This window comes from Triturus cristatus, chromosome 11 (genome assembly GCF_964204655.1).
Source record: "Triturus cristatus chromosome 11, aTriCri1.1, whole genome shotgun sequence".
Taxonomy (NCBI): domain Eukaryota; kingdom Metazoa; phylum Chordata; class Amphibia; order Caudata; family Salamandridae; genus Triturus; species Triturus cristatus.
The window spans coordinates 761,589,167-762,742,599 of NC_140594.1; the positions used below are offsets into that span (position 1 = coordinate 761,589,167).

Genomic DNA, 1,153,433 nt, shown 5'->3' on the forward strand with positions numbered 1-1,153,433 from the left:
CTCCTACCTAAGATTGCAGATCTGATCGAGCCGGTCCACCGACACCATTGCCTTTGCTTCGTGGAACTGCTGCAGATTGCCACGGACGCAGCTCCTCGCGCCTGGCTCCTCGGCCCGCTCTCTCACAGCTAAAGATGGCTATAGGATTTCACTTCTTTAAGCAGTGGAGGTTGCAATCCTTTTTTGAAGGCTGCACTACTCTTCCTTTGAAGGAATGCCTTCAGTGCTAGACGCCCAGAGCTCTAGAAGGCTGATGTGGAGTCCGGACCCCAGCCGGTGATCAGAGGCCTCTGATCTCTGCCTCTCCCATGTGGCCGCCCCATCCCAAGAGTGACACACCTGTCACCACTGCGAACTCTGGTTGGGGAACGGTAAGGGATCTGCCGCTGACCCAATGCTGGTTTGTGAGCCACCACTGCAACAGACATGCAGTCCTCTCCGAGATCTGGACAACATCGGAAAGATTGCCCTGATGTTGCGCACACTGGAACTTCAGGTCCCACTGCAGAGCCCGCATATGCCACCTGGCATGATCCACCAGCAGGATGCAGGAGGCCCAGCAGCCTCAGGGTGATTCTCACCGAAATGCGAGATAGAGGCTGAAACATCGCTATCATAGGCCGAATATCCCAGACTCGCTGCTCGGGAGGATAAGCCCGAAACTTCGCTGAATCCAGAACTGCTCCAATGAAAAGGAGCTTCTGAGAGGGAATCAGGTGTGACATCGGCACATTGATAGTGAACCCCAGTGAGTGCAAGAGGTCTGCCGAAGTCTGGAGGTGGGAGACGACAGACTGGGGCGAGCTCACCTTTAACAGCCAGTCGTCGAGATAGGGAAAGGCTGGAACCCCTGACCTGCGCAGATGAGCTCTGACCACCGGCATCACTTTCGTAAACACCTGAGGGGTGCTGGTAAGGCCAAAGGAAGCATGGTAAACTGAAAATGCTCGTGCCCTACCGTGAACCGTAGGCAACACCTGTGGGCCAGCAGGATGGGGATGTGGAAATAAGAATCCTGCAAGTCCAACGCTACCATCCAATCTCCAGGGTTGAGGGCAGACAAGACCTGAGCTAATGTCAACATTTTGAACCTTGACGTACCTGAGATCCAAGATAGGACGCAGGCCTTTGTCCTTCTTGGGTACCAGGAAGTAGTGAGAATAACAACCATGACCTACTTCTGGCACAGCGACTCGCTCAATAGCTCCCTTGGCCAAGGGAGCCGTAACTTCCTGACGGAGAAGGGCCAAGTGATCCTCCTACATGTGATGGAGTGTTGGTGGCATGGAGGGAGGGGTAGTCTCGAAGGAGTAGCCCCTTCGGACTATCTGCAAAACCCACCTGTCCGACGTGATGTTGTCCCAGTGGGGGAGGTGATGGCAGATCCTGTAGTCCACAGGCAACTGGTGGCCCTGAAAAGTCAGCCTAGGAAGGTTTGAAGGCTGCTTCAGAGGGGGCACTGGTGGACTGGCCCGCCCGCTGGCCCCCAGACCTACGGCGCTGGGTCGCACGTCCCCAGCCGCGCAGAGGCTGAGTAGCTGCGCCGTCCTGTGGCCCTGGGTGGAACGTGGTGGGGCACCCCTTCCGTAAAAGGGGTGAAAGGCAGACTGCACAGGGCGAAAGGTGGCAGCGAGGCCCAAGGATCTGGCCGAAGCTCTCGAGTCCTTGAAGCGCTGGAGAGCGCTGTCCGCCTTGTCGCCAAAAAGGCGACGGCCATCAAAGGGCATGTCCAAAAGGGTCAATTGGACATCCCCAGAGAAGCCAGTTGACCTCAGCCAGGCTTAGCGCCTCAAGGCTACTGACGGAGAAAACATTCTACCCAGCGAGTCGGCGGTATCCAACCCGCTTCGGAAGACAAACCTTTCTGCGTCTCTACCGTCTGCAACTGCACTGGAGTACACGGTCCGGGCCTCATCCGGGCACTGTGGCAGCACTTGCGCAGCTGTGTCCCACACAGAGTGGGGGTACTGGTCCAAAAAACATTTGGTGTTCACCGACAGCAGTCCTAAACAGGCGGAAGAAAACATCTGCTTCCAAAGATGGTCCAGCTTCTTCCCTATCTGGGGGAGCAATAGGGAATGCGCAATTCGAGGTTGAGGCTTGGACCACCAAGCTCTCGGGAGTAGGGTGTTAGGAGAGGAAGAGTGGGTCACTCGGAGCCAGGCAGTGGCGTCGGGCAATCATCCTATCTACAGGAGCATCTGTGATGGGTTTGGACCAAGTGCCCAGATGGATGTCTGTGAGGGCCTCATTCAACGGCAGCATGGCTCCTAAGAAGCTGCCGCCGGTTGAAACACCTCAGTCAGTAGATTAGTCCTGACTGCCACCGTAGGAAGCTCAAGGCCTCAGGCCTCCGCTGCCCTACGCAACACCACAGCATAGGAAGCTCCCTCCTCCATGGCCACGGTAGGGGGATAAAGCATACCAGGGTCTGGGAAAGTATCAAGACCACTGGCCTCACCCAACTCCTCTCTCGAGTCCGACTCTTCTAGCTAGTCTGCCAGAGGGTCAACAGACCCCTCCCAGTCCTCTTCAACCTCCCCTGGCTACCACTCAGGACGAAAAGGAATGCCAGGGTAGATCAGTGGTACACAACTGGCGTCGGAGGTGGCGGAGGCGTCGTCAGAGGAATCGGTGCCGGGGGAGGCGTCGGGAGGTCGGCCGGTGCCAATCAGGATACAGGCCTGGATCCCTGGGGGCCCTGCGGAGCTGAGGTCGGAACCGCCGGCATCGAAGGCCAAGAGCCCCCAGCCGAGTCCGCAGAGCTCCAAGGCGTGTCGGCAGAGTCGGGCTGCCCAAAGATGGAGTGGAGGACTTCGTAAAATGCACGAAGCTGGGAAGGGGACGCTTTGGCTGCCAGGAAGGGAGGGAAGGGAGGAGTCGTCCTAGCAGGTTCCGCGGGCAGAGCTGAAATAAAACTACCTTCCACGTCCCGCGTCGGGTGACCTGCGGGCTGAAGACTTTGAGCGATGGTGCTTCTTCGCCGCCTTCTTGCGCTACGACTTACCTGATGAGGAAGAATTCGAGGAGGAATGATGGTGATGACTGTGACCGGTCCCACGACCTCCCCCTCGACTGGGACCTTGAGCGGCGCGGAGCTGACTTCCAGGCCTCCAGAAGCTTTCGGGACTGCTCCACAAAGACTTTGGGTTCATGGCCTACAGTCGGAGCATGACCTCGGGTCATGGTCACGCTCCAGGCACCAGAGGTACACGAGGTGTGGGTCTGTGACCGACATCAACTTTTGACAGGAGTCACAAGGCTTGAAGCCAGTTTGAGGTAGGGATATCCCTACGTGCCCCAGAAATCAAACAAACAAACAAACAACTAGAAAAAAGAAGTTGACAAAAGTCGAAAAAGAGCTAGTCAAAAATTGACTAAGGGTACCACTCTCTCCGGACCTGCGCTGGCTGGTGCGGAAAAAGAACTGACGTCAGCGTGCAGGGTCAGCGTCTAAGTAGATAATGCGATGTCACCACGGCAATCACGACGCGGACGATGAACGCAGAGTCGACCGACACCACCTCTCGACGCGCAGGGGTACTGCTGAGAAAAAATCCAAGATCCAGTCTGATGCCTGGGGTAATTCTAAGTTAAGGAATATATAACCAATAGTCTCTTTCTGATATATAGATTTTAAACATCTTAATTGGGTATACCATACCCCTGCTGTTTCTGTATGGCTTGTATGAGGATTCTAAATGCTTGCGCTGTGGATTAGACAATGCTTGCTTTGCGCATTTAACATTGATTTGCCCTGGAGTACACAAAATTGTGCTCGAGATATTTAAGACTCTGGAGGGGATTACTGGGGAGTCCTTGATGTTCACTCCATTACTGACCGAACTGGGCTATGATAAAGATGTCCCAAAAACATATAGGCACCTGGTGGCCTTGGGTTTACTCCTGGCATGTTGCTGAGTGGCAATGCCCTGGATGAAGGGTCCAATTCCCACAGTTAATGAGTGCCACACTGATATGGTAAACTGCAATACTCAATCAGACTCGTATCATGACCTTATGCCTCCCTGTAGTCGCCTGAAAGACATATGGGGCCCATACCAAAAGTATTTGGCATTCGGGAGGAGTGATGTGGGTAGGGAAGAAGAGCCAAGTGCTGTTGATTAATATGTTCTATATATGCCATGAATGATTGGAGAATACTGACCTTTATAATGTGCATACAGATCAATGCAATTGCGGTTGTAGTCACTTTTAACAGTAATTTAACTACTACCTGAGGAACCTCGATGATGTGCTTGTTTTTCATGTCATAATACCATCTATGACTGCTAACATATGCTTTCCCCCCTCTATAATGTTTTACCTGTCCTTTAAACTGTACTTACTATGTACCTGAGTTACAACAGTATATGTGTATTGTTTGTTGGAGCCAGCAATGCTATACCTTGTTGTCTTGCCGTTCATGATCAAATGAAAATAAAGTTTAAAAAAAAGAATAAATATCTGGGGGTCTTCATAATTTCATTAAGAACTCGAGTGTATGAATCCAACTTGCAGACTCAGCTGGAAGGACTTGCACGAGTACTGAAATTCTGGTCTGCTTTACCACTGTCCCTGTTGGGCTGCTCGGCCATTTTCAAGATGGTCTCCCTATCGAGAATGCTTTACCAACTCCAGATTACCTGTTCCCAGTGCATTGCACTTTCTTCAGTAGGGTCAATGCCCTAATTCGTACTCTGTTATGGGGTGGGGGACTGACACGTATTTCCCTCTGGAAGTGCTGCTGTCTTCGAAGGCCGGTTCGCTACCCCAGATATGCCCCTTTATTACCAGGCAACACACCTCCTCATCTTAAATGGCTGGTGGTTTGAGGGGTTCAACGATATGGCATATGATTTCGAGGGATTGGTCATGGGCTGCAACATTCTTCCACACCTACTCTATGGAGGCACCAGCCCAGACCCCCTGCCACAAGAGTTGTGCTGTTGACGTGGTCGAATACACTCCCGCAGGTCATGACACTTTGCGGTTTTGCCAGTTGGAACACCATTTGTTTCTCTGCTGGGAGACGTGTAGCACTGTGATTCGTTGAAGTCCTTCCATGATATGCAGTAGGACTTTTGACTTGCACTGTACCCAGTTCTTCTGGTACCTCAAACTCAGTCCTCCCCTACATTTAGTCTACAGTGGAAATTTGTGAATACTCCTCCTTGGAGGCTAAAATCCTACTTACCAACATTCCATGTCACAAACTCTCAGAAATGTATTGCATGCTACTCCTCAACATACCGGACCTGATGGAGGTAGTGAGGGGGGACTTGAGACTGCTGGAAGACTAGGACTGGATCGAGGCGGTAGCTGACTCTAGGGTGCCGGTGATCGCATCCCAGTTTTGATTGATCCAACTTAAACTCTTGCACCACACTTACCTTACAAGAGATCGGTTGTTCAAAATGGACCTCATTCCCATGAGCACACGCCTACATGATGCCCCTACTGGAGGCCTTCTACACCCTTTTCTGACACTGCCCTGTCCCCTTTCGCTTCTGGAGTCGGGTGTTGAGTACATTACAAGGGATTCTGGGATGGAAGATACTTAGGGACCTCAGGCTAATCCTACTACACGTTACAGAGACCACAAAAGGGAACAGGTACCAGACAGCATTGCTTTGTTTGGACTTGCTAAAAGTGAAGTAGCACAGGCCCAGAAGGCTATGGAGTCTTAATATGTTAATAAATGGGCTGCGGATATGGATCACTACATAGGCCTGGAATGCTGCTCAACTTCTTACAGATACCTCTAAATATCAGTCAGTTACTAAGGCCCTCGGGGATCTCCACTGACTCCTGGTGGAGCGTCGGATTCAGTTTCAATCTCTCTCCATCATGCATAGGGCGATTAATAGTAGAGGGCCCCTTTGCTACGATCACTTGCCTCCATGTACGTGCCCAGATACCTCTCAGATCGGCCTCTGCCCATTTACTTAAGGTCCCCAGGATTTGGAGATCACATTGGGTTGACGCTCCACATCCTTTTTGGCGTCCAAACTCTGCAATTCCCTGCCTCTTTAACTACACTTTTTGGAGCAAAAACTCCCCTGCTGCAAAGCCTTGAAGACCTGGCTGTCCAGGGAATAACTGTTGAGTCCCCGGACATTCTATGGTATCTGTAGTAACGCTGGGAGGCCTTCTGGTAGCCATGCACTATATTAAACCTGCAGAATAGAATAGAAAGGCCGGGCTGATCTTAGGGGTATTACATAGGAACCATGTCCACCCATGCCCTGGTCCGGTACAAGGTGATTGCTCCCCCACAGTGTTGCCAAAGACTGCTCATGATGGGGCCGAGTCACCTGGGGATTACATTACTGTGTCCGACTCCAGTGGCACCTTTGCATTTGCTGTCATGACAGCTTATTGCCCATTTTATGATGTCTTTCTGTGATTTTATATGACATATTTGCTATTTACCAATTTAGGGTGTTGTATGGTTCAAAACAGAGCCACCCCCCAAAAAAACAGGCCTGCTTGCTTTGACTAGATCCAAAAATTCACCTTGTGGTATTTGTTTGAAGGAATGCAGAGGCTGGGTTAGCCTACTCTTGGAGAGGAGTTTTGGAAATGGGCTGGTGCTTGTTGTTTTCCTTTGTTTTAAATAGTAGTCCAACGTGTCTGCTTTGGTTGTGTAATGATTTGCCAGTTTATCCATGAATTCTTTGGTAATGGGATGAGTTCTTTCTGTGCATTTAGGTTTACGAAATTCGGAGAGAGTTCCATATAATTCTTTATTTGCATATTTAGCATTTTAAATTCTGTTTGAATAGTACTTTAAAAAAAAAAAAATGTTTTTGATTGTTGATTTGTATATTCTGTAAAGTTTGCCTAGGTGAAGTTTGTCTTGATTGCGGTTTGTTTTGAGCCAGGTTTGTTGCAGCCTTCTAATATGTTGTTTTATCTTTTTTTTTTTGTGTTGAAATTTTTTATTGAATTTTATAGAACAAATACATCAAAGCATAAACAACAGAAAATGAAGAGAAAATAATCTTTTTTTGTTCCGTGATTCTCCAAGGTGCTGGCTTTGTATTTTGTCCTGTTTTGTTGTACTTCGTGGTATTAGGATATCAAAAGCTTCCTGTAGCCACTCAAAGTTTTTTTACATAATTTATTGTGTCTAGATCTCTGTTGGATGTTAGTTGTGTTAGTTGCATTTCTAAGTAATCAAAATTGAGTTTGTTCCATGGTTGATAGGTGCAGTACTGTTGTGGGAAGGTTGGCGTGGTCTATAAGCTAGCCCCTGAATGTTCAGCAATGGTGGGGAAATCGCTTAGAGGTCATAAACAGCCCAGAGGATAATGCTGTGGCGGGACCGGGTGGAGTCCCGCTTGGAATTTTGTGCTTCTATCTAGACATCGTTTTGGACTTACTGGAAGTGGGTCTCTCACGAGTGGCATGGACGCCAGGACTCTGAAGCTCATGCGCAAGACCTATCATTCAACTGCAGCCTCTTCTTGTCCTTGTTGATGTACAGTTTCACCTCTCGTCCCAAATCACCTTGGCTTGGGGTGCACAAGGCACACTTGTAGACTTACTGGAAGACTTCGCACAGGACTTTGTGCACGACAGACTTCTTGAACGGGATCATGAACGGACATGTGACTTAGAGTGGGAGCAAGAGTAGTGTTTTGGCCATAACCTCATCTTATGTTTTGCGATGTAGAGTTAGGTCTCTGCTCTCAGATCACCTGCAGGTGCATGAGGGCACTTATCACAAACTGAGTTGTGCCTAGAACCCAAGCACCAGACTTCCCATGCTGGTCTGTGACGGACATCTGCTTCCCTGCAGTCTTGGCATGGCTTCAATCCTGCAATTTCAGTAGGGACATAATTCTTTAACATGCTGCTAAACGTTTTGGAGTCATTAGAAAAACTGACAAAGTTGGGAGTGAAGTTTCAGATCAGCATTGAAGTGTGAAGAAAGGAACTGATGTCATGAACAGGGGTGGTGCTTATTTGCAGTTCTGCTCTGTCACCTCCGGGGCAGGACAGAGTCACCGCAGAGCCACCAACTGGCATTGCTGAACTATTACCTGAAACCAGTCTGGCACCTAGGGATAATCTAAAGGGGAGGAATATGCAGTTATACATATCCATCACTAAATTGACAGCTGGTCTAATGTCTCCAGGCTTCTTGGGGACACTAGAACTAAATGCCAGGCCCTTTCCACTTTCTAGAGCAAGCCATATTGACATTTGAAAGAGGAGTTTCGGAAAATCTTCCAGAAGCCCAGGAGATCATTTCTGCAAACTTAGAAGACATGGAGGAGGGGATGGAAACAAAATTAGCGCATACCCTTACTAGATATCAAGTTCTCACTGATCCGGTTTAGTTCTTGTCCACTGATTGTAAATGACCAGTCTTCTTCCACCCAGTGAAGGACTCTCAAATAATTTTATTGCCACCCTATGTACAACCCCAAAGATGTAATTCTTCCTTTATGGAGGAAAGTAGGAGCAGACACAGAGATGACACTGTTTTAAAATATTCTTTTTTTAATAAACATACACTCTCCTCACCTCCCTAAATTCAGGTTTATCTTTCTAGCAGTGTTCTGACTTATAAAGACAGGGTTTGAGTTCAGAAGAAACTTGCCTTTTGAGAGCAGAAGATCTAGCCGATCAGTATTTCTAAATTTCAGTATGTCGTATTTTTTTATGTGTGTTTTCACCAGCTCCAGAGCAGGTCAGTGTTTTTCAGATAATCGATTCTGAAGCACTGGTCCCAGGGACTCTTACTGGGGAGAAGAGTTAAAGCGGGACTGTAAAGTAACGCTGGCAGAACAATGACAATCTCGGCGATGAGGGATTTAGATTTGGTCAGGAACCTCACTACCTCTTTCTGAGTTTGGATTCCAGCATGTGATCATTTGCAGGAGTGTAGTGGGGTTGGCCTAGGTCAGGTGTATTAAACTGCTTGGTACTGTAGGTCCACAAGCCTTGTAGCTTGGTGCTTTCTCTCAGAGAGATACTCATAAGTGAGTGCACCATTTGGGAAGACAATCTTTTTACTGATATGAAAGCAATGCCGACTCAGATTTCCTGCCCCGTATGTTATTCAAGACCGCAATATCCATCCGGAAACTTTGTAAGTCCACTTAGTACCCACTGACAAGAGGTGGCTTCTCAGCGACTCTGGATGATTCCAGCACCGAAAGTAAAACAACTAATCAATCTCCCATTCTCCAAATGACAGATACAGAAATTGTGTTTTAATATTTAATGGAACTCAAAAAAATATTAATAAACAACTCGCCCCTTCTAAGAAGTAGGTTATGAAGAAAATCTGTACCATTTAAAAGTGAAAGCACTGGAGGAGCCAATCTCTCACCAGAATGAGCAGGGTGTGGTGATTGACGACTCGTCTGTACGCGGGTGGCCTGGAGGGCTCCAACATTCATTATAGTGTCAACTTTCATTTTTGAGAATCTTTTTCTCTCTTGGCGGCCAGTGCAGCCATTTCACAAGAAGTAAGTGTGAGAAGGTGGCCTGATATATGCTGTCCACTAGTTCTAGTGGGCACCTTGTATCAGTCCAAACAACCCCTTATGGTGAATAGGTAAAAGACAACCTTTATTGAAAGCTATCCCAGTGGTAGCTATGGAGAGCAGCCTTCAGGCTAAGTCTTGAAGGAATGTAAAGCAGCTTGTTTTACCAGTCTATAATCTCTTGAATGATCAAATGAAAGAACAACCACACCAGGTATATATTTAAAATATATAAATTTAAGATAAAACACACCCCTCTAGTCTCTTTATGAGACTGGAGTTCGAAGTACTTAATTTACAAGTTAGTAATCAACAGTAATAGCACAAATACAGGTTTGGGCCCTAGGGGCGTACCAAACCATATACCAAAAAAGTGGTATAAGAACCACGACTGAATTAGACACAAGGTCTAGAGCCGGCAGAATCGCTGGGACCCAAAGGAACCACCCAAGATAGTGACACAGGGGACCAACGGGGACTGTGTGCAGTGTGTAATCACAACCGCGGGTTCCCGTTAGCTTCTATGGACAATGTCGCAGTTGGGAATTTAAAGATTAGGGACACTTAAAATCGAGTTAGGACCAAACTCTTTTGGACTTAAGAAGTTCTAGGGCTAGCACCCACGGGAGCACCGGAGTACTCATGTTACCTCACCCAGGGAAGCCAGGTGTCTTTTGGTGTCGGGTCGCGTCGTCGATTACAATGGAAGCTGGCGAAGAACTGCTGCTGCCGTGAAGAGGAGAAGTGTCCGAAGGGATCCAAGCCTGGATCTAGGATTGAAGGAACCTGAAAGCAGAGGGGACAGAGTCTGGGTCACTTGCCCGTGACCGAGGGCAGGATGGACCAATGCCCACAGATGTCGGGTGCTTCAGGTGAGTTGACGGGTGTCTGGACTCTTCAGCCACGAGGTCCACGAGGCGTCGACGAAGTCCACGAGCCGGATTCGAGCTGTCGCAGGAAGTCTGTCGAGTGCTGCGGTGTCGGCGACCAGAATGGACCCAACAAGCCTTGGCAACGGCAAGTCTCGTGGAAAGAGAAGCAGGACGTCGGTGCAGACCAGCAAGGTCTGAGGGACTCACCCAGCGAGGGTAAGTCAGAGTACGTCTGGAGCAACCAGGGAAGCCCAAGCAGAAGAGGAGTTGCCTTCGTGGGGACCCTCTAGCCAACGGGCTAGCGATCGCGGAGGAGCCTCGAGCAATCGCACTGGAATCCGGCCCACAGGTCACTCGTGGAGTGGAGGCCAGAGATCTTCGGTGTAGTCAATGCTCAAGGCTGGGGCTACTCTGAGCCCAAAGCAGAACTTCAAGGATAAACAGGAAGTCAAGTACCAGCAATAGTACACGGTGCCCTGGGGTCAAGGTTCCTCGTCACCCACGGGCCTCAGCTTTGCTGTGGACTCAGGGTAGCCTCGGGGAAGTCAGGAAATCCACCTCTGGTGATGCAGAGACTTCGGCGTCCAGCGGGAGCTTCGGAATTGCAGACCGGACAGTTGCTTCTTTGGTGCCTGCCAAGCAGGGGAGTCACTCCTTAACTCCAAGGGAGATTTCTTCAGTCTTCTAGTCAGGATAGAATGTCGAAGGTCCAGGATATATATTGCAGAGTTTCGTCCAGGGTAATCTAAAGTCTCAAGGACTGGGTTCCCATACTTATACTAAGTTTGGGGGTTGGACATACTCTAGGGACCCACCCTGGGAGGGTTTGGAAAGAGGTGTGGTTACACCCATTTCCTTTGTCCAGTTTCACGCCAGAGCAGGGGCAGGTAGCCCCTGCAACCGGTTTGAACTGGACTATGCACAGGGACACCAAGTGTGCCCCCAGTGCAGGACTTCAAAGCACCAGAGAGTGCTCCCGCCCAGCCCCAATACACATCTGCCTGTCTAGGGAGGTGGTTACACCTCCCTGGGACAAGAAACCTATTGTCCAGGCCCCCCCTGCCGGAGTTTCGGTCAGCAGCAGGAGGCCAGACCCGTGTCTGTGGCAGAGGCATCCATTTTGTGATGCCAGGGCTCTAGAAAGTCCTACCGGGTTAGACCAGTGTGAACATGTCTCTCCCTCTAGAATGGTGGAATGCTACCCCCGCCACCAGAACTGGCAGGGGGGTAATATTTCAAAGCGTTTGACACCAAACACGACATGTTCCGTGCAGCCATCACAAAGTTAGCATTTACCGCGAGGTTATAATGCACTTAAGAGTATATGGTCAGGCTGCACCACAAAAAGCATCAGAGGAGGTACTCTGAACGCTGCAGAGGGACCCTGCTCATGCAGGGGCACCCTCTCACATAAAAACCAAGCACTCTGCCTTCAGGATTGTTAAGGCCTGCCATAGGAGTGACTTATAGGATTTGTGTGTGTGCGCAATGGTAGTGATATAGGTAGCCTACACCACTGCAAGCACACCCTTACCCAGGCTGCAGTAGCAGACCTGTGGTGCCATTTTGGAGTGCTTTCCAGGGGTGGCATAATACATGCTTCGGCCCCTGGTAGGCCTCTGAGGTACCTATGCCCTAGGTACATAGTATACCATATGCTAGGGGCTTATAAGGCACTCCAGAATCCAATTAGATATGTACCTAATGTACATGCAAACCATTTTAGAGAGAAAGCAGCTAGGCTATGGTCCTGATTAGCAGGGCCACAGCCAGACTAAAAGTGGGGGTACCCATGTGAAGCAGATCCTACTCTCCTACAGTAAGGAATAAGGGGAAAGCATAATCACAGAGCTGTTAGTCAATGGGGGTTGGTTGGGGGTGGGGGGAGTGATGATGGAGGTCTGGTTCGAAAAATATTCAGTTTGTAGTAAAGATATTCATAATACAATGAATGCTATTTAGATTTGTTTCAATGGAATGTATTTGATGGGAAATATCGGGCAAACCGAGTATGACTTTGGTAGACACCTCTGTTTTCCCTCTACTTGTTGGGAGCATGATTCCCAGGCAACAGCAATAACTACTGGCATCTCCATAGATTCACTATGTTACCTGGAGTTCACTTCTACTGGCATTCTTGCCTGCTTCATCCAACCGATATTCACTTTCTCTATCAAATACAGAGCCTCGTTCATCTGAATTTCAGTAACAACAATATTCAGTCTTAGTATCAAACACAGTGCTTAGAGGCACCTTTTAAAGCTCTCATTCATCAGGTCAAGAAAGCAGGTAAAGCAAGACCCATCTTCAGAACTTGTAATAAACTAGGTGTTTTAACAATATGAAATAGCACAAAGGTGTGAGCAGTACAAAACACTCTTCCCTTGGGAATACTTTATTCGTGGTTTCAAATGAGTGACAACAGTATGTGTATTGGAATAGCACACTGCAGTAGGACAAAAACAAAAAACATTAACACTTTCCAGGAAATCACAGACAAATGTATATGGAGTTAAAAATAACTCATTACAAATGGTATATACAGTCTACACTGCTGGTCAGTCTGTGATGAACTCTTAAGCATGTAGAGCTTGGACAATACATGAAACAATTCGTTTCAGAGTCAATGGAACACAGGAACCATCTGAAGTGACCTGGTACACACAAAGCCCAGAAAGAATTTTATGTGCCACAGAGATGCATCAATTTCGAAGTACAGATGTCGTCCCAAAACCTGCTCCAGCGAGGCACTCTCATCTGAGTATTCTAATGTGGCAGCTGAAAAGTCCACTGATTAACAAAAAAATCCTCAACCAGAACTATCTAAATCTGGCAAGGCAGGCTACCATATAGAGTTCTTGCTCAAAGGCTCAGCAGTTGTGATTTAGATGCCAGCAACTTAATACTATGAAAGATGTTCAATGGAAGGTCACAAGCCATTCACATATTTACTTTAAGTGTCTTCTGTACCCACCTCAATCCTGATTTTCTAATCTTTCTCTCACCTTTCCGGATATTGTTTCATTTAGATGATCTACTGGAAAACAACCTTCCATAAAAGGGGTTGATCAATATTCAGTATTCTTGAGCAGAACAAAGCAGACCCTATCCTGTTTTAGTCACTGATGTCCTTTGTAGATGCTCATGCTCTCTCCTTGCGCTTTAGTTTGGACACTTTCTTGGAACTGCTGTTCTTGTTCAGGAGTTTCATGACCCGGTCCTTATGGTCCAGAACTTTCAGCATGGACTCACGGGCTTCACTGATCTGATCCTTCACAAGTTTACAACGCTGAATGTTACCCTAAGGAAAATAAAGTTTCAATGAGCAATATGGTCAGACTATGGAAATGCAGTTTATTGCCCTTCAATGTAACAATAAATGTAACCAATCTTAACAGATTAAAAGATCAGGGAGTGAGAGAGGTCCTGATCAATACTGACACTGTGGGTGGCAGGGGTATTAATGCTGAAGATTCAGGGCGTGGAAGAAATAGTACAGGTTTCCCATTATAGTGACTCTTAAAATGCCACTTTTCTGTCCCCGTTCTTTGAAACTAATGGGATGTTTCATATCACTAAGTATCCTGAGCACCTCTAAACAACAGTCTATTTCATTAAGATAAGAAAGATCCGGAGCAGAATGATCTGTTCGTACCATGGCTTGGGGGAATGCTTACTGAACGCTAGCTCTGATCTCTAGCCACCTCACACATCCGCAGCATAGGCTAAAGGAATAGACACATTTACAACACAGTGGGTAGGTTGTATGAAGACATGAAAATCATGAGCTACTAGCTTAAAAGTCTCTCTTGTGATAACAAAATTTTACATTACTTTAGCTCTCCATAAAGACTAGGTTTTATAGATTCAGGTTTTTATAGTATTTCCTACAACGCTTGGAATCCACAAGAAAGAAAAATGACTTATAATCCTAGCTCTCTGTCATGATATGGTCTCATTTCTTTAATGGGAGTACGTCATTGAATTTATTTACTTACCTGCTATTTTTATGGACACCATGTAGCATGGATGGCGTCAGCTCGCTGTACAATAAAACAAAAACCATTTCCATAGAACTGAATTAACTATTTGTCCAACGCTTGTTAGAACAAGGGCAGACATTTTTCAAAGAATTAAAGTCAAGAGCTGTGCAAAGTGAGAGGAATTGTGTAGATAAGTTTACGGTGTTGAGGTTGCCCCAGTATGATTAGAAAGGCTGATAAATTTTGAGGTTCTAATAAAAATACATGGACAAGAAAGGATACAGATTTCAAAGGAATGATAGGTAATAAAATCGAGGCGGACTAAAATACAATGCAATTGGAAAGGAGGTTCTAAAAGGTTTCAGATTCCAGATAGAATGGACTACTATGGCGAAGAATTGTTTTGCAACTTTCCATGTTCTGTTTTTTTCCCCCCGTTTCCAGTCTTAGTGTGTCAATACTTCTGAAGTTCTTATCACGACCCAATATTTTTAAAGAAGAACATGGGTGTTGATTGTATGTATATGGCCTTGAAAGTAATGCATGCTAGCTTGAATTTGATCCTGGCCGCTAGTGTAACCTTTTTTGGTAAAGGAGATAAAGAGCTGCAATTTCTAGTTCCAGGTAGCACCCTGGCTGCAAAGTGAAAGATGACTTTCATAGGTGGTAAGGAGGACCATGGACACCTGACAGAATGGAGTTACTACAATCTTCCTTAGCAAGTACAATGGCCTTTACTATTGATCGGAAGTAACAAATGTGCAGGATGACTAAATAAATTTCTTTAATATACAATTCTTCCAATGTGAAAATAACTAAAACAAAAACATGTATATAGAAGTATAATTTTTTAATACTATTACAGTAAGACAAATCAGAGATGATAAAGGACATTTGACTGAAACACCTACTTGGCTCAATTTTGAAAAAGAAAGAATGGAAGAGGAGTGCTCCTCAACTTAGATAGGAGTGAGAAAAATATTATGCAGTTTTGAGAAATTTCTATGCTGACCTAATCCTAAACTACGGTGGCATGGTGAGCAAAAGAATGATGGATTTAGCCCAGATCTCTTGACTGGGGGTGAATGTTTTGATTTGTTCTGCATTCCATCCATCAATTGTCTGTCTTTTGCTTTCTCGCCCTAAGTGCGCCAGGTATGCCCAGACGGTTAGTCCTGGGCTCACTGTGCCACTGGAATCAAGCTATCCTGGCTGAAGAGGGGTGAAACCTCGAAAACGGTCCTAGGATGCTTGATTCCGGTCCAGGGAGGACCTGGCTTGGCAGTTCGGGCTGGACTGTTCCCATGAGGGACAGTGTCAAGACTGATTTGCATATGGCCAGGTCTAAACTGGGGTGGCATGGTGAGCAAAAGAATGATGGATTTAACCCAGATCTCTTGACTGGGGGTGAATGTTTTGATTTGTTCTGCATTCCGTCCATCAATTGTGTGTCTTTTGCTTTCTCGACCTAATCCTGTCAGGCACATCGAAGAGTTAAGTAAGTTAGTTGCTTTTGAAGATCAAATTCAGTTAGTATCTCATCTAACAGAACAGTGGTGCAAAAGTATAATCCTGGTCCACAAGATCCGCGAGTCATTTGCAAATTTAGAAAAATACCCTTACTGGAGAACTAGGACTTAAGAGTGCATAAACTGTCCGTCTCAATCACGGGACTGTCTCAATAAAAAAAGTAAAGACTAGAATAGCAAGAGGATCAGGGAATAGAACGGACATGAAGCCTGACCAACTGCAGAATATGTTATTTGCGCACACCTATGCAGAAATGCTTGGCAAATGTATGAAATGACCTCCAGGTGGTGATCCTACAGGTGTCCCGAATATGTACAATCATCAAAGTACTTGCAGTTTCCCAACTGCCATTTAGATAGTATGGTCAGATGCATGACACAATCCACCTACCCATCGATCATACACGCATCCGATCGGAGAAATCTAGATCCGTGTCAGTAGTTCCCTTATTTACAAAGAATAGATACATCTTTGGTTCTGTCCTAATTGTATCACGGATCCCGGTTCACATGTAAGTTGTTTGTTGTGAGAAGGCGGTTCTGACCAACTAATCAGCCTGAAACTTTTGCTTTTTGATCACTTGGTTTTTGACCTTTTACTGTGGGAGAGCCTCATGACCTGTGACTCCCCCATGGTAAACTCATGGTCAAATGAACTGCGCCTGCTTACCACCAGTGTTCGCCTTAAGATAAGGCAGCTGTAACTCAGCCAGGGTAAAGTAAACACAAGGAGATGTTGGACGGAGCGCTGAAACTTTTCAGAAACTCACCCCGTCACAGATCTGGGTTGAATCCATCATCACTCTTTAGCTCACTTTGCCACCTCAGTTCAGACAAATCAGTCTTGACCCTGTGCCTTATGGGAACAGTCCAGCCCGAACTGCCAAGCCAGGTCTTCCCTGAACCGGAAAAAAGCATCCTAGGACCGGTTTCAGGGTGACACCCTCATCAGCCAGGCTAGCTTGATTTCAGTGGCAAAGTGAGCAAAGGACCCACATCTGGGCATACCCTGCCAACTTAGTGCAAACAAAGCAAACACACGGCGATGATGGACAGAGCGCTGAAACTTTTCAGAAACTCACCCCCCAGTCACAGATCTGGGTTGAATCCATCATCGTTTCTTAGCTCACTTTGACACTCCAGTTCAGACCACAGATATATGCCAATCAGTCTAGACCCTGTTTCTCGCAGGAACAGTCCAGCCCGAACTGCCAAGCTAGGTCTTCCCTTGTATCGGAAAGAAGCAGCCATGGTAGCTGGTTACACGTGAACACAAGCATGTGTACACGTGTTAGGGATGCGCATGAGAGACTCCTGTTGTGCGCAACCCAGGAACTGTGCACAGGCAGCCTGGTGCAGAAGGGAATATGCAGGGTTGGGTAGTGGCCTGAAATAGGCCTTATGATGTGGGTGAACCCATGTAGGGAAAGTCAGAGAGCTTTACTGTCTTGACTCTAGTGACACTCAATTATACTCCTATGGGAAAGGCTGCTTTAGGGCACAGCTCCAATTCCCTTTGGTCTACAGACTCCAGAGTCACACCAATGTACAATGTAACCTGGGTGAAAAGAACAATTCTGTAAAGTCCAAAAGCATATCTGTACAGCTTATGGGTCATCCAGGAATGTCATATTTCTCTGACTCAACTCAAGATTAGAGCCCAGGCCTTTTGTCACCCTCCTGGGCTGGGTAATTACTTTTCTTACAAGTGGAAGGAACAAAGGCCTCCATCACAAAGGGTTTAATTACGCTTGATTACGTAAGCTCCTCACAAGGAAGGGGAGGGGTGGGCTGCTCTGCATTAATCAACCAGCTGTCATCCTGTGCTAGGAAAAGGGCCAGCTCAAGCCCACTAAACAAAGGGAGTGGACCCAGACCCTGGAGCCAAACCAGGAGTGAGGGGGGGCTCTGTTGAAGTTTTGCTGGGAGGCCCTGGCATTGATGTCAGCGAGGGGTGGAGCGGAGACTCCCAGGTCACATGTGGCAAGTGACTCCTGGGAGACACCATCTTGAAGCATCCCAGAAGGCTGTGCAGGAAGGTTGAAACAGGTGATGTGGCAGTTCAGGATAAGCCAGATGGGCCTCCATGCTTGCACCTTCTGCCCCCAATTAAAAGGTCTTGCACAAAAAGAGAGCTCTTCGTGGGTGTGCTTTTCTGCTGAACTCTGCGACTGAAGGCTGGCTGACACCATGGACAATTGGAAGAAGGAACACCTTGACTTTTCCCTGGACTAATGACCCCCTGGACTGGGGACGCTAGTCCCATTACGCCCCCTGAGGACTAGTTGAGGTGGGGGGGAGGGGGATGGGAGACTAGGGGCTTCTGTGCAAGGAAGAGAGAGGCCCAGAAGAACAGCAATGTGAAAGGCTGGCGCAGAGAACTAGTAAAACCAGCTGCCTGTAAGTTCCTCCCACCTTGAGGCCAGGAGGTACTCCAAGTGGCTAAGGCTCACCACCAGGAGCAAAAAGAGACCATTATAGTCTAAAACAGGGCCTGAGTTATGGCTGTTTAAAGTTTTGGGCGACCTTTGACTTACTGCACATTTGATTGCTGGGAGGGGGAGGCCTGGGACCCCACCCACCATTCCCCAACATCTAAAGTGGCCTGGGCACCTCATCCCTGGACAACTGATAAAGGAGGTAGGGGAAGCACTGTTGCGCTTCCCCAAAAGATTTGCATGGCGACACGGGCCCAAGACCCCATCGCTGGGCCCAGAGAAGAAGCTGCAGTGGAGCGCTGTTGCCCTGCTCCTGCCAATGTGGGGAAGAGGCCAGGACCCCATCCTTGGGCCCTGGAGATCCAGCAGGACGGAGGAGTTCTGCTGCCCCCCCTACAGCGCGCCCAAAGAGGCAAGAGAGAGCGCTAGCTCCCACGGCAGCACAGAGGAGTCACAGCTGTGTGGAACTCGGCGGGGAGCAGCTGGGGCTTGGCTCCCAGAGTTGCTCTATTTACCGTTGGCCCAAGCACGCTGGGTGCCCGGTGGGAGGGATCCTGACAAAAAGACAAGCGCGGTGCGATGACGCATGATAACAGAAAGGAAAACAAAGAAAGCATTGTGGCTCTCTTTAATGCAGCGGTAGACCCGCTGCTCAGCTATTCGCAAAGCAGGAGTGAGGAGCGCCCCATAATGCCCTGTGGGGCTTGTCAGTTTTGCCTGCATTAGAAAAAAAAATCACTTCTTTTTAGCCTGTTGTGACTGCAGGAGGTGATGGGGTCACCACCCCATTGATGCAGAAGTGCAGGGGAGATGCAGGAGAAGTGCAGGGGAGATGCAGGAGCAGCGCAGCCTCCCCCCAAAAAGAATGCAAAAGGTACTCACCCTAAGATGGCTGAGACTCTGTGCAGATAACCCCTCATGGGTTCCAAGGGTTTTTCAGGCCTTTCCTAGGCTGGATCTTTCGCTCTACAGCTGGGAAGACTGCAACCTCTAAGGGCAAAGACTATGGCTGTAGTTGTTGTGGCCTAAAGTGGTGCAATATGAGTTTTTATGTTGGCAGATAGGTGGTAACTGCATATTGGCACAATTTTAAATGTGATGTCCTTTATGGACTGTGTTTAAAGTGCAGTATGTTACTCAAAGTGCATATTGGTAACATCCTCTAGGGGTAAAAGTATAATTGCAGAGCGATGTAATTATAAATGGGATGCCCTTAGGGGCTGTGGATGAATTGAATTATTCATGTCAATTATGATGAGTACAATGCTCTCCCAGTTATGTTTAGAAATGTACTCTTCAATGCTTCATATCAATAATGAGACGCACAGTCACTTGTGATTAAAGTTTGCATGATTTATTGGCAGTATTAAGTGCCCTCAGTCATGGTCATATTAAAACAGTGGGAAAAGGATACAAAACAAGAAAAGGGGGCAGGGTAGAAACACCCTGACCCCCCTAGGCCTGCTCAGGGGGTCCCACAGGGGACCGCCACCTCCCCGGGGCTTGTTTAATAAGATGCGGGAGAGCCTCCCAGGCCCCCCCCCCCCCCAAGCCCCTGGGACCGCCACCCCCCCAGGGCTTTATTTAAATATGCGTGGGGGCATGCAGCCTCCCTGATGCCCCGGGGACCGCCACCTCCCCAGGGCTTACATTTTTTTTGTGTGTGTGTGTGGGGGCGCCTCACGCCCCCCCCCCCCCCCAAGCCCCGGGGACCGCCACCTCCACTGGGCTTTCTTAATTTATTTGCGGGGGGCCTTACGCCCCCCAAGCCCCGGGGACCACCACCTCCCCGGGGCTATGTTAAATAATAGGAGGGGGGCCGTGCGGCCTCCCTCCTGGACCCCTTGATGGCCCTGGGGACCGCCACCCTCCAGGGCCGGCTGCTGCAATGTCCCAGGGTGCCCACCCCCGGGACAGTGCCGTTTGCAATGACAGGACGGGAGCACGGCTCCCGCCCTGTCATAGCAAACTCCTGCTTTGCTTCGTTGAAGCAAAAGCAGGAAACCTGCTCTCGCTCAACAAAGCAAAGCAGGATTCTGGCTCCCGCAGGAGGTGGGGAGCCGGCAGGGACCGTGGGGGCATTGGGGCTCCCCCCACGGGGCCAGAAGTGGCCCAGGAGGAGGGCCACTTAATTACAAAATAACATTTAAAAAATGGCAGGCCGGCCCGGGGGATGGGGTCCCCGAAGCCAATAGTGGCCTGGGGGAAGGGGGGCCACGCCCCCCTTCCCAATAAATGAATTCAAAATAGGAAGCCATGCCCTGGTGGATGGGGTCCCTGGGCCGAAATTGGCCTCAGGAGGGGGGCTGCGCGGCTCCTTGTTAAAAAATAAAAAAAAAAATAGGGGGGTCAGGGATCCCCAGGGCCCCAAAAATAGTAAAAGGAGGGGCACACAGCCCCACTTTAAAAAAAAAAAAAACAATAATAAAAAAAAGCTGGCATCTCGCTGGAGGCCCCGCCCCCTCTCTGCACCACTGTGCAAACGCGCCCCCCTGGCGCGCTCTAAGTTGGGAAATTAAGTCTACGTAAATACTGAGGGTCCCTGGGGGCCAACTAGCCCACCAGGTACCTCCAGTAAGTGCCACATAGCTAGTTTGCAGAGAGGTGGTCCGAGGCCACGCCCCTTTTTTACACCACTCTGCAAACGCGCCTCTTGGCGCACTGCTGGTGGGGCGATGAGGTCCTCTTGTGTCCTTTTGCGTCCTGAGGACCTCAGGACACAAGTGGGCTTCATCCCCCCAGCTCGCTCACTGGGACGGCCTCAGGCAGAGTTGAAACAGCCACACCAGTTGCTCCACATCCCCCGTTCCCAAACAGCCTCTTCACTCACCAAGTGCAGTTTTGGGCCGCGTGCCGCCTTCAAAGGGGGACCGAAGCAGCAGGCAGGCCTCAGTGCCAAGACCAACCCCCCAACACGGCCTCCACATTGGCTGCAGGGCTCCGCTGTATTTTCTGCCGCAGTCTGCCCACTGGCCACGGAATCACCATAGCTCACCAGCACGAGTCACAGGCAGGGAGTATTGACCACCTTAGTTGGGTGCAAATATGGTAGGATATTCAAGGACTACGCTGGGGAGACGCATCAATCAATCAATCAAAGGCATTTATAACGCGCACTACTCACCCGGAGGGTCTCAAGGCGCTTGGGGGGGGTCCGCTACTGCTCGAACAGCCAGGTCTTGAGCTTCTTCCTGAAGGAGAGGTGGTCTTGGGTCAGGCGTAGGTCGGGAGGGAGGGAGTTCCAGGTCTTGGCGGCCAGGTGGGAGAAGGACCTTCCTCCTGTTGTCGCTCTTCGGATGCGGGGGACGGCGGCGAGGGCGAGACTGGTCGATCGGAGATGGCGTTTGGGAGCGTAGAAGTTGAGGCGGCTGTTGAGGTAACTCGGGCCTTGGTTGTGTAGGGCTTTGTGTGCGTGGGTGAGGAGCCGGAAGGTAATTCTCTTGTTGACCGGGAGCCAGTGCAGGTCTCTCAGGTGTCTGGAGAAGTGGCTGTGTCTGGGGATGTCGAGGATGAGTCTCGCTGAGGCGTTCTGGATCCGCTGGAGTCTCTTCTGGAGCTTGGCGGTGGTTCCGGCATAGAGGGCGTTGCCGTAGTCCAGACGGCTGGTGACGAGGGCCTGGGTGACAGTCTTCCTAGTCTCGGTGGGGATCCATCGGAAGATCTTACGTAGCATGCGCAGGATGTTGAAACAAGACGAGGAGACGGCGTTGACTTGTCTGGTCATGGAGAGGGAGGAGTCCAGGATGAAGGCCAGGTGGCGTGCGTGGTCTGTCGGTTTGGGTGCGGTGCCCAGGGCGGGGGGCCACCAGGAGTCGTCCCAGGCGGAGGGCGAGGAGCCCAGGATGAGGACTTCCGTCTTGTCTGAGTTCAGTTTCAAGCGGCTGGTCGTCATCCATTCGGCTATGTCTTTCATCCCTTGGTGTAGGTTGGCTCTGGCGGTGGCGGGGTCGTTGGTGAGGGAGAGGATCAGCTGTGTGTCGTCGGCGTAGGAGATGATGTTGAGGTTGTGTTGGCGTGCGATGGCCGCAAGGGGGCTCATGTAGACATTGAAGAGGGTGGGGCTGAGCGAGGAGCCTTGGGGAACGCCGCAGATGACTTCTGTTGCTGCAGATCTGAACGGGGGTAGGCGAACTCTCTGTGTCCTTCCAACGAGGAAGGAGATGATCCAATCCAGTGCCTTCTCCTGGATTCCGACGTTGTTGAGGCGCTGCACTAGGGTGCGGTGGCAGACAGTGTCGAATGCCGCGGAGAGGTCTAGGAGGATGAGGGCCGCTGTTTCTCCGTTGTCCAGCAGGGCTCGGATGTCATCGGTGGCAGCGATGAGGGCGGTTTCGGTGCTGTGGTTGGCCCGGAAGCCAGACTGTGAGGGGTTGAGGGATCCGTTCGTCTCGAGGAAGGCGGCCAGCTGCTTGTTGACTGTCTTCTTGATGACTTTGGCTGGAAACGGGAGGAGCGAGATGGGGCGGTAGTTCTTGAGTTCGGTGGGGTCCGCTGTTGGTTTCTTTAGTAGAGCGCTGAGATCGGCGTGCTTCCAGCTCTCCGGGAAGGTGGCGGTGTCGAAGGAGGTGTTGATTATGTCCCGCAGGTGGGGTGCGATGACAGCGTCGGCCTTGTTGAAGACGTGGTGAGGGCAGGGATCGGTTGGGGATCCGGAGTGGATGGAGTTCATCGTGCGGATGGTGTCTTCGGTGTTGATCGGTGTCCAGGCGCTGAGGGTGGTGGTGGGGGGCGTTGGTGCGGTCGTGGGGGGCGTTGTTTGTGTGCTGAAGCTGTTGTGTATGTCAGCGATCTTGTTGTGGAAGTACGAGGCGAGGGAGTTGCAGAGGTCTTGCGATGGGGTGATGTCGTTGTTTCCGGCGTTGGGGTTGGAGAGCTCTTTCACGATGTTGAAGAGTTCCTTGCTGTTGTGTGCGTTGTTGTCCAGGCGGTCCTTGAATGCTGTTTTCTTGGTGGCGTGGATCAGTTGATGGTGCTTTCGGGTGGCGAGCTTGAGGGTAGTCATGTTGTCCGGTGTTGGGTCTCTTCTCCAGGCTTTCTCGAGGGCTCGGCAGTTCTTCTTGGAGCATTTGAGTTCGTCGGTGAACCAAGGGGCCTTCTTGCTGCCGGGTCTGCTGGGCGGGGTCCTCAGAGGGGCGAGTTCGTCCGCGCAGTTGCTGATCCACTTCGTGAGGTTGTCGGCGGCCTGGCTGGGGTTCGCTGAGCTGGCGGGAGGGTGCTGGCTCAGGGATGCGGCGAGTTGGTCGGCTGTGATCTTGTTCCAGCTTCTTCGTGCAACCTGTGGCTGGTGGTGGTGGATCGTGGTCCTTCTGAAGCTGAAGTGGATGCAGCTGTGGTCCGTCCAGTGGAGTCCGGTGGCGTGGCTGAAGACGATGTCCTTGCTGGAAGAGAAGACGGCGTCGAGTGTGTGTCCGGCGAGGTGGGTGGGGGTGGTCACCAGCTGCTTGAGTCCGTGGTTGGCGAGGTTGTCAAGCAGGGTGGTGGTGTTGCGGTCGTTGTCGTTCTCCAGGTGGAAGTTGAGGTCCCCGAGGAGGATGTAGTCAGCGGAGGGGAGGGCGTGCGGGCTGATGAAGTCGGCGATGTCTTCGCTGAATGGTGTGCGGGGTCCCGGGGGTCGGTAGATCAGGGTGCCTCTGAGGGTGGTCTTGGGGTCGGTGTGGATCTGGAAGTGCAGGTGTTCGGCGGTTGTCAGGGTGTCGTCGGTGTTGGTCGTGATGCGGATGGTGTTCCTGTGGATGATGGCGATGCCTCCTCCGGTCTGGTTGCCGCGGTCCCTCCGGGTGATCTTGTAGCCCTCTGGGATGGCGATGGCGGGCGCTGAGGAGGCGTTCATCCATGTTTCCGTGAGGAAGGCGACGTCAGGAGCTGTGGTGTCGAGGAGGTTCCAGAGTTGGACGGCGTGTCTGTGGACGGAGCGGGTGTTGAGCAGGATGCACTTCAGGTGGTTGCTGCTGGTGTTCGGCTTGGTGAGTGTTGGTGCAGTGCAGGTCCGGATGCTGGTGAACTTGCAGGAGTGGCAGCTGAAGGGTCCGTGGGTGCGTCTCGGGGTGGCTCGGTAGCATCCTGGGATTCGGCCGGTGTTGAGTGCGTTGAGGGTGGCGGCGTCGTAAGTCCGGCGGGTGGGCTGGGGTCTGCGGGGGCCAGGGGTCCTGGCGCGGGGCGCGGTCCAGGCGCAGACGGGCTTACCTCTGGCACACCTTCGGTGCTCAATCGGTGCTCCCGCTGCGCGCGTCCGCTGCGCGGTCGCTTAGGGGGCGTCATAAGAAGGGAGCCGGGAGGGAGGGTCCGCTGGGAGGCGGGGGGCCAATCGGCAGGCGGGGGGGCGGGGTCGCGGCAGGGAACGGCGGGAAAACCTATGCGGGCTAGGTGGGCGGCCCTGCGGCGGCTGGGGTGCCGGGGATCCGAGGTCGGGCAGGCAGCAGGTAGGGAGGCAGGCAGAGCAGGCGGGTAGCGTGGGGGCGACCAGGCCGTGGAGGGCGCAGTGGTCGCTGCCAGCCATCCAGCTTTTGCCTTGAGTTTACCTTTAAGTGTCTCAGTATGCTTTTCTTTATGGATTGTGTCCTGAACTGCTGCATCACCCTCAATATTGGAGATTCAGCATATTTTTTTCATATCTAGTCTGTCTTTTATATTTTATAATTTCCAGCTGGTTGGTGAGTGAATTGATTTCTGTATCTATAGTGGCAAGACTTTCCTTCAATTCCAGCAGGATCTGCCTGGCATTTGGGAGATAGTCCGCATCCTGGTTTGCCCCCTCGCTGGTGATAAGTGCAAAATCATTTTCTTTCTCCATCATTTCTTTTAGCCTTTACGACCCTTGAATATGGTGCGATTTCCTACTGTCCACCTTCCCCATGTTGGGGCCTCATGTGGCAGGTGTGCTAGTTATCTTACGCCGGAGACTGTCAGCACCACCCTCATCAGGTCTCCAAGGCGAGAGAGCCAGTCTGCAGGTGTCCAGTATTTCCCTATCAGGCCACACTATAAAGCCCTGGAAGCAGAAATGTATATCCAATGCAGATATTCTGTGGTGCCTCCTTAAAGTTCCATGCTCACTGACCTCGTTGGCTGAGCACTTCAATGCCTCTAGTCACCTGGGGCAAGCTCCCCAACTGCATGACCAACCGGCCGAGAGACCCACCCCCTCCAGAAAAAGCCAACACTAGAGTAGCGCTTTGCGTGTGAAGGTATGTCCTACAGTACACTTCTTGCACATTTGATGCAGCAACCACAGTGCCAGAACACTCTCTCTTTGGGATATTGCAGTCTGTTGCTCTACGAAACCATCAGAGCTGCCAGCCAGTCAGTTAGTCACCTGTCCCACAGTAAGGAAATTCCTCTTTTTGTATGGTCACCCCCAGGTTTTTTTAACAGTTGCTGCTGGATTTTCAACTCCGAGTCCACTGAGACCTGCTAACCAGACTTCAGTGCCAGTGCCCTGAGACCTAAAAGTGCATGCCAAATAGGATGTGCCTAACTGGAAATGGCTAACTTACCTGTAAATCCCTAGTACATGGTACCCATGGCTTGTAATACGGAGGGGTACCCTGGAGGTTCCCCAAGTAAAACAAGTCCCCACCCACAGTCAGCCACTGCAGACTAGCAGAGCAGTCCTGTACTGTTAGCCTTACTTTGCCATTAAAACCAATGGCAAAGTCACTACTTCCTCTGTACATCTGTGTAAGTCACCCCTCTGGCAGGCCTACCGAGTCCTAAGGCAGGATGTAACCTATGACACTTGCAGGACATGTAGTTTACATTCCTGACAGTAAACGCGCAAAAATACAGTTTTTACAGTGGAAACACTTAATTGCACATTTGACGAGTACAGGATTACACACTAAATCCTGAACAATGCGACCAAATTGGGCCTTCCAAGGTATCAAACAACTTGCTACATTAAACCAGACTTGCATCACAAGTGCAATGAATGTAAATTGTTGCAGTGTGCAGATTTTACAAAGCTGCCGCTTTGTTGCCTTTAAGACGCCTGTGCCTTTCCGGGCACACATGGAGCCTGTTCCACGAGACAGTTTTCTGCCCTTCTGAAGCGAAGTGCCAATGACTCAGGATGGAGCAAAATGAGGGATTGCTGCCCATGGAGGTGTAACCTCCCTCCTGCAGGAAGCCACTTAGGTGTTAGTCCCAAAAGGCAGGCTTCAAAGGAGAAGCCGCCACTGAATGGCAGATGTGTCACACTAGGGAGGAGGGCTGCCCTATTGTTTAGGCAGACAGACAGGTACAGGGAGCAGAGAGAGGAAACCAGTTGCCAAACCGGTTTCCAAAGGGCTGTGAAACCCAGAGGTAGCCACACCCCAGGGGTAAGCTAGAGAGATCTGAACACCGAGAGAGGGGCCTCACCACCTCTGAAGTGGTCAGAATGGTGCACCCTGGGATAGCCAGAAGCCACACTACACAGGAAGTGTTTACTGGGTGGGAGGGACCCTGGTAGCTCTATGGCTACCAATTGCATCCTGTCCTGGGGTATTTTCTCAGCATAAAAAGCGCACTCAGATCTCGACCGACTTGGACGAAGGACTGTCCTACTGCGCCGAGGGACCAGCAAAGAGGTTGCACCGAAGAAGAATGCACCTGCTGGCTAGCAAAGAGAGGGAATATGCATGCTGTGCCCTGCTCAAGAAGAATCTGTCTTCATAACCCAGTCAAGCCAAGAGACTAAAAGAGCCAGCTAACTGGCCTCCTGTTCGAAACACAGGGACACAACAGCTGAAGAAGCCTGTTTGGGCAAGCTGGTTGTCCCAAAGTCTTCTAGCTGCTACCATCTCTGCCCTGCAGCATCAAGGACCAAGACCAAATGCAGACAGTTGCACCCGGAGAATTGCCTGGCCCTCAGAAGGTGAGCTATTGACCCAGGAAGAATTTGGTCTTTGACTGGGAAAACACGAGGGTGGACTTCGGCCAGACCGGAGAGGAAAACGTGGGACATTGACCCTGCAACCAGGAGCCCCTCACCATCTTAATGGTCTGAGGAACCCCAGCAGGAAGACCTCTTCTTCAGCATCCTTTATCCCTTGTATCAGGACCACACCATAGGAATCCATTACAACGTGGATAAATTGCCTGGAACTGTTGGAGGACTGCTCCTTCTGAGATGGTAACTGTTCTTGAAGACCTTGGAGTTAATCGTCCTAAGTACTTCTAATGAGATCTGATCAGGGTCGAGTGAAATTGCTTTATTATTGCTTGTAAAATTGATATCTCCGGAACCCTCCAGAGGATCCTTTTTCATTCTAGTATCTACATTCTTATCAAAATACAGTCTATTTTAAAAAATTGGTGTGGGATTTCATCTTTTTGTTTTTAACTTCTTTTTACGGATCATACAACACATCATATAGCAGCAAACACACCACAGTAGCCGTGTGCACAAATAGTTTAGGTTTACATTTTTCACTGTTACTCCAGGCTCTTCGGTCTGGCCCTATAGCTGTGTACATTAAAAACATCGAATCCTGAGGCAGAGGCATCAACAGAGCGCATGGAGGGGGCTTTCCACGGACTTCCCCTATAGACATTCCATTTACCCAAAACCTGCTCCCACTTTCTGGGGGCAATCCCTGCTTTCGTAGAAAACCTTCTCAGCCACCATGCACCAGTCCATGTCCTTTTACCAGTCTCAGAGTTGGTGCAGATGGTGCTCCCCACACGCAGGCTATGTTATGTTTGGCAATAGTCATCCCCAAGGTCACCCAGATCTGTTCCTTGCGAATCAATTTATTACAGACTCTCAAAAAACCTGCACAGCAGGACATTCCCAAATTATATGGTAAAAGGTACCCTCTTGACCACACAGCCTGTGACAGGTGGAATCCGAGCTGCTGCCCATCCTAACTAAGGTATTGCAGCAGAGAGGATATGTGGAGTATCTTGAGTTGTACTAATCTAAGTTTGTGACGAAATGGCCACTTCCTCAGCAGAGGACCCGGCTTCCGGCCAATCCTCATCCGCTAGGTCAACCAGATCTACATTCCATTGGTCTCGGAGACGCTGGAGGGGGTTCGGGAGTTAATAATACATTTCTTGTAGGTTAGGGAGATTGCCCTGCGACTCATATGGTCTTTTAATAGCACATCTTCTAGGGGGTAGATGGGGGGGGGGGGGGGGGGGGGGGGGGAGTGCCATCTCCCCACGGGATCTCCGCTAAAAGGGCGTGTCTTATTTGTAGGTACCGAAATATCTTTGCAGTCGCTAGCTCATATTCACTCTGTAGGTCAGTGAATGGGACCACCTCCCCCTTGGACCAAAGGTCTCCTACTTTAGAGATACCTATAAGATACCATTTATCAAAGCCAGGACAACTTCTCAACTTGCCTAATCTTTTGGCGTCCCTTAGCGGTGTGGCTTGGGTCAAAGTGTTATGCAGGCCTAGTGTTTTGTGTGCCATGTGCCAAAGTCAGACTGTGACCTCTAATTGTCCCGTGAGGTGGAGACACTTGGGATTGGTGTACAGTGCTCGCAAATACCCTCCTGAAAGCAGAACATATCTCTCCGTCCGATATGCAGGCGGGTGTACCCACTGACTAATGATCGCAAGTTGTGCAACCCAATAATATTGCTATCCCTCCGTCACACCACCCTCACGTCACTTTCAGTGAGGCTATTAGTGGGGGCTTTCCATCCCATAGCAGGGCCCCCGACTTCGCTTTTTATAGTTTTAAAGTATGCCTCCAGGAACGGTGAATTTTGTAGGGCGTAGAAAAAACGCAGGAGCGCCATCTTTTTAAACAAAGCTTCCCTTCCAAACAAGGAGTGTGGCAGTGACCTCCAATGGTGGATGTCTCCCTGTAGTCACGTCAGTGGGGTCTGGAGGTTTTTGGCATGAAAAAAGTCTGGGCTGTTGTTTTAACATATACCAAGATACCGAAAACCATTGGTCACCACCCCCGCTGCACACTTCGGCTGCAGGTCTGGTGGCGGGACACACGTAGAACGTATATCATTGATTTGGACCAGTTAATAGTGTAGCCAGAGTATTTTCTAAAATTGACAAATATCTGCAGCATTCTTTCAATAGAGTATTGTGGTGTTGCGAGAGCAGCACGTCATCGTTGTATAAGGATATTCTATCTTCCCAGTCTCCTCCAACGTAATCCCTGAATTAATGGGTCTCCCCGAACCCAGGTTGCTCAAGGTTCCAGGATTAAAGCAAAAATTTGTGGCGAGTGGGGGCGGCCCGGTCTGTTTCTGCACTGGAGGGGTAATATTCAGGAAGTCTGCTCATTCACCACCACTTGAGCCAGGGGCTCTGAGTAAGAAGTTGGAGCCAAGCAGGAAACTATAGGCCAAAGCCCATGTGTTCTAGTACTGCAAAGAGGTAAGGCCACTCAACTGTGTCGAAGGCCAGGCGATTGCCAGAGATAGGACTACTGCATCTTCGCGTATGCTATCCACCCTACTGAGCACTCCCTGGAGTTGGTGTAGATTGAGAGTCATGTTTTGTCCCGGCATAAAGCCAGATTGATCAGGACGTACCAGTTTAAAGAGGAGTGGGCAGCTAGACGTTTGGCCAGGATCTTTGCCTCTGCATTTAGAAGCAAAATGGGGTGATGGGAGGTACAAACCTCCTCCGGCCTACCCTCCTTATGTACAACCACAATGGAGGCCAAACGTTGGCCTTCATGGAGTATACCCTTCTACTACCTTTCAATGTACATTTTTTGTGAAAAGGGTGCTAGGTTGGAAGCTGAGAGTTTGTAAAACTATTGGCAGACTGTTCGGTTCTGTTGCCTTGCTTGATTGAATGCTTCGGATTACTTGGTTATCTTCAGAAGGATCACTCTCTAATACTGTCAGGTCCTCAATTCAGAGGGTTTGGAGGGGCAAGTCAGTCAATAAGTCTCGAGAGTCTCGAGCGGCGGCAGTAGTTGTGGGGGAATAGAGTTTAGATAGTGGGTTGCGAAGGCCTCAGCGATGTTTCGCTGGTCTCTCAAATGTGTTTCATGGTCAGAGTTTATAGTAGAAACCCATCGGTCTGCGCTGGCCGAGCAATGCAAGTAATTTCCCTGCTTTGTCCCCTATTTTGTACACCTTATGTCGCACCGCTAGAAGTCTAACTTTCGCAGCCTCCGTCACTAGGTCTTGGTATTCCAGCGTCTTAAGGTCTAGAGTGTGTCTAGTGACTTCGGTAGCATCTCTCGCTAGATCAGCCTCTAGGTCTAATATACTGCGTTCTAGTGCCTCTATTACGGCCCTCTTGTCCCCAACTGTGAGGGGGAGTGCCTGTCCCTTGATCATGGTCTTAAAGGCTTCCCAGAGAATTGGGGGAGGGGGGAGGGGGGGGGGGGGAACTTGATTGAGGACTTGTTCTCCCTAAAATAGTGTTATGTGGCATGTATCAATCCGTTTCTTATGCTCGTGATTTTAAGATACCAGGGATTTAGTGTAATGGTCCTCAGATTGTGTGGTTTGTCTAAGCTGCATCTCGCCCATATTGGGAAATGATCGGCGATTCTCCTCAAGTGACGCACCTCTCCGAAATTAGGGACTCGGTCGGCCAGTGTCAGACTGACAGTGTTCTGGTGTCCAGCAACTTTTCAACTTCATCCTCCGGTCGTTAGTTCCCTTCTTCCAGCACAAGCCTGCAGTCTTTTTCTTCAACCAACATCCTCCATAGGGAAGCATTGGGCTCCTGACACCTCCTAAGCACACTGCGCCGCTGGTGGTGTGGACTTGGTGCTGATCTGGGACCCCCTTTGCTATTACCTTAACCCCGGGAGCTTGCCTCCTAAGACAGTGGCCTGCCCATGAGCAGCCCCGAAGCGAGGTGCCCCCCTAGCCCCATTGGCACTCTGCGCCCGGCCGCCCTAGTGCCGCTGGTGGTGCAACTTGAGTGCCAACCTGAACCTTGATTCTAGCCCCCTCCCCCAAAACTCAGTTAGCAAAACTGTTTACTTACCTGCAAATCTAACACTTCGTTTTTCACCATTGGATTGTATGGTGGGTTTTCTCTGAAACATATTTTAAGTGTGGAATCTATTTTGTACTGCAACAAAGTAACTTAGTGACTTCAAAAGAGTTAACCTGCTTTCTAATGTCATAAGATGCTTGGATTGTATAGTTAGTTTCACTCCAAACTAGAAAAGTAACTACAAAATAACTACAAGGTAATCTAAAGTAATAACAAGAATTCTAAAGTGTCTAAAACAACCAATTTATTCTACTGCAAAGTAACTTGTATGCTTCTATAAAACCAGTACATACTATATCTTGCAAAATATAAATGTATTGAAAGTATTACTTTTTCTTTTGTTTATTGAAAGTTCTGCAATAGTACACATTCAGCATCATATTATACAGACTGTATAATTAAAGAGTATCTTTATCTCAAGTGTGTGAACAAGGCAAACAAAATTGAAACAGGAAAGAAAAACCATAACAAAACAGACAGGGGGCATCATATATATATCTTACCGTACCTAAATAAAAACATAAGGCATTTGGCTAGTCCACAAGTAGAGAACAGCACAGCAATACCACCGGCAGGCTATTTACAGTGAACGAGCCGTGGGAGGCAAGCCGGTGTCTGATCTCATCAACCACCCGAGAAAGCCATGCTAAGGTGGGAGTGCAACTATGTTCAGATGACTGAATTGAGAGAGTCTGCCCGATTAGGGGAGTCGGAATTATCATCCTGAAGTGTTTTTAACCAGTCTAAAAAGGGGCCCCAAATATCTTTTGGTCTTGAGGCTATAGGCATCAGTTCCCAGTAGGTCGATAATTGTGTGTGACTAAAAGTGATGTCCTGGATCCAAGCCTTGGTTGTGAGTACTCTCCCATCACCCCAATGAATGGACACTCTTCGTTTAGCCAACAAGAGTAACAATGCGTGTAGTTTGCGGTTCTCGGCCTTAGTGTCCTTCACATATCCCAGTAACCCCATGAGTGGCTGAGGTTCGTTAGGTACTCCTTGTATGTCATGGATTTTACTAAAGATCTCAGTCCAAAAGGCAGCAATGGGGGGACAGAACCAGGACATGTGCAAGAAGGTGGCAGGGGCCAGCCCGCACCTCTAGCATTTCTTGTCAGGCCTTACCCCCATGCGGTGTAGCCTTACCCCCTCCAAGATGGGGTTCTGTAAAACCTTTGCAAGTATTTAAAGTGAATTAGTCTTAGTCTATAATTAGGTGAGAGCAATTGGAGTTGGCCACAACAGAAGGCCCATTTTTCATCAGTCACCTGCCCGTTGAGGCCTGCATTCCAACTGTGCTGGGCTTTGGGTGTAGTCAGTGGTGCTGCGTTTTGCATAGAACAGTATAATAATGTTATTAGTCTACGGGAGGCAGCAGTAGCTATCATCTGCTCGAGTGCTGCCAATTGAGAAGGGGGGTTTGGAAAGGTAGAATGCAGTTGTAAGCATGTGGCTCGAATCTGAAAATAGAGATATAACTCGGAGAAATACCTCAAGCCCTTGGCCATAGGTGCCGGTGGGGCAAAGAAGGTGTCCTCCGGATAGAGATCTGCGAAGGTTTCCAGTCCCACTGATTTCACCAGATTACATTCCCACCATCAGCCATAGCCGGGATCTGTGGGTTTCGTGGTAATGGGGCATATAATATTTCCAGGTGGGCTCTGGTGCGCACGCTGTCCCAAGCCCATCTGAGCGTCTTGATTGTATCTATCCCATCCCTTGGCTTTCGATATTTTTGATATATGGCCACTTGGAGATGAACTGGTGTGGCTATATCCTTCTCAACAGCTATGTGGGTTTGGAACGGGGTGGGATCTAACCAATAATGCAAAAATTGAGCTTGTGTGCAACACGCATATAATGACATGTCCGGGGCCCCCAGCACTCCCTGAGCGAGAGGAAGTGTGAGCAGTTTCCAGGTTACACATGCTTGCTTCTCCGCCCAGGACAGGGAGATCATAAGCGATCTGAGAGTTTTGAAGAAGGCTTAGGTAAGAGGAATCGGAATGTTAATGAATAAGTATAAGAATTTGGGCAGCACAACCATTTTAGCAATGGCAATTCTGGCAGCGAGAGAGATCAGCAGCTTGGCCCAGATCTTGATCTTCCCTTCTAGCCAAGAAATAGCACGACCATAGTTTAGATTCCATATCACTTGTTCACCCCAGCTTAACAAGATGCCCAAATATTTTACCGGGCCTTCTGCCCACTTCAGCGGGTGATCTAGGTCGAAAGGTTTAGTAGCCTCAGTAAGTGGGAATAAGGTAGATTTGGACCAGTTTATAAACATTCCCGAAAGCCCTCCGAACTTTGTGGGCTCCCTAAGTAGTGGACCTAAGTTGACCTCTGGGTCAGTGATGTACAACGTCATATCCTCTGCATACAATGAAATTAGGAGCCCTCTGGTGCTGAAGCCCAACCCTCTTGCCGCGTGATGTTGACGAATCCTATCTGCTATTGGTTCCATCGATATCGCAAACAAGTGAGGGGAAAGGGGGCAGCCTTGTCTGGTTCCATGAGATATAAAGAATGGCTCCAAGATCATGCCATTCAGGTGCAGTCTCGCTGAGGGTGCTGTGTACAACAGTTTGATTTGTGCAATAAACATCGGGCTAAAGCCGAGCGTCCCTAGTACGGCAAACAAATATGGCCATTCCAGGGCGTCGAACGCTTTGGTAGCATCTAGAAATGCCACGAGTGCCTTCGCATTAGGATTCAGATAGTGTAACACTCTAAAGAAGATGCGAAGATTATGAGTTGTGGATAAACCGGGGATAAACCCAGACTAATCGGGTCTCATTATCAAAGGGAGTAGAGGCTGCAGTCTATTGGCTAGCAGTTTGGTAAAAATGTTGGCATCTATAAAGAGAGTGGTCTATATGAATCCATTATTGAAAGTATTACTTACCTGCTACTACGTAAATCTTAGCTCTAGAAATAAACTTAACAAAGTAACAAATCCATGTACAAACAATTGGTCTGGATTCAGTCCTTGAGGGTGTGACATCATTTCTTGCCCGAGTGTGTACAACGAATGCTTAACACTACCTTCTGATAAGCCTGACTGCTCAACCACACTACCAAATAAGAGAGTAAGGTATTATATACTTCAGCCTCTGCAATACCTCTGGGGATCCACTGGACTCTGTGCACACTATACCTCACTTCGGCATAGTATATACAGAGCCAGCTTCCTACTGCTGTGATCTCCTATTTGTATGTATGTGGGTGCATCCGGCTGACCAGGAGCTCAAAATAATTTTCCATTTCCAGCAGATGCCCTGCCAGAAAAAGGACTTGATGCTGAATGGTCCAGTGCTTTATCTCCTGTGCTAAGGTTAACAGCTGGGAGGAGTGTGTGCCCACCGCGTTTTGTGATGTCGCACAAAGTTATGTTATCTATGCAGTTGAGCACTGTTTTGTTGAGAATAATTGTGCAGAATGTGCGTAGTGCAATCTGTACTGTCATTAACTCGAACAGATGTGCATAGTCTTTTGCTGTAAAGACCAGTTATGGATCAGATGTGAGCCCCACTCTCTTAACAAGCCGTTTGTCATAATGGTTGCACTTGCAGATATGGATTGAAAAATGACCTGCCCTATAACAAATTGTAGTATTTGCAGAAATCTGGGCTCTACCGACAACAAATCATCCTACTGACCAGTAGCTTGAGACCATTGCCTGGCTAAACACTCTGTAGCAGGTACATATTTAAGCAAATGTGTGGCACTAGTGAAATGCAGAAGGTCATCCTTGCAAGCAGTTACATATCATTCTAACTAACTGAATGTTGCAATGTCTGGTAAATGGGACGCTACTTTTGAAATGCCATAACTCTCTCGGTACTGGGGTAGGCTTTGCCTGGCACTGTGTTAAATATCAGTCTCAAGAAGAGCTTTATTTGCCGGGGAGAAAGGAGTGCTTTTTTTACATTTACTGTGAAATATTATTTGTGGAGGCATGACACTGTTTGCTGAGTATAGGCATCATTGAATTAGCGGGTCGCCGTGTAATCTCCAAAGCAAAGCAGTAGAATGATGTCCGTGGTAATGATCTCTTGCTGCCCCTGTAACAGGTTGTTTACATTCCACCACTGTAGAGAGAGATGTGTGCAGCCCCAAACCAACACTAGATCTTCTAGATGACCCTCCACTTGGGACCATTGTACCTTGAGGTATTCTTGCAACGGGCACATGTGAAGTCTGACGTGAGGAACTATGGCTATGCAAGATTCCATCATCCCAAGCAAGCGCAGTTGTGACTGTAACTTGGCGATCTGGCTGAAAAAAAGGTAGCAGGTTTTGAAATGCTTAAACTCTTGCAGGACTGGGGTAAGGTTTCCCCACCTGTGAGTCTAGGATGGCCCAGAGAAAGGACTGTAATTTAAGGAGCTGGGATTTACTTAGATTGATCATACAGCCTAGACTGTGCAACGTCCGAATGACCGTCTGGGTGTGCGCTAGGCATATTTGCTGCGTAGCGCTCTTGATGAGCCAGTTGACCAGATAAGGAAACACATGGATGCGGCTCCTTCTCAGGCGAGACGCCATCATGGCCAGGCATCTGGTAAAGACCCTTGGGTCTGTGGTAACCCTGAACAGAAGTACTTTGAAATGGTAATGTCCACTCACCACAAACCGCAGTTATCTTTCATGAGCTGGGTAGATGGATATGTGAAATTAGGCGTCCTTCAAATCGAGGGCATTCATGAAGTTGCCTTGCTGCAGTACTGGTATGACATCTTAAAGAGTCATCATATGAAAGTGCTCGGAGAGTATTTATTTGTTAAGAAGTTAGAGATTGAGGATGGGCCTGAGGGAGCCATTCTTTTTAGAGACAAGAAAGCAAAAAGGGGACACCCCCCTTTCCTCAGTGTTGTAGCGGATTCGGTTCTATGCCCCCCACACATGGCAAGGAGGGCCTTTTATCTCCTCCTGAAGGAGTCGCAAATGTACTGGGGACAGTTTGTGCTGGGGGAGGGAGATGTTTGGTGTTGTATGATATCCTTGACCGACCCCTCTTTTATGCGGTCTAGGATCCATCAGTCGGAGGCGATCTCTGTTCAAGGGGGCAGAAATCCCCAAAGCCTTCCCCCAACAGGTGTTGTGTGGTTGGGGAGGACGGAGAAGAGAGTCCATGTTTTCGAGGGGTAGCCCCTTTGTGGGCTGCGCCTTCTCCTCAGCCATTGCCATTATTACTCCTGTATCCACCCCTATAGTAGCCTTCTGAAGGTGACAGCTGTACAGGCCTTGAAAAGGTGAAAAAGGGTTTTGAGGTGGAGGTTTTGGCTACACCACTGTATTGGGAACACCGAAATGAGCCACAAGGAACAGTTGTTTGTAGGGCGCCCATAGTTTTGGCGGTGCTAGTATCTTTTTTTAAATAGTTTCTAGCATCTCGTAGACCTGAGGGCCGAAGACGTTCTGGCCATCAAATTGTATATTTAGAAGGTGTTGCCGGGCCTTTGGCTAAAAAGCCAGAGACACGCTGCCACGCGTTGCAACACAAAAGGCTTTAATGCGTTATTATGCCATGAGCAGCTGGATCTACAGCATCCAGTGTGCAGAAGATCTTGGTGGAGATGATCTTGCACTCCACCAACAACTGTTGCCCCTTTTTGTGATCCTGTTCTGGCAGATGCTGGACATGGTCCACCATCTGATCCCAGTGGGTGCCGTCATACCAGGAGTTTAGGCCAATAGAGTTAGCGATGCGCCAATGAGTAGCAGACTACACAACTACCCTTTTGCCCCCCCCCCCCCCCCCCCCGGGCATAGATTTTCTAACTCTCCTGGTCTGAAGGAGACGTGTGCCCTGTGTGTTAGCTCGCTTTCGGTGTCAGGAGATAAGTGACACCAAATGTATGGTGGGTCAGTGGGAGAGGCCTTGAACTCCTTGTAAACCCTCAGTCTAACAACCCTCACGTTTATCTGACTCTAAATATTTCAGTGACTGGTCAAAGGACTCCCAAGAGCATAGGGAGGCACAGTAGGGAGCGTTGGATGGAGGAGGGTCTTGTTGCATGCGCATCTCTACCTAGTGAAAAGTGGCTACCCTATGCAGAACCTCATGGTACGAAGTCATGTTGTCGAAGGGAAGCACTATGCGAGAAACAGGTCTGGGTCTGTGTCCGCTGGAGGCTCTGTGGCATAATGGTCCCAAGGGTCATGACCCTGTAGGCCCTATGTATGGTCATAAGGGTGGCCGTGGACTGTCTGAAACACCCCCCTTGCACCCCCAGTGTGTGAAGAACACTGTGGTGAGTGTTGAGGGGAATCCATAGGCGAGGAGGAAGTGGAGGAGAAGGATGGAGGAGAGGCAGCCCAGTCATGTTTCTTACACTTTTTGGGAGTGGGTGTTACAGGAGGACTGAGGGCTTCCTCCAAAGTCTACTTCCTCTTGTGAGAAATAACAAATGTTACTTACCTGTAAATAGTGGTTCTCCAGTATTGGTGTCTTTCATAGATTCACATGCTTGAATATTCCCCGTCGTCGAAGTGGGAGTCCCACGGTACATAAAAAGCAATAAGCCTCATGTATATAGATACATACATAAATATACAAGAAAAAAATACATATATAAATAAACATCATATAGTTTAAAATAACATACCAAGTCAAAAGTACTATAGGATAACATTGACACATAGGAAGGCATTGAAAAAAAGGAATCACTTTACTGACATATCCATGTCGATTTTGTAGTCCAAACTCCAGCCATTCAGGCGCAAGCACCCTCTAGAACCTTCTCCTCAGAGGCTCAGGCCCTCAGATTTTCGTAGCACAAGAGTGACAAAAGAGTCTAATGAGGAGAAGAGAGCCTCTGAGGGGAGGAGGGTGGGTCGCATGTGAATCTATGAAAAGCCACCAATACTGGAGAACCACAGTTTACAGGTAAGTAACATTTGTTCTTCTCCAGTATTGGGGTGTCTTTCATAGATTCACATGCTTGAATAGAATAGTGTGCAGTACTCTGCAGCCTGAAGAGGCCGTATCAACGTTTGCATGAAATACAATGACATTGCATGAAGCATCACAAAACTGATAACAACCCAAGGAGGAGGGAAGTAACAGAGGCTCACCTTATTTGAAGAGATTGCGAAGAACTGCTTGGCCCACTGATGTATCGGCTTCATTGATAGCCTCCAGGCAGTAGTGCTTCGTGAAAGTGTGCCTGCTGGACCACGTAGCTGTCCGGCAGATCTGATGAATGGGCACACCAGCGAATAAGGCAGTGGAGGAGGACTTCACTGTGTTAGGCGCCCGCGCCCTGGCAAGAACCTCCCTGCAGGCAGGCAAAATATTCAAGTGAGCAAATTCAAGGTGCTCAGGTTCCAGGCGGACTATTTGAGCGAACTGGGATTCGGATGGCAGATCCAACCGCTGTTCATTGTCAGAAGATCCGGCCGGGGGTGAAGAAGGATGGGCTCGCATGGAGAGAGGAGCAGCAACTCCGAGAACCATGCCTGTCGAGGCCACCGGGGAGCAATCAGGAGAATGTGGTATGGTTGTCTCCGCATTTTCCACAGCACCCGAGGTATCAGCAGGATTGGCGGAAAAGCGTAGGCAAATATCTTGCACCAGTCCATCGAAAGGGCATTCCCGCACCACCCTCTGTGGGGAAGCCAACTTGCGTAAGACTGGCATTTGCTGTTCAGTGGAGTTGCAAAGAGATCCAGGCTTGGGTGACCCCAAAGGCTGAAGACAAAGTCTAGAGTCGGCTGATGCAACTCCCACTCGTGGGTCGATGACGCTGACCGACAAAGAATCTGCCAGAATGTTGGAAATGCCTGGAAGGTGGACTGCTGTGAGCGTGATCTGATGGAGTATGGCCCAATCCCAGATCTTCAGAGCCAGCTGGGAAAGCAGTGGAGATTTGGAACCACCCTGCTTGTTTAGGTAGTGCATGCTGGTGGTGTTGTCCATTTGAATGAGCACTGATTCCCCTTGAAGCTGGAGTCGGAAAGATTTGAGTGCAAGGAAGATCGCCATCAATTCTAGCCTGTTGACGTGCCAAGAACGTTGGGACAGGGTCCATTTGCCCTTGATGGACAGATCTTGAAGGTGTCCGCCCCACCCTACCAGGGAGGCGTCCCTGGTAAGGACGAGTTCTGGGGCTTTTGCCAAGAATGAAGTGCCGGCTGCGATGTTGCGAGGTTGCGTCCACCAGTGCAGAGCTTGTGCCATGCGAGCGGTTATGAAGATCCGGTCGCTGAAAGAACCAGAGACCTGACGCCACTGTTTGTCCAGTTCTTCTTGAATTGGACGAATCTTCAGTCTGCAATGTGGGATCAAAGAAATGCAGGAGGACGCCATCCCCAGAAAAGACTTCTAGATGGGGACTGAAACGGACCGCTTTGATCTGATGTGAGCTGCGAGCTCTAGGATCCGTTTCTGCCGGTCGCCGGAAACAAAAGCCATGGCCATGGAGGTATTGAGAATAGCGCCTAGGAACGTTCTGTGAAGAGCTGGCGTGAACTGAGATTTTTGCATGTTGACTGACAGTCCTAGAGAATTGAACAGAGTCTGACAAAACTGGGTATCTAAGGATGCTTGGTGGTAGGACTGTGACTTGATGAGACATTCGTCCAAATATGGGAATATTTGAATGCCTCGCAACCGTAAATAGGCCACCACCGGGGCAAGGACCTTTGTGAAGACCCGGGGAGTGGAGCGGAGTCCAAAGGGCAGGACTCTGAATTGAAAGTCCCTCTGGCCTATACGGAAGCGTAGATATTTCCTGTGGCGTGGTAGAATCGGCACGTGGAAATAGGCATCCTGAAGATCGATTGTCGACATGAAGTCGTCTCAAGAAAGGAACTGAAGAATGTCCCTCAGTGTGAGCATGCGGAATGACTGGTCTTTTAGAAACTTGTTGAGAGACCTCAGGTCGAGGATAGGGCGCCACTCCCCAGACTTCTTTAATACGAGGAAAACACGGGAATAGAAGCCCAGCCCCTTCTGAGATTTTGGAACCACTTCGATGGCCCCTTTCTTGAACATAATTTTGACCTGATGGAAAAGCTCTTTGAGATGAGCAGGAGGAGGACCGGTTGGGGGCGTGTTCCGAGGGAATTTGATGAATTCTAGAGCATGGCCTTTGGACACAATGTCCAACACCCAACGGTCTGAAGTTATCAATGACCAATTTGAAAAGAATTTTGAGATTCGTCCTCCAACTCGGAAAGGGGGGACCTTGAGGGGAGGGGGGTGTAAACAAATAGAGTCATTGTTTTTTGGAAGAGTTCCCCCTATAGTTGGACTTTCCTCTGTAGGATTTGCTAGTCTGTTGTCTGTAATACTGTGGGTTCTGGGAGGAAAAACGTTGATGTCCTTGGCTGCATGAGCGGTATTGTGTTGATCCGCCACGAAAGGAAGAGGTGGTGCTGCGTCCGCGAGCACCCCGAAAAGGCTGTCACTTAAACTGCAGCGTGTCAAGGGAACGAGCCGTCTCTGTGTCCTCCTTTATTGTTTGAATCGCTTCATCCACGTGCTGTCCAAACAATGACTTCCCATCAAAGGGCATATCAAGGGGTCTTCGCCTGGACTTCCTGACGAAAAGAAGTAGAACGAAGCCAGCCTTGCCTCCTCAAATCAGCTGCACCAGCTAGCTGGCGAAAACCAGTTGAGGCGATATCTACAGAGCAATCAATCTCTGAAGATGCTCTTTCTCCCTCCTGTAGAATTTTGAGAGCGTCCGCTCTAGAGGATCCTGGGATGAGGTTAATGAAAGCCGCCATGTCCGACCACATTTGGCGATCGTAACGGCCCAAGATGGCCAGAGAATTCGCTGCCCTGACCGGTGTGGAGGCCATGGTTGAAAATTTCTTCCCAATGGCATCCAGGCGAGGTGGAGAGGAAAGTGGAGACGAGGGATTCTTCGAGCGACGCTGTGCCGCCTGGGTGATGACGGAATCCGGCTTAGGCTGGGATACCACGCAAGCAGGAGAAGAGTCCGGAGCTTTATACTTTTTCTCCAACCGCGGGAGAACCGCCGGGATTGAATTTGGTGTTTTCATCAGTTTAATACCCTCAATTCCCAATGAAGTCAATTATGGGCACAGCCCGAATCTGTTTCTGTGGCTGCGATTTAAAATCAAATAGGAAACCATCCTCCTCTCACGACCATGCCGCCCTCTCTATCAACTGATGGAAACCTGTAATGTCAACAGGTGGAGAGTTTACTGGCGCCCTCGGAGGCGAAGAAGGCGAATTAATCTGATAATCGTCCCAGTCGGCCATAGTGTCATCGTCATCACCCTGGATTTCTCCGTCTTCAGTATCTGGAAGAACATCAGCGTCACCCTCTGCAGGGGGTACTAGTAAAGGGGCGGATGGCGTTGGCTCCGCCGGCGCTTGAGAAGGAATTGGAATGTTCGGTGGTGCGTCACGCGGAGAGCCGTGAGAAGAAGGTGGAAAACGGCTATTGTAATCCTCTAGCATAAATTGGAGATTAGAGATGAGGGATAAAGGCAGCTGTGCCATTGGAATCTGCGCAGGAGGGTCCTGCTCTTCCTCCTGATAAAAATTATCCTCCTGGTCCTCATCATCGAAATCTTTACATTTTATGAGAAGTTCTGATGGACTGCGAGCAGCCCGGAATGTGGAATGAAAGTCATCATCAGAAGCAGAGTCATCCTCATTGCCAGAGGGAAACAGTTGTTGCGGTGGTTGAATGGCCGGTGGCATTGCAATGGATTCCAAAACGGCGTGACGACGCTGAAGTAGGGAATCAGGAGCAGGCGTTGGCGTAGAAATCGGCACCAGTGGAAGAGATGCAAAATTTGTTGAGGATGAAAGACTTGCCATCACCGTCGACTAAGCCACCGTCGACTAAGCCGCGCTCGACGAAGCCACCGCCGACGAAGCCACCGCCGACGAAGCCACCGTCGACGAAGCTTTAGTCATCGACGAGGATTTCTTTTTCTTGATCGTCGATGAAGATTTGGACGTCGACGGGATAGCCAGCTTCTTTGTCGTCGACGAGGAGGATATTGGAATCGTCGACGAGACAGCTTTTAAGGAGTGTAACGCCCTGAATGTCTCAGGATCGTTTAACAGACACGACAATGAGGACGCAACCACTTGTGAAGGGTTAGTTCTTTTAATGAAGGCAAATAAAATACAAAGAACAAACAAAAGTTATAGTCACTGGAATCCTCCAGGCTAAGTACGTTACCAGCCCACAGCACGGATGGTCCTAACCGTCCTCTGCATATACGCCGATCCCGGCGTATGCCAACAGAGGGCAGAAATGAAATGGCCGACAATGCCAATCGGTAGGCTGTGAGGGGCACAAAGAGTGTTGGGGAGAATCGAGGAGTCAGGGAAACACCCAGCCGGGGTCTCTACCTGAAGGGAGCAGCCGCTCAACCTCTTCCTCAGACTGCACCGGGACGCGGAGTCACCTCCTGGTGATGCGTCACCGATACCCCAATCACAAGCAAGAAGACTGAACCGAGAGCAGCCGCTCGATCGATCCTGTGGACTTCCGAGTCTGTAACGCGGCAAACACCTCCTGGTGTGCGTTACAGCTGGCAGTCCCTGTGTCTCTGGTCGGGCTGGGAGTTACGACTCCAACCAGCAAAAGCGCCACTGCGCTTGGACTCAGCCGAGTCAAAAAGCGAAGCTCAATGGTTGACCGGTAGAGCTTCCGGGTCCTTCACAGGTGACGATGGGGCAAGACACGGCCCAGGGAGTAACGACTCGACCTACCTCCGTTCTTGCCTTACTGGAGCACCACTCCGGAACACTGCTCTTCACGAAGCAGGTACGTCGGTGTAAACACAATATCCGACAGCCTTGTACCTCCCGGTTCCTCCCTTTATAGGGCGTGTTTTCCTTGAGTTATGTAACAGCTCTCCTGTTTACATAAGGGCGTGTTTCCCTTGAGTTATGTAACAGCGCTCCTGTTTACATAAGGGCGTGTTTCCCTTGAGTTATGTAACAGCTCTCCTGTTTACATAAGGGCGTGTTTCCCTTGAGTTATGTAACAGCTCTCCTGTTTACATAAGGGCGTGTTTCCCTTGTATGACAGGAATTCTTGACAGTACATCCTCCCTCTCAGCGGCTCCCCACGGGTCCAGCGCTGGCAGGAAAACGCCGATGGAACAAGGAGACCAAGCGCGGAGCATGAACCCCTTCAGCCGGTTCCCATGAATGCTCCTCCGGGCCATAGCCTTTCCACGCAACCAGGTACCACAGCTTCCCCCTGCGCCATTTGGACGTCCGTATGCCCGACACTTCATACTCCACCTCCGACTCCACGCATACCGGCCTAGGTGTCCCAGACGGCTTGGAGGGTGCTGGTTTGAGCAATGATACATGAAAGACAGAGTGTATCCGCAATGACTGGGGCAAGCACACCTTCACGTTCACGGAACCCATACACTTGGTAATTCGATAGGGGCCCATGTACTTGGGATGGAACACACTGTTCTTTCGAAACCTCATGTTTCTTGTGGATATCCAGACGTAGTCTCCAGTGCGGTACAGTGGCCCGGGCCTTCTCTTCCTATCTGCCGCAGCCTTGTATCTTCTCTTGGCCTCTATTAGGACAGCCCTTGAGCGCATCAACGTGTCTTTTATGTGTGCCACCCTGTCCGCTGTGGCGGGAATCCTGTCCTCTCTGAACGGATGTAGAAATGGCAAGAACCTGGGATGTTGGCCATAGTTGCTATAGAACGGAGATGACTGTGTGGAGCTGTGAGTGGCGTTGTTATAGGCTATCTCTGCAACCCATAGCAAGTCGACCCATTCTTCCCTGCCCTGGTCCACAAAACATCGCAGATACTGTTTGAGCGTTTGGTTCAGGCGCTCGGTTTGGCCGTCCGTTTGAGGGTGGTAGCTGGTGGACAGGGCGGTCTTAACATGCAGCGCAGTGCACCAAGTCTTCCAGAATTGCGCAGTAAACTGCGACCCCCGGTCCGACACGATCACCCCAGGTAATCCATGCAGTCGTACCACATTCTTTAGGAGTAGTGACGCCAATTCCCCGGCCGTAGGGACTCTCTTGCAGGGGATGAAGTGCCCCATTTTCGTCAAGTAATCCACCACCACCAGTTTTGCCGTCATCCCCTGGTCTGCCGGTAGGCCCACCACGAAGTCCAGTGATATGCTATCCCATGGTCTATCCGGGGTCGGAAGTGGATGTAAGAGCCCTTGGGTTCGGCCATGGTCGGCCTTCATGGTAGCACACGTAGGACACTCCTGTCCCCACCTCCTGACATCCACTCTCATGGTTGGCCACCAGAAATGCCGTCCCATGCTAGCCACCGTTTTTTCAAAGCCCAAATGACCTGCGCATGGAGAGTCATGGCACCAGATGAATGCTTGTTTCCTTAGCCTAGGCGTGGGTATCAATAGGCACCTGCCCTTCAGGGGTATCCCGTCCTTCAGCTGCCATTCTCTGTGACTGAGGAGCCACCTCCGCCATGCGAATGACCTGATCCCTCTCTTTATTCCCCTCAGGAAAGTATCCGGTTGGATAACCCCCAATACCATCCTCGGGGAAATGATGGAACGCTCGGTTGCAGGCAATGGTTCCTTAACTGCAGATTGACGGGACAGGGCGTCCGCCTTCCGGTTTTCAGTCCCCGGCCGATATGTGATGCGGAAGTTGAACCCCGCAAAGAAGATCATCCACCGCAGCTGCCTGGGAGAAAGGTGTCTAGTGGCCGTCATGAACTGTAGGTTCCGATGGTCCGTGTACACCGATACCACATGTCTTGCCCCCATCAACCAATGCCTCCATTCGGTGAAGGCGTCCTTGATTGCGAGAAGCTCCTTCTCCGCAATATGGTAGTTGCGTTCGGCGTCGTTGAGTTTGCGGGACATGTACGCAACGGGATGAAGCACCCCTGTGTCGTGGTTGCGTTGGGACAAGATAGCCCCCAGCGCCACATCCGACGCGTCCGCTTCCACCACGTAGGGGAGATCCGGATCGGGGTGAGCCAACATCGGCGCCTTACCAAAGGCGCTTTTCAGGGCCTCAAAGGCTTTGTTCGCTTCAGGGGACCAGACAAACTCCTTGGACTTCCTCAGTAGCTGTGTGATTGGGGCCACCACTCCTGAAAATCCATCTATAAACCGCCTGTAAAAGTTGGCGAAGCCAATGAAACTTTGGACGTCCTTCACGCTTTGGGGCACCGGCCATTCTTTCACCGCCTTGATCTTTCGTTCTGCCATCTCCTGTCCCTCTGGACTCAGCATCACTCCGAGGAATTCCACGGATGTGACGTGGAAGTCACACTTGCTGAGTTTACAAAACAGCATGTTTTCCCTCAGCTTTTGGAGCACAGCTTTGACGTGGTGTACGTGCTCCTCCACACTGGACGAATAGATGAGGATGTCGTCGATATATACGACCACGTAGATATCCAACTCCTCTCTGAATACCTCATTCAAAAAGTACTGAAAGGCTGCCGGGGCGTTGCACAGACCGAACGGCATGACGAGGTACTCAAAAAGGCCGAACCTGGTCTTAAAGGCGGTCTTCCACTCGTCTCCGTCCCTCATGCGCACCAGATGGTATGCCCCTTTCAAATCCAACTTGGTGTAGATACGAGCTTTCTTGACCTGTTCCAGAAGTACACTGATGAGAGGCAAGGGGTACCGATTTTTTATGGTTATCGCATTCAATGCCCTAAAGTCCACACAGGCTCTCAGCTCCCCATTAGCCTTCGGGATGAAGAAGAGTGGCGAGGCGGCCGGAGACTTGGACGGGCGGATGAATCCTAGCCTGAGGAGTTTATCCAGGTACCCCCGGAGATGCACGTTTTCAGGCTCCGTCAGGGCATACAGCCTGCCGCTGGGAACGCTGGCCCCTGGCACCAGGTCGATCTGGCAGTCAAACTGTCTATGTGGTGGTAGCACTTCCGCCTTCACCTCATCAAATACATCCTCAAAACTGTGATAAGCCTGGGGGAGAGCCACATCTTTTTCTGCCGCTGTAGCCACCGTCTGACTCCCGCTCTCATCTGCGTCAAGGGATTCCGTTCTTATTCCACAATGCAGGATGCAATACGGTGACGTCATTTCGATGCGATGTGTTGGCCAATCCACAAAGGGGTTGTGTTTCTGTAGCCACGGCAATCCCAATATGACGCCATATTGGGGCGCTCGGATGATGTTAAAATCGATTTGTTCCAAATGGTTCCTCCCATATCTCATCGGAAGGACCCCCGTGTGCTGTCCGATGGGCCCCGTCACCAATCGCCTTCCGTCTACCGCATAGACGTCTTCGGGTACTGCTTTGGGAAGAAGCACTAGCCCTAGCCTGCATGCCTCGTTGTGGTCCATAAACATGCCAGTGGCCCCTGAATCCACCATGGCCACAACGGGTATCCACTGGTCATGCACTCCCACGTGCACCGTGATAAACAGGTGTCGTTGTCCCTTAGTGACCGAGTTGGAAAGTGAAGGGATGGATGAGTGACTCTGAGATGCCCCTTCTCTGGTCTTTGAGTCCTCTAGTTTTCCGCCGGTATGTCCACCACGGCTGTTACCGACCGGTTGGCCCGATAACGTGACGTCTTCGGTTTGGCAGGGCATTCACGTACGTAGTGGCCTTTTTTGCCACAATATAGGCACAATCCTTGTTTACGGCGTGACTCTTTCTCCGTGGCTGTGAGGCTCGCTCGTATTGCGCTGATGTCCATGGGTTCTCCCTTGGATGCGGTGGAAGTTTCAGGACTTCCCACCGTCACATAGGATGGAAGGGATTTTCCTTTTCTCCCATGATCCCCCTTTCTTTCACTTAGCCTATGTTCCAGCCGTAATACCAGGTTGATAAGGCCCTCACATGTCTTGGGTTGAGGGTCAATATGAGCCACGGCGTCCTTGAGCTCATCGCACAGCCCTTGATGGAAGAGCGCCGTCTGTTTAGCAACAGGCCACTTGGTTTCCGCAACCAGCCTTCGGAACGCGTTGAGATACTGCACCAGGTCGTTGGATCCCTGTCTCAACTCAAGCATTTCACGGTCCGCCGTGTACGAGTCAGCCCTTCTGTCGAATACCTTCAGGAATTCCTCGCGAAAAGCACCCCAATCACATAAGAGGGGGTCGTCCCTGCTCACCAGAGGTACGGCCCATTGTGCCGCGTTTCCAGCCAAATAGGATATAAGGAAAGCCACACGAGCCTGACTCGTGGGGAACGCCTTTGGTTTGCACGATAAATGTAGCGCCACTTGTGTGAGGAATACCTGCACTGTGTTAGGATCCCCACTGTACCTCTCTGGTGTTGCCAAGGGGATGGCTACCGGCATTTCCACTACTACCGCAGGGGTCTGGTTCGTGAGGGAGGTGCTGGGCGTGAGCGGGTCCAATTGGATAGCATCCAGTCTGGCTTTTACATCGGCTGTTTCTTGCCTAGAGGCAGCCACTTCAACTTGCATGGCCGCTAAAGCAGCCAGCACATCATCAAGTGTTGCCATGTCTGTTATCGACCGGGAGACAGTTAGTGTTATTAAGGTCGGATATTTTGTAACGCCCTGAATGTCTCAGGATCGTTTAACAGACACGACAATGAGGACGCAACCACTTGTGAAGGGTTAGTTCTTTTAATGAAGGCAAATAAAATACAAAGAACAAACAAAAGTTATAGTCACTGGAATCCTCCAGGCTAAGTACGTTACCAGCCCACAGCACGGATGGTCCTAACCGTCCTCTGCATATACGCCGATCCCGGCGTATGCCAACAGAGGGCAGAAATGAAATGGCCGACAATGCCAATCGGTAGGCTGTGAGGGGCACAAAGAGTGTTGGGGAGAATCGAGGAGTCAGGGAAACACCCAGCCGGGGTCTCTACCTGAAGGGAGCAGCCGCTCAACCTCTTCCTCAGACTGCACCGGGACGCGGAGTCACCTCCTGGTGATGCGTCACCGATACCCCAATCACAAGCAAGAAGACTGAACCGAGAGCAGCCGCTCGATCGATCCTGTGGACTTCCGAGTCTGTAACGCGGCAAACACCTCCTGGTGTGCGTTACAGCTGGCAGTCCCTGTGTCTCTGGTCGGGCTGGGAGTTACGACTCCAACCAGCAAAAGCGCCACTGCGCTTGGACTCAGCCGAGTCAAAAAGCGAAGCTCAATGGTTGACCGGTAGAGCTTCCGGGTCCTTCACAGGTGACGATGGGGCAAGACACGGCCCAGGGAGTAACGACTCGACCTACCTCCGTTCTTGCCTTACTGGAGCACCACTCCGGAACACTGCTCTTCACGAAGCAGGTACGTCGGTGTAAACACAATATCCGACAGCCTTGTACCTCCCGGTTCCTCCCTTTATAGGGCGTGTTTTCCTTGAGTTATGTAACAGCTCTCCTGTTTACATAAGGGCGTGTTTCCCTTGAGTTATGTAACAGCTCTCCTGTTTACATAAGGGCGTGTTTCCCTTGAGTTATGTAACAGCTCTCCTGTTTACATAAGGGCGTGTTTCCCTTGAGTTATGTAACAGCTCTCCTGTTTACATAAGGGCGTGTTTCCCTTGTATGACAGGAATTCTTGACAAGGAGACACAAACCATTGTCGACGGAGAGAACGTCGACGAAGCTGTCGTCGACGACATAGGGAACCTGCTGGAAACCGTTGTCACCGTCGTCAACGAGGTTGCAGAAGCAGCAGATTTCGTCGACGGACTGACCGTCGACGAGCCCGTCGACGGTCTGGCACGTTTTTGAGTGGAAACATGCGCTGAAAGAGCCACAGACGCCCGAGAGTGAGATCTCGGGGGCGTTGGCGTAGTAGCAGAGTGTACTGTCACCTTAGAAACTCCCAAAAGGTGAAGCTTGCTCTTTTTAAGAAAGGGAGAGGGAAAATCCTGTACACTACTACGCTTGGAAGAGGCTCCAGTGCGAGCAGAAGCCACACTTTCGACGTCAGAGAGGATTATCGGCATCCTTCAACTTCTGGAGCCACAGAAGGAGTCGACCCTCTCTATCCTTTAGAGTCTTCTGTGAAAAAGTCCTGCAGATTTTACAGTTACTCACCTTATGGTCAGGGTAAAGGCAATATATACATTTTTCGTGAGGGTCCTCAGAAGCACAAGGACGGAAAAGAGACTTCTTACTGGAAGACATGAGGAAAAGTTGAATAAATCCAAACCAAAGAACTGAGCAGAGCTCAGGGAGACTCCCTTCACACGACATGCGGTAGAAAATCTGTGGGCCTGAGCCTCTGAGGAGAAGGTTCTAGAGGGTGCTTGCGCCTGATTGGCTGGAGTTTGAACTATAAAAACGACATGGATATGTCAGTAAAGTGATTCCTTTTTTTCAATGCCTTCCTATGTGTCAATGTTATCCTATGGTACTTTTGACTTGGTATGTTATTTTAAACTATATGATGTTTATTCATATATGTATTTTATTCTTATATATTTATGTATGTATCTATATACATGAGGCTTATTGCTTTTTATGTACCGTGGGACTCCCACTTCGACGACGGGGAATATTCAAGCATGTGAATCTATTAAAGACACCCCAATACTGGAGAACTGAGTCTTTCGGCACCTGCAGAGGTTTTGCCAGGATCCGACCAGAGCCCAGCAGGATATGGATCTGTTGATGTATTCTTGCAGCTGCTGAAGGACTGGTTATTCAAAATCCTCAGAAGCTGTGGATGATGCAGGTGCAGATGGCAGTCTGGATGGAGGTGAAGAGGCATGACGCCAAGAGGGCGCCGTGGTAGTTCTCGCTCCGAATGCTTCGGGTCTGAATGTCTCGAGTCCAAAGGCTTCAGGGAGGGATGTATTGGCTCTGAATGCTTTGGGTCACCCATTTCAATTCCGATGGTTGCCAAGCTGGCATCTCAGGATTCCGCACCGAAGTGACAGTCAATACCCAAGGCTTTAAGGAGGACTTCACACAGAGTCTGGTACGGTAAAAGCAGTGTTGACCATGGCAGGAAGACAGTGGTGCACCAGAGGCCCTAGAGGTAGCCTGGGAGGTCAAGGAGGGTGCCTCTCTTTGATTAGTAGGGGAGGCAATGGTCCTCACAGTGGTCTTTGGCAGATGCTGGGCCGGCGGAGGCTCTCCTGCTTCGACATCTTACTCAGAATTTATGCTTTCTGTTAAGAAAGCAGCATCAGTTTTGATGCTGGAGAGTCAAATTGTTTGATATCCAACACCACTCTCTCTCCAAAGAGGTCAAGGCATCTTCTTCCTTCCTCTGTGCAGCATGGAAGTCGAAGCAATGTGGTGAGCTCTTCGGTTCCAAAGAATCTTTTTATTCCTGAAAGTGAGATGTGCCAAACAGAAGTCTTCATGGTGTTCGGGGGGATGAACACAGATTGCAGACTTCGTGGAGGTCTTTCCTTGGATCCTTGGAATGGCAAGTAGGGCAGAACCGAAATAGAGTCCTTTTCAACATGTGGGCATCCTTGACAGCAGTGGTGGTATTCAAAGAGGTTGTCTACCAGAATGGAATAGAAGATTAGACGATGGTGGAGACAGACGAGAAAGCGTGATTGTTTTCACAACTGACTAGTGTAGGATGCTGTCTCTCTACATAGTGCACTAAAAAGAAGTACACTGTGCAGAGAGTACAGTGAGTCCCAGACTGGTTAACAGATTCAAAAGTAGATCATATTAACCCTCTATTTGTGGTAGTGTGGGCGAGCAGTTGCGCTTATCAGAGGGTAGTGCTAAGCATTCGTTGTACTCACAGAGACAATAAATAAGACACACACTCAAAGAATAAATCTGAGACCAGAATTAGAAAAAGAACACTTCTTTAATTTTGTAAAACCAAGAAGTTCGTTCAAAGGTAACTACTGTTTAAAATAGCAGGTTTGAAGTAAATAGCTGATTGATACTTTCAATCGTGATTAAAGCACTTTGCAGCGATGTTAAACTATGGAGAAAATATACGCGGCATATGGTCACTTAACAACTTACGGGGCCCACTCCCAGGACTTAAGGTGAGTATGGGGCAAGGTCCAAGGCAGCACTAACAGTTCATCTCGGGAGGCACTGGGGCGTCTGGGTACAGAGGTTGTTTTTCAGCGTCAGGAGATTTTTAGTGGTTTTTGATACTTTAAATCAGAATTAAAAGTCTTCTGCGTAATGTTAAGCTATAGAGCAAAAACACACGCAGCATACAGGTAATTAGCAGCGACTTATGGGACCAATCTTCTGGGATTAAGGTAAGGGAAAGGTCCAAGGCAGCACCAACAGTTCAATTCAGGAGCTCTTCAGCTCCTCTCTGCCGCTGCAGGCAGGCACAGGCTCCCAGCCTCCCTTGCGGCCAATCCTGAATCTGCTCTCATGCATGAGAGCAGCTTCAGAATTGGCATGAGCGCCGACGATGTGCGTTAAAGGACAGTCTGTGCCTGCTCTCTCCAACCCCAGCAATGCAGCTTGGGATGGAGAGAGCTTCACCACGCATGTGGTTTTTGGCCGGCCTGAGATGGCTGGCTAAAAAACACATGTGCAGTGTAGGTAGTGTCAAGGTGTCATCACCCTGGACACGCCTCAAGCCTGGGCACAAGCTAAATAAAACAAGCATTTGCAATGCAATCAGTCTTGCCTTCAGGACCTTATATGTATTTAGGTACGCAGCACATTAGCCTGGCTGCTGAAACATCTACTGTTCTTTAACATGGAGGGAAAGTAAGCACCAAACTGCGTGACACACCAGGTATGGGAACAAATGGAGAGAAATATTGCCTTTCAGCGGGGAAATGGTATAGTCCAAAGCTCTGTTTTTAATATAAAAGCAGGGCCTTCGTGGTCATATCACTGAAAATACAAGATTTGAAAAAATATTGTCTACAGGTGCTTGTGGAAGACAATTTCTATGGACTGGAATCTAGAGAATGCTAAAGTGATTTTAATATTTTACTGACCTCTGCTGGTCGTTTTCTATCAATAAAGTTAAATAGAGGCAGTTGCAAGAAAAAGAAAAAAAAGAATCGGCAGAAAGCAATTCTGGTATTTTACTGACCTCTGCTGGTCGTTTTCTATAAAGCCAGTTAAATAGAGGCAGTTGAACAGAAAAAAAGTCCCTAAGTGGAAGCAGACAAGTCCTAGGGCTGATCGCCAGAACCCACAAAGACATATAAGTATATACTAACCTGAACCTGTGACTTTGATCGCCGGGAGTAGCTCCGTGGCTCCTGTTCTTCCTTCACCCCTCGTGGTAGGGCTTTGCTCCGCTTCCCTGTGCTGCCCACGTGACCCTACCTGAACTGCGACCCGCCGGGCTTGGCTCCGCCGGTCGCCTGCTGCAGACTACAAGCCCCAGGAATCCATTGGGCAGGTCGCATCATCACAGCGCGCCAGGGGGCGCATAAAGCTCCGCCTGGTCCCTCGTCCCGCGAGGACGCGCGCGGGACGCGCCGGGAGAAACCCGGGACAAGGGCGGGACCGTCTGTGGCCGTCGGGGGCCGGAAGTGGCTGGGCTGGGCCACCCCTTGAAATCTTGTTTATTCTGTCTTGTGGAACTGCCTTACCCGCAAAGGTACTTCCAATTCCAATTCTCTATACCCAGGACACAATGATATAACAATCAAAATTGCCGTAGCTGGTCCGAGAACCTCTAATGACTGTTCTTTGTCTTCAGGTTTTGCTTTGTTTATTGGGGCGGAAGCATCAAGCTTGGTGTATGTGGGTCTTGTTAACTTAATTGCAGCATTGAGTAATAAGGGCATAATGTCAAAGCCTGCCTCTTCTTGTCGTATTACCAGGCTCCAGGCTGCTACAGCACAACCTCTCCCAAGCCCTACTGTCATTGATAAGATGCTACAGAAGACAATTGGGGTTGTAGCATCTGCAATAGAGAATACGGAAAGGCGATTGTCTATTACACCGGCTGACCCTCCCCTTCAGTCGATTGGGGATTTTTCTGCTGGCACTGTTAACCTCCCTGATTTTAGCTCTTCTCTCATGTGCTCCTTTGCAGAGTTGTCCTGCGCACAAATTGCACAAGATGTTACTGACCTCCCTGAGGTCTCTAATTTACTCTCACTTCCCGTAGTTGGAAACATTTCTAAACCATGCTCGAGAAGAAAGAAAGTTAAAAATAAAAATAAAAAGCTGGTTAAAGTTCCTTCATCACCAGCGGATGTTGTGCAGGTTGCCGCTAGTCCCTGTTCGAACAATTTGGGAACTCCTGTCTGGGTCACACACCTTCTATCCGATTTTGAAGCACATATTGAAAAGATCATTGGCTCATATCTCAAGCCATTAACATCTAGGCTTGACAGATTGATCTCCACGATTAACAACCCAGGCCCAGGGAAATCCCAATTGTCCGGTCTTCCAGGAATCTCTGGCATTGATAAATCTATTCTTATCCCCGATCCCATAATTCCATTAGCCGGCAAAAATACAACAGCCGTACCGGCTCTGGTACCCGCAAATCCTTCACCTGATCCCGCCTTACTTCCGACTAGGGCAGGCATAGTAGATGTGGGAAAATCCTCAGCTCTGAGGGGATCTATTGAAAATAGACCAGACCCATTGCACCACCAACCTCGATCTAGTGGAAGAAGTGGAAATAGCTTGGAGGTGGGGACCTTACCAGCTTTGCCCACTCTTGACCTGCCGGCGGAATCTTTACCATATGTTGTGGTCCTTGTGGGGGTTCCCTCTTTAAGTCAGGGGAAGAGTGAGGATCACTTCGAATTAAAAAACAAATGTGTTCAATGGCTTAATAAGAATAGGCCTCATCCTCCCAACATTCCTGGTGAAATATTGGGTGTAAAAAGGGTAGATTGGATTGGGATTGGGCTTAAAACCATAATGGGAAACTGTGTAGTAATCAACTTTAGGAATACCAGGGCGGTAGAATACATTTGTAGTAGGTCGCTACCTTGGTCAAACACCCAAATCTTCCCCTTGCACCTATCATATTTCTATCCTACTCCCCACCGGAGTTCTGGGCAGGATTTAGCTAGCCGACAGGAGGGGAGCCAGAATATTTTGCCATTCAAAACACATCAGGGTACCACACACCGGGAGATTTACCATCCATATTTGCCTTTACTCTCTTACTTTCCACTAAGAAACAGGTATAGCGGGTTGGAGCAGATCGAATGACGCCCGGTGTGGCAGAGCACTTTACCCCAAATAGGTAGTGCACGGAGTATGTTAACAGGGCAATCGGCGGGTATTGGAGGCAGTAACACCCTTCAGAAGCAAACAAGGAATAGCTTAGAAAGTATAGAGCTAAACCCTTGCAGGAGGGATGGGATTATGGGAGTTACAACAGTTGTTCCGGTATTGACCCAGAAGGTGGTACAACTGCTCTCTTGGAACATTGCTGGGTTACAAAAAAAGGTGATCTTACCAGATTGGACATCTTCATTGAGAAATTTGACATCTGTATGTTCCAAGAGACATGGAGTTTGCTTCCTGTATATAAATCAGGGTATTCAACCTTTTTCACCCCCGCAATAAGTTCAGGGAAGGGTAGACCAGCAGGGGGACTCCAGGTCTGGATCAAGATCGAACTAAATTGGGATATCACTGTCCATAAATCAGGGACCGAGGATATTTTACATCTTTCAATCCAAGGGCAAGATATGAATTGTAAGATAGACCTATATAATGTTTATGCAAGAGGGTCTCCAGGGTATCAAATGTCAAGTACAATAGCAGCCTTAGAGCTAGAAATAGCTGGCAGCTCCCCGTTTTCTAAAACTATCGTAGGAGGTGACTTTAATTGCACCTTCGAACCTTTAACCAGAGATGACTCCCTGGGAATAGAGGAGGAAGATTCTAGATGGTCTATTCCGGCCTTGACAATAGCACCAATCAGAAAATGGTCTCCGAGGGCAATCCAGATCAATGCCCTGACCCTGCAACATAACCTGAGAGCGTTAAATGGTAGAACAAGCTCAGATCCAGACGGGGCAATTACCTTTAATAGGCTTAACGGCCCGTCAAGAGTAGATTATATTTTACTTGACGTCAACCTCTGGAGAGAACTAATCGATATGGAGGTAATACCATGCCAGGACAGTGGTCAATCCCACAGCAGGACTATCAAGGAGTCACATATAGCCAAGCACGAAATCAAATTGGTAGAACATTCATCAAGGACATAGAAGCATTGGGATTGCGAGTCCTTAATGGCCGATTTAAAGAGGATACACCCCCCCGCCCATACATATATCGCACACAATGCAAGTACTAGGATTGATTATACAATGGTTTCACTCAATTTATTTCAAAACATAAATTCGTATAGATTAGTTAAAGTTGGAGATAGTGATCATTGTCAGCAGATAATAAATACTAACATTAGGCACAATATTAACCAACCGTACCATACTGTGCCGGGGTATATTGGAACAATAAATTATAAAAAACTAATTTGGACTAAACTGAATAAGGATACTATGAATGAAAAAGTTAAGAATATTATTAAGAGCTGTTTTACTGGAAATACCACAGAAACAACAATTGAACAGTGGGTGGAATTCACTAAGAAAATAGTGAAACCCCAAACCCAGGTTAACTTCAATAAAAGGAATGTAAAATGGAAAGAAGAAGGAAAGGACTCATATATGAATCTTCCGTATACAATAGCAAAGTTAAAACGAGATCGAAATAAGATACGAAGACAAATAAAAACCACAGTAACAAATGATGAAACTTTGAACAATCTTAAAGCTTTAAATCAATCCTTGAAGAAGCTAATATGGAATGAGAAATACCAAGCAAAACAAGAAATGTGGTCTAAATTAATTCATGCAAGTAAACAAGCAAACGTAAGAGAATTTTGGAATATTATAAACAAATTAGTACGGCCGAGCAAATTGGTAGTCTCATCAACCTTAACAAGAATGGGTTACTTTTCTTGAAAAACATCTAAACAACAAGGGAGCTACTAAAATGAGTGAGAACGTAATAGAGAGCTTTACAGCATGGGATGAGATGCAAGAACAATTTACAATTTCGAAAGAACAACTAGTAAAACTAATAAAGAAGCAGAAAGATGGGGCACCAGGCCCCAATGGGATACCATTTGCCCTTTTTAAAGAAAACCCAGTCTTTTGGTCGAGCTATTTGGAAAAGGTATTCAACAAAATTATAGAAACAGGTAACATCCCTGAGTCTTGGCGAGGATCTCTAATTTCCCCAATATTTAAGAAGGGCAATTGGGCGCTTGCGGAGAATTATAGACTCATCACTCTACAAGATACAGACGCCAAGCTTTTTGCAGGAATATTATTAATTAGACTAAATGAATGGGTAGCAGAAAACAAGATTTTGCCATTGAATCAAACTGGTTTTATTAAGGGGCTTGGAACAATGACAAATATTATGGCGTTAGCACTATTAACTGAAAAATCTTTGAGAGAAAAAATGCCCCTCTATCTGTGCTTTGTAGATTTTAAATCTGCTTTCGACTGTGTGCAAAGGAATTTATTGTGGAAAAAACTTATTGAAAAAAACATTCCATTTGATCTATTAAGACTGATACGACTGTTACACAATAAAACCTGGGTAAAAGTAAGGATGGGGGACGGCCGATCACTAACTAAGGAGATCCATACAACAAACGGGTTAAAGCAGGGATGTGTGTTGGCTCCCCTACTTTTTAATCTATTTTTAGGAGATTTATCAGGATACCTCGATGAACTCAATGCACATCCTCCGAAGCTAGGGGACAAGCTGATAACTAACCTAATGTATGCAGATGACGCCATTCTTCTAAGCCATACTAAAATAGGTCTTCGGCGCTTAATTGACAGAACAGTTTTGTATGCACAGGAAAATGGAATGGTAATAAATGAATCCAAAACAAAAATCATGGTGGTCACTAGGAATATAAAATTGAGACAAAAAAATAAATGGTATATGGAAAATACCCAACTGGAACAAATAGAAGTGTACAAGTATCTGGGTGTACTATTTGACCAGAATGGAAACTATCAATTACAAAAACTAGACATACAAAGGAAAGCTAACTCGTTAACTGCAGCATTCAAGATAGCACAGAAATCGCTCAGAACTCTGACGTATCGGCCACTTATGAAAATTATAGGGGCTAAATTGCTCCCAACAATAACATATGGTAGTGAGGCATTAATGGGGACGGATGCAGAACTATTAAATAAGGTTCTTTCAAAAACATATAAATCTCTCTTCTATCTCCCAAATAATGCTTCCCCAGCACAAATTAAACTGGAGTTCGGGATAAATAATCAAATTATTGCAAGAAAAGGCCAATTCATTAAAACGTGGTATAGGATCAAAAATGACCATGATAATCATATATCTCAGTTACTGTGGCAAGAAATAAATAAGAATACCAAATCAGTTGTAAGAAAATATCTCGACGATGCATTAGAAGAGTTTGCATTAATGCCAATCTGGAATAATATGATAAACAATGGATCCTTTAAAAAATTAGTAAATCGAACAACAAACCACCTTTCACTTGTACACGACAAAGATACACTAGCAAAAAGAAAACACTCGTGGGCAGTAATAAATGGATACGAAAAGAAGAAAGTACAAGAATATTTGGAGACACCTTGGACTGAGAAAAGTAAACAATGTCTTATGAGAGCAAGATTTGGAACTCTACCAGGCCTTAGTCATGTCCCTCCGTGGAAAAAAACTAGTAGCAGCACACTGTGCAGACTTTGTAAAAGTGGAGAAGAGAATATTGTCCACCTTCTATGTATTTGTCCAGGACTCCGAAATGAAAGATGCACGTTATTGAAACCTCATTTTAACATGCGTGGAACAAGGACATGTAGACAGGCAGTCAAAGTCTGTCTTCATTTGAACGATATAGTCATGAATGTTGCCTTTGTAAAGTTCCTAAAGATTGCATCTATAAAACTGGGAGTATAAAATATAAAAAATGTTTTTATGAACAAGTTTTAAAGTAATTCCTTAGGTTATAATTGTTCTTTTTAAATGTATTATATTTATTACATATGTCTTTGTATTGGAAACATTGTAAGATTTTAATTAATCAAACAATAAAGAATTACTTACTTACTCATGCCAGGACAGTGATCATAATCCCCTCTGCACAAAGTTAAGGTGGGGATTAAAAAAGGAAAATAGAAATAAAGCCCCACTAATGCAAAACTAAGGAGGTTGTCCCGTACAATTCTAATCGCCGGTTGAAATGGGAGAGGGTCTCATCCCAGGAAGGGATCCTAGATAAGATTAGTGAGCACTTAGTAGAGATGACTGCAGACTTAGAGCAACTTGCAGCTGTAAAAAAAAATGTACAGGGCCTTTCATTCCCCCTGGTTTATAAAAACGTGATAGAGAAAGTGGGCCAATATTTTATTATACAGGGAGGTAGTGGTAGACAGAACCATACTCGGGTAAAAACAAGTAATCCCTGGTATACGGCTCAATGTAGGGGCAAAAGGAAGGCGTTAACCGCAGCCCTGCTCAAAAAGTATCCTTCACTAGTTAGAGCGGCTAGGAGGGATTATGCGAGGTCACTAGTGATAGCAAAACGGGATTGGGAAGAACAACACTGGCAGAACCTTAAAATCGCTTCCCTGAGTAAGAACTCCTGCACATTCTGGGACTTAATTAACAAAGCTAGGAGAGGGAGATCGGAACCCATCGCTAACCATATAACAGAACAACAATGGTTCACACAGAATCCTGCGCCTCCGAGCCCTACGCTTACCTGCGCCACGTCCCTGACCACGATACTTTGACTCCGGTCGAAAACGGAGCTGCCCCGGCGGAGTTGGGCCCCGGTTTCCATTCCGGCCTTCCAAGCGGTCGCAGCCGGGCCATTGTTTAGTGGGGACGGCCGGCGGCGACAACGATAGCAGCGGCCGCGGTGGAGAGGGAGGAGCCGGTACACCGGACCTGGAGCGCGGCGCAGGGATTCTCACAGCAGCCTTTTTCATGCTCGGCCGCCCAGCGCGCCCCGCTCGCAACATTGTATCCAGCTCCCGTATACTGTATCCCGGCCCAGCTGGGAGAGGGCCGGGATCGCTTCTTTGTTGCAGCCTACAGCAGCGGACGCCATTTTCAGCATCGGAAGCCCTGGTCTCGCCGGTGGGTTTCCCTGCACCACAGATTCCCCTGTCCTTGAAGCCTTTCCACGACCGGCTGCCTCCACGTTTCCTGCACCACCGGGGCCCCGCAGAGAGCTTATCACCTTCCAGATACCGATGGTTGGTGAAGGGGGCTTGCTTCCCGGGGCGCTCGATGGTTGCTTGCCTAAGATGGCGGACGCAACAGCACCCTCCATCCTTGATCCACCGCTGGGGCTTCGCGACATCCTGGCAGCACTGGAGGACCTGTGGTTGGCCTTCCGCGACTCTGCCACTGGTTTGGAGGACCGGTTTGATCGGACTTTTTCAGCTGGCCATGATGATTCTCTAGTGCGGCATGTTAAGCCACATCTTCTGTCGACTGTCGGTGGATCACCCGAGTTGAGGTATGTGGCGGTGACGGGGGGACGTGTCCCAGTGCCCGCCGCGGTACTCCTCGGCTCTGCCCTGGAGGAGTCTGACAATCCTGCTCCCCTGGTATGGCCGGAGCTTGTGCCTCAGCCGCCGTTTTGCCCATCTCCTTTGTCCTTTGGTGCCACGTCTCTGAGCGTCCTCCTGGACTTGCTTCCTGTACATCGGCCGGCCGCTACTCTGGGATTTATGCATCGTCCTGCTCCCTGTTGTGCTAGCCACCGCATAGCAGTGGCGCATTCTGTGGTTCTTTACTATCGAGCTTCGCTCCAGTTTGACTTGTCTCTTACCCCTCGATTGCTGCAACGGACTCCATGGTGGCCCATCCCGTCCAGGTTGGCTGTACTGCAATTGGACTCTGTTGGACTGCAGATTCGAAGGGGCCAAGGCTGAGGAAGGGGGTTTCTCTTGTCGCACATTGATACGTATATGGCTGGGACTGGGACTTGTGACTGTTGGAGGTACATGTAGCAGGGTGTTAGGTCGGGGCCTGGGGTTGGGTGTCCGCGGGTAACGATTTTGCTTGTATTGAATAGATCCTTGGCCCTCCTCCGATCAACCGTGACATTCTTCTTCTTTTTCTTCTCTTTCTCTTCTCCTACATTTCGGGTACTCTTTTGGGGCGACAGACACACTGCTAGGGGGGGTAGGCCGTAGCCTCTGCATGCGTGTAGGGTGGGGGGTATATTTTCTTGTTGGTTTTTTTTTTTTTTTTTTCTATGGGCCTCCTTTTTCTTTCTTTCTTTTCTCTCTTTCTCTTCTCCCTTTCTACTCTTTACCTTTCTCGTTTGTTCTTTCCTTTCTTATTTTTTGGGTCGAGGGGAGGATTGGGAACTTGTGGGTAGTGCTTGGGGATCGTCATGTGATATGCTTCTTTTCTATCCTGATTTTATTGAGTGCGATTGATTACCTTACGGATAATGCTTGCTGACTCTTCTGTTGATCGTTGCCCACTATAGTCCTAACTGCATTGCTCTGATTCGGATCCTTCCAGACCTGTCGCTATGGACTTATTTCAAAACTTTATAAAACTTAAACCTCATCATCCTGGCGCTCGGCGGCACAATTGTGTATAACATAATCTGGTCTATTCGTGCTTGTACTGATATGCTGCTGAATCGTATAATTGCTTGCTGATGTGCCCTTTTTGTCGAGGCCGGCCTGAGGGTTGTAGGCCCGTATTTGTCTGCACATACTGTTAAATAAAGGTTTTCCAAAAAAAAAAAAAAAAAAAAAAAAAACAATGGTTCACACATTTCTATGGCCTGTACTGTGGCGTTGATGAGCCAAGTTCTCCATCTCTGATAATGGATAGTGATGATAGAGTTTTTATGGTTCCCGAGGACCCCTTCTCCATTAACGAGGTTAAAACTGCTATTAAACATCTGATCCCGGGAAAAGCAGCAGGTCCTGATGGGATACCTGGGGATCTCCTTCTAAATGACCCAGTAACCTGGGCTAAATTGATCTCCCTAATAATGAACCTGATTTTAAGAGGCCACCCAGTCCCGGACTCATGGAAGGGAGCTGAGGTGGTAACAGTGTTCAAAAAGGGGGCGAGGGACGACCCTGCCAACTACAGACCGATCAGCCTGATAGACGTGGTCAAGAAGGTGGTTGGCAGGGTCATCATATCCAGGGTAGGGTCGTGGATAGAAGGAAAAAACATCCTCTCCCACTTTCAAGCGGGCTTTAGGCAGAAGGTGGGAACGGTGGATCAGATCTTCCGATTTTTTGCTATTTACTGGAAGGTTGTGACCATTGGGAAGGGTAGCTTGTACTTGGCGTTTATAGATCTCAAAACAGCTTTCGATCTGGTCCCACGTTATAGATTATGGGATGTTCTACAAAAGATGGGCTTTCCTATTACCCTCCTTGAATTAATTAAGAAATTGCACGAGGGGAATTTTGCAAGGATTAGATGGGGTACTCAGGGCCAGTTGACAGAGAGAGTGGCCGTGGGGAGAGGAGTCCGCCAGGGATGTGTAATGGCGCCGACTCTTTTCTCCCTTTTTGTGAACGGAGTGGTGCACCATTTGAGGGAGGACCCAGCCGACACCCCGTCCCTGGCGGGGGAAAAAACACCCACCCTGCTCTTTGCGGATGACACCCTCCTGATCTCCAAAACCCCGACTAGCCTCCAAAAACTGCAGGATCGCTTTAGCTCGTTCTGTGAGGATAGAGGTCTTACTATCAACACTTCCAAAACAAAGCTTATGGCCTTCTCGCCAGCAAAGAGATTTAAGAATAATGTCTCCCTTAATGGTACCCTACTGGAGTTGGTAGATTCATTTGACTATTTGGGTGTAAGGGTCAATAGTCGGATGAATTGGAAGGATCATTTGGCCAAAATGCTTTAAAATCATTAACGATTATCTGGAGCAATTCTGCAGGAACAGCGAGAGTCCACGAGCAAACCCATAGCCCTGGCTCTTTCTATGTATGAAGGACAAGTATTGCCCTCAGCACTTTATGGATCTGAGCGGTGGGGCTTTGAGGACATAACCAACCTGGTGAGCTCAGAAAACAAATTTTTGAGAGAATTGGTGTCACTCCCCATCTCCACCCCGGTAAAACCACTATGTCAAGATATGGGTAGGCGTCTATTAAAAGATATAGTCTGCCTGCGCCCGTTACTCTTCTGGGTTCGTCTTAAGAGGTCGCCAGAACTCTCAAACTACGCGGCTGTCTTGGGTGAACTAATTTTACTCAACTCGGGCAATAAGATTAAGTGGCTAAGTAAACTTAGACAGCTGGTTTTGAAATTAGGGTTGAATGAAATATGGGTTAGCCAATCACCACCCTCCAAGCAAGTCATGAAGAAACTATATTGGGACTGGGTACAGGAGTAGGCTATATGTAGAGGTAAAGGGGGCACCCTTACAGAGCGGCTCTTAGAGTTTAAACCCGAAGGGAAACTCAAACCATTCCTTGACTTCATACAAAAACCCCTGGATAGATCCCTCTATCTAAAACTAAGGTTCGGGACCCTCCCGGTGAATGAATTTACTGCTGGGTGGAATAATTCAAGCTCTATAGCTAAATCTTGCCCTGGGTGTGTAGCCCCTAAGGAGTCTGTGGCTCACTTCCTCTTTGCTTGTCCAGGTTACAGGGGTGCAAGAATGTTATGGCTTAAACCAATATGTAGGGAGTGGGGTCTAAGGTGTCACAAGATGGCTTTGCGGGCTTTTATTACTGATACGTCTTCCCTAGTCATGGTTTGTGGGGTAGCTAAATTTTTGGGCAGTGCCTGGCAGACCCGCATGCGTAGGATAAAACCAACTCCTCAATGATGTTTATATGAATTATGACATGCTGCTTTTACGAGGTTATGCACCCTGTTTTTAATGCATATCTTATTTTAATGAATTTCGTAAATTTAATGCACTTTTTTTACGTACGACTGGATTGGTGTTTCGTTTTTAGTTGTATAGGATGTGTATAATTTTAGGTTAAAAAAAAAAAAATTCGAATAAAGTACTACTACTACTATATGAGCGATATCTGGACGTATGGAGCACCATGTATGGAATTTAATAAGTTTGTCCTTTTTTGCTGCTATTTTTCTCAGTCCTATTTTGCACTTTGAACATTGGCACTTTCTCAGTCGATGCTGCTATTTGCAATACTGGTAATAATCTTGTGATGATTATTAAATTGTTTTATGTGGTTTGCTTCTAATAGAACCTGAGGGCCTTTTAATGTGATTTAATAATTTGTCCATCTTTGCAGCTATCTTCTGAAATATTTGCATTTTGCACTTTGGCACTTTAGCATATGTTGCTGCTATCGAACATGCGTGATAATTCTGCACTGTTTCACTGAATTGTTTTATAGTCGAGCTCTGTTCTTAAAACTTAAAGACGATGGTTCAATGTAAATGTTTTTAGGATTAATTATGTGAGAAATGTTTGTTCTTTTATGGATAGTGCATATCCGAATAAAGATCAATGATTGATATACTAAAGTATATACAAGAGGTCTCGAATGCTCGACCTAACAAAAATGGAACAGGTTTTAAATTTGTTTTATTTTTACATTTTTTAAAGCGCTGGGCGTGCAGGTGCAGAGGTGCATTATAGCGTCAGGTGCCCCCTTCACTTCAATGGAGGATCGGTCCAGACTCCAAGAGGCTGCAGGCTTGGACTGGGGGATAAGTTGAGCTGAACCAGCAAGGTGGCTCAACTCTAGCGATGCCCAAGGACGTGTGGGCACCTTCGGTTCTCTTCTCCAGGACCGAAGGGTGTAGAGGTGTCCTTAGGCGTTGGGTATGTCAGTGGGAGCGGTTGAGGGGGGACGCCACAAAGAGGCTTCAGGTGGTGTCAGGAAGTCTACAGTGGGCAAGTCCAAGGTGGGCTTTGTCTCTGCTGGGCTAACACGCTGGCACCGCTCGCTGGCCAACTATAACGTGGCCTTGGAGCAGCGGGTGCAGTGGTGCTTTCCGGTGTCAGGTTTTTGGCAGTCCAGAGGCCTCAAGCAGTTCTTGGGGGCCTGCAGGATACAGAGGAGCAGCTCTGCTACTCCACAGGAGACTCTTGGTTCTTTTTCGAAGGCAGGCAGTCCTCCCAGGCTTTTGGAGTCACAGCTGCAGGACGAGTCGACTTTGGTACAGTTCTGGATGAGGGAAGCAAGACAGGCTAGCAAAGCTGAGGGCAAGTCAACTGCTTTTTCTCCTCTTCTCTGCTTTCACGGCTCTTCGTCCTTCCGGTAGGCAGAAATCTGACGTTCTGGGTCGAGGGGTGCCACCTAAATACTTAATTTAGGGGTGCTAGAGGGAGTGATAGGTAGTAGTCAATGGGCTACCTACCTTTAGGGTGTCTACACCCTCTATATGCCCACTTCCTGTGGGAAGGGGGCATGCCCCTGGCCCTGATAGGCTAATTCTCTCCAACACAAGAGGGAGGAATCTGAAATTTGGGGTCCAGATCTCCTGCTCCACCTTAGGGGTGGTGTTGGCTGAATGTGGGCACACCTCCTAATCTTACAATTTTCCCACCTATCCTCCACTATCTAGAACTGCCTGGGTCGCATTTCAAAGGCGGCATCCCATTTGAAACTTCTCACCTTGGAATGCCACTTACTGCCTGGAGGAGATGTGAAGCACCCTCGCCCAGAGCAGGCATTGATCCTGGCCTTGGACAACAAAGCAAAAAATGAGGACTTTGAGCCCAGAAACACATTTGGTGGTGGCAGGCTGGCTAAGGCTAGTCAGAGACCACACTTGTGTTTGGAAGGTTTTCAGAGGACCCTCTAAGGTGTCCCCTGTGTGCATTTATTAATACATCCAACACTGGCATCAGTGAGGATTTATTAAGACAAGATGTTTGGTACCAAACATCCTAGGGTACAGTAAAGCCATCATGGAGCTGGGGAACTCATAATGCCGAGTGTTCAGCCCATGACCTCTCTATGGCTACCCTGTGCACTTAAATATCCAAGGAAAGGCTTAGATATTGCAGGGTCATATCTGCTCAGGCAGATATGTCCACACATGGGATATAATGAACCCTGCCTTAGGGCGATAAGGCCTGCAGGAGGGGTGGCTCACCTATGTCTCATGCAGTGTCTGTGATCATGGTGCACAGGGATTTGTGCCATGTCGACTCTTCAGTTTTCTCTGCACTAAGACAAACAGGCTGCAATGGCAGTTTGCATGATCTTGGCAAGAGGTCCCTAGGGTGGCACAATTTCTGCTGTAGCCCTGGAAGACCCTATTCAGTTCCAATACCCTAGGTACCAGGGGTACCATTTACTAGGGACTTATATGGGGGCTGAATTTGTGCCAATTGTGGTACAGTTGTAGGAAAAGAACACTGGTACTGGGAACCTGGTTAGCAGGGACCCAGTACACCTCAGTCAAAGTTGTGGTGCTGCAAAAAGTACCCTGTTTCCCACAATGAGCAACCGATCCAAAGGCTGGGCGCTAACACAAGGCATTACCACTAATAGGTGAAGTCACTCGGGCCCAAGATTCGAAAAAACAGAAGCAAATTAAGTTGTACACATTCAAGCCCAAGATTAGATGGCAGAAGTTAGCACGTCCCCTTACAAATGACTTCCATAGTGTTTGACTGCTTTTGAAAGATCAATTCAAGTCGTTATCTCGTCACTGGATCAAATTATGTTCACCCTTAAGAATTTTGCTTGAGAAAAAGACAACATGCTGTCCATTATTGAAGGGATAGAGAACATATTTGCTATTACCTGTATTAATTCATTGATCCTGTGCAAGTCATCATCGCTGGCAGCCTTTTTCTTTGGGATCATTCCCTCTTGCAGTGAAGTCAGTCGATCAAACACGTCTTGTTCCAGGTCAGTCTGGAAATATTCAGTTGAGAAAAACATTAGTAAATCACCTATCACCCAGGTCAAATCAGTGGCAGAATATTCTTTTAAAATAGTAAAATATCTCAAGATTAGCTATATGGACTAGTTTAGAAATCTAGTGCAGACTTTTTTGTAAAAGGCCTGCGGAAATGGGAGACAGATCAATTTATCAGAGGCTCTTACCCGTATGATATAAAGTGGTCTGGTCTATCTCACAATCTTTATTTGGTTTCATAAAAATCCAAAGACTATATGTTTTGCAAAACAATCCAAAGTAGGGGCACATAAGTGCACAACTTGCATGGGTATGGCAGTGGGCTGAGCCAAGAGCACAACACTGTGCTAGATAGTATAGGGGCTGCCTCAGAGCATGACCACATCCTTAGCCCTGGGCTCAGAGGTCACTGTGTTTGACTCAAGGCCATATGCATAAGGGTTGGAGTTCACATTTCTTTATATTCCAGGGGAGCTTCTGCACTTTCACCTAAACTTATGTCTTATATACATCATGCATACTTACTGCCTTGTTGATATATTTTCTAATACTTTCTTGCATTATGTGAGTACACTAGGATTTGATATGCTATATGAATTGTTTATCTAAAGGGTCTTGTATGAGTCAAATGCTCTTCTTTTACTAAAGACCTAATGTACATTAGGAATACAGGCCTAAAGACTGAGTTATATATGGATAATGCCAATGATTATTTCTCACGTGTGCCCTGCCACAATGTGTTCTTTCCATTCTATTCCACTTTATACCACTAGCTAATCTCCCTTTTTACATGTTTCTTTGTGAGACTAGTATGAAAACTGTGTCTTTGCTAGTGTGCATTGAAGGAAACAATTGAGGTTGCTCCTAAGAACAGTTATGTGGACAAGCAGCCAGCCCATGGAATGATTCAAGCTAGAAGGCTGTAACTAACAAAGTATATGGGAAACTTTCTATAATTCTCTAGTTCGAAATAGAGACAGCTATTCAAGTTAGGCAAATACATTAAGTTTGCGGTTCCTGTATTTTTCACAAAGTTAGCATTCTCTAATGTTAATAATTTCCATAGTTACTGTGTCTCCTGGGTGGTGGTGAAGGAGCGACATCTCCTGCAGAGAGCCGACTCCCTCTCCTGGGGTTACCTTGCCTACGACTACTACTGCTCTTGCCACCCTGGTAGACATCTTGCTGTGGCGTCCCCTGCGCACTGATTGCCTTCGGGGCCACACCTGCTGGTGCACGACACATTTAGATTGCACCTTATTTGCTTCATGTGGCCTACCGGTCTGCGGGTGACACCACTGGTAGTTCCATCTTCCTATAGACACCTCACGACTCCCCTGTTTCAATATGGGGAAGACATAGAAGCAGCAGGCCCGACTCACATTTGAGGCGCAGAAATCAAGCAGGCCGCAGCAACATGCACACTATGATTCGGAGCAGGACCTACCCCCATTGAAACCCCTCCCCCCCCCCCCCAATGTTGGAGACCACACTGCTGGCCATGCAGCAAAGTCTGCTGTTGATCGATGGAAATATGGACTGTTTGAATATTAGAATAGACAATATGGCAGCGAAACTAGATAAGCATGCAATGGAACCAACGACAGCAAAACAGCGCATTTCTACTGCCAAAAACGACATTCAGAATCGAACCACTAAGCAACTGAATATGGATAAGGTACTGGCGGTAATCTTTGCAAACAATGAAGACCTTGAGGCTAGGTCGCGCAGCAGTAATCTCCGCATCATGGGCATGCCGGAATCGACCAAACACTGGTCAGCTAGTAGACTGCATAGAGAACATGCTGCATGAGATGTATTGTTGGTCGAAAGGGTGCATCGATCATTGCTGGCGCAACTCCCTCCTGGTTCCTCACCAAGATCAATCATCCCTAAACTCGTGAATAATCGACAGCAATGCAGTGCTGCGCCTCTCTCGGGACAAGGGAACAATACACTTCCAGGGCAATGAGGTTTCTTTCTACCCGGACATCACTATTGGGTACAAACTTCCCATCAAGAAATTTCCCAGGTCAAGAAAAAATTGCAAGCGGCAGAGATCCCATATGCTATGTTAAATCCTGCTAGGCTTTGCATGGACTTCGCAGGGACCAGAGAATTTTCACCACGCCAAATGCAGCCATGGACTTTGTCAGAGCTCTACCTCGCTCGAAACATGGAGCAATGAGAATGACCCGAGAGGTTGAAGACACCTGATAATGGCGGTAACGTGGAGTCCTGTGACTACTCTATGTGCTCTATGAGGTTTCTATATTTAAATTGCATTGTTGTTGCTATTAGACTCCTGGGTGTGTTGTATATGGTATATACTGGTATCCCATGATGACCCATCATCACGTAGGCACATCAAGCTAGATCTCACGATCACTGTATGTGCTAATACATTGGCACTGGGCACTCATTCTCAAGTGTGGCCTGGTATACATGGCTGAATTTAGGCAGATTCCAGGCCACCGCTGTCCACCCGGAGGATACTCAGCCTCTAGCTGCCCCACGAGGGTGTGACCCACACATTTATATATTTTGATATGACTATATCAGACCACGTCACAGTTTGGTTAGATGATATGTCAAATGAGGTTCTTGTTTGCTTCTACTGGATGGCTTTTGCACATTTTGGTGCTGTTGTGGGAAGGCGCTGGGCTTTTTATTTAATGTTTGGACTTTTTTCAGCCTCCAATGTCGCAACATCACTGACCTAGATCCCCCACACTCCTCTGGCAGCATACATGGCACAAATACACATACAGCATAGGGCAAGAGAGAGGTACCACCCTTCCATTTGTCCTCCCTACTGTGAGACACAAATTCACACCAAAGATAAGGAAGGGGTATTCAAATACAATCTATTGTCTAATTGTGAGCTGCTCGATATTTTACAAGGGAAATCCTTTCATGTTTAAATACTGCCCTCAAACACTAGTGTCATGCTTCAACTTAGAGCGCACATCAACATCCTGACTCAGGCCCAGTTACAGAATGGAACAAGTAAGGCGATAGAGTGATTACAATTCCCCACACATACCTGTGGATCCAAGGTATTGAATGTAGAGATGTGTAGAATATGTCCATTTAAGAGATATCTGAATCCTGAGGAAGGCCTGTTGACCACACAAGGCATGCAGAAAGCCAAAACAAATATTAGGGGGCACGGATACTAATGATCCAGGAATACCCCGCCCATACTATTTATAACCATACCAGGAGAAGCTCAAAATAAAATTCAGAAGACTATCCCTTAGGTAGTGTTAGATTTTTTTCTGCATAGAGAGGATCTTTATCCAGATGGGACAGAGGGATTTACTCTAGTTCCTCAACTTTTGACTATAATATAAACCAAACTTTTATTTTCTCCATTCTGTACATTGGTTTGCGTCAAGATGTTGATGCATGCCCTATGGTGAAGCATGACAGTACCTAGTGTGTGAGGGTAGTATTAAAACACAAAAGGATTTCCCAGTGTAGAATATTTAGCAGCTCCCAATTAGACAATAGATCATATTAGAATATCCCTTCCTTTCTTTGGTGTGAATCAGCATACATGGCACCCATGCATAGTCCAGCCCCGAATGAATACCAGCGCAGGGAAAATTAATCTAACTTAGGATGTATGCGGTCTTAGTAACCCCAAGAAAGCTAGACAAATATTTTTCTATCTGACCACCACCATATACATGTGTCACTCCTCCAGGAAACACATCTTACACCACAGGTGGCACGCACTTTTGGAACAAGGTGAGCAAAGGTCTGATTAGACTCCTCATATTCCTGGTACTCTAGGGATGATATGATCCTTGTTAAATAAGATACACCATTCCAGACTATACATTCTGAAACAGATGACCAGGGGAAGTACGCCCTACAATGGGGCTGCCTAGGGGGCAAGATTGTAAAATGTATAAATTCCTATGGGCCCAACAATGATGATCCGGACCACTTTTACAAAATATGGACATGCTCACATGCCCTACAGCCCTTAGCAGTCCTATGGGGAGGGGACTTTCATGTATATTTGGACTCAGACCTAGATAGTTATCCTACAGTAGATTGGCAAGATAAACGCTACGCTAAGTCGCTCCAAATGGGCATGGAGGACTGTGGGTGGGTGGACATATGGAGGGCATGACACATGGTGAAAAGAGAGGGGCACCTTTATCTCATATATACACAATATGTGGTCTCGCCCAGATTATTGGCTGATATCGCAGTAACTTAGTACTTGGAAAACTGATACATGTCATATCAAAAATACACACTGATCACTCCCGATTAAAATATTTCCGATGCTCCCTGAACACACACACACACACACACACACACACACACACACACACACACACACACACAGCAAGACAGTTTCAATGGCAGCTTCAAGCCTCCTCTCTGTTAGATACAGTGTCCGAGATGGTATATGTACGGCAATTATACAATATTTCATAGAAAATAAGGGCTCAGTGGCAACAGTGGGTTCACTTAAGGAGTTATGAGGGGCTAGTATTGGACTCCAAGTGAGTGTTCTAAGGTCCATCCGATCTAGCCTCCAGACACCAGAAACTGAATTATCGGGGAAAAAGCGAGACTGAGAGTATGACTTGGCTAAGGAAATACGACATGTCCAGACAGTGGGTGGAAAGGGCCCATGGTGAGGGCAGACGACCGGGGCGCGGCTTAGATGCTAAAATAAGAGCATCCCAGGACTGCACATGTGATGAGTATAGTATCACAAGATGGGGATACTGTAGGAAGCTGGCTCTGTATTTACTATACCAAAGTAAGGTATAGCGTGCACAGAGTCCAGGGGTTGCTCAGCGCTATAGCAGAGGCTAAATTAGGCAAGTATTAACAGCTCTTTTTTTTGTTAGTGTGGGCAAGCAGTTAGGCTTATCCAGAGGGTGTGTTAAGCATTTATTGTATTAACTCAATCAAGGACTGATTACACACACACTCGGAGACAGAATCCAGACCAATTGGATAAGTATTAAACAATATATACTTGGGTTCTATTTCAAGAAATAAGCAGGACTTGGTACATGTAGGCAAAATATACTTTCCATTGTAAACATTTACACAGGAATGCAATTGGGAATGGATTTGCAATTGTTGCATGTTTGTATGGTTTCAAAAACCAGTTTAAATTACACAGTAATTACTTTTGGCTTGCGTTTAGATTACTTTTGGATTCTACTACTCAGGCTGGTATGCCTATATACCACACCGGGGACCTCACAATACAAGGTAAATAAGATTTTTTAGGATTTGCAGTGTAGTTACTTTTTCTCCATACAAAATATCAGCTCAACACAAAACATTGTAGGAACAAAAACACAACATTGGTTCCTATGGGAGAAAAATGGTTATCGGTTTCACAGCTTACGAGTGGGAGCTTTGGGGGATAGGGACAAGGTTTCATAAGGTCTAAATGGGCACTCAATCAGGTTGAGGGTGCAGGCGCCGTCTCGGAGCTTTTGGGAGGTCGGGGCTCACCAGATCCCAGGTCAGGATCACTGAGAAGAGCTCCTTGTTATGTTGTGCCATTTTGGCCGTGGCAGCTGGGTACAGAACCGCGGTCCGCCTGAATTCAGGTTCTGTTCTTGGAGTCTTTGGTTTGAGCAAATCCGGTGCTCACAGGAGACACAGTTTGTAAGGCGAGTGCAGGGCAGGTCCTCCGGGCTCTGGGGGGCTGCTGAACACGCCGGTTTCTTTGCTGTAGGCAAGTCGAAGCCTGGCAGGACGGTAAGGATGGGGCCAAAGCAGTAGGTGTTATTTTCTTCCTGGGTCAGCACGGCTCTTCGGTCCTTCTTTCTTCCTCAAATCTAAGGAGGCAAGGTTCAGGGTCGCCCCTAAATACTAAATTTAGGAGCATTAAAAGAGGTGTGCAGGTCGGGACCAAAGGGTCGCTTCCTGGGGGTGGGTACACCCCCTAGTATGCCACCCGCCAGTGGGAGGCATGAACCTCTTACTGATTGGTTGGGTCTTATCATCTTCAAGATGGAGGGGACTGAGATGTGTGCTTCCCTCGCCACCCCCACCTGAGGGGAGGGGTTGGCAAAGGTGGGTACACCTCTCCTCCTAGCTTGGTTTTCCCATCAATTCTCCCACCCAAGTGGGGGGCAAAGCCGGTGGAAGCCAGTTGCTGGGAGCAGCAAAAGGCAGGGACTGCTTACAAAGGCGGCAGGCCTTTGAAGGTTTCCCTTTGTGGATCCAGCCCATCCTGAGGGAGGAGGCCTGACACCTCTACCCAGGATGGGCTTTGTTTCTGAACTTAGAGAGCGGAGGCTCTCTAGCCAGGGGTCCAGAAACCTGTCTGGTGGTGGCAAATGACAGGCAACCATTCAAGAACCACACCAGGGCTAGTCGTTTTTCAGAGGGCATCTTTAAGATGCCCTCCGAGTGTATTTTACATTAAATCCCACACTGGCCTCAGTGTGGGTTTAATGTGCTGAGAAGTTTGCTATCAAACTGCCCAGATTTTAGTAAAACCATTATGGAGCGGTGGAGTTCATATTGACCAACTCCCAGACCATACACTCTTTATGGCTTTACTACACTTACAATGTCTTAAGAATGGACTTAAACACTGTAGGGGTAAGGGGCTCATGCCACAGTACCCTCACCTGAGTGCTAGTGCACACTGCTAGAGGGGTGGCTTACCTAGGCCTCCGGCAGTGGGTTGTAGGCATGGCAAACAGGAATGAGTGCCACTTCAACTCTTCACTTTTCTCTGCACAAAAAACACGCAGCCTGTAATGGCAGTGTGTGGGTGTTAACGTATAGGGCCAATTGTGGGTACAGCTTTGGGAACGAACACAGGCCCTGGGAACCTGATTGACAGGGACCAAGGGCACACCAAGTCAAAAGTGCATCATGTGTCAGGCAAAAAGTGGGGGGTAACCATGCAAAAAGGGGGCACTTTCCTACAGACAATTATTTTGATACCCATTCTATAGTCACTAGATTGGTGGATTTCTACGCTGGACTGTATGGCGCTCAGGAAACGGCCACGAACAGGAGACTACATTATACCTAGATGATATTGCGCTAGCTTGGTTGTCTTCAGGGCAGAGGGAATTTCTAGTACAGCCCATAAGTGAGGACGAGATTAGGGATGCCATCCAAACACTCACAAATGGGAAAGCATCTGGGAGCGATGGACTCCCCAGTAAATTTTTTAAAGTGTTTGTAGATCTACTAGTACCCTACCTTCAGAATTATACCAAGACACCTATGATACACAGACTTTACGACACCCACATTGCGAGGCATCAATATTGACATTTGAAACCGGACAAACCACCCGAGTGGTGCGATTCTTACCACCCATTATCGCTCATCAATACAGATGTCAAAATCCTAGCGAAGATAATAGCCATTATTACCCTCTTTGGCGTTACCAGATCAGTGGGCTTTGTCCCTACAAGATCCGCCACACAAAACCTGCGTATAATGTTTGCGGTTCTCCACCAGCTGAATCCATCACTACAGGCAGCAGAGGTGTTACTGAGTTCTGCCAAAGCAGTTGATTTTATACAAATGGCCATATATGTTCACTGAGTTACCTCGCATGGGGCTAAGTATCAATTGGTCTAAAAAGACTCATTTGCCCTTAACCCTAGACACACAACCCCTTACTTTGGAATATCCCTTGGAATGGTGTGTAGACCCGGTTTAATACCTGGGTATCTAGGTGCATCAGGTCCTGGAAATAGTTATCCGGCATAACTATGGTACTGCTGTCTCAAAATTGCAAGATCAGGTGGCTATGACTAGCTCTTATGAAAATAATCTATAACCAATGACAGTGAAGGGTTTCTGTAGTGCGCACTAAGTCGTGAATTCCCCCCAAAAAATTCTTAGGCGCTCGACTTCCAATGGTTCACTGTTATACAACCATGAAGTCCATAAACATCAAATATTGTGAGGAAGGAACACCATAAAAAAGTCCATGAACTCTTCTGTCTTCTAAATTTCTTTATTTATCACAAACGTGGTATCTTCAATTGATGACGATTCAATAATTCACAAAATATTGGTCTTCCAAATACATTTCACAAAGCTTTATCAACCTCTTAGCCCTTGTTAAGCCAACGCGTTTCGTCCTACCCTTAGGACTTCATCAGCGCAAAAACTATCATGGATATCGATACGATATGTGAAAAACAGTCCTTATCTCAGAAATTATAACCAATCTTTCTCAACGCAAGTTAAATGCCTCTAATAAAAGGCAAAATTCATCCAAAATGCCAACAACTTCCGAATATCCCGACGGGATTTATTGAGCCCCAGGCAGAAGAGAAGGTCTTTGAGATACAACGCTCTTGCTACGATTATATTCAGAAGTTGTTGGCATTTTGGATGAATTTTGCCTTTTATTAGAGGCATGTAACTTAAGTTGAGAAAAATTGGTTATAATTTCTGAGACAAGGACTGTTTTTCACATATCGTATCGATATCCATGATAGTTTTTGCCCTGAGGAAGTACTAAGGGTAGGACGAAACGCGTTGGCTTAACAAGGGCTAAGTGGTTGATAAAGCTTTGTGAAATGTATTTGGAAGACCAATATTTTGTGAATTATTGAATCATCATCAATTGAAGATACCACGTTTGTGATAAAGAAATTTAGAAGACAGAAGACTCGAGTTCATGGACTTTTTTATGGTGTTCCTTCCTCACAATATTTGACTCTTATGAAAATAGTCATACTCCCTAAATTTCCTTATCGGTTTATTAATATCCCACTGACCCAGGCGTTCTTTAAAACACTAAAATTCTGCACGATAGTGCCTGCATGAGCTGGGGAGGCAACCTCGGACGAGTTGGCAAATGCTTACTAGACCATATGTGCCCCAGATCTATATCTACATTATTTATGTGAGTAACCGCATTTTGCGCATTATTAGTACCACACTCAAAGATATCTCCTGCACATAGCGATTGAAAGTGATGATGCCCACCCTACCCTTCTGCGAGCTATTCTGACACATGTGAGCTATAACTGCACAGTCACAGAAATAAACACTGTTCATAGCACCACACAAGCCTGGCGGATGCTCAGTAGAAGAGCATGCAAGACTCCACTATACGCCCCAGCACTACCACTCTTGCATCATCCAGACATATTGGTCACCCAAGAACCCAAGGCACTTTCTCTATTGCGTGAGGAGGGTTTGCAGACAATGAGTGATGTACCCTGGTGGGACCTTGATAGATAACTTAATGGGCACCCAGGACCATACTTTGCTCCTCATGTTCATTGCAGGAAGGTGGAATCTGACTATATGGTTGCCCCCACTTTTTTCCTGGTGTTTGAATGGTTTTTGACTAGTCTGGCTGGGATCCTGCTATTCAGGACCCCAGCCTATCTGCTTACTCCCTTAAATGATTGGTGTGCATATTAGATGCACTAGTGATTGGATACTGTGGTGCCTTGTGAGCCCCTAGTATATGGTACCTTAGGTACCTAGGGCATTGGTACTTCACAGGCTCCCAGGGGCTGCAGCATGTATTATGCCACCCCTGGGAAGCACTCACAATCTGACACCACAGGCCTGCTACTGCAGCCTGTGTGAGGTAGTGTTAGCACTCCTCACTGAGGTATAGGTCACTACATCTCACCAGGCACACACATATAAACCTATCAGTCACCCCTATGGTAGGCCCTATCAATCCCAAGGGCAGGGTGCTTGGTTTACTATGTGAGGGGGTGCTCCTGCCTGAGCAGGGCCCATCTGCAGCTGTCAGAGTCTATTCTCTGCTGCTGTTTGTGGATGCGGTTAAACCATATACTCTTAAGTGCATTATAACCTCGCGGTAAATGCTAACTTTGGAATGACTGCATCAAAACATGTCGTGTTTGGTGTCAAACAACTTGGAATCCTACCCCCACACCAGTAACTGGTGTGTGAGTAGGATCCCACCCTTCTAGAGGGGACGACATGTACACCCTGTACTAAACGACAGAAATCTTCTAAGGCCCTGGCATCACAAAATGGATGCCAACAGCACAGACACCGGGCTGCCCTCCTTCTGCTGACCGAAACTCGCAGTGGAGGGAGCTCAACAAAGGGTTTCCTGTCACAGGGAGGTGTCACCACCTCCCAGACAGGATTTAGTGGATTGGAGCTGGGTGGGTGCACTCTTAGAGTGCTTTGAAGTCCTGCACTGGGGGAGCAGTAGGCTCCTCTGTGCATATGCCAGCTCAAACCAGTTCAGGGGCTGCCTGCCCCTGTCCTGGCGCGAAACTGGACAAAGGGAAGTGGGTGTAACCACCCACTACCCTGGCCCTCCTAGAGGAGTGACCATAGAGCTAGTCCCTCCCATCTTATCAGTATAAGTTACCACACATTGCCAATGCAATTCAGATTACACCTGGACGACGCTCAAGAAGAAGAATCCTGGCCCTTCAACTTTCTACTACCTTTAGAAGACCGAAGGATCTCCCTTGGAGTCAAGGAGTGACTCCCCTGCTTGGCAGGCACCACAAGGACTGAACAACGGTTGCAAACTTTACCGCTCCCGCCGGAGCCCGAAGTCCCTGCGTCCCCTGAAGCTGATTTCCTGACCTCTCGTCGGCCATTTTGAGTCCCCAGCGAAGCTGTGGCGTCTGGACCCCACGAGTGACGAGGAACAGCAATACCAGGGAACCGTGCACTGATTTCGAGTGCAAGCCCTGAACGACGAACTACAAACTTGTGCTTTGGACCACTTACTGTCCAAGTCCCTAGCAGGTCTGAAACCAAAGAACAGCGGCCTACTTCGTCCCGAGTGACCGTGGGCTGTTGCTGAAGTTTTCCTGCAAAGGCGTCTTCGCGGTTGCTTGCCCGTTGGTTGCTTGCCCGTTGGCTAGCTGCCCTCCAGAAGACTTTCACATCGACTTCAAGGGCTCGCCTGGTTGCTCTGGGCCTGCCCTCACTTACCCTCGCTGGGTAAGTCCCTCGGACCTTCCTGGTCTGACCCATCGACATTCTTCCATCCACACGAGACTTGCAGTTGCCAAGGTTTGTTGACTCCGATTCGAGTGCCGACACCGCCAACGGCTGCAGACGTCGTGGGACCTCCGGAATCCAGCTGCTGGTCTTCATCGACCCTTCCTGGACCTCGGGAGCGAAGAGACAAAACGACATCAGCGACGTGAAGAGACGCGACAGCACTGGTCATCTATCCTGAAGGCCACCGGTCACTGGCAAGTGACTCTGAACTCTGTCCCCTCAATTTCTAGGTCGCCTACAACTTCAATCCATCGTTGGATTTCCACGGACACTTCACCCGACGACACAAGCAGCAAGAACACCTCGATTCCCATTGAAAGCAGAATCGCGACCCGACACCAAAGGACACCTCTGCACCCGGCTTCCCTGGGTGAGGTAACTCTGGCATTACGGTGCCCAAGTGCGCATTGGCTATCGAAGTACTTACCCTGTAAGTTGTTTGCTTGTTGTCCATTCCGAAGTGCCCTAGAACTGTAAAATACAAACCGAGACATTTGCCATTGAAACGCATTGAAACCCGCGTGTGTGTTTAGACACTGCACGCGTCCTCTGTGGGATGATTACTTACCTGTAAATACTGCAGCAGTGAAGCCCCAGCGATTCCCAAGGCCCTAGGCCTCTTACTTTTGCAAGTCGAGTTTGTTATACCACTATTTTTGTATATGGTCTGGTACGCCCCTAGGGCTTCAGCCATATTCGTGCTTAATTTATTGAGAACTGTTGATCTTTTTAACCCCTTCAGTGCCCGCCCCTTTCCCCGCCCAGTGCCGGCCGTTGCATTAGCGGGCGGGGTCTATGACGAGCTGGACTCGTCATGGGCACAGCGCCACCGCGGCCCATGACGAGTCCAGCTCGTCATGGGCACTGAAGGGGTTAATGTTTACCTGGCTCTAATCTCATAAAGAGATTAGTAGAGTATATTTAGAAATAAATACATATATATTTGATATATATACCTGTGTGGTGTCTTTTCATTTGGTAATTCAAGAGATTATAAGGTAAAACAAGCTGCTTTACATTCCTCAGAGACTTAGCCTGAAGGCTGCTCTCCACAGCTACCACTAGGATAGCTTTCTTTAAAAGGTTGTCTTAAACCTATCTACCAAGAGTCGAATTGGACTGGTGCAAGGTGGCCACTATAACTAGTGACCAGCATATGCCAGGCCAACTTCTCACATTCATATACTATTGATTGCGAGCAACTAGGAGAGCTAGTATTCCTCCTTTCCGCATGAGCCACAGACGCTGCAATCGCTACAGGCACTACTCACTAATACAGGACAGAGGAAACTGGTTACTCAGCTATATAATGCCTCCCAGCATGAAACACAGGAAATTGCACACACTGCACTGAATAGATGGAACTCTGTTTTGGTACAACCTCTACCCCCGGTTGAATGGGAATTTTGCTAGATGTTGCAAGATTAACTTACATAAAATTGCAATCTGAGGGAAATTCATTTTAAGTACAAACAACAGTTGCATTATTCTCCAGCTCGGTTAAAACAATATGGATTGCGAGTAGATACAAACTGTGACAGATGCCAAGACCCTAACGCAGATTTTCTGCACTTGGCCTGGATATGCGAACCAGTTCTATGTTACTGAACACAGTTTACACATGCCCTATTTGAAATGGTTATTGTGAGAAGTTGGCCTGGCATATGCTGTTCCTAGTTATAGGGACACCTTGCACCAGTCCAATTCGACTCCTATTGATGATAGGTTTAAGACAACCTTTAAAGAAAGCTATCCTAGTGGTAGCTGTGGAGAGAAGCCTTCAGGCTAAGTCTTGAAGGAGTGTTAAGCTTATTGTTTTATCATAATAACCTCTTGAATAACCAAATGAAAGAGTAGCCCACACAGGTATATATATAAAATATATGTATTTATTCTAGACAGAATCCCACAGTCACTTTATGTGGCTAGTGGCAAAGTTACAATTCAAACAAGCATTTATAAACACAATAAATAGCACAGAAATCAATGGGCCCCAGGGGGGGACCAAACCTCATACTAAAATAGTGGTATAAGAACCACGACAATTCTACGGGCACTCAGGATCGCTTGCCCCTTCAGAATCCACCCACAGTTAAGAGGAAGGGGACCCACGGGAGACGCGTGCAGTGCAAAGAGCTGCTATCGGGATCGCAATGTTAGCCTATGGAGAATGTCGCGGTTGAATATTTAAAGTTTAAGGACACGTCATCAATTTACCTTCAGTGGCGTGCTTATCTATCGTCCACCTGGGAACGACACTGCTTTCAAGGCCGCCCTTGCGGATGTGGTTGGCTCGCTGGCTCCTAGGTGTGCTAACTTTAGCATAGTAGGTGACTTAAATATACATCTTGATCAGACGTCATCTCTTTCCATCAGCTCCTTGTTAGCGGACCTGGAAGCGATGCAACTTAACCAACTAGTCACCTCCCCCACCCATATAGGAGGACATATACTTGACCCCTTTTTTACCACCTTAGTTCGGGCTAGATCATCTGACCCGATGGTGGTGGGCTGGACTGACCATCTGCTGGTTAAGGTGTCATGTCCCCTAGAACTTAAACCTGTGGATAAACAGATCCTAAAGCGCAATTGGCGTAAACTCAAGTTGGAGGAGTTTGTCAGGATATTGGAGGCACAACCCCTAGGCAAACTGCAGAATGTGGAACAGGGATATGAACAGTTTTGCAACTGGGTCCTTACTGCCCTCGATTCTCTTATACCTCTGCGCTGGGCTAAATGTCACGCTAAAAATCGTAGCCCTTGGTATAATGAGACTCTTGCCGAGCTCAAGAGAACCTGCCGGCAAGCTGAGAGGGCCTGGCGAAAATCCTTTGATCCCACGTTAAAATCGCTGTACTTTGCCCAGCTTAAGACCTATCACAGAGCTATCTGTCAAACCCGGGCCCATTATTATGCAGCTGAGTTTTCCAACAGCCCTACCCCTTCTAAGTTATTCTTCAAGGTACTCAAAGACCTGATGGGGAAACGGGCCACCTCGCAAGAAATCTGCACGGACTCTCACTGTGAAAGTTTGGCATCCTTTTTCGCGGAGAAGGTGCAGACAATCTACCGAGGATTTATACCATCTGTTCCCGGGGATGCTCCTAGTGATGCGAAGGTCTCGGTGTCCGAAACTCTGTCCATCCTGCCGGCCATGTCTAACGAGGTATTTGACACTCTGAGCCTCAAAATTAAATCTGGCTCCCCCTTAGACCCACTGAAGCCGGAGTTCCTTACCCGTCTCCCGCCTCTCTGTCGTGAGCCCATTTTGGACATGATTAATCTCTCCCTCAGTGAGGGCGTGGTCCCGCCATCCTGGAAGCAAGCTGTGGTCAGCCCTATTCTGAAGAAACCCAACTCTGACCCCTTGCTCCCGGAGAATTACCGGCCCATCTCCCTCCTGCCTTGGACCGCCAAGGTCACTGAGGCACACGTGAATTCTATCCTCTCTGCCCACCTCTCTCGTAATAACATTCTTGACGAGAGTCAAAATGGATTCCGCGCTCAACACAGCACTGAAACTGCCTTGCTCTTTATGACCGAGCATCTGCGGTCAGTGCTGGATGCGGGGCAGACTGCGGCGCTCCTACTGTTAGACCTGAGTGCCGCGTTTGACACGGTGTCTCATGACATTTTGATGCGGCGCTTGGAGGAAGTGGGTATTGGGGGGAAGGCTCTTCAGTGGTTCCGCTCCTTCCTCTCGGACCGGTTTTTCAAAGTAGCCATTCCACCTGGCCAGTCCTCTTTCCATTCTTTGGAACTGGGAGTCCCTCAGGGCTCTGCTTTAAGCCCCACATTGTTCAACTTGTATGTGAAACCGCTGGCTGCTGTCGTCAGGCAATGTGGCCTTACCATGACATCGTATGCCGACGACACGCAGCTGGCGGTGACACTCAGTGGGGACCCTGAGGTGACTGCGCCCGGGTTCCGTGCAGGACTTATAGCTGTGGCTAGCTGGATGCGTAGCAACTGCCTACAGCTCAATGCTATGAAAACCGAGGTCCTGGCCGAAGTTAAAAATCTGGGGGTTTGGCTGGATTCTAACCTTTCTTATACCAGCCATACAAAGAAGACAGCAGCTACTGAGGCCAGTCCTCAAATTCTTTGACCCTCCCACTCGGCAACTGGTGGTTCAGGCCTCTATCCTTTCCCAGCTGGACTACGGGAGTGCCTTGCTACTTGGAGTCAACCAGGCTGAGGCTACTAGGCTTCAGAGGGTGCAGAACGCTGCTGCACGGGCCATTGTTGGCCTTCCGAGACGATGTTCTGTCTCTGCTGTTCTGACCTCCCTTCACTGGCTTCCGGTCAGACAGAGAATCAAATTTAAGGCTCTCTGTCTGACATTTAAGATTCTGAAGCTTTCCTCTCCCCCTGCTTTGGCGGGCCTTATTTCTTCATACGTCCCCACGCGGTCCCTCAGGTCTGAATCTTACCATCTGGCGATTAAGCCTAGGTTCAGGCTGAGTAGGATGGGAGGACGCTCCTTCCGTGTTCTGGCGGCTGATCTATGGAATTCCCTTCCTTTACATATTCGTGCCCTAAATAGTCTGACTCTTTTTAGACGTGCCATTAAAACCCACCTGTTTGCCTCTGCTAATTGATTTCTCTTCTCCTCAGCTTTGACCTGTTGTGTTGTGTACCTGATCAGGCGCCAGGACGCCCCTTCGCTGGGGCAGCTGTGCGCCTAATAAAAGTTATTAACATAACATAACATAACTTCTAGCAACAGTACAAAGTTAAGGCTTGAGACTTAAGGCTTTGGAGAGCCCACCACCACTGGAGTACCGAAGTACCACTGTTACCTGCCCCAGGGAAGCCGGGTGCATAGGTCGATTCTGGTGTCGGGTCGCGGGCTGATTTTCTATGGAAAAGTAGTCCAAACTGCTGCTAGCTGAAAGCGTCGTTGAAGTCGTGAAGATTAAAGTTGAAGAGAAGATAAAGATGAACCTGAAAGCAGAGGGGACAGAGTCTGGGTCACAGCAAGGTGACCAGGGAGCTCACAGCAAGGAGCTCGTGGAAGTCTGGTGCTTCAGGTGTAGAAGGTACAGCTGGGCTCTGCAGTCACGGGCTCCGGGAGGCTTCAAGGAAGGCCAGCTTCTGGAGGGCGACTGTCCCACGTCGGCTGAGGGTCGCTGCGGTGTTAGTGTCCCGATTGGATCCACTAAGCATTGGCAACCGCAACCCACGCAAGATGAACAAAGCAGCTGCTGGTGCAGACCCACGAGGTCTGAGGGTGCTCTCTATTGCAGGGAGCGTAGAGCAGGCCTGGAGCAACCAGGGGAACTCTTGGAAAGATAGGTTTTCCTCCGTCAGGGCCCACGAGTCGAGAGACAAGGGACCGCGGACGGCAGCAAAATGGAGTGCGTAAAAGGGCTCCCATGGGCCACCGGAGCGGGCTAGGGAGCTGAGCTTTGGCACGGATGCTGCTGGAAGGTTGGCTCAGAAATGGGCCAAAGCACCACTTCCCCACTGGTCGGGGTCGGGTGCTATGCAAGAGGTGGCCGGGGTCTCGGGGTATGCAGGGATCTCGGCACCCACGTGGTCCACGGTGCTCAGGCTTGCTGGGCACGCTCACAGGACTCTGGGATGCACTGGAGTCCCACCTCAAGGTTGATGGAAGGCGTCGAAGTTCGTGAGAGCAGCGAAGTTCCAACCGGGTATCTTGCAGTCTTTTAGGTGCCTGCCAAGCAGGGGGATAACTCCTTTATCCCAAGGGAGATTTCTTCAGTCAGCTGGGCAGCAGCTCGTCGAAGGTCAGTTCTGTGAAGTTCTGGACGAATCTAAGGCTCTAGGGCAAAGTTATTCCCATATATCCCCAAGATTAGGGGATGGTCCAAAATAGAGCCTACCAATCAGAGTAGAGGCGGGAAAGGGTGGCTACACCCACTCCCCTTTGTGTGTTTCCCGCCTGGGCGAGGGGCAGGATGCCCCTGAACCGGTTCCAGGCGGTGTATGCAGAATTGGGGCTCTGCAGCTGTCTACGTGCAACTCTGAAAGGACATTTGGTGCACCCACCCTGTTCCAATCCACATTATCCTGTCTGGGGAGGTGCTGGCACCTCCCTAACACAGGAGCCCTATTGTCCAGCTGGCGAGGCTGGGGTTTTCCCCAGCAACAGCCAGCCAGAGTCGTGTAGGTGGCGGACAGTAGCCATTTTGTGGTACATGTGCACTTTTAAATTGGTGTCTAAATTCTACCGCTTTTCCCATATCACCCTCCTAGCAAGGGGGAATCGTGCCCCCATGCCCATGGCTGGACTGGGGGAATGATTCCTTCATGTTTGACACCAAACACGATATGGTTCTGTGTAGCCATTCTCAAGTTATCGCGATGACGCGATTCACTTATAATGCGGTTTAGAGTATATGGTATGGCTACACTACAAACAACCCAGTAACGGTTTTACGAAGGTTGCAGAGAGGTCCTACTCACGTAGTGGTCCCCCCTCACACATACCTCAGCACCCAGCCCTGTAGGATTACCAGGGCCTGCCATAGGGGTGACCTATGAGAGTATATGTGTTGTAATGGTATGGGACATAGGGTACCTACATCCCTGTAAGGGGTGCTAGCACCACCTTACCCAGACTACAGTAGTGGCCTGGTGGTGTCAGTTTGGGTGGCTGTCCCAGGGTGGCACAATAAGTGCTGCAGCCCTGGTAGGCCTACTGGGGGACCCATGCCCTGGGTACCTAGGGTACCATCTACAAGGGACTGGTAGGGCATGCCCAGCATCCAATTATGTTTGTACCTAGAGTACTTTACATCAGTTTTAGGGAGAAAGCAGATAGGCTGGGGTCCTGGATAGCAGGATCCCAGCCACACTAGTCAAAAACCACTTAAATACCAGGCAAAAAGTTGGGGGCAACCATTAGTCAGATTCCACTCTCCTACATAACCAACCCCCCCCCCCCCCCCCCCCCCAAACGAAAGGAGATAAGGCTAACCTTGTCCAGATAAGCCTTTATTTCCTGAGTGGCCATATAAGGAAAAACCTGTATTAACATGGTTGCTCCCTGTGTCATGGTCCACTTGGGAAATCCTACCCCAAGGGGTTCTAGAGTTTCTCCAAAGTCTAGGGAAATTACCTGTATTGGTTTTTGGGTCAGAGGTGGGCTGGTGGGGTGTCTGAGTCTGGAAGTGAGACCCTACTTGGGTTGGTCTCAACCTCCTCAGATCACTGGCCACTATGGAAGCCTTTCTGCCCATGACTGTGTCATATCTGGCCCTAAGGGTCAACCTCTGGCTGCCTACAGCTGGGGGTTGGATCCCTTTGGCTGGAATAGTGGAGGGCACTGGAAGGTTTGGGGCAGCTAGGCCCCAGGTTTCCCTGTGCTCAACAACATCCATTTGAGGGGTGCCTATACCTAGGGGTAAGGGGGATCCCTCAGTTTGTAGAGGAATATTCACCTGGCTGAAACTACTCTGCTGGGTGTCCCTAATCTGTTGATGAGGGGGTTCCTCTGGGCAGGGGCCCAATAAGGGTCCACTGACCTCCCTGACCTCTGCAGCCCTGGGCTGACGGAGGCAGGGTAGAGAGGGGCAGGATACCTGCTCCAGACTGGGTACCACCTTGGAAGGGTCCCCTGCCATCAGAGAGGTGGGCAGGCCAGGCCTGTCCACTTCTGGGGCAGTTACTTCACAAGGGGCAGGATCAGTTCCCTGAGAAACTGGACCTTTACCTGTAGTCTGGTGGGGGGAAGGCTGCTCCTCCTCCCCTATGCTCTCTGTTTGGGTAGAGTGATCCATAGTTTCAGGCTTCACCCTTTCTATTTTCTCCTGGGGTGGAGGTGAGGCCCTCAGGGTCTCATCCACTCTCTCAGGGATTCCTACCATTTTCAAATGGGCCTTGTGGTCAACCTCAGCCCAGGCTGAGATTTCTAGATCATTCCCCAGTAGACAATCTACAGGCAAGTTTGGGGACACTGCCACTCTCTTGGGGCCAGTGACCCCTCCCCAGCTGAGATTTATCACTGCCATGGGATGATCTGTCCTGATTCCATCTATATTGGTCACCTGGTAGCTAAACCCAGGTAAAAGCTGATCTAGGGGCACTAGCCTCTTGGTCACCATGGTGACACTGGCCCCTGTGTCCTTATAGGCCACAGCCTTCTGACCATTGATTATTGGTTCTGGTCTGTACCTGCCCAGAATACTGGGGCTCATGGTAAAGTTGGCAAACCCCATGCCACCATCACAGACCATAGTTGCTTGAGTAGGGGACCTGGAGAGGCCAGAGTCCCCCTGAGTTCCCCAAGAAATCCCAACTAAATTTTTGGGTGCACTCCCACTGCCTGGGGGATTACTACTAGTAGTAACAGGAGGTGTTGGAGCTGGTTTTGGAGGAACATTTTCTTTATTGCCATTCTTAGGTCAGCTGGAGTCAGTTTTCCAGCGGCCAGGTTGCTTACACACATGGCAATATGGTTTCTTGTTATTAGAGGAAGTATTTTGGGACCCACCCCCAGCACTGGGTTTTTGGGGCCCTTCAGAGGACTTTTCTTGTTTATCATCCCCACCTTTCTCTTTGGGCTTAGTGGAATCCTTCTTCTGGTCACCAACTTGGTTCTTAGGCCTAATCCTGGTTATGACCCATTTGTCTGCCTTCTTTCCCAATTCTTGGGGAGAGGTCAGATCAGAGTCCACCAGGTGCTGGTGTAAAAGTTGGTTTTGACAATTATTAAGAATCTGCTCCCTCATAATGAGATTATACAATCCTTGATAATCATTAACTTTACTGCCATTTAACCAACCTTCCAGTGCCTTGGTTGCACAATCCACAAAGTCTACCCAATCTTGATTCTGTGCTTTCTGGGTGTCTCTGAACTTAAGTCTGTATTGATCAGTGGTTAAGCCAAACCCATCTATTAAAGCAGCTTTCAAGATATAATAATCATCAGCATCCTCTTCTCTTACAGAGAGGAGCTTGTCTCTACCTTTATCTGAAAAGGAGAGCCACAGGATTGCTGCCCACTGCTCTACTGGGACCCTCTGTACTCTACAGGCCCTTTCAAGAGCAGATATCCATTTGTGGATATCATCCCCATTCTGATAGGGGGGCACAATCTTGTGGAGGTTCCTATTGTCAGGGACTTTCTCTCTAACTCTAGGGGTTTCATCACTGCCACCAGGGGTCTCTAGACCCCACTTCTTTGAAGCTTTCTGAAGCTCCAGGGCTTCCCTGTCCAATGCTAACTGTTCTCTTTTAAGCTGAAGCTTAGCCTGCTCAAATTTGATCAGTCTGCATTTCCTCTCATGGGAGGATTCTCTTCTCTGAGAAGAGGCAGAGGACCCTTTGGATCTCTGAGAAGGGTTGGATCCCACTGAGGGGGATCTGTGCCTCCTTGGACCCACCACTCTCCCACTAGGGATGGAGGGAGTGCCTCTTGGGCCATCACCTCCATGTTGTGAGTGGTTTGTTTCTTCCAGGTCAGGACTTTCATCCTCTTCCTGGTCCTCATCAGAGTCCACTCTGGGAGCGTCCTCTTCTGATGGATGCCCACCCACTCTGTCTGTTCCTCTGGACCCTATGGACTCCATAAAGTCTGCTATGAGCAGGATTTCCCTGAGACGTTGGGTGTTGGCACCTTTGTTTGTCTTCAGTTTTCTAAGGGTGCACATCTCCCTGAGCTCTGCAAAGGAGAAATGATCATACTTATCTACTGGGACCCTTTGGGGTCCTTCCACAGCCTTAGTGGCACCTGCTCCTGAAGACATGTTTAGTGTAGTGATAGTGGTGTATCTACCTACACTAAGTGTGGCCTACTGAACCCTCTCTTGAGTTGTAGTCAAGGTGTGCTAAACCCTCTACACACAACTCTAAGTTCAGTAGAACTTATTGTATTCTAGCTTGAATTTTATATGTACCTTTGGTACCTTGTGGCTTTCACTTTAGAACTTCAATTTGTTATCTGGTAAAACAATGGCAAGCTTGAATCCAACCGCTGCACACCAATGTGTGAAGTTGGCCTGGCATATGCTGTTCCTAGTTATAGGGACACCTTGCACCAGTCCAATTCGACTCCTATTGATGATAGGTTTAAGACAACCTTTAAAGAAAGCTATCCTAGAGGCAGCTGTGGAGAGCAGCCTTCAGGCTAAGTCTTGAAGGAGTGTTAAGCTTATTGTTTTATCATAATAACCTCTTGAATAACCAAATGAAAGAGTAGCCCACACAGGTATATATATAAAATATATGTATTTATTCTAGACAGAATTCCACAGTCACTTTATGTGGCTAGTGGCAAAGTTACAATTCAAACAAGCATTTATAAACACAATAAATAGCACAGAAATCAATGGGCCCCAGGGGGGGACCAAACCATATACTAAAATAATGGTATAAGAACCACGACAATTCTACAGGCAATGCCTAGGGCATTCAGGATCGCTTGCCCCTTCAGAATCCACCCACAGTTAAGAGGAAGGGGACCCACGGGAGACGCGTGCAGTGCAAAGAGCTGCTTTCGGGATCGCAATGTTAGCCTATGGAGAATGTCGCGGTTGAATATTTAAAGTTTAAGGACACTTCTAGCAACAGTACAAAGTTAAGGCTTGAGACTTAAGGCTTTGGAGAGCCCACCACCTCTGGAGTACCGAAGTACCACTGTTACCTGCCCCAGGGAAGCCGGGCGCATAGGTCGATTCTGGTGTCGGGTCGCGGGCTGATTTTCTATGGAAAAGTAGTCCAAACTGCTGCTAGCTGAAAGCGTCGTTGAAGTCGTGAAGATTAAAGTTGAAGAGAAGACAAAGATGAACGTGAAAGCAGAGGGGACAGAGTCTGGGTCACAGCAAGGTGACCAGGGAGCTCACAGCAAGGAGCTCGTGGAAGTCGGGTGCTTCAGGTGTAGAAGGTACAGCTGGGCTCTGCAGTCACGGGCTCCGGGAGGCTTCAAGGAAGGCCAGCTTCTGGAGGGCGACTGTCCCACGTCGGCTGAGGGTCGCTGCGGTGTTAGTGTCCCGATTGGATCCACTAAGCATTGGCAACCGCAACCCACGCAAGATGAACAAAGCAGCTGCTGGTGCAGACCCACGAGGTCTGAGGGTGCTCTCTTTTGCAGGGAGCGTAGAGCAGGCCTGGAGCAACCAGGGGAACTCTTGGAAAGATAGGTTTTCCTCCGTCAGGGCCCACGAGTCGAGAGACAAGGGACCGCGGAGGGCAGCAAAATGGAGTGCGTAAAAGGGCTCCCACGGGCCACCGGAGCGGGCTAGGGAGCTGAGCTTTGGCACGGATGCTGCTGGAAGGTTGGCTCAGAAATGGGCCAAAGCACCACTTCCCCACTGGTCGGGGTCGGGTGCTATGCAAGAGGTGGCCGGGGTCTCGGGGTATGCAGGGATCTCGGCACCCACGTGGTCCACGGTGCTCAGGCTTGCTGGGCACGCTCACAGGACTCTGGGATGCACTGGAGTCCCACCTCAAGGTTGATGGAAGGCGTCGAAGTTCGTGAGAGCAGCGAAGTTCCAACCGGGTATCTTGCAGTCTTTTAGGTGCCTGCCAAGCAGGGGGAGAACTCCTTTATCCCAAGGGAGATTTCAGTCAGCTGGGCAGCAGCTCGTCGAAGGTCAGTTCTGTGAAGTTCTGGACGAATCTAAGGCTCTAGGGCAAAGTTATTCCCATATATCCCCAAGATTAGGGGATGGTCCAAAATAGAGCCTACCAATCAGAGTAGAGGCGGGAAAGGGTGGCTACACCCACTCCCCTTTGTGTGTTTCCCGCCTGGGCGAGGGGCAGGATGCCCCTGAACCGGTTCCAGGCGGTGTATGCAGAATTGGGGCTCTGCAGCTGCCTACGTGCAACTCTGAAAGGACATTTGGTGCACCCACCCTGTTCCAATCCACATTATCCTGTCTGGGGAGGTGCTGGCACCTCCCTGCCACAGGAGCCCTATTGTCCAGCTGGCGAGGCTGGGGTTTTCCCCAGCAACAGCCAGCCAGAGTCGTGTAGGTGGCGGACAGTAGCCATTTTGTGGTACATGTGCACTTTTAAATTGGTGTCTAAATTCTACCGCTTTTCCCATATCACCCTCCTAGCAAGGGGGAATCGTGCCCCCATGCCCATGGCTGGACTGGGGGTATGATTCCTTCATGTTTGACACCAAACACGATATGGTTCTGTGTAGCCATTCTCAAGTTATCGCGATGACGCGATTCACTTATAAAGCGGTTTAGAGTATATGGTATGGCTACACGACAAACAACCCAGTAACGGTTTTACGAAGGTTGCAGAGAGGTCCTACTCACGTAGGGGTCCCCCCTCACACATACCGCAGCACCCAGCCCTGTAGGATTACCAGGGCCTGCCATAGGGGTGACCTATGAGAGTATATGTGTTGTAATGGTATGGGACGTAGGGTACCTACATCCCTGTAAGGGGTGCTAGCACCACCTTACCCAGACTACAGTAGTGGCCTGGTGGTGTCAGTTTGGGTGGCTGTCCCAGGGTGGCACAATAAGTGCTGCAGCCCTGGTAGGCCTACTGGGGGACCCATGCCCTGGGTACCTAGGGTACCATCTACAAGGGACTGGTAGGGCATGCCCAGCATCCAATTATGTTTGTACCTAGAGTACTTTACATCAGTTTTAGGGAGAAAGCAGATAGGCTGGGGTCCTGGATAGCAGGATCCCAGCCAGACTAGTCAAAAACCACTTAAATACCAGGCAAAAAGTTGGGGGCAACCATTAGTCAGATTCCACTCTCCTACAGTTATGAAACGAGTGGACTGCACCCCACAGATGTTCTGGCTGAGGCTGGTTAAAAACAGGCGTCCCACCAATCGCAGGCTTGTGGCGATTGCATTGCTTCTGGAAAAGATGCAGGTGTGTACTCATTGGGGTGGGAGATGCCCCCCTGGTTTTGAAATGAGGAAGAAAGGCATGGTATATTGTAAAGAACAGCAGGCGAGTTATGCAGAGGAATTGCCACAAACATCTGGACCTAGAGATATATGGGGCCCTTTTACCTCATATCGGTTATGTCCACCTATAGATACCAATTGACTCGTATATGTTCTGTAAAAACGTGTTGAGCTGTCTGAGATTCTTGTGGGGGGGGTGAGATACCATTTCTCAGTGACTTGGAGGCAGAATGGTCTTCATATTGTATGTGTTTAATGCAATTTTGCAATGCCAATACATTAATTCTCCCCCCCCAACAAAAATCCATGGTTCTACCTGCACATGCTAGAATAGTGTATAATAAACGAATATAACTACTAGGAGTCCTTAATGGGTGCGCACTGATCTTGGGGAGGGGGAGGGAGAGGGGAAAAGAGAAAATGGGTCCATAGCTAATTTCTTGTAAATCTACTAGTAGCGGGTCCAATACTTCTCTTCACTGAATCACAGTATACCCACAAATCTTGGGGCTATGGGAAATCTACCTTGTGCACTTCCACATATATTGGAGTATGTGATAGATTGGGGTTGAGGGCTATAACAAGGCCTGTCTGTATGCAGGTGGCTCAGTAGGATGGATGGAGGCTGGGAAAAGATTATTTGTCTCGATGCCATGGTCAAAGTCAACACACTGAAGGGATGGGAACTGGAACAGGATATAATCGCAGGCTGGATGAGATTTTGGTCAAAAATGGCTGTGCTCAAGTTCTTTGTGGAAGGATTAAGCAGGGCCCGTCAAGAACCTACTGCAAAGCTGGTAGAGGGAGGAAGGGAATGAGGCAGGGTATGACTACAAGACCATGCATCTAGAGTCTGCTGTGCCATGTCGAAGGCTGAGTGCAGCTGGCCTGGGTGAGACCAGGACTGGTTGCAGTATATTAAAAAAAAAACACTGAAAACCCTTTGATAACTTTGAATTATGGATATCTGTTATTTTAATTGTTTGTTTATAAAAACCTCAGAAAATCCATTAAAAAGTACGGCAAACGTAATGGTACAGTCACAATACAAAACCTAAATAACAAAGAAATTCCACAGTTTGTGGGAAGATGTATTAACTAAAGCCACTCGCATGAGCAGATATTGACCACAGGCAAGGATTCACTGACAATACCTCAAATGACATCAAGGATAACGTGTGATGCAGTGTGTGTACACAAGAAAGCGCACAATAAATGTTTAAATACCACCCTTTTTACATCCAAAGAACTAAGCTCCATGTGCAGATTATGTTTTTCCTGATTTGAGTCCATGGATGCAAACAGGAAAAAAAAGTTGGAAAGGCCTGCACTAAATAGGGGTAGCATTCTGGGACCAAGACGCTGCAATTACTTTCGTAGAAGGGTTGGTGGTGGCTGCCTGGTAGGATTATGCAACAACAGAAATTACCTGAGACTCTGCCATTGGAAACTACCAGGTTGCTCCAACTCTAAAGGAGAAGGGGAGAACTGTGAGCATGCAGGGCTGTGAGTATGGGGGACTCGGCTGTTTGACAGAATATCAAAGCTAAAACTATCATGTGTACAGAATATTGTGTCAAAAATAAAAGACCAAAACACTGAGAAGAAGTGCAAATAGTTAAGTGTAGATTTACTATTTATACCTCCACATCTGCATATTATATATGGCGAAAGAGAACTCTGACTGTGAAATATCTGACACTGATTCTGAGTGTCTTGAAGGAATCAATACGGGAATGGCGGCTGCCAGTCCATTTTGATCTCCTTCTTTATTTTATCCAGTTATGCCAAAAGACTATGTGGATGTTTTTAGTGAGATGGTCAACGAGGACTTAAAAAAATTGAATATTTCTGTCAATTCCCAAAGCCGTAAACAGAATTACAGATTGAGAAGTTATTGGCCATTGATTAAAAAACTGCGTGACAAAAATGAAATTGTGGTCATGGGTGCTGATAAGGGTGGCAACATAGTCTTATGGCCAAAATGTGAGTTTCTTTAAGAGGCTCAACGTCATCTTTCGGATTCCAATTGTTACTGTACAGTTGTCTGTGACTATTTGAGCCAGGTGAAAACCTCTGTGACTAGTCATTTGCTACAATGGAAAAGAATGGGTCTTTCATCAAAAAATGAATTTCTTTTTTTTTTTAAATGACTTCCCTACCACTGTTACCTTGTATTTTATATTCCTAAAATTCACAAGGGGCACCTCCCCTATACCTGGTAGACCCATTATTTCAGCCAGGAACAATTTATTGGAGGCAATGTCTAAATATGTCGACTATTTTCTTCAGCCCCACATGACCACCCTGACATCTTTTATAAAGGATACAGGTGATTTTTTGAACAAAATACAAGCAGTGGAGTGGAAGTCTGGGTTTGTACTAGTCACGCTTGACATAGCCTCCTTGTATACAAGCATTGTACACACACAAGGTTTGGTAGCTGTCAAACACTTCCTCAATTCTCGTGCCATCAATTTACATGACCAAAACTCCATGCTGCTTCAAATGATTGATCTTTGTCTAAACAATAATGTATTTCTATTTAACAAAACTCTGTACCGACAACTAAGAAGGGTGGCCATGGGTGCGTGCTTTTCTCCAACATATGCCTGCCTTCTGGTTGGTTGGTGGGAGGAGCACGTCCTCATGGTCACCCACGAGGAGGTTTGGGACACGCATATCAAATACTATGGCAGATACATAGATGATATTTTCATCGTTTGGGAAGGCACTGAACAGGAGGCGGCTTCATTTGTAACATCTATCAATGACAATGCTATGAACTTACAATTTACTGCCACCCTTAGTACTCAGAGGGTAGAATTTTTGGATGTGGAGGTTTATATCTTGCAGAATAGAATAGAAACCAAACTCCACAGAAAGTCCACTGCTGGCAATTCTATATTACATGCCAGCAGTGCCCATCCTCCTCATCTTATTCGTAGCATACCCTACGGTGAATTTCTCAGTTTACGGCGCATATGTAGCTGTGAATCTGATCTGGAACAATGTCAAAAAGAAGCATTAAATCGCTTCATAGCCCGGGGTTACAAATTGTCCAATCTAGAAAAAGCCTTGAACAAAGCTAATGCCCGTCCCCGTAGGACATGCCTTGTGACCAAACAACAACAAAATGCATTAAACATGAGTGATATAACAACAGAAGACATGCAACCTATTAGACTCATTACTACATATTGCAGGCAGGACAAAATCATTCGTAAGATAATGTACAAACATTGGCCTATTATCTTAACTGACATCACTTTAAAATTTCTGTTGCCTGCTCTTCCCACCATTACTTTCAGGAGGGCACCCTCAATAAGGGATGCCTTAGTTAAATCCAGCCCTGAACTTACGTTAAAAACTACTTGGTTATCCCGATCTGGCGTTTTTAAATGCTCGTCTTGTTGAGCCTGCAAATTTGGGATTAATGTATCTGATTATTGCACAGCATTTTGTGATATTCCAGTCCCTATTAAAAACCATTTTACATGCCAGACGGAGTTTGCAGTTTACGTGCATGAGTGCACTTGCCATCTCAAGTACGTTGGCAGTACAAAGTTGCAAGTCTTCAATCGCATACTGCAACATCTACGTGCGATTGTGAACTCAGATTCGAATTACCCAGTTGCTCGACATTTCAAAGCCATCCACTCAAACAAAATCTGCGATTTGAAGTATTTTGTAATTGGGACAGTTCCCCCATCAATTCGAGGGGGAACAGGGAAAGACAGCTACATCAGTTGGAGTCTTCCTTCATTCTTTTACTCGACACTAGAATGCCCAATGGACTTAACACCAGTGAAGACTGCCACAATTTTTTATAAAATTGCATCATAAACATATCTGTTAGGCCTCCCTGATGTGTGATTTTTCTGTAATATGTAAAACTCTGGTAACCACAAATTAATTACCACTACTTGGGTTTTTCAAAGAAATAACAATGTGACAACATTGGATTTGATCTTGCTAGTTTACTTTTTGCCGGCTGTTATACTTTTTATGATAATTTATATTATTGCACATTTTTGCACTTTTCATTGGCAGCTACAACAGATGCATTAGCACTTTACTGAGTGTTGTTTACATTGTTCAGCTACCTCTTGCACCAGCCCCACCATTTGTACGTATTTTTTATCTATATTTATTGTAGTTTTTTTTAATATATATCACTACTTGCACTTAGTTCGGCATATGTTATTAAGGAGCATTGTCGTATTCATTTATTTATTTATAAGCAGCCATTTTATAACCAACTGTTCATATCTATTCTCAAATGTCTTTTAAGTAGGTCTTGAATGTTACTAGTTTTTATCATTTTGCAATTTTTCTTATATAGATCTATATTGTTAGCTGTGAACCGACATTGGCATTATTGGGCACTTGCCATTATTTTAGCTATGGTTGGTACACACAAAATCATTTTGATAACAATTTTAGTGACATAATCTGCTATATGAGAATTTTGAAGGCATTTTGTGGTGATCTCTTCAGCCATGAGATTAATTACTTGTTTATTAATATTTGAACACCATGGTCTGCTTTGAAACAATGTTTGGGATTGAATGTTTAAATCAGTCTTTCCTTTTTTTGACTACATGCTTCCTCACTAATGTATGTTTTCTATGTATTTCCACACCATTACCAACTTGTCTTTTTGATTGGATGCACATAATTTAAAAATGGTGGTCCGGCATCAGCGCGTCATGTGAACAAGATCGCGGAGGCGATCGAAACGCGTCTGAGGCGGACACTTGTCTGGACCATTATGGTGAATTAAAAAAAGTAATAAGGCGTTTTGAACCCATCTTTTTGCAGTTCCTGGTAAACAACTTTGTTGTGGTATGTACCTGCTCTGGATGTAGTAGTAGTAGTAGTAGTAGTGGTGGTAGTAGTAGTGGTAGTAGTAGTAGGAGGAGGAGGAGGAGGTGGTGGTGGGTGTGTTTTTTTTTAAGGCACATATATTTGTAGTTAAGTATAGTGAAGCCTTGCTTACCCATAGGAACTTAACTTCACAATATTTTTGCCCTCTAGATTCTTGACACAATATTTTCTCCAAATGATATACTGACTTGATCTAACTCGATATATTGTCCAAACACCCGAGGACTGTGAGAATGGGGGACTGTGTTATCCTCAATGTCTTGTAAAAGGAACAGACTCCCAGATTGACACCTTGCATAAGGCAGGAATCCGAATACTTGCCTGAAAAGCTGCTTCTTGCAGAATGCAGCTTCTTGCTGAAGGTCCAGGAGCAGAGTCTGCTTGTAGTACCAGAGGGATACAGGAGGCCAGAAGAACCATCTGTCTCAGAGTCAGTCTTACTAAAATCCAGGATAGAGGCTAAAACATAGGAATCATAGCCTGTAATATCCTGGACTTGCTGCTTCAGAGGATAGGCGTGGAATTGCACTGTGTCCAGCATGGCTGATAAAAAGGGGCATCTGAGAGAGGGTCAGGTATGACTTTGGCACATTGATAGTGAACCCAAGCAAATGTAGAAGGTCAGTCGTAGTAATGAGGTGGGTAACAGCAGCCTGCCTTCAACAGCCAGCAGTCGAGGAAGACTGAAATGCCTCACCACTGCACATGGGCTGCAACCACTGTCTTCACCCTTGTGAACACCCGATGGGGGAATTGGTAAGACAAAAGGGGAAAACAGCAAACAAAGTGCTTGTGGCCCACCATTAACCTCAGATGGCATCTCTGGGCTGGCAGGACTAGTATATGGAAATATGCCTCCTGCAAGTGCAGCGCTACCATGCAGTCTCCAGGGTTCCATGCAGAAAGGGTTCCAGTCCAGTATATGGCGGAGGCTTGTGTTCTGCTTCAACACCAGAAGGAAGCCCGAATAGTAACCACAACCTTCTTCTGATGTCGGCACCCTCTTGATGACTCCTTTGGCAAAAGGGCCTGCACTTCCTGACACAGTAGGGAGAAGTGGTCCTCTGTTAGCAGATTAAAGTTTGGTGGATGGGCAGTAGGGTTTCCATGAATGGAAGGGCGGAAAGCCACTGAATGATTTTGAGCACCCATTGGTCTGAAGTTATGGATTGCCATTGGGACAGGTGGTTCCTGATCCTGCTGCAAAACTGGTTGCTTGTGATGGCATCTGAAAAGAGTTTGGAGGCTGCGACTGCTTGAGGGGGTGGAAGACTGGGCATATCTTTGGCTTTGGGTCGCACAAGTCTTGTGGGAGCCACAGTCACTAAAGGACTGGGGACCCTGCTGGCTGTGGTGGCTGGGTGCAATTGGACACAGCTGGTAGCCCCTACTGTAGCAATGGAAGGAGTGGAAGGCAGATTGGAGCTGGTGTGGGACATGGAGAGTCCCAACGACCAGAAGTGGGCCCTACTGTCCTTGAAGCTTTCTAGTCCTGAATCTGCCTTGTCCCCAAATATGCTTGTGCCATCGAAGGACATGACTGGACATGCCCCAAGAAACCAGTAAACCTAAGCCAGGCATGGTGGCGGAGCGTCACTGACGAAGCAATCGCTTTACCCAGCGAGTTGATCCTTTCCAGTCTGCAGCCTATTGTGAACTTTGATGCATGCCTGCCATCAGCAATAGCCAGGGTCCAGATGGCTCGGGCCTCCTTTGAGACAATGGACATGAATTTCACAACTCTGTACTCAATAGATGGGGGATCGTTCAAACCATTGCCGGATAACTACTGCCACTGCCACTGCGGGGGAATTGACTCACCTGCCTCTAGCCCTGCTTTCAGTCCACCGAAGCTCTGCTGCCTGCCCTTTGCGCCGCAGAGTGAAGGCTGTCCTGGGGTTGCTGCCGGGCCACAGGGGACTCCAACTCCCGGCACCCTCGAGTGGCGCTCACCGCCCGCGTCACCTCATAGCGTCCGGAGGCACTTAAATCATCTGTGCGCCTCCCGCAGCGCGGGACGCGCGCTGGCGTGCCCGGGCCAAGCGCGGGCCCGTCAGAGGCCAGAGGAGGCCGGGCTGGGCCACGATATCAACATTTGTGTGCCGAATTGTAGCATCATATTCCCTTTTTCAAGGGTTTACTTTCTTTGTAAGCTTGACTGGCTGTAGTTAATTGTTTGGCACTGAGGTCCCTTGAAACATGAGTAAAAGAAAGGCTGAGGACAGGGTGTTGGGCACTTTAGATGCTTTTTTAAATCAAGCAGAAACGGTTCTATTGCATGAGATTCAGGCTACTGAGCGAAGGCTCTCATTGGAACCTCTACTTCCCTGGGGAAGCTCTCTGCCCTGTGCCCAGTTACCACAAGATCTGATCAGTAATGACGCAGAACCAGCCTGTGACACAACTCCTCCTAGTCTGTCATGCGAAGCGTCTTTGTCCTCTACTACGGGCAATCCGCAAGCCCAGGTTGGCATACAGAGCCCTGTTATGGTAACAACTAGGGGGAAAAAAGCCAAGGGGGGTCAAACGGCTGAACCACCAACTAAAAAAAGGAAAGGCCGAACATTACCCAAACCCAACTCACTAGCGACCACAAAAGGACTTAATAGGGTACATGTCTTTGGGAAGCCGGGTGCTATTACCTCGGTTGTTAATCCTGTCACTAATCTAGTATCAACTTCACTAACTTCTCAACCTAAGCAGGTAACTTGTTCCAATATTCAGCCTAATGTAGAGGAACTTTGTTCATTAATAAGTGAACAAATAGCAGCTCTTATCGACCCAATATCTAAGAGATTAGATTTAGTGGTTGAAAGGCTAGCTAGGATTGAACAAAGTCTATTCCTTACCAACCCAAGGAATACCGCCCAACCCTCTACCCATGCTAATGGGAACGTCCGAGGTTATACCACAGGGAATGTATCAAGTATGCAGCCGGGAAGCTTAGTAAATGTACAACCAAGCCCTGGTATGGTACAACCTGTGACATTTCCAGCCTGCCTCCTCACTCTTAGTTCAAATAACGGTACCCATGCATCGGTGTCACTGCAAAGTGGGGATGAAGGTAATAGAAGGAGACAGGCTGCTCAGGGAACAGAGGGGGATACTAATATGCTGCCCAGTCTCCATCTACCCCCCGAAGCCACCCCCTATACGGTTGTTTTAGTCAATGTGCCCCCTCTTCCCACAGGTACCCAAGAGCATTGGTCGACACTTAAAAATAATGCTCTCCACTTGGTGAGTAAAAAGACAGGAATCAGACACCAACCGTTCAACTAATTTAAAATGGTGCGTCGAATCCACTGGGTAGGTTACTCACATAAATCTATGGATGGTGACTGTGTGGTTTTGAGTTTCAGGTCACCCTCCTTGGTCCAATATATTCTTGAGATGTCTGGACACTACTCTCCAGTAGCCGAGAATATTAGAATACTTCCCCTAGGGTACTTTTATAATCCTCGGAACATGCCTAGACACAAAGAACTGAGGGCTTACAATGGTGGCTTCAACCCGGTTAACAATCCGGTACTAACTAACAACCGGTTTGAGCCATTACCATCCCTAGAAGCTAACGACTGACTGAGAGGGAGGAATAATATACCACGGGGTAGAGGCAGAAGGGCTAAAAAAGTGGGAGATGGGAACCAGGCTAAAAACCGTGGTAATTTGCTGGGAAGTGAGTGTACTCCCATGCGTTATGCCGTTAGCTGGCAGAAGGAGCATCCGCATGGGTAATGTTCTGCGGGACACTCTCACCAATTCTAAGGCCCAGCCCTCTGTAGGTACACCCAGTTTAGGCCTGCTCCCACCAGCTAATGGGAACACCGAGGAGGGTCAGATAAACTATAGGATTAATGGTCCCAGCCTCCTGAAGCCATGCCTGACCCTATCCTCCTGGAACGTAGCAGGTTTAGGAACAAAAACAATGTCTACAAATTGGTCACTATATATTGAGTCTACAGATGTTTGGGCTTTTCAGGAGACTTGGTCAGTGGAGGGAGTTTATCATCCAGGCTATTTAAATTTTTTTAAAGCAGCGACCAGGGGTTTGAGGGGTCGGCCGGTTGGGGGGTTGACCTGTTGGGTGAGACAAATTGAGGGGGTAAGGGTCGAGGAGCTAACTATCGATTGCCCGGACATTATGGCTATCCGGGTTAGTTCATCAAAAGGGCTAGACCTCATACTAGATAACGTTTATTTGCGGGGCCAACCGGGTGGCAGGAGCTCGAATGTAATTACAACTCTTGAAAGGTATCTTATTCCTGATGCAAATGCTAGTAGTTTGATTATAGCCGGGGATTTTAACACATGCTTCGAACCCTTAGATCGCAAAGAGGTGGATGCAATATGGGGCATCCCACAGCTGGACCTTGAACCAATTAGGAAATGGTCTGAGACCGCCCTCCAGCTGAAGGGGCTTTGTCTGGTAAGGGGCCTGAGGGTGGTTAACGGGAGGACACAGTCTGATAGGCAGGGAGTAAAGACATTTGACAATGGAAGAACGGGTAGTCGTATAGACTACATTCTTGTCAATGTGGAATTATGGCCATCAGTTTTAGATATGGAGGTTCAGGTGAGGCCTGAGAGCGATCACAACCCCCTGATTAAAAAAATTAATGATAGAAGTTTTTGTAGTTTTTTACAGAGGGAAGGTGATACAATCCAAGAAACTGCATTTATTGCAACGATCAAAGAAGGGTTCGGTGGGCTAGGGTATTTAATAATGATAGTAATGTTAAGCAGATTAGGGTCTTGGTTTCGGGTTCCTTGACATTACTCTCTGGCTGCAAGTCTCAGGAGGAGTTAAACTCAACTTTATTGGGTGTTTATAATGAACTCTTTACAGGTCTGAAAAAGTTCTTTATTAAGAATAGCCCTTGTAATAAGAGTCGTCCCCTCAAGCTAAGTTCATGGTACAATAATACCTATAGGTTGGCGTACAAAGCCCTTGTGGTAGCTATTAGGTCGAGGTCACAGGGTGATATCAGACAGTGTAGAGCCAACTATCAAGCCTCGCAGAGACAAGCCAAGAGAGAGTGGAACACTGGAACACCCATCCCCTCTACCTGCGACAGACCAAAGACCTGCTGACCTTCAGGAGACAATTCAAGACCTGGCTCTTCGACCAATAGCAGCAGCTACCCCCACCCCCAGCGCCTTGAAACCTTACGGGTATGTATCGCGCTTTACAAATTATGTGATTGATTGAGTGGGACGAAGATAGATGGAAGGACCTGCTGCAGGCATGTAATGGGAGAAACATGACCCAGTTTTGGCACCTACTTAAATGGGGGAACAATCAACAGCAACAGATCCCATGCAATCATGTCGAACCTGAACAATGGGTGTCATTTTTTGAAGCTCAGTTTAGGGCATCTAATAGTAGAGATGTGATTGTTCCACTCAGCTTATCTGTAGAACCACTGAACTTCACCTGCAGAGAGGTGGAGTCTGTGTTGAAAATAGTCCCAAGTGGAAGGGCCCCAGGGCCAGACTGCATTCCTGCAGATCTGTTCAAAGAAAATCAAGACTTATGGCTTCCCTATATACATATACTAGCAAATGCCATAGCTAGTGGTGCCCCGCTCCCAGCATCCTGGTCAGGTGCAGAGATTATACCAATTTATAAGAAGGGGGATCGCTCTGCACCTATAAATTATAGACCCATTAGTCTAATTGACGCTGTCCAAAAGATAGTGGCGAGATTAGTTCTGGGGAGGATCCAGGGATGGATAACTGAAGGGGATATTTTAACATCGTTACAGGCAGGGTTTCGGTCTCATATAGGGACTCTTGACCAGGCCTTCAGATTTGTGTTAATCTACTGGAAGGAGGTGGTTTTAGGGGGGGGGGGGGGCTTGCTTTTTGAGGCGTTTGTGGATCTAAAATCCGCATTTGATCTCGTTCCAAGGGAGAAACTGTGGAGGGCATTATTGAAAATGGGGATGCCTCACTGTCTGGTTGCTATTTTGGTCAAACTACATGAACGTACATACGCGCAGGTTCGATGGGGCAAACCAGGTGAAACCACCGAAAGGTTTAAGGTCAGTAAAGGGGTTCGTCAGGGGTGCGTGCTGGCTCCCACCCTGTTTTCCTTATTTATAAACGGGGTGGTTCAGTACTTTGAAAATCACCCAACTGATGCCCCAACATTAGCTGGTATGAAAGTACCACTGCTCATGTTCGCGGACGACACCTTGCTTATTTCTAAAACGTGACAGGGCCTACAGCTGGCACTTTCCCGCTTCGAGGTGTTCTGCCACATACATGAGCTGGTGGTCAACGTAGGGAAGACAAAGTGTATGGTGCTCCATAGGTCCAAGCCAGTCAAGGCGAGTGTTTATATGGACGGCGCCTTACTGGAGCAGACAGATGTCTTTACCTACCTGGGCTTTACATTTAATGATAAACTAAGTTGGAAGCCCCAAGTGGAAATGCTAGCACTAAAGCATGCCCAACTGGCCGGTGCCCTGGTAAAGGAGCATAGGCTGTCTTTAACTAAACCTATAGCCCCTATTGTTAAGATATATACAACCAAAATTAGTCCAGCCATATTATATGGTGCTGATATTTGGGGTTTTAGTAATTTATCTTCACTTTCTACAGCCCAAAATAAGTTTATGAGATTGTTAATAGGATTGCCACAATCGTCCCCCCATTTACCACTGTTTCTTGACCTTGGCTGTCACACATTCGCAGATGTAGCACGATACAGGCCACTCGCTTTCTGGAGGTGTCTCTGGACCACCCAGGAACTTTCTTTGTATGCTAAGGCTTTATTGGAAGTGAGGGGGATGAGTCGATCACATAAGATCCCATGGTTGTCAGCAATAAGGTCCTTGCTGGTTGATATGGGGATGAAGAATCTATGGGAGAACCCAGATGCTGCAGAATTTCCCCCGAAAAGGTCCTATAGAGCAGCTGGGATCTTATAACGAAGCCCCATGATCGCAAATTGTACCACCAGTTTAGGATAGGTACTCTACCCCACCGCAGGTTTACAAGTAAATGGAATTCTACAAGTAGCGATAAGTGCGCATTCTGTCATGATCTTAGCGAAAGTATTGATCATTTTTTATTTGTTTGCCCTGTTTATCACCAGCCGAGGAGCATCTGGTTGAAACAAGTAAGCGTGGCTTTGAATACAAGATCGGCAATGGTTGCTATGGTTGCTAAGAGAATACTGAAAATCAGATACTACAAACCTTGTCTTAATTGGTGTAACAAAGTTTTTGAGCTGGGCGTGGGCTTTACGTAATAAAAAGGGGGGGCAAAGTAGCTGGTCAATGATGAAACTCGGTACCTCTTAGCAGCGTGTAAAGTTTGAACATTAACTTCTGTGTGGTTTACAAGTTGATTAACCCCTGTAAATTAATCGATGAAGATTAAGCTTTTTTGCTGAGTTATATATTTAATCTTTTTTAAAATACTGTTTTAACATGTATTTTTATATATTAACCTATTAATTATGGTTGTTGTGATATAGTTTAAGTCTTAGATTTAGCTTATGATGGTGTATTTTAAAAACGATGAAATCTGTTTTATCCTTGGAAACTCTCGTCTTTTATGATGAAAAATCGCAATAAAGACTTAATGAATTGAATAACAGCCTAAGAGGCACAAGCCGTTCACTAACCGCAGTACAAGGCTGGTAGAAGAGTAAGGATTATGTTACTTACCCGGTAAGGATTTGTTCATGGCATGTAGTGCTGTAGATTCACATGCTTTGCATACTCCTGCCATCTAGTATTGGGTCCAGATGTATGCAAGTTGTTTTCCTTCGAAGAAGTCTTTTCGAGTAGCAAAGTAAAAGTGACTCCTCTTCTTGGTGTTAATGTGCATGGGCATCAACTCCAGTGTTGGATTGTTTTTACGCAGGCAGGTGAGAACGGAGTGTAAGTGTCAGTAAAGAGATGTCCATGCACATACAAAGATTAAGGAACTATAAAGGCCATAGGTGTCCGGGAAGGAGGAACTATAAAGGCCATAGGTGTCCGGGAAGGAGGGTGGGCGCATGTGAATCTACAACACTAGATGCCAAGAACAGACACCTAAAGGGTAAGTAACATAATACGTTAATTTTGTGGCATGTGTGGCTGTTGATACACATGCTTTACATGGACTATAAAGCGGTGCCCTTCAAAAGCATTGGCTAAATTGTGGGTGTTGCAGTTGTTCGTAAAAGTGTACGTAACACTGCCTGACCTACATAAGCTAGCTGGCGTTCTAGAACCTCCACACAACAATGCTTAGTGAAAGTGTATGGTGTAAACCATGCAGCTACTTTACATTTATCAGCTAGTGGGATACTCACCAGGAAAGCCATGGAAGCCCCTATTTTGCAAGTAGAGAGTGCTGTAGTGGGCGCTGGTAAAGTCCTTTTGGCTTTGGCATTAACTGTTTGAATGCATTAAATTATACACCTGGCAATGCCTAACTTGGATATGGGCTTTCCTTTGTGAGGGGGTGAAAAAACAACAAAGAGTTGTTTAGTTTGACGAAAGTCTTAGTTCTATCGATGTTATACATCAGAGCTCTTTTAACATCTAATGTACGAAGAGCCCTTTCCGTAACCGAGTCAGGTTGAGGAAAGAATACAGGTAACTCAATTGATTGGTTAAAGAGGAAAGGCGAGACCACCTTTGGAAGAAATTTTTGGTTGGTGTGAAGAACCATTCTATCCTTGTGTAACTGGAAGAAAGGTTCCTCTAGGGGTAGTGATTGGAGCTCACTGAAACGTTTAAGTGAAGTGATGGCTATCAAAAAGGGACCTTCCAAGATAGAAATTGTAGGGAACAATTATGTGGTGGTTCAAATGGTGGACCCATGAGTCTTGGGAACAATATTGAGATTCCATGTAGGTGCAGGTAACTCGGGGTGGAATCACTGTTAAGGCCTTCCATAAAAGCTTTGATGACTGGTACTTTAACCAAAGATAAGTTTTGCCTATTTTTGAGATAGGTAGCCACTGAAGTCAGATTTTATTGTATAGAAATGAACGCAAGGCTAGAAAGCTGGAAATGGAGAAGGTGGCAAACAATGTTTTGTACGGTAGCATTAAATAGATCAATAGTCTGCATAAGGCCGTAAAAGACAAATCTTTTCCATGTAGCTGCATAGCATGTTCCAGTTGTAGGCCTGCAAGGCTTCCTACATTCATACATTCAGGTGGGAGAGTGAATTAAACAAACTAGGACTTCAGAAGCCAAATCTCCAGGTTGAGTTCCTTGGGATTTGGGTGCCTGATTTCTCCATGGTTCTGTGAGAGAAGGTAAGGCTGGAGTGGAAGCTTCTCATTGGGTACTACAGCCAGTTCGAGTAGTGTTGTGAACCAGAGCTGTCAGGCTCTTGTGGGAGCTACTAGTATTAATGTGAGGGATGTTTGCCTGAGCTGAACCAGAAATGGAAGAGGAGGAAGAGGCGGAAAAGCGTAGGCAAATAAATTCATCCACGGAGCATTGCCCTTAGTTAGTGGTTGTGGGAACCCGGAGACAAAGTCTGGGCATTTTTTTAGTTGTCTGCGGTTGCAAACAGTTCTATTAGTAGAAACGCCCACTTGTGGAAGTAAGGGAGGAGGACTTTGGAGTAGAGTTCCAACTCGTGGACTTGTTGGCGCACCCTGCCGAGGAAGTTGGCAAAATCGTTGTCTGTTCCCAGAAGGTGTTACGCTAATAGATGAATGTTGTGATGTAGAGCCCAACGCCAAATGGTCTGAGATAGGCGTGATAACAGTAAAGAATGTGTCCCTGGGGGAGGAGCCTAGCGCGCAACCAAGATGGCCACGTAGGTGCGAGGCTCCCGAGGACCTCCGTGACCTCCTACATACATCCTGAAAATATCCTGTCCTAGATGAGGGGACTGTGTTGGTGAGCCCGAGCTGAGGTGTCACCCGTTTTCCGCTTCCAAATTGGACCTCGGACACCGGCGGGAGCACCGATTGAGGTTTGCGGCCTTCTCCACGCCGGCCCCCCGGATTGGAGTTACGGGGCGATCCGGAGACAAAGTGATCAACAGCGGCGGGCAGGGCTGGGCGACTCGCGTACCCCGCACTTTCACTTTCGCTTTTGCACCCTCCTTGCTGTGTAGGCGAGGTTGGGTTGCGGGGCGGTGTGTGGTGGTGTGGCCTCGTTGGGTTGCCCTGCTGGCCCGCCGGCTGTGACCCGTCCTGCGGACCTGTGGCTGCCCCCCCCCCCCGAGCCCGTGAACTGGTTTGTCGGCCCTTTCCGAGGTGATCGGCACGATTTGGGGACTGAAACCATGTCCTCAAAACAAGATGGCGACCGGGCAAAGGTGAAATCGACCCGCCGTGGCGCAGCCCATCAGTCCAACAGCATGGACCGCTACACCCTCCAGAAGGGATCTCCCGAGGTGCCGCGTAGGTCTCCTGAGGACCCGACTGATGCTCCTGCGCTGCCCGTGGATCTGACCCTGCGAGATGTCATGGGCGCTATCGCCGAGATGAAGGCCTCGGTGGACCAGCGCTTTGACACACTGGCGCAAAAGATTGACTCGGTCCACGTGGATGTTGGCCTGGTGAGGGCCGATTTATCCAAGACCAATGACCGGGTCGATTCTTTGGCCCACACCACCTCGGGCCTTACAGCGGACGTGGCGGCCCTCCAAAAGGAGGTGCGCCGGCTTGGCCAGGCGAGCGCCATGATGGATCGTCGACTGGAGGATTCCGAGGGTCGGGCCCGGAGGAATAATGTCCGCATTGTCGGGGTGCCGGAGGGACGTGAGGAGGCGGCGGCGGACCTGTTTGTGGAGGACCTGATTCTCACCCATCTCCAGCCCCGGGGGCTGAGTAAATTCTTTGCGGTGGAACGTGCCCACAGGGTTCCCGGAGGAAGACCTAAGGCCGGAGCCCCTCCGAGGCCTATCATTGCCCGGATTTTCAACTTTCGGGACAGAGACGCTATCCTTCAGACTTCTAGGCAACAAGGACCGATCAGACTTGACAATATGGACATAAACTTCTATCCTGATTTCACCCCAGCGGTCCAGAAGCAGAGACTGAGCTTTCTCTGAGTCAAACGTCGTCTACGGGACTTGAACCTCAAGTATGCGATGCTTTTTCCAGCTAAGTTGCGGGTGGAGGTGGATGGCCGCACGCACTTTTTTGATCGTCCCGAGGCGGCCGGGGACTGGTTGGATTCCTTGCCCGGGGATCGGGGCCGGAGGGGTGGGGGGGGCGCGGTTGGAGGGGAGGGATCGCCGGATCAGGACTGAGGGATTAATAGTAGGCCTCGCTCTGGACAACATTGTCGTCATTTTTGACTGTTCGTTAAGTCTCCCTCCTGTGGAGGTGGTACGGGGTCTCTTGGGGGTTCTCCCTCCTCCTCTGGGGGACTAGTTAGTTTAATCATTCATGGGGCGACAGGCACACTGCACTTTGGGGGGCTGTTTGGGCTCATGCAGGGGTGCAGGGAGGGGGGAGTTCTGTTGGGATGGGTGGGTTGGGGTGGGGTGTTGTTCGTTTTTACCGCAAGGCAAACCCTTTATTGTATTGGTGTTTTTAAGGTGCTCTCCGGGGGACGAATGATGGCTTCTGTATGTGATGGGGGGTAGGGACCTGACTTTATTGTCCTGGAACGTTAACGGACTGGGGGATAGGATTAAGCGAGGTGTGGTCCTGCAGTATTTGAAACGACTTTCACCAGATGTGGTCTTTCTGCAGGAGACACACCTTATTGGTAATTCCTTTTGTGCCATGAATCGACGTGGCTATCGCTTGGTGGCCCACTCGGGCTTCACGTCGGGCTCACGGGGGGTGGGCATCATGGTGAAGAACTCGCTCCCGTTGGAAATAGACTAGGTGCGCCATGATGAGCGGGGACGCTACACTGTCTTAGTGGGGAGAATGGAGGGTAAAGTAGTTGTCTTTGTATCAGTGTATGTCCCACCGGGGTTACAGTCTACGACTTTTGCAGACTTAGGGCGCCTCCTCCTTGACCTTCCGGGGGGGCTTCTGGTGGTTGGGGGGGACTTCAATGCGGTGGTTTCTGGGACCGTGGATCGTCACCCCCCTAGGGACCTCCCCCGGGCGCAGGCGTGGCTGTCCGGCTTCTTAGATACACTGGGATTGGTGGACTGCTGGCGCTTAAAACATCCCACGCAGCTGCAGTACACTTTCCACTCGGGTGCCCATGGTAGCCTCTCACGGCTTGATTATGTCCTTGTCCCTGCGGCCTATGTTGGGAGGGTAGGAGAGGTGCGCCATTTGGCGCGGGGTATTTCAGATCACTCCCCGCTCCTGTTGCACGTTGATGTCTTCCCGAGGGGGGAGGGCAGGGTAGCTCCAATCAATGCCTGGTATCTGCGCGACCCCACTATTCGCGCTGATTTGATTAAATCCTTGCAGCGGTATTTCGATGAGAATGTGGGGTCTGTCCCTTCGGCTATCTCCCTGTGGGAAGCCTTCAAAACAGTTCTTAAGAGGGGAGGCCCTCTCCTTTATTTCCCATGCCCGGAGGCGCGAGCAGGAGGAGGTGACCCGGGTGGAGGCCGAAATTGCTGAATTGGAGGGTGGTCTAGAGGGTGGGGTGACGGACGCTGCACTACATGTCCTACAGCTTAAGCAGGCGGCCTACAGGGCCCTCGTCACGGAGGCGGCCAGGGGCCTCTATAGAGAGCAACAGGGGCGACTGTATGATGTGGGTGATAAGGCTGGTAAACTGCTTGCATGGTTGGATAAAAAGGAGAGAGCGAGTCGTGTGGTCCCGCTGATTGAGAGGATGGATGGTGTGCGTGTCACCGAGCCAGAAGACATTGTCTCTTGTTTCGCGGATTATTTCCGCGAGGTGTATTCCCCGGTTTCCCCCTGCTCGGAGGAGGACTCCCATGCCCTGCTTAGGGATATCGCGCTGCCTTCCCTTTCGGTGGAGGACAGGGTGTCGTTAGATGCCGCTCCTACCTCCGACGAAATTGCCCTCGCCATACGCTCGGTCGCCTCCGGCAAGGCCATGGGCCCGAACGGCATCCCTATTGAGTTGTATAAGCTGCGACCAGATGTACTGGCACCCCACCTCCGTGCGATGTTCCTGGCGGCCCACTCGCTGGGCTCCCTCCCGCCGGACCAACGTCTGGCTACAATCGTGGTGATCCATAAGGAAGGGAGACCTCGAGACCGGGTTACATCCTACCGGCCTATCTCGCTCTTGAATGCGGAGCCCAAAATCCTCGCCAAGGTGCTAGCCAACCGGCTGGTCGGCGTGGTGGGCGATTTGGTCCACCAAGACCAGTCCGGCTTTATTCCCCATCGCAACACGGCCCTTAATCTGCGGCGCTTGCACGGGGTGCTCGCGCGTGTCCCGTTTGTGCGGGAGCCGGCCATATTGGCGTCCTTAGACGCCACCATGGCGTTTGACACGCTCGAGTGGCCGTACATCTGGGCTATGCTGGCGAAGTTTGGATTTGGCCCGGGGTTCATCAGCTGGATCAAATTGTTGTATTCGGGCCCATTGGCACAGGTGGTGGTGAATGGAAGAGTATCGGTCCCATTCGAGCTGGGACGGGGCACGCGACAGGGCTGTCCCTTGTCGCCGCTCCTGTTCGCGCTGGCCTTGGAACCCCTGGCGGAGTGGCTGCGGTGGCACCCTTCCATCCGTGGTCTCCGTTGGACCCCCGAGTATGAGGACCGCGTGTCCCTATACGCTGACGATATCCTATTGTACCTAGCCTCCCCGCGTAAATCACTGATTGTCCTGGTTGATGTTTTGCGCTCATTCGGCCGCAACTCAGGCCTTGTCATCAACTGGGCTAAATCATGTGTGTATGTGCTTTCCGGGGAGGCTCCCGTCCTCCCGCGGGGCTGTCCGATCCAGATTGCCTCGCGGGGGTTTCGGTACCTGAGGGTTTACATTACTCTGGACCCGGAGGCCCGCTACGAGCGGAATTTGCTTCCCCCCCTCCAGCGCTTGAAGGAGGACGTTGCGCGCTGGCGGCGCCTGCCGCTTTCGCCGCTCGGCCGGGCGGCATTGTTTAAGATGATGTCGTTGCCACGCTTCCTGTACGCTCTCCAGAATACTATGGATTTAGTCCCGGCGCGCTACTTCCGTAAGGTTGAGAGTCTACAGCGCCGCCTGTTCTGGGACGGGAGGTCGCGTATTGCCCTGGCGAAGTTGACGCTCCCATGGTACGACGGGGGGATTGCCCTCCCGGATATTAAACGGTATTACTGGGCCTCCCAGCTAGCTGCAATTAATCATGGCCTTTACGGGCCCGCCTTAAACCCGGCATTTGAAATGGACAAGATGCTCCTGCCTGGTGGCAACTATAATCGAGCGCTCTACTCTGGCGCGCCCGGACCCCGCCTGACGGGACCTACGCGTGTCATGGTACGAGTATGGCACGCGGCTAACGCAGCTATGGGGTGGAAGGACCGTTTGACCCGGGCATCACCGTTGTACGCGTCTGAGAGATTGGGCTCCCTGTGGACCTCGAAGGGCTTCGAGAAGTGGGACACGATCGGCATCAGTAAAGTGGGGGACCTCTGGACGAGGGGGGGATTTAAAACATTCGAGACGCTGCAGACGGAGTTTCAGCTGCAGGGCAGTGAATACTTTCGGTACTTGCAGGTCCGTCACGCGCTGGGCTCAGTCTTCCCAGACGTCGCCTCCATCCCGGAGTCTTCCCCCCTGGAGGATAGAGTGCTGGATGGCCATGTTCCGGACAGCACGATCTCCCTCATTTACAAAAAATTGATTAATGATCGCTCGGGCTTGCTGACTGGCCTCCGCGAGGCTTGGGTTGCCGACGGGCTGGAGTTGGACGACGAAGACTGGATTTCCGCGGTGGCCTCTCCGAAGGAGGTGGCCATACCGGCTCGCCTTCGCTTTGTCCAGCTTAAGATACTCCATCGGGTTTACATGACGGGGCCAAGGCTTCTGCGTATGGGCTATGCTGTGGATGGATTGTGTAAGCGTGGGTGTGGTGCTTTGGCGACTTTTTTGCATATTTTGTGGGAATGCCCGAAGGTGGAGCGATTCTGGCGTGGTGTGCATGAGGTCCTGCGAGTGGTTACGCATGTCGCGCTGCTGCCTGAAGCAAGGAGATGCCTACTGAATGTGTGGGAACCAACTGACTACTCGGTTCCGCAGACGCGATGGGTGACTCTGGGATATATGATAGCTAAGCGTGACATTGCTCAACTGTGGGGATCCCAGAGGCCCCCGGCGGTGTCGGCCTGGAAAGAACACATGGATTGGTGCATGTTCCGAGAAAAGGTGGTGTATGTGGCGAGGGGTAAGCCTGGGGCATGGGTGAAAGTATGGGGCCCCTGGAACGCCTACCGCGGGGGTATCTGCGCGCCACCACTGCTGCCTGCGGCCTCACCAGCCCCGTCCCCTTAGTTGACTCCTTTCCACAGCCCCGAGCACGGAGTTCCCCCAGTCCTCGATCTGTTCCCTTCCCCCTCTTTAGACTCCTGCTGATGGCTGGGGTCCCCCATTCGGGGAGCACGTGCTGTTACTTTCGATTGCGGGTTGCCTTGCGGGTGTGGTTTTTGTGTTGTGTGTATAAAATGAAACCGTATTGTGGGGTCAGAGTGATGTGGCCCACGACGCCGATACCTCCTGATTTTGCTTCTCTGCACCGCCCAGTGTTCTTATATGAATGTCATATGCTCCTGTCATTCTAGCGGCCGGCAGGTTGTAGGCCCATACTTGTATATTTTTGAGATTGCAATAAACGGTTTCACAAAAAAAAAAAAAAAAAAAAAGAATGTGTCCCTACCCCCTGTTTTTGTACATAGCACATGGTTGTCATATTGTCCGTCTGGACTAAGGCAACCTTGCCAATCAGGTGAGGTAGGAACGCTTTCAAAAATAGGTGAACAGCTTGAAGCTCTAAGTAGTTGAAGAGACCCTGGTGTTTGGTTTACCAGAGACCCTGGACTGCAAGATTGTGTAAGTGAGCACTCCAGCTTGTCAGTGAGGAGTCTTGTCAGGATGATGTGGGGAACAGGGTTGAGGAGAGGCCACCTATTAACAGACTGTTTGTTTTCTACCACTGGAGAGAGCGATGAGTGTGGATGTCTATCAACACTAGATCCTCCAAATGACCCTCTGACTGAGACCACTGTTGTGCTAGACATTTCTGAAGCGGATGCATGTATAGCCGTGCAAGTGGTACTATGGCAATGCATGATACCATCATACCCAGTAGGCACATGATGGTTCTGACTGTGAACTGTTGACTGGGTTGGAAACGTGACAGCAGTGTTTGGAAATTTTGAATCCTTGCTGCATTGGGATAGGCTAATCCTAGTTTTGTGTTTAGGATAGCCCCTAGACACGGTGGAACTTGTAAAGGCTGAAGATGATAGTTTTGGAAATTGATGGTGAAGCCTAGCTGATGGACCAGGTTTATTTTATTCTGAGTGTGTTGTTGAGAGAGAGGACGAGTGCTGGCTTTAATAAGCCAGTTGCTAAGATATGGGAAGATATGGATGATATTTCTGCGTAAATGTGCTGTTACCACTGTTAAGTACTGGGTGAACACTGGATCGACAGAGTCTGAATTAGAAGGGGGTGCCAACCGATTATCCAGTGAACAATCAGAGGAACAAGGTGAAGACTTCCGAACATTATTGTTGGAAATGAGGTCAAGCCTGAAGACACTACGCCCGATGTACTCACCACTCAACTAGATCAAGTTAAAAAAACGGTCAATACGCACGAGACACAGCTTGATCAGTTGGAAAATCCCAACACTGACAATCACAAGTTCCAGGTCAAAACTAAAGAGCAGTTGTTGCATATGGACAAGGTACTCAGTCTGATCAGGGATAAGAATGAAGACTTAGAGGCTAGATCTTGTCAAAATAAACTCCAGATAACTGGTATTCCTGAGACAACCACCATCTTCAAAATGGAGTCCTATGTAGACGAGCTGCTGCGTGAACTGTTCTGCCCTGATCTCTCCATGGTATTTGCGGTCGAAAGAGCACACCGCACGCTGGGCCCCAAGCCACCGATAGGAGTTACACCGAGGCCAATACTAGCTCGGATATTAAACTATCGGGACTGAGACGTCATACTGCGACTTGCAAAAGAACAGGGAACCATCAATCACAAAGGGAACACAGTATCGTTCTATCCCGATTTCACTCTAGCCGTGCAAGTGGCCCAAACAGAGTTCATACCCGCGAAACGCATCCTGCTGCAGGCCAAGATCCCATACGCTTCATTATACCCTGCTAAGTTGAAAGTTACCCACGATGGCTCAGTTCACCATTTTACAGATGCTAAGTACGCAATGAAGTTTGCCAAACATGTGGTGGGGGGGGGGAGAAGAATGCCTGTAGGTCCGCTAATGTGCATAACTCTGAGGCTGGACTGAGTGACAATGAATGACTCTCCAATCGGCAAGAAAATGTTGGAGGATTGGTTTGTTATTTACAGTGACACATTTGGGCTATGCAATGGTATGTTATGGTGGCTCTTGGAGAACAGCACTGCACTCATTATAAGTCAGCGATGCAACAGCAGCTTCTAGCCCACGACCACTAGTTACTGGCTCTCCTTCACTCTCTCGTCCACCATGCCCCAAGGCAGGGCAGTATGCCAGCAACCCCACGCCCCCAGGGAGAGCTCCCAGTTTCAGCTTCTGATTCACATCGAGAGCACAATGTTGAGTTTGTTTTCAAGGGGGGGGGAGGGGTTGTAGTACACAACCTGATTGGGGGGTTGGTGTGGGAGGGGGGAGGGATGGAAAGGGTAATGTAGTTTTAATCAGAGTAACATCACATTGCTACAAACTCATGAGTCAACGTTACGGAACACACACAGTTTTCATACGGGTTCTGTTGGGAGCTGGCAACACTAATATTAATACCACAAAGCGAGCTGCCACTGAGGGAGGAGGGGCAAGGCATTACACATTCCCCAAATGGTATCCCATCGGACAAAACCAGCCACATCCTGACACCCCTGACTCTACTAACCTGGAACATCTGCGGTCTAAATGACAATTGGAAGAACAGACTGGTCCACTCCTATCTGCTTAGACACCACATAGATATTTGCTTTTTACAAGAGACCCACTTGAACAGCACTTCCCCATCTAAGCTACAACACAAAAGGTGGGAACACGTCTATTCCTCCATAGACTCAAATTATGCACGGGGCGTTGCTGTACTTTTGCGACAGGGACTAGATTGGGAACACGATCGAGTCTCATGTTGACCTTGAGGGGAGATATGTTATATTGCTTGGGGGATTGGAAGGGTGAAGATCATTAGCAGCAATATACGGGCCCAATACAGATAACCCAGATTTCTCCCAGACCACATGGGCCAAAATCAAATCCACTGGTTGAAACACTATAATATGGGGTGTGCTTAACGATGCTGTCGACAGAAAAGGGCAGTCTCGAACACTTCACCCCAATTCCAGCAATACTCTAAATGTTATACTCTCGGATAGCAATCTAACCGTTATCTGGAGACAACGTAACCAAAACACGGCGGAAGGTACATGTATATCAGTACTTCATAATGCCTGGTCCAGGTTAGATTATTGGTTAGTATCATGCGACGTGGAGACGTGGGCACTAGAAGTCGCTCACCTCCCCAGAACACTATCAGCTCATGCCCCCTGCCTCTTAAGACTAACCATGCCCAATATGCCCAACAGAATGTTCAGCTGGAGACTTCCCCCAAATGCCCTGCTTGATGAGGCTTTCAAGGAAGAAATACGGGGGGACATTGAGAAATACTTTACTCTAAACGCTGGCTCATGGGAGGCTTTCAAAGTGGTTATCAGGGGAAAATGCATAGCATGCCAAGCTGGGGTACTGAAGGCAATTAGGAGTACACTGGCCTCCCTTCAGGCATGCATTAGGGCGATTGAGTCGCAATATTATAGCACTGATGATCCTGTTCCCCTAGCCTCACTAAAAGAGAAGCTTATAGAATCTGAGGTCTAGGTTTCAGCACTAGAGGACTTCTGATCTTGTTATATGCGGATGATATTACACTTTACATTAACGATCCCGCTGTGAATACTGCCCCTATCCTTCGTGAACGAATAACATTTGGTGGCTTATCCGGTATATCCATAAACTGAGCTAAGTCCACCATCTTTCTACTTACTGACACCACTATTCCATTCCCTCCCCTCCAATGGGTAGATGGCCCGGTGAAATATCTGGGTATCTGGCTCAGTCGTGACCATCAAGAGATCTAGATAATGAATTTTGGGCGCGTCATCACATGGCTGGAGGAAAAAGTGAACGCATGTGCGAAGCTGCCTCTCTACCTGGCTGGGAGCATTGCAATTGCTAAGATGGTGGTCTTGTCCAAATTCTTATATTTATTTGCAAACATCCCGATCCCCCTCACCCAAGCATTCTTCAAAACAATGGGCACTCTATTTATATACATGGTGTGGGCGGGACGCCAGACGCGGGCAGGTCTTGTGGGAACTTCTGACGATGCCATTGACTCAGGGTGGGCTGGGGGTCCTGGATATCCAGTTGTACGCCTATTGTGCACAGGTTCAATTCCTGCAACATTGGTTACATCCTACCCAGTTTCAGCCACACACGGCCGTCGAGGTGGATGCGGCGGCGGTCCCTCTCCAGGTGGCGATCTACCAGCCCTATAGGCGGTCGAGGGATGGAGTTGACACGGTCAAGACTTTGCGGTGGGCGTGGGACAGACTCCGTTATAGAGCCCATCCAAAAATATTATATGCCCCATCCGTCCCTCTTGCACACAATACCATGATCTCCACATTGGCAGAGGGAGCAAGCAGGTCTATAGCAAGGACTCTAGGACTACACACATTTGCGGATTTATATCCTGAGGACAAGTTCAGACCTCCGCCAGAAACAGATGGGGAGGCAAGGACCTTCTCAGAACTCTTTCTATATTATAAACTCCGGGCAACATGTAGGCAAATACACACAACCTTCGCCACCCCTCCGCCCACACTGATGGCACACGCAAATATTATTCAGACAGACTCGCCCTTCAAGCTCATAACAAGCCTATACAGCAACATTCAGAATACCGCTCCCCTAATTAAGCCAAAAGCCCTACAGGGATGGAACTCGGAGCTGCATTATCAGATAACGGAGAACAAATGGGTTTTCTGCTGCAGCCATTTCACGGTATTATCCCCCCAACTATAAATTGAGATGGATTCATTTTAAGTACATTCATCACTTTTAGAGAACCCCTGCTCAGCTACACCGCATGGGGATTAGAGCAGACAACTGTTGCTGGAGATGTGGCTATGCTCCTGCCAACTTCCTGCACATGGCGTGGAGTTGTCCCCCTCTGGCTACTAACTGGACTGCCATCTTTAGCACAATTCATGACATAATAGGCACACCAAATGACCCTGAGCCGCTTATCGGCTTGTTGGGGTACATAAGAGACATGCCTGCTGAGACTCAGAAATTACACGCCATGTTGTTGTAAGTCTCTAAGCGCAGGGTAGCTATGCACTGGGGTAAGAAGAGGGTGCCCACAGTGGTTGCTTGGATACGGGATGTCACTTTTAGCCATACACAATTAACAACATTCTGGGAACTAATGCCAGCCACATCCAGCCCAAAAGACATATGAAGCCAGTTTCTCGACTGGACACGCTCGCTACGGGCTGAGAGGGAGGGGTCATCGGAACAGGCCAGCCCCTTGGGAGAATAGTCACGGGCTCAGTAGACAATGGTCGCCCAAAGTGGGAACCCGGTAAGGGATATATAAGCAATTTGGATATCATATTCCCATTATATAACAAATTGACAGCTGCCCCCCCCATACAGAAGATGCCCCAGCCCCTTAATCAGGCTTGTGAACCATTCTTGATTAATATCCTGTATCGCCTTAAATAGCATGATGCACTCTGACTACTCTGCTTGTTTAGTAGTACTGTATATTATCTGTGTATCACATGTGATGTTGATTTTCATTACTAAGTCGTTGCATTTTATTGGTTGTATTGGTTGTATTGAAATGGCAATAAGCAAATCATTATATAGACGCCACCCCAGCATGCGGACGTCAGTTTTTCTTGCGGCTTTCCACACCAGAAGCGTCACAAGCAGCATTGATCACTGGTGTGTAAATCTAGAGCCTTTGTATGTATTAATCCTTAACTCTATAATCCGGTCACAGAGCAGGGAGGAAGGCTGTGTCAGTAAGGAATCAGAGGCTAGATAAAAGTCTCTACCAGGTAGGCATTTCCAAAGGTTGGCAGGGCTGCCCGATCTACCCGATCTTATTAGCCTTGGCGCTGGAGCCCCTTGCATGCATTATTAGACCGAAACACTCCTTGGTGGCCTTGATCTTCCGTTAGCATCCCCTGCCCATATCACTTTACGCGACGATATGGTGGTACATGTGAGAGAACCTAAACAAAACGTAGACTCAACAGTGAGGGACTAAGTCATATATGATTGGTACTTAGGCTTAACCATCAATTGGGGTAAACCGATTGTCTTCCCACTGACGCCCGTCACGGACCCACGTGCTAGAATACCCAATTCAATCCAATTCAGCTTTATTCGGTGCATGCAAAAGTTACGATAAAAGCACAAGGTTCATACAGTATCGACTATTAAAAATAACAGTTCATACAATATAAAAATAATAAAACAATATTTCATTGGTAGTTTTCTATCATAAAATACAAATATTTATAAGATGAGATAGATATAACAATTAGGGACTTAAAATACTCCCTATGCAAGTAGATCTTTCAGGTATAAAAATTTATATTTTCACAGCTAAATCATATCGCCCACATTCTCATATAGTAGGGCTTCCAGGTAAGTATAGTCTTTTCTTTTCCTAATTGCACATTGTACATATCTGATAATGGAATTAATGATTTTCGCATTTACCAGATTACAAACGTGACCGAAAGCATGTTTGTAATTAAAAAGTCTATTAGATAAGAATGGAGGCTTTAAAAACAATTTCCGTATATCAATATAAAAATTACAAAATAGGATAAAGTGCATAGTAGTTTGTGCAGATCTTCCATCACATGGGCAGTTAGGTAATTTGTTTCCATTTTTCCATTTTTGGGAAGGCTACTAAAAGATGTAATGTATTCAACCTCAGCCTTGTTAGGTAAAATTTATGCTGGATGTTTCTCAACAGTACAAGGTATAAGGGTAAGCCAACCATAGTCACCCGTTCATGATAGGAGACAACACTTTCTTTTAGGCTATCGACTATCTCTATTGTTAACCACAAATCTGGAAAATCTAGCCCTCAGGTCCTTTTTGCTAATCTCTTGAATGGTTGAAGGGTTCTTTTTATCAAAGTCCATTTTGCAATAAGTTCGTAAATTAAAGATATGTTCCAACCATGGGATTTTCCTGTTAAAATCAAGTGTCAGACAGTCCATTATTTCTTCTTTCGTAAATGTAGTTTCATCCTTGGACCATATCCCTTGCCATAGGAGCAAGCTGGCTAAATTGATAGTGTTGGTTGGGTATGGGGCCATTAATTCCTTGTGTGCTATACAATTTGCTGTAGCACGAGGGACCGCTAGTAATCTTTTAAAGAATTTGTTTTCTTGTGTTTGTAAAATAGCAACGTGGGCTCTCCCCCAAATCGCAGCCCCATAGCAAACCCCAGTAATACACTTGCTCCGATACAGGGCTAAAATCTCTCGTATAGGCTTATTTCCTAATTTAGTGGCAAATCTAAATATACTTTCCGTCACTCTTAAAAATGTCATGCTGTTCAGATCAATGTGCATATTCCATTGGCCAGTTTTGCTAAAAGCATCCCCAAGTATGAGAAGGTGGAGACTATTTATAACAACCCCACCAGCATGATGTTGTCTGATCTTAGGTCTATATTTCCCACGTCATCACAAATGTTTTTTTTAAATGTAACTAAACTTTTATCGGTCATAAAAGACACAAAGTTTTCGATTAGGTGTTGCAGCCCATTTGCTGTCCTAGAAATTAGGACAGCGTCGTCCGCATACAAGAGGACTGGCGTAGGGCGCGTACCAACTTGTGGGGCATCTGCTGGTAGTGATTGTAGGAAAGAATCTACACAATTAATGTAAAGAGAATAAAAAGGGTGCTAAAACGCAACCCTGTCTTATGCCACGTGTAACTCTAAAGGCTGATGTGCATTCTCCTCTTTTTCCATAACGTACCCTAGAAGTTAAAAAAATTATAAATCTGGGACAGGTAGTTAATAATTTCTAAGGGGGCGCCTTGCCCTTTTAATGTTTGTCATAGTGTTTGATGATTAACTAGGTCAAAGGCACTAGTTAAGTCTACAAAACATAAATGTAACTCCCCTTCTTATACTAGGGTATATTTCCCTATCAGTAAATCTAAATTGAGGCATTGTTCCACAGTTCCATTGCCTCTTCTGAATCCGTACTGGGCATCCAATAAGATGTTACCCTCCGTTGCCCAGTTTTCAAGCCTTTATAGCAAAATACAGCCCATCACTTTAAAGGAGGAAATCAAGAAGAGATATTGGACGGTAGCAATTAGCCAAACCCCTGTCCCCTTTTTTAGGTCTCGCCTTCCTATCGCGTAAGCGATCGCAAAGCAAGACTATTGAAAGCGGGTTTGAAAAGTGCTTCCAAAAAGCGGATTGCATGGCTAGCACGCGCACAATCACGCGCATCGTGCCGCCATGCAATCCACTTTTTGGGAGCACTTCAAAGGGTCCGCTCCCCCGCCTGGAATACGCTCCCCCGGCCCCAAGCGCGCGCGCGCCATGCTCCGCCGGCTTGTCTTTTTTTCGTTTTTTTTTTTAAAACTTTAAGCGCGAGTCGCGCGTGCGGCCAATGCTGGTTATGAGCTTCTACTTGTTATTGCTCCATTTACTTATTTTACAGCTTGTTTCAATTTGACACATTTTATTTTTCAAGTGTTCGTTTCTATCTTTTACTGTTTTTCATTCTGCAGCTTGTTTTCTCTTGGTTCTCACAGTTTGTTTGCCCCAGCTTTTCTTTCCATTTTTCTCCCCTTTTCAGGCATCTGATATTCTTTAGCAGTTTTGTATTTTCATAGGGCGTCTCTAGTTTGCCTTTTTCTCACTCAATAATTTTCCCTGATATTTCTCCAATTCTTCGAGTAATCACATTTCCAATATCCATGTTTCTCCCCTAATTTTGACAAGATTGGCATTTGTTCAACTACCTCCTTCTATTACACACCTCTACACACACGTTCCGCCAGATATCCGCATCCACGGTTTCCTTCTCTCGCTCTCTTTCATTCCTCCGTTCTCTTCGTCTCCTCACATTTCTCTTCCAGCTGTGCTAGTTCTCTCTCTTTGCGTTTGAAAAGAAAGGTTCCTCGAAATCGCCATCGCCACCCCTTATCTAACACATTTCACTCAGATCATCTCAAGTAGAATCTGCGGCTTTGCTCTTTTTCACACTGAGACAGCCGCCATTGTTCAGCATGACTGAATTCTAACAAAGGAACAAAGCGTAGGATAACAGCGCAGTCTTGTTGTAGTTTAGCCTGTGTAAAAAACTTACATAGACATTTTTTACCCCACACTTGATATTTATAAAACTATAATATTAAACAACGCTATTTACTTTGCTTAAAAAAAGCAATTTTACTGGGACAATAGTCGAAAAGTATCATTAAAAGAGTTGCCGGGCTCTTATAAGGCGGCAACTTTACACAGCGTGTGTTCTGTTTAATCTGCTTAATCCAAAAATCACGAACGTTAATACAAATGGGGAGGGGATAGTGTTTAAAGGCCAAACATGTGTTTCGGATTATGCAGCATCTTTATACAGTACATTATTTTTTATTTAGTGAAACTCCCAGCAAACCGTGTTTTTCTCCTAACTTTACTGGTGCCCTTTGTTGCTTCAACAACCTCAGGGGCCTGCTGTCATTGATTTGCATCCCACAGATGCTGCCGACGAATAGATTCCTATCTTTCTCGGTTGGCTTGTTTACGACTAATTAGCCTGCCTGGTTTCCTTTTTCAAGTGTCAGGAATTTTACAGCCGTTTGCTCAGACTCCTGCTGTCCCCTGTGTTCGTGGGACTTAAGATGTTGCACGAATATTTATATATTGTTTTCACTGTAAGTTTAGTCACTTCTCTGCGCTCCTTTTTTTAGTCCATGTGAACGGTTTATTTATAGCACTTGAAGGTGATATTAACTGTCTATGCCGCGGAGTCCCCGTACTGCCTGTCTTTGTGCCACAGGTCCTGAACCTGTTTACGTTTTAACAGTCAAGTGTCTTTTATTTTATTTATTTTAAAAGTTTTATATAGCGCTAGCTTGACCCGTAGGTATCAGAGCGCTTTACATACATACTGTAAAGAAGAACGGACGGAAATTGCATTCATAGTAGGCAGGCGGTAAGGAAGCAAAACCAGGGGTAAAAAAAATCCAGCAGGGAAGTTAAGGTGGTTAACACAGTCCGGTCACCAACTATCCTTGAATGTCAAGAGAGAGGAGTAAAAAAAAATTCTATAAGTGGGTCACGTTCTTCACCCGGTGTATATGCTTAGAACTCCTCACCCTTCTGTAAACATGCCTCATGCTCGCTTCTCTTTTTCAGTATACCTGAGGCGCCTCACCCTACCTGTCTGTGCCTCAAGCGCCTCACCCTTTCTGTACACACCTCAAGCTTCTAACCCACCGGTCTATATGCCTCAGGCTTCTCACCCTGTGTATATATTCTGAATCCCTCCTCATCCTCTCTTTGTATAACATGGCTGTGCTCGAGCGCCTCACCTCTCTGCATATACCTCAAGCGCTTCCTCACCCTGTGTACATGCCTCGAGTTCCAGCTCACCCTGTGTATATATTCCTCAAACTGATCCTTATAGTATAAACCAGATGCAGCTGCCTGAAGCTCCTCACCCTGTATATATGTCTCTAGCCCCTACTTTGTACCACCACCACCAGTACCACCACCACCAGTACCACCACCACCACCACCACCAGTACCACCACCAGTACCACCAGTACCACCAGTACCACCACCACCAGTACCACTACCACTACCACCACCACCACCACCACCACCACCACCAGTACCACCACCACCACCACCAGTACCACCACCAGTACCACCACCAGTACCACAACCACCACCAGTACCACAACCACCACCAGTACCACCACCACCACCAGTACCACCACCACTACCACCACCACCACCAGTACCACCACCACCAGTACCACAACCACCACCACCAGTACCACCACCACCAGTACCACCACCACCAGTACCACCACCAGTACCACCACCAGTACCACCAGTACCACCAGTACCACCACAAGTACCACCACCTCCAGATCATATGTAACTCTCACTTCACACTTTATGTCTGTGTAATTTACAACACTTACACATCTTATTCACTGCACTATTTATCATTACTTTGAAAATGTCGCAGGCCTGTCTCTTCCTCTGATATTTACAATCTAACAAGTGGTCAAGAAGGCCCTTTATTGCAATGCAATAAGTCTTGCATTTGCAAAAGTTTAGGTATTAGTATTTTAAATAACAATGCCCTTTGTTTGTTTTAGAACACAAAACATAAATAAAAGGCATTGTCATTTACAATGGCAATGGCTCAAACTTGCGTAAATGCGAGACCTATTGCATTGCAAATGCTTGTAAAAAATGGGTACGATAATGCTCTCTACCCAAGTTGCAGGTAAAACGCCTTTCAATAAAATGGGGATCCAGAGAGCCATATTAAACTTAAATACGTCGATTGGCACACCATCTGCACCGGACGCTTTCCCATTTGCACTTTTTTCCAGTGCAGTTTTAATCTCATCTGGAGTTATTGGAGCCATTCCAAACGGTTCTATGGTAATAAATGTATCTACAATGGTATTAAAGCTTTTTATAGCGCCTGGGTTAAAGATATGCTCAAAGTGGGATACCCAAGCTTCCGGAGCAATAACAGTATCAATTTTTGCTACACTATTCTCATTAAAAAAAGGATGATTTACAATTTTCCAGAATAGCACTTGATCGTTCATTGCTGCTGTCTGGGTTAATTTTTCCGACGCCCCCTCACGTATCTCTGTTTTCCTTTCTTTTAGGGCAAGCTGATAATCTTTCCTCACCGTACGAATCCTAATATTATCTCTTGGTTTTTGTTTTAGCGCCAGTTTCAGGTCTCTATTTAATTTTGAGCATAGGTGGTTAAACCATCTAGGGGTTATATTGCACATTTGCTTATTCCTTTTAGTTGTTAAGATCCCTGGCAATAGAGGTAGTGATGTTACAAAAAGCCCTTACAATTGCCGGGACAGTGGAAAAAGCTTCAAGACAAATATCAATATCACCTTGCGATTTCCGTATAAACTGTTCGATAAAAGTTACTGGATTCACTCCTGACCATTTGATAGAGACTCCATTATTGCCATAAGTAGTAATTTCTTTGTCCAATTGTTTGCCTCTTGTTCTAGAGGGAAAATCTAGCCTGATTGTCACAGTTAATGGATCATGGTCACTAAAAAGGCTGTTTTCAATATAAGAAGAATTCACCTGATTACAGCAATTTAAAGATACAATAAAATGATCTATATTAGAGGATGACCTACTTCCTACAAACGAGGGTACCGAATATTATCCATCAGGGCCTGTTGGTTCTATGACAGATAGATCATACTTATGAATCATATAAATAATTGTCTCGCCATACCCATCGTGTACCAAGTGTGGAATCCTATCCCCTAGAGCAGGGTTACTCATAGTACGGCCCGCGGGCCGCCAGCGGCCCGGCAAGCCTTCCTTGGCGGCCCGCGGACCTTGCAGACATTCTACCTGTGTTTAAAAAAAAAAATAGCAAACACTGCCGGGTGCAGCAGCCCAGACTCTGCTCTGTGGGGGCCGGGGGATTCCAGTGATTGTCAAAGTGGAGATGCAGGGGCCTAAGAGGTGAAATACAACAAAGCTTTATTAACATGTAAATGGTCTTTTAAAGACCTGTGAAGTACTCGGGTGCGGCTGTGTGTGCGCGCTGGGAAGCTGTCTCAGTGCAGCTGTGTGTGCGCGATGGGAAGCTGTCTGAGCCCGGGCTGACACACAAAGGGGGTGAGATGACAGAGGATAATGGAGGGAGGGGGAGGGAGACAGAGGTTGACAGAGAGGCGCAGTCTGGGGGAGACAGAGGGAGGGAGAGAGAGGAAGGGAGACCGAGATAGACAGAGAGGGAGGCGAGAGGGAGGGAGGGAGGCGAGAGGGAGGGAGGGAGACGGAGGGAGGGAGAGAGACAGGGAGAGATAGAGGGAGGGAGGGAGACAGAGGGCGGGAGGGAGACAGAGGGCGGGAGGGAGACAGAGGGAGACGGAGGGAGAGAGACGGAGGGAGAGAGACGGAGGGAGAGAGACGGAGGGAGAGAGACGGAGGGAGACAGAGAGAGACGGAGGGAAAGAGACGGAGGAAAAGAGACGGAGGGAGAGAGACGGAGGGAGAGAGACGGAGGGAGAGAGACGGAGGGAGAGAGACGGAGGGAGAGAGACGGAGGGAGAGAGACGGAGGGAGAGGAGGAAGAGGGAGGAGAGAGACGGAGGGAGAGAGAGGGAGATGGAGAGAGAGGGAGATGGAGAGAGAGGGAGATGGAGAGAGACAGAGGGAGGAGAGAGACAGAGGGAGGGAGAGAGACAGAGGGAGATGGAGAGAGAGGGAGATGGAGAGAGACAGAGGGAGGGAGAGAGACAGAGGGAGGGAGAGAGACAGAGGGAGGGAGAGAGACAGAGGGAGGGAGAGAGACAGAGGGAGGGAGAGAGACAGAGGGAGGGAGAGAGACAGAGGGAGGGAGGGAGGGATGGAGACGGAGGGAGGGAGGGATGGAGACGGGAGGGAGGGAGGGATGGAGACGGAGGGAGGGAGGGATGGAGACGGAGGGAGGGAGGGATGGAGACGGAGGGAGGGAGGGATGGAGACGGAGGGAGGAAGGGATGGAGACGGAGGGAGGGAGGGATGGAGACGGAGGGAGGGAGGGAGGGAGACGGAGGGAGGGAGGGAGGGAGGGAGACGGAGGGAGGGAGGGAGGGAGGGAGACGGAGGGAGGGAGGGAGGGATGGAGACGGAGGGAGGGAGGGAGGGAGACGGAGGGAGGGAGGGAGGGAGGGAGGGAGGGAGGGAGACGGAGGGAGAGAGACGGAGGGAGACGGAGGGAAAGAGACGGAGGGAAAGAGACGGAGGGAGAGGGAGGGAGAGGGAGGGAGAGGAGGGAGAGGGAGGGAGAGGGAGGGAGAGGGAGGGAGAGGGAGGGAGAGGGAGGGAGAGGGAGGGAGAGGGAGGGAGAGGGAGGGAGAGGGAGGGAGAGGGAGGAGGGAGGGAGAGGGAGAGAGAGAGGGAGATGGAGAGAGACAGAGGGAGATGGAGAGAGACAGAGGGAGATGGAGAGAGACAGAGGGAGATGGAGAGAGACAGAGGGAGGGAGAGAGACAGAGGGAGATGGAGAGAGACAGAGGGAGATGGAGAGAGACAGAGGGAGATGGAGAGAGACAGAGGGAGGGAGAGAGACAGAGGGAGGGAGAGAGACAGAGGGAGGGAGAGAGACAGAGGGAGGGAGAGAGACAGAGGGAGGGAGAGAGACAGAGGGAGGGAGAGAGACAGAGGGAGGGAGAGAGACAGAGGGAGGGAGAGAGACAGAGGGAGGGAGAGAGACAGAGGGAGGGAGAGAGACAGAGGGAGGGAGAGAGACAGAGGGAGGGAGAGAGACAGAGGGAGGGAGACAGACAGAGGGAGGAAGACAGACAGAGGGAGGAAGACAGACAGAGGGAGGAAGACAGACAGAGGGAGGAAGACAGACAGAGGGAGGAAGACAGACAGAGGGAGGAAGACAGACAGAGGGAGGAAGACAGACAGAGGGAGGAAGACAGACAGAGGGAGGAAGACAGACAGAGGGAGGAAGACAGACAGAGGGAGGAAGACAGACAGAGGGAGGAAGACAGACAGAGGGAGGAAGACAGACAGAGGGAGGAAGACAGACAGAGGGAGGAAGACAGACAGAGGGAGGAAGACAGACAGAGGGAGGAAGACAGACAGAGGGAGGGCGCGACAGAGGGAGGGCGCGACAGAGGGAGGGCGCGACAGAGGGAGGGCGCGACAGAGGGAGGGCGCGACAGAGGGAGGGCGCGACAGAGGGAGGGCGCGACAGAGGGAGGGCGCGACAGAGGGAGGGCGCGACAGAGGGAGGGCGCGACAGAGGGAGGGCGCGACAGAGGGAGGGCGCGACAGAGGGAGGGCGCGACAGAGGGAGGGCGCGACAGAGGGAGGGCGCGACAGAGGGAGGGCGCGACAGAGGGAGGGCGCGACAGAGGGAGGGCGCGACAGAGGGAGGGCGCGACAGAGGGAGGGCGCGACAGAGGGAGGGCGCGACAGAGGGAGGGCGCGACAGAGGGAGGGCGCGACAGAGGGAGGGCGCGACAGAGGGAGGGCGCGACAGAGGGAGGGCGCGACAGAGGGAGGGCGCGACAGAGGGAGGGCGCGACAGAGGGAGGGCGCGACAGAGGGAGGGCGCGACAGAGGGAGGGCGCGACAGAGGGAGGGCGCGACAGAGGGAGGGCGCGACAGAGGGAGGGCGCGACAGAGGGAGGGCGCGACAGAGGGAGGGCGCGACAGAGGGAGGGCGCGACAGAGGGAGGGCGCGACAGAGGGAGGGCGCGACAGAGGGAGGGCGCGACAGAGGGAGGGCGCGACAGAGGGAGGGCGCGACAGAGGGAGGGCGCGACAGAGGGAGGGCGCGACAGAGGGAGGGCGCGACAGAGGGAGGGCGCGACAGAGGGAGGGCGCGACAGAGGGAGGGCGCGACAGAGGGAGGGCGCGACAGAGGGAGGGCGCGACAGAGGGAGGGCGCGACAGAGGGAGGGCGCGACAGAGGGAGGGCGCGACAGAGGGAGGGCGCGACAGAGGGAGGGCGCGACAGAGGGAGGGCGCGACAGAGGGAGGGCGCGACAGAGGGAGGGCGCGACAGAGGGAGGGCGCGACAGAGGGAGGGCGCGACAGAGGGAGGGCGCGACAGAGGGAGGGCGCGACAGAGGGAGGGCGCGACAGAGGGAGGGCGCGACAGAGGGAGGGCGCGACAGAGGGAGGGCGCGACAGAGGGAGGGCGCGACAGAGGGAGGGCGCGACAGAGGGAGGGCGCGACAGAGGGAGGGCGCGACAGAGGGAGGGCGCGACAGAGGGAGGGCGCGACAGAGGGAGGGCGCGACAGAGGGAGGGCGCGACAGAGGGAGGGCGCGACAGAGGGAGGGCGCGACAGAGGGAGGGCGCGACAGAGGGAGGGCGCGACAGAGGGAGGGCGCGACAGAGGGAGGGCGCGACAGAGGGAGGGCGCGACAGAGGGAGGGCGCGACAGAGGAGGGCGCGACAGAGGGAGGGCGCGACAGAGGGAGGGCGCGACAGAGGGAGGGCGCGACAGAGGGAGGGCGCGACAGAGGGAGGGCGCGACAGAGGGAGGGCGCGACAGAGGGAGGGCGCGACAGAGGGAGGGCGCGACAGAGGGAGGGCGCGACAGAGGGAGGGCGCGACAGAGGGAGGGCGCGACAGAGGGAGGGCGCGACAGAGGGAGGGCGCGACAGAGGGAGGGCGCGACAGAGGGAGGGCGCGACAGAGGGAGGGCGCGACAGAGGGAGGGCGCGACAGAGGGAGGGCGCGACAGAGGGAGGGCGCGACAGAGGGAGGGCGCGACAGAGGGAGGGCGCGACAGAGGGAGGGCGCGACAGAGGGAGGGCGCGACAGAGGGAGGGCGCGACAGAGGGAGGGCGCGACAGAGGGGAGGGCGCGACAGAGGGAGGGCGCGACAGAGGGAGGGCGCGACAGAGGGAGGGCGCGACAGAGGGAGGGCGCGACAGAGGGAGGGCGCGACAGAGGGAGGGCGCGACAGAGGGAGGGCGCGACAGAGGGAGGGCGCGACAGAGGGAGGGCGCGACAGAGGGAGGGCGCGACAGAGGGAGGGCGCGACAGAGGGAGGGCGCGACAGAGGGAGGGCGCGACAGAGGGAGGGCGCGACAGAGGGAGGGCGCGACAGAGGGAGGGCGCGACAGAGGGAGGGCGCGACAGAGGGAGGGCGCGACAGAGGGAGGGCGCGACAGAGGGAGGGCGCGACAGAGGGAGGGCGCGACAGAGGGAGGGCGCGACAGAGGGAGGGGGCGACAGAGGGAGGGGGCGACAGAGGGAGGGGGCGACAGAGGGAGGGGGCGACAGAGGGAGGGGGCGACAGAGGGAGGGGGCGACAGAGGGAGGGGGCGACAGAGGGAGGGGGCGACAGAGGGAGGGGGCGACAGAGGGAGGGGGCGACAGAGGGAGGGGGCGACAGAGGGAGGGGGCGACAGAGGGAGGGGGCGACAGAGGGAGGGGGCGACAGAGGGAGGGGGCGACAGAGGGAGGGGGCGACAGAGGGAGGGGGCGACAGAGGAGGGGGCGACAGAGGGAGGGGGCGACAGAGGGAGGGGGCGACAGAGGGAGGGGGCGACAGAGGGAGGGGGCGACAGAGGGAGGGGGCGACAGAGGGAGGGGGCGACAGAGGGAGGGGGCGACAGAGGGAGGGGGCGACAGAGGGAGGGGGCGACAGAGGGAGGGGGCGACAGAGGGAGGGGGCGACAGAGGGAGGGGGCGACAGAGGGAGGGGGCGACAGAGGGAGGGGGCGACAGAGGGAGGGGGCGACAGAGGGAGGGGGCGACAGAGGGAGGGGGCGACAGAGGGAGGGGGCGACAGAGGGAGGGGGCGACAGAGGGAGGGGGCGACAGAGGGAGGGGGCGACAGAGGGAGGGGGCGACAGAGGGAGGGGGCGACAGAGGGAGGGGGCGACAGAGGGAGGGGGCGACAGAGGGAGGGGGCGACAGAGGGAGGGGGCGACAGAGGGAGGGGGCGACAGAGGGAGGGGGCGACAGAGGGAGGGGGCGACAGAGGGAGGGGGCGACAGAGGGAGGGGGCGACAGAGGGAGGGGGCGACAGAGGGAGGGGGCGACAGAGGGAGGGGGCGACAGAGGGAGGGGGCGACAGAGGGAGGGGGCGACAGAGGGAGGGGGCGACAGAGGGAGGGGGCGACAGAGGGAGGGGGCGACAGAGGGAGGGGGCGACAGAGGGAGGGGGCGACAGAGGGAGGGGGCGACAGAGGGAGGGGGCGACAGAGGGAGGGGGCGACAGAGGGAGGGGGCGACAGAGGGAGGGGGCGACAGAGGGAGGGGGCGACAGAGGGAGGGGGCGACAGAGGGAGGGGGCGACAGAGGGAGGGGGCGACAGAGGGAGGGGGCGACAGAGGGAGGGGGCGACAGAGGGAGGGGGCGACAGAGGGAGGGGGCGACAGAGGGAGGGGGCGACAGAGGGAGGGGGCGACAGAGGGAGGGGGCGACAGAGGGAGGGGGCGACAGAGGGAGGGGGCGACAGAGGGAGGGGGCGACAGAGGGAGGGGGCGACAGAGGGAGGGGGCGACAGAGGGAGGGGGCGACAGAGGGAGGGGGCGACAGAGGGAGGGGGCGACAGAGGGAGGGGGCGACAGAGGGAGGGGGCGACAGAGGGAGGGGGCGACAGAGGGAGGGGGCGACAGAGGGAGGGGGCGACAGAGGGAGGGGCGACAGAGGGAGGGGGCGACAGAGGGAGGGGGCGACAGAGGGAGGGGGCGACAGAGGGAGGGGGCGACAGAGGGAGGGGGCGACAGAGGGAGGGGGCGACAGAGGGAGGGGGCGACAGAGGGAGGGGGCGACAGAGGGAGGGGGCGACAGAGGGAGGGGGCGACAGAGGGAGGGGGCGACAGAGGGAGGGGGCGACAGAGGGAGGGGGCGACAGAGGGAGGGGGCGACAGAGGGAGGGGGCGACAGAGGGAGGGGGCGACAGAGGGAGGGGGCGACAGAGGGAGGGGGCGACAGAGGGAGGGGGCGACAGAGGGAGGGGGCGACAGAGGGAGGGGGCGACAGAGGGAGGGGGCGACAGAGGGAGGGGGCGACAGAGGGAGGGGGCGACAGAGGGAGGGGGCGACAGAGGGAGGGGGGACGCAGGAGAGGAGGGGCGACAGAGGGAGGGGGCGACAGAGGGAGGGGGCGACAGAGGGAGGGGGCGACAGAGGGAGGGGGCGACAGAGGGAGGGGGCGACAGAGGGAGGGGGCGACAGAGGGAGGGGGCGACAGAGGGAGGGGGCGACAGAGGGAGGGGGCGACAGAGGGAGGGGCGACAGAGGGAGGGCGACAGAGGGAGGGCGACAGAGGGAGGGCGACAGAGGGAGGGCGACAGAGGGAGGGCGACAGAGGGAGGGCGACAGAGGGAGGGCGACAGAGGGAGGGCGACAGAGGGAGGGCGACAGAGGGAGGGCGACAGAGGGAGGGCGACAGAGGGAGGGCGACAGAGGGAGGGCGACAGAGGGAGGGCGACAGAGGGAGGGCGACAGAGGGAGGGCGACAGAGGGAGGGCGACAGAGGGAGGGCGACAGAGAGGGAGGAGGGAGACAGAGAGGGAGGAGGGAGACAGAGAGGGAGGAGGGAGACAGAGAGGGAGGAGGGAGACAGAGAGGGAGGAGGGAGACAGAGAGGGAGGAGGGAGACAGAGAGGGAGGAGGGAGACAGAGAGGGAGGAGGGAGACAGAGGGAGGAGGGCGACAGAGGGAGGAGGGTGACAGAAGGAGGAGGGCGACAGAGGGAGGAGGGCGACGGAGGGAGGAGGGCGACGGAGGGAGGAGGGCGACGGAGGGGGGAGGGAGACAGGGAGAGAGACAGGGAGAGAGACAGGGAGAGAGACAGGGGGAGAGAGAGAGGGGGAGGGGGAAGGGGAGGTGGAAGGGGAGAGAGGGAGAGGAAGGGAGAGGGAGGTGGAGAGAGGGAGGGAGAGGGGGAGGGAGGGAGGGAGAGGGGGAGGGAGGGGAAGGGAGAGGGGAAGGGAGAGGGAGAGCGAGAGAGATGTGTGTATGCCGGGTCTGGTGGTTCAGTGGACGGAGGCGTCTGCTGCAGGGACATGTGTTCAACCTCATGGTCACAATTGTTTTTTGCTTTAGCCGCGCCCCTCCCCCTCTGACCCCGCCCCCACCGGCGCGGCCCTCAGCCACAAACCACACTGTAAATTTGGCCCCCGAGAGAAAGTTTGTGAGTACCCCTGCCCTAGAGCATCATAATACCCATAGGGTTCACCCGCCTCATGAGCACACTTTACACAGTTAAAATCACCTGCCCAAATGAGATAATAATCCCCTTTGACACCCTTCAAAATGTTGTCCAGATCATTTTCCAACTAAGTCATTACTTTACACTTTGTTTTGTTAAAAATATTATTATAAAAATTGATTATAACAAATGAGCCCTGCCTGGGATTTAAAGCTCCTACGGCGCTAGTGATGACAAGCCGGTGACGCGCCTCCTCGAGTTGCAGCTTGGGGGTTGTGGTCTCGCTCCCCCAGGCTGATCCTTCGGCAGTAGTGGCTACTCTGGCACGGGTACAGGGAAAACGGCAAAATTACAAAATAATACTGGGCTCCCGCGCTGCGAGATCCTGCCCGGGATTTAAAGCTCCTCTGGCGCTGGTGATGACAAGCCGGTGACGCGCCTTCTCGCGTTGCAGCTTGGGGGTTGTCGTCTCGCTCTCCCAGGCTGATCCTTTGGCAGTAGTGGCTACTCGGGCACAGGTACAGGGAAAATGGCAAAATTACAAAACAAGGAATACTGGGCTCCCACTTGAATGGTGAACGGAACTCCTAAAATACCTGGGGGCCTGGGTGCATCGTGACCCAGCAGTGGTAGTAAGCAAAAATTGCAGTACAGTCATAACAAAACTGCGAGAACAAACAGATCGGTGGATCTGCCGGCCCTTATCACTAGTCGATAGGCTGGTTGTCATAAAGATGGTTGTGTTCCCAATCCCAATCACACTGACACAGGCCTTATTTAAAATACTACAATCCTGCTTAACAACACTTGCGTGGGCTGGTAAACAGCATAGGATCCTATGTGCTCAGGCCCATTTCGCTCACTACTGGTCTCACACCCAACGATACATGGCACACACTGCTGTAGAATATGAAGAGGCATACCCAATCCCCCTTAACGCGTTGATACCCCATGTGCGGACGTCCAACAATATTAGGTCCCTCTGCCCTGTACACAGCACAACTAGAGCGTGGCATGCACTTGCACCGCAAGCTAAAAAAGACTCCATTGTATGCACCATTACTAACACACCACCCGTCCTTATCAGTTACGAAGGAGACAGGGGCGCTGACTGTGTTACAGGAGGCTGGGGTTAAAACCATGGGCGACGCAGGTTCTTTTCTTACATTCACGGAGTTCAGGGGTGGACTGCACTGCATTACAGTGTTTAGTATACTACAGACTGAGGGCAGCAAAGGAGGCGCTATATCTATGCTTTCCCCAAGAACCACCTACACTGACCTCACTGCTTACATGTGCTGATCATAAAAAAATGATTACTAAGCTCTACAGCTCCTCCCAGAGCGAGAGGGTTGGGTCCATAGACAATGCTAAGGAGAGATGGGACGCAGTTCTGGATGCACCGTTAACGCAGACAGATGGGGAATTCTGCTGTGTTCAATTGGACAGGTTTATCCCAAACTGCAACCTCAGATAATACTCTTCAAGTAATTGCAGCAAGCCTACTACTCCCCCTTACAGCTTCACAAACTTGGGTTACACACCGAGGCCTCATGCGTGAGGTGCAGGGCAGCCGAAGCGGAGTTCCTGCATCTGGCATGGGCATGTGGTCCGGTGTGTCGTTACTGGGGATGTGTAACACAGACCCACTCCGGAATGGTAGGGATGCACATCAGTTAGTTTACTAGGCCTTATTAACAGGCTCCTGCCAGCGTCCCGCAAGTTAACTGCAGTAGCATTGCTAAACGCAGAGTGTCACTGTGCTGGGGAGGGAAGAGAGCACCACGTCACTCAGATTGGTTGCATGATTTAGCATATTATAAAGCTCAATTGGAAACATACGCTGAAGAATTAAATCAGGCTTCCAGATTAAGAGACTTTTGGGCCCCATATATAGCCTACATAATGTCTAGAGGCACAGGTGCATAGATTAAGTCATAATGTTGGAATAAACCTGCAATGTGTTGGGAGGTGGGATCGGGTGGCTAAGAGAAACAATGATATAGTGTATAATCTATTCATGTGGCTAGGCTGGGATGTTATGCCGGAGATTTATTTTTTGTTCTGTTTCTATTTCTCCTTTTGCTTTGTTTCTTTGTACAGGTTACACCTGTGATATGTACAAAAGCATGATGAAAAAAATACAATAAAAAAGGCATTTCTGAAGGTAAGTAACTTGCTCATCTGAATTCTAGCCACAGATTCCTTACCTTGGATTAGATACCCAAGATGTATCTCCTCAGAGGTGGGCTGCTATACAGAATATATTAAGACATCCTGTAGGACAGAACGGGCAAAGTGACCTTCACGCTGGAGTCTGCGGCCTAGGCAGTAGTGCTTCATAAACTTGCCTATGATGCTGCATGACAAACAGGACAGGAACTCCGTGAGCTAACGCAATGGTTGCAGCTTTGACTCTGGAGGAGTGATCGCGCAAACCCTCACAGGGTTGCTTTTTAGCCAATGAGTTCCAGATTTTGATGCAGAGAACTATCCATCACGAGTTGGTTCCCTACTGCACCACCTTCCCTTTCTTGAGTTGATTGTCCACCCTACTGCACCGCCTTCCCTTTCTTGAGTGGATTGTCCACCCAGAACTCACAAGTGCGATCAAAGTATGTCCAGTCAGTGGAGCCCCCCCCCCTTCTTTAGAGAGAGGGATTAGGTGGAGTGTAAAAGGTAGTCAGAGTGATGGACTGACCTAAATAAAAAGAAAAAAACACCTTCAGTGATAATGATGCTCTAGTTTAAAGAACTAGTTTGTCAGGGTAGAAGTTAAGGTATGGAGGATGTGCAATGAGCGCATGTAGGTCACCGACCCTCCGGGTAGTTGATATTGCCACTAAGAAGGCAGTTTGATGATCAGAAGCCTGAGTGGACAGTTGTGAAGTGACTCAAAGGGAATCGAGCACCAGGGTGAGGTCCAATTGGTGCATAATAAAAGGCGCTGGTGGGAACGTGTTGGAGACCGTTCAGGAACCTATGTACAGTTGGGGAGTTGAAAAGGAATGGCTGATCTGGCAACCACAGAAATGCTGGAATCAGAGTCCTGCTGGGCTATGGTAAGAATATACAAGAGAACTTGGGAAAGGGGTGTGGATAGAGGGTAAACATTGTTATCAGCACACCATGCTACAAACTTGCTCTTGCACCAGGCGCATACTGCCTTGGTGGGGAGATGCCTGGCTGCCAAGATAACATGGCAGACTTCAGGCGGATGGTTGAAAGCGGTCATCTGTTGACGCTAAATCTCCATGCATGAAGGTGAAGCGTTTTCAGGTTCAGGTGCATAACTCTGCCCTGCTGCTGCGACAGAAGATATTTGAAAAGGCAGCCTGATCGGGGAGACCAATGCTCATGCTCCACAGCTTGGGATACCAGACTCTCCATCCCCAACCTAGAGCCACAAAAATGACTTGGACCCAGTCATTCTTTATCTTTTTGAGAACTCTGGGCAGAAGTGTTTTTGGCGTAAAGGCATACAGGAGGCCGGAGCTCCACTCGAGACGAAAAGATTCTCAGAGTGAGAGCTGCCTTGGAAACTCCAGTGTGTAAAACTGCTGACACTGAATGTTCTCGGCGGAGGCAATCAGATTTAACCAAGGATCATCCCACTCTTGGAAGAGACCTTGCACCACCTCCAGATCGAGACGACATTCATGATCTTCTAGGCATTGACAGCTGAGTTTGTCTCCTCTGGCGTTCAGAGAACCTTCCAGGTGTTGAACCACTAGGGATGTGCCCTGTGGTTCCATCAATGTTCAGAGACGCAAAGCCTCTTGACAGAGGGTTCATGACTCCACCCCGCTCTATTTGCTGCAAAGCCACATGGCTGTGGTGTTGTCTGTGAACACCTGAACCAGCCTTTCCCTGATTGAAGTAAGAAAGGCTTTCAATGCCAACCAGATCGCCTGAAGCACCACCAGATTGATGTGGAGCCTGGAATTTGCTGGAGACCAGCGTCATCTGATCTCCACCTCCCCCAGATATCTGCTCCAGCCCAGGAGTGATGCATCTGTCACTATAGTCAGCTCTGGTTGGGGAAGGGAGAGGAGTCTGCTTCTGATCCAACTGTGCTTGGTCAGACACTACTGCAGGTCTTTTGCAGTTCCCTCCGAGATCTGGATCATGACAGAGGGATACCCCTGATGCTGCACCCACTGGGACTTCAGGTCCCACTGAAAAGCCTGCACAGGCCAGCGGGTATTTGTCACAAGCAGGATGCGTAAGGTGATGAGGTCCACATGCCTCAGGGTTAATCTCATCAAACTCTAGGATAGGGTAGAGTGAAACACTGGAATCACAGCCCGAATATCCTGGGCTCACCGCTCGAGATAATAGGCCCCTAAACTGCACTGTGTCTAGAACAGCCCCGATGAAAGGGAGTGTCTGAGAGGGAGTCAGGTGTAACTTTGGGATGTTGAAAGTGAACCCCAGCGTGTGCAGAAGGTTCGTTGTAGTCTGGAGGTGGGAGGCGAGTGTCGTGGGCCTGCCTTCAACAGCGAATCATTGAGACAAGACAAGACTGGAACTCCTGATGTTCAGAAGTGTGCTGCAGCTAGTGACATTACCTTGGTGAATGCCCGAGGGATGCTGGTAAGACCAAATGGGAGTACAGCAAACTGAAAATGCTCTTGGCCCATCATGAATGTCAAATAATGCCTGTATGAAGGCAGAAAAGGGAGGCGGAACTAGACGTCCTGCAAGTCCAACGCTACTATTCAGTCTCCCAGGTCCCAGGTGTGAGAAGGTGGCCTGATATATGCTGTCCACTAGTTCTAGTGGGCACCTTGTATCAGTCCAAACAACCCCTTATGGTGAATGGTTAAAGACAACCTTATTTGAAAGCTATCCTAGTGGTAGCTATGGAGAGCAGCCTTCAGGCTAAGTCTTGAAGGAATGTAAAGCAGCTTGTTTTACCAGTCTATAATCTCTCGAATGATCAAATGAAAAGACAACCACACCAGGTATATATTCAAAATATATGTATTTAAGGTTAAACACACCCCTCTAGTCTCTTTATGACACTGGAGTTCGACGTACTAAAGTTACAAGTGATTAAGCATCAGTAAAAGCATAAATACAAGTTTGAGCCCTAGGGGCGTACCAAACAATATACTAAAAAAGTGTTATAAGAACCACGACTGTAAAAGGGACTAGGCCCATTGCCTCTAGAATCGCTGGGACCCCCAAGGAACCACCCAAGGTAGGAACACAGGGGACCCACGGGAGCTGTATGCAGTGTGGAAACACAACCGCGGGTTCCTATTACTTTCTATGGGGAATGTCGCGGTTGGAATTTTAAAGATTAGGGACACTTCTAATCGAGTCAGGACCAAACCCTCTTGGACTTAGGAAGTTCTAGGGCTAGCACCCAAGAGAGTACTGGAGTACTCGAATTACCTCACCCAGGGAAGCCAGGTGCATAGGTGTCTTTTGGTGTCGGGTCGCGTCGTCGATTTCAATGGAAGCCTGCAGAGAACTGCTGCTGCCGTGAAGAGGAGAAGTGTCCGGAGAGATCCAAGCCTGGATCTAGGACGTAAGGAACCTGAAAGCAGAGGGGACAGAGTCTGGGTCACTTGCCAGTGACCTAGAGCAGGATGGACCAATGCCCACAGATGTTGGGGGCTTCAGGTGAGTTGACGGGTGCCTTGACTCTTCAGCCACGAAGTCCAGGAGGCGTCGATGAAGTCCACGAGCCAGATTCAAGTTGTCCCACGAAGTCTGTCGAGTGCTGCGGTATCCGCGACCAGAAAGGACCCAACAAGCCTTGGCAATGGCAAGTCACAGGAAATCAGAGAAAGGACTGCGGTGCAGACCAGCAAGGTCTGATGGACTCACCCAGTGAGGGTAAGTAAGAGCAAGTCTGGAGCAACCAGAAAAGCCCTAACAGAAGTGGAGTTGCCTTCGTAGGGACCTGCTAGCCAACGGGCTAGTGATCGCAAAGGAGCCTCGAGCGGTCGCACTGGAAGCTGGCCCACGGGTCACTCGTGGAGTGGAGGCCAACAATCTTCGGGGCAGGAGGTGCTCAAGGCTGGGGCTACTCGGGGCCCAAAGCACAACTTCGAGGATGAGCAGGAAGGTGTTGTTGCTGCAAAAGTTCACGGTGTCCAGGTGTCACGGTTCCACGTTACCCACGATAGCCACGGGCCTCAGCTTTGCTGTGGACTCAGGGTAGCCTCGGGAAGTCTGGAAATCCACCTCTGGGGATGCAGAGACTTCGGCGTCCAGCGGGAGCTTCAGTAATGCAGACCGGTCAGTTGCTTCTTAGGTGCCTGCCAAGCAAGGGAGTCACTCCTTGACCCCAAGGGAGATTTCTTCTGTCTTCTAGTCGTGATAGAAAGTCGAAGGTCCAGGATATAGGTTTCAGAGGTTCGTCCAGGGTAATCTAAAGTCCTAGGGACTGGATTCCTATACTTATACTAAGTTTAGGGGATGAACTAACTCTAAGGCTCCACCTATGGGTGTGCCTGGGGTGGGGGGGTTACACCCCTTCCCCTTTGTCCAGTTTTGTGCCAGAGCAGGGTCTGAGTGCCCCTGCAACCAGTTTGAAGTGGGCTATGCACAGGGACACCTTGTGTGCCCCAGGCAGTGTCTCAAAAGCATTCTCTGAATTCACCCACCCTGCCCCAATACACATCTGCCTGTCTGGGGAGGTGGTTACACCTCCCTGTGACAGGAAACATATTGTCCAGGCCTCCCCTGCCGGAGTTTCCCTCAGCAGCAGGAGGCCAGACCTGTGTCTGTGGCATCCATTTTGTGATGCCCGGGCTTTGAAAGGATTTAACCGGGTTAAGTCAGTGTGAACAGGTCTCTCCCTCTAGAAGGGTGGAATGCTACCCCTGCCACCAGGACTGGGGGGGGGGGGGGTAGTGTTCCAAAGCGTTTGACACCAAACACGACATGTTTTGATGCAGCCATCCCTAAGTTAGCATTTACCGCGAGGTTATAATGCACTTAAGAGTATATGGTATGGCTGTATCATGAGAATGAGTCTGTTTCCAGTGGGTCAAGTGGGGATAGTTTTAAATCTAAACAACGGGGTAGAGGTAGGAATAGATCTCACCAATATCAACAAAACTGGCAACCTTACCCTAATCAGGGAGCCCCGGGCTATCATAATCAGTTCCAACAACATCAGTTCCCCATGATGGGATGGAATCCTGGGTTTATGCCATTACCACCTTTTCCACAAAATTCATTTCGCCCTCCTTTTTTAGACAGAGGTCGGAGAGGTCGTGGGAGGAGAAGAGGAAACAATCAGGTTCATTGGGAACAGCAGGAAGAAACAGTAGGGAGCAATACACGCAGCAAAGCCGGAACAAGCAATCAGAGAGTTTAGTTACCAATCTCTCCACTGTAGTATTAACACAGACAGAAAGTCAGGTCCTCGAAAAGGGGTTAGGCTTTGTTCCTACTGCTCGCCTTGACCGTTTTTCGGTTACATTGTGAATTGTCAGAATTCTTCAGAAAACTGAAGTTAAAATTCTTTTTCGAAAAACAAAAGACGGTTGATCACATTGATTGCTCAAGTGATACAGGCCTACGTCTAAAATCTACCTTCACACCCCCTCCACATTTGATTCCAGCCTAAGGAATATGCTACTTACCAGTATGCATCTGTTCTTGGCATGTAGAGCTGCAGATCTACACACTTGTGCATAGATCGTCATCTGGTGTTGGGCCCGGATGTTTGCAGTTTGTTTTTCCTCTTGGAAAGTCTTTGGAAGTCACGAGTTCGGTGACTCCTCCCTTGGATCGTATTGCGCATGGGCTTCGGCTCCATCCTCAGATTGTTTTTCGCCAGCAGGGAAAGATGGAGCGTAGTAATAACAGTGTAGATGCCCATGTGTGTGTTATCTAAATAAGATAAGCTGGAGGCGGGTGTAGATCTGCAGCTCTACATGCCAAGAACAGATGCATACTGGTAAGTAGCATATTCCGTTCGAGGCATATGAGGTGCAGATTCCACACTTGTGCATAGATTACATAGCAGTGCCCACCGTTAGCGGCGACCACCCGTATCTGTTGCAGTGGTTTGAAATAATGTTTTGAGTACAGCCTGGCCCACACTAGCTTGTTGCTTAGTTTGCACATCTACACAATAGTGTTTGGTGAAAGTGTGCGGTGTTGACCATGTAGCCGCTTTGCAGATATCATCTAATGGGATGTTCCCTAGAAAAGCCATTGAAGCCCCTATTTTACGTGTAGAATGGGCTTTAGGGGGAACGGATAGCGTTCGTTTTGCTTTATTGTAGCAAATTTGAATACACTTGACAATCCACCTAGCTATCCTCGACTTGGAGATGGGGTTGCCCTTGTGTGGTGGAGAGAAAGAGACAAACAGTTGTTTGGTCTTACGGAAAGGTTGTGTTCTCTCGATGTAGTAGAGTAAGGCTCGTTTGACATCTAGTGTGGGTAGAGCTCTTTCTGCAACAGTTTGTGGTTGCGAGAAGAATACTGGTAGTTCTACCGATTGGTTTAGGTGGAAAGAAGAAACGACTTTGGGAAGGAATTTTGGGTTGGTACAGAGAACCACCTTATTATGGTGCATTTGTAGAAAAGGTTCTTGAATAGTAAATGCTTGTATCTCACTGACCCTTCTGAGGGAAGTGATGGCTACAAGAAAAGCGGTTTCCATGTTAAGAATTGAAGTTCACATTTGTGTAGGGGTTCAAAAGGAGGTCCCATTAGTCTGGTGAGAACGATATTTAGGTTCCACACAGGTGAGGGTGGCACTCTGGGGGGAATTATTCTTTTAAGGCCTTCCATGAAGGCTTTAATGGCAGGTACTCTAAAGAGTGAGAGATGTTGCCTGTTTTGTAGGTAAGCTGCTATGGCTGCTAGGTGTAGTCGAATGGACGTATAGGCTAGATTGCACCTTTGTAGGTGGAGTAAGTAGCCTATGATGTGTTGAATGGACACATCTAGTGGATTGATGGTGTTATGACAATAGATAACAAAACGTTTCCACTTGGCGGCATAGCACGCTATAGTGGTAGGGCGCCTAGCTTCTTTGATGACGTTCATACAGTCAGGGGGAAGATTTAGGTACCCGAATTCTAGGATTTCAGGAGCCAGATCGCAAGGTTGAGCTGAGCTGGGTCCGGGTGTCTGATCTCTCCATGGTTCTGGGTTAAGAGGTGTGGAGAGAGGCGTAATTTTTGATGCGGTACTACCGATAGTTCCAGCAGTGTTGTGGAAATTTAGCTTGCAAACTGAACATTATCTGCGCCATCTTGCCTCTCCCCAGCGCCACGCACAGCGAATGCACGGCCGCCATTTTAGGCACCCCACTCTCTCCCCGCTCACTCTCGATCGCCAGCGCTTTCCACTGGCGCTGCGAGCATCCTCCGCGCGCCGGCCACCCCCGCTCTCTCATACAGGCCATAAACCCTCTCCTTCTGCGCGACCCTGCTACGGAACCACATCCGACCGACATCCCATACATGGTCATGCCTCTCCTTTGATAACCCCTTCCTCTGCGCCCCATTGTCCGAACTGGTCCCAGGCCATCACCTAGCCCTGCGGATGCAGTTTATTGCCCCTACTGTAAGGGAAACACCCCACATCAAAGGGATTACAGTAGATCAAAGCCCCTACCCCCTGAGAACCGGCAGGTTGCACACACCCCCCGGGAATTGGCGGAATACCCTGCTGCGTGATAGCCATCTCCTACTGTAGATGGGGTGGGGACTTCTACTGTAGATATGTGTGGGAACGAGCTTGAAGTGGGGGTTCAAAGAAATGTCTTTCCGTACATCAAAGCCTCAATAAGAATGTACCATATGTAATAAAGCAATAAACTGGTGTATAAGAGACCAGGTCTCAGAGATGCAGTTAGAGCACCTCGTGACAATACCTTGCTGTCTGATCTGATGTGTTCTGCTCCGACGGAATAAAGCTTTGTTTCCTGCCTTCCAGTCTCCGGCGCCTGCCTCTTTCATTGGTAAATTATCGAGTGGTATGAGAGGCGATTACCGCCGGGCAAATACTTGAAAGGTTATCGACTGAAACTGCCGCTACCATTTAACAGTGTGGTGTACCACGGTTGTCTGGCCCAAGTTGGCGCTACTAATATTAGTGTGAGGGAGTGCTGTTGTAGTTTGCGCACTACTAGTGGAATGAGTGGGAGAGGCGGAAAAGCGTACACAAATCTGCCTGACCAGTTCATCCATATCGCATTGCCTTTGGACAATGGGTGTGGGTATCTGGCGGCGAAGCTTGGGCATTTTTTGTTTTTGTGGATGGCGAAGAGGTCTATCTGTGGATGCCCCCACATTTGAAAGTATGGGTGAAGAACTTGCGGGTGAAGTTCCCACTCGTGTAGTTGTTGTGTTTGTCTGCTGAGTAGATCTGCCATAGTGTTTTGTACTCCTGGGACATGTTGGGCTAGGAGAAAGATTTTCCGGGGTATGGCCCATCTCCATATGCTCTGTGCTAATTGAGAGAGCTGTGGAGAGTGTGTGCCGCCTTGTTTTTGAATATAATACATGGCTGTCATGTTGTCTCTGCGGATTAGGACTGCTATGCCCAAAATTTGTGTCTGAAAGGATTTTAGGGCTAGGAAGATTGCTAGTAACTCCAGATGGTTGATATGGAGTAGCTTCTGTTGAGGTGACCATTTGCCTTGCATGGTGAGATGTAATAGATGAGGTCCCCAGCCGGAGAGCGATGCGTCTGTTGTTAGTACTATCTGTGGAACCAGGTCCAGGAACGGTCGACCTTTGGAAAGGTTTGTGGTAGCCCACCACTGCAGAGAGCGATGGGTATGACCGTCTACCAACACCAGATCTGTTAATTGACCCTGGGCCTGGTTCCATTGGTGCGCTAAGCACTCTTGGAGAGGACGCATCTGGAGTCTTGCGTGAGGTACTATGAAGATGCAAGAGGCCATCATCCCGATTAGTTGCATGAACACCCGAGCTGGAAGGGAGTGTTGTGCTATGAATTTTGCGCGTAGAGCCTGGATGCTTGCAATCCTGGCAGGATTGGGGTAGGCGAGCACTTTTGAGGTGTCTATAGTGGCACCAAGATATTGTTTTATGAGGGATGGTTGGAGATGGGACTTTTCGTGGTTTACCGTGAAGCCCAGCTGATGAAGTAGCTGGATGGTGGTGTGTGTGTGTGTGTGTTGTACACACTGATTGTATGAACTGGCTTTTATCAACCAGTCGTCTAGGTAAGGGAAGACATGAATGTGTTGTCTTCGCAGATGTGCTGCCACCACTGCTAGGCACTTGGTGAATACTCGTGGTGCGGTTGTGACTCCGAACGGGAGCACTTTGAATTGGTAGTGTTGGCCGTCCACTACAAATCTGAGGTACTTCCTGTGGGCCTTGTGCACTGGAATGTGGAAGTAAGCTTCTTTTAGGTCCAAAGTGGTGAGGAATTCGTTTTGGGAAAGTAGTGGAAGTACCTACTGAAGCGTCACCATATGAAAGTGGTCTGAGTGTATGTATGTGTTTAGGGGCCGAAGGTCTAGGATGGGCCGTAGAGTCTCGTCCCTTTTTGGTATGAGAAAATACAGGGAGTAGACCCCCATATTTTGTTGGTTGATTGGAACGTGTTCTATTGCCTCCTTGTCTAGGAGGGAGATTACCTCCTGCTTGAGTAGCCGCAGATGTTCTGGCGACATCGGGCGTTGTCTGGGTGGAATGTTTGGGGGGGTAGATGTTAGTTCTAGGCAGTAGCCTGACCAAATTATTTGTGTTACCCATTTGTCTGAGGTGATGGTAGTCTAGACCGGAAGGAAATGTTGGAGTCTGCCCCCGACCGGAGTGTGATGGTCTGGGGGAAGTGGTGTGAAGTCATTGGGGAGGCGCGGTGGCAGCGCGGGCGGTATTTGTTTTGCCTATGCCTTTGTTATTGTTGCCCCTGTAGCCGCCTCTTTGGTAACCCCTTGTAAAGGTGGACTGAGTAGGGGATTTGTATGCAGTGGAAGCGGAGTCTGAGGAGTAGCCTCTGGATGTGCTCCGAAAGGAAGAGCGGCGAAAGGAGCGTCTGGGAGGGTGAGATTGTAAGGCTCCCATGGATTTTGCCGTGTCCGTGTCCTTTTTTATTTTCTCTAGGGCGTCATCCACTTTGGGGCCAAACAGATGTTCCTGGTCAAAGGGATGGTTGAGGATGGAGGCTTGTACCGGATATCCGTAGCCAGGCATGGCGACGGAGGAGGACACTAGTATTGATAGCCCTAGAGGCTGTGTCTGCTGCGTCTAAGGCACAACGTATGGAGGTATTAGTAATTGTTTTGCCCTCCTGAATTAGCTCATTGGCCCTAGCTTTGTAGTTATCAGGGAGATGGTGCATTATGGCTTCTAGCTCGTCATAATGGGCCCTGTCATACCTCGCTAGTAGGGCTTGTGTATTGGCGATACGCCATATATTGGCCGCTTGAGATGCAGTATGTTTGCCTGATGCGTTCAAGAGTTTAGACTCTTTGTCAGGTGGTGGTGCATCACCTGACGCCTGAGAGTTGGCCCTTTTCCGTGCTGTGGATACCACCAAGGAATCTAGTGGAGCTGGCCCTCTGATGTAGGAGGGGTCTGTTGGGGCGGCTTTATATTTTTAATCAATGCGTGGGTTAATGACCCTGGCCCTGACTGGGTCCTTAAAGACCTCCGGCGCATGTTTTATAACACCTTTTAGCATATGCAATATGGAGGTGGTCCTATGTGTGGTGTCAAATGTGTCTAGGAGGAAATCCTCCTCTACTGGGTCGGTATGTAAATCTACCCCGTGGTAGTGTGCCGCCCTTTGCAATAAATGATTGAACCCCAAGGAGTCTTCTGGTGGAGAAGGTCTGGAAGGGTAAAGATCGTCTTGTGGGACCTTAGGGACATCAGGGATATTATAATCGTCCCATGGGTCTGGGGATCCTGTGGGAGTGGGGTCCCCTGTAGGTATATCTTGGGGTACATCCCCTATATCGTCATATGGATCCCCTTGATCATCATCATCATCCGGGAATGAAGTAGGGGAATGATGAGGTGGGGGTGGTGAAGGTGGAGGAGGGGAAGGTGGAGGAGGTGGTGGAGGTAGGGAAGGTAGTCTGAAAGGGGAGGTAGCAGAGTCCTTCCTTTTTGGAGGTGGAGGCGGAGCAGGTTTGTCTAACTGTCTCTTTTTGATAGAGAGCATTAAATGTCCAGTTTTGGGAACCTTAGTTAATGTTTTTTGTAAGGGATCCGGTGTAAATAGTTCTGGAGAGGTTGGTTGGTCTGTCGGCGCCGAAGGCGTCGGGCCGTTGATTTTTTAGGCTTGTCGGTGCTGGTCCGTTGTTTGGCACCATGCTTGGGAAGCTCCGGTTGTTTAGTAGGCGCCAAGATGGATTTCGGCTTCAAAATGTCAGTGGTCTTGTGGGTTTTTGTCGGTCCCGAGGATGGGGTCGGTGCCGAAGAGCTGGGTCTCGACCCCGAGTGTTTCGGTGTGGGGCTCGGTGTCTAGATGGAGGCCGGTTTCTTTTTCGGTGCCGAAGAGTGTTTATAGGCTCCGAAGGTGGGCTGGCTCGAGCCCGAGCCGCCTGAAGGCTTAACTGGCTTCTTTACCAGCCCCGAAGGAGTGGTGTGGGAAGCAGTGTCTTTGGTCTTGCTTAGGCCCGAAGGCAAAGGCGTGATCGAAGCCTTTTTCGGTGCCGGCGAGGGAGTGGGGGGGGGGGCTAGAGTAGTACTCACGACCCTCTGTGCCGGAGTGATGTCCTCCACATCTGAATCGTCGGCTTCGGAGGCGCTTACGAGTCCTCGTCGGGTTGGTGTTCTTCTGGAGCATCGACGCCTTCCCCGAAGATGTCCTCCGGGATCGCCGTCGAAGAGTGTGCCATGGTTCTTCTGGCTCTTCGGTCCCGAATCGTTTTCTTGGACCGGAAGGATTTACAAAACGGACAGTCTCGAGCCTCGTGTTCAGGGGAGAGGCAGAGGTTGCATACCTCGTGGAGATCGGTGGGGGAATTTTGACCCACATCGAGGACACTTTTTAAATGGAGTCCTTTCCATTAGCCAGGACCGGAGCTTGGGTAGGCCCGAAGGCCGCCGTCGACGAGTGGAACTGAAGGTCTTGCCGATGAGAGGCGTGTCGAGTGGGGAGATCGCGATCGAAAACAATACCGCTTATTGGGGTGAGGATTGCGCGTCGATCGTCGAACTGGAAGCTGTTCGGAACCGGAGCGCGAAGATTATATCCAAGCCCGATGGCGGGAAAAAACAATCTGAGGATGGAGCCGAAGCTCATGCGCAATACGATCCAAGGGAGGAGTCACCGAACTCGTGACTTCCAAAGACTTTCCAAGAGGAAAAACAAACTGCAAACATCCGGGCCCAACACTAGATGGCGATCTATGCACAAGTGTGTAATCTGCAGCTCATATGCCTCGAACATAAGTGCCTTTGAACAGGCAGTTTTTAATGATGTTGAGTCCTTCCGGGAAGAAGGGATTTATAAGAACATGAGTGCCGCTGAGTTTCAGGCTCTCCAATCCCTCCAATCAAACCCTGCAATTGTCATAAAACCAGCAGATAAGGGGGGAGGGATTGTTATTCAGAATACTATTGATTACGATCAGGAATGTAGACGTCTGCTAAGTGATCCAAAGAGTTATACCCCCCTATCTGCAGATCCATCTCTACAACTCAAGGCCACTATTCACAATTTAGTTGAACATGCTGAATCGAGTGGGTATGTACCCAAACAAGAGGCAGATTTTTTGACTAAAGGAGAAGGGATTATTCCTTATTTTTATGCTTTACCAAAGATTCATAAAAATAGGTTACCTCCTCCAGGACGCCCGATAGTTTCGGGAATAGGGTTTCTTTTAGAACCCCTATCTAAATATTGTGATTTATTTCTGAAACCGCTAATACAGAAGACTTCCACCTATTTGAAAGATACCAAAAGTTTTTTGGCTCTGTTAACAGATCTCAGGGTGGATAATGATTCAACCATCCTAGTGTCATTAGATATTGAGAGTCTGTATACCAGTATTCCCCAGGACGATACGATCAAGGTCCTGGGGAGGCTTTAGGTGGTGCTGATTGGGATTTTCAGACACCAAAGCAATTTGTGATTGAATGTGCGACCCTAGCTTTGAAAAGGAACTTTTTTGAATATCAGGGTACCTTGTATCTTCAATCCACAGGTACTTCGATGGGCAATACCTTTGCCCCTAGTGTGGCGGGTCTATATGTCTATGACTTTGAATGAAAAAATATACTTGTTCCGTCTAATCCTTATTGCCAAAATTTATTGTTTTGGAAGAGGTATGTAGACGACGTTTATATCATTTGGCAAGGTCCTGAGAGCACTCTGCTGAATTTTTTTACCTGGATTAACACCTGTGATCCTAATTTGACTTTCACTTATTCCTTTAATAAGGATGAGATGGTATTTCTCGACGTGCTGGTAACAAAGGAGGAAGGTTTATTATTGACTAAAACCTACTATAAACCTACATCAAAAAACAACTTACTAACCTTTTTTAGTTTTCATCCAAGGCCATTGCGGGAAAATCTGCCTTACGGACAATTTTTGCGTATACGACGCAATTTTAGTAGGGTAGAAGATTTTCGCAAACAGTCTAATGATTTGAAGAGTAAATTGAGAGACAGAGGTTATCCGGAAAGGATACTGAAGAGTAGTCGTAAGAGAGCAAGAAATCAACCAAGGGAGGCACTTTTAGAAGATGTGTGTAAGCAAGATACTGAGATTCCGCTTACTTGCGTTACTACGTATAATATAGCATCTAATGCTGTTTCTAATTCTATTAAGAAACATTGGCGGATACTCGAAAGCAATAACATCAGATGGGAGAAACCGCTTTTTTCTTCTAGAAAGGCAAGAAGTCTAAAAGATTCCTTGGTACATACCAGACCAAAGTGCGCAAAAAGCAATGAGGATGTATCTATATTGAATGCTTGGGGTTTACCACCTGTTGTTGGACACTTTCCGTGTGGCGTGTGCAGTGTATGCCATCTCACTTCTGCCACCAAGACATTACATCTAGAGGAAGGCAAGGTATGGACCCAACGAGCCCATACCAAATGTAACACGATGAATGTAGTATACTTGATTACGTGTCCTTGCTCATTAAAGTATGTGGGTGTGACTACCCGCAAGGTGAAACAACGTATTTGTGAACATCGGAGTAATGTCCGCTGCAAGAGAAACACAACCTAGCTGATCGACCATTTCCTGCGGTGTGATCATACTCCTGATGATATACGGTGGACCATCCTTGGGCACATAAAATTTGGGTCAAAATCGCAGAATTTACTGTTCGAAAAAGAACACCGATGGATTTACGTCTATCCTCTCATCTAACGGGATTGAACGACAATATTCCTTGGGGAACAGTAATGAGGCGGAGTACCTAAAAACAATATTGATAGGTACAACTCAGACCTAATTTGGTTTGGTCTTTTCGGTTCGTTGATCATGGTATGAATCTATGCATCGGTTGCCTGAATTATGGGGTGCTTTAATCCCAGCCCTATTGGTCCTGATTACGAATTTAGAGGATGGGTTGGATTTCTATGTCCCTAATAGAATTTAGCCATGAATAGCTTTCTCCCTTTCTAAATGAAACACTAGTATGATTCGCTATTTTTGAGAACAACTATTGTCTAATCTGACTTGATAGACATAAGGCGGTGTATACTCTTCAAACTTTTTGTTTCCTCGAAACTATGCCTGATCTTATTTTCGTGGCCTTATTTGCGTGGTTAAATTGTTATTTCAATTTGAAACCCTTTGTTGTTGCTGACATTGGGTCTGCATTAACTATTGATTTTGATTAATGTTTGCGCTATGGTAATGGTCGATGTATTAAAGTTTTGTTACAAACAATCAAGGTGATAAGGTTAGCAGTCTAGCTTTTTTGACTGCGTGGACCCGTTCCGCATACTACGTATCTCACGTGACCAAGAAGGGTCACATGATATGGGAACTCTCTCCCGCCATGCGTATTGTTTTTCACTATATATACGCCGGCGGGAGTTGTACCTTGATCTCCGGGACTGCTGCGATGCTGCAGGTATTCGTCCGGCGGTAAAATCATGCTGAGTAAGTGTTGACAGAAACCTTTCTTGATAGTCAACATTAATGGATTAGACTTCTGAATTCTTTTGACCTATTCTATTCTGATTGCCTGTCATTACAGATTTTGCTTCTTTGATTCCCGCCACCCAGTAGTACCCAAGGAGCCGTATGATTACTTTTTACATGTAAGCCTTTTGTATTTCTCCATTTATCTGTAATGCGTTTTGCGCATTGTGTTTTGCCACTTTAGCCGACAGCTGTTTTCTGGCGTTTGTAGTCATGCTCAAAGAATCGCTTTTTCCTTTTAACTATTTTTTGTAGTCTTGAGTTTAAAGACTCGTTTATCAAGGGCAACAAAGAGCCGATTGGAAAATAATCAAGTTGAAGGCTCTGGGTTTGCCACTTAATAATTAGTAGCTAACAAGCTGACTAAAAATTTATTTTAGCCACATCGCCTGTGGAAGTATAAATACTACCCACTGATAGATTACTGCGAACTATTGTATTTGGTTCAATGAAAAAGTTTTATGCAAGAAAAGAGTAAGTGATCAAATTCTGTTTTTCTCAATCTTTTCGCAGACATTCTGGGCAATATACAGAAGTCTACTACAAAACCGTGAGTTCTTTCGGTTTATTGCACCACAGGTTAGGGTAGGCCTTAGCATGCCTATACCGCCGTGGTGCTTTTTTCTGAGTCCTGAAGAAACCTTTGTGTAATACGGATAGAAGCTGAAACACATTGACCAATTTGTATTAAGTTGGATGTATCTGGCCAATTTAAACCAGGAGAAAACATCCATGACACCTGTTTTTACTAGTGCTGGGTTTTTCCTGCCATTAAAGTTTTTTGGTTAAAACCGTCGCACTTTTTAATTTCACACACTTTTTCACTTATCACATTAAGACTTATTTTTTTGATAAGTATATAATCAGCATAAAAGCTCCGCTCTAATTTAGCGTTGAAGTACACCAGGGTGGCAGTAGGCACCCCTGGTGGAACCCTATGATGAAGCATGTCACTAACCAGGTTTGTAGTGAGGGTTCTTTTATCAAAATAGAGTGATTTGTCATGTGCATACACACTTACACACGCTAGATTAGTTCTTCTGTACTACACACTCTTTTGTTGTTTAACGATGTATCACAGAACAGCCATAAGGAAGTATTTCGGAATGCTGCAGAGGGGATCAGCTCATGCTTGGGCACCCTCTCACATAAAACCAAGCACTCTGCCTTCAGGATTGTCAAGGCCTGCCATAGGAGTGGCTTATAGGTTTATATGTGTCTGTATAAGGTAGTGATATAGGTAGCCTATACCACAGTAAGGGGTGCAAGCACACCCTTACCCAGGTTGCAGTAGCAGACCTGTGATGTCATTTTGGAGTGCTTCCCAGGGGTGGCATAATACATGCTGCAGCCCCTGGTAGGCCTCTGAGGTACCTATGCCCTAGGTACATAGTATACCATATACTAGGGGCTTATAAGGCACTCCAGAATCCAATTAGATATGTACTTGGAATCCATTTTAGAGAGGAAGCAGCTAGGCTGTGGTCCTGATTAGCAGGGCCACAGCCAGACTAAGGTCGAAAAACAGTGAAACACGAGCAAAAAGTGGGGGTACCCATGTGAAGCAGATCCTACTCTCCTACACCAGGCACACAGGACTTGTGCAAGCATCAGCATCTTGAATTTTTCCTTCCTCAAGAAGATGCTGAGAAGGAGTATATCTAGGATAGGACGAAGGCCTCCATCTTCCTTGGGCATCAGAAAGTAGCAGGAATAGCAACCTTTTTTAAAAAAACTTATTTATTGAGATTTACTTGGTATACTAAGGTACAATTATATCATCTAGCAGGAGATCACGTCTCTAACATCTCAGAATGTGTTTAGCACAAAGCAAAGTAGATTAAACAAACTTGATACAGAACTCTTCAGTATAAGAAATAGACATTGCAACTATTCGCAGTGTTAAACATCTTGTCTATAGCTATCAATATTGAGTAATCATATATCCTGTGTATAGTCTCCTAGTGCATTCATAGCTCATGTAGAAAAGCAATACAGGATGTGCACTGTTCTATAACCGTGTGTTTCTAATCAAATAAGGCCCTGGAGGGGGGTCAACCTCTGACCATAAAAACCTGTTTGTAGTGCAATGAGGATGGGTGGATCAGTAAGACATCTGCAGCTACATCATGTCTTTGCCAGAGAAAGGACTGCCGACAAGTTAGGACCAGGAAGTACTGCACGACAAAGAAGCCAAAAAGTCTGTCTCTTTGGACTAGACTATCCAGGCAGTAGTGTTTAGTAAACGTGAGAATGTATGCCCATGCTGCTGCCTGACAAATGTTGAGGACTGGAACACCATGTTGAAACACTGTTGTAGCAGCCTTCGCTTTGGTGGAATGAGCCCTTAAGCCTTCAGGAGGCTGCTTTTTGGCTACAGCGTAGTAAAGTTTGATGCAGAGGACGACTCATTGTGAGATAGTCCTTTTGCTGCACCACACAATCTTTCGTTGATCCAACATAGCCTACGAAGAGTTGGTCGTCCACCCGGAACTCTTTAGTGTGGTCAAGGTAGAATGACAAATGCAAAAAGAACAATTGATGGACAGAATGCAGAACAATGTCATACATTCACCCCAGTACAGAGATCTGGGCCTAAATCCATCGTTTTTTTGCTCACCATGCCATTCCAGTTTGGACCCAGCCATACGCAAATCAGTCTTGACCCTGAGCCCAATGGGAACAGTCCAGCCCGAACTGCCAGGCCAGGTCCATCATTTGTTTGCGTAGCACTTTTCAACCTAAGTGGGATGGGTATGCCCAGACGTGGGTCCCTTGCTCACTGTGCCACTGGATTAAAGTTAGCCTGGCTGATTAAGGGTAATACCCAGAAACCGGTCCCAGGATGCTTGTTTCCGGGCCAGGGAGGACCTGGCTTTGCAGTTTGGTCTGGACTGTTCCTATGAGGCACTGGGTCAAGACTGATTTACATATGGCTGGGTCTAAACTAGGGTGGCATGGTGAGAAAAAGAATGATTGATTTAACCCAGATCTCTTGACTGGGGGTGGATGTATGATTTATTCAGCATTCCATCCATCATTTGTTTGCGTAGCACAAGGTAGAATGACAACGCTCTTTTTAGGTCCAGATGGTGTTGTCACTCCTCTTCTTTAGAAGGGTGCGAAGGAGCATAGAATGTGGGCAAGGTGACAGATTGCCCCACGTGGAATGATGTTACAACTTTCGGTAAGGGAGAGGCCCTAGTGTGAAGCACCAACTTATCAGGGAAGATGGTCAAGTAAGGAGGCTTGGATGACAGAGCCTGCAATGCACACTCCCTCCTGGTAGAATTAATTGTACTAAAAAGGCTGTTTTGATGGTAAGCAGCCGAAGGGGGTTAGTTGTGCAGAGGTTCTAAAAGAGCACATGAAGGTGAGAACATTGAGATCTCACCGAGGCATGATGAAAGGTGCAGGAGGGAACATATGTACACGCCCCTTAAGAAATCTATTTACAATAGGGGATTTAAATAAAGAGGGTTGGTCTGGCAGCCTCAAGAAGGCAGACAGTGCTGAACAGTATCCTTTGAGAGTGTCCAGAGGAAAGCCCTGCTGGCAGGGTCAAAATAAAGAGAAGGACTTGAGAGAGGGAAGCAGAAAGACGATCAATAGATTTTTCTGTACAAATTTTACAAATTAGTGCCACCGGCAAGCATACACTGTCTTGGTAGAGGGACACCTGGCTGCCAAAATAATATTACAGACTTCGGGATGAAGTTCGAATGCTATCAACTGCCTCGGCTCAATCTCCCCAGAAGGCGGCGTAGAATTGACAGGTTCGGGTGGAGGACCCTCACCTGCAACACAAGATCCTCCTTGAGGGGCAGTCTGATTGGAGGATTGATGCGGAGTTGGAGAAGCTTGGGGTATTGGACTCTCTGTGCCAAGTCCTGAGCTACAAGAATGACTTGGGCCCTGTCGCTACTGATCTTAATGAGCGCTCTGGACAGGAGTGGCACTGACGGAAAGTCATACAGGAGGCCTGAGCACCACTGGAGATGAAAAACATCGGTAAGTGACTGCCTCTTTGGAAACTCCAGCACACAAAACCGCTGACATGGCATGTTCTCTGTAGAGGCAAATAGATCCAACCCAGGCTCTCCCCAGATCTTGCAGCACCTCCGGATGGAGACTCCTTCCGTGATCTGCTAGTCATCGACGGCTGAGTTTGTCCACCCTGGCGTTAAGTGAACCTGCCAAGTGTTGAACCACCAGGAAAATGCCATGCTGTTCCAGCTACGTCCAGAGATGCAGGGCCTCTTGACATAGGGTCCACGACCCCAAACCACCCTGTTTCTTGCAGTACCACATGGCGGTGGTGTTGTCCTTGAACACTTGAACCAGCTTTACCTTAATTGAAGGAAGAAAGACTTTCAATGCCAAGAGAATTGCTCGGAGCTCCAGGAAGTTGATGTGGAGTTTGAATCCCAGCGGTGACCAGAGTCCTCTGATTTCCACCTCTCAAAGATGGCTGCTGTTGGACCCGGCCTCGTAGAATGGCCCTCCGTGCCCCCGCACCACCGAAACCTGGTGCCTGCAGCCCAAGCACGCGGCCCAGCCGACCTTTCCCACCAGGACACCTGCACCAACCCCGGACATCCCCGTCCATGGCCTCTCTCCTTCCGGCCACCCCGGACCCGCGTGCCCACTCCATGCAACAAGATGGCCGCCCGGCTCCAGCGCGACCCGGGCCTCAAGGCGCCACTCCGGCTGGAGGACATCACGCTTCCAGGGGATGAGAGAGGGAGGAGCAGTTTCTATCGCACCTCTGAACTCCCCTGGGACGATGGGTTTCGATCGGCCCTCTGGCCTCCCTGCGGGCTGGCTCCGTGCCTGCTGGGTGTCTGGGACTCCTCCCGACCCGGCCCTGAAAGGATCAAAAGACAATAGCAGGAAACCCCGACAAGCGGCCCCCAGGTGACAAGACCCCTGCCTGCGCAGACTCAGGACATCAAAGCGGGGTCGACCTATAACAAGGGGTGCTCTGAGACTGTCCGGCAGATTCGACGCTGGAACAACGAGAGCCTGCTGACGTGGTCGCGGCTCCTGGAACTTGAACCCACCTGAGCCCTGCTGAGTGACTCGCGGCTCCCTGAAGATCGTAAGACCTCCGAACTCGTACCTGAGCCCTGCTGAGTGACTCGCGGCTCCCTGAAGATCGTAAGACCTCCGAACTTGTACCTGAGCCCTGCTGAGTGACTCGCGGCTCCCTGAAGATCGTAAGACCTCCGAACTTGTACCTGAGCCCTGCTGAGTGACTCGCGGCTCCCTGAAGATCGTAAGACCTCCGAACCTGTACCTGAGCCCGCTGAGTGACTCGCGGCTCCCCCAGACTCTCACGGTCCTGCCGGACCCCGACTCCGACCACGTATCCCCCAGCTCGAGGATTGTGAGCTGTGCGCCGGATACGTCCCTGCTTTGAACCGTTACCAGAGACAGTCCCGCTACCCCCTACCTTTCCGAGACTCTTGAGCCCGTGCTCACCGTGTACATATTTGCAGTGATACCTATTTGATAAAGCTTGTTTTCTGAGAATACCCGGTGTGGTCTCTCTGTGTCGTGTGGTGCCAGAAGTACGATCCTAGTTGCGAGATTCCTCCCCCTGGGGAATCTCTCGCCAGTGCCCGGCTACAATACTACACGGGTGGGACTCAGGGAAGTCAGGACCCCCTTCCGGGCTCCTCTGAGGTCGCCGTCTAACATTGGTGGCAAGCGACGGGATTCGGGCCCATCACCTAGAGATCGTACAGTGAACAACGGACGCACGACCAACAAAGATGGCAGAAGGAAGCGCCATGAGCTCCGCAGAAACCAACGCCAACAGAGTGTTCCAGGTGGAGCATCTAGAAGAATACACACACAAAGAGCTAAAGCAATTTTGCAAAGAACTTAAAATCGCTACCACTGGCCTCAACACTAAGGAAGACTTGCAGAAAGCACTGAAAACTTGGGTGGAGACCGGGGCCTCCCGCCCGGAAGGCACGGGGGAGCGCCCCGACGAAGCCGAACCCCCTCCAAGTGAAAGCAGCGACAATCAGGTGCGAGGCATTGTACCAGACGGGGGCCTATCCCCGGAAGAACTCGCGGACAGAGAGAGAAGCCGCAGTCATGAACTCGAGTTAGCCAAACTCAAAATCGAGGGCCAATTGAAGTTAGCGGAGAAAAAGCTAGCGGTAGAGCAAATGCGCGTACAAGGCGAACTGGAAGAAAAGAAGCTCCAACGGGAGCACGAAGGAAGGAAGCTCCAACTAGAGCACGAACGCAGCTTAAAAGAACTCGAGCTCAAGGCCCGAAATGAGGACGGGAGGCCCTCGGGGAACCGAGAAACGGCCCCCCCAGCGGAACAGAAGGTCCACATCCCCAAGGATGTGGTCAAAGAATATTATAAAAACGATGACATTCAGCAATGGTTTCGGGCCTACGAGGTCGCCATGACCTCCCATCGGATTCCACAGAAGGACTGGGGGGCGGGGTTGTGGGGGCGGTTTCTGAGCGAAGGAAGGGACACCCTGCTCGACCTACCCCTCTCCCTGCAGACCTCCAACAGCCACATGAAAGAGGCTCTCCTCACAAGATACGGCCTCACCCCAGAAATGTACCGCCAACGGTTCCGGGACTGCAGGAAGATCCCGGGCACCACCTGGGTGGAGTATGTAAACTTTTTTAGTCGGGCCTTCGATGGGTGGGTCAAGGGCAGCAAGGTCACCACCCTTGCCGAACTCACTGATCTCATGTTATGGGAACATCTGGCTGCGAACTGCTTCATAGAGCTACGTCAACATCTGCTGGATAGCAAGCTCACAGATCCCCGGAAGCTGGCTGTGGAGGCCGACCGCTGGACCAACACCCGGGTCTCCCGGGGCATGGTAGGAGAGTACCCCCGAACCAGTCAGGGACCACCCCGCCAGAGAGGGGGAGGGAACCAGGGAGGGCCGAGAGAGTCCCAGCCTAGCCCCCCGAAGACACCACCTCCACCTTTCCCGGCGCCCCCCCCTCCAGTAACAGGGCCCCCTGGGAGACGAGGACACCGGGTGACCGTCACATGTTTTCGTTGCCAGAAACCCGGGCACTATGCCAATGACCCAGAGTGCCCCATGGCCACCCAAGTCACCCCTGCGAGACAGATAGCCAACGTAGCCCTGGGGGAGGAGGTTGAGGAAACCGAGGAGTGGGAACCCGCCGCTATGGCCCTAGTATCCCTGGGAGATAGGGAAATGATCCCTGGTAGCCTCCTACCGTCCAACACACAGAAATATGGGCAGCTCGTCAAGATCAATGGCCACCAGGTAGAGGCCCTGCGGGACACCGGGGCCAGTATCACCGGTGTCCTCAGGCACCTAGTTCCCGAGGAGCAGATCCTCCCCAATGTCTTTTGCCCCGTAATATCCGCAGACAATAGGGAAAGTATGTGTCAGGTAGCCCTGGTGCCATTTGAGTGGGGAGGGGTGATAGGTAAACTCAAGGTGGCCGTAAGAACCTCCCAGCCGGTCGACTGCCTCTTAGGGAACGACCTGGAGAGTTCTCCCTGGAAGCACGTAGAGCGCAAAGCCCACCTAGGAATGATGGGACTCCCCGAGTGGGTGTGTGCCACCACCCGATCTATGACAGCCCGACTCACTCCCCGGAGAGAAGTCGAGGGCACCCCGGTCGAAGAAGCCCGTACCGTCCCCGCCGAGGGTCCTCCCGTTCCCCCATCGGAAGGGTCCGTCGCCAGCGACGAACCCGCACCATACGACCCCGCCCCGGTCCCCGAGTTGGGGGATCTACCCGAGTTGGCCCATTGGCGCCACGAGGGCGGGCCCACCCGGGAAGAATTTTGCCGGGAGCAAGCCACCTGTCCTTCCCTGGTCGGGCTGCGGCGCCAGGCCGAGGGCCAAGCCGCAGGTGACCAGACCGGAACGCACCGAATCTATTGGGAGAATAGCATCCTGTATAGTGAGCAGAAATCAGTGGAGCTGGGATCCGGACGGGTACTGGTGGTACCCCTCCGCTTCCGGGATTTCCTCCTGGGCTTAGCCCACGATGTCCCCCTCGCCGGTCACCTGGGTCAGGACAAGACCTACAGCCGTCTCGTGACCCATTTTTATTGGCCTAAGATGAAAGCAGCGGTAGAGGCACACTGCAAGTCCTGCCCCACGTGCCAAGCCAGTGGGAAGAGTGGGGGGAAGCGCAAGGCTCCCCTCCAACCCTTCCCGGTCGTCAGTACCCCCTTCGAACGAGTCGGAATCGACATCGTGGGGCCACTGGACCCCCCCACCTCCCAAGGTCACCGTTTCATCTTGGTCCTAGTAGACCACGCCACCCGCTATCCAGAGGCTATTCCCCTGCGCACCATTACGGCCCCCGTGGTGGGCCGGGCCCTGATGGGGATCTTTTCCAGGGTGGGTTTCCCCCGCGAGGTCGTGAGCGATCGCGGAACTAATTTTATATCAAGGTATATGACGTCCCTGTGGCAACAATGTGGGGTGTCCTATAAGTTCACCACCCCGTACCATCCCCAAGGGAACGGCCTAGTAGAGAGGTTTAATAGGACTTTGAAAGGGATGATCGTTGGCCTAGAAGAGCCCCTCCGGCGTAAGTGGGACGTCCTGCTCCCCTGCCTCTTGTTCGCTTACCGGGAGGTCCCCCAGAAGTCCTTAGGGTTCAGCCCGTTTGAATTACTCTATGGGCACCCCGTCCGAGGTCCCCTCAGTTTGGTTAAGGAAGGGTGGGAGGCAGCACCCCAGACCACCCCCCGAGATGTGTTCCAATATGTCCTGGCCCTCCGGAACCAGACCAGGAGGTTCCGAGAACTGGCCGAGGCCAACCTGGAGGCGAGTCAAGAAGAAATGAAGCGCTGGTACGACCAGAATGCTACTCTGGTCGAGTTCCAGCCGGGCCAGCAGGTGTGGGTCATGGCCCCCGTGAAGCCTGGCGCTCTCCAGGACCGATGGACTGGGCCCTACAAAGTGGTTGAGAGGAAGAGTCAAGTCACCTACTTGGTGGACGTCCAGTCGCCTCGGGATCCCCTCCGGGTCCTGCACGTGAACCGCCTCAAGCCTCACTTCGTGCGGACAGAACTGAGCCTCCTGCTGGCCACCGATGACGGGGCCGAAGATGAGTCGGATCCCCTCCCGGACCTCCTGTGTGTCAAGGAGCAGGATGGCTCCGTGGAGGGAGTGAACCTCTCCCCAGCCCTCACTGCCCAGCAACAAGCGGACTGCCGCCAGCTCCTCAGACAATTTTCCGACCTCTTCTCCCTGACCCCCCGGGTCACCAACTGGTGTGTTCACGATGTGGACACCGGGGACAGCCCGCCGGTGAGACACCGAGCCTACCGGGTTCCTGACCGGGTCCGGTCCTGCATTCAAGCTGAAGTCTCGAAGATGTTGACCCTGGGGGTGATCGAGCCCTCTGACAGTCCCTGGGCCAGCCCCGTGGTCCTGGTTCCGAAGGCAGCAGCCCCTGGTGTCGCCCCCGAGCTCCGGTTCTGCGTGGATTACCGGGGGCTCAATGACGTTACCCGAGCTGATGCCCACCCCATTCCACGAGCCGACGAGCTCATTGACCGACTAGGGGCCGCCCGGTTCCTCAGCACTTTCGACCTCACCTGCGGCTACTGGCAGATTGCGCTCACCGAAGGGGCCAAGGAGCGGTCTGCTTTCTCCACCCCCGATGGGCACTACCGCTTCCGCGTGATGCCCTTCGGGATGAAAAATGCCCCGGCCACTTTCCAGAGACTGGTAAATAGGGTCCTGGCCGGGCTAGAACAGTTCAGCGCGGCCTATCTGGACGACATCGCTGTCTTCAGTTCAGAGCGGAGTGAGCACCTCCAGCACCTCCGGAGAGTGCTAACCGCCCTGCGCCAGGCAGGCCTCACCGTAAAAGCCAGCAAGTGCCAGATCGGGCAAGGATCCGTAGTCTACCTGGGGCACCAAGTCGGGAGTGGCCAGGTCGCCCCTCTACAGCCAAAGATCGACGCCATCCTGGCCTGGGACCCACCCATCACCCAAACGGAAGTCCGAGCCTTTCTGGGACTCACGGGCTACTACCGCCGATTCATTCGGGGGTATGGCAGCCTGGTCGGCCCTCTCACTGAACTCACGTCTAAAAAACAGCCAAAGAAGGTGCAATGGACGGCTGCCTGCCAGGAAGCTTTCGATGCTCTAAAAAAGGCCATGTGCACTGCCCCCGTCCTCCAGGCTCCCGACTACACCAAGGAGTTCATAGTCCAGACCGATGCCTCCGAGCATGGCATTGGGGCCGTCCTGTCCCAAGTGAATGATCAAGGCCTAGACCAGCCCGTCGCCTTCCTCAGTCGGCGGCTGCTACCCCGAGAACAGAAGTGGAGCACCATAGAGCGCGAAGCCTTTGCCGTGGTCTGGGCACTCAAAAAACTACGACCCTACCTGTTCGGCACTCATTTCAGGGTCCAAACTGACCATCGGCCCTTGCGATGGCTCATGCAGATGCGAGGAGAAAACCCCAAGCTACTGCGGTGGTCAATCTCCCTCCAGGGAATGGACTTCACCGTAGAACACCGCCCTGGTACGGACCACGCCAACGCTGACGGCCTCTCCCGGTTCTTCCGCCTCAGCGAAGAGAACCCCCCAAGGTGATGGGCAGTTCTCTCCGGCTTTCAGCTGGGGGGGGGGGACGCGTGTTGGACCCGGCCTCGTAGAATGGCCCTCCGTGCCCCCGCACCACCGAAACCTGGTGCCTGCAGCCCAAGCACGCGGCCCAGCCGACCTTTCCCACCAGGACACCTGCACCAACCCCGGACATCCCCGTCCATGGCCTCTCTTCTTCCGGCCACCCCGGGCCCGCGTGCCCACTCCATGCAACAAGATGGCCGCCCGGCTCCAGCGCGACCCGGGCCTCGAGGCGCCACTCCGGCTGGAGGACATCACGCTTCCAGGGGATGAGAGAGGGAGGAGCAGTTTCTATCGCACCTCTGAACTCCCCTGGGACGATGGGTTTCGATCGGCCCTCCGGCCTCCCTGCGGGCTGGCTCCGTGCCTGCTGGGTGTCTGGGACTCCTCCCGACCCGGCCCTGAAAGGATCAAAAGACAATAGCAGGAAACCCCGACAAGCGGCCCCCAGGTGACAAGACTCCTGCCTGCGCAGACTCCGGACATCAAAGCGGGGTCGACCTATAACAAGGGGTGCTCTGAGACTGTCCGGCAGATTCGACGCTGGAACAACGAGAGCCTGCTGACGTGGTCGCGGCTCCTGGAACTTGAACCCACCTGAGCCCTGCTGAGTGACTCGCGGCTCCCTGAAGATCGTAAGACCTCCGAACTCGTACCTGAGCCCTGCTGAGTGACTCGCGGCTCCCTGAAGATCGTAAGACCTCCGAACTTGTACCTGAGCCCTGCTGAGTGACTCGCGGCTCCCTGAAGATCGTAAGACCTCCGAACTTGTACCTGAGCCCTGCTGAGTGACTCGCGGCTCCCTGAAGATCGTAAGACCTCCGAACTTGTACCTGAGCCCTGCTGAGTGACTCGCGGCTCCCTGAAGATCGTAAGACCTCCGAACCTGTACCTGAGCCTGCTGAGTGACTCGCGGCTCCCCCAGACTCTCACGGTCCCGCCGGACCCCGACTCCGACCACGTATCCCCCAGCTCGAGGATTGTGAGCTGTGCGCCGGATACGTCCCTGCTTTGAACCGTTACCAGAGACAGTCCCGCTACCCCCTACCTTTCCGAGACTCTTGAGCCCGTGCTCGCCGTGTACATATTTGCAGTGATACTTATTTGATAAAGCTTGTTTTCTGAGAATACCCGGTGTGGTCTCTCTGTGTCGTGTGGTGCCAGAAGTACGATCCTAGTTGCGAGATTCCTCCCCCTGGGGAATCTCTCGCCAGTGCCCGGCTACAATACTACACGGGTGGGACTCAGGGAAGTCAGGACCCCCTTCCGGGCTCCTCTGAGGTCGCCGTCTAACAGCTGCCCCATCCCAGGAGTGACGCATCTGTCACTACTGCGTGGTCTGGTTGGGGAAAGAACAGGGGTCTGCCTCTGAGCCAATTGCAGTCTGTTAGCCACCACTGCAGGTCCTGTGCAGTTCTCTCAGAGATCTGGACCGTGTCTGAGAGATTCCCCCGATGCTGCGCCCACTGCAACTTCAGGTTCCACTGCAAAATCCGTATATGCCATCTGGCATGCATCACTAGCAGGATTCAGGAGGCCATGAGGACCAGCAGCCTCATTCATTCTCAAAGAAATCCAGAATAGCGGTTGAAACTTCAGTATCATGGCCTGAATGTCCTGGACTCGCAGTTCGGGAGAATGGGCCCGAAACTGCTCTGTGTCCAGAACAGGCCTGATGAAAAGGAGCATCTGAGAAGGAGTTAGGTGTGACTATGTTGTACACTGAGTCCTCTCCTAGTATGTGGGTACTAAGGTTTCTCATACTACATAGATTTGTTGCCAAGGGAATTATCTTGAACAACTGTATTTGCCCTGTCCTGGGAACTGATATTAGTAGCAGGAGTCCTTATATTTACACTTTTTTTGAATGGCGTGACTTCGGCAAGTTAATATAGTACCCCAGCAAATGCAGAAGGTTTGCTGTAGTCTGGAGGTGAGAGAGAACAGCATGGGGCAAACTTGCCTTCAACAGCCATTCGTCGAGATAAGGAAAGCCTGGCACCCCTGATCTGCACAGATTAGCTGTGACCACCGCCATCACCTTGGTGAACACCCGAGGGGTGTTGGTAGGGCCAAAGGGGAGCATGGTGAACTGAAAGAGCTTGTGGCCTACTGTAAACCACAGGTAGCGCCAATGGGCAGACAGAACGGGAATGTGAAAATTGGTGGCAAGTTCAAAGCTACTATCCAGTCTCCCTGGCCCGGGCAGATAAGGTCTGAGCTAGAATGAACACCCTGAACCTTTCCATTTTGAGGAAGTAGTTGAGGGCTTGCAGATCTAGCATAGGGCGCAGGCCGTTTTCTTTCTTCGGGACCAGAAAGTAGCAGGTATAGCAACCACATGTAGGAAGCTGGCTCTGTATATACTATACCAAAGTGAGGTATAGTGTGCCCAGATTTCAGTGGATCCCCAAAGGTAGGCAGAGGTAAAGTTAGATAGCACCTCACTCTCTATTTGTAGTAGTGTGGTCGAGCAGTAAGGCAGTATCAGAGGACAGTGTTAAGCATGTGTTGTACACACTCAGCAAATTAATTCACACACTCAAAGACTGAACTTCAGACCAATTGTTTTTGTATTAAAATATTCTTTTAGTTATTTTATTTTCTAGAACCAAGCAAGCCTGGCACAGGTAAGCAATATATACTTTACAGTAGTAATGCAGTTTGTGTTGAAATTGCTTTATTAGCATTTTATTAATAAACAGTTTGAATTGAAAATGTATATGCACTTTGTTTTGACTTACAGTATGGTTTCAGAGAAATGCAATACTTTGTAAATACAGTGCATAGACTTTTTAGTAAAATTACAGGTAAGTTACTTTTGAGATTACTTTTCTTACTCAGAGTAATATACCTGGATACTACTCTGGGACATTTCCTGAAAACAGGTAAGTAAAATCACTTATCGGGTTTAATGAAATTATTTGGTAGTGGGAGTTGGGTTACTGGGGGTAGACTCAGGGGCCCTCCAGGGTCAAGGATGCATTCTAGTTACACCCTCAGCGGCACCAGGGCGGCCGGGTCCAGAGTACTGAGCCCAATGCTATCCAATAGGGGATAGGGGGCCTCCGGTTGATGTTTGCTGACAAGTAAGCCACTTGGTTGTGGGAGCAACGCTCCTGGACTTTAGCTCAGGGCAATTGGGGAAACAAAGTAGCACCAAAGGTGCACCTTCAGCAGCACTAGGGCGGCGGGTGCAGGGTGCTGTTTCGACGTCAGGCGCCCTGTTTTCAATGGGGAACCTCTGGTTTGCAAAGGCACTGCAGGCTTCAGGACGAAGGTCTTCTGGGTACGACCACCACTTCGAGAGGTAAGTTCGGAAGTTAGGGGTTGGTTAGGCACCCTCGGTTTGGGCACCTACGGCCGTGGTGTGTCGGGTGCAGGGGTGCCTTTTGGAGTCGGATCTTCTTACCGGTTTCTGGTCGTGGTTGGGGGAATTTTCCGGATTTAAGCTGCAGGTGTCGGCTGGAGGCAGGTCAGGGGTCGCTGGATCTCGAATCAGGATCACCGGGGTGAGCTCCTCGTGGTGTTTGCCCACTCGAGCGGGGGGGATTCGCGGTGTCCGGCTGGAGCCAGAGGTTGCAGATGAACAATTCCAGTGTTCACAGAAGACACAGTCTTTGGGGTTGAAAGCAGGCAGGCCCACCGGGGTTTTCAAGGTTGCTGGCTGCATGACAGGATGGAGACAGGCCGGTAGGGCTGGGGCCAAGTCAGTGGGCGTCTTCCTCTTGTTAGGTGCTGCACAGCTGTTTGGTCCTTCTTCTCTTCTTCTTGTTTCGTGTCTGGATCTGAGGAAGCAAGGTTCAGGGGACCCCTAAGAACTAGATTTAGGGGCATTACAGGTTGGTTAAAGGCAGGGACCAATGTGTCCCTTCCCTGGGGTGGGTGCACCCCCAATTATGCCACCCTCCACTGGGAGGGGGGCATGAGCCTGTACATGGTTGGCTGAGTACCCCCCATCTGCAAGATGGCGGGGACTGAGACTTGTGCTTCACCTCGCCTCCTCCACCTGAGGGGTAGAGTTGGCAGAGGTGGGCACACCTCTCTTCCTCACTTGTTTTTCTCGCCGGTTCTCCCACCCAAAGTGGGGGTCAGAAATAGTGGGGACCAGTTGTTGAAAGCAGCAAGGGGCCTGGGGAAGCTCACAAAGCTGGCAAACCTTTGAAGCTTCCCTTTCGTGAACCCTGCCGATCCTGGGGGAGGAGGTTTGACACCTCGTCCCAGGATGTGCATTGTTTCAGGCCCCAGTGAGCATCAGGCTCTCGACCCAGGGGTCCAGAAACATGTCTGGTGGTGGCAGCTGAAAGCAGCCACTCAGCCTGGATACTAGTGGTTGGTTAGTTTTCAGGGGGCATCTCTAAGATACCCTCTGTGTGCATTTTTCATTAAATGCTACACTGGCATCAGTGTGGATTTAATGTGCTGAGAAGTTTGACACCAAACTTCTCAGTTTTCAGTGTAGCCATATTGGTGCTGTGGAGTTCGTAATGACTAACTCCCAGCACCATATACTCTTAATGGCAGCACTGCACTTACAATGTCTAAGAATGGCCTTAGACATTGTAGGGGTACATGGCTCATGCACCTGTACCCTCACCACTGGTATATTGCACCCAGCTAGAGGGTTGATTGATGCATGCTACGGCAGTGGGTTGTAGGCATGGCACACAGAGATGTATGCCATGTCGACTCTTCACCTTTTTCTGCACCAAAACTCGCAGCCTGCAAAGGCAGTGTGTGAGTGTAAGGGTACAGGACCTTAAAGGGTGGCACAATAAGTGCTGCAGCCCTTAGAGGTCTTCTCTGGTCACAGTGCCCTGGGTACCTGTGGTACCATTTACCAGGGGCTGACCTGTGGCCAGAGATGCCAATTGGGTTTAGGATTCAATTCAGTTTTAGGGAAAGAACATAGGCCCTGGGTACCTGATTAGCAGGAGCACAGGGCACACTCAGTCAAAGCACATCAGCAATACAACAAAAAGTGGGAGCAACCATGCAGAAAGAGGGCACTTTCTCACACCACAGCCTACTTCAGAGCCATGGCCTGGAAGTCGGAGCATGACTTCGAGTCGTGGTCGAGCTCCAGGCACCAAAGACAAACCTAGTGTGGATCAGTCACAGACATTGTGCAGTGGCAGGCGCCACACAGCTTGAACCCAGATGTCTTCTTGGACTTGCTGAAAATCACTACACCAAAAAACAGTCAACAAAATGCCAAAAAAGGCCTGCCCCACTCAGAGTGGGAACCTACAGGTATTCCCACCAGAAAGATTGTTATCGAAGACAATGGAGCCTCTCTTCCTCTCTGGAAGGGTGGGGAGGCGGAAAGAAAGGGAGCAAGGTGATAGTTTGCCCTATGTGGAAGGCAGTGACAACCTTTGGCAAGAAGGAAGGACGAGTGCGAAGCATAACCTTTTCCGGATGAACCGTCCGAAAGGAAGGCTTACAGGAAAGCCTGGAGCTCACTCACGCACCTAGTGGAGGTGATGGCAACCAGGAAAGCAGTCATCAAAGTCAAAAAACGACAAGGACAGTTGTGAAGTGGCTCAAAGGAGCGCACATCAAATAAGTAAGAACCAGATTCAAGTCCCACTGCGGCATTACAAACTGAATAGGAGGGAAAAGGTGTGTAATGCCTTTGAGAAATCTATTTACAACAGTGGACGTGAAAAGAGAGAGCTGATCAGGGAGCCTGAGAAAGGCCGAAATTGCAGAAAGGTAGCCCTTAATAGCGCCCAGAGCAGAGCCCTGGTGGGTCAGAGAAAGAAGGAACAAAAGGACTTCTGAAAGAGGGGCAGAAAGGGGATCCACAGCCATGGCTATGCACCATGCCACAAATGTGTTCACCTGCAGTTCTATACCGATTTATTGGAGGGACGCCTTGCTGCCAGAATTATATCACAGACTTCAGGAGGCAAGTCAAATGGAATCAACTGTCGCCGCTCAATCTCCACACATGTAGGTGGAGGCTGGACAGGTTCGGGTGGAGGACCGTCACCTGCTGCTGCGACAGAATATCCTCCCGAAGAGGCAGTCGGATCTGGGAATCCATGCTCATACTGAGTAGCTCGGGATACCAAACTCTTCGAGCCCAGTCCGGGGCCACAATAATGACTTGGGTGCAGTCGCTCCTGATCTTCTTCAGCACTCTGGGTATAAGTGGTATAGGCGGAAAAGCGTACAATAGACCGCAGCTCCACTCGCGACGAAAAGCTGCGCTGAGCAAGTGCCGCCTGGGAAATTCCAACATGCAGAAGAGATGACATTGCGCGTTCTCTTCTGTGGCGAATAGATCTAACCAAGGATCTCCCCACTGTTGAAAGAGACCTTGCGCCACCTCCAAGTGAAGACGCCATTCGTGATCCATCATGCACCTGTGGCTGAGTTTGTCCGCCCTGCCATTCAAAGACCCTGCCAAGTGTTGAACCGTCAATGAAATGCCTTGATGTTCCAGCCATGTCCAGAAACGCAGAGCCTCCCGACATAGGGTCCACGACCCCACCCCGCCTTGCTTGTTGCAATACCACATGGCGGTGGTGTTGTCTGTAAACACCTGCACTACTCTGCCCTTGACAGAGGGAAGGAATGCCTACAGTGCAAGTAGGATCGCCCGGAGCTCCAGAAAGCGGATATGGAGCCTTGACTCCGCCGGGGACCAGAGGCCTCTGATCTCCGCCTCTCCCATATGGCCACCCCATCCCAGGAGGGACGCATCCGTCACCATGTGCTCCGATTGGGGAAGGGAGAGGGATCTGCTACTGTCCCAATGTTGGTTTGTGGGCCACCACTGCAATTGTCGTGCAGTGCCCTCCGAGATCTGGACGTACTCGGACAGGTCCCCTTGATGCTGCGACCATTGGAACTTCAGGTCCCACTGCAGAGAACGCATTTGCCATCTGGCATTATTGGTCAGCAGGAATCAGGTAGCCATGAGGCCCAGCAGCCTCAAGGTCATCCTGACCGAAACCCAGGACAAGGGGTGAAAGATCAGAATCATAGCCCGAATGTACCGGACTTGCTGATCGGGAGGATAAACCCGAAACTGCGCCATGTCCAGAACCGCTCGGATAAAGAGGAGCGTCTGAGAGGAAATCAGGTGCGACTTCGGCACGTTGATAGAGAACCCCAGCAAATGTAGGAGGTCGGCCATAGTCTGGAGGTGGGAGACGACTGCCTGGGGCGAGCCCGCCTTCAACAACCAGTCGTCGAGATAGGGAAAGACTGAAACCCCTGATCTGCGCAGATTAGCTGCGAACACCACCATCACTTTCGTGAACACCCGAGGGGCGCTGGTAAAGCCAAAGAGGAGAACGGTGAAATGAAAGTGCTCTTGGCCTACCGTGAACCGTAGGTAACGCCAGTGGGCCGGGCAAGTCCAACGCCACCATCCAGTCTTACGGGTCTAGGGCAGACCAGACCTGAGCAAGTGTGAGCATCTTGAACTTCTCCTTCCGGAGGAAGCGATTGACGTTCCGAAGGTCCAAGATAGGAAGCAGGCCCTTGTCCTTCTTTTGAACCAGAAAGTAGTGGGAGTATCAACCACGACCTACTTCTGGCATCGGAACGCGCTTGATGGCCCCCTTGGCCAAGAGGGCCGCAACTTCCTGCTGGAGAAGTGCCAAATAATCCCCCGACATGCGGTGGTACTGAGGTGGCATGGCTGGAGGGGTAGTCTCGAAGGGGAGGGAGTAGTCCCTTAGGACTATCTGTAAAACCCACCTGTCCGAAGTGATGGTGCGCCAGTGGGGGAGGTGATGGCAAATCCTGCCACACACTGGCGTTTGGTGGGCTTGAAACACCAGACTGAGAAGGTTTGGAGGAAGTGGCAGCAGGGGAGGTGGTGGATTGACCCGCCCGCTGGCCTCGTGACCCACCACGGTGGGTCCCACATCCGCAGCTGCGCTGACACTGTTGCTGCGCAGGCTTGTGGCTCTGAAACAAACGTGTTTGGGCGCCCCTTCCTTGGCCATGAAAGGAGCGAAAAGCAGAAGTGGAAGGAGTGCGCGTGGCTGAAAGGCTTAAGGATTTGGCAATAGCCTGCGAGTCCTTAAAACGCTCCAACGCAGTATCTGCCTTGTCGCCAAAAAGGTGAGTGCCATTAGAGTTTTCTGGACATCCCCGGAAATGCCAGTTATCCTCAGCCAGGCGTGGCGGCGTAGCGCCACTGTCGTGGAAATCGCTCTGCCCAGCGAGTCGGTGGTATCAAGGCCACAACAAATTGTGAACTTGGCTGCGTCTCTCCCCTCAGCAATAGCTTGGGAGAGCACCGTCCGGGCCTCCTCCGGACATTGGGGCAGCACCTGCGCAACCGTATCCTACACAGAGTGGGAATAACGACCCAAGAGGCATGCGGTGTTCACAGTCAGAAGCCCTGAACTGGCAGAAGTGAATATTTTCTTCCCAAACTGCTCCAGTTTCTTGGATTCCCTGTCTGCTGGTGCTGAAGGGAATGCGCTTGGAAAAGTAGAAGCTTGGACAACCAAGCTCTCAGGAGTAGGGTGTTGGGAGAGGAAAATGGGGTCGCCTGGGGCCGGGCAATGGCGTTGGGCCACGTTCATATCCACAGGAGCCCCTGTGTTGGGCCTGGACCAGGTGCCAAAAAGGACATCTGAAAGTGCATCGTTGAACGATAGTAGAGGCTCCGTAGAGGAAGATGCCGGACGAAGCACTTCTGTCAGGAGGTTAGTCCTGACGGCCACCGTAGGTAGCTCGAGGTGGAGAGCCTCGGCTGCCTTACACAACACCACAGAATATGTACCACCCTCCTCCGTAGCCACGGTAGAAGGAGCTAGTGCACCAGGTTCTGGAGTAAAGTCCAGCTCACCTGCATCTCCCAAATCCTCTTCCCAGTCCGGGTCTAACTCACATTGGGCTGCGAGATGGTCTTCAGACCCCTCCCAGTCCTCCCCGTCCTCCCCAACCTGCTGGACCTCATCCTCCTGGACCTCTTGGCCGGCTTCGACACTGTCACCACACCCTACGCACACGCCTCCACGACGCAGGGATCCGCGACAAAGCCCTTGACTGGATCACCTCCTTCCTCACCGGCGGAACCCAGAGAGTCCGCCTCCCTCCATTTCTATCAGCAGCCACCAAGATCACCTGCGGCGTACCCCAAGGATCATCCCACAGCCCGACCCTTTTTAACGTCTACATGGCACCGCTCGCCAACATCGTCCGATCGCAATACCTCAACATTGTCTCATACGCCAACGAGACCCATCTGATCAGCTCCCTCATCAAGGACCCCGCCACCACCAAAAACCAACCTCCATGAAGGAATGAAGGCCGTCGCCGAATGGATGAAGAACAGTCGCCTAAAACTGAACTCGGACAAGACTGAAGTCCTCATCCTCGGCTCCAACCCCTCCGCTTGGGACGACTACTGGTGGCCGACCACGCTGGGAGCTGCATCGACACCCACAGACCACGCGGGCAACTTGGGGTTCATCCTGGACTCATCACTATCAATGACCCAGCACCCTCCCCATCCCCATCCACCTGCGACAGACGCAGGACCTGCTGACCTTCAGGAGACTTCAAGACCTGGCTGTTCGAGCAGTAGCAGCACCCTGCCCCCCACACCCCTTAGCGCCTTGAGACGCTCACGGGTGAGTAGTGCACTCTACAAATGCTCTGACTGATTGATTGTAAGGAGGGAGGCGGCTGGAGAAAGGGATAGAAATTCCCCGTCGGAATCGGCGTCGATCAACACCAGTCCGGCACCATCTCCACATCGGGGTGGAAGCTGTGGACGGCGTCGGCCAGGGGGGCGGCCGACGCCGGTGGCTGTGCCGTATACGACGATGTCGGTGAAGGGTGAATGAGGCCACCCGTCATCGGCTGGGATCCAGGCATGGATCCATGGGGGTCTCGCAGCATCGAGACTGGAGTGGTAGACGACATTGGGCCGGAGCCGGCGACGAAGAGGAGCAAGGACCCCCAGTAGGACCCACGGGGCCCGTAGGTGTGCCCCGACTGGCCAAAAAGGCAGGCCATGGCTGACAGAAAATCCTGCAGCTGGGCCGGAGTCGCCGACGGACCCGGGAAGAGCAGGTAGGCAGTCGGCAACTGCGCAGGCTCCGCCGGAGCCACGGGGGTGGCACCACCCGCACCCTCAGCCATGTCCGCGACAGGCTAAGCGAAGAGCGACGACTCTGCTTCACCTTACCTGACTCAGAGTGTGAAGACTTTGTCGAACAATGGTGGTGGTAGCTCCGCGACCGGTCCCTCGACGGGACCGGGACCTTGAATGGCTCAAAGCCGACTCCCGGGCCTCTAGCAACTTTCGGGACCACTCCCGCAGTTTTCGGAGCAATGGCCCGGCATTCGGGGCATGACTCGGAGTCGTGGTCATGCCCCAGGCAGAAGAGACACTCACTGTGCAGGTCCGTCACCGACATCGTGCAGGGACAAGCAGCGCAAGACTTAAAACCGGGCATCCCTATACACCAGGAGTCAAAGACTAAAAAAACAGACAAAAAGTCCCAAAAATAACTCAGTCAAAAATTGACTGGGGGTACCGCTCTCTCCGGATCTGTGCTTGCTGGCGCGGAAAAAGTAAGAACTGACGTCAGCGCGCTTGGGCGCGTCTAAGTAGCTCCAGCGACGTCATCTCTGTGACTACGACGCCAGTAACGTAGGCGGAGCCGCACGACAACGCCTACCGACGCGCAGGGGTACTGCTGACGAAAACTTTCCGGATCCAGTCTGACGCCTAGGTAACTTCTTATTGGAATGCACGAGTGCGAAGACTTAGATCAAGAAGAATGATGGTGACGGCTCCGCGACCAATCCCTCGACCTCCCACGGGACCGGGACCTGGAGCCAACTGCCGGACTTCTATCAACTTTCGGGACCGCTCCTGCAAAGTCTTCGGCGCCATGGCCCAGCAGTCGGGGCACGACTTGGAGTCATGGTGCGCCCCAGGCAGTAGTTGATTGACTTGAGAAAAAAAAAAAGAGACAAGAGGCCTCAATTAACTCAGTCAAAAAATGACTGGGTGTACTAACTCTTCCCAGTCTGCGCTTACTGGCGCAGAAAAAGAAATAACTAACGTCAGCGCACATGTACGCGTCTAAGTAGCTCCAGCGACGTCATCCCGGTGCCAACGGCGCACACGGCGCCGCACGACGATGCCTACCGGCGTGCAGACGTACTGTTGACTAAAACTTTCCAGATCCAGTCTGACGCCTGGGGGTAATTCTAAGGTAAGGAATCTATCACTACGTGTATCTTTCAGACTAAACTCTTTCTTGCTGCAAGGTTAAGAAGATTTGGAAAACTGATATTCGTATTATTCTATTGTCTGCCACTTCCACGGTCTCTCAATACCATGTCTCGAGAGCCCATTGTGAAGCTATTAGAATCCACGGTCATGTATGTATGCTTGCATTTGCAGATTGTGAACGGCATTAGTAGTAACCGTGGAAAGGCAAAGGGAAATGTTTCTGAGCAGTATTTCAATATTTGGTGTTGCAAATGTTGCAAATAGATCTAGTTGCAGTGCTCTACATTGTGAGAGATTTCTTGTCTGCTTAACTTTACTGCTTATATTTTGCTGGCCTGGAAGATGTACTTGTATAATGAGCATTTAATTTTGAATTGCCATCTCCAAATGTCCTATGCTAGCTTGTAAAAGGCATATACTCTGGTGTCTCCTCCTTGTTCAGATAAACCATGATGATGGTGTTGTCTCTTTGAATCTGCATTACCCTTCCTGTAACTTGCGTGTGGAATTTCTCCAGCAATAGGAATATGGTCTTCAGTTCAGTTTGCTTCCTGTGATGTTCATCTTCTCTAGATTTCGAGGGCCACGATATGTGTACACCACTCTGTATAGGGTGCATCCAGGGTGATGTTCACAGTGGAGATTGGCTACTTCAAATGTCTGCTTTTTATTATATTTTCTAATATACGTACACCACTGTACCTTTTTGGGCATTTTCCTTGCGACAACCACTATACTGTTTCAATTCCCTGTTGTCTGCCGCCATAGGCTCACAAACCACTCTTTTAAGGGCCACATATATAAACAGGTAAATTGCTGAGTTTATTGCCACCATACCCACGATCTTCATCACATTTCTCACGATCAGATTGGGACATTACCTAAAGGTGAACTTGTTAAATCAGTGCCACAAATATTGTACATTGGAAAAACTTTGGCTTGTAGAAGTCCAGCTGTGCCTCAGAGATGATCTTTGTCTTTATAGGTTCAGACGAAGATTTCTTCACACTCACTGAAAACCTCGACATCTCCATTACAGTCATCATCTAAACTATTACTGCCCTGGCATTTTATGACCAAGCTGACTTTACCAGTCAACCGTCTAGAAAGGAGGTATACATTTATCCCCTTCTGTCTTAAATGTGCTGCCATCAGTTAAGACATTTGATGAACACTCCTGGTGCTGACTTTATCCCAAGGGGAAGCCCCCTGAACTGTTGTAGTTTCTTACAAAAATCCTGGGTTTTCCTATAGTTCAAAGAAAATAAAATGCCAATAGTTTATTCATTGCTTTTGAAGGTATTCTTCATGATTTTAAAGGCCCATAGCCTTAGACTCTTCTCTTGCAACCCCAGAGTCAAAGAAGGAGCAACAGGAGAATTTCTATCAGGAATACGAACAACCCTTTTTAGACAACCACTTACAGGGGAAGGAAGACACAGCAGGTGCTAGAGCAAGAAGAGTTGCTATACTTATAGGTGATTTTATATACCAATTTATAGTACCAATTTTGGCAAAATCTAAGAGGACTATTTTCCTACAGACCGAGGTACAATCAACAATCCCTCCTATGCCTTCTCAGTCCCCCACCGCCAGCCGTGGCTGAAGCCTAACAAGAAAACCGGTCTCTTTTTTTGTTTTCAGCAGAGCCTTCATTTGTCGTCTATGTTCTTTGCCCATCATTTATGTCAGAATCTCATCACCAATTCACTTGCTGCTTGCTATAAACATTGACTCACAGCTCTTAACAGTGCTTCTGGAAGGCTGAAAAAAACGAATCTAAAAGTGACCATCACATACTGGGGCATTGTGGGCTTACATTTGATAGCGTTATGGGTCGGCATAACTTCTCCAGTGGTTGACAATCAAAATTAAAAGGATACACATGGACAAGTTTCCAGACACAATAAGTAATAATGAAGAACATATGAATGCAGAAGAGAATTACACAGAAAATATAAGGCTAGGGGAGAGTTGACTATCAAGGGCATTGACAGACAACTACACACACACCGAAAGTAGAACACAAGTGCTTCTGAACTAGCACAACAAAGTGCTCAAACAACCAAACGTAGCATGGCCACAATACCTGACCCAGCACAAACGGCTACCACCAACAGATAAGGTAGCATGGGAGCCCCTTCAATATTAGCAGAAACAGAACAGGAACAGAAGTAAGTGTGAAGGCCCTCCACACCATCCCTCCACAAGGTGAGACAGATGTCGCATAGGGGAGCAAACCCAAATGATGTCACCCACTGCCAGGCCAGAAGAATCAACCAAATATGAGGGCAGTGGGCCCATAAAAGGCTGCATTAGTAGCACCCACAGGTCCCGGAGCAATACTCCATACTGTCCTGCCCAAACATCACTGCAATAGACTGCAGCAGCCTTCAACTACAAGTAGGCAAGGGGGAGGGATCTAAGAACATGCAAACAGCATGCCACTGGCGTGGTGAACCCTCAAAACATAGTCAAACACAGGATAACCTATAAGCAAATAAACACCATCAGAAAAGCTATCACAGAACAGCACCAAAGGCATAACAGCAATCGACCAAATTCACAGGCCTTAAAAAAAATAACATTCCAAGGCAGTAGAGCAAAAGTCAACTAACCTTGAAACGGATTACTAAGGAGACCATCTCTTGGGATCATCTGGATATCTACAACAATAATACGATCAAGAGGGTGACAGCCTGAAAGTGGAACAAGCAAAAACAAACAAGCCAAACCATGGCACCATGCGCCATTCCAGGCAGAAGACCGTGACCACGAATTCCCACAGAAGCAGAAGCACAACATCAGTAAGAACACTGTTGTGAACACTAGAAGGAATATCTTTCCTATAAGGAACATTCAATCAATCACATTTTTTATTCGGCCTGAATAGGCAATAAAAGCACATATAAAAAAAAACATCCACAATTCATTTTGTATCAAAATTACACTCTCAGACATATCTAAATTAAGATACAACAAATTCTTACAGTGCAACCTTTGAACAGAAAATTACAATACTAAAAATACATAAATACAACAAAAAAATCTACAAAATACTGTATAAATGATAGTCTGTGTTCATCCTAAAAAAACCTAATAAACAAAAAACCTCCATATAAGGATCCACTATTTAAGTAGGGAATAATAGGGGCCACCTGAAACCAGTGATCTAATCAAATTTTAACCAATTTACATGAACAGTACATTTATCAAATAGCTCACTGTCACATTTAATTTTGCAAGTTAGCAAAGTACACCCCTGCCAAAAACCGAGATAAAAAGCAGAACGTTTTTGGCGAATTCAGAAGTTGCAGGTAAATGAAGGCCGGTCTTACTTGATAAAAATCCAAAGGAGCAAAAAGGGGGCAGATATACTTCCGTCCTAAGGCGGACTAGTTAGGGCAAATAAAAACAATATGCAAAGTGTCTAGTGCAGAAATCACGTCACTTCTGCAAAACGGACAGTCTAATGGCTTATGCCACCCCATCAGCAGCTGTGGAAACAGATTTAAACAAAGTAAGTTAGCGTCTTCTAGGATGAGCAATCATGTCCAAGGTTAAGTACATTTCTATTTTATTCATGGATTTCACCATCATTAAGAGCTTATAATGATCTTTGGACTGAGCTACTTGTAGCCTAGCTTCGCGAGTAGTTAATCTAAAAGCCTCTTTCGCCCAATTTATGTCAGATAGACTAATCAGCTCTGGGCTACTGAACAACTGAGGTTTACCGAACACCCCCAGGGTTGTTTTAATGTAACTTAACCATGGTATGCGATGACTTCATTCCAAATTCATGCAATCAATCACAATCCTTCTGTTAAATTCCAAACCACTCAAGCCATATAGAGAGCCAAGGAAGTATTGGGTGGAGCCGCTGCTGGAGTCTCTGGGAACCTTGCTGCTGCTAGACAGGGTATGGGATGCCTGTCTACCACTAAAGACTGAGTGGAGATGCTTGTCAGCCATAACCATGTGCGGAAAGCAGCTGCGGGAGAAACCACCGCCGCTGGGGACTCAAAGTCCCATAATCCCTGCTGAGCTGCACAGGTGGTGTGGTCTAACAACGCCTCTTAAGGCGCCTCGTAGTCACGCAGCGCGGGTCGTACCTGGGCAAAGCCTGGTCCAAGGGCAGGCCTATCCCACGCCCGTCAGCGACAGGAAGAGGCAGGGCAGGGCCATACCCCTTAGCTCTGATTCTGCAGACCTATTTGCTGTAAAGATCTTCCTGCTAATCCTTTGTTCCCCACCTTCTGCTGTTTGGGCTGGAATTGGACACTCAAAGTATTTTGCTTAAAAACAAGTGGTCACCCGTTAATCTCCCGGTAAAACTCTTGACGTGAAACTAAACTGCGATAGGTGGGAGATCCTCTTTTGGAAACAGTTGGGCTTCACCTCAAATACTACCTATTGTGTGAGACAGCTCTGTAATTTTTATTCTACTCAACATTTGCAGGAAGGGGAGTGCTAACTTTAAAATCTCAGGTTGCTACAGGGGTTGATTCAAAGGGACCTGACAGTTAGCTTTAAAAGCATTTATACCTACTGTCTCTGGAACCTTACTACATTTTATACCCCTATGTCATCTTTTGAAAAGGAAATAACAAAATTGTAAGCTACTAAACAAGGGGGAGGTTTGCAGGAGAAGGATTCCTTTACACGATTCCCACCTATAATTGTACTAATATAGGTAAGCAGAAAGCTTCGGAGGGATTAGATAAGGGGAAAACCTCTAAAATAAGGAAAAGTGCAGCAGAGAATTTTCAGTTGTCTCGGAGCCGTGGATCAGTGGATGACTTGGAGCCATCTCTAATTGAATGCTTCAAAAACGGAAATACTTACGTGTGGCGATTGGAAACATTATGACCCGCTTGCCGCCTGGCCTGATGAACTGGGATCACAGCTTAAAGTATCGAAGGAAGTAAGAAGCCTCGGAATGACCATGGACTCCAAGCTGTCGATAAATGCCCATGTGGACAAACCAGCAAGATCAAGCTTCGTCACTATAAAAACGCTGCGACAAATTTTCCCTCATTTGGGATTTCAACACAAGGTCCAAGCTACCATCTCCCTTGTTCTGTCCAAACTCGATTACGCCAATAGCCTGTACCACGGATCACATTTAACGACCATGAAAAGACTAAACCTGATTCAGAACTCGGCTGCCAGACTACCCTTGCATATCAAACCGCGAGACCACATCTCACCTGCCTTGAAAGCCCTGCATTGGTTACCGGTTGCCAGAAGATCCACGTTCAAGCTACTGTGTATCCCCCAAAAAGCAATACATGGAATGAGACCGCTCTTCATCAGGAATAAAATCACCAAACACATTCAACAAAGGAACCTACGCTCTAAAGGGGCATCCCCCCTCAAAATCCCAATATACAAGAAAAAAAAACATGGGTGGTACATCTTTCTCAGTTCAAGCAGCCAAACTATGGAACTCTTTACCCCCCAACATAAGATCCACCGACAACCACCTTATCTTCAGAACACCACTCAAGAATTGGCTCTTCCCCACATAAGCACCATACACACACAGAAATTTACAGCATATCCCTCTGTATATAAGCATTTATTTTCACTATAGATATGTACCTATCTTTGTGTATTGCTTTGTATAAATATGTAGAATAATTATTTCTTTCTTTATTTATTTTCAATAACATAAACATCTTTGGTCTACATGCACTTACTTCCATTGTGCATCTATGTACCTTCCATGTACTTGGATCTGTGTGTCTGTTACTTTTCTCCCGAAACAAGCATATCCAATGCACTATCCTATTTCTCATCCTGTACCTCTATCAATATCTTTAATGTACATATACTTACCTCCTTTATACATCTATATACTTTCAATGTACTTATAGATCTATATATTTATCACTTTCTTCTAATTTAGCATTTCAAATGCACTACCCTAGTTCTCAGCCTATACTTCTCTCAATATATCTTCTAACCCAACCTTCTGACTCATCTCAAACTTCTTTCTACTACTCTTTCCAATGCACTACCCTATCTCTCACCCTATACATCTAGCAATATATCCTCTACATCCACTCTCTCATTTATCCCAAACCCAATACCACTACTATGATCCCAAAAATAACCCTTTCTAGACTCTCTCCTACTCTACCCCTCCTTGCATCATCTGACACCTCTTTTACTATACCGATCCCCCAAAACAAACCTTTCTAAACTCTTGCCTCTGAACCTCCTCCCTCAAATACCCCTTTTTACTCATCCAAAAGCCTCCTCCTATGATCTAAAAAAGAAGAAAAAAATAAATAAAAACAATCCTTCACTCTTCTATCCCCCCACTATCCTTTTCAATCAAAATAACGGACTAACATGTTCACTTCTCAAATGCCATATTGCACTATACCAATTCACCACAAATCCTTTATGGGTTCCAGAGTAGCGTGCTACTCACCAATAAAGCGTTTCAACACCCCATCGCTATATAAATGCAAACCTTTTTCCCTTTTCTACCCCTCCCCAACCCTTCTCAATGCAAATAACTGACTAACATATCCACCACTCAAATTACTTTCATGTTTCACCATACTAATTCAACACTAATCCTTATGGGCTCCAGAGTAACGTGCTACTCGCCAATACAGCGCTTCAAAACCCCATCAAGGGGTAGAAAGCGCTATATAAATACAAACCTCTTTCCCTCTTTTATCCCGCAACCTACCCTTCTCTATCCAAATAACTAAATAACATATCCACCACTCAAAGTACTTCATATTTCACTATACTAATTTTCAACACTAATCCTTTATGGGTTCCGGAGTAGCGTCCTACTCACCAGGAAATCGCTTCAACACCCATCAGGGGTAACAGGTGCTACATGAATGCGAACCTTTCTTCCCCTTTTATCCCTCCGCTATCCTTCTCACTCCAAATAACTGATTAATATCCCCCACTCAAATTACTTTCATATTTCACCATACTAATTCAACACTAATCCTCTATGGGTCCCGGAGTGGCGTGCTACTTGCCAAAAAAGCGCTTTGACGCCTTGTCAGGGGTAGTAAGCGCTATATAAATGCAATTACAATACAATACCCTAGATGAGATTGACGACCTGCTAGAAGACGTAGAGTCGCTACTAAGTAACAAACGCAAGACAGTCAGCAAGCATAAATCCAAGATTACTGCATTTTATAGGAAATGGGAGGGAAGTCCCCTGAATAACAGTAACCTAGGACCAGGTGAAACATGTGTAACTATCGAGATCCCACTCCCGAAACACTTATTTCCCAGCTAGTAACAATGTTCCCGCCTGAAACGGAAACAGATATAGAAAGTTTACAGATGGTTAATTTCCCAACCTCAGAAGATCCAAACTGCATCAATAGGGGTAAGGAGGCTACACCAACAATCGCATATACAAATAGATGTTCATTATTAGCCTCCGTATCAACACCAGATGGTGGGATTGTTCATTCGCTAACTCAAAATCTGATACTAATCACATCCCTAAACTGTAATAACCAGCAGGTCCCAAAGTTATCAACTCCTAGTTCCATGAACGAGCCCGTAACATCGGCCCAAAGGGTTCAAACCAACGCCCAGCTGGTAACTGAGCTAGTGCAGAGGCTAGATGCCCTAACTGAGGAAGTTGTAAACCTAAAAATACTAATTGGGAATCTCACATCAGAGGCAAGATAGACAGCAAGGCTGCCTTAGAGGAGGTGCAAGGCCACAACAGGAAACTGCAGGATGACTCAAAAATAGCTAAAACTACCAAGCATAAGACGCAACCTTATAGTCACACAATTAAATCAGTAAGGAGTCCTAACACTGACACACAAGATCTTGTTCATGCAGATGGAAAAGGCTTTGAGGGGAGGAATCCTGGCATTATGGGAGCAAAGCTGGAGAGAGGGGATGTGCTAAAGAGTAGGCGGGACGCTGGGGAACACTACATCTATAACATACCACAACACAACTATGATCAGGGGGGACATTTAGCAGGACTCGCAAATCGAGCAGCTGAAACAATACCCATATAACAGACACATAGACTCTAGGCAGAATCCAAATAGCAATGTAGACAATGACAGAGATAGACGGGCGGAACTCTCCCGTCTTACAGGGAAGATGAAGAGTCAATAAAAAATAAGGCAAACCACTGGATAAGAACTTAATGTGAGTGCTTATCAGTAATACGTTCCGTTATTATGAAAATGGAACGTTTAACGAGTAAACATGAACCCTTCCATACTATATTTCTTGTCCTTAAACCTAAAAGACTAGTTGATGGCTTGATAGCACTGGACCTAAGAGCATCCTCAACCTTCAACTCCTTGGTGAGGTTTAAGTTAACTAGACTGAGAACTGAGGTAAGAGTGAACCAAAAAACGCCTGCAAACCTTGGAAAATCATCTAATTCTAACTGTACCCAAAACAATCTAGAGGCAGTTAATTGACTAGCATAGCAGGAAACTATGCCTATGCATTATGCCAGGCCTTCGTGTGTCATTATCCAACTCAAGGGAAAAGCCTAAGGAAAGCCATTATTAGACATTTCCTATCAATCACACCAGGGAATTTCTAAAGAGAGGGGCGAGACCGTGGAAGTAGATGCAGAACAACTCAGTTCTTTAAACGGTAGTAAGGCATCACCACAAACCTTGGAATATTTAGTATCATGGAATATAGCGGGGTTGAAGCAAAAACTACTAGCACCGGAATAGCAAAAGAATACATGAATCAATATGACATCTGTCTTTTACAAGAAACATGGGCTATGGATTCACATCACAAGTTGGGCTATAGGACATTTAGTACTAATGCTGTTCCCTAAATATGAGGCAGACCATCACGAGGCCTAGTTATATGGGCCAAAATCTCACTAAAAATAGAAATTAGCCAACTTGAACTACCTTTCCAGACATCCTAAGGGTAAAAATAAAAACACAAAATAAAGGAGATATCTTTGTGCTAAATGTTTATAGCAGACCATGAGCAGCGAGTGTGGAATCACCAGTACTAAAGATATTGGATAATTTTCCAGGCACTATAGACCCCAGGGTATCAGTAATTATAGGCATGGACTTCAACTGCAAGCTCGAGTCTGTTGTGAGATTAGAAACTCTCTTAGAGAACACGGCAAGAGGTATTCCATCTGTGGAAGCCAGAACTTCTGTCCCTTGCACAACTGCTTTATGGCTGGCTCCGGGGTGGGGGGCCGACCCTCATGCCCCAGGTGCTTCCTGGCCGCCTAGACCACATGCGGGGGACCGTAGAGAAACAACAGGCCTGCCCACTCTATTTTCGCATGGAATTGGTTGTGCAATTCCATGATACTCTGGAGGAGCAGTGAACCCCTTTGGGCTGGGGTGCAGAGGACGGGAGAAGTGCTGCGGTTTGCTCTGCAGGCCGTCTGGGTAAAAACTTACTTGTCCGTCACAGAGTGGTGTGCTGCCAGACGCTGGTGAACCGGCAGGGCCCAGGAAATGAGAAAAACAGAGGGCAGGCAATCCAAACTGCCCTTTAAAGAACGGAAATCTACACGCTTGCAGAGCAGTAATCTCAATCCCACTATATCTGATGTCCCACCAGTGGATTAGGATGTAGGAGAATTCGAATTGAAATCTCTCCTGCTCACGATGAAGACCAGTCTTGCATCCATTGAAGTCAAAATGGACTATGTGTACCCACATGGATTACATCTTTCAAAAGCTGGAGATGCAGGACAGAAGCATGGGGGAGGCAGGACAAAGAATCTGATTTAGAGGACACCTCCTCACAAAGCAGCGAACTCCTCAATATGGAGTGCATCCTGGAGGTAATATCTGCCAAAAATGAGCATTTGGAAGTGCGATCATGCAGATATACAGGATTAGGGAGTACCGGAATTGGTAAATACAGGGAGAATGGAGGAATAGGTGGAACGCATGATAACTACGCTATTTGACGCCACTGCCCTTTCCAAACCACTGGTGATTGAAAAAGCCCACCTATCCCTGGCGGCCCGGCCCCCTTCGGGCACCATGCTGAGACCCATCATAGCTCACTTCTTAAACTAACAAGATCACAACACTACCCAACGGCTAGCTAGATAACAATGCTATTTAAGTTTTGAAGGAAACACAATAGCCATCTATCCGGACTTTACAATGGAGGTCCAAGAAGCCAGGAAAAACTTTTGCCGGTAAAGAAGAAGCTCCAGCAAGCTGATTTAGCTTATGCTATGCTGTACCCAGCCCGGCTCCCCCTCAACCATCAAGGGAAACAACATATCTTCATGAACCCGCAACAAATACAGGATTTTCTAAAACATGCCATTCAGAAATACCCTCAGGGGGCAGGAGGTACACCACAAAGCAGATCAATTTGGCCCACGTCAGAGCCGGGATAAGACGCGGATAGTCTTCACTGCATACGCAACTAGGTATCCTAGGTATGACTCTGCCGGGAAGGCGGTCAAGGTCACGCTCCAAGACGATCTCCCCTGTTATTGTTCGATATACTATTGTGTTCATTTCAGGCCACAGGAACATTTGGACACTGTACTACCGATATAGCTGTAACACCTCAGCAGTGAGTGACCCCCAGAGACTGCCTGCCCCCAATGACATACCCTGGACACCCTCGTTAACTTGAGGGGGGACTGCTGAGTTTGTGGCAATACCCCGGAAGGATACCCCTGTTGTGGTTAACTGTATCTTGTCTTTCCTTCTTCATTCACTGTTACCCTCTTTACTCTTTCTGCTTTATCTTGAAATCTACTCTCCCCAGGGCTCTTTCTCTATCTACTTTCATCCTTTTGCCATCTGTCTATATCGTAACTTCTCTGTTGATCACTTCTTTAACAGTATCATTGTAACTATGCACACACTTTCAGATATAAGCTATAGTAGATTTAAGGTTCTTGTCTTGTGTTTTCCAAGGGGAGGGAATTTTGATCCCAGTACAATTTGGATGCCGGAGGGGGGTGGGGGGTGTGGGGTGGGTGTTGGGGGTCAAGGGTTTTGATTTGGTCATTTTACTTGTGCTCTTATCAGGTTGGTACATTTATTATGTCACGTCCTGTATATGTGACAGAGGGAGGTGTGCCGCCAGTGTAATGCTGACGAGAGTCATTAAAATAACTGATCTGCCCAAATACACAAGGACGACTCACCTACATGATGCAGCTATAATCTCTTGACATGGAACGTGAGGGGGCTGGGGGACCACCGAAAACGCAGGAATATACTGGCCTATCTCCGTAAGCATCACAATCAAATAGCAATGTTGCAGGAAACCCACATGGGCCGCGGCTTGCATGCCACCTTCGCCTCCAGATGGGCGGCGCACAGTTTGCTAGCTGCTGGAATGCCTAACTGGAAAGATTTCTGCAAGGCATAGGAGTGCCCTATGCTTGTGAGCCTTTGGAAGAAATCCAGGAACAGGATTTTAAATGAGTGGTCAGGAAACACTGATGGCTGGGAGGATGGCCTACTTTATAGTGAGCCGCTAAATCCTGAGCCAGGAACTAGCAAGAGGCTGGTGGTTCCAATAGTGCACAGGAAGTTCCTGTTGTCACCGGCCCAGGATAGGTTGGACTCTCAGTTCTATTGGCCATGGATGCACAGAGGTTCCGCAGAACCTGTCCGACTTGCCAGATGAATGTTAAGACAGGAGGAGGGGGACTAAGGTACCTTTAAAGCATCTACCAGTTGTAGGTGTTCCATTAGCAGGTGGGAATAGACATAATTAGTCCACTTGACCCCTCCTCACAGTCAGGCAACTATAATATCTTGGCTGTGGTGGATCATGCCACCAGGTGCCAGGAAGTTGTACTTCTGAGGAGCATGACTGCACAAGTGGTATCAGGAGCTCTTATTGGAATCTTTTCCAGGGTCAGATTTCCAAAGGATGGTCATTTCTTACTGGGGAACCAGCTTCATCTCCACTTCCATGAGACGGATGAGAGAGTAAGTTGGTGTGACATACGACTTCTTCACAGCATACCAACTCACACACCAATGGTTTGGTGGAGCGGTTTAACAAGATACTGAAGAGCATAATGGAAACTGACAGGGAAGTTGGATCTTCTCCTGCCATGTCTCCTGTTTGCCTACCAAGATATTCCGCAGATGGGGGCAGGGGCCAGTCCCTTTTTATGGACACCCAGTGAGGGCGTCCATTAACCTGTTAACCGCGGCGGAAAATCTGCCGCGGTGCAGGCGTTTCCGTGCGGGGGGGAGGCAGCGTCAGCCAACGGACGTGCGCAGCACTACGGAGGTAGTGCTCGCGACGGCCGTTGGCCGCAGCAAAAGGGTTAACCTTAGTCAAAGACAAGTGGAAAGTAACCGCAGAGTCTCCATAGAAGGATGGGGTGGACTATGCGACTGGCCTTGGGAGGTTGATGGTGCAATACATGAATCAGGCAAAGGAAAACCTTTAGGACAACCAAGCGCTGATGAAGTAATGGTACGACCATAAAGTGACACTGACTGGGTATCAGGCAGGTCAGGAGGTGTTGGTGCTAAAGCCTATTTGTCCCAGGGCATTAGAGGACACATGCTGTGGCCATTCAAGAAGTTCAAAGGTTTCTGGTTTGTCGTGTAGTTTCCATCCAACGATAGGAACTGCACATTTGTAGACAGTATAAATGTTGGGATGGTGCCGGACTGATTAGTGCGCTCCCTCAGGATATGTCTATAGACTAGCTAACTCACAGTGCCACCATAAGCCCCCCTAAACCTAGTCTATTTTCCTTTTTATCACATGAAAGTATGACTATCTTTTATGGATGCATTTGCATCTGAATAAAGAAAAAAACTATATGTATGTATATATATATATATATATATATATATATATACACACACATACACACACATACACACACACACACACACACAGTTAGTCGGGGGCAGCAAATGATTCTAGCACCCACTGAACATGACAACCCGCAGGAAGCAGGGTAACAGATCTAGAACCTTTTTGCTCAGCCACTTGTGCTCTAGTACTCTCAGAGAAATGAATACATAGTGGGACGGTTTCAATATTTATCAAAACAGTGTAATTCATGTATAAAAATATATGTGCTGCAATGATCAATATACAGAAGTAGATGAAAATTATCAGAAGCACCAGAACGGTAAACAGAATAAAAAGCTCCACCACAGTGGGAAAACAATGTGAATATGCAGGCATATAAAACAATATAGAAAATTGGTCATACTCCTACAATGCAATGCACTCCCTAACCTAAATGTCTAGGGCATGTGTGTATGTTCTGCCAAGAATCCCCGTACTGGATGATCCAACCCCAGTTACCTAAAGGGGAAGAACGCAAGTCCCTGTCTTGGTCACAAGTTGGACCCCCTTGCAGAGAGATCAGCAAGCTGCTGGGCCGAAGCTTCAGCTTGTAGAGACCTCACCAATGTCAGCAAAGCGCTCCTCTAACTAAAACCTCAAAATGCTTCTTTATTTATAATGAAAAGCATCTTTGTGAGTCCTGTGCAAGCCAGCATTATTATGGTCTATAGATAACCATGTCGCCCCGTGGATGAATAATAGAATGACATTTGCACAATGTGTGGTGAGACCATGTAAATGGTGTTTTGAGGAATCGTGATAATGTTGGATGAAGCGGAATCTGTACACAAAGCAGCTTCGGAGAACCTTTTCCAATATTGTCACACATGTGTGTAAAAGGTTATTGTGTGAAAGGTAAGGCAACTTAAATGTGTTCACAGTGAAAGCTGGCATTGTTTCTATGTGGGCCTAACTAAGACACACAACAGGTTAACTACTCGGACAAAGGTGCCACAAGAGGGTGTTCCATGCGAACAGGCTGAAGCTCATTTCTGGAAAGTTTACACCGTGAATTCCATGGCTAGGGCAAGAAAGAAAAATAGTGAGCCTCTTCCTGAGTTGCTGCACAGTGACGTGAAGGATGGCACAGCGGAAGTGGTTCAGTTAGCCCCCCGAGTTAACACCTGAGCAGCAGGGGAAATGTAGAGAGGTATTAGGCCGGCTTTCCAGCCTCTTCTTGCGGACTCTATGGTTGACACTGGTCTGTGTACATGAAAGACACAGGTAAAAGTCTGCCAGGACAGGATCTACATGATGGCTGACCGGGCTCAGGGATGCATTAAGACAGAGGTTGCTAAAATGTTGGAACTAGGGGTAATTGAGAGATCTCTTAGTCCTTAGTCTAGTGCATGGTTCTATAACAAATCAAGGATCTACTGACTGGTGGTTCTGTATGGACTACCAATCCCTCAATGAGACCATCAAAAAAGATGCCAATCCAGTTTCCAGAGCACATGAGCTTGCAGATTAGTTAGATGCTGCAAAGTACTTGAGCACCTTGAATCTGACCAGTGGACATGAGCAGACTGCTTTGGCAACAAATGCCAAGGAGACTACATTTTCTATGCCAGAGGGGCTGTATCCGATTAAAGTGATGTCATTTGGAATGAGGAATGCTCCTGCCACTTTTCAGCACCTGGTGAACCTTGTTCTAGCACGGCTGGAAGAATTATGTGTGGTATACATGGATGACATTTTGGTGTTCAGCAATACATGGCCGGTCCAACTGAGACTTCTAGGACAGGTGTTGGCTAAGATATTGGAGGCGAAACTGACCATCAAGGCAACCAAGAGTCTAGTGGGGCAATCCTCTGTAGCCTAACTCCTAATTAGGGCATGAGCTGGGGAATAGAAAGATTTGCTGGTTGGATGCCAAGATTCAGTCGGTGATGGAGTGGAAAGTGACTACTACCCAGACTGAAGTAAGAGCCTTTTGCAGACACACCAGTAATTACAATAACTTTGTAGGAAACTACTAAAGTATAGTCTAGCACTCGATCCCCTCAAGGTCTTGATCTTCTCCTAAGGCCTCCTCCATCCCCAAGATGCCCTCCTTGCCGTTAGACAGCCCCAGGTCTTTTAATGACTCCTGCAGTCTCTGAGGTGATCCATTTGGTATTTGTCCACCTCTGCGTCTGTCTTGCCCTGATGGTCTTGGCAAGAACTCTGTACACACAGCGCAATACTCTACTCTGTGGTCCTTAGGGAGTCAGAGGTTACAGACCTTGTGCGTGTCCTTCTGGGCAATCCTGTGGGGACAATTAGTGCAGAAGTTAAAGGGGGTATATGCTCCATGCCCCCTTCATACTCTCAGACCTCGTGGTCTAATTGCATGGGTCTCCTCACCTCTGTGCTACTCAGTAGTTTGGGCGTTTTCTATGTGTTTTTGGTGTGCTCTACTTCCCTTTTATTTGTCGCCAATCCTCTTCCCTAGACGCCAAGTTTCTGTGAAAACACTGTTCTTAACGCAATTTATTCTTCAACAAATCTGGAGCTCTCCCTTAGGCTTCCATACTCAACCGTGAAAAAACTGAATCTAAAGATGGCGACTGCACTGAGACACTTCCAGGGCATATATCTGACATCACACAAGACGGGGTTTAAACCCAAATGGTTGACGACACCCACCAGACACGAGAAAAAGAAAAAAGAAGAAAAAAAAGGAGAAAACAGAAGAGAGACTTCAAGGAGACTATTCTGGAATCCAATAATGCACAGAATGTAAATCCAGAAAAGATTTGCGCTGCAAAATTGTAGGTTTTAGTGGTTGCTGTGATAGCAGTCCTCGGAACTCTACAAATAAAAGGAACCAGAAGCTTAGTTACGTCCAGCACACTAGCTCCCTGTCTGAATAGTCTATTAATAAACAAAGGTGTGCAGTTCCTCAAGGTATAAGAAAAAGGGAGTATTAGTGTTCCAGATTAAGGGAGTAGGCTCCAATAGGACCAGGTGTCCTCACACACCCTGGAGGGTGTCATGCTTCATCACTGTCGGGCTAGCGTTGCAATGTGAGACAGGCACCCACTAAGGTTACTGCCATATTCTTCCTGTTTTGACTAAAATTTTGGAAAGCAGAGATGTAGTCATGTTAATGGAGTAAAAATGGTTCTGCGAACACTTAAGTTGTCGTTGGATTCGCTGTAAATAGTATTATCAAGGGTGTTGACGTCAACTATATTGACAGACTATGTCACAGCTAGAGTAGCTGACGATGCCGATAGATTAGATGTTGAAGCCAGGAGAATGGATGACAGTATTAAGAGAGACGTGTGGTACTGTTGACTGCATCGTCATCATGATTTTTTATGGTCGTGGACAGCCACCTTCTGAAGAGGTCTTCCTTTTTGTAGATGGTTGGTGTTGGAAATGGCACTTTCTGCAAGGTAACCCCCAAACCCTTTGCCTTCCTCCCCTACTTTTTGCTGAATTTGTTTTTGCCGGCCTTAGGACTCTGAGCACTTACCACTGCTGACCAGAGCTAAAGTGCATGTATCTATCTTCTAAACAAGGTAATATTGTCTCATACCCAATTGGCATATTTAATTTAGTTAGTCCCTAGTAAAGCTGAACTCCCTGTGCACAGGGCCTGTACATTAAATGCTACTACTAGGCCTACAGCACTGATTGTGCCACCCGCTTAAGTAGCCCTTTAAATGTCTCAGGCCTGCCAGTGCAGAGCTTGTGTGTGCAGTTCATACTGCCATGTCGACCTGGCAAAATAAATTTTTGCCAAGCCCAAACCTTCCCTTTTTATACAAATAAGCCACCACTAGGGTAGGCCCTGGACAATCCAGGGGGCAGGGTGCAATGTATTTAAAAACCAGGACATGTACTTTCACGTTTTACATGTCCTAGTAGTCAAAAACTCTCAAATATGGATTTCACAACTGCAAGGCCTATATCTCCTATAGGATAACATTGTAATTACCTTATGACATTTTATAAGGGTAATTTCCAAAGTCGGATTTTAAATTGCAGTTCTGAGAATGTCACTTTTAGAAAGTACAAAAACAACAGTTGATGGACAGAATGCAGAACATACATTCACCCCAGTACAGTACAGTACAAATCCATTGTTTTTTTGCTCACCATGCCATTCCAGTTTGAACCCAGCTATATGCAAATCTGTCTTGACCCTGTGCCTCATGGGAACAGTCCAGCCCTAACTGCCAAGCCAGGTCCTCCCTGGACTGGAAACAAGCATCCTAGGACGGGTTTCGGGGTTTCACCCCTCTTCAGCCAGGATAGCTTGATTCCAATTGGCATGGAGAGCATGGGACCCATGTCTGGGCATACCCGTCCCACTCGGGGTGACAAATGCAACAACAACAGTTGATGGACAGAATGCAGAACAATGTCATACATTCACCCCAGTACAGAGATCTATCCCTAAATCCATTGTTTTTTTGCTCACCATGCTATTCCAGTTTGAACCCAGCCATATGCAAATCAGTCTTGACCATACGGCCATGTCTGAACTGGGGTGGCGGAGTCAGCTAAAGAATGATGATGGATTAAACCCAGATCAGTTGACTGGGGGTGAGTGCTTGCAATGTTCAACACTCCGTCCATCATCCCCTTTGGTTTTGCTTTGTTCGCCCTAAGTTGGCAGGGTATGCCCAGACGTGGGTCCCTTGCTCACTTTGCCACAGGATTCAAGCTAGCCTGGCTGATGACGGCTGATTACCCAGTCCCAGGAATCTTGTTTCCGGTCCAGGGAAGACATGGCTTGGCAGTTCGGGCTGGACTGTTCCCATGAGGCACAGGGTCAGACTGATTTGCATATGGTGATGTCTGAACTGGTGTGGCGGAGTGAGCTAAAGAATGATGATGGATTAAACCCAGATCAGTTGACTGGTGGTGAGTGCTTGCAATGTTCAACACTCCGTCCATCATCCCCTTTGGTTTTACTATTAGAAAGTGGGCATTTTCTTGCTTTAGCCACTTGGTGCCCGCTACCTGTTTCTGATCACATGTCTGGGCAATGTGACAGCTGAGATCTGTGTATTCCGCCTAGACAGCCACACACAATGGGACCATAGGACTGACTTGAAGGGCCATCCTGACCGCATGGGAGTAAGAAGCTGGACCCAGCCTCACTTACACCTGAATGGGCTGTGTCCTGTACCCACACAAAGGGCTGCATACCTCCTGTGTTTTGAGTCAGGAGCCAGGGCGGGAGCTCTGTGCACTACAAAAGCCTGTCTTTGAAGTCTCCCCCACTTCAAAGGCCCAACTGGGTATAAGTACTGAACCTCTGACACCATCACTTCAGTACACTTCTGAACCTATGGATAATCTGCCAGGAAGGAGGACTGCTGTGCAGTTAAAGGACTGCCACTCTGCTGGGTTCCTGCTGTACTGACCTATCTGCTGCCCTCTACCTGGGTGAGAAGTACTAAACTTGCATCACTTGACCTCATAGTGACCACAAGGGATAGTTGGCTGGCCTAACTGATCTGAAGTCTCAGGGACATAAAAGTCTTCTAACCACCCTGCTTCTGCACCTGTACCTGTACTCTGCCAGCTGTGAGTCCACTCTGTCAAGTGGTACCACGACAGTCTTAGACCCTTGGAAGTGGGCATAAGGTGCTTGCCAGCAGAACCAATGCAACCTCTTTGCTGAGCCACACATACCCCGAGCAGAACAGATGCATCGCTGCTGCTGCATGGATAGGACCCATTGCAAAAGACTCACATAGCCTCCCACATCTTGGGACCAACGCATTGCTCAACGCTATACAGTCCGCAAGTTCCTTGCATCCCTTGTCAATAGCAGCCTCGACGAAAAAACTCTGCATTGCAGCTTCACCTCTCATCGAAACCGAGCATCATCTCAGCAGCACCTCGTATTCTCTACACCGGACTTCGCATCGCAAGCCCTGTCAACAGGATCCTCGACACATCGGGACCTTGCACCGCAGCCTCATCTCAAGCCCTTCGAATTGACTGTGCTGCAAGACGCATCTTAGACGTAGATCCACGCAAAGATACACAACCCGGATTTAAGGTATTTTGTTCAGCAGGCTTAACTTGGCCCCTGGAGCCGGTCGGCATGAACTTGTGACTTTGTCCCGGTCTGGAGCAACCATATATTCCCAATAGCGCTATTTGCTTCTAGGCACTATTTCACTTAAAAGCTCTTAAAATCAATTTCTCCGGTCTTAAAAACTGGATTTTTGTTGTTTTGGTCTGGTTTCATTAATTCAATTTTGCTCCATGTTTTTAACCTTGTGCGGAATCTTTTTGTGTGGTGTTTTCCATGATTTACTTTTTGAAGTGCTGCACAAATACTTTACACATTGCCTTCAAGTTAATCCGGACAGATCTGTGCCAAGCTACCAGGACACATGATAATGTAGGGTTTTTGATTTTGCCTTACCCCGATAGGATTGTGGTTATTGCTTGACCAGGGATTATACCACTGTCAATCAGTAATAGAATTTCTAACAGTTGATCATTATGATAGCTGCATTTTTGTGCAGGCTTTTGCACTGAAAATCTTTTTTAGGGTATTTTTCAGTCCCAGTTTTAGTATGTGAGGAGGTAGCTACTTGTACTGTACCAAACAACTGCAATTCAAGAACCTGTCTGGTTTCCTGCGCTGCCTTTGGGGGAAGTGCTTGGCGGGGCAATTTTCACCAAATCTTGACCCTAAGGTGAGTGGAGGCATCCCCCTCTGCAAGGGGTGGGGGAGGGGAGGTCTCTTTATAAAGTAAATATAGTGCCAACCTCCTTGTCTTTTAGAGTCTTAGAACTAAAGGTTTAAACTTATGTTGCAGTGTGAAGCCTTATGAGCAGGATAAAGGCAACAAATATCATCAGTGTAAGGATTATGTCACTTACCCTGTAAGCATCTGTTCTTGGAATGCAGAGCTGTAGATTCAAATCCTTTGCATAATCCTGTCATCTAGCCTTGGGTCCGGATGTTTGCAAGTTATTTTCCTTCGAAGAAGTCTTTTCCAGTCACAAGGTAAGGTGACGTCTCCTTTCAGTGATAGTGTGCATGAGCATCGACTCCATTGTTAAGATTGTTTTCCAGCAAGAGGGTGAGACTGGATTAAGTGTAGTGTAGAGCTGTCCATGAGTATATAATGTAAGTGTAAAGAACAGCAACAACCACAGGTGTCTGGGGAGGGTGCATGTGAAACAGATGCTTACAGGGTAAGTAACATAATCCGTTTGAGGTATGAGTGCTGTAGATACACATGCTTTGCTTAGGCTGTATAGCAGTAGTCTACCAAAGCGGGGGCTAACCAGTGGGTGTTGCAGTTGTCTGAAAGAGTCTTAAATTAGCTTGTTGACGTAGTGCTAATACATCCACACAATAGTGTTTGGTAAATGTGTGTGGTGTGGACCATGTAGCTAACTTGCATATTAAACACAAGGAAATGATGGACGGAGCGCTGAAACCTTTCAGTCACTCCTCCCCAATCACTATTTGATCTGGGTTCATTCCATCGTTCTTTAGCTCATTTCGCCACCCCAGTTCATACCCAGCCATATGCAAATCAGTCTGGACCCAGTTCCTCGTGGGAACAGTCTGGCCCGAACTGTCAAGCCAGGTCTTCCCTGGAACCAACGTAACAATAACTTCCTAGGCAATTGTTTTATCTAGCAAAATAGTGTCCTAAAAGTGTCCAATTAACGTAGCCACAACAAGACTTAAAAATTCCACAGATTTATTTGTTGTTGGTATACATATCAAAAAATCATCGGACCGAGAACATTGCTTGTGAAAACATACAAGTAGGTATTTGCAAAATAATATACGATATTTGTTAATACTAGCATTATTAGGCGTTCACCAAACATAGATATAGATATTCTGCTGTTCTTTTATTTTAGAATCACCCTTATGACGGTGAATGTCCTCATACTACTAAATCTTTATGAATCTACACGATACGAAAAATCGGCCTTTATACCCTAAGTCTGCTGATCTTATCGAACAGGTACTAATATGCTCATTATACAATGAAAGCTAACGCTCTTTTTTTCTTTCGTAATCCTACTAAGACTTATATCAGAATTATTGACTATCATTTTAGGTTCCATTGAACTTTTCGGTAACACAATTGAACCTTGACCTGAGCATCATGATATCAAATATCAAGTAGAACTACACTTTATAACAGGTACCTTGCTATAACATCATACATAGTTGTCCATTTTCTCTTTCTCTCTGAATACTTAACCCTCTTATGTATCACCTATTATCATTACAGGTTTTCTTTATTTATTATTGAAAACCACCATACCTCCCATTTGGTCGTGCGGTCACGATCCCAAGTAAGCACCATCTATCTTTGCAATACCATTGTTCCATAGATGAGGCCTTCAGTTTCTTTGCCCTCTCCACATAATCCCCACACTGACTCTTTTGTTTTTCAATTTTTTCCTTACCTTTTTCTTCACCTAGCCATCTTGGAATTCAGGCTACATCCTTTTCTGCTTTGTTACCTACCGAATCTATTCTTACTTTCCTCCCCTTGCTAGACATTTCAGTTTGTATGCTTTAACCTCCAATGCATAAGACCAATGTTATAGTAGATATGCACAACTTTATTAGTAATGTGTCCATTAGCTCTGTAGCCACTATACATTGAAACAGACACAAAAAAAGAAAACCATATATGAAATATTATTTCGAGTCTGTTTTTTTTATTACAGGAGTTGTGGCCTTTCCTGACGAAGGCGTACTTTTCGCCGAAACGCGTGTAGAAGATTATTACATGGCCACTGAAGTGTTTTTATTATGTTTAACTATTGTAATTTTAATGGAATTATTACACTGAAGGATTATACTATATATGAATGTATTCTTTAACTGTGAATTATTTTTTTATATGTATACCAACAACAAATAAATCTGTGGAATTTTTAAGTCTTGTTGTGGCTACGCTAATTGGACACTTTTAGGACACTATTATGCTAGATAAAACAATTGCCTAGGAAGTTATTGTTACATTGTGTTTTACCCTGTCCTAGGAATTCTATTTTCTCGAACTCAGGAGGTCCTAGTTATTTGCGCATTACTTCCCTGGAACCAAAACAAGCATCCTGGGGCCGGTTTTGGAGTAACATCCCTCATCACCCAGGCTAGCTTGAATCCAGTGGCAAAGTAAGCAAGGGACCCAGATCTGGGCATACCCTGCCAACGTAGGCCGAACAGAAGGAGATGACAGAGCGCGGATACATTTCAGACACTCACCCCAATCACTATTAGATCTGGGTTGAATCCATCATCATTCTTTAGCTCACTCTAGCCACTCAAGTTCAGCCCGAGCCATATGCAAATCAGCCTTGACCCTGTTCCTCATGGGAACAGTCCAGCCCGAACTGTCAAGCCAGGTCTTGCCTGGACCGGGAACAAGTATCCCGAGACTGGTTTTGGGTTAACACCCCTAATCAGCCAGGCAAAGTGAGCAATACTCCTGCCATCTAGTGTTGGGTCTGGATGTTTGCAAGTTGTTTTTCTTCGAAGAAGCCTTTTCCAGTCACGAGGTAAGGGGACTCTTCCTTTCAATGAAAGTGTGCATGGGCAACAACTCCATTGTTAGATTGTTTTCCCGCAAGAGGGTGAGAACGGAGCAACTGTAGTATAGAGACATCCATACGTACATAATGTAAGTAACAATTTCTGCCAGAACCACAGGTGTCCAGGGATTAGGGAATCTACAGCTCCACATGCCAAGAACAGATGCTTACAGGGTAAGTAACAATCTATTTGAGGCATGTGTGTAGATACACATGGTTTACATAGACTGTATAGCACTATTCTCCCAAAGCAGTGGCAAACCAGTGGGTGTTGCAGCTGTCTGAAAGAGTATTTTTAGCACTGCCTGTCTTACATTAGCTTGTTGAAATGCCTGGGTGGCCTTAAGATGCCTTATAGTGGCCTATATGGACTTCATGAAAACCTTAGACTTGAGGGTGAACGAATCCAAATCTTTTGTATTAGTAACCGGGGCACAACCCTCCAAAAGAATGTCATCCTTTTATATAGGGGCCCAAGGACTGGATGTGGTGGACACCTTTCCCTATCTAGGGGTATTGTTCGATAAAAAAACAGTCCTGGTTAAATATGGTGTCACACAGGGCCCTAGTAATGGAGAGAAGTATGGCAGCCATTTTCAGCTTTATAAAAAAACTGGGATCAAAACCAGGTGCGCCCACAAAAAAGGTATAAACTGCCAAGACCATTTCCGCCGCCACATACGGGCAGGGATATGGAATAAGGTGCCTATAGACTCTCTTCAAAAGTTAGAGGATGGATTCTACAAGAGGGTCGTGTCCCTCCCTGGTATTTGTACTAATTACATCTGCCATTTAGAACTTGGTTTACCCTATGTGACTGATACTATTAGGCTTGCACCTGTTCTGCGATGGCATTCAATTAGGAGAAGGGACACTGTTAACGTAACTCAAACTATAATACAAAAAACTGTTTGTCATTGGATAACACACTTAAAATAATATGGTTGCAGTATGTAAAGACCACATTGACATCATTAGGACTAGCCAAGGTATTAATTAACCCTAGTACCTGCCTGAAATTTTCTAAATTGAGAGTAAAGGCTGGAGCCCTTTGTGGCTTCTATTACAGCTGTTCTGGACCTTAAACTAGACCCTATTGGCAAACGCCTATCAGCACTAGAAAGTCACTTCTCCACCTTGAACTTGCCTCCTCAAGTAGACACTGGGATAGACACAAGGGCAGCAGGTGCAAGGTGCCTGGTACCAACTGCTTCAAAAGTCCCAGTGAGCTGTAGTGCACAGGTGCACGACACCAGAAGTCAACCGGCTCAGCGCCAACCCTCCCTAGGGTTAGTACCAGATGGCACATTGATCTGTCTTTGTCTGTCCATATCCCGTACTGACTTGACACCACTGCCCATAACAACAAAAGAGGTGGTCTCTTCCTACCATAAGCGTAATCCTGGAGACGCAGGGAGCATCTCAGTTGCGACACCGGGAGGATAGGCTAATTGCAATTGTGTTCAGGGGGCACACATTAACTGCTCTCAATGCTTGGGTAACTTACACCTGCAATCAGAATTCACCCCCTTCGTAGTAGTCCTTGCAAACGTCCCCAGTTCTCCCAGCTGGAGCAAAGGAGGATTTTGGCTAACTTAAGAACAAGGTACTGCACTGGCAGAACTCCAACACCGCCCAAGGACCGAGTGTGGATAGTCAAATCATTATGCTGAGGAGAATAAGCTGTGTGGGAAGGGTTAAGAAGGTGTGGATTGGGGACTGTGTTATTAACTTTAAGAATTGCCACATCGCGGACAGAATTCTTGCATCGACTTCGCAGCTTACCAGTACTGGACCTACTTTGGCAATCGAGGCTCTCCCTTTGGGTTACTTTTACAGGCCCTCGATTCACATACCCTTTCCGGAGCCAGGACCATGTGTGGAACCAACATTACGCTTAGGAGGACGCGGCAAGTAGCACTCCCTGTCCTTAATACATACAACAGGTTTGCACCCTTGGAATTGTTCGACTGTGGTGATTGACTGCCCGCTAGAACCCCACCTGAACCTAAGCTTCTTTCAACTTTGCAGACAACTGGGCCTCTGAGGCGGGCAATATTTGCTCCTTCTGAATGTAAATTTTTCTCCTGGAAAATCACATGGTTAGCGCGCAAGTTTTGCTATCCAAGTTGGATACTTTTCATAAAATAGCACAACGTAATATGCCTCAGGAAACGTGCGCTACTGCTATCAATTTTTTCTTGGAAAGTTTTAAAAAGTTTTTTGTTCCAGCTATATATTCCCTCACGTGCGGGTAGAACAAAGGGGGGCTTGATCAGTTTTGTCTCCTTGGCCGTTTGTAGCAGTACCCATGGATGTTTCCACCCTACAGACTTTGATGTTTTCTAAAGGGCCCAACAAATTGCTGGTTTTGAACATCTATAACGCTGTACCTTTGCACGCTGAAGACTAACATCTCTTGGATGGGATCCTTTTTGAGAAACCAGCGGTTGCTTACTGACTCACAATAACCTTGTGATTGCAGGAGATTTTAACATTCACTTGTGTGGGGACTTGAGACGAGAAGGGATAGAACAGATGGGCTGTGCACGGTTGTCCAGTTTACAGATGTCGCATACGCCACAGGGTGACTTACTTAATGCTATCGTACATGGGTATGATTAAACGCTATCCATGAATAAGCTGCTCCGGAGAGCAATGACATCAATCCTTCCTTTACCGGTAAAGGGTGTGAATCAATTATTGAGTTTACTTTGGTCTCTACTCCCTTTTTTGTACACATCTTGGACTTTTACATTCAGGAGAGTAAGCATAGTGATCATAACCCTGTGAGTATGTCTAGTCATTGGCCTTGGGCCGCTCCAACCAAGAGGGGGGAATCAAGGGGGTTGTTGTCAATGACGGACGACGGGAGGAGAGTCTGCAACCTGTATAGATAGTATTGTGATCCCATCAGATATTTTGTGGGCTTTCAATGCCATTTCAGACGTAATCGCTAGTTTACTAAAGGCCCCGGGGGAGGGGGGGGGGGGGGGGGGGGGAGCAGCAAGCTTTTGTAGTACCAAGCAAGATGTTTCGACTCCGAATGTTCAAGAACCTCAAGGAACTTGAGTAGCCCTTCGCACGAAACCAGGAGATCCCTCCACTGTTAAGGCTTGTCGTAAACTCTATAAATTCGCCCTGACTACCCATAAATCTGTATTGAAGGACAAATCTGGGCAGCTCTTATAGAAGCCAGTACCCTGACAAACAGCTCTAAGTTTTGGAGTATTGTAAACAATCTGTTCTTGGCAGGAGACGAGACCAATCTTTTGGACTCGCATACTAAAGGAGACTAATGGGTTCGGCATTTTGAGGATATGTTTTTATCCCACTCTGCCTTGAAGGTAGACCTGTACCTAGCCGAGGAGACTCCCTACGTGGTTTTTACTCGAGAGGAAGTTAGAAAAGGTCTAGCAGGGTTGACAAAGAAGAAGGCCCTGGGCCCGGATAGGATCCCACCTGAACTTTATATCTCAGATATGGACATCTCGGGACCAACTCTTACCGCAGTTATTAATGGCGCAGCTGTGTCTGGTTTCTTGGGCTCCGTCTACAATTGTCCCAGTCTTCAAAAGGGATCCCGGGACAGTAGCCAAGGTTATAGACCTATCTCTTTACTGGACTCAGTGGTAAGGGTGGTAGATCACACAGTTCTTAACATGAGTTCTACTTGGGCAGAGGACACCAACAGTCTGTCTGACACCCAATATGGTTTTCGCTCTGGTTGATCGACAGTGGACCAAAGCCTAAACTTGTACTTGGTACTTAACAAGTACACTGTCTCACGCCACGGCACTGTTTATTTAGCCTTCATGGATCTGTCCCCAGCCTTCGATCTAGTTAATAGATCGAAGCTCTGACAGACCATGGTGTTGTTAGGAGTTAGCTCAGGTATTGTAGGCTTTTTGAGAGATTTACATAGTGACACCAATGCGGTGGTTCGATTTACTAAGGATCTAGGAATTATTGGCCTGCTAACAACTGAGAGGGGTCCAACAGAGGTGTATTTTGGCCCCCTTTCTTTTGAATCTGTATATCAATAACTAGGAACAGAGCCTTGTGAAGATGAAAACTGACTGTCCACAAGTGGGTCGGCGGAGCCTTCCAGTACTATTGTACACGGACTACACTGTCCTCATGGCTAGAGAGCCAGGGGTTTGCAAACTTTATTGACCTCATTTGTCCACTTTATTTAAGATTTGGACCGGCTAGTGAACAATAACAAATCCTTTGTAATGCAAGTAGGTTTATGCCCCGCAAACCCTACACATCTGTGGTGGGATCGACGCCGGTCCCCATGATCGTTGTCTTCTCATATCTGGGTGTAGTTTGACGCTGCCATGACCTGGTGTCCCCTCATCGATAGGAAAAAACAGGACTTTGTCCGGGCCAATACTGCGATCTTTAATTTTGCATCTAGGTTGGGCACCAGACCTATTGGGGCCCTCTTGAAGATCTACAAGGCCAAGTGCATTACTAAGGTGGCTTATGGTAGCAAGATATGGGGCTACAAGGAGCACGAGGAACTCAGTCATTGAAAATACTTTTTTAAACGTCTTTCATGTCTACCGCAGTGTATCCCCTCTATTATAGTCCATGAAGAATTGGGTTCGGCTTTTCTTTCTGATCTGTTATCTTACCGTCCACTATCATTGTGGATGAATTTATGGCTTAGGGAGGGAATCGCACTAAGTAAGGAAATTTTAACTGATTGCTTTTCCCTGGATCACTTTTTTCGTATGCCCTGACTTAAGTATGTAAGGGATTGCCTTACAGACTTGGGAAGGGCTGATTTCTTCACCAACCCAGAGAATATGTGCAGAGGAGACCTGTATTGGGTGAAAGAGAACTTCTTTAAAAAACAGCAGATGGACAGGGAAGCAGAGGAATTGAAGAAGCCCAGCGTGCGCGGGTATTTCCCTTTGAAAACCGAGCCATCAATTGAGCCCTATCATTTATGGCTCAAAAGTTCCAGCGATCGATTCTTACTGACCAGGTTCCTTCTGGACCTTTCTCAGGACCTCCTGGCCCACCCGGGTGGATACATAGGGGCCAGATCTCCCTCCTTGTGGTTGCGATGGGAAGTCTCCACAGGACACGATGCTTTTTTTTTTATGTTCTGCAGTTTTTACGAGGTTCCCAGAAAATCCTCTCATATTCCCATTTTAAAGAAGTGCAATTTTAGACAGGTTAGACCAGCATTTATTTTTTTACAAATGCTCACTAGCAATTCTGTGTTATATGTTCTTAGTTTCTTGAGGACCACTGTCAGGCTCAGATCTAGCTGTGACTAATCTACGTGCTAGCATCCTTAAAAGAAAAACAAAATATATATATTGCCTTGGTCCATGCTATAGCCTGCTTTTTTAGTCCAATAACTTAGTGGGCTGGTGTCTAGGAACTGAATTGTTCAAAGTATATTGTGTGGTTTTTAACTAATCTTATCTTTATCCATTTATTGCTGTACATAATGAACTTAGTTTTAAATGAGGACTGGCGATTCACAGGGAAATTCAGGTAGACTGAAATGTACAGCAGGCTGCTATCTGATGGTGTCATCTCGGCTCAAGCCCAAACCTGAAGGCTTGACTTGCTGTTTCGGTGATGAGCCGGAGGGAGGGGTGTTGGAATCAGAGTCTCGGTGCCTAGCATGGCCTGACAGAAGTGGTGGCCCAGAAGCCTTTTGTTTGCTGGAAGCAGATTTTTGGGGCAAAGGGGCTTTGGCACTAACACCAGATCCATCTGGACGTCATTTGAAACTAATTTAGGAGGGTATTTGGCATTGGTCCTGAGAACCACCTTATCATGATGGACTTAGAATAAAGGCTCTCCCAAGGTAAGAGCGTGTATCTCACCGACCTGCCAGAGGGAAGTGATGGCTAAAAGGAAGGCCACCTTCCAACAAAGGAATTGCTATGAGCAAGAGGAACAAGTTACTTACCTTCGGTAACAATATATCTATAAGAAACATAGGTTAGGTATAGATTCCTTACCTTCGAATTACCCCCAGGTGTCAGACTGGATCCATAAAGTGTTTCCGTCAGCAGTGCCTCTACGCGTCGGAAGGTGGCGTTGGTTGGTTCCGCGTCCGCCACTGGCATCGTGGTCACCGGGATGACGTCACGTTAGCTACTTAGACACCACCCTCGCGCACTGACATCAGTTCTGTACACGACTTTCCGCACCAGAAACGCAGAGCCATGCAAGACACTGACCACTGGTGCACAAAACTAGGGCCCTGAAAGGATGAACGGGGAGGATGGGTGGGGCGGTAAGGAATCTATAACTAACCTATGTTTCTAACAGATAGATAAGTAACTTGTTCATCTGAAAGAAGCAGTTAGTTATAGATTCCTTACCTTAGAACAGATATCCCAGCAATACCAAACCCTGGAGGTGGGTCTGCGAACTAAGTTCACACCAGAAAGTCCTGGAGAACAGAGCGGCCAAAGAAGCCGTCCCTCCGGACTAGGCTGTCCAGGCAATAATGTTTAGTGAACGTGTGCAATGAAGCCCACATGGCTGCCTGGCAGATGTCATGAAGGGGGGACTACATGTCCCAAAACAGTAGTGGCTGCCATCGCCCTGGTGGAATGGGCTCGCAACCCTACTGGAGGTTCCTTTTTCGCTAAGGAATAAATACATTTGATGCAAAGAAAGACCTATCGAGAGATGGTACGCTTCTGCACGGCCCGACCTTTCTTAGCGCACATATAGACAACAAAGAGCTGATCATCCACCAGGAATGTTTTTGTGCGATCCAGATAGAAAGCACACGTTTTGGATCCAGACGGTGGAGCCTCTCCTCTCTTTAGAAGGATACGGGGGTGGGAAGAAGGTGGGCAAAGTGATAGTCTGTCCTATGTGGAAAAGAGGTAACCACTTTGGGAACAAAAGAAGGCCGAGTTCGAAGGACAACCTTGTCCGGATGAACAGCAAGGAAAGGAGGCTTAGAAGAAAGAACCTGAAGCTCCCTCACCCTGCGAGCAGAGCTGGTGGCAACCAGAAAAGAAGTTTTGAGTCAAGAGTTCGAGAGGACAATTATGTAATGGCTCGAAAGGAGCACACATAAGGTACGTTAGAACCATATTCAAGTCCCACTGGGGCATTACAAAATGAATAGGAGGAAAGAGATGAGTAATGCCCTTCAGAAATCTATTTACAATAGGGGACTTGAAAAGAGAAGGCTAATCAGGAAGCCTAAGAAAAGCCGAAATGGCCAAAAGATAGCCCCTGAGAGTGCCCAGAGCAGAGCCCTGCTGGGCTAAGGAAAGAATTAAGTGGAGAACCTCTGAAAGAGGGGCAGAAAGGGGATCCCCAGCCTTTGCTGTGCACCATGCCACAAATTTGTTCCATCTACAAGCATATACTGTTTTTGTGGAGGGACGCCAGGCTGGCAAGATAACATTACAGACTTCGGGAGGAAGGTCAAAAGCTATCAACTCTTGCCGCTCAATCTCCACGCAAGGAGGTGGAGGCTGGACAGGTTCGGGTGGAGGACCGTCCCCGGCTGCTGCGACAGCAGATCCTCCCAAAGAGGCAGTCTGATCAGAGGATTGATGGCCATGTGTAAGAGCTTGGGATACCAGACTATTTGTGCCCAATCCAGAGCAACAAGGATGACTTGGGCCTGGTTGCGCTTGATCTTCTTCAGCACTTTGGGCAGAAGGGGTATAGGCAGAAAGGTGTATAGAAGACCGCGAGTGCCACCTTAGAAATTCCAATGCGCAGAACTGCTGGCATTGAGCGTTCTCTTCAGAGGTGAATAGATCTAACTAAGGCTCTCCCCACTGCTGAAAGAGATCTTGCACCACCTCAGAGTGAAGACACCGTTGGTGATCCATCAAGCACCTGCGGCTGAGTTCGTCCGCTCTGGCGTACAGGGAACCTGCCAGGTGTTGAACCACTAGAGATTTTCCCTGATGTTCCAGCCATGTCCAAAGGCGGAGAGCCTCATGACATAGGGTCCATGACCCCACCCCGGCCTGTTTGTTGCAGTACCACATGGCGGTGGTGGTGTCCGTGAACACTTGCACCACTCTTCCCCGGACATAGGTAAGGAATGCCTTCAGTGCAAGACGAATCGCCCGGAGCTTCAGAAGGTTGATGTGGAGCCCAGACTCCGCCGGAGACCAAAGGCCTCTGATCTCCGCCTCTCCCATGTGGCTGCCCCACCCCAGAAGTGATGTATTTGTCACCACTGTGAACTCTGGGTGGGGAAGGGAGAGGGATCTGCTGGTGACCCAATCCTGATTTGTTAGCCGCCACTGCATCTGGTACGCAGTGCCCTCCGAGAACTGAACGCAATCGGAAAGATTGCCCTGATGCTGTGTCCACTGGAATTTCAGGTCCCACTGCAGAGTCTGCATGTGCCACCTGGCATGATCCACCAGCAGGATGCAGGAGGCCATGTGGCCCAGCAGCCTCAGGGTCATTCTGACCGAAACCCAGGATTGAGGCTGAAACATCGGTATCATACCCCAAATATCCCAGACTCGCTGCTCGGGAGGATAGGCTCGAAACTGCGCTGTGTATAGAACCGCTCCGATGAAAAGGAGCTTCTGAGAAGGGTTCAGGTGCGACTTCCGCACGTTGACTGTGAACCCCAGCGAATGCAGGAGGTCCGCTATAGTCTGGAGGTGTGCAACAACAGCCTGGGGCGAGCTTACATTACACAACCAGTCATCAAGATAGGGGAAGACTGGAAGCCCTGATCTGCGCAGATGAGCTGCGACCATTGCCATCACTTTCGTGAACACCCGAGGGGCGATGGTAGGGCCAAAGGGGAGCACGGTAAACTGAAAATGCTCGTGGCCTACCGTGAACCGTAGGTAACGCCTGTGGGACGGCAGGACGGGGATGTAAAAATAGGCGTCCTGCAAGTCTAACACCACCATCCAGTCTCCAGGGTCGAGGGCAGACAGTACCTGAGCCAATGTCAACATTTTTAACTTCACCCTCCAGAGGAAGCGGTTGTCGTATCTGAGGTCCAAGATAAGACGCAGGCCTTTGTCATTCTTGGGTACTAGAAAGTGGTGGGAATAACAGCCACAACCTACTTCTGGGGCAGGAACTCACTCGATAGCCCCCTTGGACAAGAGATCTGTAACTTCCTGATGGAGAAGGGCCAAGTGATCCTCAGACATGCGATGCAATTGTGGAGGCATAGATGTAGGTGTAGTCTCCAAGGGGAGGGAGTAGCCCCTCCGGACTATCTGCAAAACCCACCTGTCCAATGTGATGGTTTGCCAGTGGGGGAAGTGATGGTGGCTCCTGCCGCCCACTGGCAACTAATGGCCCTGAAATGACAGACTAGGAGGGTTTGGAGGCAGCTGTAGAGGGGACGCTGGTGGACTGGCCTACCCATTGGCCCCCTGACCCACGACACTGGGTCCGACGTCCCTGGCCATGCATAGGCTGAACATTTTGAGCAGGCCTGTGGCTCTGGGTGGAACGTGGTGGGGCGCCACGAAAGGGGTGAAAAGGACTGCGCGGGCGAGAAGTGGTAGCGAGGCCCAAGGATCTGGCCGTAGCCTTAGATTCCTTAATGCGAATGAGCGCGTTGTCTGCTTTGTCGCCAAACACGCGACGGCCATCAAAGGGCATGTCCAAAAGAGTCGATTGAACATCACCTGAAAAGCCAGTGGACCTCAGCCAAGCGTAGCGTCACAGGGTCACAGATGTTGAAATTGTTCTGCCTAGCAAGTTGGCGGTGTCCAGCCCACACCTAATGGGAAACTTCGCTGCATCTCTGCCCTCAGCAACTGCACGGGAGAGTATTCCACACAGAGTGGGAATAACGGCCAAAAGGCATGTGGTGTTCACCGAACGCAGTCCCAAGCTGCCGGAAGAAAACAGTCTTCCCAAGATGATCCAGCTTCTTGGATTCCCTATCTGGGGAGCAGTAGGGAATGTGTCCTTAGAAGTAGAGGCTTGGACCACCAAGCTCTCAGGGGTAGTGTATTAGGAGAGGAAAAGTGGGTCGCCCGGGGCCATGCGTGGCGTTGGGCCATCCCTATCCACAGGAGCCCCTTGTAGGAAAGTGGCTCTGTATGACCAGAAATCATATATTTCCTCTAACTGAATTCTCCCATTATGTAAGCTTCCGGAACTTCTATTCAGCAGGTAAATTAATACATGTTCCTCGCAGGGCCGGACTGGGACCGCAAACCAGCCGTGGCCATTATATAGGACCGGCCCCTGCGTTGGGGGGAGGAGAGAAATCAGTGGAGAGCTACACTGCTGCTGTGCTTTTGTTACAGGAGGCAGATTTTGCAGCACTGCTGCAAAACAGGACTCCAGTAACAAAAACGCCCCCCACCAGTCCAAAACCAGTCCCCACCCTTCCGGCCCACCGGGAATACGCCCGGGGAATGCTATGGCAACTCCAGCCCTGGCTCCTCGTATTTATTCAAACATAACACCGCCTTCTGCCATTAGCTTATGTTTTTCATGGATGACCCACTTGCCAACATGTATCTAGTGTTTTCATTCGGGTACCCCTACAAATGAAAGTAATTCCAGTAGTGCCAAGTAGCAATATTTATTCAGGTTTTCCCATTCTGCGTAACAGCAACCAAATACCATCCACGTTATAAACACTTCAACACAGTTGTTATTTAAAATCTAAGCTAGGGCACAAGTCCTAAACAAGAAGGGGCAGGTCTGAGCAATCAATGGAGGCGTACAAGGCATAATTTAGAGAAAGGCGAGGGGGTGAGTTAAGAAGGGGCCGGTCAGAGCCTTAAGTGGTTTAAAAGAGCCAATCAGTTGTGCCCTGTGCATAATGTCGTCCTCACACTTGTGTAAACTTTTTAGGGCATGCCATGGAAATACTGGGGGTCCCCTATACACATTTCCTCAAAGGAATTGATGTCGGGAAAAATAGGATACATTATATCCAAACACGCAGAACTGAGGCCTAGAACTTTCATGCAAAGATTCGAAGTTTAAAGCAGCTTTAGGTCCCAGTAAAGAACACAGGCCTTCGCTTGAAATAGTTCCAAATACTATGCCATAAAAGACAATGTGTTTTAGCTGAATTGGTCAGTTCACACAGTTCATTGAAATGCCAGGAAATAGCTTGCGGTCAGCAAGTTGAGCTTATGCATGAAGCATAGATCATATCTCCCTTCAGACTCAGGACACCAGAAGTGTTTAGACGTAAAGACTATGAAAATAGACTACCACAAGCTCCACCTGTAAGAAAGTGGCTCTGTATATACTGTTCCCAAATAGGTACAGTGTGCACAGAGTCCACAGCCCCCAGAGGTTTGGCAGAGGCTAAAGTTAGATATAACCTTACTCTCTAAAGTGGTAGCTTGGTCGAGCAGTAAGGCAGTATCAGAGGACAGTGTAAAGCATTTGTTGTACACGCTCAGTCAGCAAATGGTCTCACACACTCAAGAACTGAACTCTAGGCCATTGGTTTGTATATAAAAATATATGATTGTTTTATTTTAGAACCAACAATAGGTATTAAAATATACTTTCTCAGAATGAGATGCTTAAGTTAAATACTTTGCAATAGGCAATTGACTTTTGAATGCAATAGTTACAGTTTGCTGCAATAGGCAACACAATTTCAAACACAACAACACATTGAGCTCAATGGGAATTTTAAGTTATATGCAATTGATTACTTTCAGGATTACTTTTCTAACTCCAGGACTGGATCCTAGATTCAGTACTGGGACAGTTCTTGGAAACAAATGAGTAAATTCGTTTTAGTTACTGTTGTGATTTTTAAGCAATATTTTAAAAGTTGACACTTAGAAACTTTTTCTAATCAAATTACCAATGTTATCCTATGGGAGGAAATTCACTTGGCAGGTAAGCGGGGTTATGGATACTTTTTCTAGGTCAGTGTTGGATCCTGGATCCAGCACGAGTGTACCACCTGTAAGCAGTTGAGAACCGGCGTTCAAGTTATACAGGCAATTTTTTAACGAATATTTATAAGTTTGCAAAATCGACACTTAGAAGAAATTTTACAGAAAAACAGTCAATGGTTTCCTATGGAAGAAAATTCAAGTTACTGGTAAAGTATGTTTTCGTTACTTTTGTAATCCAGTGCTGGGCTCCTAGGTTCAGTACTGGGACATCTTTCTAAAACAGGTAAATAATTAAGTTTTCACAGTTGGTACGATTTTTAAAGAGTTTGCAAAAATCGACACGGAAGAAATTTCACAGAAAGACAGTCAATTGTTTTCTATGGAAGAAAATTGAGTTAGCGGTAAGTACAGTTGTAAGTACTTTTCAGGGTCAGTGCTGGGCACCAAGATCCAGCACTGGGATCTCTCATAATAGCAGGGGAGTATTTCCGTTTTTGTTACTCCGTTGATTTTAGATGAATATTTTAAAGTTTAGAAACTCCTCACTTAGAAGAAATTTCAAGAGAAACCAGTCAATGTTACCCTATGGAAGAAAAGTGAGTTATTGGCTTTTGGGTAAGTACTCGACTGGCAGAGTTAAGGTTCTGGGCATAGACTCAGGGGTCTCACAGGGTAAGGTAAGCACAGTTGTTACACCCTCAGCGGTACAGGGGCAGCCGGGTGCAGAGTGAGTTAGGCTCAATGTTATCCTATGGGAGGCAGGGGGCCTTGGTTGGTGGCTGCTGACTAGCAGCCACGCGGCTGTGGGAGCTGGGCTCCTGGTCACTTGCTCAGGGCAAATGGGGAAGTAGGTAGGAGTAGAAGTTGCACTGCCAGGGCCACTCGGGCAGCTGGGTGCAGGGTGCTTTTGAGCCTTCGGGCGCTCAATGGATTGCAATGGAAAAGCTCAAGGACGAACAAAGGCTGCAAGCTCGGGGACGAAGATTCTTCAGGTGTGACCACCACTTCGAGAGGTAAGTTGGGTAGTTGGAGGATAGGTAGGTACCCAGGACTTGGGCACAGGGGGACGCAGGGCGCCGGGGTACCTTTTGGTGACGGGAAATCTTACCCTCTGTTGATCGTGGTTGGGGGGGGGGGGGGTCCCTGGTTCTGAGGCTACAGGCATTGTCAGGAGCGTCTAGGTGGGTCCTTGGGTGCCGGTTTCGGGGTCACAGTCGCCGGGGGAACGTCCTTGGGGTCTTTGTCCACTCCATCACAGGCCAGGCTTGGTGGGTGCAGAGTGTGCAGGGTTCGCGGTTCTGGCTGATGCCAGGGGTTAGTTACTTGCTTTGAGCAGTGCCACTGCTCGTGGGAGTCCCAGATGCTCAGAGTCACAAGGTAGCCAGGTCCTCCAGAGTTTGTGAGGTTGCTGGCCACAGGAGGTGCTGGGATTTAGCAGGAGCAGGTTCGAGGGTCGACAGGCCGTTAGGGCTGGGGCCAAAGCAGTTGGTGTCTTCCTCTTGTTAGCAGCTGCACGGCAGGTCTTCTTTCTTCTTGATCTTCTTTGCTGTTTCTGGAATCTAAGGAAGGAAGGTTCAGGGTGCCCCTAAATACTAAATTTATGGGTGTTACAGGTAGGTAAAGGGCAGGGACCCAGTGGGGTGGGTACATCCCCTATCTTGCCACTCTCCTGTGGGAGGGGGGCAGTGGCCTAGTCCTGATTGGGTAAGGCTCCCCATCTTCAAGATGGCGAGAGCCCGGGGATGTGCTTCACCTCGCCTCCCCCACCTGAGGGGTGGGGTTGGCAGAGGCTGGCAAACCCCCTGTCCTTCCTTGGGGTTTCCGGCCAGTCTTCCCGCCAGAGAGGGGGTTTAGAACCGGTAGGGGCCAGTTGCTGGGTACAGCAAGTGGCCTGGAGAAGCTCACAAAGGCGGCATGCCTTTGAAGCTTCCCCTGCCCATCCTGGGGGAGGAGACCTAGCACCTCGCCCAGGATGTGCATTGTTGCAGGCCTAGGAGAGCGGATGACTCTCTACCCAGGGGTCCAGCAACATTTCTGCTGTGTGGCCCCTCAGACCAGACATGGATTGTAGGTTAGGTTCAGGGGGCATCTCTAAGATGCCCTCTGTCGTGCATTGTACATTAAATCTTGCACTGGCATCAGTGCTGGTTTAATGTGCTGAGAAGTTTGATACCAAACTTCTCAGTCTTCAGTGGAGCCATCATGGTGCTGTGGCGTTCGCGTTGACTATCTCCCAGCAACATATACTCTTAAATGGCAGCACTGCACTGACAGTACCCAGGAATGGACCTGGGTACTGTAGGGGCACAGGGCTCATGCTCCTGTACCCACACCACTGGCATAGGGCACTCAGCTAGAGGGGTGGCTGAGGTATGCCAGGGCAGTGTATGTTGTGGGCATGGCACACAGGAATGTGTGCCATGTCGACTCTCTGTTTTGTTCTATACCCAGACACTCAACCTGCAAGGGCAGTGTGTGTGTGTGTGTAAGGGTACAGGGCCTCTAAGGGTGGCACAATAAGTGCTGCAGCCCTTAGGGGCCTTCCCTGGTCACAAGGCCCAGGGTACCATTTACCAGGGGCTGACATGTGGCCAGGGTTTGCTAAATTGGGTTTTAGGTTTCCGCATAGTTTTTAGGGAAGGAACATAGGCCCTCTGCGCCTGATTGGCAGGAGCCCAGGGCACACTCAGGCAAAGTACATTCAATCAATCAATCATACCACTTTTATAGCGCGCTACTCACCCGGAAGGGTCTCAAGGCGCTTGGGGGAAGGGGTCCGCTACTGCTCGAACAGCCAGGTCTTGAGTTGTCTCCTGAAGGCGAGATGGTCCTGGGTCAGCCGAAGGTGGATGTGGAGGGAGTTCCATGTCTTGGCCGCCAGGTAGGAGAAGGATCTGCCTCCGGCGGTGGCTTTTCGGACGCGTGGTACGGCGGCGAGGGCGAGGCTAGTAGACCGTAGCTGGCGGGTGGGCGTGTAGAAGGTCAGGCGGTCGTTGAGGTACTTGGGGCCCAGGTCGTGGAGAGACTTGTGTGCGTGGGTGAGGAGCCTGAACGTGATCCTCTTGTTGACGGGGAGCCAGTGCAGGTCCCTCAGGTGGCCGGAGATGTGGCTGCGTCGGGGGATGTCCAGGATGAGTCGGGCGGAGGCGTTCTGGATGCGTTGGAGTCTTTTCTGTAGCTTGGCTGTGGTTCCGGCGTAGAGGGTGTTTCCGTAGTCCAGTCGGCTGGTGACGAGGGCCTGGGTGACCGTCTTCCTGGTTTCGGTCTTTGTCGCTTCCCTTTGTCCAGTTTCGCGCCAGGACTGGGGCTGGAGTGCCCCAGCACCGGTTTGAACTGGACTATGCATGGGACACATTGTGTGCCCCAGGCATGTCTCATTCCTTTCAGCCCTCCCTGCCCCAATACACTAAAGTCTGTCTGGGGAGGTGCTAGCACCTCCCCAAGCAGGACACCTATTGTCCAAGCCTCCCTTGCCGGGATCACTCCCAGCAGCAGGAGGTCAGACTCGTGTCTGTGGCAGCAGCATCCATTTTGTGATGCTGAGGCTTTGGTTAGAGTTAAACAGCAAAGTAGGATTTTAACATGTCTCTCCCTCTAGAAGGGGGGAATAATATCCTCATCACCAGAAATGGTATGGGGGTATTATTCCAAAGTGTTAGACACCTTACACGACATGTTTTGATAAAGCCATACCATAGTTACCATAACCGCGAGGATTATAAGGCACTTTAAGAGTATATGGTAGGCTATATCATAGAACAGCTATAAGGACATGGTTCCGAAAGCTGCAGACAGGCTCAGCTCATGCTAGAGCACCATCTCAAATGTTACCAAGCACTCTGCCTCCAGGATTGTTAAGGCCTGCCATAGGAGTGGCTGATAGGTACACATGTGTCTATTTTAAGGGTAGATATAGGTATACTACATCTAAGCAAGGGGTGATTACACGACCTTGCCCCAGCTGAGTGATCAGCCAGTTGTGTCTGATTGGAAGGCCAGACCAGGGGTGGCATAATACATGCTGCAGCCCCTGGGAGGCCTAGGGTACACCTATGCCCTGGGTACCTAGGGTACACTGTGCAGGGTCCAATAAGGTGATCCTTACCAATTGGGAATGTACCTAGGGTACATGTAGTCCATTTTAAAGAGAGAGCAGACAGCCTGAGACCCCGAATGGCAGGATCTCAGGCCAACTAAGTCGAGAAACCAGCTAGACACTAGGCAAAAAGTTGGGGGTAACCATAGTCCGATATCCACCTTCCATCACCCTCCTGTTGGGCTGAGAGCCCATTCCACCCGGGCCACAGCGGCGACAACTGCCCTGGGACGGGGAGTCCCCTTGCAGGACATCTGTCAGGCGGCGACGTGGGCTTCACTGCACACGTTCGCCAAGCACTATTGCCTGGACAGCCAAGTCCGGAGAGATGGCCACTTTGGCCGTTCTGTTCTCCAGGACTTTCTGGTGTGATCTTGGTTCGCAGGCCCACCTCCGGGGTTGGTATTGCTGGGGTATCTATTCTAAGGTGAGGAATCTAACTAACGTGTTTCTTTCAGATGAACAAGTTACTTACCTTCCGTAACGATGTATCTGTAAGAAACATTAGTTAGTTGGATTCCTCACCGACCCACCCAGCCTCCCCGTTCTGCGAACCGACATCTAGGGTTAAGGTTCTCCCTTTCAGGGCCCTAGATTTTTTTGGCACCAGTGTCGGTCTCTTGCATGGCTCAGCGTCCCTGGCGCGGAAGGCTATGTATAAGAACTGACGTCAGCGCGCGAGGGCGGCGTCTAAGGACTCCGACGTCAATCCGGCGCACGATGCCGACGACGGACGCGGAGCCGCAGACGACGCCTACCGACGCGCAAGGGGAATTGCTACAAAAATCTTTCCGGATCCAGCCTGACGCCTGGGGATATTCTAAGGTGAGGAATCTAACTAACTAATGTTTCTTACAGGTACATCGTTACCAAAGGTAAGTAACTTGTTCTACAGAATTATTTATTATTGTATTCTTATATTCAGGTAAACATGCAAAATGTACCTCCTCCTCCCTTTTTTAGGTCGCGCCTGACCCAGCGCTTGCACTGGTCTGGCGAGACTTTAAGTAAGGGCTTAAAAAAATGCTACTGCCGGCTACAGCTTGCAGTGCATGTGCGCGGGCGCGCGCTTGAGCAGAGGCGCCATATGGCATTCCTCTTGCTCATTAAGCGCATCGCTCGCCGCGCGCTTGATCGCGATCACTTTCACGTCTTGCGACGGCCGCACGCGCGCCACTCCCTTTATACTCTCTCTTGTTCTCTTTTTCAGAGAATTCTCTTTTTATTTAAATGGTTTTTCTTCCTGCTCCCACTCTGTGGCAGTATCCGATATTATTACTCCTTCCTGGATCGTTCAGGTATACCTGTAGAAGTGCAGTTAAGTGCTTGAAAAGCAGGGAGGATGTTTGTGAATAGCCACAAAAGGGGCTTCCTCACTCTGTTTCGACTGCATTGCCTTGACCTTGGTGTTGACATTAGCAGGAGAAGCCTCGTCTACTCATCTTAGTGTGACTTACAAATGTATAGGTTGCACATACATTGTGTGACTTCTTTTTGCCTCAGTCATCTGATCATGACTTAGAGTTTTTTACATGTAGAAATTACACAAGAGCATCAACAATCTTTGTAAATTATCCCCCAAAAGTGCATGCTGCTTGGAAATTAAATGGTGATAAGCACATCTCTTGCCAGGCGAATTGGATACATTTTCAAAGTACTGCGCATTGGCACCTGTGTGAAGGACGCAACATGCCTATGCCCTCGGCTAAGAAACTCCTTTGTCACTAAATGGGCCAGGTTTTTGTGGTCCTGGTGTTAGCTGATCTGAAAGCTCCATAGATCCAGAGGAGGATGCAAATGCCCATCTCAATGCATCCATTCATGCTGCCAGTTGGACAGAAGAGGGGCATTTTAAAACAGGATTTAGGCTAGAAAATTGGCTGAAAATTTTCTGTGGAATGAAGTGGAAAAAACGTTAGATCTGCAAGATGCATGACTAACCCATATGTCTCCTTAAATCAAGCACGCCTCTCTGAGGCCCTTTTCTACAGGCAAATTGCCGCGGCATAACATGTTAAAAGAACGCATTTACCCATCATCACACTGAAAGGCAAGTAGAGATCCTCAGTGCCTGCTTTTGCTCGTACTTCTGTGATTAAAAATATTTATATATAATAATCACTGGAAGTCGTTGGGTCTTCCCTATGTTTTGGTGGGGATGTCATGCTGAAAATACATGTGACCGAGGCTACGTTTCAGTAATGTGCGATAATGTGCTGCATCACTAAATACTTATAAAGTCCCAAAGGCGAGACTGATTGCATTGCAAATGCTTGTCTTCCCCTGGTGAGCCACCCATCCCATGGAAAAAATGGAAAATTGTGTTTTCACATTATTCAAGAGTATGTGGTGTCTCCCTCAGTGCAGAAAGAAAAAATTATCTTCTCTTGCACTGCCTGGGTTCAGAAGGACAAGAAATATTTCAACATCCTACTGATCTAACCTCTCAAGATACTGACAATCTCAATGATTATGAGATCTGTCTTAAAAAAATTAGATCTTCATTTTTTGCCAAAAGTTTCAACTGTATTAGAAAGACCTCATTTTTTCAGGCACATGTAAAGATCAGGTGAGAATGCAGAAGATGATATCACTGAGTTGAGAAAACTAGCCTCTACATGTAATTTTGGGAGTAATTACGAAGAGAGGTTAAGGGATCAATTTATGTTAGGTTGTTCTTTGGACAAAGTAAAAGAGCAATATTGAGCCAAAGAAAATCCTTCTATTAATCTCAATAGACAAAAGGAAGCGGCTGAGGGAGAGGCTGCGGAGCTCCATCACTCCTTGCAGGAGAACCCGGACCAGCACTGTCCGGACTCTCGTCCCCCCTTCTCTTCTTGGCGGGCCTGTCCCGTGCTGAAGTGAACGAGGGGGAGTGCCTTCTTCTCCTAGATCCATGACTGGAGATTGTAATCACCGAAGATGTGTTACCAGATGTCCTCGACGTCGAACTGAGCGTCGACCTCGTACGGCGTCTCCTCGCCGTTCGGCATCCCCCCCGACGTCGAATGGTGGCCCCTCGACGTCGAACGGCGGGTCGACGGAGAGCCTTTCGACGTCGGCGGTGAGCGATGCCTCCTCAACGTCGATCCCCTGCGCCTCGACGGCGATCTGTGCCTCAACGTCGATCTCCTTCGCCTCGACGGCGATCCGTGCCTCGACGGCGATCTGTGCCTCGACGGCGATCTGTGCCTCGACGGCGATCTCCTTCGCCTCGACGGCAGTCGCCAGTGTCTCGGCGTCGATGTCGCCGGCGTCGATCCATGAGTCGATGGCGAAGGAGACGAGCGGGGTCGCCTCGACGGCGAGCTGCGCTGTCCGTGAGGCTTGGTACGACGTCGATGGTGTGTCGACGTCGACTGTGGAATCCTCGACGGCGACCTAGTCCTAGGTCTCGCCGGCCCCTCTCTCGACGTCAAACGTCGAGAACGCCGAGATCCAGAGCCCTGGATCGACGGCGAACACACCGGTGCTTTACCTCTCGCCGTCGTCGCCTTCGACGTCGAACGCGACCTACCAGACGGTAGGTGTCGTTTCTGCTCCTTTTTCTGCCCAGAGGTCCCTCCAGTGGCTGAAGCATGGGCAGAGGAAGGGGAATGAGATCCTCCATGCCCCGAAGTCCCACCTGTCCTCTGCTTCTCCTGTCCCTGGAGGCGAATCTTCTCCCTGTCCCTCAGGGTCCTCTTGGAGAAGGTCTTGCAGATGGCACATGTAGCAGGGAAATGTGAAGATGATAAGCAGAGGATACAGACATCATGTGGGTCCGTCTTGGCCTTTTTCCTCCCACACTCAGGGCATTTATCAAATAAAGCCCTGCTAAGAGTGGGTCAAACTGCACCAAATTGCAGGATGCAGTAGAGAAAGGCTCTAGACGTCGAATGAACAAACTATTTTATCCAAAAAACCAAAATGTAATTCAAATATCCACCCAAAAGGGTAGAGCTCAAGCTCCAGGGTCCTGCTAGCAGGAGCCGGAAAAAAGAACTGAAAGTAACTTGCTTTTGCCGTGCATCCTGGGATACCGGGGGTCTCTGGAGAGTTCCTTAAAGGCACGGTATCCCTTTAGCAGACACATAATGACAGCCTATAGGGCTTGTCTGTCCACCCCTTCCTCTCTATTGTTTAAAGGAATTTTGGTGAAGGGAGTGTGATACACTAAAGGAACATGTCAGATGTGATTAAAAATGACATTTAAACTTTATTTTGGCTTTTGTGTTCACTTCAGATGAAGTGCTGGCCAGTGCAGCCATGTTGTATTAGGCTGTATTATTTTGTCTGTCTCTTAAGTGCCTTTGCAGGTTTGCAAATGCAGGACACCCTAAGAGATATTTTGATTGCTCCGGGGTCCCCGCACATGGGCGGGACTATGCATAGATTATGACTATACACAGAGATCCCCTACTACAGAAGTGAGAAATATTAACATGAAATTCAAGCCCAATTGCGGCATGATGAACGGCTACAAGGTAAAGAGGCAAGTGCGACCTTTGATCGAACACATCACAATAGGTGATTTAAGTAGAGATGATAGAGACACGTAAATAAGCAGATAAAAACCCTACAGATAACCCTAAGCCCAATACAATGCCTTGCCTAGCCAATCATAAAACAATAATACATCCGAATGTTTAGCCTGCAGAGGGTCAGTATGATTAGCACTACACCAGGCAACAAATTTCTCAGCACCTAAGATACATGGACTTTATTAAAGGGTGGCAGTCTGCAAGGATATCATCAATTGCTGCTGTTAGCAGAGCAAAAGAAGTCACATCAGCGCTCAAATTCCATGCATGGAGGTGTAAGATGTGGAGACTTTAGTGTAGGACCCTCCTGCGTTGTGGAGACTGGAGGTTCTCCAAAGTGATATACAGCTGGGATGGTAAGTTCTCAAGCACCGATGCTTCGGGTACCATATTTTCCTGGGCCGGTCTGGGGCTATTAAGATGATTTGGGCCCGATCTGCTCCGACATTCCCCAGAACTCGAGGGAGAAGAGGCAGTAGTACAAATGCACACAAGGGACCAAATCCCACAATAGCCAAAATGGGTCTCCCCAAGTGGAAACTTCAGCACACCGTTGTTCTGACAATGCACGTTCTTGTCAGTGGTGAACAGATAACCAGGGTATGCCCCCCCGAAAGAAGATGCACCTTGCCACCTTGGAGTGGAGCGGCTGCACATGATTAGCCAGCAGATGTCTGCTCAGCTCGTCTGCTCTGGCATTTAGATACCCTGCTAAAGTGTATGCTACTAAAAAGAGGTTCTGCTGGTCAAGCCTCCTACAGCAATGTATGTATTGCAATGTATGGTCTCCTGGTACAGGGTCTAGGATGCCACTCAGCACTGCCCATTGCAGTACCACATGGCAGATGTGTTGTCAACGAGGACCTGAACCAATCACCCCATGATAGATGGCAGCAAGGCTTTCAGGGCCAGACCCATCGCATGGAGCTCTAAAAGGTTCACGTGGACCTGACTCCACTACTGGGTGGAGGTGTCTGCCTTGCCGAGGTGTCTGCCTTGCCCAAGTGCCCCCCCCCCCCTCCACCAACCCAGTTTTGGAGCACCTGTCACAACGTGAAATGCACAATCGGATTAGGGAAGGGAGACTGGCTTGGTGCAGGTCATGTTGGTGCTCGTCAGCCTCCACAGAAGATCCTGAACCATTTTCTAGGATATCTGGATGGAGTCAGAGGCAACCCTGAAGAAGAGCCCACTGAAACCTGAGGTTTTACAGCTGGGTCCACATATGCCATCAGGCTTTTGAGAAAAAAGGTTCCATGAGGATAGGAGTCCAAGAAACGTGAGCGCCATCCTCCGAGAGAGCCAGTATTCAGACCAATAAATTGGGATCCTACTCTAAACGTTAGACTTGCTGCAGCAGTGGAAAGACCTCCAACTCCACCATGTCCAGAACAGTCCCAATGAAGGGACTACTCTAAGTGGGGGACACATGAAATTTCTGCTCACTGATGGAGAATCCTAAAGATGTAATGAGTTCTTCCATTATCCAGAGGTGGACTATGACAGACTGTGGTGAGCTTGCTTTGAGTAGCCAGTAATCAAGCTACATGAACACAAGAAACGTATCCCTGAAATTATATGGTATGCAACGACCACTGCCATTACTTTTATGAACACTCAAGGGAAAGTTAAGGCAGAAGGGGAGCAAAGCAAACTATAAATGTTCTGACCCCCGCTGTGAACCACATAACCGATGTAGGACAGCAATACTGGTATAAGAAAATACACATCCCACAAGTCCAGGAACACCATCCTGTTTCTTGGTCCACAGCGCAGGAATTAGACAGGGTGAGCATCTTCAATTTGTCTTTCCGCAGAAAGGCATTTAGAGGGACGAAGTCCAGTCTAGGCCTGAGGTTTCCATCCTTCAGGATGAGGAAGCAGCATGAATAGCACCCCCCTCCTCTCTCTGACGCCAGCACCCACTCGATGGCACCCTTGGCCAACAGAAAGTCGGAAAATGCATTTGAACTGACTGTCTATGCCACCTGGGAACTGGATGACTAACCGGAGGCGTTAAACACAGTTTGAACCAAGTGACCATAAGAATGTATAAGAACCTCGAACGTCAAAAGAGGTTTAGAGGAAGCTGGACCTGGCTGAAAGACCTCAGTTAACAAGTTTGCCTTGGTTTCAACAGTAATTAACTGTAAACTAAGTACTTCTACAGCACTTCGCACAAATCCTCAAAAGCGGCACTTTCTTCAATTGATGACCCAGGAGGAGAGTGAGTCTCTCTAGGGATGCATACAGCCCACTGCCATTTTATACATCAAGGTATAGTCCATCATCTGTATTGTGAGGGGGAGGCAGGTTGTCAGCTTCATCATCGACAGTATAATGTGGAACATTCTGTATATCCTACATAGAATCGGAGCCGGGGCTAAATTGGGTGTCTGGCATCTAACAAAACTAGCGTTGAGGCTGCGGATTAAAGTCTGGTTGCAAATTGATTCGTTGAACTATTATGATTTCATAGCATGATAAGTGACCTGCTTAAAAGTCACAGTCAGAGACCTGCATCAGAGCTGGCTCCTGGCCCAGCACCAGTGCAGTTGGTGAAGAAGGGACTGGAATGAACACAGACTGGAGCAGAACTATGAGCTAGCATCAGAAAAGGCCTGGAAACTTCCCACAAAGTCAGTAAGGTGCTGAAGGAAGGCCCATTGCCTGAAGTCCAACTGGAGCCTCTAGCTCTAGCTGTTCTGTAGGGCCAGAAGGTGCGCCAGAGAGAGCTGGAATCCTCTGAAAGAGCTGCAACATTACCTCCTGAAGGGCTGCAATCTGCAGAGGTTCAACAGCAGCCTGGGTAATTGGGAGCATGCTGAGACCAACTGTGGGTTAAGTTCGGCGTTAGAAGTTGTAGGAAGCTGGATCTCCATTTAGGTACACTGTGTAGAGAGTCCAGGCATCCCTTATTGGTTACAGAGGCACAAGCAACAATCTCAAATGCTCTCTTTTGTGGTAGTGTGGGCAAGCAGTTTTAGACTTAATCGAGGATAAAGTTAAGCACTTTTTGCACACAGAGTCAGTAAGTGAGACACACACTCAAAGAAATCTGACAACAATTTGTAACACAGATTTTTATATGAATTTAGAAACACAGAGCCTCATAATCGGGCAAATACTTTGAGTTATCATTTTTTAAGTATAAAGAAATACACTTGTATTTGTATTTTTGAAGCTTTAATGTTATCCCATGGGAAAGAAACATATACTGCATACAGTCACTAGTCAATAACTTATAAGACTGTTCTTTTGGACCCAAGGTGAGTATGGGGCAAGGTCCAAGGCAGCATCTACAGGTCACCTTGGTCAGCTTTGGGGCCTCCATGTGCAGAGGTGCTTTTTGGCATTGGGTGACCCCGTCAATGGGGAACAGTTCTGTTTAAAAGAAGCTGCAAGCAGGGACTGGAGGTCTAGCATGGCTAAACGCAAAGGGAGGCTCAGGTCTTGACAGTCCTGGGCACGCAGGGACACCGTTGGTCCCCTCGAACTTGGGTCAAGGGGGCTTGTGAGCCTGGGGGACCAGTCTCCAAGGTGGGCTTAGCTTTTGAGTGTGTCAGGACCCTGTTGGCACTGTCGCCTCTCTCTGACTCAGACTGTGGGACTTGGGTGCAGGGATACTTTGTGGTGTTGGGTTTCAAATGTCAGAGACTCACTCTGTATCTTGATGACCAGATTAGGAGGGGTAACAGGGCAGCAGAGCCACTCTCGGTGCTGGCCTAGACATCCTTCAAGTACCTTTTTTGCTGCTGGAGTCCGGATTTGACCACCAAGCCTTGCTTGCAACAACTGCTCTGGGACCCAGGGTATTGGTGCTGACCGGGGCCTGGCATCTCTAAACTTGGAAAGGAGACGGATCTGACATCCTAGAGCACGAACACCTTCTCCTGTCACCCTGCTCCTTCAGTGGGACCGATGGCCGGCAACACAGTAGACCGGGCAGATGCTTTTCGGTGCCTGTGGGTGCAGGAAAGCAGCTTCTCTGCTCCAAGGGAGATCTTTTCTAGTTGTTGAAGTGCTGGGCAGTCCTCCAAGGGTTTTGGTGAGGATGTCCAGCTCTTTGCGAAGTCTATCCCAGCGATGGCTAAATGCAAGCAGCCTGGCAGTGTTTTGTGCCAATCTTTGGTGCAGTTCTTTCCTCTCGGATCCTACACCTACCACCTGCGGAGTCCCCCAGGGGTCCTCCCTCAGCCCTTCGCTCTTCAACGTCTACATGGCTCTGCTCGCCCCCATCGTCAGAACTTACGGACTCAACATTGTGTCATACGAGAGGCCTGATCACCAAGAATGAGGCTAAATTACTGATTACTACACCAGGAACAATACCTCATTTCTACATTGTTCCAAAAACCCACAAATAGAAAATACCACCACCTGGACGCCGATTTTCTCGGGATTTGCATCACTACTAGAACCCTTGTCTCGCTACTGCGACCATTTCCTACAACCCCTGGTACAATCAACCAGCACCTATCTAAAAGACACCAAAGACCTCCTAGGCCATATAACGGCCCTACCATATGACCAATACCTCACTGCTGGTGTGCCTCGATGTGGAGAGCCTATACACCAGCCTCCCACAAGAAGACACTCTCAAAGTATTGGCGAGCGCCCTGAACAACTCCAATTGGCAACACCGAACCTCGATACCCTTTGTTCTAGAGTGTGCAACCCTTGCACTCAAAGAAAACTTATTTGAATATGAAGGCAAAATCTACCTCCATGGGGAGTGTCTTCGCCACAGTGTAGCAGGCCTGTACGTATACGACTTTGAGACTCAACACCTACTACACAACAATCCACCCCGAATTCCTCAAATCAAATTCTACAAGCGCTACATCGACGACATTCTACTGATCTGGGAAGGCACAAGTAATTCACTCACCAGATTCTGTGAGTGGCTCAACACATGCGATCTCAACCTCCGCTTCACACAAAACTTCCACAATCAATAGGCCACAATCCTGGACTTGGACATTGAAGCAGCCTTAAGAGCAAAACACATTTCAAACCAACTGCTCGCAACTCGTTACTTCATTTCACCAGCTTCCATCCTAGACCACTTCTTGAAAAACCTCCCATATGGCCAGTTCCTTCGACTATGCAGAAACTGTAGCGAAACCAAGGATTACAAAACTCAGGCCCTGGATCTGAGCAAGAAACTACATCAACGAGGATATCCCAAACACATCACAAATAAAGCAACCAAGAGGGCCAGAAACCAAAACCGCCAAGCTCTCATCGAAACCCAGACAGGAGACCCCACCCTGATACCACTAACATGCGTGATGACGTATAACACCGTTTCCAACAAAGTCTCCCAGATCATCCGGAGAAATTGGCACATACTGAAGACAGACAACCTCGACTGGGAACCACCACTCCTCTCAAACAAGAGGGCAAAATCCATAAAAGTGTCTACCAGACCTAAACATTCTCCAAAACCAACAAGCACAGTTCTCAATACTTGGGGGCTCCCAAGCATCACGGGCCATTACCCATGCGGGAATTGCAGCGTGTGTCACTTCACCGAAACTGCCAAAAACCTTATCCTGGAACCTGGCAAGACATTGGAGCTAAGAAAACACACCAATTGCAATACTGAACATGTTATATACCGGATTACCTGCCTCTGTAACCTCACGTATATAGGCATGACCAATCGCAAAATCAAAACCAGAATTTGCGAACATCGCAGCACCATACGGTGCAAGAAAAACACTACCAGAATGACAAATCACTTCCTAGAGACTGGACACATGACCAATGACATGAAATGGGTAGTCATAGAAGCACTAGACTCCAACTTAACCAATATCCAAAGCCACACCTACTTGAGAAAGAACTGAGATGGATATACCGTCTGTCAAGCCATATTACTGGTTTGAACGACAACATTCCATGGAACAGTCTGAGAAGATCATAAATTCCGCATTTCCACCAGGGGCAAAAAAACATCCCCAATGCCACCCACATCATAAGCAAAACATTTCTGTGCCCACCGATACCGGCGCCCAGTCTGAGCCTCTGAGCCCACTGCCGCCCTGTGCCCCACCCACCCTACCACCCACAAGACCCTTGCAATTGCCAAGTTCATTTCTCTACTTGTCATTGCCCCCATGCTTGTTACTGTGCCTAGAACCTCCGCGGGCGCAGTCTTTATCACCAAGCCAACCACTGCCAGTTGACTTGCCCGCAGCACCCACTATCTGCCGTCTAGCAGCAGACATGCTAGAGAACATTCCATTCCGCTTACATACAGCGCCCCCTACCTATGCTGCAACAACACCTTTTCCTACTTACGCCACTCAAGCACCTTTCCAAAATAGCTCACACGCCAGCTACAGGTGCTTCCCCGAGCTCAGCACCCTATTTACAAAGATACCAGAACTTCCCACTAGGCTGATACATGGCGCCCCCTTATCGTGCTGCAATAGCACCTTCCCCCTACTAGCGCTGCACAAGTCTTCCCCATTCAACCTCGCCATATGTGTTTCTGAAGAGCTTCCAACTTGCACCAAATCCGCATCATTTCCACTTGTGCGACACTGGCACCTATTTGGGAAAGCTAGAACGCCATCTCCAAAATACAATACATCACAGTCCACGTATGCGCGGCGTCAGACCACCGCGCATGCTCACGGAGAAGTGAGCACATGCGCAGATACCTATCCCGCACCCAGCCATGCAGAGCACGGCCATCCCGGCACGTACTCCATGGCCCTTACTACTACTTTAACCTGAGACCACCCCGGCCCCCAGTACCATCCGGGATGACGGGAGACAACACCAGGTTCCAATCGGGTCCGCTTTGAGACAAAGTATGCTTGCGCTGCTGGCCACACGTTTCCAGGCATTTCGTGAGCATTTTTCTAACCCTGTAGCTCACTTGCCGTTTTTCTCTTCTCAGAGGTTTTTCAGAGGAGCGAACTCCTCCCGAGCCCTGAATCGGCCACCCACACTCAATCATAGTGTAATTATATCTCCTACATAAGCGCCGCTTTATGTATTCCGTGCTTTGTTTTCAATTGTGTTTTAAATTAATACAGCGCGCCACGCCGGACGGCTCAGTGTCCGCTCTCTCACTTGTGCGCTCACCTACCTTAATACATAATTTTCACTCACACCATGGCCAAACTTGCACCTAATTACGTTGCTACACTCTAAGTTAACGGTGATCACGGCCAGCATCGTGACAACCCTATGTTGCCACTAGACCTTTGCACAGAAGCCTGACCGCTTCATAACATCGCTAAGCCTTTCAAGCAATAAAGCTGCTGCACCATTTCTGCATGCAGCATGCGCACTATAGATATATCTATGTTTACATTGCAGGTACCATCACCAGGCAGGTCAATTGGGATGACCATAGCACCTAAAGATTGCATTTTATGTTGCTTAACAGCATCTGTTTGTCATTACCATGTATGTATATATGTCCTGTGATGTTCTTTCTCTCCCCACAGGTAACTTTTTCATACGTGCCCATAAATACGGCAACACGCAGTCCACACACCTTTGTGCGTGTGTAGGTACTAGTTTTTTTTGTCTTTCACTTATCACGTGGCACCACATCTTTTGCCACTCACTTATTTTCACGGTCCTGAAGAAAGCCCCTCCTACATACCCCTGCGGGCTGAAACATGTAGACCCAACACATAGCCAACTACAAGATAATAATTTCTTCTCTAGTTGCATTTCACATACTTTTTAATCATATCCTGAGCCGCCAACAATAAATACCAAAAGGCAAGGATTCTCAGAGATATTTTTATTCACACCACTTCACATTTCTGCACCACACCAGCTCCGCTGTAATCAGGTGTCGTAGCACAACCAGGGGGCATTCGGCCACCCGGTTGGGACCCCAATGATGAAGCATGACAGCAACCAGGTTGGTGTGTGAGGGGTCTTTAAACAAACCCAGTGGGTCCCAAACACTGCCTATCAGTGAGAGTTCCACACAAAGATTGGGTTCGTCCATCATTGTTTAAACATATATTATACAGGGGATCCGGATGCACCCCTTTCCTTCTCTCGCTCTCCCTTTGTTTTCTACAAACGCAGAAGACATCCAACTCATCCTCAGCCTATACAACGAACCCAACACCGCCAGACACAACTTTCAAGAAGGCATGGAAGCAGTCGCCAAATGGATGAAACACAGCTGCCTACAACTAAACACCAACAAAACAGAAGTACTCATCATGGGCCCAGACGCCTGGAACGACACCTGGTGGCCCCCGCCCTCGGAAGCTCGCCCACCCCCACGGACCACGCACGCAACCTGGGAATCATCCTGGACTCTGAGCTCAAAATGGACCGCCAGATCAACTTCGTCTCGTCCTCCTGCTTCCACACCCTCCGCCTCCTACGTAAGACCTTCAAATGGATCCCCCTCGCACACAGAAAGACCGTCACTCACGCCCTGGTCACCAGCAGGCTCGACTACAGCAACACACTATTCCGGAATAAACAAAAACCTCACCCGCAAGCTACAGAACATCCAAAACGCCGCCGCAAGACTGGTCCTCAACCTGCCAAGACACTGCCACATCTCCCAGCACCTGCGCACACTCCACTGGTTCCCCATTGAAGCTAGAGTCCCCTTGAAGATGCTAACCCATGCTCACAAGGCCCTCCACGACACCGAACCAGCATACCTGAAAAGCCGACTCAAATTCCACGCACCCCAAAGGACCCTACGATCAGCTCAGCTCTCCTACGCCGTGGTCCCCTGCACCAGAAAGACCAGATCGGGAGGCCGCTCCTTCTTCCGCGCGGCCACAGCCTGGAACGACCTTCCACTCCACCTCAGACAAATAACATCGCTCCCCATCTTCACAAAAAACCTCAAAACCTGGCTCTTCGACAGAGCCCCCCGCCCTCCATGATCGACTGGAACCTGCGAACCCCCCACCCCCCCCCCAGCGCCTTGAGACCCTTACGGGTGAGTAGTCCCGCTTAACAAACACCTGATTTGATTTGATTTCTTCAGTTACCAGACTCATCGGTCCTTTTTTCTTCCTGGGTTTCCAGTAGTCGAATCTCATTTCCTGGTGTCAGGGGGGGCACCTAAATACTAGCTTTAGGAGCGCTAAGGGGAATGAAGGGTAGTAGTCAGCTGGCTACTTACCCCTGGTGTCACTACACACCTTAGAAGACCACTTCCTGTGGGGAGTGGGCATCACCCTGTCCAAGAGTTCCTAATTGCACTACCGACAAGATGGTGGAATTCTTTCTTTCGTGTTCCATTCAGGTGGCCCACCCTAAAGGTGTGTCCAGCCTGCCAGTGCAACACGCCTCCTGACTATCTAATTTTCCTGCCTATGCTGGTGCCAAATGGGCCTCAGGGAGAGGCATCTCTCAGGTCTGGGGTGAGCCAGGCTTATGTATCAAAGGCTGTCTCCACGGAGGACGTGCCATTGAAATAGTGCGCCTTTGAAACAATGAAAGAAAGGGATAATTGAGTTCCCAGTCTTCTTATCAAAAATCACATAAGGATTATCCTGGTCCCTGATTCATATCAGATACTATTCAGACGCAAGAAGAAGAGTTCATCTGAGAAAGTTAGACCTCAGATTCTGGCTGTCCAAACCCATTCCATATCCTTGAGGAAGACTCGCCATGACACCTATGAAATAAGCTGTCGTCAGGGTCGAAACGTCGGCGTAACTTGCTGGCTCAGTAATATCGAGTCTCCTGGTTTTGAACATAGGTTTTGAACATAGTGTATTCTTGCCCGCTACCGAAGACATTGATTAGACTTGTACTGACCCCTTCTGTGATTAAATTGTAATATCTATTGTGAATATCTGTACATATTTTACTTGCACTTGTATATATTGCATTCACTTTACCACAGTCACTGAGCACTTATTTCACATGTCACTGTTTTATTGTTGACAGCCTGAAAAATCTAGTTAAATAAATAGTCTGATTGAATTCAGTATACATGAAGTGGTTTTTCCATGTGTTCCTGTTGGGTACTATTATATGGTACTACTGAAAAATTACATAATGCTGTGAAGAAATCAGTCTCACACCTGACAGAACCATTGTAGCTTTGTTGTTTGATACCCAGGTTCTGAGGGACACAGGGTTTCCCCATTGTTTTTGTGAAATATGTATCAAAGGCGGCAGTGTCTTTGAAGCCTCTGACCTTGATTTGCTGATTTACTAGCCTTCCTGCTGGAGGAGCTGTAAACCCATCCTGCCAAAGCAGACATTGTTTCTGACCTCTGAGAGCGGGCCAGAGGTAGGGGTTCAGGCACTAGTCTGTGGAGGCAGCCTGGACCGGACCTGTCAGCTAGCTAGCACACTAGAGGGCTAGTAGGGTTCAGGGGGTACCCTCTAAGGTACCTCTGGGTGCCGGTATTAATACATCCATCACTGGAGGGAGGAGCCTAGCGCTTGACCAAGATGGCCGCGTGAGCTCAGAGCTCCCGAGACCCTCGCGCCCTCCGTCGACTATCCTGTCTCTAATCCTGTCGGTATGCATGGCATCGTGTGGATGACTTGTCAGGGAGGCGATTGATGCTACCCGCGGTCGGATCGCCCACCGGGAACCGGACTTATGCCTGGCGGAAGATTGTGGCCTATCTCCGAGGGATGCCAGGGGCTAGACTTGGCAGGATGCCCGACTCCTAGTTGAACAACAACGGCCAGGCGAGGTGTGAACTGTCGGACGGAGGTCCCCGTCCTTTCACTTTCTCTCCCTTTGTCAGCCCTGCCCCTGGAGAGCTCTTGGTGGCTTTATTACCCTATGGACGCTCTGCAGGCTACTCTGGCGGCCTACTGCAGAACTGATCACTCCTGATGCCTTTCGTTGAGAGGGACCCGTCTTATCTGAACCGACCTGCTTGGTGTCAACCATGTCGGGCAAAGCAGAGGTGGATCGGCTGAAGGCTAAGTCTACCAGGCGGGGAGCCTATACCCAAGTCAATAGCATGGACCGTTATGCTCTGCAGAAGGGATCACCGAGTGGGTCGAGCCAGTCGCCGGATACCCAGAAGGCGGCCTCGCCTTTGGCCCCGGAGCTCTCACTACAGGATGTCATGGGCGCGCTCGAAGGGATGCAGACTTCGATTGGGAGACAGTTTGATGCCCTGGCGCATAAGGTGGATGCCATCTTGGTGGATGTCAACCTGATCCGTGCGGACTTGGGCAAAACGAATGAACGGGTTAAGAACCCGGACCTCAAGACCACGGGCCTCACCGATGATGTCACGGAACTGCAGACCGAGGTTCGTAAGCTGAGGACCGAGAGTGATCTCGCCGCCCGCCGGCTGGAGGACTTTGAGAGCCGGGCCAGGCGCAACAACGTGCGCGTCATCGGGGTCCCGGAGTCCTCGGATGAGGCTTCGGTTGACCTGCTTGTCGAGGACTTGGTGCTTAATCATCTGCAGCCTAAGGGTCTTGGAAAGTTCTTTGCGGTTGAAAGGGCCCATAGAGTGCCGGGTGGGAGGCCCAAGGCGGGTGCCCCGCCGAGGCCGATCGTCGCCCGGCTCTTTCATTTTCGAGATCGGGACGCTATCCTGCAAGCATCGAGGGTGACGGGCCTGGTCCCCTTCCAGAACGCGTCGGTGAATTTCTATCCGGACTTCACCCAGCAGGTGCAGAGGCAGAGACAGGGCTTCCTGGGGGTGAAGAGGCGGCTCCGGGAGAGGGATCTGAAGTATGCCATGCTCTTCCCTGCCAGATTACGTGTGGTGCACGAAGATCGGACATTCTTCTTTGACTCTCCTGTTATGGCCGATGAATGGCTGGACGCTTTGCCCCGGCGACGGACGGGGGACGACACTGCCGAGGATGGGGACAGTGGCCGGGATGGGCAGGGCTGATATTTCGGAGCCGGTCTGACCCGATTTGGCTATATTTGAAGACTTGAATAGAGTGCAGTAAATGCGGAGGGTTGCGGGAGGACGAGGGGTGCTCTTTTCCTCCCTTAGGGTACTTTTTGTAGATTTTGGGTTTTATAGGGCGACAGGCACACTGCAAGTTGGGGGGGCTTTGTAAGCTGCAGCAGGGGTGCAGGGTGGGGGGAGTTTCTGGGATTTTGGGTTTGTTGTTGGGGGGTTTATTTCTGCAAGGCATGGTGATTATTTCCAGGACTGTTCCATGGTGGCTCTTCGGGTGTGGGGTGGGCCTCTTTACGTTTGAGGATGGGGGGTAGGGGCTTAAGTGTTATAAGCTGGAATGTTAATGGTTTGGGGGATCGCATTAAGCGTGGGATTGTTTTGCAATTCTTGAAACGGTCAATGCCGGATGTTGCCCTGCTGCAGGAGACGCATCTTATAGGTAATACGTGCTATGCTCTGAATAGGAAGGGTTATAAATTCATAGCACATTCGGGATTCTCTTCTGGGTCCAGGGGTGTGGGCATCCTAGTCAGAGCTTCGCTACCATTTGAGGTGGACTCCACCATCGTTGATGATAGGGGGAGGTTTGTGGCGGTGGCGGTGGGAAGGAAGAACTTTGGTTTTAGTTTCGGTTTATGTCCCGCCGGCCCTGCAGGCCTCCACGTTCACAGATCTGGGTAGGGCCCTGCTGGATCTCCCGGGGGGTATGCTTGTGGTGGGAGGTGATTTCAACGCTGTTGGCTCCGGCCTGTTGGATAGATACCCGCCCAGCGACACAGGGGGGGCTCAGAAGTGGCTTTCAGACTTCCTAGACACGCTTGGCCTGGAAGACTGCTGGAGGCTCCGGCACCCCACACAGAGCCAATACACGTTCCACTCCGGGGCACATGGTAGTCTTTCCAGGATTGATTACCTACTCACTCTGGCCGCGCATGCCTCGCTGGTCTCCGAGGCGAGGCACATGGCGCGTGGTATATCTGACCATTCGCCAGTGTGGATCCGGCTGGATCTGGGTCGGGAGGGAGGAGGAAGGGTGGCCCCTATCGACCCGTGGTATTTCCGAGACCCCAAGATGCGCAGCGCGCTGGTAAAGAAAGTAGATCATTTTTTCAAGGACAATCAGGGATCCGTGGACTCGGCAGTGTCGCTGTGGGAAGCTTTTAAGACCGTGCTTCAAGGGGAAGCCCTCTCCCTAGTAGTAGCTGCCAAGCGGCGGAGAGATGGCGAGGTTCTGCAGGTGGAGGAGGAGATCGCGGCTCTGGAGGGAGCGCTGGAGGAGGAGGTTACAGAGTCCTCGCTGCATGAGCTTTGCTTGAAGCAAACTGAGTATAAGGACCTGGTGACGAACGCCGCTAAGACCCTCAGTAGGGAACAGCAGGGCCGTCTGTATGATGTTGGTGACAAGGCAGGGAAACTCCTGGCTTGGCTGGACAAAAAAGAACGGGTCAATAGAGTTGTGCCAGAGTTGACGGGAGAGAGGGGAGAGGCGATTGTGGAACCTGAGAGGATTGTAAAGTGTTTCTCGGACTATTTCTGTAGGGTTTATGCCTCAGTGTCGGATAGGCCGCCCGAAGACTCGTGTGACCTCCTCCGTGATATCGAGTTGCCCTGTCTCTCCGATATAGATAGGGACGATCTAGATGGTGACATAACGGTTGACGAGGTGGCGGGGGCTATCCGCGCGTTAAACTCGGGCAAGGCCTCGGGACCGAACGGCTTGCCGGTCGACCTGTACAAGCTGTTTCCGGATGGGGTCGCCCCTCACCTGCGCGCCATGTTTCTGGAGGCGCGGGGGAGTGGGACCCTCCCGTTGGATCAGCGACTGGCGACGATTGTGGTTATACACAAAGAGGGCAAACCCCGAGATAAGTGCGCCTCATATAGGCCTATCTCACTTCTTAACGCGGAGCCGAAAATTCTGGCTAAAATCCTGGCGACCCGATTGATTAGGGTACTCGGTGACTTGGTCCACCCGGATCAATCCGGCTTCATCCCGCACCGAAACACAGCGTTAAATCTTCGGCGCCTTCATGGTGTAATCGCCAGGGCGGGCACGCTGCGTGAACCAGCTATTGTGGCGTCTCTTGATGCCACGATGGCCTTTGACACGGTGGAATGGGCATACTTGTGGGCCGTGCTGACCAAGTTCGGCTTTGGCCACGGTTTTGTGAGCTGGGTGAGGTTGCTGTATGAGGGGCCTCTTGCGAGTGTGGTGGTGAATGGTCGGGAGTCGACTCCGTTTCAGCTTGGGAGGGGTACTCGGCAGGGTTGTCCCCTGTCGCCTTTGTTGTTTGCCCTCGCCCTTGAGCCGCTGGCTGCGTGGATACGTTGGCACCCGGATATACGGGGCCTTAGATGGTCGCCTGAACACGAGGACCGTATTTCGCTCTATGCTGATGATATCCTGCTGTATCTTGCCTCACCCAAGAAATCACTTATAGTGGTCTGTGAAGTACTCACATCTTTTGGTAGGAACTCGGGTCTCGTTATCAACTGGAGTAAATCGTATTTGTATGTTCTTAGTGGCGAGGTTCCACCGATCCCTAGAACATGTTCGATACAGGTCGCTCAGCAGGGCTTCGTGTATTTGGGGATTTTTATCTCCATGGACTCTGCTGTGCGATATGAGAAGAACCTGCTCCCCCCCCTGGCACGCCTGAGGCGAGATGTTGAAGGCTGGCGGAGGTTGCCGCTCTCCCTTGTTGGGCGTGCGGCCCTGTTCAAAATGATGTCTCTTCCCCGCTTCCTCTACGCACTGCAGAATACTTTGGACTGGGTTCCGGCCAAATACTTTCGGGAGGTCGAAGGCCTCCAACGAAGGTTGCTTTGGGATGGGCGGCCGCGTATAGCTATCGCAAAGTTGACGCTTCCATGGTACGACGGGGGCATTGTGCTCCCAGACATCCGACGGTACTATTGGGCCACCCAGCTGAGCGCGATTAATCATGGGTTTTATGGCCCTGCCCTCAGCCCTGGGTATGCCATGGACAGGTGGTTGCTGCGTGGTGCTAACTACTACAGGGCGTTGTACTCGCGGTCCCTAGACTCGTCCCTCACGGGGCCGACTGGTGTGGCAGTGCGTGTGTGGAAGATGGCAACTGACTCGCTGGGCTGGAAGGATAGGCTCACCCTCGCTACCCCGCTGTTTGAATCGGAGAGACTGGGAAGGCTTTGGCATACAAAAGGGTTTGATAAATGGGACCTGATCGGCATCTCCAGGGTGGGAGATGTGCTGGATAAGGGGAAGGTGAAGTCCTTTGAAGAGTTGCAGACGGAGTATGGGCTGGGGCCCTCCGAGTATTTCCGATATATTCAGTTGCGTCACGCCCTCCGATCAGTCCTCGTAGAGGGTGAGAAGGTGCCTGAGTCCTCTCCATTGGAGGACCGGGTCCTTGATGGCCATATGCCCGAGAGCACGATCTCGCTCATCTATAAGAAACTGATCAACGTCCGGGCAGACATGCTTCTGGGGCTGAGGGACCAGTGGACTAGGGATGGCCTCGAGTTGGATGATGAGGACTGGCAGTCGGCTGTTTCCTCTCCTAAGGAGGTCGCGATCCCGTCGCGTCTGAGGCTGGTGCAGCTTAAAATACTGCATCGAGTGTATGTGACGGGGCCACGGCTGGTTCACATGGGATTCTCGGAGGACGGCCTATGCAGGAGGGGATGTGGTATGGTGGGTACTTTCCTGCATATCATTTGGGAATGTGGTGTCATTACGGAATTCTGGAGGAGAGTCCATGCAGTGATGGGGGAGGTGACTGGCATTGCTATGCAGCCGGAGGCGCGGTGTTGCCTCCTGAATGTCTGGGGGGCCACTGACCACGATGAGGCACAGACCCAATGGGTGACTCTGGGTAACATGGTTGCTAAGAGAGATATCGCGCGATTGTGGGGCTCTTCGGGGCCCCCCACATTGACCGCGTGGAAAGAAAATATGGACTGGAGTATGTTCAGGGAGAAGACGGTCTATTGCGCTAGAGGCCGCCCCCGGAAGTGGCATGCCATCTGGGGGTGGTGGAATCAATACAGGGGGGGGAATATGTCTTGCCCCGGATCTGGATCCTCCCGAGGAACAGCTTTCCTCCTAACCTTCTTTCCAGCTCAGTATGGTTTATGAACTTTTTTGGCCTCTGCTGTCCCCCTTCTTCCTCTTTACACTGTATTGTAACTGGTAGATGAGTGGGGTCCGGCCTCCCCTGGGGGGCTTTCACCATGGGCATTCAGTGTTCTTGCCTTGCTGGGGTTTGTTGTGTGTTTTTGTGTTTATTTAAAAATTGAACCTTTGCACTTCTCCTTTCACGGTACTGGGGACGCATCTCTGTTTCTATATATCGATGCTGCCGAACTTCCGGGTTGTCGGCTGAATAGCTGTGTCCTGACTTTTGAAAATAAAGGTTTAAAAAAAAAAAAAAAAATACATCCATCACTAGAATTAGTGTGGGTTTATTAATATGAGGTGTTTGATACAAAACACCATAGGTTTCAGTGAAGCCATTATGTAGCTGGGTAACTCATTCTGACCAGTGCCTAGTACATACCTTAAAATGTCGTCCCCGTTCACTCGCAATATCCATTAACATAACTAGACATCACAGGGGCATATCTGCTCGTGCAGATATGGTCTCAATTAAGATATACTGCACTCTGCCTTAGAGCTCAAAGGTCTGTTGTAGGGGTGACTTACATATATTAAATGCAGTGACTTTGGCAGGGCACACAGCAGTGTGCCATGTCATGTTTTCACTCATGGTTTGCACCATGTCACGCAGCCTGCAAGGGCAGTCAGAGTGCAATTTGGGTGTGGGTCCCTTAGGGTGATACAGGATATGCTGCAGCCCTTAGGGACCCTCTTTAGTACCCAGGCCCTAGATACCAGGTTACCATTTACTAGGGACTTACAGGGGTGCTTAAGTCCTTGGCAATTGTAAAACATTCAGACATCACTTTTTTTTGTTTTTTTTTAAAGAAAGAGCACTGGGACGAAGGTCTGGTTAGCAGGTCTTGGTGCACTGTCAGTGTCTAAAACCAGCATCTAGCAGCTAAAGGGGGCAAAAAGTGGTGGTACTGCAACTCAAACCCAGTTTCCTACAGAAGTCATTTATGGAGTACAATCTTTTGATTTGATAGCCTTGTGCATTATCGCCTTCTTTTGAGTGGCATTATTGGATAGAGTCTTGCATAGTCTTTCTTGTGCTTATGACCCGTCTTTGACTTACCGGGAGACTACGAATGGAAAAGGGACTTTACGCATGACCAACTCTTTGAATACGATCGTGAATGGCCCCGCAACTGGAGTGGGAGAAAGATTGCTTGGGCAGCAACCTCTTCTCATGTTTTGGGATACAGAGTTTCCTCTCTGCTACCGGATCGCCTTCAGGGTGGGTGATATCATATTTCTTCAGAGCTCGGATGAGATGTTTTGCAGTATGTAGGATGCCCCTAAGGTCATGAGTGAAGGAGACAGCCCCTTTCTGGTTAATTCTCAAAACATTTTTAAGTTTGCGGTCTCAAAACAGAGAAGTGAGAATAGCTCAGTTGAGAGTAACTGCACACATGAAGTGTGGTAGAAATTCGAGGTACGATGGCCTTAAAGGAAAAATAGTTTAGAGTACTTCCACCTTCTTGGTTGAATTTTCATTCACTTTCATTAAGGTGGATGGCCTAATTAACAAAGGACTGCTAATTGATGTTTTGTACTGCTGTTGCATATGACCGGAGACTCCCACCTCAATGCCAGGGAATGATTCAAGCATGTGAATCCATGGAAAATCCATAGCTAGATAAGAGGATGTCTATATTGCTCTGATAGTTTTGTAGTCTGTTGACAACATCCACACAAAGCTACTCCCAAGTCAGTACACCTACACTCCTAAATCATTCAACTGATAGGCTGCAGCCAAAAACGTTCTTTGCATGCTCTACCTATTTCAGAATCAAGACCTTATTCAGGGAAGAATTTGAACCCTTTAAAACAGACTTCATGTTTAAGGGAGCAATATAAATCAGTCAAGAAGCAATCCCTGTAGAACAGCCAAATATACAATCAACACACTCACCCTTTCCCATATTGGCAGTTTGGGCCATTGAAAGCTTCCTTCCAGAAAGACTTTACATTAGCCAGTCAAGCACTACACAGGATTATCTCTTGAAAAATGCACTAAGACTCCAGGGCCCGCCTATCCACCTCTTCCAGCAGAACTTTGATGGGCCACAAAATACACCCAGACAGGCTAGCCAAACATTTTATGGGGCTTAGTGTGAAAAATGGGGGTCCCAAGCTTTCATGATGGTCTGTTCTTGATGGCTCACAGTAGCACAGCAGGATTACCATCTTTTGCATAATAACTCTGTACAAGGGTCACCGCTATCGTCATCCTTGGCCGACATGCCCACAGTATTATGACACATCAAGGTAGAACGCCTGAGGGTACCTTTTGGGTATATAAATACCACATCTTTGCTGGGCAAACCAGAGGAGAAATAGCTTCCATGCTGACACGAGACGCTAAAGTCCCTGCACGCAGACACTGAAGCACGCAGTGGTCTGACATCCCTTGCGGGGTGTCCAACTAGAGACTAAGACAGGGTTCTTCGTTCTCTCACATCAGGTAATGGGGTTGGCTATTTCCTAGGGGGATTCTTGGCTTTACACCTACATACATGCTAGGAACGTAGATACATCTAGTTAGGATCTTGCTTTTTAGGCGTACGCATGATTATTGCTAGGTATCTATATGCCTGCATATATAAACTGTTTTAGCACCATGGTAGAATTCTACTTTTTATTTACTCTGTTGGTGCTTGTAATCGTATATATCTGTTTCTGTCTAATGGTTGTTGTAGAACACATTTTTTACTAGGATGACGCTTGTTCAATAAATGCTTATTGAAAACATCTCCACCGTTAATTCTGTGCATCTCTCTGAGACAAAGTGAGCACAAGTGACTCCGCGAAAAGTACTGTACTGTTTCCCCGATCCCCGAGGGGTCAGGGTTGTCATGTTCAATAGTTGCCTGAAACTATTCACTTCTTGGTAAGGTTGGAAGGCTAATAGTGGCACTGTGAGCTAGCTGGTCTACAGGTTAACATATCAATTGGGGGTGTATGGAATCAGTCTGGACACTAATCCCGTAGTTTATGTTGTCTAAACGCGCAGATCCTATATAGATTTGTAGGAACTACACAACAGTGGTCTTAAAAAATCTTATCTTGATACCCTAGGCAGGATCTAGCAGTCAGGCGCTCAGGCAGATTCCACCAAGGAAAAGTGACAAAGTAAGGAGAATAAAGAAGCAAAAGGCTCCGCGTACTTAGTACACCAGTCTGAGCTCAGCCCTCCACAGGGCTTGGTCGCCCCACTCACTGCTGCCGCTCCTGCCTGCCTCTGCCGCCTCCTGCCTGCAGATTCCTTCGCTCGCTGCCCGCTGCTCCTGGGAATTTCCCGCTGCTCCTGGGAATTTCCCGCTGCCCGCTGCTTCTTGGAATTTCCCGCCGCTTCCTCCCTGCGGCCCCGCCCCCCTGTGATTCCATTCGCCGCCCCGCTCCCGCCACCCAGCTGCTCCTCCCTCCCGGCTCCTTACTTATGACGCCCCCAGAGCGACCGCGCAGCGGACGCGTGCAGCGGGAGCGCCGAAGGTGCGCCCGTCCGCGCCTGGACCGCGCCCAGCGCCAGACCCCCTGGTCCTCGCCCTCGCCAGCACAGCCTGCACATCTACGACGCCAAAACCCTCCACGCACTCAATGCCGGCCGAAACACCGCCTGCTACCGAGCCACCCCGAGACGCACCCATGGACCCTTCACCTGCCTGACCTGCCGCTTCACCAGCCTCCGACCCAACACCGCACCTGCTAAACCGAGCCCCAGCAACAAACACCTGATATGCATCCTGCTCAACACCCGCTCCGTTCACAGGCATGCCGTCGAACTCTGGAACCTCCTCGACTCGACAGCACCAGACATCGCCTTCCTGACGGAAACCTGGATGAACGCCTCCTCAGCGCCCGACGTTGCCATCGCTGTCCCGGAAGGCTACAAAATCACCAGGAAGGACCGCGTCAACCAGACAGGAGGAGGCATCGCCATCATCCACAAGAACACCATCCGCATCACGACCAACTCCGATGACACCTTCACCTCCGCCGAACACCTCCACTTCCAGATACACACCGACCCCAAGACCACGCTCAGAGGCACCCTCGTCTACAGACCACCGGGACCACGCACACAGTTCAGCGAAGACATCACAGTCTTCATCAGCCCGCACGCCATCAATTCCACCGACTACATCCTCCTGGGGGACCTCAACTTCCACCTGGAGGACAACAAGGACCGCAACACCACTGCTCTGCTGGACAACCTGGCCAACCTCGGACTCAAGCAACTGGTAACCACCCCCACCCACTACGCCGGCCACACGCTTGACCCAGTCTTCTCAGCCAGCAAATACGTCACCTTCAGCCACTCCACCAATCTCCAGTGGACTGACCACAGCTGCGTCCACTTCAGCTTCAGTAAAACGACGACCCACCACCACCCTCAACAAGCCCCCCGCAGGAGCTGGAACAAGATCACCGGCGACCAGCTCACCACCTTCCTCAGCCAGAACCCCCCCACCAGCTCAACGGACCCCAACGAAGCCGCCAACAACCTCACACAATGGATCACCAACTGCGCAGACGCCCTCGCACCACTGAAGAAGAACCCCCCCCAGCAGACGCGGCAGCAAGAAAGCCTCCTGGTTCACCGACGAGCTCATCACCTCCAAGAAGAACTGCCGCTCCCTGGAGAACACCTGGCGCACCAACCAGACCACAGACAACATGACGGCACTCAAACACGCCACCCGCAAACACCACCAACTGATCCGCGCCACAAAGAAGACAGCCTTCAAGGAACGACTGGACAACAACACCCACAACAGCAAGAAACTCTTCAGCAAAGAGCTCTCCAACCCCGACGCCGGAAACAATGACATCACTCCCTCGCAAGACCTCTGCGACTCCCTCGCAGCCTTCTTCCACAACAAGATCGTCAACATTCACAACAGCTTCGGCCCACCAACCACGAACCCCACCACCGAACCGATGCCCCCCCACCGCCACCCTCTGCACCTGGACCCCAGTCAGCACCGAAGACACAACACGCACAATGAACACCATCCACTCCGGATCCCCTACGGACCCCTGCCCACACCACATCTTCAACACGGCCGACCACATCATCGCACCCCACCTCCACGACATCATCAACGCCTCCTTCAACACCGCCACCTTCCCGGAGTGCTGGAAACACGCCGAGATCAGTGCCCTGCTGAAGAAACCAACTGCAGACCCCTCCGACCTCAAGAACTACCGCCCCATCTCGCTCCTCCCGTTTCCTGCCAAAGTCATCGAGAAGACCGTCAACAGACAGCTAGCTGCCTTCCTCGAGACCAACGGATCCCTCGACCACTCGCAATCCGGCTTCCGAGCCAACCACAGCACGGAGACCGCCCTCATCGCAGCCACAGACGACATCAGATCCCTAATGGACAACGGGGAAACTGCGGCCCTCATCCTCCTGGACCTCTCCGCAGCGTTCGACACTGTCTGCCACCGCACCCTGGTACAGCGCCTGAACAACACCGGCATCCAGGAGAAGGCCCTGGAGTGGATCACCTCATTCCTCACCGGAAGAACCCAGAGAGTCCGCCTCCCCCCGTTCCGGTCAGCGGCCACCGAAGTCATCTGCGGCGTTCCACAAGGGTCATCGCTCAGCCCCACCCTCTTCAACGTCTACATGAGCCCCCTCGCAACCATCGCACGTCAACACAACCTCAAGATCATCACCTACGCCGACGACACCCAGCTGATCCTCTCCCTCACCAGCGACCCAGACGCCGCCAGAGCCAGCCTACATGAAGGGATGAAAGACGTCGCCGAATGGATGAAGAACAGCCGCCTGAAACTGAACTCAGACAAGACAGAGGTCCTCATCCTGGGATCATCACCCTCCGCCTGGGACGACTCCTGGTGGCCCCCCCGCCCTGGGAGCCACCCCCAAGCCAACGGACCACGCACGCGCCCTAGGCTTCATCCTGGACTCCTCCCTCTCGATGACCAGACAAGTCAACGCCGTCTCGTCTTCATGCTTCAACACCCTGCGCATGCTTCGAAAGATCTTCCGGTGGATCCCCATCGAGACCAGGAAGACGGTCACCCAGGCCCTCGTCACCAGTCGGCTGGACTACGGGAACGCCCTCTACGCCGGCACCGCCGCCAAACTCCAGAAGAAACTCCAACGGATCCAGAACGCCTCAGCACGACTCATCCTGGACATCCCCCGACACAGCCACATCTCCGGACACCTGAGAGACCTGCACTGGCTCCCCGTCAACAAAAGAATCACGTTCCGACTCCTCGCCCACGCACACAAGGCCCTCCACGACCTGGGCCCCAAGTTCCTCAACAGCCGCCTGACCTTCCACAAGCCCACCCGCCAGCTCCGCTCCGCCAGCCTCGCTCTTGCCACCGTCCCTCGCATCCGCAGAGCCACCGCCGGAGGAAGATCCTTCTCCTACCTGGCAGCCAAGACATGGAACTCCCTCCCCATCCACCTCCGGACAACGCAAGACCATCTCGCCTTCAGGAAGCAACTCAAGACCTGGCTGTTCGAGCAGTAGCGTTCCCCCCCCCCCAGCGCCTTGAGACCCTCCGGGTGAGCAGTGCGCTATACAAATGCCTATGATTGATTGATTGATTGATTGATTGATTGAGCTAACGACGGTGCTGCGATAAGGCTTGATGACCTTCCACTACCTGCTATTACGTTAGTAAAGAAAACCAGTGGCTATGGGACACCAAAGGAGACTTAAGGGGGGCAATTCATGCATGGCAGGAGGGATACATATGGATTAGGTGGTTGGAACACTGTCTAAGGCTGCTTCTAATAGCTTGTGTTTCTCTTCAGGTCAGATGATTTTCACCAAAGTGGTTATTACCTCCATAGCCACATTGGCATTGGCAAAGAAAGTTACAGAGTGGTCAGCATTTTACAGGAAAATGAAAAACAAATGTACTCAATAACTTGGGAGTGTTCTCACAGCATGTGAGGAAAGACTGTAGCTTCGTTGTGGTGCATAATGGCTGGGGACAGCTAAAAAACAACAGGTGACCATGTTATAGGAAAACAGAGTAAAAATAGAATGCTCTTTCTGATACCATTTCTAATGGTGCAGAGGCCCCCACAGGTGTTTTCCAAAACAAGGAGCAGGGTAGAGACTCTACGTTTAGAGGAATAATTCTTAACTCTACCCTATCCATTACCTTGGAAGCATTACATGTGGACAAAAAGTGTTTACTTTATATAATCCAGTTCAGGCATAGCTGAATGCTGTGCATCATCAATAAGAGCACAGTCCTTTTGACCCTCACTCCACTTACTAGCTGCAGTAACTGAGCTGCACACAGGTGAGTCTTCCAGCCCTGGGCTCGGCAAGAAATCCCCTTCTGACTGGCCATCTCCTGCAGTGTTGCTTTCTTCTCTTCTGCAGAAAGACAAGTCAAAACATTGTTTTTATTATAAACACTGACACCCGGAACCCACCAGCAATGTTGGGTGGAGTATGCATCTTAAGACAAACTGACAGTAGTGATCAATCACAAATAAAATGGTTTCTATTTCTGAGGTTGGCACCTTTAACAGGCCTGATATGTTCTCAATAGCTCTTCAGGTGACTTAAGAGAAGCATGAATAAAATATACTTTCAGTCCGATACACTTGGAAGTTAGATAACCATATTAACTGAATGGAAATAATAAATGGCAACACAGATAACTCTCGTTAACCAAATGAGCAACAGATTCATGTTGTAATACACGATGGACTCAGCTATTCAGCAGGGGATTACAGAGCCTTTATTTAGTTTTATAGTGTTCTGCATGTAACCTTAAGGATCAGCAAGCAGAACACTTCGGTTGGAGAGAAAACGCTTAGTGAGGTAGGGTGTACAGGGAGTATTTTTTTTAAACAAGGAGAGCTGGAATTTGATCTTATTGACGTTAGGAACGAACAATCGTTTGTAGTTCAACAGTAGCCCCAGGTACTTGTCTTTTGGGATGGTTGAAAGAAGGGTTGCAAGACCTGTGTGCCAGTCAAACTGTAATCACGTTTTCCAACGACTATGATTTCAGTCTTGGTTCCATTCAGGCAGATGAAGGTCTCCATCATTCAGTGAAGGGTGTGGTCCAAGCACAAGGTGATATTAATGGTGTTGTCTGGGTCATTCTCTGGTTGGAAACGTACGAGTCATCGGTATTTAACATTGTTGAATTGTTTGTACTAACCATCTTGAAATGGTGTCCTTGGGTACGGCTGTGCCCCATGGATGTGTTGTGTGCTCCAAAAAGTTTGCTGATATTTTGTATTTCTTGCATACAGTACATCATTGTTCTACTTGTATTTAATGTATTCACTGCCCTTTCTGCTTAAGCATTTTGTTATGAAGGCTGTTAGTTTTATGGTTTGATTGATGTGAAAAGGTGACACTACCTCAGGGTAAAAAAAAGCTTGGGTTTGTCACCACGGTGATCTGAACTTTGTAAATAATTATGTATGGTTGTGGTACAGCGAGTGACTACCTTTATTACTCTCTTAGAAGACGTGATCTCTACAAGGAAAGCTCTTCTTAAAAGGTAAGAACATTAAGTGAAACTCCAGGCTCAAAGAGTGCTTTCATTAGCTCTACTAGTACTAAATTAAGACACCACTGTGGGGGGGCGTGGCCTGAGGTGTCAAGATGGCAGACGCACTCTAAGAGTGCTCCGGACCCCTCCGTCATCCGCCCGTTACCAGCTGCTGCTCACCTCCTATGTCTACCCGCTGAGCTTCCCATCACTGCCGGCTCTCTTTTGATCCCTCTTAGGTGGGCTGGCATCCCCGCAGTTGAGAGCCGCCAACTTCTCCCGCCAGCCCTGAGTCCTTAAAATGGCGGCCCCGGCAGACCTTCCTCTCTAGGCTCGGCGCCTTCTTGGGGGTCTGGCTCCCCTGGCTGCGCCGGTGGTTGTGCCTGTCTGCTCTCATTGCAAGTCCGTGCTGTGGACATTTCTGGTGTGAGGGCCCCCCGGTGCTGGGGGTGGTGTGCTGGGGGTGCGGCGGCCGTCAGGAGCGGCCCGGCTTCCAGGAGATCCAGGCCTGGCCTGCTGCTCCGGGGGGCCCATATCCGAACCTCACCAGGCGGGCCTGTAGCCACGCGCAGACTATCGAACCTCGACTGCCAGTGTCGGGCAGTGGTGTGGGGAGCGGTGCTCTTCCTCGACTACTTCTGGTACTCTCCCCTGGCCCGGCGCTGATTGCACGGTCTGGCGGGCCTTTGGGGGGCGAGGCCTTCCCTGGCGGACGTCTGAGGCCCTGACACCATCCATCGCTGCATCCCGCAGGGGTAAGCAGCCCTGAGCCCCCCAGAGGCAATCCGGGGCTGTGGACATCCATCCTTCAGCCTGATCTGTTCTCAGTCTGCCGCACCGGATCTGTGGAGGCGCCCGAGCCTCGTGGTACCTGCAGGCCTTGGACGGCCGGTAAATGGGGCCGGTGTTTCGGCCACTGTGTTGGGGGGACGTTGGCGATTCCCACCCCGCGCCGCATTTCTTCTCTGGGGGCGCCCCTGTACTAGATGACCAGTAGGAGACTGATTCCGCCTGGCTCTTCTACCCCGGTTACCTCGCTCTATCTCCCCTGCTGATTTGGACCGGAGTTGGGGCGGTGACCTCCTCTTTGCTGCGGGGCCTCTGGGGGTGCCGGTTCCTTGTGGTGGCCTTGAGCCCTGGACTATGTGGGGCCGGTGATCGGGCACTGTGTTGGGTGGCGGGCGGAGTGCTGGCATCGCTGCTCCAGGCCCCCCCTCCCGTACCACACTTCACGTCGGGGGTTGTCTCCTGTGCCTGCTGGCCCGTGGGGAGCCCTGGACCTGCCTGGCCTCTCCCTCATCAGGATCAAATCACCCACCGCTCTGGACTGACCGGGGCGGGCGGCCGGCCTTCGGGGGCGTCTGGACTCCCTAGTGGCCTTGGGGGCTCGCCTGCCGGTGCGTGGGGCTGGGTTCAGCCATCATATCGGGTGGCAGGCGGTGTGGTGGTGGCACCACCCCACCCCCCCTCCTCCTTGCTGTCTCCCTCGCTTTCCGGCACCACGGTTTCCTTAGAGGTGCCGCTCCGTGTTTGCTGGCTGTGGGGTGTGTTGGCCCTCTTGGCCTCCTCGGCCCCGGCGGCCTCTGTCCTCGGTCGGAACCCTTCCTGCCCTTTGGCGTCTCCCGGCTGTCTCGGGCTGCGGCCCGGGGCGAGGGGTCGGTTCGAACCTTACCCGGGGGAGCCTGGACCAGAGTATCGACGGTCTGGGTGCCTGTCTCCTCCTGCTGCTGGACTCCCGGCCGTACCTCATCTCCTGGCCTGCACCGACGACTTGCTCCACCGGTGAAGATGGGTAGAGTCCGTAACACGCAGGCGGCCACCCCGCAAACCCAAACCACGGTGGACCGCTATACTACTAGCAAACGGGACTCTGGAGGGGGGCAGCTGCGTCCCCCACTCCCGCCTGAGGTGACCTGGACACCATTCTGCAGACCATTGGAACCTCCAAGGCCTCAGTCGAAAGCAAGATTGGTGAGGTACGGGTTGACGTGGCCCTCATTCGTCAGGATCTCCGCAACGCCACAGCCCGGATTACGGAGGCTGAGTCGCGTATTTCCACAGCGGAGGACGACATAGCCCAACTCAAGACCCAGGTGGCTCAGCTCCAGAACCGGACATCCCAACTCCATGGCCGGGCTGAGGATGCCGAAAATAGATCACGGAGGAACAACCTGCGCCTGGTCGGATTTCCTGAAGGGGCCGAACAGGGCCGAGCAGACATTCACGGAAACCTGGATGCGATCCTGGATGCCCAAGGAGCTCCTCTCCCCTTGGTTTGCGGTTGAACGCGCCCACCGCTCCCTGGCTCCCCGACCTCCGCCGCGGCCCATCATCATAAGGATCTTCAATTTTCGAGACCGTGACGCTATCCTCAAGGTGGCGAGGTTGCAGGGGCCACTGATTTTTCAAAATAACAAAATGTTGGTGTTCCCAGACTATACCAGGGAGGTGCAGGCCCAACGGCGCACCTATGATGATGTTAAACAGAAACGTCATGGCCTGGGTCTCCGGTATGGTCTCCTCTTCCCGGCCCGCCTCCGGGTCGTCTTCCAGGACAAGACTTTTTTTCTTCGATACCCCCTCAAGAGGCCTGGACCTGGCTCACGGAGAAGCGCCCTCTTCATGTGCGTCCTGCCTCCCCTCCCGGCCGCAGCGGCCCATGGCACTCCCAACCAACCCCTCCTAAACCTCAGAGATGCCGTACCCGCTCCCACAAGAAGAACAACCGGCAAGGAGGGGCCTCGCTATCCCCGGTGGCGAAGTCTCAGATGCCCCCTCCTCCTACACCTCCTCGGAGCCTGGATCCTCTTAGCCTGCCTGGCTCCTTGGGGGGCTAGGGCCCAATTCCGGTCCCATCCGCAACGCTGCGGCCCTCCCTGACCGACTCAAACCTATCCCGTAGCCCTGTGCTTCATGGATCTGCCGAATAAGATGCTGACTGACTCCTGCGGCCCAGCTGAGTGGGGTCCACGTCTGTTCCTTATTGTTCCTTGCAGCTGTTAACCTTGATGTATCCGTATGTTTAGGGGGTCCATCTTCGCCAAGACTCCGCTTGACTTGCTGGTTTGTTGAGTACCCTGAGTAATTGGTGCTCGCTTCTTGTTTTCCTTGGTAGCTTACAATGCACACATGCCACCGACATTGACACGAGCCTTGGCAGCCCACGTGGACTTCACTCTCAGGCCCCATCTACAATGGTGGGTGGGGGGGGAGGGGGAGGGAATGTGGGAGGAGGGACACCATGTTATTTCTTGCATGTTTATTGTTTTCGGCTGCCTACGGGCCGCCATCCCTGGTTCTTCATAGCGCCTCCCCGAGCACCCGGGAGTCCGGTGGGAACATGGGCCTTGACCTGCCGTATGGTTCTCCTCCCCACGCTCCGACCTGGGATTGCTCTCTCCCTTGGAGCCCGGAAACCCCCCGCGCGGTCCCCCTACTCACACTGTCCATCCTAATGTTGTCCACCATGGGTAGACCCCTCCACATCCTGTCCTGGAATGTCAATGGCCTCCTAGACTGCATTAAGTGCACTGCTGTCCTCCGTAGCGCCCACCGTCAGGCCCCTGATATCCTCTTCCCTGCAAGAGACGCACCTGATGGGCACCCACTGTACCTTCCTCGCCCGCTATGGGTTCGACAGGGTTTGGCATTCTGGCTTCTCACGGGGCTCCAGGGGGGTGGCCATACTGATTCGTAAAGGCCTTCCTTTTTCCTTGACATGGGCCGAGACGGACACACAAGGCCGCTACGTGGCCCTGTCCGGCAAGATCAAGGGGCACCTTATTAATCTCCTGAGTGTATATGTTCCTCCCGCTACGCTGCCATCTACCCTCCGTCACCTCACGAGTGTTTTTTCCTCTTTCCAGCCTGGGCTGGGGGTTGTCGGGGGCAAATTTAACGTTGTTATGCATCCACCACGCGACACATCCGGAGCTCCCTCTGCGTCCCGTCTATCCTCCGCTAAGCGACTCTCTGATTGGTCCTCTGCCCTAGGTCTCTGCGACGCTTGGAGGATGTGGAATCCTCACCGGGACCAATATACCCACTCCGCGGCAGCCCATCACACCCACTCTCGTATTGACTGTTCTTGGTGCTGGCCACCGACTGCCAATTGGTGACGGGGGCGGATAATCTACCACAGGGCATCTCGGATCATTCCCCGGTCTCCCTTCGACTCGGGACTCAGCCTGGGGGCGTCCATACGACCTGGCGTATGAATGCTTGGTTCTTGCAGGACGAGGGCTTAGTCGACTCCCTCGAGTAGGAGCTGCGGCAATACTTCCTGATCAACACGGGATCGGTCGCCTCGCCGGCCACATTGTGGGAGGCTGGCAAGGCGACTATGCGGAGAGTGGCTAGAGGCCTGGTTCATGCACGATGCGTGGCTCGGGCCGCCCGCCTTGCATAGCAGGAGGCCCGTGCTGCAGTGTTGGAGTCGGCCCAGGCCACTGCTGATACTCCGGACTCCTCCCGGCAACTTGCTTTACTACGCGAGGAAATTTGTCATGTATCCTTGGACTCTGCCAAAATGCTTTGGCATTGCTTGGTTGCACACGTGTATGGCTGGGGTGATAAAAATGGCAAACTGCTTCATAACTTAATCTCGTACCCCAGGGCGAACCGCGTCATCCTGGAGGTCTGCGATGCAGCCGGCCATCACCATTCCACCGCGAGGGCCATTGCTCAGGCCTTTGCAGGGTACTATGCCAAGCTGTATGCTGCCGGGCCTCCCGCGGATTCTCTGGCTGCAGTGCTGTTGGGAGACCGGGACCCAGCTGCCCCGCCTCCCCCAGGACGTTTGAGACCCTGGATCTCCCCCTTTCCCCGGAGGAGATCCACGGGGCCATTTCACTCCTACACTCGGGCAGGATGGATAGCCGCAAGAATAATACGCAACCTACTGAGACCTACTGGTCCCACACCTGATGGCGCTGTTCCAGCACGTGGTGGACACGGGGTCTTTTCCTTCTGAAACGGATGTGGCCACCATAGTGGTTCTCCCGAAGACACGACCGCCCTCCCTTGCCTCTGCGGATTACCGCCCCATTTCCCTCATCAACACCTCGGTGAAACTCTTTGCTACTGTACTGGCCCAGCGGATCTGCCCCCACTTACACATCCTGGTCCAACCAGACCAGAGTGGTTTTATGCCTGCCCAAGGCACTCGGCACTGCATACGTCGCCTCCACCTCGCCCTTGCGCACCGTCACCGCCTCCCCTCATACCTGGCCTTGCTCCTCATCGATTTTGATAAACTGTTTGACACGGTTGCTTGGGGTTATTTGGAGGACGTGCTGGAATTGATTCGTTACGGCGCCTCGTCCGCGTCCTTTACTCCTGTCCCTCGGCGAGGGTCCTAATCAATGGGGTGCTCTTAGAGAAATTTCCCATCCCCCTCTTGCCGCTCTTGTTCGCGCTGGCGATGGAGCCCTTGGCCTCTCTTGTACGCCAAGACTCCGGCATCCGTGGGTGGGCTTGGGACCCTTATTGGGTCGACAAGATAGCCCTCTACAGCGACGATGTTCTCCTTTTTCTGGCGGATCCGGAGAGCTCTGGGCCGCGTTGTCTGGCGGTCCTCTCCGCATTTGAGCGGGTCTCAGGCCTGCAGCTCAAACCAGCGAAGTCCACTCTGGTACCTCTCCACCCATCGCGGGACTGCTTTGACTGGCAGACGAATATTCCTCTGCGCAGGCTGTCCTTCAAATATTTAGGTGTGTGGATCGCCCTACTCCTGGAACTCGAATGGGCTTTAAACCTTACGCCCCTGGTCAACAAGACAAAAGCCGACCTTCGGAAGTGGCAGTCCCTCCCACTCAACCCCATGGGCAGAAGTGCCCTCTTTAAAATGATGGTTCTCCCCCGGATCTTGTATATTTTACAAAACGTCTCCCTTCATCTTCCGGGGAGCTGGTCCCGTGAAGTTGATGGTATCCTCACTCGGTTTCTCTGGGGGGCTGGGAGACCGCAAATGTCCCTGGCGCATTGCCGTATACCTCCCTAGGACGGGGGCATGGGAGTTACCAATCTTCACCTTTACAATCTAGCCACGAGACTCATCGTGATCCATGACTGGTTCGCGGGCGGCTGGTCCGACCCGGCGTACCAGGTGGAACTTCGCTTGTTGGATTTCCCTCAACTGCAGGCTTACTTATATGGAGCCCCCCATACCCCAAGATCTCCCCCCAGTCACCAGGACAGTTTTCTTGGCTTGGCGCACGGCGTTGCGCCAAACGAAGTGGGACCGGAAACTCACTAGACAGACGCCTCTGTGGTGTGGTACGTGGCTGCGGGAGGCCTCGTCTCTTTCGGACTTTAACCGATGGGACAGCATCGGGATCTCGCTTCTCAGCGATCTCTGGGTGGGGGACCACATCAGATCCTTTGCGGACTTGCAGCAGCGCTTCTCCCTCCACCCCTCTCAATTCTACAAATACTTGCAACTTAGAAATGCGCTCTGCGTACACATTCCGTCTCCCATCTCCCTCCCGGAATTCAGTCCTCTAGAAGCCCAGGTGATGATGGGGAATTTGGGTAGGGGGGGGGGGGGGGGGTGTCTCGGATCTACCGCTCCTTGGAGAACAATGGTGCCGCATCTTTAGACTTGCTGCGGGCCCGCTGTGAGGGGTGGCTGGGCCCCTTGGAGGATGCAGACTGGAGGGACGCCCTTATGGCCCCTAAAACGCTGACGACCTCCTCCAAGCTGAGGTTAGTCCAACTCTATTACTTGCACGTGGCATACCTCACCCCTGCGCGTCTTTACAGCGCCCGACTGCGATCCTCCCCCAATTGCGCGCGATGCGACCACTCTCTTGTAGACTTTTACCACAGGGCCTGGCTCTGTCCGGTCCTGGCGGCATTTTGGGCAGGGGTGGAGCTGGAACTTACACTCACCCTGGGGTGGGCGGTCCCACACGACCCGGTGCGCTTACTTCTGGGGGTGTTTGACAGCCTAGATGGTTCCAGAGAAGATAAGCGCTTCCTCGGAACAGCGGTGGTGGTGGCAAAGCGAGACATTACGGCACTCTGGTCCCAGGCCAAGCCCCCTAGCGTCAGGAAATGGAAATGGGGGGTTGACTGGTGTAGGACCCCAGAGGAATCCCTCTTTGAAGCCCGTGGTTGTCCTGAACTTTTTAAGAAGGTGTGGGACAAATAGTTCAACCTAATCCCCTAAAGGGGTTGCGGATGTGTAGGCTCAATGTCACTTACGGGCATTATTTTACCCTGCAGTATGCCTTATGCTGCTCTGTCTCCAGTTGTGTGGCTGTAAACAATCGTCATAATGTCTTTGATTTTGCTACCAATGTATTGTTTTGGTGTGATTTAAACTCAATAAAATTTATTATCCAAAAAAAAAAGAACATTGATGCTGAAAGTGTATGTGAAGGGAAGAGTTGTTGAGCTTCTTCCATTAATCTTTTAAAAAGTGGAATGGCAAAAATCTGTTTGTGTTATTACCTCTAGTGTATGCTGCGATTACGGACAGATGAACAATTTGCTATCCAGAAAGTGCGTGAGGTATCTTACTATTACCAAAAACATAATAGCTATCTCCTGCCCTCGTACTACTACAACTTCAGGCCTCACCTTGATATCCTTTGTATCCATCTTAACTAATCACATTCATGATTTTTAAGGTTTACTGTGTTAATTTCTTAGTGCGTGTTTTTGGAGTGTGTGGGTGGTGAATTGTAAAGCCAGGGCAGGGAAGATTTACCCAGATGCAGCAGTTGGAACATCTATAGTCGGAATTACACTAGAATCCTTCATTGTTTTCTTCGCCTTTGTTTTGTGGCATCTTCACTCATTGCGGACGGTACTCAAAGCCTACGATTCACCATGCCCACCCCTAGCTCTCCCAAAAAACAACACAAAAAAAAAAAGCACACCGAGATCGCCAGGTACCTCTAAGTGAAACTGAACCATTAACCATGGCCAGCCGCTTCATGACACATTCAGGCATTACAGCATTGCAGTATCCTGTAACAAGGCTCACCATTCCCTCGTCCTGAAGAGACCAAAGTGCCAGGGGTCTAAACGTGTCTGCACCTTTAAACAAGAGTATTAGACAGCAAGGAGTTTCATGGAAGCCAACCCACAGAATTGACAAGGTGCAATTTGGCTTCCTAAAAAACTGTGCCACCCCGCTTACCTTTTCCAAAACCAGAGTACCAATAAACTAATCATTGGGCACGGACTATACTTAAATGTTTCAGATCTTAGGTACTGGAAGTGTACATCATAAGTAGCCTAAAACATTTTTGGGTCAAGCCTAGCGCAGCACGCATGCGCTGCAATAGGAGAAGGCCTCTTGGAATCACTTCAGACTTTCGGCAAACTATTGCGTGTAGTGTTCCATTTTCGAAACATGCTTTTGGCCTTTGTGTGTGGCTATCAAAAATGAAAGTACGCAATTGGCCAAAGGTGGGTGCATGTCCCACATTTTCTGAAAATGTTTACTCCCACAGCGTTTAGCTGACAGGAGCAAGCAGTGGAGCGTAGCGTGCCATCTGTTGTAGATCATATTTCATTTCAAGACCTTGCAGCTTACCTTACAAGGCGCGTCCCCTCCACCCCGGCCAAGGGACAGACCCCACCGCCACAAGAGTGCGCGCTTCTTTTCCAGCACTCGCATTCATGACATTAAGATACTAACAAAGCGTTTACCCTCCACCCCGGCCCAGGGACAGACCCCACTGCCACAAGAGTGCGCGCTTCTTTTTCCAGCACTCGCATTTCATCAATGTCAGCACTCTCTTCCTGCACCGTTATCTTTGTGTTAGTATGTTATTGTCAAGACATTTGCTGTACTCTGTAGTTGGCCTCTATAGTCGCCTCTTTCGGTACCATCTTAAAAATTGGCCGCATCTTTCAACATTAGCGTTTTTTCATCACCGTGGTGCGTGTTTCCTTTTATACCTCTGCGCAGCTGTGGTGCGTGCTACCTTTGACATCGCTGCATAGTGCACAGCTGTGGTGCGTATTTCCTTTCCCCACATTGCTTTTTATGCTCGCTCGATCCAGGGGCGTAACGCAGGCCCCTGCTGGGAGCTTAATTTGAGCTAGTGTCTCCTGGTGCGCACATGGGCACTTAATTATCAGCACTTGCTTTTTGTGCGTGCTTGCTGGCACCGGCTGCTAAATATTGCCTCTGCACAGCTGTGGTGCATGTTTCCTTTCCCACATTGCACAGTACGCAGCTTAAAAATTGACCGCACCTTTTAACATTCGCGTTTTTTCAGCACTGTGGTGCGCGCTTCCTTTCACACCTCTGCGCAGCTGTGGTGCGTGCTACCGTTGACATCTCTGCACAATGCACAGCTGTGGTGCGAGCTTCCTTTCATCTCACTGCACAGTACACAGCTTCAAAATAGACCACACCTTTTACCATTCGCGTTTTTTCATCACTGTGGTGCGCGCTTCCTTTCACATCTCTGTGCAGCTGTGGTGCGCGATACCTTTGACATCTCTGCACAGTGCACAGCTGTGGTGCGTGCTTCCTTTCCCCCATTGCACAGTACACAGCTGTGGTGAGTGCTTCCTTTCACCCCACTGCACAGTCGTGGCGCATGCTACCTTTCACCCCACTGCACATTCCCCCTCCAACACAACCACGTAGTTCTCTCTTTTTCTGTTTAATAAACAAATTTCACACACAGATGCCCAGGTTTCCGATGTTTGCCTTTGTGAACTCACTGGACCTCGCAGCTTTTTTTACAAGGCGCGTCCCCTCCACCCCGGCCGAGGGACAGACCCCACCGCCATAAGCTGGATTATAAAGCACCCTGACAGAAGCACCAAGGCGCTGGTCCTTGCAGCTTTTCTTACAAGGCGGGTCCTCTTCACCCCGGCCGAGGGACAAATTCCTCCGCCACAAGCTGCTGTGATAGTATAATATTATTAATTATTATTCATACCAACTTCGGCATTGACATTATTGCCCTTTATTATACTATTTGTTAGTTTTTAAATCATCAGCAACAACATTTGAGCCCCTTTTCTGCCCAGACAGGAAGCACACCAGTGCTGCCACTGTAACAGGAGGAAGACCCACCACCCCGTCCACACTTCCAACAGACGGCTCTACAGTAAACAGTCTGTGTATTGTTCCTTATCGCTGCAATTTATCTCCCTTCATTGGCTCATCACCCGCCCCTTCACTCTTCCCCTATCTCCCTCACACTGACAGAAATAGTTATAACACTTTGTTTATTATAACACATAAATTTAAAAAATGCTCAACAACACATATTAAAAACGTTAACGAAGCCAATAGCTGTCTAAACACTTACAACGCCCCTATTGTATTACTCTCAGATTGGTGACGGTACAAAACAACAAGTTACTTACCTTCGGTAACGCTCTTTCTGGTAGAGACAATCTAGCTGCAGAGTCCTTTTAAATATTCCCTGGGTGTCAGACTAGATCCAGAAACTTATTCATCAATAGTTCTGCGTGTTGGTAGGCGGCATTCTGTGGCTCCACACTGGTGCATTTCCACTCTGGAAATGACACGCGGAGCCTATATAGGCGTCACTCCAGCACACCAACGTCAGTTGCTTTCAGGGCTGTCAGAGCAGCAAAGCGCAGAGCCCTAAAAGCAAATTGGTGTAACAAGTGTGCATATTACTAGAATTGGGATCTTATTAGTGGATAGGATCAAACCACAGAACGGGGTGGATGGTAGGGTCGGGGAGGAATCCGCGACTAGATAGTTTACCAGAACTAGCATTACCACAGTTAGGTATCTGATAGAGACTTCTAGCAGCAGATTCCTCATCTTTTGAATATATACAAAAGCAGTGCCGATTTGGAGGCGAGTCTGTGAATGGACTCAAGACAGAAACTCCTGCAGGCTCAAGCGAGTAAAATGCCCTTCTCAGCGAACCCGACTATCCAGACAACAGGGTTTAGTGAACGTGTGGTGGGGCGCCCACATAGCCGCTTGGCAAATGTCCCAAACATGGAGTCCACGTGCCAATAAAGTGGGCGGAGATTTAGCCCTGGTAGAATGAGCATGCAGTCCTTCTTGAGTCTGGTTTTTAGACAATGCACAGCAGATGTGAAAGCAAAGCATGAGCCTTCAGGAAATTATCTCTTTTGCACAACCGTGCCTTTTTGTTGCCCCACAGAACCACACAAAGAGCCGATCATCCATCAAGTGTTCTTTGGTACAAGCTAGGTAAAATCTTAGCAAGCAATGGAGTCTCTCCTCCCCTGAGAGGTGAGTTGGAGCATAAACATGATCAAGATAATATTCTGACACGGACAAGCGTCATAACTCTAGGCAAAAAATATGCTGGTCCGGAAAGAAGGTGGTGTGCAGCAGGAGGACAGAGCTTAAAGCTCACTTGACAAAAAAATGTATACGTCGAGACCAGGGACAGTTGAGCATTTGGAATTTTTCCTTCTGGAGGTAGGAGTTGAGAGGGGACAAGTCCAAATGGGATGAAGGCTTCTGTACTTCATGGGCACCATGAAGTAGTGAGAATAACAACCACTTCCCACTTCTAGCGCAGGTACACTCTCGATAGCCCCTGAGGCCAAAAGGGCGAGCATGTCCTGCAGCAAAATGGATAAATGGCCCTCCGTCCGTCGCTGGGCTTATGGTGGAAGGTGCGGTGGAGAGAGAGAGAGTGAAAGGCAGGATACAGCTGTCTGATGTTATCACCTACCAACCTGGCAATAGTCGTCAGATCCTGCCTCCCACTGGGTAGCTTCCACTAAGAGCACACTAAAGGGGTTTGGCAGGTGGAGCTGCAGGTGGGTAGTGGTCAGGGCAGCCTGTTAAACTTGAAAGCAGGGGTGGTGGGCACCAAGGCCTCGAAACCTCTGGGTAACTTGTGGAGGTTGGACAGGCTGAATGCTAGGAAGACCTAGGGACGTTCTCTTGCTCCTGAGGCGGAAGCCGGGAGCTAGTCAGCTATTGTAACACATTTTAAATTGTTTTGCCTGTACTTTAAAAAAATATATATATTTTACCTGCTTATTTGCACCTGACGTTTGTATGAGTGACTGAATACACTCACCTAGCGCCGCACCCTTCGGGGACCTCTTGTTCCTCGAGCCGAGTTGGGCACTCTGTTTACCGGGACCTAGAGGGACCGATCCACTACAGCGGCCATCTTGGGGAGGACGAGGTTGCCGCGCTAGTTGCTGGGAGGTAGGGCTGGACACGACGCGAGAAAGCGCATAAATTGATACGGTCCATCTACGTGCTAGCGTACGCGTTTGCGGACGCGCCTTAGAGCGCCGAAGGAGCGCCTAAGGAAAGCCAGTCTGTGCCCGTCCGTGCCAGGCCGGACTAGGACGGGGCTCAGGGCCAAATTAATGGAATCCCCACCTCCCAATACCCTCAGTTACAGTGGGGATCTGCTAAGGGCTCTTAGAGGTGATGTGAGGTCCATTTGTCCGATAGAGACCTTACCAGAGGACGTAATATTCTTCTGTCCCCATTGCAAGCCTTTAAAGCTAGTGAGAGCTAACATTACCCGTTTTACATTCGCCCTGTTAAACTGCAGATCTCTCCCGAGGCACGCCATGGAGATCCATTTGATCCTAGAGGAACGAGGCCTAGACGTACTCTTTTTAACTGAGACTTGGCTGACCGAGTCATCCGACCCGGATATAGTCCAGGCGCTCCCGTCCAATTATTCGATCATCAGACAGGATCGTCTAATAGGGCGGGGAGGAGGTGTGGCAATTATCTATAAGAACATCTTTAGATGTAGAACCTCTGAGAGTCCACTTACAGAATGTGAGAGTCTTGGCTTCTCCATATCCTTTTCGCCCATGTGTACTTTTTCAGGGATTTGGGTGTATAGACCCCCGGGTGATTACCGTGACTTCTGTAATAACCTTCTAGATAAGATTTCTCTCTCCATTAGCAGTGCCCCCAATTTCTCCATCTTGGGCGACCTCAACATTCACCTTGATGAAGTCGATGCAGCTGCATTGCAATGTCTGCTCAATACCTTGGGAGTAGTACACTTGGAACAAATTGTGACAAGCTCTACTCATGTAGCCGGGCATCTACTAGATCATTGTTTTACTAACCTTGCGAACATTGTGTGTGATCAGCCCTACTTTGTTCCCTGGTCAGACCACGCCCTACTCTCCTTTGTGTGGTCTCCAGAATTACAGAATCATAGGTTTACTCTTTCAAAGAAAGTTGGCCGAGTTTGGTCTAGATTACCGGTCAGGGACTGGGAGGCAGCCCTGAAGAGGTGTCCGCCTATTCTCCATGAGGATCCAGTGGTTGCTAATGAAGCCTTTGACAACTGGCTTAATCACACCTTAGATGCCACCCTCCCAAAAAAAGAGATGCGGCATCGGGAGGGTCATAATAAACAACCGTGGTACTCTGGAAAACTTAAGGAACATAAACAACTGTGCAAACGAGCAGAAAGGAAGTGGAGAAAGGACTTTGCACCTGTTGCAAAAACTGAATATAAAGCATCCCTTAGATCATACAAAAAATTATTGAAATCCACGCAAGCAGCATATTACCAGGGTAAAATCTCGGAAGCAGCCAATGCCCCCAGAGAGATTTTTAAAATCTTTCAATCTCTGGTTGCTACTCCTAGGGCTACCAATCCTGCTCCAGACCCTCAGAAACATTGCGAGGACCTAGCCGTTTTCTTCGCGTCCAAAGTGTCCAACATCTACTCTAGCTTTGTGACAACTCCATATACTCCAGACGAAATGGAGAGTGGTAATGAAAGGTCGAAGGGGGGAGCCCCTAACTTATTTGGAGATCTCAAAGCCTTTCCGCCGTTAGATCTTGCTATTGCTGAAAGGCTCCTTAACAACTTAAAATCGGGCTCTCCTCAGGATCTTGCTCCTCCGACGGTTCTTAAGCAGGTTTCGGAAACAGTATGCCCGGTGATAACGCAGGTCATCAACGCGTCTCTGGCCTCAGGAGTAGTACCCCCCAACTGGAAGAAGGCTAAGGTCCGGGCCCTGTTAAAAAAACCTAATCTGGACCCGGAAGATCTGGCTAATTACAGACCTATTTCGCTGCTTCCGAGTCTTAGCAAAATAGCTGAAAAACACGTTAATCAGGCCCTCTCTTCATTTGTTGAGTCTACGGGCTCATTACATTCAACCCAGACTGGATTCAGAGCCAAGCAAGGAACAGAAACAGCTCTGGTGGCGGTGGTGGAGGCGACTAGGGGTATTGTGGATTCGGGAGGCTGCGCTGCGGTGGTCCTATTGGACCTCAGCGCAGCCTTCGACACTGTAAACCACTCTCTCCTGCTTCATCGGCTACGTCTTGCAGGGGTCTCTGGATTGGCCCTTAAATGGCTCCATTCCTTTCTATCGGACAGATGCTTCTCCGTTTTTGAGGATGAGGTGTCATCGAGCCAGCTGCAACTGAGTCACGGCGTTCCCCAGGGATCATCACTCAGCCCCACGTTGTTTAACATTTACATGAGACCTTTGGCTGAGGTGGTGCTTCCCTGGGGAATCCAGCTTATCACCTACGCCGATGACACGCAGCTGGTTGTTTCTTTAGTGAGGGACGATGCCTTACATCAGGGGATCAACAATCTGACTCCGTGTCTCACCAAAGTCCTTGAATGGATGACCTCGTCTTTCTTAAAGTTAAATGGGGCCAAAACGGACATTATGCTGCTGGGCTACAAAGCCCCAATTAACCTGGACCCCTGGTGGCCGCATTGTCTGGGACCTCCTCCGGTGCCCAAGACCAAAATAAAAAGCTTGGGGGTCTGGCTGGACTCCGCCCTGAATTTCCAACATCAGGCTAAGAAGGTGGCCGCGACCTGCTATGGATTGATGCGAGTTCTAAAATAAAGTCCTAGATCTTCTTCCATTTGAAGCCAGACGCGTTTTGGTCCAGTCGTTGATTCTTTCGCGACTTGACTATGCAAATGCTATTTATATGGGGGCACTAGCAGCTACCATAAAAACTCTGCAATCTGTGCAGAATTGTGCAGCCCGCTTGCTTATGAAAATCCTCAAACGATGTTCAGCGAAGGCCTCAATTAGGTTGCTTCATTGGCTACCAATTCAGGAAAGGATTGTGTTCAGTGCTCAGTGATAACTTTATTTCGGCCGTGAGACCATAAAAGTGCACATAGGTACATCAACAAACACAATAAGACAATAAATAAGCATAAAAAATTGTGTTCAAGACTATGTGTTTGGCACATAAATCCATCCACAATGTTGGCCCGTCCATTCTGGACTCCCTGTTTCGTCGCCATCAATCGGTTAGATCTCTTAGATCCAACCAACGAAATCTGCTTGTAGTTCCCAGGGCGAAGTTGGCCCGGATAGGCGGCCGCCTGCTTTCTTTCCAAGCGGCCAAAGGATGGAATAAACTCCCTGACAACATCAGGCATGAATCTAATCATCTGGCTTTCAGGAAGCGACTAAAGACATTTTTGTTTCAATAATGTCTTTTAACGTTCTCTGGTCTTACAGCGCTGGGATGCTCTAGGGTAGCCATGCGCTATACAAGAAAGTACTCACTCACTCACTGCTTAGGGTAGCTCTGCCGAAGCCATGAAAGGAAAAACAGGGGTGATGCGGCTGGTGAGGTGGGGTAGATAAAGCCCAAGGAGGGTGAATGGCTCTGTTCTCCTTGAACCACTCAAGAGCTGACTTTACCCTCTCTCCAAACATGCGAGTCTTGTTGAACCATATGCCAATGAGGGATGACTGGACATTGCCTGAAAAACAGATGGACTACAGCCAAGGGTGGCCAGCCGACAAAGAATTGTAAACTTGGCGGTGTCATGACCATCATATATAGCTCGGGTGAGGACAGGTTATCTAGTGGCGCTGAAAGAAAGGAACCGATGTCAGCGTGCGGAAGGGGCGCTATACAGGTTCTGCACATAATTTCTGGAGAGAGTCGGCATCTGTGCGTCAGTTGGTGGCGCTGTGCAGCTCTGCACTGTGGTATTGCTGAAAAGTTTCTGGATACAGTCAGAAACCTGGGGAATATTCAAAACATGAGGCATCTGTGGCTAGATGTCTCTGTCAGAAGCACTATGTTATTTTTTAAGACATTATAGCTGTAATTTGCCAAACCTGTCGACATGTTGAAATAATATAAAAATAAACTATATGATCAACTGATTAACTTTCTTATTCATTTTAATTTTTGAGTAACAAGGTAACTGAATCACGCAAGGTAGATTTCACAGTTTTCACCCAACACAGATTTAGGGCTGGAATTAGCAATGTTCTTTCCCTCTTCAATGACTGCCTTTGCTTTTTCTCAGCAGTCCTCTGGCAAATGTGACATACAGCCTTCCATATCTTCCCAAGCTTGGTGTCCGTTCCTGTTGAAGAGGGCATTATAAATTGCTATCCTCCACTGTGTGGCAGCTACTCTCTCCCTACTGCTTTCAGCCTTTTGCTGTCCTTGTCTGGAGTGAGTCGCATGGAAGACAGTGACATGGCTCTTGGTAGGTCAAGCCTGAGCCAGCGAGACTTGTGTAGCGAATAGAAGCTTCGACCAATCGCCACCCATATTTGTCATTGGCTTGGGTCATTGTCTGTCCTAAATGCTGGCTTCTGATTCGAAAATAGGCTTGTTAGTCCCTCCTAAGTACTGCCTCCTCTACATTCAATAAACATCTGTTATTCAGTGCAAAGATACCTATGGGTGAACGTGCACTTTACAAATACATGTAATGTTATTTGTCACCTCCTATGAGGACTGGCCCCTTTACTTCAGTTATTACACGGAATGTGTTATTTAGACTGTGAGCATGATTTTCTTTATTCAGTTTCTCTTACTGCAGGCATGACATGCTTTATAGTGCCTTCTTTACCCCCCTCCCGTTGTCGTGTCTGGTTTACCACCCTCCCTCCCGCTGTCCCAGCCTTCTCAATCCCCACCTGCCTGCTGTCCGTGCCTTCTCCCTCCCTGTGCGCCCCGCCCGTCCTACCGTTGTCCGTGATGCCTTGCATTTGCAATGCAATAGGTCTCGCATTTATGCGAGTTTGAGCTAATTGCATTGTAAATGACAATGCCATTTATGTTTTGTTTTTTAAAACATAAATAAAACGCATTGGAATTTACAATGCCAATAGGTTAAACTTGCGTAAATGCAAGACCTATTGCATTGCAAATGGTTGTGTTAATCATGGTGGTGTAAATACAATTGACAGACAGCTGAAAATGCTCCTAGAGCTTGTGCCTCAATAGCGGTGCCAGCTTTACCCAAAGAAATGATAAAAATAAGGTTCTGAACAACAAATAGTTTCCCAATATGAATGGGGACCTTTGCGTGCCTGCAACATCCGGACCCAACACTAGGCGGCGATCTATGCACAGATATGAATTCAGCAGCTCACATGCCTCGAACACACAGCTACAGGAAAGATCACCTGTTGGCAAAATGTCCTCTGTGGCCTGGATTAAGATGGGGTTCTGTGGTTTCACTGAAGCGAGTCATGTTTTTACATTGTGATTGGACGAGCTAAATGATCGCTACACATGGTGCTTGCATGCTCTCAGTTTAAGGTGGCATGCATCATCAGCAGCTTCCTGTTCTGTCAGCGTCTTGTGGTCTAGCGAGATTGCAAGTGGGACAGCCAGTATCATACCGTAAAACTCTATCATTCTGGGCTGCAGCCACCCGAGGGATGACTTAGACCCGCAGCGCCCTTTTTCCATCTCTATGACTTCCTTGCAGGGTCGGATTGGGATCATATTTTTGCCCGGGCACTGCCAAAAAAATATGGCCTACTTGCGCGGGGTGTGCACTTTCATGAAACTCCATTTGGTTACTTTCATTTGTAGAGAAATGTTTGGTAAATTAAGCATTTTAAAGCTTATAGAGCCAGTAACATTGGTAAAGACTACAAGCACTGCAGCTCTGAGTACTTACTTGCAGTCTTAACAATGTAGTTAGATGCTCTTTCCCAGCCAGCTATGCCATTGACTCTGATCATCAAATGAATCAGAAATCTAATGCAAAGTCAAGGGGACAGGGTAAGACTGGAATCTCTGGATAGAACAGTAAAAGGAAGAGCAGCTCTGAACCTCTGCGTAGGAGAACAGAACCTCTAATGACAAACAGTAAAGCAATAGATTTTGCATATCAGCCATAAAAACATTTTTCAAAACACTAAAGAGAAATTAAATCTAACTCCCTCACAAATTTTGCACTTTTCCCTGAACGTAAGTACCTTTTGCTGCCTTGTCTCCCCCCCCCCCCCCCCCCCCCTTTCTGTCTTTGTGCACTACTCTGCTGGGCAGTACCAACTGGGGGCTGGGGGGAAGAGGTGGTGAACAGGGCGGTAAAGAGGCAGTGTAATGAGAGAGGTGAAGTAGAACCAGAAATCAGGTAGTGATAGGTGTGATGAAGAGAGACATAAGGTAAAGATGGAAAGATCGGGTAGCCAGAAGAAAAGGTACATAGCTAAAGAATGAGGAAGAGGTAAGTAGATAATGAGCGTAAGAGATATAGGTTATACTTTATAGTCATAGACAAACACATGTAAACCTGCAAAGGGAACCTTCTTCACTTTTCCAAAGAGAATATGTATCAAATGCCACCAGAATTTAAAAGAAGCAATAAACACCCTCTGTTCTCAGAATCATGGTTCAAGTGACCCGCAGACAACTAGTGATTTTGGTTTAAATATTCCATCTGAGTAACAATCCCTCACAATTCTTCATGTGCCCTCCATGTGTAAGACACATGCTGTAGCACCAAATCTGAAGCACGATCTGTGGGCCACAATTGTCAACAGCTGCTCAACCTAATAAAAAGTGCTTTGCACTACATGGAATTTTATTTCTTTTTATTTACAGATTTATTTACTTTTTTATTGCGCCCGTTCACCTCTTCCGCCTTCTCACTTCGGACGATTGCTCAGTGGGCTAAACACACTTTGTGGAGGTTGAAACATGGAGTCAGCTAAAATTTTCATCCTTCCCATGTGGATGAAATGGCACCGGTATAATAAAACACTACTGCTTTCCTAGTACATATCCCTTCATGGTTTCCGTACAGACGGCACTGCAGCAAAGATTAGTGCTCTCATTGGGTGCACCTGGATGGCGTCTCTGCACCCCGCAATAATTTGAGTGTATTGTAGCTCCCAGAAGCCCCCTTTGCAGATGCAGATTTTGCAGGACAGTACAGCAATGCCTCCGGTCATGATGTGCACATCTTTGATGTCACTGGTATAGGTCCAGACGAGAAGACATCAGCGCTGTACAGTAAAACTGCAAAGATGTGCAACTAATGTACAAAAGAAAAAAAAAGATTACTAGTCTACTATTAACCTCTAATCTTGGGTTCCAGAGTAGCTTGCTACTCATAATAAAGCTTGTCAACTCATCGTCGGGATAGCAAGCGCAATATAAATACAATTTACAATATGTTATTAAGCATGCGTTTCTGTGGGATGAAAGGCCGCCCTCAGTCTTTCTATGTTTTCGCATTTTTACAACTGCTTTGCTGGTATCAGAAAGGCATTGTGGCTTTTAAGTTCATTTGATGCCACATAGCAGCAATACACAAATTCACTCCACATCATACCACATAATTCTAATCAGCATAATCTCACTCAATGCCACACAGTTCCACGCAACACAATTCCACTCCACACATTATCATTCCACACAATTCAGCAACACACCACATAATTCAACTCAACAACAAATTTACACAACACACCACATACATCCAATCCACCCGACAATACCACATCATGCTACAAAATTCAACACCACCACACAATTAAATGGCGCAACATATCACTACACAACACAAAATATCATTCCACATAATTACACTCTATGACACACAATCCCACTCAGATGCAGGGACCCGAACAATATCCCCCATCTCTGCAACTCTGACTTTCAGGCCACATATGCCTATGCACACACAAGGCATGAAAGTGTGAAGATATTGTTCTTGGGAAGGGCTCTGGTGCCAAGGTGACAATGGCTTACACCATGAGCAGTCGAACAGTGAGGCCCCTAGTTTACTTATTACTCAACCCCTCCCCAGATCTCCATTAGCTGAGCAACAGAACAAGTGCCAGGCCCCCTTGAATTACATTATTTATCAAACCCTCCTCCAGCCCTCCACTGCCTCGGGACAATGGCCTGGCAGGGGAGGGATAAAGCATAAAACACAGCTGCTTGGCCGTCAAAAGGGGAGGGGGCGGAGGTGAAGATGGCCCATGTCACGACATCACCTTGCCCCCAAATCTAGGCCACATCCTAAACCCACCATCCTCCGCCCACCGTGCCCTGAAAAAAGAAGTACTGTGGACGAGGTGTCAAACACAAACAGGCTGAGTGGGCCCCAGGGGGGCCGAAAAGAGAATGGCTCCAGGGCCTGAGCAACACCTAGCCCCCAATCAATCAATCAATCATGGCATTTGTATAGCGCACTACTCACCCGGAGGGTCTCAAGGCGCTTGGGGGAAGGGGGGTCTGCTATTGCTCGAACAGCCAGGTCTTGAGTTGTCTCCTGAAGGCGAGATGGTCCTGGGTCTGCCGGAGGTGGGTGGAGAGGGAGTTCCATGTCTTGGCCGCCAGGTAGGAGAAGGATCTTCCTCCGGCGGTGGCTCTTCGGATGCGTGGTACGGCGGCGAGGCTTGTCGAACGTAGCTGGCGGGTGGGCGTGTAGAAGGTCAAGCGGTCGTTGAGGTACTTGGGGCCCAGGTCGTGGAGGGACTTGTGGGCGTGGGTGAGGAGTCTGAACGTGATTCTCTTGCTGACGGGGAGCCAGTGCAGGTCCCTCAGGTATCCGGAGATGTGGCTGCGTCGGGGGATGTCCAGGATGAGTCGGGCGGAGGCATTCTGGATGCTTTGGAGTCTTTTCTGTAGCTTGGCTGTGGTTCCGGCGTAGAGGGTGTTTCCGTAGTCCAGTCGGCTTGTGACGAGTGCCTGGGTGACCGTCTTCCTGGTTTCGGTCGGGATCCATCGGAAGATCTTACGGAGCGTGCGTAGGTTGTTGAAGCATGATGAGGAGACGGCGTTGACTTGTCTGGTCATCGAGAGGGAGGAGTCCAGGATGAAGCCCAGGTTGCGTGCGTGGTCTGTTGGCTTGGGTGCGTTGCCTAGGGCCGGGGGCCACCAGGAGTCGTCCCAGGCGGAGGGTGATGGTCCCAGGATGAGGACTTCCGTCTTGTCTGAGTTCAGTTTCAGGCGGCTGTTCTTCATCCACTCGGCGACGTCTTTCATCCCTTCGTGTAGGCTGGTTCTGGCGGTGTCGGGGTCACTGGTGAGGGAGAGGATCAGCTGGGTGTCGTCGGCTTAGGAGATGATGTTGAGGTTGTGTTGGCGTGCGATGGCTGCAAGGGGTCTCATGTAGACATTGAAGAGGGTGGGGCTGAGTGATGATCCTTGCGGTACTTCGGTGGCCTCGGATCGAAACGGGGGGAGGCGGACTCTCTGTGTTCTTCCGGCGAGGAACGAGATGATCCATTCCAGTGCCTTCTCTTGGACACCTGTGTTGCTGAGGCGTTGGACTAGGGTGCGGTGGCAGACAGTGTCGAACGCTGCGGAGAGGTCCAGGAGGATGAGGGCCGCTGTTTCCCCGTTGTCGAGCAGGGTTCTGATGTCATCGGTGGCTGCGATGAGGGCGGTCTCGGTGCTGTGGTTGGCTCGGAAACCGGACTGCGAGGGGTCAAGGGATCCGTTCGTCTCGAGGAAGGTGGCAAGCTGTCTGTTGACGGTCTTCTCTATGACTTTGGCAGGAAAAGGGAGGAGCGAGATGGGGCGAAAGTTCTTGAGGTCGATGGGGTCCGCTGTTGGTTTCTTCAGTAGGGCGCTGAGCTCGGCGTGCTTCCAGCTCTCTGGGAAGGTGGCGGTGTTGAAGGAGATGTTGATGATGTCCCGCAGTTGGGGTGCGATGATGGAGTCGGCCTTGTTGAAGACGTGGTGGGGGCAGGGGTCGGTTGGAGATCCGGAGTGGATGGTGTTCATCGTGCGGGCTGTGTCTTCGGTGGTCACCTTGGTCCAGATGCGGAGGGTGGCGGTGGGGGGCGTTGGTTCGACGGTAGGGTGCATGGATGGTGCGCCGAAGCTGTTGTGGATGTCGGCGATCTTGCGGTGGAAGAACGAGGCGAGAGAGTCGCAGAGGTCTTGAGAGGGAGTGATGTCGTTGTTGCCGGTGCTGGGGTTGGAGAACTCCTTGACGATGCTGAAGAGTTCCTTGCTGTCGTGGGCGTTGTTGTCCAGTCGTTCCTTCAGTGTTTTCTTCTTGGTAGTGCGGATGAGCTGGTGGTGCTTGCGGGTGGCTTGTTTGAGGGTGGTCATGTTGTCTGTGGTCTGGTCGAGGAGCCAGGATTTCTCGAGGGTGCGGCAGTTCTTCTTGGAGTCCTTGAGTTCGTCGGTGAACCAGGTGGCTTTCTTGCTTCTGGGTCTGCTGGGAGGGTTCCTCAGTGGCGCGAGGTCATCAGCGCAGGCGGTCAGCCACTGTGTGAAGTTGCGGGCTGCTTCGTTGGGGTCCGTTGTGCTGGCGGGCGGGTTCTGGCTGAGGGAGGTGGTGAGCTGCTCGGCGGTGATCTTGCTCCAGCTCCTGTGAGGAACCTGTTGCGGGTGGTGGTGGGTCGTTGTTCTTTTGAAGCTGAAGTGGACGCAGCTGTGGTCGGTCCAGTGAAGTCCGGTAGAATGGCTGAAGGTGATGTGCTTGCTGGATGAGAAGACGGGATCAAGCGTGTGGCCTGCGTAGTGAGTGGCGGGGTTGACCAGTTGCTTGAGTCCGAGGTTTGCGAGGTTGTCCAGCAGGGCGGTGGTGTTTCGGTCCTTGTTGTTCTCCAGGTGGAAGTTGAGGTCCCCTAGGAGGATGTAGTCCGCGGAGGGGAGGGCGTGCGGGCTGATGAAGTCCGTGATGTCTTCGCTGAATTGTGCGCGTGGTCCCGGGTGTCTGTAGACGAGGGTGCCTCTGAGGGTAGTCTTTGGGTCGGTGTGTATCTGGAAGTGGAGGTGCTCGGCGGCGGGGAAGGTGTCGTCGGAGTTGGTCGTGATGCGGATGGTGTTCTTGTGGACGATGGCGACGCAGTCCCTCCGGGTGAACTTGTATCCGACCGGGATGACGATGGCGAGGTCGGGCGCTGAGGAGGCGTTCATCCAGGTTTCCGTGAGGAAGGCGACGTCTGGTGATGTGGTGTCGAGCAGGTTCCAGAGTTCGACGGCGTGTCTGTGGACGGAGCGGGTGTTGAGCAGGATGCACTTTAGGTGGTTGCCACGGGTGCTCGGCTTGGCGGGTGCGGTGCAGGTCCGGAGGCAGGTGAATTTGCAGGCTTGGCAGGTGAAGGGTCTGTGGGTGCGTTTCGGGGTGGCTCGGTAGCAGGCGGGGGTTCGGCCGGTGTTGAGTGCATTGAGGGTGGCGGCGTCGTAGGTCCGTCGTGTGGGCAGGCGTCTACGGGGACCAGGGGTTCTGGCACTGGGCGCGGTCCAGGCGTGGACGGGCGCAGACGGGCTTGCCTTTGGCGCGCCTTCGGCGCACAATCGGCGCGTCCGCTGCGCGTGACCGCTGCACGTCTGCGCGGTCGCCATTTAAGGACAAGTGGGAGGGAGGAGCAGCTGGGAGGCGGGAGCGGGGAGGACACGGAAAAAGGGGGCGTGGCCGCGAGAACGGCGGCGGGAAGCGGGGAGCGGGGCTAGGCGGGCAGAAAGGTAAATGCACAATATTACAACAGAATTAAAACAAAAAATACAACAATAACCACGAAACAGCAGGGGTACATTACAGTGAGGAAGTGGCAACAGTACCAGCTAGGGTGGCAGGCGGAACGGCAGATCGAGACTGCGAGCAGCAGTGAGGGGCACACGAGGGGCACACACACAGCTGGGGGCCGTGCGGCGCGGGGGTGTCCTGAGAACAGGTCACACTCACCTGCGCCGCGCGGTCGCCATTTAAGGACAAGTGGGAGGGAGGAGCAGCTGGGAGGCGGGAGCGGGGAGGACACAGAAAAAGGGGGCGTGGCAGCAAAAACGGCAGCGGGGAGCGGGGCTAGGCGGGCAGAAAGGTAAATGCACAATATTACAACAGAATTAAAACAAAAAATACAACAATAACCACGAAACAGCAGGGGTACAATACAGTGAGGCAGTGGCAACAGTACCAGCTAGGGAGGCAGGCGGAACGGCAGATCGAGACTGCGAGCAGCAGCGAGGGGCACACACACAGCTGGGGGGCCGTGCGGCGCAGGGGTGTCCTGAGAACAGGTCACACCCAGGAAGGCCGATTCTCCCATCACCTGCTCCCCAGCACACCATCAGGGCTATAGTTTGACAAGGCAGGGGGTCAGGGAGAGGCTACAGATGATCGTCGCTCAAGGGGGATTATATCGCTCGGCCCCCCAGCGAAGCTGCTTTACTCTCCCTGTCCAGTGCCTTCTGTGGGCTGGGAAAGAAAAAAAAACATTCTACAAAGGGTACTGACACACCGGCCCTTCGGGCGATGCCGGACTGCCCGCAGTGCCAATCCGTCCCTGCTTCCTTGGCATGGAGTACACATCTGGTGAGCATCTTAGCGTTTTCAGCTCATAAAGCATACGGCTGGTGCACTATTTTCTAGATAGTGCTATTGTCTAGATAGGGCCACGTAAAAGTTACTTTGATACGCTGATAGAGTTGATTGGAAGCGCGATGCATTCAAATAAAAAAAACTCTGACCAGTGTCCAAGGTCACACAGAGTGTAGATGTACAATTCAATGTCACTTTTATGCATCAATTACAAACAGTAAGTGATTTGTGTTGTACCTTACATTACTTGTCAGTAAGTGTGGGTCCTTAACTTAAGAGTTAGCTAGGGCGATCGTGGCGATTGTCTGGAGCTCGCAGCTCATCACAGGCATTAAGATTTAGATGCAGCTGGTCACCAAGTTTCTGTTTTATGCTGAGGACCGACTGAAGGCTCTTCTTTCTTTTTTTTTAAGATCTGTTTTTATTTTCTACGAACAAAGTAGAACAGAGGTCCAAATTTACACAGCGTTAAGCCTACAACCCATTTAGGGCCGGCCGCGTTTCACCCAAAGCTCTCCAAGAATATATAAAGGCATTAAGAGACAATTGAAAACACAGCTTGTCGCCTACAACCCTTAGTGAGCTGGCCGCGTGACATTGTATGTATAGCAATATCAGAGTAGTGTGCGAAATCGCAGGACCTTTTTGGTGCAACAACAAGAATAGTAAGAACACGGGTATGAGGCCCATCAAAAGTAGATAATAGTGAAGGAGCAGAAAAGAGTCGGAAAAAGAGGGGAGAAAAGAGGAAGTACGCAGCAATAAAAGTGGCTAGGTAGGCGGACGGGTATATGCGCGCAGGAGTGCATGGTATTGAAAGCGCATATCTTGAGGCTTGCCGTGGGAAGCGTCGCCCAGGGCTGGTATGGTTACGCAAGGAGCCTATTGGGGTCCGACGGGAGTATGGCATCTTCAAAAAGTCATAACGCTCTAAGCTTGGAGGGTAGATAACGCGCATGTTCTATTTCACAGAGATAGTGGACCCAGGGTCGCCAAACAGCAGTAAAGCGGGTGTTGCATGACTGCAATCGCGCTGTAAACAGTTCCATGGTTATTACAGGCCATAAGTGCGTGAACCAAGCAGTTATTGGGGGAGGTTCCGGTTTTTTCCAGGACAGCGCTATAAGTTGTTTAGCCGCCCCAAGCGGATATCCGAAGTGGGGGACACAGGAGCGCAAAAACAGGAGTGGCCCCACCTTCCACACCCTCTCTCACGCCGCGGGGTCGAATTGCCAATGGCTAGCATCAGTTCATTCAGGAAGGATGCCTCTTCTGCACCAGTCCACCTCCAGCGTGATCTCAGGTCTTCCCCCTCCACCCCATGTCGGTTCCAGTGGGGCAGGGGAGGTTCAAGGCGATGGGCCCGGTCTCACAAAGGGCGGAGGCTCTGCACAGGGCAATGTAAATACTCTCCCCCAGGGTCCCCTACAAGGCTCGCAGCGCTGTCCCAAGGCCGCACGCCCCACTGGCCACCAGGTACTCACAGTCTCCTCACGGTCGGCGCAGACAAATGGCGGCCGCCACCCCAGCAGGATCCCGTAGGCCCAGGACTCACTTGAATTGCTGAGGTTGCCTCTGACTTCCCCCGGCCAGGACCAAGCGTCGTCGTTGCCTATCTCGTTGGCCGGAGGCCCCGCCGCGCCTGGCAGAACATCCAGCCGGGATCCCAGCCTGAAGATTCCTCTCCGATCCAGCAGGTAAAATGGCGGCCAGGGGTCATCCACCGAGCCGCCTACCGCTCGTCTGCCCTGGGCCGGCTATGCCCATCTTCCCCTCTGGAATAGGCATCCCCGCCGCTCCGTAATTGCCACTGGGACTGCAGAGCATCAGGAGGAACCCCCGGTCCGGGCGCCGTAAAATAGCGGGCGCTTCGATCGCAGGCCAAGGCGTTGCAGCTTCGTCACCGCTGCCGCCACTCCCGCACGGCTCTCCGCTCAGCAAAGGGTGCCCCTCGTCATCCGCTACCAAGACACCCCTAGGGCCGGTGTCAGTCAGATAGCGCTATTCAGCAGCAGCTCACCGGAGCACTCCGAGCGCACGTTTTACTGCATTGCCAGCAAGATCACGCCCCCGAAGGCTCATTTTTAAACTAATACATTAAAGAAAGAAATAATGATTGCTGCCTCTACTGGGTCTGGTTCACAAAGAAATTAAAACAAGCATTTGCAATGCAATAAGTCTCGCATTTACATCAGTTTGAGATATTGGAATTGTAAATGACAATGCCTTTTATTTGTGTTTTGGTTTTTAAAACCTAAATAAAAGGCCTTGTCATTTACAATGCCAATAGCTCAAACGTGTGTAAATGTGAGACCTATTGCATTGCAATTGCTTGTTTTTACCTGCTGTTGAGACAATCAGGGAATCTGGTTAGACAATGGAATGTGTATTTCAGATCCTTTGTGGAAGCCCTCTATTTTCCCTCTATTCAAGGGTAACTGTTAAGTGGATGCCGACTTGTTAAATACTTCTCTCCACTGTTGTAATGTACCTGGGAGCATAGATGGGTATTATTTCTTCCTATAGACAGGGCTTAACAGTTTCTAAAGGGAAATCAGAGTCTACATTTTCCACCTCCATTTCGGTCTCAAAAATGTAATCTGGAGATGAGGTTCTTGATGGGTAAATGTCTACGTCCTCATGATGTGATTCTAATTGCAACTCATCTGCCTTAATGTGTGTGTATGTGAACACTTATTCCCCCATCCATGGACCTTCTCCTACCCTACCTCTTGGGATGTTTCTATTAACTGGAGTGGTCTCTTAATTCTGAATACTTTAGGGGCCTTATGATGTTCTATTGCATCATTGAGAGATCTCTTTTTTTGAGTTAGTAATTATATTCCTGCCTACAGTGCCCTCCTCTTCTTTCTGTAGGAGGACTTGTCCTTCGAGGATGCCTGTACATGCACTCCTCCTTCAAGCTTGGTTGTCTTCTTAAGTCTAGTCCACACCTGTCGCAACTCCTAACATATGTCTTTTTCTTTCGGCCCTGGATGATGGGAAAATCGTTCAACCGCATATTTTTCAGTGTCAAGGGCTTATGTCTATGTAGATATTTTTTTTTGCTCGAAGACTTACTTTGAGACAGTTTTACAAGCAGTTTGGATGACTTGCCTTTGAAAGCCTCGCTAAATATTTTAGCGTGGAGCACTTTAGGCTTAGGATCTTTTCTACGATGGGAATTTCTTACCGCTAGAAAAGTTTCCTTGAGGTCCAAGTCCTCTTGGTATTTGCCCTGAGAATCTTCAGCCTCAACCTCTTTGGCAAAACCAATCTCTTCCTTCGATGGGGTATGTTTCCTTTGCCTCGTTAACTCATATAGTCCTTGTAGGAAAGTGCTCCTTTTTGCATTGTTACACCCCAATGTTTTGCCAGATAACTGATGCCAACTTGACTTAGTGTGTGCTGGGACCCTACTAATCAGGCCCCAGCACCTGTGTTCTTTCCCCAAACTGTACCTTTGTTGCCACAATAGGCCACATGTCAGTCCCTTGTAAAAGGTACCCCTGGTATCAAGGCTCTTGCTACCAGAGATGGCCTCTGAGGGCTGCAACACTTATTATTCCACCCTTAGAGTCCCCTCGCCTTAAGACCGACACACTGTCATTGCAGACAGTGCTTTGGTACAGACCAAACTGAAGAGACAACATAAGTGGCGGCTGGGATTTACAGGCAGTGAGGGGTGGTTTGAGAAAGTGCCCTCTTTCTGCAATTGTTGCCCCCACTTTTTGAAGAATTGCTGATGTGCTTTGACTGAGTATGCCCTGGGCTCCTGCTAATCAGGTACCCAGGGCCTATGTTGTTTCCCTAAAACTGCATTGAAGCCTAAACCAAATTGGCATCTTTGGCCACAGGTCAGCCCCTGGTAAATGGTACCACATGTACCCAGGGCACTGTGACCAGAGAAGCCCTCTAAGGGCTGCAACACTTATTGTGCCACCCTTAGAGGTCCTGTACCCTTACACACACACACATACACACACTGCCTTTGCAGGCTGTGTGTTTTGGTGCAGAAGTGAAGAGTCGACATGGCATACATCTCTGTATGCCATGCCTACAACCCACTGCCCTAGCATAGATCAGTCTCCCCTCTAGCTTGGGAGCACAATACCAGTGGTGAGGGTACAGGTGCATGAGCCCTGCACCCCTACAGTGTCTAAGTCCATTCTTAGACATTGTAAGTGCAGTGCTGCCATTAAACGTAAATGGTGCTGGGAGTTTGTCATTACAAATTCCACAGCACCATAATGCCTACATTGAAAACTGAGATTAGTAGTGGGGCGACTTACCTATGCCACAGGCAGTGTTGGTGGGCATGGCACAAAGGGATCTGTGCCATGTTGAATCTTCAGTTTGGTCTGCACCAAAATACACAGCCTGCCATGAAAGGGTGAGGGTGTTTTGGTGAGGGGTCTCTGAGGGTGGCACAAAACATGCTGAAGCACTCAGAGGCCTTCTCTGGTCACAAGACCCTTGGTACCAGTGGTACCTTTTACAAGAGACTTACATGTGGCCCAGAGTTGTGCCAATTGTAGGTACATGGTAGAGTTTTAGGAAAGAAACTGGTGCTGGGCCCTGGTTAGCAGGATCTCAGCGCGCGCACACACACAGTCAAGTTGGAATCAGGAATCTGGCAAAAAGTTAGGGGATAACAATGCAAAAAATGGGCACTTTCCTACATACGATCACAAAAACAAGTAGGTTTCCAAACTTGAAATAGATTATCAACTTTATAAATTGATAAAGAAGATTGTCCTCATTTCAGGATTACTAATCTGGAAACCAGTTTACGGTGTAACTAAATTACTGCAACACAAAGCTTCTCTTTTGATCCTAGCAGAGAAGACTCCACTGGACGACCAAATAAATGTCTGAGGGAAACAACAATTCATACATTGCGTTGCTGAAACAATTTCACATTCCAATTACTGTTGCGCTCAACAAGTCAGCGTGCTGAAAGATTCATTAGTTTCATTAGGAAAACAATTTTCTATTATTTACGCTTTCATGTAGCGTGCACCAGACCCAAAAGGGCTTCAAAGCACTGAAAGGAAACAAACACATATGCGATACATACGATATAAAGAATGCTGTAATTAGGAAAATATTGACAAATTAAATTTAGATGAACACAGGAAATTGTATAAATAAACTACCGATGCCGTGGTTGGCGCTGATCATAGAGCATGCAGGGAACAATGAAGCCGTTAAGCTATTAGAATAAGAAGGAAGGGTGCTGCAGTAAGATACAAGGATGAGTTGGGGTGGACGGAACTCTACCTTGAAATCTCTCATTTGAATAGCTTCTTTTAAAAGCTTTAAAAGAAAAAAAAAAAAACAGTTTCTTTCTACGTGTTATGGAAGAGCCAAAATTATGAAGCTAGGCTGACAGGCTAGAGCTTGGATTGGCCATTATGGGTGTTTACGTTCTGTTATAGAGAAGTTGTAAATGACACTCATCTCAGTTCCCACGTTAATCACAGCACTTTACATGACTGTCAGGTAGGTATATAAATACCAGAAATCATATATTTCCTCTAACTGAATTCTCCCATTATGTAAGCTTCCGGAACTTCTATTCAGCAGGTAAATTAATACATGCTCCTCGCAGGGCCGGACTGGGACCGCAAACCAGCCGTGGCCATTATATAGGACCGGCCCCTGCGTTGGGGGGAGGAGAGAAATCAGTGGAGAGCTACACTGCTGCTGTGCTTTTGTTACAGGAGGCAGATTTTGCAGCACTGCTGCAAAACAGGACTCCAGTAACAAAAACGCCCCCCACCAGTCCAAAACCAGTCCCCACCCTTCCGGCCCACCGGGAATACGCCCGGGGAATGCTATGGCAACTCCAGCCCTGGCTCCTCGTATTTATTCAAACATAACACCGCCTTCTGCCATTAGCTTATGTTTTTCATGGATGACCCACTTGCCAACATGTATCTAGTGTTTTCATTCGGGTACCCCTACAAATGAAAGTAATTCCAGTAGTGCCAAGTAGCAATATTTATTCAGGTTTTCCCATTCTGCGTAACAGCAACCAAATACCATCCACGTTATAAACACTTCAACACAGTTGTTATTTAAAATCTAAGCTAGGGCACAAGTCCTAAACAAGAAGGGGCAGGTCTGAGCAATCAATGGAGGCGTACAAGGCATAATTTAGAGAAAGGCGAGGGGGTGAGTTAAGAAGGGGCCGGTCAGAGCCTTAAGTGGTTTAAAAGAGCCAATCAGTTGTGCCCTGTGCATAATGTCGTCCTCACACTTGTGTAAACTTTTTAGGGCATGCCATGGAAATACTGGGGGTCCCCTATACACATTTCCTCAAAGGAATTGATGTCGGGAAAAATAGGATACATTATATCCAAACACGCAGAACTGAGGCCTAGAACTTTCATGCAAAGATTCGAAGTTTAAAGCAGCTTTAGGTCCCAGTAAAGAACACAGGCCTTCGCTTGAAATAGTTCCAAATACTATGCCATAAAAGACAATGTGTTTTAGCTGAATTGGTCAGTTCACACAGTTCATTGAAATGCCAGGAAATAGCTTGCGGTCAGCAAGTTGAGCTTCTGCATGAAGCATAGATCATATCTCCCTTCAGACTCAGGACACCAGAAGTGTTTAGACGTAAAGACTATGAAAATAGACTACCACAAGCTCCACCTGTAAGAAAGTGGCTCTGTATATACTGTTCCCAAATAGGTACAGTGTGCACAGAGTCCACAGTCCCCAGAGGTTTGGCAGAGGCTAAAGTTAGATATAACCTTACTTTCTGAAGTGGTAGCTTGGTCGAGCAGTAAGGCAGTATCAGAGGACAGTGTAAAGCATTTGTTGTACACACTCAGTCAGCAAATGGTCTCACACACTCAAGAACTGAACTCTAGCCCAACGGTTTTGTATAAAAATATATAATTGTTTTATTTTAGAACCAACAATAGGTATCAAAATATACTTTCTCGGAATGAGATGCTTTAGATAAATACTTTCAATAGGCAATAGACATTTGAATGCAATAGATACAGTTGTTGCAATGGGCAACACAATTTCAAACAATTATACATTGAGCTCAATGGGAATTTCTAGTTAAATGCAATTGATTACTTTTTGGATTACTTTTCTTACCACAGGACTGGATCCTAGATTCAGTCCTGGGACATCTCCTGTAAACAGTTGAGTAAAAACGTTTTGGTTACAGTTGTGATTTTTAAGGAATATCATTGTATTTTAAAAGTTGACACTTAGAAACTTTTTCACATAGAATCACCAATGTTATCCTATAGGAGGAAATTCACATAGCAGGTAAGTAGGGTTATCGTTACTTTTTCTAACTCAGTGTTGGATCCTGGATCCAGCACTGGTGCATCTCCTGTAAACAGTTGAAAGAATATGTTTTTGTTATACAGGCGATTTTTAGCAAATATTTGTAAGTTTCAAAAATTGACACTTAGAAGAATTTCTGGCAAAAACCAGGCAATGTTATCCTATGGAGGAAAATTAAGTTAGCGGTAAGTACGGTTGTAATTACTTTGCAGGGTCAGTGCCGGGCACCAAGATCCAGCACTGGGATCTCTCCTGATAGCAGGTGAGTAAATTCGTTTTCGTTATTTGGCTGATTTTAGATGAATATTTTAAAGTTTCAAAACTCGACACTTAAAAGAATTTCCAAGTGAAACCAGTCAATGTTACCCTAAGGAAGAAAAGTGAGTTATCGGCTTTTGGGTAAGTACTCGACTGGCAGAGTTAAGGTTTCGGGCATAGACTCAGGGATCTCCCAGGGTCAGGTAGGTACAGTTGTTACACCCACAGCGGCACAGGGGCAGCCGGGTGCAGAGCGAGTTAGGCCCAATGTTATCCTATGGGAGGCAGGGGGGCTTTGGTTGGTGGCTGCTGGCTAGCAGGCCACGCGGCTGTGGGAGCTGGGCTCCTGGTCACTTACTCAGGGCAAGTGGGGAAGTAGATTAGAGTAGAGGTTGCACTGCCAGGGGCACTCGGGCGGCTGGGTGCAGGGCGCTTTTGAGCCGTCGGGCGCTCAATGGATTTCAATGGAGAAGCTCAGTGACGAACAAAGGCTGCAATCTCGGGGACGAAGATTCTTCAGGTGCGACCACCACTTCGAGAGGTAAGCTGGGAAGCTGTAGGTTAGGTAGGCACCCAGGAGTTGGGCACAGGGGTGTCTTTTGGCGTTGGGTAATCTTACCCTCTGCTGGTCGTGGTTGGAGGGGTCCCTGGTTCTGAGGCTGCGGGCGTCATCAGGAGCGTCGAGGTGGGTCCTTGGGTGCTGGATTTGGGGTCACAGTCGCCAGGGGGACGTCCTCGTGGTCTTTGTTTACTCCGGCACAGGTCAGGCCTAGCGGGTGCAGAGTGTGCAGGAGTGTGCAGGAGTCGCGGTTCCTGGCTGATGCCAGGGGTTTGTTACTTGCTTTGAGCAGTACCACTGCTCGTGGGAGTCCCAGTTAGTTAGAGTCACAAGGCAGTCAGGTCCTCCAGGGTTTTTGAGGTTGCTGACCACTGGAGACGCCGGTGTTTAGCAGGAGCAGGTTCGAGGGTCGACAGGCCTGTAGGGCTGGGGCCAAATCAGTTGGTGTCTGCCTCTTGTTAGCAGCTGCACGGCAGGTCTTCTTGGTTCTTGATCTTTCTCTTTTTGGAATCTGGATCTGAGAAAGGAATGTTCAGGGTGCCCCTAAATACTAAATTTAGGGGTGTTACAGGTAGGTAAAGGGCAGGGACCAATGGGTCCCCTCCCTGGGGTGGGTACACCCCCTATCCTGCCACTCTTCTGTGGGAGGGGGGCAGTAGCCTGATTGGGCAGGGCTTCCCATCTTCAAAATGGCGAGAGCCAGGAGATGTGCTTCACCTCGCCTCCCCCACCTGAGGGGTGGAGTTGGCAGAGGCTGGCACACCCCCTTTTCTTCCTTGGGGTTTCCGGCCAGTCTTCCCCCCAAAGTGGGGGTCAGAACCGGTAGGGGCATGTTGCTAAGTACAGCAAGTGGCCTGGAGAAGCTCACAAAGGTGGCATGCCTTTGAAGCTTCCCATGCCCATCCTGGGGGAGGAGACCTAGCACCTCGCCCAGGATGTGCATTGTTGCAGGCCCAGGAGAGCAGATGAATCTCTACCCAGGGGACCAGCAACATGTCTGCTGTGTGGCAGCCTAGGCAGCCCCTCAGACAAGACGTGGATTGTAGGTTAGGTTCAGGGGGCATCTCTAAGATGCCCTCTATCGTGAGGAGGAAGAAGAAGAGTGAGAGTGAGAGTGAGAGTGAGAGTGAGAGTGAGAGTGTGAGTGTGAGTGTGAGTGTGAGTGTGAGTGTGAGTGTGAGTGTGAGTGTGAGTGTGAGTGTGAGTGTGAGTGTGAGAGAGAGAGAGAGAGAGAGAGAGAGAGAGAGAGAGAGAGAGAGAGAGAGAGAGAGAGAGAGAGAGAGAACAGGGCCTCTAAGGGTGGCATAATAAGTGCTGCAGCCCTTAGGGGCCTTCTCTGGTCACAAGGCCCTGGGTACCTAGTGTACCATTTACCAGGGGCTGATATGTGGCCAGAGATGCCAATTGGGTTTAGGCTTCAACACAGTTTTAGGGAAGGAACATAGGCCCTGGGTACCTGATTGGCACACTCAGTCAAAGTACATCAGCAATTCAGCAAAAAGTGGTGGCATACCATGCAAGAAAGATGGCACTTTCTCACACCATCTGCTAGAGAGATGGGCCAAAATGCACCAGTCACATAAGAGCCTGCTTCCTCAGAAGCGCTGCAGTTTCTTACACCTTAAACTAACAGTACATAGGAAGAAATACCAGGTGCACATCCTGCCTTAGTACATACTGACGCACAGGTGTATGTTTCTGTGATCACACCTACAGGTCAGATAGCTGGTAACTCGCTTCTTTTAAAAACCACAGGGTACACTTACATGACGTTCTTTGCTTCTGCAGAAACAACTGCTTCACACCTAACCAACAAGATAGCTTAATGGAAGAAACCATACGTAAAAGGTCAGATGATCTAAGCTGATAAGTGTTAAGAGAAGATTTAACCATGCATTGTGCAGTTAGATAAAGATATCTTTGCTCCGCTTAGGTTCCGAGAACCCAAACCCACTTGGAGGTATCCACACTCATCATGTGAGGCTAGGCCTACCTACATGCGCTTCTGTTTGAGAAATTGCTACATCTACTGATGCTATCTTGTATGTCCTGTGTGAACATTGCTTACGTCAATGGTCAACTTGTGACTAACTCCTTTGTGGTTTAGAGGAATAAATACAGCTTATTCTAAGCTAAAGGGAGAGACATCAAGTTGTATCTCCTTTGAGGTGAAGTGATCTCTCCTTTAGTGACTGATCCTCACTACAGTATTGTAATAAACCCATATTGTATCGTTAACTTGTTATTCTTGGTGTTTGTTTCATAGATTTTTCCCTCTAACATTTTGGCAGGGTTTCCAGCCAGGAGTTCCACTTCTTATCAGCTGCTGCCATATACTGAAATTACTCCTGTCCTTTTGAAATGATTTGCGCCACTTTAAGAAGGTAAGAAGATGCCTGTTACAAGGTCTTCACATTTCACTGGGATGGTAGGACTCGGAAGTTGGCATTTTTAAAAGGTGAGGACAGTGCGAATCTCATTCCTTTTACTTTACAAGTGAAATGTTGACAGTAGAATATGTTATATGTTATTTTCCTATTATTTGTATGTTGAGAGATGCATGCATGCTTTAAAAAGGACTAGAGTTCCGTTGGGCAGTCTGGAAGATACTAGGGGACCTGACTAAAAGTAGTCAGAAGTAGTCAGGGTAGAGGACTTGAGGCTGGCTAACCAGTATATGTTCTAAAAGACAGAACAGTCAAGTCGTCCCAGGTCTTAAACCTGGAAGTCAGTTTGTAATTACAGGTAGTGAAAGTCCTCCTTGTGAGTCCGGCAGAGGTGACCAGCAGTAGTGGCTTTTGCCCTAGCACATGGCTTTTGGAATAGTAATTAGTTTTAGAATAGTAAGTAATTTTAGAATAGATGAATAGTTTTACAATATATTAGCATGCAAATATGAATTGAAGTGTGGCCACAAATTAATGTCATGTTGTAGTTTTATGCTGTTGATGTTATGTAGTTAGGATTTCATATTTTGTGAGAAATATTGTAGAATTCTAGAAAAGGATTTTATTTAGACAAATGTCTCAAGGGGACTCGGGTAGTCAATTGCAACAGGTCCCTGAAATAAATGTCCATCTTGATGACAGCAAGGTTGTAGGTTTTTCTAACGGCACTGACCCCAGTAGACTACCAATACCAGTGCCACCTAATAATCCTTTAATGGGAGAAATCCTTGAGCACCTAGGAATTGACACCACATTACATTTAGGTCTAAGGACAACATACATTGATGTAATAACATTAGATAATTTAGAAGAGTAGATAGTTGTTCCAAAGAATTAGAAATGTTTTATAATATTCTACAGGGACAGAGATGAATATCTTGAGGGTATATAGACAGTTATTTGAGAATATTCTCTTAACGCAGAACTCAGTACATTAAAACTGCAGTAGAAAAGTATGTCATTTTTTAAAAATAAAATATTTTATCTAAATGTGTAGAGTCTAAGATCTTAGACTACTCTCCGCTTATAGTTTCACCAGCCAAAAGTAACTAGATTATTTGGAAGAATGTATGAGAATAAGTGAGCTGAAAGGTAAGACTAGTTTGTGTTAATGAAAAGTATGCAAGGAGTAGAAGAATGGTGGATATCCAGGGTAATAAGAAGTAAGTAGAAGGATATGATCATATGAAAGAATTCAGGAATTTTAAAAGTTTAAATAAATACAGGTATTAACCCAACAGGCCTACCTATCTGTCAGAGGCAGGGTGGTTTTGGAGGTTAGGGAAAGAGAGGTGAGCGATTTATTAACAAAATAGATATTGATTCATTGTCCAGTGTACCCTCTATATTAAAAAAAAAAAGACAAGGTCCTTCAAAGTGCCATGGGGTCCCCCTGTAGAACACCTGGTTGAGGTATACTCTGAAAATAAAGCCCAAATAGGAAACAATTGTACAGAATGGCACACGGCTACTAAATACCACACATACCCATGGCCTCAAGAGCCTGACAGTCCTCCCACCCAAAAGAGACCAGGCGCAGATCAAAGGGAAGTCAGGAGCCTGCCAGTTCTCCCATTCAGAAGAGACTCAGAGGCAGACCCAAGGGCAGTATAACGAAAAGCCATTCACAGAAGCAAGTAGTAGATGCACAAGCCCAGAAGAGGCCAAGATGGAGACCACGAAAATGGCCAAAGCCAGAGGGTCCTAATGATAAAGCAGAAGAAGGGACATTGAGAGAAAACAGAGGCATGGGACAAACTAAAGAAATCCTCTTTCCCCCGAGATAGCACAACCTTTTGTAAAGTTATCAATACTCCCTTCCTGAATGTTAATAATGGTCCATCTTTAGATACCCAAATTGAAGATTCTTGGGTAAAACACTTTAAGGATATTTTACGTGGGGTAGAGGAATCTACAGGCATAAATGTTAGTCCTAAAATTGATTTTGATTCCCCCATGTGCCTCTCATTTGACCTTGATGAAATCAAACTCGCCCTGAATCAATCTTCTGGCAAAGCACCATGGCCCGATAGGGTACCTATGGATGTCTTTCTAGCAAATAACACTTTTTGGTCTCCTCTATTAACCATGGCATTTAACGCCACAGCCGAGACTGGTCCTTCACCCCCCTGGAAACAATCTGTAATCATACAGATACACAAGAAAGGGAAGCCTGGCCCCTGTTGAACACCCCTGAAATAACTGAACTTCCCAACTCCCATTCCCCTGGACAGGTAGAAGTAACCCCCCGCCCATCCAAACACTAACTACAACTGTTCTGGTTGTGTGTTTGTGGTGGCTGTCGCCTTGCCCCGATAGCCCCTCCACTCCAAACCCCCCTCCCCATTTTGCCACTGGAGGTCACCCCCGCAGACCACCCTCCACAGGATTCACATCAATTCCTCCTACAGTTTCCTTACTCTGCCCCATCCTGTGACAATTATTAACGGCTATAGTTCGCCAGTGACTGGAGTTCGGTTATTTTGCCAGGTCTCTGTCAACCCAGTTCAACCACGGACTGGGCCATTACCCTCGGCAGCTCCGAGTCCTCCGCTCATAAATGGGGAACTCTCCGACCGTCCATCTTCTCTGTCATTTGCAATGAGCTAGGGCTGGTTCCTGCTTGGCTGAGCTCTGCCACTGCTTTAAGGGCCTTGCACCTTTCTTCCTGAGCTTCTGTTGTAGTCGGTCCTCGTCCTGGGCCAGAGTCCTGCCATTCCCAAGCTTCCTGCGGCATCCAGTAGAATTGCACTCCCTTCTGACCGACCACTCGGAGCCTAGCGGGGAAAAGCACTGCATATGCTGCAGCTGCCTCAACTTCCTTTTCACCGCCGCAAACGTGGTCTCTGGACGTCCCTAGTGATATCCGGGAACACCATCACTTTACTATTCCCGTTTCTGAAAATCAGTCTTCTGTCGGGCCTGCTTGAGAATATGTTCCCTATTTCTGAAATGAAGCAGGCGGTCTATTATTGGCAGTTGGGGAGCTCCCAGCCAAGGCGCTCTTGACAGCACTCTATGCGCCCTCTCCAGCGCATAAAACGGTGAAAGTCCCTCCGGAGCCACTTCTCATTTGCTTCACTCTTCTAGAAGGTGCACCACATCTTCTCCTTCCTCCTTCTCGGGTACACCAATGATGCGCAAATTATTTCTGCACGATCTACCTTCGCTGTCTTCTGCCCGTGCCTCCAGGATCTTTATTTTCTCCTCTACAACCCTGAGAGATTTCTTCAGGTCTGTTATCCCCTCTGGGACGCCTGCAAGCGTTTTTTCAGCACCAGTTACTCTCTCTGCTAGTTTGCGGTGGTCATCTTTTAAGAGGCCGAGGTCAGTACCATTGGCATCAATTTTCCTTTCAAGAGCTACGCGAGATGCAGTGATGGCCTCCATAATGTTCGTCAGAGTTGGCCTCGCAAGTGCTGCATCCCTCCCGGTCTCTAGAGTGTCGTCCTCTTCATCCGTACAAGTACTCCCGCCTCCTGCGGCCATGGCGCCATGTCCCTTCTTCGGTATTTTTCTCATGTTGATTGTCTGTGAGAAAGTGCCCTCTTTCGGCATGGTTGCCCCCACTTTTTGCTGAATTGCTGATGTGCTTTGAGTGAGTGTGCCCTGGGGTCATGCTAATCCGGTAACCAGGACCTATGTTCTTTCAGTTAAACTGCATTGAAGAACAAGTTACTTACCTTCGGTAAGTATGTATCTGTAAGAAACATTAGTTAGTTAGATTCCTCACCTTAGAATATCCCCAGGCGTCAGACTGGATCCGGAAGATTTTTCGTCAGCAATACCCCTTGCGCGTCGCTAGGCGTCGTCTGCGGCTCCGCGTCAGTCGTCGGCGTCGTGCGCCGGGATGACGTCGTCGGAGTACTTAGACGCCGCCCTCGCGCGCTGACGTCAGTTCTTGTACATAGCCTTCCGCGCCAGGAACGCAGAGCCATGCAAAGACCGACACTGGTGCCAAAAATAAAATCTAGGGGCCTGAAAGGACAACCTTAACCCTAGATGTCAGTTCGCAGAACGGGGAGGATGGGTGGCTCGGTGAGGAATCTAACTAACTAATGTTTCTTACAGATACATCGTTACCGAAGGTAAGTAACTTGTTCATCTGAAAGAAACACGTTAGTTAGATTCCTCACCTTAGAATAGATACCCAAGCAATACCATCCCCGGTGGTGGGTCTGCGAACCAAGATCACACCAGAAAGTCCTGGAGGACAGAACGGCCAAAGAAGCCATCCCTCCGGACTTGGCTGTCAAGGCAATAATGCCTGGCAAACGTGTGTAGCGAAGCCCACGTCGCCGCCTGACAGATGTCCTGCAAAGGGACTCCCCGTCCCAAGGCAGTAGTAGCCGCTGTGGCCCGAGTAGAATGGGCGCGCAGCCCAACAGGAGGGTCCTTTTTTGCCAAAGAGTAACAAATTTTGATGCACAGAACGACCCACCGAGAGATGGTCCGTTTGTGCACAGCTTTCCCCTTCTTAGCACCCACGTATCAAACGAAAAGTTGGTCGTCCACCCGGAACTGCTTTGTGCGGTCCAAATAAAAGGAGAGCGCACGTTTTGGGTCCAGACGGTGGAGCCTCTCTTCCTCTTTGGAAGGATGCGGAGGCGGAAAGAAGGTGGGCAAGGTGACAGACTGCCCAAGATGAAATGGAGTCACCACTTTCGGAAGAAAGGAGGGACGAGGCCGAAGGACAACCTTGTCCGGATGAACAGACAGAAAAGGAGGCTTTGAAGATAAAGCCTGGAGCTCACTCACCCGTCTAGCCGAGGTGATGGCTACCAGAAAAGCAGTCTTAAGAGTCAGAAGACGAAGAGGACAATTGTGAAGAGGCTCGAAGGGAGCGCACATCAGGAATGTCAAGACCAGATTCAAGTCCCACTGAGGCATTACAAAAGGGACAGGAGGGAACGTGTGAGTAATGCCTTTTAGAAAGCGTGTAACCACAGGGGACTTGAAGAGAGAAGGCTGATCAGGAAGCCGCAAGAAGGCGGAGATGGCAGCAAGATAACCTTTCAGGGTGCCCAGGGCAGAGCCCTGCCGGGCCAGAGAAAGAAGAAAGAGGAGAACCTCAGAAAGAGGGGCGGAAAGGGGATCCACAGCCTTTGCTGTGCACCATGCCACAAATTTGTTCCACCGGCAGGCGTATACCGTCTTTGTGGAGGGACGCCTGGCTGCCAGAATGATATCACAGACTTCAGGAGGCAAGTCAAATGGCATCAACTGCCGCCGCTCAATCTCCACGCATGGAGGTGGAGGCTGGACAGGTTCGGGTGGAGGACCGTCCCCTGCTGCTGCGACAGAAGATCCTCCCGAAGGGGCAGACGTATCGGGGGATCGGTCAACATACTGAGTAGCTCGGGATACCAGTATCTTCGTGCTCAATCCGGAGCCACCAAGATGACTTGGGCCCGGTCGTGCCTGATCTTCTTCAGCACTCTGGGCAGAAGTGGTATAGGCGGAAAGGCGTACAACAGACCGCAACTCCGCTCGTGACGAAAAGCGTCGCCGAGCGAGTGCCGCCTTGGAAATTCCAACGCGCAGAACTGCTGACATTGCGCGTTCTCTTCGGTGGCGAATATATCTAACCAAGGCTCTCCCCACTGCTGAAAGAGACCTTGCGCCACTTCGGAGTTCAGACGCCATTCGTGATCCATCATGCACCGGCGGCTGAGTTCGTCCGCTCTGGCGTTCAGAGAGCCCGCCAGATGTTGAACCACTAGGGTGACGCCCTGGTGTTCCAGCCACGTCCAGAGGCGCAGGGCCTCCTGACAAAGGGTCCACGACCCCACCCCGCCCTGTTTGTTGCAATACCACATGGCGGTGGTGTTGTCCGTGAACACCTGCACGACACTGCCCCTGACAGAGGGAAGGAAGGCTTTCAGTGCAAGTCGGATCTCTCTCAACTCCAACAGGTTGATGTGGAGACGAGACTACGCCGGAGACCAGAGGCCTCTGATCTCCGCCTCTCCCATATGGCCACCCCATCCCAGGAGGGACGCATCCGTCACTACGACATGCTCCGGTTGGGGAAGGGAGAGGCTCCTGCCCATGACCCAATCGTGGTCCGTGAGCCACCACTGCAACTGCTGTGCAGTGCCCTCCGAGATCAAGACATGGTCGGACAGGTTGCTGTGATGCTGGGCCCACTGAAACTTCAGGTCCCACTGCAGAGCCCGCATGCGCCGCCTGGCGTGATGCACTAGTAGGATGCAGGAGGCCATCAGCCCCAGCAGCCGCAACACTAGCCTGACCGAAACCCAGGATAGAGGCCGAAAGATGGGAATCAGGGCCTGTATATCCCGGACCCGCTGTTCCGGTGGATAGACCCGGAACTGCGCCGAATCGAGAACCGCTCCGATGAAAAGGAGCTTCTGAGAGGGACTCAGGTGTGACTTCGGCACGTTGATGGAAAACCCCAGCAAATGCAGGAGATCCGCCGTAGTCTGGAGGTGGGAGACGACTGCCTGGGGCGAGCCTGCCTTCAACAACCAGTCGTCGAGATAGGGGAAGACTGGAACCCCTGATCTGCGCAGATGAGCTGCGACCACCGCCATCACTTTCGTGAACACCCGAGGGGCACTGGTGAGGCCGAAGGGGAGCACGGTAAACTGAAAGTGCTCTTGGCCCACCGTGAACCGCAGGTAACGCCGGTGGGCCGGCAGGACGGGGATGTGGAAATAGGCGTCCTGCAAGTCCAACGCTACCATCCAGTCTCCGGGGTCTAGGGCAGCTAGAACCTGAGCCAAAGTCAACATCTTGAACCGTTCCTTCCGGAGGAAGGCATTGACGTTCCGAAGGTCCAAGATAGGGCGTAGGCCCCCCTTGCCCTTCTTGGGAACCAGAAAGTAGTGGGAATAACAACCACGACCTACTGCTGGGCTCGGAACGCGCTCGACGGCCCCCTTGGCCAAGAGGGCGGAAACCTCCTCGTGGAGAAGATGCAAATGATCCCCCGAGATACGGTGGTGCTGCGGTGGCATGGCTGGAGGGGTCGTCTCGAAGGGGAGGGAGTAGCCCCTTCGGACGATTTGCAGCACCCACCTGTCCGATGTGATGGACCGCCAGTGGAGCAGGTGATGGCGAACTCTGCCGCCCACTGGCGTGGAATGGGCCTGAAAGCTCGGACTAGGAAGGCTTTGAGGCGGATGCTGCTGGGGTGGATGTAGGCTGACCTCGTCGTCCTCCAGATCCGCCTCGGCGGAAACCACGTCCGCGACCGCGCGCAGGTTGGTTCTGCGGCTGGTGGCTAGGCGCACGTGAGGAAGCACCCCTTCCTTGGCCACGAAAGGGGCAAAAAGCGGAAGATTGCGACCGCGGGGCCGGGAGGCCCAAGGACTTGGCCGTAGCCCGGGAGTCCTTAAAGCGGTTCAGCGCACTGTCCGCCTTCTCGCCAAACAGGCGAGTGCCATCAAACGGCATGTCCATGACAGTGCTCTGGACATCGCCGGAAAACGACGTGGACCGCAGCCAGGCGTGACGTCGAAGCGCCACAGTGGTAGAAATGGCCCTACCCAGCGAGTCCGTGGTGTCAAGCCCACAACGTATAGCATGTCGCGCTGCATCCCTCCCATCGGCCAGAGCCTGGGTAAGACGTGTCTGGACCTCCTCCGGACACAGGGGCAGCGCGTCCTCCACCGCATCCCACAGAGAGTGGGAATAACGGTCCAAGAGACAAGCGGTGTTCAAAGACCGCAGGCCCAAACTAAGGGAAGAGAACAGTTTCTTGCCAAACTGCTCCAGTCTCTTGGAATCCCGGTCCGGTGGGGCGGTCGGGAAAGAGGATTGGGAGGTGGAGGCCTGGATAACCAGGCTCTCAGGGGTAGGGTGTTGGGACAGAAAACTGGGGTCGCCCGGAGCAGGGCGGTGGCGCCTGGCAACGTTCCTGTCCACAGGAGGAACTGTGGAGGGCTTGGACCAGGTGCCCTGTAGAACGTCAGTGAGGGCCTCATTGAATGGCAGCAGAGGCTCAGTGGAGCTTGCTGCAGACTGAAGCACCTCAGTGAGGACGTTCGTCCTCACAGCCACGGCAGGTAGCTCGAGCCCAAGGGCTGCGGCCGCCTTGCGCAGCACCACGGAGAAAGCAGCACCCTCCTCAGAAGCCACAGTCGGAGGAGAGATGAATCCAGTGTCTGGCGAGGTATCCAGACCACTGGCCTCCCCCAGTTCATCTGCCCAGTCCTGGGACAGTTGGGCCTGATGGGCCATAGGATCCTCGGATCCCTCCCAGTAGTCCCCATCATCCGACTCCTGGTGTAGAGGAGAAAGTAACGGAGCCGGGCGGTAGACAAAATGTGTCTCTAGCGGCGCCGATCTCGGCGTCCATCGACGCCGAACCGGCGCCGGGCCCGGAGCGGGACTGAACTGGGGCACGACGTCGATCGGGGTCGGCGTCGGGGGTGGAACCGGAGTCGACGCCGGTGGAGGAGGCGTGACGAGGTCGACCGGCGTCGACGGGGACTCGAGAACGGGTCCCTCGGGCGCTTGCGGCGTCGAGGCCGGAGCCGTCAACGGCGCCGGAGCCGCCGGCTGGCAAGGCAGCCCAGTCGGGTCCGCGGGGCCCGAAGGCGCACCAGCGGGCGCCGACGGCGGAGCCAGGTTCCTCATGGCCGAGAGGTAGGCACTGATCTCCGCCGACGTCGCGTGAGTCCCAGGGACCGGAGGGTATGGGGACGGACGCGGCGCCTGCGGCTCCGACGGAACCGCGGGGGTGGAACCACCCTGACCCTCAACCGAGTCGCGCGACCGGCGAGGGGAGTCCGAAGAGCGATGTCGCCTCTTGGACTTCTTGGAATGCTTCGACTTACCCGAAGACTTTGATCCCGACGACCGATGGTGACGTCGGCCGAGTGGCGAATCTCGAGGAGCTTACGGGACCGCTCCCGTCTAGCCTTCGAGGTCAGGGCCTTACAGTCCGAGCACGACTCCGCGTCGTGGTCGAGGCCCAAACAGTACAGGCACCGGCGGTGATGGTCCGTAACCGACATCAATCGGTTACAGTCCGTACAGGCTTTAAACCCAGGCATCCTACCGGCACCGGTGTCGATATGACAGGATCAAAAAGGATCAAAAAGTTAGTCAAAAATTGACTTAAAGGGGTAGCTCTCCCGGATCTGCGCTTACTGGCGCGGAAAAAAGAAGAACTGACGTCAGCGCGCGAGGGCGGCGTCTAAGTACTCCGACGACGTCATCCCGGCGCACGACGCCGACGACGGACGCGGAGCCGCAGACGACGCCTAGCGACGCGCAAGGGGCATTGCTGACGAAAAATCTTCCGGATCCAGTCTGACGCCTGGGGATATTCTAAGGTGAGGAATCTAACTAACGTGTTTCTTTCAGATGCCTAAACCCAATTGGTATCTCTGGCCACAGGTCCGCTTCTGGTAAATGGTACCACAGGTACCCAGGGCACTGTGACCAGAGAAGGCCTCCAAGGACTGCAGCTTCATGGGTGTGGCCCTCTTTACCTGCAGAGGCGTGTTTCCTTCTATGTTCCTGCACGCTCTTTTTTTTTTGGGAAATATTTTTATTAAAGTTTTTCAAACAACGCAAGGAAGCCAGCTACAAAGAAAAACAAAAGGATCCAATCCTCAGTGTACACATCAGGAGAAATCCGTTCTTCCCTCGCTTCCCCGTGGTCCGGGAAGTCCGAGCCCAAGGTAACCCCGAGGGCATGGCCACTATTCTGAAGATACTGGAAACACCCCCCCTCCCCGCCACCCATCCAGACCCCATCCATCCACCACGACTATTCAACAGTTGCCCATACAGTGTGCAAACGCTGAGACCTCCCCAAGCGTACCTAAGTGGCTCCATTCAGTGCGGGCTCCCCAGTCGTCCCAGAGGGCCCCACCCCGGGCCCCACATGCCTGTCCCCGTCCCCAGGATCCCTATCCTCAACACGTGACTCCTCCGAGGCCTTAAGCCCTTCCACCAGAGCCCCCCAAGCTCGTGCCGCCTCCAGCGCTTTGTCATTAGACGCGCATCTGGCCATCTGCAAGCGCAGCGTCCCCTCGCTCCCCGCCCAGGACAGGAAGCTCGCCCTCCATCTCCTAAAACTCGGCCCAGATCTAGCTTTCCAATGCATAGTGAGCTCCCTCTTCGCTTGTAATCTTGGTTTTGGATGTGTGCGGAAACCACAACAATAGGCAAGTCCCCATCTCCACCTCTAGCTCTCGCTCCGTCACTTGGTTCAGGCACTCCACCACATCCGCCCAATAAGAGCTCAGTCCCACACAAGACCAAAACATATGGCCAAAATCAGCCCCCTCCACTCCACACCGACGGCACGGTGACTGGGAGCCTCCAAAGTACTGAAGGAGTTTGACCGGGGTTAGGTAAGCCCTGTGTAAGGTGTAGAATTGGACCAGTTGGAATCTGGCATTGCGCGTGCCCTTCCATGCCCGCCACACTATCTGCGCCCACGTCGTCTCCGGAATGGGCCTGCCCAGATCCCCTTCCCATTTGCCCCTCAGGGCATCCATAGGTGGCATCGTCTCCGTGGATAGCCGCCTGTACAGACAGGTGATAGCCTTGAACGTACCCGCCGCCATGGTAATATACTGACACCCCAAAGAAATCGGGGGCTCCGAAAGCCCCTTCTTCCACTGTTTCTGTATCACCGCTACCAATGCGGTGTGCAGAAGATAATCCCCCCTCGGTAAGTCATACGCCTCTTGCAATTCCTGGAACGGCAACAATACGCCATCCCTATATAAATCACCTATCATGTGGACCCCCCGCTCTTCCCAGCCAGCCAACGCCGACCAATCCCCACCATGAGGGAGGGCCGTGCACATGCCCAACGGAATCTCCGGGGCATACGGGGCTGCGAAGCCTGCTCGCTTCTGACTCCGATTCCAGCACAAGCGGAGCGTACGCTTCTCGAGGGTAAGCTGATCCAGCCGGAGGCTCTGTCACAGCACAATAAAGGACAGCACGTGCGTGGAATGACCCTACCCCGCGGGCCCTCTGGAACCCGAAACTCGCGCGCCACGGCCTGTGTCAGCCACTGTAGCTGCGCCGCCAGATAGTACCATTCAAAGTCCGGGGTGTTCCTGCACGCTCTTTGCGCTCTTCGTCCCTATGCTTTGCCCAGGTCCCACGTTTCAAGCGTCAGAGGATAGGGGGCAGTTCTTTTTCAGTTAAAGCAGCAGTTGCATGGAATGCTCTTCCTCTGGTCCTGCGTACCATCCAGGATACAGTTGTATTTAAGAAAAAACTGAAAACAAATTTATCTGAAGCCCACTGCCGCACCCTGCTTGTCTCGCGCCAGGACACTCACGAGTAGCTGTGTGCGTAATAAATTCATATACCATAACATTTATTGTGCCACCCTTCGAGGTCTCGGTCTCTCTCTCTCTTGGTGCAGAACAAAGTGAAGAGTCCACATGGCACACATCCCTGTGTGCCATGCCTACAACCCACTGCCCTGGCATAGATCAGTCACCCCTCTAGCTGGGTGCAGTATACCAGTGGTGAGGGTACAGGTGCATGATTCCTGTACCCCTACAGTGTCTAAGTCTATTCTTAGACATTGTAAGTGCAGGGCTGCCATTAAGAGTATATGGTGCTGGGAGTTTGTCATTATGAACTCCACAGCACCATAATGGCTACACTGAAAACTGAGAAGTTTGGTATCAAACCTCTCACCACATTAAACCCACACTTTTGCCAGTGTGGGATTTAATGAAAAATGCACACAGAGGGCATCTTAGAGATGCCCCTTGAAAACTAACCTACCACTAGTGTCCAGGCTAAGTGTCTGCTTTTAGCTGCCACGACTAGAAATTTGTCTGGACCCCTTGGTTGAGAGCCTGCTGCTCTCTGGGGCCTGAAACAATGGACATTCTGGGACGAGGTGCCAAGCCTCCTCCCCCAGGATGTGCAGGGTTCACGAAGGGGAAGCTTCAAACGCTTGCCGCCTTTGTGAGCTTCCCCAGGCCACTTGCTGCTCTCAGCAACTGGTCCCCACTGGTTCTGATCCCCACTCTGGGCGGGAGATCCGGCGGGAAAAATAAGGGAGTAAGAGAGGTGTGTCCACCTCTACCAACTACACCCCTCAGGTGGGGGAGGCGAGGTGAAGCACAACTCTCAGTACCCGCCATCTTGCAGATGGCGGAACTCAGCCAACCAGGGACAGGCTCATGCCACCCTCCCACTGGAGGGTGGCATAATAGGGGGTGTACCCACCCCAGGGAAGGGACACATTGGTCCCTGCCTTTTATCTACCTGTAACGCCCCTAAATCTAGTATTTAGGGGCACCCCTGAACTGACTTGGCCCCTGCCCAACCAGCCTGTCTACCCCTCGAACCTGCTCTTGCGAAATCCTGGTGTGTTCTGCAGCCAGCAACCTTGAAAACCCTGGAGGACCTGCCTGCCTTCAAGCACAAAGACTGTCTCCCACGAACACCGGATGTGTTCATCTGCAACCACTGGCTCCAGCCGGACACCGCTAATCCGCCTCTCTGCACCCGCACTCCACAGCCTGAGCTCGAGTCGGCAAACACCACGAGGAGGTCCCTCTGGCAAGCCTGACCTGAGATCTGGCGACTCCTGACCTGCCTCAAGCTTCCAGCCGACGCCTGCAGCCTAAATCCAGAAGATCCCCCCAACCGCAACCAGGTGCTGGTAAGAAGATTCGACCTCAAAAGGCACCCCTGCACCCAACGCCCCATGGCCGTGGGTGGCCAAACCGCCGGTGCCTAACTAACCCCTAACTTACCTCTCGTAGTGGTGGTCGCACCCAGAAGACCTTCGTCCCCAAGCCTGTAGTGCCTTTGCAAACCGAAGGTTCCACACTGAAAACAGGGCGCCCGGCATCGAAACAGTACCCTGCACCCGGCCCGCCCAAGTGCCGCTGAGGGTGCACCTGTGGTGCTACTTTGTTTCTCCATTTGCCTTGAGTTAAAGTCCAGGAGCTTTGCTCCCACAACCAAGTGTCCTGCTCGTCAGCAGCCACCAACCGGAGGCCACCTATCCCCCATTGGATAACATTGGGCGTCAGCACTCTGCACCCAGCCGCCCTAGTGCGTTGAGGGTCTGGGCAGACCACCCAGACAGGTTATATACAGCCCGGGCTGCTTTCCTAGTCGAGCTCCGATTGGATATATGCTATCTTCGTCAGTGAGCTCTCTCAGTTACAAGCAGCCAAATTCAGACCTCTCTGCTGGGCAGACCACCCAGACAGGTTATATACAGCCCGGGCTGCTTTCCTAGTCGAGCTCCGATTGGATATATGCTATCTTCGTCAGTGAGCTCTCTCAGTTACAAGCAGCCAAATTCAGACCTCTCTGCTGGGCAGACCACCCAGACAGGTTATATACAGCCCGGGCTGCTTTCCTAGTCGAGCTCCGATTGGATATATGCTATCTTCGTCAGTGAGCTCTCTCAGTCAAAGCAGCCAAATTCAGACCTCTCCGCTGGTCGCACCCGGTTGCAAGCCCTCGTCTCCTACCACCCGCTGCCTCTGCCTTGTCTCCTTCTGCCGTTTCTCCCCTGCGATGCGGTTGCCTCCACGCCTCCGTAGGAACACTCACCTCTCCGAGATCGGCTCTCAATCCCCAGTCCAGCTGGTGCTTCTTATTAGGCGCCCGTACCTCCGCCGCTCACTCAACTCTGCTTTCAGCGCCCGACTCGAGCGTCACAGGGTCTTTATGCGGTTCTTCGGTTCCCCTGTCAGATGTCCCTCAGACCCACGTGTTCTGATCCAGGGTGCTTCAATTACCGATTTCTCTACTTTGTAAAGGGGCTGGGGATCAGGATATTGCTGAATGGGGGATTCCAAGACCGGAGCCTGCTCCAGTCTACATCAGCATCAAGCCACGCTCCCATGCTCTCTCATCCCCCATGTTGCTGCAGTAGTTAAATTGCATCACCCTATAGAGGTATTCCCAAGCTTTTACTCACTGTTGTTTGCACCTTTTTTATGTAGAAAAAAAGCACAGCTGCAACCAACACATCTTAGCACCATTACGGCGCAAGTTAAAACAACTAGATTTGATACCATCTCTGAAGTACTGTTGACCTTGACAGATACATTAGAGAAAATAGATCAGATATCAACAATGAAGGAAAGCGGTCATAAGTGAGATTGGCCAAAGTGAAAAAAAGGGATATTAGACCAGGGTATTTTAGGGGTAACTCAACCATCATCCTGAATGTAGTACAAGATCAGTATTTGCCAATGATAAATGTCATACCGGTGTCACACTCATATGTAGAGCTATATCATTGTAGAATGTCAGGGACAAGTAGCCCTTTAAGATTTGGTAATTTAAAAGGACAATTTCAGCAAATACGAGATGCAAACAAACATATATATATATATATATATTTATATATATACATACACACAGGAAGTAAAACACACACTCTAGAATAGCAATGAAATAATGAAATTAACTCAGTTTTCTCTTTGTTTCAGAGGAAATAGGACAGTAAAGGTTATGTTATGTTATTAAGATTTCTAGAGCGCTCTACTACCCTGAGGTGTCCTGGCGCTATACGCTACCTGCCTAAGTGAAAGCTGAGAGACTTGAGGCTGGAAAAAGTCTATGCAAATAGCCATGATATTAGTCCCTTCCTAAAGGGGAGAAGTTCAGAGGAATTCCGGAGATAAAAAGGAAGATTGTTCCAGGCCTTAATGGCACAGTGAAGAAAACTTCCCCCACCCCAGCTAACTTTCTTAAAGCGGGGGAGGAGAGCAAGTCTGGAATGCATAGACTGCAACGCCCTCCCCGGCACATACCACTGAATGGAGTGTCTCAGGAAATCTGGTCCCATGCCATTGAGGGCTTTAAAGACAATACACATGACTTTAAACTGAATGCGAGATGTCACAGGTAGCCAATGAAGCGATCTGAGGCCTGCCCTTACTGAGGAGAACCTAGGAGTCCCGGTCAGCATTCTGGCTGCCGCATTCTGCACAATCTGGAGTCTGGACAAATGTTTTTTTATGAATACTGATATAAAGACTATTACAATAGTCCAGCCTCGATAGAATAAGTGCAGTAACGGCTGTTTTCAGGCAGTCTACTGGGAGGAGAAACTTGACTTTACGAAGTGTTTAAAGCATAAAAAAACAGGATGAAACAACCCTGCTGACCTGAGCGTTAAAAGACTATCTTGAGTCTATAATCACTCCAAGATTTTTTGCATTTGCCACTGGCGCAGGAAGCTCTCCCATTGTGGTCGGCCACCAATCAGGTGTCCAAAGACTGGTGGTGTTCCCAAAGAGAATAACCTCAGTTTTGTCTGCGTTGAGCTTAAGACAATTTGAGGCCATCCAGGCAGCAATTGCTTGCATGCAGTTGTGACACATCGAGGCAGTTCCAGCTTCGGACCCCTTTTTAACTGACTACACAATTTGCGTGTCGTCAGCATAAGAAGACAAATCAAATCCGAAGGATTTGATCAAAGTAGACAACGGGGTGACATATATGTTAAACAGTGTCGGGCTAAGCGAGGACCCCTGGGGAACTCCACACGGAAGAGAGAAGGGTTTAGAACTCTCTCTACCGAGAGCCGCTGTTTGTGTTCTGTTGGCTAAGAACGATTTCAGGAGAGCCCAAGCCTTGTCTCTGACCCCGACCGCTGATAAACGGTCCATCAATACTTTGTGATGAACCGTATCAAATGCGGCCGAGAGATCCAACATAATCAATATGGCAGAGCCACCTTGATCTAAGGCCTCCCTGATCTCGTCTGTAGATTTTATTAGTGCCAATTCGGTGCTGTGTTCAGCAATCCAAACTGCGTGGTATCTAAGGAGGAGTTAGACTGCAGAAAAATACAAAGTTGACCATTCATGGCTCTTTCCAGCATCTTACCCGGAAAAGTGAGACGAGAGATGGGCCTGTAATTGCTCGGAAGTTTAGGGTCTAAATTGGGTTTTTTGAGCAATGGAAGAATGGAAGCAGTTTTCCAAGGAGCTGGAAAATGTCCAGACTTAAAAATAATGTGGAACAGTGGAGTGAGGGCTTCCCCAATGATGTCTGAAACCGATTTTAATACTGAAGCTGGACATGGGTCTAACGGGGAGCCTGAGCGAATCTCAGAAAGAAGCTTGATGACACTAGGCTGATCTAAAGGTGTAAAATGATCCAGTACAGAGGAGGGGCCAGTGGACTCTAGGCCCTCTATTAACACTACCTCATTAGTTGCCATAGGCGTAAAGGTAAAAGAAGAGAAAATATTTTCGACCTTTCGCAGGTAGAAAGCAGCCAATGATTCGCAAAGTTCTATGTTACTTTCTGTCTGAGGCTTAGTGGCAGAGGTTAGCAAATTAATGGTTTTAAATAGCTCTTTGGAGGAAGAGCCAGCTTTTCTGATCTGTTCCCCGAAGAAGGTCTTTTTTGTTTCAGTGAGCAATTTTTTATAGGTAGCCAGGCCTATCTTATAGGCCTCCCTATCGGTACGACTATATTTACTCCTCCATAGTCTTTCCAATTTTTTGCACGCTAGTTTTTGATTTTTTAAGATCTCAGAATACCAAGGGGCAGTAGGCAATGTCCGCTTAGTGATGGACCGTTTACCCGGCACTAGTTTTTACGCCTGGTCTACCCAGTCAGTGTATTTATCCGTGGCTTCATTTACCTCAGTCACCATAGCTGGCATTGAGCTTTGTAGAAGATTGCGAAGTGCAGCGCTGTCTATTTTTTTCCAGCACCTAGTGATTATGGTTTCTCTTGCCGGAGGTTTGGGAAAATTACGCGGGAATAGTTTAAGTTCGAATAAAACTGCATTATGATCGGTCCAGGTAAGGGGGACCTTTGGAGTGTAAACCAGATTAGGATTGTTAGAAAATATTCCGTCCAGTGTATGACCTGCGGAATGGGTTGAGTCTAATACTAACTGCTTCATGTCACCCCCTTCAAACAGTTCCTGTAATTTTATATTGTCTGCGTCACTAACATCTTCGAGATGAAAGTTAAAATCACCCATAACTGTAAAATACTTATTGCACATTTCATCCTCTATTATTTTTTTTTTGTTTAAATAGTTTTTATTCACATTTGACATTTTAATACAAACCATTACATACCCCCCCCCCCTCCCCCCTAGGAGACCAAGGTCAAGAAGCACCTTCGGTTGAACCACCTTTAGTATATACGTTGAAGAAGTAGACTCTCGCAGCGTGCAGATTTGATAGCCCAGAAAAACAAAAAGGAAAAGAAAATAAGGAACAAAGAGAAAGAGATTCACACATCCACTTTCTCCTTAGGGTTATTCCCTTAAATATATTACCCTTAACTGTGATCTTCTATCCAGAGTAAAAATGGTTCCCAAATCATCATTCCTCTTTGTTTTTTCTTAGATCCCTTGTTCTTATATATGGCCATCTCCACGCTACATATGGCAAGTAATCTAGCCCTCCATTGTGTGGAAGATGGTGGTTGAGGATCAAGCCATGCGGTGGCTATACACAATCAAAGAGCCGCCATTGCTACAAAAATCAGCCCCTGTTGGTATATTGGGCGCTCAATTGCAGCCACTCCTAAGATCATTTCTTCACTGGAGATAGTAATTTCTACCTGAAATAAATCCGAAATGAATTTAGATACTTCTATCCTAAGGTTAGTAAGTGATGGGCACGTGGCGAACATGTGAATATCATTAGCTGCCGCCAATGAACAGCGTGGACAAGCAGTTCCCGAGCCGCTGGCCCATTTGCCCATTTTATACGGTGTGTAGTAAAGGGCAAAAAATGTTTTGTAGAATTGTGCTTGCAATTTTATTGACATTAGCATCCGGGAGAGTACTAATAAGGTCCTTATATATTTCCCCGATTCTAGGGGTAGTTTCCGAACATAATTTATCTATTGCTACGATATTTGGGAAATTACAGCGCCCCCCCCATTTTCTTTGACAAGAAATCCCTAACCTGTAAGTACTTAAAAAGTACTTACAAAGTAAGTACTTAAAAAAATCCCTATTGCTAACATTATAGTCATTACGAAGCTCTGAGAAACTTTTCAATCGGTTTTCGATATAGAAGCAACCTAGTTGGGTAATCCCTGCCCTGACCCACCTAGACATATAACCATCATGAAATATCTCAGAGAGATCAGAGTTGCCACTAATTGGAGTATAGCATGAGAAGCGTCCCAACCCTAGGAGTTTACGGATATTGCTCCAAACTTTCCAAATTCCCAAAATAGTCTTGAGTTTAGTTTTCTTAAAAAAGTTGTCATTAATATGTCGCCATAAACACCCTTTACTTCTATCTCCTAAAACCATTTCCTGTGGGGTCGGGATCACACTATTACTCGGCTCGATTTCTATCAGGTTTGTACAGTATTTGGCCACTGTTGCCCAATAATAGATCCTGAAGTTGGGCAACGCTAACCCTCCTCTTTCTTTTGGTAGCATAATCCATTTTAGTGCCCTTCGTGGTTTCTTAAATCCCCAAATAAATCTAGAGAACAGAGATTCGATGTTTTTAAAGTAATACGGGGAAAACTCAAGACAAATTGTTCTGAAGAAGTATAAAAATTTAGGTCGGATCAGCATTTTAATCAGATTGCACCTGCCACCAATAGTTAAGTGTAGATTATCCAATCTAATTAAGTCTTTTCTGGTGCGCCCTATTAGTGGGTCAAGGTTTATCTGTACAATTTTGTCTACCTTGGCGCTTATATTGACACCTAGATAAGTAGCGTGTTCCACAACTCTATCGTCTTCCATCTCCACTTTGTCATTTATAACTATTTGAGATTTCCCCGTATTCAGTTTATAACCGGAAGTTTTGCTGAATCGTGTTGCTTCCTCCTAAACCATCTTGATTGCCTCCTTGGGGTTGGTGGTAACTAAAGCTATATCGTCTGCGTAAGCTAGGACTTTGGTTTCATAATTGTTGATCATAATAGATGGCACGTAAGGATGGCTATCAAGTTTGCGTATAAATTGATCGATGTATATCGCGAATAAGAGAGGCGAGCAGGGACACCCCTGTCTAGTTCCCCTCGTGATCATGAAGTTCTCGGACATACTCCCGTTTATCACGACGTTAGCCATTGGATTGACAAATAGTCCTTGAATAGCTTTGATAAATCCCTTCGTTAATCCCCGATCTGACATTGCTGCCCATAAAAACTTCCAGGAGACCCTATCGAACGCCTTTTCTGCATCCAGAAGAATAAGGGCCATAGGGTCTCCTGTAGTTTCTGCATAGTCAAATAAAGAGATAGCTCTCTGTATATGATCACTTGTTGATCTGCCGGGGATAAATCCGTGTTGTCGGACTGATACAATTTTATGAATTATAGGTGCTAATCGCCCTGCAAGGAGTTTGGAGTAAATTTTTGAGTCTCCATTAATCAGGGTTGTTGGGCGATACAAGCCCATTTCCAACAGATTTTTCTTTTTCTTCAGGAAGATCATCATTTTTGCTAGTGACCAAGACGGTGGTGGGTTTCCTACCTGAAGTATGGACTTAAAAAGTTGTAACATAATAGTTTTCATTTGTTCTGCAAACTCTAGAAAAAACTCTGTAGGGATTCCATCTACACCTGCTGCTTTACCAGCGGTCAGGGATTTCATGGATAATAGAATTTCCTCCCATCTAATGGGAGAGTCCAGTAAATCCTTATCTTCTTGTCAGAGGGGCTCGACCAGCTCTTTATCCAGATAGTCTCTAGCATCCTCTTGCCCTCCTAGCGGTTCCTCATACAATTCTTGAAAAAACATTTGAAAAGCAGTTCTAATATCGAGTTCTTCTAGTCTCAATTCACCATTCCCATCATTTATAGCTTTTATCATATTTCCCGTCATCTCCTCCCTTGTACGAATGGCCAGCTGGTGCCCTACTTTCTCGCTGAGTTCATAAGTTTTTTCTTTGTATGTCATAGCTTTAGTGATCGCTTTTTCCATAAATATCTCAGATATCTTATTTCTCGCGATTGCAACTTGTGCTAGTCCTTCGGAACCCTGACCTGTTTGCAGAGCTATAATCAAATCTGCTTCAGCTTTATTCAGATTCTGATATAAAAAGGCTAGTTGTTCTTTACCTTTCCTGTTAGTGCGTACTGAGAATTGCAATGTCTCCCCTCTGATGCCAGCTTTCATTGCATCCCAAACTACCTCAACAGGAGCACTGCCCATATTTATTTCTAAGAAAGATGGTAGCCACTCTCTCATAAGAATACGGTGGTACTCATTTCTTAAGAAGGCTCTTTCAAATGTCCAAAGGTTTCTAGTACGGATAGTACTACTACATGCAATATTCAGTTCTAGAGGGTTGTGGTCGGATAATTCCCTTGGAAGCTTCCTCATAGTGCAGCCATCCCTGATGGAATTCGATAGAAGAATATAGTCTAGACGGGCATGACGAGAATGGGGATGGGAAATGAAAGTATATCCTTGGTCCCCGGGATGACCCAATTGCCATCCATCCAGCAGGCCATGTCGTTCGCACAAGTCTTTAAGCGTTCTAAAGACTTAAGGTTTTCTCCCTTGATAGTTAAATACAGGGCCAGCGGTCCAATCTCCGGGTAGGTGAAGGTTTAGGTCACCACACACAATAAGAGGCAAGGGCCAATGTACTAATTCATTAGAAATGCTTAGAAGGGTATCAGGGTCATCCCCCAGATTCCCATAAGCTGTACATAGGGTCACCGTATTCTGACCACTATTGTATCGGCACTCAGTAATGGCCCATCTCCCAAGCTTGTCTGCAAGTGATCGACTAAATTGTAATCCCCCTCCTTTAGCAAGAAGGGCCACTCCCTTCGTACGAGTTCCCTGAGTGGATGCAGCTATAAGTTGAAACCCCAGGGATTTCAGCAGATGTTGTTGGCCTCTCTCTATATGGGTCTCTTGTAAGCAAACTATATTGGCCTCCATGGCATGGAGACCTTCTGTTACGGTTTGTCTCTTTTTTAGGTCGTTGAGTCCGCAAATATTTAAGGATACAATTCGTAGTCTAGCCATCTATGTTATAAATCTTACGTCGTGTAAAAGCGATAATTTTTATTTTTAACCGCCATACTCTTCCTCCCTGACCTTTGATCAGTTCTTTAAATCCTACTAACAAATTAACTTCTTTTGACATACCAAAGGTACTCTCTTCAATGATTGTCTTCCCTTGGTCTTCCCCCCCATCCCAACCCTTCCCTCCCTTCCACCTGCTTGCTCACCACCCCACCCCCCTTACCACCCTATGAGGCATCCTGGGTCCTGGAGTACCCAGGTGTGGGTGTCGGTATAATCAGTGCGCCTACGCTTGCCCCGTTGCCTGATTATATATACCCTAGACATATCGACTGGAAAGCGGTATATGGTTATTAATCCGTTCAGCCATTTCATTACATATTAAAGAACAATCCCAAAAATACCAAATATTAATATCATATTTGATTCCCAAGTTGTTAGTTTCCCATCCTCAACCCCTTTCCAGGGTGTGGCCCCAAGCATTAACAAGATCTGCGTGCTAAACCCTTTACATTTTCCTTTTTTTTTGGGTACCGCCATGTTAGAGTCTTTAGAGTTCTTTTTTTTTCTTGCCATTAGGTCCCCCTTATTTGTCATTATTTTGTTTCAGTCTCTCCGATATTTCCCTCAGGTACGCCTCCGTCTGGATTTCACTTGAAAAACTTCGCGTTGTTCCCCTGAAGTTAATTTTTAAACGTGCAGGATTTTGCAAATAGACTGAAGCTCCGATTTGTTCAAAGGGGGTAAAAAGTTGTCTCATTCGCCATCTGCGTTCGACAGTTGCATGTGCAAAATCTGGTCTAACAAAAAACATAAAACCCTTGTGTTCTCTTTTACTAGTAGGCCTAGCCAGATCATATATAGCTTCACGCAATGTAAAATTCCCAAAATTAACTAGCATAGCCCTCGGATATTGAGGCGGTTTGTCAGAGCGTTTTGGTAAAGTAAGAGGAAATCTATGGGCCCGGTGAATTTCTCTGTCCATATCCCATGAGCTGAGTTCCGGAAATACAGACTTAAGAAGGTTGACCACGAAGCCCCTTGAATCACTTCCTTCTGCGCCCTCAGGAATCCCTAAAAAACGTAAATTATTTCTCCTTGCTCGGTTTTCTTAGTCTTCAACCTTGGCCATTAAGTCTTTTAATACGTCATCTTGTTCCTTTGCCTGGGATTTAAGCTTGCTCACATCAAATTCTAAATTATCTGTACGTGCTTCAGCACAGCTCATTCAGAATCTCCAAACAGGTATTCCCCACTTTATTGATAGCCCCCTCAAGTTTTTGAATAGCCACATGATTCCGATGGCTATCTTTTTTAGCATCTTTGTGAAAGATCTTGATTGAGTTGAGGACTTCCCTCAGCGAGGGCTCTGTAGGTGGTCCCGATCCACTGCCATATTTCTTTCGCATTTGCCCCCCTTCTTCTTAAGGTTCGTTCATGATGTTCTGCCTCCATTCAGGTTCAGCTTTTGATGTTGGGTGGGGGCTCTTGCGAGTCGATTTAGCTCTGCTTGAGGTTTGCTCCGTATTACTTCCCGGATCTGTTGTTTCCTCGTAAATTAGTTTAGACTGCCTCTTGTTTCTAGTTCTTTTCTTTTCAATCTTTTTTCTGGGCGTTATGTCTTGTCCTGATTCATTCATATTTTTTAGATCCATAAAGTCCGATGCCTCCGGAATTGGTCCTTCAAATTTAGGGTCTTCGCTAGCTTCACTCTCCTCGCTTGGCTCGCTGGAAATGGAAACACCTGTTTCGTACAAATCCGAGTCTGATTCTTTGGAGCTTACATCGTTAGCTGGTTGGGGATTTCCCCCCCGAGGGGTGTATTTGCATCTCTGAAGGAGCATGGGCGTGGTTCTCCATACCTGCCTTGCGTTTAAGGCGACTCTCGTTTTGATCCAATTTACTTGTGACAGCTCCATATCCTTCAGCATCAGGGCATGTGTCCATATTTGAATTTTGACTGGGACCCATAGTGAATTTGTTCCCTGCAGCTCCCTGTTCCAGGCACGCTGCCAAGTCTGCACCGCCATAAGCACCCTCTTGCTTGTCTTGATGAGGCTTTGATTTCTGTGATTTCTCATTTTTAGAACCAGTACATTGCCCATCCTTAGTGAGAGGGCTAAATAAATTGTCTTTCCTAGGCTGTGAGTCTATTGATTGATTGACCAGATGATTTGGCCGCAGCCTTCAAGTTTTTGATAGTTTGCATCCTTTTTGCCTTTTTCTCTAGTAACGCATCTTCTGTTTCCTTTCCCAGCTCTTGCTCCTTCCCTTTTCTTTTCCCCTGATCATTATCTTTATTTGCATTCTTGTCTGCATCACTGTTTTTAATTTTTATGTCTTGCTTTTTAGCTATTACGTTGCCATCATGTTTCCCCTCGTTGTTTTCCTTTGCCCTGGACCCCCTAGTTTCTGGTCGTCTTTGCGAGTCTCTTGCCATCTGCGGGCATTGTTGGTTTCTCGCACCTTTGATAACTCCCTGGCTCTCTGTCCTCTCTAGTTTCTCCGACTTCTTCTCCAGGCTTTCTTGCATCTCCGTGTCCTCAGACTGAGTCAGTTGTAAAGTATAAATGGCTTGTGACGCGTGACTTGTGCCTTGGGGGGGTTGTAGATTCAAGGGGACCTGTGTGTCTATTGCAGCTTTTTCTTGGGTAGATTCCTGGGCCAATAAGTCGTTTGCCAGGTCCTCTTTTCCTTTCCCTGAACTCATGATATCGGCCATACCCAGTGCCAGTACTAATCTGAGGGTCTGTGGGAGTGGCACTGGTATTGTCCGTGAAATTAGCTGGCTTGGCTTCGATGATGGTTGTCTTAATATCTTTTGTCAACCCTTATTGGGTTTGTCCCCTATAATTATACTCACAGAGCTATATGCTCTTTCTCGAGCTGCCCCAATTTTAATTTCAATTCCTGATTTCGTTTCAATAACTAATTTTATAACAATTTGTGCCACACTTTCAGCAGCTTCTGATGTGTTGGCACGGGCTCCTTTGGCTCCCCTGACTCTCTTGACTGTCAATCCTTTTTTAGTCACGAAGGGACCCGTCTTTTTGAGACGTTTCAGGTATGCAGGGTGAAAGTCTGGTTGGACTAGTATTGGGTCGGTCATGCGCGTTACCTGAAAGTAGCCCCCAGCGTCCCCAAGCGTCTCTTGTGAAGTTTGTTTAAGTACTTGCTTGTATTCTTATATTCTTATGTTCTTGCGCTTATTCTACCCTTTTTTTCCCCCCCTGACTCAGACTCTAGCTCAGATTCGAGATCAGGTCAGGTTCAGGTCCAGGTATATATTATTCAGTTTCAGTTCAGCTCGATTCGGTTTCACTTATAAACTTCCTGTTCCAGACTTCCAGCTCAGTTCTCTCCCAGCTCTGTTTGTTTTGTCTTTTTTTTTCCCTCCCCTTTTTATCTTCTTTTATCTTCTTTCCTTTGTTTTTTTTGGCCTTTTTGAAGGCCTTATGATGTTGTTACTTTATCTTTCTTAGCAAGCGGCCGCAATTTGTCAACACCCCACGGTCCAATAGTTCTGTCAGTTTTTGCTAAGTCTTGACTGACAAGCCAGCCAGCCAATGACAGTGGCCTTCCTTCAGGCAGCGTATGGCGAGTAGCGTGCAATGTGCGTCTCCTTAAGCACGTCCTGCAGTGTCCGCCGATGAGATGTCAGTCATTCAAGCGGCAGGCAGGCAGGCAGACAGGCGGCAAACAGGTCAGCAGAGCCAGCCGGAGAAAGCCTTCTGCGCTAGGGTTTCACTGTGGTAAGCTGAGGTTTGAGGCTATGAGCGTGATGCAGGTAATTGTAGATAATTGTATGTGCGAGATTATCTCCACCTTGTGCTCCGTTCCACTCCGCTCTTAACAACTTCACCAGATCTCAGCTCATTAAAGGGGTCTTGTCCCAGGTTAAGGTTAAGATTTAAGTTTTAAGGCTCTCTCCGAGACTCTTAGTTTACTCTCTCCCAGCGCTGATTTGTGCTCTGTGTGCTCTCTTCGAGTCTCCAGGGCCTATAACGTTTTTCTGGGGCTCGAGGGTGACAAATTCTTTCAATCACACAGCACACCTCGAATGCACAGCCTGCATCGTTATGTCGCCAATCGCCAGTCACAAGTCACGGTTGTATCATTTATCACGCACAGCTGATAGCGCTACAGCAGTACTCACAGTATTCATAGTTCACAGTTGCTCCATGTCAGCCCTAATTAGTTGCTGCTGCTGCCGCTTTCTTTCCCCGGGTCAAAACATGTAAGACCTAGGCGCCCTGGGTGACCCCAAGTCTCTCCTTCTCCTTTTCCACTCGTCGAGCCGCATCTCTCAGCTCTTTTCTACGGCTCCTGTCTTCTCTCGCCTCACCTCACCTCGGCTTGGCATTGGCATTGGATTCCTTATTTCGCCAGCTTAGCTTCACAAAGCTCAGCTTTTCTGCTCGGTGCTCAGGCTCAAACGGTGTTTTGGGAATTCTGCCTCCCCCGATGCAAGTTGGCGCAAATTGGCTGGTGCTACAGAGACCACACACTGCTGCCTCCGCGGATCATTCTTTCTTGTCTATTTCTGATTAATGTCTCAGAATTAGCACGACCATCTAGCTGACACGGACATAGCATAGCTCAGCTCAGTCCTGATCATGTATGCTGCAGGCTCACGGAGCAAGCTTCTCAGCGACCTCTCACACTGACGCCATCTTGCCTTCTTGATGGAACCAAAATAAAAAACTGAAAGCACATTCCATCCTCTAAAAGTGATCCCGGCGCATCTAGGAATGCACCCCTAGGACCAGGTGGACGGTACAAAAGAACATTGTTGAAAGTGTCATAGTTTGATATTTGAATACTAGTTAACAGAGCTTCACAGGTTAAATTGGACGCTTTAGTAAAGGAGGGCTTAAGGGAGTCATGATAAATGACTGCCAGCCCACCGCCTCTCTTCAATGGTCTATCTTGGGTATAGCAGAGGAAGCCATGGGGGGGGGGGACGCCTTCAACAGGTCAGGCACAGAGGCTTCATCTGACCAGGATTCCGTTATAAAACCAAGTTTAATGTTGTAGTCTTTCATAAACAAAGGCATATTCTACGCTATGTTTAATGAGTGATCTGGCGTGAGGCGTAAAGGTGAAGTAACCTCACTTGAAACACCTCTGTGGATGACGACAACAGGCAGGGGGACACCGCAAGCATGATGGACCACTTTTGTCAGTACGGGACCCAGCTCCACATGCACCTGACCCCGAATTGGAATGGCCTCTGTGACTGTACACACAACCTCCCTCATGATACCAGCAGTGGACTTCTCCGATTTGTATGACCATCCCATGCACTGTCTAAGAGACTTTGTTTCACCATCAGCGGAAGAAAAAAGCTGTAGAATACTATGGCACTGTGGTTTGGGAAAATTAGGATACATTATATCCAAACACACGCAGAACTGAGGCCTATAACTTCCATGCAAGGGTTCGAAGTTAAAAGCAGCCTTAGGCCCCAGTAAACAACACAGGCCTTCGCGAGAAATAGTTCAAAATATCATGCCACAAAAGACAATGTGTTTTAGCTGAATTAATCAAGTCACACAGTTCATTGAAATGTCAGGAAATAACGTGCCAGGTCAGGAAAAAGCAAGTTGAGCTTCTGCATGAAGCATAGGACATATCTTCCTTCAGACTCAGGACACCAGTAGCGTTTAGGCATAGATACTATGAAAATAGTTTACCACAAGCTCTATCTGCTAGAGAGAGGGTCCAAAATGCACCAATCACATAAGAGCCTGCTTCCTCAGAAGCGCTGCAGTTTCTCACACCTTTAAACTTGAACAGTACATAGGAAGAAATACCAGGTGCACATCCTGCCTTAGTACATACTGACGCACATGTGTATGTTTCTGCGATCACACCTACAGGTCAGATAGCTGGTAACTCGCTTCTGTTGAAAACCACATGTCACACTTACACGACGTTCCTCGCTTCTAATGAAAACTACAGCTTCACACCTAACTGGCAAGATGGCTTAATGGAAGAAACCACACGTAAAAGGTCAGATGGTCTAAGCTGATAAGTGTTAAGAGAAGATTTAACCATGCTCTGTGCAGTTAGATAAAGTTTCTTGGCTTCGCTTAGGTTCTGATAACAGAAACCCACATGGGGGTTTCCACGCTCATCATGAAAGGCTAGGCCCACCTACATGCTCTTCTGTTTGAGAAATTGCTTGAGACATCAAGTTGTATCTCCTTTGAAATGAACTGATCAATCCTGTAGAGACTGATCTTAACTAGGGTATTGTAATGAACCCATATTGTATTTTTACCTTGTTATTCTTGGTGTTTGTTTAATAGATTTTTCCCTCCAACAGAATGCAACACCGCCCAAAGGAAACATCACACCCCCACTTCTGTGCAGTTTCGAGGGACCCATTAAAGAGACATGGCTGGTTTTTTGTAATCCTGCTTTGCAAATAAACGATAAAAGCAGTGTGCGGGTTTTTGAAACAGCAGATATAGACTTTATTGAAACAGCTGCTATCACAAGCGAGAGATGCTGAGAGCGGCAAGAACAGTGGCTAAGAATGGTGGAGGGGACATGAGAGGCTGAAGCAACAGTGAACAGCAGGAGGAGGGTGATTGGGGGACGGGATTTTCTACTCTATGTCCTCCCATCTGTACTCCAAGAAGTCCATGGTGATGGCATATTACATTTTTCCAAGCCTCTACTCACTTGATACTTTGCGATACCCAGAGGCGTTATTCTACAACTTTCAATGCGCCATCTCATGGGACGCATGCCTCTACACTCCACCCACTTGCTACTGGCAAGACACTATACTGTGGTAATTTGTAGTCACATCACTAGACAATTTTCCAACTCCCCACCTTTCGTAATGCCCCGCATCCTTTTCTTAGTGCCTAAATCGATTTCAGTGATAAGGAAATGTGTTTATATAGTAATCTAGGACCCATTGTAATATGTGTGGCCTGCTAGTCATGTTTTAACCTAGCTTCCTAGTTCTCACAATTGTTTTCATGTTCTTACTTTTCCACTGAACTAAAAGATTAACCAGTCAGCACCAAGCAGACACATTTGTCTGATGATGTATCTGCAAAATATTAGGTTACTTACCCTGTAGGCATCTGTTCTTGGCATGTAGTGCTGTAGATTCACATGTTCTGCATAAGTCAGTCATCTAATGTTGGGCACAGATGATTGCAAGTTGATTTTGTTCCTTTTTTTTTTAAATATTTTTATTGATACATTTTTTCCCCACATTTTATTTCCCCCCCCCCCCTCCCCCATTACATGGACAAGGCACAATAAGTTTCATAAGGCAGCCACATACTCAACTACATATTCAAAAGAAAAATGGAAAGTGAAATATTACAATATACATACTACATACAGATCCTATCATAATATATACGGATACAAATAATATATGTTAACATTCCATAATACATACATTCCTCAAAATACCTTATTCAGTTCCAGCCTTCCATTGAATCAAAGGACCCCAGATTTGTATACCCAGCTTTTTACCCTTTCTCCCTTTCCTAGAGTAAATAGCTGTTTCCAATTTTTGTATTGACAAAGTTTTTCCTAGCCATTGATGATACGTAGGAGGATTTGGATCTAACCAAGTTGAGGCCACAAGCAGTCTAAAAATCGACATTGCTACAAACAGAAAATATTTACAATTAATTTGTCCGTTGGGGGATATTCCCAACAAAATAGTTGCTGAGTCCAACTCTATTGTTGTGTCTAAGGCATTCCGGAAAAAATTCCCGATATCTTGTTTTATCTTATCTAAGTGTGGACAAGTAGAGAAAATATGTAACAAATTGGCCTCCATACTGCCACATCTAAAACACGAGATGCCCGACACAGCCCCCCATTGAGCAATTTTCCATGGCGTATAATACAGGTGATACAGGCTCTTGTAGTGCTGGGCCTGAAGAGACGCTGAGCATAGTAATTTACATCCCATCTCAAGTGATTCAGAGAAAGTATCTCTTTCTCTAGCTATATCTAAATCTGAGGACCATTTAATTATCCATTTGTCAAGATCATCCTTTTTTAACTTTGTCATTTCTAAATAAAATCTTTTTATAGTACAGTCATTACCTTTTTGTATGAGATCCATCATTATACTCCTCCCAAAGCCTAGAGCTCCCCCTTTTTTATTTAATATACAACTCCTTATTTGAAGGTATTTAAAGAAATGATTTGTGTTTAACATATACTTGTTTTTCAAATCTATAAATTGTAAGATGCCATTATCATCCCACATATCACCAATCATTCTTATACCTTGACTCTCCCATTCCTCATATACCATTCCTGAGAACACAGCCCTAGGTAATGAGGGATTATTTTTGAGTCTAGTATATACACTATATTTCCCTATTCCAACTTTTTTGGAAAATCCTTTCCATATGCTGTAGGCCGCCATAATTATCTTGAAACGTGTTCTTTTAAAGTAACTTCCATCAGTAAATCTTAAAAAAATATTTTCAGCATTTGTACCCAGAGCTAAACCATATATAGCCAGCGAGCCTGTCTTATCCCATCCATCCATCTCAGCCCCCCCAATTAATCCAACCATTCCTTGTAATGCTGCAGCCCAATAATATACCTTTAGATCCGGCAGTGACCACCCCCCTCTCTCCCTGGGAAGGGACATATACCTCAATGCCCTCCGGGTTTTACCTCTAGCCCAAATAAAACGATTTACCATACTTTCGCAAATTTTAAACCACTTATTTTCAATTAGAAGAGGGATTGCCCTAAAAAGATACAACAGTTTGGGTAAGATCAGCATTTTAATAATATTAACTCGCCCAACTAATGATAAATGTAAGTTCTCATAACGATCCAAATCTTTTCTTGCCTTTTCGATTACTGGGGCAATATTATTATCCACCAAACTATCTAAATTAGACATAATATTAATTCTGAGGTATTTCCCTGCCGGCACTACTCTTCTATCTTCACAAGGTGTAAAAGAGTTTTTAATAATCTGGGTTTTAGACGCGTTCAATGAGTACCCTGAGACTTGTCCAAATCTTAAGGCCTCGGCCTCTACAAATGTAGTTGCTTCCGTTGGGCAAGGTGTTATCACCGCAACGTCGTCAGCATAGGCTAATATCTTGCATGGCCCAAGAACTGTATTGACTGGGGTGATCTCTGGTGCTAATTCTATCTTCCGTATTAAGGGATCCATATAGATGGCAAATAGCAAGGGAGAGAAAGGACATCCCTGGCGAGTTCCTCTCTTGATTTTAAATTGACCAGTTATACCCCCGTTTATCCTTAATGCTGCACCTGGATCCATATATAGAGTCTGAATTGCTTTCAAATAGCCTCCTCTAATCCCAACTCTAGCTAGGGTCTGCCACAAATACTGCCAGGAGACCCGATCAAATGCTTTTTCCGCATCCAAACGCATAACTGCCATCGGGTCTCCTGCTACTTCCGCCACATCAAATAAAGTTATAACTTTTCTAATATGGTGAGTTGTCCCTCTACCAGGAATAAACCCATGTTGGTTATCACTAACCAGGTTACTTATAATTCTTGCAAATCTTGCAGCCAGTGCCTTTGAATAAATTTTGGTGTCATTATTCATCAATGTTATTGGGCGGTACGACCCTGGTTCATTCGGGGGCTTTTCTTTTTTTAAAATTAATACTATATCTGCCCCGCTCCAGGATTTGGGAATGGATACCCCACTTTGTGCAGCTTGAAACATTTGAGTTAAATTATTACCTAAACATCCCCAGAAAGTTTTATAAAACTCGATCGGTAGCTGATCAGGTCCAGCAGCCTTCCCCGAGGGTAGAGCAGTCATTGCTTCTTTAATCTCAGTTTCGTCCAATACGGTCTCTAATTCCTCTGCATCTTCAGGGGATATAGTTTTTACCTCAATGTTCTGGAGATATTCATTTATTCTATCGATACTACTGGGATCTTTCTCATCATATAAAGATTGGTGAAACTTCCTAAAGACCTCCCGAATTTCTTCTGGATCTGAATGTAGTTGTCCCTTTTCATCCTTTATTTCCTTAATCGTCCCTGCCGCCGCTATCTGTCTGGTTCGTATAGCAAGGACTCGCCCTATTTTCTCACTGAACTCGTAACATCTCTCCCTTCTGATTGTATATTGCTTTGCGGCTCTATTAGCAAGTTCTTCCTCTGCCTCACTTTTCACCTTCAGTAATTCTATTACGAATTGTTCAGTCGGCTCTCCCCTTATTACACAGTTATTAAGTTGTTCTTCTGCCTCCAGTACTTTTCCCTCTTTCTCCTTATATCGCAGTCTTTCTGTTTTCCTCTTGAAGGCGCTATAACTGCACGTTTCACCGCGTGCTCCTGCCTTAAAGGCATCCCATACTATGCCAACTGCAGCAGTTCCTCTATTATATTCAAAGAATTCAGTTGATTGTGTTCCAAGAATTTCTTGAGTCATGAGGCTGTGCGGTGACTCTTCTTGATAATACTGCGCATGGTCACTGACGCCATGTTCAGATTGTTTTGCTGTGGATAGGTGAGAATGTAAGTATGCTATCTATATGAGCAATGAGATTACCATGCAGTTGAATGATAAAAGTATATAAAGTGTATGAACTGCAACCTACAGAGGGTTTTTGGGGAGGAGAGTTGGCTCATGTGTATCTACAGCACCACATGCCAAGAACAGATGCTTACAGGGTAAGTAACATAATACGTTCAAAACATGTGGGCTGTAGATACACATGCTTTGCATAGACTGTAAAACAGTCACTCTTTCCAGGCAGTGGTTAACCTGTAGGGGTTGCAGTTGTTTGAAAAAGAGTTCTTAGTACTGCTTGACCAACAATTAATTGTTGTTGTGTAAAGACTTCTACACAATACTGTTTTGTGAAGTGTGTGGCGTAGACCAGGTCCCTAAAAAGGCCATGGAAACTCCTATTTTCCTAGTGAAGTGAGCTTTAGGAGAACAGGTAAAAGCATATTAGCTTTTGCATAACACGTTTGAATACATTCAATTATCCATCTTGAAATGCCTGATTTAGAAATTGCCTTTTCCATACGAGGAGGTGTGTAGGCAATAAAAAATTGCATTATTTTTTTGAATGAGTTAGTTCTGTCTATATAATACATTAGGGCCCTATTGATATCTAAAGTATGTAATGCCCTCTCTGCCACAGAGTCTGGTTGCGAGAAAAAAAAACAGGTAAGACAATGGATGGATTAATATTAAATTGGAAACTTCCTTTGGCAGGAACTTAGGCTTTGTTCTAGGAACTACTCTATGTAGTTGGAAGAAGGGTTCCTGAACGGTTAGTGCCCGAATTTCACTGACTCTTAAGTGAAGTAATATTGATTAAATAGGCAAGTTTCCATGATAAGTAATGCAACTGACAAGAGTGACAAGAGTGAAGTGAAGTCTTGTTAATACAATGTTCAAGTTCCATGCTGGTGTAGGTGGAAGTCTAGGATGAATGACTCTGAAGTCCCTCCATAAAGGATTCCTCTTCTTTTTTAAAGGTTGAAAAGGAACGTCCGAAACTTCTTCAAAAGACTACTGTTTTTTTTTTTTTTTTTTAGATTGTGGTTTTGCCGGTTGAAGTACTACTCTTTTAGTTCCAGGTGAAATCTAGAGTCTTTTTTGTTACAGGTTGAGCCATTCTAGTAATTGCTTGCGGATTGGAGCCGGTGGAGTTATTGGTCTGAAAAAAACTTTCGGTGGCAGAAGCTTCGGTTTAGTTGGAGCTGTGTTCAGATCCGAAATTGACTGTTATGGTTTTGGTGCCGAGACCGAAGATCGAGGGGTTGTAGGCCCAAGTGTGGGGAAGGTGGAGGCCCCTGCTGCAGACTGAACTTTTAGTGCCGAGCTGGAGGGCAGGGCTTCCAAATCAGTTTATCGGTGGCTTTTTGCAGTGGTGGACCGAGAGCAGTCCTTTTGGTCAAGGGCGACGCTTTGGGCTTACATCAGGGGTATAGGTCCTCACTGTCCGATGCTTCTGTACCGGCTGAAGAGTGGTTGATTTGTCATCGGATTGGGACTCTGATTCGGAATCCTGGATTGATAGTGATTCCTCCTGTGCCGCTGAAGCTTCTTCATCCTCCTCCTGTTGACCGAAGATGACCGGTACACTGTCCGCTTGCTTGCGCTGCATTTCTTGGCATCGAGCATGTTGGTCTCAAAGAGTCTTTTTAGATCTAGAAGACTTGCATGTCTCACAGTTCTCCTCTCGATGATTGGGTGAGAGGCATATATTACAAACTGAGTGTTGTCGGTATGAGGATACTTGGGAGTGACAATGCAGAAACAGAACGGAACGCATTCCATTAGCAGGTCATTCTCCGATCGATTTTGGAGTAAAAAAAACACCAGGCCAGGCGTGCCTCGTAGGCAGAGGGACAAGCCGAAGACCTGCTACGCAGAAGGTGATTGCTCAGAGGCAATAAACTAACTGATCTAGACAATACCGTAGAGTGGTTGACACTAAAGAACTGAATGGAGCCCAAAAAAGTCTAGAACCAGAACACGAGATATTACATCTGAACTTGTCGGAGGAAAAAAACAACCTGAAGATGTTCGATGACCATGCACAGTATTGCCAAGAGGAGGAGTCACACAGCCTCATAACTTGAAGAAAACGTGTGGGTTACTGCAAGCCACTGCTGCACTTGGTGCAATCTCACTGTCATCAGCCAAGTTCCTGTGATATTCTGTATGCTTGATATAAACCTGTTTAAAAGCAAAATAAAGAAATGTTTAAAAAGAAAAAAAAAGCAGATGGTGATCGCAATTTGTGGAAAGGGCCGGCAGAAGAGGCATTCCACTGAAAGGCTGGGAGTATGGGTCGATCCTTCCAGGGTCAGAATCAGGGAAGGACTTTGGTCGCCCACAAGTTAGTTTCAGTGTTCCATCAAATAGACTAGCAAAGACCACATAAAGTACTTAGCATGGGGTACCAACCACATTTGGGACCCAACGGTCCCAAAAGTATCTGGAACAACAAAACTGCCATGTTCTTGTTGGTCATGCAGTGACCTGCTGCCAAGGTGATGGCAGGAGGAATAAAATCCTTTGTCAGACTGGAGAGAAAGGAGAAGGATTCAACTAATCTGATTGCTGTCAAAGAGATCAGTTTCTATGTGAAATCCTAACAGGAGGCAAGGAGACAGAACAGTAGGGTCCTGTACAGGAAGTTTTCTTTGTTCTTCCTTGTCATTAACCTTGAACGACTAGAAGCCCTTGTTGAATGGAAGAGACATCAGAGTTATTGGCTGTACTACTTAAATGACATCTGGCAGTTCGGCCACAACATGTCCCTTTTTGAACTACTGGTAATTTAATTTTAAACTAATGTATTTTAGTGCTGAGCTTTACAAACAGCACAATCCAAAACAATTCCTAGTAAGGAGGGATAGTGAAGATTCAGATTTCTTTACTTGGTTTAGTCTCCTTGAATTTGTCTGTAAGCAAGCTAGGCAATTGGGTACCTGGAGATATCAGGGAGTCCTAGTACATATCACCTCTTGAAACCTTTACGCAAAGCTTGTCAGAACCTTAAGCTTAAGTGGCAGTTACTGAACAGATGTGAATAGAAAGAAGAGCTATAGAAACTATAGAAACAATGAAAAATAAATGCCCCTTCGCACCCCTCCTCCTCAAAGCAGATGTACTATTGTGTTCAGCTACTGCAACATCCACAGTTCGTCTCGGTTTGATGGAGAGGACACTGCTAGTCTAGTCAGATTAAAACAAACACAATCACTTTCCAAGCTATTTTGTGTTCATTCCCAAGAGTGCAGTAAAGTATTAGCAATCTAAGACCTAGTATTAACCCATACAAACAAGCAGAGGTAGTAGGTCTCACCTTTCAATGGTGTTATCTGACCTTTAGGCTCTGCCAATTCTTTTTTGCCAATGCATCTTCAAGCATGACACTGTGGCGGCCCCAGTCAGATGACCTAATCTGGTTAATTAAAAAATATACAGTGTGCAAAGACTGGAATCTCTCTTTGGCTGTGATTTTTTTATCCAGTGTATTCTTTTAAGAATGGGCCCATCTCTTCCTTGCCCTTAAACCGCAGTCACAACAAAACCCTAGGCCCAGTGACTTAACAGAACCACCCCGATCTCACTTTTGTGAGTGCACCAGTTGCTTTCCCATCTTGATTTTACACCACTAGTTCAGGAAGCACGGGGGTTCTTTTGGCAGTCAAGAGAATCTTTTGCAAAAAAAGCTGTGAAAGACACTATGCTTTTACCAGCATGGACCATAACCAAAATACTCACTTCTTCACACTGCCATCAAGTTTATTAACCTCCATCTACGACATAGTATTAACTCTGGGTATTCAGCTGGGAGCCCAGCTTCATCTAAAGGAGGCCATGCACATGGCGACTCCAATGTGAGTGACAATGATTAACTCAGTCTCAAAATTGTCTATATGATAATATCCTACTGCTGGGATGGTCAATGGGCGGGAAGTATTTGTCGGTCTTCTGCATCTGAAACATGGCGGGGAGCAGTTGTGCATCCATATTTATGGCTCTGTCTATAGCCCTCACAGATTTCTGTTTTTTTAGCACTGGCTTGAACTGTCGCACTTTTGTTGCATGAATTCTCTTTTATTGTATGCATACACAGTTCCAACAAGTGCTGCACCAATTACTTTAGTTTCAGGTGTGGTCTCCTAGTACGTTTGTAAGTTATTGTCTCTCCCTTCTGTTTCCCCACTGCTGCTTGGGTTACTCTTTGGCCCATATGGGATGTATCAGCAGTGGCAATAGATTGGGATACTGTCCCAGGGCTGGCATGTTCTCCAGGCCCTAAACTCCTCTGACTCCCCTGCCCTCCCCCCACCCCAAACAAAACCAGAGCACTAACAGCAAATTTCAGCAGCCTAGCCTAAAAACCCCCAAAAGAAACGGGGTGGGAAGCAACAGTGGAGTAAGCGGTGGGTGGGGGAGGAATGTAAACAACTGAGGCTTGAAGGGCGGGTGTGTAAAAAAATAGATCTACACTGGGGTACCAAAAAAAACAACCACTCCCATTGACCGCTGGAAGCAAAAGAAACAAGCAAAACCAATAAGTCTTGGTTTAATGCACTAAAACACCAGCAAAAACATGCAGCGTTAGCACATTAGAGTGAGAATCTTGAAGGAGCAAGCAGGAATGTACAGAAATGGCACTTGCTTTAAAAGTAGACCCTCATGGCTTTCAAGGAAAGAACTGGAGAAGAGGTGGAGAATACAGCCAAACAACATTAGGTGAGAGATAAATGCCCCACTAGGCTGAGCCTTGACAGTATCTAGCCAATGACTGAAAAAGGCTAGTCAAAGAAAACCAATAGTTGAAAAGAGGGATAGTGGGTTCCCTTATGTATATTGTTAGCAATAGGTTATTTGATAGCATTGCTCTCAAAGCAAACCCAGAACAATGCAGTTTCTTGATGTGGAGCTGTTGAAGGACGCAAGTCATCCAATCAAAAGGATGTTAAAGAAGCTATGCTCCAAAGGTAGTATGAAACAATTCAAGATAAGAAAGTCATTGAATATGATTAAGTAAATGAGACTGAGAAAACAAACAAACGAAAGCAATGGGCTGAACCAAAGCACATTAAATATTGATATTGTCCACAAATTGTGTTCTCCAACAAAAAGATAAATGCTCTAGCAGGAGAGTTCTAAAACGTTTTCCAGGAACCAGGTTCATTCACAAATACATGGTGTTCCATCTGACCAATTTTTGCACCACTTGCCCTCTTGAATGTTTCCATAAGGCCACAGAGCACGCAGAAATGGTTAATCAGAGCGGAGGATCTTGGCATGTTAAATTTGATTTCCTCTGATCAGCAGTGCTATAAAACATTCAAGAGAGATGCTCACCTTTAACTCGCACGTCACTGTATCGCTGGAAGTGATGGTAGGCAGCCTTCCATGGATTGCGGTATTGACGCAGAAGTGTAACAGGGGGCCGAGAGCGCATCGGAACATATCGCACCCCTTCCTCATCTGTAAGACAGACAAGCAAATAATTACGGTCCATTACAAAGGTAACAGAGGTATGGAAAGGAATTACCAAAAAAGAAAATGAGCAGTTGTCTGACTCATGGGAACAGGAAGAGGGTTCTGCTGCATCTTTTATTTATCAAGAGCAAAAAAGCAATATCAGCTAAAAAAATGTAGTTAAAATAAAGTGTTCTGCCTAAGTTGTAAATTAATGGACAACTACACTAATATGTATTCTCTCATTCGTCAGATTTGCTGGCTTAAAAGAACAAGTTACTAACCTTCGGTAACACATTATCTGGTAGAGACTATCTAGCTGCAGAATACTTACCTTTGAATTTCCCAGGCGTCAGGCTAGATCCAGAAATTTTTGCTGAGCAATACCCCTTTCACGTGACGTTGTGTGGCTTCATTCGGCTCCGTGTGACGTTGGTGTAGTCAGCGTCGGTTAGGACATCGCGGTGTCTATATAGGCACCATCCAGGCACGCGGACGTCAGTACAAAACTAGGGCCCAGGGTGGGGGGGGGGGGGAGTCTGACACAACCCTAGTCTACAAGATTAGTCCGCAAACATGGAGGAATGGGTGTGGCTGTAAGGAATCTGCAGCTAGATAGAATCTTTACCAGATAATGCGTTACCGGAGGGTATCAGTGACGCCGCAGGCACAGACTTTGGATCCGATGCTGGGCAAAGTCACGATGGCATGACCGGCGTCGAACCGGATCCGGGATCGTATCCCTGAGGTCTCCACAGAGCCAACGGCGTCAAACCCAATGGGGCCCCTTCCGACCCCGCGGACCCAAAGGCTCACCAGCAGGGTCATTCAGCTCAAATCCGCTGAAAATGGCCTCGTAAAACTCTACTGAGCAGGAGTCGCTCAGGTACCCGGAAAGGTCGACTCTGGCTCAGGGGAACAGTGCCTAGAGCATTGGTGCGCCTTACCTCTCGCGACAGTGGAAGATGAAGTCCGCTTGGACTTCTCCTCCTTATGCCTCTTCCCCGAGTGTCCCGAGGACCACGAATGGAAGGAAGAGGACTTAGGGCTCTGGGAGCGGTCCTGCAAACTCTTCTTCGATCAGGACCGTGGACCTCCTTGTGTAGTGTAGTTCCTATATCCCGGATAGGCTCTGCACATTAGAATAACATACACTATAGATTTGACATAGGACTAAGGTCAGTATGTCTCTATCGAGTATATTAAACTTAATTACTTGTGTGTGCCAGCTAACTCAGAGGTCACTAGAAACTTCTCGAATATACAAGAAGGGATTAGTCTCTGACAACCGCATAAACATGACAACTTTGTTTCCTTTTAGAATTGGAACAGTCTCAGAATCGTGGAAACAATAGATAACAGTTGCACTCAGTCAATCGTGCATGCTTCGTTTCTACAGAGTTGCACAGAAATTGAGAGATGGGCGTTTCAACAAAAGGGTTTATTGAACAGTCCTATTTCTCATACAAGAGATATGAATTGCTACAATCGTAAGACAGACTGCGAAGTACAATATGTACGAGGTTAGCAGTAAGATAAAATAATACTGCAATAGCATGATTTGTAGCTATGCCATACATTAATCAAAATACATACATAAATAACATAAGCTAAAATGTGATACTCATCTGATGCTTTTAAATTGTTCTACCCCAGTGTACCTAACCTAAGTGCAGTACGAGGTTTGAAGTAGGTGCCATTTCTAAAGTATAGCTAGCTATATTTCAGTTTGGCCGATACTGAACAGTAGGCCAAGTGGACTCCGCCAATGTAGCAGATGCACTCCTCTAGCTCCAATTTGCCAGGGCAAGTGCTGGTATATTTATACCTTGTAGGTGTCTAGGAATGCCAGTATTGACGTAAAAGTAGGGCAGAGGAACGTCATGAATGAGCCCCTAAGGAATAGATGTTCATGCACACTTAATGAGTTCTTGGAGAAATCAATATTCAAGCTGGGGGAAATTCCTAAAGGCTTCGTTGTGATGTGGATGGACGGATGTAGGTGTCCATGCCTGTATTTGGTTTGTCCAGACAACGTCTAAATAAGGGCCGGAATTCTATATCCAAATAAGGGCAATGTGAATTGTACCTATATAAGGGCATAAATCGGGAAACCTATATACGGCATCTAAATCTGCACACAACACTTGGAGTCTCGCTGAATGGTGTTGACTGCTCGGCTCTGAGTAACTTTATCGCCTGCTCCCTCAAGGTCTTCGGGCCATTGCCCGACAGTTTGAACACAACTTGGTATCGTGGTCACGCTCAAGACACCAAAGACATATGCAAAGGAGATCGGTAACAGACATCATGCGGGAACAAGTCCCGCACAGCTTGAAACCGGTCTTCCTTGAAGACATCCCTCACCCACAAAGTCAGAAAAAATCCAAAATGTCTACAAAAGTCGAGACAAAAGTTGAGAAAAATTTTGCCAAAAAGCGGCAGAGGGGCATTTCTTCCCAGATTAGCGTTTAACTGGCACGGTAAGAAAATAACTGAAGTACCCTTTTTGCTTTTTGATAACATGATTGATTGCATCCAACTATCCATTAAGCAATACTCTGCTTTGGATATAGGAGCCCCCTGGTACAGTTTGTGAAAAGCAATAAAATAGCTGTTGTGATTTTCGAAAATGTTTTGTTTCATCAGTGTAGAATGTGATAGCCCTTTTAACATCTTATGTATGTAGAGCTCTCTCTGCTACTGTGTCTGAATTACAGCAAAACAATGATAGCTCTATGGTCTGACTTCCATGAAAGGCTGAGACCACTTTAGGTAAAACCTTTAGTTTAGTATGTGGAACTAATTTGTTTGGGGAAATTTTAAAGAAAGGTTCTTGCAGAGTAAGAGCCTGTAATTCACTTATCCCTCTGAGAGTAGTGATTGCCTCTAGAAAGTCAACTTTCCATGCTAGAAATTGAAATTGTTAAACCAAAGAGGGGGTCACTGTTCCGTTCGGTGGAGGTGCCAAAAAGTCACCCACTCACCAATGAGAGAGGAAGGAAAGAGGAATGGGCAAGAGGGTAAGCCTAGGTCTAGAACCCACTTTGCAGAGGGAAGAACAAGTCTTGGCTCATGTTGCCCTCACACACCCCGAAGGATGTAATGCTTCATCATCGGCGTTTGCTCCTAGTCGGGCCGGCGCTGGTTTAACAACTTTATATTGGAGCACAGGCACTGGACCACAATTAGCTCCTGGTCCCCCCTTCTTCCTTTTTTTGACATAGAAATTGAAATCGACCTGAATGAAGTGGTTCGAATGGTGGCCCCATAAGCCAGGTAAGGACAATGTTTAGGTTCCAGGCTGGAGCAGAAGGCGTGATAACTCTTTGGGTCCTTCCATGAATGCTTAAATTACTAGCATTTTGAACAGTGGCATATATTGCCTGTTTTGCATGTAGACAGCTAGTGCTGCTATTCTAATCTGATTGATGTGCATGCACGCCCTGCTTGCTGCAGACTGAAGAGAGCCCATAATATATCTTGTACTGTAGGTGCTAAAAGCTGAATCTACTCACTTGTACAGTAATGTACAAACCGTTTCCATTTTGCAGACTAACATGCTCTAGTTGTAGACCTCAGACTTTAAGGATGTTCATACATTCTTGTGGTAGTTTAAGATGCCCAAAACTCTAGGATTTCAGAAGCCAAATGGCTTTGATTTAGCTGCTTGGGATTTGGATGCATTACTCTTCTTTGATCCTGAGTTAGTATATGTGGCCAAAGAGGTAGTTGCTCGAGTGGCACCAAAGATAGTTGTAGTAGGGTTGAGAACCATGCCTGCCGTGCCCATGTTGGGGCTATTCGAATTAGTGCTAGAGATTTTTGTGGTAACTCCTGAACCATATATGGAATCACTAGGGGAGGAGAAAAAGCTGAGGGTGGGGGAACCTGGAGGCGAAGCTTTGGCATATGCAGTTGAGGTGAGTGGCAAACAAGTCTGGGTCCGGTGTTCCCCATCCAAGAGTGGTAAGTTGTGGCAATTCAGTTTGAACGCTTGAAAAAAGCTCAGGGCAGATGAGTACCAAGACTATATGGACCTCAAGTGATATTGCAAAGAGACTCCATACTGGAGTTATAAATATTTATTATGTGATGGTGCTCCGCAAGAAACTGCTGCTCTGCATATTAGAACCCACTTTTTATAGCTTATATTCAATTGCATTTTATATTATACTGCTAGAACGGTTTACATTTGATTGCACTTTATTATAATATGCGGCTATTCGTTGAACATTTGACTGCACTTTATAATACTTTGCTACTACCTGTTAAGGGCTATATACTCTCCGTGTTCCAATGTTATCCATGACGCTGCTGTTTTGAATATCAAGCCCCCTTTTTAACATATGTATTTTATTCTTTGATACAAACTACAAGCCCCCACCTGCCTACTGCTTTTACACTGTGCATTGCTTATAATTGTTTGTACTTTTGCTGGTATTTTAATCTGTGCTTTTATGGATATTCATATCCGAATAAAGATTTATTGAATTGAATTAAAGAGACTCCTTACAGAAGGGTATACCTTTGTTAGGTGGGGAATAAAGATCACGTCATGAGACAGGATACCTTCAACGTTTTACGAACTTCTCTTCCCCAGTTGTGAAACGGGAGAAATAGTCACCTCTTTGGTGATCTACACCTCAATAGCAAGCACTGCTTCTGCAACGGTACTGAACGTCAACATTTCCGATATGAGTGCAACAAAAAGCACTATACCAATCAATAATACAGCAGTCAAGGTAGTCTTTATCAATTCCTACGTCTCCACCAAAAGTACGCAGAATTATTTATATGGTGTGAGCCATCGAACTCACAGTGTTAACAGAATCCATATAAAGGACAACACTCTCAATTAAACTTTTTCTATGATCCACAATCAAAAAGCAAGTTTGGCAACTTCCTTTTTAAAATCAGCACATGGCGGTGGATAACTTAGAGACGGAGGCTGTAATTGACTTACCTCATATAACAGACATCCAACAAACAAAACACCAGATCACATTGGTTGAATTAGAGGAACTTGTACATGAAGCCCTGAAGAAGTCTCCATGACAAAATGAGTTCCCTACATTTGAATTGCATTAAAGAAGAAAAAATTATTTTATTCGAACTAGGAAAATGAGCAAGTACAAATAAAGAAATTTCTATGAAATAAATGTATGGAGTCTGTGCAACGTGTCAAATAACAGAACTATATGTGGGGAATTGTATAATTTGGTTCATCAAAATGTTGTGCTGGACAAAAGAAGTTTTAGAATGCGTACAAGGAAAGTGCTAGCTTTTCTTAAAGGTGGGCGAAAGGGGCTGGCTCTCCCGGTCCGTTCACCGTTGTTGTTAACTGTAACTTGTTACGCACAGAGTGATAGGAGCAATAGCAAATTGCCTCTCTTTATGTATATTGTCTACCATTATATATTTTTTTCACTGATTTCAAAGCAACCTTTGATAAGGTTGACTGGGAAAGGTTGCGGCATAAGTTAGCAAGCTGAAAAATACCTCAAGGCCAGCTGAACATGCTAATCATGCTTCATGTGGACACATGGGTGCAGGCCAGGTTAGGTGCTGGAATGCACCTCTACATGGAAATTCTAACTACCCATGCTCTAAAGCAAGGCGAGTTCTGGCACAACGCTTTTCAATCTTTTTCTAGCGGATCTAACTGAGCAGCTGCAATCGTGCAACTCCCATGCCACAAAATTAGAGGGAATAGCAATATCCAGCTTTCTCTACACCGATCACCTGGTCTGGTCATCCACACAACAAAGGCCTATTCCCTGGCCAACTGTCTGACCATAAACCTTGGAAAAACCAAGAACATGGTGTACAACAACAAGAAAACACAACACAGTCATAGTCCTGAGGAGACACCAGTGAGAAAAAGCCCCCTTTCTGCATGGTTGCCCCCACTTTTTGCTGATGTGTTTTTACTGGGTGTGCCCTGGGCTCCTGCCAATCAGGTGCCCAGGGCCTATGTTTTTTCTCTAAACCTGCATTAAAAAACAAAACCCAATTGGCATCTCTGGCCACAGGCCAGCCGCTGGTAAATGGCACCCAGGGCACTCTGACCAGGGAAGGCCTCTAAGGGCTGCAGCACTTATTGTGCCCCCCCCCCTTTTTGCATGCTGCATGTCTTGGTGCAGAACGAAGTGGAGAGTCGACATGGCACACATCCCTGTGTGCCATGCCTACAACCCACTGCCCTGGCATAGATCAGTCACCCCTCTAGCTGGGTGCACTATACCAGTGGGCAGGGTACAGGTGCATGAGCACTATACCCCTACAGTGTCTAAGTCCATTCTTAGACACTGTAAGTGCAGTGCTGCCATTAAGAGTTGTGGTGCTGGGAGTTTGTCATTATGAACTCCACAGCACCATAATGGCTACACTAAAAACAGACGTTTGGTATCAAACTTCTCAGCACATTAAATCCACACTGCCAGTGTGGGATTTAATGGAAAATGCACACAGATGGGCATCTTAGAGATGCCCCCTGAAAAACGACCTACCAGTAGTGTCCAGGCTGAGTAACTGCTTTCAGCTGCCACCACCAGATATGTTTCTGGACCCCTGGGTCGAGAGCCTGCTGCTCTCGGGGGCTTGAAACAATGCACATCCTGGAACGAGGTGCCAAGCCTCCTCCCCTAGGATCGGCAGGGTCCACGAAGGGGAAGCTTCAAAGGCTGCTTTCTTTGTGAGCTTCCCCAGGCCACTTGCTGCTTTCAGCAACTGGTCTCTACTGGCTCTGACCCCCACTTTGGGCAGGAGAACAGGCTGGAAAAACAAGTGAATCTGGAAAAACAAGTGAGGCAGTGAAGTGTGCCCACCTCTGCCAACTCCACCCTTCAGGTGGGGGAGACTAGGTGAAGCACAACTCTCAGTCCCCGCCATCTTGCAGATGGGGGGGACCCAGCCAACCAGGGAAAGGCTCATGCCCCCGTCCCGCTGAAGGGTGGCATAATAGGGGGTGTGCCCACCCCAGGAAAGGGACCCATTGGTCCCAACCATTTTACCTACCTGTAACGCCCCTAAATCTAGTATTTAAGGGCACCCCTGAACCTTGCTTCCTCAGACAAGAAACTACAAGAAGAAAAGAATAAGGACCAAACAGCTGTGCCAAAGCTAACAAGAGGAGGATGCCCACTGACTAAGCCGCAGCCCTACTGGCTTGTCCCCACCTCGAACCTGCTCCAGCGAAATCCCGGTGTGTCCTGCCGCCAGCAACCTCGAGAAACCCGGCGGACCTGCCTGCCTTCAATCCAAAAGACTCTGTCTCATGTGAACAACGGATTTGTTCAAACAACAGACTCCAGCTCAGCAAGGATCAGAGAGTTTGCACCACTCTGGACCCGAAGCCCACGGCCCAAGTTCGAGTGCCCCAACACCAAGAGGAGGTCTCGCCGGCGATCCTGACGAGAGATCCGGCGACCCTCGACTAGCTTCAAGCCTCCAGCCAACATCTGCAGCCTAAAACTGGAAGGTCCCCCCCCAACCGCGACCAGGAGGCGGTAAGAAGATCCGACCTTAAAAGGCACCCCTGCACTCGATGCACCACGGCCTTGGGAGGCCCAACCAACCCCCAAGATCCCAAATTACCTCTCCAAGTGGTGGTCGCACCCAGAAGACCTTCATCCCCGAGCCTACAAATCTTTTGCAAACCGGAGACTCCCCACTGAAAGCTACTGGGCTTCCAAAGGAAAAACGGCACTCTGCACCCGGCTGCCCCAGTGTCGCTGAGGGTGCATCTTTTGTGCTGGCCTAAACCCCCATTTGCCCTGAGCTTTGCTCCCACAACCCAGTGGCCTGCTCGTCAATAGCCACCAACTGGAGTCCCCCTAATCTCTCATTGGATAACGTTGGGCCTGCATTGGGCCTGAGTACTCTGCACCCAGCCGCCCTAGTGCCAATGAGGGTGTGACAAGAGTGCATCCTTGACCCTGGGGGACCCCTGAGTCTAGCCCCAGAATACCAACTCCCACAACAAAGTACTTACCTTTGAACCAATAACACTATTTTCCTCCATAGGATAATATTGACTTTTTCTATGAAAGGTTTCAAAGTGTGGAGTTGGAAAATGTATGAAACCCTTTTACAACTGTACTAAATAACAAAAACGCTTTTACCTACCTGTTTACAGGAGATGTCCCAGTGTAGTATCCAGGTAAACTACACTGTGTAAGAAAAGTAATCTGAAAGTAATGTACTGGTTATTTTACTAAAAAGCCCATTCAAAGTATATGTACTGTATTTCCAAAGCATTGCATTTCTCAGTAACACTACTGTAAATCAAAACAAAGTGCATATACAATTACAATCCAAACTGTGTTACAACTGTATATTTACTGCAAAGTATTTTTCACTTACCTGTGCCAGGCTTGCTTGGTTCTAGGAAATAAAATAACAAAGAATATTTTTATACAAAAACAATTGGTCTGAAGTTCAGTCTTTGAGTGTGTGAATTCATTTGCTGACTGAGCGCATACAGCAAATGCTTAACACTGTCCTCTGATAAAGCCTTACTGCTCGACCACACTACCACAAATAGAGAGTGAGGTGCTATCTACTTTACCCCTGCCTACCTTTTGGGTTCCATTGAACTCTGTGCACACTATACCTCACGTTGGTATAGTATATACAGAGCCAGCTTCCTACAACACCCGGATAGAAAGTACGGATTTGTTTAAATACCTAGGGGTCATCATTGATAAGAAAGGCCCCTATACAGACCAGTAGGAGGTGATACAAAGGAAAGGGTTGGCGCTGGCTGTAACCCTTACAAACCTAAAGAAAAAAACTGACCGGGCCCTCTCTTATGCCCCTTCTCGAAGTAGCTCAAGAAAAACTCATACCGATGATTTCATACAGGAGTGAATTGCTGAGAGGCCAGGATGCCGGAGTTTTGGACAATATAATGGTACAAGTCTATTGAATCATCCTCTCACTCCCGCATCTCACCTCACCGGCGCAGATTCAGCAGGAATTTGGGTTGCCAAAACAGTCATTAGCCAGTCGGGGGACATACTCAATATGCTGGAAGAAGATCAAGAAAGCAGAGCCAAATAAATACACTGAACCACTTGATATGGAAAGAGCTGAAGGCTCATGATCTGTTGCCGGTGAGGGCCTATCTTTAGGAATCCCGAACTCACAGGGCTAACACAACTTTGAGAGACCCCACTAGTCATCAGGTATTCAAGCAGATGGTCTGGGAGGCCTTAAAAATCCACTCCGTCATTGAGGATAAGACCTCGTTATCAAACAGAGCATGGATGGATGACATCAAATAACTATAAAAACCTTGCAACACAAAAATACTTTACCACCGGATACCCAGCCACTGTCAAGTTGCAGTTTTTAAGATACCGGTTTGGCCTACTATTCGCAAAAGTCCATCTTCCACCTGGGCTATGAGAATGCCTCCCGACACTGGTTGCCTGTGTGGTGCCAGGAAGGAAAACATCTTCCATGTACTCTGCGCCTGTAAAGCGGTACAGGGTGAAAGGAGATAGGCAAGTGGTGCTGGCCTCCTTTGAACCGGGAGCCCCTCAGCAAAACTGTCGTTTAGTCAGATTCCTGCTGAACATGGAGAAAAGGTTCCTCTACAGCATAGCCCCCAGGCTTACTGAGGCAAATGCACCCCATCCTGATGGAATCACCCTTCCTCAATCCTGACCATATGAAGATAACATTGGCCGCACTCTCCACACCTGAACTTTAATACATAAATATCACCTTTCATAATCAGGATTAAGGGATGACTACCACCAAACACTTCAGAGGACACAGCCAGACTGATGGAAAGTATTGATCTCAAAGAGTTTTAAATTTGTAATGTGGCGTTTTAAATAAGAGATATAATACTTAGTTTTAATTGGTTTTAAAGGAACAAAATGTAGCATGTATTTTAAAATTGTGATTTTATTGCAATGTTTTTAAGTAACTATGAAATTAACTAATAAACATACCATCCAAGAGTGGAGTAGGGTAAGTTGATCTCCCACTCGTGTACCTGCAGATGTATCCTGCTGAGCAGATCTTCCGAGTAGTTAGCCACCCCAGGTAGGAATTCTGCTGGGAGGTGGATTTTGTGATAAATTGCCCAGAGCCAAATGCACTCTGATAGGAGCGATAGCTGTGAGGGGTTTGCCCCCACCTGTTTTTGAATATAATGCATTGTAGTCAGTGTCTGTGCGTAGTAGTACTACTATCTGGTGTAGATTGCAAAAAGTTTTGAGGGCTATGTGATTTGCTAAAGCTCAAGCTGATTTATATTTAGATGCGTTGAACTATTGTCCATAGACCGTGAACTGTGACGTATTGCATATGTGTTCCCCATCCTTGAAGGGGTAAATCTGTGGTAATGGTGACTTGTGTGATTGGGGCTTGGAAGGGACGGCCTTGAAACAAGTGGCTACTGCTTCACACTGCTGAGAGTGATGAGTTGCTGGCCCTACCAACACTAGATCTTTTAGATGCCCGTCCGCTTGAAACCATTGAGTTTGCAGAGTGCGCTGAAGGGGATACATATGTAAACGAGCATGTGGTACTATAGCTATGCAGGAAGAAATCATGACTAAAAACCCCATCACTACCTTTACAGTGAATTGAGCTTGTGGTTGAAAAAGAGGCAACATTTCTGTGAACTTTTGCACTCTTTCTGGACTGGGATATACTTTGCTGTAACTGAATTGAGAGTTTCACCTAGGAAAGGCTGAATTTGCAATGGTTGCAGATGAGACTCTTGTATGTTGAGGGTAAACCCACCTTGTGGAGAAGATTGATAACCTGTAGAGTGTCTTGAATACACTGTTGGTAGCTTGGGCAATCATCTAGATAGGGGAAAATATGTATTCCTGCCCTTCTGAGATGAGCCGCCACTACTGCAAGACATTTATTTGGTGAAAACTCTTGGAGCTGCAGTGAACATGAATGGTAGCACCTTGAACTGATAGTGTTGGCCATTGAGTTGAAAAAGTAGATAACAGAGGTGTGTTGGGTGAATGGGAATATGAAAGTATGCATCCTTGAGGTCTCATGCGGTTGGGGGAGGTGTAGGTGGTCACTGTTTTAGAGGGGTGAGAGTTTTGGTAGTGGTTGCACGGCCTCTATCTTTATTTCTATAATTTGTTTTATAGACAGATCCCTGGTAAATTGACTTGGATAGGAGCCCTGTTTATGGCCAGTACCGGAGTCAGTGGAGGAACCCTCTCTGGCGACACCCCTGTATTGACCCCTACAAAAGGAACCACGGTGTAGATATGTTTGTAGGGCCTCCATTGCTCAAGCTGTTTGTGTCCTTTACATTTTCTAGCATTTCATCCACCTATTACCCAAATAGATTTCCTTCAAATGGTAAATTGAGCAGGTGTTGTACATCCGGTTTGAAGTCAGAGACCATGTGCAGGGTCTCATAAGGACAAAGGCGTTAACCTCGCGGGCACTTGTGTCTGCGGAATCTAGGGCACATTGTCTAGTGACATTAGATATAGCCCTGCCTTCTTCCACCAATTGTGCCACAAGTTATTCATATTGATCATGGGGGTGTTGCAGTAGTGCCTGCATTTCATCCCACAAGGTACAATTAAATCTGGAAATTAGTCCCATAGAATTTGCAATACGCATGTGGTTGGTGGCTTGTGCTGAAACGCCTTTACCTGTGGAATCATATTTCCTACACTCTATCTGTGGGAGGCACATCCCCTGTGAATATGCTCTTTTCCTGGATGTGTCTACCACTCATGAATCTGGAGTGATTTGACCCTTGATATAGTCAGCGTCCAATGAGTAGGTTTTATATATTTTTTTAAATTAGAGGGGTGACTACCCTAGATTTAACTGGCTGTTTAAATATGTTGTGTGTGGAAGAAAAAAATACCTTTAAGCATAGGAAGCGATGATATTTTTTTTGTGAGCTATTAAGCATTTCAACCAGGAAATCATCCGCTTGTGGGCTAGCCTGGAGAATTACTTTGTGGTATGCAGCAGTCCTACTGATAAGATCATGGTAAGTTGTTGTTGTATCATCTGGTAGTGAGGGTTTGGATTGGTAGATGTTAGTGTCTGTATCATCTAGTGGATCGGTATCATAAATATCCCAAAAGTCAGGCACAGTATTGGGATCTCCCTGTGGATGTGTGAAATAAGGAATATTTTATTCCTCCGGTTGATCATCACCAGTTGGCGACATAGCTGGTGGAAAAATGGCTACCATGAAGTCAAGTAGTCCTGAGAGGGTGTCTTCACTGGCCTTGGTGGACGTGAAGGTAGAGTAGGTGAAGCTAGAAGCAGAGGGGAATAATTAGAAGGAGGGAAATAAATAGGGCTTGTGCATCTGTCCTTCCTTGGTTGATCAGGCCCAGAAATGTCCTCCTCAAACTTATTCTTCCTTTTGGGAAGTGCAAGGGAAACAGGTGGTGGTGTGGTGCCTAGTTTCCCAGTGTCTGGGTGTACAAAGAATCTTTTATCCCCCGTCTAACTTGTCTTGCAAGCACTCAAGAATAAGCTGCAATTGTTTTTGCCATGACTCTGTGCTACTTTTGGTGTTTTCCAGTGCCAAAGATGTAGAAGACGTTGAAGAACCTTTTGTGCCAGTAGTTTTGGAAGGCCATGTCTGAGCTCGAGCCCAAGCCCAAGAGGGCGCTGTGAAATGACCAATAACACCAGCTGATTATGTTCAAATGGGAAATCTGTTGAATTCAAGAGCAAAAAAACGATCTCTGCAAAGGCCTCATGAGGAATTAAGCTTCAATCCTGGAGCTGCGGTGTCAACGTCTGAACCCGCTTGAGGAAAAAAACAATAAAAAATAGGAGCCAAACAACATGTGCAATGCACACCGGAGGAGGAGTCTCTTTACCTCATGACTTCAAGACGTCTTCGAAGAAAACCAACTTGTAATCATCCGAACCCAACACTAGATAGCAAGATAACCCTAACCATATGTATCGATGTTGAAAACCTGCTACTAATACCCTTTTCCCTCAGCACTAGCTTTCCAGCATTGCCAGGAGGTATCACAAATCTCAAGTTGTGACCTCATATGCCAGGATGTGACAAAATTGGAACAGACAAGACTTGCACAGTTGTGCAGACGTCAATTGTTTGTACTTTTTACACACCTTATTAAGGCAGGCAGATACGAACCACAAGAGTTAATAGGACAAACATGGTACACAATAGGTTTGAATATTTTGGAATCTTCATCATAGGGAAACCAGCAAGTTTTTCAAGTTTGACCGTATTTTTCCAATAAGGACCTAAAGGTGTTGAGGAAGGTCCTATGCACTGCACACAATAAGGGCTGAAACTTTCTGACCATCACTTTCTCTTCTTACCCAACAAGAACATTGCACACAAATGTAGGTTTTTCCAAAATGTTTACATTTGTTTTCAAATAATTATGTTGAAAATCAACAGGACAGATTAGATTTTAGTTTTGGCAATAAAGCAAGGATAAACAAAATACACCTATGGAATAAGTAAGACAGAAAACATTCAGCAGGGCCGATAGTAATTTCTTACGTAGGAAGTGGGTATAAGTTTAAGTGTTGTTCGAGGTATATTTATGTAGGTAGACATCTGACAAGGAGTGTGATTATATGGGTTCTTCCTTTAGAAGTTCAATATTCCTAGAGACTTGATCCTCTGTCCTGAGCATTTAATTAAATACTTCGTCTAGTGAAGCCAGTGACTTCCTTTATTAGACTGAGCTTGTGAATCCAGTAGGTTGCATTCGAGTCTATATGAGGAGCATGTTGCAGTCCATCAGATTCAGGGGTTGAGGTGCTTGCCAAATTGCTGTAATTCCCTGAAGTGCCATAACCAGCTTGTTTAAGGACATGTTTTGTTAAGAGACTAGTGAAACAACTTTTGCCTGTGTCACGTCCTATTTGGAAGGATAATGCTTGTAATCATTTTCTCAACTTCAGACCAATATTTCTGGATCTTGGGACACTGCAGAAACAGATGATGTATGGTTGCATTTCCGCTGTGGTGCCACTTGCAGCAGCTGTTTCGCTATCCTGTTTTGTGCAAATTGTCAAGCACCCATAAGGATTTATGAATGATGAAGAAAGTGGATTACGTGATAGATGAGGAAGGTCAGCATTTCATGGTGCTTTACCACACCACCCCTTGGACTCGTTAAGATAAGGAAAGAGCCAGGTTTTCAGACCAGGTCCCAGTAGAGTTTTTGGTAAGGCTTTCGGGTATTATGCACTTAACTTTTAATAAAGTCATTAATAATTGTAGTGAGCAAATAACAATAAGAGGGAGCATGCTGCCTGGCATACTAACACAATTAGCTCAGATGCATTGTGGTACATGCAGTGCATGGTAACACTCACTTCAGTTGAAAGTCTTTAGTATTCACCATTGTTGGTGCAGCCAGTGCTGAGCATCTATAAACACGTGCTTTAAGATTGTTGTCCTTCTGTAGAGACCCCCCACCACCACTACCGACGCCAACTCCGCAGCCAAAGAACTCCATCAATGGATCTCCAGATGCGCCGACAAGATCGACCCCTCTGCCACCCTGCCAAACAACGCCCCCTGAAGGCCACCTGGTTCACCACCGAACTCCAAGTCACCAGGCGCACCCACAGAGGCCTCGAGAAAAAATGGCAAAGCCGGAAAACCCCAGAAGACCTAAACAACGATAGAAGAGCACTGAAGGAGTACCACCAGCTCATAAGGGACACCAAACGGACCTTCATCAAGAACAAAATGGACACCAATGCAACAAATGCCAAAGAACTCAACGTCATACAGCAATTCACCAAACTCCCAGCGAGGCCACGGACGTCACCCCATCCAAGGAACTCTGCAACAAGCTCAGCGCCTACTTCCATCAGAAGATCAAGACCCTCTACGACCACTTCAGCGACCAGATGCCGTTCACTACCCCTTCTCCCTACACTGACGACCAGCAGACCATCACCACCTGGACTCCCGCCACGGTGAAACTCATCACCACGACCATGATGAAATCCCGGTCTGCAGCCCCCCACGGACCCCTGCCCACTACACATCTACCAGAGGGCCACCACCTCCATCGCCCCCGAACTAGGACGGACCATCAAAGCCTCCCTCCAATCCAGCATCTTCCCTGACTGGTAGAGGGCAGAAGCCAACCCCTCCTTAAGAAGCCCACGGCCGACCCTACGGACCTGAAGAACTACCAGCCCATCTATCTGCTCCCGTCTCACACCACACCCTCGCAGCCAGACTGCACGACGCCGGGATACAAGGAACCGCCCTCAACTGGATCCAATCCTTTCTCTTCGGCAGAACCCAGAGGATCAGACTCCCCCCTTTCATCTCCGAACCCACAGAGATCAACTGCGGAGTACCACAGGGATTATCGCTCAGCCCCACGCTCTTCAACATCTACATGGCCCCTTCACCGCCATCGTCAGACAGCATGGGATCAACATAATATCTTACGCCAATAACACCCAGCTCATCCTCTCCCTCACAAAGGATCGAGAAAGACACCAGGCTCAGCTTCCAGGAAGGAATGAGGGACGTCGCGGTCTGGATGAAAGACAGCTGCCTGAAGCTCAACACAAAAAAAAAAAGGAGGTCCTCACCCTCGGACCCTCGACCTCCGCCTGGGACGCCACATCTTGGCCCTCTGCCCTCAGGAGTCCTCCCATCCCGACAGAACACGCTCGGAACCTCTGCATCATCCTAGACTCCTCCCTCACCATGACCCGCCAGATCAACGCCGTCGCCTCCACCAGCTTCAACCGCTTCCGCATCCTCCGAATGACCTTCAAATGGATCCACCCCGAACACAGAAAAAGTCACCCACGCACTCATAACCAGCAGACTGGACTACGGAAACGCCCTCTTCCCCGGCATCAACAGGACCCTTCTACACAAGCTCCAAACCATACAGAACGTCGCGGCCAGACTAGTCCTCGGGACGCCACAGCACGAACGCATGACTCAACACCTTCGATACCTACACTGGCTCCATGTCGAGAGGAGAAATACCTTCAAGCTTCTCACCTACGCCTACAAATCCCTCCACAACATCGGACCCAAATACCTCAACGATAGAGTCTGTTTACACGCACCCAACAGAAATCTCAGATCCGCTGACCTCGCCCTAGCAGAGACCCCCTGCATCCGCAGAAGCCGAGCAGAAGGAAGGGCCTTCTCCTACATCACAGCCAAGACCCGGAACGAGCTCCCAGTCAGCATCAGACGCTCCCCAAACCTGCACATTTTCAGGAAGGACCTGGTCCCGCCCCGACCCGACCCCCCCCCCCCCCCTCCACCTTCCCCCCCCACCCATGGGTGAGTAGCGCGCTCTATAAACCCCTGATTGACAACATGTGAAATTTGGGGGTGCTGACAATGCTGATAAGTCTTCTCAGGTTTAGTAGCATTCCTAGAGCCCATGTGCATTCCAGAGCTGGTCTGCCCCACAAATCAGCAAGGAGCCAATCACAAAAGGAGGAGGGAGCACACTGCATGGCAAACCAGCACACACTTAGGCTAGATGCATTACGGTAAATGCAGTGCATAACACTCACTTCAGTTGAAAGTCTTTATATTCATCGTTGTTGGTGTAGTCAGTGCTATCACTGAAGTAAGTGTTATAATGCACTGCATTTACCATGATGCATTGGGGCGAACTGAGTGCTGGGACTTTAGCAGTGTGCTCCCACCCTCTGTTTGAAAAGGCTCCCTTGAGCGAATGAGCCGACTACCTCTGGCTGATTCACCTGCGTCCAGTGAGTAGTACAGAGACCTGAGAAGACATTGGGCAGCATTTCCAGAACCCCCACAAGAATATGTTGCTCTCTACTGAAGGACAACTATCCTGAAACACGTATCAAGAGATACACAGTACTGGTGGCACCAACAAGAGTGAAAAACTAAAGACTGTCACTGAAATGTTAAAATGCACTGCATTTACCATGATGTATTGGGGCAAGCGGAGTGCTGAGGTGAAATGAAGTTTGCTCCCACCCTCTCATTTTTTAAAATAATTGCTGTGGTAGACAACTATTGATCCATATGTTTTTCAGTGTCTCTCCAGGTCTGGCATATTTGTAAATTCTCTTTTGGTAGCAATGGTTGCAGACATGGCATTAGGTTGTTTACGGTCAGTTTTGGAGACGAGGCAGCTTGTGGGAGCACTGTGGCGAGTTTCAAGTGTTTGGACGATATGGGCCAATTTAGCAGTGGATCAACGGAGTCCAATCGCACTAGGCTGGGATTTTCCATTCAGCTCTCGAAAGAGTGCGAGTGAGCCGAAGCAGTGAAATTGGGTAAAGGATGGTGGATGAGAGTATCATTTTAATTATTTTCTAATCTATTCTACCATGAAAAAGTTCAAGGAGGACCAAAGCCTGCTCTATTACATTGTCTAGTACCTTAGATTTTAGCTAGTTCTTTATGTTGAATGTCTTGTTAACAAACAGGACTTCTAAGTATGCAACATGTTCGAGATTTCACTTACATTTATGGTCAGCTATGGGGGGGTTTGACGTAGTTTTTTATTTTATTATCATTTTCCATCATGTTTACAAACCTTGCATAGTAATTCACTGCAATTACACATCAAAAAGAAAAAGGAAATTATATCAGTAAAATCGTGTACAGTCATATATGGCACATTGAAAAAGGGTAGTATCTATAGTGTACATTGTAATATGTCCTCTGATCAAATCCTGGCCACAAGGCCATCTCCTATGGTCAAATTCTCCACCCTCTATGGCTCGATGAATACCTTTAGTGCAGCAGGCTAAGTGGACCAAATCAACCCACCCGGTCGGGACTATGCCTGCGGGGTGCTGAGGAGAGGGGGGGAGGGGAGAAAACATGCCAATCAGATACTCTTTGAACGGCCCCCAAATATCTTTTGGCTGGGAAGTCGGGGTTGCGTTGTGGCATAGAGTTCACTATTTATGTTGCAAAGAGTGAGACTAGTCAGCCAAGCGTTCACAGTGGAGTGGGGTGGGGGATGGGGAGGGGGAGGCGGAGGACTCTACTGCCCCATTTGAGTGCTATTTCCCGCTTTGCTAACAGGAGGGCAATAGCGATGAACTTACGCAGCTCCTTTGGCATGTTATAATAAACGTTCCCCAACAAGGCAACCTTGGGCGTGGGATCAATTTCCAGTTGTGTCATCTCGGAAACTAGTCTAAAAATAGCTCTCCAAAAATCCCCAATCTTAGCACAATTCCAAGTCAGGTGGGCAAAATCTGCCTGTGGGTTCCTGCATTTCAGGCAGTTGTGTGAGAGGTTGGGCTAAATGGAATGGAGTTTCACGGGGACATATAAACCCTCCATGAATATTTGAAGTGTATTAATTTGTGCCTGCTGTTCAGGGAGACCTCTCTAATCTGAGTGCAGCAAACGACCAATGTGAGTCCTGGAAAGGGTGCCCTAAATCTCGCTCCCATGTGTGAGAAGTTGGCCTGGCATATGCTGGTCACTAGTTATAGTGGCCACCTTGCACCAGTCCAATTCGACTCTTAAGGTGATAGGTTTAAAAGACAACCTTTAAAGAAAGCTATCCTAATGGTAGCTGTGGAGAGCAGCCTTCAGGCTAAGTCTTGAAGGAGGGTTAAGCTTATTGTTTTACCATAGATAACCTCTTGAATGACCAAATGAAAGAGTAGTCCACACAGGTATATATATAAAATATATGTATTTATTCTAAACAGAATCCCACAAGTCTCTTTATGAGGCTAGAGGTAAAGTTACAATTCAAACAAGCATTTATAGATACAATAAATAGCACTGGAATCACAGGGCCCCAGGGGGGGACAAAACCATATATTAAAAAAGTGGTATAAGAACCACGACAATTCTACAGACAATGCCTAGGGCATTTAGGATCTCTTGCCCCTTGAGAATCCCCCCCCAGGTGATGAGGGAGGGGACCCACGGGAGGCGCGTGCAGTGGTAATAGCTGCTATCGGGCTCTCTATTAAAGCCTATGGAGAATGTCGCGGTTTGAGTTAAACAGATTAAAGACACTTCTAGCAGGAGTTCAAAGTTAAAAACTTAGAGTTAAGCTTTTGAGGAGCCCACTACCACGGGAGTACCGAGGTACCACTGTTACCTGCCCCAGGGAAGCCAGGTGCATAGGTCGTTTTCGATGTCGGGTCGCGGGTTGATTTTCAATGGGAAAATTTACAAATCTGCTGCTAGCCAAAAGCGTAGATGATGCCGTGAAGAATGAAATTGTAGATCTTGTAGAGGAGAACCTGAAAGCAGAGGGGACAGAGTCTGGGTCACGGCACAGTGACCAGGGAGCTCAAGGAAAAGAGCTCTTCAATGTTGGGTGCTTCAAGTGGAAAAGGTGTAACTTGGATCTACAGCCACGGGCTCCGGGAGGCTTCAAGGAAGGCCAGCTTCTGGAGGGCAACTGTCCCACGAAGGATGAGGGTCGCTGCGGTGTTAGTGTCCAGATTGGATCCACTAAGCCTTGGCAACCGCAACCCATGCAAAATTAACAAATCAGCTACTGGTGCAGACCCACGAGGCCTCAGCGAGGTCTCCTTCGAGGAGACTGTAGAGCAGGCCTGGAGCAACCAGGGGAACTCTTAAAAGTAAAGATTGACCTCCGCTAGGGCCCACAAGTCGAGAGACAAGGGACCGCGGGAGGCAGCAATTTGGAGTGCGTAAAATTTGGAGTGCGTAAAAGGGTGCCCACCGGCCACCGGAGTGAGCTAGGGCGCTGATCTTTGGCACAGTTGCTGCTGAGAGGTTGGCTCAATATTGGGCCAAAGCACAACTTCCCCGCTGGTCAGGGTCGTGTGCTAAGCAAGAGGTGGTCGGTGTCCTGGGGTATTGGGGCTCTCGGCACCCACGTAGTCCACGGTGCTCAGACTTGCTGGGCACGCTCACTGGCCTCTGGGATGCTAGGAAACCCACCTCAAGGTTGAGAGGAGTCGTTGCTGTCCGAAGGAGCAGCGAAGTTCCAACCGGGTCACTTACAGTGTTTCAGGTGCCTGCCAAGCAGGGGGGTAACTTCTTTACCCCAAGGGAGATTTCTTCTGTCAGCTGGGCAGCAGCTCCTCGAAGGTCAGGTCTGTGAGGTCCAAGATTAATCTGAGGTTTTGGGGACACAGTATTCACCTTTATCCAAGAGATTAGGGGAGGGTCCAGATCAGAGCCCACCAATGAGAGTTGAGGCGGGAAAGGGTGGCTACACCCTCTCCCCTTTGTGTGTTTCCCGCCGGTGCGAGGGGCGGGATGCCCCTGAACCGGTTCCAGGCGGTGTATGCAGAATGTAGGCGCTGTAGCAGCCTACATGCAACTCTGAAACGCATCCTATGGTGCACCCACCCAGTTCCAATCCACATAGCCTGTCTGGGAAGGTGCTGGCACCTCCCTGCAACAGGATCCCCATTTTCCAGCTGCCGAGGCTGGGGTTTTGCCCAGCAACAGGCAGCCAGAGTCGTGTGGGTGGCGAGTAGCATCCATTTTGTGATACGTGTGCACTTTTAAATTGGTGTCTAAATTCTGCCGCTTTTCCCATATCGCCCCTCTAGCAGGGGGGAATCATGCCCTCATGCCCATGGCTGGACTGGGAGTATGATTCCTTCATGTTTGACACAAAACACGATATGGTTCTGTGTAGTCATTCTCAAGTTATCACGCTATCGCGATATACTTATAATGCGGTTAAGAGTATATGGTATGGCTACACTACAAACAACCCAGCAATGATTTTTACGAGGGTTGCAGAGGGGCCCTACTCAGGTAGGGGTCCCCCCTCACACATCTCAGCACCCTGCCTTGTAGGATTAGCAAGGCCTGCTTGAGGGGTGACCAATGAGAATACATGTGTTGTACATAGGTGGGAGACAGGGTACCTGTATCCCTGTAAGGGGGTGCAAGCACCACCTTACCCAGACTACAGTAGTGGTCTGGTGGTGTCATTTGGTATGGCTGTCCCAGGGGTGGCACAATAAGTGCTGCAGCCCCTGGTAGGACTCTGAGGGACCCGTACCTAGGGTACCATCTACAAGGGTCTGGTAGGGTGTACTCAGTATCCAATTGGAATGTACCTAGGGTACTCACATCAGTTTTAGGGAGGAAGCAGATAGGCTGGGGTCCTGGATAGCAGGATCCCAGCCAGACTAGTCAAAAACCATCCAAATACCAGGCAAAAAGTTGGGGGCAACCATATAGTCAGATTCCACCTTCCTACACCATGCCTCCCGAATCTTGGTGTCGCAGCTGGGGACCAAAGCCATGCAGGCCTTGTATAGTTTTAAAATCAGATGATCCCCCCTTGCACTAGTAATTAAGAGAGTCAGCGGAGAAAAAGAACCTGGCTCCAGTGGATATTCCGTGATTCTAGCTTGGAGCCCTCTGCGAACTCTGCTGAAAACAAATTGGTCCATAAATGTTGCTTCACTAAACTTCTCCCTCTTCTGTGCTGGTGAAAACATGACCCTCAGGAAACGGGTCCCCAAACTTCACTATGGAATAAGAAGCTAGTGTGCGCTGGACCAGCTTCTCTTCCCGAATAGGAAGCCATGGGTTATTAATGATGGGGATTTCAGAAGAGTAAAGGGCATGGCCACCAACCATCTGTGCCAGCTTATGCCAGGCCCAGCTTGTTATTGACACTGTTTGAATGTCACCAGGGTCTCGGGGAAACCCCTGTGGCAGCACCGTATTCAGGAGGGCCAGGTCGGCCTCCGGCCTCCTGTAGGGAATTCGTGCCACAAGATTATAAGGTTGAGAGTCTGGAGCCGCAAACCCACCCATCTCGTATGGCAAGGTCATTGTACCCCAACTAACTCTGGGTCTCCCGCCCCCCCACGCCAGTCTGATAAGATGTGTTCTGAGAGTGCCAAAGAACCTATTAGGGAGTGGGATGGGGATGTTATGAAATAGGTACAGGAACCTAAGGAGCACAATCATTTTCATTAGCGCAACTCTGCCAGCCAATGAGAGGAAGCTTCAGCCAACGTTCAACCTGCAGCTCCATATTATGCAATGCTGGACCGTAATTTCACTGAATGATCTGTTCCGTGTATCTGTGGATCTGGATCCCTAAATAGATAGACTCCTCGCACCACGTCAGCGGGAACTCACAATCCCACAGAGCCATGACAGTAGTCAGAGGGAAAATCTCCGACTTGCTCTAATTTATGCCCAATCCAGAGAACCCTCTGAACCGTATTATCTCTCTGAGTGGATCGAGGTTACCCGGGGGTTGCGGACATACAGTATAATATCGTCCACGTAAAGCAAAATTAGAAGCGGGCCTGTTTTGAACTGGAGCCCACTGTGCAGGGGACTCTCTTGGAAATGTCTAACCAGGGGGTCAAGAACCAATATTAAAAGCAGCGGGGACAGAGGGCACCCCTGTCTGGTACCACTTGTGAGAGCAAACAAGGGGAACAATGTACCATTCAAGCGAAGCCTAGTGGAGGGAGCAGTGTAAAGTAAAGCAGTGAGGTCGATAAAGCCCTTAGGGATACCCAGCTTTCTCATCACCGCCTTTTCAGTGTCAAGTAGGACAGCAGCGGCAGGCACGTCCGTCGATATTCTGTTAAGAACTGCGAATAGGGTATGGAAATTCAAAGCCGTCGATCTGTGTGGGATGAATCCCAACTGGGCCGCGAATATAATGCGGTCGAGTAGTAGTGCAAGTCTCAATGCAATCATTTTAGCAAGGATTTTATAGTCCGATAGCGGCCGATAACATACGCATAACGGATCTGTCCTGGGTTTCGGAAGACTAATAATTACCGCTTTGCGCAATGGGGGGGGGGCAACTCCTTGCTCTCGAGTGCTTCTTTATAAACCTCGAGGAGACATGGAGCTAGTAAGTCCTTGTATGTTTTATAAAAGATGCCAGTGAATCCGTCCAGACCAGGGGCAGTTGAGCCATTTATGGCATCTATAACGCTAATTAATGCCTCCTTGGAAAATTGTTCTGCCAGAAACCGTGCATAAAGTGTTCGAGCCACACCATAGCAATCTCATCGAGATATACTCTACGGTCCTCCTCACTATGAGTCACACGTGCGGAATATAACTGAGTAATATTTTAAAAACTCGTCACGCATATCAGGAGTATTAGTGAAGGTCCGACCAGTAGCGGAGCGGATGCATGTGATGTAAGATCTCGCGGCCTGAGGTCTCAAAAGACGCCCCAGCATGCGGCCAGGTCTGTCGCCCTCACCATGTCGCCTTACAGTAGCTTACTTGCCAAGAAAGTGAGTCTCACGCTCCGCTGCCTCCCTGAACTCAGTCAATAGCTTCAGTTTGCGACCAAGCCTAGACAGATCAGGTCTCTCAATCTGTTCCCTGTCCAGAACACTCAATTGTTGCTCAATTCGAGATATCGTGGCTCTCAAGGCCTTCAACACCCCAGCATGTTTGGATATACAAACTCCTCGCATAGAGGCCCTAAAGGCCTCCTACAGAGTAGCCCATGAGCTGACCAAGCTTTTATTGAGTTCTAAGTACACCCCATTGCCTCTCACATTTCCGTATCGAACACTGCATTATTCAGTGCCTGTCCGGGAAATCTCCATTGCCTCTCCCAACCCTCCGGCCTAGGAATACGTATTTGCAACACAACTGGGTAATGGTCAGAGTATGTCCTAGGGAGATGGAGGGACGATCTAAACGAAGTTGCTAGGTTGGGGGAAACAAGCCAATAGTCCAGGTGTCATACTTGGCTGCGTAATGTGTATGTGAGGTCTCCCGGACTATGCTGGCGCCATACGTCTACCAGACCCATCGAGTCACAGAGATCCTGCAGGGGCTTTGGTCTCGGACAATTCGACTGTACTGTCACACTTAGGGTCGAGGAGGAGATTAAAATCTCTACTCATGCAGATGTAGTCTGCGCCTAATTGAAGGAGCTGTACATGCAAGTTATGGAATAATTCAGGATTGTCAACATTTGGTGCATACACGCAAACCAGTGCCATGCAATACCCCATTAATTTCCCAACTACCAACGTGCATCGTCCCTCTCAATCGTTTTGAATTTTGGAGAGTTGGAAGGGCAGACATTTATGTATCAGTATGACTGTCCCCCTCGCATATGTGCTATAGTTCGCAAAATAGCGATGCAAGCCCCAATTCGAAGCAAACGTGGCAGAAGCCTGGGATAAATGCGTTCTTGCAGAAACGCGATGTCAACCTTGTGGCACTGCAGGTAATGTAATACATGTTTCCGCTTTCTGGCGTTGTTTAGGCCGCTAACGTTCCAGGTGTTCAGATTCACATCAGAAATAGTAGATAGCCTAAACACGCATTGACATTCAAATCATAGTACACTGTCTGTAAGGGCGCAATAAGTTTAGTACACGATATGCAGCTGTAAATTAACTGTGACAGAGATAATTGTAATCAATCCTCATGGATGTTCCACACCCATCCCTGCGCATCCCTTCGCAGGGAATATCCCCTTTAACAGCTCTATAGTATGCATCATGTAAACACCCCAATAGCAAACAAAAAGGCAAGGTAAGATACATTACAGCTTTTGAAACAAACAGTATGTGATATACACAAGGGGAGTGGCAACGCCACGCCAGAAACCCAAATTTGCAATAATCAACAAGACAACTCTTACCCCTCGATATAAAGATGCTTGTACACCTCAACCAAAGTATTTCAACATATGCACCACAATATCATTCAGTGGAGAAAAGCTCCACACTGGCTACGGAGCCGCGGTGAGGCGGAAAAACTCTAAACTTATCGTTATTCCTGTGTCCGTAGCTCATCTTGCAGTCTCTGCAGAATTCTTGCACAGCCAATGGGGTATCGAAAATGCGAGACCATCCTTCGACATCAACTGGGAGCCGGGTCGGGTATATCATGCAATATCTGAGTCCCAGATTGCGAAGAGTGGCCTTGACACCAGTATATTTACGCCTCGCATCTTGTACCATAGCGGTGAAGTCTGGAAAGAGTGACAGTGTTGAGCCCTGCCAAGTTATGGAACCCTGCTCTCTAGCCAATCTCAATGCAGTGTCTCAGTCACGGACATTTAGGAGGCGGGCTATGATGGGCCTAGGTGGGCAAACCGGGTTGGGCCGTGGAAGCGGTGTGAGCGCGCTCTACTAGAAAATTAGAGGTGTAGGTCCTCCCTACCAAAAATATCCGTGAGCAGAGTTTCTACAAATAAATCCATGCGTCCTGTATTGGTTGACTCTGGAACCCCTAGAATGCGTACATTGTTGTGTCTACTGCACGCCTCCACATCTTCATTGTTTATGGCCATGTCTTAAAGGATCTTCTCCATACAATCTAGGCGCTTAGTAGAATGGGCCGCCCCATCCTCCAGATCTGAAATCTTGCCCTCCGTGTTATCCAGGCGCTTGTCCTGGACATCAAGTTTGACTCGCATAGTGTCTAATTGCTTTTCCAGGGAATCGAAACAGCCGTCCAGTGCCTTGAAACCGACCCTCACCTCTTGCAAGATCCAGCTGGAGCGTCGCTGGTGGTGGCAGCCTCTTCCACGCTTCCCTCAGCCATGTTGTTTTCAGAACTTGCTGGCCTCTGACAGTTTACCGAACTGCAGCAATCTTTGTTTTGGGTCTTTGCGTCCCATCACTTATCTTGCCGGGCTGGTTGGGGGCCAGTTCATCTCCGGGCTGAGGGCCAACCCGGGGTAGCCAGCCACAGCAGATGCCACATGTCCATGGAATATCAATGGCTGCTCCGTCTCCCAGAATCAGAAGTGCGTGGCTCAAAATAGCGGCAGTTGGGGCACCCACCTATATTTCGTAGCTTCTCCCAAGCCTGCTCAGAGTCTACGAGGCACAACACAGCGGCAATCTCTTCACTTTCCCCCTAGCAACAATGGAACTTACAGGAGGATGCGGGTAAAAGGCGCCCAGTACCGGCCTCTATTTAGATGCATGGCTGCCCCATTACAATATATAGTGCCGCTGCAGCAACGACGGCGCTGGTATTTTCCCTGGCCAGGCAGGCGCAAGTCACTGACGGCCCCACCCAATCCGGCCCGTCCAGCCGGGTGGCTGGTCCCCAGGCTCACCTGCGGCCCCTGTCGCCGCGGGGCCTTTGGAGGCTACGCGGACCGGTACTGTGTGAATCGACAATCGGAAGTGAAAACCACCAGGAGGGGCCTAGATCCAGGAATTCACTCATCTCCGCACCACCAGGGCATGCTGGATGCCTTTTAGCAGTTATTGTGGAGATGGGACTCCATGGCAGGAGGCTTCAGTCTGTGCAGCCCAGCTTCAGGCCGTAGCTCGCGTAAATCTTCACTGGGCGTCTCCAGCACTCAACACCCGCCCCGAGTCATGTACTTTGTTACTCATGAAGGCGTCATATTAAAAGGGGCAAGAATAATTATCCCTGAAAGCCTGAGGCAACAAGACATTGAACTGGCACACAAAGGACATTGTGGCATTGCTGCAACTAAAAGAGCCCTCCAGAATCGAGTGTGGTTCCCGGACCTATATGAACGAGTAGAAAGGAAGCTTAAAGTTTGTCATCTTTGCAACTGTCTGTCCGTCAAAACAACTTTGCACCCGCTGAGCAAGTCTGATCTTAAGCTAGCATGGGAGAAGATTACGGTGCACTTCTTTGGACTCCTCAGTAATGGACATCATCTCATGGTAGTTCCTTTTTTTAAAATTTTTTTATTTTATTAAATATTACTGCAACAAGAATACACACAGTACAGAGACAAATCCTCAGATACAGGGTGTGCAATCAATGGAAACATAAGCACATAAGCAGGAGGGCAACATAGCTAGCCCGAATTTATTGCTGAGGTTTCTACAAACAGTTCAATTGCATGGACGGAGGCCCTTCATGGTATACAGTCTACAGCATATCAAGTCCTCTGACAGATACAATACATATCGCTGCATAGTTGCTGGTGCCACTATTTCTCCAGGTTGATCAATGCAGTGGCCCTAGATATACAGTATCTGGCCTAACCCTGGGGACAGGGCACTCCACAGCCCATCCCTGCCCGCCATTGTCCCTCAAGGAGGTACCATCAAGTTACCCAGATTCCACAGCAGCACTGGGCTACAGGGGAGCGGATCTCTCAACGCTGCTATCAGGCCAGTCAGGGGGGGGGGATTCGCTAGCTCGGGTCTGCAGGTATTGTGTGAGGGGGGCCCATATATCTCTAGGTTTTGAGATGGCGGGTAGTGTTTCCGCATATATGGTAAGGTACTCCTGACAATGCACCAGGTCAGCCAGCCATTCCTTAAATTTGGGGGCTCGCCCTCTACCCCATCTACAGGCCACTCTACGTTTCGCCAACAGCAACGAAATCGAGACATAGCAGCGGTGCACCCTTGAAATCTGTAGAGTATAGCCCAATAGCGCAACTAAAGGGTCACATTCCAGCAGGAGGCCCGTCATTTCAGCAAGCGCTTCAAAAACCTGTCCCCAGTATTCCCGCACCCCCGTACACTCCCAGGCAAGATGCATGAACCCTGCCCCCATTCCACCGCATCTACACAGCTGTCTGTGTCCTGCAGCCCAAAACGGCACATCTCGGCCGGGGTGCAGTACATACGCTGCAGAAATTTATAATGAATGATACGCAACCTGGCGCTCGCCGAGACCTCCGCTGTCTGCAAGCAGCAGTATCGCCATTGGTCATCCGTAATGTCCTTTTTCAAATCCGTCGTCCAGCGCATCCGCGCTCTGTCAGTAGGGGTCTCACTGTCTGCTCTGATCATGCGGTATATACTGGACACCAAATGCCCGGGATTGTCACTCTGTAACATCTGATGTAATGGCTTCAGCGTCTCCGGCTCCCGCGGAAAACTCAGGAGTATGGCCCGCATGCCCTGCTGCAGTCTCACATGCAGAAACATTTCCAAGGGAGTATGCTGCACGTCACCAAAGAACTGAGCAGACGTGCAGAACACTCCACCCCGAAACAGGTCTCCCCAGGTTCGCCTTCCCACCCGAGTGCAGAGCTTTCTGAAGCCTGTCTCCTGCAGCAATGTCAGCTTAGGATGATATGTCAGAGGCAGGGCTGGGGAGTAAAGAGTTGAGGCCCCCAGAGCTCTCATAATGTTGTGCCACGCGTCGACAGTGCCCGTTATTGTGGTCGACTCATCACTGCGACAGCGGGGGTCCCATGCATCATTCCATCCAGGGGGATCGGGTCCGCCAACCAGTGTTCCGCCGCCACCTGCGGCAAACATGCCGGTGGATGCACCCAATAATAGGCGTAGTGGGCCTGGGCACATGCGTGGTATAGCTCGAGATCCGGGACGTCAACTCTTAGTCTTAATTTTATTTATGATTTTGGAACTCAAATGAGATCCACATAAAAGGATAACACATGGAAAATACATTTTCATGCATTTAAAATCAAAATAAAAACAGAAAAAGAACATTTTGAAAACCTCTAGTATATATCTAGAAAGCTTTTAAAAAAGTTGAAGATTTCATTTGGGGGATTATAAATGGCGTCTAAGAATGTGGTGGCAGACACAATATTTAATTTTAAACAAATTGGTCTCAACCACTTACGCCGATGTAGAAGCAGAGCTGGGCAGACAAAGAGTACATGAGTGATATCCTGAGAAGCATTATTACAAAGATTACACATTGCTGAAGAACCATACCATCTAGACAATAAATTATTCAAAGGAAGACGATCATGCCTCAATAGAAACAAAAAGCGGCGTACACCATGAGGAAGGTTCCAGGTAACATAGGGTTGTATTTTCCTTATTAGGCAGGAATCAATGGCCGGGGAAACACCTTTCTTTAAGATCAGGGCTTCCCTATCCATCCCAAAACTTAATTTCCATGTAGCTAGTTTCAAGGTGGACTTCAGCTGATATGCAGATAGTGTAAAAAGTGCTGATTCATCCAATTGTAAAAGATCAACTGCAATTCTGAAATTCTTTACAATAAGGGAGTGCTCTTTTAGGGATCCCAGTAGTTCTTTTTGAATAAGATATCTTAGAGTACCGGGTTCTCCCTTTACAATATTAAAGACCCATCGCACTAGCCCAGCGAGGCCCTGGACCCAACTGCTACGCAGGCCAAATTCCAACCTAAGAGCGGCCACGGTACAAGCGGAATTAACCGTAGTTAAATACCGCAAGATCTTGCCCTCCATAACGTTCAAAAAACCCCATTTGCCCTATTCAAGTAATTCAATGCCATACAGTAGGGAAGCTGGGATTTTGGCACGGAAGACCTCTAGCAGAAGGGCAAAATGTCTTCTGCCAGTAGATCTATAAAGAGAACTTAAACTTTTACATTGTGCCAATGCCTTCCGGGTATTATTTGCTATATGGGCCTTATCACTTAAATTACCAGATATTGTTTTTCCTAAGAAGACATAAGATTTTACAACTTCCAACTTCTGTCCACCTACAGACCAACAAGTAAAGCTCCCATATTTCAGCTTTTTCATTCCCATCATACACATTACTTTACTTTTAGACACATTTATCCTCAGATGTGTCTCTGCGTAATCATGTAGTGCCTGTAGACGATTGTTTAATCCTCTTGGAGTTAGGTCCAATATTAATATATCGTCTGCGTATAACAGACAGACAATCGGCTTGTCCCCTAATACAGGGGCAATACCGTCGCTTAAGGACAGGGCATGGGGGAGGTCAGATATATATATAGGGAAAATAATAAAGGGGGCCAATAAACAACCTTGTTTTAGTCCATTAACTGAAGAAATAACTTGAGAGAGACCTCTTTCCCCTCCCAATAAAACTCTACACCAGGTATCAGAGTGAAGAGCCCGAACCAGCTCCAGGATCGTGGTTGGCATGCCCAGGTCCGATAATTTCCTCCACAGCAAAGGAAATCTACTTTGTCAAATGCTGTGGAGAAGTCTATGAAGGCTGCATAGACTTTCCCTCCTCGGACTTTGATGTATTTTTCTGATATAACTTGTAATGCCGTTAAGTTATCTAGGGTACCATGCCTTTGCCTGAACCCAGTCTGCTCGAGGGGTAATAATTCGCCCTTGACCACCCAATCATTAATTAACTTCAAAAGGCATTTTGCGAAGACCTTACCTATAGCGTCCAAGAGGGCAATTTGTCGATAATTTTGTGGAGCATCCCGGTCACCCTTCTTAAACAGGGGTACTAATATACTCCCCTTCCAAGAAGGGAGAACGGTTTTACTTGAAAAACAAAAGTTCAACACCGGAAAAAGAATTTTGCTCCACCGTTCACTATCCTGTTTTAGTACCGAAATGGGAAGCTCATCCGGACCCATAGCCCCAGAGTAACGCAAGCCCTTAATAGCAATTTCAATGTCCTTTTCAGAATGGGGGCTATTTAAAGAACTGTCCTCAATTGTTCTACCAGCCCCAACCACTGTTCCATTACTTGAATATAGGTTCACAATATAGTTAACCCAAATTTGCTCTTCGATGGGAACTGGAAGTGGTCTAGATCTTACTCCACATCCCTCCCAGATGAGCGACCAGAATAATCTTACTCGACCTTTGGATGCAGCCTCCCGCAATTTAATCCATAAGTTGTCTTCCCTCTCTTTTTTCAATTTGACCTTCACCCTGGACCTCCTTCTCCTTAGTAAAACTATTCTATGATATCTTTCGGGAGAATAACTCAAATACTGTTCCCTTACTAATTTGTTTATTTCAGTATTAAGTAAATGAACAGAACTAGGGACTACTTTGGTTTTTCCTTTTAGATTCGATTTTTTTGCAATGGAGATCACCGCCTTCATGAAATCAGCGAAACATATTGTTTCAGGTCCTTTCCAGTTCACCAAGTTTTTTACTGCAACCTCTAGAATGCTTTCCAAGCCCCTAATTGCCCTAATATTCCAATAGCATCTCCCTGATTTATCTCCAAAACTGACAAGTTCGCTGTTTAAAGACCAACGATCCGTCAAGGGCGGATTTGAATTTACAGTAACAGTTATTACTTTATGATCACTATATAATGTATAGGAGGCCGTAAGATCCTTCAGAAGGGAAAAAGAGGTGCTTTCCACCATCACGTAATCTAAAATGGATTCACTATGATTTGATTTGTGGGTGAAATTCGCCGGAGTATCTGAAGGAAGCCTACCATTTACTATGATTCCATCAACTACTGTCAGCTCCTCTCGCCAGTGCAGGCCTGGTAAGTACCCTCCACTGGACCCGCGGCCTTCTGCCACCCCAGAATAGTCTTATAAGCTCAGATCGCAGAGCTTTGAAGAAAAAACGCCCCGGATGATAGGGGATATTAAGAAATAGGTATAAAAATTGCGGCAGCACCACCATCTTAATCAGTGAGGCCCGACCTGCCACAGACAGGGGTAGTGCAATCCATCGGGTGACATTGTCAGTGAGCCGAGTCATGGCAGTGCAGTAGTTGAGTCGGATCATCTCCTCCCTATCTCCCGAAATTTGAATCCCCAGGTATCTCAGGTCTGCGTCACACCACTCCAGCGGATAGTCCAATGGGAATTGGACCGCTGCAGGCGTAAGGGGGAAAACATGCGACTTCCCCCAGTTAATATGAATACCAGATAGTTTCCCAAAGACTATGAATTCCCGTAGCAGAGGGTTGAGGTTAACCTGGGGGTCACGGACATAGAGGGTCAGGTCACCTGCGTACACTGATATCAATATTTGCGCAGGGGGCAACGGAGCGCTCTATCGTTATGGTGCTGCCTCAGTCTGCACGCCAAGGGTTCGATCGCAAGAGCAAATAGGAGGGGGGGACAGCGGGCACCCTTGTCTAGTCCCTTTTGTAACAGGAAAGGCAGGCGAAACGCAGCCATTAATGAGCACTCTGGCAGTGGGTTGTCTGTATAGCAGCTGGATCCATGACACAAATCCCAGTGGAAACCTCATGCTAAGCAGAATGCCATATAAATAATCCCATTCAACAGAGTCGAACGCTTTGGTAGCGTCCAGGAATACCGCAGCCAGCGGGAGCTCCGGCGATACATTTTGGAGAATCGAGCACAGCGTCCGCAGATTATACAAGGTTGCCCTCCCAGGGATAAAGCCCGCCTGGTCCGACAGGACCAGTTTGCCTTTGAGGAGGAGAACCCGATTCGCTATAAGTTTGCCCAATATTTTGGTATCGCAATTGAGGAGCGACAGCGGTCTATAGGAGGCGCACAGCTGTGGCTCCTTGCCAGGTTTTAAAATGGACGTGATCAGGGCTTCCCGCATAGAGGGGGGAAGCGTGCCACCCTCAAGGGCTACCTCAAAGTTCTTTCAGTATGGGGGCCATAGTATCCACATATGTTTTATAAAATTCGGCAGGGATGCCATCGAGGCCCGGCGCTCTGCCGGATCTCTGCTGCATGATTGCCTCTCGAATCTCGTCTATTTCAAATGGGGTGCAAAGGAACTCTCTGTGGTGGTCTTCCAGCCATCCAAGCGCTACATCTCCCAGGAACGTCTCGAATTCAAGGGGGTCCCTGCGTTGTGTCGTATATAGTTCGGCATAATGGGCCACAAATATATCTTGTGCCGCCCTTGAGTCCCTACACATCCCCCCATCCGTGTCCACAATTTCTAGGATATAATTGGAAAACCTAGCCGCCCGTATAGCGTCAGCTAGCGATTTACCCGGGCGCTCCCCCTCCCCATATCGCCGAGCTCTCCAATATTTCCCCAAGAACTTGGACTCCCTATCAGCCGTATCTACATATTCCGATAGCTTGTCCCTGAACTCTGCATGCGCCGCTCCCTCGGTTTCCTGAGTCATCCGCAGCTCCAGTGCCTTCAGCTCTGCTTCTAATCGCTGGAGCCTTCTACGCATATCTCGAAGCACTCCGAAGCTTTTCGACATGCATACACCTCTAATCGTAACTTTGAATGCTTCCCACAGAATCTCCACCGAGTCCACTGAGCCCCTATTTCTCTGAAAGAAAAGCCCAATCTCCTCCTCCAATTCGGCATGAAACACCGCATCCAGCAGCGCCGTAGGCTGCAGTCTCCACGACCTCTGCCGTCCACCTCCTCCCACCAAGTCAAGCTCAAGATGCACTGGCGAGTGATCCGAATATGTGCGCGGCAGATGGCTAATTCTGCAAATGCATGGTCCTAACCCTCTAGATGTTAGACAGTAATCTATCCGAGCCCAGGATGCCACACTTGATACAAAATGCGTGCCCTCCATGGACCGTGGATGCATGTGTCGCCAGGTGTCCAGCAGTCTACCCTCATCCATGATCTCACTCATCGTGGCCTGTGTGCGTTTGTAGTGGTGTGGCAGCGCTGTCGATCTATCCATGGTAGAGACAAAGGCAACATTAAAATCCCCTCCCCAAATGATATGTGTGGTGCCCAATGCCATTATTTTGCCCCAAAGGACAGTGAAGAAGTCTGGTGTATCGGTATTCGGACCATAGCAGCTCACCAACGTGAAGGTATCCGATCCCAGTCTCCCCCATACTATCGCATATCTGCCCTGCGGGTCTACCAACTCCCCCTGCGGCGCGAAGGGCGTATGGCGTTTAACTAGGATGGCAACCCCTCTAGCATAGGACGAGTAAGAAGAAAAAAGCCTGTAAGTCGCCCATTTCCCAGCAAATGTATTACCATTTTGTGGAGCACAATGTGTTTCCTGCAACAGTGCGATACTGATCTTGTGTCGACCCAGATATGAGAGTATCTGCCTCTTATTTCTATGGTCTCCCATCCCCCTCACATTCCAGGAGAGAATCCCTATGCAATTATCGGGCGTCCTACCTTTCATTCTCTATATTATCAGTTGCCAATGCCCTCCACAGTTCCCTGAGTGCGTCCCTGTCTATGGTTGTATCAGTGCGCATTCGTCTATCTAGTAGCATCTGAATGAGTGCTAGAACATTCCCACTACCCCCCTCCCACTGAAGCATCCCAACTAATGCCAGTACCTCCGTTCCCACCCCCCCTCCCTTTCCCAAACTGAGACACTCTACAGCCCCCAAGATACGGTAACTAAGTGTCAAACAAATTCTACAGAACCAAAAGTAGCCCTGAGGGGGATCTCCCAACTGGGGTGCGACATTAGGTGGCCCACAAGTTCCCTCTACTTCCCGAGGGACACGCAAAGGCACGCAAAGACGTGCCATATCCCCCCAGAAAGGCAAGGGTTTCCGGGATGTTCGTGGAAGTTTCTCCAGAGTCAGGTCCGCTGCTCTGCGTGGTGTAGGAAAGCGGTTCAACATATAGTACAAGGCTGCCACTAGGGTGGGGTATGACACGCATATCGACTTTGATTGTTAACCTCCTATGAATACATCGTCAGTCACTCAATCAATGTCCGAAGTGGTGGGCGACCGGGACTCTGTAGTAGTTCGTTCCCCTGCATTGCGGCGCCTCAATTGTTTTAAAAAGTCCTCAGCTTGCTGTGGCTTAGTGAAGAAGGATTGCTTGCCCTGGTGAGTAATACGGAGCCGAGCCGGGTACAGCAAAGCATAGACAATTTGTGCCTGTCGGAGCTTTTGTTTCACTGGGAGAAATTTTCTTCTATCTTCCTGCACCGACGCAGTGAAGTCCGGATATATACTGAAGGTTACACCTTCATACTGAAGATGCTTCTTCTCTCGTGCCATCCTGAGAGCTATGTCCCGATCTCTGTAATTGAGAAGCCGTGCGATGACAGATCGCGGCGGGCCGCCCACCGGTGGTCTGGGGCCCAATGAACGGTGCGCTCGCTCCACTACAAACTGGGATGAAAAGGAGTCCGCCCCGATTGTCGCCAGCAGCAGCCGCTCCACATGGAGTTCCACCCTTCCTGTAGTTTCAGGAATACCCAGGAGGCGGAGGTTATTGCGGCGACTTCTCGCTTCCATGTCTTCGCTCTTAGCGGCAATAACTTTCAGGAGTTTGTCCATTTGTGTCATCGTGTGCTGCATGCGCGTCGCTGCGTCCTCTGAGTCCGAGATGCGCGTCTCCGCCTCCTTGAGTCTATCTTCAGGTCCATCTAGCTTGCGCACAATATTGTCCATGTGTGTGTTCATGTCGTCCATTTTCCCGGCAATTGAGGCTATTCCCTGTCGCACCTCCATGAGAATAGATTTCATGTCCATGTCCGGTTCCCGCGAGGAGTCGCGGAGCCTGCTGTCACAGGCTCGGCCCCACCCTCCGGACTCAGCTTGGCATTTTTTTTCGACTCAAATTGGAGCCGAGGTTGGCGGGGATCTGTCTTCCCCATCGCGTCGGGCCGCGGAGCAAGCCCCACCAGACTGCAGGAGAATACCAGCAGCTCCCCCACTCAGCAATCAGACGTCCACAGCGGCAGCTGCACTGATCCCCACCGCAAGCAGTGCGTCCTGGGTGCTCTCTCTGCGGCGGACACCCCCCGCAGTCGTCAGGTTCAGTCTCGACCACGCGGCGCGGCGATCTCCACGCCGCTAGCGCGGTTTAGATACCCTAAGCCATGTTCCAGCAGCGTTCCACCGTCGCGTAAGGCCCCCCAGCCAGGGATATATCTTGCCAGTCAGTATTTGATTGCCCCTCGCAGCAAGGTGCCGCGCAGGCCGCTCCCACTGTCCACTCCAAGGTCTCCGCGGGGCAGTTCGCGCCTTATAGGTCTCGGGGCTATGTCACAAAGCCCCCGCCAGCAGCCGCTCCGCAGCCCTCTCGCAACCACCGTATCCACACAAGCAATGTCGCGCAACCAGTTCCCAGGCTCAGCGCAGTCCCGTCCCACCAGGCGTTACTGTCCTTGCATGCGACAGCATCCGATGTCGTGTGGCGCCTCCAGGATAGTAGGCAGATAGTACGCAAAGCACTTATGGCGATTGATTCAGCGCCTGTACTCACACAGCGGGAGGTAGTGCTCTCAGTTGCCTCTCGTCTTGGCACCCGCGGCGTCACAGGATCTCTGTTACCCCAGCTTCCAGGCACCACCACAGGGGTCACATGCACCTCAGCGTCCCATGGCGTATAGCGCTCCACCACCTTGCCCCTATGCAGAGTCAGGAGCCTACCGTGTTCCGGGCAGCTCCGCTCCGCAACGCCAGTGCCAGCGATCCGCCGCCGCCCCCGCTCAGGCAACGCCGCTCCCAGCGGTCGCACACTCCTCTGCATCTCGCAGCTCCACCTCCGGACAACTTCAGGGGCCCATCGAGTCCCAGGCAGCCTCGCGATGTCGGGGCAGTAGAGCGACCGCCGCCGATCTTCCGGCGTCCCCGCTTGCAGCTCTGAGCAGCTCCGGTGATCACATCACCCGGCCTATCCAGGCTCTAGCTGCGCTGAAAGCTGTCCGCTCAGGCTCCGCTCAAAGCCCCCAGCCGTATCTCTCTACCTTCCGCTGTTGGAGCCGTCGCTCAGGCTCAGTGCCGGCCAGTCCACTGTGCTTCGGCGCGTCCGTGCCGACTCAGCTGCAGTACTACGCCCTCAGTAGCCTGCACGCCTCGTGGGCGCATCGGCCTGTAGTGATTGTGACGTGCCCGGCACAGACCTCCACCAGTCAGGCACCCAGCTCCGGTCGGGGAGGTTTCCTCCACCTGTAGCCGCCACGTTGCTCCGTCACCCGCAAGACTCACCAGTATTAGATAGCGGGCAGTTCTTCACCGATGCCAGACGTTTGCAGAGCATACCCGCCCGTGAAGAAGGATTATTAGGCGGATTGTGTTGCCGGACTGCGGGAGCTTCACCCGAAGGCAGCCATTCCGCAAGTGTGCCACCTAGCGCCCCCTCATCTCATGGTAGTTGTTGATGAGCACTCACGTTTTCCTCTACTGGAAGACTTATCAACCACACATGACAGAGTCATCAAGAGGCTAACATTTTCACAACATGGGGTGTTCCCTCCAATCTCAAATCGGACAACGGCCCCCATTCAATGGCACAGAATTTAAAGTCTTTTGTAATCGCTTGAACACCAAACAGAAAAATACACCTCCCTGGCCTCAAGCAAAACGGTTTATGAGTACTTTGAAAAGGGTAGTTCAGTGTGCTGAGCTAGAAGGCCTCGACCTCAAGTCAACTTTACGCCTAGCCCTCCGTGCCTACAGTTCGACACCTCAATCCACAACATGAGAATGACCTGCCACCTTCTCGTTCGGGAGAGCTTTTGGAACGAAGATACCACAATGGACCACCAGTCTGTCAATAGACCCTGACGAGGTTTGTGACACTGACACCTCTCCCAAGTTCTTGTCAAGCAAATGCGGACATGCAAGACTAATGCTCCATTTGATCCTGAACCGCTAAGAGTTGTGGCACGCAGAGGACATATGGTAACTGCCCAACAAACTGGAAAATCCATAACCAGAGGCTTGTCACACTTTGAACCTTTACCTTGATATTCATCAGCTCCAGATCTCATGAGTGGGGCCAGTCCACCTGAGTGCCCAAGTCAAGCGTCCGACTCTGCTTCGGAGATGCCAGATGAAGGCACCCCTCCTTTATCTTGTATAACTTGATCTGGAAGACCGGTGCAAGCACCTTGACGACTCATTGAGGAGTTATAATGTTTGTGTATATATTTTGTCCGTACTTTTTATTGAAGTATGAGGGAGATGAGTCCCGTTTTTGTAAGTTTGAGGCCTTTATCGGTCCTCAGCATACTACTTACAAGTATTACATAATCTGTAAGGTGTGACTGGGTGTGGTAAATAAAATTTGTGAGGCAGTTCGTTCAGCTAAGGGTTGCACACTGAAGAATAAAGACGTGCAAACCAGAGCTCCATGTGTGGCATGGTCTGTTACATGCTCCCAGGCTGGGACATAGCATATGCGCACATTAAGCGACACCTGCCTGACATAGGCAACAACCCTGCTCCATTGCAGAGCTGATAATTCTTTGCTGAGGTCAGTTTCCCATTTCCCTTTTTTGCTAGGAGTCGGTTTGTGCGATTGTGTTAACAATAAGCCATACAGTGTTGTTCCCGCTCGTCTACCCATGCCATAAGTCATAAGCCTCACTAGAAGCAAAAAGGGGGATGATTCCGCCATCCCAGCACCCCATCAATTATGAATAACATGCTTAAGTATATTGCAGTTGAGAAACTGGCCGTGCGGAAGCCCATATAAGTCGCCATATCTTGGAATGCCCTGAATTAACTGTCCACAAACTGATCCCCCACCTGCATCACACATGCCTCCCACTCCACATCTGGATACCGACCCGAGTCGCCAATTCCTGGACCTCAGGCAATACCCACAGGTCTAGATGAGGGGCTGAACAGGATCCCCAACCGACATGTAGGTAACTATGCCAACATGACCGTGCTGTTCCCGTCAGTGCAGTGTCTTCTTACCTATGGGGTGTAGAAGCCAGGTTGTAGTGAATGAGCCACTTTTGTGGTCTGACACCCTATGATGACCCTCAACCACCACCATTTTGTACTGACTTAAGTGTGTTATGTTACCTTAGCCTTAATGTAGGATGGGTTTGCATATGCCTGCTTCTCTTCTGTCCTGTAATCTTGCTGTCTTTTAGTAGAATAGTCTTGCCAAGAATAGAAGGTATGGGATGTTGAGGTGCAGTGTTGTGGTTGGTGGTGCACACATGTGCTCAATGTTGTATACTGAGGGATAACGTCTATAGTGTTATTTGGGTTATGTGAATTATGTGTTGAATTACTGCCTTTGACATGGCTTCATGTCATTCTGATTTCTGACTTTACCTTGCTTTATGGCAGTGCTGACTATTGCCTTTGACATGGTTTCATGTCATCCTTGCTTTTCTGATTCCATCTTGCTATGGGCCTTTGTGTGCATGGCTTAACTAACTCCATTTTCATGACTGAAGCTATTTTCTGTGCCTGCACGAAGCTACAGAGGTGGGGAGGGCATGTTTTGCTCTTCTCCTGTTTTTCGCACTTTACTGACTAGAGAGAACTGGTTCTTATCAGTGGAACGTACATGGTCTGTCTCGGAGCCATAGCAAAGGCCTGATCAACCGATGCAGTGGCCTTGGAGCAGGCTGGTACGGGCTCTCATGAGAACGAGGGGGCGAGGCTTGCTAGAAGCTTCGTTGTGTTAGAATTTGTATTAAAAAGGGGAGCCTACACTGGCCTGGTGGAAGTTCATGCCGTGGAGAAGACGTGTTGTCACGGAAGAGTGGAGGCTGGTGTCACCTCTGAGCTTTCACCCGGTTCAAGCAATTTACTCCCCCTGAGCAAAGTGGGGTGAAATGATGGAGCAGTAGGTGAGGTGTCTCTGCTACTGTCTCTTGATTCTTTACTGATTCTTTCCTTTCCTTCTTATTTTCTGATTCTTATATCCATACATATATATTTCTACATATATGTTTCCCTTGATTGTGTTTCAATCATACTATTGAGATGTCTGCTATGATAGGTTCATTTGGCTTACCGTGTGGTGCTATTTACTAATAAATACATCCCAGATATACCAATTAGTCTTTGCCTTGTAGCAGGAGGTGTGGTCTCTTCTTGGCCAAGTATTCTGTTGTAGAAGGATGGGTGAACTCCCTTCTAGCAGGTAATTGTGTTATAGGAAGTTGTTCTACTCCTGGCAAGTAATGTGCAAAGTATATTTCACTCTAGAGAAGTGCTGTGTATATATTGTTTTCTTGCCTTGCCTTTGGGGGAGTGTTGAACGTTTGCCCACCTTTGGAAGTGCTGTGTATGTGTTATATTCCATAAGTTTGGAACTGATATTCTCTCCCTGGGAAAGTGACGGTACATACCTTGGTCCAGGGGAGATCTGAGACCTTTCATTACACAGGTCAAAAGAGGTGCCACCCAGTATTTCCTTACCTCTTATTGTTCAGCATTAGGGCCTATCCCCAACCATTTCATCAGCCACTGCAGCTGTGCTGCCACTTAGAACAACTCATAATTGGGACTCCTAGACCACCCACTGACATTGGGCATTGTACCTCATGCAACAGCACCTTTTTCCAGACATCAACTATAGAAGGTCAGACAGGAGGCTGTGCAGTGTCCAAAAAAAGATGGCAGGAGAACCACTGGTAATGCAGCAAAAAACTATAAAAGTCTAGGTAATATTAACATTTCAAGGATCGCCACCCGCCCTACCAGTCAAAGAGGAAAGGAGATCCAAGAAGCATTGGAGCCAAAGATGGGATTCAAAGCTTTGCCCAAGTTGCCTTTAAGGAGGTCGGGCTCTGTATAGTATATCTGTACGTGTAGGAACTAAGGTGTCAAACTAACAGATAAGCCTAGCTGGGGGCCTCTGGTCGCCGGGTGGGTGGTGTCAATCGGAAGGGGAAAAGACAATACTTGGACCAGTTAACATTAAGGCCTGAGAACTTCCTGAAAATATCCAACATTTCCACAAGCAAGGGCAGCGTCATCTGCAGAGAGTGAGACAAGCCACCGGAATCCCTCATTCAACGTCCTTTGTGCTGAGTAAGCACACCAGTTGTTCCATGGCTAATGTAAAAAGCAATGGGAACAGCAGGCAACCCGGACCGGTGTCCATGCTGATTAGGGAGCAACCTGATATATATATATTACCTACTGGCGGTCGCCAGTAGGTAGTTATAGTTAGGACCCTGTTTCCATAGGAAAACCGCAACATTCTATTTCGAATAACTTTGGCGCCGGTCGACGAATCCTCGCCAAATTTTCAAAATAGGTGGGGCGCTGCGCTCCGCTCCTACCCTGAAAGTCTCGGGGGGATTCGTCAAGCGGGGGCTGAGATAAAAGGGGGGTCCCAAAACGCGTTTTTCCCATGCATTTTTCCATAGGACCTTTAGACACAGCCACAGCCCGAACGGCTGAACAGAGTTCCTTGAAATTTGGCAGAGAGGTAGTCTACAGGTCAAGGAAGTGCCTTTTGTAGGTTTGGTGTAAATCTGTTCAGTAGATTCTGCGAAAATAGCCTTTAAATCAATATATATATCTGAGCCAGCTTACGGTGCGCTTACCGTACGCGCACGGCGACGTGCGCGAGCCTGATTGGCTGTTCGATCTAAGTAAACATTCGAATCGGTCGAAACCAGGAAGCGGCGGCCGCCATTTTCTCTCTCGCACTCTGAGGGGGGCTGCAAAAACCAAGACAAAAAACATCTACAGGGGGAGTATATTCAGTTCTTAAACACCCAGCATCCTTATACGTGGCCCCAAACAACCCCCAAGGCCAAAAAAACAAATTTATTTTTTTTAGAAAAATCGCCGATTACGCTTACCGTACGCGTACGGTAAAAAATTTATTAAAAAAAAAAATTATCCACACTTTCCCCACCCTGTGTCCAAATGGTGCCCGTAGTGCACCATTTGTGCATGGCCTATTTAAATAAATGGAAAGTACAAATGAATAACGTTCACAACGAAGCGCATAATATGTCCCCCATGTGCGCACGGTGCGCGAAGCGCATCGTGCGTACATGGCCCATCCCGCGTAACGTGGGCACGGCACTAACTGCGTAAAGTGGGTGCGCGAAGCGCACCGCGTGCTCACTGTGCGCGCACGGAACGAACTGCGTTAACTGGGCGCGCACGCCACGAATGGCGTAAAGTAACTTAGCATTTAAAAAACCGTACAAATTAACTGAAAAAACCATAGGTTTCACACACGTTATAGTTAGGAATTAGCATTTAAAAAACCTTGCAAATTCACTGAAAAAACCATAGGTTTCACACAAGTTATAGTTAGCTGTACATTTCACTCGTAAAAAACCAATGAAATTCCCCCGTTATAGTTAGTGCAGGCAACTATAACTCAAGCGACCGCAATCCTCTGCTGATGACATATGTGTCTTTATGAAAAAAAAATATTTGTAATATATGTATAGCTAAAATTTATTGGAAGAAGACATGGGCAAATACGTGTCTAAATACAGTATTAGCATCAGCAGAGGATTGCGGTCGCGTGAGTTATAGTTGCCTGCACTAACTATAACGGGGGAATTTCATTGGTTTTTTACGAGTGAAATGTACAGCTAACTATAACTTGTGTGAAACCTATGGTTTTTTCAGTGAATTTGCAAGGTTTTTTAAATGCTAATTCCTAACTATAACGTGTGTGAAACCTATGGTTTTTTCAGTGAATATATATATATATATATATATATATATATATATATATATACCTGCCAATCTGAACCGTAGCTGACGGCCGATTGTAAAGGTTCTGGATCCATTCCAGGAACTTGGGACCCACGTCCATTGTCTCAAGTAGTGTTAGGGGGAAGGCCACCCCAACGTATGTGGAAGCCAGAGAAAATTTGACACATAGATTTGAACTGTTGTACAAACATTAGCAATAGATTCTCAATTTTGAATTGTGCCTTAAGACTGATTCTCAGTAGACATGCTCATGTTTCTGTGAAAATGGCCACATAAAAATAGATTTGAAGTTCTTGTCTTGCTGAATTAATGATCTAACATAGGTGCAGCCGCACACAAGTCTTATCTAAACTATGTATGGTTGACCATAAACCTTAATGGAACTGAAAAATAATTAGTTATTTTGCAATTAACATCCTGCCCAAACACTAGTTTATGAGAATAGTGTTTTCTAAGGATAGATAAAAGTGTCATGCTTGAAATTATGGCTTCTGCATTATGCCATTTATAAACGTTATTTCGGCCGCAAAGGCCATAAAAGTACACATAAAATGTTGCAACATACAATTCATCATTGCATATACTTCCAAAACAATAAAAATACAGAGCTCATTTATAGCAACACTCAGTTACAGTAATTGCTACGTCTGATCCACATAGCATTTAAAAAACGAGAAACTGCAAAAACAATCGGTGGGTGTGTGTCATATTTCAAGACTCTTAAAGCATTTCCACACTCTCTAAATCCCATATTCCTACAAATAGGTTTTACCCATCTATTTCGAAGCTGATAATATACTGGGCAAAAAAAGAAAACATGTTTATCATCTTCCATTTGGAAACCACAGGCAGGGCAATCTGTGTTTTTGTTTGTTTCCCACTTAGAAGTGAAGGACCTAAGCGGTAAGGTTCCTATCCTCAACTGAAAATACAACTTTCTGGCACAACAGGAAAAATCAAATCTAAAAATTCCTCTCTCTTATAATCAACTTTAATTTCAAGGAACTGTGCAGTCAACCTGCTGACACCAGGATTCATATGGAGGTTCATAAGATAATAATGCCTAAACTGATCTACCAGATTTATTCTTGAGATGGTCACACATGAGACCTCTGGAGAATCCCATAATTCTGGGAGGCCAATCTTATTGCAAATATCCTTAATGTGGATTAACCAAGGGATTTTCTTGTTGTTAATTTGAGGCCAAACCCCCTTGAGTTCTTCACGAAAGGAACCCAACTCCGGGGAAGACCAAAGTCTCTTCCAATATATCACAGGTCGCATCGCCACCTCCTCCTCCACGGGAATCAACCCCAAGTCAAGCCTGATTGGGACCAACGGAGCGCTTGGGGGCAATCCCAACAAGTTTCTCATAAAAGAATGTTCAATCCTCGTTAGGCTAGCAGACTTACTATGTCCCCAAAGTCCTGCTCCATAAATAGATCCCGCTCTAGCTTGTGTTTTATAGATTTCTACCGGTGGCGCCACAGGCTTGAAAGCTGAACCTTTAAAAAGTTTTGATATTCCTCCTGCAGTTTGTGTCAGCTTTAATGCTGAATTTGCAACTTGCGCCCACCATTTTAGATGTTCTTGAAGGGTAATCCCAAGATATACAAACGTCTTTACTCGCTCAAGCGATATACCATTCATAACTGAGTTTGGGCGTGTATGGTTTGGGGGATTGAGGATCATAAACTTTGTCTTTGCTATGTTAATCTCTAGACCCCTCTCCCCACAGAAATCCACAAAAACATCCAGAATACGCAGAATACCTGTTGATGTTCGTGAGAGCAACAAAGTGTCGTCAGCGAACATCAAAGCAGGTACTCTGCCCGTAGCAAGTCTTGGTGCATCAGTATCCTTGATAGCTTCAAGATGGTTGATGAGCCCATTAATATACAAACAAAAAAGGGTAGGTGCCAGCACGCATCCTTGGCGAACTCCTCTGTTCACTGGGAAACGTCCAGACAACTCTCCATATTTCCCGCATCTGACCTGTGCGAAATTTTCAAAGTGGAGTCTTCTCAAGACATCCAGAAGATATGGAGGGACGTCGAGTTCCTGGAGAACCTTCCACAACTTTCGTCGTGGCACCAGGTCAAAAGCAGACCTCAGATCAACAAAAATGAGGTAAAGGCTACCACCTCCTTCACTCACAGTTTTCCAGTAGAGGACCTGGAGTCGAAATAGCTGATCAATTGTAGAGATACCCTTTCTAAAACCCGCCTGCCAAATGCTCAGTATATTATTATCTTTTTCCCATAACTGGATTCTATCCAGGACTATATGTCCAAACAGTTTTTAGGTAATATCAATTAAGCTTATAGGCCTGTAGTTTGAGGGTTGTAAAGGGCATCCCTTTTTATGAATTGGCACAATCTCTGCACCACGCCAGGACTCTGGTAAATCTGCACCTGTTAGTATAGAATTAAACAAGACGCAGAAATAGGGAGCCCAAACTTTTGGGTTCGGTCCAAAAGAGGTCACCTGGGACCTTATCCAATCCTGGGGCTTTGTTCGGTAAAAGTTTATGAATTGCAGTCCCCACCTCCAAAATCGAAATCATCGAAGCAGCCTCTACTCGACATTCAATAGAGGAATATGAAGGAGTCAAAGCTAATTCATTGGGGTCTGTACATAAGTATAGACTCCCAAAGTGGTCTTCCCATGCTGCTGGGGCTATGTTGGAAAATATTGTGATGTCAGTTTCTTTTCTTCCATTACTAACAATAGCCCAAAAAGATTTAAAATCCTTTTGCTGCAGGGATAGTCTTAATTCCTCCCACAATATACAATTAAGGCGCATCCTTCAAGGGAGGATGAGCTATGTGTATTTAGAGTGCTGTTTGCTTTAAACAATACACCACGAGATTGAGGTAAAGAGGCTAGCATGGTTTCTCAAGTGTCATTGTATATATGCTTTGCTAATAGATTTATATTTTTCGTTTGAATTGTAAGGAGTAGTTTCTTACCTGTAACTCCAGTTCTGTTATAGTCATAATCTATGAATAGTCCCGCCCATGTGCGGGGACCCCGGAGCAATCAAAATATCTCTTAAGGTGTCCTGCATTTGCAAACCTGCAAAGACACTTAAGAGACAGACAAAATAATACAGCCTAATACAACATGGCTGCACTGGCCAGCACTTCATCTGAAGTGAACACAAAAGCCAAAATAAAGTTTAAATGTCATTTTTATTCACATCTGACATGTTCCTTTAGTGTATCACACTCCCTTCACCAAAATCCCTTTAAACAATAGAGAGGAAGGGGTGGACAGACAAGCCCTATAGGCTGTCATTATGTGTCTGCTAAAGGGATACCGTGCCTTTAAGGAACTCTCCAGAGACCCCCGGTATCCCAGGATGCACAGCCAAAGCAAGTTACTTTCAGTTCTTTTTGAAGGTGTATAACAACAGGCCTGATACTGTCAGGTTACTCCACCGGGGAGGAGGGAGGGTCGCTTATGACTATAACAGAGATACCCCTACTACAGAACTGGAGTTACAGGTAAGAAACTACTCCTTCTGTAGTGGGGATCTCAGTGTATAGTCATTATCTATGAATAGAATGGCAATCCCATCCCAACCAACAAACAGCGGTGGAGTAAAACCAAACACCAACAAATCACTGTGCAAACAAATTCCTCAGCGAAGCCTGTCCAACCTGCGCATCTGCCCTAGCATCAGAGTCCAGGCAGTAATGCTTTGTAAACGTATGGACCGACTTCCAGGTGGCAGCCTTACAAATGTCAGCAATTGGAACATTCCTAAGCAAAGCTGTAGTCGCTGCTTTGCCCCTAGTCGAATGCGCTGTAGGCTTACCCACTAACGTCTTATTAGCTTTCTGATAACAGAGCTGAATACAGGACACAATCCATCTGGAGATGGACTGTTTCGAGGTAGCTAGACCAGTTCTTACGGAACCGTAATTTACAAACAGTTGATCCGACCTGCGGATGTCTTTTGTCTTATCTAGATAGAATTTCAACACCCTACGCAGATCTAGTGAATGCAGAGACCTCTCCGCCGGAGAGGAGGGATGCTGAAAAAATTTAGGCAAAGTTATCATTTGATTTACATGGAAATCAGATATCACTTTAGGTAAAAACTTAGGATGAGTACGCATTACCACTTTAGAAGCATGGAATACAGTATACGGCTCTTGACAACACAGAGCCTGAATCTCACTTACTCTCCTGGCCGATGTAATAGCCACAAGGAAGGCGGCCTTCCAGGACAAATGCTGCAGAGAAGCCTTATGAATAGGCTCAAAAGGCTCCCTCATTAATCTGGACAACACCACGTTCAATTCCCATGGCGGAGAAGGTCGTCTAACAGGGGGAAACACCTTACGCAAACCCTCCAAAAAATCTTTAATCACAGGGATTTGAAAAAATGAGGTTTGGGAAGGGCCCTTTCTATACGCAGTCAAAGCTGCGAGATGAACTTTAATAGACTGAAAATTAAGCCCAGATTGAGCTAACTGCAGCAGATAAGGCAAAATAACATCTTCTTTACAGGATGTAGGGTCAATGTCCTTTGCCGTGCACCATAAGCAGAATCTCTTCCACTTATAGGCGTAAGAAGTCCTCGTAGACGGTCTCTTCGCCTCTTTCAAGATCTCCATACAGTACTGAGGTAGGTTCAAGTGTCCATACTGTACTAGCTCAGGAGCCATGATGCCAAACTCAAGGACGAGAGATTGGGGTGAACCATCTGTCCTCCGAACTTCGTGAGAAGGTCCGGCCGACACGGCAGGCGCCGGTGTGGCAGAACAGACCGGTGAAGAAGGTCGGTGAACCACCATTGCCTCGGCCACTCCGGAGCAATCAGGATCATCCTGGCTCTGGATTGCGACAGCTTGATCAGCACCGCCGGAATCAGGGGAATGGGTGGAAAGGCGTAGAGAAAGCTGTTCGACCAGCTGATCCATAGGGCATTCCCCAGTGTTCCTGGTTGGTAGTACCTGGACGCGAAGTCGCGGCATTTGCTGTTTTCTGCCGTAGCGAACAGATCGATATCCGGAGTGCCCCACTCTGCGAAGATGCCTCTTAGCACGTCGTCGTTTAGCACCCACTCGTGATTTTCTTGAACGAGCCTGCTGAGCGCATCGGCTTGGGCATTCTGCACTCCCGGCAGATGGGTCGCCGTGATAGTTAGGTTCCTGGCCACCAGCCAATTCCAGATCGTCTGTGCCTCCCGAGACAGCGTGCGTGAATGGGAGCCCCCCTGCTTGTTGAGGTAATACATGGTAGTAGTATTGTCCGTCTGAACTAGCAGGGAGTTTGTCTTGAAGGAGGGATGGAACGCCTTCAGGGCCAAGTGTACTGCTCTGAGTTCCAAAAAGTTGATGTGGTAAGTCATCTCCGTCTGTGACCATACCCCCTGAATCTGAAGAGGGCCCGAATGCGCTCCCCAGCCCTGGAGAGACGCATCGGTCACTATGGTCTGGACCGGAATATCCTTGTGAAAGGGAGTCCCCTTGCAAACATTCTCTGAGGAGCACCACCATTTCAGACATTGGAGAGCGTGTTGGGACAGATGAATCGTGTCCTCCCAGCGCCCCCGCCTCTGGTCCCATTGATCCTCCAGACATTCCTGCAGGGGCCTCATATGCAGACGTGCATTGGGGGCGAGAAAGATGCAGGAAGCCATCGACCCCAGTAAAGAGGACACCGTCCTCACTGTAGGAGAGTGGGCTGAGAGGAGGTGCAGGGCCTTCCCACGGATCGATAAGCGTCTCTCCTCCGAAGGACACACGCTTGCGTTCAAGGTATTGACTGAGGCCCCCAAGTACTGGAGACACTGCACAGGGATCGGCACTGACTTCGACATGTTGATGTGCAGTCCCAGGCGATGAAGCAAGGCAGCTGTCCTATTGAAGTGACACTGGGCTTCCCGGTACGTGGAAGCTTTGATCAGCCAATCGTCCAGGTATGGGTACACAAACACTTTGTTCTTCCGCAAGTGTGCTGCCACCACTGCCATGCACTTGGAGAACGTCCGTGGTGCAGACTTCAGACCAAACGGGAGTACTGTATACTGGTAATGGTTGTTGCCTACCAGAAACCTCAGGAACTTGCGATGCTTTGGTGCGATCGGCACATGAAAGTAAGCGTCCTGCAGATCTATGGCGCACAGCCAGTCTCCTCGATGCAACTGAGGGTAAACCTGATGCAGGGACAACATACAGAACTTTTCTCTGCGGATCCACTTGTTTGCTTGACGCAGATCTAGAATAGGCCTGAACTCGTTCTTGTCCTTTTTTCTGACGAGAAAGAACCTGGAGTAAAGACCTTTTCCTTTTTGCCTCAAAGGAACAGTTTCTATCGCCTTCTTCTTTAACAGAACGTCCGCCTCCCACTGGAGCTCCCGCACCATGTAGGGAGAGAGCACTTGTGGAATCTGTGGAGGCGGGCTGGTGAAACGAAGACTGTATCCATTGCAAACAATATTCAGCACCCACTTGTCCTGAGTTATTGTCCTCCACTCTTCCAGGTAGTATTGAATACTTCCCCCCCACCGGAGCGGGTAACGGATGAGGGGGAAGTGACCTTTCAGGGCTTCGACCTGGCCGGGCCTTTGTTCCCCGACGAGGATTGATGCTGGCCTCTGCCCCTCTGGCGCTTTTGAAAGGACTGCCTCGGGAACTGTTGTTGTTGCTGGTGCTGTTGTTGGTGACCAGACTGACGCCCTTGACTGCGTTGCTTAGAAGAACGCCTGCCATAGGACCGGAATGACCTCTTCTGCTCCTTGGGTTTTTCCAATCCCACGGCCTTCAGGGTTTCCGCTTCGGCCTTCATGTGGGCCATCTCGTCATCCGCATGAGACCCGAACAACGTCGTGCCAGAGAAAGGCAAGTTAGCAATCTTTTGCTGCGCTTCAGGTTTCAGAGAGGTAAGCCTCAGCCAGGAATGTCTCCTCATGTGTACTCCATGACAGTACCCATGGGCCGCCAGCAACGATACATCCCCCGCCGCACTGATGATCTGGTTGGAGACCATCATGCCCTCGTTCAGCACCTCCTGGAAGTCCTCCCTTTTATCCCTAGGCAGGGAGGCAGCAAACTGTTGCAGAGAGTCCCAAAGCAATCGGTCATAGCGACCCAGCAGAGCGGAGGCGCTAGCGGCCTTCATAGTCGTGGCCGACGTAGAGCACATTCGCCTCCCCAAGGAGTCCATCTTGCGACTCTCCTTATCCGGAGGAGCCGTGGAAGAGGGCGTCGTGGAGTGTTGTTTACGAGCCGCAACCACAATGACAGAGTCGGGGGAGGGTCCACCCTGAGGAACGCCAGGTCCGAATCAGGGGCCCTGTACTTTTTCTGCAACCGTGAGGGAGCAGACTTCACCACGGCTGGTGTCAAGAAGACCTCCATGGGTGGTTCCTCCAAACCCGGAACCAAAGGAAGGAGGAGGCGTGACAGGTGAGTCTTGTGCAATGTCTCAAATATCACAGAGGTAGTGGGAACCCGGACTGCTACTGAGATTCCCAATTTCGCCGCCCCCCTCATCAGCACATCCTGGAAAGTGGCAATATCATCCACCGGCGAGATTCGAGTAGGCGGTGTTTCCGACAGCGAGGGAGAGAGCCGTCCATTGCCAGAAGAGTCTGTATACCTCGTGCCTCTGGAACGAGATCTATATCTCCGTCGTCCTTGCCTTGTGTGAGTGGACGATCTGTGTCTACTCCGTGACCTCCTGCGAGATCGAGAGCGTGACCTCGGTCTGCGTGGAGCCTTAGGAATCGCCGGTAGCCGAGGAGACGGCGGGAGCTGTGGCACCGGCGGTGGCGGAGGTGGCGTAGGTCGCTGAGGAGGAGGAGGAGGAGGAGGAGGAGGCGGAGGAGGCGTAGGAGGCCTCTGAGGCAGCGGCTGAGGAAGAGGCTGCGGAGCTCCATCACTCCTTGCAGGAGAACCCGGACCAGCACTGTCCGGACTCTCATCCACCCTTCTCTTCTTGGCGGGCCTGTCCCGTGCTGACGTGAACGAGGGGCAGCGCCTTCTCCTCCTAGATCCACAACTGGAGATCGTAATCACGGAAGACGTGTTACCAGATGTCGACGTCGAACTGAGCGTCGACCTCGTACGGCGTCTCTTCGCCGATCGGCGGCCCCCCGACGTCGAACGGCGGGTCGACGGAGAGCCTCTCGACGTCGACGGTGAGCGATGCCTCCTCGACGTCGATCTCCTTCGCCTCGACGGCGATCTGTGCCTCGACGTCGATCTCCTTCGCCTCAACGGCGATCTGTGCCTCGACGGCGATCTCCTTCGCCTCGACGGCGATCTGTGCCTCGACGGCGATCTCCTTCGCCTCGACGGCGATCTTCTTCGTCTCGACGGCAGTCGCCGGTTTCTCGGCGTCGATGTAGTCGGCGTCGATCCATGAGTCGACGGCGAAGGAGACGAGCGGGGTCGCCTCGACGGCGAGCTGCGCTGTCCGTGGGGCTCGGTACGACGTCGATGGTGTGTCGACATCGACTGTGGAATCCTCGACGGCGACCTAGTCCTAGGTCTCGCCGGCCCCTTTCTCGACGTCGAACGTCGAGAACGCCGAGATCCAGAGCCCTGGATCGACGGCGAACACACCGGTGCTTTACCTCTCGCCGTCGACGTCGTCGCCTTCGACGTCGAACGCGACCTACCAGCCGGTAGGTGTCGTTTCTGCTCCTTTTTCTGCCCGGAGGTCCCTCCAGTGGCTGAAGCATGGGCAGAGGAGGGGGAATGAGATCCCCCATGCCCCGAAGTCCCACCTGTCCTCTGCTTCTCCTGTCCCTGGAGGCGAATCTTCTCTCTGTCCCTCAGGGTCCTCTTGGAGAAGGTCTTGTAGATGGCACATGTAGCAGGGACATGTGAGAATGACAAGCAGAGGATACAGACATCATGTGGGTCCGTCTTGGCCTTTTTCCTCCCACACTCCGGGCATTTATCAAATAAAGCCATGCTAAGAGTGGATCAAACTGCACTAAATTGCAGGATGCAGTAGAGAAAGGCTCTAGATGTCGAATGAACAAACTATTTTATCCAAAAAACCAAAATGTAATCCAAATATCCACACAAAAGGGTAGAGCTCAAGCTCCAGGGTCCTGCTAGCAGAAGCCGGAAAAAAGAACTGAAAGTAACTTGCTTTGGCTGTGCATCCTGGGATACCGGGGGTCTCTGGAGAGTTCCTTAAAGGCACGGTATCCCTTTAGCAGACACATAATGACAGCCTATAGGGCTTGTCTGTCCACCCCTTCCTCTCTATTGTTTAAAGGGATTGTGGTGAAGGGAGTGTGATACACTAAAGGAACATGTCAGATGTGAATAAAAATGACATTTAAACTTTATTTTGGCTTTTGTGTTCACTTCAGATGAAGTGCTGGCCAGTGCAGCCATGTTGTATTAGGCTGTATTATTTTGTCTGTCTCTTAAGTGTCTTTGCAGGTTTGCAAATGCAGGACACCTTAAGAGATATTTTGATTGCTCCGGGGTCCCCGCACATGGGCGGGACTATTCATAGATTATGACTATACACAGAGATCCCCTACTACAGAATTACTTCTCTTTGTGTATTGCATTCCACAGCTGCATGTCAATTACATGTTAGCCAATATAATAGAAGGCAATGTATTTTTCAAACATATATATAGGGCATCACAACTTGGACAAGACGAAATGCTTGACAGATGGAGTCTGTACGTTTCAGCCCAGTGATGAAAACAAATAAAGCTTTGCTTATTTTATATCCATGACTGCGTTTTGACTTATTTTTTTCCTCAGATATTTGTGCTTTAACAAATGGTGTATGTGGACTAGACTGATTGAGCTTCTAACGGATAAAGATGCTGTGGTTAAGGGCTAGAGAGCTCCTGCTGTCTTGGATGCGCACTACCAGATTGGACCTTAGTTCCAGTAGACTCAGACGAAGGAAATCCTTGGATAACCCGTAATACAGGCACTCATCAGCTCTATTCAGACACATTGAGGTGAATTGCCTTAATAGTCAATCGCAGTCATCATAAAACCAGGTAAGGAGGGGGACTGGGTCCTCGCAGTGTAGGAGGGAAACCGGGTTTTCAAGCTCCAAATGAGAAACAAACATAAAACTGGGATTCTGTGTGTGGTCTAAGGTAGGACCGTTAGACAAAACAAAAAGGACTTAATATTGCTTAGTAGAGAAGGGGTCTCTGTGACGGATTGACATTGTTTTTGCAAAAAACAGGTTCTATAAAAATGTGGAGTAAATTGTTTTGTTGTGGATCCAAATGAAGAAAATGTAGGAGTCTAGATGAGACTCATCCCACACCTGAGCCTGGGACTCTGGCTTGGTTTCTATTAAAGAAAAATGGTTACCACATGGCCATGTTTCTAGACAAATGGCATAATTTAACGTGTGATGATACTTTCAGTCAGTGACCTAAAGGAGATTCATTTGAAAAGGGAAGATTAGATTATTTGGATAAGTGTCTCAGAACAAGGGAAAAGAAAAGCAAGAAGGAGAGGTTGTAAGAATGGGATACCCATGATGCATGGAGAAGCTATGCACAAGGTAGATAATGGATGGACCCGAAAGGTTGTCATGGAAAGGTAATGAAATATGAGAGAGAGAGAAAAAACATAATTAGAAATACAATGAGGCATGTAGAGAGAATGAAATTGTAAGTGGAAAATGTTTTGTTCAAAAGGAAAAACAAGTGAAACAAATATATCCATCTGCACCACCTCCTACTCAGCAGGAGGAGGGTCGGTTTTTGGAACAGATGCTATTATACTATCCAAAACCCCCACCATTCATGGAGTTTAGGACACTATATAGCTCTCAAACATCGGCCACACAGAGACCGACAAAAGTTCACATGTAAGTAAACAAGAGGAACGGGACCGGATTGAATTACAGGATGTAATAGAGAATACAAAGACAGCAACTAGACAATGAATGCAGCTAAACTACAGTGAACAAAAGGTGGTAGATGACTGGGTTGATCGGTTTTCTGAGCGAGGAGTGTCCATATTGGATGGTGAGCCAAATTTCCTGTACTATTTCACAAAAAAGATTAAATATAATGTGCTAAAATGAATACAGAAAAAGGCAGTCCAGTTTAAGAAGTGGTATTGGGAAAATTACCCCCAGAAAGAACAATATGTTCCGATACTACCAATACAAGGGGGTGCTGAAATAACTAATCAAATGGATAATGTGCATTTGGATGATCAGGATAGATTGAGCATTCTCATCGCGTACGCAGAAGGGTTCAGTGAAGCTAACCACACTACCCAAAAGAGTAGAGACATTATAGAAGATACAGAACAGTCTAACAGTGAAAACATCAGACAATAACATGGTGAACAAGGTACGGCCCTTGAGGGAGGCACCCAGTTATGACGACCAATCAGCTATAACAAGGGTTCATGTTCCCTGGACACATGCAAAATTGCATAAGTTTGCTGTTCAGTAGCCTGACATTAAACAGGAAAGGGAAGAATGGTGCAGATAGGCTAATATAATGCTGTAGATCGGGCACTCAACATTAGAAGATATAGATCAAATGTTTTCCAACATTCTGCCAGATCACATTTGGAAGATAGTAAGGGGGAGAATGATGTGGATCTAAGCAAAAGATTGGGCACAGACAGAAACTGAAAATAAAAAAACGGCCTAAGAAGGCGTAACGGATGAAATACATCAATTGCTAGAGAAACTACCCAAGAAAATAGATAGAATAATACCACGCAGACATATATAATTTATAAAAAATAAATAAGAGCAAGCAAGAGCAGGGAGAAAAAGTTACTGCTTTCTTCACCAGGATACAAAAGGAGTTTTTTTGCATTCAGCGGCTTAGACCCTTCCAATGATAACACCCAACACGCATTAGGGTTCTATTAAAGTATTAAGGATGCAATTCATCAGTACAATCCTACATGGTCCCATAAACAGATACCTGATTAATTATAGTTGGCCCAATATTATAAACACCTACAGTTAAGGGAGCATATTAAGGATAAAAAACACAGACTTAAAAACAATTGTGCTCATGCAGCAAGCACAGGCGTTTAGCGGCCCTAGAGGAGAGTGAGGCAGGGAGAGAGGTAGAGGACCACCCCCTAGGCCTTCCCCTTCGCAATCTTATTCGGCACCAGGCACATTTATTACCACATATACTTAGCAGCAGCAGACTTGTTACAATTGTGGTGGCCAGGGTCATTGGGCATGGGACTGCCATCACCCACCCCAACAAAGAGGTAGAGGGAGAGGTTCAATGAACAGGGTAGACCAGCAGCATGAGAACGAAATGGTTACTTACCAATAGGAGTAGTTTTGCAGCTTGAAGAATTTTCTGGATTCACATGCTGTGCATTATTCCGCCATCTAGTGCTTCGGTCCAGAATGGTCTTTGGTTTTATTTTTCATCTTGTTTTGGTCGCTGTCGACCACCATTTGGTACCAGGTACATCCCCTGTATGACATCAGGCGGTATCCTGGAGGTCGACGTGCGTGGTGGCCATATTTGGATTATTTTTTCCTGTTCCTATTCTTTTGTGTAATCCTTGAGATGGTTATTGAATAACTGATGTAGTCCTTTGCTTTCCCACCTGTTTGCTTTCCTTATAGGGGAGGCCGGGTGGGCGCATGTGAATCCAGAAAATTCTTCAAGCTGCAAAACTACTCCTATTGGTAAGTAACCATTTCGTTTTGCAGTGGGATTTCTTTTCTGGATTCACATGCTGTGCATTAGATGATGTAGCGGTTTCTCCTGTGTCTGGGAGGCTGTGGTGAAAGGTGAAAGGAAGACCTTGCAAACAGGTGTTAAAGCACCCTTTGTCTAATTTGAGCTTCCTTATTCATTTGTATATCCACACAATAATGTCTTGTAAGAGTGTGTGGTGATACCCATGTTGCTGCTGCGCAAATGGAGTCAATGGGTACATTGGCCATAAAGGCTAATGTTGCACCTTTCTTTCTAGTGGAGTGAGCTGTTGGTTGAATTGTTAGTTCTTTTTTGGCAGTGGTATAACAAAATTGGATGGCTTGTACTATCCATCTTGCAATAGTTGCCTTTGTGACAGGTGAACCTGTGTTGGTATGTGCGTAGGCGACAAACAATTGTTTTGTTTTCCTGATCTGTTCTGTTTTTTGCAAATAATACAATAAAGCCCTCCTTACATCCAGGGTATGGAGGCTTCTCTCTCCTTTAGTCTTTGGGTTTTTAAAGAAAACCAGCAGGAGAATGTTTTGATTTAAGTGATGCTTAGATACCACTTTTGGTAAGAACTATGGGTTAGTTTTTAAGATTACTTTATCCTTGTGGATTTGTATGTAGGGTTCTTGTATTGTTAATGCTTACAGCTCACCTACTCTTCGTAGGGCTATCATCACAATGAGAAAGGCTTTCTTTAGAGAAATGTGTTTGAGGTCCGCTGTATGCATGGGCTCGAAGGGCTTTGTCATTAGTTGAGAATGCACTGTATATAAGCTCCATGTGGGTATTGGAGCTGCTCTTAGTGGTGCAATTCTTTTTGCTACTTCTAAAAACCTTTTGATTACTGGTCTATTAAAAAAGCTTTTGCTTGATTTTCCTTTTGTGTATGCTACTATGGCAGCAGGGGGCACCTTTATGCTCGAGTAGTTGATGTTGCGGTCTATGAGGTAATTAAGGTATGTAATAATTGTTTCTTGCGTGTTGATTGAACTGTTTTTCTTGTTAGCGGGGCGCCATGTGGTATATCGTTTCCATTGAGCTGTATAGCATTTTCTTGTTGATTGTTTCCTGTCCTCTTTTACAATTTCCATGGTTCGCAGAGGCAGATTGAGGTGCCCAAATTCTATGTATTCAGGCGCCAAGCTGCTAGATGGAGCATTGCTTGCTCTGGGTGAAAGATCTGACCCTGTTGCATTGTTAACAGGTCCTTTACTTCCTTGATCCTGATCCTCGCCCCTCTGCATAGTTCTAGGTGGGTTGAGTACCATGTTTGTCTTGGCCTTTTTGGGGCAATGAGAATCATATTTATTCCTGGATTTTTTGCAACACTCTTTGCATCAGTGGTATTGGTGGAAAGGCTTTGTGAGAAGGTGGCCTGGTATATGCTGTCCACTAATTAAAGTGGGCACCCTGTACCAGTCTACACAACCCTTATGATGTATGAGGTCAAAGATAACCTTTAGAAAGCTATCCTAGTGGTAGCTGTGGAAAGTAGCCTTCAGGCTTAATCTTGAAGGAATGTAAAGCAGCTTGTTTTACCAGAATATCACCTCCTAAATAAAAGGAGAATCACACAGTAGTTTTATAAAAATATGTATTTATTAATATAACACTCTCTACTAGTCTCTATATGAGACAAGGGCACAAATCACACAATACTGAATCAATAGAACATTCATAAGTAGCAAATTACACAGCGGGCTCCAGGGGGAGACCGAACCACATACTAAAAAACATGGTATAACAATAATGACTTGACTAGACACAGTGCCTAGAGCATGTAGAATCGCTGGGACCCCAAGGAATCACCCAGAGGAGTGATACAGGGAGCCCACGGAGTACGGGTGCAGTGAGTTAACACGACTGCGTGCTCCGTACCACTCTATGGGAAAGTCGCATTTGCAAAGTTACAGTTTAAGGACACTTCTACAAGGACTTCGAGCAAACCCTTTGGAACATAGGAGGTTCTAAGGCCAACCCACCAGTGAGTACCGAGGTACCTATGTTACCTATCTCAGAGGAGATGGGTGCATAGGGGTCAATTGGTGTCGGAAACCTCTGTCGTTTTTAATGGAGAGTTGCAAAGAAGTACTGCTGCCAGGAGGGCGAAGAGTGTCCGGTGGAATCCAAGCCTGGCTTCTAGGTGAGAGGAACCTGAAGGCAGAGGGGACAGACTCTGTATCACTTCAGGGGACCAGGGGCCCAGTAGTCGAGTGCCCGCCGATGTTGAGCGCTTCAGGTGCGAAAAAGGGTTGCTTGACTCTACAGTCACGGGGACCAGGAGACGTCGAGGATGACCAGTATCCGGAGGTGAGCTGTCCCACGGAGGATGTCGAGTGCTGAGGGGGCGATGTCCGACTGGAGCACCAACAAGCCTTGGCAAAAGCAAACTATGCAGTAAATAGGTTATGGTGTGGACCAGCAAGGTCCAGGGGACTCTCCAAGCATTGGAGAGTCAGGGCAAGTCTGAAGCAACCAGGTAAGCCCAAGAACAAACAAGGTGACCCTTGCCAGGACCCACAGGCCAATGGACCAGGGATCGTGAGAAGACCTCAAGCTAGTTTGCAAAGTACCAGCCCACAGGACACTCAGTGAGTGGGGGCCAGAAATCTTCAATGTAAATACTGCTCTGGGTCAGTATTACACGGAGTCCAATGTACAAGCTCATGCAATTGCAAATGTATGCGGTGAACAAGGGTTCGAGTTGCATGGTCCCCACAAGGGATACTGGTCTCAGAATCGCTGAGAGGACAGATCTACCTCAGGGACCTTCGGGGACCCACCACCTGTGTGGCTGAAATCTTCTGAGTCCTCAGGAGCTCGGGTGAAGCAAACCAGTCAGATACGTTTAGGTGCCTGCTTTTGCAGGGGAGTAAATCTTTTACTCCAAGGGAGATTCTTCAGTCGTCCAGCGTCGTGCAGGCAGTCGAAGTACTTGGTTTCTTCTTAGCAGAATCTTGTCCAGGAAAAATCTATAGTCCAGTAGCCAGGTAACCCACTTTATACGAATGGGAAAGGGTTGGAAAGATTCTAGGGACCCTCCTAGGGGAGGGGCAGGACAGAGGGGTGGCTACACCCATGTCCTTTGTCCAGTTTCACGCCAAATCAGGAGCCAATGGCTCCCAGAAATGGTTTGAGCTGGACTATGCACAGGGACACCAAATGCACCCCCAGTGTAGACTTTCTGGCACTCTAAGAGTGCACCCACCCAGCCCCGATACAATAAAACCTGTCTGGGAGGTGGTCACACCTCCCTGTGACAGGATGCCGATTGTCATGACTTCTTCTGCTCGAGCTTGGCTCAGCAGCAGGAGAGCAGAATCGTGTCTGTGGCTGGCAGCGTCCAATTTGTGCTGCCCATGTTGAGAAAGCTGGCACCGGGTAGACCAGTGACCCACAGATGTCCCTTTGGAAGGGTGGAATCATACCTCCCACACCAGTTACTGGTGTGGAGGTATGATTCCAAGGTGTTTGACACCAAACACAACATGTTTCTAAGGAGCAGTTTTAAAGTTAGCATTTACCGCGAGGTTATGATGCACTTCAACATATATATCTGGCTGCATCACAGACTACCCCGGCGAATGGTCTCCGAAGGCTGCAGAAGGGCTCTGCTCATTCAGGGGCACCCTCTCACGTAAAGCCCAGCACCCTGCCTTCAGGATTGATAGGGTCTGCCATAGAGGTGACTGATAGGTTTTTAAGTGTATTGATTTAGATAGATATAGTGAACCTATATCTTAAGTAAGTGGTGCAAGCACCAGCTTACACAGTCTGCTGTAGCCGGCTTGTCGTGTCAATTTGAATGGCCTCTCATGGGTGGCATAATACATGTTTTGGCCCATAGGAGGCCTCTGGGGTACCTATGCCCTGGGTACATGGTGTACCATATACTAGGGACTGATAAGGATATCCCAGTATCCAATCTGGAGTGTACCTAAAGTACATACACAGCAATTTAAGGAAGAAAGCAAATAGACCGGGGTCCTGGATAGCAGGATCCCAGTCAGAATAGTCAAAAAACAGCAAAACACCAGAAACAAAGTGGGGGTAACCATGCAGTCAGATCCTACCTTCCACAGTTGAGTGAAAGTGCAATTCCCCTTGATAGGAAGTGTGGAAACCTCGAGGCAAAGGACTGGCATTTTTTGTTCTGCACTGTTGCAAACAGGCCTATCACTGGTGTTCACCAGATGTTGAACAGATAATGCACTGTCTCACAAGTTACTTACCTTCGGTAACTATATATCTGTAAGAAACAGTTAGTTTTAGATTACTTACCTAAGAATTACCACCAGGCGTCAGACTGGATCCAGAAAGTTTTTTCGTCAGCAGTACCTCTGCGCGCGGTCAGCTCCGCGTCCATCGTCCACGTCGCCGGGGTGACATTGCGGCACCTGCTTACACGCAGCCCTCGAGCACCGACGTCAATTCTGTACACGACTTTCCGTGCCAGAAACTCAGAGCCATGCAAGACACTGACCACTGGTGCACAAAACTAGGGCCCTAAAAGGATGTCAACCCTAGAAATCATTTCACAGAACGGGGAGGATGGGTGGGGCAGTAAGGAATCTATAACTAACTAATGTTTCCTACAGATATATAGTTACCCAATGTAAGTTGTGCATCTGAAAGAAACACGTTAGCTATAGATTCTTTACCTTAGAATAGATACCCCAGCAATAACAACCCCGGTGGTGGGTCTGCGAACCAAGATCACACCAGAAAATCCTGGAGAACAGAACGGTCAAATAAGCAGTCTCTCCGGACTTAGCTGTCCAGGCAGTAGTGGTTGGTAGAAGTGTGCAGCGATGCCCACGTGGCCGCCTGACAGATGTCTTTCAGAGGGACTCCTCTTCCCACGGCAGTAGTGCTGTTGTCACCCTGGTGGAGTGAGCGCGTAGCCCGACTGGAGGCTCCTTTTTAGCCAGAGAGTAACAAGCCTTAATACACAAAACGACCCATCGAGAAATGGTGCGTTTGTGTTCGGCCCGAACCTTCTTTGCGCCCATGTAGCCAACAAAAAGTTGATCATCCACCCGGAATGGTTTTGTGCGATCCAGATAGAAGGAAAGCACACGTTTTGGGTCCAGACGGTGGAGCCTCTCTTCCTCCTTCGAAGGATGCGGAAAGAAGTTGGGCAAAGTAATGGTCTGCCCAATGTGGAAGGAAGTGACCACCTTAAGAAGGAAGGATGGACTGGTCCGGAGAACCACCGTGTCCGGAGGAACAGACAGGAAAGGAGGTTTTGAAAAAAGAGCCTGGGGCTCACTCACCCTTCTAGCAGAAATGATGGCTACCAGAAAAGCAGTCTTAAGAGTCAGGAGACATAAGGACAGTTATGAAGCTGCTCAAAGGGAGCGCACATTAAATAAGTTAGCACAAGATTCAAGTCCCACTGAGGCATAACGAAGGGTATTGGGAGAAAAAGATGTGTGGCGTCTTTTAAGAAACGGGGACTTGAAAAGAGAAGGCTGATCTGGCAGTCGAAGAAAGGCAGAGATGGCTGAAAGATAGCCCTTGATAGTGCTCAGAGCAGAGCCCTGCTCGGCTAAAGGGAGAAGGGACAAAAGTACTTGAGAAAGAGGGGCAGAAAGGGGATCCACAGCCTTTGCTGTGCACCATGCCACAAATTTGTTCCACCAGCAGGCATATACCGTCTTAGTGGAGGGACGCCTGGCTGCCAAGATTACGTCACGGACTTCGGGAGGCAGGTCAAAAGACGTCAACTGCCACCGCTCAATCTCCATGCAAGGAGGTTGAGACTGGACAGGTTAGGTTGGAGGACCGTCCCCTGCTGCTGCGATAGAAGATCCTCCCGAAGAGGCAGTTCTGATCGGAGGATCGATGGCCATGTTGAGCAGCTCGGTATAACAGACTCTTTGTGCCCAATCCGGAGCCACAAGAATGACTTGGGCCCGGTCACGCCTGATGATCTTCAGCACTCTGGGCAGAAGTGGTACAGGTGGAAAGGCGTACAACAGACCGCAACTCCACTCGTGACAAAGGGCATCGCCGAGCGAGTGCCACCTTGGAAATTCCAACGTGCAGAATTGCTGACATAGCGCATTCTCTTCGGTGGCAAATAGATATAACCAAGGCTCTCCCCACTGTCGAAAGAGACCTTGCACCACCTCCGAGTGAAGACGCAATTTGTGATCCATCATGCACCTGCGGCTGAGTTTGTCCGCCCTGGCGTTCAAAGAACCGGCCAGGTGTTGAACCACCAGGGATATGCCCTAATGTTTCAGCCATGTCCAGAGGCCGAAGGCCTCCTGACATAGGGACCACGACCACGACCCCACCCTGTTTGTTGCAGTACCACATGGCGGTGGTGTTATACGTGAACACCTGCACCACTCTTCCCCGGACAGAGGGGAGGAATGCTTTCAGTGCAAGACGAATCGCCCGGAGCTCCAGAACGTTGATGTGAAGCCCGGACTCCACCGGAGACCAGAGGCCTCTGACCTCCGCCTCTCCCATGTGGCCGCTCCATCACAGACAGGATGCATCAATCACCAGTGTGGTCTGGTTGGAGAAGGGAGAGGGATCTGCTATTGACCCAATCCTGGTTTGTGAGCCACCACTGCAGTTGTTGTGCAGTGCCCTCCGAGATCTGGACGCAATCGGACAGATTCCCGGGATGCTGCCCCCACTGGAACTTCAGCTCCTACTACAGAGCCCACATATGCCACCTGGTATGATCGACCAGCAGGATGCAGGAGGCCATGTGGACCAGCAGCCTCAGGGACATTCTGACCGATACCCGCGATAGAGGCTGAAAGATCTGAATCATACCCCGAATATCCTGGACACGCTGTTTGGGAGGATAGACCTGAAACTGCGTCGTGTCCAGAACCGCTCCGATGAAGTGGAGCTTCTGAGAGGGAATCAGGTTTGACTTTGGCACATTGATGGAGAACCCCAGCGAATGCAGGAGGTTGGCCGTAGTCTGGAGGTGGGAGACGACTGCCTAGGAGGAGCCCCCCTTCAACAACCAGTCGTCGAAATAGGGGAAGACTGGAACCCCTGATCTGCAAAGATGAGCTGCGACCACCGCCATCACTGTTGTGAACACCTGAGGGGCACTGGTAAGGCCAAAGGGGAGCACGGTAAACTGAAAGTGCTCGTGGCCTACCCTGAACCATAAGTAACGTCAGTGGGCCGGCAGGACGGGAATGTGAAAACAAGACCGGAGCAAGAGTCAACATCTTGAACTTCTCCTTCCGGAGGAAGCGATTTACGTCCCTGAGGTCCAAGATGGGACGCAGGCCCATGTCCTTCTTGGGGACCAGAAAGTAGTGGGAGCAACAACCACGACCTACTTCTAGGACAGGAACGCGCTCAATGGCTCCCTTGGTCAAGAGAGCCGTAAGTTCCTGCTGGAGAAGAGCCAGATGATCCTCCGACATGCTGTGGTTTTGCGGTGGCACGGCTGGAGGGGTAGTCTTGAAGGGGAGGGAGTAGCCCCTTCGGACTATTTGCAAAACCCACCTGTCCGACGTGATGGTGCGCCAGTGGGGGAGGTGATGGCAAATCCTGCCGCCCACTGGCGTTTGATGGGCCTGAAAGGTCGGACTAGGATGGTTTGGAGGCATCTGCAGAGGGGGGGGGTTGGTGGACCGGCCCGCCCACTGGCCCCCTGAACCACAGCGTTGGTTCCCACCTCCCAGGTCGTGCGAAGGTTGGGTATCTTGCTGCGGCCTGTGGCTCTGGGTGGGACGTAGTGGGACACCCCTTCCGTAGCCACGTAAGGGGTGAAAAGCAGACTGCGCTGGATGGGTGGCGAGGCCCATGGACTTGGCCGTAGCTCGTGAATCCTTGAAGCGCTCTAGTGTTGTCTGCTTTGTCGCCAAAAAGGCGACGGCCATCAAAGGGCATGTCCATCAAGTTGTTCTAAACATCCCCTGAAAAGCCAGTAGACCTCATTCAGGTGTAGCGACGAAGCGCTACAGATGTTGAAATGGTCCTGCCCAGAGAGTCAGCGGTGTCCAGCCCACAATGTATCGTACACTTTGCTGCATCCCTTCTGGCGGCTACAGCCTGGGAGAGCACTGCCCGGGCCTCCTCCGGACACTGAGGCAGCACTTGCACCACCGTATCCCACACTGAGTGGGAATAACGGCCCAAGAGACACTCAGTGTTTACGGACCGCAGTCCTAAGCTGGCAGAAGAGAACATTTTCTTGCCAAGGTGGTCCAGCTTCTTGGATTCTCTTTCCGGTGGAGCGGTAGGGAAGGCGCTCTTGAAGTAGAAGCTTGGACTACCAAGCTCTCCGGGGTGGGATGTTGGGAGAGGAAAGTGGGGTCGCCCGGGGCCGGGCGGTGGCGTCGGGCAATCATCCTGTCCACGGGAGCCCCCGTGCTGGGCCTGGACCACGTGCCCAAAAGGACGTCTGTGAGGGCCTCATTAAACGGCAGCAGGGGATCCAAAGAGCTCGCAGCCGATTGAAGCACCTCAGTCAGGAGGATAGTCCTGCCTGCTACCGTAGGAAGCTCGAGGTTGAGAGCCTAGGCCGCCTTACGCAACACCACTGCATATGACGCTCCCTCCTCCGTAGCCACGGTAGGAGGAAACATGCCAAGGTCAGGGGAGGTGTCCAAACCACTGGCATCCCCCAGTTCCTCTCTCCAGTCCTGGTCACTGTCCAACTGGTCAGCTAAAGTGTTGAAGATTGCATTAATCTCTTAGCATGAGCTGAAAGCCATTTTGTACTTGGCAGCCATTTTAGTTAGCCCTGTGCTGGCCATTTGCTGTTTCCCTCTCCCCGAGTCTTGCACATGCTCAGATGGGCCTAGCTAGTAGAGTGCACCTGTTCCTAGTATAGAACTGTCAGGCTGTTCTAACTGATGTCAGCAACTTATTACTCCTCCTACTTGTTGACTGTGCAGTTTCTGTATGACCATCTATGTGCATAACTCTTCTCATGTGTACTTGTACCGCCTTTTTTCAGCCCCTGTGTGGGTATATAATGCCCCTGTTCTCTGTACTCCTTAGAAATGTCTCCTACAGTGATTTGAGAATTCTGTATGACGCATTTTTCCCTCTTTAGAGGTTAAATAAAAAGATGTCTTTTATATTACAGCTTCTGTGCCAATCTCTTCTTTGCTGGTTTAAAAGGACCAGGTGTATCAGTGAAGCCCCAGAGAAGGTTTTGATTTCTACAATTGGTGCCCTCTATGAGGCTCATCAGAGAAGTGGCTATCCAAGGGAGTGATCCTGATGGGAGACAGGAATCTACTGAGGAGGACAGAACAGGACTCTAGTAAAAAGGTACCCTAAAACTGAGATTCTGTCTCTGCAGCCCAGTATATTTCTGGTCTTCCTGATTGGACTCCTCCAACTGCTTACCACTCCTGACTGAGAACATTTTTGGCGTGAGTATTCTAAAATGACCGTTTGGTCACTCAGAACTTGGCAGTTTGTTACGACGCTTCTTGGATTTGTATGGAAATTGGCCAATATTTGGAATTTGGAAATATGTAAACTGCAGTTTATGTAGGCAGGTAATGAGAAACTTTTGTAAACTTGAACGGCACACGTTGAGTTAAGTGCTACTTTGAGTATAATATTGTATATGCTGCAATATTTTTGGCATGCCTGTTTTTAGCACACATATGCATTTGTGTAGGTACCCTTGGAACTTGCATTGAATTAGCCGGCTCCCCTAGAGGGGATACTTAACTAGGTTTAGGTTTAGAAACGTATTTCTTCCTTGGTGACTAGTACCCCAAGGAACTAAATATGTACATAGAAAGGATCCTGGTCTGTGCACTTAGTAACATTAATAAGTGGTGATATGCAGAGCAATTTTTCCTGGTGTTCTGCCAGCCAAATCTAGTGAATATGACTTGCAACTAGTATTTACAAATAGTTTGGTTTAAGTACAGTCTGTGGGCTGTCTTTTGTTTCTGTCCTAAGTGTTGATCTGTGGGTTAAATGTGTGTTTAAATGTCTGTGGTTTGTCATTAGTGGTACTTGTAAGTAGCGATTGCGCTCTTGGTGCAAGAATGGCTAGCCTTAAGTGCCCTGTATTATGTGTGTGACACCGTTTTAAAAATGTCTGGAATGAGCTCAATGTTTTTTTTTTGTCATCATTCTGTTATGCAAAACATCATTAAAATAAAATATATTTTAAAAGAATCCAGCAATGAATTATATAATATATGCTAAATAGCTGCACGCTATCATTAAATTGACAGAGTAAGACACTATACATGTGTGCAAATTGCCACAATGTTAAAGATAAAATTAGAATCCACATTAAATAGGAATAAAAAAGCTTAAAAAAACGAAATTGTGCATTTTGCAATAGATAAAATTAAGATACCAAATGTCACAGCATTTATCCTTCTGTATTAGGTATTAAAAGGCATCCACATTATCTGAGTGAATTGGGTGTTGCTGAACCAAAATACACATTACAGAACGACAGATTTGTGCTGGCTGGAAAGGCTGACTTGAAAGGCATGTGAATTCGACGCCTTTACGTGTCAAGCAGCTGTGTCAGCATGTGGGTATTTCTGACTCCGGCCACAGAAAACAGCTAAAGTCACTACCCCTTAAGTCAGTGCAAGCACGGTGTAAAATCCTGCATTTCAGACTGCTGTTTTAAAAGTTAGAAATATAGTTTCATTATTTTTGATAAACAGAGGACAGATTGACAGTAGGGATTTCTTTTCTTAATGCCTTTTTAAATAAGGATAAGAGTGGTTTTTGATGTTAAATAATAATGACTGTCCTTTTATTTAAAAGTGGCGCAGACTTTCAAGTTCGGTTTCTGTTCTTAGGGCTGTGAATGAATGCGTTTAAATATGATAGGCAAAGGGATGCAGCTTGCTTTTCATATGTGGACTCATCAAAATGATTAGATGTATTAAAAAATATATATATATTTTGATTATATAAAAAATGTTATTTAAAATAGGTGCATTAAATTCGTTTTTTAATATTTATAATGCCTAATAATGATGCTGTGACCTCCTAGCATCCGAATTGAATTTAAGCCGTGCTATACAGGAATAGGGGGTCACTTACATGTGAAATGTCACTTAACCCAGGCGTACAAAACTCATTTGTATAAGGGTATACATTATACATTTCTGATGCCACATCTCTGGGATATGTAGAGGACATTCTGGGGGTGACTATTATGCAAAAACATTGTAGGATATTCATCTTTAAGTGCCCCAAACATCAAAGTCGAAATTGAGTAAAATTCGCTATTTAAATGAGGTTATTCCAATCAGAGCAGCTTTTAAACTGCCTTAGGCTCCAGTAAATGCACATATGTAAGTTTAGAATGAATAGCTGACATCTATACTGCTAGACAAGCACTCAGTACACTGCTTACAAATATTAATATGTACAAAAAACTGGCAGAAATTATTAAGCTTACCTCTGAATTGCTGGTAGACAGGAATGGAGTGGGTTGTTGAGCTCTCAGTCTCCAGGGTCACTTTGAATTTGTAAAACTGCATGAAAACCTTGCACACGAGATGGAACAGCTGAATAGGTTAAAGGTCGAAGTTCTACATTTAGAAGCCTAGCAGGGCTCAGCGCAACATTTGCTTTGACATTTCGACATTTGAAAGACGAAATGGCAGGGACAGAAAGAGGTTTTGCTTACTTTATTTTGGCAAAAGCAAGTTTTTGTTCACTCAATTGAACAGATTGAATAATAATGGTATATGTGAGCTCTTATTAAGACAATGGCTCTGCCATATGTATAGCACTAATGCTTTTAGGGCTGAATTCAGGAAGCAATGGGATTTAGTTTGACTTCATGTGCCCTCGTGTTACATTTGTACATTTGCTAAAGGAATATGTTCTTTAGCTAGCTCAATGTGCTATTTAGCTCCTCAGAGTTTGTTTATGCCCAGTTGCTACAAATTGGGGTTGATAGTGTTGATAGAATGAAACCTGTTACAGGTTTCCTACTGTCAAAAATGGGGGAAGGAGGCTAGCTCCTCTACAAATTAAGGGTAGGCAAATTTATGTTTTGTCTCTCTTTTTCTCAAATTTCTTTTGAGCCTGTCTAAACTGTCTGTGAAATAGCCATGAGACATTTTATTGGCTATTCAGTAATACTGGTTTTAAACATTATTGGCACTAATAAAATGAATACATAAATTTGCTAGGTTACTGCCCATCCTGTCTGATGAAATTATGAAAGGATGAGTAGTCTAGATTGCTGTTTCCTTATTTGATCTTTAAGGGGAACTAGCTGTGGGTAGTTTTTGTTCTAAAATTCTCAGGTGATAACACCACTATTGTTTGTTATTCTCATGCTACATACAGTTTTGCAAGGGCATTGCTAGTTTGTATTAGCTAGTCTGTGTAAATAAACTGACAGTCCTTACTAGAGCTGATGTTGCATAGTTTGGATTGTGAAAAAATAGAATGCAGGGAAGATGCCCATGTGATCCTTAGCAAACATTTTTGAGGAAAATATTGTTTTATAGGAGTCTGTTTGTCACAAGATGCTCTGCTGGAGAAAATGTACCCATTATGTTGAAGTTTTTAGTTCTTTATGTAATAGGAATCCTTGTTAAATTAGCAGTTTTAGATTTTCCTGTTGCTCCTATAACATGAGAGCATGGTCCTAAGCATACAATGTAGGTGCTTTTATCAATAGAAATCATTTTAGAAGTGTCTGCAGTCCTGTACAAGTAATGCAAAGTCTATGAGTAAAAGTGTAGAACATTTCCTTTTTTCTTGAGGGTCTTTAGATGATTAAGATAGGAATATACAGATGTAAGGATTTGGAGTATGTCTGTATTGTTTTTTCTCTTTTCCTCAGAATTTAGTAAATGAACACAGACTTCCTTGGCTGCTTGGGATTGGGTGACGTATTACTCTTGTCAGTTCACCAAAGAGATCCTTTTCTACTTGCCAATAGGTCGAGGCTGTTGTTTTTTTTACTCTCACACAGATGAAAGTGGTTCTTGGGTGCCTTGCGAATATATGGGGCGTCCCTACACTAGGAAGTATTCTGAGACTAACCTCTCTGTTGATAGATTATTTCTGTGCCTTGTCTAAAGACCTTTTGTTCTGTCCGCCAATAGATATTTGCTGCCTTACAACCATTGCCAGAGGGGCGCGGACATCAGATCTAGCTTGAGGAGTCAGCACCAGTCCAGCTTGAAGTCAAAGTGAAGGTAACCAGCACAGGCATTGCTGGCAACCAGGACCTCAGTGAAGGTAGAAGGCCGGAAGCACTGGGATGTGAAGTGTGTACCCCTGCCACTGTCTTGGGCGAAAGACGGGGTCACAAATCAGAAAGGAGAAATTGTGGATCAAGTTTTTGATGCTCAGCCGAGAGTCACAGACCGACCAGGAAGGCGAGAAAGTTTTTGCTTGAGGTAACCCCCTTTGAAACAAGGGTTGCTTCAGAGATCCTAGCATCAGGCTTCTGAATCCTGGTCCCAAAGTGGCTGTAAAGTCTTCACCTTTGTTGGTCAAGAGATACCTGGGCACACTGAATGCAATCTATGGCCCCAACGAAAGAGCAGTGTGCCAGCAGAGCAATACAGGAGTTAGGGAAGGACTTGTAATTGTAATTGTAAAATCACTTATATAGCGCATGGCTACCCGTAGGCATCCCAGCGCTCTTAGCAACGGTGACCCTGGGCTAGTCCGATCTACATTCCTACTGCAAGCTAATTTCTGGGGAATAGGAAGGTTTTGAGTTTCTTCCCAAACTGAAGGAAGGTCTGTTCCTGCCTCAAGTTACATGGAAGGGCATTCCATTCTCTTGCTGCTTGCAGAGAAAAGAGCCGGCCGCCCGAGCGGGCTCACTTTATCCTGGGAATGATTGCCAGGTTGTGGTCACTCGAGCGGAGATTAAGTTGGGGCTTATAGGGACTTATCATATTTTCCAAAATGGAAGGGCCTTCTCCATGCATGATCTTGTATGCGAAGCATAGGGATTTAAATCGCACCCGTTCCTTCACAGGGAGCCAATGGAGTGATCTTAGAGCTGGCTTCGCCGACATATATCGACTAGTTCCAGTCAAAATCCTGGCGGCATAGTTCTGAGCCACTTGTAAGGTTTTAAACGTGGATGCCGGTGCCCCAAGGTATACAGCATTCCCGTAGTCAATTCGTGATAAAACCAAGGATTGAACTACGGTCTTCTTTGCTTTTTCAGGGATTTGGGGCAGGATTTTGCGCAGGGATTTGAGTATCCCATGACAAACTGCAGATGTCTTTCTGGCTTGTGTTTCGAAGGACAAAGCGTTGTCGAGCCAGAAGCCAAAACTTTTTATTTCTGGTTTGGGTGGTGGTATGGCACCCATACAAGTGGGCCAAGCTAGACAGTCGGGGATATCCTGCTTTCCTAAGAGCATCAGCTCGGTTTTTCCTCCGTTAAGTCTGAGCTGAGACAAATTCATCCAGTTTACTACCACCTCCAAACAATTAGCCAGATTGTTCGGGGGAGCATCTGTTTGTTGCAAGGAAAACACCAGCTGGGTGTCATCCGCGTAGCTTATTAACTGGATGCCAAACGGAGCAACTAGTTCCGCCAACGGGGCCATGTAGACATTAAACAGTGTGGGGCTAAGGGACGACCCTTGTGGTACCCCACACTGTAACGCTAACAGGCAAGAGCAGTTGTTACCCTCAAACACCTGAAAATATCTTTCCTCGAGAAAAGATCTCAACCACTCCATGGCTTTCCCGGTTACCCCGATGTTCCGGAGTCGAGACAGCAGCAGATGATGACTTACCGTGTCGAAGGCGGCGCTGAGGTCCAGAAGGGTAATGGCCGCGCTGCCACCTGCATCCAAAATCCTTCTGGCCTCTTCTACCACCCTCAACAGTGCTGTCTCGGTGCCTTGTCCCTTCCTGAAACCCGTCTGGGATGGATGGAGAAGATTGTACTTCTCCAGGAATGCAATCAATTGGATGTTTACCAATTTTTCGGTCAATTTCCTCATCCCAGGTAACAAGGATACCGGTCGATAGTTAGCCGGGTCTCCTGGGTCGAGGTTCGGCTTTTTAATCAGGGATCTGACCATGGTCACTTTCCATGCCTTTGGGACCGTAGCCGATTCCAGGGAGGTGTTAACCATCTTAATTACGGGTTCGCTGATGGTTGGAAGTGCCTGGTTAAGTATTTTCATAGGGACTGGGTCTCGTGGTGATCCACTTTTTATACTCCTCAAAAGAGAGGGGAGAAGCTCTTCCGTGAGGGGGGCAAACTCGGAGAGTGTTGGACATTCACTTCTTTCCTCCGGGGGAGGTACACTATGATGTGAGGCCGGGTCCGATACCGGGATCGTCTCAAGAATTTTATGTATTTTGGTCTGGAAGTAGTTCGCCATGTCATCACATCTTGTGTCCTGCTCGTCTGCTTTTACGGGGGGATCTGGGATTTTTGTCAAGAGCTTTACAATCTTGAACATTTCCCTGGGGGCATTGGCGGCGGATTCGATTTTGTTCGCAAAGAATGCAGTTTTAGTGGTAATAAGAGTGGTTTTGTATTTCTTCAGTGTGGCTTTGTAACTGGTCTTCCTTTCCACGCTAAAATCCTTCCGCCAGTGTCGTTCTGCCCTTTTACATTCTTGTTTTAGTAACCTTAAGTCTGAGGTAAACCATGGATGTTTCAGCTCTCCCTTCCTAATTGTTGAGGGTTTTTTCGGTATAAGCGTATCTAGGGATTGGGTGATCCACTGATTAAAATTATTGATAGCCCCTTCCACATTAGGATTATCCGGTGGCTTACTGCTTTCTAACAGTCCCTTCCATTCGTCCACGTCAAGTTTTGTCCAAGGTCTTATTAGTCCTCTGTCTGAGGAAGTAGTAGTACTCATCCTGGAAATTCTCCAGTGAAAAGGAATCACCGAGTGATCCGACCAGGGGACAGGGTAAGGCTCCAGGACTGTTATAGTCGCAATGTTAGTAAAAATGGGGTCAAGAGTATTTCCTGACTTGTGCGTGCGACTTGAGTTCAGGGTACAGGTGCCGTGTCTCTGGTGCCTTTTAGATTGAAATGAAGAAAACTGGTGCACTGCCTGAGACACTGGACAGGATCGCTGAGAGCATTTGCCCTGGTGGGTGATTGCCCTATCCTGAAAGAAGAAACTTTTCCCTTGAAACTAGGCCGTGATTCCTGAGTTGCGAGTTGTGCAGCTCCACCGTGGGAACAACATGAGCCTGCCTGTGAGGCTCAAACGGACACAGGGAGAAGACTCCCCTCTGGTTGGTTGTACAGCGGCTTTAATTTCCCAAGGACTTCTTTTTCTTTTTTGTTGAAAATGTACCCCATTGGTCGTCCCATTTTTGAGGAGGAGCAGCCCTTTGCAGCTCTTCGTCCTAATTCTCATGGTCCTGTGTGGTCCTCCTGGTCTTCTGGATCCAGGATCATTTTTGTAATAATATGTCTGACTGCTTTCATAATTGTATTAGGAATAATGTTTATTCTACGAGAGAAAAGTTCATCTGAGCAGTTGACAAATGTTACTTTACCCTTTCCTTGATTGATACTCTAGCCCTCATAAAGTAAACACTGGAAAAGTCTAGCGAAAATGTTTTTATTAGATATGTGCTGTTGGCTATTTTGAAGTTGAAATGGATGGTCACTGAAATGCATAGGAGCCTTGAAAATGCTTTTACTGGATGGTTCTAGGATTTGCTTAGGACTAGAAAGCTAATAGTTCTGTTTCTGATAATAGTAATTACTCTCTCCTGCTATCTGTATGACCCAATGCTCTGTTCCCTTTGTACTCCTGCTTATACCTTATACATACCCGCTTAACAATATTTAGAATGAGAAATGCCCGCCTAGCAATGAATTAGGATATTGATAAATTGATGAAAAATAATTAATGTGCATATTTTCTGTTTTCCTACTGGATTATGGGAAATGTCTTTAGCTCATGGTAAAAGGACCATCTGTTGAAGATTGCATTAATCTCTTAGCATGAGCTGAAAGCCATTTTGTACTTGGCAGCCATTTTAGTTAGCTATGTGCTGGCCATTTGCTGTTTCCCTCTCCCAGAGTCTTGCACATGCTCAGATGGGCCTAGCTAGTAGAGTGCACCTGTTCCTAGTATAGAACTGTCAGGCTGTTCTAACTGATGTCAGCAACTTATTACTCCTCCTACTTGTTGACTGTGCAGTTTCTGTATGACCATCTATGTGCATAACTCTTCTCATGTGTACTTGTACCGCCTTTTTTCAGCCCCTGTGTGGGTATATAATGCCCCTGTTCTCTGTACTCCTTAGAAACGTCTCCTACAGTGATTTGAGAATTCTGTACGACGCATTTTTCCCTCTTTAGAGGTTAAATAAGAAGATGTCTTTTATATTACAGCTTCGGTGCCAATCTCTTCTTTGTTGGTTTAAAAGGACCAGGTGTATCAGTGAAGCCCCAGAGAAGGTTTTGATTTCTACAAAAGAGTCACCTGACCCCTCCCAGTCCTCATCATCCTCTGGGTGCCATTGTGGTTGAAAACGGGCCCCAGGAGTGAACAGGGGCACAAAAACCCCACCCTGCGTTGGATGGAGGTCGGAGTCGAACGCGGTAGTGGTGCCATCGGAAGTAGAGCTGGCGGAGGCGTAACAAAGTGAACCTGCGCAGATCCAGATCCATGCCTGGATCCAATGAGGGGTCACTACAGGTCCGGGAATAGGAGGGAAAATCAAAGTCAACTCTCCGAGCCGAGGGGGGGGGGTGGGGTGGGTGGGGGATCCACGTCGTTGGATCGGCCGGCCAATGAGAAGTCGAAGAGCAACAATGCTTCTTGGACTTCTTCTTGTGCTTCGACTTACCCGACCCCGACCCAGAGTGCGAAGTCTTCGATGATTTCGAAGCAGAATGGTGGTGGCTCCACAACCGTTCCCTTGACATCCCTCTCAACCGGGACCTCGAACGGCGCCGAGCCGATTGCCAGTGTTCAAGCAGGTTTCGGGACAGCTCCCGCAAAGTCTTCGGCGCCATCGACCAGCAGTCGGAGCACGACTTGTGGTCACGCTCCAGGCAAAAAAAGACACAAGCGGTGCGGATCAGTCACTGAAAGGATGCGATGACAGGAACCGTAGGCCTTGAAACCGGGCATCCCTCATGCACCTTTACGGAGTCCCTCCCTCCCTCCCTCTCGACCGGGACCTCGAACGGCGCCGAGCCGACTGCCAGTGTTCAAGCAGGTTTCGGGACAGCTCCCGCAAAGTCTTCGGCGCCATCGACCAGCAGTCGGAGCACGACTTGTGGTCACGCTCCAGGCAAAAAAAGACACAAGCGGTGCGGATCCGTCACTGAAATGATGCGATGACAGGAACCGTAGGCCTTGTAACCGGGCATCCCTCATGCACCTTTACGGAGTCAAAAACTCAAAAGAAGAAGTCGACAAAAGTCGAGAAAAGGTTAGTCAAAAAATAACTGAGGTACCGCTCTTCCCGGATCTGCGCTGGCTGGCGCGGAAAAAGAACTGACATCAGCGCGCGAGAGGGCGGCGTCAAAGTAGCTGCCGCGACGTCATCCCGGCGACCACGACGGACGTGGAGCCAACCGAAGTCACCTTCCGATGCACAGAGGTACTGCTGACAAAAAACTTTCCAGATCCAGTCGGACGCCTGGGGGTAATTATAAGGTAAGGAATCTACAACTAGTGTGTTTCTTTCAGATTTCTGCTTCAACTCCCATTCGTGGGAGCATTTGTTCTGTCTGCTCAGCTGGTCCGCTGTAACGTTGTCTACTCCTGGTAGATGATTTTGTGATTGCCAGATCTCCTGTGCAAGTTTGTTCAGGGGAAAGGACCTTGTCCCTCCCTGTTTGTTTTGATAGAACATTGTTGTTGTATTGTCTGTTTGGATTAAAATGGTTTTCCCCTGAATGTGTTTCTGGAATGCTTTTAGTGCCAGAAAAACAGTTTTTATTTCCAAAAAGTTGATGTGCTTTGTAGAATCCTGTACTTTCGTCTCCCCTGTGCTATGTTGTTGGATGCCCACCATTGTGTAACAACCACTGGATCCTCCCAACTTACTGTGGCTTGAGACCAGCTGCTGGTAAGCCATTCTTGGAATGGGCACATGTGCAGGCGTGCATGAAGGATAAGTGAGATGCATGATGCCATCATGCCCATTAGTTTCATGACCTTCCTCAATGTCAGAGACTGACCTCTCTCGTAGAGGGTTGTTTCTTGAAGGATCGCTTGTATCCTGATCTGAGTGTGGTATGCCCTTGCTTTTGTTGTATTTAACCTTGCTCCCATGAAGGTTTTTTCTGGTGTTGAAGATTTTGTGTGGTTTATCGAGAAACCCAGTGTTTGTAGGGTTTGGATCACTTTTTGAACGTGATTGTGACATGTTAGTTTTGTATGTCCCCTTATGAGCCAGTCGTCTAGATAGAGATAGATGTGGATTTCTTCTCTTCTCAGGTGTGCCGCCACTGCGGCTAGCCAATTTGTGAACACATGTGGAGCTGATTTTATACCGAAAGGAAGTACCTTGAACTGGTAGAGTGTCCCGTTGTGCAGGAATCTTAGGTAATTTGTGTCTTTTGTTAATGGGGATATGCAAGTAGGCGTCTTTGAGGTCTATTGTTGCCATGTAATCCCCTTTTTGAATTTGTGGGACTATCTCTAGGAGGGTACACATTTTGAAACATTGTGTTAGTATGAACTTGTTTATGAACCTTGAGTCCATGATTGCTCTTAGAGTTTGATCCTGTTTGGGTATTAGGAAAGATGGTGAGTAGTTTCCTGTGAACCATTCTTGTCTTGGTACATTTTCTATAGCCTGTTTTAGGCTTAGTTCCTTGATCTCTGCGTTTAGAAGTGTTTGTTCCGATTTCATGAATTTTCGTGTTTTTGGTGGGTTTGCAGGTGGTATGTTTGTTAGCTCTATGCAATACCCGTACTTTACCAAATTTAATATACGATTAGGTTCCATTTTTCACTTTGGGACACAGTGCACAAATAACTGTTCAATTGTAAATTTAAACAATGTATATAATAAGTCTGTTGTGTTTATAAAACAAGTCATAATTGTACAAATGTGTTGGTGGTTCCTTGCCCTCTGACATTATTCTACCCTCATTTTATTGTGATTGTGCAAATTATATTGCTTGAATCATTTTTTGCGAGTCCACAGGAACTGTTGTTTCCCCTTATATAACCATTACCCTGGTTCCGTTAGTGAGTAGGGTTCCCCTGTCCTTTCTCTTTTGGTCCGGTGTTGTGGAGCGCCTTGTGTGCGTGGGTGAGGACCCTGAAGGTGATCCTCTTGTTGACAGGAAGCCAGTGCAGGTCTCTCAGGTGTGGTGTGCTGTGGCGAGTGATGTCGAGGATCAGGTGCGCAGAGGCGTTCTGTATGCGTTGTAGTCGTTTCAGGAGTTTGGCAGAGGCTTCTGAGTAGAGGGCATTTCCGTAGTCCAGCCTGCTGCTGACGAGGGCCTGGGTGACTGTTCTTCCTGCTTCGGCAGGGATCCACCTGTAGATCTTGGGGAGCATGCGGAGGGTGCTGAAGCAGGAGGACGAGACGGCGTTGACTTGCGTGGTCATGGAGTGTTGAGGCGAGGATAAACCCCAGGTTGCGTGCGTGGTCGGTGGGTGTCGGTGCTGCTCCCAGTGCAGAAGGCCACCAGGAGTCGTCCCAGGCTGAGGGGGTGGAGCCGAGGATGAGGACCTCTGTCTTGTCCGAGTTCAGCTTCAGACGGCTGTTTTTCATCCACTCGGCGACGGCTTTCATTCCTTCGTGGAGGTTGGTTTTGGCGGTGAGGGGTCCTTGGTGAGGGAGAGGATCAGCTGGGTGTCGTCGGCGTAGGATATGATGTTGAGGTCGTGCAATCGGGCGACGTGGGCCAGTGGTGCCATGTAGACGTTGAACAATGTCGTGCTGAGGGATGATCCTTGGGGTACGCCTCAGATGATCTTGGAGGCTTCGGAACGGAAAGGGGGGGAGGCGGACGCTCTGGGTTCTGCCGGAGAGAAAGGAGGTGGTTTACTCCAGAGCCTTGTCTCTGATCCCTGCATTGTGGAGGTGTGTGCGTAGGGTGCGGTGGCAGACAGTGTCGAAGGCGGCTGATAGGTCCAGGATGAGGGCCGCGGTTTCGCATCATATTGATGATTTGCTATTCTCCAGCACTAGTGAACAACAGTGCACAACTGATACGGTGAACTTCCTGGCAGCAAGGGGACATAAGGGGTCTTCTGAAAAATATAATTTGCTCAACAAGAGGTTTCTTCCTTAGGGCACCTCTTGTCGAAAGGGTGGAGAAGGAGTAGTTTCTTACCTGTAACTCCAGTTCTGTAGTAGGGGTATCTCTGTTATAGTCATAATCTATGAATAATCCCCGCCCATGTGCGGGGACCCCGGAGCAATCAAAAATATCTCTTAAGCTGTCCCGCATTTGCAAACCTGCAAAGACACTTAAGAGACAGACAAAATAATACAGCCTAATCACCACAAGGCTGCACTGGCCAGCACTTCCTCTGAAGTGAACACAAAAGCCAAAATAAAGTTGAAATGTCATTTTTATTCACATTTGACATGTTCCTTTATTATCACACACTCCCTTCACCAAAATCCCTTTAAACAATAGAGAGGAAGGGGTGGACAGACAAGCCCTATAGGCTGACATTATGTGTCTGCTAAAGGGATACCGTGCCTTTAAGAAACTCTCCAGAGACCCCCGGTATCCCAGGATGCACAGCCAACACAAGTTACTTTCAGTTCTTTTTGAAGGTGTATAACAACAGGCCAGATACCGTCAGGTTACTCCACCGGGGAGGAGGGAGGGTCGCTTATGACTATAACAGAGATACCCCTACTACAGAACTGGAGTTACAGGTAAGAAACTACTCCTTCTGTAGCAGGGGATCTCTGTGTATAGTCATAATCTATGAATAGAATGGCAAGCCCATCCCAACCAACAAGAAGCGGTGGAGTAAGACCAACCATCAACAAATCACTGTGCAAACAAATTCCTTAGCGAAGCCTGTCCAACCTGCGCATCTGCCCTAGCATCAGAGTCCAGGCAGTAATGCTTTGTAAACGTATGGACTGACTTCCAGGTGGCAGCCTTACAAATGTCAGCAATGGGAACATTCCTAAGCAAAGCGGTGGTAGCCGCCTTTCCTCTAGTCGAATGTGCTGTCGGCTTACCCCCTAATGTTTTATTAGCTTTTTGGTAACAAAGCTGAATACAGGAAACAATCCATCTGGAAATGGACTGCTTTGAGGTAGCTAAACCAGTTCTTACCGAACCATAATTAACAAACAGTTGATCCGACCAGCGGATATTTTTTGTCTTATCCAGGTAGAATTTCAACACCCTACGCACATCAAGTGAATGCAGAGACCTCTCCGCCGGAGAGGAAGGATGCTGAAAAAACGTAGGCAAAGTTATCATCTGATTCACATGGAAATCTGATATCACCTTAGGCAAAAATTTAGGATGGGTACGCATCACTACTTTAGAAGGATGGAAAACAGTATACGGCTCTTGGCAACACAGAGCCTGAATCTCACTCACCCTCCTGGCCGATGTAATGGCTACAAGGAAGGCCGCCTTCCAAGACAAATGCTGCAGCGAAGCCTTATGGATAGGTTCAAAAGGCTCCCTCCGGTGTGGCAGAACAGACCGGTGAAGAAGGTCGGTGAACCACCATTGTCTCGGCCACTCCGGAGCAATCAGGATCATTCTGGCTCTGGATTGCGACAGCTTGATCAGCACCGCCGGAATCAGGGGAATGGGTGGAAAGGCGTAGAGAAAGCTGTTGGACCAGCTGATCCATAGTGCATTCCCCAGCGTCCCTGGCTGGTAGTACCTGGACGCGAAGTCGCGGCATTTGCTGTTTTCTGCCGTAGCGAACAGATCTATATCCGGAGTGCCCCATTCTGCGAAGACGTCTCTTAGCACGTCGTCGTTTAGCACCCACTCGTGGTTCTCTTGAACGAGTCTGCTGAGCGCGTCTGCTTGGGCATTCTGCACTCCCGGCAGGTGGGTCGCCGTGATCGTCAGATTCCTGGCCACCAGCCAGTTCCAGATCGCCTGTGCCTCCCGAGACAGGGTGCGTGACCGGGAGCCCCCCTGCTTGTTGAGGTAATACATGGTCGTAGTATTGTCCGTCTGAACCAGCAGGGAGGACGTCCTGAAGGAGGGATGGAACGCCTTCAAGGCCAAGTGTACTGCTCGGAGTTCCAAAAAGTTGATATGGTAGGTCGTCTCCATCTGCAACCATATCCCCTGAATCTGAAGAGGGCCCGAATGCGCTCCCCAGCCCTGGAGAGACGCATCGGTCACTATGGTCTGGGCCGGAATGTCCTTGTGAAAAGGAGTCCCCTTGCAGACATTCTCTGGGGAACACCACCATTTCAGAGACTGCCGAGCGTGCTGAGACAACTGGATCTTGTCCTCCCAACGCCCCCTCCTCTGGTCCCATTGATCCTCCAGACATTCCTGCAGGGGCCTCATATGCAGACGTGCATTGGGGGTGAGGAAGATGCAAGAAGCCATCGACCCCAGTAATGAAGACACCGTCCTCACCGTAGGAGAGCGGGCTGAGATGAGATGCAGAGCCTTCCCACGGATCGATAAGCGTCTCTCCTCCGAAGGACACACGCTTGCGGTCAAGGTATTGACTGAAGCCCCCAAGTACTGGAGACACTGCACAGGGATCGGCACTGACTTCGTCATGTTGATGTGCAGCCCCAGACGGTGAAGCAAAGCCGCCGTCCTGTTGAAATGGCACTGGGCTTCCTGATAAGTGGACGCTTTGATCAACCAGTCGTCCAGGTAAGGGTACACAAACACCTTGGTCTTCCGCAGGTGCGCCGCGACCACTGCCATGCACTTGGAGAACGTCCGTGGCGCAGACTTCAGGCCAAACGGGAGTACGGAATACTGGTAATGGTTGTTGCCTACCAGAAACCTCAGGAACTTGCGATGCTTCGGTGCGATCGGCACATGAAAGTAAGCGTCCTGCAGATCTATGGCGCACAGCCAGTCTCCTCGATGCAACTGAGGGTAAATCTGATGCAGGGACAACATACGGAACTTTTCTCGGCGGATCCACCTGTTTGCTTGACGCAGATCCAGAATAGGCCTGAACTCGTTCTTGTCTTTTTTTTTTCTTACGAGAAAGAACCGTGAGTAGAGACCTTTTCCTTTTTGCCTCAAAGGAACAGCTTCTATCGCCTTCTTTTTTTTTAATAGAACGTCCGCCTCCCGCTGGAGCTCCCGCACCATGTAAAGGGAGCGCACTGGTGGAATCTGTGGAGGCGAACTGGTGAAACGAAGACAGTAGCCATTGCAAACAATATTCAGCACCCACTTGTCCTGTGTTATTGTCCTCCACTCTGCCAGGTAGTGTTGAATACTTCCCCCCACCGGAGCGGGTAACGGATGAGGGGGAAGTAACTTTTCAGGGCTTCGACCCGGACGGGCCTTTGTTCCCCGCCGAGGACTGATGCTGGCCTCTGCCCCTCTGGCGCTTCTGAAAGGGCTGCCTCTGGTACTGCTGCTGTTGCTGGGGCTGTTGCTGGGGGCCCGACTGACGCCCTTGGCCCCTCTGCTTGGTGTAGCGCCTGCCCGAGGAACGGAAGGACCTCCTCTGCTCCTTAGGCCGCTCCAGCCCCACCGCCTTCAGAGTCTCCGCCTCAGCCTTCATGCGGGCCATCTCGTCATCCGCATGCGACCCGAATAGCGTCGTGCCAGAGAATGGTAGATTGGCGATCTTCTGCTGCGCTTCCGGCTTGAGCGGAGTCAGCCGCAGCCAGGAATGCCTCCTCATATGTATGCCGTGGCAGTACCCATGGGCTGCCAGCAACGACACGTCCCCCGCCGCACTGATGATCTGATTGGAGACCATCATGCCCTCGTTTAGCACCTCTTGAAAATCCTCCCTCTTGTCTCTGGGCAGGGAGGCCGCGAACTGTTGCAGGGAGTCCCAAAGAGACCTGTCATAGCGCCCCAACAGAGCGGAGGCGCTAGCGGCCTTCATTGTAGTAGCCGACGTGGAGCACATCCTCCTCCCCAAGGAGTCCATTTTGCGACTCTCCTTATCCGGGGGAGCCGTGGAGGAAGGCGTCGTAGAGTGTTGCTTACGAGCCGCCGCCACGATAACAGAATCCGGCGGGGGGTCCACTCTGAGGAACGCCGGATCCGAGTCAGGAGCCCTGTACTTCTTTGACAGTCTCGAGGGCGCCGGCTTCACCACGGCCGGCGTTAAGAACACCTCCATCGCAGGTTCCTCCAGTCCTGGGACCAGCGGGAGGAGGGGGCGCGACAGATGTACTTTATGCAATGTCTCAAAAATCACAGAAGTAGTGGGAATAGGGGTAGTCACTGATATCCCCAACTTCGCAGCCCCTCTCAGCAACACCTCCTGGAACGTGGCAATGTCATCCACTGGAGAGACGCGGGTAGGAGGCGTCTCTGACAGCGAGGGCGAATACTTGCCAGCCCCCGAAGAGTACGTGCCCCTCGACCCTCTGGAACGGGACCGATACCTCCGTCGACCATGTCCAGAGCGAGTGGAGGATCTGCGCCTACTCCGTGATTGCCTGCGAGGGCGAGAGCGAGATCTCTGCCGGTGAGGGACCCTCGGGGGAGGAGGCGGTGGCTGCGGTGGTGAGGCAGGCCGCTGAGGCACAGGCAGAGGCAGCGGAGGAGGTGGAGGAGGAGGAGGAGGAGGAGGAGGAGGAGGAGGCAGTGCAGGCACTGGTGGAGGCGCCGGTGGAAGGTCGGGCACCGGAGGCAAAGGCGGCCGCTGGGTACGCAGCGGGGTCAGATGGTCTGAAGCCCCATCACTTCTAGCCGGAGAGCCCCCATCATCATTGTCCGGGCTCGCGGCCACTCTCCTCTTCTTGGCGGGCCTGTCCCGCGGGGAAGCCACCGAAGGCGAACGTCCGCGCCTCCCCAATCCCCGACTGGAGATCATAATCACCGAGGACGTATTCCCCGATGTCTGGGACGTCGAACTGTACGTCGACCTCGAACGGCGTCTCTTCGCCCTCGACGACGAGTGCCGCCCCGCCGTCGATCGTCCTCTCAACGTCGAACCAAGTCTCCTCGGCGTCGAGCCCCGCCTTGATCGCCGTCGCCGGGGTGTCTGCCTCGACGTCGACTGTCTCCTCGACGTCGACCTCTGGCGTCTCGACGTCGACCGCCGGTGCCTCGGCGTCGACCGCTGCGATCTTGACGTCGATCGTTGATGTCTCGACGTCGATCGTTGATGTCTCGACGTCGATCGTTGATGTCTCGACGTCGATCGTTGATGTCTCGACGTCGATCGTTGGTGTCTCGACGTCGATCGTTGGTGTCTCGACGTCGACCTGCGTCTCGGCGTCGACCGCCTCCGCCTCGACGGCGGGCGCTGGGATCTCGGCGTCGACTCCGTCAGCGTCGAGCCGTGGGTAGACGGCGGCGAGTGCAGTCAATGGGGCTCGGTACGACGTCGATGTAATGTCGACGTCGACCGTGACAACTGCGACGGCGACCCGGTCCCGGGTCTCGCCGGACCCTCCCTCGACGTCGAACGCCGAGGCTGCCGCGACCCAGAGCCCTGGATCGACGGCGAACATACCGGTGCCTTCTCTCTCGCCGTCGACGTCGTCGCCTTCGACGTCGAACGCGACCTACCAGCCGGTAGGTGCCGTTTCTGCTCCTTTTTCTGCCCGGAGGTCCCTCCAGGGGCTGAAGCATGGGCGGAGGAGGGGGAATGGGACCCTCCATGCCCTGAAGTCTCACCGGTCCTCTGTTTCTCCTGTCCCTGAAGGCGAGTCTTCTCCCTGTCCCTCAGGGTCCTTTTCGAAAAGGTGCTGCAGATGTCACATGCAGCTGGGACATGTGAGGGCGACAAGCAGAGGATACACACCTCATGTGGGTCCGTCTTAGCCTTCTTCCTCCCACACTCAGGGCATTTATCGAATAAAGCCATGCTGAGAGTGGGCCAAAACTGCTCCAGATTGCAGGCAGTAGTAGACAAAGGCTTTAGACGTCGAATGAAACCACTTTTAATCCAAAAAATCCGATTTTAATCAATTAAACCACCCAAAAGGGTAGAGCTCAAGCTCCAGGGTCCTGCTAGCAGGAGCCGGAAAAAAGAACTGAAAGTAACTTGTGTTGGCTGTGCATCCTGGGATACCGGGGGTCTCTGGAGAGTTTCTTAAAGGCACGGTATCCCTTTAGCAGACACATAATGACAGCCTATAGGGCTTGTCTGTCCACCCCTTCCTCTCTATTGTTTAAAGGGATTTTGGTGAAGGGAGTGTGTGATAATAAAGGAACATGTCAAATGTGAATAAAAATGACATTTCAACTTTATTTTGGCTTTTGTGTTCACTTCAGAGGAAGTGCTGGCCAGTGCAGCCTTGTGGTGATTAGGCTGTATTATTTTGTCTGTCTCTTAAGTGTCTTTGCAGGTTTGCAAATGCGGGACAGCTTAAGAGATATTTTTGATTGCTCCGGGGTCCCCGCACATGGGCGGGGATTATTCATAGATTATGACTATACACAGAGATCCCCTACTACAGAAAAATGGATACAGAGCGTATAAAATAAATTTTTGGCAGGTGCGTGGCTAAGCCGGTCAAGATGGCGGACATGCTCGAGTAGAGATCCGGCCATCTGCCGCCAACATCGATAGCCATACTGATCGGCAGGCCTGGTAGCGTCTTTTGCACTCCAGGGCCGAGCAGCTGGAGCACTCGCCTGCAAAGATGGCGGCACTCGAGACTGCCAGAGAGCCTGCCTATACCGGCCTTTATTTGCCCCTCCCTCCAACACATCAAATTCAAGTGCAATTAATAAACCAGCAGCTTCAGAGTGAAACAGTTGACACACAGTAAAAACAATTAAAAAGATAGCGTGCTTCCAATTTTTGCAGTGAGACGGAGGAGACAGCTTGACAAGACGACACGGGCTCCAGGAGGAGGGGGCTCTCCGGTTGCCCGGAGTTAGGAACTGCAACAGAGACGTGCTCTGGGCAGCGGGAGGGAAGAGGTGAAACCTCAGAGACATCCTCCCTCCCGTTATTCCCCCCAGAGTAGATCAGAGAAACCACGGCAGCCCGAGCTCGACACTACTGAGGCCAGCAAAGTAGAGCCGCAACCTCTTGACCAGGAAGACCCAACAAGAACTGCTTGGAGAGCTCACATCCCAAAGAGGATTCTGCCACTACCCCAGAGGGCGGATGGAACAGCAACAAGCACGGTGCTGAGCGTTGGGGGTGTAAACTTAAAGCATACCCCCCCACCCCCAAATTCCCCCATGGAGCCGGCCGGACACGTTGCGGCGACCACAAGCCCAGCATTGATTGGGGCCAGAGACATGCAGGTGCAACCTTTCAATTGGAAGGGCCAACCAGGTACCACTGCACCCCCAATCCGGGTGCCAACAAGGAGCAAGGAACACAGGCGAAGACATTGCAGGTGCGGAACGTGTGTGGGAACTGCCCCTATGGGTGCCCAGGTCGCCTTAAGCGCGGACTAGCCCTGCAGAGGCAAAAGCGAGGGCTCGGCTGCAGTTCCTGCCATGTCTGAGATCCGCATTAGAGACACTCCTTGGTAGGAGCAAACAAACAGGCTCCAACAGGCAGATAGAACACAGCTTGGGAAGGGACGTCAACCAGACGCGGGGACAGAAGTCACTGCCTGCAACCGCCACGGAGGGGAAGGAGTAAGAAGACCCTCCCATTCTGCAAACGAGGGCCCAACAGTATCAGAAACTGCTTAAAAGAAGGCGCCCCCGGTGGCGGACCCTGAAGAATCCGAGACACCAGGAGAACCTAAACAGGGCAAAAGGCCTCGCCTCACTGACGAGCTCCAACCCCCGGCCTAACGCCCCTACCTGACGATTGAATGCTCGACCAGGGAAGGATTTGGCTTCCTTGAGAAGGAGGCAACAAGTTTAAAACCGCAAAAGACTACAGGCACAAAGACATCCCTAGACAGACGTGGGAAGGCAGTCCCGACACACAGGCAGACACAAACACAACCATGGGACGCCAACGTCAGACCAATGGATCACAGATCACGGCTCTGGAGTGCAAACCGCTGGACCCAGCCCAACTCCAAGTGGCCGACAAAGCCACGCCACAATCAATGTCTGACAAATTAGATAAGGTGTTGGCTGCAATCAAACACTCTCGCATTACAATAGAGGACAGATTTGGGACCCTGTCCTCGGATCTAGGCCTGTTACGCGACGATCATCGGAAGCTGTCTGACAGTGACAGATGGGGGAAAAAACCTTGGCCACCCTTCAGCCACTGGCTAAATCGCAGCAAGGCAGCATCCGGAACCTCCAAACCAGCCTAGCCAAACTGGAGGAGAGAGCGGATGATCTTGAAGGATGATTCCGCTGCAGCAATATCCGGGAGAACAATCTGCCGGAGGGAGTTGAAGGGTCCAATCTGGAAAAGTACAGTGAAACTTTTTTCTCAGAAGAAAGGGCTCACAGAGTCCCGGCCCGGCGACCCCCTTCGGGGACACCACCAAGGCCGCTGCTCCTGAAGCTACTCCACTTCCGAGACAGGGACGCAGTGTTGAGGGGATCCAGACAACATGGCCCACTTCAAGTTGAGGATAAGCGGGTGATGATCTTTCCGGATTACTCCAGAGCTGTGCAGCAACAAAGGGCCACTTTTCTGGAAGAAAATAGAATGCTCCGTCAAAAAGAGATTCAAAACTCGCTGCTTTTCCCGGCCCACCTCAGGGTCATCCATGATGGAGGAACAAAGTACTTCACAGACCCAAAGACTGTGTTTAACTGGGCGTAAAGCAATGTTTAAGGCGGCCCACAGTGGGAGACGGTCAGCAGCCTGAAGAGATCAGGAGTCCGGGGAACCCTTGGGAAAAGAGGCACTAAAATGCAAGGACAGAGGACAAAGCCCGGTCACGGGTCCCCCCCAACCTCGAGGGAAAAATAGAGCGCAGGAGAGCTATCCAAGCAGCAGCTTACCTAGATATGGCCACAGCAACAGCGGACAAGGAGGACGGCCCACACATCTTTTCATCCGAGGACAACTCCAGAGACACAAGCATATAACGTGCAGACTCTATGACTCCGCCTCTGATGACCTCCCAAACGGCAGACACATTGATCTGAAAGGACCGTACACTTGGGATTAAACCTCTCTCCCCATGCAACCTGCACTTAATTTGTATCCAGTAATGCCTGTTGAAACCAAGTTGTCGCACACTTTAGGCGTGCTAAGCCCCACGACCAACGCATCTAACAACATAGGCCATAATAGGCAAGAGACAGAGAACCCCAAAAGCATAAACCCCCACAATACATTAGAACGTTGGTATACACGTGTAGTTTGGACGTATCACCAGTTGTGATAGGTCGGTAATGTTGGAACCCGGTTCCTTGAAATCAGTTGACACGCTCCCGAGTTATTCCCGATTCTCATGGACACAGTCCCATTAGGGGCGGGCGCCTTTACCCGACAGACAAACATGTAGAGGGGTTGGTGAAAAGGCCAGGGCGCAATACTCTCCCCATCTATTCCCCCCATTTCCCACAACCACGTAAAATTATGCCAGTAGAAACAGACATCAGTCTCCTGACCCTAAGCGTAAAGCGCAGATAATACTGTTGCAAGAAACACGCCTCACAAAGATTGAATTAGACTGGATACGGAGAGGCTGGCGCGCACTTTCTGCACTACCACCTTCTCCGCGTTTGCTCGAGGGGCATTGATATGGCTCAGGCCGGGGGTTACGTTCAAAGAAATTCGCAGAGTGGTGGCCAGAGACGGGTGATGTGCATTTCTGGACAGATTACTAGACGGGCGGCCCATATTACTAGTGAGTGTTTACGCCCCAAACACCGACCAGGGACAGTTCTGGGATTCACTATCAGCAATCCTACCACAATTCACAATGTCACCATGGATACTGGGGGGCGATTATAACTGCGTACTGGACCGGTCCTTAGAGCGGTCGCACCCTCCGGGCCCCAGTTCCTCTACTCAAGCACATACAGAGCAGTTCCGATCATGGGCACAGCATTGGGGTCTAGCAGATGCCTGGCGGAGCCGGAACCCAACCTCTAAATTATACTCCTTTCACTTAATACCTCACAACCTACGGGTATGGCTTGATCGATTCCTCTGCTCACCGGAGGTACTCCCTATGGCCCAACACATAGATTACTTGGGGAAGAGTTGTCTCTGATCAAGATGCGCACTTGTTATATTCTTAGGTGGCAGCAACCCCACCCTTCAGTCCCCACCTGGAAACAGCAGCGAGAGTGTCTGGAGGATCCAGTATTTTGCCATGACCATGAAAATAGCATTGCAGAATACTTAAATAACAACACCAACACAGCGTCCAGCAGGACACCGGAATGGGACGCCTTTAAAGTGGTCATGCTGGGGGCCTGTATTAGGCAAATAGCAGGAGTCCACAGGACTCGTGATCGAAGCCATGAGAAAGCAGAGCTTAAGCTGGTGCAATGACTAAGGCAGAAGATTCGAATTCCAGCGACACCCGCACAAGTCACGGAAGCTAAAATGGACTACGAGGAAGGCTTAGCGGACCTGCAATGGTACAACTTTAAATTATATGCAGCCAAAAGGCATAGAGAAGGAGACAGATCTGGAACGCTTCTGGCATGGCTGGCCCACCAAAAACAAGACGCGCGTCCATTTAGCCAAAATTAGAAACCCGATCGGCAGAGTTGCAACCTCCCAGTCGAATATCCTGTGACTCTTCCATGATCACTACACAAACCTATTCCGGTGCCCTACACAGGGCAATTGGGGCTACCTACCCAGTTCCTAGGGTCCCTTACTATACCCCAGATCCCGAGAGAGGATGGAGACCTCCTCGAAGCGAACTTACATCGCCAGAGGTGAAAACAAGCATTCCAGGCCTTGGCATGAAATAAAGCACCAGGGACGGACGGCCTGCCACTAGAAAACTATAGCACTTTCTTTACGCAGTTGGCGCTGCGACTGACAACCATGTCTGCGGCGGCCCTGGAGGAAGGGGAATTGCCGGGCTCATTGCAGGAATCTCTTGTAGCCTCGATACCGAAACCTGATCAGGATCTGATGCAGCTAGCCTCATTTACACTGCTCTCTGCCGATTGCAAGGTCTTAGGGAAGATACTGGCGGATCGGTTGAGTTCGGTGCTACCACCACTCATACACCAAGATCAGAACTGATTCATACCGGGCAGAAATACTTCCCAGAACATCCGCAGACTGTTTCAGGTTCAGGATCAGACCCGGGATCACTACCCTAGAGCAGCTGGTCTTTTGTTCGCCATGGCAATGAAGCCCCTAGCGATCCGGTTACGCCGAGAAGGTGACGCATGGGGCATTCCAACAGTGGGAACCCTCACACATAGTGTCCATGTATGCAGACGATCTGTTACTTTATGTGAGGGATATAGCGACCGATCTCAGCCCCATTGGAAACATACTCTCGGACTTTGTGGTCGCCACAGGACTCAAAGTCAATTGGTTAAAATCCACTACATACCCCATAAGCCCTCAACTCCCGCGAGGGATAAGAATTGAAATTTTGCACATAGCCTGGAGCAACAGCACCCAGCGATATATCGGCATCCGACTCTATCACTCCCTCGCTGATTTATACGAAGGCAATAACCGCTGGGCCCTGGCAGGAGCCAAAACGCAAGTACATTTTTGGAAGACCCTACCTTTAGCATCTATCTGCAGAATAACCTTAGCCAAAATGATCTTAGTGGCACAATTTCTTTACAACTTTGCCAACACCCCTGTTGTCCCCCACGGTCCTTCTTCCGAGAGCTAGACACCCTATTAAGCTCCCTTATATCGCGGGGCAGACACCAAAGAGTTGCCCTCCAAAAATTACAACTCTCGGTAAACCAAGGGGGGGGACTGAGAGCACCATCCTTTAAGGCTTATTTTCTCGTGGTGCAAACACAGTTGTTGTCCCGCTGGACCACAGGACGGCATTTAGCGCAGACCACCTCAGAAGGAGGGCTCATGTTGGTGCAAGCCCTAGGTTGTCGGCTGCTCCCAGGCACTCATCCTCAGTCGACGCACTCAGTGCAAGTAAAGGTGACACAAACATGCATGCTGCGAATTCACCGCATCTCCGGTGACACTCCTCTACATACTCCCTTGTACCCGCTCGCCGGGCTGCCCCAGAACGAGGGATTCTACTCTGCCTGAGCAATGCAAACTTGGACGGATCATGAAATTCTACAGGTGGGATCCCTGTTCGAGGAAGGCCATTTGTTACCATTTGACCGACTCTTGGATGAGACAGGTGTGAGAAGTTGGCCTGGTATATGCTGTCCACTAGTTATTGTGGGCACCTTGCACCAGCCCAAACAACCCTTATTCATGATTAGGTTTAAGGCAACCTTTATAGAAAGCTATCCTAGTGGTAGCTAAGGAGAGCAGCCTTCAGGCTAAGTCTGGAAAGAATGTAAAGCAGCTTGGTTTACCAGATTATAACCTCTTGAATGACCAAATGAAAGGAGAACCACACAAGGTATATATTTTAAAAATATATCTATTTATTACTAAACACTCTCTACTAACCTCTTTATGAGATTAGAGAGCAAGGCACACAATATTACAGTTCTAAAACGACAGTAAATAGCACAATATACAATGGGCTCCAGGGGGAGACCAAACCATATATTAAGAAAGTGGTATAAGAACCACGACTTGACTAGACAGTGCCTAGAGCACGTAGAATCGCTGGGACCCAAGGAACCACCTAAGGTAGTGACACAGGGGACCCACGGGGAACGTATGCAGTGTGAGAACACAGCCACGAGCACTGTACAATCCTATGGGAAAGTCGCGGATGGAATTTTAAAGATTAAGGACACTTAGGAGAGGACTTGGAGCACACCCTTTTGGACTTAGAAGGTTCGTGAGCACCGGAGAACTCGTGTTACCTAACCCAATGAAGCTGGGTGCATAGGTGTCAAATGGTGTCAAGAATCTTCGCTGTTTTCAATGGTGAGTTGCTGCAAAGTGCTGCTGCCGTGGAAAGGAGAAGTGTCTGGTGTGATCCAAGCCTGGATCAAAGATGAGACGAACCTGAAAGCAGAGGGGACAGAGTCTGGGTCACTTGCCAGTGACCAGGGGCACGATAGACTAATGCCCACCGATGTCGGGTGTTTCAGGTGCGATGAGGTATAGCTTGACTCCACAGTCTGCATGCGAGCTGTCCCACAAAGGATGTCGAGTGCTGGGGGGTCGGTGTCTGGATTGGAAACCAACAAGCCTTGGCAATAGCAACCCACGCGGTGAGAGCAAAAGGATTGCAGAGAGCACGGATCAGCCTCGGGGAAGCTTGGAAACCCACCTCCTGTGTTTTAAAGTCTTCGAAGTCCTTCAGGAGCTGCGTAGTTGCAAACCGGACAGATGAGTCTTTGGTGCCTGCCTTGCAGGGGAGTAACTCCTTTACTCCAAGGGAGATTCTTCGGTCATCCAACTTCGTGTAAATAGTAGAAGTTCTGGGATTCTGTAGCAGAGTTTCGTCCAGGTAAATCTAAAGTCCTGTAGTCAGGGGTTCCTACTTTATACCCAAGGAAGGGGTGGGTCAAACTCTGGGGACCCACCTATGGGAGGGTCAGGACAGATGGGTGGCTACACCAATGTCCTTTGTCCAGTTTCATGCCAGAGCAGGGGCTAGTAGCCCCTGCAAACGGTTTGAGCTGGACTATGCACAGGGACACCAAATGAGCCCCCAGTGCAGACATCAAAGCACTCTTGGAGTGCACCCATCCAGCCCCAATACACTAAAGCCTGTCTGGGAGGTGGTCACACCTCCCTGTGACAGAAAACCTATTGTCCAGCTTCCCCTGCCGGAGTTTCGTCCAGCAGCAGGAGGGCAGACTTGTGTCTGTGGCTGGCAGCATCCATTTTGTGATGCCAGGGTTCTGTGAAGCTGGTACCGGGTGCACCGGTAAAGTCATGTTTCTCCATCTAGTAGGGTGGAATCATACCTCCCCCGCCAGTTACTGGCAAGGAGGTATGATTCCAAGGTGTTTGACACCAAACACAATATGTTTCCATGCAGCCATTCCAAAGTTAGCATTTACAGTGAGGTTATAATGAACTTAAGAGTATATGGTTTGGCTGCATCACAAACAACCCCGGAATAAAAGTCCTGAAGGCTCCAGAGGGGCTCTGCTCATGCATGGGCACCCTCTCACATAAAACCCAGCACCCTGCATTCAGGATTGATAAGGCCTGCCACAGGGGTGACTGATGGGTTCATATATGCAGTGATATGGATAGATTATAGGGAACCTATATCTAAGTAAGGGGTGCATACACCACCTTACACAGGCTGCATTAGCAGACCTGTTGTGTCATTTTCAAGGCTCTCCCAGGGATGGCATAATACATGCTGCAGCCCCTGAGAGGCCTCTGGGTGCACCTATGCCCTGGATATATAAGATACCATAGTCTAGGGACTTATAAGGGTACCCCAGAATCCAATCTGTGGTGTACCTAAAGTACATGCATTCAATTTAGAGAGGAAGCAGCTATGCTGGGGCTCTGGATAGCAGGGTCCCAGCCAGACTAAAGTCGAAAAACAGTGAAGCATCAGCAAAAAGCAGGGGTAACAATAAGAAGCAAATCCTACTCTCCTACACAACCCCCCCTAACATACGGACATTAAACTAACCTTGACCAGTGGGGTCTTCATGTTCTAAGTGGAAATATCTGGAGAGTCCATCTGCATTGGCATGGTTACTCCCAGGTCTATGTTCCACTGTATAGTCCATCCCCTGTAGGGAAATGGACCACCTCAAAAGTTTGGGGTTTTCACCCTTCATCTGTTTTAGCTTTAAGAGGGGCTTATGGTCTGTCTGAACAATGAAGTGAGTGCCAAACAAGTATGGCCTCAGCTTCTTCAGAGCCCATACCACAGCAAAGACCTCCCTCTCAATAGCTGACCAACGTTTCTCTCTGGGGGTCAGCCTTCTGCTAATAAAAGCTACTGGCTGATCCTGACCCTCATCATTCAATTGCGATAACACAGCCCCTACCCCCAACTCCGATGCATCTGTTTGAACAATGAATTCTTTGGCGTAGTTAGGACTTTGCAGAATGGGAGCAGTGTGCATGGCCAGCTTCAGGTCATCAAATGCCTTTTGACAGCTGACTGTCCACTGAACTTTCTTTGGCATTTTCTTAGAAGTTAAGTCATTCAAAGGGGACGCTATGGATCCATACCCCTTGACAAATCTTATATAGTACCCAGTCAGGCCCAAGAAAGCTCTGACCTGAGTCTGGGTGGTTGGAGCAACCCAGTCCATGATGGTCTGGATTTTGCTCTGCAATGGTTGAACCTGGCCTCCACCCACAAGGTGGTCCAGGTACACAACCTGACTCTGCCCTATCTGGCACTTAGTGGCCTTGATAGTTAGGCCTGCTTTTTGCAGGGCCTCCAAAACATTCCTTAGGTGGACCAGGTGATCCTCCCAGGTGGAGCTAAAGACAGCAATATCATGTAGATATGCTGCACTATAGGCTTCCAGGCCTGTAAGGACTTTGTTCACCAACCTTTGAAAATGAGGCAGGTGCATTTTTCAAACCAAAGGGCATCAAAACAAATTGCTAATGCCCAATAGAGGTAGAAAATGCTGTCTTTGGCTTTGCATCATCAGCTAGTCTGATCTGCCAGTAGCCAGCTGTTAGGTCAAATGTGCTCAGAAACTTGGCTGAGGCCAAAGTGTCTATAAGCTCATCTGCCCTGGGGATTGAGGGATTGGAGGGGCATTAGTCCTAGTGACTGTATTGAGACCCCTGTAGTCTACACAAAACTTCATCTCTCTCTTGCCATCTTTGGTGTGAGGTTTAGGCACTAAGACTACTGGACTAGCCCAAGGGCTACCTGAGGGTTCAATAACTCCCAATTCCAACATCTTCTGGACTTCTGCTCTTATACAGTCCCTTACATGGTCAGGTTGCCTGTAAATCTTATTTTTAACAGGCAGACTGTCCCCCAGCGTCCATGAGTGCACCAGGTAGTCTGACTTGGAGTCAGAGAAAACATGTGTCTAAACTGATTGAGAACTTTTCTGCAATCAGTTTGTTGCTGGACAGTGAGGCTGCCTGCCAAGGCTACACCATCTACTGAACCATCATCAGGGTTCTGTGAGAGCAGGTCAGGAAGTGGGTCACTCTCTTCCTCCTGTCCCTCATCAGTAGCCATGAGCAAGCCCATGTCAGCCCTGTCAACATATGGTTTGAGCCTGTGGACATGGAGCACATGGGGGCTACTGGGATTTCCAAGGACTACCAAGTAGGTAACCTCTCCCTTTTGCTCAATTATGGTATGGGGCCATTCTACTTATCTTGGAGGGCTGCTGGGGCCACAGGCTCAAACACCCATACCTTCTGCCCTGGCTGGTAAACAGTCAGCACAGCCTTTTGGTCATGCCAGGCCTTTTGCAATTCCTGGCTAGCCTCAAGGTTTTTATTTGCCTTCTTTATGTATTCAGCCATTCTGGAGCGGAGACCAAATACATAGTCCAAAATATCCTGTTTAGGGGGTTTGAGAGGTAACTCCCATCCCTCCTTCACTACACACAATGGACCCCTAACTGGATGTCCAAACAGAAGCTCAAATGGACTGTAACCAACCCCCTTCTGTGGAACTTCTCTGGAGGCAAAGAGATGGCAGGGCAAAAGTACGTCCCCCTCTGTGCCTAAGCTTTTCTGGGAGACATTTGATCATGCCCTTGAGGGTATTGTTGAACCTTTCAACTAACCCATTGCATTGTGGGTGATAAGGGGTGGTGAATTTGTAATTCACTCCATCCACATAGCAGTCAAGTAACTAGACATGAAGTTTGCACCTCTGTCTGATACTACTTCCTTAGGGAAACCCACTCTGGAAAAGATTCCTAGTAGGGCTCTTGCCACCACAGGTGCTGTGGTGGTCCTAAGGGGAATAGCCTCTGGATACCTAGTGGCATGGTCCACCACCACCAGTATAAGTCTGTGTCCAGATGCTGTTTGAGGATCCATGGGACCAACTATATCAATCCCAACTCTCTCAAAGGGAACCCCCACCACAGGTAGTGGGATCAGGGTGGCCTTTGTTGTACCATCTGCCTTACCACTGGCTTGACAGGTGACACAGGAGCGACAAAACTCCTTGGTATCTTCAAACATGTGAGGCCAATGAAAGTGAGGGACAATTCAGTCCCAAGTCTTGTTTTGGCTTAGGTGACCTACTAAGGGAATATCATGGGCTAGTGTAAATAGGAAGCCCCTAAATTTTCAAAGGTATTACCAACCTCCTGGAAGCACACGGGTTGGGGGTCTCTACTCTCTGAGTAGAGGAGTCCATCATCCCAATAGATCCTATGTGTTCCACTAGCATTCCCAGCAGCCTCATCAGCAGCTTGCCTTCTCAGGGATTCAAGAGAAGGGCAGCTCAGCTGCTCCTGGCTTAGATCTGACCTGGAAGGGCCCCCTGTCCCCAAGAACTCAACCTGATCAGGTTCAAGCTCATCTGGGACAGTTCCTTCTTCAGGACTGAGATCATCTCCCTCAAGAGACTGAACTGCTGTCTGAGTCAGTGGGGAAGACACTGCCTTACCGCTACTTCTCCTTTTCTTGGAAGGCACCTGGTCCATTCTTCCAGGATCCAGGGCCTGTTCAGTGGAAGACATTTTTGCCTGTGACCTAGTCATAGCAAAGACATCTGCATGGATACCCAACATTTTTGCATGAGTTCTGAGTTCCACTTCAGCCCAAGCTGAAGTTTCTAAATCATTGCCCAACACGCATTCAACTGGGAGGTCTACACTTACCACAACCTTCTTAGGGCCAGTTACCCCTCCCCAGGTGAAATTAACAACTGCCAAGGAATGGTCTGTCCTGACACTGCTAGCATTGGTCACTTGGTACATCTCACCAAGTATGATTTGCTCAGGAGCCACAAGATCTTTGGTCACCATTGTGACACTTGCTCCTGTGTCCCTGAATGCCAAGGTCTACTTTCCATTTATCAAAGGCTGCTGTCTGTATTTGCCCAGATTACTGGGACTGACAAATAAGGAGGCCATATCCATGCCTCCATCACAGATCAGTACAGCCTGAGTAGGAACTCTGACTAGGCCAGAGTTCATCTCAGATTCCAGGGTTAACCCTACTACACCCTTCTTCTGAGTACCACCACTTGGAGCTGAACTAGGGGGAACAGTTGTATTAGGGGCAATGGTGGCAGGAGTTGAGTCCTTGGACTTGGTACAATCACTTGTCCAATGGGTTTTCTGTTTACAGATTTTACACCATGGTTTCTTTTGGCCTTTTCCTTTGTTAGATTGGGACTCCCCAACAGATGCATAATTTTGGGGCCCTTGAGAAGACTTCTGGTCTTTACCATTTTCCCCACCCTGATCAGAGTTCTTAGAATCCTGCTTCTTGGAGTCACCACTTTGGTTCTGAACCTTCTGCCTGACCCTGGTTCTGACCCATGTCTCTACCTTCTGGCCCAATTCTTGGGGAGAGGTCAGATCACAGTCCATCAGGTACTGATACAACAGCTGATTTTTACAAGTAAGGTTCTGCTCCCTCATAATCAAATTATACAATCCTTTAAAACCACACACTTTACTGCCAAGTAACGAGCCCTCCAGAGCCTTAGTCGCACAATCTACAAAGTCAGCCCAGTCTTGAGTCTGTGCCTTTTGGGTATCTCTGAACTTTAACCTGTATTGTTCAGTGGTTAGGCCAAACCCATCAATCAGTGCACTCTTCAAGACTTTGAAATCATCAGCATCCTCTTCCCTAACAGTGAGGAGCTTATCTCTACCTTTGTCTGCAAAGGAGAGCCACAAGATTGCTGCCTACTGATTCTGCGGGTCCCTCTGTACTTTACAGACCCTCTCAAGTGCAGTTATCCATTTGTGGATGTCATCCCCACTCTGGAAGGGAGGGACAATCTTGTTCAGGTACCTATATTCATGAGTATGTGCTCTACCTCTAGGGACACTGTTGCTGCCACCATGGGGCTCTACCCCGAATCTTTGTGAAGCTCTCTGGAGCTCCAGGAATCCCCGTCTAAGGTCAGCTGCTCTTTCTTGATTCTGAGCTTTACTCTCTCAAAGTCAAGCAGTCTGCACTTCCCGTCATAAGAGGACTCCCTTTTATGAGAGGTAGTGGTCCTATTAGAAACAGAGGTCCCTACAGAAGTACCAGAATAATTAGATTCCTGAGAAGGAGATCTAGACCTTCTTGGTAAACTGTTAATCCTTCCAGGTGGGGTAAAGAGAGGGCCATTAATGCCTTCTCCCTCACCTTCACCTTCAGGAAGGATTGGATTGTCCAGGTTAGAATCCTCTTGATCCTCCTGGTCAGTTTCAGAGTCCAGGTCCTGGATGATTTCACTTCCAGTCCTGTCATCTTCTGCTGCCCCACCCAACTTGCCTGCCTCATCAGACCCTGGGGTCTTTCGGAGGTCTTCTAAAAGCAAAGCCTCTATGAGGCGTTGAGTCCTAGGGTTCTTCCCTGTATTCAATTTTTTAGATGCACACATATTTCTCAATTCCTGAAATGAGAGATGGTCATACTTGGTTAGCAAGGAGCCACTGGCTTCTGCTCTTGAAGACATACTAGTGTTGTGAGGTGTTGCACCTACCTAAGCTAGTGGGAACTACTAAACTCTTGAGTTGTAGAAAGGGTGTGCTAAGCCCTTGACACACAACTCTAAATCCAGGAGAACTTAATGTATTCTAGACTTGATTTATATGTACCTATGTACCTATAATGGTTTTCAGTTAGTCACTCAATGAGATTATCTGGTAAAGCCATAGCAAGCTTGAATCCCAACCGCTGCACACCAATGTGAGAAGTTGGCCTGGTATATGCTGTCCACTAGTTATAGTGGGCATCTTGCACCAGTCCAAACAACCCTTATTGATGATTAGGTTTAAGACTACCTTTATTGAAAGCCATCCTAGTGGTAGCTATATAGAGCAGCCTTCAGGCTAAGTCTTGAAGGAATGTAAAGCAGCTTGGTTTACCAGATTATAACCTCTTGAATGACCAAATGAAAGGAGAACCACACAAGGTATATATATATATGTATTACTAAACACTCTCTACTAACCTCTTTATGAGATTAGAGAGCAAGGCCCACAATATTACAGTTCTAAAGCGACAGTAAATAGCACAATATACAATGGGCCTCAGAGGGAGACCAAACCATATATTAAGAAAGTGGTATAAGAATCACGACTTGACTAGACACAATGCCTAGAGCATGTAGAATCGCTGGGACCCCAAGGAACCACCCAATGTAGTGAAACATGGGACCCATGGGGTACGTGTGCAGTGTGAGAACTCAGCCGCGAGCACAATACAATCCTATGGGAATGTCGCAGTTGGAATTTTGAAGATTAAGGAGACTTAGGAGAGGACTTGGAAAAAACACTTTTAGACTTAAAAGGTTCTAAGGCCAGCACACACGTGAGCACAGGAGTACTGGTGTTACCTAACCCAGGTAAGCCGGGTGCATAGGTGTCAAATGGTGTCGGGAATCTTCGCTGTTTTCAATGGCGAGTTGCTGCCAAGTGCTGCTGCCGTGGAAAGAAGTGTCCGGTGTGATCAAAGCCTGGATCGAAGATGATACGGACCTGAAAGCACAGGGGACAGAGTCTGGGTCACTTGCCAGTGACCAGGGGCACAATAGACTAATGCCCACCGATGGCGGGTATTTCAGGTGCGATGAGGTGAAGCTTGACTCCACTGCCACGGGGACCAGGAGGCGTCAGCGACAACCACAGTCTGCAGGCGAGCTGTCCCACGAAGGATGTCGAGTGCTGGGGGGTTGGTGTCCCGATTGGAAACCAACAAGCCTTGGCAACGGCAACCCAAGCGGTGAGAGTAAAACGGCTTTGTGTGGACTGGCAAGGTCCTGTGGGCTTCCCAAGCGATGGAGAGTCAGGGCACGTCTGAAGCAACCAGGTAAGCCCGTTGAAAGTTAAAGTACCCTTCTCAGGGACCCACAAGTCGACGGACAAGGGATCGCGAAGGGACCTCGAGAGGAATCACTAAATACCAGCCCACGGGACACTCGAGGAGTGTAGGCCAGTAATCCTCAGTGGAATCACTGCTCGGGGTCTGGACTACAAGTGGCCCAAAGCACAGGCTCAAGGATCGCCAAAAAGCATATGCTGCTGCAAATGTGCACGGTGTCCAGGGGTTCGGGTTGCACGGTCCCCACGAGGGCTTTGGATCTCAGGATTGCAGAGAGCACGGATCGGCCTAGGGGAAGCTTGGAAACCAACCTCCTGTGTTGCAAAGTCTTCGGAGTCCTTCAGGAGCTGCGTAGTTGCAATCCGGGCAGATGCGTCTTTAGTGCCTGCCTTGCAGGGGAGTAACTACTTTACTCCAAGGGAGATTCTTCAGTCATCCAACATCATGTAGATAGTAGAAGTTCTGGGATTCTGTAGCAGAGTTTCGTCCAGGTAAATCTAAAGTCCTGTAGTCAGGGGTTCCTACTTTCTACCCAAGGAAGGGGTGGGTCAAACTCTGGGGACCCACCTATGGGAGGGTCAGGACAGATGGGTGGCTACACCCATGTCCTTTGTCCAGTTTCATGCCAGAGCAGGGGCTAGTAGCACCTGCAACCAGTTTCTGCTGGACTATGCACAGTGACACCAAATGTGCCCCCAGTGCAGACATCAAAGCACTCTTGGAGTGCACCCACCCAGCCCAAATACACTAAAGCCTGTCTGTGAGGTGGTCACATCTCCCTGTGACAGGAAACCTATTGTCCAGCTTCCCCTGCCGCAGTTTCAGCCAGCAGCAGGAAGGCAGACTGGTGTCTGTGGCTGGCAGCATCCATTTTGTGATGCCAGGGTTCTGTGAAGCTGGTACCGGGTGTACCAGTGAAGTCCTGTTTCTCCCTCAAGTAGAGTGGAATCATACCTCCCCCGCCAGTCACTGGCGGGGAAGTACTATTCCAAGGTGTTTGACACCAAACACAACATGTTTCCATGCAACCATTCCAAAGTTAGCATTTACCGCGAGGTTATAATGCACCTAAGAGTATATGGTTTGGTTGCATCACAAACAACCCCGGAATAAAGGTTCCGAAGGCTGCAGAGGGGCTCTGCTCATGCATAGGCACACTCTCACATAAAACCCCTGCCTTCAGGATTGATAAGGCCTGCCATAGGGATGACCGATAGGTTTATATGTGCAGTGATATGGATAGATATAGGAAACCTATATCTAAGTAAGGGGTGCATACATCACCTTACATAGGCTGCTGTAGCAGACCTGCTGTGTCATTTTGAAGGGTCTCCCAGGCGTGGCATAATACATGCTGCAGCCCCTGAGAGGCCTCTGGGGTACCTATGCCCTGGGTATATAGGATACCATATACTAGGGACTTATTAGGGTACCCCAGAATCCAGTCTGTGGTGTACCTAAAGTACATGCAATCAATTTAGAGAGGAAGCAGCTGGGCTGGAGCCCTGGAGACCAGTGTCCCAGTCAGACTAAAGTAAAAAAACAGTGAAGCATCACCAAAAAGTGGGGGTAACTATAAGAAGCAGATCCTACTCTCCTACAACAGGCCTCCCGCCAGGGCAATTCTTATTACACAGACAAATAATCCTCAGCAGCTGCCGCATTTGTGATCTCTCTGAAGGGGAGCTAGCGACACACCCGGTGCTCCACAGAAACCGCCACATGGGGCGGCACTTAATTACATGGCTTTACAAAGCAGTCCGGGACCTCACCGACTCCATGCTAGCGCCATTACGAAAGAAACGGGAAGAGGAGATAGGGCACCCACTACACGATAAGGAATGGGAGCGCGCCCTGGAGTATCCAAAGAAAGTGTCCAGAGAAGCCCGCTTCAAAAATATACAGTTCTCTATACTGCACCGCGCCTACCTCACTCCGGCTCGGCCCCAGCGTTTTTACCCAGATACACAATTAGTATGCCCGAGATGCCAATCCCCAGATGCAACATTTGAACACATGTTCTGGTCATGCCCCACACTGCAGCCCTACTGGGACGCAATACACGAGACGTTACAGGAATTAACAGGACTCACCGACCAAGACTTGGGAGGCCAGCGGGATAGGGCTCTTCCACAGGCACAAAAAGCTCAAGGGTCATTCGCGTTTTGTTTCCCTAGCCCTCCTACTGGCACAAAGAGGGATCACCATGCATTGGAGTACCCCGGGAGGGCCCCCAATAGCGGTCTGGGTCGGAGTGGTTAGAAAATGGGGTTCGGCGGAAGAAGACATTATCAGGAGGGAGGAGGCGCAGGGGGTACGCAGGAGGCACATCTCCATGGAATGGGCTACGCTACTGCACCAATTCCATCAATACTTGGTCGATGTGCAACAACCGGCGCTGCCACCGAATACACCAGATGACCCGAGCCACAACACACAACCTGAGCCCCCTACACGCGTGTACGCCAACACTCCCGGACGACGTTAAGAGCCATGACCCCGCAAAATCCCCATAGATGTAGAACCATTCACACCACACCCTAATTAGATCGAGCTATACTCCTGGAACGCTCCACACTCCTGGTGCCACCCTGCCCCCAAACTCACAAAGACATAGTGAAATAGCGGCATGATTACTTCAATCTCCAGATGCTCATAGAAGCAGCTCCAGCCTGTCCAAACAAATTCACTCCAAGTTACAACCCCGAGTTAGGCACACACACCGGTAGTTTAAAGGGCAGGACAGTTGCTCAATGACATAGCTTTCTGCCAGGCAAACATTGAGGCCTAGAACAGCATCACACATCTGTTGCAGGGTGTTCATTATCCAAGTGTATTTCCTCAGTATGTACTCCTACACCCTTGTAAGAACCAATGAAATGCAATGTACAATTGTATTGTTTCAATCAATCGTAATGCCTACGCACAGAAAAACAGGCACATACATTTTTGGGAATGGCTGGCTACGGTCACCATAGGATTCCAAATTTTTCATTATTGGCAAAGCCATTTGTGGCGTACATCAAAAAGGATACACCTGAGCCACTTCTGTGAACGACAGACCATGAACATGGGTTTCTTGCCATTCTGCAAGCTCTTTGCGAATCACCTGCTTTAGGGCTGCCTGACTATTCTAAAGACTTTCATTTATTCGTTCATGAATCTGAAGGGTGTGCGGCTGGGGGTTCTTGTCCAGAAAAATGGCCATTACAAAAGGCCATGTGCTTACTTTTCCGCCACACTGTCGACAATGTAGCCAAAGCGTTGCAAAGCTGCATTAGAACTCTTGTGGCAGCAGCAGTGTCATTGCAACACTGAGAAAGCTTGATAATGGGACATACTGATCACCTATATGTCCCACATTCTGTGGATTTGATACTGAATAAGACACACACAGAACCAGAGGAGACAATCGTGTGATCAAATTAGAATCTGGCGCTGCCCCCATGGTTGTGTTTTACTCTACAGGCCCCGAAGAATATGCCACTGGTCCCACAATCTCTGGGCGAACAGGTAGCCCACCTAATAATAAATCACGCAAACATTTTATTGATCGGGGATTTTAATTATTGGGCCAACGACACATCGGGTGGTCTTCACTCTGCCAAATTTACTGACCTACTCACAGGGCTAAATCTTAATCAACAGGTGACTGTCGCTACACATATTAAAGGACACACACTCTACCAGGTATGGACAGCCAACCTTCTATGTCTAACCCGGTGGTTGTTCCTTGCCCATGGTCCGACCATCATCTGATCAAATTTATTATCAAAGATCTCAATAGGGAAGATGGTGGCCGTGTAGGACGTGTCTTGCGGACAGAGGGACGTGGGGTTGCCACTACCACAAACCGGTCTTCCCTCGAGGCGAGTAGGAGCTGCGAACTCGCTCTCTGCAGCAGCATTGATTCCCAGTGGGGACTGAGAGCTGGCCGCCTCTCGTACCTGTGACGGCGGCGCACGAGCATCGGCGCACCGACTGGTGTGCCCGGCTTTGGCGCTTTTGAGTTGGGGTGTTCCGGTCCTCCCCCGTGGGGTCAGTGGCAGGCCCCATTATCACGGGAGCCACAGCACACGTGGCGGAGCTCTGGTATGTGTGGCCTGGCCTGCGGGGAGCGTCTGGAGGCCGGCGGCGGGATACAGCGACTGGCGCGGGCTCATGGTGACGGGGCTGTGCCTGAAAATCATCGGCACCTGTGACGAGCCCTTTCCCCTCGGGGGCGGAGGGGGGGGGGCCGGGGGGGGGGGACATCCGCCTCCTACAGCGGGGCCCACTGGGTTGCCGGGACACCCGGTTCAGCCGGGGACGGGGCCTACTCCTCTAGGACAGCCGAGGTAGGCCTGGAAGTTGCGTGCTGAGCGTGGGGCTGGGCCGTGGGGCCGGACGGCCGTGAAGTGCTAGCATTGACGAGGGCTGCTGCCCCGGATATCAGAGGCGGTTGGCTGGCTCCCCACGGGGTGGAGGGGTCGCTGACTGAACTGGGTACCGACCCACCTGCCACCTTAGTCCCCCCGCACACCTCAGCGACCCCCTGCACTTGCTCCCACGGCACCTGAGGTTTGTGCTTATATGCCAGTTCGTGACTGCCCATCCACTGGGCCACTCGGAGTGGAGTGTGAGACCCCCTTGAGGACGGGAAAGTGGCAGCGCACGCCTGAGGCAGCGGTGCTGAGCCTACATGCGGACAGACACATCCACATTGTTCAGTCCACAATACCTGGCGCCAGCAGAGAGGGTCCAAATGGCGAAAGCTAGACTCAAGAAGGAGCGCATCGAAAAAGAATGCTCAGTGAAGGAGATGTTGCTGAGTGCCTTCCCATAGGGCACGGCTGGGCGCGTGGAGGGGGATGCCTCCGGATCGCTGGAAGGGCCAGACCCGCCCGCAACTAAGGCTTTCATGATGTCGCTCTTCGCCGCCTTGAGAGAGGACTTACAAGAGCTCAAAGGTCAACTGGCAGCGGACCTTAAAGAGGTGAGACGCGATGTGGAGGAAATCGGTGACTGCGTGAAGGCTTTGGAAGACCACAAGACATCCTGCGACAAGGAAATGGAGATGATGCGGCAGGAGATCCTAAAGCTCAGGGAACAGCCTGTCGAGCTCCAGGGACACACGGAGGACTTGGAGAACCGGTTCCGTTGCAACAACATCCGCGGAGTGAAATCTGGGGCCGAAGGTAACGACATCAGGGAATTTACTCAGGCCCTCTTCTGCCAGGTGCTGGGTTCGGAGCACGTGAGCAACTTCCAGATTGATAGGGTCCACCGTGTAGGGCTACCGCGCCACAGAATGGACCCACCTCCAGATATATTGGCTTGCATCCACGATTTCCAGTTGAAAGAGCTCATTCATCGGAAAGCACGAGACTCGCATCCCTTGCAGTTCAGGGGCCACTCCCCAACGCTTTACCAGGACCTAGCGGTCACTTTGATCAAATGGCGAGAATTCCATCCAGTCACCCTTCACCTGAGAGAGAAAGGGATTGCTTACGCCTAGTGTCATCCCTTCCACACTGAAATTGGTCGCGAGAGGGGCCCTGATTGCCAAAGCGGTTTAGGAGAACAAGGCCCAGCGGTCCAAACGCGCTGAATTAGAAGCTAAAGTTAGAGAACTGGAAGCAATTCATAAGCACACCGGCGCCCCTAGAATTTGGCAGCAGTTGGAGATGGAGCGACTCCAGTTTAAGCGTCTCGATCGAGTTGAGCACACTGTGGTTTGGCTAAAGCACAAATACTATGTGGGCTGTAACCGGGGGGCGGCATATGCTAGCCCACTGCCTTCGTAGTCAACGTGCAGCGCAGGCTGTCAGGGCAATACAGGGAGGAAACGGGTCGGCGGCTACGGATGATGCCGAGATAGTGGCGGCCTTCCGTTCATTTTACGAAACCCTTTATGCTGCAGATCCCACCACTCTGATCCCAATAATTACCTTCTGGGTGCGGAGGTCACTCCTCTCCCGCCCAGCGAGGCTGAGGCCCTGGAGGCCTCCATACGATTGGAGGAGGTGATCTCTGCTATCGCCCGGTTGAAGCCCCTGGAGACCCGGGCCCCGACAGCTTTAGTGCTCTTTTTTATAAAACCTTCTCTGTTGAACTGGCCCCGTTGCTTACCCGTCTGTTTAACTCTTTTGCAAGTACGGGTTCCCTTACATCCTCCATGTTGCAAGCTACTATTCCGGTCATCGCCAAACTGGGGAAGGACCCGGAGCTTTGTAGCTCCTACCGGAAGAGCTCCCTGCTGAACGTTAACGTGAAGCTGTTCTCTAGCATTCTGGCCTATAGACTGAATTCCCACATGCCCAGCTTGGTCGACTCTGACCAGTCCGGCTTCATTCCGGGTAGGCAGTGCGGGGACAACACTAAAAGGATTTGCCACTTAACTGATAAAGTGCAACAGTCTAAAGAAGAAGCCCACTACTAAAGGTCGATGCAGAAAAGGCTTTTGATCGCATGCACTGGCCATATTTGCCACCCACGAGCGCTTCCAATTGGTTTCGGAGATGGGTAGCGAGCATCTTCAGTGCTCCTTCAGCGGCAGTGCGGGTCAATGGTCTGCTCTTGGACGGCTTCGTAGTGGGGAGAGGACCAAGGCAGGGCTGTCCTCCCTCCCCTCTGCTTTTCGCCCTATATATGGAGCCCTTCGCCCAATGGCTTCGGGATAACCCCTTGGCACAGGGTGTCCCGTTTGGGCTTGATCACCATCTCATTAGCCTTTATGCCAACATCATCTTCTCGGTGGCTCACCCCCTGATCTCATTGCTGGCTATTGTGGATGATCTTCAGGCCTTCAGCCAAGATTCTGGCTTTAAAATAAACATGCAGAAGTTACAAGTATTTAATCTCAACCGACAGTGGACGCCTTACGAGGCCGCTTCGCCTTCGACTGGGTGACAGACGGTATTAATTACCTTAGGCTAGTCCTCCACAAAAGCCTAGCTAAAACAGCGGATGTGAACTATACAACTTTCCTCTCTCGCATGCATGAAGATCTCGCACGCTGGCGGCGCCTCCCTTTGACGTGGTTTGGGAGGTTGGCTGCTGTTAAAATTAACGTTCTGCCACGGTCCTTTTACCTTTTTCAGACGATTCCTTTGGAGCCTTCGCCACCCTCGCTCCGCGACATCCAGACTGCGATCGAGCGCTTTGTGTGGGGTCCGATCTCTCCTCGGCTGCAGAGGACTTTGTTACAACATCCTAAGAAAGATAGCAGCCTTGCCCTACCTGACATTCCACGCTATTTCCAAGCCTCACTGTTAAGGTACCTTGTGGCATGGAACCGTCCTATGACAGAGAAATAGTGGGTCTGCATGGACCAGACAGTAGCGGGCCATCACATCTGGCGAGAAGCCTGGTTGCTGAAACCCGCACGCGCCTCGGGCTTTACTACTTGCCAGTTACCTGCCCCACTTTTCTCGTTTGGGACAAGGTCTCTACAAGGGCTAAACTGACTTTGTTACCCTTGCCAAATATACCGATTTTCTCTAACCCTGACTTCCCACCTGGGATGGACAAAAAGGTCGCCGCGCGATGGCTAGAGGGCGGTTGCAAGCGCTTGGGGCATCTATTTGACATCCAGGGTATCATCCCCTTCAAAAAACTGCAGAGGGATTACAGCCTTTCCAGCTCCGATCTCTTTTTACATTCACAAATGACACATTGGGTGTCGGGTGCCACAACATGACCCCTGCTTATTAGACCGATGCAGCCGTTTGAGAAATGGCTCATCAGCAAGAAGGACAACCGCGGGCTTATTTCTGAAATATACTCATTTCTCACCCAAGGCACCAGGAAAGCCCTCACAGCTGGACAGAGGCGCTGGGAGACAGAGCTGGGACGCACACTGTCTGATAAGGAATGGGAGGATGTCTTTTATAGGTCCCATCACACAGCACATTCCATGGGTCACGCCAAAACTGCTTTTAAAATTGCGTCCTACTGGTACTATACCCCAGCCCGTCTAGCCAAGTGGCACTCTCAATGCGATGGCCTCTGTTGGCGCAGCTGCGGTAGCCCCGCTACCCTCCTTCACTGGTTATGGAACTGCCCAAAGCTCATGAGATACTGGGAGAGAATACTTGATGACATTGACAAGGCCTTTAATACCACCATTCCCAGGCTTCCAGCTTACACTCACTTCGGGTTGCCCAATGCGCTGACCCTTCCCATGCGCTCTATTAGAAGGAGACAGATGGCTCTTGTGCTTAATGCCACGCATCGGGTGATTCTGGCGGGGTGGAAATTGGACAGGACTCCGGAGCACACACAATGGTTACATCAACTATGGTATCTCTTAGGCATGGAGAGATTATCAATGGCTACTTTGGGGAGGAGCACAGACTATGCCAAAATTTGGGCCCCCTTTACATCCATCCTGTCCACTGAATTCTGGGAACAGTCCTGTCCTAGTTGTCTCCAGATTGAAATTGATTCCAGAGGACAGTGTAGCCGCCTAGCGGGGTCGTCCCCTGCTGGTCTCAGTGGAGTCCTGCATTTCACAGTGCCTAAAGGCTGGTTCCTTTTCTTTTTCCTTATTCCTTGCTCACTGGAGAGGGGGGGGTTGGGTTGGGAGTTGACTCCTTTATTTTGTTCTTTGTTTTTGTCAAAAGCAGAATCACAGACACTACACTATTTGTTACAGGCTTAGAGCTCACTATTGCTCACAAACATTGCAGCTACTCATCTGTAGTGGGGCCAGCTTTCCGCTTCCTCCTTCTCTCGAAACGCGGCCGGCCCTATCTGGGTTGTAGGCGACATGCTGTGTTAATTACCGGCTCGAGTGTGCCTTTACTTCATTGCCTCGCTACCTTAAACAGCCTAGGTGTTGGCCGGCCCGCTGGGTTGTAGGAGATGCTGTCCTGTATTGCCATGCCTTGTGTTCTGCCAATAAAATCGATTTAATACTAAAAATCTCACCAGGGCCAAAACCCCCACTTCTGATGGTAGGGTAGCGAGGAGCTAGAACAATACCAATAAAAGTCAATTCCTCGAGACATTAACCAACATAGTCCCGCCTGCCCAATCCTCTATTAATCATAGCGAGGAAAACCTATCCGCTTGGTTACTAGCAGCCAGTAACAAACATGCACCCCTTAGGAAAATACACCGAGCCCAAAGCCACAAGGCACAGATATGGTTCTCCTCAGACTTAAAAACCTTAAAACTAGCCCTTCGACAATCTGAAAGGAGGTGGCGAAGTAAATACCTACCAGAGGATAAAATCAACTATTTAGCTGCACTAAAAACCTATAAAAAAGCTATCCTGACCACAAAAGCCGCATATTTCTCCTCCAAAATTCTGACCTCCACAAACCGGTCCAAAGAAATCTTTTAAATTGTTAATGAACGATCCAATCCCGACAGGGTGACATTAAAACCCGCGCCTTCTCCAACCTTATGAGACTCTCTGAACAACTTTTTTATTAACAAAATTAAGGCTATTAAGGCTAGTATCCCCATATGTTCCACTCCAGCATGCCTGACCGTGCTAATGAACTCTTGCACTATTGAACAGATCCCAGGAATAAGCCATGAAGTATTTCTGGACCTGCTGACCAAAGTAAAATCAGGCTCACATTCAGGGATTGCAGCTCCCCCTGGATACTAAGTGAAGTCTTCTCTGCTCTCCCTGGCCCGGCCATGTCCCTCTACAATGAGTCATTGTCCTAAGGCTATGTCCCCGACACCTTCAAGGAGGCCATTGTCATTCCCCTTCTGAAGAAGCCAGGGGCCGACCCTAAAACTCTGATGAATTATTGCCCAATCTCCTTGTTGCCTCATCTGGCCAAGGAACTTGAAGCTCATGTGGCCAGATGTCTATCTGCCTTTCTGGAACAGTCTGAATATTTGGACCCCCATCAAGCAGGGTTTCGTCCAGCACATTCCACAGAGTCAGTCATACTGACAGTACTGGACACTCTTCGGAAATAGGCCGAAAGGAGCTCTCTGCAGGATCTGGTGCTGCTGGATCTCTCCGCAGCATTCGACACGGTCGACCACGACATACTGGTCGATCGTGTAGGAAGCGCAGGAATCCAAGGCTCAGCACTTGAATGGATCCGCTCCTTCGTAGGAAATCGATCTCAAGCGGTCTGCACAGGCCAGTTCACAGCCCCCAAGACGAGTACCACTAGCTGTGTCCCGCAGGATTCCTCACTATCCCCCCCCCATCTGTTTAACCTATACCTCCTCCCTCTTATCCATGCCCTGAAGGAAAGTGTGCACCTTTAACTATGCGGACAACTTTCAACTCATGTTTTCCATCAGCAACTCCCCTGCATCCATCCACAAATTTCACACTACTATGCTACTCATCCGCGATTGGATGAATAGCAACCACTTAAAACTTGATCCAGATAAGACAGAAGTGATCCTAACCGGGGATCACTGAACCCTTGGAGTCCTCTCTTTTGTTCAAAGGAACTAGGACAGCCTCCCACCCCGTCCTATAGTACCAAAACCTTGGGGGTAACAATTAAGAGTGATCTCACAATCAAGACCCAAATTGGCTCTGTGATCTCAACGTGCTTCTTCCAGTTAAGAAAAATCAGTAGATTCCTCGCACATGAAGCTAAAATACAGGTAGTCTTAGCTATGGTAATATCCCACATTGACTATGCCAATTCTCTATATTTTGGCATTCCAGCCTACCTAATTAACCGACTACAATTGGTACAGAACCAGGCAGCAAGACTGATTTTTCAGCAAAACAAGTGTCAACATGTCACGCCCCTCATGAGGAAGCTGCACTGGCTCCCTCTAGCCTGAGATGCACCTTCAAGGTGGGATGTATCATCTTTAAATCCCTGAATGGCAGGAGCCCTAAATTTGTTGACCGTCTCATTCAAAGGCACAATCCTACGCACAATCTGCGATCTGCCCATATGCATCTCTTATCTACCTCCTCCTTCAAACTGAAGCACTTCAGTGGAACGAGGTTTGCCGTACTAGGCCCCAGATACTGGAACTCCCTGCCTCTCGAAATCAGATCCTGCACAGACCTTTTGAGCTTTAGGAGGCTTCCTAAGACATGGCTGTTTAGACAGGCATATGAGTAAAATCCCAGGACTCGGCACTCCTTTGAGCAGCGCCATGAAACCAATCCGGTGTACATGCGCTTTATAAGCAATATATAACATGACATAACCTCACAATTGCTAGTTCGACACAATACAAGGTAGTTCTGTTAAACCTGCATATGCACATACACAAATATAATGTTTTGAATCCAGCGACCCTACTACCTCATGTTGAGAATGCGCATACCACTCTGATGATCATGACTGTATTTACAGAGGAGCAGACAAGGGGCAGGATAGATATGCAGGACACACCATTTGATGATGCTGAAGGGGAACTGTGGGTGGATAGTTCCTATCTACGAACAGAGGATGGCACAACATCTGCAGCAAATGCAGTCACAACTTTACATAATGTGGCTGAAAGTTTTAGAATACTGGACCAATCCGCACAAGCAGCCAAAATTGTTTTACTCAAGCATGTGTATTAGCCACAGGAAGAATGGTTAATATCTACACAGACAGCCTGTATGTATTTAGTGTTGCCCACAGTTTTGGTGGACTGTGGAAAGAAAAGGGCATTATTACATCTCAAGGGGCAAAAATACAACATGGTTTACTGATAACAAGATTGTTGATTTCCCTATCTCTCCCTGCAAAAGTGGCAATAGTGAAAAGTAATGTGCACAAGAAAGTAACTCGGGCCAGGGGAATGCCTTTGTAGACAAGGTAGCTGAAGAAACAGCAAGAGACACTTCCAGCCTCATGTTTGTGACACCTGTACCTATGGAACAAATGGCTATTGATATAACATTGGAAGGCATACAAGATATGCAAAAGGATGCTACTGAGGAAGAACAAGCACAATGGTCTGTCACTGGTACACATTTGAATGGGTGCTGAATGGACAAAACAGGAACACAATACATGCTACCGGACAACGCACAGCCCTGCACACATTGGTAGGGATGGACTAGAAAATTGCATTACAATTTTTGGGGTCAATAAAACTACCAGAAAATATGCTACAAACATTTGCCGAAGCTTCATGGTGTGTGCTCAGCATAATATGGGGAAAACTGCTCCAGTACCTTAAGGACACTGCGCAACCAACAATTCCTTTTGAAGCTCTCCAAATTGACAACATTGAAATGCCCCCCCATCAACAAATATAGATAGGTACTAATGGTGGTTTGTATGTACTCCAAGTGGGTAGAGGGTTACCCAGTAAAAAGTAATGATGCAATCTCAACAACTAAATGCTTGGTGAAGGAACTCGTACCACGATTCGGTTGCCAAAAGAAATTTGGTCTGATAACATAAGCCACTTCTCTAACAGACTGATAGGGCTAGTGTGTAAAGCTTTTGGGATAAATCAGAAGTTCCACTGTGCCCATCACCCAGAAGCAGCGGGTGCAGTGGAGAGAAAGAATGGTGTGTTAAAAAATAAGACTGGAAAAATGTGTGCTGATACAGAATTGATATGGATGGATGCTTTGCTGATTGCTTTGACCAGCATGAGAAATACTTCTGATGGAAAAACTAAATTAAGCCCCCACAAAGTGGTGACAGGACGGCCAATGGCAGCCTGGGGGGTTCCTGGAAAAAAAATGACAACTGCCATGTCAAATGAACTTTTGAGAGGCTATTGTTTTGCCCTGACCAAATGTCTAGCTTCTATCAATCAGCAGGTGAAAGAGGCCTTGCCAGAACCCCTACAAGTTAGTGGGCACTATTTCCAGCCAGATGACTGGGTGCTAATCTGCAGTTTTCAGAGGTCCAACTGTCTCCAACATTGGTGGAAGGGCCATGAGCAAGACCCACTTTTCAGGTTGGCCACACAGACTGTGGTCAAATATTTTGGCAACAAGAACTGGATACATTTGTCCCATCTGAGGAGGGATCCATCATAAGCAATACTGCCACCATCTACCACGACCACAGCGGTATGGGCTCCATAGCACCCGCAACCAATCAGCAACAAGATATCACCATACAACCTGAGATCACAGAAGAAAGACATTTAAGAGAAGTGAATGGGATTTTTTTTTTTTTTACCTTTCATCTTGATAAACCCAGCTACTAGTGTGGTACCTGAACTAAGAGTGGAAGTGACTCCCCGGTTAGGATTTTGTGAGCACTCTAGCTGCTACAACTTCCAGCAAGGGACTTTTGCATTCAAGAACTGCCCCACTGTGAACTATTTATTAGCCAGAGGTACTTGCATCCGCACCCCCTTGAATTTAGTTGAGGTATATCTCTAGAATACCTACACAGGTCATTTCTAAGGCCCGGAGCAACCATCTTAAAAATGGGACAAAGGACGGGCAGGTATAAATGCTATTCTAATTGCTAGAGCGGAGTTGACCAAGAGAATGAAGAAAAGGGTGTTTTTAATATCCTACTTGTTTTCGCTGCGATAAATGTATTAATCATCATTGCTATTTTTATGTACGAAACGTATTATCCACCTGTACAAAGCCCTGAACATGATCTAAAAGGTCCAGATTTGCATGTCCATCATCCAAAAGAGTATCAAGAAAATGTCGCCATCCAGACAATGAACGCTTATCACAGGGAAATGAACATTTCAAATTGATGGCTATGTTTAGAAATGCCAGCTACAGTAGAAAAAGGAACGCCCTTCCTGCAACTACCTTTACCATTCAATGATTCATGTGTTATTATGTACGTAATGGTCATCACATGGACCCAAAGAAAAGAGCAGGTTGACATATAGTGAAGATATGGGTCACCGCCAGGTAAACCTGGGTGTAAGTATCCCTTGAAAAGGCCACTTGAGGATGGGGATTAGTTCCCATCCTACGCAGCTCTCTTAAAATGTACTGTTATGTCCAGAAAATCCAGGGATTTCTTTTTGCGGCAGAATAATTCAGACATGAAAGACATTTACACTCCATATCTTAGGTTGGCAGCTTACACTACTGGAACCCTATGCATACATGCCAAGGGATCACGAACAATAGTGGGGAACTGTATACACAACACTACATTTTCGCTTTCCAATGCCTCTTGGCTTAGCATACCTTTGTACACATGTGACTAAACATATTGGATATGTGGATTGAGGGCCTACTCTTGGCTACCACCAAATTGAATAGGTACTTGTTACCTTGAGTAGTATTTCCCCATTTCTGGCACCACCCTAAGGAACATGTCAAAAATAACCTACATCATGGTCTGGCAAGAGGAAGAAGGGAAGCGAGTCAGGTAGATACCTCAGCCAAGGAAGCAGGGGATGTAGTGCTGGGCCTGCCATTAATTCTAGAAGATTGCGACAGTTAAATGAGTCCGCTAGTGCACTAGAAAACATTACAGTGGAGATGGTTGCTATGAGACAAGTTATTCTTCAAAATTAAATGATTTTAGACATGCTTATGGCCGAAAGGGGAGAAGTCTGTAAAATGATCCAACCAGAAAGTTCTACGTTCATACAAGACAAAGCCCCTAATGTCTATAAGGCCTTAGACTACTTGCATTGCATCAGAGTTCAAGTGCATGATTTCACTAAATGAACACCAGGGGACAACATTTCTTCACTGTTTGGTTCACGAGTGTGGACTATCTTTCAATGGATAGTAATTGTAATAGCATGCCAATTATTGTGTAGTGTCTCCGTGCTTTGATGAACATCTTCTAATGCCCCTTTGTGCCTCCCTGCGGCCTAAGCCAGTTAACATTGCTATGACCAATGCCATGATTATGCAAGATGCTGTCATTGAAGAACTGTGTAAAATAAATATAGATTACATGATGTTGGGGCTGATGTTTCATCAAAGTTCCAAAAGGCCGATTGAGGAAAACAGAAAAATTAGACATATAGACTTAAAATGTTGTCCAAACACTGGTAATAGATTCATCATTTTGAATTGTGCCTTAAGACTGGTTCTCAGAAGCATCCTCACGTTTCAGTGAAAATGGCCATTTAAAGATAGACGTGAAGCTCTTGTCTTGCTGGATGCAATAGGGAAGATCTTCACAGTAAGTGTCTTGGACCATCTTAAAGACTGGGCCTTTTCTGCTGGAGTGATCCCGTTTAATCAGGCCGGGTTCAGACAGAAACACTCGGTAACGGATAATATAGCAGTTTTATAGGCAATTATCGACAAATATGTGGTTTCTAAATCCCAGGTCGTTTACGCAGTCTTTGTCGATTTTTCAACAGTGTTTGATAGAGTGGACAGACCAACACTCTGGAACAAACTCAGAAATGAGGGAATTCCGGAAACTCTTCTTCATTTAATAATTTCACAACAGTCAGAAACTTGGTGCCAGGTACAAATGGGAAAAGAAAAAGGACTTACTCGCCCAATAGTCACTTCAAACGGCCATAGGCAAGGTTGCCTATTGGCTACCCTCCTTTTCTCACTAAATCTCAGTGACCTCCCGGACAGTTTTCTGCAGGCTGTCAATTTCCCTCCAAAGATTGCATCATGTAACATACACATAATGATGTATGCCGATGATGTGGTAATTTTCGATCTCACTCCATTTGGATTACAAAGGAACTTAGATGTGCTAACAAGATATACAAAAGAAAACTTCTTGGTTTCAAATATAACAAAAACGAAAGCAGTCCCACTGGGAGGGAAAAACCCTTACACAAAATACAACTGGACATTGGGAGGAGAAACTATAGAAGTGTTAAAAGAATATTCACTCAATCATTACTAAACTCTCCTCACATGCAGCACTTGAATCATAAAGAAGACATTCCCGTGGGGGCGCTTCTACGACTATATTCTTCTTCCGGCAAAGGTACTTTTTTCCTTTATTACAGGTTTACAGCTCCTAGATCCGGCCTATCTTATCGTAAGCTCTGGAATACATTCCAATTACTCCGTGGCACCAAATTTAAACTAAAGAAGGGAGAATTCTCTGCAAATTGGCTAAGGTCCAACAAGCTGTCCCTGCACAAGCACTACGTTTAGAATTGTATTTAGTAAGCTCATTTGCCAGAGCCATCACCAACATATTAAGATAGGCCTACAATCTTCTACATGTCGATCAAGGCACCTTAAGATTTTTACTAAAAACTGAGACATTCGAGCCTGAGTCTACTAAATATACTTTAAACCAGAATCTGATTACTATTGTTAAATTATCAAAATGCACAACAATACTCTTGAAATCATGGACTCCCGCCCAATTTAATCTATTCCTGAAACATCTGGAACCGAGGATCAGCTTTGAACTGGACACTCTGCACTGTTCCAAATTGCACCATTATGAATTCTATGCAGAATCAATTGTATACAAACAGGTTCAACAATATATTCATTTTACCTTAAGGCATGGAATTTGGCGTTGTATAATCTTATTGCGGCTTGGATTACTTCCTTTAAATTCACTTACTTTTAAATGGACAGGTAAAGAAAATGCTACCAGTATTTGCGACCTTTGCAAAGGTGGAGTGCAAGATCTGAAGCACGTACTGTCGGTGTGCCCGAATTCGAAACTGGTCGAGGCTAGAAGGCGCTACTTAAAAACAATCAAACTTAGATACAATAGCGCATCTGTGCAGAGTCTGATTTCACTTTTTAAATCTCCCCCAGATGAATTTGTGTCCTAATCTGTTCAAATTCTTAAAATCTTTTAAAATTTGTATTGAATGTTTTTATCTATATCGCTATAACAAATGTTTTATCTGAAATTTGTTGTTCTCAGTTGAGAACTAAATCAAATTATTAAAATAAACTTGAAACTTGAACTTGCTGAGTTAATTATCTAACACAGGTGCAGCCGCATCGCAAGGCTACCTTATCTAAACTATGTATGGTTTGACCATGAACCTTAAAAGAACTGAGAAATAATTGGTTATTTTGCAATGAACATCCTGCCAGAACGCTAGTTTGTGAGAACAGTGTTTTCTAAGGATAGATAAGAGAAATATGCTTGAAGTTATGTCTTCTGCAATATGTAACTGAGACACATCCTTCAGGGGGATGAACTATGTGTATTTGGAATGTCGTTTGATTCAAACAATACGCCACGATATTGAGGTAAAGAGCCAAACATGGCCCCTCCAGTGTCATCATAGTATATAACGTTTGCTGATAGATTTTTATTTTTCCTTTTAATGTAATCACTTCTCTTTGTGGATTGTATTCCACACTTGTGTGCCAATAACAAGTTAGCCAATATAGCAGAGGGCATGTATTTATAAAGCTATATATAGGGCATCACAACTTGGACAAGACGAAACGCCTGACAGATGGACTCTTTACGTTTCCACCCAGGGCTGAAAGCAAATAAAGCTTTACTTATTTTATATCCATGACCACGTTTTGACTGTTATTTCTTTTTCAGATATTACTCTGTAACACATACCAATTGCCTTTTCTAAATCAAGGGACACTACCAGAAAACCTGAATCAATGGTGGCAGCATCTCTCATAAGACTAAGCAGACACTTTATGTTAAGAAACGTAATCCTAGCAGGGATTAATCCATTTTGGTCTGAGTGGACCAGAAGCCTCATCAGCATCAGTAACCTATCCACGAGGACCTTCCCTAGTATTTTACAGTCCAGTTTCAGTCAAGAGAGAGGCCTATACAATTTCACATCATTGGGCAATGTCTAGGTTTGGGGACCACTTCAGTCAGAGCCTCCATAAATGACACTGGCAAGTGTTCCACCTCATGTACATCATTATACATTTGAAGCACTTTGGGACACAAGTAGGTGCTATTTGCAGAATACAATTCTATTGTGAGATAATCTGTACCAGATGTTTTGTACCATGCCATCTGTGCTACGGCCACTCTAATCTCCTCTATCTGGAGTGGATCGTCCAATTCGCTGCGTTGCAGCGAACTTATGCAGGGTAGCAGTATGTCAGCAAATGGTCAGCAGACTGAACAAGAACTTAAATGTACAATGTAGTGTGATATTAACTGAAGGTCACATTCATGGAAGCTTGGGATGTGACATCAACACCATCGGGGCGTGTTATCAGTGCTATAGGGCTGTGCGATGCACTCTCCCGTAACAGCCACGTCAGCACATTCCTCACACTATTACCCACGCTGTGTTGTATAGTTATGTAATCTCTGTAAAAGTCCCCTAATCTACATCTGTAAAAAAATTGCTGTCCAGAGATTTTCATTTTTGATTTCTGTTTTTGGAACATTAGAGAAGTAATTTTGCTTGTGGAGACATTGCTGACCTGGGCCGAATTTATTTAGACATTTTTAAAAATTGTGAACGCGTTGCAGTTATGATGTAACATTTCAGGAACCATGAGAACTATGTACTCCATTTTATGGGCTCAAGTAGTCTTGTAGAGACAGAAAGTAACTCCACAGAGCAACCCTTTCACCATTTTCCATAATGTTGGCTAAATAGAGGAAGAAGAGAGATATATAGAAATGAAATAAATAATGTTTTTTAATTCTTTCATGTATACAAACAAGTTTTATGATATGAATATGAAAAAAAATATGTTTATCACTCCTGTTTTAAACACATTTTCGGCAATCGCTGGTGGTACATTTGCAGAATGTTGAATATTTGAGAAGAGCATATCGACAGTGATGTCATCAGTGATGTCACTGACCATGCCATGAATGATGTAATATGTGACGTCATAAGCAGTGCATTGCGTGGGCGCGAGTTCTAGTTAGCTGAACTAACTATAACAATGGGATTTCTATGGTTTGGTATGAGTGAAATGTCCAGCTAAATAGAACGCTCCTGAAACCTATGTTTTTCCAGTAAATTTCAAAGGCTTTTTAAATACTAATGTCTAACTATAACGTCTGTGAAAGCTATGTTTTTTTCAGTGAATTTCAAAGGTTTTATAAATACTAATTTCTAACTACAATGTCCCTGAAACCTATACTGTTTAAGTACATTTTAAAAAGACGTGCATACTTTTTGTAGTGAAAACCTAACTGTAACAGTAGTCTGTTATAAGTTATAATTTAACAATGTTTAAAACTTAATTAGCACTAATTAACATATAAGTGTGGAAAAAGTGTGACGCAGCAGCTATGATACCTGACTTCGAACAACAGCATTCACAGTTCGATTCCTGGCTCCAGCGTCACGGTAGCCCACCACTTTGTCACTGTGGGCAACACCTAGCTTAATCTTTCCGACGCCCCCGAGCGCCGGCACACCTTTCCGCGGGTAGCTGTACGCTTTACAAATGCTTGCATTTCTTTAATTTAAAACCATAGTGATTAGAAATATTAGCACGTTTTTTTTTTCTTCTATTCTGAAAGATATTTTTTTTTATGTTATCTATTTAGAATTACGGCAATTAATAGATGTATTTAGTCATGAGAATGGAAATGACACGGTTTGCCGGATAACAGTTTTTAAGATCTCCAACATATGTACATATTAAGGACCTTATACGTGTTCGGATCAAAATCGAAACCTTTACCGCTTCACATTTTGTAACTTTTCCTAACACGTGCACAAGTTAAACAATTAAAACGTGAGCATGTGTCAACTGTAAAACGTGACATCTAAATGGGTGAAGCCGCACCTTCCTTCCATAGACTACTCAATAACCAAAAAGTATATAAACCACACCCGTTGATTGATTAGTTTTGTTTTTGCGAGGTATTTATGCGTGTCCATTCGGTGATGCAGGTGCTCTTTTCTAGAGTCGGATTCTTCTTTTGCAGCACAAAACATAATTCAGAGTTCTAAGTTGTTTGATTATGGCATAGTAGATATTTATAATACGTAGCTATTTGTCAATATTTAAACACTTGTATTTAGAAAAAAGTGTTATTGGTTGTTTTTGCCATTTATATGCAACGTCAGCAGCTTGTTTTCAGAAACAGACAGAATACAGCAAACATTGTTCCTTTTCTGGCTCCTTTGAGCTCATATAGTGTGACTTTGTATTAGAATATTGACACTATACTTAACCTCAGAAGTATTGGTGACCTGTTGGCGCAAAGACTAAAGATTTATATGTAAAGTCAGCAGCCTCTTGGTCTTAGTTTGTTTCCCCCTTGGGATCATATAGTGTGATCATGTATATTATAATAACCACCCATTATGATCTCAGAGGAGTTTATGATCCGTCGGCCAGAAGACTAAAGATTTATATGTAACGTCAGCACCTTCTGGTTCAAACTCTGTTTCCCCCTTGGGATCATATACTGTGAATATGTATATTATAATATTAACAGTCATTGTAATCTCAGAGGAGTTTATGACCCGTCGGCGCGAAGACGAAAGATTTCGAAGTCCCGGAGGAAAGAAGCTCTGAACTTATTCATTGCTGGAAAGTATCTTGTTATTGATCTTGTTTTGTGTTCATGAGGTTATGTTCCTTTTCCTTTTTGTGTGGCATCAGTGACACTCTGTATATTGTAATAGTGTGTGATATTTTCACACAACAGGAATTGGAGATTTGTTGCCGCCAGGAGTAAACCATCTGAAATACAGCTTACTGACCTTTCTAACTTACTTGATCAGATATTTTTTACAGTGAGAATATTTTTCGAAATTGCAGTTTAAAAAAAAGATAGTTTGCATACTTTCTTAGTTAATACCTTTGATAAACCCTATAATTCTGAATTTCTTTTGGTATTTCTATTTTTCTCTGTTGCGGTTCCTATTCACCTTCTCCCTATAGAATATATAGGACCAGTAGTGTATATTATACTACTATCCTATATATTCTTAAAAGAGTATGTGATTTGTTAGTGGAGCAGTGAGCGACCTCTAAGCACTACGACAGAACTTTCCCGAATTCTACAGAATAGAAATTGTAAAAAATGATAAAGCGTATATTTCTATGTAATATAAAGTCATTTGTGTTTAACTGTTTTTTACTTGTTATTGTTCTTGTGACCTGAGACGATGTAGTGCGGGAGTGTTTCTTGTTGCACTTCTTTTCTTCTTTATCTAAAAGTAACTCATGCCCTCTTATATTATCAAGAATATGAGGCAACACTTTTACAAACTATAGCAGAAAAAAAGGGAGGGTGTGGCCACGCTTAAGGGATATTTTATGAATTGCGTTTTTATTTGTCACCACATTGATATATACAGCTTCAGTTTCCGAAGAAAGTATATTTGTAATTGCTTAATAAAAACAGTTTCAAACCTAGACTGAAATTTTTTCTGCGCAACCACAGCTCCCCGTCAGAAAATTAAACACCACATTATAAGTAAATAGTGCTCCTGGGAAGTATCCCACTAGCAAACTTAATAAAAAGAAGACCGCAACACACTGTTATTTTCCCGCCGTGATTTGTACACCTCACGCCAATTATATAAATGGCCCTTAAAATATATAAAAAACAATTTTTACCTTCACAATCCCAGTCCACCACCTTGTGACCACTGTACAGAGTTAATAGTGTTCCTACCCTCCCCGCTACTACTTTGTTTTCCCGTACTTCATTGAAGTGCGTCACAAAATGGTTCACAACAGTGAACCGTTCCCAGCCAATAATGAGCAAACTTGTACTCGGAACACCTTAGTCAATAAAATGACCATGGTGTTGCACAGAAGGGGAGGGAATCTCTGCCAACACTTCTTCTTTCAATGGTTTACAGCCAATGAACATTAAGATTGGGAAGGCCCTGCTTGGAACACGTTACCCAATCACATGTCCCTGATGCACCGCGGAGGGGAAGGGAATGGCTGGCAACACTTCTACTTTCAATGGTTCGCAGCCAATGAACATTAAGCTTGGGAAGGTCCTGCTTGGAACACGTCAGCCAATCAGATGTCCCTGCTACTCCGCGGACGGGGAGGAAATGGCTGGCAACACTTTTACTGTCAATGGTTCGCAGCCAATAAGCATTGAGCTCGTTGTTGGAACACCTCAGCCAATTAAGCGTTAATTTTGTTCCACGCACAGGAACAGAACACGCCCTCCCACATATTATTAAATTTCGTCTAAAAAAGTGACACTGTCAGTGATAAAAGTGAACACCACATTATAAGTAAACATTACTGTGCATTATATTAAAGGAAGGCTGCAATACGGCGCATTGTTATTTTCCCGATATTTTGAATAGCTTTATTCGATATAAAATATAAGTATGTACATGGCAAGTCATCATCCATAAAAATCCTTCAAGATACAACATGAGATATTAAAATGAACGATAAAAGAGCCAAATATGTACAAATAAAAGGCCAAAAAAGCACATCATATTATACTAGAACAAGTACACCTAAGTCTCAGTGGCCAGACTCTGAACATTTTATCAGTTTAGTTCGTATTAGCCAAGCACACCCCCAAAATTTGGCTACCCCACAGGCCATCACCAGGGAGGAAGTATCAGTTAAAAAAGAGCAGAGCGCCGCCCTATAGTTCACAAGACCCATGTTCCTACAGATGGGGCTAAGCCACTTGCTCCTAGCCGCCCTGTAGGCAGGGCAAGCAAAGAGGAAATGGGGAACAGATTCGCTTGGGGCGGAACACCCGGAACATTTAACCAAGGTAGAAATCTGGCAATTCCAGCTTGCCACCAGAGCATTTAGCGGGAGAGACCCAAACCTGAGCTTCATGTAAAGTGTTCAATCTCGTGGACATTGAATAAAGTCCAGATATTGCTCGGATTTGGCCACCAACTTATGCTCCAGAAACTGGTTTGTAAGTCTACCCAGATTAGGATTTCTTACTTCCTCTCCCTTCACCCAGTCCCAATAAGCTTTTTTGATGATTTGCTTTTCCGGTGGGGTTTGATTAAGCCAGGCCTCCCCGTACCCGATGTCATTGACCAACCGCTTTAATTTGCAAATCCATTTAATCTTGTTGCCGGTGTTTAGGTTAATTATCTCGGTCAAGGCGTCCGCATAACTGGCCAATTCAGGGGTGCGTCTCAGGCGAACCCAAAAGAGCAATGGGCGTAGTCTTGCTATGTCCCTGATAGAGCGTTGCCCCAAATCCAAGCGGAGCGGTGACAAGGGGATAGAGGGGGGGGGGGGGAGGGAAACCAGACCTCTTAGAAAGTGGTTCTCAGATTTCTCCAGGTCACTGGTATTCTCAAACCCCCATAACTCCGCCCCATACAGGGCTGAGGGTAGAGCCTTCCCGTCATATACCTCAAGGGCTGCCGCTACTGGCCTACTTAAAGAGAGCCGCTGTTTTCTTAGTATTGCACCCGCCACCCTCTTATGATTGAGAATCATTTTGGCTAGATGTTCATTCCATTGCATCTACTTGGTGACCCTAATGCCTAGATAATCAAAGGAATCAACGATATCTAATGGCATTCCATTAAGTGAGAAGCCATTCCTGAATCGTTTAGATGGTGCCAAGGTCATAAGCTTCGTTTTAGAGGTGTTGATTACAAGGCCCCTTGCATCACAAAACTGACTAAACCTGGCAAGCAGCTTTTGAAGGCCGCTGGTGCCTTTAGACATCAAAAGGGTATCGTCAGCAAAAAGTTTTTTCCCCTGCCAGCACGGGGGTATCTGTTGGGTCCTCTCTCAGACGGTCAACCACCCCGTTTATGAAGAGAGAGAACAGAGTTGGAACCAGCACGCAACCCTGGCGAACTCCCCTATCAACAGACACCCTGTCTGTCAACTGTCCCTGGTTGCCCAACCTGATTTTTGCATAGTTCCCCTCATGAAGGCGCCTGACTATATTGAGGATCAAAGGTGGAAATCCCAGGTCGGACAACACCGACCAGAGTTTGGAGCGAGGGGCCAGGTCAAATGCGGATTTAAGGTCGATAAAGGCCAGATAACGACCACTTTCCAGTAGATCGTAAAAAACCGGAAGACCTGGTCCATCGTACCCACCCCAAGTCTGAAGCCTGCCTGGAAATGTGAGAGGACATTGGCATCATCCATCCATGTCCTAACCCTCATGAGGAGGACCCTACCAACCACCTTCTGTATTATGACGATTAAACTTATCGGCCTGTAGTTGGCGGGATCCTCCCTACTCCCCTTCTTAAATATGGGTACCACTTCGGCACCTTTCCAGGAATCCGGGACAGGATGATCTCTGGCAATTAAATTCAATATGAGCAGAATAATGTTGGCCCATGGTTTTGGATCATGGAGAAGGAGATCGCTGGGTATGCCATTGGGGCCTGCCGCCTTCCTAGGTGATAGCCCCGAAATGGCTGGAAGGACCTCGTTAAGCTTAAAGAGGTCGGATGCACTGCCGGATACAAAAAGTTCATCTATAGAGGGGTCCTCGGAGAGTAGGGTGGACTTGTCGCCATTAGATTGAGAATGGCCAGTAGCCTCACTATACAATCCGGAGAAATATATGTGCCACTGTTGGGCCGTAATGTGATTGGGGATTGGATCGTCACCCATACGGCTGCCTTTGTCAATGAGACCCCTAAACAGCGTAGCATCTTTCAAGAGGGAGGCAGATTTGAGCTCCTGCCAATGCGCTTCTTCCCAGGAACGCTTGGCTATCTCGATTGTCCTTGCGTACTCTTTTCTATCATCTCTGACAAGAAACATGTTATTACTTTGGAGAGCTATGGATAACATTCGTCTCTTCTCCCTGCACGCCCTCGAATACCATAAGTTAGACGCCTTAGGGCGTAAATTGTGGGTCAAGGGCTCTGATATGATAAAGAGTGAGCTCATTTTTCCAATAAAATCTACATAGTGTTTTGTAAGGAGAGAATTCTGCACACCCATAAGGGGCTCTTGGGGTGGGTCGAGCTCCAGAGATAACTGCTCTACCAGAGCTCTTGTTTTGCACAATATATCCTCATCCTGTGAGACCCTGTGCCACTTTAGGCGACGATGACAATGAGAAGGGACTACCTCTTTCGTAGACATATTTGTTACAATGGCAGTTTTAGAAGCTGACCAGATGTTGCGTATTAGCATGCAAAGCGGATTGTGGTCGCTATCCTGGGTAGGTAGAATTTCCATATCCTCTAAAGCGTGCCAAAGACGTATGCCCAACAAAATATAGTCTATCCTTGACGGGCAGCTGGGTCTGTTATATGTATTAGCCCCGCATATGTCAGAGCGTGATCTACCATTTACGGCTCTGAGGTTATGTTCCAATGTGAGTGTGCTCAGTTGAATAACCCTTTGCGTCCACTTCTTGATTGGGATTATGCTAAGTGGGGGGATAGCAAATTTAGTGTCCTGGTCATCGATGCCCAGAACATCCTCGGAACCGAGAGGTTCGTAGGTGCAGTTGAAGTCCCCTGCGACAATGGCTACTGAGTTGGGGTTAAGATTAGACAACTCTCTCTCTAAAGTAGCTAAAGTCGACGAGAGTTGAGCCCCAGGAGACCCTCTGGCATAGACATTAAATATTTCCAGATTAGGACCTTTTTCGAGTCCTTTCGAGGACAGATGTAAAATGTCGTCAGAAGGAGTGGTGATGGCAACTGAAGACCAATTTAAGGAGATATTTAACCAGATATGCAACCCCCCGCTGGTCGGCCTTTCCCTGATCTTAAAGCTGGGATAAAGTAAGTACTAAACCCAGGTTTGTGTAGGGGAACCAGACTCCAGGTTTCTTGAAACAAGCAGATATCTTGGCCATCTATAAATGTGTTCCATTCTGGGAGCGACATTTTTTTCTGGAGGCCAGCAATATTCCAAGAAAGGAAACGTAATGACCCTTGGGAGTTAGCCACGGTTCCGGTATCTCCCACACTTGAAAGACTGTTTAAGTCAACCGGTGTGCTCCCCCACTCAGCTTGCTTTACCCCCCTAACATTTAAACATGGGGCTGTTTCATCTTTTCTCCCCCTCTGTTTATTTATCAAATCCCCAGGGGCTAAAAATTGACTATTATCCAGTCAGTCTACCAAACTTAGACCGGACTCCTTAGTACCCCTGTCTTGTGACCATAGTGGAGATTTGCGAAATTGAATGGCAGAGGGGCCTGGGGGGGGGGGGGGGAAGTACGGAGTTCAAGTGACACCAGGTTTTCAGCTATTTCAGCATTAAATATCTTAATCTCGATGCAATCTGTCGTCGATCCAACTTTTTAAATCCTCATTACTTTAGCCACGTCCTCCCTTATGACTGACCTACATCCCCTCACGTGTCTTGTCCAGTGAATTACTTTGTTGTGTAACGATTCTTGGCTTTCATAGCAGTGGGGGCTCAAGAGTTTAGGGACCTTGGTCATGTACATTGTAGAAATAGGGCCCCTTGTTGGTATGTTGCCCCTATTGGTCCCCCAGAAGGGCCGACCAATCTGCTCTTCCCAAATCATGGCGGTGGTAGCTGGTTTAGCTCCAGTAGGGGGCTGGTCTCGTACATTACTTCTGCTACCCATTCCCAGGCCCAAATCCATATGTGGAGTAAAGTGACTATGTGGGATAGAGGTGACAGTGGGGAGCCGGGCTTGAGACCCTTGGCCTTGCAATGATCCGCACCCATCCTTCCCATAACATTTTCCCCTTAGTTCCTGACTTAAACTTATACTAGTCGGTGCGGGGGGAGGGAGTACTGGGGCCGAAGGTCTATTCCCAAGCAAGTCCACCTTCTCCCTCAACAAAGCCAGTTCTCTTTTAAGGAGATCCACTCTCAGTCGTAAAACGTCATACTGAGAGCCACATTGGCAACATGACGATGAGCTGGCAGAGGGCTTGGCCTTCCCTACCTTGCTGGGGGTAGACATTAAGCTATCCTCAACACAGAGATCTAAAACATCGTATCTATTTGAACAGGGGAGATGGACAGACACAAGTTCACTAATAGCGTTCATAATGTCACTTGGGCCTGCCTTTTTTTGTGGAGATAAAGGCCCTTGAATGCCCTCCACAAGGGTGTGTGACTCATGAGTAGTATAATTTTTAGATGATTTCTTGTTAAACATAGCTGGAACAACTCTGTCCTGTAAAAGAGATGGTGCTATTACATCCGCAGGCCGAATCCCATCCGCAACTGCCAAGGTGTCAATGGTAGTGCCCAGGATGCTCTCACAATCATCCACAATGCCCTCAATCCTTGTTAGGACACAATTATATGCGGTGTGGGAATTTTTTTTTGATTTTCTCCCCCTTTTACTCAGGAGTGGGCCCCCACCCTCAGTTAACTTCCTCTTTCCCATAGTAATTAGGCCACTGTTCCACAAGGAAGCTATAAGTCGCGGTGAAGGACAAGGGTGGTTTAGCTGTGTACCTGGCCAAATGAAACCCAACAGTACTTACGAACAAATGCTCATGAGACAGGGGACAGAAGTGTTGCCCAGCCCCCTTCGGCCTTTGACGGGCAAGGACGGGCCCGCCCTTGGCCCGGGCGCGGCCCGCCCCGCGCTGCGGTAGATGTTGGCGCGTTTTAAGCGCGAGGCACCAGTGACAGCTCCCTCCAGGCAGCAAAGCAGGCTGGGACTTGGAGTCCCCACAGCAGAGTCCGGTACTGACTAGGCGCGTCCCCGATATGATTTACACAGCCTACTGAACATTGCCGCAATACAGCACATTCACACTACCTGTGTGTGCACCCTACACACTGCTTGCCGCAATACGGCGCATTGTTTTCCCGACGGGATTTCCAGAGCTTACGCAATCTTGCTGCAATACCGCGCACCGTTGTTCTGCGGATGTGATTTTTACGGCCTACGCAACATTCAAACTCCCTGCCTCTGCATCGTACAGACTGCTTAAACTAAGACCACAGTGTTCCTACTATTCCCTCTTATACAATTCTTCTCTTTTTTTTCCCCCTACGTCTTTCAACTCAGTCACAAAATGGCTGCCAACACGTCCTAGTTTCAACAGTTTGCAGCCAATGAGCCGCACACTCGTGCTAGTAACGCCTCAACCAATCAGATGTCAGAATTCTCACATATCGATATCTGTAAGATTGGAGATTTCTCAAAAACTACTGAACGGATTTACCCCATTTAAACAAAAGCGTGATTTCCGGACCACGGCCTTGCTCCTTGCCAAATTTGGCGTAATTCCGTTCAGCAGTTTGACCTGTAGCCTTGTCTAAAGTTTCCTATGGAAATTGCATGGAGAAAACACGTTTTGGGACCCCCCCTTTTTTTTAGACCCCCTTGACCAATCACCCCCAAACTTTCAAGATAGGAGCTGATCTGAAAAGAGGAACTTTTTGGAAAATTTCGTAAAGATTCGTCAAGCTTGCAAAATCATTTCTGATTAAATATGTTTAGAACAGACAATGGTTAACATAATACACTTCAGTCAATACATATTTTTCATACATAACTGTTGGAAGTGGTGGGATATTCTGCTGTATTTACCTATGTACTCCTTGGGTGGAGAGCATCTCTTCTCTACCTTCAACATGTTTTTTGTGATGCTGGACTTTTCCTCATCCGTGCTAGTCGCCTCCATCATGTCACCCTCCTCTGTGGAAATAATATGCTGCTGTTTGCGTGGTTTCTTGCGTGGTGATGCACTATGAGCCACATCTCCTAAGGGTGCGGTTAGGTTGTTGGCCAACAAAGAGAGGGATGACGACAGAGACTGTGGAGGCAACGGAGGAACCGCTAGGAGGGAAAAGGATACAATGAGAGAAAAGAAACACCAGCTTGGTAAGAATGATTTAGAACAGGCTTTCAATTGCAAACCACGACATCCCAAGTATGCAGTCATACCAAATCCATTAAGCATTTTATCCTTACTCCTTACTTTGAACGTTTTTCTTTCAATTAGGTCGTCTGTATAGTGCCTTTAAAAAGGAAGAATTTTGCAATACATTTGCTGAAATTCTTTACCAGTGGACATATTATCCTAATGCAGATAAATCATGTACTGAAATATCACAGAGCATCAAGAGGTGTTTGGAGAATCTTGCCTACTACTAGGCTGGCAGGACCATAAAGACCAGAAGCAGAAAGCCAGGTAGGATAAGCTACTGGAAACACTATTAGTCCACCAAAAAACAAAGGCTAGTCTAATTCTAATCAGTCAAATGTATCCACCTCAAAGATGCACAAAATATATTGTGCGAAGACAGAACAGTAAAGAAACAGGCTACTTATCTTTAAAAAACATTTTTCAGTGTAGTTTAATTTCATAGTTGATATGCTTGAAACATTCCCATCATCAAGCTGGGAGTACCTTACAATGGCAATAATTCAATTAATTCAATTTTATTATGTTTTGGCACTACAAAGAGGGCCACACAAACAAAATATACAAAATACATATACATATTCCATCATAAAAAGAAAAAATAAACAATTACAACATTCTCCATCGAAAAGGGCATACTATGACACAATCCTCCTCATTTCATCAATAAATATCTAAAAAACCTTTAAAAAAGTTAAAAATATTGAAGCAAAACATTTCATTGGGAGGGGTATATAAAGCTTTTAAAAAGGAATTCGCATCAAGGATTCCTAATTGTAGACAAATTGATTTACAATGGCAATAAACAACAATAACATGCCTGAAAAGTTGTAAAACAGTGTCTGTTTAGTATCACATTCAGGTAATTGAAAGTTATCCAAACTTCAACGGTTATAATCTCACTTTATATACATTACTTTAGTCTATGTATCTTTCCATATTGTTTTGGTGTTATTAAATTATGATTGGTATGTTCCCAGCTAACCCCTACCATGTTCGAATTTTGTGATGGCAATTGGAACTCCTGAACTCTTGAGAGAGCATGTTGGAATGTTCATGTTTTCAGTCAGTTGGGAAACCTGTGTGAGCTCCAAGGGAGCTCTGGCTGGATTGGGAACATCTTTCTACATAATAAATATCTTGGCTTCATTGGAGGTCTCAGATATTTACTTTGTTCATCGTTTCATTTAGCGACTATTTACAACGCTGTGCAGGGGACATTGTCTCTTAAAGTCACACGCCTATGTTTATTTCAGCATCGTTAAGAGGATATTCAAAATAAAACGAATAAAGATGAACTGGAACATTTTCTACCAAATTTCATTCCCTGAATTTAGTTGTAGTACATGGACTTTACAATTGCATATATCACAAACTGATTGTGTGTGGTGTTTTATTTTAATTTACTTTTATTTCCTTTTTCGCTCTTTTCATTATGGCTGTATCGAATATGAAAATCAGAAAAAGGGGGGAGAAGAGAAAGAGGGAAAAGCGCTAGGTCCACCCAGCTGTATCAATTGTGAACCAAAAACATCCGAGATCTTGAATAAAGAACCTTGCTAATGAAAAAGGTTTTTCTGCTCAGTTTGAGTCAGAAAAAACATGGCATGAAAGGAAAAATGTCCTTTCTTGAGTCCCCTCACTCACCAGGGTTTCCCCGCGGTGACATGCATCATCATCGGGGCCATCCCAACCCGCTGCAGGTTGAGGCATGCTACGACTTGCGACTTTTGCGATTTTTCGTTGTCTTTAGGACGTGTGTGGACAAAAAAGTTTCTCAGGTGTTTGCCTTTTCTGTGGCTGAACATTGGTCTTGGTATGTCCAGCTTAGCACTGTTCAGTGTCCGCCAGTGTTTCCTGATGATTTTGGTCACCTTGCTTGAAGCAATATTGAAGGTGGTGATGCAAATTTGTCTCTTGTCCTGCATCGTAGTTTCCTTCTGTCTATGTTCTAGAAGTGCTTCTCTGTGGTTGTTTGCTGCTCTTTTTCTGGCTGTTGTGATCAGGTGTTTTGGGTATAGTCTTGCTTCTAGTTTTTTTGATAGGTCCTTAGCTTGGATATGGTAGTCTTTTCTCTCCGTGCAGTAACGTCGTAGAAGCAAAAATTGTCCGAAAGGGAGGGTGTCTTAATTGTCTAGGGTGGAAACTGTCGTAGGTTAAAAGGCAGTTCCTAGCTGTTGGTTTAAAATGCGTTGTTGTTGTTGTCAGACACCCTTGCCTGACCAGTATATTCAAGTCTAGGAAGACCAGACTGGACCTACTCATGGTGTGAGTAAACTTTAGAAAAGGGTCCTGGAAGTTCAACCAAATGATAAAATCTGTGGCCTCAGACTCATTACCTTCCCAGATCACAATTACATTGTCGATGTAGCGTTTCCAGAGCTTTAGGTGTCTGATGTGTGGATTATGATTGTTAAGTATTTTCTTAGTTTCAAGGTGATGGACGTAGAGTCCTGCCACACTCGGCGAGAAAGTGCTCCCCATGCTGGTACCGTGCACTTGGCGACACAAGATGTCTTCAAACCTGAAGTAATTCTCAGTTCGAGCCAGCCGACAACATTCAAGAACTACGTGCCTGGGTGTATGGTAAACCCATTGGTTTTCGAAGAGCACTTCTTTCAGTATTTGTAAAGTGTCTTTGTGTGGGAGGCTGGTGTAAAGACTCTCCACATCAAGGCCAATGAGAATGTCAGTGGTTGGATTCAATTGCAGATCCTGTAGGAGGCATAGGACAGCTTTGGTGTCCTGTAGGTACGTACTGGTATTTTGTACGATTGGTCTGAGGAAAGCGTCAGCGAATTTGGAGAGTGGTTCGAGTATCGATCCAATACCTGACACTATTGGTCTTCCTGGTGGTTTTTCAGTTGATTTATGTATTTTTGGAATGATGTAAAAGTATGGGATTGTCGGGTTTTTGTTCTCCAAAAAATCTGCTTCCTTTTTAGTGATCCAGTTATTTGCTGTGGATTCTTCTACCAGGTAGGCGATTTCCACGTGTAAGCGTTCCGTCGGGTCTTGCTTGATCATCGTGTAGTTTCTTTTGTCCGCCAGTAGTTGTAGGCACACTTCACGGTATGCAATGGTGTTTTGCAGAACTATGGTACCACCTTTGTCTGATGGTTTTATAGTGATTTGTTTGTTCAATGCCAGTTGTTGTATAGCCTCATGTTCTTTTCTGCTGGTGTTGTGATAGGTTTTTATGGACCTTGGGTCTATTTCGGACACTTCCTTCAAGACTGCTTTTTCGAAAGCTAGTAACTCAACCGGGAGACTGGCCGCGGGTGGTGTAAAGGTAGACTTTTTGTGGAGACCTGTCCGTGTTGCTGGGAGGTGGTTTGTCCTTAAAATAAACCTGGAGTTTTATTCTTCGGATGAACTCGAGTTCACAGCAGAGCCGGAATTTGTCTATGTTCGGAGTCAGGACAAAGCGGAGTCCTTTTTCTAGTACAGATCTTTGAGTCGGAGTCAGGTCGGTATCTGACAGATTTACCACTAGGTTGTTTGAAGGCTGGTTGTTGGGTTGTCCGGTGGACCCATACTCCTGGTGTGGCTCCTCGATGATTCCAGCGGTTGGGCCCATTGTATTTGTTGGCTTCTCCTGGATTTTCCTCTTTGGGGTCCTTTGCGCCTCTCCCTAAAAAAGAATGGTTTTGTGGTTCATTAGGTTGTGCTTGACCCCAGTAACCTTGTGGTTGCTGCTGTTGGTATGGTTGATGGTGGAAGGGCGGTGGGCCATAGAAGAAAGGTGGTGCGCCGCCGTATGGTGGTGGTCCTTGGTATGTTGGCCAGCCATAGTTAGATCCCCCTCGGCTCCTGAAGCGTCCTTCACGTGGTCGTCTGTTCCTGTTTCTGTTGTTGTGGTTGTAGCTTCCATCAGAGTGGTGTGAGCCAGTATCAGATCCATCACTGTTGGTGTTGTACCCTGGGTTCCTCCCAGAAGGGATATGGCCCTCTTTTGTATATGGGTAAACTTTTTTGTGTGAGAAAGACTTCAGGTCTTTTTTGAATTTGGTGTACTTGCTATCCTTCAAGCTTATTTCAAAATCCGTCATGGATTTATTCAATTCTTCTAGACGTTCGGAGACGCTTTGGAAGGTTCTTAGGCGGATTTCCAAGATTTGTATTTCACCTTTCATTTCTTCAGACAGTCATGCAGCAGTCTTAATAATGAGGACCAGCCAGTCCCTAGTGCAATGCCACAAAATGAGTGACCAATCTTTTTTGAGGGTCTTGTCCTGCTGAAATATGAAAGGCTCATTGCGTACTATTAACCCACGTGGGACGGTATTAGATCTTAAATACTCGGTCATCCTGATGCCATGAACCAAGGTTTTGATTTGGTTCCTTTTTAGTTCTGATAGTTCGTCCCAGCACTGACTAGATTCATCAGAATCTCTATGTGATGTCCCTGCTAAAGGGAGCATCGATGCGATTGTCATCTCAACTTCTTCTTCTGAGAACGTGAGTCCAGTTATTTCAGTCATGTTCGGGTAGTGTCAGCTGGAGCTACTGACTATATTAAAATATATTAACTCCCACAGCTGGGTGCTGTAAATCACAAAAATCAGAAAAAGGGGGCCGAAAGAGGGAAAAGAGCTAGGTCCACCCTCCTGTATCAATCGTGAACCAAAAACATCTGAGATCTCGGATAAAGAATCTAGCTAATGAAAAAGGTTTTTTTGCTCAGTTTGAGTCAGAAAAAACATGGCATGAAAGGAAAATGTCCTTTCTTGAGTCATTTCACAAAATAACTAAATAACAGTACCCCTATATTGAGACAGTCATCACATGACATGTAATTGTACCATGGATAATGAGCGAGAAATTGGCCAATTACAACATTTTTTTCTCAGCCAGCACACACACCCCGTTTGTCCAGATTTATGTATTGTACTTCCTCTTTTTTCTCTTTACTTTATCATACAACATTCCTTCTGCATTCATCTCGAGTCATAAACTCGCAGCCATTAATATGGCACCAGTCTTTCAACGCTTCTTCCAACACTCCTAAGAGGGCCGCCTCCTTAGCAGATCTTGGCGGCCATTTTGTGAATGTTTCCACTCTAGTTTTTCCAATATGACTAGGCGGAATCTTTTCCCATAAAACCTCCTCCCGTGAAAGACTCAGTAATATGCGGTCTCGAGGGACAGGCAACACGCCAGAGAGGATTTTCTTTTCAAATAAGTCTTTCGCTTTGCAGGTACAGACCGGGCAGCCTGCGGCAACCACCACGGCTCACCCGCGTTTTCCTCTCCATTAACAACGAAGCTTTCAAAATCGCTTTGTCCCCCTTCTTCCCATATTTTTCCATACTTTAGAGTTAGAGTCCGAACCTCTCAGCCCCTCGGCGACCATGAAGCACAACATTGCTTTCTAAATAGTATGTTTTTTGAATCCTTTATGTATTTACATGTTTGTATGTTCACTTTGTATCAGGTGTTATTGGAAGTCTTTTCAGCTCCACACAAGAAGAGCACTGGGGAAGCTCGAAACTATTTGACATCCACTAGGGACCCCTGACCCATAGCAGACAGGGACCCTAGAGACCGACCCCGTTTTTAACATATCAACTAGGGGCTCGAATAAAGTTATTTTACCCACTAGATATTTTTAAACTCACCCACTCCACTCATGCCACTGCACTACCCATAGTCACTCACAATAACAGTGCTCCTACGTAGTGTCGCAAGTCGTAGCACGCCTCAACCCGCAGCGGGTTGGGATGGCCCCTATGATGAAGCATGTCACCGTGGGGAAATCCTGGTGAGTGAGGGGACTCAAGAAAGGACATTTTTCCTTTCATTCCATGTTTTTTCTGACTCAAACTGAGCAAAAAAACCTTTTTCATTAGCAAGGTTCTTTATCCGAGATCTCGGATGTTTTTGGTTCTGTATCGAATATGAGCCAACCTCCTCCATTTTTGAATGCCGAAGGAGAACCAGATATACCCTGGAATAGATAGGTAAAAATCTCGCACTACTATTTAATTGCCAAGGGGGAGAACATTTTTCTTCAATAAGGAAACAACATATATTGTTACCGAATTTGGGGGTTCAGGCTAGAAAAGTCTATGAGGATTTATCTGATAATGGTGAGGGGGAGGAAGATGGAGATGAAGCTGTGTTAACTACAACTTTGAGAAAACTAGGTACTCATTTTAAGGAAAGATTGAATGTTGTACTTTAGATGAATACATTTTTCAATAGAATTCAGGGAAAAAACAAAAAAGTTACCTCTTACATAGCAACACTCAGAGGGTTGTCTGCCACATGTGAGTTTGGACCTTTAACAGATTACTTAATTAGAGACCAGTTGGTCCGTTGCACTAATGACTACAAGGTCCAAGAAAGACTCCTAACTCATAATCCAGACTCAGAGGATGCAATTCAAATAGCCAAAAGTATTGAACATACTGTTTTTTGTGTGAAAGAAATGAAAATTAATAAGGATAACGGTAGGGATGAAAAGGAGGTTAGTGTCATAAGTAATTCTGAGCAAGTGTTAGAAGTGCAAAATGGAAAACAGATTATAAAGACCAAAATTGAAAATGATAATGCGAGATGTTATAGATGTGGTAATCCGAATCCTCTTGCTAATCACCTCAAATGCCCAGCCAGAAGTGTAACCTGCAGTAAATGCAACAGAACAGGACACTTTGCAAAAATGTGTAAATCAAGAATACAGGAAAAGGGGTACATATTTTTCAAAATGAGGTTGACTGAGTATGCAGAAGGAAATGTAGTCAAGTATACAGTCAAGAGGAGGATGACAAAGTTCAGTATCCCTCGTGTGAAATCCAATTAGATGGAAAGTCTATCAATGAATATGCGGACTCTTGTTCACCATACACCTTTATTGACAATGGTACATTTAATGACACGTTTTAAAGAAGATGAGTATGTTCTAGAGATACCGGCTATACATTCGGGTGGTTATAACAAAGATCCCATTCCATTGAACGGTATGGTAAAAATGAGATTTTGTTTTAGAGACCGACACACTATTGGTAAGGTATACATTATGGAGAAAATGTGTAATTTATTAGGTTGGAAGCATCAAAGGGATCTCAGAATTAAATTAGATCCTAATAACGAGGAGCAATTTCTGATAGTCGATAGAACTTTAGTAGGGAAAGATGTGTGAAGATTTCCCTGGAGTTTTTGTACACAAAATTGGTATGCTAAAAAACTATTCACATAAAACCAGACTCAAATCTGATGCTGTTCCAATTATACATAAACGCGTTATATACCCGTACTCATGCAGGAACCTTAAAAAGAGGAACTGAAAAAAATTGAGGCACAAGGTGTAACTGAACCCGTAAAAAGGCCCGAGTGGTTGGCATCTATTACATCATTACTTCCCAAAAACAAACAGAAAATCTCTCCCCAACCCCGGTTTCTAATGGTTTTCTGCCCCCGCTTGGGGGCAGATGAGACTAACAATATCACTGAAACAGACAAAATGTGTGCCCAAAAAAAAACAGGGAGCGACCTTGCCTATGGGGCTGCTCCCTGACATGCCCATAAACATACCCTGGAGCCTAGTGGTGTTTCTGCCCACCCCCCCAGAAGGCAGATTGGGGATAATACCCCTCACTTGCCCCCTGGGGGGGAGGGGGGGCAGAAAGTCTGTGGAGGTTGTTTGGGGGCACTGGCATCCCATTTTTAGGCCACACCCCTCTTATAAAGAAAAAAAAAAAAAGGTGTTTACTTGGCTTTCTGCTCCTCCTGGGGGCAGATCAGGGGTAGTACCCATTTGCCCCTGAGGGGGCAAAAGCCTCTGGAGGTTGTTGGGGGGGCATTGGCATGCCCATTTAGGGCAGCCCCCAACCCTAAATACAAAAAAAACAATCCCTGTTGTCTAGTATGCTTTCTGCCTGGGGGATGGGGGAGGGGGGTCAGAGAGGCTGTATATGCCTAAAGGGGCCGTTCCCCACTACCTGGTGTCTTGTGGTGGATCCATGTTTGGGGTTGGCCTCCTGAGGTAAACCCCAAGCAGCGATCCACTAGGCAGGGCTACCATTGGAAAGGGGAGATCCTACCATTTCCAATGATACCTCTCCCGTCCTCCTTGGTGCTCAGGGGGCTGAGATACCTCCTGAGCACAGAGGCAGTGAAACAAACTGAGTTTCGGTTTCTCCGAAATGACATCAGCATGACATGCGTGCTGATCGACATTTCTGACAAATTATGAGAACACCCTCTGGAGCTGGGGAAGCTCTTCCCAAGCTCCGAGGGTGTTTTGACAAAGAAAATCCCCTCTGGTGCCCGTAGCAGAGGAATTTCCTGTGCCATGTGCGAGGACGGCCCGGACCTGTCCTACGCCCGGACCGAGCTCTTTGACAGTGAGAGTTTTTGGACGATTTTGTTACAGGGCCGATTTTGTAGCTATGCTGCAAAAATGGCCCTGTAACAAAAACGGCCCCCAGGGGCCCAAAACCGGCCCCCACCCGTGCGGCCCACCGGGGGATTGCCCAGTGCACGCTACGGCCAGTCCGGCCCTGTCCTACGCACATGAACAGTGTGACTTGGGACGGCTACCGGCCGTCCCACGCAAGCAAGGGGTTAATATATCTTATTCCGACATGGGTTGTTAGGAAATGGTGTGCATTATAAGCTATAGTTGGTAGACCTTACTGTCTAACACTTACTAACCCCTTTAGGACCATTAGATTTCGTTTGCAAAACCCTTAGCTGTACCCTAGCTAGCTGTGGCACTGAGCACGGAGGCTTACATGAAGGAACTTATAAGTGTTTAGCCAGAGATAGTGTCTTTAAGCTGTGCTGTACATAAGTCTGCAGCATGCTGAAAAGTTATAATAAAGAAGTGTCGGAAGCATTTTTGTTACCTTAGATATGACCAAGAAAGCATTATGTACAACTGAACGACCATATTAAAAAACTTATTAACAATAAATAATGTCTTGAGTTTTTTTTGTCCTTTCAATGCTGGCAACTTGTATCTGCCTATCCCAATGGTTGCTTCTTATGGGTGTTTTTGTTATTGGGGGGGGAGCAAAAATAACAGGAGGGTGAAGGTCAGTCAGTTAGTGAGAGAGTCAGTCAGAGAGTGAGAGTCAGTGAAAGAGAGTGAGTCAGTGAGTCAGTCAGTGAGAGAGTCAGTGAGAGTGAGTCAGTGAGTGAGAGAGTCAGTCAGTGAGAGTGAGAGAGTCAGTCAGTGAGAGAGAGTCAGTCAGTGAGAGAGAGTCAGTCAGTGAGAGAGAGTCAGTCAGTGAGAGAGAGTCAGTCAGTGAGAGAGAGTCAGTCAGTGAGAGAGAGTCAGTCAGTGAGAGCGAGTCAGTCAGTGAGAGCGAGTCAGTCAGTGAGAGCGAGTCAGTCAGTCACAGAGTCAGTGAGAGTGAGTCAGTCAGTGAGTTAGTCAGTGAGAGTGAGAGTCAGTCAGTGAGAGTGGCAGTCAGTGAGAGTGACAGTCAGTGAGTGAGAGTCAGTGAGTGAGTCAGTCAGTGAGAGAGTCAGTGGGTGAGAGTGTGAGTGTCAGTCAGTCAGAGTGAGTGAGAGTCAGTGTGAGAGTCAGTCAGTGAGTGAGTCAGTGAGTGAGTCAGTGAGTGAGAGAGAGTCAGTGAGTGAGAGAGTCAGTGAGTGAGAGTGAGAGACTCAGTCAGTGAGAGTGAGAGAGTCAGTCAGTGAGAGTCAGTCAGTCAGTGAGAGTCAGTCAGTCAGTGAGAGAGAGTCAGTCAGTGAGAGAGAGTCAGTCAGGGAAAGAGTCAGTCAGGGAAAGAGTCAGTCAGTGAGAGTGACAGTCAGTCAGTGAGTCAGTCAGTCAGTCAGTGAGAGTGACAGTCAGTCAGTGAGTCAGTCAGTCAGTGAGTCAGTCAGAGTGACAGTCAGTCAGAGTGACAGTCAGTCAGAGTGACAGTCAGTCAGTGAGAGTGACAGTCAGTCAGTGAGAGAGAGTCAGTGAGAGAATCATTGAGTGAGAGAGTCAGTGAGAGAATCATTGAGTGAGTCAGTGAGTGAATCATTGAGTGAGTCAGTCAGTGAGTGAGTGTCAGAGAGAGAGAGAGAGAGAGAGAGAGAGAGAGAGAGAGAGAGAGAGAGAGAGAGAGAGAGAGAGAGAGAGAGAGAGAGAGAGAGAGAGAGAGAGAGAGAGAGAGTTTAGCCAGAGATATTGTCTTTAAGCTGTGCTGTACATAAGTCTGCAGCATGCTGAAAAGTTATAATAAAGAAGTGTCGGAAGCATTTTTGTTACCTTAGATATGACCAAGAAAGCATTATGTACAACTGAACGACCATATTAAAAAACTTATTAACAATAAATAATGTCTTGAGTTTTTTTTTGTCCTTTAAATGCTGGCAACTTGTATCTGCCTGTCCCAATGGTTGCTTCTTATGGGTGTTTTTGTTATTGGGGGGGGGGGAGCAAAAATAACAGGAGGGTGAGGGTCAGTCAGTTAGTGAGAGAGTCAGTCAGTGAGAAAGGGTGAGGGAGTCAGTCAGTCAGAGAGTGAGAGTCAGTGAAAGAGAGTGAGTCAGTCAGTGAGTCAGTCAGTGAGAGAGTCAGTGAGTGAGAGTCAGTCAGTGAGAGTGAGAGAGTCAGTCAGTGAGTGAGAGTCAGTCAGTGAGTGAGAGTCAGTCAGTGAGAGAGAGTCAGTCAGTGAGAGAGAGTCAGTCAGTGAGAGAGAGTCAGTCAGTGAGAGAGAGTCAGTCAGTGAGAGAGAGTCAGTCAGTGAGAGAGAGTCAGTCAGTGAGAGAGAGTCAGTCAGTGAGAGCGAGTCAGTCAGTGAGAGCGAGTCAGTCAGTGAGTGAGCGAGAGAGAGAGAGAGAGAGAGAGTCAGTGAAAGAGAGTGAGTCAGTGAGCCAGTCAGTGAGAGTCAGTGAGTGAGAGTCAGTCAGTGAGAGTGAGAGAGTCAGTCAGTGAGAGAGTCAGTCAGTGAGAGTGAGAGAGTCAGTCAGTGAGAGTGAGAGAGTCAGTCAGTGAGAGTGAGAGAGTCAGTCAGTGAGAGTGAGAGAGTCAGTCAGTGAGAGTGAGAGAGTCAGTCAGTGAGAGAGAGTCAGTCAGTGAGAGAGAGTCAGTCAGTCAGTCAGTGAGAGAGAGTCAGTCAGTCAGTCAGTGAGAGCGAGAGTCAGTGAGTCAGTGAGAGTCAGTGAGAGCGAGAGAGTCAGTGAGTCAGTCAGTGAGAGTCAGTGAGAGCGAGAGAGTCAGTGAGTCAGTGAGTCAGTGAGAGTGACAGCCAGTCAGTGAGAGTGACAGCCAGTCAGTGAGAGTGAGAGAGTCAGTCAGTGAGTGAGTGTCAGTCAGTCAGTGAGAGAGAGTCAGTCAGTGAGAGAGTCAGTCAGTGAGAGAGAGTCAGTCAGTGAGAGCGAGAGTCAGTCAGTCACTGAGAGTCAGTGAGAGCGAGAGTCAGTCAGTCACTGAGAGTCAGTGAGAGCGAGAGAGTCAGTCAGTGAGTCAGTCAGTGAGAGTGACAGTCAGTCAGTGAGAGTGACAGTCAGTGAGAGTGACAGTCAGTGAGAGTGACAGTCAGTGAGAGTGACAGTCAGTGAGAGTGACAGTCAGTGAGAGTGACAGTCAGTGAGAGTGACAGTCAGTGAGAGTGACAGTCAGTCAGTGAGAGTCATTCAGTGAGAGAGAGTCATTCAGTGAGAGAGAGTCAGTCAGTGAGAGAGAGTCAGTCAGTGAGAGAGAGTCAGTCAGTGAGAGAGAGTCAGTCAGTGAGAGAGAGTCAGTCAGTGAGAGAGAGTCAGTCAGTGAGAGAGTCAGTCAGTGAGAGAGTCAGTCAGTGTGAGAGAATCATTGAGTGAGTGATTCAGTGAGAGAGAGTGAGAGTCAGTGAGTGAGAGTGTGAGTGTCAGTCAGAGTGAGTGAGAGTCAGTGTGAGAGTCAGTCAGTGAGTGAGAGTCAGTCAGTGAGTGAGTGAGAGTCAGTCAGTGAGTGAGTGAGAGTCAGTGAGTGAGAGAGAGAGTCAGTCAGTGAGTGAGAGAGAGAGTCAGTCAGTGAGTGAGAGAGAGTCAGTCAGTGAGTGAGAGAGAGTCAGTGAGTCAGTGAGTCAGTGAGTGAGAGAGAGAGAGTCAGTCAGTGAGAGAGTCAGTCAGTGAGAGTGAGAGAGTCAGTGAGAGTGAGAGAGTCAGTCAGTGAGAGTGAGAGAGTCAGTGAGAGAGTCAGTCAGTCAGTGAGAGCGAGAGTCAGTCAGTCACTGAGAGTCAGTGAGAGCGAGAGTCAGTCAGTCACTGAGAGTCAGTGAGAGCGAGAGAGTCAGTCAGTGAGTCAGTCAGTGAGAGTGACAGTCAGTCAGTGAGAGTGACAGTCAGTCAGTGAGAGTGACAGTCAGTCAGTGAGAGTGACAGTCAGTGAGAGTGACAGTCAGTGAGAGTGACAGTCAGTGAGAGTGACAGTCAGTGAGAGTGACAGTCAGTGAGAGTGACAGTCAGTGAGAGTGACAGTCAGTGAGAGTGAGAGAGTCAGTGAGAGTGAGTCAGTCAGTGAGAGTGAGAGAGTCAGTCAGTGAGAGTGAGAGAGTCAGTCAGTGAGAGTGAGAGTGAGAGAGTCAGTCAGTGAGAGTCAGTCAGTGAGAGAGAGTCAGTCAGTGAAAGAGTCAGTCAGTGAGAGTGACAGTCAGTCAGTGAGAGTGACCGTCAGTCAGAGTGACCGTCAGTCAGAGTGACAGTCAGTGAGAGTGACAGTCAGTCAGTGAGAGTGACAGTCAGTCAGTGAGAGTGACAGTCAGTCAGTGAGAGAGTCAGTGAGCGAGAGAGAGTCAGTCAGTGAGAGAGAGTGAGTGAGAGAATCATTGAGTGAGAGAGTCAGTGAGAGAATCATTGAGTGAGTCAGTGAGTGAATCATTGAGTGAGTCAGTCAGTGAGTGAGTGTCAGTCAGTGAGTGAGAGTCAGTGTGAAAGTCAGTGAGTGAGAGTCAGTGAGAGAGAGAGAGAGAGAGAGAAAGAGAGAGAGTTTAGCCAGAGATATTGTCTTTAAGCTGTGCTGTACATAAGTCTGCAGCAAGCTGAAAAGTTATACTAAAGAAGTGTCGGAAGCATTTTTGTTACCTTAGATATGACCAAGAAAGCATTATGTACAACTGAACGACCATATTAAAAAACTTATTAACAATAAATAATGTCTTGAGTTTTTTTTGTCCTTTCAATGCTGGCAACTTGTATCTGCCTGTCCCAATGGTTGCTTCTTATGGGTGTTTTTGTTATTTGGGGGGGGGGGGGGGAGCAACAATAACAGGAGGGTGAAGGTCAGTCAGTTAGTGAGAGAGTCAGTCAGTGAGAAAGAGTGAGGGAGTCAGTCAGTCAGTGAGAGTAGGTCAGTCAGTTAGTGAGAGAGTCAGTCAGAGAGTGAAAGTCAGTGAAAGAGAGTGAGTCAGTCAGTGAGAGAGTCAGTGAGAGTGAGAGAGTCAGTGAGTGAGAGAGAGTCAGTCAGTGAGAGAGAGTCAGTCAGTGACAGTCAGTCAGTGAGTGAGTGAGAGAGAGTCAGTCATTGAGAGCGAGTCAGTCACTGAGAGTCAGTGAGAGTGACAGTCAGTCAGTGAGAGTGGCAGTCAGTGAGAGTGACAGTCAGTGCGTGAGAGAGAGTCAGTGAGAGAGAGTCAGTCAGTGAGAGAGAGTCAGTCAGTGAGAGAGAGTGAGAGTCAGTGAGTGAGAGTGTCAGTGAGTGAGTGAGAGTCAGTGTGAGAGTCAGTCAGTGAGTGAGAGTCAGTGAGTGAGAGAGAGTCAGTGAAAGAGAGTGAGTCAGTGAGCCAGTCAGTGAGAGAGTCAGTGAGTGAGAGTCAGTCAGTGAGAGAGCCAGTCAGTGAGAGTGAGAGAGTCAGTCAGTGAGAGTGAGAGAGTCAGTCAGTGAGAGTGAGAGAGTCAGTCAGTGAGAGTGAGAGAGTCAGTCAGTGAGAGTGAGAGAGTCAGTCAGTGAGAGTGAGAGAGTCAGTCAGTGAGAGTGAGAGAGTCAGTCAGTGAGAGTGAGAGAGTCAGTCAGTGAGAGTGAGAGAGTCAGTCAGTGAGAGTGAGAGAGTCAGTCAGTGAGAGTGAGAGAGTCAGTCAGTGAGAGTGAGAGAGTCAGTCAGTGAGAGAGAGTCAGTGAGAGAGAGTCAGTCAGTGAGAGCGAGAGTCAGTCACTGAGAGTCAGTGAGAGCGAGAGTCAGTCAGTGAGTTAGTCAGTGAGAGTGACAGTCAGTCAGTGATAGTGGCAGTCAGTGAGAGTGACAGTCAGTCAGTGAGAGTGGCAGTCAGTGAGAGTGACAGTCAGTGAGTGAGAGTCAGTCAGTGAGAGAGAGTCAGTCAGTGAGAGAGAGTCAGTCAGTGAGAGAGAGTCAGTCAGTGAGAGAGAGTCAGTCAGTGAGAGAGAGTCAGTCAGTGAGAGAGAGTCAGTCAGTGAGAGAGAGTCAGTCAGTGAGAGAGTCAGTCAGTGAGAGAGTCAGTCAGTGAGAGAGTCAGTCAGAGTGAGAGAGTCAGTCAGAGTGAGAGAGTCAGTGAGTGTGAGAGAATCATTGAGTGATTCAGTCAGTGAGAGAGAGTGAGAGTCAGTGAGTGAGAGTGTGAGTGTCAGTCAGTGAGTGAGAGAGAGAGAGTGTCAGTGAAAGAGAGTGAGTCAGTGAGCCAGTCAGTGAGCCAGTCAGTGAGTGAGTCAGTCAGTGAGAGTCAGTCAGTGAGAGAGTGAGAGAGTCAGTCAGTGAGAGAGTCAGTCAGTGAGAGTGAGAGAGTCAGTCAGTGAGTGAGTGTCAGTCAGTCAGTCAGTGAGAGAGAGTCAGTCAGTGAGAGAGAGTCAGTCAGTGAGAGCGAGAGTCAGTCAGTCACAGAGTCAGTGAGAGCGAGAGTCAGTCAGTCACTGAGAGTCAGTGAGAGCGAGAGTCAGTCAGTGAGTCAGTCAGTGAGAGTGACAGTCAGTGAGAGTGACAGTCAGTAAGAGTGACAGTCAGTCAGTGAGAGTGTCAGTCAGTCAGTGAGAGTGAGAGTCATTCAGTGAGAGAGAGTCAGTGAGAGAGAGTCAGTCAGAGAGTCAGTGAGTGAGTCAGTGAGAGAGTCAGTCAGTGAGTCAGTGAGTGAGAGTCAGTCAGTGAGTCAGTGAGTGAGAGTCAGTCAGTGAGAGCGAGAGTCAGTCAGTGAGTTAGTCAGTGAGAGTGACAGTCAGTCAGTGAGAGTGGCAGTCAGTGAGAGTGACAGTCAGTGAGTGAGAGTCAGTCAGTGAGAGAGAGTCAGTCAGTGAGAGAGAGTCAGTCAGTGAGAGAGAGTCAGTCAGTGAGAGAGAGTCAGTCAGTGAGAGAGTCAGTCAGAGTGAGAGAGTCAGTCAGAGTGAGAGAGTCAGTCAGCGTGAGAGAGTCAGTCAGTGTGAGAGAGTCAGTCAGTGTGAGAGAATCATTGAGTGATTCAGTCAGTGAGTGAGTGTGAGTGTCAGTCAGTGAGTGAGAGAGAGTCAGTGAAAGAGAGTGAGTCAGTGAGCCAGTCAGTCAGTGAGAGAGTGAGAGTGAGAGAGTCAGTCAGTGAGAGTGAGAGAGTCAGTCAGTGAGAGTGAGAGAGTCAGTCAGTGAGTGAGTGTCAGTCAGTGAGAGAGAGTCAGTCAGTGAGAGAGAGTCAGTCAGTGAGAGAGAGTCAGTCAGTGAGAGAGAGTCAGTCAGTGAGAGCGAGAGTCAGTCACTGAGAGTCAGTGAGAGCGAGAGTCAGTCAGTCACTGAGAGTCAGTGAGAGCGAGAGTCAGTCAGTGAGTCAGTCAGTGAGAGTGACAGTCAGTAAGAGTGACAGTCAGTCAGTGAGAGTGTCAGTCAGTCAGTGAGAGTGAGAGTCAGTCAGTGAGAGTGAGAGTCATTCAGTGAGTGAGAGAGAGTCAGTGAGAGAGAGTCAGTCAGTGAGAGAGTCAGTCAGTGAGAGAGTCAGTCAGTGAGAGAGTCAGTCAGTGAGAGAGTCAGTCAGTGAGAGAGTCAGTCAGAGTGAGAGAGTCAGTCAGAGTGAGAGAGTCAGTCAGAGTGAGAGAGTCAGTCAGAGTGAGAGAGTCAGTCAGTGTGAGAGAGTCAGTCAGTGTGAGAGAATCATTGAGTGAGTGATTCAGTCAGTGAGTGAGTGAGAGTCAGTGTGAGAGCCAGTGAGTGAGAGAGTCAGTCAGTGAGAGTGAGAGAGTCAGTCAGTGAGAGTGAGAGAGTCAGTGAGAGAGAGAGAGTCAGTCAGTGAGAGTGAGAGAGTCAGTCAGTGAGAGTGAGAGAGTCAGTCAGTGAGAGAGTCAGTCAGTGAGAGTGAGAGTCAGTCAGTGAGAGTGAGAGTCAGTCAGTGAGAGTGAGAGAGACAGTCAGTGAGAGAGAGTCAGTCAGTGAGAGTGACAGTCAGTCAGTGAGTCAGTCAGTGAGTGACAGTCAGTCAGTGAGTCAGTCAGTGAGAGTGACAGTCAGAGTGAGAGAGTCAGTCAGAGTGAGAGAGTCAGTGAGTGTGAGAGAATCATTGAGTGATTCAGTCAGTGAGAGAGAGTGAGAGTCAGTGAGTGAGAGTGTGAGTGTCAGTCAGTGAGTGAGAGAGAGAGAGTGTCAGTGAAAGAGAGTGAGTCAGTGAGCCAGTCAGTGAGCCAGTCAGTGAGTGAGTCAGTCAGTGAGAGTCAGTCAGTGAGAGAGTGAGAGAGTCAGTCAGTGAGAGAGTCAGTCAGTGAGAGTGAGAGAGTCAGTCAGTGAGTGAGTGTCAGTCAGTCAGTCAGTGAGAGAGAGTCAGTCAGTGAGAGAGAGTCAGTCAGTGAGAGCGAGAGTCAGTCAGTCACTGAGAGTCAGTGAGAGCGAGAGTCAGTCAGTCACTGAGAGTCAGTGAGAGCGAGAGTCAGTCAGTGAGTCAGTCAGTGAGAGTGACAGTCAGTGAGAGTGACAGTCAGTAAGAGTGACAGTCAGTCAGTGAGAGTGTCAGTCAGTCAGTGAGAGTGAGAGTCATTCAGTGAGAGAGAGTCAGTGAGAGAGAGTCAGTCAGAGAGTCAGTGAGTGAGTCAGTGAGAGAGTCAGTCAGTGAGTCAGTGAGTGAGAGTCAGTCAGTGAGTCAGTGAGTGAGAGTCAGTCAGTGAGAGTGAGAGTCAGTCAGTGAGAGAGCCAGTCAGTGAGAGTCAGTCAGTGAGAGTGAGAGAGTCAGACAGTGAGAGAGAGTCAGTCAGTGAGAGAGAGTCAGTCAGTGAGAGAGAGTCAGTCAGTGAGAGCGAGAGTCAGTCAGTCAGTGAGAGCGAGAGTCAGTCAGTGAGTTAGTCAGTGAGAGTGACAGTCAGTCAGTGAGAGTGGCAGTCAGTGAGAGTGACAGTCAGTGAGTGAGAGTCAGTCAGTGAGAGAGAGTCAGTCAGTGAGAGAGAGTCAGTCAGTGAGAGAGAGTCAGTCAGTGAGAGAGTCAGTCAGTGAGAGAGTCAGTCAGAGTGAGAGAGTCAGTCAGAGTGAGAGAGTCAGTCAGCGTGAGAGAGTCAGTCAGTGTGAGAGAGTCAGTCAGTGTGAGAGAATCATTGAGTGATTCAGTCAGTGAGTGAGTGTGAGTGTCAGTCAGTGAGTGAGAGAGAGTCAGTGAAAGAGAGTGAGTCAGTGAGCCAGTCAGTCAGTGAGAGAGTGAGAGTGAGAGAGTCAGTCAGTGAGAGTGAGAGAGTCAGTCAGTGAGAGTGAGAGAGTCAGTCAGTGAGTGAGTGTCAGTCAGTCAGTGAGAGAGAGTCAGTCAGTGAGAGAGAGTCAGTCAGTGAGAGAGAGTCAGTCAGTGAGAGAGAGTCAGTCAGTGAGAGAGAGTCAGTCAGTGAGAGCGAGAGTCAGTCACTGAGAGTCAGTGAGAGCGAGAGTCAGTCAGTCACTGAGAGTCAGTGAGAGCGAGAGTCAGTCAGTGAGTCAGTCAGTGAGAGTGACAGTCAGTAAGAGTGACAGTCAGTCAGTGAGAGTGTCAGTCAGTCAGTGAGAGTGAGAGTCATTCAGTGAGTGAGAGAGAGTCAGTGAGAGAGAGTCAGTCAGTGAGAGAGTCAGTCAGTGAGAGAGTCAGTCAGTGAGAGAGTCAGTCAGTGAGAGAGTCAGTCAGTGAGAGAGTCAGTCAGAGTGAGAGAGTCAGTCAGAGTGAGAGAGTCAGTCAGAGTGAGAGAGTCAGTCAGAGTGAGAGAGTCAGTCAGAGTGAGAGAGTCAGTCAGTGTGAGAGAGTCAGTCAGTGTGAGAGAATCATTGAGTGAGTGATTCAGTCAGTGAGTGAGTGAGAGTCAGTGTGAGAGCCAGTGAGTGAGAGAGTCAGTCAGTGAGAGTGAGAGAGTCAGTCAGTGAGAGTGAGAGAGTCAGTCAGTGAGAGAGAGAGAGAGTCAGTCAGTGAGAGTGAGAGAGTCAGTCAGTGAGAGTGAGAGAGTCAGTCAGTGAGAGAGTCAGTCAGTGAGAGTGAGAGTCAGTCAGTGAGAGTGAGAGTCAGTCAGTGAGAGTGAGAGAGACAGTCAGTGAGAGAGAGTCAGTCAGTGAGAGTGACAGTCAGTCAGTGAGTCAGTCAGTGAGTGACAGTCAGTCAGTGAGAGTGACAGTCAGTGAGAGTGACAGTCAGTGAGAGTGACAGTCAGTGAGAGTGACAGTCAGTGAGAGTGACAGTCAGTGAGTGAGTCAGCCAGTGAGAGTGACAGTCAGTCAGAGTGAGAGAGTCAGTCAGAGTGAGTGAATCATTGAGTGAGTGAGTCAGTGAGTGAATCATTGAGTGAGTGAGTGAGTGAATCAGTGAGTGAGAGTCAGTGTGAAAGTCAGTGAGAGTCAGTGTGAAAGTCAGTGAGAGTCAGTGTGTGAGAGAGAGAGAGAGAGAGAGAGAGAGAGAGAGAGAGAGCGAGAGAGAGAGAGAGAGAGAGAGAGAGAGAGAGAGAGAGAGCGAGAGAGAGAGAGAGAGAGAGAGAGAGAGAGAGAGAGTCCCTTTAAGGGGCAGAGACTGAGATAATCAAAAAGAGACCCATATGCGAATACAAATTCAGGAGTGGAGTACTGCTGCACCTCTCAGGCCTCCATCTCAGCATTCATGGCCAGTTCTATGCCCCCCTAAAATAGAATTCAGTCTCATTATGAATTTGCAGGATTTTGTGAATCCTACTAAATGGCCATATCGTCCTGAGATTTAGTAATTCAAATAGTACATCAGCCCCAGAGAATCCTGTTTCAAAATCCTCAAATTGAAGTCGCCTGGCCTCTTTGGCCTTTATGTACTTGTCATCATGTAGTTATGCGGTAAGGGAGGCTCAGCGGGTGGCAATGACGAGGAGAGTGACACTGGCTGTAGCGCCAGGACAGGGGGTCACTGATAACATTTGAAACATGTAAAAGCTATTATAGCGCTTTCTGAGTGTTCTATTCTGCGCCACAAAGAGAACTACGGTGCGCTTAGAGTGTAGGGCTGCACGCAAGGATGTGAGAGGCAAGGGAACAGAAACAGATCACCGAGGAAGATAAGGAATTTAAAAAAAAACGTGACTGGCCCTCCATCGAGGCGCTGGAAGAAGGGGGCTGTCCGGAGCTAACCAATGGCTCTAAAGGGCTGACCCAAAGCCGCTCTGTATGCGTTTGGTTGGGTTGTTCACATGTTATCAGGTAAAGCGGTCTGCATCCAGGCATGAAAAATGGGTTTAGGGAGACTGCTGAAGAAAGAGCTGGGGTAGTAAAAAATAAAGAAAGAAAAACAGAGAGCTGGGTGAAAAGTGGATGGTCAAACGCCATAATGATGCATCGTGGCAGGAGAGAGGGGGGGGGTCATACTAGCAATAATGACGAAGAGCGGTTAACTGTTACGTAAAAGAGAATATCCAATTTTTATGTAGCGCTTAATGTTGGAGAATTTCCTTCTATGGCTGCTAATTACGGAAAAAAAAAACCCAGCAGCTCAAGAAAAATGGTGGGGGGAGTGCACAGGAATGCAGAAGCCACCCTGCGCGCCGCTGCTCACTCTTGAGACCCCTAGGCTGTGGGAGTTAAAGTTTACAGAAAAGGCGGGACATGCACCAGTCTTTGGCCAGTTGCGTGCTTTCATTAGTGAAAGCCACATGCAAAGACCAATGGAATGTGTGGGAGGAGGCCGACCCACACCGAAAAGTCTCTTGGAAGTCTGGAGTGATTCCAAGAGGCCCTCTCCTAGAGCTGCGCATGTGTGGCGCTAGGCTCGACCGAAAAATAGATTGTACTTGTATGTATTTTTAGACACCAAAATAAAAAAGATCCACCAGAGAGTAATGGAGATACAGAATTTACAAGGTACAGTAAATATTGACTTTTTAATTAACCACGAACAAGCGCTGGAAAATTCAATAACTTTGACACCTAGAAACTTTTTCAAGAAAAACAAACTTATCAATGCAGTTACTTTAGTTAACCAACTGCGGCAGGGAGCCAGTCAAGAGACCAGTAAGGTCCTCAAACAGTTACCTCAGAAAGGGAAACCGTCTTCATTCACTTCCAGGTATGTTTATCTTCTTGCTATAGGTTCCTAAGGAAGTGGCCGTGACGCAAGGGATACAGGATGCCGAAGATGCCGGCAATCGACAGTGGCCTTTCTGTGGCTAAATCACGGTCCAACAAACTTGATGAAGTGGTCCTGGCCCAGTGGCTAGGGGGCTTCTGTCAGTACTACTAATCACCTAGTGTCACAGTTAAAGCAGAATCCTTCCTTAGACAATATCTTGCCTTCTGGGAGACCAGGCTGCACTCAGACGACTCTCCTGGGTCCAGCAGGCTCGGTGGAACTTTGAATGTCGGGTCATGTTCTCTGGTGCTGCACGGCAGCAATGCAAAGATCTGGGCTACCAAAGTACCCCAAGCAGGTTTCTGTAGATGTTATGGTACTTTGCTGCAGACAGGAGGTCAGTCAAATGGCTCTTGGGGGTCTCTTGCTTCAGCTGGGCTTGGGAAAAGACTTCTCCACAAGCAATACACAGCAGGTACAGTCCGTTCTCCTTTTCAAGACACCAGGTTCAGTCCACGGCGATGCAGCCTCTATTCGGCGGGTCCTTGGTGAAGAAGGGTAGTCTTCCTTCGGCCCTCTTCTCCAATCTGTCGAGATCAGAGTTCTGGGTGCCAGGGTAGCCATTTGTATGCTCAAAAATGCCATTAGGGTAGAATGCAGTTGGTAGCCAGTGGGCTACCCGATTCCCTACTTCCGGATTACCACTTCCTGCAAAGTGTGGAATGTAACAATCCCAGGATGCACCATTCTGCCAACTTCCAACATGACAGAACCCCTCTCTTGACAATACAGAGCTCCCTAGACCAACCCAGAGTTGGGGCTACATGCCCCTAGAAAACCGGTGTGGCAACTGTTTTCACCTCTCCATCGAGTGCCAATCTGTCTACCTAAACAATGCAGCAGCCCCTCTCACAAGTGTCCACCATTTGCACTTCAAAGGAGGCTTCTTTTGGGCTAATGCCCATGAGGTGTCCCGAAAGGGAGCAGTAACACCTTTCCACTGTGCAGGTTTCTACTGTCTCCTTTCCAGGGAGTCGTATGCATGTCTCCCCAAGATGGCAGAATGCTCTTTCAGGGACAGACCCCTTGTGCAACCGTGGATGGGCACAGGGGATTTAAGGAAACAAAGTGGCAACAGTGTAAAACTAGTTACATTAATTTTGTTTTGGGCATCAAGTCAGGCTTAAGGGAACGCGTTGTTTGATACCTCCTAGTAATTTCATGTGAGAAGTTAACAGGGTTGCTGGGACAGCCTGCAATTCTGCACTCGCCAATAGGGATACTAGCAATTCCCACAGTAAACATGACAACTGCAGGTTTTTATTGTTGGGACATGTAAAACCACACAATACACTTCTTCATATACAGCACCCTGCCATAGGGCTCGCTATGCCTCCCTTAGGGTTGACTTACATATATGAAAAAGGAAAGACTTGCCTTTGCCATTACTTTAAATAGCAAAGTCGAGTTATCAGTTTAAAACTGCCCCTCCAGTCTACAGTGGCAGACTACAAGATAGGTTTTACTTTTCTTGCACCCAGGGTGGCACAACCAGTGCTGCAATCCCTGGGATGACCTCTATCTTACAGGTCCTGGAAACCATATACTAGGGAATTACAAACATTACCTTATGCCAAATTGGTATAACAAAAACAAACACACACTTTAAGGTCAGGGCACATGCACTAAGGTCTGGTTAAAAAGCCTCAGTACACTCTGATTAAAAGAAAACGACAGCATCAGTCCAAAATATTGGGGGGACCATATGAAAATAGGCATGTCCGTATGTGGGCATACTGTCACATGTGTAAGACGTAAATGCAGCAGTATGTTGCACTTGACAGTCTAATGCACCTACAGGTGCACAGTATCTCTTCAAAATCCTTTGACTAAGGTACGTGTTTCATGTTAAAGGGCTGAATTTGACTATCCTTGAACACTTGCCCTGCATGTCTTAGGGTATGCAATTAGACAAAAACAGGAAGTCATCTATGTGCATAACCTAGGAAGAAATCTTAGGAACATATTGTGGTGTAAAGCTTTCTTTACGTAGGATTGTCCAGGCTTGTATTCAACTTGCACTCAAGCGCAGTCACCTGCTTCTCAGAGGCAGTGATCTGTTGTAGGTTCTCAGGCTTGCTGCCCTGGCTACCTTGTGGTTTTGTGCTGACTTTTCTGTGGTGCCCTGCTTCTTTCTCTGCCACATCATTTTGATTTCATCCATTGTCCTCCAACTGGATACCACTCCATATACTTTTACACAGAGCTGCTTGACATTGTATACATTTAGGTATGGATATTTTCAGTCTGTCTTTTTGCAGACCTGCTCTTAGCACATTACTGGCTCTACGCTAGTTGTTGGGTTTTGGCCTGGATTACAGTCAAAACAACGAGAAGTTTAAACCTCTTAGGAAACAGAACGGTAGCAGTTGGGATGAAGGCATGAGCCTGATTGAGAGATCTCAATAACAATGGTATATTGACAGATCCAGCAGAAGATCGGAGGTTCAGGATGGGTCTGAGCAAGCTGTCTTTTTTCATTACGAGGAAGTAGAGTAAGAAAACGCCCATCCTCTCTGCTAATGGGTACTTGCTCGATTTCGCCCTTTTGAAGGAGCGTCAGAACCTCGTCCTGGAGCAGAAGTTGGCAGTTTCTGCTTAGTGTCGGTTTGTGTGGGCATAATTCCTGCTGTATTTAAATGAGTTCTAAGCAATATCCTACATCATGGTCCTCACAAGGAGTTCCGGCAGGGAAAAAACCATTGGACTCACAGAAGGTAGAGCAGGCCCAGAGTAGGATTTGGGTTTTTATAAAGGACACAAACAGAAAAATGCCTTGCCAGATCAAAATACCAGGCTGTTGTTCATATCGGAGTATCCCCCACAAGGTCCCCATGATATCTTAAATAGGGGAAACACCCATAGGCTGCTCAAGTCTATCCCCGAACTGAGAAGATGGAGTCCAGTAACATCATAGCAATTTAATTTCTTCTCCCTAAAGGTCATCAAATAACAGGACCCACACTAATTACATTAATTTCGACAACAACCTCACAGCAAATCCTATCACGAACAGAGTTATTCAGCTCATGGGGCATCAACATAATGCCCTTTAAAGATACAGGCTATCCTACAGTATTAGTAAAATCACCAGACAGATAATTAACACTCGTTTTATTTTTCCTTTCCTGCCAAGTCTTGGGGGTGGGGCCTAGAGGTGACCAGCACTGAGGGAGTGGTAGTGCACCCCCCTCCCTGCGCATGATGGTTTGGCCAGCAGTCTCAGGCTGGCCAAACAGTCATGCGCAGTAAAAGCTCTCTCCAACCCAGCAACGCAGCTGGGTTGGAGAGAGCAGGCACAGACTCAGTCTGTCGTGGAGCATTAATCGAGGGCACTCAGGCCAATCCTGAAGCTGCTCTCAAGAGTGAGAGCAGCTTCAGGATCTGCCGCAAGGCATTCTGTAAGCCTGTGCATTCCTGCAGTAAAGTGGAGCAGAAGATCATGACGGATGCAGGAAAGTTTTTTCTAATTATTATTGTTTTTTCCACCCGTAACCCATATTGCCCCACTTCCCAGTTTTCAATCCTAAAAAATGCCCAGGGGCAAGTCACTACAAACCACAGGGATCTGTCATATGGCCGTTAGGGTCATTGTCGACACTGCTAAGTTAGCATGAGCTCTGCTGCCATGATGCTGCTTTTGAACACGTTACTACATGACTTTATTTTGCAGGACTCGGTTTCTGTTTTTCATATGAGAAATGTCTACTTTCTGCGTTCTCTGCCTGTTCCTGGTGTTTAGTCTGAACACTATGTGCAAGGTCGATAAGCAATGTCCCTTGTTATTCTGTTCTGGTCAGTCCCTAGCACTGAGACAAAACATCCTAGCACAGCTGCTACTGCTGGAAACTCGTGCTTTGATATTATGGGGATGCATATTGTTCTAAAACACACTTGGAGAGGGACCTTTCCAGGGACAAAAGCTATGCTGTTCCTATGATGTAGAAATACCAGGGCGCAAATCCCAGATCAAACGGGGAAAGACTGAGCTTGGCTGCTAGCAGCACTAACCGACAGAAACCTCGACTGAATCAGTCATCAAACATCCTCCTGTGTCAACATGCCATCACTATATTTGTTCCTGGAACATCAATGGCCTTACGCAGAAACTCCAATCCCCAGAGGTGATTATGTTTTTAAAGAACCACAAAATTATAGTCCTCCAGGAAACATGGGCTGCAACATGCCTTCCAATAGAAGGCTACCTAGAGCACTGGACACCAGTCACTAGGGATCACAAGTATGGTAGACCAAAAGGCGGACTATTGATCTACTGATGAGTTAAGCTAAATGTAACCATCGATTCGTTAGCCTGTGAGGAGAACTGGCTGTCTGGAATAAAGATTTGTAGTTAAAGTTTGTAGCAACTGATACTACTGAAAAATGTGTAAATCATCCCAAGGTTTAAATGTAGTCATTTAATACAAACACTCTGACACTTAGCAAATGATTACCCTAATGCAGCATGTTTGATCACTGGGTACAATAATAAAAACCTCTTTCGAGATCTCCCAGAAGACAACGAGGAAATGAATCCAGGGAGCAATCAAATCATCATTGAACAGGTCAAACAAACCCAGTGGCTGCATGCACAGCAAGCTTGGTGAATACATTATATTGCAACTTAGCAGCGTGGACTATATAATACTGAACATCCCATTTTCGCAAGGTAAGCTGCCAAACTGGACTAGAAGCATCGGTCAAACACACTCTTACCTTGATTACTCAATCTGCAAAGTCAAAATATTCCCCCTGGTTGAAAATTACTGCATCGTCTGCGAGCAAAGTGACCATCACCCACAGATAATCATGTTGTCATCTGAACTACCACACCACGGTCGACAACCTGTGGAATATACACGGAGAACCTTAAAAGGCTCAAATTGACCAATTCCTCCATTGGCACCACTATGGCCGTATGCAGGGCGCTTTTAGATGAAAAAAGCACAAACAATGCATTAGCAGCCACAGCATGGATAAACTTCACTGTGCAATTACTCACAAAATTCCATCAACCTCCTTGTCAATATGCTATTTGTAATGACATTATCACTACAGCAATGATCAAGGATTTTAAGAAAAAAAACAAAATGTAGCATTGAGACAAGTTATGAAGTCCCCAGGGGTTAGGGAGCCTCTCATTGTATTCAAGCAAGAACAAATCGCTTACAGGCAGGCAGTTTTTTTGCGGAGAAGCGCAAACATTCAGAACACTTCTTGACAACATTACTCCAAGCCAGTAACAATCCTAACTCCAAGGGCTTTTGGTCAATAGCAAACAAGCAAATGAATGGCCAAAGGAGCAGGGCTGGGCCAACATATCGGGAGCAGAATGTGCATCTTTTTTAACCACTCATTTTGAAGAAACTGAGGCGGAAGCCAGCCACGTGGGTAACAGGGTGGAAACAGCACTTCAAATTGGGATCGGATCTCTTCGTCAAGACCTGGCCCCCTCAATCCAGACTGCTCCTGAGGAGAAAGACAGCGCCACGGACAGCAGTGTTAGAATGACACCCATAACAGACACTGAAGCCCCCCTTCGACACTGGGACTCATCGCATTATAATTGTTGGACCCGGCCTCGTGGCGTGGTCCTTAACCCCCTGGATTGTGCCCGTTCCCCGCCCCGGCCTTCACGGGCCACCCGTCTGAACTGCACCCAGGCCCTTCACCCGGAGCTGCACGTGGTCGCATACTCCTCGTGGCTCCGCCATCTTGTTGGCATCCACGTCACCCTGTGCACCAACCCGGCCTCGACCCCAGCGAAGCCCGACATCGAGGCACCACGAACTAGCCAGGGGGTGCCGCAGGAACCATTCATCGCCCCCGGCGGAGGACAGTATCGATGGGACCCCCAACTGTCCTCCCCTCTCGAGGTGTGATCGCCCGGCAACTCCCATGGGCCTGGCGCCTCTCCTGCTGGGCGTCTGGCCACCTCCACCCGGCCACTCCGCCCCCTCGGGCGCATAGGTCCGGACATCAAAGGGCTCCAGACCTATATCTGGGGCGACCCCACCACAGCTCGGCAGTTGTATCCCGGAGTCGAGAGCCCTGCTGATTGAATCGCGGCTGACCCTACGGAGAAGAACTCTTGTCGGAACCATCACGAGCCCTGCTGACTGCGTCGCGGCTCCCTCTTGTGAACTCTTTCTGAACCACCTGGAACATCGGAGCCCGGCTGACGCTGTCGCGGCCCAACCTCGCTGGAACCTTCCTCGGAGCCCTGCTGACGACGTCGCGGCTCGAGCTGAACAGAGACCATCTTGAGAGCCCTGCTGATTGAATCGCGGCTCTCCACGAACTGTACGCCAGAGCCCTGCTGACGCCGTCGCGGCTCGACCCCTCCGAGATCGGAGGTCCTCCAGCGTGAGGATAAGAACTGGGCCCCAGGTACCCTCGTACCACATTCCTGCCAAAGACTGTCCCGCTACCCCTACCCTTCCAAAGAGACATTGAGACTTTTGGTGGATCCCTCGATCCCTTCGTGTAAATATTGAACTCGTAACCTTTTATTGATGATAAAGAATTGCTTGTCTTGAGACAACCCCCTTGAGTCCGGTGTGGTGGTGTTACTGTGCTAGTACGGGATAGGAGAAGGATCTCTCAGGAGACTTCTCGGCAGCGCTCGGCTACTTCGTGCAGTGAGAGGGCCCCCCCCTTGGTGGTCTCACCGACTCCTCGGGGTCCGCCTTCCAACATTTGGTGGCCAGCGACGGGATCCGAGCCGAACGCAGTACGTACCAGCCAGTACCCACTAGCTACCCATCCAAACAAATAGCATCATGAGCAACCAGGAAAACAACGCGACAATGGAGTTCCAGCCCGAACGGCTGGAGGAATATACGCACAAAGAATTAAAACAGTTCTGCAGAGACAAAGGCATTGCAACCACCAGCCTCGGTACCAAGGAAGAGATGCAGAAAGCTCTGAGGGCATGGTTGGAGGCTGGGGCAGGCCCCTCCCAGGAAGAAGGGCCCTTGCCCCTGACGGAGACCACAGCAACCGCACTGACCCCGGCAACCGGAGGAAGAAAGAGCCTAGAAACCGGCCTCTCCGAGGAAGAAATACGAGAGCGGGAAAAGGTCCGGAGCCACGAACTAGAGCTCGCCCGACTGCGGCTGGACGGCGAACTCCAGCTGGCAGAAAAGAAACTGGCCCTCGAGCAGCTGCGCCTTCAAGAAGAGATAGAGGAGAAGAGACGACACCGGGAGTTGGAGGAAAAGAAAATAACTCTTGAGCACGAGCGCAGTCTCAAGGAGCTCGAGATCAAGGCCAAGAACGGAGGGACCGACACCCCCAGTACTAGAGACACTCTACCGCCCCCCGAGGCCAAGGTGCATATCCCGAAGGTGGTCGTCAAGGAGTATTACAAGAATGACGATATCCAACAATGGTTCAAGGCCTACGAGGTGGCCCCGAAAAGACTGGGGCGCAGGCCTGTGGGGGCGATTCCTGAGTGAAGGGCGGGACACGCTGCTCCAGCTACCGGAGGAGGTGATGACCTCCTACGATCACATGAAGGAGGCCCAGCTCACCCGATACGGGCTAACAGCGGAGATGTACCGCCAGCGGTTCCGAGACTGCAAGAAAATCCCGGGTACCACATGGGTGGAATATGTGGACTTTTTCAGTCGGGCCCTAGAAGGGTGGATCAAAGGCAGCAAAGTAACCACCTACGGACAACTGGTCGACCTCATCGTCTGGGAACACCTTTCCAATAATTGCTTCGTGGAACTGAGGCAGCACCTCCTCGACAGCAAAATGACCGACCCGCGCAAACTTGCTGTCGAGGCCGATCGATGGGTCAACTCCCGGGTCCCCCGGAGCTCAATGGGGGAGTACCAGAGGAACCCCAACGGACCCCCACGCCAGCGCGGTGGGGGGGGAGGGCCGAACAGGAACCGAGACCCTCCCGCTGGGGCCCCCAGGAGCCCCCCTCGAGGGCCACCGCAGCCACATCTCTCCCCGACCCGGACCACGGCCACCAGTGACCTGCTATGGCTGCCAACAAACCGGACACTTTGCCAGCGACCCGGCCTGCCCCCTGAACCGAAGAAACGGGGCCGGCGGGCCCCCGCCCCGGCAGCTGACAGCCGCCGCCTTGGGGGGAGAGGAGGAAGAAGAGGCCCTCGACCAAGAAAACACTGAGTGGGAGCCGGCAGCCATGTCCCTGGTCTGCCTGGGTAGCCGAGAGATGGTACCCTGCACCCCCATCCCAACCAACACCCAGAAGTACCGGCAGCAGGTCACGGTCAACGGACAATGGGCCGAAGCCCTTCGCGACACCGGCGCCAGTATCACCGCTGTCCGCTGCCACCTGGTGACCCCTGAACAGATTCTACCGAATGTGCTGTGCCCCGTACGGACTGCCGACAACAGTGAAAGCCTATGCCAGATGGCCCTGGTCCCCTTCGAGTGGGGAGGGGTGACGGGCCTGCTGAAGGTGACGGTGCGCGACGACGCCCCGGTCGACTGCCTCCTGGGGAACGACTTGGAGAGTTCCCCCTGGGCTCAAGTAGAACGACGAGAGCACCTCCGCATGTTGGGACTGGCTGATTGGGCCTGCGCCATCACCCGGTCCATGACCGCCCCGGCCCCCCGCTCCTCCTCGACCTCCGGGACGGCCCGACCCGAGGGGCTCACACCCCCTCCCGCCAGCAGCGAGGAGGAGGCGGACACCGACCCCGGGCCCAGCGAATCCTCCCCCGAAGAGATGGCTTCTCCGAGCGCCCTACCAGAACTGACGCAATGGCAACATGAAGGGGGCCACACCCGAGAGCAGTTCCAGCAAGAGCAACAGTCCTGTCCCTCTCTCGAAGGGGTCCGACAGCAGGCGACCGCGCAAACCAACGGTGACCCGACCGGCACCCACTGGATCTACTGGGCCGAGGGCCTGTTGTACAGTGAACAGAAAGTGGCAGAACTCGGGGCCGGCCGCGTGTTGGTGGTCCCCCTCCGCTTCCGGGAGTTCCTTCTCAACCTGGCCCATGATGTGCCCCTCGCCGGACACTTGGGGCAAGACAAAACGTACAGTCGTCTGGTGACCCACTTCTACTGGCCTCGGATGCGGAGAGATGTGGACCACCACTGCCGGTCCTGCCAGACCTGCCAAGCCAGCGGAAAGACGGGGGGTCGGGTCAAGGCCCCCCTCCAGCCCTTTCCCGCCGTCAGCACCCCGTTTGAACGAGTCGGAATCGACATTGTGGGACCCCTGGACCCCCAAACCGCCCTGGGCCACCGCTTCATCCTGGTCCTCGTGGACCACGCCACCAGGTACCCGGAGGCGGTCCCGCTCAGAACTATAACGGCCCCTGTGGTAGGCCGGGCCTTGATGGGGATCTTCTCCCGAGTGGGATTCCCCAGCGAAGTGGTGAGCGACCGTGGCACGAACTTTATCTCCAGGTACATGCGGTCCCTGTGGCAACAATGCGGGGTCACATACAAGTTCACGACCCCATATCACCCTCAGGGGAACGGGCTGGTTGAGCGGTTCAACCGAACATTGAAAGGGATGATCCAGGGCCTGGAAGAACCCCTCAGGCGGAAATGGGATGTCCTGCTGCCCTGCCTCCTGTTTGCTTATCGGGAGGTCCCGCAGAAGTCCCTGGGGTTCAGCCCGTTTGAACTATTGTATGGGCACCCGGTCCGCGGACCACTCAGCCTGGTCAAGGAGGGCTGGGAGATGAAGCCCCGAGGCGCCCCTCCTGACGTCTACCGATACCTCCTGACCCTCCGAAACCAGACCCGCAAGTTCCGAGCCATAGCCGAAGCCAACCTCGAGGCCAGCCAGGAGGACATGAAGCGGTGGTACGATCGCAACACTTCTACGGTAGAATTCGAGCCAGGTCAGAAAGTATGGGTCATGGCCCCGGTCGAACCCGGCGCCCTCCAGGACAAGTGGACCGGGCCCTTCAAGGTGGTGGAGAAGAAAGGTCCCGTCACCTACCTGGTCGATCTGGAGTCCCCCCGGAACCCCCTCCGGGTCCTACATGCGAACAGGCTAAAACCCCACTTCGCCCGGACCGAACTGAGCCTGCTGCTGGCGACCGACGAGGGGAGCGAGGACGACTCCGAGCCCTTGCCCGACCTCTTGCAGTCCAACATCCATGATGGATCGATCGAAGGTGTCCAACTCGCCTCGTCCCTGACCCCGGAGCAGCGCAACGACTGCCAGCGATTACTGCGGGACTACGCAGCCCTCTTCTCTCTCACCCCGGGGGTGACCCAGTGGTGCATCCACGACGTCGACACCGGGGAGAACCCCCCCATACGACACAGAGCCTACCGGGTGCCTGACCGAGTGCGGGCCTGCATCCAGGCCGAAGTAGCGAAGATGCTGGCCCTGGGGGTCATCGAGCCTTCCGACAGCCCGTGGGCCAGCCCTGTCGTCCTGGTGCCCAAGGCCGCAGCTCCCGGTCACCCCCCGGAGTTGCGATTCCGCGTGGACTACCGAGCACTGAATGGAGTAACAAAGACGGACGCACACCCAATACCCCGGGCCGACGAACTGATCGACCGCCTAGGGGCCGCTCGCTACTTGAGCACGCTGGACCTCACCGCCGGGTACTGGCAAATCCAGCTCACCCCCGGCGCCCAAGAAAGATCCGCCTTTTCGACTCCGGATGGGCATTACCACTTTCGGGTGATGCCCTTCGGAATGAAGAACGCCCCGGCCACCTTCCAAAGACTGGTGAACAAGGTTTTGGCCGGGCTTGAGGCCTTCAGCGCGGCCTACTTAGATGACATTGCCGTGTACAGCAACCACTGGGCCGAGCACCTCCTCCACCTGGAGGCCGTCCTGGCCGCCCTCCAGCGGGCCGGGCTCACAATCAAGGCCAGCAAATGCCAAATCGGCCACGGATCCGTGACCTACCTGGGCCATCAAGTGGGGAGCGGGCAGGTGGCCCCCCTCCGAGCGAAGATAGATGCCATCCAGACCTGGGAACCCCCCACTACCCAGACCGCTGTCCGGGCCTTCCTGGGCCTCACCGGATACTACCGGCGGTTTATCCGGGACTATGGGAGCATTGTTGGCCCCCTCACAGAGTTAACGTCCAAAAAGCAGCCCAAGAAGGTACACTGGACACCCCGCTGCCAAACAGCCTTCGACACCCTAAAGACAGCCATGTGTACTGCCCCGGTGCTGCAGGCCCCGGACTATCAGAAGGAGTTCGTGGTACAGACGGACGCCTCCGAGTATGGGATCGGGGCCGTCCTATCCCAAGCCGACGACAAGGGGCTCGACCGACCAGTGGCCTTCATCAGCCGACGACTACTGCCCCGAGAGCAACGCTGGAGCACTATTGAGCGCGAGGCCTTCGCTGTGGTGTGGGCCCTCAAGAAGCTCCGGCCCTACCTCTTTGGCACCCACTTCCGGGTCCAGACCGACCACCGGCCCTTGCAATGGTTAATGCAAATGCGGGGCGAGAACCCCAAGCTGCTGCGGTGGTCCATCTCGCTACAAGGGATGGACTTTGACGTCGAACACCGGCCCGGCAATGACCACGCCAACGCCGACGGCCTGTCCCGCTTCTTCCGCCTTGACGAGGAGAATCCCCAAGGAGATGGGTGACTCTCCATGCCTTCGGCTGGGGGGGACGCCTGTTGGACCCGGCCTCGTGGCGTGGTCCTTAACCCCCTGGATTGTGCCCGTTCCCCGCCCCGGCCTTCACGGGCCACCCGTCTGAACTGCACCCAGGCCCTTCACCCGGAGCTGCACGTGGTCGCATACTCCTCGTGGCTCCGCCATCTTGTTGGCATCCACGTCACCCCGTGCACCAACCCGGCCTCGACCCCAGCGAAGCCCGACATCGAGGCACCACGAACTAGCCAGGGGGTGCCGCAGGAACCATTCATCGCCCCCGGCGGAGGACAGTATCGATGGGACCCCCAACTGTCCTCCCCTCTCGAGGTGTGATCGCCCGGCAACTCCCATGGGCCTGGCGCCTCTCCTGCTGGGCGTCTGGCCACCTCCACCCGGCCACTCCGCCCCCTCGGGCGCATAGGTCCGGACATCAAAGGGCTCCAGACCTATATCTGGGGCGACCCCACCACAGCTCGGCAGTTGTATCCCGGAGTCGAGAGCCCTGCTGATTGAATCGCGGCTGACCCTACGGAGAAGAACTCTTGTCGGAACCATCACGAGCCCTGCTGACTGCGTCGCGGCTCCCTCTTGTGAACTCTTTCTGAACCACCTGGAACATCGGAGCCCGGCTGACGCTGTCGCGGCCCAACCTCGCTGGAACCTTCCTCGGAGCCCTGCTGACGACGTCGCGGCTCGAGCTGAACAGAGACCATCTTGAGAGCCCTGCTGATTGAATCGCGGCTCTCCACGAACTGTACGCCAGAGCCCTGCTGACGCCGTCGCGGCTCGACCCCTCCGAGATCGGAGGTCCTCCAGCGTGAGGATAAGAACTGGGCCCCAGGTACCCTCGTACCACATTCCTGCCAAAGACTGTCCCGCTACCCCTACCCTTCCAAAGAGACATTGAGACTTTTGGTGGATCCCTCGATCCCTTCGTGTAAATATTGAACTCGTAACCTTTTATTGATGATAAAGAATTGCTTGTCTTGAGACAACCCCCTTGAGTCCGGTGTGGTGGTGTTACTGTGCTAGTACGGGATAGGAGAAGGATCTCTCAGGAGACTTCTCGGCAGCGCTCGGCTACTTCGTGCAGTGAGAGGGCCCCCCCCTTGGTGGTCTCACCGACTCCTCGGGGTCCGCCTTCCAACAATAATGGAAGTGACCAGACCGCTCTCACATCCAGAATAGTGCACGGCATTTTGAAAGGAAGACCGGATGACGCGCCTGGGCCCAACAGTATGTCACAGGCACTATACAAACAAGACTTCCCGTTCAGGCTGATACATTTATCTTGCTCTTTGACTACTGCCAGAGGACCTCGCAGATACCAGACTCATGTCATAATAAATATGATTTTTAAAGGAGGCACAAGATCAGACCCAAAAAATTACAGGTGGATAGCCCTCCAAGACAATGAAGCTAAATACCATGACAGTCTGCTACTGGAAGATTTATTGCTAAGGGTGGACCAAATCGGTTAATTCTCCTCAATCAAGCAGGGTTTGTAATTGTAATTTGTAGAGCGCATAATCACCGTCAGGTCTCTAAGCGCTGTGAAAGAGAGCCCTACCCTAGCACGTGAAGGAGATGTAATTGATTAGGTTGTGCCCCAGGCTTACGCAAAGAGCAGTGTTTTTAACTTCTTACTAAATGGGAGGAGGGCGTGTTCCTTATGTAGATTCTCCGGCAGCTTGTTCCATAGTAGAGGAATTGAGGTTGAGAAGGCTCTGCCTCCTTTAGAGGTTATGCTAAAGCGGGGACAGGCCAGCAGGCCGGCCTCCGAGGACCGTAGTAACCTGCTAGGAGTGTAGATTGCTAGACGGTCTTTAATGTAAGTTAAGGCTTGGCCATAAATGGCATTGTGCGCAATGCAAAGGCCCTTAAACCTGGTTCTCTGCCTGACCGGGAGCCAGTGTAGCTGGCGTAAGAGGGGGGTGGTGTGGGCCCTCCTAGGTAGTCTAAAGATTAGACTGGTAGCATCATTCATGATGACCTGTAGTCTGGCAAGCAATTTTTCTGGAAGGCAGATGTACAGGGAGTTCCCATGGTCTAGTCGTAACACTATCATGGCCCATACTGCCGTTCTGAGTGTTGCGTAATTTTTCGTAATTGTACGTTTTCATAATTGTCTTAGGAGGCCAACACATGTTCCTACTACGGCCGATACCTGCTGGGCTTTTTACGGCCTCGCCAGTTTGGGATTTACGCCCAGCTCTTGTGGCAAAAAGAGGTCGCTGCAGGGGTTGCAGTCTGTGGTGACGGCCAATACCTCGGTCTTATCAGGGTTGATTTTGAGGGAATTGGCCGTCATCCAGTTGTCTGTGTATTTTAAAATGTTTTGCATTCGTGTGTGGGCAGCCGGGGAGCTGCCTATCTGGATGATAATTTGGGTGTCGTAAGCGTAGTTATAGACCTGGCACTCCATGAGATTCAGTGTGGCTATCAGGGGCTGGAGGTAGGCATTGAATAGAAGGGGGGACAACGCCGAACCCTGTGGTACCCCACACAAGAGTTTGCCGGTATCCGACACATGGTCAGCCAGCTGTACTCTCTGTGATCGGTCCGTGAGGAAGGACGTGAGCCATTTAAATGCCGTACCCTGGATACCGAACTCAGAGATCCGCGACAAAAGTTGGTCATGGTTGACCATATCAAATGCCGTGGATAGGTCTAGCAAAACCAGGGCACATAGCTTTTTCTTCACGGCCCTGAGCCTGAGTTCATCCAGCACTGCCAGCATTACCATTCCCATACTATGATGGGCCCTAAAACCTGCCTGATTAGTTTGCAGGAGGTGGTTTGCTTCTATGTGGTGTGACAGGAATTTCAGCATGTGCTGTTCCAGCACTTTCGCGAGGAATGGAATTTGGGAGATTGGCCTCAAAATGTTTAGGTTCTTCACGTCTGCCCCCGGTTTTTTCAGAAGTGGGACGACTCGTGCTTCCTTAAAATTGGTAGGAACATGGCCAGATTCAAGAGATGGATTTAGTAGCGCGAGGACCTCGCTTTCTATCCCTGGTAGTGCCAAATTGAAAATCCTCAGTGGGCAGGGGTCAGCAGATGACCCTGACTTGACCCGATCCATTAAGGGAAACAGGGAGTCATGAGTGAGCATGAGGAAGACTGAGGTTAATCATATGCGGGGGGCAGGGGTTCTGATGCTAGGTGACAATGGACAGTAGGAGTAAGGTGAATCTCCGTCAATAGGTCCTTCACTTTCCTTGAGAAGGACTGGAATTTGTTACAATCTTCAGGGCAAAAGGAGCGCTTCTGTGCCTGAGCCTGTCTCAGCTCTTTTAGAATCCAAAATGTTTCTTTTTGTGTATGGTCAGCGGTCAGGATCCTAGCTTCATAAAATTCTGCTTTCCTTGTTAAAATCGCTTTCTTATAAACTGCGAACATTGCTTTATATTCTAGCCGGGCACCTGCATCATAAGCTTTACGTCAGGCTCTCTCGCACTGGCGTAAGGTTTGTTTCTTGTTTTTTAGAGCCTCATTGAACCAGGGGGGCCCTTTGCCTTTGTCCCCTACTCTTTCCCTGCGCGTGGGGGCTACTATGTCAACGGCGTTCTTCAGCCTCGTGGAAATGGCGGCGCTTTCTAGGTCAAGGTTTCCCTGTGTTGGACTTGGGAGGCTAATTTATGTAGAGTGTTGACCAGGTCGTCTGCTCTAATTTTATTCCATCCCCTCAGTACTTTCCACTCTGGGGGTGGACGGACTGCTTTTCTTGTGGGTGGAAACAGGCCTCTAATTAAATGGTGATCGGACCAGGCGCTGATCTCTATTCGACTAGTTAGTGGATGGGAGGTCCAGACCAAATTGAGTTTATGGCCCTTCTCGGGAGTAGGTGCATTCACCAGTTGCCTCAGTTCCAGGGAGACTAGTGCCTCTTCCAACTGTTTGGCCTGGCAATCTTTGGGTATGTGATCCCAGTGGAAATTAAAATCCCCCCATCACCAGGATACATTGATACCACAAATTGATATCATTGACTAATTCGGTGAAGAGCTCAAAAAATTTGGGTGGCGTTTGCGGAGGGCGATAGACTATCAGGACGATTCAATAGGTGGTCTGGGAGCAAAACTTAGCCCCCCCAACACATCTGCCCCCTCAATGCTTTCTGCACATAGGGTCTTTGTCTTTAGCTGTTGATTATACAGGATCGCGACTCCATCCCCTCTAGTGCTGCTTGGTCTGTTATAACAGAGGGCAGCATAGTTCGGGGGCATGGCTGCTACTAGGTCCGGAGCCGAGGACTCCTCAAGCCAGGATTCTGTGACTCCTAGGATGTCCAGAAGGTCATCTTGGAGGAGCCAGAAAACCTCAAGATTGTGTTTCTGCATGGAGCGGGTATTAAGAGTAGCCACCCGTAGTCCCTGTGGGTCGTTGGGCCAGGATGCTCTAGATGGATGAGGTATGGGACCTGTGCTGCCTACTACCGCTTGTGTTCCTCCACAAGTAGCTGGGACCGGCCCCTGGTCCCAGTCGGGCGCAGACGGGCTTGTCTATGGCGCGCCCGCTGCGTGCGTGCGTGCTCCAGCTCCGTAGATAAGCTGTCAACTCCTCCCGCCCACCAATCAGCCCTGCTGTGCACCAGCTGACCGTCCCCGAGCAACTAGACTGTCGAAATAAAGCTGAAGTGCCCTGGGGTGGCGGAAGTGAGGGAGCGCTGAGCGCAATTGAAACTGAACACAATGCAAAATACAAGTTTTTAAAAGAGGATTCCTTCAATTTTTTTTAAGTAGCAGTGTTTTTACATACAATTATCAGGCAGCGCCACGAGCAAACCTCCACAAGGGGATGAGCGCGTCTGTCTGCGCGCTTGCTCCAGCTCCATAGATAAGCTGTCAACTCCTCCCACCCACCAATCAGCCCTCCTGTGCAGCAGCTGACCGTCCCCGAGCAACTAGACCGTCGAAATAAAGCAAAGTGCCCTGGGGTGGCGGAAGTGAGGGAGCGCTGAGCGCGATTGAAACTGAACACAGTGCAAAATACAAGTTTTTAAAAGAGGATTCCTTCAATTTTCTTAAGTAGCAGTGTTTTTACATACAAATCAGACAGCGCCACGAGCAAACCTCCACGAGGGGCTGAGCGCGTTTTGTGGCTAAATCAGGGACACTTACCAATTTCATGGCAATATCTGTTCTGTCAGATAAAGGAACAGCTTGAAAATCTCTAATACACTGCTGCCTAGTGGATTTCAAGGAGGCGTTTTATCGGGTTCCAAGAGGATCCCTGTGGGCTAAATTACAGAGATGGGGGAATACCTCTGAACCTCTTGGAGGCCATAATCTAGCATTCTGGCACATGAAGATGCATTAAATTGGGTGATGGAGCCCACATACCCAGAAAAATAACATTGCAAGGAGTGAAGCAGATGCGCATGCTAGCCACCCTGATTTTTAACGTATTAATTGCAGATTTACCAGTCACTCGACGTCATCAATAGTCACTCTCCAAAAATAGGTGGCACCCGGATCAGTAATTTGTTGTACGCTGATGGTCTTGCCTTGTTAAGTCATACAAGGGTAGTTCTTCAAAGGCTACTCGGCCAACTGTACATCCATACAACTGGCAATAAACTAGAGGTGAACATGACTAAAACCAAGGTCGTAACATATGGGCTGAAAAAGAACATCAGGGAGGAGGATGGGCCTAAAGCGGCAACAGAACATTCGTACAAGTACCTAGGGCTGCACATCGACACAACATCCGGTTTCATTAAACAACCTGAAACTGGGCCTAGTTCCGGATTCTTTTAAAGCTGCCGAAGTCGTCCCTATCCTGAAAAAACCCAATGCTGATCCATCCAATCTGACCAACTATCGCCCCATCTCCCTTCTTCCGTATCTCAGCAAGATCTTAGAAGCCCATGTTAGCAAATGTCTTAGTTCTTTCACTGAACTCTCGTCCTTTCTTGACCCTCAACAGGCTGGCTTCAGACCAGCTCATTCTACCAAGCTGGTCTTACTTGCTGTCATGAATCAACTCAGAAAGGGAGCCGACAATATTCTCTCTCAGGCCCTTATTCTTCTGGATCTTTCCGCCGCATTCGACACGGTCGATCATAATCTTTTGATCGACCGTGTCAGGGATGCTGGCATTCATGGAACAGCTCTAAAATGGATTTCCTCCTTTCTTGATAACCGCTCTCAGGCTGTTCGCCTTGACACTTTTTCTGCTAAGAGGGTCAGTCTGACTTGCGGTGTCCCCCAAGGATCCTCTCTTCCCCTCTTCTTTTTAATTTGTATATGCTTCCTCTGATCCGTTCTCTTCATCACTTTGAAGTGGCCACTTTCAATTATGCGGACAATCTCCAACTGGTGTTTAATATTGACTCTTCTACCACGTCTGCCTCTAGGTTCCAGGCTACTTTATGTTTTATTAGTAACTGGATGAACGCCAGTCACCTTAAACTCAACCCTGATAAAACTGAGTTGGTTTTGACTGGCGGCACCTCCAATCCCTGGAACAATAATTTCTGGCCTCCTATGTTAGGCAATCCCCCCCAACCTTCTGACTCTGTGAAAAGCCTCGGAGTTATAATCAGTAAAGATCTGACCATGAAAGCACAGATCAGCGCTGTGGTCTCATCCTGCTTCTTTCGACTTCGAAGAATTCGTAAGATCTCGAGATTTTTAACTACCGAGGCTCTCACTTTGGTTCTCATGGCTCTAGTCATCTCTCGTATTGACTATGCTAATTCGCTGTACGCCGGCATTCCGGCCTACCAGCTTTCTCGCCTACAATTGGTTCAGAACCAAGCAGCCAGACTTATTTTCAAACAGCCCAGACATCAACACGTCCGCCCCCTGCTGAAGAACCTTCACTGGCTCCCAGTAGCTAAGCGGTGTATTTTCAAAATCGGCTGCACCATTTTCAAAGCTCTTGCCGGCCTTGGTCCTGTCTTTGTTTCCTCCTTGGTTTTTCGCTACACACCCTCACGTGCTCTCCGTTCTTCTCACTCTAATTTTCTTGTCATCCCCCCCTTTAAACGGAAAAAACATGGTGGCCTTAGTTTCTCTTTCCTAGCTCCCCAGTTTTGGAACTCTTTACCCCTTCAGGTTCTGAAACCTCTCTTTCTCAGTTTAGAACTTCCCTTAGAACTCTTCTATTTACACAGGCTTATCTGTAATCATCTGGTTCATTCCCTCCTGCTGTTTCTTTCCCTATAGCGCAATGAAACCGTTTGGTGTACGAGCGCTTTATAAAAACTTTTAACATAACAACGATAAGTAGAAAAAGCCCTGTCTCTTCAGGTGATGCTATCAAAATTAGCAAACAGTTTCTGGGCCCAAGTCAGTCTCCACTAATAGCAGTTATTAGGGCCAAAATCTCCCCCTCCTTAACGTATGGCCGGGAAATCATGTTAGGTAGAGAAAAAAGCCTACTGAATAAACTCGTTGTCAAGATCTACAAGCAAGTCCTTTGACTACCATAATCTTCATCTCCTTCCCAGGTCAGGGTTGAACTTGACCTCCGCGATCCGCGTGGCTGGTGCTGGTGCGTAGCTCATCCTGTGCCATAAGTTGTGAAGGGTCAGGGTCGGTAGCCTGGAGGCACTGCTATGGTCTGAAGTCAGCCACAGATGGCAAGGACAAGCACAAAGTCAGTATCTAGAACACTGCCGGCAGCTCCTGAATGCCAGACTTCTGGGCTAGTAACCCAATCCAACAACACTTCAAAATGAGTATAAGAATGTGCCTCAGGTCATTTCATTTCGGACAGGGCACAACTCGCCAAAAGCAGGCATGCTTGGTCAGTTATCAGCAGGTATCAGCCAGCCGCTCCAGCGCCATCTCTTTCCTGCATGTATGCTGTCCATCGGAAGATAAGATTCATGACCTTTAGACTAGGGGACTGATCATTTGTGAAACATCTAACCAGCTGATGTCCTCCAAGTGAGAACACAACCTGCAGGGGTTGTGGCAGCTGTGAAGAATCATTTGAGCACATTGTATGCCTTTGCCCAGCTCTGCTAAAGGAATGTAGGGTCAGACTACGAAGGGAGTGGTTCAATCTGGGAGTTGGCACCGGTCGGTGGACAATTATTGCCTCTTTAGATATCGACAACACAGCTATGAATATCTTTTTGACTAGGTTTGTTACCACTGCATCCAATATGTTTAGTCAGGGGTGGGGGAAGGGGGTTCATAAAGCAGGTCCTCATATAACCCCTGATCTAATGGCCACACGTGACCAGCCGCACCTAACCACAAATAAATCAAACCAGTCCTTTAAACGCTACGAACTCTAGGGTGCTAGCACCAAAGACTACCTTGCAGCTATTAAAGGCTGTTTTATTTTTGTTACTGCATTTTAAAAGAACTCTGCTCCATTGGTAATGGGGAACAACACATTGTTATTCTGGCACAAGTTAGCCAGATGGGAGATAGCCAAGGTATTGGAACTACATAATTTTCGGGTTGTTTCCACAAAGTACATTTAGCAGTTGTTTTCAGATAGCTAATCTACTGGTTGAACCGGATCTGCTATGTTATGTTATTTTCCGCAAAAATGGCTGTCTCAACGCACCTGCACTTCATTGAAATTTTGTGCTTCTCTAATTGACTAATAACTTGCTGCCTTCCTATGTAGCTGACTAATGCGGTAACCCCAGCTAGCGGTTTCAATGCACTTGCACTTTATTCTTTTGAGCTGCTTTAAATGTGGAACATCTGCCGTCCCTATGTGGCTGACCTAAGTGGTAACTTTAGCATGTTTCCTTCATAAAGCCGAATATACTTTTTAAATACGCATGAACTCTATTTCTGTCCAACTCATATGAATCCGACCCTATGTTGCTTTAAATGAGGAATAACTAGTAAAGACCCCTGTGTAGCCGAACAATGTGGTAACTGTAGCAAGATTCTTTTAATAGCCAACATACTAGTTTCATATGTAGAAATTCGATTTCTGCTCATTTTGTATGAATTTGCCCCTGTTTTATTAATTAAATTTGTTTTATACTGTAAAGGTTTTAAATAACCATATTGAATTATGGCCAGTACCCAACGGTCTGTTGTGATTTCCTGCTAACAGGTTGGGAAGTATTGAAGCCTGCCACAGACCGGTTTAAGATTAGCGGATGGAAGGCAAAGGGAGCCAATGTTTGTTAGAGAAGGCTCTTTCACAGTGCCTCCTTTATCTCTGCCCCTCTTGTTGGTGTTTCTATTTGCCCCTCTAGGAAATCCATTTGGTGTCCATTGATGGTAACTGTAAGGAAATGGGGGTATTATACGGTGTGGTTGTTTGAACTCAATGTGTAATACACTTACTAACCCCTTTACGACCCTTCGGTTTTGCTTGTCAAACCTTCAGCTTAACCCTGGGTATCTGTGGCTCTGAGCAGCAAGGCTTACACAAAGGAACAAGTGGAAAGCATTTTAAACAGCACCAAAACAGTTCAAGGAGGAATGGAAAAGACACCAAAGAAATCCGACACCTTTTCAAAGAAATAAACTGCATTTTTAAAAACCACAACGAAAGATCTACCAGAGGGCTTCAGAAATGCAGAATTTACAAGGTATAGTGAATCAAGGTATTTTCATTTAACTGTGAACAAGCATTTGCAACTTCAACAAATGACACTTAAAAACTTTTTCGCAAAAAAAGAAAAGTTCGAGCTAGTTGTAATGCGGTCACTTGGAGTCACTATGGGATCAAATCCAGAAGGTGGCCAATAAGGGGGCCATCTAGATCCTCAGAAACAGTTATCTCAGTAGGTGAAGCAGTCTTCAGTCAGTTCCAGACACTGTTATCCTTTGCGGGGCTTTACTATGAAGTGGTCCATATGCAAGGGAGGAAGGATGTTGAAGATGCTGAAAAGATACTGTGGATAAGATGCGGTTGACAGGGGTCTTGCTGCAACTACTCCTCAGTCCACAAAGCGGGTGAGGCAGTCCTGGTCACAGTGTCGATGTCGTTCCAAAGTCCTCTCAGTGCTGGCAGAAGTCCAATTGTCACTGGATGACCTGTAGGCCAGTACTGTGGTCAAGGGCCAATCGTTCTTGGGTTGATAACTCTCCCTCCGGAGGACCTAGCTGCACTTGGACGACACTCCTGGGTTCAGCAAACGCAGGTGCAACTTTGTGCATCAGGGCCTGGTAAGGCAAAGGGTTTAAGATTCTTGGGTACTAAGTTGGCCTAGCAGGCTCCTTAGCTGTTGTGTCCCTGTGCTGTTAACAGGAGGCCAGCTTACTGACCCTGGAGTCTCTTGGCTGTGCTCTGAAGACTACTTCGTCCTGAGCAGGGCACAGCAGTCACATCCCCTCTTCTCTGCCAACCATCAGGCTCAGCAGGTGCAGTGCATGCCGGTGCAGTCACTCTTCCATTTCCATGGTGCAGCAGGGCAGTCCTTTGGCCCCCTTTCCAGTTGAGTCGAGATCAGAGTTCTGGGTTGCAGTTGGTAGTGAATGGGCTAATAGTTTCCCTCCCTCTTAATGACCACTTTATGGGAAGTGTGGCATCTGGCTATTGCAGGATGCACCATTCTGCCCACTGCCAAGGCAAGATGGCAGAACGCCTCTCTCAGCATCCAGAGCTCCCTAGTCTAACCCAGTGGTGTGGCTACCAAGCGGGCTATACGCTCCTGGAAAATCAGTTTGTCAACTTACTTCCACTTCCCTGCTCCTAGTGCCAGCCTGTCTAACCAAACAATAGAGCAGCCACTCTTCCAAGTTTGGGCCAATTTGTCCTTCAAAGGTGGCTTTGCCTTTGAAACTCACCATTTGGGCTAACCGTGAGGCTTCCTGCATGAGCAAGGTAACACTTCCACTAGTGGCAGGCCTCTATTGTCATCTTTCCTGGGAGTCGTTAGCACGTCTTCCCAAGAGAGGAGAAAGCTGCCTGAGGGACAGACCCTGAGTACAACAGTAAATGGGCACTGGAAAGCTGGGTCAACTAAAGTGACAACTTCTAAAGTTGCACTTTGCCCACCAGTGACATTACATTCGATGTAACCATTAAATTGGATTGGTAACTCTGCACTTGCCAATGGGCCTATTAGCCACAGTGAAAACGACAATTTAAGGTTTTTACTATTGGAACATGAAAAAGAAAATGTTCCACGTTCTAACATACAGCACAGTGACCAAGGGCTCTTTAGGCTTAGCTTTGGAGTGATTTACATATATTAATCAAAAGGGGGGGTATGGGCTTTGCCATTACCTTAAATGGCAAAGCCAGCAGTTAAAAACTGCCCTTTCAGTCTACAGTGGCAGACTGGGAGCCATGTTTTACTTTGCTCCACTCAGGGTGGCAGAACGAGTGCTGAAATCACTGGGGGACACTAACTTAAAAGCCCTGGGTACCTCTGGCAACCATATACTAGGAACGTACAAATAAGCTATACTAAGTAAATTGGGGACAAGACAATTTAACATCCACCATTTTAAGAGTTGGAGCACATGTGCAGAGTCCTGTTTAGCAGGGATCAGGGCATTTCAGAGCCATTACACTAGTACCTAGTACACAAAATGGAGGCAAAAAATGGAGGGGTAGATTAAACGTGCAAAAAGCCAGTTTCCTTACATGAGCGTTGTTGCTGCCTCTGGTAGGATGCGGGGGTATCCAGGAGGGGTGGCCTTAGCACATACTTGATACTGATGCCCATGAAAGGAGTCCCTTGGTGTTGCTGTTTGAAGAGTACCCATGGCTTTTGATTTATCTGTTTTTTTTGTTTTACCTTTTCCAACATTAGGTTTACTTGGGGTCTGAAGAGATGTTCGCCTTCGAACGGCAAGTTGAGAAAGTGAGGTTGCACTTCTGGCCTGAAGCCAGAGACATGTAGCGAGGCGTGTCATCTAATCAGTACACATGTTTTAATACCTCTTGCCACTTTGTCAGAGGTGTCAAGGTTAACAATGTTGTAAATGGTCTTACTTTCCGCTACCCCATGGCCTATATTGTTCAGAGAGATGTTTAAGATCATACCCCTCATTCCAGCGTGGTCTACCATAGCTAGAGACCAAACTGACAGAATTAGTGATTTTCCAATGTTTGGCTGCTGTACTGCAATTCTTGTCAGTTACATCTATCTTTTTGCTCTCCTTATCCGGAGGGAAAGCGTTTCCTATTCCCTGTGCATTAGCGTGTGGTATTGGCCACTAGTGAATCCGTGATGATTCTCCCCAGATGAAGAGCGGATCGTTTAGAGGGGCTTTATATTTCTTATCAACCAGAGGGGTGACTATTCTAACATTTACAAGCTCTTACAAAGTCTCTATTGAGGACTTCAGTATTCCCGCCAACATGGCAAAGAATTAGATAGTCCGGTGTGTTCTAGAAAATGTATCCACTAGGAAGTCACCTTCCTCAAGGATATCCATATTAATTTTGTGATAAATTGCCACTCTTCGAATGACCTCATAGTAGGAGGCCGTGTAACTAGGTAGGGATGGCATAACCGGGTACACATCAGGGTCTGTGTCACCTGGAGGGTCGACAATGTATCTTCCCAAGGGTCCTCTTGTACTCCAGGTTCATATGGAACATCAAAGGTGTCTAGAGTGTAGCATGGATTCCCTTCCCCATGTGAAGAGAAAGGGGACACTCTCCAGAGAGTGCGCAGTAGGGGGGAAATGGAGAAGGTAGGAGAGGTAGAGGAGGAGGAGGTGGTGGTGTAAGAGGTGGGGGACTGATGCCCTTTTCTTTGTGCTTCCCATGTTTTGGGGGCGGTGTAGGAAGATGGCTCTCTATATACTATACCAAACATAAGGTATAGTGTGCACAGAGACTAGTGGATCCCCAAAGGTAGGCAGACACTAAAGTAGATAATACCTTGCTCTCTATTTGTGGTAGTGTGGGCCAGCAGTAAGGTTTTTATCAGAGGATAGTGTTAAGCATGTATTGTATACACTCAAGCAAGAAAGGATGTCCCACACTCAAAGACTGAACTCAGAACAATTAGTTTGTATAAAATATTATTTAGTTGTATTTTATTTTCTAGAACCAAGCCAGGCCTGGAACAGGTAGGTGTATTTGTACTTTGCAAAAATAATGCAGTTAAATACAGTTTGAATGCAATTAGATGGGTTACAGGTAAGACGTTTGCTTGTAAAACAATTAGTATTATTTTTCAGATTATTTTTAAGTTACTTTTTCTACTCAGTGTGATATGCCTAGATATCACACTGGGACATATCCTAGAGAAGAGGTAAGTAAATCAAGTGCTGTACATTTGCAGTTTCTCAGGGTTTCATACAAACCAACTCCACACTTAAAACAATTTTCACAAGAATGCAGTCCTATAGGAGAAAGGATGTTACTTACCCGGTAAACATCTGTTCTTGGCATGTAGAGCTGTAGATTCACATGCTTTGCATACTCCTGCCATCTAGTGTTGAGTCCGGATGTTTGCAAGTTGTTTTTCTTCAAAGAAGTCTTTCCTAGTCATAAGGTAAGGTAACTTCTCCTTTCATGATTGTGCGCATGGGCATCGACTCCATTGTTAGATTGTTTTCCCGCAAGAGGGTGAGAATGGAGTAAATGTGTAGTATATAGATGTCCATGCATAAAAATTTATAATGAAGAACTGCAACAGCTATAGGTACCGGGGTGGAGGCGGGTGGGCGCATGCAACTACACCTCTACATGCCAAGAACAGATGCTTATTGGGTAAGTAACATTATACCTTCGAGGCATGTGTGCTGTAGATACAAATGCTTTGCATACACTATAAAGCAGTATACTCCCAAAGCGGTGGCTAACCTGTAGGTGTTGCAGTTGTTTGGAATAGTGTTTTAAATATTGCTTGTTTATATGTGTAATGCATCAGATGCTTCTCATATTATATTTGTTTGCACTTTAGAAATTAAATTATATATATATATATATCTTTTTAGCATTCCCCTGACGAAGGTTTCGATACCGAAATGCATTGGGACGCCATGATGTTGTTTTGAAAGCATTTGTTCATTTGAATCATTTGGTATAAGAAAATAAAGAAGACTCCTGACTTTAGTTTCATACACACTCGTGAAGTTTTGTTTGAAGAGCATTGACATTCGTCATGTAATACGAACTGACCTCTGATGTTGCAATCTTTATGATTTCTATTTTTGGACTACAACGCCGAATTTGTTTTTCATCAGACACTGTTATTGATGGTTTTGATTACATTATGATATGAAGGTCATTGTATTAGTATTCTGAAGTACTGATTACTTTTTTAAAACTTAGCTACATTGAAATTAGCACCTTATAGGGCTGGTGAATAGTGCGCCTTTGTTTTCAAACTTTTGTTTGAAAATTCTGCATTTAAATATTGCTTGGCCTACATTAGCTTGTTGTCGTGCTAACACAGCTACACAATAGTGTTTGTTAAATGTGCGTTTTGTAGACCATGCAGCTGCTTTACATATGTCAGCTAGCGGAACGTTACCTAAAAAGGCCACTAAAGCCCCTATTTTGAGCCTTACCTTCAGCAACCGCTTGGGACAGCACAGCGTGGACCTCCTCAGGACACTGAGGCAACACCTGTGCAACCGTATCCCACACTGTGTGGGAATAGAGGCCCAATAAGCAGGCAGTGTTCACTGACCGCAGCCCCAAGCTGGCCGAAGAGAACAACCGCTTACCGAACTGTTCCAGCTTCTTAGAGTCCTTATCCGGCGGAGCCTTGGGTAAGGCACTCTGCGACGTCGAGGCTTGGATGACCAGGCTCTCAGGCGTAGGATGAGTGGTCAGAAATAAGGGGTCACCAGGCGCCGGGTGGTTACACCTGGCGACATTCTTATCCACAGGGGCCCCTGAGCCGGCCTCGTCCAAGTGCCCAACAAGACGTCAATAAGGGCGTTGTTAAAGTGTAGCAGGGGCTCCGCCGAAGTGGACGCCATCTGGAGCAGCTCAGTGAGGAGATTAGTTTTGAGGACCACCCTGAGAAGATAGAGGCTGAGGACCTCAGCTGCCCGACGGAGCACAATCGTGTAGGAGGCGCCCTCCTCCATGGTAGGCGGGGGAGAGGCAAACCCCGGGTCAGAAGAGACATCGAGGTCGCCAGCGTCCTCCAAGTCGTCCACCCAGTCCTGCTCGGAGTCACAATGACGGGCAAGAGGATCCTCAGACCCCTCCCAGTCGTCCTCCACCTCTGTTACATGGGGAACGGACCACGGCGGCAGAGCTGGAGAAGGAATATACGGCGTCGGAAACAGCGCCGCTCACGGCGCCGGCCGGGGCCAAGCCAGCGCCGCATCCCCAATGCAGATCCCAGGTAGGAACAAAATGGTCAGGGCAAGGGCGGGACAAACGGCACCCACTGTGGTGCCGGAGGCGCAGCCGAGGGTGGCACTGGGGCTGGAGCCGGCAGCGCCGGACCTCGTGGCGCCGGGGCCGGAGCCAACGGCGCAGGATCCTGTGGCACTGAAGCTGGATCTGCCGGAGGCCCAACAGGATCTGGACACAGGACCTGAAGGCGAGCCGGCGGGAGCCCGAGGGCTAAAAAGCCGGTCCATGGTGGCAAGAAATTCTTTCACCTGTTCGGGAGTCGCCGACGGACCCGGGTAAGGCGGGTAGGCCGCGGGACTCCCAGGCTCCAAAGGAGCCGCAGGGGCAGAACCCCTGTCCCCCTCGTCCGCATCCAAGGACTGACGGGGGGACATCAGAGAGCGAACACGCTTTTTCAACTTCTTTTTAAATCGTCGCTTACCCGAATCCGAGGGCAAAGACTTGGGGCCCGAGGAGCGACGACTGCGGTCCCGCGAGCGTTCCCAGGAACGATCCCTGGACCTGGAACGGCGCTGAGACGAGTGCCGGACCTCCAGCAACTTCCGGCGCCGCTCCCTCAAGGCCTTCGGGGCCATGGCCCGACAGTCCCGGTAGGACCGGGAGTCGTGGTCAGTCTCTAGGCAGTAGAGGCAAACATCGTGGGGGTCCACCACCGACATATTGCGACGGCAGGCCCCACAAGACTTAAATCCAGGCATTCCAACGTGCACCAAGGAAAAATAGGGAGACAAAAAGTCTCAAAAGGGTAGTCAAACAGTGACAAAGGTACGTGCTCTAACCGGATCTGCGCTTGCTGGCGCGGAAAAAGAAAGAACTGATGTCAGCGCGCATGGGTGGCGCCTAAGTAGTCTCCGAGACGTTATCTCGGCGCATCCGACGCCAGTGACGGACGCGGAGCCGCAAGACGCCACCTACTGATGAGCAGGGGTACTGCTACGAAAATACTTTCCGGATCCAGTCTGACGCCTGGGGATATTCTAAGGTAAGGAATCTATCACAAACGTGTCTCTTTCAGATATGGGTAGACATGAATTTGTTGTTTACTTAGATGACCTGGTACTACTCCTAGACATTTGGTGAATACTCTGGGTGCAGTACTGATTCTGAATGAAAGTACCTTGAATTGATAGTGTTTTTCTGCTACCACAAATCTGAGGTATTTGTAATGTTCTGGGAGAATAGGAATATGAAAGTACGCGTCCTTAAAGTCTAGTGTTGCCATAAAGTTGCACTGTTCCAAGAGGGGAAGCATCTGTTGAAGTGTGACCATATGGAAGTGTTCTGACAGTATGTACATGTAGGAAGCTGGCTCTGTATATACTATACCAAAATGAGGTATAGTGTGCACAGAGTCCAGTGGAACCCCAAAGGTAGACAGAGGTAAAAGTAGATAGCACTTTACTCTCTATTTGTAGTAGTGTGGGCGAGCAGTAAGGCTTTATCAGAGGGTAGTGTTAAGCATTTGTTGTACACCCCCAATCAGCAAATGATTTCACACACTCAAACCAATTTGTTTTGTATAAAAATATTAAGTTATTTCATTTCTAGAACCAAGCCAAGCCTGGTGCAGGTAAGTGAAGAAATATGCTACTTACCAGTATGCATCTGTTCTTGGCATGTAGAGCTACAGATCTACACACTTTTGCATAGATCGCCATCTGGTGTTGGGCCCGGATGTTTGCAGTTGTTTTTCCTCTTGGAAAGTCTTTGGAAGTCACGAGGTCGGTGACTCCTCCCTTGGTTCGTATTGCGCATGGGCTTCGGCTCCATCCTCAGATTGTTTTTCGCCAACAGGGAAAGATGGAGCGTAGTAATAATAGTGAAGAAACCCATGTGTGTTGTATCTAAATAAGATAGACTGGAACAGATACAGGTAGCCGGGGAGGCGGGTGGGCGTGTGTAGATCTGCAGCTCTACATGCCAAGAACAGATGCATACTGGTAAGTAGCATATTCCGTTTGAGGCATTTGAGCTGCAGATTACACCCTTTTGCATAGACTATATAGCAGTTCCCAACACTAGCGGCAACCACCGGTATCTGTTGCAGTGGTTTGAAATAGTGTTTTTAGTACAGCCTGGCCCACGCTAGCTTGTCGCTTGGTTTGCACATCTACACAGTAATGTTTAGTGAAAGTGTGCGGTGTTGACCATGTAGCTGCTTTGCAGATATCATCTAATGGGATGTTCCCTAGAAAAGCCATAGAAGCCCCTATCTTTCGTGTAGAGTGGGCTTTAGGGGGAACAGATAGCGTTCGTTTTGCCTTGTGGTAGCAAATCTGTATGCATTTTACAATCCACCTAGCTATCCCTGATTTAGAGATGGGGTTGCCTTTGTGTGGTGGAGAGAAAGAGACAAACAGTTGTTTGGTCTTTCTGAAAGGTTGTGTTCTCTGGATATAGTAAAGTAAGGCCCTTTTAACATCTAGCGTTTGTAGAGCCCTTTCTGCAACAGTTTGAGGTTGCGAGAAAAAAAACGGTAATTCTACAGATTGGTTTAGATGGAAGGGGGAAATGACTTTGGGTAGGAATTTTGGGTTGGTACGGAGGACAACCTTGTTCTGGTGCATTTGGAGAAAAGGTTCTTGTATAGTAAGTGCTTGTATCTCACTGACCCTTCTAAGGGAAGTGATGGCTACAAGAAAAGCTGTTTTCCATGTGAGAAATTGCAGTTCGCACTTATGCAAAGGTTCGAAAGGCGGTCCCATTAGCCTTGTGAGAACTATATTTAAGTTCCACACAGGTGAGGGTGGTACTCTGGGGGGAATTATTCGTTTGAGGCCTTCCATGAAGGCTTTAATGGCAGGTACTCTGAAAAGTGATAGGTGCTGTCTGTTTTGTAGGTAAGCGGCAATTGCTGTGAGGTGTAGCCGAACGGAGGTATATGCTAGGTTACACCTTTGTAGATGGAGTAAGTAACATATGATGTGCTGTATAGATACGTGTAGAGGGTTGATTGTGTTGTTATGGCAATAAACAACAAATCTTTTCCACTTTGCAGCGTAGCAGGCTCTAGTGGTAGGGCGTCTAGCTTCTCTGATGACGTTCATACAGTCAGGGGGAAGGTTAAGGTATCCGAATTCTAGGATCTCAGGAGCCAGATCGCAAGGTTGAGCTGAGCTGGGTCCGGGTGTCTGATCTCTCCATGGTTCTCAGTTAGGAGGCATGGTGAGAGGTGTAACTTTTGGTGTGGCACTACCGAGAGTTCCATCAGCGTGGTGTGCCACGGTTGTCTGGCCCATGTTGGAGCTACTAGAATCAGTGTGAGGGAGTGCTGTTGTAGCTTTCGCACCACTAATGGAATTAGTGGGAGAGGTGGAAAGGCGTACGCATATTTGCCTGACCAGTTCATCCATATCGCATTGCCTTTGGACAATGGGTGTGGGTATCTGGCGGCGAAGCTTGGGCATTTTTTATTTTCATGGGTGGCGAAGAGGTCTATCTGTGGATGCCCACACATCTGAAAGAACGGGTGAAGAACCGGATGGTGAAGTTCCCACTCGTGGATCTGCTGCGTTTGTCTGCTGAGCAGATCTGCTATGGTATTTTGGACTCCTGGGACATGTTGGGCTAGGAGAAAGATTTTGTGTGGAATTGTCCATCTCCATATGCTCTGTGCTAGTTGAGAGAGCTGTGGAGAGTGTGTGCCGCCTTGTTTTTGAATGTAGTACATGGCCGTCATGTTGTCTGTGCGAATAAGGACTGCCTTGCCTAGAATCTGTGTCTGAAAGGATTTTAGGGCTAGAAAGATTGCCAGTAACTCCAGATGGTTGATGTGGAGTAACTTTTGTTGTGGCGTCCATGTGCCCTCACTGTGAGGTGTAATAGATGAGCTCCCCAGCCGGAGAGCGATGCGTCTGTTAGGATTATTTGTGGAACCGGGTCCAGGAACGGTGGACCTCTGGAAAGATTTGTGGTGTTCCACCACTGCAGAGAGCGATGGGTGCGACCGTCTACCAACACCAGATCTGTCAGTTGCCCCTGGGCCTGGTTCCATTGGCGCACTAAGCACTCTTGGAGTGGACGCATCTGGAGTCTTGCATGGGGCACTATGAAAATGCAAGAGGCCATCATCCCTATTAGTTGCATAAACACTCTTGCTGGGAGAGTGTTGAGGTATGAATCTTTGACGCAAAGCCTGAATGCTTGCAATCCTGGCAGGTTTGGGGTAGACTTTTGAGGTGTCTATGGTGGCACCGAGGTATTGCTTTGTGTGAGATGGTATTAGCTGGAACTTTTGGTGGTTCACCGTGAAACCTAGCTGGTGAAGTAGTTGGATTGTAGTGGCGGTGTGATGTACACATTGGTTGTAGGACGTGGCTTTTATTAGCCAGTCGTCCAAATAAGGGGAAGACATGAATGTGCTGTCTTCTGAGGTGTGCCGCCACTACCGCTAGGCACTTGGTGAATACGCTTGGTGCTGTTGTGACCCTGAATGGGAGCACCTTGAACTGGTAGTATTGCCCGTCCACTACAAATCTGAGGTACTTTCTGTGAGCATGGAGTACCGGAATGTGAAAGTATGCGTCTTTCAAGTCCAGTGTGGTGAGAAAGTCGTTCTGGGAGAGGAGCGGAAGTACCTGCTGAAAGTGTTACCATGTGAAAATGGTCTGAATGTATGTATGTGTTTAGAGGCCGGAGATCTAAAATAGGTCGTAGAGTCTCGTCTCTTTTTGGTATCAGAAAATATAGGGAGTAGACCTCTAAATTTTGCTGATTGGCGGGGACTTGTTCTATCGCATGTTTTTGTAGGAGGGAGATTACCTCCGGTTTTAGTAACGTGGAATGTTCTTGTGACATTGGGCGTTGCCTGGGTGGAATGTTTGGGGGGGTAGATGTCAATTCTAGGCAGTACCCTTAACAAATAATTTGGGTCACCCATCTGTCTTAGGTGATGGTCTCCCAGACGTGAAGGAAATTTTGTAGCCTGCCCCCGACCGGAGTGGGATGGTCTGGAGGGAGCAGGGGGAAGTGATTGGGTAGGCGGTGTGGCAGAGCGGGCGGTATTTGTTTTGCCTCTGCCTTTATTGTTATTGCCCCTATAGCCGCCTCTTTGATAACCCCTTGTGAAGGTGGATTGAGCAGGGGTTTTGTAGGAAGTGGACGCGCTATCTGAGGAGTAGCCTCTGGCCGTACCCCGAAAGGAAGAGCGGCGAAAGGAGCACCTAGGAGGGTGTGACTGCAGGGCTCCCATAGATTTCGCTGTATCTGTGTCCTTCTTCATCTTCGAGGGCCTGATCTACCTTTGGGCCGAATAGATGATGTTGATCAAATGGATGATTTAATATGGAGGCCTGTATCTCAGGTTTAAAGCCTGAAACTCTCAGCCAAGCATGGCGACGGAGGAGGACGCTAGTGTTATTGGCCCTGGAGGCTGTGTCTGCTGTGTCTAAGGCACAGCATATAGAGGTGTTAGTTATCGTCTTACCCTCTTGAATTAATTCATTGGCCCTATTTTTGTATTTTTCTGGGAGATGGTGCATGATGGTTTCTAGTTCATTATAATGCGCTCTGTCGCATCTGGCCAATAGCGCTTGAGTGTTGGCGATACGCCATATATTGGCTGCCTGTGACGCAGTGCGCTTTCCTGACGCGTCCAGTAGCTTTGACTCTTTGTCAGGTGGTGGTGCTTCGCCTGACGCCTGGGAGTTTGACTTCTTCCGTGCAGTGGAGACCACTAGGGAATCTAGTGGTGCTGGCCCTTTGATTTAGGCAGGATCTGTGTGGGCAGCTTTATACTTTTTCTCTATGCGTGGGTTAATGAGCCTAGCCCTGACTGGGTCTTTAAAGACCTCTGGCGCATGTTTTATAACCCCCTTGAGCATAGGTAGTATGGAGGTAGACCTATGTGCGGTATCAAAGGTGTCGAGGAGGAAATCTTCCTCTACCGGGTCAGTGTGTAGCTCTACCCTGTGATAATGTGCCGCCCTCTGAAGTAGGTGGTGAAAACCTAATGAGTCTTCTGGTGGAGATGGCCTGGACGGGTAAAGGTCATCTTGTGGGACATCTGGGATGTCTGGATTATTATAGTCGTCCCATGGATCTGGGGATCCTGTAGGAGTGGGTTCTTGTGGCACAACCCCTGGATCGTAATATGGGTCCCCCTGATCATCATCGTCCGGAGACGGGGTCGGGGAGCGATGAGGCGGGGGTGGAGAAGGCAGAGGGGGCGGAGGTGGAGAGTGTGGAGGAGGTGGGGAAGGCACTCTGAAAGGGGAGGTAGCAGAGTCTTTCCTCTTTGGAGGTGGAGGCGGAGCCGGTTTGTCCAAATGTCTCTTTTTAGAAGAGAGTGCCAAATGTCCAGTTTTTGGATCCTTGGTAAGTGTCTTTTGCAAGGGATCCGGTGTAAACAGTTCCTGTGACAATGTTGGTTCCGTCGGCGCCGAAGGTTTGGGACCGATGACTTTTTAGGCTTGTCCGTGCCGTGTTTTTTGGAGCCTCCAATTTCTTGGTCGGCGCCGAGGTAGGCTTCGGCATGGGAGTGTCGGTGCTGAGGGCCTTATGGGGTTTGGTCGGTACCGAAAGGCTGGGTTTCGACACCGAGGACTTTGGTGCGGAGCTCGGTGTCGAGGTAGAGGCCGGTCTCTTTTTCGGTGCTGAAGTGTGTTTCTCGGCACCGCTGGCAGGCTGGCTCGAGCCCGAGCCGCCGGAAGGTTTATTTGGCTTCTTCACCGGGCCCGAAGGTGGGGTGTTTGAAGCAGTGTCTCTGGTCTTGCCTAGGCCCGGAGGCGAAGGCGTGACCGAAGCCTTTTTGGGTGTCGGCGCGGGTGTAGGAGGGGGTATAGTACTCATGACCCTCTGCGCCGGGGGGATGTCCTCCACATCCGAGTCGTCGGCTTCGGAAGCACTGACGAGGTCCTCTTCGGTGTGCTGCTGTCCCGGAGCTTCGATGTCGTCCCCGAAGAGGTCGACTGGAACAGAGGTCGAGGAGTGCGCAATGTTTCGTCTGGCCCTTCGATCTCGAATAGTCTTTTTCGATCTGAAAGACTTGCAGGCGGGACAGTCTCGAGCCTCGTGTTCAGGGGAGAGGCAGAGGTTGCACACCTCATGAAGATCGGTGTGGGGGAATTTGGACCCACATCGAGGGCACTTCTTGAATGGAGTTCTTTCCATCAGCCGAGACCGGAGCTTGGATAGGCCCAAAGGCCGCCGTCGATGACTGGAATCGAAGATGTGTAGAAGAGAAGGTGATTGTGGAGCTCAGGATCTGAATAATACCGCGATGAGCGAGGATTCCGCTTCGATCGTCGAACTGGAAATGTTCGGAACTGGAGCGCGAAGTATTACATCCGAGCCCGATGGCGGAAAAAAACAATCTGAGGATGGAGCCGAAGCCCATGCGCAATACGAACCAAGGGAGGAGTCACCGACCTCGTGACTTCCAAAGACTTTCCAAGAGGAAAAACAAACTGCAAACATCCGGGCCCAACACCAGATGGCGATCTATGCAAAAGTGTGTAATCTGCAGCTCATATGCCTCGAACATAATACTTTTGCAAAAACGTATGCAATGATTTACAATTGAATGCAGGTCCAAATGCAGTTGATTGAATTACAGGTAAGACAATGTTTTGAAATTACTTTTCAGTAACTTTCCAGATTACTTTGTACATTACCTATTGGATTACCTTTCAGATTACTTTTGATAATCAGTGTGATTTGCCTAGACATCACACTAAGACATTTCCTAGACAAAAGGTAAGTAAATCACTTTTAGTACATTTGCAGTTTTGTCAATGTTCCATTGAAACCAACTCCACACTTAGAACAATTTTCCAGGAAAAACAGTCAATGTATTCCTATGGAGAGAAATGAAGTTATTGGTTAACAGGTAAGTACCAGTTTGTGGGAGCTGGTATTCTGGGGTTAGGACCAAGGTTCCACCAGGGTCAAGGTTGCACCCCTGAAGCACCCTCAGCGGCACTAGGGTGACCGGGTGCAGAGTGCTGAGGCCCAATGTTATCCAAAGGGAGAATGGGGGCCTACGGTTGGTGGCTGCTGAGCAGGTGTAGGAAGCTGGGCTTCTGTTGTAGTAAACCCCCCACTTTTTGCCAGGCTACTGATGCACTTTGACTTGATGTGCCCTGGCTCTCTGCCAATCAGGTTCCCAGGGCCTGTGTTCTTTTCACCAAACTGTACCTTGTACCCCCAATTGGACCTCTCTGGCCACATGTTAGTCCCTTGTAAAAGGTACCATGGGTATCAGAGAAGGCCTCTGAGGGCTGCAGCACTTATTGTGCCACCCTTAGAGGCCCTGTACCTTTACACACACTGCCATTGTAGGCTGCGTGTTTTGGTGCAGAACAAAGTAAAGAGTCGACATGGCACACATCCCTGTGTGCCAAGCCTACAACCCACTGCCCTGGCATAGGTCAGCCACCCCTTTAGCACTGTACCCCTAGAGTGTCTAAGCCAATGCAGTAATGCCATTAAGAGTATTTGGTGCTGGGAGTTTGTCATTACTAACTCCACAGCACCATAATGGCTTTACTGAAAACTGGTAAGTTAGGTATCAAACTTCTCAGCACATTAAACCCACACTGATGCCAGTGTGGGATTTAATGAAAAATGCACTCCGAGGGCATTTTAGAGATGCCCCCTAAAAAATGACCAGCCTCTGGTGGGTTCCCTGACTGGTACACACCAGCCTGCCCCCACAAGACTTGTTTCTGGACCCCTGGGGTGGGAGCCTTTCTTCCCTGAGCCCAGAAACAAAGCCTTTCCAGAGCAGAGGTGTTCACACCTTCCCCAGGCCAGGAAGAGCCATCCGTGGCAGGGGAGCTTCAAAGGCCTTGCAGCCTTTGTAATGCGACCCACAGCCTCTCAAGCTATAAGCAGCAGGCCCCCTTCCGGTCTCCCCTCCTTTTCGGCGGGAAAAATTAGCCTGCCCAGAAGGTGTGCCCACCTCTGCCAACCTCACCCCTCTGGTGGGGGAGGCGAAGTGAAGCCCACTCTTCAGTGCCCGCCATCTTGCAGATGGCAGGCACTCTCCAATCAGGATTAGGGATTGTGCTCAATCCCCCACGTGGGTTGAGAACACTAAGGGTGTAGTCACCCTAAGGTCAGTAGCCCATTGGCTACTGACCTCGAGACCCCTTAGACGCCCCCTAAATACATTATTTAGGGGGCAGCCCTGAACCAAGAAGACAGATTCCTGCAACCTAAGAAGAAAAAGGATGGAAGAAGACGCCCAGCAGAGGAGACTGCAGAGAACAACTGACTTGGCCCCAGCCCTACCGGCCCATCTGCAGTTTCCAGAGATCCTGCGCAAAAAGTCACCGTATCCTGCAGCCAGCGACCTCCAGAACCCTGGGAGGACTGACTACCTTCAACAAAGACCGGATCTCCTGTGAACAGCAGCTCTGTTCAAAAGAAAACTCCCAAGACAGACTCTGAGCCTTCTGAGGAGAAAGAAACACGACACCTGGAACCACCGCTGCACCCGTAGCCAATGGTCCGAGTTTGTGTGGCCCACTGGTTCCAGCAAGGTCCCCAGGGCACCAGAGTGAGTCCACCATGGGCTGACCCTTCCAGGACTCCCGGACGTCACCTGCAGCCTCTGCACGGAGACCCCCCCTCCAACTGAGAGTGGCCTGATAAGGTGAAATCCGACCTCAAAAGACACCCCTGCATCCAGCCACCTTGTGTGCTAAACTGGATAGCCCTTTGCCCCTACCTTAAGTCCAGGAGCTTTGCTCCCAAAACCTTGTGGCTTGCTCGTGAGCAGCCCCTAACCGGTGGCCCCCTATCCCCCACTGAGGGTGCTTTGAGAGTGCATCCTTGACCCTGGGGGAACCCTGGTTCTAACCCAGGAACCCAACTCCCAAAACCAAGTACTTACCTGAAAACCAATAACTTCATTTCCTCCCATTGGATTGCATTGACTGCTTTTCTTTGAAAATTCTTTTAAGTGTGGAGTTGGTTTGTATGAAACCTTGAAAAACTGCAAATGTACACAAACTGAATTACTTATCATTCATATAGGAAATGTCCCAGTGTGAGATCTAGGATTAACACACTGTGAGAAGTTGGCCTGGTATATGCTGTTCACTAGTTAAAGTGGACACCTTGCACCAGTACAATTCGACTCTTATGGTAGTAGGTTTAAGACAACCTTTTAAAGAAAGCTATCCTAGTGGTAGCTGTGGAGAGCAGCCTTCAGGCCAAGTCTTTAGAGGAATGTAAAGCAGCTTGTTTTACCTTATAATTTCTTGAATAACTAAATGAAAGGACACCACACAGGTGTATTGTGAGAAAGTGCCATCTTTCTTGCATGGTATGCCCCCACTTTTTGCTAAACTGCTGAATGTACTTCGATTGAGTGTACCCTGGGTTCCTGCCAATCAGGTGCCCAGGGCCTATGTTCCTTCCTTAAACCACACAAACTCCCAATTGGCAAACCCTAGCCACATGTCAGCCCCTAGTAAATGGTACCCTAGGTACCCAGGGCCTTGTGGCCAGGGAAGGCCTCTAAGGGCTGCAGCACTCATTGTGCCACCCTCAGAGGCCCTGTACCCTTACACACACACTGCCCTTGCAGGCTGAGTGTCTGGGTGCAGGACAAAACAAAGAGTCGACATGGCACACATCACTGTGTACCATGCCCATCACCTACACTGCCAAGGCATATGTCAGCCACCCCTCTAGCTGGGTGCATTACGCCTATGGTGTGGGCACAGGAGCAGGAGCCCTGTGCCCCTACAGTACCCAGGTCCATTCCTGGGCACTGTAAGTGCAGTGCTGTCATTTAAGAATACATGGTGCTGAGAGCTTGTCAAACACGAGCTCCACAGCACCATATTGGCAACACTAAAGCCTGGGAAGTTTGGTATCAAACTTCTCAGCACATTGAACCCACACTGATGCCAGTGTAGGATTTAATGTACTAAGCACCCCAGAGGGCATCTTAGAGATGCCCCCTTACAGCTAACTTACAATCCACGTCTGCTCTGAGGCTGCCCAGGCTGCCACACAGCAGACACGTTGCTGGACCCCTGGGTGGGAGAGCCCCTGCTCTCCCGGGCCTGCAACAATGCACATCCTGGGTGAGGTGAGAAATCTCCTCCCCCAGGATGAGCAAAGGGAAGCTTCAAAGGCATGCCGCCATTTGGAGTTTCCCCAGGCCACTGCAACCCCCCACTCTGGCGGGAAGCTTGGCCGGAAACCCCATACAAGGACAGGGGATGTGCCAGCCTGCCCACCCCACCCCTCAGGTGGGGGAGGCGAGGTGAAGCACATCTCCGGGCTCTCGCCATCTTGAAGATGGGAGGCCCTACCCTATCAGGATTAGGCTACTGCCCCCCTCCCACAGGAGAGAGGCAGGATAGGGGGTGTACCCACCCCAGGACAAGGACCCATTGGTCCCTGGCCTTCACCTACCTGTAACGCCCCTAAATCTAGTATTTAGGGGCACCCTGAACCTTCCTTCCAGAGATTCCAGATAGAAAATTACAAGAAGAGCAAGAAGAACAAAGACCTGCCCTGCAGCTGCTAAAAAGAGAAGAAGACACCAACTGCTTAGGCCCCAGCCCTACCGGCCTGTCGACTCTCGAACCTGCACCAGCGCGGCATCTCTCGTGGCCAGCAACCTCACCAACCCCGGAGGACCTGGCTACCTTTTGGCTCTAAGCCCCTGGGACTCCCATGAGTAGAGGCTCTACTCAAGAAACCTATTTTTAACCCCTGGCAGCAGCCCGGGACCGCGGACCCCACACACTCTGCACCAGCCAAGCCTGGTCAGTGCCGGAGTGGACAAAGACCCTGAGGACGACCCCACGGCGACTGTGACCCCGAGTCCGGCACCCAAGGACCCCCCTCGACATCCCGGAAGAAGCCTGCAGCCTCAAAACCCAGTGCCACCCCAACCGCGATCAACCAGAGGGTAAGATTCCCGACGTCAAAAGGCACCCCTGCACCCGGCGCCCTGCGGCCCCCTGTGCCCAATCCCGGGGTACCCACCTAACCTACAACTACCCAACTTACCTCTCGAAGTGGTGGTGGCACCTGAAACATCCTCGTCCCCGAGCCTGCAGCCTTTTTCCAAACCGGAACATTCCCATTGATTTCCATTGAGCGCCCGAAGGCTCAAAAGCACCCTGCACCCAGCCGCCCGAGTGGCCCTGGCAGTGCCCTCTCTACACTAACTTACTTCCCCACTTGACCTGAGTAAGTGACCAGGAGCCCAGCTCCCACAGCCGCGTGGCTTGCCAGACAGAAGCCACCAACCAAGGCCCCCCTATCCCTCATAGGATAACATTGGGCCTAACTCTCTCTGCACCCGGCCGTCCTGAAACCGCTGAGGGTGAACCAACTGTACCTACCTGACACTGGGGGACCCCTGAGTCCATGCCCGTAATTTCAACTCTGCCAGTCGAGTACTTACCCTTAAACCGCTAACTTCATTTTCCTCATAGGGTAACATTGACTGGCTTTTTCTTCAAAAATCTTCTAAGTGTGAACTTTTCAAAACTGCAAAAATTCACCAAAAATCAGCCAAGTGACAAAAACGAATTTACTCACCTGCTCCTAGGTGAGCTCCCAGTGCTGGATCTTGGTGCCCAGCCCTGACCCTGAAAAGTGTTCACAACTATACTTACCTCTAACTCATTTTTCTCCCATAGGAAACCATTGTCTGCTTTTCTGTGAAATTTCTTCTAAGTGTCTATTTTTGCAAATTTGAAATATTCTTTTAAAATCGTACCATTTCTGCAAACGAAATTACGTACCTGCTTTTGATAAGGACCCCAGTCCTGGGTCTAGGCACCCAGTCCTGGATTACTAAAGTAACGATAAAGTACTCTACCTGCAATGTGAATTTCTTGCCATAGAGATCCATTGAATGTTTTCTTTGAAATATTTTCTAAGTGCTAACTTTTGAAATAGCTAAATATTATTTAAAAATCATTACAGTTATTAAGTCGACTTTCATCACTTGATTCTGAATACTGACCCAAGGCTGGTTCTAGGAGCCAGACCTGGAATTCCAAAAGTAATCTGAAAAGTAATTTATTACATATAACCTGAATTTACCATTGAGCTCAATGCATTGTTATGTTTAGGAAATAGGATTGTTTATTGCAACCCACTGTGACTGTTTACACAAATTTATTGCTTAAGACAAAAGTATTTATATTCAACCTCTCATTCTGATAAAGTATATTTTTACTCCCTTTGTGGTTCTAAAAATAAAACAAGCATATATTTTATATATATAAACCATTGGCCTAGAGTTCAGTTATTGAGTGTGTGAAACCATTTGCTGACTGAGTGTGTACAATAAATGCTTTACACTGTCCTCTGGTACTGCCTTACTGCTCGACCAAGCTACCACTTTTGAGAGTAAGGTCATACCTAACTTTGACCTCTATCAGCCTCTGGGGGACTGTAGACTCTGTACACCCTGTACCTATTAGGGAACAGTATATACAGAGCCACTTTCTCACATGTATATATCAAATATATATGTATTTATTACTAACAACTCTCTGCTAATCTCTTTATGAGATTAGAACTCAGGAACATATGCACAAATCAACATTTCACATTAAGTTAAGCACAAATATGGCTGGGGCCCTAGGGGCGTACCAGACCAAATACTAAAAAAGAGACTTAGAGATAACGACTTGCAAGGGAGAAGGCCTAGGGCCTTCAGAAGCACTGGGGCCTCACAAAACCACCCAAGGCAGGTAAGTAAAGGACCCACGGGAGACGCATGCAGTGTGAGAACACAGCAGCGAATACCTATTGACTTCAATGGAGCAAGTCGCGATTGGAAATTTAGAGTTTAAGGATACTTCAGGAGAGTCTACAAGCAAGTCACTTACAGGGTAAGTAGTTCTAGAGCCCACACCCACAGGAGCACCATAGTGCTGGAGTTAACTCACACAGGGAAGCCGGGTGCATAGGTGTCTTTTGGTGTCGGGTCGCTGCGTAGTTTTCAATGGGAGCCAAAGAAGACTTGCTGCTTGTGAAGACAGGAGAAGTATCCGGTGGAATCCTAGGCTGAATTCAGAAGAAGGAAGACCTGAAAGCAGAGCGGACAGTGTTCAAAGTCACTTGGCAGTGACCCGGGGCAAGGAAGATGGATGCCCACAGTCGTAGGGTGATTTCAGGTGATCCACGGGTGTCTCGACTCTTCAGCCACGAGGACCAGGAGACGTCGACGATGACCAGGAGCTGGATTCGGCGTGTCCCACGAAGTCTGCAGCTTACTGCGGTGTTGGTGACCAGATTGGAGCCAACAAGCCTTGGTAACAGCAAGTCTTGTTGAAAGGACAAAAAGTCAGCGGTGCAGACCAGCAAGGTCTGAGGGACTCACCCCGCGAGAGGTAAGTCAGGTCAGGCCTGGAGCAACCAGGGGAGCCCTTTGGAACTGCAGCAAAGTCTACTGGGGACCCACAAGCCAACCGGCAAGGGATCGCGAAGACGCCTCGGGAGGACTCACTCAACAGGGGCCCACAGTCACTCGGGACGGGGTAGGACTCTGATCTTCGGAGGGATTCCTGCTGGAGACTTGGACCACACGTGGTCCAATGCACAGTTTCGTAGAACGTCGTGAAGGGGTTGCACTCGAAAATAGTGCACGGTACCCAGGGACAGCGGTTCCTCGTCACTCGTGGGGTCCACTTGCCTCAGCGTCGCTGGGGACTCACGATGGCCTTGGAGAAGTCAGGAAATCCTCTTCCTGGGCTGCAGGGACTTCGGACTCCGGCGGGAGCGGGAACGTTTGTGACCGTTGATTGCAAGATTTGGTGCCTGCCAAGCAGAGGAGTCACTCCTTGACTCCAAGGGAGATTCTTCCGTCTTCCAGAGGTAGTGGAACGACGAAGGTCCAGGATTCTTCTTCCGAGCGTCGTCCAGGGTTATCTAGTTTGCAATGCCAAGGGTTCCCTAAATTATACTGAAAGGAAGAGAGGGACTAGCTCTATGACACCACCTATGGGAGGGTAAGGGGAGTGGGTGGCTACACCCACTTCCCTTTGTCCAGTTTCGTGCCAGAGCAGGGGCAGATAGCCCCTGAGCCGGTTTGAACTGGTGTATGCACAGAGGAGCCTACTGCTCCCCCAGTGCAAGACTTCAAAGCACTCTAGGAGTGCATCCACCCAGCGCCAATACACTAAACCCTGTCTGGGAGGTGGTCACACCTCCCTGTGACAGGATACCTATTGTTGGGCCTCCTCCACTGCGAGTTTCGGTCATCAGCAGGAGGGCAGCCCAGTGTCTGTGACTGATGGCATCCATTTTGTGATGCCAGGGCTCTTCAGGATGCTACCGCGTTTCCACAGTAGGTACATGTCTATCCATCTAGAAGGGTGGGATCATACTCCCACACCAGTTACTGGTGTGGGGGTATGATTCCAAAGCGTTTGACACCAAACACGACATGTTTTGATGCAGCCATTCCAAAGTTAAAAGATTGATTCCAGCCGCTTACCTGTTTGGATTCCGACGAACGCATGATGTTGCTCGGGTAGCACTGAAACGATTTACAGCCAGAAACGTTCGCGTTGCAACAGTGTCCCTCTACCCATTTGTGTTTGATGAACATGTCTTGATGACTTAAACTTCCATCTCATTCTCAACCACTATGATTTGCCGCTGTACTGTTTAAACAGATTTATCAATACCCACTGCAAGCCACTGCTAGTTGGAACTTACGCCTGCCTGTTCAACTGATAGAGACCTACCACTACACGTCCTGTGTTTATTTGAGCACTTCTACCGGATATCGGAGTCCTGACCTCCTTGGTCCAGAGATGAAATACTAACCTAAGTTACTCATTCCTCTGATTGACGCTATTTTAAATCCGCGCTATCAGGACTTACGCCCCAATCTATACACGTATCGTCCATGTCCCCCTCGATTTATCCATTCTGCGCCCTGATGAAGGTGTGACCCCGATGAACAAGTTACTTACCTTCGGTAACGATGTATCTGTAAGAAACATTAGTTAGTTAGATTCCTCACCTTAGAATATCCCCAGGCGTCAGACTGGATCCGGAAGATTTTTCGTCAGCAATACCCCTTGCGCGTCGCTAGGCGTCGTCTGCGGCTCCGCGTCCGTCGTCGGCGTCGTGCGCCGGGATGACGTCGTCGGAGTACTTAGACGCCGCCCTCGCGCGCTGACGTCAGTTCTTGTACATAGCCTTCCGCGCCAGGAACGCAGAGCCATGCAAAGACCGACACTGGTGCCAAAAATAAAATCTAGGGGCCTGAAAGGACAACCTTAACCCTAGATGTCAGTTCGCAGAACGGGGAGGATGGGTGGCTCGGTGAGGAATCTAACTAATGTTTCTTACAGATACATCGTTACCGAAGGTAAGTAACTTGTTCATCTGAAAGAAAAACGTTAGTTAGATTCCTCACCTTAGAATAGATACCCAAGCAATACCATCCCCGGTGGTGGGTCTGCGAACCAAGATCACACCAGAAAGTCCTGGAGGACAGAACGGCCAAAGAAGCCATCCCTCCGGACTTGGCTGTCAAGGCAATAATGCCTGGTAAACGTGTGTAGCGAAGCCCACGTTGCCGCCTGACAGATGTCCTGCAAAGGGACTCCCCGTCCCAAGGCATTAGTAGCCGCCGTGGCCCGTGTAGAATGAGCGCGCAGCCCAACAGGAGGGTCCTTTTTAGCCAAAGAATAGCAAATTTTGATACACAAAACGACCCACCGAGAGATGGTCCGTTTGTGCACAGCTTTCCCGTTCTTAGCGCCCACGTACCCGACAAAAAGCTGGTCGTCCACCCGGAACTGTTTCGTGCGGTCCAGATAAAAGGAGAGCGCACGTTTTGGGTCCAGACGGTGGAGCCTCTCTTCCTCTTTGGAAGGATGCGGAGGCGGAAAGAAGGTGGGCAAGGTGACAGACTGCCCAAGATGAAATGGAGTCACCACTTTCGGAAGAAAGGAGGGACGAGGCCGAAGGACAACCTTGTCCGGATGAACAGGCAGAAAAGGAGGCTTTGAAGATAAAGCCTGGAGCTCACTCACCCGTCTAGCCGAGGTGATGGCTACCAGAAAAGCAGTCTTAAGAGTCAGAAGACGAAGAGGACAATTGTGAAGAGGCTTGAAGGGAGCGCACATCAAGAATGTCAAGACCAGATTCAAGTCCCACTGAGGCATTACAAAAGGGACAGGAGGGAACGTGTGTGTAATGCCTTTGAGAAAGCGTGTAACCACAGGGGACTTGAAAAGAGAAGGCTGATCAGAAAGCCGCAAGAAGGCGGAGATGGCAGCAAGATAACCTTTCAGGGTGCCCAGGGCAGAGCCCTGCCGGGCCAGAGAAAGAAGAAAGAGGAGAACCTCAGAAAGAGGGGCGGAAAGGGGATCCACAGCCTTTGCTGTGCACCATGCCACAAATTTGTTCCACCGGCAGGCGTATACCGACTTTGTGGAGGGACGCCTGGCTGCCAGAATGATATCACAGACTTCAGGAGGCAAGTCAAATGGCATCAACTGCCGCCGCTCAATCTCCACGCATGGAGGTGGAGGCTGGACAGGTTCGGGTGGAGGACCGTCCCCTGCTGCTGCGACAGAAGATCCTCCCGAAGGGGCAAACATATCGGAGGATCGGTCAACATACTGAGTAGCTCGGGATACCAGTACCTTCGTGCCCAATCCGGAGCCACCAAGATGACTTGGGCCCGGTCGTGCCTGATCTTCTTCAGCACTCTGGGCAGAAGTGGTATAGGCGGAAAGGCGTACAACAGACCGCAACTCCACTCGTGACGAAAAGCGTCGCCGAGCGAGTGCCGCCTTGGAAATTCCAACGCGCAGAACTGCTGACATTGCGCGTTCTCTTCGGTGGCGAATAGATCTAACCAAGGCTCTCCCCACTGCTGAAAGAGACCTTGCGCCACTTCGGAGTTCAGACGCCATTCGTGATCCATCATGCACCGGCGGCTGAGTTCGTCTGCTCTGGCGTTCAGAGAGCCTGCCAGATGTTGAACCACTAGGGTGACGCCCTGGTGTTCCAGCCATGTCCAGAGGCGCAGAGCCTCCTGACAAAGGGTCCACGACCCCACCCCGCCCTGTTTGTTGCAATACCACATGGCGGTGGTGTTGTCCGTGAACACCTGCACGACACTTCCCCTGACAGAGGGAAGGAAGGCTTTCAGTGCAAGTCGGATCGCTCTCAACTCCAACAGGTTGATGTGGAGACGAGACTCCGCCGGAGACCAGAGGCCTCTGATCTCCGCCTCTCCCATATGGCCACCCCATCCCAGGAGGGACGCATCCGTCACTACGACATGCTCCGGTTGGGGAAGGGAGAGGCTCTTGCCCTTGACCCACTCGCGGTCCGTGAGCCACCACTGCAACTGTTTTGCAGTGCCCTCCGAGATCAAGACATGGTCGGACAGGTTGCCGTGATGCTGGGCCCACTGAAACTTCAGGTCCCACTGCAGAGCCCGCATGCGCCGCCTGGCGTGATGCACTAGTAGGATGCAGGAGGCCATCAGCCCCAGAAGCCGCAACACTAGCCTGACCGAAACCCGGGATAGAGGCCGAAAGATGGGAATCAGGGCCTGTATATCCCGGACCCGCTGTTCCGGTGGATGGACTCGGAACTGCGCCGAATCGAGAACCGCTCCGATGAAGAGGAGCTTCTGAGAGGGACTCAGGTGTGACTTCGGCACGTTGATGGAAAACCCCAGCAAATGCAGGAGATCCGCCGTAGTCTGGAGGTGGGAGACGACTGCCTGGGGCGAGCCCGCCTTCAACAACCAGTCGTCGAGATAGGGGAAGACTGGAACCCCTGATCTGCGCAGATGAGCTGCGACCACCGCCATCACTTTCGTGAACACCCGAGGGGCACTGGTGAGGCCGAAGGGGAGCACGGTAAACTGAAAGTGCTCGGGGCCCACCGTGAACCGCAGGTAACGCCGGTGGGCCGGCAGGACGGGGATATGGAAATATGCGTCCTGCAAGTCCAACGCTACCATCCAGTCTCCGGGGTCTAGGGCAGCTAGAACCTGAGCCAACGTTAGCATCTTGAACCTTTCCTTGCGGAGGAAGGCATTGACGTTCCGGAGGTCCAAGATGGGGCGTAGGCCCCCTTTGCCCTTCTTGGGAACCAGAAAGTAGTGGGAATAACAACCACGACCTACTTCTGGGCTCGGAACGCGCTCGACGGCCCCCTTGGCCAAGAGGGCCGAAACTTCCTCGCGGAGAAGATTCAAATGATCCCCCGAGATACGGTGGTGCTGCGGTGGCATGGCTGGAGGAGTCGTCTCGAAGGGGAGGGAGTAGCCCCTTCGGACGATTTGCAGCACCCACCTGTCCGATGTAATGGACCGCCAGTGGAGCAGGTGATGGCGAACTCTGCCGCCCACTGGCGTGGAATGGGCCTGAAAGCTCGGACTAGGAGGGCTTTGAGGCGGATGCTGCCGGGGTGGAGGTGGGCTGACCACGTCGTCCTCCATTTCCGCCACGGCGGAAACCACGACCGCGCGCAGGCTGGTTCTGCGGCTGGTGGCTTTGCGTACGTGAGGAGGCGCCCCTTCCTTGGCCACGAAAGGGGCGAAAAGCGGAGGTGTGCGCCCGCGGAGCCGAGAGGCCCAAGGACTTGGCCGTAGCCCGGGAGTCCTTAAAGCGGTTCAGCGCACTGTCCGCCTTCTCACCAAACAGGCGAGTGCCATCAAAGGGCATGTCCATGAGGGTGGTCTGGACATCCCCGGAAAATGACGTGGACCGCATCCAGGCGTGGCGGCGGAGCGCCACCGTGGTGGAAATCGCCCTACCCAGCGAGTCCGTGGTGTCAAGCCCACATCGTATGGCGTGCCGTGCTGCATCCCTCCCATCGGCCAAAGCCTGGTTAAGACGTGTCCAGACCTCCTCCGGACACAGGGGCAGCACGTCCTCCACCGTATCCCACAGGGAATGGGAATAACGGTCCAAGAGACAGGCGGTATTCAAAGACCGCAGGCCCAAACTAAGGGACGAGAACAGTTTCTTGCCAAACTGCTCGAGTCTCTTGGAATCCCGGTCCGGCGGAGCGGTCGGGAAGGAGGATTGGGAGGTAGAGGCCTGGATAACCAGACTCTCGGGGGTGGGGTGTTGGGACAGGAAACTGGGGTCGCCCGGAGCAGGGCGGTGGCGCCTGGCAACGTTCCTATCCACAGGAGGAACTGTGGAGGGCTTGGACCAGGTGCCCTTGCACCTCAGTGAGGATGTTAGTCCTCACAGCCACGGCAGGCAGCTCGAGCCCAAGGGCTGCGGCTGCCTTGCGCAGCACCACAGAAAATGCTGCACCCTCCTCCGAAGCCACGGTCGGAGGAGAAGTGAATCCAGTGTCCGGCGAGGTGTCCAGCCCACTGGCCTCCCCCAGTTCATCTGCCCAGTCCTGAGAAAGCTGTGACTGAACAGCCATAGGGTCCTCGAACCCCTCCCAGTCGCCCCCTTCTTCCGATTCCTGATAAACAGGAGAAATAATCGGAACCGGACTGTAGAGATGGTAGGACTCAAGCGGTGTCGGATGCGGCGTCGGTCGACGCCGTTGCGGCGCCCGGTCCGGAGGAGGGCTAAACTGGGGTGGAGTCGGCGCCAAAGGCGTCGGCAGCGCCGGAGGCGTAGGCGTGTGCGCCGGCGGCGGCGTCGGTGGTTCAGTCGCCGGCGCCGGTGGAGGAGTAACTAGGTCAACCGGCGTCGACGGGGGCCCAGGCATGGGCCCCACGGGGACCTGCGGCGTCGAGACCGGAGTCGTCGACGGCGCCGGGGCCGGAGCCGCCGGCAGGCAAGGTCGCCCAGTCGAGTCCGCGGGGCCCGAAGGCGCGCCAGCGGGCGTCGACGGCGGGGCCAGGCTCCTCATGGCCGAGAGGAAGGCACTGACCTCCGCCGGCGTCGCGTTAGTCCCAGCCGCGGGGGTGGAACCACCCTGACCCTCGGCCGAGTCGCGCGACCGGCGAGGGGAGTCCGAAGAGCGGTGTCGCCTCTTGGACTTCTTCGAGCGTTTGGACTTACCCGACGACTTGGAGCCGGACGATCGATGGCGTCGGCTAGGGCTCCGCGAGCGATCCTTGGACCTCCTCCTGGACCGGGATCGCACATGACGCGGAGCCGAGTGGCGAAGCTCGAGAAGCTTGCGGGACCGCTCCCGCCTAGCCTTCGAAGTCAGGGCCTGGCAGTCGTTGCACGACTCCGCGTCGTGGTCGGGGCCTAAACAGTAGAGGCACCGGCGGTGGTGATCGGTCACCGACATCAGTCGATGGCAATCCTCGCAAGCCTTGAACCCAGGCATCCTACCGGCACCAGATGTCGACAGACAAGGATCAAAAATGATCAAAAAGATTTAGTCAAAAAAGACTAAAAGGGGTAGCTCTCCCGGATCTGCGCTTACTGGCGCGGAAAAAAGAAGAACTGACGTCAGCGCGCGAGGGCGGCGTCTAAGTACTCCGACGACGTCATCCCGGCGCACGACGCCGACGACGGACGCGGAGCCGCAGACGACGCCTAGCGACGCGCAAGGGGTATTGCTGACGAAAAATCTTCCGGATCCAGTCTGACGCCTGGGGATATTCTAAGGTGAGGAATCTAACTAACGTGTTTCTTTCAGATTGGGGTCTTACTCCGAAACGCGCGTTGGCGCCCATATTTCTGGCACTCCTGTATTCCACCCAACCGTGTGTCTTCCGACTGGGATGATATACTTGTTCACCTTCCATACGACCCTTGTGATGGAATTGTGCCAACTTTGATTGTTTTATATTAATTGATCTGTCCTGAATGATTGTTGGTATGTGTGTGTTGAATTTGGAGTGGGACATGTTACTTTTTTGAATTGATCAACTCCGTGTATTGTTTGCTTTTTATCTGTTGGATTTCTGTATCCAACTTTATTTTAAAAAAATAATACAAAAAGTATCCGATTATTCAAATTTTGTATTTCATGTTATGAAAATAAGTAAAAAAGAATAACATAAATTAGAAATGTATATATTTTTTGTTTATCACTTTATTATGTCACCCATTGTACTGTTATACACCTAGTGTCATTTTGTGTATGCCTTCAGCCCAAATTAAGTGCTTTTTGATCTAGGGACCTATGTCTTAGGCCCATCCATATATATATATAAAGGGGTGGGCGTTGTCGCTTATTTCATATTGAAAAGAACTATCGATGGACAGAATGCAGAACAAATCAAAACATTCACCCCCAGTCAAGAGATCTGGGTTAAATCCATCATTATGTTGCTCACCATGCCACCCCAGTTTAGACCTGGCCATATGCAAATCAGTCTTGACCCTGTGCCTCATGGGAACAGTCCAGCCCGAACTGCCAAACCAGGTCCTCCCTGGACCGGAAACAAGCATCCTAGGACCGGTTTCGGGGTTTCACCCCTCCTCTTCAGCCACGATAGCTTGATTCCAGTGGCATGGAGAGCAGGGGACTCACGTCTGAGTATACCCGTCCCACTCGGGGTGACAAATGCAAAAAGAACTATTGATGGACGGAATGCAGAACAAATCAAAACATTCACCCCCAGTCAAGAGATCTGGGTTAAATTCATCATTCTTTTGCTCACCATGCCACCCCAGTTTAGACCGGGCCATATGCAAATCAGTCTTGACCCAGTGCCTCATGGGAACAGTCCAGCCCAAACTGCCAAACCAGGTCCTCCCTGGACCGGAAACAAGCATCCTAGGACCGGTTTCGGGGTTTCACCCCTCCTCTTCAGCCACGATAGCTTGATTCCAGTGGCATGGAGAGCAGGGGACTCACGTCTGAGTATACCCGTCCCACTCGGGGTGACAAATGCAAAAATAACTATTGATGGACGGAATGCAGAACAAATCAAAACATTCACCCCCAGTCAAGAGATCTGGGTTAAATTCATCATTCTTTTGCTCACCATGCCACCCCAGTTTAGACCGGGCCATATGCAAATCAGTCTTGACCCAGTGCCTCATGGGAACAGTCCAGCCCAAACTGCCAAGCCAGGTCCAGATCTCTGTACTGGGGTGAATGTATGACATTGTTCTGCATTCTGTTCATTAACTGTTGTTTTTGCATTTGTCACCCGAGTTGTAAGGGTATGCCCAGACGTGGGTCCCTTGCTCTCCATGCCACTGGAATCAAGCTATCCTGGCTGAAGAGGGGTGAAACCCTGAAACCGGTCCTAGGATGCTTGTTTCCAGTCCAGGCAGGACCTGGCTTGGCAGTTTGGCTGGACTGTAACCATGAGGCACAGGGTCAAGATTGATTTGCATATGGCTGGGTTCAAACTGGAACGGCATGGTGAGCAAAAAAACGATGGATTTAGGCCCAGATCTCTGTACTGGGGTGAATGTATGACATTGTTCTGCATTCTGTCCATTAACTGTTGTTTTTGCCATTCCAAAGTAAGCATTAACCGCGAGGTTATAATGCACTTAAGAGTATATGGTTTGACCGCATTCACAAACAGCCACAGAGAATAGACTGAGAGCAGCAGAGGGGCCCTGCTCAGGCAGAGGCGCCCCCTGTGGTAAATTTAAATTACCTAGACTTAATTTATGCGGTAAAATTCAATAAGAATAACTCAGTAAAAATAAGAGGCAGAATCCGTGGTATTTGAGGTTTTAAAAGGGATTTATTCCTTACAAAGGAATTGGTTCGAACCAGGCAATCGGGTTCCGTCACCACGAAGGTTCAGGAAGGGATAGGCAATACATTATTGACAGGTTAACATATATATAGTAAATGCATTACAGTAAAGACAGATGCAGGAGGCGTAACAGCTGATAGGAAAGATAAGAATACACATACGTAATGAAAAAGGCGTTACAATAGGCGTGCATGAGGGCGTATACTAGAAACGTCATTATGAAGATATCACAGGTGGGTGGATCCATAAGAGAATCCTGCAATGTCAGCAGAAATATAAGGCAGAGATGCGCGCGCAGCCGCATGACGTGTGATTGACGTGTAACTAGAGGGTGAAGGGGACTTGACATTTAGCCCTACATGAGGAGACAGAAGTCTGGGATGTCAGAACAACCTAATCCCAAATCGTATCTAATATCTTGTGTTTAAAGAACTATATTATCTGGAAGGAAAGGTCTCTCGGACAGAATCTATTCTATACTGACTGCTAGTGCGTGTACAAGCGTCTACGTGTCTACATGAGATGCGAGGGGGCATGGGCCTACCATGGTAACAGGAGCTATGAATTACTTGCACGGAGACAGTAAGGCCGGGCCCTTTGCTCTGCAGCTGGAAGGATGTTTACCTACATTACTAGACAGGAATGTATTGGGTTGAGGAGCGGAGCAGATAACTTGAAGGCGAAATACAGTTTTGGCAGGCAACAGGCCGAGCCAGGCACCGTTTAGCCTCGCAGGGAGTAAAACAAAGGTCATGGATACAGATGCGAGTCCAGGCTGAAGCTTTCAGAGGCAGAAAGCAGGAAAAGGCTCGATGACAGAATTCAGGGCCTACTCGCCTGAGCTGTAAAACGTGAAAGGTGCACCATATAAAGTCGGTGGCCAAGCATACTTAGGAACGGAATATCCGACCCATTCATGGCGGATCTGAAAGAGGACATGTTAACGTTGGACGCACATGTATTTGCGTCTTCATAGCTGGAAGTGGAGGGAACATACATGTACTTGTAGCACGTACATGGAGCCGTTGGGGTCTAAGATAGGGGACACAATTGATCATAAAAATCCATATTTCCTCACCCCTCACATGGAAACCAAGCACCCTGCCCTCAGGATTGATAGGGCCTGGCTTAGGGGTGACTGATAGGTTTAAATGTGTGAGCAGGGAGAGATATAGTGAACCTATATCTCAGTGAGGGGTGCTAGCACCACCTCAACCAGGTTGCAGTAGCAGGCCTGTGGTGTCAGATTTAGTCTGCTTCCCAGGGGTGGCAAAATACATGCTTCAGCCCCTGGTAGGCTTGTGAAGTACCTATGCCCTTGGTACCTAAGGTACCATATACTAGGGGCTCATAAGGTACCACAGTATCCAATCACTAGTGCACCTAATATGCACTCCATGTTGTTTAGAGAGAACAGATAGGCTGGGGCCCAGATTAGCAGGGTCCCAGCGAGACTATAGCCAGAAACCAGTGTAAACAAAAGAAAAAAAGTGGGGGCAACATAAGAGGCAGATCCTACTCTCCTACACACACGGAGTAGAAAAAGTAACTTGAAAAGTAATCTGAAAAGTAACGTACAAAGTAATCACAAAAGTAACTGTAAATACATTTTGACTGTTGACTTACCTGTAAACATACCAATTGCATCCAATTGCATTTCAATTCTATTTCAACTGCAATATACCTGCAAAATATTTTTAATTAGCCTGTACCAGGCCTTGCTTGGTTGTAGAAATAAAATAACTTTATTTGTATACAAACAGAATTGGTCTGAGTTCAGTCTTTGAGTGTGTGACAATTTCTTGCCGGAGTGTGTACAATAAATGCTTAACACTACCAGCTGATAAAGCCTTACGGCTCACCCACATTATCATAAATAGTGATTAAGGTATTCTACTTTTACCTCTGCCTATGTTTGGGGTTCCACTGGACTGTGCACACTATACCTTACTTTGGTATAGTATATACAGAGCAAGCTTCCTACACCCTCACTAGAGAAGTGTGGTCCCAGAGACAAAAATAAATGATCAGGATACTAGGGTCATATGCAATCATTGCAAGAGGACATACCCATATACCCAGCCATTGGCTATAGGCCCAAAACCTTCCCTTAAAGCTCCCTCCTCCCATAGAATGTTTTTGATTAATTGCAGGTCAATTCACAAACAAACTAGAACTTTTTTACTTTCCGGAAGAGGAAAAACCAGATGTTATATTTTTAACGGAAACTTGGTTGCATATGGAGCCGTGTCCCATTCTTGTTCGAACCCTCCCCCCTGGATACTATCTTCAACATAGAGACTGCAAAATTAAGAAGGGCGGGGGTATTGCTAGCCTCCTGAAAGACATTTGTAGATGCTTTAGTAAACCTGACCTGACCTGATACCAGAGTGCAAAAGTATGACTTGCGCAATCTCCCTTTCCCCTACTAGCACTTTCTCAGACATTTTATTATACAGACCACCTGGAACCTGAGGTAAATTTCTGCAATACCTTCCTGACCTTGCTGCTAATTTGGTTAGTGCCAGCCCCAATCTTTCTCTCTTAGAGGATATTAATCTACATTTTGAGGAACTAACAAACCCCCAGGTTTCTACCTTCCTTCAAGATTTATTAGCCACTCCGCTCATACAAAAGGTGGCAGTCCCACCCATGATACATGACATCTACTTGGCCCCATTTTTTCCAATACAAAATGCTAGGAGTTCTTGACCCTATTACGGTACTCTGGTCTGACCATTTTCTGATCATAGTCATTAGGGAAAATATGGCTTCACCTTTCTATCATAAAACAGTTATCAGCAAGAACGTCCTTGGTCCAGACTGCCGCTTGGACAATGGAAACAATCCATTTGAGACTCCAAACCTACTTTAGACTTCAACGTAACTATAGCTAATGAAAGATTCACTGATTGGATTGAATTCTCCCTAGATCAAGTTATCCCCAAGAAAACTTGCATTAGGTGAGCCAAAGAGAAAATCTCAACCAGATACACTCATAGCCTCTGTAAACTGAAACATAACTGTAAAAGAGCAGAATGGATGTGGAGGAAATACTATGGGGAGTTAAGCAAACAGAAATAGAGAATCAATTAAAATCTATCAAGTTGAAATGAAAAAAGCGCAAGCACTTAAAATTAACCAAGCTGCTAATTCTTCATGTGAAATCTTCAGAATTGCACAAACTGCTTGAACTTTCTTCTCCAGGCCTATTAATGGAATTGACACCAGCATGGTGTAATTAACTAGCTAGATTCTTATGCAAAAAATTCGAGCTATTTAGGACCTTTCCCCTAGTACTGATGCCCCTTCATTGGAAGATAATCATACACCCTATTCTGAAAATACGCTTACGGAATTTCCCATCATGAATTCAGAGAAGCTCACAGAAATCTTCTCAAGTTAAGTCAGGCTCCCCTATCGACCCGGCCCCTCCGTGTCTTTTAGGTAAAGTCACAGATTTGATACTTCCATCCTTGCTCCAGCTGATAAATCTCTCACTACGGGACAAGTCCCTTTGCCATGGAAACTTGCCATGGTCAAAGCATTACTAAATGAGCCCAATCTGGATCCTTCAATGTTAGGCAACTACCGTCCTATCTCCCTTCTCCCATGGAGAAGTATAAACCTAGAAAAACATGTCAACCTGACTGTCAGAATTTCTAGAAAATCATAATTTACTCCACTCTACCCAGACTGGATTCCGACCCCCTCCACGGTACAGAACCAGCCCTTCTGACAGTGATTGAGGTATCAAAAAACTTCTTGATCAAGGAGGATCAGCTTCCATCATTTTACTTGATTTGAGCTCTGCATTAGATACTGTAAATTATAACTTTCTTGTCAAAAGACTTGTGAATGCTAGTCACCGTAAGTGCACTGTAGTAGAGCGCACAACTCACTCGTGAGGGTCTCAAGGCGGTTGGGGTGGGGTTTGGGCATCTCCGGTCATCCAAAAAGCTGAGGAGGAGTCTGATGCTGAGGGGGAGTTCATTCCAGTTCTTGGCCGAGATGTAGGAGAAGGATCTGCCTCGCGTTTTTGCTCTCTGGATGCGGAGAATTTTGTCCAAGGCTAGGTCAGTGGAGCCGAGGTTTCTTGAGGACGTATAAGGAGATTCTTTCGCTGAGGTATTGGGGTCCGGTGTTGTGGAGGGCTTTAAAGGCGTGTGTGAGCAGCTTAAAGGTCATTCTTTTTTCGACGGGGACCCAGTGGAGGTCTCGTAGGTGCTGGTTGATAAGGCCTTGACGTGGGATGAGGACGACGAGTCTGGCTGCAGTATTCTGGACGGTCTGGAGTTTGTGGAGTAGAGATTTGTTGATTACGGCATAGATGGGACGTCCCATAGTCCAGCCTGCTGGTGATGAGTGACGGTCCTCCTGGATTCGGGGGGGGGGGGGATCCATTTGAAGGTCTTGCGGAGTATGCAGAGGGTGCTAAAGCATGTGGAAGAAACAGCGTTGAATTGTCGGTTCATGGTGAGGGAGGAGTCTAGTATGATGCCGAGGTTGTGGGTGTGGCCCGTGGGAGTTGCCAAGGGCAAGGGGCTACAAGGTGTTGTCTCATTCGGAGGGGGTGGATCCGAGGATGAGGGCTTTCGCTTTCTCTGAGTTGAGCTTCAGGCAGCTGCTGCTCTTCCAGGTTGCGACGTCCTTCATTATTTCCTCGAAGTTGTGCCCGGTGATGTTGGGTTCCTTGGTGAGGGAGAGGATGAGCTGGGTGTCATCAGCGAAGGATACTATGTGGAGTCCGTGTTTTCTGACAATGGTTGCGAGGGGGGTCAGGTAGATGTTGAAGAGCATGGGGCTGAGGGAGGATCCTTGGGGTACTCCGCATCTGATCTCTGTGGGTTCAGAGACGGAGGGAGTCTGATTCTTTGAGTTCGGCCAGTGAGGAAGGAGCAGATCCAGTCTAGGGCAGTTCCCAGTATGCCAGCGTCGTGGAGTCTGGCAGCTAGTGTGCGGTGGGAGACAGTGTTGAAGGCTGCTGAGAGATCTAGTAGAATGAGGGCTGCAGTGTGGCCTTGGTCGAGGAGTGTGCAGATATCATCTGTGGCGGCTAGGAGGGCGTTCTCTGTGCTGTGGTTGCTGCGGAAGCCGGATGGATGTGTGTTGAGGATGTCGTTGCATTCTATGAAGTTAGTTAGCAGGATGTTGATGATCTTCTAGGTGACTTTGGTGGCCAAGTGGAGGAGGAAGACGGGCCGGTAGTTCTTGAGGTCCGTCAGGTCTGAGGAGGGCTTCTTGAGGAGGGGTTTCCCTTTTGTGCATTTCCAGTCGTCCGGGAACATGCCTGTTTCAAGGGTGCAGTTGATTGTCCGTTGTAGTTCTGGTGCCATGGCAGAGGCGGCCCTGTGGAAGATGGGCAGCGGGTAGGGGTCAGTGGGTGATCCGGAGTGTATGCCCTTCATGGTCTTTACAGTGTCTTCTGTGGTGCCAGGGGTTTAAGCGAGGATGGTCGGCTGAGTGGAGTTGCTGGTGGAAGGTGTTGGATTGGTGTCTTGGTCCTGTTCGCTGAATTTATTGTTGAGTGCCCTGATCTTGTGGTGAAAGAAAGAGCCGACTTAATTGCAGAGGTCCTGGGAGGGAGGGACGTCAGAGGTTTCGCTGGGGGGTATGGTTAATTCTAGTATGATGTTGAAGAGTTCATGGGAGTTGCTGGAGTTGGAGAAGATTCTGTTCTGAATGAAGTTCCTCTTCGTGGATTTGATGATTTGTTGGTGTGCTGTACTGCTGGTCCTGTAGGCGGTGCATGCTTCGGAGGTTTTACTGTCCCTCCAAGCTTTCTCAAGTCGTGGCACGAGCGCTTGGATTCTCGGAGGTCTGTGGTGAACCAGGTGGCATTCGTGGTGTGCTGTCTGTCGGAGTTCTGGAGAGGTGTAAGCATGTTGGCGCAGTCGGCAATCCATTTGTGGAGTTCGTTCGCTTAGGAGTTGGCGTCGGTCGTGGTGGTGGTGGGGGAGGGGGTAAGGGGGGTGCGACTGAGGGCAGAGGCGAGGTGCTCTTCGGTGATCTTGCTCCAGTTTCTGCGCAGAGGGCGTGGCATTGTCATGTGTGCAGTGGGTTTCGAGAAGAAGTGGACGAAGTGGTGGTCCATCCAGAGAAGCGGCGTGGTGTGACTGAGGAAAATGTTGATTCCTCCGGCAAAGATGGGGTTGAGGGTGTGTGCCGCCTTGTGGGTGGGTGTGGTAACGAGTTGCTTCAGTCTGATGTTGGCGAGGCTGTCTAGGAGGGCGGTGGAGTTTGGGTCGCTGAGGTTGTCAAGGTGAAAATTCAGGTCTCCGAGCAGTACGTAGACCGTGGAGGTGTTGGTGAACAGGACGCAGGGTCCGGGTGTTCATAAGGCGAGAGATGCACGTAGAGTTGTTTTGGGGTTGATCTGGAAGTGGATGTGTTCCATAGGGGCGCAGAGTTGCTCAAGATGGAGGTTGTCAGTCGGAGGGAGCTTTTGTGGAAGATGGACAGGCCTTCTTCAGGGTGGTTGAGGCGGTCTTTCCTCTGGATCTTGTATTTGTCGGTGATGGCAGTTGTGATGTCAGATACAGAGCTGGGGATGGTCCAAGTCTCTGTGAGGATGGCGATGTCGGGTGAGAGGGTGTTGAGAAGGCCCCAGATATCCACTGCGTGTCTGTACAGGGAATGCACATTGAGGAGGATGTAGCTCAGGGGGATGGGTGTGCTGGTGTCAGATGGGTTGGCGGGGGCTGTCTGAGTCCAGAGGTGGGTTAAGGTGTGGCAGCAGTGTCGGCAGAAGAACGGGCCTTGAGTGATGGTTGGGGTCAAGAGCTGGCAGTTGTTGTTGTGTCCGGGGTTGAGTGCGTGGAAGGTTGCGGAGTACTAGTGGCAGGGATGGGAGGACCAGGATCCCTGCTGCGGGTCGCGGTCGGGACACGATGGGCACAGACCGGCTTGCCTTTAGTGAGCAATTGGCACAGCAGCGGCGCAGCCCCGTACAGCCTGCCATTAAGTAGGGGTCTGGGGAGGGAGAGCGTCTGGGAGGCGGGACGGGGACACACGTGTTCCCCCTGCGTGTTATTGCTCCCACCTCCCAGCTGCTCTCCCTCCCCCGACCCCTACTTAATGGCAGGCCGCTGCAGGGAGGGGCCGCGGGGGCAGCAGGGAAAAAGGAGCGAAAAGGCAAACTGGGAAAAATAAAAGCCATACAGTGAAAGCAGCAACAGAAAAATGGCACAGACCGACAAATAGCCTAAAACAGAAAGGCAGAGATAGACAAAAACAGAAAGGCACTAAGATAAAAAACAGAAACAAGCAGAAGAACAAACAGAAAGACTGGCAGAGAGGACCAGCAGAAGAGCAAGGCTCTCCCACTGGACCACCAGGGAAGAGGTGCAGGCAGGAACCTGTGGGTGGAGAAGGGCCTCGAACACCTACCTGGAACCAGAGAGGTGCTGGGGGTAGAGACACAATGACTGAGCATCAAGCAGTGAAGCTGGCGGCTACATACTATGGCTTCCTTAGAATGCTTCGTAAAATGTTTCCTCTTTTATCGTTTACTGCTAGGAGACTGATGGTCCAGGCCCTTACTCTTTCCCGCATGGACTATGGTAACTCGCTTCATCTCGGAGTGCCAAAAGGCACTACAAGGAAACTGCAGGTAGTATAAAATTGTGCTGCTCATCTGTTGCTTAATATCCACAGAACTCCATGAACCAAACAAGCTATAAATACCCTACTCTGGCTCCCTGTAGTTGAAACGAACAAGTTACTTACCTTCGGTAACGATGTATCTGTAAGAAACATTAGTTAGTTAGATTCCTCACCTTAGAATATCCCCAGGCGTCAGACTGGATCCGGAAGATTTTTGTAGCAATACCCCTTGCGCGTCGCTAGGCGTCGTCTGCGGCTCCGCGTCCGTCGTTGGCGTCGTGCGCCGGAATGACGTCGGAGTACTTAGACGCCGCCCTCGCGCGCTGACGTCAGTTCTTGTACATAGCTTTCCGCGCCAGGAACACAGAGCCATGCAAGAGACCGACACTGGTGCCAAAAAATCTAGGGCCCTGAAAGGGATAGCCTTAACCCTAGATGTCAGTTCGCAGAACGGGGAGGATGGGTGGGTCGGTGAGGAATCTAACTAACTAATGTTTCTTACATTACACGTTAGTTAGATACCTCACCTTAGAATAGATACCCAAGCAATACCAACCCCGGTGGTGGGTCTGCGAACCAAGATCACACCAGAAAGTCCTGGAGGACAGAACGGCCAAAGAAGCCATCCCTCCGGACTTGGCTGTCTAGGCAATAATGCCTGGCAAACGTGTGCAGCGAAGCCCACGTCGCCGCCTGACAGATGTCCTGCAAAGGGACTCCCCGTCCCAAAGCAGTAGTAGCCGCCGCGGCCCGAGTAGAATGGGCTCGCAGCCCAACAGGAGGGTCCTTTATTGCCAAGCAATAACAGATTTTTATACACAAAACGACCCACCGGGAGATGGTCCGTTTGTGCACAGCTTTTCCCTTCTTTGCACCCACGTAGCCAACGAAAAGCTGGTCGTCCACTCGGAACTGTTTTGTGCGGTCCAAATAAAAGGAGAGCGCACGTTTTGGGTCCAGACGGTGGAGCCGCTCTTCCTCTTTGGAAGGATGCGGAGGCGGAAAGAAGGTGGGCAAGGTGACAGATTGCCCATGATGAAAGGGGGTCACCACTTTCGGTAGAAAGGAAGGACGAGGCCGAAGGACAACCTTGTCCGGATGAACAGATAGAAAAGGAGGCTTGGACGATAGAGCCTGGAGCTCACTCACCCGTCTAGCCGAGGTGATGGCTACCAGGAAAGCAGTCTTAAGAGTTGGAAGACGAAGAGGACAATTGTGAAGAGGCTCAAAGGGAGCGCACATCAGGAATGTTAAGACAAGATTCAAGTCCCACTGAGGCATTACGAAAGGGACAGGAGGGAACGTGTGAGTAATGCCTTTAAGAAAGCGTGACACTACAGGGGACTTGAAAAGAGACGGCTGATCAGGAAGCCGTAAGAAGGCAGAGATGGCAGCAAGATAACCTTTCAAGGTGCCCAGGGCAGAGCCCTGCCGGGCCAAAGAAGAAAGAGGAGAACCTCAGAAAGAGGGGCGGAAAGGGGATCCACAGCCTTTGCTGTGCACCATGCCACAAATTTGTTCCACCGGCAGGCGTATAAATTCTTTGTGGAGGGACGCCTGGCTGCCAGAATGACATCACAGACTTCAGGAGGCAAGTCAAATGGCATCAACTGCCGCCGCTCAATCTCCACGCATGGAGGTGGAGGCTGGACAGGTTCGGGTGGAGGACCGTCCCCTGCTGCTGCGACAGAAGATCCTCCCGAAGGGGCAGACGTATCGAAGGATCGGTCAACATACTGAGTAGCTCGGGATACCAGTACCTTCGTGCCCAATCCGGAGCCACCAAGATGACTTAGGCCCGGTCGCGCCTGATCTTCTTCAGCACTCTAGGCAGAAGTGGTATAGGCGGAAAGGCGTACAACAGACCGCAACTCCACTCGTGACGAAAAGCGTCGCCGAGCGAGTGCCGCCTTGGAAATTCCAACGCGCAGAACTGCTGACATTGCGCGTTCTCGTCGGTGGCGAATAGATCTAACCAAGGCTCTCCCCACTGCTGAAAGAGACCTTGCGCCACCTCGGAGTTCAGACGCCATTCGTGATCCATCATGCACCGGCGGCTGAGTTTGTCTGCTCTGGCGTTCAGAGAGCCCGCCAGATGTTGAACCACCAGGGTGATGCCCTGGTGTTCCAGCCATGTCCAGAGGCGCAGAGCCTCCTGACAAAGGGTCCAGGACCCCACCCCGCCCTGTTTGTTCCAATACCACATGGCGGTGGTGTTGTCCGTGAACACCTGCACAACACTTCCCCGGACAGAGGGAAGGAAGGCTTTCAGTGCAAGTCGGATCGCTCTCAGCTCCAACAAGTTGATGTGGAGGCGAGACTCCGCCGGAGACCAGAGGCCTCTGATCTCCGCCTCTCCCATATGGCCACCCCATCCCAGGAGGGACGCATCCGTCACTACGACATGCTCCGGTAGGGATAGGGAGAGGCTCTTGCCCGTGACCCAATCGCGGTCCGTGAGCCACCACTGCAACTGCTGTGCAGTGCCCTCCGAGATCAAGACATGGTCGGACAGGTTGCCGTGATGCTGGGCCCACTGAAACTTCAGGTCCCACTGCAGAGCCCGCATGCGCCGCCTGGCGTGATGCACTAGTAGGATGCAGGAGGCCATCAGCCCCAGAAGCCGCAACACTAGCCTGACCGAAACCCAGGATAGAGGCCGAAAGATGGGAATCAGGGCCTGTATATCCCGGACCCGCTGTTCCGGTGGATGAACCCGGAACTGCGCCGAATCGAGAACCGCTCCGATGAAGAGGAGCTTCTGAGAGGGGCTCAGGTGTGACTTCGGCACGTTGATGGAAAACCCCAGCAAATGCAGGAGATCCGCCGTAGTCTGGAGGTGCGAGACGACTGCCTGGGGTGAGCCCGCCTTCAACAACCAGTCGTCGAGATAGGGGAAGACTGGAACCCCTGATCTGCGCAGATGAGCTGCGACCACCGCCATCACTTTCGTGAACACCCGAGGGGCACTGGTAAGGTCGAAGGGGAGCACGGTGAACTGAAAGTGCTCCTGACCCACCGTGAACCGCAGGTAACGCCGGTGGGCCGGCAGGACGGGGATATGGAAATATGCGTCCTGCAAGTCCAACGCTACCATCCAGTCTCCAGGGTCTAGGGCAGCTAGAACCTGAGCCAAAGTCAACATTTTGAACCGTTCCTTCCGGAGGAAGGCATTGACGTTCCTGAGGTCCAAGATAGGGCGTAGGCTTCCTTTGCCCTTCTTGGGAACCAGAAAGTAGTGGGAATAACAACCACGACCTACTTCTGGGCTCGGAACGCGCTCGACGGCCTCCTTGGCCAAGAGGGCCGAAACTTCCTCTTGTAGAAGATTCAAATGATCCTCCGAGATACGGTAGTGCTGCGGTGGCATGGCTGGAGGGGTCGTCTCGAAGGGGAGGGAGTAGCCCCTTCGGACGATTTGCAGCACCCACCTGTCCGAAGTAATGGTACGCCAGTGGAGCAAGTGATGGCGAACCCGGCCTCACACTGGCGAGGAATGGGCCTGAAAGCTCGGACTAGGAAGGCTTTGAGGCGGATGCTGCCGGGGTGGATGTGGACTGAGCGCGTCGTCCTCCAGTACCGCCTCGGCGGAAACCACGTCCGCGACCGCGTGCAGGCTGGTTCTGCGGCCGGTGGCTAGGCGGACGTGAGGAGGTGCCCCTTCCTTGGCCACGAAAGGAGCGAAAAGCGGAAGTTTGTGGCCGCGGGGCCGAGAGGCCCAAGGACGTGGCCGTAGCCCGGGAGTCCTTGAAGCGAGCCAGCGCACTGTCCGCTTTCTCACCAAAAAGGCGAGCGCCATCAAAAGGCATGTTCATGAGTGTGCTCTGGACATCCCCTGAAAAGGACGTGGACCGCAGCCAGGCGTGACGTGGAAGCGCCACCGTGGTAGAAATCGCCCTACCCAGCGAGTCCGTAGTGTCGAGTCCACATCGGATTGCATGGCGCGCTGCATCTCTCCCATTGGCCAGAGCTGAGGAAAGCCGCGCCCGGGCCTCCTCCGGGCACAGTGGCAGCACGTCCTCCACCGTATCCCACAGAGAGTGGGAATAACGGTCCAAGAGACAGGCGGTGTTCAAAGACCGCAGGCCCTAACTGAGGAAGGAGAACAGCTTCTTGCCGAACTGTTCCAGTCTCTTGGAATCCCGGTCCGGAGGAGCGGACGGGAAGGAGGATTGGGAGGTAGAGGCCTGGATAACCAGACTCTCGGGGTGGGGTGTTGGGACAGAAAACTGGGGTCGCCCGGAGCAGGGCGGTGGCGCCTGGCAACGTTCCTATCCACAGGAGGGACTGTGGAGGGCTTGGACCAGGTGCCCTGCAGAACGTCAGTGAGGGCCTCATTGAATTGCAGCAGAGGCTCAGTGGAGCATGCGGCAGACTGAAGCACCTCAGTGAGGATGTTAGTCCTCACAGCCACGGCAGGCAGCTCAAGCCCAAGGGCTGCGGCCGCCTTGCGCAGCACCACAGAAAAAGCTGCACCCTCCTCCGTAGCCACAGTCGGAGGAGAGATGAATCCAGTGTCCGGTGAGGTATCCAATCCACTGGCCTCCCCCAGTTCATCTGCCCAGTCCTGAGAAAGTTGCCCCTGAAGGGCCATAGGGTCCTCAGACCCCTCCCATTCGCCCCCGTCATCCGATTCCTGGTAAACAGGAGGAATGATCGGAGCCGGTCGATAGACAATATGTGTCTCTAGCGGCGTCGGGCGGCGCCGCATCGGTGTCGGGACCGGACAGGGGCTGAACCGGGGATCGACGTCGACCGGAGTCAGCGTCGGGGGTGGTACCGGTGTCGGGGCCAGCAGAGGAGGCATAACGAGGTCGACCGGCGTCGACGGGGGCCCAGGCTTGGGCCCCTCGGGTCCTGCGGCGTCGGGGCCGGAGCCTCCAACGGCGCCGGGGCCGGAGCCTCCAACGGCGCCGGGGCCGGAGCCTCCAACGGCGCCGGGGCCGGAGCCGCCGGCACGCGAGGTCGCCCAGTCGAGTCCACGGGGCCCGAAGGTGCGCCAGCGGGCGTCGACGGCGGGGCCAGGCTCCTCATGGCCGAGAGGAAGGCACTGACCTCCGCCGGCGTCGCGTCAGTCCCAGGGACCGGCGGGTATGGGGACTTGCGCGGCGCCTGCGGCTCCCACGGAGCCGCGGGGGTGGAACCACCCGGACCCTCGGCCTAGTCACGCGACCGGCGAGGGGATTCCGAAGATCCGAAGAGCGGTGTCGCCTCTTGGACTTCTAGGAGTGCGTCGAGTTACCCGAAGACTTCGAGCCAGACGAGCGACGATGTCGAGTGCGGCTCCGCGACCGATCCTTGGACCTCCTCCTGGACCGGGATCGAGAGGGGCGCGGAGCCGAGTGGCGAAGCTCGAGAAGCTTGCGGGACCGCTCCCGCCTAGCTTTCGAGGTCAGGGCCATACAATCGGAGCACGACTCCGCGTCGTGGTCGAGGCCCAAGCAGTACAGGCACCGGCGGTGATGATCGGTCACCGACATCAGTCGGTGACAGTCGTCGCAGGCCTTGAAACCAGGCATCCTACCGGCACCAGAGTCGAGAAGTGACCAAAAAGAGTCGAAAAAGTTAGTCAAAAATTGACTAAAGGGGTAGCTCTCCCGGATCGGCGCTTACTGGCGCGGAAAAAAGAAGAACTGACGTCAGCGCGCGAGGGCGGCGTCTAAGTACTCCGACGACGTCATTACGCCGCAGACGACGCCTAGAGACGCGCAAGGGGTATTGCTTCAAAAATCTTCCGGATCCAGTCTGACGCCTGGGGATATTCTAAGGTGAGGAATCGAACTAACGTGTTTCTTTCAGATAATTAGGTTTAAATCTCTAAGCATTGCCCACATGACACGATGGGGGAATGGACCTCCAATTACCCACTCTCTGATCTATATTCCTTGAAGAATTTTGCGCTCCAATTTATTCTTAGATAAAGTACCTCAAATCAAAAGGGAAAGATATGGAGGCCACTCTTTCTCACATAACGTTGGCAAGCTTTGGAATACCCTTCACTTCATTTTCCGAGCTGGGATGCCTACGGGTAGCCATGTGCTCTACAAGTGCCTACTCATTCTTTCATTCATTCATTCATTCAAATACCAAGAAGGGGACATTCACATGCCAATATGCTTTGGTTAGCTGCTGAATACAACGTTTGTCTATTATTTTTCACTTACTTGTTCTCTCTCCCGTCCCTTAATTCTTTATGTTCATCTTTAATTTGGGAGAATCGCAGGGCTTTTTTAGGAATCCACTGATGTTATGCCTGAGCTGCCCTGGGCAGATCATCAATGCACTCATTGTTCTTATTCTGAAACCTTCTCTTACTAGTCAGGCACATAAAATGAGTGAGCAAAAGTTAATACCATGAACATGCCAATGACAACTCAGAACAAAGGATGTTCTTGTGCTATATCGCAATTTAAAATAATTTACTTTGTTCATACCTCATGGGGAGCAGTACATGAGAACCAGTTACTGATATTTTTTAAATGGGTAAAATGACACTTCAAGTGTGTCCTTCTTGCTTGATTTTTCATACAATTTCAAAATTACCCTAAAGCAAATAATCTTGCTGCCAAGGAGTCAGCTGCCTGCTCTAGATAACCCATGGGGTGAAGGAGGAATGTCTGATTGCTTTAAAATGTACAAGGAGGATGGAATGTGTTCTGTTAGAGCACTTGCTCTCCAATTATGGTGTCATCACAGATAACAAGCAAACATGGAATATCACCTCTCTCTAATGGACCCAAAAAAGACCGGTAAATACAGTCAGCAAGCCAAAGATGCAAAGGTTATAAGGTGGAGAAGAATAGAAATGTGCCTTTTACAAACATCATATTTTTTAAAACTCCCCCAGAATCGAAGACAAACCCCACAACTGTTGTGGAAGAACTTTTTGACCCACACAAAACGTGAATGCAGCCTGACTTGTTCATCAACAGGCAAAGTAAAAAGCAGCGAGTTTCTTATCTTTAAGGTAGAACAAGCTCCAGAGTTAGAACGGATTCCTTGTATTCCCTTAACTTTACCCATCTCTCCACTTGGGAAATAACAAACCTTCAAAACAGTCAAAGGTTCAGGGGACTATTTTATGAGAGGTTTTTGCTTTAATCACGACTATGGAGCATTCCCACCCTTGACGCACAAGTTACTTACTTGTGTAACGATATATCTGTAAGAGACATTAGTTAGTGATAGATTCCTTACCTTAGAATATCCCCAGGTGTCAGACTGGATCCGGAAAGTGTTTCGTCAGCAGTACCCCTGCACGTCGGTAGGCGTCGTCGTGCGACTCCGCGTATGTCTCTGGTGTCGTAGCCGCCGAGATGACGTTGTCGGAGCTACTTAGACGCGCCCACGTGCGCGGACGTCAGTTCTGTAGACAACTTTTCCGTGCCATGAACACAGAGCCATGCCAGAGACCGACTACTGGTGCAAGAAAACCAGGTCCCTGAAAGGGATGACCTGAACGCTTGAGAACAGTTCGCAGAACGGGGAAAATGGGCGAGCGGTAAGAAATCTATCACTAACTAATGTCTCTTACAGATATATCGTTACACAAGTAAGTAACTTGTGCATCTGGAAGAGACACGTTAGTGATAGATTCCTTACCTTAGAATACATACCCAAGCAATACCAACCTCGGTGGTGGGTCTGCGAAGTGAGATTACACCAGAAAGTCACGGAGAACTGAACGGCCAAAGAAGCCATCTCTCCGGACTTGACTGTCGAGGCAATAGTGCTAAGTGAAAGAATGCAGCGAGGCCCAGGTGGCTGCCTGACAGATGTCCTGCAGGGGGACACCGCGTCCCAATGCAGTAGTAGCTGCCGTCGACCTGGTAGAATGTGCGCGCAGCTCTACCAGGGATTCCTTTTTAGCCAGAGAATAACAGGCTTTAATGCACAGGACAACCCAGCGGGAGATGGTCCGCTTGTGCACAGCCCGGCCTTTCTTGGCGCCCACGTAGCCAACAAGAACTGGTCATCCACCCGGAACGGTTGTGCGCGGTTGAGGTAGAATGAAAGCGCACGTTTTGGGTCCAGACGGTGGAGCCTCTCTTCATCTCCGGGAGGGTGTTGAGGGGGAAAGAAAGTGGGCAGAGTGACAGTTTGCCCCAGATGAAAGGCAGTGACTACCTTTGGTAGAAAGGAGAGACGTGGCCGAAGCACAACCTTGTCCAGATGAACTGCCAGGAAAGGAGGTTTGCATGAAAGAGCCTGGAGTTCACTCACGTACCTAGCGGAGGTAATAGCCACCAGGACGACAGTTGTCAAAGTCAAGAACCGTAAAGGACAGTTATGAAGAGGCTCAAAGGGAGACCATATTAAGTATGTGAGAACCTGGTTCAAGTCCCACTGAGGCATCACAAAAGGAATAGGAGGGAAAAGGTGAGCAATCCCTTTGAAAAATCTATTGACAACAGGGGACTTGAAAAGAGAGGGCTGATCAGGCAGCCCGAAAAAGGCTGAAAAAGCTGAAAGGTAGCCCTTAATAGTGCCCAGAGCAGAGGCCTGCTGAGCCAGAGAAACAAGGAACAAAAGGACTTCTGAAAGAGGGGCAGAAAGGGGATCCACAGCCTTCGCTGTGCACCATGCCACACATTTGTTCCACCTGCAGGCGTATACCGATTTAGTGGAGGGACGCCTGGCTGCCAGAAGGATATCACAGACTTCAGGAGGCAAGACAAATGGAATCAACTGTCGCCGCTCAATCTTCACGCATGTAGGTGGAGGCTGGACAAGTTTGGGTGGAGGACCGTCCCCTGTTGCTGCGACAGACGATCCTCCCAAGAGGCAGTCGGATCCTCCAATCCACGCTTATACTGAGTAGCTCGGGATATCTAACTCTTCGAGCCCAGCCCGGTGCCGCAAGAATAACTTGGGCCCGGTAGCGTCTGACCTTCTTCAGTACCCTGGGTAGAAGTGGTGTAGGCGGAAAGGCGTACAACAGACCGCAACTCCACTCGCGACGAAAAGCGTCTCAGAGCGAATGCAGCCTTGGAAACTCCAACGCACAGAACTCCTGACATTGTGCGTTCTCTCTGGTGGCGAATAGATCTAACCAAGGTTCTCCCCATTGCCACCTCAGAGTGAAGACGCCATTCGTGATCCATGATACACTGGCGGTTGAGTTCGTCCGACCCGGCATGCACAGGACCTGCCAAGTGTTGAACCTCCAGTAGAATGCCCTGGCGGTCCAGCCACGTCCAGAGGTGCAGAGCTTCCTGACATATGCAGTACCACATGGCGGTGGTGCTGTCCGTGAACCCCTGCACTACTGTCCTCTTGATAGAGGAAAGGAATGGTTCGAGTGCAAGCAGGATCGCCGTAAGCTCCAACTGAATGATATGGAGCTCGGACTTTGCCGGAGACCAGAGACCTCTGATGTCCGCCTGCCCCATATGGCCACCCCATCCCCGGAGGAACACATCTGTTACCACTGTGTGTTCCGTTTGTGGAAGGAAGAGGGATCTGCCGCTGACCCAACTCATAGGCCAAATGACCCAGACGCGCTGTTCGGGAAGATAAACCCGAAATCCCGCCGTGTCCAGAACCGCTCCGATGAAGAGGAGTTTCTGCGAGGGAACCAGATGCGACTTCGGCACGTGGATGGAGAACCCCAGCAAATGCAGGAGGTTGGCTGTAGTTTTGAGGTGTGAGACGACTGCTCAGGGCGAGCCCGCCGTCAACAGCCAGTAGTCGAGATAGGGGAAGACTGAAACCCCCGATATGCGCAGATGAGCTGCGACCACTGCCATCGATTCCGTGAACTCCAGAGGGGCGCTGGGAAGGCCGAAAGGGAGCACAGTGAACTAAAAGCGGGAGCATTTTGAACTGTTCCTTCCGAAGGAAGGGACGTGACGTACCGGAGAACGCAGGTCCTTGTCCTTCTTTGGAATTAAGAAGTAGTGGGAATAACAATCACGACCTATTACTGGCATCGGAATGCGCTCGACGGCCCCCTCTGGCCAAGAGGGGCAGAACGTCCTGCTGGAGAAGCACCAAGTGATCCCCCGACATGCGGTGGTACGGAGGGGGCACGGCCGGAAGGGCATTCCGTAATGGGAGGGAGTAGCCCCTTCGGACTATATGCAAAACCCAACTGTATGAAGTGATGGTGCGCCAGTGGGGGAGGGGATGCCGAATCGTGCTGCCCACGGGCGTTTGGTAGGCCCAAAAACCCTGGACTAGGAAGGTTTGGAGGCCGTGGTGGCAGGGGCGGACTGACTTGGCCACTGGCCAAGTTACCCACCACTGCGGGTCCCCTTTCAGCAGCTGCGCCGAGACTACTGCTGCGCAGGCCTGCAGCTTTGAAAGGAACTTGTTTGGGATGCCTCGTCCCTACCAGGAAAGGAGCGAAAGGCAGACCCGAGGGAGTATGCGTGGCGGAAAGGTCCAAGGACTGGGCCATCGCCCGGGAGTCCTTAAAACGTTCCAACGTGCCATTCGGGTTGTCACCAAAGAGGCGCGTGCCATCAAAGGGCATGTCCAACAAAGCATTCTGGACATCCCCTGAGAAGCCTGCGGCTCTAAGCAAGGCGGAGCGCCACAGTTGTGGAAATTGCCCTGCCGAGGGAGTCAGCGGTATCAAGGCCACCATGTATAGTAAACGTTGCCGCATCTCTCCCCTCAGTAATTGCTTGGGAGAGTACCGTCCGAGCGTCCGCCGGACACTGAGGCAGCACCAGCGCCACTGTGTCCCACACAAAGTGGGAATAGCGGGTCAAAAGGCATACAGTAATACACTGTCCGCAATCCCGAAGTGGAAGAGGTAAAACCTTGTTCCCAAACCGCTCAAGTTTTTTTTTTGTACCCTACATGGAGGTGCAGAAGGGAATGCGCTGGGAGAAGCAGAGGCCTGGACAACCAGTCTCTCCGGCGGCAGGTGTTATGTGAGTAAACTGGGGTCGCTCGGTGCCGGGCGATGCCGCCGTGCCACACTCCTATCCACAGGAGTACCTGTGGGTGGCGTGGACCAGGTGCCCAAGAGGACGTCTGTAAGTGCGTAATTAAAAGGCAGCAGCGGCTCTGTGGAGGAGGACCCCGGCCGAAAACATCTCAGTCAGGAGATTGGTCCTGAGAGACACCGTAGGGAGCCCGAGGTTAAGAGCCTCAGCTGCCTTGCGCAACACCACAAAGTGAACCATCCTGCTCCGTGGCCACGGAGGAAGGGGACAGTGTACCGGGGCGTGGAGATAAATCCAGATCGCTCAGATCCTCCACATTAGCATCCTAGTGCATCCTCACACTGAGCTGCAAGAGGGTCCTCAGACCCCTCCCAGTCATTGCCGTCAGCTGTTTGAAAGGCCGAGAAGGACGAGGAGGCTGGGGAAAGGGAGAAACGTTCCTCTCCAGGGTAGGAATTGTTGGACAATAGGTCGATCCAAGTTCGTCGTAGTCCGGCCGTGGAGGCAACGGCGCCGTGTCCGGCGCCGAGGCCGGAGCCAGGCGGCGTCGCCGAGGCGGGGGCCAGCCGAAGCGGGGGCCAGCCGGCGGTGCCGAGGCGGGAGCCAGCGGCAGCCCCGAGGTGAGCGGCAGCACGGAGGTGGGAGCCAGCAGCAGCACGGAGGTGGGAGCCAGAAGCAGCACCGAGGTGGGAGCCAGAAGCAGCACCGAGGTGGGAGCCAGAAGCAGCACCGAGGTGGGAGCCAGAAGCAGCACCGAGGTGGGAGCCAGAAGCAGCACCGAGGTGGGAGCCAGAAGCAGCACCGAGGTGGGAGCCAGAAGCAGCACCGAGGCGGGAGCCAGACGGCAGCGCAGAGGCCAGCAGCGGGGCCGAGGCCATAGCCAGCAGCGGGGCCGAGGCCATAGCCAGCAGCGGGGCCGAGGCCATAGCCAGCAGCGGGGCCGAGGCCATAGCCAGCAGCGGGGCCGAGGCCATAGCCAGCAGCGGGGCCGAGGCCATAGCCAGCAGCGGGGCCGAGGCCATAGCCAGCAGCGGGGCCGAGGCCATAGCCAGCAGCGGGGCCGAGGCCATAGCCAGCAGCGGGGCCGAGGCCATAGCCAGCAGCGGGGCCGAGGCCATAGCCAGCAGCGGGGCCGAGGCCATAGCCAGCAGCGGGGCCGAGGCCATAGCCAGCGGCGGGGCCGAGGCCATAGCCAGCGGCGGGGCCGAGGCCATAGCCAGCGGCGGGGCCGAGGCCATAGCCAGCGGCGGGGCCGAGGCCATAGCCAGCGGCGGGGCCGAGGCCATAGCCAGCGGCGGGGCCGAGGCCATAGCCAGCGGCGGGGCCGAGGCCATAGCCAGCGGCGGGGCCGAGGCCATAGCCAGCGGCGGGGCCGAGGCCATAGCCAGCGGCGGGGCCGAGGCCATAGCCAGCGGCGGGGCCGAGGCCATAGCCAGCGGCGGGGCCGAGGCCATAGCCAGCGGCGGGGCCGAGGCCATAGCCAGCGGCGGGGCCGAGGCCATAGCCAGCGGCGGGGCCAAGACCATAGCCAGCGGCGGGGCCGAGGTCAGGAGCCGACGGTGGGGCCGAGGCCAGGAGCCGACGGTGGGGCCGAGGCCAGGAGCCGACGGTGGGGCCGAGGCCAGGAGCCGACGGCGGGGCCGAGGTCAGGAGCAGACAGTGGGGCCGAGGTCAGGAGCCGACGGTGGGGCCGGGGCCAAAGGTGCCCTAGTGTATCTTGCCGGCGTAGCTGGGGACAAAGGCAGTGGCATGGGGGCAGAACCACCCAACGGTTCCACGGGGCCAGAGGGCACTCCAGAGGGACTCGAAGGGGCAAATAAACGGCCCATGGCCGACAGGAACACCTGTATTCCTTCCGGAGTCGCGTACGGCCCCCGGGAAGGCGGGTAGGCCGCAGGCAACAACGGAGGCTCCACTGGAGCTGCGGTGGAATGACCACCCGCCCCCTCCACCGCGTACTGCAACCGGTGATGGGTAGGCGAAGAGCGACGCCGCGTCTTTGACCTGGTATGGTGCTTCGACTTACCTGACCCCGATGGCAATGAACGATGATGTCGGCTCCGCGACTGGCCCCCGACCACCCACGGGCGTGGACCTTGAGTGGTGCGGAGCAATTGCCGAGGATCAAAGAACTGTCGGAAACGCTCCCTCAAGTCTTCGGCGCCATAACCCGACAACTGGGGCAAGTCTCGGGGTTATGGACGTGTCCGAAGCAGAAGAGACACGACATGCAGGTCTTCTGCCGATATGTTCCGATGGCAGTCCCTACAGGACTGAGACCCGGGCATCCCTACTGCACCAGAAGTCGAGTACTCGACAAACAAGAGAAACAAGTCTCAGAAAACAAGTAAAAAATATGACTAGGAGTACCGCTCTCTCTCGGATCTGCGCTTTCTGGTGCGGAAAAAGAAAGAACTGACGTCAGTGCACGCGGGCGTGTCTAAGTAGCTCCGACGACATCATCTCAGCGGCTACAACACCAGCGACGTACGCGGAGCCGCACTATGCCGCCTACCGACACACAGGGGTACTGCTGACGAAAAACTTTCCAGATCCAGTCTGACGCCTGGGGATATTCTAAGGTAAGGAATCTATCACTAAAGTGTCTCTTTCAGATTTAATCTTACATTTAATAAACCTTTAGGACTACTGCTGAAGTTTCTATTTAGGAGCCAATAAGAACTGGACAGTACACGTGTGCCCACTAGGTGTGCTTATTGTAATATGGGATGAGGAACCTAAAGTACACTTACCTGAGATGGGCCTTAGGATGTCAGCTGGTTCCAGTTCCTCCTTGATCTTAACTTCAGGTAATGCAGGCAGCAGTGAATTAGAGAGGCCTCCAGCGGCAGAGTGTGGTGCGACTGCGGTACAGTTGGCAATAACAACAGAAGAGGCAGGTGTGCTCGAGAGTGCTGATAAGGCTACCACTGATGGCTGGGATGAGTGGCTACTTGCAGGGATAGAATTTGACTGTGTTAGCACAGGCTGCTGTGAAGTCGAAAGCAATGTGGCAGGTGGCTGTTCACTGCTCAAACTAGTCACACAATCCATGGTGACCGGTGTCGTCAAAGAAACATGAATTTCTGATTTAGGCTTGGCACTGAAAAATTACAAAAACATTAGATGGATATTTCTGGCATGGAATTGCTCATCGATCTACAACTACACCAAAGTCTGCATTGCCAACTAGCCATAAAGTGGTATATAAATACATTATGAAATATGTAAGTAACCATGAGACATGCACAGGAAAGAAGCAACTGATTCAGTTTATCAATTGTTGGGATGCTTGGATTGAATGCTAAATACTGACAGAAGGCTGTATGGAGGGACCAGAATTTAGTATTCTAGATTATGTAAACCTGCTAAGTGCCCGCCACATCTAGTGCTTCCTTCTCTGGTCATAAGGGGCTTTTACTTGTCTCAATGTGAAAGTTGGGTGTGAGCAACAACAGTACAGGTTTGAGTTCAAAAAGTGATTACTTACCATGCGGTATCAACCCGTAGGCCACTTTATGCCATTTTGAGTTACGCGTTCACAATGGTAATGCTATGCTTTCAACAGCATACTGGTCTTCATAGTTTAAGATACAGAATTAATGACTGATTCACAAGGGTAAAGTTGGACCAAAAGTTTAACCTTACTACTTTTCGGTATTCACAAATGTAAGTTACTACTAGTAGCTTTACAAGTAGTAAAGATACTACTAGTAAAGTTACTATAGGAAAGTAGGATCTGCTTTCATGGTTTCCCCACTTTTTGCTAATGTCATTTTGTTTTTCTGACTAGTCTGACTGGGATCCTGCTAAACAGGACCCCAGTCTCTACGATACATCCCTAAATTGGACCATGGTGAGTACTTAGGTACCCCCTACTGGTGTACCCTTGTAAGTCCCTAGTATATGGTACTAAGGTACCCAGGGCATAGGTATACCAGGGGTCTCCCATGGGCTGCAGCATGTATTATGCCACCCATGAGAGACCACTCAAAATGTAACTACAGGTCTCACATTGCAGCCTGTGTAAGCTGGTGCTAGCACTACTTACGACAGATATGTTATCTTATATCTGACTCACTACACTTATAAACTATAAGTCACCCCTAAGGTAGGCCATTCAATCCTGAAGGCAGGGTGCTTGGTTATAAGTGTGAGGGTGCCCCTGGATGAGCAGGATAGCCCTACAATTCCTGGAGTTCATTCTCCAGGCATTGTAAGTGCATCAGCCATTACGATACATAGAGTGGCCATGTGTTATTACGCTATGGCTAACTCTAAACTGGCTGTAACGTACCCTCGCATGTTTGGTATCAAACAGGTTGGAATCATCCCCTAACACCGTAAGCTGTGATGGATGGATGATTCCTTGCACTCAGGGGCTCCTCCGGGAAGCCCTCCATGCTCCTGGTACAAGTCTTCCAGAGTATGACAGCAAGTTATGGGGAGGGGATGTGCTCTAACGGCAAGTCAGTCTACCTCAAATCTGGGGAACCGGGTTCAAGTCTCAGCAATGACGCTCAACATCCTTTGATTCTGGGCTAATCACTTAATCTCCCTGTGCCCAATAAAAAGGAATGTGTCCTTGTGTAACGCAATTGGTGCTCATGTAAAGCGCTCTGATACCTTCGGGTCAAGTTTGCCCTATATAAAACTCCGGAAAAAAACGCTATGGCTGCTGCCAACCACATACACGATTCTGCCCTCCTGCTGCTGAGCCATGCTCAAGCAGGGGAACGTAGAAAAATAGGTTTCGTGTCACAGGGAGGTGTGACCACCTCCCAGACAGGACTTTGTGTATTGGGACAGGATGGGGGTGCTTGCCAGCACCACTAGTCTGCTTTGAAGTGCACATTTGGTGCCCTACTTGCATACTCTAGCTGAAAGCAGCTCAGGGAGCCGTTGGCTCTCGCTCTGGTACAAAACTGGACAAAGGACATGGGAGTATCCACCCCACTGGCCAGCTCTTTATTTGTGGTAGAGTGGTCGAGCAGTAAGGCAGTATCAGAGGACAGTGTTAAGCATTTGATGTACAGCCTCAGTCAGCAGATGAATTCACACACTCAAGAACTGAACTCGAGGCCAAATGTTTTTGTATAAAAAATATACTGTTTTATTTTTAGAACCAAGCAAGCCTGGCACAGGTAAGCATTAAATACTTTACAGTAATACGTTGCTGAATGTAGAGCAGTTTGAAAATGCAATTGAAATTGTACTTTGTTTGATTTACAGGGGATGCACTAGGTTGCAATACATAGCAAATACAGTAAATTGAAATGAATAGGTTTTTTCAGTAAATTACAGGTAAATTACTTTTTACGTTACTTTTCTAACTCAGTGCTGGATACCTAGATTCAGCACTGGGACATTTCCTGTAAACAGGTAAGTAAATGCGTTTTGGTTATTAATGCGATTTTTAAAGAATATTTTTAGATTTCAAAATTCCACACTTAGAAACTCTTTGGGAGAAAAATTGTCAATGTTATCCTATGGAGGATAAACAGGTTATCTGTTCAAAGGTAAGTTATCGACTGTGGGATTTAAGGTTCTGGGGTTAGACTCAGGGGTCTCCCAGAGTCAGTGATTCACTCTCGTTACACCCTCAGCTGCATTAGGGCGGCCTTGTGCAGAGTGTTGAGGCCCAATGCTATCCTATGGAGGATAGGGGTCTCCGGTTGGTGGCTGCTAGCAAGCAGGCCACACGGCTGTGGGAGCAATGCTCCTAGCATTAGCTCAGGGAAATTGGGGTTGTAGGTCAGCACAAAAGGTGCACCCTCAGCGGCAATGGGGCAATAGGCTGCACAGTGCTACTTTGGCGCCGGGCGCTCTGTTTGCTATGGAGAGACTCCGGTCGAAAGAAACACTGCAGGCTCGGGGTCAAAGATCTTCTGGGTGCGACCACCACTTCGAGGGGTAAGTTGGGATGGCTTGGGTTGGTTAGGCTCCGTTGGTTGGAGCACACAAGGACGTGGGTCGTCGGGTGCAGGGGTGCTTTTGGCGTCGGAAAGTCTTACCCGGTCTTGGTTGCGGTAGAGGGGATCCTCTGGATTGAGGATGCAGGATTTGCTGGGGTCTTGAGGCTGGTCTGGGATCTCCGGATCTTGGATCACAATCGCCGGGGAGACGACCCCGTCGTGTTTTTCCTCTCGAGCTCAGGCCGGGTTTGGCGGGTGCAGAGTGGGCTGGATTCGCGGTGTCCGGCCGAACCAGAGGTTGCAGTTGAACAAATCCAGTGTTCACGGGAGAAGTCGTCTTTGGAAGTGAAGGCAGGCAGGTCCTCCGGGGTTTTTGAGGTTGCTGGCTGCAGGACACACCGGGATTTTGCAGGAGCAGGTTTGAGGGGAGACAGGCCGGTAGGACTAGGGCACCAAAACTATGACAAGCTCCCCTACCGACGAAGGAGCAGTCGCCGGCGAGGCAGGCTTTCGGCGCCGCCCCGGTGCCGACTCCACCTCATCCATGACAGGCTCTGACTCCGGAGAAAGGAGCAGAGGCAGAGAGGAGGAGGCGAGCCCTCGGCTCCAGACAGTCGACTGCCTGCCAGAGAGCCCGGCGTGTTTCAACAGGCTCCAACTCCGGAGAAAGGAGCGGAGACGGAGAAAGGAGCGGAGACGGAGAAAGGAGCGGAGACGGAGCCAAGGAGGTGAGCCTCCGGCGCCTGCCCGGGAGCCCAAGGCATGCTCAAGGCAGGGCTATGAGCACCGGTAGCCACCTGCGGCACCTAAAGGGGAGCCCAGCGGGGTTATGCAGCGCGGCGGAGGCGCCATGGGTCGTAGAGGGGGACCCAGGTGGGCCGGCGCCCTAACGACTCCACGTGGACCGTAGAGGGGGACCCACATCTCAGACGTCCCTGGGGGGCAAAGGCTCAGTCTGCGCCAGGGGTGTACCCGCCAGCAAGTCCGGAGATCCCACAAGAAGCGGAGGCCCCGAGGACTCCCCAGGAACGGGAGAGGGCCCAAGGAAGACCTGCAGAGCTGTGGCATATGCCTCCATTTGGGCTCCAAGTCGCCCCCATACCCGGAAGCGAAGCGTCAACAAGGATGCCTAAAAACAGGCCAGAGGAACCGCACACTCCGGATCCGCGTTGCATGCGGAAAAGAAGGAAACAGACGGCAGCGCGCCGGGAGGGATTTGTATGACCTCACCGACGTCACGTTCATTCATGATGTCAGGGCGTGGTCGTGTGGCGTGGTCCCCCGGCGCGCAGAGGTGCTGCTGCAAAAAGTTTTCCGGATCCAGTCTGACGCCTGGGGATATTCTAAGTTGAGGAATCTGCGGCTAGATGTCTATCAGATTCTGCCATTACCAATTTTCCTAAGGGAGGGGGGGCATCAGGCAGCTCAACTTAGAGGTGTGACTGGCCTGGCAGTGCACCACGCCTTCCCTACATATCTACTTTCCCGCCTGTCCTGGTGCCAAGTAGGCGCAGGGCAGGGGGATGGCATTCCCCCTGTCTGGGGAAGTCAATCACAAATCAAAGGCGACAGGGGCCTTTGAAGCATCCTGGCTTGTTTTGCTGATTAGTGAGCCATCCTGTTTGGAGAAGGTGACTACATCTCCGGCCAGAGCAGATATTGTTTCTGCCCTCGGGGAGCATAGGTTACCATCTGCAGGGGAGTCAGAAACTGGTCTGTGGTGGCAAGTTGGTCTACACCAGTCAGCAAGCACACTAAAGCCAGGAAGGATTTCAGGGGCATCTCTAAGGTACCCTCTGGGTGTATGTATTAATGAAGCCACCACTGGAATCAGTGTGGGTTTATTACTGCAAGGTGTTTGATACCAAACATCATATATTTCAGTGAAGCCATCAAGTAGCTTGGGAACTCCTTTATTCCAGTGTCCAGCACATGTACTTAAAATAGCTTCTCTGTTCACTTGTGACATCTAAGAATTGACTGACATCACAGGGGCATATCTGCTCATGCAGATATGTCCACATGTGTAGTATATTGCAACCTGCCTTAGGGCTGTAAGGCCTGGTGCAAGGGTGGCTTACCTACTCTGCATGCAGTATATGTAGGCATGGCATACAGGGTTAAGTACCATGTTGTGTTTTCCCATTTTCTGCACCAAGACACAGCCTGCAATGGCAGTCTTCATGAGATAGGCGAGGGGTTCCTTAGGATGGACCAAATAACTACTGCATGCCCTAGGTACTTGGGGTACCATTTACTGGGGATGTACAGGGGTGCCAAAGGTATGGCCAATTGGGGGAACAACTGTTTAGTTTTAGGTAAAGAGATCTGCCACTAGAGACCTGGATTGCAGGAACCTTCTGTCAAAGTTGCATCAAATACCAGATACAAAGCAGGGATGACCATGTCAGAAAGGGGCACTTTCCTACAGGTGGCACAATACATGCTGCAGCCCTGAGGGACCCTCAGGTTCTTAGCCTCTTTGCCATAGGTACCAGGGGTACCATTTACTAGGGGCTTACAGGTGATGCTAAACATATTGCCAATTTGGGGAACAATTGTATAGTTTCGGGAAAGATCTGACACTGGGGATCTGGATAGCAGGTACCCTGTGAACTCTGTCAAAATTGTATCAAATACCAGCCACACCAGGTCATTGCTCAGGAAGAACGTCACCCAGACCCAGGTCACCAGCCGCCTCAACTAGGGCGACACCCTCCATGCCGGTATCGCCACCCAACTCCTAAGAAGACTACAGACCTTACAGAGCGCAGCAGCCAGACTCATTCAGGACCTCCCCAAACAATCAGGTTCAGGGGTGCCCCTAAATACTAGATTTAGGGGCGTTACAGGAAGGTAAAAAGGTTGGGACCAATGGGTGCCTTCCCTGGGGTTGGTACACCCCCCATTAGGTCACCCTCCAGTGGGAGGGGGGGCATAAGCCTCTCCCTGGTTGGCTGGGCCCACCCCCCCCATCTGCAAGATGGTGGAGACAGAGTTGTGCTTCACCTCGCCTCCCCCATCTGAGGGGGCAGTTGGCAGAGGTGGACACACCTCTCTTCCTCACTTGTTTTTCCTGCCGGTTCTCCCGCCCAAAGTGGGGGTCAGAACCAGTAGGGACCAGTTGCTGAAATCAGCAAGTGGCCTGGGGAAGCTCACAAAGGAAGCAGCCATTGAAGCTTCCCCTTCGTGGACCCTGCCCATCCTGGAGAGGAGGCTTGGCACCTTGTCCCAGGATGTGCAGTGTTTCAGGCCCCCGAGAGCAGCAGGCTCTCGACCCAGGGGTACAGAAACATGTCTGGTGGTGGCAGCTGAAAGGTGGGTTTAATGTGCTGAGAAGTTTGATACCAAACTTCTCAGTTTTCAGTGCAGCCATTATGGTGCTGTGGAGATTGTAATGACAAACTCCCAGCACCACATATACTCTTAATGGCAGCACTGCACTTACAATGTCTAAGAATGGACTCAGACACTGTAGGGGTACAGGGCTCATGCACCAGTACCCTCACCACTGGGATAGTGCACCCAGCTAGAGGGGTGACTGATCTAAGCTAGGGCAGTGGGTTGTAGGCATGGCACACAGGGATGTGTGCCATGTCGACTCTCCGCTTTGTTCTGCAAAGGCAGAGTGTGTGTGTGCGCGTGTGCGTGCGTGCGTGCGTGTGTGTGTGTGTGTGGTGGTGGTGGTGGTGGTGGTGGTGGTGGTGGTGGTGGTGGTGGTGGTAGTACAGGGCCTCTAAGGGTGGCCCAATAAGTGCTGCAGCCCTTAGAATTCTCCCCTGGTCACAGTGCCCTGGGTACCTGTGGTACCATTAACAAGGGGCTGACCTGTGGCCAAAGATGCCAATTGGGTTTGGGTTAGTTTTGGGGAAAAGACACAGGTCCCAGTAACCTGATTGGCAGGGACACAGCGCACTTCAAATCAAAAGTGCATCAGTAGTCTGGCAAAAAGTGTGTGGGGGGGGGGGGGGAGGAGTTACTGCAACAGAAACCCAGCTTCTCAAAGCCCTTCTCAGCAATCTCCCTTGGAGTAGAGGAGCTACTCAACTGTAACCCGCAGGCACCAAATTAGCAGAGTCTTGTTACTGTGTTGCCGCTCCCCGGTCAGTCAGACGCAGCTTGCCCCAGTAAGAGGTACCTATGCTCCTAAAGGTCAGATTTGTTGCCCCACCGAGTGAGAGGACACAAGGACTGACCGGAGCTGCACAGCACCAATACCAGGGCTACAGGATGCGCTGCAGCAACCAAGACCTGTTTAAGTCCAGTTGATACTCTAACAGCACCAAGGCCGAGCAGCAGTTGAGGGATGTCAGCACTACAGAGACTCACTTCCAGAGTGGCCCAGATGCCCTGATTTCTGCACCCTCAACTGGCGAAACCAACACCCGCGAGGACCTTGGACACACAGATCCCAGCCGACCTATCTACTCTGCACCCGAGCGCTTGGCAGTGCCCACTTGCTTCAAGGACCTTTGTGATCTGAGGCCCCCTTTGAGAGCTTCCGGACTTGTATCCAAGTCCCCCTCTACAGCCTATTTCTTGGTGGCCAGTGCTTTCCTCCAGCATAGCGTGCAAGCTACCAACCTGACTAGCACCTCTGCACCCGGATGCCCCAGGACAGAGAACGAGTAACTGCTGGTGGTACTTTGGACCTTGGCCCTCTATGACCCTAAGTCCCGAAGGAGACCCCAAGAAACTGACCATAAATAACTGTATGCAACATATGCCTCCCTTCCCCCCCCATGGGAAAGCATTGCTGCGTAGACATATTTAAATGAAAATTTTACTTGTAAAAATAAATATTTCAAAAAGTACTCACTTGATAACTAAGGTCTTGGTATCAAAAAATATATAAAATACGACTTATTTTTCTAAATTGGTCTCGGATTTATTCTTGAGTGCGTTTATCATTCATTTATTGCCTCTGCGAGTACATCAAATGCTTAGCACTACCCTCTGATAAGACTAAACTGCTCACTCACACTACCACAAAAGAGCATTTAGTGCCATCATTTTTGCCTCGATAAAACAATAAGGATTGCCTGGACTCTTTATACAGTGTACCTCATTTTGGTCCACTATATAAAGAGGCTGCTCCTTACAGTGGGCATAACCCTGTTCCAGAGTTCATAATTCCATCAAAAACAAGATGGTGGAATCCTTCTTTCGTGGAGCAAATTAAGTAGCCCACCTTAGGAGTGTGGCTAGCTTGGTTGTGCAACACGCCTACAAGCATAGCTAATTTCCCACCTCTCCTGGTGCCAAATGTGCTTTAGGCTAAGGTGTGGCATGTCGCAGGTCTGGAGGAAGCCATGGTCGCATAGCAACGCTGACATGGGCTTTGAAGCCCCTCGCATTAATATGCTAAATTGCTAGCCATCCTGCTGGAGGAGGTGTGAAGAACAAGTTACTAACCTTCGGTAACGATGTATCTGTAAGAAACATTAGTTAGTTAGATTCCTCACCTTAGAATATCCCCAGGCGTCAGACTGGATCCGGAAGATTTTTCGTCAGCAATACCCCTTGCGCGTCGCTAGGCGTCGTCTGCGGCTCCGCGTCCGTCGTCGGCGTCGTGCGCCGGGATGACGTCGTCGGAGTACTTAGACGCCGCCCTCGCGCGCTGACGTCAGTTCTTGTACATAGCCTTCCGCGCCAGGAACGCAGAGCCATGCAAAGACCGACACTGGTGCCAAAAATAAAATCTAGGGGCCTGAAAGGACAACCTTAACCCTAGATGTCAGTTCGCAGAACGGGGAGGATGGGAGGGTCGGTGAGGAATCTAACTAACTAATGTTTCTTACAGATACATCGTTACCGAAGGTTAGTAACTTGTTCATCTGAAAGAAACACGTTAGTTAGATTCCTCACCTTAGAATAGATACCCAAGCAATACCATCCCCGGTGGTGGGTCTGCGAACCAAGATCACACCAGAAAGTCCTGGAGGACAGAACGGCCAAAGAAGCCATCCCTCCGGACTTGGCTGTCAAGGCAATAATGCCTGGCAAACGTGTGTAGAGAAGCCCACGTCGCCGCCTGACAGATGTCCTGCAAAGGGACTCCCCGTCCCAAGGCAGTAGTAGCCGCCGTGGCCCGAGTAGAATGGGCGCGCAGCCCAACAGGAGGGTCCTTTTTAGCCAAGGAATAGCAGATTTTTATACACAAAACGACCCACCGAGAGATGGTTCGTTTGTGCACAGCTTTCCCCTTCTTAGCGCCCACGTACCCAACAAAAAGCTGGTCGTCCACCCGGAACTGTTTTGTGCGGTCCAGATAGAAGGAGAGCGCACGTTTTGGGTCCAGACGGTGGAGCCTCTCTTCCTCTTTGGAAGGATGCGGAGGCGGAAAGAAGGTGGGCAAGGTGACAGACTGCCCAAGGTGAAATGGAGTCACCACTTTAGGAAGAAAAGAGGGACGAGGCCGAAGGACAACCTTGTCCGGATGAACAGATAGAAAAGGAGGCTTTGAAGATAAAGCCTGGAGCTCACTCACCCGTCTAGCCGAGGTGATGGCTACCAGAAAAGCAGTCTTTAGAGTTAGAAGACGAAGAGGGCAATTGTGAAGAGGCTCGAAGGGAGCGCACATCAGGAATGTCAAAACCAGATTCAAGTCCCACTGAGGCATTACAAAAGGGGCAGGAGGGAACGTGTGTGTAATGCCTTTGAGAAAGCGTGTAACCACAGGGGACTTGAAAAGAGAAGGCTGATCAGGAAGCCGCAAGAAGGCGGAGATGGCAGCAAGATAACCTTTCAGGGTGCCCAGGGCAGAGCCCTGCCGGGCCAGAGAAAGAAGGAAGAGGAGAACCTCAGAAAGAGGGGCGGAAAGGGGATCCACAGCCTTTGCTGTGCACCATGCCACAAATTTGTTCCACCGGCAGGCGTATACCGACTTTGTGGAGGGACGCCTGGCTGCCAGAATGATATCACAGACTTCAGGGGGCAAGTCAAATGGCATCAACTGCCGCCGCTCAATCTCCACGCATGGAGGTGGAGGCTGGACAGGTTCGGGTGGAGGACCGTCCCCTGCTGCTGCGACAGAAGATCCTCCCGAAGGGGCAGACGTATCGGGGGATCGGTCAACAGACTGAGTAGCTCGGGATACCAGTATCTTCGTGCCCAATCCGGAGCCACCAAGATGACTTGGGCCCGGTCGCGCCTGATCTTCTTCAGCACTCTGGGCAGAAGTGGTATAGGCGGAAAGGCGTACAACAGACCGCAACTCCACTCGTGACGAAAAGCGTCGCCGAGCGAGTGCCGCCTTGGAAATTCCAACGCGCAGAACTGCTGACATTGCGCGTTCTCTTCGGTGGCGAATAGATCTAACCAAGGCTCTCCCCACTGCTGAAAGAGGCCTTGCACCACTTCGGAGTTCAGACGCCATTCGTGATCCATCATGCACCGGCGGCTGAGTTCGTCTGCTCTGGCGTTCAGAGAGCCCGCCAGATGTTGAACCACCAGGGTGACGCCCTGGTGTTCCAGCCATGTCCAGAGGCGCAGAGCCTCCTGACAAAGGGTCCACGACCCCACCCCGCCCTGTTTGTTGCAGTACCACATGGCGGTGGTGTTGTCCGTGAACACCTGCACGACACTTCCCCTGACAGAGGGAAGGAAGGCTTTCAGTGCAAGCCGGATCGCTCTCAACTCCAACAGGTTGATGTGGAGACGAGACTCCGCCGGAGACCAGAGGCCTCTGATCTCCGCCTCTCCCATATGGCCACCCCAACCCAGGAGGGACGCATCCGTCACTACGACATGCTCCGGTTGGGGAAGGGAGAGGCTCTTGCCCTTGACCCACTCGCGGTCCGTGAGCCACCACTGCAACTGCTGTGCAGTGCCCTCCGAGATCAAGACATGGTCGGACAGGTTGCCGTGATGCTGGGCCCACTGAAACTTCAGGTCCCACTGCAGAGCCCGCATGCGCCGCCTGGCGTGATGCACTAGTAGGATGCAGGAGGCCATCAGCCCCAGAAGCCGCAACACTAGCCTGACCGAAACCCGGGATAGAGGCCGAAAGATGGGAATCAGGGCCTGTATATCCCGGACCCGCTGTTCCGGTGGATGGACCCGGAACTGCGCCGAATCGAGAACCGCTCCGATGAAGAGGAGCTTCTGAGAGGGACTCAAGTGTGACTTCGGCACGTTGATGGAAAACCCCAGCAAATGCAGGAGATCCGCCGTAGTCTGGAGGTGGGAGACGACTGCCTGGGGCGAGCCCGCCTTCAACAACCAGTCGTCGAGATAGGGGAAGACTGGGACCCCTGATCTGCGCAGATGAGCTGCGACCACCGCCATCACTTTCGTGAACACCCGAGGGGCACTGGTGAGGCCGAAGGGGAGCACGGTAAACTGAAAGTGCTCTTGGCCCACCGTGAACCGCAGGTAACGCCGGTGGGCCGGCAGGACGGGGATATGGAAATATGCGTCCTGCAAGTCCAACGCTACCATCCAGTCTCCAGGGTCTAGGGCAGCTAAAACCTGAGCCAACGTTAGCATCTTGAACCTTTCCTTTCGGAGGAAGGCATTGACGTTCCGGAGGTCCAAGATAGGGCGCAGGCCCCCCTTGCCCTTCTTGGGAACCAGAAAGTAGTGGGAATAACAACCACGACCTACTTCTGGACTCGGAACGCGCTCGACGGCCCCCTTGGCCAAGAGAGCCGAAACTTCCTCGCGGAGAAGATCCAAATGATCCCCCGAGATACGGTGGTGCTGTGGTGGCATGGCTGGAGGGGTCGTCTCGAAGGGGAGGGAGTAGCCCCTTCGGACGATTTGCAGCACCCACCTGTCCGATGTTATGGACCGCCAGTGGAGCAGGTGATGGCGAACTCTGCCGCCCACTGGCGTGGTATGGGCCTGAAAGCTCGGACTAGGAAGGCTTTGAGGCGGATGCTGCCGGGGTGGATGTGGGCTGACCACGTCGGCCTCCATTTCCGCCACGGCGGAAGCCACGTCCGCGACCGCGCGCAGGTTGGTTCTGCGGCTGGTGGCTCTGCGAACGTGAGGAGGCGCCCCTTCCTTGGCCACGAAAGGGGCGAAAAGCGGAGGTGTGCGCCCGCGGAGCCGAGAGGCCCAAGGACTTGGCCGTAGCCCGGGAGTCCTTAAAGCGGTTCAGCGCACTGTCCGCCTTCTCACCAAACAGGCGAGTGCCATCAAAGGGCATGTCCATGAGGGTGTTCTGGACATCCCCGGAAAATGACGTGGACCGCATCCAGGCGTGGCGGCGGAGCGCCACCGTGGTGGAAATCGCCCGACCTAGCGAGTCCGTGGTGTCAAGCCCACATCTTATGGCGTGCCGTGCTGCATCCCTCCCATCGGCCAGAGCCTGGGAAAGACGTGGCCGGACCTCCTCCGGACACAGGGGCAGCACGTCCTCCACCGTATCCCACAGGGAATGGGAATAACGGTCCAAGAGATAGGCGGTATTTAAGGACCGCAGGCCCAAACTAAGGGACGAGAACAGTTTCTTGCCAAACTGCTCGAGTCTCTTGGAATCCCGGTCCGGCGGAGCGGTCGGGAAGGAGGATTGGGAAGTAGAGGCCTGGATAACCAGACTCTCGGGGGTGGGGTGTTGGGACAGGAAGCTGGGGTCGCCCGGAGCAGGGCGGTGGCGCCTGGCAACGTTCCTATCCACAGGAGGGACTGTGGAGGGCTTGGACCAGGTGCCCTGCAGAACGTCAGTGAGGGCCTCGTTAAACGGCAGCAGAGGCTCAGTGGAGCTTGCTGAGGTTTGAAGCACCTCAGTGAGGATGTTGGTCCTCACAGCCACGGCAGGCAACTCGAGCCCAAGGGCCTCAGCCGCCTTGCGCAGCACCACAGAAAATGCCGCACCCTCCTCCGAAGCCACGGTCGGAGGAGAAGTGAATCCAGCGTCTGGCGAGGTGTCCAGCCCGCTGGCCTCCCCCAGTTCATCTGCCCAGTCCTGAGAAAGCTGTGACTGAACAGCCAGAGGGTCCTCGAACCCCTCCCAGTCGCCCCCTTCTTCCGATTCCTGATAAACAGGAGGAATGATCGGAACCGGACTGTAGAGATGGTAGGTCTCTAGCGGCGTCGGATGCGGCGTCGGCGGACGCCGTGCCGGCGTCGGGTCCGGATGAGGGCTAAACTGGGGCGTCGGCGTAACAAGGCGTCGGCGTCGGCGGCGCCGGTGACGGCGTCGGTGGTTCAGGCGTCGGCGCCGGTGGAGGAGTGACAAGGTCAACCGGCGTCGACTGGGGCCCAGGCATGGGCCCCGCGGGGACCTGCGGCGTCGAGACCGGAGTCGTCGACGGCGCCGGGGCCGGAGCCGCCGGCACGCGAGGTCGCCCAGTCGAGCCCGCGGGGCCCGAAGGCGCGCCAGCGGGCGTCGACGGCGGGGCCAGGCTCCTCATGGCCGAGAGGAAGGCGCTGATCTCCGCCGGCGCCGCGTCAGCCCCAGGGACCGGAAGGTATGGGGGCGGACGCGGCACCTGCGGCTCCGCCGGAGCCGCGGGGGTGGAACCACTTGGACCCTCGGCCGAGTCGCGCGACCGGCGAGGGGAGTCCGAAGAGCGATGTCGCCGCTTGGACTTCTTTGAGTGTTTGGACTTACCCGACGACTTGGAGCCCGACGATCGATGGTGGCGTCGGCTAGGGCTCCGCGAGCGATCCTTGGACCTCCTCCTGGACCGGGATCGCGCACGACGCGGAGCCGAGTGGCGAAGCTCGAGAAGCTTGCGGGACCGCTCCCGCCTAGCCTTCGAAGTCAGGGCCTGGCAGTCGTTGCACGACTCCGCGTCGTGGTCGAGGCCTAAGCAATAGAGGCACCGGCGGTGGTGATCGGTCACCGACATCAGTCGATGACAGTCTTCACAAGCCTTGAACCCAGGCATCCTACCGGCACCAGATGTCGACAGACAGGGATCAAAAATGATCAAAAAGAGTTAGTCAAAAAAGACTAAAAGGGGTAGCTCTCCCGGATCTGCGCTTACTGGCGCGGAAAAAAGAAGAACTGACGTCAGCGCGCGAGGGCGGCGTCTAAGTACTCCGACGACGTCATCCCGGCGCACGACGCCGACGACGGACGCGGAGCCGCAGACGACGCCTAGCGACGCGCAAGGGGTATTGCTGACGAAAAATCTTCCGGATCCAGTCTGACGCCTGGGGATATTCTAAGGTGAGGAATCTAACTAACGTGTTTCTTTCAGATCACCTTCCTCTGGAGCAGGCATTGCTTCGGGTCTCAGAGAGCATGGGCTCTCACCTGCAGGGGGTCAGAAACAGGTCTGTGGTGGCAGGCTGGCCAATACCAGTCTTCCAGCAGAGTAGACAGTGGTAGGTTTTTCAGGGGGCACCTAAAATGAACCCTATGGGTGAAAGTCATAATAGATCTTGTACTGGCAACGGTACAGATTTATAAAGACAAGGTGTTTGATACCAAAGACCATAGGTTTCAGTGAAGCCATCATAGCTGAGGAACTCTTAATTACCAGTGCCCAGTACATATATTTAAGATGGCTTCCCAGTACACTTGTACCATCTAGTAATTGAACTAGACAGCACAAGGGCATATTTGCTCATGCAGATATGCCCTATCATGTAATACAATGCACCTGGCCTTATAGCTACAAGGCATGCTGTTACATATATTACATGCAGTGACTTTGGCACGGAACACAGTGAGTGTGTCATGTTGGGTTTTCACTCATGGCTTGCACCATGACACCAGTCTGCGATGGAAGGCTGCATGCTATTTGTGGTGGGGGTCCCTTAGGGTGGCATAATACATTTTGCAGCCCTTAGGGACCCTCTTTGGTACCCATTTTCTAGGTATCAGGAGTACCACTTACTAGGAACTTACAGGGGTGCCAAAGTGTGTGTCAATTGTGTTACAATTACTCCATTTTAGCTTGTTTTAGGGAAAGAGCTCTGGCACGGAGGCCTGGTTAGCAGGGACCAAGTGCATATCATTTGAAAAACATCAGTAGCAAAAAGTGAGGGTGACAAAATGGCAAATTTCCTACAATTCCAATGGGCAAACATGATGGGAAACAGATGTTGTGTGTCCTGCAAGTCCAACACCAACATCCAGCCCTCAGGGTCGATGGCAAACAGGATCTGGACCAGGATGAGCATCTTGAATTTCTCCTGGGGGAAAGCACTGAGAAGGTGTAGATCTAGAATAGGCCAAACACCTATGTCTTTTTTGGACACCAGAAAGTATTAGATATAATCACAACCTACTTCTGTTGCTGGCATCCTCTCTACAGACCCTTTGGCCAAGAGGGCTCGAACTTCCTCCAGCAAAACAGAGAGATGGTCCTCAGTCAATGGTTGGGTGGAAGGTTTGGCGGGTCCAAAATGAAGGAACAATTTGGAGGACTCACCTATCCCTTGTGATCACTTGCCAACCTGGATAGAGTCTGGATTATATCTCCCACCAGGTGGCTGTGACTGGAAGGGTACATTAAAAAGGTTTGGCAGGTGGGGCTGCTGGAAGGGACTGCACGGAGGAGGGGGGGGGGGGTAGAAGGAGACGGAGCACCAGGCTAACCTTGGCAGTGAGGACAGTGGGCACCTAAGCATCTGCTGCAAACCTGCTGGATTCCCTTCTGGGGTGGGACAGCCTGGCCTGGCGGTAAGGCACACTTCATCCACAGTCACAAAAGGAACACTGGAATTGTTGCTGGAGAGGCTGAGTAGAAGGTTCCAGACAGCAGGTCGGTAGCCCTACTCCCTTCAAATGATTAACGGCAGAATGAGCCTTGTGCCCAACCAATTGAGTGCCATCCGACATGTCGATCAGGGAGGACGGGACATCGTAAGAATCCAGTGGACTGCAGCCACGCATGGTGACAAATGGCAACAGTAGTGCCTATAGCCAGCCAAACGCAGTTGGTGGTATCCAAGCCACTACAAATTGTGAACTTGGCTACATCACAACCACCTTGAATTGCCTGCAAAATAACAGTGCGACGTTCTACTGGAGCACTAAGGTGGACCTATGCCACCGAGCAAAAGAACAATGGATTAAACACGGATCTTTGTGACTGGGAGCGAATGATTGCAATGTTAGGCATTCCGTCCACAATTTGTTCTTTTTACTCCCGAGTCCCAAAGGGCATGAGTATAATGGTCCAACAAGCAGGCATTGATATATCGCAGGGCCAAACTGGCATAATAGAATAAGCACTTCCTGAAAGTGTCCACTCTTTGACCCACAGTCAGGGAAGTGGTACGGAAATTGTTGGAGATGGTCCAGCTAGTGGAAGCCTGCACCACGAGGCTCTCTGGGGAGGTGCGCTGTGAAAAAAAGGCTGGGGTGCCAAGAGCAGGTCAATGACAGCTAGCAGTCTGTCAGTTAACCGGGGGGCCAGTACAAGGCATGGTGGCCCAAATCCCAGGAGGGTATCCATCAGCCTAATTGAAAAGAGGCTCAATAGCAGTCTTGCCGGGCTGCAGAACTTCAAACAAGATGTTAGTTTTCACCTCCATGCTGGAGAGGTGGCAATCAAGGAGTTCAACCACCTTTATATAACCATGGTGTAGGAGGCAGACAGATGACTGGGCCTGTAGGAGAGACCAGAGCTGTCTCTGAAGAAGCATCTAGCCCACTAGCCTCTCATAAGTCCTCATACCAACTGTCATTGGCATAGGGCTGAGCAAATTCATTACCCTGGTCATAATGTTTATTGGAGTCCGTTCCAAAACGAGGGAGCAAAGAATGGTCCCTTCTGTGTGGTAAAGCAAGTGCAAAAACCACAGTCCGCATCAGAGAGGAACATATGCCCCATCTCTTCGGAGGTTGTCAGAATTAGAGTACCAGGGAATTGGCCTGCAGATTGCTTGCACTGGAGGCTCTCGCTTTGCCTGAGATGGGGACCATTGGGGTTGGAGCCAAAAGAAGAAGAGGCTCAGAGTCCAGCAAGCACTAAGGGCAAACCAGTCAGTAGTAACCAGTCGTAGGTAACTTAGGTGGAAGGCTTCTCTGCTCCAATGGGCCCGAAGGCGCACCAGAGGGAGTCAGCAAAGACTCAAAGAGCCAAAGAACAGGTGCACAGAAATCTTCGATCTGGCACAGCGTGGCTGAAAGCCCCGGAAACTTGGGTTGCATCGGAACCAACTGCAGAATCATCTCCTAAGTCAGCCAGCTTTGGGAGCGGGACTGTTGGTGCAGTCCAAGTGCTTTCTCAGGGGAGTGGTAATGGCATAAAGGAGTTGACCACCTCTTCGATTCAAGTTTTTAAGCTTACAGGGGGACTTGGAGAGTAAAGAAGACTGACCTCAAGAGAGGCTGTCTACTCCAGGAGCTAGCCTTTGGCTTGGAGCCCACTAGCCTCTCATAAGTCCTCATACCAACTGTCATTGGCATAGGGCTGAGCAAATTCATTACCCTGGTCATAATGTTTATTGGAGTCCGTTCCAAAACGAGGGAGCAAAGAATGGTCCCTTCTGTGTGGTAAAGCAAGTGCAAAAACCACAGTCCGCATCAGAGAGGAACATATGCCCCATCTCTTCGGAGGTTGTCAGAATTAGAGTACCAGGGAATTGGCCTGCAGATTGCTTGCACTGGAGGCTCTCGCTTTGCCTGAGATGGGGACCATTGGGGTTGGAGCCAAAAGAAGAAGAGGCTCAGAGTCCAGCAAGCACTAAGGGCAAACCAGTCAGTAGTAACCAGTCGTAGGTAACTTAGGTGGAAGGCTTCTCTGCTCCAATGGGCCCGAAGGCGCACCAGAGGGAGTCAGCAAAGACTCAAAGAGCCAAAGAACAGGTGCACAGAAATCTTCGATCTGGCACAGCGTGGCTGAAAGCCCCGGAAACTTGGGTTGCATCGGAACCAACTGCAGAATCATCTCCTAAGTCAGCCAGCTTTGGGAGCGGGACTGTTGGTGCAGTCCAAGTGCTTTCTCAGGGGAGTGTTAATGGCATAAAGGAGTTGACCACCTCTTCGATTCAAGTTTTTAAGCTTACAGGGGGACTTGGAGAGTAAAGAAGACTGACCTCAAGAGAGGCTGTCTACTCCAGGAGCTAGCCTTTGGCTTGGAGCTGTCCTGATGCTGCTTCTTCCTGTGCTTGGTGACAACGTTTCTATATGGTCTTCAGGCTTATAGACACTCAGTCTTCACAGGTCTTGGAGTCATGGCCTGACCCCAGACAAACCTGGTAGGGATCTGTCGCAGATACATGCTTATGATAGTCCTTACAGAGTTTAAAACCCGTCATCTTAGGGGCCAACATCCCTCGCAACCTGAAGAAATTTGCAAAGAAAAGGAATGAAATCAGCACGTGGGAGTGGCTCCTTTATAGTCTCTACACATCACTTACGGAGCAGAACGGCGTCAGTGGGGAGTCGCATGGCACCAGCTCCCAGCACACAGAGGTACTATTGAAAAGTTTACGGATCCTGTCTGACGCCTGGAGAATATTCAAAAGGTGAGGAATATGTAGCCAGAAGTCTGTATCAGAAGATGTAATTAATAGCATCTCCAAACTACAGGTAAACAAGGCCCACGGTCCCAATGAGTTCACACCTTAATTCTATAGAACATTCAGTCTTGTCCTGGAACCAGTCTTCACTCATCTCCTTAATTCCACTGCTGCTACTCAGATGTTGGTGCAGAACCTGTAGAAGGCAGTAATAACAGTAATTCATAAATCTGGGGAAGGCCCCTCTGACTGCACCTCATCCAGGCCTATTTCTTTACTAAGCTTAGATGTCTAAATGTTCACGGGGTGTTAGCCAGTAGACTAGGCCGACACAAACAGCATGGGTTTTCAGCAGTTACAGTAAAGCCTAGGGCAAGAATGAGTGTATATGGACCGACCTCTTCATGGTATGGAGGGTATAGGAAGCTGGCTTTTTATGCAGTGGTACACCATACAAAAAGTCCAGATGTCCCTTATTGGTTTACAGGGGCTTACTTTAATAATCCCAAGTGCTCTATTTGTGGTAGTATGGACGAGCAGCTTTGCTTAGCAGAGGGGAGTGTTAAGCATGTGCTGAACATTCAATAAATGAGAAACACACAAAAAAAATATCCAAGTCAAATTTAGAAAATTAACTACGATTTTTATATCATTTTAGACGCCAAGTTCATCTGAATTATGCAAGAACTTTTGGCGATATGATTTTTACAGTAAACCAGTAAAATGCTCAAATAATGTTTTTTGAGGTAGGAGCCTCAAAAGTGGTAATGTTATCCTATGGGAGAAACATACACTGAAAACATACACTTGTGAATGGTTGAGAGGTTCTTTTGTGAGTTACTGAGCTTAGGGGCCAAGGTCCAAGAAACCACCAGCAGTTCAGCTTTACCTGCCCGGTGACCCTAGGTGCAGAGGTGTTGGTTGCGTTGGTAGCCTCAAGCGTTACGCTTTAAAGTCAATGGAAGGGTACCTGTAAAAGAAAGGCTGCAAGTAGGAACTCGGGGACAAGTATGGCAGAACACAAAGGGAAGCTCTGCTTTTGAGGTCTATGGGGCAAGAGTACAAAGTTGGTTTATGTGAACTTAGGCTCTGGGGCGGCGGTAGATTGGCCGGCATGTTGCTTGCATTGGAGGCTCTTGAATTACACAGGTGACCTGGAGAGGGGAAGAATACAGAACAGCAAGGCCACTCTCGGTGCAGGCCTCAATGATCCTGAAGTCCCTCATAGGCAGGTCAGCTTTGGTGTCGGTGGTGTCTGGGCTGGACACTCAACAAGCCTTGGTTGAGGCAAATTCACCAGTACCCAGGATATTGGTGCTGTGAGGCTCCTGGAGGGTCTAGCATCTCGGAACGCGCTGGAGAGACTGGGAATAGAAATACAGTGACTTCCCTGGCAAGATGCACCATTGGTGGACCCAGTGGTAAGCAAAACAGAGTGCAGTCGGTGCCTGCAGCTGCAGGGGAGTGGCTGCTCTACCCCAAGGGTAATGCTGTGAGGTTGTTGAAGTGCTGGACGGTCATTGCTGGACGCTCCTCCCAGACTTCAGGAGGATGCACAGCTTCTAGTCTGGTCTTTGCAATAGTCGGAACAGCAGTAGGTAGGAGTGGTTTGGTGCTAATTTCGGAGCTGGTCCACAGGTCTTACAATGTTGGCTCTTCTTAGTCCTTCGCTTCCAAGGTCGATAAATCTAAATTCCTGGTGTCAGGAGACCTAAAATACTGAATGTAGGGGTGTTTATAGAAGTGTACAGTAGCAGCCAATGGGATACTTGTCCTTAAAGTGACTACACCTCCTATATGACAACTTCCTGTAGAGAGTGGGCATAATCCTTACCCAGAGTTCCTAGTTTCACCAAATTCAAAATGGTGAAACCTTTTCTTGGCTTTCCACTTCAGTTGGCCAACATTAGGGGTTTGCCTACCCTGAAAGTGCAACATGCCTACTGACTAATTTCCTGCCTGCTGTGGAGCCAAATGGGTCCCAGGACAGGGGTTGCATTCCCCAGTTCTTGGGGGAAGCCGTTATAGCATATCCAAGGCAGCAGAGGCTTTGAAGCTTTGTGGCCTTGACATACTAATTTACTAGCCATCCTGCTGGAGGAGGTGTGATCACCTTTAGCTGGAACAGGAATTGTTTCTAACCTTTAAGAGCACAGGGTCTCAACTACAGGGGGTCAGAAACGTGTCTGTGGTGGTAAGCTGGATGATACCAGTCAGCCAACACACTAGAGGGCTAGTAGGTTTTCAGGGGGCACCTCTAAGGAGCCCTCTGGGTGCATGTCATAATACAGCTAGTACTGGCATCAGTACAGTTTTACTAAGACAGGTTGTTTGATACCAGACACCAGTATTTTCAGTGCAGCCATCATACTGTTGGGCAACTCGTAATGACCAGTGCACGGTAATCGAACTAAATACAGCAGTGCACCCTGCCTTAGGGCTCCACAAACTGCTGTAGGAGTGTCATGATTTGATTTGATTTGATTTTGGGTTTTGTAGAGCGCACAGCTACCCTTAGGCATCCCGGCGCTAGTGAACACAGTCCTGTAGGGTGGGAAGTCATGTGGGGGAGTGCTCAGGGGAAGAGTAGGGTCTTCAGTCTTTTCCTAAATCTGAGGTGGTTTTGTTCCTGCCTCAGGGAGAGTGGGAGGGCATTCCATAGTCTGGCGGCATTGTACGAAAACAGGCGACCACCTGTTCTGGCCTTCCTAATTCTGGGGACTTTTGCCAGGGAGAGGGAGTTGGATCTAAGTTGTCTGCTTGATTGTTGATGGGACACAAGAGGCCTGAGGATGGGAGGGCCTTCATTGTGCAGTATTCTATGGGCAATGCACAGGGTCTTGAAGTTGACCCGTTCCTTGACTGGCAGCCAGTGCAGACTTCTGAGGGCTGGCTTGGCCGAGTTCCTTGCTGCGGTTCCTGTGAGTATTCTTGCCGCCGCATTTTGTGCGCATTGAAGTCTGTGGGCTACAGAGACTGGGCCCCCCAGATATAGGACATTCCCATAGTCCAATCTGGAGTTCACCAGCCCCTGCATCAAGAGCTTCCTGGATTGAGGGGGGAGTAGATGGAGGATCTTTCGTGCCATCTTCATAAGGCCGAAGCACGTTCCCGCAGTTTTCCTCGCTTGTGTTTTAAAACTGAGATCCTGGTCCAGCCATATCCCTAGGCTTTTTACTTCGGATTTTGGGGATGGTGGAGATCCCATGCATGGTGGCCAGGGAAGAGGTGTGGGGATTTTATTTGGGTTTCCTAGGAGGAGTATTTCTGATTTTTCCCCGTTCAGTTTCAACCGGGACTCGCACATCCATTGGTGCACTTTTTCCAGACAGCTAAATAAATTGGTGAGGGCGTTGTCTGATTGGTTGAGGGAAACGACGAGCTGAGTGTCATCGGCGTACATTATTGATTTAATCCCAAAAGGTTTGACAACATCCTCGAGGGGAGCCATGTACACGTTAAAAAGTGTGGGGCTCAGGGAGGACCCCTGGGGCACCCCACACTTGAGTGCCTGAGCCTTGGAGATGGAGTGCCCATCTATCACTTGAAAAGACCTGTCTTCAAGGAAGGATGAGATCCAGGCTAAAGCGGAATCCGCCACTCCTATCAGTTCAAGACGGTGAACAAGGGTTGCGTGGTCCACCGTGTCGAAGGCGGCACTCAGGTCGAGGAGGATCACTGCCACTGATCCTCCTATGTCTAGTATGCCCCTAGCTTCTTCGACCACGGCTAACAATGCGGTATCCGTCCCTTGTCCTGGTCTGAAACCTGTCTGGGTTTGGCGGAGGAGATGGTTGGTCTCTAGGAACTCAGAAAGGTGTTGATTCGCTACTCTCTCGGCGATTTTGCTCATCGCCGGTAGCAGTGAGAGTCATATAGTATATACAGTGTACATTAGCATGGCACATGGAGCGTACCATGTTGTGTTTTTGGAATGTTTGCATCATTTCACACAGCCTGCAATGGCAGTCTGCAGGCAATTTGCGTGTGAGTCCCTTAGGGTGGCATAATGCCTGCCGCAGACCTTAGGGATCCTCTTTAGTACTGGTGCCCTAGTTACCAGGGGTTTACTTTTACTACGGTCTTAAAGGTCTGCTAAAGCTCTTGTCAATGGGGTTACAATTCGACATTTACCTTTGTGCAAGGGAAAGAGCACTGGCAGTGGGGGCCTGGTAAGCAGGGACCCACTGCACTTTGTCAACAATCATTTGCAATGCAAAAGGTCTCGCATTTGCGAACGATTAAGCCATTGGCATTGTAAATGACTATGCCTTTTTATTTGAGTTTAAAAAAAACAATACGTAAATAAAAGGCTTTGTCATTTACAATGCCAAATGATCAAATTCTCGCAAATGCGAGACCTATTGGATTGCAAATGCTGGTTTATGTAGGTTTCCAATGGGCCTCGCAGGTATTTGGATAGAATCTTGTTTTACTGTCACTTTGCTCCCTCTCTTCCCCTGTGTGGCCCGGTTAAAATCCTGATGATTGCCAGGCATAAGTGTGCTGGCTTTATCTTTTGGTGCCCCAAAATTCTGTACTCTTCTGCAGATACAACTCCCACGTCTGTGCTCCTTAATTTGACATATGTGCTCTGATTGGTGTTACTTCTTTTGCCAATTCTGGGTGTGTCTTTACTTAGTGGAATGTCTGGGGGAACATATGAACGCCTGGAGGCTGCAGCCGACCAACAACCCCTTTGAAACAGTGTACAGAGATTTTCTTTACCCATGGCCCGCTCAGAAAATGCTAAGGCAAGGTGTTGACTGTGAGCAGCTAATGATGACACTAGCTCTTGTGCTGAATCATGTTTCTTAAAAGCTGATGTTGCTTTTACTAGAAGAGGTCAATCACCTGTTATCACGCCCCGTCCCCTCTCATACTTCTGATGCCTTTACACCCCCTTTAAAAAAAATGAAATAAATAGTGAATCCATAGATTTTTTCCCCACAAAAAAGCTAAAAATCAGCAGTGTCTTTTTTTTTTTTATATAAAGGCAAGCTCATCAGCCCCATGCCTTTCAACCGCTTAGAAAGACCCACAAGCCTTATTGATCTCCGTAAGTACGAACACAAGTAGAGGATATTAAAATTTATACAAGTAAAAGTATTTCTGACAGCCTCCTCATTCCCCAGAGAGGAGAATGCTGTGGTGACCTGCCTTTATCCATCTTTTGCACTTTTGAAAATAATACAAAAAAACATTTGCAGTGCTTCCTACTTCTCCTGCAAACGTAGAATTCCATCAACCAGAATACCATCCCTTTCCATTAAAACATTACAATTTAGCCCTTATTCCTCCATCTTCATTTTCTTAATGAAAAGTCCCAGTAACCATGGTATTCCACTAAGCTCACACCTCCCTGTGAACCCATCCGCCACCCAGTTAAGCCAAAGTAACCCTTAGCGTACCGTCCACTACAGGCTGAGGACCACACAGGTGGCCCACCATTGGTGTGTAAAAGAGGTTCCTTCTGTCGGCGTCTGCACCTACGGACGCTTGAAAGTGCTTGCTTACCAAGAAAAACAAATGTTTTGGAATAAACCATGCTGAGGTGGGAGAATCTTTCAGGACTAGAAGGATAAAAATATATGGTGAGAATGCCACATGCCAGTGACATGAGAGCTACTCCTCTGCGATAATGCTTTAAATAGCGTTGCAAAAAATGGGGGTGAAAAGAAACAAATGTGTTCATTATCTTTGTGCGGCTGCAGTTAATGCGTGACTGCGTCTGCAGGTGGCCGTGTGAAGGTGGGGGTGGTACGCACCCTCGTCATTCCAGTGGTGCCAGTTACTTCTGTTACATGCTCCATCAGGTTTGCATGGGCACTTGTAGTGGGGGGCCAAGTGATCGATCTGTTAGTGAAGCCCCACAGAGGTGAACTAATTGTAATTATATAGCGCTTATCACTACACCCGAGGCGTTGAAGCGCTTTACGCCAGGCAGCAACCTAGCCGTTTCCCTCCTGCTTTTGAGACTCAAAACATTCCAAACAAGCTGTTGCCATTGCGCGAAGGCAGCCGCTTGTTTAGATTTGCATCGCGCTTTCACTTTACAATAGTTGCCACCCCACACAGCACTCGCGGGGAGAGGCGGCAGCTATTGTTAAAGTGAAAGCACGATGCAAAAATAAACACGCAGCCGCCATTGCCAAAATAGTGCTTACCGACTAATGAAGGAGACAAGGTAACGCCGCACGTAAAAGATCCAGTCCTGAAGGGCGGTCACAAAAGGAAACAGGGCGGTAACAAGGAGGGGCTAAGAAGCCTCATATTGAATCGGAAGCCAGCATTTACCAAAGACAATGGCACCAGCCAATGAAAAATATTGGCGAGGCTTCCACTGCACTTCAACATCTAACCCTACTACAGCACGCCTCGAAGAGCGAGCCGCGCATGCGCTGCACCGCTAGGCTCGACCTAAAAAGCATCATTACCAGGGCACAAAGTGGGGGTGACTATGTGAAAAAGCCCCCCTCCGAAAAAAAGCTAAATGGAATGAGACTAAACTTTCCCAAGAGAGTCTTCCTTGTCTAAATGGAAGAACCTGGAAAGGCCATCTGCATTGGCATGGTCAGTCCCAGGTCTGGGTTTCCCTGTAAAGTCCATTCTCCAAAGGAAGATGGACCACCTCAACAGTTTAGGATTTTCCCCTTTCATTTGCATCAGCCATCTGAGAGGCCTGGAGTCAGTTTGTACAAGGAAGCAATTAACAAAAAGGTATAGTCTCAGCTTCTTCAAGGACCAAACCATAGCAAAGGAGTCCCTCATAATGGCACTCCAAAGCTGTTCTCTGGGGAGTAACCACCTGCTAATAAAAGAAACAATCTGGTCCTGGCCATCATCATTGGTCTGTGATAGGACTTCTCCTCTCCCATGAGCAGAAGCATCTGTCCGCACAATCAACTGCTTTGTATAAACTGGAGCTTTTAGAATGGGTGCTTAGAACATTTCTTCTTTCAGAGTGTCAAAACCCTTAGGACAACTCACTCTCCAGTTTGCTTTCTTGGAGGTCATGTCTGTGAGGGGTGCCAAAAAGAGTACCTTACCCCTTCACAAATTTCATGTAGTGCCCAGTCAAGCAAAGGAATGTTCTGACTTGAGTTTGGTTGGTTGGAGCTTCCCAGTCCAGAATAGTCTGGCTCTTGGGCTGCAAGTGTTTAACTTGGCCTTCACCTACTAAGTAGCCCAAGTATACAACTTATCCCTGCACTATCCGGTACTTGGATGCCTTGATAGTTAGGCCTGCAGATTGCAGAGACTGTATAACCTTTGCCAGGTAGACTAGGTGATCCTTCCAGGAGGAGCTAAAGACCTCAATATCATCAAGATATGCTGCACTAAGGGTTGCCAACCCAGCAAGGCCTTGATTCACCAACCTTTGGAAGTTGGCAGTGGCATTCTTTAGACAAAAGGGCATCGCAGTAAACTGATAATGCCAATCAGGGGTGGAGAATGCCGTTTTTTTCTTCGTCTCCTGGGGCCTTGTCAATCTGCCAGTACCCTGCAGTCAAGTCAAAGGTGTTAAGAAATGTGGCTACCCCTAGTTTTATCTATCAATTCATCAGCCCTGGGTATAGGGTGAGCTTCTGTCTTAGTGACAGCATGGAGTTCTCTATAGTCCAAACAGAACCTCCTCTCTCTTTTTCCACTCTAGGGGTGAGGTTTGGGGACTATGACCACTGGGCTTCCCAGTCGTAATTGTCTGGATCTTCGGTTGAACTGGCTGAATGTGGCATTCATCTACCAGGTAACCCAAGCATACAACCCTTCCCTGCCCTATCTGGCACTTGCTTCTCTTGATCGTGAGGCCTGCACTCCACAGAGCCCCAAGGACCTTCCCAGTGTAGATCAGGTGATCCTGCCAAGTGGAGTTATAGACATCAATTTCATCAAGATCTGCTGAACTAAAATACTCCAAAGCCAGCCAGGACTGTGTTCACCAGCCTCTTGAAAGCTGCAGGAGCATTATTAAGTCCAAATAGCATTACAGTAAACTTGTAATGTCCATCTGGGGTTGAGAATGCCAATTTTTCCTCGACTCCTGGTGCGAGACCAATTTGCCAGTACCCTGATGTCAAATCAAAAGTACTGAGAAACCTGGCTGCACTCAGCCTGTCAATCAGATCTTCAACCCTTGGAAAAGGGTGTGCATTTGTGTTAGTGACAGCATTGAGACCTCTATAGTCCACACAACACTTCAGCTCTAGTTCACCACCCTTGGAATGGGGCTTGGGAACAAAGAACAATGGGCTAGCCCAGGGACTTTCAGATGGCTCATTTACTCTTAACTCCAGCATCTTGCTGATTTCAGCTCTGATGCTCGCCTTCACTTGATAAGACTGCTTGTAAATGTTTTTGACAGGTAGGCTGTCGCCAGTATCCACATCATGTGTACACAAGGTTGTCTGACCAGGGTTCAAAGAAAAGAGCTCAGCATACTGCCACAGGACTTGCTTGCAGTCAGTTTGCTGTTGGGCAGTGAGGGTGTCTGTAAAGACAACCCCCTCCAGAAACCCATCTTTAGGGTTGTTTGAGGAGGACAAGGGGAGGTAAACTTTATTCCTCCTGATCCTCATCAGTGACCATCAGCATTGTCACATTCACCCTGTCATGAAAAGGTTTTAGGCAATTTACATAGAATACCCTGAGGGTGCTCCTGCAAGAGGATACGTCTTCCAGGTAGGTGACCTCTTTTCGATCAAGGATAGGGTAGGGACCACTCCATTTGTCCATGAGGGCCCTAGGTGTCACTGGCTCCAAAACCCATACCTTCTGTCCTGGCTTAAACGCTGTCAGTGCAGCCTTTTGGTCAAACCATTGCTTCCGGAGCTCCTGGCTTGCCTCAAGCGTTTTATTTGCTTTTTCCATGTACTCAGACACCCTGGAACAACATGGCACACTGGCTGTGTGCCATGCCAAAGTCACTGCATATAATATATTCAAGTCACCCCTACAGCATGCCTTGTAGCCATAAGGCAGAGTGCATTCTATTTTATGTAAGGACATATATGCATGGGCAGATATGCCCCTGTGATTTTATGTTCCATTACAAGATATCGCAAGTGAACAGGGAAGCCATCTTAAGGTAAGTACTAGGCACTGGTCATTACAAGTTACTCAGCAACATAATGACTTCACTGAAACCTATGGTGTTTGGTATCAACCACCTTGTCTTAATAAATCCATACTGATTCCAGCATTGGATTTATTATGACAGGTACCCAGAGGGAACCTTAGAGGTGCCCTCGGAAACATAAACGTCTTCAAGTGTGCTCGCTGACTGGTATCCTACAGCCTGCCTCCACATTTGAGTTTCTGACCCCCTGTTGTGGAAAGCCAGCGCTCTGAAGTCAGGAAACAGTGCCTGCTCCAGAGAAGCACCTCCTCCAGCAGGATGGCTAGGGGATCTGCATACCAAGGCCAGAGGCTTCGAAGCCTCTGTGCCTTTGATATGCAACCCTGCTTCCTCCAGACCAGGCCAGACAGGAAATTAGCTATGGAGGTAGGAGTATTGCACTGCCAGGCTAGTCACACCCTTAAGGTGTACTACCTGATGTGTTCCACGGAAGAAGTTTTCCACCACCTTGCTTTTGGTGGAATTGGGAACTTTGGGACAGGGTTATGCCCACTCCCCCCAGGAAGTGGACATATAGGAGGTGCAAAGACCCCAGGTGTAAGTAGCCCATTGGCTACTACCCTTCACTCCCCTTATCGCTCCGAAGTTTAGTATTTAGGTGGCCCCATGACACCAGGAACGCAGATTCATCTGTCTGAAAGAAGAACAAGCAAGAGTCGAAGACGTGAGAACTGTCGACCAGCACCGAACTTGGATCAAAACACTGCCTGGTTGCTGCCGTCTGGAAACTCACAAAGACAGACTCGTCCAGAAGCGGAACACCCTCCCAAACCCTAGGAGGTCTGCCCAGCACTTCAATGATCCAACAATATTTCCCTTGGAGTGGAGGAGCCACTTCCCTGCACCAGCAGGCATTGTACGCATCTGCCCGGCACAGCATTCTGTCATTCCTCGGGCCCACCAAGGAAGCAGCACCCCAGAGGAAGGACTTTGTAGCTCCCAAGAGGCTAGCCCCAGCTCCCCATCAAGGACTGAGCTGCTAGACCCTAAAGGAGTCCACCTGCACTAATACCCTGGGTACCAGAGCTAGTCGCATGCACCAAGGCTTGTTTGTGTTCATTCGGAACATCACCACTGCCAAAACTCACCTGCACTTCAAGAGAGGCCAGCTCCACATAGAGTGGCCTTGCTGTGCTTCTTTTCCCACATCTGCAGGTACACAAAGAAAAGTGAGAGAGTCTCTAACTCACAGATCCGCCAGACAAGACACCTCTGCATTCGAGCTCCCCAGCCACGGCTCAAGTAAACTGACGGGGTCTCTGTGGCCTGGAGAACCTCAAGAGCCGAGCCTCCCCCTTGGGTTCTGCCAGACTGGTCCCTCAGTCCTCACTTGCAGCCTTTTTCTTACAGGTATTTTCCCATTGATTTTAGCATGTTGAATTCAATGCTACAAGTTAGTACAGCACCTCTGAACCCGGTCACCCCAGGGCAGGTAAACGTGAACTGTTGGTGCTTTCTTGGACTTTGGCCCCTACTTACCTTAAGACCAGAAGAACAGTCCTGTAAATTGTAAATGTACCTATGCAGTGAATGTTTCCCCCATAGGATAACATTACAGCATTCGAGGCTCCTGCATCAAATCTGACAGCTGTGATATTCTACAGTTTTTCCTGTAAAAATCTACAGCTTCTATAGTACTAACCGGATTACGATAATATTGGTGTCTAAAATTACACAAAAATCTATTTTTCTAAATTGCACTCGAGTTTTTCTTGTGTCTCATTTATTGACTGTGTGTACAACAAATGCTTAACACTACAGACTGATAAGCCTATACTGCTCACCCACACTAGCACAAAGAGAGCATTTGGGATTATAATTTAAGCCCTGTAAGCCAATAAGAGTTTTCTGGACTTTCTACATAGTACAGCTCATTTTGGTGCACAACATTTTGAGCCGGCTTCCTACAGAACATTCTCCTAGAGGCACTAGGATGGACAAGTTACTTACCTTCAGTAACACCTTACCTGGTAGAGAGATGATCTAGCTGCAGATTCCTTACCTTTGAACTTGCAAGCGTCGGGCTGGGTCTGGAAGATTTTTCGTAGCAGTACCCCTGTGTGCCCGAAGATGGCGTTGGTCGACCCCGCCTCATGTCGTCAGCGTGATGTTCGTCATCGTGACATCGGCGTTGTCAATATAACCGCCACTTCGGCGAGCGGACGTCAGTACTTTTCACGATTTTCCACGCCAGAAGCGAGGAGCCATGAGGTGACTGACCATGGTGTGTTAAAGAACAGCTAGGGCCCCGGCGAGGAACAGCCCTGACACTAAAAACAAATCGGCAGTGCGGGGAGGATGGGTGGATCGGTAAGGAATCTGCAGCTAGATCATGTCTCTGCCAGATAAAGCGTTACCGAAGGTAAGTAACTTGTCCATCTGATAGAGACTCTAGCCTCAGAATCCGTACCTTTGAACAGATACCCAAGTAATGCCTTTCCCCAGAGGAGGCAATGAAGAAAGTGTTAGACCAGAAAATCTTGAAGAACAGAGCGGCCAAACAGGCCCTCCCTGAGAATCCAGGCAATATTGGCAAACATGTGCATAGATGCCAATGTGGACGCTTGGCAGATATCAGCAATTGGAACCCCACGCTGAAGGGCTGAGGTGGCTGCCTTCGTGTAGAAAGCTGGCTCTGTATATACTATACCAAAATAAGGTATAGTGTGCACAGAGTCCAGTGGAACCCCAAAGGTAGGAAGAGATAAAAGTAGATAGCACCTTCCTCTCTATATGTGGTAGTGTGGGCGAGCAGTAAGGCTTTATCAGAGGATAGTGTTAAGCATTTGTTGTACACACTCAGTTAGCAAATGACTGTCACACACTCAAAGACTGAACTCAGACAAATGTTTGTATAAAAATATTCTTTAATTTGTTTTATTTTCTAGAACCAAGCAAGCCTGGCACAGGTAAGTGATAAGTACTTTGCAGTAATAATACAGTTTGTATTGCAGTTGTATATATACTTTTGATTTGATTACAGTAGAACTACTAGTAATGCAATGCTTTGAAAGATTGTACATATACTTTGTATTGGCTTTTTAGTAGAATGTCAAGTAGATTTACTTTACAGATTACTTTTCTTACACAGTGCAGTATACCTGGCTACTGCACTGGGACATTTCCTGTAAACAGGCAAGTAAAAGCGTTTTTGTTATTTGGTTACAGTTTTAAAGACTTTTATAGATTTTCCAACTCCACACTTAGAAACTTTTCATAGAAAACAAGTCGATGTTATCCTGTGGAGGAAAATAGGGTTATCGGCTCAAAGGTAAGTATTCGGTTGTAGGAGTTGGTATTCTGGGGGTAGACTCACCGGGTCCCCCAGAGTCAAGGATGCACGCTTGTTACACCCTCAGCTGCACTAAGGTGGCCGGGTGCAGAGTGCTGAGGCCCAATGTGGCCGGGTGCTGAGGCCCAATGTTATCCAAAGGGGTGTAGGGGGCCTCGGGTTGGTGGCTGCTGAGCAGGCCACAAGGTTGTGGGAGCCAAGCTCCTGGTGTTAGGCTAAGGGCAAAGGGAGATCTGTTTCAGCATACAAAGTGCACCCGCAGCGGCAGCTGGGGGCAGGGTGCTGTTTTGGCATCGGGTGCCCTGTTGTTTTCATTGGGGATTTTCAGTTAGGTTTTTAGCTGCAGGCTCGGTCCAGGAAGACTTCCGGCAGGAACCAACAGCTGGGCAGATAAGTTAGAGGGCTCGAGTACGTAGGTGTACCTCGGGTTCTTTTCTCCAGGGAGCAGGGCGGCTGGATGCAGGGGTGTCTTTTGAGGTCAGATTTCACCTTACCGGGCAACTCGCAGTTGGAGGGGGGGGGGGGTCTCTGTGCAGAGGCTGCAGGCGACGTTGGGGAGTCCTGGAGGGGTCAACCCGCAGTGGACTCAGACTCTGGAGTGCTGGCGGACCTCGCTGGGGCCGGTGGGCCACTCTAACTCAGGCTGTAGACGTCGGGTGCCGGTGGTTCCAGGCATCGGGTTTCTTTGTCCTCAGCAGGCTCAGGGTCGGTCTTGGGAGTTTTCTTTTGAACAGAGCTGCTGTTCACAAGAGATCGGGTCTTTGTTGAAGGCAGTCAGTCCTCCCAGGATTCTGGAGGTTGCTGGCTGCAGGACAAGGCGACTTTTGGTGAAGGATCTCTGGAAACTGCAGACGGGCCAATAGGGCTGGGGCCAAGTCAGTTGTTCTCTGCAATCTCCTTTGCTGGACGTCTTCTTTCGTCCTTTTTCTTCTTAGGTTGCGGGAATCTGCTTTCTTGGTTCAGGGATGCCCCCTAAATACTGTATTTAGGGGCGTTTTAGGGGTCTCTGTGTCAGTAGCCAATGGGCTACTGACCTTAGGGTGACTACACCCTTGGTGAGCTCACCCCACGTGGGGGAGTGAGAACAATTCATACTCCCAATTGGGGAGTGCCTGCCATCTGCAAGATGGCGGGCACTGAAGAGTGGGCTTCACCTCCCCCACCTGAGGGGTGGGGTTGGCAGAGGTGGGCACACCTTCAGGGCTGGCTAATTTTTTCCGCCTGTCTTCCCGCTGAAATGGAGGGGAGACCGGAAGGGTGCCTGCTCCTGATAGCAGGAGAGGGTGGGGGTCGCATTACAAAGGCTGCAAGGCCTTTGAAGCTTCCCTGCCACAGATGGATCTTCCTGGCCTGGGGGAGATGTGAACACCTCCGACCAGGGGCTTTGTTTCTGGGCTCAGGGAGCGAAGGCTCCCACCCCAAGGGTCCAGAAACATGTCTTGTGGTGGCAGGCTGGTGTGTACCAATCAAGGAACCCACAAGAGGCTGGTCGTTTTTCAGAGGGCATCTCTAAGATGCCCTCTGAGTGCATTGTTCATTCAATCCCACACTGGCATCAGTGGGGGTTTAATGTGCTGAGAAGTTTGATACCAAGCTTCCCAGTTTTCAGTAAAGCCATTACGGTGCCGTGGAGTTCGTAATGACAACTCCCAGAACCATATACTCTTAATGGCATTACCGCACTTACAATGGCTTAGAATTGGCTTAGACACTGTAGGGGTAGAGGGCTCATGCACCTGCACCCTCACAACTGGTATAGTGCACCCAGCTAGAGGTGTGGCTGACCTATGCCAGGGCAGTGGGTTGTAGACATGGCACACAGGGATGTGTGCCATGTCAACTCTTCACTTGGATCTGCACCAAAACACGCAGCCTTCAATGGCAGTGTGCGAGTAAATGTACAGGGTCTCTAAGGGTGACGCAATAAGTGCTGCAGCCCTTAGAGGCCTTCCCTGGCCACAGTGCCCTTGGTACATTTTACAAGGGACTGACATGTGGCCAGAGAGGTGACAATTGGGGGTACAAGGTACAGTTTTTGGGAAAAGAACATAGGCCCTGGGACCCTGATTGGCAGGGACCCATGGCACATCAAAGTGCATCAGTAGTCCGGCAAAAAGTGTGTGTGTGGGGGGTCACTGCACCAGAAACCCAGCTTCCTACAGTTCACCATGATGGAATGAGGCCCAAAGCCTTAAGGAGGCTCCTTCTTTGCCAAGGCATAACATGTTTTTATACAGATCACAGCCCAATACCCCTTCTTTGCTCTCACGTACCGTAAAAAGAGTTGGTCATCCACACGGAACTCTTTAGTGCAAGCAAGGTAGAACGAGAACGCTCTTTTTGTGCCCAATCGGTGGATACGCTCCTCTTCTTTGGAAGAGTGTGGAGGTGCATAGAAAGTGGGTAGAGTAACAGACTGTTCCATATGGAAGGGAGTTACACCCTTGGGCAACAAACATTTGCAATGCAATAGGTCTTGCAATTAAGAGATTTTGAGCTATTGGCATTGTTATTGCAAATACTTTTTATTTATGTGTTTAAAAAACCTGCAATAATAAAAGGCATTGTCATTTGCAGTACCAATTGGTCTACATTTCTAAAATGTGAGACCTATTGCATTGCAAATGCTTGTTTAAATGACTGTCACAGCCCTACACTCTGGTTCCTCATCCCCAATCCAACCTAGCCGCCATTAGTCCTTTTGAGTCAAATCATGCTCTCCCCCTGTTCCAGGGACTAAAGGAATCCAAACTAATGCAACATGACTTAAGTTTATTCAGAGGGTTCTTTGCTCCTTCAGTATATTTTGTCTCAATTGTCCATGGCTCTTCAGTTCTTTGATCCTTCGAAGGCCGTTTTCACCACTCCTCCTTGAGCCATTTTCTTTATCATCATCATCTTGAACATCAGAAGCTTCCCAGTACATTGTTAATGCCATTTTCTGTCTGCTGCTCTCTCCCATCCCACCCCCTCTCTTTGCCCACCTTCAAATTACAGGACAGTTGCAGTACAACTGCAGTCTGCTACCATCCACTTGTAAAGCTTCACATGGTTATGCATCTCTTCTTTTATGCCACACCTATTGGTATTGCCAATGCTTGATAAACCTTGCTTATGACTGCCTAAGATGCACTTGCAATGAGGAGGACTTTTTGCGTGGAGCTGGTGTCTGGGTAAATGAACTGTGATCTATTTTAAATAAATAAATTAAACTGTTACAGTGTCGCCTTACACCAAGTACGCCAGTAATAAATATGGGGTTATAGGTGCTCCGCCCATGAGCACACGATCTCTTGCACAGACTAGAACCCAAGTGTGTTTTTAATTGTTTTGTCAAACAACGCACATTTCCCATTGGACTTACTGGTGTGATGTACAGCAGTAAAAATATATGCTCCTGCGCTTGTTCGGATGTCATGCCATGTGAGCTATAAATATTTATTATTCTGGTGATGCAAGTACGAATGAATTGCAGCTAGAGGCAATATTCTCCTTCAAAAACATACACTGAAGCATGCAGTGCTGCTGCCTTGGACACGAATAAAACTTTAATCAGGTCTACAGCCAGCATTCATTACACCAACATTGGCAGAGACTGGATTCTGTCTCCTCACATGAATGGAGCCGCAGCCAGCGACTCGCTCCTCGTGACGGTCTTACATTCTTCGCTTCAGCTGGGCTCAGAACGTTCAATGTGTACAAACACGTTTTTTGTGTGTAAATAGAATAATTAAAAATGCTGCTCATCACCTCAGACAGTTTAAAACAAGCTGTCGCCATTGTGCGAATGAAAAAAAAGCGCTTACCGACTTAATGAAGGGGACAGTGTAACGCCGTAAGTAAAAGATCCAGTCCTGATGGGCAGTCACAAAAATAGACAGGGCAGTAACAAGGCGGGACTAAGAAGCCTCATTATCGGCGGAGGAGCCTAGCGCGCAACCAAGATGGCCGCGTAGGTGCGAGGCTCCCGAGGACCTCCGCGACCTCCTGAATTAATCCTGGCGATATCCTGTCCTTGTTGAGGGGACTGTGTCGGTGAACCCGAGCTGAGGCGCCGCCCGTTCTTTGGGCTCGAATCGGACCCCGAACACCGGTGGGAGCATCGATTGAAGGTTGCGGCCTTCTCCTCGCCGGCCCCCCGGATTGGAGTAGTGGGGCGATCCGGGGACGAAGTGAATAACAACGGCGAGCGGGGCTGAGCGACTCGCATACCCCGCACTTTCACTTTCGCTTTTGCGCCCTCCTTGCCTCAGGCGGGGTCGGGCTGCGGAGCGGGGTGCGGTGGTGTTGCCTTGTCCAGGTGCCCGGCTGACCCGCCGGCGGTGGGTTGACCCGCTGCCCGGTGGTCGCCCCCGTCCCCCCCCCCTGACACCCGTGATTTGGTGTGGCGGCCCGTTTGGAGATCTTGGCACGACGGTGTAAGGGCCAGCATGTCCACCAAACAAGATGGCGACCGGGCGAAGATGAAGACAACCCGCCGTGGCACGGCGCACCAGGCCAATAGTATGGATCGCTATACGCTCCAGAAGGGTTCTCCGGAGACAGCGCGGTCATCCCTGGTGGGCCCGACGGAGGCACCTGCCCAACCGGTGGATCTGACCCTCCGGGACGTCATGGGCGCCATCGCAGAGATGAAGGCCTCGGTGGACCAGCGTTTCGATACCTTGGCGCAAAAAATTGACTCGGTCCTGGTGGATGTGGGCCTTGTGAGGGCAGACTTGTCAAAAACTAACGACCGAGTTGACTCCCTGGCCCACACCACAACGAGCCTCACGACGGACGTGGTGGCCCTCCAGAAGGAGGTGCGCCGGCTTGGCCAGGCGAGCGCCCTGATGGACCGGCGACTGGAGGATTCCGAGGGTCGGGCCCGGAGGAACAATGTTCGCATTATTGGTGTGCCGGAGGGCCGAGAGGCGGAGGCGGCAGATCTCTTTGTGGAAGAATTGATCCTGACCCATCTCCAGCCCCGGGGGCTGAGTAAGCTTTTTGCGGTGGAGCGTGCCCACCGGGTCCCTGGGGGCCGCCCTAAGACCGGTGCCCCGCCGCGGCCTATTATTGCCCGGATTTTTAATTTCCGGGACAGAGACGCCATCCTCCAGACCTCCAGGCAACAGGGACCGGTCAGGCTGGACAACATGGATGTACACTTCTACCCAGACTTTACTCCGGCGGTCCAGAAGCAGCGACAGAGCTTTCTCGGTATTAAACGTCGCCTAAGGGACCTAAACCTCAAGTACTCAATGCTCTTTCCGGCTAAGCTGAGGGTGGAGGTGGATGGCCGTACGCACTTCTTCGACCGGCCCGAGGCGGCTGGGGACTGGTTAGATACTTTGCCTGGAGATCGGGGTGGGGGGGGCGCGGCTGGTGGGGAGGGCCCGCCGGATCAGAATTGAGGGGTGACTGTATAGGCCTTGCTCGGGATATTACTCCTTTACCATATATTGCTTTCGTATGTTCCCCTCCCATGGAGGTCGGGTGGGGTCTGCTGGGGGCTTCCCTCCTCCTCTGGGGGACTAGTTAGTACTTAGCTATGGGGCGACAGGCACACTGCACTTTGGGGGGGCTGTCTGGGCTCATGCAGGGGTGCAGGGAGGGGGGAGTTCTGTTGGGACCGGGGGGTGGGGGGGGTGTGTTGTTTGTTAACACCGCAAGGCAAACCCGCAACTGTTTTGTTGTTTTTAAGATGCTCGGTGGGGGGCGACCGATTGTTTTGACGTATCATGGGGGGTAGGGATTTGATTGTGTTGTCATGGAATGTTAACGGCCTGGGGGATAGGATTAAACGTGGTGTGGTCCTGCAGTATTTAAAACGTATTTCACCAGATGTTGTCTTCCTGCAGGAGACACACCTTATAGGTAACACCTTTCATGCAATGAATCGGCGGGGATATCGTTTGGCGGCCCACTCCGGCTTCACTTCGGGCTCGCGGGGGGTGGGTATTATGGTTAAGAACTCGCTCCCGTTGGAGATTGACGAGGTGCGCCATGATGAGAGGGGACGTTACACTGTTCTGGTGGGACGAATGGAGGGTAGAGTGTTTATCTTTATATCAGTGTACGTCCCGCCTGGGTTACAAGCCACTACATTTGCGGACCTGGGGCGCCTCCTTCTGGACCTTCCGGGTGGCCTGTTGGTGGTTGGAGGGGACTTTAACGCGGTTGCCTCTGGGTCTATGGATCGCCATCCCCCTAGGGACCTCCCCCGGGCACAGGCGTGGCTGCCCGGCCTTTTAGACACGCTGGGCCTGGTGGATTGCTGGCGCTTAAAGCATCCCGTATTGCAACAGTACACCTTCCACTCGGGGGCCCATGGTAGCCTCTCGCGGCTTGATTACATCCTTGTCCCGGCGGCCCATGCAGGGAGGGTGGGGGAGGTGCGCCATTTGGCACGGGGTATCTCAGACCACTCCCCATTGTTGTTGCATTTCGATGTCTTCCCGAGGGGGGATGGCAGAGTGGCCCCGATCAATGCATGGTATTTGCGCGACCCCATCATTCGTGCCGACTTGATCAAATCCTTACAGCGCTATTTCGATGAGAATGTGGGGTCGGTCCCGTCTGCCATCTCCCTGTGGGAGGCTTTCAAGGTGGTTCTTAGAGGGGAGGCCCTCTCCTTTATTTCCAATGCCCGGCGGCGCGAGCGGGAGGAGGTGACCCGGGTTGAGGCCGAGATTGCAGAACTGGAGGGTGACCTGGGGAGCGGGGTAACAGACGCCAAGTTGCATGTTTTGCATTTAAAGCAGGCGGCCTATCGGGCCCTCGTCACGGAGGCGGCCAGGGGCCTCAGTAGAGAGCAGCAGGGGCGATTGTATGATGTGGGTGACAAGGCTGGCAAATTGATTGCGTGGTTGGACAAGAGGGAGAGAGCGAGCCGCGTGGTGCCTTTGATTGAGAGCGTGGATGGTGTGTGCGTCACTGAGCCGGAAGCCATTGTCTCCTGCTTCGCGGATTATTTCCGCGAAGTCTACTCCCCGGTTTCTCCCTGCTCGGAGGAAGATTCCCATGCCTTGCTTCGGGACATCGCACTGCCCTCCCTTACGGTGGAGGACAGGGATTCGCTGGACGCCCCTCCCACCTCGGACGAAATTGCCTCGGCTATTCGCTCGGTTGCATCCGGCAAGGCCATGGGCCCCAATGGTATTCCCATTGAGCTATACAAGTTGCGCCCGGATGTGTTGGCGCCCCACCTGCGCGCGATGTTCCTTGCGGCCCACTCGCGGGGCTCCCTCCCGCCGGACCAGCGTCTGGCTACAATTGTGGTGATCCACAAGGAGGGGAAGCCCCGTGAACGGGTCACATCCTATAGGCCGATTTCGCTTTTGAACGTGGAGCCCAAAATCCTCGCCAAGGTGTTGGCCAACCGGTTGGTTGGCGTGGTGGGCGATTTGGTCCACCAAGACCAATCGGGCTTTATACCACACCGCAACACGGCGCTTAATCTGCGGCGCTTGCACGGGGTGCTCGCGCGTGTCCCATTTGTGCGGGAGCCGGCCATCTTGGCGTCCTTGGACGCCACCATGGCGTTTGATACGCTCGAATGGCCATATATTTGGGCGATGCTGGCGAAGTTTGGGTTCGGCCCGGGTTTCGTCAGCTGGGTCAAATTGCTATATTCGGGCCCGTTGGCGCAGGTGGTGGTGAATGGGCGAGTATCTGCCCCATTCGCGCTGGGGCGGGGCACGCGACAGGGTTGTCCCCTGTCGCCTCTCCTGTTCGCCCTGGCCATGGAGCCCCTGGCGGAGTGGCTGCGGTGGCACCCTTCTATCCGTGGTCTCCGCTGGACCCCCGAGCATGAGGACCGCGTGTCTCTCTATGCTGACGATATCCTTTTGTATCTCGCCTCCCCGCGCAAGTCACTGATCGTCCTGGTTGATGTTTTGCGCTCCTTCGGTCGCAACTCAGGCCTGGTCATCAACTGGGCGAAATCCTGTGTCTATGTGCTCTCCGGGGAGGCCCCGGTCCTGCCACGGGACTGTCCGATCCAGATTGCCTCCCAGGGTTTCCGGTACCTGGGTATATATATCACTCTTGACCCGGAGGCCCGCTATGAGCGGAACTTGCTGCCCCCCCTCCAGCGTCTGAGGGAGGACGTGGTGCGCTGGCGGCGTCTGCCGCTCTCGCCGCTCGGCCGAGCGGCCTTATTTAAAATGATGTCCCTGCCGCGCTTCCTCTACGCCCTCCAGAATACCATGGACTTGGTCCCGGCACGCTACTTTCGCGAGGTGGAGGGCCTCCAGCGGCGCCTGTTCTGGGACGGGAGGCCGCGTATTGCTCTGGCTAAATTGACGCTCCCGTGGTACGACGGAGGGGTCGCCCTCCCGGACATCAGACGGTATTACTGGGCCTCCCAACTAGCTGCAATTAATCATGGCCTTTACGGGCCCGCCTTGAACCCGGCATTCGAGATGGACAGGACGCTTCTGCCCGGTGGCGATTATAATCGAGCGCTCTACTCTGGCGCGCCCGACTCCCGTTTGACGGGACCGACGCGTGTCATGGTGCGTGTCTGGCACGCGGCTAATGCAGCTATGGGGTGGAAGGACCGTTTGACCCGAGCGTCTCCGCTGTATGCATCTGAGAGGTTGGGCTCCCTGTGGACGTCGAAGGGCTTCGAGAAGTGGGACACGATCGGAATCAGCACGGTGGGAGATCTCTGGACGAGGGGGGGATTCAAAACTTTTGAGACGCTGCAGGCGGAGTTTCAGCTGCAGGGCAGTGAGTACTTTCGGTACCTACAGGTCCGCCATGCGCTGGGCTCCGTCTTCCCGGATGTTGCATCCATTCCGGAGTCTTCCCCCCTGGAGGACAGAGTGCTAGATGGCCATGTCCCGGACAGCACGATCTCCCTCATATACAAAAAATTGATTAACGATAGATCGTGTCTGCTGACTAGTCTCCGCGAGGCTTGGGTTGCCGACGGGCTGGAGCTGGACGACGAGGATTGGATTTCCGCGGTGGCCTCTCCGAAAGAGGTGGCCATCCCGGCTCGCCTTCGTTTCGTCCAGCTCAAGATCCTTCACCGGGTCTACGTGACGGGGCCAAGGCTTTTACGTATGGGTTTTGCCGGTGATGGAATGTGTAAGCGTGGCTGTGGTGCGTTGGCGACTTTCATGCATATACTGTGGGAGTGCCCGAAGGTGGAGCGATTCTGGCGTGGTGTGCATGAGGTTCTACGAATGGTTACGCGTGTCACGCTGCTGCCTGAAGCGAGGAGATGCTTGCTGAATGTCTGGGAACCAAATGACTACTCGGTCCCGCAGGCGCGGTGGGTGACTCTGGGATACATGATAGCCAAGCGTGATATTGCCCAATTGTGGGGATCCCAGAGGCCCCCTGCGGTGTCGGCCTGGAAAGAGCATATGGATTGGTGTATGTTTCGTGAAAAGGTGGTGTATGTGGCGAGGGGTAAGCCTGGGGCGTGGATGAAACTCTGGGGCCCCTGGAACGCCTACCGCGGGGGTATTTGTGAGCCGCCGCTGCTACCGGCGGCCTCGCCGGCTCCGTCTCCCTAGATGGCGCCCCTCCCTTGGCCGCGGGCGCGCGGTCCCCCAGTCCCTGATCTACTCCCGTCCCCCTCTTCAGAATTTTGCTGCTGGTGTGGATCCCCCACTTATGGAGCACGTGTTGTCACTTTGGATCGAGGGTTGCCTTGCGGTTGTGGTTTGTTTATGTTGTTTTGTATTAAGAAAATGGAACCGTACTGTGGGCATGGAGCTTGGAGACCTGCACCATTGATCACTCCTGTTTTCCTACTGTGCACCGCTGAGAAAATTTTTTGCTGTATGTATGTAATATGCTTTTGATGCTCTAGCGGCCGGCCGGGTGGTTGTAGGCCCATACCTGTAACTTCTATAAACTGCAATAAACGGTTTAAAAAAAAAAAAAAAAAAAAAAAAAAAGAAGCCTCATTATCAATCGGAAGCCAGCATTTACCATGGGCGATGACGCCAGCCAATGAAAAATATGGGCAGAGCTTCCACGGCACTTCCACATCTGTCCCTACTACAATATGCCTCGCAGAGCGAGCAGCGCATGCGCTGCAACGCTAGGCTCGACCTAAAAAGGATGCCCTAGTTCACAGTACCACTTTGTCCAGAAAGACTGTCAGGTACGGAGGCTGTGAGGACAGTGCCTGCAGTAGCTCACCTTCCTGGCATAGGTAATTGCCACCAAAAATGCAGTTCTGATAGTGAGCAACAGTAAAGGGCAGTTGTGCAGCGGCTCAAACTGTGTGCAAATCAAGAAAGTAAGGACCAAATTAAAGTCCCACTGTGGCATAAGAAAAGGAGAAGGGGGAAACAAGTGGGTTAACCCCTTCAAAAACCTCTGCACCAGAGGGGACTTCAAAAGTGAATACTGATCTGGCAGCTGAAGAGACGCAGAGAGGGCCAAAAGGTAGCACTTCAAAGTGCACACAGCAGAATCCTGCTGGGCCAAAGAAAGGATAAACAAGAGACTATCTGCCAGAGAAGCAGATAAGGGGTTAATTGACCATTCTGTACAATATTTACAAATGTGTGCCACCCGCAGGGGTGTACCGATTTCGTGGAAGGACGACTGGATACCAGAATAACTTCACAGACTTCAGGAGGAAGGTCAAAATCTGTCAACTGTAGCCGCTGAATCTCCATGCAAGGTAGAGGAGAGTGGACAGGTTCGGGTGGAGAACCCTCCCCTGCGACAGAAGATCCTCCTGAGGGGGCAGCCTGAACGGAGGATCGATGCTCATATCTAGAAGTTCGGGATACCAAACTCTCTGTGCCCAAACCGGAGCCACAAGAATAACTTGTGCCTGGTGGCTCCTGATCTTCTTGAGCACTCTGGGCAGGAGTGGTATGGGCGAGAAGGCATACAGGAGGCCTGAGCTCCACTCATGACGAAAAGCATCGCCAAGCAATAGCCGCTTTGGAAATTCCAATGTGCAAAACTGCTGACACTGCGTGTTCTCTTCAGAGATGAACAGATCTAACCAAGGCTCTCCGCACCGCTGAAAGAGACCTTGTGCCACCTCCGGTGATCGCAAGGCCCCTTGGGCTGAGTTAGTCTGCTCTGACGTTCAGAGAACTGGACAGATGTTGAACCACCAGGGAAATGCCCTGTTGTTCGAACTAAGTCCAGAGGCACTGGGCCTCTAGACAGAGTCCATGACCCCACTCCGCCCTGTTTGTGGCAGCACCACATAGTGGTAGTGTGGTCTGTGAACACCTGTGTTTTCCCACAAGAGGGTAAGAATGGAGTAAGAAAGTGTAGTATAGAGATGCCCATGTGTATAAATGTATAATGAAGAACTGCAACAACTACAGGTACCCAGGGAGGCAGTGGGCGCATGTGAATTTACAGCTCTACATGCCAAGAACAGATGCTTACTAGGTAAGTAACATTATTAGTTTGAGGCATGTGTGCTGTAGATACACATGCTTTGCATAGACTATAAAGCAGTATACTCCCAAAGCGGTGGCTAACTTATAGATGTTGCAGTTGTTCGGAATAGTGTTTTAAGTACTGCTTGGCCTACATTAGCTTGTTATCGTGCTAACACATCTACACAATAGTGTTTGGTAAACGTGTGTGGTGTAGACCATGTAGCTGCTTTACATATGTCAGCTAGAGAGATGTTACCTAAAAAGGCTACAGAAGCCCCTATTTTGAGAGTGGAATGCGCTCTAGGTGATATAGTCAGTCCTTTTGGCTTTAGCATAGCATGTTTGAATGCACTTAACAATCCATCTTGCAATACTAGATTTAGAAATAGGACTGCCGGGTCTGGTGGCTCAGTGAACTAATGCATTCACTGCAGGGGCCTGTGTTCGACCTCATGGTCACAGGTTCAAATCCCGGCAGGTCCACTCTGCCTTTTATCCACCTGAAGTCGATAAAATGAGTACCATTGAGTTGGGTAACAATAAACATCTGTTATTCAGCGCCAAGAGACCTATGGGTGAACATGCGCTTTACAAATACACGTTATGTTTTGCGAAAGTCCTTTGTTCTATCTATGTAGTACAATAAAGCTCTTTTAACATCAAGCGTGTGAAGAGTGCGTTCAGCTACAGAATCAGGATGAGGAAAGAAAACTGGTAACTCAACCGACTGATTTATATGAAATGCAGAAACTACTTTGGGAAGGAATTTGGGGTTGGTCCGGAGAACAATCCTGTCTTTCTGTAGCTGAAAGAAAGATTCTTCTAGCGTTAATGCCTGTAACTCACCAACTCTCCTCAGTGATGTGATTGCAATGAGGAAAGCAACTTTCCATGAGAGGAACTGTAAAGGGCATTTGTGTAATGGTTCAAAATGTGGGCCCTTGAGCCTTGTGAGGACATTGTTGAGATTCCAGAGTGGGGCAGGAGGAATCCTTGGTGGTATTACCATTTTTAAAACTTCCATAAAGGTCTCGATTACTTGAACTCTGAATAGTGACAGATGTTGCCTATTTTGTAACTACACAGCTACAGCTGCAAGGTGCAAACAAATAGACATGTAAGCCAGTCCTGTTCATTGTAAACGTAACAAATAACAGATAATGTTTTGTATAGAAGCATCTAAAGGATCGATTTTGTTGTTGTTGCAATATACCACAAATCTTGCCCATTTTGCAGCATAGTAAGTTCTAGTGGTAGGCTTTCTTGCTTCTTTTAGAATCTTTATACAGTCCGGTGGTAAATTTAAGTACCCAAACTCTATGATTCCAGCAACCGGTAGCTAAATTCAGTTCTTTGGGATATGGATGTCTGATTTCTCCATGGTTCTGTGTGAGAAGACTGGAGTTCAGGCGTAGTTTTTGATGTGGAACTAGTGACAGCTCCAACAGGGTGGTGTAACATGGTTGACGAGTCTGTGTGGAAGCTACCAGAATTAGTGTGAAGGACGTTTGCCTAAGCTTCCAAACCACCCATGGAATGAGCGGGAGAGGGGGAAAAGTGTAGGCAAATATCCCTGACCAGTTCATCCATAGGGCATTGCCCTTTGATTGCGGGTATGGGTACCTGGAGCCGAAGTTTAGGCATTTTCTTTGAGATGAGCTCCCCAACCTGTTAGAAATGGGTCTGCTGTGAGTACAATCTGTGGAACAGGGTCTATGAAAGGCCGGCCAGCTGATATGTTTTTTTGGGTTCCACCACTGCAGAGAGCGATGTGTACGGCTGTCTACCAACACAAGATCGGTTAATAGACCCTGTGTTGATTCCACTGACATGCTAAGCACTCTTGTAGGGGGCGCATGTGAAGCCTTGCATGGGGTACAACTGCTATGCAAGACGCCATCATTCCCAGTAGTTGCATGAACACTCTGGCTGGTAATGTCTGGTTGGGCTGAAACTGTTGAATGGTAGCTTGAATATTGTATATTCTGGCTACATTGGGAGAGGCTAGAGCTTTGACTGTGTCTAGAGGAGCTCCAAGGTAGGATTGCATCTGTGAAGGATGCAGGTGAGACTTTTGTGCATTGATGGTAAAGCCCAGTCAATAAAGTAGATCTATTGTGATCTGTGTGTGCTGCAGACTGTTTTGGTGAGTGTTGGCTTTGATGAACCAGTAGTCTAGGTAGGGGAAGACGGGAATTTGTTGTCTTCTGAGATGAGCAGCGCATACTGCCATGCATTTTGTAAAAACTCTGGGCGCTGTAGTCACTCTGAAGGGAAGCACCTTGAACTGATAGTGCTTGCCTGCTATCACAAATTCGAGGTATTTGCGATGAGCTGGATGAATTGGAACATGAGAATATGCGTCTTTTAAATGTAAAGTAGACAAAGTCTGCCATTCGTAAAAGTGAGAGTATTTGTTGAAGTGTTAACATGTGAAAATGATCTGACCATATGTAATAGTTTAGCTCTCTCAGATATAAAATAGGTCTTAGGGAACAGTCCTTTTTGGGGATGAGAAAGTAGAGGGAGTAAACCTCTGAGTACTGGTACTGTATTGGAACTGGCTCTATTGCTGCTTTTAGTAAAAGAGACTGGACCTCTTGTTTTAGCAAGTGGACATGTTCCGGATATAATTTGTGAGATTGTGGCAGAATGTTTGGGGGGTTGCTGGTAAGCGCCAGGCAATAACCATGTTGGATAACTCCAAGCGCCCATTTGTCTGATGTTATAGACTGCCAAATGAGGAGGAATTGGTGAAGTCTTCCCCCGACAGTTGTGGTATAATCGTGGGGAAGCGTAGGCAAGTCACTGTTTGTTGGGGGAAGGGGAGTTCCTAGGTGTTTTGCCCTTACCCCTACCCTTGAAGTTGTTGCCTCGATATCTCCTCAAAAAATCCTCTGGAGGGAGAGGACTGGTTATTACCCTTGTAAGTGGAGGTATTCTGATCTGGGATTGTTGTTTTTGACCCTCCTCTGTAGAAAGAGTGATGAAAAGAACCTCAAGCGGATGCAGTCTGAAGTGATACCATAGATTTAGCAACTTCAGTGTCATTTTTCACCTTTTCTACTGCCTGGTCAACGTTAGGGCCAAATAAGTGTTCCTTATCAAATGGTGTGTTAAGGATGGATTGTTGGACATTAGGTTTGTAACCTGAGATCCTAAACCAGGCATGCCTCCCGAGCACGATGCTGGTGTTAATCTCTCTAGCTGAGGTGTCTGCAGCATCTAAAGCACAACAAATAGAGGAATTAGAAATGAGCTTACCCCAAGTCCTGAGCTTTAGTTTTATGCTCTTCTGGGAGGTATTGGAGAAGTTGCTCCATTTCATCCCAGTGTACCCTGTCATATCTAGCTAAAAGGCCTTGGGTATTTGCAATACGCCAATTGTTTGCTGCCTGAGCAGCTATGGTCTTGCCAGAGGCGTTAATTAGTTTAGACTCCTTATCCGGTGGAGGAGCATATTGAGAATTTGCTTTCTTACATGCATTTGATACCACTAGGGAATCTGAGGGCCATTGTCCTCTGATAAAGATAGGGTCTGTAGGAAAGGCTTTATATTTCTTGTCCACTCTAGGAGTTAGGCATGCCACATAATGCCTTTAAGCATTGGTAGTGACTCTGATGACCTATGTGTGGATGCTAGTGTATCAAATAAGAAATCCTCTTCCAGCGATTCCTTATGGAGCTCTACCCTATGGTAATGTGCAGCCCTGGCAATGAGCTCATGATGTGATGCATTGTCGTTTGGGGGAGATGGTTTGGTTGGGTACAAGTCTGGATCAGTGTCATCTGGGGGATCTAGTGTGTAATCTACCCATGGATCTGTTGGAATAGGCATTCCCCCATCATCTGCATCATCATGATGATGATGAGATTGAGGAGAATTTTAAGGTGTTATCTGTAAAGGATTCTCAGGAGGTGACGGGGTGCTGGAGGTGGGGGGTGATGGAAAATGGAAAGGACTTGTAGCCACAGTCTTTCTTTTCAAGTGGATCTTGTAAGAAATGTCCTCCTCTTCTTGAAGCTTGCATTTGTGAGGTGGTTTTATGTGGATATGACCAGTATCAGGGTTGATGTACAGTCTCTTTTGCTTTGGATCGGGTGTTAATGGAATAATGTCCATTTTTTTATCCGAAGAGGTATCTATGTTTTGATGCTGAAGTTTTCGGTGCCAGTGCTTTTGGTGTAGAAGGAGGCTGACCTTTCAGTGCGGAATGTTTTGGCTCCGAAGGTTGCTTGGTCTTGGGCACAGTTGATTTCGGCTCAGAGCAGAACTAATGCTTGGAGCCGGAGGCTTTCGGCTCCGTGGAGGGTTTGGGTCGACTCGGTACTGAGCCTGAAGGCTTGACCGATGGTTTCGGTGCCGGGCCCGCAGGCAGGGCATTTGAAATGTTGTCTCTGTGCCAACCATGACCAGAAGGCAGAACTGGTGCCGAAGCCTCATGTTTTTTGGAGATAAGTTGTGGGGGCAAGGGATCTTCATTACTTGTGTCACCTTGACCCTGAGTCAGCTCCTCTGCATCAAGGTCGATCTCTAATTCCGAGCCAGAGTCTTGTTCGGAGAAGGCTAACTCCTCCTCTGCCACCGATGCCTCGATATCTTCCTGGCCGGATTCTATACCGAAGATGTCTGGCGTGTCTTCGATGCTTTGACGCTGCACCTCCTGACGTCGAGCCCAACGATCATGAAGAGTCTGCTTTGATCGAAATGATCTGCAAGCGTCACAACTTTCTTCTTTGTGCTCAGGTGACAAGCACAAGTTACACACTTCGTGTGCATCAGTGCGCACATACTTTTCGTGGCACCGAGGGCATAATTTAAATGGAGTCCACAAAGCTTCCCAATCGAAGTTCGTTCTGACATCGAAAACGGTACGCAGAGAAGTGGGAATGCGTACGGAAACAATACCGTTGAGGTAGAGTGGATTGCACATTGAGGGGAACCAGAGAAAACAGTTTTGAACCGGAGTGCAGCAATATACCTCTGAACCGGATGGCGGAAAAAAAAATCCCAAAATGGAGTCGATGACCATGCGCACTATCACCAAAAGGAGGAGTCACCGTACCTCGTGACTAGGAAAGAACTTCTTCGAAGAAAAACAACTTGCAATTATCCACTAGATGGCAGGAGAATGCAAAGCATGTGCCTCCACAGCACACATGCCTCAAACAAAGGCTTTGAGTGCCAGTCGGATCGCAAGAAGCTCTAATAGGTTGATATGGAGCTTGGCTTCCACCGGAGACCAAAGTCCTCTGATCTCCACCTCCCCCAGATGGCCACCCCATCTCAGAAGAGACCCAACTGTCACTTCTGTGAGATCTGGGTGGGGAAGGGAGAGGGGCCTGTAGGAAAGTGGGTTTCTGTTGCAGTAACCCCCCCCCACTTTTTGCCAGACTACTGATGCACTTTTACTTGATGTGCCCTGGGTCCCTGTCAATCAGGTTCCCAGGGCCTGTGTTCTTTCCCCAAAACTAACCCAATTGGCATCTCTGGCCACAGGTCAGTCCCTGGTAAATGGTACGACATGTACCCATGGCACTGTGACCAGAGAAGGCCTCTAAGGGCTGCAGCAGTTACTGCGCCACCCTTAGAGGTCCTGTACCACTACACTTGCACACTGCTTTTGCAGGCTGCGTGTTTTGGTGCAGAACAAAGTGAAGAGTCGACATGGCACACATCCCTGTTTGCCATGCCTACAAACCACTGCCCTGGCATAGATCAGTCACCCCTCTATATGGGTGCACTATACCAGTGGTGAGGGTACAGGTGCACAAGCCCTGTACCCCTACAGTGTCTAAGTCCATTCTAAGACATTGTAAGTTCAGTGCTGCCATTAAGAGTATGTGGTGCTGGGAGTTTGTCATTACGAACTCCACAGCACCATGATGGCTACACTGAAAACTGAGAAGTTTGGTATCAAACTTCTCAGCACATTAAACCAACACTGATGCCAGTGTGGGATTTAATGAAAAATGCAGAGCATCTCAGAGATGCCCCCTGAAAACTAACCCACCTCTAGTGTCCAGGCTGAGTGGCTGCTTTCAGCTGCCACCACCAGACAGGTTTCTGGACCCCCTGGGTCGAGAGCCTGCTGCTCTCTGGGGCCTGAAACGACACACATCCTGGGACGAGGTGCCAAGCCTCCTCCCCCAGGATATGCAGGGTTCACGAAGGGGGAGCTTCAAAGGCTTGCCACCTTTGTGAGCTTACCCAGGCCAATTGCTGCTTTCAGCAACTGGTCCCCACCGGTTCTGACCCCCACTTTGAGCGGGACAACTGGCAGGAAAAAAAAGTGAGGAAGAGAGGTGTGCCCACCTCCTCCACCCCTCAGGTGGGGGAGGCGAGGTGAAGCCCAACTCTAAGTCCACGCCATCTTGAAGATGGGGGGACTCAGCCAACCAGGGACAGGCACATGACCCCCTCCCACTGGAGGGTGGCATAATAGGGAGTGTACCCACCCCAGGGAAGGGACCCATTGGTCCCTGCCTTTTACCTACCTGTAAAGCCCCTAAATCTAGTATTTAGGGGCACTCCTGAACCTTGCTTCCTCAGATCCAGAAACGACGAGGAAGAAGGACCGAAGAACCGTGCAGAGTTAACAAGAGGACGACGCCCACTGACTTGGCCCCAGCCCTACCGGCCTGTCTCCCCTCAAACCTGCTACTGCGAAATCCTGGTTTGTCCTGCAGCCAGCAACCTCAAAAACCCCGGAGGACCTGCCTGCCTTCACTTCTAAAGACTGCTTCTCCTGTGAACACCGGATTTGTTCAACTGCAACCTCTGGCTCCAGCCCGACACTGCAAATCCGTGCCCACTCTGCAGCTGCCGAACTTGGACCGAGCTCGAGTGGAAAATCACAACGAGGAGGTCTCCCCATCGATTGTGACCCAAGATCCGGAGATCCCAGACAAGCCTCAAGACCCCAGCCGACGCCTGCAGCCTCAATCCAGAGGATCCTCTCTACTGCAAACAAGAGCGGGTAAGACTTTCCAATGCCAAAAGTCACCCCTGCACCAGACGACCCACGGCCATGTGTGCCCCAACCAACGGTGCCTAGCCAACCCAAGACACCCCAACTTACCCGTCGAAGTGGTGGTCGCACCCAGAAGATCTTCGTCCCCGAGGCTGCAGTGCTTCTTTCGACCGGAGTCTCTCCATAGCAAACGGCGTCTGGTGCTAAAACAGCACTCTGCACACGGCTGCCCCCGTGCCGCTGAGGGTGCACCTTTTGTGCTGACCTACTACCCCAATTGCCCGGAGCGAAACCCTAGGAGCTTTGCTCCCACGGCTGTGTAACCTGTTTGCTAGCAGCCGCCAACCGGAGAACCCCTTTCCTCCATTGGATAACATTGGGCCTTAACAAACTGCACCCGGCCACCCTAGTGCCGCGGAGGGTGTAACAAGAGTGCATCACTGACCCTGGGGGACCCCTGAGTCTATCCCCAGAACCTTAACTTCCACAGTCGATAACCTACCTTTGAACCGATAACCTGTTTTTCCTCCATAGGATAATATTGACAATTATTCTCCCAAAAAGTTTTCAAGTGTGGAATTTTGAAATCTAAAATTATTTAAAAATTACACAAATAATCAAAACGCATTTACTTACCTGTTTGCAGGAAATGTCCCAGTGCTGAATCTCCACCACTGAGTTAGAAAAGTAACATAAAAAGTAACTTACCTGTAAATTACTGAAAAAGCCTATTCAGTTCAATGTACTGTATTTGCTAAGTATTGCAACCTACTGCATCCCCTGTAAATCAAACAGAGTACAATTCCTGTTGCATTTTCAAACTGTTCTACATTCAGCAACTTATTACTGTAAAGTATTTAATGCTTACCTAAGCCAGGCTTACTTGGCTCTAAAAATAAAACAGTATATTTTTTATACAAAAACAATTGGCCTAGAGTTCAGTTCTTGAGTGTGTGAACTAAGAGGGGAGACTTGCGGCGAGGGGCACGAGCTATCTTCCCTGCCTATCTCCCTCGATTCCAGCCGGGAGGGGGAACGACTTCCTGAACTACCGCCGGTGCCCGCACTACACTTCCCAGCAGGCTGTGGTGGAGGCGCCTGCTGGGGACGTCACGCCGAGCGCCAGGAGCAGCCGGGCTCGGCGTTAAGAGGCTTGCAGGTACTCCGCATCGCGGGACGCGCAACTAAGAGGAGACTTGCGGCGAGGGGTACGAGCTATCTTCCCTACCTATCTCCCTCGATTCCAGCCGTGAGGGGAATGGCTTCCTGAACTACCGCCAGTGCACGCACTACACTTCCTTGCAGGTACTCCGCACCGCGGGACGTGCGCTGGCGGCGCCCGGGCCAAGGGCGGGCCCGTCCTTGCCCGTCATTGCCAGGAAGAGGCAGGGCAGGGCCACCCCCCTTTTCACCGGTTATTAAGGTTCTCTATACAGGTACTGTTGTCCCTTTTTCTATGTGTTATCATCCACTGTACTTGGCCGGTAGTTAAGGTGACATTTTGATACCTGTATATCCCCAATGCACTTTTCCTTGATGGACAAGGCGCGATTATTCCGTTACCCACTAAACCTGTCTTTGCAAGATTGTTTGGACTAATAACTGTCCCTTGAGCCTGGACTTTGCATTGCACTTTGCACTTTTGCGCCGTTGGCTGACTAATTGTTTTCATTGTTGCTGCTAACCTGCACCTTGCACTTTGCGAGGAGTATAACTAAGACCCTGACGACTCTTGCTTTTGTCACTTTAGCACTTTGTGTTTTAATTTTGATCTGTACTGTGCACATCGTACCTGTATTCCATATTTTGTATACTGTATCTAGGCACCAGGCCAATACTATCAAATCTTGATTTTTTTAGGGTCTGGTATATCCCTCATAGTGAACCCCAGACTGATAACAATGAGTAAACGGAAAACAAACCCAGGGAAAAGTGTGGTTGGCACAATAGATGCCTTTATTTTGAGGGCTGAATCTGCCCTCATTCATGAAATCCAAATGACAGAACGAAGGTTATCCCTCGATCCACACTCCCCGATAGGTAGACTTTCCCTAACTCCTGCACTATCCGACTCTCTGTCGGTACGAAACCCGGATGCTTCCTCAGCTAGGCTGAGCCCGCCCCTTTTTGTACCCTCACCCATAATGTTAAACTCCGGTTCTTGCTCTTCTCAGGAGCATGAACCTACCCCAATGAAAATTAAGACAACTACTAGAGGGCAGAAGGCTAAGTCTAAATTAGATTGTATTAATGAATCCCTCCCTACAAAAAGAAAGGGACGAGGGTTTACAAAACCAAAAACACAACCCGTACAGGGAACCCCTGGAGGTAAAGTACCATCTGTCCCACCCATAAGTGTCACTAATGAGGGTAATACCACCGCTATGAATCTAATTACGCCAGAGCAACTAATTGTTAACATCGAGGAGGGGAATTTTTGGAGCAGGCTAGAAGCTTTGCTGTCCACCTTACTAGATCCTATGCTTCAAAAAATAAGTGGCCCAGAAGCTAGGTTGGCCAAGCTGGAGGGGACTTTAGTCTGTAATCCTCCAGTTATGCCCACAGTTAGCCCTCCCACACACATAGATGACACAGTCACGAGGGGCATAAGAGCTGTGGGGGAAGGAGTAGGGGATGGGTCTACTGTAAGGTTTGCAGCAAATGGTGAGGTACATGATAAGAATAGCCTTAATAGCACCAGGCCAAGAAGTTCAGATACTCCGGCCATCTTATGCCAGCCCCTGAGCAGAGTAGGATCCCCCGTGACCCATAGCGAGAGGGGGCCAGCGGGTAGGGATAACCAGCTAATGAATCTTCCGATTATAGATCTTCCACCTGAATCTACCCCATACATAGTGGTATTGGGGAATGTACCCCCTCTCCCCGTTGGGGCAACGGAAGACTATGTGCAGCTGAGAAACAAATTAAATCACTGGTTTACCCACAATAGCAGTTACATCTCTTCAGGCTCTAGGGGCTGTAGGCCTAATAATTTTTTATCTTGGAACATCGCTGGGCTGGCTAATAAGTTTCTAGATCCTCGGTGGGTATGTTATGTGAAGCAATACACTATAATTAGTCTCCAAGAAACGTGGTCGGTGGACTGTGACTTTTTCCTAGAAGGCTAAAAGGCATTCTTTGTCCCGGACACTCCATCGGCAAGTGGCAGACCTAGGTGGATCTAGTCACTTATATTTCGGTGGCCGTCGACTGTAAGTTACTGGTGACCCCATCCTCACACTTGGGCATCTTGGCATTGTCAGCTAGCAGGGGAGACACTAGATGGGGAATTTTTAAACTTTGATAACTCGGTGGTTCGTCCGCATGAGGTGTGTAATATCACCAATCTGGGTGCAATGATAAAACAAACTATGGGCCCCAGATTTTGTAACCTTTTGATTTCTGGTGATTTTTATATACACCCTTGCGGTAACCCTTCATTATCCTGCATCTCGGAGTGGGCTGTCCCCACATGAGGGGCTTTCATTTTGATCACCACCCTCAAGGGGAATTGTTGAACAATATGTTAAATGAACTAGACCTGGTGGTCACGATGCCTTTAGCTGACCCTCATACCAAGGTCCCTGTACCAACATTTAAAGGAACTGGAAGAGGATCATTCATTGACTTTATTTTAATTTCTTTGTCGCTACAATCCCTTTTTAATGGTTTTAACATTGCAGATAGTGAATTCAGTGACCATAACCCTTTATCAGTCTATATGTTGGGCCCACTATTGACAAAAACTGGGGAAGTATTAAATAGGGGTACCCTGAAACCAACTGATGGAAAGCGCAGACTAAAATGGTCCCAGGTGCCTCCCGTTAGTTTTTTTTAACAAGGTGAAAACATCCTGTGCCCAGGAACTGAAATTATGTATATCTGAAAGGTCCACTCCCAATGAGATACTTGGCGCCTATGAGGCAATAGCACAAACAGTGGGGGAATTGTTAAGTGCTCATGCTAGAGGTACTGTGTCACATGGCCCCAGATGGTTTGACGCCCACTGCTCCAAATCAGCTAAACGGTTGAGAGAAGCTCTGGCAGCAAGACCGAGAATTCAATCTGAGGTCTGTGGCTGCCGTAGGGAATATAAGTTAGCTCTGGGTAAACGCAAGGGAGCCCTGCAGGACGATGCCTGGAAGGAGCTGATCAACTCCAGCACTTTGAGGAACAGTGCCAGACTTCGGAGTGTTGTGAATGGGCCCCTGTTCGATAAGGACGGTGGGGCGGGCCTTGTGTCTCATATCACAGAGGAGGAGTGGTTATGCCACTTTAAAACTATGTTTGAATGTCCGATTGAGCCTATTTGCAGAGAACCTGAGAATAGGAAGGATGCCATGTTAAGTTTTGATAGGAGTGAGATCCTGAAAGTGATTCAAGAGCTAACTATAAATAAAGCCCCAGGCCCAGACGGGATCCCCCCAGATTTATTCAAATCAGAGCCCTTGTTCTGGGCCCCAATTCTAGAGGCCCTGTTTAATGCCGCGGCTAAGAACGGGTGTCCTCAGTCTTGGGCTACTTAAAAAGGGCAATAGAAATAGTACTCACTGTTACAGACCAATCTCGCTTATCGATTCAGTGGGCAAAGTGGTGGGTCGAGTCCTTTTACAGAGACTAACAAGCTGGGTGGATGAGAACAAGATAATGTCGGACGTCCAGTACGGCTTCCGACCGGGGCGCTCCACTGTTGCTCAGTGCCTTAATTTATTTATGATATTGAGCAAATGCACTGTAGCACATCCCGGAACCATCCACCTTGCCTTCATGGACTTGTCATCCGCTTTTGACTGTGTAAACAAGGCTAAGCTATGGCAGTACATGAGGGCAAAGGGGGTGGAAAACTGCATTGTTAACTTTCTCGAGGACCTGCATTCATCATCCATAGCTAACGTCAGGTACTCACAAGATCTGCAGGTAACAAGGGACTTCGAGATTAAGAAGGGAGTCTGACAGGGTTGCATTCTGGCACCTTTTTTATTCAATCTTTATATTAATGAATTAGAAAATGTGTTGAGGGCAACTGGAGCTGATTTCCCCTATGTAGGACGGCGGGGATTCCCCATTTTGCTTTACGCAGATGACGCCTTCCTATTATCTAGAACTGAACTGGGTTTACAAGCTCTCCTGGATGCGTTCTCGGGCTTCATGTCAGAACGGGGCTGGTCTATTAATAACTCAAAGTCCTATGTCATGAAGGTGGGGAAGTGCACGAAGAGGAGCTTCCAGTTCAGAAGTAGTAATAAGATTCCCCATACAAATGTTTTTTCTTATTTAGGGGTCCTATTTGACGATCAACATAAATGGGACCCATTAATGTAGAACAAAAAAGGGGATCTGGTTGGGGCCAATGCCGCAATTTTTACTTTTGCCTCAAAAGTGGGAAAAAAACCAACTGGAGCTATGTTGCAGGTGTACCAAGCTAAACGTTTAGCCATAGCATCCTATGGCAGTGAGATTTGGGGATACACTGCAACAGAACCCCTTCAGGTAGTGGAAAATGGGTTTTTAAAGAGATTAATGTGTCCCGCGAGGAACCTCTAATATGGCGGTACACGAGGAACTGGGTGTCCCTTACCTATGTGACACTCTTGCCTTACGTCCTTTGATTTTCTGGCTAAAGTGTTAGCTAAATGAAGACCTAATCCTCACTCACTCGATCTTAAAAGAATGCCTGTCCCTAGATAATATGGCTCGTATTCCCTGGCTTAACTATATTAAAAGAGGGTTCGAATGGATTGGGCAGGGCATCTTATTTCTTAAACCAGATGTTATTGGAAGAAAGGATGTGGAATTAATTAAGGCCGCCTTTCTGAGCCGAAGGCAAGCAGATCGAGATACAGTAGCGGGTCAGAAACCGAGTGTCCGGGCATACTTACAGCTTAAATCGACACCATTGACAGAACCATATCTTATGGGGTCCCTATCGACGCATGAAAAGTTTCTTTTAACCAGGTTTCGGATGAACCTTTTCCACCTCCTGTTAGCAAGACCTAAGAGGGCATCCAGAGGTCAAGTGCTAGTGTCCTGTGGCTGCGACGGCACGTCTCCTCAGGATTTGCTGCACTTTGTTTTTTTGTAATTTGTATGAAGTCCCCAGGAGGGAATTTTTAGTTCCTATTTTAAAGAAAATGAATTTTAACCAAGTCAGACCAGCTCTTATGTACCTCCAATTGTTGAAGGATGATTGTATCATTTTTATTGTAGGGTTTTAAAAATTATCTATGGAATCTAGGCACTTTATGGACATGTAGAGTCTACTCTTTCAGACATGTTTTTAGATTATTAACACTATGGTAACGGAGTTTGTTTTTTAATAGTGTTAATATTTTATTGTCTCTATGTATTGTATTTGTGTAACTTTTATGGTTTTATAAACAAAAACCGAATAAAGTTTATTGACTGACAGTGTGTGAATTCATTTGCTGACTGAGGGTGTACATCAAATGCTTAACACTGTCCTCTGATACTGCCTTACTGCTCAATCACTCTACCACAAATAAAGAGAAAGGTTCTATCTAACTTTAACCTCTGCCATGCTTAATATTTCAGACAATATCCACAGAGCCTTAGATGATGGTGAAGCCTGTCTTCTCATCCTTATTGACCAATCTGCGGATTTCGACACGATCAGTCATCCAGCTTTTCTTGAGACTTTGAAGGGCCGTTCTGGCATCAATGGCATAGAACTAAAATGGTTCGCTTCCTACCTTCAGCACTGCTCGCTAGAAATTAAAATCAACTCCTGTCTCTCGAAGCAAACACGAGTCAAACTTGGGGTCCCCCAAGGCTCGATTCTCTCCCCTGCCCTCTTCAATCTCTTCATGGAACTCCTTACAATCATTTTGAAACAAGCAGGAGTTAAATATCACCTATATGCGGACGACACTCAACTGTACTAAAAAATAAAATCTCCCAGTGACATCCAACACCTCCAGGTCACACTAAAAAAGATCCAATCCTGGTTTAGCACAAACCACTTAAAACTGAACCCGGTCAAAACAGAACTAATACAGTTCGCTACAAGAAGCAACCACCTTCCTATCCAAGACTGGCTCAAGAACCTGGAATAGAAGGATAGAAAAACCATCGGATACTGAGCAGGACAGAACCTGGAGGAGCGCAAGCTGCACTATGGCGGAAGAAAAAAAAGAGACTGCACCAAGCGGTATACAGCGACGCCAGGAAACGCGAGGAACCCGAGAACGTATCCACACCCACCCAGCTTAGGACAGAGCTATACAATAGCCTACAAGTCCCCACACAAAACAGGGGAACCCCTCTTAGGGAAACCCGCAGCAGAGGTCAAGAACATAAAAGACCTGTGGGTAGCACCACAGGCAGCTTACCAATCATCCAAAAAAAAATACACAGATGGTCCAAACTGAGGACCAATACGGCTTCACTAACAGCCCAAAAACACACACCACAAAAGTTGAAGGGCTGAACCAGCAGCCAAAAGTACAGAGGGGCCAACTTAAGGACCCTGAAGGCATTCCAAGCCACACACAGCACATAGACGGGCCAACCGAAACACTAGGCCCAAAGAAAAAGGTGGGAGAAACGCCTACCATAAGGCACCTAAGGACCGACAAGCTGAAGCTTATGGAGGGGGAGGAGGACGGAGCCCCGCAAGGAGTCGTTGAATGGCAGAGTCAGCGTGGGTGTTAAACAAAAGAATCCCATCAAAAGGCAGGTTAACAAGACGCTCCTGAATATTCTCCGAAAAGATGCTATCCTGCAACCAAGCATGGAGGCGGAGGGCCACAGAACTCGCCATAGCGCGGGAGAGAGAATCAGAAACATGCAGCTAACTCCCGACCAACCAGCACATGGTGCCGCAGATCAGAGCAGACACCTTCGTGGGAGGTATGAGACAGAAGGAACTCTGCGGAATCCCAGAGGTCGGAGGTAGCCCTTGCCAACACACAAAGTGTGTTGAGCGCGCGCAGAGCAGCACTAGTGGAAGCGAAAATGTTACGCCCCCAGGAGTCCAACCACCGGTTCTCATGTGACGGAGGGAGCAACACTGAAGGCAAGGAAGGAAAAGCAGTCTGCAGGACAGGGCCCTGTGCAGACGGGTGGGAAAAAAAGACAGACTGGATCGTGCGGGGCAGGATGGTGGCGGAGCGGCTGAGACACCAGATCCCCAGTAGCGGGATGCCCCCAGGCCCCCAGAAGAGTTGTGGAGCAAAGCTTCAAATGGAAGAAGCAGCTCCCCTCCACCAGAGCCTTGGTGGAGAACCTCCAACAAATGGTCCGTGGGGAGTGGAGCGACCGGGTTGCCCATTTGTAAAATGCCAGTGGAAATGGTCCAGACAAAGGCTACACTCGCCTCCGTAGGGCGTCGTGGGGGAGAGAGCAACTCTTATGTGGGCAAAGGCTGCAAACTAAGCCACCCGTCCCCGAGCCCAGCTGGAGGAAGAAACGGCCAGCCCCTGAAGGATGGAAGACCCATGGACGATTGAGGGGCCTGAGGGGTCTCCGGAGAAGCCTGCGGGGCAACCAACAGCGAGGTGCGGAACAGCGGGTCCGGGGGCTGTGGCCACAGAGACGGCGTAGAACCCGCCCTGGAAGTCGCCAGGGAAAAGGCAACGATGCGGCGTCCAGTCTCCGGTGAAGAGGAGACAAGGAGATGACAAACCTCCGGAGAGGAAGGGACATCCGGAGAAGAGTCGACGATCCGACATCGGGACGGCGCAGTGGAGTCTACCATGGGCACCGGTGTGTCCGTGATCGGCGCCGAAGTAACCACCAGGGGTGCCGAGCCGACCACCACCACGTGCCTCATAGGAGAAAAGGGCGGGGGCGGAGCCGAAGCGGCTAATGAAAGGCGCCGAAAACGCGCCGGCTCGACCTCAGACGAGGCAGCCGCCTGCGCAGAGGACTGTGAGGGACTCTGGGAGGCGCCCCGGGTCCCGGCCTCCACCCGCATCGCCGCAAGGGCTGGGGAGGAAAGCAGTCTGCGGCGGAAAGCCGTCAGCTCGGCCTCCGGTAAGACAGCTGCCTGCCTGGAGGACCGAGGGGGACTCGGGGACGAACCGCGAGTCCCGGCGACCTCCTGCGACACCACAGGGAACCTCGCAGAGTTTTGTGGCGAGGCAGGGACGCCGTGGGTCAAAGAGGGGAACCCCGTAGGGCCGCACCCCAACAACACCACACCTCCGGAACCTGAAGCCGAACTAGTCGGCGCCAGGGGCGATTTCGCAGAAGGGCACGCGCATGGCGAGGGATCCGCGGACGACTCAGGAAGGGGAGGGGGGGCCCAAAGAAGCCTGCAGAGCCGTAGCGTAGGCCTTCATTTGGGCCCTTGTCGCCCCAATGCCAGGAAACGGCGGACAGGTTGGCGACAGGCGAGGGCGCACGTCCCGAGAGGAACCTGCGCCCTCTGCTGAACGATGACAGGGCCTCGATGGCAAGCTGTAGGACTTACCGGCGGGCGAGCGACGCCCGTGGGGCCTCGGTGAAGGACGATGACGCAGCCGGAATCAGCGGCTGCTGGACCCTTCCGAGGTAGGGGACGGACGCTGTGACGAGACCGATCTGGACAAGCGGGTCGAAAGCACTTTCATTCGGCGCGCGTGCCAGGACTTCGGCTTGAGATGCTGACAAGCGTCGCACTCCGTAGAATCATGGTGCTCGCCCAAACACCACATACAAATAGGGTGAGGGTCTGTCGCCGACATCTGATGCGTACACGAAGCACACGTCTTGAAACCCGAAGGCATTGCACACTGTTCCCAACGCAAAGGCGTTGAAAGAAGGCCTGAAAACAGGTCAAAGGAACTCACTCTGGATCCACGTTGCATGCGGAAAAGAAGGAATCTGATGTCAGCGCGCCGGGTTGGGACTAACGTGACTTCGCGGACGTCACGTCCGCGGAAACGTCAGGGTGGAGTCACGTGGTGCCGCCCCCCGGCGCGCAGAGATGCTGTGGCAAAAAAAATTCCGGATCCAGTCTCACGCCTGAGAATAATTCTACGTTAAGGAATCTGCGGCTAGCAGTCTCTATCAGATTGGTCCTCCAGATGCAAAGCTTCTGGGCGAGGCGGGTCTTTGCAATTGTTGGGACAAGTGCAGCCAGACAGGCAGGGTTTGGTGATAGTTCGGAGCTGGTCCACAGTTCTTGCAATGTCAGCTCGCCTTAGTCCTTCAGTTCCAAAGTAGACAAATTTTAACTCCTGGTGCCAGATGGACCCCGAAATACTAAATTTAGGGGCTTTTACAGAGTGTAGGGTAGTAGCAATTGGGCTACTTACCCCTGGGGTAATTACACCCCCTATATGACCACTTCCTGGGGAAAATTAGCATAATCCTGACTCAGAGTTCCTAGTTTCACCAAATCAAAAATGTTGAGACCCTTACTTGGCTGTCCACCTGAGGTGGCCCACCTTAGAGATGTGACTAGCCTGAACATGCAACATGCCTACTGACTATCTAATTTCCAGCCTGCTCTGGAGCGAAATAGATCATAGGGCAGGGGATGGTGTTCCTCAGGTCTGTGGGGCAGCCATTGTTGCATATCGAATTGAATTTGAATTTATTGTGCAGTTAATTAAAACCTTTACAATCATACAATACACTTTTTTTTTTTTCCAAAGGTGGCTGAGGCTTTGAAGTGTGTGGCCTTGACCTGATAATTCACTAGCAATACTGCTGGAGCGGTGTGATCACCTTCTGACTGAGTAGGTATTGTTTCTGACCTCAGAGCGCGGGCTCTCACCTAAATCAGAAAATAGTCTGTGGTGACAGGCAGGACGATACCAGTAAGCCAACACTAGAGGACTACAGCCAAGTACATGTACGTAAGATTGCTGCCTGATCACTTGCATGGTCTAGCAAAGAAACTAGACATCACAGGGGCACATCTAATATAATGCACCCTGCTTAAGGGCTCTAAGACCTGCTGTAGGGGTGACTTACATATAGTATATGCAGTGTACATTGCATGGCACACAGGGAGTGTGCAATGTCGTGTTTTCAGAATGGTTTGCACCTTTTGATGCAGCCTGTAATGGCAGTCTGCATGCAGTTTGTGTTAGGGTCCCTTAGGGTGGCATAATACCTGCTGTGTTCCTAAGGGACCCTAATAAGTACCGATGTCTTCGGGTTACCATTAATTAGGGTCTTACAGGGGTGCTAAAGGCTTTGCCCATTGGGTTACAATCAGGCATTTACCTTTAAGGGAGTTTTAAAACTGGTTTAGTATTACCAGATGACCCAGCTTTGGAGTTCTTCTAATTAGACAATAGCTGGGACAAAAATATGGACATTTGCTTAGTTACCATTGAAACACTGCCCATGGGGTTTTATACGCTTCCCCCGATTACCAGGGCCACCTTGGCTGCCTGGGAAGCAGTAGCATTGCAAGGGGGCGCCCTATAATACCCTCACCACTCATGACTATTAATGGTAATCCAGATTTCTCCTGTCACATCAGGCGATACCAATGCATGGCAGAGTGCAGGGGACTTGTATGATCAGGTACTACTGTATATTTATAAACAGATAAAAAGAGACTTTTGAATCTAGGAAGAAGGGTGACTGAAGTACCTCCAGATTAGACACTGGTCACGTATGACGATATCAGACTGTTTGTAGATTTCTGGCAACAAGTGAAAGGTGGCTCTGGACCAAAAGAGAAACTGAATTAGGAATTTGTGTATGTCCGAGTGTAACACATGAGACAGGTTGGCAAATCTCTAGAGCAGAAGAGATGGGAGGAGGAACTGGGTACCACTCATGGGCACAACAAACCATTCTGAAAACACGACATTGCACACTCCCTGTGTGCCATGCAATGTACACTGCATATACTATATGTAAGTCACCCCTACAGCAGGTCTTAGAGCCCTTAAGCAGGGTGCATTATATTAGATGTGAGGGCACCTCTGCATGAGCAGATGTGCCCCTGTGATGTCTAGTTTCATTGCTAGACATTGCAAGTGATCAGGCCAGCAATCTTAGTTACGCAACTGTTGCATGGCTAAACACTTATAAGGTCCCAAAGGCGAGACCTATTGGCTATGCCAATGCTTGTACTGCTAAATGCGGTGCAGAGTGTGGCTGGAGCAACAGGAGCTGAATTTCCTCTCTTTGCAGTTGTAACAGTTTCTGCTGACCTGGCCCCTAAGGAAATGGGAAGTGAGAATTAGGTAATGGACTTCCTCACAGCTGGTTCGGCTCCGCTACAAGGTAACTGTTTTGGTCTGAGTGCCTTTGAAAACCCTTGTGATAATGTTTCTATGCCCCTCATAGTGCAGCCTACGTTACCGGTACAACTTTGTAACATCTTTTCTGTTGAGCATGTGGGGGCTGGTTTTGAGGAAGAATGTGAGTCGAGTGGAAGGCACGGCTCGTGTGAAGTGGACACATCTGAACAGGCTACAGCAGGCTCAGGGGGCGCTGATGTTATAATCGTGGCACCGGCGCTTTACTTTTAACATTAAAAGTAAAGCGCGGGTGCCGCGATTATAGCAAAAGTAAAGAAACAGATGTTTGTTTCTATTTCTTTGCTTTTGCTATAATCGCGGCACCGGTGCTTTACTTTTAATGTTAAAAGTAAAGCACCGGTGCCACGATTAGCAAGCTAAAAATGCTACCGCCGGCCACAGCTTGCAGAGCATGTGCGCGAGTAGTGCGCGCGCAGCAGTAATCATGCCATATGGCGCCTCTGCTGAAGCGCGCGCACATGCACTGCAAGCTGTAGCCGGCGGTAGCATTTTTTAAAGCCCTTACTAAAGTCTCTCCGAGCAGCGCATGCGCGCTGACTCAGCAAGACCTAAAAAATAAAAAATATTTGATCCATAAAGGTCAGGAAACTGATGTTAGAAGTATCCATTAGTAAAGTCAACATCAACATGATCAGGTTTATTTAGATGATGTTTACCTGGACTAACCTATAGATAATTATATGCATCGTATGAAACTTTAACTGATTCATAATGCCAGTCACCCCACTATATGCACTGTCCTTTTCAAACATCCAGCTTACAAGCGGTCACTTTCAGGTGAATCTATGTTGTCATCCCGCAGTCTTTTTACCCGCAGTTGTGATTCTGCATACCATTACTCCGCAAGTCGGAACAACGACTTGCGGAGGGGGGGGCGCTGGATGTCGGAATAGTATAATTTACTATTCCAACTTCAGTCTGTGCGGACACTAGGGAAGGTGTTGGATTTTAAATCCAACCCCCCCCCCCTTTCTTTGTTCCGAGTTGCGGAGTAATGGTATGCGGAATCACAACGCGGTCATTGTAACGACCGCGTTGTGATTCCCTGTCGGGAAAAAGTTTTGTGGTAAACGTTGGATACCCTTTCAGATATTTCCTTTAGCAGCTTCTCCTTTCAGAAAAAATCCTCCTATTCTCTCTCACTCTTAGCTTGAGCCATAATAACTCAGTCCTTTCTCAATATCATTTTCTACTGGTTTGCTGTCTTCAGGACAGTCACTTGTTCATGGAGGTATGGCCAACATTGTTCCATGTCCCAAACAGATTTTAATAACCACTGCCTGTACTCTTCTTCTATCACACAACCAGAGAAAGTTCTAGTACTCACCATGCATGTTGATAACATCTTACTAAGAGCACGAAATCAAGATGACACTTACCAAGCAGGTCTTGGGGACACAGAAGGGCTTCGTATGGAACTTTCCATTCGTGAACTGACATCTGGTGGCTGGGGTGGAATCAGGCTCTTTCTTACTGATAACCTGCAAGAGAGGGAGTGAGAAAAACTGAAACGAAGGCTAAAATTAAGCATAAATGATTGTAAGATTGCACAAGCAGATCACAGACAAACTCCTGCACCAAAGAAACTGTTACCCTCCCTAGTGTGCATGAACAGTCCCCAGAAGAAGCACGGATCCATAAAAATAAATCCTAGTGTTTGATTAATCATTCCTTGTACTGCATTACTCTTCTAAATGCAGTGATTCACTTGGAACTCCTAAATATTATCTTTACTCTCTCTATGCCATCGGATGTAGAGCTAAATATCCGATTTGATGAAACAATGTGCACATCGATAAATTGGGAGATTGTTATGGATGCATAAACAGATAATTCAAAAGAATGGGGAACAGTAAGGAATCCACCATAAAGAGCGTTACCGAAGGTAAGTAACTTGTTCTGCTAACCGCAGATTCCTCACCTTGGAAATAGGTACCAAAGCAGTTCCAGATACCTGGAATGGCTAAAAGCAGGACGTTATGTAGGACTGAATGTTTTATTTTTCAAAAGGGTTTAGTCCTATCGATATAATAAAGTAGTGCCCTTTTAACGTCTAGTGTGTGAAGGGCTCTCTCTGCTACTGAGTCAGGGTTTTGGAAAAACACTGGTAACTCAACTGATTGGTTAAGATGAAAAGCAGAGATGACTTTGGGAAGGAATTTTGGATTTGTTCTGAGAACCACTTTGTTACGATGTATTTGTAAGAATGGTTCTTGTATGGTTAAAGCCTGAATCTCACGTACTCTTCTGAGAGAGGTAATTGCGACAAGGAAAGCTACCTTCCATGTGAGGAACTGAAGTTCACATTTATTTAGAGGTTCAAATGGGGGACCCATGAGCCTGGTAAGAACAATATTTAAATTCCACACCGGAGAGGGTGGTAATGTGGGAGGAATTATTCTTTTAAGGCCTTCCATAAAATCTTTAATTGCAGGCACTCTAAATAGTGATAAGTGTTGTCTATTTTGTAAATAAGCAGCAAGTGCTGCTAGATGTAATCGTATGGATGAATATGCCATATTACATCTTTGCAAGTGTAGCAAGTAGCAGATGATCTTCTGGATGGAAACATCCAGAGGATTAATATGATTGTTGTTGCAGTAGATGGCAAATCTTTTCCATTTTGCAGCATAGCAAGCTCTAGTAGTAGGGCGTCCGGCTTCTTTAATGATATTTATACAGTCCGGTGGAAGGTTAAGATAACCGAACTCTAGGACTTCAGGAGCCAGATTGCTAGATTCAGCTGACCTGGGTCGGGGTGTCTTATCTCTCCATGGTTCTGCGTTAGCAATGTTGGGGAGAGGCGTAGTTTTTGGTGTGGAACTACTGAGAGTTCTAGTAGTGTTGTGAACCACAGCTGGCGTGCCCATGTGGGAGCCACCAGGATCATCTTGAGAGACTGTTGCTTGAGCTTGTGTACTACTAGGGGAATTAGTGGGAGTGGCGGAAAAGCGTTCGCAAATCTGCCTGACCAGTTCATCTATATCACATTGCCTTTGGACAACGGGTGTGGAAATCTGGCGGCGAAGGCTGGGCATTTTGCGTTTGCTGCGAACAGATCTATTTCTGGTTGACCCCACATTTGAAAAAATGGTTGGGGAATTTGGGGATGAAGTTCCCATACATGTATCTGCGGTGTCTGCCGACTTAGCAGTTCCGCAATCTGATTGTGAACTCCTGGAAGGTGTTCTGCAAGCAGGTATATGTTTTGTGGAATGGCCCATCTCCAAATGCTTTGTGCGAGCTGGGACCCCTGCTCCCATATTTTTGTATGTAATACATGGCTGTCATGTTGTCCATCCGGACTAGGACAGTCTTGTGCTGTAGATGTACTTGGAATGATTTCAGTGCTAGAAATATTGCTAGTAATTCCAGGTGATTGATATGGACCACTTTCTGTTGAGTGGTCCATTTGCCTTGAATTGTATGTTTTAGTAGATGGGCTCCCCAACCGGTGAGTGATGTGTCTGCTGTTGACACGATCTGTGAAAACGGCTCGAGGAACGGACGCCCTTTGGACAGGTTTCGTGTGTTCCACCACTACAGAGAGCGATGTGTGCAGCTGTCCACTAACACCAAATCTGTAAGTTGTGCTAGGCATTCCTGTAAGGGGCGCATTTGAAGTCTTGCATGAGGTATGATAAAGATGCAAGAGGCTATCATTCCTATGAGTTGCATGAATACCCTTGCTGGGAGGGAGTGCTGTTGTTGAAATTTGGTGATTAGGGCTTGCATACTGGCTATCCTGGCTGGAGTGGGATATGCCAGAGCTCTGGAGGTGTCTATTGTGGCCCCTAGATATTGATGTATGTGGGATATGCCAGAGCTCTGGAGGTGTCTATTGTGGCCACTAGATATTGATGTATGTGGGAGGGCTTAAGATGTGACTTGGTGTAGTTGACTGCGAATCCCAAGTCGAGTAGTAGCTGGATGGTTTGATAAGTGTGATGAACACACTGTTTGTGTGACCTGGCTTTTATCAGCCAGTCGTCTAGGTATGGAAAGACATGGATTTGTTGTCTTCTTAAGTGTGCTGCTACTACCGCCAGACACTTTGTGAACACTAGAATGGAAGGACTTTGAACTGGTAGTGTTGTCCGTCCACCATGAATCTTAGGTATTTCCTGTGAGCGGGGTGAATGGGAATATGAGGTCCTTGAGGTCTAGGGTGGATAGGAAGTCACCTTGTTGAAGTAGTGGGAGGAATTGTTGAAGAGTGATTATGTGGAAATGAACCGAGTATGTAAAGAATGAGAGGTCTGAGGTCGAGTATTGGCCTCAGGGTGCCGTCCTTTTTGGGGATTAAGAAATACAGCGAGTAAACCCCTGTTCCTTGATGCTTTAGGGATCTAGTTCTATTGCCTGCTTTTGAAACAGTGAGAGAACCTCCTGTTGTAAGAGCGTGAGATGTTCTGTGGACATTGGACGTTGTTTGGGTGGTATGGTGGGTGGGGTTGCTGTAAGTTCCAGGCAGTAACCATACTGGATAATTTGTCTTACCCACTTGTCTGTTGTGATGGAGTTCCAGACAGGCAGGAACTGTGAGAGCCTTTCTCCGACCGGAGTGGAATGGTCTGGGGGGAGTGGAGGGAAGTCACTGTTTATTAGCGGGGGAGGTGCGAGTATCATTGTTACCTCGGCTTCTCCTTTTGTTGTTATTGCCCCTGTATCCTCCTCTAAAATATCCTCTGTTGGGGGATGTTTGTGTTGTGTTGTTGTAAGAAGAGGAGATAGTGTCTGTCCCCTGTTTTTGGATGCTCCTCTATAAATGGAGCGACGAGAGGAACCACGTGTGGATGGAGACTGTAACGCTCCCATGGATTTAGCAGTCTCTGTGTCCTTTTTCATTTTTTCCAGAGTGGAGTCTACAGCCGGTCCAAAAAGTTGTTCCTGATTGAACGGCTGGTTGCGGATAGTTGTTTGTACCTCCTATTTAAAGCCTGAAATGCGTAACCAGGTATGTCGTCTGAGTAGCACACTAGTGTTAATGGACCTAGAGGCTGTGTCGGCTGCATCAAGGGCACACTTGATTGAGGCATTGATAATTAATTTGCCTTTCTGAATCGAGTAATTTGTCTGAGTCTTGTACTGATCAGGTAAATGTTGCAATAGGGTTTCTAGTCAGTCATAGTGAGTCCTATCATACCTAGCAAGTAATGCTTGGGTGTTAGCTATGTGCCAGTAATTGGCTGCTTGGGCAGCAACTCTTTTGCCAGAGGCATCTAGCAACTTATATTGCTTATCCGGAGGTGGTGTGTCACTGGAGGTTTGCGAGTTGGCGCGTTTTCTAGCGTTAGACGCTACTAGTGAGTCTAGGGGTAGCTGCCCTTTGATGCAGGTGGGATCATCGGGGGCAGGTTTGTATTTCTTATAAATTCTGGGATTGAGGATTCTAGCTCTCACTGGGTCTTTGAATATGTCTGGGGCATGTTTAATGACCCCTTTGAGCATTGGCAGTATTTGGACAGATTTCTGTGACTGTTCGAAAGTGTCTAGAACGAAATCCTCATCTGCAGGGTCTGAATGCATGTGAACCCCAAGGTAAATAGCAGCTCTATTTACAAGCTGCCCAAATACAATATTGTCATCTGGGGAGATGGTTTTGTTGGATATGGCTGGGGATCTGGGAGGTCTGGGGGATCTATTGGGTCATCATTATCGTCCCAATCATCCTGTGGTGTGTACGTATCATTATCAGGGTCAGTGAAAGGGTCATTGTTGCCTCCGCCTAAATCCTCATCATCCTGCGGTGGTGGTGTATGTGGTGGAAGTGTTATAGGCTGTGGAGGTGAGAGAGGTATAGGAGGAAGAGTAGGAGGAATAGGAGAAGAGGGTCTTATAGGTGAATTGGCACAGTCTTTTTTCTTCACAGACACTGCAGGAGTGTCTGTTGTGTCCAGCTTCCTCTTCTTGTGCGGCACAGCGGGCAGATGTCCTGTTTTGGGGTCAATATGGAGTTTTTTCTGTTTGGGATCGGCAGGATCTGGTCAAAAAAGTTCTTCCTCCTGGATAACCGCTTTCTGCGCCAACTTTTTCGGTTCTGAGCGGGGTTGAGATTTGTGTTCCGAGGCCTTAGGAGGTGTTTTAGAGTCCTTTGGCTTGGCTATGGAGACTGAAATCTTTTTCGGTTCCGAATGGTTTGGTTTCGGATCCAAAGGTTTTTCTTTCGGTGTCAAAGTGGTCGTAGCCGATTTCTTTTTGGGAGTAGGTTGCTCTCCCAGCTTTGATGCCGAAGGCGTCTTCGGGACAGGGATATGCGGTTTGCTCGGTCCCGAGCTACTGGAAGGCTTGTCCTTTATCTTCAGAGCCGGGCCCGAGGGAGGGGCTTCTGAAGTATGTTTTCTGTCTCGACAGGAGCCAGCAGACGAAGGCTTGACCAGGGTCACCTTTTTCTCGGGTGGAGTGGGGGTAGGGGCAGTTGTACTCACTCGTTGACCAGGAGTGATGTGGTCGTCTGAGTCGTCTGCTTCGGACACGATTTCCAGGTCTTTGGAATTTTCCTCTGGGACATCTGGGCCTTCGTCGAAGATGTTCACTGTTGCCGGAGCTTCTCTCTGCGCCATGATGTGTCGTCGGGCCCGGCGATCACGATGGTCTTTTTCGATCGAAAAGAGGCGCAGGCTTGGCAAATGTTTTCGTTGTGTTCTGGCGAGAGACACAAGTTACAGACCTTGCGACGGTCACTGTGTGGGAATTTCGCTACACACTGGGGGCATTTTTTGAATGGAGTCCTTTCCATGAGCTGTAGGCCCGAACGGCGTCGATAGGCCCAGCAGCCCGCGTCGCCGACCGGAATAGAGTTGTTAAGATGCACGTCAAAGATCACGGGATCGAAGACAACACCGGAGAGTTCTAGAGAGCTTGCGCGTCGAAAAAAGTTTGAAAAACAAGGTTTCGAACCAGAGCGCAAAAGTTACATCCGAACCCAATGGCGGAAAAAAACAATCTGAGGATGGAGTCGATGACCATGCGCACTATCGTCCAAGGGAGGAGTCACCTATCTCGTGACTACAAAAGACTTCTTCCAAGACGACAACAAGGTGCAAGCATCCGAGCCCAACACCAGATGGCTATCTAATGCACAGTGTACGATCTGCAGCTCATATGCCTCGAACATAGGCATTCCGCATGCCAAAGCAGTGGTAGCAGCTGTGGTCAATCAGCCCTCAGACATTTTAGAGGTAGTTTCGTAGCCGATGTGAAGTGGACGTCCCTAAAGAGGGCTATTTATTTATAGTCCCTTTCTGCATCTCTCTACCCTTCTTCGCCCGAGTACACCCCACAAAGAACTTATCCACCCAATGATCCTTGGTATGATTAATGTAAAAGCTCAGGCTCTTTCGAGGTGGATCTTCCCCCCCCCCGAACGCTTTCAGGAGGAGAGGTGGAGCAAAGAATGGGGAACCGTGATGGATTGTCCGACATTAAAGGGTGTCACAACTTTAGCAGAAATGCTGCCCTAGTCCACAACACCAGTTTGTATGGAGAAAACTGTAGTGTACACGGAGTGAAAAGACAGAGCATGTCACTCAATAAGGTGACAAGCTGCAGTTATCTTCAAATGGGGTACACATAAGGAAAGTAAGAACCACATTTAGTTCCTACTGTGAAATGACATATGGAAATATACAAACCAGACCTTTAAGAAAACGCATCACAACAGATGTTTCAAACAAGAACAGTTGGCCTGGTAAATGCAAAAAGGTCCAGAGGGATGAAAAACTAATAGTGGCTACGAAAAGTCCTTCCTGGCTAAGGAATGCACAAAAATCAACACACCTGGCAACTATGCCTGTAATGGAACTGTATGGTGGGATTCACACCAGGCCACAAACTTATCCAGCATTTCATATAAAAATTTTTCAAGATGGATGCCTGCCGCTAGAATGAAAGCCAGCACCTCAAAAGGAAAATACAAAGAAGTCAACTGTCACCACTCAATCTTCATGCATGTAGGTGTACATTGCGCAGACGTGGTTGCAAGACCCTAGAAGATCCTAACGAAGCAGCAGTCTGATCAGAAGACAGATGCCCATGCCTGAAGTTCTGCGTTCCACATACTGCTGCCCCAATATGGAGCCGCCATAATGATTTGAGCCAGTCTTCAGACCTCGGGGCAGGAGAGAGGCAGGAACTCATACAATCCTGAGCTCCACTCTGGAATGAGTCTCCAAGAGAGGCTTTTTGGGAACTCCAGTGTGCAGAGGTGTTGATATTGTGTATTCGCAGCAGACGCAAATGGATCTAGCCAGGGTTCTCCCCACTGGTGGAAGATGGCCTATTCTACCTCAAATTCATGATCTGCTAGACATTGGTGGCGAGGTTCATTCATCCTGGCATTTAAAGATCTCCGATAGTGGTTTACAGCTAGGGAGATTTCCTGCGACCCACCCAGTTCAATAGGCGCCGGGCCTCCTTTCACAAGGCCTAGGGGGCCCAATTCTCTATGTACTTGTTGCCATAGCACATGTTAAGAGCCATCTTCGCAAGATGGGGCACTCCAGACAACGATCTGTTCGCCACCGCAGAAAACAGAAAATGCCGAGACTTCGCCTCCAGGTTTTACCAACCGGGGATGCTGGGGAATGCACTGTGGATCAACTGGTCTAACAGCTCCCTCTACACTTTTCCACCCATTCCCCTGATCCAGACAGTGTTGATCAAACTGTCGCAGTCATGGGCCAGGATGATCCTCATTGCTCCGGAATGGCCTCGGCAGTGGTGGTTCACCGACCTGCTACACCGGTCTCTACTGCCGTATCTTCGGCTTCGTGTCGGCCGGACCTTCTCACGAAGTTCGGAGGGCAGATGGTGCATCCCAACCTCTCGTCATTGAGTTTGGCAGCATGGCTCCTGAACTAGTGCAGTATGGACATTTAAGTCTTACAGAGAGCTGCATGGAGATACTAAAAGAGGCAAAGAGACCGTCTACGAGGACTTCCTACGCATACAAATGGAAGAGATTCTGCATTTGGTGCGCCTCCAATGATGCGGATCCTACATCCTGCAAGGAGGATGTCATCCTTCCGTACTTGCTGCATTTGGCTCAATCTGGTCTTAATTTTCATTCTATTAAGGCTCACCTCGCAGCTTTAACTGCGTATAGGAAATGCCCTTCACAAACTTTCTGGAAGGTTTGAGGAAGGTGTTTCCTCCCATTAGGCGTCCTTCGCCTCCGTGGGAGCTTAATGTGGTGCTGTCTAGATTGATGAAGAAGCCTTTTGAGCTTATTCATAAGGCTTCTTTACAGCATTTATCCTGGAAGGCAGCTTTTCCTTGTAGCTATAACATCAGCTCGCAGGGTGAGTGAGATCCAGGCTCTGTGTTGCAAGAGCACTATACTGTATTTCATGCATCTACGGTTGTCATGAGGACTCACCCAAAGTTTCTCCCTAAGGTGATATCTGATTTCCATGTCAATCAAACGATCACCTTACCAACGTTTTTTCCACATCCTTCCTCTCCGGTGGAGAGGTCCCTTCATTCACTTTGATGTGAGACGGGTACTAAAATTCTACTTAGATACGACCAAGGAGATTCGTAGATCGGATCAGTTATTTGTGAATTATGGATCGGTCAGAACTGCTCTTGCCACCTCTAAACAGTCCACTTCTAGGTGGATTGTGTCCTGTATCCAATTGTGTTACCAGAAAGCTAACAAGACTCTAGGGGGTAAGCCTAAGGCTCACTCTACCAGGGGCAAAGCGGCTACTACGGCTTTGCTGCGTAATGTTCCCCTTGCAGACATCTGTAGGGCTGCCACTTGGAAGTCCGTCCATAACTTTGCTAAGCATTACTGCTTGGACTCTGAGGCCAGGGCAGATGCGCCGGTTGGGCAGGCTTCGCTGAGGAATTTATTTGCACAGTAGTGATTCTATACGTTTCTTCCACCGCTGGGTTTGGATTGTTTGGGATGGGCTTGCCATTCTATTCACAGATTAGGACTATACACAGAGATCCCCTACTACAGAAGGAGTAGTTTTTTACCTGTAACTCCAGTTCTGTAGTAGGGGTATCTCTGTTATAGTCATAAGCGACCCGCCCTCCTCCCCAGTGGATGAAACGACGACATCATGAATGCTAAAGGCCTGGCTTTATACACCTTCAAAAAGAACTGAAAGTAACTTGCCTTTGGCTGTACATCATGGGATATCAAGGGTCTCTAGAGGGTTCCTTAAAGGCATGGCATCTCTTTTCCAGACACATAATGGCAGCCTTTGGGGCTTGTCTGTCCAACCACTCCTCTCTATCATGACAAAGGAGTTTTGTGAAGGGTAGTTTCTCTTGGTGTGAAACTTAGCTAAATATGTAAATTTAAATATTATTTGGCTATTTTGTTTGTCACTTCAGGATGAAGTGCTGGCCAGTGTAGGCTTGTTAATTTCAGGCTGCATTATTTGTCTTTGATTTTCTCTTAAGTGTCTATGCAGGACTGCAGAAGAGGACAACTTAAGAGACTATTTTGATTGCTCTGGGGTCCCCACACATGGGCGGGACTATTCACAGATAAGGACTATAACAGAGATACCCCTACTACAGAACTGGAGTTACAGGTAAGAAACTACTCCTTTTATTCCAAAAACATTGCCTGGGGGGTCAACTACAATCGATTTGTTGGGAGTATGATTATGTAGCAGAGCCTAAATCAATAACTGCAATTATACAAAGAAGCCTGATTGCCCTAGGATTAAAGATGGTAATGACTTTTGTATAGAGTATGTTAACCCTGCTATGCATGTCATGTGAAGGGGATTTTTCTAAGAATCCTCATGCATAATAAATTAGACTAGTTTCAAGGAAACCAAATCGACATTTATTCAACACATAATTGGGTAAAGGTCAGTGTTAGAACTGTTATGCAGAGCAAGGTAGGACAAATGTAGGTAAAAGGTCACTTTGCTACTTAGGCCTAGGTTGGGGAACATAACACTAGGGGCCACAAGCTCCAATACCCATATCCTTTGCCCTGGTTTGAACTCAACCAAGGTAGCCTTTTGGTCATACTAGTACTTCTGGAGCACCTGGTTGGCCTGAAGGTTTTTTCCATGTACTCAACCATCCTGGAATGAAGGCCAAGCCCATAATCCACTATGTCGTGTTTTGGCTCTCCAAACATTTTTTTCCATACTTCCCTTTACAAGACTCAGGGGACCACTGACAGGATGCCCAAACAGAGGCTCAAAGGGGAAGAACCCCACTACCTTCTGTGGCACTTCCCTGTAGGCAAAAAGCAGGCATGGAAGTAAGACATCCCATCTCCTTCTGAGTTTCTCCAGGGAGTTCACCAATCATGCCTTTCAATGTCTGGTTTATCTTTCAATCAGGCAATTGGTTTGTGGGTGGTACGGGTAATGTGAGGAGTGTGGAGTGCGATTCACTCCACACTCCTCCCACGTGTTTCAAGTATGTAGATCTGAAGCTCGTACCTCTTTCTGCTACTACCTCCATAGGGATACCAACCCTGGCAAAACACCAAGGAGGGACTTGGCCACTGCAGGGACAGTGGTTGACTTAAGGGGAATAGCTTCAGGATACATGGTGGCATCATCCACCACCACCAGAATATATACGTTCCCTGAGGCTGACTGAGGGTCTAAGGGGGCAAACAATGTCGACCTCTACCCTTTCAAAGGGAACCCCAACCACTGGAAGTGGAATTAAAGGGACCTTCAGGCAGTCTCCTGCCTTACCACTGGCTGAGCAGGAGACAGGGCTGACAAAGTCATTCTCCTTCTGGGACATCCCTGGCCAGTAGAAGTGACTGACTAATCTACTCCATGATTTATCCTGACCAAGCTGCCTGGCTAAGGGGATATCATGGGCCAAAGTGAGTAGGAACTCTAAACTTCTGAGGTACTACCATCTGTTTAGAAGTTGGTCCCCCGGTCTTCTTGCCTTTTCTCTTGGAGGGCTGGTCCACTCTCTCAGGGTCCAGCACCTTTTTTCATTCTGGGCTTTGCTCGGTTTTCTGGTTTACACACAAACCCAGTCTAGGATCTCTAGTATTCCTGCATGGGTCCTCAGTTCGACTTCAGCCCAAGGGGGAAGTCTCCAGATTATTTCCAAGCAGACTGTCCACAGGGAGGGTTGGGGACACAATCACTTCCTTTTGTCAAACTACTTCCTCTCAGTCAAAAGATACTATAGCCATGTGATGGATCTTTGTGACATTGTCAGCTGCGGTGACAGGATAGGTCCTTCAAATCAGGAGTTTAGCCTCTAAGGCTATCCTTTTGATCAGCTTCTGAAGATCTACATCTTCAGTATCTATTCCCTCTAGGAGATTGCTGGGTTCACTTCCAGTGGTGTTGCTATCTGAGGGGGTAGTGATGGACTCAGCATTACTCTCCTCTTGAGATCAATCATCCTCTTCCTCATTGGGGGAAGTTTGACTTGCCAGGACCTTGCCGTTCTCTGCCAGCAACTGCTGCAGATGGTTCTTTGTGGGGTGAGGACACATGGCAAGTTTCAATGCCTTGCACAGCTCTTTAAGCTGTGGAACTCGTAGGTATGCATGGGTGGGTAGGTTGAGATCCTAAGAGGTACCTTGGGTCTCAGACCTTATGTTTAAAGTAGTTGGGAACTTATTAGGAACTTACAAAAAATGCTAAGGACCTAACTGCTTTACAGACTTAATTTATAAACAGTGGGGGGCTTTATCAAGGCCCTAAAACAAGTTTAAACTAAATTTGGGAAAAAATCAATAATTTGAAAAAAGATTTTAGCTAAAGACAATTTTGGATTTCCTCTTGTGAAATCACTCATCAATTTAGTGGTACAACATGCGGAGTCTTGTACCCCACCAATGTAGGAAGCTGACTCTTTATGTGATATACCATGCAAAGAGTCCAGAGATTTTCCCAGAAGTGTACAGGGAACAATGTGAACTCAAAGTGCTCTATTTTTGGTACTGTGGCCAAACAGCCTTAGGTCTACACAGAGTAGAGTAAGACTTGTTATACACACAGTGACTAATCATTGACACCTGACTGAAATAGGAGATCCGAACAAATTTAATAAAAATAAGCTTTTCTCTAGATTTATTTTAAGCCCAAGATGTACGTTCAAAGGTAACAAAATGGTTACCTAACCAGTGGAGTAGTTTTGCAGCTTAAAGAATTTTCTGGATTCACATGCTGTGATATATTCTACCATTTAGTGGCTGTGTCCAGGCTGGTCTCTTTCTCTTTATTTTTTTTTCCCGTCGGCATCGACCACCATTTGGTGCTAGGTCCATCCCTTGTGTGACGTCAGACAGCGTCCCAGAAGTTCCTGTGCTTGGTAGCCATCTTCGGACTGTTTTTTTCTCCTTCCTTTTGTAAATAAGGGTACATCTTTACTTTTCCTGTTTTAAGTTCCTTCTCTTCCTTTCACATGACTTTTCTCCCACCTGTTTGCTTTCCTCATCTCTGGGGATGCACGTGGGTGACATGTGAATAAAAAAAAAAACTCTTCAAGATGCCAAATTACTCCTGCTGGTAAGTAACCATTTAGTTTTGCAGGATGAATCCTTTTCTGGAATCACATGCTGTACATTAGATTATGTAGCGGTTTCCCCTTCCTTGGGATGGTTGGGGTGAGATGTGGAAGAGTTTGCAAACAGGTATTGAAGTACTTTTTGTCCCACCTCCGCATCCTTCGCCATTTATATATCCATACAATAATGCTTGGTAAAGGTGTGTGGGGAGGCCCAAGTAGCTGCTGCACATATTGAGTCTAATGGCACATTGGCAATAAAGGCTAGGTTTGCTCCCTTTTTCCTTGTGGAATGTACTCTTGGCCGGAATTTAATGTTTTTCACACTGAGAAATAGCATACCTGAATTGCTTCTACAAACCAATGTGCAATTGTTTCCTTTGTAACAAGTACACCCTTGTTGGACTTTTGAGTGAGAGACAAACGATTGATTCGCCTTATGGAATTGTTTTGTTTCCTGTAGATAGTATAGTAAGGCTCTTCTTACATCCAGGATATGAAGGCTTCTTTCCGGACGCGTTTGAGGGCTTTTTAAGAAAACTGCTAACTGAAAGCTTTGATTCATGTGGAATTTACTTACTACCTTAGGTAGGAACTGAGGATTGGTCCTTAGGACAATGTTGTCCTTGTGGATTTGCACGTATGGTTCCTTAGCAGTTAATGGTTGTAGTTCACTTACGCACCGTAGGGATGTTATTGCAATTAAGAATGCAGTCTTTATTGTGATATGACGGAGTTCTGCTTTGTGCAGGGGTTCAAAAGGTTCTGTCATAAGCTGTTTTAGAACTGTGTTTAAGCTCCACATAGGTACAGGGCATTCCCTCTTGATAGGTGGTCCTGAAACCTGGAGGCAAACAATATACATTTCTTGTTCTCCACAGTCTGAATACCTTTTGCAGACTACTTTGCTTTATTTCCCATTTGTGCGAGCTGCTGTTCTGCATGATTAGGTGAATTGTTTGCAGGCTGATTCTCTTTGGTATAGTCCATTGCCATATCTCCTGAGCTAGCTTGCTTAGGGTAAATGGTTTTGTTCCTCTCTGTTTGTTCAGGTATACATTGCTGTAGTTTAAGGTTGGATTAATACAGTTTTCCCTGCAATGTGGGCATGAAATGCTTTTAGTACAGAAACATTCTTCATCTCTAGGAACTTGATGTGTTTTATGGAGTCTGAATTGTACCCTTTACCCCCTATCTTTAGGTTTCCTGAATGCGCTCATCATCTCTTGTAAGATACAGCTGTTGTGATAGTCACTGAGCGAGTTGATGTTTTGAATGATATATCTAGTGTTATTTTCTTGGATGCCCACTATTGTATCTCCTTCTCTACCCTCTGCTACAACCACTAGTTGTTTGTGACCAATTGTTGCATATCCATTCCTAAAGAGCACATGTGTAGGCGTGCATGGGTAATGAGGGGGGGTATTATGATCCCATCGTGCACATTAGTTTCATTACTGTCCTCACGGTCAAAAGACTGTCCCTTCTTGTGGTGAAGAGTTTGCTCCTTGATTGCTTGTATACTCCTTAGGGTCAGGTGTGCCCGTGCCATTTTGGAGTTTAACCTTGCTCCTAGGAAGGTCTTGTCCTGTTCCAATTTTTGGTAAGGATTTTTTGTGGTTTATGGAGAAACCCAATGCTTTTAGCGTTGTGATCACCTGTTGAATGTGTGTGTAACATTTTGGTTTTGAATTCGCCTTCACCAACCAGTCATCTGGATAGAGATGGACGTTAATTCTCTTCAGTCCTTCTTAGGGATGCTGCTACTGTTGCTAAGCACTTTGTGAATACTCTTGGTGCTGATTTTATTCCAAAGGGCAAGGCCTTGAATTGGTAGTGTGTGCCTTCGTGGCTGAACTGGAGCTATTTTGTGTGTGCTTGATTCATGGGGATGTGTAGATAGGTGCCTTAAGTCTACTTTTGCCATTTAGTCCCCTTTTTGTAGCTGTGGGATTACCTCTTGTAGGGTTGTCCTATTGAAATGCTGGGCGCGAATGAATATGGTTAAGAATTTGAGATCTAGGATTGGTCTTGACATAAGATCTTGCTTTGCTACCAAGAAATAAGGTGAATGGTTTCCTTTGTTGCGCTCCCTTGTTGGTACTTTCTCTATTACCTGTTTTGTAGGAGTTCTTTACTTCCTCCTTCAATTTTAAAAGTTCTGGTCTTTGGAACTTTTTCTTCTTTGGTGGAGGTTTCCTGGTTAGTTCTATACAATAGGCCTGGCACAACACGTTTAAAATCCAATTGTCTTTCGTTATATTTTCCCATTGCTGTGGGTAAGGTGCTATTCTGCCTTCCACTAGTGTTGTGTAGGGGCCCTTTCTTGTGGGCAAGTCGCTTGGCGTTTGCTCCTGCCCCTCTTGAGGGTTGTACCCTGGCTCTTCCTTCGCCACGAAAAGGACTGCTTTGGTTGTTGCTACCAGGATTGTTATTCAGACTGTTGGCTAGACTGCTGTCCGCTGTCTTGCGGCTGTTGCTTCTCTGTTGAGAAGAACCCCCTTCCTGTGGGTCTTCTGAGGTTAAATCCTCCCCTTTTGAAGGAGCCCCAGTATTGCAATACTCCTTTGTCCTTTATTTGCAGTAAGTAGTCATCTACTTCATGTCCAAACAAGGCATCTCTTGTGAAGGGCTTATGGATGTTTGTACTTACTGTATGAAGCCTGAGATTCTGAGCAAGGCATGCCTTCTTAGGATTGTACCTGTGCACATTTGTCTGCTGACTGTATCGGCTGCATCTAGAGCTGACTTTAGACAGGTGTTTGCTATGTTTTTCCAATCCTGTATTATTGATGTTGCTCTTTTCTTTGCCTTTTCAGGGAGTTTGTTCATTATTGCCTCAAAGTCGTCCCATTGTGGGGACCATACCTTTTGAGGAGGGAAATTGGAATTAGCTGTGCGCCATTGAGTTGCTGCCTCCCTTTTCACCTTCCTCCCCACCATGTTCATTTTCTTACTTTCCTTTTCTGGAGGTGGACCGGTGGAGGAATGAGCGTTGCTACTTCATGCTGTGGTAACAATGATGGAGTCAGCAAGTGTGTTGCCTTGAATATATTTGGGATCCTTGGTGGAGGGTTGGCATTTTTTTTTAACCTTGCTGTTACTCCCTTTGCTGTGGCAGGCTCCTTGAAAGCCTCCTTGCCCTGAAAATAATTCTTGGTAGCATTGGAAGTTGTGTTCATGGATAGCGTCAACGTTTCTAGGAGGAAGCATGAGTCTCCTTTCTCCTTCTCTAAGGGGACCCCAAATATATTCATGTGCCCTTTTGATGAGGCGGTTGTAAGTGGCTATGTCGTCTGGCGGTGAAGCCTTCGAGGGATAGCTACAGACCACTTCTTCAAGGCTCTCTGGGTCGAGGTCGTTCCACTCTTTCGGAACAGATTTCTTCTTCAACGTGCTCTTCGTGAGGTTCAGGGGTTGCCGAAGGTTCGAGGGTATTATCTTCTTCCTTGGCACTGAAGTAGTGGAGTGTTTAGGAGGAATTCTATATTCCTTTAGTGCCTCAAATGCCTTCTTCCGTTGAAGGAGTGCAGTCATTTCTGCCTCTAGGTGATTTTTCTTTTTCTCTACCTTGAGGGCCCTTTCTGCGTCAGAAGCCGGAGAGATCCTCTTTTTTGGTGTGATGGTTTCAGCCTCCAAAGGCATGGTCTTTTCCTTCGAGACCTCTCTTCCGACACTCATCTTTGTCTATTTCAACGTTTTTTCCCTTGTATCCCTGGCATGGGATCTGTGAGGTTCTTTAGGCCGCGGCTGACCCCCGGTCGACTTTTTCAACGCCTGGGCTACCTTTTGCACCTTCTTTTTCAGGACCATGGTATCAGATGGGTGAGGGGTCTTATTACCGTTTCAGCATTGCTTTCGATGCCCTGAAGAATTCTTTTCACAGTACATCTCTTCTCTGCTTCGCCCTCGAGGCCCAAGTACTTCAGCTATCCCTGCTGTTCCTGGCTGCCAAACAAAGCTACGTGGTGCTCCTCTCCTTGCCTTTTCCGGGCATTGAGAGTTTGATACGAAAACAGCACAGGCCTCGCAGTCGATAACCTTGTGATCCCTGGGCAGGCAGAAGTTACAGACCTCGTGTGGATTGCGTTGTGCGAATTTATGGTGACAATTTGGGAAAAACTTGAAATCAGTCACTGATCCTTCTTCCTTGCTGTTCTTGATTATTTCTTCGATGTTCTGGCTTCAAAGGTAGTTGCCTATCTAATTTCAGGGTCTGGGGGTGCCACCTAAATGCTACATTTAGGAGTGTTACAGGGGAGTGACCGGTAGGGACCAACATGTTTCTTACTTGGGGTGTCTACACCCTCTATTATGCTACCCTCCTGTGGGAGGGGGGCATATTCCTAATCCTGATTGGATAAGTCACACCATCTTCAAGATGGTGGGCACTGAAAAATGTGCCTCACTTTGCATCCAGCACCTGAGGGGTGGAGTTGGCGAAGGGGGCACAGCTACCATTCTCACTTAGTTTTCCTGTCGACTCTCCTGCCAAAGGTGGGGGGTTGAACCGGGGGCTGCCATCTGCTGCCAGCAGGAGAGGCTGGGATCACATTACAAAGCCGGCAAGGTTTTTGAAGCTTCCCTCTCAAGCACCGTGCCTTCCTGGGGGAGTAGGTGCGACACCACCATCAGGGATGGGCTTTGTTTCTGGCCTCAGAGAGAAAGGGCTCTCGAGACAGGGGTCCAGAAACATGTCTGGTGGCGGCAGGCTGCCTAAAGCCAGTCAGAGACCATACCAGAGTTGGTAGGTTTTCAGGGGGCACCACTGTGGTGCCCTCTGGGTACATGTTTTAAGAAATCTAACACTGGCATCAGTGTGGGAATATTAAGAGGAGCTGTTTGGTAACAAATACTGATGGGTTCAGTGAAGCCATCATGGTGCCGGGGAACTCGAATTATCGAGGTTCCAGCCCATGTACTCTCTATGGCTTCCCTGGCACTTACAATATTCAGAATAGACCTAAATATTGAAGGAGCATATTTGCTCATGCAGATATGCCCACACATTAGATATAGTGCACCCTGTCTTAGGGGTTTAAGGCCTGCTAGATGGGTGACTTACCCATACCTTAGACAGTGCTGCTTTGACATGGCACACAAGCAGTGTGCCAAGTCGACTTTGTCTTTTTTGTCTGCATCAAGGCATGCAGGCTGCAGAGACAGTTGGTATGGCCTTGGTGAGGGATCCTTATGGGACCCTCTTCAGTCCCAATGCCCAAAGTTCCAGGGGTACCATGTATTAGAGACTTACAGGGGGCTCTGAAGTTATGCCAACCTAGCACAGTTTTAGGAACAGAGCTCTGGCACAGGGGGCCTTGTTACAAGGGACCATATGCACTTTCAATCAAAACTACATCATGTTACAGGCAACAAGTGTGTGTGTGGGGGGGGGGGGGGGTTACCCATGTCAAAAGAGGCCCTTTCTCACACTTCTAAAGGCCGAACAGAAACCGTAGCAGGTGTCAGCCTCCTCTGGGGATGGGTACAGTTTATAGACAACATGGAGGCTGGCCTAGAGGCACTTTAAGTGACACTGTGGACACCTCTTGAAGGGCCTACATTCAATAACTTTCTGTGCATCTCCACTCTCCAGTATCAATAAGGAAGATGTGGGGCCCCAAAAGCAGGGGTGCCTCGAAGGCTAGGTGGCCTGGTTGTCGATGACCATGTCCAGAGTGTTGGAGCGAAGAAGAGGAGAAAAAGATGGAACAAGCACTGGAGTAGAGAACTATTCTCCACAACAGGGAGGGAAGCAACAGGCTTCCGGGCTACAACATTCAGTGTGAAACATGTCTATACCGGGGACAATAGCGGAGGTAAACAATCGATGTTCATGCACGTTCACTACCAGAGGAGGAGTCATCCAGACCTTGTGACTCAAAAGGAGACTTCTTTAAACATAAAAACAAAAGAAAAGCAAGGTGCAACAGTAGATTGGAGGAACATGCATCGCATTTGTATCTACAACCACACAAACTATGAACACAGTGTTACCCTAGTAGCCAAATCACCTCATTTGAAAAGACCCTGAATGCACCGAATTCCACTGCCCCTCCCCCTGGAGGCCATAGCACCTCATTTTCTATAGCACAAGTTTGAAAGGAGCAAGAACGCAGGCAGTCTCTGGGGAGCAGGGAGGTCCACATATGGATCTATGACCATAACAAATGCTTGAGAATGAAAACATTACTTACCAGTAACAATCTGTATGAGGCTTGTAGATGTGTAGTATCAACTGCTGTGCCTGCTGCTGCAAGACTCTGCAAGTTGTTTTAAATCGAAGAAAAGGTTTTTGTTTCAAGCGGCCCATGACCCTTCCATGAATTTCACAATGCACCAGGGCACAGACTCAACTCTGATTGTTTTTTCCTCAAAGGGTGTGCATAAGCAAAGCCTTGTGCAGTATGTGTATAGTACATGTAAGGCGACAGATGTATGCAAAGTTAAGCCCACATGTTTCAGGTTTGCTTGCATCTGAGGAGGTGGGTAGGGTGCATATGAATCACAAGCACTGCAAGCTGCAGACAGAGTGATAAAAAAAACACTTTCCACTAGCTTGGGGCCATTGGTGGTTAGCAGGGGAGAACATGGTGGCTAGATGGGCAGTCTAGTAGGGAACTCTCTCCCTCCGGAGGCTTATAACATGTTTAAGTCCGAGTGCGACACCGAAAACGAGTGAAAAGCTCGCCTAGCAGGTTTTTCCACGCAGTTTGTGGTTTCCAGGGCAGATTCACAGACATGGATGAAGATCAGCTCTTCCAGCAGGGAAAAGGTCGCGGAGAAGACAGCGGAGCTAGGCTGTGGAGAGAGGTGGTGCAGGTGCTTTGCAAGGATCGGCGTGCCTCAGCACAGTTTGCTTCTGGAGCACTCCAGGCAGCATCACCACTAGCTGGCAACTGCTCTAAAGTTCACACACAATGGCTGCTCAGGAGATGGAGTTAATAGAAGGAAGAAGCCCCATGAGCCTAACATGAGGGTTCGTGTTAAGCGGTAAAAGAGAGCCCTGGAAAGCGTCCATATTCTCTCTCCCGACAAAGAAAACCAAATGAAAAAAGTCAGTGTGTTTGGGAGGAGGAGGAACCACAGAAACTGAACTAGGAAGAGTTAAAAACAGATATTCGTTAAAAATAGAAGTATAGCACGCTGACAGAAGGGGGAGGGGGTGGCACTAAACAACAGGGTACTTTGGTAAGTGAATTATCCCCATACTCTCCCCTCCTTGACCAAGGCCATTTTAAAAGGAGTGACTACCTTAGTAGGGAAATCTATAGGAAGCCTTAACACCCCCCCCCCCCCCCCCACTCTGCCTGCGAACCTAAACAAGTCCAGGGAAACTTAGGGGGAGGTCAGCAAAACCCACTGATCGTAAAAAATGAGGCTTTTTTACGGTCCAATTTGATAATCAAATTAAAAAGAAGTGGGAATCCTTCCCTATCTCACCAATACTGTTTAACAAGTCAGTCAGCCTCTCAACAACAGAACTCGCTCACCATAAAATCGAATTTTCATAATACAGGAGGAGATACAGCATGATTTGAAGATAAAAACCAGATTCCAGGCAATAGAGGATACATTGTCAGCAGTAGATCAGGTTGGAGAGTCACAACAGACCAGAGGTACACAGGAAAAGTTACAGCACCCTACAGGTCAGTCATGAGCTCAAAATCTCCTGAAGGCTTTGTAGTTTGTGAAGACAAAAAAAAAAGAAAAGAAAAAGAAAAAAAATCAAGCGAGGATACAAGAGGCCTGACACACTTTGGAGGGAAAAATTAACAACTCAATGGAGAGGATGTGTACTATGAAAACTTCCCTTGAGAAACTTAATAGAGGTTGAACTCAATCGCAATGAGAAACAACTATTAAAAAACAAGGGAGAAAGGGGGTGTGGTCTGGCCACACAGGAAGAGGGGCCGCTTGAATGCGGCGCTCCGAGCTGTGGGAAGCCCCGGTCGGCGACAGGTGTTCTTTGACGAGAGGAAAAAAACCTTAAAAGTGCTTTCTGGACGGCGGAGAGTCTGTGGATCAGACTGTGCTACTTTGTTTCAAATTACGGCTCCTGCTTCATCCTAGAAATGAAAGGAATGCTGACTGCGATATAGAAATCACCTCACAAACTACGGGGGCAGCCTTACCTAATGAAGAGACTGAGGGAGGGACGACGGAGTCTTTCATTGTGGCACATGACTCCAGCTGAACCCAACCAAGGTCTGTAGAGTTTAAGTGGAGTTCACGTACTGTTTTAAATGATCACTTCATGAAGCGCTGGAAGGGCTCCAGCTGAAATCACTAATGTGACGTCTGTACCGTTTAAAAGATTCCATATGGCTGTTCTGCTGTGTTGACTCAGTCAAGCTAAACAAATGCTTTAACCTTTCGTGAGGACAATTTCAGAAATTAGTGCACAGTCTGCAACATTGTATCCCAAGGCTTGTTCTTTTGTGCTGTGAGGAGCCTGGTATGTTGACAGGAGTTCCTTGGTGAGAAAGAGAAAGAGAGAGGGGGAGAGAGAGAGAGAGAGAGAGACCACGTCTTTCATTAAAACGAACAGTCCAAGATGGGATATAATTGAAGCTGGAGAAATGTATGCGCTGTTTGAAAAAATGCCCCATAAAGCTTCAGCTTCACTACAATAAAGAATTGTGAAATGTATGTGTTGTTGGGAAGACTGCCTTACGAAATTGAACTGTAGTGTCGATTAGCACACAGTTTAACTGAACAAATGTTCCAACTGTCTCTGAGGAAATTATGTGGAAAATATTAACAGACTGCAACATTATATAACAAGGCATGTTCTTTAACCTATGTGCAGCAAGAGAGCTGGTAAGTCGATAGTAGCTCTTCGGCTGCCTTTAATATACTCTGTCAACAGTGGAGAGTCTAGGAATGTAATGGTAGTTTCTCTCATTTTTAGTTAACAACTGAAGTCTACAATTAAGGCATATTTGTGCACATATATTGATTGAAATGACATCCATCTGTCTACTCTCCTGTGGATTTGGGGACACGGGGTTATATTGCCAACTGCAACGCTTTAGCGATGACAAGTAACATTTGACAGAATTCGTGCCTCCTCGGCTTATGGCGCGTAACTCCTGAATCTTAAAGTTGCCTGAGGAGACTTTTATCACCTCATGTATTTATTGACAAAGTGAAATACTTTAACTGGAACGTCGCTAACTAGACTCTACCTGTTGTCCTGTGTATCTCATGAAGTAAAGATAGATGGCGTCGTCATCTACAACGCTCAACTCCTTGGCAGTTTTCCTCACTGTTTTGTCTGTGCCTCAACTAATAGGGGAAAACAGAGTCCACTACTGTTATGCATCACAACATTTGAAGAGAATTTACCACTGCATTATATACTTTAAGATTTAGTCATTCCTTCTCTTAGCAGTTTTTCCCAGTCTTTTGATACATCGCTGCTATGATGAAGCGGTATTGACTGGAGTTAGGCTGCCTATAGATTCTGTGTGCTCCTATCACGTAATGAAAATACCTGTGGAGATTTTGGACTTTTATCTACTGCCCTATATGCTTGATGAAACAAGACCAGGTAATTAATAGCAGCACTATTCTATAATACACTATTTCCTGCACAGTCCTTTTTGTTATTATAGTAGATGCAAGTGCTGATCTAATACTTTATTTTACAATATTTTGAACTATTTGAGATTAAACTGACTATAAATTAGACATGCTCTTTTATGTAGTACTAACAAAAAAAGACAAATTAAATTAAAAAAATAATAATAAATTGCACGTGCTCCTATTGTACGTCAACAACGTGAGAATCACACAAAAGATCTCTTACACCTATTCTCACTACATTTTTGTAGAGCCAAAGACTGCTCATATTCTTAAGCATTTATTCACTAGTTATAAAACTCCTTACAAGAGCATCTGGGAATGTCTTCTGGTAAAGCAACTGGTAAATCCGTAACACAACCCGCATACTCTGAATTCCTAAATCAGGGTCGCCCTACTTCAGAAACTTGGTATACGAATCTCCCAGCCCAAAAATCATCCAACCCTCTGATGTCAACTGCACCAGACCCCACCATGGATAAGGTACTACAGGAAATTACTGTGGTTGGACAGGGTTTAGAGGGAATGGAGACGTCCACATCTGCCCTTACTACTGAGACCAAATCGATGCATGCAGATCTTGCTGCGTTTCAGAGTAAACTAGATGGACTTAATGACCGAGTAACCACAGTTGAGAGCCGTATTAACAACATGCCAGATAGAGATCAAGAACTCCTCTTCCTCAGAAGTAAGTTAATGGATTGGCAGATAGAAACCGTCGGGACAATGTACGTTTCTTTGAATTTGCAGAAGGAATGGAAGGATTAGATGCCAAATGGCCCTCCCAAAAATTACAGGAATTACTTTTAATCCACCATTAGCAATGCAAAGAGCACATCGAATTGGTCCTTTGAAAAGTGGAAAAAGCGTATATCCACGTACGCTTATTGTTTGCTTCCTCAGACATGAACAAACTCGTCAATTAATTACTGCGGCCCTTACTCAGGGTTGATATCAATTCGAAGGTCATCAGATTCGAATAGCAGCAGATTTTTCAAAAGAAACAAATGAGCGTCATGAAGCCTTTCTTTCTCTTAGGCCCGCTTACGTCAACTGGACATTAAATTTGGCCTCTTTGAACCAGCACGTCTACGGATCGCTAAAGATGGCATATCCAAAGACTTCTTTAATCCAGAAGATCTTCGTCTCTTTTTAGAAACTCTTCTTCCTCAAAATATGGAATGTACTGCGCTTATACCTGAACCCCAACCTCTGCTTCCTTCCTGGATATCCAAGAAATCTCCTGAGGAATCTCCGGAGGAATCTCAGCACAACCCAAATCTATCTCAAAGCAGAGGAAGAGATCTGCTGTAACACGACTTACTATTGCAACTGCTTGGTTACAACCCGAGGCTCCGAGCTTTGATCTATGGCGGGCCAAACTATTTAATTTGTATAACTTGGAAATTAGCATGTATAGGTTGAAAAAACCACGCAAGAGGAAATTTGGTATTGCTATTTGGCAACCGTTAATTGATCATCTCACTGATTAACTTTTTCTTGTGTTTGTTTTTCTTTTTTTTTCTCCTCTTTGTTTTTTCTCTTCTCAATTTTTTTAATGTGTTATAGTAAAATTTAATTGTATTACTACCTCTTTGTGGATGTCTGTGGAACATTAATAAAAACAAATTTAAAAAAAAGATAATTCTGGAGGTTAAAAAACAAAACAAAAAAAAAAAAAAGGATAACATTGGGCCTCAGCACTCTGCACCCGGCCACTCTAGTGCCGCTGAGGGTGCAATAAAAGTGCATCCTTGACCCTGGGGGGCCCCTGAGTCTACCCCCAGAATACCAACTCCCACAACCGAATACTTACCTTTGAACCGATAACCCTATTTTCCTCCATAGGATAACATTGACTGTTTTTCTGTGAAAAGTGTGGAGTTGGAAAATCTAAGAAACCCTTTAATACTGTAACTAAATAAGAAAAAACGCCTTTACTTACCTGTTTACAAGAAATTTCTCAGTTCAGTATCCAGGTATACTGCACTGTGTAAGAAAAGTAATCTGTAAAGTAACCTACTTGACATTCTACCCTCCGATATAGCCTTATGGCTCGACCACACTACCACAAATAGAGAGCAAGGTGCTATCTACTTTTACCTCTGCTTGCCTTTGGGGTTCCACTAGACTCTATGCACACTATACCTCACTTTGGTATAGTATATACAGAGCCAGTTTCCTACAACAGTGGCAAAAAGCTGGTGGAGTGAAGGGGTTAAACCATAGTGAGGCAGAATCCCCAGGAATACAATGATAGATATCAATAAGATTTTCACTTTAAAGTGTTCAAAAAGAATGTAAATGGCTTTATAGAGTGTAGTAGGAGGCGGACAATCTTTTAATACTTAAGACAGTCACTTAATGGTATAATACTACAGGAGACATCTATTGCAAAAATAATGGACGAGTATTTTAAAGAAAAAAAGATGGGTTAGCCACTTTGCATGTACTAATCACTCATGCTGCGTAAAGGGAGTAGCTATTTAGACTTTATGGAGAATTTATTGCAGATCCAGTAGGTCGACGGCGAATAGCACATTTTCACATATATAGAGTGTGGTACACATTTTTAGGATATTACGGTCCAAATATCGATAACCCAGAGCCCCTCCAAGCAACATATCACCAGTTATTGGTGGGAAAAGATCATGCAAGCACTTTTTTGGCTAGCCTGCAAACTCTGAACGAGGGTCTCTGGATACCTGGTGAATCAGCAAAAACTGAGTTAATGATGTGGTATATGGCAATAAGAGAACTCTGTATATGGTATACCAAAAAGTGGTATAGCATGTAAAGAGTCCAAGTATTTCCTTATGAATGGACAGGGGCATGCTCTAGAAATCCCCAGGAGCTATTTTAGAGGGCAGTGTGGTCGAACAGCCATAGGCTCATCAGAGAGGAGTGTTAAACATCCTAAAATACACACATCATCAATAAATGATGCACACGACACAACAAGGAGATTCACATCAATTTATAAAAATAACATGCATCTTTATATAATATTTGGCACCAAAATCATTACCATCGGGTAAGACTTTTTGAGATGAAAATACTTGTAGTTTTCAAAATCCAACACTTGTTGCAAAAGGCGACAATGTTACCCCATGGAGGAAAACCAAATACGGCATACAAGTTCTTTACAGCAATTTACGAGACCAATCTCCTGGACTTAAAATGAGTAAGGGGCAAGGTCTAAGGCAGCAGCAACAGGTCACCTCAGACAGCATTGGGGCAGACAAGTGCACTAAAGCAACAGGTGTCAAATGTTAGTTAATGGGGATCGGTACGGTCAGAAAGACTGCAGGGTTGGACTGGGAGGACAGTCTATCAGAACCAACAGGGGGGCTCAGGCCTCACGATGCTCGGGGACATGGGGACATCTTTGGTCAACTTCTACTCTACTTTTGTGGAAAGTATCTATATCTACTCTCTGGACTTCAGTAAAATCTGCATCCCTCAGTAAAAAAATAATTTGTACACAGGGCGTACTGGACTCCGAAGAAGCTATCAAGCCTAGGAGGTAGAGAGTCGAAGTTATGCCTTAAATGCAGTTTGGAGAGGGCAGATAATGTCCACATGTTCTGGCAGTGTCCCGTTATCCAACCCTTTTGGCAAGAAGTGGGTAAGGCTTTAACGGTCAAAATAGGAAGAGAAATGAAGGTAATCTTTGGAATTTTAGAAGGTGATGGGCCTTTGAAAAAAAAACTACTGAAGAAACAGTCAACACTTCTATTTTAATTAGTTTTACTTGACTGGAGGAAGATATTCATGAAATGGGTGTCACCTGCCCCTTCAGTGTTTAAAGAACGGGCAATATCAGCTCAGCGAGTCAGGTAGAACGGGATGTGCAGGTTAATAAAATAACTATAGGGACTATGAACCTAGCGTCCAATGATTACGATAAAATAAAATAAAAAGTGAGGAGCACAAGGGCCACTAGGAAACGTCTATGAAATGCTGGATGAGGTTCTGGACCAGAAAGCGGCATCTCAAACTCTGCTGTGTTTCCTGGCCTGAGCACCTTGCCTTTTATTGTAAATGACGATGCCAAAAAAAAATGATAATAATAATTAGAACCCACAAGCTGTGCATAGACTGTAAATCATTACCCCACTCCCTAATCTGCTGGCTTACGTGCAGAGCCTGGTGACAAGTGGAACTAAGTTTTAAGTACAGTTGGCCTGACCACGCTGCAGCTCAGCAAGTTGCTGCTTGTGTAATGTTACCTAGAAGAAACACTTTGGCCTTTTCTTTCACATGGAATGCACTCTGGGAACACAGTGTAAAGTGTCTTTGGCCTCAGCATAGCATAACCAAGCCACTTTGACAAGTGACTAGCTGAGCACAGGCAATAAATAACTATTAAGTTTGCCTAACTGCACAAGTACTTTGTTGTGCTCTTTACAGGAAGACACTGGTAGCCATGTTGTAAGTTTCTAAGTCTTCTTTATTGGTTCCAGTTCCAAACAGTATCAGTCTTAGTTCAGCCATGTACCAGCTCCTACACCAGCCCCACCAGGAGCAGCCTGCCTAGCTGCTCAGCCCGTCTCCAACTGTCACCACTCATCCACACAGGCACCCAGGCATTCCACGCATCACAGTCACACCAACATTCCGTCACCATCTGTCACTCTGGCTGAGCAGCTAGGACGACCTAGGCTGATTACAATTAAATGTAATACTCAGGATATAACATACTTCCCACGTAATACATTATGGCCCTTTTGATATTAAAGATGTGTAGTGCCTTTTCCGCAAGCTTGTGTGGTTGTGGAAAGAAACTTGGTAAGTCAACGCTTGAATAATGTGAAGTGGTTATCTCAATTTGGGTAGAAACCTGGAATTTTGTCAGAGGACCACTACAGCAAGAACAAACTTTGGCAAAGCCACTAGCCCTTAGCTTTTGTAATGATTTTTAGAGATGCTGTATAATATCAGTTAAAAAAAAAAATGGTTTTCGCTGATGGTGTGCAGCATTCAAGGGGGGAGGGGGGGGGAGGTGCAATTATGTGCTGGCAGTTTAAGGTCACATTTTTCTGCAGGCTCACATGCATTATGACGCGTACACATGCATCACACCTACAGCCTGATACAGGTACCATTTGATTTTTCTTAATTGATCTTTGATGGCAGACGCCGCTAAGAAATATACCATATTCACCGCAGCGCACGTTGCCCTCAGTGGATCTGCACTTTGCATGCATCCCTGAGTCAAAAAGGCAAGGGCCGGGGGTCGCTCTTTTAAAGCGTTGGCGTCAACACTATGGAACTCCCTACCTGTGTCCATCAGAAGTATCCATAACTATTTGGCCTACAGAAAGGCCATTAAAACCTTGCGTTTCCCGAACTCATCCCACACCTCCTATGCTTTCTATCCTGCAATGCTAGTCCTGTGTTTTAGCGCTGGGACACCCAGCCACGGGGCAGCCATGCGCTGTATAAATCGTATAGCCGAACATAAAACAGAACATAAAACAGATTATAAACAATGTTGCTGTTCCGGAGTTTCAAAAACAGAAGGGAAATCCAGAGAGAAAATCACTCTTTAAAGGATTCCCCTTCATCCTACACCGCTCACCTGGCATGACGTCATGCCGTAAATTCTCCACTAGTGAGAAGTGAGCAGTGTGAGCATGCGCACATCGATGTGCCAGCTGTCACTGCAGTCCTGAAAAAAACGTCCGCCTGTGCCAGGGCACAAAACAGAGCCCGCTAGGACCAGTTTTGAGGCCCTCTTCAAAAAAACTGCACGTGCTCAGCACCGGTGAAACCCAGCTCACTTAAAGCCATGGAGGAGGAGAAAAGCAGCACACAAAGGAGAGAGCAACACATGCCGTCTAATCAAGAGCATGGTAAAGAAGACATACTCCAGGGAAGAAACAGGCCCAAGAAGAGGAAAGCAAGCAATCGAAAAAAAAGCAAGCAGCAATAAAAGCAACGAATGGTCGGCCTGTAAGCCCTCTGTAAGTTTTTGGTAGGCCAACAAAAGGTCTTTAAAAGCAAAAGAGCATATGCCAAAAAAGGATTATAATGGACCAGCTGGGTCAGTACTTACCCATCAGTTGTAGGTTTTTTGCGCAGTATACTGGGGCGGGGTGAGGATCCCTGGGCAGGAGCGTTGTTGCTAGCAGTCTGGTTGTGGGATGGTACCATGGCTGGTGCTGTTGTAGAGAATGCACTGTTGCTCATAGGGTTGGCAACAATGGCAGCTCCCTCGGCCAGAACTACGGCTGAAGAGGAAATTTAAGTGCAATTAGGGGACAAAACAAACATGATACCCTATACAGTAAAAAGCATGGTACTGCATGCATTACTTACACCCCCCCCCCCCAAACGTTCAGCTTTTTCAGTACTAGACTCTCCCATGCACTACTTTGCCAAGGCACGTCCTTCTTGACCCCCCTCAAAGTCCAACATACAGCCCCTTGATCATAGCTTTGCCAGTACAGAATATGTTAATTCTAGTTCAGTATTGGAGCCCCACTGCCACCAACCCACTCCATAAGCAAATTTGACACTGAATCTCTTTTGACTCAACAAAGAAGCACATATGGTACTCTTTCAATGAATATTTACTCCCTCATACCACATATACGCCCCTACACACTTCTGAAAAATGTCATTCTTGACTTGCTTCCCCAGTCCTGCACCCATCTAAATTGCTATGACAAAGTGGCTCATTCCCGATTCCCGATTCCAGTGCTTGTATGTTACAAGTCCATCAATGCTCCTTAAACTCAGCCTTCTGCATTCACTATTAAGGCTCCAGACATCACTGGCAAGCTACCCAATCCCATACAACAGTAACCTCTATTTAAGAACAGAGGATCAAGTACAGTTCTAAGCCTTCACACGAAGGTGAATAGCAGCACCTCTGATAATCCAGTGCGGTGCCCCGATAAAGATGCCCGATTCAAACCAATGATGAACCCAGCAGTGCGACATTAAATGAATGCTCTCCCACTCACAGGAAACTGGACGACTGCCACTCACTGAAAAACTGCAGCACCGTCACTTTTTGATGAACTACTTAATTTGACAGAGGGGTGATTTTAATAATAACCTGAGGTTTTTGCTTCCGTTTGTGATTGCTGGGATGCTATTTGTGCCGTCTGCAGTCCTTGAGTTCCCATCGCTGCAGCTGGGTGGAGGCCTTGTGTCCCGATTGGCGCCTGCTGGATTCCTTGTGTACTAAGTTGTGATGGCTGAATCCCCTGAGTGCCAATTGGTCCCGACGGAATTCCCTGAGTGCTTATTGGTGCTTGCTGGATTCCCTGGATATGCCGCGCATGAGAAGTATCAACTGTCATCAACTGCATCTGATTGAGGTGGACTGTGGATGCCACCCCTACACCAGTCTGAGCACTGATGGCTGAATTCTGTGCCTGAGCAGAAACTGGGAGAAGGAAACATTTTAACAATCATCAAGGGTGGGGCCTTCAATTCATATTGTTAGCACTTGGAGAAACAATGCACCAAGCGAAACCTTGGGCAAACAAACTCCCACATTTCTCAGACGATTATGTTCTTCTCGTAGTAAAAGTGTTAAGATGATAATTTTTAACAGGTAAAAAATGAGGAAATGTTAGCTATCTGTACCTACAAAGCTCTAACTAATGATATACATCTTTACTCCGAGCCATATTGTCACTTACCAGGGTATTGTCGAATGGTGGACACAGAACTGGTGATTGGTGTGTAGGTGTGGGCAGACAGCGGGTATCCAGATGGTGGATAGGTGGGCAAAAAGTACTGGAACTGGACAGGCACAGACTGACTGTAAACAATTAAAAAAAGGTAAGGTAAGAACAGGCCATCACAAATGATGCCAGGCTGATTCCCTCACATATCAAGAGCTCATCCAATGCTTTCTAATGTCAATATATCTGAATAAATGTACCTTGAGCATTGGAGAAGATAACTGATAACACTCACTTCTTCAACGCACTTCCGAACTAGGAAAGTTACTAGCATAACAGTATCGGAGCTGAGGATGTACATGGAACCTAAAACTGGGAGAGATTTCTCTTGGCTAAATATTACTTTTGAGTGGAATCTCAAATGTGTATGCAGTTTCCTGGGGCAGCAATTCAGTATTTAATCATAATCAATACAATTTACAAAAGTACTTGTGTGCTTGCTTGACAATGTATCCAGTGAGTCGCATTGCATTATGTTACAGTCTGATTAAAAGAAACAGCATTCATAGCCCTCTTACCGGTTCTCACTTCTACTCTCCATTGCCACCGGGTTGGGAGAGGCACGATGTCCTGATATGGGGATCAACGTGCTCCGATCAGCTGCATAGTCAGACTGGATACGGGGAGACGTATGGGTTATCTGCTGTGGGACCACTTTAGCTGTAAATGACAACATATTAAGTTACCAAACCCCACACATCTACCCTCACTACATGCTCTACTACTCTGAATCAGAAAAAGCAGAGGAACAAATTGTATCCTAAATGTTTTCATTTGATTACCAACAGTACGCTTAGAATGAAAAAGGATCAAATAGAAGGTAGAACTGCAACACATCTACAGACGAAAAAAGCAAGGCAGAGAGAACACAGGATAAATTTGATATGGGACAAGCTTGGGAGAAGAGATGAATATAAATAATTACTGCTATATATCGACATGGGAAGGGTTGAGGGAGGAACATGCCACGAGACCAACCCTGTAAGTGGCAGGACGGTCATCTCTCAGATTACCTAACTAGATTTCACCTTCACCGAGGCAGCTTGGTTTGCAACATGGTACATATACTACAGTGAGTTCAAATAGAGCAGTGACACCATCTATCAATCAATCAACCAGTGATTGTTAAAGCGCAACTACTCACCCGCTAGGTTCTCAAAACTCTGTCCTTTCCCTTCGACACTGTTCACTTTACACTTCAGAGTCCTGACATGACCAGAGTGACAGGAGCGGTTCTCAAGTAGATTATTACTATCATCATACATAAGCTTTCAAAACCCATATAACCATTACTTCTACTACAATTGACAAGGCCTTCTAGCATTCGAACTATGGATTATATTGAACCATGACAAACAAAACACACAAATCAAAAACAAAATGCGCAATATCGATCAAACACCGTTCATCAACAATGTCATAATCATGGATTCCAAGCGGTCACTCAGAAAAAGATAAACAGGTTTTCAATTTTCCCATAGCCAAAAAAAGAATCCAAGCCATCATCTTTCCTTGTGCTCTTACACCCAAACTATGCCAGCGGCCTTTACCTTGAAAGCCTGACGTCATTGCAACATTTTTTAAAAGCACAGACTGCTGCTGTAAGACTCATACTGAGTGCTCCTAGTCAGACTTGCCCCTCATAAGGACTAAGATCACCAGTTGTCATTTGAAAGATGTATCACATTTAAAGCAATGTGTACAGCACACTACACTGAGGAAAAATAGTCTGATTCTATGATTAGCTCAAACTCAGACCAGTCAAGACCCCTACACCGTATAAAAGGGGCTCTTTGATACCACTTTAAAAGAGACAACAAACAGGAGATACCTTATTCTCTTGTCAGACAGACAAAGACTGGAACTCGATTCCTGGAAGAATAAGACTAATACACATCCCTTTACAATGTTAGTAAGAGCCGGGTTTTTAAGCTCTCTATCAACATATTCACACAAGCATAGGCAAAGCATATAGGTCTTGCATATGTGAGAGCAATCGGCTTTGGCAATGTGCTTTAGCCATGTTGTACTGCTGTCCAGCATGGCTAAAAGTTAGCTTGGGGTAGGGTAGATTAGATCGGGGTGGGGTGGGATAGATTGGGGTACAGTGGAGTAGATTGGCATGGAGTGGGGGTAGGGTAGAATGGAGTAAAGTAGATTGGAGTGGGGTAGAGAGGTTGATTGGATTGGGGAGTTTGTTAGATTAGCGTGGTAGATTGGAGTGGGGTAGACTGGAGGGGGTTCATTGGAGTGGGGCAGATCGAGGTAGACGGGAGTGGGATATTGTGGTAGAGAAGAGTGGGGTGGGGTAGATTAGGGAGGAGTGGACTGGGGTGAATTGAGGTAGATTCGAGTAGAGTGAGGTAGGGTAGACTGGGTGGATTATAGTAGGGTAGAAAGGAGTGGAGTGGGGGTAGATTGGAGTGGGCTAAATTCAGGTAATGCAGAGGGGAGTGGGCTGGATTGGAGTGGTGTGGGTTGACTGGGATGGGGCAGAGTGGGGTAGATTGGAGTGGGGTAGCATGGGGTGGGGTAGAATGGGTGGAGTAGATTGTGGTGGAGTAGATTGGGGTTTAGTAGATTGAAGTGCAGGTGTAAATTGGAGTGCAGGAGTAGAATGGTGTGGAGTGGGGTAGGGTAGATTGTGGAAGAGTGGAGCACAGTGGAGAGGATGAAGTTGAGTGGAGAGGAGTGGGTTGGTTTAGATTAGGGTGGAGTGGGGTACGTTGGAGTAGGATAGACTGTGTGGATTACATTATAGTAGCTTGGAGTAAAGTGGGTAGAATGGAATGGATTTGGGTAGATTGGAGTGAGCTAGATAGTGTTTTTAAAAAAAAAATGTATTTATTGTATTTTCCAGCAAAAGAACATCCAAGCGGAAAGTAGAACAATAGAAAGGTATTGCACATTACATATTGGTAGAAGCATGCAATTATCATATCATAGTACACATAGATACAATTGTCTGTCGGTTATACATTGACCCAGGACTTAGTATATGATATTGTTCTAAAATGTATACATAAGTTAGCTTTGGATTGCACTTTACCAAAAATAATATATCATCATTTAAAGACTAATTTTGCTAATGCATGCATCTCTGAACAGTGCGGGGGACTAGACTTGCCCTCCTCCCACCTCATCTGTTAAAACAGTTCACTCCCAGTATGTGTACCTACAAGCGTGCGGTAAGGCATATCATCAACCGGAATTTTCCTTTAGGTACTCCAATTATGGCTCTGTAGTGGGGTATTTTTGACTGGGATAGATTGAAGTGCAGTGGAGTAGATTGGAGTGGGGGTAGACTGCAGTGGGGTAAGGTAGATTGAGATAGAGTGGAGTAGAGTGGGGTAGATTGGAGTGGTCAGGCTGGAGTGGGCGGACAGGAGTAGGGTAGTGTGGCGTGGGGTAGGGCAGAATGAAGTAGGGTGGGGTGGACTGGGATAGATTTGAGTTGTATGTGGTAGTATGGAGTGAAGTGGAGTAGAGTAGATTGAGTAGAGTAAAATGGAGTGTGGTAGATTGGGGAGTGGCGGCTATGGATTAGAGTGGAGTGAGGTTGGATAGATTGGAGTGGAGTTAGATTGAGTGGGGAAGAGAGGAGTAGGGTTCATTGGGGTGGGGTAGATTGGGTGGATTAGAGTAGGGTAAATTGGAATGGAGTGGGGTAGATTGGAGTGAGGTATGTTGAAGAGGGATGATTGAAGTGGGGTACTTTAGAAGGGGCAGTTTAGAGTATAGTGGGGAAGATTGGACTCAGGTAGAGGGGTGGGGTAGATTGGGGTGAGGTGGGGTAGATTGGGGTGAGGAGGGGTAGACTGGTGTAGAGTGGGGCAGATAGGGGTAGATTGGGGTGGGACATATTGGGGAAGGGTAGATAATGGGGTGGGGTTAATTAGGGTGGAGGGAGTTAGATTTGAGTGGAGTTGGGTAGATTGGAGTGGTATAGATTTGGGTAGAGGGCAGTGCAGTGTGGTAGAGTGAAGTGGGGTAAATAAGGTGGACTGGAGTGACGTAAATAGAGGTGGAGAGGGGTAGATTGTGGTTGATTGGAGAGGGGTAGATTGTGGTTGATTGTAGTGGGGTAGATTGTGGTCGATATCGGTAAATTGGTGTGGGGTAGACTGGAGTGGAGTCGGTAGAGTGGAGTGAGTTGGATTGGGGTACATTGGAGTGAGTGGAGGGTCAGATGTGGGTAGATTGGAGTGTAGTGTGGTAGATTGGGTTAAGTGGGGTAGATTGAGTTACACTGAGTGGAGTAGGGCAGACTGGAGTAGATTGGAGTGGAATAGATAGGGGTAGAATGGGGATAGATTGGGGCAGGGAAGATTATAGTAGGGTAGATTGGGGTAGGGTAGTTTGGAGTGGGGTAGAGTGGGTTAGATTGGAGTATAGTGTGGTAGATTTGGGTAGAGTGAAGGGCAGTGGAGTAAATGGAAGTGGAGTAGAAGGGTGGATTTGAGTATGGTAGATTGGAGTGGGGTAAACTGGAATTAAGTGGGTTAACTTGTACTGGGGAAGAGTTGGATGAGGTAGATTGGAGTGGGTTGGATTGGGGTTCACTGGATTGGGGTAGTGGGGTGGAGTAAGGTAAACTGGGGTCGATTGGAGCAGAGTGGGGTAGATTTGAGTGGAGTGAGGTAGAATGGTGTGGAGTGAGGTAGATTGGGTAACAGTGGATAGAATTGTGGAAATTTAAGTGTGGTAAAATGGAGTGGGGTGAGAAAATTAGGGTGTGGTAGATTGAAGTGGGGTGACCTGGAGTGGAGTAGATTGGGTTGAGTGGGGTAGACTGGAGTGAAGTATATCGGTAGTTTATAGCAGAGTGGGGTAGTCTGGGATACATTGGAGTGTAATGGGATTGATTAGATTTGATTGGATTGGAGTGGGGATAGACTGGAGTTGGGTGGAGTGGAGTGGAGTAGGGTAGGGTAGGTGGTGGGGAGGGGAATAAAGGGTGGTACAGATTGGAATGGTTTGAGTTGAGTGGCATGGAACGTGGCCAAGACTATTAGAGTGGAGGGGCGTAGAGTGGAGGGGCGTAGAGTGGAGGGGCGTAGAGTGGAGGGGCGTAGAGTGGAGGGGCGTAGAGTGGAGGGGCGTAGAGTGGAGGGGCGTAGAGTGGAGGGGCGTAGAGTGGAGGGGCGTAGAGTGGAGGGGCGTAGAGTGGAGGGGCGTAGAGTGGAGGGGCGTAGAGTGGAGGGGCGTAGAGTGGAGGGGCGTAGAGTGGAGTGGCATGGCATAGAGCGGCATGGCACAGAGTGGAAAGGCATGGAGTGTAGTGTAGAGTATGCATTAAGTGGTGGTGCACTGTCATCACAGACAACACATTTTCAGTTGAAATGACCATTACATTTTGACAGAAATATGGTTTTATTGCACACAAACGATAATTGGTGCAAAGGTCATAAACTAGAGTATGAATGCATTGACCGTATTAAAATATTTGTTTCCACCACACTTCAGAATTGCAAAAATAAAATCGGATTAATTTGTACTAATTCTAAAATATTCTGAAACTTCAGCACAGTTGTTTATTGTTGGAAGGCGGGCCTCGGGGAGTCGGAGAGACCACCCAGAGGGGCCCCCACACTGTACGAAGTAGCCGAGCGCTGCTGAGAAGCCTCCGGGGGAGATCCTTCTCCGATCATGTACTAGCACAGTAACACCACCACAACGGACTCAAGGAGGTTTGTCTCAAGACGAGCAATTCTTTATCAGCACTTTAAAGGTTACGGGATCAATATTTACACGGAAGGGATCAAGGGATCCACAAAAGTCTGTGTCTCTTTAGAAGGGAAGGGGTAGCGGGACAGTCTTTGGCAGGAGCTTGGTACGAGGGTACCTGGGGCCCAGTTCTTATCCTCAAGCTGGAGGACCTCCGAATCTCGGAGGGGTCGAGCCGCGACGGCGTCCGCAGGGCTCTGGCGTCAGTTCGGGGAGAGCCGCGACCAGGTCAGCAGGGCTCTCAAGATGGTTTCTGCTCAGCTCGAGCCGCGACGTCGTCAGCAGGGCTCCGAGGGAGGTTTCAGCGAGGGTGGGCTGCGACAGCGTCAGCAGGGCCCCGATGTTCCGGGGGGCTTCAAGGTTTCGACAAGAAGGAGCCGCGACGCAGTCTGCAGGGCTCGTGGTGGTTTCAAGCAAGAGTTCTTCTCCGTAGGGTCGGCCGCGATTCGATCAGCAGGGCTCTCGACTCCGGGATACAACTCCCGGTCTGTTGCGGGGTCGCCCCAGATATAGGCCTGGAGCCCTTTGAAGTCTGGACCCTTGCGCCCGGAGGGGCGGAGGGGCCGGGTTGGGAGCGGCCAGACGCCCAGCAGGAGAGGCGCCGGGCCCAGGAGAGATGGAGGCTGATCGCACCTCGGTGTGTGGGGACGGTTGGGGGTCCCATCGATACCGCCCTCCGCCAGGGCGATGAGGTGTTCACGTGATACCCCCTGGCCAGTTCTTGGTGCCTCAATGTCTGGGCCTCGCTGGGGCCGAGGCCGGGTTGAGCGGAGTCAGGTGGACTGGTGTGCAGGATCACGTGGCAGGCAACAAAATGGTGGAGCCCCGAGGTGTATGCGACCTCGTGCGGCTCGAACGGGTGGCCCGTGGAGGCCAGGGCGGGGAACGGGCCCAACCCCAGGGAAGTCAGGACCACGCCACGAGGCCGGGTCCAACAGGCGTCCCCCCCAGCCGAAGGCAGGGAGAGTCACCCATCTTCTTGGGGATTCTCCTCGTCAAGGCGGAAGAAGCGGGACAGGCCGTCAGCGTTGGCGTGGTCATCGCCGGGTCGGTGCTCAACCGAAAAGTCCATCCCTTGCAGGGCAATGGACCATCACAGCAGCTTGGGATTCTCGCCTCTCATTTGCATTAACCACCGCAAGGGCCGATGGTCGGTCTGGAACCGAAAGTTGGTACCGAAGAGATAGGGCCGGAGCTTCTTAAGGGCCCACACTACAGCGAAGGCCTCGCGCTCGATGGTGCTCCATCGTTGCTCCCGGGGCAGCAGCCGTCGGCTGATGAAGGCCACTGGGCGGTCGAGTCCCTTCTCATCAACCTGAGACAGGACGGCCCCGATCCCATATTCGGAGGCGTCTGTCTGTACGATAAACTCTTTACTGTAGTCAGGGGCCTGGAGCACAGGGGCAGTGCACATCGCGGCCTTGAGAGTGTCGAAAGCTGATTGGCAGCGGGGAGTCCAGTGCACCTTCTTGGGCTGCTTCTTCGAGGTGAGCTCCGTGAGAGGCCCAACAATGCTCCCATAGTCCCAGATGAACCGCCGGTAGTATCCGGTGAGGCCAAGGAAGGCCCGCACAGCGGTCTGGGTAGTGGGAGGTTCCCATGCCTGGATGGCATCGACTTTTGGCTGGAGGGGGGCCACCTGACCGCTTCCCACCTGATGGCCCAGGTAGGTCACCGATCCTTGGCCGACCTGGCATTTGCTGGCCTTAATCGTGAGCCCAGCCCTTTGGAGGGCGGCCAGGACGGCTTTGAGGTGAACTAGGTGCTCAGCCCAGTGGTTGCTGTACACGGCAATGTCATCCAAATAGGCCGCGCTGAAGGCCTCGAGCCCGGCCAGGACCTTGTTTATGAGTCTCTGAAAAGTGGCCGGGGCATTCTTCATGCCGAAGGGCATCACCCGAAAGTGGTAATGCCCATCAGGGGTATTAAAGGCGGATCTTTCTCGGGCGCCGGGGGTAAGCTGAATCTGCCAGTACCCGGCGGTGAGGTCCAGCGTGCTCAGGTAGCGGGCGGACCCCAAGCGATCGATGAGTTCGTCGGCCCGGGGTATAGGATGGGCGTCCGTCTTGGTCACAGCATTCAGGGCTCGGTAGTCTACACAAAATCGCAGCTCCGGGGGATGGCCGGGGGCTGCGGCCTTTGGTACCAGGACGACAGGGCTGGCCCACGGGCTGTCAGAGGGCTCGATGACCCCGAGGGCCAACATCTTCGCTACTTCGGCCTGGATGCATGCCCGTACTCGGTCGGGTACCCTGTAGGCTCGGTGTCGCACGGGGGGGCTGTCCCCGGTGTCGACGTCGTGGACGCACCAGTGGGTCACCCCCGGGGTGAGGGAGAAGAGGGCTGCGTAGTCCTGCAGCAGTTGTTGACAGTCGATGCGCTGTTCCGGGGTCAGGGAGGAGGCGAGCTGGACACCTTTGATGGATCCGTCGTGGACGTAGTTCTGCAAGAGGTCGGGTAGGGGCTCGGAGTCCTCCTCGCCCCCCTCGTCGGTCGCCAGCAGCAGGCTCAGTTCGGTCCGGGCGAAGTAGGGTTTGAGCCTGTTAGCATGTAGAACCCGGAGGGGGTTCCGGGGGGACTCTAGGTCAACTAGGTAGGTGACGGGGCTCTTCTTCTCCACCACCTTGAAGGGCCCAGTCCACTTGTCCTGGAGGGCGCAGGGCTCAACAGGGGCCATGACCCAGACTCGCTGGCCTGGCTCGAACGTCGAGGCGTTCCGATCGTACCACCGCTTCATGTCCTCCTGGCTGGCTTCGAGGTTGGCTTCGGCCAGGGCTCGGAACTTGCGGGTCTGGTTACGTAGGGTCAGGAGGTATCGGTAGACGTCAGGAGGGGCGCCCTGGAGCTTCGTCTCCCAGCCCTCCTTGACCAGGCTGAGGGGCCCGCGGACCGGATGTCCATACAATAGTTCAAACGGGCTGAACCCCAGGGACTTCTGCGGGACTTCCCAGTAGGCGAACAGGAGGCATGGCAATAGGACATCCCATCTCCGCCGGAGGGGCTCTTCCAAGCCCTGGATCATCCCCTTTAGGGTTCGGTTAAAGCGCTCTACCAGCCCGTTCCCCTGGGGGTGATAGGGGGTTGTGAATTTGTACGTGACCCCGCACTGCTGCCACAGGGACGCATGTATTTGGAGATTAAGTTTGTGCCCCGGTCGCTCACCACTTCGCGGGGAAATCCCACTCGGGAGAAGATTCCCATTAAGGCCCGGCCCACCACGGGGGCCGTTACAGTTCTTAGCGGGACAGCCTCCGGGTACCTGGTGGCGTGGTCCACGAGGACCAGGATGAAGCGGTGGCCCAGGGCGGTCCGGGGGTCCAGGGGCCCCACAATGTCGATCCCGACCCGTTCGAACGGGGTGCTGACGGCTGGAAAGGGCTGGAGGGGGGCCTTGACCCGACCCCCGGTCTTCCCGCTGGCTTGGCAGGTCTGACAGGACCGGCAGTGGTTGTCCACGTCTTTTCGCATCCGGGGCCAGTAGAAGTGGGTCACCAGACGGCTGTAAGTTTTGTCTTGTCCCAGGTGTCCGGCGAGGGGCACGTCATGTGCCAGGTTGAGAAGGAACTCCCGGAAGCGGAGAGGGACCACCAACACGCGACTGGCCCAGAGTTCTGCCACTTTCTGTTCACTGTACAATAGGCCCTCGGCCCAGTAGACCCAGTGGGTGCCGGTCTGGTCACCATTGGCTTGTGCGGACGCTTGTCACCGGACCCCTTCGAGAGAGGGACAGGACTGCTGTCCTTGCTGGAACTGTTCTCGCGAGGGGCCCCCTTCGTGGCGCCATTGTGTAAGTTCTGGTAGGGCGCCTAGGGAAGCAATCTCTTCGGGGGAGGGTTCAGTCGGTCCAGTGTCGGTGTCCGCCTCCCCCTCGCTGCAGGCGGGGGTTGGTGCGAGCCCCTCGGGCTGGGCGGTACCGGGGGCCTGGGATGAGCGGGGGGCCTGGGCGGCCATGGACCGGGTGATGGCGCAGGCCCATTCGGATAGTCCCAGCATTCGGAGGTGCTCTCGTCGCTCCACTTGAGCCCAGGGGGAACTCTCTAGGTCGTTCCCCAGGAGGCAGTCCACTGGTGCGTCGTCCCGGACAGTCACTTTCAGGAGGCCTGTCACCCCTCCCCACTCGAAGGGGACCAGGGCCATCTGGCACAGGCTTTCGCTGTTGTCGGCCGTCCGGACGGGGCACAGCACATTGGGTAGGATTTGTTCGGGGGTCACCAGGTGGCAGCGAACAGCGGTGACACTGGCGCCGGTGTCACGAAGGGCTTCGGCCCGTCGGCCATTGATGGTGACCTGCTGCTGGTATTTCTGGGTGTTGCTTGGGATTGGTGTGCGGGGCACCATTTCTCGGCTGCCCAGGCAGACCAGGGACATGGCCGCCGGCTCCCATTCGGTGGTTCCTCGGTCGAGGATTTCTTCTTCTTCCTCTCCTTCCCCCAGGGCGGCGGCCACCAGCTGTCGGGGCGGGGGCTCGCCGGCCCCGCTTCTTCGGTTCAGGGGGCAGACCGGATCGCTGGCATAGTGTCCGGTTTGTTGACAGCCGTAGCAGGTTACTGGGGGCCGTGGTCCGGTTCTGGCTGAGGTCGCCCCTCTTCGGGCTAGGCTCGGGGAGAGGTGTTGCGGCGGCGGCCCTCGAGGCGGGCTCCTGGGGGCCCCGGCGGGGGGGTCCAGATTCCGGTTCGGCCCTCCCCCTCCACCGCGTTGGCGTGGAGGTCCGGTGGGGTTCCTCTGGTACTCCCCCATCGAGTTCCGGGGGACGCGGGTGTTGACCCATCGATCGGCCTCGACGGCGAGTTTACGTGGGTCGGTCATCTTGCTGTCGAGGAGGTGTTGCCTTAGCTCCACGAAGCAATTGTTGGAGAGATGTTCCCAAACAATGAGGTCGACCAGCTGCCCGTAGGTGGTGACCTTGCTACCCTTGATCCATCCTTCTAGGGCCCGGCTGAAAAAGTCCACATATTCCACCCAGGTAGTGCCCGGGATCTTCTTACAGTCTCTGAACCGTTGGCGGTACATTTCCGCGGTTAGCCCGTAGCGGGTGAGCAGGGCCTCTTTCATGTGGTCGTAGGAGGTCATTACCTCCTCTGGCAGCTGGAGCAGTGTGTCTCGACCTTCACTAAGGAACCGACCCCACAGGCCGGCGCCCCAGTCCTTTCGGGGCACCCGATGGGAGGTCATGGCCACCTCGTAGGCCTTGAACCATTGTTGGATGTCGTCATTTTTATAGTACTCCTTGACGACATCTTTCGGGATATGTACTTTGGTTTCGGCAGGCGGTAGGGAGTCTTTATTACTGGGGGTGTCGGTCCCCCCGTTCTTTGCCTTGAGCTCGAGCTCTTTGAGACTTCGCTCGTGCTCAAGGGTCAGCCTTTTTTCTTCCAACTCCCGATGCCGTCTCTTCTCTTCTATCTCCTCCTGTAGCCGTAGCTGCTCTAGGGCCAGTTTCTTTTCCGCCAGCTGGAGTTCGCCGTCCAGCCGCAGTCGTGCGAGCTCTAGTTCGTGGTTCCGGACCCTCTCTCGTTCTCGTATCTCCTCCTCGGAGAGGCCGGTTTCTAGGCTGTTTCTTCCTCCGGTTGCCGGAGTCGGTGCGGTTGATGTGGCCACAGTCAGGGGCAGGGGACCTTCGTCCCGGGAGGGGCCTGCCTCGGCCTCCAGCCAGGTCCTCAGGGCTTTCTGCATCTCCTCTTTGGTACCTAGGCCGGTGGTTGCAATGCCCTTGTCCTTGCAGAACTGCTTCAATTCTTTGTGCGTGTATTCCTCCAATCGTTCGGGCTGGAACTCCATGGTCGTGTTGTTCTCTTGGCTGCTCATGACTTCCGTTTGTCTGGATGGGTAGCTAGTGGGTTACTGGCTTGTGCGTACTGCGTTCGGCTCGGATCCCACCGCTGCCACCAAATGTTGGAAGGCGGGCCTCGGGGAGTCGGAGAGACCACCCAGAGGGGCCCCCACACTGTAAGAAGTAGCCGAGCGCTGCTGAGAAGCCTCCGGGGGAGATCCTTCTCCTATCATGTACTAGCACAGTAACACCACCACAACGGACTCAAGGAGGTTTGTCTCAAGACGAGCAATTCTTTATCAGCACTTTAAAGGTTACGGGATCAATATTTACACGGAAGGGATCAAGGGATCCACAAAAGTCTCAGTGTCTCTTTAGAAGGGAAGGGGTAGCGGGACAGTCTTTGGCAGGAGCTTGGTACGAGGGTACCTGGGGCCCAGTTCTTATCCTCAAGCTGGAGGACCTCCGGATCTCGGAGGGGTCGAGCCGCGACGGCGTCCGCAGGGCTCTGGCGTCAGTTCGGGGAGAGCCGCGACCAGGTCAGCAGGGCTCTCAAGATGGTTTCTGCTCAGCTCGAGCCGCGACGTCGTCAGCAGGGCTCCGAGGGAGGTTTCAGCGAGGGTGGGCTGCGACAGCGTCAGCAGGGCCCCGATGTTCCGGGGGGCTTCAAGGTTTCGACAAGAAGGAGCCGCGACGCAGTCTGCAGGGCTCGTGGTGGTTTCAAGCAAGAGTTCTTCTCCGTAGGGTCGGCCGCGATTCGATCAGCAGGGCTCTCGACTCCGGGATACAACTCCCGGTCTGTTGCGGGGTCGCCCCAGATATAGGCCTGGAGCCCTTTGAAGTCCGGACCCTTGCGCCCAGAGGGGCGGAGGGGCCGGGTTGGGAGCGGCCAGACGCCCAGCAGGAGAGGCGCCGGGCCCAGGAGAGATGGAGGCCGATCGCACCTCGGTGTGTGGGGACGGTTGGGGGTCCCATCGATACCGCCCTCCGCCAGGGCGATGAGGTGTTCACGTGATACCCCCTGGCCAGTTCTTGGTGCCTCAATGTCTGGGCCTCGCTGGGGCCGAGGCCGGGTTGAGCGGAGTCAGGTGGACTGGTGTGCAGGGTCACGTGGCAGGCAACAAAATGGTGGAGCCCCGAGGTGTATGCGACCTCGTGCGGCTCGAACGGGTGGCCCGTGGAGGCCAGGGCGGGGAACGGGCCCAACCCCAGGGAAGTCAGGACCACGCCACGAGGCCGGGTCCAACATTTATTCATCATCAAAATCTTTATTTCGGCCACAAAGGCCATAAAAGTACAAATGCACTATAACAACATACAATTCATCCTTATACAATAAATAAATTCAAACAACATAATAAAATCAGAATTTGTACATAAGATACAATAAAGGAATGTGAAACACATTTAGACTTGTTGCTTAATTACAGAAAATTCTGCGTTTGATCCACATGCCATTTAAAAAACGGGAGACTGCAAAAACAATCGGAGGGTGGGTATCATATTTCAATACTCTTAAAGCATTTTCACAGTCTCTAAATCCCAGATTTTTACAAATGGGTTTTACCCAACGGTTACGTAACTGATGGTACACTGGACAAAAGAAAAAAACATTTTTCATTTTCCGTTCGAAAACCACAAGCAGGGCAATCAGTATTTTTATTTGGCTCCCATTTGGTGGTAAAAGACCTAAGCGGTAGACTGCCTATTCTCAGCTGGAAGTACAACTTCCTAGCAACAGCAGGAAAAATCAAGTCAAGAAATTCCTCCCTCCTATAGTCAACTTTAATTTCGAGAAACTGGGCAGTCAATCTACCAACACCAGAATTCACATGAAGGCTCATAAGATTATAGTGCCTATACTGGTCTACCAGATTTGCCCTTGAAATTGCCAAACATGAGACCTCCGGGGAACCCCATAATTCTGGGAGACCAATCTTATCACATGTATCCCTAATATGGGTTAACCAGGGGATTTTCTTATTTTTAATTTGGGACCAAACCCCCTTAAATTCTTCCAGAAAAGAACCCAGCTCCGGAGAGGACCAGAGTCTCTTCCAATATATCACTGGTCGTAACGCCACCTCCTCATCCACAGTTGTTTATTATGTTCTTTGTATGCTAGTGGAAAAAAATACACATACAAATATTCATCTGATATGGTTATTCAGTAGGATTGGCACATAAATTCTCTCACTTTGAAGTCAGAGAAATAAAAATAAACACCAAGTTCCCTGGAACAGAGAGCTTGACATTTGACCTGTCTTTGATTACACAGCAAATGTGACAAGTTAAGAACAAAATTTAAAGATTTGTTTACAGAAAGCGAATTTGTGGAAGAATACATTAAGCAAGGTTTGGGCAACAGGAGGGATTAACTCAAGCTGGACAGCCTAAAGCAAATCAAGCCAGCAAATAGAAAGCTAGAAAACGTAATTTGTAAACCACAAAGCCAATGGTAAGCAACATGCGGAATGCATTCCAAGGCCAAGATGTCTTTAGCAAACAGGTAGGCTGCAACATAACAAAAATGGCAGGCGACGTCAAGAACTAGCATTGCGTAACGGCTCCTATTCACACAAAGCTCTGCAACACAACCTGCTTAAGTGCAGCCTCCTATTTGCTGCTCCATGTTTGAAGCAATGGACAAAATGCATCCCTCACAATTTTAGTTGCACACCCTGAAAGGACACCAGAAATCAGATTCCAAACAGGAGTACTTTGCGTTCGCCAGGGCTTTAACGCTCTCTATAAATGCTAACAATGCAATCAAGTATAGACAGCTTATTACTCACCAACAGGGATGTTTGAGGCAGTCACAGCCGTGGCATGAGAAGAGTGGGAGGGCATCGTCATGGTAACAATGCTACTTGTGGGTACTTGTGTATGAGACAAAGAACCTGAAAATAACAAGGAGATAAAGAAACAAATATTTTTTTCCAGATATTGAGCTCCACCATTTAGCATACCAACTAAAAGTTGTGCCACTGAAACAGAATAACTACCTCCTAATTCACCAATTGATCCTTTCAGTACTTTATGCTTACAGGTTGCTGACTGATCTTAATTACAAGCCATACATATTCATAGCTCTGGATAAAGACTGCTAGAGCTCAAGTCTTCCACACACACAAATACAGAGTGGACTTTGGGTAAGCCCCTTCAGCAATTGCGGGTTTGAAGTGTGTTTTTTCACATTTTGTATCAGCCTATAGGAGTATTGTGCAGTTATAAATGATGCAGCAGTGACAGAACCACAAATCACAACCTCCAGGCCATGGCACGTGTGCACATCCTATACAATGCAAAGTCAAGCTCAGTAGCAATTTAACAGTGTCGTATTTAAACTGCACTTGCAATATATATGTGTTATATACTTGTATGCACATGTATTAAAGGGAATCCCAGGATACACTCTTCTAATATGTACATATACATGTCATACTTAGCTGACAATCGTATGCATCCATGCATGCCCCCGTGTAGCAAGTGGGATGTGCCACAGACAGGCAGGTGCTAATGAAGTGAAACACGAACAATGAGAGTCTGGTTTCTGCTTCACTTTCGGCATCCTATCTCCTATGGGGAAGATCCAAGTGTCTCCAACGAGTAGCTTGTGAGCTACCAGTAGCTCTCTAGCTAACTGTGAGTAGCATCTTTGTGTTCAACCCAGTCTACTAATAAAAAGCGTTTGCTTGTTTGAATTAATGTATACTAAAATTTCATATCATGTTCTCAAGATGAAAATATGTCTATTTTCAGAACTCATGAGCTGATGTTTGGCAAAACATAGTTGCGTTTTAAAAATGTTTTTAACCTATTATTGAGTTGGGGAGGTTTGTTACTCATTGGAATGTTGGGAGCTCCATTGTAGACAATGGAGTGCTCCATGCTTCTACGGGCCGGTAAAGGCCCGCAGAGCAACATTCCAATGTTTTACAAAAGCCTCTCGAAGCTCGAGGGGATTTAAATCCCCTCGAGCTTCGAGAGGTTTTTATTTTGTTAGAACATTCTGCCCTCTAGTGGCAGAATGTTCTAATAGCCTTATAGCCCTCCGTAGCAGGGCTATACTGGCTATTAAAGTCCAGGTCCCTTGTTAAAGTCCCTCGGCTCTGGCCTTTAACACAGGAACGGGTCTTCAATAGTCAGTATAGCCCGCTACGGCGGGCTATAAGGCTATATTATTACCTTAGCGCAAGAGGTATTGCAGCTATGGCTTTTATGCATTACTCATGTACAGTCATTTGAAATTCTTGCAGGATTTATTTACATTAGTGCTGGAAGCCCTGCCTCATACACTGATGTGATCACTGCTGACAATCTTAAATGGGATGGTCACTATTACATCACAATTAGTAGCTCGAGGTGATTTCTATTGAACCTAAGTAGCTGTTATTACAGAAAGGATTGGAGACCTCTGTGACAGAACAATGAACGCAGTTCACAAGCTCCTACTATACAGGCAGACCGTCTCTGCAGGCAGTAAACCAGAAAATGTCATGGCATTAGGTTTCTGGTTCCCCGCATGAGGCTTGCAATACTGTTAGACGACAGTGAATGAGGCAAGCTATTCTGAGGATCAGCAATGAGGACCACATCTGTACTGTAATAACTAATTGGTGATCGGAACAGAGAATTCTTGTCTCTGGTATACCAAGATAGAAGTCAAGAAGAACAAGTTACTTACCTTCGGTAACACTCTTTCTGGTAGAAGAGCTCGCTAACCAGATTCATCACCTATTGAATATTTGCTGGGCGTCAGACTATGTAGGGAAATTTTCAATAAGTACCCTTGCGTGCGGGTAAAGGGCATTGTACGGCTCCGTGTTGAAGTGATTCCGCTTCAGAAGTAGCAATGGAACCACATACAGATGCCACTCTCGCATGCACGGATATCAGATACTTTATAGGTTGTCTGTGCCCCTAGACATGAAGCCCAACAGCAAAATGGCTTTGACAAGTATGCAGATTTCTATACTTGGGACCTAGTTAGGTGGAAAAGGTCAGTTTAAAGAACAGAGCGGATGGTAGGGTCTGTGAGCAATCTGCGGTTAAATAGGATATCTACCGGAAAAAGTTTTACCGCAGGTAAGAAACTTGTTCTGATAGATAATTCTAATCCACATGTTCCTCACCTTGTCTATAGATACCAAAGCAGTGCCTCCCAAGTGGTGAGTTTGTGAATTGGTTCAACTGGACTGAGCGGGCAAAACACCCATTTTTACGGGCATGGATAACTCCCATGTAGCAGCCTGGCAAATTTCCAGAACAGGAACTCCGCGTGATAACGCAGAGGTAGCAACCTTGGCTCTGATAGAATGAGCCAGCAAAATGTTTGTTGGCTGATTCTTGGCTTCAGTATTTTTTTGCCAAGGGTGAAGCCCCTCAGTGAGGACATTAGTGTACATATTCATAGGGGGTAAATGGAGGTTGCAATCCTCGGCTACCCTTGGTATGACCATGGTGAAGGACGCACTTTCTTTCATGGCAGGCCCGCAGGCAAAACACTCTGTCTGCTGAGGTGTCCAACCCAGTGGCGGCCTGAAGGTCCTTATACCAATTGTTAGTGTGTGGTTGGGCAAATTTATCCCCAGCATTATATGCCTTGTTGTCAGAATCCATCCCAAATAAAGTACAGACAGTTTGAATGAATGAACGAACGGATGGATGAATTTACTGAGCATACTGCTACTCCAAAAGTATCCCAGCTCTATACGGAGTGTAAAGCAGGAAAAAAAGTGTAGGGAGATTAAAGTGTGAAAAGCCTGGTCTCAAGTTTCTTTCTAAAAGGCCGCTCGCCTTCAAATTTGACACAGTTCTTCAGGAAGTCGCTTGGGGGCCAAGAAGGGAGAAGGATCTGCCTCCTACTTTAGCGAGCCAGACCCTAGGAACTTTGGCCAGATGGCCGCATGAAGAGCGCAAGTTTCTTGTGGATTTATAATGATGTATCCTGGATGACAGGTAACCAGTACCAGAGTGATTCATTGCTCTGTGCTCATGAAGAATAGTTTTGAACAAGATGTGTTTTGTTTACGAGAAGCCAGCGCAGGTTTCTCATATGTGGCGAGACATGAGCTCGACTTGGCAAACTGAGCAGCAGATGAGCTGCCACTGTTTGCATTTTCATCACCAAGTATTGTGGTAGACCATCATAAAGGGCATTGGCGTAATCAAGCTTGGACATAATCAAGGTCAAGATGACTTATCCTCACAGGTACAGAGATTGGACGCTTCATTGAGACCAAATTGCTGCGGGCAAAGAAAATCAGGTTGCAGCCGCACTCAAAGTGGTACTTAATGAGTCAGAAAGCACCATAGATTGCAGTTCGTAGTCTGTTGGCAAGGCTCCGGGTTCTGGAGTGGATCGTGGCAGCGGTACTGGAGTCCGCAGCAGAGCCCGTAGCAGATCCAGGGGGTACAGATGGCGCCAAAGGCAGACCTGCTGGCGAAGTCCTAGGTGAAGGCCCTTGCAGTTCCTTGGGGCCCGGAAGTACACCAGATGGAGCCAGTAATGTGCCAAAGAGCCACAGTTTTGCTTAATGAAATTCTTCCATTTGCTGCTGCGTCACCGACAGCCCCAAGAATTCAGGTTGCCTTGGGACAAGGATCGGATTAGACTCTGAAGGCGGAATGTCATCAGAAGAGAGACTGGGAGGCACACTAATGCCCTTGCATCTTCTCCGAGTTTAAGAGTAGCGATGGTGCAGAGTCCCGCTTGGACTTTTTATGCTTTTTCTTCGATTTACTTAAAGACTTTGACATCTCCCTAAGTCGCGACCTCGATTAGACCTGCCTGCCGGCCGGGGCTTGCTCTCAACTGGAGCCCGGATTGACTGCTACGATCGGCGACGGAGCATGCGCTAGGGTCGTGTCGGCTCCCTACCTCTGCGTGCCCCTTGTGGCAACCCTGACTAGCGCAGGCTCCCCTGTGGACAGTGGTTAAGCCAGCGCACATGCCTCTGCGTTCAGTCCTGGCGCTGGCACAGGAGGATTAGCGCCATTTTCCTGTAGTGTCTTTGGGCCTCCATCCGGTCAGCTGCATGGATGCAGTGTGGAGCAGTCACAACAGTCTCACTATGATGTTCCTTATGCTCATGTCACCATTTCCATGCTCTGCACGGTCATGACTGCCGATAATGATGACAGGTAGGCTTACCACTATATCTGATATTAAATGTATCACCTGGAATGTTCGGGCTTGAATAATGCTAGGAAGGGGAAACATGTATTTAATTATTTGCAGCGCCATGGAGCGGATGTGGCTTTTACAGGAAACGCATCTGTCCCCGCCTCTCCTACCTCGTTTGCCGCTAGTTGGGGAGTGCATTGCTATTTTTCGAACTACAGCACGTACTCCAGAGGCACGGCCATACTCCTACATAAACGGTTACCTTTCCAACTGTCCACTGTGAACATTGAAAGGACTGGTCATTACGCGACGGGACCGCGACCAGCGCCAGCCACGCTGTAGGTAAGAGTAGGGACGCTACGCGGATCGTTTGGTCTAGGTCTGCATTACTAGCTCTGAATACAGACAATCACTGTCATGCGCTCAGGTATGACCTGGCCAACGTTACACCACCGCGATTATGTCCGGTGTGCTACAAGACACTTCGCGACGTTCCGCCCCCTAAAACAGCATTTTTAAATTCTAAAACAGGCTCCCCGATTAACCACCCTGATATCACTATTAAAGCCGCCCTACTAAATTGCAGATCCCTCCCTAGGCATGCGGATGATATCTGGCTGCTACTAGAGGACTCCGATTGGGACGCCCTATTTCTTACAGAAACATGGCTGTCTGTGGATAGTGTAGCTTCTATCTCACTGGCTGTCCCACCAGGCTACAAAATGAGCGTCTCAAACAGAGAAAATGATAAAAAGGGTGGTGGGGTAGCGATTATTTTTAAAGACATATATACACTGTCATCCTCAACGCCTACCTCCATCCCAGGCATTGAGGGGCTTCATTTCTGCTTTCAAATAAACCCCCATTTGTCCCTAGCCGGCCTGATTATCTATCGGCCTCCGGATTGCCATACCAACTATACCGCCGAACTGATGGACCTTATAGTCCAAAGCTCAATAGTTCACCCCCATTTTATTGCAGTTGGCGATTTTAATGTTCACATTGACAGTCCAGACTGCCCCCTAGCCACCCAACTTATTTCTACACTGGAAGCAGCGAATCTATTCCAAATTATCTCGGAACCAACGCACAAGGCAGGCCACACGTTGGACCTGATATTTTCCAATATCCCAGACTGTTCAGCTAAAACTGCACAACCATTGCTTTGGACGGATCACTTTTTAATCCCTTTTTCTTTCTCCCTCCCCTCCCACCACCAGACAAAAGGGAGACGATCCTATGTTCGCAGAAACTGGGTTAATATATCAGCAGAGACTCTCTGCCCTGCTCTCTCAGCTACTACCCCAACTCTGTCATTAGATGTGAACACGGACGCTGTGGCTCTAAATCTTTGGATAGGTAATACGTTGGATACCATCGCGCCTGCAAAAATCGCTACATCACGCAGAGAATCCCCTTCGGCCCCATGGTTCTCGACTGAGCTATTGGCTGAAAAAAGTCATTGCAAAAAACTAGAGCGTCTCTGGCGGATAAACTATTCCATATCAGCAAAAATTTGCTACAAAGAAGCCTTGCGTGTTTTCCACAAATCCATAAAAAAAGCAAAACAATTGTTCTTTGTGTCCGCCATTCAGCAAGCTGAGCAATCTAGCAAAGAAGTTTTTAAAATTGTTCAATCCTTTTTTAAACCTCGTGCAATTGAAACTGAAGTGACTCCGTCGGAGAAACTCTGCGAGGACATCTCGGTCTTTTTTGATAAAAAGATCGAGAAAGTCTACGACACCTTTACCAGTCCCGAGCCCACAATCATGTCCGACACAAATGATAATGTGGCATCCCTCCCCGCCTTAGCTCAATTCCATCCTATTTCCCTCGCCGAGGCCAAAAGGGAACTACAAAAATGTAAATCAGGGGCTCCTGATGACCCATGCCCGCCCAAGCTCTGGAAAATGATGTCGGACTCAATTACCACCTCACTGTTACATATCTGGAACACATCCATTGCAACAGGTCTATTCCCCGATTGTTGGAAACATGCCACACTCCTGCCTTTAAAAAAGAAACCAAACGGTGCCCCGGATGATCTTAGCAATCTCCGGCCAATCTCCCTGTTGGCAGCCCCCGGCAAAATGCTCGAAAAACTGATACAACGCCAACTAAACAGGTTCATAGAAGAAAGAGACATACTGCATGTCAGGTTTCAGGGCGGGCTTTAGCACCGAGACCGCTCTGATAGAAGTGGCTGAGTTGATCAGGTGGTCTTTAGATTCAGGAGCATCGGCTATGTTGGTGCTCCTGGATCTATCTGCCGCTTTTGATACTGTGGATCATGGGAGGCTACTGTTAAGGCTAAAAAACACAGGCCTGGAAGATAAGGCTCTGGGCTGGCTACAGTCTTATCTCACTGATCGCCTTGGGCCCCCTTTCTTCAAAACCAAAACCCCTCTGGTGTGGTGTCCCTCAGGGCTCGGCCCTCAGTCCATTACTTTTTAATATTTATCTGGCTCCACTCTTTTCTCTTATTGCTAAATGGGGCGTCAAGGCGATTTCATACGCCGATGACACACAACTAATTTTCCCCTTTTCGGATGTTTCAGAGGCAGCCTTCAGCAATATGAAGGGATGCTTGCGAGATGTTGCCAATTGGATGAATGCAAACAAACTCAAACTGAATGCGAGTAAGACGGAGGTCATCTTCTTTGGCAAACATACTCGGCCCCCCCCAAGCCTGTGGTGGCCCTCCGAAATGGGTTTCCCTCCTCTACCCAGCACTAATGCGAAAAATCTGGGAGTAAGATGGGATGAGAGTCTTTCCTTCTCTCCACATATACAGCAGGTCTCTGCGTGCTGTCTCCATAAACTAAGAAACCTACGCAAATTTCTGTCCCTTCTGCCTGAAGACTGTCGCAAGACGGTGGTCCATGCTACAGTCACTTCCAGACTGGACTACGCAAACGGCCTCTACCTTGGCCTACCCAAATATCTGGTGCAACGATTGCAGATCGTGCAGAACGCGGCTGCGAGACTGCTAAAAAACATCCCTTTTAAACAGCATGTCTCTCCGCACTTGCGCGATCTGCATTGGCTCCCTGTAGCCTGCAGAATCAAGTTTAAAGCTCTAACTCTGGCGTTTAGAGCCCAAAAGGGGACCTGTCCCAACTATTTAAAGCTTAGACTCCCCAGATACTATCAGGAGAGATGCTTGCGCTCTAATTCACGACACCAGCTTTCTATCCCCCGCGCCAGGAGAGCCAGACTTGGAGGCAGATCCTTCTCTGCCTGCACGGCGACACTCTGGAACGCTCTACCGGCCAACATCCAATTGGCTCCAACGGAAGCCAGTTTTAAGAGGCAGCTAAAGACTTGGCTCTTTTCCCAGAATAACTAAACACTCCCTCCCCTTTCTCCGCTCATTCTGCCTGGAAAAATGATCACTCAGCGCCGGGACACCTCCTTGCGAGGTAGCTGTTCGCGCTATATAAATATCGGTATTATTATTATTATTATTATTACACATTGGTGACTGGGAGACTCATGGGATATAACATTGCCTTGATGTGTATATATGCGCCAAATGTAGATGACCCTGACTTTTTTCACTCCCTACACGCACTTTTGCTCCCCTTGGGCGTGGACTATATTTGTTTGGGGGGGATTTTAATCTGTTTTTGCAACCCACACTGGACAGTACGGCCACTCTCCCGCTACAAAGCCCCGAGCAAATGGAGTCCTCAGAGATATTTGTGATTCCATTAGATTAGTTGAGATTTGGTGAGCGTTTCCCTGACGACTCAGCTTACACAAACTATTCGGCCACCCATGGCACCTGGACACAACTTGATTTCTAGCTAGTTTCCCACACCGTGGCGCCTTGGTTCCGCACATTTACGCACTTGCCCAGAACATATTCTGACCATTCGCCAGTTTGTATGCAAATCAGGGATCCCAGACCAGAGGGTGTGGAGCATCAGTGGAGGTTCCCGGGATAGGCATTGAATTACTGTCTTTGACAGAAATTCTTGACTCCATAGTGGCTTATTTTGAACTCAATGTGGGCTCCGTTGCCACATGGGTGACGGTTTGGGATGCCTTCAAGGCGTACATAAGGGGAGACTGTATTGCAAAACACGCCGGGGGCTTGAAGTCATTAAGGGGTACACTGGACAGCTTGGAAGATAAGTTAAAGACATAAGACGCTGACCTACTCGCGTACCCAGATCAGGCCAAGCAGGCCAACCGCTCGCTGCTAATGACAGAGTTCAGAGAAGCGGCGGAAAGCGAAACAAACTTTCTGGGGAAATATGTTACTGCCAGAAGGTATGGAGAGGGGGACAGGCCGGGGCGTACGTTGGCGCAGTTACTGCGACCTAATGTGGGGAGTTCCCACTGGCATGGGGTGACGAGTCGGTCAGGTGAACAAGTTTCTTACCTTCGGTAACGATGTATCTGTAAGAAACATTAGTAGTGATAGATTCCTTACCTTAGAATATCCCCAGGCGTTAGACTCGATCCGGAAAGATTTTTCGTCAGCAGTACCCCTGCGCGTCGGTAGGTGGCGTTATGCAGTTACGCGTTCGGCGTCGTGATCGCCAGGATGACGTCGCGGCCAGTACTTAGACACCGCCCACGTGCGCTGACCTCTGTTCTGTACATGACTTTCCAAGCCAGGAATGCAGAGCCATGCAAGATACTGACCACTGGTGCCTTGAAACTAGGGCCCTGAAAGGGGTAACCTTAACTTTAGAAATCAGTTCGCAGAACGGGGAGGATGGGTGGGGCGGTAAGGAATCTATCACTACTAATGTTTCTTACAGATACATCGTTACCGAAGGCAAGTAACTTGTTCATCTGAAAGAAACACGGAGTGATAGATTCTTTACCTTAGAATAGATACCTCAGCAATACCAACCCCAGTGGTGGGTAGATCACACCAGGAAGTCCTGGAGAACAGAACGGCCAAAACAGCCATCTCTCCGTACTTGGCTGTCCAGGCAATAATGTTTCGCAAACATGTGCAGCGATAGCCACGTGGCTGCCCGACAGATGTCTTGCAGGGGGACACCCCGTCCCAATGCAGTATTGGCTGCAGTCGCTCGAGTGGAATGAGGACGCAGCCCTACCGGAGGCTCCTTTTTAGCCAAAGAATAACAGGCTTTGATGCACAAGACAACCCAGCGGGAGATAGTTCTCTTGTGCACCGCCCGACCTTTCTTGGTGCCAACGTACCCAACAAAAAGTTGGTCATCCACCCGGAACTGTTGAGTGCGGTGGAGGTAAAATGAAAGTGCACGTTTTGGGTCCAGACTGTGGAGCCTTTCTTCCTCTCTGGAAGGATGTGGCGGAGGAAAGAAAGTGGGCAAAGTAACAGTCTGGCCAACATGAAAGCCCGTGACAACTTTTGGCAAAAAGGAAGGCCGGGGCCTGAGCACAACCTTGTCCAGATGAATGGAAAGGAAAGGAGTTTTACAAGAAAGAGCCTGGAGCTCACTCACTCGCCTAGAGGAGGTGATAGCAACCAGGAAGGCAGTCTTCAGAGTCAAAAGACGAATAGGGCAGTTGTGAATGGTCTCGAAAAAGAAGCGCACATCAGATAGGTCAAAACCAGATTCAAGTCCCACTGTGGCATCACAAACGGAATAGGAGCGAAAAGGTGTGTAATGCCTTTGAGAAATCTATTTACAACAGGGGACTTGAAAAGAGAGGGCTGATCAGATAGCCTGAGAAAGGACGAAATGGCAAAAAGATAGCCTTTGATAGTGCCCAGAGCAGAGCCCTGCAGAGACAAAGAAAGAAGGAACAAAAGGAACTCGGAAAGAAGGGCAGAAAGGGGATCCACAGCCTTTGCTGTGCACCATGCCACGAAATTGTTCCACCTGCAGGCGTATACCACCTTAGTGGAGGGACGCCTGGCTGCCAGAATCACATCACAGACTTCAGGAGGCAAGTCAAAGGGAATCAACTGCTGCCGCTCAGTCTCCACGCAAGGAGGTGCAGACTGGACAGGTTCGGGTGCAGGACCATCCCCTGTTGCTGCGACAGAAGATTCTCCCGAAGAGGCAGACGAATTGGGGGATCCACGCTCATACTGAGTAGCTCGGGATACCAAACTCTTCGAGCCCAGTCCAGCGCCACAAGAATAACTTGGGCCCGGTCGTGCCTGATCTTCTTTATCACTCTGGGCAGAAGTGGTATAGGCGGAAAGGCGTACAAGAGACCGCAACTCCGAGCGAGTGCCGCCTTGGAAATTCCAACACGCAGAACTGCTGGCATTGCGCGTTCTCTTCAGTAGCGAATAGATCTAACCAATGCTCTCCCCACTGTTGAAAGAGACCTTGCACTACCTCCGAGTGAAGACGCCATTCGTGATCCATCATGTACCTGCGGCTGAGCTCGTCCACCCTAGCGTTTACCAAACCTGGCGTTTAACAAACCTGGCGTTTAACGAACCTGCCAGGTGTTGAACCACCAGGGAAATGCCCTGATGTTCCAGCCATGTCCAGAGGCGCAAAGGCTGACATAGGGTCCACGACCCCACCCCGCCCGTTGCAATACCACATGGTGGTGGTGTTGGCCGTGAACACCTGCACTACTCTCCCCTCGACAGAGGGAAGGAATGCCTTCAGTGCAAGACGGATCGCCCGAAGCTCAAGAAGGTTGATGTGGAACTTGGACTCCGCCGGAGACCAGAGGCCTCTGATCTCTGCCTCTCCCATGTGGCCACCCCATCCTAGGAGGGACGCATCCGTCACTACCGTGTGCTCCGGTTGGGGAAGGGAGAGGGATCTGCCTCTGACCCAATGCTGGTTCAAAAGCCACCACTGCAACTGATGTGCAGTGCCCTCTGAGATCTGGACGTGTCTGGACAGGTCCCCCTTATGCTGCACCCACTGGAACTTCAGGTCCCACTGCAGAGCCCGCATATGCCATCTGGCATGGTTGATCAGCAGGAAGCAGGAGGCCATGAGGCCCAGCAGCCTCAGGGTCATCCGCACCGAAACCCAGGACAAGGGCCGAAAGATCGGAATCAAAGCCCGAATGTCCCGGACTCGCTGTTCGGGAGGAGAAACCGAAAACTGCGCCGTGTCGAGAACCGCTCTGATTAAAAGGAACCTCTGAGAGGGCACTAGGTACGACTTCGGCACGTTGATGGAAAACCCCAGCAAATGAAGGAGGTCGGCCGTAGTCTGGAGGTGGGAGAAGACTGCCTGGGGCGAGCCCGCTTTCAACAGCCAGTCATAGAGATAGGGAAGACTGGAACTCCTGATCTGCGCAAATGAGCTGCGATCACCGCCATCACTTTCGTGAACACCCGAGGGGCGCTGGTAAGGCCAAAAGGGAGCACGGTGAACTGAAAGTGCTCGTGGCCAACCGTGAACCGCAGGTAACGCCGGTGGACCGGCAGGACGGGAATATGAAAGTAGGCGTCCTGCAAGTCCAACGCTACCATCCAGTCTTGCGGGTCTAGGACAGACAAGACCTGAGCCAACGTGAGCATCTTGAACTTCTCCTTCCGGAGGAAACCATTGACGTTCCGAAGGTCTAAGATAAGACGCAGGCCCTTGTCCACCTTTGGAACCACTGTTGTGTTTCGATTTAGATGCCCGTACATAGGTTTCCCTGAATCATGTCCTTATATAGGCACAATTCGCATTGCCCTTATTTAAGCATAGAATCCCAGTCCTTATTTAGGCAATAGCCATGCAATCCAAATACAGGCATGGTCGCCTACATCCGTCCATCCTACGTCACAACAAGTTCTTAGAAAACAGACCCTTAAGCCAACAGCACTTTCCCTAGCAAAGATTATTGATTTCTCCAAGAACTCATCTATTATGCATGAACTACTATTCCTTAGGGGTTCATCCATGACGTCTTCCTCTGCCCGACTTTACGTCAATGCTAGCATTCCTAAACACCATCCAGGTATAAATATACCTTCCCTTACCATGGCAAACCACGGCACGGCTCGGCACGACTTGACTGCACAGTTCGCCACGGCAAGTTCAGAAGAGACTATATCCTGGCCTGACGCACTGACCAGACGCTGTCACCCATGCTCGCAGAGAATTCAGCTTCCAGTGTTCTGACTCCCTTCGCGGGGTGTTAGAGTTTGAGACCCGGAAAGAGATTCCCACCTCTTTCATTCTAAAGGTATGGAGCGGACTGGAACCTGGAGGGACTCTTGGCATACTAATTTAGTATATACCATACTATAGAAAAACAGCACTTACTTCTTACCTTGCACTACACTTGGGTTAGGTACACTGGGGTAGGACTATTTAGAAGCACCAGACGAGTATTCACTTTTTAGCCCGTGTTATTTATGTATGTATATATGAATACATGTCATAGCTAAAAGACAATGCTATTGCAGTATTTCTTCTTACTGCTTACACTGTGCATATTATATCTTACTTACTGTGTAATGATTGTAACAGCTCATATCTCTTACAAGAGAAGCAAGACTGTTCAATAAATCCTTTTATTCAAATGCCCGTCTATCTATTTCTGTGCAACTCTGAAAAAACTAAGCATGCACGATTGACTGAGTGAAACTGTTATCTGTTGTTTCCACGATTCTGAGACGCGTTCCAATTCTAAGGGAAACAAAGATGCCATGTTTATGCGGTTGTCAGAAACTAATCCCTTCTTGTTTATTCTAGAAGTTTCTATTGACCTCTGAGTTAGCTGGCACACAAATTAAGATTAATGTACTCAATAGGAGCATACTGACCGTAGTCCTATGCAAAAACTATAGTGTATATTATTCCAATGCACAGAGCCTATAAGGGAAATAGGAACTACACTGCACCACTGCGGAAGCAGACCCTGTATGTGGCGGGGGCGACTAATGACCCGATGGGGAGACAATATAATATGGGGAAGACTGGCTGCTCATTTAATCACTATAGTTAGTGGCTATGGACCCAACACAGATGAGGAGATGTTTTAGGCCAATTTATGGGGACTGTTCACTGACACTGGGTCTTCCTACATTATTTGGGGCTGGGATTTCAACCTAACCTTACAGCCCGACATCGACCGATTAGACCCTCAGCCACACCACCACAAGGCTCAGCGCTTATTGCAGTCCATCGTGGAAGAGCATGCGTTGATCGACATGCTACTCTGCGGCCCACTCCAGCTGGTCCAGACTGGATTTTTGGGTGGTATTAAAGGGTATTGGGCCCTGGATTTCACACACACAATATTTACCTAGAACATACTCCGATCACTCCCCAGTTTGGCTGAGGCTGTGCCCACCGGGACACACTTTTACTTGTATGAACTGGAGGCTCCCTCGTTGGTGCTGCTTGACACCCCCTTCAGGGTCTCCAGATGTTTGGCAGAGGTTAGAGTTAGATAGAACCTTACTCTCTAAACTGGTAGCTTGGTCGAGCAGTAAGGCAGTGTCAGAGGACAGTGTTAAGCATTTGATGTACACACTCAGTCAGCAAATGAATTCACACACTTGAGGACTGAACTCTAGGCCAATTGTTTTTTTGTATAAAAAGATATACTATTTTATTTCTAGAACCAAGCAAGCCTGGTACAGGTAAGCATAAAAATACTTTTCAGATACAAGATGCTGTTGTTGAATAGCTTTCAAAAGATAGTAGGACTTTGTACCAACTCGAGTTTACAGGGGTTGCAATGCACAAACTTAGTAGACTCAGTACATAGGAATCAATAGGCTGATTCAGTAAAATCACTTAAATTACTTATCGGATTACTTTTACTAACACAGTGCTGGATCCTAGATTCAGCACCGGGGCATTTCCTGAAAACAGTTGAGTAAATACGTTTTAGTTAGAGGTACGATTTTTAAAGAATATTATTGTATTTCAAAAGTTGACACTCCAAAACTTTTTTACATAGAATCACCAATGTTATCTTACGGGAGGAAATTCACTTAGCAGGTAAGTTACTTTAACGTTACTTTTCTTACTCGGTGCTGGATACCTAGATTCAGCACTGGGACATTTCCTGAAAACAGATGAGAAAATGCGTTTTGGTTAATCGGGTTCTTCTATGAGGAAAAAGAGGTTATCGTTTACAGGTAGGTGATCGGTCTTTGGAGTTAGGGTCCTGGGGTTAGACTCAGGGGTCTCCCAGGGTCAGTGATGCACTGTTGTTGCACCCTCAGCGGCACTTGGGCGGCTGGGTGCGGAGTGTTGAGGCCCAATGTTATCCTATGGAGGATAGGGGGACTCCAGTTGGTGGCTGTTGGCAAGCAGGCCACGGGGTTGTGGGAGCCAAGCTCCTAGGGTTAAGCTTTGGGCAAGTTGGAGACCAAGTTAGCACAAAAGGGGCACCCTCAGCGGCACTTGGGCGGCCAGGTGCAGGGTGCTGTTTTGAGGTCGGGTGCCCTGTTGATTTCAATGGAGATTCTACAGGACAAAGAAACACTGCAGGCTCGGGGACGAGGATCTTCTGGGTGCGACCACCACTTCGAGGGGTAGGTTCGGATGTCGTGGGTTAGTTGGGCACACAATGCCGTGGGGTGTCGGGTGCAGGGGTGCCTTGGGATGTCGGATTTTCTTACCCGCTCTGGTCACCGTAGGGGGTCCGCTGGATTGAGGCTGCAGGCGTCGTCAGGAGGCTTGAGACAGGTCAGGGGTCGCCGGATCTCGGGTGAGGATCGCCGGGGGGACCTCCTCGTGGTATTTTCCCACTTGAGCTCTGGCTGGGTTCGGCAGGTGCAGAGTGGCTGGATTTGCGGGTCTTGGTTGGCACCAGAAGCTGCAGTTCAAACACGTCCGTTGCTCACGGGAGAAACAGCTTGGAAAGTAAAGGCAGGAAGGTCCTCCGGGGTTTTTGAGGTTGCTGTTCGCAGGACACGCCGGAGTTTTGCAGCAGCAGGTTCGAGGGGAGACAGGCCTGTAGGGCTGGGGCCAAGTCAGTGGGCGTCGTACTCTTGTTAGCTCTCCACGCTTCTCGTCCTTCTCTTTTTCTTGTCGTTGCTGGATCTGAGGAAGGAAGGTTCAGGGGGCCCCTAAATACTAAATTTAGGGGCGTTACAGGTAGGTAAAGGGCAGGGACCAATGGGTCCCTTCCCTGGGGTGGGTACACCCCCTACTCTATCACTCTCCAGTGGGAGGGGGTACAGGAGCCTGTCCCTGATTGGCTGGGTTCCCCACCCTAGGCAGGGATTCGAGGTTGTGCTTCACCTCGCCTCCCCCACCCTAGGGGTGGAGTTGGCAGAGCTGCGCACACCTCTCTTCCTTACTTGTTTTTCCCGCCAGTTCTCCCGCCCAAAGTGGGGGGTAGAACCAGTGGGGACCAGTTGCTGAAAGCAGCAAATGGTCTGGAGAGGCTCACAAAGGCGGCATGCCTTTGAAGCTTCTCCTTCGTGAACCCTGCCCATCCTGGGGGAGGAGGCTTGGCACCTCGTCCCAGGATGTGCATTGTTTCAGGCCCCTGAGAGCAGCAAGCTCTCGACCCAGGGGTCCAGAAACATGTCTGGTGGTGGTAGCCTAAGCAGTCATTCAGTCAGGTCACTAGGAGTTGGTCGAATTTCAATGGGCATCTCTAAGATGCCCTCTGTGGTGCATTTTACATTAAATGCCACACTGGCATCAGAGTGGGTTTAATGTGCTGAGAAGTTTGAGACCAAACTTCCCAGTCTTCAGTGTAGCCATTATGGTGCTGTGGAGTTCGTAATGACAAACTCCCAGCACCATATACTTTATTTGTAAACAAATTTTATTCGTCAAAGACACATTCAGCGAAGCTCTGTGGCCCAGAGACTTCAACCACATCAAGAGACAACATACCAGCTTTGACATTTTTCTCATGAAATATCATAACGACTACAAAAGAGACATGCAGAACCAAGGCAGTCCCCTCCCTTAAAAAAACATATAACCACCCCCCACCCCACTCCCCCACCCATCGCACTGTCCATCCAGTCAAAGCAGCAAATCTGTACACAACTACTATTCTGTTCTCTCCATGACCCTTAACTTCCAGACCCGGCTGCGCCTGGTACTCCAGTGTGCCATGAGCACCACATACTTTTAATGGCAGCACTGCACTTACAGTGCCCAGGAATGGACCTGGGTGCTGTAGGGGCACAGGGCTCATGCACCTGTACCCTCACCACTGGCATAAGGCACCCAACTAGAGGGGTGACTGATGTATGCCAGGGCAGTGGTCTGTGGGCATGGCACACAGGGATGTGTGCCATGTCGACTCTTCACTTTGTTCTGCACCAAGACACGCAGACTGCATAGGCAGTGTGTGAGTGTCCGGGTATAGGGCCTCTAAGGGTGGCACAATAAGTCCTACCACACAGCTACAAAATATGGAGAGGCCAGGGAAAGCACTAGCAGAGTTTACATGCAAACCCCGCTCTTCTAATGTGGTCTTGGTAATCAGGAATGCAGGAGGGACCCCCTTATAAAACCACAAAGATTCTACAGATGTTCTTAAAAGCATTACACCACACTATATACAACACAGAGGGTGGCACCCTTAGAGACGGTCCCTACCTAGAGGGGCTAGAATTGGCATTGCTAAGTGACAATCAATGAAAGTTTCTCACAGTGGAATTCGAAGAAGACGAAATTAGACCTGCCATCATGCAGCTTGGGTCAAGTAGGGCTGCTAGACCAGACGGGCTGCCCACCGCCGAATTCTACAAAACATACATAGACATGCTAGCTTCCTTTCTTAAAAAATTGTACGTGGAAGCTATGCAGCTGGGAACACTCCGACCCAGCATGATAGAGGCCCTCATCCTGTCCATTCTAAAACCAGGCAAGCCCACCAATAACACAGATTCCTACAGGCCTCTGACCCTAATAAATTGCGATGTAAAGACTCTGGCAAAATTATTGGCAAATCGCCTAAGCCTGCTAATGGATGGGCTTGTACGACCGAACCAGGGCGGTTTTGTCCCGGGGAGGGCCACCTCATAATTTGCACACCCTGTTCTCAATCATCCAAGATATTGACCCTGAGCTCAGCGCAGTGGCAGTCTTCCTTGACACCACTAAAGCCTTCGATACCCTAGAGTGGGACTACTCGCTATCGGTACTGCGGAGTATGGGCTTTCCTTTAAGTTTCTACGCATGGATTCTGCTACTATACCATGAACCCACAGCAAAAATTCCCAATGGCGCGCTCTTCCCCTGTTTGAGATCACAAGGGTCACAAGGCAGGGATGTCCACTGCCCCGCTTCTGTTTGCCCTTGAGGTGGAGCCACTGGCAGCCATCCTTCTGCTACACTACAGGGCTGGTGCTCTGAGGTACCCCACTAGGCATGTATTGGAGTCACTATGTGGATGACATCCCGCTCTACATCTGTGACCTCGAGGAAAATATCAATGGGGTATTGTGAGAGTTTTTCCATTATGGAGGGTATTCAGGTGTCACAATCAACTGGGAAAAAGCTCGGTTCTTCCCCCTCACCTCTAGTACCCAGCCTTGTCAACCAGATTAACCACTCAGGTGGAACGCAACGGAATTGAAATACCTGGGAATATTGATCTGCCGCAGTAAAGAAGAACTGCTTAGAGCAAATTATGGCAAAAAGCTTAATAGCATAATTGACTCCATCACTAAATGGATTGCCCTGCCCCTATCTATGGCAGGGTGCATAGTGCCAATGAAAATGATAATACTACCACGACTGCTGTATCTATTCATTAATATCCCTTATGCACCTGGGAACCACTACCCCAAGTCGCAAATTGATCAGTCTTGCCTGAGGGGGAAAGTAACCTAAAATAAAGTGGTCCACCCTCCCCCTTGACAGTCGGGTTTGAAGCTCTGGACCCAGAACTTTACTACCTTTGTGCTCAAGCACATTACGCCCTGTATTGGTTTCACTCACCTCCGTTTATGCCATATCTAGCGGTCGAGCAGGGTTATATGGATCCCATACCATTGCCCGGATACCTGGGGGTGAGCTGGGAAAGGAGAGGGGATAGACACTTCACGGTGGCCTGTACAAATGCAGCATGGAAAGGTATTGCAAAGAGACCAGGTCCCCTGTGGTCTACTCCCCCATGTTACCACTAAAGTGCCATAGCAACCTCCTCATAACCCACAAAGGAATCTGCCGTAGCATGTTGCGACACTGCGCTATAAACACATGGGGGTGTCTGTACCACATTGGGAAATTCCGTGATAAAGAAGAATTTTTTTAGGGGCGAGACCCCTCACCAATGGAGCGGTTTATGTATATTAGATTGAGACAGGATGTGGTGACTTTCACTCCGGACTTTCCGTAGGAGCCACTAACTTTAGCACCCCTGCATAACATGCTTCAAGCTGCCAGCTCTTCACAAGTGGTGTCACGATCATACAGAAATATACTCACAGAGAGGGAACAGCCCCGAAACAGAATGCAGGGGGCTGGGAGGAGGAGCTGGGCTTCCCGCTCGAAGATGCCTAGTGGGAATACTGCTGTCAACAGACCGGAAAGATAACGGCTAGCCGCCAGTTATGGATTATTCATTTTAAATTTCTACATAGAATGTACTACACCCCTGCTAGAATGCAGGTATGGCCTTAAAACCACAGATAGATGTGAGAGATGTGGAGTAGAGGGGGCTGACTTTCTTCACCTCGCCTGGGCGTGCAGATCTGAGCTTGAATACTGCAAGGAGGTCCAAAAGACCATATCCCAAATGGTGGGTGCAAATGTGCTCCTTACCCCACTCAACATACTGCTAGGATAAAGCGAACACAGACGCAGCGTTTCAGCGATTTGTGGCCCTGGGACTGCTGCGGGCCAAGTGTAGGGTTGCATGCAGATGGGGGCAGGAAAGAGCTTCTAAATTCAAGGAATGGCTGCATGATTTGGTTTACTGCCAAGAACAACAAACTATATACTCAGAGGTGTTACCCCTTGCTCCATACCACGTGACATAAAGGGAACCACTAAAGAACTATCTAATGCAAATCCCAGGAGTGGCGGAGGATACAGGTTTATGAGCAATATAATGGAACCTCGCATCGTCACGAAGTACTGCACGGGGGCTGCCGATTAGAACGGAAAAACTATGAAACCGTAGGCTTGCCTGAATAGATGCTTAATGGTCTATTTGATGCATAACGATTGTATGGAACATGTCTAGATTGCATTGCCTAATGACACTCGCATGCTATGACAAGAGTAACTACCTGTAATGCTGAAATGTTAATTCTGCTTAATGCTGTATGTATGTACACTAAAAACGTAAATAAAAAAAAATAAAAAAGCATGCCCTGAAGGCAGCTTATTTTCAGCAAAACTAGTACATGGACCCTTTCTGGGCCTGTTCTTGGGAACTGAAGATGTTCACAATGACATCCTTGTCTTTCTGTATTAGGGAGTGCAGCTTCTATAGGGTATGCTTTTCAAACCTGCACAAGGTATATCTAAGAACAGGAGTGCTAGGTATAGCACTCTATGGGAAGTTATGGATTCTAGAGGCATCCTTATACACATTGATCTTTGCGGCCACAAACTTGATATCTGAGCTTTCTGAAAGCAAAACTATGTTCTCTCAGTGAAGGACAGTGACATAATGAAAGTGGATCTTGCCTTGTACTGGGACTCTGCTGATAGTGGAGCTGTGAACTTTCTGGGCCCTACACAACAATATGCAGTGAACTTAAGGCATATGAAATGAGCCAACATCCTAAGGTCAGTTTGGAAGTAGGTCCAGAAGTCCAGGGACCTCGTTGATGGTCTAAAGGGCCTATTAATCAATCAGAGAATTGTAAGCACACTACTCACCCGTGAGGGTCTCAAGGTGCGGAGGTGGGGGGAGGGGGGGGTGGGGTTACGCAGATCTGTTCAGCGGAAGAGCCGGGTCTTGAGGGTCTTCCTGAAGGTGGTCAGGGAGGGGACGCGTCTGATGTCTGTCGGTAGCTCGTTCCAGGTCTTGGCTGCAATGTGAGAGAATTATCTTCCGCCTGCTCTGGCTCTGTGGATGCGCAGGGTTTCAGCCAGTGTGAGGTTGGAAGATTGGAGTTTCTTTTGGGTACGTGGAAGTTGATTCTGTCGTTGAGGTATTTGGGTCCGTTGTTGTGTAGACATTTGTAGGCGTGAGTGAGGATCTTGAAAGTGACTCTTTTCTCTACTGGGAGCCAGTGGAGACTTCGTAGGTGTTGACTGATGTGTTCGTGTCGGGGGATGCAGAGGACGAGTCTGGCGGCGGTGTTCTGTATTGTCTGGAGTTTGCAGAGTAGGGACTTGTTGATGCTGGTGTAGAGTGCGTTTCCATAGTCCAGTTTGCTGGTGATGAGTGCGTGGGTGACTCTCTTCCTTGACTCAGGGGGGATCCACTTGAAGGTCTTGGAGGATGCGGAAGGTGTTGCAAAAGCTGGAGGTGACGGCGTTACCTGTCGGTTCATGGTGAGTATTGAGTCGAGTATGATGCCGAGGTTCTTGGCGTGGTCTGAGGGGGTAGGTGGGCTTCCGAGGGGGGTCGGCCACTAGGTGCTGTCCCATGCAGAAGGGGTGGTACCGAGGACGAGAACTTCTGTCTTCTCGGTGTTGAGCTTCAGGCAGCTGTTGGTCATCCAGACTGCGATGTCTTGTATTCCTTTCTGGAAGTTGAGTTTGGCAGTGGTGTGGTCTTTGGTGACGGAGAGGATGAGCTGGGTGTCGTCAGCATATGATACGATGTTGAGGCCGTGTTGTCGGACGATGGCTGCGAGGATGGCCATCTAGATGTTGAAGAGGGTGGGGCTCAGGGATGAACCCTGTGGGACTCCGCAGGTGATTTTCGTGGGGCCGGAGAGGAAGGGTGGGAGTCTGATCCTTTGGCGTCTTCCAGTGAGGAATGATCGGATCCAGTTCAGGGCTGTTCCTTGTATGCCCGCGTCATGTAGTCTGGCGACTAGTGTGCGGTGGGAGACGGTGTCGAAGGCCGCCGATAGGTCGAGTAGGATGAGGGCTGCGGAGCGGCCTTGGTCCAGGAGGGTGCGGAAGTCATCGGTGGCGGCGAGTAGAGCGGTCTCTGTGCTATGGTTGCTTCGGAATCCGGATTGGGACGGGTCGAGGACGGCGTTCTCTTCAATGAATCGTTTCAATTTCCTGTTGACTGTTTTCTCTGCAACTTTGGCTGCGAAGGAGAGGAGCCGATAGTTCTTGAGGTCGGTGGGGTCAGCTGTGGGTTTCTTGAGGAGAGGTCTGACTTCTGCGCGCTTCCAGTCATCTGGTTAGGTGCCTGTTTTGAAGGTGGTGTTGATGGTGCGTTGTAGTTCAGGTGCGATGGCTCTGTGGTAGATGTGAGGGGGCAGGGGTCAGTGGGGGCCCCCTCCCGAGTGGATGCTTTTCATGGTCGAGGCGTTGTATTCAGCCGTGATCGGTGTCCAGTTGGAGATGGTGGGCTGGCTGGTGCCTATCATAGCCAGTTTGGTTATAGCCGAGGCATCAGTCACTAAAAATTGACGAGACTTACAGCCTGCACTTCTACTTCTATGGTAATAAAGGGAATCTAAGCAGGAAAAGTGCAACAAAATCAGGTGTTTTACAGTTTCTACTGAAAAATAAACATCCTCTCTGGTGATGTTTTGACAGTTAAAGCCAATTTTAACTCAAAATCGGAAACCCTACTAATGATTCAAACAGGTTCAAAGAAACAATATGCAATGAGTATGAACTCTCGATCAATTCAAAGTAAATACAGAATTTAGTGTCCAGATTTAGTGCTTTACTTATTAGATTCAGTGAGATGACAATAACTTGCACAAAATAAGACTATGGTGAATGCACCATAAAACAGTGAAAGTTACACTAAAGGCAGAATCTACAGGACACTCTATGCAGCTACAACCAACATAATGCATTTCACCAGCATCCTGCATGGCAGGCCTTGAATCAATGGAGTGGTATGTATGCATGATTGGAGTCTCTAGTCTTAATATTACATACAGCTCTGCAAGGACTATGGTGACCCAACTTCCCAAATTGTTTTAGGGTATTGGGGGGCATTACACTGATACATGTATTGGTACACTATGCAAACAGGTCTGTTACTGACTCCTATCCATACTTCAGGCATCAAGGTCCATTCAATCAGGTACTTAATGGGGTTTGATGTTGAGACTCGCAAAAGGTCTTCTCCAGTGGCATCAGCTTTTCATCCAGGTGGTTAATTTCTTCTTCGTGCATGTCCTAAAGTCATACCAGCACTTTCGTTAAACTCAAAACTGCACTGGGTCACAGCAACTCCATTGATGTTTTTCCTGTACGCCTTGTCAAACGTTCTTTCGGTAGCCTATCCTTTTAGTGTGCATCATGTCTTGCTATATGTAGGACGCTGGCTCTGTATATACTCTACCAAAAAGAGGTATGGTGTGCACAGAGTCCAGTGAGCCCCGAAAGGTATGGCAGAGGTTAAAGTAGATAATACACAACTCTCAATTTAGTGGTAGCTGGGCTGAGCAGTTATGCTTATCAGAGGGTAGTGTGAATGCATTTGGTGTACATACTCATACAAGGCAGGAACACACACTCAAGGAATGACTCCAGGCAAATGTTTATAGAAAAATATCACTTAGTTACTTATATTTCTAGGAACCAAGCTGAAGTCGTCAGTTACAGGTAAATAGACTTATGCAATCATTTCAAATTACTGGCAATCGTTTCTTATAGTATCAAACAATGCTTTGCATGTGCGTGAAATGCTTTTCAATACTTTTCAAAGAGATACTTTCTTTTCAGGATTACACTGATGGGAAAAACAGGTGAGTAACTTGCAGGTAATTAAGCGGTTTTCAAGTTCAGTCTCCGTGGGTTTGGGTCAACACTGGGCAAGGGTCTGACCAAGGTAGGTACTACACCATCAGCAGCACTGGGGCGGGCAGGTGCAGAGGTCACTGGGCCCAATGTTATACTATGGAGGCTAGAGGCACTTTGAAGAGACACCGGTTACAGGTAAGTACCTGTAGGTCAGGGACACAGGCCCTGGGGGTGAAGATCACCATTGGTGGGTATCCAAAAAGCACTGAGACTTCACCACCAGCAGCACGGGGCAGATGGGCGCAGAGTGCAAAGGAGGAGTCGGGAGCCCAGTTGGAACCAAGGGAGACCCTCAGTCAGGCAAAAGGGCTGCAGGCTTGGTTCCGAAGACTGGCTGAAGGAGTTCTACAACTGGAGAGGTAAGTTGGATAGTGGAGGGATGCCTGGACACTGTTTGGGTACACCAAGGCCGAGGAACTGCAGGGGTACCTTTGGTGTCTGGTTTTCTGGTGGTCGGGGGAGGGGGGGGGGTACCCTTCAGGTTGAGGCTGCAGGTGTCGAGGGAGAGGTCGTCCAACGCTTGATCTCCGGTCAGGATCGCAGGGAGACTACACTAGGTCAGTGGGCTACCTAAACTCGGGCCGTGGGAGTCGGGTGCAGAGTGGTGCAAGTGTCGCGGATCCGCCTGGATCCAGATGCTTGGAGTTGATTTATTAGCTGGATAAATCCAGTGTCCATGGGAGACAATGGTGTCCACGGGAGACAAGAGTCTTTGTTTAAGGCAGCATTTCCTGGCTGAAGGCCACACCGGTTTCTTGGAGCAGGGTCACTGGACCGGGAGACAGCCCAGTAGGGCTGGGGCCAAGTCAGTCGTCTTCTTCTCCACTATGTTTTTTTTTCATAGTTTATCGAATCTGACGAACAAAGTTTATGGTAGCCCTTTAATACTGATCTTAAGGGCGTTATGGAGGTCAGGGGGCAGTAGCCAATGGCTAAATTCCCCTAGGGTGACTACACCCTTTGGGAGAGGGGCACATCCCTGTTCCTACTAGGCCTAATTCTCCAATTTAAGATGGTGAATTTCTAAGAGAGGGATTCACCCTAGGGGTCTGCCAGGCTAAGGTGGACACTCCTACTCCGCTTACAAATTTTCATACCTATGCAGCCGCCAAAAGTGGGGCTTGGACAGGGGGACAAATGCAAAAACAACAGTTGATGGACATTATCTCCTTGTGTTTGCTTTGTTCGCCGTAAGTTGGCAGGGTATGCCCAGACGTGGGTCCCTTGCTCACTTTGCCACTGGATTCAAGCTAGCCTGGCTGAGGAAGGGTGTTACCCAGAAACCGGTCCCAGGATGCTTGTTTCCGGTTCTGGGAAGACCTGGCTTGGCAGTTCGGGCTGGACTGTTCCCATAAGGCACAGGGTCAAGACGGATTTGCATATAGCTGGGTCTGAACTGAGGTGGCGAAGTGAGCTAAAGAATGATGATGGATTCAACCCAGATCTGTGACTGGGGGTGAGTTTCTGAAAAGTTTCAGCGCTCCGTCCATTATCTCCTTGTGTTTGCTTTGGACAGGGAGACAGGCATCACCACCGGTTGGGACTGCCCAAATCAGAACATCACAAGGTGAGAGCCTTTGAAGCTCACCGTTAAGTGTTGCTGATCCTCCCAGGTCAGATCAGGCTTTGTTTCTGACCTCCGAGAGCAGAAAGGCTCTCACCCCATGAGGTCAGAAACCTGTCCGGTGGTGGAAGGCCTAGGGAGGAACAGTCACCCAATACACTTGAGGTTGGTCATCTTTAAGGGGGCATCTCTAAGATGCCCTCTGAGTGCAATTTATAATAAATCCAACACTGACATCTGTGGGTTTATTATGCTGAGAAGTTTGGTACCAAACTTAACAGTTTTCAGTAAAGCCATCATGGAGGTGCAGAGTTCATGTTGACAACCTCCTAGTCCAGGTACTCGAAATGGCTTCACTGCACTTACAATGTCTGTGAATGGCATGGACACTGTAGGGGAATATTGCTCTTGCAGCTATGCCCTCACCTGTGGTATGGTGCACCCTGCATTACAGATGTGAGGCCTGCTAGAGGGGTGAATTGCCCATGCCACAGGCAGTGGTGGTGGCAATGGCACACAGGGATGTGTGCCATGTCGACTCTTCAGTTTGGTCGGCACCAAAACACGCGGACTGCAATGGCAATGTGTGGGTGTTAAGGTGAGGGGTCTCTGAGGGTGGCATAATACATGCTGCAGCCCTCAGAGTCCCTCTCTGGTCACTGGGCCCTTGCTACCAGGGTTACCTTTTACAATGGACTTACATGTAGCCCAGAGGTGTGCCAATAGGGGAAACAAAGGTACAGTTTTGGGAAAGCATATAGGTGCAGGGGCCTAACTAGCAGGGCCCCAGCACACACACAGTCAAGTTGACATCAGGCAAAAAATTAGGGGGTAACCATTAAAAAAAAAGGGCCCTTTCCTACACCACTTTTGGAAATGCAGACACTTCTTATCTGCTCCTCTTCTGAGAGCTACCTTGGTCAACATGTGTTTCAGGGGCAAGATATCTTTGTTGTAATTTCAGTCACTTCCAAAGTAACAATTGTAATTTGCGACTGAGATTCATAATTTTTATTGATTCCTATTTAGGGATTTACTAGAATGCAAAATTACAAATGGATAATAGGGAGGCTTTGTGTATATATACGATTCATTAAGTTTTGCAATTGCTGATTTGTAGCTTCATACATCCTTACATCTGACATTATATTTATTTCTTCTGCCCATCATGCATTTAAAAAAGTTACATTAAAAATGCATTGTCTCATGTCCCATAGCTATATCTTGTCCCTTTACTAAAAACTGACAAACATGTTAAAACTGCTCTCCCAAACAGAGTGAGGAAGGACTTCCGCCCATAGAGGTGAACCTTATGATATGTAAATCTTGAAATTAAACTGTTGCGGTAGGTTTTAATATGGCACTCTTGCCATGCCTGCAACAAATAGTTTCTTACCTGTCGGTGTAGTTTTGCAGCTTGAATAATTTTCTGGATTCACTATGCTGTGCATTATTCCACCATCTAGTGGTTGGGTCCAGAATTTAGTATTTCTTTTTTTTTTTCCGTTGTTGGTGGGCGTCGATGTAGTACCATTTGGTGCCTTTCTGTGACGTCGACGGGCTTCCTCCGGATGCTCCCACCTTTGGTAGCCATCTTCGGATTCTTTTTTTTCTTTTTCATCCTTATAGTTCTCCTTCCTTGGCAGAGGAGGGTGGGTTCGCTAGTGAATCCAGAAAATTCTTCAAGCTGCAAAACTACACCGACAGGTTAGAAACCCTTTGTTTTGCAGCTTGAATCTTTTCTGTATTCACTATGCTTTGCATAGACTTAGTAGCGGTTTGCTAGTCTTGTGGTGGCTGGGTGGAAGATGAACTTTGGTTTGTAAATAGATGCTGTAAGACCTTTTGTCCTACTTGTGCTTTTTTGTTCATTTGAATGTCCACACAGTCATGTTTGGTGAGTGTGTGTACTGAAGACCATGTTGCAGCCATGCAGATGTCTTGAATTGGAGTGTTAGCAAGAAATGCAATGGCTGCTCCTTTCTTTCTTGTTGAGTGCACCCATGGTAAACCTTGTCCTGCTTGCTTGTGGCACAATTGTATGGCTTGTGCTATCCATCTTGCAATTGTGTTTTGGTTACTGGTCTTTCAAGAAACCTTTTTGCAAAGGATACAAATAACTGTTTTGTTTTTCTGCATTCCTTAGTTCTTTCAACGTAATACAGGACTGCTCTTCTTAAGTCAAGTGTGTGCAAAGCTCTTTCCGCTTTGTTCTTTGGATCTTGAAAGAAACTTGGTATCTGTATATTCTGGGTAGTATACTTTATTTAGATATAAAAATATCCTTAAAAGAACACCTCAAAATTACGACAGCAATACACATTTTTAAAAACTTCAAATTGCAATAAAAGCTTCACTGATATATCAATGGTAAAAGGAATTAGTGTGCAAAATGCAATGACAAGCATAACGTTTAAAATACATTTGGTTTCAAGTGTTTGACAACAACCGTAAATGCAATCCAATATTTCATAAAATGAAAACCGATTGTGCAAGCGTCAGTCAGATAAAAGTAGTGTTAGCAGCATTTGAAAAATTACACGATGAAATGAAATAGCCCTTAAAGAAAGCATAAAAACATACCAAACCATTACTGCTTAAGAGTGCGGTAAGCATATCGTAAAAAAGTTGTAAAAGCAATATTTAGACCTGTGTTTTCTGGCGTTAAAGCTGCAATAATTGCTTGTCTACACGTTCGGATTCCCAGCCTATTCCACTCAATTTTCAATTTGCGTCTACGTTGTGACATAAAAGATGGACAAAGACATACTATATGCTCCAGGGTTTCAGGAGACATACCGCACCCTCTGCACATTACATCCTCTGACAGACGGCACCAGACCGGCAGATCTTTTAGAAATTGCCAATCGCCCAGTCTGGCAGCCATAAAGCTGGTTTTTAGATGCAAGGAGTAAGTGCAAGATAGGTAGGATGCGGGGGATAACCGACCATACGATGTCATTGTTGCCCAAGCATGTCTGCGTTTGGCAAATTGGGCTTTATCAATGATCAGGGACCTCATTCAAGTGCATTTCTTAATGCTACTTTTAAATACTGATTTACTGGGGTTGAGGTCCCATAGTGCACCTGCAGACATTTCTTGGATCGAATCCTTAAAAAGACGACTGTAAGAGCCGTGTGGATTTTTCTGGAAAATATCCAACCAAATTAAGGACTCCAATGAGCTTGTGTTTGCTTGTCTCAATTTGTGGCACAGGTTTAAATACATTCCTGTGGCTGAAATTTCATAGTTTAATAGACCCAATTCGAGTCTGATCTGTGCAGCAGAGGGTGATTTGGGCAAGTGGAGGATTTTTTTGTAGAGTTTTGTCACATGTTGGTTAAAAGAGGAGTTTAATTTCCCCCTAAAAATCTCAACACCATAAGTCAGTGTAGGCCCTATTTTTGCTCTCATAACTTCCAGTTATGGGGACAAGCTTGGGCCAGACAAATTTCTTGAGAGCTTGCAAAAATTCACCTGTAGGTTCATGGCTTTTACTGAAATGACCTTACGCTGTTTGTTGAAGTTGCCCCTGGAGTCAAAATTGACCCCAACATATTTGTAAGTGTTTAATATTGTGAGACTAGAGTTGTTAAACAGCCAACCTCCTCCACGGTAAAGTTTTCAACCAAAAGTGACCACTTGGGTTTTCTTTAGATTAACCTCTAACCCATTCATGGTGGTGTAGATTTCTAATTTGTTTAGTAGCCTTTGCAGCCCTACCCCTGTCAAACTGAAGAGGACCAGGTCATCGGCATATAAAAGATTGCTTATCGGTACACCTCCCATCTTAGGCGAATGGCTGTTTATTTCTTCGAGGGAGGATGGCAGATCAGCTAGGAACAAATTGAAAAGAAGGGGGGCCAGCACAAATCCCTGTTTGACCCCTCTAGTTGTCTTGATTTTCCGAGAGAGATGTGTGCCAGTCCCCAACTTCACCTGTACCCACGTGCCCGAATGAAGTTGGATGATCGCATCCAGAAGGTTGTCTGGAATCCCCCATTTTTTTTAGCTTCTCCCATAGAGCAGCCCTTGGTACCCGATCAAATGCAGCTTTAAAATCTATAAAACAACAAAAAACCATCCTGGATGTAACTAAAGCTTTGTCGACAATAATAGACAGCGACAGTAAATTGGTCATAGTACCGGAGTTAGCAGTGAAGCCAGTTTGGGTCATTGGAATCAGATTGATCTGCTCTACCCAATGTCTCAGTTCCTCCAATAGTGTTCCTGCAAAAAACTTGGCTTCAATATCTAACAGAGCTATTAGTCTGTAGTTATTTGGAGAGGCATGGGAGCCAGACTTGTAGATCGGATGGAGTATTGCCCCTCGCCATGAATCCGGTATGGTTGAACTTGTCAGTGCACAGTTGAAAAGATTGGTTAGGTATCTCGACCATTGGTCAATGTTTGTTTTAAACAAGGACTGTGGTAGGCCATTTGGACCCAGAGCGCCATCAGATCTTGCTTTTAGTAGTACTTTGGTGACCATTTCATGAGTGACTTGTAGGTCTTCACTTCGTGTGTCCAAGCAGGCCATGGAGCTACTCCTGATCGATTGTGGGTTGGTTGTCGGTTGTTTAGGAACAGATAAAACTGTAGACGCAGAGACCTCTGCGGCCCTAAAATGGTCAGTCAGATAGGCAGACCAAACAGCTTCTGCAAGCTGCAGCTTTTGCTCTCCCATAAAAGTTTGCACCAAAATTGGGCTAGGTGGCGCCGTTTATCGGTTCGTATTGCCTCCCTGAGTAATTTTTGGTTGGCTTTATACCCATTCAAGAACTCGTTTCCTGGGGACGTCTTGAGAATCCGCAGAGTTTTGTCTCTAGATTTCTTCAATGCCCTTGTTTGACTGGAAATTTGAAACTGGCAGCTGAAATGAGCCTTGTGAGCATGTTGTCTAGATGGAAAACGGCTTGTCAATTGGGAGCAGAAGGACGACCACGTGCCAGTGGAGAAGACCGCTGCGTCAGTGCTTTCTGTTATAAATACCAAACATGCTTCCATGATATTTGGGCTGATGTCGTCATTCCATCTTAACCGTTTTAGGTTTTCTGTATAAATTCCTGGGCATGTCCTTGAAGCAGGTTTATGGTACTCTGGCTGTATATTTAGGGTGACGACTTGGGGACGGTGGTCACTTTCTGATCGAGGAAGAATGCTATAGTTGCTCAGGTGATGGAACAGCGCTAAATTACAAATAGTGTAATCTAAGTAGGAGCATTTGCGGCCATTTGACCAGGACCAGTTGGGAGGAGTATCGTTCGTAGATCTGCCATTCATTACCAGAAAACCAATACTTAAGAATTGCAGTACACAGAGCTCACCAAGGCCACAATACACTTTGTTTGGGGGTTTGGACTGTGCCTTGACTTCCGAGGTTGTAAATGTAAAAAGTCCTTCGTAATCGATAGAATTGCCCTGAAAAAAATTAGTGTTGAAGTCGCCAGTAATAATGTAATCTGAATTGGGATAGTCCACCACCAGGACACACACGATTTTCATTAGCCGCGTTAGGTGGGCCTTTTTTGATCGGGTGTTAGGATTGTATATTCTGATTTATGTGGAATCTTGATACCACCCTTGGAAGAACTGCGGATCTATTCTCATGACCATCCTGTTACTATGTATTTGGCAGTAGGGTTCCAGTAGTGTTGGTGCCTGTAGTTAGTTAACTCTACGTAGGGATGTTATTGCCGCCAGAAATGCCGTCTTTATTGTGAGCATTTGTAGCGTTGCTTTGTTTAGTGGTTCGAAAGTTGCTTTTATCATTTGTGCTAGAACTATGTTCAGATTCCAAGTTGGTGCTGGTACCATTTTAGGTGGTGCAATCCTTTTTGCCCCTTCTAGGAATCGTTTGACCGCCTGTGAAGTGAAGAAATGTTTACGTTTCCCCTCTTGTATACGCTACAATTGCTGCTAAGTGTACTTTTAGTGATGTAAAACATAATTTACTTTGTAGTAATTGTGTCAGGTACTTTAGCACTGTTCTTTCTTTAGTAATCTTCATTGAAAGACACTTTTTAAGACACCATTGTGTGTATCTTTTCCATTTTGCTGTATAACATTTTCTTGTTGTTGGTTTCCTAGCTTCTCTTAGGACAGCCATTGTGCTTTCTGGTAGTTTGAGATGGGCGAATTCTAAGTCTTCAGGAGCTATGCCGATAGGCCTAAGCTTTCAGGTTCTGGAAGAATCACTTTCCTGTTTTGCATGGTTAGCAAATCTTTCCTTTTTGTAAGTTTGTGCATTGATCCTTGAGAAATTTACATTCGTTCCGAGAACCAAGTCTATCTGGCCCACTGTGGTGCGATGAGAATCATTGTCATTTTGCTGATCCTGCATTTGCTTATCACTTTCTTCAGTAATGGTATTGGGGGGAAAAGCGTATCCAAATATCCCTGACCAGTCCATCCATACTGCATTCTCTAGGGACTGGTTGCAATGTCGCCTGAAAGCAAAGTTTTGGCATTTTGCATTGTAAAGTGTTGCAAATGGGTCTATTTGTTGTGTCCGCCATTTCTTGAAAAATGTTTGCACTTCTGTTTGATTCAGTTCCCACTCGTGGTAAGATGTTGTTTGCCTGCTCAGTCTGTGCTTCTATATTGTCTTTCCCTGGTAGGTGTAATGCTAAAATGTCTAATTGTCTTGGGATTGACCCTCTCCAAATCTCTTAAGCTAGAGTTGAGAGTACTACAGACTCTTTCTGAAAGACTTTTAAGGCTAAGAACACAGTTTTTAGTTCCAAGATATTGATGTGGTGCCCACAATCCCCTTACTTTGAGATTGTTCATGTGTGCTCCCCATCCTATTAGGGACGCATCTGTTGTTATGGTCACTGTTGTAGCTTGTGGTGTGAAATGTCTCCCTTGTGCTATGTTTGTTTTGTTCCACCATGCGATCTCTTGATGAACTCTGCAACAACCACTAGATCTTCCCAACTCCCTGTAGCCTGTGATCATTGTGTCTGGAGCCATTCTTGAAATGGTCTCATCAGTAGATGAATGTTGGTAACTAAATGAATGCATGAGGCCATCATTCCTAGTAATTTCCCCACTGTCAGATGATGCCCCCCCCTGGTATAGAGGAGTCTCCTTCAATAGAGCTGATCTCCTTTTCTCGTTTGGGAGTGCTTTCCCTAACACAGTGTTTATCTCTGCACCTAAGAACACTTTTATGGGTTCTGGTTCTATTGATGATTTTTCCAAATGTATGGAGAACCCCAGCTGAACTAGTGTCTCTATCACTTGGTGTATATGCTGTTTGCATAGGCTGTAAGAATTTGCTCTTACCAACCAGTCATCTAAGTAGGGGTAAACTTGAATTCCTTGCCTTCTGAGATGTGCTGCTACTGCTGCCAGGCACTTTGTGAACACTCTTGGTGCTGATTTCAGACCGAACGCGAGTACTTTGAATTGGTAGTCTTGTTTGTCCACGACAAATCTTAATTTTTTGTGTTTTTTGTTCATTGGGATGTGTAAATACACATCCTTTAAGTCTATTGTTGCCATGTAATCTCTTTTTTGCAATTGAGGTAGCACCTCTTGCAGTGTAGTCATTTTGAAACTTTGTGTTTTTATAAACTTGTTTAGAAACCTTAGGTCTAATATTGGCCGTAGTGTTCCATCCACTACGAAGTATGTTGAATATACTCCGTTGTTCTTTTCTCTGTGTGGTACGTGCTCTATTGCCTGTTTTCCTGAAGCTCCTGCACCTCTTTGACTAAGTGAGATCATTCTTCTTTTGAATGTGTCCTTTGCTTTGGCCTCCTGTTTGGGGGCTGTTTTGTTAACTCTATGCAGTAACCGTACTGTATTATGTGTAAAATCCATTTGTCTGTGGTTATTTACATACATTTTTGCAGGACAAATCTTAGTCTGCCTCCTACTGGGGTGGTATGTTGGAGGAACTGTAAACTGGTTTTGTTTTGGTATATACTTCTTTTTTGTTTGTACTCTCACTGCTGTTGTTCGTGAGTGTACCTCTTTGTGAGCGCAGTCACTTAGCAGAGGTTTGTTGCCCACCTCTGTGGCTGACCTCTGCCACGGGGACGCCCTCGAAAGGATGATCTTCCTTGGTAGTGCCAGCTTTGTTGTTGCCCTGTTGTGTGCCCTGGTTTCCCGCTTGGTATGTTTGTTAGTAACCTTGATATGTGGTAGCAGGTTGGTGTGTACCTCTTCCCGCTGGCCTCCTTGATTGTGTGCCTCTACGCATGCCTCTAAACTGTAGAGCCCCCATGGATCTTGCAGTTTCGTTGTCCTTTTTAGTTGATTTAGCTTTTCATCAACCACACTTCCAAACAATTGTTCCCCATTGAATGGTGAATTAATTATGTTGCTTTGCACTTCTGGCTTGAAGCCTGAGATTCTAAGCCATGCATTCCTCCTTTCTGTGATGCCAATCATCATTTGCCTGCTAGATGTTTCAGCAGCATCGAGGGCTGATTTTAAACATGTATTTGCAATGTTTTTACCCTCTTCTACCAGGTGGCTAGCCCTTTTTTTAAATTGTTCTGGTGGATTTCATAACAATTCTTCTACCTCCTCCCAATGTTGGTAAGCATGTCTGTTCAACAATGCATTTGAATTAGCAATGCACCATTGATTAGCTGCGCTTCTTTCCACCTTCCTTCATACGAGGTCTATCCTCTTGCTTTCCTTGTCTGGAGGTGGCCCCACTGTAGTTAATACATTTGTACTTTTTCTTGCTGTTGAGGCAATCAGCGGGACCCGATCATCTGCGTAGGTCAAACCGCCTTTATTCCCCTGACAAACGGTCAGCATGGGGTACAGCAGAGACCGATCGGATCCATGAGGCATAACAAACTCAGAGTTTAAGTACTCTGAACAGAGGATTTGTAAGTAACTACAATCCACTACACTCACAGCACACTTTAGGGTGTGTGCTGATATCTACACCCACATGACCACTTTTCCCCTTTTTGGTCACTCACTTTAATTTGGACCTGACGAAAGCCTCATGATCTAACCTAAAGGCTGAAACTAGTAGACCTAATATCTTAAAGGGATACCAAGGTATATACAATACCTCATGCAGATCCCGATGATGCTTTTACTTATGTCCTAGGACCCTTTCATTAAAACTTTTACAAGGCTTATCCCTAGAGACATTTTTAACTCATAACTGCACTTCACATATCACTTCACTTTCATACACAAACAACCTGCTCCTCTGTAACTCAGGCGTTGAAGCACAGCTGGATTGCATTAGGTGATCCTGCTGGGCCCCCGATGATGAAGCATGCCATCTACCAGGTAGGTGGGTGAGGGGTTTCCTAATAACTACCTACAGTTGTTTGCACTCATTTCTTTTGAAAGTTGTTGCCAGGACCTTTTGACCACAAGCAACCTCATAAAAGGACTTGTCTACTTTGCTTATCCAGAGGCAATGATAGAGTCAGCTGGCACGGATCCCCTGATTAATATAGGGTCTTTAGAGGAGTGTTTATACTTCTTTTCTGCCCTTGGTGCCTTGCATGTAGCAGGCTCCTAGAATGCTCTTTCCCCTGGTCTAATACACTTGGCAGCATTGGGAGGAATTGATTTCTAGATTGTGCTGGCATCAGTGTCTCTAATAAAAAAACATGTTTGTGGTTTTTCTTCCTCTAGCTGAACCCCATACGTTTCTACAGCTTTTTTATCACTTGACTGTACATGCCAATGTCATCTTAGGGTGAAGGCCTCGAAGGATATGATTCCACAGACGCCTCAGGTGATTCGGTGTCGAGATCTTGCCATTGGAGGCCTTGATTCTCCGAGATCGCCGATTCTGCATATGTTTGTTTGTGCTCCTCGACGTCTTCCCCGAAGAAAAATGAATTTATCATCATCTTCTTCGATCGGTTCGTGCGTTTTAGGCGGAATTGGATCTTTGATGACCTTTTCGCTTTCCGTAATTTTTGTTTTTGGCGATATCATGAATTGCTTCAAACTTTCGTCGAAGTCTTTTTTCTGTTGTAAGATATTAGCCATTTCAACTTCGAGCCTCTCTCTCTTTTTCTCTATCTCAGTCGCGTGTGTTTCGGCGTCGAGATTTTCAGCTTTCCGTTTTTCAACTGTCGACGCCTATCCGGTCGTCGAGGTTTGTTTGGGCCTCTCTTTCTTTGACGCCGCGATGTCCTTTTCCAGACTGTCTTTCGATGTCTTTGTTTTTTTGAGGACCTTTGCCGTTCCAGAGTCCTTTTCCAAGGATCCTACGGTCTGTTTTTGTTTGGATGCAACTGCGGTCGCCGAATGTTTCGGCGCCGAGGATCCCTTTGGAGGTCTTGAGTCTGATTTTTTTAGGCTCTTCTAGTTTTCTCGAGGTCGACGACTCTTTCCTCCTTCGAAGTCTTTTCTTCTCGACCTCCACGACCAAAACATCTCTATCCTCCTCACCTTCTGGCCCCTCGGCGACTTTATCTTCCTCCTCACTGAAGAGGCCCAGGTCTCACAGCGATGGCGATGGCGGTGGTCCTTGGCCTTGCATGTTGTAGTTGGCTCGTCGCTGACTTTCTCTGACCCTCAACGTCTTCGGGGTGAAGACAGAGCAGGCGTTACAGTTGTCGCTCTGATGGACCAGCAGTAGGCACAGGTTGCAGACCGGGTGCTGATTCTTCTGAGCCTACTTGTGCTGACAGTTCTTACGAAACTTGAATGACATATTGTCCATTACCGCACGCAGGGAGCCCCCTGCATGTGCATTCTCCGATCATCATTGAAGTTGTTGTTTTCTCCCTTCGTCGAACTGCAGTCATCTTCGATTGAAAATTGAAGGTGGAAGACACCATCCTACCGATGTTTCTTTTGATTTTCCTCGATTCTTCTCTCCAATCTTGGGAGCTCCTCTGTATCGATCCAGACCCAACGGCAGAAAAAAAGATTCTGAAGAGGGCTACAAAAGGTGGGAGCGTCCGGCGGAAGCCCATCGACGTCACAGAAGGGCACCAAATGGTACTACGTCTATGCCCACCAACAACAACAAAACCTAAAAACATAAGAGAAGAAATACTACAATTCCGGACCCAACCACATGATGGCAGAATAATGCACAGCATAGTGAATCCAGGAAACATTCACGCTGCAAAACCAAGTACATTAACCAAGAACGATATTCTCATCTGTACTTGCCAATGTCGGATCTTCAAGAAATGGAACATGAAAAAATAAATAAATAAAAAAACACTTCTTCAACCTACTTAACACTGCCAACTGCTGAGGTTTTTCCACCTCCAGTGCTGTGCCTTTTTGAATGGCTGAAGCACTTCACAATTAGGCATTCATAACTTTTGTTCTAAAGTTATGGGTTTTGCAGATCCTCCAGGATGGAACATAGAAAATAGCCAAAATAAGCAAAATTGCTTTTTTTGCTGGAGAAAGTGCTGTGTAAGAAGAGGCAGGGTTTACAAAATATATATATGATATTGACAAAAGATTTGCTGTACTAAGAGCGCCATCTTCCTAGCTTTCGGGAACGTGCAGAGTTGTAAAAGGAAATATATTTTCCCCATAGTGTGAGATTTTTCTAACTTAGTCCATTTTTCTATTTTTTTCCATATGGCTGTGCTTGACCAGTATCTATCATATATATATATATATATATATATATATATATATATCACAATGTCCAAATGGGTTTCATTCTATGTGGAGATATCATTACTCGTACAATTCTATTCTATGTAGCACTTATAAAGTGCATAGCTACTCCTAGGCATCCCAGCGCAAATACTTACAATACTTAAAGAAATTTAATATTATATGCAACAAGTGAAACTACAATATGGACAAAAATAAGCATAAATACATTGTATTTTTCATTAGTAGCACCAATGTGTACAAGAAAAGTGTGTACTCAAAGTGTATGGTGAACACAGTGTGCGAAAAAAACGTGTATGAACAATGGAAAGTAATGATCAGAGGAAAGAAAGAAACAGCAAAAAGCAATGGGATAATTTTACAACGTGTGCATATAATTCAAGGATGTAATAGCTCAAAATTATTACACCACACAATGTTAAATCCTAATCATTAATCCCAGAAAAATACTGATTGAAGAATACAAGGCCTTATCAGGGGTACCTGTGAGGTGAGTTCCCAGGAAATCTGAAAAAAGGGGTTTTGAGATCAAAATTAGTACGAACACACAGGCAAGAGACATACACGCCCCAAACTCTACCAACAGGATTACCCTCAAGCACAACCCCCATGAACACATCAGTAACTGAGAATGTGTCCAGTTCCGACACAAATATAATTACAAGTTATAACCTATCGAGGCATTTATCATCATCCATAGATATTAGCCTGCTCAGTACAGTACTATAATTTGTCTCCATTGAGCATAGTGATTTCTTTACACTCCATGACCCTTTTACATTTTTCAGAAGAATCAGACTGAATACATTTTCTCTGATAAACCTCAAGAATTAACTCTAGATATTAACCAGTCCTACCCTCTCACTACATTCAACACTCCATCCTAAAGTATGCCACCTGAGATCCTAACCTTAGAAAAGATTGTACTAGAAGAAGCAGTGCAATTCTCTTTTGAATATGTGCCGTACACCTTTTCTGTACAAGAGAAACCGTTGTAGATCAGTCTCAAGAATAACCATGAACTAATCATCAAACAATAGGGTGGCTTTGTGATTAAGGACCAGGCACAATACTCTGCTGAAATCCTGCAGTAACTCAACAACAGTGACCATTCCTGCCTTCTTACTTGCGATTTCCTTGCAATATATCCAGTCAGTCATCCAAAAAATCTTTAAATCAGTCATAGCAATTGGTATTATCACCAATATGGAATAGTAGTTCCTCAACCGCAACAGTCCCATAGCTCCTGTAATTTACACACTGCCAAAATTCATAAAGTATTACTGACCCTCCTGGTCGCCCAATTCTTTGGGTTGGGGTTCAGTTTTGGAGCCTCCAGGAAAAACTATAGATGCTTTCATCAAAGATTTAGCACCCTACACCCAGACTTGCATCAGGGACAGAATGATCTAATATGCATCATTAAGGACATGAACTGTGTCTAGTACTATGATATTAATATGTGGACCATAGAGCCTCTTTATACTAATATCCCCCAATGCTATTGAACACTTGTGAGAAAGTGGCTCTGTATATACTGTTCCCTAATAGGTACAGGGTGTACAGAGTCCACAGTCCCCCAGAGGCTGATAGAGGTCAAAGTTAGGTATGACCTTACTCTAAAAAGTGGTAGCTTGGTCGAGCAGTAAGGCAGTACCAGAGGACAGTGTAAAGCATTTATTGTACACACTCAGTCAGCAAATGGTTTCACACACTCAATAACTGAACTCTAGGCCAGTGGTTTATATATATAAAATATATGCTTGTTTTATTTTTAGAACCACAAAGGGGGTAAAAATATACTTTCTCAGAATGAGAGGTTGAATATAAATACTTTTGTCTTAAGCAATAAATTTGTGTACACAGTCACAGTTGGTTGCAATAAACAATCCTATTTCCTAAACATAACAATGCATTGAGCTCAATGGTAAATTCAGGTTATTTGTACTAAATTACTTTTCAGATTACTTTTGGAATTCCAGGTCTGGCTCCTAGATCCAGCCTTGGGTCAGTATTCAGAATCAAGTGATGAAAGTCGACTTAATAACTGTAATGATTTTTAAATAATATTTAGCTATTTCAAAAGTTAGCACTTAGAAAATATTTCAAAGAAAACATTCAATGGATCTCTATGGCAAGAAATTCACATTGCAGGTAGAGTACTTTATCGTTACTTTATGGGACGCCTTGCTGCTTTTGTTTCTGCCCGTTTGGAATCGCCTGCTGCCAGCCTACTTCTTGCGGAACCCGCTCCGCGGGTCCCGCTGCGTGAGGAGTGTTGACCGCAGCGCCTTGAAGGGGACACCGAGGGAAGTACTTGCACGGGGCTGCGAGCGAGTGCGTGAGCTCTTTGGGACTGCATTTCCCAGGAGCACCCGCCAGCCCTGATCAGCTACACCTGGGCCGCTCTCCCCGACCCCTCCTACCCCTTCCACCTATTGTGTTCATACTCCTTATTAAGCCACAAGTACTCCCGCAGCGCGGGAGAGCGCGCGGGAGAAGCCCGGGACAAGGGCGGGACCGTCTGTGGCCGTCCGGGGCCGAAGGAGGCCGGGCTGGGCCACCCCCCTTACCAGTGACATATAGTATCACCTCAAGTAAGTGGCTTAGAAAAGTTGGATTTGTTTAGTGTTTAACATGGCAACGTCTACATCAACAAACTCTGTAAATAGCCATCAAATAACTCCTCCTGTAGAGTCTGGTCCACTGGCAATTGGCCCCTTAGATAAATTTTTCTTTAATCGTTCACTGGTAATAGACAAAGAGTTGACCTTGGCAGAGAAGCGCGCAGAGCGTAGGCTGTCAATCGAAATACTTAAGAATTCAACGGATAAGTTTTCAAATCTAGCTTACCCCACCCTGGTAACTCCTCTGTCATCAGTGAACCTGCCAGTTGTAAACGACCATTTTGAGGTCCAGGCCCAAAAACCAAACAAGGATGTTGTGATAGAACTAAATAATCCTTGTGGCGGCAAAATCCTACCAGCACCGCTCACTGATTCTGGCGCCCAGGTTACATTGGCCCAACCCAAAATTGGGTCCAAACGGAAACGACCAGCATCTGTAAGAAAATGTAAAAGGGTGGTCAAACCCCCTCAAAAACTCAGGAAGTTACATAAACTTGTGAACACAGGAGAGGTAGCTACTAACGAAACTCAAAGCACAGAAAGTGTTACACCTACTAATCTTGTCTCCTTGAACAGCCAGGACGGAGATGACAATCCTTGTACCGACTCCACTGTACCATGTAAAGATAAGGAGCAATCACTTGTAATTGTTCTCCCTGAACTGGAAAAATTGTTTAGATCACTACTCACCCCCATTGAGGATAGAATTGCAAAGCTTGTAGATAGGCTAAACCATTTTGAACAGACTACCTTAGACAATTTTTATTCCACAAAATCACTGATTAAAGCGAATAGGGTGGAAGTAAGCACAAACTCTCAGGTCCTAAACAACCCTGTTATTCAGGATAAGGGAAGAAATACCCGAAATAGCTCTCCTTTACCTCCCAAACTGAGCAAACCTACAGTTAAAGCCATTACAAAATCCTCAGACAGAACAGAGAGAGCAAACGTTGGCCCTGATTTACCTCAGTCGACCGTAATACACCCTACACAGCCCACAATCCCCCCGACACAAAATCCACCAATCGCAACGAGTGCTGAGGCTACAGTGCGTCACCAAGCGGGAATAGTACCAACAAACGCAAACGTAACTAATAGCACGCAGAAAGCTCAGAATATTCCGGTGGGAGGGAATAGGGCTAACACAGGTTTGTTGGTAGGTAAAACTTCAGTACCGTCCCAAATAAATAACAAACAACAGGCGCTGAAGCCTGTCCCCCAATATGTCCCCCAAGTTCCCAAATCTATCCCACCGCCCGTGGCAAAACAACCCTACAGAAAACCACCAATTAATCTCACCCCAGACTCCTTTCCCTATGTAGCAGTTCTTATAAACGTCCCACCATTACCCCCAGGACAGAGAGAAACTTTCCAGATGCTCAAAAACAAGATCATGCACTGGCTAAAGGAAAACCGTCCTCTGCCTGGTGACATCGACGGGCTAATCATAGGGGTAAGGAGAATAGATTGGATGGGATATACATCGAAAACCTTGGGTGGGGATTGCATAGTGGTCAATTTCCAAGACCCAAGGGTGGCGGGATGGATAACAAGGCAGGGATGGGGAACAAATAAGGGAGGTATCGGAATTGTAGACCTTACCTTTTTTTACCCCCGACCGACTAGTGTAACGACTAGTTTACTCAATGAACCCCTTATTCCCCCTACTGTATCATGGCCAGTCAATCCCTTACCACCTCCTCCTGTAGGTCATAATCATACCACTTACACATATTACAACCCTCATGTAGGATGGCAGGAGCCGGGATGGGGATATTGACAAACCAGTACTGACAGTTTAGGAGGGAACACTAACGAGCCAGAAGGGCAATGTGATGTTCATGGTAATACAACTGTTACAAACTCATTGGTCAATTACATCGAGACGGGGGGTTTGGTCGAAGAAGGTGGTTTTAGACTGGGAACCCTAAATACAAATGCCAAGATAACATACCCAGCCAATACGACAGTGGATCCGACAGATGACCAAGAAAGGCAGACTAATTCTACTGAAAGCCCTATGTTAGCCCAAGTATTTCCATTGACTAACACCCGAGATGGGCTAGATGCTAGCATTGGTACGCTTTTATCTTGGAATGTCGCTGGGCTGGCAAGTAAATTGGATTCCCAATCCTGGGTGGATTTTATAAGTGGGTATGACATCTGTTGCTTCCAAGAAACCTGGGCTTGTGATCCCCTTTTCTGTCTTGGTTATTTGAACTATTGTATACCAGCGTCAAAAGGGGGAAGAGGGCGGCCCAAGGGAGGCTTAACTGTTTGGGTTAGACAGGACCTGCAGGTCAACATCAAAATGTTGGACCTGGGAAATTGTGATTTGCAATTATTAAGAATCTCCGTAGCAAAGGGTCAACTAATAGATTTGTACAATGTCTACGTGAGAGGTAGCAACGTAACCAATTTACCCACCATTGAGCTGTTGTCTACTGCCATTGAGACCAAGTCCCAGGAAAGTGTAACGATAATTGTAGGGGACCTCAACAGGACTTTTGAACCTCTGGACTGTACAAATGACCTCTTGGAGAGCGAAGAGGACAATCTCTGGGGAGTACCACCTCTATGCCTAAAACCTGTAAGGAGATGGACAAAAGAGATCTTATCACTGAATGGAATTTGTATGGAACATGGCTTAAGAGCACTGAACGGGAGGACACCTGGGGACAAGGAGGGCAGCTACACTTTTGACAATGGCATCAACAGGAGCCGAATCGATTACATTTTGTGCAGTCTCCAACTGTGGAAAGGGGTTGTTGACATGATAGTTAGGCCCCGGGTTGAAAGTGACCACAACCCCCTCTGTGTGACTCATAGGTGGTGGAATAATGGTGCGGGTAACCCTCTAGTGATATACGATGAAACCCCTGTTATGAGTAATGATGAACGCAGGTTAAAATGGCCCAAGGTACTGGTAAACGAGGCCACTATGACTTACATCAATAATGCTGTTGGTTGTGCAATTTCCGCGATGGAAACAGCGGTTCCAGTGGTTCCAGGGGATAGTGGAATCACCGAAATCCACAATAAGTTATTCTCCCTCCTGAGACCATGCTTCTTCATTAAAAAAAGGAAAGGGAAGAAATCTAAAGAAGTGGGAAGGTGGTTTGATAGTCATTGTAGATCAGCACGATTAGCCCTGGGACAAGCCATAAGGAATAGGGACCGCGCCGCTGTGACAAAGAATAGGGAACTGTACAAGATGGCCATCTATCGTGCAAAAAAGAATTGGGATGAAGGCCACTGGGCCGAACTAAAAGAGGCCTCTGATAGTAAAGACTCCAGGGCATTCTGGAAAATCATCAAGTGGGGTAGTGGAGCCGGTTCTGCGAAGCCAGACAACAATGTAGCAGAGGAAGCTTGGGTTGATTACTTCAGACCTCAGTACGCGGAAGTTAACCATCCCGTGGCAGCTGATAGTATAACACCGGTTTATGCAACCGACGATTTGTTCTCCCTTAGAGAAGTGGAAATTGCCATTGGTTCCGCGAAATGTGGGAGGGCGCCAGGTCCAGATGGCATTCCACCTGATATTTTTAAACACGATATGACCAGATGGGCGAGATATACCCTCCTTGTAGCGAATGCCCTAGCCAAGGGGGAAGTGGTCCCAGACCTCTGGAAAGGCGCAACCATTATCCCCATCCACAAGAAGGGAGATCGTTCACTGCCTGCAAACTATAGGCCCATAAGCTTAATAGCCACCATACAGAAAGTAGTTGGGAGAATGGTAATAAACCAGCTTATGGACTGGGTTGAAGACAACAACGCCCTTTCTCCATACCAAGCGGGATTCAGGCGAGCAACCAGTACCATCGATCAGGTCTTCCGCTTTACCATATTAAGGTGGAAGACCGTTGTACTGGGAAGGGGCTGCCTGTACGTCGTGTTCGTCGACCTGCGGACGACGTTCGACCTAGTCCCCCGGTTTAAGTTATGGTTGGTTTTGCAAAAGTTGGGGATCCCTGCTGATCTGCTAACATTAATTATGCGACTGCACGAATCCAACTTCGCTAGAGTCCAGTGGGGTGGAAGTGGAGAGACAACAGAGGATTTCCCAGTGGAAAGGGGTGTTCGACAGGGCTGTTCCATGGCCCCTTTACTTTTCTCGTTATTTATTAACGGAATCGTTGAGAGGATGCTGAAGGCTAGTGTTGATGCCCCATCGTTAGCGGACACCAGGGTTCCGATCCTGATGTTCGCTGACGACACTCTTATCTTGTCTAAGACCCCTATGGGGCTGCAACGTGCATTAAACATTTTTGATGCTTTTTGCACTGAGCATGGGCTAGAGGTAAATGTGGGAAAAACAAAACTAATGGCTTTTTCCCCCGGACGCAGGAACTACCCCAAGGTAACCTTAAACAGCAGTAGGTTAGACATTGTCAAAGAATTTACGTACCTGGGTGTACAGATCGCAGAGGGCATTGGCTGGACGCATCATGTAGATAAAGTGGTCTTAAAGCACCAGCAGCTTTCTGGTGCTTTAAGGGGGGGAACACCGCAAATCCAAAACAAAACCCATAAAACCCGCATTAATAGTGTATGACGCGAAGGTTTTGGGTGCCACATTATATGGCGCGGAGCTATGGGCCTGGGATGGTTTAGCGGCTCTTCAGACTTCAGAGAACAAGTTTATGCGAGGGATTACAAGACTCCCACAGAGTACCCCCTTAACCCCACTGTTTTTGGAGTTAGGTAGACGCACCATTGTAGATAGAGCCCGATTGCGCCCAGTCCTTTACTGGAGACGTCTCTGGACGACTCCAGAAATAAAACAATATGCGGAGGGTTTTCAATGGATTATCAAGGAAGATACCTTCCATAAGATAAAATGGCTAAAACATCTGAAGTCCATGTTAGTAAACTTAGGGTTTTCAAATCTTTGGAATAACCCTGAGGGAGAGATCTTCCCTAGCAAAGAAGCCCTTAAAGAACAATACTGGGATTGGGTTGGCGGTAAGATGCTGAATGACACCAGGGCCGACTCTATGACTGGTCGCTTCCTGGAGATAAAAATTTTTCCTGCCCTGGAAAATTACTGGGACAACATCACGGTACCAATGGACAGGAAACTTGTATTTCAGCTAAGATCAGGATCTATCCCCCTCAAGAAACTGACATCTGGCTGGCACAGACCCACCAATAACTTATGTCCAGCATGCGAAAATGCCGAGGAGAGCATAGGCCATTTTCTTTTCGTATGCCACGCTTATGTGAATCCGAGGAGAAAATGGCTCTCGCCGGTATGCAAAAACTTGGGGACACGAGACAGCACAGTGGCTCTAAGAATCCTACGTACAACAACTCAGGATTCGATAGTCATAGGGGTAGCTAAATACCTGGGTTGGGCATGGGCAATTAGAAGACGGTCCCTGGGGGAAGCAGGTAACAAGGTATTCCTCTCAACAATGATTAATGTAATACTATTTGTAAATATGGTTTTTATATGCAAAATGTTGTATGAGCTGTACTCTATGTTTAATGAATTTTTAATCCGTAATAATGTATTATTGTATAACTGTGTTGATTTTATGTGCTTTTATGAGAATTGTCTCGAATAAAGCTTAAAAAAAAAAAGAAATCCAGGACTGGGTACCTAGACCCAGGACTGGGGTCCTTATCAAAAACAGGTAAGTAATTTCGTTTGCAGAAATGGTACGATTTTAAAAGAATATTTCAAATTTGCAAAAATAGACACTTAGAAGAAATTTCACAGAAAAGCAGACAATGGTTTCCTATGGGAGAAAAATGAGTTAGAGGTAAGTATAGTTGTGAACACTTTTCGGGGTCAGGGCTGGGCACCAAGATCCAGCACTGGGAGTTCACCTAGGAGCAGGTGAGTAAATTCGTTTTTGTCACTTGGCTGATTTTTGGTGAATATTTGCAGTTCTGAAAAGTTCACACTTAGAAGATTTTTGAAGAAAAAGCCAGTCAATGTTACCCTAAGAGGAAAATGAAGTTAGCGGTTTAAGGGTAAGTACTCGACTGGCAGAGTTGAAATTCCGGGCATGGACTCAGGGGTCCCCCAGTGTCAGGTAGGTACAGTTGGTTCACCCTCAGCGGTTTCAGGACGGCCGGGTGCAGAGAGAGTTAGGCCCAATGTTATCCTATGAGGGATAGGGGGGGCCTTGGTTGGTGGCTGCTGTCTGGCAAGCCACGCGGCTGTGGGAGCTGGGCTCCTGGTCAATTACTCAGGGCAAGTGGGGAAGTAGGTTAGTGTAGAGAGTGCACTGCCAGGGCCACTCGGGCGGCTGGGTGCAGGGTGCTTTTGAGCCTTCGGGCGCTCAATGGAAATCAATGGGAATGTTCCGGTTTGGAAAAAGGCTGCAGGCTCGGGGACGAGGAGGTTTCAGGTGCCACCACCACTTCGAGAGGTAAGTTGGGTAGTTGTAGGTTAGGTGGGTACCCCGGGATTGGGCACAGGGGGCCGCAGGGCGCCGGGTGCAGGGGTGCCTTTTGACGTCGGGAATCTTACCCTCTGGTTGATCGCGGTTGGGGTGGCACTCGGTTCTGAGGCTGCAGGCTTCCTCCGGGATGTCGAAGGGGGGTCCTTGGGTGCCGGACTCGGGGTCACAGTCGCCGTGGGGTCGTCCTCAGGGTCTTGGTCCACTCCGGCACTGGCCAGGCTTGGCTGGTGCAGAGGGTGTTGGGTCCGCGGTTCCGGGCTGCTGCCAGGGGTTAAAAATAGGTTTCTTGAGTAGAGCCTCTACTCATGGGAGTCCCAGGGGCTTAGCGCCAAAAGGTAGCCAGGTCCTCCGGGGTTGGTGAGGTTGCTGGCCACAAGAGATGCCGCGCTGGTGCAGGTTCGAGAGTCGACAGGCCGGTAGGGCTGGGGCCAAAGCAGTTGGTGTCTTCTTCTCTTTTTAGCAGTTGCAGGGCAGGTCCTTGTTCTTCTTGCTCTTCTTGTAGTTTTCTATTTGGAATCTGAGGAAGGAAGGTTCAGGGTGCCCCTAAATACTAGATTTAGGGGCGTTACAGGTAGGTGAAGGCCAGGGACCAATGGGTCCTTGTCCTGGGGTGGGTACACCCCCTATCCTGCCTCTCTCCTGTGGGAGGGGGGCAGTAGCCTAATCCTGATAGGGTAGGGCCTCCCATCTTCAAGATGGCGAGAGCCCGGAGATGTGCTTCACCTCGCCTCCCCCACCTGAGGGGTGGGGTGGGCAGGCTGGCACATCCCCTGTCCTTGTATGGGGTTTCCGGCCAAGCTTCCCGCCAGAGTGGGGGGTTGCAGTGGCCTGGGGAAACTCCAAATGGCGGCCTGCCTTTGAAGCTTCCCTTTGCTCATCCTGGGGGAGGAGATTTCACACCTCACCCAGGATGTGCATTGTTGCAGGCCCGGGAGAGCAGGGGCTCTCCCACCCAGGGGTCCAGCAACGTGTCTGCTGTGTGGCAGCCTGGGCAGCCTCAGAGCAGACGTGGATTGTAAGTTAGCTGTAAGGGGGCATCTCTAAGATGCCCTCTGGGGTGCTTAGTACATTAAATCCTACACTGGCATCAGTGTGGGTTCAATGTGCTGAGAAGTTTGATACCAAACTTCCCAGGCTTCAGTGTTGCCAATATGGTGCTGTGGAGCTCGTGTTTGACAAGCTCTCAGCACCATGTACTCTTAAATGACAGCACTGCACTTACAGTGCCCAGGAATGGACCCGGGTACTGTAGGGGCACAGGGCTCCTGCTCCTGTGCCCACACCATAGGCGTAATGCACCCAGCCAGAGGGGTGGCTGACATATGCTTTGGCAGTGTAGGTGATGGGCATGGCACACAGTGATGTGTGCCATGTCGACTCTTTGTTTTGTCCTGCACCCAGACACTCAGCCTGCAAGGGCAGTGTGTGTGTAAGGGTACAGGGCCTCTGAGGGTGGCACAATGAGTGCTGCAGCCCTTAGAGGCCTTCCCTGGCCACAAGGCCCTGGGTACCTAGGGTACCATTTACTAGGGGCTGACATGTGGCTAGGGTTTGCCAATTTGGAGTTTGTGTGGTTTAAGGAAGGAACATAGGCCCTGGGCACCTGATTGGCAGGAACCCAGGGTACACTCAATCGAAGTACATTCAGCAATTTAGCAAAAAGTGGGGGCATACCATGCAAGAAAGATGGCACTTTCTCACAACACTAGACCGCAACCTACACCTGTACTCACTTATTTCACTGGGAAACTGCTGGAAATAGCACTCGTGGAGAATTACTTTACATACATAGACAACTCCTACCTTCAAAAGAAAGGGGTCTCTATGGGTGCCTGCTTCACACCAATGTTTTCAATTCTTTATGTGAATGACAGAGTGCAACCATGTCTTCACATGGAACAATCCCTGTTTTGACAACATCCGCCTGTGGAAATGCTATATTGATGTCTTTCTTATCAGAAGAGCCAGTAATGAGTCTCTCTCTGATTTCATGAACTGACTGATCCAGACACATCAACATTGGACTTTCACTTCTGATGCCCATAAAAATACATTACCTTTCCTTGATTAGATCTGCAGGTATTTGATGGCAAACAAGGCACTTCTTTACACCGAAAACCAACTGAGCAATATACTTGATGATTTACCGTACGGGCAGTTTTTACATATTAGTAGAACTGTAAATGGTGTAATGACTACTTTCACGTAGCTGCAATCCTCTCTAGTAAATTTCTATAGAGGGGGTATCCTTAACGTTTGTTATCTAGATCATTCAAGCAGACCTAGTACCCTTTTAACCAAAGAGAAAAAACAATAGCCGAATCCACCTTGTAAACAAATTCTGTGCATCATTAAAGAATAGGAACATTCTTAAATGTTACTATTCGTGTAATAGCAGCATGAAAAGTAATATGGAGAGAAGGGCCACAAGAGCTCCAGTCATGATGTTGGCTAAAACTGCATCTGGGTTGCCACGGAGGCGTTCCAAGATGGTGAAGCTGAAACTTGTGTAAACCAGCAGCACTAACATCGTACAGACGAAGCATCGAACAACGAGAGGAGATGGTACAGATTGGCGATATGTGCCTGTGGTCCTAGACGACTGTAAATCAGAAGCCATTCACACCCTCTGAAATAGTGCACAGGCATCTCCACAATAGCTGGCCAGGGCACAAGGATGCGATAATATTCAAAATAGAACGGACTGATAACACTGCAGATGCAGACCAGCAAAGGTATTTTCAATTCGAGGACAATATTTTTCAACTTGACGGCGACTTAGAGAATCGACTAAGACTAAATTTTATGCAACAGAGTTAAAGGCGGTTGTGGGAGGCTCATTAATGTACGGTGTCTAAACGGTGGTTTAGATAGCTGTGAGAAGCTGCTCTGTAAAGGAACCACTAGGTCCAGAGATTCCCCCAGAAGTGGACAGGGCTCAATACAAACACAACGTGGTCTATTTGTATAAGTGTGGGCAAGTAGCCTTAGGCTTACCACAGAGGAGTACAAGACATTTGTTGTACAAACAATGACCAATAAATGGCACGATTCAAAAAGGAGATTCACATCAATTTAATAAAAATAAGCTTTCCTCAAGATCTATTTTAAGACCAAGATCTTTGCAAAAAGGTAAGTACGTTATTCAACAGAAATTCTTTTCAGTTCCAAAAGTGGACACTGCAATTTTCAGTCTTTGCAAAGTTAACCTATGGAGGAAAACAAAAATGTGGTTTTCTAGGTAAGCAAACAACTTACAAATCCAGTCTTCGGGTTGCGGGGACAGCAGAGAGCTAGGTTCAGGTAAGCACAAACACTGCACCCCCAGCATCTCAGGGGCGGCCAGCTGCAGGGGTCAAAGTTGAAAATCAGGCCCAATGTTAGCCAATGGAGACTATGGGTGCTTGAAGACACACAGCTTGCAGGTAAATAAAGCAGCTGCAGAGCTTGAGCTTTGGGGAATTAGGCAAGCACGGGGACCAGAAGGCAGCACCAAACATACACCACCAGTGGCACAGGGGCAGCCGTGTGCAGGGTGCAAACACGGTGTCTGGTGCCTGATGCAATTCAATGGAGAAACTTGGTTTGGAAAACAGATTGCAGGTGACGAAGTGGAGGCTGTACAAAGGAAACCAGCAAGAGCAGACATTAGTTGAGATACAGTAGGTCGTAGGGACACAGTCAGTCAAGGTCCTCAAGGCCCAAGGGCTTCGGGTGCAGGGGTGTCCTTCGATGTCGGTTTCTTACCAGAGGCGGTTGAGGGGCACCTTTGGATTTACACTGCAGATGCTGTTGTGGAATCCAAGAGGGGTAGGCCAGTGGTGGACTTGGACTCAGGATTGCTGTGGAACCTTTCCTGGATCTGTGGGCACCTGGACACAGGCCGGAAGCATTGGGTACAGTGGTCAGGGATCGCAGATTAGGAGGGCACCAGAGTTCTTTGTGTTGCTTCCTTGTGGACAGAGCCGATGTCCTCAGGAGTTCTGGTCTTCTTCAAAGGAAAGCAATCCTCCCAGGGGTTATGGAGGTCGCTGCATGCAGGACCGGTGTAGTTTCTTTACAGGATCTTCGAGGGCTGTAGACAGGCCAGTAGGGCTGGGGCCAAATCAGTGGGACTCGACAGTCTTCTCAGCACAGCATCTTTTTTATCCTTCTTAGGTTGGCAGGAACTCCTTTCAGGGATGGGTAGCCACCAAAATGCTAGATTTAGGGGACTTTTATGGGAGTTACATGTAGGGCTAATGGGCACCTTACCTGAGATGTCTGCAACCTCAATTATGTCACCCTCCTGAGGGAGGTGGCCTAGTCCTAGCCCTGACTGGAGGAGCGATCCCAACTTCAAGATGGCACGGACTGAAAGATGGGCTTCACCTTGCCTCCAGCACCTTGGGGGTGGAGTTGGCAGAGATTGGCACACCTATTACTCTTTCAAGTTTTTCTCCACCTAAAGTGAGGTTCTAAATAGGAGGCTGCCATCTGTTGCTAGCAGCAATGGCTGTGAGTCGCATTACAAAGGTAGCAGGAGTTTTAAGCTTTCCTTTCGATTACTGTGACTAAGGGTGGGCGTCAATTTCCGTTCCACTCGCGGAAATTGCGAAATTTCGACATTTTCGCGTTCCGCATGGGACGCGAAAATGTCAAAACATTTGCGATCCGTGGCGGAACGGAAATATGCAGGGCAGGATTCATTCTGGCACGATGTTCCTGTCATTAAACCTCAACAGGAAGCACTTACAGATATAAATAAAGCAGGTGCCTGAGTTGTAGGTCAAATTCAGTAACGCATTAATCAGCACAAAAGATTCGTGAGCACGGTGGAGGCTAGGCAGGTGTGCTTTCTCCCCATATCTACCGTCAACAATTTGCTGTAATCCTTGATGGAGCTCTGTGCACCCAGGAGTTTCTCGAGCGCAATCCCCATGTAGTTCCTGACACCAGGAGGTTCTGTCTCCTCAGCTGCTACTCTGATCGGTCTCTGGCCCTTTATAAACAAGAGGCATGTGAACTGTATAGAAGCCCTGCCCGTTTGGCCCCAGCCCACACACCAGCGGTGTGCAACGTCTTCCCGCCCATTCTCCCACTATGATGGACAGCTCACTCGAGGGACCACCGCGCCCGTCGGCGCGGTGGCACCGTTACAGACACACATGGTCACGGGAGAACTCTTCTTGCCCTTTACGCAGCTGTAGTGTAGGAAAAGCACTATACATTTACCCAACGAGGTAGCACTTACTGATTAGCCAGTAGAAAGTACTCCAGTTGAGTAGAGGTATTGCACAAAACGGTGGGTAAATATGCAGGGCAGTATTCATTCAGGCACGATGCTCCTGTCACAAAAATTAAACCTCAACAGGAAGCACTTACAGATATAAATAAAGCAGGTGTCAGAGTTGAAGCTCAAATTCAGTAACACATTAGTCAGCCCAAAATCTCCGCAGGCACGCGAAATTTCGCGTGTTTGCAGAGATTTTTTGCTGTTTCGCGAAATTTTGCGAAAGGCAATTTCGCAAATTCCGCCCACCCTTAACTGTGACACCTCTGCCCAGGATGTGCTTTGTTTCTGGTCTCAGAGAGCGGGGGCTTCAGAAACCTATCTGGTGGTGGCAGGCTGCCTAAAGCCAGTCTGTGACCACACCAAGGTTTGAATGTTTTCAGGGAGCACAGCTGAGGTGCCCTCTGAGTACATTTCAATAAATCTCACACTGGCATCAGTGTGGGTTTATTGAGAGGAGCAGTTTGGTACCAAACTCTCCTGGGTTCAGAGAAGCCGTCATGGTGCTCGGGAACTCTAGTTGTCTGGTTTCCAGCCCATGTACTCTCTATGACTTCCCTAGCACTTACAATATCTAAGAATAGACTTAAATATTGTAGAGGCATATCTGCTCAAGCAGATATGTCAACACCTGTGGTATAGTGCACCCTGCCTTAGGGCTGTAAGGCCTGCTAGAGGGCTGACTTACCTAAACCTTAGGCAGTGCTAGTTGGCATGGCACAAAGGCAGAGTGCCATGTCGGCTTTGTTGTTTTGTCTGCACCCAGCCATGCATGCCACAGTGGCTGTCTGCACGGCCTAGGTGAGGGGGCCCTTGGTGACCCTCTTCAGTCCCAATGCCCAAGGTACCCAGGCACCATTTACTAGGTACTTACAAGGGGCCTGAAGGGCCAATAGTGGAACCGTTCTAGAGAAGAAGCACTGGAACAGGGGACCTGGTTGGCACTACAATCGAAACCACATCATTTTCAAGGCAAAAAGTGGGAGGCTAAATCATACCAAAAGAGGCACTTTCTCAAAATAACTATAGAACTATTTTAGTACTGTGTTGGTCTGTTACGAACACTACGATTTTAAAGCAGAACTGGACTATGGCAACTTTGAGGTGGTGCAATTGGTACCTGTAAGAAAGTGCCCTCTTTTGGCATGGTTGCCCCCACTTTTTGCCAAACTATTGATGTACTTTAACTGAGTATGCCCTGGGATCCTGCCAACCAAGAACCCAGGGCCTATGTTCTTTCCCTAAATTCTATTGAAACCAAACCCAATTGGCACTCTTTGGCAACATGTCAGTCCCCTATAAATGGTACCATAGGCACCGAGGGCACTGTGGCCAGAGAAGGCCTCCAAGGCCTGTAGCATTTATTGTGCCACCCTTAAAGGCCCTGTACCTTTACAAACACACACACACTGCCATTGCAGGCTGCGTGTTTTGGTGAAGAACAAAGTGAAGAGTCTGCATGGCACACATCCCTGTGTGCTAAACCTACAACCCACTGCCCTGGCTTAGATAAGCCTCCCCTCTAGCTGGGTGCACTATACCAGTTGTGAGGGTACAGGTGGATGGGCCCTATACCCCTACAGTGTATAAACTAATTAGTAGACATTGTAAGTGCAGTAATGCCATTAAGAGTATATGGTGCTGGGAGGTTGCCCTTACATACTCCACAGCACCATAATGGCTTTACTGAAAACTGGGAAGTTTGGTATCAAACTTCTCAGCACATTAAACCCACACGGATGCCAGTGTGGGATTTAATGCAAAAGAGTGCGTCTCTCCCCGACCTCCTCTCTTACAGCCCCAAAGATGTGTGAGTGGATGGAGTGATCTATTCAGACACCCTCACTGCCCAGCAGCAGGCTGACTGCAAGCAAGTATTGCAGCAGTATGCTAGGCTCTTTTCCTTAACCCCTAAGATGTATCGACAGTCTGATCAAGTTAAGGAAAGCATAAGAGCTGAAGTCAGCAAGGTGCTGGAGTTAGGGGTATGGAACTCTCTGGGAGCCCCTGGCCCAGCCCAGGGGCTCTAGTCCCCAAATCTCATCCACAGGGTGGAAAGAGAGAAAAGAGGTTCTGTGTGGACTATAGAGGGCTTAACTCTGTCACCAAGACAGATGCTCACCCTATCCCAAGCCCGTCTGCACCCGTCCGCGGCCGGACGGAGGCCAGGGACAGAAATGCTGCCCGGTTCTCCAGCAATTGAAGACTTTTATACAGCAGTTAGAGTTGATGGCGTATAGACCCCCCTACTACCCCCATTCGTCCTGCCTGACATTACAGGATCCTTGGCAGGTAAATACATCCTCGGGCTATGGATTTTCGATTTATGCTACTAATATCACTAGTTCTCTGGATTCTTCTCCAGCTCCTGTGAAATTAAAAGCTGGGCTGATAAACTGTAGATCATTAACAAAGCATGCACTGGATATTTTCCAATCCATAAATGATAATAATTGGGATCTGTTATTTCTGACAGAGACATGGCTGCGGGAGGACACCAATCCTACGCTGACCTTCGCTATTCCTGATGACTATGGCATAATTTGTGCCAATAGACAAAAAGGGAAACTGGGTGGTGGAGTAGCTATCATCTATAAACCGAATTGGGAGTTGGTAGCTATTAACCAAGATCAGCTAGACTCATTGAAGGCCTTTCTTTCTGTATAAAGCTCTCAGCATCCTTATCTTGCTCTGGCGTGTTGCTCTATAGACCTCCTAACGCCAGTCTTAATCAAATTCCTATTCTAGCTGATTACATCTCTGAAGCCAGTATACGCTATTTCAACGTTATGGTGCTTGGGGGCATGAATCTACATGTGGATAATCTCCGCTGCCCTCATAGCTCCAACTTTATTTCTACACTAGCTGGTTGTAATCTATCACAACACGTATCCCATCCAACCCACAAGGCAGGCCACACCTTGGATTTGATTTTCACTAATTTTCCTGAGATTGCTGTTGACTCTCCATTGCCTGTACCAGGGTCAGATTATTACTTGATCCCATTTTCATTTCAGATAACTGGCATTGGAAGAATCACTCCTACTCCTAAAGAGTATAGCAGAAACTGGAGGAGAGCTTCCCTGGATCATCTAATTCAACATCTTATGAACTCCAAGCCCTGCCCTTCCACAGACCTTGAAAACAGCATTCTAAACTTAAATAAGTGGGTAGTTGATGCACTTGATTTTCTTGCTCCTTTGAAAGTTATAAAGTCACATAGATCTCTTCCTTCTGCTCCCTGGTTTTCGGAGGAGCTCAGATCCAAGAAATCTGAATGCAAAAAATTAGAGCGCAGCTGGAGACTTAATTATTCTACGGCCAGTAAAGCAGCCTATCGTGCGGCACTCAAAGAGTATCGTAAACTCCTTATTGGACATAAAAGAGATTTTCTTGCCAATCGTATTCACAGTGCTAAAAATTCTTCAAGAGAAATGTTTAAAAGTGAAATCTTTCACTGATCCGTCAGCTCTTTCCCTCACTCATCCCCCATCACAGAAGCTTTGTAATGGTCTCTCTGAGTTTTTCGAGGAAAGAATAGCTCTGATCTATGCCTCCTTCCCTGAACCTCGGGAGATGCCCCTGCTACTTGGGGATGACTATTCGAGGTCGACCCCCATCTCTGTGCTATCAGAATTTGCTGATGTTTCCATTGATGCCTCTCTTCTTGAACTGCAGAAGTGTAAATCTGGCTCGCCATGTGACCCCTGGCCAGCTAAACAATATAGTGCTTTGGCAGAACTCCTTAATCCCTATTTGAACGATATTTGGAATTCTTCACTTAGACAGGGTATTTACCCTACAGTCTGGAAACATGCTTTTCTTCTACCCAATTTAAAAAAAGTGAATGCAGATCCTGAAATCACCAGTAACTATAGACCCATCTTGTTACTTCCTGGCTCCTGCTAAGGTCTTGGAGAAACTGGTCTATCAGCAACTGGCTGGCTGTACGACTCTCAATCTGGCTTCCGTCCCGGCTATAGCACGGAAACAGCTTTGATTGAAATGGCTGATGCTATACGCTGGGCGGTGGATGGAGGCTCTAAGGCGGTGTTGGTGCTGCTAGATTTATCTGCAGCATTCGACACCGTCTCCCATCCTATCCTCCTGAATCGGCATAGGGATATCGTCATCCAAGGTATAGTGTTGAAGTGGATATCCTCTTTTTTATCTGATCGCAAACAACAAGTTTGGACGCACCCTTTCACTTCTCCTATTAAACCTCTTAAGTGGGGTGTGCCTCAGGGCTCTGCCCTGAGCCCGCTCCTTTTTAATGTATATTTGACCCCTTTGGCTGAACTGATTTCAAATACTGGGATGAAAATTATATCCTATGCGGCTGATACCCAGCTTTTGTTCACCTTTCGGGATGCTCTCACCTCTACTTTCGATCCGTTAAAAGAATGCCTGAAAAATATTGCGACCTGGATGGATCAGAATTTTTTAAAACTTAATGCTGACAAGACTGAGATCTTGTTTTTTAATCAACCTTGTCCAAACATAGGTCGGGTGCACTATACCAGTGGTGAGGGTACAGGTGCATAGGCCCTGTACCCCTACAGTGTCTAAACCGATTGTAGGAAGCTGGCTCTGAATATACTATACCAAAATAAGGTATTGTGTGCACAGAGTCCAGTGGAACCCTAAAGGTAGGCAGAGGTAAAAAGTAGATAGCACCTTACTCTCCATGTGTGGTAGTGTGTGCGAGCAGTAAGGCTTTATCAGAGGGTAGTGTTAAGCATTTTTTGTACACTCTCAGGCAGAACCAAGGAAGCCTGGTACAGTTAAGTGTAAATTGTACTTTTATGGCAGTTTGAACAATACAAACAAGCTGAATGAAAATGTCTTTGTTACAGGTTTTTAAATCTTTTTAATGCAGTGGAAATTACTGTTAATTACTTTTGATTACTTTTCAGATTACTTTATGGATTACTTTTTTCTACTCAGTGTGATATGCCTAGATATCACACTGGGACATTTCCTAGAGAGAACGTAAATAAGCAGTTTTTAGTTATTTGCAGATTTTCAAGTTCTCATACAAAACCAACTCCACACAATCTTCAAGGAAAAACAGTCATTGTATTCCTATGGAGAAAATGTGGTTATTGGTTAACAGGAAACTAAGTATTTGGTTGTGGGAGTTGGTATTCTGGAGGTAATAACCAGGGTTCCCCCAGGGTCAAGGATGCACTCTCAAAGCACCCTCAGCGGCACTAGGGCGGCCGGGTGCAGAGTGCTGAGGCCCAATGTTATCCAATGGGGGATAGGGGGCCTCCGGTTGATGGCTGCTCACGAGCAGGCCACAAGGTTGTGGAAAGCAAAGATCCTAGTGTTAGGCTCAGGGCAAAGGGGGGGGTTCCGAGTTAGCACCGAAAGTACACCCGCAGCAGTGACTAGGTGCAGGGGGCTGTTTTGGCATCGGGTGATGAATGCCATTAAGAGTATATGGTGCTGGTAGGTTGTCATTACGAACTCCACAGCACCATAGTGGCTTTACTGAAAACTGGGAAGTTTGGTATCAAACTTCTCAGCACATTAAACCCACACTGATGCCAGTGTGGGATTTAACGGAACATGCACTCAAAGGGCATTGTAGAGATGCCCGCTGAAAAACAACCTAACTAGTGTCCAGGCTGAGTGGCTGCTCCCCCGCTGCCACCACCAGACATGTGTCTGGACCACTGGGTAGAGAACCTGCTATTAGGGGTCTGGAAAAATGCACATCCTGGGACAAGGTCCCAAGCCTCCTCCCCCAGGATGGGCAGGATCCACGAAGGGGAAGCTTCATAGGCTTGCCACCTCTGTGAGCTACCCCAGCCATTTGCTGCGTCCAGCAGCTGGCCCTCACCGGTTCTGACCCCCACTTTGAGTGCGAGAATCGGCGGGAAAACCAAGAGAGGATGGGAGGTGTGCCCACATTTGCCAACCCCACACCTCAGGTGGGCAAGGCGAGGTGAAGCACAGCTCTCAGTACCCGCCATCTTGCAGATGGGGAAGACCTAGCCAAACAGAGAGAGGCATATGCCCCCCTCCCACTGCAGGGAGTAATTATAGGGGGGTGTACCCACCCCAAGGATTGGACCCATTGGTCTCGATCTTACTTACATGTAACACCCCTAAATCTTGTATTTAGGGGCATCCCTGAACCTTGTCTCCTCAGACAAGAACCAACCAAAAGAAGAGAAGAAGGACGTAAGAAGCTGTGCTGAACTAAGAAGAGGATGACGCCTACTGACTTGGTCACAGCCCTACTGGTCTGTCTGCCCCTCGAACCTGCTCCAGCGACATCCAGGTGTGTCCTGCAGCCAGCAGCCTCAAGAACCCGAAGGACCTGCCCTGCCTTCCAAGACTATGTCTCCTGTGCGCACCAGATTTGCTCACCAACAGACTCTGGCTTCGGCCAAATCAGAGAGTCTGCACCACTCTGCACCAGACGCCAACGGCCCGCGTTCGAGTGGCCAACACCACAAAGAGGTCTCCCTGGCGATCCTGACCTGAGATCTGGTGATCTTTGACCTGCCTCAAATCTTTAAACGACGCCTGCAGCCCCTTTCTGGAGGATACCCCTTTGACCGCAGCTGGTAAGAAAACCAAACTCCTAAAGACAATCATGCACCTGACGTCCCACTGCCTTGGGTGGCCCAACCGACTGTGTCCCTTCTTACCCAGGCATCCCAGCTTACCTCTCCAACTGGTGGTCACCTCTAGAAGATCTTCGTCCCCAAGCCTGCAGTCTTTGTTGCAACCGGAGAATACCCATTACAAACAGGGCACTCGATGCCAAAACAGCACCCTGCACCCGGCCGCCCCTGCGATTGCATTTTGGGTGCTAACTCGGAACCCCCTTTGCCTTGATCTTAAGTCTAGGAGCTTTGCTCCCACAACCTTGTGGCCTGCTCGTGAGCAGTCAACATCAGGAGGCCCTCTATCCCCCCTTGGATAACATTGGGCCTCAGCACTCTGCACCTGGCCGCCCTAGTGTCGCTGAGGGTGTTGAGTGAATCCTTCACCCTGGGGAAACCCTGGTTCTAACCCCAGAAAACCAACTCCCACAAATAAGTACCTACCTGCAAACCGTTAACTTAATTTCCTTCCAAAGGATTGCATTGACTGCTTTTCCTTGAAAATTCTTTTAAGTGTGGAGTTGGTTTGTATGAAACACTGAAAAACTGTAAATGTACTATAAGTGAATTACTTAACTTTTGTCGATAAAATGTCTCAGTATGATATCTAAGCATATCACACCGATTAGCAACAGTAACTTTAAAAGTAATCTAAAAAGTAACATGCACAGTAATCTGCAAAGTGACTAAAACGTAATTTCAAACTGTTGACTTACTTGTAATTCAACCAACTGCATTTATACCTGCATTCAACTGTAAATCACTGCATAAGATTTATCAAAGTATTATTTCACCTACCTGCACCAAGTTTTGCATGGTTCTTGAAGTAAAATAACTAAATCATATTTTTAAACAAATTGGTCTCAGTTCAGTCTTTGTGTGTATGACATCATTTCTTGCCCGAGTGTGTACAACAAATGCCTAACACTACCCTCTGATAAAACCTTACTGCTCGTCCACACTACCACAAATAGAGAGTAAGGTGCTATCTACTTTTACCTCTGCCTACTTTTGGGGTTCCACTGGACTCTGTGCACACGATTCCTCAATTTGGTATAGTATATACAGAGCCAGCTTCCTACAGTACCCCTCAAGGGCATCTATCTCGGAGGTTGTGGAGGCGATCCACGCAGCAGTGGATGCTGCTTGTGACCTTTGAGAGATTTCCCCTTTTCATAAAAAAAAAAAGTTTTAATTAAAGTTTACAATATATACAACCGCTGCGACAAGCTTTGTCGCCAATAGTTACATTGCTAAGAATCATGCCATGTCCATTCCAGAGTATTCCCCTCTGGAAGACGGAGTGCTCCTCGATCCTATTGCTGAGAAAGCAACATACACGATTTATCGTAAGCGGATTAACAATGTGACAGACACCCTGACGACCCTCCGTGACGCATGGGCAAGGGACCTGAGGCCCCTTGACGAAGAGGAGTGGCAGGAGGCGATTCAGAGTCCCAGAGAAATAGCGATGCTCCCCCGCTTTAGATTGGTCCAACTCAAAATAGTGCACGGCGCAGGAGACCGAGCTGGGGCGGCCAGGGAACGGCGCCGAAAAGGCATCGAGTCCACCTCCGTCGAAGCAAGCCGCCTGCGTGGAGGGACGAGGGAGGCGCGGGGACATGCCCCAGCCCCTGCGGCGCCGCCAGGGACAGCAGCCGCCGGCACCTGAGCGGCGTCACCATGTCCTCTAACAAGGCCGCCGCCTGCCCAGAGGGCCGTGGGGGACTTGAGCACACGCCTCGAGTCCCGGCAACCTCCCGCGACACCACAGGGACCCCAGCGGGTTTTGCGGCGAGGCAGAGGCGCCCAGGTCCGAAGGAGGGAACCCCGAAGGGCCACACCCCGACGGCCCCACATCCTCCGAACCAGTCGGCGCCGGAGCCGCCAGCGACGCCGCAGGAGGCCCTGCACGCGACAAGGGACCCGCAGACGTCACAGGAAGTGAAGGAGGAGATGGAAGAGCCAAAGAGGCCTGCAAGGCCGCCGCATAGGCCTCCATCTGGGCTCTGGTCGCCCCCGTGCCGGGGAACGGCAGATAAGATGGGGACGTGCGGGCCGCACCACACGCGGAGAACCCACGCCCCCAACAGGCTGGAGACCGGGCCTCGGGGACAAACTGCGACACTTACCAACAGGCGAGCTCCCGAGCCCTTGAGGCTTGGGAGAGGGACCATGTCGGAGACGAAGGCGGCGGGTCTTGAAGCTGTCCACGGGGGACGGACGCGGCGACGACGCCGACCTGGACATGCGTGCTGACGGGAGCTTCATCCGGCGCTCCCGCCGGGACTTCGGCCTCATCTGCTGACACGCCTCACAATCCGTGGATTCGTGGTGATCCCCCAAACATCACATACAGATGGGGTGAGGGTCCGTCGGCGATATCTGGCGCGCGCAAGACGAGCACGTTTTAAATCCTGAAGGCATTCGCACACTGTACCCAAGAAAAACAAGAAAAGAAGGCCTGAACAGGCCAGGACACAATCCGGGTCCGCGTTGCACGCGGAAAGAAGAAAACTGACGTTGGTGCGGTGGGGCTTATGTGACCTCGCTGACGTCACGCCCGCGGAGAACGTCGGGGTGGAGTCACGGGGTGCCGCCCCCGGCGCGCAGAGATGCTGGGCAAGAACGTTTTTGGGGTCCAGTCTCACGCCTGGGGATAATTCTACGTTAAGGAATCTGCAGCTAGTAGTCTCTATGAGAATACTAGATTTAGGGGCTTTACAGGTAGGTGAAAGGTTGGGACCAATAAGCCTGTCCCTGGTTGGCTGAGTCCCACCATCTGCAAGATGTCGGGGACTGAGAGCTGTGCTTCACCTCGCTTTCCCCACCTGAGGGGTGGAGTTGGCAGAGGTGAACACACCTCTTCTTCACTTGTTTTTCCCGCCGGTTCTCCCACCCAAAGTGGGGGTGAGAACCAGTGGGGACCAGTTGCTGAGAGCAGCCAGTGGCCTGGGGAAGCTTACAAAGGCGGCAAAAGCCTTTGAAGCTTCCCCTTCGTAAACCCTGCCCATCCTGTTAAAGTATTTAATTTATCTTTGAAAAATCAATGCTCTAGTTCCCCATTACAGATAGGGTTGTTTTGGGTCAATTTTAAGTTAAGAACACACTATATTTTTCATTTACTCACAATTGCACATGTTCTATAGGGCCATGACTTACCTGCAGTGGTTGCTGAGGGCAGGGTGTTGGTTGCTAGTATTGGAGCCACTGTTGCTGCTGCAACAGGTGTGCCAGAACTAAAGATGGTTTTCTGAAATGAGAATTGGAGTCACGAATTAGAGATGAACAAGGAAACAAAGAGCAGGTCAAGCTACATTCATCTGGATTGCTAACTTGCACCAATTAATGTGAGCTCATAACAACTAGCCCTCTCTCCTACCAGTCCGCACTCATCTCTTTCTAGTGCTTTAAATGGGCCGGTACTCACCAGTACTAAGTACCGGCACTTCTTATTTTTACCAATCAGAGTACCGCCACTTCCCCACTGCTAAGGAGAGTACTGGTACTCAGCGAAGGTAAGCTAATTGGTGCTAGTGCTGCGGAGCTCGAGGCAGTCAGAGTGTAGCAGATCTGTACGGCACTCTGGCAGCCAAAGCATCTCTCTATCTCGTAGGTGAGTAACTGCTGAACCATTCAGCAGCGGCTCATGTGGGCTATGCAAGGGGTGTCCCTGTTTGGAATTTTCACGCTCTGCTGTGTTTGACAGAGAAGGACCCATTAAGGCCCTTCTCTGTCAATCACATTCACACTGTGCTTGCTGTAACAATCCCAAGTGAACCTTTTTGGGAGAAGGAGGGAGAGAGAGTGCTTGCGCGTTTGCCTGCTTCTGTGTATGTTTGAGTGTGAGAGAGAAAGCGAGCTCAGAGAGGAAGAGAATCTGGACACTCTCAGGAGGTAGTTTTAAAGAAATGCGTGAAATGCTTTTGTGTATGCATTGTCTGCTTGTTTCTGTGTGTATTAGAAGTATTGTAGCAAAAGCAACCAAGTAGAAACAGTATGACATGACAGTGAGAACTTGCAAATATTGCAAAACAAGGAAATCTTGACATATCGTGTTAGGTATTTATTTTGTGTAATGAGTAAACACGTTTTGTTTATATTGATACTTTTCTCAAATGTTTTGGTATGTCCTGCAACTGGCTTAGTACTCATTATTAAAGCTGCTATTCCAAACTCTTTTGTTCTGAGGCACACTGATAATTTGCCTGAATAGTGCTGTTGATGGCTTGACTGCATTCATTTAAAAGCTCCTTCTATTATGATTTAGGGCCTGCTCCCAGCAGGTATTCACGCCACTCATCATATGCAGCTGTTAATCCGCATATATGGGAAGCTTGAAACTACTATCAAAGGAAATGCACGGGCAAAATGAATACTGGATAGAAATGTCTTAGTGTCATCATGTCTCGCCCCGCCTCTAACCCGGACCACTAGCCACGCCCCAGCTCAATTTAACGAGTACCTACACTTTTTTTCCCATTTAAAGCACTGTCTCTTTCCTATAGTCCACAGTTCTTCCTAAAGAAGGTGCAAGGGAGGCCATCGCAATCTGGCCCGTTCCAACGTGTCACATTTATGTCATCTAGCCACTAATAAGGACGAATGCAGTATATTCGTTTAGAAATGTGGCACTCAATCAGCTGCTAATGAGTTTATACGGGAAAGCTAATCAATGAATGGCTCGGTCTGTATGCATTAGTCATGGGGAGGGGCTTGTATGATGCCTCCAGAAAATGTAATCTTCAGGCACAAATTACAGGAGTCTAATAATTTACCATCTGCATTTTATCAGCCTTGCAAGAACAAAAGGCTGAGTCACCATGACTAAGTTTCAAGAAAACGCAATTGTAGAATTACATGCCAATCTATATAGAAGGTGCCATTAAATACTAGCAACGTCATTAGATTACAAAACATGAAATAAATATGCTAATTCCTTACTATGTCATGCATATTATCATTTGGTGTGCGTCGTTTTTAGGTCCTGAGGAAGACTATGGTTATTGAGCTTTATCCTGTGACAGCATGGTTTAAACTGTTTCCCAGACCACCAAAACCATTACACTAATCTTGGATATCGAAATTAACCATTTTCGATATAGGGACACTAAAATATAAAAGTTCAGCCATGAAGGATTAGTCAAGGAAGTAGTAGGGGTTAGAAACAGATACAGTAATCTCAATGTCCAGCCAGTGACATATCCTTAAATAATGTCACTAATGTACAAATAAATGGAGAAAATCAAACAAGCATTGGCAAAGCCAATAGGCCTCACCATTGAAAGCTGCTGCTGACAGTTTCGTTTTGTCACTGCTTTTTGCTGATTCTGTTCGTTGTCAGCAAAAAGGCACAAGCACAAATAAAAATCCATAATGGCAAGCCTCAATGCGAAGACACAGGCATTTGCATGCATTAGTAAGCACGAGTCATGATGCAGTGGCTATTTTCTTCTTTTTTCAAAGTGTACTTTCCGACGATGACGGGAGGAAGACATATGAACTCGGAGAGCACAGGAGCAGGAATTTGAGAGGAAAAGCAGCAGACAAGGGAGAAGGCAAGAAAATGTGCAGTGCTATGGAGTGCTGAAAGAAAAGAGTAGTTAGTTTCATGAATGTTAGCACTGGGAAGATACAAAACGTCCAACTAAAAGGATGGTAAGGAAGCTATGTTCCAGGGGAGGGACAAACACAACAAAAGGAAAGAAAGCCTTTGAATAAGAAGCAAGTAAATGAGATTGACAAGAAGAAAGCAAACCGATGATAAGCAATGGATTGCCCCAAATCTCCCTGTAGGTTTTGCTATTTTTCACAATAGGTAAGTGGTCGCTAGGTGAGAGTTAAAATTTGCCCAGTAACAATTACAGTCAGTGGAAGCAGTGAAAATCACACTGAGAAGTAGTAAACACAATGAATGTTTATATTTAGGAATAAAACAGTGAAGAAAAGTATTATTGTTGTGACACTCTCTCATGGCCATCTCATTCTAGAGAAAAAAAAGGATATTTAGTTACACATTAGCTACAGACTACCAGAGCACAAAGTAAGACCTCAAGGAGTGCAAAGCTGCTGAAAGTCGACATGCTGCCAGTATTCACTTTCATAACAACAAAATACAGTAATTTCACCTTGATAATCGAAGTAGTATGACTGCTTCAACAGATAAGTGGCTTATAAAACCCCATCTGCCTGTTGCAGACTTAAGGACTTGGACCCAGACAGCTATATTAGCAGTGACATCATGATCTGCACCTTTACCTGATCAGGCCAGGTATGGCTGAAGATGGCCATACCTCAACAGCCAATAGCCGCGGCAGATAGATCTGTGTGCTATTTTACAAAAAAGGAAAGGACATGCGCTGAGGTGTGTCAAAATTGGTGTGTGAAAATGCTCAAGTGAAAGAGGTAAAGATTAGATTATGGCATATAGGGAACATGAAATGCTGACGATTAGGTAACAAGGGAACCAAACTACAAGAAAATTATCCGACCATAGCTAAAAGGAGCAGAGGGAGTTCAGTAGAACACAAAAAAGAATAAATTAGTAAATAAGTGTGAAACCCTGAGAAATTACTGAGTGCGGGGTAGAACCAGTGGGGACCAGTTGCAGAAAGCAGCAAATGGTCTGGGGAGGCTCACAAAGGCGGCATGCCTTTGAAGCTTCCCCTTCGTGAATCCTGCCCATCCTGGGGGAGGAGGCTTGGCACCTCGTCCCAGGATGTAAATTGTTTCAGACCCCCAGAGTAGCAGGCTCTCGACCCAGGGGTCCAGAAACAGGTCTGTTGGTGGCAGCCTAAGCAGCCACTCAGTCAGGTCACTAGAAGTTGGTCGAATTTCAGGGGGCATCTCTAAGATGCCCTCGGTTGTGCGTTTTACATTACATCCCACACTGGCATCAGTGTGCTGAGAAGTTTGATACCAAACTTCTCAGTCTTCAGTGTAGCCTTTATGGTGTTGTGGAGTTCATAATGACAAACTCCCAGCACCATATACTCTTAATGGCGGCACTGCACTTACAGTGCCCAGGAATGGACTTGGGCACTGTAAGCGTACAGGGCTCATGACCCTGTACCCTCACCACTGGCATAGGGCACCCAGCTAAAGGGGTGACTGATGCATGCCAGGGCAGTGGTTTGTGGGCATGGCACACAGGGATGTGTGCCATGTCGACTCTTCACTTTGTTCCGAACCAAGACACGCAGCCTGCAAAGGCAGTGTATGAGTGTCAGGGTACAGGACCTCTAAGGGTGGCACAATAAGTGCTGCAGCCCTTAGAGGCCTTCTCTGGTCACAGTGCCCTGGGTACCTGTGGTACCATTTACCTTGGGCTGACATGTGGCCACAGATGCAAATTGGGTTTAGGCTTCAATGCAGTTTTAGGGAAGGAACATAGGCCCTGGGTAGCGGATTAGCAGGAGCCCAGGGCATACTCAGTCAAAGAACATTAGCAATTCAGCAGAACGTGGGTACATACCATGCAAGAAAGAGGGCACTTTCTCACGTAAAGTCACTAATAACTGTTTGTGTCAAACGGGAAGTTCTCAATGCACTTAATGACTTTCATAGTGTCGCGTATATAAGATCATGTTTGCAAGAAAAGATCCACATAGCATCCTTTTTCATCGGTTCAACTATTTTGGTTATGTAACATTCTAGCATTTCTATTGTTACTTGCATTTCACAGCCGGCGCGTTTAAATGAATTGCTTTTCTTTCCATGAAAACATGCCCTTTGAGGCTTGCCGGGACAACTCTCCGACGTGTAGGACACTGCATTCCGTACTTGAGTGACCTGCACGCAGCGTCCTTATCTTCACTTAATCGTGCACTTATTGTCAGGTCGCGCTGCCATTTATATCTGAGTGAGGGATGTCAGTTTCATTTCCTATTCTCAGTCCTTGGCAGATACTGCACTGCGCCCTCTTACGTTGAGACATTGATCTTGACACAAGGTTTGAGTTTTTCTTTTCCATGTTAGGACTCAAGGAAGCACGGGTTGCTCCTTGCTCACTTATTAATAAGCTGAATACACCTTCATTTAAAGAAAGCCTTGAGTGGCTTCTTTTCTTTTTTACTTGGACTTATCCCAATCTTGAGGTAAGAACTTTGGTTCTTTTATCAAATTGGTGGAATAAATATTTGACACAGTATTTAATGTTTAGGCAACATGCTTGACACTTTGTGTTGTGTTTTTTCTACAATAGGATGTAAGGAAGCGAGGGCTGCTCCTTGCAATATCACTATCAATCAGAATACGCCTGCATTGAAGGAATGCCCTTGAGTGGCTTCCTACCATTTTTTACCTGGGTTTAACGAATCCTGATACCGAGGTAAGAATCTCGGTTCTTTATGCATGTTCAAATAATCTGTGAAAATGTATCGATATCCAATTTACAAATCCGTTTTCTATGCAGGTTACCTACCCTGATTGATTCAGAGGCTGAGTGCGTGTTCCATTATCTCTATCCTCTCAAGAGAAATTTTCTCTTTAAAGGTGAGCAATGTTGCAGTTCATTCACTTTTGTATTGAATTCCCTCATTGCACACACACGGATTTAAAAAAATACTCTTTTTTCCACACAGGCTGTACACACATGATTTATATTCCTGATGAAGACTCCACGTTGATGTCACTCAAATACACACGTAATCAAGGGGTTGAAACGTCGACGTTTAACATACAAGCGTTGTTGCCCAAATAGAAATACTTAAATATTGGAGAGGATGAATCATTGGTCTATTTAGGGCTTTTTCATTGTAAAATTAACGCTGCACAAGCAATTTATGTTCTATGTGATATATGTAAAATAATTTAGACCTTTTAGGTCACAAGCATTGTAATTGTTGTATGTGTAGATTGTGTATTAGTCCTGTTTATCAATAACTACATAAGATACGATTTCTTTAAATATATCTTATATTATTTTCTAATTCAGTTTAGTTTTTAACTATGTATATGGTCAGTGTTGTGGTTTTTGATTATTCATTAATCGATGGTCCTACCTTTGTGAGGACACAGCAATACAAAAACGGTCTCTTTCGTGGCATAACCACTGTCCATATACCGCATCTATCCCCAGGTGCTGCACGTGACTGGATTACCCTATTGTTATTATTGATGCCTAAACAGTAGAGCAGCCCCTCTCCCAAGTTGTAGCTGTAGGAAAGTGAAATATTATGTGGTGTGGGTGATAGTCATCACCATGTAATACTATCACAATACCATAAAGATAGTCCTTGGATTCACACTAATAAATCCTTAACTCAGCACCTTCAAATACATGAGTGTAGAATGTGTTGTACAAAATACTCCTTTCTGTTTGATTTAATAGCCTACAATGTTGCCATATGTATGCCTAGAATCCAGTCCACATGCTGGGTCCCCATGCCAACACACTTTCCTCTTAGTTCACTAGTGGCACTGTTGTCAGACGAGGAGAGGTGTTTCTAAGTTCATGTTTAAAAATCATCTTTTTTACTAGGTCTCAAAGCAGTGATATTATCTGATGAACAAGGTTATAATTATTTGGCATGTTACATACATGCATTTTTTATTTATTTTATAAATGCATTATCATATGTTTACATGATGTGTGCTGTATGATTAACCTGAAAAGGAATATGCTTCTTACCAGTATGCATCTGTTCTTGGCATGTAGAGCTGCAGAGTCACACACTTAGGATAGTAGATCGCCATCTGGTGTTGGGCTCGGATACTTGCAGGGTTGTTGTTGTCTTCGGAACAAGTCTTTGGTCACAAGATAGGTGACTCCTCCCTTGGACTACAGTGCGCTTGAGCATCAACTCCATCGTTAGATTGTTTTTCGCCATGATGGAGTTTGTAGAAAAGAGAGAGATGTCCATGTGTGTTGTCTAAGTAAGACAATGCTGGAACAGATACAGGTCCCGGGGAGGTGGGTGGGCGTGTGTGACTCTGCAGCTCTACATGCCAAGAACAGATGCATACTGGTAAGTAGCATATTCCGTTCGAGGCATATGAGCTGCAGATCACACACTTAGGATAGACTAATAGCAGTATCTCCCTTAGCGGGGGTCACCTGTATCAGTTGCAGCAGTTTGAAATAAAGTTTTAAGGACAGCCTGAACCACAGAAGCTTGCTGTTTTGCTTACACGTCAACACAATAGTGTTTAGTGAAGGTGTGTGTTGTAGACCATGTGGCTGCCTTACAAATATCTTCTAGGGGAATGTTCCCTAAGAATGCCATGGAAGCCCCTATTTTGCATGTGGAATGCGCTCTAGGGGGAACCGTTAGTGTGCGTTTAGCCTTGTGGTAGCATATTTGGATACATTTAACTATCCACCTAGCTATACCAGATTTGGAAATGGGGTTGCCTTTATGTGGTGGAGAGAAAGCAACAGACAATTGTTTTGTCTTGCGGAATGATTTGGTTCTGTCAATGTAGTAAAGAAGGGCTCTTTTAACGTCTAAGGTATGAAGAGCTCTTTCAGCTACCGAATCTGGATTTTGGAAGAACACTGGTAACTCTACTGATTGGTTAAGATGGAACGGAGATATGGCTTTTGGAAGGAATTTCGGATTTGTTCTAAGAACCCCTTTGTTACGGTGTAATTGTAAGAATGGTTCTTGTATGGTTAAAGCCTGGATTTCACTTACCCTTCTGAGGGATGTGATAGCGATACGGAAAGCAACTTTCCATGTGAGGAACTGTAGTTCGCATTTATGCAGAGGTTCAAATGGGGGTCCCATGAGCCTTGTAAGAACAATGTTTAGATTTCATACTGGAGAGGGTGGAAATCTGGGAGGAATAATTCTTTTTAATCCTTCCATGAAGGCTTTGATCGCAGGTACTCTAAATAGTGATAAGTGTTGTCTATTTTGTAAGTAGGCCGCTAATGCTGCTAGGTGGAGACGTATGGATGAGTATGCCAAATGACATCTTTGCAAGTGCAGTAAGTAGCAAATGATGTCCTGGATGGATGCATCCAGTGGGTTTATATGATTGTTAGTGCAGTAAATGGCAAATCTTTTCCATTTTGCAGCGTAGCAGGCTCTAGTGGTAGGCCGTCTGGCCTCTTATAATATTCATGCAGTCTGGTGGTAGGTTGAGATAACCGAACTCTAGGACTTCAGGAGCCAGATTGCCAGGTTCAGTTGAGCTGGATCTGGGTGTCTGATTTCTCCATGGTTCTGGGTTAGTAAGGACGGGGAGAGGTGCAGTTTTTGCTGGGCACTAGCGAGAGTTCCAGTAGTGTTGGGAACCACGGTTTGCGTGCCCATGTGGGAGCTACTAAGATCAGTTTGAGAGACTGTTGCCTGAGCTTGTGTACCACTAATGGAATGAGTGGGAGAGGCGGAAAAGCGTACGCAAATCTGCCTCACCAGTTCATCCATATTGCATTGCCCTTTGACTCCGGGTGGGGAAACCTGGTGGCGAAGGTTGGGCATTTTGCAAATTCTTGTGTGGCGAACAGATCTATGTCTGGTTGGCCCCATTGTTGGAAAAAGGGTATTAGAACTTGGGGATGTAGTTCCCATTCGTGGATCTGTTGCGTCTGTCGACTTAACAGATCGGCAATCTGATTGTGAACTCCTGGAAGGTGTTCTGCAAGTAGGTATATGTTCTGGGGAATGGCCCATCTCCAAATGTTCTGTGCGAGCTGGGACAGCTGGAGAGAATGTGTGCCTCCTTGTTTTTGTATGTAATACATGGCTGTCATGTTGTCTGTCCGGATGAGGACAGTTTTTTGTTTTGGAGCTGTAGCTGGAATGATTTTAGTGCTAGGAACACTGCAGTTCCAGGTAATTGATATGGAGCATTTTTTGTTGAGTGGTCCATTTGCCCCGAGTGGTGTGTGCGAGGAGGTGGGCTCCCCATCCTGTGAGCGATGCGTCTGTTGTCAGCACTATCTATGGAAGAGGCTCTAGGACGGCCCTTTGGAGAGGTTTGTTGTGCTCCACCATTTGAGAGAGCGATGTGTGCGGCTGTCCACCAACACCAGATCTGTAAGTTTTCCGTGAGCATGGTTCCACTGACGTGCTAGACATTCTTGCAAGGGGCGCATTTGAAGTCTGGCATAAGGCACAATGAAGATGCATGACGCCATCATGCCTATGAGTTGCATGAACACTCTTGCTGAAAGAGAATGTTGGATTTGGAATCTTGCGATAAGAGCTTGTATATTGGCTATCCTGGCTGGATTGGGATATGCTAGGGCTGTGGAGGTGTTTATGGTGGCTCCTAGATACTGATGTATGTGAGCAGGTTGGAGGTGAGATTTGGGATAGTTTATTGTGAATCCCAATTTGTGTAAAATTTGGATAGTTTGGGGAGTGTGTAGAACACACTTGTTGTATGACTTGGCTTTTATTAGCCAGTCGTCTACATACGGGAAGACATGAATTTGTTGCCGCCTGAGATGTACCGCTACTACTGCTAGACATTTTGTGAATACTCTGGGTGCGGTTGTCACCCCGAATGGGAGGACGGTAAACTGGTAGTGTTGTTAGTCCACGACAAACCTTAAATGCCTCCTGTGGGCAGGATGTATGGGAATGTGGAAGTAGGCGTCCTTGAGATCTAGTGTGGTAAGGAAATAGCCTTGTTGCAGTAGTGGGAGCAATTGTTGAAGAGTGATCATATGGAAATGATCTGAGTTGATATACAGATTTAGGGGTCTGAGGTAGAGTATTGGTCTTAGTGTCGCGGGGGGGGGGGTAGTTGTGCGTTCCAGGCAGTAACCATACTTGATAATTTGTCTTACCCACTTGTCTGTGGTGATGGAGTTCCAGACAGGTAGGAACTGTTTTAGTCTTCCCCCGACCGGAGTGCAATGGTCTGGGGGGAGTGGAGGAAAGTCATTGTTTTGTGGCAGGGGAGGTGCGAGTGTTATTACCTCGACCTCGCCCCTTGTTGTGGTTTCCTCTGTCTCCGCCTCTAAAATATCCTCTACTGGGGGATGTGTGTGTGGAGGTTTTGAATGCAGAGGTAGTGTCCGTTCCAATATTTTTTGAGGCTCCTCTATAGTAGGAGCACCGAAAGGAGCCACGTGGTTGGGGAGACTGTAATGCTCCCATGGATTTAGTCGTCTGTGTCCTTTTTCATTTTTTCAAGGGCAGCGTCTACTGCTGGCCCAAAAAGTTGTTCCTGATTGAATGGCTGACTAAGTATGGTAGTTTGTACCTCTTTCTTAAAGCCAGAAATGCGTAGCCATGCATGTCGTCGAAGGAGCACACTTGTGTTAATTGCTCTAGAGGCGGTGTCAAGTGCACATTTAATTGCTGCACTTGAAATGAGCTTTCCCTCCTGAATGAGGTCATTTGCCTGGGTTTTGTATTGGTCTGGCAGATGTTGTAAGAGAGTCTCTAATTGATCATAGTGGGCCCTGTCATAGCGTGCTAGTAGGGCTTGGGTGTTGGCAATACGCCAGTGATTAGCGGCTTGTGCTGCTACTCTTTTGCCAGAAACTTCCAATAGTTTGGATTCTTTGTCTGGAGGTGGTGTATCTCCTGTGGTTTGGGAGTTGGCGCGTTTCCGAGCATTGGAAACGACCAAAGAATCCAAAGGGAGTTGGCCCTTGATGTAGTTAGGGTCTTCAGGGGCAGACCTATATTTCTTTTCGATCCGTGAGTTGAGAACCCTGGCACGAACGGGGTCTTTAAAGACTTCGGGGGCATGTTTTAGGACTCCCTTAATCATGGGCAGAATTTGTACCGATTTTTGAGACTGTTTGAAAGTGTCTAATAGGAAGTCTTCCTCTGGTGCGTCTGAGTGCATTGTGACGCCGTGGTATATTGCTGCTCTATTTAAGAGTACAGTTAGGAAGGAACATCAAAAAACTGAGTCCATGAAATCTTTCCTTCAGGTTTCAGTAACCTTCTGTATGATAAATATTTTAATCAGAAATGCAGAAAGAAAGGTGGAAAAATTAAAGGGGCAGATTATAGAATTGGAGAAAGAGATTAAGGATTAAAATGTACCTGAATTGGCTGATAAGAACTATGCTATATTGAAAGATGTAATTAACAGACATCAATTACAAATTAAAGATAAAAAACTTAGTAAAATCAAGAGAGATGAAAGGGACTACAGTCAAGGCAGGATGTTTACTTTCGGAAAAGCCTTTGATGAGGCACCGAAAGGAGTATTAAAGACAGGAAGTATCCAAGAGGAATTAAGCTCAGTGAATTGTACAAGCTCAGATTTATCATCTAGCGAGGATTTAAGGGTAGCTAACCCTGTTGTAGTTCATACTAATATATGTTCCTCTTTTTCCGAGGAGCTTCAGAAAATGAAGAGAGGAAGAAGAAAGGCCGTGCCAGAACTAGGTGTAGCAGGCGCAAATGTAGGGGTGGCAAGAATAGGCACGAGGAGTCAGGACAAAACCCAGAAGAAGTAGTTGGGGAAACTAATGTGCGAGATGATCTTAAAGTGATTAATCTTTCTGATAGAGAATTAACTTGTTCTGAATTGGCGGTTTTGCAAAAAGGATTGACGTTTTGCCCAGATAATTCATGTAATATTACTGATTTGGAGATTGACCTGTATAAATGTTCCAGAAAGCTGAAATTAAAGAGTTTTTTGCAACACCCGATTTGTCTAGAAACATGAATATTTCAAAAAATGTGTCTGGGATGTCCATTGAGAATCTGAAACATGTACAGTTACTTAGGTCACTAACGGAAGGTGATCATCTTAGTTTAAATGATGTAGCTAGTATGTTAAATGTACCAGTGGATTATGACTGTACTAGTGGTTTACATCCAGCATCAAAGTTTGTACCACAAGGAACACAATATGCAGCAATTGACCTGTTTGTAACTAGGACTGTTGAAGAGTTAGATAAACTTGAGGATAGGAGGATGAAAAACAGCTGTAGAGTCAACCCACATAGTAATCTAACAATTGATGAAATAAGAGCCATTAGAAGTTTAAAACAGGATAACAGCATAATAATACGGAAAGCTGACAAGGGTGGGAATATTGTTTTAATGAATAAAACTGACTATGTTGCAGAAGTGAAGAGACAATTAGACAACAAGAACTGTTATCTAAAACTATCCTATAATCCCATTCCAGAGGCGAGCAGGTTGATCTCAGGGAAGCTGTATGATTGGAAGGAAGCAGGGTTACTTGATGAAAAGGAATTTAAATATCTTAATGTGACTCATCCTGTACATCCCTTCATATACGTATTACCCAAGGTACATAAATCTCTGGTCGATCCACCAGGAAGACCTATCGTGTCAAGTATGGGTAGTATCACTGAGCATGTATCAGAATTTGTGGACTTGTTTTTAAAACCACTGGTGTTAAATTTGCCGTTGTAAGTTAAGTATACTACTGATATTTTTAATAAACTTCAAGATATTGTATGGGACAAAAGTCTAATGTTAGTAACCCTAGATGTAGTAGGGTTATACACTTGCATCAAGAGTGACAGTGGGAGACAGGAATTGCAACATTTTTTAAGTCGTTGAAGTGCTAGCCATTTAGAACATTCAGATATGATTTTGGAAATGTGTGACTTAATTCTAAATAATAATTTCTTTCTGTTCGGTGGTGAATGGTACCATCAGATAAGAGGGACTGCAATGGGATCCAGGTTTGCTCCCTCTTATGCCAACCTATTCATGGGTTGGTATGAGAGGGAGCATGCCTGGTCACGACGAGCAGCACAATGGATAGACTTGATCGTCTTTTGGGGCAGATTTATAGATGACGTTCTGATGATTTGGTGGGGTACAGTAATGGAATTGAAAGAATACTTTGACTATCTAAATTCCAATGACTTTAATGTACAGTTTACTATGTGTCACAATGAAAGAAAAATTGCTTATCTGGATGTTGAGTTGTTTATATGTGACAACTCCATTCAGAGCAGACTATTTCTGAAAGATACAGCGACTAATTCAGTTTTATGAGCAGACAGTGCTCATCCCAAACCAGTGGTTAAGGGAATTCCATATGGAGAAATGGATCGCTTAAGAAGGAACTGCAGTCAGGAAAATGATTTAAATCAGGTTTAGATGAATTGCAAAACCGCTTATTAAATAGAGGCTACTCTAAACGAATTCTTTCTCAAGCAAGAAGTAAGATAGAGAAAATTACAAGAGAGAGCACTTTTACAACAATTAAGAAGTCTAAAGCTAATGACAGGATTGCATTTATATTGACGAACAGTAGAGAGACTAATCAGATATTCAGAATTTTAATTAAAACTGGAGTCTACTAAAAGGTGTGCCTGGATTAGTGGGCGTAATTCCGGAAAAAACGGTAATCACTTATAGAAACTGTCCAAATTTGGGGAGCATGATTTCGAAAAACTATGTAGAGAAGCTACAGGATGAGGGCACAAACTGGTTGCCATCTCCACCCAAAGGCTTTTATACGTGTAATAATTGCAATATCAGTGCTCTTGGCCTTAATCGAACTAAATCATTCAAATATAATACAGATAAAACTTTTATTATTAATGAATTTATGAATTGTAATAGCACAGGTGTTGTGTATGTGATCATTTGTAACTGCTCCAAGGTGTATTTTGGGAGTACTAATAGGATGTTGAAACTACGAATACAAGAGCATAGACGGGCAATCATGAATGAGGATGTGAAGTCTCCCTTATACCAACATATTCAATCTGAGCACAGTGAAAATAAGTCATTTAAATTTCATGGTGTGCAGAAAATTGTATTAGGACCAAGAGGAGGAGACTTAGTGTTACGTCTGAGACAGCAAGAATCCAGATGGATTAGTAGATGTAGAGCGGTGCGTTTTGGTTTGAACATTGACTCTGAGTTGCACTATTTCCTCACATAGTTTTCACCTTTTAGAGTGTGTACAGACAATGTGATGTTGTTGAACACTGGGATGAGTTCGGGCTTCATGTTACAGTGTCTTAGGCAACATTAATTAGATAAGATTTAAAGTCTGAATTCATATCGACTGGTATAATCTTGCCATGATAAAACATTGGGTCATCAAGGGTTTGTGTTTAACGTGAGATGCCAATAGTAAATATTTCCAGTGTGATATTTCAGTTGAAATATATATTTTATAAGTAATTCATGATAATCAATGCAGTTAAGATATGTGTTAGATTTTATTTTTGTGAATTAGAAGCCTATGTGATATTAAAATCTGAATGGAATATCGGACATTTGTTATAATAGACTGTTTAGGAGCAGTCTTGGATCGTGTGGGGAGTGTTAGCTCCTTGAGATAATATGGTGTCAATACAAATTTGGAGGTCGCGAGTTCGAGACCGGCATAGTAATTGTGGCGCTACTGGGCAGTCGATATACAACGTGAGATGCTAATAGTAATATTTCTAGTGTGCTATTTCAGTTGCTATATATTTTTTATAAAGTAATTAATGATAAAAATGTAGTTAAGATATGTGTTCGATCTTATTCATGATAATTAGAAGCCTATGTGATATCACAGTCTGAATGGAATATTGTTGTCGGGCATTTGTTATAATAGATTGTTTAAGAGCAGGCTTAGATCGTGTGGTGCGTGTTAGCTCCTTGAGATAATATGGTGTTAATACAAATTTGGAAGTTGTGAGTTCTAGACTGGTATAGTAATTAGGGCACTACTGGGCAGTCGATATACATGTTTTAAATAATTGAGTACATAAGTTGAGTTTAGCTAATAGATTTAGCATGTTTTTGAGAATCAGATAAGTCGGACTAGTGGCGCAAATGGTAGGTGTGGAATACTTTGTTTTACACATTGTGAAAATTTGGAAATTCGTGAGTTAGAGACCGAGTTGGAGATAATTCCATCTTTGTGATTTTTGTTCAAATAATGGAGATTTAACATTTTAGGTGTTTTTCAGTTTATATCATCATATATTAAAGGTTTTTAATGTTGTAGATTGATATTAATGATGTAGTTTGTAAAAGGTATCTATTAGGCTGGTTCACGATGGCTGACCAGAATGGAAGCATGTGAGAAAGTGGCTCTGTATATACTGTTACTTAATAGGTACAGGGTGTACAGAGTCCACAGACCCCAAGGGTTTAACAGAGGTTAAAGTTAGATATAACCTTACTCTCCAAAGTGGTAGCCTGGTCGAGCAGTAAGGCAGTATCAGAGGACGTGTAAAGCATTTGTTGTACACACTCAGTCAGCAAATAGTTCCACACACTCAATAACTGAACTCTAGGCCAATGGTTTGTATATAAAAAATATATGCTTGTTTTATTTTAGAACCAACACTTGGAATTAAAGAACAAGTTACTTACCTTCGGTAACGATGTATCTGTAAGAAACATTAGTTAGTTAGATTCCTCACCTTAGAATATCCCCAGGCGTCAGACTGGATCCGGAAGATTTTTCGTCAGCAATACCCCTTGCGCGTCGCTAGGCGTCGTCTGCGGCTCCGCGTCCGTCGTCGGCGTCGTGCGCCGGGATGACGTCGTCGGAGTACTTAGACGCCGCCCTCGCGCGCTGACGTCAGTTCTTGTACATAGCCCTCCGCGCCAGGAACGCAGAGCCATGCAAAGACCGACACTGGTGCCAAAAATAAAATCTAGGGGCCTGAAAGGACAACCTTAACCCTAGATGTCAGTTCGCAGAACGGGGAGGATGGGTGGGTCGGTGTGGAATCTAACTAACGAAAAGTTTCTTACCTGTCGGTGTAGTTTTGCAGCTTGAAGATCTTTCTGGATTCACTATGCTGTGCATTATTCCGCGATCTTGTGGTTGGGTCCGGATTCGTAGTCTTTTCTTTGTTTTTTTTTTTTTTTTTTGTAGCCCAGGTGGGCGTCGACGTCCACCATTTGGTGCACCTCCCGTGACGTCGTCGTGCTTCCTGCGGAAGTCCCACCTTTGGGGCGCCATCTTCGGGTTCTTTTTTCCCTGTTTTTTTTTTTTTTTTTTTAACCCTAGGCGATTGATTAATCCTTTTGTCCATATTTCTGTACGTATCCACTTTTCTGATCCTATCCATTTCACCCCCTCTTCCTCCAGCCTCATCTTCCTGGCGGAGGTGGGTGGGTTCGCTAGTGAATCCAGAAAGATCTTCAAGCTGCAAAACTACACCGACAGGTAAGAAACTTTTCGTTTTGCAGCGTGAATCTTTCTGGATTCACTATGCTGTGCATAGATTTTGTAGCGGTTTTCTTATTTTTGTGGTGGCTGGGTGGAAGATGATCGCTGGTCGTTGAAAATGTGTTGTAGCACCTTCTGTCCGACCTGTGCTTCCTTATTCATTTGAATGTCCACGCAGTAGTGCTTTGTGAACGTGTGCACAGATGCCCAAGTTGCTGCGAGGCAAATGTCTTGGATGGGCGTGTTTGCCAGGAAGGCAACTGTGGCCCCCTTCTTCCTTGTGGAGTGAGCTTGTGGCCCCTCCGTTAGCTCCTGTCCAGCCTGTTTGTGACAGATTTGGATAGTGAGGGCAATCCACCTAGCGATGGTGCCCTTGGTCACTGGTCTACCCATGAAGCTAGTTGCAAAGGACACAAACAGCTGCTTCGACTTCCTGAGTTCTTTGGTTCTTTCAATGTAGTGCATCACCGCTCTTCTGGCATCGAGGGTGTGCAGGGCCTTTTCTGCATTTGTAGTCGGGTTTTGGAAGAAACTCGGTATCTGTATACTCTGATTCATGTGAAACGCCGACACTACCTTGGGCATGAAGTGTGGGTCCGTGTTCAGGACTACCCTGTCCTTGTGAATTTGAATGTAGGGCTCCTGTAGCGTTAGTGCTTGAAGCTCGCTCACTCTGCGTAGTGAGGTTATGGCCACTAGAAAGGCAGTCTTCATCGTCAACATTTGTAGATTGGCCTTGTGAATGGGTTCAAACGGCGCCTTCATGAGCTCCGTCAGAACCACGTTTAAATTCCATGCCGGCGGCGGCAACCTTTTCGGGGGTGCCATTCTTTTGGCTCCCTCCATGAATCTCTTCACCACCTGCGAGCTGAAGAAACTTCCACCCTTCTCACCTCTGGTGTAGGCAACGATCGCTGCTAGGTGCACCCTTAGGGAGCTCGAGCAGAGGTTACTCTTTAGAAGGTGTGTGAGGTACCTCAGCACCGTTGAGTCTCTTGTCATTCTGTTGTGCAGGCCCTTCTTCCTGCACCACACCGTGAATCTCTTCCACTTTGCGCTGTAGCACTTTCTTGTAGTAGGTTTCCTTGCCTCCCGTAGCACTCGCATAGTGCTCTGAGGTAACCTTAGGTGTGCGAACTCTAGGTCTTCAGGAGCCATGCTGCTAGGTTGAGGGTCTCTGGCTCTGGGTGCAGGACCTCCCCGTTTTGCATTGAGAGCAGGTCTTTTCTTCGCTCGAACCTGTACGGATTGCCTTGCGCCATTTCTTGAATCTGTGAGAACCATGTCTGCCTCGCCCACTGTGGGGCCACCAGGATCAGAGTCATGTTGCTGGTTCTGCACTTGTCGAGCACTCTGTGCAACAGGGGTATCGGTGGAAAGGCGTAGGCAAATGTCCTCGACCAGCTTATCCATAGGGCATTTCCCTTGGATTGCTGATCTGGTTGCCTGGACGCGAAGCTTTGGCATTTTGCATTGTGGCGTGTTGCAAAAAGGTCTATTGTGGGAGTCCCCCATCTCCGAAAGTGTTTCTCCGTTTCCTGGCCATTGAGCTCCCACTCGTGCGATGCTGAGGTCTGCCTGCTCAGCCAGTCTGCCTCCATATTGTCCTTCCCCGGTAGGTGAATTGCCAGTAGATCTATCCTGAGAGGTATGGCCCATCTCCAAATCTCCTGAGCTAGGGATGAGAGGGGAAACGACTGTGTCCCCCCTTGTTTGTTGATGTAGAACATCGCCGTGGTGTTGTCTGTTTGCACCAACACCCTCTGCCCGCACAGGTGTCTCTGGAATGCCTTCAGGGCTAGCAGTATTGTTTTCAACTCGAGGTAGTTGATGTGGCGGACCGCGTCTGCCGGAGCCCATAGACCCCTCACTCTGAGGTTGTCCATGTGCGCTCCCCATCCCATCTGCGATGCGTCCGTGGTAATGGTCACTGTTGGGCTTGGTGGTGTCAGGCTTCTCCCTGTTGTTATGTTGTCTCTGTTCCACCAAGTTATCTCCTCCTGCACTGCGTGCGTAACAACCACTAGATCCTCCCAACTTCCGTTTGCTTGTGACCATTGCTGTTGCAGCCATTCCTGGAATGGTCTCATGTGCAGGCGTACATTCGGCACCAGCTGGATACAGGACGCCATCATCCCCATCATCTTGCTCACCGCCCTCACTGTCAGAGCTCGCCCCTTCTGGTAGAGCTGCGTCTCCTTCAGTAGGGCATCTGTCCTCCTGTCGCTGGGCACTACTGTACTGTTGAGGGAGTTGATCTGTGCCCCCAGGAAAATCTTTACCTGCTCCGGTTCCAGCGATGATTTTCCCCAGTGGATGGAAAATCCCAGATTTGTGAGGGTGTCCGTTACGCGTTTTGCGTGCCTCTCGCACTTCTCGCGTGAGTTTGCCTTGACCAGCCAGTCGTCAAAGTAGGGGTATACGTGTATGCCCTGCTTTCGTAGGTGTGCCGCTACCGCCGACAGGCATTTTGTAAAGACCCTTGGCGCTGATTTTAATCCGAAGGCCAGGGTTGTGAACTGGTAGTGTTCCTGTTCGATGTTGAATCTTAGAAGGCCCTTGTGCCTTCTGTTTATTGGGATGTGAAGGTAGGCATCCTTGAGGTCCACGGTGACCATGAAGTCCCCTTCTCTTATCTGTGGCAGTACCTCCTGCAGTGAAGTCATTTTGAACCTTTGTGTTTTGACGAACTTGTTTAGGTACCGGAGGTCCAGTATGGGTCTGAGGCCTCCGTCTACCTTCGGAACCACGAAGTAGTTTGAGTAGACCCCTTTGTTGCGTTCCCTGAACGGCACTGTCTCTATGGCTCCTTTTTGCAGGAGTTTCCGTGTTTCTTCTCTGAGTATTGTCAGTTCTTGGGCCGATCTCTGTCTTCCCTTCGGCTTTCTGTTTGGAGGTCTTTGCTCCAAGTCTACGCAGTATCCGTACTGCACGATGTTCCGTATCCACTTGTCTGTGGTTATGCGCCGCCACTCCTGAAGGTAGAACCTCAGCCTTCCGCCTACCGGTGACGTATGCTCGTAGGCTCTTGGATCTTCTCTTCCCCCTGATGACACCTTTTTGCGCCTCACCCTTGGGGGCCTGACGAGGGTGGGCGTCTTCTTGCGTGCTGAGTCACTTCGAGGAGGGCTGATCGCCCCCTCTCCTCCTTTGGCCACGTCCGTTCCCTCTCCCTCGAAAGGACTGGCCCCGAGGTTGATATTGCCAGCTTTGCTTCTGCTGACTTTGTCCGTGACCTTCGCCCTGCTGACCTTGTTGGAACGCCTGGTGCGACGTCCCCTGTTGGCTTCCACCCCTACCGTAGGGTCTCCTCGAGGGATTTCCTCGTCTCATTCCCCTCAGCTGCAGGGCCCCCATGGACCTCGCTGTCTCGTTCTCCTTCTTGAGCTGGGTGAGCTTCTCGTCCACCGTTGCTCCGAACAGTGTCTCTCCGTTGAAGGGAGTGCCCAGGATGTTGTTCTGCACTTCCGGTTTGAATCCCGAGATTCTTAGCCATGCATGCCTCCTTTCTGTGACCCCTATGGCCATGAGTCTTGCTGAAGTCTCTGCCCCATCCAACGCCGTCTTTATACAGGAGTTGGCGATGTTCTTGCCTTCATCTACCAGGTGAGAGGCTCTCTGGCGGTATTCTTCAGGGAGGTGCTTTACTAGCTCCCCCATTTCATCCCAGTGTTGGTACTGGTGTCTATTTAGGAGTGCATTTGAATTCGCCATGCGCCAGTGCATTGCGGCGTTCCTCTCGACCTTTCTGCCTGTGAGGTCGATTCTCCTGCTCTCTTTATCTGGAGGTGGGCCCGAGGTTGCTGGCACGTTGGCCCTTCTCCTGGCCGTGGAGGCAATGATGGAGTCTGCGGTGACGCTACCCTTGATGTAAGGTGGGTCCAGGGAGGAGTGTTTATACTTTTTCTCTGTCCTGGGCGTGATCGACCGACAGGTGGCAGGCTCCTTGAAGGCTTCTCTCCCCTGGTTCATCACGCTTTGTAGCATGGGGAGGAACTGGCTCCTAGTCTGGATGGGGAGCAGTGTTTCGACGAGAAAATCTGCTTTCGGCCTCTCCTCGTCGAGCTTGACGCCGAAGGCCATTGCTGCGCTCTTCACCACCATATTGTACACCCCGATGTCGTCTGGTGGCGAAGGCCTCGAGGGGTACGTGTCCACGGCCTCCTCCGGGTTTTCGGTGTCGAGATCTTTCCATTCGACGTCGTTGCCGGTAGATGTCGCCGATTCGAAGAACGATTGTTGGTCTTCTTCCTCGGCTTCTTCCTCATAATAGGGCTCCTCTTCCTCTTCGAGGTCCCTTGTCAGCCCTTCGGCGTCGAACTCCTCCTCGACTTCGACGACGTCCGCCGATGAAACCGTTGGAATCTTGAATTCCTTCATCCTGGCGTCGAACTCCTTCTTCCTTTGAAGGATGTTCTCCATTTCGGCCTCGAGCCGCCTCTTCTTTTTCTCCATTTCGGAGATGCTTTTGGCGTCGACCGCGGGCCTTTTCGATGAAACTTGCGTCGACGTCGAACGTTCTTTCTGCGTCGATCGGCCCGTTTCATGGGATGATTTCGACGACCCTTGCCTTTCGGCGTCTTTCTGCGCCAGGGAGTCCTTTTGTAAGGATCCGCTGGGCCTTTTGTCCGAAGTTCCCCCTTTGGACGTCGAAGTTTTCGGCGCCGGGGCTCCCTTCGTGGACCTTGACTCAGTTTTTCTCGAGTCACCCTCGTGTTTTCGAGGTGTTTTTTGATTTGCGCTCGACGATTCTCTTACCTCGTCTTCTTTCTTCTTGTCGGTCTCTACGACCGTGAAGTTTTCGGCTGCCTCGGCGACGTTGTCCTCGTCGTCCGTGTCGAGGCCCAGCGCGTAGAGTGTCGGGGGTTTTCCTTGGCCCTCCATGTTGGCGTTGGCTCTCCTCTGCCTCTCTCTCACCCTGAGTGTCTTCGGCGCGAAGACTGAGCAGGCGTTGCAGTCGATACTCTGATGATCCACCGGTAGGCAGAGGTTGCAGACCGGATGCAGGTCTTTCTGCGCGAACTTGTGGTGGCAGTTTGGGCAGAACTTGAATGGCGTCTTGTCCATTTCGCTCAGGGTCTCTGAGCGTGCATTCTCCAAGGTTGTCGAAGAAAAAGGCTCGCTGGTCTTCTTTCTTCGCGTTCCTGTCGAAATCTGTTCTTTCCTGATGTCCTCTCTTGATTCTATCGATGAAACTCGCTTTTCTTCCTTCTTCCTCCGAGTGAACTTCTGGAGCTTCCCGATGACGATCCAGACCCAACGGCGGAAAAAAGAATCTGAAGATGGCGCCCCAAAGGTGGGACTTCCGCAGGAAGCACGACGACGTCACGGGAGGTGCACCAAATGGTGGACGTCGACGCCCACCTGGGCTACAAAAAAAAAAAAAAAAAAAGAAAAGACTACGAATCCGGACCCAACCACAAGATCGCGGAATAATGCACAGCATAGTGAATCCAGAAAGATTCACGCTGCAAAACTAATGTTTCTTACAGATACATCGTTACCGAAGGTAAGTAACTTGTTCATCTGAAAGAAACACGTTAGTTAGATTCCTCACCTTAGAATAGATACCCAAGCAATACCATCCCCGGTGGTGGGTCTGCGAACCAAGATCACACCAGAAAGTCCTGGAGGACAGAACGGCCAAAGAAGCCATCCCTCCGGACTTGGCTGTCAAGGCAATAATGCCTGGCAAACGTGTGTAGCGAAGCCCACGTCGCCGCCTGACAGATGTCCTGCAAAGTGACTCCCCGTCCCAAGGCAGTAGTAGCCGCTGTGGCCCGAGTAGAATGGGCGCGCAGCCCAACAGGAGGGTCCTTTTTTGCCAAAGAGTAACAAATTTTGATGCACAGAACGACCCACCGAGAGATGGTCCGTTTGTGCACAGCTTTCCCCTTCTTAGCACCCACGTATCCAACGAAAAGTTGGTCGTCCACCCGGAACTGCTTTGTGCGGTCCAAATAAAAGGAGAGCGCACGTTTTGGGTCCAGACGGTGGAGCCTCTCTTCCTCTTTGGAAGGATGCGGAGGCGGAAAGAAGGTGGGCAAGGTGACAGACTGCCCAAGATGAAATGGAGTCACCACTTTCGGAAGAAAGGAGGGACGAGGCCGAAGGACAACCTTGTCCGGATGAACAGACAGAAAAGGAGGCTTGGAAGACAAAGCCTGGAGCTCACTCACCCGTCTAGCCGAGGTGATGGCTACCAGAAAAGCAGTCTTAAGAGTCAGAAGACGAAGAGGACAATTGTGAAGAGGCTCGAAGGGAGCGCACATCAGGAATGTCAAGACCAGATTCAAGTCCCACTGAGGCATTACAAAAGACACAGGAGGGAACGTGTGAGTAATGCCTTTTAGAAAGCGTGTAACCACAGGGGACTTGAAAAGAGAAGGCTGATCAGGAAGCCGCAAGAAGGCGGAGATGGCAGCAAGATAACCTTTCAGGGTGCCCAGGGCAGAGCCCTGCCGGGCCAGAGAAAGAAGAAAGAGGAGAACCTCAGAAAGAGGGGCGGAAAGGGGATCCACAGCCTTTGCTGTGCACCATGCCACAAATTTGTTCCACCGGCAGGCGTATACCGTCTTTGTGGAGGGACGCCTGGCTGCCAGAATGATATCACAGACTTCAGGAGGCAAGTCAAATGGCATCAACTGCCGCCGCTCAATCTCCACGCATGGAGTTGGAGGCTGGACAGGTTCGGGTGGAGGACCGTCCCCTGCTGCTGCGACAGAAGATCCTCCCGAAGGGGCAGACGTATCGGGGGATCGGTCAACATACTGAGTAGCTCGGGATACCAGTATCTTCGTGCCCAATCCGGAGCCACCAAGATGACTTGGGCCCGGTCGTGCCTGATCTTCTTCAGCACTCTGGGCAGAAGTGGTATAGGCGGAAAGGCGTACAACAGACCGCAACTCCACTCGTGACGAAAAGCGTCGCCGAGCGAGTGCCGCCTTGGAAATTCCAACGCGCAGAACTGCTGACATTGCGCGTTCTCTTCGGTGGCGAATAGATCTAACCAAGGCTCTCCCCACTGCTGAAAGAGACCTTGCGCCACTTCGGAGTTCAGACGCCATTCGTGATCCATCATGCACCGGCGGCTGAGTTTGTCTGCTCTGACGTTCAGAGAGCCCGCCAGATGTTGAACCACCAGGGTGACGCCCTGGTGTTCCAGCCACGTCCAGAGGCGCAGAGCCTCCTGACAAAGGGTCCACGACCCCACCCCGCCCTGTTTGTTGCAATACCACATGGCGGTGGTGTTGTCCGTGAACACCTGCACGACACTGCCCCTGACAGAGGGAAGGAAGGCTTTCAGTGCAAGTCGGATCGCTCTCAACTCCAACAGGTTGATGTGGAGACGAGACTCCGCCGGAGACCAGAGGCCTCTGATCTCCGCCTCTCCCATATGGCCACCCCAGCCCAGGAGGGACGCATCCGTCACTACGATATGCTCCGGTTGGGGAAGGGAGAGGCTTCTGCCCAAGACCCAATCGCGGTCCGTGAGCCACCACTGCAACTGCTGTGCAGTGCCCTCCGAGATCAAGACATGGTCGGACAGGTTGCCGTGATGCTGGGCCCACTGAAACTTCAGGTCCCACTGCAGAGCCCACATGCGCCGTCTGGCGTGATGCACTAGTAGGATGCAGGAGGCCATCAGCCCCAGAAGCCGCAACACTAGCCTGACCGAAACTCAGGATAGAGGCCGAAAGATGGGAATCAGGGCCTGTATATCCCGGACCCGCTGTTCCGGTGGATAGACCCGGAACTGCGCCGAATCGAGAACCGCTCCGATGAAGAGGAGCTTCTGAGAGGGACTCAGGTGTGACTTCGGCACGTTGATGGAAAACCCCAGCAAATGCAGGAGATCCGCCGTAGTCTGGATGTGGGAGACGACTGCCTGGGGCGAGCCCGCCTTCAACAACCAGTCGTCGAGATAGGGGAAGACTGGAACCCCTGATCTGCGCAGATGAGCTGCGACAACCGCCATCACTTGCGTGAACACCCGAGGGGCACTGGTGAGGCCGAAGGGGAGCACGGTAAACTGAAAGTGCTCTGGGCCCACCGTGAACCGCAGGTAACGCCGGTGGGCCGGCAGGACGGGGATGTGGAAATAAGCGTCCTGCAAGTCCAAGCTACCATCCAGTCTCCGGGGTCTAGGGCAGCTAGAACCTGAGCCAAAGTCAACATCTTGAACCGTTCCTTCCGGAGGAAGGCATTGACGTTCCGGAGGTCCAAGATAGGGCGTAGGCCCCCCTTGCCCTTCTTGGGAACCAGAAAGTAGTGGGAATAACAACCACGACCTACTTCTGGGCTCGGAACGCGCTCGACGGCCCCCTTGGCCAAGAGGGCGGAAACCTCCTCGTGGAGAAGATGCAAATGATCCCCCGAGATACGGTGGTGCTGCGGTGGCATGGCTGGAGGGGTAGTCGTGAAGGGGAGGGAGTAGCCCCTTCGGACGATTTGCAGCACCCACCTGTCCGATGTGATGGACCGCCAGTGGAGCAGGTGATGGCGAACTCTGCCGCCCACTGGCGTGGAATGGGCCTGAAAGCTCGGACTAGGAAGGCTTTGAGGCGGATGCTGCCGGGGTGGATGTGGGCTGACCTAGTCGTCCTCCAGATCCGCCTCGGCGGAAACCACGTCCGCGACCGCGCGCAGGTTGGTTCTGCGGCTGGTGTCTAGGCGCACGTGAGGAGGCACCCCTTCCTTGGCCACGAAAGGGGCGAAAAGCGGAAGATTGCGACCGCGGGGCCGAGAGGCCCAAGGACTTGGCCGTAGCCCGGGAGTCCTTAAAGCGGTTCAGCGCACTGTCCGCCTTCTCGCCAAACAGGCGAGTGCCATCAAACGGCATGTCCATGAGAGTACTCTGGACATCGCCGGAAAATGACGTGGACCGCAGCCAGGAGTGACGTCGAAGCGCCACAGTGGTGGAAATGGCCCTACCCAGCGAGTCCGTGGTGTCAAGCCCACAACGTATAGTATGGCGCGCTGCATCCCTCCCATCGGCCAGAGCCTGGGTAAGACGTGTCTGGACCTCCTCCGGACACAGGGGCAGCGCGTCCTCCACCGCATCCCACAGAGAGTGGGAGTAACGGTCCAAGAGACAAGCGGTGTTCAAAGACCGCAGGCCCAAACTAAGGGAAGAGAACAGTTTCTTGCCAAACTGCTCCAGTCTCTTGGAATCCCGGTCCGGCGGGGCGGTCGGGAAAGAGGATTGGGAGGTGGAGGCCTGGATAACCAGGCTCTCAGGGGTAGGGTGTTGGGACAGAAAACTGGGGTCGCCCGGAGCAGGGCGGTGGCGCCTGGCAACGTTCCTGTCCACAGGAGGAACTGTGAAGGGCTTGGACCAGGTGCCCTGTAGAACGTCAGTGAGGGCCTCATTGAATGGCAGCAGAGGCTCAGTGGAGCTTGCTGCAGACTGAAGCACCTCAGTGAGGACGTTCGTCCTCACAGCCACGGCAGGTAGCTCGAGCCCAAGGGCTGCGGCCGCCTTGCGCAGCACCACGGAGAAAGCAGCACCCTCCTCCGAAGCAACAGTCGGAGGAGAGATGAATCCAGTATCTGGCGAGGTATCCAGACCACTGGCCTCCCCCAGTTCATCTGCCCAGTCCTGGGACAGTTGGGCCTGATGGGCCATAGGATCCTCGGATCCCTCCCAGTAGTCCCCATCATCCGACTCCTGGTGTAGAGGAGAAAGTAACGGAGCCGGGCGGTAGACAAAATGTGTCTCTAGCGGCGCCGATCTCGGCGTCCATCGACGCCGGACCGGCGCCGGGCCCGGAGCGGGACTGAACTGGGGCACGACGTCGATCGGGGTCGACGTCGGGGGTGGAACCGGAGTCGACGACGGTGGAGGAGGCGTGACGAGGTCGACCGGGGTCGACGGGGACTAGAGAACGGGTCCCTCGGGCGCTTGCGGCGTCGAGGCCGGAGCCGTCGGCGGCGCCAGGGCCGGAGCCGCCGGCAGGCAAGGCAGCCCAGTCGGGTCCGCGGGGCCCGAAGGCGCACCAGCGGGCGCCGACGGCGGAGCCAGGCTCCTCATGGCCGAGAGGAAGGCACTGACCTCCGCCGGCGTCGCGTTAGTCCCAGGGACCGGAGGGTATGGGGACGGACGCGGCGCCTGCGGCTCCGACGGAGCCGCGGGGGTGGAACCACCCTGACCCTCAACCGAGTCGCGCGACCGGCGAGGGGAGTCCGAAGAGCGATGTCGCCTCTTGGACTTCTTGGAATGCTTCGACTTACCCGAAGACTTTGATCCCGACGACCGATGGTGACGTCGGCTGCGGCTCCGCGACCGATCCTTGGACCTCCTCCTGGACCGGGATCGAGAGGCGCGCGGAGCCGAGTGGCGAATCTCGAGGAGCTTACGGGACCGCTCCCGTCTAGCCTTCGAGGTCAGGGCCCTACAGTCCGAGCACGACTCCGCGTCGTGGTCGAGGCCCAAACAGTACAGGCACCGGCGATGATGGTCCGTCACCGACATCAATCGGCTACAGTCCGAACAGGCTTTAAACCCAGGCATCCTACCGGCACCGGTGTCGATATGACAGGATCAAAAAGGATCAAAAAGTTAGTCAAAAATTGACTAAAGGGGTAGCTCTCCCGGATCTGCGCTTACTGGCGCGGAAAAAAGAAGAACTGACGTCAGCGCACGAGGGCGGCGTCTAAGTACTCCGACGACGTCATCCCGGCGCACGACGCCGACGACGGACGCGGAGCCGCAGACGACGCCTAGCGACGCCCAAGGGGTATTGCTGACGAAAAATCTTCCGGATCCAGTCTGACGCCTGGGGATATTCTAAGGTGAGGAATCTAACTAACGTGTTTCTTTCAGATATATACTTTCTCGACAGGAGATGTTTCATAAAAATACTTTTGTACATACAATAGACTTTTTAGTAAACAGTTACAAATAGTTGCAGTAGGCAACTCTATTTCTAAACACAATACATTGAGCTCAATGATACATTCAAATTATATGCAACAGATTACTTTTTAGATTACTTTTGTAATTCCAGGCTTGGATCCTAGATCCAGTCCTGGGTCAGTTCTCAGAATCAGCTGTTGAAAGTAGACTTTGGTACTGTAATGATTTTTAACTAATATTTAGCTATTTCAAAAGTGAGCACTTAGAAAATATTTCAGAGCAAACAATCAATGATTCCCTATGGAAGGAAATGTAGGTTACAGGTACAGTAGGTTATCGTTACTTTTGTAATCCAGTACTGGGTGTCTAGACTCAGTACTGGGGCATCTATCCAAAACAGGTAAGTAATTACGTTTTCAGATGTTATACGATTTTTGAGGAATATTTAGAAATTGCAGAAATCAACACTTAGAAGAAATTTCACAGAAAAGCAGTCAATGGTTTCCTATAGAAGAAAAATGAGTTAAAAGGTAAGTATAGTTGTGGGTACTTTTCAGAGTCAGTGCTGGGCACCAAGATCCAGCACTGGGAGCTCACCTAAGAGCAGGTGAGTAAATTCGTTTTTTCTACTCGGCTGATTTTTGGTGAATATTTTAAGTTTTGAAAAGTCCACACTTAGAAGAATTTCCAAGAAAAAGCCAGTCAATGTTACCCTATGAGGAAAATGAAGTTAGCGGTTTACGGGTAAGTACTCGACTGGCAGAGTTGAAGTTCTGGGCATAGACTCAGGGGTCCCCCAGTGTCAGGTAGGTACAGTCAGTTCACCCTCAGCGGTTTCAGGACGGCCGGGTGCAGAGAGAGTTAGGCCCAATGTTATCCTATGAGGGATAGGGGGGCCTGGGTTGGTGGCTGCTGTCGGGCAAGCCACACGGCTGTGGGAGCTGGGCTCCTGGTCACTTACTCAGGGCAAGTGGGGAAGTAGGTTAGAGTAGAGTTTTCACTGCCGGGGCCACTCGGGCGGCTGGGTGCAGGGTGCTTTTGAGCCGTCGGGCGCTCAATTGATTTCTATGGGAAATCTCCGGTTTGGAAAAAGACTGCAGGCTCGGGGACGAGGACTCTTCAGGTGCCACCACCACTTCGAGGGGTAAGTTGGGTAGTTGGAGGATAGGTAGGTACCCCGGGATTGGGCACAGAGGGCCGTGGGGCGCTGGGTGCAGGGGTGCCTTTTGATGTCGGAAATCTTACCCTCTTGTTGATCGCGGTTGGGGTGGCACTCTATTCGAGTCGAGGGGGGTCCTTGGGTGCCGGACTCGGGGTCACAGTCGCCGTGGGGTCGTCCTTGTGGGTTTAGTTCACTTCGGTACCGGCCAGGCTTGGCGGGTGCAGAGTGGGCTGGGATCGCGGTTCCGGGCTGCTGCCAGGGGTGAAAAGGTAGGTTCTGAGTAGAGCCTCTACTCATGGGAGTCCCAGGAGATCAGAGTTCAAAGGTAGCCAGGTCCTCCGGGGTTTCTGAGGTTGCTGGCCACAAGAGATGCCGGGTTTGGAGCAGGAGCAAGTCCGAGGTCGACAGGCCGGTAGGGCTGGGGCCAAAGCAGTTGGTGTCTCCCTCTCCTTTGCAGCTGCAGGGCAGGTCTTCTTTTCTTCTCGCTCTTCTTGTAGTTTCCGAATCTGGAATCTGGGGAAGGAAGGTTCAGGGTGCCCCCTAAATACTAGATTTAGGGGCGTTACAGGTAGGTGAAGGGCAGGGGCAAATGGGTCCCTGTCCTGGGGTGGGTACACCTCCTATCCTGCCTCTCTCCTGTGGGAGGGGGGCAGGAGCCTAGCCCTGATTGGGCAGGGCTTCCCATCTTCAAGATGGCGAGAGCCCGGAGATGTGCTTCACCTCGCCTCCCCCACCTGAGGGGTGGGGTTGGCAGGCTGGCACATCCCCTGTCCTTATTTGGGGTTTCCGGCCAAGCTTCCCGCCAGAGTGGGGGGGTTGCAGTGGCCTGGGGAAGCTCACAGAGGCGGCATGCCTTTGAAGCTTCCCCCTGCCCATCCTGGGGGAGGAGATTTAGCACCTCTCCCAGGATGTGCAGTGTTGCAGACCCAGGAGAGCAGGGGCTCTCCTACCCAGGGGTCCAGCCACATGTCTGCTGTGTGGCAGCCTAGGCAGCCTCAGAACAGACGTTGATTGTAGGTTAGGTTTCAGGGGGCCTCTCTAAGATGCCCTCTGGGGTGCTTGGTATATTAAATCCCACACTGGCATCAGTGTGGATTTAATGTGCTGAGAAGTTTGATACCAAACTTCTCAGTCTTCAGTGTTGCCATTATGGTGCTGTGGAGTTCGTGTTTGACAAGCTCACAGCACCATGTACTCTTAAATGGCAGCATAGCACTTACAGTGCTCAGGAATGGACCTGGGTACTGTAGGGGCACAGGGCTCCGGCTCCTGTGCCCACACCATTGGCATAAGGCACCCAGCTAGAGGGGTGGCTGATGTATGCCATGGCAGTGTAGTTGATGGGCATGGCACACAGGGGTGTGTGCCATGTCGACTTTGTTTTGTCTTGCACCCAGACACCCAGCCTGCAAAGGCAGTGTGTGTGTGTGTGTGTAAGGGTACAGGGCCTCTAAGGGTGGCACAATGAGTGCTGCAGCCCTTAGAGGACTTCCCTGGTCACAAGGCCCTGGGTACCTAGGGTACCATTTACCAGGGGCTGACATGTGGCCAGGGTTTGCCAATTCGGGTTTTGTGTGTTTTAGGGAAGGAACATAAGCCCTGGGCACCTGATTGGCAGGAGTCCAGGGCACACTCAGTCAAAGTCCATTCAGCAATTCAGAAAAAAGTGGGGGTATACCATGCAAGAAAGATGGCACTTTCTCAGAGTGGCAGGCTGACTAAAGCCAGTCAGAGACCACACCAGGGTTGGTAGGTTTTCAGGAGGCATCTCTGAGATGCCTTCTGGGTACATGTTTCAATTAATCCCACACTAGCATCAGTGGTGGTTTATTGAGAGGAGTTGTTTGGTACCAAACACTCTTGTGTTCAATGAATATAGGAAGCTAGCTCTGTATATAGTATACCAAAGTAAGATATAGTGTGCACAGAGTCCAGTGGATCCCCACAGTAGGCAGAGGTAAATGTAGAGAATACCTAACTCTCCATTTGTGGTAGTGTGGGCCAGCAGTAAGGCTTTATCAGAGGGTAGTGTTAAGCATTTATTGTACACACTCAAGCAGAAATTTAATTCACACACTCAAAGACTGAACTCCGACCAATTTGTTTTGTATAAAAATATCATTTAGTTGTATTTTATTTCTAGAATCAAGCAAGGCCTGGTACAGGTAAGTAGGATTGTACTTTTCCAGACAGACTGATCAACAAGCAAGCTGGATGAGAATAACTTGTTACAGGTTTGTGCAAAAATTCAATTACAGTTGTAATTACTTTTGATTACGTTTTAGATTACTATTTCTAATCATGCCTAGATATCACACTGGGACATTTCCTAGATAAAAGGTGAGTAAAACAGGTTTCACAAAAACACAGTTTCTTAGGTTTCCATACATCACCCTCAACACTTGGAAGTTTTCCAGAGGAAAACATTCAATGCTAGCATATGGAGAAAATTTAGGTTATCGTTTTGCAGGTAAGTAAACTGTCTTTGGGGTTGAGTTTCTGGGGTCAGAACAAGGGTCCCCCCAGGGACGAGGATGCACTTAAAAAGCACCCTCAGCGGCACTAGGGTGGCTCGGTGCAGAGTGCTGAGGCCCAATGTTATCCAAGGGGGATAGGGGGCATGAATGTCAGCAGCCCTACATGCCAAGAACAGATGCATACTGGTAAGTAGCATATTCAGTTCGAGGCATGTGGGCTGCTGAATTCATATCTGTGCATAGAATACATAGCAGTACCTCCTATTAGCGGCGGCCACCAGTGCCAGCTGCAGCGGTCTGAAAGAGTTTTGAGAACAGCCTGTCCTACAGCTGCCTGCTGTTTTGAGTGTACATCTACACAGTAGTGTTTGGTAAATGTATGTATAGTGGACCATGTGGATGCTCTACATATTTCCTGTACAGGAATGTTTCCCAGGAAAGCCATGGACGCCCCTAACTTACGTGTTGAGTGGGCTCGTGGGGGAATCGTTAATGTGAGTTTAGCCTTTTGATAGCAAATTTGAATACATTTAACGATCCATCTGGCTATACCTGCTTTTGAAATGGCGTTGCCCTTGTGTTGTGGAGAAAAGGTAACGAAAAGTTGTTTTGTCTTCCTAAAGACTTTAGTTCTGTCTATATAGTACATGAGGGCTCTTTTTACATCTAGTGTATGGAGCATTCTCTCTGCTACATTCTGTGGATTTTGAAAGAAAACAGGAAGTTCAATAGTTTGATTCATGTGGAACTGCGATATCACTTTGGGCATGAATTTGGGGTTGGTACGTGGTACGACCCTGTTTGCGTGAACCTGTATGAATGGCTCTTGAATGGTTAGTGCCTGGAGTTCACTAACTCTTCTTAACGAAGTGATTACCACTAGGAAAGCTACTTTCCAGGTGAGGAATTGAATCTCACATGAGTGGAGAGGTTCGAAGGGTGGACCCATCAGTCGGGTGAGGACCAAGTTGAGGTTCCACACTGGTGCTGGTGGGTGTCTTGGGGGAATTACTCGTTTAAGTCCCTCCAAGAAAGCTTTGATGGCAGGCACTCTGAATAAAGAGAGGTGCTGCCTGTTCTGGAGATAGGCTGCTATTGCGGTCAAATGGATACGTATTGAGGTGTATGCCAGATTGCATCGGTATAGGTGTAAGAGGTAACAGATTATATTTTGAATGGATGCGTCTAGCGGCTTAATGTCATTGTTGTTGCAATAAATGACAAACCTCTTCCATTTAGCTGCATAGCAAGCTCTGGTAGTGGGTCTCCTGGCCTCCTTAATGATCTCCATACAGTCAGGTGGCAGGTTTAGGTAGCAAAACTCTAAGACTTCAGGAGCCAGATTGCCAGGTTCAGCTGTTGCGGATCTGGGTGCTGAATTTCGCCATGGTTCTGCGTTAAGAGTGCAGGTTTGATCCGCAGCCTTTGATGCGGCACCACGGAAAGTTCTAGAGAGGTGGTGTACCATGGCTGGCGCGCCCATGTGGGAGCAACTAGGATGAGTGTCAGTGAGTGCTGTCGCAGTTTGCGTGCCACCAGCGGTATTAATGGCGCTGGGGGAAAAGCGTACGCAAATCTGCCGGACCAGTTCATCCATATCGCATTGCCCTGCGACTGTGGATGTGGGAACCTGGCGGCAAAGCTTTGGCATTTTGCGTTTTCGTTTGTGGCGAATAGGTCTATCTCTGGATGACCCCACTGTTGGAAGTACGGTTGGAGTACTGACGGGTGTAGCTCCCACTCGTGCATCTGGTGGCTGTGTCTGCTGAGCAGATCCGCCATCTGGTTGTCCTTGCCGGGGAGGTGTTCCGCCATGAGGAATATGTTCCTCTGAATGGCCCACTTCCACATGCTCTGAGCCAGATGAGACAACTGTGGAGAGTGTGTTCCTCCCTGCTTCTGTATGTAGTACATGGCAGTCATGTTGTCCGTCCGGATCAACACGACTTTGTTGCACAGGTGTACTTTGAATGCCTTCATTGCCAGGAAGATTGCCATCAGTTCCAGAAGGTTGATGTGCATCTTCTTTTGTTGTATTGTCCATAGTCCCTGCACTGTGTAATTGAGTACATGAGCTCCCCATCCCTGGAGAGAGGCGTCCGCTGTCAGTATTATTTGTGGAACGGGCTCTTGGAACGGTCGGCCCTTGCAAAGGTTTTGTGGATTCCACCAATGCAGAGAGTTGTATGCCCGACCGCTCACCAACACTAGGTCTTTTAATTGCCCGTGAGCCTGATTCCATTGACGTGCCAAGCACTCCTGAAGCGGGCGCATATGTAGTCTCGCGTGTGGGACTATGAAAATGCAGAGGCCATCATGCCTATCAACTGCATGAACACTCGCGCAGGAAGGGAGTGTTGAGGTTTGAACTTTGAGATCAGCATTTGCATGCTGTTGATCCTCACTAAATTTGGCTGAGCTGTGGCTGCCAGAGTGTCTATGGTCGCACCCAGGTACTGTTGTACGTGTGCGGGTTTGAGATGTGATTTTGGGTAATTTAGTGAGAATCCCAGATTGTGAAGAAGGTGAATGGTGAGGGACATGTGGCTGGCACATTGCTGGGCTGAGTTTGCCTGAACAAGCCAGTCGTCCAGGTAAGGGTAGACGTGAATGTGTTGTCTCAGTAGATGTGCAGCCACTGTAGCTAGGCACTTGGTGAAAACTCTGGGTGCTGTTGTCACACCGAAGGGGAGGACTTTGAATTGGTAGTGCTGCCCCTGAATAGTGCACCTGAGATATTTCCTGTGTGACGGGTGTATGGGTATGTGGAAGTAAGCATCTTTGAGGTCTAGTGTGGCTAGGAAGTCTCCCTGGCTGAGCAGCGGGAGAACCTGCTGTAGGGTGAGCATATGGAAATGCTCTGAGAGAATGTAGTGGTTGAGGGGTCTCAGGTCTAGTATAGGTCTGAGCGATCCGTCCTTTTTTGGGATTAGGAAGTACAGAGAGTACACCCCTGTCCCCTGCTGGTTGAAGGGCACGACCTCTATTGCACCTTTTTGCAGCATACATAGCACTTCCTGCTGTAATAATGCTAAGTGCTCTGCGGACATAGGACGGTGCTTTGGCGGTATTGTGGGTGGAGTGGAGGTTAATTCGAGACAGTAACCATGCTGGATAATATCCCTGACCCACCTGTCCGTGGTGATGGTATTCCACGTGGACAGGAACCGCTGGAGTCTCCCCCCCGACAGGTGTTATGTGGTCGGGGGGAAGGGAGAGGGCGTCACTGTTTGTTCCTGGGTGAGGACCTGGTGTTGCCGTAACCGCGTCCTCTGCCCTTGGTGCTGGAGCCACGATATCCACCTCTGTTGTTTTTATCGTAGGTACTCTGTGTGCCCCCTTTATTGTATGTCTGCTGTGACCCCTGTCCTCTAGCCGCTCCCCTATTCCCGGGGCGACGAAAGGAGCCACTACGAAATGTCTGCGTTTGCAGAGCCCCCATTGACTTTGCAGTGTCAGTGTCCTTTTTGATCTTTTCTAAGGTGGTGTCAACTTCTGGTCCGAATAAGTAGTCGGGGTTGACAGGCTGATTTAGGATGTTGTTTTGAATCTCAGGTTTGAATCTGGAGATTCTTAACCAAGCGTGTCGGCGTAACATGACGCTGGTGTTTATCGCCCTCGCAGCTGTGTCGGCAGCATCTAGTGCGCACTTAATGGATGCGTTTGTAAGAAGTTGTCCCTCTCTGATGAGGAGCTCCGCTGCCTCTTTGTACTCGTCTGGTAGATGTTGGAGTAGTGACTCTAGCGTGTCGTAGTGTGAACGATCGTAGCGAGCCAGGAGGGCCTGTGTATTGGCAATGCGCCAGATGTTTGCTGCTTGGGCTGCAATCCTCTTGCCTGAGGTCTCCAGCACCTTGGACTCTTTGTCTGGGGGAGGAGCATCACCAGTTGTTTGCGAGTGTGCTCGTTTGCGAGCGTTAGCAACCACCATGGAGTCCAGAGGTAACTGACCTCGAATGTACATAGGGTCCCCGGGCGCAGGTTTGTATTTTTTTTCAATCCTGGGGTTCAGCACCCGTGCCCTGGTTGTTTCCTTGAAAATGTCCTTTGCTGGCTTGAGAACACATTTTAACATGGGCAGAGTCTTGACAGTCCTCTCAGAGGAGGCGAAAGTGTCCACCAAGAAGTCGTCCTCAACTGTGTCAGAGTGGAGTTGCACTCCATGATTGGCTGCAGCACGTTCTATGAGGGCATTGAAGGCAGCAGTGTCCTCTGTGGGAGATGTTTTTGCGCCGTAAAGCTGCGTGTCCTGGGTATCTGTTGTGGCACCCGGGTCTGCAGGGTCATCCCAAGCTTGATCTGGGTCCTGCTGCTCCTCAGGATCTATATCCCTAGGGTAGGTGGTATCATCACCCATGTAATCCTCCATTGCGTCCGTGTCGGAGGGCGTCGGAGAAAAGGACTGGGGATCCGGATAGGAGGTGTGCAGGCGTTCGTATAGAACCGGTTCCGATTCTGCTGGCAGTTTCTGCTTTAGAGGGATTCTGTAAGAGTCCAAGGCCTGCTCTGGTGTGACCTTCCGTTTTCGGAGCATGAGTTTGCCGGTGTCGGCGTCGATGAATTGGGACGGTGAAGGCCCAGTAGGAGAGTGTCCAGTAGATGGGGACCTTGTCTGGCTGACACGTGTTCGGATCTCGAACATCTTTGACGCCGTGGACGGCGGCAAACCAAAATTGATGTTGGTTGGTGCCGAAGGTGCCTTTGGAGCCTTTTTCGGGTCGGGGCCCGACGTGGACTGGAGGGCTGCCTGTTCTCTGATGCGTTGCAATGACGCCGCAACTTGTCGCACCGAGAACGCCGAAGGTTCTTTGGTGCCGAGTGGTTCTGCAGAGGTAGGCGTGGACTGCTTCGGAGCCACAGGGTCACAGAGTCGAGGAGAGGTAGTAGCGGTCGGCGGAGTCGATGACTTGACCCTAGTCGCTGCCTTCGAAGTGGACTCCGATGGAGCGGCCATTTTAACCTTGGTGGTCGGGGCCGATTGCTTCGGTGCCGGGGGCCGAGGCGCTTTTGTGGTACCGATGGCCTTCCTTTTCGGGTCGGTACCGACATCCGCTGCAGCGAGTTCGGCGCCGAAATCCCTTTTAGTGCGTTCGGAGACGATGGTCTTGGCTGGCGTCGAAGGAGTGGAGGTCTTCGAGCCGACCACTGCTAGTTTCACTTTTGGTTTCTGTGGAACCGGTGCGACGATTGGTTTCGTTGAAGGGAAACCAGTCTTTTTCGGTAATAATGGCTCTTGCTGGATGTTCGAGGCCGGGCCTGAAGGCGGGGCCGAAGAACTGCGGGATTGATCTCGGGTAAGGCCCGGAGGCGATCCCTCGACCGGAGCCGTAGAATGACGCACTTTGATAGCCTCCGTTTCGACGGGTAGGCCCTGCTCTTCACCAGAGCTATCTTCTTCGGCCCCAAAGGCCTCATCGTAGTCTCCTACCTCATCGTCGGCTTCTTCCCTGTGAAAAAGCGCTTCATCGGCGTCTTCCGATCGGGAAGCGGGGCTGGAGTTCATGTCTTCCACGCTTTCAACATCCTCGTCCACGGTGCTGAAGATGTTGGTCGGGGCCGGTGCCGATTGCTGCGCTTCTAATCTCGCTGCCCGTCGATTCCGGAGAGTCTTCTTGGATCGGAATCGGGCACAGGCCATACATTTCGATTCGTCGTGATCCGGCGAGAGGCATTTGTTGCACACCGGGTGGACGTCGATATGTGGATATTTGGCGTGGCAAACAGGACACCGTTTGAATGGGGTCCTCGATTCCATCGTCGATGTAAGGTCGATGGTCGGATTAAACGGATCCGAAAAAACTTGAATACGTTTGCTAAACTAAGAAAGAAAGCTGTCGATACCGAGCGGGAACAGTACCGACGAAAACTAAAGGCCTTTTGGCCTTAAACTAAATTTTCCTAACTTGAGCTAAGATAAGCACGTCCGAACCCAATGGGGGAAAAAAACAATCTGAGGATGGAGAGGATGCCCATGCGCACTGTGGTCCAGGGGAGGAGTCACCTATCTCAGGATACTTCGAAGACTCTTCCAGGACAACAACGTGCAAACATCCGGACCCAACACTAGGCGGCGATCTATGCACAGATATGAATTCAGCAGCCCACATGCCTCGAACTATTAGTATTTGTAAAGCGCATGGCTGCCCCCGCATCGGAGCGTTCCAGTGATAGGCCTGAACAGAGGAGGGCAGAAGGGGGTAGACTAGAGATTGGAAAAAGCCATGTCTTGATCAGCTTCCTGAACCTCCAATGGTCCTGCATTCCATGGGCAGCACAAGGGATGTTATTCCAGAGGGCAGGGGCATGTGCCCTGAATGAGCGCCCCCGGCTCTGGACCTGCACACCCGCGGGACAAAGGCCAGATTAGGTTCGATGAGTGGAGGGCTGGCGCCAGGGTGTAAACTGAGCAAAGAGCGGTTAGAAGTTGCGGACCCAGGCCATGCAGGATCTTATGTGTGGTACACAAAGACTTGAAGTGAACTCTCTGTTCTATAGGTAACCAATGGAGCCGTCTAAGGAGTTCGGCGGCATGACAGTGTTTAGGTAGTGCAAAGAGCTTGCGGGCAGCCGCATTCTGTGCCCGTTGAAGCCTTTTCGTCACTGCTTTATTAGCGCCCAGTAGTAGTCCACTGCAATAGTCCAAGCGTGACAGCACGGTGGACTGAACTATTATCTGTCACGTGGGTGCATCAAATAGCCCCAGGGTGGGTTTTAAGTCCCGTAGGAGACCTAAGTGGGTGTGTGTAAAAGGAGGGACCTCTAAGGGGGCGATTTGTGCTGCAGCCCTTAGAGGCTTAAATGGTCACAGTGCCCTTGGTACCCATGGTACCTTTTACAAGGTTCTTACATGTGGCCAGAGAGGTGCCCATAGGGGGTGCAAAGTTACAGTTTTGAGAAAAAATACTGGCCCTGGGAACCTGATTGGCAGGGACACTGGGCACATAAAAGTCAAAGTGCATAAGAAATCCAGCAAAACGTGTGTGTGTGGGAGGGGGGGGGGGAGGGGATTGTTTACTGCAACAGAAACCCTTTTTTTTTTTTTAACAGTGAAGCCATCGTGGTACTGGGGAACTCGGGTTTCCAGCCCATGTACTCTGCATGGCTTCACTGGCACTTACGTTGATGAAGAGTAAACTTAGACATTGTAGGGGCATATCTCCTCATGTAGATATGCCCACACCTGAGATTGAGTGCACCATGCTTTGGGGCTTATAAGGCCTGCTAGAGGGGGGACTTAACTATACCTTTGTAAGTGCTGCTTGGACATGGCACACAGGAAGTGTGCCACGTTGACTTTTGTAGTTTTGTTCCACACCAAGGCATGCAGGCTGCAGTGGCAGTCAGCATGGCTTAGGTGCGTGGTCCCTAGGGGGACCCTCTTCAGTCCCTATGCCCTAGATACCAGCGTACCATTTATTAGAGACTTACAGGAGAGAGCTGAAGCTGCTAATGGTAGTACAGTTTTAGGGAAAGAACACTGGTACTGGGAACCTGGACAGCAGGGACCCAGTACTCTACAGTTAACGTAGCATCAAAATCCAGTGGTGACAAATGCAAGGATGGGTCCAGATGATGCCAAAAGAATCAATTATAAAAAACGACCATCTTGAGTATTGTGAAAGAACAGCAACATTACACTTCATCAGAAAGTAGGAGAAACACAAGATTGCACATTAACATTCTACCACTTATACCTGGGTCATGGCATGAAGCTGCGGTTTCTGGGTTCCGAGTGCTGGAAGTGGTGGGAGTGATATCCGTGTGGAGCTATCTCGTTGCTGTGTAAGGCGTTGGCTGCCAAGACTCCCAGATGGGTGCTGTTGGAGTGACAGGGTTTGCCTATAGAAAAAATAAAGATTACACATTTTCCATTGTTTGGAGTTTGCGAACATGCATTTGACACCCATTTAATAACCTTTTCCAGTGGCCAAAGACTTGAAGGAAGAATGTAATGTTCACATCTGAAAACTACCTGTAGATGACTAAAGTAGGGCACAATGGTGAACTCTAGAGGATGGATTTAAATTGTGCAACATTAAACACACTTACGACACCTGGTCCAGGCAACTAAGGGCTTGTGTTAAAAGACAACATTGAACCAGACGGATTGGGTGCACACAGTCCATCCTCTACACTGTCTGACAGTGTTGATTGATACCATTATCATGATAGAATTAGGAATATGTCAAGAAGTAAACCACTATGAGACGAAATGATAGGTTTCATATCAGACAGCAGAACTTGCATCAGAACACATGGCAGAACTAGCAATGCTCAAACAACTGTAGTGGTTAAACCAGGCTATACAATTTGTTTCACTACCTTATACATAATAGTTAGGTCTGTTCATACACCTTACCTGAGAGATTGTTCAGTTGCATGTGCTGCTACAGTAGTTATGACTGGAGATTGGGCTCTGGTGGCTGACACAGTAGCTACAACACCAGGACACAGCGATGTGGAGGTGGTCACAGGAGGTCTGGACTGTAAGCAAATTTCAAACATCCATAAATTATATGGGTAGCAAACTCAGAGTAGGATTATACATTTTCTGGTACAGGATCCATTCGAAGTGTCTGAGAAATGTAACACTTGGCAGCAATAATAACTATCATTTGAGAGTGGCTGACTGTATATTAGATGACTGAATAATGAATATTGAAAGAGATCTTACTTACAAGACCAGTTCTCTATCATTAAGGGCACCCTTATTTAAATCTATGAACATAAAATAATTCGGTTTAAATGGGCAATCGCAGAACACTATATTGTAGAGATTTTTTTACCCTCTCTAAAAACAACCTGTGTGCACCAATTTGTTTGTTTTATACTTTAAAACATTATACAGCGCAAATATCAACACCTATTTAAAAAAATTACAAATGGGATTTAAACCACTACAGTGATATGTGTTCCTGCAAATAAGAGACTAAGTCACTACCTTCGCTCTTGCCCCTTTTAGGGGTCATCCCATCAACTAACCATAGTGGGTTAGGAGTTTGTGGTTAAATCCCATCAAAGCCTTAAAAGCTAGAGATAGTCTCACTGAAGAATAGCACATACCCATTGTAACTGGAAACGGCTTTTGCTTCTTAAGTAGTAAATGGAGTAATCCCTGGAAGGCAGGTGGAGGAGGGTGCGGCGAATGGAAGATGGTTACTCTAGGGCATAGACCACAATAGTGACCTTCAGCTAAACAGAGGGGGTAATAGCCCAGTTCAAATGGGGGGCTGAAGGGAGAGGAACGGGAGGGGTGGGAATAGTCACTTCTGTGTGTAATCGCATTGTTAATTCAACTACCTGGGCACAATATCTTCTGAGCATAATCACACAGTCAGTTCAACAGAGAGAAAAGAGTATGTTAATTACCCTGTATTCATCCATTCATAGCTTGCAGTGCTGCTGATTCCCATGCTATGCACACTCCTGCCATCTGGTGTTGGGCCCGAACTCTGGAAGTTTTTTGAATTTTTTTTTTTATCCAGGAACATTTATGATCAGCATCATGCGTTGTCTCTCCTCCCCGTCGAGGTATTGTGCAGGTTCAACTGCTTCTTTGTTAGATAATGTTTTTGCCACTTGCCATAGAGGGAGTAAGGATATAGTCTGCTAAATTATCTTTGCTGCTGAACATGCTATATTTTGTGTAGATTTGTCACCATATAACATGTAACAAACTAGCTGTTGGTGAGGATGGATTCATGTTTTCTGATGCATAATAGTGAACAAAACATTTCCATTTAGCAGTATAGCATGTCCTTGTGGTTGGTCTTCTGGCCTCTTTTCGAGTAGTCATGCATTCTGTGGCATATATATTGGAAGATTTGTCTGTATACGACATCACTAAGTGGTAATACGGTGCACAGAGTCCAGGGGTGCCCCAAAATTGTACAGGGCTCAATGTAAATCCCAAAGTGCTCTATTAGTGGTAGTTTGGGCAGGCAGAATTAAGCCTAACACAGAGGCGTGTAAGACACTTATTGCACACACATAAATAATGAACACGACTCAAGAAGGAGATCCAGACCAAGTTTATAAAATCATACTTTGTTTCTAATTTATTTTAAGACCCAGGTCTTCGTAATAAGGTAGTATGTTTTTAATGTAAAAATACTTTTTACTTTAATAAAAATAAAAAAAAATAGATGCTTAGAAACTTTTTCAAACTGTCCAATGATATCCTATGTAGAAAACCATATCGCGGTTAAACAGGTACGTATCGAACTTACAATTTCTTCAGAGCCAAAAGTCAGCACGGGCCAGACTGCACCACCAGACGCACAGGGGCAGCGAGTACAGAGGTCGAAATCGGCGTTCGACCCAGAGCTTTCCAATGGAGATGAGATGTGCCTGGAGCCACACTACTTGCAGATAAGTAGATCATTTGCACGGGCAAAGCTTTGGGGGTTAAGTTAAGCACTGGGGAGGGGAGGGGAGGGGAGGGGCTATAAAAACATACACCATCAGCTGCACAGGGGTGCCGCGTGCAAATTAAACATCGGGCGCCCAATGCTTTTCAATTAAGATTCTTTGGTCAGCAAAGAGGCTGCTGCAGGTGTGGCACCAGAGGTTGCAGAAGGAAGACCGACAACACCAGAGGTAATTTGGGATGTAGGCGGAGGACGTAGGGGCACCATCGATTCAGCTCACAAAGTCCCAGGTGCTTCGGATGCAGGGGTGCCTTTGAACACCGAATGCACAAGTTACTACTTGTGTAACGATAAGAGACAGTTAGTGATAGATTCCTAACCTTAGAATATCCCCAGGCGTCAGACTGGATCCGGAAAGATTTTGTAGCAGTACCCCTGCGCATCAGTAGGTGGCGTCGTGCGGCTCCGCGTCCGTCGCTGGTGTCGTAAGCGTCAAGATGACATCACGGAGACTACTTAAGCGCCACCCATGCGCGCTGACGTCAGTTCTGTACACGACTTTCCACGCCAGGAACGCAGAGCCATGTAAGAAACTGACCACTGGTGCCGTGAACCTAGGGCCCTAAAAAGGGGGATGACCTTAACCCTAGAAATCAGAACGGGGAGAACGGGTGGGGCAGTAAGGAATCCATCACTAACTAAGGTCTCTTACAGATGTATTGTTACACAAGTAGTAACTTGTGCATCTGAAAGAGACACGTTAAGTGATAGATTGCTTACCTTAGAATAGAAACCCCAGCAATACAAACCCCGGTGGAGGGTCTGCGAACAAGATTACACCAGAAAGTCACGGAGAACAGAATGGCCAAAGAAGCCGTCTCTCCTGGACCGGACTGTCAAGGCAGTAATGCTTGGTGAACGTGTGTAGAGAAACCACATAGCTGCCTGACCAATGTCCTGCAAGGGGACACCGCGTCCCAAGGCAGTAGTGGCTGTCTTCGCCCTGGTAGAATGGGCACGCAGCCCCACAGGAGGCTCCTTCTTAGCCAACGAGTAACGGGCCTTAATGCAGAGAACGACCCACCGAGAGATGGTTCGCTTGTGCACAGCCCGACCTCTCTTGGCGCCCACGTAGCCAACAAAGAGCTGGTCATCCACCCGGAACGGTCGTGTGCGCTGCAGGTGGAGCGAGAGCGCACGTTTTGGGTCCAGACGGTGGAGCCTCTCTTCCTCTCTCGAAGGATGCGGAGGAGGAAAGAAGGTGGGCAAAGTGATGGTCTGCCCGATGTGGAAGGGCGTGACAACCTTTGGCAAAAAAGAAGGAAGGGTCCTCAAAACCACCTAGTTCGGATGAACAGAAAGGAAAGGAGGTTTGGAAGAAAGAGCATAGAGCTCACTCAACTCTTCTGGCAGAGGTGATCGCTACCAGGAAAGCCGTCTTAAGAGTGAGAAGACGCAAAGACAGGTATGAAGGGGCTCGAAGGGAGCGCACATCAGATACGTCAAGACAAGGTTTAAGTCCCACTGAGGCATTATGAACAGCACGGGAGGAAACGTGTGCGTAATGCCTTTTAAGAAACAGTTAACCATGCCACAAACCTGTTCCACCTGCAGGCGTATACCGTCTTAGTGGAGGGACGCCTGGCTGCCAGAATGACATCACAGACTTCGGGAGGAAGATCGAAAGCTGTCAACTGTCGCCGCTCAATCTCCACGCATGGAGGTGGAGGCTGGACAGGTTCGGGTGGAGGACCGTCCCCTGCTGCTGCGACAGAAGATCCTCGCGAAGAGGCAGTCTGATCGGGGGATCGATCGCCATGCTGAGTAGCTCGGGATACCAGTATCTTCATGCCCAATCCGGAGCCACAAGGTTGACTTGGGCCCGGTCACGCCGAATCTTCTTCAGCACTCTGGGCAGAAGTGGTATAGGCGGAAGGGCGTACAACAGACTGCAAATCCACTCGTGACTAAAAGTGTCGCCGAGCAAGTGCCGCCTTGGAAATTCTAACGCGCAGAACTGATGACATTGCGCGTTCTCTTCTGTGAAAAGATCTAACCAAGGCTCTCCCACTGCAGAAAGAGACCATGCGCCACGTCAGAGTGCAGATGCCATTCGTAATCCATCAAGCACCAGCGGCTGAGTTCGTCCACCCTGGCGTTCAGAGAACCTGCCAGGTGTTGAACCACCAAGGTACTGCCTTGATGTTCCAGCCATGTCCAGAGGCGCAGAGCCTCCTGACATAGGGTCCAGGACCCCACCCCGCCCTGTTTGTTGCAATACCACATGGCGGTGGTGTTGGCCGCGAACACCTGCACCACACTTCCCCGGACAGAGGGAAGGAATGCCTTCAGTGCAAGTCGGATCGCCCGAAGCACCAACAGATTGATATGGAGCCGGGACTCCACCGGAGACCAGAGGCCTCTGATCTCCGCCTCTCCCAAGTGGCCTCCCCATCCCAGGAGGGACGCATCCGTCACCACTATGTGCTACGGTTAGGAAAGGGAGAGGGATCTGCCATTAACCCAATCGCGATTCGTGAGCCACCACTGCAATTGCAGTGCAGTGCCCTCCGAGATCTGGACATGATCGGACAGGTTGCCCTGATGCTGCGCCCACTGGAACTTCAGGTCGCACTGCAGAGCACGCATATGCCATCAGGCATGTGTCACCAGCTGGATGCAGGAGGCCATCAGGCCCAGAAGCCGGAGGGTCATCCTGACAAACCCGGAACAGAGACTGAAAGATCAGAATCATAGCCTGAATATCCTGGACTCGCTGCTCGGCAGGATAAACCCGAAACAGCATTGAATCCAGAACCGCTCCGATGAAGGGGAGCTTCTGAGAGGGTCTCCGGTGCGACTTCGGCACGTTGACGGAGAACCCCAGCAAATGCAGGAGGTCGGCCGTAGTCTGAAGGTGGTTGACGACTGCCTGGGGCAAGCCCGCCTTAAACAACCAGTCGTCGAGGAAGGGGAAGACTGACACCCCTGAGCTGTGCAGATGAGCTGCGACCACCGCCATCCCCTTAGTGAACACCCGAGGGGCGCTGGTAAGGCAGAAGGGGAGCACAGCAAACTGAAAATGCTCCTGGCCTACCGTGAACCGCAGGTAACGCCGGTGGGCCGGCAGGAAGGGGATGTGAAAATATGCGTCCTACAAGTCCAACGCTACCATCCAGTCTCCAGGATCGAGGGCAGCCAGGACCTGAGCCAGAGACAGCATTTTGAACTTTCCTTCCGGAGGAAGCGATTGACGTTCGAGGTCCAAGATGGGGCGCAGGCCCCCCTTTGTCCTTCTTGGGGACCAGAAAGTAGTGGGAACAACCACCACTCCCTACTTCCGGCCCAGGAATGCACTCGATGGCCCCCTTGGGCAAGAGGGCTGAGACTTCCTGCTGGAGAAGGACTAAGTGACATGCGATGGCACCGAGGTGGCATGGCCAGAGGGGAGGACAGAAAGGGAAGGGAGTAACCCCTGCGGATGATCTGCAACACCCACTTGTCCGATGTAATATCGCACCAGTGGGGGAAGTGGTAGCAGATTCTGCCACCCACCAGCATGGGGTGCTCCACACAGCTCGGATTAGAAAGGTTTGGAGGTAGAAGCAGCGGGGGCGGAGTTGGACTGACCCCCACGCTGATTCCCAGACCCGCCCCAGCGGAAACCACATCCGCGGCCACGCTAAGGCTGATTCTGCACAGGCTTGCTGAAGGAACGTGCCTGAGCGCCTCTGCCGTGGCCACAAAAGGAACGAAAACCAGGAGTGGCCGGGCTTTTGGTGGAAAGACCCAAGGACTTGGCCGTGGCCCGCGTGTCCTTAAAACGCTCCAGTGTACTGTCTGCCTTATCGCCAAACAGGCGAGAGCCATCAAAGGGCATGTCCATGAGAGAGCTCTGAACATCGGGCGAGAACCCGGTGGACCGCAGCCAGGCGTGGCGACGAAGCGTCACCGTCGTAAAAATCGCCCTGCCAAGAGAGTCAGCGGTGTCCAAACCACACCGAATGGCGAACTTAACCGCATCCTTACCCTCAGCAACTGCTTGGGACAGCACAGCGTGGACCTCCTCAGGACACTAAGGCAACACCTGAGCAACCGTATCCCACACCGCGTGGGAGTAGCTGCCCAACAAGCAGGCGGTGTTCACCGACCGCAGCCCCAATCTGGCAGAAGAGAAGGAGTAGTTTCTTACCTGTAACTCCAGTTCTGTAGTAGGGGTATCTCTGTTATAGTCATAATCTATGAATAGTCCCGCCCATGTGCGGGGACCCCGGAGCAATCAAAATATTTCTTAAGGTGTCCTGCATTTGCAAACCTGCAAAGACACTTAAGAGACAGACAAAATAATACAGCCTAATACAATATGGCTGCACTGGCCAGCACTTCATCTGAAGTGAACACAAAAGCCAAAATAAAGTTTAAATGTCATTTTTATTCACATCTGACATGTTCCTTTATTGTATCACACTCCCTTCACCAAAAACCCTTTAAACAATAGAGAGGAAGGGGTGGACAGACAAGCCCTATAGGCTGTCATTATGTGTCTGCTAAAAGGATACCGTGCCTTTAAGGAACTCTCCAGAGACCCCCGGTATCCCAGGATGCACAGCCAAAGCAAGTTACTTTCAGTTCTTTTTGAAGGTGTATAACAACAGGCCTGATACTGTCAGGTTACTCCACCGGGGAGGAGGGAGGGTCGCTTATGACTATAACAGAGATACCCCTACTACAGAACTGGAGTTACAGGTAAGAAACTACTCCTTCTGTAGTAGGGGATCTCTGTGTATAGTCATAATCTATGAATAGAATGGCAATCCCATCCCAACCAACAAACAGCGGTGGAGTAAAAACCGAACACCAACAAATTACTGTGCAAACAAATTCCTCAGCGAAGCCTGTCCAACCTGCGCATCTGCCCTAGCATCAGAGTCCAGGCAGAAATGCTTTGTAAACGTATGGACCGACTTCCAGGTGGCAGCCTTACAAATGTCAGCAATTGGAACATTCCTAAGCAAAGCTGTAGTCGCTGCTTTGCCCCTAGTCGAATGCGCTGTAGGCTTACCCCCTAACGTCTTATTAGCTTTCTGATAACAGAGCTGAATACAGGACACAATCCATCTGGAGATGGACTGTTTCGAGGTAGCTAGACCAGTTCTTACGGAACCGTAATTTACAAACCGTTGATCCGACCTGCGGATGTCTTTTGTCTTATCTAGATAGAATTTCAACACTCTACGCACATCTAGCGAATCCAGAGACCTCTCCGCCGGAGAGGAGGGATGCTGAAAAAATGTAGGCAAAGTTATCATTTGATTTACATGGAAATCAGATATTAATTTAGGCAAAAACTTAGGATGAGTACGCATCACCACTTTAGAAGCATGGAATACAGTATACGGCTCTTGACAACACAGAGCCTGAATCTCACTTACTCTCCTGGCCGATGTAATGGCCACAAGGAAGGCAGCCTTCCAGGACAAATGCTGCAGAGAAGCCTTATGAATAGGCTCAAAAGGCTCCCTCATTAATCTGGACAACACCACGTTCAATTCCCATGGTGGAGAAGGTCGTCTAACAGGGGGAAACACCTTACGCAAACCCTCCAAAAAATCTTTAATCACAGGGATTTGAAAAAATGAGGTTTGGTAAGGGCCCTTTCTATACGCAGTCAAAGCTGCGAGATGAACTTTAATAGACTGAAAATTAAGCCCAGATTGAGCTAACTGCAGCAGATAAGGCAAAATAACATCTTCTTTACAGGATGTAGGGTCAATGTCCTTTGCCTTGCACCATAAGCAGAATCTCTTCCACTTATAGGCATAAGAAGTCCTCGTAGACGGTCTCTTCGCCTCTTTCAAGATCTCCATACAGTACTGAGGTAGGTTCAAGTGTCCATACTGTACTAGCTCAGGAGCCATGCTGCCAAACTCTAGGACAAGAGATTGGGGTGAACCATCTGTCCTCCGAATTTCGTGAGAAGGTCCGGCCGACACGGCAGGCGCCGGTGTGGCAGAACAGACCGGTGAAGGTCGGTGAACCACCATTGCCTCGGCCACTCCGGAGCAATCAGGATCATCCTGGCTCTGGATTGCGACAGCTTGATCAGCACCGCCGGAATCAGGGGAATGGGTGGAAAGGCGTAGAGAAAGCTGTTGGACCAGCTGATCCATAGGGCATTCCCCAGTGTCCCTGGTTGGTAGTACCTGGACGCGAAGTCGTGGCATTGGCTGTTTTCTGCCGTAGCGAACAGATCGATATCCGGAGTGCCCCACTCTGCGCAGACGCCTCTTAGCACGTCGTCGTTTAGCACCCACTCGTGATTTTCTTGAACGAGCCTGCTGAGCGCATCGGCTTGGGCATTCTGCACTCCCGGCAGATGGGTTGCAGTGATCGTTAGGTTCCTGGCCACCAGCCAATTCCAGATCGTCTGTGCCTCCCGAGACAGCGTGCGTGAACGGGAGCCCCCCTGCTTGTTGAGGTAATACATGGTAGTAGTATTGTCCGTCTGAACTAGCAGGGAGTTCGTCTTGAAGGAGGGATGGAACGCCTTCAGGGCCAAGTGTACTGCTCTGAGTTCCAAAAAGTTGATGTGGTAAGTCATCTCCGTCTGTGACCATACCCCATGAATCTGAAGAGGGCCCGAATGCGCTCCCCAGCCCTGGAGAGACGCATCGGTCACTATGGTCTGGACCGGAATATCCTTGTGAAAGGGAGTCCCCTTGCAGACATTCTTTGAGGAGCACCACCATTTCAGAGACTGTAGAGCGTGTTGGGACAGATGAATCTTGTCCTCCCAACGCCCCCGCCTCTGGTCCCATTGATCCTCCAGACATTCCTGCAGAGGCCTCATATGCAGACGTGCATTGGGGGTGAGAAAGATGCAGGAAGCCATCGACCCCAGTAAAGAGGACACCGTCCTCACTGTAGGAGAGCGGGCTGAGAGGAGGTGCAGGGCCTTCCCACGGATCGATAAGCGTCTCTCCTCCGAAGGACACACGCTTGCGTTCAAAGTATTGACTGAGGCCCCCAAGTACTGGAGACACTGCACAGGGATCGGCACTGACTTTGACATGTTGATGTGCAGTCCCAGGCGATGAAGCAAGGCAGCTGTCCTGTTGAAATGACACTGGGCTTCCTGGTACGTGGAAGCTTTGATCAGCCAATCGTCCAGGTATGGATACACAAACACTTTGTTCTTCCGCAAGTGTGCTGCCACCACTGCCATGCACTTGGAGAACGTCCTTGGTGCAGACTTCAGACCAAACGGGAGTACTGTATACTGGTAATGGTTGTTGCCTACCAGAAACCTCAGGAACTTGCGATGCTTTTGTGAGATCGGCACATGAAAGTAAGCGTCCTGCAGATCTATGGCGCACAGCCAGTCTCCTCGATGCAACTGAGTTTAAATCTGATGCAGGGACAACATACGGAACTTTTCTCTGCGGATCCACTGGTTTGCTTGACGCAGATCTAGAATAGGCCTGAACTCGTTCTTGTCCTTTTTTCTGACGAGAAAGAACCTGGAGTAAAGACCTTTTCCTTTTTGCCTCAAAGGAACAGTTTCTATCGCCTTCTTCTTTAACAGAACGTCCGCCTCCCACTGGAGCTCTCGCACCATGTAGGGAGAGCGCACTTGTGGAATCTGTGGAGGCGGGCTGGTGAAACGAAGACTGTACCCATTGCAAACAATATTCAGCACCCACTTGTCCTGAGTTATTGTCCTCCACTCTGCCAGGTAGTATTGAATACTTCCCCCCCACCGGAGCGGGTAACGGATGAGGGGGAAGTGACCTTTCAGGGCTTCGACCCGGCCGGGCCTTTGTTCCCCGACGAGGATTGATGCTGGCCTCTGCCCCTCTGGCGCTTTTGAAAGGACTGCCTCGGGAACTGTTGTTGTTGCTGGTGTTGTTGTTTTTCTGCCCGGAGGTCCCTCCAGTGGCTGAAGCATGGGCAGAGGAAGGGGAATGAGATCCTCCATGCCCCGAAGTCCCACCTGTCCTCTGCTTCTCCTGTCCCTGAAGGCGAATCTTCTCTCTGTAACTCAGGGTCCTCTTGGAGAAGGTCTTGCAGATGTCACATGTAGCAGGGACATGTGAAGATGATAAGCAGAGGATACAGACATCATGTGGGTCCGTCTTGGCCACTTTCCTCCCACACTCAGGGCATTTATCAAATAAAGCCATGCTAAGAGTGGGTCAAACTGCACCAAATTGCAGGATGCAGTAGAGAAAGGCTCCAGACGTCGAATGAACAAACTTCTTTATCAAAAAACCAAATTTTATCCAAATATCCACCCAAAAGGGTAGAGCTCAAGCTCCAGGGTCCTGCTAGCAGGAGCCGGAAAAAAGAACTGAAAGTAACTTGCTTTGGCTGTGCATCCTGGGATACCGGGGGTCTCTGGAGAGTTCCTTAAAGGCACGGTATCCTTTTAGCAGACACATAATGACAGCCTATAGTGCTTGTCTGTCCACCCCTTCCTCTCTATTGTTTAAAGGGATTTTGGTGAAGGGAGTGTGATACAATAAAGGAACATGTCAGATGTGAATAAAAATGACATTTAAACTTTATTTTGGCTTTTGTGTTCACTTCAGATGAAGTGCTGGCCAGTGCAGCCATATTGTATTAGGCTGTATTATTTTGTCTGTCTCTTAAGTGTCTTTGCAGGTTTGCAAATGCAGGACACCTTAAGAAATATTTTGATTGCTCCGGGGTCCCCGCACATGGGCGGGACTATTCATAGATTATGACTATACACAGAGATCCCCTACTACAGAACAACCGCTTCCCGAACTGCTCCAGGTTCTTAGAGTCCTTTTCCGGCGGAGCCGTGGGAAAGGCACTCTGCGACGTCGAGGCTTGAATGACCTGTGAGAAAGTGGCTCTGTATATGCTGTTCCCAAATAGGTACAGGGTGTACAGAGTCCACAATCCCCAGAGGTTTGGCTGAGGCTAAAGTTAGATATAACCTTACTCTCTAGAGTGGTAGCTTGGTCGAGCAGTATCCGAGGACAGTGTAAAGCATTTGTTGCACACACTCAGCCAGCAAATGGTCTCACACACTCAATAACTGAACTCTAGGCCAATGGTTTATATATAAAAAAATATATGCTGGTTTTATTTTAGAACCAACAATAGGTATTAAAATATACTTTCTCAGAATGAGATGCTTTATATAAATACTTTTGCAATATGCAATTGACTTTTGTAGAAAGTTACAAGTGGTTGCAATAGGCAACACAATTCTAAACACAATAATGCATTGAGTTAAATGGAAGTTTCAAGTTATTTGCCACAGATTACTTTTAAGATTACTTTTGGAATTCCAGGACTGGATCCTAGATTCAGTCCTGGGTCAATACTTGGAATCAAGTGATAAAACTCGACTTAATTACTGTGATGATTTTTAGACAATATTTTGCTATTTTAAAAGTTGACACTGAAAATATATCATAGAAAACAGTCAATGATTCCCTATGGCAGAAAATTCAAGTTGCAGGTATAGTATGTTCTCGTTACTTTTGTAATCCAGTACTGGGTGCCTAGACTCGGTACTAGGACCTTTATCCAAAACAGGTAAGTAATTACGTTTTCAGATATTATACGATTTTTAAAGAATATTTAAAGTTTGCCGAAATTGACACTTAGAAGAAATTTCACAGAAAAACAGTCAATGATTTCCTACGGGAGAAAATTGGGTTACTGGTAAGTACAGTTGTAAGTATTTTTCAAAGTCAGTGCTGGGCACCAAGATCCAGCACTGGGAGCTCACCTAAGAGCAGGTGAGTATTTTCGTTGTCGTTACTCGGCTGATTTTTGGTGAATATTTTAAGTTTTGAAAAGTCCACACTTAGAAGAAATTTCAGGAAAAGCCAGTCAATGTTACCCTATGGAGAAAATTGAGTTATCGGTTTAAAGGTAAGTACTCGACTGGCAGAGTTAAGGTTCTGGGCATAGACTCAGGGGTCTCCCAGGGTCAGGTAGGTACAATTGGTTCACCCTCAGCGGCACAAGGGCGGCCGGGTGCAGAGTGTTATCCTATGAGAGGTAGGGGGCCTTGGTTGGTGGCTGCTGACTAGCAGGCCACGCGGCTGTGGGAGCTGGGCTCCTGGTCACTTACTCAGGGCAAGTGGGGAAGTAGATAGGTGTAGAGGTTGCACTGCCAGGGCCACTCGGATGGCTGGGTGCAGGGTGCTTTTGAGCCTTCGGGAGCTCAATTGATTTCAATGGGAAATCTCCAGTTTAGAAAAAGACTGCAAGCTCGGGGACGAAGATTCTTCAGGTGCCACCACCACTTCGAGAGGTAAGTTGGGTAGTTGGAGGATAGGTAAGTACCCCGGGATTGGGTACAGGGAGCCGCGGGGTGCCGGGTGCAGGGGTGCCTTTTGGTGTCGGGAAATCTTACCCTCTGTTGATCGCGGTTGGGCGGGCAACTGGTTCTGAGGTTGCAGGCTTCTTCAGGAGTGTCGAGGGAGGTCCTTGGGTGCCGGACTCGGGGTCACAGTCGCCATGGGGTCGTCCTCGTGGTCTTTGTTCACTCCGGCACAGGCCAGGCTTGGCGGGTGCAGAGTGTGCTGGGTTCGCGGTTCCGGGATGCTGCCAGGGATTGGAAGTAGATTTTGAGTAGAGCCTCTACTCATGGGAGTCCCAGGGGGCTTAGAGTCAAAAGGTAGCCAGGTCCTCCGGGGTTTGTGAGGTTGCTAGCCACAAGAGATGCCGGTTGGAGCAGGAGCAGGTTTGAGGGTCGACAGGCTTGGGTCCAAAGCAGTTGGTGTCTTCCTCTTCTTAGCAGCTGCAGGGCAGGTCTTCTTTCTTCTAGCTCTTTTTGGGATTTCGGAATCTGGGGAAGGAAGGTTCAGGGTGCCCCTAAATACTAGATTTAGGGGCATTACAGGTAGGTGAAGGGCAGGGACCAATGGGTCCCTGTCCTGGGGTGGGTACACCCCCTATCCTGACTCTCTCCTGTGGGAGAGGGGCAGTAGCCTAGTCCTGATTGGGCAGGGCTTCCCATCTTCAAGATGGTGAGAGCCCGGAGATGTGCTTCACCTCGCCTCCCCCACCTGAGGGGTGGGGTTGGCAGGCTGGCACATCCCCTGTCCTTATTTGGGGTTTCCGGCCAAGCTTCCCGCCAGAGTGGGGGGGTTGCAGTGGCCTGGGGAAGCTCACAGAGGCGGCATGCCTTTGAAGCTTTCCCCTGCCCATCCTGGGGGAGGAGATTTAGCACCTCTCCCAGGATGTGCAGTGTTGCAGACCCAGGAGAGCAGGGGCTCTCCTACCCAGGGGTCCAGCAACAGGTCTGCTGTGTGGCAGCCTAGGCAGCCTCAGAACAGACGTGGATTGTAGGTTAGGTTTCAGGGGACATCTCTAAGATGCCCTCTAGGGTGCTTGGTACATTAAATCCCACACTGGCATCAGTGTGGGTTTAATGTGCTGAGAAGTTTGATGCCAAACTTCTCAGTCTTCGGTGTTGCCATTATGGTGCTGTGGAGTTCATGTTTGACGAGCTCCCAGCACCATATACTTTTAAATGGCAGCACTGCACTTACAGTGCCCAGGAATGGACCTGGGTACTGGAGGGGCACAGGGCTCCTGCTCCTGCACCCACACCATTGGAATAGGGCACCCAGCTAGAGGGGTGGCTGATGTATGCCATGGCAGTGTAGGTGGTGGGCATGGCACACAGGGATGTGTGCCATGTCGACTCTTTGTTTTGTCTTATACCCAGACACTCGGCCTGCAATGGCAGTGTGTGTGTGTGTAAGGGTACAGGGCCTCTAAGGGTGGCACAATGAGTGCTGCAGCCCTTAGAGGCCTTCCCTGGTCACAAGGCCCTGGGTACCATTTACCAGGGGCTGACATGTGGCCAGGGTTTGCCAATTTGTGTTTTGTGTTTTAGGGAAGGAACATAGGCCCTGGGCACCTGATTGGCAGGAGTCCAGGGCACACTCAGTCAAAGTACATTCAGCAAAAAGTGGGGGCATACCATGCAAGAAAGATGGCACTTTCTCACATGACCAGACTCAGGCGTGGGGTGAGTGGTCAAAGACGGGGTCACCAGGTGCCGGGCGATGACGCCAGGCGAGATTCTTATCCACAGGAGCCCCTGTGGCCGGCTTCGACAAAGTGCCCAACAAGACGTCAGTGAGGGTGTCGTTGAAGGGAAGCAGGGGCTTCGACGAAGTAGACGCCGTCTGGAGCACCTCAGCGAGGAGATTTTGAGGGCCACCGTAGGAAGATAGAGGTTGAGGATCTCAGCAGCCCGACGGAGCACCATCGTGTAGGAGGCGCCCTCCTCCATGGTAGGTGGGGGAGAGGCAAACCCCGGGTCAGAATGGACATCTGTGAGAAAGTGCCATCTTTCTTGCATGGTATGCCCCCACTTTTTGCTAAATTGCTGAATGTACTTCGATTGAGTGTACCCTGGGTTCCTGCCAATCAGGTGCCCAGGGCCTATGTTCCTTCCTTAAACCACACAAACTCCAAATTGGCAAACCCTAGCCACATGTCAGCCCCTAGTAAATGGTACCCTAGGTACCCAGGGCCTTGTGACCAGGGAAGGCCTCTAAGGGCTGCAGCGCTCATTGTGCCCCCCTCAGAGGCCCTGTACCCTCACACACACACACTGCCCTTGCAGGCTGAGTGTCTGGGTGCAGGACAAAACAAAGAGTCGACATGGCACACATCACTGTGTACCATGCCCATCACCTACACTGCCAAGGCATATGCCAGCCACCCCTCTAGCTGGGTGCATTACGCCTATGGTGTGGGCACAGGAGCAGGAGCCCTGTGCCCCTACAGTACCCGGGTCCATTCCTGGGCACTGTAAGTGCAGTGCTGTCATTTAAGGATACATGGTGCTGAGAGCTTGTCAAACACGAGCTCCACAGCACCATACTGGCAACACTGAAGCCTGGGAAGTTTGGTATCAAACTTCTCAGCACATTGAACCCACACTGATGCCAGTGTGGGATTTAATGTACTAAGCACCCCAGAGGGCATCTTAGAAGATGCCCCCTTACAGCTAACTTGCAATCCACGTCTGCTCTGAGGCTGCCCAGGCTGCCACACAGCAGACATGTTGCTGGACCCCTGGGTGGGAGAGCCCCTGCTCTCCCGGGCCTGCAACAATGCACATCCTGGGTGAGGTGAGAAATCTCCTCCCCCAGGATGAGCAAAGGGAAGCTTCAAAGGCATGCCGCCAGTTGGAGTTTCCCCAGGCCACTGCAACCCCCCACTCTGGCGGGAAGCTTGGCCGGAAACCCCATACAAGGACAGGGGATGTGCCAGCCTGCCCACCCCACCCCTCAGGTGGGGGAGGCGAGGTGAAGCACATCTCCGGGCTCTCGCCATCTTGAAGATGGGAGGCCCTACCCTATCAGGATTAGGCTACTGCCCCCCTCCCACAGGAGAGAGGCAGGATAGGGGGTGTACCCACCCCAGGACAAGGACCCATTGGTCCCTGGCCTTCACCTACCTGTAACGCCCCTAAATCTAGTATTTAGGGGCCCCCTGAACCTTCCTTCCCCAGATTCCAGATAGAAAAACGACAAGAAGAGCAAGAAGAACAAAGACCTGCCCTGCAGCTGCTAAAAAGAGAAGAAGACACCAACTGCTTTGGCCCCAGCCCTACCGGCCTGTCGACTCTCGAAACTGCACCAGCGCGGCATCCCACGTGGCCAGCAACCTCACCAACCCCGGAGGACCTGGCTACCCTTTAGCTCTAAGCCCCTGGGACTCCCACGAGTAGAGGCTCTACTCAAGAAACCTACCTGCTATCCCTGGCACCAGCCCGGGACCGCGGACCCAACACACTCTGCACCAGCCAAGCCTGGCCAGTGCCGGAGTGGACAAAGACCCTGAGGACGACCCCACGGCGACTGTGACCCCGAGTCCGGCACCCAAGGACCCCCCTCGACATCCCAGAAGAAGCCTGCAGCCTCAGAACCAAGTGCCACCCCAGCCGCGATCAACCAGAGGGTAAGATTCCCGACGTCAAAAGGCACCCCTGCACCCGGCGCCCTGCGACCCCCTGTGCCCAATCCCGGGGTACCCACCTAACCTACAACTACCCAACTTACCTCTCGAAGTGGTGGTGGCACCTGAAACATCCTCGTCCCCGAGCCTGCAGCCTCTTTCCAAACCGGAACATTCCCATTGATTTCCATTGAGCGCCCTAAGGCTCAAAAGCACCCTGCACCCAGCCGCCCGAGTGGCCCTGGCAGTGCCCTCTCTACTCTAACCTACTTCCCCACTTGCCCTGAGTAAGTGACCAGGAGCCCAGCTCCCACAGCCGCGTGGCTTGCCAGACAGCAGCCACCAACCAAGGCCCCCCTATCCCTCATAGGATAACATTGGGCCCAACTCTCTCTGCACCCGGCCGTCCTGAAACCGCTGAGGGTGAACCAACTGTGCTTACCTGACACTGGGGGACCCCTGAGTCCATGCCCGGAATTTCAACATTACCAGTCGAGTACTTACCCTTAAACCGCTAACTTCATTTTCCTCATAGGGTAACATTGACTGGCTTTTTCTTCAAAAATCTTCTAAGTGTGAACTTTTCAAAACTGCAAAAATTCACCAAAAATCAGCCAAGTGACAAAAACGAATTTACTCACCTGCTCCTAGGTGAGCTCCCAGTGCTGGATCTTGGTGCCCAGCCCTGACTCTGAAAAGTGTTCACAACTATACTTACTTCTAACTCATTTTTCTCCCATAGGAAACCATTGTCTGCTTTTCTGTGAAATTTCTTCTAAGTGTCTACTTTTGCAAATTTGAAATATTCTTTTAAAATCGTACCATTTCTGCAAACGAAATTACTTACCTGCTTTTGATAAGGACCCCAGTCCTGGGTCTAGGCACCCAGTCCTGGATTACTAAAGTAACGATAAAGTACTCTACCTGCAATTTGAATTCTTGCCATAGAGATCCATTGAATGTTTTCTGTGAAATATTTTCTAAGTGCTAACTTTTGAAATAGCTAAATATTATCTAAAAATCCTTACAGTTATTAAGTCGACTTTCCTCACTTGATTCTGAATACTGACCCCAGGCTGGTTCTAGGATCCAGACCTGGAATTCCAAAAGTAATCTGAAAAGTAATTTATTACAAATAACCTGAATTTACCATTGAGCTCAATGCATTGTTATGTTTAGGAAATAGGATTGTTTATTGCAACCAACTGTGACTGTTTTACAAATTTATTGCTTGAAACAAAAGTATTTATATTCAACCTCTCATTCTGAGAAAGTATATTTTTATCCCCTTGTGGTTCTAAAAATAAAACAAGCATATATTTTATATATACAAATCATTGGCCTAGAGTTCAGTTATTGAGTGTGTGAAACCATTTGCTGACTGAGTGTGTACAATAAATGCTTTACACTGTCCTCTGGTACTGCCTTACTGCTCGACCAAGCTACCACTTTTGAGAGTAAGGTCATACCTAACTTTGACCTCTATCAGCCTCTGGGGGACTGTGGACTCTGTACACCCTGTACCTATTGGGGAACAGTATATACAGAGCCACTTTCTCACATTGGTGGATCAGCGGTGGGATACAAACTTGCATTTGTTGGACTACTTGGTTACCATCTGATCACACGACAGAACTCTTAAAAATTGCCTTTAGAATTCTGATTGGTTTTTCCAAAATTACTAAAAGTCTTGCTAGGGCCTTGCTTAAGTCCCATTAGAATTTTAGAAAAATAAAAGTCACTATAGTCAGGGTAGAGGGTTAGAACTGTCAGGTTAGAATGTCTCAAACAAACCCAGCTATTAGTGATAATAATAACATGGACCTGGTGGAGGAGCTCGACCTCACACCTTACTTACACTTGTCTTTCAAGGAATTGAGGTCCTTATGTAAACTCAAAAATTTACAAATGGGTCAGCATCCATCCAAACAAGGGCTCCAGGAGCTCCTGGCTGAGTATGCTAAAGACCACCCATCTGAACATGGTGATGGCCAGTCAGATGAGGAAAGGGAAACAGGGGAGGAGGACAGCAACCTCCCCATACTATTCCCTAGGGAGGAGATGGCACCCATACCCTCCAACTCAAGACATAGCATCTGGGCACCTAGAGACCACACAGGTGGCTCTGGTCCCAGAGACAACACTGGGGGACCCCCCAGTGAAGAGGACAGCCTTGTGAGGCTGGCCAAAAGAATAGATCTAGAGTCCAGGCTGCTGGCTCTAGAAAAGGAAAGGAGAGAGATGGGTTTAGCACCCATCGATGGTGGCAGCAATAATAAAAACAAGGATAGGGAGGAAACTTCTGACCTTAAAATCCCCAAAGGGATTGTCCCTAAATTTGAGGAAGGTGATGATATCACCAAATGGTTCACAGCCTTTGAGAGGGCTTGTGATATCAGGAAAGTAAAGAAACCTCTCTGGGGGGCACTCCTGTGGGAACTGTTCTCTGGTAACTGCAGGGACAGGCTTCTGACCCTCTCTGGGCCAGAAGCAGGATCCTTTGACCTCATGAAGAAAGCTCTGATTGAGGGATTTGGATTCACCACTGAGGAGTATAGAATTAGGTTCAGGGGGGCTCACAAAACCCAGACCCAGTCCTGGATTGATTTTGTAGATTTCTCAGTGAAGACACTGGATGGTTGGTTAGCTGGACATGGTGTGCAGGATTTTACTGGATTGTACAATTTATTCATGAAGGAACATATTTTGAGTAACTGCACAAATGAAAAGTTGCATCAGCATTTGGTAGACCTAGGTCTAATTTCTCCCCAAGAATTGGGAAAGAAGGCGGACCACTGGGTCAAGACTAGGGTGACCAAGACAACCACTGGGGGTGACCAAAAGAAGGTGGTCACAAAACCTCCCCAGGGGAAAGGTGGTGAGAATCCCCAAGATAAAAAGTCTGAGTCTTCCAAAGGGCCCCAAAAACCTGTTCAGGTGGGTGGGACCCAAACTACTCCCTATGTGCCCCAACCATATAGGGGGAAGAACTTTGATCCCTTAAAGGCCTTTTGTAATACCTGTAAGAAGCAGGGACACCTAACTGTATCTTGCCCCCAAAACAAAGCCCCTAAGGCACCCAGTACAGCCACTCCTGGGGCAGCAAGTATACAAATGGGATCAGAGGTGTACCCTGAGCAAATCTGGGAACACACTGAAGCAAGTTTAGTCTCCTTGGGAGAAGTGGAGTTTGCCACTGTGGCTGTGTGGCCCCCCAACTTGAAGAAATACTTACAGTACCCCTGGGTGAATGGAACTAGGGTAGAAGCTCTGAGGGATACAGGTGCCAGTGTCACTATGGTGAAAGACACACTGGTTTCCCCTGAGCAATACTTGATTGGGAAGTCTTACCCAGTCACCAACGCTGACAGTGTCACCACTAGTCATCCCATGGCCATGGTAACATTAGGCTGGGGGGGGGGTTATTGGCCTGAAACAGGTAGTGGTCTCTCCAAAGTTGCCAGCTGCATGTCTGCTTGGAAATGATCTGGAAACCTCAGCCTGGGCTGAGGTTGAGTTAAAGGCCCATGCAGCCATGCTGGGCATCCCTGAATTGGTGTGTGTGCAAACCAGAGCACAGAGCAAGAGGAAGGGTGAAAAAGTAGGTTTGGAGCCTGGAATAATGGCCCAACCAACCAAGAGGAAGAACAAGAAGACTGGGGGACCAGCTTCTGTACAGCCCAACACTCAGAACCCCTCTCCCCCTGGAGAGGATGTAGATACCTCTGAGGGAACTGAGTCCATGGAGCTTGACCCTTACCAGGTTGAACTCTTGGGCCCAGGGGGACCCTCTAGGGAAGAGCTGTGCCAGGGTCAGCGAGACTGTCCCACTCTTGAAAGCCTGAGACAACAAGCTGCTTCAGAAGCCAGGGGAGATGTCAGTGGTACCCACAGAGCTTATTGGGAAGAGGGATTACTGTATGCTGAGGCAAGAGACCCCACTCCTGGAGCCACCAGGAGGGTGGTAGTGCCACAGAAGTACAGGGAGTTCCTCCTAACTTTGGCTCATGACATCCCCCTAGCTGGACATCTGGGGCAATCCAAAACTTGGGAAAGGTTAGTGAGTCACTTTTACTGGCCCCAGATGCACCAAAAGGTGAAGGAGTTTGTCAGCTCCTGTGTTACCTGTCAGGCCAGTGGCAAGACAGGTGGCCACCCAAAGGCCCCCCTCATTCCACTACCAGTGGTGGGGGTCCCCTTTGAAAGGGTAGGCGTGGACATTGTGGGTCCACTCGAACCTCCCACAGCCTCAGGGAACAAATTCATTCTAGTAGTAGTGGATCATGCTACTAGGTACCCTGAAGCAATTCCACTTAGGACTACTACAGCTCCTGCAGTAGCCAAGGCCCTCCTGGGTGTCTTCACCAGGGTGGGTTTTCCTAAGGAGGTGGTTTCAGACAGAGGTTCCAACTTCATGTCTGCTTACCTAACACACATGTGGAAAGAGTGTGGAGTGCAGTACAAGTTTACTACACCCTACCACCCACAAACCAATGGCCTTGTTGAGAGGTTCAACAAGACATTGAAAGGTATGATCATGGGACTCCCTGAGAAACTCAAAAGGAGGTGGGATGTCCTATTACCATGCTTGCTTTTCGCCTACAGGGAAGTGCCACAGAAGGGAGTAGGTTTCTCACCCTTTGAACTTCTGTTTGGTCATCCTGTAAGGGGACCACTGTGTCTTGTAAAGGAGGGCTGGGAGAGGCCTCTTCAAGAACCCAAACAGGACATAGTGGACTATGTGCTCGGCCTAAGGTCCAGAATGGCTGAGTATATGGAAAAAGCATCCAAGAACCTTGAGGCCAGCCAGGAGCTCCAGAAGCACTGGTATGACCAAAAAGCTGCACTGGTTGAATTTCAACCAGGGCAACAGGTGTGGGTTTTGGAGCCAGTGGCACCAAGGGCTCTCCAAGACAAATGGAGTGGCCCTTACCCTATCCTAGAGAGAAAGAGTGAGGTCACCTATCTAGTTGACCTGGGCACTAGCAGGACACCCAAAAGGGTCATCCATGTGAACCGCCTTAAACTCTACAATGATAGGGCTGACATCACCATGCTGATGGTGACTGATGAAGAACAGGAAGCAGAGAGTGAGCCACTCCCTGACCTCCTATCCTACAGCCCAAAAGATGGGTCAGTAGATGGTGTGATTTTCTCAGACACCCTCTCTGCCCAACAGCAGACTGACTGCAAGCAAGTCTTGCAACAATATGCTAGCCTCTTTTCCCTGACCCCTGGTCTGACAAGCTGGTGTACCCATGATGTGGACACTGGTGACAGTGCACCTGTCAAGAACAAAATCTATCGACAGTCAGATCAAGTCAAGGAAAGCATCAAAGCTGAGGTCAGCAAGATGCTGGAGTTAGGGGTCATTGAGCCTTCAGAGAGCCCCTGGGCTAGCCCAGTGGTTCTGGTCCCCAAACCTCATCAACAGGGAGAAAAGAGAGAGATGAGGTTCTGTGTGGACTATAGAGGGCTCAACTCTGTCACCAAGACAGATGCTCACCCTATCCCAAGAGCAGATGAACTGATAGACAAATTGGGGGCTGCCAAATTTCTCAGTACCTTTGACTTAACTGCAGGGTACTGGCAGATTGGCATGGCCCCAGGAGCAAAAGAAAAGACAGCATTCTCCACCCCTGATGGGCATTATCAGTTTACTGTGATGCCCTTTGGGTTAAAGAATGCCCCTGCCACCTTCCAGAGGTTGGTGAACCATGTCCTGGCTGGGTTGGAGTCCTTTAGTGCAGCTTATCTTGATGATATTGCTGTCTTTAGCTCCACCTGGCAGGATCACCTGATCCACCTTGGGAAGGTTTTAGAGGCTCTGCAGAGTGCAGGTCTCACTATCAAGGCATCCAAATGCCAGATAGGGCAGGGCACTGTGGTGTACTTGGGCCACCTTGTAGGTGGAGGCCAGGTACAGCCCTTACAACCCAAAATCCAGGCCATCATGGACTGGATAGCTCCAACAACCCAGACCCAAGTCAGGGCATTCCTTGGCTTGACTGGGTACTACAGGAGGTTTGTGAAGGGGTATGGGTCCATTGTGACCCCCCTCACAGAACTCACCTCCAAGAAAATGCCCAAGAAAGTTAACTGGACAGTTAGTTGTCAAAAGGCTTTTGACACCCTAAAAGAAGCAATGTGCTCAGCACCAATTCTAAAAGCTCCAGATTATGCCAAGCAGTTCATAGTGCAGACTGATGCCTCTGAGCTAGGGATAGGAGCGGTCCTATCCCAGACCAATGATGAAGGCCAAGACCAACCTGTTGCTTTTATAAGCAGAAGACTACTCCCTAGAGAGCAGCGTTGGAGTGCCATTGAGAGGGAGGCCTTTGCTGTGGTTTGGTCCCTGAAAAAGCTGAGGCCATACTTGTTTGGCACTCACTTCCTAGTTCAAACTGACCACAGACCTCTCAGATGGCTAATGCAGATGAAAGGGGAAAATCCAAAACTACTGAGGTGGTCCATCTCCCTACAGGGAATGGACTTTGAAGTGGAACACAGACCAGGGACTGCCCATGCCAATGCAGATGGACTTTCCAGGTTCTTCCACTTAGACAATGAAGACTCCATAGGACAAGGTTAGTCTCATCACCTTTCGTTTGGGGGGGGGTTGTGTGAGAAAGTGCCATCTTTCTTGCATGGTATGCCCCCACTTTTTGCTAAATTGCTGAATGTACTTCGATTGAGTGTACCCTGGGTTCCTGCCAATCAGGTGCCCAGGGCCTATGTTCCTTCCTTAAACCACACAAACTCCAAATTGGCAAACCCTAGCCACATGTCAGCCCCTAGTAAATGGTACCCTAGGTACCCAGGGCCTTGTGACCAGGGAAGGCCTCTAAGGGCTGCAGCGCTCATTGTGCCCCCCTCAGGGGCCCTGTACCCTCACACACACACACTGCCCTTGCAGGCTGAGTGTCTGGGTGCAGGACAAAACAAAGAGTCGACATGGCACACATCACTGTGTACCATGCCCATCACCTACACTGCCAAGGCATATGCCAGCCACCCCTCTAGCTGGGTGCATTACGCCTATGGTGTGGGCACAGGAGCAGGAGCCCTGTGCCCCTACAGTACCCGGGTCCATTCCTGGGCACTGTAAGTGCAGTGCTGTCATTTAAGGATACATGGTGCTGAGAGCTTGTCAAACACGAGCTCCACAGCACCATACTGGCAACACTGAAGCCTGGGAAGTTTGGTATCAAACTTCTCAGCACATTGAACCCACACTGATGCCAGTGTGGGATTTAATGTACTAAGCACCCCAGAGGGCATCTTAGAAGATGCCCCCTTACAGCTAACTTGCAATCCACGTCTGCTCTGAGGCTGCCCAGGCTGCCACACAGCAGACATGTTGCTGGACCCCTGGGTGGGAGAGCCCCTGCTCTCCCGGGCCTGCAACAATGCACATCCTGGGTGAGGTGAGAAATCTCCTCCCCCAGGATGAGCAAAGGGAAGCTTCAAAGGCATGCCGCCAGTTGGAGTTTCCCCAGGCCACTGCAACCCCCCACTCTGGCGGGAAGCTTGGCCGGAAACCCCATACAAGGACAGGGGATGTGCCAGCCTGCCCACCCCACCCCTCAGGTGGGGGAGGCGAGGTGAAGCACATCTCCGGGCTCTCGCCATCTTGAAGATGGGAGGCCCTACCCTATCAGGATTAGGCTACTGCCCCCCTCCCACAGGAGAGAGGCAGGATAGGGGGTGTACCCACCCCAGGACAAGGACCCATTGGTCCCTGGCCTTCACCTACCTGTAACGCCCCTAAATCTAGTATTTAGGGGCCCCCTGAACCTTCCTTCCCCAGATTCCAGATAGAAAAACGACAAGAAGAGCAAGAAGAACAAAGACCTGCCCTGCAGCTGCTAAAAAGAGAAGAAGACACCAACTGCTTTGGCCCCAGCCCTACCGGCCTGTCGACTCTCGAAACTGCACCAGCGCGGCATCCCACGTGGCCAGCAACCTCACCAACCCCGGAGGACCTGGCTACCCTTTAGCTCTAAGCCCCTGGGACTCCCACGAGTAGAGGCTCTACTCAAGAAACCTACCTGCTATCCCTGGCACCAGCCCGGGACCGCGGACCCAACACACTCTGCACCAGCCAAGCCTGGCCAGTGCCGGAGTGGACAAAGACCCTGAGGACGACCCCACGGCGACTGTGACCCCGAGTCCGGCACCCAAGGACCCCCCTCGACATCCCAGAAGAAGCCTGCAGCCTCAGAACCAAGTGCCACCCCAGCCGCGATCAACCAGAGGGTAAGATTCCCGACGTCAAAAGGCACCCCTGCACCCGGCGCCCTGCGACCCCCTGTGCCCAATCCCGGGGTACCCACCTAACCTACAACTACCCAACTTACCTCTCGAAGTGGTGGTGGCACCTGAAACATCCTCGTCCCCGAGCCTGCAGCCTCTTTCCAAACCGGAACATTCCCATTGATTTCCATTGAGCGCCCTAAGGCTCAAAAGCACCCTGCACCCAGCCGCCCGAGTGGCCCTGGCAGTGCCCTCTCTACTCTAACCTACTTCCCCACTTGCCCTGAGTAAGTGACCAGGAGCCCAGCTCCCACAGCCGCGTGGCTTGCCAGACAGCAGCCACCAACCAAGGCCCCCCTATCCCTCATAGGATAACATTGGGCCCAACTCTCTCTGCACCCGGCCGTCCTGAAACCGCTGAGGGTGAACCAACTGTGCTTACCTGACACTGGGGGACCCCTGAGTCCATGCCCGGAATTTCAACATTACCAGTCGAGTACTTACCCTTAAACCGCTAACTTCATTTTCCTCATAGGGTAACATTGACTGGCTTTTTCTTCAAAAATCTTCTAAGTGTGAACTTTTCAAAACTGCAAAAATTCACCAAAAATCAGCCAAGTGACAAAAACGAATTTACTCACCTGCTCCTAGGTGAGCTCCCAGTGCTGGATCTTGGTGCCCAGCCCTGACTCTGAAAAGTGTTCACAACTATACTTACTTCTAACTCATTTTTCTCCCATAGGAAACCATTGTCTGCTTTTCTGTGAAATTTCTTCTAAGTGTCTACTTTTGCAAATTTGAAATATTCTTTTAAAATCGTACCATTTCTGCAAACGAAATTACTTACCTGCTTTTGATAAGGACCCCAGTCCTGGGTCTAGGCACCCAGTCCTGGGTCTAGGCACCCAGTCCTGGATTACTAAAGTAACGATAAAGTACTCTACCTGCAATTTGAATTCTTGCCATAGAGATCCATTGAATGTTTTCTGTGAAATATTTTCTAAGTGCTAACTTTTGAAATAGCTAAATATTATCTAAAAATCCTTACAGTTATTAAGTCGACTTTCCTCACTTGATTCTGAATACTGACCCCAGGCTGGTTCTAGGATCCAGACCTGGAATTCCAAAAGTAATCTGAAAAGTAATTTATTACAAATAACCTGAATTTACCATTGAGCTCAATGCATTGTTATGTTTAGGAAATAGGATTGTTTATTGCAACCAACTGTGACTGTTTTACAAATTTATTGCTTGAAACAAAAGTATTTATATTCAACCTCTCATTCTGAGAAAGTATATTTTTATCCCCTTGTGGTTCTAAAAATAAAACAAGCATATATTTTATATATACAAATCATTGGCCTAGAGTTCAGTTATTGAGTGTGTGAAACCATTTGCTGACTGAGTGTGTACAATAAATGCTTTACACTGTCCTCTGGTACTGCCTTACTGCTCGACCAAGCTACCACTTTTGAGAGTAAGGTCATACCTAACTTTGACCTCTATCAGCCTCTGGGGGACTGTGGACTCTGTACACCCTGTACCTATTGGGGAACAGTATATACAGAGCCACTTTCTCACAACATCGAGGTCGCCGGCGTCCTCCAAATCTTCCACCCAGTCCTGCTCGGAATCACACTGATTGGCAAGAGGGTCCTCGGACCCCTCCCAGTTATCCTCCACCTCCGTTGCAGGGGGAACCGACCGCGGCGGCAAAGCCAGGGAATGAACATAAGGCGTCGGAAACTGCACCAGGTAGGAACGAAATGGTCCTGGAACCGGGGCAAGGGCGGAACAAACGGCACCCACTGCGGCGCCGGAGGCGGCGCTTGGGCCGGAACCGGCAGCTCTGGACCTCGAGGAGCCGGGGCCGGAACCAACGGTGCAGGATCCTGTGGCGCCGAAGCGGGGTCCGCCGACGGCCCAACAGGATCTGGACACGGTACCGCGGGGACCAAAGGCGCGCCGGGGGGAGCGCGAGGCCTAAAAATGCCGTCCATGGTGGCAAGGAACTCTTGCACCTGTTCGGGAGTCGCTGACTGACCCGGGTAAGGCAGGTAAGCCGCTGGACTCCCTGGTTCCAAAGGAGCCGCAAGGGCAGAACCCCTGTCCCCCTCGTCCGCATCCGAGGACCGGCGGGGGGACGTTGGAGAGCGAACACGCTTCTTCGACTTCTTTTTATGTCGCCGCTTACCGAAATCCGAGGGCGAAGACTTGGAGCCCTAGGAACGACGACTGCAGCCCCGCGAGCTTTCCCGGGAACAGTCCCTGGACCTGGAACGGCGTTGGGACGAGTGCCGGGCCTCCAGCAGCTTCCGGTGCCGCTCCCTCAAGGCCTTCGGGCCATGGCCCGACAGTCCCAGGAGCCGTGGTTAGTCTCCAGGCAGTCGAGGCAAACATCTGGGGGTCCGCCACCGACAAATTGAGACGGCAGGCCCCACAAGACTTAAATCCAGGCATCCCTACGTGCACCAGGAGAAACAAGCATTTACAATGCAATGGTCTCGGCATTGTTAAAGTTAGAGCTATTGGCATTGCTCATGACATTATTTTTGTTTATGTTGTTGTTTTTAAAAGATTTAAAGAAACGGCATTGTTATTTACAATGTCAATAGCTAAATCACTCTCAAATGCTCCTGCAAGGGAAACGCTTTGTGTGCTCTTGCACTCCCCCCCCCACCCCTCCCACTTGTAGCGCGAGGCGCGCGCTTGTTTAAACTAACGATGTGTATATTCACAAAGCGCTTACAGGCTGTGAAGTCAAAGAGCTATGAACACCCACCTCTGCGGCTCCCTTCTCTTCCTAAATCCATTGTTTATTTTTTTGCAGGTTGATATAGCGCAACCTCTACCCGAAGGTATTGGAGCGCTTTAAATGACCACCAGTTACCTTGCACAAGACACATTCATTTTTTATAAACACGGGAAGATTAAGATATCACAGGATGCTGAACCAAGGCCGACATTCAAACCCTGTGCGTCAGCTCCAAAGTCGGCTGCTCTAGCCCTAAGTCTACGTCCTCTGTTTGAATTATAGGACCCACTGACCTGCCTCTTGACCTCGACCACTTAGGAGACTTTGAAGGCGAATTTGTTTAAGTTCTCGTGTGCCCTGATCCATGCGTGAGCAGCTCGCCGAGTTCATGTTTTTCGCTGTGCCTTCTAAGACTTGTAGCCCTACTTTTAACTCATTCTTACAGGAGAATTATAAATCCGAACCTGTAACAAAAATACAATCTGGGTAGGATTAACTACCCTCGCAAGGACCAAGGAAACTACACGACCCATCATGCATCTGAGCTCACACTCATCATGTAAGCAGAACGCGTTGCCCCGAACAGTCAGAGGTTGTTAGCTTTAATCTCCCCCCTCACAAGTACTCCCAAACGTTCCCTTCCCACCACAGCCGCACCACAATCACTATGTCTGCCAACTTCAGTGCTGAAAGGAGGTGCAGTAAAGGGGTAAGCTCAAAGATGCTAGATCTGCCGGAGAGAAAAGAACCAATGTATAGTGTATGCTAACATTGTGAATACAATCCTCGAGACAAATAAAAGCTAAGATAATACAATTATAGAGCATTTATTTCCCCCCTCCCCCGCCCCTGTCATGGTATCATCTAGATTGCTGTTGAACAGTGGAGGGAGTGAGTAGAATGTCCTTCACATTAGCAGCCTCAGAAGGATTAAAGGCTGTGTCACCTGCAGGACTATTTTTGTCGACCTCGGAAAGATGACATGCCTAATTTAAATAATGATATTTATTATCTCCTAGGCCACTCGAATGACGCAGAAAGGGAGGACCAAACTAGGAGGCAAAAAACGCAACTATGCAGTATAATGAGGCACTTTTTTTATAGTATTGCTTCATTATTTTGTGTTTTTTTTATACTTGCTACCACTTTCTGGCCAAAGATTTGACCTCATTGGTACCAGTTTAACAACCAAATACGCTCATAAACAACTGAAGGATGGATAACCAGTTAACCTTTGCGGGTGGCATTCTATTGTGCGGAAACAGGGGTCGCCACATATTTAGTAACGTTTGATGCAATTCAGCTAGACGCATTGTTTGGTTAAAATCTGCAGATACAGCAGTGGATGGATCAAGTGGCAAATGGGGCTAATCTATAATTATGTGGAAAACGCTGCGGCTGCAGAATCGCATAATTCAAGTGGCCCTGATTATATAGATCTCCGAAGGATAACAGGTTGAGTTTCACATATGGCTGTAAATATATCGACCTCGTAAGGATTGCGGCCTATATCTGCCCAATCATGACAGCCTGGGTTTAACGGTACTCTTTGCAGTAGGGTCCCAACACACTGAGCTGCCTTTAGAGGGGTGACCTATAGCGCCTTGCCCATCACACGAGGGCACTGTGGGAGGTGCCAAGACTTGAAGGTTCGCCACCGCAGCACCTCATGAATAAGACACATTCTCCCGGCCTGGCAGAGTCTGGCGGCTCTTAAATTGCATCAGAAGCTTGTTAGCAAACAATAGAGCGCACAAGGGGCCGAGAGGGGCCGCGGGGGGTGGAAATGGAGCTGTAATTGGATAGGGCGGATGCACTGTACTTAAAGGTAGGGGGGAGGATCCGTGTCAAGCACCGGTACTGTGCCATAGCTGAGAGCTCCGCAAGGCTAACTGCAGGGGAAGAAGAGTGCACCTGTGGCACCCCACACACTCACCTCGCGCACTCCCAGCTGGACCCGTGCGGACCCAGGGGAGCCAGGGCACCGCACCCACTCTTCAGCGGATCCTTCGTTCTCCACCCGCTGCAGCTGAGGGTGCAGTGCACAGAGGTGCCAAGGGCGCATAAGGAGCGGCGCGGCAGGGACGGACCCTTGGACCTCCTTTCTGCAGCTCTGCCAGCACCGAGGACATCCTGGGGTACGGGGGGACCCCAACAGTGCGGCTCCCGTGCAGGAGGATGCAGTCTTCCAAGATAAGGCTTAATATTGGAGCTTAGACTGTTCCCGGGGAATCCGGAACTTTGCACCTGGAGTTAAAGTGGTTTGCGCAAGATCACACGGTTGGTGTCAAGTGGAGAAACCAGGATTTAAACGTGTTATGGTTTGTGACCCGAGTTGGAAACCTAAACATCAGAGCACACCTCACCACAAGCTCCAGGTTGCGAGGATAGGGCAGCGCGAGCCATGAACACCACCGCCTTTCTCCGAGGCGAAGCAGAAATGCCTCGGAGAAACTCAGCGGCGGTTTCGGAGGCGTGTTTTTCTTTTCTCTCCTCTTGCCATTGGCTGGAGGAGAGAAAAACACGACCCCAAATCCGAAAAGGACGGGGCTTGTTTTGCGAGACAAAGACTCTTCTCCAATGGCTGGCCAGCATTTAAGAGGCCAGCCAATGGAAATGAATATGCTACTTACCAGTATGCATCTGTTCTTGGCATGTAGGGCTGCTGACATTCATATCTGTGCATAGATCGCCGCCTAGTGTTGGGTCCGGATGTTTGCACGTTGTTGTCCTGGAAGAGTCTTCGAAGTATCCTGAGATAGGTGACTCCTCCCCTGGACCACAGTGCGCATGGGCATCCTCTCCATCCTTAGATTGTTTTTCGCCATTGTGGCAGTGATGGAGTAGATACAGAAAGTGATGACCATGCTATACAATAATTCTGAGAGCTGCAGCTGCTACAGGCGCCGGGGAGGAGGGTGGGCGTTATGAATGTCAGCAGCCCTACATGCCAAGAACAGATGCATACTGGTAAGTAGCATATTCAGTTCGAGGCATGTGGGCTGCTGAATTCATATCTGTGCATAGAATACATAGCAGTACCTCCTATTAGCGGCGGCCACCAGTGCCAGCTGCAGCGGTCTGAAAAAGAGTTTTGAGAACAGCCTGTCCTACAGCTGCCTGCTGTTTTGAGTGTACATCTACACAGTAGTGTTTGGTAAATGTATGTATAGTGGACCATGTGGCTGCTCTACATATTTCCTGTAAAGGAATGTTTCCCAGGAAAGCCATGGACGCCCCTAACTTACGTGTTGAGTGGGCTCGTGGGGGAATCGTTAATGTGCGTTTAGCCTTTTGATAGCAAATTTGAATACATTTAACGATCCATCTGGCTATACCTGCTATGGAGATGGCGTTGCCTTTGTGTTGTGGAGAAAAGGCAACGAAAAGTTGTTTTGTCTTCCTAAAGTCTTTAGTTCTGTCTATATAGTACATGAGGGCTCTTTTGACATCTAGTGTATGGAGCATTGTTTCAGCGACATTTTGAGGATTCTGAAAGAAAACAGGCAGTTCAATAGTTTGATTCATGCGGAACTGCGATATTACTTTAGGCATTAATTTGGTACGTAGTACGACCCTGTTTGCGTGAACCTGTATGAATGGCTCTTGAATGGTTAGTGCCTGGAGTTCACTAACTCTTCTTAACGAAGTGATTGCTACTAGGAAAGCTACTTTTCAGGTGAGGAATTGAATCTCACATGAGTGGAGAGGTTCGAAGGGTGGACTCATCAGTCGGGTGAGGACCAAGTTGAGGTTCCACACCGGTGCTGGTGGGTGTCTTGGGGGAATTACTCGTTTAAGTCCCTCCAAGAAAGCTTTGATGGCAGGCACTCTGAATAAAGAGAGGTGCTGCCTGTTCTGGAGATAGGCTGCTATTGCGGTCAAATGGATACGTATTGAGGTGTATGCCAGATTGCATCGGTATAGGTGTAAGAGGTAACAGATTATATTTTGAATGGATGCGTCTAGCGGGTTAATGTCATTGTTGTTGCAATAAATGACAAACCTCTTCCATTTAGCTGCATAGCAAGCTCTGGTAGTGGGTCTCCTGGCCTCCTTAATGATCTCCATACAGTCAGGTGGCAGGTTTAGGTAGCCAAACTCTAAGACTTCAGGAGCCAGATTGCCAGGTTCAGCTGTTGCGGATCTGGGTGCTGAATTTCGCCATGGTTCTGCGTTAAGAGTGCAGGTTTGATCCGCAGCCTTTGATGCGGCACCACGGAAAGTTCTAGAGAGGTGGTGTACCATGGCTGGCGCGCCCATGTGGGAGCAACTAGGATGAGTGTCAGTGAGTGCTGTCGCAGTTTGCGTGCCACCAGCGGTATTAATGGCGCTGGGGGAAAAGCGTACGCAAATCTGCCGGACCAGTTCATCCATATCGCATTGCCCTGCGACTGTGGATGTGGCAACCTGGCGGCAAAGCTTTGGCATTTTGCGTTTTCGTTTGTGGCGAATAGGTCTATCTCCGGATGACCCCACTGTTGGAAGAACGGTTGGAGTACTGACGGGTGTAGCTCCCACTCGTGCAACTGGTGGCTGTGTCTGCTGAGCAGATCCGCCATCTGGTTGTCCTTGCCGGGGAGGTGTTCCGCCATGAGGAATATGTTCCTCTGAATGGCCCACTTCCACATGCTCTGAGCCAGATGAGACAACTGTGGAGAGTGTGTTCCTCCCTGCTTCTGTATGTAGTACATGGCAGTCATGTTGTCCGTCCGGATCAACACGACTTTGTTGCACAAGTGTACTTTGAATGCCTTCATTGCCAGGTAGATTGTCATCAGTTCCAGAAGGTTGATGTGCATCTTCTTTTGTTGTATTGTCCATAGTCCCTGCACTGTGTAATTGAGTACATGAGCTCCCCATCCCTGGAGAGACGCGTCCGCCGTCAGTATTATTTGTGGAACAGGCTCTTGGAACGGTCGGCCCTTGCAAAGGTTTTGTGGATTCCACCAATGCAGAGAGTTGTATGCCCGACCACTCACCAACACTAGGTCTTTTAATTGCCCGTGAGCCTGATTCTATTGACGTGCCAAGCACTCCTGAAGCGGGCGCATATGTAGTCTCGCGTGTGGGACTATGAAAATGCAGGAGGCCATCATGCCTATCAACTGCATGAACACTCGCGCAGGAAGGGAGTGTTGAGGTTTGAACTTTGAGATCAGCATTTGCATGCTGTTGATCCTCACTAAATTTGGCTGAGCTGTGGCTGCCAGAGTGTCTATGGTCGCACCCAGGTACTGTTGTACGTGTGCAGGTTGGAGATGTGATTTTGGGTAATTTAGTGAGAATCCCAGACTGTGAAGAAGGTGAATGGTGAGGGACATGTGGCTGGCACATTGCTGGGCTGACTTTGCCTGAACAAGCCAGTCGTCCAGGTAAGGGTAGACGTGAATGTGTTGTCTCCGTAGATGTGCAGCCACTGTAGCTAGGCACTTGGTGAAAACTCTGGGTGCTGTTGTCACACCGAAGGGGAGGACTTTGAATTGGTAGTGCTGTCCCTGAATAGTGAACCGGAGATATTTCCTGTGTGACGGGTGTATGGGTATGTGGAAGTACGCATCTTTGAGGTCTAGTGTGGCTAGGAAGTCTCCCTGGCTGAGCAGCGGGAGAACCTGCTGTAGGGTGAGCATATGGAAATGCTCTGAGAGAATGTAGTGGTTGAGGGGTCTCAGGTCTAGTATAGGTCTGAGCGACGCGTCCTTTTTTGGGATTAGGAAGTACAGAGAGTACACCCCTGTCCCCTGCTGGTTGAAGTGCACGGCCTCTATTGCACCTTTTTGCAGCATACTTAGCACTTCCTGCTGCAATAATGCTAAGTGCTCTGCGGACATAGGACGGTGCTTTGGCGGTATTGTGGGTGGAGTGGAGGTTAATTCGAGACAGTAACCGTGCTGGATAATATCCCTGACCCACCTGTCCGTGGTGATGGTATTCCACGTGGACAGGAACCGCTGGAGTCTCCCCCCGACAGGTGTTATGTGGTCGGGGGGAAGGGAGAGGGCGTCACTGTTTGTTCTTGGGTGAGGACCTGGTGTTGCCGTAACCGCGTCCTCTGCCCTTGGTGCTGGAGCCACGATATCCACCTCTGTTATTTTTATCGTAGGTACTCTGTGTGCCCCCTCTATTGTATGTCTGCTGTGACCCCTGTCCTCTAGCTGCTCCCCTATTCCCGGGGCGACGAAAGGAGCCACTACGAAATGTCTTCGTTTGCAGAGCCCCCATTGACTTTGCAGTGTCAGTGTCCTTTTTTATCTTTTCTAAGGTGGTGTCAACTTCTGGTCCGAATAAGTAGTCGGGGTTGACAGGCTGATTTAGGATGTTGTTTTGAATCTCAGGTTTGAATCCGGAGATTCTTACCAAGCGTGTCGGCGTAACATGACGCTGGTGTTTATCGCCCTCGCAGCTGTGTCGGCAGCATCTAGTGCGCACTTAATGGATGCGTTTGTAAGAAGTTGTCCCTCTCTGATGAGGAGCTCCGCTGCCTCTTTGTATTCGTCTGGCAGATGTTGGAGTAGTGACTCTAGCGTGTCGTAGTGTGAACGATCGTAGCGAGCCAGGAGGGCCTGTGTATTGGCAATGCGCCAGATGTTTGCTGCTTGAGCTGTAATCCTCTTGCCTGAGGTCTCCAGCACCTTGGACTCTTTGTCTGGGGGAGGAGCATCACCAGTTGTTTGCGAGTGCGCTCGTTTGCGAGCGTTGGCAACCACCATGGAGTCCAGAGGTAACTGACCTCGAATGTACATAGGGTCCCCGGGCGCAGGTTTGTATTTTTTTTCAATCCTGGGGTTCAGCACCCGTGCCCTGGTTGTTTCCTTGAAAATGTCCTTTGCTGGCTTGAGAACACCTTTCAACATGGGCAGAGTCTTGACAGTCCTCTCAGAGGAGGCGAAAGTGTCCACCAAGAAGTCGTCCTCAACTGTGTCAGAGTGGAGTTGCACTCCATGATTGGCTGCAGCACGTTCTATGAGGGCATTGAAGGCAGCAGTGTCCTCTGTGGGAGATGTTTTTGCGCCGTAAAGCTGCGTGTCCTGGGTATCTGTTGTGGCACCCGGGTCTGCAGGGTCATCCCAAGCTTGATCTGGGTACTGCTGCTCCTCAGGATCTATATCCCTAGGGTAGGTGGTATCATCACCCATGTAATCCTCCATTGCGTCCGTGTCGGAGGGCGTCGGAGAAAAGGACTGGGGATCCGGATAGGACGTATGCCGGCGTTCGTATAGAACCGGTTCCGACTGCTGGCAGTTTCTGCTTTAGAGGGATTCTGTAAGAGTCCAAGGCCTGCTCTGGTGTGACCTTCCGTTTTCGGAGCATGAGTCTGCCGGTGTCGGCGTCGATGAATTGGGACGGTGAAGGCTCAGTAGGAGAGTGTCCAGTAGATGGGGACCTTGTCTGGCGGACACGTGTTCGGATCTCGAACATCTTTGGCGCCGCGGACAGCGGCAAACCAAAAGTGATGCTGGTTGGTGCCGAAGGTGCCTTTGGAGCCTTTTTTGGGTCGGGGCCCGATGTGGACTGGAGGGCTGCCTGTTCACTGATGCGTTGCAATGACGCCGCAACTTGTCGCACCGAGAACGCCAAAGGTTCTTTGGTGCCGAGTGGTTTTGTAGAGGTAGGCGTGGACTGCTTCGGAGCCACAGGGTCATCGATTCGAGGAGAGGTAGTAGCGGTCGACGGAGTCGATGACTTGACCCTTGTCGCTGCCTTCGAAGTGGACTCCGATGGGGCGGCCATTTTAACTTTGGTGGTCGGGGCCGATTGCTTCGATGCCGGGGTCAGAGGCGCTTTTGTGGTACCGATGGCCTTTCTTTTCGGGTCGGTACCGACATCCGCTTAGTGCGTTCGGAGCCGATGGTCTGGGCTGGCGTCTAAGGAGTGGAGGTCTTCGAGGGCTTCGAGCCGACCACTGCTAGTTTCACTTTCGGTTTCTGTGGAACCGGTGCGACGAGTGGTTTCGGTTTCGTTGAAGGGAAACCAGTCTTTTTCGGTAATAATGGCTCTTGCTGGATGTTCGAGGCCGGGCCCGAAGGCGGGGCTGATCTCAAGTAAGGCCCGGAGGCGATCCCTTGACCGGAGCCGTAGAATGACGCACTTTGATAGCCTCCGTTTCGACGGGTAGGCCCTGCTCTTCACCAGAGCTATCTTCTTCGGCCCCAAAGGCCTCATCGTAGTCTCCTACCTCATCGTCGGCTTCTTCCCTGTGAAAAAGCGCTTCATCGGCGTCTTCCGATCGGGAATCGTGTTCGGAAGCGGGGCTGGAGTTCATGTCTTCCACGCTTTCAACATCCTCGTCCTCGGTGCTGAAGATGTTGGCCGGGGCCGGTGCCGATTGCTGCGCTTCTAATCTCGCTGCCCGTCGATTCCGGAGAGTCTTCTTGGATCGGAATCGGGCACAGGCCATACATTTCGATTCGTCGTGATCCGGCGAGAGGCATTTGTTGCACACCGGGTGGACGTCGATATGTGGATATTTGGCGTGGCAAACAGGACACCGTTTGAATGGGGTCCTCGATTCCATCGTCGATGTAAGGTCGATGGTCGGATTAAACGGATCCGAAAAACTTGAAGAAGTTTGCTAAACTAAGCAAGAAAGCTGTCGATACCGAGCGGGAACAGTACCGACGAAAACTAAAGGCCTTTTGGCCTTAAACTAAATTTTCCTAACTTGAGCTAAGATAAGCACATCCGAACCCAATGGCGGAAAAAAACAATCTGAGGATGGAGAGGATGCCCATGCGCACTGTGGTCCAGGGGAGGAGTCACCTATCTCAGGATACTTCGAAGACTCTTCCAGGACAACAACGTGCAAACATCCGGACCCAACACTAGGCGGCGATCTATGCACAGATATGAATTCAGCAGCCCACATGCCTCGAACATAGGAGAGAAGAGGGGCTGGTTCAAGCCCCTCTTCTCCAAAACATTAAATCTCGGAGCGAGACTGCGCAAGCGCAGCATTCGAGCCGAGACCTAAAAAGGGCGTGGCTAAAAAGTGGAAAGAAGAGCACGGAACACGCCCCCGAATCTGAAAAAGACGGAGCCTATTTGGAGGGACGGCTCTCTCCTCCAATGGCTGGCCTCCGTTTAGGAAGCCAGCCAATGGAGGAGAGCCAAAAAGAGAGGCGGGCTAAATAGCCACTCTAAGCATCATAAGATCTCCGGACTTCCGGTTCTGACCTTCGGCAGACCGGACGGTCCCTCGACCTAAAAAGGGGGGGGGGGGGGAGACAAAAGTCTCAAAAGTGTAGTAAAAAATGACTAAGGTACGTGCTCTAACCGGATCTGCGCTTGCTGGTGCGGAAAAAGAAATAACTGACGTCAGTGCGCTTGGGTGGCGCCTAAGTAGTCTCTGTGATGTCATCTCAGCGCTTACGACGCCAGCGACGGACGCGGAGCCGCACGACGCCACCTACTGACGCGCAGGGGTACTGCTACAAAAACTTTCCGGATCCAGTCCGACACCTGGGGGATATTCTAAGGTAAGGAATCTATCACTAACGTGTCTCTTTCAGATCTTCTTACCGGAGGCGGTCCCAGTCAGGGGGAGCCTCTAGATTCACACTGCAGGTACCGTCATGGAGGGCAGGAGAGGTCAGCCAACGTTGGACACAAGGCAAGTATCGCCGGGGGGACTTCACTGCACAGGTAAGCCACTCAGACTTGGGCCATGGGCGTCTGGTGCAGAGTGGGCATGGGGAAGCTAATCCCCCTAGATCTGGAGTCGGTTTCTTCTGGACAGGTCCACTGTCCTAGGGAGATTGGAGTTTCTATTGAAGGCAACAGTCCTTTCAGGGCTTTTGGAGGTCATTTTTGCGAGTTAGGTCGCAGGGTCGTCGAAGCTGGAGACAGGTCGGAAGGGCTGGGGCCAAGGTAGTCATCTTCTGGCTTCTACTGCCGGGTGTCTTCTTTCTTCTTAGGTCGTCGCAGATCTGAGAATGAGGTCTGGGATAGCCATCTAAATACTGAATTTAGGAGGCGTTTAAGGGGAGTAGCAGGTAGGGCCAATGGGCGCCTTACCTGGGGTGATTACACCCTCTATTATGCCACCCTCCTGTGGTAGGGGCATAGACCTAGTCCTGATTGGAGAGGTCCCCCCATCTTCAAGATGGCGGGGACTGAAAGTTGTGCTTCACCCCGCTTTCTTTAGGGGTGGGGTTGGCAGAGGTGGGCACACCTTTTTTTTAAAATTTTCACACCAATTATTCCGCCCAAAGTGTCGATGTAAACCAAGGGGTGCTAGCAGCAGAGGCTGGGGGGTCACATTACTAAGACAGCACGCCTTTGAAGCTTCCCTCTTCGAGCACTGGCCCATCCTGGGGGAGGAGGCATGACACCTCTGCCCAGGATGTGCATTGTTTCTGGTCCCATGGACCAGGGAACTCTACCTAGGGGTCCAGCACAGGACAGGGTAGGGCCAGGGTAGGGCCCACCCCACTTGTCTTGGAGGGCCCTAGGGGCCACAGGCTCCCATACCTTCGGACCTGGTTTCAATTCTACCAGAGAAGCCTTCTGGTAATACCACTGCTTGTCTAGTTCTTGACTGTCCTGAAGGATTTGGCTTGCTTTCTCCATGTACCCAGACATCCTTGAACGAAGGTCAAGCACATAGTCCACTGTCTTGTTTTGGTTCTTTGAGAGGTTTCTCCCAACCTTCTCTAACCGGACCTTTAACAGAGTGCTGAAACAAAAGTTCAATGGGTGAAAACCCCACTTTCCCTTCGGTGGCACTTCCCTGTAGGCAAAAACTTAAAATTTACCGGTCGGTGTAGTTTTGCAGCATAAAGAATGTTCTGGATTCACACGCTGTGCATTTTTCCACCATCTAGTGGTTGGGTCCCTCCCCCCTTATTTTTTTTTGTTTTGCTGTTGGTGGGCGTTGACATACCACCATTTGGTGTCCTTATGTGACGTTGACATGCTTCCTCCGGAAGCTCCCACCTTTGGTCGCGGCTTTTATTGAACCAGTCGTCCAGATACGGGAAGCCGTGAATGTGCTGTCTTCTGAGGTGTGCCGCCACTACCGCTAGGCACTTGGTAAATACCCGTGGTGCTGTTGAGACCCCTGCAGCCTCAATCCGGATGGTCCCCCCAACAGCGACCAGGAGCTGGTAAGAAGATCCGACCCTAAAAGACACCCCTGCACCGACGCCCCACGGCCTTGGGTGGGCCAACCAATAGTGTCTAGCCAACCCCCAACATACCTCTCCAAGTGGTGGTCGCACCCAGAATATCTTCGTCGCAGAGCCTGCAGTGTGTTTGCAAACCGGCGAACCCTCATTGAAAGTAACAGGGCTTTCGACGCCAGAACAGTACCCTGCACCCAGCCGCTCTAGTGGTGCCGAGGGTGTACCTTTGGTGCTAACTTATACCCCCATTTGCCATGAGCTTAAGTCCAGGAGCTTTTCTCCCACAACCAAGTGGCCTGATCGCCAGCAGCCACCAACCGGTGGCCCGCTATCCCCCATTGGATAACATTGGGCCTCAGCACTCTGCACCCGGCCGCCCTAGTGCCGCTGAGGGTCTAACAAGAGTGCATCCTTGACTCTGGGGGGCCCATGAGTCTAACCCCAGAAAACCAACTCTCACAACAAAGTCCTTACCTTTAAACCCATAACACTGTTTTCCTCCATAGGATAACATTGACTGTTTTTCTGTGAAAAGTTTGGAGCTGGAAAACCTAAAGAAATTCTTTAAAATTGTACTAACTAACAAAAACGCGTTTTATATTTTTTTTTTTTTTTTTTTTTTATAAACCTTTATTTAGCACTGTGTACAAGACAAATACGGGCCTACAACCACCCGGCCGGCCTCGACACTTCTGAAGCTTGATAGCAAAGTATACGTCCACTCGGTGGCACGGCAGCACATAAAAGCATACGACCTATGCTACAATAAATCCACGTGCACCGAGTGGCAGGAGACAGCAAGGTTAATTTTAAAAAATTTTATGTAAGGAGATACAGAGACTAGAACGGATCAGTGTACAGAACAGACGATCATATGATAAATGGGTAACAGCCAACAGGAGAGTCAACTAACAGTGAACACATCTAAAATGGCGGCACGAAACTATAATACCAGGATATAGATACGCAGCGAAGTGTGCCTCCCAGCCGCTACCCTCCTAACAGCAGTCCCCCCCACTGACCATAGAAAAAGACGTAAGAAAAGGACGGAAAAAAGAAAAAGAAGGCCCATAGAAATAAAAAACGTGCCGAAGAAGACCCCCCACCCTACACGCATGCCGAGGCTATGGCCTACCCCCCCCCTAGCTACGTGTCTGTCGCCCCATAGGAACCCGAAATGTAGAATTAAGAAAAGAAGAAAGGAAAAAGGACCATAGAAAAAGAAGAGTGCACTACCCTATTACTCCCAGGAAAAGGAAAAGCGGGGAGGAGCCCACCCCACTGCCGAACTCCCGGACTCCCGCGCCGCCCATACCTCCTGCGCCATGTACAGCACAGTATCAAAAGACCCACGTAAACCCGGTGGTCCCGAATCAATACCACCCAGCACTTCAGTACTTCACAAGTCTTCCCCCCGGCAGAAGAAGGAAACAGGGGGCGAAATCACAGCGACATGTAGCAAAAAACAGGTCATTAAAAACTACTCAGCCAATATAGCAAAACATGTATCAGTCCAGGTCCCCGTCCGCCGATCCAACCAAAGCGACAACGAGCATGCCATCACCCCTGTCCGGACCGGCAGATGTGGTTCAGGCCCGTCCATTGCTGCGAGTCACCTTCAGCCAGGACAAAGAGACAAGATGGCCGCTTTCGAGGAAAGGGGACAATGAAGCCGTATCGTACCGCAGGGTCCCAAACGCAGCAGTAACATGCCACAGAAGCTCCAGCGATAGGTGCCTTCAGGGTAACATCTGGCAAGGGAAGTGAGAGGCTAGGTCTCAACAGGTAGTTCGTAGGCAGAGTCACAGCGTTCAAAGTGGAGGGTGTCCCTGCAACTGTATCCGTGTCGATGGGTTGACGCGTTACATTGTAGCTAGGAGGACTCCGCGCCACCGCCCCTCCGCTCTGCAACATTGTTTCACCTCCAGGAGAAAACATGGGCGGCGGGGGATCCTCCAGCCGGGAACGTCCCGTTGCAAACAGTGCATCATCGATTCTCCGGGTCAGTGCCCAGCAAGTACTCTGCATTGCCACTTTTAACGCCACGAGGGCGGCCAATACATCCCCACAGGTCGGGTCTCTCTGTACCAAGCATCGGTCCGCCCTATCCCGCTGCTCCTCCGATGCGACAATCAGCTCCGGGGCACATGGGCGCGCAGACCCTGCGAGTCCAGGGTCAGCCAGCGTCTCAGCAAGAAGAACAGGCGCCATTGTCATCTCCACTGCAGGCACTTGGTGGCGGGACAAGAGTGACTATGTATACCGGAGATCCGAGGATGTAGACACCGGAAAAACTTCGTGCTCCACTCGGGAACTGCACAGGGCGAGAGCGCCCCACGGTTGCCGTGAGGACCGGCCGTTCGCCGCAGAAAGACACTTCAAAATGGAGTCCGCTCGCTTCTCTTCAGGGTGGCGGAGGAGAGCTAGTATTAGGGGGCTCCAACGCCGTCCACACCACTGCCAGCGCGAGGGGGAGTCCGACCCGGATGTAAGGGTCCGACTCCAGTCGCACAGCCAGCGTTGTCACCCCCGCGACCACCCGCAGTATTTCAGCTCAGCACCCCGTCCACATCCCTCGGCGTCCAGCGGCGGCCATCCACGCAGGGACCAGGGGGAGCGCCGGAGGTCGAAGCAAACACCGAGTCCGCCACCAAACCCGCCGACAAAGGTGTCAGGAGAACGCCAGTCACTTCAGTGCCGGTAGTCCGCGGCGGTAGGGCGGCGCAGGTCAGGAGAATTGATCAGGATCAACAAAGGAAGCCAGACGGTCCACGGAGCCGGGAGCTCAAGCGTCCGTCCCGTCGGCCATCTTGGCTCCTCCCAAAAACGCGTTTTAATCGCCTGTTTACAGGAAATGTCCCAGTGCAGTATTCAGGCATACTGCACTGTGTAAGAAAAGTAATCTCAAAAGTAACTTACTAAAAATCCTATACAAAGTATATGTACTGTATTCTCAAAAGCATTGCATTATTAGTAACACTACTGTAATCAAATCAAAGTACATTTGCAATTCAAACTATTTACAAACTGTATTATTACTGTAAAGTATTTATTGCTTAACTGTGCCAGGCTTGCTTGGTTCTAGAAAATAAAATAACTAAAAGAATACTTTTATACAAAAACAATTGGTCTGAAGTTCAGTCTTCGGAGTGTGTGAATTAATTTGCTAACTGAGTGTGTACAAAAAATGCTTAACGCTGTCCTCTGATAAAGCATTACTACTCCTGCCTGCTTGCGGGCATTCGGCTGGAGGGGGCTGCGCTGGGTCGCCACTTGCGCCGCCGGTTGGAGACCGTGCCCACGGACTGCTCGGCTGCTGCCCCGGCTGGGAAGGCTCCTCTGATCGACCGGTCTGCCGGAGGGAGCCGGACTCTGGAGGGGACGGTCCTGGACATGGGTCGCAAGGATGCTAAACAGTCCACGCTGCCGTTCGAGGCCGCGAAGAAATCCGCGACAGCGCCGGGGAGCGAGCCGCCCGCCGCGTGGGCACCCGACGAAGACTGGAAAGCTCTACTAGTGAGTATGCGGCACAGTCTGACATCCATAGACGCCAAAGTGGATAGCATCAATACCAGGTTGGACAGTGTTGTCACTAGGCTGGAGCACCATGATACTCGCATCAAGGAAACGGAGGAACGGATCTCTACCCTGGAGGACGGGGCCTCTTCTGCTGCCAGGCAGGTGACCCAGATGGATCGGCTCCTTAAGATCATTGCGGACAAGAATGAGGATTTAGAGGCGAGGTCTCGTCGCAACAACATCCGCGTACTGGGTCTGGCTGAGTCCACCAATACGGGGAAAATGGAAATTTTCATGGAGAACCTTGTAGTTGAACTGTTCGGGAAAGACTCCTTCTCCTCATCTCTCATTGTGGAACGTGCCAATAGATCCTTAGCTGCCAAGCCTCCACCGGGAGCCCCGCCGCGACCCATCGTGGCGCGCTTCCTTAATTACAGAGACAGGGACGCGGTGCTGAGGCGAGCGCGTGAGATTGGCACGGTGGTGTATGGTAATGCCACGTTAACTTTTTTTCCTGACTTCACTGCCTCGGTACAGGAAGCTCGACGCAAATTCACCGGGGTGAAAAAGAAACTACAGTCCCTGGAGCTGCCCTACGCCATGCTCTACCCAGCGAAGCTAAAAATTTCTTACCAGGGCCGACAGCATTTATTTCAAACCCCACAACAGGCTGAAGACTTCCTCAAATCCTATAAAAAAGACTTGGCCACAGAGGCGACGGGAGGGGGGCGCTCGAGGGCGCCGTCGCCAATGGCGCAGCAGGACTGATCGTGCTGGGGCGCCATGCAGGCCGCGAGAGGCCACTGCTGCTGCATATTCTCGGACTATCAGACGTATATTCTGGTGAGACATTTCCGATGAACAGGTCAGGTGTTAAGCTGAACTGAACTATTTCATTACTTGTGCCCGGTCACCCGCCTCTGTCCCACATTGTGCTACCAGGAACATACCTGGTTCCCAGTGGGTGAAAGTAGAGAGGGGGAGGGCAGGTTTGGAGCCCCTAGGCATCGTCCCCTAATGGGCGAACCCCTATACTCCCCCTTCCGAAGTGTGGGGAGGGCGTCAGTTGTTTCCCTCATGTTCTTGGGGATGGTTTTGTTCGTGGAGGGGGGGACGGGGAGGGAGCTAGGTACCCGGCTAGTGGGGTTTGCCGGTGTGGGAGGGAACCGACTCCGGCTAGTTGCTGAGATCTTAGATGTGGCACTGCCAGTTACCTGGAGTCGGGGGGAGGGGGCAGTTGTTATGGGAGTTTATCATGTTGGTGAATTTGAGTGCTACACGACTTCATATGCTATGGCTCTCAACCGTGGATGTTTGGGTCTGGGTGAATGGGTGACGTAGCTGATTCGCGGCCCTCTATACAATTGCAACTTATATCCTGGAATGTACGAGGGTTGAATAACCCGAGGAAGAAGAGACAGGTCCTGGGGTATTTGGACAGGCAGGGGGTTTCCATTGCCATGCTTCAGGAGACGCATCTCTTACAGGGTGGGTCCCCCTTATTTGCATCCCGCTGGGCTACCTGTAGGGTGTTTTCATCCTACTCTAACTACGCTAGAGGGGTTACGATTCTGGTGCGAAGGGGAGTGGGGTTTGTACCCGAGGGGACTGAGGCGGACTCGGGTGGTAGGTACTGTCTGGTCTGGGGGACACTGCACTCACACACAATACTCTTTGCCTGTTACTATGGCCCCAACACAGACGACCCGGCCCCGTTTCTCACACTGTGGGGTAAGATACAAACACTGGGAGTGGCACATGTCGTAATGGGAGGCGATTTTAACACTGCGCTTCGGCCCACAGCGGACAGATCACACCCTCAAACGTCGCACTACACGCAGACCCAACGCACATTATTAAACATTGTCGACGAACACCACTTGATAGACGCGTGGCGGTACTCGCACCCCTCGCTCGGGCAGGGTACACATTACTCGGCAGTGCACTCCACGTGGGCACGCATAGATTATATATTTCTTTCGGCGGGTCTCTCTTCATGGATCGGCCGTACACAGCATCTCGCCCGTACACTTTCTGATCACTCCCCGGTCCTCCTTTCGCTGCGCATACCCGTGGCAGTTTCCCCCTTTCTTAGTTGGCGCCTCAACCAGGTAGGGTCAGACAGGCCAGGTAGGGCGCTGGCCTCGGCTGTCCGCCCCCCTAGGTACCGCAATTTCGTGGCCTCCCTGCTCCACGAGCGGGAGATCCCGCAGCGCAATCTCCCGGATCAGCTTCGGGTCCTCACTGACCATTATACTAGACTCTACACCACACATAGGTCGTCGCCGATTAATCTACATGATTATCTCGACGACACGGCCATAGCCTGGCTGGGCCCTACACAGCAGGAATTTCTCCATCACGAAATCGAATTAGATGAAATAAAAGATGTCATAATGTCCATGTCATCGGGCAAGGCGCCGGGCTCGGACGGCATACCGATCGAGTTCTACAAAACTTTCATTCACACACTGGCCCCGGTGCTGAAACAGGTATACTATACTGCGCTGGAGGAGGGTTCTCTGCCGGCTACGATGCGCGAAGCCCTTATCACGTCCTTGTTGAAGCCTGGGAAGCCGCCGGACCAATGTGATTCGTACAGGCCTCTATCGCTACTGAACGTGGACAGTAAAATATTAGCGAAGGTGCTGGCTACCCGCCTTAATCTACTGATGGAGCGCCTGGTCCTTCCGGATCAGGCCGGATTTGTCCCTAACCGCGCGACCGCCCATAATCTGCGCATGTTGCAGGCTGTGCTGCAGGATATCAACCCACAGTGCGAGGCGGCTGCCATTTTCCTCGACGCCACTAAGGCGTTTGATTCCCTGGAGTGGGACTACCTTTTGGCGCTGCTGGAGCGCATGGGCATCCCCTTCAGCTTTCTGAATTGGATCAAGTTGTTGTATACCCGGCCCCAAGCCGCGGTCTTGCTCAATGGTGCCCGATCTGCCCCCTTTGCCATCCGCAGAGGTACCAGACAGGGGTGCCCCCTCTCTCCAGTGCTGTTCGCAGTCGCGATCGAGCCCCCTGCGGCTAAACTCAGGCAGCATCATAATCACCGCTCTCTTATCTATCCAGAGCGTCAACTGCTGGTCGCATTATATGCGGATGACATCACTCTCTATGTGCATAAGCCGCAGGAAAACCTGAATCCTCTGTTACGTGAAATCACTAAATTCGGAGCCATATCTGGGATTCAGATCAACTGGGCGAAATCAGCCCTATTCCCCTTGACGGACAGTACTCTACCGTTCCCCCTGGACTACCCATTGCTGTGGGAGTCGGAGGAGGTTAAATACCTGGGCATCAGGGTGACCAGAGACCGGGAGGCTCTAATCCGGGCTAATTACGGGACGGCACTAGACAAAATTACCGAGAAGGTCACTAAATGGATTCATCTTCCGCTGTCTATGGCAGGGCGTGTTTCCCTGATTAAGATGGTGGTTCTTCCCAAATTGTTATACCTTTTCACTAACATCCCCTATAGCCCGGGTCCCCACTTCTTCCGAGCTCTTAACTCCCAGATGTCTCGTCTGGTTTGGGGCGGGAAGCAGGCCAGAATTGGGCTGCGCACCCTCATGTTGCCATACCACCAAGGAGGGTTTGAGGTGCCTAATTTTCAGCGCTACTATGACTGTGCCCAGGGGCACTTTGCTGCCTACTGGCTCCACCCCCCACCCTTTATGGCGCACCTGGCGGTGGAGGATGGGTACACGAGACCTGAGCAACCTTCCGGTTATCTATATTCGGAGGTCCGCTTGGGAGAACGCGACCCCACTACGGTTGACTGCACGGTACGGGCCTGGAAGCGCATAGCGGCGCGAATGGGGGCCCCATTCCTATACTCTCCCCGTATGGTCCTAGCACACGATCCTAGACTGAGTGTTGCACGTGAGGGGCTCGGTCGCAAAATGCTTACAAAGCTCGCGATCTGCACGTGGGGTGACCTATATCATGAGGGGAGTTTCCGCTCGGCGGCGCACTTCTTTGGCGAGATGTCCCCGTTGGTGATGGAAACGTTCCTTTATGTCCGACTGCGACAGAACATAAAGGCGGTCACGCCTAATTTCCCGGACGAGCCCGAGGTCTTGGCGCCTCTACATGCTATGTTGCAAACCGACACCCCGAAACATGTGGTCTCCATGTTGTATGCCCACGTACAATAGGCTCCGTCCCCCCCCTCCCTCAGGGCGCGGACGGACTGGGATAATGACCTGGGGAACCCGATGTCGGACGAACAATGGGAGGAGAGTTGCTCTCATGCCACCGAGGTCACGGGGAATGCGCGACTCAGATTAGTCCACTTTAAATATTTGCACAGCCTCTACTATACCCCTGCCAAACTGTGCCGAATCGGGCTGCGAGGTGATGACCGCTGTGTGAGATGCAGGAGGTTGGGCGCCGGCTTTCTCCATCTGGCCTGGACGTGCCCAGCTGTGGCCGCTTATTGGGAGGAGGTCTTCTCGGCCCTGTCCGAGATGGTCGGGGTGCCCACCGCGCCTTGCCCTGAGCTCGGTCTGTTGGGCCGGTCGCACCCGGTGCTCAAGACGCATCGGAAATTCTTTGCTCTGGGACTCCTGCTGGCCAAACGTCACGTGGCGTGTAGATGGGGACGTGGACGGGCACCTAAATTCAAGGATTGGCTGAGTACCATGTCTACATGGCAGGAAAGGCTTCAGCAGTGTGCTGATCTCTTGCCCCCTAAATCGTGGCCTAGGGACCTCTGGGGACCCCTCGTCGCTTACCTCCTGCGGGCCGATGAGGGGGGAGATGCCGATGAGGGCGGGACGGGGAACGTTGGGAGAGCCGACTCCTCGGCCACGCCCTGTGCAGTCTCTACCCCATAGACCGTTACGACGGATTGATTGCCTTGACCCCCTTTTTCGTCTTCCTGTCTCCCCCCCCCCCCCCCCCCCCCAGGATGGGTGTACGGGACGCTCGCCGTTTGCTCGGACCGAGTACATGCTTGCTGGTGTGCAAGCTTTTTCTGCGCCTGCTACATGGGTGGGAGGGGGCGGGATGCCATTTCCCCAGCTTCGAGATGCCACCAAGCTTCCCCCGCCGCAGCGCAGGTTGAGAGGTTGTGTCGTGTGTAGCACCGGTTCATGTTCACTACATTGCATCAAGGATGTCTCCCCCCAGGTCACTGGCTAGGCCAGTTACGGGCAGAGCAACATAACCCTACAGTTGATTTGTACCCAGCCATGGGTACACCTCATACCACGGCTCTGCACTGAACAGTTTCTCACGCCACATACTAAGTATGGTGGACACGCACTGGGGGTGTACAGTTCTCATTGAAGTTGAAAGTTGGTTTTGATAAAATGAAAAACGAAACCTCACAGGGTAATTGGTTGTGTGCTTCTTGCTGTTATCGTTGCCACTATCTACCTGGATCAACAGCTTTAATGTACTACCCAGCGGCCAGTAGATATAGGTTGTTGGCGACATGCTGAGAGCCTGACTTACTCCTGTCTAGCAAGTGTTCTCTGCCTATTGCGCTGCATGTTGTTGCTGCCGGCCAGGTGACATGGTTGTAGGCAAGAAGCTGTGTATGCTTTGTACTTGATCAATAAAGGTTTTTCAAAAAAAAAAAAAAAATAAAGCATTACTACTCGACCACACTACCACAAATAGAGAGTGAGGTGCTATCTACTTTACCTCTGCTACCTTTGGGGTTCCACTGGACTCTGTGCACACTATACCTCACTTTGGTATAGTATATACAAAGCCAGCTTCCTACACCCACCTTCTTCAAGATGGTGGGCATTGAAAAATGTGCTTCACTTTGCCTCCAGCACCTGAGTGGTGGAGTTGGCAAAGGAGGGCACACCTCTTCTTCTCACTTAGTTTTATCACCTGTTCTCGGGCTCCAAGTGGGCGTTTCTACCAGGTGCTCCCATCAGCAGAGGCTGCGGCTGCATTACAAAGGCAGCAAGGTCTTTGAAGTGTCCCTCTCGAGCACGGTGCTCATCCTGGGGGGGGGGGGGGGGGGGGGGAAAGAGGTAGGACACCTCTGTCCCGGATGGGCTTTGTTTCTGGCTTAAAGAACATGGAATCTCGAGCCAGACATCCAGAAACATGTCTGGTGGTGGCAGGCTGTCTAAAGCCAGTCAGAGATCCAGGGTTGGTAGGCTTTCAGGGGGCCCCTCTGAAGTGCCCTTCGAGTAAATTTTTTAATAAATTCAACACTAGCATCTTTGTGAGTTTATTGAGTGGAGCAGTTTGGTAACAAACACTCCTGCGTTCCGTGAAGCCATCATGGTGCTAGGGAACTAATGTGGTTGAGTTTCCAGCCCATGTACTCTCTATGGTTTCCCTGGCACTTACAATATCCAAGAACAGACTTAAATATTGTTGTGGCATATCTGCTCATGCAGAAATGCCCACACCTGCGATATACTGCACTGTGCCTAGGGGATTGTAAGGCCTGCTTGAGGGGTGACTTACCTATGCTTTGACTTCGCACACAGGCAATGTGCCATGTCGAATTTGTCGTTTTTGTTTACACCAAGGTATGGTGGATGTGTGGCAGTTTGCATGGCCTTGGTGAGGGGTGCCTAGGGGACTATCTTCAGTCCCAATGCCCTAGGTACAAAGGTACCATTTACCAGGGACTTCCAGGGGGTCTGAAGTTGCAAATCGTGGTACAGTTTTTAGGGAAGGAGCTCTGGCACAGAGGACCTGGTTGGCAGGGACCCTGTGAACTTTCAATCAAAACCATATCATGTTCCAGGCAAAAAGTATGGGGCTAACAATGTCAAAAGAGGCACTTTCTCACGCTGCTGTACAGTAGAATATCAAAGCAGTAAAACTTTTGGCATACCTTTCTGCAGGCACACAATTCTCACACAGTCCAAACATACACCAACATTGAAAAGTTAGTAAAATAATAATGTGGAGGGCTTTATGGAGAGGAGTTTCAGGGGAAAAAAGGGGATACTGCACTAACCCACATCACGAAAAACTTGACTAATGCCAGATTTCACCTGATATTTTAATATACACCATTGCACAAATGCAATCCCTGTGATGATTCATAAGATAAACTTAGAAATGGCATACATATGTCCAGGATGTAACATGGCAGGTACAATATTTGTGAACATGTGGGCATGTCCACATGTTCAGAAATTCTGTCAGAAAATATAAGATGTGCTTCCATAGAGAATTCAGCCTGTGCCTGGTCATTTTGCCACAGGGGCTTAGGGTGTGACTGGATAATAGCTTAAACAAGAGCAGTTCAGGCCATCGCTGTCTCGATCAGCTGACTATCCAGTTGTGGTTCAACACTTACCTGGATTGTCTGATGGACGATATGCTGACCTGCTGGCTGAGCAGTTGGACCACTCGGTAGCAAGGCAGATGCTGGTCTCAGGACTGTTGTCACCTTAGAGCTGGACATTACAGCAGCAGCAGCCGCACCTGCAAGAAAGAAAAAACATACTGGTCAGACAATTAACAATGGAGAGATAGAGTAATGCAACAATGCATTTTTCCTCCATCAGGATGAACATGGTAAGAGTGGGAAGACTTATAGACTCGCATGTGGGCCTATGATTACACAACTCTTTCCAAGACAAGAAGGGTGATTGCTTTGTCTGAATGGAATGATAAGACACAGGTGAAGGGAGCTAATTCTGTATCTACTATATCAAAGTTAGGTATAGTGTGCACAGTCGAGTGGATCCCCAAAGGTATAGCAGAGGCTAAAGTAGGAAATACCTTACTCTCTTTTGTATTTGTGTGGTTGAGCAGTCAGGCATATCAGAGGGTAGTGTAAAGCATTTGTTGTACACACTCATGAAGAAATTATGTCACATGCTCAACAGACTGAATCCAGACCAATTAGTTGTATAAAACATTATTATGTTGTTTTATTTCTAGACCCAAGATCGACTTAGTAGCAGATTAGCTGAACTTTTCATACAATGTTACTTTTTAAAATACAGTTAGCACTGGTTTTGTAGGAACATTCAGATCACTTTTGCAGTTGAGAAAATGGTAACCTGTTCGAAAACACTTGAAATTACTTTCAGATTACTTTGCAATTACTTGTCTAGTTTGGCATGAAATAAACTCCTAACAGTTTATACAAAATAGGACATCAGTAAACAGGTTAACTCTCTTAAAGGCACTAAATTACTTTTGTTGCAGTACAAGACAGTTCAACACAAGATTTTCCAGAGAAAACTCACCATATAATCCTATGGAGAAAAACTAAGTGTTAGGTTTACTAGTAAGTAAACAATTTTAGGAATGGAGTTTTAGGGGGGTAGAACCAAGGGTCCCCAAGATTCTGGAAGGCCTTCAGGGCTAGGAATACGGTCTTCAATTCCAGGTAGTTGATGTGTCTGACCGCATCTGCTGGAGTCCACAGACCCCTCACTGTGAGCCTGTTCATATGTGCTCCCCATCCTATCTGGGATTCGTCTGTGGTGATGGTTACCGTTGGGCTTGGTGGTGTCAAGGGCTTCCCTATTGTTATGTTCTCCTTGTTCCACCACACTATCTCTTCTTGCACTGTGTGCGTTACAACCACTAGATCCTCCCAACTACCGGTTGCTTGTGACCATTGTTGTTGCAGCCATTCCTGGAATGGTGTCATGTGTAGGCGTACATTGGGGACTAGGTGAATGCATGACGCCATCATCCCCATGAGGCGCGTCTCCCTCAGCAGGGCCAGTGTTCTCTTGTCGCTGGGGATCCCCGTTTTCTGTATGGTGTGGATCTGTGCCCCCAGGAAGATCTTCACCTGTTCCGGTTCCATTGAGGATTTCCCCCAGTGTATGGAGAATCCCAGCTTCGTTAGCGTCCTTGTGACCTGCTGTGCGTGTTCCTCGCATCTTTTGCGTGAACTTGCTTTTATTAGCCAGTCGTCGAGATAAGGGTATACATGAATCCCTTCCCTCCGCAGGTACGCCGCCACTGCCGCAAGGCATTTTGTGAAAACCCTTGGTGCGGACATTAGTCCGAATGCCATGGTTGTGATCTTTGTTGATGGTAAATCTTAACAGATGTTTGTGCTGCCTGTTCATTGGGATGTGCAGGTAGGCATCTTTGAGATCCACGGTGGAAATTAAGTCTCCGTCTCTCATCTGAAGTAGTACCTCTTGTAGGGACGTCATATTTAATTTTTGTGTCCTTATGTACTTGTTTAGGAACCGTAGATCCAGAATGGGTCTTTAGTGTTTCGTCCACCTTTGGTACCAGGAAGTAGTTTGAGTACACTCCCTTGTTCCTTTCTTTGAATGGTACTGGTTCTATGGCTTCCTTTTTGAGTAGCTCTTGTGCTTCCTCTACGAGTTGCATTAGCTCCTGTCCTGAGTGTTCCCTTCTCTTTGGTTTCCTGTTCGGTGGTTTCCTTTCCAACTCTACGCAGTATCCAAACTGTATGATGTTGAGTATCTATTTGTCTGTTATCTTTTTCCATTCCTGAAGGAAACGTCTCAGCCTGCTGCCTACTGGTGTTGCATGCTCGTTGGCGTTTGGTCTGTGTAACACTCTCTTGTTGAATTTTCAGTGCTCTCCCCTCGGAGGGATCTTGTGGTTGAGCACGCTTCGCCGGGCGGAGTCACTTTGAGGCGGGTTGTTCTCCCGGTCTTCGTCTTTGCCCTCGTCCGTTCCCCCTACTGCGAAAGGACTGGCCCGAGGCTGGTACTGCCAATTTTGTTTCTGCTGTCCCTGCTGGCAGTGATTGTCGCCCTGGTGGCCCTGCTGGAATGTCTGGTGTGACGTTCCCGGCTGGTTTCTGCCCCTTCCGTATGGTCTCCGTGTTGGGGTACCTCTTCTCATCCCTCTGAATTGCAGGGCCCCCATGGACCTTGCTTTTTCATTCTCCTTTTTGAGCTGGGTGAGTTTTTCATCCACCGGGGCTCCGAACAGCATTTCCCCGTTGAAAGGGGTGTTCAGGATGTTGTTCTGGACTTCCGGCTTGAAGCCTGAGCCTGAGATCCTGAGCCAGGCCTGCCTTCTTTCCGTTATCCCTATTGCCATCAACCTGCTTGATGTTTCGGCTCCATCTAAGGCCGTTTTAAGGCAAGAATTTGCGATATTCTTCCCTTCCTCCACCAGGTGCGAGGCTCTTTGCTGGTATTGTTCGGGGAGGTGCTTGATTAGCTGCCCCATTTCGTCCCAATGTTGGTATTGGTGTCAGTTCAGTAGGGCATGGAGTTCACCATGCGCCAGTGCATCGCCGGGTTTCTTTCAATCTTCCTCCCAGTCAGGTCCATCCTCCTGCTTTCCTTGTCTGGTGGTGGGCCAGAGGTTGCCGGGACATTAGCCCTTTTCCTGGCAGTTGACGCAATGATGGAGTCCGCTGTGGCGGATCCCTTGATGTAGGAAGGGTCCTGTGAGGAGTGCTTATACTTCTTCTCCGTCCTAGGTGTGATGGACCTGCATGTTGCTGGGTCCTTGAACGCCTCCTTCCCCTGGTTCATGACACTTTGGAGCATGGGGAGGAACTGGCTCCTCGTTTGGATGGGGAGCAGTGTTTCCAGTAAAAAGTCTGCTTTAGGCTTTTCTTCCTCCAGCTTGACCCCAAAAGCTGCAGCTGCGCTTTTGATGACCATATTGTAGGCCCCAATGTCATCTGGCGGCAAAGGCCTTGAAGGGTAAGTCTCCACAGGCTCTTCCGTGTTTTCGGCGTCAAGGTCCTGCCACTCCAGGTCCTGTGTCGTCGATGGCGCCGAGCGGTAGTTTGATTGTTGGTCATCATCTTCCTCTCCCTCATAGTATAGGTCCTCTTCTTCTTCTCCGGGAGTTTGACAGTTCTTCGGCGTCGAACTCTTCCTGTTCCTAGACGTCTACGATGACAGACGGTGGTTTCGTGGGAATCGTGAATTTTCTCATTTTTTCGTCAAACTCCTTTTTCCTTTGTAGAATGCTCTCCGTTTCTGCCTCCAGCCTCCTCTTCTTCTTTTCCAGCTCGGAGGCCTGTTCGGCGTCGAGCGCGGGTCTTTTAGCCGGGGCCGGCGTCGACGCGACCTTCTCCTTCGAAGTCGAGTGCCCAAGTTCTTGGCCTTGCTTCGACGACCTTGGCTTTTCGCCGGTCTTCGCCACCTGGGAGTCCTTTTTGGGCCTTTCGTCCTTGGAGGCAGCTGCGGTCGTCGAAATTTTCGGCGCCGGTGCTCCTTTCGAGGACTTTGACTCTGTTTTTCGAGAGTCTGACTTAGGCTTTCGGGGCCCTGTCGAGGGTTTAGTGTTCGACGTCTCTCCTACCCTATCAGACGTTTTCTTATCGGTCTCTGAGACCGTGAAGTCATCTGGTCCCTCGGCGACGTTGTCTTCCTCGTCGGTGGAGAGGCCCAGTTCGTACAGCGACGGGGCCTGTCCCTTGCCCTGCATGTTGTAATTGGCTCTCCTCTGTCTCGCTATAACCCGGAGTGTCTTCGGTGTGAAGGCGGAACAGGCGTTGCAGTCTTTGCTCTCGTGGTCGACTGGCAGGCAAAGATTGCAGACCGGGTGTTGGTCCTTCTGCGCGTATTTATGGTGACCGTTACAGCAGAATTTAAAGGGTGTCTTGTCCATTCCTGCGCTCAGTGTCCCTGAGTGCGCATTCTCCGTTGGACGTCGAAGATCTCGAGGTTCTCCTCCTTCTTCGTCGTCCCGGCTTGTTGATCTTCCTTTCTGTAGTCTTCCTCAACTTCTTCTTCGATGAAACTCGTGCTTTTTCTTCTTTTCTTCCCAAAAACTCTGGAGCTTCACTGTGACGATCCAGACCCAACAGCGGATAAAAGAATCTGAAGATGGCGCCCCGAGGTGGGAGCTTCCGCAGGAAGCGTGCCGACGTCACGAGAGGTACACCAAATGGTGGGACGTCGACGCCCACCTGGGCTACAAAAAAAAAAAAGAAGAAAGACTACGATTCCGGACCCAACCACCAGACCGCGGAATAATGCACAGCATAGTGAATCCAGAAAGATTCACGCTGCAAAAGACACTGTTCTGCATTCTGTCCATCAATTGTTCTTTTTGCACCAATCCAAAATTTGGCATTGGCAGTCCTGCTGCAGAATCAACATACATTTTGTGGGTAACCAATTCAGGGGAGCCAGAACCTTTATTGCAGCAAGGTGATATAGAGAGTATTAAGGGGACACTGGCTCTTTCGTTAGAACAAGTCAATCAATTCCAGAAAGGAGATTGGCAAACGAAGAACAGTTAACAGTGGTACTGTGTAGGGGAGCCCCCCCTAATTGGGAATTCACTTCTCAGTCTCATGTGAAATTTAATTACTGTTAATGACTTTATATCCAGTCACAAACTGTTAAATGTATTTAAAAAATAATTAAAAACATTGTACCTCGAGGTAGATGTGATGCTCCTATGTGCAGTGGAGTCCCAGGTGCACCACTACGAACAATTGACATCTGGACATTTGCTGCCATGATATGGTGCAGGTTACTCTGATGTCCCTAAATCAGAGAAACACACGCAGAGAAAAACTAGAATCAAAATTAAGGGCTCAAAAAAGGGTGTCTACTTACATACAAAGGAAGTAGAGACAAATCTCCCTGCCCAAGAGAACATTTGTTCATTTCACGAACAAAGACCAATCAGACAAGAGGGAATCTCATCTTATGCCAAAGATTGCAAATTCAAAGTGAATTAAAAAGAGCTGGACCATTTATTTATTTATTGGGGACAGACAGTTCAAAACACGTGTAAAATATACTACTTTGTCATGGAAGTACACTTTGGCTACCAGAAATGCACATGCCACATGTTGCCTTACACAATTATGTAGGAATAAAGGATACATTTTCATGTTACTGCAGATTTATAGGCAATGGGAAGATTTTTAGATGGAGTTGGGAAATATTCGTTCTGGATGGTCTCTGTATTCCATGGAAGAAGAAGATCAAAAACAAAACTTGCCTGCTGGCCACTGATGGTAGCCACAGGAATGGCAGACGCCTGTGGTAGGTTCCCTTCCACGGTCACCGTCACCTGCCCTGATACCTTGGATAAAGAGGAGAGGGAAGAGGGTGGAGCCGGAGCAATTGGGCGACTGGGCATGGAGGACTTCAGTGAGGTCTGGATGCACCATAAGGAGAAAAACACAATTAGAACGAATGCATACTTTTAGCTACAATGACATCAAGCCATCAAAAAGAGGAGGTCATTGGCAGTACCATCCTCAGCAGTTCAAACTATTAGCTTATACAACAAGAGCTCTTTCATGACTCTACCCTAGAATAACGACATATAACCACCTATCTCTACCTGCAACACCAGTAGCTAACTATTTTGCTACCTACCACACCAACGCACAGAAAAGTGTCACTCATCGAACAGATATTCAATTTAATTGTGCATTGTGATCCTGCAATGACCCCTTTTACATACTGCTCTCAGTTCTGCCTTGCTGGGAGCAAAATTATGTTAAGGCTTGAGGAGCATTTTAAAATCAACAAATTTCTGCAATCATAATTACGGATACCCAATCCTGGGTCACCACTAGAAGGCTACCAAATGCCCTTATGTCCCGCTCCTTCTGCACATGCACCATTTCTTTTCAGTCCAGGATCTGGAAATACCACATAAGTGGGCATCCTGAAATGTTCTCTGGACCCCATCAAGGTAGCTATGCACTCTGCTGTGCTTCTTATGTCCTCCACCAGAATATTAGACTATATCACACACATCCGCTAAGTGCTCCGCTGGCTCCCCATCAAGGTAAAGATAAAACGAAAAATCAGATGCCTTGAATATAAAGCTGTTCTTAAGACGTCAGTCTGATCACCATACATGAAATTTAAAGAGACCTAAAATAACCAGACTTTAAATCTTTCCAAGCTCTCTACCAAATATTCTGTGGATTCACCCCATCTATTTGAAAATTCAACCTTCAGGTTGGCATTGAAATTTCACACAGTCTTTCGGAAAACTACTTAAAACACTTTCAGCATCAAAAAGAGCACTGACTCGGCCTTCAATACGATTTTTGGAATTATTCTCATCTAAACTCCTAAACAGGTCTACCCTGTTATTCTATTCTCGATCACCCACCGATGTTTCAGGCTTCCTGCATACCATGTAAATAGATGTAGCCCAGTTAACTTACACTATCTGGCACTTCAAAATATACGAATGAAAATGTTCCTCTAATAAGGGATGATCCCTACATGCACAACTTTCAAATATTTCAAGGCCTTGTTTGAAGATTATGAATCGGAGGAGGGTACCCTTACTGGAAAACTAGTATTAGAGACAGGAAACCTTTTAATGACCTGCCCTCAAATTACCTTAAGAATCCCTTCAGAGAAAGATAGGGGCATGGCAGAGGTCAAATGGCCTTGCTGAGCTGTGACGGAGACGGAACCTCCTTGCTGCACCGTATGATGTGGAGCTAGCATCTGGACCTGAGGATAGGGCCGGACAACCACGGGCTCGTGCTTCTCATCCCGAGGTGGCAGGCAGCTGCTCGAACACAGGTATTCTTTCAAAGCCCCTTCTGTATCTCGACTAGACTCATCATTAACTGGATAGAAAAGTAAGTAGCAAGAGATTAGAATATATAAAATATGCAATATTGTCAGACAGCAAAGTAGGAAATAGGCAAGATGAAAATAATGTAAAATACTAAGTGAGCAGTCTAACCAAACCACACATATAAGATCTAGGCAACCCGACTGTCACTTGAGATCAAAACTAAGATGGTGACTGAGCTTAACTTTAAGCGCAAAAGAGGAGACTCACTACACATCTACGTATGTGGGGAGAGGGTTTAGCACGCTGATCGACTTTATTACCGTCACCAACTCCCACTCCTGCTGGTTAACCGATTTTGCTACACATACACTTGGGGTGAGTGACCATCTCCCATTAAGCTTTTGTATACAGCTCCCCTGAAAATCAGACTGTATTCCGGCGGAGAAATTGGCCTGGTCAACTAACTGCACCCTAAATAGAATGAACGGGTACGCCCTTAGATGGTCAAAGTGTAACCAAGAGGTTATGAACAGGAGCATAATTAAACAAGCGTTAACTTCCATCAATGTTTGCCTTCAGGACGAAGTATTACATACAGACATCCTGGACTCTTTTGCAATAATTACAAAGACAAATAAAGAGGACCTACAACGTCCAATTAAAGAGGGGAATGTAGCCAGAAAAGGGTGGTTCGACTCAGCCTGTACTAAGGCCCACACTGCCTTCAAGAATGCTTTAAGGAAAAATCCGAGGAACCAATCTGAGATTATCTATCTTAGACGTGTGTACAACCAGGCTAGGAAGTCACGTAAATGCGTAATTAAGAACGATGCTTGGGAATGTTTATATAATGCGTCTTTGGAAAAGGATTGCTCTGCCTTTTGGTTAGCTGTCAAGGCTCCTTTCTTTACTACAGGGGAAATTGATAGAATGGAAGAGGCTATCACAGAAGATTCTTGGATAGATTTCTTCGCCGAGGTTTATAATCCAGGAGGGAAAGATAAATTGGTTGATATGAAGATTGTTACCCAGGGTCAAAAGGCGGGCGATTTCACTCCGATCAAGCTAGATGTTACCGTAAATGAAATCTCAGATGCAATCACCCAGAGCAAAGGTAACAAAGCGCCAGGCGCAGATGGTGTCCCCATAGATCTATTCAAATATCAGCCTGAGCTCTGGTCGCCCCTACTCACGCGTGTACTGGAGGCTAGTTGTGCGCGGGGCTTTATTGATACCTGGGCAGACTCTATAATCATACCTATATTCAAAAAAGGGGACCGGGATAAACCCTCTTGTTATCGTCCCATATCCCTTCTGGATTCCTTTATGAAAGTCACCGGGCGAGTTATTTTGAATCGCCTACAACTATGGGCCGCTGAGGCCAACATTTTATCGCCGGTTCAATACGGCTTTCGTAAGGGCTGCGGCACCGTGGAACAGGTTCTTAATTTTACTTCACTATTAGGTAAATATACCCAGGCCAAAGAAGGTAAACTCTTCGTAGTGTTTGTTGACCTAAGCGCTGTGTTATTCACAATCGACTGTGGCAGATCCTGAGCGACATGAAGGTAGATGAAGTACTTATTTCTTTCTTAAGACAGTTGTACGCCGGCGCCAGGGCGAAAGTTAGGTACGGCATCAATGGTGAATGCACCAAGCCTTTTCATGTAAAGAGGGGAGTGAGACAAGGGTGCGTACTCGCCCCACTTTTGTTCAACCTGTACATTAACGATCTAGAAAAAGTTTTAGTTGCTGCAGCACGCGACTCCCCTCAGGTCAATCAGCACCAAATTGCGTCCCTCTTATATGCTGATGATGCAGTGATCATGTCCCGGACTCAAAGAGGTCTCCAAACTGCTCTGGACACTTACTTAAACTTTATGGACAACAGGGGGTTAAAACTCAATGTATCCAAATCATTTGTAATGTCCTGTGGTAGTCGTAAGAAAAGAGTGTGCCGCCTATTTGCTGGGAAGGAGGATCTGGCCCCAACTAAAATTTTCTCATACCTGGGTATAGTCCTTGAGGAAAAGGGGTCCTGGGGGCCAGCCATCAGAAATAGGACATTGTCATTCAAGAAAGCCACTGCTGCACTTATGACTTTCTCGAAAAAGCTGGGGAAGAGACCACCTGCGATTCTGTTAAAAATGTATCAAGCCAAGTGCATCAGTACAGCCACATATGGGGCAGGTATTTGGGGGATTTACAATTCTTCCTCTATACAAAAGGTAGAGAATGCATTTCTGAGATTTATTCTGGCAACCCCTGTTAGCTCCCCTGTTTTTAACTGTCATGCTGAGTTAGGTGTGCGTTATGTGAGTGACCTGATTAGCATACAACCAGTTTTGCTATGGTATAGAGTATGGACCTCGCCGGACCTAATGTTAAATAGAAATATCCTCAAGGATTGCATGGGCTTGGATAGGGCCCTCAGGATACCCTGGTTGAAGTATATTTGTAATTTCACTAGGGATCTTGGTAGACCCGAGTTTTATCATCAACCAGAGTCATTGTGCAGGATAACAAGAAAGGACCTGAAGGAGCTATGTTGGTCTCACGTGGAATCACTTAGACTAGGCGTTGAATTTAACAAGAATCTTGTTCTGCAACACCAACATATACTGGTCTCCTATAATATTCAGCCTTATTTAACCTGGTGTCAGGTGGGCTTTGACCGATTTTTACTAACCAGGCTTAGGTTCGACGTCTTTTTCCGTTTAGTCTCCTTTCCCGCAGTTAATGATTGGGCGAGAAATCTTTGTAATTGCCCGTGTGATAATCTGTCTACCCAATCAACCCTGCATGTAATTTGTTTTTGTAAATTTTACTCGATGGAAAGATCAAGATGGATCAAGCCACTTTTAAAAAAACATGGTTCATGGAGACATTGTCGCCCCGCTTTATTGTTTTTAGTCTCTTTACAGGATGAATATTGTGTGTCAATAATGCTGGGCTTTTTAAAAAGTATTTTAAGGAAAAGGAAAAGTTTAATTAATTTTTAGGTAATCTTTGTATGTCCTATTTAACAAATTTTTATTGTGGTTTACTTTTGTCTTTGTATGAACCTGTTGCTTTTATGACTTCATGAATTTTGAATTCGAATAAAGTATTAACTTACTTACACATCTACTGAACACTGACTTGCTGAGAATTGGCCTCCCTTCCCAAATGAATCCTAGACCAAGTCTGGGGTGTTGGAATCCTTATTACCATAAGTACATTCCATACACGATCTGTCCTCCAAAGAGTAGAAATGGGTTATGCACACCATATTTTTCTCGAATGTGGTCAGAAATCCGCTATTGAGCTCCGCCCTGTAAATTCAGATTGCACAAAAAGCAGAATTCCACAGGACTGTGGACTACTGCCGAGAAGCAGCACTGTGAAACAGTGGTGCACCTCAACTAACCTTTCGACCTCTTTATTAGTGAAGCTGCACAGAGCAATACTGAACATACATCAAACATTTAAAAATGTGAGATCTTCAGAAAGTCTAAAACAAACCTATCTGTATCTGGAGAATGCAATAAGTAATCACATCTGTAACAGAACTTCTTAAGCTTGACAAACATCAGCATTAGAAATGTTATCCATTAATTGTGCAAAACTGGGAAAATACTCAAGACCTGTAAATTATCCTATGATGGAAAGCAAAATAGGTTACAACTTCAACTCTTAATCCGGGTACGGTGTGAGGCCATTCATTTTCACAAATACTAGCCCCCCCCCCTCCCACAACTCTCTAACATGGCAAAAATTAACTAACTTCAGAATTTAGTTGAACCTTAGTAAGTGCTTAATTTGAGCCGGTGGGAGCCACCAGCGCTCGCATTTGGGGGCCGGCACACATTTTTCCACATAAGATATATAGGAACGCAAGAAAGGGAAAAAACACAAATGGAAAGATGGAGAAAGAGAAAGACTGAAAAACCATCACAAGAGAAGGAAGGGAGGGTCTGGTGGTGAATTAAAGAAGCCTGAGGTTGATTTAGGATTCTGCAGCCTTGATATTCGGCAACCGACATTCAATTGCACCGGCTGCATGCTTCTGAGCAGAGCCCCGGGCTTCGCCACACACTCTTTTACAAGTTAAGCAATGTAAGGTAAAACTGCATCCAACCCAATATGTTAGAGTGGCAAACAGGAAACATTGTTTGGGTCTTTGAACAATGTGCAAAGTAACATTCATAACAGGGCAGTATTTCAACATTTATTTGGGAGTTTTATAGAACACGAACTAGACCCAAAGCTATCGGAGTGCTTTACAGAGTAAGCACAACAACAATATGAGGAACAAAGAATAGAAAAAATATATAGTAACAGTAAAAAGGATAAACGGTATACAATGGGATATATAGGCAAAGTAGCAACAAGTGCCAGTTACATAAAGCGTAAATGAAAAAGTATATCAACATTATAAAAAAAGAAGAATAGACAGAGGGATGTGAGGATGTAAAGTTCTGAGGTAGCTATAGAAGGGAGTCGCAAGGATAGGGAGAGTAGGTGCACTGAATTTCCCAGCGGTAGTGAATGAGCTTGGCAACATACCACATTAGATCATAGGACTAGCACTTTACAGAGCAAGCACAAAAGCAGAAACTTGAGGTACATAGAAAGCAAATAAAAATAAGTCTCAACAGTAAGAAAGGAGTAGACAAAATACAGAGGGTAATGTAAGCAAGAAGCAACCAGAACCAGAGTTACATAAAGTGTAAGTGAAAGTACATAGCGACAATAAGTCCAAAAAGAATACGAATAATCAAGTATGAACACCATGTCCGAACGACAGTGTTTTCTTATCTAGCGCAGAGGGGGATACAGATTGCATTACTGCAGGAAACACACCTTAAAGCCAAAGATGAGATCGCACTCCAGCGCAGATGGCATGGGCAAGCCTTTTATACTGACTACTCAGCCATTGCAAAGGGGTGCTAGTATAGATTAAATCTGGAGGGCCATTTCAATATACTGGGCACCTAACTGATCCTGCAGGACGCTATGTAGTGGTACATGGCAAGCTGGATGGACGGGTCTGCGTTCAAACCATTAGACAGCAGGAGTAAAGATCTCAAAATTGCAAAGCACAAACATTGGAGTCTGGTGTATTCTCCACTTGATTCAGTGCATATTAACATTAGCACATATAGATCCAAATTAATAAAAATGTTCCATAAAAGATATTTAGCAATTCCTTTCCACAGCAAGTGAGGCACTATATCAATGCCGGCAGCTTAGATTTTTCACTAATGTTCCTGACCAACTTAATAAGGAGACCACCTTGGGAATATTACTGATTCTGATTGGAATTATCCCTTCTGGACAGTTAAAATGGGAGGAAAGAAGCAAGCATGGGTTTCAGAGCAAACTAACATCGGCTCTGACCTGGTGAAGATAAATGAACTAATGCTTCCAGTGTTTCACTCCACTGGGCATCTGGTAGATCGTAAAATACGGTCAACTGTACATTTTGTTTTTAAACTTCATCACTTTTTTTGGCATGAATACCATTCCTAACTCGCCAAAGAGACAAATTAAATTTACAGCCACCGACGATATTTTAAAGAATTTAACAGCAAGAAGTTGATAGTTGCCAGAAACGCCTGTTTTTAGCCCTAAGCTCTGTGATATAAAAGCAAGCATAAGTGTAAAGCATATATGAAACAGCAGCAGGTGCGAAATTGTTGCATTAGGAGTGGTAGTAGCATAATAGATTTACCTGACCCTGAAGTACTGAGGCCTACTGCAGCACCCGTGCTGGCTAGAAGAGCCTGAGCAGCAGCCAAAGCAGACATTGGGGCAGCAGAACGCGGGAACTGTTGGGATGACATGATGGGCTGCAAGGGAGCAGAAACAGAATTCAAAACAGCGTACAGAACTCTAATCAAAAACATACTAAGACGTATAAGTAGTACAGAATCTGACCACCACACTCTCCAAAAACCCAGCCGCCAAGCATACTTAGGGAAATACCCGATACTAAGATCCTAACTAGCAGATATTAACTCCCAGAGATGTTAGCTGTTTAGTGTTCATTCTCGGTTTATATTTTACAATCACACAAAAAAATATATATTTACTTAAATCTTTTCATTTGTACGTAAACAATCATCAGTACATTCAAAGAGCCATTATATTGTGTCATCATTCATCGTTTTGGTTCCAAGTCCTATGCGTTATATGATTTTCTTCAATCTTAACTAACTGCAAACCTGTTACATCACAGTAGCCATCTAGAAGCCTCGATATATGTCTACCATGCCCCTTAAATATTCTCTCCTTTCTTAGGACACCCTCTACTCTTGTATATCATGACCTCCGCCTGCCAGTACCAGTCAAGATCATTTTCCCATTCCTCCACTAATGGAGTGAGGGTCACCCACCATTTCTTTGCTATGTTTTGCATTGCCACTACAGCAGCTAATGTCAACCATTGCTTTAGGTGCCTTGGCCAATCATTGTTTCCGTTGGTTATCAAAAGAAACCATTTGGGGTCTAGTGAAGCTTACATACCCACCACCTCTGTCATTGCCTTGGCTATTTTCCGCCAGTACACCTGCAGGATTGGGCATTCCCACAATAGATGATAGAAGGAGCCCTTGGACCCGCGTCGCAAACGTCAACATATTTTCACTGCGCCCAATTCTGTGGAGCACTGACCTGGGGTAATATTACCTATGTATTATTTTAAGCTGTAAAAGAAGCAACCTTGCCCGTATCGCCACTTCTCTCGGGCCCTGGAGCACCTCTACCCATTCTTCATCTTCAAAAACACCCCACTTCTCGTTCCCATGTCATCCGGAGGGTGCCCATAGGATCTGGGGCATTATTAATTATCTTTTTGTAGATCAGTGATAAAGCTTTGTCCTGCAGTCGCTCTGTCAATATCCTGTCTTCTGATGGAGAGGCAGCTAGCAAGGTCTCTCCTTCCTTGAGATATCTTCGCAGGGCGTGCCCTAGCTGGATATATTTGAGCCACTCTCCTCTTCCCATGTCGTATTCCCCTTGTAGATCAGCAAATGTGACGTACGCCCATCCCTTCCAACTTTCTCCCAGTGTCTCCAGCCCCAGTAACTCTCATTTAGCAAATCCCGCCAGCTTTCATATTTACCTCAGAAGATCGCCTGCCCAGAGGTGTCATTTCTGTGAGTTTGCCTTCCCAACCCGAATACTTCGTCGTAGCAACCCATGCCTTAATCGCTGTTGTAGTAAGAGGTGGGAGGTTCTTAACAAATTGCTTAGTGTAAACTACATCCTGAGGGCCTCTCACTCTTATTGCTAGTCTATCAACCCTATATGCTGGGTGGGGGGGCGCTAGAGGGCGCACGGCAAGATGGCTGCGATGTAGAGCCGCTCCGCCGGCCGAATCCATAATCCGTTCAAAATCCTGCTGTTCCCCAACACATCCACTGCCTGCAAATACAGGACGACGCAGTGAAAGTGCGGCGGAAGACTCGGGTGAGAATATTAAAGTAAACTGCCGAGAAATCTACCTGTGACAACGTGGGCCCGGAACGACAACATGGCGGCCCAGCGAGCCTATTGAGCGCCAGACTGCAGCGGTCGGCAGGCGGAGGTATCCGCGACCGGTGGTCCCAGACGGGGGCTCGCGCCGCTACATTCGCGGTCCCTGCTCAACAAAACGGCCAGCGAGTGAGCGGCACATCAGACTGCACAGCGCTGCCTGAGTCGCGTGCTTTTACTCCCTGCCGGCGGTGGTGCGGGACCTGTGCAAGGTGGTGGTGGTGGTGTAGTCCCCTCCTGTGGGCCAGAGCGATGATTGGAGTCGTGCCGCTGCTGCTGACAGACATCGCTGCAGGCCTGCAGTGTGTTGGGTGAGTGGTGGGGTGTGGGGTGGCGCGGGTGGCCTGTGCTGTCGGCGCCCGTGGTCGGGCCTCACGTCCGCGGCGGCGGCGAGGCCTACGCTCAGTTAACAGGCGCATTGTGAGCACAGAGCAACAGCTCGAGTTACACCCCTGATGTGAGTCTGCGGTCTCGGCGCGGGTACATCGCGATTAGAAAACGTTTCCAAGAGAAGGCTGTGAAAGTGCCATAAACTTTGAAATTAACAAGCTACAACGGAGAATGCTCCCAGACGCGTAGCATTGTTGACCAGATGCCTCTGCTAGATTGCTGATTTCCTGGGTGGATTGTAAGCGGCCCTCCGCGGCTTTTATGAATTGCATTGAGGAGCACTCACAGTAGTAGGGGAGCTGACGTGGTGGACTTCCTGGGGTCCTTATGCTAACGAGGACCTGCTAAACAGTTTAACGGGTATTCCTATACGAGAGCCCAGACAGGGGAGATGCGACTAGGTACTGCTGTACTCGGCAGCACTGCAACGAAAGAGAACATTTTACACTCAAGGGCCTATCACATGCCCCAGAATATTGTTCAATAGGCCGGTGGCACGCAAAAACTGTCGCTGAAGCTCAGCATTGGTGGGACTGCTGTGTAGAGGTGGTGCCAGATCGACACAGAGCGCTCTCCGGACAGGGATGAGTCTCCGGGCTGAGAGCAGTAAGTACTGTTACTGGTGAGATGACGTACTCCTGCTTAGTAGTGGGACTTTTATATACAGCAACCGTGCCCAGCAGTGCAAACATGGGGAAGACGGAGTAAAGTCAATTACCCCTCACGTCTGAGCCATGGGAAACTAGCAATTCGCAACTACAAGCCATTTCTGATTCACAGCGGGAGATCACCAGTGACAGTTTAACCTCTACTGAAAAAACGCTCCTAGCTGTGCAGTCCAGCCTACAGTCTATTGATGGCAAAATAGATCATCTAAACCTACTGATGCATCATATGTTCACGAAGCTGGATAAACATGCAGTAAGACTGAGCGAAGCGGAAACACGCATATTGGATCGCAGTTCCTTCATCACAGTCCCTTTTAATTCTGGCTGCCTGTAGTATTGAATCTGTCACGATTGAATATCCTGGCAATAATAGCTCGCGGCAGGGCTCCTGGTCTAGGAGGAGGCATCGGAACCCTGTGCGCTCTCTCAATGGAAAAAAATTTCAACAGGTGTGGGGTTTGCAGCTTGTTGACAATAAGATCTTCCAGGAACAGGTCAGCATTTGGTCTCTCTGCTCCTTCGGGCACCCCAACTACATGTATATCGTTCCTCCAGGCTCTTTCTTCTTGATCCTCCAGTCGCGCTGCCATATGTGTTGTCAGTTGTGTTAAGGTATGTACCAGTTAGCCGAGACGTTTTGTCTTTGACTGAAGCTGGGCAATATGTGTTTCGGCCGTGGACACCTTCTCAGTTAATGTGGATAGGTCTGCTCTGATCAGGGTGACCTCTGTGGACATTGAATCTATTTTCGGTTCTAGGGATCCCTTAAAGTCTCGAATCGCAGCCATTATCGCGGTCAGCAAGGGCTCCTCCGCTCCACCCACTTCTTCTGCATTCGTTACTGATCTTGTGACTGTGTAGTTATCCATTTTGTTTGATTGCACCGGGCCCGCGCCTCTGGGCTGCCCCATCTTTCCTGTATCTGCTGCCAGGGTTTAGCCGCAGGAAGTCCACCGCTTCCCCCCTCCTCGACTCTTTATTTGAAGGGAGCTTCTTTGACTATTCACTCCTAGTTTGAGTTCTTTATGGTCCGTTCAGCGCCCCTTCAGAGTACTTCCCTGCCGCGTTGATGGCAACCCCGGCCCACTGCGGATCTGCTCCTAGGTCCAGATCGCTGATGTTATCGTAAAGAGATTTTTCTGGCTTTATTGATTGACTGTGATTACGCGAGGATATATGGGAGGGGACTTAGTGGCCAGTATCTTGTAAGACCCAGTTGGGCAGCACGCCACAGTTCCGAAGGGCAAAGGCCCCGAGAGCAGCCCCCTGCATAGGACCCACAACACCATCCGTGTCTGTCCGATTTACTCCAGCATCCCTTCCAGAGGCTATCAAGTCAGGCTTCTTCCACCCTGCTCTACCTGGACATCATGGAATGCAAGCTCACTGACCAGCACCTAGGCGCCATAATGCCATCAATGTGTCTCTGCAAGAAGCTGCGCTATCTGGGCATCTACTAGAACCCAGTCTCCTGCCAGGGGCTGAAGACCTTGCTTCTGCATACCATACATCTGCTAGACCTTCAGCTTATGATCTATCCATACCCAGTGGATTGTTACGATGACAGTCTGCCCAGGCACCCCTCGTTGACCCACTACCGCCATGGTATCTTCAGGCACGACAAACTAGCCGAGCTCGCCGGGGAAATCCATTTGATGCTGGCCGAGGCACAGAGGACAGACATGATCTGGACCAGTGAATTGTACAAGGAAAATGAACTGGAGTATTTGAACCTGTAGCTGTGACTTGTGGCCATGCCAAGGTGCGGCCACCCATTTCTTGAACCTGTGACTATGACTAGAGGGAGCTATCCTGTATAAACCCCCCCAAAAAATGAAACTTCACCAATTCTTATTTAGCTTCAATGTCTTTCATATTTGTGCAATAAACCATCTGTGGCTCAGCCACCGTAATTCCAGGCGGCTTTCTCTTTCATCGGAGGCTGTTGAGACAGCCGTCCACAAAGGCACCGGGCGCCTCCGCCCCCCTCCTCTGCCAGGATCAGCGGCTCTTATTAGCCCCTATTGCTGCCCCTCGTGTCGGGTGCCTCACCTCTGAAATCTCTCAGCATATCAACTGAGGGTCTCCACCCCTCCAGTCCAACCGGCTCACTTCCACTGCTACTGGCCTCTGTTGCGTTGGGCTGGAACTCAGTCCCAGCTCAGAATCTTCACTGCGAAGTCGGCGTGGATGCGGCCCGCTTTGTTTTATGCCCCAGAATAGGCTGCACCCCTGCTCTAAGGGGAAGAAGGAACGCGGGCAGAGAGCTTGCGTACTGACTCCTGTGGGGCCGAGGCCATCGTAAGCAGCTCCTCAGTTCTAGGGCCCAGCTTCCAGGATGCGGTTGACAAACCACCCAGCACCGCTCCTCACAATCTCCGCTGAGCCCCTCTCTCACAGGCATGACACTGCGCTGCACCGCTACTTCCCAGCCCGGTCACCACTTCACTGTGATGCCGATGCACTCTGGGCAGCAGGATTGATCTCTCTGCACATGGTTCGTCTGGCCCTCCACGATCGTTCCAGCAGCCAGTACCGCATCGGCTTGAGCTCCTAGAAGCCACTGCTCTAGGCTGGGATAGTCTTCTGTGCAGATTCCCTGGTTTTGGGGGCAATCGGATTGGCGATCGTGGCGCTGGGTGGGTGCTCCTTTGCCCGCGGTGGGTCCCTGGCGGAAATATATCTTGAGGTACGGATATTGCCGGATTTTAGGCTTGGACCAGAGCTCCACTACGCTACAGCCATCTTAGTCCATGGTCAGGCCACGCCCCTCCACCCCGTCACAAAAATATATTAAAAACAAAAATACAATTATAATAAATTTTACTTGCTAGGTCCATTCCTCTACTCGGAGGGTATGAGTCCAACCTTCCATCCCCTCCAATTACAGATCAGAAAATTCAAACAATCTTTATTGGATAGTTAATTAAAATCACCACAATTGCAACTGTAATAAAAACAATGCTAGCAGTTACATGCTTTCTCCATTGTGAGAATTGTGGATAGGATCAACTATGAAAATATTAACTAGGTCATCTCTTAAATTGGAGTGCTTGGTAGCCAATACTCTCAGTTAATAAACCAAATATTCATACTTGCTCTATAAATTCAACTACCTGTATCGAAACCTATTCTTGTCACGCGAAACTGGGCTGCAGGACAGGAGCTAAAATAAAATGAGTCATGACCTCTGTGCAAGCTTACAGAATACCTGCATTCTTCTTCATAGCTTTATCTACACTGTAGATCAGTCGTCTTCAAAGACGTGCCCTCCAATGTGTAAAAAATAAAAAGCCACTGAGGGCCCCCAGTATAACAAACATTTTACTGCTTTTAATCAATACAACTGGAAGCTCAATATATTTGTAAAAATTTTTACATTGCAGCTATGCTCAGTTATCCCTTTAAATAATGGGAGCAAATACACGACTGACAACATGCTATTGGAAGCCTGGTCTCCCTGCTATGTAAAAGTATCCACACAAAGATGTTTTATTAGAAATGGGTGAGGGACTTTGAGCCTTACTTTGAGCACAGCCCACCGCCCGATACTTACACAGAGCCAAAAAATGTTTGGCATAGCCCAGTACAGGGTGGCTCTGTGCCACTCTTCTGTTTTTCTCTATAATAACATCACTGTTTTCAGAATGGTGCTTTTCTTGGCAGTTAGTTCTCACTCCTCCACCCGAGATAAATTGAGGACCTTTCAGGTGGTCCATCCCTATTTTGAAGACCTCTGCTTTAGATGTACATGAAGCCAGCTGTCCTGCTCATTAACTCCCATAAAACTCACAAATAGAGTAGCAACAAGCTAGCAGATAAAATAGTAAACAGCCTACATGTTTCATCATGATGTTGGATTAGAATAATGTTTCATCCTGCACAGACATCACTTCAAACTTTACATAAGCCCCACTACACACTATAATACGGCTCAAACTGTTTCTCCGATTTCAGCAACTTTCATAAACTTAAAGGCTGACAAAAATTGCTTTTTAATGCAATTAAACTTTTTCTATTAGTTCACTATAGGTTCTGATGCCAGGCCTCAGTTTTAGAAGTGGTCTCCTTTCACTGATCAAGACCCAAAAGTGACTGAGAAAAATAATCAACTTACAACATCTTTAATTGCACAAAATGTATAGCTCACAAGAGATTGACCTTTTCCATCTGACAAGCCTTTACTACTAAAACTATACAACACAAACTGAATTTGCGTATATATATATATATATATATATATATATATATATATATATATATACATACATACATACATACACACACACACACACACACACACACACATATATACACACACACACACACACACATATATATACACACACACAGACACATGCCCACTTGGTCCGGCCAGTAAGACCCTGGTCACATGACTAGTACAGCCAATCCTATCCCATGTTGAGAATTTTGTTGCGACATCCGCAAAACACCCTCCCTCCCTTCTCTTTTATTACTCACAATTATTTTCTACAGGTCCTGACGAAAGCCGCGAGGGCATAAGGAAGAACAACCCCCCCCCCCCCATGTTCTTCTACGAGGCTCAGGAGAAGCAGGATTGGAAGGCAGTGTCGTTTTCTCCAGCACCCTTTACGTTTTGAACTTATAAAACCATTCATAAAGAGCTCATGTGTGCTGTGGTACAGGATCATTCATTAGCCATACTCCAATGTTTATGTGAAACCATTAGCAAAAATAAATTCATTCTTTTGAATTTACTTTACAGATATGCCAATAACACACAACTCATTGTTAGGCTAGATGGAGACTTGCATCAGTCGCCTAACATTCTTTTGAACTGAATAGTGGCAGGGTGGACGAGAGAGAATGAGCTCCAGCTTAACAGTGAACACTGAAGTGTGTGTGGAAGGCCATAGGTCAGATGCCTGGCTGCATTAACGGTGGCCTAAGAACATCTAACAACCCCAATTTTGCTGGAGACAGTGAAGAAATGGCCAGTCACATGACTCCAAATGTTGCTGGCATTTCAAGTATCTTAAGTGACTGCCTTATGCTTGACGGTGCTAATACTTGGAAAGCTGTGTACAGTCTTCCTTTTATCCATCTACCCCTGTAAGTTGGTTGCTCAGGTAGTAATAATATCCTGGCTGGGATACAACAATTAGATTTATGGTGAACGAACTGCACATCTGCTTGCCAAACAGCATAAATCTCGCCTCTATGTTCTCCACTGTTTCTTCTATAGATATAGATATAGATATAGATATAGAGAGAGAGAGAGAGAGAGAGAGAGAGAGAGAGAGAGAGAGAGAGAGAGAGAGAGAGAGAGAGAGAGAGAGAGAGAGAGAGAGAGAGAGAGAGAGAGAGAGAGAGAGAGAGAGAGAGAGAGAGAGAGAGAGAGAGAGAGAGATATTCACTGAGAAAACCATAGGTTTCAGGCACGTTATAGTTAGAAATTACCATTTTAAAAAACCTTAGAAATTCACTGAAAATACCATTAGGTTTCAGGGGCGTTTTAGTTAGTTGGACATTTCACTTGTACAAAACCAATTCTGAAGGTCCCCTGGGGGTAAACTAGCCCACCAGGTACCTCCAGTATGCGCCAGGGAGCTGAATTGCAGAGAGGTGCAAAAAGGGGCGTGGCCTCTGAACACCTCTGCAACGCAGCTCCCTGGCACATACTGGAGGTTCCTGGTGGGCTAGTTGGCCCCCAGGGACCCCCAGTATTGAAGGGGAATTAATTCCCTAATTTAAAGTTTGCACAGTGTTTCCATAATTATAATGGGGAGGGGGGCCGTGTGGCCCCCCTCCTGGGCCACTTCTAGCCCCGGGGACCCCATCCCCCCGGGGCTGGCCCTCTCTGTTGGGGACCGTGGAGGGGTCCCCAATCCCCCCCATGGTCCTGTCGGCTCCCCGCCTACTGCGGGAGCCGGCATTGCTTTTCCACATGGGGAGCTGCTAAGATGCAGCTCCCTGTGCTGCTAAGATGCAGCTCCCTGTGTGGAAAAGCAATCTGCTTTAGTTTTTAGGTCTCGCCTGGCGTAGGCTGAGTGAGCGCATGCGCAGTCTCACTGGCGAGATTTAATATTAATGGATATTTTCTGTAAGGGGCTTTAAGCCCCGCCCCTCTTTTCCATTGGCTGGCCTCACCGTTTATGGTAAACAGTGGCCAGCCATTGGAACAGAGCTGTGCATGACGCATTTGCTCGGCTTTTTGAGCCGTCCCACTTGGACGGGCTTGCCTGAATTACGTTGGTTGCAAAAGGTTTGCTAAAGACAAGAAACCTTTTAGCAGGCGAGGCCGGCAGAAAAAGCCGAGCAAATACATCATGGCGAGCGCTTGTAATACCAGGGCTTCTCGTTAACTGCATCCATTTATTTGTTCAGCTGTCACGGTGCTTCTTGCTGACATCACCTCCTCTGTATCTGCATTTGCCCACGGCGCACAGTTCACTCTCCACGCAGACACATCTTGGCAACGCGCATGCGTGGGCCTGCCTTGGAAAAGGCGGTTTTCGCTGTGCACTGTTTGCTAAGAGGTTACAGTGTTTCTCTGTGTCTATTTACACTCTGTGCTCTCATGCTGTTTTACAGCCGATATCTTCATCGTTGTAGCGGGGGACGACTTTTTAAAATGCAAGGCACACGGCAATATGATTGGCTGTAATGAATTCCCGTTTCCGAAACCGATGCGAGTGCAAGCACGCTCAGGGGTGTATTATGTGTCATCAGGCTGTGTGCAGCACTACCAGGCAGTGTGCTCATTGCACATAGTGCTTGCATATCACACAGAAAAGAACCCGTACAAGGAGAGATCTCAAGTGCTTATCTGGGGCAGCTAAGGGCTCTGGGAGCCGTCCCTGCTACATTGACACACACTGGAAACCAACTGTCCATACTGCAGTGGCAGCACACTGCTAGCTGCAATTATTAGTCAAACCAGATTTGCATCAGTTCACGCTTCCTATATTACACGTGAAGCTTGTATCATGACTGTAACATTAGGTTGGAAGTAGAACCCCCCCCCGCAGTGTCGGCTCGTTAGGATCTCCTACCTCTTTGACTGCACTGTTTCTTTACAATGTGACCTGCACCGGAGTGTGTCCATACTGCAGTCACCGCGCAAGGGAGCTAGACTTTAATGCAGTGACGTCACACCGGGTGCTAGTAACCCACACTGAGTGCTAGTCTTACCCCGGCAATATTATACTGGGAGATAGCTTTCACTGCATTACGAGCGCAGTGCCAGCTGCGCTCACTCCAAGCCCATCACACTGGGAGCTAGTCGTGCTGCAGTCACTGCGCACATGATGTTGCCCCTTACTGCATTGGACGTCACACAAAGAGCTGCATTTACTCCAGTCCATCACACTGAGAGCCCCTGCTGTAGTTTCCGGACAGTGGCAGCGGTTTTTACTTTAGTGACGGCTTCATGTGTGCTATTACTGCAGTCACTGCCCACAGGATGCGGTCTCTTACTGCATCACAATGGGCGCGCCTACCGTTGCATCAGTGCCACACTGTGAGCGGTCTTCACTGCACTGTAATTACCCTTTGCAGCCCACCCTGCAGTGAACTGATGCCCTCTCACGCCAGTGACACCTCACTGGAGAGTTTTGGTCACTGTGGAGAGAGACTAGACTGTGTTCTACGCTACTCCCATGCCAGCAATACCCAGGGCATCCCCCTGAGACACCTGCAGCAAGGATAGCCTCCAGCGAGCCCTCCCCTCACCGCCCCCCCGTGATCTCCCTAGGGCACATCTCCTCCCCTCCCCTCAGCAGCACTCTGACCCAGTGCACGTCACTTCTGCCAACCTCTGCGGATCTTCACCTCTGCTGGTCTGCACATCTCCTCTGGGTGTCACATGCCCCTTCTTTACCTTTTTCCCCAGAGTAGATCTCACCCTCTGATCCATCTCCCTAGTAGATCTCGCTCATGCAGATTCCCTCGCAGGGCACATCACCCATGGAGATCTGCCGCAGTTTGGTTTTACTGCTGTGATTAGTGGGTGATACGGTTACCACTTTAACAGCACACAGTTAACTGACCGGAAAGAAAGACAAAATGGGCCCTCTAGGGCCCGAACGCAAGGCCTGGTAATAATAGCACAAAGGTATCACTAGCGGATTCATTTTGATTATTTATTGCAGTTTTATTCTTGAGAATAATTAGTTTGCATTTGAAAGGAAATCCTCCTCCTACTGTCACTACATCTTCCCTACTTCTCCCCTTCCGCCTTGTTCTTTCTTGTTCTCTTCTGCTTGCCAATCCTTCTTGGCTTCAGTGCGGCTTCTGCCTCTGGGTCACTATGGATACAGTTTCCATTGGTGGATCTTTCGGTCATAAAATAGGCATTCTGGGTGTTGTAGCACTGCTTTACTTTTATTGTGCCAATTAAACTAACATACCTGAAAAGAATGATTTATGGTGGAAAGTTCGGGATTGAGGACAGTGTCCGTAAGGACGAGGAGTGAGGTGGCCCCCCCTCCTTGGCTTGGAAGAAGTGCTGCAACAGAACACTGCGCTTGCCACAGTTTTGTATGTTTGCAGGTTTTCAAAACACAAATAAAAAGCATTGTCATTTACAATGCCAATAGCTCAAACTCTCGCAAATGCGAGACCTATTGCATTGCAAATGATTGTTGGAAGAGAGAGCAGGTTTCCCTGTTCTCTCTTCCAAAAACAAAGCACAGTTCGCTATGGTAGGGCAGGAGCCGCAAGGCAAACAGCAGTGTCCCGGTGGGACCCTGGGACACCGCAGGAGCCGGCCCTGGGGGGTAGCGGTCCCCAGGGCCATCACAGTACTCCAGGAGGGGGGCCACGCGGCCCCGTGAGAAGGTGGCCTGATATATGCTGTCCACTAGTTCTAGTGGGCACCTTGTATCAGTCCATACAACCCCGTATGGTGACTGGTTAAAGACAACCTTTATTGAAAGCTATCCTGGTGGTAGCTATGGAGAGCAGCCTTCATGCTAAGTCTTGAAGGAATGTAAAACAGCTTGTTTTACCAGTTTATAATCTCTTGAATGATCAAATGAAAGGACAACCACACCAGGTATATATTCAAAATATATGTATTTAGGTTAAAACACACCCCTCTAGTCTCTTTATGAGACTGGAGTTCGAAGTACTTTGTTTACAAGTTAGCAATTATCAGTAATAGCACAAATACACGTTTGGGTCCTAGGGGCGTACCAAACCATATACCAAAAAAGTGGTATAAGAACCACGACTGGGATAGACACAAGGCCTAGAGCCGGCAGAATCGCTGGGACCCCAAGGAACCACCCAAGGTAGTGACACAGGGGACCCACGGGGACTGTATGCAGTGTGTAAACACAACTGTGGGTTCCCGTTAGCTTCTATGGGCAATGTCGCGGTTGGAAATTTAAAGATTAGGGACACTTAGAATCGAGTCAGGACCAAACCCTTTTGGACTTAGGAAGTTCTAGGGCTAGCACCCACGGGAGCACAGGAGTACTAGAGTTACCTCACCCAGGGAAGCCGGGTGCATAGGTGTCTTTTGGCGTCGGGTCGCGTCGTCGATATCAATGGAAGCCTGCAAAGAACTGCTGCTGCCGTGAAGAGGAGAAGTGTTCTAAGAGATCCATGCCTGGATGTAGGATGGAAGGAACCTGATAGCAGAGGGGACAGAGCCTGGGTCACTAGCTAGTGACCAAGGGCAGGATGGACCAATGCCCACATATGTTGGGTGCTTCAGGTGAGTTGATGGGTGTCTTGACTCTTCAGCCAGGAGGCGTCGAAGTCCACGAGCCGGATTCGAGCTGTCCCACGAAGTCTGTCGAATGCTGCGGTGTCGGCGACCAGAATGGACCCAACAAGCCTTGGCAACGGCAAGTCACTGGAATTCAGAGAAAGGACTGCGGTGCAGACCAGCAAGGTCTGAGGGACTCACCCAGCGAGGGTAAGTCAGGGCACATCTGGAGCAACGAGGAAAGCCCAAGCAGAAGAGGAGTTGCCTTCATGGGGACCTGCTAGCCAACAGGCTAGTGATGGCGAAGGAGCCTCAAGTGGTCGCACTTGAAGCTGGCCCACGGGTCACTCGTTGACTGGAGGCCAACAATCTTCGGTGCCGGAGGTGCTCAAGGCTGGGGCTACTCGGAGCCCAAAGCACAACTTCGAGGAGGACCAGGAAGATAGTGTTGCTGCAAAGGTTCACGGTGTCCAGGGGGCACGGTTCCACGTCACCCACGATAGACACTGGCCTCAGCTTTGCTGTGGACTCAGGGTAGCCTTGGGGAAGTCTGGAAATCCACCTCTGGTGATGCAAAGACTTCAGCGTCCGGCGGGAGCTTCAGCGATGCAGACCAGTCAGTGGCTTCTTTGGTGCCTGCCAAGCAGGGGAGTCACTCCTTAACCCCAAGGGAGATTTCTTCCGTCTTCTAGTCGTGATAGAAAGTCGAAGGTCCAGGATATATGTTGCAGAGTTTCGTCCAGGGTAATCTAAAGTCCTAGGGACTGGATTCCTAAACTTATACCAAGTTTAGGGGATGGACTAACTCTAAGGCCCGACCTATGGGTGGGTTTGGAAAGAGGGGTGGTTACACCCATTTCCTTTGTCCAGTTTCGTGCCAGAGCAGGGGCAGGTAGCCCCTGCATCCGGTTTGAACTGGACTATGAACAGGGACACCAAGTGTGCCCCCAGTGCAGGACTTCAAAGCACCAGAGAGTGCTCCCGTCCAGCCTCAATACACATCTGCCTGTCTGGGGAGCGGAGGTTCCCCTCGACAGGAAACCTATTGTCCAGGCCTCCCCTGCCGGAGTTTCGGTCAGCAGCAGGATGCCAGACCCGTGTCTGTGGCAGAGGCATACATTTTGTTATGCCAGGGCTCAGGAAAGTCCTACTGGGTTTGACCAGTGTGAACATGTCTCTCCCTCTAGAAGGGTGGAATGCTACCCCCACCGCCAAAACTGGTGGGGTGGGGGGGCTAGTATTCCAAAGCGTTTGACACCAAACACAACATGTTTTGATGCAGCCATTCCAAAGTTAGCATTTACCGCGAGGTTATAATGCACTTAAGAGTACATGGTATGGCTGTATCACAGAACAGCTATAAGGAAGGATTTCCGAAAGCTGCAGAGGGGCTCAGCTCATGCTTGGGTACCCTCTTACACAAAACCAAGCACTCTGCCTTCAGGAATGTCAAGGCCTGCCATAGGAGTGACTTATAGCTTTATATGTGTCTGTATATATAGGTAGCCTATACCACTATAAGGGGTGCAAGCACACCCTTGCCCAGGCTGCAGTAGCAGACCTGTGGTGCCATTTTGGAGTGCTTCCCAGGGGTGGCATAATACATGCTGCAGCCCCTGGTAGGCCTCTGAGGTACCTATGCCCTAGGTACATAGTATACCATATACTAGGGGTTTAAAAGACACTCCAGAATCCAATTAGATATGTACCTAATGTATATGCAAACCATTTTAGAGAGAAAGCAGCTAGGCTGTGGACCTGATTAGCAGGGCCACAGCCAGACTAAGGTCGAAAAACAGTGAAACACCAGCAAAAGTGGGAGTACTCATGTGAAGCAGATCCTACTCTCCTACACCCCCTCCCAACATTGTTAAAGCCCCGGGAAGATGGTGGTCCCCGGGGCTCGGGTTCCGTAACGGACCCCCAAATTTGCATATGGGTGGCGTGTGGGGGTAGGAGTTCGAGCCGCCCCCCACACAGGTATTTTGTTTATTTTTTAAGAACAAGCCCAGGGGGGTGGCGGTCCCTGGGGCTGCTGGGGGGCCATGAGCCCCCCGCAAATACTTTTGAAAAGCCCCGGGGGTGGTGGTCCCCGGAGCTTGGATGCCCCCCCACGTTAAAAATCAAAGCCCCCTTTTCGTGTTTTGCGCGTTTGTTTCTCTTTTCCTGTGGCGCGGTTCTACCGCAGCACAAGATGGCTGCCAACACTTCCTGGTTGAGTGTTGACAGCCAATTAGCATGAAGCTCGTGATCGGGAGGGTGCGCGGATCCACTGCAGCCATAGATATCACTATCTTCATTTCTTAATTTCTCAAAAACTACTGAACGGATTTACACCATTTAAAAAAAAAAAAGGTCTCTTTCTGAACCAAGGGCTACCTTTTTGAAAAATTTGGTGTAATTCCGTTCAGCAGTTCGGGCTGTAGCCTGTTCCAAAACTTCCTATGGGAAATTACATGGAGAAAACGCGGTTTGGGACTCCCCTTTTTTCTCGGCCCCAGCTTGACGAATCACCCCCAAACTTTAAGGATAGGAGCTGATCGGAGCGCCCCACCAGTTTTGAAAATGTCACGAAGATTCGTCATCCAGAGCCAAAGTTATTGGGAAAAGAATGTTACGATTTTCCTATGGTAACTAGGTCCTAACTATAACTACCTACTGGCGACCGCCAGTAGGAGATAGATAGATAGATAGATATCTTCACTGAAAAAAACATAGGGTTTCAGGCACGTTCTAGTTAGAAATTTGCATTTAAAAAAACATAGAAGTTAACTGAAAAAATCATAGGTTTCAGGAATGTTCTAGTTAGTTGGACATTTCACTCGTACAAACCCATAGAAATTCCGGCGTTAGTTAGTTCAGCTAACTATAACTTGCACCCCCACAATGCACTGCTGATGACGCCACATATTACATCATTCATGACATGGTCAGTGACATCACTGATGACATCATCCAGTGACTGTGTGTTTCTGTAAAGTTTAAATTTGTTTTATATATATATATATATATATATATATATATATGCCAAGCTGTATTGAGGAATGAGTGGGTGTATAAGTGTCTGTATGGAGGATTTAGTAGGTACGTGACTGGCTGTATAAGTGAGTGGTTAAATGCGTCTTACTGAATGCATGGGTTAGTGACTAAACTGTGTGAAAGTCTGTATCAGTCTGTCTGTTGTGTAAGCTGCTGCATGGGTTGGTGAGTAGCTGCATGAGTGTCTATATGAGTTATTGACTGCTTGCCTGAATATTTGTATGGCTGCCTGAGTGTGTGTGTGTGTGTGTGCGGGTGGGAGGTGTGTGACATCTGTGCATAGATGTGTGAGTGGGTGATTCATTGGGTGTATGGGTTCAAGAGTGCATGTGGGAACAGCTGTATGGGTGGGGAACAGCTGTATGGGTGGGGAACAGCTGTATGGGTGGGTGAGTGTGTGTATGGGTGTGTTGGTGAGTGAATGGATGTCTCAGTGGTACATGTGCAAGTAACTACATATGTAAAAGGCAGTATGTGTGAGTGATGGTGTATATAAATAACTGTATGTGAGAGTCAGTAATTGTGAGAGTGGCTGCATGGGTGAGTGCATTTGTATCAGCGATTCTATAAGAGAGTAATTATGTGTTAGTATCAATATGAATAAGTGAGGTGGTGTCTGTATAACTGTATAGGTGAGTAAATGGAAGTATGATATTCTTTGCATGACTAAGTGTGTGAGTAACTCTGGATATGTGGCAGTGTGTGAGTGTCTGTATAGGTGTATGAGTGCATATGATAGTTTTGTATTGATGAGTGACTGCATGTATGAGTGACTGTATGGGTGAATGAGTGGATGTGTGAGTAGACCTAGAAATCAGTCAGTGCGTATTTAGCAACTGGTTTTGATGCGTCTATTTTTTCAAAAATGGTAGTCTGTATTTTAGAGTGGGTGTATCAAAGGCTATATTCAGGTGTGAGGAGGCGCATCAGATTTTCACGTGGATGATGTCATCAGTGATGTCACTGACCATGTCATGAATTATGTAATATTTGACGTCATCAGCAGTGCATTGCGGGGGCGCGAGTTATAGTTAGCTAAACGAACTATAACGGCGGAATTTCTATGGGTTTGTATGAGTGAAATGTCCAACTAACTACAAGGTTCATGAAACCAATGGTTTTTTCCAGTAATTTCTATGTTTTTTTAAATGCTAATTTTTAACTATAACATGCCTGAAACCTATGTTTTTTTCAGTGAATTTTGTATGGTTTTTCAAATGCTAATTTCTAACCATAACATGCCTGAAACCTATGGTTTATCCAGTGAATTTCAAAGGTTTTAAAAGAAAATTTTAAAGTCTAATGTACCTCAATCCTATGTTTTTTTTATTATATATATATATATATATATATATTTATTGTTACACAAGTTGCTCCTTCCGACAGCTAAAGACCCGAGGAAGGTGGCGCACACCCCGGCGGAGCACGCCGGTAATTAGATCCAGTCCATTAAAATGATAATCGTGCACTCTCAGTAAGACGGACCACACAGCACTCCAGAGATCCAAGGGTGTTTAATCACAACGCGTTTCAGCTTGCAACGAAGCCTTGTTCACGTGACACAACAGTGCAACAACACCATGACTGATAAAGCTTTGAGCAGTAAACAAAGACATGGGAAATGGAAAGTAAACACTCTGGTCCTGTAACAGTAACGGCGGACATCTTGGAATGGTACATTGCTCAAGTGTAATACCACTAGCAAAGAGAGTATGTTAAATTTATGTAGCTGAGATGTCAATGCACAAACAATACAGCATTTGTAAATAACAATCAAGATGTTCTAGGAAAATAATCCGAACAAAAAATTGAAATTACAATGAAAATAAATATAATAATTGCAGCCGCATTTGTCTAGAATACTCGGACCGAGATATTGTCGACCACTGTGCGTTAACGTAATTGTGGATTGGACTGTTATGGCTGACATGATTAAATGAGTAATATACGCTGTCAGGCACAGAGTGGAGAAAAGGCATGAACGTGCTTTACAACATAGTGCGCACTCATCAGCTTTTCAATTAAAAGCAAAAGATGAAATGTCAACATTCATGTTGCTAGGACAACGAAAACGGGCAAGTGCCCATATTAATGTACTCAATAATCTGACAAACAAATAATCAGATATCTAGCATTAATTGGTCCTATATAATAGCATGATCTAGATGTGCGAGTAAATGTAATAGTCTGAAATACCAGAACTATAACATATGCAAACTAATGTGTGCTGACAAATTAATAAACTGAGCTGCCAATCAGAAAACTAATACTCGTCAGTATCAAAACCACAATAATACAGGCACGTGTCAACTTGTCGCATCATAAATAATATGAAAACATCACATATTAGGCAAGTGCCCATAATGAAATTGTCGGTGATCAACAAACATGTCATACGTGCTCACAGCAGTCGAACAGTCATGGTGCTCAGTGATGTTAAGGGGAAAAGGGTAGGTTGCCCGTGAAGAGTGCGTGCCAGTGTCTGGGCACCTTCCTTTCCTCCTGAAAATAAAATAAAAAGAGATATAAGGCATATATAACTTAATACAAATTAAAATCATGACATAATTTCTCATATGCACAGATCTACCTAATGGAGACAAGAAGAATCATAAATAACAAACATGTTAAATAACGGAGACTGTAGTGGACATAACGAAGGGGGGGGGGGGGGGTATAACAACCTAGCAATCTCTGAGATGTATTGACAATTCCTCGTCCTGATTTAAACCACCCGGATCCTTGGTCTGGAACTCCACAATATATTTGGACTCCCTTTGTCTCAATATAAGCACTCTATTTCCACCCCTGGGGTTATTGATGATTTGTTCAAGAATAAAAAATCTCATGAGTGCCGGGTTGGAAAAATGTTTGTCCCTAAAATGGCGGGCCACTGGATATTTTTCATCATTATGTGTGATTGCCCGGTAGTGTTCTAGTACACGTTTCTTGGCCAAGAGAGTAGTGCTGCCTATGTACCAGAGTTTGCATGGGCACTCAATCACATAAATGACGAAGGTGGTGCTACAAGTCAGAAATTGGCTGATTTCTTTATTGACCCCATTCTGTAAGATATTTTTGATGAAGGTGCTGTTTTTGCATGCTTTGCAATGGCCGCAGGGAAAGAATCCCTTCAGGCCATGTTTGTGTCTAATTGGATAAATGGTAACATCACTGTGAACCAACATGTCCCTGATATTTCTACCTTTTCTGTAAGTTATGCTAGGCCTATCAGAAATGTTACCACCAATCATGTTATCACATTTAAGAATGTCACAATTTTTGGCAAGGATTTTGCGAATATTGTTGGAGTTATCATTGTATGTCAAGATTAGACGGGTGTTGTCCTCGCTATTATCCGAAGGTTCAATCGGTTTATCAGCTATAGTAAGCGATCTGGGCACCGCATCTGCTCTCTCTTTGGCTCTGCGTAATACCCAATTGGGATATCCTCTGATTTTGAATCGAGCTAACATTTCATTACTCTCCAGTTGGTAGGCTCCTCTGTGTTTGCCCGTTTTCGTTGTCCTAGCAACATGAATGTTGACATTGCATCTTTCGCTTTTAATTGAAAAGCTGATGAGTGCGCACTATGTTGTAAAGCACGTTCATGTCTTTTCTCCACTCTGTGCCCAACAGCGTATATTACTCTTTTAATCGTGTCTGCCATAACAGTCCAATCCACAATTACGTTACCGCACAGTGGTCGACAATATCTCGGTCCGAGTATTCTAGACAAATGCGGCTGCTATTATTATATTTATTTTCATTTGAATTTCAATTTTTTGTTGGGATTATTTACCTGAACCGGCGATGCTTACAGAATGGTCCGAAAATTCTGCACTAAGCTCAAGAAGAATGTTAGAAATCTTGGTGAAATTTGCATGGATTGATAGGGAACTTATCCTTAAACAGATACAAGAAAAGCTGGAAGAGCTTAAGAAATTTTCGGAAGTTGAAACAGTGGAAAAACTATGTAACAGCATGAAAGATCGCTTAAAGAAATATGAGGATGACATCAAGGCACACAAAGAGCGCAAATTAAATTGTGACTACAAGGATTACGAGAGCGGCAGAATCCTCACTTTTAGCTGCAAATTTGACTATCTCTACAATGACAAGGAACCACTGACAACAACTACTCCCAATAAGGAGGACAATCAAACAACCTCAGTATCCACAGCTAGTGAAACCGAATCTGATGTTTCAGTTGAGGCAGTCTCGAATATGGATTTTACAACTCGTCCCGTGAATTTTTTAGAGGAATATCGTCATCTGCGCCGGAGCAGACGGTTGAAGAAGGATACTCCGGCACCAAGATCACGAGGGCAGAGGGGCCGAGACCACGGCAGAGGTCGGGGAAACGTAGAAATCGAAGAAAAAGAATATAGCAGCGATGGCAGAAGAGGCAGAGCAAGGGGCAGTGTGGGAAACAACAGCACTCGCTCCAGAAGAGCGTATTGATGGATGCTTATATGGTAAACAAGACTGTTATCAATCTATCCAAGAGGGTGATGAATGAAACTGAAAAGATGACTTTGTGCTTAGGACTCTCCTTCTGTCCGTCTACTTCATTTAACTACACTGATGCCAGAATAGATTTATTCAAGTTTAGTAGAAAACTTAAACTTAAAAAGTGGCATAAATTGAAAATATTAGGTGAGACCAGAAAAACCAAGAAATTCACTCCCAGTGATCCGGATAATATCAATGTAGGTGACATCGACACTCATCGACATGATACAACTCAATCAGGAAGATCTTGATAATACAAACATCACAGGACAATTCACTCAAAATTGTGAATATCTTGGTCTTACCACTGACAGCAATGCCTCTTCGGGTTTTAGACCCAGGTCCACGTTCTATCCCACACTTCCTCACGACACCATTGATACTTTCCATGAAAGTGTCAGTAAGGCACTATGTACATTCAGACACAGGAACAAAAATCATATTCCTACTAACAGCAGCCTCTCGTATCCTCAAAGACAGGCACTTAAATCATTAATGGAAGACACGGACATTGTCATCCGTTCAGCTGACAAGGGTGGCAATGTTGTGATTATGGACAGGGACAAATAATTGTGGAAGCATATAGGCAACTCAAGGATACCAGATATTATGAGCCCATCACTAGTGAAGGATATAACAATAGTATCTTCAAATTATGGGAAAAACTCACCATCTGGAAGGATAAAGGTATCCTTGAATGGGAAGAATTTTGTTATTTGAAAAATGATCACCCTATTCTTCCTGCTCTATATTTGCTCCCCAAACTTCACAAAGATCCCATAGATCCACCAGGACGTCCCATAGTCTCCTCCAGAGGTAGTGTGTCTGAGCATGTGTCCAAGTATGTGGACCACTTCCTCAGGGACAGTGTCATCCGCCTACCTAGTTACATCAGAGACACCAAAGACTTTCTCAAGAAAATTGATGGTCTTGAATGGGATGAAGACTTTCTTCTGATCTCCTTAGATGTACAATCATTGTACACTATCATTGATCATCAGGGACTAGAAGCCTGTGAACATTTTCTCAAAACCAGACCAGCTTGGTTTAGAGAACACAACAAACTGATCCTTGAAATGATAGAATACTGTCTTTCCAACAATATCTTTCTGTTTAATGGTGTACTGTATAGGCAGATCATTGGCACTGCGATGGGTTCTTGCTTCGCTCCCAGTTTTGCTAATCTCTTTATGGGATACTGGGAGGAAGAAGTAAGTGTGAGAAAGTGGCTCTGTATATACTGTTCCTTAATAGGTACAGGGTGTACAGAGTCCACAGACCCCAAGGGTTTAACAGAGGTTAAAGTAAGATGTAACCTTACTCTCCAAAGTGGTAGCCTGGTTGAGCAGTAAGGCAGTATCAGAGGACAGTGTAAAGCATTTGTTGTACACACTCAGTCAGCAAATGGTCTCACACACTCAATAACTGAACTCTAGGCCAATGGTTTGTATATAAAAAATATATGCTTATTTTATTTTAGAACCAACACTTGGAATTAAAATATACTTTCTCAACCGGAGATGTTTCATAAAAAATACTTTTGTATATGCAATAGACTTTTTAGTAAACAGTTACAAGTAGTTGCAGTAAGCAACTCTATTTCTAAACACAATACATTGAGCTCAATGATTAATTCAAGTTATATGCAACAGATTACTTTTGTAATTCCAGGACTGGATCCTAGATTCAGTCCTGGGTCAGTTCTCAGAATCAGTTGATGAAAGTCGACTTTGGTACTGTAATGATTTTTAACTAATATTTAGCTATTTTTAAAGCAAACAATCAATAATTCCCTATGGAAGAAAATTCAGGTTATAGGTACAGTAGGTTATCGTTACTTTTGTAATCCAGTACTGGGTGCCTAGACTCAGTACTGGGACCTTTCTCCAAAACAGGTAAGTAATTACGTTTTCAGATGTTATACGATTTTTGAAGAATATTTAGAAATTGCAGAAATCAACACTTAGAAGAAATTTCACAGAAAAACAGTCAATGGTTTCGTATAGAAGAAAAATGAGTTAAAGGTAAGTATAGTTGTGGGTACTTTTCAGAGTCAGTGCTGGGCACCAAGATCCAGCACTGGGAGCTCACCTAAGAGCAGGTGAGTAAATTCGTTTTTGTCACTCAGCTGATTTTTGGTGAATATTTGAAGATTTGAAAAGTCCACACTTAGAAGAAATTTCAGGAAAAAGCCAGTCAATGTTACCCTATGAGGAAAATAGAGTTTGCGGTTTAAGGGTAAGTACTCGACTGGCAGAGTTGAGGATCTGGGCACAGACTCAGGAGTCTCCCAGGGTCAGGTAGGTACAGTTGGTTCACCCTCAGCAACTCTAGGGCGGCCGGGTGCAGAGAGAGTTAGGCCCAATGTTATCCTATGAGGGATAAGGGGGCCTTGTGTGGTGGCTGCTGTCTGGCAAGCCACGCGGCTGTGGGAGCTGGGCTCCTGGTGACTTACTCAGGGCAAGTGGGGAAGTAGGAAAGTGTAGAGTTTTCACTGCCAGGGCGGCTGGGTGCAGAGGGCTTTTGAGCCTTCGGGCGCTCAATGGATTTCAATGGGAAATCTCCGGTTTGGAAAAAGACTGCAGGCTCGGGGACGAGGACTCTTCAGGTGCCACCACCACTTCGAGAGGTAAGTTGGGTAGTTGGAGGATAGGTAGGTACCCCGGGATTGGACACAGAGGGCCGTGGGGCGCCGGGTGCAGGGGTGCCTTTTGGTGTCGAAAAATCTTACACTCTGTTGATCGCGGTTGGGGTGGCACACTGTTCTGAGGCTGCAGGCTTCTTCAGGATTGTCGAGGGGGGTCCTTGGGTGCCGGACTCGGGGTCTCAGTCGCCGTGGGGTCGTCCACGTGGGTTTAGTTCACTCCGGCACCGGCCATGCTTGGCTGGTGCAGAGTGGGCTGGGATCGCGGTTCCGGGCGGCTGCCAGGGGTGAAAGGTAGGTTCTGAGTAGAGCCTCTACTCATGGGAGTCCCAGGGGATCAGAGTTCAAAGGTAGCCAGGTCCTCTGGGGTTTCTGAGGTTGCTGGCCACAAGAGATGCCGGATTTGGAGCAGGGGCAGGTTCGAGGTCGACAGGCCGGTAGGGCTGCGGCCAAAGCAGTTGGTGTCTCCCTCTCCTTCACAGCTGCAGGGCAGGTCTTCTTTTCTTCTCGCTCTTCTTGTAATTTCGGAATCTGGAATCTGGGGAAGGAAGGTTCAGGGTGCCCCTAAATACTAGATTTAGGGGCGTTACAGGTAGGTGAAGGGCAGGGACCAATGGGTCCCCGTCCTGGGGTGGGTACACCCCCTATCCTGCCTCTCTCCTGTGAGAGGGGGCAGTAGCCTAGTCCTGATAGGGTAGGGCTCCCCATCTTCAAGATGGCGAGAGCCCGGAGATGTGCTTCACCTCGCCTCCCCCACCCGAGGGGTGGGGTTGGCAGGCTGGCACATCCCCTGTCCTTATTTGGGGTTTCCGGCCAAAGCTTCCCGCCAGAGTGGGGGTTGCAGGGGCCTGGGGAAGCTCACAGAGGCGGCATGCCTTTGAAGCTTCCCCCTGCCCATCCTGGGGGAGGAGATTTAGCACCTCGCCCAGGATGTGCATTGTTGCAGGACCAGGAGAGCAGGGACTCTCCTACCCAGGGGTCCAGCAACATGTCTGCTGGGTGGCAGCCTAGGCAGCCTCAGAGCAGACGTGGATTCGTAGGTTAGGTTTCAGGGGGCACCTCTAAGATGCCCTCTGGGGTTCTGGGTACATTAAATCCCACACTGGCATCAGTGTGGGTTTAATGTGCTGAGAAGTTTGATACCAAACTTCCCAGTCTTTAGTGTTGCCATTATGGTGCTGTAGAGCTCGTGTTTGACGAGCTCTCAGCACCATGTACTCTTAAATGGCAGCACTGCACTTACAGGGCTCAGGAATTGTTACATCAGATTGGTCGCACACTGCTACACCTACCAGTCGTGTTCCCCCAATGAAAATGGTCCCTGAAGGTCAGCGTCGGCGGATACACCTATGCTCAAGAGTGCGTGCAAGTATGCGTGGCGTGTGCCATCCCTGGACACGTGTTTCGAGGTAGTTGCCTCTCGTCAGCAGGGAGTAGGAAAATGAGAGTGGGGTTGCTGTGTAAGCTGCTAAAAACATAATCAGGTCTAGTACCTCTCTTAGCGCGCAGGTGCGTAACCATGAGTCCGTCGACTCCACCGGCTCAAGGGAGCCTGAATATAAAGTTACATCAGATTGGTCGCACACTGCTACACCTACCAGTCGTGATCCCCCAATGAAAATGGTCCCTGAAGGTCAGCGTCGGCGGATACACCTATGCTCAAGAGTGCGTGCAAGTATGCGTGGCGTGTGCCATCCCTGGACACGTGTTTCGAGGTAGTTGCCTCTCGTCAGCAGGGAGTAGGAAAATGAGAGTGGGGTTGCTGTGTAAGCTGCTAAAAACATAATCAGGTCTAGTACCTCTCTTAGCGCGCAGGTGCGTAACCATGAGTCCGTCGACTCCACCGGCTCAAGGGAGCCTGAATATAAAGTTACATCAGATTGGTCGCACACTGCTACACCTACCAGTCGTGTTCCCCCAATGAAAATGGTCCCTGAAGGTCAGCGTCGGCGGATACACCTATGCTCAAGAGTGCGTGCAAGTATGCGTGGCGTGTGCCATCCCTGGACACGTGTTTCGAGGTAGTTGCCTCTCGTCAGCAGGGAGTAGGAAAATGAGAGTGGGGTTGCTGTGTAAGCTGCTAAAAACATAATCAGGTCTAGTACCTCTCTTAGCGCGCAGGTGCGTAACCATGAGTCAGTCGACTCCACCGGCTCAAGGGAGCCTGAATATAAAGTTACATCAGATTGGTCGCACACTGCTACACCTACCAGTCGTGTTCCCCCAATGAAAATGGTCCCTGAAGGTCAGCGTCGGCGGATACACCTATGCTCAAGAGTGCGTGCAAGTATGCTCAGGAATTGACCTGGGCACTGTAGGGGCACAGGGCTCCTGCTCCGACTGATGTATGCCATGGCAGTGTAGGTGATGGGCATGGCACACAGGGCAGTGTGTGTGTGTAATGGTACAGGGTCTCCAAGGGTGGCACAAAGTGTGCTGCAGCTCTTAGAGGTCTCCCTTGGTCACAAAGCCCTGGGTACTTAGGGTGCCATTTACTAGGGCCTGCCATGTGGCCAGGGTTTGCCAATTGGGGTTTGGTTTGTTTTAGGGAAGGAACATAGGCCCTGGGCACCTGATTGGCAGGAGTCCAGGGCACACTCAGTCAAAGTACATTCAGCAAAAAGTGGGGGCATACCATGCAAGAAAGATGGCACTTTCTCACAGTAAGTAAGTAAGTAATGTTTATTATTTAGTTAGTTAAAACCATAACAATTTAAAACAAGTAGCAAAAGCACAATATTACGATAAGCAGTTAAAAGCAGAAATTTAAGTATAAAATCATTTTGTTTCTTGAAAGTTCAATGCAGAAAGTTAGACCTCATTTGTCCAGCTTCCGACCCTTTTAGCAAAGCTTTTTAAAGGCTTTAAGAAATTTGATCAATCTGCCATGCAGTGGGGGTCTGAGGGGCTTAGGCACGCCATTATTGCGGCTCTGCAGGATCTAATACCTCTTTCGTTGAAACTTGTCTTTAGAAAGATTACACGTTCAACCCGCAGTTTTTTACATGTGCAAATTATATGGATAAAGTCTTCTTTGTGATAATTGCACAGCCGGCACGATTTAGGGCCTGTGAGCAGCCACGCTGGCTGCTCAGCCTGGGATGGTAGTGTTCCAAAACGCAGTGCCATAAGTTGTTTTTTTACGTTAATTGAGTAAGTTTCGCATAAATAAGCCGTTGGTGCAAGGGACTTATAGTGGTTTATCACTATCCAGGCGTGGGACCTTGATCTTAGGATATTTTTGTCCAGTAGCAATGAATGGGTTTTTGATGCTTTATTTACAACTTGTTTAAACGATTGGTACGGCAAGTTTTTGTTCCATAATTCCGTCGTACATGTGGCCGAAAGGGATTTGCAAAGGTATTGATTGAAAGGAGAAGATTTGTCTTGGTTTAGTTCAGTCCAGATGGCCTCGTTGATTTTTGATGTAGCAGCATTTAGCTTAAAGCGGTACCAGGTTTTCACCGTCGCGTACATTCTGCCAACTTCTTCATTTGTAAGGCCGAATTCCAGCCGAACCTGGGCTGGGGAAGCTGACCTTGGAATCTGGAATACTTTTTTGTAGATGGAAGCTATTAGTTGGTTTAGGAGCTCTCCATCCTCGCCATGGAAGGCCGCGCAGGCATATGTTAAAGTTGGCAGGGTTTTTGCCTTCATTACGGCGAGCAAAGGTTTATAGGAGGGGCCCTTCAGCTTTTTAGCTAATAAGCTGAAAGCAAATGTTAGTGCACTTGATCTCTGAGACATATTTTTTATGCTCCGTAAGATTTCTTGAGTTGTCAATAAAGGCCTAAGTATTTGTATTTTTTTACCTCCTCGAGTTGGATTCCGTTAAGCCAGATTGGAAAAAAACAGTTAAGAAAACAGACAATCACCATAGTTTTTGTTTTGGATGTGTTTATTTCAAGTTTGTTTTCTGAAATGTAAACTGACATTTCATTCAGGCATCTTTGCAGGCCAATCTTTGTTTGGCTCATTAGTACCACGTCATCCGCGTATGAGAGATAAGAAAGTCTCAGTTCGCCAAGCTTTGGTGGATGGGAATTGGTACAGTCCAGCCTTTGAGAGAGGTCAGATAAGAACAAATTAAAAAGATGGGGGCCAGAACACACACTTGTTTTAAGCCTCTGGTGGTTGTCAGCTTCCTTGAGAGTCTGGACCCATCACCTATCTTAATCCTTAGCCAGGTGTTTGAATAGAATAACAGGATGCCTTTTAAAAGCCTTTCAGGGATACCCCAGGCTCGCAGCTTTTTCCACAGAAGATGGCGATCAACACTGTCGAAGGCTGCTTTTAGGTCTATAAAGCAGAGGTAAAGTTGCAGTTTCCTCTGCTTACACTTGTTTGTAATTAGCGAAAGACCTAAAATGTTTGTCGTCGTTCCAAGGCCTTGTCTAAAGCCTGTCTGGTTTTCCGGAATTAGGTTAAGGTCGTCAGACCATGCCTTAAGCTCTTCTAGTACCAGGGAGGCATAATATTTGGCCTCTACATCCAGCAGGGCTATCAATCTGTAGTGCGCCGGATTAGCTCTGTCTCCTCCTTTGAATAAAGGTGTCCGGATCGAACCTTGCCAGTTTACTGGTGTGATGTTTAGTTTCTCTATTTCTTGATATAAGTTGGAAAGGTGTTTGCCCCAAAACGGAATATCATATTTGAAGATTGCTTGGGGGATTCTGTTGGGGCCTGGTGCACCGTCGTTTTTGGCTTTCTTAATTATACGTCTAACTCCTTCAATCGAAGGGGACAAGTTACTTATGGCTGGAATCGGGGAGACATTTTCCTCCATTGGATTTGTGACCACGTTCGATTGTTCCTTCTGTTTTGAAGTTGCGGCGTCTTCTGAGCTGGTGCTTTCCAAGAACCCAGTGGGCTTTACATGAACTGCCCCTTGATCATAGATGTTTCCCATGATTGGTTCTAGCAAGGGAGCTTCCCAGAACCTCCTGGATAGAAATTCCACCCACTCAGGTTCTTGTATGTTTGAGGATAACACTGTAACCGGTCGGTTCAGGTTGTTTATGATGATCCAAAACTGTTTTGAGTTGGATTTCTTTGAGCTACAGAGGAGTTCGGCCCAGAATTTGTCGTTGCTCTTTCTTTTTTCTTCCCAGAGGTCTTTTTTATAACATTTCCTGAGCTGTCTTACACTGCCCCATGCTGCTGTGTCAGGAGTTGTTCCTTTTAGCATCCTTATGCATTTTTTGAGTTTACGTTTCAGGGATCGCAGACCTAACGTTATTGTTTTTTCCCGGGCTTTGGGCTGCTTTTGTCCTGACGGCATTAATGTTTTTAGCTCGGCTGTGAAGCTTTCCCATGCTTGTATTTTGTCCTGGGCTCCAATTTTGCTAGTGATTAACAAGTTTTTTATTTTTAACTGCAATATTTCAATTGTGTCGTTTGACCATTTTAGACGTTTTAGGTCCACTGTGTGTATGTTACCATCAATAGTTGTATATACCTGATGTTTGGTAATTTTTTACCTAAAATGTATCAGCTGATATGAATGGTCACTCCTGGTTGTGAACTCTATCGAAAAGTGCGATAGGGATGGTATCAGCGATACTGAGATTGCTGTGTAGTCCAGTCTTGACCTTGTCTTCCCCCCATGGATTGTAAACTTAGGGGGGGAAGTCGTCTGGAGTTCTACCATTCAATACTCTTAGCCCAAGAAACTCTAAGGCATTAACCAACCCTTGTCCTATGTGGTCTACTTTTGGCCTCACTGGCTGGTATTGATGTGGGACGGACCAATATATATTGTCTGCTGATGTAGATTAGTCCTCGTCCGGAGTATAAATTAGGTTTGAATTAAAGTCCCCTGTGAGTATCAAGTCCCACAAGGGAAAGGTACTCCGGATGTTGGTAATGATTCCGATTAGATGTTGGTTATGGGCCAATTTTTTTCCTGGCCGAAGGATGTGTGTAGGTGTTCATCAAGAGGACGATTTTTGATCTATTAGCAGGCCCTAATATCAATTTGATCAATTGAATATTTGGTCCTTCTGAATCCATTTGTTCACTTTCAATCTTTAACTCTGAAGAGATAAAGACTGCCAAGCCCCCTTTTGGTCGACCAAAGGTTTTGGTTTTGGTTGCTGGAACTGTATAGTGGATGTAGTTTGCCAGTGGGAGAGCTTCTAGAGCCCAGGTTTCCTGCAAAGCTATATCATAATTTTCCCATTTTGGGGGGAGTTCTCCGTTCTCCAGCCATTTTTTTGCCACCGTGATGTTCAACGAGAGCACCTGTATGTTACTTGTGTCTTGAGTTGGTAGATTATTTTCCGTTGGTCAGAGGCTTGTTTTCGAAGTTAGTACTCCTGGCAACCATCCCCAGTTGTCCTTAGTCCTGTCCATTCCGTTTACCCGGTCATTTTGTGGCCCCTCTTTCTTTGTTGTAGAGAGGTTGCTGCCAATTGCCCCTTTGAGTACTGTTTGAATGTTAGGTGTGTTATCGTTTCGCCTTTGAACTTTCCCTTTACTACGGTTGAGAATATTGTTTAGGGGGCCAGGATAACGGGGGGTCGCTGGTTTTAGCAATTTAATTCCCCAAGCTTCAAATTGCACCTTCGAATCCATGATGTGCTGCGCGTCTTCTTCGGTCAGCCAGGTGGTCAGTTTTTGCTCCTTACTCTTTTGGTGTTCCATTCTTATGAATTCTACTGCCAGTAGATTCGCTGATGTTAAGTATTTTAATGCCGGAATGTTTGATGTTAGCTGCAATATGTTCCCTCTATTCAATATATCATGGGGCCCTTTTGAATCGTATTCTGGGATTAGCAATAATTGCCGTTCTGTTGATGCATTGTAATGGCCTGCCTGGGGCATGGAGTGTTCTTCCTTATTTCCGAGTGTAATTTGCTTTAAGTCACCTGTAATTTCGACTTTTATGTTGAACCGGTGGGATTTGAGATCCATCGCAGACTGATCGACCAGAGGGTCGTCCACCCGGCGTCCTGCGCTCGAGGTAGTTTCTACTTCCTGTGCCGTACTCCTTAAGATTGAGTCGGCTTCTTGTTTCGATTATGGTCTCTTTTGGTTTTCCACCAATCCGTTGGTTCCCCCTAGACTAAGCATTTGGAACTTTGGGATGTCCGTTTTCTGGGCAACTTTCGTGCTGTCACCGTACTTTAGGTTCCCCATGTTTGGAGTATCTTGATTATCAGGAAGTTTCCATGTTTCTCTTCGTCCATCTGCACGATCTCGATTGGTGTCATGATCCGATTCTGATTTGTATTGTCCTTGATTATTTACAACTTTGTTTCCACTGCATTTTTTTTCAGGGCACTTTTGAGCTGTCAGGTTACTAGTCGTAGCTTGTTGTTCGCCGAGACTTCTCGCGTCTTCAATGATGGTTTCCATTCCTTTCCCTTTTTTTTTTGTTTTTTAAGCACTTGTTCTTCGTTGTTTGTTGGGTTCCAGTAAAGTCTCCAACTCGGGTCACCTCTTTATTTAGGCCTTGTTTATTATCTCCCTTTCCTTCTGCTTGTTTTTCAATGGCTGCCGGATCTAAGCGAGCACGGGTCACCTCATTATTTGGGCCTTGTTTATTATCTCCCTTTCCTTCTACTTGTTTTTCAATTGCTGCCGGATCTAAGCAAATAACACTATCGGTGAGATCATCTGTTGAACTAACCGAGGCTGTTGTTGTATAACCAAACTCTGGTAAGCGAAACATTGGATAGATCTTTGTTGTATGCTGCTCTAAAGGCAGAGACAGTTTATTCCGTGCTTTCCTGTCGCGTTTTTTTTGTTTGCGTGATAGTTTTCGATCTTTGTTGCTTGATCTGTCCTGATTGTCTGTCTGTTTGTCTATTTTTATGACGTTGTGATAATCTGGGCTTGAAAGATCTTGATTGTTTTCTGTTTTAATTTTTGTCAATTCCTTTTCTTTTGTTATGCCCTTCACGCCCAAGGAGGATTTATTGATTTGAATTATCTGATCAAGGAGTGTTGGCAACAAGCTTAGTTTGTCTATTGTTGGGCTGCATGCGCAATGGACGGAGTATTTTGCCTGGGCTCTGGAAATAAGATTGTTCATACTCTCCAGTTTGGTATTGATCCCTGCTATTTGTGTTGCTATAATGTTCATCAGGTCTATTTGGATATCCATCTTATCATTTTGCATGTTAAACGCTGTTATTGTTGTCTGTAATGTATTCAATAAAGATGTAGATGTCTCCGAAAAAAAACTATGGTTACTGGCTGTTTCTCCTTGTTGCAACTGTGATTTAAAATTGTTGGTCTTCTTTGGGTCTTGTTCTTGATTAAGCTGGTGGGTTTTGTCATCAATTTCCCTACTAAAGCTATTGTTGGTATACCTTTGATAGCTTTTTTTTCCCCAGAGTGGATTCCTGTGGCGTTGTATTGTTTTGGGAATTAGCATGATGCTTTCCGCCCGCTTGGGCAGGCATTTCGGACACAGTTATTTGCATGATGTCTTTGTTTGGTGGTGACATTCTTACAATTTGACGGATATTGTCAATACCTTCTTGGTCATCTTGGTCCAGCTGGTGCACCTGAGCGGCTATGTGAAGCCTTGTTGGTCTAGCGTGGTTTATTACGGACTTCGGGGTAGACGATGACAGGTCCCCTTGGGTTGTTCTGAGTATTGTTGTTGGCGAGTAGGATTTTTCACTGAGACTTCGCGCCCTTTGGTCGGAGATTGTTAAGCCTACTGTCTGATTCAGGCGGTCCGTGGGGTTAGTTAGTTCTATGTTGTATTCAGTGATATTGTATATAGTGCCCTCATTATTTGTCCTGCATGCCTGTGCTGTGTCAGAGCTCAGGCTTAAATCCTCTTTAAGTGCTGTTCCTATGCTGGCACCATTCATCCACTCCTCCCTTTCTGACGCTGACAGAACAATCTTTTCCTCTTCCAGGCTTGGTTTTCGTAGAAGCCACTGTTTGATGGTACGGGCTGAATTTTGTCCCGCTTCCTTTTGTGGCTTATTTTTTCCATTCCAAGGCAAAGAAAGTGTCTGAGGAGCTAGAGGGGTCATAAGGCCTGGGATCTCCGCTGTGGTTGAGTAAATGGCTGCACCAGGATCTTTCAGCAATAGCAGTCTGGCGCCTTCCTTTGTGTTTCTAAACGTTGTAGCAATCGGTGATAATAGAGGGCTTTTTTCCTTAGTGACACAGCTTTCTGCTTCTGTTTTTGCGCCTTGTTTTTTCTTATTCTGCCTGTCGCTCTTGGTTTTCTGAGTGGGGGTCTGTCTGACTCTCCCCGATCTCATCTCCCTGAGTTGTCTGCCCTCGTCGGACTTGCTACTTTCCACCAGGTAGAGCCAAGTACGCGGGCTTCCTTTATCTTCTTGCCTTATGCCCCCTTATGACACCCTTCTGCCCTTTCCTTTGCCCACAACTATGCCTTTCCCGGCCTATGAAGACAAAGCGGGGTCACGCAGGGTTAGCAGTCCCCCTGCTCGTGGAGGCTCGTTTGCGGTCTCTTTCTGCCGTTTCAATGTTTTTTTTTTCAAAAATAGCAGATTAAAACTAGACAGCTTATAAAGTCATGTAGAAAGTCCTCTAATGCCTAATTTCTAATTGGTGCGCCCTAAATTCTCGAAGTAGCCGATATTGTCCGTTTTTCAGTTCTATTGGATTTATCAGGCCACTGCGATTTTTTACCGTTTTTTCTTGCAGTTTTCTATACTTTTCCTTGCTTTTCTGTGACTCCTGTTGACTGCAAGGGCGGAATGCAGTAAGATGGGGCACAGGTGATGAACTTCGGACTGTGTCTCTGAGGCTGGCCAAAACTGGCCAAGGATGTGAGTGAGTGAGGCGAGGGTGAAAGGGGCAGTCTGGGAACCTGTACCCCACAGCTGCTGACGGGGTGGACGGTCGGCAGTGGGTGGAGCTCACGGGGGGGTGACTGGCTGTGAGCGGAGCACACAGGGGGGGCCGCGGATCAATCAGACCTAGTCGGACTGCCTATCGGTCAACCCCCGGGCTCTTACTTCGCGGCCACCTCTATCGGCAGCCACGCTCACATCTCTCACCCCCTCCGCGCCTTGTGTCTTGCTCCGGTGCCGGTAACGATACCAGTGCCGAATTGCCGGGACGCACAGCCTCACCTTTCACCAGGCAGATGGGCGGACGGTGCAGAGCGTTCAAACCGGCTGTGGAGGCCCTGAGGGGGCCCTGGATCGCAGGATGGAAAGCCCGCAAAATCCTCTGCCTCTGCCTTTTGCTTCGCCTCTCCTCGCTCATCCTTCAACACGTGACGTGACGTTACTGCCCAAGTGGGAGGAAGACATTTTCACTAGCCCTGACTAGATAGGAGACCTTGAGCATGTCATTTCCTGGATGCGGTACATCGATGATCTGTTCATTGTTTGGAAAGGGCAGTGAACAGGAGGCGATCCACTTTATTGACAGACTCAACACTAACAAGAACAATATTGTCTTAACCAGTCATATCAGCAAAGCCCATGCCGAATACCTTGATGTCAGGCTTGACATTAGGAATAGAAGTATACAGACCACTCTATTCAGGAAAAGTACAGCAGGGAACAGTGTCCTTCATGCCCTCAGCAGCCATTCTGAGACACTCAAATTCCATATGGGGAGCTGCTGAGGGCAAGAAGGAACTGTAACACAGAGGAGGCCTACCAACTAGAGAGTAATGAAATGTTAGCTCGATTCAAAATCAGAGGATATCCCAATTGGGTATTACGCAGAGGCACAGAGAGAGCAGATGCGGTGCCCAGATCGCTTACTATAGCTGATAAACCGATTGAACCTTCGGATAATAGCGAGGACAACACCCGTCTAATCTTGACATACAATGCTAACTCCAACAATATTTGCAAAATCCTTGCCAAAAATTGGGACATTCTTAAATGTGATAACATGAATGGTGGTAACATTTCTGATAGGCCTAGCATAACTTACAGAAAAGGCAGAAATATCAGGGACATGTTGGTTCACAGTGATGTTACCATTTATCCAATTAGACACGAACATGGCCTGAAGGGATTTTTTCCCTGCGGACATTGCAAAGCATGCAAAAACAGCACCTTCATTTAAAGTATCTTACACAATGGGATCAATAAGGAAATCAGCCAATTTCTGACTTGCAGCACCACCTTCGTCATTTATGTGATTGAGTGCCCATGTAAACTCTGGTACATAGGCAGCACTACTATCTTGGCCAAGAAACGTGTACTAGAACACTACCGGGCAATCACACATAATGATGAAAAATATCCAGTGACCCGCCATTTTAGGGACAAACATTTTTCCAACCCGGCACTCATGAGATTTTTTATTCTTGAACACATCATCAATAACCCCAGGGGTGGAAATAGAGTGCTTAAATTGTGACAAAGGGAGTCCAAATATATTGTGGAGTTCCAGACCAAGGATCCGGGTGGTTTAAATCAGGACGAGGAATTGTCAATACATCTCAGAGATTGCTAGGTTGTTATACCCCCCCCCCCCCCCCCTTCGTTATGTCCACTACAGTCTCCGTTATTTAACATGTTTTGTTATTTATGATTCTTCTTGTCTCCATTAGGTAGATCTGTGCATATGAGAAATTATGTCATGATTTTAATTTGTATTAAGTTATATGTGCCTTATATCTCTTTTTATTTTATTTTCAGGAGGAAAGGAAGGTGCCCAGACACTGGCACGCACTCTTCACGGGCAACCTACCCTTTTCCCCTTAACATCACTGAGCACCATGACTGTTCGACTGCTGTGAGCACGTATGACATGATGTTTGTTGATCACCGACAATTTCATTATGGGCACTTGCCTAATATGTGATGTTTTCATATTATTTATGATGCGACAAGTTGACACGTGCCTGTATTATTGTGGTTTTGATACTGACGAGTATTAGTTTTCTGATTGGCAGCTCAGTTTATTAATTTGTCAGCACACATTAGTTTGCATAGGTTATAGTTCTGGTATTTCAGACTATTACATTTACTCGCACATCTAGATCATGCTATTATATAGGACCAATTAATGCTAGATATCTGATTATTTGTCAGATTATTGAGTACATTAATATGGGCACTTGCCCGTTTTCGTTGTCCTAGCAACATGAATGTTGACATTTCATCTTTTGCTTTTAATTGAAAAGCTGATGAGTGCGCACTATGTTGTAAAGCACGTGGATCATGGAAGGCAGGAGGAATTGGGGTAGGGACATGGACTCGGATAACAGAGGACAGGAGTGACATGGAGAGGTGCACCAAACTGACCATACAGGGCAGGCATCAGGGTTTGCAGCAGCACAATACACCACACAGGGCATGCGGGACGGGAGTGCAGCACAACAATCCATAGAAAGCAAGAGGGAGGGGACAGGACCATGCACATGGACAACAGAGAACAGATGTCAATGTCAACGAGTGCACATTTGGCGATTCCCTTGCGGGAGCGAGCTTTAAAACCATCTGTTTGTAATTAACTTGGAACCAGATGGTGCCCCTGCTCGCTCCGGCAAGGGAACACTTTGTGTGCTCTCTCCATCTCTCTACCCCTCTCTTACACCTCTCTTACCTCCCTCTCCCTCCCCCTACATCCCGTACCTCTCTTCCACCTCTCCACCCCTCTCCCTCCCTACATCTCATACCTCTTACACCTCTCCACCCCTCTCCCTCCCTACATCTCATACCTCTTACACCTCTTCACCCCTCTACCTCTCTCTCCCCCCTCTCCCTCTCACCCCCTACCTCTCTCTCCCCCCTCTCCCACTCACCCCCTACCTCTCTCTCCCCCCTCTCCCACTCACCCCCTACCTCTCTCTCCCTCTCTCCCACTCACCCTCTCCCTCTCCCTCTCTCCCACTCACCCCCTACCTCTCTCTCCCTCTCTCCCACTCACCCTCTCCCTCTCCCCCACTCACCCCCTACCTCTCTCTCCCTCTCTCCCTCTACCGCTACACCTCTCCCGCTACCCCTCTTCCTCTCCCTCTCCCTCTCCCTCTCCCTCTCCCGCTACCTCTCTCCCTCTCCCTCTCCCTCTCCCGCTACCTCTCTCCCTCTCCCTCTCCCTCTCCCTCTCCCTCTCCCTCTCCCGCTACCTCTCCCGCTACCTCTCCCGCTACCTCTCCCGCTACCTCCCCCTCTACCTCCCCCTCTACCGCTACCTCTCTCCCTCTCCCGCTACCTCTCCCGCTACCTCTCCCGCTACCTCTCCCGTTACCTCCCCCTCTACCGCTACCTCTCTCCCTCTCCCTCTACCTCTCCCTCTACCTCTCCACCTCCCTCTCCACCTCCCTCTCCACCTCCCTCTCCACCTCCCTCTCCACCTCCCTCTCCACCTCCCTCTCCACCTCCCTCTCCACCTCCCTCTCCACCTCCCTCTCCACCTCCCTCTCCACCTCCCTCTCCACCCCTCTCGCTCCACCTCTCCCCACCCGTCAACACCTCTCCCTCTATACTCCACACCTCTCCCTCCACCACTCCACCACTCCCTCTCCCCCCTCTCTCCCCCCTCTCTCCCTCCTCTCTCCCTCCTCTCTCCCTCCTCTCTCCCTCCTCTCTCCCTCCTCTCTCCCTCCCGCCAGACTCCACAACGCCGGCATACAGGGAACCGCCCTAGACTGGATGAGCTCCTTCCTCACCGACAGAACCCAAAGAATTAGACTCCAGATCTACCTCTCTGAACCCACAGAGATCAGATGCAGAGTACCCCAAGGATCCTCCCTCAGCCCTACGCTCTTCGCGTTGGTTAGCCCCCACTTTTTGCCTGGTGTATGATGTGATTTTGAATTAAAAGTGTACTGGGTCCCTGCCAACCAGGCTCTCAGTGCCGGGATCTCTTTCCTAAAACTGTACCACGATGGACAACTTCTGCCACCCCTGTAAGACCCTCGTATATAGTACCCCTGGTACCTAGGGCATTGGTGCCGACGAGGGTCCACTGGGGCTGAAGCACAAATTGTGCCACCGCAGAGGCCCCTCACCGAGACTATGCAAGCTGCCATTGCAGGCTGTGTGGTGTATCTTGGTGCAGAGAAAATGAAAGTTGAAATGGCACACAACCCTGTGTGCCATGCCCCCATACACTGCATAAAAAGTATAGATATGTCACCCCTACTGCAGGCTTTACAGCCCTAAGGCAGGGTGCACTATATCCTATGAGTGGACTTATCTGCATGAGCAGATATGACCCTGTGAGAATTTTGCCTGGTATATGCGGTCAACTAATTAAAGGGGGCACCTTGCACCAGTCCAAACGACCCTTATGATGTATGAGGACAAAGATAACCTTTAGCAAGCTATCCTAGTGGTAGCTGTGGAGAGCAGCCTTCAGGCTTAATCTTGTAGGAATGTAAAGCAGCTTGTTTGACCAGAATATCACCTTCTATACTGACTAAATAAAAGGAGAACCACACAATAGTTATATAAAAATATATATTTATTAATATAACACTCTCGTATCCTCTACACGAGGATAGAACACAAAGCACACAATACAAGATCAATAAATCAGTTGTAAGTAGCACAATACACAGTGGGCTCCAGGGAGAGACCAAACCATATACTAAAATAGTGGTATAACAACCACGACTCGGATCAAGACAAGGTATAGAGCACGTAGAATCGCTGGGACCCCAAAGAACTACCCAGGGTGAGTAGATAGGGACCCCACAGAGGACAGGTGCAGTGTGCTAACACAACCGCAGGCTCCGTATAATTCTAAAGGGAAGTCGCAGTTGCAATTTTAAAGTTTAAGGACCCTTCTAGGTGTTACCAGTCGGGCTTCATGCACGCTTTCTGGGCTCGAGACCAAGCAAAAGACTACATGTCCCAGGATGCAGTGCGATGGTTACCGCATCGTTTGTCTGCCCAGGATGAGGGGAGACCAATCAGAGACCACGTTGTTGTATATAATCACGCAGCTCCTTGTAACCGGTGCTTGACTTCCATCCAACTGAGGATCACGCCCCCTTGTTCGAGTACCTTGCAAGTAAACCTTTGGTCACAGACGGCGGATTTGTTTTCTTCCGCGTTTCCAGTTTCCCGCGTTTCCAGTTTCCCTTGCAAGCACCTAAGTCCTGCTCTCGTCCCCACCTTTCAAGACCTCGACGAAACTGCACCTTCCTTCGAGATTCCGGCTTCAATCCTCTGCTCCTGCCTTCGCTAATTGTTCCAAAGGAAAAGCCTGCCATCGGCTCCGTAGCTGAGTTTTGCTCATGTGCACCTGCAGTGTTGTTCCTCCTGAACACGATATTGGCATTACCATCAGAGGCTGAAATAGCGTGGACCAGAGACTGCCCTTTCAGTTAAGTTTGCCGGAGCACTCGACTTGGTCCCATTTTTTTGTTTTCTTTTGTGCCTCGCTTTCAGAACTGTGTGACTGCAAGACTTTTGCTAATGCTTAGCGTGGCACATAAGCGCTGACGAGCGCATTTCCCCAACCTATGGACTGTAACCGACGGTACTTTCAGAGACATCAATCCCCTTCGAGAATATTGTTATTTTGAACAAACTTTATTAACAGCGAGGTGGTTATCGCTGGTTATCCCCTTTGTTCTCCAGCAATTACTTGGCACTCTTGCATCCTGAAAGGAATTGCTGAACTTCCTATCCTTTGTTGGAACTCGCTCTGATTAGCTTGAGACCCACAGTATCCTCTATTCAGCGTGGTGTCTGGGTGAAGAGTGTGAGTAAGGGCAGGCATAACCGCTCTTAGTTTGTAATTTCAGTGTCTTGTTTATTACACTCATATATGTGGGCGGGATAGCTATAACCTTTTTCTGTCTGCTCTTTCTCTTTTCTGCAGGGTTCCTTGAAATTCCCCGTCGAGGTCCTGGTGATCCTCTCCAGTCTCTCCACTCCCTAGGGGCTTTGCATATCTTCAGCCTATAGTAGCTGGAGGTGTCATAGCGCCGAGGGAAGGAAGAGGCGTAATCTTCGCTCCCGTGGATTTGGCACAACTAGTAATCCCACCACAGCCTGACAGAAAGGTCAAGCCCACGTATATCCAATCCCCTGAGCGAAGATGCAGAAGGGTGCATCCTATGACGCTGCCATGTTAGACCCCCTAACTCCTGAGGCTTCTGAGATATCAATGGCTGAGTTGGCGACTACAGTGGTCAACTTACAAACAGAGCTCAGGTTGTTGAAGGGAGACAATCAACGGTTGGTAACAGAACTAAACATTCTGAAAACACAAAAGCAAGTAGAGGCCTCTGTGACAGATGTACATCCCCAGTCTAAACGTAGTTACATACAACCCGGCAATTTCCGACTTACTACGCCGGCAGATTCAACACCCAGCACTTCTGCTTCTAACCCGGTTAATGTGACGGTAGTCACACCACCCCAGACACCCTTGGCTATGCCGGAACGGTTTAGTGGAGACAGTTCTAAGTATGCGGTATTCATGAACCAATGCCATCTTCAGTTCCTTTGTAGAGCAGCATCCTTCCCCACAGACGCAGCTAAGATAGCCTTTATCATTTCCTATCTTAGTGGGAACGCAGCCCTTTGGGCTGTGCCATTAGTAGAAAACGATGACCCTATACTTTATGATTTAGTACAGTTTAAGGAAAGGATGCGGAATCTTTTTGCCCGTCACTCGTACATGCAGGCGAGTGATAATGAGCTGCTTAACCTCAAACAAGGCACGAAAGACTTGTTAACCTACATTACCATTTTTAGTAGATTGGTTACTGAGACACATTGGCCAGAAGAGAAGAGAACCTCTTTGTTTTATAGGGGTTTAAAAGACGAACTGAAGGACGTTCTGTCTCAAATAGTAAATCCCCCTGAAGACTGTGCTTCCTTTATAGATTTAGTGGTTAAATTGGACCACCGTTTAACGGAAAGAAAAGGAGAGAAGACGAAGGGGGATTATCCGCGTCTTCTTTTTTCACGGACTGAAAAGAAAGAGACTAAAGACGTTAGCGAGCCAATGCAAACGGGGGGAATCAAAGGCCCTTTGTCTGCAGAGGAAAAAGAAAGAAGGAGGAGGCTACATCTATGTTTGTATTGTGGTAAGGGAGGGCACTTCGCCAGAGAATGCACCTCCAAACCCAAAGCGGCCGTGAGCGTCAATAGAGTAGCATCAGGGGCCGTGGGGCCAGCGGAAAACTAACGAGCTTGGATAGGATGGAGACCGCTATTCCAGGCTTGTCCGTGTCCCAGGTCTCACAGCTTGTAGCCCATACCCTCCCTCAAGTGCCAAAGCACTTCTCCATCTCTGTTGTTCTTCGGTTACCCTCGCAGCGCAGGCAGTCTATGTCTATTATTATAGACTCAGGAGCCATAGGCAACTTCTTAGACATCACTGTAACAAAGATTCTTGGGTTAGAATTTCTTCAAAAAAGACAACCTGAAAGAGTAAGGGCGGTGGATGGATCCGAATTATCCTCTGGTTTAATATCGCATCACACGCCTGATTTGATCATGATTTGTGATAATGGACATTCGGAAGTTATATCTTTTGATCTAATCGACACTCCTGCCTTCGGGGCCATCCTCGGTGTGCCCTGGTTACAACAACACAATCCACATATAGACTGGGTGACCCGAAAGGTAACCTTACGATCATCTTACTGTGTAATACACTGTTATAAAGAAACAGCTTTATGGCAAGAGCCTTTGTGTTGTGCCCTTTCTGCTTCTGAGTCTCCTGTACTCCCTATTGAATATAACGATTTTGCTTGAGTCTTTGATGAAGTAAAAGCTACGGTTCTTCCTCCTCACAGGGCATATGATTGCCGCATTGATTTGATTCCGGGGGTGGAGTTACCTGTTAGCAGATTGTACGCCTTAACTGGACCAGAAACTAAGTATCTTCAGGATTATTTACAAGACATGTTGAAGAAAGGGTTTATCCGCCCTTCTACCTCTCCTGTGTCTTCAACTCTTTTTTTTATACCTAAGAGAGAAGGAGGTTTGAGAGCGTGTTTGGACTATAGGGCGCTAAACAAAGCCACGGTAAAAAACAAATACCCCCTTCCGCTTATCTCCACTCTCTTGGATCAGGTGCGCAAGGCCAAAATATTTACCAAGCTTGATTTGCGAGGGGCTTACCACCTGATTCGAGTAAGAGAAGGAGATGAGTGGAAAACTGCTTTTCGAACAGTCTTTGGATTATATGAATATTGTGTGATGCCGTTTGGCTTATGTAACGCCCCGGTGGCGTTCCAATTTTTTGTCAATGAAATTCTAAGAGAGTACCTTGACTTATTTGTGATTGTCTATATAGACGATATTCTTATATACTCTCAAACAGAAAAGGAACATGTGCAACATGTAAGATTGATATTACAACGTCTCTGTGACAATCACTTGTTTGCTAAGTTAGACAAATGCCTTTTCCACACCCAGAAGGTGGATTTCTTGGGATTTGTTATATCTCCTAACGGGATTCACATGGATCCTACCAAGGTGTCCGCTATCACCAGTTGGGCTAGTCCTACTACGGTTAGAGACGTACAATCCTTTCTTGGCTTCGCTCATTTTTATAGGAGATTTATTCATCACTTCTCTGACTTAGTGGCCCCAATAACTAGGTTATTGAAAAAAGGGGTAGTCTTTAAATGGGATCAAGAGGCTGAGAAGGCTATTACGACTTTGAAGACAAGATTCACTTCCGCCCCAATCATCAGACACGCTGATGAGACCCAACCATATTTTGTGGAAGCTGATGCCTCGCAGTATGCGGTGGGAGGAGTACTATCACAGAGAGACAGTAAGACCGGTACCCTTCATCCAGTGGCCTACTTCTCGAAAACCTTAACACAGTCAGAACAGAATTACACAATAGGCGAAAGGGAGCTCCTGGCTATAAAACTGGCTTTTCAGGAGTGGCGGCATTACTTATTGGGTTCTCCTCATACCATCACGATTTATTCTGATCATAGAAACCTCCAGTTTTTTCGCTCGGCTAGAGCTCTTACCCCCAGACAGATGAGGTGGGTGTCCTTCTTCTGTGAATATGATTTCCTAATCACCTTCCGCCCGGGGGCGAAACATGGAAAAGCAGATGCTTTATCTAGACTCGGAAAGGATCATAGTTTGGGGGAGGAGGTTCCTGTACCCATCATACCAGAACATAAGATTGTAGCGGTGGGTGAAAAACAAGGAATAGACAGTGACGCTTTTTTGTTACGACTCAAACAGGAACATAGCACGCTAGATAGAGATGAATGGCTAGCTGACCACCAGAATAAAATAATACAGGGGGTGTTCAACCACAAAGACCGTCTGTTTCTCTCCTCAGATGGCACTCGTTCTATGATCATGAATTGGTGTCATACCTTACCCATGGCGGCACATCCCGGAGGAGAGAAAACACTACAGATGTGTCAGAGGTGGTTTTGGTGGAAAGGAATGACCCAGGACGTATTAAGCTTTGTTAAGGCCTGTCCTATTTGTGCCAGACAGAAACCCTTGCACTGTGCCCCTGCTGGTCTGTTGCGACCGTTGCCAGTTCCTGAACTTCCATGGTCCACCATCAGCATGGATTTTGTCACTGATTTACCTGATAGTAGGGGTTTCACAACTATACTAATTGTAGTGGATGTCTTCTCTAAGGTGGCGCATTTTATCCCTCTTAAAAAACTACCTACTGCTATAGAACTCACAGAAGTCTTTATAGGACACATAGTAAAGCTACATGGATTGCCCTCAGTAATTGTACCAGACCGAGGCCCTCAGTTTATTTCTAAATTTTGGCAGGGGCTATGTCACGCTTTACATATAGACCACAGACTGTCTTCAGCTTACCATCCACAAACAGATGGCCAGACAGAAAGAACTAACCAGACCATGGAACAATTCCTTCGATGCTTACTCAGTACCACTTCTGGCGACTGGACTCAAGCACTCCCGTTAGCAGAATTTGCTTATAATAACTCCACACACTCTGCCTCTGATGTTTCCCCTTTCTACTTCTTGACAGGTTATCATCCTAAGTTCCTCCCACTGCATTTGCCTCCCGAGTTAAGCAACATACCCACTGTTACTGAACATCATGCCAACCTCAGGGCTATATGGGAACAGGCGAAACTAAAGCTAACAGAAGCCAAACAGCACATGAAAGAGAACGCAGACAAACAGACGCCCTGCTCCAGTCTATGAGGTAGGAGACCAGGTCTGGCTTTCCACTAAAAATTTAAAACTACCTGGCCCACGAAAACTCCAACCTAGATATATTGGACCATTCCCCATAATCCATGTCATTAATCCTGTCGCTATGAAACTAGAACTACCCGCAGACATGCAAATACACCCTGTCTTCCATACTTCGCTTATCAAGCCTTTTCTCCCTCCCTCTTGCCCTGATCCTCCTCCTCCTATTCTTATAGAAGGGGAACTAGAGTATGAAGTGCGACGGATCGTTGACTCCCGAAGATATAGGGGAAAATTGCAATATCTGGTGGATTGGGTAGGCTATGCACCCTAAGATAGAACTTGGGAACCAGCTGAGAATATTCATGCTCCCCTGTTAGTGAGACGATTCCATGCATTACACCCCTCTAAACCTAGACCTGTAAGGAGACCGTTAGGGGGGAGAACTGTTACCAGTCGGGCTTCATGCACGCTTTCTGGGCTCGAGAACAAGCAAAAGACTACATGTCCCAGGATGCAGTGCGATGGTTACCGCATCGTTTGTCTGCCCAGGATGAGGTGAGACCAATCAGAGACCATGTTGTTGTATATAATCACGCAGCTCCTTGTAACCGGAGCTTGACCTTCCATCCAACTGAGGATCACGCCCCCTTGTTCGAGTACCTTGCAAGTAAACCTTTGGTCACGGACGGCGGATTTGTTTTCTTCCGCGTTTCCAGTTTTACGCGTTTCCAGTTTCCCTTGCAAGCACCTAAGTCCTGCTCTCGTCCCCACCTTTCAAGACCTCCACGAAACTGCACCTTCCTTCGAGATTCCGGCTTCAATCCTCTGCTCCTGCCTTCGCTAATTGTTCCAAAGGAAAAGCCTGCCATCGGCTCCGTAGCTGAGTTTTGCTCATGTGCACCTGCAGTGTTGTTCCTCCTGAACACGATAGTGGCATTACCATCAGAGGCTGAAATAGCGTGGACCAGAGACTGCCCTTTCAGTTAAGTTTGCCCGAGCACTCGACTTGGTCCCCTTTTTTTGTTTTCTTTTGTGCCTCGCTTTCAGAACTGTGTGACTGCAAGACTTTTGCTAATGCTTAGCGTGGCACATAAGCGCTGACGAGCGCATTCCCCCAACCTATGGACTGTAACCGACGGTACTTTCAGAGACATCAATCCCCTTCGAGAATATTGTTATTTTGAACAAACTTTATTAACAGCGAGGTGGTTATCGCTGGTTATCCCCTTTGTTCTCCAGCAATTACTTGGCACTCTTGCATCCTGAAAGGAATTGCTGAACTTCCTATCCTTTGTTGGAACTCGCTCTGATTAGCTTGAGACCCACAGTATCCTCTATTCAGCGTGGTGTCTGGGTGAAGAGTGTGAGTAAGGGCAGGTATAACCGCTCTTAGTTTGTAATTTCAGTTTCTTGTTTATTACACTCATATATGTGGGCGGGATAGCTATAACCTTTTTCTGTCTGCTCTTTCTCTTTTCTGCAGGGTTCCTTGAAATTCCCCGTCGAGGTCCTGGTGATCCTCTCCAGTCTCTCCACTCCCTAGGGGCTTTGCATATCTTCAGCGTATAGTAGCTGGAGGTGTCATAGCGCCGAGGGAAGGAAGAGGCGTAATCTTCGTTCCCGTGGATTTGGCACAACTAGTAATCCCACCACAGCCTGACACTAGGAGGACTTCGAGCAAATCCTTGGAACTTAAGAGGATGTCTAGCAACCCCACCCATGGATACTGTAGTACCAGAGATACTCATCCCAGAAGAGCCGGGTGCATAGGTCTGGAGTGGTGTCGGAAACCACTGTCGTTCTCAATGGAGGGTTGTGAAGAAGTACTGCTCCCTGAAGGTGGAAAGGGTCCGGTGGAATCCAAGCCTGAATTCTGGAAGGAAGGAACCTGAAAGCAGAGGGGACAGAGTCCGGGTCACTTCATAGTTACCAGGGGCTCGGTAGGCGAATGCCCATCGATGTCGGGTGCTTCAGGTGCAAAGGGATGCTCGACTCTGCAGCCATGAGGACCAGGAGATGTCGACGATGACCAGGAGCCAGAGGTGAGCTGTCCCACGAAGGATGTAGAGTGCTGAGGGGTCTGGGTCCGGCTTGAGCACCAACAAGCCTTGTCAAAGGAAACCCATGCAGGAAGGTCAAGCAGGTTACGGTGTGGATCAGCAAGGTCCAGGGGACTCACCAAGCAATGGAGAGTGAGGGCACGTCTGGAGCAACCACGAATGTCCAACAGAAATCAAGATGACCCTCAGGAATACCCACAGGCCGAATGATCGGGAACTCTTGCACGATTGCAAAGTACCAGCTCACGGAGCACTTGGTGCGAGAAGGCCGGAGTTCTTTGGTGCAAATACTGCTCAGGGTCAGGACTACACGGAGTCCAATGCACAAGCTCGGGAATCACCAACAAGCATATGCAACTGCAAATGGACGCGGTGCACAGGGGTTCGGGTTATGCAGTTCCCACGAGGGATAATGACCTCAAACTTGCTGAGAGGGCAGATCAACCTCAGGGACCTTCAGAAACCCACCTCCTGTGTTGCTGAAATCTTCAGAGTCCGCAGGAGCTCGGGAGCAGCAGACTGGTCAGTTGCGTTAAGGTGCCTGCTAATGCAGGGGAGTGACTCCTTCACTCCAAGGGAGATTCTTCAGTTGTCTTTAGTGTACCACATGTCCTGCACTGAGCCTGTATGGAACAAGGGCACAGACAAAGCTTTGGACAGAGAGGGAGACGAAGTCGAGCCCAGTTGAAGTCCAGAGTGTCCGGACGGGCGAAAGGTCAGTGGTTTCTTCTTGTAGAATCTTGTCCATGTAAAATCTAAAGTCTTACAGCCAGGCAAGTCCTTTTGTACCCACTCTGGAGGGAGTTGGACAAATTTGGGGGACCCTCCTAGGGGAGGGTCAGGACAGAGGGGGTGGTTACACCCATGTCCTTTGTCCAGTTTCGCGCCAAAGCAGGAGCCAATGGCTCCCAGAACTGGTTTGAGCTGGACTATGCGTAGGGAAACCAAATGTGCCCCCAGTGCAGACTTTCAGGCACTCTGAGTGCACCCACCCAGCCCCAATACACTAAATCCTGTCTAGGAGGTGGTCACACCTCCCTGTGACAGGATGCCTAGTGTGCGGCCTTCCTCTGCTCGAGCTTGGCTCAGCAGCAGGAGGGCAGAAATGTGTCTCTGGTTGGCAGCATCCATTTTGTGGTGAGTGGGTCGAGCAGGCTGGCACCGGATAGACCAGTGACTCCACAAAGCTCACATCAGAGGGGGAAATCATACCTCTCACACCGGTAACGAGTGTGGAGGTATGATTCCAAGGTGTTTGATTCCAAACAAGATATGTTTCTATGCCGCCGTTTTCGAGATAGCATTTACAGCGAGGTTATAATGCACCTCTACCTATATGTCCGGCTGAGTCACAGACGACCCGGGAGTAAGGTCTCCGAAGGCTCCAGAGAAGCTCTGCTCATGCAGGGGCACCCTCTCACCAAAAACCCAGATAAGGCCTGCTATGGGGTGACTTATAAGTTTTAAGTGTAGTAACCTATAGATATAGTGAACCTATATCTAAAGTACGTGTGCAAGCACAACCTTACAGAGGTTGCAGTAGCAGACCGGTAGTTCCATTTTGCATGGCCTCTCATTGGTGGCCTAATACATGCTTCAGCCCATGGGAGGCCTCTGGGGTACCTATGCACTGGGTACATGGGTACTAGTGACTTTATATGGGTACCCTACTATTCAATCTGGATTGTACCAAAGTACATGTATAACAATTTAAAGGAGAAAGCAGATAGACTGGGGCCCTGATTAGCAGGATCCCAGTCAGACTAGTCAAAAACAGTGCAACATCAAGCAAAAAGTGGGGGTAACCATAAGAAGCAGATACTACTTTCCTACAGACCCTACAATATCAAGTCCATTCTAGGATATTGTAAGCTCACAGGGAAGCCATACAGAATATATGCATGGGCTGGATACTTGTCATTACAAGTTTCCTAGCTCCACGACGGCTTCACTGTACCTTAAAACGTTTAGTACCAATCATCCTGTCTTAATAAATCCTCACTGATGCCAGTGTTGGATGTATTAATAAATGCACACAGAAGAGCCTTTAGAGGTTGCCCTGAAAACCTACCAAGCACTGGTGTGGTCTTCGACTAGTTAATACTGCCATCACCAGACATATTTCGGACCTCATGGGGCGAGGGACAGTGCTCTCAGAGGCCAGAACAAAGCCAGCCTTTGGCAGAGGTACTTCACACCTCCCCCACGACAAGATGGCCTTCCAAAGCAGAAAGCTTCAAAGGGCGATGTTGCCTTGGAAAGGTGACCCAGGCAGCTCCAGCTAGTGCAGAGGCCAACCCCCCTTCCCTGCTCCACATTTGGCAGGAGGACAGGCGGGGAAATTAGGAGGTGGGTTCCCATTCAGCCAGCACCATCCCCAAGGTGGGACAGGCGATGTGGACCCCTCTTCATTTCCCTTCATCTTGGTTTGGGGGGGAAATTAGCCAATTAGGTAGTTCCCGTAGGTAGTTGTCAGAGGGTGTAGACACTCCAAAAAGTAGGTAGCCCAATGGCTACTATCCATCTCCCCTTTTAAAGCCCCTAAATTTAGTATTTAGGTGGCATCCCTGGACCCTGAACTTAGAATCAACGAACACAAAGAAGATAAGGACAAAGAAGAACTGCTGAACCGAGGACTGAATCCCTGCTGCAAAATTTGGCACCAAACCCTGCCCGCTGCCTTAAGGACTAGACAATTGTGGTGTGCGGTCTCATCCTGCAACTGTGAGGCCTCCAAAATCCCAGAGCTTTTCCAGCCTTCTACAAATCACCAAAGAACTCCCTTGGGATGGAGGTACCGCGCCCCTACATCCACAGAAACCAGTTTTACCAACTTGCTGCTCCCCAGACACTCTGACGCAGCACTCAAACCAAAAGGGTTACACCAGCTCCGGATGGTCCGATCTCTTTCCCCACCAAGTTTGGAGATAGCAGGACCTACCAGAGCCGTGCCGCCCCAATACCCAGGTTATCGAATCCTCTGCAGCATTCACCAAGACGAAAAGTCCGATCGTGACTCCAATTGCCCAGGAAGGAAGCAGCCATCAAGGGACATCGACAACCCGAGACTCACTTTGTGAGTGCCCAGGTGTGCCAGAATCTCCTCTCAAACCTGGACTGCTACGGACCGCGAGGACATCTTGATGCATGCTGCCCGGCAGATCAATCTACTTGACACCCAGCCCGCCCAGCCTGGGTACTGACGAACCAGCTGTGCTCCCGTGTTCCTGAGGCCCTTCTGACCTACTCCTTTGAGTGGGACCCCTCAGATTTACCTCTAAGTCCCCTTGTGCAGTGTGTTTTCAGGTGGCCCCCTTCTTCATAGTGCACCAGCTACCAACGATCTCAGCACCCTACTCCCAGACGAATCCAGCACATTTCCAAGAGTTCACGGGTTTATATGCATTTTTCTGTTTTCTCCCAAGAACTTCAACTGTATGCAATTGCGCACAAAAGTAACTCAGTTTAGGAACTTGAAAAAATGTATCACCTAAAAAGTACTTACTGTAGAACGAAGTTCTTGGTCTGAAAAATAACACTTATTTTTATAAATTGATTCTTAAGTGTGTGCCTCATTCATCTCCTCTGCAAGTACAACAAATGCTTAGCTCTATCCTCTGATAAACCCAACTGCTTGCACACACTACCACAAACAGAGCGCTAGTATAATCTACTTTTGTCTGTGTATACCATTCTGGGTCTCATTGGAATCTCTGCACAGTGTACTTTATTTTAGGGCACTGTATAGACAGCCAGCGTCCTACACCATTTCATATGGTGCCATTTCAGATAAGGGGGATTGCCCTTATACTGTGTTGGGGTCAGACTGGAGAGGCTTTTTTTCCCCTCAGCATTAGTGTTGTAGTCTCTTGCAGCGCACTGCAGCAAATGCGTTTGCCAAGCAGGGATTACAGTGGCAGGAAGTATCAAGGACAGGATTACAAGGTGACTTTCCTCATGCAGTATGTCCTGGGGAGGCGGGTGCTACTTGGAGGAGCTACTTCAGTAGCTTGTTACTTGCAAGAACGCAACCATAACTATAAGCTGAATGCACAATGACCCAAAATTAGAGGGACAGTCCAGTGAGTAATTTTTCCGGGATCCAGAGGTGTGGTGCACTCAACCCACACGAATACTGACCCCACTGAGTTGGAGCGGAGGTGCAATGAATGGGATGCCTGATGCGCCGCGTTGGGATTGACGGCGGCCGCGGCCCTCGGCGGTGATTGAACCATCTGATGACATCGAGAGGTGGGGGAGATGTTGACTACCAGCACTGGAGGAGGCGTGAGAAGCAGTGCTTTTACCTCTTCTCTGAAGTCTGGGTTGCTGGTCGGAGGTGAGAGCAGACAGCGTGTGCGCTAACTGAAGGTGAGAGCCTGGCAGATCGGGACCCGCTAGATCCGTGGCAGCGCATTCGGCTGCCACCACCTGACCCGGCCTGTGAGCTATGGGGCCTGGGCCTGATGTGGTGGCACTTGCCTCCCCCTCCTCTCCTCTCGAGCCCTGAGGATAGCTAGACTGCTGGCCCTGATTGAGGCACACGTACACTGAGCCCCCCCCCCCGGGGCTGGTTTGAGTCCCGACAATGGCGTGGCAGCGCCGAGTGGCTAATTAATCAGCAACACAGCCTGTGTAATACCGGAGGGCCCAACCACACCCCACAACGTGGTCTGGCAGAATCTCTGCTTCGTGTCCTCTCCTCCTTTACCCCTAGCGCCTGGACTGTGGACCAAGCCGGAGGCCCTGAGGCTGTGCCGCTCTGTAGAGGGCTATAAAGAGGGCGGAAAGCACCCAGGAGACCACACAATAGTGAATCCTGCACGGAGGCACGACGGAGGCCCCTGAATAGCTGCCATTAGCCTGTCTGATCCCGAGGCCATCATAGGGGCAAACAAAAAAGACGGAAGAGGCGCTAGTCAAAGGATGCAAGCAATGTAACGAGCAGACCTGCCTGTTCGTAGTTACATCTCCCGCATTTCTGGAGCGGTTCGATCTGGACTGGGGAGTGTTTTTGGTGTACTTTGGTCGATTCTGAAGGGCCTGACTGGGCAGAGGGCTTCACTCTTGGGCTCTCACATGGCTAGGTGGTTTGGACACCATGTTTTTCCTCTCCAGCAGGTTAATTGAGGCCGCCCCCCCTTCTCTGGACCCAAGCCTCAGCACAGATGGGAAAGTGAAAAAGGACTTGCTCCTCTTTACCCCTAAGGGGGCCATTTTGGAGTGGAGCTCTTTATTATAGGATAAGTCTTTCTACCTTCATAACCAAGCCTGAGCAGATGCAGGATATTACCTGTATTACACTCCTTATGCAACAAAAGTCTGCCCCCACTATATTATTACGCAATGCGGATAGAAGCACAAATGTTCTTTTTCTTGCTACTAAACAATCTCTATCTTATTCGGACTGCCCCAAGATGCTTTCGACTTAATGTGCATTGGTGCCCCCTTTTATTATTTTCTACCTCATTTTGACGCCTTAATATTTTATATGTTTCTCTACCTACGTCTTGACAACCTATAATTTTTCTCCCTAACTGTCACTAGATGTGTTAATCTTCTGCGACCTGTGCATCCAAATTGACCTATCCCCTCTTGATGCTCTTATATTAAAAATGTTCTGTGACATGGCCGTCTAAAAGATGGCCGATGTAGACTGAGCTCTTTTTGTGGGCCCCGGAGGTTTGGGATCGCCATCGGCGTAAATCCCGAGTAAACCCTGGAAATCGAGCCCATCAAACCAAGCTACTTGCTTCATATTGCTAAAATATGATACAATATTACAATATTAATATAATATTATTGCTCCCCCACAGTCTATTGTTTTTGGATTTTATCTTTTGCTTTTTGAGGTTTGTGTTTGTTTACCTATTTAATTTGCTCCAATTTTACGATGTAATCTGTTTTGCTACCTAATCTGCTCTTGATTTTAATTCCTCCCTTGTTTATCCTACTCCCTTATTTTATCGTGTTTGTTTACCTATTTAATGTGACCCATATTAGCACTGGAATCTGCTTTTACTATCTTATCTGCGCCTGACTGTATTTCCTCGCTTGTTTGCCCCCTTGCTTGATTCATCATATCTACCGTGCTTGTTTTTACCTTTTCTAACCTACTGAATTGGTTTTGCTATCGAATCTACTCCTGATTTTATTCCTCTCTTGCTTAACCCTACCTCCTTATCTTGCCCCCTATTTTTCGACCCCACTCTCTCCCAGTGCCCCCCCCCCCTTGGCTCTCAATCCTCCTCTTTTCCCCAACCCCCATCGCCTTTAACTTCCCTCTCTTCACTCCCTCACACGTCCACCCAACATGCCCCTTCACAGCACTGACCATCACCCTCAGGACCATACCCTCTCTAAACACAGCCCCAACTCCTGGACCATTCTCTACCCCCCTACCCCCCAAATCTCTCCAAACACACACAAGGAAAAATTTCAAACAAACTGCTCATCCGCAACCCTGAAACACTCATTGTCGATAACTACCTCAGCCTCACCTCCCCCATTATTACAAACTACATCTTCTACTCCAAACGCCCTTCCAAATGGAAGAGCATCTTCCTTCAACACCCCCGATCTCTAAATCAACCAAAATAACATATGGATTTAAAATATCCACCGCTCCCTCCCCAGTCTTTCATGGTGTTATTGAGATCTCCATCTTCAAAACAGGTAACATCCTCATACAAGACTCGCCATCCCACCTCTCCATCTTTGAACACCACTTTAGCACTAGGTCTCTCCTCCTTAACCACTCAGCGCCTAACACTCCTCCTCCCCAAACAAACAGAACCCCTCAAACCTCTTCCTCCCCCCTCCACCCCACTATCTCCAAAAATTGACCTCACCATCTCCCTCCCTGGACCCCCCTATTGAAAACTACTACCCCCCATCCCCAATTACCTACTTCTCAACCCCCCCCCGTCTCTCCCTCTCTCCCCTTAACCCTTAATCCTCGGACCCCTCCTTGAATAACGGTAGCCCCAAACTCCTGTCACCTACTTATCATTCCCCTCCCATGACCCACCCTCCCCCTGTCCCCCAAACCTCCCTCCCCCTGACCCAACCACTCACTTACTCCACCGTCTTTTCCCTGCAATCACCTATCACAACTCCTCACCCCCCTACTCCTACCAATCCTGTACGCCCTCTACTCCTCCCCATCCTCTCTACTCTCCCCCCTCAGGCTCTACCTACCCAACCCCTCACCTCAACCCCCAATAAACACCCATCCCCCTCACCCCAACCCCCAATAATCACACATCCCAATCACACCAATATATTTGTTTCTCACTCGTTTCATGCCCTTTTATCCTCTCTGACCACTTCACCTCAAGATTTATGCCCCCTGTATAACCTAACCCCTCCACTCACACTTAACAGCTCCGCCATCCATCACTCCATCACTCCATACCTACTACCCTATCTCCCCCCTCACACAGCAGACCTCCATCCGCAACTAATCACGACCACTCCCTATCCCCAGACCATTCTCCTCCCACCTCCTACGCCACTTCATTCCTTCCCTGTACCCGGAATACCCAGAGGTTACACACCATTGTACTCGTCCTACCTACTTTAACTACCGAACCACTGACTCCTCCCAGCCCAGTCACCCCTCACCCCACACCATCTACCACATCTCCCCCCTCACACATTAGTCCACCCTCTGCAAATAACACAGACCACGCACTCCCGATACCTCCCCTCTCCTCAATTGCCCAGATCCTACACAACATTAAATGTGACCTATCTAATTTAACCACGGAATTTGACCGACTCAGAAAAGATTTCTTCTTCCACAGCACCAGAACCCTCCCTCACCATAAAACCACCTTCCTCCCTCCCTCAAACATCCCCAATAACAAACACAACCTTTGGAGATCGCTCCCTCTCCGATGCCGTAAGCATAGACCTCTCCGCACCTCGAACCAACTCTCCCCGTCCGACCTCGCCGACCTAGGTTACTCCTACCTTCCTAATCTGCCAACCAACAACCCTCCACTCCCCTATGCCCCCATCCCTGTTATCATAGGGACAAATAGACCCACCTCCTCCCCCTCTTCCTCCAGACCACCACCCCAACTTACGCTGATCCACTCTTGCCCGCCTTCCATACCCAACCCCACACCACTGAAGTGCATGCTAGTTAACTGTCGCTCCGCGGTCCTACACGCCACGGAAATCTCGGAAACCATCCTGAGTGAATACACTTCATTACATTCCTCACTGAAACCTGGCTAAATGACCACTCAACAAGCATACTTGACCTACTCTGCCCCCCGGGATACTCTATCCTTAGAAAAGACAGACCTAACAGAGTTGGGGGGAGGGCTAGCCATAATCTTCAAAAAGGAACTTCAGATTTCCCTTGTCACTAACCCAGGCTACTCCTCATGCGAATACCTGGAAACAGAACGGTTAACTCAAAACTCCCTCCCAATTCGTCTACACAACATCTATCGTCCCCCGGGACCACCACAGCCCTTCATTGAGGACTTATCGGATCTACTGGCGCAATCAGCATTATCCAACTCAATGAATCTCTTTCTTGGGAATCTTAACCTCCACTGGAATGATCCCAATGACCCCACCATCTCCCTCCTCACTACACTTCTTGAAATCAACGAACTCAAACAACTATGCCAATCTCCAACGCACACTAAAGAATCCATACATGACGTCTTTCTGTCCAACGAAGATCTGACCTCCGTTACCAATATCATCCCCATTGACTGGTCCGACCATCAACTTATACTCTTCACCATTGCTACCTCAGCAAACCTCCCGCCCCTAAAACTACCAGACCTAAGAAATTGACCAGAAACCTAAAAGGCATCCCCCCAGGTGTTCTACAATCGAAACTCCAAGCTCAACTCCTTCTCATTCCCCCCTCACCAAATGCGAATGAGCTCACTGAATTATTTAACAATACTGTTACAGATATTCTTGACCAACTGGCCCCGCCTAAACTCAAAAACCAAAGAAACACCCCCTCAAACTCTTGTTTTAATACAGAAATAAATAATGAAAGACGGGCACTCAGACTGTCGGAAAGAACCTGGAGACACCATCCCTCACCCTCCCTTGCACTTCTCAGACGTGCTAGATCCACTTACAAAAAACACATCCTCAAGTAAAAGGCATCCTTCTTCTGCACTCACCTTAATCGTGCCAAAAACCGACCCAGGGAACTCTTCAAAATCATCTGAAACCAAACTTCCACCGCACCTCCAAATAGGACAGCCTCATCAGACAGATGTGAAGAAATTGCCCACTTCTTCTCGGAAAAAATTGCCAAAATTGATCAATCCTTCCTTCCCACACAACTATCCTCCAACTCCCAATCCAATCTTGTCCTCACCTCTAATGCCTACTCCACATCCCCCCTTCCAGACGACACTTTCTCTCCTCTGCCCTCTATCCTACCGCTCCCCAGCGAGCCTCCTCACCCACACATTTCCATACCCCCAACCACTCCACAGGCCTCTCACCTTCCACATCTCCAGTAACCAACTCCCCTAAATCTCAACTTAAAAACAATGCCTCCTTGCTCAACTTTCTCCCCGTCACTGAGCTTGAAGTCCTCAACATAATTGGCAATCTAAAACCGTCCTCCCACACAAAAGACCCAATACCCTCCAACCTTGTCCCTGCCCTTAAGCACATCATCACCCCATTCTGGACCAAAATCATCAACACCTCTCTCTCCACCTCCCTACAGCTTGGTCAAATCTCGCCCATAACCAAAAACCCCAATGCTGACCCCAATGATCTAAATAATCTCCGCCCCATCACTAACCTCCACCTTGTCTCAAAGGTACTTGAAAAATGTGTCCTATTACAATTAGACAAACACATAGAAAATTTTAACCTTCTCGACCCCTTTCAATCTGGCTTCAGAAAAGGCTGCAGCACCGAAACGGCAATGCTCAATGTCATAGAGGACATCCATCAATCACTTGACAATGGCGAGACCTGCCTTCTTATACTTCTTGATCTCTCCGCAGCATTCGATACAGTCAACCATTCAGCCCTACTTAATGTGCTTAGGACTAATTTCGGCCTTAATGGCACCGCCTACAAATGGTTCATCTCTTATCTACAACACCGTACTCAGCAAATCAAAATTCAAAACGGTCTCTCTACCCCCACTCCTGTCTCCCTTGGAGTCCCCCAAGGATCTATTCTCTCTTCCTCCCTCCCTCTTTAACCTCTTTATGGAACCCCTCACCCTCATTCTTAACCAAGCAGGCATAAATTACCACCTCTACGCCGATGTCACCCAATTCTATAACAAGATTAAAAATCATGCTGACATCTTACACCTGAACACCCTTACCAAGATCCAAACCTGGATCCATTTCAATCATCTCAAACTCAACCCTAACAAAACCGAAATTATTCTCTTCTCCCCCAAAAATAACCCTCTACCCATTCAATCTTTGATCTCTGACCTCAATGCACTCAATTGCTCACTCACCCTGTCCAAATCCGTCAAATCTCTTGGCATCACTATCGACAACACCCTAACCCTGCAAACAATAAAATAGTTAGCATAATCCGGTGCAATATTAATACATTCTCACTGCACTTCAGGATAGCTTTTATTAGCAATCCTGAAACGCTTTAATTTGCAAGTGCCGAATAACACACTATTAGCAAATGTTCAAAGCTGCCTGTAATGAGCTTAATCCAAGCTGGCAGCAGTTTCCAGTGTTAGAATTGCATGTCACAACCCAAATCATTCTGGGTGTTTTAGCCTTATTTTCTTTACATTTAATTAATTAGCTGTAACTTTCAACTTAAAAGCCAAGGGCTTGAAACAATATCTATGGTGACATGGAGCACGATGACCCAGCTACATACTATGCCTAGATGCCTACAGGTCAGGTCTACCTGTCAAACACTGTGGGTGCTCAAGAACTAGAATGTTGACACTTTACTGCAAGTAAACCCAAGCAATGAAGTCCATGTAAAGGGATAAACATCAGCAATTGCCCCCTTTTAAGCAATGGGGATTTTTAAAAAAGTCTTTAAACTGCTGAAAACCCCTGAAATGGAAGGTCACTAACCCACTGATATTAATCTATTACCAGTCACAATGCAGTGCTAAGTCCTTCTTCCCAATTCATCATGTTGTACTCACTGACATATCTGCGCTAAGTGCCCACAGACTGCTGATCAGTCCTCATACCTGCCTCACTGCAGCTCTCATTGTACAGAACAAGCAAGCCTGAGAAGCTTACGATTCTTCACCCCCAGGGCCCGCTCGCACAAGTAACTGGCAGCCTATGCACCTGAGATAGTCAGGACCTGCTTTCCTCCATTCACAGCAACAACAAAAACTTCAAAAGTTCCTCCATGTTGGACTCGTCTCTCTAGTGCAAGAAGTGCCATGTGACTTGGCAACCAGTCCTTCTCAGCGTCAGGCTCACTGCACAGCACAGCCTGCATTGCGCATAAGGCTCGGCTAGCCTCGGTCGATTGCAGGCAACTAGCAAGGTGCTAACTTTTAAAATGCTGGCAGTAGTTGAGTTTCAGAAGCAAGCCAGGATGAGCCAATACAAGCTGGTGGTGATGATAACTTTTTTTGCAGACAGAGGCCTCTCAAGACCATGCCCTCAGACGTTGTTCCTTATTACTCAGTGCAGTTCAGAGAGGTGCTCAATGTTGCGGAGAGAGGCTGCCTGCCTCTGTGCTTGCTGCAACCACGTGCTGAATTTGGCACAGCCCTTTTAAACTGTGCAGCTGTCTGATCGGGACAACCGTTATGCTCAGCAGTAGTGCTCTACCTAAATGGTGGTAACTCCAGAATTCAGGAATTAGAAAAATAAAATAAATAAGCTAACAGAATAAACTACACACCTATAACAGGCCTAATTAAAAAAAAGAAAGAAAAATAACAATCAAACATTTTACCAGACCTGCAGGTCTAGTGACTCAAATAACCTACATGTAATAAGCTTGACCCATAAACTCGTCTCAAATTGTGTGATCCTAGGCAAATATTTTATTTTGGGTCGCCTTTTTCTTCACTATGATATACAGGTGCACCTTAAAATATGTGAATTCAGCATGTTTGTCAAACTTTCCTATTGACTAACAGTTTTACTTCTAAAACGACATAGCATACAAATGATAATGTGTGGACGTCAGGTTTCCGCAGATATTTATTCTTGCACATCACCAAGTAAAGTACTTCGATTTGGTTTGATCCTGTTAAAATGTTTGTTTCCATCTCACTTCAGACTTAGAAAAAAGTGCTTTCCTCATTACTGAAATATATTTTGAAATATATGCATTTCTCTAGAGGCAGAATGTTGTAATAGCCTTAAAGCCCTCCATTGCCTGCTCACCGGGCCATTAAAGGCATGCTCCCTTGTTAAAGGCACTCGCCTTCGACTCTGACCTTTAATGCTGGAGAAGACCTTTAATGGCCAGTAGAGCCCACTACAGCAGGCTCTAAAGCTATAGTAAACACCAATCTCACTGATAAAGTATGCAGCATATAAGAAGATATAAGCGGACATTTGACCTCAGTCTTTGAATGAACAGCAAATGTAAATAAACAAAATTTTGAAATGTGTGTATTGCTCATTCACTTTCTTAGTGAACAGATCATCTGTTCTTTCCCAGCTGAAGCTCTCTCACCAGACCAGGTTACTAGGCCCTAAAAATAGCTCGGCTTGATAAAATCTCACTCGCCAAAACGAGCGGGGGATTTCATTTCTTGAGGCCTATATAAACGAACATAAAAGAATAAAGTATAATACATTAAAGCAAAAACAAACAAAACTTTGTACATGGTGTATAGCAAACAAAACAAAATGTGATTACAACTATTTGACAAAAAAAAAAACCCACACGAAAAGAACCTAAATAACCAATTAAAAGCTAATGTCACATGGACCATACCTAAATCGTCACTCAGCCCGAACTCCAGAATCTTGGTGGTGCAGTGAGCAGAGAAGGGGGGGGGGACGGGGGGGACGACGCCTCATGTGACCAGAGGAGGGATGGTGTGTTTAGGTGACACTACAGTAACATCCAGGGGGCTTGAGGGAGTCCAGCAAGAGATAAACCAGTGATTATTCCCCAGCAACTGGAGTTAAAGTTCAAAAAAACCTGTGAGGGCCTGCTGCTGTCTCAGAGCATCCATCAGAGTCTAGCACTGTGCCAGAAAACTGTAGTATGCACGGTGCTGCCCCTCAAAACCCATGTGGAAAACGGTCTGCCAATCACAGTCAGGTTCGGAATTATTAAGTCATGTCCTTGTAAGTCTACTGTCGTTTTCTGGCACTGTTGGGTTATACTGAGAAAATCCCACAGGCGAGCCGCCGTTATGTTCAGCTGGCACTGCTCTTGGCAAAGCGGAGGGTAGCGTGCAGATGGGGAAGGGGGCGGGCCCCCAAATTTAAAGAATGGCTCGAGGACATGATCTACAGTCAGGATCAACACTCCATTTATGCAGAAACGTTTCCCAGAAATTCGAGACCCAAGGATATATGGGGACCACTTCAGCAGTATCTCTTGCTACATGCCCCAGGAGGCTCCTCATAGGTTACATTAGTCGGCCTGGAGAATCAGTGGCGACACTTTCGGTATGGAACACTTTAGCCTACTCCACCATGGGGGATTATAGCTAATTGCTTAACGCTGTGGGTGATGCCGTAAGGCACAGGAATGTAGCATTAACTGCTGAATTATGAGCTCCTGGGCTGGACATGACCTTTAGTAGGACACGCAGGGGGTGGTATGTATTAGATTGTGTATCTCAGTAATACATGTTGATGTAATGTGTGTCATATATGCAGATCTTGCTATGACTGCCTGTACTATGCCTTGATGAGTCTGTTTGTGTATCAGAAAACTTGCTGAATAAAGTCTAAAAAAAAAAAGTCTGTCCTTAAAAAAAATAATCAAAAAGGGCTTAGAGCCGTCCGTTATTTACCATTAATTGGCTTCCTAGTCACTATACTGTCCTTCCTCCTCGTTGGTCATCAGCAAGCTTCACTTTCTCTTCATTTTTTCATCCCTTTTAATGGAGCATGGACCAATTACTAATTAAGGTCCTTATTGGTGTCCTTCAACTGCTCATATTATGGTACTTTGCTTTTTGTTCTTTCTACGTCACCAATGCTTCTCCCGTGTTGGCTTACTCCGGTCTCACTTGTTCCCCCTTCTTTGCTTGTATTTCTTGCCCCCTATCCAACGTTTTGTGTTGTTACTTGCCCACCAGCGTTTTGTTGTTTGAATCCCCTTTGTGTTAATTGTTGCTTGCTCTGCCATTTCGTTTTGTCAATGCTTTAATCTGAGACTGCAACAATAGATTTCCGATTGAAGACAGAACTAAAGGAGTCATTGCCAACGCTATTTACTATAGATTGATGGTGCATTTGAAGTGGTTACTGTATAAAGTGGCTTCACACGGAAAAGCGCCCATAAACGTGCAAAGGGAGGGCTTTACTGTATAAAGTGTCTTCACACGGAAAGGCGCCCATAAACGTGCAAAGGGAGGGCATCCAACTCACTCAGATGTTCCTCCCCTCCCCCATAAAAAGTTTAAACAGATACATTTGACAAAAAATAAGCAGTATTCAAAACAGAAAATTCGAAGAGACAATTGCAGAAGCACTTCTTCAAACGGTGCCTGCATCTCCAAGTCTTGCACATTGAAGTTGAAATACTTTAACCCTTCAATTAACAGCATAGTCTCTATTCAACCTTTAAACAAATGTTATAACGCTGCTTGGACTAGGAGCTAAGCACAGAGGCAGCGCTAGTCAGAATTATTTTTGATGCGCCACCACCACTAAACACGATAGGATGCTATGTCTACAGCTGCTAACACTGGAACTAGGGAACCAGATTGTGGTTCGATTCAACAACTTGTGATTCTGGACAAATAGCTTAAATAAACCGCAAAAATTAGATAGTCATGTAAAGCGCTTCAATATTTTTAGGTCTAGTTCAGACTACATAAAAACTGCAGAGAGAAAAAACAGAGGTAAAAAATAATTAGCAAAAGGATAGACAAAGATACCAATTTAGAGGCTGATTTGTACAAAGTGAAACCAGAAAACACGGGTAAATCATAACTTACCCACTTAAATTGTGTGATCTTAGGCAAATATTTTAATTCACCAAAACTCCTTTTTTTCATTATCACGTAGGAAAGAACTTTCAACTATTAGAGTTCGAAATATTACTTGTATAAAAACGAAATGCATTTAATTTTGTAGACTATACAATAAATACCACCGACATCTTGAAGTCTGGGGCTACGGGAGTTGGATGGCACATCTCCAAAAATAGTGGGAAGATTTCGCATCCTCCACCCTTGTCAATCCCCAGCTATCTCCTCTGCGTAGCTGCTGTTGTCTGTTCGTACCCTTGCTAGTAGTTTAGTTGCTTCTGTTTTTGTGCACTCGTTTTTTTCTTTTTTTTTTCAATACCGTGGTACTAGCTAGGTACGGTGAAAACGTTTAGAGTGCTTTATTCACTCTTCTCTCCCTTTCACGCTATGAACTTTGAAAATATTTCTGTGCAATCGGTCTCTTTTTGTGCTCAACTCACTATTTTCTGTGTAGCTGGCTGGTGCAATAAGAAGTTTAGACCATCAGCTGGTGATAAGGGTATAGATTTATTAGTAAGTGCCAGGAGAAAAGAGGCGCACCCACCACCTCTGCTTATATCCACCAACTTAAATTTGGCCCGAAGTTCCTTTCCCCACCATTCCAATTCAATTCAACGCTGGCACATGTCAGGCAACCCAACGTTTAACAATCTTTTATGGCAATGCCACAGGTCTTCTTTTTAGAACACAATTTGTTGTACATTTACCGTTACCAGTTCTACTCGTTGGAAATAATCACATAAAATAGGACATGGTACACTTGCCATAGAATTAGACAAAGTACACTACTCACATCCTACACTTAATAAAACATAACGTTTAACACAGCATTTACTGCTATAATAAATAACCTATATAGTACATAGCCAACCTCCACTAAACCATTCTAAATAATAGACTACCAACTGTATCCAAAAATGATTTAGCCCATCACAACACTTTAGATAGGCCGGAGCCCTTCTCCATATTTCCCTTTGCCTCAGACCATTACTATTAGCCTCTTCTCCCCTACATTCGATAAGATCCTGTCCGATTCCTTGCAATTTCACACTACAACCACTTTCTTCCTTTCCCATCATGTAAGCTCCACATTCACCCTCGCATTTCTCGACAACCCTCTCAGACTTACTTCTCTCATGTTTGCACACTGATAGAGGAAAGAATGGGATGCATCGCGTGGAGACCCACACAGATCTACGACCCCAAGACCCATATGGACCTTTCAGGTTAGAGAAAGTTTTAAACCTATGTAATTAGTGACAGGTCCATACATGGAAACAAATACTTGGCGAAAATCAGTGAGTTGCGCAGACATATACAGGTTACATCACACTTAAGTTTGACAGAACATCTTGTTGTTAGTTCAGCTGAGCTGCTGCACGAAAATAGCTCACATTTCCTTTAAGTTTCAGGAAACTTGACAGAACATTTGGTAGTTAGCACAGTTGAGCCATCGTACCGAATAGGTCTCAAAATAGGTCTCAAAATAGGTCACTCACAACCTTCATCTGCTACAGAAATGAGCAGAGATGAACTAATCACATTAGGTCTCGCATCCTCCCCAAGCACTGCAGTTCATCATATCCTTGCCTGAGAACGCTTACACAGGATGAGAAACCATAGGTTTCATCCTGCCTCAGAACACACTAGCGCAAATGTGCACACTTCAACAGGAATCACACACCCACACCTTGAGGTCAGATAGCATGGCAAAAGAAACCACACGCAAAGATCAGATAGCTTGACCCACTTAGATTTTAGCAAATTATGACCACGCGTTGTGCGATTTCATAAACATGCTCATTTGTATGCTTAAATTAAGAGAACCTACACCCACACATCAGGTTCCTGTTTGTCATTATGGGAGTTCACTATGTTATGTGACGTTGTACTTAATTTGTGGTTTTCTACCTATACATTTTTCTGGAAGTGTGCAGTACTTCGGACATCAGATTGCATCTCCAGGATGTTGACTGATCTCCCCTGCAGTATCTAAATAAACCTATATTACTTTGTCAAATTGTGTCTTGGTTTTTCTTTCTCAGATTGTTCCTCCAACATGGCCACACATAGGTTCCACACCTTTACATCCTCTAGGTTTATTAAGCAAGTGCCAGGAGAAGAGAGGTGCTCCCTCTGCCTGCATCTACTAACTGGCATTCCCCCCAAATCCCTTTCCTCACCATTCCAATTCAATGTTGGCACATGCCAGGTAATCCAACATTTCACATTCTTTTATGGCGATGACACACTTATGTTATACTACAGTTATCATTGTCCCATTGGTTATGAACAACTACAGCCAGCGTATGTAGTTATCGTCCACTTTCAGTTGTTGGTTTGCTTCTGATATTTGTTTGGTCACGTGATATTAGCTGGGAGAAGAACTCGCGTGGTCATGATGGAGCAAGGTTTCGCAAAAAAGAAACCTGCTCGAATTAAGTACCCCCATAATACGTACTAATAAGTAGTAGTAGAAAAACGAACGTATACCCAACATGAACACAAGGGAAACCGCTATGCGCATGTTTGAACTAAATAAATAATATTGTAATAACTTGTGTTTGTAAATAAACTATAAATGTTGCACGACTAGGCTGCATATGCATTGGTAATTTGCATGTTGCATCTTGCTTTGGAATAATAAATAATGCTGATTTGCGCTTAAAGCTTATGCCAGGTAACTTTAACAAGGAATAGCACAAGGTGGGAGGTAAACAGTGAGGGGTTCATTATCACATAATTAATAATTGTTCATTTTCATTTGCTTTAGTGTGCTGGATGAAACAGCCATCTTCCTAAACTTAGCTGGAGGGGGAGATCAGAGGAGCGAGACCCTTGTCAGAAGCAAAACCGAATGTGCCTTGCACCGCAGATGACATGAAAAGGTTGAAGGCCAGAATGTCGAACAACTGCCAAATGAAGTGCCCAGGCGTGGAACCGGAGATTCATTCTGCGGATGATGTTAAAGAATGAATAGAAAAGTTAAGATTTTGTGTCGTATGAAGTAAACGTGACAACGGACTAAAAACCCAACCCTCGGGAACAAATAAACAACAATGCTAGTGTTGAATTAAGGGTGAAGTCAAAGTGGTGTGACAACGCCACCCTCCAAGCCTACCAATCCCTTTGCGAGTTTATGAAAGTTTGCAACAATCGTGGGATGGTCATGCTAGTTTTAGGGTATAATTGGGGTGCCTTTAGGGGTGTGGTTTACGCTTAGGCTGTCAGGAGAGGAAGAGGGGAGATGTGTCGCTGTCCGTCAGTTTGCAGAGAGGCCTAGCTGTACCAGTACTGTCTCCTGTCCCTTTAGACTGTGTTCTCCGATCCTGTTTCGGGGAATCTCCGTCATCACTTAGGCCAAAGGGGAGATTTTCTACAAACAAATAGGTTTGTATTTCTGTCTCTGATTCATTTGTGCAATTTGTTGCAAATGTATTTTCATGCCTGAATTCTTTTCTCTCCACCTATCCACTCCATTTATTTATTTATTTTAAAGGTTTTCTATAGTGCTGGCTAGACCCAGAGGTATCAGAGCGCTTTACAGGAATAGGAGGAGGAACAGTATACAAAAACAAAAACTCTTGAACAGAAACATTGCAATAAGAATCAATATATCCAAGAAAGCAGATAAATACGAATGCTATTTTCAAAAGAATTCTATTAGGTAACTTGGGTAGTTCGAACTTGGGCTAGGGTAGGTGGAAGAGTGTGAGAGAGAGAGATAGGAGGGAGACAAAGGGAGTAGGAATTAGCAGAGTAGAAAATCAGTGGGAGGTCGTGCATGGGGCTAGGGGTCATATGTAAATACAGAGAACAGGGAGGAGGTGGGGGGGAAAGAGTAGCGTGAGGGGACCCTGACAGGGGCGCGGAGCGTGAGAACAATGTCAGAGGTAGGAAATTATGTACCCCAGTATTTGTTGAGGAGGTATGATTTGAGTTCTCTTTTGAAGTTGAAGTAGAAGGGGTAACAGCGTAGGTCTTTAGGCAGGGAATTCCAGATGGAGGGAGCATTTCCAAAAAAGGAGTGAACTTGTGTGCATTTCTTCTTTAACGGGGGGTATAAGAATGAGGGCGTTGGTGTTGGTCGGGCGCAGCCTGCTTTATGGAGTTTGTCTTAAAGGTAGCGTGGGGTGTTTTGGTGAAGGGCTTTGTGCGTGATACATGCAATCTTATAGGAGGATCTGCCTTTGATGGGTAGCCATTTGAGGGTTTTCAGGGCAGGGGAGATGTGGTCCAAGTGTTTGTAGTCAGAGAGGAGTCTAGCAGATAGGTGGAGCACCGATTTGAGTGGAGCAAGGTGGACTTTGGTGTCCCGGGGAGGATAGCGTTACCATAGTCAATTCTCGACAAAACCAGCGATTGAACAATGGTTTTAAAGTCGTCCGCCGGGAAGAAGGGTTTAATTTTCGTGAGATGACGGAGAGTGAAGACAAGCTCCTTTTGCTGAGGTTTTTATGTGGTAGGTGAGGGCAAGGCTATTATCAATGGTGATGCCAAGAGACTTAACTGAGTTAGAAGTGGTGAGAGAGCAGTTTAGCGCATTAAGACACATTGAACGAGTTATTTAGATGAAACTATTGTCTCTACATCTATCCCCTCCGTTGGGCGTATTCAGTTTTTGCATATAATTTGCTGAAACTTCTGTATCTTAAACTATCCACTCCTTCATGCATATTGTCGTTGAGTTGGTCTGATGAGTTTGTATTCCATTTGTCGTGCTGATGTACATGTTTCCCTTCATGATTTCGGTATTTTATATTTGTAACTGAATGCATTTGAGCAAACTGCAATATATTGAGATAAAGCGATCAAACATTACCAAGTGTCTGTGGTTATTTAGTTAACTGAAGGGTTAATTAAGGTATGATAATCATTATCATCAACTATTCAACTAATTGGTCCATCGACCAAATAGAAGGAAAGTTGATTAAATTAATTGATAGGTATTTCAAACTCTTTACATGTTTCAAAGAAGAGAAAAGTTGTTGAACGAAACAAATTGACACCCGCACATCAGGGATTCTGGGTGAATGTGTATGGGCCATTGTAAATGAATGAATTAAGTATTGATCCCTGATCAGGTATTGACCACGCACTGGATCAGTCACTTGGGGGGGAGAGGTGGTACTGAGGCCAAATCTCTGAAACAACAATAGTAGGCATCAGACAAACTGTCACGTCCCATTAGCAGCAGGGTAACCTGTGTATAACTGCAAAAGCCTGGACTCCCATTACTATCCTGACTCCATGAAATGGGCACATGAGACTTGTGCTGGCAACTGCTGGAGAGGGGTTGTAAAGAGTTGTTGGTCCTCTGCGATCAATTTGCACATGCACAACCAGTTGAGCAAATACTGCCCTGCAAGCGAAAAAAGCCATGGGGTGTATACATACACATTTTTTGGGGTAGAGGAGGTCAGCCCTCCTTAGCGCCTTACTGTTTCTAGCCCCTCTCCCATCGCTGTGCTCACAATTTGCTCAGGATTAATGGCTTCTGTATGCTCAAGCTCTTCTTTCCTAGTTCGTAGCGCATATCTAGAAGTGGGTTGCCACTACCTAAGCCGCATGAGGAGAGTTTAACAATAGCAAAGCCAAAAGGTCTGGCCTATGGGAAATCTATTGGTGTTGTCATTTTTTTAGGTCGATCCTATTTTATTTTTAAAGTTTTATATAGCGCTAGCTTGACCCGTAGGTATCAGAGCGCTTTACATACATACATACTGTAAAGAAAAAACAGACAGAAATTGCTTTACATAGTAGGCAGGCAGTAAGGAAGCAAAACAGGGATAAAAAAAATACAGCATGGAAGATAAGGTGGTTAACACAGTCCGGTCACCAACTATCCTTGAATGTCAAGCGAGAGGAGTAAACACGGATATTGAAGTCTAGGTTAGTTGACGTTGGTCAGGAAAGTATTTGTTAAGGAGATGGATTTTCAGGTCCCTTTTGAAACAGGAGAAGGAGGGGTTGCATCTGAGGACTCTAGGGAGAGCGTTCCACATCCTGGGAGCGTTGCCAGAGAACGATCGGTATTGTGTGGTTTTCTTTTTCAGTTTTGGAGGAATAAGGAGTGAGTTGGAGCTTCTCAGCGTTCTGGATTGACCTGCTCTTACTAGTTTGTTGTTCAGGTAGTTAGGGGCCGGAGAGTGAAGGGTTTTGTGTGTGATGCAGGCCAGTTTGTAAATACACCTCCCTTCCATGGGAAGCCAGTTGAGGGAGTTGAGAGCTGGAGTGATGCGATCAAATCTTTTTACTCCAGATACGAGTCGAGCGGCCATGTTCAACACTGCCCTTAGAGGGGCTAGGTGAGCTTTTGGAGTCCCTGTTAGGATGGCGTTCCCGTAGTCGATTTTAGAGAGAACTAGGGATTGGACTACTGTCTTGAGGTCATCATGGGGAAGAAAAGGTTTCAATTTCTTGAGGTGTTTTAGAGAGAAAAGAGCACTTTTTGCAGAGTTTTTGATGTGGGCCTCCAAAGATAAGTTCTTGTCAAGGGTGATGCCTAGAGACTTAACTGAGTCGGATAGGACGATGGGGCAGTTTAGGGCGACCAGATTCTTGAGACACTCTTGGAATGGATGATGGTTGCTTTTCGGAGAGAATAGGATTAGTTCTGTTTTATCTGGTTTGAGCTTTAAGTGGTTAGCGTTGAACCAAGTTTGGATCTCGGTTAGAGTGGCATTGAGGTGTTGGATGTCGCTGGGAGACTTGATTTTGAAATAGATTTGGGTGTCATCAGCGTAAAGTGGTAATTCACTCCAGCTTTCTTCAAGATGATTGTGAGTGGCTCCATGAAAAGATTGAAGAGGGCCGGGGAGAAGATCGAGCCTTGCGGGACCCCAAGTGTGACTTTTGTTGGCTTCGAGAGACAGGAGTTGATTTTAATTTGTTGCGAGCGGTGTTGAAGGAAGGAGGTGAACCATTTTAGTACTGTGCCATTGATGCCGGAGCGCTTCGACAAGGTCTCCAGAAGCGCTGGATGATTTACTGTGTCGAATGCCGCAGATAGGTCAACAAGGATGAGTAGGTAGGCATCACCTTCATCTAAAGCCTTGAGAATATCGTCAGACGTTGAGCATAGCTGTTTCCGTGCTACAGCCTTTCCTGAATCCTGATTGAAAGGTGTCGAGGAGGTTGAACTCATCAATGTGTTTGTTGAGTTGGTGGAGAACGCATTTCTCCAATGTTTTTGCAAGGAATGGGAGGTTGGAGATAGGTCAGAGGTTATTGAGATCATTAGGGTCGGCCCCTGGTTTTTTGAGAATGGGTGTGATTTGACCAAGTTGAAGGGAGTCTGGGACACAGTCTGAGGTGAGCGAGGCGTTGATGATTTTTGTCCAGAAAGGGGAAATGGCGTGGTTAAGTTCTTTTATGAATGTGGATGGGATGGGGTCCATAGTGTGGGAGGAAGGTTTTAGGTTAGAAATTATACTGAAAACCTAATTTTCCAACATTAGCTCAAAGTCGGACCAATGCGCACTGTTTTTTAGCTGGAGGCAGACCTGATTGTCCTTGGTAAGAACTCTTTCTGAATGATCAGGGGTGGTTAGAGTGAGGCAGGTTAAGAGGGAAGGAGGGTTAGAGGCTTGGATGAATGATTGATCAATGTTCAAGACTTTATTAGTTAAGGTGGTGGCAATTTCTTCACAACGCTCATTGGTGGCTTTGATTTCTTGAGAGGGAGTGCAGTTAGTTTGGCTTTTGACAATGTTGAAGAGTTCTCTGCTGCTCTGCGAGGCATGCTATATTAAAGTAAGGACTTGAAGCCCCATCAACTCTCCACCCATATTTGTCATTGACTTGTGTCACCGTCCTTATTCCTGAAAAGGCTTGTTAGTCCCTCCTTAGAACCGCCTTGTCTTCATTTGTAACCTCCCATAAGGACGGGCCCTTTCACTTTGGTTGGTACTCGGTACATCTTATTTAGTCTGTAAGCACTATTTTATTTAGTGAGTTTCTCCTACAGCAGGCACTACATGCCTTCCTGCAACATTCAGCAACCATGCGCACTTTCACAGGGCACTCTTGCAAAAAAGAGCATTAGTTTGTCAACTTGACAATCAAATGCTTTTTTGGGGGGAGTAAAACACCCCATACCGAGCTTTCACTTTCATAGCAGCCACCAACCTTTCTTTAGACACGGCTTGTCTAAAGAAAGGGGGGGTGGTCTCTATTAACGTGAAAGCGCAGCGTAGGGCGCTTGGAAACAACAAACATTTGCAATGCAATAGCTCTCCCATTTTTAAAACTTTGACCTACTGGTAATATAAATGACAATGCCTTTTATTATTGCAGGTTTTTTAAACTCACAAATAAAAGTCATGGTCATTTACAATGCCAATAGTTAAAAATCTCGCAATTGCAAGACCTATTGCATTGCACATGCTTAATTTTATTTTTCCATTTTGGCCACCAGTGCGGACGGTCGCTGTGCAACAACGTGGCTGAAAGTACAGAAAATAAAAACAGCTATGATTGGGTCAACTATGGCCACCTCATAGCGCTTTAATTTCTTTACTTTCAACCATGGTGCAGAGCGTCCACGCTATTGTGCAACAGGGCTAAAACACTGAAAAAGCCAGTAGATCTGAAACAGGCGAGACCCATTTGATTAGCCATTGCTTGGTTTTATTTATATGGCCACGTGCTGACTGAAGACGTGGTTTACACTACGGGCAGTAGCCAGTTAGGCATGAAGTGGGTGGTTACATTCGCCGGTCCTGCACCCAATGTTGATTATGAAGAGGATCAAGTAGAAAAGTGATGTAGGTTTTCCACAGCGCAGTCCGCTTGCTGCTTAGATGCAGCTCCTGTTTTTAGGTCTCGCTCTCGAGACCTATTGTCGCCGAGATGCCTCTCAAGGGAGACAGACCGGGGCACGCGCAGCGATTGGGGTCGGAGTCTGTGGACGCGCTTGCGCAGCCGCACACACAGACACACGCGCGCGCACACACACCCCGCCGCTGCCGACTCCGCTCACCGCATCCGCGGCTGCCCAACGCGCGCGCACACACCTCGCCACCGCCGCCGCCCCCCCTGTTCACTCCTTTCCACAACTGTTAGCCGTACCCCCAAAAAAGAAGGACCTTCCTGCTGCTTATTGCACCCCCCCCCCCAAACCTACTGTGCTCCCCTGCCCCGGCTTCTCCAGCAGACGAATCTCTCTTTCCAGTCAGAAGTTGTCTCTCATTGTGCGTGAGTCACTCCAAGGAGTTTCACTTGACTTTGTCTTGTAAAAAGTTCTTCGAACGTTTGACCTGAACTTGAAATGTGGCTTTTTACTTTCTTACACCCCTGACCCTTCCAACCCCAACTCACACCCGTCATCGTCCCCCCACAGATCACCTAGCGCCCCCCTAACTCTCCTCCCCAATCTCACAAGCAGTACAGAACAAGGTGCAACTGGTTAATGAGAGCAGGACTCACTCTGAGGCGCTCACTCCGTCCGCCAAGTGCAGCAGAAGCTCAGCAGCTCTCCGGCCCTCAGTGCCAGCGGCTCCCACCCGGCGGGGCTCTCAGTCCAATGGCCTCTAGTCTCAATGAAACTCCAGGTAACTTCTAGTCCCTGCGAGCCTCCCAGGACAGGAATAGGAAGTGAGGCATAGAATAAGTGACGCCCAGACTCGGACTCCTGCAGGGCAGGCGCCCCGCCCACTACCTGCGGGAGCCCAGCCCACTCCCCCCCACTGCAGGTGCCCCACCCACTCCACCCCTCCTGCAGGTGCACTCCCTCCTCCCCTCTCGAATGCGCTCCTCGCAGTAACGCTCCGCCCCTGTCGGCAGGAACAGGGACATTTATTCCAGCGTCTGTAACCCCTCCTTTAGGAAAATCCACAACTTTGTGGAGGAGCGGGAGCCTGTCACTGGCAGGATCAGGGCCGCCGCCCCCTGTTCCTGTATGAACAGCCCGGTCTTCGTCCCCTGCTGGAGCGCCTCTGTTGTAAATTAAAGCAGAATGTGATTAAGCATTTACTGAAAACATTAATGCTTCCCCTTTAGATCATGTTTTCTTCGTTATGTTGACTGAAGTCCGGACTCCATTTTGTATTGACATGCTGCCACGTGTTCGTCACGAGGAGAGTCCGACCTCTGTGTTAGTTGCTCCTGTAATCTGCCTAGTAACAGTTTGTAAATAGCTCTCTTGTCCATCTGGCGCATGCCCAGACTTGACCACATCTGTTATAATTAGCTTTGCTTGACCATGTGTTTTCGCGGGCTCAAAGAGTATGTTAGCTCCGCCCATGTATTGATTCAGTATCGAGAATGACCATAAATGGTAATGTTCTTCGACCTCATGTTGTATCCACCCACTATGAGCCCCTCTGTTGTGTATAAAAGGGGACTGTGTACGCAAGTTCTGTGTGCTACTCCATGCAATACTGAAGAGTGTTGTGTGGATTGTAGGACCACCCTTAAGGGTTAATAAACGATGTTTTTGTACTTTGCAGTTTCCGTGCCAACTTCCTTATAGATTCTGTTACAGAAGAGCGAACCCTTGTGCCTTGCGGGCCTAGCTGGGGCCTGTATTCATCAATTGGCGCCCGTCACGTGGGGCTCATCGGCGACTCGGATGCTCGAAGGACTGGTCGCGACGAAGGTGAGGAGTTTGGCCGGGGACGTGATCACTGCCAGCGGCGTCTTAGCCCTGGCATCCCGAGGTTTTTCTTCCTTCCCTTCCGAGCTGACCGTCTGGGTGGCGCCGGTCATCGACTGAGACCTCTTCTGTCGGTCCTGCCGTGAGAGCCGTTTGGGCGATTGTGGAGCTTGGCAGTTGGAACCTGGACTCTTGATTGGTAAGAACCGTTGTACGGTACTTGCTCCGAGTTTTTGAAGCCTGGGTTGGCTATTTGAGTTTGATTGATGATGACTAGTCATATTTTGAATTTGTCTTTGTGAAAATATATGCGTTGCAACACATATAGGCAGGTAATGTGGAGAAATTTCTCCAGAGCTGTGTAAACTTTGAACGGCGCAACGATTAAGTGCCATTTTTCCTTATAATATTGCATATTTTGCATTATTCCTAGCATGCCTGCTTTTAGCGCACTCCATAAGTGGTGCTGCTGTTTTGGAAACCGGTTGAACCTCGAGGAATCTGCTCCAGCTCCCCCAGAGGGGACGCCTAATAGGGATATGTATGTGAAGCATGGTCTTTCTTCCATAATGTACAGCACGCTATGGAGGAAATACACGAAGAAGGATCCTGAGTTGCGATGGCCTTTGTATGGATCGTTTGATATACGTAAGCTTGAGTATGTGGAACAGTGTATGTGTAAGCGACGTGCTCGTCAGGATATGTTTGAGTGTGTGCGATTATGGGTGAAGGAAGTGCGTGAGCGAGAGAAACGTGAGAAAGCGCTGTTTGATAAGGAGCAACGAAAGAATGATCATGTGCGAGCACAGGAGGCGAAGCGCCGGGAGGACAAAGAGCAAACGGACAGACAAGAGAAAGAGCGTAGGCTACAGGTCTCGGGTCAATATGTTGTTCGTCAGCCACTTTATCCTGTCCTTAATAATTCTGATGATGATTTTTATTTACTAGATCGCTCTCCGCCCCCTTATGTTGGCGCATCCGCTCCGCGGCCGCAAGATTCTGGCCCGGCTTCGGGTAAGGTAGACACACGGTCCATGTTATCGGCCGAGCATATGGCTGAGCTTCGGAAACTTTCCCTCCGTGCACTTAAGGGCAAGATATCTAAGGAGGACTTGTTCCATACTTGGGGGTCGTGTCAAGATAGAGAGAGGGTGTATTTTCTGTCTCATTTCGCGGATGAAGTAATTGCTGCTTTCCGAAAATATTCTAGTGTCCTTGAGCCTGACGAAGTGGCCTCGGATGCCGGAGCATTACGTAATGGTGTTTTTTCTCCCCCTAAGGCTCCTGAGGCGGCTCGGCGGCTGTTCGCCTTGCGGGACGAGGTGCTGGTCCTTCGAGAGAAAGCACGCCAACAAGCGGAGGAGGAGAAGCAGTCGGATTCGGTTGCGGCAGGGGGCTACCCATCCACCTCCCAGTCAGATAAGGATAATGTAGTGCATGCTAAACCAATGCGAGAGGCGGCGCCTTTGTATGTTCCTCCTAAAGGAGCGGGGACTAGCCCGGACATTAATTCTGTCGATGCTAGGGGATATTTTGTGTATAATTGGGTTTATACTCCATGGCATAGAGCCGATGTTATGGCGTTGAAGAATGCGTTGCCTGACCCCCGCAAGAATCCAGCGGCCTTCTATGAAGAAGTCGAGGGGGCCTTGAATACTTGCATTATGACTTTAGCGGATATAGACCTGTTCTTTGGCCTTATTCTACCACCGGACACGTGGAGGTCTATCCGAAGGGTAGATGATGTAGTTGCCTTTAAGGCTCGATGGTCTGACCTTGAGGATGAGGATAGGGAACGGAAGCCCGCACAGAAACCACCCCAGAATATTTTAGATCTCCCTGCTGCTATTGCGGCTAAATTGAAAACAATAATCCCCCCTAAAAAGATTGACTGGAATATGTTAGCAGCATGTAAACAGAAAGTTGACGAGTCAGTTGCAGATTTCTTCACGCGCTTTGAAGAAACGTTTCATGACTTTAGTGGCCAGTCGCTTACTGACGACACAGGCCGCCACCTTTTCGCGGACAAATATGTGGCTAATCTGCTACCGGCAGTTGCGGCCCGGTTAAAAGCGAGTGAGAGTTCTTGGTCCTCCGCGACACCGACGGCTCTTCTGACCATCGCTCAGTATTATGAGCGTCAGGAGCATGAGGCGAAGGGCCAGGAGGAGAAGAAATCGAAAGATCTCAAAACCAAGGTGATGTTAGCACAAGTATATGGCCCGCCCCGACGGGGTAATAATAATAGAGGAAGGGGCGGATCTTATGGTCCCCCTTCGGGCCGATCTGATTTGAATAGGAACCAGTGTGCGTACTGCAAGCATTTGGGCCATTGGGCCAGGGATTGCCCAGCGTTGCGTGCTTCGCGTCAGGGGCACACTCCGGGTGGCCCGAGAGGTAGAGGGGGCTTCTCGAACTTTAGAGGGAATTCTAGCGATAATGTCCGTTTCGATACTGCTGGGCAGCACCGGGATAGCTCCAATGTTTTCGATCGCCAGCACCAGTATCATGTATCGGACATCGATCGATCGGGATATCACGATTCTCAGCATGCATAGGAATGCGTTGGATGGGGGTCCGAATCAGTTGAGGTGCCGGTCGATCAGACGGGTCCTTATGTATCGGCTGAGGTTTTAGGTTCTACTGATCAGTTCCTAGTGGATACAGGAGCGACACGTAGTGCATTGTCTAGGTACTTGGTTCCGGGGGCTCCCCCATCCGGCTCAATAGTTACATCGGTAGGGTTTGACGGTACACTCTCCCGAAGCCCTCTTTCACAGCCCCTTGCATTTAAAGTTGACTGTTTTTCTGCGCCCTGTCCGTTTCTGCTTGCCCCGTATACACCGGATAACATTATGGGCCTTGACATGTTAAAACACTTTAGGGCTACAATCCGCTGTTCCCCTGAGGGTGTGAGGGTGATCTTAAATGACAACTATCCCAGGTCTGGGCGGATGTGTACGATATCAGAGGATGCATTGTTGGCTACCCTCCCCCGAGCTTAATGGGCGACTTCGGACACAGATGTGGGACAAATGGTGATTCCTCCGGTCCACATTAGTGTCCAGGAGGGGGCGGTGCTACCACGCCTCCCGCAGTATCGTATTTCCCAGGAGGGCGAGGAAGCTCTCATACAGATTGTGCAAGATTTGATCGCAGTAGGGGTAGTGGAAGAAGTTCCCTATAATATCTGTAACAGTCCGATTCTCCCTATTTTAAAAAAGGATACAGACGCAAAGGTCTATCGGTTCATAATTGATTTGAGGGAGGTAAATAAGATCGTGATACCTCAGTACCCGGTGGTCTCCGATATCACGACGTTGCTTACCTTGGTCCCGCCTACGGCGACCATGTTCTCAGTGATTGATTTGAAAAATGCCTTCTTTTCTATTCCCATTCACCCTGATAGCCGATTTCTTTTTGGGTTCACATTAAACAATAGATCTTATCGTTTTTGTAGAATTCCCCAGGGCTACACAGAAAGCCCTAGTATTTATAGTCAGGCTTTGAAACGACAGTTGGACTCCTTTGCCTTACTCGAGGGGGTCGCCCTCATTCAATATGTCGATGACATCCTGTTGGCGGCTGACACCCTGGAGTTGTGCGAGAAAAGCACGCTAGCCTTACTTTCCTTTTTAGCATCCCACAATCACAAGGTCTCTAGGAAGAAATTGCAATTCTGTAGACCAAAGGTGACTTATTTGGGTCACCTTTTGTCTAAGGAGGGGCGTGCACTCACACCAGATCGTATCCAAGTAATTTTGGACACACCGAGACCATCCACGCAGAAGGATGTGCGTGCATTTTTGGGTCTTGTTTCTTTTTGTAGACAGTGGATATTGGGATTTTCACACATAGCTAAGCCATTACTAGCTCTCTTGACAAAAGACACGCCCATCCCGATCCCCTGGTCAGATGAGTGTGACGCTGCTTTTCAGCAATTGAGACAGGCCCTTTGTTCAGCACCAGTGTTAGGGACCCCTGATTATACAAAACCCTTTTCGTTGTATGTGCATGAGAAAGATGGATGTGCATTATCAGTTTTAGTGCAGATGCATGGTGATAAGCAGCGCCCTTGTGCATACTTTTCGGCCGTACTTGATCCTGTCGCCCGAGCATTACCAGGGTGTTTTCGCTCGGTTGCGGCGACAGCTGTGTCAATACGGCAGAGTGAAGGAATTGTGTTGTCCCATAAACTGGTGGTGTTAGTTCCCCATGCTGTTGATGCCCTGCTTAATCAAACGAAGACACAGCATTTGACCAGTGCCCGTTTAACGGGATATGAGTTGACGCTTTTGGCTCCTCATATTACGTTAAAAAGGTGCGTGACATTAAACCCGGCCACATTGTTGCCATACCCCGAGACCCAGCCTGAGGCGCAGAAAGCGCATGATTGTATTCTTGTGACTGAGGAACAAACAAAGGGTCGTATTGATCTCCAGGATACGCCCTTTTCAGAGGTAGATGGAGAGTTGTGGGTAGACGGATCATGCCTGAAGCTACCAGATGGTACGACTTCAGCAGCGTATGCAATTACCACATTACACACGATAGTGGAGACAGCACGCATACCACAGAAATCAGCTCAAGCAGCGGAACTGATAGCACTAACACGAGCATGTGAGCTTAGTACAGGATTATGTGTAAATGTTTACACAGATAGCCGCTATGCCTTCGGAGTAGCGCATGACTTCGGCCTACTCTGGAAGGAGAGAGGGTTTTTAACGTCACATGGAGTACAGATAATGCATGGAGAGTTAGTTCATAATCTTTTAACTGCATTGACATACCCAAAGAAAATTGCTATCGTTAAGTGTAGCGCCCATAGGAAAGTGGTTGATAAAGTTGGAGAAGGGAATGCGTTAGCGGATCGAGTAGCACGGGAGACTGCGATGCAGCCCGGCGCTACTGCCATGTATGTAGTAAAGTCACAGGTGGAAAGATGGCGTGATGCGAAGGAAGAAGTGCGAGAAATACAAAGGACCGCTTCTGACAAAGAGCGGGAACAATGGGCTAGCGAAGGAGAACTGGATGACGAGGGTTGCTGGAGAAATAAGCAGATGGATAGATGGAAATTACCCACGGCCTTTGTACAACCTATGGTTCAGATGGCACATGGGCTAGCACATGTTGGAGCTTCCGCAATTGTGAAATTGCTTACCCAAGTCTGGGAGCATCCAGAGATTGCTAGCACGGCAAAGAGGGTGGTGCAGACCTGTATGATCTGTCTGAAGTATAACCCAGGGAAAGGTACTCGAACTCCAGCAGGAGGATTTGTGACACCCACTGCACCCTTTGAGGTTCTGCAGATGGATTACATCCAGCTTGAGCGCTGTAATAATTTGAAGTATGTTCTAGTAGTGGTCTGCGCTTTCAGCAAGTGGGTTGAAGCGTACCCTACGAAAGATAATACTGCAATGACCACGGCGAAGCTACTGCTAAAAGAGTTTTTCCCTCGATACGGCGTCTGTAGACTTCTGTGGAGTGATAATGGCCCTCACTTTGTAGCGGATGTTATAAAGTATGTCTTGAAGGGCCTAGGCATCACCCAGAAGTTCCACGCCGTGTTCCACCCTCAGTCTGCAGGCCTAGTTGAGAAGTATAATGGTACACTGAAGCTTAAGATCGCCAAAATCCAAGCTTCAACATCTTTGACTTGGCCAGACGCCCTGCCACTGGCGTTATTGTCAATTAGGTCGGTGCCACACTCTCGAACTGGCCTTACGCCGTACGAGATAGTATTTGGACGCCCAATGAATATTTGGGGTCCGCCAAGGCCTAAGGCTGTGTATGATGTACCTTGTGTAATGATGAGTGATTATCTGGCACAGTTAACGGATAACTTGGTTTCTATTCATCAACAGGTCCGAGAGGCGCTCCCTGATCGGTCTACCGGCGAAGGACATGGTCTCCGGCCTGGAGATCATGTCATGGTGAAGGTCTTCGACAGAACGAACAGTTTGGAGCCGAGATGGGTCGGACCTGAGCAAGTCCTCCTTGCAACGAGGACGGCAGTGCGAGTCTCGAACAAGAAGAATTGGATCCATTCCTTGCACTGTCGAAAGGTACCGCCCGGATTGGTGGAGTCTGCCGTGCTGACCGATCAACGAGAGATCCTAGCAGCAGAGACAGGCCTTGCTGCGGAGCCAAACGACACTGAGGAGCTCTTTCCGGACCACACGACTTCTGGAGGAAGGCGATATCATCTTCGACCAAGGAAGTAAGGTTTCCAGTACCGGGACATACTGTCAGAACGGCCCTTGGGTTAGTGAAACGGAGAGCCGATGAGGCAAGGGGGGGGGGGGATCAGCCCTGCATTAGTGTAGCGACACCCGTCTTGGCCCGCTGGTGAAGAAATCAACGGCTGCCCAAGGGGAAGAGTTCTGACAGACTTTTTAGTTTCAGGAAGATAGCAGGGTATTGTTCCTTTTGACATGGAGAAGAAGAAAATCCTTTGTGCGTTGGGGTTCATGCTAACAGTAGCTATTGTTGGCATAACCACATGGTTTGTGGAGGAGGTAACTCCTGCTCGGAAAACACTTGTGTTGACGACTCCAGTGCCTGCGGAGCACTACTTTTATACATTACCGTATCAAGAGTTGAAGCATCGACAGTCCTATTTGAATAACACTTTCATCCAGATGCTGCATCATACCCACGTTGCTACGAACGCTACGAACTGTTGGATATGTGGGATGATGCCAGCCCATCAGAAGAAAGGAGGAACGCCATTCATACCACTTCCTTTCTCTCATAATGGCTCTTGTAGAGCATGGTACACTTTGCTGTTTGCCACTCGGAAACCGACAGTGGGACGATTGCTTTTCAGACTCAATAAAGAATGTCATCAGGACAAAAATGGATATCCACAAGCAAATGGGACAATTTGGGAATGGGAAGAGTACCGACCAGACAATGAATCCATTCCCTATATCTTCACGAACACCAGAGACACTGTGGGGAAGGACAAGTTTGTGATCCAAGTGGCCCAAGCCCAAGCGGACCTGTGTGTCCAGAGTGTGGGTTTTATCCCTGTTGGTGTCAGTGATTGCATAACCGTATTGAACATTGACGGGTTGAACAACAGTACCTTCCTAGCATCCCATAATACCTACTTTGTATGTGGAAATAAAGGTTATTACCGTTTGCCGGCTGGGTGGTCTGGGGTATGCTATGTATCATTCCTATTACCTCCTGTATTCCTAGCACCCGCGTCATATCATAAGGATTTGAAACTTTTGAATAATGTGACTGTAAATAGATATAAACGTACTCTATCAATTGATGATGTGGATCAAACCGATACCAGCTTGCAACAGTATATTGACTTTAACTTAGGACTGTTTTTCTTTGTTGGAGCCGCCTTGAATAGTAGGAAGATCCGAAGATTAACAAGAGTGGTAGAAGCTGTGACAAATCAGACTGCTGCTGCTCTTGGGAATCTTACGGAAGAGTTACAAATAACTAGGATTGTTGCATTACAGAATCGTATGGTATTAGATGTAATGCTAGCTGATCGAGGTGGAGCCTGTAAAATTATTGGAAGTAGCTGCTGTGTGTTCATTCCTGATCATACGCCATCCGTTTATAACGCCATTAACAAGCTGCATAAAATAGCAGCCGAAATCCACACAGAAAACGGCACTTGGTCCTTTTCTGGATGGTTTTGGGCATTGGTTACTGCCTGGGGATGGAAGGTCTTAACTGGTCTCTGTATTATTATAGCAATTCTGTTATTTTTCTGTATGTGTATTCAATGTGGACCATTGTGCTGTTCTGTATGCATTTCATTCTGCATTCCAGATAAGAAAGCTATTGCCGATGTTGCTCACCAAAAGGGTCTAGCTAAAGAGGTTAAAGGAATGATGATAATTGACATATATGATGATTATTCTTGGAAGCCGGATGTCTTCAGTAAATGCTGAAAGGGTCGTCTGTTGTAAATTAAAGCAGAATGTGATTAAGCATTTACTGAAAACATTAATGCTTCCCCTTTAGATCGTGTTTTCTTCGTTATGTTGACTGAAGTCCGGACTCCATTTTGTATTGACATGCTGCCACGTGTTCGTCACGAGGAGAGTCCGACCTCTGTGTTAGTTGCTCCTGTAATCTGCCTAGTAACAGTTTGTAAATAGCTCTCTTGTCCATCTGGCGCATGCCCAGACTTGACCACATCTGTTATAATTAGCTTTGCTTGACCATGTGTTTTCGCGGGCTCAAAGAGTATGTTAGCTCCGCCCATGTATTGATTCAGTATCGAGAATGACCATAAATGGTAATGTTCTTCGACCTCATGTTGTATCCACCCACTATGAGCCCCTCTGTTGTGTATAAAAGGGGACTGTGTACGCAAGTTCTGTGTGCTACTCCATGCAATACTGAAGAGTGTTGTGTGGATTGTAGGACCACCCTTAAGGGTTAATAAACGATGTTTTTGTACTTTGCAGTTTCCGTGCCAACTTCCTTATAGATTCTGTTACAGAAGAGCGAACCCTTGTGCCTTGCGGGCCTAGCTGGGGCCTGTATTCATCACCTCCACCTCCTCTCCCTGCATCCACCTCTCTCTTAAGGCGATCTTGGATCGTGCAGGAACTTGTATTCCCGGTTCCACGCAGGAGCTCCCACTCCCTGCCGGAGTTCCCCTTCCATTGCAGGAGCACATTCTCTTCCTACAGAAGCAGTGACTCAGGGAGGAGCACCCGGCCGCCGCCGCCGCCTACATGGGGGAAACCAGACTCCCTTCTTCTCCACGCGCAGGAACACCTGTTTCACCCAACCCTTCCCTGAGAAGCTTCTAGAAGCCTAGGCGGTGCGTCATGGGCCCTAGTGCAAGGAAGGAAATGGGCCCCCGTGGCTGGTGTTTGAATTAATAAAATACAGCCAATATCTGAATTCTATATGTCTCAGCTTGGCATTTCCCCACTGTTCAAGGGGGCGTATTGTAGAAGGGGACTTTGCCCACCACTAGAGTAGCCACAGTTTAGGGTTTTGTATATAACCCCAGCTAGATACCTTGCTGAGAACTGGGAAGAAGGAGACAGGGCGGGTGCACGCGCACAGACAGACTGGGTGAGTGTTGCGCGCACGCCGTGGCGAGTCTTTCGCTCATGGCATCTCTTGCACGCGCTGTTTTCTACAGGGCCGCGGAGTAGGGGCCTGGCTGCATGTCCTGTAACTGGCGCTTCAGCTTCATCCGGAGAACGAGAAGACCATCCCCCGCACGCCCAGCTAGATTACTCACCGAGGCAGGTTATTTGTGCCTTTCTGCCCTCTGCGCCTCTCGTCTTTTGTGCCCTTCTGCGCCACTCGTTTTTGTGCCTTTCTGCCCTCTGTTCCACTCGTTTTTCCCCTCTTTTTTTGTGCCTTTCTGTCCTCTGTTCAACTCGTTTCCCTCTTGTTTTGTGCCTTTCTGCCCTCTGCTCCTCTCGTCTTTTGTGCCCTTCTGCGCCACTCGTTTTTGTGCCTTTCTGCCCTCTGTTCCACTAGTTTTTCCCTCTTTTTTTGTGCCTTTCTGTCCTCTGTTCCACTCGTTTCCCTCTTGTTTTGTGCCTTTCTGCCCTCTGCTCCTCTCGTTTTTTCTGCCCTCTGTTCCACTCGTTTTTTGTGCCCTTCTACCCTCTGTGCCACTCGTTTTTTCCCTCGTGTTTTGTGCCTTTCTGCCCTCTGTTCCTCTCGTTTTTTTGTGCCCCTTGTTTTTTTTCCCTTTTGTGCCCCTTTTGCCCTCTGTCCCACTGGTTTCCCCGCCGCTGTGGACCCCTTCCAACACTACATATTCACCAAAGGATTGTGTGTGTGGGGCTCGGTGTGTGGCTCTTTTGTGCCCTTCTGCCCTCTGAGCCACTCGTTTTTGTGCCTTTCTGCCCTCTGTGCCACTCGTGTTTCCCTCTTTTTTTGTGCCTTTCTGTCCTCTGTTCCACTCGTTTTCCCTCTTTTTTTTATTCCTTTCTGCCCTCTGCTCCTCTCGTTTTTGTGCCCTTCTGCCCTCTGTTCCACTCGTTTTTTTGTGCCTTTCTGCCCTCTGCTCCTCTCGTCTTTTGTGCCCTTCTGCCCTCTGTGCCACTCGTTTTTGTGCCTTTCTGCCCTCTGTGCCACTCGTTTTCCACTTTTTTTGTGCCTTTCTGTCCTCTGTTACACTCGTTTCCCTCTTTTTTTTTGTGCCTTTCTGCCCTCTGCTCCTCTCGTTGTTTGTGCCCTCTGTTCCAGTCGTTTCTTGTGCCCTTCTGCGCCACTCGTTTTTCCTCGTTTTTTGTGCCTTTCTGCCCTCTGTTCCTCTCGTTTTTCTGTGCCCTTCTGCCCACTGTCCCACTCGTTTCCCCGCCGCTGTGCCCCCTGTGGACCCCTTCCAACACTACATATTCACCAAAGGATTGTGTGTGTGGGTGTGTGTGTGTATGTATATATATATATATATACACATATATACACACACACACACACAATAGGTCTCGCCTTTGCGAGAGCTAAAGCTATTGGCATTGTAAATGACTATGCCATTTATCTGTTTTCAAAACCAACCCATAAACAAAAAAGTTTGTCATTTACAATACCAATAGCTCCAACTTATACAAAAGGCGAGACCATTGCATTGTAAATGCTTGTTTTTCTTTTTTTTTGTTGCAGTTTTATAAAGCGCGAACTCGACACTAAGGTAGGTATTTATTGGAGCGCTTTACATGAGGGCCAGTTACGTTACACACAAGAACAACATTTTTGGTATGCACGAGAAGATTAAGTGATTTGGCCAGAATCACAGGCTGGTGAGCCAACTCCGGGGTGGTGGGCTATAATTTGCGCGACTAATGCATTTTAATGCAGTGATAAAAACACCAGCATTAAAATGCATTAGTCTAATTATCTCTTGAGCGTAAAGAACGGCTGCAAAATGGCAACTGAAACAAAAGACATAACAAGGCAGAACCCGTCCAGTCAACAGCACAACATATTGAAACTCTTCCCACAAGTGCTTTATCTGTGCCAATGGTGGGGACCAACACTCCATATTTGGGGACTAAGACTCCTAATGCATCCCCAGACTCTGACCCAAGAAAAGAGTTTAAGACAAAAAAAGGGGCGGTGAGGAAAGAATGAAAAAGGAGGGGGGGGGGTGAAAAAGAGACTACGAAAATAGATATAGGAGCAAGAATTGTGGAAGCGGAAATAAGAAGCACGAGGAAGAACCCAGACTAGGCAGTTTTGGGCGCTTAAAAAAAAATAAAACTTTAGGGGACTTTCTAGCATTTATGTCTATCACAAAATAAGCTATCCGTCTGCCCATGCACGACCCACAAATTACAGTAAATTATATTTTCAGATACGGCCAGCCATATTACACACCGGGAACGCCCGACAAACCACGAAGACCCAACAAACGATAGGAACCTACCATATGATGCAGAACACGGATCACCTCGTATTCAAGTCGATGTTTCGTCAGCAAGCTCCAGAAACTTCAAAAGACTACTATCTATTTGCCTAAGGTGACCAGCCGTGTCTTTCTTTCAAGCTCCGTCCGTAACTGACAACATCCCTTGTTGATTTTTTTTTCTCCATACGGTCGAGGTTTGGATTGGATACAATAATATCAGTGCTTCCGGGTCATATTGCTGCCACTCCAATGGCTGAACATGTTTTCAGAGTCGTTCAAAGTGGGAGGGATATTGATGTGTAAGGGGACCAAGGATTGGAGTATTGTGGTCATATCAGCCAATCCCATTACGCCCACAAATTTTCTGAAAGTGCATCGTTGACAGAGGAGTTGCGCTTACCTTGGAGGGTGTGCAACCGTGTCTAGTCAGTCCTATGTTATTATTTGGTGGGCTGCTCGCAGTTTGGAGCGCGTGCTATTGATCTCAGGAGTGGGTGGGGGGAGAGAATCGGTGGCAATGCAGGCGGAAGGCTCACGAAATTTTAAACGGAAAATGGTTTTCTTTAATGTGTTTCCTGCCTAAAGGTTCTCTCTTCTTCAGAGTAAGTCAATGGGGAAAATTCGCCCCCGATAACTTTTTTTCAAAATCTCTCTCTTACCACGTTTATGGTGTTGACATGTGTCCATGCTGCTTCCACTGTTGTGTTTACTAGTTTCTTGTGCGCTCGAGAGCGTATGATGCATACATGCCAACATTTTAGAAAAGAAAAGTGGGAAATAAAAAAAAAAAAATTCGGATAATGTATTTCCCCCATTTATTTCTACAGGATACTGAATCTGGTTACTGATATCTATGGGCTTTGCAAATCTACTGCTGCAGTATCGGATATTAAGAACGCATCGTGTCAAATCATAGTAACTACAGACTATTGAAGAGATGCAAGTAAGTATTTGAAATACATATATTGACAACAAGACAGGAGATGTGCTAGACCCAACCGTCCAGGTCCTCGTCCCAACCGTTCTCTCCCCAACCATTCTAGAGTTCCAAACACAGAACTCCACAGGTGCCACGAGAGACGCGAATAATTAAAGAGGTACTACCCAACACATTTTACACCTTATACAATGAAACAAATTAAAAGAAAACAAAAAAGAAACAAAACATAATATACCTGTTAATGCATAACATAATCGTGAAGAAGAAGGAACACGATTAATAATATTTGACCTATAACACCCTGATTGGTATGACACGCAATTTTCCTAGGAGATTTGAAATGGAGTGACCTGGGAACTGAAACTTTGTTTTTGTTCCACCATTTACCATCTTCTAATTTCACTACACCCTTGTTGACTTTCACAACAGTCTTGAGACCGGAAGACGTGGATTCACCCTTAGGTAAGATCTGCGGACATTTAATCCTAACAAGATCACCAACCTTAACTCTCAATTGTCTAGTTCTTGGCTGAACATATTTATTCTGAGCTTCCACTCTTTTCATCCCAACTTCCTTCACCTTCCTTTCTGGTAACTCAAACATACCCATCCACCCTCTCAACAACTTGGAAGAAGGAAGACGACCTCTCAGTAAAATGAACGTAGAAACCTCGGTGTCAGAATTGGGAGTGGTGCGCACCGCCCACAACAAACTTTTCAGTTCATTTTTGCAGTTTAAACCACTGGCTTTAGACAATTGTATATTTTCTTTGATCACTCTATTAAACCTCTAAACAAGACCATTGCTTCTAGGATGGTAAAGCAAGGTTTTGGTATGTTAACTCCCATAAAATCCCCAAACTTCTCAAATTGTAAAGAGGTGAACTGACCTCCATTGTCCGAAACTATTTCCTCAGGAACACCTTCGCTTGCAAAAAGACACTCAAGAAATTCTATCACACAAACAGCGGTGGGAACTTTCACAAATTTTACCTCAGGCCAACGACTGTAATAATCCATCAGGACTATTCCATACTCAGGAACACCGTTAACAGATAACATCAAAGGACCAATAATGTCAATGGCTAGTTTGGACCAGGCCTTAGAAGGAACGTCTACAGCTTCAACACGACCAGGCACTGTTACTTGAGATTTATCACTAACAGCACAGGGCATTTAGTCCCTCACAAAGTGTTCAACTTGCCGATCTAAACCAGGCCACCAAAAATGTTCTCGAATTCTTCTTTTCATGGCACACATGCCAATGTGACCTTCGTGGACTAACGTAAGAACCTTGTCTCTCATGCCTACAGGAACCACAAGTGAAGAAGAACGATAAAGAAGACCATTAACGACAAATAATTAATCGAAGACGTATTTGTATTTGTTGATAACATCATTTCTGTGAGGAATCAAGGTTCTAGGCGCCTACCTAGCGTCTAAGAACTACAAGTACCAGCAGCCCCAGAACCAGGAAGTGGGCGTCTATATGAGGACGTCGCGCACAGCAGAAGGCGTGCGTTATTTTGAATCCGAGGAAGCAATCCCCCGTCTCTCGGAGCTTGGCGTCCAGGCGGGATTTGCGGTCTGAGGAGAAGCGGCGTGACGGAGCGAGCGACTCGAAGGTATTCCAATTCCCCGTCTCTCGGAGCAAGGCGTCCCGGCGGGAATTGGAAGAGGAGCCGGAGCGGAGTACGGAGAGAGCAGGTGAGCGATTCGGACAGAGCTCGGCTGAGCTCAAGTTCCTTCACCCTCCCCGCCCACCGCGGCTACCCAACCCCTTCATCCTCACCACGCCAGACAGCGGCTCGGATGAGTTGTTGAGGTCAGCACTTGAAAGGCACCACCACTAACTTTAGCTCGGAGGAGCTGGTATTCACTTTGGCAGCGCCGGAAGAGCGCGGCTTTGGTTCATAGCTCGGAGGAGCTTGCATTAATTTGGCAGCGCCGGAAGAGCGCGGCTTTGGTTCATAGCTCGGAGGAGCTTGCATTAATTTGGCTGCGCCGGAAGAGCGCGGCTTTCGTTCATAGCTCGGAGGAGCTTGCATTAATTTGGCAGCGCCGGAAGAGCGCGACTTTGGTTCATAGCTCGGAGGAGCTTGCATTAATTAGGCAGCGCCGGTTCATAGCTCGAAGGAGCTTGCATTAATTTGGGAGCGTGACATTGGGACTTACTATGGGAGCGGTGCATAGGGGGGGAACCATAATAATTAGGAACCCTACCGTGTTGATATTCCCTATGTGAAGGAGCGCTACAACGCAGGGATCATTGGCGTCGGTGTGTTCACCGTGGAAGCCTTCGTTGCCAGTACTCATCTATATATAAAGAGTAGGGACTAGCACAAGAAGGGAATAGTGATTTAGAACTAGCAGGGGTTCTTGGAGCCTAGTTGGCTAAAATCTTGTTTGGTTAGGATGAATGAGTTTGGAGTTGGAAACCACAAATCTGTAGTGAGACCTACTGAGAGTAGACTGTGGTGTATATGACATGTCTATGTTTGTTTTTGTCTTTACAGGACCCTGTCCCTGCTGACCCTTTCCCCCATCCTTTCCCTCGCCTGATCGCCTCTGGGCTCTGTAACCTTTGGTTGGAGTCCGGGGATATCGGTAGGTGGACCTACTTAGCATCACCCGGACCCTGAGGAGCTCTGCAGCCTGACAATTTCATGAACACTCTCTCGTCCAACCTGTGAACACCAAACTCAAAAGTCTCTTAATGTCCAGATCTGCTTCATAAGCATCTCTCCATTCACTTTCCAAAATGGCATCATCAAGATGAGATAAAGCATAACATAAAATACCAGAATCACACTTCTTATCTTCATAGTCACACAAATCATCTAAACAATAGGGCAACCGGAACAAACAATCAGCCAAAAAGTTTTATTTTCACCAGGAACGTACTCAACGTTAAAATTGTGCTCTAAAAGTCTGTATTGCCACTTGGCAATCCGAGAAGTTGCCTTGTTTCCCCCTTTTGTGGTGAAAAGCTGGACTGAAGGCTTATGATCCACACTTACTGTAAATTTAGAGCCCCATAAAAAATGTTTAAAATGAACAATGCCCCACCAGCAGGCTAAAGCAAGCTCAACCATAGAGTATGTTGCTTCAGCACCTTTAAGACCCCTGGAAGCGAAAGCTACCACCTCATCCTTGCCATTTCTATGCTGCATGAGAACGGCACCCAAACCTTTCTGACTGGTATCAGTCATAATAATGGTATGATAATTAATGTCAAAGGGCTTGAGAGGAATGGCATGTGCAATTTCCTTTTTGATCCACTTAAATTCCCACTTGAAAACTGCATTCTTTTAAAGAAGATTTCTCATGTGATAAGTTTTGGCAGAACAGTTGGGGACAAATCTTGCGTAAAACTCAATGAGTCCCATGAAGGATCTCAATTGATCCTTATCACCAGGTGCACTAAATTCTTCAATAGCCTTAATTCAACTGGTTTTATGTTCGACACCCTTGGCAGACAATTTGTACCCCAAATATTCAACAGAACTCACATTTAACCTGCATTTCTCAAGACTTAGAGTAACACCCTTGTTCTGTAAGAAGGAAAAAACAGTATGCAATCTTTCTTTGTGTTGCTTTTGATCAGAACCATACACATATACATCATCTTGGAACTCCATCACCCCAGAAATACCTTTGAACATACTTTCCACTATCCTCTGGAAGACTGCAGATGCAGACGCAAGTCCCAAAGGCATACGTTTATATTGGAATAAACCTTCTGGGGTGATGAACGCAGTGTAGTGCCTAGACTCAGGGTGCAAATCGATTTGATAATAAGCGGAAGTCATATCTAGTAGACTGAACCACTTACCATCCTGTAGTGTAGTTCCTATTTCCCTTATAGGCTCTACGCATTGGATTAATGTACACTATAGTTGTGGCATCGGATTGAGGTCAGTATGCCTCTATCGAGTACCTTAAACTTAATTACTTTGTGTGCCAGTTAACTCAGAGGCCACTAGAAACTCCTTGAATAAAGAAGAAGGGAGAAGTTTCTGGCAACCGCATAAACATGATAACTTTGTTTCCCTTAAAATCGGAACATGTCTCAGAATCGCGGAAACAACAGATAACAGTTTCACTGAGTCAATCGTGCATGCTTTGTTTCTTCAGAATTACACAGAAATAGATAGACGGGCGATTCAATAAAAGGATTTATTGAACAGTCTTGTTTCTCGTGTAAGAGATATGAGCTGTTACAATCGCAAGACGGTATGCGAGATATACGTACAGCATAAGCAGTAAGAAGAAATAATACTGCAACAGCATTGTCTTCTAGCTATGACATATATTCATATACACATACATGAATAACATAGGCTAAAAAGTGGATACTCGTTTAATGCTTGTGAGAAGTTGGCCTGATATATTCTGTCCACTAGTTATAGTGGGCACCTTGTATCAGTCCAAACAATCCCTTATGGTGATAGGTTAAAGACAACCTTTATTGAAAGCTATCCTAGTGGTAGCTATGGAGAGCAGCCTTCAAGCTAAGCCTTGAAGGAATGTAAAGCAGCTTGTTTTACCAGTCTATAATCTCTTGAATGACCAAATGAAAAGACAACCACACCAGGTATATATTTAAAATATATGTATTTAAGATAAAACACACCCCTCTAGTCTCTTTATGAGGCTGGAGTTCGAAGTACTTAAGTTACAAGTCAGTATTCAATAGTAATAGCACAAATACACGTTTGGGCCCTAGGAGCGTACCAAACCATATACCAATAACGTGGTATAAGAACCATGACTGAACTAGACACAAGGCCTAGAGCCTGTAGAAGTGCTTGGACCACAAGGAACCACCCAAGGTAGTGACACAGGGGAGCCACGGGGGACGCGTGCAGTGTGAGAACACAGCCGCGAATCACCGTTAACTTCTATGGGGAAAGTCGCAGTTGGAAATTAAGAGTTTAAGGACACTTAAAGGATGACTACGAGCGAACCCTTTTGGACTTAGAGGTGTCTAGGGCCAACACCCACGGGAGCACCGGAGTACTCGAGTTACCTCACCCAGGGAAGCCGTGTGCATAGGTGTCAATGGTGTTGGGTCAATGGAAGCTGGCAAAGAAGTGCTGCTGCCGTGAAGAGGAGCAGTGTCCGAAGAGATCCAAGCCTGGATCTAGGACGGAAGGAACCTGAAAGCAGAGGGGACAGAGTCTGAGTCACTTACCAGTGACCAGGGGCACGATAGTCCAATGCCCACAGATGTCGGGTGCTTCAGGTGAGTTGACGGGTGTCTTGACTCTTCAGCCACGAGGTCCAGGAGGCGTCGACGATGACCAGGTGCTGGATTCGAGCTGTCCCACGAACTCTGTCGAGTGCTGCGGTGTCGGCGACCAGATTGGACCCAACAAGCCTTGGCAACGGCAATTCACTTGGAAACAGAGAAAGGACGTCGGTGCAGACCAGCAAGGTCTGGGAGACTCACCCAGCGAGGGTAAGTCGGGCACATCTGGAGCAACCAGGAAAGCCCAATCAGAAGAGGAGTTGCCTTCGTGGGGACCCACTAGCCAACGGGCTAGCGATCGCGAAGGAGCCTCGAGCGGTCGCACTTGAAACTGGCCCACGGGTCACTCGTGGAGTGGAGGCCAGAGATCTTCGGTGCAGGAGGTGCTCAAGGCTGGGGCTACTCGTAGCCCAAAGCACAACTTCGAGGAAGACCAGGAAGATGATGGATTAGCTAAAGATCACGGTGTCCAGGGGTCACGGTTCCACGTCACCCACGATAGCCCGGGCCTCAGCTTTGCTGTGGACTCAGGGTAGCCTCGTGGAAGTCTGGAAATCCACCTCTGGTGATGCAAAGACTTCGGCGTCCGGCGGGAACTTCAGAGTTGCAGACCGGACAGTTGCTTCTTTGGTGCCTGCCAAGCAGGGGGGTAACTCCTTGACCCCAAAGGAGATTTCTTCAGTCTTCTAGTCGAAATAGAACGTCGAAGGTCCAGGATATATGTTGCAGAGTTTCGTCCAGGGTAATCCAAAGTCTCAAGGACTGGGTTCCCATACTTATACTAAGTTTGGGGGTTGAACATACTCTAGGGACCCACCTATGGGAGGGTTTGGAAAGAGGGGTGGTTACACCCATTTCCTTTTTCCAGTTTCGCGCCAGAGTAGGGGCAGGTAGCCCCTGCAACCGGTTTGAACTGGACTATGCACAGGGACACCAAGTGTGCTCCCTGTGCAGGACTTCAAAGCACCAGAGAGTGCTCCCGCCCAGCCCCAATACACATCTGCCTGTCTGGGGAGGTGGTTACACCTCCCTGGGGACAGGAAACCTATTGTGCAGGCCTTCCCTGCCGGAGTTTCGGTCAGAAGCAGGAGGCCAGACCCGTGTCTGTGGCAGTGGAATCCATTTTGTGATGTTAGGGCTTTAGAAAGTCTTTACCGGGTAGACCAGTGTGAGCATGTCTCTCCCTCTAGAAGGGTCGAATGCTACCCCCGCCGCCTGAACTCGCGGGGGAGTAGTATTCCAAAGTGTTTGACATCAAACACGACATGTTTCTGTGCAGCCAGCAGGGGCACCCTCTCACATAAAAACCAAGCACTCTGCCTTCAGGATTGTTAAGGCCTGCCATAGGAGTGACATAGGTTTTATATGTGTGTGCAATGGTAGTGATATAGGTAGCCTATACCACAGTAAGGGGTGCAGGCACCACCTTACCCAGGCTGCAGTAGCAGACTTGTGGTGTCATTTTGGAGTGCTTCCCAGGGGTGGCATAATACATGCTTCAGCCCCTGGTAGACCTCCGAGGGACATATGCCCTAGGTACATAGTATACCATATACTAGGGGATTATAAGGCACTCCTGAATCCAATTAGAGATGTATCTAATGTACATGGAAACCATTTTACAGAGAAAGCAGATAGACTGGGGCCCTGAATAGCAGGATCCCAGTCCAACTAAATCAAAAACCAGCAAAACACCAGGCAAAAAGTGGGGGCAACCATATAGTCAGATTCCACCTTCCTACATAACCCCCCCCCCCCCCCAACGAAAGGAGATAAGGCTAACCTTGGCCACTTGAGCATTTAGTGACTAAGTGGCCATATACGGAAGCACCTGCACTAGCATGGTTGCCCCCTGTCTTATGGTCCACTAAGTTATTCCTCACCTTAAGGGCATTAGAGGATCTCCACCATGGGGAATTACTACCTGCGGTGTGTTTTGGCAAAGTAGAAGGCTGGTGAAGTGTCTGTGTAGAGAAGTGAGGCCCTAATAAAGTTGGCCTCAGCTTCCCCAGATCACGTGTCACCATAGATGCCTTACTTTCCATGACTGAGTTGTACTTTGCTCTAAGGGTCAACCTCTGGCTGCCTACAGCTGGGGGCTGGGTCCCTTTGGGTGGAACACTGGAGGGGCTGGGCAGGTTTGGAACCTTTTGGTCCCATGTTTGCCCTTGCCCAACAGAGTCCTGCTGGGGGTGGTCCCTACACAATGGTAAAGGGGATCCCTCAGTGGGTTGAGGAATTTTCACCTGGCTAGGGCTACTAGCCCGGGAGCCCCTAATCTGCTGATGGGAGGGTTCCTCTCGACTGGGGCCCCTTTGGGGTCCACTGACCTCCACAGCCCGAGGCTGACTGAGGGAGGGTAGAGAGGGGCAGGTTACCTGCTCCAGACTGGGTACCACCTTGGAAGGTTCCACTGCCATCAGGGGTGTTGCCAGGCCAGGCCTGACTACCTCTGGGGCAGTTCCTTCACCAGGGGTAGGATCAGTTCCCTGAGGAGGCTGACCCTTACCTATTGTCTGGGGGGTGGAAGTCTTTTCTTCAACCCTTGTGCTCTCTTTTGGAGGAGAGTGAGCAATTATTTCAGGCTCCATCACTCCCAAATTTCTCCAGGTTTGGGCTGTGGCCATCACAGCCCCACTAGCCTTTTCAGGTATGCCCAGCATTCTCAGATGGGGTAGGTGTTCAACTTCAGCCCAGGCTGAAATTTCCAGATCATTGCCCATTCGGAAGTCTACAGGAAAGTTTGGGGACACTGACACTCTCTTTGGGCCTGTGACCCCTCCCCAGCTGAGATTGACAATGGCCATGGGGTGATCTGTGCTGACACCATCTATGTTGGTCACCTGATAACTAAAGTCAGGTAAAAGCCGCTGAGGGGGAACTCGTTTTTCTGTCACCATGCTGAAACTAGCCCCAGTGTCCCTGTAGGCCACAGCTTTCTGACCGTTGATTATTGGCTCCAGTCTGTACCTGCCCAAAGCATTGGGACCTATGGTAAAAGTGGCAACTCCCACACCACCATCACAGACTAAGGAGGCCTGTGAGGGGGGCCTGTCTAAACTAAGACCCACCTTTGTTCCCCATGAGAATGCACCTACCTTTTTGGGTACATTACTACCACCTGGGGGATTACTACGAGTAGTACCAGGGGGAATGGTAGTATTTGTGGGAGGAACATTTTCTTTATTGCCAATCCCGGGGCAACTGGGATCAGTTTTCCAGTGCCCAGGCTTTTTACAGACATGGCAATATGGTTTCTTTTCAGGAGAGGAAGGAGTTTGGGACCCACCCCCAGAAGAGGACGTTTGGGGCACTGTAGTGGACTTATCTTTAGATTTATCCCAACCTTTCTCTTGGGGCTTGATAGAATCTTTCTTCTGGTCACCCCCCTGATTCTTAGGCCTTATCCTGGTTCGGACCCATTTGTCTGCCTTCTTTCCCAATTCTTGGGGAGAGGTCAGATCAGAGTCCACTAGGTACTGGTGTAAAAGCTGTTTTTGACAATTACTAAGGATTTGCTCCCTCATAATCAAATTGTACAATCCTGTAAAGTCATGCACTTTGCTGCCATGTATCCAACCTTCCAGAGCCTTAGTAGCACAATCAACAAAGTCTACCCAGTCTTGAGTCTGAGCTTTTTGGATGTCTCTGAACTTCAACCTATACTGTTCAGTGGTTAGACCAAACCCGTCAATCAGAGCACTCTTCAAGACCTTGTAATTGTCAGCATCCTTTTCTCTAACAGTGAGGAGCTTGTCTCTACCTTTGTCTGCAAAGGAGAGCCACAAGATTGCTGCTACTGGGGGACCCTCTGTACTTTACAGGCCCTTTCCAAGGCAGTTATGCATTTGTGGATGTCATCCCCACTCTGGTAGGGAGGGACAATCTTGCTTAGGTTTTTATGGTCATAAGACCTTTCCCTATCTCTAGGTAAGTTGCTGCCACCAAGGGGCTCTAGTCCCTCTTTTTTTGCTGGCTCTGTAGAGCTCTAGGGCTTCCCTATCTAGGGCCATCTGCTGCTTTCTGAGGTTGAACTTATCTTGCTCATACTTCAGCAGTCTCTTTCTCCTCTCGTGGGCGGTTTCCCTCCCTCTGTGAGATGAAATAGAGGTCCCTACAGATGAGGTAGACTGAACAGACTTCCTTGAGAGAGATCTATTCCTTCTAACCCTATTTTCAACTCTTCCTGGAGGGGAGCATTGGCCTCATCCTCATCATCCTCATCCAGCTGAGTTGTGGTCACCAGATCCTGATCATTGTCATCAGTCTGGTCAGCAGCAGAGTTTGGGCCAGGGGGAGTTCCACCCCCAGATCCACCCAAAACTGCTGCCCCACCACCTCTGCCTACCCCTTCAGTCCCACTAGGCCCTGAGAGAACATCCAGCCTGAGTATCTGTAAAAGATGCTGGGTGGTTGGGCTTTTGCCTGTCTTCAGCTTCCTAATGTAACATAAGGCCCTAAGCTGTGCAAAGGTGAGATCTTCATATTTATAGGGGAGTAGCCCACTGGCTTCTGGCAGGGACCCACTGGTTCCTGGCTAATTAGACATTACTAGTGTGGTGTGGTGTATTGCACTCCCTACACTAGTGTGGCTGTGGTTGGGAACCCTCGGCCGTCCGTTACTCCCTCCCCTCCTTATCCTCAAAGTACTCCCAGGCAGTCTATGGTTTGCTGTTGTTCTTCGTTTGTTTATTGGTTCAACAAGTTAGACAATAGGTATTCAACAGTGGGTGGCAATAACACAGGTGTGGGGTCCTCCACGTCAGACTCCTCGTCTCTCTCTTGCTCTCCTCCCAGCTCCGTTTGGTGATAGGCGAGCGTGGACCCAAAAATAAAAAGAGAACAAACTGGGTTTAGGCTTCTATAAGTATGAAGCAGCATGAAGGGGGGGGGGGGGGGAGGCAAGTGTACCGTCACCAGTCCCTAGTGTTTGTGCCTAATGTGGGGGAAACAAGTGGTGACCTTTAGTGACGTCCCCTTAGACGAGCCCACAGCCCCTGAACAAGTCCCGACTGGATTGTAGGTACTTGCCTCGTGCCACGACCCTCCAGGGCCGTGGTGTTGGGAGACCAAGCCTCCTTCTCATCGGGGAGGGCAGTGGTCCCGGGCACAGTGCTCCTGGAGCTGTTTTCCCTCGCTGTGTCTTCGGTGCTGGGTTCTTGATCGGTACCTCCGGCTTCCGGCTCCGCTGTTCCTCCCGTCGTCCTCCTTGTGGTCGAGTTTCCCCGGTCGTCGCGTCCTCCTCCGGCTCTGATTCTCCTGGACAACCTTTCACCTGTTGTACGAGTCTTTTAACTGGCTCGTTCGCATAGCTCCGACCAGACGCTAGAGCGTCGACTTCGCTTCCGGGTTGCTCTTCGGCGGCGGCCATCTTGGAATGGTCGGTGCCGTTTTCGAAGGGAACTTCATCACATTGCCCTCCCTTTAGGAGTGGGCGTTCGGGCCACTCCAAGACCGGGAACCTGGAGAGGTAGTCCACATTGTTTTGCTGTTATCCTGGAATGTGTATAGCCTCGAAGGTGAAGGGCTGCAATGCAAGGAACCACCGTAAGACTTTAGGATTAGAGTCTTTATGTAAAGAGAGCCAGGTAAGAGGGGCATGATCGGTAAGGAGAAGAAAGGAACGTCCCAATGGGTAGTATTGCAATGCCTCCATGGCCCATTTGAGGGATAGGCACTCTTTCTCTATTGTTGAGTATCGGGTTTCCCTGGGAAATAGTTTTCTGCTGAGGTAGAGGACGGGGTGTAGGTCTCCTAAGACATCTGGCTGTGAGAGCACGGCCCCTAGACCTCTTCCTGAGGCATCTGTTTGAAGGACAAAGGTTTTCTTGAAGTCAGGACAGGTAAGGACTGTGGACGTGCACAAAATGCTTTTTAGTTTCTGGAAGCTATCCTCTTGGGGGAATAGCCAAGGAAGGTGTTTCCCTGTGTGTGTTTTAATGAGCAGATCGGTGAGGGGACTGGCTAATTCTGAGAAACGTGGGATAAACCTTCTATAATACCCCACTAACCCAAGGAAGGAACGCACGTCTTTCTTACAAGAGGGTCTGGGTATTTTAGTGATAGCCTCTATCTTGCTGACTTGTTGTTTTATTTGGCCTTTGCTGATGGTATACCCTAAATATTCTATACAATCGGTTCCAAACGTGGTTTTTTTGGGATTGAGAGTAAGACCGGCTTGTCGTAAGGACTGTAGGACCGCTTCCAAGTGCCTGAGGTGTGTATTCCAGTCTGGACTGTAGATGACGATGTCGTCCAAATAGGCGACTGCAAATTGGAGATGTGGGGCTAGTAGGGTATCCATTAGTCGCTGAAAAGTAGCGGGGGCTCCATGCAGGCCATAAGGTAGGACTTTAAACTGATATAGACCCATTGGGGTTGAGAAGGCTGTTTTTTCCTTGGCGGAAGAGGTGAGGGGTATCTGCCAATAGCCTTTGGTTAAGTCTATCATTGTCATGACTCTAGCATTGTCTAGCCGTTCGATTAATTTGTCTACCCTGGGCATTGGGTAGGCATCAAATTTGGACACTGGGTTTACCTGTCGAAAGTCTATGCAAAATCTGATGCTCCCATCAGGTTTTGGGACGAGAACGACCGGAGAAGACCAGGCGCTATGGGAAGGTTCGATTATATCTGCTTCCAGCATCGCCCGTATCTCCTGATCTACCGCTATTCTTCTTGCTTCTGGGATGCGATATGGCTTTAATTTGATGGGTTGGGTGGTTGTTGTGATGATGTCGTGTTCTACCAGAGAGGTTCTCCCAGGATCTCCCGACAGAACTGTGGCATATTTTGCGCATAGTTCCAACATCTGTTGTTTTTGTTTGGGAGTTACTTGTGGACCTAAGTGAATTGGGGTATCCTCCTGCCCTCCTCGGGGAACGTAGGATACTTCTATGGGTTTGTTTACCGTAATGTGGCATATCGATGCGGCGGCATTTGGTACGTCGGGAAGGGGTACTTCCCAGGCTTTGAGCAGATTGACGTGGTATATCTGTCCTTCGTTCTTTTTATGTGGGACGTCTACCCGGTACGTAACAGGAGTTACTTTCCCCAACACTTTGTAGGATCCCTGCCAGGTGGCTAACAATTTTTTATCTGAACTGGGTAGAAGTATGAGTACCTGATCTCCTGTCATGAACTCCCTAAGTTTTGCTCGACGGTCGTATTGTCGTTTTTGCCTAGTTTGCGCCTTCTCCATGTTTGCATGCACCTCCTCCCACAAGGAAGACAATGTGTCTTTTAGAGCAGCTGAATACTGAAGTAGAGGTCTACCCTCATCTTCCTCTTCTGTCCATTTTTCTATAGCCATGTCAAGGAGCGTTCGGGGTTGTCGCCCGAACAAGAGTTCAAAGGGGGAAAAACCAGTTGATGTTTGCTCGTGTGTCCTGATGGCGAATAGGACCAGGGGGAGTTGCCTGTCCCAATCCCTGCCTGCTTTGTCTATACATTTTTTTAGGATAGTCTTAAACGTGCGGTTGTATCTTTCAACCAACCCATCTGTTTGTGGGTGGTAGACTGAGGTGCGTATCTGCTTTACCTTGAGGATGTTACATATTTGTTTCATTAATCTGGACGTAAATGAGGTGCCCTGGTCTGTCAGTAATTCCTGGGGGAATCCTACTCGAGAAAAAAACGAGACCATGGCATGTGCGACGGCTGAGGTGGTTGTGGAGGAAAGGGGTATGGCTTCTGGGTATCTGGTAGCATAGTCCACCAAAACAAGGATGTACTGGTGGCCCAGAGCGGAGGGGATTAAGGGACCCACTAAGTCCATCCCCACCCTTTTGAAGGGTACGTCTATGATGGGGAGAGGTTGAAGAGGTGCTTTGGGAAGTACTGGGGTGTTAACTAATTGACACCGGGGACAGTGAGTGCAATATCTGGCTACTTCTTGATATATCCCCGGCCAATAGAATCTAGGCAACAAATATTTCAGAGTATGCTCCTTCCCATAATGTCCTCCCCCAGTCTGGCTATGGGCCAATGATAGTACCTGTTCCCTATACGCTCTTGGAACCAACAACTGTTCTTTTCTTTTATCTCCCTCACTTGCAATTCTATATAATAGACCCTTTTTCACACAGAAGAAGGGGCCTACCTGTTCCGGTTGGTCTTCTTGCACCTGGTTCCAAGCATGGAGTAGCGTGGTATCATCCCTTTGGGCAGCCCGGAAGCTTAGTCCTGACTCTTGTGAAGTGTCTGGGGAGGAAAAGATATTCGTGGGTAAGAGGGGTTCTGACCTTAGATACATAGCTTTTTCCCTTCTTTTTTCCTTGCGGGTTTTTGGTGTTTTTGGGAATGTTTCTTCTATCTCTTCTGTATAAAAAGGGGCACTGTCTAGCCAAAGGGCGGGGGGGATGACGTGGCGTAGGCCTGTAGATAGTCATGAAACCTAGGAAGGTCTGTTCCCAGCAGGACCGTCTCAGGGAGATGTGGCACTACCCCTACCTTCCGTAGTTGGGACTCTCCCTCTATATCCAACAACACTTCCGCCAAGGGATACAGTTTTTTGTCCCCATGGACACATGGTACTTGTATTTGTTCATCCTCTAGCACTTGGGAACCCCGTACCAAGGACCTATCCACTACTGTGTGATGGCACCCTGTGTCCAGAAAGGCTAAAACCGGCTTCCCATTCACATAGATCTGCTTCCTATACCTTTCAGGGGGCTTTCCGGTCATCAACACCCTCCCTCGGGAATACCCCACCTCCATAGGCTCTTGCGGGGGAAGACGCAAAGGGCAGTTACGGGCTATGTGTCCCCATTCTGCACAGTGGAAACACTGTGGTCCTGTTACGGGTGATTGCCGAAGGTGTGGTCGAGGTTGAGGTTGGGGCCGTGGAACAGGGTTTGGTTTGTGTTCGACAGGGAGGGAACTGGGCCTCGTGGGTGGTCGTCGGAATCCCGTCGGGGTTTTGTGAGCCGAAGTTTTAAACTCCGGAGAGCGGTGGAATGCACAGGCTAAGTCCACTGCAAGGGTCACAGTCAAGTTAGGGTGTTGCTTGATCCATGCTCTGGTGCTAAATGGTTGGGCCTCCAAGTACTGTTTGAGGTACACCTTTTCAGTCAGTTCATCCACTGACGAGATGGTAGGTTGCAACCAGCGGTTACCTAAGTCCCTTATCCGGTAATATAATGCCCTGGGATTATCGCCTGCTGTCCACTTTTCTTTTCGAAAGCGTGACCTGTAATATTCCTGATCGCACCCTAAGCGCTCCAGTATGGCCTTTTTTATATCTGTATAGCTCGTAACCCCTGCCGGATTGGCAGCCTAATATGCTGCCTGTAACTCGCCTGGGGGCGCAATGTATTGACCCCATCTTTCCGGGGGCCAGGTGGCAGTGGAGGCTACTCTTTCAAAATTAACCAAAAAATAATTCGGGTCGTCCCCTGGCTGGAATTTTTGAAGGACCGACCCCGGTACATTCGGGTGGACACGGGCGCTAGATATAGCATCGGTCAGGCGAAGGACCGCGGTGTCCTGGACTGCTTGGTTGGACGTGAGGAGAGCCGCTTGATCCCTTATGGCTGTTTGCAAGGCCTCCCTTTCTTTTTGAGCCTGCTTGGTTTGTTCCTCAAAGACCAACTGTAAATGGCGCTGTCCTTCTGCTAGCTGAGTGATAATGGCTTCCATGACGGGGTTCTGTCTCTTTCCGGACTGCAATCCCACTTCTGACACCACTGTGGTTGGGAACCCTCGGCCGTCCGTTACTCCCTCCCCTCCTTATCCTCAAAGTACTCCCAGGCAGTCTATGGTTTGCTGTTGTTCTTCGTTTGTTTATTGGTTCAACAAGTCAGACAATAGGTATTCAACAGTGGGTGGCAATAACACAGGTGTGGGGTCCTCCACGTCAGACTCCTCGTCTCTCTCTTGCTCTCCTCCCAGCTCCGTTTGGTGATAGGCGAGCGTGGACCCAAAAATAAAAAGACAACAAACTGGGTTTAGGCTTCTATAAGTTTGAAACAGCATGAAAGGGGGGGGGGGGGAAGTGTACCGTCACCAGTCCCTAGTGTTTGTGCCTAACGTGGGGGAAACAAGTGGTGTCCTTTAGTGACGTCCCCTTAGACGAGCCCACAGCCCCTGAACAAGTCCCGACTGGATTGTAGGTACTTGCCTCATGCCACGACCCTCCAGGGCCGTGGTGTTGGGACTCCAAGCCTCATTCTCGTCGGGGAGTGCAGTGGTCCCGGGCGCAGTGCTCCTGGAGCTGTTTTCCCTCGCTGTGTCCCCGGTGCTGGGTTCTTTTTTTTTTTTTTTTTAAATTTTTGAAAACCTTTATTCGTGCATATTAAAAGAACAAATACGGGCCTACAACCTTCAGGCCGGCCACGATACGGTTAAGCACTGATACAAACATTACGGCCCCTGTGCTTCAACGGTCAAGATTAGCAACGATTTATGAATTATACACTGGAGAGATCCTTGACACCAGGGAAAGGAGAAGTGAAGGTTAATTTTAAAGTTTTTCAAAATAATTTTATCAGGGAAAAAGTCAGTAAAGAATAAGAACCAAGGAGATTCGAGTCCGCACGATATCTTCACCACACGGGAGAGCAGCAGCATCATTAAAACAGCAATGGAAGTAAAATCTCAGGCAGTGAGGCAATGCAGTTATATAACAGGATAGTCACATGAGCAATTACGCACCCCTCCAGTGCCGCCCCCACTCAGTCAACCCCACACCCGGACCCAGAATCGAAACAAGTATAGCGCAGAAACATAAAAAGAAAAAAGGCCCATAGAACTAATTAGAAACAGTAAATTACCCCCCCACCCTACACCAATGCGGAGGCTACGGCCTGCCCCCCCCAGCATAGTGCCTGTCGCCCAATAAACCCGAAATATAGACAAGAAAGAGAGTAAGAATAGAGTAAAGAAAGATAAGAAAACAGTACACCTATGATAAAGGAGGTGAGAAAAGAATAGGACTATTCTAATCTAAACTCCCAAAAAGAAAAAAGTGGGGAGGAGCCTACGTATCATCAGGGCGCCCTAAACCATCGGCCATCTATGGCTTCCACACACTGAGAACCCACTACACCAAAAGCGGTCGTGTGAAAATGAATTGTCACAACAATTTAAATGCAGGAAGACAGATCGCGACGAGTGCGCACAAAGTATACATACAGTTCCAGTCCCAGACCAGCCCATCCGTGAAACCATGGCGATATAAATCAGTCTAGCCCTGGCCCGATCGCGGGCTTGAGATTAAGCCAGCCCCTACATGAAGGCCCCGCATCCCGTGCAGACAAAGACAATATGGCCGCTTGGGAGAAGATGGTGAAGTAGAATCACAAAATGGCCGCCGACCATCTGTAGAGGTCCCTTTGTGCACCACATAAAGTCCAGACATGGCATGTAGAGTACAGGAGTTCCACAGAAAAGAAGCAGTAGGCCACCGTGAACGATTCCTCGAGGATGTTAGGTGTTGCTCAGCTGGATACTCTTGCAGACGCGGTGAGGCAGGCAACAATGAAGCAGGCAGCAATGAACGGGGAAACAAAGTATCCGCTGTTGAGCTGGAGAGCAATTGATCCTGGGTGCCGGGAAAGCCAGATGCAGGCACCAGTGTAGCACGATCACACACAGCCGTTGCGTCCCCGCAAGAGGACAACAGCACTGGCAGACCCACGCCGTGTTGATGACAAACGGAGCGCTCACGACCCGCAGCCGACAGCATGGAGTCAAACTGCTCACTCAGCGCCTGAAAGCGAGCACACATTTGTAGACGAAAGTCCCGCAGGACGGCCAGAACGGAGCCGCATGTCAGCGGAAGCTGGACCCCCACATCGGCAGCAATCCGGGACGGCACTGTGGAGCTGGTGTCTGGTGGAGGGAGGGCGAAGCGGGCAGCGGGCAAGACCGGAGTATCACCCCCCAGCCGCGAGCAGGCAAACAACGCCATGTTTTACCGCCGGACGGTACAATGGCCAGGGGGGGGGGGTCGTAGCAAGAAGTCAGTTCCCCTCAGGTCTGCGCCGCAACTGGGAAAGCCAACAGTCGCCTCCCTTCCCTCGGGTTCTCTTTGCAGCCGAATAGGCAATAGAAGAAGGGGGTCGGCAGCCTCCCACAGCGCGGTCCACAGATCGGGGCAGGAGACCCGCCGCACCGGGGCTTACCTTACAGCCCCAGCCCTTCAGGCGCAGGGTGCAGGAGGTGTCTGGCCGTCCCTCCCCAGGCTCATCTGGCGACAGTCCGTGGTGTTAGGTGAGGTCGGGACCGCGGGGCTCGGGTTTGCGCTAGCGGGTCCGGTGACTGCGGAGCTTCCAGGGGGCCGGCAAAGGCCACCATGGAGCAGGGGTCCAGGGCGGAGAACAAAAGCACCAAGAACTCCGGCATCCGGGCGGGCTGAGACTTCGGGGAAGCGGCGGCGTGGACAGCGCGTCGTCGCACACGTTTCACCTCGAGAATCGGCAAGGATAGGAATCAGGATGATAGTCCGGGGCCAAGGGCCGACGGAGCCGGGCGCTCAAGCGTCTGCTCCGGTCGCCATCTTGGCTCCTCCCCCGGTGCTGGGTTCTTGATCGGTACCTCCGGCTTCCGGCTCCTCTGTTCCTCCCGTCGTCCTCCTCGTGGTCGAGTTTCTCCGGTCGTCCTGTTCGGCTTCGGCCGCGTCCTCCTCCGGCTCCGATTCTCCTGGACAACCTTTCACCTGTTGTACGAGTCTTTTAACTGGCTCGTTCGCATAGCTCCGACCAGACGCTAGAGCGTCGACTTCGCTTCCGGGTTGCTCTTCGGCGGCGGCCATCTTGGAATGGTCGGTGCCGTTTTCGAAGGGAACTTCATCACAGTGGCCTACTAAACTCTCTTGAGTTGTAGAAAGGGTGTGCTAAGCCCTTGACACACAACTCCGAGTTCAGTAGAACTTACTGTATACTAAACTTGATATTACATGTACCTAAGGTACCTTTAGTGGTTTTCAGTTCATCAATTCAATTGAGATTATCTGGTAAAACAATAGCAAGCTGGAATCCCACACACTGCACACCAATGTGAGAAGTTGGCCTGATATATGCTGTCCACTAGTTATAGTGGGCACCTTGTATCAGTCCAAACAACCCCTTATGGTGATAGGTTTAAGACAACCTTTATAGAAAGCTATCCTAGTGATAGCTATGGAGAGCAGCCTTCAGGCTATGTCTTGAAGGAATGTAAAGCAGCTTGTTTTACCAGTCTATAATCTCTTGAATGACCAAATGAAAGGACAACCACACCAGGTATATATTTAAAATATATGTATTTAAGATAAAACACACCCCTCTAGTCTCTTTATGAGGCTGGAGTTCGAAGTACTTAAGTTACAAGTCAGTATTCAATAGTAATAGCACAAATACACTTTTGGGCCCTAGGGGCGTACCAAACCATATACCAATAAAGTGGTGTAAGAACCACGACTGAACTAGACACAAGTCCTAGAGCCTTGTAAAGTGCTTGGACCACAAGGTACCACCCAAGGTAGTGACACAGGGAACCCACGGGGGACGTGTGCAGTGTGAGAACACAGCAGCGACTCGCCGTTAACTTCTATGGGGAAAGTCGCGGTTGGAAATTAAGAGTTTAAGGACACTTAGAGGATGACTACGAGCGAACCCTTTTGGACTTAGAGGTGTCTAGGGCCAACACCCACGTGAGCACAGGAGTACTCGAGTTACCTCACCCAGGGAAGCCGGGTGCATAGGTGTCAAATGGTGTCGGGTCACGTCACTGTTGTCAATGGAAGCTGGCAAAGAAGTGCTGCTGCCGTGAAGAGGAGAAGTGTCCGAAGAGATCCAAGCCTGGATCTAGGATGGATGGAACCGGAAAGCAGAGGGGACAGAGTCTGGGTCACTTACCAGTGACCAGGGGCATGATAGTCCAATGCCCACAGATGTCGGGTGCTTCAGGTGAGTTGATGGGTGTCTTGACTCTTCAGCCACGAGGGCCAGGAGGCGCCGACGATGGTCACGAGCTGGATTCGAGCTATCCCACGGAGTCTGTCGAGTGCTGCGGTGTCAGCGACTAGATTGGACCCAACAAGCCGTGGCAACAGCAAGTCACATGGAAACAGGGAAAGGACGTCGGTGCAGACCAGCAAGGTCTGGGGGACTCACCCAGCGAGGGTAAGTCGGGGCACGTCTGGAGCAACCAGGAAAGCCCAATCAGAAGAGGAGTTGCCTTCGTGGGGACCCACTAGCCAACGGGCTAGCGATCACGAAGGAGCCTCGAGCCGTCACACTTGAAACGTGGAGAAGTGTGGCTCAATGGTTAGAGCGGCAGATCCTGATGCAGAGGTCTGGCCCGGGACCAGGGTTCAATTCCCCGCCTTGGCGGGTCTTGGGTTCAAAATTCCATGGATCTGACAATTCTCGCCTCGGTGCCTATTCCAATCATGGAGTCCCACTCTGCAACTCTGGGCAATAGCTTGCTTAATCTCCACAACGGCCCCCACAACGCTAAGGATGCCTGGCCTCCACCTTGGGGGTGCCCAGGAGTGGACACCTCACAGGGAAAGCCAGGGTGGGTTCCACAGCGGTATTCGTGCAAGCGCCTTGAGACCCTTGCGGGGGAGTAGTGCGCTATACAAGTATCAATTTACATTAAAAAATTTTAAACTGGCCCACGGGTCACTCGTGGAGTGGAGGCCAGAGATCTTCGGTGCAGGAGGTGCTCAAGGCTGGGGCTACTCGGAGCCCAAAGCACAGCTTTGAGGAAGACCAGGAAGATGATGGATCAGCAAAAGATCACAGTGTCCAGGGGTTACGGTTCCACGTCACCCACGATAACCACGATAACCACGGGCCTCAGCTTTGCTGTGGACTCAGGGTAGCCTCGGGAAGTCTGGAAATCCACCTCTGACCAGAGATGCAAAGACTTCGGCGTCCGGCGGGAGCTTCAGAGTTGCAGACCGGACAGTTGCTTCTTTGGTGCCTGCCAAGCAGGGGAGTCACTCCTTTACCCCAAGGGAGAGTTCTTCAGTCTTTTAGTCGAAATAGAATGTCGAAGGTCCAGGATATATGTTGCAGAGTTTCGTCCAGGGTAATCCAAAGTCTCAAGGACTGGGTTCCCATACTTATACTAAGTTTGGGGGTTGGACATACTCTTGGGGCCCACCTATGGGAGGGTTTGGAAAGAGGGGTGGTTACACCCATTTCTTTTGTCCAGTTTCGTGCCAGAGCAGTGGCAGGTTGCCCCTGCATCCGGTTTGAACTGGACTATGCACAGGGACACCAAGTGTGCCCCTCAGTGCAGGACTTCAAAGCACCAGAGAGTGCTCCCGCCCAGCCCCACATCTGCCTGTCTGGGGAGGTGGTCACACCTCCCTGGGACAGGAAACCTATTGTCCAGGCCTCCCCTGCCGGAGTTTCGGTCAGCAGCAGGAGGTCAAACCCGTGTCTGTGGCATCCATTTTGTGATGCCAGGGCTTTAGAAAGTCTTTACCGGGTAGACCAGTGTGAACATGTCTCTCCCTCTAGGAGGGTGGAATGCTACCCCCGCCACCACAACTGGCGGGGGGGGGGGGGGGTTAGTATTCCAAAGTGTTTGACACCAAACACGACATGTTTCCGTGCAGCCAGTCCAAAGTTAGCATTTACCGCGAGGTTATAATGCACTTAAGAGTATATGGTCAGGCTGCACCACAAACAGCATCAGAGGAGGTACTCCGAATGCTGCAGAGGGACTCTGCTCATGCAGGGGCACCCTCTCACATAGAAACCAAGCACTCTGCCTTCAGGATTGTTAAGGCCTGTCATAGGAGTGACTTATAGGTTTTATGTGTGTGTGCAATGGTAGTGATATAGGTAGCCTATACCACAGGAAGGGGTGCAGGCACCACCTTACCCAGGCTGCAGTAGCAGACCTGTAGTGTCATTTTGGAGTGCTTCCCAGGGGTGGCATAATACATGCTTCAGCCCCTGGTAGGCCTCTGAGGTACCTATGCCCTAGGTACATAGTATACCATATACTAGGGGCTTATAAGGCACTCCAGAATCCAATTAGAGATGTACCTAATGTACATGGAAACCGTTATACAGAGAAAGAAGATAGACTGGGGCCCTGAATAGCAGGATCCCAGTCCAACTAAGTCATAAACCAGCAAAACACCAGGCAAAAAGTGGGCCACAGAGGCATGGGCCGTAATCGGGTCTAGCAGAGTATCGATATCCATTGGCATGACTGATGGTGTTAGACAGATGTCTAGCACGCATTCTTCACCGCAAAGCAGGCAACGTAGAACAGGTAAAATGCAATCTTGCTAGATTGGTCCGAATGACAGAAACCATGTGGTATTTAATTCTCGTAGACGAGGTAAGCCCAAAAGTTGTACTATGCGCTCACAATGCTTCCTTTCCAGGAGAGCTTTCTCCAAGGTGCTGGGAGTGACGCTGGTGGATTGGCTTGCCATAGCGTAGTAGTAGGAATAAAAACAGGATTCCTGCAACGAGTGCTAGAATTAGCGGCAGACCACCAAACACCGAGTGCACGAAGTTTGGAATTATTCCGAGGACTGCTTGAAAAGGTGTTAACAGTCCTGAACATATGGTCTTAAATACATGCAAAATACCGCTCGTATCAGACTTGTTTAAGATACATCCCAACATTTCTGTGAAATCTGTAGGGCAGTTTGAACGTAACAGAGCCTGTATCTCAGACAAAGTCCTTGCAATTTGTACATCATAGGTTTCTTTGGCCGAGGTCAAAGGCACAGTTTGTGGTAAAAGAATGGCTTTCATTCTGCTTAAAGTATCAATTCATATAGAAGAGATGTTCAGTGAAGGCCATAAAGGCGACTCCCTGACTGTGTCTATTTGGGGGAACAAAACTTGCATACAGCAAGTGACCCTGGCGCCAACCGTTACCAGATATGGGATGCCTGGCAACATGCCACAACAGCTCTGATCATTCAACATGAGGTAACTCCCATTTGAAAGTTGGCCAAACATTGGATTGAACCTTGCAGGTGGCAGGATAAATTTGCAGTAGAACCGCTACAGGCCCAGTGTAAAATAATATCCCGACATATGAGTTAACCGCTCAGTGTATTTTCACAGTCTGTACTGCTAAGAAACACCTCACGCCCCCCCACTCCAACATCTGTGTGTGTAAGGTAAATCCCAGGATGTCTTGATGTATTCTTTACCCAACCTTTCATATTTGCCTGCTTGCATTTGTTTGAGGCAATACTGAAAATGGAAAGTTGTAACAGGCAGAGTTATTTTTCCATGAATGGTCCATTCTGTAGCTGGTTTTTCTGCTACTGTAAATGGCAATTTTTCCAGTTTTTCAATGCTCATTACTGTATACTTTGCTCCCCTTTGTGCCAGTTCGATTAGTATTCTGAGGCGACGTGTTGATGAAACGCCAAGTCACATAGCCTGCACGCAAGTTTTGTAGCGTCCAGCCTAATAACAGAATAGAACGTAATTGAGACTGGCCTTGTCGCAGCAGGACCAAATCTTGTTCCACAATGTCTATAGCAGAGGATACAATGTTGCCCAGTGAATATATCCTGGATGACAGAGTTGTTAACCCATTGTCGACCACAGCGAAAGATTTCTCTAAAATTAATATGATCAATTTCTCGTATTCTCTCTGCGGCGTCTGCTTGGGTAACTTTCCATTTTTCATTATAAGCAGCATTGATGCCGGCATATATGAAACGTTTTTGACGCGGTTTTCTTGGACCTAGCAAGAAATCCCTAAGGTCTGTGCCTTCTTTAAGTAAAGATAAGTGTTGTTTCACATACTCTAGTGTAGATTGCTGTAGCCAATCAAGGCATAATCTTCCTACACTGTATGTTGTTACTACCCCTGGATGCTGTCTTTGAACATAATGTGGGTCTGGCCTATTGATTTTAAAACCCTGTATTCTGTTCAGGAATCTTTCTTGACAGATGTTTATGTCTATGGGCCAGAGCAACCATTTTTCCCATTCAGGATCTGATCTGTTGTTTTGTAAAATTGTATGTATGTCGACCTCCCCCTGTGTAGTGCTATTACTTGCAGGTGTAGGCATGGACGGTGTGTTCAAGTCTTTGATCTTGGCTAACCCAAGTCAAGACGTTTGTTGGACAGTGTCATTCAAAAACATTATTTGCTGTGGGATGATGCAGGCTCTAAACAAAGCTTCGCTCCCCTGCACTTGCCAATCTTTTGTACCCCAGACAGATTTTGTGTCAATTTTGTCTTTCCAAAAGTTGAAACCCTGTTTAGACAGTTGGGCAATAAAGGCTGCAGAATAAATCTGTTTTGTATTGGTTAAAATATTTTTTGCTCCTGTTTTGTTCACATTCTTAAAGTAAAACGTTTCCGGATTGGAGGTATTGTACCCTGAAAAATATGGAAACTTCATTGCAAACGTTTTTGAGTTACCCCTTGGTGGTGTAGGACAATGTTCCCTTTGGTTATACATAAATACAAATCTAGGTGTTGCAGATTTATGCAAGAAATGATGACCATAGTGGTTGTAACTATAAAGCTGTTCATAGTCTGTTGAACCCTCTAAGTATTCATGGTTATAGAATGCAGCAGACCTTTCTAGATCAGACATCATGTGATTAATAGTCTCAAAGTCCCAATCATCAGAATAGGTACTGGAGGTAATAAAGTCACTTAATGAAAACGTAAATAAGTGTGGAATCTTCAAAAGTTCAGATGGGCCGAATATATCATAATCCGTTTTGTTCCAAACTATACCATCTTGTATAGGAACGGCTGTGATGTTCACTGATGACAAGTCTCTTGCTTCACGATGGGATGATTTGTGTGGTTTCAAAAGTATGTTCACATTTTTACTTTCTGTGTCCAAGTGAATATATCTTCCATTTATCAGCATGCTCCGAGTCATTACTAAAGCTAGCCAAATCAGAAAGAAAAGTATTCCAGAAATAATCCATAGTTCAATCCATGGTGAAACCAGATAAGTCTTTTCCAGGAGATGAAAAAAGTCTTGTGGTCGTTTTTTGAAAGTTCTTTTGGCTTGCATAGTTTCCGGTTCGCTTGGATCCTCAGAAAAAGTATCAAAGTTAATGAAATAGCCAGAGGCAGTTCTGTCAATGGTTGAAATTGCATCAGGATTTGTTGAAATCGCTGGGTTGATCACGTGTTACGTTGGTGTAGACAGGTGTATAAGGATGAACTGTTATTTGGGTTTCAAGAGGAATGAGTTCCATAGCATTGTTACTTAGTCCTTCATTTCTTACTGCTGACTCCTCGATGGTGATGAGTCTTTCAGTTTGAACCTCTTGAATGGTAGCTAGAGGAGTGCGTCTGCTACTTGGTTGGAGTCCACAAGGCCTACTGCTTAGTATTGGCCACATAGTGTGGTTTAATGAGGTCGATTGACACAAATCTTTTCTCCTTTTTTCCAGCAAGGGGCGGCAGAAGTACTGTTCTTGTTCCGTGGATGGCTAGGACAGGTTCTGGTTGTCTGTAAGAAGGCCCAAATTCCTTCTTGTGCGCGATCTTCTCTCCGACTAGATCCCCAAGCTTTTTCCAAAAAGGCCTTGCTGGGACGGCTGGAATTTCCTCAGTGGTGGTTTGCTTCAGGAACACGTTGCTTTGTTTTGATCTTAGTTCATTTAACTCCTGTCAAACAGCCAAACGGTCTTTGATATCAAATGGTTTATTTTCCACCAATGTACCTTTACATTTGAGATCAGGAACCCACATTCTTGTCCCAAATAGGACTTCATATGGAGTGACCCCCCCAGAGAACTTCTTGGCAAATTATTTAATGAGCGTTGGACCCCATAAAGATGTTTGACCCACCCATCATCCGAACCTAATACCCTAGCTGTTATAGACTGCTTTATGTCCCGGTTTTTCCTTTCTACAACAGAATTTCCCTCAGGATGAAATGGAGAGGAGTACCGCAATGCAACGCCCAAACTGGCCATGGCTTCTTTGTAAGCTCGAGAGCTAAACGCAGGGCCCTGGTCAGATTGTAGTGTGCCAATTGCGTATGTGCTGATAAAGACTCGCAAATCTTTTATAACAGTTCGAGCGTCAGCCGAGCGCTGAGGCCACATCCATAGGAACCTTGAACACGAATCTACTGCGACCCTGATTTTTTTATAGTTACCATCCCTTTGCAAGGGATTGCAGTGATCCAGGTAAACACAAGCTAATGGTTTATCTGAAATTAACAGGGGTGTCTGCGCAGGACGTTTCACTATAGAGACTTTCATCTTTTGGCATATTTCACATTCCAAAACATAGTTTTTGGTCTGTTTCCTAATGCCGGGCCACCAATATCTCTGTTTTAATAACGATACTGTGGCAGAAACACCTGCGTGGGCAGAGGCTATCCATTCATGTGCTGCTAGGATTAGTCCTAATCTACGTTCCATGTTTGGAATTACCCTATCCCCCACTCCAGGGTTTCGAGCAAACGGAATGTTGTTCGCATCGATTATGTACAAGTATTTGAGTGGAAATTATTTAGGTAACGCTGCACCACTGCCTTTGCTTGAAGCATTGACAGCCAATAATATCTCACTGTCTATTCTCGTTTTTGAACGAGTGATCGCAGCTACGGAAGCCGTTTGCACAGCCCCCTTTGCGGCTTCGTCAGCCAATGAATTCCCTGCAACATGAAACGCCATCACGTTAATGTCTCAGCGTGTGTATCACGTGAGTGTTTTGTAGTCCGTCTCGCAACTGAACTACTTGTTCCCAAAGCGTTTTATGCTTGATTGTGCCACCTTTTGCATCTTTGAAAACATTTTGAAGCCAATTCTGTAAATATTCATTATATGGTTGAACACAGTAAAAAGAATCGCACACTATAAGTGTGGAGAATTCGCGATCCGTATTTTCAAGTGCCAATTTGAATGCTTGTAGTTCAGCTCGCTGAGCTGTGCAATCTCCTAGAGATTGTGTTTTAGTGACCAGTGGTCGGAATTTACCATCGCGTATGTGACCTTTAACGATTGCGCACGCTGCACTGTAAGCTTGCTTACTTTCCGTAGCAGGTTGTGCTGATCCGTCAGTATAAATTACAAGTTCGTACTGATTAAGAGGGAGAATCTCAATAGGCAGAGGACATTTATGTTCATATTGCAGGAATGCTTGTGTTTTTAGAATCAATCATTTTTATTACGTGATACTCATCCAAAGTACACAGCTCAACTGCCTACAACCAGCGGCCGGCAGAGCGAAACAGGATGGTCAGTACACAGCGCACAGGTCTACAGCCCGGAGGGCGACCCCGCAAGAAAAAGGTTTAGTGTAGAACAGACCTGCAGGGCAATTGCTCATGTACCACTTTTATAAAAATTGAAAACAAGACAAATAGACAAATCCCCAACCCTCCACCCCCCCAAAATCCACACCCTCTCCGTATCAGTCTCGAACCTCCAAGTCTAACCCCGAGGTCAATAGTCCTAGTCAGAGATGAGTCAAACTGCCCCAGTGGCCCCTGCCGGTTCCAAAGGGATAAGCTGAAGAATTTGTAAATATTTTGGGCACGTGACTTCTCTCAATTCCTTTGACAGAAGCTGCAAGAAGGGACCCCAGAGCTTTGCATATTCTGACCCCTTTCCATCAACGCTGAGCGATAGGCGCTCCATCGCGAGAAGGTGCCAGAGCCTCCGTATCCAATCCCTCGGGTCCGGTGCAGTCGGAGAGCCCCACTGCGCCAGAAGAACCTGCCGCGCCGCAAGCAACGCTAGCGCTAGTTGTCTGCCCCTCAACGAGCACAAGGGAAAGGACCGGGGGTGAGGAAGACCCAACAGCGTGTACGCAGGATCCCGGGGGAACGTGATCTGGAACGCCTCATCAAGGTCATCCAGATTCGCCGCCCAATACCGCACCAGGCCGGACTTAGTGTTGTCCCAAGACTGAATACGCGCTGGAGTATAGTACCAATATGCCGCCACCTTATAAGCAGATTCCGCACCCGCCGTGTCAGACGCTGTATGATGGGCGCGGTTGAAAATATGCTCCCATTCCTTGCACGTCAGAGGGCGCCCTAACTCAGTCTCCCACCTAACCTGCGCCTTCGACCGCTACTGCTTAGGACGCGCCATTATCATTGCGTACAATTCCGATATGAGTTTCCGGTCATCTTTCTTACAAACCAACCAGCGCTCAAAAGTGGTCAGGGGACGCGACATCAAGGCGAAATTAGAAGGGTGGGTCACCCAGTGTGCCAATTGCGAGTAATGGAAGGTGTCAGACTTCGGCAAGTCAAAATAATCTTTGCGCAGTTGGGCGAAGGGGATCATGCCATCCAAATCAAAGAGGGAGCCCACTCTCTTACACCCCTCCTCCCTCCATCGCTTAAAGACAGGAGACGCACATACCGGCGGAAAGTCAGGGTTGTCCACTATAGGGGTCATAGGGGATGGAAACGTGGTCCAACCCCTAGGGCCAGTTAACTGATCCCATGCTTTGAGAGTTGGGGAAGTCACTGGCGACGAGTAGAGGCCCCATGCCCTATCCTTCCGTGGAAGCCAGAGTTCACGCCATATATTACACCCAGCGACCGTCTGATCCATAAAATTCCAGTGCTTGCTGGACAGCGGCCGATTCCACTCCGTGATATAGCGCAGGCAAGATGCTTGGTAATATGCACTCAAGAGCGGAAAGGCCAGCCCCCCCCCCCGCGGCCTTCGGCGAGGTAACAAGGGAAAAGGCAAGCCTCGGTCTCTTATTATTCCACAAAAACTTATTAAGAAGACCCTGCAGCTTCCGGAGGATGCCCGGTGGAGGCTGCGCAGGGAGCATCTGAAACAAATAAAGGACACGTGGGAGCACTGTCATTTTTATCGCCGCGAGTCGCCCATACCAGGCCAGATTAAGGCGAGACCAGTCGGAGAGCGACTTGGTAGTTTGATCCACCAGCAGGTTGTAGTTGAGGGTGACAGTTTTAGCAATGGAAGAGGTCAACCGGATACCCAGATAGGGAATGTCAGAATGCACCCACTGGAAGGCAAAGTCACGCTGCAGGTCACAAACCTCTTCCTCAGGGATAGAGAGATTAAGAATCTGCGATTTCGAAAAATTCACTTTAAACCCTGCCACTGTTCCAAAATCATGAAGCTCCCTCGCCAAGTACCGCAGGGTGGTGTGAGGGTAGATAAGTGAAAGAATAACATTGTCCGCATACAGACTGATTTTGTGTATGTCGGCGCCAAACTTAATGCCCTCAACATCCGGATTCAAGCATATGACCTGGGCAAATGGCTCCATATAGAGCGCAAATAATAGCGGTGACAGGGGGCACCCCTGCCGCGTCCCCCTGGAAATGGAGAAGAGGGAAGACCTACACCCATTCACTCTCACCGATGCCTTAGGGGCTGCGTAAAGACATTGCACCCAGCGTATAAAATTCTCACCGAGCCCAACGGCTCGCAAAACAGCAAACAGGTAGTCCCAGTCCACTCGATCAAAGGCCTTCTCGGCGTCAACGGAAAGCAGACAAGCCTGTGCTCGAGACCGATGAACCAGATCAATGAGATGGAGAATGCGCTTGGTGTTGTCCCCACCCTGTCGTGTAGGAATAAAGCCTGATTGATCCGGCTCTATGATACCGTCCATCAAAGGGCTAAGGCGCGCCGCCAGGATACTCGCAAACAATTTTGCGTCTATATTTAAGAGGGAAATTGGCCGATGCGATCCACAGTCTCTCGGATCCTTCCCGGGCTTAAGGATGACCGTAATCGCAGCCTCCGACATGGAGGGTGTTACTTCCCCAGTATCCAGAAAAGAGTTGAAAAGACGCGTTAAAAGAGGAGCCAGCTCAACGCAAAAGGTTTAAAAAACAGAGCGGAAAAGCCATCCGGACCAGGCGATTTGGCTATCTTGAGACGGGCTATCGCAGATATGACTTCCTCAATGCGGATAGCGGACTCCAACTTGTCTTCCGAGGATGCAAGCAACGGCGTAATGCGGCAGGATGCAAGATAATCCTCCCTCCCCACTGGTCCTGACACCTCCCTGCTGTACAAGCGCTGATAGAAATGGTGGAAAGAATCCACAATAAGGGCGTCAGAGGTATGCTCAACCGCTTGGGAGTCCCTAATGGACTGTATCGCTGTCCGCTGTGCGCGGTCTCTCAACCTATGGGCTAACAGCCGGCCCCCTTTATCCTCACACATGTAAAATTTATGACGCAAGCACAGAAGTGCATGCTCGGCCCAATCGAGGTCTAAATGCTTCAGCATGCGCCGCTTCGTTTCAAGCTCCCTCCACACCCCAGGAGCACCTGTTCTTTTGTGAACAGACTCTAAAGCTCCCACCTCCTTCTCCAGCTCTGCTTGTTTAGCCTTACGCAAACGCGTGAACACGGCCGTCAGCGCGATGAACTCACCCCGCACTACCAGCTTTAGGGCCTCCCAGACAGCTGCTAAACACGTATTCCCTTGGTCATTATCTGCCAGGTAAGCGATAATCGTGTCCCGTATACGAGTAACTACCGATTCCGAGTGTAGCAAAGAATCGCGCAGACGCCAACCGGGAGGTGGGGGCCTCGTACCATGAGAGTTGAGCTGCACCGATATGAGGGCATGGTCGGAGAGTTAGTGGGGGGTGATAATCGCGTCAGATAAGCAGGGCAAAAGGGATGTGGAGGCGAAGAAATGGTCGAGGCGGGCATAGGTTTTATGCGCTGCTGAATAGTAAGTGTAATCTCGCTCAGTGGGGTGTTGTACGCGCCAGACATCATGCAAACCGCCATCACTCAGCCATTGCTTCCCCCCTTGTGAGAGGGCGCCCGCACGATGGGTCCGTTGCTCAGACCTATCCATACACGTATCCATCACCACGTTCAGGTCCCCACCCACCAAAATCAGGGCGTCTGGGGAAGCCAGAATCTCAGAAAAGGCCGTCCTCAGGAAGGGTTCCTGATGCTCGTTTGGGGCATACAACTACCCTATAGTGAAATGCGTATCCCCCCATTGCACACGGACCGCAAGGAATCTCCCCTTAATCTCGACAACCTGGGAGAGATATCTACACTGAGCGCGCGCGCTAAAAAGGATTGCAACCCCATGCTTTTTAGCCGTGCCTGAAGACCACAGTAGAGGGAAGCGCTTGTCTCTCATCCGCTTAGTGTCCTTAGAAAGTAGATGAGTCTCCTGCAGCAGACACACGTCACCCCCGCGCCCTCCAGGAGGGATAGGATAGCGGAGCGCTTAACAGGACTATTCAAGCCCCTAACATTCAGGCTCACCACCTGTAGGCTCCCACCCATAGAAGTCGGGGAGGGAAGAGCTATGACCTAGTCGCAGAACACCAGAGCGATAAGGTGGGCAAGAGGGCAGTGACCCCAGGCCATACATCTCCCAAACCCAAGGGAGAACTGATGCGGAGCCCCAAAACATTCCCAAAAACAACCCCGCCCCCCAAACCAAACCCCCCCAACCCATAGGACACAATAAACACAGAAAATACAGATCAAAAAAACGGGACACAGGAGCCCCGCAAAGGAACAACAGTCTGTTACAAAGATCAAATGATATGGGGAACCTGGCACAATGGAAAATGACACCGCTCACTGAAGGCGACATACATCCAACCCCCAAGGGGTAGTTGATGGTAAGAACGCTCAACCAAGGTCCTCTCTCCTCTGGTGCCGAGAAAGAGCCCACCTGATGCCAGCCATGCGTAGCTCATGGAACGCCGTTGTTGTCCGTCACCTGTGCCACTGATGTGATAGCCGCCTCCCTCTCCATGAGACTAGTGCACACAACGGGCCTCGAAGACTGCGGGGATCTCCCAACCCACCGCCAGCCATCCGAGCGCCTGCGCCGCCGCGGGGGAGCGCCAGCCATCCCAGACGGAGAAGAGGGCCGGTCCAACCCCAGGACTTTGTAAGCGGCATCCAAAGAACGAAGCTGTAGGAGTTTGCCCTGGTATCTGAAGATAAGATGAAACGGGTGACCCCACGAATAAGGGAGGCCTTTCTCACGGAGGTGACTAGTGATGGGCTTAAACTCCTTACGTTTAACCAGGGTGGAAGCAGCTAAGTCCTGAAAGAGTGTTGGCTGGTGACCCCGGAATTGCACAGGGTTGAGATCGTGGGCCTTCTGAAGGATCTGCTCCTGAAGCTGGAAATCGTGCACACACACCAGAATGTCCAGCGGGGAAGCTTTAGCACCCCTCGGCAAGCCAACACGGTGCACGCGATCCATCTGGATTTCCCGCTCTTCCCCCTCTCCCAAGATCTGCCGAAAGAGCTGGAGAACATACTCTCGGAGGTCGTCCCCTTCTCCTTTCCATGGCACAGCCCGGATTCTGATATTATTCCGTCGAGAACGGTTTTCCAGGTCCTCGACGTGGGCTTGCAGATCAAGGTTTTGCTCTGTGAGAGGGATGACATCCTGCTGGAGCTGATGCATATCGTCCTCGCGCCCCAAATCATGCTTCTCCACAGTAGCAACGCGCTCCCCAAGGGCGTCCACGTCGCGCCACACCTCACGGAGATCGGAGGAGAGCTGGAAGCGAAGCTCCCGAATATCTTCCTTGATGGCTGAGAATAAGTCAACCATAAAAGCCTTAGTGGCCGGCTGATCACTATCCTCAGACTGCAGCGATTGTGGGCCCGTTGATTTCTGCAAAGCGTCTATCTGAAAGAAACACGTTAGTTAGATTCCTCACCTTAGAATATCCCCAGGCGTCAGACTGGATCCGGAAGATTTTTCGTCAGCAATACCCCTTGCGCGTCGCTAGGCGTCGTCTGCGGCTCCGCGTCCGTCGTCGGCGTCGTGCGCCGGAATGACGTCGTCGGAGTACTTAGACGCCGCCCTCGCGCGCTGACGTCAGTTCTTCTTTTTTCCGCGCCAGTAAGCGCCGATCCGGGAGAGCTACCCCTTTAGTCAATTTTTGACTAACTTTTTCGACTCTTTTTGGTCACTTCTCGACTCTGGTGCCGGTAGGATGCCTGGTTTCAAGGCCTGCGACGACTGTCACCGACTGATGTCGGTGACCGATCATCACCGCCGGTGCCTGTACTGCTTGGGCCTCGACCACGATGCGGAGTCGTGCTCCGATTGTATGGCCCTGACCTCGAAAGCTAGGCGGGAGCGGTCCCGCAAGCTTCTCGAGCTTCGCCACTCGGCTCCGCGCCCCTCTCGATCCCGGTCCAGGAGGAGGTCCAAGGATCGGTCGCGGAGCCGCACTTGACATCGTCGCTCGTCTGGCTCGAAGTCTTCGGGTAAGTCGAAGCACTCCAAGAAGTCCAAGAGGCGACACCGCTCTTCGGACTCCCCTCGCCGGTCGCGTGACTCGGCCGAGGGTCCGGGTGGTTCCACCCCCGTGACTCCGCGGGAGCCGCAGGCGCCGCGCAAGTCCCCATACCCGCCGGTCCCTGGGACTGACGCGACGCAGGCGGAGGTCAGTGCCTTCCTCTCGGCCATGAGGAGCCTGGCCCTGCCGTCGACGCCCGCTGGCACGCCTTCGGGCCCCGCGGACTCGACTGGGCGACCTTGCGTGCCGGCGGCTCCGGCCCCGTTGGAGGCTCCGGCCCCGACGCCGCAGGTCCCCGAGGGGCCCGAACCTGGGCCCCCGTCGACGCCGGTCGACCTCGTTACGCCTCCTCCGCCGGCGTCGACACCGGTGCCACCTCCGACACCGACTCCGGTCGACGTCGATCCCCGGTTCAGCCCCTGTCCGGTCCCGACGCCGATGCGGCGCCGCCCGACGCCGCATCCGACGCCGCTAGAAACACATATTGTCTATCGACCGGCTCCGATCATTCCTCCTGTTTACCAGGAATCGGATGACGGGGGCGAATGGGAGGGGTCTGAGGACCCTATGGCCCTTCAGGGGCAACTTTCTCAGGACGGGGCAGATGAACTGGGGGAGGCCAGTGGACTGGATACCTCACCGGACACTGGATTCATCTCTCCTCCGACTGTGGCTTCGGAGGAGGGTGCAGCTTTTTCTGTGGTGCTGCGCAAGGCGGCCGCGGCCCTTGGGCTTGAGCTGCCTGCCGTTGCTGTGAGGACTAACATCCTCACTGAGGTGCTTCAGTCTGCCGCATGCTCCACTGAGCCTCTGCTGCAATTCAATGAGGCCCTCACTGACGTTCTGCAGGGCACCTGGTCCAAGCCCTCCACAGTCCCTCCTGTGGATAGGAACGTTGCCAGGCGCCACCTCCCTGCTCCGGGCGACCCCAGTTTTCTGTCCCAACACCCCACCCCCGAGAGTCTGGTTATCCACGCCTCTACCTCCCAATCCTCCTTCCCGTCCGCTCCTCCGGACCGGGATTCCAAGAGACTGGAACAGTTCGGTAAGAAGCTGTTCTCCTCGCTCAGTTTGGGCCTGCGGTCTTTGAACACCGCCTGTCTCTTGGACCGTTATTCCCACTCTCTGTGGGATACGGTGGAGGACGTGCTGCCACTGTGCCCGGAGGAGGCCCGGGCGCGGCTTTCCTCGGCTCTGGCCGATGGGAGAGATGCAGCGCGCCATGCAATCCGATGTGGACTCGACACTACGGACTCGCTGGGTAGGGCGATTTCTACCACGGTGGCGCTTCGACGTCATGCCTGGCTGCGGTCCACGTCCTTTTCAGGGGATGTCCAGAGCACACTCATGGACATGCCTTTTGATGGCGCTCGCCTTTTTGGTGAGAAAGCGGACAGTACGCTGGCTCGCTTCAAGGACTTCCGGGCTACGGCCACGTCCTTGGGTCTCTCGGCCCTGCGGCCAAAAACTTCTGCTTTTCGCTCCTTTCGTGGCCAAGGAAGGGGCACCTCCTCACGTCCGCCTAGCCACCGGCCGCAGAACCAGCCTGCACGCGGTCGCGGACGTGGTTTCCGCCAAGGCGGTACTGGAGGACGACGCGGTCAATCCACATCCACCCCGGCAGCATCCGCCTCAAAGCCTTCCTAGTCCGAGCTTTCAGGCCCATTCCTCGCCAGTGGGAGGCCGGGTTCACCATCACCTGCTACACTGGCGTACCATTACTTCGGACAGGTGGGTGCTGCAAATCGTGCGAAGGGGCTACTCCCTCCCCTTCGAGACGACCCCTCCAGCCATGCCACCGCAGCACCACCGTATCTCGGAGTATCATTTGAATCCTCTACAAGAGGAAGTTTCGGCCCAAGGTGGCCGTCGAGCGTGTTCCGAGCCCAGAAGTAGGTCGTGGTTGTTATTCCCACTACTTTCTGGTTCCCAAGAAGGGCAAAGGAGGCCTACGCCCTATCTTGGACCTCAGGAACCTCAATGCCTTCCTCAGGAAGGAACGGTTCAAAATGTTGACTTTGGCTCAGGTTCTAGCTGCCCTAGACCCTGGAGACTGGATGGTAGCGTTGGACTTGCAGGACGCATATTTCCATATCCCCGTCCTGCCGGCCCACCGGCGTTACCTGCGGTTCACGGTGGGTCAGGAGCACTTTCAGTTCACCGTACTCCCCTTCGGCCTTACCAGTGCCCCTCGAGTGTTCACGAAAGTGATGGCGGTGGTCGCAACTCATCTGCGCAGATCAGGGGTTCCAGTCTTCCCCTATCTCGACGACTGGTTGTTGAAGGCGAGCTCGCCCCAGACAGTCGTCTCCCACCTCCAGACTACGGCGGATCTCCTGCATTTGCTAGGGTTTTCCATCAACGCGCCGAAGTCACACCTGAGCCCGTCTCAGAAGCTCCTCTTCATCGGAGCGGTTCTCGATTCGGCGCAGTTCCGGGTTCATCCACCGGAACAGCGGGTCCGGGATATACAGGCCCTGATTACCATCTTTCGGCCTCTATCCTGGGTTTCGGTCAGGCTAGTGTTGCGGCTTCTGTGGCTGATGGCCTCCTGCATCCTACTAGTGCATCACGCCAGGCGGCGCATGCGGGCTCTGCAGTGGGACCTGAAGTTTCAGTGGGCCCAGCATCATGGCAACCTGTCCCACCATGTCTTGATCTCGGGGGGCACTGCACAGTAGTTGCAGTGGTGGCTCACGGACCGCGATTGGGTCACGGGCAGGAGCCTCTCCCTACCCCTACCGGAGCATGTCGTAGTGACGGATGCGTCCCTCCTGGGATGGGGTGGCCATATGGGAGAGGCGGAGATCAGAGGCCTCTGGTCTCCGGCGGAGTCTCGCCTCCACATCAACTTGTTGGAGCTGAGAGCGATCTGACTTGCACTGAAAGCCTTCCTTCCCTCTGTCCGGGGAAGTGTCGTGCAGGTGTTCACGGACAACACCACCGCCATGTGGTATTGCAACAAACAGGGCGGGGTGGGGTCGTGGACCCTTTGTCAGGAGGCTCTGCGCCTCTGGATAAGGCTGGAACACCAGGGCATCACCCTGGTGGTTCAACATCTGGCAGGCTCTCTGAACGCCAGAGCGGACGAACTCAGCCGCCGGTGCATGATGGATCACGAATGGCGTCTGAACTCCGAGGTGGCGCAAAGTCTCTTTCAGCAGTGGGGAGAGCCTTGGTTAGATCTATTCGCCACCGACGAGAACGCGCAATGTCAGCAGTTCTGCGTTTTGGAATTTCCAAGGCGGCACTCGCTCGGCGACGCTTTTCGTCGCAAGTGGAGTTGCGGTCTGTTGTACGCCTTTCCGCCTATACCACTTCTGCCCAGAGTGCTGAAGAAGATCAGGCACGACCGGGCCCATGTCATCTTGGTGGCTCCGGATTGGGCACGAAGATACTGGTATCCCGAGCTACTCAGTATGTTGACCGATCCTCCGATACGTCTGCCCCTTCGGGAGGATCTTCTGTCGCAGCAGCAGGGGACGGTCCTCCACCCAAACCTGTCCAGCCTCCACCTCCATGCGTGGAGATTGAACGGCGGCAGTTGATGCCATTTGACTTGCCTCCTGAAGTCTGTGATATCATTCTGGCAGCCAGGCGTCCCTCCACGAAGACGGTATACGCCTGCCGGTGGAACAAATTTGTGGCATGGTGCACAGCAAAGGCTGTGGATCCCCTTTCCGCCCCTCTTTCTGAGGTTCTCCTCTTTCTTCTTTCTTTGGCCCGGCAGGGCTCTGCCCTGGGCACCTTGAAAGGTTATCTTGCTGCCCTCTCTGCCTTCTTACGGCTTCCTGATCAGCCCTCTCTTTTCAAGTCCCCTGTAGTGTCACGCTTTCTTAAAGGCATTACTCACACGTTCCCTCCTGTCCCTTTCGTAATGCCTCAGTGGGACTTGAATCTTGTCTTGACATTCCTGATGTGCGCTCCCTTTGAGCCTCTTCACAATTGCCCTCTTCGTCTTCTGACTCTTAAGACTGCTTTCCTGGTAGCCATCACCTCGGCTAGACGGGTGAGTGAGCTCCAGGCTCTATCGTACAAGCCTCCTTTTCTATCTGTTCATCCGGATAAGGTTGTCCTTCGGCCTCGTCCTTCCTTTCTACCGAAAGTGGGACCCCCTTTCATCTTGGGCAATCTGTCACCTTGCCCACCTTCTTTCCGCCTCCGCATCCTTCCAAAGAGGAAGAGCGGCTCCACCGTCTGGACCCAAAACGTGCGCTCTCCTTTTATTTGGACTGCACAAAACAGTTCCGAGTGGACGACCAGCTTTTCGTTGGCTACGTGGGTGCAAAGAAGGGAAAAGCTGTGCACAAACGAACCATCTCCCGGTGGGTCGTTTTGTGTATAAAAATCTGTTATTCCTTGGCAAAAAAGGACCCTCCTGTTGGGCTGCGAGCCCATTCTACTCGGGCCACGGCGGCTACTACTGCTTTGGGACGGGGAGTCCCTTTGCAGGACATCTGTCAGGCGGCGACGTGGGCTTCGCTGCACACGTTTGCCAGGCATTATTGCCTAGACAGCCAAGTCCGGAGGGATGGCTTCTTTGGCCGTTCTGTCCTCCAGGACTTTCTGGTGTGATCTTGGTTCGCAGACCCACCACCGGGGTTGGTATTGCTTGGGATCTATTCTAAGGTGAGGAATCTAACTAACGTGTTTCTTTCAGATGAACAAGTTACTTACCTTCGGTAACGATGTATCTGTAAGAAACATTAGTTAGTTAGATTCCTCACCGACCCACCCATCCTCCTCGTTCTGCGAACTGACATCTAGGGTTAAGGCTATCCCTTTCAGGGCCCTAGATTTTTTGGCACCAGTGTCGGTCTCTTGCATGGCTATGCGTTCCTGGCGCGGAAAGCTATGTACAAGAACTGACGTCAGCGCGCGAGGGCGGCGTCTAAGTACTCCGACGACGTCATTCCGGCGCACGACGCCGACGACGGACGCGGAGCCGCAGACGACACCTAGCGACGCGCAAGGGGTATTGCTGATGAAAAATCTTCCGGATCCAGTCTGACGCCTGGGGATATTCTAAGGTGAGGAATCTAACTAACTAATGTTTCTTACAGATACATCGTTACCGAAGGTAAGTAACTTGTTCTTTAGGGTCTTATCCCGCCTATGTTTGGTGGACGACATGGCAGCCAAATGAAGCACCCACAAAGTCACCAGTCCAGCAGATCCTGTAAACCAGGAGTGCCAGGGACAGCGCTATGTCACCTCCAAAGCCCGCTCCCCAGCACACAGCAGGGCCACCACCACCACACCGACCGTCAACACACGGCCCAAGCACCACCTCCATGATGACAGCCGCACCCTCGCAGCCGCAGGTCAGAGCACACCGCCCCGTGTCAAGAGCGGGACACCCCAGCACCACAGGCCCCAGGAGACTCCACCCCCGGCCTCTCACACCGCTCCGCACTCAGGCAGGCGCCGCCCGCCGACTCACGGGCCGAGAGCAGGCCCCTGGAGACCAACAATGCCGGCCTCCCAGGCCCAACGCCCCCACCAGGTCCAGCTAATGTCCAGGCACAAGCACAACCCGTGCCCCAATGCGGCCACCCAAAAAGGGAGGGCACGGACCGTCCCACTCAGCAATATTCAACGAGGCCCTGCAGTGAAGCCCCACGCGCGCTCCTCAGTCGCACAGCCCACCGTCTGCCGAAGCGCAGACCGAGAAGCTACACCCTGCGGCGAGCACTCCCCCTCTCAGCAGCACTCACCGCCAAATCGCCGCCAGGACTCCGCTTTCCGCCGGGGCATCAAGGGGCGCGGACTCACGCTGAGAGGCCGAGAGGCCGCAAGGCCGGAAGTCGCCGGGCCCTCCAGAAATGGAAATGGCGGCAAAGGAGCAGGTCGCTCCACCGTCTCCACGCCGGTTCCAGGCCAACCAAGAGGCGAGCCCCAGTCGACGCTGCTGTCACTGCCACCACAATGCCTCAGGGCGCCCCCGCTGCCGCCAACGCCTCTCCAAGCTGCCGATCGCGGCAGGTGATCCGAGCCAGCAAGGCCACCGGGCCGCAGCAAGTTCGGGGCCGGATGGTCCCGCGGACCCTGCAGATCGCCGTCCCTCACCAAAAATAGGACAGCCAGAAGTACTGGGTAAGCCGCACACACAGCGGGGCACCACGGCAGGCTCAGATGGGCATAAGGGGGCCAGATAATTAAAGCGAAAGTCGGGCGGTGCCGGAGAGACAGAGAAACGCGTCTCACTCCGCCGCCATCTTAGCCACGCCCCATGCTTGTGTTTTTAAATAAGGATCAAAAACATATTCAACATCCATTGCAGCAAGAGAATTAACCCATTGTATCCATCTCGGATGTAAAGCTTTTGCATTTGGAATGCTCGCTTTTGTAACTGCCTCTAAGGCTGGTACCGGAGTCACAACAATAATGCGCTTCCCCTGAGCTAGAGCTCTTTCTTTTGCTACTGCGGTTTGAACTGCTGTCAGAATTTTTTCTTTCAAAGTGAAGCGGATTTCCGCTTGTGTATACAAATGTGATTTGTATGCAATTGGTACTTTTTCACCTTCATTAAAAGTTAAGTAGGTGAATCCGCATTGACCTGAAATTATTCGGATCACTAAATTGCGTGTATTTACGCGTTTGTAAGTGATTTGTTGCTAACATATCAGCTTGAATTGAACGCAGGATATCTGTGTTTTCCTGTGTCCAATTTTTGATTTTGAACTCAGGTTTGATTAATCCGTAGAGAGGTTTAACCCTTTCTGTGTAATTTAGTGTCATGATTGCCGAGAACAGAGACACGACGTTGCTTGTGAATCTCCCGTCGCGTCTAACTATCACGCATGCGCGATAGCGCCCGGCCAGTAGAAAAGCTGAACATCCGGTAGTCTCGGGGCTTCGCGTTCTAGTGTTGCCCCGCAGGCTGTTCATTGGACTTCCTGTTTCCTGTTTCCCTTGGATTGCGCGTTTCGTTTGGACTTCCCTGCATTACGGTCCCTATCGTTTGTGGCCGTTACTACGTTCCCTAGAGGGGCGTACCCAGGAGAGGCTTCTCTCTTGAACAGAGCTCTGTTTCGTTTTTTGTTCTACTTTATTTTCCCCTTTTTGCTGGAACCCTCGGTGAGGCACGATTGGATTTAGTTCTTCCGGCCTTAGGAGTCCTGGGTCACGAGGGTCAGAGCGCTCCGCCCGCCTTGCCGGATTTCGTCCCGCGGGCCGGCCGGGTGTCTCTGCCCTGTCTCCTTCCCACTCGGAATCTCCACTGCCAGAGCGCTCCGCCCGCCTTGCCGGATTTCGTCCCGCAGGCCGGCCGGGTGTCTCTGCACTGTCTCCTTCCCACTCGTAATCTCCACTGCCAAGTATTCCAGGAGGTGGGGTCCGGACTACCCAACTCCAGTGTTCACCGGGTCCTTGTCTTCCTCTGCTGCTTCGTATGGAAACTGGCTGAAGACCCCTCTGCACAATCTTGCGACATCCTTCTCACTGTGATGGCCTCCGGATCCCCTTGTAAGATAAGTGGTAAAGGGGCGTAGGGGTTCTCAAGAGTTTCCTTTGGTAGACTCAGGCTATTGTTTCTTTTCCTGTTATAGGAACACTACATGATCACTAAGCAAGAAAAGGGGGATTGCTAGTTTCCGCTTTCCTGACATCCTCTATATCCTGTGCATCCCTATAGATTCTGGCGGGATTATAGCAGATAGGTAACTAAGGGAGAGAAGCTACATAGGGGTGGTCAACGTGGGTCATTATAGGGGGCTAGGCTACTTATATTGTCCTTTTCTACCCTTTTACAGAAAACCCTGTTTCACGGACACAGACACAGTTCCACAGACACAGCAGAAGGAAGAGGACAGCAGCTCCTGAGTTCTTTTCCCCTTTATCCTTGTTTTGTTCCCCCTCTTTCTGCCACTACCTGTGTGCTCTAGAGATTGATAGAGGCACTAGGTGGGGGTAGAAGGTTGGGACTTCTCTACATCTACAGTTGGTATTCCGTGGCGTCCCTGCAGAACTTTTGGCCTGGTAAGATCCTTACAGAACGCGAAGCCCAAGTGGTGTGTTCTGCCCGGGCGTCATGGAATTACAACAGGTGACGTTGGCGGATCTCGCCAACATGATTGGGAATCTCCAGGCAGAGACCCAGGCATTGGCAGCAAGGGTGAATACTATACAAAGGGAGAGGCATGGGGAAGGCAGTTCTAGGGATTCCGCTCCAGTGATACAGGTCACTACTCCTCCATCAATCCCTCTTGCCCCGCCTGAGAGGTTTACTGGCGATTCCTCCAAGTTTTCCACGTTCATCAGTCAATGCCAATTACATTTCACGTGCAAAGCTCCCTGTTTTCCCACTGATCAGGCTAAGGTGGCCTTCTTGATATCATACTTAGGGGGTTCTGCTGCCAATTGGGCGATTCCGTTAATAGAAAGAGATGACCCTCTTTTACAGACCTATGGGGCTTTTAAGGACGAATTCAAGAAGTTATTTGACAAACATACTTATACGCTCTCCGCAGATACAGAATTGCTCTCCTTAAAGCAAGAACCAATGAGATTGCCACCTACATCACATCCTTTCAGCGGTTAGTAGTTGAGGCAGGTTGGCCCGAGGAGAAACGTGGTACTCTGTTTTACAGAGGTCTGAGAGATGAGATCAAGGACGCTTTATCACACATAGTGGACCTTCCCCGTTCCTGTAAGGACCTCATTGATCTTGTAGTACAAATTGATCATCGTTTACAGGAACGTAAGAAAGAGAGAGGAAAGACAGAGGTTCGGGTGGTGACAATAAGGGAGAAAAGACCTGACTTCCCCCCTATCGTAGAGGAAGCAGAGCCGATGCAGATCGGTATAGTGAGAGGACCTCTGACCCCAGAAGAGAGACGTAGACGGAGAGAAAACAGGTTGTGTCTGTATTGTGGTAAGGCGGGACATTTTTTGAGGTCCTGTCCTACCAAGCCTGTGCCACCAAAGAAGTCGGAAAACTAGGAAGCCCGGAGACCTGTGAGACAAGGACTTCGGGTTATTCTGGATTGAGTGTCTCTTCCTCCGACCCCATAGCGACTTCCTCTGGTCATTTCTTTGTTCCGGCTGACTTGTTTTGGGAACAGGGAAAGATTAAGACTCAAATAATGCTGGATTCAGGGGCCTCGGGGAACTTTATGGATAAAACATGGGCTCAAGAACATCACATTCAGTCACAAGACAAGGGGTACGGAGAGACAGTCACCACCATAGACGGGAGTGTATTAAAATCAGGACCCATCACACATAAGACCGAATCCGTCCAGGTACTCCTAGAAACTAACCATGCTGAGCAGGTTGAATTCGATCTAATCCAGTCTCCGCAGTTTCCTGTTCTTCTAGGCCTTCCTTGGTTAAGGAAGCACAATCCCCTTATAGATTGGCAGAAGGCTACTTTACAGTTCCGACCAGAGTGCTGTAAGACACATACCCTAGCTGTCAGCCAAGGCGAAGAGGTTGTGATTACAGAGAGGGAAGAAGTGTTGCCTGAGGTGTATAAAGACTTAAGCTCCATTTTTGATCCTAAGGAAGCCACTTCCTTACCGCCTCACAGACCCTTCGACTGTCGTATTGATCTCCAAGCTGGAGCCAAGATACCATTCAGTCGTGTCTACTCCCTGACTGAAAAGGAAAATCTTTATTTACGCGAATATCTGGACACCATGCTATCGTTAGGGTTTATTCGTCCCTCCAAATCCCCTGCTTCATCATCACTGTTCTTTATTCCTAAGCGAGAAGGGGGTCTACGCTGTTGCATAGATTACAGGGCATTAAATAAGATAACCATAAAGAACAGGTACCCTCTTCCACTCATCTCCTCTCTCCTAGATAGAGTAAAGGACGCCCGTGTGTTCACAAAATTGGACTTACATGGGGCGTATCATTTGGTACGGGTAGTGGAGGGAGATGAGTGGAAGACGGCTTTTTGCACCAAGTATGGTCTTTTTGAATATTTGGTAATGCCCTTTGGGCTTTGTAATGCGCCCTCCGCATTTCAGTTCTTTATAAATGAAGTGCTAAAGGACATGTTGGACATCTTTGTGATAGCCTATATCGACGATTTGTTGATATACTCGAAGTCAATACAAGAACACATACCACATGTGCGGAAGGTATTGAAACGCCTGCAGGACAACCAGCTGTACTGTAAGTTGGAAAAGTGTACGTTCCATGTACAGTCGGTTCCCTTCTTGGGGTTTATCATCTCTCCACAAGGGTTACGTATGGATCCACAGAAGGTGGAGGCCATTTCTCGTTGGCCTGCTCCCCAAAAAGTCAAGGAAATTCAGAGCTTCATCGGTTTTGCCAATTTTTATCGGCGCTTTATCGATGGCTTTTCAGGATTGGTGGCACCCATCACGCGATTACTCAGGAAGGGTATCCCGTTCGTGTGGTCAGCTGAAGCCGATAAAGCGTTTCACACCTTAAAGAAGGCATTCATCCAAGCCCCAGTACTCCAACACCCAGACCCGAGTTATCCCTTTGTGTTGGAAGCGGACGCTTCTCAAGTCGCAGTAGGTGGGGTATTATCTCAAGCGGATAAGGCCACTGGAGAATTGCATCCAGTAGCCTTTTTTTCACACAAACTGAACCCGGCGGAAGTGAATTATGCTGTGGGAGATAAGGAGTTAATGGCCATTAAAAAGGCTTTTGAAGAATGGCGACAGTACCTGCTGGGAACCAAATACACGGTGACTGTGTATACGGATCACCGTAATCTGCAGTTCTTAAAATCAGCTAAAGCCTTATCCATGAGACAGCTCCGTTGGGCCCAATTCTTCAGTGAGTACGACTTCACAATACAATACCGGGCGGGTCGAAAGAACGGCAAGGCCGATGCCATGTCTCGATTGGGGTTCGAGGTACAAGAAGAGCGGGTAGAACCTCCCCTAATCATCCCGCCAGGCAAGATCTTAGGAGTTTTATCTGAAGACAAATTCCTCATGGATGTATTGAAGGAACAGCAAGGTGAAAAGGGACAGGAACTGATTAAGGCAGCAGAACATGAGAGTAGAGAGGGCGTTGCGTATGTCCAAGGAGGTATAGTCCTTACTACCCCAAATCTGCAGAAACAAGCTTTAGAGTGGTGCCATACTCATCCTTTGGCAGGTCATCCCGGAATCAAAAAGACCATAGACAATGTACGACGCCGATTTTGGTGGCCAACATTAGGAAAGGATGCTGAGCAATATGTCAAGACGTGTCATGTATGTGCCCAAAGCAAGGTATCCCATCAAAACCCCGCAGGATTGCTCCAACCATTACCCACTCCTCCGCTTCCCTGGCACACTGTGTCTCTAGATTTCATTGTAGAACTCCCACCTACTTCCAGAGGCCATAACACGCTGTTGGTAGTCGTGGACTTGTTTTCGAAGACTGCTCACTTCATCCCCTTAAAGGGATTACCCACTGCAGCGGAACTTGCCACGGTTTTCTTACAGCATGTGGTTAGGTTACATGGATTCCCCTCGGTGGTAATTTCGGACCGAGGCGCCCAATTTGTTTCCCGATTTTGGTGACAGCTATGCTCCCTACTCCAAATTGATGTGAGACTGTCATCAAGTCACCATCCACAGACAGAGGGGCAGACCGAGAGGGTCAATCAGTGTTTTGAACAGTATGTGCGGAGTCAGTCCTTACACTCACACAGCGATTGGGATAAGATGGTGTGGGTGGCCGAGTTTGCATACAATAACAGCCAACATGCATCCACGAAATATACACCCTTCTTTTGTTCATATGGTTTCCATCCTAAAGCTTTTCTCTCTCCGAATCTCTCATCTTGTAACGCCCCTGCAGTTAGTGAGTTCATTCACGATATCCAACACATACATCAGCTGACACAGATCAATTTAGACCAAGCAAAGGCAGCATACAAGAAAGGAGCGGATCGACATAGACAGACAGAACCGAAGTATAAGGAGGGGGATGAGGTATGGTTATCCACCAAATACATTCCATTGAGGGGGTCTTGTAAATTCAAACCCAAGTTCCTTGGACCCTACCCAATCTCTAGAGTCATAAATCCAGTGGCAATGGAACTCAAACTCCCTGAGACTATTAAAGTACACCCCGTTTTTCATGTCTCACTGCTCAAACCTGTGGAACCCGGCACTCGCCTTCCTACTCACCCTGCTCCAGTGTTGGTCAATGACGAGGAAGAATACGAAGTGGAATCCATTATTGACTCCAGGCGGAGTAGACGCCGTTTACAATATCTTATACAGTGGAAAGGGTATGGAATAGAAGAACGCACATGGGAACCAGCCAGTCAGGTTCATGCTCCCAGGTTGATAAGGTTGTTCCACAGAAGGCATCCTCACAAGCCCAAACCCGTGGGGGGAGTGTTGGGGGGGTGTACTGTCATGATTGCCGAGAACAGAGACACGACGTTGCTTGTGAATCTCCCGTCGCGTCTAACTATCACGCATGCGCGATAGCGCCCGGCCAGTAGAAAAGCCGAACATCCGGTAGTCTCGGGGCTTCGCGTTCTAGTGTTGCCCCGCAGGCTGTTCATTGGACTTCCTGTTTCCTGTTTCCCTTGGATTGCGCGTTTCGTTTGGACTTCCCTGCATTACGGTCCCTATCGTTTGTGGCCGTTACTACGTTCCCTAGAGGGGCGTACCCAGGAGAGGCTTCTCTCTTGAACAGAGCTCTGTTTCGTTTTTTGTTCTACTTTATTTTCCCCTTTTTGCTGGAACCCTCGGTGAGGCACGATTGGATTTAGTTCTTCCGGCCTTAGGAGTCCTGGGTCACGAGGGTCAGAGCGCTCCGCCCGCCTTGCCGGATTTCGTCCCGCGGGCCGGCCGGGTGTCTCTGCCCTGTCTCCTTCCCACTCGGAATCTCCACTGCCAGAGCGCTCCGCCCGCCTTGCCGGATTTCGTCCCGCGGGCCGGCCGGGTGTCTCTGCCCTGTCTCCTTCCCACTCGTAATCTCCACTGCCAAGTATTCCAGGAGGTGGGGTCCGGACTACCCAACTCCAGTGTTCACCGGGTCCTTGTCTTCCTCTGCTGCTTCGTATGGAAACTGGCTGAAGACCCCTCTGCACAATCTTGCAACATCCTTCTCACTGTGATGGCCTCCGGATCCCCTTGTAAGATAAGTGGTAAAGGGGCGTAGGGGTTCTCAAGAGTTTCCTTTGGTAGACTCAGGCTATTGTTTCTTTTCCTGTTATAGGAACACTACATGATCACTAAGCAAGAAAAGGGGGATTGCTAGTTTCCGCTTTCCTGACATTCTCTATATCCTGTGCATCCCTATAGATTCTGGCGGGATTATAGCAGAGAGGTAACTAAGGGAGAGAAGCTACATAGGGGTGGTCAACGTGGGTCATTATAGGGGGCTAGGCTACTTATATTGTCCTTTTCTACCCTTTTACAGAAAACCCTGTTTCACGGACACAGACACAGTTCCACAGACACAGCAGAAGGAAGAGGACAGCAGCTCCTGAGTTCTTTTCCCCTTTATCCTTGTTTTGTTACCCCTCTTTCCGCCACTACCTGTGTGCTCTAGAGATTGATAGAGGCACTAGGTGGGGGTAGAAGGTTGGGACTTCTCTACATCTACAGTTGGTATTCCGTGGCGTCCCTGCAGAACGTTTGGCCTGGTAAGATCCTTACATTTAGAATGTAAGTTCTTCCAAAATTCAGGAAACCAAGAATCAACTGTAAGTTTTTCAGCGTTTTTGGAGGTTGGAGCAGCGCACACTTTTCTAAAAAGTTAGCTGCCCGGCTTTTGCCTTCACTTGAAAGCTCATATCCTAGGAAAAGGACATTGAGATGGGCAATTCTTGATTTTTTAAAATTTAATATGTAGCCCTAAGAGGCGAAGCCCAGTATAATGGTATTCACCCTGTTCAAGTGCCTATCCAGGTCATCGTCTGCCAGATTGATATTATCGACATATGACAATGCCTCTTCATCATAAATTTATAGTAACTCTGTTACTCTTGCTGAAAATAACCCTGGGCTGTTGTTGAACCCTTGAGGGAGTCGACAAAAGTGATGTTATGTCCCCATTATTGAGAAAGCTGTCAAGTACCTACTTTCAGGTGCTATGTTTTGACAAAAGAAACCATTTGAAATGTCAAATGTGGTTTTATATTTTTTACACACAATGTTATTAATTAATGCTGTACTGTGTGCATTTTGCACTGCAAATGTCTTAGAACAAGTGCTCAGGTGTCTGTAATCCAAAACTAGACGATATGTATTGTCTGATTTGGAGACAGGAAACAAAGGATTGTTCATTGATGAGGTGCATGTTTCAATCACCCCTTGGTATTCAAGTTGATCTAAGATCTCCCTGACCTGTTTTTTTTAGCTTCTTGCTTAATTGGGTACTGACTTTGTGCAGTAGGTTGATGTTTTAACTGTATCTTGTGGTGAGGTGAGTCCTCATCCCATCCTACATGATTTTTGTATAATGCTGGGGCCTGGGCAACTGCCCATTTCCTGGCACATGTTTTTTTTAGGTGTATTGGAACATGGTTGGAGAAGACTGGCATAATGATGTCTTCGCCAGGTGGGCACTCCCTGACAAATTCTGGTGGCCAGTCCTTTTCTGCTAGAAGTATATCATAACCCCTTGAAAGTTTTTCCCAAAAGACTGCTCTCACTTTTCTTGGTTTGTCTCCCTCCATCCGGAGTATTATTTCATATAACCTTTGTGGAGTACTAACCCTGGTGTCTACAGTCTCAACTGTGATGTACTCTTTCAAGTCAACTATCTGCAGAAGTTCTTTCAGGTTCTGGCGAGCTATTGTTTCTTCTGCTACACTGTCCAGCATTGTCTGAGCCCATTCTCCGTTCTTGAGTTGTGTACTCAGAATTCTTGGCATGTTTGATCTTCAGACCCGCTACCTTCTTCTTAGTGAATTGAGGTTTGGTTTGTTTATCTGAACGTGTTGTCCGTCTTTGTACTTTATGCGTTCTTCTTTGTGATCTGACGTCATCTTCTTTCAGATGTCTGTGACGATATCTGAAAGGTACGAGAGGAACGTGTATCAGTATCTTGATACCTGTCAGGTTTTCTCAAATTATCCCTATTCCTGAGGTTATACCTCATTTCAAAGGGCTCCTTTTGAGGAGACCTACCTCGGGATTGAGAACGTTTCTCTTTTGAATGTTGTTTGTTATTTTCCCACTTCTTTTTAGAAGATGTAGGATTGTGTTTAATAGAGTCCTTCTCAGGACCTTCAGACAGTTGTGGTTTAACTGGTTTCCCACCCAAACTATCTCTGCCTAATTCTTCATAGGATTTTTTATTATTCTGGGTAGTTCTTGTTGATGTTCTGTTACATCAAATTCCCTTAAGCGTTGGCAGATCGCCACTGATGCTGCCTCCCCTTTAATATTAGATAATATTATTGTTGAGACCTGGTCGAAGTTATTTAGTAATTTCATACCTAAATTCAGAGCAGGCTCTGCCCCGTTTCAGGACATCGGGTATTACCGCAATAGACGGAACGCCATGTGTTTTAGTATGGATGGCAGCAAAGACTGTGCCCCAAGTGGTACAGTCTTCCAGATGTGGTGTGATTCCCATTGGTAAACAGATTGCGAGGATTCTGTGTTTCTCATAAGGACTAGTATTAGGAAATACTGCTTCGATTTGAGTAATTATTTGAGCTATCCAGAATGAAATTTGTTCACGTTTTGTGGGCATTTTACCCATGACTGCGTGTAAAGTCTGTGGAGTAATTTTTAGTGTATTCCCCTGGTGAGGGGTTTGATTGGGAATGGTCAATGGTGGTTGGACTGTGAAAGTCCGCATGACATATTGGACTAACTGTCTGTAAATTTTTATTAACTCTTTAAGTTGAGTGAGTAATTCATCGTCTGACATCTCTTCAATGTCAGGATGCGGTATGTAGCCGGCTAAAATCGGCCATGTTGCTCCTGGTCTACCTAGTGGACCGAGCCTGGTAATGTGATTGTAATGTTTTAGGGTGCCTTTAACCCAGAGATTATGTTCCTGGTATGTGAGTGGAATTTCAACATCCTCGAAGGGAATATATTCCTCAGGTGGTTCATCTTCTTTATAGAAGTGAAACACTTTTGTTACTGGATTTGATTCTGCTAATACTATCCATGAATAAAATACCTCTGTCTGAAAAGATTCATGTGCCTCTATCACGAAAACTGCTCTACCACCTCTTGGTGTTAGGCCATGTTTTATAAGTTTTAGAGTGATGGCTCTCCTTAAATTTGGATGGATGTTTATAACACCCTCATCGGTTTCATTTAAACCTGTAAGATTAAAAGCTGTTACGACTTGGTCAGTCGTAGCCTCACCGGTGACGGTATTATTATCCCCGTTTTGGGACATTGTTTTTGAAAAATGTAGAACAAGTTTCAAGGAAATAAAGATAAGGTGCACAATATTTTGGAACACTGTATCCTTCAACGTTGAACAAACCAAACAACTAATACATAGGATTTTCGTCCTACTCAGCTATGGCGGATATTAACCCTACCCACTCCAGACGTCTTATGGAGTATTATGAGTAGGGGTCTCTGAGAAAAGCACAACTGAGTTACTTCAGTATCTAGCGTTAAATTAGTGCCTTACCAACCACGTTGGGCGCCATGTAGTGTAGTTCCTATTTCCCTTATGGGCTCTGCGCATTGAAATAATATACACTATAGTTGTGGCATAGGACTGAGGTCAGTATGCCTCTATCGAGTACATTAAACTTAATTACTTTGTGTGCCAGCTAACTCATAGGCCACTAGAAACTCCTTGAATAAACAAGAAGGAAGTAGTTTCTGGCAACCGCATAAACACGACAACTTTGTTTCCCTTAGAATCGGAACATGTCTCAGAATCGTGGAAACAACAGATAACAGTTTCCCTCAGTCAATCGGGCATGCTTAGTTTCTTCAGAGTTACACAGAAATAGATAGACGAGCGTTTCAATAAAAGGATTTATTGAACAACAGCATTGTCTTCTAGCTATGATATATATTCATACATAAATAACATAGGCTAAAAATTGGATACTCGTTTGATGCTTCTAAATAGTTCTACCCCAGTGTGCCTAACCTAAGTGTAGTACAAGGTAAGAAGTAGGTACCATATTCTATAGTATGGTAAGCTATAGTTTTGCATATGCCTTGAGTCCCTCTAAGTTCTAGTCAGCTCCATACCTTGGAATGAGAGAGGTGAGAATCTCTTTCCGGGTCTCATACTCTAACACCCCGCGAAGGGAGTCAGAACACTGGAAGCTGGATTCTCTGCGAGCAGGGATGACAGAGTCTGGTCAGTGCGTCAGGCGGGGACTCGAATTCTTCCGAACTTGCTGTGGTGAGCCGTATCGAGCTGTGCAGCCGAGCCGTGGTTTGCCATGGTAAAGGAAGGTGTATTTATACCTGGAAGGTGCTCAGGAATGTTAGCATTGACGTAAAGTCGGGCAGAGGAAGACGTCATGAATGAACCCCTAAGGAATAGTAGTTCATGCATAATAGATGAGTTCTTGGAGAAATCAATAATCCTAGCTAGGGAAAGTCCCAATGGCTTATGGGTCTAGTTTCTAAGAACTTGTTGTGACGTGGGGATGGACGTATGTAGGTGACCATGCCTGTATTTGGATAGCATGGCAAATGCCTCAATAAGGACTGGGATTCTATGCCTAAATAAGGGCAATGCGAATTGTGCCTATATAAGGACATGATTTAGGAAAACCTATGTACGGACATCTAAATCGAAACACAACAATCCTTCAGAGTAGAAGTCATCTCTGTGATGTTGGGCAAAGGGTGCGCAATGACCCATTGGCTTTTCTGGCTAACACAATGGGCGAAACCCAATCAGAAGATTCAGTGGGTTCTATGACATCACTAGAACACAACTTGTCCAATTATTTTTTTAAAGCATCACGCATGGCTGGGAGTACTCTGCGAACTTTGTGCACCACTGATTTTGCACCGTCTACCAATCTGATTTTGTGCTTAAACCTTTTGAATAGGCCTAACCTGGCCTTAAAAATTTCAGGTTATGTTGATTCCCATTCTTCTTCCTTGATGGTTTGTACTCAGACCGAATCTTTCTTCAATACAACCTGGTGAGGGTCATTGGGGTCCAGTACAATCCCCAAATTACCTTAGTCATACCACCTTGGTCATACCACCCCAGCAAACAAGTATCATCCTTGGCTACATACACAATACCTTGAGATTTACTGCTTTTCAAACCTAAATCGGCATAGAATTCACCTAAAACCTCAATGGTTTTACCACCATAACCCACAGGTCGTATTGATGAATGCTTTAAAGAAAACCCTTCTGACTGAAATAAATCCTCCCATATCTTATCACTAATGAGTGTAAATGGGGATCCAGAATCGGCCAACATTTTGATGCTCCTACTGTTAACATTCAGTACACACAAGGGTCGCCTTGTTTCTTGTGTAATAGCAGTAATTGCACCAGCACATTGAACATGTGCTTGAGATTAAGTTATCATGCAAATTTGGTCTTCTTCGCTTAAAGGCGATTCTCCTGTAGGTTGGTAAACATTGAGAACTTTCTTGGATGATTAGTTTTTATTGAATGATGATCTGTCAGCAGATTTACAAACATTGGCAAAAGTCCTCTTTTGAAACATTTGGCGCAGTTTTATCAATGGCAGGTCAGAATCTGGCATTCCCAAGATGAGAAGAACTACCACATCGGTAGCATTCCCAACGCTTGTTTGAGGGTCTGATACTTGCTCTGACATTTCCACTAGGTTTTTCTTGGCATGGCTTGTCTGTAAAAGTTTTGTATTTGCTTTTGACAGTTAAAACATCTTGAGTTGAAGAGTTGGCGCCGGAAATTGGCATTTGTTCCAGATACGAAGTAGTGCTTTCAATCCTGGGGGCTATTTCCAAAGCTTTTTGTAAAGTTCATTCTAGTTTGGACAGTCGTGCCTCTTGAACTTTCTTATTATTGGTTTTCTCCACTAGTTGATCTCTGATCATCTTTTCTTCAAATGCTTTGCACTCGCAAGAAACAGCTAAAATACGAAAAGCACCAACATAATTGGAAGCAGACTCCCCTGGTAACTGTGCCCTTTTGTAAAATGTGTGCCTTTCTAAGGTAACATTTTTACAAGCTTTAAATCTGGTATCTAGAGATTTAATGGCTGTAGCATATTCATCCTCAATTCCGTCACCATTGCCTTCAATTAACATAACTAAAATTTTTGGAATGTGTTTTTTAAAATACTGTGGCTTTTTGCTCCTAAACAATGTCTTAGAATGGCAAATTTCTTTTTGTGAGTATACGATTCGCCATCAAGGGCATCTAGATATGCCTCAAAACTTTCTTTCCATTTTTCCAAATTGGATTCAGGGGAAGCAGGGTTAAGAGTGAATGCAGCAGGAGGCATGATAACTTGATGCATGGTATAATCTACACACAAACCTATGGAAAGTACAATGTAGATTTTTACAATAAATGGGAACACTGGAGAAAGGATGCCATATACTGCATGAAAATGTGGTGTGCGTGTCACCGAAATGAAATTGGAACACACTATTATGACACCACTGTGTTAAATAAAGGTAATCAAAAACAAAGAGAGAGCAAGGGAAGAAAGGAAGGGGTTGCGTCCGTATCCCCTATATAATGTATGAATCAACAATGAAGGACGAACCCAAGTATGTGAGGTACAGTCACTGATAGGCACTGTTTGGGGACCCACTGGGTTAGTTAAAAGACCCCTCACACACCAACCTGGTTGGTGTCATGCTTCATCATTGGGGTCCCAACCGGGTGGCCGAATGCCCCCCAGTTGTGCTACAGCGTCTGATTACAGCGGAGCTGGTGTGGTGCGGTAGTGTGATGTGATGTGGGTTTAAAAATATCTCTGAGAATCCTTGCCTTTCTATTTTTATTAATGGCGGCTCAGGATATGATTAAAAATTCTTAGTGGTGCAAATAAAAATAGAAGTTAATTGTCTGATAGTTGTCTTATGTGATGGGTCTACATGTTTCAGCCCGCGGTGGTGTATGGGAGGGGCTTTCTTCAGGACCGGTGAATGTGGTGAGTGGCAAAGTGTGAAGTGCCACGTGAAAAGTGAAAAAAGAGAGTACCAACACACGCGCTAAGGTGTGTGGACTGTGGTGTCTACGTACTTACGGACACCAGAACGTAAAAAACCTGTAGGGAAAAGAAAGACAGCACACAACATATATATATTTATCACAGAAGAATATTCAGCAGTCATTAAGCAAATATAAAATGCAATCTTTTGTGCTGTGATTAGCTCAGTGGGTCTGGCGCGTGAAGGTACCTGAGGATGCAATGAGAACAGATAGTGCGCATGCTGCATGCTGTGGCGTGCGCTGCAGTAGGTTAACATAAAGGCTAAAGAGCTATGCTATAACTAAGTGGTTTGCACATGCTTGCTTGGTGGCAACCGGTGGTTGTTTAAAAGTCAGTTTAAGTACACCTTGAATTTAAGTGCTGGAACTAATGGTTGTGGAGCCTGGTCGCTGTGCGGGCTCGAGTGTGATAGCCGGCAGTGGCCGTCTGCTTAGGCGTAAGGCTATCTTTATATGCAGTGATAAAAAAGAAGAAAGAAGGCAGCGCTTTGATAGGGAAATGCAATATAATTACACTATGGCTGAGCGTAAGTTGCTTGTCGGGGCTCGGGAGGAGTGAGCTCCTCTGGCAGACTCTGGGAAAGGGGAAATAAAAATAAAAATGATGTTGCGGGTAAGAGGCTTGTGAGCTGTGGCATCGTAGTGCTCACGGACGGGCCTCTATGAGATATGTGCCTCGCAACCTTACTTGGTATCAGAGCGTCACCCGCCGTAAACCTGTGCTGGTCTCCCGCCGTCCCGGATGGTGTGGAGGAGGACCGCGGGTGCTCAGGAATAAATATCTGTAGGCTCCATGGAGTACGTGTCTGAGGAGAGCGAGTTCCGGGCCGGTCTTGGGCGTAGCCTCGTTAGGTGTTGGTATGCGCATGCGTGAGGGAGAGTGTCTCCGTGCTCACGCAAGTGCAGCAAAATGACAGGCGGAAGTTTAGCGCACATGCGCGTTGTGGCATGAGGCGTGGGGAAAAGGCTGAATATTCCGAACCTCCTCATCCAGCAATTACAATCTGTAAAGCGAGACCAAAGTATGGGTGGCACTGGGTGTGAAGGGCAAACACTGAATAACAATAAAAAATATAGAGACAAAAAATGGGAAAAAGGATGAGAATCATCGGGCAAGAGGCTGGGAGTGGTCTCAAGTGACCAACGAAGGGTCAGTCTGGTTGTAAGAGACAGGCACTAGTGGTTGGGCCACCCGGAATGTGTGCTAAATCTCTAAACGGGACGAGGGAGAATATTCCACATTAACTGCTGATTGGTGGGGTATTGCACTCCAAGAAAAAGCTGAAAGCGAGAGGCGCGAGCATCTGGCGGTTATGATCTGCTGAGGCTGTTCCAGGGTATATTGTCGTTTAATCCTGTGATGTGGCTTGATAGGCGGTAAATCCATCTCTGTTCTTTTTCAAGAAGGCGGTTTTGGATGTTCGGCATGTTGGGGTCTAGAGTCTCTATGACCACCCATCTCATGTCGTTGGTTGTGTGCCCGGTTTCAAGAAAGTGGTTGGTCATTCTGGTTGTGTTTTTTTTGCAACGTATCGTGCTGCGATGTTCGCAGATCCTGGTTTTGATTTTACGCGTCGTCATGCCGATATACGTAAGGTTGCAGGGGCAGATGATCCGATATATGACATGTTCTGTATTGCAATTGGTGTGTTTCCGTAGTTCCCAAACTTTACCCGGTTCTAGGTCAAGGATTTTAGCTGTCTCAGTGATGTGGCACACACTGCAGTTTCTGCATGGAAAATGGCCTGTGATGTTAGGGAGTCCCCACGCATTTAAGACGGTGTTTATCGGTCTTTTGGGGGGTATGGGTCTAGTAGATACAAGGGCGTCTTTTATGGATCTCGCTCTCTTGTTGGAGAGAAGGGGGGGCCCCAATTGAAGTTGCCAGTTTTCAGTATTTTCCAGTGTTTTCTGATAATTTGTGAGACTTTGTTGGTCACGGTATTGTATGTGGTGACACATGTGAGGGGAGGCGTAGTCGGTTCTCGTTGGTGGGTTTCAATCAGTCCTTCTCGGTTCTGGTTTCTGGCCCTTTTGTTGGCTTGCTTAGTAATGTGTTCAGGGTAACCTCGTAGATGTAACTTGAGACTCAGGTCTTTGGATTGAGTTTTGTAATCTTTAACTTCGCTACAATTTCTGTGGAGCCGAAGGTATTGGCCATAGGGGAGGTTTTCATGGAGGGATCTTGGGTGGAAACTTGTGAAATGTAGTAAGGAGTTGCGAGCAGTGGGTTTAAAGTGGGTCTTGCTCTTGAGTCCTCCTGCTACTGCTTCAATGTCCAAATCCAAGAATGTCGTCTGGTGTCTGTGCGAGGTGTGTGTGAAGTGAAGATTTGGATCACATGTGTTGAGCCATTCGCAAAAGGTGGCTAGAGAATCGTTGGAGCCTTCCCAAATCAATAAAATGTCATTGATGTAATGCTTGTAGAATTTGATTTGGAGAATGCATGTTTCGTTATTGTTGAAGAAATATTTAGTCTCAAAATCGTACACATAGAGACCCGCTACACTTGGTGCGAAGACGCTCCCCATGGAAGTACCATACTTCTGGAGGTAGAGTTTGCCTTCAAATTCAAAGAAGTTTTCTTTGAGGGCAAGAGTGGCACAGTCCAGAACGAAGGTGGTTGAGGTGTTATACTGCCAGTTGCAGTTGTTCAGTGCTTTCTCTAGTACTTTGAGGGTGTCATCTTGTGGGAGGCTGGTGTATAAGCTCTCCACATCAAGAGATACTAGGAGAGAGGTGATGGGGTCATAGAGTAGGACTGCTAGTAGTCCTAGTAGGTCTTTGGTGTCTTTAAGATAGGTACTGGTTGATTGTACCAAGGGTTGTAGAAAATGATCACAGTAGCGTGATAGTGGCTCCAAAAGGGATCCAATGCCCGAGACGATGGGGCGCCCAGGGGGGGGTGTTATGTTCTTATGGATTTTTGGAACAATGTAGAAGTACGGTATTTTGCCTTGCGTAGTGATCAAGAATTTAGCCTCACTCTTGGAGTTTAGACCGGTGTTTTCAGCATTCTCCACCAAGGTGTGGATGCGGGTTTGCAGTGCTGTGCTCGGGTCATGTGTTAGTAGCTCATAGTTTTTGGTATCATTGAGAAGTCTAACACATTCTCGGTGGTAGTCCTCTTTGTTGAGTATGACAGTGCCTCCTCCTTTGTCGGCTGGTTTGATTATGATATCGGGGTTGTTCTTAAGTGACAGTAGGGCCATGTGTTCTGCCCTCATGGTGTTTTGAAAGGTGTTGGGTACTTGTAGGGCTTCAACCTCTTTGAACACAGTTTGCTCATATACAAGTATTTCGGGTGGAGTTGTACTTGGAGGTGGTAAGAAAGTCGATTTGGCTCTGAAGGGAGTGTCCCCTCGATGTTCATAGTCAAGTTGTGTAGGTACATTTTCAAAGACGGCTTTGAGCTTGAGTTTGCGAAAGAACTCAGCTAGTTCGCAATGTAACTTGAATTTGTCAAATTTTGCTGTGGGGGCATAGCCAAGTCCCTTTTCAAGGACTACCTCCTCTGTAGGTGTGAGGGTGTGTTTGGAGAGGTTAGTTACAAGGCTCATCGTGTTCTCTGGCCTGGTTGTTGGTCTTTGGTTCTGCTCCTTGTCTGTGCTCCCTGTTGTGGGTCGTCTTCCCAGTGTACCTGGTTCCCTCTGCGTCTTCTTCCGCGGCCTCGCCGGCCTCTTCCTAAAGAAGATTGGAGCCTACAGATATTTATTCCTGAGCACCCGCGGTCCTCCTCCATACCATCCGGGACGGCGGGAGACCAGCACAGGTTTACGGAGGGTGACGCTCTGATACCAAGTAAGGTTGCGAGGCACATATCTCATAGAGGCCCTTCCGTGAGCACTACGATGCCACAGCTCACAAGCCTCTTACCCGCAACATCATTTTTATTTTTATTTCCCCTTCCCCCCTTTCCCTCCTTCCCAGAGTCTGCCAGAGGAGCGCACTCCTCCGAGCCCCGACAAGCAACTTACGCTCAGCCATAGTGTAATTATATTGCATTTCCCTATCAAAGCGCTGCCTTCTTTCTTCTTTTTTATCACTGCAATAAAGATAGCCTTACGCCTAAGCAGACGGCCACTGCCGGCTATCACACTCGAGCCCGCACAGCGACCAGGCTCCACAACCATTAGTTCCAGCACTTTAATTCAAGGTGTACTTAAACTGACTTTTAAACAACCACCGGTTGCCACCAAGCAAGCATGTGCAAACCACTTAGTTATAGCATAGCTCTTTAGCCTTTATGTTAACCTACTGCAGCGCACGCCACAGCATGCAGCATGCGCACTATCTGTTCTCATTGCATCCTCAGGTACCTTCACGCGCCAGACCCACTGAGCTAATCGCAGCACAAAAGATTGCATTTTATATTTGCTTAATGACTGCTGAATATTCTTCTGTGATATATATATATATATGTTGTGTGCTGTCTTTCTTTTCCCTACAGGTTTTTTACGTTCTGGTGTCCGTAAGTACGTAGACACCACAGTCCACACACCTTAGCGCGTGTGTTGGTACTCTCTTTTTTCACTTTTCACGTGGCACTTCACACTTTGCCACTCACCACATTCACCGGTCCTGAAGAAAGCCCCTCCCATACACCACCGCGGGCTGAAACATGTAGACCCATCACATAAGACAACTATCAGACAATTAACTTCTATTTTTATTTGCACCACTAAGAATTTTTAATCATATCCTGAGCCGCCATTAATAAAAATAGAAAGGCAAGGATTCTCAGAGATATTTTTAAACCCACATCACATCACACTACCGCACCACACCAGCTCCGCTGTAATCAGGCGTCGTAGCACAACCGGGGGGCATTCGGCCACCCGGTTGGGACCCCAATGATGAAGCATGACACCAACCAGGTTGGTGTGTGAGGGGTCTTTTAACTAACCCAGTGGGTCCCCAAACACTGCCTATCAGTGACTGTACCTCACATACTTGGGTTCGTCCTTCATTGTTGATTCATACATTATATAGGGGATACGGACGCAACCCCTTCCTTTCTTCCCTTGCTCTCTCCTTGTTTTTGACTATTGTTCACAGCGCACAGCTGTGAGAGCGTACATTTTTTAACACTCCATCCAGCGCGCTTTTTTCACTATGGCTGAGAACCCAGGTCTGGGGTTCATTCTGGATGATGTTAACAACATCCTTGACAACCCGCCACTATTAGCGGACTTCAACATGGCATCGTCCATTGCACAAACTGCCGACTGGGAGAGCTTAAACGAAAAAAAACGAAACCGGATACGAACCATTCTTCACGGGGTCATTCTCACTGAATACTTACGGAATAATAATGCGCCCAGGGGCCTAATTGTCACCAATGCCCAAGCATCTTTCTAGAGGACGCTTCCTTCCGAAAAGACTGGGCCCAAATAGCATGGAGATGCACACGGGACTGGATGGTCCTTATCATCCAAACCTCAAAACGCCTCTCAGACGCCTTTCTCATTGAAATACAAACCACGGAAAGCCATTTTAAAGCCACACTCTCCTCATACAAAAAATGACTCTAAGAAACTAACAAGGAAATAAACGAATACAAAGAAGGCCTCACTCAAAATAAGATCAATACATTTCAAAAGGATCTTAAACGTTTTTCCTATGCCAAAACCTACCCGTATGCCGAAGAGAATTATCAACCACCGAACAGAGCGGACACATCAGGTGCATCATCTGACGAAGATTCATCAGGGAGCAGCGGCTCCAGCACCAGTAGCTACCGCAGACGACAACAGGGCAGAGGTGGCCCAATAGGATGGCAACAACCCTGGAACCAAGGACCACCAGGACCCAACCCACTCTTCCCACCCATGTACCCCCCAATACATCCACACTTTGGATATGGTTGGAACACACCTTTTGGACCACCACCAGCATATATGAACCAAAACCAACAACAATCTTTTTGGGGAAGAGGCCAGCGAGGCCACGGAAGAAGACACAGAGGGAACCAGGTACACTGGGAAGACGACCCACAACAGGGAGCACAGACAAGGAGCAGAACCAAAGACCAACAACCAGGCCCGAGCACACAATGAGCCTTGTAACTAACCTCTCCAAACACACCCTCACACCTACAGAGGAGGCAGTCCTTGAAAAGAGACTTGGGTATGCCCCCACAGCAAAATTTGACATATTCAAGTTACATTGCGAACTAGCTGAGTTCTTTCGCAAACTCAAGCTCAAAGCCTTCTTTGAAAATGTACCTACACAACTTGACTATGAACATCGAGGGGACACTCCCTTCAGGGCCAAATCGACTTTCTTGCCACCTCCAAGTACAACTCCACCCGAAATACTTGTATATGAGCAAACTGTGTTCAAAGAGGTTGAAGACCTACAAGAACCCAACACCTTTCAAAACACCAGCAGGGCAGAACACATGTCCCTACTGTCACTTAAGAACAACCCCGATATCATAATCAAACCAGCCGACAAAGGAGGAGGCACTGTCATACTCAACAAAGAGGATTACCACCGAGAATGTGTTAGACTTCTCAATGATACCAAAAACTATGAGCTACTAACACATGACCCGAGCACAGCACTGCAAACCCGCATCCAAACCTTGGTGGAGAATGCTGAAAACACCGGTCTAATCTCCAAGAGTGAGGCTAAATTCTTGATCACTACGCAAGGCAAAATACCGTACATCTACATTGTTCCAAAAATCCATAAGAACATAACACCCCCCCCCCCTCCCCCGGGCGCCCTATCGTCTCGGGCATTGAATCCCTTTTGGAGCCACTATCACGCTACTGTGATCATTTTCTACAACCCTTGGTACAATCAACCAGTACCTATCTTAAAGACACCAAAGACCTACTAGGACTACTAGCAGTCCTACCCTATGACCCCATCACCTCTCTCCTAGCATCTCTTGATGTGGAGAGCTTATACACCAGCCTTCCACAAGATGACACCCTCAAAGTACTAGAGAAAGCACTGAACAACTGCAACTGGCAGTATAACACCTCAACTACCTTCGTTCTGGACTGTGCCACTCTTGCCCTCAAAGAAAACTTCTTTGAATTTGAAGGCAAACTCTACCTCCAGAAGTATGGTACTTCCATGGGGAGCGTCTTCGCACCAAGTGTAGCGGGTCTCTATGTGTACGATTTTGAGACTAAATATCTCTTCAACAATAACAAAACATGCATTCCCCAAATCAAATTCTACAAGCGTTACATCGATGACATTTTATTGATTTGGGAAGGCTCCAACGATTCTCTAGCCACCTTTTGCGAATGGCTCAACACATGTGATCCAAATCTTCGCTTCACACACACCTCGCACAGACACCAGACGACATTCTTGGATTTGGACATTGAAGCAGTAGCAGGAGGACTCAAGAGCAAGACCCAATTTAAACCCACTGCTCGCAACTCCTTACTACATTTCACAAGTTTCCACCCAAGATCTCTCCGTGAGAACCTCCCCTATGGCCAATACCTTCGGCTCCGCAGAAATTGTAGCGAAGTTAAAGATTACAAAACTCAATCCAAAGACCTGAGTCTCAAGTTACATCTACGAGGTTACCCTGAACATATTACTAAGCAAGCCAACAAAAGGGCCAGAAACCAGAACCGAGAAGGACTGATTGAAACCCACCAACGAGAACCGACTACACCTCCCCTCACATGTGTCACCACATACAATACCATGACCAACAAAGTCTCACAAATAATCAGAAAACACTGGAAAATACTGAAAACTGGCAACTTCAATTGGGGCCCCCCTTCTCTCCAACAAGAGAGCGAGATCCATAAAAGACGCCCTTGTATCTACTAGACCCATACCCCCCAAAAGACCGATAAACACCGTCTTAAATGCGTGGGGACTCCCTAACATCACAGGCCATTTTCCATGCAGAAACTGCAGTGTGTGCCACATCACTGAGACAGCTAAACACATTGACCTAGAACCGGGTAAAGTTCGGGAACTACGGAAACACACCAATTGCAATACAGAACATGTCATATATCGGATCGTCTGCCCCTGCAACCTTACGCATATCGGCATGACGACGCGTAAAATCAAAACCAGGATCTGCGAACATCGCAGCACGATACGTTGCAAAAAAAACACAACCAGAGTGACCAACCACTTTCTTGAATCCGGGCACACAACCAACGACATGAGATGGGTGGTCATAGAGACTATAGACCCCAACCTGCCGAACATCCAAAACCGACTTCTTGAAAAAGAACAGAGATGGCTTTACCGCCTATCAAGCCACATCACAGGATTAAACGACAATATACCCTGGAACAGCCTCAGCAGATCATAACCGCCAGATGCTCGCGCCTCTCGCTTTCAGCTTTTTCCTGGAGTGCAATACCACACCAATCAGCACTTAATGTGGAATATTCTTCCTCGTCCCGTTTATAGATTTAGCACACATTCCGAGTGGCCCAACCACCAGTGCCTGTCTCTTACAACCAGACTGACCCTTCGTTGGTCACTTGAGACCACTCCCAGCCTCCTGCCCGATGATTCTCATCCTTTTTCCCATTTTTTGTCTCTATATTTTCTATTGTTATTCAGTGTTTGCCCTTCACACACAGTGCCACCCATACTTTGGTCTCGCTTTACAGATTGTAATTGCTGGATGAGGACGTTCTGATTATTCAGCCTTTTCCCCACGCCTCATGCCACAACGCGCATGTGCGCTAAACTTACGCCTGTCATTTTGCTGCACTTGCATGAGCACGGAGACACTCTCCCTCACGTATGCGCATACCAACACCTAACGAGGCTACGCCCAAGACCGGCCCGGAACTCGCTCTCCTCAGACACGTACTCCATGGAGCCTACAGATATTTATTCCTGAGCACCCGCGGTCCTCCTCCACACCATCCGGGACGGCGGGAGACCAGCACAGGTTTACGGCGGGTGACGCTCTGATACCAAGTAAGGTTGCGAGGCACATACCTCATAGAGGCCCTTCCGTGAGCACTACGATGCCACAGCTCACAAGCCTCTTACCCGCAACATCATTTTTATTTTTTATTTTATTTTTATTTCCCCTTCCCCCCTTTCCCTCCTTCCCAGAGCGCACTCCTCCCGAGCCCCAGCAAGCAACTTACGCTCAGCCATATTATATTGCATTTCCCTATCAAAGCGCTGCCTTCTTTCTTCTTATTTTATCACCGCATATAAAGATAGCCTTACGCCTAAGCAGATGGCCACTGTCGGCTATCACACTCGAGCCCGCACAGCGACCAGGCTCCACAACCATTAGTTCCAGCACTTAAATTCAAGGTGTACTTAAACTGACTTTTAAACAACCACCGGTTGCCACCAAGCAAGCATGTGCAAACCACTTAGTTATAGCATAGCTCTTTAGCCTTTATGTTAACCTACTGCAGCGCACGCCACAGCATGCAGCATGCGCACTATATGTTCTCATTGCATCCTCAGGTACCTTCACGCGCCAGACCCACTGAGCTAATCACAGCACAAAAGATTGCATTTTATATTTGCTTAATGACTGCTGAATAGTCTTCTGTGATATATATATATATGTTGTGTGCTGTCTTTCTTTTCCCTACAGGTTTTTTACGTCTGGTGTCCGTAAGTACATAGACACCTCAGTCCACACACCTTAGCGTGTGTTGGTACTCTCTTTTTTCACTTTTCACGTGGCACTTCACACTTTGCCACTCACCACATTCACCGGTCCTGAAGAAAGCCCCTCCCATACACCACCGCGGGCTGAAACATGTAGACCCATCACATAAGACAACTATCAGACAATTAACTTCTATTTTTAGTTGCACCACTAAGAATTTTTAATCATATCCTGAGCCGCCATTAATAAAAATAGAAAGGCAAGGATTCTCACAGATATTTTTAAACCCACATCACATCACACTACCGCACCACACCAGCTCCGCTGTAATCAGGCGTCGTAGCACAACCGTGGGGCATTCGGCCACCCGGTTGGGACCCCAATGATGAAGCATGACACCAACCAGGTTGGTGTGTGAGGGGTCTTTTAACTAACCCAGTGGGTCCCCAAACACTGCCTATTAAATAAAGGTAACACAGCAATAGATAATATGCAGTGTTCTCATAATAATGGTGTGCATGTCACCGAATTGAAATGAGGATACACTGTTTTGAGGGTGTGTGTGTCACCGCTGTGTAGAATGAAGGCAAAGTAGTAAAATGGCGAATTCCAAACAAAATTCAATGTTAATGGTGCAATAGAGCAAGTAAAAGCGTATGAACAGAGTCAGGCACAAACTCGAAGAAAATCGGCTTTTAAAATGGCCGCCACATTGCGCGCAAACGTATGCACGTTGTCCTGGAGTGGGGCAGGCAAAGTCAGGCAGAGACAAAATGGCCGCTACCTTGTGTGTGGGCGTGCGCACGTTAGAGAAGAGCAGGACAGGCAAGGTCAGACGATACACAACGGAGCTCGCTTATGGAATGCAATCACGGTGATTTTTACAAATGTGGTCCACAGTACCTTAATGGAAGAGCGTGGCTCCGAAGGCGTGTTACAGGCGCTGAAATCCACTTACTTGGCCAGTGGAAAAGGAAAAGCGCACTGCAGTGAAGAAACAGGGTGTTGGCCAGTCACGTGTGAGAGTCTTGCTGGCAGGAAACTCGTCGCCAGTGAGAAGATGCAAGTAAGTAAGTATTTGAAATACTTTTATTGCCAACAAGACAGGAGATGTGCTAGACCCAACCGTCCAGCTCCTCGTTCCAACCGTTCTCTCCCCAACCATTCTAGAGTTCCAAACATACAGAACTCCACAGGCGCCACTAGAGACACGAGTAATTAAAGAGGTACAACCCAACGGCTATCAATAAAGGTCTAGGGGCTTTTCTTTTGCAATGTGACAATGAAGGCAAAGAGTGGGTGGTTGCTTTTGTATCACACTCTCTTACTACAGCTGAAGACAAATATTCAGTGATAGAGCGTGAGTACAACAACACTTGAAAACCAGAGTTCCTCTAATACATCTTTAATCTACATATACTTCCTTCCTTCATGCATCTATATAACTTCCCTGTACTTGGATCTATATATTAATTACTTTTCTCCTAAAAAAAGCTTATTCAATGCACTACCTCATTTCTCTCTCTATACCTCTATCAGTATCTTTAATCTACTTATACTTCCTTCTTTTATGCATCTACATACTTTCCATGTACTCATGGATCTATATATTTATTACTTTCTTCTAATTTATCATATCCAATGCACTACCCTATTTCTTACACTATGCCTCTCTCAATATATATCTACCTCATCTTTCTGACTCATCTCAAACCTCTTTCTACTACTCTTTCCAATGCACTACCCGATTTCTCACCCTATACCTCTATCAATATATCCTTCACATCCACTCTTTAATTCATCTCAAACCCCCTTCCACTACCATGATTCCCCCCAAAAAATCTTTCTATACTCTCCTCTACTCTACCCTCCTAGCATCTTCTGACACCTCTTTTACTATACTGATCCCACAAAACAAGCCTTTCTAAACTCATCCCTCTGACCCTTCCACTCCACATCCCTTTTTACTCACCCCAAGCCTCCTCCTACTGCTATGACCTCCCCAAAAAGTCTAAATCTTTCACTCTTCTATCCCTCCACTATCCTTTTCAATCAAAATAACAGACTAACATGTCCACTTCTCAAATTTCATATTTTACTATACTAATTCACCACTAATCCTTTATGGGTTCCAGAGTAGCGCGCTACTCGCCGAAAAAGCGCTTCAACACCTCATCAGGGGTTGCAAGCACTATGTAAATACAAACCTTTTTTCCCTCTTCTATCCCTGTGCTACCCTTCTCTATCTAAATAACTGAATGACATATCCACCACTAAAATTACTTTCATATTTCACTATACTAATTCAACACTAGTCCTTTAAGGGTTCGGAAGTAGCGTGCTACTCGCCAAAAAAGCTCTTCAACACCCAATCAGGGGTAACAAGTGCTATATAAATGCAAACCTTTTTCCCTTTTCTATCCCTCTCCTACCCTTCCCAATCCAAATAACTGACTAACATATCCACCACTCAAATTACTTTCATATTTCACTATACTAATTGAAATCCTTTATGCTTTCCGGAGTAGATTGCTACTCACCAAGAAATCGCTTCAACACCCAATCAGGGGTAACAAGCGCTATATAAATGCAAACCTTTTTCCCTCTTCTATTCCTCTGCTATCCTTCTTAATTCAAATAACTGGCTAGTCTATCCACCATTCAAACTACTTTCATATTTCACTATACTAATTCAACACTAACACATTTAACACAGAGTAGTGTGCTACTCGCTGAAAAAGTGCTTTGAAGACTCTTCAGGGGTGGTAAGCACTATATAAATGCAATTACAATACAATACATTACCTTGTACGTGGGCTCTGAATTATTTCCGCATGTATGTTTGGGGTTTTCATGTTTTGTTGCGTTCTGACCATAAGCCCCTTACAAAAATATTGACTACCTTTGGACTACAAAATGCATCCCCAAGGCAAAGTAGAATGTCAGTGAAATTACTGGACTATAATTATCATGTGGAGTACTGGCCAGGAGTCAAGAACAGGGCCGCTGACTTCTTGAGCAGTTTTCCTTTACCCATTGTAGAAGGAGAACAGAGGTTACATGATGATGATAAAGTTGCACTACTATTCGATGATGGTCTGAAAGGAATAGTACTTCCTGAGTGAAAGGATCACATGTCCAAGAATAACAGCTTGAAGAGAATTGCGTGATATTTGACTATACATTGGCCTAATAAGAGCAAACTTAAAATGGATGAAAGAATGTTTTGGGAATTCAGGAAGGAGTTGTGTTTAGAGGATAACTTGCTATTCAGATCCTGTAAGGTGATTCTTCCAGTCACCTTAAGGAAAATAGTTTTAAAAATATGTCATGAGGGTCACCTTGGAATATCTAAAAACAAACAAATAGTAAAATACAATGACTGGTGGCCAGGTATTGACAAACAAACTGAGTTGTTGGTGAGAGAGTGTGTTGCGTGTAATGATTCTGATAAGTGTCTTAAAATCTGTGAACCTCCAATGAGTCTTTTTAAAAGTCCAAGTAGGTCATGGAAGAGAATAGGAGTTGATGTGGTTGGACCTGTAGAAGGTACAGATGGTGAGTGTAAGTACATAATACAACATCTGTGTATCATCCCAAGGGGAATGGCTTAGTTGAGCACTTCAACAGGGTGCTCAAAGGTAGCAATCAATTGTCAAGGTGCAATCAATTGAACTGGAAAGGTGAAATTTGCAAACGGATTTGGTCCTACAGAATCACTCTCAGCTTAATTACAGGCAACAGTCCTTTTATAATGATGAGGGAAAGGCAGGCTTTGAGCAAAGATATGAGTTGGATGTCTGCTTCTAAGCAAGCTAAGTGGCTCCCAAAACTTGTAAGAAAGAAGATTGCATTGGCACAGGAATCTTACAAGGAATGGTATGACAAAAAGCATGGATCGAAACAGGCGTTGTTTAAGTGTGGAGATCTGGTTAAAGTTTGCATGGAAAAAAAAGTCAGGAAAGGTGAGAGCAGATTCTCCCAACCGTTACGGATTTGCAAAATATTTTGCAGCTCTGTTAAACTAAGCGATGGAAAGGTTTGGCACATGAGCAGAGTAGCTAAATGTTTGTCCAATGGAAGGTTTTTAGACAACAAACATAACAGGGTGTACAAAGGTAACAGCAATGTATGGTTGGACTTTGATGACGGAAGAGATGACGTCAGTAAATTGAATAATAAATTGGAGGATATTTTGTGTGAAGGGAATGGTGATGCTGGTGGAGAACCAACTTCTGAGTCCTCCACTAACACTATGAATAGTCAAAGGAGTGATCTTGGTGCATCTATGTGTTTGGATAATCCTGTTAGCAGCCAAGGCAATACATGTAGATTTGGTAGACCTATAAACAAACCAAAGAAATATGATGACTTTATTCCAATCCAATACAATCAAAGACCATAAAAGCACATATCAAAAAGCACAATAAAATATAAACAATTTCTTCATATGTAGTACACAACCGAGAGAATGTTTCCGCATTGCAATCTAACCAGCTTGCTTTCAGAAGACCCCCGTGCCAGTGGTAAAATACAAGATTAGGTCATCTAAGGGCCAAGTCCTTATACTATTTTGCAATGCTTTACAGTCATTTTATGAAAAAAACAATTTTCAAACTTCATTACAGTACAAATGGTTGTGATAAATACATAAAACCAATAAAATGAATGTAATGTAATGTAATGTAATGTAAAAGAAACTTGTAAAGCGCAACGTTCACCATGCGGTTTCTTGACGCTAAGGTAAGCAGCTACCTGGGGAGGAAAGGGTGGGAGGAGGAAAAAGGGGGAGAAATTAGTTATAAGCAAAACGGAAGAAATGAGTCTTGAGAAGAGATCTGAAGTGGGTATAAGATGGGGCCAATCTTATATCCAAGGGGAGAGTGTTCCAAAGAGAAGGGGCGAGAAACGAAAATCTAAGACCGCCCCATTTCTTGCACTTAATTCTGGGAACTTTGAGGAGAGCCAGATGGGCCGAGCGCAGATTACGGTTAGGAACATAGGGGTGGATGAGAGAAGAAATAAACACAGGGCTAAGACCAGCCAGAGATTTAAATATGAGGCAATCCCAGCTTGAATTTGCAGCGTTCGGAGACAGGGAGCCAATGCAGGGATTTTAACAAAGGGCGAGTGTGACAATGCCTAGGTTGATGGAAAATAAGGAAATGGAAGTGGGAAAATAGACTAATACATTACTAAAACGTCGCTAGGTTAGAAAAGTCCTCCACACGTGCCACATAGAGTTTGAAAAACGGGAAACGGCGAAGACAATTGGTGCATGGGACTCATATTTTAGTACTCTATATGTCTCAACGTATTGCACAAAGCCCAAATTCTTACAGAGTTGAATGAGCCAACGCCGGCGAGATAGCACATATGCAGGACAAAAGAAAAGGACGTGTAGCTCAGTTTCTTCCTTATAATTGCAGGTGGGGCATCCAGCAATTTGAGTTTTAGACCATTTTCTCATGTTGGCATGGAGAGGCAAAGTCCCTAGCCTAAGCTGCATGTACTATTTCCTAGCCAAGGTTGGTTGGATGTCGTCAAGGAAAAGTTCCAGTTTGCATTAATCTTTTATCAATAAAAGCTCTGCTGTTAATCGACCACAAAGTGGATTTTCCTGAATGACAGAGAGCCTATAAAATCTATAGGATCTTACCAATTCCAACCGTGGGATTAGGTGGCATGACTCCTCAGGTGATCTCCATAGGTCCACTTTCCCTAGTTGTATACAAAGATCCCTAATGTAGTTAGACCAGGGTATTTTAATGATACCAGGTATGCTCAAGAGCTCTTTGATCTCAGATCGGTAGGTGGCCAAATCTGGGGTCACCCTGAGGCGGCGCCAAAAAGTCAAAGGTCTAAGGGCTATCTCTTCATTAATGGGCCTAATACCCAAATCCAAGCGTAAAGGAGTAAGAGGTGTGCTAAGGGGAAGACCTAATAGCTGCCTCATAAAGTTATTCTCCACTTTGTTCAGACTAGTGCTGGGGCGATGCCCCCATAATTCTGTCCCATACAGTGTAGCCCCCTGATTTTGAGTTTTATAGATTTCCACTAATGGCCCTACTGGTTGGAATGATGAAGATCTATATTGTTTCATAAGCCCTCCCACTGTTTGTGCTAGCTTGAGGCTGGCCTTGCCCATCTGCGGTCCCCAATCCAGATACTCGGTCAGAGTGATGCCTAAATAATCGAACACTGTCACTCTGTCAAGGGGAAAGCCATTCAAATGCGGATTCAGGCGAGATGGATTAACAGGATTAAACACCATATATTTAGTCTTAGATGTGATTATCTCTAGCCCCCCGAGTCTTACAGAAGGTGTCAAAGCAATCTAGGATGCGCTGAATTCCCATAGGAGTCTTTGAAAGTAGGAGGGTGTCATCAGCGTCATTGTCCTTAACTTTTCTAAGTTGCTCAATGAGACCATTGACAAATAGGCAGGATAGGGTGGGCGCTAACACGCAACCCTGACGTACGCCCTTGTTGACAGGAAAGCGGGGGGGGGGTAAGTTTGCCGTGTTTCCCAAATCTCACTTGCGTGAAGTTTTCTGCATGGAGCCTCACTTGAGTGTTAAGGAGGTAAGATGGAATCCCCAAATCTCCTAGTATATCCCAGAGTTTCTCTCTGGGTACAAGATCAAAGGCCGACTTCAGGTTTACGAATATTAAATAGAGGCTGCCACCCTCTATTGCCACCGTTTTCCAGAAAAGAAGTCGGACTCTAAATATCTGGTCGATGGTTGAGGTATTTTTCCTGAAGCCGGCTTGGTAAGGGCTCAGTATCTCCTCTTCTTCCATCCATACCTGGAGGTGACCAAGAAGATCCCGCGCAAAGAGTTTTTGGGAAACATCGATCAAACTGATCGGCCTATAGTTAGTGGGAAGAAGGGGGCAGCCTTTTTTGTAGATTGGGACAATTTCTGCCCCATGCCACGTATCGGAGGGATCCATGCCATATAAGATGGCGTTAAATAGTGAGGTAATTCAGTTTTAACTCCATTTTGTATCCTGTCGCCATTTTGTTGCCCTCACTCAGGCAGCTTGGTAAACCGAGTGTTTTTGCCCTTTGTACTGCCACGTGTCAAATAACCTTCCCTTCCTTGTTGTGAAGCCAATTCCAGGAACTAGCCAGACTGACTAAATCCCTGCCTATACTGACTAATCCTTGTCCCAACTATTTGTTGGTCTTCAGTATTCTTTCTCCGCATTATCCTATTTTGCAAGTTGTCCTTTGAAGAACACAAACATGTCCTGCCGTTACTGATTGACCTATAGGTGCTGTCATTGATTGACTTATGGGGTTGGGCAAAAACACGACTCAAGGGGGACGTTCTGGTTACATGATGCCTTGTTTAGAATGTTTTCCTATTGGCTAATATTTGGCAGATCTTGTATGTCCATACTGGCATTTTGCATGCTTGCATGAGCCAGGACTGCCCCTTTCTTTTATGCTGAGTATTTAACCCTCACATATATAAGGCCCCAGTGTTCTGCTCTCTTTGGACTGCCTCATTCAGTTGCTGCGGCTTCTGGGTGACGTAGTCACACTCATTTTGAGTTTAATAAAGATGTTCTTTTATATTTCAGTTTCTGTGCCAACTTCTTTTTTTTGTTAGTTTAACCCTGAGAAGGAGTTTTGAATTTCTTCAATTGGTGCCCTCTCTGAGGATCATCAGGACTGGCTATCTGAGGGAGCGATCTTGTCAGGAGACTGAAATCTACTGAGGAGGACAGGATAGGACTCTACTAAGGAGGTACTCTGTGCACGGAGATTCTGGGGATTCTTTGTCTCTGCAGCCCAGTATATTTCTGATCTTCCTGATATTGATCCTCCACATGATATCACTCCTGACTGAGAACTTTTTTTTGGCGTGAGTATTCTAAAAAAGACCGTTAGGTCATTCAGAACTTGGCAGTTAGAATTTGGACAACCTTTTTATTGGTAAGAGTCGTTATGAATTTGTGTTGGCCAACTTTGGTTTTGTATTGGATTGATATGCAAATTGCAATTTGTGTAGGCGGGTCATGAGGAGATTTTTCTCTACTTTGTAGAAAATTTGAACGGTGCAACGTACGGAGAGTACCTTAAGCACTACTTTGATTATAAATACTTGCATATTCTGCAGTATTTTTTTGGCATGCCTGTTTCAAGCTCACATCGAAGAATGTGTTGCTTTTTTGTTTTTGAAGGTACCATAGTGAGATGTGAATTAAATTAGCCGGCTCCCATGAGGGAATACCTAAATAGGTTTAGGTATAAAAACATATTTCTTCCTTGTTTTTTTTTTTTTTTTTTTTAATTGAAATTGATTGGTGTCATACATAATCCTTCCTTGGTGATTCTGTATCCCCAGGGAATTAAAATATGGACATAATACATACAAGGATCCTTTGTTCTGCGCAATCTTATGAATGTAGTGTATTTTGGCTTCTTGGACATATAGCAGTCTGTTGGGCTGGTTTTTTTTGCAGTCTTTTGGAACACTATTAAGAAGCGTTTCTTGTAAATATGACTTCCAACTATTATTTACAAATGGTTTGGTTTAAGTACAGTCTGTGGGCTGTCCTTTGTTTCTGTCCTAAGTGTTGATCTGTGGGTTAAATGTGTGTTTCTGTGGGTTAAATATATGTGTCCTGAGTGTTTGACCCCTTTCTGTTTATGTCTGAAATGAGCTGAATGTGTGTTTGTGGTTTTTCTTGATGTTTTCAGTCTGTTAAGCAAAATGTCAGTTAATTAATATTAAGTAGAAATTAAATAAAAATCCAGAAATGAACCATGTGATATGCTAAATAGCTATATGTTGCTATATCATTTATAGAGTAAGCAACTATGCACATGTACAAACTGTTAAATGCTTAAAAAAAAAAAATTACATTCACTAGGAATACAAAGGCCTCAAAAACGAAATTGTGTGTTTTGTAGAAAAATAAACTTATAGTATTTTTTACTTACATACATTGTATTAGATATTAACAGGCAAACACTTCAGCTGAAGTAAATTTTTGCTGAACTCAAACGCAACACGCATTGATATGTCTTAGTTTGAAAAAGACTGCCACCGTGCTCATGTTACAACACTGAGAGACAAGCTTTTATTGTCGCTAAGCAAGCAGCTCTAATAGGCAGGAATGTTTACTCAGCCAGGACTTCGCCCTCAGTTAAACACGGGTGAAACTTTGCATTTCAAAATGTTGTTTTAAAAAGGTTCCAAAACTAAGGTTCATTATTTTGTATTACAGGAAGACATTTCAATTAAGGGTTTCCACTCTTTAAGCATTTTTATAAGAATATGTTTGGTTCTAATGTTAAAATAATTGTTCTGTTAAAAAAAAAGAAAAGTGGCGAAGAAATCTTTTTGTCATGTTTTAAGTTAGGCTTCTGTGCTTAGGCTTATAAATGAATGCATCTAAAATGATAGGCAAGGGATGCAGCTTGCTTTTATATGTGAAATTATCAAAAATTATTGGATTTATCCAAAATAATTATTAATTATGAAAAATAATTATTAAAAATAAGTGCTTCTAAATTCATTTTTTTTTACTATTTATAAAGCTTAATACTCATGCTGTGACCTCCTAGCATTATAATTTAATTTAAGTTGTGTTGTACTCCATAGTGAAGACATTTGTATATGGAATTTCACTTGGCGCAGGCCTAAAAAAAAAAAAAACTCATTTTTTTAAAGGATTTGCAAGAGATATGTCTAATATCCAATATCTGCAATCTGTAAAGAACATTCTGAGGATGATTAATATGTAGCACAATTGTAAGATATTTATTTTTCAGTGCCCCAAATATCAAAGTCGAAATTGGGTAAAATAGACTATTTAACAGCATTCTTGCCCTTTACAATAGCTTTAAAGTGCCTTAGGCTTCAGTAAATGCATAAATGTAGGTATAATACGAATTTGCAGGTTGTTCCCATTTGGGGTTGCTTTTAATGTCTCAGTGAGCCAATGTGCCCAGTAAAGAGGTTTGGGTTTAATATCAAGATTGAAGGTTATAACTCTAGCTAGACCTACTGAAATGTTCATCCTTTTAAGGTTGATGAAATAAGTACCATTGCATAGGGTAATAACAAACATTTGTTCTAAAGCTAGTATGTTATGTTATTATGATCTGTGAGTTATTCACAGTAAATGTTTTAATAATTTAAGAATAGAAATAAATTGTAGCCCCTAAAAGAAGTAATATATATAACGTGTGTTTTTAAAAAGGGTTAATTATTGCAGGTTAGGAAGAGTTAGGAAGGTTTTTTTTGTCTGTGACAAGCTTCAGGGTGAGGAGAGAGACAGGGCTGAGGAGCGCAGAATGCGAGGCAGATTTTGACCTTGAGGTCAGTAAGGTGGGAGTTAGGAGTGAGTGTAAACAGATGGAGAAACCATTGCTTGGAAAAGCTTCTCTGACAAGAAGACATTAATGCTTGCACACTATAGGAACCTTGAAAAGTGGCGCAGACCAGGAATGCTGGCAGAGGCTGGATAGCAGCCCAGAAAGTTCTGCTGAGGTGTTATTCTTAGCTCTTGGAGGACTGTGCCAGGCCGAGAAGTGCATTCCTGCACGGCCTCGCTCAAAGCAGGGCCTCAAAGGGGGTGATACATTCATATTTTTGCTTTTGAAAATACTGTCCATGTAGTTGCCTTAATTTAAGATGGTTGATTACTATTGATATTTTGTGTGTTATGTGAAGTATCAGCAGTAGGTTGAAACAAGATGATTTTTTTTTGTATGACTTCTTTGAAAACAAAACAAAATGTTTGTGTGTTTTCCATGTTTTTGCATTTTGTCCTTCTATGAATTGTTCCTGCTGGTCCTGTGTGTCAGAAGCGACACAGTAAGTTATATTTGACAGCCGGTCACCACTAACTGGTGACCAGCTGTCAAACGGAGGGTTAGGAAAGTAAAAAAGTGTAATTTTCATTTTAAGCCTGACAAATTAAGCAGGCCCGAATATTGGGTTTTGGGCTGCAGGTTCATAGTGCATAAAGTACATGACATGGTGTTGTGAGGAACTGGAACATTAGCTGAGATTACCATATATGGTGTAGGGGCCAGCGGTAGAGTTAAAATTTGTGTACTATTTTGACTTTTGTGTATCACCCATGCTCTTGGTATTGTGTCACAAACTTGACTATCACCCGAGTAATTTTTCGTTCTTCCTATAGATTTTTCTTTTGCCGCTTCTCCCCTGATTGATGTTGCATTGTGCCTAGTTATTGGGGATTTTAGCTATGTCCTAGTCCCATTTCTCTTTTTCGAATTCCTTTCACCAGTCAGCCCTTTTATTATTATTGGTGTATTGTTCAGGTTCACATTTCCAGACTGTAGTAATGTACCAGGGACCCCCATATTATGTATAATTACCTTTTTTTATGACCAGACTGGTTTTTAAGAAATTTCTTTAGGCCTACTTCGATGTTTTCCAGTCTGACTGTCAGGGTAGTGATGGACTGGTTAACTGACCCAATACTATAGTAAGACAAGTTTTCCACCTCAATAGGAGATACCTTACATTTATTTTTTTGAACATGACAATTTTTTTTACCCTTTTGTTCCTGCTTCTTTAATTTTCGGTGGGATCAGATGTGTTCTAAATCATGGAAATACCAGGACTCTCTAGTTCTTGTCTTTTGTTTCCACATTTGATTGTTAGCCTGTGTATTGCATAGTGCACCTGATGCAAAGTTATTAAAGGGAGGTATCTACATGTCTCTGATAATCTGTATCATGTGATTTCTCTTTTGAGGTGGTCTAGATAAGGAATTTAGGAACACCTAGACGTAATCATTGAAAAAATAAATAAATAAATAAAAATATATTTATCCCCTTAGGCAATGCCACCATGTGATAGAATTCCCATGTAATTATCTACCCTCAGATGGCAGAGGATAATGAAGGGTACCCAAATTGAAGAGACTAGAAGTACTGCCTTTGAGAATGACAGTGTATTCTAGACCAGAGTTGTCCTATGGCGTATGGTCACTCCCTTGCAAATTGTAGGCCACCTGCTTGCAGTCCCATTGTTAAATACAATGAACTGTTTATATACTAAACTGAGGGAAACTAACAACTGTGTCACATTTCCTACGTCACTAGATTCTGCGGGAATTAAGTCATAATAACCTGAAGAACACTGATTTAAGCCTAATTCCCATCAGTGACAGCTACAGATGAAAGACGGACGTCTTGGCCCTACAGTCCCAGCACCCAGAAAGTAGCAAGGCTGGACAGCGATCGCCAGGCGCCATCAATGGTATCTCCAAAGCATCGTACTTGCTCCATCAGACGGCGTTGGACATCACAAAACCAGAGTTTCATTGTAAAAGAGCGAAAGAGAAGGATTCCTGTTGTTGATGGCAGAGCTGGTTTGAGGCTTCAGTTTTCTACCTGTCATGTGCCGGTAACCTCTGACAGTGTGCAGTCCCTTGAGCACCTTGGCCTGAGTTTTGGCCACCCACCCCCCTCTCTTTTCTTTGCTCCAACGGAAGGGCAGTGCACCGGAGGATCTAAGGCACTACATGATGAAAGGAAAATTAAATGAAAGAGCAGCCCAAACATCCTCTGACACTGAATAGCGAGTGTTGGAGCCTGAAAGTGTTGCTGAGCGTGAAAGTCTGTTGCTCTTTCCGATTAATAGTACTTGGGTCTGCACGAGATGATCTGTGCCCATGACCAACGAAGAGCACAATATCTGTAGTGCCTGCCGCAGAGGAAATATATTGGTGCACTGCCTTGAGACATTGAGACTTTCGAGTAAGCTGTGAGTGTTTGCCAGGAGGGCACTCCAACGGATACTGAGAAGCACTATTTTCATGAAAGGCCTGAATGAAGAGGCCCAATGCGGAAGAAAACAACAGAAGCAGATTTGATGGACGATAGAAGCCTACCAGAGAGGCTTAGAACGGACTTTGGCATAGTTATGGTTGCACAAGCGGTTCCCGTGCAATTGCATAGAATGGGTGTTAGGAGACTGATTCTTATTGTTTTGCTGGCATTGTTTTAGAGTAGTATTCTGTTTAGTAAAAGCAGAATGAGGTCTATCCTCTGTTGAAGAGTATCCCCATTTCACCTGAGAGCGTTGATAAGGATCGCCACTGTTTCACTTGAGTTTACAATAGTCACTGAAATGCATAAGAGGCCTGAAAAGGTTAGCTAAATAATTTTAGGATTTGCTTTTGCCTAGGGTTGTGAAAAAATGATAATCCTGTTTGTAATAATGGTCATTACTTTCTTCTTCTATCTGAATGTTAATTATGACTCAATGCTTTGTTCTCTTTGTATCCCTGTTGATAGCTTATATATACCTGCTTAAATGAAATGTGTAGAATGGAAAATGCTCACCTAGCAATGAATTAGGATTTGCCTGAGTAATGGCAAAAGAAGGGTCTGAGGTAATTCAATTTTAACTCCATTTTGTATTCTGTCGCCATTTTGTTGCCCTCACTCAGGCAGCTTGGTAAACCGAGTATTTTGCCCTTTGTACTGCCACGTGTCAAATAACCTTCCCTTCCTTGTTGTGAAGCCAATTCCAGGAACTAGCCAGACTGACTAAATCCCTGCCTATACCGACTAATCCTTGTCCCAACTATTTGTTGGCCTTCAGTATTATTTCTCCGCATTATCCTATTTTGCAAGTTGTCCTTTGAAGCACACAAACATGTCTTGCCGTTACTGATTGACCTATAGGTGCTGTCATTGATTGACTTATGGGGTTGGGCAAAAACACGCCTCAAGGGGGACGTTCTGGTTACATGATGCCTTGTTTTGATTGTTTTCCTATTGGCTAATATTTGACAGATATTGTATGTCCATACTGGCATTTTGCATGCTTGCATGAGCCAGGACTGCCCCTTTCTTTTATGCTGAGTATGTAACCCTCACATATATAAGGCCCTAGTGTTCTGCTCTCTTTGGACTGCCTCATTCAGTTGCTGCGGCTTCTGGGTGACGTAGTCACACTCATTTTGAGTTTAATAAAGATGTTCTTTTATATTTCAGTTTCTGTGCCAACTTCTTTTTTTTGTTAGTTTAATCCTGAGAAGGAGTTTTGAATTTCTTCAATAGGGTCCATAGATATGGTCTCCAGATTGTTGGTTCCTCCCAAAATAAGTCCCCTGGTAATTTATCTAAGCCTGGAGCTTTGTTACTATGGAGCTTATTTATTGCATTCGCCACTTCAGATAGAGTAATCTCCTCCACTGCCCCCTGAGAAGACTCGGTGGTTACTTTTCGTGGTACAGGAGCTTCAGTTGCATTTTCATGACTGATGTAAAGAGTAAGGAAATGTTTCTCCCACACTTCAGAGGCAATATTTGGCTCAATTGCTGGTTTCCCTTGGATGTCTCTCGAGCTCACAATGGCCCAAAAGGACTTCATGTCCTTGTTCGATAGTGCGAGTTTAAGATGATCCCATCCATCCAATTCCCAATGTTTCCTCTCCTGCTGAGTGGTCTCTTTGTACAACACCCTGGTTAGTTTTATACGTGGCTCATCCTTTGCCTTCACAGCATTCAATAAGGTCTGCTTGGCTATACGGCCTTTAGAGTTGAACCAGGCACATTTGAGCTGAATATTTGGCTTGGAGCGTACTATTGGGAAGAATATGTCTGCCAGTTTTGATGATAACTCTTGATGAATTATGGCAACTTTCCCAACATCCAGCGTCGAACCCTCTACAGATATTACCTCCCACATTTTTATCATAGATGGAATTGTTAGTTGGTAAATTGTTGCCAGCTTGTGGGTTGACTGTTGGAATTTCTTCCACCTAACTTTCCTTCTATTGTTTGTTAAGCTTAACGCACTATTCGCAGGTATAGAAGTAAATTGGGAGTTGGAGGGACCCAAACTCAATGACTTCAGAACCAAAATCAGGGCATTATGATCACTATCCTGCCTCGTGATGACATAGAAATCACTAACCTTTTGCCATAATCTGGTTTCCACCAGAATATAGTCTAGCAAAGAAGCTTGGCCTACTCTGTTAAACGTTAACTGCCCTGGTGTATCTGACTTTGTTCGGTCATTGCATGCTCTTAATGAATGTGCTAACGTAAGAGAGTTGAGCTGCAATGCAAGCAGGGACCAATACTTTAATAAGCTGGATTTGTGGGTCTGGAATTAGCCATTGTAGATCTTCCTCACTGGGGGAGGTGTTACTTGAATCAGTAAGGGGTTCAAATTGGCAATTGAAATCACCCCCAACGATCAACCATGTGGCGGGTTCAATAGTAGGCATAAAAAGACCCATTTGGTCTATGGTGACAGATTTTTGACAGGTAGGAACAGGTCGGGAGTAGACAATAATAAGGGCAATTTTTATCTTTGAAGGGGAGGTAAGCAAGACATGTCACTCGAGGGGGTTGGAAGTTGATCAGCTCTGCAGCCCAAATGTGATCTCACTAAGATAGACAGGCCTCCTGAGGGTCTGCCTCTACCTCTTAAAGTGGCTAAGATATTGAAAGTTGCAAAGCCTAACCTCTGGAAGTCTTCCAAGGCCCAGGTTTCCTGGAACATACAGATATCCTGCTTATCCATACAGAGCCCCCATTCTGGGCAAGGTAATTTATTTTTAAGTCTTGCCACATTCCAGGATAAAATCCTCAAGCTTACCCTTGATTACCCGTAAGTGCCTTAGGGACGCTAGTACTGCGAGTATCAATGTCCCTTGCTAGAATCGAGTGTTGGCTATCTGGTGGTCCTGTAGAGTGCCCATCTCTAGATCGTTTATCCACCATGGCACATAGTTGGGTAACAGAATGCCCTATTATTTGTAACCTACTACTTTCTGGATCGGCCATCTATGTTGAACCTATAGTGTTGGCTATTGTAGCTGACCTCGACCCACTGCTCTTTTCCAGTCTATAATCGTACCCCTGCGATCCAGAAATCCTATCCCTCGTTAGACCCTCCTCATGTCAATCTACCTCCTCCAATATTCCATACCTGTTATTAACTGGGATGTTGAATAATAAGGGCCTGGGGGGTACATTCCATCCACTCTCCCTTAATGGTCTTGTTTGCCATCTCGGAATAGTGGAGGGGATGTAACCACTTGATGGCATTTGGTGTTGGATATAGAGGAACTCCAGTGGGTAGAGTCTAATTCCTGTTGGTGTATCCTAGGGGTATGTAATCTGGTTAAGTATGTTGGTCACATTATTGGGATTTTTAAAATTGATGACTACGCAGTCTCCTTGAACTTGTTTTTGTCGGTTTCCCACCCAACCTACTCTACGAACCATCAAAATTTCCCCCGACCTACCATAATCAAACTGTCTGTTCTTTGCTAGCCAGAAGAGACATTTATTTCTAAGGTCAAGTTGTGTTTCCCTCTTGTTAGAAGTAATTGCAGGGATTCCTGCCATTATGACTACATACGGGGAACAGGCAGGCGGTAAATTTATAGTCGGCAGATTGGCTGTTTCGGGCATAACATTGGTCCCATCTATCGGTGCCTGCCCAGGTTCTCACTTGACCCATGGGAAGGGAAAGTGATTTTATCCCTATCCCTTATAGGGGGAGGTATTGTCTGTGTCCCAGTAACAAAATTAGGGCTCGTGCTTGCCTGGTGGTTATTGGCGCTTAGGTCCCTTGTCTCTTGAGTTGTGATGGGACCGGCTTGAGCTTGCCCACCCAACCCGTCCAGAGATGTTAGGACAAGAGTATCCGCCTGGCAGCCCATGTCTATCCCATATCCTGTTGAACGGAAGGGATTTAGGTTGGGATTAAGTGGTATATTCTTCCCAACTGCTATCATTTTATCTAAGTGGCTGAATAAAGGAGCCAATTCCTCTCTTACAATCACTCTTAGATGGTTCTTCAATTCAGCCATCAGGTCAAGGAGGGGAATTCAAGCCTGCTCTGGGGGACAGAAGGCTGTGTTGGTTTTGTTCCTGCCCTTCACCCTCCTCAATGGTGACTGCAGCCTCCTCACACAGTTTCTTTCTTTTTGGTCCTACCTCAGACATTTGCTTTCATTTCCCATTCTTTAGAATACTAGTAGTGTTCCTGGCTCTTCGGGCAGCTTTCCTAATTGGGACATCTCGGCGTGGTGGCGGTGGTGAATCTGGTGGAGGAGTTTGGAAACGAATTAACAAGGCAGGTGGATCGAGCATTGGGATACATAGGTCAGGTGTAAGTGACAATCTCCTTTCTGTCAGCTCGATTTCTGTGTTAACCACCCCTATAGCTCTCTGCAGCATTTTATCAATCGAGGTTGGAGGGAATGTTGATGCACTGGTGGTTTTTGGTTTGGGGAGACATGAACGTTTACCCATTTTACAATCTAGTACAACTCCAGCACCTAACCCACAAATTGGCAACACCCTTACACAATTCAACAGCAAGTACTTTTCAACTTTAAGCAGTACTATAACAGAGAAAATTATACTACCACCACCCAAGCTGAAGGCTTAGTTTTAAACGGCCATCACACATTTAAGTGTCCAAGTCTTTGCAAGAGCGTCCAACTTCTGCAGGGATAGGGTAGTATCTTAGGGATGTGATGTCACAATCGAAAAACCCCAATCGTATTGGCAGATAGGCTGGCGGTCGCACTCCAGCTAGTTTTTTCCTTTCCCCTGTAATGTTCAGGAAGCTCAACACCAAGTTTAGGGATTCAAAAATGACCTGGTGGTAGGTAGAACACTTAGCCAATACAATATGCAAAGCAAATTCGGAAAGTCTTACCCACTTAATCAGATGTTACAAGGTGGGCCAAAGAATTTTGGCCCTGCCCTGGCTCTTCCTATCGCTGACGGGCACAGGACGGGCCCCCCTTTAGCCCAGGCTTCAGCCTAGCGCTGCCCGCACGCGTCCCGTGCCGTGGGAGTGCTAAGCGCCTTAAGAGGCATGGATAGGGCGCAGGGTTTTCTGGGGCTTGCAGTCCACATGTTGCAGTGATGGCGGTGTCACCCGCGATGGCTCCCCCTTCACAGGAGCGGCAAGGCAGCTGATGGTGATAGCGCGTTGGGGCAAGGAAAGCAGCGCTTCGCCCGTGTGGTGCAGGCTCCCCTGTGAACAACAAAGGATTTTTGTATTCCACACCGCGGGAGTGCTAAGTGCCTTAAGAGGCTTGGATAGGGCTCAGGGCTTTTCTGGGGCTTGCAGTCCCCACTTTGCATGATGGCGGTGTCACCCGCGATGGCTCTCCCTTCACAGGAGTGTTCCGCCAGCTGATGGTGATAGTGCGTTGGGGCAAGGAAAGCAGCACTTCGCCTGTGTGGTGCAGGCTCCCCCGGCAACAGGAACATATGTCTGCCAGGAGATAGGCCTGACTCCTTTGCCATACCGAATAAGTCCTCTTGCAACAGCCAGTAGCGGGTGGTCGTGTTGTCTCTGTACATCTCGCTTTTTTCTGCTGCTCACCGGAAGGCTGATGGATTGCCTCTTTATGACTTTATTACTTATGGGTAGTTCTCACTAGATAACTGTTTTCTTGTCATCAGTACAGTATTCTAGTTCTCACGTGCAATGCAACTTGCTGAGCTTGTTCATGTTATTCCAGTTATATGCCTCAACACATTTGCTTTCATCTTTAGTTGACATTTCTTTTAGCATGTGTGAAAGCAGAATGTGCTGTAATAATGTAATATAGTGTGATCCACAGGGCATTGTGATGCAATACAGTTCTTGATTTGTCATTGGCACTCTTTTCACACCACACTCATGCATTCCACATTTGACATTAAATGATCAATTGTCCTGTAAGATGTTCAGTGATACCTATGGAACCAGTATGGATCTATCAGGAAAAACTTACCATGAACCCTTGAAGAAGAATCCTCCCATTATTACATACGTTTTTTTCTTACCTTTTTAGTAGCAATGAGAATGCGATATGGCAGGCTGATGCTGTAAATGTTTATAACGATTGACTCATTAGTGCCTCGTCACTTGCGGCAGCAGAGAAGGCGAAGCCAAGGTGAGCTGATGACCGAGTGGCGTTTCCTGCGAGCTGAGAGCGACCGCGATCAAGGACCCAGGATCAAGATGGACATGAGCGAGGCGAGGCGAGGCAAGTGTGAGTTGAGTCTCAGCGTGGCTGTATGGCAAAGGGGCCTGAAGGTGGCGGAGGGGGCCGCTGAGTTGTTGCAGCATATAGGTGGAGAGGTCAGAGCTGCAACCTTGTCACAGCAGCGCAGAGCCGGCCAGCGTGAGGCACGGTCTGCATGTTAGAAAAAAAACGCTTTTGCCCACCCTGAGTGTAATGATGGAAGAGCGTAGTGTAGGTTCCTCAAAATGATTTATTAGAAAGGAACAGGTGAGCGCCAGGCGGTGCGACTTCCACTCCAGGACACCAGCTGTAACTGACGCCATGGATCGGAACTCGCAGTGATGACAAAGAGTATTCCACCTCACGCTCCACCTAACAGGATTAAAGTGACAATACCAATAGAATGCACATACAAATGACAGTACCAATATAATGCTTATACTACACATCCCCCTCTCTTCAAAGAGGAAAGGACAGAATTAAAAAGAAAGTACAACAGGAAAAAAAAACTCAAAAAAAATGAATATGAGTAAAAAATGAGAAAATACTGAATATAAGTAACAAATGAGAAAATACTATTTAACATATTCACTAAGCCACCCAGGAAGCACTCTTTTCCTTTTTGCAACGACAACCTTGTCGCCCTCCTCAATATGTTGATTGTTGGAATTAGAAGTACTCGCAAACTTCTTCTCTCTCCTCAAACAAGAATAGAAATCCTGAGGAGAAAAAGATTCTCCACTGACATCATTTGAATTTTGGCTAGGTTTTGAAGGTTCCTCACCCACCACGCCTTTAGATGTTACACAAGAGTCCGCACTTAATTCAGATTGTAAAGCACTTTGATCAAAGTAATCCTCTACCCATTCAAAGTTAGTAGGATGCACAAATGTGTTAGAATCCACATGCCGCTGCATATTAGAATCCAAAGCAACATTTTTTAGGTTCCAGACTCTACCATCCTTAAGTCTAATAGCATTCCTAAGGATTTCTGCCACCTGCTGTGGTTCCTCATACATACTCTCACCCTTCGGGATTTTGATTGGTTTTTTGATGCGGACCCAGTCCCCAACCCTAACAGGAATATCCTTAGTGCCATGATGTGTGTCATAACCCTCTTTACTTTTCATATGTGTGACTACCAATTTTTTTTTAATCTCCTTTGGGGACCATTGTTCTACTTTTCCTTCCATGATCCAACTTGGGTTGAACTTAGATCTTGGTGTCCTACCTCTCATCATAACACAGGGAGACAAACTGGTTGCATAATGCGTAGTTGTCCTATAAGCCCAGATTGCTTTTTGTATCTCTAATTTCCAATCTAACCCTTTGGTCCTTGCAGCCTGAATTACACCTTTTAAAACCCTGTTGAATCTTGCAACAGTACCATTCCCACTCGGGTTATAAAGAGAGGTGGTCTTGTGTGTAATCCCGCATTTTTTTAAATACTCCTTCGCCAAATTGGATGTGAATTGTACCCCATTGTCACTTAGTAGACATACCGGTAACCCTTCTGATACAAATAGCTTGTCCAAAAATTTTAAAACTGTTTGTGTGTCCACTTTCTCTACAATTTTAACTATAGGCCATTTAGTGAACAAATAAATTATGACTAAGATATATTCTTTAGGTTCTCCTACTGGTCCAAAAATGTCAATTGCTATAACTTCCCACGGAAAATCAGGAATGAGACCTTCTCTCATTGGGGGTCTTAAGGTCTTCAAAGATTTATCAGCAGAAGAACAAACAGAACACTTTCTTACAAATTTCTCAATATCTTTGTCAACGCCTGGCGACCAAAAAATCCCCTTAACCATTGATTTGCTTCTAACTATGCCAAAGTGTCCTTCATGACACAATTGTAACACTCTCTTCTGTGCCGCCTTGGGTGGAATTATCCTCTCACCCCTAAGCAACAACTCTCTGTCCAATGATAATTCAGTCCGTACATCCCAAAAAGCTTTCAATTCATCACTAATGAGGTGTTTCTTTGGCCATCCTTTGCGAATATGGTCAGAGACAGCCTGTAACAACATGTCCTTAGATTGCTCACTCATCCACTCATCTTTAGTAATGACCGGTGCACCAGAATCCTGAACTAAGGCAATGCTGAATTCGCTCCATGGGTCATCAAGACATTCTTCCAATGGTGAAGGCAGCCTAGACAGACAGTCCGCCACTACATTATCCTTGCCAGACACGTAAACAATCCGATAAATGTACTCTTTCATCCTCATAGATATTCTCGCTAATCTAGCCGAAGCTCCAACACTACCTTCACTAGATAAGATTCTTACCAAAGGTCGATGGTCTGTGCGGATAGTGGCTGCTTTACCCCAAACAAACGCCCGAAAATGTTCTAAAGCCGAAGCACAGGCCAAGGCTTCCTTTTCAAAAATTGGATACTTACTCTCAGCAGGGGAAACTGCCCTTGATGCGAATAGGATGATTTTCTCAGTGCCATTGTTCGTTTTCTGTGAAAGGACTGCACCCAAACCCTTGTCACTTGCATCCGTAGTCAACAAACATTCTAAGTTCGGATCAAAACTGCCCAAAGCATTAACACTTCCCAAATCAGTTTTAATCTCTTCAAACTCTCTTCCACATTCAGGTGACCATTCAAATTTTGCATTCTTTTTTTTGAAGGGAACGTATGTTAAATATCTTGCTAGCAAAGTTGGGTATGTATTTGGCGCAATACTCTGCCATACCCAAAAATGATCTCACTTCATCCTTATTACATAGGGCAGGTGAATCCACAATAGCATTGACCAGTGATGGTTTTGGTTTAACACCCTCCTCACTTATTAAGTGTCTGAGATACGATACACTCCTTTGCGCAAATTTACACTTGCTGAGTTCTACACTCAGTCCAGCTTTTTGTAATATTTCTAGGACTTCATTTAGAATGTGATTGTGTTCTTCTTCATTCTTTGCAGCAACAAGAATGTCATCTTGAAAGAAACTTACCCCCTTCACCCCTCCAAACAGTTTGTGCATCAGCCGCTGAAAAACCGCAGCGGCTGAAGCCAAACCAAATGGCATGCGTTTAAACTGATAGCATCCAAATTTGGTGATGAATGCGTGAGTTTCTTTGATTCAGGCGACAGCATAACTTGGTGATACGCTGCCGATAAATCTATAGTAGAAAACCAGCTCGCCCCTCTCAAGGAAGAAACCATTTCATTGATTTTTGGAAGGGGAAATCTTTCAATAACGATATTATTGTTCAGATGTCGCAAATCAATGCATAAGCGGATTTTTCCATTGCTTTTGCGTACGATTACAACTGGAGAAACCCATTCCGAACTCTCTACTTCCTCTATTACTCCCTTTGATAATAGCCCTTGAAGCTCTTTATTAACCTCGTCTCTTATCAATATTGGTATCGGTCTCACTTTGTGAATCTTAGGCTCAGCTTGTTCTTTTAATTTGATCTTATGTTCAAAACCCTTCAGTGCTCCTAAACTTTTTCCAAAAACTCCCGGGAATTTTTTAACAAGGACATCCCCCATTTTACTAGTCTCATCCACTATGAGTACCTTTTCCGCACTGTTGGGGTCCAGGATGATATGTAGGTTCTTTTGGTCAAACCAACCGAGTACTGATGGATCATTTTTCGCTATATATAATTTACCCCTTGCAGATCTCCCTTTAAACAAAAAGGTGAGCCACCTGAATCCAAGCATGTCAATCCTTTCACCAGTGAAACTCACCGGGTTCACATCTGTAGGGAATAAATGTTTCCTAATTTTTTCCTCAAACTTGTCTTTCCAAACACTCTCATTAACGATGGTGTAAGGGGATCCAGAATCGGCATACACACTAACTTTAACACCATCCAAAGATACATCACATATAGGTTTCCCTTTTACACAATTATCCACGACATTCAAAAGGTAATTCGTTTGTAGACTCTTCACACAACTGTCTTCAACTTCTACATCACCGTCCGTTTCCTCCTCATTGCTACACACATATTTTACATTGTTTTTTCTACGACACATCTTACTAAAGTGTTCTATCAGCCCACATATACCACATTTTTTTTTAAGGCAGGACAATTTCTGCTAAATGCTAGGTGTTCTTTACTATCACTACAATAACACCTTCTCTCTTCCCATTTTCTTTCTGCTCCTACGTTCTTTTGTGATTGGTTCCGCCATTGTCCATTTGTACTCTGTCCTTGGTACTTGGTTGGATTTTGTAATTTGAATACTCCTCCTCCTTCTTTCTCCGACTCTTTGACCACTGTGGCACATCTCCCAGACATTTCAGCTTTTCTCACAATCGCTAAAATATCCTATAAAGGTGCATCACCATTCACCCACAATCGGTCTTGGATTGAGGAATTGTTACTGTGCATCACCAATTGGTCACGAATAAGATCGTCATGTAAGTTCCCAAATTTGCAGTCGATTGCAAGTTTTTTTAAGGTCATCCAACCAGTCATCCACAAGTTCTTCTTTATTTTGTTTCCTTTGAAAGAATTTATTCCTCACTACACCAATACACGCCTTGGGTGCAAAGTATTTGTCCAAGTCGTTCAACGCAGCCTCGAACACATTCAGTTCTCCTCCTGCACTTTTGGACAATGCGAGAATATGTTTTTAAGCCTACTGGTCCCAAAGAATGAAGTAAAATCCTCTTTTTCTGCTCTGCTTTCATTTTCCTTGCTTCATCTATGGCCTCTATGTAAATTACAAACTACTCCTTCCACTCCACCCACTTAATACTTGGCTGAGAGCCATTTACCCAAAATGCATGAGGATTACTAATTGTAAAATTTTGTTGTGCCATATTTTCTTCTACTTGTTGGTCTCCTTGTTCCATAAAAACAAAAACATATATTCTTTTACAAGGACTCACACAGTGTTACAATAACTTTAACATTTTTTTTTTAAACGGTGTCCCATAAAAATCTGTCACTAACTGTATTTTCCTAAATCAGACTATTGCTTTTGCTTTGCTGTAACTGTTGAAATCTCCACACTTTTTTTTTTTTAACTAGACCCCCCGACTCTCACACCTGTTCCTCAAATCTTTTATTGTTCCATGTTTTGTTCTTGCCGCATCCCCCGATTGCTCTTGATGCCAGTGTTATTATAAAATTCCCGATATCATCCTATGACGTTTGGTAATTCACTTCCTAAAAATGGCCGCCACGCAAAGGTCACGTCCGTAACCTTGCGCAATGACATGCTTCTTCAATTCCACATACGCGCATGTGCGCGCGAGATCTCCGCTCGCAGTTGGAACACTCTGTCTGCTTGAAAGATGCTCCCGCTGCCTGTTGACTTGCGCCGCTCACAACTTTCAAAGAAAAGATATCTTGTCCATTTTTTTCCTACTTTGGGATATAAATATAGGTGATATTTACATTACCGAAGGTCCGGAACTGATGAAGATTGTTTTCTTCCCGACGATTGTATTTTCAATCACAACAATGATTTCCCAATTAGTGAACGCGATGTACCGCACTTCTGCTAATCTTGAGTTGTGAAGATATATGCCCTTTTTACTCGTCGCCAATTGTAATGATGGAAGAGCATAGTGTAAGTTCTTCAAAATGATTTATTAGAAAGGAACAGGTGAGCGCCAGGCAGTGCGACTTCCACTCCAGGACACCAGCTGTAACTGACGCCCTGGATCGGACCTCGCGGAGATGACAAAGAGTATTCCACCTCACGCTCCACCTAACAGGATTAAAGTGACAATACCAATATAATGCACATACAAATGACAGTACCAATATAATGCATATACTACACTGAGCCTCACCGACGGCTCACGGCCATCAACCTCAGCGACACTAGGCAACACCAGGTGTCATTAGGTGAGCCCACGGCCCTAATAATCCTATTTGCCCCCAACAGGAAGTAAAGCGGGCCAAATTACCTTAAATTATCTCACCACAGTTCGGAAGATAAGCAGCTGAGCGTGGCGGCTGGACATAGAACCAATTTTTTTTTTTTTTTTTTTTAAACCGTTTATTGCAATCTCAAATATATACAGGTATGGGCCTACAACCTTCCGGCCGGCCGCTAAAGTGACAGAAGCAAATGACATACATACAATGAGGCACTTGGCTTTGCAGAGACGATAAAGCAGGAGGTATCAACAACGTGGGCCACATGACTCTGAGCCCACAATACGGTTTCGTTTTATACAACACAACAACATAAAACCACACCCGCAAGGCAACCCGCGATCGAGAATGACGACACGTGCTCCTTAAGTGGGGGACCCCAACCATCCAAAGAAATCCAGAGAGGGGAAGGGAAACAGATCCGGGACTGGGAGAACAATGTGCCCGGGGCTGAGGGAGGGGGTCAACTAGGGGGATGGAGCTGGTGAAGCGGGAGGCAACAACGGCGGCTCACAAATACCCCCGCGGTAGGCGTTCCAGGGGCCCCATATCTTCACCCATGCCCCCGGCTTACCCCGCGCCACATACACCACCTTTTCTCGGAACATGCACCAATCCATGTGTTCTTTCCAGGCCGACACCGCCGGGGGCCTCTGGGATCCCCACAGTTGAGCAATGTCACGTTTAGCTATCATATATCCCAGAGTCACCCATCGCGTCTGCGGAACCGAGTAATCGGTCGGTTCCCACACATTCAGCAAGCATCTCCTCGCTTCAGGCAACAGCGCGACATGCGTAACCGCTCGCAGGACCTCATGCACACCACGCCAGAATCGCTCCACCCTCGGACATTCCCACAGAATGTGCAAAAAAGTCGCCAAAGCACCACACCCACGCTTACACAATCCATCCTCTGCATAGCCCATACGCAGAAGCCTTGGCCCCGTCATATACACCCGGTGGAGTATCTTAAGCTGGACGAAGCGAAGGCGAGCCGGGATGGCCACCTCCTTCGGAGAGGCCACCGCGGAAGTCCAGTCCTCGTCGTCCAACTCCAGCCCATCGGCAACCCAAGCCTCGCGGAGGCCAGTCAGTAAGCCCGAGCGGTCATTTATCAATTTCTTGTAAATGAGGGAGATCGTGCTGTCCGGAACGTGGCCATCTAGCACTCTATCCTCCAGGGGGGAGGACTCCGGGATGGAGGCCACGTCTGGGAAGACGGAGCCCAGTGCGTGACGGACCTGCAGGTAGCGAAAGTATTCACTACCCTGCAGCTGAAACTCCGCCTGCAGCGTCTCGAATGTTTTGAATCCTCCCCTCGTCCAGAGATCTCCCACTGTACTGATGCCTATCATGTCCCACCTCTCGAAGCCCTTCGAGGTCCACAAAGAGCCCAGCCTCTCCGACGCATACAACGGTGACGCCCGGGTCAAACGGTCCTTCCATCCCATAGCTGCATTAGCCGCGTGCCATACTCGCACCATGACACGCGTGGGTCCCGTCAAGCGGGAATCGGGCACGCTAGTGTAGAGCGCTCGATTGTAGTCGCCACCGGGCAGGAGCATTTTGTCCATTTCAAATGCCGGGTTTAGGGCGGGCCCATAGAAGCCGTGATTAATTGCAGCTAACTGGGAGGCCCAGTAATACCGCTTAATATCCGGGAGGGCAATCCCTCCGTCGTACCACGGGAGCGTCAATTTTGCCAGGGCTATACGCGGCCTCCCGTCCCAAAACAGACGGCGCTGTAAGCTTTCCACCTCACGGAAGTAGCGCGCCGGGACCAAGTCCATAGTGTTCTGGAGAGCGTACAGAAAGCGCGGCAATGACATCATCTTGAACAATGCTGCCCGGCCGAGCGGCGAAAGCGGCAAGCGCCGCCAGCGCACGACGTCCTCCTTCAAGCGCTGGAGGGGGGGAAGCAAATTTCGCTCGTAGTGGGCCACCGGGTCCAGCGTAATATAGACCCCCAGGTATCGAAATCCCTGCGAGGCAATCTGGATCGGACAGCCCCGAGGGAGGACAGGAGCCTCCCCGGAAAGCACATAGACACAGGATTTAGCCCAGTTGATGACAAGGCCTGAATTACGGCCAAAGGAGCGCAGAACATCGATCAGGACAATCAGCGATTTGCGCGGGGAGGCTAAGTACAAAAGGATATCGTCAGCGTAGAGGGACACGCGGTCCTCATACTCGGGGGTCCAACGGAGACCACGGATAGAAGGGTGCCACCGCAGCCACTCCGCCAGGGGTTCCAAGGCCAGTGCAAAAAGGAGCGGCGACAGGGGACAACCCTGTCGCGTGCCCCGTCCCAGCACGAATGGGGCCGAGACTCGACCATTCACCACCACCTGTGCCAATGGGTCCGAGTACAACAATTTGACCCAACTGATGAATCCCGGGCCAAATCCAAATTTCGCCAGCATCGCCCAGATGTAGGGCCATTCGAGCGTGTCGAACGCCATGGTGGCGTCCAAGGACGCCAAGATGGCCGGCTCCCGCACGAACGGAACACGCGCGAGCACCCCGTGCAAGCGCCGCAGATTAAGGGCCGTATTGCGATGGGGAATAAAGCCGGACTGGTCCTGGTGGACCAAATCACCCACCACGCCGACCAGCCGGTTGGCTAGCACCTTGGCGAGGATTTTAGGCTCCGCGTTCAAGAGCGAGATAGGCCGGTAGGATGTAACCCGGTCTCGCGGTCTCCCCTCCTTGTGGATAACCACGATGGTAGCCAGACGCTGGTCCGGGGGGAGGGAGCCCCGCGAGTGGGCCGCAAGGAACATTGCGCGGAGGTGGGGTGCCAGTACATCCGGTCGCAGTTTATACAACTCGATAGGAATGCCGTTCGGGCCCATGGCCTTGCCAGAAGCGACCGAACGGATGGCGAGGGCAATTTCGTCCGAGGTGGGGGCGGCATCCATCAACTCCCTGTCCTCCATTGAGAGGGAGGGCAGCGCGATGTCACGCAGCAGGGCATGGGAATCCTCCTCCGGGCAGGGAGAAACCGGGGAATATACCTCGCGGAAATAATCCGCAAAGCAAGAGACAATGCCTTCCGGCTCAGTAACACGTACACCATCCATTCTCTCAATCAGCGGGACCACACGACTAGCTCTCTCCTTCTTATCCAACCACGCAATCAACTTGCCAGCCTTATCACCCACATCATACAATCGCCCCTGTTGCTCTCTACTGAGGCCCCTGGCCGCCTCCGTGACGAGGGACCTATAGGCCGCCTGCTTAAGGTGTAGAACGTGCAGCGCAGCGTCAGTCACCCCACTCCCCAGATCACCCTCCAGTTCAGTAATTTCGGCCTCCACCCGGGTCACCTCCTCCTGTGCGCGCCTCCGGGCATGGGAAATAAAGGAGAGGGCCTCCCCTCTAATCACTGTCTTGAAAGCCTCCCACAGGGAGATGGCCGACGGGACAGACCCCACATTCTCCTCAAAATACCGTTGCAAGGATTTAATCAAGTCAGCACGAATAGTGGGGTCGCGCAGGTACCAGGCATTGATTGGAGCTACCCTGCCCTCCCCCCTCGGGAAGACATCAAAGTGCAACAGGAGTGGGGAATGATCTGAAATACCCCGCGCCAGATGGCGCACCTCCCCCACTCTCCCGGCATAGGCCGCAGGGACAAGGACATGATCAAGCCGCGAAAGGCTACCATGGGCCCCCGAATGGAAGGTGTATTGCAGCTGAGTGGGATGCTTTAGACGCCAACAGTCCACCAATCCCAGTGTGTCCAAAAGGCCAGACAGCCACGCTTGTGCCCGGGGGAGGTCCCTAGGGGGATAGCGATCCATAGTCCCAGATGCCACCGCATTGAAGTCCCCCCCAACCACCAGAAGCCCCCCCGGAAGGTCAAGCAGGAGGCGTCCCAGGTCCGCAAAGGTGGTGGACTGTAACCCCGGTGGGACGTACACTGAGACAAAGACGACTACTTTGCCCTCCATTCTCCCCACCAAGACAGTGTAACGTCCCCTCTCATCATGGCGCACCTCGTCTATTTCTAGCGGGAGCGAGGTCTTGACCATAATGCCCACCCCTCGTGAGCCTGATGTGAAGCCCGAGTGGGCCACCAAACGATAGCCACGTCGATTCATGGCACAAAAGGAGTTACCAATGAGGTGTGTCTCCTGCAAAAAGACCACATCAGGCGAAATCCGTTTCAGATATTGCAGGACCACACCCCGCTTAATCCTATCCCCCAGTCCGTTAACATTCCAGGACAACAAAGTCAGGTCCCTACCCCCCATCACATACAGAAGCCATCATTTGTCCCCCGGAGAGCATCTCAAAAACACCAATACAATGAAGGGTTTGCCTTGCGGTAGAAACGAACCACACCCCACCCCAACCCACCCATCCCAACAGAACTCCCCCCACCCTGCACCCCTGCATGAGCCCAAACAGCCCCCCCAAAGTGCAGTGTGCCTGTCGCCCCATAGAAAGAAAACTAACTAGTCCCCCAGAGGAGGAGGGAGATCCCCCAAGAGACCCCACACGACCTCCACAGGAGGGGAACTTACCCTAACAGTCAATGGTGACAATAACACAGTCCAGAGCAAGGCCTACCATTAGCCCCTCAGTCCTGATCCGGCGGGCCCTCCCCACCAACCGCTCCCCCCCCACCCCCCCCGGCCCCGATCTCCGGGCAAAGTGTCCAGCCAGTCCCCGGCCGCCTCGGGACGATCAAAAAAGTGCGTGCGGCCATCCACCTCCACCCTCAGCTTAGCCGGAAAAAGCATCGCATATTTGAGATTCAGGTCCCGTAGGCGACGTTTGACACCGAGAAAGCTCAGTCTCTGCTTTTGGACCGCCGGAGTAAAGTCAGGATAGAAATTTATATCCATATTGTCAAGTCTGACCGGCCCTTGTAGCCTGGAAGTCTGCAGGATAGCGTCCCTGTCCCGAAAATTGAAAATCCGGGCGATGAGAGGCCTCGGAGGGGCTCCGGCCTTAGGCCTACCCCCGGGGACCCTGTGGGCACGTTCCACTGCAAAGAATTTACTCAGCCCCCGAGGCTGGAGATGGGTGAGGACCAAGTCCTCCACAAACAGATCCGCTGCCTCTGCCTCGCGTCCCTCTGGCACCCCGATAATGCGGACGTTGTTTCTCCGGGCCCGACCCTCGGAATCCTCCAGTCGACGATGCATCAGGGCGCTCGCCTGGCCAAGCCTGCGCACCTCCTGTTGGAGGGCCGCCACGTCAGATGTGAGGCCCGAGGTAGAGTGGGCCAAAGAATCGACCCGTCATTTGTTTTTGACAGATCGGCTCTCACGAGGCCCACGTCCACGAGGACCGAGTCGATCTTCTGCGCCAGAGTGTCAAAGCGCTGGTCCACCGAGGCCTTCATCTCGGCGATGGCGCCCATGACGTCTCGGAGGGTCAGGTCCGTGGGCAGAGCAGGAGCATCAGTCGGGCCCGTAGGGGACCTACGCAGCGCCTCTGGAGATCCCTTCTGGAGGGTGTAGCGGTCCATGTTGTTGGATTGGTGGGCCGCGCCACGACGGGTCGACTTCACCTTAGCCCGGTCGCCATCTTGTTTTGTGGCCATGGTCGCGGTCCCCAAATCGAGCCAATCTCCTCAAAAAGGGGGTAGACAATCCCGTTCAAGGGCTCTGGGGGGGGCGACCACCGCTCCGCAGGACGGACCGCAGCCGGCAGGCCGGCAGGGTACCCCAACGAGGCCACACCACCACACACCGCTTCGCGACCCTACCTCGCCTGGCAGCAAGGAGGGCGCCAAAGCGAAAGTGAAAGTGCGGGGTGCGCGAGCCGCCCAGCCCTGCCCGCCGCTGTTATTCACTTTGTCGCCGGATCACCCCACAACTCCAGTACGGGGGGCCGGTGCGGAGAAGGCCGCAAACCTTAATCAGTGCTCCCGCCGGTGTCCGAAGTCCGAATTGAAAACGGAAAACGGGCGTCACCTCAGCTCGGGTTCACAAACACAGTCCCCTCATCTAGGACAGGATTCGGTCAGGATTTATGCAGGAGGTCGCGGAGGTCCTCGGGAGCCTCGCACCTACGCGGCCATCTTGGGTGCGCGCTAGGCTCCTCCCATAGAACCAATTTAGCGTATATTTGCGGATCACCGCCGAAAGACCACAGAAAAGTCAAAGCAATTTCGTACCTGGCCTGAGTCATTATGAGATCAGGAAAGACCCACGAGGCCAATAAAATTGTTTAAAAAACGCTCCTCAAAGTCCAAACTTAAGCAGCCTGCCCAAGCAGCCCATACAGTCAATGGTGGCACCTTCCCAACAGCTGAATCATCTACATTACCTTTCTATAAAAAGAAACAAACCTAGGACTCTTAAAATTATGGATTTTTTTAAACGCTGAGACCACTGCAATTAGCCTCGTCTGATTCTCCAACAGATAATCTCACAAAAAGACTCTCTAATCAGACAACAGTTAAAGCTCAAGTCTATACTGCCGAACACCACCAGCAAAACCGGCCCCCATTCAAATGTTCACCTCCAGTTATTACCTCTGGGAATCACCAGTCCAAGCATCACTCCCTCCCTTTTAACTTTTTTAATCCTTTGATACCACACAGCTAGGGAAATTACTGGTGTCATCAGCAGAGTGTCAGGAACTGTTACTCAGCCCATTAAAGAGAAACAGGATGAAGAAGCGGCTCACCTAAATATATCCGCAAATTCCGGCCTCAAGCACGACTATCACACCCTGCTATCTCCAATTAGACTCCAGTGCGAAAATCGCCAAACCAGTCATGATAACACTCATGAAGAAACTCTCGAAGACACGCTTAAAAACAATAAGTTTCATGCAAGCAACACATTCTCATTTTCAACACAAAGCAAGTCAGCATCGTCCCCACTGTCCTCAGCACCCTTGTGGACCCCATCTATAAACACAATGGAGGTGATCTGATCGGCCTTAAAATTTCACTCAGAAAAACTTGAAATCCAAGTGGACTTACTGAACATCTTGGCCTCATATGTCTCAGGTATAGAACAACATTTTCAGGTCTTAAACAGTTTAATAAAGCTAGTGCAAAAAGACCCCAACACTGCATACCATTCTTGCAAATGCTCTTCTACTTTGGACCACTTAACAACAATTCCAAACATTTTGTCGGAAATACTCACAAAAATAAAGTCCTAGAAGCTGCCTGTATTACTAACAACATCCCCTACAGCAAGCTTGGGAAGCCCCACTCCATCATCCCCAAGAAAATCCCCACCACCGACAAATGACCCCTAGGCCACGGGGGGCTCCGTGGCCAATCTCACTCAACCAATATAAAGTTGCCAACCAGGATCAGCAATAAACAACCAGCAAGGGGGGAGATCCTCTTCCCTAGCCGAGGACATTGATCAATACCAGCAACTAGAAAGGCCAGGAATAACGGACCAAAAAGATTACCAATTAAATCAGACCCTCAAATATCTCAACATTTTATTGATCATACATTGGTCAGTGACACTTATTATGGGCCAGACATGTACCCAATTTTTCTAAAATGTGAAGCGCAGCCCAACAAATCAATAAAAAAAAATAGCAAAGGCCACTGTGACTTGAACCAGTGACTCAAATAGGTCGCCCTTTGTACCAACCGAAAGTCCACTCTTACCTCCATAACACACCAGTCTGCCAAGGCAGTCTAGTCTAGCCACCGGAGACCACAGGATACGGCCTTAAAATTCCATGGCATTACCCCCTGGGAGATAAATTCAGCATGTGCATACGCCCAGAGGATATCAATCTCCACAGCACACACAACTCACTCGAGTGATCAACTCTTCTTACAGCAAGCGAAGCAAGCATTAGAACAGATAGAGGCCCCACCCAATCAATGGTCCACAATGTATCTCTGGTAGGCCACCCAAGGTAAGGCCACCCAACATAGCGTGCCCCACCACACAGCTATCAACCAGAGCGTTCACAACTCTTCTTCTCAAATGTCAGAGCTGAAAATACGAACCGATCTCAGGGATAGCCAACGGGCCCATTTACCCCATTTTCAACCACATCCAGCATTCGCTCTGCCCAGAAGTACATGGCGACCCCCTCACAGAGATTAGAAATGATTCCCAAATACAGGTCCAGAGGGCACCATGATACAATGAATAGAAGTGCAATCTTGAAACTCATCAATATAATAGAGTCTTTGAACCACGTGACAACACATGAAATAGAAAGCATTGAGTTCAAACACAATCAAGAAAGGGCAGGTTATGAAAACACGGTAGTCATCTGGTCCAACTCAAAAATAGCTATGATGGTTTGGCAACAGAGAGGTTGCTGCTTAAACTGGGGCATTGAATTAAAAAGAAATGAACGGGAGAGGTACCCCACCCCTTACAGCCACAAAAAATTACCATCCAAAAACTGGCACTGTATTATCCAGCATCCTCAGGGGCGCAATAGGTCCAGCAGGAAAACACTCCATCAGTACAGATAACTTGTGCATTACACATATTGCAGTAACATGAGACTTGGGTTGCATGAGACAGGTCTCTGTGCAAATCCCACAGGCCCCCATTTGATCAAGGTGAGTGGTATGATTACAACCGGGCTTAACAAAGACGCCTCCTAATTAATCGTTGAAACTCTGCTCTTGGAATGTGAACGGCCTTACAAATAAGGTGGGGGAGTCTGACTTCATCTCTTTTTACAAGAGTTTGATATTCTCTTATTCCGAGAAACCTGGGCTGAGGAACCCACACCAATTATAGGCTTCAAAGAGAAACAACATGAAGCAACAAAAAAATCTAAAGAGGGTAGAGCAGCAGGAGGCCTCTCAATTTACATAGCAACCGACCTCCAGCTGCTTCGAGACAGCGTAGACCTTGGGCTTGCATGGGTACAATGCCTCAAACTATCATTTCATAGGGAACTAGGACCACAAACCAATACAGTTGATGTCAATATACTGCTTTGCAATGTTTATATTCATCCATGTCAGAAGAGCAAACAGGATCAGATTGCCTAACTAGCATCAAACCTAAAATCTCTCCAGAAGACATTTCCCCGATACAAAATCATACTGTCTGCAGATTACCACATGTGTTTTCTACAACCAATATTTCCAACAAGTTCGCCAACAGTTCTTCGGGACAACCAAGAAGCAACTACCCCCGGAAATAATAAAACATCAAAAACCGATCACCATGGGAAATAGTGCATTACCGCTCTAGAGGAAATCAGCCTGTGTTCGCTCAATGGCCGCCTCCCACAAGAACCACCAGCCGCGTTTACAAGGATTTCAAACAAAACTACCCCCACTCTCGACTCCGCCTATGTGGACTCCCAGATTTTTGACAAAATCCTGTCTTTCTCCCAAAAATCCAGAGTAGAGAGCGACCATTTTTCCCAGCAGGTCACACTTCTAATACATCTGAAAAGAGCCCCGGAGAGTAACAACCTCATGGCCCACCCTTGTGCCTACAACCGAAAACGTTTGGCCTTGAATGGAAGGATGGTAGGCGCAATAATAAACTACATAACCACATTTACCTCTCAAATAACCACTGTTCAACAGGCGATGTGGACTGGGAACTCCTCACTGCAGGACTTGTCACTAACTGGCCAGCCACACCTCCACAGACCCTTCACTTTACAACTAAAGGGCCCCCTTGGTTCTCTGCAGCCCTTCAGAGGAAAAAAGAGCCATCAATAAGGACATTAGGCAGCTGTGGAAAAATAACCTGATGCCTAGTCATTCCATCACAGAGCAAATAGCGGCAATGAGGCGCACCTACAAAAAGACAACCTGGTCAGCAAAAAAATATACCAGGAATACGTAAGGATAAAATTGTTTCATACAAGTAAACTACAATGCAGAAAACAGTTCTGGGCAGAAATCAACACACTCGCAAACGGTACCTTTAGCCATCACAATGCCGGAATCTCAGAATCGGATTGGGTAGAGTATATTGAGGCAGCCCACCCAGAGCAACCCACGAACAGAGCTACACTAAATGGTGCAATCACCAAGGACCCATCACCCACAGCAAGCTCACCAGAGGTAAATTGGCTGAGAGAATCGCAGCTTGGGCAATCCTTGAAGAAACTGAGACCAGACGGGGCACCGTGATCGAATGGTCTCCCCAACGCGGTATTCAAGCATGATCAGGCCTTTTGGGCATCGTATTTTACTCCCCTATTAAATTTGGCATTTACCACCAACACAATCCCATCATCATGGAGAGGCAGTGTTTTTGATCCCATCTTTAAATCAGTCTCACAGACAAATCCTGAGAACTATAGATTAATGGCCCTGATCGATGTTTAAGCTAAACTTTATGCCGCCAACCTTCTGAAAGATCTGGCAGCATGGGCAGCAGCCGAAAACACCATCCCGGCTACCTAAAGGGGTTCTGGGGCGGGCATGAGCACAGCCACCAATCTTCTGGACCTTACCCTCATGATCAAAAAAGCAATTCAAAAGGCGTCCAATTGATACACCTGCTTCATTGACTTAAAATCAGGATTCTACACGGCCCGAGAGGCCTACTATGGGCAAAAATGGCCAGATTGGTTGTACCCCCAAACCTTCTCAAAGCCATCATCAATCTATACTCTGATACCTGGGTACAAATTAAAATAGGCAAGGGTGACAGAACGATCAGAAAGATCCCTACATCCATTGGTCTTAAACAGGGATGCGCCCTCGCCCATACATCAGACCTTGAAACTCTGTTATCAGAAGTCTCGAATGATCCACCAAAACTCGCACAGAAACCAGTGCGTAGTTTACAAAAAGCAGATGATATTGTCTTATGTAGCCAGACTGTCATTGGCCTGCAGCGCCAAAACACTGCCCTCCATAGCATTACTGAAGGCTTAGGCCTGAAGTTAAACTACAGAAAAACCAAAGTCATCTGCTTTCAGCTGAAAAACAGACAGCAAAATTCAAATGGAAAGCTGCTGGGAACAAGATCAATCAGGTCAGCACCTACAAATATCTAAAAGTGGAAATTGATGCAAAATTACATTTTTAAAAGTATCTTGTACAACGAAGGGCTTTAGCAAATAAGCTATGCTTCGCCCACAATCTAATACAAAAAAAGGCGAGGAGGTTGTCTCAGTCATATCTACTGCAAATTTTTGAAGCCATAGTTTTACCATCATTGACCTATGGCTCAGAACTCCTAAAGGACAAAGACATAATGACCCTCAACAACCTACAGTCCGTCTTGTTAAAAAATATTTTTCGCATACCACTACACTCCTGCCAAGCACAAGTGCGCCTGGAATTCCGGCTCCAGCCCCAGCATCCGGTGAGGTAGGCTGCCCTAATCAAACTGTGCTGGAAGATGAGAGCCGCCCCACCCGACTCCTTGGCCGCTTTGTGTTGGTCTGAAATGGAAAAGCAGCACACCAACAAAAATGAATGGCCAACAGTGCTCTACCAAGCTTTGACATACCTCAACCTACATGAGGCATGGGAGCTAAATATCAGCATTACAGCATTTAAGAAAATTACCAACAAAGCTATCAAGCTAAAATATTGGCCCCTTGATAAGGTGGAAATGGCAGGCAAAAAACATGGCTGGACAGCCCTACAGTCATAGATCATTTTGGGGCCCCAACCCTACCTCACGTCCCACATCTCTCAAACTATCCAGCATTTCTTTTTAATAACTCAAATGTGAGCCTTTCCTTCAAGAGTCCAGGTTCCATCCTGGAAACGAAGATGGCTGAACACTCTCTGCCGTCTATGTGGTCAATTTGGTTAAAACCTACCACAAATACCTGTGTGTTTGCCCTGCCTTAAATCATCTACTACAGAAATTACTCTGCCCTGCCTTTCGGGCCGTTAAGTTAAGATCATGTAGAAATCAGAAACTCCTTATGGCAATATCCGCGCATGGAGCACCTTATGGACTATACGTTGTAATGCATAAGGACACCTCGGTACAGCATGATGCCTCAAAAATGAACTCCTTTTAATTCATTCGATGTCTCCTAAATGCTTCCCAAGCAGAAGTTTGTATAAAATCATTTGTAAAGATTTGGGCACAGAGTACATAACCGAACCAACAGTCATGAAGCTTTAGATTATTGTTCATGCAATTTAAGATGTTTTTAACAATGAATTTCTTATTTAACTAATAATGCTTTCTCTTAGCAATAATTTTATTCAACATCCTGTATGGTTCAATATTGCAATGATTTTAATTAATCTGCAAATAAATTTCCTTAATTACTATGGCAGGCAGATAGAGGGTAATGCAAGTGTTGTGCACTGGCCTACAGGACCAGCTTACTGGCAGTGCATACACCGAGTTACACAATGCCAGGCCCTGTCAGCTGAAGCCTGTGAAGGAATCAGGTTTTTGCATGCAGGAATCAGGAGGCGGGAGACTAGCCTTTAATTCAGTAGTTTCCCGTCTGAATAGGGAGAGTTGGGATGCATGATGATGTATTATCAAATGTTATGGGTTATTGTGGGGCTTACGTGTATGTGTTCCACTGCTGACAGCTTACTTGCTGCCTACCAAGGTAATTGGACTTGTTGGCCCAAACTCTGTTTGAACTTCGGAATAAAGGCGTTTTAACAAACCTATGTTTCCTGTGACTTCAACATAACAATTTTGGCGATGGACTGAGGAAGTACTACTGCGTGCTGCGCTTTTAATTCGGCACATTTCCATGTCGAGCTGTTCAGGCGTTCTGTAGCAAGGGCTGACGATTGTGATGGTGGGTGGGGCCAACCCAAGTGCTGCTTAGTGATTATAAGGGGCAACTTTGAGAAGTAATGAGGCGCGTGGAGATTGGCAGGTATGGAATTCATGTTTACCTGGTTGGTTACTGTGCTGAACAGCACAAGACGCATAGTGGCTAATATTCTTAGCTACCTACGTGGGACGTCATCTACATGCTGTCATCTTGGGCATGCAAATTGAATTTAAGGAAGCGGTCCAGTGAGTGTAATGTAGTGCCGCTGAACCTGGACACTACAAGGAACAGCACTCTGGGGTATGTTATAGGGCCTTAATTAATGAATACACGGAGCCAGTGTTTGGATGTGTAATGACTACCGCGCACACGCGTCCAGTGACGTCAGTGGCGCGGTAGGCGTTTTTATTAATTAACAATCATGTGACCTGGACCATACCATACGGTCCAGTCACGGTGGGGTCGCCCCAGGATATTCCCCTATGGGAGTATGCTAATGGGGGCGCCCTCACAGTCGCTGCGATTACGTCACTGCTGCGACATAACATTCCTCCCAAAAACAGAAACATCAGTCCATCGACAGTCCAGGAAGCTTTACCACAACCTCTTCCTTTCGGATGCCAGATATGCTTAACAAACAGAACAAAATAAAAAGAACAGTCTTACATGAAATAGTCTTTCAGCTTCTTATTCAGCTCAGGATTGCATCGGAGCTGATACTGTGTTGTGTTAGGTTATCTTGCCTGTTTCCTATTCTCCTCCTCTCCCCTGCCTCGCGCGCTACCCTCCCTTGCGCGAGCCTGCTGACGTCAGCTGGAATGTTGACAGCTGGACATTCTGTATGACAGTTGGGCAGTTGGATGTGACAGTTGTTAACTGTGTGTCGTGCACAGCGGTTCTCCTTTGAGTGTCGTCCTATTGAGCAATAAATTACTTATCATCTCAATTCCTATGAGGTGTCATCTTTACAATTTTGGCGACGAGGATGAGAAGGACGGCACAGTGAAGATCCCACGGCGTGGCGAAAAGTAGTGAGAAGAGATTAACAACGGAAATTTCTTCGCATTATCCTGCATGAAAGTAAACTTAAAAAAAAAAAAGGGAATGCTACTGAGGATACAAAGGGAGAACACTAAGAATTTACAGACACGGAACCGATGGTGAATACATGAGGAAGTCGGGAAGTGTCAGATGTATGAAAAAAGGTGAAAGGAAATTCAAGACGGAACGGAGAAAAAGCGTAAGAAGCTGCCGGATGAGGAAGCGGTTGCAGAGTAAGGAAATGTTGTCTGACTAATAGAGCTTGGGAAGTATAACAGCCATCGTAACCCTGTACGTACATCGTGTTGAGCCTTACAACAGGAACTGACACAAGTTTTCGGTGAGAGGAAACGGCGAATTTGAAGGAATCACCTGGTGTGTTAAAGCAATCACTACGCCATGGATTCTCCTCAGGTGTGTGGTGTCTGGTGCGAATGAGCGCCGTGTGACGCACTCAGGAAGCGACGCCATCTTGGCTTTAGAAATCAACGCTCTAGCCTACTCAACGTAATTCACGCAACAGGAAGCGTGCGTGCAGCCATTTTTTTTTTAGTAATGTAAACAGAGACTCGATTTGAAAGCGTTTTCAACGGAGCTCGGTCCTGAGCCTCTCTCCACTTGCAAATTGAGGATTATGATTTTAGGAGGAAAGGAAGCCTTATTTTAATGCTCAGGTGAGAGGGAAGTGATTCATTTTGAGTATTCTAAGACTTAAAATTCTAATTAACTGTGTAATAATTGAACTACAGCCATTGGCTTCACTGAGTATATCTAATTAACAGCTGTGTAATAGGATTCAATGGCGTCAGGGAATGTATATAACCTACAGCCACAGGAAGCATTTTTGAAAGGTAAAGGGGCACATCCTGTGCAATGGAAAGAGTGGAAGGAATATTTTGGCAATTACATATCAACTTTTGATAAGGATGATGAACCACTTAAACAGGAGGAAAGGAAAAAAATCTTGTTGCACTGTTTGGGTGCTGGAGGACTAACAGTGTATAACAGTATAAGTAAAAAAGTGAGAGAAGGAAATGAAAGGAATGTGTATGATGAGGCAATGGAGGATCTAGATAATTATTATAAGCCAACTGTCTGTGTGGCGGTACACAGATACAAGTTCTATAGAAGGAAACAGGGTAAAGAGGAAAGCATAGATGACTATGTATCTGCTTTAAAAGATTTGGCACTTTCATGTAAATTTGAAAACATGCACGATGATTTGATCAGAGACCAAATAGTGATGTGCGCCGCAAATCCTAATATTCAGGACGCATTATGGGCCAAAGGAGAGAAACCTCTTCTACAGGTAATTGAAATTGTCAAAAAGGCTGAATTGACGGGACGTTGTGCGAAGGAAGTAATAAATGAGAGTAAAAGTAAAGCGGAAGAAACTAGTGTGGTGGCTAAAATAAGTGGGAGCAAGCATGTGAATAGATACAAAGGAAAAGAAGGACACATTTTAAAAGGAAATGAAAGAAAGTATGAACAGTTGAAGTGTTACAGATGTGGCAGCAGTAAACATTTGGCTAATGATTGGAAGTGTCCAGCAAGGAATAACAAATGTACACAATGTGGACTCGTAGGTCACTTTCAGAAGGCTTGCAAAAGGAAGATTAAAGAAAAAGTAAAATTTGTTGAGGATGAGGAGGATGGAGAACGTGACTCATCGGATGACTCAGAATACAACTTATGCGTATTAAATGTGACAGAAGCAACAGGAAGTGAGGAAAACGGGAATTGCAAAAAGAAAAAAACGGTTTGCTTAGTCGAAATTGGTGGAATAAATATTGAGATTGTGGCTGATTCTGGTTCACCATGCACGATAATTAACAGGGATGTATGGAGAGAAAAATTTAAAACAAAGTTAGGAAATCACTTAGAAAAACCTGACATCACACTTAAAACGTTCACAGGGGAACCTATTGAACTCATGGGTTACAAGGAGCTTCCTTTTACATTCAAGGAGAGAAAAACTTCGAGCAAGTTGTATGTAGCTGTTGCAGGGCCTTCAGTGCTTGGTTGGAGGGACCAGGGTAAGCTTGGTATTACTCTGAACCCCAACAGTGCTGAACCTGTGCTAGTCATGCAACAGGAAGATATAAAAGGTAGTAACTTAGTCAACAAGTTCCCCAAAGTCTTCAATGGAAAGATTGGTAAACTTAAAGGATTCCAGCATAGGATAAAGCTTAAAGAGGATGCCGTGCCTTGTGTGCACAAGGTTAGGCACATCCCGATGACACTAAGGGAGGAGGTGAAGAGTGAAATTAATAAGCTGATGGAAGCGGACATAATTGAACCTACTGAGTCTTCGGAATGGGTCGCACCTTTGGTAGTCGCAAGGAGGTCCAACGGAAAATTGCGTTTGTGTATTGATTTGCGCGACTTAAATAAGAACATTCTCATAGACCAATACCCCCTTCCAAAGATCAATGAGATGTTGTCTCTCACAAAGAACATGACAGTATTTTCCACTATAGACTTGGCCGCTGCTTACCACCAAGTACCTTTGCATCCGGAAAGTAGGCACCTCACCACTTTTGTTTCGCCTTTCGGTTGCTTCAGGTTCAAAAGAGTACCATTTGGATTAGCGTCGGCAGCGGCGTTATTCCAAAGACTAATGCATGAAATGTTCAAAGGGATCAAAAAGTTGCTTATTTTTCAAGATGACATTCTCATTATGGGGAAAGATCAGTCAGACCATGACAACAGATTACTTATGGTACTCAAAATCTTGGAAAAAATGGCATGACGGCAGAACATAAAAAATGCAGATTCAGCAACAAAAGTGTCACCTACTTAGGTCATGAAATCACTCAAGAGGGAATAAAACCGAAGAAGGAATTAATAAAGGCTATCAAGGACGCTCCAGTTCCACAGAATAAGGATGAATTGAGAGCATTTTTGGGACTAGTGGAGTACTACTCCAAATTCGTAAGGAATTTCTCTACAAAAACGTATAGTATAAGGACGCTTTTGAAAAACAAGAATAAATTCGAATGGTCTAAAGACTGTGAAGAAAGTTTTAAATTGCTAAAAAAGGAAATTTGTGACGCACCACCCCTCAAGGGATTTGACACAAAACTTGACTGTGTAGTCACTACGGATGCTAGTGGCAAAGGTATTGGTGCTGTCCTCACACAAATTGAAAGCGATGGCAAGGAAGCCACCATCGCATTCGCTTCCCGCTCTTTAACTTCTACTGAGGAGAGGTACTCAGTTATCGAGCGGGAGGCCTTGGCGTGTGTGTGGGGGATGGAACATTTCCGACAGTACATTTGGGGCAGATTGATTGTTTTGCGGTGTGACCACAAACCGCTTGTAAAAGTGCTGACAGTGAAAGGGCTGTATAATGCCTCACCAAGGTTGGCACGATTATCCATAAGGCTGTTGGATTATAATTATGAGGTACAGTATTTGCCTGGAGCTAAGAACGTCGTCGCGGATTTTCTAAGCAGGTTGCCTTTGCACAATGAGGAAAAAGGGGTGGAAGAAGAGGAGCTCTGCGTGGCAAGCATAAATGAAGAGTTCCCTAGTATACTAGAAGAAGACTGGAACAAAGAAGGTCAAAAGGATGAGACACTAAAAGAAGTTGGTAAACTTATTGTGAATGGTTGGCCCAAGAAAAAGTACCTAAAAAATGAGTTAAGACCTTTCTGGGAGTTGAGAAGTGAACTGTCAGTGGAGAACAACCTTGTTTTAAGACAGGGTAAAGTGGTACCTCCTGTCGCATTAAGGGAAAGAATTGTGAACATTTGCCATGAAGGTCACTTAGGCATTAACAAGACCAAGCAGAGAATCAAAAATTGGTATTGGTGGCCTGGGTGCGATATACAAATTGAGAGGGCAGTAAGAGACTGCACACAATGTGTGAACTCGGATAAGACACAAATGACTCTCAGACCACCTTTGCAACCTCTTAAATGCCCCAACATGCCTTGGGAACGCGTAGGGATCGATATAATGGGACCGATCCAATGGCAGGAAGAAAAAGTGAGTATTCTAGTCTTAGTGGATCATTTCTCGAAGTGGCCAGAGATAAAAGTTTGCAGGAAGGTGGAGGCTGTAGACATTGTGACGTTCATGGACGGTATTTTCACAAGAGAAGGTATACCTAAAACCATCGTAAGTGATAATGGGAGTCAGTTCTTGTCAGAAGTTTTCAAGAATTTTGTGATCAGGAATGGCATTACCCACAAGACCACTTCCGTGTACCACCCCGCAGGCAATGGTGCTGTGGAAAGATTTAATAGAGTAATAAAGGGCATTATCCAACTAGCAAACAACAACGGAAAATGTTGGAGAAAGGAAGTTAACAAAATGGTTTGGGGGTACAGGATCACACCTAGCGAGAAAACATTGATAAGCCCATTTGAGATTATGAGGGGAAGAACACCAATCTCAAAAGACAATATTGGATGGCTCAAAGAAGCTAGGAAATCAGAGTGGTCAGTGGAAACTGTCAGGAAGAGAATCCAAGAGGCGAAGGATTTGAGTAAAGTGAAGTATGACAGCAAGCACAACTGCAAGCAAATAAAACTCGAGGAAGGTGATAGCGTGAGAGTAAGAAGAAGTGGACACATTATTAAGGGGCAGAACAGATTTTCGGAACCATTGAAGGTGGAGAAAGTGTTCTGTAACTCTGCCCTCCTCAGTGATGGGAAGGTTTGGCATGCCTCTGCGTTGTCCGTTTGTCACAGAAAAGAGAGTGTACAAACAGGAAAGGATGCATGGAAAATCAAGGATGCGGAGGACAATTTGGATACTTTACACGAGTATAGTTGGTTGCACCTAGCATCGTCAGATTCAGATGATGAAGTGGATAGCACAGGGTCACATTCCGTTGAACATACCACTGGGGATGATCAGGAACATGATCCCATCGAATCCATTGGAGAACTCCGAGACCTCAGCACCAGTGCCTCAGAGGCATCCCCTGAGGGCAGTAACATCACCACCGCGGATGACCAGGATGCCCTGGAACCGGATGTCGAGGTGTCCGATATCCACACCAAAGATATGGGTAACTCTCGCGAGTCAAGAGAAAACTCTGCGGTTGAACAAGAACCAGAGTTGGAAAAAGAAACTACAGGCGAAATGGCCAGCACAAGTAGATATGGCCGCATAGTTATCAAGCCAAGCAAATACAAAGACTTCGTATGCGAATAGATATACATCCCTTGTTTTAATCCACCTTCCCGTTAATTTTTCCCTTCCCGGTTCCTTCTAATTTTCGTAAAGGGAAGAGATGTGTTGTGTTAGGTTATCTTGCCTGTTTCCTATTCTCCTCCTCTCCCCTGCCTCGCGCGCTACCCTCCCTTGCGCGAGCCTGCTGACGTCAGCTGGAATGTTGACAGCTGGACGTTCTGTATGACAGTTGGGCAGTTGGATGTGACAGTTGTTAACTGTGTGTCGTGCACAGCGGTTCTCCTTTGAGTGTCGTCCTATTGAGCAATAAATTACTTATCATCTCAATTCCTATGAGGTGTCATCTTTACATACTGGGAACTTCCTCGGCCACAGGACTCGACTCCAGGACCCTCGCTCGATGGTGGGGGCAAGGATTCTTCCGAGCTTCCGGGCATTTCATCATGCCCTGCGAACCCGGGGTCATCGTCCACTGATAGGCGGGTGTCCCTTCCCGGTGTTTGGGGCAACGCTCCTTCCACGCCTTCCACCGTTCCTAGGAGGATCAGATGATGTAGCGGGACCGGGGTTTGGCGCTCCGTTCACTGTTCCGACGCAGGGGTCTATCCAAGATGGCACTTCTTGAAGTAGGATACATTCTGGGTTACAATTTCCCAGCCCCTCCGAGCCATTATTTGCGTACCTCGTACTCTAACGACAGTCCAGGGACGCAGTTCACACGGAAGATGGAATTTGCTCTTCGTCGAACGATTCTTGAGCAACAACTTATCTCCTTGTTGCAGATGCACTTGATGAGCGCCGCGGCGCTGACTGACCTGCTCGTGCACCCGTCGCCTTTGCTCATCAATCCTATGATCATCAGGGTGTTGCGGGCACCATTGGGGATGATGAGGAATTGAGTCAGTGACCATGCGGCCCATTGACAGATGTCCAGTAGCCAGACCCGTGGTGGTGTGAGGAGTTTGGCGGTAATTTCTCAGGAATGTAAAGAGGGCAAGCTCCAGGGGCTGGTGACGCTCATGTGCTATGCGGATGACCTTGTTCAAGGTTTGCATAAACCTCTCTACCTCCCCTTTGGCTTGTGGCCAGCGAGGGGTAATCCTCCGATGTTTGATGCCCAGCGAGGCTAGATACGTTGCAATCTCCTGGCTTGGAAATGCGGCCCATTGTCAGTCTTGAGTTCTTTAAAATGCCATGCATTACTAAGACCTTCTCCAACTTCGGGATTATCTCAGAGGTGCTTAAGGTGTTCACAATCTCAATCTCTGGATACTTGGAGTAGTCATCGATAGCCACAAAGTTGTGTCTTCTATCCGGTAGGCTTCCGAAATCAAGGCTAACGCTTAGCCATGGACGAGAGGGCCTGGGTTCTGTGATCACAGGGGCAGGTTTGATGCTTCCCCCGGTTACTTGACACCACTGGCATTCCTGGACAGCGGCCTCTACACATTCGTCCATTAAAGGGAACCACACTTTGGTTCTCAGGCGCGACTTGGTCTTGACCATTCCTTGATGTCCACTATGTGCCAGCTGAATGACTCGGTCAGTCAATTCAATTCAATTCAAATATCTTTATTCGATTGTATTCTTTACAATCATAAAATTTCATTTCACAAACATACAATCATAAACATGTTTCAGAAATATACAGTTAAAAAACAAACCATCCAAGTCCGTTGTGAGACAGCACAGTTATGAGACAAGATAAGTTACAAAATTATTATGAAACCAGAGCAGCAGACAGAATAAACTAGTTAAGAATATAAATAAATGTACAAAGTTAAAAATGATTAAAAAGTACAATGATAGAAGCAGCATGATTAACCCTCCATACTTTTCCTGAAAATAATGGCTAGTTTCAAAAAACTGCATATAAATAAAGTGCAGTCGCAGTTCAGGAGTTGAAGGTAATAAAGAGCTGGTTTAGTCTGTGTAAAATGTAAATCTTTTAGACAAGGCTTTAAATATAACTTCCGCGGTACTGTATAATAAGGACAAATAAATAAAAAGTGCTCCAAATCTTGCAGAGACTTCCCGTCGCAGCCGCAAGCAGGTAGCACTTGACCTCGATGGGCCCCTCTCGGTTTTGCAATAGGAGGTGAAATAAATCAAAGCGGAACCGTGTCAATAAATAGCGTTCATAGCCGGACATAGGCCATGATAGATATGGTTCCGTACCTAGACATGTTTTAAGTAGGGCATGTTTCCTAACACTGTCTTTCAACAGTTCGCCCTCCTCCCGGGCAAAATACCTAATAGACGAAAATGATTTTTTCACAAAAATAACATCAGCTCTAGTTATGGAGTTTGGGGCTGAGAACAAATCTGGCCGTCCCAATTCAGTGAGACGGTCGTTAATATACCTCAACCATGGGACCTTGAACCTGCCATCCCAAGTTAAGGCTTCTTTTAATATATCATGTGTGAGAGGTATGTCTTTGTTTAGCCAGGAGTTCAGCCAACATAATAGGGGATTTACTGCTAATCTGTCACTAAGAAAAGGTACACCTAGCTCCTCATGGACAGAAAAGTTTCCGGTTCCCCTTGGCAGCCTCAAAACCTTCTTTAAAAAATTATTTTCTGCAACCTCCAGGGCTCGCGTCTGGCTATAGCCCCAGAGCTCACTGCCATAACAGGCAGTGGCAACGCTCTTGGCTTGATAAAGTTTAAGCAAAGCAGCCACCGGGCTATTGCCCATTTTTCTAGCAAACCCAAGTATGGCTGCATTGGTGCGTGTTACCTCGCCCTTCTTTTTTACAACAGCTGGGCCCCAGGTTAATTGATCATCGAGGAGAACCCCGAGATATGAGAAGGTTTTAGAGTTTGGGATTTTTTCCCCATTTATGGTGAAAGAATTAGGTTTTCGCGACCCATGGCCTATTTTCATGACATAAGACTTTGAGTTATTAATGCTTAAGTCTCGAGACCTCATAAAATCATAAAATGAGTTTAGAAGTAACTGAAGGCCGATTGCTGTCCTTGAAATAAGGACGGCGTCATCCGCGTAGAGCAGAACTGGGACGCCTTTTCGGCCGACGTAGGGGTAATCCGCTCCTGTTCTTATCAAGTAATCCTCCAACTCATTAATATACAGGTTGAACAAAAATGGTGCTAGGATACACCCTTGGCGGACTCCCCGATTAATTCTAATGTCACCTGACACTTTCAAGTCTTGGGTGTAACGGACATTAGCTCTTGTATCTGAATGCAAGTCAGCCAATACATAAATTAGATTCTGCTCGACGCCCATCTGTAGCATGATGTCCCATAGTTTACCTCTGTCCACACAATCAAAAGCGGACGATAGGTCCATAAAAGCCATGTGAATGGTTCCCTGCCGGGCCAAAGTGTATTTGCCTACAATCAAGTATAGGTTCAGGCATTGAGTTATTGTTGAATGGCCAGGTCTGAAACCATATTGTATTGAGGATATAACATTGTTCTCTGACGCCCATGTTATTAGCCTATTCAAAATTACACCACCTACCACTTTTGCTACAGAATTAATTAGAGATATTGGCCTGTAGCATAGCGGACTACTACGGTCGCCCTTTTTAAACACAGGAACTATGGTTGATTGTCCCCAAGACTTTGGGCATCCGGAATTTGTAGCTGCATTTATCACCTTTGTGAGAACAGGGGCCCATAACGAGATGCGAGATTTAAAAAGGTCCGGAGGCAAGCCATCCGGACCTGGTGCCTTATTACCAGTTAACCCTTGGATAGCCTTTTCTATTTCATTGACTGAAAAACATAGAGAATTCTCCGTTGGTGTTAAAAAGTCATATACTGTCTGTTGTTCATCACTTTTAAAAATTGCACTAAAATGGGTAACCCAATCTTCCTCTGAAATGTTTGTACCTAATGCAGTATCACTCGGGTTGTCAAACAAGGGTTTGTTGACAATTTCCCAAAATTTACTGCTGTTGCCCAGAACTGAGGGATCAAGCAAGGACTCCCAGGTGTAGGCTTTTATTTCCTTTTTCCGTTTAACAAGAGTTTTTTTATATATCAAACGGAGGTTTTTAATATGACCTGGGTCTCTGGGTTTAGTTTTTAACGCCTTTCTTAGATTTCTACTTGCCGAGGAGCATGTATGATCAAACCATTTGGGGTTGTTTTTAACTTGCCCCTTCACTGAGACTGATAACATCGACCCTACTGTTGTCACTATACCTTCGAAGATAGCTAAAATTTGCTCTGGGGGCGTACATGTTGATACACAATCCATTAGATCCCTGCCACATGTCTTGTTAATTTCTTTGTAGAAATTTTCTTGGTTTACCAAATGCCATTTCAGGCGACGTTTACCATTTATACATTTTAAAATACCCGCATCTTCACAGTGCTTTCGCTGTTCAAATACACCCCCGTTCAATTTAATAGAAAGGGGGTTGTGATCGCTGTAGATGTTTGTTTGGATGGTAAAACTAGAAGCCTGATTGACAAGGTCGGCAGATAATAGTATATGATCTATAAATGATCCAAGACCGGAGCCTTTAAATGTTGGAACATCATGGACTTTGGTCTCAGGGACCAGCGACATAGCTACAAACAAATTATTTTCGTTTAGCAAATCGTTTAAATGTGACCCATGCCTAGTATGACGAAAGTGGAATCCATCCATGCTGTTACACCCCAGGACACCCATGGGGGTGTCTCGAGGGTTACCGCAGGGATGTACATTAAAATCTCCTACAATCAATACATTACATGGCAATGTGCCTGGTCCTTCTTTCAACAATTCATTCAGTGATAGTATATTACACTCCCCTTGGTTAGTTATAGCATTATAAAAGTTAACTAGAGTTAGAGCATGTTTACCTCTCTTCAGTACAAGCATTTGAATGTTACAATTTACAGTTTGTTGGCTAGTTATGTCACAGAAAAGAGCCAAATTAACAAAAATAGCAAGACCCCCCTTTGCTCTGCCACTAGCTGAGGGGGCTGCTGGCCTAAGGAAGCTTTGATATCCTTCGATGAAGGCATTATTTCCTTCCATCCATGTCTCTTGGAGGCATATAATTGCATATTTTTTAACAAAAGCAAGCCAGGCAGAATCACATATTTTGTCAGCCAGGCCTGCTACGTTCCAGGAGACTAGACTCACGTTACAAACATCATCGTTCTCTATATCGATTGCAACCTCGATGACGGTGGGATCTAATGTCCGATTTGGTTGTTCAGTATTTATAGCTCCCGCAGTTTCTACTGTAGGAGGTTGTGAGTCTACATGGGTTGGTTGAGAGTTAAAAGCTTCAGGCTGATAATGCAGTGTACTAATGTGCTCAGAACCAACTAGTTCAGGACTAGCTAAAAACAGATCCGTGACTAATTCTATAGGGTTATTACTATCTGGTTTAGTAAAAGGGAGGGGAAAGTTATCAACATAGACAAAATTACTTGGCTTAGAGTCGGTGGACATAGATGTAACTGATATATCGTACAGTCAATCAACCCCTTCCAAGCCATTTTGCTCATAAAAGACATCGAACCTGTTTGAGGTAGGTACATTATAATGGATATTAGGATATGTTAATCGAGGTTGATTACGATGATTGTATAATCCATTTGTGTCCTCCCATCTCTCATGATAAGTTGTTGGGTGGTTAACATTTCTGGACACACCTAATGTAGCACTTCTAAGGTGACTTTGATCTTTTATAGTATAATGGTCGTAATTCCTTAAAGTTGCACCATTATAATTTAGATTACGCATAGCGTAATTTGCCTCGTCCTCAATGATGGGATGTGAATAGCTATAATTTCTTGAGGGGTAAAAATAACTTAGATCCTTAGTACGAATTAAACTGTGAATCAGATCGTCCTTCCAACTGGTAATATGCCTTACTGCACGGTTGTCATCAAAGGTAACAACAATGCAGTCACCCTCAGTTGATTTAAATCTATGGCCCACCCAGTTGACCCTCCTAACGTTTGTAATCTTGCCACTAATGTGGCGAGGGATCGGTCTGTGGGCGGTTAACCAGTGACTTACTTTGTTTTTCAGATCCCCATATCTCTCCGCCTTACCCATTTCTAATTGCGGTACACCTATCATCACTATGGTGTAAAGTTGGGATTCAGGAGGGAGATTAATGTGAATGGGTTTCTTATTTTGTTGGGGCTGCGTGTATTTTTGCGCTGGTTGTGTGTTAGAGGTTAGTGATACTATAGATATAGGCCCATCAGGCTCAGCCTGAACATCAAGTGGGGCGGAAGATATACCTTCTGTGGCCCATTCGCTCTCGTCACTACCAGCTAAGGGGCCCGACGAAGTAGTGGTCATAGTCGAGGAAATTAATACATTTTTATGTATACTTGTATGTTGTTTTGGGTTAATCTGATCTTTAGCATTCGATAGAGTGGGGGATTTTGAATTATGGCCCACGGTTTCTAGGTTATCTGTCTGGGTGAAGGTATTAGTACATTTGGGCATACTAGTAGAATCCTTATATTGAAATTTGTTAAGTTTCATTAGAGTTTGTTCTATACTAATAATTTTCTCATTTATAGGCTGAAAAAGGGATCTGCTCAACTGTTCCAGATCTGTCAGATATAGTTTATCTGTTACACACACCTCTTCAGTCTGTGTTGTCTCATTTATAACAACTTTGCTATTCTTTGGCGAATTTTTGGTGAGCAATGATACAGCTTGCTCTGTGGATGTTGTAATCTTATTAGAAGTACTGGTTATTGGTTTAACCAATCTGAAGTTTAGCCATACGTCTTTTGCTGAAGTTTTATGGTTGCCTATGGGTTTGTACGTCTTCCTCATAATAGATTTTGATTTTTTTTTCTTTCCATAACGCCGTTTCTCTATTTTTGGAGAGGGAGATTTATCTGCATCTAATGTGTTGGTTAAAGGGGAGCTTTCTGCAAGTACAACCCCTGGGGAATTCAATGTCATGTTTCCTGAGTGTAATGAACATGGGTTAACCCCACCAGTAGGAACAAATTGGGGACTTCCTTCAATGCTGATTGGTGGAATGAGTGAGGCTGAGGACATGTTATTTCTACAGCTTTTACCATTAGGCAACCCCGAGAAGGACTGCAGTAAAAGTGAATCCTCTGCACTGATAATAGACTCCACAGTGTTATCCTGCACTGTAGTATGCATTGAGAGGTTTGGAAAACACAGGTTTGGGGTCAATGAGAGACGTCTCTCCGTGTTTTGGATTGCATCAGCAACCACACCAATGGTTTTTTGTAGCATTAGCTCTATGGCTGTGAGGGATGGTAGTGGTGTTACTGGAACAGGCTTATTTCTAGTAGTTGATCTAGTCGCCATGGTGGTCTTTCTAGCCTTCGTCATTTTATGCTAGTTACCCAACTCAGTAACGATACAATGTAATACAAATACCGAGTTGATACTAATTAGAATATACAAGACACACAAACTGCCAATAGACCTTTAGATATAACAGTAATATCACCTCAATGCTTTGTCCCGGCCTGATAATAGTTGTTAGGGGGATTGCCCGTCCCGTCTCCTTTGGTCCCCTGAGGGCCACAGAGGGCCCGCCCTATGCCCGGGCTTAGCCCGGCGGAGACCGCGCGCGAGACCGCGACGCGGGGAGTGACTCAAGTTTTAAAGCGCCTCCTGGCGCAGCTTCTGGGTTGTTGGGGGCAAGGGAGGCTGGGTAATGTAGTTCTGTCCCCCGTTTCTCCACACAGCGGCCACGCGATAGAAGGCGCGGCGGCGGGAGGGAGGGGGCGCCAAGGTTAGTGGTCTCAACACCTCGCTGGCAGACACAGGATAAGGTTCAGCAGGGGCAGCCAGGCACGCTGCAAATAACGAGGCACCCGCTCCACCGGGAGTGACTCAAGTTTTAAAGCGCCTCCTGGCGCAGCTTCCGGGTTGTTGGGGGCAAGGGAGGCTGGGTAATGTAGTTCTGTCCCCCGTTTCTCCACACAGCGGCCACGCGATAGAAGGCGCGGCGGCGGGAGGGAGGGGGCGCCAAGGTTAGTGGTCTCAACACCTCGCTGGAAGACACAGGATAAGGTTCAGCAGGGGCAGCCAGGCACGCTGCAAATAACGAGGCACCCGCTCCACCGGGAGTGACTCAAGTTTTAAAGCGCCTCCTGGCGCAGCTTCCGGGTTGTTGGGGGCAAGGGAGGCTGGGTAATGTAGTTCTGTCCCCCGTTTCTCCACACAGCGGCCACGCGATAGAAGGCGCGGCGGCGGGAGGGAGGGGGCGCCAAGGTTAGTGGTCTCAACACCTCGCTGGCAGACACAGGATAAGGTTCAGCAGGGGCAGCCAGGCACGCTGCAAATAACGAGGCACCCGCTCCACCGGGAGTGACTCAAGTTTTAAAGCGCCTCCTGGCGCAGCTTCCGGGTTGTTGGGGGCAAGGGAGGCTGGGTAATGTAGTTCTGTCCCCCGTTTCTCCACACAGCGGCCACGCGATAGAAGGCGCGGCGGCGGGAGGGAGGGGGCGCCAAGGTTAGTGGTCTCAACACCTCGCTGGCAGACACAGGATAAGGTTCAGCAGGGGCAGCCAGGCACGTTGCAAATAACAAGGCACCCGCTCCACCGGGAGTGACTCAAGTTTTAAAGCGCCTTCTGGCGCAGCTTCCGGGTTGTTGGGGGCAAGGGAGGCTGGGTAATGTAGTTCTGTCCCCCGTTTCTCCACACAGCGGCCACGCGATAGAAGGCGCGGCGGCGGGAGGGAGGGGGCGCCAAGGTTAGTGGTCTCAACACCTCTCTGGCAGACACAGGATAAGGTTCAGCAGGGGCAGCCAGGCACGCTGCAAATAACGAGGCACCCGCTCCACCGGGAGTGACTCAAGTTTTAAAGCGCCTCCTGGCGCAGCTTCCGGGTTGTTGGGGGCGAGGGAGGCTGGGTAATGTAGTTCTGTCCCCCGTTTCTCCACACAGCGGCCACGCGATAGAAGGCGCGGCGGCGGGAGGGAGGGGGCGCCAAGGTTAGTGGTCTCAACACCTCGCTGGCAGACACAGGATAAGGTTCAGCAGGGGCAGCCAGGCACGCTGCAAATAACGAGGCACCCGCTCCACCGGGAGTGACTCAAGTTTTAAAGCGCCTCCTGGTGCAGCTTCCGGGTTGTTGGGGGCAAGGGAGGCTGGGTAATGTAGTTCTGTCCCCCGTTTCTCCACACAGCGGCCACGCGATAGAAGGCGCGGCGGCGGGAGGGAGGGGGCGCCAAGGTTAGTGGTCTCAACACCTCGCTGGCAGACACAGGATAAGGTTCAGCAGGGGCAGCCAGGCACGCTGCAAATAACGAGGCCAGTCAAAGAGGAAGGAATTACCAGCCGGTGACCTCTCATGAGACAGCCTGTATTGTCCTCTGCCAATTCTTCACGTACGTGATATAAACTCTACAGTATTCTGTGAGCCTCCTCGGTAAGTATCTTCCATTCTTCTCCGGCTTTGTGCCAGTTGCCATGTCTCACAACCTGTTTGACTCTCTGCAGGCATTCATCCTTGTCAGTTTCATGCTTTAGATCATTCATGGAGAGAGGAATAGGACAGGATCTCTCCGTGACGCACCGAACATATTCCTCCTTGTCTGCAGCACCCTCTTCCTCTTGAGCTGTTGCACTCCTCGGATGGCGTGACAAGTAGGCAGAGGGATTGCGGCTCCCTGGTTGGTGTTCAATTCGACAGTTGTAGTTCTGCAGCTGCAGCATCCATTTTTCTATCCTCTGCGGCGGTTTTAAGGAAGATCCAGAGAACAGAGGCAGAAGGGGTTTGTGGTCGGTAGCTATTACAAATGGTTTGCCGTAGACATAAAGATGGAATGACGACATCCCCAGTGGATCGCAATGGCCTCCTTCTCAATTTGGGAGTACCATTGCTCTGTTTCAGTGAGGGAGCTGCTGGTGAAGGCCACCGGGGCCCAGTCTTCTTCCACCGTGCGGCGCTGCATGAGTACTGCACCCAGTCCCTTTGGACCGGCATCAACTGCAACCAGTGTGAGCTTCTGCGGGTCAAAGAACGCCAGAGTTGTAGCAGCGGATAGGGCATCTTTGATGTCTTGGAATGCCTTCGCTTGCAGTTCTCCCCAGACCCAGGGGACCGAGTCCTTGGTGAGATCCCTCAGGGGCTGAGTGAGAGTGGTGAGGTCTCTGATGAAGCGCCCGCAGTTATTCACCATGCCCAGGAAGCTGCGGACTTCCGTGACGTTGACTGGGGCCGGTGCATTCTTGATGTCTCTGACCTTGTCAGGGTCTGGGTTTACCCCCTCATCCGAGAAAGTATAACCGAAGAACTGCAGTTTATTCTTGAGAAATACGCATTTTTCTCTGTGCAGCGTCAGTCCTGCATCTTTGATCCTCTGTAGAACTTGCACCAGGCGGGAATGGTGCTCGGGAAACGACTTGGCATGTACCATGATGTCATCACTCACGTTGATGACTCCAGGAATGTCCATGATCAGTTTGTGGATTACGTTCTGGAATACTTCGGCCGCGCTTGATATCCCGAAGCTCAGACGGGTATACCTGCGAAGACCTACATGAGTGGAGAAGGTCGTAATGTTTCTTGACGCCTGATCCAGGACTAGTTGGTGGTACCCCGATTGCAGGCCGAGAACCAGCACACCCCGGTGTCGCTCTCTTTGATTCTTCGACGCTTCCCCGAAAGGTATAGGTTACTAATGAACCTAGTGCCTTCTTACTGCTTGATTCAGTCCTTCATAGTGTACTTTGATCCTATGTCCTACATTCCTAATACCACTCTGAGCCAATCAGGCCCACAACTCTGATTTTCCAGCAGGAGCGACCCCTGCTGATACTGGTGCACCCCTCTCCCACACCTACTCACCCGTCCTGAAGAAGACGCGGCCTCCAAGACACTTAGTTGGCTGGTTCACTAAGGGGTCAAAACGTTGACTTTTCTTTCATTTGGTATCAAACCTGGATGACAGTGAATAATTAACTGCAGCAGTTGTTTATGATTTTGCATTTATTGTCTGTGCCATTTATCTGGCTGGTTAGGTATTTTTACCATTGTATATTGATGTATATATATGCACTACCTTTCCTTTGCACAACCACTTGCACTGATCCCATCTTTAGCACTTGTCACCTCACGCCAATTGCACCCACATTTTAAAGTTGCAAAATGTGAAATAGAGTCTTATTTGTGAATCATTGATCTATTGACACTCAACCGATTAAAACCTTTTCCTTAATTGTATGACAATCTTTGGTGTTGTTATATTTTCTTTTATTTGATCATGTATTGGATGTTGATATATTGTGAATAATTTCCACTGTGACTATCTTTTTGTGTACTACTACTTACCCAAGTCCAGTGGTCTATCGGGTCAACCCTTTGATACGTAACTCACTAGGTATTAAGACTTAGCTATTGTGAGCGGGTGTGAATGACAACGCACGACGCGGCGTCTAGGTAGAGAGGGCTTTATTTGTAATGTGTCTTTAGAGTTCCTAGTAGCCAGAATGGGTGGGGTCCGACGGCCTGGTAATGTCCTCGAAGGCTGGTCTTCGGGTCCCGGGGAATGGCTCCTACCGTCGCCTGACGTTGAAGACGGCTGTCCTGGGTCACGGGCGTGGAAGTCAGGGGACTCGTGAGGGGGGGGGTATCGCGGTCAATATGTACAGGCGAGGCGGTCAACAGCACTGATGTTATTTTCCCGCTGTCTCCCTCCTCCCGACCCAGCCCGTGAGACGCTCACGAACCTGGGTCAGCCACGCTCCTCCGTGGGCGCGGCGCGGCAATGCGTGGGTGCGGAGTCCTCCCGTCTCCGACTTCTCCTTCGACGTAGTCTCTCGCGTCTCCTCGCTTCTCCAGTGTCCGTAGTCCTTCTCCGATACTCCTCTCGCTTCCTCGTCTCTTGCTCCGGTGTACACGCACACTCTGACCTGTTCCTCCTGTGTTCTTATTGGTTGGTCGACCGCTTCGTCATCGGTGGGGGCGTGGTTGTCAGGGAGCGATCCCCATTTAAAGGGGAAGATGTCTGTTGTATTCCCCGTTATGGCAGGAGTCCACTCGTCTCCCTGCGAAGCATAAAAGACACTGTCCGTGATATTCCGGGCCTCCCACCAGTCCACCCCTTGTACACTGTCGTCCCCACTCTCCTCGTGACAGCTATGTAAAACTGCATGAAGGTAAAATATTTTTGTTTTTGTTTTCCCCTAGTTCACCACTAACGTAATTTGTATCATGGGAAAACGAAAACCTACCCCTACACCAAAGACAATGGACACAACTTTGGACGGTCACCTCCAAAAAGCGAAAGGGGCGATACCTAAGGAAATAGAACTCGCTGAGCGAAGACTCTCATTAGCTCCCTGCTCAATCATACCTGTCCCAACTGACTCTCAAGTGATTACACCAGAAATAGCTCCTGTACAGAGACCGCAACCTCCTCTATCACCCACTGTAATCATTTCAAGTCAGGGTGTTCTACATGCCCCAAATGAAGGAGCGGATTCTATCACTTGCCTAGTGACGAACTCTACTGTACCGCAAGTTGTACCCGGAGGGAAACGGAAACAAACTGACCTGGCGGGGGCTGATTGTAAATTAAAAGGACATTCTCCGAGGGTCAAGAGAACTAAACAAACCCACTTAACTGGAAACACATCTAGGACTCGGTTGGGAGGAGGGAGAAGTAGCGTATCAAATGAGATGGATAACACTGTTGATAAATTCAGTAGCATTGTGCAAGAGGCTCTGACACCTATTCTATCTAGATTAGCCTGCATTGAAGAGCATCTTGCCCGAGTGTTGATGGGCCTAGGTAATAAGGCAGTATCTGACAAACAGATTGATAATGTTACTTGTCCAAGAAGCTCAGATTCAAAACAAGATGATATTATCCCTAGTGTCCTGATGAATCGCTTGATCCCTTTAAGTACAATATCTACTGTAAATGGCAAGGTCCCCAGCACGGAGTCCCTTCTTAATAATGTTAGTAATAATCCCATGGCCCCAACACCACAGGACCCCATTTTGGTTGGGAACACCCATAGGAACAATCAAAAGCTGGGTCAGGGAGTTACAAATCAATCAAGATCAATCATGATAGATAGGGGTAAATAATTACAGGGAAATATAAATACAAATGGCCCAGTGCATGCTCCAAAGAATGGGCGGGGTGCAGAAGATGTAATAAACTTACCCTTGGAATGTACTCCGTATACTTTGATCTTGAAGGGGGTCCCCTGTTTGGTCCTTGGCCAGCAAGAAACTTGTCAAAACCTTGCTAATAAATCAGCTCATTAGTGTTTTAAGAGAATTTCGCTGACGATAAATTTGTCTGAAAAAATTATTCTGGACAAACGAGGGAGCTGGTTCGGCCATACGACCAAATGTGGGGAAGATTATTGTGTTGTGCTTAATTTTAGTAATGCATGGTGCGCCCGCTTTGCCCTAATGCACTTTGGAGATGTACCTGGTGATTTGATAGAGGTTTCTCGGTTGGGTTTTTTCTATCCACCATATCATGAATTCATTGCAAGAAAACAGTCTGCGTGGTTAGGTTCAAGTACACATCCACTTACACAGCTTCCTCTATATGTTCATCCTAACCGCTTTGATGTTCTTTCTGGGCTGTCTGAAATTGACTGACTAACTGGATGCTCTAGACAACAAGTTGCCATGACGGCAATGGGTTTGCACTGTGGTGTTCAAAGGAGAGGAATTTATATAGATGAACTCAGTAATAGGGGTTCTGTGGATTCACTAGAATTCTCCTTCCCCAAATCAAATATTAGTAAGGAGAGCCGAGACAAACCCAAAAACTATTTACTGTGCCTTAACTTAATCCCAAATGACACCACTGGTAGTGAGGAGTCAGATCTGCCTACCACCGTAGCTGAACAAGCTATAAATAATGAATTTGTGGGATTGGCAAATCAGGGTCATATTGAGTCTCCACTTAAATTTATTTCATGGAACATAGCAGGAATTCGCCCCAAATTGACTGACGAGGTATGGCTAAAATATATTAGAGGCTTTGACATTATTTGTCTACAGGAGACATGGTATAAGGAAGATATTGCGCTGAATGGTTATTGTTCGAACACGGTCCACGCCACACCCTCGTTAGAAGGGAGGTCAAAAGGAGGGTTGGTACTGTTAATCTCAGTTAAATATGAGGCCATAAAAATTACCATTGTTGGTACATCTCCTTGGTTTCAACTAATCTTGATCTAAAATATGCTACAGGTCAAGCTACTAGTGGTGAACTGGTATTATAATATCTTTAATTAAAACAGCTGTCAGGTTATTGAGGCTTTGCAGGCGGAAATCAATAATACCTCTGAGAAATGGCAACCATTATGCATTCTTTTGGTGGGTGATTTTAATTGCTCTTCCTGCCCCCACAGCTCTAATCATGCTTGTGGGTTGCTAAACACAGAGGGGCCGCCCCTGCCACACTTTATCCACACCCCTCAGGGTGAGGACCTAAACTCTATTATTATGGAGAATGATTTGGGCCTCATTAATGACTTAGCCAGTAATCCCTCAACATAGTGCCCTACTTATGTTGGAGGAGGTAGGGAAAGTTTCATTGATTTTATGTTTATCTCACATAAGTTGTTGCCGCTTATTGGAGACTTTGAGGTGGAGCCAAATAATGCTAGCGATCATAATCCCCTTATAGCGTCCCTCAGTACAGTAGCTCAGACAGTTAAAGTAGATGACTGCTCAATTAATTTTAATCCTATTAAAGGGGTAAGAGTTAATTGGAATAAAATTAACCCATCTGAATTTGAGGAAAAAAACATCACAGCTAATTATGATTCGATCATGAGGTGTTTACATCATGACTCGCCTCCAGCAGAGAAAATTCATGAATTCAAACTTCTTTGTTCAGATATAGCTATAAATCTGACCAAATTGATTAAGGTCAGGGATCTCCCAGAGACAAGATGGTTTAATGTGGAATGCTCAAGAGCCCAAAAGTTTTTAAATTGGCACTCCATGCTAACCCTTGCGACAGGGCTCAAATTAAAAACGCTATAAAAAGCATAGATAAGCAGAGGAAAGAAGAACTGAGGTGCTTAGCCTGGAATGATTTTGAGAGAGCCAGTTCCCTTAAGGACTCTAAAAGCTTCTGGGATATCATAAATCATCCTTTATTCACCAAAGAGGTGAGGAAGACAGATTCTCTGATCCTGGGGGATGTCTGGGAAACTCATTTTGCGGCTATATTTAATCCTAACGGCCGTCAGCCTGAGGTACTTAGTGGGGATTTGTCCTTAGACCTAACCTCAGCTTGTCATTTAAGTGCATCAATTTCAGTAGCTGAGGTTGAGGAAGCCATAGCAAAATGTATGAAAGCTCCAGGTCTGGTTGGAGTGCCATTAGATCTATTTAAAAGTAATCCTCAGATATGGGCTCCATTATTGACCAACGTTTTTAAAGCAGTGTTGACTAGACCCATCCCAGCGATTTGGAGGGAGGCTGTCGTGGTCCATGTGTTAAAAAAAGGTAATAGAAGTGACCCTGCCTGCTATAGGCCAATTTCCCGTATTGACACCACAGCAAAGCTGTTGGGGAGGGTTGTCCTTGCCCGACTCGGAACCTGGGCGATCCATACAGGGGTGATAGCAAGAACGCAGTATGGTTTTAGGAGAGGGATGGGCACCATTGAACAGTGCCTCAACTTGTCACTGATTATGGACAAGTACATGAAGGCCAGGTAGGGTTCTATCTACCTACCCTTCATGGACTTGTCCAGAGCTTTTGACACTGTAAATCGGGAGAAGTTGTGGGCACTTATGAGGAAAATGGGAGTCGAGGAGGCTTTGATTTCTCTTCTTCGTAGGCTCCATGCATCCACCTCTGTTGTTATAATATACAGCCCACAAGGGGAAAAACTAGGCCCATCGCTACCACAGATGGTGTCAGGCAGGGATGTATTTTAGTCCTTTTTCTTTTTTTAATTTATACCAATGGTCTAAAGCATGGGTACTCACAAACTTTCTCTCGGGGGCCAAATTTACAGTGCGCTTTGTGGCCGAGGGCCGCACTGGTGGGGGCGGGGTCAGTGGGGGAGGGGGCGGGGCTAGAGCCACAAAAAAACTGTGACCACGAGGTTGAACACAGGTCCCTGCAGCGGACGACTACATCCACTGAGCTTCCAGACCGGATATATACATATACACTCGCTCTCTCTCTTTCCCTCCCTCTCTCTCTATTTCCCTCCCTCTCTCTCCCCCTCCCTCCCTCTGTCACCCTCTCTCTCCCTCTCCCTCCCTTTGTCACCCTCTCTCTCTCTCTCCCTCCTTCTCCCTTTCCCTCCCTCTGTCACCCTCTCTCCCTCCCCCTCCCTTTCCCTCCCTCTGTCACCCTCTCTCCCTCCTCCTCCCTCCTCCTCCCTTTCCCTCCCTGTCACCCTCTCTCTCTCTCCCTCCCCCTCCCTTTCCCTCCCTCTGTCACCCTCTCCCTCCCTTTCCCTCCCTCTGTCACCCTCTCTCTCCCTCCCTTTCCCTCCCCCTCCCTCTCTCTCCCCTCCCCCTCCCTTGCCCTCCCTCTGTCACCCTCTCTCCCTCTCCCTCCCCCTCCCTTTCCCTCCCTCTGTCACCCTCTCTCTCTCTCCCTCCCCCTCCCTTTCCCTCCCTCTGTCACCCTCTCTCTCTCTCTCCCCCCCTTTCCCTCCCCCTCCCTTTCCCTCTCTCTCTCCCCCCTCCCTTTCCCTCCCTCTGTCACCCTCTCTCTCTCTCCCTCCCCCTCCCTTTCCCTCCCTCTGTCACCCTCTCTCTCTCTCTCCCTCCCTTTCCCTCCCCCTCCCTTTCCCTCTCTCTCTCCCCCCTCCCTTTCCCTCCCTCTGTCACCCTCTCCCTCCCTTTCCCTCCCTCTGTCACCCTCTCTCTCCCTCCCTTTCCCTCCCCCTCCCTCTCTCTCCCCTCCCCCTCCCTTGCCCTCCCTCTGTCACCCTCTCTCCCTCCCCCTCCCTTTCCCTCCCTCTGTCACCCTCTCTCTCTCTCCCTCCCCCTCCCTTTCCCTCCCTCTGTCACCCTCTCTCTCTCTCTCCCTCCCTTTCCCTCCCCCTCCCTTTCCCTCTCTCTCTCCCCCCTCCCCCTCCCTTGCCCTCCCTCTGTCACCCTCTCTCTCTCTCCCCCTCCCTTTCCCTCCCTCCCCCTCCCTTTCCCTCCCTGTCACCCTCTCTCTCTCCCCCTCCTTTCCCTCCCTCTGTCACCCTCTCTCCCTCCCTCTCCCTTTCCCTCCCCGTCACTCTCTCTCTCCCTTTCCCTCCCTTTCCCTCCCTGTCACTCTCTCTCTCTCCCTCCCCCTCCCTTTCCCTCCCTCTGTCACCCTCTCTCCCTCTGTCACCCTCCCTCCCTCTGTCTCCCTCTCCCTCCGTCTCAACCCCTTTTGGCTCCCTCCCTCTGTCTCCCTCTGTCTCCCTGTTCCTTCCTCCTTTTCCCTCCCTCCTTTTCCCTCTCTCCCTCTCCCTCTGTCTCCCTCCCTCTACCTCCCTTTGTCATCCTCTGTCATCTCACCCTGCGTGTGTGCCAACCGGCTGACGCAGCTTCCAGGGCACACCAACAGCCGCACCCGAGCACTTCACAGGTCTTTAAAAGACCATTTGCATGTCAATTGTTGTTTTTTCACCTCTTCTGAGGCCCCGCAGCTCCACTCTGACTATCCCTGGAACGCCCGGCCCCCACAGAGCAGAGACAGAGTTGCGCTGGTGCAACCGAAAGTGTTTAGGAACACTCATTATTTGAATTTTTTTTTAACCACGGGTACGATGTCTGCAAGGTCCGCGGGCCGCCAAAGGAGGCTTGCCGGGCCTCAGGCGGCCCGCGGGCCGTACTATGAGTACCCGTGGTCTAAAGGCTTTTTTAGCAGATAAAGAAATTGACTGTCCTCTCATTGGGGGCACATGGGTCCCACTACTTTCATATGCTGAAGATATCGTGTTAATGGCCCTGACAGCAAATGGCCTCCAAAAATTACTTAATGCATTCACAGATTTTATGCTGGCTCTTGATTTAAAAGTTAATTTTATCAAATCATATATTATGGTGTGCGGTCTCAATATGACCAAAACTAGGAAATATGCTGTGGGAGATAAGAGAATTGATAAATTGAATAATTTTAACTATCTAGGGAATATGTTTAATTGAAGGATGAATTGGGAACCCCTTTTTATTGCAAGGGTGCAACATGCAGGCAGGATGGTTGAGGGGCTTTTTCGCTTTGCCTTTAAGCTGGTGACTGAGCTGATTACACTTTACAAAGCCAAATGCGTGTCTGTTGTAACAAACGGAGCTAGAGTGTGGGAATACCATAACAACCGCCAGCTACAGATTATGGAAAATAAATTCATAAAAAGGTTACTGTTAACCCTAAATAGTGCCCCCCCCCCAATCTTTTGTCATCATGAGCTGGGGCTTGACTTTGTAGAGGATCGTATAGACATTGCCCCCCTGCTATAATGGGCCAAAATCTGGTTGTCTGAGGAGTTAGTGTTTTCCATAGAGATTATCAAAGATTGTATTAATCTTGACAGAGCACTAACTATCCCTTGGCTCCGATTTGTAAGGGATAGCATCTATAAGCTAGGTTTGGAGCACTACTTTGATTGTCCAGCTGGCAACCCTGAAAATGCTAAAAAAATATCATAAAAGAGGCCTCCCTTGTTTATTCCTTGTCCAGGAACAATTTTATTTAACATTCACCATAAATGTACAGATACGATTTTATCTAACAAGATTTCACTTACTCACCCTGCACTTTTTGGTGGCTTTCCCAAAACAATCAGGGTGGGTAGATAAATTAGAGCCTTGCCCCTCTGATAATTTGGCAGCTCAGAGCACATTGCACTTTATGCTATTTTGCTCCCTCTATAAAGAGCCAAGAGGAAATGTTTTAGGGCCATATGTAGGAATCACTTTTGCGATCGCAAACACTGCGATTCGCAAGAATCTGGGTGTTTGTGATCGCAAAACTGACTGTACCTTTGTAGGAAAGGTTTCCGCTGCACTAAAATGCGAATTGCTAATTTAGCGATTAGCATTTTAGCGTAACGCAGATTCTGCGAATTATTTTGCGGAATTGCAGTCTGCGTCCCATCATTAGCGAAAATCGCTATTACCGTCCTCGCAAGTTGCGATTTCGCAAAATCAGATGTAGGTCAAAGTCGCAAATAGCGAATATTGAAAAATCGCAAATTTGCACTTCTCAATTACCACCAACTCTGAGCAGGTGGTAACCAAGTGCAACCAATTTAAACAGGCCCACAATGCCACTGGGACTTCCCACCATGGCTGGCCTGTACGTGATAGCCAGGAGGCTGCGAATCAGGGATGCCACGCAGAGAAAGAGACGCCAGGAAAGGATCTACAGAGCACGCATCACCCTCTTCCAACTGACCGAGGAGGAGATCCATGTGAACTACAGGCTGCACCCAGACAGCATCCTGGATTTAATAGAGGAGCTAACACCCATACTTGAACACCCCACACGCAGGGCACACACCATTCCCACCCATGTGCAGGTACTGTGCTCACTGCACCTCCTGGCATCAGGGAGTTTTCAGGGGGTCATTGCCACAGCAGGAGGTGTCTCGCAAAGTGCACTTTCGCGCTTCTTCCACGCTTTCCTGGATGCAATGGTACAGAGGCTGCATCACCACATACAATTTCCAAGCACACCATAGGCACTAGATCAGACCAAGCAGGATTTCTACCAAATTGCCCAATTCCCCCATGTCGTAGATGGGACCCATGTCGCAATCTCACCCCCATCACAGAATGAGTATATTTTTCGGAACAAAAAGTCATATCATTCCCTGAACATCCAGGTAGTGTGCAATGCCAAACATACAATCACTGATATTGTGGCAAAATACCTAGGAAGCACACACGACTCATTCTTGTTTCGCCACTGTGCATTACATCGCAGTCTCACAAATGGCGAATTTGGAGAGGGATACCTGCTAGGTAAATGCATGCCATACAGACACAGAACCAGTAGAGTTATGCAGTGGCAGGACATTATTGAACATGAATCTGCTTATACCCTGCAGGTGACAGTGTGTATGCTGTACGAGACTACATCCTCACACCGTACCTGAATCCGGCAACTGCAGGTGAGAGGAGGTACAACAGTGCAAACAGAGCTACACGCTGTGCCATTGATAGGTCCTTTGGAATCCTAAAGAGCCGTTTCCGATGCCTCCATAAGAGTGGAGGTGCGCTACAGTACATCCCTGAGAAATGTTGCAAAATTGTGGTTGCCTGTGCAATGCTACACAACATCGCTACCAAGAAAGGAACCCCAGTGGACCTGACAGACTCAGAGTCATCAGATGAGGAGGGACCAGCTCCACATCGCGGCCCGGCAGGTGGGGCTGGTGCGGCTGCTGGACGCATGAGACGGGATGAGATCACACAAAACTACTTCTAAGTGAGTAATGAGGACACGAGGCCTCTGATTGGTGTTTTACAGTGACGTTTATTTCCTTATGTTCAGGAATAAATCTATCTTACATAGTGACTTCATAGTTGGTGCTTGCACATGTTTGTGTCACAGTGCAATAACTGCCATCAGCCACTGAGTCAGTATGGACTGTGTTGCGTCACACATGGCCATTAGTCCCTGGTGTCCCTTCACCTCCTACGTGCACGGCCTGTTGAGCCTCGCTGTGTCTGCGCAGTGCCCTCCCTGGAGTCATCATCCACTCTGCCCTGGCGTGCACTCCGGCGTCTGTCCTGTGGAATTGGGGGAGTGATGCTGCTCCTGCTTGACTGTTCATCTGTGTCCATTGCACTAAGTGTGCCTATGCCACCTGTGGCAGCTGCGCGCATCTGGTCCACCGCATGCGTAACCTGCACCAGGACACTGCCAACGTCCTGGCAGCAGTGGGCCATCTCACGCTGCATGCTCACACATCTTCTGGCCAGCAGGGATGTGGCGGTTGACTGGCGGTTCACTGCTCTGGTGTATAAGTCCAGCTGTGTGTGGAGGCGATGTCTCTCCCTGCGCCGGGCTGCCCTGTCCCTCATGATCTCCCTGCACAGTCCCTCCAATGCACCAGTCATGGCCATTACACCTGCGTGCAACTCGGTCATATTGTGGTTGTGTGCAGCCAGTTGCCGCTGGATTGACCATATCCCCTGGACTTGCAGGCGCTGTTGTTTGAGCATGCTGCCCTCCAGGCCCGAGAACACCGTGTCCTCTTCGGCAGGGCCAGTGTTGGTGGATGGGCGTTCCCTGCGTCTCATCCCTCTCCCTACTCTGGAGTGTTCAGGGGACTGTGTTTGCTGCTGTCCTGCACGCTGGCTGTGCACTGGCTGTTGCTCTTCTGCTGTGTCTGGTGTCTGTGCCTCCAACAGTGGAAGTGGTGTAACAATGTTGCGCCGCCTGCATGGTGCAGCGTCTGCAGTTCTGGCTTCGCCCTGCTCCTCCTACCCTGACTCGTCCTCCATCTCAGCTGTTTCCTCACATTCAGGCTCAATTTCCTGTGTTGGTGGTGGTGCTGTGGATTGAATGGCACACATTAGTTCTGTGTCCTGTGTAGCATTTGTAATGCATTATATATGACACAATAAATTCACATGGGTACTATGTGTCTTTTCACTATCTGCATGATGGAGTCCTCCCTATTCCACCTGGCTGTGTCTCACTGGCACAGTTATCAGTGCATTTGACTACATCTCCCATAATGCATTTCTGGGTGTGCTGTTTGACATGTACTGGAGTTGCACTCAGGTTGCCTTTTGGGGCGTGTGAGTGGGTTGGGGATGTATCAGGGGGTTTTGGCATGCATCTTACCTTGTCTGCTGTCTGTGTGTTCTGAGCTGTCCAGGTCAGCCACTCCACTCACACTCTCAGGCTGCAGTGTGCCCTCCACCAGCTCCTCCAGGGGCGTCGGTTCTGTTGCAGTGGACGCCCCCCCCAACGTTTTTTTTAGCCTCTGCAAGTCTTGTGGCCACCCTCTCCTTTGACCTTTGCCGCATATCATACCACCTTTTTCGGAGGTCTTTGACTGTGCGGTGTGTGACACCAATGGCATTCACTTTTTCTTGGATGTCACTCCATATTTTGCGCTTTCTGGCCTCTGGCACACGTAGGGAACTTTTCCAAAACAGGAGATCATGGCTGGTGACAACCTCCTGGGTGAGGACCTCCAGCTCCCTGTCGCTGAATTTATGTTTTCTTTTCCTTGGTGGTTCTTCATGCTGCTTCTCTGGCCCCTGGGACTCCATTTGGCTTGTTTCCAGTAGCTGAGCCCAACTTTTCTCCTCTCCACACAGGCTCTCACACAGCTACTGGCTCACACACAGCTGCTGGCAATCAGGTGCAGCATAAGCAGTCACACTTCCTGGTTGTGATGTCATCATTCTGCACCTGAATTGCAGATTCCCAGATTTGCGATTCCTTAATTGCATTTTTGCAATTAAGGTATCGCTATTTGGGTAATCGCTAAATTAAATCTGCGAATTTTTGGTAATCGCAAAATATTACCGAAAAAATACCTACATCGGAATTTGCGATTCTGAAATTGCGATTCGCGAAAAATCGCAATTTCAGAATCGCTAATTCTGTTCTACCTACATATGGCCCTTAGTTCCAATTTAAAATAAATTAGGCCATGTTCCTATATTGAAAGTTTTAATTATTTACATTCTTTGGCTACTTATGATATATGCACTAGGGTTTCCAACTACATTAAATTGCAAGGCTATTAGGAAACGGTATTAGTTTATTGCAGTTGGACCCGAACATTGTAATCGTACAACCTAAGTATTGATGTATTTTTATGGAGAGAGCTGCACATTGTAATTGTATTAAGTACCTTGAAATATAGATTGCATTTTTATCAGAAGATTGATTTTAAGGATTGTATTTCTTCCTTTCTTTCTTTTTGATTAATTGAATTGTATGAATTGCCTCCCTTTGCTGCTCTGTAAATAGATTACTGGAATCATAATTTGTAATTTTGATTTTATAAACTTTTCTGGCTTTCTTTCGAAACCGAATAAAGAAACTTTGACTTGACTTGTATATCTAATTAATATCAATGTGATCGTCATGTACTCAAATATGGCAGGTTTTTCTTGGGAAACAAAGACTGTCCATTGAAATTTTAAACTCATATTGTTCAGAATCCCCTTGAGTATTATATACTGTTTGCCTCAATTCAATTTGAGGCAACTGTAGGAGAATATAGCATTAGCCTCAGAGACCTTACTGGAATGTCGGTGTGGAAATAATCCTATGTAATATAATGGATGTATATAGTAGTTAAATTAAGAAAAAAACAGGTAGATAGAGGTTTGGGACATGGTTTAAAAATGTAATAAATTGTCATATATCACAGTAACATGTACAGCCCTTTTTTTAAATAAAGGAATTTTTTCTAAGCACTTTTTAAAAATGGTATATTTGTATAGTTTGTATTCTTGTAGCCCTGAAGAAGTCTCTTGTAACGAGACGAAATGTGTTGGCTACACTGTGGAAATTATTTTTATGGAGACTTGAATAAAGAAACTCTTTTTGAAAACAAAGAGGAAACACATGTGAATGGAGTTTATACATCCTGTGACTGAATTGATGTACATCATAGGGTTATAAATGATAAATTGTGTGTGCTGATCATTTTTTAAGTAACTGTATCATGGGGCATTGCCCCTAAGAGTAAGATTAGAAGGATGTTCTTGCAGATCTGGGGCACCACACAAATATAACTTAAATTTACTACAAGCGACAGGTGCAATTTCATTTTGCCTCAGTCTTATCATTTGTAAAACCCTCTTAGTAAGATCTTGTTTGATTTTTGTGGTTGATAAAGATTCCTACACTCAATCTGTGGGTCTTTTACAACCTTTCACAGTTCGCCCCACACCCATGGCACAACATTAGTATGGATGTTTTTAAGAATCTCCCGAAAGACCTGGGTCACACTGCCATTCTTATGGTGGTGAACTTATTCTCCTAGTTAGCTCACTTTGTCACTCTGCCTAAGGTGCTCACAGCTAAAGACATAGTTAACATGTAATAAGACCCCATGAAATACCCTCAGTCATAATATCTGATTGGGACCAACAATTCGTATATACTTTTTGGTGAGAGGTCTGCACAGCTCCACAAATGGATCTCTGGTTATTATCGGTGTATCATCCATAAGCGGATAGGCAAATGAAGTGTACCAATCAGTCCATGGACTAGTACCTATACAGTCTGTTGTCCAATATAACAAGTAGTTAGGTTAAGGCACTTCCTGTGGCAGAATTAGCCTATAACAATAGTTTCCATTCAGCATTAGGCATGTCTCCCTTTTTCTGTAATATGGGCTTTCATCACAAATCTATACATACACAGCCCACACATAAGGTACCTGCAGTAGATGCTCTTTGAACAGCGCTAACAGACATTTGGAAAATTGCACATACATATTTTTAGACTACTAAGGAGCATATGGAAAATCAGACAGATAGTCACCAACTTCCAGTTCCTTCTTATGCCCTTGCTGACCTTGTTTGGTTGGATTTTAAAACATGCATTTGAAGGGATCTAAAATGCTTCGGCCCCATTATGTTGGGCCATTTAATATTCTACAAGTCATAAATCCAAAGGCCATGAAACTAGAATTACCTGCAGAATACCAGATCCATCCAGAGTTCCATACCTCCCTACTCAAGCCCTATGTTCTCACTACTTACCCTCTTCCACCTCCGCTTGTAGTTGAAGAACATGAGGAATATGAGGTAAATTGTATCCTTGACTCCCCAAGACATCAGGGTAAGTTGCTGTATCTGGTGGATTGGAAAGGTTATCCACCTAAAGAGCATTCTTGGGAACCTTCTATTCATGTGCACTCTTGCCGCCTCATACAACTAACTGTTCCATGCTCATAATCCAACTAAGGAGAAGAAACAGCTGTGATGCACTCAAAAGTCATCTAATTAAGACTATACATAAAATGTTCTAAATTCTCAAACTGACTATTACAATTGTGTGTGCACCAGGTTAAGTGGCTCTGCGGACCACTGAATACAAACGTACAACAAAAAAACCCAGAGGTGTGTCTGGGGATGCCTAGTGCACTACGAAAAAACACTATCCAGTGTACACTTTCAAATCTCAGAAATATTAAATCACATGTATCACATGAAACACATTGCTACTTATGAGTCAAAACATGTATCAATGAATCGAACAGAATCCAAACGAAGTCATGTGTTGATTGTGAAACAGTTCTTTCTTTACTGTTACAGAAGATCAAAGTTCATAACTGATGCAGCAACCCTCTGCATTAGACAGATGATCAAAATAATCGTCTCAATTTCTGAATTTCCCAATGCATTTCGGGCTGATAAAGCAAAGCCCTTCGTCAGGGGAATCTACGAAACATAAATGACAGCAATATACATAATTGTCACAACATCATATATGTACACTTAAAAGCTTACATTCAGGCCCATTTGTGGACAGGACTCACGACTTGCGAACAGTGCGTGGAGATGAAAGAAATGGGACGTAAATAATGAAACCCGAAGGTGATGAAGTTTCAATGAACCAGAAGATTCCTCACACCACAAGTGCCATATAACAAAGCAGCAAGTGTTCTAATAGAGAAACACCCTCTCCCAACAACATGCTTGGTACAAAACAATCGAAAATATAGTATCGTACCAGGAAATAATCGTAAACACAATATCCGATGCGTGCCAGACCCTCGTATGACAACGCTGGGGAACCTGAACAGTAAATGAAGTGAAATAAAATAGAATCAATTGAACAGAAACGTAATGTGTGCATAACACCTTCACCAAGTATCTTTGTGCATCTTACCAACATAAGTCGATACTAAGTACGACGGTTGCTCAATAGGAACAGATGTACTGAAAAATACGAAAAACCGCGCCAATACGTCAGTAAATAGATAAGTTTAGCGTCATAAAGACTGCTCCGTAAAAGTACATTAAAAAGAGAACCGTCTCCCGCTTACCCTTCGTCGTGAAACAAACAGTTCTTCACCCATAGTGTCGACCTTAACCGGAGGAAGGAGTGTAACGTTGTGAAAAAACATGCGCGTCTAAATAAAGATCAGTGAAGTAGAAAGGGGACTGTGTAAATAAACTACCGCGGCCATGTTCAAAGGTGCAATGAGAAGTAAAGAGGTGACAAGACGACATATTGTGATAAAAAGAGTGAAACATCATCAATTTCAGTACAAAACGATATAATAAGCAACAAATTATAACATTTTATGACACTGTGTAGCACTGTACGTGAATTACAAAGCAAAAGAATGAAGAAACATAAATTGTTAAGAAAATTAACAATGACTAACAAATAATGAGCAACAAATGATGAATACATAATAAGCACTAGAGTTCCAGGCAGAGAGATACCACTTAAGCACGAAGATGACAATATGCTTAAACAACTATAAGAAGCATGATAGTTCAAATTTGTCATTCACCCCCATCGGGGCGAGTGTTTGTAAAAACCATATCCAATGTGACTCCCGTTGCGCTAGCATTTTAGACATATTTCTTCCCGGGATGGCCTCAATGATTTCAAGAACCCCAAATTTAAGCTGAGCTAGAGTGTGTTTAGAGTTTGTCCAATGTTGTGCCAGCGGGGAACTGATGGTTTTAGTTCGAATCCGACTCTTGTGTTCGGTTATCCTAGTGCGAAGCGCACGTTCAGTTTTGCCTACATAGCTCAAATCGCAAGGGCATTTGATAATGTAAACTACATGATGACTATTGCAGTTCGCATTAAAACGTAAATCAATTTTTTTACCTGTTCGAGGATGGGGTAGACTTCTGCCTACCATGACATTATTGCAGTGGGAGCAATTCATGAATTTAGACATTCCTTTGTATACCAAATTGGGTTTGATTTTAATTTTGGTCAAAATTTCTTTAAGGTTCCGAGATCTTTTGTAGGCAAACAATGGAACATCAGTAAAAAGGCCTTGAAGGTCTGGCTCGCATTTTAGTAAATCCCATCTCTGCAATATGCTTTTTTTTAACAGGTAAGAGTCAGTGGAGTAAGTAGAGACAAAAACCTCTCTCTTTTTCTCAGTGAGCGATGTTCTCTGTTTGAGTAGATCTTCACGATTAGAGGATATGGCCCTTATAGCCGCCTGATCAACAATATGTGCGGGATATCCTCTATCAAGGAATTTATTTTTAGAGGCTACAATGGCCTTCGTGCCAACCTCCAGGTCAGACGTGATACGTTTGATCCTGAGGAACTGTGAGTACGGAAGGTGGCGTTTTAATGGCCATGGATGGAAGCTTTGAAACAATAAAGCATTATTGCGGTCTGTGGATTTGGTGAAAACAGTAGTCCGAATTGAAGAACCAGATAAAGTTAATTGTACATCCAAGAATGCTATACTAGAAGGGTCAATCAGATGTGTAAATTGAATCCGAGGATTGATCTGGTTGAGTGACAAGATCTGAGTTTCAAGGCTACTACGTGACCCATTCCAGATGATCAGTATATCGTCGATATATCGACGGTATACAATGAGATTTGAGGTCCATGCAGTATCCGTGAGAATATGCTCCGTTTCGAATTTGAACATGAAGATGTTCGCGTAACTGGGGGCCCCAGAAAAACCCATCGATGTACCATTGGATTGTAGAAAAAAGTGGCCCTTCCACTGAAAGTAACTATGAAACAGGCAAAAATTCAAAATTTCAACAAGAAAAACTTTACTTGCTCTGACATCATCCTGACGCAGTAATGCCCATTCAATGGCATCTATGCCATCCATATGAGGAATGGATGTATACAAAGAAACAACATCTATTGTACATAACCACAATTGTTCACTCTCAGGGATATGAATATCTTGGAGTATTGTCAATAGATGAGTTGTATCTTGAACATACGACGGACAACTCTGGACTATAGGTTGAAGGAAAGTGTCCAGATAATGACCAAGGGGGTCATGGATGGAGTCACATCCCGAGACAATGGGCCTCAAGGGAGGATCGTCCAAATTTTTATGAATTTTTGGGAGCATATACAAACTTGGTCTTCGTGGAGATCGAGTAAATAAATACTCTCTAGTTTTTGTGGTAATCCATTGCATTTCTATGGCATGGGACAAAATAGAGTCCAAGGTACTCAAATATTCATCTGTAGGATCTGACTCTAATGGCAAATATGTGGACCGGTCTTGCAGCATCTGATCAACCTTCAACTCGTATTTACTACGATCCATGACCACTAGAGCACCACCTTTGTCAGCTTTAGTGAAATGTAACGAGTTCTGAGATTGTAACGACTTCAAAGCAAAACTCTCACTTTTAGATAGATTAGAATTGCCCAGGGGACGAGAAGGAAACTTGGATATATCTTGTTTGACAAGAGTCTCAAATAGGTCAATGGCCTTATGTGTGATAGGAGATAAGAAGGTGCTACGTGGCTTGAACTCAAGATATTCAACATCCATGTCTGACTGAAACTCAGTAACAATTGTTGAAAAAAAGAGTCTTAAGCGTAATTTCCTAGTGAACTTGTACAAAGCAACCAAAGAATCTAAGTTTCTAGACTGGAAAGTAGGTACAAATGAGCAACCTTTATTGAGTACTGCAACCTGCTTATCGGTCAATGACTTGGAAGAGATGTTAACAACTAGTGTTTCTTTGTGCGACGACCTGTCCCTGTTTTTGTTGAATCGGTGACCTCTACGTGTTTGACTGGTTCTGCAGGTGGCTGCGTAGGTGGTTGATTTGAGGCCGGACTGGTGGCCAAAAAAGAAACCTTAGAGGTGCTAGGGACTGGGGAATGACGATCACCCGGTGGGGGTGGAGCACTCACAGTAACAGGTGGTCGAGATAATTGTGTATCACTAGTTGAGGCTATGCTTTCTTCAGAAGAGGTGGTGGTTGGTTTCTGCCAATTTCGTCTCTGAGAATAGACTTCCGCCCAAGAATAAACTTCATCCAGCTTATAATCAATTGTGTCACGGCGAAATTTCCTCACTTTTCGCTCATGTATTTCTTTAGCATATGCATCTAATTTCATGTTAATGTCCGTAAGAGTGCTAGACCATGCTTCATTTTCCATACGTGAAACAAGGTTGGCTTGAAGTTCCTTTATCTCTGTTTCTAAACCACTGAGTACTTGTGAAAGTTCTTCGACTATAAGTAAGATCAAGTCAAGAGAGCATTTATTCAAAATTGTGTACCACTTCTCCATGAACTTTTTGTTCATCTTAAATAACATAGGCTTAATTGATGCGTGCCAGACCCTCGTATGACAACGCTGGGGAACCTGAACAGTAAATGAAGTGAAATAAAATAGAATCAATTGAACAGAAACGTAATGTGTGCATAACACCTTCACCAAGTATCTTTGTGCATCTTACCAACATAAGTCGATACTAAGTACGACGGTTGCTCAATAGGAACAGATGTACTGAAAAATACGAAAAACCGCGCCAATACGTCAGTAAATAGAGCACAAACAAAAGCATATTCTGCTGCCGAAGCAGCGGACATTTATGGTCTCATTAAAGAGGTCAGGACTTTTGATTTGAATTCTGGTCCTATTCAGCAACAAATTCGACAGTTAGAGTACCTGATGCGCAGAGAGATCAACCAGCGCCTGCATGCCACCACATTAATCCAATACCACAAAGCAAGTCGCATACCCAGGGGACTGCGTTTGGCAATTAAGCCTATGTTATTTAAGATGAACAAAAAGTTCATGGAGAAGTGGTACACAATTTTGAATAAATGCTCTCTTGACTTGATCTTACTTATAGTCGAAGAACTTTCACAAGTACTCAGTGGTTTAGAAACAGAGATAAAGGAACTTCAAGCCAACCTTGTTTCACGTATGGAAAATGAAGCATGGTCTAGCACTCTTACGGACATTAACATGAAATTAGATGCATATTCTAAAGAAATACATGAGCGAAAAGTGAGGAAATTTCGCCGTGACACAATTGATTATAAGCTGGATGAAGTTTATTCTTGGGCGGAAGTCTATTCTCAGAGACGAAATTGGCAGAAACCAACCACCACCTCTTCTGAAGAAAGCATAGCCTCAACTAGTGATACACAATTATCTCGACCACCTGTTACTGTGAGTGCTCCACCCCCACCGGGTGATCGTCATTCCCCAGTCCCTAGCACCTCTAAGGTTTCTTTTTTGGCCACCAGTCCGGCCTCAAATCAACCACCTACGCAGCCACCTGCAGAACCAGTCAAACACGTAGAGGTCACCGATTCAACAAAAACAGGGACAGGTCGTCGCACAAAGAAACACTAGTTGTTAACATCTCTTCCAAGTCATTGACCGATAAGCAGGTTGCAGTACTCAATAAAGGTTGCTCATTTGTACCTACTTTCCAGTCTAGAAACTTAGATTCTTTGGTTGCTTTGTACAAGTTCACTAGGAAATTACGCTTAAGACTCTTTTTTTCAACAATTGTTACTGAGTTTCAGTCAGACATGGATGTTGAATATCTTGAGTTCAAGCCACGTAGCACCTTCTTATCTCCTATCACACATAAGGCCATTGACCTATTTGAGACTCTTGTCAAACAAGATATATCCAAGTTTCCTTCTCGTCCCCTGGGCAATTCTAATCTATCTAAAAGTGAGAGTTTTGCTTTGAAGTCGTTACAATCTCAGAACTCGTTACATTTCACTAAAGCTGACAAAGGTGGTGCTCTAGTGGTCATGGATCGTAGTAAATACGAGTTGAAGGTTGATCAGATGCTGCAAGACCGGTCCACATATTTGCCATTAGAGTCAGATCCTACAGATGAATATTTGAGTACCTTGGACTCTATTTTGTCCCATGCCATAGAAATGCAATGGATTACCACAAAAACTAGAGAGTATTTATTTACTCGATCTCCACGAAGACCAAGTTTGTATATGCTCCCAAAAATTCATAAAAATTTGGATGATCCTCCCTTGAGGCCCATTGTCTCGGGATGTGACTCCATCCATGACCCCCTTGGTCATTATCTGGACACTTTCCTTCAACCTATAGTCCAGAGTTGTCCGTCGTATGTTCAAGATACAACTCATCTATTGACAATACTCCAAGATATTCATATCCCTGAGAGTGAACAATTGTAATTATGTACAATAGATGTTGTTTCTTTGTATACATCCATTCCTCATATGGATGGCATAGATGCCATTGAATGGGCATTACTGCGTCAGGATGATGTCAGAGCAAGTAAAGTTTTTCTTGTTGAAATTTTGAATTTTTGCCTGTTTCATAGTTACTTTCAGTGGAAGGGCCACTTTTTTCTACAATCCAATGGTACATCGATGGGTTTTTCTGGGGCCCCCAGTTACGCGAACATCTTCATGTTCAAATTCGAAACGGAGCATATTCTCACGGATACTGCATGGACCTCAAATCTCATTGTATACCGTCGATATATCGACGATATACTGATCATCTGGAATGGGTCACGTAGTAGCCTTGAAACTCAGATCTTGTCACTCAACCAGATCAATCCTCGGATTCAATTTACACATCTGATTGACCCTTCTAGTATAGCATTCTTGGATGTACAATTAACTTTATCTGGTTCTTCAATTCGGACTACTGTTTTCACCAAATCCACAGACCGCAATAATGCTTTATTGTTTCAAAGCTTCCATCCATGGCCATTAAAACGCCACCTTCCGTACTCACAGTTCCTCAGGATCAAACGTATCACGTCTGACCTGGAGGTTGGCACGCAGGCCATTGTAGCCTCTAAAAATAAATTCCTTGATAGAGGATATCCCGCACATATTGTTGATCAGGCGGCTATAAGGGCCATATCCTCTAATCGTGAAGATCTACTCAAAAAGAGAACATCGCTCACTGAGAAAAAGAGAGAGGTTTTTGTCTCTACTTACTCCACTGACTCTTACCTGTTAAAAAAAAGCATATTGCAGAGATGGGATTTACTAAAATGCGAGCCAGACCTTCAAGGCCTTTTTACTGATGTTCCATTGTTTGCCTACAAAAGATCTCGGAACCTTAAAGAAATTTTGACCAAAATTAAAATCAAACCCAATTTGGTATACAAAGGAATGTCTAAATGCATGAATTGCTCCCACTGCAATAATGTCATGGTAGGCAGAAGTCTACCCCATCCTCGAACAGGTAAAAAAATTGATTTACGTTTTAATGCGAACTGCAATAGTCATCATGTAGTTTACATTATCAAATGCCCTTGCGATTTGAGCTATGTAGGCAAAACTGAACGTGCGCTTCGCACTAGGATAACCGAACACAAGAGTCGGATTCGAACTAAAACCATCAGTTCCCCGCTGGCACAACATTGGACAAACTCTAAACACACTCTAGCTCAGCTTAAATTTGGGGTTCTTGAAATCATTGAGGCCATCCCGGGAAGAAATATGTCTAAAATGCTAGCGCAACGGGAGTTACATTGGATATGGTTTTTACAAACACTCGCCCCGATGGGGGTGAATGACAAATTTGAACTATCATGCTTCTTATAGTTGTTTAAGCATATTGTCATCTTCGTGCTTAAGTGGTATCTCTCTGCCTGGTACTCTAGTGCTTATTATGTATTCATCATTTGTTGCTCATTATTTGTTAGTCATTGTTAATTTTCTTAACAATTTATGTTTCTTCATTCTTTTGCTTTGTAATTCATGTACAGTGCTACACAGTGTCATAAAATGTTATAATTTGTTGCTTATTATATCGTTTTGTACTGAAATTGATGATGTTTCACTATTTTTATCACAATATGTCGTCTTGTCACCTCTTTACTTCTCATTGCACCTTTGAACATGGCCGCGGTAGTTTATTTACACAGTCCCCTTTCTACTTCACTGATCTTTATTTAGACGCGCATGTTTTTTCACAACGTTACACTCCTTCCTCCGGTTAAGGTCGACACTATGGGTGAAGAACTGTTTGTTTCACGACGAAGGGTAAGCGGGAGACGGTTCTCTTTTTAATGTACTTTTACGGAGCAGTCTTTATGACGCTAAACTTATCTATTTACTGACGTATTGGCGCGGTTTTTCGTATTTTTCAGTACATCTGTTCCTATTGAGCAACCGTCGTACTTAGTATCGACTTATGTTGGTAAGATGCACAAAGATACTTGGTGAAGGTGTTATGCACACATTACGTTTCTGTTCAATTGATTCTATTTTATTTCACTTCATTTACTGTTCAGGTTCCCCAGCGTTGTCATACGAGGGTCTGGCACGCATCGGATATTGTGTTTACGATTATTTCCTGGTACGATACTATATTTTCGATTGTTTTGTACCAAGCATGTTGTTGGGAGAGGGTGTTTCTCTATTAGAACACTTGCTGCTTTGTTATATGGCACTTGTGGTGTGAGGAATCTTCTGGTTCATTGAAACTTCATCACCTTCGGGTTTCATTATTTACGTCCCATTTCTTTCATCTCCACGCACTGTTCGCAAGTCGTGAGTCCTGTCCACAAATGGGCCTGAATGTAAGCTTTTAAGTGTACATATATGATGTTGTGACAATTATGTATATTGCTGTCATTTATGTTTCGTAGATTCCCCTGACGAAGGGCTTTGCTTTATCAGCCCGAAATGCATTGGGAAATTCAGAAATTGAGACGATTATTTTGATCATCTGTCTAATGCAGAGGGTTGCTGCATCAGTTATGAACTTTGATCTTCTGTGACAGTAAAGAAAGAACTGTTTCACAATCAACACATGACTTCGTTTGGATTCTGTTCGATTCATTGATACATGTTTTGACTCATAAGTAGCAATGTGTTTCATGTGATACATGTGATTTAATATTTCTGAGATTTGAAAGTGTACACTGGATAGTGTTTTTTCGTAGTGCACTAGGCATCCCCAGACACACCTCTGGGTTTTTTTGTTGTACATAATCCAACTAAGCCATGTCTCATTTGTCGGCCCTTTGGGGGGTGTACTGTCACCGCCCACTCTTCATGCGGTGTGTTCCCCTCCTGTGTCTTCATGTGGTGGTGTAATGGCCCTCCTTGAAATCGATGATAGGACCCCCTAGGCACTTTCCCTCCATTCCCAATTCTTAGCAGTTCATGTCACTCTGTTTATGTCCACAGCTTGGTTTTCGTTCCTCTATGTTGTGATACTTTGTGAGGATCTTGTGGGGTTCCCTTATTGTTTTGGGAATCAGGAGCTCACCTTTTGTTTAGGTCTCTTTTTGTTTCCGTTGGTTGATGCTGTACATGAGCACTAGGGTGACCAACCGTCCGTAAATTTCACGGACAGTCCGTAATTTCGGCCGTCTGTCCGTTGTCCGTTAAGGATTCTTTAACGGACGCCATTTGTCCGTAATTTTAGCCGGGCACCGATCGCACCACCCTAAAGCCGGCACAGCTTCCACCCACCTCCCTTCTTGACTCCGATGCTGTTGGGGTCGGGTGTAACAGACTCTGATGCAGTACCAAAGCTCAGATACCCAGCAGCATTGGAGAGGCGCAGCGGGATGGCAACCTCACACCTTCCACCCTTGATGAGCTGTTAAGAGGTGCTTGAAGGTGACTGAGAGGGAGGGGCTGCAGCTTCAGGCGCAGGGGCATCTATTCAGATGCAAACAGCCCTGAATGCATCAGGTCTCTGCAATTTAGAGGGGCCTCACACATTCCCTTTCTGCCCAGGGCCCCAAAAATCGTAGAACCGGTCCTAATTACACTGAGGCAGCACGTGGCTCTCTTCACAGAGCTTAATTACGGTCACTAAATTGTAAGCAAACCTCGGTTCTTCAAACATGCAGTCTATAATGTAATTAAAAAAAAGAAATGGCACAATCGCACCCACAGTGATTAACAAAGTATGGAAGACAATCGGTTAAATCAGTTCTCTTGGGCTATCTCCTTTAAGTACTGTACATCACAGTGGGGGATGGCAAAACGAACATTTTAAAAAGAGAGCCTGTCGTCTCGGTGTCCTGTCCAGGAGGGGGGTGAGGAGCCCTACCTCACCTTGGAAAAGACCAAGATGATACTAGAATACTGCATGCCCACCCCTGTGCCCACCCTGGTGGATCCTGTTCCCCCTCCTGTGATGGCTCCTGCCCCCCCCCCAGTGATGGCTCCTGTCCCCCCCCCCCCCTTTCCCCCTGTGGTCAGGGCTGGACTGGGAACCAAAACCGGCCCTGGGAAAGTGCTCGGCTGCCCCCCTTCCCTCACCCCCGCGGGAGGTTGGGAGTGCCGCTGAGCTCTTTGCCAGGGCCGGTTTTCGGCCAATTTTGTTACAAGGCCGATTTTGCATCTATGCTTCAAAAACGGCCCTGTAACAAAAACGGCCCCCAGGGGCCCAAACCAGCCCTCACCCATGCGGCGCACCGGGGGATTGCCCGGTGCCTGCTACGGCCAGTCTGGCCCTGCCTGTGGTGATTCCTGTCTCCGCCCTGGGTGGCTTCTGTCCCAGTCCTGGAATGGCTCCTGCAGCGAGGGTGAAGTACTTGATGGGCCTCTTCTCAAAAAGGCTCAGCTCAAAATTAATATGAAAAGGTGAGCGAGTGAGTAAGTGAAAGGATGGGTGGATGGCTGGATGAATTAGTGAAAGGGTGAATGAAAGATTGCATAGATGGATAATGATAGAGGATGGATGGATTGATGAGTGAGTGGAAGGATGGATGAGAGAAAAGGTAAATAGCTGGATGTATGGGTGGAAGGGTAGCTGGATGGGTAAAAGGGTGGATGGATGAGTGAAAGGATGGATGAGTGAAAAGGTGGATGATGAGTGGGTGGATGGATGACTGAAATGATGGATGGATTGATGAATTGATAAGTGCAAGGGTGAATGGATGGACGGATGAGTGGAAGGGTGGATGTAAGGATGGATGAGTGAGTGAAAGGGAGGGTAGGTGGACAAAAGGATGAATAGATGAGTGAAGGACTGAAAGGATAAAAGGATGAGAGAAAGGATGGATGAGGGATAGGGTCAATGGATGGATTCATGAGGGGATGAGTAGATGGATGGATGGGTGGGTGGATGGATGGATGGAAGGAAGGATGGCTGGATGGAAGGAAGGATGGCTAAGTGAAAGGGTCGATGGAGAGAGAAAGGGAGGATGGATGGATGACTGAAAGGGTGGATGGGTGGAAGGATGAGTGACTGGGTGGATGGATGAGTAAGTGAAAGGATGGCTGGATGGGTGAAAGGGTGGATGGCTGGATGGGTGAAAGGATAAATGGCTGGATGGATGAGTGGATGGATGGGTAGAAGAGTGGATGGATGAGTGTACCGATGGATAGGGTGAAAGGGTAGGTGGATGGATGGATAATGGATGGATGAGTGAAATGATAGATGGAAGGATACATGATGGATAGGTTTGCAAATGGTTGAATATGTTTGGATATGGCTGGGCTTACTTATATACTATTGCGCAACCTCCTCTGATGTGTCTGTAAAACTTACCTATTGTCCTGAAGTTTTGTCCTGAATTTTGACCTCCTGTCCTGAATTTGTGTCCTGAATTTTGACCCTTTGTCCTGAATTGTTACACTCACCGTCCTGAATTTGCACCAATGCCAGTTGGTCACCCTGATGAGCACTCGCAAGATCTCGGCATTACGCTATTTGCGGCCATCATGTGAAGGGGCGCGGGCTATTTAGATTGCGTCCACTATTTCCCTAATGCTTGGCTACGATCCTCCAATCAGGAAGAAGGATCTTCCTATGCCAGCTCTGGATTTCTTGTATCGTGTTCCCCCCCGGGTTTCTTAACCTAACTGAGCTCTTTTAACAGCGCTGGATATACCTGAACCATCTCAACTGGATAAAAGACGCGGCAAGACTGCCCAATTTATTGTTTTTATTACTTCACTTCCTTCCCATATAGAGGTCAGTGCACTGCATAATAGTCCACTTTGTGAGGGGTTAGGGCACTCGCTCTGTGAACTGTAATTAGCGAGCCCTGTACGCACAGCATTGTGCAGCTTTTCCTTCCGTATTCCCTATCAAGCACCTGTATTATATGAAACTTCCTTTTAGAATTCACCAAAATAGTGATACTGTTCTTATACTGAGTCCCTCCCTTGGCGTCCTGTTTTTTCTATGCTGTGAATAGGAATTCTTGGATATATTCCTATGATTTAATAGGAATTTTAGAAATTTGACATCCTCAATTTCATAACACTAAGTGAGTGTATTTCTGATGCTTCGAGGGGAGTGCCTTTGGGGCGATACTCTGGACAACCTCATATTCTGAATGATACTTACTCCTTTTTTGTGTTTGCTTGATTTAAGAGACATGTTGCCAGAGGACGTTCATACTGGTTTAAGTCATTACCTGTGGGGATTGTGCTGTGTACCACACTAGGAGTTGCTCTGTCCCCATGAGAATTCCTTTCTCCCTATTTTTTGCCCCTCTTTCCCCTTAAGGCTAATCGCCCACACTCATTGACTATTTGGCGTTGAGAGCTAGCCTGGAGGTGAGAGGATGGACTATCTCCATTCCAGTGAAACCTGAGTTTTAAGTGAGTGGGACTGTGACATGCGGGGCCTGCACTGAAGTTCAACCGCTTGTGGGAGAGCGTGCAGGGGCCTGCACTAAAGCAGGATTTCATTTTGGATGGGTCGAGATCCCCGCGCTTCCGGCAGGGCGCGCAGGTTACTGCGCTAAAACGGCATTCTATCAGTTGCTTGTGGAAGTATTTGACGCAGTTGTACCATATACTTGCTTACACCACATCACTACGCACACGCGAACCCTTGCAAAATACTTACATAAAGATGCCTTACAAACAATCCACTGTGTCTCCGATAACTGTCTGGGATATATACTCCTTACAGGAAATAAGTCTGTGGCTTCATGGGTTTGCTGCATCCACACGTAGAGAGTCACATCAGTAAATCCTCTCACTGAGACTCACTCGACTGGCAATTCATCGGCAAAATTATGTAATCATCACACATCCAGAGATAAAGGGTTTTCAAGATTTATTCTTAAAACAGGACTCTCAAGCGTTGTGCTCACTCCTCAAGTCAGCAAGCAACCGGGAGTATGTGAAATATCAACACAAATCACAATAATCTTGGAATGCCGAGGTAAGGACATTCCGACCTTAAAACAAAACCTGTATTCCAATGAAAGAGGATTACAACAGTATTTGTCCCATTAGCAGTTTCGCCAATCCATACTTTGTTGGAAACAACACAAAACGCTTCCGAGTTTGCAACTGCCCCTGTTACGACTCTAGTCGACAGAGAAGATCGTTCTATGCTTTTGGCAATGTCCAGAACTTTGTTAAGTGTCAGATTCCTGCCAGCCAACAAACGTTCCTGGATTTTGTTATCAGCGACAGTTAAAACAAATTGATCTTGCAGGTATGTATCCAGGCTTTCACTACATTCGCATTTAGAAGCCAAAATACATAAATTAGAAATGCACACCTTAACACTCTCTTCTACATACTGCTTCTTTTGAATGAAACTTTGCCCCTAAGCATTATACTTGTTTTTTTAGTAAAACTTTTTTCAAGACGTTTAACAGCTTCTGTGTAAACATCCCATGGAATGAACCGCCCAAGTGGAGGTTCACTTTCAGAAAGATTATTGAATATTTCTTGTCCGGCATTCCAAAGCATACTAAACAATAATGCCTTTTCCTCTCAGATGAATAATCTCCATCGTGGTTGTTCTTGTTTGTTTATATACAAATATGACGGAAGATGTTATTGGTTAAACACATTCTGACCATTTCCAATAACATTTGATTATTGTGATAGAAATGTATATTTCTCTTTTTTAGAAAGTAATCACATGCCATTATTCCTATTCCGATATGGGGAAACATCTATCCCCAATTAGCTGTAACATTACTAGTAGTAGTTGGGAGGCCCATTTTGCTAAAATATATGCTACCCCTTCTAAGGAAGTAACCATTCCTTCTTTGAAGGTGTCATGCAACCTCAAGATTGACCTCCCTGAGATAGTTACAGCCATTAAAGAGAGCCTTGGTAACAAGGCCCCTGGTCCCGATGGGCTTCCTATAGATATTATCAAGTATAATACGGATCTATGGGCACCAATTCTTTTTAATGTTTTTAATAGTTTACCCATGGTGCCTATGCCTGACACCTGGGCGACTAGCACTATAGTTCCCATTTTTAAGAAGGGCGATAGGTCAGACCCAGCCAACTACCGTCCAATCTCGCTCTTGGACAATACTTTAAAAATCCTTGGACGAGTTATTTATAATAGGATGATAGAGTGGACTGAAGATACAGATCTATTGGATCCGTGCCAGTTGGGATTCAGGAGTGGTGTGGGCACGGTGGAGCAGTGTTTAAACTTGAAATTGATTATTGATAAGTATAACGTTGCTCGATCCAGCCCAATCTATCTCGCATTTATGGATCTTTCATCTGCATTCGACCTAGTTAATAGATCCAAATTATGGCTTATGCTTTCTAACTATGGTCTGGATGCAACTCTTGTTAATTTTCTGGCCTATCTTCACACTGACCTTAAAGCGCAAGTTAGGATCGGATCTGGTGGTGATGTGTCCGGACCCATAAAAATAGGTAGGGGGGTGAGGCAGGGGTGCGTTTTAGCACCTCTGCTATTTATTATTTATATTAACGGTCTTGCCAAAGCCTTGAAACAAGTGACGAGAGACGTTCCAATCATCCAGGGGAACCCACTACCAGTTTTATTATACGCAGATGATGCGGTCATTATGGGCCGCACTCCTAATGCTCTTGGTTTGCTCATTAGAGCATTCGTTCAGCATATGGAGGCACTTGATCTGCGTGTAAATTTAAAAAAATCTTTTATCATGTCTTGTGGACCCGGGAAAAGGAAGCTCAATACTATAAATGTAGGTTCGGATAAACTAGAATCCGTAACCTCTTTTCCGTACTTAGGGTTGGTTTTCAATGCGAACGGCTGATGGAGTGGGCATTCTGCCCACGCCATGGGCAAGTTCTCGAAAGCCACCAATTCTATATTGAGCCTCCAACGCCCGAAGAAAATAGGTGCCACTAGGGCAATTTTAAATTTTTTTAAACTACAGTGCATTCCTTTGGCAACGTATGGGGCTGAGGTCTGGGGCTCAGGGAGAAACTCAGGGATTCAACGTGAGGAAAATCGTTTTTGTAGGAAAATATTGGGTGCTCCTTTTTCCGCTTCTGAATTCATCTGTCACAAAGAACTAAATCTCCCCTACGTTTGTGATTTTATTAGAGCCAGACCAGCCCTATTTTGGATTAGGATTTGGACAAATAACTTAGCGACCCTAACAAAAAACATTATAATGGATTGCCTAAAATGTGATCACTATATGTCAATACCTTGGTTAGCCGAGGTTTCCAAAACATTATGTGCCGTGGATAAAGGCGATCTTTTCTTAGAACCTACTGGAATTGAGAACAATGATAAGGTCGTAGTTAAACAAGCATTTTATGCACTTTTTAACTCAGAAAGAATGGGGAGGGAGTCACTTAAATCGTCTGTTGCCACATACATGGGGTATGATTTGTGTAGGCACCCACTACCATCTTATCTAACTCTCCCCATGTCTAATTGGGAACGATCGTTGCTTTTTCGTTTAAGGGCAGGTTCTGTAAAATTCCTGTTGGCTTTCCCTCTGGGGTATCATCATACAGTAGAATACAATCCCTGCCCATGTGATGGAATTAGTAAACAGAATGATATTCACTTCCTATTCTTCTGTAAATTTTACCTAAAATATATTAATTGGTTTTTAACTCCCTATTTTAGAAAATTAAGACCCCTTTCTTTGGGGGAATCCTGTTCATTATTATTTTCCCTGGATACAGATGAACTAATCCTCCGCACTAGCACTTTTTTTAGATTAATAGTACACGCACGCAAAACGATGGAAAATCCCTGAAAATTATTTATGTCAGCTGTATATTTGAAAATGAATTGTTGTGATTGTGGTGTTTTTTTTTATGGATTGTATTATTGTATAAATGTGTTGTTTTCTTTTGTTGTACTTTTATGGATTTTATGAAATCCGAATAAAGGTCTTTTGAATTGAATTGAATTGATCTTGCAGGTATGTATCCAGGCTTTCACTACATTCGCATTTAGAAGCCAAAATACATAAATTAGAAATGCACACCTTAACACTCTCTTCTACATACTGCTTCTTTTGAATGAAACTTTGCCCCTAAGCATTATACTTGTTTTTTTAGTAAAACTTTTTTCAAGACGTTTAACAGCTTCTGTGTAAACATCCCATGGAATGAACCGCCCAAGTGGAGGTTCACTTTCAGAAAGATTATTGAATATTTCTTGTCCGGCATTCCAAAGCATACTAAACAATAATGCCTTTTCCTCTCAGATGAATAATCTCCATCGTGGTTGTTCTTGTTTGTTTATATACAAATATGACGGAAGATGTTATTGGTTAAACACATTCTGACCATTTCCAATAACATTTGATTATTGTGATAGAAATGTATATTTCTCTTTTTTAGAAAGTAATCACATGCCATTATTCCTATTCCATTTTCTATACTTGTATAGAGTGATGTTTCATCCATGGTCATACTTTTGTTTATTGGCTTCAATAATATTTCTTGTAGATGTTGCATTAAATCACCTGTATCTTTCAGATATGAGCTGAGATCTCTGACAAAGGTTGCAAGAAAAAGATTAACATAGTTTGGCACTGGTTCTAGTAATGATTTTTTTCACAGAGATTATAGGTCTGCCTGGTGGGTTTGTTTGATTCTTATGGATCTTGGGCGGAAAGTGTATTGTCGGTGTGACTGGATTATCTATTTTCATTCTTTCAACTGCAGCAACGACGGGTCCTTCTTGCCGCACCTCACATCAGTTCTCAAGAAAAATAGAGTAATTCTCGTGCAATCAACCCCATACGCCAGCTGCTGAGTGGCGTTACTGTGCTCCAGATCAATACAACATGAAAAAATGAAAAAAGGGGGTGCACAGATAAAATAGTCCAATGAGCCTCAATGTTATGTTTTGATATCCTCTTTATTTCAAAATAGGTTTAAAGTTGATAAAAGGATGGTCAGCCAACGCGTTTCATTCCCTCAAGGGGAACTTCATCAGGGCTGTAACATGATAACCCAACATATATATTACATATAAATCAAAATGCACAGGACTAACAACATACAGTGACCACATAGTATAAACATTTTTATGAAGACTTTTAATAGACAACATAAAGAAAAAAACATTTAAAAAAAGAGACATACATTAGACGGACAAAAAATGTTTTTTCAATATGTACATATTTACAGAAAGGTGTATACAGAGTGGGAGCTTCATTTGGGGAAAACTGTCCCCCCTCAAAAAACATTTATATGCGAAAATTGAGCTAACCATAACCAACTCATTATTGGTATACGTCTAATAATCTGATCTGTTATCATCCAATATGTGGCAAAAACTTATTAAAGAGCCATGAACAATGAATAAAAGACGTAAGTGGGGATAGTACATTTCAAAGAATCAGTGATAAAAGAAAAGAATAAAACAAAGAGAATATACAGAGAAAAATCAGATACTTAACAGAAAGAAAAGACAGGATATACATTTTTTCAAAAAATGACAGAACACCAAGCATACCTTGAGTCAATATTATCTATTTTCATATATTTCTGTTAATCAAGATCAATTAGCTTTAACTCCATTCAATGTGCTAATTTTGTTTGCAATTCCTTTTTATATTGTAATGTAGGAATATTTGTCAATTTCATGTAGCATTTTTTATCCCCCAATTGGCAATTTGCTTTTTTAATATAATCGTCCTTATTGAGGACAATGAAAATTTGCCTAGTTCTAGTACAGGTGAGTTTCAATTCTATTAAGGACACAGAGGCGAGGGCTATGCCATTCTTCCTTCGCTTTATTTTCCAGCAGCCATTTTAAACACATAACAAATTACTACTCCCATGAACAGCAGAGAGTAGGAAAAAAGGTTTCAACAGGAGCCCTTCCTCTCTGTTTACAGTCTAGCCTCAACTTGGTCCCTAAACTGTGTTTCCTCTTCCTCTTTCTTCGAGCAAACAGCTACTTTACGAACCTCACGCATCCTGTTTGGACCCATCATTTCCTACAACAACAGGTAGCGTCAGAACTAAAATCAATATTAACAAGTCATCAGAGCGAACACAAACCAGGCACTGTTAAGCAATACAAGGCTCTTGAAATCAAGTACTTACTCCAGAATGGGGAGGGTCCACGTCTTCATTGATCGCTGGGTGTGATCATTCTTGCCTCCGTGTCCTTAATAGAATAAAACTTACCTGTACTAGGGCTAGGCAAATTTTCATTCATGTCAGGACCGGAGGCTCAGATTATGTCAGTTCAAAGCTTATCCACCACCAGTTGAGTGACCTCTAACACTGGCTTAAATTAAAACCTCATAAAGGTCGAAACCAAGGACCAGTCGGATGCAAGCATAAAATTTTCTAGACGCGTTCCGAGCAAAAATGCCTTAGAGGCCATAGCCCCTCTTGTTGAGTGGGCCCCAAACCTTTTGGTGTCAATCCCCACCTCCTGCATCACCCAACGTACCCATCTGGCGATGGTTGGTGAAGAAACCTGCTTTGTATGGTCTCCGTAATGTGATAAGCAGCTGTCATTTACCTGGAGGGCAGACTCCCTCTGTCAATTCTTCATATGCTCGGAGGCACTGTACCACACACAACTTGGGGGATTCTCGAAAGGCTGGGTAGGAGATCACCCTGGTATGACATTTGGTCCTTCCACTAACTATGAAAGAAAACCCATCCTGGCTGAACACTCTGACCGAGATATCTAGGTTTAGTACGTCAGACACGCGCCTGCAAGAAACCAGTCATAAGAGAGTCGCCGATTTCCCCAACAGTTCTTTGCGTGACAGAAATCTATTTGGATGCCAGGATAGGAAAAGATTCAACACTATATTCACATCCTACAATGCAGAGTAGAGTGGGTCCGGTGGGAGGGAAAGACGAACGCTCCTAAGGAGCCTACACACGAACGGGTGCTCCCCCACAGGGGATCCCTCGATGGAAGTGTGACCCACTGAGATTGCCAAACGGAAGGTATTGCTAGAGCGGTAAGCAAACCCTTCCTCCGCAAGGCTCGCCAGAAAATTGAGGACATGGACTACATTTGCGCCCACGGGATCGACACCCCGTCGCAAACACCAACGGCGCCATTTGTTCCAGGCAGAATGATAACTTTTGGTCATGCTATCTGCCCATGCTTTGGATACGTCGGACTCAGCGTGTCCCGAAAGGCCCGGGAGCGACCAGCGTCGCCGAGATCCGCCAGACCATCAACTGGAGAGTCCCTTCCACTACCAAGCGGTAAGGATTGCGCTCCGGATCCAGCATAATGTGAGGAAAGTGGGTGAGTCGGACTGGAAAATCCGAGGAAAGTTCCAGAAAAACTGGAAACCACACTTGAGATCTCCAAAGAGGGGCAATCAACACCATTTCTGCCTGTTGGTGACGATAGTGAGCAGAAAGTTGCGTGATCATGGAGAAAGGGGGGAACGCGTAACCATGTCCCCATTGTGAGTCCCGGAGGAACGCATCCGTCGCCTCCTCCTGAGGATTTGGTCTCCAGCTAAAGAACCACCGTAACTGATGATCCAGATAGGACGCAAAAAGGTTGACTGAACAAGGCCCCCATCTTTCCATTAGATGGGAGAAAACCTGGGGATCCAATTTCCAAACAATGGCATCCAGGAGATGACGAGAGTGCTAATCTGCGACCTCGTTCACTCGGCCTGGGAAATATTCCACCCTGAACAACACCTGGTTGTCCAGGCAAAAGGTCCAAAATTCCTTGGCGAGCTTTGCCCGCACACAGGACCTGATGGCGCCCTGAAGGTCGATGTACCTGACGGCGGAGATATTCCCCATCTTAAGGAGGACACAGGACTTTACTCTGTCCTTCGGCCAACACTGCACCGCAAACGAGTCCACTAGTAACTCCAGACAGTTGATGTGTAACGATAGTTCTTGTACTGACCAGGCTCCACCGGTAGAAAAATCTTCACATCTGGCCCCCCAGCCAGTACGGCTGGTGTCTGACTCGATTACAATGTCTGGGGCGGAACTGAAGATTGCTTTTCCATTCCACGCCTTCTTATGGGTAAACCACCAAACCATCTCCCCCTTCACCTCTGACGGAAGAGTGACGGATTGTGAATCAGTCCACCCCTCTTGAGATGGTGTGACTTGAGCCGCTGCAACGTGCGGTAATGCAAAAGGTCGGGAAAAATGGCCTGGATCGAGGAGGAGAGAAGGCCCACTAGGCGGGCAAGTTGGCACAGAGAAATGTGTGACTTGGACAAAGTTTGGCGGAGCTCGTGCCTGATCTTTGCCATTTTTTGGGACGGCAGGCTCAAAGTAGAGGAGGTGGAATCTATTGTGAACCCCAGGAAGGTTGCGCTTTGCACCGGGGTAAGGAGAGACTTCTTCTCGTTGATGACAAAGCCTAGTCCTTGCAGTAAGTTGACTGCTGTTTGCAAGTAACTGGTCAGTGTCTTGGGGCATTGGGCCATAAACAGCATGTCGTCGAGGTACACAATCATCCAGATACCCTGCGCCCTTAGGAATTCCAACTCCAGGGTGCTGAGGATAGCCCTAAAGGCAGAGTGGTGAACTCAAAAACCTGACCATCCCACTTGAACTGCAGAAAACAACAGTGAGGGGGAAACACAGGGACAATGAGGTATGCAGCCTTCAGGTCCAGTCGAACCATCCAGTTTAGAGGCCTCAGCACGTCCCTGAGCAGGTGAAAACGCTATATTTTGAAGTGGCGATAAACCACCCACTCATTGAACTCTTTTAAGTTGATCATAGGTCTCCAACCCCCGTCCGCCTTATCGACCCGGAAAAGATTGCTCACAAAACCATGGGGATGTTTCGTAGAATGACAGATCATCCCTTTCCGGGTAAGGGCAGAGAATTCCCCAATTATCAACTCTGCATCTCGCTGAGAGAAAGAAATGGGATGGGGATGGGACGCTTGGTAAGGGTGGCTGTGAAACTCCACCTGGAAGCCCTGCACTGTCTGCAGTACCCAAGCATCGCTCATGAGAGAGGCCCAAGCCAGGAGTAAGTTTTCACAATGACCCCCTACTCGCAGGTGCGCTGAGGGCAGCACACTCACCTTTTTGGATTGTCCTTTGAAGCCTCCGTGACCTCTGAACTTCTGTTCTCTGGTGGGGTAGAACGTGTTGAAGCATGTACTGTCCTGGTATTGGCCATGCCTGGAGTTTGCCACTCCAGGGTTGGAGTAGTTGGCCTGCCACAGCCGGCCCCTTGGAAGCCCTGGAGGTGAAGACCCTGCGGATGTTGGACTGTGCCTTATACAGTGATGTGAATGTCGCCATGAACTTGCTCAGTTCTTTTACGAAGGGGTTGCCAAACAAACCCCACTGGGCAACAACGCCAGCCTCCGAAGAGAATAGGTCCCCCAACTTAGGATGTACTTTTATTAAGAGTGACTGCTTCCTCTCCGTGGTTAGGGTACAGTTGGCATTTCCTAGGAACACAATGGGGCGCTGCACCCACCCTGACAGGACCTCAGGCGAGAAATGACTAAGGCCATGAGAACCACAGTGAGGGCCTCGATGGTGAGAAATCTTGAGATCTTGCGAATTCTGCGGGGATGGAAAAAGCATGAGGATGTAACTGCACCGATCTGAGGCTTCATGGACAAGTCATTACTGATTATTACTCCAAGGCTTTTTACTGACTTGGTAGGTAAAGGAGGATTTCCTAACGAGGGGGGCCAGAAATTATTGTTCCAGGGATTGGAAGAGCCGCTCAAAACCAGCTCGGTCTTATCTGGATTGAGCTTGAGTTGGCTGGTGTTCATCCAGTCCCTGATGAAACAAAGAGTGGCCTGAAAGCTAGAAATAGACGTGTCAGAGGAGTTAATGTTGAACACAAGTTGAAGGTCGTCCGCATAATTGAAGCAGACTACCTCGAAGTTGCGAAGAGAGTGGATTAAAGGAACCATATACAGATTGAATAGAAGAGGAGAGAGAGAAGAGCCCTGAGGCACACCGCAGGTTAGAGTGGTCCTTTTGGCGGAGAAGGCGTCAAGGCGAACGGCCTGCGAACGGTTCCCCAAAAAAGAGGAGATCAAATTTAAGGCCGTGCCCTGAATGCCAGCATCCCTGACACGGTCGATCAATAGTTTATGATCGACCAGGCAGAGGGATTGGGAGAGATTGTTATCGGCCCCCCAGCGGAGCTCATTCATAACAGCGAGTATGACCAGCTCAGTAGAATGTGCAGGCCTAAAACCGGCCTGTTGGGGGTCAAGAAAAGACGAGAGTTTGATAAAGGAGCTGAGGCATTGCGTAACATGGGCTTCCAAGATCTTGTCAAGTAAGGAAGAAGGGAAATGGGGCGATAATTAGTGAGGTTGGTGGGATCAGCATGAGGTTTCTTCAAAATGGGAATGACCTCTGCTACTTTGAAGGAATCAGGGACAACACCTGAGCGCAAGCGGGGGATCGGGGCAGGAGAGAAAGGCTTCTTGGAGAAAGAGAGGAGGGCAGGGATCTGAAGGGGAACCGGAACTAACCTTTTTTAAAAGTATGAAAAAGTCTTCTTTGGAGATCAGAGGTATTTGGTCAAATAGTTGCGTGTTTTTGGGCGAAGTCCCCAGGACAGAGGGAGTGGGGATCGGAGGAATACTCTTTTTGAAAATGGAAATTTTCTGGATGAAAAAGTCATTAAGGGCGTCACAAAGGTGCTGGGTGGGTGCTGGTTTGACAGTTACTCTGTCAGGTAGAGATAATTCATTAACGATGGAGAAGATGTCTTTGATTTTGGTGGTTGAACTCGTAATTTTTGATGAATAATATGAGGATTTAGCCGCGATAATGGCTTTTTTATATTCAGTTAGGAGCTTAGTGAAGATGTCTTTTGTGTCTGTAGAATAATTACGTCTCCACCTTCGTTCCGCTTGTCTGAGGAGAAGTTTTTTTTGCCTGAGGTCCTCTGTAAACCACCGCTGGGCGTCATGGGGCCGCCTGGTTATGGGAAATTTACAGGGGGCAACACTATTACTGGCTACACATAGCCAGTTATTGATGGCAGTTGCTTGAGCATTAAGACAGTCAGCTTCCATGGGCAGAGAGGTGGAGAGTAAGGAGCAGAACTTGTCTTTATTTGCCCGGTTCCAGTTCCTGGTTAAAATTTTTCCCGGTATTAAGGGTTTAGCTGGACGGGGCAGGTCCAGAGAGAATTGGATAGAATAGTGGTCGGACCAAGAACATGGGGAAACGGATAAGGAAGAGATGGACAGATTGGTTGTCCAGAGCTGGTCCAGAAGGTGCCCTTTGGTGTGAGTGGTAGTGCGGACATGCTGAATGCAGTTGAGACCCGAGAGAAGGTCTGTAAATTCTCGGGAATTGGATGTTTCATTAGGGTCGGAAGGCCAGTAGTTGAAATCGCCAATTATCATTAATTTGGAGTTGTTTATAATTAGTTGGCAAATTAGGTCTCCTACTAACTGAGGAAAGGAGGGCATAGAATGGGGAGGCCGATAGGACAGGGCGCAGATAAGAGGGGCATGAGAGGACTCAAGTTTAATAACAAGACTCTCAACAGAGGGAATAGTGGTGACAGTTACAGCAGTAAACTGTAACTGGTGATGGATGATAGCAGCCACACCACCTCCAGATTGCCCAGAGAGTCTGTTGGTCTGTAATATATAATACCCCGTAGGGATAGCGGCCAGGATATCCGGTAGAGAATCGTCCGTGAGCCAGGTTTCCGAGAGAAGAAGAACATCGGGTTTTTGAGAATCAAGAAGATAGAAGATTTCTGATTGATGTTTTGGTAAAGACCGCGTATTCAGATAATAAAACTTCAGTGCCAGTTTGGTGGGGTGGGAAGGGTTAAGAATAGCTGGCGGGAGGACAAGAAGGCCCTCTCTATGCAGTGGACGGGGGAGTGAGGGCAGATGACAGGAGGATAAAATTCCACAAGAGGAGAGCTTTTGTTTTAAAAGTGGCGTAGCGGACCTGTTATGATGGAGAGCACGTAACTCCCCAGAGGAATATGAGAGGAAATGGGCAGAATGGCTGGGCCCTGGTCCCGGTCGGTCGCGGACGGGCGCAGACGGACTTGCCTTTAGCGCGCCATTGGCGCGCTGCCGGCGTCCCCGCTGCACGCGTCTGCTGCGCGCTTGCGCTGGCATCGGGAATTTATAGCCACTGGCTCGCGGTGTCTAGAGCGCAAAACAACACCCTCACCCAAAATGGCGGCCCCGCTGCTGCCTGCTGAGTCCTCCGCCCACGAGAACGCGACGGGTCCGGACTATGGCAGCAACGACGGTAGCGAGGCAGACACAGAAGGCACAGGTAAGGATTATGGCAGAAAACGGTTTAAAAATCGAAAATGCAGGACAAATAACGTAACAGTAATGTTTTTAAAAAGATCACCTCCCGGCTTCCGCCTCAGGAAGTACAACATATGCTGCGCGCTTGCGCTGGCATCGGGAATTTATAGCCACTGGCACGCGGTGTGTAGAGCGCGAAACAACACCCTCACCCAAAATGGCGGCCCCGCTGCTGACTGCCGAGTCCTCCGCCCGCGAGAACGCGACGGGTCCGGACAATGGCAGCAACGATGGTAGCGAGGCAGACACAGAAGGCACAGGTAAGGATTATGGCAGAAAACGGTTTAAAAATCGAAAATGCAGGACAAATAACGTAACAGTAATGTTTTTAAAAAGATCACCTCCCGGCTTCCGCCTCAGGAAGTACAACATATGCTGAGTATTAAGCTTTTATAAAGGAATCGATTGTCCATGGGTAACAACCGTGTAGGCTAGCAGGGTGAGGGGGAGTTGGGGAACTATCCAAGGGGGCCGCCGGTACTAACTGCCAGGGTGGGGCTTGCGCTAGAAAGGCCTGTTTCAGGCATGTAAATGCATCAGCGTCCACCCTGGAGTTGCACTGCTTCTTTGCGAGAGGGGGCCCTTCTTCCTGCTGTGTCTTGGGGACATCTGAGGGGTTTGGGGTGGGTTTGGCCCAGACTCAAATCTGCGCGGAGAGGAGCTGTTCTAAGGGTTTCATGGCCTGGTTCACAGCCCTGTAAATGGAATCGTCTACTGTCTGGTAGAAATCATCATCCCAAAGCTGGAAGGACAAGGCGTCCTTTTCCTGATACCGGTTTTGGTCTTGCATGGCAGGTAAGTAACCACTATGGCCAGTAGGCAGTCCCTTAAGCACTAGAATCACTGCAGTCAATATGTGCATGCAGACCATCTGTAAATTAAAGCTATGAGGGAGTCCAGACAAATTTGGGCGGGCCTGAGGCACACAATTACGTGGGCAGAGCCCTGGGGTCACAGACGCCCTGAGGAATACGAAGGGGCGCTTGCCACCCGAGGCAGTCGCTAATACTACCCCGCGGGGTGTCCAGCACAAGAAGATACAGACCCCATAGGGGCGTAACAGAAATAGGGGTTGTACAGACCCAAACAGGCGTCACTCTGGTGGCTGGGGACCGGGCTCGGCTCTCTACCAGGCAGCGCTCATCAGCACTCTATGATTAGTGCAAGACTCATGCTGCCAGGAGAGAGGGCACAGCGCCCCCAAGCGGTGGGAGGACCTCACAGCAGCACACAAGGAAATGTAGTCACGTAAGGCATGCAAACGTGTCCCGTGACAATAGGGAATCTGTCAAGGAACAGAAAAATGCAAAAACGCTACTCTATCAGCCCGCAAACCATGCAATAACCTCCCCCAAAGAGTGAGATAAAAGAAAAATAACTTAACATGCTGCTGAGCAGCGAAGGAAGAGGAAACACAGTAGAGTAACCAAGTGGAGGCTGGACTGTGAACAGAGAGGAAGGACTCCTGTTGGAACATTTTTTCATACTCACTCCTGTTCATGGAAGTAGTAGTTTGTTATGTGTTTAAGTGGCTGCTGGATAAATAAAGCAAAGGAAGAATGGCATAATCTGAGCCTCCGGTCGTAACATAGAATGATGTTTCCACCCTTGTCTGCGGGTTTGATTTCAATGGTTTACTTTTGTTGTTGTAGAATGACGATTTTCCAGACATAATTAAATGAGAATCAAGATTTCATTAAAGACACAGAGGCTAACATTATGCATTATATCCTTTAATGCTACTCCTGCAGCACCTTCAAAAAACCTTACTACAATAAAAAACACCAAAACCCTCCTGTCCATAAATATCCCCTTCATTGAACACTCCTCCTCTTTTAATGTTGCAAACATCCTTTCTCCTTTCCATGGCCATCTTCCTATCTGACAAGAAGCCTTCCAAAATGTCCTTCGGCTGAGAAAAACACCAAACCTATCAACATTCTCTTCTTTCTAAATATTCTTTGTTTTTGCAAAACAATACTAATGCATATCCCATACTGTTTGTTGAAATTCATTTCCCATTCTCCCTCCTTTCACCCTCTGTATCACCTTTTCTTTCCGAGGGTTGTGGAGGGCGGGATAATGTAAGCCTCTGTGTCCTTAATGAAATCTTGATTCACATTTCACTACATTTGGAGACTCGCCATTTCATTTCAAGACCAAGGGCTACCATTCTGAATGATGGAAGCTCTTTAACACTACATTTGACACGTGTTATTGGTCTGAAATAATGCTTTGCAAAAATACTCACATTTGACCAATCAGCTGCCTTCAAAATTTGTTCCAGCCGACCCCCAAATATAACTTACCCACCCCTGCCCTCGCAAAGTGTGCAATTTGTATTTGCCTACATCAATGCCAACCTTCCCTCATTTATTGGGTTTTGTCATAGCAATTGTGCGGTGGCAATGCAATCACGATCATTCAAATAAACCTGCAGTGGTCAAACCCCATTAAATGGTACTAGCATAACCCCAGCATTACATCTGCAAAGTGGTAAAACATCTGCTCCATATGGAGGGGAACAGAGCAACGCAGGTGAGCTGCTATCCCAACATCCTACAGCACAGGTCTGCAATTACTTGATGAGCGGTCTCATAGTGACTCACTCTCCCAGTTACCCCCTATCAAAACCCATCAAAATAACAAAAACTCCCAACCCCCCTTCTAACCTCCCCCCCAGGCATGTCGCTTGAGTATCCCTGTCTATGTGTAAGAATTCTGGGCAGTGCTACATGGTGCTTGACCCCAATGGGAAAAAATGCCATTGCTGAGTTACCCATCACCCTCATGCTCCTCTAGGTTGGCATGGGACCCTGGGACTGGGCTGGGCCAGGTCACAGGACAGGTTCTCACTCCCCAGTCCCCTGGTCCACGCTGGCAGAAGGGTGCATCATCATCATTTCTTGGTTGCTTCAGTATGTCTACAAGTGCCACCCAGGCCCTTGCCCCGTCCAAGGTTTTGTCACTCCCACTGCGATTGGCCATTGCCAGGCGTAGGGTCCCTTCGCAGTCCGCCCACCTAATAAACTCCCTCAGCCATCTGGTCACTGTGGGTGCATTCTTCGCTTTCCAATTTTTTGTGATTTCTCTTTTAGCCAGTACCAACCCCAGGTCTATGAACTTGCTGGTAACCTTATTTCGGGACGTGTGGGGGAACCAATGTAATAGACAGCACCCCGGTGTCCTTGCTACTTCCCGCTCCGTCCCCTCTGTTAGGCTGGAGGTCCCCTCCCGCCAATAGCCCCCTAATGTCGGGCAGTCCCAGAACATATGCAGGAACCCTGCAGCCTCCAGGCCACTCCTTGGGCAAGTAGACCGGGTCCCGAAGTATTCCGTAATCTTGCCTGGGGTAAGATACGCTCTATGAAGGACGAAGAACTGGATCAGCTGAAAGCGCGCGTTTCTGGTGCACTTCCCAGCGCGTTCAACCAGCTCCTCCCATGGCTTCTCTGCTATGTCCTGCCCCAGGTCAGCCTCCCATTTCAGGCGCAAGGCCGTCAGGGGGCTCCGTGTCTCCCGCGTGATGCGCCTATAGAGGCAAGTGACCGCCTTAAACGTCCCCGCAGCCATCACTATGCATTGCCCCGGCAGGGAAGTCGTCAGCTCCGCCAAGCCCTCCCGCCAATGTTTCCGGATGGCCGCCGTCAAAGCTACGTGAAGGAGAAAATCTCCCTTTGGAAGGTCAAAGCGCTCTTTCAAATCATTAAAAGGGAGCAGGGTATTGTCCTCAAATAGGTTTCCAATAGTGGATATCCCCACCTCTTCCCCATCCCTCAGCCGCTGCCAGTCCCCTCCGTGGGGGACGGACTCGCAGACTGTCAGCGGGATCTCCAGCGCATACGAGGAGCGTATCCGTGCTCGTCCCAGGGACCAGTTCCAACAGCGGCGCATCACCCGCAGGTCTGAAGGGATCGCCCCCTCTCTCAGAGAGTGATGTAAGAACACCTTGGAAAGGTGCTGCAAACTCGGGTCCGAGCCTCCAGGGAGTTCCGGATTCCGAAGGCGACCCGCCATCCACTTCGTGAACCACTGCAATTGTGTTGCATGGTAGTAGGCCTCGAAATCCGGGACCGCCAACCCCCCCTCTGCCCTAGGGCGCATCATAGTGGACAGCACCACTCTCCTCCGACCAGAGCCCCATAGAGATCGTGCGATCAGGGTATTAAAATAGGCGAAAAGCCTACGCGGGATCCATATTGGGAGGGAACCTAAATAATATAGCAAGCAAGGCAGCGTGACCATTTTTAATAAGGCCACCCTACCTGCCAGTGACAATGGGAAGGAGCCCCAGAATTCAAAGTTGCCTTTGGCACTCCGCATTGCTCTCCCCACATTACCCTCCAGTAAGTCATTAAGTCATGGTAGATTTTTACCCCTAGATAAGTCAGACACCTGTCCTCCCATCGCACCTCCCCCGTCGTCAGCGGTCCAGCTCTTTCCGCCACGGCCAGGAAAAGGCACAACTTAGCCCAATTACTCTTTAGGCCCGAAACTCTGCATAATCTACCCAGTAATGCCTTAGCTCCCCTCAAAGCATCTCCAGCGTTAGTCAGGAACATCAAGAGGTCGTCCGCATACAGGGCGATGTATTGGGGCTGCCCCAGCGCTTCCAGTCCCTGATATGAACCTCCTAATCTAGCGTGGACTGCCAAAGGCTCCACCACCAGTGCAAACAAGAGGGGAGACAACGGGCACCCCTGTCTCGTCCCCCTGCCCACCAGACATGCATCCGAAATTATGCCTCCCGTCTTGACCCTAGCAGTGGAATTCTTACATAATAGTGCCGTCCAAGCTATGAACCCCTCGCTCAAACCGAACGCTCTCCGGACTCTAAAGAGCTACGGCCACTCAAGACTGTCAAAGGCCTTCTCGAAGTCGATGGACAGTATACACGCTTCCTCCTTATTGTAGGTAGTCACATTCAAAACACGCATGAGCCTGCGTATGTTCATTGCCGTGTTCCGTGGTGGAATAAATCCCGCCTGGTCTCCATGTACTAGTGGGGGCGTGTGGGCCAATAGGCGAGACGCCAACACACTGCTCAATATTTTATAGTCCAAGTTGAGCATAGCCAGAGGCCCATACGCAGTGCGGTCCCATGCTGGTTTTCCTGGTTTTAGAAGCGGGATAATTACCGCCTCTCTCATAGTGGACGGCAACTGCCCTTCACGGCGCGCCCTATTGTATAGTGTGACCAAGTGGGGGGCCAGAACGTCTACATACGTCGAGTAAAACTCGACCGGGAGCCCGTCTGTCCCCGGGGTCTTATTCCGGGCCATACGTTTGATGGCACCTCGTACTTCCCTTCGGGCAACAGGGCTGCCCAGGGCCGTAGCAGAGTCCGCGTCGAGCCGGGGGAGCTCCACCTCGTCTAAGAAGCGTTCCTCGTCCAGTACGGCTGGGTCGAGTTTACTCCGGTATAATTCTGTGTAATATTCCAGAAACTGGAGAGTAATATCCTACTGGTTATAATAGACCTCATCATCACACCCTTGTAATTCCAGTATCGTCGTCCCCCTACGCGCCGGATTAGCCAGCCAGGCTAGCAATGCTCCAGCCTTGTCCCCCTCCACATGGGCCTGAGTGGTATAAGCTCTATAGTCAAAGCATCGTAGTTGTTCCACTTGCGCCGCAAAAGCTTCCCTGGCTGCGAGGAGGTCTTGCTGCTTATCTATTCTTTCCGGCCGTTCTTTTTCCACTTCCCTGTGGGCGCAGTTCCGCATTCTGCACATCACGCAGGAGAACGCTTCGCACCCCCACTACTTCGCCAATGCACCGGCCCCGAATGACAGTCTTAAAAGCATCCCATTCAATGAGTGGGCTTACCGTGGTACCGGCGTTAGTTATGAAGTAATCGTCAATGGCATCCCCAATTGTAGCTCTAAAGACCGGGTCCTCCAGTGCCTCCGGTCGTAGGCGCCAACTAGAGATTTTAGTGCGAGCCCTCACCCAATCTTGTGACACCATCAGGGGATTGTGGTCGGAAATCGTCCTAGTCAAGTATTCACTTAGCCTAATGCCACCATGAACATCTGGCGAGCAGAGAATCGAGTCCAAGCGGACATGTAATTCATGTAGGGCAGAGAAGTAAGAGTAATCCCTTTCCCCCGGATGATGAGCCCTCCATGTGTCTGTCAGTCCCCAGTGGCGCTACCAGTCTCTTCTAGCCTCAGCAATTCTATGTGTGGGGGCATCAGAGAGTGGTGGGTGGGATCTATCCAATTGGATGTCAGTGACGCTGTTAAAGTCCCCTCCCAACATCACTGAGCCCGTTAGTACCAGAGCAAGCGTTTGGGAGAGATGCGCCAGGAACGCAGGTTGATCCACGTTAGGGGCATATATGCTCCCTAGGGCAATGTCATGTCCGTCTAATCTCCCCAGGACCACTACGAATCTACCCTCCGGGTCTATGATTTGTCTGACACATTGGAAGGGGACCCCGCCCGCACCCAAATCAGAGCCCCCCTGGCAAAAGCTGAGTACCCAGTAAAGAACACCTGTCCCCTCCAGCGCTTCTGCAGGGCCGCTCCTTCTGTTTGCGACAGATGAGTTTCTTGTAGGAGGGCGATTTGCACACCCCTCCTAACCAGGTATGAGTGTATCTTGTGGCACCGGGACATAGTGTGCATTACCCTAACGTTCCAGGATATACACTTAATACCTACAGCAGTCCCCATCGTGCAAGCCGTATTCTGCCTGGATGTGAAAATCCCCCTGTAGCAACATGCCTGGTCCCCAACACAAACCCCAGAACAACGATATCTCCCCTACTTCCCTTTCCCAGGACAGGTTCACCCAAACGAGGCCCCATCCAAACTAGCATTCGTAAACAATAAGTTCTAACAAGTATCAGGGCGTGAGCTAACTCAGATGGACCCAGATCTCCCCCAAGCCTCCCCCCACTCACTTTGGTTTGGTGGGAACACCAGGACCTTCCCCAGTGTCCATTTGTGTCCTCCTTCATGTGCTGATCACAGCTAGCAACCATATTTAAACCTTGAGACCCCCGTTTGTCAGTTCTGGCTTTTCATACAACCTGATGGGTGGGCATCAAATTATGCCATCCGCAGTTTGCGGAGTGACGTCTGGGAGTCCAGTCTCCGAATCCCTGTGTTCGCTGCTCGCCCGTGAGCTCAACGACCCTCCCGTTGCATGGCTGCCGGCAGTTCCGGGTGGGCTTGCTTCTCCCTGGCTGATGTCCGCCACTGCCCGGACAGCTCGATCTTATTCCAGCCGGCGCCCCTTCGTAGAGGGGGCCCTCAGAGGGGGTGAAGAAGGGCTCTGGCTAGTCGAGAAGAGCCCGGTGATGGCACACGGTTTCCAGGCGCTGGTTGGGTCTCCAGCCATTACCAAGCGGGAAGTTTCCGCTTAACAGACGTGCAAGAGGCTCTCTGGCTTTGGACCTCCCTAGTGAAGTCTGGAAATATCATCACACGACTGTTTCCGATTCGCAAGTTCTGCCTCTCACGTGCCCACTTCAATATATCGTCCCGGTCTGGATAATGTAGCAGCCTCACCACCATCGGGCGAGGAGGGGCACCAGTCTTCGGCGGCTGGGCCGGGACCCTGTGGGCACTCTCAAGTGCATAGAAAGGGGATAGGCCCTCGTGGGCCACTGTTGTTCGAAGCCAATTCTCCCGAAACTGCACGGCGTCAGCTCCCTCCTCACGTTCCAGGACCCCCACTATACGCAGGTTGTTTCATCGCGGGCTCCCCTCACTGTCCTCCGCCCGCAGCTCCAGTACCTTGACCTTTGCTTCCACTGCCTGCAGTGTGCGCTGCAGTGTGGCGACCGCCTCTGAGACTTCTGCCATCTTTTTCTCAGTGATGGTAACTCTCTCTTTAAGCCTGCGATGGTCATCATTCAGCAAGGAGAGGTCGGCTCCGATGGAGTCTATTTTTGCCTCCAGCTCCTACCTTGAGGAGGTGATGGCCTGCATGATATCGGCCAGCGTGGGATCTCCAGGGGCAGACTGCGTTCGTCCCTCCGATAGATCCTCGTCCTCTTCTGAGTTATGATCCATTTCTTCAACACGTAAAACTCCAAACCCCTTCTTCCGCAAGGTTCTTCCCATCTTGTCCAGCGCAAGCTCGGGTGAAGGCAGTACCACCGCTACCCGTCAAGGGGTTCCTCCCCACCCTAAGTAGTCAGCCACCTAGGAGGAAGGAAGGACCACTCTCCGTCCACACCCCCGCCGCCAATGTCGCACAGAGTTCCAAGTGCCAGCAGAGGCCGCATGGCCCCCCCAGCATCACGATCCTCCGGGGGGGGCAAACAACGGTTAGCTACCTCTCAGTCCTGCAGTAGACCTCCGATGCTGGGGCCCCGTGGTGCCCAGGCCAGATCAGCACGTCAGGGTACCTCTGGGGGGCCAGGCCGCAAGAAGTAGTCCCAGGTGGGCTGCATACCCCGATCAAGGAGGAACGGGCCCCTCGCGTATCTGCCAGTCTTCTCGAGCCTGCGGCGGTCACATCGTAGTTAGCCGCCAGTGGGGTCCCAAGACTCACGCTGCCACATACCACCTCGCCGCTACAGGCGCCCAAGCTCCACTGTCGGCAGGGTGCAGGGTCCCCAGGAGTCAGTATCCTCTCCGCTATAGTAGCGCACCGCGGTGCTCACCTCCAGTGGCTGCGGGGTCCCGTGGGCGCCTCCAGAGCGTCGCGGGCAAGCACCAGCCCCGCCTCATCTCTTCAGGTGTGCCGCTGCAGGCAGGCCGCCTTTTCAATTGCGGGCTCACCCGCCGCCGCAGCCTTCAGCAATTGTGTCCCCAGACCGCTACACCAAATTCAGGGCCAGAGGAGCGTCCACAAACAGGGCGCCGCAGGAGCTCTGCCACGGAGCACACACCACCTCCGCTCGCCTCAGGGCTCGCCCACCGGGCCCGCCGCCGCCATCTTGCAAGCGCCCGTTAACAGCAATTGGGGGCGCCGATTTACCTCCGCCTCACGGCTCGTACCAGCAAACACAGTTTTGGCGGTCCAGGAATGTCAGCGCCCAGCAGAGGACGCGCCGATTCGCACCCACGGGGCTCCACCGCCACCGATGTGATCAGAGGCATCCACCTCGGAATGGGGCAGCCGCCATCTTAGGAGCCTCGGAGCCGGCCGCTCCCGGGAGAAACTTCGGCGTTTTTTGCCCCTATAGTGGTGCTTCTCCTCCTCACCCCGCACCAGCAAGGGCATCAGCACTTCCGGACATGGTTATGCAGGTAGGGGGTCACCTCAGGGATGCAGGATCATTACGAGTGGGGGACAGCCACGGACGGAGCTCCGTGGTCCACTTCCCCTTACATCGGCATCAAGCCACGTCCCCATGCCACCTTCCCTCATGACATCCTTCACCCGTCTTGCAATTGTTGCTGTGCTTACCGCACCATACGGCTTCACAGCAGATATCAATAACTGACTTTCCTCAGGCTTTCTAAATTCCAATACCCAACTCTCATATTCACTCACAAAATCCACTACACACAACTTTCATTCATCTGGAAATTTTGGATAATAAATCGACTCTGACATTGTCTTTGTTCTTCCAGATCTCAAACTACACCCTGTCTGGGCCAATTTCAAATCCGAAACTCTCCTGCATGATACCAAACAAAATAAAGTTGACAACTTCTTAAAAAGTCTCTTTAATCCAAAAATCAATTTGTAAACAGTGACAATAGTTCACACAAATTTGGCACACAATTGCACTGGAGCAGATGACACACAAGTTCACCCACACAGACCAGAAATTCCAGTGACTGGTCACCCCTTGTCCACTGCCTATCCTGCTTGGAATACTTATGCTTCCAACTCTCAAGGTTAAGGGCTCACCACCTTTTTGGTGACTAGATATAGAGCTCCTCCTCCCTCTCGCGCGGCTCCGACTGAGCACACCACCCTTTTGCAAGCAAAGCCCCCCCACTTGATATGCTTCATGACTTACGACCTCATAGACCTCACTGGGAACCACTGCTTTCCTTTCCCCCTGCCCTAGTCCTACTGTTTCCTTTCACTTCTCCCAGGTTTACCCCATCCACCTTGTGCAGTCACTTTCTGTTTAGTGCATACAGTGCTTGAAAGACCCTTAAGCCCTGACACAGCCCCTAAATGGGTCGGATCTCGCCTCCCCTGGCTTCTCCTAAGCGTCTCCGCCTTCTACTTAGCAATGTCACACGCTATTATGGCAATGTGTCTGATTGCTGAACAATTTTTGCTATGTAATAACGCCAGCACTGTATTGCTGTTTTACCCCTTTTTTGATGTCAAACTCAATAAACAGAATTTGAGTTTAAAAAAAAAGTGACAACACTGCATTAACATGTCACAACACACTGTAGCATGCTTTTGGAGGCCTTTTCAACCTCATAATCTAGAATTCTTCACAACATAACATTCCTGCCCACCGTTCTATCAGCTACATGTACATGACTTGCAGAAATTGCTGACCTGTATCAATTAATTGTTCGATATCCTAATCCTTCTTCAAACTTCTCCACTAAAAAAATTATCACCTCAACTACATGAGCCTCCATGGGATCCTAACTCCTTTCTGTGCACCAACTAGCTCATATTCACCAAAAGGCTCTATACCTACTCCTAGGTCCTGGTCCCCAGGACTCCTCCAGCAACTCTGCAGCCCTGCTCGAAATTCCCCTGAAACAGCTAAATCTCCTGATACCCTCCAAACAAGAAGTTTCAGCACCTCGCTCTGAACTAAAGGATGATCCTTAACTTCTGCTGATCTTAGAGGTCCTTGCTGGTATCAAAAAAGTCTCTGCACATTCTAACTCCATCACTGATGGGAACCAGACTTGTGACACCCAGAACAGTGCCACCAACACTATCTGACATCTCTCCTGTCTCAATTTCAAGAGCACTCTCTGTATTATTGCGAATGCTTCATGACTTACGACCTCATAGACCTCACTGGGAACCACTGGTTTCCTTTCCCCCTGCCCTAGTCCTACTGTTTCCTTTCACTTCTCCCAGGTTTACCCCATTCACCTTGTGCAGTCACTTTCTGTTTAGTGCATACAGTGCTTGAAATACCCTTAAGCCCTGACACAGCCCCTAAATGTGTTGGATCTCGCCTCCCCTAGGCTTCTCCTAAGCGTCTCCGCCTTCTACTTAGCAATGTCACACGCTATTATGGCAATGTGTCTGATTGCTGAACAATTTTTTCTATGTAATAACACCAGCACTGTATTGCTGTTTTACCCCTTTTTTGATGTCAAACTCAATAAACAGAATTTGAGTTTAAAAAAAAAGTGACAACACTGCCTTGACATGTCACAACACACTGTAGCATGCTTTTGGAGGCCTTTTCAAACTCATACTCTAGAATTCTTCACAACATAACATTCCTGCCCACTGTTCTATCAGCTACATGTACATGACTTGCAGAAATTGCTGACCTGTATCAATTAATTTTTCGATATCCTAATCCTTCTTCAAACTTCTCCACTAAAAAATGTATCACCTCAACTACATGAGCCTCCATGGGATCCTAACTCCTTTCTGTGCACCAACTAGCTCATATTCACCAAAAGGCTCTACCCCTACTCCTAGGTCCGGGTCCCCAGGACTCCTCCAGCAACTCTGCAGCCCTGCTTGAAATTCCCCTGAAACAGCTAAATCTCCTGATACCCTCCAAACAAGAAGTTTCATCACCTCGCTCTGAACTAAAGGATGATCCTTAACTTCTGCTGATCTTAGAGGTCCTTGCTGGTATCAAAAAAGTCTCTGCACATTCTAACTCCATCACTGATGGGAACCAGACTTGTGACACCCAGAACAGTGCCACCAACACTATCTGACATCTCTCCTGTCTCAATTTCAAGAGCACTCTCTGTATTATTGCGAATAAAGGAAAATCATAGGCTCTTCTCCCGTTGAATACTTGCTTGAATGTATCTACAGCTGATGCTATAGAATCCGGCCTCCAGCTGAAATAATGGCCCATCTGGTAAGTCAATCAACTCGCAAACAGATTCACGTCTAAGGGACCTCATGATTTGTCTCTCTTAGGATATAGGATCCGGCCTCCAGCTGAAATAATTACCTATCTGGTTAGTCAATCAACTCGCAAACAGGTTCACCTCTAAGGGACCTCATTATTTGTCTCTCTTGCAAAAATAAATAAGATCCAACTTCCAGTCACTGTAATCCCTCAAATGCCTTAAATTCCAATCTGCGGTCAGATTTCTTCCCTTGATAGGTATTCTGCCTTCACTGCTATCCTGTGTTCCAAACAAAAATCCCAAAGCTCCTTCGCCAAATTTGCTAAACCTCGGGATCTTGTTCCCCACAACCTGTTGATATATGCCACTGCTGACACACTGTCCATCCTCATTAGCACAGATTGTCCTCCTAGACTTCTCCTAAAACTCTTCACTGAACACGACATCACTGTTAAATCCAAGCAATTTGTATGCCCTGACTTCTCACCCTTTGACCAAACTCCACCTGTCATTGCCTTAAACATACAAAATACACAAAATGTAACCAGTCAACACAAAAGTTCTTTTATATCGAACAATGTGCCCTACTTATAAATATTAAACATGACAGTATTGATTTATTTGGTAGGAAAACCTTTTTTTATTTTTTTTATTTATTTTATCAAAAGAGTTGTTGTATCATGATAGATAGTTTATATCGTTAAAACCATTAATACAAAAAAGACATTGTATTACAATTGTGTATCCATGAAAACCAGTTCATTTAACAATCAGAGCTGTTCAATTACACAGTATAAACAAGTGGCAAGATCCAATACGATAATAAGAAGTGAGAAGGTTGGCGCGCGTTTCGGCTGGTGTACCTTCATCAGGGGACCGTCACAACATTCACTATCACTGTGTCATGAATGGCTACAAAGAGTATAGCCACTTTCTCTCATCTGAATTTGTTGTCAGAGCTCCCTGTATTTTATATTAGAAGGGTCTTCACTAAACAGGACATATCCAATTGCTGTCCAATGGTGTCAAGATGCTTATAGAAGCCAAGTACTTAGGGTCCAGATATAGATTTCTGAGTGTACTACCAGAGGACAATTTTTACAGTAGTAGCCACCATTGGCTCTAGTATCTCAGTGCAGCACAATCTGTCATCGGTACTATTAAATATAGGAATAATAAAAATTAACCTTAGTTTTATACAGTTACTGGAACTTTGTGACGCATTATGCTGCACTTAGATACCAGAGCCAATGGGGGCTACTACTGTAATTATTGTCCTCTGGTAATAAATTAATACTGTCATGTTTAATATTTATAAGTAGTGCACATTGTTCTGTATAAAATAAATGTTGTGTTGCCCGGTTACATTTTGTGTATTTTGTATGCTTTCTTAACTTCTTTTTCCCGCTTTAGTGTTAATTTCCCTAGATTAAGGAAGTATATTTTGCATGTAGGGACCCCTTCTTCCAAAATACATTGCCCTAAACATGCACCCCATCCACTCAAACTTGTGTCTGTCTCTTAGACAAAGGTTGGAGCACTTCGAAAAATCACTTGCCCATTCCAGGCCGCCATATTGTTCCACTGTAGTAACTCTTCTTTCTCCTCTGCACTCAATGAGATTCTGTCTCCATACCATAAGCCTTTCCTTTACACCTCCCCCTTCAGTATTGAAAGGGTCCTGGAAATATGGCGTGTATTGAAGAAGACATCAAACCCACTATCCTTGTCTTTACCCTCAATGTCAAAAACTCCTTTTTCATATTCTAATGGATCTTCATCTTTATCATCTTCACTTATGTTTCAGATAGCAGCAACATACTCTTCACTGTATCAATCCGGAAACCAAAAACCTCCATCCTCGGAGACGGTACTAACATGGATGTGACGGGGTGGGAGCGGACCATGAGAGATCTGAACTGTATACAAACTGGTGGTTTCCAGAACGTCTCTCTCCCCCTCTTGTCTCCTTGCAGCAGGACGATTGGAGATCACACCCGCCTTCCCTTTGGATACAGTCAAATGAGGAAGAGGACGTCGGTTCCTTTAACTGGGGCTATGAAGAAGATGAAGCCACGCCCCCACCCAACGTCAACGCCTTTCCGGCAATAAGGACTAATGAAACACGGAAGTTTGGGAGCATCGACACCGGCCTGGAGAAGACGGAAGCGAGCCTTGCGGTGGTTGGAAGAAACGAAGACCGAGAAGCAGGACCCGCTACAAGACCCGAGGGAACTGGAGCCGTGCCAGGAGGTCAACGTCCCCGTGATTCGCCGAGCCACGCTCCAGGAGGAGCGTGGCTTTCGCAGGTACGAAACCGGGTCTCGGGGTGGGTGGGGAGGAAGGAAGCTCCCAACTCCTAGACCAAACGCCCACAGACCCTGCCTGGAACCTGCTGCTTTATTTCTTTTTGTTTTCTTCACGTTTTTTGTGCACCTATCATGCCGCTCTATTAGACACAGTGATCCTTTTTAGTTTAAAGAGCACTTGAGTGTGTGGTGTCCTTTCACTCCCCGGCCCCTGACTTAAATGCCAAAAAGAGAGGACATAGCCCTGACAGTATTCCTTTTCTCTATATGCCTTGGAAGGGGAGGACCGCCCTACCAGCCAGTCCCGACCCGGAGAGCAGGAACCAAAGATCCAAAGAACTCGCCGAAAAACGGACCCATCCACCTTTGCCACACTTAGACTGTCCACTCGGCATAGACGTGTTTTGGGAAAATAAAACACTATGGGCCTCATGTAGGTAGCGAAACACCGGTCGGTAACGGCCGATTTTCGGTAAATATGCCGTTACCGACCGGTATACAGACAAGTGAGATGTAGGAGTCCAAAAACCACTTTTCGGTAAATATGAGGCGGTAATTACCGATTCATAGTTACCGAATTCTAAAATACCGATTCATACTTACCGAATACAGAATTAACGAATCGGTAAACATGAAGTGGTAAATATGAAGTGGTAAAAATTCAAAATGACATGTAGGAGCAGTCGGTAATTAAGAAATCCATTAAAATCGGTAATTAAGAGTCGGTAATTAACACGGACTAAAAGCAGGTGGTAACCATCAACAATGGATAAAAGCAAACCCAAAATTCAACAGCGTGGACAACATGGCCGCTATGTACGTCATTGCAAGGCGCCTACGTCTACAGGCAGCAGGACTGAGGGTGTGGCGACGGGAGGAACAAATCTACAGACAGCGCATCACACTATTCCAGCTGACTGATGCAGAGATACATGAGAGGTACAGGCTACACCCCGAAACCATCATGGACTTAATCAGGGACCTACACCCACTCCTGGACCAGCCAGTTAGAAGGGCGCACGCCATACCCCCACATGTGCAGGTGCTCTGCAGCCTACATCTGTTGGCATCCGGCAGTTATCAGGTGGTGATAGCTGCGGTGGGTGGGGTATCCCAAAGTTGCCTGTCCCGTTTCTTCAGGAAGTTCCTGGATGCCATGATGCAGAGAATGCACCACTACATAAGCTTCCCGAACTCACAGGCTGCACTGCAGAAAACAAAAACTGACTTTTATCACATGGCACAGTTCCCCCATGTCCTCGGCTGTATTGATGGTACCCACATCCCAATCTGTCCACCAGCAGATACAGAGCACATCTACAGGAACAGGAAGTCCACCCACTCCATCAACGTGCAGGTGATCTGTGATGCAGGGAACATCATCACAGATATTGTTGCAAAGTTTCCTGGGAGCACCCGCGACTCTTACATCTTCCAGAATAGTGGGATTTACACACGACTGAGTGCCGGAGAATTCGGAGAGGGATACCTGCTAGGTAAGTAACAGTGACGCCCCTTGAAACATGCAAACATAGTGTATAGAGGCATGTTACTGATGGTTCCCTTTCACCCATCCAGGCGACAGTGCATATGCATGCCGGTCATTCATCCTCACTCCCTACCTACACCCAGCTACCCAGAGTGAGAGACGATACAACGTGGCACACAAAACAACACGCAATGTGGTGGAGCGCACGTTTGGACTACTGAAGAGCAGGTTCCGCTGCCTGCACAAGAGCGGAGGCGCACGCCAGTACAAACCCATCACCTGCTGCAAGATCATTGCCACTTGTGCAATGCTGCACAACCTTGCCACGAAAAAAGGTACAGATGTGGAACTAACATATTTTGAGGACAACGAGGATGAGTCAGGCCAGCCAGAGGGCAACGCAGCTAGAGTGCCAACTGCAATCGATGGGAGAGAGAGACGGGCAGAGATCACATCCAACTATTTCTGAGTAAGTAAGGGGACACAGCGAGTTGTGAGCAGTCATGACGTAGTTTAATGTGGCACCACGCCATGAACACATGATCAGGCCAATCTGGCAATATATCATCTATACAAGGAGTATGTCCAGGGTTGCGTCACCCATTGTGAAGTGGCTAGGCAGGGCGACATCAATGTTTGCGCATACGCGCTGCAGTGGTGGATTGCACGGCCTGTGCATCCTCACTAGAGCCAACCCCAAGCCGCCTGCTGCTCCTGCGTGTTTCTGGGACGGGGGGTGTGATGCTGCTGGTGGTGTCGATGCTCTCCGCAGGATCCCCTGCAGCAGTTGTCGACGCCTGACTCGTCAATAGCACCCCTAGTGCACTTGTCACCTGCACCATCCCCCGAGACAGGTCGCTGCAGCACTGTGTTAGGCCCTCCTGCATCGTCACAGAGCGCCGGCACAGTAGGGAAGTGGCAGTTGCCAGACGGTTGAGTGCCCTGCTGGTAGTGTCCCTTCTCTGGCGTTCCCGGCGCCGTGCTTCGATGTCAGCATCTAATTTGCTGCACAACTGCTGGATAGACTGGGACATGTCCCGAATGCCCGCAGCCATGCCGCCAATGTTTGTGTCCATGTTGACTATGCTTGTCTTCATCACCCGCATGTGCCTCTGGACTGACATGACTGCCTTTGATTGCAGGCGCTGTTGCTTTAACATTTGGCCCTCGAGCCCCAAGAAGACACCATGGCCGTCAGTGGGTGCTGGTGGACTCTGGACACGCGACCTGCGGCGCCCTCTTGTTTCCGTCTGTGCTGCCTGTGAGGTGTGGGGCACAGTGGCATGGCTCCCTTCCTGGGGCCCGGTGCGGTCTTCAGGGCCCATGCTGTCGTCTGACGAGGTGTCCAAGGCTCGTAGCCTGGCTGCTGGACGCCTCCTCTGTCTCACGCATGCAAGCGGAGATGTGGCCGGTGAATCGAACATGAGTGGCGAGGCTGGCTCTGGTGGTGGTGATGCTGGCTCACGGTGAGGTGATGCTGGCTCTGTGTGCGGCGATGCTGGCTGTGTTGGTGGTGCGGCTGCCAGTGGGCCTGCTCCCCGGTCTGTACTTGTGCTGGCTGGAGGTGTTTGATGTTGCCGTGGTGCCGTCTCTCCTGCAGCATGCCCTGTCCTGCATGATGTCACATCTGTGGACAGAAATACAACATTGGCTCAGTGTCCCCGAAGGGCTGCATTGCAAGCGGCACAATAAATAATTTCACATTCCAACATGTCCCCTGTCTCCTTGTGCCTCGAGTGCGTGACATGCCTTGTTGCCCTGTAACATTTACGTCATGGTTAGTGTTGCCCTGACTACATCTCCCGAAATGCATTGCCTGTCTGCACTGACACGTGTGGACTGCAGTGTGATTCTCGTTTCACATTTGGGGGATGTGGGATGGGGTAGGGGGGGATACATTGCTGTGCTTTCGTCTTACCTTGGTGTGTTGCGGCTCTGGCAGAGCTGTCGGCGTCCCCAAGACCCACGACGCTCTCTTGCTCGATTGTGGCCGCCACCAGCTCCTCCAGTTCGGTGAGGGCAGGTGCCCTGTTGGTTCCACCTCCGGTCTGGCTGGCCTCCTTCTGGATGTCGCCCATCTTCCTCTTGGTTACAATCCTCAGGTCATACCAGCGCTTTTTGAGGACCTCAATGTCCCTGTGGGTCACTCCCACAGCATTGACCTGCGCCTGGATGGCCAGCCATATGTTGCGCTTTTCCACCTCAGGCACTTGCAGGGATTGCCTGCCGAACAGCTTCTGGTGCTGCTTCACGACCTCCTCCACCAGCACCTGGAGTTCCTTGGGGCTAAATTTCAGCTTCCTCCTCCTTTCCCCTCCGTCTTTCTGTGTTCTCTGGCTGGACATGCTGTTCGTTTACCCGCTCGCACATGCAACTGCTCCCTGCCTCTCCTCTGCACTCCAAGCCTCTCCAGGGTCGGCTAATTATGTCCACCTGCCTGGGTGTGGCCACTTCGGCTAATTGAGTACACCTGCCTGGGTGTGGGCAGTTCCAGGTTGGGTGGGCTGTCGTTGCACTGGATTCGCTGTTTCGTCAAGTCATGTGATTTTCTTTACCGACTCCGTACATACCGAATCGGTATTTTCCGAATCGGTAACTACCACCTCGGTATTTTGCGATTCGGTAACTTCCACCTCGGTATTTTCCGATTCGGTAAATACCACCTCGGTATTTACCGATTCGGTGAATTCCGATTCGTGATTACCGAATGTTACCGAATCGGTAACTGTTACCGAATTTTTACCTACATGTAACTTACCGATTCTAATTTACCGATTCGGTACGGCTCGGTATTTTAGAACCGGTAAAATTTATTTACCTACATGAGGCCCTATATCAGCAGACCTGGCCTCAGACCCATTATTGTAACCCCGCCACAACTGGTGTCAGAAGTGGGATAGCCATCCCCGTCCATCGTACAACCAATGATGGACGCCCTAATACAACATCTCATCAAAGGCCAGGAGAAGTTGGAGTGGGCCATTGAGAGGCAGATGTCCTCAGCACAAGCGGACCTGTATATATTCAAACACACGATCACTGCTCATATTGAGGGTCTGCACAAAGTAGTACAAGACTCAGGAACCCCAGCCCCTGTAGAGAGAAGACCTACACCTCACGCACCTTCGGGGGTATCATTGCAAAAGTACGTATCCGGCGAAGACCCAGATGCGTTTTTGATGAGCTTTGAACGGGCAGCAAGAGCATGCGGATGGCTAGAAGAGAAGTGGCCATTCTTCCTAGCACCACTCCTGACTGGAGAAGCCCAGTCGGCGTACCAGATAGCTAACGCCACAGGAGATACCCCCTATCAAGATATAAAAGAAATAATTCTCGACCATCTGGGGTTAGATTCAGAAGCCTACCGGATACGGTTTCATAAGGAAAGAGGGATACCAGGGGAAAACCCTAAAACACTGTTTTTTCGTTTGAAAATTACAGCGGATAAGTGGCTACGACCAGCAACTAGCACAAAAGAAGAGATCATGAACAGGGTATACCTTGAACAATTTATGGAAGCCCTTCCTTATGGTACACAACGCTGGCTAAAACAGCACTCCCACCTGTCGGTAGAACAAGCCATAGAAATGGCTGCGAACTACTCACAAGCTCAACCCAGAACATTAGTATGGGATACCGAAAAGACCAGTAAAGGGGTACCCGCCTCAAAAGTGGAGAGGAAAATAAAACCTCAAGTGGACCCGATGAGACCCAAAACCCCTAAACCCGAGTTGAGTTACCAACCTTCAAAGGTCCACAATTTTTCGAATGCGGCGACTGGGGCCACATCGTCCACCACTGTCCCAGAAGAAAATCCGCGGATGAACCCATGGAGGTTGGGTATATTCCAAAGGCGGTGTTTTACTCGGCGGAGATGGGCTCCTCTTTTTACGTACGTGTACAGGTGAATGGGAAGGTGCTTAAGGCATTGCTAGACTCGGGGTGTAGACAGTTGGTAGTGCAGAAAAACCTCATCCTCCCTTCTCAATATCTCCCCAAGACAACAGTGCACATCCGATGCGTACATGGGAACGTTACGCCCTATCCTTTAGCAATCATTACCCTAGTCCCGGTAGCGAGACCCCCATGTACTGTACGGGTGGGGGTGGTTGATACACTGCCTGAAGACATCATATTAGGGGTCGACAATCCTGATTTCATGTCCCTATTTCTAAATCAGATAGAAAAAAAGACAGGTGAAGAAGCCCCTGTTACAGCCCTCACTACACAAGAACCCTGGTTACTAGACAGCAGTTTTCGTTTTGCCCAGGCCAATGATCGCAGTTTGTTCAATGCCTGGGAATCAGCGCATGTGGAACAAAACAACCCATCCCATTCCTATCCGCGTTTTTTGATTAAGGGCGACCTTCTGTATCGACAGGGAGGTCCTACTGAGCCGATACAACTCCTAGTACCCATTCCTTTTTGTGAACGAATATTGTTTTTTTCACATGCCCACCTCACCGCAGGCCACTCTGGCACCGAAAAAACTACGCAGAACGTACTACGCCATTTCTTTTGGCCTGGTGTGTATAAAGACATCAAAACACACTGCCAAACCTGTGAAGTCCGCTCCAACCCTTGCCTGTGATAGGGAAACCGTTCGAGAGGATTGGCATGGACCTGATAGGTGCTTTGCCCAAGACATCGAGGGGCAACCTCTACACCCTAGTTATTGTGGATTATACCACCAGGTTCCCGGAAGCGTTTCCCCTCCGAGCACCTACTGCCAAAAACATCGCAGAGAAGCTCCTAGAACTATTCTCCTGAGTCGGCTTCCCTAAAGAAATGCTAACAGACCAAGGTACTTCTTTTGTGTCCAGACTTATGAGGGAGGTGTGCAAGACTCTGGATCTTCATCAATTAAGAACATCGGTATACCATCCCCAGACCGACGGTCTTGTCGAGACGTACAATCGCTCTCTAAAAGCCACCCTGAAGAAAATGTTGTCAGTGAAAGGAAGGGATTGGGATCCTCTTCTGCCTTTTGCCCTATATGTGCTGCGAGCCCAAGTACAGAGCAGTTTGGGTTGCTCAGCCTTTGAGATGCTGTATGGACGACAACCTAGGTCCCTCCTTGAGATGACTAGAGATGCTTGGGAGAGAGAAGAAGAAAACGACCAGAAGACGCTCCTCGAATATACCCAACAATTAAGATCCAAGTTGGGCAAGTTGAGAGATCTAGCCTACTCCAACCCGGAGAAAAGCCAAATAAAACAGAAAACTCATTACGATAAAGGAAAAAAATGGAGAAAACTATCTGTCGGTGACTGGGTGTTGGTCCTACTCCCTTCCTCCACTCGGAAGTTCCAGAGTGAATGGTTGGGCCCATACAAAGTAACAGGAAACCCTGGGAAACACCACTTACAGGATTCAGATAACACCTACCCGCAACCAGTGCTACCATATTAACCTACTAAAAAAATGGTTGGGGCCTCTGCCCAAAACAACACACTTTGCCCTTCCGACTTCAACATCGATAGGAACCACATTGGATCAATTGGTAGTCAATGAGGAGCTGCCTACAGAGAAGAAACAAGAACTTTTTCAAACCCTGAAACCCTTTACAGCCATTTTCTCAGACAACCCAGGAAAGACCTCTCTAGCGGAACACAAGATCAACACCCAGGAAGGGAAGACAGTAAAACAAAGACCGTACTGAATACCAGCAGCCAGAAGGGCGGCCGTAAGAAAAGAAGTACAAGAAATTCTCCGACTTGGGGTCATATGCCCCTCCACCAGCAATTGGTCGTCACCTATAGTGATGGTCCCCAAGCCGGATGGTTCAATAAGGTTCTGCATGGATTTTCGGGCACTAAATGCAATCTCCACCTTTGACGCATTCCCTATCCCTCGCGTGGATGAACTTATTGAGAGGCTGGGGGACTCCAAATATATCACCACATTCGATTTAACCAAAGGTTACTGGCAAGTGCCCCTCCGGGAAGAAGACCGGAAAAAGACCGCCTTTTCTACAGAAGACGATCTCTATGAATTCAATGTCCTTCCATTCGTGCTTCATGGGGCACCCGCTTCATTCCAGAGATTAATGAATACCATCCTCCAAGCCTATCCCACATTTTGTTCGGCTTACCTGGATGATATAGTGGTGTTCAGTAAGGCCTGGGAGGATCATCTACAACACCTGAGAACCATTCTACAAACCCTGGAAAACGCCGGTCTCCATATCAATTCAAAAAAATCTCGAGCAGCCTATCAGAGAGTTAAATACCTCGGCTATATCCTAGGACATGGAGCAATCGCTCCTCAATCATAAAAAATCAAAGCAATATCAGAGACTCCCTTTCCTGCAAACAAGAGAGAAGTTCGAGCATTTTTGGGTTTGGTTGGGTATTATCGGCGCTTTATCCCCCAATTCTCAGAGATAGCTGCCCCGTTAACAAACGTCCTTAGAAAAGAAGTGCGCCAACAGGTATTACTGTGCCCCACCTCCGAGATGCTAAACGCCTTTCAATCCCTGAAAAAAGCCATCACAACAGACCCAATCCTAATATCCTCTAACTTTGAGAAACCCTTTATGGTGTCTACAGAGGCCTCCAACTTTGGTATTGGTGCAGTGATGTCCCAGCTAGGGGAGGATGGGTTAGAACATCCGGTCCTGTATATTAGCAGAAAACTCCACCCTAGGGAACGTAAATACCCAACAATCAAAAGGGAGTACCTGGCCATCAAGAGGGCTATAGATAAGTGGTGCTACTACCTGGAGGGGCGACCATTCATCCTGTACACGGACCATGCTCCTCTAAAATGGATGTACCAAAACAAAGCCCACAACCCCCGGGTACTCCGCTGGTTCCTGTCCTTACAACCATATGCATTGGAGGTACGTCATCGCAAAGGAAGCGATAACGGGAACGCCGACTTTTTGTTTAGAGTATTCCCTCTCCCCGATCAGGAGAATCCAGGGGGGGAGGTGTGTGACGGGGTGGGATCGGACCAAGAGAGATCTGAACTGTATACAAACTGGTGGTCTCCAGAACGTCTCTCTCCCCCTCTTGTCTCCCCGCAGCAGGACGATTGGAGATCACACCCGCCTTCCCCTTGGATACAGTCAAATGAGGAAGAGGACGTTGGTTCCTTTAATTGGGGCTATGAAGAAGATGAAGCCACACCCCCACCCAACGTTAGCGCCTTTCCGGCAATAAGGACGAACGAAACACGGAAGTTTGGGAGCATCGACACCGGCCTGGAGAAGACGGAAGCGAGCCTTGCGGTGGTTGGAAGAAACGAAGATCGAGAAGCAGGACCCGGTACGAGACCCGAGGGAACCGGAGCCGTGCCAGGAGGCCAACGTCCCCGCAATTCGCCGAGCCACGCTCCAGGAGGGGCGTGGCTTTCGCAGGTACAAAACCGGGTCTCGGGTTGGGTGGGGAGGAAGGAAGCTCCCAACTCCTTAACCAAACGCCCGCAGACCCTGCCTGGAACCTGCCGCTTTATTTCTTTTCGTTTTCTTCATGTTTTTTGTGCACCTATCACGCCGCTCTATTAGACACAGTGATCCTTTTTAGTTTAAAGAGCACTTGAGTGTGTGGTGTCCTTTCACCCCGGCCCCTGACTTAAATGCCGAAAAGAGAGGACATAGCCCTGACAGTTTTGTTCTTTCCTTTTCTCTATACGCCTTGGAAGGGGAGGACCGCCCTACCAGCCAGTCCCGACCCGGAGAGCTGGAACCAAAGATCCAAAGAACTCACGGAAAGGCGGACCGATCCACCTTTGCCACACTTAGACTGTCCACTCGGCATAGACGTGTTTTGGGAAAATAAAACACTATATCAGCAGACCTGGCCTCAGACCCATTATTGTAACCCCGCCACAATGGATTTCTCTTTGTTCGTAAAAAATCTAAGTCTGTCAACTTTCTCAACACCTTCTTCAGTTCCTCCTGATCCTGTGACATTAAAAGAATGTTAAGTAAATAATCATGCATACTCCCCTTGGACAGAAATATGACACGACCACCCTCATCACCTTCGTGAAACATCAAGGTGCTCAAGATAGGCCGAATGGAAGACACTGAAACTGGTAAAGTATATTTCTCCATCTGAACTGCAGACATTTGCAACTCTCCCTTTCTATTGGTACAGTGAAATAGGCATTATGTAGATCCAATTTCACTAGGCAATCCTTCTCCTTCAAAACATTCCTCAGACAATGGATTCCCTCCATCTTGAAATGTCTGTATATTAAATACCTGTTCAGTTCTTCAGGATTTATAATTGGTCGCCATCCTTTGTCCTTCTTAACTAAAAATATATTGCTTACAAAGCCCTTTGCAAACTCTTCTATGCCCTCTATTTGAATTAACTACTCCATCTCTGAATCTACGATTAACTTCTGTTCCTTTTACATTCTTATTTCCCTTTGCTCGCCTGTCTGTTGAGGATAACCCATAAATTATATTGCATTCTCTTGTATTGCTTCTAATACCCAAAGATCCTGCGTTACCTTTTTCCATTCCTCTGTGAAATATCTCAAATGTAACCCTACTTTTGTTCAGATAGAACCAGTAATAGTCTGCGTACTCACCTTGTCCTCCACCTTGCAACTGGCCTCGTCCTTTTGAGAACCTTTCTCGGCCTGGTCTACCCAATTTTCTCTGTTAGGGTAAAATCCTGTGGACAAATGGAAACCTCTTCCTCTAAAAGAGTTGCCATACTGGGAATTGTACTGGGATCTTTGAATCCCTCAGCTAGTAGTGGGTCCCTTCCTACTGACCCTGCCGAAAACACCACTTCCAGACACATTTTTCCTGCTACTTTGCACCTTAAGTTTGGGACATATTTTCATAAAGATTGCGCTTCTACTCTCTACCAACAATATTTGATCTCTTTTTGTCTAAATCATCACTTCCTCCTTCTCCATCAGAAAAAAATTCTCCCCCAGACTCTGGCTCTCTTTTCCTATTCTCCAGAATGCTATCCACAGCCTCCTCCACCTATTTCCTCATCTCCTGCTCTGTAAGCCTCTTCACTACGTCCTCATTCATCATTAAGCCTGTTACAGGGAAGACACTACCCTGTTCTGCTTCCATTTCTTCTCAAACAAAAAACTAAATGTTAGACTTAGCACCTTGGCGTGGGTCCCCCTTCCATTTTTGCTGTTGCCTCATGTGTTAGTGCTGGTGTTAGATGCTTTGGGTACTGTGCCACTGCTGTCCAGTGCCACAGTGCAAGTGCTCCCTATTGTAAATTGATGTATGATTTAGTTATTCCATGATTGGTTGGTTTGGTTTACCTGTCAGACCCTAGTACAGTGCACCAGGAGTGCCCATGGCTGGTAATCCAAACACTGCTGGTGGGCTTGCAGCACTGGTTGTGCCACCCACAGAAGCAGCCTGTAAAAGTATGTCTAAGGCCTGCCATTGCAGAGCCTGCGTGCAGTCTGGTACTGTCATGCTGACTGGGCAAGTGCACCCACTTGCCAGTCCCTAAACCTTCCCTTTTCTTCATATCAGACACCCCTATGGTAGGCCCAAGGGCAGGGTGCATTGTAAGTATAAGGTAGGACATGCCCTGGTGTGTGTGGCATGTTCTAATAGTGAATTACAGCCCTTTTCGTTTTTCACTATTGCAAGGCTATCTGTTCTCCATAGGCCAGAATGGGCAGTTTGATTATTACATCTTATAATCCTAAATGACTCAGGGAACATGGTAGAAATTCTAGTTTAGTATGCCTGAACTCAGAATGATAAAATACATCTTTTAGTGAAGTTGGTTTTAACATTCTGTGTTTGAAAATATCACTTTTAGAAAGTAGGTATTTTCTTGTGTAACCATCCAAACCTGCCTCTGCTAGGTTGTGTATTCCTTGTCTGGAGTTTGAGTGACAGGGGCTGGGTAAATTCCAGGAGACAGGGTGAGTCAGCACAGGGCTGAATAGAGACATCTCCATGTAGATGGGTGGGAGGAGTTGCACCTGGGACCTGAATAGGGCTGTGCCTTCCCTCCACAATGCTGGCTCCACCTCCTGTGGTGCGTCTGATGTCTCTGCCCTGCACTGTGAAAGAAGAGAAGAAGTCATGTAAACAAAGTGCTCCAGGAGTGACCAGAACTGGTTTGGACTAGGCAAAGACCTCTCTCCCTTCAGAGAACAAAGAGAAACTGGGTATAAATATTGGGACCCAAACCCAAGAACTTTAGATCACTTTTGGACAACAAGAAGAAACCTTTGCTGAGGAGTGGAACCAGAGAGACTGAGGAGAGACTATCCCTGAACCTGGGGAATTGGCCTGCAGTGGTTGCCTGACTGCCAAAGAAAGGAGAAAGAACTTTGTGTGCACTTTATTCAACTTGTAAAGGATCTCCAAGGGCTTGAGAGAAGAGCTTGCCTCCTGCTGAAGTCTCAGGGACAACAGACTTCAACCACCAGCTCCCCAAGAGTTCTTTGGAAGTGCCTGTAGCTGTATTTGGACCTTCTGAGGGACTGCGTGTCGCAAGGAGCTGGAAGCACGACTCAAGAAGAAGAAGCGTGTCACCATCGCAGCCGCTGCCGTCGCATCACTGAACAAGGGTGTCGCAGCTGTAGCTGTGACATTGCACCGCATCACAAGAAGCGTCCCGCAACACCAAAGAAGCGTGTTGCCGTCGCAGCCGCTGCTGTCGCATCACTGAACAAGGGTGTCACCGCTGTAGCTGTCGCATTGCACCGCATCACAAGAAGCGCCTCACATCCACAGAGAAGCGTGCTGCCGTCGCATTACTGAACAAGGGTGTCGCCGCTGCACCTGTCGCATCGAGCGGAAGCGTCTCGCATCGTTGGAGAAGAGTGTCGCCGCCAAAGCTGCTGTCGTCGCATCACTGGATAAGGGTGTCGCCGCTGCAGCTGACGCATCGAGCCGAGACATCTCGCAACATCGGAGAAGCGTGTCGTATCAACAAGAAGACGCCATCTTTGTTTCTTTGCACCAGATCTTCAACTCATCACTGCCTTTGCGTGTAAGGACCTACCGCATCACCTTCCCTGCAACACTTTTGTTGCCCTTCGTGTCGCATCTTAAGGTACATTGACTCAAAGTGTTGCATTTAAGATCTAAAGAAAACTAAGCCAATTCTACCCTTTTAAGTACAGTATTGTGAATGTTTGTCGTTTGTGGTCTTGTGTTAAATATATATAAAGAATACTTATTTTTAATATACAACTGTGTGGTGTCCATCTGTAGTGATGTCACTGGATTACTGTATGTGTTCACAAATGCTTTATACACTGCCTCTGAGATGAGCCTGTCTGCTCGTGCCAAGCTACCAAGGGGGTGAGCAGGGGTTATTTTAGGAGTATACCCCCTTACCCTTACTAGAGGCAAGGGTCCCTATTTGTCACAAGTATCTACCTGTGCCAACTAGAGACCCCTAAATCTAACATTGGTGGTCAGCGGTGAGGATTCTGGACTTGCATTTGTGACTCATGTACAGTGATTGGTGAACTCTACTAGTGAGTGCAGATCAAAACGCAACCACATACTTTTGGTAGATTTCTTGTTAGGATTTTCTATTTTTGCCAAGTTTAACCATCATGGAGAGAGCAGAATCCATAGCCTCTGTTGATTTTGAGTGGGAAGAGGAGAAACTGGAATGCTACAAAGTCAAGCAGCTGAAGCACTTCTGCAAGAAATTCAATGTTTCCATTATTGGGCTCTCCAAGAAGGAAGAGTTGTACAAGGAGCTGAGGGCCTGGGTAGAAGCTAGGAATACCCCTGAGAATGAGGAAGGGGATGAGAATGCAGGTAGGCAGCTGGATGGGCCATTGGGTCCAGGAGGAAGGGGAGCACCTTCCCCCGCAGGTAGCAGTGTTTCTGCCAAGAGTCTGTCTCCAGAGGAGCTGGATGACAGAGAAAGATGCAGGAGGCATGAGATTGAGCTGGCCAAGCTCAAGTTGGGCGGGCAACTGGAGTTAGAAAATAGGAAATTGGCCCTAGAGGAAAAGAAAATGCAGTTGGATCATGAGAAAGTTTGAGGGAGTTGGAATTGAAAGCCAGGAGCTTAGAGATTGCTCCCTCTCGTGGCAGCACACCGTCATTGCCTGCTGAATCTAGAGTGTGTGGAATCTGAAATAAATGCAAGAAATGAATCCACACAAACAGTTCTCAGTCAAGGGTGAAACAAGAGCGTTTATTGGTAAAACCAACAACAGAATAACGTGCAGCACGGGGGTACCAGCCTAGATACTGAGTGCCCAAAGAGGTGACGTGCTGGACAGTTTTTATAGGCCCAAACCACAAAGGATGCAGCATCATATCATCCGTTGAGCAAATTAAGCATAGTTCGTCTGACCAATTAGCGAGGGCCTAAATGGTTGCATACCATTTAAGGACCGAACAAGTGCTGTTGCTGGCTGCGTGACCCAAATCTGCTTTTGGGACTTTCCACTATAATGCAAGCTATAAGTCTGCTGCTTTTCCAGATAATGGTTGCAACACAATAGAGATGTCCAAAGACATGATTGAGAAATGTGATGTGAAAGTGTACGTGCTGAAGCGAGCATCTTCTCCTGTCCCGTATCTGTTTATGAGCAAGCCTTGCGTTACTGAAGCTATTTCTATAGAGCATGGTATATGCAAGTGTGCAAAGTTTGTCATGCTAACTTAACAGGGCCTACAGATCTGCTGCATTTGGTATCACCACCGAACGTGGCTTCTACATTGCCCCATCTGATACCAAATCACCATCCCCTATGTTATTATCCCCAGCTCCTCTCCTTCTTCATCCGCCTCTGTGTCATACTTCGTGTCGGGTCTATGTTGCACACGCCACTTGCTGTGGTGTCCACGATGCGCAAAACGGAACACCAAGGCAGTGCAGCATGTTGGGCAAACGTGGCACATTACACACAGGGTAATTAGTGCTGCTATTATAACTATGCCTACTTCCAGTATCCATGAGCCCCAGCCTGCGAGCCACACCATCACCTTTTCCCACATGCTCCCGGTGTGTATGCCGTGTGCCTCATCTCTAATGTCTATGATGTGGTGTATAGCATCATCAATATTGCGGCTGTTGTCAGGTATATATGAACAGCATTTTTGTTGGAGGACGTGGCAGACGCCACCCTCTTTTGCCAAAATGATGTCTAATGCATCTCTATTCTGCATCACTACGGCCCTCATGGCTGTGAGTTCTTCCGTAATGTTTCCCATTCCTACAGCCGTGCTTTCAGCTAAATCCTCAATCATGCGTGCTAGCTGATGTATTCTTTCAGTGGTGTAGATAAGCCCTGCCGGGGGAACCAGTGCCCCTACGGCTGTCATTACGTGGTCCAACCATTCTGGTGTTCTTCTGACCCTCTTGTGCAATGCACCTTGGAGTGCGATCTGACCTATGTCGGAGAAATGGGTCATCTTTGGTATGATGGAGGCAAGATAGCAGCTACCGTACCATCCTGGTGGTAGGTAGAAGTAAGCCCACTGGCCACACACGAAAAACAACCCCTTGTACCCCACTAGTCCCGGTGATAAACCCCCTTTCTTATTTCTAATTCTTGACAGCCGCGTTGTGTGTGTGCAATTACTGCTGCCCACAAATATTTGTCCTGCCGCCTCCTCTTCGGTGCCCATTGCTTCTATTCCCTTAATTTTGTTTATCCTGTCTTCACAATCTAGCAGACCCTTGCCCCCTTGTGCCATTTCTACTATCGTGCATCCAAATGCGATGCAGTCTTTCCATGCATCTTTCTGCAGTAGTGTTTGTATTGTGCAGCTCTTTCCCTCCGGGGGAAATTTGGGTCGTCTTGTTATCTGCATTACTTTGTTATTTAGAATACATGAAGGGGCATGTCGTAGCTGTTCTATCTGGAACCGTGGTACCTTCATTTTTCCTTCCTTCATGACCCCCAGGTTGTTCCACCCTATCCTTCTCTTCCACCCTTCCGTTTTTTCAACCTCCTCTATTGTTGCTAACATTTCTGTGTCCCTTGTGGTGTGTGTTATCTTCGTGCAGGGCTCTTTCTTTCCCTCGGGTGCTTTCCTACCCTGCTTTGTTGTCTTTCTGCTATCTGGTGGTGGGGCAACTGACACTGACATATTGTGTTGTTGGAGGAGCAGATCTCTCATTAGAATACACCCCACATACTTGGAAACTGGTAACACATTGTAGCTCATCCCGCTTTCTGTGTTAGTTGGTAAGTGCGTACAGACGTAACATCCTGATATATTCATTATGTGTACGTACATTTTCACCATTTCCACATATTGGTTTCCATTGTACTCATCCCACAGTACCCCGTCCCCTTCTTCTTTATTGCCACCCTTGCCGATAATCATGTCATTTTCAAACTCAAATAGTTCGACATCCTTAGTCACATTGTTGCCCCCCTCCTCTCCTTGCCGGCCGTTAAGGAACAGTATTTCAAGTTCATCTGCAAATATTATTATTAATGCCGTCACTATTATTGCTGGCACTGGTGTCAATACTGCTGCCACCACTGAAGGCCATATTCTTTCGTGTCTCTTTCTTCTTTTCATGGTGCCTTTGTTTTCCATCTTTAAACACTGTCTCTGATAATGTCTAATCCTATGTCTTCAGCCGCCAATATTATGCAGTCCAATATGTCGAGGCGAGTGTTTTCAATATCTTGTGCTGTTGCCTGTATTCCGAAAGTAGGGAACGAGATGTTGTGCAGAACTAGCTCTCTCAGCCCGCTGAAAAGGGGAGGGTTTGGTACAGTCAGTTGTAGTATCCCTATTTCGCCTAGTCCAGGGCACAACAAGCTGATGTGAATTGTTAGTCGTGACTCTTCAACTCTTACTTGTATAGCTCGAAGCCTTCCCGACCTGTTCGCTGTCATGGGTCGTAGCTGTCGACTATGGTGAGCGTAGGCGTACAATGCCTTTGTTAAGCTTCCCTTGCAACTCTAACTAGCGGGCTCTGCACCTCCTACATACTCATTGGTGCAGACACCAGTCAACCATTTGGGAGGAACGTTGATGCCTTGGTGCGTTACTGTCAGAGGTTACTAGCACATGACAGTTGGCACTCCCTTTGAAAAGTAGCTGGCACCACTGTTTTTGAAAGATGATGCCCAGGGGCCTGATGATACCCAGGGGCCTTTGTTCGTTGTTCGTAGTGCCTCTTGCAGTTTCCGTTGTCCGTTGGAGGCCTAGCCTGCCCCGAGCAGGTGCCTGCCTCTTTACTTCTCGTTGTCCTTGTCTCGCGTGGTGGGTCGGAGGTGGTACCTGCGGGGTGCCTCGGATGTCGCAGGAGTTGCTGGTAGATCGTCTTTCTCGCTGTCTGCTCCGTCCGGTCTGTCTGCCTTCTTGGTGTGGGAGCTGTGGATCCAGGAGGTCAGTCCTTTGCACTTCACTGCTGTTGCTGTGCGGAGGATGATCTGGTGAGGTCCCTTCCACCTTGGCTGGAGGCAGTGCCGTCGGGTGTGGGCCTTTATCCAGATCCAGTCGCCAGGCTGCAGGTCAGGTGGCGGTGGAGTTGTCGCCTCTGGAAGAGCCTGCAGTACCTGGCAGTGAAGATAACGTAAAGTCTCAGTTAGTTTCTTGCAATAACATAAAAGTAAATCATCTGTGACTGAGAGTGGGGCTGTGGACATGTGGCCTGCAATGTTCATGGGGCGGCCAAAAAGTATCTCATGGGGGCTCAATTTTGTTACTCTATCTGGTGTGCTTCTCATTGCCAGCAGAGCCAGGGGTAGTGCATCCACCCACGAAAGTTCTGTCGATGCACATATTTTCCCAATTTTATTTTTCAACACTCCATTCTTTCTTTCCACCGCGCCTGCAGCAGGGGGGTGATATGCGCAGTGGAGTTTTTGAGTTACCCCAAGACCCTTACATATTCCCCCTATGACATGGGAGATAAATGCTGGGCCATTGTCGGAGCTCAGAAGAACAGGTATTCCAAAACGTGGGATCAGTTCTTGCAGGAGGCATTTGGCAACCGTGTGTGCATCGCAGTTCTTTGTCGGGTATGCTTCAGTCCACTTGCTGAACATACATACTATTACCAACACATATTTGTACTTGTGGGTGGGGGGCATGTCAATGAAGTCCATTTGGAGACTTTCAAATGGCCCGTGGGGAGGGGGGAAGTGGCCAGGTGCAGTTTGTGTGCCCTTCCCAGTATTGTATTGTGCGCACACGGTGCATTGCCTGCAGAGCCTCTCTGCTACTTGGCGGAACTTGCAGTTATACCAGCATTGGGTGAATAGTCTGATCATGCCGTCCCTACCAGTGTGTGAGGGACCATGGAAGAGGCGTGCCATGGAGGGGAGCATTGCTGATGGTAGACATATTTTTCCATTTGGCCCTGTCCATAATCCCTCTCTTGTTTGCACGCACCCACCCTTTTTCCAGGCTTCCTTTTCTTCTTTTTCTACTTTAGTCTGGATATATATAGGATCAAAGTGTAAGGAATCATCTATATGTTCTGCTTGATTGCTGGGGCTTGTCACCTGTATCATAGCTAGTTGACAACCTGTCAGTGCTATTCTCCTTGCTTACCCATCGATTAATGCATTCCCTCTGGACACATAGTCCTTTTCGGAGGTGTGTGCTGCACATTTAATCACTGCCACCTTTGAGGGTAGCAGCAGGGCGTTGAGGAGGTCACTTATTAAGTGGGCGTGCTGTATTTGTTGGCCTGCTGATGTGAGGAACCCCCTCATCGACCACAGCTGGCCGAAGTCATGGACCACTCCGAAGGCATATTGGCTATCGGTATATATATTCGCCACTTTTCCTTTAGCCAATGTGCATGCCTTCGTCAGTGCCACGAGTTCAGCTGCTTGTGCGCTCTTGGCATGTACTAGTCTCCCACCTTCCAATAATTTGTTTGCTGTGCCTACTGCATACGACGCCTGTAGAGTCCCGCTGTCATCTCGAAGGCATGACCCATCCACAAACAGGTCCCCTTGTGCATCAGGGAGAGGGTGTCTTTTAGGTCAGGGCGTACCTTTGTGTGACTATCTATTGCCAGGGTGCAATCGTGGAACGCATCATCGGAATGTAGATCGTCTAGCTCATGCTCTGTCGGCAAGAGGCATGCTGGGTTCAGAGTGGTGCATCTCCTGATCATTATGTGTGGGGCCAGTAGTATTAGTTCATATCTAGTGAGACGGGCGTTTGTTAAGTGCTGAGTCTTTGTGGACGTCAGTAGGGTGTCCACCGCATGGGGAACGTGCAACATCATGGTGTGGGCCAGTACTATGCTCTTTGACTGTTCTACTGCTAATGCTGCTGCTGCTACGGCTCGGAGACAGGGCGGAAGAGCCGCGGCAACCGGGTCCAATGTTGCTGAGTAGTAGGCTACTGGACGATAATATGATCCATGCTTCTGACTTAATACTCCCAGGGAACATCCTCCCTTCTCGTGGCAGAACAGATGGAAGTCTTTGCTGTAATCTGGGAGTCCTAGTGCTGGGGCCCCACTTAGTTCGTTCTTCAGTGTGTTGAACGCTTTCTCGCAATTCGGTGGCCAGGGAACTATGTCTGGGACCTCTTTGTGTGTTAGTGCTTGTAGAGGTTTTGCAATGAGGGAGAAATTTGGTATCCAGTGGCGCAGTATCCCGCCACCCCCAGGAATGCCCGTACGTCTTTTTGGGTGCGTGGTCGTGGAAAGTGCGTTATTGTTGATATCCTATCGGGTAACAATCTCCTTGTCCCTTCGGACACTTCATGGCCTAGGTATTTCACAGCGGTGAGGCAGAATTGTAATTTCTTTGGGGAGACCTTGTACCCTTTTACTGCTAGGTGGCGTAGGACAGCAATGGTGTCCTCCATGCAGGCTTCTCGTGAAGGTGAGGCCAATAGTAAATCATCAATATATTGAACAAGGGTTGAGCCGCCATGGAGTACTAAGGTGTCGAGATCTGTCTTCAGGGCATTTGTGAAGATGGAGGGCGACTCCGTAAAACCTTGTGGGAGCCTACACCATGTATAGCGCTTCGACCTATAGGAGAAGGAGAAGTACGGCTGGCTGTTGGGGTGCAGGGGAATGGTAAAGAAGACTGAACTTAAGTCTAGCACTGTGAAGTGGGTCGCTGTTACTGGGATATTAGATAAAATTGTCGCTGGGTTTGGAACCACGGGAAAAGAGGGAACCACTACCTTGTTCAATTCCCGCAAGTCCTGTGTAAATCGATATACAGGGGCCCCATTCGGGCCCTTTGATGCTTTCTTTACAGGGAGGATGGGTGTGTTGCATGGGCTAGAGCGTATCTCCCTTATTATCCCCTGCCTCAGGAGGTCCTGTATCACTGGTGCTATGCCCTCCTCCCCTTCCTTCGATATTTTGTACTGGGGTACTCTTGGGAGGGGAGCTCCGGGCTTCAAGGTGACCTGCACTGGGGGGTAGTCTAGCACTCGTCCTACATCATTTGCACTTGTGGCCCAGACCTGGGGTGGCACACTGTCACGCAACTCTGAGGGGAGGACGTTGTCGGTGCAATTCATGAAGGCCTGTAACATCAGACCGTTGGGCCTGCTTTCCAGAAAAACCCCTGTTGGTGAACAGTGGATCGTGCATTGCATCTTACAAAGCAGGTCCCTCCCCAGCAAGTTCACTGGGCAGAATCTGCTGAGGATGAACTGATGATCGACGGTTATTGTGCCCACCCTCAGTTGCAGTGGCTGGTTGAGGTATTCGTCTATTGGTTGTCCTGTCATTACGACTGCAGTAATTTTTATTCCCGAAAGTGGTGCTTCCGGCGCCGTTGACGCCATTAGCATTGATCTCTGTGCTCCTGTGTCTATCAAGAAGGTGACCAGTTTGCCCATTACCGTCCCTTGTATATATGGGCCTGATTGGTCCACCGCTATTGCTGGAGCTATTATGCAGTCTTCCACTTTCGGGCAGCCCTAGAATAAATTCTGGGGTGGTGGTGGAAAAATATTATCCCGCTGTCCCCAATCCTCTCCCCCAGCCCAGTCCTGTGGAGGTGGGGGCATGTCAGGGGACTGATATCCCTGTTGTTCAATGTTCCTATACTCCGTGTGCTGGGCATTACGCTGGTATTGTTGTCCATTTTGTCTCCCATTCGGCATTTGTCTTTCCCCCCCGTATTTCCGTTTTAATAAGGGGCAGTCTGCCTTCCAGTGGCTCGGGTCTTTACAATTGAAACAAGCTGTGCCCGGGGGTGGTAGGGAGGCGGACCTGTTATTCTGTTGCCTACCCAAACCTCTGCCTCTACCCTTGCCCCTCTCTCTTCCTGGCCTGTTTGAGTAGAATTTCTCCTGTGCTACCATTAGCCTGACTTTTTCCTTTTTTATTTTGTCTGCTTCCAGCAATTGCTCATTAGATTGGTAATCCGAGCAATACCGTGCGGCTGCCAGTACCTTCTCGACGGGCTCTTGTTGCCAGCAGACAAAAGAAGTTTGTAGGTGTGTTTTAATAGGGGGTCGTAGACCTTGGACAAAGGTAGTAACAAAAGCTGGCATTGCTTCTCCCATTGGGTTTTTTAACCCGCTGTTTTGTTGGTAAACTTGTGACAGGCGGTCGAAATAAGCGGTCACACTTTCATCTTTCTCTTGCTTTGTGTGGGTAATCTTGTTCCAGTCTGTCTTATCCTCTGGTATTTTCTCTTTGAGATACTGCACTACCTCTTTATATTTTTCATCTACTTCACCTCCCGGTGCTCCTCCCTTCCCTCTTGCTGGTTCCCCTTTTGGCCAATCCACCTTCTTCTTACAGTCCTCCCACAAGTCCTTTGGGACTATGATGTTGAACAAGATATCGAAATCTCGCCAGAGTAGTCCTCCCAAGCTCGCCATCCTGCCGAGCTCTGTGTACCATTTCCTGGGCTCGTCCCTAAGCTTCGGAAAATCCTTCGTGAAAGACATAATGTCCTGTCTAGACCACGGGACATGAACATATGCCAACTCGTCTTCTGAACTACCCGGTATTTCTCGCAGGGGCATCATCAGCGTTGGTGTGGCAACTGCTGGTGAAGCTAGTGTCCCTGCCGGAGGGGAAAGTGTCTGAACTACCTCTAGCACGGCAAATGTCTGTACCAGCTGTTTCCACTGTTTTAGTTTGTCCACCGCATACTGTAGTCGGCTTTTGATGTCTTCCTCTTTGTATGTCTGTAAGTCTGACTCTGTGAAACTAAATTGTGTCATATCGTATTGTGGGGGTAGGTGTTCTGCTGTACCTATAGAATCTGTATTTGCCGATTTTGCTCTCTGTATGTATGCATTGTGGGCGTGGGCGCCTTTCTCCATTAATTGTGCGCGCGCCAGTAACAGCACTTTCTCTATATACTGTCTATCGTATTCACGTGTTAGTAAGTCAACTGTCATTTTGTCCTCCACCATCTGTTGTAACAGAGCCTGGCATTTCGTTGTGTCTGATTTAAGTAGCTGCCTAGTTGTTTGGGGTGAGAGTGAGTGAGGTGTGTGTATGTTACCTAGGCTGTGGCGTCTACCTGGGGGTGCGGCCAGTGTCTGTGGTCCACTGGCGATCGCTTCCTTCATCAATTGTATGTCATGTTCTGTTTGTAGTATGTAGGTGCACATGTCCCACACCAGGGCCTGCCACCTGTGTAGTGACCTGGTGTCATCTATTGATGTGTCCTCGAAGAGTTGTTGCCATTGGCGATCAATTAGTTTTGGTTGTGTAATGTCTGCTTTCGTGCATTGGGCCCGTAGTTCCTCTTTCTTTCTACTGACTTTTCTGGCTGCTAGTGCTGCCTCTGTCCTCATCAGCTGCAGAACCGCGATGTCTTGGACGTCGTCCAAGTCTATTTGGTAGCTTCCTCACTGAGAAGCTTACGCGTTAGGGCTGCGGCTTCTGCTTGTTGAGCTTCAGTTAGCTCAGTGGGTTTGTCTGTGGAAGCGGAGTCCGAGGCTGTCCTCGGTCGCAACCGGCCCATCAGAATGTCTTCTAATACTGTGTCTTCTTCTGCCTTTGTCTCCTCTGCTGTCTGTGTTTCCTTGGCTATTGGTATACATGGGTACATCCCTACAATATCTAATTGTGTCTTCCTCCAATCCTCTTTTATTTTGGTTTTGCTTATTTCATTCAACACCCTATTTTTAACTTCTATCAGTTCTTTGTGAACCTTGGACTTTACGTCGTTGGTTGCACGCCTGTCACGTACTACTAAGTCCCAGCTATGGTAGCATTCCCATTCCACTGGTCGTATCTTTTTACCCTTAAGTTTCAACATTTGTCTCAAATATAACAATTTTTTTATGTCGTACGTTCCGTGGCGTGGGAATTGTAAGTCTTGTCTCCTAGCCGTCAGGTCATGCCATTTGTGTACGTATAATATAGAGTGAAGTCCTTGGCTTAGGGCCACATGGTACGCCGGAGAATCTTTCGGGGGGGCTGGCTGGGCGGTATCCAGTTTACTTTTTCCTAGTGATGTCCCCATGGTGCAAGGTCAGTGTGGAATGCGTCAAGTGTAGACGTTAAACAGGGACAGGGCAGACACACCAGACAGATGGGTGGGGGCTTCGCGCTGGACACAGAACAAACACCCCCAAAATTCTATTAACGTACATAAGCATACACTTTGCAGCCACTCTCCAGCTGGTGAGATAGCAAGGGAGCCGTTCGTCAGGCAGCCGGACAGAACATTCACTTCAAGTTCACCCAAGCCGTCACGAGTAAGGAAGGAAAATAGTTCTGGGTGCTTATTACTGGCGTCCCATGAACGAAGGGGAAGGTGACAGAAAGTTTTTAGGAAGAAAGTTCTGGGTGCTTGTTACTGGCGTCCCATGAACGAATGGGAAGGTGACAGAAAAGGTTGAGGAAGAAAGATAGTAATTCCGCCTCCTTGCAATCTTCCGTTATCCCATAAGCTGGCGGAAGGGGCGGCTAGGCGGAATTGGAGTCCTTCAGGCAATGTGCTAGATAGTGCAAGTGGTGAACTCTACATGCAACGCAGGCAAACATAAAAACAAACGCGCCGCGCTGTGGAAGATGTGGTGTGCTGAATATATGTGTACGTAGTTTATATTAAGCCCAGAGGAGTAATTTGGTGTTCTATGTTATATGTTGGGCGCTGGCGTACCGGACTGGTGATATGGGGCAGTCAGAAATATTAGCAGCATCAAGGTGTCAGTTATGTCAGCGTCGTTATACCCAAAGGAGGAATTATTTCTGACAGGGACCAGCGGTGGTCTCGAACCCTAAAGAGAGTGTTATAATATATATGACAGATCTATGTAATCTACAGCAGCCTGCAAAATGATCTAAAACAACCCATGGGGCAGCACCCACAAATATAAACAACATCAAAAGATATTAAGGACAACAAACAGGTCATGCGATACTCCCCCCCCCCCTCTGTGCCCCTAGGCACAGCTGGAGACCGCCTCAGGTGTCCAGCAAGGGGCAGCACCGCACTGGGTACCCGGGTCCAGGGGTGCTGGGGCTGGTCAATGGGACTTATACCGGAGTACCGGGACCTTGGGAACAGGCGCCAAAGAGAGAAACCGTTGCAACCACAAGAGGGGCAGTACCTGGACCACAGCCTCCACGATATCGTACCTGTACCAACAGGAAGCGCGCTGTCAGGGGCGCGAAACCGCCATCACCTGAACCTGGGGAGCCAACTGTCACAACTCTAAAACGAGGGACTACCTGCTACCACCCAAAACCTGGGGAGCTTAACCGCTACAACTCTAAAACGAGGAGCTACCCGCTACCAACCAAACTGGAGTATGTAACTCCCAAAAAAGACTTACCGGCGTCTGTTGAGTCTGGCAAAGCGTACCGACCTCTGTTGCAGTCAAAGGAAAAAATCCTTGGTCGGCCACCACCCCCATCGGCCGAGGACTCTCTGCCAGCAAGACAGGGGATGCAGTAGGTCGCCCTCCGTGATGCACCGTAAGGCAGGAGCTGCTGGGCACCGGGGAGTCACCGCGGGCTGGGAACTTGCAGAAGGGCGCTGTCACCGGCCAGGTGGGGAGGGTGTCCGGACCAGAAACTGTGTCAGAGGGCAAAGATGCACATGTAAAGTAGTCTGGCAGAGGGCAGCAGCGGTGTCAGAGATCAAAACCACGCCCGACATGAGAAGAGAGAGAGGGAGAGAGAGAGAGAGAGACTATCAATTTCTAATAGCGGTGAGCAAACACTAAACAGGAGCGCAGTCCTCACGTGAATGATGACAAACTAAAACATAAATCACGAGGGCCACAAAAAGAGCACAGAAGAAAGTGATAAGTATAGGCGCAATGATGGCCATTTGCGTGCCCGACCAGTCAGTAACACAGGCCCGATAGATGCCGCCAGGGCATAAGCAAACAACCCTTGACATGAGAACAAGACAGGGAAAGAAGAGAGAGCAGAGGAGGGCAGAGGCAAAGCGAAGTCAACTTACTGGCAGGCAGGCCCCCAGCGTTCCAAGGGAGGCGGAGGAGAGAGGAAGACAAAGTAAAAAAGGTCCTTGAACCTCAGGTCTCCGAACCCTGAAGGAAGCTGGAGTCCAGGCCACCAGTCAGCGAAATCGTCAATGGTCTGGAAGCTGCATTCTCCACCAAATGTGGAATCTGAAATAAATGCAAGAAATGAATCCACACAAACAGTTCTCAGTCAAGGGTGAAACAAGAGCGTTTATTGGTAAAAACAACAACAGAATAACGTGCAGCACGGGGGTACCAGCCTAGATACTGAGTGCCCAAAGAGGTGACGTGCTGGACAGTTTTTATAGGCCCAAACCACAAAGGATGCAGCATCATATCATCCGTTGAGCAAATTAAGCATAGTTCGTCTGACCAATTAGCGAGGGCCTAAATGGTTGCATACCGTTTAAGGACCGAACAAGTGCTGTTGCTGGCTGCGTGACCCAAATCTGCTTTTGGGTCTTTCCACTATAATGCAAGCTATAAGTCTGGTGCTTTTCCAGATAATGGTTGCAACACAATAGAGATGTCCAAAGACATGATTGAGAAATGTGATGTGCAAGTGTACGTGCTGAAGCGAGCATCTTCTCCTGTCCCGTATCTGTTTATGAGCAAGCCTTGCGTTACTGAAGCTATTTCTATAGAGCATGGTATATGCAAGTGTGCAAAGTTTGTCATGCTAACTTAACAGGGCCTACAGATCTGCTGCATTTGGTATCACCACCGAACGTGGCTTCTACAAGTGTATATTCCCAAAGATGTGGTGAAAGATTTTTTTAAGAATGATGATATTGGGCAGTGGTTCAAGGCCTATGAGGTAGCCATGTCTTCCCACCGGGTCCCTGAGAAGGATTGGGGAGCGGGGTTGTGGGGGCGGTTCCTTAGTGAGGGGCGGGACACACTGTTAGACTTGCCTTCTGATGTCCATAATTCTTATCGCCACATGAAAGATGCCTTAATGTCTAGGTATGGTTTAACTCCTGAATTGTATAGACAGAGGTTCAGGAGTTGCAACAAGATAGAGAACAGTACCTCGGTGGAATATGTCACTTTTTTCTGCAGAGCATTGGATGGTTGGGTGAAGGGTAGCAAAGTTGATGATTTTCAGGGGCTCCTTGATTTGTTTGCATGGGAGCACTTGTCCAGTAATTGTTTTCCAGAGCTACGCCAGCACCTGATTGATAGTATGCTGACTAATCCTAGGAAGCTTGCTGAAGAGGCGGACCGCTGGGTCAGTACCAGGGTCCACAAGGGTCACGTGGAAGATTCAGCCAAGAGTGGGCAGGGTCCCCAGCAGAAAGGTGGGGGGGCAAGGGTAAACAGAGGGAGTTCCAGAGAAGGCCCCAAAGGAATCCCCAAGGGAACCAAGGGAAAGGTTCACAGCCTCCCCAACAGAAACCGTCAGGGGCCCCACAGGTCCACCTGTTGAAGGGGGACCCCTGAGATACTACAAATGTGGGGACCTGGGTCATAAAGCGAATTATCCCAGGTGCCGCCAGTTTGTGAAGACAGCACCCCCTGGTGCAGCCCCCTGGCAGATTGCTAGTGTAGACCTGGGTGAGGAGATGGGTGCCCAAGGTGGGTGGGGGCCAGCAGAGATGTCCCTTGTCTCCTTAGGAGACTGTGAGGTGGTCCCCAGGACCCAACTGCCTGATAACACTAAGAAATACAGGCAGTGGGTGACCATCAATGGCCATAGGATGGAGGCTCTTAGAGATACAAGAGCCAGTGTGACAGCTGTCAAGTGACACCTGGTTTCTCAAGAGCAGCTTGTCCCCAATACATTCTATCCAGTTGTTGCCGCTGACAACACAGAGAGCCACTGTAAGGTGGCTCAGGTTCCCTTTGAGTGAGGGGGGGGTCTCTGGTACTCTTCAGGTAGCTGTGAGGCCCGCCATGCCTGTTGACTGTTTGTTAGGGAACGATCTGGAGAGCTCACCTTGGGCGAAGGTGGAGCGGAGTGCTCATTTGGAAATGTTGGGTCTGCCTGACTGGGCGTGTGTCACCACATGGTCCATGGCAGCCAGTAGGGGTTCTCAAGAGGACCTGGAGCCTGAGAGGGGGGCCCAGGTACCTGCCTTAGAGAGAGGAGGCACGGGGCACGGGAAACCGGCCCCCGAAGTTCCCACGGTCCAGGAGGGAGCAGACCCTGAGGGGATGCCCTGGAGCCTACAGGGGAAATGGTAGCGGAACTGGGGGACCTGCCTGAGCTGACCCATTGGCAGCAAGAAGGAGGACCCTCCAGGGAGGAGTTCTGTGAGGAGCAGAACAAGTGCCCTTCTCTCGTGAGTCTGCGGCAGCAGGCTGCAGACCAGGCAGCAGGTGATCAGTCTGGGTCACATTGGGTCTACTGGGAGAATGGTCTTCTTTATTCTGAGCCTAAGGTTGCTGAGCCTGGGTCAGCTCGTGTGCTGGTGGTACCTCAGCGCTTCAGAGCCTCCTTACTGGGGCTGGCTCATGATGTGCCATTGGCAGGACATTTGGGGCAGGTCAAGACCTTTGAGAGGCTTGTCACCCACTTTTATTGGCCCCAAATGCGCAGGAGTTCGGACACTCACTGCAGGACATGTCAGACTTGCCAGGCAAGTGGAAAGAGTGGGAGGAAGCGCAAGGCTCCTCTCCAGCCATTCCCTGTGGTCAGTACCCCCTTTGAACGGGTGGGTATTGACATTGTGGGGCCACTGGACCCCAAGACAACCACGGGCAACAGGTTCATCCTGGTCTTGGTGGACCTTGCCACCCGGTACCCGGAAGCCATACCTCTGAGGACAGTGACGGCCCCCGTGGTGGGACGAGCACTGATGGGAATTTTCTCCAGAGTTGGATTCCCTCGCGAGGTAGTGTCTGACATGGGAACCAACTTCATTTCTAAGTATATGAAGTCCCTGTGGCAAGAGTGTGGGGTAACCTACAAGTTTTCCACTCCTTACTACCCCCAAGGGAATGGGTTGGTTGAAAGGTTCAACCGAACCCTGAAGGGCATGATTATGGGTCTCGAGGAACCCATGAGGCGTAAGTGGGACATCCTCTTACCATGCCTACTGTTTGCTTCCCGTGAGGTGCCACAGAAATCTCTAGGGTTAAGCCCCTTTGAGCTTCTCTATGGACACCTAGTGAGAAGACCTCTAAGTTTGGTCAAAGAAGGCTGGGGGCAATCTTCCAGGAAACCTCCCCAGGATGTATACAGTTACATGCTGGCCTTTAGGAACCAAACTAGGTGTTTCAGGCAACTCGCTGAGGCGAATCTGGAAGTCAGCCAGGAGGAGATGAAGTGGTAGTACGACCAGAATGCCACTCTGGTAGAGCTTCAGCCTGGTCAGAAAGAGTGGGTCATGGCCCCAGTGGAGCCCTGCGTGCTCCAGGATAAGTGGACCGGACCATTTGAGGTTGTGGAGTGCAAAAGTCCGGTTACCTACTTGGTGAACTTGCGGTCTCCCAGGAACCCCTTGAGGGTCCTGCATGTCAACTGCCTGAAGCCCCACATGGAGAGGTCCCAAGTGGGCATGCTCTTAGCGACAGATGGTGGAATGGAAGAGGAGACCGAGCCTCTTCCAGACCTCCTGTCAGCGACAGAGCAAGATGGGTCAGTGGATGGTGTCAACCTCGCTTCCACCCTGACCCCTGAGCAACAGAATGACTGCCGCCAGTTGCTGGGACAGTTTTCTCATCTGTTCTCCCTGATTCCCGGTGTCACTGATTGGTGCGTCCATGATGTGGACACTGGGGATAGTACACCTGTGAAGCACAAAACTTACAGGGTGACTGACAGGGTGAGAGCTTGCATCAAGGAGGAGGTCTCCAAAATGCTTGCGTTAGTGGTGACTGAGTCCTCTAACAGTCCTTGGGCCAGCCCAGCGGTCTTGGTCCCAAAGGCTGCCGCACCGGGTGCCACACCAGAACTCCGGTTCTGTGTGGACGACCAAGGGCTCAATTCAGTCACCAGGACTGACACACACCCCATCCCCAGAGCTGATGAGCTCCTAGATCGGCTTGGGGCTGCACGGTACCTCAGCACGTTTGACTTAACGTCTGGGTACTGGCAGATCACCTCTGAGGACAGTGACGGCCCCCGTGGTGGGACGAGCACTGATGGGAATTTTCTCCAGAGTTGGATTCCCTCGCGAGGTAGTGTCTGACATGGGAACCAACTTCATTTCTAAGTATATGAAGTCCCTGTGGCAAGAGTGTGGGGTAACCTACAAGTTTTCCACTCCTTACTACCCCCAAGGGAATGGGTTGGTTGAAAGGTTCAACCGAACCCTGAAGGGCATGATTATGGGTCTCGAGGAACCCATGAGGCGTAAGTGGGACATCCTCTTACCATGCCTACTGTTTGCTTCCCGTGAGGTGCCACAGAAATCTCTAGGGTTCAGCCCCTTTGAGCTTCTCTATGGACACCTAGTGAGAAGACCTCTAAGTTTGGTCAAAGAAGGCTGGGGGCAATCTTCCAGGAAACCTCCCCAGGATGTATACAGTTACATGCTGGCCTTTAGGAACCAAACTAGGCGTTTCAGGCAACTCGCTGAGGCGAATCTGGAAGTCAGCCAGGAGGAGATGAAGCGGTAGTACGACCAGAATGCCACTCTGGTAGAGCTTCAGCCTGGTCAGAAAGAGTGGGTCATGGCCCCAGTGGAGCCCTGCGTGCTCCAGGATAAGTGGACCGGACCATTTGAGGTTGTGGAGTGCAAAAGTCCGGTTACCTACTTGGTGAACTTGCGGTCTCCCAGGAACCCCTTGAGGGTCCTGCATGTCAACTGCCTGAAGCCCCACTTGGAGAGGTCCCAAGTGGGCATGCTCTTAGCGACAGATGGTGGAATGGAAGAGGAGACCGAGCCTCTTCCAGACCTCCTGTCAGCGACAGAGCAAGATGGGTCAGTGGATGGTGTCAACCTCGCTTCCACCCTGACCCCTGAGCAACAGAATGACTGCCGCCAGTTGCTGGGACAGTTTTCTCATCTGTTCTCCCTGATTCCCGGTGTCACTGATTGGTGCGTCCATGATGTGGACACTGGGGATAGTACACCTGTGAAGCACAAAACTTACAGGGTGACTGACAGGGTGAGAGCTTGCATCAAGGAGGAGGTCTCCAAAATGCTTGCGTTAGTGGTGACTGAGTCCTCTAACAGTCCTTGGGCCAGCCCAGCGGTCTTGGTCCCAAAGGCTGCCGCACCGGGTGCCACACCAGAACTCCGGTTCTGTGTGGACGACCAAGGGCTCAATTCAGTCACCAGGACTGACACACACTCCATCCCCAGAGCTGATGAGCTCCTAGATCGGCTTGGGGCTGCACGGTACCTCAGCACGTTTGACTTAACGTCTGGGTACTGGCAGATTGCCTTGACTGATGGGGCAAGAGAGAGGTCAGCATTCGCCACACCAGATGGGCACTACCAGTTCCGGGTTATGCCCTTTGGGATGAAACATGCCCCTGCCACCTTTCAGAGGTTGGTCAACCAGGTGTTGGCTGGACTGGACAAGTCCAGTGCCGCCTACCTGGATGACATCGCAGTGTTCAGCGCCAGTTGGGAAGAACATCTGCGCCACCTCTGGGAAGTGTTGATGGCACTGCGGAGGGCAGGCCTCACGATCAATGCGAGTAAGTGCCAGATCGGGCAGGGTTCAGTGGTGTGCTTGGGACACCAGGTTGGGAGCGACCAGGTGGCGCCCCTACAACCCAAGATTGAAACCATCCTGGCTTGGGAACCCCCCAAATCCCAGACAGAGGTGAGAGCCTTTTTAGGACTCACGGGTTACTACAGGAGGTTTGTCAAGGGGTACAGCAACGTGGTTGCCGCCTTGACAGCGCTGACTTCCAGGAAGCAGCTTAAGAAAGTTATTTAGGAGCACTAGGGGGCGCCTGACCATCATGGCCGCTTAGCGGTACGGCTCCGGGCGCCCGGCCCCGTTTCTTTCTGCCTGTTCCGTCCCGAGCTGCCCTGGCCGTGTCTTCGCGGGCGCTTTGGGGCAGGGAGCTGTCTCACATCCCTGGGTCCCAATCTGAGGAGGACTGGCCCTCCCCGGGCGCTGCTGGCAGGCATCGTAGCGGGCCCGGGGCATGGGCGCGGCGAGCGTGGAGCAAGGACCCGGGGTAAGCAGCCACTTGAGCCCGCGGCACCGACAAGGTGTCTGGGCCCCGGACCTCCGGTGGCGGAAGAGGCGCTTGGCTGCTGTGATCACAGGGGGCTCTTCCCCCCCCCACGAGGCGAGAGCCACCCCTGCCTGGGGGATCTGAGGAGTGGTGCGGATGCGGAGCTGGTCCCGGGGGGCGGACTGACACCAGGAGGTTGCTGGTGAGTGCGGCGCGGCGGAGGCAGGCGGCGGGGCCGCCGGAGCGGTGGGGGGTTCTGGAGGAGGCTCTTTCACTTGCCGCGTGCCCCCCCCTCCGTGGCTGGAGCTGCCCCGCGGGGGGGGGTGCTGGCCCCGGTCCATGGAGTGGCGTGGGGTTCTCCCCGCTTATCGGGCCGTGGGCCGGCGGTCAGGAGGAGGGCTGGTTTCATCTCCGCCCGCGCTCTGGAGGGCCACCCTGCAACGCTCAGGAACCCGTGTGGGGTGTGTGGGCATTGCGGCCCCACTGAAGATGGCGGCGTTGACCGTGGGCATTGGCGGGTGGCGGCGTACCACCCTGGGCCTTGACGGGCCACGGATCGGCGGCGACCCCTAGGGGCGGATTGGCTGCTATATCGGGCAGCGCCCCGGGAAGTGATTTGCGGGGCTTGGACTGACGGGCTGCCCAGGCGAGTGGAGGCCCTGACTGCACGTTCTCCCTCCTGCTGTCCAGTTCCCCGGCCTGGTGGGCTAACCGAGATCTACAGCGAGGCCCTTCGGCGGGTGCGGCTGTTCCCCCACAGGCTGAAGTGGGGTCACCATGGGCAGGGACAGGGCCTCCAGACCAACGCCTGCGACCACCCAAACCAGGAGTGAACAATTTACGACCTCTGAGAAGGGGACTGGCCCGACCGGGGAAGCGGCATCGGCCCCTGCTACAGACCTGGCCGCCATCCTGCAGGCCATCAACGCGTCCCGTCCCTCCCTGGAGGGTATGGTTGGGGAGGTCAAGGTGGATGTCGCCATCCTTCGCCAAGACTTGCGTAATGCCACCACCCGCATCTCTGAGGCCGAATCGAGAATATCGACTGCTGAGGATGATATCCGCCAGTTGCAGGACCATGTACGGGAGCTCACCACCCACTCTATGGAGCTGCATCGCCGGGCCGAGGATGCTGAAAACCGGGCGCGGCGCGGCAACCTTCGCCTAGTGGGATTTCCAGAGGGGGCCGAGTCGGGCCGGGCAGATGAGTTCTTGGAGCGCTGGTTCACATCCTGGATGCATGCAGACAGCTTGTCGGCCTGGTTTGTGGTGGAGAGGGCCCACCGTTCCTTGGCTCATAGGCCTCCAGGGGCGCCCCCCCGCCCCTTCATCCTAAAGATCCTTAACTTCAGGGACAGGGATGCTATTCTCCGCGAGGCGAGGCGTGCCGAAACTCTTACGTACCAGAATCATAATATCATGATCTTTCCGGACTACACTCGGGAGGTCCAGGAGCTGCGGCGGTCCTATACGGAGGTGAAGCAGAAGATGCGGGCTCTGGGCCTCCAATATCAACTTCAGTTCCCGGCCCATCTCCGGGTCATCTTTCAGCACAAAGCCATCTTTTTTGATACGCCTCGAGCAGCTTGGTCTTGGCTGACGGAGGAACATCCACTGCATCGATCCGGACAGGGCTCGCTGTCGAGGAGCCGAAGGGGACAGGCAATGTCCAGACCATCACGAACCCGTCGACGGCGGCGCACAGTGACCCGGGGGCGCGCGGAGGGAGAGGTGGTGGCCACGCGCTCCATGGGATGGCCGCGTCGGGCCTCTGGAGCTTCACCCGCCTCCTCGGTCGCCCCTGCCAGCCCCGCGGCTGCTGGAAGCCGGGCCGGATCCCCTCTACGGTTTGGCTCTGTGGTTACACCTGCTGCGCCCATGGACACCTCGGACCTCTCCCGTAGTCCAGTTATTTGACTCTCTCTTGCTGGGGGTGGTTTGTTGGGGGGACCGGGAGGGATCTACCAGGCTGCCAGTGCCAGCGATTGGACTTCTGTGCCCCACTTTAGGGATAGCTCTCGGCCAGGGCAGGGGATTTAGTCATGATCCGGTCTGTTGAGGGGTCCACTGTGCGCTCATGCCCGAGCGTTCTAGCTTGGTAGTTGTTCTTTAGAGTTAGGGCGACAGATGCTTCCGTTTTCGAAGTATAGGGTGGAGGTGGGGGGTTGGGGTTGTTTTGGGGTTGTTTCCTTCTTCTAGGGAGGTTTATGTTGGCTGGAGATATTCTCCTCATGGTTGTAGTCCAACAGCATCATTGCGTTCCTGACCTGCCAGCTGACCTGCTTTCCCGGTGTCTCTCCCCTTGGGGAGGCCCTGCGCCTGCGTTCCCCCTAACTTCGCTGCTGGGTGCGCGCTCTATGGTCACCCCCCTTCCGCGTGCACTGGGTGCCCCCGCTTGGGACTATGGCTGACACCAACATTCCTATGGCCGCCGTGCGTATTCTGTCCTGGAATGTCAACGGCCTTTTGGACCACTTCAAACGCACGGCGGTCCTTAAGTACGCGCAGCGTATGGGGATTGATGTCCTTCTCCTGCAGGAGACCCATCTTCTTGGCAATAACTGCCCCTTTCTGGCCCGTTACGGGTACGATAGAGTATGGCACTCAGGCTTTGCTAGGGGTTCCCGGGGAGTGGCTATCCTGTTCCGGCGGACTTTTTCCTTTGTTCTAGCTCAGGTGCATTTCGATTCCCAAGGTATGGCTATCGCCGTCTGTGGTACTCTCGAGAGGCGGCCACTCACCCTTATGTCCTCATATGCGGCGCCATCCCTGTTGCAAGCTGTCCTCTCATACTCTGCAGCCTTACTTCCGACGCTCCCGGCGGGTGCGCTGGTTCTGGGGGGGATTTTAACGCTGTCTACACGCCTAGTATGGATGCGACGGGCCCGATCTCCCTTGCCAGAGCTGCCCGCGCGAAGCAGATGTCGGGCTGGGCTGAGGCTCAGGGCCTATGTGATGTGTGGAGGGTCTGGCACTCGCAGGCCCGCCAATACACCCGCACCTCGGCAGCGCATCACTCGCACGCTCGGATTGATTTAATCTTTGTCCCGTCTACCGAATGCGCGGGGGTTCAGGATTCCCGCATTCTTCCTAGGGGCCTTTCGGACCATTCTCCGCTGCTTCTGGCCCTCGGCCCGCCTCCCTTCTCCGCCCGCCCGGTGTGGCGCCTGAACGCTTGGTTCCTTCAGGACACGGACTTTCGGAAGTCGGTAGGAAACGAGATTTCTAGCTACTATCACCACAATGTGGGCTCTGTTTCTTCCGCGGCCGTCCTCTGGGAGGCTGGTAAGGCGACCATTAGGGGAGCTGCCAAGGGACTTGTACAGCAACAGCGCCGGAAACCCCTCCCGCAACTTACGGAGTGTGAAGCGCAGGCCTTGGAGCTTGAACGCGACCAGGAGGCATTGGGCGATGCCGGACGCGCGCGGCGGCTGGCCTTTCTGCGGGAAGAGATTCGTTTGCTCTCCATGGAGGTGGCGAAAACTCTGTGGCGCTCCTCAGTGGCTCGGGTATACGGCTGGGGGGACAAGAACGGGGCACTTCTCCACTGGCTGGCCACCTACCCCCGAGCAAGCAGGATTATCCCTGCCATTGTGGGCCCTACCGGCGAAACGCACACAACCTCCGTGGCGGTGGCCCAGTCCTTTGCCGATTATTATTTCGCGCTGTACCGGGCTCGGGCACCGAGGCTCCCCCTCGCGGAGCTGATGGAACCGAGTGGAGCGTGCCTGGGTTGCTTGGGGCGAGAGGTTTGTGAGACCCTGGACTTGCCCGTCACGTTGCAAGAAATTGACGAAGCCATCAGCCATCTGGCTCCTGGGAAAACTCCGGGTCCGGACGGCTTCCCACAGGATTACTATGCCCACTACCGTGAGGCCCTTGCTCCGCAGCTTTTGGGCCTCTATGCAGAGGTGCTGGAGAGAGGCTCGTTCCCATCGGAGACGGACACGGCTACGATAGTCGTTCTCCCCAAGACGCAGCCCCCATCACAGTCCTGCTCGGACTATCGACCGATATCCCTCATCAATACTGAAATTAAGATCTACGCTACCATCCTGGCGCAGCGGTTGCGCCCGCATCTTACTTCACGGGTCCACCCGGACCAATGTGGATTCATGCCGAACCGAGGGACTCGGCATTGCCTGCGGCGCCTGCATCTCGCCATGGATCACCGGGAGCGCCTCTCTTCCTACTTGGCCCTGTTGCTGGTCGACTTTGAGAAGGCCTTCGACTCGGTGGGGTGGGTCTACCTTGAAGAGGTACTGGAGAGGATGGGGTTCGGCCCTCACTTTCGTGCCATGGTTCGGGTCTTGTACGCGGCCCCTCGGGCCAGAGTGTTGGTGAATGGGGCTCTATCCCGCCCGTTTCCCATCGGGCGGGGGACGTGTCAGGGTTGCCCGCTCTCGCCCCTCCTCTTCGCCTTGGCCATGAAGCCCCTGGCCGTTCTGGTCCGATCGGATCCCGTTCTTCGTGGGTGGGAATGGCCGGGCATGGCTCCTGATAAAATAGCTCTGTACGCCGACGATGTCCTCCTTTACCTCTCAGACCCAACTATCTCCGGTCCTATTGTTCGTCAGATCCTTCGCCGTTTCGGTCAGGCATCGGGTCTCCTTCTCAACCCCAGGAAATCGGTCTTGGTTCCGCTGCATCCGTCTAGAGATTGCTTCGACTGGCAGTCCGATATTCCCCTCCGGAGACTTTCCTTTAAATATCTGGGGATGTGGGTCACCCTTCTACCGGAGCTCTGCTGGGCCCTCAATGTGGCCCCCGTGGTCAATAAAGCCAGATCAGACCTGGCGCGGTGGCAATCGCTCCCATTGAACCCGCTGGGGAGGATAGCACTCTATAAGATGATGATCCTTCCCAAGTTCCTGTACATGCTGCAGAACACGCCCTGCTCTTTTTCTCGTCCTTGGTTCCAGGACTTGGATAAGATGGCGACCAAGTTTCTCTGGGGAGGCGGCAGAGCCCGTCTGGCCTTGAGCCGGTGCCGGATTCCATCATATGATGGAGGTCTAAGCATGACCAACCTTTATTTGTATTATCTTGCAACTCAACTCTTGGTGGCCCACGATTGGTTTTCGGGCGGGTGGGACGACCCGGCCTACAGGCTGGAGGTGCAGCTGCTGGGGTTCCCCTCCATTCAAAATATGCTCTACGGGGCGACGGTTCCTCGGTTGCTCCCGGACGTTGTACGGGCCCCTTTCTTGGCATGGCGCGCTGCTTTACGGCATACCCGGTGGTCGGGTAAACTTACTCGTGTTACACCGCTCTGGCACGGCACTTGGCTGCGGGAGGTCGCGGGCTTGGGGGGGTTCCGAGCGTGGGATCTCCTTGGGATTTCCTGTTTAGGCAATGTGTGGCGGGGGAGTCGCATGTGCTCCTTTCAGGAGCTCCGGGATCGGTTCGCGCTATGCCCCTCGCAGTTTTACAAATATCTCCAATTGCGACATGTGATTCAATCTCATGTACCTCTGGACTCAAGAATCCCTGATCATAGCCCACCCGAAGCGCAGGTGATGTTGGGGTTTCTGGGGAAGGGAGGGATGTCCCGTATTTACCGGACCCTGGTCAATAACACCCCGTTGATTGGAGGGACGCCCTTATGGCACCCAGGACGATTCCCTCATCAGCCAGGCTGCGGCTCATCCAGCTTTATTACCTGCATACCGCCTATCTGACCCCGGAACGCCTCTACTGTGCGGGTCTCTCTCCAGATGCCTCATGTGCACGATGTGGGGCAGATCCGGCGGACTTCTTCCACATGGTATGGACCTGCCCGCGTCTGGGAGCTTACTGGGGCGCGATTGAAACTGAACTAACTGAGATACTGGGGTGGGAGGTTCCCCATGATCCCAAATTGGCCCTGCTGGGGATAACGGACGGTTTGGACGGTACCCGAAATGAGAAATGTTTCCTAACTCTGGTGGTGGCTAAAAGGGACATCGCGGCCGCCTGGAAGCGGGTTGATCCACCCAAATGCGCTACATTGAGAAGGGGGGTGGACTGGTGCGCGACGCAGGAGCGCGCGATGTACTCAGCGCGGGGTTGTCCCAAAAAGTTTGGCAGAGTATGGGGGAAATGGCTAGGGGGTATAATCTAGGGGTGATGAGGCGGGTGGAGGGAGTGAGGGGGGCGGGGAGGGGGTGGGGGGTTCTTGCTATTGAGTGTTTATGAATCCTGGAGATTTCATATTGATGCCAGTTTATTTGGATGGTTGTATATGTATTTATGTGTGTTCTTTTGCAAAAATAAAAATTTGCTTATCAAAAAAAAGGAAAAAAAAGTGATTTGGACTGACACCTGTCAGAAAGCTTTTGAGACCCTGAAAACTGCTATGTGTATGGCGCCCGTGCTCCTGGCACCCAACTTCTCCAGAGAGTTCATAATACAAACAGACGCTTCAGAGCATGGTGTGGGGGCTGTCTTGTCACAGGTGAATGAGGAGGGCCTAGATCAACCCGTAGCCTTCATCAGTAGGAGGTTACTTCCACGGGAACAGAGGTGGAGTGCTATTGAGCGTGAGGCATTTGCTGTGGTCTGGGCACTGAAGAAGCTGAGACCATACCTGTTTGGGACTCACTTCCGGGTTCAGACAGACCACAGGCCCCAGGCCCCTCAGATGGTTGATGCAGATGAGGGGTGAAAATCCAAAGCTGTTGAGGTGGTCCTTTTCCCTACAGGGGATGGATTTCACGGTGGAACACCACCCTGGTACAGAACACGCCAACGCTGATGGTCTGTCTAGATTTTTCCGCCTTAGTGATGAGAACTCCCAGGAGGTAGGATAGTTCTCCCCACATTTCAGCTTGAGGGGACATGTGTTAGACCTGGCACCTTAGCTTGGGTCTCCCTTCCATTTTTGCAGTTGCCTCATGTGTTTTTGCTGGTGTTAGATGCTTTGGGCATTGTGCCACTGCTATCCAGTGCCACAGTGCAAGTGCTCCCTATTGTAAATTGATGAATGAATTAGTGATTCCATGATTGGTTGGTTTGGTTTATCTGTCAGACCCTAGTACAGTGCACCAGGAGTGCCCAGGGCTTGTAATCAATATACTGATGGTGGGCTTGCAGCACTGGTTGTGCCACCCACAGACACAGCCTGTAAAAGTGTGTCTAAGGCCTGCCATTGCAGAACCTGCGTGCAGTCTGGTACTGTCATGCTGACTGGGCAAGTGCACCCACTTGCCAGCCCCTAAACCTTCCCTTTTCTTCATATCAGACACCCCTATGGTAGGCCCAAGGGCAGGGTGAATTGTAAGTATAAGGTAGGACATGCCCTGGTGTGTGTGGCATGTTCTAATAGTGAATTACAGCCATTTTAGTTTTTCACTATTGCAAGGCTACCTGTTCTTCATAGGCCAGAATGGGCAGTTTTATTATTACATTTTATGATCCTAACTGACTCAGGGAACATGGTAGAAATTCGAGTTTAGTATGCCTGAATTCAGAATGATAAAATACATCTTTTAGTGAAGTTGGTTTTAACATTCTGTGTTTGAAAATATAACTTTTAGAAAGTAGGTATTTTCTTGTCTAACCGTCCAAACCTGCCTCTGCTAGGTTGTGTATTCCTTGTCTGGAGTTTGAGTGACAGGGGATGGGGAAATTCCTGATATGGTTCCAGCTAGGGAAGAGTAGTGGTGCGTGTGGTGGTGCGCTTGGCTGCTTCCGGGTTGTGGATGACGCGCAGGAAGGCAGGGCAGGTCAGCAGTCTAGCGCTCCTACCAGGAAGCACGCTCAGCCTGGTGTATGCACTACCGGGTGAGACCGCATAAAGCCGTGGTACTCCAACCCTTCGGTGCTTCCAGTACTGTTCCAGAGGAGCCTGCCCTTGCGACCCACGATCTGCCTACAGGAGTCCCGACCAGCCCTTGCCACCGCCCTTGCCGCCGCATGTTGGAGCTCTCCCTGCCTACTACAGCCCTAAGGTTCTCTGGCACTGACCGCGACATGCATCTTACGCGTGGTCACGGTTTCCTGACTTCTTTCTGCAGCGCAGGAGCGCCTTGTTGTAGGAGCCTCGCGAAAGCGTGTAGTCGCTGCCTCATTTCCCCGTGGCGCAGGAGCACCTTCTTGTGGTAATTATCATTGACCTTTGTAGCTCAGGAGCGCTTTCTTTTTGTGTTACGTATTGTTTACTTTGTGGTGCAGGAGTGCCCTATTCCTTATAGCGCAACACGCACAGGGTACGCGTGTTCGCTGCTTCATGTATTGGTCACCCACGGCGCAGGAGCGCTTTATTTTGTGTTACTTGTTGTTTGCCTTGTGGTGCAGGAGCGCCCTCTCTCATACAGCGCGACACGCACAGGGAACGCATGTTGCTGCTTCCTGTTTGGTCCCCCACAGCGCAGGAGCGCTTAATTTTGTGTTACTTGTGGTTCGCCTTGTGGTACAGGAGCGCCCTCTTTCATACAGTGCAACACGCACAGGGAACGCGTGTTGCTGCTTCCTGTTTGGTCCCCCACAGCGCAGGAGTGCTTTGCCTAGTGAAACCACAGAACGTGTAATTGTGGTTTCCTTGGCTCTCCTCACCACCCAGGAGTCTTCCTTGTATTTCTTCACGTCTCTACCCTGCTGCCACGCAGGTGTGTGGGTGACAGCCCTTCCTTCTCCAACTGTTATTTCAGGTGACTATACTGACCTTTACTCAATGTTCCTTGTTCTAGCGTGAGTGTTGTGTGCATGACTGAGCTATAAGAGTGGGCAGGCGCACTACCCAAGTGATTCCTCTTTTATGAAGCTGGCGATACCGAGACAAGTGCCCTCACCTGTTCTTCATAGACGACGTCCCTTCCCTCCACCTTTTGACTCCTTCCCCTGGTCCCATCCTTGCCTTTGTCTGTATTTCTACCCTGATAGGGTAAGGAGGGGGACGGTGGAGGTTGTTCGCGTCGTCCCTGCGAGATAGCCCCTCGAGTATTCCAGGTAAGCCTTGAGGGGTTCTGACAATTCAGGGTGAGTCAGCACAGGGATGAATAGAGAGATCTCCATGTAGATGGGTGGGAGGAGTTGCACCTGGGACCTGAATAGGGCTGTGCCTTTCATCCAGCGGTAATTTACTTGGTAATTTCCCTATTCAAAACCACATCACCTATGGTTTACCGCTGAAAAGGGTGAAGAATGATGGATCTTTTGATGACCGTGTTTCACCAAACAGAAGACTTTACATATATATAAAAATTAAATTCAATCAATATTAGAGGCAATAGTGAGAGTGGTGAGTTCTTTTAAAGGGTTTTATTTTAAGTCAAAAGTTAAGGTTCTCTGACTCTTTATTCATTAGTCAAATATCAATCAGGTTACAGAATTGAAAAATAGGAAAAATAGCATTAATACAGAACATATTACAGTCTGCATATAAGCATCACATATAGGAAGGGAAATGTGGCGCAAATTGTCAGTCAAAACTATTAAAGAGTTTCTAAGAAAAAGAGTAAGTCTTACAAGGTTAATCAATAATTAATAATGGCAAAAATATCCCATTAAGAGAAATGCAATTTAGCACCTAAAATCTAAATCTGTTCTGATCATTTCAGCTTTTTCCCTCTGCTTCGCTGTGCTAGTCTGTGTCTCTGTCTCAAGCTGCACCATAGCCCCCACAGAATGCAGCCCCTCCCTTTCTCTGTGTCCAGCACAGAAACTGGGCCTGGAGAGAGACGAAAAGCAAGGCAAAAAGGAGGCCCTCCTCCCACTTGTAAGCCATATTTCAAGGAAAAGGTCACATGCTTAGTCCTCATAGCTGGTCCAATCAGAAAACTTCAAGACACATCATCCCCCCATGGGCTGACTGGATACGTCATTAATCAGGCTTGTTCCTGTTCAAATTTCAGTCTTGTGATTTATGAAAAAAAAGTGCAACATTTTGAAGGTCGGAGGAAGCTCAGAGCCCGTTCATTGAAAGTTGCTAGGGAAAAAGTAGCACATTGCAAACTGTTTCAGTTTAGTCCACTAAGGCAAACTAAAATCACGTGGTTTTCTACACTGTGAAACACAATTCAGCACATTTCTACTCTTGCAAAAATACATGATGCCATTTTAAAGGTACAAATACATTTTCTAAATTAATGTGCATTCTATGGTGAGATTACATATGGATTAATCACATATAAGCATGGCTGTTCAACTAATTAAGCATGTTTTCACATAAAAGCACCTCCAAACTGAAGCATTATGATGTTTTCATCTTGATTGCGCCACAATCTGCGTGCCATTTTAAAACATGTCAGCAGCTTTTTGTCATATAATAATGCATACATTTTATAGGTGAAATCTAAGCTCCATCACCTTCCCTCCACAATGCTGACTCCACCTCCTGTGGTGCGTCTGAGGTCTCTGCCCTGCATTTTGAAAGGAAAGAAGGAGTCATGCAAACAAAGTGCTCCAGGACTGACCAGAACTGGTTTGGACTAGGCAAAGGCCTCTCTGCCTTCGGAGAACAAAGAGAAACTGGGTGTAAATATTGGGACCCAAACCCAAGAACTTTAGATCACTTTTGGACAAGAAGAAGAAACCTTTGCTGAGGAGTGGAACCAGAGAGACTGAGAGACTATCCCTGAACCTGGGGGATTGGCCTGCAGTGGTTGCCTGACTGCCAAAGAAAGGAGAAAGGACTTTGTGTGCACTTTATTCAACTTGTAAAGGATCTCCAAGGGCTTGAGAGAAGAGCTTGCCTCCTGCTGAAGTCTCATGGACAACAGACTTCAACCACCAGCTCCCCAAGAGTTCTTTGGAAGTGCCTGTAGCTGTATTTGGGCCTTCTGAGGGACTGCGTGTCGCCAGGAGCTGGAAGCGCGACTCAAGAAGAAGAAGGTTGTCGCAGCCACTGCTGTCGCATCACTGAACAAGGGTGTCGCCGCTGTAGCTGTCGCATTGCACCGCATCACGAGAAGCACCTCGCATCCACGGAGAAGTGTGCCGCTGTTGCAGTCGCTGTCGTCGCATCACTGGACAAGGGTGTCGCTGCTGCAACTGTTGCATCGAGCGGAAGCGTCTCGCATCGTTGCAGAAGAGTGTCGCCGCCAAAGCCGCTGTCGTTGTATCACTGGATAAAGGTGTCGCTGCTGCAGCTGATGCATCGAGCCGAGACATTTCGCAACATCGGAGAAACGTGTCGCATCAACAAGAGGACGCCATCTTTGTTTCTTTGCATCAGATCTTCAACACATAACCGCCTTTGCGTGTAAGGACCTACCGTATCACCTTCCCTGCAACACTTTTGTTGCCCTGCGTGTCGCATCTTAAGGTACATTGACTCAAAGTATCGCATTTAAGATCTAAAGAGAACTAAGCCAATTCTACCATTTTAAGTACAGTATTGTCGAGTTTCGTCGTTTGTGGTCTTATGTTAAATATATATAAAGAATACTTATTTTTAATATACAACTGTGTGGTGTCCATCTGTAGTGTTGTCACTGGATTACTGTATGTGTTCACAAATGTTTTACACACTGCCTCTGAGATAAGCCTGTCTGCTCGTGCCACGCTACTAAGGGGGTGAGCAGGGGTTATTTTAGGAGTGTACCCCCTTACCCTGACTAGAGGCAAGGGTCCCTATTTGTCACAAGTACCTACCTGTGCCAACTAGAGACCCCCAAATCTAATACTAAACCAGCCTAGTCACCTCAAAATACCAACTTAGTCTCTTCCAGTACAAAAAGTATCCTAAATATTACTGACTACTAGTCTCTGTAATATAATCACTTTCCTGCCTCTCTCTAAGTCAAAACTAACCTTCCAATAGACCTTAACTAATTGTCCGTTCAACTGCCTCCACACCAGCGTGTTGTCACTATCTCCCTACTTATTACTACCCAAACTAAAATGGCTGCCTACCTCTTGCAAGAGGTACCACGTTATCATTTTAAAGAATGTGTTGCCCATGCGCATCTTACACGCACTGCCCATGCACGTTCAACTGTCCTTTCTCTTCTCCTCACGTCAGAGACGGCGCTACTGTTCTGTGAGCACCGAGCCGCGCTCAACCACATCACAGCACCAGAATCACCTGACACGAACCACATACTCAAGCGGCTGCCCAGCAGCAGAACAGCCTGACACGAGCCGCATTTTCAAGCGGCTGCTTCATTTTAAAAAATACACATAATCTGCCTGTCACAAGCCACAACTCAAAGGGCTCCAACCCAAAGGTGAACAAAACAAAAGCAGCGCTTGTATCTAACTCCTAAACTTCACCCAATGCCTCACATTTATTTCACACACATTACCAGCCATTTCGTATTTCAAAATGTAAAAATTAACTCAACCATCTAACAAACAACCCAACGCTTCTGTAAATTAGAAGCCTAGGTTCAAACAAACAAATGTTCATATCAAGCCTTCTCATACCTCTGCCATACCCATATGTCTACCATAAATCTCAAATTTCAAACATATTCTAGTTGTAAATATAAACAAATATGCATTGTATTTGTCCAGCGCGAACAATTACTCAAAGATGTCAAGGCACTGGGGGCCCCTCAAGATGATTACACAAGCTATTGCCCAGAGTCACATAGTGCTGGGCTAATCTGCCGCCGGCATTGGGGATCAAACCAGGAGCCCCTGCGTTCCAACGTCAGGTGCCCTGGCTGCTGCGCCACACCTCTTTCACAAATATACTTATCTCTCCAGGAGCCACAATTAAAAGAGGAGGAATGTTCAGTGAGTGTGAAATTTATGAACTGGAGGGTTCTGGTTCTAGTGTATTTTATTTTTGTAACATTCTTGAAGGTGCTGCAGGAGTAGCATTAAAATACATAATGTATAATGGTAGCCTCATCTCTGGAAATGAAATTTATATTGATTTTCTTTATTCCTTTGTTAGATTGTCTTTATTTCTGCCTTTTTGTGTTTTGGAAATGTAATCTATAACAGCCTCATGGAACAAATACATTTTATTACCAGGTGGTACTTTTGGGTAATACTATTACCCAATTAATACAGAATCATGGGCCGATTCAACCTCTGGTCCTGATCTGGCAAAAGCTACTCCCCCAGGATTTCTTTGTTACACACTGAACAGACCCATGAGGAGGGGTGGGGGCCTAGCAGTCATCTATCGGGACTCCTTGAACCCCACTTTTCATCCTGCATCTACTACTTTCTGTTAGGCGCTCTCTTTTAATTTCAATATGAAACATTTAAAAAATTTTAATGGGCTACTTTTTTATCGTCCTCCGGGTCCCAGAGCTGGGTTTTTGGAAACAATAGGCACCCTTCTTGAATAAGGTATGTGCTCAGAAACATTTGTGGTTCTAGGGGATTTTAATTTTTTCCTGGAGGACTCCAGGGACCCGGACACGCTCAACCTCGATAAAATAATGGAGACCGGGGAATTGAAACAACAGGTGGAAGGTCCTACGCATCATAAGGGGCATACCCTGGATGGGATATATTCTAATAACCCCGATCTGTCTGGATATGAGGTTCTTCCTTTGGCCTGGTCGGACCACAGGGCTGTTATATTTGAGTTGCATGACTCAAAAGCCCTTAAATCTAGTCCTATGCCCACTAAGACATTGGAAAAAAGATTATGGAAGGACTTAGATGAGGCCCTGCTTGAAGATGAACTTAAGAGTTCTTTCCTTCCACTCCCGTCGGATATAGACAAAGCCATGTTGGGGTATTCAGACTGGCTAGACAAAGCCTGTAAAAAACTAGTCACTGTAAAAAGGTGGACTCCCAGGCGAGCTAAACCTTCTGCTCCCTGGTATTCCGATAAACTTAAAACCCAGAAGCTGGCATGTAAAAAACTTGAACGGGCTTGGAGGAAGGAATATAAAAACTCGGATAATGAAATTTATAAACATAGTCTTAAATGTTATAAAGAATTGGTGCTGGAATCGAAAAAGAATTTCTACGCCCACGAAATCCTTCAAGCAAAGTCCAATGCAAAATAATGATTTAAAACGGTCAAAAAATTGGCTGTACCAAACACTCCTAAGATTACAAGTAGCCCAGAATTGTGCAATAAACTGGCAACTTGTTTCCAACAGAAGGTGAAGGGCATCTATTCCACTTTTTCCTCAGGTCGGAATGGAATGGGGACCCCTCCTCACAGTAAGAGTCAGTTAGGACTCAACACTGGGCCTATCTTTGATCAGTTTCTCCCCTTAGAAAGCGCAGACATTCTTAAGCTTTTGAACTCCATCAGCTCAGGTTCTCCTACAGACCCTTGCCTGGTCTTGCTTGCGAAAACCGTCCCGGAGGTTATAGTATCTGCTTTACACCCTTTGATCAATAACATCTTGGTCTCGGGGTGTTTTCCTAAGGAATGGAAAATAGCTTCTATTCTCCCCTTACTGAAAAAGCCCACTATGGAACCCACAGACCCTAGTAGTTATAGGCCTATCTCGCGGCTTCCAATGCCAGCGAAAATCATTGAGAAGGCTATGAACATCCAGCTTAGCTCCTAACTGCGAACTAATCAAATACTTGACCCAACACAATATGGTTTTAGAGCTGAACATAACACTGAATTGGCTCTAATTAAGTCCTTAGATGAAGTTCGGGAGGCATTGGACTGTGGTGGGAAGGCTGTATTGATCCTGCTGGATCTGTCGGCAGCTTTCGACATGGTCCACCATATGGTTTTGATGGACCAATTGTCGGAGGTGGGAGTACAAGGTGTGGCTTGGAAATTGCTACATTCCTTTCTCTCCGATAGATCCCAGACCGTCGATCTGGACAACTATAAATCTAACCCCTTCTGCCTTCCTTGTGGGGTCCCTCAGGGGTCCTCACTGAGCCCTACCCTTTTCAATATTTATATGATATCGCTGGCAGGCCTTTTAAAATCTCATGGCTTTCAGCTAACCTCATATGCGGATGACACTCAAATAGTGTTATCATTTAAGGACAGTAAGGAAAAAGAAATGGAAGTGCGCTTTCATGACTACATGAAAGAGATAGCTGGATGGATGGCCTCAAATTGTTTAAAATTAAATTCCTCCAAAACCGAGATTATTGTTTTTGGAAATAATCCCCATGTCTGGACCCCTGACTGTTGGCCAGCAGACCTGGGCAACTGCCCCTCCCCTTCGCCGAAAGCTAAGAACTTGGGAGTAACTGTTGACTGCAGATTGACATCCTGTGATCATATAAGCACCGTGGTATCCACCTGTTTCCTGTGGTTACGAATTTTAAGGAAAATTAAACCTTACCTTTCAGAAGGTAATTTCAGGATGGTGGTCACGGTGCTTGTTATGTCAAGATTGGATTACTGTAATGGCATTCCTTTGAATGCCCGTAAACATCTGGTCAACAGGCTGCAGATGGCTCAAAACGCAACTGCTAGGCTGTTGTCTGGCATCCCTAAATTTGTCTCGGTGAAAAAAGAATTAACTAGGTTACATTGGCTTCCCGTGAAGCATAGGGTATGTTTTAAGGCCCTATGCACAGTTATTAAGGCCCTCAATGGGATAGGTCCACAACACTGGAAGGACAAGCTCAAGTGGTACGTCCCCAGTAGGACCCTTCGGTCCTCTAAAGCGAAAAAGGTCCTGACGCCCTTTGTTAAAAAGGCCAGCTGGGGTGGCAGGAGCTTTATTGCATGCGCATCTAAGGCCTGGAATGATCTGCCTTTCCAGTTGAGAAATGCCTCTAGTCTTCTTCTTTTTAAGAAAAGTCTGAAGACCTGGTTATTTACCCAATGACCTCCTCCCTCTTCCGGCTAGGCAGTACATAGCGCCAGGACATCCCAGGGTAAACAATGCGCTCTACAAATTTTATTAACATAACATATGACTTTGTTTTGTTACCATTTATGCCAGCTACTAGGGGAGTGATGTGCTCATCCAATTTTACTGTATCTTTTCTCGTTTCTGTTTCATCCAGATTGATTAAGGTAATGAGTTTGAGCCAATCTTCCACATATAAATCTGTGGTTGGTTTTTCATGCAGGTTTGTGTGTCTGGCTTTATGTTTAGCTTCTGCAAATATTTTTGCCAACTTAATCTCCAGAGTGTATTTATAGATTAGGTGCTCAATCCCTGGTCTTTCAATGTCATCTTGTTTGAATATATCTCTTTTGAAGAACTTCTTACCCCAGTGAAAAAAAACGACTCTCTATCGTTCCCTCTCACAGTCCTTCCATTCCACACTATAAAGAATAGTGCTGTTGGTGGACACTAACATACTTCTCTACCTAGCCATGGGTTTCTGATCCGCATGTCATATATTAGTTTTCAGGCCAACTGGTAAAGTGTCACTCTGGCCTAATGGTTAAGGTCTTAGACTCTTACTCTGAAGATTAGATGTTCAATCCCTTGTCTTTCAACTTCACTGTTTGCTCAGTTTAAAGTGCAGGCAATGGTGTATCCTGCAGTAAGGTTGGAAAATTTATTTTCCTTTCATCTTGTTTGAATATATCTCTTTTGAAGAACTTCTTACCCCAGTGAAAAAAAACGACTCTCTATCGTTCCCTTTGTCAGTCCTTCCATTCCAGACAATAAAGAATAGTACTGTTGGTAGACACTAACATACTTCTCCATCTAGCCATGGTTTTCCGATCCGCATGTCATATATTAGTTTTCAGGTCATCTGGTAAAGAGTCAATCTGGCCTAATGTTTAAGGTCCTTGACTCTTACTCTGAAGATTAGGTGTTCAATCCCTGATCTTTCAATGGCACTGGGTGCTCAGTCTAAAGTGTAGGCAGTGGTATTTCCTTCAGTAAGGTTGGGAAATATTTTTTCTTTTCATTTTGTTTAAATATATATCTTTAGAAGAACTTCTTACCCCAGTGAAAAAAAACGACTCTCTATCGTTCCCTCTCTCAGTGCTTCCATTCCACACTATAAAGAATAATACTGTTGGTGGACACTAACATACTTAGGTACCTAGCCATCGGTGTCTGATCCGCATGTCATATATCAGTTTTCAGGCCACATGGAAAGGAGATGCTCTGGCCTAATGGTTAAGGTCTTAGACTCTTACTCTGAATAGTGGGTGTTCAATCCCTGGTCTTTCAATGTCACTGGGTGCTCAGTCAAAAGTGTAGGCTACGGTATTTCCTTCAGTAAGGTTGGGTAATATTTTTTCTTCTCATCATGTTTGAATATAAATCTTTAGAAGAACTTCTTACCCCAGTTGAAATAAAATGACTATCGTTCCCTCTCTCAGTCCTTCCATTCCACACTATAAAGAATAGTACTGTTGGTGGACACTAAAATACTTCTCTACCTAGCCTTGGGTTTCTGATCCGCATGTCTTATATTAGTTTTCAGGCCAGCCGGCAAAGAGTCACTCTGGCCTAATGGTTAACATCTTAGACTTTTACTCTGCAGATTAGGTGTTCAATCCCTGGTCTTTCACTGTCACTGTTTGCTCAGTCTAAAGTGTAGGCAATGGTATTTCCTTCAGTAAGGTTGGGAACTGTTGTTTATTTTCATCTTGTTTGAATATATCTCTTTTGAAGAACTTCTTTCCCCAGTGAAAAAAAAGACTCTCTATCGTTCCCTCTCTCAGTCCTTCCATTCCACACTATAAAGAATAGTACTGTTGGTGGACACTAACATGCTTCTCTACCTAGCCATGGGTTTCTGATCCGCATGGCATGAATTAGTTTTCAGGCCAACGGATAAAGATGCACTCTGGCCTAATGGCTAGGGTCTTAGACTCTTACTCTTAAAATTCGGTGTTCAATCCCTGGTGTTTCAATGTCACTGTTTGCTCTGTCTAAAGTGTAGGCAATGGTATTTCCTTCAGTAAGATTGGGAAGTATTTTTCTTTTCATCTTGTTTGAATATTTCTCTTTTTAAGAACTTCTTACCCCAGTGAAAAAAAAGACTCTCTATCGTTCCCTCTCTCAGTCCTTCCATTCCACACTATAAAGAATAGTACGGTTGGTGGACACTAACATACTTTGCTACTTAGCCATGGGTTTCTGATCCGCATGTCATATACTAGTTTTCAGGCCAACTGGTAAAGAGTTACTCTGGCCTCATGGTTAAGGTCTTAGACTCTTCCTCTTAAGATTAGGTGTTCAATCTCTGGTCTTTCAATGTCCCTGTTTGCTCAGTCTAAAGTGTGGTATTTCCTTCAGTAAGGTTGGGAAATCTTTTTTCTTTTCATCTTGTTTGAATATATCTCTTTTGAAGAACTTCTTACCCAGGTGAAAAAAAACGACTCTCTATCGTTCCCTCTCTCAGTCCTTCCATTCCAATCTATAAAGAATAGTACGGTTGGTGGACACTAACATACTTTGCTACTTAGCCATGGGTTTCTGATCCGCATGTCATATATTAGTTTTCAGGAAAACAGGTAAAGAGTCACTCTGGCCTAATGGTTAAAGCCTTAGACTCTTACTCTGAAGATTAGGTGTTCAATCCCTGGTCTTTCAATGTCACAGTTTGTTCAGTCTAAAGTGTACTCTATGGTATTTCCTTCAGTAAGGTTGGGAAATATTTTTTCTTCTCATCTTGTCTGAATATATCTCTTTTAAAGAACTTCTTACCCCAGTGAAAAAAATATGACTCTCTATCGGTCCCTCTCTCAGTCCTTCCATTCCACACTATAAAGAATAGTACTGTTGGTGGACACTAACATACTTTTCTACCTAGGCATGGGTTTCTGATCCGCATGTCATATAGTAGTTTTCAGGCCATCTGGTAAAGGGTCACTCTGGCCTAATGGTTAAGGTCTTAGACTCTTACTCTGAGGATTAGGTGTTCAATATCTGTTCTTTCAATGTCACTGGGTGCTCAGTTAAAAGGGTAGGCATTGGTATTTCTTTCAGTAAGGTTGGGAAACATTTCTTGTTTGAATATATCTCTTTTTTGAAGAACTTCTTACCCCAGTGAAAAAAAACGACACTCTATCGTTACCTCTCTCAGTCCTTCCCTTCCACACTATAAAGAATAGTGCTGTTGGTGGACACTAACATACTTCTCTACCTAGCCATGGGTTTCTGATCCGCATGTCATATATTAGTTTTCAGGCCATTTGGTAAAGGTTTACTCTGGCCCAATAGTTAAGGTCTTAGACTCTTACTCTGAAGATTAGGTGTTCAATCCCTTGTCTTTCAATGTCACTGTTTGCTCAGTTTAAAGTGCAGGCAATGGTATTTCCTGCAGTAAGGTTGGGAAATATTTTTTCTTTTCATCTTGTTTGAATATATCTCTTTTGAAGAACTTCTTACCCCAGTGAAAAAAAACGACTCTCTATATCGCTCCCTCTCTCAGTCCTTCCATTCCAGACAACAAAGAATAGTACTGTTGGTAGACACTAAGATATTTCTCTATCTAGCCATGGGTTTCCGATCCGCATGTCATATATTAATTTTCAGGACTTCTGCTAAAGAGTCAATCTGGCTTAATGTTTAAGGTCCTTGATTCTTACTCTCAAGATTAGGTGTTCAATCCCTGGTCTTTCAATGGCACTGGGTGCTCAGTTTAAGGTGTAGGCAGTGATGTTTCCTTCAGAAAGGTTGGGAAATATTTTTTGTTATCATTTTGTTTGAATATATCTCTTTCGAAGAACTTCTTACCCCAGTGAAAAGAAAAGACTCTCTATCGTTCCCTCTCTCAGTCCTTCCATTCCACACTATAAAGAAGAATATTGTTGGTGGACACTAACATACTTCTGTACCTAGTCATGGGTGTCTGATCCGCATGTCATATACCAGTTTTCAGGCTCAATGGTAAAGAGTCACTCTGGCCTAATTGTTAAGGTCTTAGACTCTTGCTCTTAAGATTAGGTGTTCAATCCCTGGTGTTTCAATGTCACTGGGTGCCCAGGCAAAAGTGTAGGCAAAGGTATTTCTTTCAGTAAGGTTGGGTAATATTTTTTCTTTTCATCTTGTTTGAATATAAATCTTTTGAAGAACTTCTTACCCCAGTGAAAAAAAACGACTCTCTATCGTTCCCTCTCTCAGTCCTTCCATTCCAGACTATAAAGAATAGTACTGTTGGTGAACACTAACATACTTCTCTACCTAGCCATCAGTTTCTGATCCTCATGTGATATATTACTTTTCACGCCATCTGGTAAAGAGTCAATCTGGCCTCGTTTTTGGGGTCTTAGACTCTTACTCTGTAGATTAAGTGTTTAATCCATGGTCTTTCCATGTCACTGTTTGCTCAGTCTAAAGTGTAGGCAATAGTATTTCCTTCTGTAAGGTTGGGTAATATTTTTTCTTTTCCACTTGTTTGAATATATCTCTTTTGAAGAACTTCTTACCCCAGTGAAAAAAAACGACTCTCTATCGTTCCCTCTCTCAGTCTTTCCATTCCACACTCTAAAGAATAGTACTGTTGGTGGACACTAACATACTTCTCTACCTAGCCATGGGTTTCTGATCCGCATGTCATATATTAGTTTTCAGAACTGTTGGTGACGAGTCACTCAGGCCTAATGGTTAATGTCTGTGACTCTTACTCTGAGAATTAGATGTACAATCCCTGGTCTTTCTATGTCGCTGGGTGCTCAGTTAAAAGTGTAAGCAATGGTATTTTATTCAGTAAGGTTGGAAAATATTTTCTTTTCATCTTGTTTGAATATATCTCTATTGAAGAACTTCTTACCCCAGTGAAAAAAACGACTCTCTATCGTTCCCTCTCTCAGTCCTTCCATTCCAGACTATAAAGAATAGCACTGTTGGTGGACACTACATACTTCTCTACCTAGCCATCGGTATCTGATCCACATGTCATATATTAGTTTTCAGGCAAATGGCAAAGTGTTACTCTGGCCTAATGGTTAGACTCTTTCTCTGAAGATTAAGTGTTCAACCCTGGTCTTTCAATGTCACTGGGTGCTTAGTCAAAAGTGAAGGCAATGGTATTTCCTTCAGTAAGGATGGGAAATATTTTTTCTTTTCATCTTGTTTGTATACATCTCTTTTAAAGAACTTCTTACCCCAGTGAAAAAAAATGACTCTCTATCGGTCCCTCTCTCAGTCCTTCCATTCCACACTATAAAGAATAGTACTGTTGGTGGACACTAACATACTTTTCTACGTAGGCATGGGTTTCTGATCCGCATGTCATATAGTAGTTTTCAGGCCATCTGGTAAAGGGTCACTCTGGCCTAATGGTTAAGGTCTTAGACTCTTACTTTGAGGATTAGGTGTTCAATACCTGTTCTTTCAATGTCACTGGGTGCTCAGTTAAAAGGGTAGGCATTGGTATTTCTTTCAGTAAGGTTGGGAAAGATTTCTTGTTTGAATATATCTCTTTTTTGAAGAACTTCTTACCCCAGTGAAAAAAAACGACACTCTATCGTTCCCTCTCTCAGTCCTTCCCTTCCACACTATAAAGAATAGTGCTGTTGGTGGACACTAACATACTTCTCTACCTAGCCATGGGTTTCTGATCCGCATGTCATATATTAGTTTTCAGGCCATTTGGTAAAGGTTTACTCTGGCCCAATAGTTAAGGTCTTAGACTCTTACTCTGAAGATTAGGTGTTCAATCCCTTGTCTTTCAATGTCACTGTTTCTCAGTTTAAAGTGCAGGCGATGGTATTTCCTGCAGTAAGGTTGGGAAATATTTTTTCTTTTCATCTTGTTTGAATATATCTCTTTTGAAGAACTTCTTACCCCAGTGAAAAAAACCGACTCTCTATCGCTCCCTCTCTCAGTCCTTCCATTCCAGACAACAAAGAATAGTACTGTTGGTAGACACTAAGATATTTCTCTATCTAGCCATGGGTTTCCGATCCGCATGTCATATATTAGTTTTCAGGACTTCTGATAAAGAGTCAATCTGGCTTAATGTTTAAGGTCCTTGATTCTTACTCTCAAGATTAGGTGTTCAATCCCTGGTCTTTCAATGGCACTGGGTGCTCAGTTTAAGGTGTAGGCAGTGATGTTTCCTTCAGAAAGGTTGGGAAATATTTTTTGTTATCATTTTGTTTGAATATATCTCTTTCGAAGAACTTCTTACCCCAGTGAAAAGAAAAGACTCTCTATCGTTCCCTCTCTCAGTCCTTCCATTCCACACTATAAAGAAGAATATTGTTGGTGGACACTAACATACTTCTGTACCTAGTCATGGGTGTACGATCCGCATGTCATATATCAGTTTTAGGGCTCAATGGTAAAGAGTCACTCTGGCCTAATTGTTAAGGTCTTAGACTCTTGCTCTTTAGATTAGGTGTTCAATCCCTGGTGTTTCAATGTCACTGGGTGCCCAGTCAAAAGTGTAGGCAAAGGTATTTCTTTCAGTAAGGTTGGGTAATATTTTTTCTTTTCATCTTGTTTGAATATAAATCTTTTGAAGAACTTCTTACCCCAGTGAAAAAAAACGACTCTCTATCGTTCCCTCTCTCAGTCCTTCCATTCCAGACTATAAAGAATAGTACTGTTGGTGAACACTAACATACTTCTCTACCTAGCCATGAGTTTCTGATCCTCATGTGATATATTACTTTTCACGCCATCTGGTAAAGAGTCAATCTGGCCTCGTTTTTGGGGTCTTAGACTCTTACTCTGTAGATTAGGTGTTTAATCCATGGTCTTTCCATGTCACTGTTTGCTCAGTCTAAAGTGTAGGCAATAGTATTTCCTTCTGTAAGGTTGGGTAATATTTTTTCTTTTCATCTTGTTTGAATATATCTCTTTTGAAGAACTTCTTACCCCAGTGAAAAAAAACGACTCTCTATCGTTCCCTCTCTCAGTCTTTCCATTCCACACTCTAAAGAATAGTACTGTTGGTGGACACTAACATACTTCTCTACCTAGCCATGGGTTTCTGATCCGCATGTCATATATTAGTTTTCAGGACTGTTGGTGACAAGTCACTCTGGCCTAATGGTTAATGTCTGTGACTCTTACTCTGAGAATTAGATGTTCAATCCCTGGTCTTTCTATGTCGCTGGGTGCTCGGTTAAAAGTGTAAGCAATGGTATTTTATTCAGTAAGGTTGGAAAATAATTTTCTTTTCATCTTGTTTGAATATATCTCTATTGAAGAACTTCTTACCCCAGTGAAAAAAACGACTCTCTATCGTTCCCTCTCTCAGTCCTTCCATTCCAGACTATAAAGAATAGTACTGTTGGTGGACACTACATACTTCTCTACCTAGCCATCGGTTTCTGATCCACATGTCATATATTAGTTTTCAGGCAAATGGCAAAGTGTTACTCTGGCCTAATGGTTAATGTCTTAGACTCTTTCCCTGAAGATTAAGTGTTCAACCCTGGTCTTTCAATGTCACTGGGTGCTTAGTCAAAAGTGAAGGCAATGGTATTTCCTTCAGTAAGGATGGGAAATATTTTTTCTTTTCATCTTGTTTGTATATATCTCTTTTAAAGAACTTCTTACCCCAGTGAAAAAAAATGACTCTCTATCGGTCCCTCTCTCAGTCCTTCCATTCCACACTATAAAGAATAGTACTGTTGGTGGACACTAACATACTTTTCTACCTAGGCATGGGTTTCTGATCCGCATGTCAGATAGTAGTTTTCAGGCCATCTGGTGAAGGGTCACTCTGGCCTAATGGTTAAGTTCTTAGACTCTTACTCTGAGGATTAGGTGTTCAATACCTGTTCTTTCAATGTCACTGGGTGCTCAGTTAAAAGGGTAGGCATTGGTATTTCTTTCAGTAAGGTTGGGAAACATTTCTTGTTTGAATATATCTCTTTTTTTGAAGAACTTCTTACCCCAGTGAAAAAAAACGACACTCTATCGTTCCCTCTCTCAGTCCTTCCCTTCCACACTATAAAGAATAGTGCTGTTGGTGGACACTAACATACTTCTCTACCTAGCCATGGGTTTCTGATCCACATGTCATATATTAGTTTTCAGGCCATTTGGTAAAGGTTTACTCTGGCCCAATAGTTAAGGTCTTAGACTCTTACTCTGAAGATTAGGTGTTCAATCCCTTGTCTTTCAATGTCACTGTTTGCTCAGTTTAAAGTGCAGGCAATGGTATTTCCTGCAGTAAGGTTGGGAAATATTTTTTCTTTTCATATTGTTTGAATATATCTCTTTTGAAGAACTTCTTACCCCAGTGAAAAAAACCGACTCTCTATCGCTCCCTCTCTCAGTCCTTCCATTCCAGACAACAAAGAAGAGTACTGTTGGTAGACACTAAGATATTTCTCTTTCTAGCCATGGGTTTCCGATCCGCATGTCATATATTAGTTTTCAGGACATCTGATAAAGAGTCAATCTAGCTTAATGTTTAAGGTCCTTGATTCTTACTCTCAAGATTAGGTGTTCAATCCCTGGTCTTTCAATGGCACTGGGTGCTCAGTTTAAGGTGTAGGCAGTGATGTTTCCTTCAGAAAGGTTGGGAAATATTTTTTGTTATCATTTTGTTTGAATATATCTCTTTCGAAGAACTTCTTACCCCAGTGAAAAGAAAAGACTCTCTATCGTTCCCTCTCTCAGTCCTTCCATTCCACACTATAAAGAAGAATATTGTTGGTGGACACTAACATACTTCTGTACCTAGTCATGGGTGTCTGATCCGCATGTCATATATCAGTTTTAGGGCTCAATGGTAAAGAGTCACTCTGGCCTAATTGTTAAGGTCTTAGACTCTTGCTCTTAAGATTAGGTGTTCAATTCCTGGTGTTTCAATGTCACTGGGTGCCCAGTCAAAAGTGTAGGCAAAGGTATTTCTTTCAGCAAGGTTGGGTAATATTTTTTCTTTTCATCTTGTTTGAATATAAATCTTTTGAAGAACTTCTTACCCCAGTGAAAAAAAACGACTCTCTATCGTTCCCTCTCTCAGTCCTTCCATTCCAGACTATAAAGAATAGTACTGTTGGTGAACACTAACATACTTCTCTACCTAGCCATAAGTTTCTGATCCTCATGTGATATATTACTTTTCACGCCATCTGGTAAAGAGTCAATCTGGCCTCGTTTTTGGGGTCTTAGACTCTTACTCTGTAGATTAGGTGTTTAATCCATGGTCTTTCCATGTCACTGTTTGCTCAGTCTAAAGTGTAGGCAATAGTATTTCATTCTGTAAGGTTGGGTAATATTTTTTCTTTTCATCTTGTTTGAATATATCTCTTTCGAAGAACTTCTTACCCCAGTGAAAAGAAAAGACTCTCTATCGTTCCCTCTCTCAGTCTTTCCATTCCACACTCTAAAAAATGGTACTGTTGGTGGACACTAACATACTTCTCTACCTAGCCATGGGTTTCTGATCCGCATGTCATATATTAGTTTTCAGGACTGTTGGTGACGAGTCACTCTGGCCTAATGGTTAATGTCTGTGACTCTTTCTCTGAGAATTAGATGTTCAATCCCTGGTCTTTCTATGTCGCTGGGTGCTCGGTTAAAAGTGTAAGCAATGGTATTTTATTCAGTAAGGTTGGAAAATAATTTTCTTTTCATCTTGTTTGAATATATCTCTATTGAAGAACTTCTTACACCAGTGAAATAAACGACTCTCTATCGTTCCCTCTCTCAGTCCTTCCATTCCAGACTATAAAGAATAGTACTGTTGGTGGACACTACATACTTCTCTACCTAGCCATCGGTTTCTGATCCACATGTCATATATTAGTTTTCAGGCAAATGGCAAAGTGTTACTCTGGCCTAATGGTTAATATCTTAGACTCTTTCTCTGAAGATTAAGTGTTCAACCCTGGTCTTTCAATGTCACTGGGTGCTTAGTCAAAAGTGAAGGCAATGGTATTTCCTTCAGTAAGGATGGGAAATATTTTTTCTTTTCATCTTGTTTGTATATATCTCTTTTGAAGAACTTCTTACCCAGGTGAAAAAAACAACTCTCTATCGTTCCCTTTCTCAGTCCTTCCATTCCACTCTATAAAGAATAGTACTGGTGGTGGAAACTAACATACCTCTGTACCTAGCCATGGGTTTCTGATCCGCATGTCATATATCAGTTTTCAGGCCAATTGGTGAGGAGTCATTCTGGCCTAATGGTTAAGGTCTAGGGGCCTCATGTAGGTAGCCAAATACCGGTCGGTAACGGCCGATTTTCGGTAAATATGCCGTTACCGACCAGTATTCAGACAAGTGAGATGTAGGAGTCCAAAAACCACTTTTCGGTAAATATGAGGCGGTAAATACCGATTCATATTTACCGAATTCCAAAATACCGAATCAGATTTACCGAATACATAATTAACGAATCGGTAAACATGAAGTGGTAAATATGAAGTGGTAAAAATTAAAATGAAATGTAGAAGCACTCGGTAATTAAGAAATCCAAGAAAATCGGTAAATAAGAGTCGGTAATTAACACGGATTGAAAGCAGGTGGTAACCATCAACAGTGCAGATAAGCAATCCCAAAATGCAACAGCGTGGACAACATGGCCGCTATGTACGTCATTGCAAGGCGCCTACGTCTACAGGCAGCAGGACTGAGGGTTTGGCGACGGGAGGAACGCATCTACAGACAGCGCATCACACTATTCCAGCTGACTGATGCAGAGATACATGAGAGGTACAGGCTACACCCCGAAACCATCATGGACTTAATCAGGGACCTTCACCCACTCCTGGACCAGCCAATAAGAAGGGCGCACGCCATACCCCCACATGTGCAGGTGCTCTGCAGCCTACATCTGCTGGCATCCGGCAGTTATCAGGTAGTGATAGCTGCGGTGGGTGGGGTATCCCAGAGTTGCCTGTCACGTTTCTTCAGGAAGTTCCTGGATGCCATGATGCAGAGAATGCACCACTACATAAGCTTCCCAAACACACAGGCTGCACTGCAGAAAACAAAAACAGACTTTTATCACATGGCACAGTTCCCCCATGTCATCGGCTGTATTGATGGTACACACATCCCAATCTGTCCACCAGCTGACACAGAGCACATCTACAGGAACAGGAAGTCCACCCACTCCATCAATGTGCAGGTGATCTGTGATGCAGGGAACATCATCACAGATATTGTTGCAAAGTTTCCTGGGAGCACCCACGACTCTTACATCTTCCAGAATAGTGGGATCTACACACGACTGAGTGCCGGAGAATTCGGAGAGGGATACCTGCTAGGTAAGTAACAGTGACGCCCCTTGAAACCTGCAAATCATAGTGGATAGAGGCATGTTACTGATGGTTCCCTTTTACTCATCTAGGCGACAGTGCATATGCATGCCGTTCATTCATCCTCACTCCCTACCTACACCCAGCAACCCAGAGTGAGAGACGATACAACGTGGCACACAAAACAACACGCAATGTGGTGGAGCGCACGTTTGGACTACTGAAGAGCAGGCTCCGCTGCCTGCACAAGAGCGGAGGCGCACGCCAGTACAAACCCATCACCTGCTGCAAGATTATTGCCACTTGTGCAATGCTGCACAACCTTGCCACGAAAAAAGGTACAGATGTGGAACTAACATATTTTGAGGACAACGAGGATGAGTCAGGCCAGCCAGAGGGCAACGCAGCTAGAGTGCCAACTGCAATCGATGGGAGAGAGAGACGGGCAGAGATCACATGCAACTATTTCTGAGTAAGTGAGGGGACACAGCGAGTTGTGAGAAGTCATGACGTAGTTTTAATGTGGCACCACGCCATGAACACATGAACAAGCCAATCTGGCAATATCCCATCTATACAAGGAGTAAGTCCAGGGTTACGTCACCCAATGGGAAGTGGCTAAGCAGGGCTACATCAATGTTTGCGCATACGCGCTGCAGTGGTGGATTGCACGGCCTGTGCATCCTCACTAGAGCCAACCCCAAGCCGCCTGCTGCTCCTGCGTGCTTCTGGGACGGGGGGTGTGATGCTGCTCCTGCTGCTGGTGTCGATGCTCTCCGCAGCATCCCCTGCAGCAGTTGTCGACGCCTGACTAGTCAATAGCACCCCTAGTGCACTTGTCACCTGCACCATCCCCCGAGACAGGTCGCTGCAGCACTGTGTTAGGCCCTCCTGCATCGTCACAGAGCGCCGGCACAGTAGAGAAGTCGCAGTTGCCAGACGGTTGAGTGCCCTGCTGGTAGTGTCCCTTCTCTGGCGTTCCCGGCGCCGTGCTTCGATGTCAGCATCTAATTTGCTGCACAACTGCTGGATTGACTGGGACATGTCCCGAATGCCCGCAGCCATGCCGCTAATGTTATTGTCCATGTTGACTAATGTTGTCTTCATCACCCGCATGTGCCTCTGGACTGACATGACTGCCTTTGATTGCAGGCGCTGTTGTTTCAACATTTGGCCCTCGAGACCCAAGAAGACACCATGGCCGTCAATGGGTGCTGGTGGACTCTGGACACGCGACCTGCGGCGCCCTCTTGCTCCCGTCTGTGCTGCCTGTGAGGTGTGGGGCACAGTGGCATGGCTCCCTTCCTGGGGCCTGGTGCGGTCTTCTGGGCCCATGCTGTCGTCTGACGAGGTGTCTAAGGCTCGTAGCCTGGCTGCTGGACGCCTCCTCATTCTCACACCTGCAAGCGGAGATGTGGCCGGTGATTCGAACATGAGTGGCGATGCTGGCTCTGGTTGAGGTGATGCTGGCTCTCGGTGAGGTGATGCTGGCTCTGGGTGCGGCGAGGCTGGCTGTGTTGGTGGTGCGGCTGCCAGTGGGCCTGCTCCCTGGTCTGAACTTGTGCTGGCTAGAGGTGATATTTGTGGCCGGTGTGCCGTCTCTCCTGCAGCATGCCCTGTCCTGCATGATGTCACATCTGTGGACAGAAATACAACATTGGCTCAGTGTCCCCGAAGGGCTGCATTGCAAGCGTCACAATAAATCATTTCACATTCCAAAATGTCCTCTGTCTCCTTGTGCCTCGAGTGCGTGACATGCCTTGTTGCCCTGTAACATTTACGTCATGGTTAGTGTTACCCTGACTACATCTCCCGGAATGCATTGCCTGTCTGCACTGACACGTGTGGACTGCAGTGTGATTCTCGTTTCACAATGGGGGATGTGGGATAGGGGTAGGGGGGGCTACATTGCTGTGCTTTCGTCTTACCTTGGTGTGTTGCGGCTCTGGCAGAGCTGTCGGCGTCCCCAAGACCCACGACGCTCTCTTGCTCGATTGTGGCCGCCACCAGCTCCTCCAGTTCGGTGAGGGCAGGTGCCCTGTTGGTTCCACCTCCGGTCTGGCTGGCCTCCTTCTGGATGTCGCCCATCTTCCTCTTGGTTACAATCCTCAGGTCATACCAGCGCTTTTTGAGGACCTCAATGTCCCTGTGGGTCACTCCCACAGCATTGACCTGCGCCTGGATGGCCAGCCATATGTTGCGCTTTTCAGCCTCAGGCACTTGCAGGGATTGCCTTCCAAACAGCTTCTGGTGCTGCTTCACCACCTCCTCCACCAGCACCTGGAGTTCCTTGGGGCTAAATTTCAGCTTCCTCCTCCTTTCCCCTCCGTCTCTCTGTGTTCTCTGGCTGGACATGCTGTTCGTTTTCCCGCTCGCACTGGCAACGGCTCCCTGCCTCTCCTCTGCACTCAAAGCCTCTCCAGGGTCGGCTAATTATGTACACCTGCCTGGGTGTGGCCACTTCCTGGTTGGGTGGGCTGTCGTTGCACAGGATTAGCTGTTTCGTCAAGTCATGTGATTTTATTTACCGAATCCGTACATACCGATTCGGTATTTTCCGATTCGGTAAATACCACCTCGGTATTTTCCGACTCGGTAAATACCACCTCGGTATTTTCCGATTCGGTAAATACCACCTCGGTATTTACCGATTCGGTGAATTCCGATTCGTGATTACCGAATGTTACCGAATCGGTAACTGTTACCGAATTTTTACCTACATATAACTTACCGATTCTAATTTACCGATTCGGTACGGCTCGGTATTTAAGAACCGGTAAAATTTATTTACCTACATGAGGCCCTAAGTCTCTTACGCTGAAAATTAAGTGTTTAATTCCTGGGTGCTCCTTCAAAAGTGTAGGCAATGGTTTTTTCTTCAGTAAGATTGGGAAATATTTTTTCTTTTCATCTTGTTTGAATATGTCTGTTTTGAAGAACTTCTTACCCCAGTGAAAAAAAACGACTCTATCGTTCCCTCTCTCAGTCATTCCATTCCAGACTATAAAGAATAGTACTGTTGGTAGACACTGACATACTTCGCTACCTAGCCATGGGTTTCTGATCCGCATGTCATATATTAGTTTTCAGGCCATCTTGTAAAGAGCCGATCTGGCCTAATGTTTAAGGTCCTTGTCTCTTACTCTGAAGATTAGGTGTTCAATCCCTGGTCTTTCAATGCCACTGGGTGCTCAGTCTAAAGTGTAGGCAATGGTATTTCCTTCTGTAAGGTTGGGAAATATTTTTTCTTTTCATTTTGTTTGAATATTTCTCTTTTTAAGAACTTCAGACCCCAGTGAAAAAAAAGACTCTCTATCGTTCCCTCTCTCAGTCCTTCCATTCCATACTATAAAGATTAGTACGGTTGGTGGACACTAACATACTTCGATACCTAGCCATGGGTTTCTGATCCGCATGTCATATACTAGTTTTCAGGCCAGCTGGTAAAATGTCACTCTGGCCTAATGGTTAAGGTCTTAGACTCTTTCTCTGAAGATTAGTTGTTCAATCCTTGGTCCTTCAATGTCACTTTTTGCTCAGTCTAAAGTGTAGGCAATGGTATTTCCTTCAGTAAGGTTGGGAAATAGTTGTTCTTTTCATCTTGTTTGAATATATCTCTTTTGAAGAGCTTCTTACCCCAGTGAAAATAAACGACTCTCTATCGTTCCCTCTCTCTGTGCTTCCATTCCACACTATAAAGAATAGTACTGTTGGTGGACAGTAACATACTTCTCTACCTAGCCATGGGTTTCTGTTCCGCATGTCATATATCAGTTTTCAGGCCAATTGGCGAACTTTCTCCAGATGTTCAAAAATTGTCATTTTTTAATGATTAATCTTTTGAATGAAAATGACTATTGCATGTGAATTACCACTTTTGGAACTCAAATAAGTGTGTTTAGAGTCATTTTCCTTCCCGAAATTGGTCGAAATAGAAGCTTCTGAGTATGAGGAAAAGTTTGTAAAAATGGCAATTTTGGTCACTGTGAGGCTTTAAAAAGTGATTATTCAACATGAGGCACAATCCAATTGTCATTTTGAACCATATTTTTCTACTGTCCAAAAAATCAATTTTCTCATGAGAAACGATGACCATGGACCTGTTAAACTTTCTCCAGATGGTCACTTTTTAATGTTTATTCTTTTGATTGTAAATGACTAATGCATGTGAGTTATTACTTTTGGAACTAAAATAAGTGTGTTTACATTCATTTTTCTGCCCAAAATTGGTCAAAATAGAAGATTCTGAGAAGGAGGAAAAGTCTGTAAAAATGGCAATTTTGGTCACTGTGAGGCTACGAAAGGTGGTTAATCAGCATGAGGCACAATCAAATTGACATTTTGAATCATTTTTTCTACAGTCCAAAAAATCAATTTTCTTATGAAAAACGATGACTCCAGAGCTGTCAAACTTTCTCCAGATAGTCAGAAATGGTTATTTTTTAATGTTTAATCTTTTGACTGAAAATGACTATTGCATGTGAATTATCACTTTTGGAAGTGAAATAAGTGTGTTTAGAGTCATTTTCCTGCCTGAAATTGGTCGAAATAGAAGCTTCTGAGTAGGAGGAAAAGTCTGTAAATATTGCAGTTTTTTTTCACTGTGAGGCTTTTCAAAGTGGTTCTCAACATGAGGCACAATCCAATTGACATTTTTAATCATTTTTTCTATTGTCCGAAAAAACAATTTTTTGATGAAAAATGATGATCCCAGACCTGTCGGACTTATTCCAAATGGTCAGAAATGGTCATTTTTTAATGTGTAATTTTTTGGCTGTAAATGACTAAAGCATGTGAGTTATTACTTTTGTAACTAAAATAAGTGTGTTTAGATTCATTTTTCTGCTCAAAATTGGTCAAAATAGAAGCTTCTGAGAATGAGGAAAAGTCTGTAAAAATGGCAATTTTGTTCACTGTGAGGCTACAAAAGGTGGTTAATCAACATGAGGCACAATCAAATTGACATTTTGAATCATTTTTTCTACAGTCCAAAAAATCAATTTTCTGATGAAAAACGGTGACTCCAGACCTGTCAAACTTTCTCCAGATGGTCAGAAATGGTCATTTTTTAATGTTTAATCTTTTGACTGAAAATGACTATTGCATGTGAATTATCACTTTTGGAAGTGAAATAAGTGTGTTTAGAGTCATTTTCCTGCCTGAAATTGGTCGAAATAGAAGCTTCTGAGTAGGAGGAAAAGTCTGTAAATATTGCAGTTTTTTTCACTGTGAGGCTTTTCAAAGTGGTTATCAACATGAGGCACAATCCAATTGACATTTTTAATCATTTTTTCTATTGTCCGAAAAAACAATTTGTTGATGAAAAATGATGATCCCAGACCTGTCGGACTTATTCCAAATGGTCAGAAATGGTCATTTTTTAATGTGTAATTTTTTGGCTGTAAATGACTAAAGCATGTGAGTTATTACTTTTGTAACTAAAATAAGTGTGTTTAGATTCATTTTTCTGCTCAAAATTGGTCAAAATAGAAGCTTCTGAGAATGAGGAAAAGTCTGTAAAAATGGCAATTTTGTTCACTGTGAGGCTACAAAAGGTGGTTAATCAACATGAGGCACAATCAAATTGACATTTTGAATCATTTTTTCTACAGTCCAAAAAATCAATTTTCTGATGAAAAACGGTGACTCCAGACCTGTCAAACTTTCTCCAGATGGTCAGAAATGGTCATTTTTTAATGTTTATTCTTTTGATTGTAAATGACTAATGCATCTGAATTACCACGTTTGGAACTAAAATAAGTGTGTTTAGATTCATTTTTCTGCCCATAATTGGTCAAAATAGTGTGGAAATATGGATTTTTCTGGTCAGTTATGTCCCCTATCTTGGACCCCAACGGTTCTATGTGCATGTTACAAGTACATGTATGTTCCCTCCAGTTCCAGTTATGAAGACGCAAATACATGTGCGTCCACCGTCAACATGTCCTCTTTCAGATCCGCCATGAATGGGCTGGATATTCGATTCCTAAGTACGAAAGGCCACCGACTTTATATGGCTTAGTTACTCCATTTTTGCAGTTCAGGCGAGTAGGCCCTGATTCTGCCATCAAGCCTTTCCCTGCTTTCTGCCTCTGACAGCTCCAGTCTGAGCTCACATCTGTATCCATGAACTTTGTCCTACTCCCTGTGCGGCTAACAGTGCCTGCCTCGGCCGGTCTGCCTGCCTGCCAAAAACTGTATTTCACCTTCAAGTTATCTGTTTCACTCCTCAGCCGATACATTCCTGTCTAGTAGTTTAAGTAAACATTTCCTTCAGCTACTGAGCAAAGGGCCCGGCTTCTCTGTCCTCATGCAAGTAATTCATAGCCCCGTTACCATGGAAGGTTTCTGCCCCTTGCATCCCATGTAGACACTTAGACGCTTGTGCACGCACACACAGTCAGTATAGAATAGATTTTGTCCAAGAGTCCTTCCTTTGTGGATAACATAGTTCTTTAAACATAGGATGTTAGATATGATTTGGGATTAGGTTGACTTGACCCCCCAGACTTCTTGTCTCCACATGTAGAGCTAAATGTCAAGTCCCCTTCACCCCCTAGTTGCACGTCAATTACACGTCATGCTGCTGCGCGCGCATCTATGCCAAGTATTTCTGCTGACATTGCGAAATTATTTCATAGGTCCACCCATATGTGACATCACAACCAATGACGTTTCCTTGTTACTCCCAATTACGCCTCTTTCAGCTACGCATGTGAAATGTTATCTTTGCTATCAATTGTTACGCCTCTTACATTGGTTTCATTGTAATGTCTGTTCTATAAAAATGATTACTTGTCAATAAAATATTGTACTCCACTTCCTGAACCCCCGTGGTGATGGAACTTGGAGGCCACGATTCGAATCGTCCATTGGAATAAAGCCCATTCTGAACCTCTTATACCACGGATTCTGCCTCTTATTTTACTGAGATATTTTACTAAGATTCCGTATCAAATTCAGTTCCGGTAATTAAATTATTTACCACATGAATGGCGCCCGAACAGGGACACTTTCTCATCTCACGCGCCGGTGGTGCGTTGCAGGCCCGGTCTCCTGCCACAGCTGGACGGACAACAACGCGTACCAGCAGGATTTCCTGTATCTCCCTCCGGTCAAGCGGGGGCGACTGAGGCTGCGATCAACATCCAGACGAGGCGGTGAGAAGTGCGAAGTATCCCAACCAGAGCCTAGCTGAGAGAGCAAGATCCGAGGTATACAGAGGCCCACCAAGTTCCGAAGTTTCCGATGATCCGAAGTTCCGAAGTTTTCGAGTCGAGTCCAGTTCAAGTTCAGTTCCGTTCCGAGGCCTTCCGTTCCGAGCTACCCGGTGAGTACCATTGCTGGGGAGGCGTTCTGACGTGCACATAGGTTGTGCCGGTCAAGACGGATTTGGGTACACAAATCCGGTCTGCACTGTTTCAGCAGTGTATATGTACTGTTTAGCAGTATATCGAGTATGTCTAGTATATGAAGTATGAATTATCTAGTTAGTATCGAGTATTATGCTTAGTGAACGGCCATCATTGTTGTTCATTAAATGTTAAATGTTAAATGTTCTGCATATTGTGGTATGAATGACTGTTCATTATTGTGCTTTTGTATTAAGTGTGTTTAAGAATAAGTATCAGACCAGTTGTCAGTATGCCGCTCTTTTCGAAATTAAGACAGATCACAACTAGAAAAGGGGTACTCGAAGAAGCTGTTCCTATTCCTCCTAGGGACACTCCAGGGCACTTTATGTATCACAAACATGGCTTAGACGCCATATTATTTCTTGATTTATGGGTGGACTACACCAAGGAATTACCAGAAAGTCACAGGTGGCCCGCAGCTGGGACCTGGGATGCAGAGTGCATCGTGAAAGTAGAGGAAGAGTTATGGAAAAGGAAAGCTAGACCGTCACAGAAAGACGCCATTGAATTATGGCGTAAAGAATCGTATAGACGTACAGAAAAAGCACGTAGACAGGAAGAGAAAAGTAAGGAAAATTCAAATAAAGTTCGAGAAAATCTATTAATTGAAGAAGGTACACGAGTAAAATCAGAACAAGTAGACAGACAAAGAAATGCCCTTATGAATGGTATGTATCCCCTTCTGGCCGAAGGATTACCTAAGGCTACTCCGGAGATACCAAAAGACTTGCCACCCCCATTGTTTCCGATAAAAGCACATCCAAAGGGGCATCCCAGAACCGCAGAAGATGTTTTTCTTTCCTCATATTTAGATGACGCAGCTCCCGAGTATGCTAACCCCGCACCACATAGACCGTCTGCTGGGGGGGTTCAACGTCAAGACCATGTGTCTGTACCTTTGCAACAACAAATTCCGACACAAGTTCCGGCAAGCACATCTGTTTCTACATCTGTTCCCACGGCCGTTTCTACAGCTGTGTCCACACCTATAGTTGCTGTATCACGATCAACGAATCCTTTCGCGCCCAGTACCCCAGATGGGGCTACCGGAGGTGCTATCAACGATTTTTCTACGCCACCCAGAATAAATAAACTTACTTTTCAAGAATCAGCACATCCACGTACGCCCAAACTTATAAATACCCGCACACTTAAGGAACTTCTAGTAGATTGTAGATATGATCCTGTGCCCGGCAAAGAGGACGAAATGGTCCTGGCATCATTACGTATCAGACGAGCTGCGATGTTCTTAGGGAAGCTACCAGGAATGACTATGCATCTAGATAATATATATCATTTTGTCCAAACAGGTTGAGATTCTGAATGTATTAACAGAGCTATGGAATACCAGAAAGTGGAAATACAGGGGGAACTGTTACGTTTCCTCATAAATTGTGTGATCAGAAATCAAGACCGACCGGGGGTAAACCCGGAAGTAATGCAAATTCTTACGAGATGGAGCCAGAATATATCAGACGGGAAACATGATAAGCAAACATGTATAGTAGCTATGTGCCGAAAGATCAGAAAAGAAATAGAACGAATACATGAAGAGAGATTGGCAGTAGACGAGTTTGAACAAAACGAAGAGGGAGAATTAGAATTTCCCGCAAGACAGTCAGAAACTATAGCCTATGTAGGTAGAGGAAGATCTTGTAATAATACTAGATGTTTTACTGATCCGACACGTCCGATATGTCCAGATAATAACAGAACTTATCCAACACCTATAATAAATATGAGGTCTCCCGAACATTCGTTCCAAGCCGCTGACAAACTACTCCGAGAACGAAGGGGTTATCACCTACTCGATTCTATGGATGAACAAGAATTAGCCAGATCAGCCGTTCACTGGATTGACAGTCCCGGAAAATATGGTGATGAAACAGTAGCACACACGTTTTTGAACCTCAGCCCAGATGAACAGCGTTTAGCTGGGATTTATATGATTCAACAACTTCTTATCTTATATAAGAACAAACATTCCGATCCTGGTCCTTTACCTGATATATTAACTGAATTACTCACGAATAGATGGAGAGGTTCAGGTACTAAGTTAATTAGAGAAATACTAGAATCCAGAAAGCAGTACATTCTTTTTGTATGCCCAGAACATGTCTCACTGCCCATCAAGGAAAGAACGCCGTATTACATAGATAGACAGAATCCCTTGCGAGAAGTGCACCCAATAAAAGGCGAAGACAATGAGTTTAAACGCGTATTTGTATATACGCCCATATCTAAAATAGAATTGTTAGAAATGAAGAAAGTAGTACCCAGTCATGACAAAGACCCAGCGGGTTTTCACCGAGAAATTAAAGACATGTTACTCATGGGAGAATATACCTATCCTGACATTATGACAATATTAAAGGTATTAATGCCTGCTGGCATTTATGAAAAACTTAAGGAAAAAGAGTGGGAAGTGGGAGACCAAAAGATAGACTGGACAGCATTAGAAGCAGAAGAAAAGGCCCGAACTGCAGGAGCAGGGCTCGGGGATAAAGTTAAAGCACTACCAGGTTTACTAGTACAGGTACTGCCACGTTTATTAACTACGAAAAAAGAAGACTGGGGTGCAATCTCAGCCTGTAAGCAAAAACAAGATGAAGACACTAGTGATTTCTATGCCCGATTCGAGAAATGTTTCGGTATAAATAGTGGCATAAAAGCAAGTAGTGAGTCATATCCACATCTGTTTGTGACGAAATTAGTTGAAAATTCCTTGCCCCAAGTGAAGAATAGAGTATTGAAATTCGAAAGTACCTGGCAAGGTAACACCCCGTCACAAATGTTACAAATGTTACAGTATCATCACAATAGAATTAGAGAAGAACAAGAACATGAACAAAGACGTATGAAAGACACAAAAATGAAAATGTTAGTCTTCCAGACAGTTCCAACAGACGGTCACAAAAAGGGTGTGACACATTCTGGAGATTCAGCAGTTCCTGTAAAAGGGACATGCAATTATTGTAAACAGCCAGGTCATTATGTACACGATTGTCCAGTCCTGAAACGTAATATTGCCGTAGGTATTGCAAAGGAAAGGCCACGGCCACTCAGACAGGATCAGAATGAACAAGGAGCCCCGCAGCATGCACAGTCCATGCCAGTTCCGCAACAGTCCATGCCAGCTCCGCAACAATCTATACAGTTTGTGCCAGCTGCACCAGCGCTGCCTGTTGCTGCCACACAAACCACGACACGACAAATGTATCAGGCCGCACAGTATGAATATCCTGAGTATCAACGATACGCATGAACCAGCCTAGAGAGGGAAGTTGACTTACCCCTTATCGAGGTCCCTGTAGATCAAGAAGGACCTTATGTGCACAGTGAATTATTGGGTCAAGATAGAAAATTTTTACTTGATACAGGGGCAAGTCGAACAACAATAAAACGTAGTGAAGTTCCGGAGGCACCCCTCTCAGGCTCACAGAATATTTCCCTTGGTTTTTCAGGAAAACCTATTGTTAATGAAGTATCACAGCCTCTTCCACTTACGATTGGACCCTTGACACGTACTACAGATTTATTGCTTACTAAATCATGTCCAGAAAACTTGTTAGGTATAAAAACATTGAAAGCTCTAGGAGCGATAATATGTTGTTCTCCGGAAGGAGTAAGATTGTTTTTGCGTGATTTTAAAGGTCACTATGTATCCCGAGACATGGATCACCGACTGCAGACTTTACCCACACATTTATGGGCACAAGGCCCTACTGATGTTGGTTGCATGAACATTACACCATATCGAGTCACACTAAAGGCAGGAGTGGTACTACCACGAATACGACAATACAAGCTACCACCAGATGCTGTAGTGGCTTTACTGCAAATCATTGACGAGCTTATTGCCCAAGGAGTGGTTGTGGAAACCGACTCCAATGTATGTAATTCTCCGATAATTCCGATTCTTAAACGAACCGATCCAAAGGCCCCGCCAGTATATCGATTGGTTATTGATCTGCGCGAATTAAACAAATGCATTGTGCCACAATTTCCTGTGGTCCCCGATATCTCATCATTACTGACAGCCATTGATTCACAAGCAACATTCTTTACTGTAATTGATCTCAAGAATGCCTTTTTCAGCGTCCCAATAGATCCGGAGAGCCAATACTTGTTCGGATTTAGTTTAAATGGACGAAGTTTTAAATTCACACGCGCACCTCAAGGATTTACAGAAAGCCCCAGCATCTATAGCCAAGCACTGAAACGAGAACTTGACAGTATACACATGCCAGTTAACACTGCACTGCTTCAGTATGTCGATGATCTGCTGATCACCGCCCGAAGCGAACCTGAATGTGAAAAAGCATCTCTGATGGTTTTACAATTTCTAGCCGAAAAAGGGCACAAGGTGTCCCCTTCTAAGCTGCAATTCTGTGTCCAGCGAGTTGTTTATCTTGGTCACTCGCTGTCCAAGGAGGGAAGGCAGCTTACACCCGACCGCATTCAGTTAATTGCTAACATGCCAATACCCAAGACACAAAAGGAGGTGCGGGCTTTTATAGGCCTCACTTCATATTGTAGGCAGTGGATCCCTCAATATGCATTTTTAGCAAAACCACTCATTCAGTTGACAACACAGGAGGCGGCCACATCGACTGTCCTCCCTTGGACTCAGGAACACACACTAGCTTTTGAAAGCTTAAAGAAAGCTCTATGTCAAGCACCTGTTTTAGCAACACCATGTTACAGAAAACATTTTACACTCTTTGTTACAGAACGAGAAGGTACTGCCTTGTCCGTACTCACTCAGGAACAAGCAGGATCACACAAACCATGTGCCTATTTCTCTAGTACATTAGATCCCGTAGCCCAGGCTTTGCCTGCGTGCCTGAAATCAGTGGCAGCAACAGCTTTAGCAATAAGACAAAGCGATGCCATAGTGTTAGGACATCCATTGACAGTACAAGTACCGCATGCAGTAGAGGTTCTTGTGAACCGAACGCAAACACAACACTTGACCATAGCAAGACTTACAGGGTACGAACTAACATTGTTTCAGCCACACATAGAAATCAGACGCTGTAATACATTGAATCCTGCCACACTTTTACCTGTAATCGGAACAGACCCACTAGCTCATGATTGTATTGAAGTTATTACAATAACGACGAAACCCAGACAAGATTTGACAGATGTTCCATTGTTAGATCCAGACCTGACGTTGTATGTAGATGGTTCATGTATGAGAACAAGTACAGGAGATTTAGTGGCCGCATATGCAGTCACAACAGATACTGAAGTCATTGAAGCAAACTGTATAAATACCTTGTCAGCTCAAGCAGCAGAGCTTATTGCTCTGACACAAGCCTGTATCCAAGCCACAAATAAGAAAGTCAACATATACACTGACTCACGTTATGCATTCGGAGCTGTACATGACTTCGGCGTGCTGTGGCGAGAGAGAGGTTATTTAACTTCTCACGGTGCCCACATTCAGCACGGATCCCTCATTCATGCTCTGTTAGATGCAATACATTTACCCACTGCAATATCGATTATGAAATGCAAAGCTCATACGAAAGTTACTGATATCATTTCTCAAGGCAATGATTTAGCTGACAGAACAGCTAAACAGACTGCGCAAACTCGCACATCCGACATGACAAAGACAATAGTCCAGACACCAACACATTGTATGACGATTAAGGATCCCGCTCTTGATGTAATTGACATACAGACACATGCTACACCAGACGAAATAAAGAAATGGACGGAATTAGGAGGGATCCAAACGGACCAGGGATGGATGACGAAGGAGAAATCTGTATGGTTTCTTCCTGACTCTATGGTCCAAGCTATCATAAATACAATACACAGTCCAGCGCATCTAGGAGAGAAAGCTATGCTAGATAGCATTCAACACATTTGGTTCAACAAACATTTACGAGCAGCAGCGAAGCAAAAAGTCCGTACCTGTATGATATGTTGTCAGTTTAACCCAGGTAAAAGCATCCCCGTAGAGCAGGGTGGATTTCAGCCTCCTGATCACCCTTTTGAAGTCCTCCAGATGGATTATATCCAGATGGAACGATGTCGAGGATTCAAATATGTTCTCGTAGTTGTCTGCGCTCTTTCCCGTTGGACCGAAGCGTACCCAGTATCAGATTACACTGCCCCGACCACTGCCAAGCAGCTAGTTCGAGAATTCTTCCCACGGTACGGTTTACCACGTGTTGTCTATTCAGATAACGGCCAGCCGTTCTCATCCGAACTGATGAAACATGTTTCACTTCTGCTAGGATATCAGTGGAAGTTTCATTGTGTCCGACACCCCGAGGCAGCAGGTCTCGTGGAACGACATAATCAAACTTTGAAAATCAGATTGTCCAAAATATGTAGAGAGAAAGGTGTTGACTGGGTAGTAGCTTTACCAGTTGCACTCTTTTACATGAGAATGGTAGCACACTCTCGAACAGGGCTATCCCCTTATGAGGTGATCTTTGGAAGACCACCGAATATGTGGGGGACGCCTATACCCCGTAAAATAACTGATGTTGACTGTAATATGCTGACAGATTACTTGGCTTCCTTGATGTCTGCACTACAATCTTGTCGTTCACAGGTAGCTGCAGCCTTTCCTGACAACACTGAGGTGAAACCCCATGACGTAATTCCGGGGGATCTCGTTTTAGTGAGGAACTTTGATCGGAAGACTCAGCTGGATCCTAGGTGGAAGTCGCCGCAATTGGTCCTGCTCACCACAAGGACAGCCGTGAAGATCGAGGGCAGAAAAGGCTGGGTACATTCAAGTCATATCAAGAAATTTCATGGACTACCATCGGATGTAAATGCCACACCTCGTGTGTCTTCACCTATTGACTCAAAGCTTCCTTTGGTTGAACTTAGTAGCTCGGAACAATATAAATTAAAACTCAGGTCTAATAAGTCAGACAATTTGATTGTTTAAGTCCTCTCCAAGGTGAAGCGGTTGAATTTGTCTCTGACATGTATCCCTTAGACCTGAATAGAGGAAAAACTCGAAAAATGTTGAAACGACATGCGTACTGTAAATCACTGCGTAGTCATTGTATAGTGACGTTATTAATTTTGTTTTTCTTGAGTCTTATAATAATAACTACAAGTATATTGTTGCACATATATTATCCTATTTCTAAACATGTCTATAATGTTACTGCTGAACATTCTTTTAGTGACCTACCCCCGCATGAATTGTCCTATAGATTTGCGCTGCGCAATAACACTTTCATTAGTATGTTACATCATTCCCATCAGACTAGTAATGCTACCAATTGTTGGATATGTGGTCGACTCCCTCCCTATCAGAATTATAAGGGAGTTCTGCCCCTCTTTCCATATCCGTTTACACACAATGGCTCCTGTGGAGCATGGTTTAGTTTAATCAATTCCTTAGATTCAAACACAGCAGTTTATCAAGACAATTGGGTATGGGGAAATTTGAACTTAGTTTTACTCAAAGTCTGCTACCCCGACAAGGAGGGTCGTCCCAAGAGAACAGGAACTGATCTAGAAAATGAAGTATATGGATTAAGTAATTTTACACTTAATCTCATGATCCTGAATGTCGAATCCGAAGTTGCACCAATCTTGCCTGCCATGTCAGTGTTCCCAGCTAAGGGTGAATTATGTGTAAGAAAGAATGGTTCCATACATATGGGCCATAGTAGATGCACTACTGTAATAGAATTCAGTGATCAAGGCAAGTCTTCGTTTAGAGCTTCTCGCCACTCCTACTTCATATGTGGTCAGACGGCATATATGCGTCTGCCTCTAGATTGGGATGGTACCTGTTACATTGCATTCCTTTTGCCACCTGTTTTCCTAGCTCCTCCTGATTACCACAGAAATATTCATTTAGTACACAATAGAGAACGGAGAGATCTCCCAATTGTCGATTACACTGAGACGGCATGGGAGAAGTATGTAGATTTTAATAAAGGTCTCTTTCCCTATATAGGTACAGTTACCAATAGTAAGCTAATACGTAGATTAACTAGGACTCTTGAAGCCGTAGTGAATGAAACTATTTCCGCCCTAGGCAACTTGACAGAGGAGCAGTTTGCGATGAGGATTGTTGTTCTTCAAAATCGTCTTGTCCTTGACGTCATCCTGGCCGATAGGGGCGGAGCTTGTAGGGTCATCGGATCAAGCTGCTGCGTATTCATACCAGAAAATTCGCCATCTGTATATAAAGCTATAACTCGCCTTCATAAGATTGTGAGCCAGATACACCAGAATCCAGGCACTTGGACTTGGTCCGGGTGGTTTTGGAGCGTGTTATCAGCCTGGGGATGGAGAGTTCTATCCTTCCTAGGTATTGGCCTTCTTATACTATTCAGTTGCTGCTTATGCCTGCAATGTGGACCAGCGATTTGTGGTCTGTGTGCCACTTCGTGTATTCCACATCAAGATTCTCATTCAAGATCCCGAAAGAAGAAAGAAGAACAAATGATGCTATATGAACAGATCGATGGATTAATGAAGATTGATATCTCTTGACGGGCAAGTAGGGGACAAGGAGGGAATGTGGAAATATGGATTTTTCTGGTCAGTTATGTCCCCTATCTTGGACCCCAACGGTTCTATGTGCATGTTACAAGTACATGTATGTTCCCTCCAGTTCCAGTTATGGAGACGCAAATACATGTGCGTCCACCGTCAACATGTCCTCTTTCAGATCCGCCATGAATGGGCTGGATATTCGATTCCTAAGTACGAAAGGCCACCGACTTTATATGGCTTAGTTACTCCATTTTTGCAGTTCAGGCGAGTAGGCCCTGATTCTGCCATCAAGCCTTTCCCTGCTTTCTGCCTCTGACAGCTCCAGTCTGAGCTCACATCTGTATCCATGAACTTTGTCCTACTCCCTGTGCGGCTAACAGTGCCTGCCTCGGCCGGTCTGCCTGCCTGCCAAAAACTGTATTTCACCTTCAAGTTATCTGTTTCACTCCTCAGCCGATACATTCCTGTCTAGTAGTTTAAGTAAACATTTCCTTCAGCTACTGAGCAAAGGGCCCGGCTTCTCTGTCCTCATGCAAGTAATTCATAGCCCCGTTACCATGGAAGGTTTCTGCCCCTTGCATCCCATGTAGACACTTAGACGCTTGTGCACGCACACACAGTCAGTATAGAATAGATTTTGTCCAAGAGTCCTTCCTTTGTGGATAACATAGTTCTTTAAACATAGGATGTTAGATATGATTTGGGATTAGGTTGACTTGACCCCCCAGACTTCTTGTCTCCACATGTAGAGCTAAATGTCAAGTCCCCTTCACCCCCTAGTTGCACGTCAATTACACGTCATGCAGCTGCGCGCGCATCTCTGCCAAGTATTTCTGCTGACATTGCGAAATTATTTCATAGGTCCACCCATATGTGACATCACAACCAATGACGTTTCCTTGTTACTCCCAATTACGCCTCTTTCAGCTACGCATGTGAAATGTTATCTTTGCTATCAATTGTTACGCCTCTTACATTGGTTTCATTGTAATGTCTGTTCTATAAAAATGATTACTTGTCAATAAAATATTGTACTCCACTTCCTGAACCCCCGTGGTGATGGAACTTGGAGGCCACGATTCGAATCGTCCATTGGAATAAAGCCCATTCTGAACCTCTTATACCACGGATTCTGCCTCTTATTTTACTGAGCTATTTTACTAAGATTCCGTATCAAATTCAGTTCCGGTAATTAAATTATTTACCACAATAGAAGCTTCTGCGTAGGAGGAAAAGTCTGTAAAAATGGCAATTTTGTTCACTGTGAGGCTTTAAAAGGTGGTTAATCAAAATGAGGCACAATCAAATTGACATTTAGAATAATTTTTTCTACAGTCCAAAAAATAAATTTTCTGATGAGAAACGATGACCCTGGACCAGTTAAACTTTCTTCAGATGGTCAGAAATAGTCATTTTTTAATGTTTAATCTTTTGATTGTAAATGACTAATGCATTCGAATTACCACGTTTTAACTCAAATAAGTGTGTTTACATTCATTTTTCTGCCCAAAATTGGTCAAAATAGAAGATTGTGAGAAGGAGGAAAAGTCTGTAAAAATGGCAATTTTGTTCACTGTGAGGCTTTAAAAGTGGTTATTCAACATGAGGCACAATCCAATTGACAGTTTGAATCATTTTTTATACAGTCAAAAAATAAATTTTCTGATAAAAAAATGATGACCCCGGACCAGTCGAACTTTGTCCGGATGGTCAGAAATGGTCATTTTTTTAATGTTTAATATTTTGACTGCAAATTACTATTGCATGTGAATTACCACTTTTGGAACTAAAACAAGTGTGTTTAGAGTCATTTTCCTGCCTGGAATTTTTCAAAATAGAAGGTTCTGAGTAGGAGGAAAAGTCTGTAAAAAATGGCAATTTTGGTCACTGTGAGGCTTTAAAAAGTGGTTATTCAACATGAGGCACAATCCAATTGACATTTTAAATAATGATTTCTATTGCCCGAAAAATCAATTTTCTGATGAAAAATGATGATCCCAGGCCTGTCGAACTTATTCCAAATGGACAGAAATGGTAATTTTTTAATGTTTAATTTTTTGGCTGTAATTGACTGTTGCATGTGAATTATTACTTTTGGAACTAAAATCAGTGTGTTTAGAGTCATTTTACTGCCCAAAATGTTTTTTAAAAAAAGCTTCTGAGTAGGGTGAAAAGTCTGTAAAAATGGCAATTTCGGTCACTATGAGGCTTTAAAAAGTGGTTATTCAACATGAAGCACAATCCAATTGACATTTTGAATCTTTTTTTTTACAGTCCAAAAAATCAATTTTCTGATAAAAAAACGATGACCTCGGACCTGTCGCACTTTCTCCAGATGTTCAAAAATTGTCATTTTTTTATGTTTAATCTTTTGAATGAAAATGACTATTGCATGTGAATTACCACTTTTGCAACTAAAATAAGTATGTTTAGAGTCATTATCCTTCCCGAAATTGGTTGAAATAGAAGCTTCTGAGTAGAAGGAAAAGTTTGTAAAAATGGCAATTTTGGTCACTGTGAGGCTTTAAAAAGTGGTTATTCAACATGAGGCACAATCCAATTGTCATTTTGAATCATATTTTTCTGCTGTCCAAAAAATTCATTTTCTGATGAGAAACGATGACCCTGGACCTGTTAAACATTCTCCAGATGGTCATTTTTTAATGTTTATTCTTTTGATTGTAAATGACTAAAGCATGTGAGTTATTAATTTTGGAACTAAAATAAGTGTGTTTAGATTCATTTTTCTGCCTAAAATTGGTCAAAGAAGAAGCTTCTGAGAATGAGGAAAAGTCTGTAAAAATGGCAATTTTGGTCACTGTGAGGCTACAAAAGGTGGTTAATCAACATGAGGCACAATCAAATTGACATTTTGAATCATTTTTTCTACAGTCCAAAAAATCAATTTTCTTATGAAAAACGATGACTCCAGAGCTGTCAAACTTTCTCCAGATAGTCAGAAATGGTTATTTTTTAATGTTTAATCTTTTGACTGAAAATGACTATTGCATGTGAATTATCACTTTTGGAAGTGAAATAAGTGTGTTTAGAGTCATTTTCCTGCCTGAAATTGGTCGAAATAGAAGCTTCTGAGTAGGAGGAAAAGTCTGTAAATATTGCAGTTTTTTTCACTGTGAGGCTTTTCAAAGTGGTTATCAACATGAGGCACAATCCAATTGACATTTTTAATCATTTTTTCTATTGTCCGAAAAAACAATTTGTTGATGAAAAATGATGATCCCAGACCTGTCGGACTTATTCCAAATGGTCAGAAATGGTCATTTTTTAATGTGTAATTTTTTGGCTGTAAATGACTAAAGCATGTGAGTTATTACTTTTGTAACTAAAATAAGTGTGTTTAGATTCATTTTTCTGCTCAAAATTGGTCAAAATAGAAGCTTCTGAGAATGAGGAAAAGTCTGTAAAAATGGCAATTTTGTTCACTGTGAGGCTACAAAAGGTGGTTAATCAACATGAGGCACAATCAAATTGACATTTTGAATCATTTTTTCTACAGTCCAAAAAATCAATTTTCTGATGAAAAACGGTGACTCCAGACCTGTCAAACTTTCTCCAGATGGTCAGAAATGGTCATTTTTTAATGTTTATTCTTTTGATTGTAAATGACTAATGCATCTGAATTACCACGTTTGGAACTAAAATAAGTGTGTTTAGATTCATTTTTCTGCCCATAATTGGTCAAAATAGAAGCTTCTGCGTAGGAGGAAAAGTCTGTAAAAATGGCAATTTTGTTCACTGTGAGGCTTTAAAAGGTGGTTAATCAAAATGAGGCACAATCAAATTGACATTTAGAATAATTTTTTCTACAGTCCAAAAAATAAATTTTCTGATGAGAAACGATGACCCTGGACCAGTTAAACTTTCTTCAGATGGTCAGAAATAGTCATTTTTTAATGTTTAATCTTTTGATTGTAAATGACTAATGCATTCGAATTACCACGTTTTAACTCAAATAAGTGTGTTTAGATTCATTTTTCTGCCCAAAACTGGTCAAAATAGAAGCTTCTGCGTAGGAGGAAAAGTCTGTAAAAATGGCAATTTTGTTCACTGTGAGGCTACAAAAGGTGGTTAATCAACATGAGGCACAATCAAATTGACATTTAGAATAATTTTTTCTACAGTCCAAAAAATCAATTTTCTTATGAAAAACGATGACTCCAGAGCTGTCAAACTTTCTCCAGATAGTCAGAAATGGTTATTTTTTAATGTTTCATCTTTTGACTGAAAATTACTATTGAATGGAATTGTCACTTTTGGAAGTAAAATAAGTGTGTTTAGAGTCATTTTCCTGTCTGAAATTGGTCGAAATAGAAGCTTCTGAGTAGGAGGAAAAGTCTGTTAATATTGCAAATTTTTCACTGTGAGGCTTTTCAAAGTGGTTATCAACATGAGGCACAATCCAATTGACATTTTAAATCACTTTTTTCTATTGTCCGAAAAATCAATTTTTTGATGAAAAATGATGATCCCAGACCTGTCGGACTTATTCCAAATGGTCAGAAATGGTCATTTTTTAATGTGTAATTTTTTGGCTGTAAATGACTAAAGCATGTGAGTTATTACTTTTGTAACTAAAATAAGTGTGTTTAGATTCATTTTTCTGCCCAAAATTGGTCAAAATAGAAGCTTCTGAGAATGAGGAAAAGTCTATAAAAATGGCAATTTTGTTCACTGTGAGGCTACAAAAGGTGGTTAATCAACATGAGGCACAATCAAATTTACATTTTGAATCATTTTTTCTACAGTCCAAAAAATCAATTTTCTGATGAAAAACGGTGACTCCAGACCTGTCAAACTTTCTCCAGATGGTCAGAAATGGGTATTTTTTAATGTTTCATCTTTTGACTGAAAATGACTATTGCATGTGAATTATCATTTTTGGAAGTAAAATAAGTGTGTTTTGAGTCATTTTCCTGCCTGAACTTGGTCGAAGTAGAAGCTTTTGAGTAGGAGGAAAAGTCTGTAAATATTGTAATTTTGCTCACTATGAGGCTTTTAAAAGTGGTTATCAACATGAGGCACAATCCAATTGACATTGTAAATAATGTTTTCTATTGTCGGAAAAATCAATTTTCTGATGAAAAATGATGATCCCAGACCTGTCGAACTTATTCCAAATGGTCAGAAATGGTCATTTTTTAATGTTTAATCTTTTGAATGAAAATGACTATTGCATGTGAATTACCACTTTTGGTACTAAAATAAGTGTGTTTAGAGTCATTTTCCTGCCTGAAATTGGTCGAAATAGAAGCTTCTGAGTAGGAGGAAAAGTCTGTAAATATTGCAATTTTGGTCACTGTGAGTGGTTATCAACATGAGGCACAATCCAATTGACATTTTAAATAATGATTTCTATTGTCCGAAAAATCAATTTTCTGATGAAAAACGATGACCCCAAAAATGTGGAACTTTCTCCACACGGTCAGATTTGGTCATTTTTTAATGTTTAATCTTTTGACTGTAAATGACTATTGCATTTGAATGATAACTTTTGGAACTAAAATAAGTGTGTTTAGAGTCAATTTCCCTGCCCTAAATAGGTCAAAATAGAATCTTCTGAGTAGGAGGAAAAGTCTTTAAAAATGACAATTTTGGTCACTGTGAGGCTTTAAAAATTGACTATTCATCATGAGGCACAATCCAGTTGACATATTGAAAAATGTTTAGATAATCAAAAAAATCCTTTTTCTGATGAAAAACAAAAACCCCGGACCTGTCAAACTTTTTCCAGATGGTCAGTAATTGTGTTCTTTCAATGTTTAATTTTTTTTGACTGTAAATGACTATTGCATGTGTTGGACTTGGCTCTTCTGGCAGGTTCACCCCTAAACTTTTTTTCTTTTACTGGTGACCTGGTGGTAGTGATTTTTGGTTTCTGTGCACTTTCCCTGTGTCCCAGAGTAAAGTGCGTGCGCACTCTGAGTGCATGTGGTGAAATAGGCCTGCCCTCCCATAGGAATGCATGGGGAATGTATGTGCCCCTGGTAGTTCCTGATGCGTGGGGTGTGCAGGGTCGAGTCTGGTATGTGCGGACTCGTGTGATCGAATGCTGCGCAATGATGTATGCAGCGTGTATGTGTCTAGTGTGGAAGTGCCACTTCTAGACATGGCTGTGCGTGTGCTGTAAAGGTACTGACACGTGATTGGCCGGAGCTGGCTGGTGAGCCTGGCTCCAGGAGTCTGGATGGGTCTGCCCCGGTGGTGAGTGTTGAGATCAGCATGTGTGATGAGGGAGTGGTGCACCTGGGTCCTGTGAATAGGGCTGGGATTTCCCCACACAATGCTGGCTCCGCCCCCTGTGGTGCGACTGATGACCCTAGCCCTGCCAGTGAATAGAGTGAGGGGCTGAGCACATCAAGGGTGCTCCCCAACCAGCTGCGACTGGTTTTTCCCCTCACCCTGAGCAAAGACAAAGGGTTTCACTGTATAAGAAGGGGCTGTGTCCCCTTACAATTTGTTCTCGTCCAGGATCCTATCTGAGGGGGGCTGCTGCTGCTGGAGGCCAGGAGGAACCGCCACTTAGGACTGCCTTCCTGCCTGGAGGGCCCAGTGAGCAGGCCCCTGGCCCAGCCTTGCCCCCCTGCCTACCTTCCTGAACTTTGCCAGGACTCTGCTACTGGACCTTGCTCAAAGCTCCTGGGGAACGCTATACTAATTGGCTGACAAGCGCCTGCATCGGTGGCCAACCGCACGGCGCTACGATCATCTACGAGGGAACCCCGACGTAGGGATTCCCCCGCTTTGCCCTACTCATAGCGGGTGCCCACCCCGCTTATTTGCGTACCTTTTGCCTTAAAAACGAAAGCGGGTGCCCAGCCCGCTTCGTGACGCTCAGTGGCGGGTGTCTACCCCGCCAGGGACTTTGCGCTGTAAACGGGAGCCCACCCCATATCGCCACCATCACCAGGAGCTCTGGGCCGCCGCGCAGCCTGCGGCGACCCGGAAACAGAGAGAAGTCCGGCCTTAGTGTGGGCGGGGCCGAGGCCCGGAAGAGAAGCGGATGGGAGCCTACCCCGCGCTCCAGTGAAGACGTGCAGCGACTTCCCCTGCAGGGCTCCTGCAAGTGGGGAGAGCCCTGCATACCTGAGAAGCCCCACGCCGAGAAAAGAAGCACCGCCGGAGGGGAGCAGAGAGCCTCCCGCCGTGACCAGAGCAGCCGCCAGAGTCCCGGTGAGTGGGGGCAGCATTGTTGTTTTCAGAGCGCCTGACGCTCCATCGAAGGAGGGGGGGCAGTGCTTCTCGAGCCTGTGAGGCTCCAACGCGGGCCGCAGTGTTGTCACGAGTCCCCCGAGCGGGACTCCAACATTGGGGGCATTGTTGTTTCCCGAGCCCCGTGAGGCTCCAATGTAGAAGGGGCATTTCTTTGGTGACCAGAGCACGAGTACGCTCCAACGTTACAGGGGCATTGGTTTCACAGAGCCCAGTGAGGCTCCAACTGCGGGGGCATTTTCTTTGGCGCGTCTAGAGCCCACGAGCCTCCCACGCTGTTTTTGGGGCATTCTTCTTGTAGAGCCTAGGTGGCTCCAGTGCCGTATATTGTGTTGGAAGGCACCGTGGTGCCCAGGCTCAGTCCCCACAGCTGCCCAGCACTTAGTGGGCAGCTGCAACGTTTAGGTTGTGGCCTTTACGCTTTGGCTTGCGCAGCCTGCGAGGCCTTGCCCTGACATTGGGACACAGGGTGTCCTAGCCCCCCTACGAGGCCAGTTGGCCTAGGGACTGCCACAGGTGGTGGCTAATGTGAGTTTTGCGCTATTGTTCCTAACCTGCACCTCTGAATGTATATTATGCATCATGTGTTTTCCTTCCCTACACCTCTGAATGTGTTGTGATGCATCATGTGTAATGTGCTTATACCCCTACAGGTATTGTGATACTTAGGTGGTTGTTTTTCTCCTAGTACAGGTGGTGCTAGTGAGGTCCTGGTTCCCTGCGTGACATTCTTCTAAGGTGGTTAGGGTTGCGTAGGTGGTACTTACCTGTTACCAGTAGTTACTGGTTGTGTGCTACATATGTTATTTTGTGCTACAGTAATTTTATATCCTATGTTCTAAGTGCTAAGTTCTAAAAGTGCTAATTCCTGACAGTGGTCCATGTGGCCCTGTCCCCTGTACATATAACCCCTTGTAAAATTCTGCCCAGTGCCAGTTGGCACAGTGTAAATTGTGTGAATATTATCTAATGTGTTTGGTATAATACAAAGGCTATTTTTATATAATACCTTGTGTGGAGTTTCTTTTGTGGTGGGCCTTGGGTGTTGTTGCTGGGTGCGCGCGCAAACGCTTTACACATCGCCTCCGGGATAAGCCTGACTCCTCGTGCCAAGCTACCAAGGGGGTGAGCAGGGGTTATCTTTGGCGTGTAACTTCCTTGCCCTGACTAGAGTGGTGGTTTCTGCCTGGCTTTGGCGCAAGCCCTAGCCAACCAGAAATCCCATTTCTAACAGCATGCAAATTATTACTTTTGGAACTAAAATACGTGTGTTTAGAGCCATTTTTCTGCCTGAAATAGGTCAAATTAAAAGCTTCTGAGAAAGTGGAAACGTCTGTAAAATGGCAATTTTGGTCACTGTCAGGCTTTAAAAAGTCATTATTCAAAATGGGACACAATCCAATTGACATTTTGAATCATTTTTTTTAGATTCCCAAAAATCAATTTTCTGATGAAAAAAGATGACCCCGGACTTGTCGAACTTTCTCCAGATGGTCAGTAATGGTGATTTTTTAATGTTTATTCTTTTGACTGTAAATGACTATTACATGTGAATTATAACTTTTGGAACTAAAATAAGTGTGTTTAGAGTAATTTTCCTGCCCAAAATAGATCAAAATAGAAGCTTCTCAAGGCAAGATGGCGTCTGAGTGAGATTCACAGTCACTCGCCTCCACTCCGCTCCGCTTACTTGCCGGGCTCGTCACCGATTACCGATTACCGACTTGGATGAAAAACAATCCGGTGGCAGGCAAGAATCATGGTGAGATAAAGTAACCCAGGTTAAGCGTGAAAGTAACCACCAAAGAACGCAAGGAAATCGAGGTGAGGCGAGAAATGCGAGGACTGTCAAATCCTTCCTGTACACGGTGGTTCCGAAGACCCAACGGAGCCCAGAGCCGCCGATGCGTGACAGCCTGCTCTGTGCGCAGGGAATCTATCGCTCGGCTTCTGCTGTCAGGGGCTAGAGGAAGGATCTGCTCTTGCTGCTGGCTGGGGTCGCTTAGCAACGGAGAAGCCGAGAGAGACCACGAAAGCCATTCTATAGAGCCCATGGCAGCGCGAGGAGGTCGCGGCAGGATGCGTTTGAATACAATATGTATATCCCACAAAGAGAATGATCCCAAGACCGAGGCGGATGCAAAGAAGACAGACACTCGTGCCAGGAAAGGGGCCAAGCAAGAAAAGGGCAAAGACAAAATGGAGACTATCAAAGGCACCAAAATCACCGATATGAAAGGTATGCTGCCGGGGGGGTCGGGAGAGAAAATACAAGTTGCAATAACTAGCATGTTTTCCCCTATTGACAGTGACAAAGGGATGGGGGCACCAGGTGTGCCACAAAAGGACAAAAATATGGCTAATCTGGAAGCAACTTCTACAGAAACCCTCCAGAGTTCCCCCCAGCCATCTCATCAGAACATGTGGAGGAGGGGAGGCCATCCTGGGGGTCGTGTGACGAAACACAGTCCTGGGGTCACCAGCGGAGCCCTGTAGAGACCCCCAGAAAGAGGATACTGAAAGGGATACAGCAATCAGCAAGCCTATTGAAACGGGGCTTTAGCAGTCTCAACGGATAGCTAATGATGAAGGGGCTATCCCCCACAAAAAGAGCTATGAGGCAGGATATCTCTCCCCAGACTCCATGGAAATTTTTTATTCCCTGAATGAACAATCAGGAGAGTCAGAATCTGGGCTCTCTAGCAGCAGTGAAGGGGTGGAAGGTGAGAATACCTCCTCTAGCAACTTCAGCCAACAAGAGGAAAAAAGAGTCCAGAAAATAACTAAATGGGGGTCGGAAGGGAAGGGAAGGGAAGAGGCACAGACACAAAAAAAACCTAGACAAAGAAGGAGAACTCGGATGGGATTATTTAGCAACTCACATGCTATTCCCCAATAGCCCTAAAGGAACAGGAAAACTTGCAAAAGAACAACAACCTGACCAGGGGGCGCAAAAGACCCAGGATGAAGCAGCAGAACCCTCTTTATCAATGATCTTTCAGTCATTGAGGTCTTTTCAGGATGAGATAAAGATCGAAAATCGTCAAGCACGACTTGCCTCAAAGAAACTGCAAGGCACTATGTGCAAGGTTGGGAAAACATGCACAGAAATTGCAGGTAGGTTGGGCATGGTGGAAAAACGCACAGTAGATCTAGAAAACACGGTGGATACATTAAAAAAGCAGGCATCCACACAAGACAGTATGCTAAAAGACGTAATGTGGAAGCTGGAGGAAGCAGAAAACCGTCAACGCCGAAATAACCTGAGACTGCTGGGAATTCCTGAAAACATCGAAGGGAAAGATGTTATGGGATTCACAATAAACCTATTGAAAAACTCTCTACCAGAACTAGCACACTGGGACTGGGACAAGGAAATCCAACAGCTACATAGGTTTCCCCTGTCAGCTCCCAAGCGCCCTGTAAATACACAAGGATATCCACGCCTGATCTTAATATACTTTGGGAACTTTTTACTCCGGCAAGCCGTTTACTATCTGGCTAGACCTAACATGAAGAGGAAGGGGGAAAACTTCTCCTATTTTGCCAAACCAGACTTTGCACATGCCACCGTGGAAAGGAGATAGAGACTCAGGCAGCTCATAACCCCTTTCCAAAAAAACGGCGCATCAGCCTTCTTACAAAATCCGGCTAAACTAAAAATCATTCATCAAGGACGGAGTTTCTATTTTACATCCGAAATACAAGCACAGAAATTGTTAGACGAGATTATAACAGGAGGAAAGAAACCTATCGAGACTAAATGAGCTAACCACCACACGTGGCAATGCACCTGAAAGACAGAGAATTGGATAGTAATATGTTTCCTCTGACCTTCCAGGGGGGCTGACGAGGATATTGTGAAGATATTGTGAAGGGGAGGGGGGATATCTCCCGGAGTCCCTCTTTCTGTATCAGTGGAATATAGATGTGTAGCAAATCGACTTCCTTTTCTCACATATAAATTAGATTGAGCACAAGGCAAGGTAGCGGGAGGGTGGAGGGAGTGCGGGGGGGGACAACTCAGATGCTATCACACAGGCTCAGGATTGAGCCTGATTGCCCTAAGAGGGGTGGGGAAGGGAGGTGGGAGGGGGGAGATTGCGAACAGGTTGGTAGGGGAGAGGGGTATCGGGGTAATAAGCATTCAACAGGTATAAGACTTGCAATCAGGATAGATAAATCATGGTGCATTAAACAAAATAAAGGTCAAGCCCGGTATGAATGGCATGAATGGTATGAAGGGATGATAAGATCGAGGGAGGGGTGAGCTAGAACCCTAAATGGCTAAATTAAAAATCCTGTCTATCAATATCTGTGGCCTAAAATGACCCTAAAAATAGACAAAGAGTGGCGGTGGGACTAAGAGCAACAGGGGCTGATATCATATGTCTCCAAGAGACACATTTGGAGGGGTCGCAACGACATCTTCTTAAAACCCTAGGGTATAGGCTGGTTATAGCCACCACGCAAGCGACGAAGACACGGGGGGTAGCCATCCATGCAATAGGGAGGGGAATGCAATTTGTTAGATCTGCAGCCGATAAATATGGTCGCTGGGCAATCGCGGAATGCCAGCTCAATAATGGGAAAAAAATTAACTATATGCTCTATATATGGCAATGTCACTGATGATCCGGATGTATTGGAATTTGTCACTAATGAGCTGGTTCACTGGCCACTCCCATTGATCGTATGTGGTGACTTTAATCTGAATTTGCCATGTGACTGGTCATTAGAGCCTGGATTTATATATAAAGGGAGAAAACCCAAGGTATATCATGCCCTTAAAGAATTATGCATCACATACGGTCTGAGTGATTACTGGCAGGCAAAACACCCTAAAGATCCAGGTTATACTTTCTTCTCCAATCCACATGCCAAATTCGCTAGATTAGATTATGTAGTTGTAACCAATGCCATAATCTCAAACTGCATAATAGACAAACTACCGCAAGTCTTATCTGATCACAATCCCCTAATTATGAGCTTTGACAGTTGAAAAATGAATGACGACCAGAATATATGGACATTCAAGAGGGCCCTGCTCCTAAAAAAAGAGTACTGTCAACATATAAACAAATGGATACCTGAATTTATAGAGGATAACCTGGTAGTACCTCAATAGAGATAGTCTGGGACACTCTTGAGGCAGGAATTAGAGGAGAAACCCTACGGTTTTCGTTAAAATTTAACAAAGAGTCTAAATTAAAAATGGGGATGTTGCAAAAAAAGCTGGCTGAAGAAGAGGAGGGATTGATAAGGGTGGTACAAGAAGGTCAGGATATCGAGGGGGCATTGAGCACGGTGGCAGTGGCTAAAAACAACATTATCGATATCTTCATAGAAAAGGTGATATGCAAGGCTACAATGAATAGGGAGAATACGTACGAGCTGAGCGAACAAGTAGGGCATCAATTGGCGGTACGCACTAGGCAACAAAATACGGCTAATATGATTACGGAGATTAGAGATCCAAAATATGGCCTTAGAAATGACCCGAAAGAAATAAGAGCCGCATTCCAGAGATACTACCAAGAACTATATGAGGAAACCAATGTTCAACAAGATGAGATTGAGGAATATCTCGATCAGACATTAAACCCAAAGCTGCCGCAGGAGGATCAAGTCAGCTTGGATGTAATACCACAGTGGGAAGAAATATTACTGTCAATAAATAGCTTAGCCAAAGTGAAGGCAGCCGGGTTGGATGGTATACCAGCAGAGTTTTACGCCAAATTCTATAAACCACTAAAGGGGATTTTAAGTGACCTATTCAAGCATGCTTTTCAGGGAGGACACCCTCCGGGATCTTGGGCTCGAGCAAACATTTTTGTTTTTTTAAAGAAAAACAAAGACGCGGCAGAACTTGGATCTTATCGCCCTATCACCTTAATAAATTGCGACTCTAAAATATATGCGAAATTACTAGCCAGCAGATTAGCGCTAATCACTAACAAAATCGTATCGAACCGACAACATGGATTCATTCCGGGAAGATCTACCACCGACCACGTACAGAGAGTGATCACACTGTTTGACATTACCGAGATGGCAGGAGACCCTATGGCACTCATATTATTAGATGCAGAGAAAGCCTTTGATAGGGTCTCCTGGCGATATCTATGGACAGCAATGTCAAAGAGTGGTATAGGGGAACAGTTCATCCAAGCTATTCGAATGTTGTATATAAATCCTGAAGCAGTAGTAATGGTGAATGGGGCAGTATCAGGAAAAATAGATGTAACCAGAGGGACAAGGCAGGGGTGCCCATGCTCCCCCCTACTGTTCGCAATTTTTATTGATTCCTTTATCCGCAGACTTGAAAATAATCTGGCAATTCCACCAATAAAGTCCCTAAATGGCAATACAAAGACCTTAGCCTACGCAGATGATACTGCGCTGGTAACACGTGACCCAGGCGCAGCAATAAAAGCGATGGAAGAGGAGGCAAAAAACTTTGGAAAGGTATCCAGGTATAAGTTGAATCAGGATAAAACCCAGATAGTTCTTAATAATAAGTCTGCGAGTAATGACGATCGGGTAGTAGAGAGTGCCATCTATCTGGGGGTAAACATAACGGCCAATCTGGAAAACTTGGTGAAGGTCAATCTAGATCCACTCATAAAACAAACTGAAAAAGATCTCAACAGACTAAATAACTAGCACCTAACTATTGGAGGTAGATGCAATATGATAAAGATGCTTTTCTTCCCAAAATTTCTGTATTTTTTCAGGACAATATGTTTGGAGTTTACACCACAAATGTTCAAAGCCATAGATAACATGTTTTCCCGCTTTATATGGGGATATAGAAGACCTCGTAGGGTGCTCAGATACATCTCAATCCCGAAAGAAAGAGGCGGCCTCGCCCTGCCTAATTTTAAAGTATATTGGTGGGCTACGATCCTGAAATATTGTAAAGTATTATTAACTCCAAATAGGGACAACAGGTCAAATAGGGATATACCAACACCACAAGAGCTTATCCTGGGCAATGAGGCTAGCGGATATCTATGGCGACATATACACAACTGCTACTGCAGAAGAGTACGCTTCAAAACCCTGGCAGGCATACATATAGCCTGAAATAATGTGCGTAAACTGCTCGGAATCGGAAGGTTTTCCTACTACACTCTTTTATCACAAAACAATAATCTCCCAGAGATTTTCAAGGATACATATATGAATAATTGGCTAAATGCAGGGATCACTCAAATTGGCTGCTTCTACTCTTCGTCGGGGCTTAAATCATTTGAGGACCTAAGAAATGAGTATACGCTAGATCATAGAGACTTTTTTACATTTCTTCAAGTCAGAGACTTTTTAACAAAGAAAGGGGGCGGGCGATCAAAAGTTCAGAGAATCCAGATCCTTGAAATAATAAAGGAGAATAAAGCAGTAAAGATCGGTGAAATCTACGATACCCTGGTCACCACACTCCCCGTTGACATGAATACATTTGTCCTAATATGGCAGGACAAACTGGGAACAACGATAGAGTCATGTCTGAGATCTTATGAACTATCTCAATCTACATTCATGTCTGCTAGGCTACAAGCCCAACACTATAAAACGTTTTTTCAACTATACTATACACCAAATAGGATAGCCAAATGGGGGTCTGGTAGAGGCACAGAATGCCCACTATGTTCGTTGTACGAGGACGACATTGTACATATATTTGCAACATGTGATACATTACAAGGTCTGATTAGGGATAGCTCTGGCTTTTTATCTGAAATTTTTAACGTGAGAATCGAAATCACAACGGGAGAAATAATGTTAGGTATAGATGGAAATATTCAACCAAATAATATGCAAGGGTTGATATTTATATCTATGGCAATACTTAGAATATGTCTGGCTTCGGCATGGCTGGACTCAAACCCACACGTATTCCAACAGTGGAAGGCGCAATTACTGGCTTCTTATAGCCTTGAGATAGCTATCTATAGAAGGAAGGGGCGGAATAAAAGGAAAAAAGGGCTGAGAATCTGGGATCCCCTGCTGCAGTGGATGCAAAACCTAGAGCCACGAGACTAGACCCTAATTGTCTAAACTATGAAATGTAATAGGAAAGGCTTTTACCATACAATGCCGAAATGTCTTGTGTAAGGCGAACCATTGATGTACTATAATATACTTGTTTGATTTTCGAAGTATAATGTAATGCTTATGATATTATAAATATACCTGATTTCATGTGCATACCAAGGAAGACAATACCCAGGGGAGGGGGGGTGGGGAAGGAGGGGATGTATGTATATGAAAAATGCAATAATAAAGATTATTTAAAAAAAAAAAAATAGAAGCTGTAAACATGGGAATTTGGGCACTGTGAGGCTTTAACAATTGGCTATTCAACATGAGGCACGATCCAATTGATAATTTGAATCATTTTTTGTACTGTCCAAAAAATAAATTTTCCGATGACAAATGACGGACCCGGACCTGTCAAACTTTCGCCAGATGATCAGTAATGGTGATTTTTTAATGTTTAATCTTTTGACTGTAAATAAATATTACATGTGAATTATATATTTTGGAACTAAAATATGTGTGTTTAGAGTATTTGTCCTGCCTGAAATATGTCAAAATAGAAGATTCTGACTAGGAGGAAAAGTCTGTAAAAATAGCAATTTTAGTCACTGTGAGGCTTTAAAAAGGTATTATTCAACATGAGGCACAATCCAGCTGTCATTTTGAACAATTTTTCAATACTCCAAAAAATGAATTTTCTGATGAAAAATTATAAACCCGGACCTGTCGAACTTTTTTCAGATGGTCAGTAATGGTGATTTTTTAATGTTTAATAGGGGTGGGCGGAATTTGCGAAATTTACTTTCGCAAATATTCGCAAAAATGTTAAAAATCTCCACAAACACGCGGAAATATCGCGAAGATGCGGATGTTTTTTTCCCGCCCGTTCGCGGTATTTTCTGCGTGGTCGCGGCTCGCCAACTTACCCATGCGGTTGCTCGCGGGCGCGGCCATCTTGTTTTCACTTGTCTCGCGGTGCATCATCACGAGAAGAAAGACGTGATTGCGCGACGCATGACGTTAATGCGGGCGCGAACTGTCGCGAGACAGCGCAAATGGCTACCAACAATCCAACATCTCGTGGGGAACGCGACAGGATCGCAAAAAATTGTCGGCGAACGCGGGGATTTAGGTAAGGCGATCGCGCGCACGCGAGAATGTGTTATTTTACAGTGCGAGCAAGAAACAAATTATTGCTAAGCTGCGGAATGCGGAAATTTTGACATTTTCGCGCTTTCCGCGGAACGCGAAAATGCCAAATTATCGCAATTTCCGCGAACGGAACGGAATTTTGGCCCAGGCCTAATGTTTAATCTTTTGAATGTAAGTGACTATTGCATGCGAATTATAACTTTTGAAACTACAATAAGTGTTTTTAGAGTCATTTGTCTGCCCGAAATATGTCAAAATAGAAGATTCTGACTAGGAGGAAAAGTCTGTAAAAATGGCACTTTTGGTCACTGTCAGACTTTAAAAAGTGGTTATTCAACATGGGGCACAATCGAATAGACATTTTGAATCATTTTTGTAGAGTCCCAAAAATCAATTTTCTGATGAAAAACGATGACCCCAGTCCTGTCAAACTTTCTCCAGATGGTCAGTAATGGTGATTTTTTAAGGTTTAATCTTTTGACTGTAAATGACATTTGCATGTGAATTATGAATTTTGGAACTATAATAAGTGTGTTTAGAGTAATTTTTCTGCCCCAAAAGGTCAAATTAAATGCTTATGAGTAGGAGGGAAAGTCTTTGAAAAATTGCAAATTTGGTCACTGTGAGGTGTTGAAACAAAAGTGGATAATCAACATGGGGCACGATCCAATTGACATTTCAAATCATTTTCTGTAGAGTCCCAAAAATCAATTTTCTGATGAAAAACAATGACCACGGACCTGTCGTACTTTCTCCAGATGATCAGTAATGATGATTTTTTAATGTTTAATCTTTTGACTGTAAATGACATTTGCATGTGAATTATGAATTTTGGAACTATAATAAGTGTGTTTAGAGTAATTTTTCTGCCCCAAAAGGTCAAATTAAATGCTTATGAGTAGGAGGGAAAGTCTTTGAAAAATTGCAAATTTGGTCACTGTGAGGTGTTGAAACAAAAGTGGATAATCAACATGGGGCACGATCCAATTGACATTTCAAATCATTTTCTGTAGAGTCCCAAAAATCAATTTTCTGATGAAAAACAATGACCACGGACCTGTCGTACTTTCTCCAGATGATCAGTAATGGTGATTTTTTAATGTTTAATCTTTTGACTGTAAATGAATATTGTATGTGAATTATAACTTTTGAAACTAAAATAAGTGTGTTTAGAGTCATTTTCCTGCCCAAAATAGGTCAAAATAGAATCTTCTGAGTAGGAAAACAAGTCTGTAAAAATGGCAAGTTTGGTCACTGTGAGGCTTAAAACAATTGATTATTTAGCATGATGCACGATCCACGGACGACCGCGCATGCGCATTTGTGAGGAAGAAGCTAGCGAGGAATCAGGAAGATGGAGCCCCGGGACGCGGCAGCTCAGGTAAGTAATTTTCTTTATTTTTAACTTTCTAAGTAATTTTAAAATGAGGGCGGGAGGGAGGCGGGCGGCGTGTAGTGGGGCTACGTGGAGTGTGCGGGTACACGTAGATTTGGGCACACTCCGTGATGCTCCACGTAGCCCCACTACGCCCAGGGTTGCTTCTGAGTAGGAGGAAAAGTCTGTAAAAAATGCAGTTTTGGTCACTTTGAGGCTTTAAAAATTGGTTATTCAACATGAGGCACGATCAAATTGACATTTTGAATTATTTTTAGTACTGTCCAAAAAATCAATTTTCTAAAGAAAAATGATTACTCTGGACCTGTCAAACTTTCTCCAGATGATCAGTAATGACGGTTTATTAATGTTTAATGTTTAATCTTTTGACTGTAAATGACTATTGCATGTGAATTATAACATTTGGAACTAAAATAAGTGTGTTTAGAGTCAATTTCCCTGCCCAAAATAGGTCAAAATAGAATCTTCTGAGTAGGAGGAAAAGTCTTTAAAAATGACAATTTTGGTCACTGCGAGGCTTTAAAAATTGACTGTTCACCATGAGGCACAATCCAGTTGACATATTGACTTTTTTTAGATAATCAAAAAAATCTGTTTTCTGATGAAAAACAAAAACCCCGGACCTGTCAAACTTTTTCCAGATGGTCAGTAATTGTGTTCTTTCAATGTTTAATCTTTTGACTGTAAATGACTATTGCATGCAAATTATAACTTTTGGAACTAAAATAAGTGTTTTAGAGCCATTTTTCTGCCCGAAATATGTCAAATTAAAAGCTTCTGAGAAGGAGGAAAAGTCGGTAAAATGGCAATTTTGGTCACTGTCAGGCTTTAAAAAGTCATTATTCAAAATGGGACAAGATCCAATTGACATTTTGAATCATTTTTTTTAGATTCCCAAAAATCTATTTTATGATGAAAAACGAAAACTCCGGAACTGTCAAACTTTATCCAGATAGTCAGTAATTGTGTTTTTTTTAATGTTTAATCTTTTGACTGTAAATGACTATTGCATGCAAATGATAACTTTTGGAACTAAATTAAGTGTGTTTAGAGTCATTTTTCTGCCCGAAATAGGTCAAATTAAAAGCATCTGAGATTAAGGAATTGTTTGTAAAATGGCAATTGGTCGGCTTTAAAAACTGGTCATTCAACATGAGGCATGATCCAATTGACATTTTGAATCACTTTTTGTACTGTCCCAAAAATGTATTTTCTGATGAAAAATGACGGACCCGTACCTGTCAAACTCTCGCCAGATGATCAGTAATGGTGATTTTTTAATGTTTAATCTTTCCTGGCCGAAAAATGTCAAAATACAACCTTCTGAGTAGGAGGAAAAGTCTGTAAAAATGGCAATTTTATTCACTGTGTGGCTTTGAAAAGGTGTTCTTCAACATGAGGCACGATCCAATTGACATTTTGAATCATTTTTTGTAGTGTCCCAAAAATCTATTTTCTAATGAAAAATGATGACACCAGACCTGCCGAACTTTCTCTGGATGGTCAGTAATGGTGAATTTTAATGTTTAATCTTTTGACTGTAAATACCTATTGCATGTGAATTGTCACTTTTGAAACTAAAATAAGTGTGTTTAGAGTCATTTTTCACTCAAAATAGGTCAAATTAAAATCTTCTGAGTAGGAAGGCGAAAAAGTCTGTAAAAATTGCACATTTAGGTGCCGATTCCGATCCTGTAAAACCCGGGTACGAATGGTCGTACGGAGCGTATTCTCTGTCCGACTCGTACCCGGGAAAACCACCTTACAAACCCGCAAGTACGATTCGTACAGAAATACCATTTCCGTACCAGTCGTACAAAACACCGACCGGCTAAAAAATACCCACAATTCCGATCCAGGACATCGCGTACGTGACGTCCGGACGGAGTCAGGCAACGTCTTACGGACCAGCAAGTACGATCCGTGCCCACGTCACTCCGCACCGCTCATTTTTTACGGCAGCCAAAAACTCCCGGGAAATTGAGGACGACGCGAAGAAGGAGCACCGGTACACGACGGACAGCCATGGACCCCATCCTACGTGTCATCCCAGTCCTCCTAGCCTACGACCTGGTGCACAGAAACTGACGCAGACGCCGCAGAAGGTCAGAACAACACCCAGGGGCAAAGGGGGGGGGGCGAGGGGCAGGAAACATAACCCCCACCCAATGTAAAACACATATATCCTGCACATAAATTACCTCCATGGTCTGGTCACTTCGGGGGCGTGTCCACCAATCCCACGTACCGCCACAACGGAAGTGGACATGGACGCATACACGTCACCATGACAATGGTGGTACAGACCGTACCCACGCTCTGGGGGGCGTGGGTACGGTCCTAACCACCATTGGAGTGGTGACGTAGGGATACGCGTGGCACGGACCGTACCCACGCCCCCAGAGCGTGGGTACGGTCCGTACCACCATTGTCGTGGTGAGGTAGGGGTACGCGTGGTACAGCCTGTACCCATGCCCTCAGAGCGTGGGTACGGTCCCTATCACGCGTACCCCTACCTCACCACAACAATGGTGGTACGGACCGTACCCACGCTCTGAGGGCATGGGTATGGGCCGTACCACGCGTACCCCTACCTCACCACGACAATGGTGGTATGGACCGTACCCACGCCCCCCAGAGCGTGCGTACGGTCCGTACCTCCATTGGAGTGGTGAGGTAGGGGTACACGTGGTACGGCCCGTACCCATGCCCTCAGAGCGTGGGTACGGTCCGTACCACGCGTACCCCTACGTCACCACTCCAATGGTGGTACGGACCGTACCCACGCCCCCCAGAGCATGGGTACGGTCCATACCACCATTGGAGTGGTGACGTAGGGGTACGCGTGGCACGGACCGTACCCACGCCCCCCAGAGCATGGGTACGGTCCGTACCACCATTGTCGTGGTGATGTAGGGGCACCGTGGTACGGACCGTACACACCCTGTGAATGCAGAGGTACGGTCCGTCTCACCCGTACCCCTACGGCACCAGTACATTATGGATACACGGCGTACACATGCTAAAAATGTCGGACTAGGCCTGGTGCAGCATATTAGCAGTAAATTTGGGGGGGTGGTGTATGTCCAGGACAGCAGTGTACTGCACCAAGGGGGTGGGTGGGTGGGTGGCTGCAGAGGACTCCCAGCAGTGTCCAGACATGAGGGGTGGGTGCATATCACTCCCAGCAGTGCCCAGACATATGAGGGGTGGGTGCATATCACTCCCAGCAGTGCCCAGACATATGAGGGGTGGGTGCATATCACTATCAGCAGTGCCCAGACATATGAGGGGTGGGTGCAGAGGGCTCCCAGCAGTGTCCAGACATATGAGGGGTGGGTGCATATCACTCCCAGCAGTGCCCAGGCATATGAGGGGTGGGTGCAGAGGACTACCAGCAGTGTCCAGACATATGAGGGGTGGGTGCATATCACTCCCAGCAGTGCCCAGACATATGAGGGGTGGGTGCATATCACTTCCATAAGTGCCCAGACATATGAGGGGTGGGTGCAGAGGACTCCCAGCAGTGTCCAGACATATGAGGGGTGGGTGCATATCACTCCCAGCAGTGCCCAGACAAATGAGGGGTGGGTGCAGAGGACTACCAGCAGTGTCCAGACATATGAGGGGTGGGTGCATATCACTCCCAGCAGTGTCCAGACATATGAGGGGTGGGTGCAGAGAACTCCCAGCAGTGCCCAGACATATGAGTGGTGGGTGCATATCACTCACAGCAGTGTCCAGACATATGAGTGGTGGGTGCATATCACTCCCAGCAGTGCCCAGACATATGAGGGATGGGTGCATATCACTCCCAGCAGTGCCCAGACATATGAGGGGTGGGTGCAGAGGACTGCCAGCAGTGTCCAGACATATGAGGGGTGGGTGCAGAGAACTCCCAGCAGTGTCCAGACATATGAGTGGTGGGTGCATATCACTCCCAGCAGTGCCCAGACATATGAGGTGTGGGTGCAGAGGACTACCAGCAGTGTCCAGACATATGAAGGGTGGGTGCGGAGGACTACCATCAGTGTCCAGACATATGAGGGGTGGGTGCAGAGAACTCCCAGCAGTGTCCAGACATATGAGTGGTGGGTGCATATCACTCCCAGCAGTGTCCAGACATATGAGTGGTGGGTGCATACCACTCCCAGCAGTACCCAGACATATGAGGGGTGGGTGCATATCACTCCCAGCAGTGCCCAGACATATGAGGGGTGGGTGCAGAGGACTACCAGCAGTGTCCAGACATATGAGGGGTGGGTGCAGAGAACTCCCAGCAGTGTCCAGACATATGAGGGGTGGGTGCAGAGAACTCCCAGCAGTGTCCAGACATATGAGTGGTGGGTGCATATCACTCCCAGCAGTGCCCAGACATATGAGGGGTGGGTGCATATCACTCCCAGCAGTGCCCAGACATATGAGGGGTGGGTGCAGAGGACTCCCAGCAGTGTCCAGACATATGAGGAGTGGCTGCATATCACTACCAGCAGTAGACAGAGACATGGGGGTGTGTACATCATCCTCAGATGACCACAACTCCATGGGTGTATGAACGCATCCCCAATGTGCGACAATGTTGAGAGTGCCATAACAACACATCACTGACAGCAGTGTCCCACTCCCATGAGGATGGATGTCTACCCCCCACTGCATGACACACCACATGTGGGTGTGAGGACAAATTACACATGCATACCCACCCCTGGCGGATGCAGCACAATACACACACTGAGATCATGTCACTAGACTGTATAGTCATGTTAAAGCCTACTAAACTAAGAGAGCCAAAGGGAACACACACTGTCACGCACATTCCAGGACTGATAGGAATGTACAGGTGCTGGGACAGCCACCATGTTGTTGTCTCCCATGCAAGGAATAGGGAGGACTTCCCACAGATACAATGCCCACAATTTTGAGTCAGGTGAACAAATACCCTGCTGAACAAGTACCATATGTGTGCCAGGCTGGGAGTACACACATGCATAGTGCGACAAAGGGACAATTGCTACATGAAGGCATGGCAACATACTCCATACACAAGTACAGTGACTACCAAGGATGGCACAGATGATGCAGCCGGAGACATTGATGAGCAGGCATGGCCATAGTTGAAGGGATCCGTCACCCACAAAGGAAATGTAGACACAGGTTCAGCACAACAATTGTGCAACACCCTGCAGGGAAGATGTCAGGTGCCACAGACGAAGGAACATTCCTTGGGACAATGTCTCCAACTACAAAGAGCATACACGACCAAATATTATTTTCTGATACCTTGTGATGGCATGCAGATACCAGGGTCCACCCCATGAGCAGCACACTGCAACATTTCCCAGACACCTAACACATGATCACCGCCCCAACTCATGGAGTATCAGCACCAACATCAATACCTGAAAACCAATCCTGGTCAAAGGAAAAACAAAATGCTTTATTCAGCATTAAATTAAAAGGTATAAAAGGAAAATATTTACAAAGGCCATAGGCCAGTCCAGATGCGAAGTCCGGGGGGGGGGACACATGTCCATGCGTCTCCCCGAGCATGCCTGCACATACTAAACCTCTGGTTCAGCGACTGGGGGGGGACATCATGTGGGGAAGGACAGGCACCGCAGGGACAGGAGGGGGAAGGGTAGGTGTTGTGGGTGCAGGGACGGACGACTCCACCACAGGGGGTGGGTCAGCGCCAAAGGTGGCGGTTAGCATGGCGCTGCACACGTCCGCAAGTTCGGCCAGCGTCTCCCCTGCACCCGAAGGAACCACAGGCCCCAAGGAGGGGGGGTCGGAGGGATGGGTTGCAGCGCTACTGGGGGAGGTGGTGGACAGGGGGGGACTCAACTCCCCTACCCGTGGAGTGCCTTGCCCGTTTGCGTGATGGTGAACCAGTGGGGCTTAGGCCCAGCACAGCCAAGTATGTCTCCTTCTCAGACTGTGGGGCAGGGGAGCTGAGGGGAGTGACATTGGAGGGACTGGGGAGTGAGGCATGCAGACTTGGGCTGTGGCTGCGTGTCTGCCTGTGTGGCCTAGAGCCAGTGGGTGTGCCTTCTTCCCCCTGAGTGTGGGTGACAGGAGGTGTGCGCTTGCCCTTCCCTGTTGGTGTGCTGCCTGTGTCTGGTGGGGTGCGTGGCTGGGAATGTCTGGGTGTGCTTGGGACAGGCATGGGAGTGGGAAGTGTGGATGGTGCAGGGATGGGGGGGTGAAGCGCTGCAGGAGACTCACTGCTGCCGTCAGAGGACCTCAGCAACATCCGTTGGTCAGACATCGCTGATGACATGCCCTCCATGTACGACACCATCTGTGTCAGCAGCCTGGTGTGGCCATGGAGGACAGTCAGGATCGATGTCTGCCCAACCTGCAACTGCCGCTGAATGTCCACAGACTCGGCAGTGAGGGCAGCAGGGGAGACAGGGGCAGGGGGTGCGGTGCTTGGCATGAAGGAGACACGTTGTTGCCCTACACGGACAGAAGGGACCCGAGCAAGTGGGAGGGCGGTGATGGGAATGGAGGGGGCGGTGATAGTTGTAGTGCTGCTGCCAGCTGTTGGAGCAGCCTCCGCCCCCTCAGGGAGCTCAGCCTCGGACCCGTCAGCATCGTAGTCGGTGTTGGTACTAGACAGGTCCTCCGCCTGACTCCCCTTGCCCTCCGTGCCACTTGATTCCGCCGACTCCCCAGCAGTGGTGGCACCGGTGCTCGATCCCTCCTCCTGATCCGTGCAGGTGTCTCCCTCGGTGTCCCCCGATGATGCTGTGTGCAAGGTGAAGAGACATGAAATAATCAGTCACCTGTGTACATCTGACACATGAGTCCAAACAAAATAGGTCACAGTGCATATCAGGAAATGCATCATGAGTAACATCTAGAATACTCCGCACATATGTAAGCCATGCACTCCCCAGTTGGTTCACCCACCATGCCACCTGATAAAATGAACATCAGGACACAACTGCAAATAACTCGATATCCAATTATACAGAGAAGCTAGTGTCTGTGAACAGTGGAGCACAGCCAGAATATGAAGGCATGCCACCTCTTGTTCACTGTGAAAGAAACAGTATTGGTGCACCCAAGGCCAAATAACAGACGCCAATGCTGAAGGTGTCCCCACATTCAGAGACCTGTGAGTACTTTGTAAATCCGAAAGAAATACATTGTGATCCCTTGGGAATCACAACACTTTACACAATCGACATGTTTGGAATGTGTGAATGTGCCACTTTTGGAACAGAACACACATGTGCCTGGATAACAGAAGTCACACAAGGAGGTGCACACAAAGCTACTTTTACACAGTCATTGTATGAGCTGCCAGCCTAATGCAAATAAGCCACTGTTAAGAAGAAATGTGGTATCAGGAAGTACATATACATGGCACCACGGTGGTCTGGATGACTTGACACCCGTAAGTTGGTATCAGCAATAACCGAGGACTAACCCAAATGCAACCACACTGTGGGAACATGTATATGGATAATCTCTAATCAATTTCATTACAGAACTGTACCTTTGTTTTAAATGTGCCAGCGTGTCCCCTAAAAGTGTAAAGGTGGTTTCTTGTGCACTTCCTTGGGAGACATCTGTCATGCAGGCACATTATTGTCCTTCACAACAAAATATCTACGTCAACCATATACACTATTGGGATATGTTGACAAGTGTAGTCAGTGCCAAGGTACAAGACATCTTGACTAACAACTTGAATCATGCCACCTGTCACATGGACATCCGTTCCATGATGACACAGTTGGCAACACATCTGACCCACTACCTGTCATGTGGAGTGGCACACATGTCCAGACACAGGACAATGCATTAGCTAATGGCCCTGCAATTGTGCCGGAATAAGGAGCACCTGCACTGAGGAGACACCCTCATGGGAACCAAGAATGTCCACACAGATGTCAGCACACACATACCAAACTACGTAGCATCTGGAGCACACACCGGTGCCAAAAATGGATGAGCAGGAAGCATGTCTTTTAACTTTTGACACATGCTGCAAAGCACATACATTACCCCCTGCACAACATGCCTGGGTCACTGCACATAGAGTGTATGTCCAGACAATTATCACACACAGGTCAGACCTGGCAGGGAGACATAAGGTTTGGACATGTAGGCCTTGCCTGCACAAACCCCCCCTACCTGAGACAATGTGATTGAGACAGAGCAAGTACTTACATCTCTTAATCTGGGATTAACAAAATGTGCATCAAGAACTCCTATATGTACTCAACATCACCTCGTGGGGCTGACCACACATACTTGTGACAAACAACCATCAACAGATAGTTGTACATAGACACACAGGCACTGCCCAGTGTGAGGATGCACAAGCCTAATGGGGTCAGCATGGACAGTGGAGACATGTAGCACACTTCACGTAAATACAAATGAGGCCATGGAACAATGCCACAGAGGCCAACCTATGCTGAACATACAGTGAATGGGCACAGTGTTTGATGCCACACATGATTCCCAGGAAAAGATGTCTCAGGGGACTGGAGTGGGCACACTGCTCCATGGTCCTGGAATGATCTGACTGTAACAGGAGCAACCGTCCCGGCACTATGCATATCTCCCACTCATGCACATAATGTCTGAGGCCACTACATCGGTCATGCATGCTGCAAGTCTGTTTATTTGAAACCTCACAATCCTATGTTGAGACTCAGGACAGTGCCAACAATTATGGACCCCCAAATGAGTGAACAGGACAGGGCATAGGCAAGGTACCAACACATGTCACAGACCACCCCCACCCATGATGCTGAAAGCAGTATGCACCTTGAATAACTTGCAGCCTAGATGACCATGTGCAATAGTGATTACACACAGACCAGGGAACACATGTCAAGGAGGGGAAGGGAGGAAGAACAGCACCGGTTGACTTGGGGGAACAGGATATGCACTGCACATATAAACCCTGGCACTGTATCCAGGCGAATGAGCACTTCCAAAAGCTGGTGACACACAACAAACACACATGTACCTACCCTCTTCCTGCTGCTGTCTCTCCTGTAACCGCCTATCCATCTCAGGGAAGACCACCGCCAGGACACGCTTCATTTGGTGGGTCAGGCGTCGTCGCCCGCCGTGGGGGCGTGATGGTGAGTCCCCCAGCAGGACCCCGGCGATCCTCCTGGTCCAGCACCGGATGTCCTGCCAGCGTTTCCCCACTTGGGGCAGGTGCCGACTGCGGCCCTCTTCCAAATTCTCCCCTTCTCGTAGGCGGTTACCTGTGAGGATGACAAAGTGAGACTACATCACTACAGCTGCTCCATGTCACAGAGACACACATTTTAACATCATTGATTTGTTGAACAGGGTATAGTATGCTGCCAACTAATAGCACCTTTGTCATAGGGACATTCACCTCTGTGTAAGCGCCAATGCACTACATGGCATTGAAAGTACACAGGTGGCATGAGGGGTTTGACACACTCCCTGATCGTGGCACACACTGTGCATCACAAGCAACACAAGGCTGATGGACAGCACCTCCAAGCAGTCACATGCCCCAGGCCACTGACGCAACCTCAGCAGAGTACACAGACACACACAGGCACAGATCTTTCACCTGCCATTGGCAACAGCGGATACAAACCTCACTCTGCACATGTGACACTTTCCTGGGGGGTGTCACAGGCGTGGGGCTAGCCCAGCAAGTCAGACACACAGCACAGCTTCCTTCTCACATCAGATGGGTAGAGCATATGCCTCCTCCATGCAGCTGTGGTGCAACACTCCACATAGACACTCACCCACATGACAAGGAACATTCACACACATCAATGTCCAGGGGGCATACACATCATTTGGACACTCTCACCACAGCTCCACTCAACTCACACACATCTGTGGGTACAGTCACCTGTCACACCGGGGGGACCACAGAATCACATCAGGACAATAGAACAAAAATGCCCAAAAGGATTAGCCAGGCTGAATGTGCTATGCACCATGCAGTGATTGTCACAGTAAGCACAATGCAAGTGAGGAGTGCAGACATGAACTACATCATGCTCTGCATGGGAGACATAAGGCATTCCCCCCCCCCTGGGACCCACTCTAAACAACATTGCATGTCTGTCACACCTGGACACAATGCCAGAAGTGACAGTCACAAAAAAGGGGCACAGCAAAGCTAGTGGAGTCAGCACTCACCTGCTCCCCTGGTCTCCCATACAGGCTGGGGTACTGTGGGAGGATGACGTCCAGCAATGCCACATTCTCCTCCAGGGTGAATGGCTGGGCCCTCTCCACAGACCTGGACATGGTGCCAGAGGAATCACGAGCAGCAGCAGTGGTGTGGAATGAAAGGTTGTGCAGGCAAGTGCTCTCTCATGGGACCTGGCTGCCTTATATTGGCCTTGCTGGCCTGTTTCAGATACAGGAGTACAGAGTCATTGGTCAGTCTCATTTGCATCCTACGTTTCCTCCAATCCCTTTAAACCTTCCCCAGTGAGGGCCTTTGCATGATTCAAAAATTGAGCATGATGTCAAGGCAACAACCACTTGGCAACATTGTATATTGTCTCCAACCGACTTTTGCTGCCCACCTGATGAATAATTTGAACTGGAAACTCGGTCTCCATGACAACCAGCATGCATTTAGGCCCTCATACTTGTCCCTCATGTGTCCCCTATGTAATTTCACTATACACACACAGGTACGGTGCGTTCCACGCCCCTAGGGCACCACTACTCCAGTGATACGGTCCGTACACGCGTGTGTAGGGTCTGTATCACTATGGTAGTGTTGCCGTAGGCGTACGCCATAGGGATATGGTCCGTACACGCGTGTGTAGGGTCCGTATCACTATGGTAGTGTAGCCGTAGGCGTACGCCATGGTGATACGGTTCGTACACAGGCATGGTTTGACTTGCCAACACACATATGTAATGGAATAATGCTGATTGACGGCATCATCTCGTGATTTGTAATATTTTTATTGGTGGTGGGGTACGTGTTTGGGGGATGCAATTAGGTGCTGTACCGGGGGAATAGAATCCAAAGTTCACAGGGGGAGATGGTATCTTTGCCATTGGAAGTCATCAGAGTCCATGCCACAGTCTTTGTCAACATTGGTCAGACACTGACCAGCAAGTCCATGTGGCAGAGAATGTCATTGGATGAGGTGCTGCTGTTGCGCCAGAGGGACAGGTGCCAGGCCAGGTGACCTGGGAGATGGTGATGGTCCGCTGACTCTCACGGTCTTTTGCGTGGATGACCCACCTTCCTCCAGGGACCCTCAGAAGCAGGCCGTGACGATGTCTGGGACGCTCCGTCGGACGAATCCTCCTCCTCCTGATCCCTCCCTGTGGCTGGTGGTGATCTACGCCTGGTGGCACAGGGAGGGTTGCCCATGTTTTCGGCACTCCGACGGAGTACACGGGTCATGTCCGTTTGCACCGCCACGAGCTCAGCTAGTCTTCCCTCCAATCGTCCTTGGTGTTGCTGTTGACTGGCATATTGCTCGGCCTGCAGGTTCTTAATCTCATTGAGGGCCTCCACGGCCTGGCTGATGCCCCTGGTGTCACGCCGGTATGTGTCCAGGATGTTGCGTACGTGTGACATAACCGGTTCCTCAGCTGTCTGGTCAGGTTCGCGCCTCTGCCGTCCTCCACTCCCACCACCCCTGCCCACTTGAGCCTGGCCTGCCGTTGTGGGCACATCGGGTCTCCGGGACCCCTGAGGGATGGCATTTGCGGGGTCGCCTGCCTCCTCCTGGGTGCCCGGAGTACCTTGTCCCTCCTGGTTAGACTGGCTGCGTTGTGTGCGAGCAGGGCTCCTGTGTGTATCCTGGGATGTGGCAGGAATGGGGGTGGTGGTTGGCACAGTTGTACCTGACGCAGGTGCTGCAGGTGCTTGGGCACCAGAGGGGCCAGGTTGGTCGGGGTCATCCACGGTGTGGTGAGAGTCGTCGCTGCCGGTGGGATCATTGTCACGCGGAGCCTGGTCCTGTGATTCTTCCCCCCCAGTGTTGGGGGGAGATTGATGACGTTGCCCTGTGTGTGAGAGAGAGACAATGTTAATGGTGTTTCATGCGACATCCATGTTTCATACATACTCAAGTTGGCACAGTTCCTCTGGGTAGTTGGATATGTCTAGCATTCCTCTCACAGTGCACTTGTGGATGGGTATGTTGCGGGGGACAGATTGGTATGTACTCCTGGTTATTTGGCCTGTCTCATGAGTGTTGGGATGCTTATTTGGCTATGGATTGGTCTTGTTGCGTCACATATCCATTGTGGGAGTGCCAATTTGCGTTGCCTGCCCCGGGGGTGTGTGCTTGTGTAAGGGGGGGCGTGTGTGTGACCGGGCATGCTGTTGGGTGTGGTGTGATTTGTCATTGGGTCTACCAGGTGATGTATCTATGCCCTCATGGTGCATGCTGGCATGATAGTGAATGTGAGTTCCTGTGGTAGGTAGGTGGCATGTGGAGTTGGTGTTTGAGTGTACAGTGGTCACAGGATTGCCTTGTGCTGTCTACAGCGGGGCCAAGTGTCATCTACCTTGTCTGTACTTGGCAAGTCCCTGTGCATTGTGCATGGTGCATGGTTATGTCCCTTGGCCACAGCTTTCAACACTTTTCCTATGTGTGACACACTCTTTGTTGTTGCATCATTTTTTAACGCAGTGAGCGGTGTAGCGAGCGGGCTTAGCGAGCGATGCAGAACCGGCTTACGTGTTGCACTGTACGTGGGCAAATGGTGCTTTTTCATATCTATTGGAGAATGCAGGTAGGTAACTTATGCATTTGTGACTGGGTTCTAACAAACACATTGAGTGGGTATACTGGGTGTAAGGTTAGGTTTGTGCCTGCAGCAAGGATCTACTCGTGCACAGTTTGACACATGGCCCAGTGATTTCCTAACGAAAACGGGGTGTTTCACGCACTGCCAGACCTTGTCAACATGCACACAGTCCACCTGCTGACGAGCGGACATGCCCACACCACCCAAGGGTGATATAGTCTCCCTCTGTCTCCCTCTCTCCCTCCCTCTGTCACCCTCCTCCCTCTGTCTGTCTCCCTTTGTCGGCCTCTGTCGCCCTCTGTCTCCCTCCCTCTCTCTCCCTCTCCCTCCGTCTGTCTGTCACCCTCTGTCACCTCAGCCCAGCTTCCTGGGCACACACACTTTGCAGGTCTTTCAAAGGCCATTGGCTTGTTCATGTGGCTTTGTTGAGAATCTCCCGGCCATCATTAGGCAGAGTGTCTCTGAGTCTGCGCTGCTGCGGCGGTGTGTGCTGACACTCTTTCACAGTGATGCCTCTTCATTAGCTGCTGTTATGTGCAAATTGGGCCTTCATACCCATGTCATCCTGCGAAGCGGCCACCATTTGCAGGCGACACAGTACAGTGTCGGGACACACTGTTTGTATAGCTCTGCCCTAGGCCATATGGGCTGAGGGCATTGGTGTCTGCTTCTGAGTTGCACAATGTTTTTTTGGAGGCCCACCCTCTCGGCATCACGGACATCCTGTCTTGTGTTGGTGTTTTGTGTGGCCTGTGACTTGGCATGGCCTTGCTTGGTGCATGGGGCATGTAGCCGCTAGTGGCATGTGCGTGTTTTTGGAGTGTGGTTGTGTTCGGTGATGGCTTTGGGGTAGTTGCGTGCATTATTGGGAGTTGGGTTGTTGATGCGGTTCCCCCATATGAGGTGAGTTGTTTGTGTACTCACCAGGCTCGGCGACTCCTTCTACTCCGTGTACTCCCACCGGCGGCAGCGTGCGCATCACCTTCTCCTCCCAGGGATGGTAGTGTACCGGTCTGCGGGGCGGGCCACCTCCAGTGATGTTCCCCTGGTTGTATTCGTCAGACATTTTGCGGCGGACCGTCCTCCGCAGATCGTACCACCTGGCTTGGCATTCATGCCTGGTCCTTCTGATGGACGCAACAGCATTCACCCTTACAACGATCCTCTGCCACATGGCTGATTTTGCTGCTATGCTGGTCTGTCTGACCAATGTTCCAAAGAGCTGTGGCTTGACTCTGATGATTTCGTTGACAAGGATCTCCAGCTCCGCTGTTGTGAACTTTGGATTCTTGTCTGTGGGAATGGTGTGGGGTGTGGGTGTGGATGGTTGTGGGTGTGTGTGTGTGGTTGTGAAGGTGTATGTGTGAATGTGATGAGGGGGTGTTTGTGAAGGTGGTTGTGTGAAGGTGTGCAAGTGTAAGGTGTAGTGAAGGTTCAAGTATGGTGCTGTGGGTTGTCTGTGGGGTCTGGCAGCAGTGGGTCTGTTGCAAAGGCTCATGGTTTGTGTGTGTGGGCCCTTTTTATTGGTCCATTTGTGGGTGTGGCTGTGTTTGAACTTTGTTTGGGTGTGTTATAAGGAGTGGTTGTGTTTTGGGCCTCTGTTTACCTGTTTGGCTGTTGCAGGTCAGTGTATTGGATGTATTTGGGCTTGTTGGAGGTGTTTTGTGGTGTTGTGCGATTCGAATTGACTCTCCTTGTGGTGTTTTGCAGTGTCCTGGTTTAGTATGTGTGTTTTTCGCGTCTGTACGGTACGTACATCGGCCATGTTGTTGTACAGTGCTCACATTTGCTATGGCTTGGTACGACTCGTACATGCGCAATGCTGGGTGAGGGTGCTAGTGTAGGGGCCTGGGGTAGGGTGCGTACAGGCACGGGCAGGGTGTAGGGGCCTGGGGGTACATGCCGTACATACGGGAACCAAGGGTCCGGCGCGTACATACGGGGGAACGGGGGTACGGTGCGTACATACGGGTATGGACGGTGCGTACCCCCAGCCCCCGTATGTACGCGCCGTCCCCCAGCACATACCCCCAGATCCCCGTATGTACGCGCAGTACCCCCAGCCCCCCGTATGTACGCGCCGTACCCCCAGCCCCCCGTATGTACACGTCGTACCCCCAGCCCCCCGTATGGACAGTGCGTACTCCCACCCCATAGGTATGGAGCGTACCCCCGCCCCCATAGGTACGGTGCGGACCCCCACCCCCCGTATTTATGGAGCGTACCCCCAGCCCCCCCGTATGTACATGCCATACCCCCAGACCCGGTATGGACGGTGCGTACCCCCACCCCGTAGGTATGGAGCGTACCCCCACCCCGTAGGTATGGTGCGGACCCCCAGCGCTACGCGCTGGGGGTCCGCACAGTACATACAGGGGTGGGGGTACGCTCCGTACCTACGGGGTGGGGTGGGGGTACGCTCCGTACCTACACGGGGTGGGGGTACGCTCCGTACCTACGCGGTGGGGGTACGCTCCGTGCCTACGGGGGTGGGGTGGGGGTACGGCGCGTACATGGGGGCAGGGGGTACGGCGCGTGCTTGGGGGGGTGGGCTGGGGGGGTGTTCGGCACATATGCGGGCACATGTTTGGGCGTCTCCATGGTTGCTATGGGAGTTCACTCCGTATGGTGTTTTTCCATACGGTTGTGCATTCGGACGGATGGGACGGATCGTACTTGCGCGCTCGGACTTCAGTTTCCCGATTCGTACGTAAAACTGTCCGGGGACGTGTCGGACACTTTTTCCGACCCGAGGACGTGTCGGGGAATTTTCCCAATGCGATTCGTATGGATTTTTTCACATACGAATCGTACTTGCCAGTTTGTACGGGACTTGTACGATTCGTACGTAAAAAAATCCGGATACGTACGGGGAATTTTTTTAACGGATCGGAATCGACCCCCTAGTATCCAAACCGAGGAAAATCGTTTTTGTAGGAAACTCCTTGGAGCCCCGATTGCTACATCGGAGTATATTTGCCATTGCGAATTAAATATGCATTACATAACAGATTTTATAGCAACAAGACCGGCCCTGTTCTGGCTGGCAATTTGGAGGAATACAGCGGCCTCTTTAACCCACGAAATTTTAACAGATTGTTTAAACTGCGAGAAAGGGATGAGAATCCCGTGGCTTGCTGGTATTTTTAAGAAACTATGCAGTGTGGGTAAAGGCCACTTATTTATTGATCCTACTAAGATTGAGCCCACAGATTAAAATGAAACTAAGTGTGCACTGTATGCACTTTATAGTAACGCGAGACTGGAAGCGGAATTAACTAAATCAACTGTCCAGGCTTATGTGAACAAAGACCTGTATAGACAACCAATTCCTTTGTATCTCACGCTACCAATGACAAATTGGGAAAGATCACTACTGCTCCGTCTAAGGGCAGGTACTGTTAGATTTGTATTATGTTTTCCATTAGGTTATTTTGCTGCAGATCGGAACTTATAAATTCTCCCTACTTCCACGGATAGAGTATTTCCACAGTCACACGCACATACACTCACCATACGCTAGGGCTCATCTCACTAACATTCATTCTATTACTCTATCCACACTAAATATACGAGAGAACTCCTAAATCAATCTGCATCTAAACTGAGGTCAATGCAACCTAATTGATTTGTCTCGAGTCATGATTTAAACAATAAGAACACATTTGAGATCTCAATAAACGACAAAGAAATAACCACCCGACACTGTAATTCAAACAAAGGTTATTTTATCTAAATTAGTTCAAATGAAAAATCATTCAATAGCAAAATCATTATTCTCATAGTTACCTATTCTAACTAAATGTCGTAATTAGGTTAGGACAGGTCTCTTAGTAGAGTCTCCCGAGTTGCCGTCCTCTCAATCAGCATCGATCCTCTTGAGCATAGGTTCAGGAAGAAGTGGCCTTAGACCCTCTCTAGTCTAGTTATATTTATACTAAAACTTACACATTAAAAGTTACAAACAAGCTCTAAACGTCCGTTGAGCAGAGCGAGCAGGAAAGGATGTTGGCTCGCAACATTTAGAAAAAACCTCCGCTCTCGAATATCTCAAAAATAAAAACACGGAAAAAGGAATTCGCCACATTCATGGATGCTCTTCTCCAGAATTATAGTGAAGCCACTGCAAGTTTATCAAAAATGTTCATTTGTGGCAATCGTTTTCCTCCAAGGATATCTGGCGATGAGCCCAGAGCTGCTGTCCTTTCGGAAACTTTTAGCTCAGACAGAGACCGAGGTCATGTTCAACCATATTC

General features: G+C 48.3%; 1 protein-coding gene and 1 long non-coding RNA gene across 5 annotated transcripts; one reads left to right on the top strand and one right to left on the bottom strand.

Annotated features, from left to right (window-relative positions):
• Positions 1–12,738: 12,738 nt before the first annotated feature.
• On the bottom strand, positions 12,739–874,771 carry SAP130 (Sin3A associated protein 130). Of its 4 annotated transcripts, none has more exons than XM_085634457.1 (23): positions 874,581–874,745; positions 810,586–810,690; positions 792,587–792,704; positions 786,684–786,919; positions 785,314–785,472; positions 784,739–784,850; positions 779,732–779,859; positions 730,800–730,924; positions 730,135–730,279; positions 692,062–692,152; positions 668,439–668,462; positions 631,752–631,856; positions 617,978–618,119; positions 617,415–617,536; positions 616,823–617,155; positions 615,815–615,989; positions 588,069–588,170; positions 525,152–525,501; positions 432,775–433,023; positions 307,948–308,073; positions 234,846–234,949; positions 65,863–65,976; positions 12,739–13,679 (listed from the first exon to the last, which is right to left on the bottom strand). In XM_085634457.1, exons 3-23 carry the CDS (start codon positions 792,696–792,698, stop codon positions 13,521–13,523), a joined length of 3,213 nt encoding a protein of 1,070 aa, XP_085490583.1. In that variant the 5' UTR covers positions 792,699–792,704; positions 810,586–810,690; positions 874,581–874,745; the 3' UTR covers positions 12,739–13,520. The 4 variants fall into 4 exon arrangements, with proteins under 4 accessions (XP_085490583.1, XP_085490584.1, XP_085490582.1 ...); XM_085634458.1 differs by having other exon boundaries at positions 810,577–810,690; positions 874,581–874,715; XM_085634456.1 differs by lacking the exon at positions 810,586–810,690 and having other exon boundaries at positions 874,581–874,771.
• Positions 874,772–874,945: 174 nt separating this feature from the next.
• LOC146785417 (uncharacterized) lies at positions 874,946–951,595 on the top strand. The gene is made up of 3 exons (XR_014970394.1): positions 874,946–875,164; positions 875,390–875,505; positions 949,701–951,595. It is a non-coding gene; the product is annotated as an uncharacterized LOC146785417 (long non-coding RNA).
• The last annotated feature ends 201,838 nt before the right edge of the window (positions 951,596–1,153,433 follow it).

Coding starts and splice junctions, on each gene's coding strand:
- SAP130 (XM_085634456.1), bottom strand. Junction 779,860..784,738: donor AGCATCACATCTACCTCGAG/GTACAATGTTTT, acceptor TCTTTCTTGCAG/GTGCGGCTGCTGCTGCTGTA. Junction 615,990..616,822: donor AACGGAAGCAAAAACCTCAG/GTTATTATTAAA, acceptor TTTCCTCTTCAG/CCGTAGTTCTGGCCGAGGGA.